The following is a 1,067,946-nucleotide window of genomic DNA, read 5'->3' as shown; positions in this document are numbered from 1 at the left end:
AATGTCCACCTGCATAGCAAAGAGAAACATTACGGGTGAGCAGAAGCCGACTGAGTCTGATCAAACGGAGCGCGCCAGCTGCTTGTCAAAGGGAAAGGGTGGGAAAGAGGTCCCCACAATAGCCAGGCCCCCAACGCCAGCCTCTGCATGGGTTGCCCTGATGGTGTTGTCCACTGAGATCCAGTGGTCCTGGTCTGTGATCTCGATCTCCACTGCCGGAACTGCCTCAGCAAAGCCACTGGGCTGGTCCTCGTTCACCTCATACAGAGCTGCCCTCAGGCGCACATCAGCATAGTTGCCCAGCTTTGGGGTCACCAGCTGTACCTCTGCTTGCAGCCTGCAGCATGGCAAGTGAATATCACACGTGTATCCCTTTGATTGTCTGGACACAGCTCTGCAAAACGCATTCATGATATGCAAAGACATAAACACTACCTGGCACTCTGAAGATCGCCATGCTCATCGAATGTCAAAGGAGTCCGGACAACAAAGTCTGTGATATGGGTGACTGGCTTGCTGAGCAGGAAGACATCCCTGCAAGCGAGCACCCCGTTAGGCTTCTTGGAATTGTGGTGGCAGGTACAGAAACGGTGACCTTTAGTGCCTACCAACAGCACTCACCTGTAGATGCCAGAGAGCCACCAGTGATCCATGTCCTCCAAGTAACTCCCATCGCTGAAACGCAACACCTGCAGACAGCATTTACCAGTACAAAACCTGCGGCATTCCATGATCCCAGTAGATCCAGACTGTTTGAGACTAATTGGGAGATATTGCAAAGAAGCACCTGCACACTGAGGAGATTTCGGCCGGGCTGCAGGACAGTGGTGACTTCAAATTCCGCTGGCAAGCAGCTGTCCTGGCTGTAGCCCAGCTGCTGCCCATTCACCCAGACATAGCAGGCGTTGTTGACGGCTTCAAAGTGCAGGAAGACCCTGAGGACACCAAGCATGCTCAAGATGTGCATGCTGCTCTGCCCGAACAATGCATGTAAATGAACCGGAAGGCATGTGAAGGTGCAATACAGCTTGATGTGGGGCTTCACCTCCTGTCCTTCCACCCCGATGGCACATCGAACCAGAGCCTGTAACAGCCAGTAGGGTTCTCTGCAGGCACGAAAGGAGCCGTGATGGGCCATGGGTACTGGAAATTCGTGTAGATGGGTGTTCCATGCCCCTGGCATTCCCAGTTGGCAGGTACTTCAATCTGCAAAAAGACATGGAGTCTGTGTAAGACGCGATTCAGCGTTGATTAGGTGTGGCTCGCTAGACTCGCGAAACGGATATGAATGAAATTTTAGTCAAGCATCGAAGCCAGAACGAAGGTGGCCGTGCGCCACTCTGCTAGCGCTCGTAGTATCCTTGTGAATGTCTTGATTTGCATTGACACATCATCATTTTATGTTCGTACTCCTAAAATTGCATATGCTCCCAAAAAACGAACAAGCAGAGGTCATCACCTTGCCCCACAGCCCATCATCAAATTCAGGAGTGCTGAAAGCGTCTGGAACATCTTCAGGGCGATCGTACAGATGAAAGCTCCATTCTGAACTGTTAAGACTGAGCAAATTGGCAGTGTCTGCTGCTTTCGGATCCTTCAGAAAGTATAGCAACGCCGATTCTGGAGTAGGGTGGGCTCGCAAAGGTACGTGGGAGCGACACTTGTTGCGACTGAATACGCTCGGATTTTCCCAGTCTCGAGGAAGACTTTTGATCGCCATTTCGATGTGGCTCTGTGCATCTGAGGAGACAACCGAGATTTTGCATGTATCAGTGCCCGTGATACTCAGTTCCCTCAAGGGCATGAGCTCTTCGAGTTTCGACCCTCTTCTAGGGTCACGGGATCGGGATCCAATGTTGGTTTTTGTTCGGTCTTGCGTGCTGTGAACGGCTGGAAGATCACCGGAACACCGACAATGATGAATGGTGTGGCGCGAGGTATAGTTCAAAATAGAATCAGGGCGCCGCAGAGCATGAGGATGCGATGAGCGTGAAGGATGGGGGGGCACGCAAAGCTATAGCACACTAGATCTAGTCTGCGTATCATCTCTATAAGAGGGTGGCAAGTCCCGCTGAGAGCAGATTGCCGCGGATGGGAGGGTTGACAGCCGCCTGCAAGTTGATACAGCGGCGGTAAGGCAACCGCTCCACGACACAGTAGACCAGGAGACGGGCCTCGGCCAGGACACAGCACAAAGTCCGCGATGCACATTAATGGCCTTCAGCACAGCAATGCTATTTAAACATGGTATATTGAAATGTGCTGTGCCAGATTCTCAGATACAATCACAGATTTGCGGACCCCATTTTTTCCTGTGCTATTGATCTAGAAACATTGGAGGCCTTTGAGACTCCGTGGGTCAGAGGAATCCCTGCTTGAACTTGGAGAGACTGTTCAGCAGCATTTTCATAACAGTCCTGCGCACGGTTTACCACTCAATCATGCTCTGGTGAAAATCTTAAAGTTGAAGGTTGGCAACTTTTGGCACGCAGGTGCCAATTAAGGGGAGGCTCCGCTATTGTGAATGTGGTCAGCGTCCTCCTTCTGGTCCTCTTCATCTCCACCAGTTTCCAGTCCCCCTTCACCAGACAATCGCAGCCAACAAAACACAGCACCAGGCGGACGCTCCGAGGAGCAGCACATGGGGCGTTTGGAGCGGCGGAGGAGGAATTCAAAGTCGTAGATGCATCCGAGAAGTCCTTCTTCGAGCCATGGATCAAGCAGGATTTTGCTCAGTGGGAGAAGACGGGCATAAAAATGGTAGGCCAACCAAACTTTCAAAGTGACTTGAGCACCTGACGTATGCAACAACAAGTGCAGCCTTGACTGATCCTTCCTCTGTTTTGCAGAGCGCTGTCACTGAGATGGCCCTGCGATACCGCGAGTGCTTTGGGGAGGTTTTCCGTTTCCAGATCATCAATGGCACACTTTGGGTGGATCACATCTCAGAACGACACAGTGGTTGGTACCCATCTCGAATGGGAGCAGGTGAGACACTTGACATGTCTGTGGCAGGAGTGATGATATTTGATTTGTCACAGAGTCTCCAGTATGTCTTCAGGATCATCAAAAGGATTGTCATCGTCTGGCAAAACTTACTCTCTGCTGTGTTTGACCAGGGAGCCTTTCAGCAAAGGGCAAAATTCCTTATGCAATCTTAGCTTTGATGGACACGCTGCGTCATCACCCAGGGCAGGTCAGACAACAACATGCTCACAACTTCCGTTTGCTTCTCTGGCTTGCATGCCGCATGCATTCCTTATTTTGGAGCCGCATTGTCAGACATGATGCTCAGGATTGAAGTGTGATTGCCTGCAGATACCGGACATAGATGCGGTTATTCAGACGTCGGACTTTCCTTGCATGTTGCGGCAGCAGCCGGGGAACACCCCACCCCCACCTGTGTTTGGCTACAACAGCCATGCCCGCTTTGTGGACATCCCCTTCCCAGATTACACCTACTGGGGCCATGAGTACCACAGGCTTGTAGGTGAGCAGGGGTTGCACCATACAGGCATTGAAATCTGCAGAGGCAGCATCCTCCTGCATGTCTGCCTGCTTGTACAGTTGCATATAATCTCTTGCGACAGGCAGGAGTTGCGTTCACTGTACTGACCACTGTGAGCACTGACCTAGATGAGGATGGGCTTCTGCTGTTTGGATGGGAGAAGCAATTCAAGCTGCTGTCGGAGAAATGGAGAGAAAAAGAGATTGCAAGCCGAAAGCCCCAGGTCATTTGGCGCGGCAGGACAGAGGACAAAGAGTATCCAAAAAGGGATGAGCTCAGGTAAAGCAGTTGAACATCCAAAGGGCAGCATCGTTTAGCCAGCAGAATGATGGGATTGTGTGCATAATCCCAGGCCTCTGGCATCTTGCAGAGATGATCATATTGGTTTGCTGAGCAGGAGGCAGTTTGCCCGTTGTGGAGACGAGCTGCGTAGGGAGGGATTTGAGGAGGAAGCAGAGCTGTTCAGCCTTAGAAAGCCAGAAGTGCAGCTGCATGACCTTGGCAACTACAGGTGACCTCCATTCGTTCTCAGCAGAATTGAAGTATATGTAGAAATGTCCAAACACGGAATATTTCAAGGGACATCAACATCTGCAAGAAGTAATTGACGTAAAAAGGATTCTTTCGAAGGAACCTCAGTGTTGATAATCGAAAGCCCTCTTGTCTCTGTGGCAGGTACCTCATGTACATTGAGTCGGACGCCTGGGTCACCAATCTGAAGCAGAAGCTGGCATGTGGGTCAGTGCTGATGAGCAATCAGATGGAATTCTTTGAGTTCTTCACGCGGGCCTTGCAACCAGGCGTGCACTTTGTCGAAGTGGACTCTAAGGATCTTTGCCATGACGCCACCCTGAAGGTAAGAACTGGGGTCTCTGGCTCCTTGTGAATGATTAATTTCTCATGTTGCTGGGCATGAGATATTGAGGCAATGTTACCCTCTCTCAGGTCCAAGGCATGAATGCCGCCATAGAAAAGGGCAGCCAGGAGGAGTCAATGCAGGAGAAGGATGCAGAGAGCAGGAGATTTCTGAAGGAGACCGCCCAAAACTACACAGGTGCACCCTGGGAGATTGGGCAGGCCGGACAAGAGGTAATGGTCTTGCATCCGGGTGAAAATTTGGCAGTGCAAGTTTGCTTGCAACAAATCTAGGCCTTTTGGCAGAACATTGTCCATCCAATCTGTCATTTATGCTGCTCACGCGTTTTGATTTTCTAGAACTCAGCATGCAAGTACTGATGATGTGCGTATGTTCTTGCAGTTTCTCGCGCAGCATGTACAGATGAAGGACGTGCGGCTGTACATTCGGGATGCACTGCGCAAGTATGCGTCCTTGCAGAAGTTTCTTCCCCACACCTCATGGAATGCAGAGTGCTACACTGGAGAGATGCTGCTCGAGCAGTTTGGGTTCCCCTACGCCTATGATAAGCAGGTTGTGAAGCAGGCATATCCATGGCTAGAGAACTATGGCAAGAGCGAGTGCGAGGGGAAGTTGTCGCGGAAACAAGTCGAGAAGGATGACCTCTATCAAGCATAAGGTTTGCCGCCTGGAGGTTTTAGGAGTTCCACTTTGCATGCGTTCTCTTGCCATATTGGGCTGGGCGCATCCACGCGAGCTGTCATGAACAGTTTGCGATATATCAAAAGTAATACAGAATTGGAGTCCTAGTTTCACACAGATTGTCAGCAACTCAGTCTGTCTCTGGAGGTGGAAAGGTTCCAATTTGCATTCAAAGACCCCTACATGCCTGTATTGGGCCATGGAGTGCTCTGATGCAAGCACGGGCGGTCCTGCCATGGGCAAGGTGTGTGGACAGGATTTAGGTCAAGAGGGCTTGTTGATGCGCATCATCATCCTGTGGCTTTCCCTTCTTTGGTATGCGTGGACAATGCGCTAGGAAGGCTTTGCTTGTCTGCGTCAATTGCTCAGTAACATCATTCTTTTGCCCAGATCAGCAGGCCATATCGATGTGGCCGTGCACATGCAACAGATCTGGGAATAGTCAAGTGAGTTCTTTCTCAAAAAGACACGAGTTTTCTGTATCAGAATGAATCAATGAATGATCTATGTGCTTCGCACACGCTGCCTGGGTTGCATTCAAAGCTGCTTGCCCTTCTTTGATACTGACAACCCAGGAGTTATTCCTGTAACAGGCTGATTTCTTGACCTTGCCAGCGCTGATCACACATTTCAACACAATTACTAGAATTATCCGATCATGATTCATGACAATCTCACAGGCAGTCGAAACCTGACCAGCTGATCTTCACAGACGAGAAATGATTATTGATGCTGCTGCTTATTTTAGCCTGCAGAGCAGTTCAAAGTTGACCTTTCAAAAGGGCCCATATGATGATGATATTGACATCAGCTTGAGAAATGAAGTATAATCTAGCCTCTGCCCCTGCTCAGGCCTGGGGTGCAATTACAGATACTAACATTCAAACACCATCACCGCAGCCCATATGGCCAGCACTGTCACCTGCGCAGTGCATGCAGCCATGCGCACTCGACACAGCCTGCCACTGAGGGCCGGCGCCGGTGCCAGGCTGTAAGTTGAACGGCAGCCCCCGCTGTTGGCTGGCCCTCACCGCCCATTTCTGTCCACACATGCATGCATGCATGCAAAGACCGTCCTCCTGTATTGTGACTTCAGAAAAATAAATTTTATCTATCAAATCAAGGCCAGGCTTCAGCATTGCTCGTTCAGAAAGGCCTGCAGAAAGGAAAGCCAATTTTGGACTTCCAGATGGCGTCAGCTCAGCTGCTTGTGCAAGCACGAAGTCCAGAGGGAATTTACAGGATCAAAAGCTTCCGTGTCAATCATATTGTGATTTCCTGGTATTGTGGGTGCAGTCATGATCATCCAACGCATTTGATGTGAGAGTTGTGGAAAGGTTCAAGGACGCATGGTGACTGCAGAGTAGGTGATGCAGTCTCTTGACAGGCTTCTGGTACCATGCTTGTTGGTGCTGCTCGCAGCGATCAAGCCGCTTGGTGTACTTGGCCACAGATCCCTGAGAATCAGGTGAGTCTGGTCGCGTTTGTTCAGTCACCTTGGGAACAGTGATCTCGGTGATTGCCTGACTTTATCGTTTGCACCTCCACGTAGGGACATTCCCACGACCTTGCAAACTTGCAACAATACTATACAAGGGAGGTGGGTCACCTTGCAGCTGTTCTTGCCTGAGAAAATTATATTCTTCAATACTTCAGAGCACAAAAGGGAGGGCTAACCGTGAGTAAGCAGGTGGCAAGTTGCGGACAGTCAGGGCATGCTATGCTCGAGACAGAGTTTAAGACCAGACAATGGATGCTGCTCAGCTGGCGACAAGTATTCTTGCGCAACGTAGGAAAAACTACCAAGCCTCCCTCTCCAGATTGTTTTTCAGAGAAAGCCTGGTCCTTGAAGATTGACTTGTACCAATCTCCAAATTGTCTATGCAGGTGCAACATGCATGATAGCTGCTGTGCAGACTACGAACACTGTGTGTCTTGCTGTCAAGACCCACAGCACGGGCTCCCAGATTTGAGCACAGTTCACCGGGCTCCTGACAGGTGATCACTGCTAGCCGATTCAATATTGCGTACCATCTCCTGTAGATTCGCCTCAAGGCATGAAATAGCAACTGCTCTGTGACTGTGCAGGCCTGAGACGGGACTTTGGCCCTCTGTATTTGAGTACTGTCGGAATAAGTGTCGAACTTCCAGCAAGTCCACTGTACATGAGAATGCATACCTGTCACCATTTCATCACTGTTTTTCATCCTCAGGTGAGCTCGAGCATACTTAACTTATTCAGGTAGTGGCCAACTGCATGTGATGGACTGGTGGTGTTCACAGTGTCAGTACGCCACTGCTCACATATGCAGGGAAGCCGACGACCGCAGCACCACCAACTCCTCCAATACCCAAGTCTGTGACAGTGGTGCTGGGGTCGGCGGGGCAGTCTTGCAATGCACTCTGCGAAAGCACTGGTCGGCGCTGTGCGCAGCAGCATCTCGCCTCCCTGAACAATTGCAATGTGCTTCGAGAGCACTACGCATGCGAAGCAGGGTGAGCCTCATTCATGGCCAGAGGCTGCCAAATCCAAAACTTGACAATATCGTAAGGGATATGCTCAAAAAAGTAAAATTTCACAGGTTTGCAGCGCCGGTGGGCATTGCGAACCTCCTTAAGCCTGAATATGCTGACCTCTACTGTGTAACTATTTGCCGCTGCAACAGGTGTGAGCCAGACTCAGGGACAGCTGATGCACCAATATATGTGAACGCGTCTGCCCCTAAGCAACAGCGGCCGACCATTTGTCTGACTATGGACTCAAAGGTCAACCAGTTCTCCTGTGAGGCAACATCTGCCAGCAATCATCGCCTCTGTCCTTGTATTGAGGCCTCCTGATATGCTGAGAATCTTGTCATCCTGATGTTGAGTTTGTATGGAACAATCCGTTGAACAACTAACTTGAACATTTTCCTTTGCTTTCTTTTGGAACAGTCAACAGTCTTCTGATATGCTAGCAATATGCTTGAAGCTGATGGTGTCAGCTGCTGGCTGCTGCAGCAAAGTGCTGCATTGCAAGTCTTTTATGAGAGTGACCATGATCATGTAATGCATTCGGCCTTTCAGCATTGATCAAGATGAAGAGCTTGAAGGACAGTCACCCTTGTGGCATATCCAATTTGCATGCACGGGCCCCGGCAGGCCCGGCCAGGCCTTGAACTGCCTGCCTAGGAACTTCCTTGAAGCAGTGCTACTTTGCACACTGGAACTGTGCAGTGCCTGATGCGGTGTTGCCATGGTCGGATGCTACCGTCGTAGTTTGTTAACAAATTACCTTGATGCCTGGATTCAATCCAATTCAATGAGAGAAGTTATCTCATTATCATAATCGCATGCAATGACTCATGCGCATCCGGATTGCATGCGCAAAATGTTGGGCTTTAAAGTGTGGGCTAGCTGATGAGCGCTGATCATGATCGATCTGAACCCTTCATTGTCATCTGCCCATGCAGGACTAGACTTCTAGCAATAATTTGTTATCACCGAGTCCTTCTTTTTTTCTCTCAGTTTCTCCAGACTGGCCAGTCATGATGCATGCCTTACAAGGGGGAGGGAACGCCTCTCATCGGTTGCATGAGGCATTCATGCTTTCTTGCTTTCTGCCTCCTCTCATCGACACTCAAGAAGATCCTCGAACAGGACTTGAAGGAAGCTCTTGTGAGATACAACTGGAGCTTAACGGGGACTTCGTTTCCCAAAGGATCAGTGTCTAGAGCGGGTTTGCAATCTTGTTCATCAGTCTTGTGGAATCGGACTGGCACGACCGGGTCCCTCTGTAGAAGTCTTATGGACAAATTGGACTTTTCTGCGTTGTGTTCGCGGCCTCTCAGCGAGAAGTCCGGCGCGTGCGTTGAGGACGTCGCTTCCATCACTTCTGCTGTGCAGGACTTTCCCCTACCGCAAGTCCAGGATGTAGGTTTCGCTGCGTGCTGACATATGAACAGGAAAACATGATCATGTTCTCCGGGTATCTTTCAACGCTATGCCAATGCTCGAGTTGTAGCTCTTAAAGGAGATAGTGTCAGACAGCTCATCACTGGGTGATTAACTTGCAGGTGGACAGATTCGAGAACGAAGTAATGTCTTACGTCAAGCCGAATCACGGCACAACAACACTGGGATTCATCTTCAAGTATGGTGTGATTATTGCAGTCGACTCGAGGGCTAGCATGGGCTCCTATATATGTGCGACTTCCTCCTCTGCTTCAAGCACCTCAAATTGGACACATGTCCATCTTTACGTTTGGTTTTGCCCTCACTATCTGTGCCGGTCCCTGAAGCGCTTTGTTATGCCCCACAGCTTCGCAGACAGTGAAGAAAGTCATTGAGATCAACCCGTACCTGTTGGGCACAATGGCTGGTGGAGCGGCTGACTGCCAGTTCTGGCAGAGAAATCTTGGCCAGCAGGTGATGGTGGCAAAGCTCTTTTTGAATGAGGCATGTGCTTGTGAGTTCTGCCAACGACAATGTGTAGTATTTAGAGAGGCTGAAAATTTCTTGGTTACAGTGCCGATTGTACGAGCTGAACAACGGCAAGCGGATATCCGTCAGGGCAGCATCAAAGCTCCTAGCGAATGTCATGTTCAGCTACAAGGGATACGGACTGTCGATGGTGAGCGACTGTCAACATATCCTTCCAATATAGTCCATGGTGGTCAGGCTTTTGACACTGTGTTCCTTTCGCGTGCCATGGCCAACATTCTCATGTGACCGCAGGGAACTATGGTGGCTGGCTATGATCCCACTGGCCCTGGACTGTATTATGTGGACAGCGACGGGCAGCGCACAAAGGGGCAAATCTTCTCTGTGGGCTCTGGCAGCCTGTATGCGTATGGAGTGCTTGACAATGGGTACAAGTGGTAAGTCCACAAAACTCAATTGCACCAAGACAGCAGAACAACAGCCGCTAAATTACTTTTCGCTGTCACTCTGTGCACAATTTTCATGAATGGTCGTGCTCTGCAGGGATATGGATGTGGAGGATGCAATTGAGCTGGGCAGGCGTTCCATCTATCATGCAACATTCAGAGATGCCGTCAGCGGTGGAACAGTCAGCGGTATCTTGTCCCTCCTGCTTCTTGAAATTGGATATGGTTTCTCTCTTGCTTGCATGTGTGCGCAGACACTAAGTGTTAGTGGCCTGCAGTGTACCATGTCACAGCGGATGGCTGGAAGAAGGTCAGAGGAGACGATGTTGGAGAGCTGCACTATGAGTACTACCCGACTCCTGAGGCCCATCCTTGCCATCGTGCTGATCCCCTAGAGACAGCCTGATCAGGGAGCACTTGATGGCATGATGCTGCCTGCAGATGGTGCAGCCTCCTTGTACTCGTGTGCAAGCGTTTGCACAACAATTGAGTGCACTTTATTCAATTAGCCAAATACATTCTTTGGCATCGTGGGACATTAGAGGGGTGAATTTACACGATTGGGAATTCATCCCGTGCATGCCTTGCTGTAGTGGCCGTTGAATCAAACAATACGCTTTGACGAAGTCTGGCTGAACCATGTATATGCCATATCACTTTGTTGGCATCATGTGCTAGCACGCTAAAGAGCGCTCAGCTACCGAACCGCAGGCTCATGCCATGTGTAACATCCTTGATCAAGTCATGACTCAATTGATTTGCACATGTTGCATCTATAAAACTAGCTTTTCAGGAATGCTGTCATGGTGCAAGCTTTAGAAGGCGTTAATGCCAACAAGCATATTCTCAAATGCACATCAGTGACTATGAGATGGAGCGCTTGCAATTGCTCATCAAGGCTTGAGCCCGCCGGTATGGCCAGTCTCTTGCAGGATTCTGCAAGTATTTTGTGCTGGACCTGGTACTTGACAAAAATGAAGACCTGCTTCAGCCTCCTCGCACATCTGGCTCAGTGCCCTGCATGCACGCTCCACTCAATAGAACAGCCTACGGAGCACGTCTGCATCTGCAGAGGTCCAATATATTACAGCTGGTTAAAGTGCATGCTCTCATCAAATCAGGGTGGCATTCCAAGTCCCATTGTTCGCTTTGAATCGGCCAACAGCTACAGCAAAAGCACCTTTGACTTCTCAGGTTAAGGCTGGCAAGAGCTAGATAGCCCTTACAATGCCTGCATACTCAGCTTTAGAACACCCTGGTGCAAAAGAACCCTATGTGTGGACAATATTCTTGGAGCATCCAAGGGCCTGCAAGTGTATAGTGAAAAAATCCGAGCTCTTCTGCCAAACTCCCCTTCTGTCAATGGAGATCACAAATCGCATCAAATTGCGGTGTGTATCCTGGGGGTCATGATTTCTCAGGTCATGGCCGCAACTGTACCAGATAGAGCTACTACAGACGGTCAGCATCCTCATAATGAGGCTGCCATATGTTACAGACTGCTCATTGGCCTCCAATTTGTTCGAGAACGCAGTCAATGACATCATTGTCCTCCATGCTGTGTTCACCTGTCCAGACAGCACAGGTGTTCAGCAGCAGAGGAGTCAGCTGCCGGCATCAAGCTGCTTTGCTGAGTGCACAACTGCCGCATGCATGGACATTGTTGGGAACATACCAGGGGTGAGGTTTGGGGCCAGCCTCTGTCCATCGTACAAGAACCTTATGGCAGCCACATCTACAGATCTCTTGGCAGCATAGGCCTCCATGATTTTCTGAAATTTCGTGTGAGTCTTGACCTTGAAATGAACCTGCAGATCAGCATTAGCAGCAGGATGTTGCACAACAACGTATCTCCGATGATCAACAGAGTCAGCAGAAGCAAGAAAGTAATCGCCAACACCGCTGATCCTCAATCGTACCTCAGTGTCATTCTGGTCCTTGACCACCAAATTTATCACATTCCCATTCTCGACCTTGGGTTTCGTCTCAGCGTTTTGATCCGCCATTATCTGCCACACAACAGCGACCTCAATACAATGTTACTATGGGCCAAGCCACACCATAAGTACACCATACATTTGGAAGTAGATTTTGTGAAAATACAACCTCAGCAAAAGTGAGTAGAATGTGAAATTACCTGTAGGGCGCACTTTCTGAAGGACAGAAGAAGTGAGGGCTGTGCAAACGGCAAGCCAGGAACCTAGATCAAAGCTGCACTCCTCAAGTAAAAGTACTCTTTCTGCTTTCTAACGAAGCTGCAGATCAATACTTGTGATGAATGAGGCGCGTCGTGCCTGCTTTGCGCGCAATGGTTGAGAAAAACCCCCCTCAGGTCCATCGAATCCAGGGGATTTTTAGGCAAACCTAAGCCTCTCACCGAGTCCTTGAACATTAAAAAATTTATCATCCCCCGGACGACATAACCGCCGGGCACAAAGCGACGCTTCAACAGAGGCGGCCCTGACAGCAACAATGTGAGTATACAACAGTGGAGCAGACAGAGGCCAGGCGATAGCGGCTGGGAAGCATAACAATAAATTGATCTTAATGACGCAGTAGTAAAGATATCTAGGACGGCCAAGCTTTGGTTGGGGCGGAAGAGGCAACAGCCGCCAGCCGCCATTACCAGTAAAAGAAGGATGCGACGGCTGTTTGCATCATTGTCTGACGCGAAGAATCGACCGCAGTAATAGAAATGGCCATGAGACCTTTTACAGAACAAGCAGATTTTGCAGTGTTGCGTTCTTGTGTGTGCCCTGCCAAACCCAGGCAGGATGTTCTGGGTCCTGGTCCAAACCTAGGACAAAGCGCGTACAAGCTGTATTGGGGCTTTGAGGAGATCTCAGTCTAACCTCCTGCAGTTTTCACCCGATTGCAGCTCCTTGAACACCTGCCAGTCCAGGTGTGCCTTTGCAAACCACTCAGCTGTGCTCCTTGTGGGGGTACTTGATCCACAGTGCAAGTGCAGGTCTTAGGATCTGTTTGGTGACCTTGCATTGCTGGTTCGGTACGGGTCTACATGCTGCTGTGTAGTAGCTTAGCAATACAGGTGGCGGCAAGCATTGTGGGGCATTGGGTACCCCCCTTGCTTGTTTCACCGAGAAGCGCTGTTATTGCAAGGATCTGGGCAGTCTTTACAATTACAGCAAATGGCTGGACCCACCCGCAGCACGCACAATCTGTTTGGCCTGTGATTCGCGTCCATGTCCTGCCCTTGACTTGTCGCTGATTTGGACCGACATACATCCACAAGCAGCCTTGCAGTCCTTTTTGGCAGTTGATACTTGTCTGCGTGCTGGGATGCATATTTTCAAGTATTCATGATGTGTGTGCTACTGATGGTTTGAGATATGTGGGACGCTTAATCAGCCCTGTGTGGCTGGAAAAAGTGTAATCTCTCTCTCTCTCTCTCCCCCACTACCTAGGATCAAGACTCAGCATGGCCAGATCTCCAGAGCCTAGGCATATGAGGCCCCCGGCCGATTGGTCATCATGATGGTGAGAACCTGTTGGCATCAGTACTGGTGGTCATCATTTTCTATGACTCATTGCTGGGAGCAGATGCCATCAGTGATCGTCATTTGGCTGTGCAACAGACTGGACTGCCACAACACAGCAGTTGACCTTGCAATCTATGCAGCGTCATTTATGCAGCACCAATGGTAGCCTATTAATGTGGCTGCCCAGGTAATTGGCTAAGAGATCAAATACGGGGTTTCTGGACAGCAAACATGATGAATCGGTTTGTTCTATGTCGCTGGAAATCCTGCAATCCCATGGCCGCAGTTAACTCACGCAGTTCCGCCTCCTCCCACCACTGGTAATTTGAGCCGCCAGACATGGGATCAAGCTGCACAACAGCACAGAGTCAGGCCTTGACCTCGATAGGCATTGACCAGAGCCCATCATTGTCTGGCAGAAGGCAATTTGACAGGCACCGCTTGGCAATTCAAAGCCTTCAAGGTATCATAATTTGAAATTGACTTACCGAATTCAAAGGCCTGACGAGATCATCATTATTGAGCAGCTGCCCGAGAGGTGCAGAAGCCTTCAGGAATGTGGAGCCAACAAAGACACCACCCGGTCTTAACACTCTGCTGATTTCAGCCACCTGCATTCAACAGTTCTTTGCCCTACCAAACCTCTTTGACTTAGTAATGGGTAAGGCCAGACATGCAAGAGGCTGCTTTGCTTGTGTGTGATTCCTGTGTCTCACTCTCATGCCACAGCTGAAAAGCCTACCGCCATTGTTGGATTTGGCCAGCAATGAATGGCAGCGCCAGCATGGATGGCAGCAACAGACCCAGTGGGGAATGGCAGACGCCCCACATCTGCTCTTAGTAATACGTACTGCCTGCACCATCGACAATGAGTATTTGGAAAAAGATCAGAGGCCCGACACAAAGTTCTTGTGACAGAACCAGTAACAAAAGTAAGCATAAACCCCTCTGGATAAACAAAGAGGTGCTGCAGACAAACCTCGTATCCAAGCTTCTATCCTCATCGAAGAATTGCTTGGCTTGAGTCAACATGGACTCCGAGAAGTCTGCAGCAATCACTCCAGCAAACTTGCCGCTCCTCACAAAGCGTCTCGAAAACAACCCGCTCCCGCAGCTCATATCCACCAACACCTGCACCAGAAATAGCATTCCTTTCTGAGATCCTTCAGGTCCTCACAGGTACTCGAGGGATACATGCTGTTCACAATTTTAGCCTCAGATTGTTCAGCTGGACTGTTTCGTACCTCGCCATATGCAGCTTGCAGGTAATCCATAGCCATCTCAAACTCCTTCTGCTCACCGGGAAACCCTGCCCATGTGAAGCTGCTCCTCCAACCCCGCTCATAAGCAAATGAAACCAGAGGACTCCTGTGATTGCAGCACGATAATTTGGCACAGGAACACGTTCAGCGCATGGAGTGTGACAGGATCTGCCATGCATGAGCAGCCAGATCAGACGAAGTATGTACCTGAAAATCTGTGTGCCTCCCCAGAAAGACTGCTTGTACACACGAGCAGGCGCTCCAGATGTTGACGTCAGGTCAACTGATTTTTCGTTGGCAGAAAAAGTCCGAGCACAGCGGTCGCAGTGCAACGCCTGTGCAAGCCTGCAGCACCCAACCCAGGGCACATGAATCCTTGAGGTTCATGAGTGGCATTGCAGGGGACAGTTTCTGCTGTGAGGCCCCGCACAAGCATCAGAAGACTATAGTTTTCCTTGCGCAGCATACCCTTGGTTTGATTTCTGGATGGAAAACTCTGTAGTGAGACAGATCGGACAGGCAAAGTTGTACTCCACGCTGTCCTTCACTCTCTCACTGTCTGTACCAAGAGGCCTTGCTGAGATAGGCTGAGCAGTGGCGCGGCATGGGACTACTCTTAGCCTGCTGCAAAGCTAAGCAAAAGATCAGTTTTCTACTGGCCAGCAATATGAAAGAAATTGGACAGAACAGTGCCAGAGCAAACAGTCGAGATCTCTTTTTCACCTTCTGAGAATTAAGGGAGTCTGCCGAAGCCTGAGATCTTTCGTCACATTCAGAGATGATCCGAAACGGTGCATGCGAGAAAGGACGTGCATGTTCTGTGCGTATGCAGTCCCATCGGCTACCATGCGAACGACTGGACAACAAGACTGGATACAATATCGCTTCAACTGGATCCAGCAACAAAAGAGAGCAAACGTTCCTTTACGTACACTTTTCTTATAATTCACTTGTGGTCTATATCTCCAAAAAGGACTTTCATTGTGTAGATGTTGAGTCCACGTGGCACTTTTGGAAGAGCTTTCCCTTGATACATTCTGCGCCAGAAGGACATTTGCTTCTAGAGTATACAAATTAGACATTGGTGTTGTTCTTTGATAATTTTATTTTCGCTTTTGGACAAGCCTTGCGTTGAAGAGTTGTTCTCCACAACATGACAACCTTTCCTGCGTCACAAAGGTGAGGGGGATATGAGTTGGCAGTATCAGAGGGGAAGACAAGAAAGCAGGGGTAAGGGTACTTCGCGGGGCTTAGGAGCGAGGAACAGGACATGGCACCGCCAGGAGACCGTGGTCAGGGATGTTCAAGCGCAAGCGGATGGTGAGGCTTCAGAAATGCCTTGTTATTTTGTTTGCAGTGCTTGAATGTATGAAATAGCCTCATATTCTTGTTGGCTGCTACAATGTCGGCAGGGCAGAGTTGGGATCCCTTCCGCCCTGTGGAACCTTTAGCGCCAACTCCAGCAAACTTGGCTGCTCCTCAGAAACCCATAGAAGCACAAATGGGAGTAATGCCAGGCACTTATGCTCGCCAGCGTCCAAATCAGCTTGTCCGTGCTGCATTGGGCAACAGCAGCTTGGCTGACGGTGCACATGTGAAGACCTGTGCAAACACAGTTGCACCCCTTCATGTTTCCAGCTCGCTGGCCGTGCCAGCCTTGTCAGGTGAGACACTAGGTACAGCATTTTCCAAATATCCAGTACTGCCAGTGTGTTCAAGGGAAGATAACATCTCTGAGCATTTTTGCTCTTTGGAATCCAGGGCCGACGCCACCCATAGCATCTGCCACAGCCCCCAATGCAGCGTTCAGAGCAGGGCACGAAGCTTCATCATACAAGCTACCCTCAAGCATACAGAAAGCGAGTTCCAACGTGGCGAATGAGAAGCTACAGCACACAGCAGCTTCCCCAAGTGCAGCAGCTCATTCAAACGCCTCAATCCGATCTGGGAGTACTAGGTACCTGCGAAAGAGGCCAAATCAGCTGTGCAGGCTGCCGAGTCAGTCACCAAGCATGGCGCCTTTAGCAGCGAGTGATACTGCGTCATCAAGAGGGAGGAGAAGTGTGTTGGTGGTGAGGCAGAAGCTGCTCACTTCTGCCAGACCGTCTCAGCGCCGCACAGCTCCATCCCAGGGTCTGACCAGGAAGGCGCTCTCGGTGCTGAAGCCGCAACACAGGAGCAGGGTGTACATCAGGGCTGGGAGTGCTGTCTTGCCATCTCGTGCCTGGGCTTCTCTGCCCAAAAGAGGTGTGTGATCCTCAACTCTGGTTGCAGGTGGACGCCCTCCGTTCTGAACAAGCAGTTGCACCAGACTTTATCTCAAGACCAGCTTCAACCTTTTTGTGGATGCTGCAGGTGCTGCTTCTCAAGCTTCGCCTGCTGAGCAGCAGCAAGGCAGCCTTGTGCAGAAGCATGTGCAGAACCAAACCCCGGTGAAGAGGCCCGTGTACAAGCATGTGGGCAGAGGAAAGCTTCAGCTTCTTGTGAGCAAGGATAAGGCGGCGGCAATCAATAGGAGTCAGCAACAGAATGCCTGGGTAGGTATGCGGGTTGAACAAGATTGATCATTTGGTGGCAGCAATTTTATGCATGGTAAAACGGTAAAGCAGTAAGAAAGAAGCAGATTCGTGATTGCATGCAGGTCCGACCAGGTGCTCCTCTGAGGCGCAAAGCCGTCTTGATAAGGAAGCGATTACCCTCTGGTGAGAGTCTTTTGTTACGGCAGGGTTTTTGGAATATCTTTTGTGCCATTTTGTTTACTGCAGTCCAAGGTCCATGACTGCTTACTATATTAAACATGCGTGTAGATGCAGTGAGAGATGGCGGCAAGGTGCTGACACGACGTCCCGTGCAACTGAGGCGGATCGGTGGCCAAATGTACCGGTTGGTGACTAATGGAGCAGGTCACACGCTGCAGCGCCAGCAATCGCTGAAACAGACTCAGCAGCGGGCGCGTCAGACACCACGGCCTCTAGTCAAGAAGGTCTGTGCTTTTACTTTTGCATGATCACTGCTCTAATTATCTGTTCTGGTGCCTTGCTGCTCGTGCATCTCTGTCATGTGTCCTCGGGCCAGGTGTCTGATTGGTGACGTGGGTGCGCCAGGCAGCAAGGTATGTGCGGCAGGGCAGCAGATTGGTCAGAGTCGGCACGCCGGCTGCGGCGCGCCAGTCCGTCACGCTGAGGGGCGGCCAGAAGTCTAGCGTCGCCGCAAGGCTCGTGGCCAGGGCTGTGATTGGCAAGAGATCCGGCGCGCAGGCCCCTCGCGCTCAGCTTGTGCGCCGCAGTGCTTCCTCTCACAGAACCATGTACTGCCCAAAATACTGCAGGTGGGATCCTGAGATCTGATCGCAGCCTCTAATGGGCACTCTGCATCAAATCTTGCTTTCTATCAAGATGTGGAACTTCCACTTATTTGCCAATCTCAAGAGTCTACTGTTTGGTTGCAGGACTGGGGTGTGTGCAGGACAGGCAAATGGGCAGTGCACGCTGGTGCATGACAAGTCCAAGGTGGCTGTGTGCTCAGCCTGGCTGTCTGGATCCTGCTCCAGCTCAGCAGAGTGCACGCTTCAGCACAAAGCATGCCCAGACCTGATGCCCCTCTGCCAATTCTACCTCAAGGTGGTTTTGACCTCCCACAGCAAGGGAAACGGTGACAGGCGCTGTGGTCGGCCCTTCTGGTCTATACATGTCGAGGTTGTCAAGTCATAGTGCATGCATGGTGTGCAAGGCACAGACTCCGCAGGTGAGGAGGCATTTTTTTGCGCAGGGATCCTGCACCAAGGAGAACTGCCCCTATCTGCACAGGAAGATAGATCTAGGCGCTCCAGTGTGCAGGGCATTTGTGGAGGGGGTGTGCTTGAGGGGAGCTCTGTGCCCTCACAAGCACCTGACTGCACGCATGGTCAAGGAGCTGCGTGCTTCACGCTCCCTCGTCACCGCATCTGAGCCCTCGGTGCCCATTCCCTTCTGTCACGCGCTCCTGTCACCCCACATTGCTCTGCTCCTGACCTGCCAATTGGAATTTTCAGGGTGCAACTCTGGATCATTCCCTCTACATGCTTTAATTGAGCTCCCCATCCTTTTCTGTGCAGCGAGGACATTCCTGTAAATGGCTGTTCATATTACATTATGCAGGATGCGCTGTTTGTGTGAGACTTCACGTGAACAGGGACAGGTGAAGCATCCAGGCGCTGCCGCCGACCCAGCTGTTGCTGCGGCAGAGGAAGCTGCAGTGGGCGAGAAGGTCGTGCAGGCCGGTGTGCACCAGAAGAAAAGAAAATGGCGCTATTTCTGGGGTGAAGAAGGGGAGGATAGCTGAGGTTTTGTCAACTGTGGTTTCAAGGTCTCCCTGCTATGCTGATTTGCCTTGTATTTGCTGTACATTCTTGTCATGGAGCAATAGACTGGAAGCTCCCATGTATATAGTTGTAGGCGTTGTAAATTGAGCAGTGCATCCCCAAATCGTGTTGTAATCCTATTGTCTCTATCTGAGAGACAATAGGACATGAGATTGCTGGAGGTCGCAATGTAATAAGATACGTGCACCAGTTGTTTCCTATTTGTTCATGTCCATAAGTGGAATGCCTCAATGCACTCTGGAGTCTACTTCTGAAATATACCACTCAAATGAGGAATGACATCCAGAGATATGAAGTGACAAGTTGATGCTGACATCATCCTGACATTCACTCACATGCCCCCAAGGTAGGTCCCCACAGCACTTCCCTTCCTCATTTACCGCAATAATTGATGTGCGCTTTCCTCGGAAGTTCAAATACACTACACTTTCATTCAAGTGAAGCTTTGCAACTTGCTGCCAACGTTGTTGCACCTAAAAAGTTCTCTTTGAGACTCAGCACTTGAACCTGTCCCCTGAAGCAGGCGGCTGAGGGGACGCAGCAATTAATTAATCGTAAAATCTTCACGAACAGTACTGTCAGATGAGCTCGCGAGCAGAGCATGTGAAGCAACTCATGGAGATGGTGATGTCCTGATCTCTAGATCTGGCTTCTTGCCTCAGACTAATTTTTTTTCCCCAGCACAAAGGCTGACGCACCATTACATGGTGTGCAGGGATTTCCAGAGAATCGTGCCAGGAAGGCACTGATATCAACTCACAACTGTGGAATAGAAATGGCTCTTCAGTGGCTCGTTGAGAACGCCGATTCACCTGACATAGATCTTCCTGTCGTAGAATCGCCAGTGCTAGGGAGCCGATCTTCTGGTCTGCATTCACACAAAATTCTGTGATTGCAGTCGAACTGAAAGCAGGACACTTTTTATACCAAGAAGCCATGTCTTGAGAACAGTAAGTTTGGTGGATGCATAAGACAGCTGTATTCATGGCAGGAAGAGAGGAGGGTAGCTCTTCGGCCTTGGTGGGTGACACCGTGCCTGGACAGCCTCCTGTGCTAGGAGTGCCAGCTCGGCCAACAGTGTCTGTCATAAATCCAGATGGGGAATGCACTCCTTGCCGCTTGGTGGGCGCCATTGACTGCAAGGTAGAATCATTCATCTGCTGCTGCCCATCCAGAACTTAGTGGATGAGGTGGATGTGCTCTGCCACCTGAACATGGCATGTGTGTTGGATGCGCAAATCCTTTCCTGCAGTGCTTAGACATGCAGCGGCAACAATCGCAAAGGTTGCATTGATGTTGTCTCCCTGCTGCAACTGACAGGCAGTCCTCGTGGTCGATGCAAGCCTGACGATGTCGATCGGGAAGACAGCCGCTCAGTGTGCACATGCTGCTGTTGGGCTTGTGAAGAACATGCATGCGAATTGCGTGCCATGGCTCCAGGCCTGGGAGGTGCGAGATGCTAGGCTCACTCCAAATCAATATCACTTTTGGTGAGGGCATCAAGTTTTGTTGGAGCTGTGCAGCATGAAAGGCATTCAAACCCATTGTTGTCGCTGCAGGACGAAGGGGAGAAGACAGTGGTGCTCAAAGCTAGTTCCAGCACAGAACTGGATGAGTTGGAAGCAAAGGCACAGTCACTGCTTTTACCGACATTCCTGGTGAGAGAGATCCCCTTGGGGTGTGAGGGCTGCAGAATGGTGAAACATTGAATTCACCTGTCGAATGCAAGTCCTGGTGAGATGGCTTCAGGCCGGCCTCGTGAACTCGACGCATTGAGCTATGTGTAACCTGTGCAGGTGGAAGATGCTGGCCGAACTGAGATAGCGGCCGGATCCAAGACTGTCCTTGGCATCGCTGGCATATCTGAAGTGGTGGATCAAGTCACAGGTCACCTTCGCACTCTGCGATGACAGTGTGACTGGAAGCAGCTACCTGTGGCAGTACTGCACGGATGCATTGTTCTTGTGTGACAATGAAGCTCCAACTCTCCCATTTAGATCCAACTTTATTTGTATGTGAAAGATTCACATGCATGTGGCGCATTATTGCCTGGCTGGTGTGCTTAGCCGCAGTTGACACTCAATGTGACTGTGATTGCACTTTTACTAAACCATCGGTGATATAAATTTGTACATGGCAAGTCTCTAAGCAAAAATGTTCAATTGCAATCTTTGCTGCAAAAACTATTTCGGCATAGTCTGACGACCATCAACAGAGTGGGCAAGTCTGCAAGCTTGTCTTGAGCAGTGATTTAGTGCTCCACATCTGCCCTTCTGCAACTCCTCTCCTGCTGTATCCTTGCGCCCAAATGTATTATTATAGCGCCTGCACAGCCATGGTTTCATTGCTCAATGATTTGTCGCATCAACACATCCCGATAGCAAATCCCAGAGGACTGGATGATCAGCTTGTCAGATAAGTAATAGCATATTCAACCTTGACCCAAGGGCCGTCTGAAGACCGTCGTGAAAACTGCTGACTTTTCATCATTCAAGGCTGATCACCGCTGCAATTTAAACCCAAGAAGAAACACTGGGCGGAGAACCTCTGTATAAGAAACACTGACAGGGCTGCTGCTACAATTGACATGTCTAACACTGCCCAAGCAGGTGTCTCAGACTGCAGCTGTGCTGCGCCATCTGCGCCAAATTGGCAGCTGCAGCAGGGATCGGAAGATCGGCTGCTGCAGTGCCATGTGAGGGCGCCAGATAGGTTCAGTCCTGCGGAGCAGGGATCCAGCGACACCCCACGGCACTCACTGGCTATCTTCATCATTGACAGCACTGCAAAATCAGCCGGTATGTTGACAACAGGGGGCATACCAAGAGGTTCATCCACGAAGATGCAGGTGCTACGCAGTCAGGTCCTCAGATTGGGCCTCCATCAAAGCAGGTAGCCTGTTCTCCCCCGCAGCTGCAGATCATACAGAATTCTTCAAAATTGTGCTGGCATTCCAGGCGGCAGTAACAGAGCAGTCCTAGCAGGGCAGTGGCACTCAGTGGAAAGAGAAGTCGTTTTTTGGGTTGTGTAATCATGGCTCAGAGCCATCAGAAACAGCCTCAAGTTGTCATCATTGTGCCATTGCCCCTCACACTTCTGTCAAAATGACAGATCCATTAGAAGCTAGTCAAGGAGCCCCACCGGCAAAGCATGTGAAGCTCCACCTATCAAAGAAGTACATGTTTACCCATTGTCAATATACAGGACACTTCCTCAGAAGCTTCTCTTAGTCAAAGCTGTGATGACTCACCTGTCAAAAATAAGCTGACCAGGGTGAACGGTCGACAGCCATGTTGATGCCTTCCGTAGCTTGTTCTCCTGCAGAGCAGTCGATCAAGCGGGTGGAGCCTGATGTGCTTGTGGAGGCAACCAGCTTGTGCAAGCAAAGAGATGTAGGGAAGTATATACATGCTCGTGTCATGAGTGATTCAGGAGCACTGAAACTCTTCCCAGTCAATATTGCTATGTGAAATGTTGAGTACAAGGCACAAGGTCAGACCAGTACTCGACCGTCATCATAGCGTTCCTAGTGGCACAACATCAAGTATAACAACACAAACTTGCAGGTGCTAAGAAATTCGCACCAGGTCAAAGATGGTTTTGCGCATCAAGTCTGCTGGCTAGGTCAATGCACGCATCAGCCTTTTCCCTGCACAAGCAAAATATCTCTTTCAGGTGTCTCCTTCCCAGAGGCCGACCCTCCTCGGCCAGACATTCAGGACCCCCCCACGGTGTAGAGTTTGATGCCGCTCTAAAAAAAATGTTGGCCTGAGTTGGAACCTTGAGAGGTTGAGCAACTCTTGAAGTTCTTGGTTCAAGCCAAATGAATGTATGGCTGGCTGAACACCGTAGCGAGCAATTGTCCTGCAGCCCAGTTGCCTGAAGTGCCAGCCAAAACAAGGTAACAACTCCATAATTATTGGTTGGTTGATGCATACCTTTGTGGAAGTCCACATGGAGGGCATCAATGCTGCCATGCAGCCGTGGCGGCTGGGGGCGTGGTCCACGCTGTAGAGGCTTCACCTGCAGACAACAAGGACAGATCAGCACTGCGAAGTGCCATCAGCCCTTAGCTGGCCTAGCGTAGACATGTGCCCACAAAATGTGGGGGCCAGTCGTCCTGCAAACCCAAAAGGGAGGCAAGATAGCGAGGCCCCCATCAACGACCGGCAGAAGGTATTGATCAAGCCCCTGACCGGCCTCAATTCTATTGCTTCTGGGAACGGGCCCTCCAGACATTGCAGGACCGGGGACCAACTGATATAGAAGCCAGCATGGGATATTAATACAATACAGAGCAGATGCACAGTTTGCTGCCAACAACCTCAGAAACTTCAAGAATAGCATCAACACTGCAGTCAGGAGAGCATGAAAGGCTCTGAAAAGCCGAGGCAGGAACGCTCAGTCAGCCAAGAGAAACACAATCGTCAGCAGCCGTCGGCCTCAGATACTCTAGTCCGAAATGTATGCTTTCATCATAGCGTCCTGGTAACTCATGCCCTCCCCTTCAATAGAAATCTTCAGGACAGCCTCTAATCCTAAAATGTGAACAGCCCTAAAAGGTGATTGAGAGAAGCAAAGGCAAGGGTCAGGACTGCCGGTCAGACAGTAAACGTTTCACGTCATCAGCCTAAGGCTGGATACATAACACGGACCAAAGTTTGTGGATCATCATTCCCTTTGCCTTTGCACCCCTTAACATATTCCTACAGCCCATGCGAAAGTGAACTGTGCGAGATCGGAGTCACGAGAGACTTACCCAACCGTCTGCACCACCGCGTCCGTGGAGCGCTTTGTCCCTGCGAAGAGAACGAGAACGGCAATGAGATGAACGTGCTCAAGGAAAGAGAAGGCGAAGGCCTGCTACTAACGGCAGGACAAGGTCGCTCAGTCAAATACGTGAGTGAGATAGGAAACAAAGTCTCTTCAACGACAAAAAATGTCTCGAAGCGAGCTGGGATATATCCAATCATCATTGCGACCTGCAGATATTCTGTTGGCAACACAGCTCCTAACAGCATAAGTCCTCAACTACAATACACGAAGGTGTTCAAATACCGCAAGACACCAAGGGATCAGGGGCCTTAGCTCAGTCCATCCTCATTGTTGTTCCCTGGCTTGGGACAAATAGGACTGGGGCGACAATTAATGATCATCCTCTCCCTCAGTGCACTTACCTCAGATCACTTACAGGTCAGTGGCGGTGGGAGCCCTCACCTTCATGTCGCATTGCCCGGGGTCGGATGTTGCATCCTCTGGCCTCGTTGCAGAGACGCCTCCGTCTTGCAGACATATCAAAGATGTGTTTGTGGCGGCTTGAGAAGAACCTCGAAAGTGAAGGCGGGGTGCCCAGGTACAACCTGCAGGCGGCGTTCCAGTGAAGATCTATAGAGAGCTAATTTGGCAACCAGTGTGGAGTCTCGGACTACCCCTTCAGCAGCTTCACCGAGCTTGATGGATTCGAAAAAGTCTTAGGCGTTCGGCCGAAACTGTTTGTGACAGAATCTTTATTTGCACGTAACTTACTGCGCAGCAGCTGCGGTGCTTCGTCTCTGAGGGGTTGTTTTCGAGATCTGGCCGGTGTCAGATCTGGACCGTCGGCACGTCGGCATTGCAAGTGTATCAGGGAGTCTGTCAAGTGAGAAAACACATTTCAAGGTGTTGAACAAGTCATTGGATTAGGGAGCCGTCTCACGGCCAAGGTGTGTGTTGCAGTCGAGGCTAGGCCACATGGCCCTCTCCTGCAGGTTTTCCGTGTTTATCTTGGTACTTCTTGGGACCACAATTGGAAATTCTCGCGCATGTCGTTTTGCGGAATTGTTCCAGGGGCACACAATTGAAGGTAAGCCTCCGCACCCAGCCAGTAGGCAAAGTGAGCAAGGATCCTTCATACCAATATCTTATTGCTTCACCTGGCAAAGTGAACAAGTTTGGAATGCCAAGATTTCTGAAACACACATTTCTTGCTTTTCCCAGGTCCACACCACGGCAGAGATCTGCTGGCATTCGTAGAAGTGAACAACACAGGAAAGGAGGAGGCCCTGGCGAATTCTGACGAGCGCCTGAAAGCCACACTGGCGAGCATTGACGCATATGTCAAGAGAGCTTCGCCAATCAACATTGCAGACCTGGTCACTCCCGTGGGAAAGTACACCAATGCAGCGGTCTTCTGGAACGAAGCAACCATGGTGTCCAAGTACCTCCCGGGCGCCATTGCCTACACAATAAAGTCAATCCCAGACCTGCTGGAGGACGCCAGGCAGGCAGCCATTACCAAATGGGAAAATGACGCTTTGATGGCACACCTGGTGCGCCCCATGCGTGCCTGGCATTCTCCTGCTTTCTGGTGGGTGACTCTGCATGCTTTCATTTACTCACGAGTTAAAATCCTGCGGCGGCTGAGATTGTGCCCTGTGCAGGACCCCACCTATGTGACCATCTTTCAGACGCTCAAGTCCGTCATCAATCCGACCATCACTGGCCTGGCGCTGCGTCTTGGGTTCCACGACTGCGGTACCTACGACCCCAATGCCAAGACAAAGGGAGGGTGAGTGGCTCTGCTGTGGACCTCCTGCTCCAATCGTGTGCATGTTTAAGTGCTGCAATCTCAGGTGAACCTCTTGGCAGCACAGGACCCAATTGAAAATGTGAATAGATTCTGATCATGCACATGTGCAGGGCAAACGGATCAATCCGCTACGAGTTCGACTGGCCATCAAATGCAGGCCTGCAACGCTTCATTTGGCCCTCAATTTGGGTGAGTCAGCGCGTGCTTGTCCTGCTGACTTATACATTCACTTTGCCATGGTTGTTGAAGACTACCATCTTGTCAGATCTGTTGCTGTCTTGCCATCATGGCATGATATTCCTGCACCAGGATGGCATCGCCTGATGAATGCTGATCACCTGCGCAGTCCGCCAAGCAACAGCTGGACAAGGTGCTCCCGAGCCCTGTCTCCTATGCAGACCTGTGCTCCATCGCCGGTGCAGTGGGGGTCTACCTGACCCACGGCCCCCTCATCAATGTGGGCTATGGGCGCCCGGATGTGGATGGCCCTGACCCCTTCCAGGGAGTGGGCTCCAACACCAACCAGCAGCGCGACTACCCCATCCAGCAAATCATCAACGAGTGGGGTGCGCACTGCACCGCAGCTGTGCCTGCTCACTAGGGCCTGATAAAATATGCCGAGCGCAAGATCCAATGCAACGTGTCCAATGTCCGCGCACAGCAAGTCTCTGTGCAAGACCGTTTTTATTGGAACATGCAGCGCAAAGTGCCATGCAGCATACTCAAATATTTGTGCCAGGGCAGTTCTTTTGCCGCAACTGCTTGATTAGACTTTTATGTGGTGCTGACTAGCCAGTGACTGTCACTGCAGAATTCTACGGATATGACATCGAGACACTGGTGGTGCTGAGCGGCGGCCACGCCATCGGCTTCTCTGCATCCACAAACCCCCAGGTATGATGTTTGTGATACCGTCTTTATAGTCAATGCCAAACCTGCCTGTCTTGGCTGTCAACTCTGCAGGACTGCCCCTCGTTGCTGCTGGCTGCTGCTTTCCAGCTGTAGCTCACTGCAGGAGCCTGCAAAGGCCAAGAGACACTCGCAGACTAGCTGCTTGTAGGTGCTCTCAACTCTCTGCGTTTGAAAACCAGTGGTGTTCGTTGACAGGGGACCATCTCTGCCAACAGCCGGTACTTCAGCAGCCGCTACTACAAGCAGGTCATCCTGGGAGACGCCTTCTTCGGCTCAGACCGCGCTCTGGCTGACAACCCTGCCACTCTGAAGATTGTTCAGGAGCTGGCAGCAGACAACGTGCTCTTCTACAAGAAGTTCACAGATGCCTACAAGAACCTGACCTGGTCGGGAATTGACCCTTCAGTCAAGCGCCTGGGACTCTGAGCTGTGGAAGTCTCCTAGCAATAATTTACAGGCCAGGTTTGCTATCTGTTATGGGAAGAGTTTGAGGGCCTGTGCTGGGCTCGCAAGCATGTATCAGTCCAGTGTACCACATCTTCGGGCCAGGCACTCAGCACACCTGTTGACGCATCGCAGAGCATGCAAATTTGTGGATGAATCTGACCTGGAGAATCTTCTGGCAGGCACGTAGGACATACTGGTGAGCATTGACAAGTGTATGAATGAGGTCAGATGTCTGCAGCAAGCTTGATTCAGACCAGATTCTGATGCTCGGCTTGTGCCGGTCCAAATATTCATATGATGCATGAACAGCAGCGCAGTACAGTATGGTATGGTACAGATTTATGGTCCAAGAGAGAAGAGTGACTGGTCCTATTTTAACTTTTTATTTTTTGACATTTGCCTAGATCAGTTGTAACCCCAGGATGCTTACAAGGACATGTGATTGATAAGTATTGTGCAACACCAGGGATATCTCACATTGGGACTGCTGATGTTGGGAGTTTCAATTGAGACTGTGTGTCTTGCAGCTGTTTGGATTTTACAGCATTGGATTAATGAGCACATCAGGCTCAAGAAGCTCTTATCATTGTAATTGCAAAGTATCTCATCACTGTAATTTGGCTGCTTTTGGGGTCATGCTGAAGCTTCCCAATCCACAGAGGCCATTCAAAGGCAGTTTCAAACACAGGCACGGTCTCATGACAAACAGGCACAAAGACATCAGTCTCATTTGTTCATGTGGGCAACTTAGCGAGGGCGGATGTTGCGAGGTGTTGCAGGTGCATTTCCATGGAGCCCCTTTCTGTCCACTTGATGGGGCTGGCCAGGAGCTCGGCGCTTGCTTTCCCCATCTGCTTCCCCAAATCCTTTGCCGCTGCATCGGCATGAGGTCCCAGGATGTGGGTGACGAGCAGGTTCAGGGCCTTGCAGCAGAGGATCTGGCAGCTGGGGCTGTGCTGGTGCAGCAACACCGAGCACACCTGGCCACATGCACGCATCAGCGCCAGCAAAGCATTGTATCGAAAGCGATATACAGGCATTAAAGCCAGTGCGAGCGCCAGGGAGAGAAAATTGCTGTTTCGCAAGTGCACAATTTGCAGCAACAACACAATGATCCCCCGGCCCAGGAGGACTAAATGACCACGTATACATGCATACAAGTATTTTCTGGAGTGCCGAAATGCCAGTCCAATGTAATCATTGTGAAGCTGCTACTCGTGCTGTAAGAATCGGCATGCAATTGACGCGCGCATACCTTGTTGATGCCGCCCAGATCTAAGAACTTTATTTGATTCACATTGCTGTCAGCCAAGAGGGCCAGCAGGGCGTCCAGACAGGCTCCTGCAAGGGTCCCATCGACAACGTCCGCCTCCAGCTTCCCCAGTAAAATCTCCAGGGTGCCACTCTCCACTGCAAGCTCCCTGGTGCTGGTAGACAGCAGGCACATGACCTGTAGCACACACACATCATCACATGAAGATGATCATTCAGATGTCAGATTACGTGAAAAGAAAATACCTGTCAGAGCTCTCAGAGGTGTGAGGCTGACACACTGATGAATACCTAATGAGTTTTGCACGCTCATCATGTCTATTCCTCACCTCCAGGATTTTCAGTGCGGCACACTGCTCGTCCTCAGTGACGCCCCGACCATCGCCCTCGCAGCTGATTGTTGCTTCCCGCTGCACTGCCGTCTGCTGGAGAATGTTCTGCAGGATCTGCAAGGCTGCGCAACACCGAGTGCCCACAGCGTTCACAAAGCTTGGTACATGTTGAGACAGCGAAAACTGCATATAATGGCATGTGCATGTGCACACCTTCTTTGGACAGCTGCTCAAGGGTCATGAGCATCAGTGAAACTGATTGTGGCTGCAACAAAGCTCTCAATATGCTCTGCGCACACTGCTGCAGACTCTCTGTCCTCAGAAAGGAAAAGGCACCGGTCTCAGCTGCAGGCAGCAATGGATTGTTGGCATGAAATTGATTTATTCGTATACTTGGACAGGTAGAGATTCTTCTTGAGCACTGACGAAGCAAAGCCTCACCCAGACGGAGCATGTCGTACAAGTCTTGCTTTAGTGTAGTTTCCTGATGTTCCCTACATCAAAGGATGCATTGATATAGTCTCTAATGTTAGGTATGAGCTGCCGCATTGCACAAGAGAAAGAAACACCGATGTAAGGAAAGGGTCCAGGGGGCACCAAGACAGTCGGTCCATCACGTCTTGCAAATCGTGGGGAGGCGATCCCATGATGCGAATGCCTCTCGAACTATCAGATATGGAGCTCAGGAAAGCTCAATAAGTTTGAAGGTGGTGTGAGCTGCTCATCAGTTTGTGTCTATTTTATCTTACAGCTAGATTGATCCTTGGACATCAAACAAGAGGTTTTCACAATAGAATCCTTCCGGCTACGTTTATCTTGCGTTTCTTTATCCCAACGAACTTACAACGCCGCAGAAATCTTACGTGAAGCAAATGGCTTGCAAGCTCTGGAAAGTGCCTCTAGGAACATTGGGCAGCCCGTCATTGGGCAGCGGGCAGGGTCATCTAGAAATCCAACCCTGACAGTGTTGAAGCTGCTGCTGATGAGTCCTGTTGCTTGATATACTTGCAACCCAGTCTGATGCTAGTAAATGTCTGCGGAGGATAATGAGCGGGGTCATCTTGCATGCCATTCGGATCCTCAGGCTAGCCTTCGAGTCACTCTATATTTTGGGTCCCAGCTGTCAGCGGATGCAGCTCCTCCATAATCCTCCCTGGTTGATGCTGGATGCTATCGGCCTTCTTGCAAGTTTGACGAATCCTGGTGTTCAGATTCCCTCAGAGAACCAGTACTGCAGCTGAGAAGCATGGGAGCAATCCTGTGTTTCTAATTGGTACTGGTGCCAGGCGCTCTGCAGAATGGAATATTTATTCATGAATAAATCATGATATGATCATTGATGGTTTCACATACTGCTGTGCTAGCAATGCAGGCATGCATGCTTCACTGGCATGGCAAAAGAGCTCTCAATGAGGTCATTTGCTGTGAATTGTCCAACCATTAATGGGCACCATACATAGCAGGGTTCATATAAGAAAATGCACCGCTGTCTTTCAGCTGCAGCTTCATCACAGGTGCTCTTGGATCGAAGCAAGACTGCTAACATTGCAAAAGTAAAAGCAGATCTTGCAAGCAGAATTCTGAGGTCACAGAGCACTATTGGTGGGCTGCTGTATTCAGGGCTGCTGTATTCACAGAAATGTTTCCAGAAAAGACTATTTCTCTGATCAGCTCGTGGAACTCAACATAGCAGTAATCAAGATCCTCATGGTGTTGCTGAACAGATTGACAATTTTGATGTTCACTGATGGTCACAGCCACCGACATACCATCAACTTGTGCAGGTTTGGCCAGGTCCGTGGATATTCTGGTATCCTCAATTGATATGATCTGCAAACTGATCATTACTCAAAACCTGTACAGCCGCAAAGTGGTATAGATCACCGTTCTCACTTTCACTCACTGGGGCTGCCTCCTCCAAAAGGATTTCTGCCTCCACTAGTGCTGTTCTTATCACCATGATCGTACAGTTTTCATCTCCACTTCAGGACTTGACTGGGTGTTTTGATTGAGATTCAACCCATTATCTGGGAGATCATATCACTCGGGTTTGTGCCCAAAAACTGGGTGTTGACATCCACCAAGTTGTTTTCATTGGACATTGTGGAAGGGCCCTTGGGGCAAGAGTCTGCATCCAGGCAGCGACCCCCGTAGGTTGCGCACGGCGACAGACCGGCCTTGCACACGCACACGGCGTTGCTGCAGACTTGTGAGAAGGAGTCACAGGAGTTGCTGCAGGATCCGCAGTACAGCAGGTTGTCAAGCAGGTTCACACACTCCGCCCTGCCAGCACACAAGGAAATCAGCACATAAATATTCCAGCAGTAAAAATACCATCTCAGCTTGGACTGACGAGCTGGAGGGTAAACTGCATTGCTGTGATGGGATTTTCCTTGCATTGCATTGTTACCAAGCTTTTCCTGCCAAGAGGCAAGGTGCGTCTGCAGACAGGCTGCAGGTCAAGGCTGCCCAAAATCCTACACCTTGATGGACTCGTCAAATTTAAGCAAGACGCTATCAACCGCGGGCACAAATATGCCGCGCCCCACCAAACGGCGCTCTCTGTGTGCTTGAATGATCATAAAAGCGTGTTGCTTGTGACGCGCGTACCTGCCGTGGCACACCACCTCTCCTGCTGCGCAGGTCACCCCTTCCACAACAGAGTACCCGTTTGCATCTGCGTTGCTCCATCCGACGTTGTTGTCAACTGCAGCTCCTCCAATGGATTGCCCGTAGCGCGGGTATTGTAGAATCTTTCGGCCCTCCTGCACACCCAGCACAACATACTCAACAGGCGCCAGATGTTGGTGCCCTGTGCAGTGCTTTGCCGCCGTGCAGCTTGGGCTAGGCACATCCTTACGTGAGAAGGTACACGTAAGCTTCCACGATCATATTTGCTGCAGACAATGGTGGAGTCGTCACCTTGGTCTCTGCAGCATAGACAGTGCTAGCGAGTGCCAGGATGGCAGCACCCCACAAGGCAACAGCCAACACCTTCATGATGATGTACCTGCCATTGAAAAGTAATCAAGGTATATAATGTCTCCTTTATAAAGCTTAGCCCGCCACCTTTCTGCGTCAGCGGAGCCTTGACGGTCATGGAAGAGTCGGGACTTGCAGGGCACCCGCAAAACACTCACGCGCGAAAGTTGCAGACATCGACGACATATATAGAAAGAACATAACAGATCTTTTGAGTAAACATATAAAACAAATCGCTGAGAAGGAATCGCTGTCTGACAGGGCTGTTCCGGCCTCTCGGCGTAGCACCGTCGGCGAATATGAACGGCAGCAGCCATCGCAGCACAGTGTGAAACACACAAAGAATTCTAACCCGTAGTTAATCTATTCATGCAGACCGGCACGCGATCGCTACGGAGTCCAACCTCTCTGAAGCCCGTGTGACGTCCCGGGATGGAAGGCTTCCTAGAATATCTCTGCACGCAATCCGGCTTAGGACCTGGCCAAGTATCTTATCAGAGAATTTGTGGTAGCATTTGTTAGCTTGGTGATTGCCGCATTCCAAAGCACGATGAAATACCCCAATCTATATTTTGCGAAACCTTATGATATTATTTCACTCAGCTTCTTCCCCACTGGAGCCGTGAGAACGAAAAGAAAGAAAGGAGGATTGGCACTTTTTGCCATACCAGGACATTGGCGTCGAAATTTTAAAGAAAGGCCGAGTGATCTGCAAGCTTTTTCGCCCGAAGCCAGAGACGTCGTGAGAGACGAGGTGCGATCCTGATCTGGCGAGATCTACACAGCACAGCTTCAGGATGAGCCATGGTACAAGCATTGAGGTGTTGAGGAAATATTTGCAAGTTTATGTAATCTTACAGGAACCAGCAAGCAAGCAGACAGGCTGTGCATGCCCCTTGGAACCCTCCACACGATAACGTTTTTGTACTGCAGCTCGAGCTCGCTCTGTCCCTCTGGCGAAAATTCCCCAATATCGTCTACGAGTGGTTCATAAAAACATTAAAGGCGCATGTACAATGGCCAAATTGTGGCCCTTGACACGGAAAGTAGTCCAGAGGGGTTTGCTATGAAACAAGATGTTGAGGAACGAGTGACAATATTTGAATTCTGGTGCACGTGCAGGGCAGCATCCAGCATGTCGCTGGATCGCAGTAGTAGAATGCGGATCTTGTCCATCGCTGCTGGGTTGCTCTTGGTGCTACAGCCAGCAATGTGCTCCTTGAAGGACCCTGTTGCATATGCACAAGACCTGAGGGACAACAGAGAGGCCGCAATCGCAGCAGACAGCCTGCTGGGCAGAATCACCCCACTGTACACCGGCTATGCTTCCTTAAACTCTGCAGTCCCAGTCAAAGTCCTGGTGAACTGCCACTATGGGCCAGTCCCAGTGAATGGAACAGCCTCGAGCAGCGCCTCTGCCAAGCAGTACATCGATGACATCTCCTACATTGTGGGAGATGGATACCAGCCAGTGGTGGAGAAGCAGGAGAAAGGCACCTACAACCAGAGCTGGTCTCTAGGCATCACATGGGGCGGCATGTGAGTCACCATTCACTTTTTCTTGTGCAGGCTGCAACAAACGGGCTGTGCTCATCAGCGCATTGCGCAGCTTCTGGCCCTTGAAACATTTTAAAGAGAGCTTGTTGAATTTCCAGTAAATGATATACCTTTAAGAGTGTGCCTGGTGCGCGCAGGTGCCTGATTGTCGACGGCATGCCATCCTGCAACTACACATTCAATGCAATCTCTCGCGCGTCGGGCTTAACACAGATCACACGAGTGCCCAAAGGTGGCAGCGTGGAGTTTGTCAGCTGTGGAGTCTACATGGACAATGCAATTGTGACCAGCAAAACATGCTTCCAGGTGAGGATCCTGCCTGGAAGACTCTAGGGTACACCACTGTCGTGCTGCCAAACATCTGTCATGGGACATTCAGCAGGCTAGCAGTTACACAGTTCATGTTCTGATAAAAGTGTGTGTTGGCAGGATGACTCGACAACGGTTGTGCCAATCACGGTGCCCTTTGCTGAACAGTCAGTATCCAAGATATCCTTCATCTCAACATACAGGGACTCTTCACCAGATGGTCCTCCAGGTGAGTTTAGCCTTGGAACCTCAACTTGATGGCAGTTCTGGCTGTAAGTATTCCAATGGAGCGGATCTATACCGCCAAAGTGACCACCTGTAACATTTAGAGTGTGAGAATCTGGAGTGTCTTGTGTGCTTCGGCAACCTCACTGATTATCCAAGTGTCTTTTAAATGGCTGGATGTATGAGCGTTGGCTGGGCGCTTGTGTAAGGAGCACTGCAGTCTGAAGCATGTTGTTGTGGGTGCAGGGGAATACTCCCTGACGTACGCCTGCCAGTTTGACTGGAACAGTGCGCTCATCTTCAACCCTCTTGGAAACTTTGCTGGCCTGGACCCTCGCATCACTGCAGTCGTTCCCAACCACCAGAACGGGGGATTTGGGCCAAAGGGCAACGGCGGCAACGAGGGGCGCCGCCTGCTTAGGCAGACAGGGGGGTCTCCCACCGAGTGACACACACTAGCTTCTGCCAGGAAGGCACTGCAGATAATGAGGAGACTGACAGGAATAAACTGAGAGCAGGGCGCACTGGCCGTCTTGCTAGGATAGAGGCTTGGCACGCACCCATTCCAAGATCTGATGCTGGATATGTATCAATACAAAATGAGAATGGTTGCAATGGTAGATGTGCTCCCTCTTCTGGCATTGAAGGCAGCCAGATGTTTCAAGAGGATATTAAGTGCGATCAGTCCAAGGCAGTTGAGTCAAATTACAATCGCGGGGTTTCTGCAAACCCGCGCTACTGAAGACAACTGAAGAGTACTGCAAATATCAAAGCTGAAATTTACATAATGGTCGACTTAGCCAGAAGAGTGGCATTTTTTCAGTGATCCCATTGTGGCCGTAAAGAAAGTGAGGGATTGCACGGTGCCCTTTTTGTCTCGTCTCTGCGTTCAGGACTCTTCGGAGTGTGAAGTTTCTTTGATCCGCTCAGCATGGGCCTGAGGATGTTGGCGAATTGGATGCATGCTGTGTTTGATTTTAGATTTGGAGGCCACTCCTCATGACAGTGAGAAGTGATTTCATGCACTATCTCTGCCAGGTTGAATGACTCCGCAGGAAATAATCAGACTCTCAGACCTGAGCACGAGCCAGTCAAAGTATGATTTAGACTGTCTTGCAAGGCATCGCAGTATGTATATGTCATTCAGATGAAGCTGAAGCTGAACCTGATCCTTGAGAGGGCCCCTTCTGACTCTTGTTTGCAGATATTTTGATATGTTGCCTGAGAGGTGTGATTACAGGTGCCCTAGGAGTATTATTTTTGATGGACTTTTGTGCATGGCTAAATATGCAACTGGCTTGGAACATATTCCTTTTTATATAACCTTGTTGTCTTAGGCACGTGTGTAAGCATGCATTACAATGTGATCTCTTAACAAGACTGCAATGACGTCGAAGCAGCAAAACGAGGTACATAACCAGCAGAGAGATCAGATGCCCAGGCCCTTCTGCACATGCATGCATGCTGATCAGATCATGCTCCAGCTCTGCGCAGGCGCATGCATGATGTGTGTCACGACTGCACTTGACGGCTACTGGCAGGAGCTCCTATGCACCAGCAAATTCTACCCTTGTACAGATCATGCGTATGCCCAATTTTATTTTTTTCCATGCATGCCAACATTCATCTTGGTCAGCAAAGCCTTGTAGGTTGCTGCACAAGAATTCTTGGATCTGACCGGAGTATTGCGGGATATCTGTTGCATGGATGGCCTCTGCCTGCACACAGATGCCGTCACCTTAAGACTGACTCTCAAGAAAATTTTTGGGTCAGAGCTGGAATGTCTTGCAATAACCTAGTACTCGAAAAATCTCGGAACCAAGTAAATTGAAGATTTGCCCAATATTGCAAATTGAAACGCTGCCTGGCAACAAGAAACCACAAAAATTGCATATTCCTGTCCGTTGCACAACCCTTTGAGCCAAAAGGGGTGGTGGCGACGTCAGCAGATGCGGCAACCTCTGTAGATCTGCAAGGTAAACAACGTGCAAAGTCGTATAGCGAGTGCGAAAACTGATCCATGTAATTTTCTCAAATTGCAATCTACCGCTGTATCCAATGTGTGAGTAGCAAGCGAGTAGGATGCTGAATGCCTCGTCTAGATCTTGAAATATTGAAAGACAAAAAACAAGTCAAGTCAGCGTGTTTACATCCGCAAGTATTGCTTTGTACTCCAACATATCATCAAAATCACACATTTTATCGATTGGTGCCCAATCATCCCCTATACATTACTCGCCAAGGTTCAGGGGACTGGTTTTGCTCTCCAATTGAAAGCATAAGCGGCTTTGCTCAGGATTGCTCTGTGTGTCATATGCAGGACTGAAGCAATCTTCCCTTGTACATCATGCAAAGTGCTGCAGTTCTTTGCATGTTCACCTGCTGGTGCATTCTCCATGCAGCAGCAGCTGCCAGGGACCCAACACAGTACGCCGAGCAATTAAAGAAAGATGCAACGGATGCCACAGCTGCCAATATGCTCATTGGCCAGATAGCCCCGCTCTGGACTGGCTACGCATCCCTGAACAAGCAGGTGTGGTTTCTCTTGGCACTACCAGTTTATTGCCTGCACCTTCTATCAATGACCACATGAGATCAATACTGAAAAGCAACGGAATACACGGTGCCTGATATTCACAGGAATGCAGAAGACTAAATCCAGCAAGCAATCTGTTCCTAGGTACCTGTTCCTGTGGCCCTCAACTGCCGCAACCCACAGCCACTGGATGGCGTTGCAAGCAACAGCTCCTCTGCAAAGAAGTATTTCGAGGATGTCGCGTACATCACCGGCGATGGCTTCCATGCAGTCACGCCCAGGCAGGACAAGCATGACTACAATGAGTCATGGGCTCTTGGCATCCAGATTGGCGGCGGGTGAGTCCTCGGTGCATACGAATATTTCCTTTCTGTGCTGCCTTCATCATTGCAGAACAAATCGCCTATAGTATACACTTTGGTCTCAGCACCAGAGAGACCATTGAAGAAAAGAGTTTGTTTTTTGGAGTCTGATGGGTGTGCGCTTCATGTTGCAGGTGCATTATTGGTTCGGACGGCAAGCCGTCGTGCGATCTTGCCTTCAGCGCCATCACGCGCGCATCTGGCACGTCTCAGATCAGGCGTGCGCCAAAAGATGGAACCGTGAAGTTTGTCAGCTGCTCCGTCACCATGGACACAACCACTGAGACAAGCTCCACCTGCTTTGAGGTACGCAGCCGAAGGCTTCTCAATTCACCTAAAATTTCCTTGAAAGCACAAGAAAATTCCCATTAATCCAGATACATGTGAGGCCAGATGCTGCTGCATTGTAGCAGCTTATGTCACCTTGTTCCTGCAGCATGCTGGGGTGACAACACCAAATATGGTCTGATGTGTTCCATGCATGTGTTGCAGGATGACTCCACAACAATGATCAACATCAAGACAGGCTTCCCAGAGAACAGCATCTCGGCCATCCAGTTCCTGTCAACCTACAGGGAGACTGCTCCGGACGGGCCGCCAGGGCTGTACACTCTGGTGTACCCCTGTCAGTTTTCCTTCAACCCCACCACGCAGATCAACTCTGCAATTGACCCCTCCAGGAACGGGTTTGGCAACGACCAGCGCATTTCCAGCCTTTTGCCTCGCGTGGGCAACAACTTTGGCCCTGTGGGCAACGGGGGCAACTTGGGTAGGCGCCTGTTTGGCAGAGGGTAGAAGTCACATTGGTGAAAAGCCACGCTTCATCATCAAGTAACAGTTGGAGAGTTGATTTTGGCAAGTACCAGACTCGCTAGCTATAGTGGTTTCTGAGGGTGCAGCAATATACGCAAATTGGCGTTGGAGGCTGAATTTAGAGGTGTGGGATCCCCTGTAGGAAGCATTGGGCGACCAGCATCAAAAGAGCAGGGGCAAGAGCAGCCCTGCTGATTTGAGCTGCCAGATTGATAGATATTTTCCTTGTTTGGCGGGAAGATGTGGATAGAATGAAAGAAGTGTGTGCGTCTTTTGAAATCTGATTTGATACTGTTGGTGGGGCAGGCAGGAAGGTGACATTGGCCCTGCACTTTGGTGGGCACTGAGTGTCCGAGCAGAAACTTATCAATAATATAGGAGCGTGTTGAGGGCTTCAGTGTGTAGGTGTGGTACAGGTTGAGATGCCACTATGTCTGTGTGTTCTTTCTTTTTTTCTTGGTACTTCAAGATTTATATTCTGCAAAGGTGGCTGCACCTGCACTGGCAAAGGCAGGATGTGTACCTAGCAGGTTGATCAGCATTCATCAGAACTGAATCTGCTGCTTCGGCAGCTGCTGCCAGCCACATTTGTGTGGTCAAGCTCTGGATTTGCCTGCTCGTGTAACAACGATGCGAATGTGCGGCTGACATTGCTATGCATGCGAGCTGACAGCAATTGCAATATGAAGTTCTAGAATCTGGGCAGCCACACGGGCCCGGGCCCAGGCCCAGGGGCAAGCAAGCCTGGCAGGCTGCCAGTGGCAGCCGCCAACTAGGCCCGGGCGGTGCCATTGCTAAATCTAGGCTACACTTAGTACAATGGTAAGAGTTTTTGTGTTGTGCATATTGAAGAAAAACTGCTGCAATGCATGGCGCTCGCTCTGTCTTGATGTCTGCATTCGCTCTTGGGTTAATCCATGCTTGTGGCATGCATGATGGTGTTGCCCAGTCGATGCGGCGATCCTCCCTTTTTTTGGTTTCCCTGCATGCCTCCCAATTTCAGGTCAAATTGCTGATCTCAACAATGGACTTGTCATCCTGTAATGTTTGACCAGATCTGGTCAAATATTAACGTATTGATTCCTTCGATCGCTTTCAAAATTATTCACGGCTGTACTTGACAAGACCATGAGCGAGGTGAGGGCTACGCCTTGTTGAGTGATCCTCAAGCCTACAATTACAGCGATTTGAAGATAAGCTCAGCGGTGTTTTGGCGCAGGAGGACCTTTACGGGGGCGACATTTATGGAGAAAGAGACCCCAGCCCAGACACTTATCCTGTGCCATCTAGTAGAGCAGGAAGACCAGCACAGGCTTGTTCCCTCCGCTCTAATGAACCCGTATTGTCGTTGCATACTTGATGGTCTGGTGAGTTTTCGATTTGCATTGTGCATGAAGTCCAACCGAACACTGGAGCAATGCAGGACATTGGTGCTGGTTTGAGGGTGAACACCAATCGGCAAGCTATAAATCTGGATCAAGATCGTCGAGCGGCTGATCTTGAGGTGTGATTTTGCGAAGGCAGCTTACTCATGACTTTCTGTACCCCAGACTGCAAGACATTGACAGCTGTGATGGAGCAGCAACTCAGGGTACCTGCCATGTGACAGGCAAAACTGAGGCAGGCCCAGCTGGCTGCGGAGCAGTGGCAGGCCATGGCGCAGGAGGCGCTGCCAGGGGCACCGGCGGACCCCAGCAGCGTGCGCCAGGAGCTGGAGCGGCTCAGGAAAGTAGAGGCTGAGCTTGCATCTATGCGGCCGCGCGAGGCCAAGCTGCAGACAGCGCTGGCCGAGAAGAACCTGGAGAATTTGGAGCTGCGGTGGCGAGTGGCTGCTGCCAGAGAGGCTACAAATCCGAGTCTGGCACAGGTGCACAAAGTCCAGCTCCCTAACACTTTGAACACATATTTAAATAGAGTCAAAGGCTGGTGTCCTCCGGAAACCACTGCTCTTGAGCTGGCTGCGACACTCCTCCAGCCTGTCATGTACAGCACACTGTAAGGTTGCGCATGGTCCTCAAATCGGGCTGTTGAAGAATATCTCCAGCAACTTCGTCACTGTGAAAGCTTTAGAAACATCTGTGAATCACTGGATTCACTGTGAGGCATTAGGTTGTCTTCTAGCTAGGGCAGTCTATTGCATGACAAGTAGAGCAGGAATGCATGAAAATGGTTCTGGAGATATATCATCGAGGGGTTGAGCGTGTCTTGTGCTGGGTGCAGGCTCGGCAGCTGCTGACGGATCCGGCGGTGGCGCGTGAATTTGCGCGGCTGAGGGAGGAGGCGGAGGCCAAGGCGCAGGAGGTGCGGCGGCTGCAGGAGGAGCTGCAGGCCGTCAACTTCAGCCAGGAGTCCAAGGCCGGCCGCCTGCTCATGGCCAAGTGCCGCGCCCTCCAGGTCCGCCCTCACCCTGCTATGCTGTGCGCATGTCTTTCTTTGATTTTATCTATCTCGGATTGTCGACATTGCTGCCATAGAATGCATGAAAGTCTTGAGCAGCCTTTTTGGATCGGCGTGGGCTCTCATAAACACAATGGAATCTTGGAGTTTGCCATGTAGGGCACCGCCACCATTGTATCCTATCTGTGTCTAGCTGTGGCTTCCGGCTGGAAAACAATGTGATTGAGGAGCTTGGGAAAGTACAAAGAAGTGATAGCCTGCCAATTGCGCAGGCTCTACAGCTAGGTGGAACGTATTGTGGCGTGCTACAAGGAGAATGTCGAGCGCGTGGTGGGTGTGCGCGCAGGATGAGAACGAGGACATGGGGCGGGATCTGGCGGAGGGGCACGTGCATGCGCTGGAGCGGCAGCTGGCGCTGGCCAAGACTGCGCTGGAGGACATGCGGCGCGCATACCTGCAGCTGGAGGACGTCACCCAGCAGCTCGACAACGAGGCCGAGGACCTGCAGGCCCAGGCGCGAGCCACCCCCATCTAGGAATGATAATGATGCTATTAGTTTTACCTGTACTACGTGTTTTGACTCCATGACTCCAGGCAGGATTGATGCAATCCAGCTGCTGGACTGATCGCCCATCTTTCTTCTCGTTTGGCCAGTCATCTGTGCTCTGAGCAGCCTCTGGGGCCAATGAGCACCGGTAAATTCATCGCTACCTCGCTTTCCAAAGAGCATGAAATTGGATTTGTCCTTCAATTGTGTGGTAAACTCCACCATTCAAGGCAACCAGGAGAGCGGCTGTTTTGGAATGCCTGCACGATGGCTTTGTGGCTGCGCGCAGGTGTTTACGCTGACGCAGGAGCTGCGCTGGCACGAGTCGCAGGAGAGCCAGATGCGTCACAGCAAGGGGTACGGGGGAGGCCCCCCGCAGAAGGGGGCCTACTATGACGGCCAGCAGGGCGGCTATGGGGGCCCCAGGAGATACGGCGGCTCGCCCCCCATGAAGATGGGAATGGCCAATGAGGGCCGCAGAGGCGGTCCGCCCTATGACGGCGATGGCAAGCGCCCCATGCGCGGAAGCAGAACTTGAGAGCGCAGCTGCTGTCTGTGCAGCATCTGGCCTGCCTGCTTTGCAAGTTGTTTGTATAGTTGGTCCAGTGTTGAACATATAAATATGTATTGGCCTGAATAGATTAAGGCAACCTCTTTGCACAAAAATGGCACTCTAATGCCGAGGATTTCCGGCAGGTGGTTTATTCCTTCGCTTTAAGATGCCTTACCGACAGTCACTTATCCAAAACATCAGTTGCATTGTCACGCACTGTTATGCACTCTCAGCTGCATGCTGTCATCAAGAACAGCTCTCTGCATTGTTGAGCTTTAGTCATATACTTCACAAATTCCTGGACACTTTCTATTGCAACACAACAGAAACGAACCTGTTGACATCCTCACGAAACCCTCTTTGACATGTTCTTCACTCCAGCTCCGATGCAAGACAGAAAAATTGTACTGCTGGCCGCTTGGGGCTTGACACTGAACGTCACCCCAAAGAACGCCTTCAAGTGGCGCAACGTCCTGACTGCATGCGGCGTCAGTGGCCCCAGCCTGACTTCATTCAGTTCCTCTGGACCGAGCGCACAAAACAGCAGCACCAAACCCTGCATACAAGCACTTCTTATTAGCAGACGCGCAGCAGAAGACGCCTTGAAACAAGGGAAAATGTGGTCCTGAAGATTCCTTCTGCAATCACTATTTCACATGTTATTGTAAAACCCCGCTCAAATTGTACCTGGTGGGCGCTGTCGCAGATGCCACCCCGGGAAATTTCCTCAAAGAGTGCATGTGCCGCTGTCCTGCCGATGTCTTCAGGCACCCCCACATCCCTCTGAGCCTGCTGGCCCTGCACCCCGCACATGACATCTTGCAGGGAAGTTCTCAATCATAGAAGACTGTGTCAAGGGCACTGCAAGGAGGGAGCCTTGCACAATACTTAGCGCCACCAGCAGTGACACCTGCCTCGTCAGAGATCAAACATCCTGGCATCCGCCATGAAGGCCCAATAAGCTTACAGGAGACCAGGGCTCCTGAGAGCGTCCAGCAGGAAGATCAGGGAGAGCAGGTGTCGCATGGCATCTCTTGCGTCAGAGGACGGATGTCCAGAACCGTCCTCCGTGAGGGTAAGTATCTTATATAAACAGCGCAAGGGGCAAAAACTTGTCGACAAGCGTGCCGGTCTGAACAAGCGTCCTCTGTCAGCTTTTCAGAGACTTCATGCGGGTGCACCTTGGCGGCCGGGGGCGCGACGGCCTGCGCGCTGATGAGGCGGCCGGTGGTGGTCTGCGCGACGAGCGTGAGGCCGTAGCCAGGCGACGCGCCGGCCTCCGCGCCCGAGCGGTGGTCCGTAAAGACACGCACGTCCGCCAGCAGCTCGTTCAGCACGCCCCGCGACCCGTCCACCATCCGGTTGGCCGCCGCCGGCGCCACTCGCACCGCGTATGCCACGCCCCGCACGGACTTCACCATCCCTGCACGCCATGCAGTGTAAAACATGGCTGTTGAGAAACAATGGATAAGGAGAAAATTCATGAGATATGCATTGCAGACGGCAATTTTCGCCATAAGGGAATGCACGGCATCTGATAATAAAGTAAGACATCACGGAATCTGCACAGCAGGCGCCAGGCATGCGCGCACGGAGAGAAGAAGGGGCTCTACGAATTGACTAAAAACCATGGACAGCGAGGACTCTGCACTGTAGAAGCCAGGCAGTGTGCATCAGTGTTGACGGCACAATGCTTGATGACCATATGATCATCACCTTCTTCAGTGAGACTGATGGGCGGAAGGGCGCGGGCGACTGGCACAGAAAGATGCACCTCTCCCCCGCCGCCTGGAGGCGCCCCTCGCTTATACACCTGAAGCCAGACACATTGCCATGTAAGAGTCACTGGGTCTTATTATCTAGATCACAACAAGGCGACACAAGAAAATAAAAAGTACAAAAAAGATGCCTATGTCCCAGCATAGTGGCAACGAGCATGACCAACCTTCATCTGCAGGCCGTCCTTTTCAATGTCCGCGAGTTGCCTGATAAGTGGCAGCGTCACTTGCTGCCAAACATCCACACCGGAATCCACTCCATCATTGGTGATGCCGTGCAATGAGATGGACAAGGGCTGGACCACACAGATAGTCGTCAGCACCCAAAGCTTGCAGCTATTCTCAGATTTTGTTTGGGCAAATGCTGCACATTTTGCCGCAGCCAGGCATCACATACAGGAGTGAAGGGCATGCACCAGGGCCAGAAGGGCACACACCTTCTTGCCAAACAGGGCAAGGCACACTAGCGGCTCCAGAAAGTACCCAATGCTGCGAGACTTCCCACAGTCGTGGTTCAAGCCTGAACCCCCCGTCACTAGGCCCGGCTTGTAGCGCAGGCTTGTTCCTGAGAGCAATCAAAAGCTCAGCAAGTGCCCCATAGCTATAGAGGGTCCTGGCATGGAAAGTCCAAAGCAAACAGGCAGAGGTAGGTGGCAATGGCGTCGACTTACAGAATTTAAGGTTTCATTGTTTGATCTAAACGTTGCTTTGAGGTCAGGGTCACCTGTTTCATTAATTTCAATGACGCAGCCGTCTGTGACTTTCTCAATGAGTCGCAACAAGCAAGCCTCGTAATCCCTGAGGCCTGGGTTCTGATCGCGCTCTCGTATGCCATCAACACGAATAGCCTTGCCAGAAAGTGTCGCGCAGATCAGGCGCTGGCGAAGGTGCTGGCTTCCTCTAAACTTCAACATTCCTAGTAAAGCAGCTCAGGCGCACGTCACATAAGTCCTTCACGGAATTCAGGCAATCATACAATATGATATAATTGTATATGACAGAGATCTTGACCAGCAGATCAAATGAATTACGTGAGACAGCTGCAGTTAGATCGTGAAAGTTTGAGGCTGCAGATCCCAGACCTTGACGGGTGAGAGATTCGCAGCAAACAGCGCACAGTAGAAACAAATTAAAATTTTAAGGTGTAAGCTTTCATACAAGGGATGCAAATGCCTCAAATTCTTGTGCATGCCGCTTTCGGAAAATGCTGCCCAGCCTGTGTGCCCAAGCAACTGTTTGGGCAGGGATCTGAGCACTGACCCTGCCAAACAACACTGGGATCTTCATTCGGAATGAATAGGTGCTTAAGGCCATGTAATAAGTGATCTTAGCATGGCAGTTGGTACTTCACTCTCTGTTACAACATACATGCACAACTTGCCAGCTGGAGCCCCACGCGCGCACGCAGCCATCATGACGGTGCAGTGACTGCAGTTTCAGCAAGTGGGATAGCTCCTCAACACTTATCCAGTGTGACAACCGAGCACTGCTACTTAAATTTGACATTATCCGTTAAATCTTAATATTCAACACATTTCCACCAAGCTTCCCTTAGTGCCATGGCCAGCCTGCACAGTACGCACAGCTGCCAGTGGCAGAACTCTGACACAACACCAAAATATTATACACTCACATTGGGGCCTTGGCCTGATCATGGCTCACATGGCTCAATTAATCAATCAACACTTAATACATAATTGGATGTATCCTACAGCTCAGCTGCAATATATCCATATTGAAGTCTTTCTCCTGACACTTCACGCTATGACACTGTACTTTTGTATTGGTCCCAGAGGATCCTCATGACTGATTGACGGTTCCGCACATTCTGCACAAAACAGCTCTACTGAATTCTGCTGCTGCTCACTGTCAATCATCCAAGACGCTGGCCCATGCTGTCCACTTGTCTCCTCTCGGCACCCACCGCGCTGCGCTTGCGAGTCTTCCTGGCCAGCTTGAGGCTGCTGAGGGCCTCGCTGCACTCCTCCTCATCGGACGCGCTGCCTGCCTGCGTCACGCTTGAGTGCTGACTGGACACTGAGTAGCCCAAGGCCGGCAGCTGCGACGGCAGCGCCGATGCGCGCGGCTCCGGGCTCGGAGTGCGCGGCTCGGGCGTCCGATCCGGCGCCGGGCGGCTGAAGTCCGCAAGCACCTGCGCTGCGTAGACTGACGCTGCGTCGCCGATGGTGCCTGTCGTGCTAGACAGGCCTGAAGCCTCCATCTCCTGCGCAAGTGCAGCACAAAGATCAGCGCAAGCCATTGCAGACATCTGATTTCCTCCTCAAGTCCACAATGTGTCAATGTGTGGCAATGTCTCACACAATTCACTCCCTGCTGCCATCACCAGGTAATGATTGCAACATTGCTTCCATCGTGAATAGAATTCACTTCTGGTAACGTCGCCAGTGGATGTGACAAATTCGAAAGGACAGGAGAGCAGCAGCGCACCTGCAGCCATTTGCTGACCTGCTCCACGGGCAGCCAGAAGAGATTGCCGTCCTCAGAAAACCTCAGGACCACTGCTCGCGGGTGCGAGGGATCCTTCTTGACGACGCGAGCTGCAGCAACCAAAAACATCAGTCAAACAAGCAGCAGGGGCTATCGCTGTAGAAATCCCACAAGCTGACCTTGGTCTTCTTGTTGCAAGGGCACACACAAGCTGGAACATCAACACTTGTACTCCCTGGGTTGGGAGGAGCTTCACCTTTGTACCACAGCTCAGGGATGTCGACTGCAAACTCGGAGGCAGGAATGAGCACTGTCTTCCCGATCAGGCTCTTGTACAAGCCCTGCGGCTTCCCTGGCCCTCTCACTTTCAGAGCTGCACCACATAGGCAGAGAAGTGATTCGTGAAATACTATAAGGCAAGAACCGAGCCATAGAAAATGCAGGGCAGTAAGTTCGCTGTGCAAGTGTTCAGACAGCGTGAAATATCAGGGACCGTTTACTTGGCACACCTGCACTATGGGTTGTGCCAGCATCGTGGTGGACGCCACCATTTATTTTGGTCATTGCTGCCTAGGCCTGCTGGCCTCCTGGAGAGCCAACCTTGTAAGGCCCTTGAGCAGTATCTGACGGAGCGCCTTGAGCTACTGAAGAACCGCCGCCAAAGGCCCAACAGGTGCTTGCGGATATTATGTCGTCACTTCAATTGCAGCGACAGGTCGGCAATCAGAGCTCCGTCTCCGAATGCGGAGGCGAGGTACAGACAACTTCTGAGCAGTCACTCCGAGCCGCTGCACGAGACACAAAGATGCTTACCGACAATCGCCAGACACAGAATCGTGAACAAATCGATTTCGCACAAGCCCTGAGAAACATCATGCACCCTCAACGCTCATGCAGGCTCCTCATATCGCGAAACACACCGAAACCTTGAAGCCACTTCGTGCTCGCTTCCGTCCTCTCATAACGCACTACAATGGATGTTATATAATGTAACACGAACACATCGATCCGAACACCTATTAGCAATGCAGCAAGGAGATCAAATATCCGCTGCGTACACAGCTTCCACTGAGAGCTCGGGGCGATACCGTGAGACGCTTCGTTGCTCCTGTGTGCACGCTCGTTGACGGTCCGCGTTTTGATTAGTATTGATAGAGGCAATAATGATGTTGTTGTGCACATAAAATGTGTCAACAAACTTTTTTTCTGACGATTAGTTGGAACCGACTCGGAACTAAGCAGGAGAAGACGTGTCGATCACGTCATCAGCAGCACGATGTGACCACGTGCCCAATGTCATCTTCTCTCCAAATATTGTGCGACAAACAAGGATATCCGCGCTTGAGACTGTATGTGAAAGGCTTCGCTTCAGTGATACTAATTGTGCCAAGTGTTGAGCATCTGCTGAGGGTGATGATGGCGTCCTTGCAAACTGCGCAGAGCAGGGCTTTCTACCCCGCTTCAACGGGCTCCGTGCACAGCGTGGTATTCCCATTGCAGCGGCCAAGATGTCTTTCTCGTTCGTGCAGAGTGCAGCAGATCTACCGTCCTAGACGTACAGATCTGGCAGTGAGAGCACTTGGGCCAGGTAGGTGCAAGTGCTAGCAAGGAGTAACTTTTGTTTGCGACAGTGTTGTTTGCTTCCTCTGGAACCCTTTCTTAACATAGTATGATCGTCTAGATAGACTGCGATCAATCGTATATCTTCTGAAACTGAGCGTTCGTCCAGATTCATCCTCAGTACAAGCACAACCTGGACTATCCCCAGAGTTGAAAGATGCTCTGGAGAAATTCATAAATTCGCACAAGGTGGTGTTGTTCATGAAGGGCACGAAACAGTTCCCACAGGTGAGCTGATGATGTGCTGAGACGTCCTATTTCAATTCTTGACTGGCCGCAAAATTGCAGCGCCCATGTGACAGTCTCAAGTTGTTAACCATCTTGATGCGCAAATCTCATTGATGTGAGGATTGTCTATGCAGTGTGGATTTTCCAACACATGCGTACAGGTAAGACACTTCAAGCTGGTATTAGCGATGTCCAAGGGCAATGGTTTTGCTAAGAGACTTACAGCATGATGGCCAGCTTATTCCTCAAGTTCAGCGTGTGGACTGCAGATCCTCAACACTCTCAATGCACCATACGAGACTGTCAACATTCTAGAGGATGAGAGGTTGAGGAGCGGCATGAAGGAGTTCTCGCAGTGGCCCACCTTTCCACAGGTGTACATCGACGGGGAGTTCTATGGCGGCTGTGACATCATGATTGGTAAAATGCAGTCCATCCCTGCTGGATATTGTGCTGCTTGCTTGCTGGGTGAAAGACAAACATGGTATTGGTGATCATGGGCGCTGTCATGCCTTGGACAAGGTGCCGTTTTAGGAGCCTGGGACTAAAAATTAACGGCTGAATTTGGTTTTCTGTGTCTGGCGCAGAGGCATACACGAATGGCGAACTTGTGGAGACGTTGGAAGCTGCAGTCAATTCATGAGCAGCCCAGTGTCCTGCAAGACTGGTTGCCCTCGGGACAGGCTGCAATCATAGGTTAGATGTCAAGCAGACGATGACAGGAGTGAGGTGGAGAGAGCAGAGATGAGTACGAAATGATCTTGATTTCGTGGATATTCAAACTCATAATGAACAATTTTACTTTGCAGCAGCAGGGTGCGAATCTGGCAGCACCTTATATATTGTGCCGCTTAGCATGCTGGGATCTGATAGCTCCTGTGGATCCATTGGTTATACACTTCAGAGGCCACAATCTTGAGCGCCTTGCACTTTGCAATTGCTGTTTAGTTGTATTCAACATTGCTGCTAATTATGACACTGTAAACAGGCTACACCAATTTGCCAAATCTCATTGTCCCGTGCACATATCATATGGTGCATCCCTATTGCTCTCAGTTCCATTTGAGACAGGACATGTGTCTCACCGCTCGCAGAATGCAGTACAAGTGCCATGCTTTGATTGAACGTTTTTCTTGATGGTCAGCTGGGCCAGCACTAATGCTGGCCACCTGGCCGAGTGTTGCCTGTCCTTTTTGGCTGATGTGTCAAGCTTTTCCCGCCCTTCAGTAGATCTTGTTGTCATCAGAATGCCAAGCAAGCTGCATTGTGTAGAGCAATGCAAGCCCAAGACTACCCACTATTCCTGGTGGCCTCAAAATTCCTCGCTGACCAGTAAAAGCTGTCACTCTGCCAGGAGGTGCAAGTGACCCTCAGCTGCGCTCACGAGTTTTCTTCTGCACGCACGCCATGGAGGTCTTCCTGACAGCCAGTGCCTTGGGCGGGCCAGAAGATGCGCGCGTGGTGCGACCGACACAGGCAGAGGCTGCTGCTAGGTCTGCTTTGCCCCTCTTCATCTTGCCCAGGCCTCTGCCCTCCCCAGCCCCTGCAAGCACAGTGCAAAGCCCCCCTTCACACTCTGCACATTGACTGCACTCTTTTTCACTTATTCATGCCGCAAGCTAAGTTGTACATGCAGCATTGCCAGCAGCCATGGCTTCGAATCTTTATGACACTGAAGACAAGCAGGGCAGGAGATAAGCAAAGCACTCATTTGAACACTACAATCGATTGACTAAGTTCTTCGTGCTCTGCCCCTGTAATACATCCCAAAATCTTCTGCACACTGGACAGGTGCTCTAAATGCAGGCCAAGAGGGCAGGGGAAGAAAGCAGAGCACAGCGCACCTGGCAGGTCCACCACTTTGCTGAGCGCCTTGACAGCGAGGGACTTGGCGGTGCCGGCCACGCGCTTGGCCTTGGACAGGATGTTGTCGATGTGCGCCTGCCGCGCCGGAGCCGCAGGGCTCGCAGCGCTCTTGGCGCGGCCCCTCTTTGCCGCGCCCTTCTTGCCTGCTTTGGCCGGCGCGTCTGCCGCCGCGTTCCCTTCCTGTTGCGGCGGCTCGGCCGGCGCCGCCGCCTCAACGACCGGTGGTGCGGCTGCGGCCAGCAGCTCTGCAGGCAGCAATTTTCAGCCCTATATTTCTTGGAGCTTAAGTGGCTCATACAGAAGGAAGGAAGGAAATTACATACATCTCTAGCCGCCCAGGGCTGATTGGATGTACTGACAGCAGCCAATTGATCAGAACAGAAGGCTTCTCGTCCTCCCGTCTTGGCAATCGCAGTGCTTGTATGTCTTGCATTCTGACGTGGTTTTGTAGTCTATGTCTGTCTTCACTTTGCAATGTCATCAAGGAACATGAAGATTTCAAGTCTAATAAGGGCTTAGAGAGATTGTGGAATTGAGGCTACCTGCAGGCTTGGCGAGTGAGTTCTTGCGCTGCCTGGTCACCGGCGCGCTCTCAGGCTGCTCGGCAGGCACAGCCTCTGCCTCAGCCACTGCTGCGGTGGTGTCGGTTTCCATGTCGGCCTCAGCAGCTGTCTGCAGCTTGGTCAGCACCAGGTAGTGCGCCACCGACTTGTAGCCTGGTCAACAGCACATTGTTATCTGAGCATACAGTCCGCCAACAGTAAATCCCGTTGAGACCATTTACTTGACTGGCATAGAGTTCTGAGCTTCTGGTTGGATTGACAATTACAAGAGAGCTAAGCATTTGGAAATTTCATCAGGCACATTCTGAGTTGAGATAATAATTGTCTGGCCCATTCAAGTTTAGTGACATGTTACACACAGGAGTATTGACTGTGCGCGCACCCTCGGCGATGGCGCGGCGGTAGAGGGTGCCAGTGGGCGCCCAGCCCTTTCTGATGCGGTGGAAGCTGCAGTTGCACAGGCCGCGGCAGGGTGGACATGTCCAGGCGCCCCCAGCCTGCACCTCCAGAATGTTCTCCCCGTACCGCATGAACAGGCAATCCCCGCAGAACACACCCTGCACCATCAGATTATCCAGGGCAATTACACCACGGTGGGATGTAAGACACACAAGGCAGTGTGAGCGCCAAAAAGGGAGGAGGGGCTGCCCTGCGGTGAGACTTAATGCATCGACCCAAAAAAACATATCCTGGCCCAGGAACACGAGTGATCACATTGCATACATGCAGTCAAGTGTGTGGCTGGGTGAGGGGTGGAGCAAACCTAAAAACCAACAAAGCTAAAGGTGCGCCCAAGCGGGTGGTGAGCAATTGTAGGAGAGTCTGAAGATGGTGTATGGGGCAGCAAGGTCTCTGGAATGTAAGGTCTGCTTAAGAAGTGTTCAGATGTACATGTCTGGGAGGGGCGGGATGAAAGGTGTGCTGGGGGCTCACGTGGAGTGTCTGGCATTCTGAGCAGGCAGTGTGCAGGCCCAGGGTCTTCTGGCGGCACTGGTGGCAGGTCATGCCGCTGACCTTGTCATAGATGCGGTTGCCCTGAGCATCGTACCCATCCTTGAACAGCTCCCTGCATGCATGCACAGCGTCAGACAACCCATCAAGATGCTGGGTGATGTATTCAGGTAATGCCACCAGGGGCTATGCTGCAAATTCTGGTCAACATTGAGGTACATGCAGGAGCGCTTACCAGGGCTCCTCGTAGTCACCAAGAAGCTTGACGTGCTCCTCTGTGTATATCTCCTCCTGTGTGATGACTGCGCAGCAGTGTGTGGGGTTCAGAACTCTCTCGTGTTGAGACAGGAAGCTTTATGCACAAGGGAAGAAGGCAGCAACCAAACATCCATCACCAGAGTTGTTGGCCGTGAAAGGGGCTTGGGCTCACCGTGGCGATCAAGGAGAATGGACCGCTGCTTTCTCTCCGGCCTGTCAGCCAGGTCTAGCGCGTTTTCGTTGTAATTCAACGCCGGCCTTCCTTCCAGACGGCTTGACTTTCGCTTGGGGGCGTCTACCAGCTCCCGGCTTGCTCTGTTCGCCGCTGGGGCGCGTCCTTGCGGCTGAGTGGCTCGAGAGCGCCTCTGTGCCGTTTGATGTAGCTGGTTGCTCAGCTGTGGAAGGCAGAACAACACCTCAGGCCCTGATACGAAAGCAGAAGGCCCTCAACGGTCACAAATTCCGACACGGATATATACACAGAGAGAAGCATCGATGCGTCTGAGAATGAGTATTCTCTGTGACAAAAATGCGGAAAACATATGCCGCCTTCTAATGTGGGGGCTGGGCCTCTTCACTCCCAACAGGACCATCCTGAGGTGCCATCAGCAATGACACATCGGCTTCTTCAGGAACATTGAGTCTGCTGGAACACACCGTAAAGATGCCCATCTCCTCCATTCTACGCCGATTTTCGGCGATGCGCTCTTCACGTTGCCTTTCATATTCGCAGGTAGCCATCTTGTTGTATTATTCCGATGTTTTACCTGTTCTCAAATGACCAACAGCGGCGGCATAAACATAAATCGAGGTAGGCAACCCAATTTCCAAGCGTAAATGAGGAGTTCTCAGCTTGCGATGGACCAGAGCGGCGAGTATGCCTTGCATTGTGCAAGATGCGCGGGAAAGGCCTTCCGCACATCCAGATGGAGCCAATCTTGGCACAGCTGATCTGGCTTGTTCGTGAGCTCCAAGTTGCTCAGGAGAAGGAATTCCTTGCTCATTCCCCACTTCTTTCTATCATTTAGAAGTTGGAACTGATGTTTGGGCCGAAGGCGATCCCTTATACCAGATGTTTTGGAGGTTAGGCCAAGTTGTATCCATCGACAGTTGTGATAAATTATGTCGTGTGTTGTGAGAACATCTTTGCAACATGAATTCAGTTTGATCTATAATTATTTTTCTGTCGAGCGTGACTCGATCGCATTCCTCTGAGTGCAGCATTATTTCCTAGGAAAGCATAGTGTACTTCAGCCTTGAGAGCGGTACACCAGGAGGACTAGGAATTTCGTTATGAAGGGGGTATTTCGGAAAAATAGCGGCATTCCAGACTGTCATGCGCGTCGAACGTACAGACCAAGTCAGGCTGGGCCTGGGAGGCTTGGCCGAAGAGCTGTCAGACAGAAGGTGCAGGACATGCAGACAACATTGGTTCTTCTTGCATGCTTTTGGACTACGTCTCTTCACACGGTTCTCACCATTAAAATCGATGATGTGCAAGTTTCAACAGGTGCACAGCCAGTCCAATTCAGATTTCCCACAGAGCCAAAAAGCGAGTCAGACAGGAGAGTCACACAGCCACCAAGATGGAGACTTTGTTCCCCTGGAAGACAGCACTGTTGATGAGTCACATTACTGGGCCCTCGACGGTACACAGGTAAGGCGGAGAGCCTCCTATTGGCTGCCTGCCCTTCCCTAGCTGCGATGCACAAACTGGACAGGGCCCTTCCTTGGACATATTAGTGTGTCCTTGACAACACAGACATGCACGTAAAAATGTAAAAACTGGCGCAGGCATCTGAAGTGATGCAAGGCATGTTGTTGGAAGCGACTCCTCCGGCAGCGCCGCCGGACCGGCCGTTGTCGGGTTGGGTGCTGGCTGCGAGCGTGCTAGTGGCCGCCCGCCTCGGCCGCGCAGCCTCAGACGCCGCTGCCTTCGACATGGCACACCTGCAGGTGCACTGTCACCAGCCAGCATACCTTCTGACCTTCCTTCTACCCCACATGTGCCAGCCGATGTTTCAGGCCTTCACAGAAGCCACCGCAATGCAAGCTGCTAGAGAAGGCAGCAGTAGGATACTCATTGCAACTGATGGGATCAGTATCCTCCTGAGACAAAGCAGGTGGTACTTTATCTATATTTATCAAGCTAGATATACTGTGGTAGCCCCCCCGGAGAAAGCAGGGGGATCTTAATCTAACAGATAATTCCCCCTGAAGATATAGATCGCCCCAAAGAAAGTGTGATGGCGGTGGATGAGGTAGGATCAGACGGGGTCGTTAATGTGCAGAGGGAAGTGGAGCGATCGTGGGAGTCGCGGTCGGAGGCGCTGCGACGCAGTCGGGCGGCCGACCCGGAGGTGGCAGCGGCCGCGGAGGCGCGCATGGCCCAGGCCCGCGAGCGGGCCGCAGCGGCGCAGCGCGAACGCGAGCAGAGGGACGCCGCCCTGCTGGTGCACTTCCTCTATGTCCTGCTCAGTCAAAAGCAATCTTGGGAGTTTCGTGCCCTCCACCTATAGCATCCTCTGACGCTGAACCTTGCCCAAGTGCCTGCTATGTCTCGGCCAGAGGAATGCTGCTGACTGATCATGCAATTCTTACGCTGACACAACAAATAGGGACAGGTTCCTGATGGGCAATGTCGAAGGGAGGAAGTCCTGCTCAATTCAATACATTGGTGGTCAAAATGATTTGACGGCGCGGGTGAGGGTGCGCAGAAAGCGGCAGAGAGGGAGCGGCAGAAGGCGCAGGCGGCCGCGGCGGCGGAGCGGGCGGCGTTTGAGGCGCAGGAGGCGCAGATGGCGGCTGAGCTCGCGCAGCGCACGCAGCAGGAGCGCCGCCTGCTGCAGGAGGCCGCCGAACGCGCGCGAATCGCCGCCGAGGAGCGCCGAAAGTGCGCGGCCCGGCCCCTGAAACATCATGATGCTCTACGCAGTCCCCCGTTGTCTTCAGGGGTTTCACAGCCCCATGATGTTCAGAAGCCGACAGTCTTCAGTCTATTTTAGAGGGCCTGAGGCCTTGAAAACGACCTGTCTCAGACTCCTAATAGTCATGCCTTCAATCTTCATGAGGTGCAGACACAGTTGTGCACCATTCAACTTAGACATCACATTCTGGTAGTGTTCACGTGCCCACTTTGCAGCTCTGTGTCCTTATTCTCCACGCAAGCATGGTGCACCTGTGAACATGGGTGCATGCGCGGCAGGGAGGCGGAGGCGGCGGCGGCTGCGGCGGAGGCGGAGCGACAGAGAGCAGAGGAGGAGGAGAGGCGGCGTAAGGAGCAGGAGAGGGCCGAGCGCGAGGCCGAGAAGAAAGCGCTGCGGCGGCTGCAGAAGAAGTACGCCGTGCGCCTGCTGGGCTCCCTGGAGGTCGCCCGCCCTCCCAAGGTCTCCTCCAACGCTCACAAAACTCAAAGAAGCCTGTAACCCAGCTCTGGCCAGCAATATTTCTGCTTTATTGCAAGGAAGGCTGCGAAGGCATCAGTGAGTTACGTGGCGGTTTCTGTAGAGTATCTGTGTCCACATGCTGCCTGAGCTCCATCGCAGCTGCTGTAAGCCGTCCTCGCTCACAGCACTTGCCCATAGTGTTGTCTGCGCTTGGCCGGCAGCCTTCTGCTCTCCACGAGAAATGCTAGGGGAATGTTTCCGTGAAGCCATATTGCGCCCTGCATGGAGGTTGCTAACACTTGTCTGTGCAAGCTGAACAACCAGTGTCATTGGAGCTGCTGGTAGCCATATGTCCAGGAGATGCCAAAGATGCAAGGAGTGTATCAGGTACAGTTGTCACCGGTCTCAGATTGATGAACGGCCTTCATCAATTGACACGGCACCCTGTTTAGGCACTATAATATCTCTGTCACTGTTCCCGGCAGGGCGCAATGACAGAGGAGCGGCTGCCAAAAGAGGCGGCGGTGGAGGTGACCCTGACGGTGGGCAGCGCGCTCGGCGGCGAGGCAGAGCCGCTCAAGCTCTTGTTCGCAAGTTTAGACGCGGCCCGGGACGCCGCGGAGGATGCAGCCGGCCGCGCGTGCTCTGCCGCGTCGCAGCTGTACGGCAGCTCCGTGCGCCTGCAGTCCATGGCTGGCCAGGCACGCATGCCCTCACTCTGCTTGAACATTGCTGGATTCTTTAGGCTTCCAAAATGCAGCTTAAGAATGCAGTTTTGGATGAGGAGAAAGAGGGAATCTCGTTTCTTACTGGTACACCCTCATAATCCAAAGAGGCCTAATGAGATCCCCACAGCAGATCTTATCATGCCGTTGGGTTCCACGAGGTGAAGAATAGTTTTGCAGGGTTGCACACAGTGAAAGATGATCCGAGAAGAGAGGTGCGCTGTGCAGGGAGCTCTGCAGGACATGGGCGAGGTGGAGCTGCAGCACTGGCTGCGAACAGCGGCCGCACGCTCAGCGTTCGTCGGCGCATCTCACCTGCGCTCCCTGCTAGACGCCCATGCGAGGCAACCAAAGCAGCGACACCAGAAAAGCTTTGAGGTGTGGCCGTCACCCTTTTAATGCAAACAAGGTGTGCATGGAGCTTTTGACAAACTATGCGCACAGTTATTTTCCTTCATAGAGGCATAAATTCGAAGTGTGCCACATATGGACTTCAGCAAAGTCCTGACGTTGTTGAGAACACGTATCACAGATAATGCTGGCGTGGAATCGTCAGTGTTATGGGTGGGGGCCAGGTGCGGACAGAGCGGGGGGTCCTGCCAGAGGAGCATCCCCAGAGGGTGGATGCTCGCCTGGCAACGGCCATCGCAGCGCTGCAGCGAGAAGACGAGGCCACGGCCACCGCTGTGCTCACGGCATACATGGCCGACGAAGAGGAGCTCATTCGCAAGGTCTGCATATTGCTCCTGCTCCCACAACATGCTATGCCATTGACGGTCTGCCCTGATTGCCTGCTGGCTGGGACAGCCTAGTTGCTTGCAATGTGCAGGATGGAAGGCTGACTACCAGGACATATTTGCTGTGGTAGCTTTGGTAGCTCCAGGATAGATATGATGTGCTGTTCCAGCAACATCCAGTGCATTTGCAGCTTCACAAATACCAAGGGCACTTCTTATTGTTTCAGGATGGTGGTGGCTGCGTGGCGGAGCATGCAGGGGAGGTGCTGGCGCTGGCGCACTTTCTGGATGAGACATGGGCGCAGCGGCCGGCGCGGCGCATCGAAGCCTCCCCCTGGTACGAGGCCGCCAACGCCCTCGCCTCGCGCCTGCTCGGCCAGCACACCCGCTCAGCCCCCAAGGTGCCTCCCTCTGCTTTCCCCAGTCTCTCCCATTGCTCTTTTTCCATCTTGGTTGTAGTCCAGCAGAATTATGATCACAGGCAAGGTAGTCGTTCCTGTAATCTCTGGTGCTCTCTCTATCTTGATGTCTGCATTTCTCCCATTCTCGAGAAAGCAGGGCTCCCTATCTAATTAACCTATAGAAAGGCGTCCTGCCATGCACAGAGTGCAATGGAACCATGGCTTCATTCTAGTGCACAGAAGTGCCGCATTGGCATGGAGCTAATGGCGGTATGGGTTTTGCAGGATTCCTTGGGGCCGGTGTCGCGCGTGGTGAGCACGGTGCTGGGCTCAGAGCATGCGGTGGGACAGATGCTGCGCGCGGCCGCGGAGGCCAACCTGTCAGCCGCCAGTCGCACCGCCCTGCGCGAGAGGGAACACATCCAGCAGGTGCTGGACCCAGGGGACTCTAATTTAGGATTGGCTGATTTAGAGGCTCTGCTGGACCTCCTAAAAGGGGTCATTAGGATTGTCACAACTCATCATAGGAAAGTTATGTCTCTGGTCCTGTCTCCTGCCACACCCTGGCTGTGCGGCCGCAGCTCACAGCTGCGAATCTGTAGCTGCATCAGGAGGTGACTGCTAGCTTTTTTGGCGCTGCTTCCAGTATGAATTACCCCAAAATCTTCCTTGTTGGTTTCTTGGGGTCCCTGGGTCTGACCTCCCATTGTCTACGAGTAATGTCTGTGGTATGCCTGCCTACAAACAGTCTGCAACGTGCAGATGCACTCCTCAGACAGGCCGATCACCTTGAATTCAGGCGAGTACTTTTACTCCTTCAGATCACCATGAAGGCAACCTGAGGTGAGGAAATCGCGCAGGCGGAGTTGGCGGCGGCGCTGATAGAGGAGGAGTGGCCGGACGAGGCGGAGTCGGCGGCTGCGCGGGCCGAGGCGCGCGAGGCGGCCACGCCCGTGCCGGAGCGCGTGTGGGCGCTGCGCAACGTGGGCTCCACGCTTGCGCTGGGCGGCCCCGGGGAGAGAGCACGCGCACGCCAGATGCTGGAGAAGGCCGCGCTGCTGAAGGCCGACTGGGTCGGCGGCTCGCGCCACCCCGGTGCGCCTTCCTATCTCTATTTTATCAATCATATTGCATGCATCACTGGAACACCCAGACAGTGCTTGAGTGTAATCGTCCACTGTAGTGGCGCTTCGCCGTTCTCTTGGGAATGACAGGGCCCCCCTATTCATACAGGAGAGTCAGTGTTTGTCCTTCTCCACAAATTTGCAAAAGCAATGACTCAGTTTGGGGTACTTGTACCTTTCTGACATGGGGTACCCTTTCTCAATTGTCCTGGGCCTGCAGCATTGGCAGGTGTTGCTTGAAGGGACTGTATTTTGGGTAGTAAGTGCGACAGCGTGTGATGGCGGCTGCAGGTGTGTTGCCAGAGTTGGATGCGCTGGGAGGCCTGTTTGAGGCAAACGAGGAGTGGCGGGAAGATGCCAGCGCCGTGCGGGCGCGCATGCTCGGCATCCTGTCAGAGGTCGCCGATCGATATTTCAACCTTGGTGCGACGGCATTCCAACTCTCTCTCCCTTCGCTGTCCTTACGTCTCCTAGCCACGCAATTTCTAATCAATATGCTGGCATGCAACACTATGCCTCTGGTGGAGTCTCAGACACATGATGTTTGGATGTTCAGGCGAGTCCACAAGTGCGTGCGCGTTGCTTGAAGCGGCCATGCGTGAGTACGAGGAGGTCGTGGGACTGAAGCACCCGGCAGTCAAGGCTGCCTTCCGCCGCTCAGAGAAGCTGCTCAGCTCCCTTCCAGAGGACGAACGAGCCAAGGTGCAATCCTTGCCCCCATGTCGCCTCATGTAATTGCCCTGTCATGCCAGTGTCACCCTATCTCTGCGCAACTGACAATGGTGATGACTGATCTTTTGTGTTGGCAGGTGGCGGCCGCCAGGCGGGCAGTGCCCAACTTCATGCAAGAAGTGATTAATGCGTTCAATGAGGAGCCGGCGGTACAGAGAGTGGGAGAGGTCAGGAGCAAATCCGGGGTCTGGGATGAGGGCGGCCTGGCACCCCTGCCTCAGCTGTTATCATTGCAATGATAACAGACAGATCACAGCCAATGTACAACAGTTATTGCAATTTTTTCTCTAGCAATTTTGAGAAGTGAAATGAGGGCTACTGCAACATGCTTGCATATTCTTCAGTATACACTACCTAGCAGTATACACTAAATAGCAGTTTGAAATCTTGCAGCATGACAGTCTCATGGGTCTGCATGAGCCGGATAACTGTCTGTCCTCGTCATCAACTTCAAATTCAACCCTTTCGAGAAGGTATAGAGTACACCGCAGGAAATAGTTGTCAGTTGTGCCTTCCACACACACCTTAACATTTTACGGGGCCGAGCATTCCAAGAAATCTGTACGGCCATGTAAGAACCCGAATGCATTAAAGTGCACTAGTCAACAGCTCCCACATCTCCTTTCTGGCGGTTGAAGTAATTCTTGATGCGGATGCGCATGCCGCTCTTTGATGCATCAGCCGCATCCAGTGTATCGCTGCTGTCCAGGTAGGTGGGCGGATGCAGTGAAACGTTCCGAAGCAAGGCCATGAAAGACCCGCCGCTTCCTTCAGGAAGCAGCCCTGACGGAGCCTTGCCGAGGCTCTCATGGTTGCCGCGCATAGCACCCTTCTCGTTGAAGCCATCCCCTGCACTCTGCAAAGCCTGGTCCAGAGAAGAAAACAGTTCAGGAAATGACCACAAAGAATATGCATTCCGCATGTCTGGTAGCACAAGCCTGCCAGAAAACCGTTTGCATGCAAGGCGTCTATCTCCAATTGGCATGGAAGATGTACGACCATAATCAACTGAGCGTGGCAATGTTTTGGAATGCAGCAGCACGGTCATATGCTGGACTACAGAAGATTTAGAAAAAAACAAAAGGCAGTTCTTGCGACCCATGCGCACCTGAACAGTCTTGTTGAGGCTGAAACTCTTTCCTGACCCTTGCGGGAAGACCGCTTTGATCTTGCCAGAGCTGTCCGATGGGTTATGCCCGTTCTCAAAAGGAGACGCCTGCAAATCACAAAAATTGGCCGTAGAATCAATGGTATTAAATGGACAGAGGCGCCACATTTCATGCAAGAGGCCGTGCTAAAGCAGCAAAGCACCTGGAGTTTGGGGCGTGATGCCTCCATTGGGGTCCCTTCCATGGCATGCCCATTGCCATTGCCCGGTGCACTTGGGTGATGAATAACCAAGCCACTCTCGAGCGAGATTGACCCTGCATGCCATATTTACATATTTTAAAATGCCCCATGTCCACATAAAATTTCACCAGAAGCAAAGTTTCACCAGAAGCAGTGCTCCAGAGTACTCCACTGGACATCTTTGTCCTCCAGCTATGTAAGCTCTTTGGCAGGGACTGTCAGCACACCTTTGCTCATGCCGCTGAGCTTCTTAGGGACGGTCGATGAAAGATTGCCAGAAGAGCCGGTGGATAGGGCTGGGGTGAAGTTGCTGGGAAGGGGGGCTGAGTTTGCTGTCTGTGGCGCGGCAGTGATCTGCTGTTCTGCCTCCAGGGACTGGCTGCTCTCTTGGCCGCGCCTATGGGTGTGGGACCTGCGTGCAGCCCAGGAAGAGACATCAGAGAAAGAAGACTGCTGACATCAAGGCAGAGGTCAAAGTGAGAACATATGTTACATATATTGTGAAACTGCAGCTTGTCTGCGGACACAACTTGCCTCTTGGCAGGGAAAGCGTGTGACTATTACAAATAATCATAATATAGTATTCAACAATATTTGATGCGACCGGCTGGGATTCTCAAACCAGAAAGGAGGTTGCTCTGAGAGTCATTTAAAAAGATTACTGACAAATAACAGTTCCCATTTGATCCCTTGAGAGGGGAAAGTGATAAAGCAAAGGCATGTGGGCACCTGATCCAGGGGTGTTCCAGCATGGCAGCTGCAGTGGGCCTCATGTGGGGCTTCTTCTCCAGGGCCTGCCGCACAAAGTCCTGCCACTGGGTGGAGTGCTTGGAGGGGAAGTTGATCTTGTTGCTGTACATTATCATCGTCGCCGTCTGCACCTGCACCACCCAAGCACTCCACACTCATTTACCTGGCTCCTAGGCAATCATCGGTGAGCACACATATTCCTGGTGTAGGTGCAGTTTGCGGTAATAATAAATCTGGGGCACCGATCCTTGCAAGATGACTGTACAGACCCCAGGGAGCGAGGAGAACCCAGTTCCATCGAAATACTGGTGCATGCAAACAAATAGATGTTGTACTGTGCATCACCGTGGCAACAGCAGCTTCTCGGGATTCTTGACAGGGGCACACCCTTGACAAGGGGCAGACCCACCTCGTCATTGACTTCAAATGGAGGTTTCCCCACGACGCACTCGTATGCCAGAATGCCCGTGGCCCACACGTCCACCTTCTCATCGTACGGCCTGATGCCCTTCAGCTTCAGCTCAGCCTTTGTCACGGTCGGATCCTCCTGTGTCTCTGACGTCTGATTGGCCAGCACCTGTCCCGTCCAAAACCGCCATAGTTACCATCTAGGATTCCTTTTGTATTCCTGGTACAACTCGTTTTGTTTGGTAGACATGAGTGTCAAGTGGGAGCACACTGACTCCAAGCAATGAAACTGTCTGCATTGTGCATGCTCCTTAAGCTTCATAATTTATGGGTTTACGAGGTGTGCACACCTCTGGAGCCATGTAGTCCAGTGTGCCAGAGCGAGTGAAGGGCAGCTCCTCATCTGTCTTTATGGCCAGCCCCAAGTCTCCCAGCTTGAAGCGCAGAGCGGCAGTCAAGAAGATGTTCTCAGGTTTGATGTCCCTGCCGCAGGCATGCACACAGCCCCACTTTGCATGTGCAGACAACCAACATTTACATCCTCCCAGTTGTCAGCATCCCATGTGTCTGGAGTATGTGTGCCCTCTATCTCACAAATGCTCAACTTACAGCGGAAAAGACTGCATCAACAAGAAGCAGGCTTACCGGTGGATCACGGTATCCTTGTGCATGCGTGTCAGCACCCGTAGCAATGGAGTAATGATCTGCATCGCACACCGATGTTTTAGTGGACTTTCCTGCCTTTACAGCGCTCAATTGCTCTGAATTTTGATATTATCATCGCACAGTTGAGGTCTATGCAAAATTCACCTCAGTGCAGACCCAGTGCTCATCCAATGAGCCTCCCTTCATCATGAGTGTCTTGAACAGATCACCCCCCTTGCAGTGCTCCATCACCTGGTCACATCGCCAGACCATCACCAAGTGATAAGCCATCTGCTGCAGAGCTTACAACCGTAGCCAGCCGCTGTGCTCATCAGCTCATGTGATAATGGTCTCACTCAGCATGACTGGCAGTCTGCATGTGCTGACACAGTGATTTTAAAATTTAGCAATTATCACCCGCTATTATGCCAAGTGTCAATGTGCACTCTGTAGATGAAGGCTGCCACGATATTCACTTAGCCAGAAGCTAGCAAGATCCAAATACACGTTGGCCCGGTGCTGGCTTTCTTTACCGCCGCAGCCAGCCGGGGGCCGATTGGGCAATGGAGCTCACCAAGTACTTGAAGCCAGAGTCCTGGAAGACAGCGTACAATTCCACGAGGCCGTCTTCGCCGCCCAGGATCCTCATCAGCCGAATCTCCCTCTCCATCCGCGAGAAGTTCTTGGGCTTCATCTTGGCCTTCTCATAGGCCTTGATGATCACAGATGTTTGCGTGGCGCTGCAGACCGCCCTGTACACTGTGGAAATGCTGCACAGCACAGGGACCCGGGTCAGAACTTTCGAGACACTGAGGCTGATCCTTATTACTGTTGAACATGCCAGGTCACATGGAAACTATTCTGACCCACTTGGCCACTGAGTCTGCAATCAATGCTCTGATGTCTGATGGCATCCAATCGAATTTTACTGGTGTCTGAGTTTGCTGTGCACCTGCCGCGATACAGCTCAACCCGCTGCTGGAATTGGTTGATGCTGGTGTACTCTATTCCAGCTGGGCTGGGACCAGGAGTAGCCTCATGAGTCCGCAGCAGCACATCCCTGCGCACTGGCGCCGTGGCTGACGAGAAGCTCTTTCCCAGCGTGGCAGTGCGGATGAAGCCTGCTGTGCTGCCTTTGTCGTAGCTGTCAGCTCCATCCCATGACCTGCAAGAAAGTGCAAGATTTGCCAGCAGTTGGATTAAAGGGTAGCAACATCCACAGTTCCATCAATTAAGTCCAATGGTATCGTTTTCAGCACAAACTGCAGACGCTGGACACGTGCTGTGAGGCACAAAATTTTCACATGCCGCACTGCAAGAGGCAACTCATATGGCTCACAAAGCCCACGATCGCCAGGACATCTCCCCCAAAAAAACAGGAAAAATCATCTTGTAGTGTTAGTACAGCCGTTTCTCTACTCTATCTACAGCACTCACATTTCGAAGGAGTCGGCCAGGATGTCGAAGCGAGCCTGCTTCTTGGGGAAATACTCGCTCTTAATCCGGGGGACCACTCCATCAGGAGTGGAAGATATCAGAGTTCCAGGATAGGATTCTGCAGGACTGTCCTGTTTCTCCATTTTCAACGTGGAAAATAGCCCCATCAGGGGCCCTCGGGAACGGGGCTTCCCCTCCGTAAAGCGCTCACATTCTTGTTGGTCCTGAATCACTGCTCTCTCATCAGAGAATATGTCTATCTATTCGTGACGCACGCAGTACCAAAGGCTCCGAGGATACTGAGATGAATCTCACACCCTCCTTCCTTGGAAATGCCTTGTGACGCCCGGTGACGTGGTGTCTTTCCAGAGTTGATATGACATCAGGTTGGCTTACTGTAGTTCCTGCCCGAGCGAACCCATTCCACTACAACATTCAATGTCCAAAGATTCTGTGTAAAGGATAAATTTGCAAGCCGGTGCTGCGCCATGATTTGAATTGAAGTTGTGAATGGTGCATGTTGGCGGCGCAATACTGGTGTTGCGAGTGCATGCGCATGCGATAATGTGTTAGTAACACTGTGTTAAATCACATTGAACAACCTTCAAAGTATACTAAGCCCTTGCAAGCGTCTATTGTACAATGCCAGAGTCCCACTGCATGCAAGAGGACCACGCAGCCAGCACCAGCTTCCCCATTGTACACGTAGGTGCGCAACCTTTTGTCCAAGGTAGATACAAAGTGTTGGTACAGGGGCAAGTCAGCGCTGACGGCGGCTGAGCTCGCGGGCTATGATGACATCCATGATCTGGTTGGTGCCCTCCAGAATCTTGTGCACGCGCAGGTCCCGCATTACCCTCTCCACGCCATACTCCTTCAGGTACCCATAGCCTCCCAGCACCTGCTCAGCCCAGCAGTGGCTAGATGAGCGTAACGGCACACTCACAGGCAGAGAGGTAGATTGTACATGCTGACATGCATTGCGAAGTGTCTTCAAAAGCCAGGACCTGTGCTGCAGTTCCCTCATGGAAGTGCACAGACCTGCACAGCATCGTCTGCAACGCTGTAGCATGCGTCCGTGGCAAAGCGCTTCGCCATGGCAGATTCTAAGGTGGCCGACTCAGCGCCAGCATCAAAGCTCTCAGCTGCCCGCCTGGCCAACCACCACATGCCACCTCAATCCCCTGAAATGTTTCTTGCAGGGAACAACTTTCACAGAAGTGTCGCTACTGTCCAACGCTCAAAAAAACCATCAGGACATGGCAAGCGTGGTGGGGCATGCCCCACTCTCAATGAGTGGGGCATGCAATTCAGCTGAAAAATGAGTGGTGCATAGATCAATTTACAGCACACCTGACCATGAGGCGAGAGGCATGCACGGCGGTGGCCATGTCTGCAAGCATGAACTGGACAGCCTGGAATTGGCTGATGGGCTGCCCAAACTGCTTGCGCTCTGAGGCGTACTGCATCGCTTTGTCCAGGCAGAAGGCTGCCCCGCCAACGCTGCAGGTCCCAATGTTGATGCGGCCGCCGTCCACTGCAACAATCAGCGCCATTCATCCCCGTCTGCCAAGCTTACAATGCAGCGGTGCAGAATTGAAGACAGGGGTTGGGACAACATTTTGACTGAGTTTTCAAGAATAGCTTTATGCCAGATGGGTACAAGAAGTGCCTCCTACAGGGGATGAAGATAGCCTTTCAAATGCGTTCTTCCAAAACAATTTTATGCCCAGGATCCTAAAATTGGGTCCAAGAAGTGTGGTTATAGGGCGCACATGCAGTCATGGCAATGCTGAAGCCCTGGCCCTCCTCTCCCAGGCGGTGCTCTTGTGGCACTCGCACCCCATCCAGGCTGATTGAGCAGGTCGGCTGAGCATTCCAGCCCATCTTGGCTTCCTGCTTCCCAAAGCTCAACCCAGGAGACCCCTGCCACACCAACGGAGATATTTTTATGGAGATCACAGCTGCAGCATTCGTCAATATTAATTTTTAACCAGATTTGGCAAACTGTGCAACAGACCTTCTCAACAAGAAACGCCGTGATGCCTTTAGGCCCCGGTGCACCGGTCCTCGCCATGACCAGGTACAGATCTGAAACCCCTCCGCCACTGATGAACGCCTTGGATCCCTGGTTGCAAATGCACAGAACCACTTCAGCATGCATGCGAGATGTAGCAAGCACCAAGGGTGTATGTGACAGCCTCAGCACAGAGAATGGGGAAGGGACTTGCCGTCAGGACATAGTCAGTGCCATCCTTCTTTGCTGTGGTGCTGAGAGATGCGGCGTCACTGCCGCTGCCAGGCTCTGTCAGGCAGTAAGATGAGAATGCCTCCAGACTAATCAGCTGAGGCAGGAAGCGCTGCCTCTGTGCATCAGTGCCGTACCTGCAAGCCCGGCAGACACTCTCTAAGTTTCTAGCTCAGTTGTCCATCATGCAGTGATGATCAGGTGTCTTGGATACAGGAGATTGTTACACCTGTCTATGCAGGATGAGACCATGTTGTGTATGGTGAGGTAGGCTGTGGTGCTGATGTCGCCATAGGCCAGCGCCTCAAAGATGATTGCTGCATCGCTGCGCGTCAGCCCAGTGCCGCCCATGTCTTCTGAGATGTAGACGCTTGCAAATCCAAGCTGAGCGGCCTTGCGGAGCGTGTCCACTGGAAAGTGCTTTTCTTCATCCCACTTCGCTGCATTGGGGATCAGCTCTTTGGCAGCAAACTCCCGAGCCGTCCTTTGGAAGTCCAGCTACACTAGCACATCTTGGATGTCAATCTTGAAGTGTAGCTTTTTGTGGTAGTGTTCCCACACGTCTTGAACAGCACACTGCTGCCCGAAAGAAGCTTCCTTGTTTCAAAGGTATAAAGCGAACATCGCCAAAGTCCTTCGGATGTGTAGAAAATCACGAACTATGAACATGCTGACGGTGCACATGTAAAAACAACCAGCCCACAAGTGATAGTCCGTCGAATTTCGAGGCAGATATGTAGATCGGATTCCAACCTGGTCTTCAGTCAGATTCTGGTCCCATTGTAAAGTCTGCGCTGCTCCAGAACTTGTTGAAAAGTTACAGGAGCGCATGCACCGAAAGGCACCAAGAATTGCTGATCGATGCAACATCGTCAGTAAATGATGCAAGATTGTGGAAATAGGTTCTCAGAACACAGTGTAAACCTTACTAGCAGCTCGATGTTGGACGATCTGGCCAGTCATCAACCTTGGAAGACCAACCAAATCTCTTGTCAATTCTTCAGATGGTTGTGACTAGAGTCCTTTTCAGAAAAATAGGAAGCCTGCACAATGTTGCTGCTAGGTTTCATTTGTAGGGGAGGTCATCTTTCAAGGGATGGACACTCCAAAAGACTCTCGGACTCGCTGACGTCAGCACATTCCTCTCAAAATCCTCATTCTCCTTTTGATGAAGAGAGGAGCAGATGTTTTGCGATGCAAATTTGAGTAGAGTATAGACAAATATTCTATGTGAACAATGCACAATCATCCCTGCTCATTGCTAATTACATACTAGTCAGGATTGGCATTTGGGACTCCCTCGTTGTGTCAGCGTGAAGAGACAGGTCCTGCGATCATGGCTACTTTACCAGGAGCACTATGTGGCAGTTGTACAGGCCCCAATATAGCCCACGGGAGCATCGGCGACCAGTTCAAGAGAAGCCTCATGCCTAGTGTGCAGACACAAAGAAGGTAGGTACAGACAACGTAACATGATCTGTGACATTTTTGCATACCGTACAATTTCATGTAACAGCAGGTGATGCCTTGCATTGTTTCCAGGCCAGCATGTCAGCTCAAGGCCGTGTTGTGAAATTTTGCCTTGCTACGCAGAAAGGCATTTTGCTGCAGCTCCTTGCCTCCAACACCAAGTCTCGGCAAAATTGCATCATCAGAGCGGCGTCAAGTGCTTGCCACGCTTGCAGCCGCTGCTGCGGCACTCCTTCCAGTAAGGAGTGGCAGGGCAGATGAGGCAACCAGTAGCACGTAAGTTTAGTCCAGCAATCTTCAAGGATATGGCAACAGAACATCTGCCTATCTGATGATTCAGTGAGCAGGTGTCATAAGTAGGGCAAGCGCCTCGACCATTCCTCACATCAAGCTCTTTATGCAGGGATGCTGTCGATACAACAATTACAGATGTGGTGTACATAAATGTTGGGGTGTGTCCTGGTGGCATCCGCGCGGATCGCACATTGGGGGACAAAATCATCTGCAGCACCACGCAGCCCTTGGGTCGCATTGTCATTGGTACGTCACTGCCCGTATTGCAGTGCATTATTGAGCACTGTCAAAAACTATTGGATTGTGACAGGTGCTGAGGATTTGCATGCTGTCACAGGGCTCTATGGGAGGCTGCTGCCACAGACCGTAGCCAACTTTCTGACGCTAGCCAAAGATGGAGCTTACAAAGGATCGATCTTCTCCAAAGTGCGCTCTCAGCCAAACAATACCGCTTCTTTCTTAAGGTAGTCTCAAGAAGACTAATGTGAGGTACTGTAGATCTAGAGGGTGCGCCCACATGTTCAAGCCTGCTGCTGCAGGTGGTCCCAGGCGGGTATGTGCAGGCAGGGAGGCAGGGTTCTCCTCGGATGGGCTTGGTGCAGCCACCCACAGGCCTGCCCACTAACAATGAGCTCCTGGCATCAAAATCATTCAGGTGAGAGCACTGTCTGGGAGAGAAAGCTTGTGCTGCAAGTCAAAGTAGTGTGTCGGATATTTTAACTCTCTCGTGCTCTTACATCTTCTTCGGTGTGATCAGGCTTGAGCATTCCAGACCGGGAACGGTCTCTCTCAGCATAGCAGAGAACGATGACGACCCGCTCATAAAGCAGCGGCCGTCCTACTCGCCAACAGAGTTCTTGATCACAACAGGCAAGCAAGCCAGCTCCCGTTCCCCACTCCAAAATTGCAATCTTGCTGGCGTGCTGAAGTAGCCTGCAGCTCTTCCCATAAGTGTCTTCATTCATTCCAGGTCAGATTGCCTGATATTGCAAAAGGTGACCAAACTCTTTTGCCCATAAACAGGTCCTGGGCCGGTGCCCTCGTTGGATGGGCAGAATGTTGTGTTTGGGACAGTCTTGGAGGGATATGAAACAATCACGGCCATTGCATCCCAGCCGACCTTCAAACCAAATGAGAGAATACAAGCGGTGAATCAGCTGGCATCTTTTATCGGTGATGACAGGGCTGCCCGTGTGCGTGCAAAGTATGGCAAGCCCTTGAAGCCAGTGGTCATTACAGAAGTTGGGGTGCTGCCGATCAGAGAGCCATTCCTCCGGCCTGCATGAGCCAGCATTGCAAATGGGCATTGCTACAGATTTTTGTGACAATTTGTATGCTCTACATATCTACTATTTGAGGACCCCTATATATGCGGGTGGGTCCTCAGGGTCCGTAGGGTTTTCCTAGGGAAGGGTCCTCAAGCCGCTATATGTGCCCGTGAATGTGGCTGTAATCAAATCCACTTTCTGGCATGATCCCGCACCGTTTCCCAGTCTTGTCCGGGCTACCGTGATAGTAGGTGATGCTTGGCTTGTCTCCTGGCGCTTCAGCCGTGGACGCACATGTATGGCCCCGAAACGAACCCGACAACCTGCGCAGGTGTGATGCGAGATCAGAAGCCCCGCCTGCCCCGCCTTGGGCCCTAGCACGGATGCCAGCGCGTAATCTAGTGCTAGCGCATGAATGTGTGATCGAGTATGCTCGTTGGTTGGAGTTTCGTGAGGGCTGAACCTGATTATGGGGTGTCTGATCATGTGCTGTGCGGTATGCAGGCTGATAATTTATTAGAATCTCTTGTGAGTTTGAGAAGGGCAGCAAGCGGATTAGAACCGGTAGGCAGGTTACTCCGGAGCCAGGCGTTGGCAACCCGAAACCATTTGAGAAGTCCTGATGTTGTGCCTCATGCAGTCGGCACAGTGTCTGCCGAAACTGGTGAGCTCCGCATTTTGCTTGCTGATATGTCAATTAAACCAGGTTCCAAACATTGCTTTCAGTTATCAACTATTTCGGTTCGTTGGGATTGGTCTGCAGGTCTTGCTTCAGGTGAGCAATCAGCGAGTCAAACAGCGCAGTCAGAAGTACCGAACAGTTCCGATGAGCAGCCCATCCCTCGTAGAAGGCGAAGAGTGGCTGCTGCAGCTGCTCCGTCCTCCGAATCCGACCTTGAGCAGGAGTCAGATCCAGAGTCGGGTTTGGCAGATGATAGTGATTCAGGGGCAGAGTCACAGCCAGACGCTGCTATACGACCAGCAAAGAGGCCCAAAAAGAAGCCCAAGAAGTCCACTGCACGGTGAGGTGGTCTTCTAAGCGCAGAGAAAGAGAAAGGGTGTTCAGATCACGGGTTCAACCATCTGGTACTTGGAAGTCTTGCAGCAGTGATGTTTTTTGCTGCTTGTGAGTGCAGGCTGTCCGCCAGTGAACTGCAAAAGATTGGCCAGGAGAGGCGAGCTTCTGGCAGGGAGAATACAATCAAAAAGTATGACAGCATTATCAAGAGATTTGAGGTGAAGCACTATCTCATTTCGGTTCAATTTGTTGGAGCCCTGGCCTGCACTGGTTATGGATCTCAGAATAAATGCATTGCTTTTGCAGTGGTTTTTGCTCCACGATGAGGAGGGCAGGAAGCGTGCTCAGCCCTATGATGGCAACATGGTGTGGGCGGGTGTGGATGTGGCAGTGCGCTTCCTTCACTGGGTCGGCAAGAACTGGCCAGGGTTGGACTGGCCACAGAAGGCCTCCGAGCTGGTAATCTCAATTGCCTCTATCGCACTCTCTGTGAAGTTGCCTTTCTTTTGTCCACACAGGAAACCTCTGAGAACGGCAGATGTGTTGTGGCTCACAGAGGCTTAAAGTCCTGGAAGGGGCTCACAGCGCCTTGCAGAGCAGATATGCTGCGGAGCTGGCGGCCCTGCCTGCTGAGAAACGCAGAAAGGTGGGTTGACTGCACATTCTTTTTGGGTGCTGCAATGTGGCCTGTGGAAATCTGACAGCCAGACCTGAGCTTCAGAATGAATTTTCTTGCATGCAGGTGTCGCCTTCCTCCTTGAAGGATGACACAACATATGGGGCAGTCTATGATACTCTCAAAAACAACATGGCAGCGAAGGGCATGCGTCCATCTGGGGGCGTGGACCCCCAGGACAATACAGTGGAGGACACTCTGACCATTGGCCAATACACGAAGTTGATGAAGCTTCTGCTAGCCTCGCCGAGTGCAACTGCTCTCAGGGACAGGTCTTCCTTTGCCTACCTGTACGCCAGCGTTGGGCGAGCAGATGATGGCAGGATGATTTTTCTGGCGGATATGATGAGCCCGCGGGAGATCAAATGCATTGGTGAGTTCCTGTGTTCTCATAAATTGTGTGCACACTTGCTTGAAGCTGAAAGAGCACTTGCCGTTCTGGATCAATCTCATCAGGCAGAATTGACAGCTGTGCAGCACCAGCTCCTGTCCAATGTTGGGCACTGAAACCCAGTGAAGTCGCAAAGTTGAATCTCTCCTGGTGCTTGCAGGGCCCTGCCCAGCATTTATGCTAGCTTTCGTGCAGAAGGGTGGCAAGACCCTGGAAAATGGGAAGGTGTCCTTCTCTGGCAGCCTGCGCCACAGAGAACCTGCCCTCTGCCCCCATGGCAGCTTGGGGCAGCATCTTGTGAATCGCTTCACAATCGTGGCGGAGCCCTTTCCAGACCCGCATGACTTTGACAAGTGGGTGAAGACCCCCATGTGGCCTGCCAACAACCCGAGAGAGAATCTGTCTTACACAACACAGGCAATGGCCATCAAGCGCTATGTGCGGGACGAGATGGGCGTCCATGTTAGGAAAGTCACACATATTTTCCGGGTACTGGCAACGAGGAATCTGGACGAGGAGGGCATCGATGAAAGGGTAGGCTGAGTCTCATGCCAGCAAACTACATTGCGCAGCATCTACTATTGTGATTGGTCAGTGCATTGAGTTTGTGCCCCTGTCTATGGGCTCTTGCTTGGCTCCATCGTCTCACGGACCTTTCTTTTGCAGATCATTGCACGAATGGGCAAGTGGAATTATGAGGCCATGACAAAGAGTTACCTCATGTACTTTAAGCCCGCTGGTCTTCTCGGTTCTGCTGGCTGGCCTGGCGCTGCGACCAACGACTATGAGCAGTACTGGCACCCGCGCTTCTGCGTGCAAGTGCCACAGGGGCTGGTGGATCTGCTGTTCCCTTTCCTTCCAAAGCTGCGGCAGGTGCGCGCACAGTCCTGTGTGAATGTGGGGAGGCTCTAATAAGCTACCGAGGCTCTGGAAAAGTTCTGGTACCATCTTGCCAAGCCTTTGCTAACCTTGTTTTACAATTTCTGTCCCTGAAACATGCAGACTGTCAAGGAGCTTGAGAGCACGATCGCTGTGAAGAACTCCATGAAGAGCGTTCCCGCCGCCCTAGACTATCTGGCATTGGTTGTGGTGCAAGATGCTCTTGAGGATGCTGAGCGATACCCAGAGAATCCAGTGCATGCGCTGCTGCTGGGCTCGCCGCTATTCAGGTGATTTTTTTGCAGTGCAGGGCACAGAGAGTAGAATTGCCTTGTGCCAAGAGAGCAAGAAGCTTGAAGCTATGTGGCCTTGAGGCATGGACTTAGATATCCGATTTTGATAACAATTATGGTGACTGCAGGAAATTGTTGGAGCAGTATGAGGAGGACAAGGCAGCCCACAGCTTTGACAGCATGCGGCCAATGACAGCTGCCAGGCACATGCTGGAAGTGCGTGCATTCATGATGCAATTCAGGGAGTTCATCTCACAGCCCACCACTGCCAGCGGAGCATTGGCAGTGGCTGCCTACTCCCCGGTCAGGGCGGTGCAGGGACGCGGCGCTGCTCGCACCAGCTATGCCTCAGAGCTAGCCAGCCAGCAGCGCTCCTTCCAGCATCTGGAAGCCACTGTTGCGCGCATGGAGCCGAGCGCGCAGCCTGAAGGTGTGCAGTTTCTACAAGAAGTGCAAGAAGTCTCATTTCTGATCACTCCCACCACTTCCAAGCCATGCACTGTAAGTCATGCTATTGAATGATTTTCTATATGTGCTTCATGCCCTCAGGCGGATGTCTGCCTGGTCTGTACTTGCCTGATAGAGGATGCCTTGTTCCATAATTTATTGCAATGCTGCGTGAAATTCTTGACTGTGCTTCCTGTATCAGAACTAGGTTAAGTGGCTTCTCTCTTCTAGTTTGCTGCTCTCGATGGAATTTTCTAAATACATGAAGATCCGTGAAGGCATTCATTTTGATTGTTGCAGACATGGTGGAGGCGATGGAGGAGGCTTTGCTTCCAGAGCTGGGGGAGCCAGGGGATGAAGCACCCCTGCTGCAGCTATCAGCTTCATCAGACAGCAGTCCACAAAGGACTGAGGCAGTGGCACCCATTGAAGCTGCACCCTCAGCCCATGTGGCAGCAGTGGCAGCGGCAGCGCCACCGGCAGCGGCTGAAGCTGATGTGGACAGACCGTGGGCAGCGCCTATGGTGCCCCCTGCAAGGCCGCCAGCGGCGCGTGCAGGGCCGGTGCTGGGCTCGTCCAATGTCCTCTCCAGGCCATTCGCCAGGCTGCTGGGCACTCCAGAGCAGAGGGAACAGCGCGAGCACAGCGAGATTGTGGCGAACAGCAAGTTCGTGCTTGTGCCTGGATACGGCGTTCTGCCAGTGGTGTCTATCAATGACATGATGTTGCAGCCCCAGCATGCTGCAGCGGGCGCATCAGCCCAACCAGCAGCCTTGCACAACTCAATGCTGCCTGGAGCGGCACGCGCGGCAGTAGCACCGACCGCAGGCCTGCAGAGTGGGAGCACAGGTCCTGCACAGCGTTTGCAGCGCGCAATTCCGCAGCTGAGGCACTTGGACTCCATGCAGCAGTTCTGGCAGCTCTGGGAACATGGTGACAGCCTCAGCGGCAGTGCTGCCATTAGCTGCCTGCCGCTGGAGGTGCGCAGCCAAAAGAATGTGAAGCAGCGTTTCTTTGAGTGGAAGGAGGCTGCCCTGGAAGTGCAGAGGTTGGCAGCTCAGATGCCTGCCACCCGCGCGGGGCCCACAGCAGTGCAGCGCGTGCTCACTCAGTTGGAAAATGATCGCAACGCAGCTGGGCTGTCCATGCCTGCCTTCATCAAGTCGCTTGGGAAGAAGAAGGGCAAGGCGCAGGAGGAGGGGGGATGAGTATTTTGTGCTCCATGTGCATACCGAATCTTATGAACGAAAAATGGTGGAACAGAGGAATGCCTTTTTTATGTAGGGGTTGCTTAATGGTCTACAAACAGCCAATACATGAATAAGCCAGCATGAGCAGCTTAGAGATCAAGATTAGCTTAAGAGATCAAGTCCGTGTGTGACAAACTCTGGTTCAGTGTTGTGCAGGTTACTGATATCAATGATATCATCATGTTCTATCAGTCAATATGTTAAAAAGCATGCAGAAATAGCTATTGTACTGATTTTCAGTCATCAACTTTATACAGTGCAACATGCACACTGTGACTCAATGCAAGCTGGCTGCCCTCTAATGAGCAAATTTCAGCAAGTGCACAAAAGCTTCTTGTGTGAAAGTTTCCCCACTGATTTCAAACCAAAGCATCCAGCAGAAATTCTTCATGTCTGTCAGTCTTGCATGCTTGTCAAAATCCTCCACAGGCATGCCAAGCTTCACAGTCAGGCTGCTAAAATCCGCATGAGGCGTGAGCGCTTGCGAGCATTCCACAAAGTTCCATGAAACCTGTAGCAGAACGATATTCTACTTGCAGAAGTAGCAGTTAGTAACAAACACAAGGAGGGACCACATGCAATCGAGTACTTCATCAAAAAGCATTCAAGAAAAGACAGGACGGGGACAGAAACTTACCAGAAACTGTAACGTTATCCAAAGATCTTTCGTCTCGTAGAAAGATGGTTGTAGCAGAATCGGAGCCAAGGGAACAGGTCCACCGTCTTGTAGCTCGTGCAGGATCGCGAGCGCATACTTCTTGACGGAACGCCAGGCTTCATTTTCCTGCGCCCTTTGTCTCGCTGCCTGCAGATCAAAGAGTTTCAACCTTACATTTGTTTCTGAAGCAAGGCAGATTCGCTGTCAGTGCACAATCTGTTCCGGAATCTGTTCCGGACTACTTGAAGACGTTAATTCTCGAGTTGCAGGAGACGTTGAGAATCAACACAGCAGTTTTTGGTGTCTAAGACTAGTAGTAGATTCGAACTCACCTTCGCAGGCGAGTGACGACGATCGTGCAGCGTCTTGCATATTCCGGATGGACTCATCGACACGGGTGCGGGTCGCAATTGCTTGCAATCAGGATCGGGCGGCCTGATCAACAGTTGTAGGAGCTTATTAAAATTTTTAAAATCAGGTTTGACGGGACGTATAACTGAAAAGGACCCTCGTCTGGTCAGAAACACAAGTTTCCGTCGAATTTCGGGATTATTGGACCACGTGCGCCTATTCTGGGCACTTTGGGGTGCCCGCTGCTTTGGGTACTCGTTGCAAGTTGATTTTTGTCCCTAATGATATGGTCCTCAGGCAGTCCTCAAAGCGGTCCTCAAACTCAGGATATGCAAGAATGACTTAGATGTGTATGTGTTAAGATTTTGTTGACCCGTACTCCGTTTAACAAATTGACTTCTGTTTTGATGCTTCTGACATCAGGATCTGCAATCCTGCACCACAATCATGTCCTGCCCACCCATCATATCTTGCAGATCCAGAATTCTGATAAGTACCACGGAGAACGAGCATGCGCTACATAAACACGAATGGGCAGCTTCTGTGCAATGCTAAATTGCAAGTGAGCGATAATATGTGCCTGCCCAGTGAGCGATAATCCAAAAAAGCACCAGTCGGGGGTTCAAACCCCCGGCCTGGTGTTTTTTTTGCATTCTACTTTTTTGCCCAAAAGCTCATCGAACATCACCGGGCCCCGGGGTGACCGGGGTATTCTGAAAGCACAATATTTGAGCCACCAGCTCCAGTGGCAGTCTCCCGCCGGTGCCGTTCAACAAGTTGTTTGGGAGGTGATCATGCATGTGCACAGCCAGGATCTGGCTGACGATGAAAAATGGTGTCGGAAGCTCGTTTGACGCGCAGATAAAAGCGCTGGGTCGATCTCTGGGTCTGAACCCTCAACTAGGAACACTTGACTGTATGCGATGTGGTCAATAGTTCTCCTGGGCCGGGCAATGTTTGTATTGCACTCTGTTACACCTGGGAGGCAGCCCTTCTTTGGCGCCCGGTCTCTCTTGATGTCTGCATTCTCTCTGAGTTTCATGGGAAGATTCTGTACAATGGCACTTCAACGTGGGGAGGTCTGTAAGATAGGTGTTATCATATATAGAGAGATTTATATTACACGGTCCTTTGAGAAATTTGAGGTTTGTCTTCGGAAGTATGTCTGACCCAAAAATCACAGTATGTGGCCGGCTTTGACAGGTTCAAAGCTTACAGACAGTCATGCCATTGACAGGCCTGTATACCCCTAGGGTCCTAATGCATCAGGATCCCCTTGTGTAACCATCTGCATCACTGCCAGCAGTCTCATATACTGTGCCTGCTATCACAAGACTTCACCCAACAATCATGCTTGCAGTTGCACATCCTCACTACACATCAAGACTGTACAATATTCAAGTAATAATAATAATAATACATGCATGACTAAATCTTGCAACGTCGGTGAATGTAGGGACTGGTTCTATAAATGTTGCAGAAAATAGCAATTCAATGGTGAGATTCGAATTCAAAGGGACTTTTCGCGACAGCAAGCATGATTGTGCAAGGTGCTGTGCTGCCGATCCCCAAAGAGATGAGCAGGAGAGCAGGAGATGACGGCTATCGTTCGTTTTCAACGAGGTCTCTTCATCAACACTTCCTACCCTTCACGACGCACCAACAACAAAAAGACCTTGTGGCCGTTTAGCGTTGAAATGTTTATGTAAACAGGTCCGACAAGCACCACGGAGAACGAGCATGCGCTACATAAACGTAAATGGTCAGCTTCTGTGCAATGTTAAATTGCAAGTGAGCGATAATATGTGCCTGCCCAGTGAGCGATAATCCAAAAAAGCACCAGTCGGGGGTTCAAACCCCCGGCCTGGTGTTTTTTTTTTGCATTTTAGTTTTTTGCCCAACAAGCTGATCTATCATCATGAGGAAGTACTGACATCAGAAAGCACAATGTTTGAGCCAACACTGGCGCTGGCAGCTCCGGTGACAGTCTCCCGCCGGTGCTGCTGTGTACCTCGGTCATCATGCATGAGAACGGCCAGGATCTGGCTACCGCAGCGGCATAATTTTTTTTCGCCATGGGGAGCAGTTGCAAACTAAGCCGTCATGAACATGATGTGGTGCAGTCATCTTGCACCAGTCTTTCGTCCATTTTTGGCCTTGTGAATTTTCAAGCAGGATACAACAAAATCCAGCAGCATTCAAAGCAATGATTTTCAACCCATCATTAGCTGCCTAGACTTTACAAAGAGCCAGACGAGCCAAGGTTAGGCAGATCCGACAGGTCCTCTTTTGGCATACCAGCTGGTGCATCTGCGGCCGCAGATGCGGCAGAGACTGCGCTACCAGGTGTACCAGGTAGGTAGGCATACAACATCTCCCAAACGCGATTAATGCCCCTTCCATATTTCTGGAGCGATTGGAACTAGTCGCGCCGGAGCAGGAGACAACTTCACTTACGATGAAAAAATGTGTCGGAAGCTCGTTTGACGCGCAGATAAAAGCGCTGGGTCGATCTATTGGGTCTGAACCCTCAACTAGGAACACTTGACTGATTCTGTACAATGGCACTTCAACGTGGGGAGGTCTGTAAGATAGGTGTTATCATATATAGAGAGATTTATATTACACGGTCCTTTGAGAAATTTGAGGTTTGTCTTCGGAAGTATGTCTGACCCAAAAATCACAGTATGTGGCCGGCTTTGACAGGTTCAAAGCTTACAGACAGTCATGCCATTGACAGGCCTGTATACCCCTAGGGTCCTAATGCATCAGGATCCCCTTGTGTAACCATCTGCATCACTGCCAGCAGTCTCATATAATGCCTGCTATCACAGGACTTCACCCAACAATCATGCTTGCAATTGCACATCCTCACTATAGATCAAGACTGTAGAATATTCACGTGGATGACCTAATGCTCACAATGCAGTGAACATGAATGACGCGCTTCCTGGTACAAACTTTACACACAATGTACACCTGCACGCATGCCACTCGCACAGACATCTTGATCAAAACAAGCATCCAGCATCAGCTTTGCAAATGCAATCAAAACCAAAAGGCCCTCATCTTGACAGCACAGTAGCTGCTACTGAATAGCATGAGCCTGGAGCCTCTTGGCAAGAGCATCTCTGAGGACCTGTGGGGGAGTCTGATTCTTGTTGCACCTCAGTTTCCAAAGATTCGGAGGAGCATGTCCGCAGGCAATTGACACGCCATGCACTTGGGGTAACGCCGCTTTTGCTGAGTCTTGTCCTCATTGGGGGGCATGCACGTGCAGCACGGCCCCAGATGCCTGCAAGGCAGCACCATGTACTCTCCCTCCCTTTCCTGGCACAGCGGGCAGACCTTGAGGCGCCTAGTAGAGCCCATGCTGGCGGCCTCACTGTTCAGGGACGTCCCGCTGCTGGTGCGGGACATTGTGTCAGCCTGCTGCTCCGCCCCGGAGCCGGACCTGTGCGCAGAGTTCGGCTGCGGCGGCCGTGCCGCAGGCAAGCCGGAAGGCCGGGAGGGCGCTGGTTGGATGTTGGACATCAGCAGGTCCGTGATGGACGGCAGCGCTGCCGCTGCCGCCTGTGGCCGCTGCGGCTCAGGTTGCTGCTGCTGAGGAGCCGGCTGCAGCGGCACGGGCGCGTTCGGCGGGCGGTAGGGCCGCACCCCGACAGCTGGTGGGCGGTAGGCGGGACGGCCGGCCGGCATCATCAGCCTCACTGGCGGTTTTGCGGCCGGTGCTGACGGCGCGGTTGGCTGCACCGGCGCTGGCGCTGCGGCGGAGGGCTGTGCAGCTGCCTGGCTGACTGCCGGCGCTTCTGGCGCGCTGACGGCAGTCGCCGCCAGGCTTTGGGCGGCTGCGGCGAGGGTGGTCTCGGGGGCGGGCTGGCGGAGGGACATTTCTAGGGAGGAGTGGCTGTTGAGGGCGGACGACTGCAGCAGGTTGGTGATCTGTGCGCGGCTCTGCGGCGAGGCCTGCGCCATGCCATAGAAGGTGGCCATGCGCGCCGCGCGGTCCGGCTCCCGGGTGCTCGCGCTGCTGGGCCGGGGCGTGCCCGACGCGCTGCTGCTCTGCGAGCCTGAGGCTGCCGTCTGCACCGCCAGCGGCGCGGCGGGGGCGGCTTGCTGCGGCTGTGGGGCTGGCGCAGCGGCAGGGGCTTCCTTGGGGAACAGGCCCTCGAACAGCGATGAGAATAGGTTGCCGGCAGTTGGGGCCGCAGGTGCTGGGGGCGCTGGTGCTGCTGGCACAGGGAGTCTGGCCGCCGGGACAAAAAGAGGCGGCGCGACTGCGGGGGCTGCTGCTGCTGCTGCTGCTGCTGCAGTGGCGACGGGGCGCGCGGATGGGGCGGGAGCTGGAGGCTCGGAATGGGCCACGTCCGGCTTCAGGGGAGATGCTGCCGCCTTGATGGCTGCCTTTATGCTGCGGCCAGAGCCGCCTGCACGACCTGCATTTTACAGCACATGCACTCAATGCGTGGGAAAGAGCCATCACAGCATTTTCTTTTCTGCTTCATTTCGGATATGCATCTTTTTGACTGTACATTCTGCATAGCCGCTTTGTCGAGCCAGTGTTACAGAGAGGGTTTGGAAGAGGTGGTGGGTCACACCTGGGGAGGGGGCAGAGGCAGTGCCCTTCTGGAACTGCTGGATGCAGAATTTGACAAAATTGCCCGTGATGAGTTGTGGATGGTTCAAGCTGCCGTCTTCCTCCAGGCCCAGGAAATTGGAGTACCTGTCGCGGCTGATGGGTGGAAACTTCTGCAGCACCTCGAACGCTATGACCTGCGCAGCAAAGTTGCCCAGGAGTTGCTCGCAACGCAATCCTCCCTTACACAGTCATGCTGATCACACTGACCACACTGGTCTCAACAAAACACAGAAGTGGTCGCCAACGCGTCTCAGGCGCAACACAGCAGGATGTACAGCCCACTCATCAAGATGCTCAGCAGTGAAATCACCTGGCCTGCAACGTTGTTGTGAGTGACGCGCTTGGCGCGCCAGAGGCCATGCAGCTCGTGGGTGTCGATGTCATAGAGCACGAGGCCCATGGAGTGCACGTCGTGGGAGGAGTGGTCTGCCAGGTCCTCCAGGGAGATGCCAAATCGCTCCTGCTGGTTGTACTGGCCCAGGACGGCCTCATTGCAGCCCAGCAGGTGCATGCATGTGATGACCGCCAGGTCAGCCTCCACCTGTGCAGCCGTGGGCTCCGTGGCGCCTGCACACAACACATCTCAAGCATGACCGCCTGTCCCTTCTATTCCTCTGGGAGTATCCATAATGCAGGCTGATGCCTGATGCTGATGGACCTTTGAAATTTAAAATGCTAGAAAAAGAAGGCAATGAGAGAAGGACTAGACAACCTCCTGATGCGATACAGGACACCCAAATGCCACTTTGACAAGGCAGCTACAGAAGGACTGGACCCTTAGGAAGGAAGGAAGGCCAACTTTAGCATTGATATAGCAAGGATTGGATGAGAAATGCACTTTTTTTTTGGTGAGAGTGGCTGACCGGCTTCAGAGGGAGTGGCTGAGACCGCCAGGGGTGCTGCCTCTGCTGGGTTACTGGCAGGGCTGCCGCTCGGCACAAACTCCCTGGCAGCCACGCGCAGCTGGTTGGCCTTGCCTCCCTCCAGCCCCATCACATTGGCCCCCCTCATCAGCCCCTGCATCGTCAGCCTGTCCTTGTCACCCTGTGAGGACCTGGGGATCTCCACGTTGGCGCTCCTCTGAGGCTGATTACCGCTGCCGCCGCTGCTGCCGACACCTGCGGCGGCGCCCGTCTCCTCAAACTGCTCGGCCGTCGCTCGCTTCTGCAGCGCCGGCGTGCCTGACTCGGAAGCCACGTTGGCAATCATGTCGTGGCTGGGGTACTGCTCCAGGAAGCTCAGCTCCAGGCGCTTCTTCTCCAGCAGCTTCCCGTCCAGCTTGAAGTACGCCTGCACGCCCCTCTTGTACTTTACGCAGGTGAGAAGTAAGGGTTGGAGGACGGGCAAGTCCCAACGGCTGGGATGCAGGGCATCTCATATGCAGTGGATATTGGAGACAGCGATCATGATACTTCAGTATATGCACGCATGTGGCGGCTGTCTATCATGATGCTTGGCATCAATGCAATGGTGCATGTCACTAGATACTTTGAAATCCCTCATGCTTTCTCAAGGCAGCACATAGCAAGGGCAGATTTCTTGACAGAGCTGAGAAAGGCTGTGCCACTTTGTGTGGCAACAATTCATGATATCTGAGCAGCAGCTGAAAATACCTGCTCTCCAGCGGACGATGAGGTGTAGGACACAGCAGCAGCCGCGAGACCAGGGAAAACGACCAAGGCAGCAAACAGCCCATACTGCAACACCATCTTCTCAATATGGGCGGCCGGCGGCTTGGATGCAGCTTGCAGGCTTTGCACGTCCACGTTCTGGATGAGGAGGTGTGGCCCTGGGCGAGCTGCGTGCACAGGGCCATGCCTTGACCAGTTGCCCTCCTCAAGAATGAACACCAGGAAAGGAGAGAAGGAAAGCATAACATGACAGGAGCAAGGCCTCAGGATAAGACAGATGAAGCAATCAGCAAGTCACGCACCAGATTGGAGGCACAGGATGGTCTCCCAGGCAGAGAGGCCATCTGCAGAGGGTCTTGCAGGTGTCAGCGCAGGTGCAGGTGCCAGGATTGGCCGTGATGAGCCGGCTGCTGCAGCGGGGGTGAGGCCGGGAAAGTCCTTGCTGTTGAGCGTCGGACGAGGTGCTGGGTCATCCGCAGCCATAAAGTGCTGCAGCACACATGCCAGTCATTCACAAGGCAACTATGCAGGCTGCACAGCTTTTTATCACAAGGTAGTTTCAAGGGAATGTGCATATGTTGTGCCACTAGCTTGAGCTGAAGAAACAGGGATGGTCTGGAGAGCGTTTGAGAGCACACCTCAGCATAGGACTGTGGCTGGTTGCTGCTTTCAGGCTCCTCCTCGTGTGCTGTTTCTGCGTCTGGCAGCACGTGCACCACGTTCTTGCCCTTCTTCTCTCGCCTCTTCTTCTCCTTCTTGCCCTGCACACACACACCATGACAGATTTTGAGACTGCAGCCCCTCGAGTAGAAACATACTTGCCAAGACCCATCCTGAGCATGCATAACGGAGCGCCAGCTTGAATGCATGGACAGCTGCAGTGCTGATGCCTGATGTGGCGGCCTTTCACACATGCTCAACAGCCATTCAACAGCCACAAGAATGAAGGTAAGTATTGCTCACCTTGAGACCCTTCTCCAGACGCTCCAGATCCTCCTCATCGTCCCTCTTCCTTTGGACAAAACTGATATCTGGGAAGTCCAGCGCTGGTGGAGGCGCCGGCTCAACCTGGACACATGACAACCCCCTTCACCACAAAGTCTATGACACCAAATGTGAAGATCAGCACAGGGGTTTTTGCAGGACATCGATTGAAGGTGAAAGAAAGAGAGCAGAACAAGGTAAGTACACAACAAGCCAAGGTGACACATACATCAAAGCGTGGAACCCGGCGAAGTCTCACCTTGACCTCAGGCTTTGGTGCAGGGGCTGGCGCCACAGGAGCCCGCTCCACCAGTGCCTGTCGAGTGGGGCGGGCCTCCGCCTTGGCCTTGCCTTCCTCTGCAGATCAACATAACAAGCAGCATGATTGCCAAAGAAAACAAAAGTTGGGAAAGCATGTCAACTAGCATCTTGGCCAAAGCAATCAAGAAGGGAAGTCAACAGCGGTGAGGCATCGTGGCAAAAGCACGCACCTCCTACTTGCTGCATCTGCACAGTGCATGGATAACAAGGTTGCTGATGCATGCAAAGCATTAACATACCTGCATCAGCTGCAGGGGCTTTTTGAGCGCCCTTCTGCTTGCGGGCCTTCTTTGGCTCGGCCTGGGGTGGCGGGTGAGCGGCTCGTTTGGGCTCATCTGGCAGCCGTAGCAGCTCGCGTCGAGATATTTCAGTGCCCATGTCAGATTGCAACTCCAACGCCAGCTTGATATTCCCCGTGCATCCATCAGTGAAGCACCGCACCCCGTCCTTGTTCTGCACAATCCAATGATACCGTCATTTAGATGCTTCCCCGAAGTATGACTGTGCATCAAGCGATGATGCAGGCAAGATAACCCTGGAAGTCCATTGCAGGAAATAGGGATCACGGCTGCCAAGAAAGTATTTGCAGAGCAAAAGGAGACATACCTTCCAGGAGAACTCAGGATGCTGCACCTTAAACGCACGCTCAAAGGCTCGCCAGCATGCGTAGTGATAGTGAATCGTGCACCCCTGCCACATCACCGTGCATCTTACCATGCACTCACAGAACATAATCAGGCAACTCACAAACATTATAGATCTGCGAGCAGCCATTTTTATACGAGGAGTACAAGTCTGTGATCACCTCCGTGCAGACAATCTTCATGTGCTTCTGAGAGCCTTTGATGCTGCGTCCATCATCAGCCTTCTCGCAGACAGCATCCTCGACCACCCCTGGCCTCAGCGCGCATTGAGCCAGGATGAGGTCATTGCTGGTCCCATCCAGCCCCTGCTCTGCCCTCAGCCTGCGCCGCTCCCTGCCACAACCAAGCGAGGTAATGTGTTTGTCATTGCATGCATCCTTGTTCCCATGTTTGCCTTACATAATTAAGTGGCACTCACAGTAAATTCTTCCCCTTTGCACTGCACAAGACAGGCTATAAACTTTATACAACCCCCACACGCCCATACAATATGAAATGTGTTTCTTTGGATGTACTCCTGCCAAACAGCAATTACAGGAGCGAATATTTAGACGGGCAAAGGATCTCACTCTGCACGAAGCTCCAGGTTGCGCTGAGCTTCAGCTTCGGCGGCGGCTTTCCCTGCAGCCACCTCCTCGGCGGAGACTCTGCCATCCTGATCCAGCTTCTTCTGCTCCTCCAGCTGCATGTGGAGAATACGAAGCGCCTGAGAGGCTAGCCCAATGGACTGCTTCCCACAGATTGAAGGTAAATACAGTGCTTACAGGGTGTTGAAGAATAGGCTCAAGTGGTCAGTAGAGACTCAGTGCGCACTTCCATCATGCGCAGCCAAGCCTTGTCAGATGGTGCCCCCTTTTTGGCCTTTTCACTGGACGCCGCTTCACCAGCAGCCTGTGCACCCCCAATTTGTCCTCAATAACATTAGGAATTCAAGGCACATAAAAGCAAATTGAAATCAACACCCATGTTCAGCCCAAAATGCTCAGAGAAAGCATTTTCCAAAAGCATGGTTTGTAAGAATATTTACCTGCCCTTGTGCTCCGCTCTCGGAGCCGGTGTCTGTCTTCACGGATGTCTGATCAAAATCGAGAACAGAGTCTGGGGAAAATGGAGTGGATCGAGAGGACACTGCTCCTTTTACTGTGTGGAGGAAAGGGAAGGCACTTAAGCAATATTTTACAGAGAGCAGGATGCAAATTGCTCTGAGGTATAGCAGAGGGGTTCTGAACGTGCAGAAAGCTTTGCAGTCCAGAGAGAACAACAGGATGAAACGCAAAGCATGCGGGCGCCATACTTACCTCTGAATGAAGCTATTGCCTGCCTCCATTCCTGGTCAGTCTGGAATGTTGGGATAGGAACATTGTCGTCTTCCTCATCAGAAATAAGCTCGGGCATGTCCTGAGCCAATTTTACAACACAAGAATTAGCACCACAGAGCTGCATCACAGCGACTCATGCACAGTGGAACATGCATGCCAATGCACAAGCTGATCACATCTCTGAATGAGCTCACCTGTAGATATTCAGGAGCACCATCTGCAGGGTCCCCATCGGCGCTGTGATTAGAGTGCGGACCTTCTGCCGGATCCACTCCATTGCAATGTTCAGAGTCATGATCTGCATGCCCATTCATGAGGGGAGCAGGTTCTGCGTCTTGGGCCGCAGGCGCAGATTCCTGCTGCAACATGATCAGCATACTTAGAAAAAGGTGCATGTCATGCAGTCAGCTGTGGGCTCTGCTGAGCAAAGGTGCCACAAGGCAGTCTGGTCACAGTCTACACCTAGTGTTTAGGAAAGGAAGCAAGATTGATCTCTTACCACCATCTTAGGAAGTGGCGGCAGGAAATGGTGCGCTTGCGTTGCAGATCAGTGGCTCTGTTCTCTCTGTGTGTTTCCTGGGGCGTGCAGGGAGAAGAGTATGTTTAATCGGTGGCTCTTGAAGAATGCAGTAACCTCTACGCAGGTGCTCAGCAGCAACGATGTAGGATCGTATCCAAGATCCTTAGATTCAAACACGATAGACCATCAACTTGATCGATCATGGGCCTGAAGGCAGCATTCAGATACGCCCCGCGTCTTGGATCAGTGCAATTTTACCTTGAGCGGGAGAGCGAAAGGCACGCAGAAATCCGTGCAGATTCACAAGAAAGCACGTTGTACGTTATTTTTTTGCCTGAATAGCCACCCAACGCACTTGGAGGTCACAGACATTGGCCATCCTTCTCAGGGGTCAGAGGACGTTGACAGACGTTGACAAAATAGCGATTCCGATTTGGCTTTACATCCACAAGCTTGAGGTTATCGAGCTACCGAGAGGCGAAACAGTTCATCAGGTCTGCATTTCCTTGTTGGGGTCTTGACCATGCTGTGATGATGTGTCATAGATCTTCGTGACTCACCGTCCAAGCAATTGTTGATGTGAACAGAACAATTGGTCTCCATATACAACGCAAACTGCGTAGTGGTACGGCGCAAACTTGATCTGTGTGTGTGGCCTCATTGATCCTCGATTGCTGTTGCAGTTGCAGTGTTGCGTTGAGCTTCAAGCTACCATGCCACACACCCTGAGTTCATCCCAGAAGGCGCCAGGATATTCTATCAAATTAACACAACCTCATTTAAGTCTTTCGAAGCATCTTTGTACACTAGATCCTAGACATCAGGTGCATATCCGAGTCACATACAGCAGATTAAGGATTCTCCAGGTAGACAAGTTGGCAGGCTGCTGTAGAGCGGGAAATGAAGAAAGACTAAGACAAGCTTCTGCGGACTTTGTTGAAGGTGGACACATCCCCAGATGCGCTGCCTTCTTGCAGAGAACTTTCATGTTCCTCCTTCACCTGGACAGGTCAACCCCCCTTGTTGCAAAGTCACAGGCAGTTTTATCTGTGCAGGGCTACGAGAGGGAGTAGATGAGGATGACTTGGTTGCTCAGGAGCTTGGCTTACTAGATGCCAGTCAAATGACCACTGTACAGGAGAAGTACAAGGAAAGGATAAAACAGAAGCTGGTGGAGGTACTGACCAAGTCTTGAGGATAGGCGCGCATGGCAGAATCCATGTATCATGGGGCTCAACGGGAGTATTTTCAAACCTTGTTGTGCTTCATTACAATCACTGAGATCTCTTGTGGCAACAGCAAGCGGCTGCAGCAGCAGCAGAGAAGGCAGCCAGGCAGCGTGAATTCACCATGGGGAAGCTGGCATATGGCAAGGGCCAATACAATGCCTCTGTCCAGCTATTCACTCAGGCGCTGGACAAAGAGGGTCCCTTCAGCCCGCTGGGAGGCGAAGTGCAGTTGTGGCTTGCTCTCGCATACCAGGTGATTTATATTGGTGTCAAATGCAGGCTCCTTGGTCTTGGAAAACTTTACACTCCTAAAAGTCGTACTTTCCATTCTTGGACCCTGTTCCCATGCAAGGAGGTGTGCTGCAGGCAGTTGGGAGGGAGCAAGATTGTATAGACATGTACAAGACACTGGAGAACACGCATCCAAACCCCCAAATAAAGAAGCAGGCCGCAAACCTGCGCTTCATCATGGAAGCGCCAAAGTTGAGGCTTGGACCTGACGAGCGAGTCTCCATACCTGTGATTGAAACCAGCAACCGCTTTGCGTAAGACTCTCAGCACCCTTGCACATACAATCACAGCTCAATCAATATGCGCAGTGCTGAGCAAGGTCCCTTGCAGTCTCGCAAAGACGATCCTGAGCAAAGTCCGTTGCAAATTTCTCATGACATGCATGTGGCTCACAGGCCAGAGAGGAGCTTCAGAACGCGGACTCCACCCAGCAGCAGGAAGAGCGGGCAGCAGAGGGAAATGACTTGGGAAGAACGCCTCTTTGAAGAGTACCGGCCCCCACAGCTAGTGCCCAACAAGTATGTGCTCGTGGCAAGCATTATTCTGGCGGTAGGATTAGCTTGGTACTCTGCAGCTGCCAGGCAGGGTGGCTTGTGATGCGAGCATAAAGCCAGAGCGAGTTCGCTGCAAGCTTGTGTGTTGCTTTTCTGCATGTGCCCACATGAGAGTATCTTGGTGGGGAGCGAGTGCGTTTTGCCCCAGTGTATCTTCGCTCAAACTGTTCTTTATACCTGTACTTGAGAGGAGTGGCAAGTGATGTTCTAGGAGTTCCTGCTGGTAAACACAGGCTTGCTGTACCAGGAGTAGGGAGTTTGAAGTGCTTTGGAAACAAGCATCTTACACAGTAGTAGATAGGGATCAGATTATGAATACAAACAGCCGACCTACTTGCATGCTGGTTGGCATGCTGATCAGGATGGAAGTTTCTTGAAAAGTCTGAGGCTATGCTCAGTCTTCAGATGGCTTTCAATGACACAAGATCTTTGTATATTTACTTAAGCAGACCAGTCTGATGCCTTGATGGTGGGGACGATGGCAAGCAAATGTTCTTTACTATGCAGACTAATGACTGGCAAACAAAGGGTTCAGCAAGGTGTGCTACTTGAGCGCATGGCTATATGCGCACATGGTATATTGCTAGAGAGATATGCAGGTGGATGATTGCAGTGTGCTACATGCGTGTTATGATTACGCTGGTGAACTGTGGGGGCTGCAGACTTGCAGGTGTGGCTGCAGACGCCCTGCGTGTATGCCCTATGGTCCCTTGGGTTTGGCGACCTGTGATATGAGAAAGAGAATAAGGGACTGTTGACTGACACGCTTGCTCAGTGGGACGAGGTTCTCGTGGCCCATGGCGGGTCCTTTGACTAAATACTCTTGATGTAGCTTGAGCCAAGCGCATCTGCCACTTTAGTTATCACGGACTGACCACTGCTGACGCTGTTGTCACACCCACCGGGACATGCGATTGCGGCCAGCCTGGTGATGTTGCCATGGCACAGTGACTGCCTGGCAGGCTCTGCCAGACTTTAGTGAAGGATTATATGATCACATGAACATGCCACATGCAAATGCGGCAGCGTTCAAGGAACCTGAATGGTGGGCGGAGAAAGGCAAACTGACAGACATGCACCTGCTGGGGAATATGATATGGGAGGTGGCTGCATAGAGGGCGATGCAGCCTGCGGAGATGTCCTGAGGAGGCATGGCATGGCATGGATATATCCACACATGCGGCACCACTGGTAGGGCACTTTCAGAAATGGCATGCATGCACCGCGGCCTGCAGCGCATATGTGGCAGGAATTGTGCATATGCATATCACAGATATACATGTGCACGCATACTTCAGACTTTAGATGTTACTAGGCAATCAGGAGTTCATATGTACTATACATTTGAAGCCAGCCTTCGATTTGGTCAAATCAGGGAGATTAAATCCAGGAGAACTAGGTTGTGCCCCTGGTCAAGTCTGTGGGTGGGTCAACAGTGGCCCACTCCATGACGCCAAACTTGGCCGTGGGTCTACTCAGCTCCGAGGACCCAAGATCTTTGCGTGCATTTCGTGGAAACGATCATTACGTGCTGTGGAGAGAGGAATCATAATCCATACTGGGGATATCGCATCACTAGATTCGTTGTCATGCAGCTCGGGAAGGGAGACGGCAAGGCTTGCCCGAAAAAGGGTACGGGAGATCGCTGAGTTGAACTGACATTTATTGAAATTTAGCAAAGAATGATCGATTCGCCTCCTATGTCAGAAAAACTGGCTAGCCCTTTTCCATTCCGCATCGTTTTCCAACGCTTCTCCTTCGACTGCAGACAAGCTCTTGGAGAAAAAGCTGGCTGAACGACAGGAGAAGGAGGCACACAAAGCCGAGACAAGACAGGAAAAGATGAAGAACAAGGAGGTGGGGGATCCGTGACACGATTGCTGCACCCCTGCACCCTGCACCCCGCAGAAGGATCGTGTAGGGTTTCGACATTCGGCATCCCTTCTGAAAGGTCCTTCTTCCTCACAGGAGAAGATGGGCTTGAAGGCTGTCTTCAAAGAGTTGCGGACATATGGTACCAGCAAACGCGCTGAACGGGAGCAACGTGAGGTGAGAATCCTGGGTTTGGGACCCCAACGTGCTAAACGCACTTGTTCAAGATGCGTTTGCCACTTGTCAAGACCGTAGAATGGCCTCAATATGCGCCTGAAAATATCGAGCATGCTCGAAAAATCCATGCGTTGCAATGAAGACTTCAGATTGTTCAACAGGCCAAGAGAAGGGCTGCACATGTGGAGACTGGGCAGGAATGCCAGCATGGTGTTTGGCGCTGCCGCATTTGCTACCCGCACCCTACTGCTGATCGCCGGGTCCATGCTCACTAGTTTGGCATTCTATTGGGAGAGCATCCCAGCCTTGATGCTGATCTATTCCAATAACCAAGAAATGGTGGCTCTTGCCAGTGGAACATGCATAGATATGCTGCAGCTGCGATGTGCAGCAGTGACACTGCAGCCACTTCTTGACAATACAACAGGGCATGATGAGGAGAGAAGCAACTTGTACTTTACAAATGTCAGAACGCTCTTGGCTGGTGACGCTAGTCACCGCCTGGGTCCTGATGCCTGGCACTTGTGAGCCAGTGAACTCTGATGTGCAGTGTTCAGATCCATGGAAACACTTAAGTTTTCTGAACCATCTCCAGTGCCAGCGATAAATACAAGACTTTCAAATGACCACTGTCAATATCTTGGCCGCTTGAAGTTATTCATCGGTCCTCGGGCATATGGCGTTCCTGCGGAAGGGCAAAGTACTCACGACAATGGTCATTGTTTGACATTATCTGCTTGTGCATAGATCCTTCCAAGTTACAGGTACTTATGGTGCCCCTGAAACTCAATTTGCAGCCCTGTTTTGGTACATGAGAGGCTGCCATGCAAGGCATGTTACACAAGAGTCGCACACAAACAGTGCATTTTTGCAGGACAGACATTTCTAAATATAAAGCAAACCCTCCTCACACAATCTAAAATGTGAGAATCCAGCTTGTGCAGCGACGAGCAGGTGTGAAAGACTACGTAGCAGCGAAGAGTACTATGATCCAGTATTGGCGGTCATCACAACATTGGTAGGCCCTTCAAGGAGCAGCCAGTCACTGAAGAAGTAGTAGACAAAGATTACACTGATGTGCAGGAGACTACTCCCTTTGCCTATACAGCTACCTACTGACAAGCGATTCCCTGGTCAAGAAGGGGGAGAATCGCACCTCTTCCCATGTGCATATTGTGCTGCATGCCAGGCGGGAATCCTGGCGGCATGAAGGGCATTCCAGGCCCCATTGGCCCCATACCGGGTCCCATAATCCCTGGAGGCATGAAGGGCCCAGGTCCCATTCCAGGCCCCCCATTCCACCCCATACCGGGCCCCCCGCCGCCGCCCATGCTCCCAGAGAACGGGGGGTCCCCCACCGGAGGTCGCATGCGCGGCCCTCTGCCGCCCTGTTCCTGGGATCTCCCACGGTACGCCGCCCCCTGCACGTGCAGTTGACACATCTTCTGCGCAAAGATCCCTAGAAATTTCCATTCGGGGAGCAATTGAGGGTCAGGACACCACATGAGGATGTTGCATGTTCTGAAGAGAGCCGTGCGCATCAGGACTGCTGTGTGCTTCACATCTTGGCGCTGATGTTGCCTGTGGCTGCGTGGCCGTCAAATGTCTTGTTGAGAACAGTGCCTTACGAAGTAGACGGCCTTGGGGCTCGATCTGCACTCACCCTGCCTGTGGGGCCTTGGCTGGTGGACGCCATCGCAGTGCCATCTCTCTGAGCACCCTGCCCCTTCCCTGGCTCCTGCTGCACCAACACAACCTTGATCACTGCCAAGATATGCTTGATCATGAGCAAATTGGGCAATGGCAGCTCATGAATTTTCAGCCATTCAGATGTGTGGCCCCCACCTTCTGTTTTGCAAAGGTCACAACGCACTTCTTTCCGTCCACCATGGTCCTGTCAAGAACAAAGTTGACAGGGTGTCAAAAATTTTAATAATCACAACTGGTGAGGTTGAAGAGAGATTCTGCATTTGCATGCGCATGCTGAGAGTAAGGGGTGCACACCCGTCCAATCCTTCCTTGCAGGTGTATGCTGCTTTTGGGCTGTCAAAGGTCACAAGGACATAACCCTTGGACTTTCCATTGGCCTTGTCCTCAAAGAACCGGAATTTCTGCACAGAGCCAAATTGGGAGCAGAGTTCCTCGATCTGTGCATCTGTTGTCCACCACTGCAGATTGCCGACATACACAGCATCTATGGTCCCATAAGAAGGCTCCCCTCTCGAGCTTGATGCAGCAGATCCGCGCTTCACAACAGGCCCTTCGCCAGCAGTGCTTTGCTGTACTCTGGCACCTGCTTGCAGGAAGAGTTCAAAACGGCATTCCTCAGATGAAATTCCTTCTGGAGTAAATTAACAGGCGGCAGGGTCTGCATTTCACCTGCATCCGATTGGTATTGCTCTGTCCCATTCTCTGAGGGACCAGGTCTGTCAGCTGGCATGATCTGCTCTTCCAACTCCTCCTGAGTCTGCTGGTTTGGTGCGGGTCCGCTTCCATACAGGGATGCAAAATCGTCATTGTTCCCATCTGCTGGAACACACTAGAGAATGAGCCTCCCACAGGACAGGTCTCAGCAAGTCACACGAGATTGTCCTCATGTGTTAGTGCCAGGAACTGATGGGTGGTGTACATTCGAAGGCTTTGACATATTAGTGAGCCAGTATTGTCTCGTGGAGCCTCTGCACATCATGAAGTTGCAGTTCCATATGTTCAGTCATTACAAGGCTACAATTTTCACCAGGTGTGGACATAGATACAACCACATTCGAATTTACCTTGACGAAATAGCAAAACATGAGCTCACAGGCAAAGCAGGACGCGAGCACTGGATAGGATCTGTATGTTATGCACAACACAATACTACTTTCACAACCTGGATAGGACAGGATAACTTGAAAGAAATAACCTGCAACGTCGCCATACAAATCAATCGAAGCAGCATCGTCGTCTAGCGGTGGTCTCGTGTCCTCCAGTTTTGCAGCTGCATCATCAGTGGACGTCAATCAAAAGAGCATGCGAACCTTGGATTCTAACACCTATTCCAAATTGCAGAAGCTTCATACTGCTGCAAAAGACTGGACGTGTGCACACTTGGAGCACTCAAGCGAAAGTCTTCATCATCGTCGAAATCCGGAGCAGCAGCTTCTGACGTCTGCATGTTCTGCTCTCGCACGAGAGCTGCTGCACAAGCTAAATACGTCCGGGTTCTTGATTCTGCATTCCCTTGCACTGCTTTGTGCTTCTGAACAACCCGGAGAAAATTTCCATGTGGCATTACTAATGCATTAGTACTGCATGTGGGCAAATTCTTGGCCGAGTTGCTGTCCTTGGAACAGAAACAGCATACAGGCTAGGTGTCCATTGACGTTGACAGACAAGCTGCCAAGTTCTAATGACCCGTCACCTTCAAGTATGCCTTCATTCAGGGGGGGGATCACCAAGCTTTTTTTGTCCAATCCAAGGTTCAATCACGCACAATTGCGCATCGCACGATCGTCTCACGGTATCCAATTATGAAAAAAAATTCCTTTGATCACGATTTCCCATTGACATGAGTCGAAAGCGCAAACATGTTGTATTGATCCTCAGCTCTGATGAAGAGGCAGAGGTAGCTGGAAGGGCAACACCCAAGGCACCAACGCCAGCAAAGAAGGTACAAAAGTATTGGAAATACGATATCACCTGGGCAACCTGTTTTAGACGAATCCTGAGTGCGCTGCTTGGGGTGACAGGACAGTCGGAGAAGGGGCCAGCAGAAGGGGAAAACAGGAGAGCTGGCCTTGCCATCTTCTCAGGAAGAGCGCAGAGGGACCCTCCAGCTGCAGCTGTCACAGTCCAAGGAGACAGGAACTCAGCGTCAGCTCACCTTCCAACCTGTGCAGCGCACACTGGACAGCTATGCAGTCCAATCTGAAGCACGCAAAGTCCTTCCTGCGAATGAGACAAAGAGCGCAGCACGAGGTTATGGATCGCAGCCAGAGACATCACCTCTCAAAGCTGTCAGCGTGGCAGGTCTGCTGTTGTGCCCCTCGCATGTACATGAGTTCGCAAAGTCTTCTGTTTGTGTTGTGGGGTCAAAAGTTATAACAATCTGACTGTGGCAATACACGTGGCAGGTGGACAAGTAGGCTGGTCCCACAGGCATAGACCGCAGACCACAGCAGATCTGGTGATGCACAAGAAGAAGATCCAGGAGATCAGCGGTTGGCTGGAGCTGCAGAAAGAGCCAGGCCTGAGATGCAAGGCACCCAGAATGCTGGTTCTCAGCGGTGGGCATCACCCCTTCTGCTGTGCAATCTGGATTTGATTGCACCCGCAATTGAAAAAATAGTTTTTGTTCTGGCTGCAAGTATGTTGTGATCAATGCAGGGCCACCAGGGTGCGGCAAGTCCACAGCTATGCATGTGCTCGCCAAGGAGATGGGTTTTGATGTGTGTGAGTGGCAGCCTCCCGTGCCCACACTGTGGGACGAGCACAGATACCACGCGGTGTGCTTCTTAAACAATCCCATAAAATCATACAGAAGACTGCGCCATCCTTCCGCATACAAGAGCCATCTTTCGTGGCGCTGTCTATATCGTCTTGTGAACAATACCGTCTGACGCGGCAATTCCTCGTGCATCAGGCAGACGGCGGGCTGCAGTACACATCGAAGCTGGACGACTTCGAGACGTTCGTGGCGCATGCAAAGCTGTCCAGCCTGTCTCTGCAGCCTTCCACTGCCGCGTCAGATGCCTCTGGGGCAGCATCACAGCAGAGCCAGAACCCACCCCCAAAGGTGCGCTGCAGCATTGCCCGTCAATCCACCATCCAGCATCCAGCGAGAGGGAAAGACCCTTCTGTACCTTTCAGGAGCTCGCACTTTCTTCCTGCCAGTTTTCTCCGGACTTTCGGAGACTGCATCAAAGATGACCCATGCAGTATTGGACTCGATTATTTGCGCATCTGGCCCGATGGAATTATTCAGGATGGGTTGAATGGAGACAACCATTAGCATGTGTTGACGAAGCCAGGCTGGTACTAACAAGTCATTGCAAAACGTCAAAGACCTTCTAGGTAATTGCTTTTTCAGTTTACTGACAAGAACTCTACTAAAAATGAACCTTGATCGTGCAGCCGGGGGTGAAGCTGCTGGTGATAGACGACCTCCCCCATGCGGCGGGCTTGGAGCAGCGGGCGCGCCTGGCCGCCGCGCTGGCTCTGCTGGCCGCCGCAGCGCGCTGCCCCGTGGTAGTCATCGCTACCGCCAGCTCCACTCAGGGCGCCCCCGGCGACCGCGGCGCCGCCTGGCACGGCCTGCACAAGGTGCGAAGGTTAATCTTTCGGCGAGCAATTGATCTGTGTACTTGTGCAAGTGGAGACTCTATTCTGTGCTGACAGTCAAAGGCCTGCACAAGGTGCGCTGTGCTTTGCCCACCTCCGGCTTTTGGCTGTTCAAGGAGGCAACATGAGTCCTGTGCAGTTCAGTCCGAAACCTCATATAGCAGCTTGGACCTGCCAAGAGCATTCCTGGTATGCACATGCTTGACATCTGGTCATTCTGATAAGCCTTTTGTTCGACTGCTGACAGCCAAAGGCTTGTCAAAATGGTAGAGATCAAGCTTGTGAATTGGCAGGGCCTGGGGCAAAGACAGTAATGAAACATAATTCAACAAAGATAGGCAGTCATGCACCAACGGTGCGCTGAAAGCCAGGAATTGTCACTCTGAAGGAAGGGAACCTCAGTCCTCTGCTGTCTCTGACTAATTAGTCTTGTTCTCCCACTACACATGAGGTTCTTCTATCAAGGAAGGGAGCCTCAGTCCTCTGCTGTCTCTGACTGGAATAGTGTGGTGTCCCACGGCACAGGACGAAGCCTCAATGCTCTGCTGTCTCTGACTGAAAAGGTCTTGTGCTTCTCAACACAGGATGTACAGAATGCGCTGGACACGGTGGGGGTTGCGCAGATAGCATGCAACCCCATCACGGACAACAACGCAGCGAAGGCGCTGCAGCGGGCGGCGGCCGAGGAGGCCATGCCGCTGTCCAGGGAGCAGGCGCTCTCCATCGCGCGCTCGGCTGCCGGCGACCTCCGCAGCGCCCTCGAGCTGCTGCAGCTGCTCTGCACTGGCGTCGCTCCCCTGCCGCCGCAGCCCAAGACCCGAAAGGTGGTGACCGCGCCTCTCTCAAGCCATTCTCCATCCGCTGTCAAAAAAATGAGAGAAAAAGATCCTTTAGAGTCCCTCTGCAGTCATGTTTGGGGCGGTGGGCAACGCTTAGGAAGACTATAAGGCATGCACTTGAGGAAAGGAGCAATGTCACATTTGAGGAATTAACGAGTAGAAGCTATGTCTAATATCACTTACAATTTCAATTTCTATTACTGTACATACATGCGGGACATTGGAGGCTCCTCAAAGCATGCTTAAGCTGCTATTGCTTCTGCATGCATGCCTTGTATGCAATGCCCATTCTGCAAGGGAGCGGTGTCCTGCTCTATGATGCTGTAGCTGACTCAATCTTGCAGCAAAGATTTATTCAATAAAACACAGCAACATGAGCAGTGCTTGCTGTGCAGAGGAAGGCCAAGGGCAGCAAGCAGGCAGAGCCAGAGCTGCACATGCCGGAGCTTGCCACAGCCAGAGATGTTGCCCTGGACCCGTTCCATGCCATCGCCAAGCTCCTGTATAACAAACGTGGGGAGGAGGGTTCAGAGGTGCGCGCACACTGCTTACCAGGCGCTTGGCATTACAAACAGTGCCACACTTTTCAAATCAGTCCCTATGTCTGTGTACCTACCTGAACACAGCTCTGCGGTATCTCTTTAGTTCAATTCGTATTTTCTTTAATGTCTCTGGGTCACTTTCCGGGCAGACATTGACATGCACATGGTGCCACTGAGCAGGCTGCAGCTGGCCAGATGGATGAGGAGTTGAAGCAGCCTCTGTCTGGGGGGACATCCTTCCTGATCCAGGCTTGTGAAAGCGCAGAGCCTGCTGCTCCTTTGCAGGTGGCAGAACGGTAGGATTGCCATATTTCAGCTTCCCACATTAGCCTCAATGCACATTTTCAGGAAGCAGCATTAAAGAGATTATGGTCTGTTACAAATAGTACTGGTGCCAAATGGTGGCAGGCATAGGCGGCTGCCGCTCAGCTTCAGCCCAGAGGGGGTCTGGGAGCGGTCAGGCCTGGACGTGGGCACCACAGCGGGCTTCCTGCATGAGAACGCGCTGCACTTCCTGGATGACGAAGCCATGGAGGACGCTGCCCTTGTGGCCAGCTACTTCAGCGATGTAGGTGAGTTCCGTTTCCGCTCGCAGCTTCTGAAAGTAATAGTGATGCCCCATCACCTCAAGGTTGTCTTCATTGTTGTGCAAGCACATGTTTGGGGATCCAAGGGAAAGCTCGCAGCTCCTGGAAGTTACAGCAATGTCACGTTACGTCAGGTTCCCCTTGTGTGCATGCACAAAGCCGATGCCTCTTTCTCAGAAGCTGAGGCTTGGAAGGGGACGTTGCAGACCGGGTGTCGAGCCACGGCTTTGCGGCGGCTTCCGGCTCGTCGGGCTACGCGGGGGACCTGGGGCCGGCGGCCACGTTCTCAGAGGGCGTTGCCGGATCCCTGCTGGTGCGAGGGGTGCTGTACGCCAATGCGCACCCGGCCCCGCGCCGATGGTTACCGCTGCGCCGGAGCGGGTGGGCCACAGCGCAGCGCGGCGCGGCCGCCAACGCGCAGCAGCTGCAGAGCCTCGTCTGGGCCGGCGGCGGGGCCGCCCTGCACTGGTGCGCACCGTTGCTTCGTGGTCGACTGTCGATCTGTCGTCTGTGGTTGATTTCCTCAATGGTCTAGCGCCAGGGCATGGACTGGGCCAAACCCTGCAGTGTGCTCAGTAACCACCACATGTAACACTCCAATTCCTATCGCAATTGGCAAGAAGAAATGTTTGCGCATGCTGCATTGTAGCTCCAGTGCATTCTTTGGCGATCTCTTAGAGCTCTTGTGATCGCTGGGGTGCATATGACTGAGCACTGCTGCGCATTGAGATGTTCCAATTGTTAAGTGGAAGCAACCGCCTGCACTTCAGGAAGCGTAATGAGTTGGCAGTCTCTTGAACGCGCGTCTGGGGTGTGCGTTGATGGGGGGTTCTGTGCATGCAGTGTGGGAGGGAGCGTGCGAGCTTTTGCAGCAGGGGTGTTGCCCAGTGTGCGATGCATGTCTGCGAATGGCTCAGCAGTGGCGTCTGCTCTGCTGCCAGAGTGTTGGACACAGCTGTGGCATGGCGAGCTGTCTGAGCAGAGGTGTCGGCCGGAACAAGTGTTGTCAGTGTTGCCAGAGGAAGAATTGCAGCATGACCAAGTTGATGATGACATTGAGGAAATCTTGTAACAACATCATTGCAATATACATCTGGCCTCACAGCCCACAGTATTGCATTCAAAGGCACCGTCTGCGGTTCCACTCAAGCAGTCCTGTTCATTGTCAGCAGGCAGTACAAAAGTATTATGCACTTAATGCATTTGTCGTATGGATGTCGTGTTGGCTCACACTCTGATCATCTTGGCTCACACTCATGAGTGAAGGGTCGATTCAATGGACTTTTGAGTTCCATCATCCTCCGAAGCCGTCGACAGTGGCATGCCTGTACTGCTCTCAGGCTCTGAAGGTCTCTACCATCTTTTTCAATTTGCCGGCTGACTTGCTCCACTGCTTATCAGTTGCTGCCGTAATGAACAGATATGCCAGATCCCCCTGCGAGGACATGACCAGCAGCATTTCGAGTCTCCATAATAAACACTTTCCGCGATCATGATGACGCATCTACTCCCAGATTCGAGATCATGCGCGGAGAAGACTGCATTTTCATCACGAACCAACTGGATGAGATGAATTTTCGCCCACCTTTGCAGTCACACATGTGACGCTGTGAGGGGGGTTGGTGCCGCTTGGAGCATAGGTCTCATAGAAGTAGTACTGCAGCCAAAAACACCCATTGAAGCACCATCACATCATTGTTCTTCATGTGCCTCTAGTAGTTGTTGGTGTCAGAATTGCCAACTGGTCATTTCTTTATAAAGGAGAGCTTCTGAATCCTGTCCTCTGACAATTTCAGCGAACCCACCGTTTTGCCATCGATGACCTTTTGCTCCATTGATACAACATCTTCCTCGTCAATACCAGTGCCTGGAGCCAACACGGCAAAAGGGTGATCTCTGGCTGTCAGAAAGCTTTAAATTTTGCAGGGCAGATGCTGAGAATGAGCACGATGAGTGGACATCTGGTGCACCTGATCACACCTGAGATGAAGGGTCCTATGGAGCTGAGGACGCTGTCAATTGATCCAACCTTCTCGATTGAGACCGGCTTATTTACCCCCAGTCGCCTCAGGGGGGCCACCAGAAGCTGCAACACCTCAAAATCTCAGCATCTGCCCTCCACCCAGCATGCATTCCTCCATGCAATGCCTGCGCTCAATCCCAGTTTGAAGCTTGATCTATGACGGCTGAATGCATACCGACACTCTTCCTTCAGACGCTCCTTCAAAAACAACTTCTGTCCAAGGCTCATCGCAGCGCGGCTGCATCAGAGACCAGTGAGCAATGTTAGTAACCCCACGCTGCACAATAGAAAGGACAAGAACAAAACAACCTCTCAAAGTGCGGCCAACAAAGCATGCTCGTGTGGCCGGGTTTCATTTGCGCGCACCTGACAGAAGTTGCCGGATTGAATGTTGGCAACCTTCCCCTCGTGCCATGTTGGCGGCAATGCAAATCGATAAGGTTCCTTAGTGGCATCTATTGTTCCAGCCCTGATGGCCTGTGCACGGAAAGGAGCAGGTCAATGGGCTAGCAAAAGTGTTATTAAGTTCACATGGATCACAGGTGCTCGTGCTATAGGGTCATGCCCCAGAGAAGACTAGTAAAGATGCTCACAGGAGTTTTGTCCTTCGAGACAACAAACTGCACAAAGTCCTCCACGCCTGCTGGTGGGAGATACGTGCCAACGTCAGCTGCCTGCGCTTTGCTGGCTGGCAGCGCCCAAGCACGCTCTGGAAGCAAGGGAGATGTGATAAGCCCTGCTGCTGCAGCCAGCAGTCCCTGTACGTGCAGTCCACAAGAATTCAATATTCCCTACTTTATTGGAGCACAAGTCGACGCGACCAATAGATCAGAGATAAATAAGTAAGAAGCCAATGCGTCATTAACTTAACACCAAAAATCTGATTTGATCAAGGAGATCTGATAGCACATGCCGCACAATAATCTAACCACATACCTGCATAGTGCCCCTCCTGCTAGCCAGCTGTTGCTCATCGAGATGACTGCATCTCACTATGGTATGGCATTTTACTCTTTTGGGCAACAAGGGCGGGGTTGCTGCAGCTTGGAATGGCCGAGTGTTGCAAGAGCAAAGTAATGCGCTCGCAGACATCGTTCGGTTATCAAAGAGTTAATCTGATGTGTTTTGCTGTGCTGCCTCTCGTCGAAGGACAGTTTTCTCCCGTGGAGGTAGATTTGGCAGGACACTTGCCTCTCAGGTTCCTGGCACGTCATCTAACATCTAAGCGGCAGGGCACAATCTCAAGCATACATTGGCCATTTCCTGAGTCTGCCAGAGAGTTATGAACAGGACTTTCTGGCCACAGCGTTTGGAAATAATCATATGTCACGTGAGCCTTGGCCGGCGTGGTGCCCCAGGGCGCACCTGCCGCCCCGGGCCCGGCAGCTGCAGGTTCGCTAGGTTCTGCCATCAGTGATCATGCATGCTTGGTTAGCTCCTGTCTTCCTTGGTGAGTTGTGACAACTCATGCATATTACGGCACGGCATGCATGCATGCAAGCAGCAGGCAGCAGCCGGGAACATCATGGCAGGGGCAGCACCACTTCAAGTGAAGTTCAAAGAATATTTCCTTAAACACGTGTGAGTTTGCAAGCGCATGCACACTGAACAGCCGTTTGACCCATTACCCATCATGATCAGTACTTTGGGCTACCAGCAAAGGAAAGGGAAAAGATACGAGAAAAAAGCGACCAGCTGATCGGGGATTTGAACCCGGCCAGCTGGTGCTTTTGGATTAGGCAACTGAGCACAGTCCCCAGAGGGGCGGGTTAGGTCACTTGCAATTAAACAATGACTGGAGTTGTTTTTCCTTGCTTTTAACATTTCATTCTTTGCGAACATGCGCTCTGCAAGCCCAAACAAACGCGAATATTCATGAAGGCCGATGTATTGTGTCAACTTCACATCAATGCGGCTTAGGGCTGCCAGATACGGCTGCCAGATCTGCACTCTACATGCACACTGCGCTCTAGGGACTGGGGCAGCAGGGCCTGACCATACCTGCTACTAGTAATAGAATCCAAATTATATGCACCCTGCGTTGACAAAGCGCTTTCTAGAAACGCAGCTGCTTCCACAGAAGCTTACTGCTGCTGAGTGCGTCAAGTGATATTGTACAAAAAAATACATCGGTTCCACTGTCACATACATGTAATCCTCACTCTGGCGGAATGACAGAGAATCCCTGCACTGGTGCTGGGCCTTGTCAGGCCGTCCTAAGAGCTGCCATTTGCGCGACAGCATTGTGCTCTAACTGCCTGCGTGGTGGGAGCGGAAGCAGCAGCTTCAACCGAAAGGCATCCGCGCCATTCATGTAGTACCTGCAGCCAAGCATGCAGGCTTTATGAAAATTTGCCAGATCCGCTAACCCAATGAAGTGCTTCAATGCTTGCCTGCAGCCAATGTCATCACACTCTCCTTGCTGCAGGACACGGTTCAGCGACTAAATGCAAGCAGCTCCAAGACTTTAGCTGTAAAGAGAGCGGTGTGTGGGACATGTGCAGGACCTGATCAGGCGCTTGTCTCGGAGGAAGCCCAGGTTCCTGTAGAGCGCCAGGGCTCCACTGTTGGTGACCTCGGCCTCTAATACCACCTCATCCGCATCCGCCGCAATCATCTCCTCAATGGCCCGCTTCACCAATGTTGTGCCTGCATGCATCGCTCTCACCTGTCATCCTTGCATGATGCGCCATGCATGCAGCCACATGCATGGCTAGCTGGCTACGCCCTTGCTGTATTGCATGCATGGAGGTCACAGTACAGGGAGACTGGAGGTCTCACCCACGCCCAGTCCCCTGTACTCGTGCTCAACAACCAGCATGGCGATGTAGCCTCGCTGGGCTCCTCGATGGTCGTCCGCTTTGCAGACCACCACTCCGAAGCAGTGCGCGCCGTCAAAGGCCAGCCAGCACAGCTTGGGCCAGTTGTGCAGGAAGTACCTGCCTGCCCACACGCCTGTCACTAGCTGCTCTTGTCTGCACTACCGGCAAGGCTAGTGCGAAGCTGGGGCACATGATCTGGGGATGGTGGCATGTGCATTTCTCCTGCACCTGTATGTGAATATGGAGTAGGGCTCGCTCAGCTCATTGTCCACCAGTTGCATCACATGGTACATGTCTTGCTCTCCCCCATACTGCAGCGCACACAACCCTTGCTCAAAGTCAATGAACACGTGTAAGTGAGTGCATCAGCTCCAAAACAGGAACAGTCCAAAGCCACATGAGCATAAGTGGTGCTCACCTGTCTGTATTTGATAGTGACATCTGTCCTGATGCCACTCCTTTTGGCATCGCCTACTTCCATGCAGTCTGTCTCCGGAGGCTTGTCCATGATTTGAGCTGCTTTTGAGTGACTTGATTCAAGGGATCAATCAAAATCTCCTTGCAAGAAACATCGTTGCGTTTGCAGCAGGTTGCTGTTTCTTTTCATCTTGCGGTGCCCTACTTTTTGGAGCAAAATTAGAATCTATTCACAGCCAACTCCTGGCTGTGCAAAAGGACAAAGAGCATCATGAATACCCATCACACCATCGATGCCATGGATCTGCAGGCTAGATCTTCCAAACGAGAGATGATGTGAGCAGACCATGAAGCTGGCCAGGTGGTCATGCATGTGCCTTATCCCAACGGATCAATTTCAATATCATCGGAATTTGACAATTGTCACTTGCATGTATCCTTTCCCTCTTCTCAATAATTTCAGGTCACATTGTCAGTCTGGTGTGTCGAGTCAAAACGGTTGAGCCCTCGAAGGGACACTTGACTCCCAAGCATCCAACATGTGGAGGACTTGAGAAATATATCTCAGCCCACTGCAAGAATCCAGTTCCCTTATCGAGCTGCCACGATGCCCATTGTTGTTGCCTCAGCCTGCAAAGGGCATCCGTTGGCAGAGCAACGCCAATCTCGTGCCCCGAAGTCGTATAACGGGGCAATCTTGCGCTCCCTACCGTTCGCCCAATGTTTGCCGTGCGGACCGATTGGGGTGCTTACGCGTGGGACACTCCGAGTTAAGAACAGCGCATCAGGAGATGCCGAAGCCCGTGTGCAGCACAAGGTGAGCTCTTGGTGATCATTGCCAGTTGTGGTGTGTCAGTCCTGGATGTTTCTTTCATGACACTTTATTCTGCATGACAGGTGCTGGATGGTGATGTGCAAGCTGAGCAAGATGTTCGTGAGTGGGCCGATGTGCACCATTACGAGGGCGAGTCCCACCAGTCCTGGTGGACATCCACTCTGAAGGTGGGGGACATAGATCCTGCCAGTGTCTGGTCAACAACCTTGGCTTGGGGTGGTGGCCTAAGACAGCTGCATTCGCTGCAAATAATCTGTAGATGCCCTTCTACACCCCTTTGCACGATTTTCTGATGCTGGAAATGCTTGTGTCGCACAGTCTGTAGTCCTGGCTGGAGTCATATTGGCGGCCTCGCTGATGGCGACACCCATGGCTCATGCAAGAAGGGGGAAGCGTGCAGCCGTGCCACAGGTCAGATTGCTTGCGGGCCTGTCCATGCATCATCGGATCTGTTCCAATGAGTCCCATGTGCTTGTTTGCACTTGCTTTACAAGCAATACTTAAAGCAGGCATGGTATAGCAAGATGACAGCATCACCACCGCCAAGCAGGTGGCTCAGGAGAGCAGCAGTCAGAGGATGCGGAGCACGGCCGAGAGCATGGGCTGGCAAGCCAGGCACAAGGTGCTGGTGCCCGCTGCATCCTCGCTGAGGGCCACAGGCCGCAGCATCCAGGATGCGGCGGTGAAGGCAGCCACAGCGACTGACAACCGCGTCGTCAAGCCTGTCGTCCACCAAGCGCAGTCAGCCGCCGCAGACACCCGGCACTTCTTCACCCATCTGGTTAGCTCCCAGCACCCATGCACCATCTTGCACTGCATGGTGCAGTCCCCATATGGTTGTGCGGCTTGTCAAGAACCTATAGGAGGGCGCTGCCACATTTATCTGTGCTGAGGGGTGGGCCCAATGCAGGGAGATCACCATCACAGCGGACAGCAGAGCAAGAATGGGCGATCGGGCCGCAATGCGCCAGGCCCTGCCACGCAGGCTGGCTTCACTATTGAGGACCACCTGCGCGACAGCATGCATTCGCCCGCTGTGCGCATGGTTGGTGCGTATAACATCTCTATTCTTGTTCTTGGGGGTGTAGCCCTTTTGAACTTTGTCCCGTTGCGTGCACCAAATGCTGGCAGAATTAATATAAGTTCTTGGGGAGCACTGAGCATGTGCTGTGCTACTGCAGTGACCATTGGGGCGGTTTCCGTGCTGCTGCTGATCCTGCGCACCTCCATGGAGGACACCAAGAAATTCAGCCCCATGTAAGTACCAGCCCCTTGCACAGTCACATGCCCATGCTTAATGCGCCCCATTAAGCGCTCATACACATCAGCAGTTCCTTGTGCCTGTTGGCAGCTCCTCAGCAAACAGGCAGCATCAAACTTTGTGAAGCGTCTTGCTCTAAGTGGACTCCCAGAGAACAACCCAACACATGCATGGCAGATATCCACGCAACAAGGCTTGACGTGTAAGCTGTGAATGCAGGGACTCGGACGACTGGATGGACAGGGAGGATGACGATGCCGAGCCGGGGGAGGGCGGCAGGGGGGACCTCAAGTACCCCCGGGCCGGAGCGGCTTTCTCCGGGGCGGCGGCCGAGGACGCGGCGGTGCTGGCCGCGCGTGCAAGTGCCATCGTGGACAAGGGCGTCACAGCGCAGAAGGGCCGGCCCACCGCCGGCCGCAGCGCTGCTGCCGACAATGGCTCCAAGCCTCTCGAGATCATTGCTCCCGGTTCGCAGGGTGGGACACAAGGCTCCTTGCTGTGTCTGTGCTCTGGTGGTTTTTATGTGCTCCACGCCAGCAGGGCTCATTGGCCTGTTGTGGATAGGTTCTGGCAGCTGCTATTCCCAGAAGGCTTTGTTAAGGAAATCATGAAAGACTGCCAATGCCATGAGACCCGTCCTGCATCAGTAACCTATCAAAGAGACGTATGGGTTGACGGGGCATGTTTGACATTTGTGTGCGACATGCTGGTGCAGTGCCAGCGAGTGGTTTCGGCACTAAGGCGTCAGGGAGCAATGCAAAGCTCAAGGCGCAGCTGGAAGAGGTGAGGCGCACCGTGGCCGACGCAAAGGCGCAAGTCAAGGCAGCCACCAACGCTCAGGCAGCCACCAATGCTCAGGCAAGCACGCGGACCAATTGCATCACGCATTTAGGGCAGTGCAACCCGCAGAGATGTATGCTAGCCTCGGCGCCTTGAATGATTCTGACAAGTAGCCTTGAAGCATGATTGGACATTTGATGATGTGGAGAACCTGCAGCAGGCGGCTGTGGAGAAGGGCAAGATCGCGGAGCAGAAGCAGCTGCCAGTCTTCAAGGCGGCAGAGCTGTCGGGCACCCCGGCAGAGTACCAGAAGAAGTCCAGCACTTACCAGAGCGAGGTCCAGAAGGCCCTCCAGAGGGCCGTTGGAAGGACGGCCCCCAAGGAAGCCCCTAAACAGGCCCAGCCAATCTTCCGCTACGAGACCTCTGACGGCTCGCCAGTGGGCACAAGTCCAGCCAAGCGTCAGACCACCACCGTCACAGGTCAGACACACACTTTGTTCCTGAAGACTTCTGCATGTCATGTTTTGGCAGAGACTTTAGAGCATCTTGTGTGCACGTGAAAAGCACATTCGGAGTCTCCTGACAGCCCTGTGTGTGTTGCGTGCAGAGCCGTTTGGCGCCAAGGCGAAGAGGCAGGCCGCGGAGTCTGAGGAGTATCTGCGCTCCCGCGGCGGCGGCGCGCCCCTCGTGCTGGCCCTGGGCTTCCTCTCCGTCGCTGCATCCGCCTTGTCGCCCCTCGTCATGGTGCCTCCTCCTGTTCTTCAACTGCACTTACACTCGCTGCATTCAAACTGCATCTAGTCACAAACTACTGGGGTGCATCCTACTTCCACATTCAAGAGCCGGCCCACACTTCAGTGACACCTTGCATCTCAGCCTCAGTTCCATATCATGCACACATGTGTTCCCATCTTCAAGATTCACCATGTTCCCCATGTTTGAATGTGAAAAACTCATTTGTGTTGCAGCTGCAGCATGCGTCAGCCTGTGTATACTTTTTGTGAGATGCTGTGTATCACTGCAGAGCAAGAATGAGCGGCAGCAGCGGGCGCGAGCGGCGCAGCAGCGGCGGCAGAGGTGGCGCGATCAGGCGGATGCGGAGGCTGAGCTGGACTGGGAGAGGTACGGCAAGTACGACATGCTGCACGAGCTGCTGCAGACCGCATCCTCCGACCCAGCCCTGCAGGTGTGCCGTCCTCCCTGCAGTGTCTGCAACCTGTGCACTGTACAATGGGCGGATAGGTATATGGTAATAACAAGGGAGTTTTCCCGGGAAAAGTAATAGTGATGGAGGCTTATAGTCGGATATCCAAGGCAGCATGCACCATGCTGGACCAAGACATGGCTGCAAAATTGGCTGCAGCCTCAATGCAGTCAGTATTGAATGCTGACACCTCTGTAATGAGGAGTGTGACTGTAAACTTTAGAGGTTTGACTGCACTCCTCCTCTGAGCTCCTTCAGGACCAATGTACTGCACGTCTTCCCCTGAGGATGTCCTACTAGCTCTCTGAAATCTCCTCAACCAGAAACGGGAGAGATGGATGCAGGGAGTGTGCATGCAATTTGATATCTGCATTTGTGTACTCGCTGGCTGGGGGCGGTGCAAATGCTGAGCATTGTGCCCACGGTTGCTTGAGTATTGCTTGGATCTGGCAAATTTAACTATGGGTGGGATTCTGGCAGCCTTTACTTGCAGCTTACCTGCAGATGCACCCTGCCTTCGGAAGAAGAAGTGTGTAACAATCTCAACAATCATAAATTCCCTTTGGAGGCAACGTGGAGCCCTTCTAAATTGTGTTATAATCTTAATACTGTAATCACAATTTTTGTGTATTCTGGCAGGCGCCGAGCTACACCCCAGTACGGGCGCTGGTGGACGCGGTGCCGAAGAAGGGAGCGCCGCGGTACGACTTCCTGCGCCAGCTGCTCAAGGGCATGACGTCACCCAGCCCCGCCGCCGCCAAATTTGACCCCGTCTGGGATCTGCTGCACGCCGCCAAGGAGCAGGGCCTGCCAGGTGTGCACCTCTCTTCCCTTTTTGGTGTGTTCCACACGCGGGGCAAAATATGGGTCCTCAGGATTGGGCAATGGGTGTGTGATGGGGTGGCTCTGGGCCATCACCCTTGGGAGATATTTGCTGGAGTGCATGCATGGCCAAGCAGTTGCGTCATGTGAGGTACTTGTCTTCAGCTTTCTGCCAATTCTTGGAAATGTGGGGAAGGTTGAAGGTGTGCTTTCACATGGTGCTCCTGACAAAGGAAGGACAACACCCACTAGGGTGGGTTTTAGGGTTTAGGATTGCAGTATTCTCAGCAAATGAAGCATCCCTGAATCCTGACATGTTGCGATTGCTGCTGCCACAGAGACGTCAGCGGTGCGCTACGATCCGATCTACAGTTTCCTGAACCGTGCGGCCGCGGCGGCGGATTGGGGCCTGCCCGAGGAGGGCCCAGTTGCCTCGCTGCTGAACGTTGATTGCGCTGACTGGGAGCCGCCGCGCTACTGCCCCGTGACAGAAGTACTCAAGTCGGCCAGGGCCGGCGGCGCCGCTCCGTGGCACAACAATGCGCGGCCCAAATGGGACCCCATCACCGGCCTTGTCTCCCTGGAGGTGCCCTGTCCTCCTCACGATTTTGTCTCCTGTGCTTCAAGGCACATCAGCTCCCTACGGATAAACAAAATGATGCATCCGGCTGAACCATATCTACTTCGTCCTCGAGCGCTGGGAGCTCAGGCACTAAATGAAAATGCCTATCATTCAGATGGACTGAGAATTGGCAAAGTGATGCAGTGTTCTCAAGCGGTGTTGCATCACTTTTGTGTGTGCGTGTGTAGGTGCCGCAGGGCGCCAGCAAGTACGACCCTCTGAAGCGGGCCGTTGCTGCCGAGGCGCCGGCCGGGCGGCCCCATGTCGACCCCCTGGGCAGCCTCCTGGACTTCTTCAAGCAAAAGGCTGGCACTGCCGACACCCAGGTATTTCCTCACTCAGTTTGGACCCCGTGGCCAAGCGAAACCCACTTTATATAGCCCGTTCATATAGCCCTCTCCAACTTACACTCTTGCAAGAACCTCTACTGAGCTTTGCCCACTCTGGTATCATTCCTGCAAAATAGCGTTTGTGAGCTATGCTTGGGCATTTCTGACAGAAGAGAACCTGTGTGCAGGGCGCTGGAGCAGCCACACCAGCAATCCCCACGGGCCAGAGGAACCCTCTGCTGGATGCGGTGGCAGAGCAGCACGCAATCCCAGCAGCCGCCAAGACAGATCAGCCCGCAGCTATCCCCACAGGGCAGAGCAACCCCTTACTTGCGGCTGTGGCTGAGCAGCATGCACTCCCAGCCGACACCAAACAAGATCTGGCTACTCCCCCAGCAGCGCAAGAAAGCGGCTCCGTGGTCAGCCGGCTGACAGAGGCGGACTTGCAGGAGCGCACGCACGAAGCAGCACAGCCCGCAGGCGTCCAGAGCGGCTGGCTCACTGCCTGGTTCAGGAAGGGCGCTGCTGCACAGGCGCCTGCAGACGGCGGCGAGGCCGCGCAGCCGAGCGCCGGCGCCAGCTTTGTCAGCAGGCTCGGCCACAGCCTAACCACCAGCTTCGGCCGGGGTCAGGGCTCCAATGCCCCGGCCACAAAGCCCTTGGCTGCGGTGCGCTGCATCCCTTTCTCTTCTTAACTGTGTCAGCACGCCAGGCCCCACATGTTGAGCAGATGAGCTTCCAGCGAGCAAGTCCTTTGCAGCTACACATGTCATTACACATGCTTTACTTCAGTACGCTGGGGTTTGTAAGCATGTCTACTGGCTGCTAAGGCTCTAAAACAAAGGGCATGTGCCAGGCATTGTTACAACATCCTGAGACATAGATCACCTTTACGTCGTACCAATTTGAACTGTATGAGCGATCTGTAGAGCATTCAATCGGAGTATGAATAAAGCTTACGCATGCATGCGGCAGGAGCGGACGCAGCCGCTGGCGGACGCGCTGAGGAATGCGCCGGCGGCGACGGCGCGCGCAAGGGAGGGAACATACGACCCGCTGCCGGACCTTCTGCGGCTGGAGCGCGGCACCGGGACGCCTGTCATGGCGACCCGCGACGTCCCCGGACGCATCGGCATAATGCTGCGCCGCGACGCCGACTTCGACCGCATCGTTGCCGCCTTTAGGTACTGCGCTGCTGTACTGCCCAGCTGCTACAGAGAGTATCTGCACTGTCAGAATTCCTGAAAGGGAGCTGAGCTGTGACATGAGGGACAATTTGCTGTGCTGTGGTATCTCAAATTAGCCCATGTTTGTCAAAGTCTGCCCTTGTGCACGGCATGCCTCTCTTGTCTTCCAGCATCTGCCAAGTCCTGGGTGTGCACAATGTTTGCTCGCAGCAGCTTGCACATTCTGATATTGTTGACCTCCAATGGGGGGCTTTGCTGGTTCAGGGAAATGTTCAGAGTCCTCTGGCATGCTGTGCACAGGGAGCTGGCGGAGGATGGGCAGCTCAGCCAGAAATTCCGGCCGCTGTACGTACTCATGCGCAGCGCAGCCGCCAAGCCTGCCCCTGCGGCCGCAGCTGACCGCGGCCAGAGCATTTTGGAGGTCAGCTCATCTCTCCTGCTGTAATTCCACACACTTTGGCTGGGCAAGATTTGTGTGTTCGTCCCTGCTGCTCTGCCGCATGCTGGCTGCGTCAACCTGCCTTCCAAAGCTTCCACTGCCTGTCGCCCTGAAGTTGCAAACACATTTCAAAGCATTTCATCGTGAAATGCAGGCTCCATGCTGTTGTGAGGGCCAGAACCGCTGAGGCTCTGTTCACATTTGTGCTTCACGCCTGCTGCCTCGCAGATTCAAAGCACAAATAAAAGCATGCATGCCCCAAGTGTGCGCCGGCAGAATTCGCAATCTATGGCAGGCTCATGCCAGTAAGGCGGGGTCAGGAACACTGAGTGTGATCGCTCTGTGGTGTCGGCCTTGACCCAAGTGTGCGCTGACGAAATCTGCAGCAGGCGGGGTCAGGGGCACTGAGCGTGATCGCGCCTGTCGTGCAGGGCTTGGACAAGGGGGCAGTGGCGGAGGCGAAGGCCTCGGCAAAGGCTCTGCTGGAGTACCTGGACCTGCCCAAGTACGCGCCCCTGCAGCGCCTGCTCAGCGGCCGGCGCAGCGCGGACGTTGTGGAGACGGCCTGCGCGCTGGCAGCCATTGTGCAGCCCTTTGAAAACGCTGCTGCCCTCGCGGCCTGATATGAGTGCACCCTGTGAGGCCTGTGAGCGTGGATAATGGCGGGCCATGGCGCTCCAAATACCACAGCATAAGAAATGTGGCTGAAGCAGTAGGCAAGGATGGCTATTTTACCAGCTGCCAGCTGTCTGAGCGGTGCTCACATTCAGCACATCAGCCGATGAAGTGGGAAGTTGTCTTTGCTGGATGTTTCGGACGTGAGACTGGCCGAGAGTCACACAGTGTGATTGCGAGCCTGCTTGCAGCTTGTGTAAATGCAGAAAAGAGTTTCATGGACGATCTTTTTGCGGATGTGAGTTTTGGTGGTATTCGGTGCAGCAGAGGACTTGAGGATTAATTCAGAGCGTGTTTTTTGACATGGAGAAGAAGATTTGCTGGTGAGCAGAGTTTGCAGCACTTGAGTGTACGATTTTCGACCACAGAGGTTGTGAAGGGTTCTTTAGAGTTGTATTGCAAAGGCATGTTGGAGAGTCATAATACATCGAAGAACAAGTGACGCTGTTGATGGTCACCCCGACAGCACGTTGCAGTGTTGTTTTGTGTTCCACTAGTTGCAATTGGGCGAAGAAGGGTTGAGTGAAAATTGCATAAATCATCAGGTAAATTCTCAAAACTCTTCTTGAAGAATCGAGAGTCGATTGAGAGGGAGAAGGAGTCCTTCTGAAGGAGTTCATGCTCCTCAAGAGCGAGAAGTGATGTGGGAATTTTGTGGGTTCTTCATCACTGTGTTATTGACACAGATTATCCGGTGAGCGAGCAGTGTTCCACTTTACACAAGGCTGACGCGCAAAAGTATATTGAGCGCTTACCATCTTGATGCCAATCTTGCCTTTGCTGCATTTTGCATGTTACTGCCCTGATCTGTTGAGGGCTCTTTTAGGAGATGTGCACATCCAGTGTCGCGCAATTTGAGCTGTGATTGCATTGTGAGGTACTAACCAGTAAAGACAACCTAGTAGTCTTTAGTCCCCTGGCATTCTGGACTCCAGGGGTGCGAGAGATACCGGGACGGTAATCGCTTGGTACCAAGCGGTTGTGTAATATTACATTAACGATAAGTGCTTAAAGAGATCTGCATGGCTGGTGTTAAATACTTCTAAAGGGCCCGGATATCTCATGCACACATGTTGGTACAAGGCACATTGCATTCTGTAAATGCATTTACAACTTGTACATCTGGTTCATGGTGGTGCCCATGCAAAGTGGGTGACTAAGTGAGCTGGGAAGGCTACTGAGTCCGGAACCTCATGAAGCAAGCAGTCTTGATGATTCGATGATGTACCTGGAATACACCATCCTGGCCTAAGGCACTCGTGCATGCGTGAATATAATTTGCAATGTCGTTAAGATTGCAGAGGATACAGATGCGTCATCAGAGTCTCAAATATCGAATAATCGTGAAAAGGCAGACTTGACCGACGGTTTGTAGGCACTGATGTCATCATGCGCGTCACATCCCAGCAACCAATAGATTGTATTCGTTCTTGATATCTTGAAGAGCCGTGTAGTACATAGTTGAGGCAGAGCAAGTCTGCGTGTTTGTGTGTCCAGGACCCTACATCACGCAAGACGATCTGCTCACAGGGAACATGGGCAATCGATATGCATCGGCTGTCTTCGATACAACAGAGGAAGCAGAAATTGCAGCAATTCCAGTCATGATCGTCAAGGATTGCAGGCTGAAGCTTTAACTGTCCAAGCAGACTGTGGGATCTCACATGTACCAGGTTCTTCCTGTTCAAATAAAATGGTGGTACTTGTGGATGGTTTAAAACTTGCTTTCTGGAAAGGAGTCCACTGCTGGTCCTCCTTAAGCTTAGTGACTGCTCTCGCTTGTGCAAAAGTTGCAGGATCCTGCATTGTCAGCACTCTGCCCTCTGCCAAAAAGACAGAGGATCCCTCAAATTTGTCCATACCAGGTGCGAAATTACCCCCTCTCTCTCTCTCTCTTAAGCATCTGCTGTAAGTAGTATTCACTTGTGCAGGCACCCAATCACTGTCAAGAGCAGCGCATGCAATGATGGCACTGTGTCCTCATCCAAAATGTAGGCCAGAAAACAAAATTCTTATTTCACAATGCAGAGGCCATTGACATGCTTGTTACATGTAACGCCAGATTGGGTGTGCCCGACATGAGCAGAAGCACATTTAGCTCAAGTGCAGAGATGTCATGGCATATGGTCATGCATGCAGGCTCCTCAGAGGACAAACTACCTGCGGTGTACACCCCCGTACTCCACATGCACCTGGACGGCGTACAGGTGATGAACCTGGGATGCAAAACTATGCAGGATGCAGCTCCCGCAAATGGATATTGTGAACCACCTTTTGCAGCATGGATCATGCAACATGTCTCGTGCAGCAGGGACTGGCCTCATGAGGACTCACGTGAATGGACTGCTTGAGCTGCATCCTGCATGCAGGCGGGTGAGAAGGTGACGATGATGACCGTACTGAGCCTCATACATGAGGAGGCAGACATCGTCGGTCTTACCATCAAGGGGCAGCATCTGGGGCTGGACAGCCTGATCCATTTCAAAGATCCTCGCACCGCAGAGCAGGTGAGTGCCTCCATCAAATGTTTATTTGACAGAAAAATGCCTCCATAAGAATCGGATCCGGTGGTGTGTGGGATCATGATGGCTGTGCCAGACAAGCTGCACACAATAGGATGAAGTGCCTGCTATTGTGCACCCTTCCAAGTTCAAGCCAGCTTGCATATGGACATCAATTTTGTGGCCGGGAGCTGCGGCTTGTGACTGCCAGAATTATTGCAGACTCTGAGGTGCAGGGACATCTGGAGAGGATGCTTGTATTTATGAGCATTGCAATGTCATGCATGTAGGTGCGAGACACGCTGCATGGCCACTCCCTGCCGATGCCGGGCAGGAGTGGCAGCCAGCCTCCGACTCTGCACCTGCTGCCGACCCACCTGGAGGACCTCTTCCTGTACCCATGGTATGTCATGCATGGAGGATGAGGATGCGCACAACATGCATGCATGCATTCAAAAAATTTGTTACTGACATCTGAAGCACATCAGAGATTTCAATTCTTCTTAGCTACTGACCAGACATGCGCTGCATCTGAGTTGCTCTCATTTGCACTTCTGTGATGTCTGTGCAGCTTATTCTCTGCCATGCAGCTGCCCACCGGTGCCAACGCTCCCAAGAACAACGAGGAACTGCATAAGGTTCTTCACGTGAAGGTGTGCTCCTATGGCTACATGTGGCTCAGACCTTTACAAGGCTTGCATAGTACAGGGCAAAAAGTTGTGCAGGCCAGGGGGACCATATCTGCATAACACTGTCAGTGCCGTGTTGTCCTGCAGATCTGCATGTTACAAAGGGCCGTGATAACTATGTCTTTGCCTTGTATGCACAAAGACTGATTAGAGGTTTTGCTCATACTTGCTGGTTTGCGCACACCATGGCTTCCAGCATGGCTTTCAGAATCTGCTGGACCCGATGTGCAGGTGCATGAGGTGAGTGATTTCATAACAAATGGAGCACTCAAGGCCCGTTTTTGAAGATTTCGGTGAAATCAAAGACCTGATATTTTTTGATACCGAGGACACCAGGCGAGTCATGAAACGTGTGCTCAGGGGGGTTCCCAGCCCCCCCATGAGACGCATGGGCCCGCTGGCAGACAGGGGGGACGCCGCGGCCTGGAACTCCACGGTGTCCACTGCTCGCATGGACATGGCAACACCAGAGACGGGTGGCGTGCTGGGCGACAACGCCAAGGCCTCCTCAGGGTCCACGCCAGAGGTGAGCTTTCCTAAAATTCTACATTGGCATAAGCTTGAAGCCCATCTGAGATATTTGCGCCCCTCAAGCACTTCAGCCAAGCTGTCAAGTTCCGAAAGCAGCCCACTTCCCACAACCAGCTGCAGCAATCCCTGATGGTTTCATCATGGCCCCTGCATTATTGACAATAGGTTGCTGGATGCACCGGAGTCAGCAGCGATGGAACATGCAGTGCCTGCAAGAGTTTGAGCATGTATATTCATCTCATGAATAAATTACCCTGTTAGATCTGCCTTCAGCTCTGTGGCTTATCTCCCAGTATTTTGCGCATAGGACCAGGCCTTGGCCCCGGGACAGCTGGTCAACGCAGAAGCTCTACAGACCCCGGGGCTGTCAGGAGTGAAGCGGACGCAAGGGCGCAAGCTCACACCAGGATCCAGCGAGGGGCGGGGCCGGCCGCCCAAGCGCATTTACTTGAACCCCAGCCCCAACAGGGCGTCGGCAGACCTGCGCATCCAGACGAAGGTCAAGCTCGTGCAGCTGCAGCTGATGGCACTTGCATATGTCTTTGGCAACTGGAAGCCCAAGACATCGGAGCAGTCCTGAGAATGCAAGCATGGTGTACTGTAATGGCAGACCCTGAATTCGAGTCAGCACAGGGTATTCAGACGAACAGATGTAGGTGGCATCGAACAGATGTAGGTGGCATAAGCTACAGTGGGCTAAGACTTGAAGGCTTCTGCAGAGACAGACGAGAGTACTCAGCTTTAGAGCCTCCGTCCGCTTTGAATCAATCATGATCAGGCTGTTAGGTGAATTAAGTCGAGGTGCATGCAGACCAGACTTTAAATCAATCATGATCATGGCTGTCTTTGAAGAGTCCCTGGACAGGGTGCATGCTCTTGCAAGCTTGAAATAATAAATAAGCTTGAAAAGGATTCCAGATCAGCCACAAGATGTATATCATGTACCATGTGCCAGTGGCCACATACGTGCACCATGGGTGACCTGCACTGCACACAATGCACATGTGGCATGCTTGAGGCATGAATGGCAATCTGAGATGTCAAAGATCGACATTTATCATGTCTATGTCCATCAGCACTTCTTGCACGACCCTAGGATCCTGGACATCCATCGGGGTGTGGGGGGATCAACAAAGCCACGGTGGACACCGGGAGGACCCAGTGCATTGTGTGAGAAATGTTCATCTCGGATGTCAACAATTCGTATATATATTCACTAGGCGCACAATCAATCCGAGATTTCGTTGATAATCTAGCGGTGCAGACCACTTTGGGAATTTCATTGTGCAGTACTTGCTGAGGAAGCCATCTTGAGATCCTGCAGAACATCCCAGAGCCACTCGTTCATGGGTGCAGTGTTGTCAGCTGACTAGAAGTACAGTAGCTGTAGATGTCATCTTGCCCAGCTTCTCGAGTTGAGCGAAGTTCTCAACGCTGGGACTGGCTGATGAGAGAATAGTATTGCACCTGTGCTAAGGGACGCCCGCATTGACCTTAGAAAGATGTCATCTGGAAAGAAGAAAGGGGTAAGTAGACGCCTTCACAAATGGCTGGCCTCATTGATAGCCGAGCTTTGCAACCTCGCTTAGAGCCTCGTCGCTTTGTGCTCACGATGAAAGACTTTCTGAATCTTCGATCGCTGTTGTAATCAGCCTAGCGTCAATTCCTATTTGTTCCAAGTTAGTTGCCGCGAGCCGTTGATCACAAAGCGCTTCTCACCTACTATCTCCTGAGTGCAACAATCTCTTAAGCTTGTGTGTGTGACTGTGCAGTTCAAAATAGAACCCTTCAAGCACCCGGTGAAAATGGATCCAAGCTACGGAGGTGAGAGCTCTTGTGGCACTGTCAGCAAGACACAATGTGCGCACCTTTTGCTCCTGTTCCTGTGTTCCTGTCAACATGTGTGCCCCCTGCCTGCAGAGAAAACCTGGAAGGTGCTTGAGGATGCCATTCACGAGATCAACAATCACAATGCCAGCGGCCTTAGCTTTGAGGAGCTCTACAGGTGATTCTGGAGCACAATCTACCTCGAGAATCCCCGTTGGGAGCTTTGCTCACACTTGGTTGATGAAGCCGTTCATCTCGGATGTGATGAGAGAACCACTTCTGATTGCATGCATCACAGACAGGCGAAACTCCAAGTGCTGAGGCTGTGTTGCGCCATGGCAGGAATGCATACAACATGGTCATCAACAAGTTTGGGGACCGGCTGTACAATGGCCTTGTAGAGACGGAGACGGCGCACCTGAGGCAGATTGCTGCCAAGGTGGAGGCAGCACAAGGGGAGGGCTTCCTCAAGGAGCTCAAGCTCCGATGGGAGCACCACAACAAGAGCATGCAGATGGTCAGGGACATCCTTATGGTGAGAGCTGGCTGATCTGCACGACCACAGAGCCTGCACTGCAAAGGGAAGCACCCGCAGTGAGCTGACTGCGCGTGTGCACTTTCCATGATTCCCAGCGCAGGATCACAACCCAGCCATGCATGCGGATGATCACTGCTTTAAACATACTATCATGCGCAGTCATTGACAGGCAGTCAGGAGGTTGCAACATGCATGTCACTGAAATGCAGCTGGCACCTTCTTTCATGTGATGTTTGGTGATGACTGTTTTTTGTGTGTGTGCGGCGCAGTACATGGACCGCATCTACGTGAAGCACCAGAACAAGGCGCCGGTGACGCAGCTGGGGTTGGAGTTGTGGCGCGACTGCGTGGTGCGGCGGCGCGGCATCCGCGACAGGATGCTGGGCATGCTGCTCGACCTCATCCATCGCGAGCGCACCGGGGACATCGTCGATCGAGCTCTCCTCCGAGCTGTCACCACCGTGCGCTCCCCTCCTTCAAGCATTTTTCAGTGCTGCGGGATAACCAAACAATCACCAAATGCGTGAGTCATCAAGGAGCAAGCAAAAGGCCAGACGAGGAGAGCTGTGCAGTTGCAATGAAGGATCATTGAGGCAAGGGGCAGAAGGTTCTGGCCCTTACATCTCCACAGCTGCAAGCCATTCGTTGGAACATATGAACCCTCCTCCGCTCCATCACCGCCGTGGGCTGCCCGCTGACCTGTCATGCAAGATTCCCTTGATAGAAGCTCTGGCGGTTCCTTGGTGCTGCTGCGGCTGCTCTCTGTCTTGCCTCATGAGGGCTGTTTTGGCCCTTCAATAAGCAGTCGGCTGTCGAAGCATTCATGGGCCACAGCACCAATGTTGGCACTGCCGTTCACAAGATATCAGTTGCGACTGGGTGCAATGGACTTGAAGGAAAAAATGGGAACCCAGCTCTTTAGGCATGTTGTATGCATGGAGCCTAGAAATGGAGGATTTGGACAACCCTGAATCCGGCATCCAGCGGCAGGCAATCGAATACGCGTATCTGGAGGCCCTGGGTAATTTATGTGGGCTCATTTTGCTTTGTGCTGCAGATGCTTATGGATCTAGGCGCCAATGTATACTCGGAGGACTTTGAGCAGCACTTCCTCTTGAAGGCAGCCGAGTTCTACCAGGTGTGATTGATACGAGGCCGTTGGTGCTCTTACTTGTATTCAGCATTTCACTCCACAAAGATGTGATGCTTTCAAATGTCAAGCTGCCATGCTTCCTTTCCCTGCATGCCTGTCTTGTTTACTGCACATTGCTTCAGAATTGAAAGCGAGGACTTGCCTGTGCAGCTATAGATTCACGTAACTTTCCAATTGGATGTTGCAGCCTCAATGGAATTGTTGTGGCTGCACAGATGGAGGCGCAGGAGTACCTGGCCAGCAGCACGTGCAGCGACTACCTGCGCAAGGCGGAGCGGCGGCTAGCAGAGGAGACGGAGCGCACCTCAAACTACCTGGACCCCTCCTCAGAACCCAAAGTCACCCGCGTCGTCGAGAACGAGCTTGTCAAGAAGCAGGTGCTTGCCTGCCCTGCCTTTCATCTCCTGTTTGCCCAATTCTTGCACCGCCCATGCATTGTGCCAGTCAATGTCAGGCTGAGGACAGACCCCGCCGCCCGGCGCTGCCATGATGGGTTACCCTGTCTGTAAGTGCCAAAGCACAACGAGCAAAGGCGTCCAAATGAATCCGCTTGCTCCTCAATGTATGCTTGCCATAGGAGCACCGTTCGCGAGGAACTCATTTGTTCGCCTTATAGTGTCTCTGGAAGCCGATACCCGCTGTCTGCGTGTATCCGTCTCCGCTGCGCAACTGGATCACCTGCAGCTAATACAGCTCAGCCGGAAAAAATTCCTTTTCACGCATCATCAAACAAAAGCTGCTCATAACTCATGCAACATTGGAGATAATATATTTAGCTGGGGCGCAGATGCGGGCGCTGGTGGAGATGGAGGAGTCGGGGCTGGTGCCCATGCTGGTGGGGGACCGCTACGAGGACCTGGGGCGCATGTACAGCCTGTTTAGGCGCGTGGACCTCATGCTCAGTCATTGCTTAGTCGTGTAGTGATAGATGCTCGCACAGATCTGCATGGCTCGTATTCAAAATCCCCTTATTGGCCCTGACATCTCATTCAGACACGTTCATACAAGTCACATTGCACTCTGTAAATGCAATTTACAACTTGTTTAGGCGCGTGGAGGGCGGCCTCGATCTCATGCGCGGCGTTCTGGGTGACCACGTCAAGGAGACCGGCCGCAAGCTCATCTCCGACCCCGAGCGCACCAAGGACCCCGTCGATTTCGTCCACAAGCTGCTCGAAGAGAAGGACAAGTACGACAGGTGCGCGGCTGTCTCCTTTGCTTGGGCAGACGAGATTTATTGCTGCATGCATGCAAAGTCTATCTCTTGATGGCTGGCATCAACCCTGTGTTCAGGCCTGCAACATGCATGCCCATATATCAGTAATTTAGTCATACTTCCAGTTGCTTGGGGCAACACAGTCCTCATTACCACTTTATATTTCTTGCTATGGGGAATGATCCAATTTGCTGTTTCATTTCAAATGCCTCCGTCAATGTTAATGGATTCCTGCAGATGGTCTCTTGGCAGCGGCAATACAGCAGGTGGATTTGTGATGTGTTTGACATGCAAGCCTAAAAAGCCCGCATGCTGCACTGTCGGACAGAGGGAATTCCTGCAAGGCCCTTGGCAGCATTGAGTACATTGTGAGTGTTTAACATGCAAGCCTAAGAAGGTGCATGCATGCCGCAATGCAGCATGCAAGGTGGGAGGGCATTAAAGTGATAAAGGGAATCTGTGGCATGTGCAGGATTATCGGCGCTGCTTTCAACAACGACAAGTCGTTCCACAACGTGCTCAACACTGCATTCGAGCACTTCCTCAACCTGTCGCCGCGCGCCCCCGAGTACATCTCCCTCTTCATGGATGACCAATTACGAAAGGTCCGCGCCCATCTGCTTCCCATGCAGGCCAGAATTGCACTGCATCTCGTGCTTCTCTGAGCGAGGCCTCTCACATGCTGCTTGAAATCTTCAGACTGCACATGTAATGGTCAAACTCTTGTCACTGCATAGAGTGCTGAGGATGCTTACTCGGAACGGGTTCCCGTGAGAGTCTTACCGTAACTTCATTGGCAGCGCAAGGAGCCATAATTGTCGAATTGTGTGCTATTTTTTCAATAATCTTCCTCTGAGGTGATATGGTGCGTACAGGCGCTGAAGGGCAGCAATGAGGATGATGTGGACGCGACATTGGACCGGGTGATGATGCTGTTCAGATACCTCCAGGAGAAGGATGTTTTTGAGAAATACTACAAGCAGCACCTGGCCAAGCGCCTGCTGTCTGGCCGAGCGGTGAGCGGCCCTGCTCTGCTTAAGATCAGCTCTCACAAGGCGTCATGGCTGGGCTGCAGCAGTGGGACAGTAGCCCCGGTGGCCAATCTAACGCAGGTCCTGCTTGACATGTGATACCAGCAAAAAGCTTAAATCCCAGTATTCTGTCATCATGTGAAGCAGCCTAGTGCCATTTGTGGCGCCTTCATGACAGGCACATGAGTGGCCAGCAGAGGGGTTCTTGTTCGACCTTGAGGGATGAGCCCCAAGGTCAGATGAGGCTAGAAGGCATTGCACAGCAGCATGAAGGTAGAAAGTAGCATGCATGCAGCGGGCAATTTGCAGCATGGCCTGATGTGGGGCATGTCGGCGCAGGTGTCGGACGAGGCGGAGCGCAGCCTGCTGGTGAAGCTGAAGACGGAGTGCGGGTACCAGTTCACGAGCAAGCTGGAGTCCATGTTCACCGACATCAAGACCAGCCGCGACACGATGCAGGACTACAAAGCCAGCCGACGAGCCGCATCCTCCTCAGCCGACGACGCCGACATTGACCTCTTCGTGCAGGCGCGCTCTTGCTTCCTTCACATGGCGCAGTAGTACCGCCTTACAACAAAAGATCCTTCTACGTGCACAGCGCCTGCAAATTCTAACCTCCATTTTGGCGCAGTACCTTCATGGAGTGGTGCATGCATGCCATGTGCATGCATGCTCATTGCGAGCACTTTTCTTGCTACTTCATGGCATGGTATTTTTCTTGCAGTGTTCCCTGCAGTATGCATGCATGTACTCTGCATGCGGTTTCCATGGTCATGCATGGCTCACCATCCCCTGGCAGTATTCCTTGCAAGCCCAGTGCATGCATGACCTTGTCATATCATGCTCTGAATGACATGCATGCTCATTTGATGCTGAGCGATCACCTGAGGAGTGGCATCAGGATTCATTCTCTTTGTCTCAGGATTGAGGGCACAAATGTATTGTCATGGGTTGGCATGACGGCAGGTCCTTGCAGACACCATGATGGCAGGGTTCAGCTGGCATAGCTGTCATGCATGCCTGCAAGATACAGCCTAAGACAAACAAATTGTCATCGCTCAGCACGTGAATGCGGATGTGTGGTGCGCGCAGGTGCTGACGACGGGGTCATGGCCGACGCAGACGGCGGCCAAGTGCAACCTGCCCCGCGAGCTGGAGCGCTGCTGCGAGGAATTCAAGGCCTTCTACCTCGCCTCCCACTCCGGCCGCAAGCTCTCCTGGCAAACCAACATGGGCCATGCCGGTGACCAATCCTGTCTCTTGTATCATCTTTTTGGGCTTCCTTTTAGCTCCAACTCCACCCCATACTCTGCATGTCTTGGGCACCATTCCCTGATTCCTAATTGTCCCCTGATCAGCACATCGTCATGCGACACCAGCTCTTCTGGGCTGACATGCATCGTGTTTCTATGTGCGCAGACATCATTTTGTTCTGGGCTGACATGCATCACGTTTCTTTGATGCAGACATCACTTTGTTCTGGGCTCAATATGCATTGTCTCTCTGTATGCGCAGACATGAAGGCGAGCTTTGGCGAGAAGCGGCACGAGTTGAACGTGAGCACATACCAGATGGTGATTCTGCTGCTCTTCAACGAGGCCGACAGCCTCAGCTACCGGGACATCCTGGGCGCCTCCGGCATCCCACCTGCCGACCTCAAACGCTCCCTGCAGTCCCTCGCCTGCGTCAAGGTGCGCCCCTGGTTGCCTTATTCACTTTTTCCCCCATCGCATCCACCCTGTACACTCATGGATGCATGTGCCCTTGTTGTCGTCATTGTCATGCTCTGCATGGTACAGCAGTCCCTGCTGCAACTACGACATGTGAACGTAGTTTGACAAATTGTACGACCTGCCAATGACGTTCGCAGGTCGTAGACAGAGCGGTGACTGCTGTCCAACTGTATATTGCATACTGTTTGAACATATATACATATATATATATATAAATATATATATATTAGCATTATGCTGCTGAACCAGTGCTGCTGTTGTGATGCAGGGCAAGAATGTGCTGCGAAAGGAGCCCATGAGCAAGGACATCGGGGAGGCGGATGTGTTCCATTACAACGCGGGCTTCCATTCCAAGTTCTACAAGGTCAAGATCGGCACCGTCAGCGCGCAGAAGGAGACCGAGCCCGAGAAGCAGGAGACTCGCCAAAAGGTGATTCATTCTGTCAAACCTTCCAAGACAACCCGTCAGCGGTTTCACTTAGAACATTCTCAGATGCCAGAACTGCAAGAAAAATGGTAAAGTGAGATCACTGTTGTCTGCTTTGTGCTCATTCACCGCTTGGTCCTCATTCATCTCACAGCAGACATTGAAAAAGGGATGAGGATCTGCTTCAGGAAACTGCATTTGCCCGGGCACAGGTTTGCCTTATTTGGGCAATGCTATCCTTGCACAAAGCTCATGAGAACTTGTGAAAGATTCCTCTTGGGCACCGCTAGTCTGCAGCGCCACCTAAGTGGCAATTGTTTTCCTGGTTCCTATGGGAATTAGCGTGCTCTCTGCAGCTGACTCATCTGTTTAGCCACGCGCCGGCCCACTGTAGCAAGGTGTGATGGGTACATGACACTTGTGGTCAGGAGAGTGAGTTTTGGTGGCTGCTTGTGGCTGCAGGTGGAGGAGGACAGGAAGCCGCAGATAGAAGCGGCGGTGGTGCGCATAATGAAGGCGCGGCGAGTGCTGGACCACAACAGCATCGTGGCCGAGGTCACGCGCCAGCTCAGCGCGCGTTTCCTGCCCAACCCCACCGTCATCAAGAAGCGCATTGAGTCCCTCATCGAGCGCGAGTTCCTCGAGCGCGACCCCAATGACCGCAAGCTCTACCGCTACCTCGCCTGATCTGCCGCCGCCCCTATTCTGGCGCGGCCTCCCGCGCCTGATCTGGCGCGAAGTCCTGATTTGGTTCGGCCCACCGGCCGCCAGAACAGGCATCGGCGTCCGCTCAGCCGCCACATCAGCGCCCGGCTGGTGCTCGTGTGTGGGCCATGCAGCGAGGCCTGCTTCGGCCGCCACCGAGCTGGCGGCGGCGGCTCTTTGCGGCTGGCAGAGGTGGTCAGAGGCTGTTGAGCATGTGACAGCTCAGGCCGTGGGCTGTGCGATTGGCCTCTTGTTGCGTTGGGGTCTGTAGAGCGGGGTCTGCTTTTCTCTTAAGTTGAAGCTAGCACCGCTGGTCAGAGAGTGGTTCTGGTGTGAGGTCAGGCGCTGTGCCCTGATGGTGCGCCTCATGTTCCCTGGCCATGTACTAATGAGGGGTAATTCCGTCCAGCAAGAACAACCTCTTCAGTGACTAGTGAGGTTGCTGAACAGCGCTTGCGGGCTGCTGCAGAGTCTGCAGTCATGTAGCAATAGGCGCAGGTTGCTGCAATCAGGCAACAATCGATGATGCACCGATGCAGGAACTGGCTCAAACGTTTGATGACATGCGCCAGCGGGCGCACACTTAATGACATTGGATGACTGTCTTCCCTGAATGCTGCACAGCAGTTGCAATGCTACGGTGCATATGTGGTCATTGCAGTGATCAAGGCCTGCTGCTCATTCTGTACACGAGGCCATAAAAAAAATTTACACCGGACTTTCAGCTGCAGCTGCTGCAACCATGCACAAGCCATCCATGTAATTGAGCTGCACCTGAACACCACCTACAAGGACAAAGCTTACTACGTAAATGTATGTACTGAATCACTGTTTGCCTAATTGCGACACTGAATCCAAGTTCTGCTGTGCAATAGTCAGTCGTACTACTCTTGCACTTGCCAAACCTTAAGAAAGCAGCTGTCTAAGGCTCCACGGTAAAACAAATGTAGACACGTCATCAATGCGATTGTCTGCTCCTATTGGAAACATTGATTGGGATCATGATAAACTCTGGCATGCATGCTCGCATGCAGATTCACAAACACAGTGCACGCACCGCACCCCTGAACCTGGGCCCAAATTGAACTTCACCCTCTGTCAAGCCCCACCACATGCACCTTGACAAGTCTCACTCTTTTTGCACTTACTGTACGTACATCATCTCAACTCCACCTTCAGCCCTTTTGAACTTAGACAGGCACAGAACCCATTGATTTCCTTGTCCTTTGCTGACCCCAAAATCCTGCTCGCAAGTCATGCGTGCATCAACAAACCGCCTTGGCCGGGCCAATACTTTTGCTTCTGCGCTGGTGCAAAGTAGGAAAATGTCACTAGCAGCATCGTGCAGTTGAAGTCCTAGAGAAAATACTCATTCCATTCGTGATGCACAGATCTGAGTGATATGTTGCAAGAAAAAGCCTAAGGCCCAAAGGGCCCTCTCGCAGTAAGTGGCCACCCCAGATGCATGTGCATCCTGCCAACCCAACATTTTTTCCCAGAGACTAGGATACGAGCCTTGTCATGTGCACGTTGCCCTCATGCACCTGCTGCTCTAAGCATGCCCAAGCAGGCAGTAGTACCAGGCCAAAGCCTATCCGATGAAGTCTGCCAACCTAATGACCTAGTCACTGAGAAATCAAGGAAAGTGCTGTACCAGACTTCAAAATCCTCGTATGACTGCCAGGATTCAAGCAACTTGAGTCCACACCTGAACGCGACAGAGTCTATGGATGTACAAGAAGCTAATTAGGACACAAAGGTAGGAAGGAGAAAATCTCACAGCAACACCCACCGGAGACCACCTCTTTCACAGCTTTTATAGACAGACATGGAAAGGAAAAGGAATGCCATGAGCACCCATGCATGGAAAGGACGAAAGGTAATGCCACCAGCAACTGCTTGCAAGCCTCCAGTCTTGATAAACCCGACAGTACCTACACCCATACTGTGAACTAAAGCAGCAATAGCCAGAGCTGAATTGATGAAACCTGGGACTTGGGAACTAATGACATGCTGCGGCTGTCTTGGAAGAAAACACCAACGGCTTGAGAGGCGGTGACTGTCACCCTCTCTCCTTTACTGCACAATTGATGGAGAGCTCCAGGGAGAATCATCTCAAGGCGAGTCATGAATCCTGGAGCAACGCACTGCACAAACACCTCGCCGCAATTATTGTGCAGCCAACTGCTTACCGGTGCCAGACAGTGGTGTAAAACGGGCGCATGCGCTATAACGGGGCCACTTTGCAGTGCCCCTGGCTTGCCCTAATCCAAGCGCGATGCAGCTGTGAACACAGCGCATGATGCAGCCAACTGGCCTTCCTCTCTTCTACCGCACCCATATGCACAAATCTGCTTCCTTGACACCAAAGCTATATCCCATCACGTCCACCGGCTCTGGAAACCCAGCAGCCTCCCCTACGCGCCCCCCGCCGCCAGCCTTGTATGCTTTGTGTTCCTATGAATACCCTTGGTGCAGCTTCAGACGAGCGCACGCAGCTGCCCCTCGGATTGAATGGTCCTGTGACGCCCATGTTATGCATGTTTAGTCACTCTTCCATCTCATCAGTGCTGGCGCCGCTGACGGCGCGCGCGAATGCGCTCGGCTGGCTGCAGCAGTCGAGAGATGTGCTGGGACTCGCCTGTGCTGCCTGCCAGAACCACACACCGCTCTGTGAATAGCATCATTCCTTCTGTGAAATCTCTTGACAGCGTCAATGAGTACTATTTGCCAAGAGGAGGGAAAATGAGGGATTTGATAAGCAACCACCCACCTTGCTTTCTTGGGTCTATTAGAAATTCAGCTGGCACACGGGCAGTCTCCGGCAAACCATGAAAATGCAGCCATGACAAGCCAGGGACCCACCTCAGATGCGACGAAATTTGCGAAGCCGAAGCAGTCGCAGTGGGCGGGCCAGCACTGCAGCATAAGCAGCGCCGCCTGCACCGGCGACAGGAGCTGTGTAAGCAGGACGGTGTTAGCCTTCATGAAGACCTGCTGCTCCTCCTTCAAGTTCCCCTGCGCACGCACAGAGCACAGGCGTCAGCAATGTTGCACCGCCATCCCCTCCACACCCTCCTGCAGTCACAAAGAAGCTCTAAACCCCCTCTCATCCTGTTTATGACAGAAGCACGGGGTGCAGCCGAGAACAGAGCACTTAACCTCTTCACTCGGCTCAAACTATTTCTCGGTGCATGCGGCGCACAATGGAGAGTTTTTCTTTAATGCTGTAGTCAAGGGTCTGGAGCCCACCTTGAGGGATTTGATGTGTTCCATGGTGTCCAGGTTGACCTTGGCGAGCGGCAGGGCGCCCTCTGCCATCAGTCGCCCGCAGAACACCTGAGGCGCACTGCTCTGCAGCAGCAACCCCTCCGGCGCCAGCAGCTGCAGCATCTGCACCCACAGCCCGGCATCTGTCAGCACAAATATCCTGAATATGAATCCAATGGTAAGGAAGCTTCCATTTCGATTGTTTCTGAACTACTGCAGGCGTGATAGCAGACGAGGAGCTCAGCAAGGGTCATTGCAAAAATACAGCCAGTGTTCAAGAATCTTCTGAATAAATCAATCCCTGACTGTGGCAGGCGTGAGAGCAGATCAGCAGCTCAGCAATTGTTCTAAACAGAAGTGTTCATAAATGTTTTGTGGGTCAATCCCTGACAGTTGCCGGCATGAGAGCAACCAGGGGTTCAGGAAAGGTGAAAAGGAGAGCATCAGAGGAGTGACAAAGCAGGAGCGGGGGGCACCTGGGCCACGCAGCGCTGGCGTTCCTTCTGCACCGCCTGAACGCGTGCGCATGTGCTGCGCCGCCACTCCAGTATCTGCGCCCGCTGGCGCTCGCTCAGCCTCACAACCTGTACCCCACACCACCCCGCTCAGTCCTGCACCTCAAGAACCTGTCCTGATGCCCGACACCTTTCTCGCGCTTCCTGCATGTACTGCCTGTGCCAGAATCACGATTTCCTTCGTGTGGATTCCAGAAGGAGTGGTGCCCTCCTGCAAGGACACTATAGTCGCCTTGATCACCTCAGCCGTTTACCCGCCTGTCACTCCCACACTTTTTTCTTGCGACAAAGGGTGGATGGGTTAGCCCTTGAATATATTGCCATGATCTGTACAATTTCATCAGGGCAAAAGAAGGGAAATGAACACCCAGCTCCTTTTATTAATGTAATGCAAAGGAACGTAATGACTGGACTCCTGCACAGAAACCTGCCAGGGACAGAAATGGCAGCGTGGGGACGGACCTTGAGGGCTGCGCGCCAGGTGGCGGCCTGGGAGGGCAGCACAGCGGAGAGCTCCAGCATGATGAAGGGTAGCACGGCGCGGCTCTGCGGCAGCTGCAGCACAGCTTCCGCCACCGCGCAGCCGCGCGCCACCTCCTCCCTCACCTCATCCAACACCTCCGCCGGCAGCCCCTCACCTGCAGCATTAATCGATCAATTCAGTCCAGAAATTGAATGTAATCACTTGATTTGACCCCACGCTTGAACATTCGTACCGACCTTCAAAGCCCCACAACTCCGGAAGAACAATGCTTTCAGCTGCACATGCGCAAGCAAGCAGACATAGCAGGCTCCAAACAGGTTGGCTTGCCCGCCTCGCGAGGCTTGCCATCCCCATGCATGCCTCGACTTGGCTTGACGAGCTCAGACAAAGGCCGTTCGAGTGAATAAACTGGGCAGAAAATAGAGTGGGCACATTCAAGTGAATAAACTGCTACAGAATGGAGGACCTTTGAGTAGGGGGGCTCAATGTAGTAGCCCGTATACCCCACCAGCACCCCCTTGCTGCAAGATGGAAAGGCTAGTGGATGTGCATGTTGGGATTTGAGGCCCCCACCGGTGGGGTCGGCGTTGCGCAGGTCCTGCGCGGCTGCCAGCTGGGCGAGGCGGGCGACCTGGCTCTGCAGGCACAGACGCGCAAAATCACGGCTGTGCGGCTGCGGCTGCACGTCGCCGCTGCCCTCCTCGCTGCTGTGCCCGCCGGACTTCTCCGGCCCGGCATCGGCCGCGCCGCCGTCGCTGCCGCCCGGCCGGGCCGCGTCGAGCGCGCGCAGCTCGGCCGTGAGTGCTGCGATCTCGCGGTCCTTGCGCGCCACGTTCCTCTCCAGCTGCACCGCGCGCGTCTGGCCACCAACATCAACACACAATCTCAGCAACAGAGTCGTGTTTGCTCAGTGGAAGACGCGGAAGTTTCCAAAATCAAAGCACTCTCTGCCAACCACTCTCCTTCCATCTGTGGACAGTTTACCCGATGCACACGGTCTGCTCGAAGGCCCTCTGCAGAACTGGGGAGTGAGTACTTGTTGTAAAGGGGGCAACAAGAGGATTGCATGATTTACTGACGGTGCGGAGCTAGGAGCTTCCTCACACCTGCAGCGCAATGTTGTATCGCAGCACGGCCTGGAGGTCGTCCAGCTCCTCCACCTGCATGGAAAGCCAGCCAGCTGTCAGCTCTGCTTTCCCCCATTATAGTCCACATTATCGTCCAAGCCAGGGAAGCACAGAAGTCCAAGAGTTCGCCAGCCAGCCGCCTGCTCGAAGATCTCCCTATGAGCAATCACGATCCCATAGTTGCTGCAGAGTCAAGGAGGCACAGAACCACATCCCTCAAGGACTTCCAGCCAGAGCTGGGCACGTCAAGAGACCAAAAATCCCGTGTGAAAAGAGATTGGCGCATACCTGGGCGCGTCTGCGCTCGCGGCTGCGCAGCCTGGGCGTTGGCGGCGGCTGCTGCTTGCCTGCGCCGCTCGTGTTGTACCGCTGCCACGACTCCTCCAGTCCCCGCCCATCGCTGCACCCCAATTCCACTCAGCTCTTCTTCTTCACCATCTCTTATTGTTATGATGGTCATTATTGTTATTAAACGCTTTTCCTGCCAAGAAGTGCGTCCTGCAGCCAAGCTGCAGTTCAAGGCTGCCACAATCCTACCACTTGTTGGACTCGCCAGATCCAAGCAAGCCCCAATCGACCGCGGCCACCATCTCTTATAGCCACACCCAGAGTCCTCCTTCAATGATAAAGTGTCGGGTGAGGAAGACAAGAACAGAATTTTCATGGGGCAGGCCATTGTGACCGTGAACTGACCGGTCAGGCAGAGAAGAGGCGCCCTGCCTTGGCAAGAACCGCTTTTTTATTGGGGCGGACGACGAAGGGCCCTGCTCTGCCACGGTGTCCAACGGTGCTGAGTCCAGAGGAATGCTCATGCTCCGTGATTCTGCCATCAACCCCTGGACCAGGCATCACACATGGGCGAGAGCCGTCTTCACAAAAACCAGATGCACGTCAGGCTGCTTCTCAGAATTAGCTCAGAAGCAAGATGCTCGTCAAGCAAGTGCCCTGGCGACCAGCAAGTCACGCCCAAAACAAAAGTCACAATTTAAATTTAAGCTCGAAAGGGCACCTTGAGGTTGGGGGAGCTGAGGGATGAGGAGAGGGTGCGCGAGGGGTGCATGTGGTTGGGTGGGCTGAGGCGGCGGCTGCCCTGGCTGCTGATGCTGCTGAAGGTCTGCATGGCCGTCATGCTTGACGAGCGGCTGAAGGGGCTCTCTGGCGCTGTCGCATCCGACTTGTACAACGCTGTGTATGCCTGCACCAGCAAACGCAATATTGTTGTTGTTATTACAGGTCGGCAAATCAAAGCCAAAGCCATAGGGCATACACGCAGGGGCGTCTGCAGCCACATTTGTGGGGCCTGCAAAAGTCTGCAGCCCAGTTCCCTACGCATCTCATCGCATCTCAAAGACCAACCAGCATGCGTATTTTCATGCAAGGTCCTCCCCCAGTGCATGCCTTGGAAGCCTGACAAAGCAGACGTCCAAATGGCCCCACAGGCTGCTGGCGGGCTCAACCTTGGGTGCTTCAAGGCTCACGATACAAGGCAGACTGTGTGAAAAGCACAGTGGAAGCGAAAGGGGGTGCTTGCCTCCATGGAGGGGGATCGCATGTTCATTGAGCTGCCCAGCGACTGTGTGAGCGCACTCGGCAGAGAGGCTGCTTTAGACCTCTTCCCTGGTGAGAGGGCCTGCACACAGAGCCGAATTTTCAGGGGTCGTCTGTACGCCTTGGTCGGCCCCTTTGCCACTCCCAAATCGGACACTGTTTTGTACCTGCTGGTCATCTTGCTTGCTCGAGGCCTGATCGGATCGTTGTATCCCGCCTTCCATACTGCCACGTCTGAGTATATAAAGCTAGGATGCTCCCTACATATCGCAGAGCCGTCTCTCGTCAATTCCTGAGAAAAGACATGTTAAAAGTTTTTAAAACGGTACTGAGGCCAAACGCGTGCACAAAAACTCGGTCTTTTGCCCAAAGTCGTCTAGAACACCCACTGATGCCACTATGGATCCAGTTCCGACACTTCCCTTGCTCACCTGGATTATATCTCGTGGCTTGATGCTTAAACCGCTGAAGTGACACTGTAAAGTCTTATCACCTGTCAATTGACACACGACACAGTCAAGTATTACGTACCCACGAGGGAACGGGCACGAGGGATAACACGCCCGGAACGATGAGAAAGAACCGGAACGAAAATCTTGTTTAAATGAAGCGATTATCACGATTAAACTGTAAGCAGAAGTTATAAAACAACCACGCACCTCTCCAGAAGGACGAGGGCTACACCAGTGTCGCGAGCAGATCAGCTCTGTGCGAAAGGGCCCCGACTTGGGGATGCTGCTCAGCGTAGCAGGCTAGGGGCGTCCGAGTGTCGTCTTGTACGGTTGTATCTAAGTCGACGTGCTGTGATATGCAGATGCAACGTATGGGCTGGCTATTAGTACAAAGGAGTGATCATCTCGGTGAGTGACCGACTGAAGTACACTTGAAGCGAAAAGTTCCTGGTGAAAATCGAACGGGTTGATCCTCGCCAGAGTCGGCCAAACAAAAAGGATTGCCTGCTTAAAGCGCTAAATAGCAGATTTGGGGTAAATCCAGTTGAAAAGGAACGGCAAACCGTGTACTTCATTCAACGACAACCGGAATTCACACGCCGTGTTGCCCAATTAGGAATCCTGCATTACTACCGTGGCGTAACCTTACGGCGTGGGGACCCAATATGCCAGATACGAATCAGGCAAAATTACTCTTCTGACCAGGACCTTTTCAATGGCTTTGTGGTGGTGCGCCTTTACATTGGGTTCAGCAGTTTGAGTACCTGGGTGCCCTTTTTGACGGTGCCCAAGGCATTAATCTCACCTTTGGCAAGCTTCACAGGAACATGTGGGGTGTGTGGGCACAGCTCAAGCAGCAATATGGGAAGTTGCATTGCAGCATGTCAGCTGGCCTGTTGTTGCGCCTATATGATGCATGTGTGCCGCCGACTGCCTCCTACGGTTGTGAGGTGTGGGGCCTGCGCAGCCTTCCTGGTGGCGACAGCCGGCGGGGCCGGGCTGCCTTGGCCTCCTCTCACCTGAAAATTCTGAGAGACATTGCTGGCGTCCCCACCTCTGTGCATGGTGCCATCTTGCTTAAGGAGTTGAATCAGCAGACCCTTGATTGTGTGTGGTGGCGGCGCATTATCAAGTTCTGGAACAATTTGGCTGCCTTGCCTGCAAATCATTTTCACAGGCAAGTGGCCCTTGATGATTGTTGGGATGCCATAACCCGTAATGTTAAGAATTGGGCTTGGGCCTTCATGCGGGGCTTGCGCCGAATTGGGTATGAGTTTGTTATTCGGTTTGACACCCTTGTTCCTGTGGAAGTTGATGCTGTGATGCAGCTGCTAGATGCGCAAGCACTGCAGGTTTGGGATGACATTGACATTTGCCCTAGGACCTGCCCGTCCAGCAATGCCACCTTGTGTACATATCACAGATGGTTTGCTAGGCCAGCTTGTGTGCGCCACCCTTGCCAGCTCTTACAGCAGCCTTTGAGTGCCCGTTGCTTGCGTATACTGTTGAAGTTCAGGATGGGTTGTCATAGTCTGCCCAATGTCTCGGGCCGCTGGGCAAGGATTCCCCGGCCCCAGCGTTTGTGCATGCGTTGTGCCCAGCAGGTTATTGGGGATGAGCGCCACCTTGTGTTTGAGTGCCCTGCCTTGCAATCTGTTCGGGACAGATATCCTGGGCTGTTTGGTGCAGCCATTGTGACGATGCAGCAATTCATGTGGCAGTTGGACATTGTTGGTGTTGCACATTTTGTGATGGATTGTTTTGATTATTTGGATGCTGCCAGTTCATCCAATCAGCCCTAGGCGGCTGGAGTGATGTAATCTTCCTTCCTTCCTTTCTGAGTACAGGTAATCATGATGGCTTTCCCTAAGCATTATCCACCCGTTTAAGCGATGTTCTTTGGGCAGACATTATTGGAAACCTTGCATGCAGGATCCAGCAACACCATGCTGGCCAGCGCTGAGCTTCTTCACGCTACAAGTGGTTGAACCCTTCCGACGACAACACTTACAAAAGCCCGGCTTCAAAGCAACTTGCCTCAAGGTTCTGAGCCTACCATCTTGATCTGCAATGCCAGGCGCACAACATATATATACAGACATGATAATTGTCATAATCATGTCATCACAGGCCTGTCATCGATGACCTAGGTACATCAGCTAATTAGGTCCACAAGCGTCGACAGAGCAGCGATCATACGGCACCGTGGCAGCCTGAAGGTCATCACAATCACTGCGCAGCGCCTGCCACGTACTGGATGCTAATTATCTCAAATCAGCCCCTGTTCCTGCTTGTGGTTGTGGCAGGCCTGCAGCTGGATGGCGGGGTCCGGCAGCTGCTGCGACAGCATGTGCAGCTTCATGTGCAGGCACTCCAGCGCCTCCGCCAGCTCCTCCATCAGGAACTGGAAGGTGTACCATCGCACCTCCGCCACCTGTCACCAGGCCACAACATCACAGAGGGTTTTGCTGTACACATTCCGTACCGGAAGCGCCTCGGGAGTGACCACACCTGGATTTGCCATGAACTGGCCAGTTGGAGCCTTGCTATGACTACATTGCGCGCGCAGCACACAAGTCTGCTAGCTGCATGGGACTGCACAAAGCATTATGAACACTCTCGACCATTGTGCCCATAAACTGCTGCGCATGGCAGAGCATTAGAGTCTCATGGCTTGGGGCAGAGATTTTCCATGTTCCCAGGACTCACGATAGCCGAGCAAGGCCCTGATTTGAGGACAAAGAGCTACCAGCGGTGCTGCTGGCATAGAGAGACCCTTCTTTCTACAAGCCGCAGAATTGATGCATGTACTTTTACACGCTTTTCCTGCCAAGAGGCAAGGTGCGTCCACAGACAGGCGGCAATTAGAGGCCTAACCCTTGTTGGATTTGCCAGCTCCAAGCGAGACCCAATCAACCGTGGAGACGGTGCTCTTTATTTGCACCACCCCCCGCTACCAAGTAGTTGATGGGTATGGAATAGAACAGACCTGCTCCGCGGCACAGCTGGGAAACGCGGCCTGGTCTCTAGGGTCTGCGCCGGACAAGCCCTCGGCCGCCATCATGTCCCGCTCTGCGCCAACCTCCGACTCTGGCATGGGCAGGTGGATCTCTGCACGCGCGGCGTCCCACAGCCGCTCATCTGCTGACGCGCTGCCGGCCTCCCCATCCCTGCCGGTGCCTGCAAAGACACGCACCGGCCACCTTCAGACATTTACCATTCCGTGCCCCCATGTGCAGTACATCAAGAACCCGTATGCTTGCCTCTTTTTGTTGCCCCGCTAGGGTGCAGTGGACGTCGCACGATGATCTTGTTGGTGGAAATAGTATGTGTTTTGGATGCCCTGCCGGGCGCTGAGATAGAGAAACAGAGTCAGGTAGAAGGAGTGTTGGCTGGAATGGATGTGATCTCATTCATGATAGTCCTCCTACACTAGCTTCGTGTGCTCGTTGTTGCACGCACAGCAGCAGGATTGACAGCGGTGAATCACCGTCCGGCGGACTGGTGTCCTGCTGCTTGCCCTGATAGCTGGCCTCCGCCGCTTGCTTGATCGCATCCATTGGCGTCGGGGCCTGGATGAGAAGCACACAGGTATCGGGTCTCAACCCTTGTCTATATCGACGCCTCCATGAGGCCATACAATAAGGGGGCCCATGCAAACACCTGCATGCAGATATTGCATGCACTATGGCCACCATGGTCTTGGGCCCCATTTTCCAGCACAAGAGAGCCTGACCACTGGGCCACAATCATAGGAAGTATCGGAAGAGGGCCAGTGGAGAATTCCGCCCCACCTGTCCTGTGCTGGTTGGGGGCTGACGCGCCCATTCCTGCTCCTCGCGCATGTGCCGCAGCAGCTGCCGGTGCTGCTGCCCCGTCAACGCCATCAGCTCGGCCACCGTCTGCTTGAACCTGTGCGCGCACAGCCATCGAGTTTGAAATTATGTCCTGCCGCACACCACAGCCTCCTTAGGCTTCACTTGAACAATCTCGTGTCTAGACCAGATCTGTGCCACGCTGAAAATGAGTAGCACCTAACAATTGGAGGACAACCTTCCACCATGCAATTCAGAGCAATTGTCAGCCTCTGCCGGACACTGAGAAATGACTGGTAAAGAGCGCCTTCAATGATCTGTTGAAGCAACTGTGTGCGGCTGAACAACGCTTGGCGATGAGCTCTTCGTTCTCTTGCTTGAGCAGCTGGCCACTTCAACACCTGGCTCTTTCTGAACAACGAGTTGCCCTGGACCTGGAATATCGACGGGAGACTGACAGCAGTGTCTTGCTGAAAAGAAGCGGACATTACTTGGATGAGGTAAGAGAAAGTGGGAGAAACAGGCAGTGGTAGGGGGAGGAGCGTCACTGCTCGCGGACAAGTAGTGGACAATCATATGGATGGGGTGAGAGAAAGTGAGAGAGACAAGCAGTGGGAGGGGAGAGAGCATCAGTGCTCGCTGACAAGTAGCTTGACAATGATTTGGATGGAGCAAGTTGCAGGGGAATGGGGAGGAGTATCACTGCTCGCTGGCAAGTATTGGATGGAACAAGTATCAGCGGGAGGGGAAAGAGCGTTACTGTTCGAGGCCGGGCGTGGTGGGTCCAACGGCGGGGAAGGCGGCGACGAGGCAGTTGAAGGCGGCCTGCGCGGATGCGGCCAGGCGCAGCACCATGTCCGGGGGCAGCATCTTGGTGAGCACGAGTGCGAAGTGCGCCCCCATACCCTGTAATGTAGCAAAGTAAACAGTATCGGGTTTTGTATCTTTACATTGCTGCCTGTGTCACCTTGGCAGATGAGGCAACCAGCATGACACATTCATTGCTACAGCATTTGGCCAAAGACATTGCGACTGACACCTTTTTCATTATTAAATGTTATTATAAATTATCAATAAATAATCAAGGCAGACCAAGACAGGTCTTGATCGAAACGATATCCAGCAAGCAATGTACCTGGCGGAAGGCCATCTGGCGGAATGCCAGGTGGATGCGCCACAGCAGCCACGCCGTGCACCGGATGTCCGTCACCACCTCCTGCGCGGCCTTGCCCACCAGCATGACACTTGCCGACACTTGGGCGCTATCCCTGTCTCTCATGCATGCACTATACACAAGCAGGTAGCCCATGCGACTGATCTACATGCGCCGCAGGCCTGACACCCAGGCTGCTATCCGCTGTCGCTCGTGCATGCTCTATGCTATAGTGTGTTCACAGGCAGGTACCCCATGCAAGTGATCAAAACGTGCAGCAGGCATGACTCTCAACCTGCTACCGCTGTCACTTGTGCATGCAATAATACTGAGACATCCGCAACAGATTGCGCCACCTGCTGCCTCATGGATCTGGAATGGAGGACCAGACCGGAAGAAATGGTCAAGGGGCTGGCGCAATTCGCACAGCATCATCGGTGGCTGCTCCTGGCTCGGCAGCTACACACAATATGCACTGCGCAGGTGCACGAGCGTTGAGGGATCACAGGGTTTACCTTGATCTGCTCCTTGGGGATGTGCTTCAAGCCGCACCAGACGAGGCCGGGCAGGAACCACATGCGGCCGAAGAAGGTGCCGACATAGGCCTCGTTCTGAGACAGCGGCAGCATCTCATGCACGGCCAACAGCGCTGACACAATCTTCATCAGCGCCTCCTCGCAGCTCTCGCTGTGGCTGCTCGCCTCCTCGTAGCTCAGCAGCGGGCTCTGCAGGCCCATCTCCTCATCCCTGGCCAGGCAGTGACTTGGTCAGAAATTTATATTTGCAGAGAACAATACATGCGCCTCCTGCAGCCACATACGGTCAGGACATTACATGCATTGGCCTCAGGTCGTGAGGGCTCTGCTTTGCAGCCTTCACAACCCTCACAAGTATCATCCCGGGCTTCATCATCTTCTGCACATCCCCTTCGTCCTCACCCTACTTGGCTTAATGGCTGCGCTGGACTGTTGCAATGTCACTCACAGGGGCCAGGTCAACTGGAAATGCACAGCACGAGACCAGGACACTCATGCAAAGTGCAGGGATGAATGGTGACTCACTCTTGGTCAGCGTCGCGGGCATGGCCGAGCGCATGCTTGCCCTCGTGGATGGCGGCAGCGTTCAGCTCTGCCAGCCCCTGCAGCGCCCGCTTGATGCTCTCCAGCACCGACTCTGCCCACACGCCACACAAAACTTTTATGAGACCTCTTTGATTAGGCAGTCACATGTGCTCTCTACCCAATATGTCCAAACCTCATCACATGTTCACGTTGCATCTCAAGTACGTGGCACTAGCCGGTGTCAGGCTTTGCATGGTGAACTAGACAAGCGCACCTGTTGCGCTGATGGGGTAGACAAAGACAGCCACCACCAGGGATATGAAGCTGCCGCACACTATGCCTCCAATGCGAGAAATCATGACCTCAAAATCCCCTGCGCAGTGCACAATATTAAACCATCCCACTCCCTTCAGACCACCTCACATTCAAAAATGGTCCTTGCTAATAGAAGTGCCTGCAGTAGGATGTCAGACAGATTTGAGGACCCAGCAAGAGGAGATCACTCACTTTCTGGGTCATCTGAGCCGAGTGCCACCAGGATGAAGGTCAGCGTGAAAAGCCTGGGGGTGGTCTCCAACTTGGCCAGCTTCCAGGCGATGACAACACTGCCGAATGCTGCCAGGAAGGCCAGGATTGACAGAGTTCCATAAGTGCCCAGGTAGTCTCCGTTCCAGATCTGGTGGGCAGCAACGAAGGCACCCCAACCACACAGCCCACCCAGGATCGTCCCGATCGTCCGATCTATGCCCACAATGAGGACCTTGCCAACAACAGGGGAAGCCACGACCTGCGTGGTGCATAAATGATGACTTTTCCGGACGTATTTGTGGTATTAAGCCAGCATGCAGTTGGGTCCTGCTAGTTCAGGTAAAAACGATACGCAGGAAGTCTTCAGGGTCACATACCACGCAGGTGATTGCAGCGGCGCTTGCCGCACTTCCAACAAGATTCGCTGTGTGAGCGCTCTCGGGACGGCCATCTGCGGTGACGCATCAGTTGGTGGGACCCCGGAGCGATTGACGTATTGCCCATCACTGACGATTCTGGATGGAAGTATTCGAACATCCTTCGAAAAATGGCTTATGCAGTCTCAGAGACGCACCTTCCAACAACTTGTAGTTGATCAAACAGTACGCTATGAATATGGTAAGGAAGACGCCGATGCCCATCCTCAACCCACGAAGCACGTAGTCAGGCGGCATCCTAAAAGCAGTCTGAAAAGCTCTCTATACAGTACACTGGATATCTTTAGCTACGATGTGAGAGGATCTCTGTATGCATTGCATGCCTTCTTTGCCGATTGTCTCAGAGAACCCCCTTGTGGAGCACGATTGGCACATGCGACTTTCCTTGCTTTCCGTAGTCTGCAACTGTGTGATTGGCTGCCGTGCACCGCACTGAGGTTGGAATGAAGGGGAAAATTTGCGCACGTGACGGCATGTGCGGCATCGCACTTCTTCTTGGAAGCTTGCCGATCATGCAAGTGCATTCCGGTAGTATATGCAAACGTCTCGAAGCCTAAATTGAGGCTGATGCATTGGGCCTCGCAACGAGAATAAGTTACGCCAGGGGGTTTTCTGGTCATCGCATTCCTTGCGAAGCTGTGGGCGTTCTTATTGCATGCAAGTACGCAATCCTCAACTCTAAAGTACAAAGAGTGTATTGCGCTTTCCACGAACTCGCTGAGACGTAGCGGTTCAAGACACTTTGCAGGTGAGCACTTTCTGTCAAACAACCACCCTCTTCGCTAGAAAAGATCGACACACTCTCATCGGCTGCGCAATTATAATTGTACGTTGTCTCAGATCAACACCGAAACACCGGGCGCAAGTCTGAGACGTCCATTGCAATTGACCTGGATGACTGCCTTGATGTTGTGCCCTCCTTGCTCTTGACAGGAGCATTGTTACCACTATAGAGCGAGTCACTACAGCAACAAGAGCTCTAGGTGTCGAAGGACGGCATAAGAGCAGTGGGCCTTAGGGAGCACAGAAGTTCAACATGGCGGAACCATGGTTGGCGACCCTGGAAGAGGTCAGGCGACAGGCAGCCAGGGTGGCAGCAATAGCGGGAGTGCAGCCACCCGAAACCGATGGCACCTGGTATGATGTGGCGGCGGGGAGAGTGGAGACCTCAGACCTTGAAACACTGGATGAGTCTGGTGCCTGGCGCGGCTTGCAGTGGCTGAATGCCTTTGAAGTCTTGGTGGGTATTTGCTTGTGCTCTTCCACAAGCGTAAAGCGCTTGGTGTGTGAGGGAAGACGTTCTCCATGCTTGATATGCAAATTTTGACAACCAGTAAGCACAATGAATGTGGTGTCACCGCAGTTCTTTGAGAAACCCAAGGAGCTGATGGGCAACGAGCAGCCGGATGACCTGCTCTTCTTTGTCATCAATGAAGCCTACCAGGTGATCACTTGCATCCCTGGGCATCATTCTCATGCACTTCCCTGTTCAATCTTTCCATCCAGCTAACTTCTGGCAGCATTTGAGCGCGGAACAGTTATTCGCCTGAACAACTTTTGCATCATCGCTCTACTGTGCATCAACAATCATGCAACAGTCGATAAGCCTAGACATGTGCTACCCAGAGCTGTGGCTTTCAAGACCTAGATGCCATTGTGAGGGGTGCGCATGCTGACGCAGGGGGATGCACCGGCGCTGCTGGTGCGGCGGAAGGGGGCGTGCCTGCCAGAGGATCTGGGGCGTGGCAGCGCGGAGGCAGAGCAAATCGACTGGTGCCGCTCTGTGCTGCTCAACCTTGTCATCCAGGCGTCCTTCGTCCTCACCGTCGCCACCTGCAGGCATGTGCCTCCCTGCGCTCTGCAAATCACCTGCAGTTGAACCTGATTCCTATGCGGCAATTCTGCTGCACACCTCTGGAGGCGAAGCAGCATGTTTCCTTTAGTTCGAGCGTAGCTGTTGACAGCGGCCACTCTAATGGAGCCTGTTGCAATGCCTCCTGTGGTGCATCACGCATCCACAGGGTCATGGCATCATAGGATTGTCAAATGTGATTTGTGGGAATGTTGTGGGAGGAGCTGAGACGATTGCATGCATGCAGGAGACTTGACATCCAAGAAGTGACGCACCGGGAAATGCGGCCGCCGCCCGATGCCAGTCGGGTCTCCAAACCTGTCTACGCATCGCCCATGAATGTGAATGTGAGCTGCTGATCCCCATTCAAAGCTTCTCACCTGACCAGATGTAGGATTCGTCACCTTCTGGCAACAAGAGCCCATGATCAAGAAACACTGTGGAAGCCATGGTGGAGTTGCGCACCATGCTGGACTGACGGTATTGCACATGGCAGCAAGGAGATAAATTGCTTTTAATGGATGTTATTAGGTGAATCTTGAGGGACAGCGTTCCAGTGAGGAGCGTCCAACGATTGGATATCCAGACATCAGCTTTGCAGTGGAGGACTTTGATGACGCCTTCAAGTCTCTGGTGCGCAACACCTCTCACCAGACTGTGTCTGCCTTGCAGTTATCACCATCTCCATGCAGGTACGGCGACTTGGTGTAGCACTCAGCTCATCTCGCATATTCACATCCTGTCTTTATTTCAGGTTGCGTTATAGCTGTGACACAGTATGATGGTCTCCAGAGTGAAGGGCTGCACAGTTTTGGTCTTGCTGCGAGGTGCAGTTCTTCACTTTAGGGACCATCCTTGCTTAGTCAGCTCAGCGTTGAGAAGCAAAAGTGCTACAAACAGATGATGCAGAAGAATTCAGCCCAACATGCATACTCGCATGGGCGCGTGCTACCAAGGACGCATTTGGTCTGTATTGCTGTGGGCTCACGTGCCGTTGTGTGTCCTCAGATCCTGACAGAGCCCGGCTGGTGCTACGTGGTCTCCCTGTCTGCCACGGGCGGCATGGCGCTGGCAGCAATGCCAGGCATGCAGGCTGCAGCAGCCGCCTCCACTGACAGCACGGCAGAAGCCAAGAGGAGCCTGTCAGGGGCCACCAGCCTTGAAGAGCGGCTGGCAGCGCTCGATCTGCAGACGCCAGCAGCAGATGAATCCGCCACAGACCTGCCTACAGCTCCTGGCTCTGTAGAGAAGCCAGAAGCACACAGCAAAGCTTCTGGGCAGCATCCGCAGCAGCATTCGCAGCCTGCATCTGCTTCAGAAGCTTTCCACGACGACCCTCTGAGGAGGGCCAATCCTCCCAGTACAGTCTCTACCGGCTTGAGCAAGCCTCGGGCAGCAGCCAGAGAGGGTGAGGCAAGGCCTGTGCTCCCTGGGAGTGCAGGACAGGGGGGACAGGCAGGCACGGGGGACCCTGGGGGGCCAGTGGTGAATGTGCAGCTGTTCACGGGGTTTGTGAGCTATGAGCAGCTGGAGGAGGTGATCGGCAGCGGCTGGGAGCGACGCGCGGCCGCCCGGAAAGAGATGACTCACTGGATCAAAATGAAGGGCCCAGGTGAGCCATTTCGCTAACCCAGAGTCCGTCCTGCAAGGATGTCTCATACACACGTAATCGCTCGACTTCCCGATTTGGAATGGATGATCACACTTGCCTTGTATGTCTGGATTTTTGTTGCGCAAGAAGGCATTGCACACTGCAGCTGCCGTCAAGAGATCGTGTGCGTGGTTCTGCAGGGAACCAGGGGCATGCAGATGTGGCAACCACGAGCCTGCCGCCGCTGGACGAGGGCCATTTGAAGCCTGCTGTGGCAGAGGCCGCACCCAAGCCCAGGCAGGGCGGAGGGGCCTTCTCGCGCGCATTTGACGCCGTCGCCCGGTCGGCCGCCGACGCCGCCAAAGGTGCGGCGTCCGGCACGATCATATTTAGATGCAGCGCCAGAGAAGAAAGTCACATAGTGGGCCGCCAAGATGATGTATTGTCCCATGAGTACCACCACCAACCCTTCAGCAAGAGTGACCGTCAATAATAGCACAGCAGATCCGAAGCAATGTGCTGTTATCTTTGTAGCCCTGCCCTATTATTGGAGGTCTGACGCCCTTCTGCAGATGCATTCAAGAGATTTATTACATTATTATTATTATTACACGCTTTTCTTGCCAAGAGGCAAGGTGCGTCCTGCAGACAAGCTGCAGTTGAAGGCTGCCATAATCCTACCCCTTGGTGGACTCGCCAGATCCAAGCAAGACCCAGTCAACCGTGGGCACGGTGCTCAGTATTTATATCGCCCCCCGCCAGCCGGGGCCAATCAAGAGATTTGTGCCTGTTCAATTACCGCGTGGGTTGTTGGCTCGGTCGTGGATGAGCTGAATTGTCTTGACTGTAGATTAGAACTGTTTGGAGTGTAGATGTATGTGGGCGCAGGGCTGGTGAGGGATGTGCTGGGGGCCCGGGATAATGGAGAGGAGGAGCACTTGCGGCTGCGCTGCGCGCTCATGCGGCTCAGCCTGCCCATCGATCTCCTGGCCACTCAGCTGCTACAGTTGCCCCTTCTGGACCAGCTGCCCGCCTGACCACTGCAGTGCGCGCTGCATTCGGCTGTCGGCGAGAATTTGTGGGAATGCATTGTTGTGTACGGTAATATACCATATATGTTTCCTACGCAAAGCATATGTTTGCTTTTGCATGCGGGACGCTGACACGTTGATCAGAAGCAGTGTACATTATATTCAATGCAGCACACGGCCGCAAAGCACTGGACAGACTTGCACCCTGCTCCATGCTGGCAGGACTCAGAATAAGTTGTACTTTAGAGGTTATTTGTTCAGGTACCATACCTGTAGCTGTGCAGAACCACAACGATTACATGTAGTTAATGTGAAGACGTTGATTGGAAAGGATGAAAGAACAGGTAATTAGTCCGGTACTGATTACACGGAATGTTGACATCAACTTAAAGCCTACGGCTGCTTGCATCTTTCTCTCAGAACATCAAGCTAAGGCCTTCTTGCATGAAAAGGTTTCAACAGCCAGAATTAAATGTGAATCAAATCATTAGCAACGTGCAGCGATCCACTGCCACTGACACCGATGTTATTTTGCTGTTTACAACCGTGCCCACAATTTGTGCCAACAAGTTCCTGTTACGGGCATGAGCAGCAGTGCCAGCCTGGGATCCCAGAGATTCTCAAAGGACACTGCTAGGAGCAGCCCGGAAGGTTACTTGATTGAACAGGACCTTGCCAGAACGAACAACTTTGCGCATCCGTCAATCAGCTTCACGCGTCACAGAAGTGAACGCCGCATTGGCAGAAAGTAACACATCATCTACCCTACATCAAGGGCCCCTCCTGGGAATGGCTGCTACACCCACGCCGTTGGTGGTGCCCCTAGAAGCATAGGTCCCTTTACATTGTGTTCTGGCCCCTTGGGTGCTCCTGAGAAAAAAGGAGGTCCCAAGCTGGTCATCTCGCAACTGCTGCAAATCAGTGAGCATGACATTGCCTGTGCTGTCTGCTTGCAGTCCAGCAAGGAAGCTGACTCTCGCAGATGAGGCATTGGAGAAGCGGGCAAGGCTCCCCCAATGCCCCTCGCGAGTGTAAGTTGGTTCAGCCCCCTCTCAGCCAACCCGGTGCGTGCTGACAGCTCAAGCACAAGGGGTTTTTCTGCTTGCTCCCCTCACTTCAGAAGCTTGCGCCCCTGGTCCTGGCTCTGCATGCTGTAGCTGTTCCCGGAGCTTTGGCTGCCATAGCTGTTGCCATTCTTGTATGCTGCAGGAACCAGAAGCTCAAGTCAGTGACTAGCTTTGATTGAAGCCATCATGTGCCCATCTCTCACTGAAATGGCAACATTTTCCAAGCACAGATGCAGGGCCGACCAACATGTCAAATACGCACCAGCTGCAAGCCTCCTTGCAGCTCACAGCTGAACTATTGTTTCCTGATCTGCTACCTGCTTCTTGCTTTGAGCAGCCCCCAATGCACACAGCAGCTAGTATCTTGGACGGCTGAACAAGAGGTAACGCAGGGCCACAGGTGCCTTCTTCTCTCTCCGGGACTCTCTTCACCGGCATGTGTCAAGGTTCCTCGTGCTGCCTGCAGGGCAAGCTCTGTGGGACAGAAAGGTCAAAAGGATCTTTACTGCGCACCGGAGGAGGCGCGGCTGCTCTGACTGGCAGCCTGGGAGCCCTGAGTCTGGGTGGTTGCGCCGTAGCTCTGGCCAGAGCCGACCATCGTGCCGCTGGCGCCGCCGACGCTGCTGCCGCCGGCGGCCACGGTGGCATCGGTGGCGCCGTACGCGACGCGCTGTGAGGCCGCGCATGACTGGATGATAGCGAAGGCGAGGCACTTGTCGGGGGATCCCACAACGTCCTTGTAGCAGGCGTTGAAGCCGATCTGGGGGATGACGTCCGCGGGCTCCTTGCTGCTGATCTTCACGATCACCGGCTTGGGCGCTCCGCCGCGCGACTCGAAGCACGTCGGGCTGCTCACCTGCACCGCCGCGCAATACCAATTAGTAATCATTAGTCATTGGCAACATGCGCATCCATGCTTGTCTTCCAGGGCACTTCCATGCATGCTGCATCTTGAAAAATTTTGCTTACTGCGCATGTTCCCAGCCAGTTTCTGGTCCACCCATCTGTGCTTTGTTATGAACTTGAGAAATTCTGGACTGTACCCAAGGTGTAGCTCACATGCATGCACATGGCCTGAAGGGGCTGTGGGTGCACAGCACTGTACCTGTGAGTTGCCGAGGCCGAGTGTGCAGAATTGGAAGGTGACGGTGCCACCCAGTGGGATGCCTCCGGCAGGGGAGGCCTTGCTCAGGAGGTCCAGCAGCCTGCGAGTGCTGTAGTCAAAGACAAAGCTGCACGTCGCCTGCAGCGTCAGCAGGTTTTGCTTGCACCTGCAGCACAATTTTGCGCCTTCAGGCCATTGTGATTGGCAAGAGATTTGCTTTCTGCTACTGGAAGTTTGACAAGTCCTGATCCCTTGGGAGCCTGAGGCGGGCAAAAGGAATGTCTTCCTTGTTGGAGACTTTTCTGTGACCCTGACAGGCTCCCAATTGCAACCAGAGGTGGCCAGAGCTTGCAAACTAAGCATAAATGGATGGAAGCCTTCATAGAAAATTTACTAAGGCCAAGGTCAGTGACGCACTCCCCGAAAAACTTCAAGCCAGCTGAGGCTGCTGCAACACCCGACGGCAATGTTGTCACACTTCCGGGCGAGAAGAATGGAGCTGTGGTGTTGAGGAACTGCGTCCATGACGGGCTTGTCTGGAAGCCGGCCACGGGGTTCCCGAAAGCGTAGTTCAAGGCCGGAGAGAATGCTATCTGCAGCACCGCACAGAACCATATAATGCCTCTCGCTCATTCACAAAACGCACAGCTCATCCGAGAAAGACGAATCAGTAATGCACAAAGGGAGGAGGGCAGAGACGCACTGGGAGAGGTCCTGTTGTGGACTCGGGCAGTGTTGCCACTATTGTGATGATGACGTCGGTAAGCTTGCTGAGAGGACAAGCCCCTGGAAAGCTGCTGCCATATTGCCCCGAAGTCGTGACCGGCTGCGCCTGTGTCGTGCCTATAAGAAGAAGGAATAAAGCGGCCAGGTATCGCAGGGACGCAAGCCCTCTGGCCATTTGGTTTCCGCCTCTCTCCCGCGCTTGGAAACTGCAGCACAGCAGCCGCTGACAGCATTCCAAACGTATGTGGCCTTTGCAAACGGGCCTTTGGTGTATGTTGATTCTGAAAGTGAGTTTTTTATTTTTATTGTGGACCACCACGCTCGCAATCCCACTGGCAAGTGACCCTTATGGCCAGGTTCCTCATTCATGCGAAAGAGGTGCCTGCTCACCCAGTTGCTTTGGCCTGCTGCTGGCGGCCCCCTTGTAGCTATGGACTGGCCTTGGTCCAGAAAGTAATCCTCCCAGGTGAGTCAAGTCCCCTTTCGAAAAGTCACCTCTTCTGAGCCACCGTGGCAAGGGCGAGCCTCTATTAGCCTGAATCTAAATAGTATAGAGCATGTACGTATGTAGTTGGTGCAATATTTTCTTGCCCAGGCCTGACCACTGGCAATTTCCATTTCAAGTGAACTTTCTGCAGTGGTGCCAAATTAGGCGCCATGCGCGTCATTGGCTGAGGCGCTAGGGAAGACAGCCAAAGAATGGCAACTTGTACACTCAGAACTCAAGCTGTAAGCTTGCATGGATACTTGAAGGTACTCCTTGGGCTCTGCATGACGAAATTAGTTTCTGGAGACTTTTTATGCTGAAGAATTCCTGTGGTCAATGACTTCCAAGTTGTCGTAAAAGAATGGAATTCAGAGGTATTCCAAGGCCTTGGAGGCATACGCTGTCTCCAATCCGATACCAGCCGCAGACCTAAAGTTGGTATGCAGCCTTGAAGTAGCACGGACATCAGAAATTGGGGATCACCATAGTTTGGAATGTCTGAATCCAACAGGCCCCGAGTGCAGCAGATTGTTGCGGAATGTTTTGTGAAGGCTGCACACGTTATCCTCAGCTCGCGCATATACCATTCCTCGAGGAATTTGTCCAAGCAGGGGCCAAAGTGTTGGGTAAGCTGCAGACTGCCTGAAGTGCTTATTACACATCGCCAGGCTTCCCATGCAGACTGTTCCGACCAGAAAATTCTTGCTTGCTTGCTTGGCAAGCGCCATGTGTGCAGACAAGATCCTTTGCATCAAAGGATGCTTTCGGTACACCAAACAGTGGAAGACGCAGTTCAACTTGGTGCTTGGTTCTTATGCAGTTCAACTTGGAGTGTGAGGAAGTGGAGTGCGCCCAGAGAGAGGTGGAGCTGTGGCGGCGCGATCCGTCCTGCCCCATGATCATTGAGGCATGCAACACTTTCCTCAAGACCGCTCATCATCATGGTCATGGAATGGGATCTGTCGCCATGACTTGATTTCTCACCACTGTTCCATGCAGATCAATACAATGCATTTCATTATTGTTGACCTATTCCTGCTGTTGCACAGATCTACGGCAATGTATGGGCCGCCAATGAGGCAGCTGCGGCGATGGGACCATCTCCTCAGGCAGACTCAGGAGCAGCGGGTAAGCCATGTTGGCAGCGCGCTTCAGCCCTGGCAAGCTTGACCAACAGGCAGTAATTTATGATGAAAACGTCATGGGCATACAATTTGAGGGACTATGGCTGCCCCCACAGCAAGGGGATGATCTTCTGGCTGTGAGTGTGCATGCTGTGCAGCGTACCGTCTCTGTTGTGCAGTGTATTTATTTGTAACCTGCGCATGAGCAGTCCCGATGTGCAGGGCGGGTTCTGCTGGAGCGGTGGGTGCTGTCGTACGCGCCGGCGCTGCCGTCGGACGCCAAGGCGGGCGCAGGCCGGCCAATGACGTCGCGGCTGGAGCCGGCCGCCATCTACAAGCGCATGGTTATTGCGCTGCGTTCCCTCTTCTCCTACGTCCGCGTCCTCCCCACCTATAGCCTCTTCAAGGATTGCGCGGTGAGAAGTGTTTCCCTCTCTCGCCAGACATCCCGGCATGCTTCCTACCGCAGGCTCTTGACTGTTGCTCTCCTGCTCCCGCGCTTTCCACCTCTTGACTTGATCAATTTCTCTGTCCACATGTGCATACTCGTCAGTGCTGGAGCTTGTCAAGCCTGAAGGGCGCTTTCAATTAGCGCTTTGGTCTCCAGATTGAGGCATTGCATCCCCTCCGTTTGGTTCTGAGTGGCTTTGGTGGCTGGCGCAGCAGCAGCAGGGGAGGGGGTGCGCGAGTCTGCAGTACCGGATCAGCAGGGGCATGCCCGGCACGGTCGCACCCAGAGCGGCCCCGCTGCCGCCGCGGCCGGAGCACTTTGGGTTCACTCCCGTTGAGACGTCGTACGGCCTCTTCCGCATGAGCGTCGAGTTTGCGCACAGAGACATCGTGACCATGCTCAAGAAGACCACATCCCCTGGGCCAGTCGCGCAGGTGTTATCCTCAACCTAATCTTTTGCCTTCTCAGTGGTAATTGCTGGAAATTTGACTCATTCATGCAGAGGCGCTGCCATGTCGGATCATAGGAGATTCTTCTGGAGGCTGAGGTGTTCAAGATGATTTTCTTTCAAGTAGCTGGTTCATTGTCTCATAAGAGCAGTATTGACATGCAGATCATTCAGGACTACGCCAGCAGCGGCGGCCCGGCCCGGCGAGCACTGCAGATGGCTGCTTCCATGGTTGTCACGCGCAGCACCGAGCAGCAGCAGCCCTACCCGGGCTCATCCCCTCCCATCTCATCAGGCAAGACCGCCCATCGGCCATCTTGGGACACAATTTTCACAGAAGGCAACATGCAATTTTTAGTTTGAGGCAACGCGTTACCTGATAGGTGTTGTGGGACAAACTCATTCAGACGAGGCAAATTCTTGAGACCTCTGCTCTCCCTGAGGTGACTCGCAGCTCAAAATGACCAATAGCAAAGACTCTTTTTTCTGCGAGTCGAGAGCCAAGAGCCAGAAGATCATCAGTAAGGATAGATGCATGGCGCAGGCGCGGGCATCCTGCGGGGGGCGCAGCCCTTCACAACACAGCAGCCGGCGCTGCGGCGGCACAGCTGGACGCCACACGGCCTGCGCACAGCGCTCAGCACGATGCAGAGAACGCCAAGTCAGGCATCCCCCTCCCTCCCCGCCACCACCAACAGCGCCAGCGAGGCCGGCAGGCATGCATTCTCAGGGCCCGTTGCCGCCCAGTCGCCCGGCCATGACAGAGGCGGCTACATGGCCAAGCTTGCCACCCACATCGAGTCTGACGAGGTCTGCCCTCGCCCTTGGCTGTGCAAGCTTAGTTTCTGGTGTGCGCATCACTTTATTATTTGGTGTCCTGAATGCCCCAAGAACAATAGAGATTGTTGTGATTACATGCTCTTCCTGCCAGAGGATGTGTTAAATGATGGTGGTAGCGAATGCATGGCCTGTGTGTGTGACAGGCGACAGGCGCGACGGGGCCGGCCCAGGCCCATGCCTGGATGACGCCACCTAAGCACCCCGGGACTCCCACCTCCCCCCACTATGCAGCCACCACCGGCGCTGTCCGCACATGGAGCCGAGCCGCCGCCAATCAGGTCCCCAATCCACCCCCTTGTGCCCAGCAGAAATCGCGTGAACCTGCATTTCTCATGGACTTAGCCCCCAGTGCAGTGTGTAGAGGTCCTCACCCCTTCGAGTGTGCCACAAAGGTCTTGTTGTTCTGCAGGAGGCGCTGCTGGCAAAGACTCGGCAGACGGAAGTTCAGGAGCGCATGATGCAGCAGGCCAGTGGTGGACGGCCATCGCCAGAGCACGCCCCCGACCAGGTGCGCACCTGTACGGCCACGTTCCCTATTTTTAGGTTTTCTTTATGCGCCAGTTCATCTTCACCCCTGGAGCATCGATGAGCCCTGTGTCCTGTTGCATGCTATCAAGACAAAAATGCAAGAGGCAAGCCTGGCTCAGTAGCGTGTAATGGTCAAGGGGTGCTCGGATGCAAAAAAGCCATTTTGCCCCGTACTTAGATCTCCTTTGTCGCCGTCGGACCAACCCCTGGGCATATCAATTTGGCAACTCTTTCCCCTTTGAATAATGCTTTGTGGCGCTGGGCAGGAGGCTGCGGCGGGAGGTGGACCGCGGCAGAGCAGCGCGCCGGTGTGCATCCCCGGGGCTTCGGAGGGAACGCACCGCAGCCGCATCCACTCCTCCGGCGACCTCGCCGCCATGCAGCGCCGCAACGCCTCCCCACGGGTGCCCACTCCCAAGTCTCCCACAGCTCCTCCCATGCAAACTTGGTGGTCCTGTTTGTGTTATCTGTGGCCCTTTCAGTGGATGTCTGTGCCAAAGCAGATGTCCAATACAGGACAGCTACTTGTATGCGTTCTGCAACACGCTCACAGACCTGCGTCGACATGGAGGTCTGCAGGATCACTGCAGAAATAACCTGCTGGACCCTATGATGCCAGCTTTGACCTGCTTAAATCTGAAAGCCCCTGATGAATAGCAACCTGCTGAAATTTGAAAACATATGCAAGGATTTGCAAGATGCACATTTGTGTGTGGGATGTATTTGAGAGACTGGTGTTGTGCGCTGCAGCCCTTAAAGACTGTGAGGTGGACGAGCGGTGTCATAAAGACTCCAGCGTCGGCGCCGGCAGCGTCTGCTGCAGTGAGCCTGGATCAGCCGCCGCACCTGCAGGAGGTGGACTTGGAGCCCATCAGCGCTCGCACCACCGGCTTCAACGTTCCCCTGCAGCCTGACAGGGTCCCTCCTGGCAGCAGCAGGTCCGCCACCCGGATCTATCAGAGAATAAATATTTTCAATCCGCCGCACTGCGCAACCCACTTTGATCTTTGTGAAAATGAGTTGCCCGGCCCTCATCTGTAAGACATTTCTATTAGGCTCGTTTTATGATGGGAACTTAATGGAGTACCCCTTCGTCATAAGTGGCGCTTGACAGAGCAAGCACTTGCTGACAAGGGCTTGAGGGTACATTTAAGTATGGTTTTGCTGTCTTTATGAAGGTGTATTTGAAATAAGGTATATCATAGACGCCCTGATGAAGCCTGGGGCTTAAGGAGACAGAGGTCAAGCATGCCAAAGGTATGATTGACCGCGCCACTGTGAGGGCATGGGTTTAGCCCTATGAGGTGTATATGTCAAGGCAAGACGGGTGCACTGATGCGGCGGTGGCTTGCAGCGGCAGATCGCTGCTGCGCAAGGACAGCGGCCAGGCCGCGTCAAGCGGCGGCTCGGGCCGGCGGCCGTCGTTCGGCAGCGGAGGATCCGCACAGCCTCCGCCGACGCCGCCGATACTGGGCGGCGGCCTGGGGGCCGGCCCCGGCAGCGAGAGCAGCGGCAGCGTGGCATCCTCCTTCCCGGCCTCCTGCTCGCCCCAGCTTCCCTTCGCGTTCACACCCTCTGCGCTGTCACTGTCGTCTCTCCACTCGGTGCGCTGCCGCCTGCTCTCTGCCAATATCATTTCAGTGGCGTATTAGAATCTCAGTTTGCATGCGGTGCTCTTCCTGCAGAAGCTCACGGCTGTGCAGGGCTCTCCTTATCATGATGTGAATTGGGTCCTTTCTTACGTGAGAGAGGGTTCATATGTGTCAGGAAGGTGATTGCAGAATGCGCTGGAGACGAATTATTGAAGTACCCATCGCATTCTGTAGTCATACCCCGCACACGTCAAACTCGTTTTCAATCTGGAACCTACGCCATCAGAAAAGGGCGCTGTCTGCCTAACCACTGACAAAGCCTTGCGTTAGCTTGATATCTGACTGGGTGCGGCGGCATGCAGGGCCAGAGTGGGGGCCTGCACGCAGGAGCCGGCATGGCAGCATCACCGGCGGCCGTCGGCCCGGGAGCGCTGACGGTGTTCCGGCGGCGGTCTGTGGGGGCGTCCCCGCGCTCGAGCGCTTTTGATCTGCCACCTCCGGGCGCGCTGGGGTACTCGCTGTCGCCGGTGCAGGGCAGCCTGGAGTCTTCCCTCATGGGCGCCTCCACTCCGCGCTACCCCTGCACTCTGCCCCTCATCCTGCCCTCCTCCTACCCCTCGCCCCTGCTCCCCGCCGGCCGTGCGCCCCCCTCCGCCTGTCCCCACACCCTACTGATCGATGTTTTCATTTCCGAGATGTCCCTTGATCATGCCAGTGGAGCTCTGCTGACTGTCTATATTCTTGAGGGATGTCCAAGCTGAAAGTATCACCAATATGCTGTTCACCTGTAGTTGCATAAGGTGTGAGTTTCTGCTGTTGCCTGTCCATCATCGTCCTTTGTCCTTACTTTCTTTTCTATTCTGCATGATGGCATAGAAAGCACAATCTGCCTCGAGCATGAGGCTGCTGCTCGGATCAGCTGCCGTCTACACAGAGCCTTATGGTTTGGTGTTGCATGCGTTGCCACAGGGGGCGTGGCGGCGTCCGGGGGCAGCTTCAGCAGCATGGTGGGGCCGCCCCGGCTGACCTACCCGAGCTCAGGGTCAACGGGGGACCCCGCTGAGCTGGCGGCGCTGCCCAGCGAGGAGGCCGAGGCGGACGTGCTGCCATTCGCCCTCGACGCGGACGCCGTGCCGGCCTCGCCGCAGCCGCCTGTTCCCCTGCGCATGTCACTGGGCGGCACGCCATCCCCTCCAGGTATCCCACCTTCTCTCAGAACTTCCTCTGGAATGGTCATGTGGAGAATATCCTGGCCTTCACCAATGCGCTCTCAGATCTCAAAGTTGGTGGCAACGCTCCTCGGCCCTCTTTGATCTTTCGCAGCCTTGGATCAAGGTTCCTGGATGCGCCTGCGGCATGGCTTCATCTGCATTTGCGCCTGTGCAAACTCTGTGCAGGTCTTTGTGCAAAGGATATACGAGTGTGAGATGCATTCCTCCAGCTAGAGATGGGGCTGATGAGCTGATGTGGAATGTGGCAGAGCTGGATGAGGAGGTGGGCGCATTCGTGCGCGCCATTCAGGAGGCGCCGCTGTCGCTAACGCGCGGGGGTGTTCCCTCCGCGCTTGCTCAAGCCGGCCCGGCGCCGCCGCCGAGCCGGCTGACGCTTCAGGCCGGCCTGGACCAGCTTGCGCGCTTCAAGGCCCGCGTGGAGGCCTCCTGAGTTTCTGCAGATTGGGTTTATAGACCGTGCTCTTTGCACTGCTGTCCTGTCTTTTTTACTCCACATTGACATTTTGTGCTGGACGCGCATCTGTACATCGATGCTGTAGACTGCGATCCGCATTGATCAGGGAAGAAGACAATTCCCAGAGTAGCCCTGTCCCTATCAAGTCCCTGTGCAAGAAGATCTGCATGCTCGTTGGATATGCTAGGTTTCTGTTGTTGATGCGTCAACGATCATGTAGATCTTGATGGGTCCGTATTCTTGTGCTTCACCAGACATTCAGCCAAAAGCACTGCCTGCTTCCTTCAGGAAATCTGCATGTGCAGCATCATCACTGTACATGTTGCTGATTAATGAGTTGCAACTTGTGAATTGCAGGCTAGGGCTAGACGTCTGTAAGCATGAGTAGACTACGTTGAGATCAGATGTCAATTAATATCAGGGATTCTCGCGGTGTGGCATGCATAGCATTCGGCTTGTAGGTAATTGTTTGAAATGTTTATGTCTATGCCGTCGCCATTGCAAATATTGCGGACTGGTACGACTCATGTGATTGTTCTGGTATCAAACGTTTCATTGTAATCGGTATTGAGATCATCCATCACCAAGTATAGACATGGCATCCCAGACGCAAGCGATCAATGAAACACAGTTCAACTTTAGATTCTAGAAGATCTGAAGCACAAGAACAGCAAGATACCAGAAGGGCTAGCAAGGATCGTATAAAGATTTCTTGGTGAATTCAACGACGCAGCACATTGTGCAGCGCCTCCTCTCGAGGGGATCTCCCTAGCGCTGCAACATTAAGCTGTGCAGCCCCACATTGCAGCAAGAGAGATGCACAGATTGCATGCTGCAGCAGAGGCCGGCAGCGGAGTGACCACCACAGAGCAGGCGCCAGGAGCTGCCCATCTGGGCAGGGAGCAGGGCTCAGTAGCGGTAGTGGGCGGGCTTGAAGGGACCGGTCTTGGGGACATTGATGTAGGTGGCCTGGTCGTCGGAGAGGATGGTGAGCTTGGCGCCCAGCTTGGGCAGGTGAAGCGCGGCCACCTTCTCGTCCAGGTGCTTGGGCAGCACGTACACCTTGTTCTCATAGCGGCCAGACTTGCGCTCGTTCCACAGCTCCAGCTGCGCAATCACCTGATGCACCACATTGCGACCATCAGCATGTCTTGCCATAATTCATTTCTTGTTATTCATGCTCTAGTGAAAGTGCAAAAGTTGATGAGGCAAATTGCATACTTGAATGTGCATCAGGCAACTGGACTGCAACAACGTGCTTAAGAAGGTTGCTGCCCAGTTGCCAGCACTCGCAAAGGCTAGGCTACAGGAAGAATGCGTGCTGGCAGCACTCAAGGGAGACAGCGTGGTGCAGCGATGACAATGGAGGATAAGGAGTAAATGTGCACCTGGTTGGTGAAGGAGCATGACATGACGAAGGAGGGGTGGCCGGTGGCGCATCCCAGATTGAGCAGGCGGCCCTCGGCCAGCACGATGACGCCGTGGCCGTCGGGGAAGATGAAGCGGTCCACCTGGGGCTTGATGTTCTGCCTCTTCATGCCTGCGAAGCCACAAGCCGCCTCACATCAGACAAACCCTCACCCCTGACACTACCTCACCTTGCCATGCACGCCAAGTTACAAGGTCACAGCAATGGCAAGCTCCGTGCTTTGCCCCTGACTTATCAGTTGAATTGCTTGGACATGCACAATGCGGCCACTAATGGCTCAAATATCCACAACTCTGCACAGAAAATTATCACAAGGCGCAGAAATCCATCACAAGATAAAGGGTCACAGAAGCAGTGTGAGAAACCATGTGAAAGGGAAAAAAAGCAGACATGCGCACCTGGCCATGAGGTAATGCCGGCCATGTCGATCTCGTTGTCGAAGTGACCGATGTTTCCGACGATGGCGTTGTTCTTCATCTTGGACAGGTGGTGCGCCATGACAATGTCCTTGTTGCCCGTAGTCGTGATGAAGATGTCCACGTTCTCCAGCACGTCCTCCAGGGGAGCCACGGAGTAGCCCTCCATCGTGGCCTGCAGCGCGCAGATGGGGTCGATTTCCGAGATCGTCACGCGCGCGCCTGCGGGAAAATATACACACACCGGGATCAGAAAATGACTCAGACACCCTTTCGGCCAGCAGTAAACAAGAGACATGCATGCACTTGCAATTTGCTGCATGGCACTGCATGCCCATGTACAGCTGGACAACAAAGGCTTACTTGCATTCACACACTGTGACACTTGCAAGCCTTTTGCATTTATGCTCTCCGTGGTTGACTCAGCATCGGAGAATTAGCATCGGAGAACAGCCAGACTGTCCCTCTGGCTCCTAAAAGATGTTGATCTCACAGAGCTGCAACTTGCAGGCTATGTTGCTGATGCAGAAGGGTGGCAAAGGGCGGGAACACGTTTGCAGAAGGGAGGATGGGGTAGGGTTTGACGCACCGGCGGCCTTCATGGCGGCGGCGGATCCCTTGCCGACGTCACCATAGCCGGCGACCCAGCAGTGCTTGCCGGCGAGCATGACGTCGGTGGCGCGCATGATGCCGTCGGGGAGGGAGTGGCGGCAGCCGTACACGTTGTCAAACTTGGACTTGGTCACGGAGTCGTTGACGTTGATGGCGGGCACCATGAGCGTGCCGCTGGCCTGCATCTCGTACAGCCTCTTCACGCCGGTGGTGGTCTCCTCGGACACACCTGCTCCATGCATGCCAGACTGCTGATCAACAACGGTGCCAGCACACTTGTATTCGTAAATCAGCAAGTGTCGCATTTGCCAGCACAGCAACTATGACTTCAGTACTATGCTGCATAAACCTCCCCCAGCTAAATTGCTGAGACATGCATGGGCCTAGGGGCGGGAATGGCATGTGAAAGACACACCAGCCCCCTCTAGGCGACACTCACGCAATTGAGCTGCAAGTACACAGCAGAATTGATTGTGCTAAAGGAGGCATGGGGCAGGCAGAGAGAGGCTCACCCTGGAGGGCCTCAGCGTATCTGGTCCACTTGGTGGGGTCCTTTTTGAGGCCGTCGCGGATGAGGCCCAGCACGATCTGGAACTCTGGGTTGTCCGTGGAGGTGGGGTCGGGCACGGTGCCGTCCTTGGCGTACGCCTTCTCGGCCTTGGCACCCTCTGCATGTCACTTTAGCAATCACCAAGGGTTGTGTGACACCGTGGGAATCAGATGGGAGTTTCGTGCTCGTCAACCCTATTCACCAGACAGATATTCACGCAAGGCGACGACGACGATACAAGGTGGTAGTGATCGCTTCTACGGGTGAGTTCTAACCGTGGATGAGCAGCGTGGCGTCGCCACCGTCGTCCACCAGCAGGTCCGGGCCACTGCCATCGGGCCATGTGAGCATCTGCTCAGTGCACCACCAGTACTCCTCCAGGGTCTCACCCTTCCACGCGAACACCGCGGCGGTGTCACGAGCAACAGCGGCAGCAGCATGGTCCTGGTGCAATCACGCTGTTTCAGACCGCTTTTCTTTCAAGCATTCTTATCAATTATAAGCTGTGCATGTTAAGAGAATACGGGATATCGATCAGCGTGCCAGGACAACCCTCACGATCAGTACTGGCAACAGCAGGCAATTACAGCATCTTTGAATCATCAGTGAACTGCAAACAAGAAAGCGATCCTTTGGATATACCTGTGTGCTGAAGATGTTGCAAGAACACCATCTGACATCTGCGCCAAGAGCTGTCAGGGTCTCGATCAGCACAGCGGTCTGAATAGTCATGTGCAGACTTCCGGCAATTTTGGCGCCCTTGAATGGCTGCTGAGCGCCGAACTCGGTCCTGCAGGCGATCAGACCGGGCATCTCGGCTTCTGCGAGCTCGATCTCCAGACGGCCGAAGTCCGCCTGGGAGATGTCCTTCACCTTGTACTGTGACAGGCACAAACACACTTCAGTCAATCAGAAAGATTGGCTGAATGAAGTCTTGCATCTTCACTGCAGATGACGATCCCGAGATAGGCAGCTTTAAAATTTCTTCTTTCATTGATATATACAGCACGTGCAAAGGCAGCAACACAGAACACGACAGGGCAAATCCTGGAGATTGCAAATTTGAGCAAGGGAGACAGGGATGTACCTGGAAGCCCTTGGCTCCCTTGTCGACAGTTCTCAGCACCTCGGCACCCATGTTTGCTTCTGAAGTGGGGGAAAATGCTGAATTGAAGAGATGCTTAGGGAAGAGTATTGAGTGCTTCGACCAGCAGCCAGTCGTGAACCTGGGGGGCGTCTTGCGTTCGATACATAACACCCCTATTACTAGGGTGAAGGAGGGTTCGATATGAAACCCTTTCCGCCAATGTGTGCACCTAAACAGGCTTCCCTCCTTCAAAACAGAGGAGGCAGGGAGGCAAAACTCACCGACCCACTTTGCAAGATCAATCTGGACCCGGTGTGCCTCGGGAGGACGATCCACAGCACCTGTTGTTCGGGAATGTCTAGGACGTCTTCAGCATAGGAGTACCCAAATTGCTCGGAGCGCCCAAACCTGGCTGGAGACCCGAGGGGGGAGGGACGAGACGGCCTCAGGCCCGAGAGGAGCCTTGCGATGGCCAGATGTTGCGCTCAGGATCAATAAGTGGCAGATCGGAGGGTCTGGAACAGCTGCAGATCGGCGTGTCTGAGCTACTTTGAGAGCCAGGTTGTCCGCGGACCTCCGAAGGTGAGCTCCGAACATGTGTCGAGGTTTCCTTATTGGATGAAGGTGCTGTCGCTTGCGTTGAATGGGCGGAGTGGTTCAGGACATCATGAAAGATCCACAGCATTGATGCCATGCCTGGATGGTTTAGGGTACGTTTCCTTCTCTTGGGGTGTTGCCAGTTTGGCTTCGGAAAGGTTGATCTAACAGAATCGGCACCTCGTTTACAAGTGGAGTGCACAAGGTCGACGATGGTCGCCTTGGATGCGCTCCACCTGCAATACATGTGTGTCCCTAATGACGGGATTCAATTGCAAGCCCGGGAAAAGGGTCCTCAGATGCCGCCCCCTTTTTTGCAGTCCCGCCTCGCGTGGGTGGCACGAAGGGTAAGCAGGGAGGATCGTGTTCCAAAATGATACAAGGGTATGGATCTGGGCAACTTCACGAGATCGGACTCCGCATACCCGTTTTGGTGTTCTGCCCTGTGAGCGGGATGTGTATAAGTCTATAAGCTTTTGAATGGGCGGCCCGAGGCGCACTGTTGGCGACCGAGACACAGGATCGCTGCAATGGTAGACGATTTTGAAGCAATCAGATTGGCCGATCATGCTGGATCCTGTCAGGGTAGTGGTCTCTGTCCCGCCCAAGGCGAATTTCCAGAGCTTGCCCAAGGAAACCTGTACAGGCATTTCCAACTACTCTCCTCTCGGATCGATGCCAATGCCAGTCATTAGATTTAAATTGTGGCCTGATCACAGCAGCCGCCAGGGAGATCAGGGGACAGGGTGTCCACATTTCCACATCCTTGGGCACCTGATTCAGGATGCAGGTAGTTGGTTCAATGACAGATCAGCACAACATTGGAGCATGAAGCATGCAATCAGTACTCTCAACTCAGAAGTCGTGTCTAATCCATGCTGTTTTCTTGCAAACAGGCAGTTCCTGCCAGCTTGCAGCCCCACAAGGGGACATGAGGTGGCTACAATGCGTATGAGGAGGGCTGAGGACGGCAGCGTGTCAAGTGGGAAGAGGGATGGCAGGGATACAGTACCAGAGAGTGGGAGCAGGGTCAGAGGGAGCAGCGCCAGCATCACAGCTGGGCCACCTGACCAAGTCTGTTGATGCCTTCCAGCTGGCGCCAGCTCATGAGGTGCGCTTAGGGCAGTGATCTGTGTTGCGGATGCTCAGCTTTTACCTCACATGCCGTTGTAATGATGGGGGCCTCATCATGCACAGAGGCAGTTGCTGGTGCTAGTTTACTGATCAGCGGCAGTTGCCTGAATGCAGGTGCCATGCCCGGCTGGGAGGCTCAGCGGACTCAGGAAGAGGAAGAACGCTGCAGCGGGCGTGCAGGTACTTTCACTCAGCATTGCATCATCCCACATCACCCACAAGGGTGCTTTGTTAGATTATCCATTCCTTCGCCCATCACATCATGCCACAATGGCGGCGATTTGGCATATGCATGACATCTCAGAATATCTCAGAGGCGGTATAGTGAATGGGCTGCGTTCCACTTGCAGGAGCAGCTTGAGAGGAAGTTTGGGGCGCCGCTGGCGCGCACGTTGTCAGTGGAGGAGTCAGCGCGCAGCAGCGCCAGCCTGGGCACGGGCCTGGCCGGCGAGTGGCGCATGCGGCTGCTGGGCGACAGCGAGGACGACGGCGACAGCCCCGCCAGCCTGCTCCGCTTCTCCATGCCGCTGAGTGGGTGCCCTGTCAGCCACGACATATATTAATCGTATTGCTTTGTTAATGGTATTCACTGCATGCTTCGTACTCTGCCACAGGCTTGTGATGGCCTGTCATGGATTGCCGGAAGGGTTGTTTAGCATCCAGGGCTCTTGTAGTTGCTCTATGCATGCTGTATTGGCTGGCAGGCTTGCAACAGACCCTTAAATTCTTATCATGGTATGCCGGAGGAGGTTCAAAAGATAGGGCTGAGGCAAGTGTTATGTTTACAGGCGAGGAGGTGGAAGCCGGCGGGAAACGGCGACGGGTGACGCCGCAGGTGCCACGCAGCTTGGGCCACCTTTGCAGCGTGGCTGCCGCGCTGTCATCGGAATCCGCGTCCCCCGCGCAGTGCCTCGCCAGCAGCACGCCCGATGCCTGCGAGGCCGCGCAGCCGCCGCACAGCTGCCCCAGCCCCTCCTGCCCAGAGGAGCCTGAGCTGCATGTCAGCACCGGCGAGGAGCTCTCCTCCGCCTCGTCCTCCGACCTGGACAGCTCCTCCCCGGACTCCTGCTACGAGCAGGCCTACATCTGCGACGCCGGGGCGCGCGCGGCAGCGCCGGCCCCGGCGCGGCTGCAGGGCTCCTCCAGCCTGCGCCAGCAGCAGCTGCCGCAGCCGTGCGCGCAGCACATGGCGCCGCCGCGGTCCGCGCCGCGGCAGCAGCGGCGACCGCTCGGGCAGGCAGAGGTGTACCGCTTCGGGCAGGGCATGCAGCTGCGCAGCAGCCGCCTCTCCGTGGCCGGCGCACCCCGCGAATGCCACCGCACGCGCTCTGGAGTCGCCAAGCGCGCCCCGGCCTCCGAGTTCATCGATCTGACGCAGTCTCCTTCCGCGGCTCCCGGCGCGCCGGCCGTGCCCACCCAGGCGCAGCCGGTGGCCACCGTGCTTCGCATCGCCGCCCTTCAGGTGGCGGCCAGCGCGCCAGCGCAGCCAGAGCCGGTCCCCCCACAGGTGGCGGGGGGCGACCAGCCGGCGGCGGGGGGCGACACCACGGTGGCGGTGGCCAACCTGATGGCGGGCCACTCCCTGGCGAGGCTGCCCCCTGCGCAGCTGGCGCTGCTGATCGCCAACCACAACGGGTCGGACCCAGTGCTGACGCAGGCGCTGCAGTGCGCCATGGCCGCCCTCTCCGACGCGCAGCTCGGCGCCGTCGGGTGCGCCTTCCAATCCCCTTACAAAATCTGCTGCTTCTTTGGCCCGATCTCAATCTGCGCGATTAAAAAACAACAAACAGCAGATCAGTTTGAAATACAGAGCTTCAGCTTCCTCATACAGATTGTTGTCTGTGCCTTGAGCCTGTCTGTTGCCTTGTTGTGAAACCTACGTTTCCGCCTTGGCCCTGCTTATTGCTACCTGCTTAGGAGCAGAGAAGATAGTGTCAGGTGCCTGACATGTGCCGGCTGGTTGTACGCAGGTGCGCGCTGCAGGAACTGAACCGCGCGCTGCGGGGCCCGGCCGTACACAGCACGGGCGTAGCCAAGGCGCAGCGGCTGCAGCCGGAGGCTGTCGATGTTGCGGCCAACCCAGCCGGCAGTGCAATGGTCACTGGTGTCAAGGTGATCATCTCTTCCGCAGAACACCAGCTGTAATATAGCCAAGATACCATCCTGGATTTAGCAGCAAAAGGCGTCCTCAACCCATCAAGGAACCACCGGTCAATGTTTGAAGCTACTAAGATGCTTGAAGAGGGAGCTCCATTCCATGTTGTCATCCCAGGCAAGGCATCCCAAGCACTGCCGAAGAGATTGTCAGTTTTGCACCTTGTGCTGAGGGGATGCGGTGCGCGCTGTAGGCACCGGCGTACAACGTGCTGCGCATGCCGCGGCCGCTGCTGCCGCCTCAGGCGCAGGTGCAGCTGGAGCTGTGCCGGGCGCTGCAGGCTGGCGCGTCCGCTGCGGTCTGCGCGCCCTCCTGGCTGCAGGTGCTCACCATGTGGAGCCGCGGCACCGACATGGCCCAGGCCGACACCCCCGCCTTCGCCCTCCACCTCTGGACGCGCGTCCAGCCCCTGGTGCGCACCTTCTCCGCTGCTGCCTGCTCTCAACCGGCCATCCCTTCACCTCGAAGCAATGCACTCGCAAGCTTGCACAAGCGTCAGCATCAAAGTTATCTTTCAGCCTGTCTGATGCCTGACCTGCTCGTTGTGCCTCTCTTTCTGGCATGCCTTACGCCGCCCTGCTGACTGCGCAATAGGGGTCCTGTTTGGCACGGCAGGAGAGCGCATGTTGTGGCCCTCGATTGAAGGCACAGTGGGCTGACAAGTGGTCTTTTGCTCTTCCATAGGTGTCGGCGGAGCACGTGGCGAGTTTGGGAGCGGTGAAGCCGTGGGAGACGGTGGTGCTGGCGTGCCTGTGGGTGGCGGCCAAGCACGAGGAGGCGCGCCGCGCGCTGCCCCCGGCCAGCCGCATGGCGCCGCTCGCCTCCTGCAACGCGCGCACCCTCTGCGCCGTGGAGATCCACGTGCTGGAGCTCGTCCGCTGGGCCCCGCTGTCCATGTGGGACGACCGCCACCACACCAAGGGCGTGCGCGTCAGCTTGCAGGAGCTGCCGGCCTGATCTGGCGCCATGCGCTGACCTGGCATGCGCGCCTGATCTAGCGCCGGCCGCCGTCGCCTGACTTGGCGCCAGGTTGCGCCTGCTTCAGCGGCTACCCGGAACACGACAGATGCATGGGGCATCCATGTCTGGCCCATCGTTGGGGCCGGGGTTTTAATTGCTTGCCTCAGCGGGAGGAAGGGAGGGGGTTTGAGTATGGGAGTAGGGATAATTTGGGGAATGGGTTGTGTGACAGGGATTGTCCTGGAAGTGAAGGAAGTCACCCAGCATAAGGAGTAATGTGGCCGTCCCTGCACTGACGATGGCACTCAAGTAGCGACCCTGCACCTTTTTTGTGTTCTTTAGCGGAGAGAGCGCCCTGCGCCCCATCGGCTGCAAGGGGAGGTGTGAGTTAGAGGATACAGGTCAGTGAGAGGCACTGAGAGTGAGCAGCCCTGGAGCAGAGCCAGCGGTGAATTGGCACCTTTGTGCCTGAGTGGAGGACGGTAGTGGGTGGCCTGCCTGGGTGCAAGCAGGGCTCTGATTGCCCCGCAACTCTTTTCAAGCATCATCTGCCCGGAAACGGATTGGTTTCCTTCAGAGTTTTACGAGGCACGGCTTCAAGATCACCATGCCGAGCCCTGTTTTATCTGATGTTTTGAGACGGCCGACCCCTGGGCAAATATGTATGCATGCAAGTGCGACGGAACGAACGAGGCCTGGTCATGTGCAACCAAACAAATGCAAGACAAGAGAAGCAATGAACGTACAAGTGCAGCCACTCTGGTTTGTGATCCAGAGCTGGCTGTTGTGGTTACTGCGAAGGAATGCATCAAGAGATCTGTCCCCCAAATTGATATCTGTCCAGAGACTCTCTCTTGTGCGTATGCACACGCTGTGTCGGATCCTCTTTAGTTTATGACACTGGAGCCCGATGTGCGTTGCCCGTGGCTGTGAGCGCTGTTCAAGCACTTAGAATTGCAATTGCCGCAGTCTTAGTCAAATCTCTGCCCTGTGCGGATGCTGACTTCGTTCTGATGATGCACCTCCCGTGGGCATTTTGCTGGGCGCCTGAGGGCGACTGCATGAAGGTGCAGCAATTCTGTGGAAATCGGTCAAGTGAAATTGTTAGCCGTGTGATCGGCGCAAATGTTCCCAGATGCGCTGTCACTGCCATATTCTTTCAACAGCTCAGCTGTTTGAAGTAGCTGTAAGGCTGTCCTCAAGACTGGTGACATCTCTGTAACATGATTTCCGCTGGGTGGGGCAAATGGCAGCTGTTGCACACGCATACATGTCATGATATGTTTTGCACGATCTCTGAATGCTTGAGCGCGGTTGTTCAAAGAGTGACTGCGAATGCAAAAACGCTTGTATTACATGCATGGCAACTCACTGTCTTCATCCCACATCCTAATTATCCTCTCACTGTCAAGATGTTTACAAGAATGCATTTGTTCAGTTCATCGAAGCACACATGCAGCCATAAAAGTCATTAGCAAATACTCCACGCCACAGAGAACCCTTCAGCGCCTGCGGGAGAGCATGCTCAGCGCCAGGGCTTCTTGGTCTGCAACGCTCAGCTGCGCAATCGCTGAGCCCCTGGAGGCAGCGCCTGCTTCTGACTGCCTGGCCATGCCCATGTGCGAGAGCTCCGGCGCAAGCCGCTTCCTAGGTGCTTCCTCCCCGTCTGCACCTCTGCCGCGCTTTCTGCCTTCTGCCGGCCTCTCATCATCCATGCTTGCGTCAGAGTCAGCTCCGCTAGTGCCCTCGCTGCTTCCAGCATCAACATGCCCCTCCTCGTCGCTGGATGGACCCTCCTCACCGCCTGTCCACCAATTACAAATCGCAATGACAAGTCCATGCTTTGGTACCTCTTTACACCTCAAACAATGTGCCGTACAGGCAAGGCTTCCGCTTGGTCTGAATTAGGCAGGCCACAACAACGTGGGCACCGCTTCCACTAGCGCTCCCTAATTTGAGCGGAATAACCATGAACAGGCACAGCGCAGCAAGAGGGGCTTGGCGGTCGGGGGCGTGCCTGCCAGCCTCACGCCGGTGCCGTCGGCCTCGTCGGCGGCTCGGGCGCGCGCGCGTTCCTTCTTTTGCTGCGTGCGCTGCCGCCGCCGCTCCCGGTAAGCCTCGCGGTCGGCCGCGTCTCGCGCCCGTAGCTCCTCACGAGCGCGCGCAAACCGCTCCTCCGCTGTCAGCTCCTCTGCGCCCGCGTCCCTGCAGCGCAGACTCAATTCTCATCTCCGCATCATAGCCTCATTTGCAAGGAATGATTCACAATGAAGTGGCTTGTTTTTCTGTCATGGCTAGCTACTGCTGACAACATGACAAGCAAAGTTGACCATAGTGCACCATCACTGCATGCCAATGAATTTAGAGGGATCATGTGCCTGATCAGAAGCCACTCTACTTTGCAAGCTCAAGGCCAGTCAGCACACAATCGGAAGCATGCTGAAGCTTGCTTTGGTTGAATGTATTGTTTAACAGAGCAGGGGCGTGGGTGGCTGCGCACTCGGCAGAGACTGACAGTGCCAGCTGCGCCAGCGGCTGCAGAGCCTGCCCCTCCTCATCGAACACCACGCGGCTACCCGTCGTCTTGCCCACCTTGATCTTCAGTGGCTTCTTCTTCTTGTTCTTGGTCGCGCCTGCACACCAATCCTCTACTCAATTCCCTTGTGATCCCTTGCTACAGGAGCATGCACAGTCATGCAGCTGGAATGCAGCAACCGGGAGAGTGCCAATCCGAAATTCCTTTCATGTAGGAGGGATGACCAAATTGGTCAATGGCTCACGTGGTTCCGGTATATCTTCCGGCACTTCAGGTGCAAGGTCCAGGTCATGAATGTTGCGCCTCTTCACCACAAACCCGCCGTCATCACTGTCCTCCACGCTGCCGCTGCCGCCGCCTCCAACCCCCGCCTCTTCTGGCCTGCCCAAGTCCAAGTCCACATCTCCCGCCCCTGCCCCTCCGCTGCTGCCCGCGCCGGCTCCGCTGACTCTGCGCGCCTCATTCTCCATGTCATCGCTGACATCATCATCGTCAATGTCATCGTCGTCGCTGACGTCATCGGCCTCGCTGTTATCGGCACGCGTGCCGGCCGGCGCGGCCTTAGCGGCGGCCTGGGCGTTGACGCGCTTGAGGAAGCGCAGGCGCGGGGCCGAGGCGAGGCCGAGCGAGGCCGCGTACTCGGCTGCGGGCAGCGCTGCCACGTTGAAGACCGCCTTGTTGGGCTGCAGGAAGACAGAGCGCATGTAGGACACCAGCGCCCGCTGCGCCAGCTCCTGCACCATGACCGCAATTTTTGCATCAGCAGCTGCACCAGTCAGACCTCTCTCCGACATACTACCTAATAGAAGTCAATATCTGCAACAAGTTTTTCTGACAAGCCGGTGAGAACCACCCATATTTACACCTGCCTCCTGTCTGCAAGTGACTTGCAATTAATTTACTAGATTAGGAAAATTTGTACAAGGTGAAGAGCTGGCAGGTTGGGCACCTTTAGGTCGGTGCTCTTGGAGAGCATGGCCTGCAGGGCGGGGCCGATGGGCTGGGTCTTGTTGGGGTTGATCTTGAGCGGCTTGATGGGAATCTTGGCCTGCTCCAGCTGCCGCAGCATCGCCTCCTTCTCGCTCGGCAGCACCATCAGCAGCGACCGCCCGCCTGCTCGCACATCGACACATTGTATTTCCCCACACAGTGAATCTCCGGGACAATGAATGCCTTTGCCAGTTGCACTCTTTCCCAAATTGATTTGATACCTGTACAGTGCATGCCACCACATGGGTGCAAGGGCATTGAATCAAGCCCTTGCAAGATGCACACTTCCATTCTACGCCTGGATGTCCATATGGTGCATGCCGCGACATGAGAATTGCTTGCTCATCTGAAGACAGATGGAGATCTGCTCGCTGGCGGGGCCTTGTGCATGGATGTGAGCGGAGAGTACCTGACACATAGCGGGCAGTTCTGCCCACACGGTGGATGTAGCAAGCCACGTCCTCGGGGCAGTCCATCTGAAGGACCCAGTCCACACTGGGGAAGTCCAGGCCTCGCGCTGCAATGTCCGTAGCAAACAGCACTGCGCCTCCCTTGGCCTGTCGTGCACAATCAGCTCAAACAGTGTGCATGCTTTCAAAGCTAAACCAGCAGACAGTCTCGTCGCCTTTCTGCAGAAAGCATGACCTGAGAAAGCATGACCTGCTCTGTGTCCTTGAATCGTTGATACAATCCTGATTGCTAGCGTCATGCATCTTGTTCTGAGGTTCGAGCCCCTGTGATATTGTCATTAGAAAATGGGTACATTTGATATGATCCTCACCTCGCTGAATTCGAGGAAGGCTGCCATGCGCTTCATCTGCTTCATTTTGCCATGGATGCAGCGCAGCGGCACCCCCGGCCGCAGCCTTCGCAGCACCTCATACGTGTACTTCACCTGCTTGCACGTGGACAGGAACACCAGCACCTTTGCCTGCGCCAAAAGAACAACACATATTACAATATCAGCAGCTAATTGCATGTTGTCGGATGCAAAGGGGGCAGACGCCTAATGTGAATCAGGGCTCAGGCAGTAGCTCAGACTCGTGGGCCCAAATCTACAAGGAGATGAAGAGGCTCACCCTGAGATGCGATTTGATGAAGGCCCACAGGATGCTCATCTTGTTGGGCAGCTCAGAGATCACATACGCCTGCGTCAGCATATTTCAATCAGTCAGCCTGTGCTCCCCTGCCAACACCCCTCCTCTTCTAGGGCTCCGATCAACTCGTGTCAGTGTGGATGACAAGCTACAGCATGTCATTGTGCATCCTGCTTTGCACGCTATTCAAGATTTTGCCATATGTAGAGGTCATTTGGTATCTTGGGGTCATCTGGTATTGTGAATCAAGGAGAAAATACATCTGGTCATGAAAGGCATCTGGTACCTTGGGTCAAAAGGGGCCCAGACCTGCTGCAGCTTGAGGGGGGTGGGCGCGACGGCCTCTGCATGAATGGCAATGTAGGTGGGGTCACGCAGGCTCAGCCGCGCCAGGTCCTTCACAGACCGCGTCTGCGTGGCCGAGAACAGCATCGTCTGCCGCTGCGGCGGCAAATTTTCTATGATTGCATTCACCGTCCCCGAAAAGCCCTGCTCAAATGCCACACCAACCATCTCATTCAAGAAGTCACTCAAGAACTAGAGGGGTCCGCACGTAGGGCGCTTGCTTAAAAATCCCAATCTGTATCTTCTTTGTGAGATTTTGCTGTTGTCTTGAGCTCTCCAGCGCTCAGATTTGGATTTAAGCAGGCAATATCTCTTTGGCCCCATTTTCTCCAGTGCTCCTCTGGATTGGGCGGAGTAACAAAGCACACTAGCCCAGCAGCTTGTGAAGACTGCACAACACTTGACAGTCCAGCAAGGCGAGACAGAGGCGGTGCATGTTCTACCTTTCTTGTCCATGTACAATGTGCCATCTGCATCGCCTCCCTGGGCTGACAGGTGGGGAAAGAGGACAAGAAAAAGATGGTGCACTTATGAGAATTCCAGCACACTTGGAAATTACAGGAGGCAGGGGGTGCACCATGTCCAGGATGCGGTCAGCCTCGTCCAGCACAAGCACCTGCAGGCTGCTGGCATCAAAGCCCGGCGTCTCATCCATGTGCTGCAGCAGCCGCCCCGGTGTCGCCACCAGGATATTCATGCCTGCGCACGCATGCAAACAAGCGCCATCATCTCCCACACTACACCTACACAGCCATGCCTCTGGCCCCTATTCCCTCTACCAGGCACTCTCCATCCGCTTCATCCGAGCATGACATGTCCAGTGAAGACATGTCTTCGCGATGAGGTGAGCTAAGACTGTGTCCAGGAGGGCAGGCAGGGAGGTGGGGTGCACACTGTTGACTCGGTCCCGTTCTTCCTTGACATTCTTGCCGCCGATGAGGAGGCCGGCGCTGAGGTCATGCTTTGCGCCGACCTTGCGCAGCTCCTCGAAGATCTGCATGGCCAGCTCGCGCGTGGGCGATATAATCAGCGCCCCCAGCCCGTCCGGCTGGCCCCACTTCAGCCGGTACAGCTTCTCCACCAGCTGCCACATAGATAGGCACAACACAACCGTGAATTATCACAATCACCTCTTTAGCATCCACATAGATAGGCCTCCCCACCATAGTCACAGAGATCCTCGGTGTTTCATGGGCGCATCCAAAAAGCTTCCTGCTTCTGTACACGCCACGAAAAGAGCTGCAGTACTGGCGTTCTTGACGAAGGCGATAGGCCTAGTACAGCAGAGTAGGGAGCATGCGCACCGGTATGACGAAGGCGAGGGTCTTGCCAGAGCCAGTCTTGGCCGCGCCAAGCACGTCCTTGCCGGTGAGGGTGTGCGGCAGGGCGGCCCTCTGGATGGCCGTCATGCGAGTGTACTTGGCGCTCTTGAGCCCCTCCTTGGTGCAGCGCGACAAAGGCAGGTCTTCGAAGTTCCACAGCCTCTCTGCTGCTGTTCCCCAACGCAGCAAACCATATGATGCACCGAAACGTTTTGACACCCACCATATCAAAAATTGGAAAGTGTGAACTTTAAATATTCTGGCGGAGAAGGAAAGTGCATTCTTGCCGGATGGGAATGACTCACGTTTTCCATCTTGGCCTCTGGAGTCATCAGCCAATGCAGCAGCTGGATCTAGCTCTGTGAGTCTGAGCTCCAAGTCTTCAATCTCTTGCGCTTCAACCTGTGCTCGTGTCGGCTTTTTCTTACGCGCCCCTGGCCCTTTTCTCATGCTGAAAATTATTGTATGTTTTACAGAAAGAGTTTCACGGCAGTAAGGCGCTGGCAGCCAGCATTTGCCTGTGCTGTGCACTGCTCAGATCACAAATTCCTTCTTGCCCCACGTTAGATGATTGTCACTGATGGAGATGAGAACAGCTCTATTGATTTATGGAGGTCATAAATGCAGAGCTGCAGGAGCACACGGGGAAAATTCTGGTGCCGGAACGAACATCGACACCGTGGGAGGAACGCCGCCGGAAGATTACGAGAGGTGCACCAGCTCACTCAACTCATCAAGCTTTTCTACTTTCTTGAAACCAAAACTCTTATTCAGGAACAGGAAGTATCTGTCGGATTTTGATTGTCACGACGTAAGCAGGGCACCAGTGCAGCGGCGGTAAATATGGCAAAGCACCATCCCGATTTGATCATGTGCAGAAAACAACCAGGCATAGGTATATTTTTCACTATTGCCGATCATTATGTTGACGAGTACGGAAGAGTTGCAATTTCTGTCCTCTTGTTTGTTGTCTCTGTACTCTCATCCGTTTTCTGACTTGATTCCTGTGCGCTGCAGCGATTGGACGCCTGTGTGAAAAATGTGCGCTTCCTGCTTCTCTCTGACTAAATCGGATGGCATTCTTATTTTTAGCTATTGATGTGCTGCCTGCTCTTTAGCATTCGGTATATTTGTATGACATGGTTCCTGCTCAGGACCTGCTGCTAGAAATGGGTATGTGTTGTCATAAAGGAAGAGTCATAAGCATGCATTTCAACAGATTATTCGTGCAGTGAAAAGTAAGCAAGGATGCCAGCAAGAGGGCTTGGGAAGCTGAGGCCCATGCACTGTGCAATTGTGATCTTCAGGTGATGGAAAGTGTGTGGTGTGCGACTCCTACGTGAGGCCAGCTACACTTGTGCGGATCTGTGATGAGTGCAATTATGGCTCGTATGCTGGCCGATGCGTCATCTGCGGTGGTGTGGGAATTTCAGACGCCTTCTACTGCAAGGAGTGCACAGTACAAGAAAAAGATGTGAGTACTTTCAACAACCTCTTTGCATGCATGGTGATTCTCTAGCCTGATGTGAACATGGTTATTGTGGCATGGCTCCATATCTAATGAGATTATGCTGCTGGATGCAGAGAGATGGCTGTCCAAAGATCATCAACTTGGTGAGCTCTGCACTGCGATTGTCACTGCCTTGGTTCAGGTTTTTTGCAAGTGGCTTCTATCACTCAAAGTACATCCTGACAATGTTCTTTCTTAGTCATTGCAAATAATGTGATACTTGAGCTGCTATGCTATGGTGCAGGGCTCTGCACGAACTGACCTCTTCTATGAAAGGTATCGATCCCCTTGTTACTCCAGACCATGCCAGACCTGACATTGTAAACAAGCTGCTGCCCTCCAACTCCAATGCGCTAGGTGTACAGAGCTGATGGGCTGTCCACGTAGTTTTCATATGATGGGTCTAGCCTCGATGCAGGAAACGCTACGGCTTCAAAAAGCGATAGCACTGGCGGAGCTCCCAAACAAGGAGCTCTCAGCTGTGGATTTGTCTCCGGCGTTTCTTTCTTATTTTCCAGCATGTTTTTGTACATCCGAGATTGTTTGTCGTTATTGATGTGCGAGGGTTATGACGCCAAATTAGCCAAAAGCTCCATGTGGCAAGCAATGGAGGTCTTCAAGCCTCAGGGAAAGCCGCATGCATGCCTGTCTGAAGCGGTGTGACAGTGACAGCCAAGCTTCTGAATTGCCTTTGCCCACCCCCCATGTGCACCTGTACTGCTGGTGCTGTTGACAGCAGATATGAGTCCTGATTTTGCTGGATAAGTACCAGACAATCCTTGAATGTTCGAACTTCGAAGTTCAGTCTGAGGTTTGTAAACTTGCATGTCTCAGGGTGCTGACAAAGCAGCTGATGCCAGAACAGGATACCTTGATGAGAACGTTAGCATGCAATATTTAGCAACATTTAGCAATGAATCTCTGCATAGCACGGCAACTTGGGTCCACCTGACATCGATAATACTTAGCGGTCATATATTTTTAAGATGTCTTCCGATGAACAAGAGGACGGGCAGACGAGTAAGTCGGCAGGTCCAAGACCAGCAGATGGGCCCAGTGAGACTCCAGCACCTTCTTCACAGAAGCAAAAGAACACCGTGAAATCTACTGACAAAACACAGCAAAATATCCTGCAGGCCTTGAATACATTTTTGGCTGACAAAGACCTTGAAAAACCGGTGAGTTCCAGCTCCCCACTTGTTCCGATGGTATTGCGTTGACCTTGATAGGATCTGTGGTGCAAGCTGTATACAAGTCCGTAAATGTTGGTTCAGTGATAAATTGTTGTGGACGGTTGAGGTAGAGAGTTTAGAGTAGCCACCGCAACTAAATCAAGAGGGAGGGATCAGCCAGCCAGATTACAACGTGCAATATACCAGACGTGTCTATAAGTGCTGTAGCCATCAGAATTTGGAGTGGCATCTGCGAGTTCCTATGGTTTGTGTTCTCCGTGCAACAGCTTTTCGTTATATGTTCCAGGAGCTTCGTCTGAATGACAGCGCGATAAAAGGAGAGGACTTGTGGGTGCCAGTCATGAAGGCAGGAGGCTATGAGGCTGTCACTTCTGGGAAGCTTTGGGCTGCAATGGGTCGCCATCTCGGCGCTCCCAAGTAAGCGCGTGCTGCTGATCGTCGAACTCTGCTGCATGCCACACCTTCCACCACTCGTGCATCTACACTTCTTGTGCAAACGGACATTTGATGAAGGAAGGAAATCAGCTCAGACTGATGCACTAACTTCTGTCATGCAGGGGGATGACAGATCTGTCGCACAGAGTGAAGAAGGCTTATGAGACCCAGCTGCTGCCCTTTGAAAGGGTACTGCTCTCCCACTGGCTGGCAGCTCCGGCACATTTGCAGGCCGTGCAGTATAGCAACCTGGATCCTCAACCAATTGAATGGACCAACAACATGCCAAACACCGTACTCTTGCACTTGTTCAGGCCTTGAGGAAAGGAGAGGTCCCAGGCGTGAGCGTGCCTCCAGAAATGGAGCCCAGCGCAAAGAGCAGGGCAGCGCCTGACATCAGCGGCCAGCACAAAGCAGCAAAGCGGGACGGCGGCCCGGGTCGCACAGCTGGCAGGGGCGAGGCAAAGCGCGCAAGGGTGCGTTCATGCTGGTACCTGTACCACTTCCCTGATGCAGGCATGCAGGGAAGTGTCATGCATGTGCAAGAATGTTAGGAGACATTCAGCTTTTCCCTGAGAAGATTTTTGCACGTTTTCAGTGCTTCTATCTCATTGGCTCCATCAGACATCAGACATGCATGGCTGATAACAGCTGAATTTGACCAATTCATGCATCACACTTGGTTGCAGCAGGGATGCAAGAACCGTCATGGATGCAAGAACCGTCATAGATACTATCTATAGTATAGGCCATGCCTGCATGCATATGCGCAGCGGTGATCCGAAGCAAAGGTGACTCCTTTTCTGATCATCATCATCATGGTCATGCTCAAACGAGCCTCTAGTACAGAGTTCTGTGAGAACAAAAGTTACAGCTTAAGTCCCTGCAGGGAGGAGGGAGGAATGGCGGCAGGGGTGGCAGGGGCGCTGCTGTTGCACGCTCATTTCTCAGCGGCATGGGGCTGATTGGAGCGCGTGTGCTCATCAAATATGATGCGGACACCGAGGACGAGCCTCCTGTCTTCTACATCGGCACTGTGAAGTCCTTCAGCAAGGTAAGTGGACCTGATAAGTGGACCTGCTTGGAATGGGGATCTTCAGCAATTAGAAGTTGACTATGATCTAAGTGAGCCTACACACGACTCCCCAGCACTGCTCCACAGATCATGTGTTCACTTGGGTATGCAAAGATGAATCTAGGGAGCTGTCTATTCACAGGAAGCATGGATTACCTCTCAAGACGTTTGCCTGCCAGTACAATAAAGCGGCTGCCTTGTGAGGAGGCCATGAAACAATTAATACGGTAAGCAAGTGCCAATGGGGTTCTGGAGCTTTGTGATGTGCTGGACAGGAGAGGCATCATGTGGACTTTGATGACGGCGACACAGAGGACATTGACCTCTCTGAAGAGGTGTGGCGCATTGCCAAAGCAGAGGATGAGGCTGAAGCCCAGAGCGGTGGCAAGGTTGCCATGAAGGAAGCCGACCTGGCCAACATTGGTATGCTCTCTCTGCCCGCATTACATCCTATGACTGCTTGTTGGCCTGCACTTGTCTTCTGGTGATCTAGCTACTGTTCCTTTGTCAACATGTCCTGTCACGCGCACATGGCTTCCAGGCCTGGCTTGTTTTCCTGCTCGAGTTACAGTCACGTCAGACACATGGGGGTTTGTGTCTGCAGATAAGGAACCTGGTGCGCAAAAGAAGGACTCTTCTCAGGACGCAGAGGCAGAGGCTGCAAAGCTGCAAGAAGCTGGGGTTGGCGGCAGCAAGCCCTCAAAAGATAGTATGTATCAGATTGAAAGCCTCTTGGATTCTTCCAACAACATTTACAACTTAAGGGTGCCTGTATCAGCGATGCAAACGAGTCAGTCTCCAAAGCTCACAGAGTGTCACATGGTGGCATGAGAGAAATAGTGAAGTGGCTGCATGCAGATGCGCTGGACCAGAGCGACGAAGAGCACTTCACTCAGGCAAAGGAACTGCAGGAGCCCGATGTTGTTGTGCGGGGTGAGCGCTTCAAGGTGCGTCGTATCTCCCCTGACGTATTCCTGCACAACCATGCAAGTGACCCTTGTTGGCACTGTTACCTATGCCAACACTCGCTGCAGTGTGCACAGACTTGACATGGCTCTCCATCATTATTGTATTCTCATTATCATTCTTATATGCTTTTCCTGCCAAGAGGCAAGGTGCGTCCTGCAGACAAGCTGCAGTTGAAGCCTGGCTGCCACATTATTAACCCTTGTTGGACTCGCCAGATCCAAACAAGACCCAATCAACCGCGGGCACAGTGCTCAATATTTACACCGCCCCACGCCAGCCGTACTTCCATCACAGGATTATATTCTGCATTTTTCTGCTCTGTATTGGACATAATGTGCTCTGCCTGGCAGGTGCGCGAGGGATTCATTGAGGGGGAGCGCTGCTATGAGATCTACGTCATTGTGGGACCCATGGACAAGGACGACATCAAGTGCGCACCCTCTCTCGATCTGACTACAAAAACATTCCTCTTGGACATGGAAAGACCCCCATGACAAGCATGATCTATGCTCAGGATATGCACCAGCGTCCCTAGCTCTACCTTTGCTTAGCTCAGCCATGTTGGGAACTGTTGTATGCACCAGATTTGGGTGCACCAGATTTGGGTGCAGACGACATGTGGGCAATGAAAGATCATGTGTGCAGGGTCAAGTGCTGGCCGGAGGGGCATGTGCGTGTGACGGGGACACCTCATCCTGGAATTGAGAAATGGACAAAGGTAATCCCTACTCAAGGACACAGCATTGCCTTCCTGCATTCCTGCACAGCAGAGCTTGCTGCAGCTGCTGCTTTTACGCCTCAGGTCAACTCTGCAGTGATTCACATCATTATGATTGGAAGTCGACGTGGAATTTGTGTCCAGGATCCAATTGAGCACAACATATACCTGCCCTCGCCAATTGACCCCTACTCAGCCAAGGCCCTCGTCACCCTCCATGGCCTGCTGTACATCAGTATTGTCATGGCAGCCTCCACCTCTTGAGGAGCTTCTCAGTACGCAGCTCACCTCACGCTGTGTGCAACGGCGCTTGAGACTTGCAATGGAGCACGCCTTGTAATTGTTCATGTGGTTGGTCGTGATATTTTGAAGCATCGTGGGTAATGGACCCAGTGGATTGTCATGGTCATGAACGATGTGTACCTGTGCTGTGCCAATGAGTTGTTCTTCTTTCTGTGCGTCTAGTTGTACCTGATAGACACCACCTGCGCTCCATGCTCTTATTCCTGAGCAGCAAGTCCTGGACCCAAGGACACCACTTTCTGTATCCCTTGAGAAAGTAGAAATCAAAATTCAGGCCTATGATAAGGACAGGGCACCACCTGTGCTGTCAATTGTGCTCATGTAGGTTGCAGTGTACACACATGTCGCGGCCCACAGCTTTCTTCTTCAAGTTCCAGCGTCAGGTCATGGCGTGGCACAGAGAGACCGTAAAAGATTATCTACATGTACATGCCTCCAGAACTGCTAGATCCAGCTGGGCTCTGCTTGTTCCAAGAAGCCCCGGCATGATAGGCAGCGTGCAAATTGTAATCAAGCTACCGTAGCCCATCGAGGCCGGGCCGGCGCCGGGTATAAATGTTACCCCAGGCTGGCCGGCCGCGGCTGCACACTGCTGCAAGTATTATTATACGGTACTACTGTAGCATATATACCATAGCATGATGCTGTGACTGGCAGCAAAATCTTGAAGGCGCCCTAGCATGCATGGTTGCAATCTGTTGGGCTATCATAAAGTACACAGCACGAGACCATCCCCTTTATGATATTGACAAAAGCACAATGTTTCCATGAAGCTCTGTGTCCTTGTCACGCATGCAGCCATGCAACGGAAAGGATTCCCTGTCTGCAGTGGCGTTCCTGCTAACCAGCTTTTCTGTCTACACCATGATATGATTTTCCGCCGTGGAATAGTGATCTGAGACCTTTCAGCTGTCAGACAAAGGCATAGTATTATTCTGTACAATGGCGTTGCGTTCAGGCGTCGTAAAATGGCGTCAAGGTTTGCAACTGGCGGCTGGTATAGCTGCAGGCAGTATGACTTATGCTATATGTGAATCGGACGCCAGAGCCCCATCGTTTGATCCTGAAGCGTTGGAAAGAGGAGCGAAAGCTTTGAGGGAAATCAATGCCTCCCCAAATGCGAAGAAGGTAACGACATGGAACTTGCGATCTGTTCAACTTTTTTCAGGAAGCAATTCAAAAGTTCCGATCAAATGGTGGATTCATATGTTGTACTTTGAGCGTGGTTCTATCTATGTGACGAGCCTTCTAGTTTTGGATGTTTTCCTTGTAAGACGCGGCTTCTCGGAGCTTCTATTTACTATAAGGACAGGCTTGCACAATTGATCGAGAGCAGCAGCTGAGGATATTCATATCGCATTCATTTTGGTATTTATTCTGACGATAAAAGTCAACAGCGCTTCGTCTGATGTTGCAGGTCATCGAGCTGTCTAGGCAGCAGGAAGTCACAAAACAACAGGAGTTCAAATCAAAGGAGGCTCAGTATCAGGCTGCCGCTCAGCAGGCTGCGATCGTGAGCTCCTAACACTTCTCACTGCGAAACAGCTGATCATACCAAGCTGCTTGCTCAATTACAGGAAACAAACCCAGCGTAGCTAGTATTGGTCCGTCAAACTCACCTTCAATTTGCAGGAGCGTGAGAAGGTGCACTGGGAGGAGCAGCGGAAGTCTATGCAGGCAGACCAGTACAACAAGGCGGAGCTTGCCAGGTACACAGCTCCTGCATCCTCCATGTTTGTCAAGAGATTCGCAGAGACCCATGCTCGATACAGCATAGGGATCATGCAACTCTCTGCCAGCTCCAATGCCTCAAGCCCTTCTTAACAGAACGATCGAAATATGGGGTGACCAGAAGCCGTTGAGATGGTTGAATACTTTGGCTGCCACGATGATGAGAGGATGCAACAGCTTTTGCCGATCAGCTTGAGTAGTATTGAATGCAGTCCATAAAGCAGCATCTTGAGTTGTATTGATCTCGGAATTTGGGAACAGCGTGGTCAGGTTGGCTGGCTGGCTGGCAGGTATGAGGATGAGCTAGCGAGGAAGCGCGCAGAGGCGGAGCATGAGAAGCAGCGAGTGAGGCAGGTGGAGTTGGTGCAGCTGCAAGAGGAGAGCGTGGCCAAGCAGGAGGCCAAGAAGTACGAGATCCAGAAGCAGATCGAGGCCGAACGCCGCGCCACCGAGCAGTACCGGGTGTGCACTCTGCGCTATTTGCATTTGGCAAGCGGAGAATTGCCTGTGTATTTACCTTAAATGATGGTTATGCAAAGTGTTCATGATGGCGCGTCAGTGAAGGTCAGCGGTCTTCATTGCGCTTGCCCATGCAATTTGCCGATTGGCAGCGACTGCACCATGAGCCCCAGTCTGCTTCCCACTGGTCATATGGAGGAAAAGCAACATCTTAATTCAAGGATTACAGGCATTCCAAACGCTCTGCCACAAGTGTGTGACAGGTCAGATGCCTCAAGAGCTGTTAAAGAGCGTGCCTGCCGGTGTTCAGGCGGAGCTAGAGAAGAAGGTGCAGCGGGAGAAAGCACTGGCGGAGGCGGAGGGCCGGGCAAGAGAGGCGCGCGAGAACGAGGATGTGAACCGGCGCGCGCTCACACTGCGGCTGGAGGAGGAGCGCAAGAAGCTGGTGGAAGCCATCAACACGACCTTTGGGTGCGCACACTGAAGCCCTTGCATTGTCCATGAAGCTGTAGAATACACGATAATCATCTTGGCCACAATGAAGTCGTGTCCTGTGTGCCAGCGCTAGGATGATTCTGCAGCCCAAAGAATGGCAAGTAAAAGTTTGGTTTAGTCAGCATGCAGACTTGACTTTTTGCTCTCCATATATGTTAATCATCCTTCACAGGGTTAGCCACATAAACAGGGCACTGGTGAGCGCGTGGAAATGGCTAGTAAGGCGATAATATCCTTGAGGCCATGTTTGATTGCTGACACCTTCTGGCTGGTGCAGGCACTTGGGCGCCGGGGTGACCTCTTTGTTAACGGATGTGGACCGGATGACCACGCTCATCGCCGGGCTGTCGATTCTGGCGCTCGGCGTGTACAGCGCACGCGAGTCAACCCGGGTGGGCGGCAAAGCCATCGACAGGTGGGCACGATACTCTCATCAAGGCCTTTGCTGCCTCTGTTCTGCCTCTGTATCGCATCAGTGCCAGGACATTGCGCAGCCCCAGTGCACATCCTCTCTGCTTTGTCAGTGTCTGCACTGGTCTTTGGAATGGCTCTTAAATACCCTGCTTGCCCTGGCGCCTATTGCTTTCTTTGCTTCATGTGTGTTGGCTGGAAGGACAAAGCAGAGCTGAGCGCTCTGTGCTGATGAAGAGATATGGGGTTTGTGGGCCTATGCTGCACCTCCCAACGGGGTTACACAGCTCAACATTGCATGCATAGAGCGATTGCAAGGGGAAGGTGCCGGTGCCCAAGGGACTTTTGTTGAAGATTGTGGTGAGCTGCTGCCGTGTGTCAGGTGGCTGGGGACGCCGAAGCTGGTGCGTGAGACGTCGCGGCGGCACTGGTGGAACCGCGCGGCGGGCGGCGGAGGCGGGAGCATGGAGAAGGCGACAGAGGCGGTGAAGCGCGACTTCAGCGATATCGTGCTGCCGGGCGGCCTGCAGGACCATGTGCGCGCGCTCGCGGCCGTCACCGCCAATACGCGCGCACACGGCGCCCCCTTCCGCCACATGCTCTTCTACGGGCCCCCCGGTGCGCGCAGTGGCCGGCCGCCTTTCGTAAGTTATTAGAGCTCTGAATGGTAGAGATGCCTTATCGTGCATCTCTGGTCTAGGGTGGGTGGTTGACTTGATAGGAGCGGGGATCTGCCCTGTCTAGCAGCAATGTCAAGCGTCATTGTGGTGGCTGAGTTTGTGGGGGTGCGGCGCACGACTCCGTTCCTACCTGTCAACAATAAGCATGCGGGGGAAGAGATTGTGAACACGGTGCTGCTCAGTCAGCTATGGGGCTAGGGCTCAGAGCCGAGGCAAGGCTTCCCAAGATGAGTTAAGCATTATGTTGCTATCCCTCATCTTGCCTTTCTTTGCTATGATTTCTAACCCCACTGCTGTCTCAGCAGCACTTCCCCATGTAACACCGAAAACAGGAAGGATGGCAAGTGCGACTTGAAGCAATGGGGTGTACAGCTGCTGGCGCTACAGATGTGTGTTCTGATGGGCGTTGTACGTGCTGGGCAGGCACGGGCAAGAGCATGGCGGCAAAGCGGCTGGCGCGGACGGCCGGGCTGGACTATGCGATCATGAGCGGCGGTGACGTGGCGCCCCTGGGCGGCAAGGCGGTGCAGCAGCTGCACGAGATGTTTGACTGGGCCGAGAGCTCGCGCCGCGGTCTCCTGCTCTTCATCGACGAGGCCGACGCCTTCCTCGGCCGTCGCGGCAACCAGATGAGCGAGGTGCGCGCAAGCAACAATCTCCATCCTGTCTCCGCGTGAGTGGTTTGCTTGGCAATGCCGAACCGGCTGTGATGCGCCGCATGTGTTTTTCTAAACAGCTCAAATTAGCTACGTACGTGTTGACTGCTAGCAGGGGCTTGTTCTGAGGACAGGAGAAGCCCTCGTGCAGTGCGCCATGTTTTTTGGGTCCCATATCCAGAGCATTCCACATGCACTGTGCTGTGACATGCCAAGCAATGTCTCCATTGTTCAGCTGGTGTGTGGTGCAACTTTTGGGTGAACGCTCCTCAACACTGGCCTGACGTATAGCTTCCCCAGCAAGTAAAGATGCGATGCAATGTACTACAGGGCCTTCGGGCGGCGCTGAACGCTGCGCTGTTCCGGACGGGGGACCAGTCGCGCGATTTCGCGGTGGTGCTGGCGACCAACCGGCCGGCCGACCTGGACCCGGCCGTGCTGGACCGCATGGACGAGGCGCTGGAGTTCCCTCTGCCCGGCCCGGCCGAGCGCGCACGCATCCTCGACATCTACCTCAACTCCTACATCGCCAAGGCCGGCTCCGACGAAGGCGCGCGCCCTGCGGCTCTTGTGTACTTTTCCTCTTCAGGTCACCCTTCGATATGTCTGGCAAAGCCCAGTCGTAACAAAATTGTTTGAGAGGAAAGGTGCATGTTGCACATGGATGCACCAGATACTGGGCATTGACAGCCCATTGATGATGCGGCGATTGGGATCTGCTACATGTTGTTGGAGCCAACTTGGCTCTTCTTCAGGTCATTGTGCCATGACCTGCGTGAAGAGCAGGGAGGATCAAACGATGTGTGGCGGCCTCTTCACAGCCAGCCACCGCGCTTCGCACACATCAGGTTGACCTAATTCCAGGCAAGCACAGGCGCGAGCCTTGCAAAAGATCAGGAGCCGAGAAATGCGTTTTGGGTGCGGCAGGTGGCGCGGGGGCGGAAGCGCAGAAGGGGCTGGGCGGCCGGCTGAGGGCGTTCCTGCGCGGACGCTCAGTGCGGCCGGATGCAATCCAATTGAAGGGGATCACGCCCGAGCTGGTGCAGGAGGCGGCAGCCACCACCGAGGGCTTCTCCGGCCGCGAGCTTGCCAAGCTTGTAGCCAGCATGCAGGTGTGGCGCTCATTTACCTCAGATAATAAAGCACTGCTTTCAATAATAGCATAGTGGTCGTTGCCTCAGGATTGGACCGTGTCAAGTCTTGCCTGCTTTGCGTCAGAAGATTTGCTTGCCACTTCAATTCAGGTGCTGCCGTGGTTCGCTGAGAGGGGTGTGGTATGGTTTGGCTTTTCTGAGCACGGTTGCTCCTTTTGTTCCCATCGAGCGGAGCAGTGTTGCCTGCGTGCCTCACGCTTGTCCCTGTAGCAAATGTTGCCGTGCCATGCATCAGGCTTGGTTTGGGAGGTGGGTTTCTTTGTTCATTTGCAGCCACACCACTTAGAAGTTTGGCAGCATTGTGAGGGCGGAGTTGTGTGGGTCCAGGCGTCTGTGTACGGGAGCAGAGAGGCGGCACTGACGCCCGAGATATTCAGGAAGGTGCTGCAGATGAAGCTGCGCGAGCACGAGCAGCGGCTGCAGTTTGAGCAGCAGGCTGGCGAGGAACAGACACAACAGCCAAGCCAGTGAAATCAGGACCTGTCATCTGCCTGCCCCTCCAAATAATAGGGGCATTTATATACAAATAATGAATAGTTTATTGTGTTGAGATTCTGAGGTCACCTTGGAAAGCCTGACAAGAGACACAGCCTCTGATGACAGCACTGCAATTGTTGCAAGTGCATCAACATGACGAGGACTGGCAGTATTGTGATGCGGGCTTCAGGCATTTGTAATGGAATGCTCACGTTTTGAGACTTCTCAGAGTCTGCTCAATGCCCTTGTGCATCCTCGCAACATATCATTATGAGCCATAGCAGGCAGGATGCATCATCACATGTGATGATTTACATGAATTGCTGCATGCATGCATCCTAGCATCTTTAAAAAGGAAAACAAGCGATATACATGTATAGTGATCGCTGACACAGACAATCACATGAATATGTTTTCAAATTTACTCCTACCGATGCCATACTTCAGTTCTGAGCATTTCCCCTACGTTCCTCCCCAGCCTTCTACCTGATCCCGCCATGATCAGTACAGATGTACAGCAAATGCCATAAGCAGAAGAACATTTGCGCAATTCAAAGTGCCGGAGAGATGATCCTCACTTTCAAGCTCAGTGTCTGTGCAGGTCTTGTGGAGTCAGTGTGTGCAAATCCACCGATCAAGGAGTAGCTGTGAAGCTATCTCCCCACCTCAAATGGGCAAGGCATGCATTCATAAAGCATGCAGCAAATTTCTCGATCGCTGGCAGCAGGGCAGCTGCATTGGCTGAGCCGCCACTACCTGCCTTGACACAGGCGGCATGCCTTTCTGAAAGCGGTCAATGGCCCAGCACAAAGGTGGTGTGGAAGGCGTGCTGGAGAGCATCGTGGATTGCATAGCTGGCATTCAGTACTCGGGCCAACTCTGGGATGTCCTGCACTGGAATGACCGGCACCGGATATGTGCCACTCCTCAGAGAAACCCCACACTCCTGCAGTCAGCAGGAGCAGCTCATCAATGAGTGTGCTGCGCCATACCAGATCATATGGGTCATGACACATCTGCCTTTTGAAAAGGGACGGGAAGTCATTGTTCGTGGCATGTTCTCAAAAATGCATGCAGCAGCGATATTGCTTGTGCTGGTTTGTCTTCTATGCAGGTTTGAGATTGGATGAAAAGTGGCGGCGGTGGCACACCAAATGGAATGTCCGCGGGTCAGGGACGGGGCACTCGCTGTAGGTGGTGTGGTCGATCTGCTCAGTCTTGAGGCCCATCTTCTTGAAGTCGCTTCCCAGCACGCCCGACGCCCGCCTCGAGCTCAGCGGCACCGTCAGAAAGTCAGCCTGCCGCACATGGCCCCATGTCAGCCTTTGGAAACCAGTAATGCTTGCGCAAAGCCGCTGTGAGCAGAACTGCGCGCTCTCTCAAGGATTGCAGCACTGGTTTAGAGTGCTGCTTCTGGCATCAGGATCACTTAACGGTGTTGCACAGACGCACTGTCTTTCCACACCTGCTTTGAATATCATGTAATAGATTGCCCCGCCAAGAGGTCAAGCTGGCGTTGCTATGATCCACTGAATCAAGGATGTTTCGGGGAAAGATGACCCGGAGAACTGCAAAAGGGAAGGGCCGCGCCTTTCTGTAGCCGTGGTTGAAGGGGTAGACCTTGCCCTCGGCTGTGCGGTGCAGGAATGCTGGGAGGCCGCTGGGGTCATGCTGCACCATGCCCGCATGCAGATACCGGATCGGCTCCGCCTGCGCATCACCCACGCTCACCTTGTCATGGCTCCTGCCCTTCACATTGGTCACATGATCAGCACAAATACAGCCAGAGGCCATAGGGAACACAACGCAACGCAGAACAACAATACTGTGCTCAGAAGCCGGCACGATTCTGCCACGTATCAATGTTACAGAAATTTGTGCGCAATAATGCAGGACATAGAATGAAAGGATATTTGAAGGAGGGTGGTGAGAGAGCCTGGGAATCTCACATTCTGTGCTGACGCGTCCAAGGGGCAGCTGGGCGGAATGGGCACCTGCGCAGCAAAGATACACTATGACTCAAGCATTCTACAGTTATATTATCCTCATTCTAAATGACTGACCACTTTGCTACAATTCAATGTGAGTGCTGATGAGGTGGCGGGCTGACCTGGTGATACTGCGCTGCCTTGCCGGCCAGGTGGAAGGCGAGGGAGAAGGTGTCCTTGTCACCATACATGAGCTTGTAGATGGTGTCCGCGTGCGAGTTCAGGAACCACAGCCACTCCAGCACGTCCGCATGCATGTTCCTGCGTGCACGTACAGGTGATCGCCATGTGCCAGAGACACTATCTTGGGCCCAAGTGACGTGAACACACTGAATTTGTCATGCCCCCAAACTTTTGCATGACTGCCGAAGGCTGCACAGACAGGCGTTGACCTCTATGCAGGCGCACAGCACCCTTGCTGTTAAGCATGCATCATTCCGGTTGCAACGTGCAAGTAATGTAAGCTGGGCACAGCAAGATTGGGCAGTTAATCATGGCCTGAAGGGTCTCGAGAAAGCTTTGTCAGCCGTCTGTGTCCTAATAAAAGCCCGTCAAGAAGACAGCGAAGAGCACCTGTTGAGCAGCAGCTGGCCGGACTCTGCGGCGAGCGTGGCGCCGGTGTAGCCAGGGAACTGGAGGCCAAAGGCGGTGTAGGCCTCGGGCTTGACCCACTCCAGGATGTCCCACCAGTCACTGAAGAAGAGCGAGCCGCTGTCCAGGTACTCGCGCGACTCAAAGAGGTACTCTGGGTTGCGCAGCGGCAGGTTGTCAGAGTCCAGCATCAGCACCTGCAGATATGCAAAGAATTCTGACAACGCTGTATCTTTGCTTCACATCGCGCATGCCAGGCATGGGTGACACGGCATGCACCTCTGTGTTGCCTGCATTTGTGCTCATCAGGGACAGTACAAAATGTGGCGAGGATTGCTTGGCTAGATGGTGGCAGAGGCAAAGATTTGCAGCAATGCAGCCCAATCCAGCGCATTGAAATTTTGCTTGGCAGACACTAACACTTTCCTAGGGGAGGTCTCCTTATGCTCCAGGCCTGTGCATGACTGGAGCGGCAAATCATGGGGATGCCATCAATGCATCTTGCATCTTAACTTCCTGAAACAGGCTCCATTGGGGCCGCAGCGCACCTCGTCGAAGGAGGTGACGTAGCAGAGGGAGAAGACTTTGAACTGGAAGCCCTTGTGGTCCTTGTGGCCCTCGTGGTCGGCCATGGCTCCCTTGGCGCCCTCCGAGTCGTCATGCCCCAGCTTCACTGGCCGGTGGTGCCCCGGGTACCAGTTGAACGCGCCCGCGTCCACACACCGCACCCCCGTGAAATCCCCCTGTGCGCGCCATCATCAGAGGAGTAAATATTAACTTGTTTTCTTGGAAAAACTCCTGAATGTACCTGATCAAGTTGTCAGTAGTTACTGGCCAGGTGGTCTATGTGGAGATACAGCTCGACACAGCATGCACAGCTGCCAGCCAGTCCAGAAGTAGACAGCGCTCTGCAATTTGGCAACTTTTCCCAGGGGTAGGTGTGAATTACAAATAGAGAGACAATTGTCCAGCTGGGTGGCTAAAAAAGGGGAGATGTACGCTTTCACACCGCTATAAGAGCCAATCAAATGAGCCTGGGCATGGCCACGGGCCAGTGCATCAGGTAGGGCAGCGATTTTGGGCACCATTCAGGCAGCCAGCCTTGCCTGGAATTTGGCGCAGGTGCGGTTGTCCATCTCGCGCTCGCCGTTGTACACAATCTCCACCGGCAGCGTGCACCCCAGCGTTTCCCTCAACACCTGCACCGGATTTATATTCAAAAGTCAGAGCAGAAAGACAGCCATGATCCGCGGCGGTGTGTAAAATGGCAGCATGCTGAGCTGTCAGGGATGGGAAGCACCGCTGTCATATTAAGGGGAGGAGAGCATGGAGGAGGTGTAACCTTAATGGTGGCATAGGCATGGTTGATGAGCGTGGTGCCTCCGCTGGGAATCAAAATGCCCCGTCTCGATACGCCATCCCCCGCCCTCCTATGCCAGCCCAGAAGTAACCTTCCTTGAGCCCCTCCGGAGGAAATTTTTGAACAACCATGTTCCAGAAGCTGCTTAAATTTCTCTTGATGCAAGATTATGTTATTTTGGCAGTGATGTTGCGGTCGGCAGGAAGCATATTGAGTGCTATGGACATGAGGCTCGCATTGGTGAAGGTGCTCACCCATGCTTCCTGAACCCGGCAAAGATGTCTTGGAAGGCGCTGCCGGCCAGCACCTGCTGCAGCTTCTCGGCGTCTGCCAGCAGCTGCGCTCCCAGCTCGTACTGCTCCTCCCCTGCGGCTGCCGTCATGTGATCCACCTTGGCTCGCGCCTCCCTCTCTGCTACCGCCCTCAACTCCTCCTCAACCCTGGCAGCCGCCTCTGCAGCCAGCACTTTACTGCTTGGGCGCAGGTCATGGTGTTGCTGCCCATGTAATTATAATAATTAACAGACTGAATGCCCATGTGACCACGTCAGGCCTGCTCATGCATCCCTGCCTTTTTTACCAGTGCCTTCGAGTCTAGCAGGTCTGGCTGGCACCTCAGAGTCGAGTGGATTACAAGTACCAGCATGGCAACGAGCAACTTGCTGCTTCAAGTGCTCATGCAGCATAGGAAATGCTGAAAGGGTTCCATGTAGTGACCTGCAATGCACACCTTCTCGTTGCTGCCTCACTGCATCCCGGTCCTCCCGCCGCCGCCTCTTCACTTCCATTTCCTCCTGTCTCCTCTTCTGCATCGCATGCAAGGGCTGCCTTGATAATCCAGAAAACACATTAATGCTTTGGTATTTCCTGCTGAGCTGGTGCTAGACAAGGGCTTTATCTGCTCAGGAGCAGCACTGTAGCAGACAGACTATCAAGGCTACAGCGGAACTCCTGTGTAGCCCAGGCATGTGCTTTGAGCCTAGAGAGCAGGAACCACACCTTAGCTTCCTGCATCTGCTCCCACTTCCTAGTAGCTTCTTCCTGCTCTGCAATCCTCTGCTTCAAGCGCTTGCGGTGCAGCCGCCCCTCCTTTGCACTCCACCGCTTTGCCATGCCCTGTACGATGAATTCTCAGCCCTCTTAAGCCCAAGCTCAGCACAGAAAAGATGACGATCATAGCGGGGCTGCTCTGAAGATGCACTGGATGTGATGTTGCTGACTGATGCAGCCACACACACAACCCGCTGACAGAGCGCAGTGCTCGTGTGCTCACCTTGAAAGCTGTCAGGATGCCATTGGAGAGCTGGGATGGTTTCTTTCTATCCCAGGATTTCCCCGGCAGTGCACCGATCTGGTCCTACAGCAGCAGAAAGCAGCTTCTAGAAATAACACAGCAAGACAGGACAACGCAGGCACGCAATGGTGGACATATGAGATTTCCCATACGGGAGCCTCACCAGGAGGGCATTCACTGCATCTGAATTCCCACTGTTCAGATCGAAACGCTCCTGCATCCACATTACATTCATCAAAGCCCGAATGTCACTTGCGGAAGCAAGGCAATAGGCTTTCAGGAGGGACCAAGACCTGCAGCCTGTGTAGCATGGCGGTGATATCTTCCCTGTCTTCCTTGGGATTGATATCCTCTCCAATGACTTCAAAGGCTGCATCCTGTACGTAAGCAGCACTCAGTTGCTCAAATATTTGTTGGCTTGCAGGTGCTTAAACCTGGAAAAAGTTGCAGAAGGAATGGCACCTCTTGGGAATTTTTTAGCTTGTCTGCCAAAGAAAATTGCAAGTCTGCTGTCTTCTGATTGTGGGTCTGCTGAGCCCCCGCTGTAAGGATGAGGCAGGTGAGCAACAGATGTAGGCCAGTCCCGGTAAATAGGTGCTGCCGCCCAGCCATGCGGATATCAGCTGAAATGGACTGGCCGAATCATCGGACGCCTGCACACATTAGCAGGATCCCTCACTTGGATTCTGCAGACTATATAATACCATGCATTCTTACCCATAAGGCTGACTGAAGGAAATAAAATCCAAAAAAGTGATCCCAACTTGCACAGCAATATCAAGCGCATCTTTGAGTGGCTGAGTCTTGTGCATTCGTCAATTGCGATCGGAACAGGATGCCCGATTCAGGGCAGCCAGATGCACATCAGGAGCAGGGCTTACTCTAAGAAAGGTGTGATTGTCGAACGGGCCAGGCACATCCATCATCAATACATATCATGCTGGGGTGCATCGATATGCCATTGCATCAAGTTGCGAATTATTCCTCTGCAGTGCCCTTCGTTCCTCAATCTAGACGTCCTTCACCAACTGTCACGTCTGATCTGAACCAACTCGGCGAGAATATAAATCCCTGTGACGTCCACAAGACCGGATATGCATCAGCCGACATGGTTTGACAAATATGCATGGGAAATTCACTGTCATGGAACCAATTTGCTTTTTTGGGGTCCGTCTACTGCGGCGTTCCTGAAGGGGTCCAAGGAAAAGCAACTTCAACACGGATTTCACGAAGAACAGCAACCTGTCTCAAATCAAGCCGCTGAGATAATTGCAAATAATTCTCGGCGATGTCAAGTTGACTGTCGGTCTCTTTGCTGTATTGATTGAGTCAACACAGCGAAACCAGCCCAGCCTGTGGTGCTGACCTACCTTGATTTTTGTCCTTCAAGCTCTGATTAGTCGCAGAACACGTCCTCTTGCCACATGCATCGTCTTTCGTGGGAATGGGGTGATACGAGCATGCTGCAATGAAGCAAGACAGGTTCATGACAAGTAGTCTCGGGGAATTGAGTCCTGCACGCATCGATGCAGTGATGGTATGTGTCTTTCATCATCCTAGTTCTCAATTAGGTCGTCAAGGATTGTTGAGAGTGCAGTAGCTACTCCCTTACGAGGGGTGACTGTGAGATTCTTCGAGGAAATGTCTCGAGACAAAACGGTGGACCCTCAAGCATCCTATCTCTACTGTTCATGTAAGAGGTCAATCAAATTGTAAGCACCATCTTGCGGATTGTGCAGGCGTCAAGTCAAGATTAGCGGCTCACAGGCCCTTCGGCCTCTTGACATGGCTCCCAGAGTTATCAGAGATACTTATGGGTTTGCCCTCAATTGCACGGAAGAGCAGTACATCACAAGGCAACGATGTGATGAGAAGCAAGCACATCAGGCAGCCAAGTGGGCCAAATACTCAGATAAAAAGCAGCTCCCCAAGGGCGAGAAGCTGAAAAAGCTCTGCCGGAAGGCAAGTCAATCTTGCTGACCGGTTTCCCTGATGGATCTCCTTTCAGTAATCGCAGCAGGGCAGAGGAGAGAAGAGAGACTCCACTGCCCTGGTTGTCACAGCATACCACCAACAAGTACATATCAAGTTGCCATGAATTATCAATCCACAAGCAGCAGAATGGATGCGCAGGGAATACCTCCACAGTGCAGGCCCTGGGTATGGTTGAGCTTGAGCGGAGCAGCGGAGAAGCAGCGCGAGCACATTGCCAACTACTATGATGCCATGGTGCACATGGGCGAGTCCGCCTCAGAATTTGCACACCAGATCGACTTGGTGAGACTGATCACACACCCTCTCACTCCATTGATCCAGGGGGATACCAATATATCCAGGTGTTTTCCATATTGCCCTGGTTAAGGAAATGGGGCAGAGATACCAGCATGGAGGGCTGATTATTGGTTCTGGTGTAATTGCAAAGGACTTAGCGCGCACATTTCCAGCCAATGACTACATGAGCACGGACGAGGGCCAGGCGGCTCTTAGAAGAGTACTGCTGGCCTTCAGCGCACACCAGCCAGCGGTAGGAGCGCAGTGCCAATGATGGGCCATCCCCCTAGCTGACCTTCCTTCATGCTTCCATAATGCTCAGGATTTGCAGGAAATTGATGTTCAGGATTTGCAGAAAATCGGTGCATCTTTGTGTGTGCAGGTTGGGTACTGTCAGGGCATGAATTATCTGGCAGCTATGCTACTGCTGGCCCTGGAGCGGTCTGAGGAGAACTCCTTCTGGCTTCTTGTAGCCCTCATAGATGATGGCGGTAAGTCCTCGCTTGCGGCCGTGCTACATCAATCTTGTGATACATCTGCAGCTTGGGTGAAGTTGCTGGTGCTCCGTAGGAGGGACTGATATGTTCCTGACGCCTGCAGGCATCCTTTATCAGGGATTGTACTCGCAAAATCTTGTGGGCGCGCATGTGGAGATGCGGTCATTGCAGGTGACTTTGCTGCTTGAAGTCATGCTCGTGCATTGTTGTTCTGCTAAGCTTTCATGTAGCTCCAAATGCACCAGATCTACATGCCAAAGGGCTGACCCTGAGCCTGTGCATTGATCAGGAGCTGGTGGACGCCAAGCTGCCGCGCTTGCGACAGCACCTGGAGAATCTGGGCTGCGACATGACCATCATCGCCACCGACTGGTTCCTCTGCCTCTTCTCCACATCCCTGCCCTCCGAGGTACGCCCTGATCCAGTGCCTGCCCTCCACCATCCTCTCTGGCTCTCTGCCCTCTTTTTACACCAAGATGGGCCTCCTCTCTACTCTTACTTACCCTTCTGAGGCTGACTACAAACAGGTGCTTGTAGAGTAAGTGCTTTCCAGAGACAGCGAAAGGAGGTTCTCTATTAGCCAGCTGCTGCCATGCTGATGTTCATACTTCCTGTGTTGTCGGCTGCTGCAAATCTGACAAATGTGCTTGCTGCGTAGACGGCGATAAGGTGCTGGGATGCACTGCTGAGCGAGGGGGCCAAGGTGCTGTACCGCGTGGCGCTGGCACTGCTCAAGACGCACGAGGACGCACTCCTGGCGCAGGACAACGCCGGCTACGTGCTGCGCGAAATGAAGCTCGCCTCCGCCTCCATGCACGACCGCGACGCCCTGCTCAAGGCAAGCCGCTTTCCTCTGCTGCTTTCCTCCCCTGCGCGATGCGATACCCCTGCCAGACCTGGCTGCTTATGGCTGCTTCCCGCTCATTTCGGTGTTCCGTCTTCGGTGAATGGGTATGTTGTGCTATCGGGAGAGCTTGCAAAGAGCTGGCTTGGCCTATTTAAACTTCCGACTCTGGCAGTGTGGACATGCCGAGCGTCAGTGCAGTGCAGCGTGCAGGGCATTGCTCATGTTCGAGGACGACAGAGACACTGTGCACTAGTGGGTATCTTGTGCTGAGTGTGCGGCGGTGGGGGGACAGGTGGCCTTTGACGGCGTGGGCAGCATGCCGATGGCGCGCATCCGGGAGGTTCGCAGCGTGAAGCAGGCGGTTGTGGACGTGGAACTCGCGCGCCGCGGCCGCAGCCGCTCCCTGCGCGAAGCTGTGCGCGACTCCGAGCGCCATGCGCCCTTCGCAGCCGAAGGTGCGACACTGAACAAGACCCTCAAGTGTGCTGCTTCCAGGGCGCTAAAACAGTCAAGGCTTATAGTAAGGGGGCCCCTTTGGGCCGGTCTGGCCTGCTGTGGCATCGTTCTTGCACCAGCACGTGGCCTCAAGCACAGTCACTGTCAACGGTTGATATCCTGAGTCGCTGCTGGTCCGGTGCCTTGTGTCGGATGCTGCGGCGCTCTACATCGACCGCAAGAGGAAGGGGTTGGACTGCGCTTTTCATGCTGGGCGGCCAGCATGGTGAGTTTTGGGGTGTTTTGAAAAAGGGGGGATCAGAGACAGCAGCTTGAGCGATGTTGGGCCTTGATGGGTCTGTGTGGGTGCAGGGATGGCCAGCCTGGCAGACCGAATAAAGAATGCATACGCAGCGCGCATGGCGAGATCTATTGAGCATCGATGACGGGAGGCAGTCAAATTGCGATGGAAGTGATTAAATACACCGCAGAACTCATTTTGTGTCTGAGCGCTGTCCCACCATTGTTGTGCTGCGCCAAATTCAATGGGCATTCCTGCCTGTTGCTGTTGAGATCGATGATTGATTAGTGCATCTTGAGCATGGAATGTTCTGAGGTTCCTGTTGCCTGCAACCTGGGGCATGAGCAAAATAAGTTTTTAGAAAAGTACTTTGCACTGGATTTAGGGAGGGCTTTGCACTTGTTGACGGATCACACTGTCTATTTCTGTTCCAACACTGACATGTTTGTTTCTTTTAAAATTTTTGTTACGTAGAGCACTACAGACTAGTCCATGCTCTGGCGTGCATGCTGCAAATGCTAGCACGCACTTTGACAAAGTCAGAACTGCAAAGTTTTCAGGAGTATTAGCGCATTGAAGGGAAACTTCCTGTGTGAATAACGTTGCCCTTCTAGCTGGCATGCCGGCATGCGGGCGCCCGTATGCGCATATGGATATCTCTAGTATCACACGGTGTATAGCAGGCATTTTGTGAAATCTTGGACACACTTGTTGCCGGAGCCTTGGCATGGAAATATAAGGGTGGTTGTGAATCAGCAGCTGCAGCCCATATGAGCCCGATTGCACTGCATGGCATGTGCTGCGCAGCTTAGCACCGGAGGCAAAGCTTGCATATGCATGCTTGTGCACATGAGCCTTTATTTTTTAAAATATATTTTGTCAACCTTTGGCTAGTGAACATCAAAATGAAGATGCACATGATTGCGACGTAAAATAACTTGACTGCATCAGGTGCTGCAAAAGCAGAACAGGACTGAAAACCTCTGGCCAGGGATTTAAAACCCCTGTAAGGGGCGGGAATTTAACTTTATCGACCACCAAATTCAATTCGCAAGCTAGCGCCTGCAAAACGCAATATCCTTCAGTCATTCTCATACAGCTTTCCTGCACAGCAAGGGCGTCTTGAATTGTCCAGGTGAGCCGTCCAGACTTGCCGCGCACTCTGTTAGAAACGTGCTGTAGAGCAATGCAACAAAAGGATGGAGCCCCACCTGGGATGGGCTCTACATGCCACTCTCCGCAGATGTTTTGATCAGCCATTGTAGGTTATGTACTGGTTTCTTGAGAGAGTTCTGCACGGCGTCACCACCAGACGGGCCCGGTGTGCCGAGGGTGCCCGTGTCCACCTGTGTCCACCGTGTCCGCCCCATTGCGGAGCTTGCTGCCCAGAAACAAGTGGGCGCAGAATCAAAAATAGTTGTGGTGCAGTTCTAAAGTGTCAGTGAGTGCCAGATAACTGCCCATCTCGCTACATGGTGATGCGGAATTGGGTCTCGAAAGGTCGCAAACTGTTTGGCGGGGGTACTTGGGTTGGTTGAGGGAATAATTTTGAAGCAACCACCTTCGCGCGACTAACGCCCTGAAGCAGGCAAAAACATGTACTAGATGTAACAAGTAGGTCAGGAAGGAACGTATCGGTGCGGTAGTGCTCTGGGGCAGTCTGACATCGGTCGGGATGTTTGCCTGCAGGTCCCCTTGCTTAATTTGAATTACACAGAAGGACTGCAGATTTACGGTGTGTTCTCTTTTCTGGTGTCTAAAAGAATCATCTGGCATACAAATGTGCTCTCATGCTGCACAAAGAAGCCAGTGGCAAGTTCCACATTCTGTGCCCCTTGGGTCCCTGTTTTACATTAGTTGCAGCTCTTGTATCACGAGGTTGTCATTCGGATCTGCAGAGGGTAATGTCTCAACACTTTCCTTACCAAGACCGGGAATTGACCTGCTTGCAGTGCAGCTGTGATGGCGTGCTACAGGATGCTCGCCGTGTTGGCAGTCCTCTCTCTGGCTATCTCAGCCCACTGCCAGGATGCACAAACCCCTGTCACAGTTGTTTCCACCCAAACACAAGTGGTCAACAGGCTTGTACCTGTCACCGCCCGCGTTGTGGTGCGTTCCTGTGACCTTTTCTAAAATTTTGGGTGTCTACACTCGAGTGCCTGAGACATGCTGGGCTTCAATGGTTGCAAAGAGGCAATGACCTGATGTGCCAATGTGCAGAACACCGGCGTTGGAGCCATCGGCAAGACCCCTGCTGCACCCGCGGTGCGCTTCAAACTCCCATCGCAATGAAAAGTTGGTACCCCGCCTGCCACCTTGATAATGCATCATCGCGATAGCAGTTCTCACTATTGTTAGCTTTTTGTCGCAGGGCCGCAAGCTGCTGCAAACCATTCCCACCTTCGGCCCGACCCCTGCAGTGCTGTCCCCCGGCTTCAGCAAGACCATCCTGCCCATCATCAGGAAGACCAACACCTTGGCCTTCCTCGGCCAGTGCGCTCCTTCACCACCTTTGATACCACTTGTAATCCCTGTGGATCATCCACTCTCTACCCAGTCCAGATTACCATCACGTGTACCCACTAGCGCAACAGGACATGGGTTGACATGGTTACATATCCGCTCTTTCCAATTCTCAATGCTCTTTCCAATTCTCAATGCGATAGAAAGGGCTGGTGGGGCAGAAAGCTGCTTCCAATGCAGGTCAGAAATGCATGTTGCTGCGCACTAGAGGGCCTTGCCACAATTGTTACCACGCGCACAAAACATGCTCAAATTGCACTGGCCTGGTGCAGGGCAAAGCAGGAGTTTGGCACTGACAAGGTCGGCTACACCTTCATCTTCGGCGAGGAGGCACAGCCCTTCCTCAAGAGCCTGGCCGTCTCCGGCTCAGACTTCACATTTGTGGGCACCTCCGCCATCCTGCCCGCTGACCAGAATGCTGTGACCGTCCCCAACTCCCAGTTCAGCGCCACTGGCTTTGTCAGCGCTGATGGCTCCGCCACCACCGCCCTCGTGACCACCCAGGTGATCCACCTTGCACCCACCCCTGCCTTTTTGTATTCATCTGATCATCAGTGACCACATTACCTCTAGATGGGGCACCCAATTACAAGCACCCCATATGTATGTCAACAGCTAAGACTAGTACTTTAGTAACCCCTTATGTCAGGGCTGACTGCGCTGTCTCAGATGGGGTATGCCACAGTTGGACACTTGCATCCTCAGTGGCAGTGCAGCCCAGTATGGGTGCTACTGACTTTGCAGCCATCTGTTTGGAAACATGCTCTGTGCATCTGTTTGGAGTGAGGGGCGTGCCCGGAGCAGACTTCAGGGACACATTGCACTGGACACAAGTTCTGCTGGGCTGACATGTCTGCAGCAGATGTTCTGCACCCAATATCACACTGACACACGTGCTGTGCGCAGACACCCTCGGGTGTCATCCCCAACGTTGCCCTGCGCTTCGACTACACCCAGACCGTTGGCACCCCCGCCATCTCCATCTACTACACCGACCGCAGGCGCGCTCCTCAACCCAATTACTCGCTCCCATAAGGTCCTTTTAGGCGTCTTTCATAGAAAATACACCACATGATTGAAGTGCAGTAGCGTTGTCAGCATGTAATGTCCTGAGTAGTGAATAAGGGGATGCACCTGTCAGGTAGCGCTGCAGTTTGCACTGTCAGCTCGATCTCAAACTTGTTTGACATCATGGGTAGTGCTCAGACAGGACAGCAACGTACATTCAGACTTCTTGAGGGATTCACTGTTGTGCACAGCATCTTGGCACATGGGGTGGCTGCCAACAAATCCACACTGCTTGGACAGCACATGCATGTGCAAGAAGAGAAGCACTGGCAAGGGCTGACTTTGGTGTGGCTGCTGCAGGGCGCCATTCGTGAACGGCGGCTTCAACGCAACCGGCAACCTGGCCCAGTCATTTGGAGTCTACATCGCCCCCGACGGCACCGTGTACCCCGGACAGGGTTGATAACCCGCTGTGCCAACGCGCCTGATCTGGCAGCACCTGCACCATGGCTTCCATGGCAGTGCTCCGATTGTGGGGCGTGCCAGAAACATCGGGGTGGCAGAGGGGCGCATGCACCCATGGCTGCCAGCAAGATATTAGGAGTATTTGATTCGTCCCGTACCTCCAGTGACTGGGGCTCAGCTGTGGTCTCATTCTTTTTGTGATGCACCTGCCTGGCTATTGACTGGAAGAGGCCCTCTCTGGAAGGTGACAGTGGCTCTGAGCAGCAGGCAGTGCAAGCAGCAGTTGGTTTTGTGAACCCTTAGACATCGCGGTTTTGTAGATAGTGTGTCCTGTTTAATGAGGGATTGTCCTCGTAGAAGTGTGTGGTAGATCATGATCGGGCCATTTTGCAACATCATGGCAATGTGCAGTCTGACACGACGTTGTAATTGCCATTGATGCACCATGCGCTTATAGGAATTTTTCATGCTGGTACCACTGGCAGCGTGCACGCGCGTCCTGCAAACCCGCTTCATGCTGCAGTGCATGATGCTGGCCAAAAGACCATTGTCATGCTGTTTCTGCACCTTGCGCAGTTCTTCCTTCTTCTGGATATCTCTGCAGAATTGCAAAGCACAACACATTGCAGGGACTAGCATGCACACACTGTGACAGTTGCTTTGGTAGCCTAATCAGGATACAGCTGACAGGTCCATCCATCCAAAGGCCAACCTTTGTCCCACTTGAAAGCAGAAATAAGGTGCACGCCAGCAAAATTTATGCTTCTCGAAATGTCTGCACCTTGACGTCCAATACTGTTGAAGGGTGTTTTTTACCTGCACATCCGCACACAAACGCCAGATCTTGTCCCAACATTTACCCTATAAGCTGTGAATAACGACTGTCATCCGAGCGAAGGAAATAGAAAGAAACAGCTAGCAACACAGCATGGTTGTTCCTGCGAAATTTCTGCTGCAGAGGCGCGGAAGCTTCTCATGCAGTCCCCAGATGCCCATGGAAATGTTGCAGAAATGGCACTTGCTGGCACTCTTCAAATGCTGATGGCAAACTATATTGATCTCACTAAGTTTCTCACTATACTGTACTTCTTGATCATCACAGGAAAGCATGTCTGCCATATCACTGGCCAGCACGCAACGTCCGAGATCGGTGCTGTTACTGCACTGCTCAGGTTTCAGCAAGCAGGCCTCGGTCACACATAAGAAGGCTCGTCATCAGGTGAGGCTCGTATCTGTCCAGATCAGTCATGCAGTGCATGGCATGCAATGCACACCAGCTCTAGTAGGGCATGCAGTCACCAACATTCTTGGTGGATTGCTACCAGGCCAGCAGAATCAGATGCAGAACTTAGAGCCTGTGCCACGCTCAGAGCACAGTCCTTTTATACCTATCCTCCAGAGAGGAGCTTTGCCGGCCAGGTACTGGAAGCGCCCTCACAACTCTTCACCCGGGGTTTTCAGCTTGCTTTTGCACAACAGATTTATTTCGGAGCTGACGCATCCCTGTGCGCCACCAGATACACCAGATTATGAAAGGAGACGAGGAGTTTGAGGCCCTGAAGGAGCAGAGGGACCTCAGGAATGCGCGGCAGCCCAATGAGAACAGCGCTTGCCTGGTGGCTGTGTGGCCTTCTGAGAGCCTAGAGGTGCGTGAGAGTAAGCTTGCACAGCAGAGCCTGTTGCTTGCATGGGAGATCAATGGATTGGAGAGGAGCCTTGTGGTTGCAGGAGTCCCCCTCCTCGCTGGGGCTGCAGGCAATTGGGGAGGAGGCTGTAGTGGGCACACTTGACCTGTATGCCATCAGGGCCATGCCTGGAGAAGTTCTCATAGGTGCGGAAACATCCTTGTCCAATGAGCACCATCTATCGTATGATCTCAACAGATGCACCTGGGAGGTGTGGTGTGTGTAGGTGTGGGGCCTGCCTGTGCCTACCAGTATCATTTGTGGAAATACCACGACATATGTCACCTGCATTGTTTTCTGGGCGCGCAGGGGATTGCAGCAACCCTGCATACCTGGCAAACGTGTGCGTGGCGAAGGCAGCGCAGAGACAGGGCGTTGGACGTGAGCTGATCCACAACGCAGTAGACCTTGCCAACCAATGGAGTACGCGACTCCCCTCTCCGTTATTTGTCCTTTCAACCCTAAACAGATGGAAATGTCAATTGCAGGAGTCCTAGGCAATCGGAGGGTGGAGTTCATCCTCTCACGGTGTGGGTGCAGAGACGGAGGCGCTATTCGTGCACATTTTGTGGGTGAATGACAAGGCGCGCATGTTCTATGAGAGCCTGAGCTTCCGCGTGGACAAGGAGGAGAGCTCTAACACAGCGCACTACAGAGGACACTGCCTCGAAGGGATAGAGGGGCGCGGCCGCACGCTCATGCTCAGACGAGACCTCCCTTAAGTCATTTACGGGAGACGTGAATTGTTGCAAGAAGTTTGTGTGAGCTAATGCATGCAACTGCATTACCTGATTAGCAGCATTTCAATTGATAGTTTCTGATATCAAAATATGCATGGGCCCGTCATGCAGAAGAGTACCGTACTAAACGAAGTACGGTACTCTTTTAAACTGTACAGTGCTTTTTAAACAGACAATGGATAAACTCCAGCTTGAGTTTCTGGGGCCCTCCTAAGTAAAAAAGGATTTCGAAACCAAAGCAAAAGGGCACGGGTGGAGGTTTCGAACCCCTCACCCGTTGGAGCCCTCTTATTATACGCTTTTGGCAGCACTTAGCATTTAACATGACTGTCTTTGCTTTTTCCTCTTTACCAACAGAGCAAGGTGGAAGTAGAAGCTTGAGCATGCTTCTTGCATGGTGGCCTTGGGCAAGCTGATTGATTCTGTTCGCGGTAGCTGCCTTCAGTGGAGGCGTTTCCTGAACATGTGGTATTTATAGAGTGAAATGGACAGCCGTACTATGTCCCGTCTGCGGACTGCATGGATCTGCTCTCATGGACCACTGCAAGAACCGTTGATGTAATCAGGGCCTGATTATTAGGCTCTCAGGCAGTTACTAGTACCGCGCAGCCCTGCAAGCCCTGCGAGCGCCAGGTAGCTAGTACAAGCTTGTGGTTTGCTGTCGCCCATGGGCTTTACGTACAGATGCGATGCAAACTACTGCATATGCATGCATGCACAACATATCCGCACCAATCACATGGTTCTGGAACTCCTACGCTTGCCATTCAGACCTGCAATGCTACTTCCACTCCTTCCAATGCATTGCATCATATGAAGATTGGTTGCGGTGACATCGCGCAATTGTTTCTCTGAGCTAAGATTCCTGAACAAGAGGTGTACACTGTGGCCCTTGTCAATGCAGCTGGCAATGCAATGAGGCCGGGTGGCACATAGCACCCAATGCACTGCATCAACAGCATGCGCAATGGTAGGTCAACCTCAACTTGACATGCACATTCCTGTATGCGCACTCTATCAACAGAGCCCTGACTGCATCAGAATAGCCACATTGATGTGGGAGGACTGCCGTATTCCTTTGCGCAGCTCATGATTGGTTGATTTTACTAGCAACCTTTTGGGCAGCATGCTGCGCTGCATGATCACTGAGAACTCCTTGTACACGTGATACTTTGACAACCGAAAGGGCACTAACAATTGCAGTACTGTCATTAATTTGTTTGGCACAACAGTCACGGAACAGTGCTGCCGCCAGCAATACTGCCGAGCAATTGTCCAATAAATAAACAGAGCAGACAGAGTTCACATCAGTTCCTTTCTGGTTCCCAATTCCTTTCTGATTAAGCAGACTACCGGCCATGGCTTACAGGAATGCCATTATTAATGTCAAGCTGCTCTTGGCGCAAAGCTAGAGTGCACTGTCCTGCTGGCGAGCCATCAGAAAGCTGCGCAGCTTCTCCAGGCTGTCTCCCTCCAGTGCAGGAATGACGTGGCCTCGCGGGTGCGTTATGAGCGTGGGATTCTCAAATGTGTCCATCAATTTGTGCGACCACTGCGCAGTGCACACAATTGGACTGGTGGTCAGATCATAAGCGCCAACGGCCAGGACCTTCTTGCTCAAAATGGCAGCCATGCATGCACAACTTCATGATGCCATGCACTGTATATTTCTCCCTGCAGCTGCACCCATGCTGAAAAGGCACAGGGGCATGCAAGTCATTTGATACCTTGTTCACATAGTCTCTGCTGCCAATAATGTGCAGGGAGGGAGGCTGCAATTTCTTTGTGAGGAGTGTATCCGCTACAGAGGCGCCTGGTCTTATCCCGGCAATGCACACAATGCACTTGAAGGGAGGATGGCTCTGCACAGGCACAGGCGCACTCAACCAGGGGTCTGCTTTTACCTTTCTGACAAAGTCTTTCTCGCCTATGCAGTGCAAAGAGTGGGCCTGAATTTTGCTGGCGGGGTACACATGCTGCATGATAGGGGCTGCAATGACTCCACCAAAGCACACTGCAAACCTCGGTGCGCATGCCTGCTGCACCGCACAGACAGGTTTCTAGGATCCACTTTATGACAGCAGTCTTGGATGCTGGGCATCCTTATGGCAGGCCAGATAGCCAACATTTGCGCACCTGTAGAATGAGATTCTGCTGCTTCATCGCGAGAAGAAGGGATGCCAGAATGGTGCCCTGCGCACGCGGCACTACTTATGAAAAGCATCGATCGATGCCCTGAAGGTGCAATAAATCACACTTAGATCGACATGGCAGCCTAAGCAATTCTCTTGAAGGGCACATGCCTGTGAAAAAGCCCAGAACCCATCGAAAGGGCCATGAAGAGCGATGTAATCCTTGATGAAGGCCAGCGACTCATCCCACCCCTTGTACCTCAGTATCTCCTTGGTGTCTGGATCCTGTGCCACCACGCCATGTCAAGGCTATCTTGTATCACGCTGAGCTCCCATTAGCACCAGAGTGTTCAATGTGATCTGACGAAGCTTGATTGGCATGCTGTTTGCAAATGGCCCACCTGCTGCGCATTCCACCATTCATAGTAGGGTCCCTTGAAGATGTCTGATGGGACATCTGCAGGTATAGGACCACTGGCGGCATTTGGTGCATCTATATACACCTGAAAGATGGCCCAACACGACAACATTTATAAAGAACATGAAGCTGGGAAAACTAGGATGTGCGTTTTCTAGGCGATTAAAGCGAGGCTTGGGAGCCTCACGATGTCAACAAGGTCTTCGAGCAATTTGTTGAGACGTGAAAACTCCATCTGCTGCGCAAGTATCGCTCCGCTCGTTCTGCAGGACGCCAGATCAGCCAACTGGGACAGACTGATCAAACACTCGCTTGCACCATGGCAGGTGGGCCAATGACAACCAGATGTCGCACCTGAATCCATGAAAGCCAAGTAGCCTCAGTTTGTTTGACCCGCTCCCCATAGTCAAAGGCTGTGGAGGTTCCACATGTCTGTGGACAGCACTTTGGACAATAAGCCTCCCTATTGCAGGAATTAAATTCACGATGATGGCATCTTCAAGGTTTCCACTTAAATGAAGGATGACCCCGAGAATGGATCCGTGAATTCTAGATGATGAGGAAGGAATGCGTTTCCAAGGAAATTGCCAGGGGCAGACCATAACATGTTCATTATGTTTTGCTCTGCCATGCACGTCGATCCAGGATCTTTTTTATCCAACATCTAGTAGGCAATCGGCCATTGACAGACTTTAAGGGCAATTTATAATCTGTATAAGCAAGAGCGGTTAATATGCAGCTCAGCGGCGCATGGCAACCATGGCAAACATCGCTGTTGCATGAGCACCAAACGCTACAGCTGCATAGTCCTACTGCATAGTATTCTAAGCGTCTTGGGTCAAAACTCAATCTAAAGCAGATGTCAATCCACAAGAATGTTTGCTCTACCGCAGCTGCCGCATCAAAAGACAACTTATCAGTCACAATTGTCGACAACCAGTCAGGTATAAGTCATCTGGTTTCTCATGCCTGTAAGCAGGAAACCATCCGGTTCCTGGAAAATCTGCGGCACCAAGCTCAATTATTACCTGGACCACCAGGACCACATCTCAGTTCTCCTCCCAGTTCATCGTCTCCAGAACGCAGTTTTGGAGACACCCATTGCCTGCACCCTCAGCAAGTGCAGAATCTCTCATCCCCTACTCCACCCCTCTCTGCCTGCACAGCCTCTCAATGCGCAGCCGGCCTGCTGTGCAGCACCCCACCGCCCTCTACCACCCCCGGCACTTTCTCACAAAAAGCCGCGCTGCCACAAGCGGGGAGCAGCCACAGCAGCCGTCACCGGCTCCTGTCAACAGCCGGCAGCACGCACACGGCTCAGCGCTCAGCCGGCCTTGACCCACTGCTGGGTGATGCAGTGGATGTTGCCGGCGTTGAGCAGAACTTCGCGGGACTTGACGCCGACCACCTTGTAGTCCGGCCCGTAGGCCTCCTGCAGCGTCTCGATCGCGCGCGCATCCATCTCGGCCGCGGCGCCGCCGAACTGTGGGACGACCACGCCGCCATTGGCGCAGTAGTGGTTGATGTACGTCGCCGGCATGCGCACGCCTGGCAGCCGCGGGCAGTACCCCTTGCTGATGTGTTCCGGCTGCACAGAAGCACCCACAAATGAGTTTTCAAGAAGCTCGGGGATTTTTGAGATCTACCTACCTGCCTACCTACCTACCTACCTTTCTTGTTTGTGGGCTGAATCTTCTGGCAGTCATGGAACAGATGGATGATGGGCACCCACTGGAATCGTGCAGGTGCTGGGCTGACTGAGAAAAAAGACCATGCAAGCAGGGTTGTAGAAGGCGAGGCATGGGAAGGGGTGCATCTGTGCTTGCGGAGACGGCAAACGTGTGCTGTGTGTAGGAGGCGGTGAATGGAAAGAAAAGGGGCTCACGTCGACGCCGGCGGATTCGCGGTAGGTGCGGAAGAGCGGCGGGGGGCAGTGCACCTTGAACACCTCCAGCTTGCGCCCCTTGGCGTCCGTCGAGTTGTTGAGAATCTCCAGATTCCTCACACCCACCTCGTGCTGCGCGCCACAACACCCCCTCACATCTCTGTCTAGCCCATGTCTTGCAACTTTCATGATGTTGGCATCGCTGAAACAGTGCCAGCACTGACTTGGCATCCCTGCCTTTTCTGCCAGGTGCCTTCGTGTTTAGCAGGCCAAGCCAGCACTTCTTGGACCAATGCCTTACATTCCATACATTCCGTGCTGCCCCTCACGCCAAGGGTGCAATGACCAACACAATTGCAAAACTTCACTCCACCAAGGTCTGAAATAGAAGAACTTGGAATCAAGTGATAGTGCGTGCGGTTCTACGTGCTCATTCTTGCCTACTAGAAAGTGTACTCAAGCAGAAGGGGCTCGGCACCTGGGGGTCGTCCTCGTTGTCGCTCCAGGCAAGGGCCACAACGCCCGGGCGGATGAAGCAGCACATGTTGTCCACGTGGCCGTTGACCACCTCGGTGTCACCCTCCATTCCCCGCCACAGCCAGATTACCTTCTCCAGGCCCAGGTACTCGCACAGCACCTGTTACCCATCACAATCCTGTCAGCCCCCATGAACCCCTGCAAACACTGCCTTTCCACTCACTGACAGCAGCATGCTGTCCGCATCACTTATGCTGCCGCAAGACTTGCCGCTCAACACCCATCTTCACCATCGTGACAAACTGAACCGCAAATGATGTGCAAGATGGTCCGGCACCCAGTCACGCAAAGGACTCGACAACAAGAGAAGAGAGGGGAAAAAACAGAAGTAGAAGACACCCTTAGCTAGAGAACACCCAAAAGTGGCGTACGTTTGTGATGCCTTCCTTGTCGAGGTGGGGGTTGCGGCTGGGGTCGAGCAAGCACTCCTCAGTGACCACCAGCGTTCCCTGCCCATCGCTGTGAATCGAGCCGCCCTCCAAGTGCAGCGGGGCCTCAAACACTGGCAGCCCATTCATGGTGAGCAGCGTGCGCCCGGCCTCAAAGTCCTTGTCCCAGTTGGGCATCATGGCCGGCCGGCCCTGCGCGATCTTGCCAGGCGCGCCGTAGCAGTCGTAGTCCCAGTGCACGCCCGCCACCTGCCGCTTGCCGTCCACGTCGCGCGCCACGCACTGTGCACGTAACAGTGCCCTTTTAACCCCTTAAATTCAAATTTAAATTCAGTGTTTCAGCGGCCTTCCCTCCACAAGCTATTGCCAACTTGCTTGCAGACCAGAGAGACATTGGTTCCCCATGTGCCATTCCTCATGTTGAACATGCTTGGGAGCTTCAAGTGGAAGGGCAAGTCAGTGCAGCACTTGCAGTGACTATTGCACTTCTGCAGAGCATGGGATCTGCAGCAGGTCAATCTTAGTTGTGCAGGCTTACTGAAGCGATGCGGCATGGAGCCAGCCTGGAAGGCACAGAATTGCCATCAAATTCCCAGCGCTTCTAGGGGGAAGATAGAGCGACTCACAGAGGGGCCCCAGTCGCGAGTCCAGCCGTCATTGACGGGCACCTCGATGACCGTCACGTTTGGCGCATCGGCAAAGACCTTACGCGCGTTTGCGGCCGCCTCGCCCGGGTTGGCGGCCATGTAGAGCGGCTCGAACTGCGAGATTGCCTTGGCCACGTTGGCGTATGCCTGGCGAGCAGGCTCGCCGCCGTCGCGCCAGAGGTACTTTGAGTCATCACTCTCCGGCCACCCCATCCAGCAGCCCTCATGCGGCTCAAACTCGCCTGTGTTTCAAATTTGAAAAGAGCTGAGCTGATCAGGGGCATCGATCATCGTTTGAGCCTGCTGCACTAGCCTGCAGATCTTTGGAACCGAGCAGCATGGTCTGCTGACACTTTAACGAGCTCAAACTCTGCAGCAAGAATCACTGCTATTCAGCACCTCTCAGCGCGCGCTGCAATCTACTGTTGACATCAGTTCCTTTGCGATGAGCGACGTGATGTGCTGCCTTCATCACCAAAATTCAGCACCTCTCGGCGCATGCTGCAGCTACTGCTGACTCAAGATCTTTGGACAGGAGCAGGGTGAATTGGTGCGCCTGAAAGCAGAGCCCTCGCATCTGCAGTTACCCTGGACATAAGATCTTCGGAGATGAGAAGCGCGATCGCCGCCCCATGGACACACACAGAGTCCTCGCAAACATGTATGGAGCGTCTTAGGGTGGCCATGCATGGTGCCTCTGTGCACGTATGGGAGAGGGCCTGGGTTTGATGAAGAGAAAAGAAGGGCTGGTGCACACCTGGCATGGTGAAGCCCTGCGACTTGGGGCTCTTTGAAGTGTCCACATCGGCTGTCGCCGCAAAGACCCTGAAGCTCGTGAATGCCCTTGCGCCGCGCAGTTCTGCCAACAGCACCACAGCAGTCAGGCTTGGTCTTACTTGTTACATAGCAACCCCAGAACACCAAGCAGATACTATTTGGATCCCACAGCTCACCTGATCTGTGATACCTGGCAGCCTGTTGCCTCCTTTGCAGCAGTTGCAATGGAGCCCCCACCGAGAACTGACACCCTGTGACAAATCACCGAGATCTCAGCAAACAGATGGCACTTGCTGTAACGAGAGCAGTCGAAGCAGGACCTAATCGCCACAACTTTACGGCACTACTCAACACTGCTCAGAGCTGCTTATGTGCCTTATACTGACCACCTTCGATTACAAGCGCACAACTGCAATTCTTAAAAGAGGACTTCCGTGCTGATCTGACTTACTCGGTGCTGCACAGCTCCTTTCGGCGGATGCGTTGTGTCTCAGGAGGCTGTGACGAGCCGAAAGGCACTGCATGATGCCTGCACCGTGGACTCGGTCTCTAGTCCTGTGACAGTCGATATTAGGTTAGAAAAGTGGACCGCAACAGAAATCAAGGAGGCGCTCCGGCGTGACAATTTCACATGCGTACTGTTCGACAATCTTCACTGGAAAAGGTTCACGGGATGTTCTCGTGACAGCAAGCCCAACTCACGTATACTGGCTGCCCTAAAATGATCGTAAAAGCGATTTCGACCGCCAAATTCACATCCGCACTTTCAACTCACCTGCTGTCAGGCCGGACGGTACTTCGTTGTGCCTGCGGTGAAAGACCAGGTGTGCGATCGGGAACAGATGGGAGGAAAGTCTCAAAACTGTCTGAAAGTAAAAAGTATCCTTCCTAAAGGGTGCTTGTCCGGATTAGGGGGCGCTGCTTGTTTCGGCCGAATGCAGCAAAACACTTTGGCTTCGGCCGATGACAGCAACCACGTGGAAGACCAATTTCGGGCTGCCCGAAGATTCCTTACATAATATTTGCTCCCACGTGCGCCTCCAATATTGTACATCAGTCATGACATGCCTCAAGTATGCCCAACATGCAGTCACAGTATCGACAATTCTAGAGCTCAATCCTCCTTCTCTATGGCATGTGTAAATAAGGCGGCATCTAGAGATCCGATATCTGATCCTCTAATATCCGATATCTGCTGCCAATATATATGCACCAGGCCCTGCTACTTGCTATGGCTCTTAGTAACAGGGTTCCTCAGGGGCAGCCCGACGGAAGCAAAGCTGCTGCATTACCCTAGTCGGATGTGTATCTGACGCTCGCAGCGGTGAGGCACTTGACGTGAAAGGAGCAGTCTGTTCTGCTGTGCCGGTCGTAGCGGCCCAGCCCTGCGCCTAGGCCATTGTCTGTATACACCAGCAGCTCCACCTCGAACGCCGTTGTCCTGTACAAGTTCTCGCTGATCGCTGCTGACACCTCAATGCTCACCTTCCCCTGCCGCACCAGACATGAATTATTTTTCGAGAGCTGCACCTCCCGCTTTGCACCGTTGAAGCTGGCTGCATGAAACATGAACAGTCTGCAATGAGACATGCACAGAGGGGTGCAGCTCCTGATGATACTGGGGAGATGCTGTCTGCTTCCTGCATTCTCAAAATGAGAAGCAACTATGCGTGATCGTGATCCTTCAAGGTCTTCATCACTCGGGGGAGGGGATAATATGATGGCGCACATAGGGAGGCAGGTAGCCGCTGGCAGGGTGGACGTCGAGCCATTTGGGGATTGCTCCTTCGGCCGTCATGTCGGGCGACGCCTGCCCAATGTGGAACGCAGTCCAGCCAGCACTGTCGCTCGCCAGCTCTATCCGCCCCGTTGGCTGCTCAATCTGCAGCGGCAGCATGTCGGAGGCGCTTCAGCAACAAACCCCTCCTTCACCATAATAATTCTTCAGATGCTCGCCAACACTCACTTTCTATAGGAGCTGCCAGGAAAGCATTTCGTGTTTGGCTAGCGACAAGATGAAGCCAGCTCCTTAACAACAGCAGAGTGGGCCCCTCTAATCATCACAACTGCGGAGGCCTCAGGGCTGCTCTCAGAGAGCTCACAAACACCATCCAACACCCCTTTCCGGCTCATCATGATGAATCGTACTGGCAGACCAGTGATTGCAAGACAAGCCTTCCGGTGCATCCTTGCCCTGTGCAGACAAAGGTGGTCTGGAGTCCAGGGCGGAGAGACGGCAACTTAGAACCCATCCTTGTAGCCATCGTGATATTTCTCCCAAGGCCTCGCAAGTCCTAGGCTCACGAGGTGGCAACCAATAAAGGCTGCAGTCCCCTACCTGGTGCAGCTTAAGCGCAGCAGGGGAGACGGCGAGTGCGGGTCCCGGGGGCGCGCTGGCGGCAAAGACGGCTCTGATGAGGCGTGCGGCCAGGTGGCGGGCCTTGGCGGGCGCGAGCACCGGCAGCACGGCGCTCAGCAGCGCACAGACGGGCTTGTGGTCGGAGTCCACCACGTCCATGCACGCGCTGTACATCTTGGGCGCGACTGTGACCTCTGCACCGCTCACCGCGCGCTCCCGCAGTCGCCCCGGCGCGCCCGCCTCCTTCACCGCCGAGGTCGCCTCTGCGCGCGTGACAGTCTGACCGTCAGAAGCCAGCCTGTCTTTCCATCATAATCACCTCTGACAGAGCAATTCATACTTCAAAGTCCTTTATACTTCCTTGCCTTCCTGGCTTGCTCTTGAACACAGATCATTTGGATTTTCAGAGCCGCCATATTCGACAAAGGAACCGAAATGTATCGGCCGTAATTTGTCTTTCAGTGTTGTGCAGGGTCTCAGCTGGATGTGGTCCAGGTGCGCTGTTGATTTGAACGGATGTGAATGTAGTGCAGCGGGTGCAGAAAGGAGTAGAATTTTCACCGGCGAATGGGCGCTCGTCGTCGCTGTCAAGGGTGAGCAGCGGGGCGGGCGAGTCAGACATGGAAGCCACAGATATTGCAGGTGTGGAGCCGACACCCCTGAAGGACGCGCCGCCGTGCAGGCTTCCATCCTGTAGGGCCAGGCAATAAATCACTCAATTTCAAGGTACCATGCACATTCGCTTCATCTCCACATGCAACACTGAATCCTCCTGGTAGCACGAAAAGTGCCTTGCACAGACCAGGCCATGATGACATTCCATCACATCCCGCTGTCTTGAACATACTTGAGCTTAGCTCGTTGGCTGCTCGGCTCCTATATGCCTGTTGTTCGTGCATCGCGGCAAGTCCTGTCTGACATGAGAAAGAGGCTCTGCTGGGGAATTTGAGCGCTGCTGCTTGCGATAACCTTTCGTGCATCGCGGCAAGTCCTGTCTGACATGAGAGAGGTATTGCTGGAGAATTTGAGGGGAGTGGCGGTAGGGGCGGGGGCGCACGGAGTGGGGCATGCGGAGCTGGGTCCCCCGGAAAAGGATGCGGTCTGTGTAGGCTGGCACGCGGCGCTTCTCGCTGCTGTCGTAGTCGAACGGCTCCACCTTGTTGAACTTGTACGTCGGCCGGAACGTGATCGGCGCCTCCTGCAGCGAAGTGAACGTGCGCCCGGCCGCCATCTCTGCCCGCAGCTGGTCCTGCAGACAATTGACACCAGATTATTGTGCAAAAGACCCACCGGCGGAACAACCATATCAGGTAGCTGTCCCTTGCTGCAGCCAAAGTGAGAGGGCGTCCAGAGCCTGATGTGCACTTATGCGCGTGTGTGCAAGGGTTCTTGAAGCACTGCCATTTCATTTCGGGTAAACTTTGCTGCAAGTCTCCGCTGCAGCCAGCACCGTCAGGCTGGCAGGCATGCAGCTGCCATACAACTCAGCGGGGGTTCAATAGGCTAGACAGCACTATCGGATTCCTTAAGCCGCAGTAAGCTGGAGACCAGGTGCTCTGCTGTGTATTGTAGTGCATGAACGATGGGATACCTTGGCGAGCAGTTCTGTGAGCTGGTTGCGGTGCGCTAGCTCCTTGGCGTGCTCGTAGGTGGCGTCGATGCGGTAGTTGAAGTCCCCCATCCACACCAGCATGTCCACCTCCTTCAGCCCTTGCCCCTGCACGCATGACATCCCAAGAGCCTCAGATCGTCCTGACATTCAAATGTTCCCAAGATATGAGGCAAGGTCCAGAGAAAGACACCGGCCTGATGCTCCTGAGGCTCTCTGGCACCCAGAGCAAGCCCACCCGCAAAACTTCGAACCCCATCATGCAGAAACAATTGAGCATGTGTACTTTCTTCACCGACGCCTGTCCAATCTAGTCTGCCCTGCAGGGTCCAGAGCACCGCAGCTTTGATATTACAGCAGAAGAGCATGCAAGGAATTTTGATAAAGCATGTGGGAAATGTGCAAATTGAGGAACCCACCCGCAGCAGCCGGGGCTCAGGCGCCTCGGTGTCGGAGTCGGAGCCGTTGTCGTAGGTGTCGGCGGCGGTGTGCTGCTTGTCGGATTTGCCAGAACCCTGGCCCTCTGCGTCCAGGTCCACGTTGGGCGCCCCCCGCTTGGCAAACGACAGGTGGCGCACTATCGTGGCATAGTTGGCGTTCCTGGCGTCCACCATGTTCTGCAGCCACCAGAGACAGTCAAGATCTCTGGAATTCTATGCAGCAGCTTCTGCGCCTGCCCCTTCTGTCACATCTGGTATAGAGCAGCCCGTCTCTAGCATATCTTTCAGCCAAGATGGTTGATCATTAATGCCATATGGCAAGAAGAGGGCCAACGTCATATGGTCAAGTGAAGCTCTGCTTCTGACACTTGCAGGCGGAGAGCTGCTGCCCATGACGGCTAAAAAGGGACCTGAAGCCCAATGACAGCAGTAAGCAGAAGCGAAAAGTAGGAGGCTGCATGTTGCAGCAAAGGGGGCAATGTGGATTCTGTAAGAAGGTTGGAGAGGAGGTTGTCACCTGGTGTGCAGCAAAGTGAGAGCAGACTAAAGCGATGCGGCGGCGGTAGAGGGAGAAAGAGACAGCGACTGCGCCCTTGTTGCCGCCCATGCCCAGCACGCCACACGCCACGCTAGCAGTGCTCACCTCGCCAATGTGCTCCTGCCGCAACACATCCTCCTTAGCTTCATGAAAACACAGTCCCGCCAAGTAACCAGCCGATGCGCACTCCCGACTGGCTTGACTAAGCAGACCAACAAGGGACACTTTGCTTGCAGGTCATGTGCCCTGGGGAAGCCATGCAAGCAAAATGGGCTGTGAGAATGTGGCCGAGACGGTATAGAGCGTCGCACCAGGTACTGTGAGCGCACGTAGACCAGGATGAGCATGCCGGACAGCTGCCTGAGTCCCAGCCGCGTCCACTCGCCTCCAACTGCCATCTCCATAAACGTGCTCCACGCCTGGGCATTGGCGTTGCCTCTCTCCTGCATCAGCCATAGAATATCATTTACGTGAACAACACACTTCACGCTCACAGCTAAATAACGTCAAAACTTTTCAACAGGTGACATCAGGCTTTGGTCGGCAGTAAAGTGCTGGCCATGGCAAGAGCTCACAAAGTTCACTTTTTGGCTTGGTCCAAGGGCACAGTGACAGTGGTATCAGAATCAACAGTATAGAGAAAGAATTGATAGGCGGCCCTTATCTTTCTTTCTTGTGAGCCCTATGCTATCTGAGCTGTGCTAAGCATCACCATTCTGCGCTGCTCACCGGCACATCAGATGCTCTGAACAAGCCAGCTCAGGCACTCAGGCTAAAGACAAGGCACTATGCCGGCGTCACCTGCTGGCGCGTGAGCAGAGCGTCCTTAGCAGCAGCGAGCGCGAGGCTGCTGCCGCCGCTCTCGATCTCCTGCAGGGCCACCACCAGCAGACCCGCGTCGCGCGACAGGTCGACCACCCAGCGGTGCAGCGCATTGCCCGCCTCCGGCCGCGCCTCGTTCACATTCCAGGTCAGGCAGAACACCTCCAGAGCATGCCGCTCCACCAGTCTCCCCGCCTCGTCCGCGTACGTGCGCCTGCAAACATGTCACATCACTCTTGCTTGCAAGCTATTGTGTAGAAGATTCCACACTGAACATCCGTCTTCCTTCCAGCATTGCTAACAGTTCCAACAAGAATTCACCTTAATAAGCCAGAAATCAGCAGCTAAAGGGCAATGCGCTTGCAACATATCAGCACCAGATACAACTACTCTTTCAAGGAAATCAAATATGCTGGAACAGTGAAGACTACCAGATCCAGGGAGACGCAATCGTGCTTGCACACTGGGGCAGAAACAATGCTCACCTGGCCTGCTGCTCGTCGGGGCAGGGCAGCGTGGAGCACCAGGTGCGGATGTGGCCGTCAGCCGCCATGCTCACGATGCGGCTGCGCGCCGGCACCAGCGCAGAGACTCCGGCCTCGTGCGCCAGCCACTCCTCCTCCACCACCGCTGCACCCCCCGGTCCCCCGGGTCCCCCCTTTGGCTCCCCCAGCACCCGAATTCGCCCGTCCGCCAGGCCCACCCACAACCGCGGCCCCACAGCCGCCAGGCAGCTCACGCACACCCCCATGTCCTGCGCGCCACAAGATTTTCATGGTTCGCTTGGAAATCATTTACGGTGGAACACTTCCCGCTATATTTGCTCAGTATAGCCGGATGCATGCTATAGAGAAAGGGAAAATTGACTTTGTTCTCAGAGACTAGGATACGAGGGTGCAGGCCTTGTCATGTGCACGTTGCCCTCATGCACCTGGTGCTATAAGCATGCCCAAGCAGGCAGTAGTACGAGGCCAAAGCCTATCCGATTAAGTCTGCCAACCTAATGACTTAGTCCCCTGAGAATGGCGTTTGAGAGAGTTGACCTGCAGCCTCAAAAGCGCCGGCCACAAGCATGCCGTCTGTGATGTACAAATCACATGCATGCGAGAACGGATTTGGCCTGCGTATTAGACAGGGCATAGAAATGGCTCAGGGGCCCAAAGGAGGTGTACCTTTTTCCAGAGCAGGCGGCCGAGGGCGCTGATGCACTTGAGGTGGCCGCTGGCAAACCCGGCGTACACACGGCCATCCGGGCCGCTCACGAGTGTCCGCAGGCCCACTGAACTTTCCACGTTTGTCTTCTCCGCCCTTTCTGGCCGCTCCGGCGGCAGCGGCTGCGCCAGCGCTGCTTCGTCATCGTCGACCGCCTCTGCTGTGCGGTAGCCCCGAGTACCGCTGGCACTGCAATTGAAGAAAGGGGAATTGGTTCTTTGGTATGTACTCAAGTCTGCATCCTCAGTACTCGCAAAGAGAATATGGCGGAGAAAGGCCAGGTTGCAACTGATTTTGCAGGTTTTTGTCGCAGAAAGCGAGGGTTGAGGATGTGTCAACAGCAGCGCACCTGGAGGTTGAGCTTTCGGGCGTGAGGCTCGACTCCTGCACTGCATTGCGCGCGATCCTTTTCCCCAGCTTGCCCAGAAACTTTGCAGCTTTGCCTGCAACATCCATCCAGCATCCATCAGCTTATCCTTTCAGATGTCTCTCGGAGTTCCTGGCATTATTGACATGCTTTCTCTTGCAGGATAGGTGAGGAACCAGAGGAAGGAGGGTTTATTTGGGCAAGCCCACCTGCATTGTCCAGGGCCTTGCCGCTGCGGAAGGCGAAGGACTCGAGGTACTGCGCGGATCGCTTCTCCGCGTTTGCAGCCCAGCATTTCTGCTCCTCCACCCAGTGCTCCCGCTGCAGCCGGTGCGGCCGAGCGACCGCACGCCCGCTGCTGTCAACCTTCAACCCCTGCATCATGCCAGATGTTCCATTTAAACACCAAAGTTTCATATATACACCGTATCATGGTGCATTACAAACCCATAAATATTGTCTTGATAGTCTGCACCTGCATGCCAGTCCCTCGCATAAAGTGCGCAGGTGTGGTTGTCACCAGTATAAAGTCAAGGATATGCCCACATTGGCTCAGGGTACAGCGAGAAATCAGTATGCCAGATGCAGATGTTACACGTGCCAACCAGGACGGCATGCTGGGACAACGGCAAACTCTGTATTCATTGCTCTTAATGACCCCTGGGCAGCACCTTGCTGGGGTCAATGAAGTTCTTCCGCTCCTCTCGGTCGCTGGCCGAGGATGCCGCCTCCCCCTCCAGCGCGGGGTCGACCTCCTTGCTGATCAGCGCTCCAAGATACGCGCCCGTGTACGCACACCACAGCAGGATAGACCTCTCACCGCCCGTCCACACCACCTGCACAAAAAATACTCTTGCTAGTTAGCCAAAGTCGGTTGAAGAAAAAACACAATGGGGACAGATGAGAAGCCTGTACAACCTCTGGTAACCTTGCACATCTGTTTGCAAACCACACCTGACATGGTGAATTCCAAGCTACAAATATCAGGCAGCCTTGATGATATCCTGAGGTTGCCAAAAATTAGCAAGAAGAGAGCAGCAGGGATTTTCACTGCTTGGAACATGGAGTAGTGGGAGTGTTTCATAGGGGAAGGCACCTGGCCGCCCGGCGGGCAGATGATGTGGGAGACTTTGCCGGCGTGGGGCCGCTGGCCGCCATTGCGGCGCAACTCGCGCGGAAGCAGCTCGCCCGGCTCGCTCAACGCGTCCAGCCGGGCTATGTCCCACACGCGCACCGACCCCCGGCTGCTCCCAGTCCACAGCTCTCCCCAAGGCGTCCGGCACAGCGCCGTCACTGACCCAACCTTGTGGGCCTGCCCACCACCAACACACCCTTCATCCAACACACCCTTTAACCAACACACAGGCCAGGTTTGCTCTTGCTCATGGCGGTGGGCGGTGAGCAAACTCACTACCAGCGCCAGGCAAGGGTACAAATTTCTAAGCCAAATGCATGAACAATTGTACTCCCATACATCCACCGGCAATAAAATTGCGCACTTTTTCCACAGATAGCCCTCTCAATTGGGGTTGATTAAGGAGCAGGTCTCTTTGTAAGGTGACAAAACCAGCGCCCACCTGCCAGCAGCAGATCTGCTGGGAATTGATGGCAGTGCCGGGTGCGTCGCCCAGGCTGTGCCCAGAGACTCTGCCGTCCGAGTGGCCCACCCACAGCACGTTGGACAGCTCGTCCGCCAGCAGGCATGTGGCCTTGCCAGCCTCAGCCAACACCGCCTGGATCACAGTGCACAACACCAGTCATATTCTCTCCGTCACAGCCAGGTAGATCAAAGGGTAGTGAATGTCATATGAGTCCTCTGGACCTTACGGCCTCAGATGATCCGTGAGTGGGGCAACTTAGAAATTCATGACATGCAGGGCAGGGATGCTTGTGATGTGTGGAGGAGTGAGGAGGGCTGACCTCTGTGGAGGGAGCAGCATCAGCGTCCTCGTCAGGGGGAAGCCAGGCCTCCTGCAGGGTGACAACACCGGGCGGCAGATCAGGGCGGCCTATATCCCCCTCCACATCTCCCCACTGCAGCACGCCGCCTCGCCTGGTGGGACCTGTCAACATGCGAAAAAGTGCCATCAGAATTGAGATCTTCTGTGTGAAACTCTGCTCTCATGCATGTTGAGCTCGCATGCAGCTCAGGAGCCTCAATCTTGAGGACCAGAAGACAAAAATCATGGTGCTTTTCTGGCATGTAGCCAGAGGAGGAAGCGGGCCAAGGGGATACCTGCAAAGAGCGAGCCGTGGCCGATGGCGAGAAGGTACAGCTGGGCAGCCTGTTTGGGGTGCAGGGGCGGCAGCCGCACATCGAGGGCGAGTGGGGGCAGATTAGGGGGTGGTCGAGGAGGGGACGATCCATTGCTGGAAGCAGGCTGCAGACCAGAATCCTGGGCGGGTGTCATTGGAGAAATGCCCACTTCAGACGCTGCCGCAGGAGCCATTGGGGCAGCGCTGTCACTGATATCCAAGCCTATGGCAGGTCACCGGTATGTTGTCACCCGCTGAAACCAATGTCTAGTCTGAGGCTGCTGTAAGTGTGCAAGCACTTGCTGAGACAGTTTAAGAGCACAAAGAGCACAAAGCGCAAAGAATAAAAGCAGGCTTGATCTCTGCTCAATGTAAGATGCTCAGCAGCTGACCTCTGAAAGGGCTTGAAAGGGGCGTTAGCTGTGGGACACTGAACAGGCGCGGATCCTGTCCCATGGGCGTCTCTGCAGGCAACGGGGGGTTTTGCGCCAGCCTGCAGCACAAATAATGATGACTCACGCTGTGCATATAATGATTCATCAGTATGACACTTCTTAATTGATTACACTGGTCTCACCTGGGGTCTGGGGCCAGCTTTGGCGGAGGCAAGGGCTTTCCCTTGTACTCCTGCCATTTGCTGGGGCTGGCTGCTTTGGCAATGGCGTCCGGGTGGGGATACGGCTCGCTCTGCGCAAAGGCGACCAGCCGAAGAGCGACACTGAATTGCTCCCTCGACAGCCCCTCGTGAGTGGCATTTGTCACAGCCTTGACCGTGTTCCAGATCTGCACATGTCATGCAGCCAGGTCAGCATGATCAGCTCATCATGCCTCTGCACATGCCCCTTCAGACTGTTGATCACTGTCTCTTTAAGACTTGCGGAGGTACACTGCATGTCGCTGCCCAATGGCTATGGTCTTGCAGGCACGATGTACCTTTGAGAGCGCCTGCTTTGGCAGGTTGGTTCTTAGGAAGAAGTCTCGGGCCTCTGCGCCAGATATGCGACCATCCCCATCACGGTCTGCTTCAGCAAACCAGGCGTCCACAGTGGCTTCTGGAATATCGTCCACTGCAACACCCCTACTGGCACCTTGTGTGGATGCACCTGAATGATTCCCTGTGAACCACGAGATCAAATTTGTTGAAATTTTAAATCCTCAAAGCATTCATGCTGCCACATGCAAGATGAAGGAGGTCATGCATTTGTGGCAGGACGGTGGCAACCCACCTGAAGTGCTTGGTGCCTCTGACGAGCTGTTAAATGCATCCAATGGTTGCCGCTGTGCCGCAAAGGCTTCTGTGTCGCCCAAGGGACGAGCTTGGGATTCCTGTGCACACAAAATCTAATTCAAGGGAAGCTTCTTTCTACCCACTTCAACTGCTCTGGCTCTGTGCCTAGCAATAGTTTGCCGGATGAACCATTAAATATTGGACTGTACCTGGGAAGAATTTGCAGAGTCCCGCCCTGAGGTTATGTCTGGGAGTCCTCCCGCTGAGGGCACTCCAGTACTGTCAGCATCATAACAGTAGTACGCGTCTCCCGTCAGCAGGTCCTGTAGGTCCACACGACGCTTAAGATATCCTCTCTTTGTCATCCCATCCCACAAAACTGCGACCTCCTTTTGAAAACTATTGATTTAAAAACACTGATCTCCTGGGAAGCAGGCAGTCCCAGAGTTATTTTTCTTACATTTGTCCACCTGAGCATGAACAACCTCAAAAGTGCTTTTGAGATACATGTCATACTCGTTTAGCATGAGGATGGTTGTTGCTGTGATTTCACCAATCAGAAACAACGCACAATCATACCTAGTTGGAGTGCAACAACACATTCTGATCAGTCTTTCACAGACCAAAATCTGACGCCTTGATGCGCAAAACATGTGCCTTCTAGTATGAAATCAAGCGTATAAAGAGCAAGACTACTTGCATGCGATGCAGGGAAGAATATGAGCGGTGCTGAGGAAGTTCACCTGGACAGCGTTTCTCCCTTTCACCAACGGTTGTTGCACGCTCAAGGGCGGTGCAAAGGGGTTCTTGGCCCCTCTAGACCCCATGTGTTCACATCACTTCAGATCATCCACTATGAAATGTGTTCACGGGACATTGTCTCCGGCCAAAGGCCTTCCAAGGTTTGACTGGTGACGATGGAAAATCAGTAAAAGGTATTCCACTGAACGCCAAGGAACCAAACCAGCACCAGGATCAATGTCTTTTACTATTATTATTATTGCGCACGATTCGAGAAGGCTTGCTCTTTGCCTTCGGGAAGCTTGCTCGCATTGAACTCCTTGGAAATTCTGTATATACGCACCCCAGGTTGTTTGAGGGTTTTACAATTCAGGGGGATTCTCCATGCCCTTCCCACAAACGCTTCCATTAGACATCGCTATGCTGTGAGGGGGGGCCAACTTTATCTCGTTTGAATTATTGGATGTCTATATTTACTGACATCTACGACCTGGATGGATGCAGATAGCCGGAAAGCAGCCTCTTGCAAGGGGCTGATATATCGATGGCTAGACGATTCCCGCTCTTGCAAGTCGCCTTTCTTGGTCTAATACTATCGTTAATTAGTCTATGTTCTGCAACAAAATACACGAGGTCCACGAAGAAGATCCAGCTGAAGTTTGATCAGGATGGATACTTCAAGATCGTGCAACTAGCTGACCTCCACTACGGCCACTTCCCTGAGACTGATGAGCACACAGACAAGGTATCAACATAAGTGGAACGGCTGAGAAGATGGAACAGAGATCAAGCATTTTCTTTGACTCAAGAGGCCTCATTCCTGGTCCTAGGGTCTCAGGAGCTCGAGGACTCATGAGCATGGTTCTGGGTGTGAGAATGAAAAATCTGCACGCAGGTCATCGCCAATATCTTGTCATATGAGCAGCCGGACTTGGCAGTGCTCTCAGGCGACATGGTCAGTGGCTTTGCCTGGGACGGCACTGTGGGCTGGTTTGAGAAGAGGTCAGCGCCCTCACGCACCCTTTCCGCATTTCTCGGTGCTCACAGCAGCACCAACAAGCTGATCCCTTTCATCCCCATCAGCTTTGCTCCCCTACCTCATGAAGTGCAAAGTACCAGAGCTCAGGTAGGAAGCTGTCGCTCACTTTCAGGTTCCGCCAGCTTGTGAAGCCGATAGCGGCAGCGGGCGTACCGTACGCGCTGATCCTGGGCAACCACGATGACGAGGCGGATTTGTCACGCGAGCAGATAGTGCTGCTCGACACTCGGCTGCAGCAGGGGTCGCTGACGCAGCTGGGGCCTCGGGAGGCAATTGGGCTCTCCAATTACTACCTGGACATTGCGGCTAGCAAGGGAGGCGCGCCGGCTGCGCGGCTGTGGATGCTGGACTCGGGCGGCAGGGGCTGCGACTGGATGTATGGGGGCTCGTGAGTGCCCTGCCTTCACCATCCGCTCCTGTGGCTGCACCTCTAGTGCTACACACCTCTGCTTTGTCTGCTTGTCACCACCGCACTGGCCACCACATCCACAGGCCTGCATGTGCTGACGCCATTTTCCATCAGGGACTACATGGCATGATGCCACAAACATCACCTTTCCATCTTGCCCTGTGTGGCTCTGTTGGGACAAAACCCATCTCTCCATCAGAGCATGGCTCTCTTACCACTATCATCCCTTCCTGGAGAAAGAGCACCGTAAATTTCCTCACTTTTGTACTTTGAATTTAAATCTGAAATCAAAGATTGGGACCCTTGTCAACGTAGGGAGTGTCCGCATTCCGCAAGCACCCCTTTCTGGAGAGGATTACTGCAGCCCCCATAAAGGTTCTGAAAAAGGAGCCCTGTCAATGCAGGGGGTGCGTGGAGAGGCCAACGATCTGGTGGATGAACCGAACGCTGTCAGGGTTGCCAAAGGTGCCCTCGCTGGCCTTTGTGCACGTGCCGGTGCCGGAGTTCATGGAGGTCTGGAACCGGGGATCTGCGCGCGGCAGCAAGCATGAGCCGGTCAACTGCCCCATGTCGGACACCGGCCTGTTTGACGCGCTCAAAGACGCGGGCGTCACTGCGCTGCACAGCGGCCACGACCACGACAACAACTACGAGGGCCTCCTGCACGGCGTGCGCCTCGCCTACGGCCACAAGACGGGTGCGCAGCATTCCAAGCGCTTAATCTTTCTGCTCACCCTTGCCACAGAGCCACAATGCTGCATACCCATGTGTTTCTCGCATGGCATACCGTTTCCCCTGAACAGTGGAGAGGAAACAAAATGAAAGGGAACGAAATGTCTTGGACATGCAGAGGGCATCGTTGAGGGCATGCTTTACCTTAGATTACCCGCCTTGTAAGGCAAGCTAGGAAATGCGAGGAAAGTTTCTGTGAGGGTTGCAAGGAGTACTGGGGCAAGTAAAGATGGTGGCGGGTGACGGCGCAGGGTACGGGAGCTACGGGCCGCCACCCGGGTGGGGCCATGGCGCGCGAGTTATTCTACTGAAGGCTGGGCAGGAGGCGCACGAGGCCGAGACCTGGATACGACTTGAGAATGGCGCGCGCGTGGACCAGTCCAAGAACCCCAAGTTTGCCAAGGCCCTGCAGACCGTCTGCGAGCCAGGCATGTCCTCCCTTGCCTGCCTCTATGACATGTCTCTGTAAGTATGCAGCAAGACTTGCGCCTTGGAGGCACTGCTTGTTGGCAGCCGAATGGTCCCTGTCCATTGCGCACTTACATCGCATGCATGCAGAAGAAGATGGCGACGCGCCTAGGTGGTCTTGTGAACCGTGTCAGCAGGCACATCTGTTGCTAAAACTGCTCGGCTGTGCGGCAGCTTCAAGCCACCTTTGTGGCTGTTGGAGGAGTGTTGTTGCAGGGAGCTGAGCTAGTTGCTGGTGTACTGCAGGGGATGGCTATTGCGAGGAGTTCCCCTTTGCGCCGACCTGCAGAGCCGAGCTGCGCTACAGGCTACTGTCGCGCATCAGTCTGGCAAACTTCCTCTACTTTGTGGGATTTCTAATCCTGTTGGGTGCTGCGGCCATGTACTGGCAGAGGCTGCTGAAGAGGAAGGCAAAGCAGCAGGAGCACAGCAGCCTGTGAGCTCAGCGAATGTGCGTGAGAGTTTCTCTTACACAATATGGACTGTGGACATGCAGCTAGCTGCAGGCAGATAAGATTGACTCAGTGTCTTGACTAAACGCGTTGTACCATCAAAGACAGCCTGTAACAAAGGGATACCAGACAGTTTCTTGAAGCATTCTAAATACTGTGTATCGCGCACAGCAGACCATTTGTGAAACGCTGGGAAGTAGTAAAGTGGCAAGGCCTTTTACACATTGGAGACGGCCCGTCCCATGATTGTATTGGTTCCTACAGCTGATTGCGCCACTGAAGGTGCCAATGAATCGTGTAACACGCTCGCTTGCCAAAATTATTACCAGCAAGATAATGGTGCTGAGAGTGCAATTGCAGTCTCACAATCATGCACAAGAAGTACATGCATTATATCAAAATTACTCCACTGGTCTGATAGTTATGGCACATGTACATAGAGGCATAATAATACAGGGGAGCTGCCGGGCATGGCAGCATAAATTTCAAGACATCAGCTGCTCAAATCACCCCACATGCACGAAAGGTTTCTCTCTTATGCTGCAGACCTAACCTTCCCATCCTGTTCAGCGGGGTCTTCAGGGCATTCCAAGAAAAGATTTCCCGATTCGATGCTGTTGAGCTTTGATTTGAATTGTTTTCGGGCGAGATTTCAAAGGGAGAGTTCGCAGGATCTTAAGCGGACCCAGCTTGCACAGGATCAAGCTTGCACAGAAGCAAGTGCCAGGCCATCTTCTCTCCTACATAGACTTGGCCATGAGGGGTATTGTGCTTGAAGCTAGCGGTTGCCAGCGCCCGAAACATCTCCGTTCAGGGGCGAATAAGGACCCTGGGGGTGACGGACGCCAACAAACTCAGGGGAGATATCCAAGCGCTCTTCAGGGTCCAGCGTGTCCAGCCCCTGCATGACATCATATTTGTCGATCCGTTGCACAGAAAAGCTGTATTGAAGCCACTCTAAGAAACGGAATCACTTAGAAATACTTCAGTTGAAGTGCGTCAGCCTTGGGCTGATCCCTGAGCTGCCAGAGATTGCCTCTCAAGGGCTCTGGCATAATGCTCACTGATCTGCACAAGGCGCCCGCCCACCAGGTGGAATACTTCTACGGTATCAGCCAGTTTCTTTTTCTCTGACCATACCTCCTTCTCATGGTCTCAAGAAAACTCTGATACCTAGACCAGTCCTGTTCAATGGGATGTGTCACAACACCATCTTGCCGCTGGTCATAAACACACTGCTCACTTCCTGTGCATTTTCCTAATGTCCGATTCACTACACAAGCCGGCGAGGTCCCAAGGTCTTGCCGTGAGTCATCATGACCAATCACTAGGGCAGGGGCGTGCCTGGTAGAGGGTGCCACGCTGGCGGCCGCGCAGGCGGCTGCCCAGGTCGCGAACGCTCTCCTCCACTCCCGGGAAGGCCTCCATCAGCGAGTGCCTGTACAGCAGGCCCACGCCTGCCACACACACAGTCCCTGATCATCCCTTCGTATCACTGGCGCCGGTCACTTTGCCAGCAGGATGGACAAATCTTATAGACGTCTCGCTAGAGTGCCTAGATCCTAGATTTCTAGGACCTGCAAGCGTGCGAGAATACTAATAGCTTTGCCAGTAGTATTTGATAGGACGAATGCAAATTTCTCCCCTCTCTAGGTAGACAATCACTTAAAGTAAGATTGGCAAAATCAGGGCGTCTGCAGTGACAAAAGGGAGTATGAGGGGATGCAGATGAGGATGTGTGCTTACCGAGGCATCCCAGCACGAGCACGGTGAAGATGATGCTGAGGACGATGGCAACAGTGTGGCCGCCAGAGCCGCTCTTGGAGTTGCCTCCCTGCGCGCTCTGCCCGGAGGAGTCACCCGAGTGCGCCCTGTGGCATTAACACCGGCTCAATACATCCCTGCTCAGCTCAAGCATCCACTTCTGCAGACGGGCATTTGCAATGCTTCGGCGCCTTTCAATGCTGACAAGGGCACAGCGACATGCATGCGGTATGGAGGCCAAAATGCATGGGGTATGGGCTGGGTGATATTTGGGTGATGGTTACCCAGGGCTAGGGTGGACAGGGTGTACGGACCCCGGGCCTGCATGCTTGCCAGCTTGGTCGTTGGGCCAGCACTCGGACGGGCTCTCCCCTGTGCACTGCCAGCCCTCCTCCACCTGCAGCCAGTAGCACAAGTGCAATATTGAGAAGATATTGAAGGTTGTTACGGGCTCACACACGCCAAGTCACAAATGCCGCTCCCACTTTAGCCCGGTGAAGTGTACAAGAGTTGAGGCAGGGACAGCGCAGAGCTGTCCAAAAACAGTTCCTTCCCTTCTGTTACGATGTGCAGCGACATAGGAAACTCATTGCCTCCTGCCACGTGTTCTGCCAAGACGCGCCCACCGGGAGCATTAATATGTGAGGCAATGTCCCCAGCCTACTTCACTGCTTCGCGTACGCACTTTTGGGGCCCCCCAGGTTGCGTTTTTTTCTTTTTCGAGGGAAGAGATCTGCACCTTGCACTGTGCGGAGCAGCCGTCGCCGTCGTCTGTGTCACCGTCGTCGCACTCCTCTGCGCCCTCCACGATGCCATTGCCGCACACGCTCAGCCACTTCACCACCTGCACCCCAGATTTGCCAGCTCAGTCATCCATGATTTGAAAGACGCTGACATCTTGCCAACATGCTCCCGTCCAGGGACCTGTTAGCGCATCTCTGTGCTCCGATCAGCTGCAACAGCGCGAGAGCACATACCAGCGCCTGCGAACTCGTCACGTCTGCATTCGCTGCCTTATGCTGACCTAGTTTTGCAGCTGCAAAAAGCTCGATAGTGCTGCAGGTGCAGCGCTCCTGTAAGGCGTATTGACTGTCGGCATGCAGGCATACTGCTAGAGCTGCAGAACACTATGGGTGCATGCAACATTGACATACACAAGTACCCTTGTCCCTTGCATCAACTGGTGTCTCACCTGCCAGCGGGGCTCCCCAGTGAGGTACAAATCGTGGCCGCGGCCGGTGGAGTCTTTGACTAAGAAGCCAGCGCCCTCGTCAAACTTCCAGTACGCCATCAGGTCCGGATCATGGTCCGACACCGCCCCGTCACCCTCTGCTCCCGCGCGCTCGGCCGCCGTTGCCATGCCCTGCAAGCATGCCACATCATACCAATTCTCAGTATTAGTAGTAATACACCAGGCAGAGATGTGCACACTGCAACTGTGTGCATCCCTCTTTCCTGCTTGGTGCTATGAAGTGGTGCAGTAGCTTGCAGCAAGGAGCTTCCATTCAGATTCAGACCGTCACAAGAGGGTCGCTTTTAAGGTGCCTTTGCACACCCACAGTACCATTAGCTAAGAGACAGTTGCATTAAAGTTGCTTGTTGCAGACCTGCATGTCAGCTTCAGCAGGCATGCGAAACAGAGCAGGCTTGCACGTCCTTACAAGTTTTAGTGCGACAAATTTTACTGTCAGAATCACTAATGTAAACATTCTGGTTGTGCATGCGAGCTGACTGCTAGCTTGAAGTATCTTGTGCACATCATGTGCACAGGGGATACTAAACACTACCATGAAGTACCTCCTAATGGGCAGGCTACTGGAGCGATTGTGAGGGCTGATTGCCGCACCTGCTTGATCTGATCCTGGGTGCGCACTGTGCGCCAGATGCGCAGCTCATCAATGGCTCCGTAGAAGTCCTGGGCGCCATACTCCTGGTCCCTCATCCTGTCCAGCTTCCCGCTCGCCCCTGCACAGCTCACAATGTCCTCAAAAACATGCCTTCCCGCTGCAGGTAATGTCCGACGACGTGCTGAGGACTTTCTGTGCTGTGATCACAATCCAACAGTAAGACAGTGACACACTTCAGCAAATGCTCAGATTCAGAAGTAAGGACCGGAGCTGTGAACCCGGAGGAACAGTGAAAAGGACCTTGCGCATTTTTCTTTTCTGACTGGGCAAACTCCTCCTCATCTATTACAAAACAGACAGCTTCGGCCCCACAATACGTACAGCACCTGCCAGACATGAGAGAAGCACACCTGGGGCTGAGTCGAAGCAGCCGCCGACGCAGTCCTGCTCGCGGCCCACGATGAGCGTGCCTCCAGACGGCATGTGCTTGCCCTTGCCGCGAGTCACCGTCCACACCTGACCAGGCACAGACTCAAAGCCTTGGTCTCATCGCAAGTACAGCATCGCCTACAATCAGATGCACTGGTGTGGCAGCTGACACCATCACCATAGGTGAGAGTGGTGTATGAGATGGGCAAGGGTTCACAGGTGGGTCCTAGTGAGACACACCTTGCGGCCGTTGTCATAGAGAGAGGCAGAGCCGTCGGAGGACTGCCAGGTGACCGCGATGTGGTGCCAGGAGCCGTCCGTGGAAGACATGCCCGCAGTGTGGTCGCTCAGCTGCCCCTCGTCCTCCATCACAGAGATGCCCCTGCAGCCCCAACCCACTCAGCGCTGACCATCAAATACATCCTCTGAACACCTCAATGTTGGACTCTCCAGCGAGCATGCATGTAGTACTGTGGGTGCAGCGCAACCAGAATCGCAGGTATGCGGCTGCCAGGTCCTGACTGCATAAGGTTCTGGTTCCGCTGAGAACTCACAACACTGCATGCAATTCTTCGCACTTGTGTTGTCCTCTTCAGAGCCCCAACCTGGCCAATTGTCCTCCCACAACTCAGCAACAACATCTCCTTGGCGATAAGCAGTTGAGATTGCACAGCTGAAGGAGGACAACTAGCCATCATGCGCGCAAAATCCGCTTAGGACGCGGCTGCTGCGCTGACAGGCAGAGCTCGTACCCTCTGGGAGACATCAGCACCTTACAAGGAAAAATGCCGTCATGAGATCCTCTCTAAATCGCAAATGAAGGCTGCCCACCAGTCGTTGTCCCAGGCACCCACTGAGAGATACTAATACCTTCCAAAGACCTTGCTGCAATGAAATTGTTGATACATCACAAAGCAGGCTGCGAACCAGTCGTTGTAGTTGAGGATGAGGAAGGTGTTGTCTGCGCGCTCGTAGCCGCCGGTGGCGTAGGAGAAGGGGACGCCCTTGCGGCACTTGTCCACGCTCAGCATCCAGAACTCCACCGTTATTGCGTCACGCGGCCACTCCTTGAACCCCGTCATCATCAACGCCTGCGGCACAGAATATTTAGTGCTGCTGCCATCCATAGCTGTACTTCTCTTGGAAGAAGTATGCAACACCATCAAAAATAAAACAGAAATAAAAACCAACGCGCAGGAAATGATAAAAATGAACAAGGAGTACTCTTGGCATGGTGAATGCGCAAGCAGGTGGTCTTATTTTGGGTTGTGGCATATTTCTTGCTTAGCCGAGAGGAGCAAGCAAGATTCTGCAACGAGTGAGGCAATGTACATATGGAAAGGCGCAAGCAGGAGTTCCTTCTGGGGACTTCTGGCATGTTTCTTTAGCCAAACAAGTGCAAACAGTATCCTGCAATGAGTGAGGTGGATAGAAATTAGGATTTCCAGCCAACAGTTCGCACCTGTTGGTCGTTGAGGTGCAGGGCGTGGCCGCGGCTGCCGGGGTTGGCGGGGGCGAGGGCCGCGCCGGAGTCCCACTCCATGAGGGGCGCTGTGGAGTACTCCCAGCGGGGGGTGTCCCCCCACAGCTCCAGCTTGTTGTCGTGGCTGCCCCTCGAATCCGACACCATTTCCTATTGCCAAACAGTAAGTCAGCGATCATAATCCTATTGGAAGGATAGAGCTAGCATGTGATATCCTACATTGCTGTTTGCATGCTGGCTGACACTCTTGATTCCTGGCCGAACAGACTGCCATGCAGTCAGTCTGTGCCACATCAGGACAAACTTCTGATTCAAAAAAGGCTTGGTGGGGATCCCTTGTTCTCAGTCATGCCAGGGAGTTAAAAGACTCTAAGGGGTGTGTCATGTTCCGTGTCAAGAACCGAGGGAGAGGTATAGATCAGGTTGCAGGCATGCATGAGTCCAAAGCTGTTAAGTGGGGATGTACCTTGCCCAGATGGCCCTTGGAGATGTCCTGGCTGCGGAAGTTGTACATGGTCAGCAGGTCCAGCTCGGTCCCCGGCTTCTCAGAGAACATGTCAGCGCGGATGTCCTCCTGCAGCAGTGCCAGCATGTCAGACATCGAAACTACTAGCATAGGAGTTTTGCAGGCAACTTTTATAATTGCTAAGACCAACACGACTGGGCAGGGTAGGAAGAGTGTCAAGACCTGGTTCTTGGCGCGTCCCCAGATTCGCAGCGCTGCCATATCGCCGCTGAGGGACTCGGAGGGCGAGAAGCATGCGCCGTAGCACTCCTGGTTCTGGCCCAGCACCAGTGAACCTGGCCACATACACAGTCTCATCACGTGACATGCTGTAAAGCCCTATATTATATAGGGTGCAACTCTGGTGGCCTCCGCTCTGCAGGCCTTTTTGTCGGCTGGTCTCTAGCTAAGCGCATTCACCCAGAGTCTTAATAATTGTTCACGCACTGCATGCCAAACCACCCATGTGTCTGCTGCATGTCATGCCTTCTGCGTGTGAGATACAAAATCCCAGGACTGCACAGCGACCTGGGCTTGCAATCCAGGCATATGCAGCGCCATTCAGACAGTGCACGTCTTCCAGTTTTCCCACGCACCATGGTTTTGGCGGTCGGTGCCCCAGGCGAGGTGGGAGTCAACGCCGCCTAATGCCGGGTCCTGCTGCTCCACCTGGCCGCCCGTGGCGCGCCAGAAGGGCTTCTGCGGCTCGCCGTCAAAGTACATTGCCGTCAGCCCCGAGTTGCCCTCCCACGTCACTGCGATGTGGTGCCAGTCGCCGTCCAGCCTGCCAGATCGCATCCATCAGTACATCAACATCTGGCTTTTGGGTTTGCATGGGAGGTATTAGTGTCCATCGAGGCATGCCAGAATGCTATTTAAAGATGCTCTGCTTTTCCAGGACATGCAGAATATGTGACGAGCATGCAGGCTCACTTCACGTGGACACAGACACCTCCCATGTTGTTGGATGTCCTTTTCCTAACGTGTGAACCTTTGCAAAGAGCAATCTCAAGTGCTGCCACCACAAGCCATCTCCAGCAGCATACCCATACAGAGGATGTTTTGTCAGCACACCATCTTGACATGCAGTTCAGAGCGATAAAATGATGGGGGCCCACCACTGGACGTTGTAGTCGAGCCAGTTTTCAAAGCGCCGGCCGTTGCCGTCGCGGTTGGAATTGATGTGGACGGTGATGGATCCGCGCGTTTGGATGTCCAGGTAATCCAGGTCGCGCGTGTTACGGAACTCCTCGTAGTACTTCTCCACCCGTATCGCGTCGTCCGTAAACACGCTGTCAGTGACTCCCCCGGAGACTGCACCAGCCACGTGACAAATCAAAGGCGCATATGCAGAGCTTGTATATTGTAAGGGGCCTACATGAGCCTATGAGAAACCTGACAGCCTGACAACCTGACATCGGGGACAGAGCACTATCTCAATCATCAGCACTATAGGCCCAGACAGGAGTAACCTCAATAGAGAGATTGCATGAGCATAATCATGCTGAAGAATGCAGCATGTTGTAGCCCATGCTGTCAATGCCATACATCTCTGCTCTTGTGGTTCAAAGTTCCATCTGAGATTGGCTGTGGGCGCACAGATGTTCTTTCTCTGGGTGTGGGTGGCGTAGGAGAAGAGGGTGGTGAAGGAGTTGGTGGTGGTGTCCTCATCGTAGGCTGGCGTGCGCGCCCAGAACTCCACAGTGAAGTCCTTCTCTGGCATGTTGACCATCGCCGGGTTGAAGGCGTAGTTGTTGGCAAAGTTCAAGCTGCCCGTTGACAGCTGCTTGCCATCCTGCGCAATACACACGTGGCTCTTTACACATCCATCCACAATTAATCCTTCATGCATCTTTCTTAATCGTCTCCTCCTCACAAGGGACTTCTTATCAGAGAGGCTTGCATGAAGTGGCTAATATTGAAAACTAGAAGGGGCGTAAGCGAGTATCCTGCCTTGCTGATGTCAGCATCGAGGTGCATGGGTGGTGACACCAGGGGGAGGTCATTCCCATTGCCACTGCTGTCCTTTGCCACCAGATGCGCGCTCGTCAGCCCATCAGCCCTGCACACAACACTCCAGTTCCTTTCAATAATCCCCATTGGCAGCTTGCAGGACATGAGCTGATCCAGAAAAAAGCATTGCAGATGCAGCAAAGGGAGTCCTAGGGACGGGAGGTTGCAGGTGGCCCACCCATCTGGCTCGTCAAACTTCCAGTAGGCAATGAGGTCGGCGTGGTTGTCCAGGCTGCCCCCAGTCCGGCGCATGTACCTCAGAATGTCATCGTGGCTGCGCTCCACCTTCCACAGCCGCACCTGCACACCCATGCAAAAATCCAGTGACATCCATTACTCACTTTTTTGTCACTGCCAGCTGTCATCACCCTTAGCGCATGCGCCCAGGAAGCGATCGGGGTGATACAATTGCCCAATGTCGCCCATGCCAGGCACTCATTAATTTGCCATTGCCAGGTGTCATTGCCGGTAGCGGAACAGGGTGACAGAATTATTGCCTGCCCAATCCATGCCCATCCCCCACACGTTTGCCGCTGTCAGGGATTGGTGCCTGTCACAAGCGCTCAAAAAGGGGCTAGGATCGCAGAGAACTGCTCCTACCTCGTCCATGAGGCCGTAGAAGGCCTGGCCAGCGTCGGTGCAGCCGCCGTAGCAGTCCTGCTCGCCACCCAGCATGAAGGCGCCCCCGGACTGCAGCGGCTTCGTCTTGCCAGATGCCGTCTGCCAGAACAAAGCACCACACCATCGATTCACCTCGACATGACAATGCCAGAACAGGAGACACACATAAAACACAACATGAACAGAATGGGTATATGTTTCTTCCTGCGGCGGCCATTGTGACCTCCTGAGAAAAATGACACGCACCCAGGGCAAGAAATAAACACAGCATTGGGTCAGCAAGGTTGGGAGGGTTACCTCAGCCATGAGGAGGCCGTCCTTGTAGATGCGCGTGCGGCCATTGCCGGCCTTGGTCCAGGTGACTGCCAGGTGGTGCCAGCCGCCAGTGCGGTCGATGTAGTTGGCCGTGTGGGTGCGGTTGAAGGCGCTCATGCAGCTGACATTGTCGGTGTCCGGCCACAGGTCCAAATACTGTATGCAGGCACCACACACCCTTAGAGCCAACACCATTCTATGAACTATCTTCCAGACTTGAAGCGCAGTCACTGCAACGGCAGGGCAGGTTGTTTGATGTAATCTGCCTGTCAAATTTTGTGGGTAGTCGCTTGCAAGCGCACTTAGTCAGGTGCATTTGGATCTGAGCACTCACCTGGAAGTCATGGCATGCAATGAGGTCGTAGGCATCAAAGACCACAAAATGGTTGAATGCCTCGTCGCGCGCCTTCGCATCGCTGCTCTTCGACTCCAAAGCATAGGACATGATTCCACCTGCGGAAGGCAAATTTAGAATACGAATTCAGCCTTCAGAGTAGTGAAAAAGCAATGAAGGTGCACCTTACCTCGATGGCAGTAGTCTGACGTGCTCACCCATGCCTCAAACGTAAAGGCGTCCGAGGCAAAATTCTGCGATTGTACCAAGCTCTTTTTTAGACCTGAGCTTGCAGTTACTCTTGCTTCAAAAGCACCAGTGTGCTGCAGACATTGGGGCTGAGGCCACCAGGACCTTCCCAAATAGCATCACAAAATAGCGCACCTTGAAATTCCGCAGCACTGGTGCATGATCAGCAAACAGAAGCGCGTGTCCAGCCCCACCTTCCTTGCAGCATACAGTTCCTGCGCAGCCACCAGCAGGGGATCCTCAGGTAACAAATGTCAACTACCAAACCTTCCAATTATTTGGAAAGTCTTATCCTGGCCTTTAAAGCCCCAATTGAGTTCTGTGGCGGCCTGAGGAACACTAGAAGAGGACAACACTGATGATGTGAGTTACTTCACTAGGAGGACACTGAATGATGCGATCGTGCCCGTGTGGATTCATGGATTATCATGATGTATTTTGTAGTAAGCAGTGGGCGGGCGATCGTGCACGCCATACGACTCAAAAGGCTGCCAAGGTTGCTATTACACATAGCGATGTCTTCGAGGCACACTCAAGGCAAGTCGCATGCAGTAAGCGGTGAGCATACCTAGCAGACATAGGATGCACAGGAAAGTCAGAGGCCCTGGCACAGGGGCATCAGCCCTTTTTGATCGTCTTAAAGTGCTCCTCATGCTATTTCACCATCAAGACATTATAGACAGACCTAGTCCCGCAAGATCTATTCGATAGCCGTCTGCAAGCTGACAATCAAGGCTGACAAGGTATCTCAGAGCCTTCTACGGCGCTGCAAGCTGCTTTACAAATGTGTGTGCTTTCTCATCTCAGTCCAAGGAACTGGCGCTGGTGCTGTCAGAATGTCTATATCATGTCCCCTGAGTAACCTGAAGCTCAACTTATACACCCTAGCCTGAAGTCTCCTTGCTGGTCACTTCAACCATTCCAGAGTTCAAATTTCAAAACCGAACAGAGATGACTGGGTGAGGAGCGCAAAGAACGCTAGATTAGTGTTTCAGCCCTTGCCAGGTGCTCTGTGCCATATTTGCAAATCTTGCACAATCGTCTTCGAGCTATCAGCGTGGGATTGCTCAGCAATGTTGAGTCGTTGAATTCACTTTAAGTGTGATCATGCGATGAAATCAGCAGGCAAGGTCAACGTTCTTGAGACTTAAGGGCAGGCGATGCTAAACGATACGAAAACCCTACTGTGTGGAGCAGAGTCGAATGATGCGCACTGAGATCTGATAGACCACAATGCACCGGTTAGATCGTCAAAGTAAAGACAAGATCGAGGCGTTCGTTGGTATCACCAATGCACACGAAAAGATGGCCTTGAGATGCCTTCAGGTCCGTATGGCTGGATCACCTTGTGATGTGGTTCCAAAGGTTTGCTTGTGAAGCTTAAGCTATATAATGTCTCAGAAGTGTCCCTTGTAGTAGTCTTGGTGTAGATGACGCCTGAGTCTGTTGTCCTTCACCAAGCCTTCGCCTTCAGACTTCTTATTGTGTGAGAGGTCTTGCTGCGTGCATTCAGGCTGCAGATTGGAGCATAGAGGCAGCTATAGAGATCTACTATCAGTCCGTGCCTCCGGCACCCGCGCAAGTGTCTGTGCCCCAGCGCACATCTCAGACTGCTCTGCAGCAGCTGTATCAGCGGTACCAGGACCCCCACTCTGACATGATACTGGCAGAAGGTGTCGGCCTCTTCTGCGAGGACCTCCAGGTGTGCATGGCAGGATAGATTGCGAGGCCACTTACTGTCTCCCAAAGCGTTCCATATTACCCCTCATATCCAGGACTGGGTCATTTGCCTGCCGTGGTCAAGATCCTGAGTGGTTTTGCTGGGGAGGTGGTGCATTGTGCTGAGTGAGAAGTGTGCAATGTGAACAGGTGATTCCAGAAGACCCTGTCATGCTAGTGCTCAGCAGGCATTTCAGTGCAGCGACGATGTGCGAGTTCAGCAAGGATGAGTTCATCAAGGGCATGGCCAGCCTGCGGTGTGACAGCATAAAGAAGCTGCAGCAGAAGCTGCCAGGACTCAGGGCGGAACTTCAAGATGACAAGAAGTTCAAGGTATGCACAGGCGCTAGACTTGTCCTGCATCTCACAAAATGTGGCTTGCTCATGCACATCCACGTGCCAATTTATTGGCAATGGTAGCTGAACAGTCCTCCTGTCTTTACTTCAAATTCAAGCAATGGAGCACTGCTTGGGAATGGCCTTCCTGCGTCATGCATCCTCCATCCTGCAGATGATTTATTTTCATCCTGAACTCTGCCAAATATCGTAAAAGCTGACAGACCTTCAAATGTGATGCCCAGGAGATCTACAACTACACATACAGCTTTGCTCTGGACAAGGGGAAGAAGTGCATGCCACAGGACACAGCCATAAGTTTGTGGCGGCTCCTGTTCTCTGTCAAACCCTGGCCACTGCTCGATGCCTGGTGTGCATTCCTGGAGCAGCACCACAACAGAGCAGTCTCAAGGGACACATGGATACAGCTGCTAGACTTCTGCAGAGTACGCGTCCCGCTTGTGTTGTTTTCCGTCTTAAGGTATCATGGTGTCTTGTACATCACTAGCATTGCATATACTCCGCGAGGCAGTCCTTTCTCCCAATTTGCGCTTGCACTGCCTTGTATGTCTTGCTAGCATGCATCTCTCCTTTCATGAGTACTAGAGGGGCCTTCATCGCGCTGTGGCTCTGATGATGACGGCGCTCGTGTCACGTGCAGGCAGTCAAAGAGGACCTGTCAAATTTCGAGGAGAGTGGGAGCGCGTGGCCATACCTTCTTGATGACTTCGTGGAGTACATGCGCAACGGAAAGAAGCTTGAGGACCGCTAGAGCATCTGTGCCGCTTCCTCTATGTGGCAGCTGCAGATCCCTAGAAAAGTGCTACTGTGTGGGCCACCAATATCAATGATTGCTGGTGCAAGTGCTTGAAGAGTACATCTAGCACTCTGTAGCTGGCCCTGTAGACTTGTATGCTCTGCCAGAACTACCTAGTATGCGATTGGAAAGCGATTGAAGATTAGATCTAGAATGTTATTTCAGCCAGTGCTCTTGAAGGACCCATGAGCAGCCAGATCTGTATTGTCTAGACATGTATTGTATGTATCCCTGAAATAGGACAGAACTCTCTTACACTTTACGCCTACTTTGCTTGCCGTGAAGATGCTTGACGTCTCTTCCTCTGATTGATATTTGTTTAAGGATCAGAGAAGGAAGGCATGGTCAGTCCATGCCATGGAAGGCCATAATCTCCCCATTCGGCGTCCAAGAAACGGAATATGAAAGGTCTCGAGGAACAGTATCGCGCAAGTTACGCGGACGGTAGGTTGAACGTGCTCCAATTCTCTTGCAGATAAATTCAATCTCTAAAAAATGTCCAGATCGGATGGTCTTACCAAGAGTTGACTCTGTGAAACTTGTCGTCAGGACGACTTCTTCTCAATATATACGAATTAAATTGAAAGTCAATAAGGTGTATTGAACAAGCCTGCAAAAAACACTAATTACAACTGTGGACATCAGGCACATCACTAGCGGAATGGAGCAAGAAGAAGCAAATGCCGAAGCGCACCATCAACGATCGCTGCGCAAACTGGAGCAAGGCAAATTCAGAGAAGCTGTAGATGAAGCGCAAATGGTCACAATATTGAAACCAGAATGGTATGGCAGGAATACTGGATCTCACTCGCCATCTTACTGGCCAAAGCCAGGAGTCTGACTTGTGAAGGGTGAAGCACATGTGTTTTCAATTTCTGAGGAGGTCGTAGTGTCTGAAAGCAACTAAATTCCAAATAGTAATGCATGAGCAGGGTGCCAGGATGGGTTGCTTTGGGCGAAGCACAAATGGGTCTTGGTCACTACAGGGCTTCCCTCCTTGCATACAGGTGGCGTGCCGTGACCAGTTCAACCTAAACTGTAGGAGACTACATAACAATGCATTGCATCATAACGACCCCATGCGTGGCTGAGCACAACTTTTCAGGGCTTGCTCTCGGCATGGCGCAGGAAAGCTTTGGAATTGACCCCCGAAGATGCGGAAGTGCAAGCAGCAGTAAGTGTGGCGGCAGCAGTGCTACAACAGACTCAGCAGCAGAAATACTCCTCAGACAGTAGCCAATGCACATGACCGCATGACGGCATGCAGGCTGCTCTAGCATTTTTGGCGAGTTATGTAACTCGTATACGTGTGTGCACTGTACAGCTAGATCGTTACTGCCGAGAGCAGAGCGATTCTCGCAGTCGAGTCAGTGGGACCACCTGATGACAAAGTCTTTCCCTCTTCCTATTGATGAAGGTTTGATTTACTAGCAGGGATGGCACCGTTAAATGCTACTGGTTAGATACCAAGAGCCGGAGACCGCCAAGGGCTGTCAGGAATATGATGGTCTTGACGTCAAACAGTCAGCAGCTCGCGTGACAAATTGCATTGATGGTATCTGAAAACCCGTGAGAAAGTGAGGTTGCAAGTTGCAAGATCGTTCCATGCATGCATGATGCTTACTGGTGTCCAAGCCTGCTTGCGCCCGCACAGCTTGACGCCTTCCGCAGCGGCAACATGCTATTATAGCAGCAGGCTATGAGTATGATAGCGCTAGCCGCCTTGCGCGGCGCACCGGCGCCACCTTGAGGTTCTCACTAATGTTTGGTCTAGACATGATGCACTGCATAGTTAGTGTTTACAGTAGCTCAAGAATAGATTGCAGATGAACTTCCAAGAAAGCCATTTTCCTGCAGTGCCCCTGTGCTCCACCTTGGCAGGTGTGACACAGGGATGACTAATACTCACGAGAACATCTGGTGCAATTCTAAGACTGGAACAGAGCATCAAGAAGTTTTCGTCTAACCACAAAGAACAAAGACTCCTGGTTCTAGGATTCCAGTCAGATCTCGCCTGTTCCCTTGTTGGCTAAAGTCCCTTGAAAACCGCTTCATTCGATTTCGTGATGGTCATACACTTCTGAAAAGGTTTTTTGATACGAAGGAACCTTGTCAGGGAGTATCAAAAGAATAATTTGCTGGTTTTGAGTAGGCTTCAGGAGGTGTTGCGAACCTTGGTCATAGTTGAGGATGTGATCTGACCACCCCATTGCAGGGTTCGAATCGCTTATTGCGAGCCCAACGCGTCGTGTGGGTAACTTCGGCATGCTAAGCGGTCTGTTTTAAAGGCGGCAGTGTCCCTGAAATAGCAGACTGATAGCACACAAAGAGCACCTGATGAGCAGCAAGACTGGGCGCAACGAGAAAGAGAAGCCTCAGAGGGACCCTGGGAGAGCCTACTTGTACAGCAAACCCAGCCTGAGCCCGGCATCTTCTCTGCAGCGTCCCTCCAGCGCTTCAACACGCAGGACCCATTCCAGGACTGGATCACAGAGCAGTACTGGGCCGGGACCTGCAGCCTACCTGCCAGATGACAACGGTGCAGATGGTGAGGGCAACCCATCCCAACAGTCATTGCCCTGTCAGCTGGCCCCCTGCTCTGCTGCATGAGGTCAAGAGGCTGCGCCATGCATGCATCCCTCGTACCGGCACAAACCAGGAAGTCATTGCTTCTGACAGAAGGACGTTAAGTTGACTGTATGCTGGCCTATGCTGCAGGTCCCCCGGCTGCAGCGGCGGCGCAGGCAGCGCTGGCATCCCTGTCAAAGATCAGGCTCAGCGCAAGCGAGGCTCCCAGCACCGCCACAACTTCAGAGATCTCCGATGACATCTCAGAGCTCGGCCACCCGATCGGGCCAGACAGGCGCGCAAATCCCCACTCCTCGCTCGACGCACATCCCATCCATTGCATTCTCGCTCTGCTTGCAGGGGCATGATGCCAATATTAAATGCTGATAGGCATTCACAGGCTTCCGGCCCGGAGGCATGTGTTGGTCGTTGCTGCTCTGCGCAGACCCATGCGCTGCTGGAAGGCAATTTCTTCAGTCCACTTCACGGCCCTTTGACAGGCACCAAGCTTCTGGAAAATCTGCAGTCTCTGAGTGGAACTCCATTACTGCACAGGTGGCAGGCTGCGGTGGGCAACATAGAGGATGCAAAGGTGGCGCTGGATGTGATTGCGCGCGCGATAGACGATGCTGTGTACCTGGACGAGGATGCCTACAACCAGATGATCCCCCTGCAGCAGTACACGCGCACCATAGAGGTGTGCGCTCCTGCTCCTCTGCACCTGCATCCTTCAGCTGACACATGCTGCATGTGTGTCTGTTTTGCTCAGTGGCTGGGTGTAGCATCTTCTGCCGCGCTGCCATGCCAGCAGGTCACAGGACTAAGGGATGCAGCAGGAGTGAGAGGAAATCGGTGGCAGGGTCAGCTGGTGCAGTGCAGCAGAAGCTTCTTCAAGAAAAGACAATGCCTTGACATCTAAGCAGTGGCAAGCAGGAAAGGGTGCCTCGTGGTTTCAATTGCATGCAAATAGCGATTCGGTATCAGGAGCAAGATCGCTCTTGTATGTAACCAGCGGTGATGTGGTGCTGACGTGGCACCATCCGTGTTACATATAGAATAGGTGCAGGGATATAGGATGAGTATAAAAAGAAACATATAAATACAGGCGCAGCAGCGGCGGATAGCGGAGCTGGAGCAGCAGCTGCAGGCGTCGCGGCGAAGGCTGGCAGAGCAGGATGCCACCACGCAGGCTGCCAGAAAACGCGCTTGCGAGCTGCAAGAAGAGCTGGAAAACAATGCAGGCAAGCGCCTCATTTTCCAAGCTTTGCCCTTGTGAGAAAGAAAAGCTCTGCTTAGATTTTACTCATTTAAATGATTGAGTGATTTTATTAAGTTTTGGTCTCAGGACCCTTTGGGACCTGAGCCAGATTTGGGGCAATCAGTAGTCACGCTTGATATGATCATGCATTTATGCAGCATTGACTGTCAGGTCAGAAGTTTGTGTAGATCGACCCTCAGAATGGTTATTATGGCCGCCTGAGAGTGCTAATACCTGACTGCGCAAGTGTGTGAGGGTTTCGCCGCTGTGTTTGCAGCGGTGTTCAAGCTTCATTATGATGAGCTCCTGGCGAAGGACGCAGAGATTGCAAAGCTGCGATCTGTCGTGCAAGGCTTGTCTTCAGGCAGATAGCAATGGGTGCATGGCTTGTAAGTGTTGAAATGTAGCGCCTCGTTTCTGTATTTTGTCTGTCCGGTCTGTCTTGTGTTGCATTCATGAATGCTATTGAGCAATGGTAGGACATGATGTACTTGTCTGGGATCTCAACTGGATATCTAAATCTAGAGCTCTAGTCAGTGCAGCAATTTAGATAAAATCTTATGGCTTTTGGAGAATGGTTCTGCTCATGAACTTTGGATGTAGGCGGCCTTCATGTCCGGATTGTCTTCCCAAGGTACTTACACAGACACATATTCTTGCACAAATCTTACCAATATCCAATTCATCCACATCAATTTCTTCTCAAAGCCCGCTAACCTCAATCACGGCAAGTCCATGGATCCATCAACGGGAGTTGCGCAATACAACTCGCTTTCCTTAGGCAGTCTTCTATATCCTCTGCAAAAACACAAAAAAGTACTCCACCTCCGAGGAGAAAGATCCCACAAGGAATCGATTTGCTGGCATGCCACAATTACGCTTGCTGTTTATAGTCTCAATGACATTGATGTGACCGCCACGTGAAGCGGACTGACTTTCAGGAGTCATGCCAGTATCTCTCAGCATCCATTCCACTTATCATCATCAGGTGCTGCGTATCCCTCTACAATCACCACTGCATGCAGAGAAGTAGGAGCGCAGACCCAGCACCCACACTATCCGTGCATCTGAAATCACAGACTGCCTCACGGAACAGACCAGTCTCGCAGCTCAAAACCCCCTGCTCAGTGCTGCACAAGCCCTAGGATGTCTACTTTCTGCCAGCAGATGGTTTCATTGCATACCATACTTGTCCCGGCGCGTTAAGCAGCGACGGGCTCGGCTGCAGGCGCAGTGACAAGCCGGGCCTCCTCCAGGGTCTGCTGCTTGATCTTGACCTCGAAGAGCTCCAGGGTGTCGCCCTCCTTGAAGTTGGTGAAGTTCTCCACGCCAACACCGCACTCCAGCCCGGCCGACACCTCTTTCACATCATCCTTCACGCGCCGCAGCGAGGCCACCTTGCCCTCGTGCACCGTCTTCTTGCCGCGCTTCACCTGTTGACAGATGCATCGTCTCAGTGCACCATATGCGTGAATGAGCTGATTATGATGCCTGCATATTGTATGATGAGAATCCTGCCATTGTAGACCTCCAGGTCAGTAGGCACAATTCTACGCAGCCCCCTTTAGGGCAGCAGCAGAGCGCTTCAGACGTCACGCATTTGCCTGGCTGTACAGCGGCATTGCATATCTCTAGGGAAATAGGGAGAGAGCAGAGACAGCTCTGTAAAGACAAAGGCGGCATGTACTTCTGTCAGCTGCTCTTGCAAGTGCTTCTGATCGAAACGCGGCTTGAAAAGTGAAGCCGGCGGCAAAAAGGAGAAAGGGACGCACCACGGCGAGGGAGCCCTTGCGGATGGAGCCGTCGGTGACCATGCAGCCGGCGACGACGCGCGAGCCCGACCCAAACACGGCACGCACCTCTGCCGACCCCTGCGGCAGCCGCTCCTCTGTGGGCGCCAGCTTGCCCTCCATCAGCGCCCGGAGATCGTCCACCATGTCGTATATCACCCTGTACGACCGCACATCCACCCCTGCACACGCACAAATCGCCCTTTCAGACAGTGACACTATCATTTCGACTTGGCCCTTAACTCTGAACCACCATTGACTATAATCTGACCATCATAAATCTTCATCACAGGGTTCTGGAGTAAGAGACCAAGGCAACCCCTGCACCAAAAAGCAAAGCACTGTTTTGTTTGGTATTTTAGCACAACGGTGGAAGTTGTTTCCACCCCTTCCGTGCATAGCAGAACAATGTATGGAACCACCTCATAGCAGTGCCATCAGATGTTTTGCATTAAGATATTGCTCCTACAGATTGCTGGGCCGAGCCAGTGTGCATGATGGTTTAGGCAGGATCGTCTAAGCACATCTACTAGAGAGCAGCAATGCCGCATGCACACCCCCGGCCTGCAGACAATGCCTCAAGTGACTCGGCCCAATCACGAAGCAGCAGTGCGTGTGTCTCTCTGGACAAGTTGTTGTGATGGCAGTGCCATGGGATATCATGCCTCAGAGCTCCCATTGGCTGCCATGCACTGATGCATGATGCACTGGAACGGGTGCAACATGTCGAATTGCTCTGCAGGGGTGCTCACCATATTGCTTGGCCGCGGCCTGGACAGACTCGGAGGGCTCGATGTTGAAGCCCAGGATGAGGGCGCCCGAGGCAAAGGCCAGGTCCACGTCCGAGGCTGAGATGTCAGACGCGGCGGCCAGCAGGAAACGCGGCGACACACGGTCCTGGGGGAGCACGCCCACCGCCGCCTTCACTGCCTCCAGTGCTCCAGTTGCATCCGCCTGCACCAGCCCACACCCAAAACTATATCACGCCAGACATCAAGATCAAGATGAAGATGATCAGAAGATGCGCACAAAAAGCCCATGTCACAGCCATGCAATATCACTGCACAATGAGAAACAAAAGCAATGCAATTAAAGGGGCAGCCACATTGTGACTTTTATATCACACCTTGCAAGCGATTGCAGCACGTGAACCAACGAATCGGACACTGGCCAGCCTAGAAGCACTTTCCCAAGACCTATGTCCACTTGTGAAAGCAATCTCCCAGGAAGTTGCTACCATGTTGTTGAAATCACGTGCACTCTCCCTCGACTAAGAAGCTGGAGAAGTCACGTACCTTAAGGATGAGGTTAAGGCGTTTGAGAGCTGTTTCGTCGTCCTCGTCCATGGAGGCGAGCGTGTTGGTGGTCACCATGCTGTCGCCCATCTGCTGCGCCAGACGGTCCATTCGCATCCCTATCTCTATCGCCTCCGCCTGCTTCCGCGCCTGCACCAGCAACCACACCTTCCACCCTCAGCATTATTTTTATTATCACACGCCTTTCCCGCTACAAGGCAAGGTGCGTCCTCTAGACAAGATGCAGTCAAACCCTCGGCATGAGCCACGTCTATTCTAATTTTCCTACAGTACAGCTGCTGGCGCTGCAAAATTCTACCGGTGCAAGGTCCACATGCATGTCTTTTGCCCTCAAGAGCATGCAGTACGCACTCATGATCATCCTTCACAGCAGTTACACATGCAAGAACAGGCCCCAGAAAGTAGGGCTCAGAGGAGGCCAAGCCTGGCTCCTTGCTAATGTGGAGAGGGATCCACCATGCTCTTCGGATGGGGAGGAGCGAAAGGGTGGCAATAACGGGGAGAATGATGATTGAGGGGCGCACCTCCTGCTCACTGGCGCAGACGGCAAACTCGTCTCCGGCGGTGGGCACGCCGTTGAGGCCGACCATCTGCACCGCGATGGAGGGACCCGCCTCCGTCACGTCGCCGCTGCTCTCCCTCAGGGACCGCACCTGCGCCACACGTGCGCGCCTCAGCCCTTCGCAATAACAACAGTGAAAAGTTCCTCCTCTCACTTCCCTCTTGCCTGAAAAGCGATGCATAGTGATGCAGCGCTCTGCTATCTTGAATGTCTGGAAGACAAAATACCTCCTCGAGTGTCTTCCCTATATATTCTTGCGCAGCATCAAAAATATACTTGACAATTAAATTATACATATTATGTCCTCCTGGGCAGTGAAGCGCTGCTTTCTGCTGCGGGGCATCCCCTGTGCACAGCTCCAAAGGAGCTAACCCCCTTCTTGTGCTTGCTGCGCGTCTTGCAGACCTCTCCACTGAAGCAGGGCTGAAGAGCTGCAGCGCGCACCTTGCCGTAGGTGGAGCCGGCCTGCACGACGTCGCCGTTGCGCAGCGTGCCGGCCGCAACGAGGACGGTGGCGACGGGGCCGGTGCGCTTGTCGAGGTGGGACTCGATGACGGTGCCGCGCGCGAGGCGGTCCGGGTTGGCCACCAGCTCCTCAACCTCCGCCATCAGCAGCACCGTCTCCAGCAGCCCGTCCACACCGTCCCCCTTCTTTGCACTTATCTGCACAGCCGCCACACAGGCACATCAGCACGTAGTGCAGACCTTCATACGGAGCTGATAAGACTTAGCAGATGTTGGGTCCTCAGCTCATAAGACACTGTCACATACAGACAGCGAAATTCATGCATCTGCATCCATGTGAGCAGCATGTATAGCAGGGTCCCCACAAACTTGACATTTTATAATCGGCGGGCAAGGCCTTTGTTCATCAGGTAAAAGCCTTGAGTGCCACTGCAAATAAGACAAGTGGGTGCACTCACCGCCACCATGGGGGTCTGGCCGCCCCACTCCTCAGGCAGCAAGCCCGCCTCGCTCAGCCCCTGCTTCACCCGCTCCACATTCGCGCCCTCCTTGTCAATCTGTACCGAAAACCCCAGAGGTCAGCCAATGAAACAACATTGGGCCTTCTCTACGACATTATTCACATCTTCTGCAGCTCCATACGGAACCCACCAAAATATACCCAACACTACCCCATGTGTGCAGCATGCCCCAAGCCTTTCTCGCACTGCCGGAGCAGCCGCATGAGCTGCAGACAGAGCACATTGGTGCGCAGCAAGCAGCAGAATTCACCTTGTTGATGGCGACGAGGATGGGCACGCCGGCAGCCTTTGCGTGGGAGATGGCCTCGATCGTCTGCGGCCGAACGCCGTCATCCGCCGCCACAACAACGATCGCGATGTCCGTCACCCGCGTGCCGCGCGCCCTCATCGCGCTGAATGCCTGCACAATCGCAGGGCGTTCCTCTTAGCTACGCTACAGTAAATTGTTCAAAGGGAGCATCAAGACCCCACAACTGCACAGACAGACTAAATAAGTAATAAAAGAGCAGTGCCAGCTAGTGACAGAGGACAAGCAGCCCAGGAAATTTTAGACATAGGCAGATAGTGGCAGGACTGCATCACCATGTACATGCATACTGTAAGTGAAGATTTTCAGGATATTCAATCTTCAAGTACTGAATCCAGATTTCCAGAGGAGTGTTGGAGGAGGCGGACCTCGTGGCCGGGGGTGTCGAGGAATGTGATCTGTTTGGGCCCGTCGGCCGTGGGCACGTCAACGGTGTAGGCGCCGATGGCCTGCGTGATGCCGCCAGCCTCGCCCACCGCCACGCGCGTCTTGCGGATGTGGTCCAGCAGCGACGTCTGCGCGCGCCCACCATACAGTTTAATGATTTATACGTAGCATTCTCTCAACCCAAGCCAAGCAGACATGTGGGCCGGCGGAGATGCGGCGTAGAATCATCTCAGTATGGATTTGATGGCGAAGTGGGGCCCAGAGGAGTGCATGCAGTGGGGCAGAAATCAATGGGCTACTCTGGTACGCTTCACACGCAGCAAAGGTCATAGCATTTGCTGGGCGTCGAGCCCATCACAGTAGCCCATCCTCGCCCACATACACAAAAAAATAAGTAGCAGGCAGGCCTGGCGGATGTAACAGCTCAACTGCGGCCCTTCACACCTACAGAATTTCTGAGTGGTTGGCGGGGGGTGTGTTCCTCCCACCCTCAGTACAAAGCGGGCTCCAGGATGCCCCACAAACCTTGATTTCAGGCCCCTGTTGATACATTATTTGCTGGCCTATGGGCACACCTTGCCGTGGTCGACGTGGCCCATGACGGTGACGATGGGCGCGCGCGGCAGCAGGGACTCCTCGTCCTCGTCCTCGGTGTAGTCCACGGTCTTGCGCGCCATGAAGTCCACGCCCTCCTCCTCCTTGTCCAGCACCTCCACCTCAAACGCCTCCGCCACCATCTTCACCGTCGCCTTGTCCAGCACCTGCGCGCATGGGAATGCCATACCCTCAATACATGCAGCACGCTGGATAGAATCCATGCTTCTCCATGCACCAAAAGAGGGCGCCTTGCAAAAGATTTTGGGCTTGCTGCCTTCCCAAGCACCAGGTAACAATTGAAAGCACACATGGGCATTGTAAAGGGAAGACAACACATGGTCGTGCACAATATGTGGTGCGGCCAAAGAAAACATGAATAAGAGGCTCAATATATCCCAGATACAACTACATCCTGAATGTAATAAGCCGCCCATTGTCATCTTCCCTGACCCGTGTGCGGGGGAGAGGCAAGGGCGCAGAGGTGCGCACCTGGTTGACCTGCACCATGATGCCCTGCATGAAGAGCGTCTTGACGACCTCCGCGGTAGACACCGCCAGTCGCAGGGCGACCTCCGCCACGCTCATGCCCTCGTCTCCCAGCTCAAAGATCTCCTCGCGCACCGGCGCCGCGGCCGCCCGCGCATCTGCGCGCTCCATGCGCCGCTGCGCGCGGCTGCTGCGGCGCGCCGTCGGGTCCTGCTTCGACCGCTCCTGCATCTGGCGCCTCCCCCTGAACCCGTCCTGCCTCTCCCCGGGGCCCCCTTGCCTACGCGCACACAAAGAACCAGAACGCTTATATCTCCTAGCATTATATGGTGCGGACTGGAGAAAATATTACAAAAAGGGAAGCCCTCAAAGTTCCAGTGGTGCTGTCAATGATACTTCACAAGAAGGCTAATTGCAGGACGGCCCTTTTCTTTCATGAGTACTGCATTTGCTACACCCCCCCCCATGAGGCAAAAATGAGCGAACGAGGGAAAGGCACACCTGCCAGAAGGTCTGCCAAAGCCGGTGTCGCGCACAAAGCCGCCCGGGCCGCTGGGCGGCGGCGGGCGGTATGGCTGGGCCATGTTGTTGCCAGCGTCTGTCTGCCCCCGGCGGCCCCCAAAGGTCTGCATGTCGGGAGGACGGAACCTGTGCACCATGCACAACTCTCTTGCAACACTATGCTTGCTATGTGATTGTGACAATCGCCACTTCCTTGGTAGCAATTACCGCCCCAAGATGATGTCAGGCATCACAACAGGTGCTTTCTTGTCTCGAGAGGTTGGATGGTGAGGTGCTGACTTGGGAGCAGGTGTGACTTGGCGAGGTGAAGGTCTCCTGGGAGCCGCTGCCAGGACAGGCACTGGAGCTGGAGCGGCTGGTGGAGCAAAATCCGCGCTGCCACTGGTGCTGGCATCCTCCTCGGAGCCTGCCCGAGCGGGGGGCTGCAGTACATTGCTGCTGCTGCCCTGCGGCGCTGATTCCTCACCATCAGCCGAAAATGTGCTGGGACGCGGTGGTGGCCTCTCCGTTGCATCGGGCGCATCGGCGTCACTCCTGTCCTCTCTCGGCGGCCTTGGGTAGGTGGGAGGCCTGTTGCTGGAGGGGGGCGCTGCGCCATTGGTGTAGGCTTGGGACGTTCTGCGCTGGGGCCCGCTGCCATTGCTGTTGTCATAACCGTTCCTGCCTGTGGCAGCACAAAGCAAGCCATCAATATTGCCAGATGCATGGGGGTGGGGACGCAGTTGAGAACAAACCTCCCGTGTTAGCTAGCAGGAGCAATGCAGTCTGCTGTGAGTATGGTGCAGGGCTTCATACACGCCATTTGATTGCTTCCTATGATTGATACAGGCCTGGAATTGTACCCTCTGCAAAGCGCTCCCTGCTCATCTGTCCTCTTCTGTCTTGGCCTTCTTGCGTCCCAGGATCCCTCCGCCTGGTCCTTGTGTCCAATCGACCAAATTGAGGAGTTTCTTGAGGCTTCGGACGTGGTGGTGGGCGGGCAAGGGCTGGCTTCGATGCCAGCGCTGGAGCTGCATCTCCATCACCTGAGGTCCCCTCAGCCCTTGGAACCGGGGTACGCTTGCAGCTCCCGCTAAATTGCAGGCGTTTTGTGCAAGTCTTGCTGCATATCAATTTCGTTCCTGATTGATGCCTACATGAAAGGCCGTGCTGCAGGAATTCAGAAGTAAGCATCTTTACTATGCCCACGACTTCGTCTCCTCGCAAGACCTAGTCCTTGGTATCAGCTGTAAGGAGGTATCACGGTTGAATAAAGGTAACTTTTGCGATGAAGAGCAGGTCAAATTGGAGTGAAGATTCAGAATGCAGCGCACTGCAAGGCCGCAGAACACCACGTCTGATCCAAGAAGTCCAATATTGGCAACCCACGAAACTGGATCAGCTGGGCAAGGGACGTGCACAACTCCTGTGAGAAAGTGCACGATACATTGCTGTGGACTGGCAGTTTTCTTCAAGAAGTACACGTTGTTTGTGTTCGCTCACATAAAAGTGCGTGGACTTCAGACGGGTGTCTCGGGCGACTACAAAGTAATAAAATAGTGCTGAGGGGAGCCTGATGGCTAATGTTGCGTCATCATCCTCCCATCGTGCCTGCACCAGTGCGCGATTTGGTGCACATGCAGCTTCCAATGTAGTCCTCAGACCACCAGCACATTATGTGGGCATGCAGACCACTGGTGAGAATGCCACGCGTTCATTCGACCTTTGGGGCGTTCTTCCTTATGTTAAGTATCATTTGTTGCTTGTAAGGCAATGTTCCGACCGCTCAGACTCCAGGATTCTGACTCACTTAGTTGTGTGCAGATCGACTGGCCAGAGCAAGTTCTGCCTCAGCACAAAGCAGCGATTTTTGGTCCAGGACACAGGGAGTCATTGCACAATGCAGGTAAAATCTGAGATGTTCTGCACGTGACTGTCACAGTCTTTTGATCCTGCAATCTGGTTGACGTGGGTGCACTGGTGTTGCAGGCAAACTGGAGGGCCTAGGCGGCAAGTCACACGCATGATGCCCATTGGGGTACCTAGAGTACCCTACAGGGCCCCACAGGCAGGTGGATGGCAGTGGGTGGATATCTGGAATTGCCTGGTGCGCAAGCGAATCCTGTAATGGAATGCTGAATGTGAAAGGACTGTCTCATTGCCTTCGCACATCTCTCTGTTCACTTGCGAGATCAGCTCTGTGTCGACGAATGCAAGAGCTGAGTATCGCCTCTGTGTGCAGTACCGGGAACGGATCATCTTTTTAAGCAAGGCTGTGGATGAGGAGTTGGGGAACCAGCTTGTGGCCACAATGCTTTATTTGGATTCAGAGAACAAGAAGGACATCACGCTGTACATCAACTGCTCGGGAGGAGATGTACGCAGCCTCTCAATTCCCTCTTGCTGAACATTGGTTGGCCAAATTGAGCGACATTGGCACTGTTCATCAGCCCTCTCAGCTCCAGATCATAAGAGCATAAAAAGGTTATGAAAGTAATAACTGGCATGGTGCAGGTGGTGCCCTGCTTGGCCATCTTTGACACAATGAAGTACATCGGCAGCGATGTGGGCACTGTTGGCTTTGGCGGCTGCATGGGCATGAGCGGCTTCCTTCTGGCTGTTGGCAAGAAGGTGAGTTCCTTGCTCACCACCTTGCTGCGCCGAATTTCTGGCATCTACAGCTGCTGTCACTTGGCGCCCTGCCCTCAATTCCCCTGTTACATGCTGCAGTGATGATCGTTTGGCCTCGGTAGACCAATTGTCGCGGAGTTGTGGGGGTTCAGGCTGTTGCGATACTGAGGAGGAGAAGCATGGAGGGCTTGGAAATTGCTGTAGAGATTCAAGTGAGCGTGGCCTGAACATATCGCTGGTTGGCTGGTGCAGGGGAAGAGGTATGCGCTGCCCAACACGCGCATCATGCTGCATCATCCCTCGGGCTCTGCGCGCGGCCAGGCATCGGACATCAACAATGAGGCGCGCGAGCTCATGCGGCTCCGCAACTATGTCAACCAGGTCCTCTCACAGGCCACCGGCCAGCCCATTGAGAAGGTATGTACTCCTTTTGCATACTATTGCTGCACTCCCAGTGACCACCCAGTCCTTCAAGGAGCCTGCTGTGCAATGTTTTGTCCAATACGCACACCATGCTGGTGGTGCAAACAGTCAAGTGCATTAATCAAAGTGTATGCGCAAGTGATTGTTGGAGCTTTCTTGTTTCTTCCTTGCTGGAATGTGATCCGATCGACCTTCTTGTGCAATGCAGGTCCAGTTTGACTTCAACCGGAACAAGTACTTTGACACCAAGGAGGCACAGGAGTACGGAGTCATTGACCAGGTTGTTCGGCCCCTGCGCACCCAAACTCTGGGCGTCTGATGACCTTGTGCAGCTATCTCATCAGGGCCAGGAAAAGTCACACGGATGTGTTTGATTGGGCACTGCTTGATAACTTAACACCGTGTCAACACGGATGACTCTTCTTGTTTAGAGCGCACTGCAACATTAATAGGCATGATGTCAACAGCATTGCCATCTGGAAAGCACGAAGTTCAGTCTCGATTTCTATGTAATATACTATTGGGGAAAGTGTCGCTTCCAAGGAATGGGCTTGAAGGCTATATGCAGATTGGCACATCCACTGAGCGTAGTGTATGCTCAGCTTCAATTTCATTCGATCTATCCGGATCCGCCTGCAGGCAGCTGGCAGACTCTGCCAGGGGCTGCCGGACAGCTCTGATCATCACTCTTTTGTGTCATGAAGTTGTCTCAAGACAGAGTTTATTGCTCCCTGCCATGGATTGCTTCAGAGATGCCCTGCTTCTCAAATGCTCTTGCATATTGGTCCATGTGGACAGGAGTCACATTTCATGCGAGGGCGGCAACGCCTGAATAGGCCACCATTCGAACACAAAGTGCGCCAGCAATGCTCTGATCGAGAAATCCAATCTACCGATGCCACTGCAGTTTTGAATACACCACCAGGATTTGTGTTGACATCAGTTGAATTCGGCGTTGAAGATGATCCGGCAATCTGGGTTTCCACTGGACCCCATTCATATGTTAAGATGTGTGCAGGCATAGTTGCAATCTTCCCTCGATGTGGGGGACTATTTGATTCTGAAAACTCCTCAGCAAATATATACTCGCTTTGTTCAATACTTCTGGCAATACGAAAGCAGCTTGAAGAGGAGCAAGTATCGCATGCTGAGGGTCAATTTTTAGCAACAAAAAAATCTCCAGAATAATTGGGAGTTGCACGTGCAGTCATACATGCGAGCAGACAATCGACAGTAGATCTGAGTGATCTTCTGATCAGCTATCAGAATCAGATCGAAGATAAATGGCACAGCAGATGTCTCTCACAACAATCTCGTGCAGCTATATTTTCATTGTAACATTGCTTATTTTCCTTGATGGATCAGAGGAAGTACCTACAATACAGCCGGCTCAGGTGCACACAGTGATCACAGGCGGGTGCTCAAAGTATTTTGACTGGCAAATCCTGGGCTTTGCATACAGGTAAGACCACCTCTTTCCCACATGCCTTCTTCAATGACAAACAAGTGCACGTTGCTTTTTGATCGACAATGACAGTATCAAAACTCCTTCACCATTTCCCAAGAAAATAGAACTTGAAGGAAGACGGCGCCCTTGCTGACTGCGTAGCTGTCTGCTTTGTGCAGCTTCAGGCGAGCGGGTCAGGAGGGCCCCTTGACAAGGCTGCTGCCCTGCACCAAGGAGGAGCTGAAGAGCCACACCCCAATCGAGATACAGGGCGTAAATACGTACGTGGCGCCCAGCTTTGCCCAGGACTCTGAGCATGACGACAACTACCCGCCATACAACAAGCCCGGCGCTATCACACACTGGCTCAGGGTGGGCTGCCAACCCTCTGTGCTATGATCGCATTATTCTTCTTGCTGGCTTCACACTCATCATCCCATGCAAGCGATTTTAGTGGCAGCACATACTCAGGTGTAAGCATAGTTGATGGGCCAGTGTGGTGGTTGCACAGTTTGCTGAGCCAGAGGAGCTTTACATCCTCATCATGGACTCCGACATCATCATGCGCCGCCCTTACTTGCCCGAAGAGCTCAAAGTCAGGCCAGGTGCGCAGCTGTCTTTGCAGCATTTTAGAAGGTCACTAATTTTTCCCTTACCCGCCTTCGATGCTGTGCCCTGGCAGCTCGTAATGAAATTACAGGGGAGGGCCCCTGCAGCTGGAAGACCTGTGCATGGAGATGGCAGTCTGTGGGCACATCTTCCTGTTGTAAGAAACGGATTTGCGGTGGGCAGGTTGGGCAGCCGCTCCCTACTTTGACTTTCTGAAGGGGGTCACCAACGAGCTGGCGAGGACACACCTCCAGGGAGTTGAGCCGCGCACAGACACGAATCTGGGGCCCAAGGGGCGCCTTGCTGACATGGTGCGCCACATCACCCTTGCCTCTTTCCATGCAGATACGCACTCAAATTGCCTGAACCCCGCAGCTGCAAACGCCAACCAGAAGGAATTGAGAGCTTCTCAATGCCGACAAGGGTTTGGCATCTTGTGTGGTTGATGGTTCTCCATGAAGCGTGTTAATTGCAGTATTCAAATTTTAATTCAAAACGACTGCCGGTGCAGGCCGGTGCGCCGTACTTAATTACAAAGGAGGATCTGAAGATGGTGGCGCCCATGTGGAGCACCTTCACCCGTAAAGTCCGCAACGACCCCAAGGCACGAATTTAATATTAAATTTCACACTGTTCACTCACAGCCTGGGGAACTCCTCTTTTGCGATTTTGTCAATAGCATGCACAGTGCCTCGCTTGTGATGCACAGCCTTGCTCAGAACGGTGGCATCCAAGATATTCTGCTTCAAGCAATTTTGACACTCTTGGTATATACCGTATTTGACGTGTTGAGTGCATGCATGGCAGGCATGGAATTTGACGGGGGACATGCACGCAATGGAGGCGGGACAGAAGCCGTGGATCGCGGAGATGTACGGGTATGTCTTTGGCGCGGCAAAGGCGAACGTGTGGCACAACCCGGTGGACTATTTCCAGTGGATCTACCCTGGCTACTTCACCAGCGGTGAGGGTGGAATACCTAACACAAGATCCCGTCCCCCTGCATGCATTCTGAACAGAAGTGTTGCCAGCTAATTGATGGGGCCGACTTCTGCGCATGAATCTGGACCTTGCTGCAAGCCTTCCTTTATTATGTCAGCAGAGATGAGTGTAGCCATGCTGAATGCCGATGGCTTGACACAAGGACACAATGAAGCCAACGATTGGGCGGCAGATAATCTTGAGATTCTGTTCGCATGCAGAACCGCCGAGTGTGCTACACTATGGGCTGCTGTTCGAGGTGAAGGGCCACGGCTTCGCGTTTGACAAGGCCTGGTTCCACGATTTTGACCCGCAGCAGTGCACCCCCTGGGACCTCTCCCTGGATCGCCCTACTGCTGGCCTGCTCCCCCTGCCCCCAAGCCCCTCCACCTTCACAGAAGTCACGGTGCGCTACTCAATCCTGCTGCACCATGCAAAAAGCCCTGCTACAAATTTTTTAGATTTCGTGCCTGGTACCTGGGCAGACTCGGCTGCGTGCACATTCTTGCAGAAGCAAGGGCCGGATGCAGAGATGCCTGTTGAAAGTTGCATATGGAAGTGCACGCTTGCAATGCAGATCCTTGTGGGGTTGTGAGGCTTATCAACGCCGTACAATACCGCGGGTGAAATACTTATTAAATGCTGATTGTGCGGCGACCTGCAGGGCCCGTTCCTGCTGAAGCTGCTGCTGGCGATCGAGCCCCTTGTGGTTCTCAATTCTGCGCTGTGTGAGCACCACCTCACCCACTGCCCCATCTCCGACCAACTCCTCACTGAGTGCGCAAAGGTATGCAGAACATTTCATGAGGCAACATGACCCCCTTCTGCATAATGCAAACATCTGGACACTCTGCACTTCCACCACACAACCCTGATGGCATGCAGAAACATCCCTGTTGCCTAGAGTCAAGTGTCTTGCTTCCTGCATGCTGGCGCCTTGTAAGAGATTTCTCTGTGCGCAGGTGGCAAAGCTGGAGCAGGAATTGGACGATGCTTATGATGACCTGGAGCCTATCCTCCGAGGCACAGAATGCAAGGACCAATATGTATGTTCTTGACACCTCCTACAGCCTTTTAAGCTTACAGACCCAACAACAGACACCAAAGCATGACAAGTGCATGACTGCCCGCTTGGCCACATGCACTCGCTTGAGACAGTCTCCTTAGTCCAGGTGGCCCTGTTGCAGAAATGATATATAGCTTCTTGCTTCCTGACAGAAATGCAATCGCGTCTGTTGAGAAATCACGGCCACTCTCTTATGAGCTTACATAGCATGCATGCGGTGTGTGCGCAGCCGGACTGCCCCGGCTGGGAGAAGACGAACCAGTGCGTCGAGAACCCCACAATGATGCTTGGCGCCACAGACCTGGGCCCCGGCTGCCGCAAGTCCTGCAAACGCTGCCACGCCAACGATGGCATCAAGGTGACGCCTTCCCCTCCCAATCTCTGTCCATCTGCACAAGGAAAATCCACGCCCTTCTCCTCACCCTGGTGCAGTTCTGTTGCCTGACAGAAGAGGAGGATGACATTGGTGGCATTGCATATAGGCCGCTCAAATTTGAGAATGCCAGCAATGGCATTGGTCTTGTTTCTGCAGGAGGCAGCAAGTGCCGCAGTGTTCAGAGGGCATGCCGGCTAGATCTGATATGGAGTTCTCTCAAGTTGCCTGAGGTTGTCCGGGTGTGCAGACGAGGGAACGGGGCCACGATGAGGTGTTGGAGGACGGCAGCAGCCAGAGCCGCTCGCCTGTTCAGGCGCTGTTGGAGCGGCACATGTCCAGCCGGCAGAGCCTGGCCGCGCGCATCTGGGCCAACGGCGTCGGCAAGGGTAGCCAGGGTGAGTGGCCTCTTTTCTTCGACACCTTGCTTCCAATGTTTCCACTCAAAATGTACCGGCGGCACTGCTCCTGCATGGCCCCAATTGCAACCTGAAGCACATTTCTTGCAGTCCCCGCCTCTTCGTCATCTGCCTGCTGCGACTTTGAACAGCATACAGTATCTGAGAGCGCAGCGTGCTTCACAGCAGAGCATGCTCGTTGTTCTGGCAGTCAAAGTGCGATCTGTTATCGTGAAAACGTTGCATATTGGCTGCAGGGAAACGGCGGGAGCCGCGGCCGCTGCCGAGGCTTAAGAAGGACTTGGAGGACGCGATGGAGGTGAAGAAAGAGGCCAGCATCGGCAACGTGCGCCTCAAGCTGCGGCGCAAGAGGACCTCTACAAGCGGCCAGCCGCGGGTCGCGCATCTCAAGGTGCACGTCCAGGTGCGCAGACTGCTGCATGGGCCATTCAAAAAAGCTTGCGCCATGCCACTCTTGCAGTGGAGCATTTAATGTAAAGGAACCTGATGCAGTATTTTGTACAAAAGCTTCTGAGAAGTGCTCGTGCATGCATATGGCTGCTTAGGAGGATGGATGGCCCGTTCATCTTCAGTGCATGCATGCCAGGCATTCTCATTGTTTTAGAGATGTTGGCCGTGGTCCTGTGCCTGAATGGAATGCTGGTCGCTCGTGCAGGGGAGGAGCAGTGGCATGATGGATGTGCTGAAGGGGCCCAGCCAGGAGCAGCTCTCTGCTGAGGCAGTGCTTCAGGCCAGCCTACAGCGGGTGAAATGGCTAGGTGCGTTCTGCCACGCTGCATACCTGAGCAAATTGATGCACAGAAGGCCATAAGTAGAGACAAGTGCATGCTGCACATAAACAGTTCCTTTGCCAAATTTGAGAACACAAGGGGAGATGTGCTTTTGCAGGTATCAGCCTATGTGCGCTGTGGATCACCATCATCTTTTTGTTTCTGGTTTTCTTGCAACGGCAGCATCCTGCGGCCCTCGCATCTTCTAGAACCGCACAGAAGGCTGGCAAGGGATTGCAGTGAGTGCCTTGTGGCCGTGCTAAGCAAGACGATGCCGCTGCAGTGCCAGTAAAGAGAACTGCCGGCGGCGCTTAGTAAATTGGTTATTGCTGGCAGTCCGATCGAAAGCACTTCAGAGCTTTGTCAACACTGGCAGTCCCAGGAATAAGATAACTTTGCTTGACAAGACTCAAAAGTTGATCTGGTGCTTGCAATGAATGCATTCCAAGCTGACTAGACTGGGCGCAAGCAATTTGTGTTGGGAATGCATTGAAGAGCGCTAGTTGCAAATGGCACAGCAGATATTTTGTGATTGCCATCGTCTGGCATAAAACTCATGCATCGAGTCCACTAGGTCCCTGTGACACATTGCGGATCGACACAATACAAATCATTGTGTTTGCAAGGGCCAAAATCGGTGATTACATTGTGGATGAACTGACAGCGTTGACATCAAATCTTTCAGACAGTCCATGCAAGCTCCACCGCAACGCCATGGTATATCCCATGAGGGCTGCCAGTGCCTGGCACTCCTACTCCTCGCATTGGCAGCCCTGCCTCAGACATGGGAATTGAGATTCACCAGGACCTATCTCCCGCCCCTGTCTTGCCGGAGCCAGATGACCCTGATCTGGCCCCCCTTGGCATTACCGCTGGTAACAGGGATGGTCACCCTTTTCACCTGCCGGCCGCCGTCCCCATTGTGATCAGCTCTGATTCTGAGGGCAACCCATAGTACACGCCACTACAATAATTATTATATAGGAGCTCCTGGCAAGAACTTAAGCAACTGTTGCCCTTTACTTGGCTGCAATCCCAGCTCTAGCTATAACCATGCATATCCTCAGACAATGCTGCTCAGTGTGCACCAGTTCTAGATCCCTTGTCTATTCCTCTCTCCAGCACCAACCCTTAATAGAGTTAAATCCCTGCTCTACGGCTTCCCAGTCCCTAGGCATCCAAGAATGACCCCTCTATCAACACCCGCACAAGGGTCGCATATGTCAAAGTAAGATGCGCAGCGCCACCATGCAGGCAGATGTCATTGCACACTAATCTCTTGGCGCACAAGGTCCGCCAAAGTCCACAAATCAACCACGCTCATCAACCGCGTGGTGCAATCAATTTGCAGAGTGCAAGTCCCCAGGAGGAGTCTCCAGCGCAGATGCTGTCTCACTCCTGGACTGGGATTGACTAGAAAAAGTTTTGCATTGTCAATGCCCTCATGTGTACACAGCAAGACAGCCCTTCCCGCATGGTTTCCCGCTTGCACTGCCTTTCATGTTATGCACGCTCTCCTGATTTAGGTGCCCGGCTCAGGCGCTCTGCGCGGCGGTCTCGGCCTCGCCAAGTAGACGGCTGATAAGGGGCTCAAGCTTGCCGGCAATCAGGCGCATGCCGGGGGCCGATGGGTGCAGCGCGTCGGGCATATACATCTCGTTGATCTCTTCGCGCACCGGCGACGTGGAGTTGGCCGCCCACACCACCGCCGGCCGCTTGGTCAGGAACGCCGTGCCGTAATCCTCGTAAAACACATGCTGCGGGTGCTCGCTTGCTGCGGCCTGCGCAGGACAGTAGCAGCAGTGTTCAGTTTGAATTTGTATTCGTATGACAAGATCAAATGACTGTCTCCCATGTGCACCAACAGCTCAATGTTACCGTCCTGCTGCCTCCTGCACTTTGAGTGCCACGCTTCTACAGGAGCTCCATGTGTAAATTATGCCACACAGAGTGAGGCCTGCCAGAAATGCACTTGAAATGCGGCATTTCAAGCCATGGCTATCAAGATTAGCCGTCTTCAGCCAATTTGGAAAAGCTTTTCGCATCCTCAAATGCGGCACTTCAAGCCATAACTATCAAGAGTAGCCGTTTTCAGCCAATTTAGAATAGCGTTTTGCGTTCTCAGGGCACTGTCATGGTGCCACAAAATGGTGAGGCAACAGACCGGATGTCATAGGGGAGATTTTAATGTCTGCAAGAGCCAGTGAACCTCACCTGAAGGTTGGCGTTGAAGATGTCGAAGGCGGGCGTGCAGCGGTTGGGCCAGTAGTCACCCTTGGGCAGCGGAGCCAGCGCTACAATGCGCGTGGCCGGCAGCGCCCCCCGCACAAACTCCAGCACCGCCCGCATCTTCGCAGCCGCCTCCTCCGCCGCCGGCAACGCGCACTCCCCGCTCTGCATCCGCACCCGCCAGCTCAGCATGACTCATCGGAACGTCAGCCCCCAATTGTTGTGCTGATGTGTGACTGGACAGCGGTGAAGCTGTGGCTAGTCCCACTCCCCGCTCTGTGACCGCAGCCGCCAGCTTAGCATTACAAACCCCATGGATGACTGAGCACTTGTAACATCCAATGACTGCACACGTCTCGTGACTAGATGGTGGTGGTCATGTGGTGAGCGGGAGGGTGTCTTACATTAATCACAATGACAAGTTGCTGGTGTGTATCACAATTTGACCAGCGTATTACAGAGTGCCAGGGTGGACACGTCATAAAGAGAGTGTAGGGCGCGCACCATGCCCTTGGAATTCGTGCCGCAGGCTAAGACGATGACCTTTGGGGGCACAATCGGCGGCAGCTCTCCATTCTTCAGCCGCCACAGCAGCTGCTCAACCCCATCACCTGCCCAGTGCCCAGTGCAGAATCAGCCCCGTCCATTTACGGCACACAAAGGGACATGAGCCCAAATGTGCTGCGGTCTGAACTATGAAGGTGCCGGCTATGGATGGATCACCACTAGAAGGAAGAAAGGGAGTCTCTGACATGCAGGCAGCCTGCGCTGATGGCTGAGATAGAGGGCCAACAGCGCTTTCGCATGCCTTGATGTGAGCCAGTCTTCTGCAACCGAAAGGGCATTGGCTAGAAGACCAACTGACAGGCACCAGATTTTAGACCTCAAGCCGCTACCTTTGTTGGAGCTGGTTTGGCTGGCCTGTCAGGCTGGCCTGGTAGGCGACAGAGCATGATAACTTAAGCCACTGCTCCTTACACTCCGACAATAATAAATCAGCCTGGCGGAGGTCACATGTTACATGCTGAGCAAGAAACAGAAGCTTGCCTTTTGGCTGGTGCCAGTTGGCCCGGGGCCGTTGCCCATGTTGGCGTCGGTGGGTATGAACATTTTGAACGCAGCGCAGCGATAGGAGGGGTAAGACAACCCCAGACTCTCATACCCACCGACGCCAACATGGGCAACGGCCCCGGGCCAACTGGCACCAGCCAAAAGGCGCTCACCCAATATCCTTGGCTGTTGGCAGACAGGCATGGTGCGGTGAAGCTGCCAGCGAAGTGCGCTTCACGCAGCAAAGAAGGAAAGGGACAGATGTTCAGTCCCTGCGAGAGGGAGAGTGGGATCACCTGCGATGCCGGCAGCCAGCGCCTTGTACCCCTTGCTGCCGAAGAAATGGTCCCAGACGGCGGGGATGTCGTTGAAGGGGCCATACTTCTGCCCCACAAACGTCCCCCTGCACCAGCCGTCACCCATGTCATCACCTCTTCTCGCAAGCACATACCATCAATAATGCATTTGCTAACATCCTTGCATCCATTGCGCTGTTCACCAGCAGCACACGTCGCTTCCCACTGGCATACTGCTTAGGTTTGAAGTGCCCAGCGCACGAAACCTCAATACACAGGGGCTTGGGTGCAGAGCAATCAACATTTGCAGCAGACAGCATCCTAGGTCAGCCAAGCATGTCTGACATGGTGACTAATGGTGTGTTGGGAGGGAACACCCCACCTCCAGGCCTCGATGATGTCATCGCCGTAGAAGATGACGTCGTACTCGTCGCGCACCTCCGCCAGGTGGTGCTGATGTGCGCGCAGCCACTTCTCCTCAGCGCCCAACGCCTTCTGCCGCGACTTGTGCCGCTGCCCAACCTTGGCCGCCCGCTGCACCCCACAGAGCATCACCAATGACATCAGGCCCTTGCTGTCATCACCGCCAACATATGCAGCGCTGTAATGCACTGTCAACGAGTAAGCACTGATAACATCTATGCGCTTGTGCTCCAGAAGCTCAGTGGGCAGTTGTCCTGGCAGTTATAGGACATAAATGCCAAAATTGCATCAGCAAATGCACGCAAGCATCCATGTGTATATAGGTCAGGAGAGGGGGTAGAACAGGGGCTTGCACGCACGTCTTTGGCGTCAGGGGTCTCCTTGAACCAGGGTGGCAGCTGCTTGACCTCCGGCAGCGCTGCGGCATCCTCGTCCGCCTTGGCCGCCTCCTTCCGCGCGGGGTGCGCCCCGCCCGCATCCTCTTTCCCATCCTTCCCAAGCTTGCCCTGCAAGCCGCGCATGTCAGGAACTTTGGCCTCGCAACGAAGTCTTTTCAAAACATGTGCAGTACCAATGAATGCACAGGCTGGCAGGGCAGAACTTGCGACGCACAAGAGGCACACGATGCTTAAGAAGAAGAAGGAGTGGAGTTCCGCAGGCTGCGCATCTCACCTGGGTCTCTGCTGCATCACCGGCCTCTGAGGATGCTTCATAGTGGCCGTGAGCGCTGCCACCCTCTGCAGTGGCGTTGGGCTGGTGCGGGCTCGTGTGCTTGCGCAGCTTGGAAACAAACGGCGCCGCATCGCGCTTCACGGCCGCGCCCGACGCGTTGATCAGGCTGGCCAGCACCTCCGACGAAATCTCGCGCTTCTCCGGCAGCGGGAACCACGGCCGGGCCGCCTTCACCGGCGGCTGCGCCGGCGCGGCGGCCGCTGCGACTGTCTCCGGCGCGGGTGCGGCCGCCTCCGGAGCCGCTGCGGCCGGCTGCGGCCACGCGTGCTCTGTAGCGCCCACCTCAATGCCCTGAACTGGCTGTTCTGGGGGCGTGAAATTCACTGTGAAACCCGGCAGCGCTTGGCTCTCTCCACTCGGCTTTGCAGGCGCTGCCGTCGGGTGGTCCGGGGTGCCGGCTGCCTCAGCAGTGGCCCCTATCTGCTTTGCACCGGCTTCGGACGATGCAGCGGCAACTTTGGCGGTCTCCTCGGCCTCATCTGTCCCCGTCATGCTCAGCTCAAACTCCTCTGCTTCTTCCTCGAAATTATCCTCAGCCTCGCCGTCATCATCCACATCATCTTCCACGTCATAGCTAGTGGCATCGCCCTGCTGACTCAGCATGGTGCCATTGGAGTCTAGGGTACGCAGCTGCCTGTCTGACACCTCGCCCGCTACCGCCTTCTTCTTCATGGATCCCTTCTTCTTTTTCCTCTTCTTGGGCGCCGGCTTGGCCGGCTCCTCTGCCGCTGCGGCTGGCTTTGCGTCAGCACTGAGGTCAGACTCAGGCTCCGCAATGCTCTTGTCAGTAGCGCCTTCGTCTGTGACAACAACATGCTTCTGTCAGCAGTGCATTGCAGACGAGGACCCTTTCCAGGCCGACGGCATCAGTACCATGCCTCAAGATTTGTGAAGAACTGGCCAGGACGAGATGTCCTCATGCGCGTCGCACATGTGCTTTGCACAACAAAATGTGTACACAGGTGCATAGTGAACCACACCTGCCGCATCGTCAGCTTTTGCAGCAAGAGCTGCGGCGTCTGACGTGGCAGCATTTTTCTTCTTCTTCTTTTTCTTGGCTGGTGCGGTAGACGCCTCTGCCGTGCCGGCCGCCTCCTCTGTGGCCGCTTCGTCCGTGGCAGCGTCCTTCTTTTTGAAGGCGGCCGGCCGGCCCTCTGCTTTTTCCACATCTTCCGCGCCCAATACCCCCTTGGTCAGCTCCGTAGCGCCCTTTTCCTGCAGGACAGTAATATGCTGATCAGGTCCCTGCCAAAGATTTGATGTACCTTGCCACAATATTGGCGTCTTTTTTTAGAAAAACCAAGTTGTGGTGGGGTGCATAATGCCCCCTAGCTTGATTGGGGAGAGAGCAAGCACGTTTAACAAGTACAAACATTGGGAGGCTATTAAAAAGAGCTGTGTAGGGGTGCCATGTTCACAGTGCATGCCAGCACCACTGTGGCAGTACCATTACATGCTGAACGTCTCGCCAATTACTAGAGACAGAGTGCCCTAAGTGTGCAGCCCAACCGGTGTTATTTTGACACCATCATACTAAGCTTCGTTTCAATCCACTAGAAGGGGACTCACATTAAGTGAAGCCTGTGCGGCCTTGGCAGCATCCTCATGAGAAACACCCTTCTCCAGAGCGGCAGCAGCTGCTGCCTGTGCCTCCTGCGCGGCTGCAATGGCCTCCTCCTTGCTCATCTTCTTCTTGCCCGCAGTCTTCTTTTTCTTCTTCTTCGTCCCCTTGGCCTTCACTGCCGGATTGGCCCCTTCCTCTCCGGCTTGAAGCGCCAGCTGCGCATGCAAACTTGCACTAAACTGCAATCCTGGGACTTGTGATGTTCATGTCAAATTCCTGAATTCTTATAATCCACAAACATGCAAGACCCATGAGAGCGATGCCATGCAAGTTGAGAGCAACGGGAATAAAGAGGCACACCTTCTCTCCAGCTCGCCTCCTCCTGTTGCGCCCCTCTTGAGGTATCTGAAAAAGATTAATCTGCAAGGTCAGCCGCTGCCTTGCTCTCTTGCAACGAATTTATCAGATTGACCTCAGATCAAACAAATCAGGTGGCATGGTGACGAGCTCGTACCTGCGGTAATTGCCCTCCCCCATCATTGTGTTTTAATTGCTCTCCCCCGACGTTGTGCGCCCTTCTCCTCCTGGCTCTCAAGTGACTGGTTCTTCGCAACCCTTGGGCACCTGACGCAGCCAATTCCAGACTTCTCTCTCACGCCAGCTCTCTTCTACAGGAACCAAAGAACAGCGATGCATGCATTCATTAAGCGGGTGGGCAGAGACTAAGAAGGCCAGTGTGGGCTGCAATTTTCAGCTAGGAAGCCCGCACCAGTGTCCCTGCCTGCAACCACGGGTTGCCTGACGCTCCTGGTGCCCTGCTCTGACTTTGCTGCAACACTGTTTGCCCTCCTGTGTTTCAGAGGCTGAGTCCGAGCGTCGCTGTGTGACAGATGCAACAGGAGCAGCAGGAGCAGCCCCAACCAGCGTTGCCAGAGCCTCTTCATGACTCTGAGGAGAACCTCAGCCGATTTGTCGCATGAGCCGCTGTGCTCAGTTGCTTCCAGGCCTCAGCGCAGTACTGCTCTTTTCCTGAGAACCACCAGAGTGAAGATCGGAAAAGGTCGCATCTTAGTGCAGTCATTTCATTGAATTGATTATTCATCAAACTAATAGAACAAATGAGCAGGTACGACTTTGCGAGCATAAAAGTGACCAACGCCGTTACTATGCTAGGTGTTCTGCTCACCTAGCTACCCAGCGAGTTGGGAGCCAGCCCTTCCTGATGCGCCAATATTTCAGCTTCGATGAACTATTCAAATTTCAAGGTGGGTTAGAATCCCCTCCAAAGGTCCATGTAGACGTCTATCTGACACCCTGTTATTGGAAAGCTAGTGGGTGATCGACCCTTCACTCCGCCGGTTCACGGAGACAAGACCCGCCTAGTACACGTGGGAAGCCTCAAGGGCAACCTTCAGGGTCCCGATCACGCCAAAGGCTGCTGTGAATGACACAATTTGCACTTAAATCACCTGAGCTGCGTTGGATCGGTAAAAAATTACAGAGCGGCGTTCCTGTGTCGGAGTATGGTAGTCACTACATTAGTAATGATCATTTCAGCATTCTACATGCAGTAGATGGGTTTTCCTTATTTCTTACAAGCAATGGCGGTATGGTCTTCAGAAATTGTCAATATACCAGCAGCTAGCCTGCAGGTTTATACATATATGGTAATCTCTCACCCAAGTGTCCAAGGCGCCGGCGCTGGCGCGGGCCAAAAAAGGCCTACTAGGCTGATATCAACTTGATCCTACCAAAATTTCAAAGTGGTCTGGCAATCCACCATGAGCCCAAATGCTATTGATACAAACGTATGTAGCATATGCTACACATGCGGCCAGGGACCATACGTGGCCGCCAACAGACACCTAACCTACGACGTCACTCGGACTGCCAGTCAGTTTTATAGTATTCAACGTGCACAAAGAGTGAGGCTTGAGTGACAGCTGCAGCTTGACAAGTCAACTGCCAGACAATTGACAATGGGGCAGGAGTGTTGTGCAACAGCCTGTCTATCTGCTAACGGACAAAGCTACCTCAGCCTACTGTACACAAGGGCAGAGACGCCTTCCCACAATACAAAGGCCATCATGTGCGCCATGAAAATTGATCTCAAGTCAGAATCTCTCGGCTATTTTCCAGCCTGGACCCCGAGCCTCCATGCTTCAGGGGCTACGATGGCAGGGGGCGTTGAAGAACAGGGTTCCCTATTCTTCTACTCCCCCTGAAGGCGGCATGTTCCTTGCAAGGAAACTCGGGCTGGGAAGGTTCTGCGCTCGGCGGCGCTGGCGACGATTCCGGGGTCTGTCCTCCACCCTCCCCATTGTGAAGGTGGGCAGCCCCAGACTGCCGCTGGGGGGACCTGCGCCCCCCTCCCCTCCACCTCCCACACCTGCCACAAATATGGGTAATCAGTCATCATTACCATTGCACGCCTCGTCAATCCTCAAGGATCAGGTGCATCACAGCAGCGTTTCTATGACAGACTTCATCCTGGTCTGCCTTGAGCCTCCCTACACCAACTCAAGGACCTCCACCGAGTCAAAACCAAAACCAAAACCAAAAAGCAAGAGACTCCAAGTTTCTTCTGACAAAATCATTCATGGGTGGTTATGACAACATAGGATACAGCTGATAGCGGCTACCCCCGCTGTACACAGCCTTCAGGTGCGCATGCGATTGATGTTGTAGCCAAACAAGGAATGGCCTGAACAAAGCAAAGAATATCTAGTAAGGTCTCCTCTGTTTGCAGCAAGGTGTGCTCTCCCGACAAAATACTTCTGAATTTCACTTTCTCAAGAAATAATCAATGTCAGTGTTCAGTGCAAATCAAAGTCATCTGGCAACGCAAGACCAGGAATTGGTCCCACCAATGTCAGCCCTGACTGACAGCATTGAGACTTATACAGTCCTATAGGAGGGGCTCTGAAGATATGCAGTGTCTCAGCTGAAAAACACAGATGTACTATCCCCAAGATTTAGGTGCCCAAGAGGCGGAGCGTAGGTGTGCCCACCTGCTGGCATAGGGAATTGCATCCCCTCAGCCACGCGTTGGGCGTTCAGCAGCTCCGCGTACATCTGGCTTGCAGCCGCGTCTTCGTCCTCGCCACCAGCGTGCATTGCCTGGTGGAACATGACGACTCTGCTGGCCAGCGCAGCCAATCCCTGCCACCATACGCATAAGATCAGCTGTGGCACATGCTTACAATTGCACGCATGCAGGTGCCGAGCCAATGCTGGCACGCAGCACAAAGACTTCTCAAGCATCAATCTGCACGCACTGTCACTGACGCAAACGCCTCCCGGGATCCCGCCAGTAGAAACAAGCACTGGTGGAAAGCGTGCCGATCTTGAGCGGGGACCGCACCCGGAAGCTCTGGGCAATGCTGTTTTGCTGGTCCTCAGGGACAGGCCCGCTGGCTGGTGCCTCCAGCGTGGGCTGCGGCATGGGCGCAGTGTTTGCGGCCCAGCTGAATGGCAGCTGGGCTCCTCCTTGCGCTGCTGGGCTGGGCTCAGTGGAAGCCCCAGGCTGGCCCCAAGACACAGGTGACGCCTGCCAAACACAGGCACCGACTTTTGTCAGCAAAGCCCTCTGCCAGCAACTTCTGCAAGATTGGCCTCATGATTGCCGGTCAGCGCAAGACAGTGACCACTTGCTGGCTTGTTTTTCAAATTGCATTTTGGGATGGACCGGTGGGTTGCAGAACAGTGAAGGTGCATTTTAACAAATTGAGCTGATCAGAAAGCTGGTCCTTGGTGAGAGCACGGGGAGCTAACCTGATTCATCCACCCCCCTGTTTGCGGGTGTAAGTGCCCCCAGGGGAGCCATGGTCCATCATCCCCAGGTGCAGGGGGCGCGGCAACATTCTCACGGGGTGCTTCGGCCGCTTGCGCCCCGCTCTGCTGTTGCCGGGGCGCCGCCTGAGTCTGGTTGCCTGCCCGGAGAGCCATTGAAACTGGCCGCCTGAATGCGCTCATTTGCATGCCCCCCATGCCCCAAGCAACGCTGCCCGGGGCCGAATGTGCAGCACTCGCTTGCGCGCCCGCCTCTCCATCTGCAGCAACATCCCACACCAGTGAAAGCAGCAGCAGTGAGTGTGAAGAATGCATGCCACTGCATCGCAGCTGTGCTCCAGCAATTCAGGCAATGGCATGCAGAGAGAGCGAGCAGAATATGCTGGCACTGACCTGGTTCATACATGGTGCCGACAGCTGCCAGACGATCTCGGGCCTCTCTGGTGATGTGATGGAGGGTCTCAAATACCTCCGCCATTGCTATTCCCCCCCCTGTGCACAACACAACCTGTCAGTAAGGCAGCTTTTACATGCATTATAATCTGGCAACAACGTTTGAAGGTTGTGCGAAATCCGGGGACGGCATTCCTCTGGCACTACGTTGCTTGCAATTTTAGAAGTCTGAGCAACACAGGGCATACCTCGCTGTGCTCGCTGTGCCTCTTTGGCCCGCTCCCTGTCCTTATTTCTCTCTTCCAGCTCATCAGCTAATAGCGCCCTGCCAACAGATTGCCCATATTTCAATCACATCACCTGTGATGCACTTCCAAACACGGCCATTAAGCGTGCAGCTGAAGCTGAAGGATAGACTGTGCCTACCTGCGGGCTGTCAGCTGCTGAGGGAACAGAAGCTCGACTGTGCTCTCCAGCCGCTTGCAGACCCCTTCACCATACCCACAGGCATGGCATCAGAAAGGGGCTTTGTGCGCCCATCAACTGCCAAATTTTCACAATGTATTGGGCCGCACATGCAACGGCACAGCAGCATGGAATGCCAAAGACATGGTAAAGCTTGAGAGGCGCACCAGGAACCTTTGAGGGCATTGCCTCACGACAGATGGGGCATTTCAGATTGCCGGGGAAACGCGACCCGGGAGTCGCCATCATGCCCTCATAACAGTGCTGGCAGAAGTCATGGCCACAGGGAGCTGCACAGCATGCAAGGTAAATTATGACGAATTGCTCAAAGATTACTGATGGTTGACCCTGCTTCTAGTTTCATAACCTGTCTTAGCACACCCGGGTTTGCCTGCGCACAATGGGCAATACTGGACATAGGCCAGTGTGGGAGTAGAAGGGATGCTGGACACTCACAGACAACAGGGGCGATGATGATGGATATACAGATGGGACACTCATAATGGGAGATGTCTGGCTGCGCCGCTGCGCTGATTGCAACATGGTCGGTCTGCACCTCCTTCTCAGCTGTGCCCTGAGCTGCATCCATCCGATGCCTTTTCGCATCTTCTCGAGTTCCCTTTCCTGTGTTGCGCTCCCTTGCTGGCCTCTTCCCCTGACCGCCCTCAGTCTTCCCACTGCTCTGTGTGGCGTCATTGATTCCCTCCTCAGCTGCTGCTGCAGCGAGAGTTTTCTTCCTGGATGCGCGCGCAGACTGTGGTTTTGCATTGCCGGAAGCAGTGGGTGCCTCAACCATTGCACTCTGACTGTTGTCTGGCCTTGCAAATGCATGCTCACTCCTCGTTCTCATCCTCGGCAGTGAAGCTGCGGTTGAGCCTGCAGAAGCGCCGCCTCTGAATCTGCCACCCATACAAGGAACCGCCTGCTACCGCAGAGCTCCCTTCAGCATTGTCCAGATTCAACAACCTTCTCGTGTCCCGATACCCGATATACCAGCAGGGATCACGCGCTACAGTCATTTGATCAGTAAATAAGCATATAGAATACCAGGGCGAGGATCTAACATGTACGAGGTAACACTCATGCTCTGCAGGTATAAGAGCATTGCAACCAACCTGTCTGCGGGTACGAGGAATTCACTGAGGCACAATTTTCTGTTCGAGATAAGTCGAACGAGCTATGTGTTATGAATGCCATATCGCAGAATGTTGTGCATTGCACCTGTTTGTGTTGGCAGGTGCTCTGGGGTGACCATATATGCACTCAAAGCGATGCCAATTTATGCCACAGATTAGCAATCCTCCCCCATCACTCATACAATTCACTCAAAGCAGGCTTTGCTATTCCAGGATCGATCATCACGGACGCTTTGTCTTCCTCGGCCTACCGGCACTGAAGCTACCTACAGTTACGCCAATTTAGGCTCGCATGCACATCTGTTTGTTTCGTTTACACTAAGCTCAGCAACATCTCGAGCGCGGCAGTTGAAGCAGCGCTATTGCAGAATTGCCTGAAATAGCGCACCTTGATCTCATGATCTTGGACCATCGCAATGAGACAACCGGGATCCTGGATCTCAAGAAACAGCCAGCTAGCGACTTTGTGGTTTGTTGCTGCGCCTTATAGTTCACCGAGAGATACCTGCTGCTCATGGGGCTGCAAACAGTCACCGAGATCGTTTAATACAGGCAAGAAATTCCCATCACGAAAGGAAATCACGCCGTCGAACAGTCGGACAACGACTTTATCCACGTGGTGTGCCGAGTCAGACGCCAACAAAGAGGGGCGTGTTTGGGTCGCGCAGTCTCATTGAACGTGCTTAAATTTTAGCAATCATGACGAATCCTACAGCTACTCTTGAGGTTGGTTCGGACGGCGTCGCCATCATCACGCTCACAAATCCTCCTGTGAACGCTCTCCATCCGGCAGGCGCGCCTTTCTTCTCCACGTCTGTTTGCACAGCTCACACATAATCTCAGCCAATCTTCGTATTTTCTTGGAATGATTTTCGGGGCACAAAATATCCCAATGATATTGGGCCGCTTGTAATTTCAGCAGTCGCATGTCCTGTTGGAGGTCTTGATAGAGCTCTTTATGGCATTTCTGCAGCCTTACTGAGTTAGAAATTACCGTGAATGTGCAAAAGGAGTTATCTCGGATGTATGAATCGCACGTCAGCACCGATACTTCAATAAGGAGATATCTAGTAAAAGCACCTTGGTTGGACTCTACAGCCTGCAGTCATGTGTCCCTCCTCATGTTCACATGTTGTTTCTTGCAGTGCTCAACGCTCTGTTCAATTGCCTGCGCGAAGCCCACTCGCGGCAGGATGTCAAGGCCATCGTGGTGACCGGGGCCAAGGGCAGGTTCAGCGCCGGGTTTGACATCAACCAGTTTGCCAAGTCTGGCGGCGGCGGCATTGACAGCAGGTGCACATCCTGTCCTTATCTCTCCCCATTCTACTGCAGCTGTGTGCACACTTACATGCAAGCACGCGTGTGCCGAGCATGTCTGACGTGCCTTTTGACTGGATCTGCAGGATCAATGACAACTTCTGCGCGCTGCTGGAGAGCGGGCCCAAACCGACGGTGGCGGCTGTGGAGACCATGGCCCTTGGCGGCGGCCTGGAGGTCGCGATGGCCTGCAATGCGCGCCTCTGCACCCCTGGTCCGCTCTCACTAGCCTTCCTGGCTTTCTTGGCTCACAATTTGTTGCCGGTCCTGCTTTGCGCAAGAGACCAAGTGCATGGCGGGGTGTGCAATGTCGTGTGTCTTGACAGATGCAAAGCTGGGCAGTGCTTGATCAATACTTAGGTGGCTGTGTCTCCCTTGATGAGGCACCAGTACCTGATGGGGTCTCTTATTGCACAGGCACAAAGGTGGGGCTGCCAGAGCTGCAGCTGGGAATTCTGCCGGGGTTCGGCGGCACGCAGCGGCTGCCGCGGCTGGTGGGCCTGCAGACGGCGGCGCAGATGATGCTGACGAGCGCGCCCATCAATGACAAGAAGGCCGCCAAGCTGGGCCTCGTCGACGGCGTGGTCCCCAAGGAGAAGCTGCTGGCGGCCGCGCGCGCATGGGCCTCCGAGATTGCCGCCGGCACCAAGCCCCGCAACTTCTCCCTCTATAGGTGCTGCCCCACCGCCTTTTGTCTCCCAGGTTGGCCTGGTTGTTTTACCCATGAAGGTGGATGTCCCTGTACATAGTTACTCTCGATTTTGGGTGTGGAGGCAATGGATTTTTAGGTTGGAATTTGTAAGGAGAGGACTTACAGTTGTCTTGTGGATAAGGGCCTGTTGTCCCATTGCAAGCCACAAGCAGATGCGACTTCCATCTTTTTAGCCACATCAGGAAACTACTGCTTAGGTGGTGGTCGATGGGTGTATTGGATGCAGCGATGGGGCTGAGGAAAATGTGGAATGCATTGCAGGACGGACAAGCTGGAATCCCTGGGAGAGGCGCTGCCGATCCTGGAGTTTGCGCGTGCGGAGACGCAGAAGCGCGCCCCCCACCTCACCCACCCGCTGCTGTGCCTGGACGCCATCCGCGTCGGCATCGAGGAGGGCGGCCTCGCAGGCCTCAAGCAGGCACGCATATGCACACCCAACTTTTGGTTACCATGACAGATCACCTTGACAAAGTCTCTCGAGTTTATGGTACCTGCACGTGTTGCACCCTGGAAAGGCACCACAAAATCAGTACGTGATGGGCTTTATACATAGTGCAGTGAGTGGGGCCACAGCCAGTGTTGCAATGCGTGGCAAGTTCTGAAAAACGTGCATGCGACTGCAGGAGTCTGTGGCCTTTAACAAGGCAGCCTCCCTGGACACGCACAAGGCCCTCGTCCACATCTTCTTCGCACAGCGTGCCACCAAAAAGGTGCGCTGTTTGACATACTTTCTTCCTGTCTTCAGTCCGTCTCCTGCCTATCTCTACATCAGATTGCAGCTTTCAGTGCATGTACCAGCTGTCCTGGTTGGGATGTATAGCACATCAGGCATGCAAAGCGTTAAACTTCACTGTTGAGTGTTTACTTGGCTGCTGGGCAGGTGAAGGGGATTACGGATGGCGGTCTGAAGCCACGGCGCATCAAGAAGATCGCGGTGCTGGGTGGTGGCCTCATGGGGTCCGGCATTGCCACCGCCAGCGCGCTCGCAGGCATTGAAGTCATTGTCAAGGAGGTCAACCAGAAGTTCCTCGAGGTGCCCTGCCGTCTGCTTCTCCCCCCTGTCTTAGAAAGGACTTGATGAACGTATAAGAAGCAAAGGATTTCACGTGCCTCGGCGAGGCCAGAATTGTTGAGGTCCACTCATCACAAGGTGCTCCTGTTTGATTGTGTCGTTCGCTCTGCTGATGGGCGCAAAGTGGGCGGCGCTTGCATACAGGGAAATCTTGTGGGAATGACTGCAGCACTTCTGTCCTTCTTGCTGCTGGCAGAACCAGTGCTTTCACCTTGCTGCATTTCTATAGCAACGCGTCAACCCTTGAAAGGGATTTCTGCATGTCGAAATCATTTGGGTGTTGACTGTGTGACGTGGCCTGTGCCTTATGAAAATCAACATGTCATGCTGACGGGCTGATGCATTGCGTGAGCGACAGGGAGGCATGGCCAGGATAAAGTCCAACCTGGCGAGCCGCGTGAAGAAGGGCAAGATGACCCAGGAGGCGGCCGACGCTGTCTTTGCGCGCGTGAAGGGCGCCCTCGACTACAATGACTTTGCCTCCGTCGACATGGTGCGCCACCTCAGCTGCCCTTGCCCTCAAGCTTCCTTCATCTTTGTCATCTTGCGAGATTGAGCGCACTACACTCACGTATGTTTTCCTGTCTGACGCAGTACCCAATTGTATTTCCATTGCCAGCACTCTATGCCTGGGCTTGTGAGCCTGGCAGCTCGGTGCCTGGAGTGCAACAAGCCTTTGTTAGCATGATGATTTTTTGACGTATTTAGGCATCAAGCAGGATTCCACTCTGCTTGTTGCTTCTCCAGCATGCAAGCTAGACCATCCCAGTCTTAAAAGTTGTGGGACATGCGCATGCACTCACCTTTCAAAAAATTTTGAGATCTGAGCAGCACTGACTGTGCTAAATGCAGGTGATCGAAGCGGTGATCGAGGACGTGGGCCTGAAGCAGCGCATATTCGCGGACCTGGAGCGCGTGTGCCGCCCGGACGCCATCCTGTCGTCCAACACGTCCACCATCGACATTTCTCTGATAGGTGCCAAGACTCGCGCGGCCGAGCGCATCGTGGGCGCGCACTTTTTCTCGCCCGCCCACATCATGCCCCTGCTCGAGATCGTGCGCACCGACAAGACCTCCCCCCAGGCGCGGCCCCCACCCTCCTTCTTCCCCCGCTAATTGTCTTGAATTCATTCCTCACTTCCAGACGCTGCTGATATGACCATTGGATTCCAAACAATGGGCTTGGATGGTGGGCCCTGCCGGCTCAGGGGTCTTCAAAATTCTGGATATCTGTACGGCAGCAACTTCCTGTCGTGTTCTGCATGTAAACATGCCTTGACTGCAAGTGAGGCCTGCTCAGATGCAATGCACACCAGCAAGATTCTGCTGCCATGAGCAATAAGACTGGGAGTTGTGAAGCTCTAGTGGTAAGGTTGCCTGAGGCCTGTTGTGGCTTGTGAATCTCATTGATACTACCCTGGGTTTCAGTCTTTGAGATAGCTGACATCGCTTCCAGCCAAGTTAGACCTGATCTGATACCTGGCTGAGGTCCTCAGCAGAGCGCCTTTTATGGCATCCAAACACTCACGAGCTAATAAAATCAGCAACACTGACAAACTACGGGTGCATGCGTGCAGGTGATTCTGGACACGCTGGAGTATGGCAGCGCGATCAAGAAGACGCCGGTGGTGGTAGGCAATTGCACGGGCTTTGCGGTGAACCGCGTGTTCTTCCCCTACACGCAGGCGGCCTGCCTCCTGGTCGACATGGGCCTGGACCCCTACAAGATCGACATGGCCATCTTCGCTGGCTTCGGCATGCCCATGGGGCCCTTCAGGTGGGGGGCCCCTCATTTCATGTTCACCTCATATATAGTCAGCGCGACCTCTGCATCTGGACAGCCATCATTGCATCAGTTTGCCGGCATTCACAGTTTAATCTGCTCTGCCTCACATGTCAGGGGGGTACTTGGGACCACGGGCTCTTGATGTGAAGGCGTAGGATGAGAAATTTAGAGGGACTGCAGATCATGTGTTGCTGGCTGCCCCACTGGCTGCTGGAGGTCACGTTTCCCAGTCTCCAAGAGCAATTCATGCACAGCGGCCCAAATCCTCTCCTTTCGTGTTACTGTTAATTCCTTGGCCTTCTGGCCATTCACCAAACGTAATCGTGCCATTTAGTGATCACCAAGACCAGAGTCTAAGACTAAATCTTCTGAGTGGGCAGGCTGAGCGATCTGGTGGGCGCTGACATCGGGCTGCATGTGGGCAAGAATTTCCTGGACTCCTTCCCGGAGCGCACCTACCCGGCGCACCTGATCGTGAAGCTGAACGAGGCCAAGCGCCTGGGCGAGAAGACCGGCTCCGGCTTCTACGCGTACGACGCGCGCCGCAAGGCCAAGCCCGACCCCTCCCTCGCCCCCATCGTCGAGGCCTCCCGCAAGGTGCGCAGCCGCTCCTCTTTGCATCACTCCCCCGCTACACATCACACTACACTTCCACCGCATGCTTAGCTCCCTATCCTGTTCTTCTCGTCACCTGTTCATGGGTGACCAGCAGGGGGATACTAATAAATTCAAGAGTCCCCTGTGACCAGGTCAAGGAATGCATGTCGTGCTAATGCATTTGAGCTCTTTGGCTCTTGGCATCAACGTTTCATTGGCATGACTATGCTAAGGATAGTATCCTTTGCCACTGTCTTATATCAAAGATGATCCTATGCATTGTGGAGGGGCCTTTCGTATGGGACAATTTAATCTAATTGCGCATGTTGCATGCTTTGCGGTGTCGGAGGATGATTGTGGTGTTCATGGATGTCATCAGCGTACTCAGATACCACAGTGCATGCGCCATGCATGCATAAAACCACCCTTGGCAGTTTTCACACCGCTGAATGAGGTCGTTGTCTGATTTTGCATTATTGTACCGTTTACAGGCGGCGGGCCTGTACAAGGGCGGCAAGCCGCCGCCAATGAGCCCACAGGACATTATCGAGTTCATATTCTTCCCGGTCGTGAACGAGGGCTGCCGCGTCATCGCAGAGGGCATCGTGGACAAGCCTGCTGACCTGGACGTCGCCACCGTCCTCTCCATGGGCTTCCCCGCCTACAGGTGACCCTTTTGCCCTTGTTCCCTTTGCCCTTTTGCCTTTTCGTGACTTTGTGCATCGTGGTAGGTGACATGCATGACAACATACCTGACAAGAAATGTAATCTTGTTAGGAGCAGGGCTTAAGGATTGTCAGGCCTGTCATGTGCCATGAAGCCACAAGTCACGGTGTTGCTTAGAACCTTGTTGTTGTGCTTTCAGACAGCAGTGGGCATCTTTCAAGTCCAGGCTGCCATCCCTTCAGGCTCATTACCATGCAGGATCACTCTGTACTGTTGGCATGTTTAAGAGTGTCCTGGGAACAGGCTGCAGCATTGTGTAACATTACAGGCACAGCTGCTCAATTGCTGGGCTTTCTGAGTGTTAATTGCTGAGTGCTGAGTGTCGTATTCTGTGACTATGAAGAACACCGCTTGGTCTCAAGCACGACACGAAGCTGAGGCGTGTATGCGCGTGCAGGGGCGGGCTGATAAAGTGGGCGGACCTTATAGGACCGGCGCGAGTGGCGGAGCGGCTGAACGGTTGGGCTGCGCAGTTTGAGGCGAGCGGCTTGGCCGGCTTCTTCAAGCCCTGCGACTACCTCGCCAACGCCGCGCGCACCGGCACCCAGCTCGGCGCCGGCGTCGCCCCCGGCTCGCGCATGTGAGGCGGCCACTATCGTGACCTGCCGAGTCTAACAAGCGCAGCACCACCCTGTGTAATAATGGGACCTCGGGACTGCGAAGACCTTTGTGCGAGACATGTTGTCTGCTGGAAGGGCAGATGCCTGGGGTGAATCGGCAAGCAGGGGCCTCCACTCGGCTGAGCCAGCAGCAGCCTATATACTGTGCTTGTGCTGTTGCGCAGTCAATGGATTTGCTATTCTGGGGTGATTCTGTTAGCAGCACGTGCCGCACAGTGTGATCAGCACTTTCAGGTTAGGGATTGGTATTCAAACGGATGCAAGTGGGACTCTAGGACCCACAATTTTGGACGGCGTTTAGGTTTTAGACTTCAGGTTGTTTATGTTCCACGTGTGCCATTGCCGTCTGCGCAAATGATGGGAGTTCTTTGCCGTGTTGCCTGTGTGTTTTAGGCCTGGGATCAGGTTCATCGGCAATTTGAAGGCGCTTGTATTGGTGTAAGAGCCGAAGTGCTTCCAGGGTGTCATTTAGAGTTTAGGTTGGTACATGTAGGGGTTGGTATATGTAGAAATTTTTGGCAATGCCCAATGATGTACAGTAGGATTCTTCAGGGACTGATGACACTGGAACAATTTGTAGGTCCTCCTAGGCATCAGTAATCAATATTGGGATGGACATGCATGCGCTGGACATGATGTCAAGATGCAAATTGAATTATTTACAAGTAGAGAACGACATTGGTCATTTCTCTCACATGCAAGAAACAAACTCATCGGTGCTGGCGGTGTCAGTGCGTCTGAACGCTCAAAATTACCGCGTGCACATCAGCTAGACCGACCTTCAATCTAATAAGCTATTCAACACCTCAATTCCAAGTTCTTCCGCTCTTATATGGCGCAGCCCTAGCGCAATGAAATTCACAGCTGTAGGCAGGCAGCTGCTGCGCCGGCCATCATGGTTCAAGAGTGCCACACCCAGATGACGCCTTGTTCTGCGCACTGCACTCTCGAATTGGAAGTCTTGACTCATCCGTGAATGAATTCCCGCAGCATTCAACCTTGCATATTGCGCGGATGGGTGCTTGTCAGAATGCATACACGCTACTCCGCCCCTGGATCAATTGCTGGGCGCATGTGCAAGAGGGCAAGAAAGGTTGAGTCCAAAAGCAGCTAATGACACAAGTTCTATGCACATACACTCATGATTGCCTTGTCTCATCCTAAGCTTAAGAGAAGCCAGGACCAAGCAAGGCGCTGTTGTAAGGGGTTGGCTCCTATCCTACACGTGATGGGGCACATTATCATGTGCAACACTGGGTCTGGAAATCTACACAACACAATCTGAATGCTCACCTCAGAATCCGTGCATGCACTGAACAGAGCTATGAGAGCACCCGGCTCAAACAGCAACCGGCAACTGAAGCGTTGGTTTGCACAAAAGAAGAAAAAATATAAGCTGTCGATATTTTGCCCACCCACCCCCCTCAATCGCCGGGCCCTGTGCAAATTGCACCCCTCATGGGGGCCTCTGATCTTGCCTCTGGCAAGGTCAGGGCTCCCCGACCACTCCGTCGCTGCTGTGTTCTTGTTGCAATAGGAAAAAAATGGATACCCGTGAGCGACAGCAGATGCGTTCATGTGCCCCACGCAGTGCATTGCGCGCCGGGATGCAGCCGCTGCTGCTGCTTACATCACGTGGCAGCCTGGAAAATTGCTTCTTTCCACCGGTGGCAAGTGGGGCCGGCTCTAGACGAGCGCGCAAACACGGGCATCTTCCTGCGCACGATGCGAGCAGTCATGCGGCCGGCGCGGCGGCGTGATCGGGCTGCAAAGCGGCCCCGGCGAGCAGCCGCCGGCCGAAAATCTTGTCGAGGAACGTCTGCGGCGGCGCGGCAGCCTCGGCCGAAGCGGCAGAGCCGCTAGCGGCCGCCGCGACTCGCTTCTCGATGGAGGCCAGCGAGTCGCCCGGCATGAGCGGCCGGTTGGAGGGTAGGTCCCAGGGGTGGGCCGTTGTGCTGCTGCCGTTGACATTGATCGGAGAGGAGGTCTCCGATGCCGGCGGCGTGGGTGGCTGCATGCGCGCAAAGCACCGGCCATCAGTCCCCCATTTGCACAGTGAGCTTCATTGCAGTAGACTTCAATAACTGAATTAATGGCTCAATTCTGGGGAGTGGAGGACAAGCAGATACTCGATCCTGAAATGAAATATTTGCCTAGATTTCTAGCATATGCTACTGAAGCTCGTTGCCAATGATCTGCCAAACATGAGCAATACAGCTGCGTGCTGCTGGCAGGATCTTTGCCCTCCAGATGAAGATGGGGTGTGCGCAGCAGGTTTGAGGGGAAGCATGCGGGAGGGGAGTTCTCACCGAGGGGTAGAAGAGGTCGGAAGGGAAGTTAGGCAGCCACGAGTTTGCGCTGCTGGGCGAAGCCGCATCGCTACCACTAGAGCCGCCGGAGCTGGCTGCAGCGCCCGGCTGGTTGGGGTCAAATGTGGCAGACCAGTCCACGGCAGGGGCCAGAGCCACAACAGTAGTATTCGCGGCGCCGCCGTCTGATGTGACGTTCCCTTCTGGTCTGGCTGCACACACCAAAAGGCAGCATTCGTCGTCAGCGGCAGGAAGGTAGGAACGCAGATCTGATTCTTGGTTGGTGTAGTCCTTCTCTTGTGCAATGGGTGTGAGGCTTTCTTTTTGCTTGCGAGAGACGGCACACAAAGTAATCTTGCGATTAGGCACTGGCACTGCAATTCTGCCGGCCAATGCATGGATGATCATAGGCAAGGTACATCCAGGAATGATCTGAAAAATGAAGAAGCCAAGGTGGGCGCACCAAAATCAGAGCTGAATGCGCCGATGCTCTCTGTCGTGGGCTTGAGTGGCACCAGCGCTAAGGCTGCCGCCGTGTCAAGCAGGCCACTCTTTATGGACGCCCCTGCGCGCCAGTTTTCATTTGTCTCAGGAAACATACACAGAGGATCTCCGCTTGCATGCCTCTTTTGATGACATGCTGCAGATGTAGGGCTCATCTGGATGCCAGGGTCCAGATACATCTCTGTTCCAATGTACATTTGTTGGCTCTTTCAGAGGAGCATCTGGCAGGGATCGTCAGTGTGGGGGCAAGAAAATGGAGGGACCCACCGTTGACCTTTTTGGCGGACTGCATGATGATCTTCTTGAGCTGTGAGGCCAGTCCCTTGTTGGGCGCCTTGGTGGTCACTTCCCAGCCGTTCTTGAGGTACCTGTACACCAGCCCGCCTCAGTCATTACCTCCTTAAAAAGCACTCATGCACAGGCATACTGCCCCCACACTCACCACTGGGCTCAACAGGACGCATCAGCAACAATGCCCCCCCTGCGACACAGTTAAGCCTTTGGATGTGAATCACTGGCTGCCAGACTTATTGCTGCCGCAGTCAGCAAGAAGCATATGCTTGTGGCCTTTTACACAAGGACCAAATTGGGACTCCAACTCAACGCGAGATGCTCGCTTGAAGGTCAAGCTGATATAGACTTCCTGCTGGGGCCAGGGGAATCTTGACCAGATTGTCTAGATCCCCCTACTGCGACTAAGTGAAGGGGTTCGGAAAAATCCTGAGGGGTGAGAAAAGGGGACGCACTGCGCGAGGAGCAGGGCGGCGGTGCCGGCGACGTGGGGGGTGGCCATGGATGTGCCGGTGAGCTGCACATAGAGGCCCCCCAGCCCAGTGGACAGCACATTCACGCCCGGCGCCATTATGTGCACCGTCTGCGTACCGTAGTTGCTGCGCGCCCTGCACCACAGAGACTGCGTTCTCATCAGGGGCATGGCAATGAAGCCGTGCGCGCTGCACACAAAAGTAAGGGGCAATTGAAGCAGAAATGCATGCCTTGTACCGCAACATGCCCTGCCAGCACCGCTGGGACGCACTCCAAGGCAGCTGTGCCCATCCACATGCCAGAACGTCATTTTTATGGTTGCAGAAGTATAACAAGGTGCCAAAACCATTGCTGAGCAGCCCTTGCATTGGCGCCGTCCTTTCACAGTCTTGCTATTCTGCTTGCCCAGCATGTAGCGAGCCTGACCAGCCCAGCAGTCAGTGGCAGGGCAGCGCATGAGCAGCTAAACTCATTGAGCTAGTCATGTTGAGTACAGTATGAACATGCATGGGTGGCATGCATGGGGAGGCATGCAGAAGGGTACGGAGTTGGCGCACCAGAGGGCGTTTTGGCGGGTGGCTGCGCCGACTGCCATGATGATGTCATCGGGCAGCGAGGAGGGGTAGTGCGGCGTTGTGTCCGTGTTAACTCCCTCGTTCCCCGCCGACGCCACCACCAGCGCCCCCCTCGCCGACAGGTGGTCCAGCGCAGCCTGCCACGTCAGCCGACCACGTCAGCATGCGTCACCACTACTTTGCCTCTCCTCTGCAAAGGCGCTTGGAGACTCTAATCCAGAGTTTGAAAGGTATCAGCCCCTAGAGATGGTGCAGGAGCATAATTATTGCCTTATACAGCGTTCAAGCTCCTGCGCATGCTAAGCAGCAGATCTCCAAGTCCCCCCATTCAAGAGGCGGTGCCTGCTCAGCACTACTCTGCAGATCTGTGCGATATCTGCTGTCAGGTCGCAAGCACAACACTCACATACATCACAACTGAACTCCTGTGTTGAGTGCAATGGTTTGAGGACTGTACCTGCAGGGATTTGGAGTAGTCGACGCCGCCCCAGGAGTTGGACAGCACCTGCGTGTCTTTGGACAGGCAGTACTCAAAGCACCGGATTGCGTCCGACACCCACCCGTTCCCAGTCGCATCCATGAACCGGCACCCCACCAGGCTCGCATACTGCACACATCAGACACTCTGTCTCAACCACAGCGTCTGCCCTGGTGTATGCAACCCCACTGGCAATCTTGTTTCACCAAGCCACACAAGCTCAAACGCTTAATGATGGATTTCCCATGCCGTATGCTAGCTAGAATGCGCATTTGGGTCCAGATAAAGAGTGTATCATTCTCAAGAGGCATGTAGATGACACCCCACGCTGCAGATGCTAGAGACTTTGACCACCATTTGATCCATACTTTTTGTCCAGGGGTGATCCGAAAGGGATGCAAGATGGAGGTTAGGTGATGCAGTGGGTGATGCAGAAGGGGGCATGCACTGACCTGGTTGATCCCCGCCACCCCCAGCCCATTGTTGGTCATGGCTCCCACAACGCCCGCCACAAAGGTGCCGTGCCCATTCTGGTCTTGAATGTTCCCGTCCTTCCCCCCATTCACAAAGTCCGCGCCATGGATGTCATCTATGATGCCTGCAGCAGGTAAACAGTTTCTCGCTCAATTTCTCAGCTGATAAGATCCTTGGAGCCCATAGAAAGTCTGCGTTGCTGGCACCCCTTTCAAGCTCTTCTGCAGGGCTACGTGCATGATCTGTTGAGCTTTGCATCAGCGTCTGGGTTGCAAGCTTCTTTAAGTAGGGACTGAAATGTGACTCACCGTTCCCATCGTCGTCAATGCCGTTCTGGTAACCGTTGGCAGCTGTGGCGCCCGGGCCTGCCATCTCCACAGGGTTGATCCACAGGTTGTTGACCAGGTCTGGGTGTGTTATGTCTATGCCAGTATCCACCATGCACACCCTCACCTGCAAAAGTCACCCCCAAGATTGAAGTGCCAAGCAGCGAATTGTTGAGTTTTTTTACTGTGAGGCTGCCCCCTCAAAGAGTTTGCAATAGTCCACACATGCTGCTGTATGGCAGGGTGACCTGAGAGGTGCTGACCCTTCGTTGGGGGTCCCCCAATTGACCCTTGGCCCAGGCCTTGTCCACGCCGATGGCTTTCATGTTCCATTGCTGCGCGTAGAGCGGGTCGTTGGGTGTCGCGCTGGGGGCTTCTACCTTCACCTTCTGGTCCGGCTCACAGATGGTGATTTCTGCGTGCAAATTGGCAGCTTGCTCAGTTTCATTCCTCACGTTTTGCTCTAAAAGCGACATCCAGCAATTTTGCAGCCTCCCACTGGACTGCCATGCTGGCTCCTGTTGAGCCCAATGGCTGCATGCTAGAAAGAAGAGGTTCCGGAAAACTGGTGCAAGTTGTTACAGGATTGCTGCAGGTGCCTGCAGCTCACTAAAGTGCCAATGTAAAGTTCGTGGCATGTCTCCTTGGACGCCGTTTCTGGTCAGTAACATCGCCAAAAGCAGGCGGGGTCTTGTTGTGGCTTCCCGATGCTCACCTGGATTAAATTTTATAAGAAATTCGCACAGTGCCTGCGGGCTGAGCAGGGACGTGTTCACTTGGAAGACCTCTAAGGGGACTATTGAGCCAGCGAAAGTCCTCTGCAACGCTGTGAGCGGATCCGCCTCTGTCTTGCCCCCGTTGAAGTCGCCAGAGAACACGCCAGCAGAATTTGGGCGCTGGATGAGCAGCCTAAAGTTATCGAACACACCCTGCGTGACGTCAATACAGCAGCGCTCAAGAGGTGCTGGTGGCCTTCATCCATTTCTTGCAAATGATCGATTCCACGTCTGGCAGAAAAATCATTCATCTACCAAAAGATGTGCAAGAGCCCTTGTGGAAAAGATCCAGGTACTCGTTGACTAAAGCCACTCTTTTGAGTGTCACATCTTGTCACATAGAACCAGGCACATGATTTGGAAGGTCAGCAGAACTACGCCAAGGAAGGAATGCTGGATCGTGAGATCTTGAATTATTTTAATCCTGACCACAATGCCATTCACACACTCAAAGTACGTCTGCAGCACAGCAATCTGACAGCGCCGGGCAGACCTCTCCGAGGCAGCAGAAGGGCAACAAGGCCAAGGTGAGGGCCAAAAAGTTGCATCTGCTGCCTTTCATGCCGCAGCTTTTCTACATCCTCATCTGGGACAGTCCTTGAGATCGCCTTGCGTCGTTTCAGTCCGCACTAGAGGCCACCGAGCTTTCCCCCAGCACTCATCGACCCTTCTATTGCGGTGTGACCCTCTACGAACGACCCCTGATCACGAATTTGTCACTGTGCAGAGCTGACAGAAATCTGTAGGAGCACCCTGATGTGGCAAAAGCCTTCAAAGCCCTTCAATGTGTGATTGAGCATGGGTGCCAGACTCCAGGTCAAGAAAAATATGCAGACTGGTAGGACGGAGACTCCACATGTGCCCTGGAACAAGGTTTAGATGGGCGCTTGAGCTTAAGAACACAGAGTCAGATGGAGACATGGGGAAAGCTTGTGAGATCCAGGGCTGTTTGTGGCAGAAGCCAGTGGGCACCGGTGCGAGAGTCACTACGCCATGTGAGGCAGATCTAGATGTGTGAAGAAATATGCGTGCCGACCAATTGAAGCAGCAGCGCAGAACGGATGGCATGCCAGGCTGAGTTCTCTTCATAATAAACATAATATTCCTCATTAACAAGCTGAAGAGTACATGGACTCGACACTGCTCGGAGCTGCACTGCTTCTGCCGTACAGTCAAAGTATACTACGACAAGCATTCACACTCAAATTTCAATCTTATAAAAGTGGGATATAAGTTTTTACATGCTGACATTGTTTCAGCATTGAGGAATGTCTTCTGCACACCAGCGAAAATTCCCAGCACATGCCGTACAAAGAGGTTGAGTCAGAGACTTTCCGTTGAGTTCAGTACTTTTCCAGATTTCATCCCATGCATATGGCGTGGACCATCTCTTGAGATGTATCTGGATGGTAACCGACCCAGATGGGACCGGCAAGCACCACTTCTCCCCCTCCTCACACGATTGATCTGCATCAAAGGGTTTCGAAGATCTCTTGGACATCTGCAGCCCGTGCTAGCAGGAGCTCGTTGTTTCCCAAGCCCACCAAACGGGTTTCCGTAGTGGTTAAGATCGCCACAACATCTCGTGCAAAGCCACCCAACTGAGTGAGAAAGCCGTCACCCAATTTGGCAACGTCCCAAAAATACACTATCCGTACGTCGCAACACACCTCGTTTGGCTGCATTTAGTTTTAAGTGCTCAAGGAAGCGATGAGAAATACAATTATTGATAGATCACCCACTATCAACCAAGCCATCTCAGCATGGATGATGACTTTGACCTGAAGGCTGGACCTGAGGGGCCTGCAAAGGCCGTGGTGAAGGACAAGCTTGCAGAGGCACAAGGCAAGCTTGGAGGAGTGCGTTTCTTTAATTTGTCGTTGCTCACTATTTGGTAATGTCTGCACCACCAGATATAAAGCGTTAATCTGAAGGGGCTGATGTCCGATGCCGCATGCATCGGAGTCAAACTGTCCAGAATACCAAAGTAATATCAACCTTGATGTTACTTCGATTTTAAAAAGTCGTTGCAGCGACCGTTACTATTCCAAATCGCTGCAAGCAGTGCCGAGAGGGCATATGTCGAAGATCTGAGACAGCTGGAGTGAGTGCAGAAGACTGACTTTGACCCCGGCGACAGATTCCGAAAGGGCGAGGATGAAAATCCTTTCAAGCGGCCGCAGGCTCAGGAGCGCCTGACAGCTGTGCTGGACCCAGAACACCACTCCAGCAAAGAGCCTGGAGAGATGCCCCAGGAAGCCATAGTGGCACTGCACAGCAACCAGGTGTGAGGATGACAGCACCTGCAGAGTACTGCTGAAGTCACTGTTCGACAGATGTATAAGGTGCAAGGAGCTTGTGAACAGTGCAGACCTGCGAAAGCATGTGGCTGTGCAATGCAGGTGTACGACACTCACATCCCAAAGCGCCACTGATTAGACCGCCAAGTACCATGTGAGGAAGAGAGGAAGAAAAAGTGGGGACGCCAAGATTTGACCCCGACCAAATCCAAATCAAAATTCAGAGGCTGGGGAGCCCGACACAGCAGAAAATTCAAAGACCGATGAAGTATGTGAGGTAAATCATGTGTGATCAAGTTCCTAGATGCGACCATCTCTGGTCTGCAGGTGCGGAGCTCTTGCTCGAATGGCACCCTCATGAGATTGTGGCGACATAGCTTGTCTCTGAACGGCAGGTGCTAGCATCTTTTGTGTACAATAGTAGGAAATTTCTGCAGTGCAGTATGACATGTTTGCAAAGTATGAACCATTTCTCTAAGTGAGCCATGAGTTCTCGGTTGTCTGGAAGTCTGCTACAAGCCGGTCCCTTGATACTGCACTCATGCATGCTTTGATTAAGCTGAATGTCTCCAAGCTATCAGCACCTATCTACAAAGAATTCTCAGCCGCACCGTTGTGCCGCATCTAAGAATGGCTGCACAATACATGCTGAACTAATGTCGATGCTGCTATCAGTAGGAAAGTTGCAAAGGAAATACGCAATGCACGAAATCCCGTTGTCTGTTCCAGTGAGTTCAAAAAAAGGTTTCAGGCATTTCCCACATCTGTTTCGCTGCTGCTCATGCGAGCCTAGGCTTGCAAGGCCTTGCATGCACAGAATGTACAAGTCTCTGCAGACAGCTTGCAGCCCCTTGTTGGCTTGCAGCTCGCTCCGCAATGGCAGAACGCTGCAAGAATGCGCTTCACTAGCCTATTTGGAAAAAGAGCACCGCGCAACTTTTCTTAAACAATGAATTCGGCGGCTGAGCGGGGTTGAGGCAGGTGCACCCTAACCCGCCAGCTCAGCCGCGGACTGAAGAGAGAGTCACATGCAAATCAAGACGGCCGCTACAGCAAGATATCTTGTCCCTTGGTCCCGGGCTGGGATTTCTGCATGAGAGTCCGCAGCTCTTACCCCGCCCTTTGCTCCACAGTCTTGCCTCTCGCACCCAGCCGCACATGCTCTGCGTAAAACTCTCTTGATTCCCTTGAAGATGCTCTTTCAAAACTTCTGAGAGCGCTCATAGGAGCTGGCTTTGTTGGGTCGCTTGTGGCCTGCCGTCCCGCAGCGCATCGACTCCCCGCAATCCCCCGGCCGAGCGCAGGTTGCGGCCGCCGCCGACGCGCCAAGCAAACTCCTGCGCCGCGGACGCCACGGCTGCGGCGATGGAAGGCGGAGGGGACGCCGTCGCTTGGACGCCCCCCGATTTGCTCGCACCTCCATTCTGTGCACCGCCTGGGCCTGTAAAGCATCGATTCAAGAATTCGAAGCAACTCGTCAGATTTTGGCATGTGTCTTGTAGTCCAGCAACATCAAGAAGCACACACAACATCCACCAAGGAGTACACACGATAGACTGTGGCTTCACAGAAGCTCTGTGGCATCTCAGCAATGAGTCTGCAGAGCTAGTAGTATCGACACTGGTCGACTGTGCGGCTTTTGAGATTGCGGCTTTTGAGAAGGTTGGCTTGTGTGGGATGTTGTGGACTGTTGTGTGAGATGATGACTCACCAGTAGCGCCGTCCAACACTGCAGGGCCGTCCGGAGTGTTGCCTCCAAATGTGTTGCCATACGTTGCCAGCGCTCCCAGCACGCTGCTGAGGTCCGGGAAGGACCCGTTGTAGCTTCCGCTGGAGCCCTCTGTGACCGCTCCATCCGAAACAGTGCCTGCAACAGATATGTGCACTGGAGTCGGTGCTCTGTGACAGACAGGAGCGACCCAGTTTTTGGCTCTGAACTAGCAGAGGCAGTGCTAGTCCCATGAGGCCAGCCTACACCCAAGGCTCACGATAGGGATGGCTTCTTAATGCATGCCAACTTCCTGCTGCATGCAAGGGATGTCTGACATTATAGTCGCCTTTTTTCTTGGCACAATGGAGTGCGAGAGCAAGGGGTGCATGCTGCATGGCACGAGGTGAATTGCTTGCAAGGCTGATAGTAAGCGGGGGTTGCACCTATTTGAGCGCTGGTGGGTGTCATTCCGGCGGCTCTCTTGAGTGCGGCGGCTGTGTTGAGGGAACCCCATGCAACCCGATTCCCTGTAACAAAGACACCCCATCCTCAGGGCAAATAATGGCCTCCTCCCGTATTCAGGAGACATGCAAACCTGCTTGGAGGTGCGCAGCCGGCATCAGGTTGCTTCTAGCATTCCTGCTTGCCTGGGCAGATCAGCACAGTCAGGATGCAATATGAAACACCGTTTAGGAAGACTGGAGGAGTGACATGAGTGGAGTGCTGACCTGGCAGGGGGTCCACGCTCTGCATGATGATCTTCTTGACCAGAGCCCCAACGCCCTTGTTGGGCGCCAGCGAGGATATGTTGTACCCATTCTGCATCAGCCTGCATGCACACAAACTTGGTCCCATGACCCGCCAATCCTCCATCGCATCTCATCTCAGCATCAACTCGTTTCAGCCACCCAGGCGCATGCCTGATTCAGGATGCCAAGCAGAGGGCTTCTGCTTGTGATCCTCCTACTATCGCCTTGCACCGAGCCTTTTGCACCTTCTTTTGTACATGTTCAGAGGTACGGAGCATTCACAAAAGAGAGTACACATGCGCTTGATCAGGGATCCCACTTTCAGATCAAACTATCCATGTCCGGCCGGGTCTGGTTCTGGGCAAGCAAAGCTAATGCTGCTGGGCTGCGAGCAGCAGGAGAATGGGGGTGCGCACTGTGCCAATAAGAGGGCGGCGGTGCCAGCGACGTGGGGCACAGCCACGGATGTGCCGGTCATGGTGGTGTAGGGGGTGTCACCGCCGATGTAGGTGGATATCACATTCTCGCCCGGGGCCGCAATGTCCACTGTCTTGTTCCCATAGTTGCTGCCCGACCTGCAGCCAGCATCTGTCCTCGGCATGGGGCCGCAAGGTACTCTTGAGCTGCACTCTGAGTAGAAGCGTGGCATTAAATGCAGAGGGTACAGCAGTTTAATGTCTGCGCTGGTGGTAATCTAACAGTTTTGCAGCTCGTGCAAAGCATGGACACACACGTAAAGTACGAGGCTGATGGATTTTTCCAAGCTGGCAATGTCGCACAGCAAAGACAGTCACTTGCGCTGCTGCTCGATGAGGTTCTCAGCAGATTGAGATCCTGGCGGTAAGGAAAATGTGTGAAGGCGTGAAATTTCTCACCAGACGGCGCCGGTGCGGTCGAGAGCGGCCACGGCGATGGTGGTGTCAGTCTCAAGGTTGGATGGCCAGTGGGGGTTGAGGTCATTGTCCGCGTGATCATTGCCTGCCGATGACACAAACAGAACGCCCCTGGCCGCCACCGTGGCCACAGCCGTCTGCATGCACAGACACCCGCATCAGTATGAGGCAGGAGAGACTCTGCACAATTTCTACATGCCAATAGCTCATCTTAAGCAAGCATGTGAAGCCAGCAACATGGAAAGCAGGCCTCATCAATGCGCCAGAAAGGAAGGTGAGTAAATTGAAAAAAGTGGAAAATTAGCGTGCAAAAAAGCAAAGAAAAACCAAAAAATAATGAAAAGCGCAGAGATTGCGAGGAAGAAAGAGGCATAAATGAAGAAGAGGACCTTGAGGGCCTGCTCGCCCCACTGCTCATAGATGCCAAAGGAGCTGGAGAGCACGTGGGCGCCGTGGTCGAGGCACCAGTCATAGCACAGCACTGCCAGGGAAATGTCGCCCAAGCCCCTCGTGTCCATGAAGCGGCAGGGCAGTATTGTCACCGTCTGGGAACACACCAAACCAACGCAATGTGAAAAAAAAATAGCACGAAAAAGAAGTAGTAAAAGAGAGGAAAGGAAAGAAAAAGAAAGTCCCTGTGGCGGAGGAACCATGGCGGCTTGTGCCTGCTTGCCCTGGCACCTGCAGAGCAAGTGAGGAAGGGAGAATAGAAAGTCAGTTAACAGTCCCTCAAGGGTAAGGAGAGAGGAGAAAGGGGAAGGGGAAAGAATGGGGGAAGGAAAAACGGCGAGGGGTTGGCGGTGGACCGGGGGGGGGGGGGGGGGTGAGGCGAGGGCTTGGGGAAATATATTGCGCGCGATACCTGGAGGGACAGTGAGTTGGGGACCTCGCCCCAGGAGTTGGACAGGACATGGGCCTCGCGTTTGAGGCACCAGTCCATGCACTTGATGGCCTGCTCCCTGCTGCCGTTGCCATTGGCGTCCATGAACCGGCAGGGCAGCACCGTCACTACCTGGACACCAGTTTTAACCCCCAACATTTCAGATTATAAGACGTTCACTGTTCTCTGGCACTGGAGCACTGTCCTGCGAACTGCTCTCCTGCCAGGCCTGGTCTCCCCTCAGGGATACTTTCCTGTGGCTACCACAGGCATGCAGCAGAGCTGGTCACAATGAGGGGACATGTGTGCTTTGCTACCGGCGATACTGGTGTTGACATTCACTGGCGGGGAACTCTGCGCTGACAAGTGTTCTCGCGCCACATGCTAGCCTCCTGTGACTGCCACCATCGTGCAGCACAACTGTGTACAATGATATGGACGCGCATGTTCTGCTGCAAAATATGTGGAGCAGCGCTGCAGCGTACCTGAGCAACGCCAGTAACTCCGATTCCGTTGTTGCCGACGGCGCCGATGATGCCGGCCACGTGGGTGCCATGGCCGTGGCCGTCCAGAATGTCCGCGCTCGGCGGGTCCGTGTTGAAGTTCGCGCCGTAAATGTTGTCCACAACGCCTGCACACCATCATGATAAAACCATGACCTCAGTGGTGCGTTCCTGCCTGCACAGGCCCATACTGGAAGACCTTAGGATCTCTGCTTTGTGACATGACAATCTCTCAGGAGATATATGTCATGTGCAGAGCTCAACACGTTCAGGACCTGGAATGCAGCTCAATCTTGCCCTGGGTGTTAATTGATGTACTTAGCTGCAGTAGAGTACAGCAAAATCTAGCGTTCTCCTTGAGAAGAGTCATGAGCACAGCTCGAGCGTACAGGAGCTGGAGTGCCAAGTTCAACCAACGATGGTGATGACTCACCGTCGCCATCGTCGTCAATGCCATTTTTGTACCCGTTGGCAGCGGTCGCTCCGGGGCCGTTCATCTCTGCCGCATTCATCCAGAGGTTGCCCGCCAGGTCTGGGTGCAGATTGTCCACGCCAGTGTCAATGATGCAAACACGCACCTGCAAAACGGGTTCAACCTAAAACCTCAACTTCAACATCCAGCTGAAGTGCACTCTCATGCTGCGCTCAGAAAAGCACAGGCTTTTGGTCAGGGCGTCAATTTGCAAATGGCAGGTGCACCCAATATATTTTGCGGCAGGACTGAAGGTTGGGTGGATGCAGCACCTTCTGGCTGCCAAATTGTCCGGTCTTCCAAGCTTGTGGGACCTTGATGGCTTCTAAATTGGTCTCTCTAGGGTAGATAGGATCATTGGGCGTTGCGCTTGGTGCGTCAAGCGTGACTGGCCCATCACGCTCACAAAAAGCTAATCCTGCAGGGGTAGCACCAATTCTGAGAAGTCAAGTACTCTGGAAGCTTGCAGCTATTATAGCTTCATATTTTCAGCAGGTGGAGGCCCCTGTCCCACGCCCAGGTGGAGACGATCAACGAGTCGATGAAGTGAGCGTTGAATTTATTGAAACTCGACGAAACTTCGCAAGCGTGTGTTCCAGAGAGTCGAAGATGCGCACCTGGATTCAGCTGAACTAAGTAACCACACAATTGTTCTGGACTGAGCGCCGTCATGTTCACGCTGAAGACCTCCAGGGGCACGTACTTCCCCAGAAAAACCCGGTGAAGAGCCGCTAAGGGACTGTCGATCCGAGGAAGATTGGATCCTAAGTGCAGTAGGTCCCCTAACAATGTGATTCCTGGATCTTTCCGCTGCAGAATGACTTTGTATTGGTTCCCAGCGCCCTGCGATGCGCAAGATTGCTCGGTCACTGAGATGTATCACCTGACGTTCGTGGATTCATCGTAGCACTATGTACGCTATGGCCTGATAAGAGATCGTAATCTACTTCGCAATGTCAGGCAATCACTCACGCAGACTCAGTGCATGCAGCAATGGACGTCACCGCTTTGCAGCTGGAGGGGCTCGACATATTGGCAACCAGGCAATTCTCAGCAAATAAAGTAAGTCCATGTATCAATCAGGCACCCTGAGACAGTTCATACCTGACATACGCAGACCGAGAGAGCCGTGATCACTAGTTTCACCAATACAGCACGTCTTCCTCCCGTCATTTCGGATAGCGTTTTGGGCCTCTCAAAGCTTTCTCAGGTGTTCTCGTATAACTAAGTCAATGCCCTGACGTCCTCGGATCCCTTTTCGCAGAACACAGCGCTTCCGGAAAGAATCCCCTATCGGAGCGTCGTTGACTTTTGATCATTATCGCTTCATCATCACCCCTTTCAATTGTCGAGCTGGCCATGGCATCGACGTCAGCAAACTTGGCCAGCATTGTGACATCTCAGCACAGGCTCAACCCTCTTCTTGACTCAGCACAACGGTCCTCATCGCACTCCATGAAGCACTCCAAGTATGGCCCATGCACAGACAAAGGCATCATGACAAATGCGAGAGATGCAGAACTGACCGCAAATTTGCTTAAGGCCTTAGGGGTCGCAGCGGACAAGGTCTTGAAGGCATGACTGTCATGACAAATGACTTCCAATCAGCAATTCTGCATCACAGAACACCACCACACATGCTTATGCAGCAAACGAAGCACAGCAGACCATACATAGGAGTTCAAAAATGGGTTCAGAGTCATTTCTTTGCGAATGATAGGTCACATCAATTGTACGCATGAAACCGGTGCAAATCGCCAGACTGGCATTTCTCACGGAGCTCTGCTTGCAGTAACCCCACTCTTCTGGGCTGCATGTACTACTGCGCTCTACAGACGACATGTGCTTCCAGTAATCCTGGCTAGAACTGCATGCGCGGCGCTATGGCCATTGCCATGAGCTCCTGGAAGAGCAGCTTGCATGCGTACGGCATGTGCACCTGCCGCACCACAAACCTTGTCAGGGCTGCTGCCTCAGCTCATGCAAATCCAAGCCTTGCTCGTGCATTGACTGTTGTCAGCACAATTGCTGCTCATGCATTCACTGTTGTCAGCACATCATGTCCTGCTACAGGCAAGCAGGGTGTCCTTGAAGCCAATCAAGCCGATCAAGGCAGCCAAACCAATAAGATGCAACCATGGTAGCAAGCATCACATACTGCATTTTAACAGCGAGAGATGTTTGTTTTGACAGATGCGCACCTGCACAATGCCGGTGGTGTTTTTGCAGGCGGGGCAGTGGAACTGGTTCTTCTTCAGGTTGGCCACCGCAAAGAGGCCGCAGCGGTCGCACACATGCACCCTGTACGCATCGCTCTGGTCGAACAGCCGCTCCTGCAACACCACACCGGCATTCAGGACCAAGTTGGCAAACCCTTCGCAACATCTATCTGCCGCTGCAGCCACCTCAGGTTGAGCCTGTTACTGGGCTGAATTGGGCATTAGTTTTGCTCAGCCCCAAAAAATTATGTACACAGATAAGTCCATACGACCCAGTCAACCCTTGCAGCAATTTGCTGCATAGGCAGGTGAAACTAGCAAGCCAGGAAGGGAAAAAGTGGCGACAGAAGAAGAGATAGTTGATTGTTGACACAAAGAAGCCACGTTGAACCAACAATGATGTACGAGAGCAGGGCATGCCTTGAGGAAGGCGGCGGAGCCATGGGAGATGATGCAATCGCGCTCCATCTCCCCAAAGCGCAACCCTCCATCGCGCGCTCGGCCCTCCACCGGCTGCCGCGTCAGAATCTGCACCGGGCCCCGCCCGCGCGAATGGATCTTGTCGTCCACCTGTGCACGCACAGATGTGAAGACTTCGGATGCATCCCAGCCCTTGACAAACCTGTGCTCTCCCTTTGGCTCTATTGTGTGAAAATACAGGAATATCCCTTCGGAAGAGTCTCGGCCACAGCCAGCTCGCCATGAATCTACCTCATCCGCGGTGCAGGCAACTCTTGCACCACACCAAGCATGTGAGGGAAGTGCCAGGTCTGCACTCCTGCCAAACGTAACAAGTGGCACACGAACCGGTGGCTGCCAGATTCCATCAGATATCCTCTGTGCGGGTCTGCAGAGCCGGGGAGCAGTTGCTGTGAGGGGCCTCCAGTGGCGCACCATGTGCTTGAGGCGCTGGTAGTAGGTGGGGTTGAGGAAGATTTGGGCCTGCAGGCGGCGGCCGGTGTGGCCGTTGTACATGGTCTCCCAGCCGCGCGACTGGTAGCCGCAGGTGTGCAGCGCCGCGCTGATGTTGTCCACCGTCACCTCCGCAAACGGCGTCGCGTCTCCCTCCTTGCCCACCAGCGCCGCCACCTGTTACGGCCGCACAGAATGCTGAGTCATCCGAACATCAACGCTGACTCATCCCTTCATCTCAGCTCATGCCGCCAGACGCCCAGTGATGCACATATCTTGGGCACTGGAGCCCACTCATGCCCCTGCTGATACCCAGAGCACATAATGCGGCGGAAAGAAATTTGTCCTGCACTGCATGCAGGGTGCCTGCAGATTGTAGAATCTACAATTGATATCTTTGGCCACAGAGTGAAATTGGAAGGGCTCGGCGAATAGCAGGAATGCAGTGTCTCTCTTCAAAGCAATATGTACAAGAAGGGGGCGTGCCTTGCTCATGAGGGCCTCGACGAGATGGCCGATGGTCATGCGGGAGGGGATGGCGTGGGGATTGATGATGAGGTCGGGCACGATGCCCTCGGACGTCCAGGGCATGTCCTCCTGCGTGTACGTCATGCCAATTGTGCCCTTCTGTCCGTGCCGGCTCGCAAACTTGTCGCCCACCTGCGGAATCCGGATCGACCGAACCTGCGCACCATGACAAATTTCATTTTTCTCAGGATATATGATTGGCATCACTTGCAACATAGATATATGGTGGCCAAACATGCAAGAGATGCTCTTTGGTCCTCCATACACGAGATGCAACACGCTGCTTGCCCTGCTTGAACGCATTCCTGGTCTTCACAAGCAGTCTATTCAGCGGAGTCATTTCGTGCAAGAAGGCAGTCTCTGCTTGCATCTGTCGCACGCCAATTGCAGCCACCCCGGCCGCTGTGACCACCAAATGAGGGTTGCTGCATCTAAGAATAGAATAGCCCGCCCTGAAGAAAAGAGATGGTCCGCAGCCACACAGGGAACAAACTGCCATTCTGATGCCTGCAGAACATGCAAAAAGTAGCAAGTTAGAGGGCGCACTCGGATTTTGACAAAGCGCTGGCCCTCGGCGTTGGTGGTGACCATGACCTGGTCGATCATGCCGGACTCGCTGTTGCGCAGGCTCGTCGACACGTCCTTCTTGCTGAAGCGCTGCGCAACGCCCGGCTGCTCATCCGCCAGCGGCGACGTCTGCATGCAACCCACACATCTCCGGCCATCAGTATCCAAGCCACATGGCAACAATGCACATCTCGCACCCCAATTTCATCGATTTCGGAACAAGCGCAGCCCCCAAGTTGATGAGTTGAGGGTGCGAGACGTGAATCCCACTTGGAACCATATCACTCAGCAACACAGGCTTGATCTCAATTCCTACAGGGAAGGGCATGAGAGGCAGAGCTCCTGCGCACAGTAGCGAGGTAGACCCTTACTGCATTTGAACAAACGAAATTGACGGGCTCATTCTTTAATTTCTTATTAATGCAAGGCAGGGTTGCATGAGATCAAGCACAGATTGTAGGAGCCTTTACATTGAATTGGACGGACGAACGTGGTCCCATCAGGGCAAGGCAGGCATGTGTGGGATCATGGCAAACATTGCAGAGTGCATCATTTGTCTAAATGAGTGCAAACGAGTGCAAAAGGGCTGCACCTTGCCGATGATGACGTCTTCCCCGGAGACGCGGGTGCCGGGCGGCGCGATCCCGTCGTCGTCGAGCTTGTCGTAGGTGCCGTGGCGCATGGCCACCGTGACGCTGCGGTCCGGCACCTCTATCACCTCCTGCACCAGCGACCCCTGCTTCTTCTCCTCCGCCTGCACATTTTTCCAAACATCTGCTGCGTCAGCTTCTCCACATGTCTCCTCAATGCCAGCATTTGACCTTCTGAATTCTGTTCTGAATCTTTCTGTGCATTTCACAAGCAAAGGGATCAGCAAGCCTTTGCATGACCTCAATTCAAGATGTAGCAAAATGTCTTCATTCAAGATCATCAAGATGACTGTACAATTGACATGCAAGGGACTGTCATGTCTGCTGGAATGATTATGTTAAAGAGGAACGGTGGTAGCTTGGACACGCGGCATAATATGAGTTGCTTCAGCAGCTGCAGTCCTGCGATGTGCTACTGTATATTGTGAAAAAATGGGTAGATGGAGCAGGCGGCGCACCCGGTAGGTTCGGAAGAACATGGATCTGAAGAAGCCGCGGTCGATGGAGGACTGGTTCATCATGAGGGAGTCCTCCTGGTTATAGCCGCTGTAGCACGCAATCGCCACAATCGTGTTCTGCCCTGCCGGCAGCTCCCTGCAGCAACCCCCAACCAGCAGTCAATTCCACCGCCTTCCTAGAAAATAGCTGTCCTCTTGAAGACATGCTAGCACCAGCAAGACAGAGGCAGTGGCTGTAGAGTACGCCATCAGCACTTTCAACGCGAGCAGCTACCACTTCAGAAGTCGTACTTGAGTGAATACGGTGATGGTGGGGAAAGGAAGGGGGCCAGACTGTGCGCTGGGGCACAGAAGAAGGAATGGGAGGCACCTGAAGTGGAGGTGCTCCATGGCGCGCGTGGTGACGAGTGGCTTCTGGGGGTAGTACAGCACATACGCCTGCGTGTCCATGCGCGTCTGGTAGTTGGTCACATACATGCCTGCGCAGCACCACGTACCAAACTTACTCAACGTCCTCCTCACCCTTTGAGATCAGCTGCAGCGCGTAGATCACCTTCATCTCTGTGACCTCTACAATGCTCTATTCCTTCACGCAGAGGCACAGCAGATTTCCGGGAATCATTGAAGGAGACCATTGAAGGAGGCATGATGCTAGGGTCATTGCTGGAGACATTCAGGCTCCAGCCTGCAGTAAGGAACTCTTTCAACGAAAACTTCCAGGCCAGTGCAGTGAGGGAGGGAGAGAGGGCAAAGGGCGCACCCATGGCCTGTTTCCCCATGGCGGACTGGTAGGTGTTGCGGGGGGACTGGTTGTGGTCGGGGAAGGGGATGATGGACGCACAAACGCCCAGGATCATGGAGGGGTGGATCTCGCAGTGGGTGTATGTCTCACTGTAGGCCACCCGCCCGGGCGTGCGCGCATTCTCCAGGTCCTTGATCTCCATGGCAATCATCGTTGTTTCCTCCTCCTCTGTGTCTATGTACTCTATGCACCCCTTGTGCACCAGCTCCTGCGGTTGCAGTCGTCCCAAATGGTTCAGCTTCCACTCAGGTCTTGTCCAACAGCCAGGCACAATAAATCATGCTGTGCACCAGCCACTACAGGCTGCAGGCATGATGGACATCTGTAATGCTGGAAGCTGTCCACTTTGTGGCAACAAGCAGGACAACGGTGAGGAGAGAAGGCAACATGAAACACTAACTGCCGACAGTGTGCCCGATGCGTTTTTAGGTGAATCAAGGGAACAATGCATGTCATGCTAAACGATAAGGTGCTTAGAGGGCGGACTTCAGGGGACACAGCAAGTCACGCTGGCATGCCGCAAACTGAAGGAGAGCATGCAGGGGCCTCACGTTCCAGCCGAAGTGGGTGACTTCGCGTTCTTGGAGCTGGCGGATGTCGTCCTTGGTAATGGTGAGCCGCTTGCGGTCAGGGTCCACGATGAACAGCGGCCGGCAGCAGCGCCCGTAGTCCGTATACAGCCGCAGCTCCTGGAGTCGGATGTCGTGCACGATGCCCACCTGCACTCACAATTACACTTGAGTCCAAGAGCCGCATCATGGAGCCATGTGCTCCCCCGTTGGAACCAGCGGGTCGTTCAGCACATGATGGACGGAGCGAGCACAGCGTGAGTTTTAGAAACTTGCACCCTGACTGCACTGCAGAGCCGACCAGTGTGCTTAAGAGTATCAATAAGAGCTGAGTTTCTTAAAGGCTCACAAATGATTCAACGCAGGACACTCATGAGCAATGCACAGCAGGATGAGGCATGCAATATCCCAGACCCTCTTGCCCGCCCCATTAAGGATCCCTTTGCAGCCAGCATCCCCGAACAACTCACTCTGCTGCCCAGTGAGTGCAGTGGTGTACTTGTGCTCCAGCCAGCATCAGCATGTGTTGGGGTGTAGGACAGGGTGGGTGGCCAGGGATAGATTGATGAGTTGGGCGCTCACCTCTGTGCTGATGTCAACCTGGCGGCGCATCTTGCGCAGCGTGTTAACCAGCACGGCAGGCTGCCGGTGGATTCCCACCCACACCCCGTTCACAAACACCTTGGTCGCCTGCCGCACCACAAGACACACAGAGTCACAACTCCGTCACATTTTGCTCAACTTGAACACCCACAACATTGGGCTGCTCTGTGGGGCACCCACCTGAACAAAGGATGCTTCAACATTGCCATACGTGCTGCACCACCAAGATTACCGGCAATCTTCAGGCGACAATACCATTGTGCGTGAGTCAAGGGCGCAGTGGCACAACTGCCTGAAATAAGGCCAGTAAATGCAGTAGTGGGACAGGTGAACAGCCAGTTTGATGCAGAGTGGGACAGCAGTAAGGTGAAATACCTCGAGTATGACGCTGGGGTTGATCTCCTCCAGGTTTTCGGTGGACCACTCCTCCAGGAACTCGCCGATGGGAGCGGAGGGGCAGCCCACGCTCACGTAAGACATCAGCGCCAGATTCTTCACCAGCCCGCACGCCTGCCCCTCCGGCGTCTCAGCCGGGCAGATCACGCCCCACTGCAGCCAGTAAACCAAAACGCACTCAACACACACTCACATGGACTCATATATTGCTGGTCTCGCAAAGTGAGCCTCGTCCCTCCTGTACGTGACTGAGAGCATGTGGTAGTATGTACCCCGTGCATGCATTTACACGGGTCACACAAAGGCTCGTATACTGGCAAGATGCTCTCTTAAAAAATTTACAGAGGAGTCAATGGAGTGGCCAAAGAGATATTGCAGGCATACTTGCAAGCCTTTCGTCAAAGAGAGACCTCCAACATAGCCTCTCAGAAATCTTCTGCCACGGCGTTGACTTCCCTGTGCTCCTTGTGGAGAACTAGGCACACCTGGGAGTTGTGCAGCTGGCGCGGCTTTGCCAGCTTGCCCTCTCGGCCAATGGGGGAGCTGATTCGCCGCAGATGGGACAATGTTGATGCATAGGTGAGCCTGTTCAGCACCTGCATGCCAGAACACAGCCTCACACCCCAATCTCCATGACTTATCTCGCAATTCTGAATGGCCTGCCGTAGTGTCCAAACCTCGGTCGAGGAACGGGCAAACGCCGATCTCTGATGCCGACAGATGAACTATAAAAAGGGAAAATATGACAGATGGCTGGATGGCTGGAGGCTCTGGGAGTACCTGTGAGACACCGGCGCGCATGCCGGCGGTCCCCTGCATGCCCCAGTTGCCTGTGGCGATGGAGTAGCGCAGGCCCCTTGTGATCGTGTCCTTGTTCACAGCAGCCATCAGGTTGATCTCCTTCCCTGCAAGCAAGGCAACCCAGCACTCAACATGCAAGGTACAAAACTGAGATTGGCAGGGACAGGGGCAAAAATAATCCCATACACCAGCGGCAAGCATGATATCATTCAGAGACACATGGAATTAAGTAAGCATGAGAGAGGCTCACCCCTGTCGACAGCCTTCTGCACATGCGAGCGCACGTCCTTGGTGAGCTTGCGGAAGAGCTGCCGGAACAGGTTGGCCAGCAGGGGGCCCCCCAGGTCCAGGCGCTTGTTGCAGTAGTGGTCCCTGTCATCCTGGTCCCTCCTGCCAAGCGCCACCTGCGCACCAACACCCACCCATCAGCATCAATATACACTGCTCAAAAGCATCTCAGCTACAAACAGCATAAGATTTGGGCATGCACAAACGCGAGCATTCCCTGGTCGCCAACGTAGTCAAGGCATGGAGTCCTCTGGTTCTTGTGAAGTTCGTCTCAAGGGCCTTCACAATCACCGTGACAACCAGTTACCTGACTGCATTGGAGACAGCCACATGCAGCAAGACACCAATATGACCAGCAGACATTTGACTGTGTCTCAGCCACTGTGGGGTCGCACCAGGAGCAGGCGGTGGACCATGTAGCCGAAGAAGTAGGCCTTCTTGGTTTCGGAGAACTCGCCGATGGCCACGTGCGGCAGCATCTCGCGCTGCAGGATGTCCCGCGCGTAGTGGATGCGCTTCTCGCGCGTCACCCCCGGGTTGCTGCCGCGCTTGCCGATGAAATCCAGCGCCACCTGCCGTCACATGCACAAAATATGATTTTGAACTGAAATTTGAACCTGTCTGAACCATGCTGGTCACTTGCCGCAGATCTCACACAATGACTGAAACCTCACCAGCCCCTCACATTGAGTACGTTGCAAACAGTTTTGTAAGACTTGAAGACGACTCGTGCCACGCTTGACCTGGGCACAATGAAATCTGCTGCGAAAGAGGTTTATCATGGACACCCGGCCAGGCAAATAAGAGTGCCGCGTTTCCACTGCAACAACTGCTCGTTGCACTTGACGTGGGAGCTCGAACAGATGTGACCTGGATTTATATGTTTACAGAGCGCTGCAAAGTGACAAAACGAATTCAGAATCGGCCAGCACAGACTCATGTGCATGCAGAGTTTGACTAGTCAAAGGCGGCTGGGCAGCAGCAGGGACCCACCTCCTGGGTTTGGATGGGGAAGGCCTCCTCGATGGAGGGCCGCAGCGCTTCCATCATGGCAGTGTCGTTGAAGTCGTACACCACGTGCTGCAGGATGTCCTTGTCAGCCGTCAGGCCGAGCGCCCTGAAGATGATGAGGATGGGGATGTCTGCGCGGATGTAGGGGAGTGTCGCCCGGATCGCCTGCACCACAACAGTCACCCTCTGAGCAGTGATAATAACATGCCGGACCACTGCCAGTCAGGTCCACGCAAGAGTATGTTCAGAAATTGGTGAAGGCAAGTGCCTGGATGCCAGTCTTGAATAAGCCCAAGAAAACTTGGAGGTGACTAGTTCATGCCTGCAATGCACCCTTGCGGTAGTGAGCTAGGGCATAAATCTACCACCCTTTAAGTTTTCTGGAGCAATCTCAAGTGCAGGAGTAAAGCAGGCTTTTTGGCATTCACATGCTGCAGCTCAGGGAAATTGAGAAGGGACACGGGCGCAGAAATAAGATTTTTTGACTTTCTGGGGAAGAAATTCAGGGGGAAATATCTGACCTGGCCGCCCTTGCCGCCGGAGCGCGCGAGCATTCTGATGGACATACTGCTGGTGTTGCGCGTGCTGTTCTCCACCACGGAGCGGCACTCAGCCTGGTACGCATACTTGCTCGGCTGGCTCTTGCGGAACACGTACACCTGGTTGTTCGCCATGCGCTCCTGGGCGATCAGCACCTTCTCGCTGCCATTCACCACAAAGTAGCCCCCCTGCGCGCAACGCACTGCAACTCTCAGGGGCATGCGCCATGTCGTGCCGCATGCACTGGGCCTTCCAGTACTCATTGGCTCCAGCGATTGCTGGCTATATTGGCTATGAACAACCAGACATGCTTCTAAGAAGATCCACACAAAGCTAGTTTGCAAACCAGTTGGCACGGTGTGGATTACGGGGCGCGCCTGGTCATAGGGGCACTCTCCCAGCTGCGTCAGCTGCTGATTGGTTCTTTCGTGGAGACTGCAGTAGCTGGATCGCAGCATGATGGGCACCTGCACCCATCGCTAACACTTTGAGATCCCCTGCCACTGCAAACTACAAGAAGGTCTGCTGACAATAAGCAATGCTTTTGTCCAACACCCCTTCCCCTTGACTTGGTGTTGTTTGGCATGCACTCACCTCCCCGATGAAGATCTTGGGGTAGGACTCCTCCTCTGTCTCTGCCTCCCCATTGGGCACCCGCGTGATCACTGTCTTCTTGATGTCAATGTACAGCGGTGCTGCATACCTGCACAGCACAGCAGCACACCCTTTGAGCGCCTCTCCACAGGACCTGCCAACGCTGCAGGAACACCTGACTGACCACTGGAAACATGTGACCATGGGCATAAATACTCACGTGAGGTTGCGCAGCCGGGCTTCCTTGGGAAAGAGCACGACAGTCTCCCCATCGGCCTCTGTCATCGTGGGCTTGCTGAGGTAGATCTGCCCAAACTCCACCTTGTACTCCTTCTCCTCCAGCTCTGCCATGCCTGGGTTGTGCTGCGATTCCGGCTTCACCAGCAGCGTCCCATACTCGTCCACAATTTCCTGCATGCATGCACTTTTCTCTGACTCCCGCAAACGCCCAAGATTCTCCACAAACATGATGATGTCATGTCAAACGGCGAGTTTATCCAGCTGCGAGAAGTAGCAGCTGATCGCTGCGGGAGGTCTTCAGCGATGCAGCAGATTAAGTGCATTAAATAATGCGCACCTGCATATTGGAGTTGATGAACTCATTGAAGGAGTCCAGCTGCTGTCGGACAAGCCCCTTGGCCTCAAAGAAGGCACTGATCACTGCCCAGGCATCCTCCTGCATGCAAAATTCCATATTAGAAATTCAGAGCTTCTGATTTTGCATTTGGAATGTGCAATGCTTCTTTCGACTGGCACAGTTGGAGTACTGTGTGCAGAGCATAAATCAGGACGCACTTGTGTAATCTCAGCATCGTCCGGGAGATCCTCCTCCTCCGCTGCACTGCTATACATGCTGCCGAGGCTGTTCTACCAGTCTACAATCCTGGTTTTGTCAGGCCGCAAGCAGACTATGCAAGATCATAGCTCTGAAGAAGGTGCCCTTCCTTCAAAGAGGCAACTAGACCTGCCAGTCACACAATGCCTCATCCCTTCCTGATGGCGCTATGAATATTGAAGAGCTATTTGTATATGCTCAATGATACATCAATTGTAAAGACGTGCTGACAGTCACAAGGAGGAGTGTGCGGATGTTACAATTCACTTATGCTTGAGTCCACCTGTCGCTTGAGGTCGCTGAATATTATTAACATCAGTGAATATGTGTTCACCTGTGCAATCGATATTACCCACTCCAACTGCGATCGTAGAGCAGAAAATGCACGATCGCTAAATCGAGAAGCTGCCGTAACACTGCCTTATCGGTGCTGATGCTCTTGTTGATTTCTTGCAGATCTACAGCAAATATCTCTGTTGTACGTTCTCTAGGTGAGTACTGTCTTTGGTAAAAGTAGCTGCCAAACACCAAGACGCAGGGTACACTTCCTTTTGAGCAGACTCAGCAAAAGTTCTGTTGGGGAATGTGCGCTTCTTTATCAGAAAGCTGCTGCAATGCTTTGAGTTCGTTTGTTGTGGAAGCGATGGGACGATCGCAATGTTGCATGGAGCTAGGGTCAGCGGACCCTGGAAGCCAAAGACCCCCCTTTTACAAGACGACCCGGGTCCTGATCAGAGCCAAATCAGGTGTCGTGGCTGTGCAGATCGAGGTTGCCAGAAAGAGGAGATGCATGGGATGATTGTCCCTTGTACGAACTTGAGATAACCCTGTTTGCTGTAAACTTCACAGTCACGAGATCCTCGTTGTCATTTCTGGCACAGCAAGAGCGAGCGGTTGGCTGATCGCCAAAGTGAACTTTCAAGTCTGCGCGCTCATATTCTAGAATAGGCGACCGATCATATTGTTAATCGGACAACTACCTTCAGGATATCAATAGATATTATGGCCAATCCTGTTGCAGCACCTGCAGCCCCGGATGCTGCTGGCGGGCAGCAGCAGGGCCAGCAGAGGTCAAACCCTCTGTTTGGCATCTTGCGCATGGTAGCCATGTGGTGGATGTTCAAAACATTCTTCGGCGGAGGAGGCGAGAAGAAGCAACTTACGAGACAAGACATGCTCGTACCACAGTTCCAAAGAGGCACACATCTGGACTTGTATGTGTTCTTGTCAGAGCAGCCCTCTTTCAGTCAGTACAGCGACTCCAAAGCCCTCGTATGGGCAGAGAAGGATTTCGCACTAGGAACAGAGGCCGATAGGAAACTCAACATCACGTATCACCCATCTGAGGTATGCTCATTCCCTATGGTTGTACTAGGCCATACTCTTTGATGGCCCAGGTTTTAGTGATTACTTGGTCGTCCATTGTGGCTGACTGCATATAAACTCTCATTCTCAACCCTCCATTTTTCAGATCACAGTGACGTATCAAAGCTGCGCACTGGCACTGCAGGCAGTGCAGAACAATGGGACAGTGTATCTGCACGCCTTCTTTGCACCGACAGGCGTTGCCATTGACCCGACAGATCCGTTCTACAAAAATAACACAGTCTTCTCCAAGTCAGCCAGTGAGTCCCACCTCGTCCCCCAAGTCCTTGTGCTGAAATTTGCCATTATTCCTACTTTTGTCCTTCCCTCAAGTGTTCAGGCCTGGCAAACGCCAGCATTTTTCCAGTGCTGGTCACTATATCCTAATCAAAGTTCAGATGTGTAAACTGGGTGTGCTGGGCGTTGCAGTGCTCAACAGATACCTGCCGCGGCCCAAGAACAAGACCGGGGTGAACTTGCTTGCCACCACGCAAGCGGAGCAGGTAGATGCGAGGAAGGCTGACAAGGAGGAGGCGGCCAAGCCGGCAGAGTACATCAGCTTCATCAAGCCCTATGTCAGCATCGCCCTCATAGACGACGCCACTGCCTACCCCGCAAACGCTGTGCCTGACCACGTACACAGCCCCCCTCAGAGCATCCCAACACCTGCTTTGCCTCGGCATTGGCTACATCCCCTTTCAAGCACTGCAGCGCTTGATCCCCCATTACCATATGAGTACCTCACACAGTTTGTTTCGGAGAGATGCGCGGAGGCCTGACTGGTTGTAATCGTTCCCTGGAGTCTGGGCATGTCAGTTACAGTTTGACTGCCAATACATTGCGCAGATCAAGGAGTACCTGGATGTGGACTTCGACATGATGACGTACAAGCCGTCAGTATTCTTTAACGATTTCTGGATGCTGCGCGACACGCTGGTGCCGGTGAACGAGACGCTCTCGGAGGTGCAAGTGGCGCTGGACCTGCACCAGATGGCGCTTTGGAAGTTCACCATCTACGCCCAGATGGAGAAGAGCTTCCAGATGCAGGTACACTGCCCACCTTCACATGCCTTGGAGCAGCCGGTAGGATGACAGGGGCAGCTGACTTCACAAGGCTGACAGCTTCGCAAGAACCACGCCATTGACGCTAGGGCACACCTAATCACCATCCTTAAGAAGCGGCCTCTTTGCATGTCAATCATTTTGCAGAACTGTAGCTCTGTGGCTCATGGGGGGGTTTAGTACATGCTGATGAGGACTCATTGAGGACTCATAACATAGTGTCATTTCATGGCCCAGATCATGGCCACTCCTGACACCTCACCAGTGTCTGAGGGAGACCTTCTGTGCTGGCACAGAGGGACATGGGGATGCAGGCGGACGGCGAGTCGGACGAGCTGAAGCGGGTGCTGCTGGAAGGGAACCCCATATTCCTGGCCATCACCTTCGCGGTGTCCATGCTGCACTCGGTGTTTGACGTGCTGGCCTTCAAGAACGACATCGGCTTTTGGCGCAACAAAAAGAGCGTCGAGGGCCTCTCCGTGCGCACCGTCGGAATCAACTGCTTCTGCCAGGTCAGCTTCGCTCTCATTTTGCACCCTCAAGCGCACCTTCCTGCAGCTGTGCATGCTCTTGCGGATGGCGCGTGTCTGTTGATGGTGGTCCACCCAATGTACGTTGAGAGCACCATCAGACAGGCCCTTGGATCCAGTCTCTCTGCATGCTCAATCTTGAGGCAGCAGGCCGCCTGAGGCTGCAAGCAAGTCATGCAGCCAGCTGCCCCTGCAGGGCAACGGTCCAGCTGGGAGAAGCAATCACTGGCCAGCATGGTTCCTGCAAGGTTTGCGTGCATTCGTTGAAGGCAGGTGTGTGGTTGTGTGCGCAGGTGGTGATCATGCTGTACCTGCTGGAGGAGAACACGAGCTACGTGGTGCTGTTCAGCAGCGGCCTGGGGCTCATCATAGAGTTCTGGAAGCTGACGCAGGCCATGTCCATCTCCCTGGACACCTCCTGCGGCTACCCCCGCCTGCGCTTTGCCGACAAATCCTCCTACTCGTGCGTAGCCCCTCGCGCTCGGCCCCAGCGCTGGATGGATGTTGCCCAGAAACGCTGCAACCTCGATCACAAGCCAAGTGTCTCTGGCTCTTGAGCCAGCCAGAGACACTTGGTCGATTTGTCAAGTATCGGCCAATGGGCATTGATCTTCTGGAGGCGCTGTAAAGTGACGATCGTCGTCGGTCATATTCAGGAGCTGGGGACACCCTGCGCCGCGTGATGCCGGCCTTGGGAGCAAATGGGAGGCACAGCTTGAAGTCCAGTGCTCTGCCCGGCAAGTTCACCTGCTTGCATGCGGCAGCTGATGTGTCGCTGACGTGGTTCACATGCATGCATGCGCGGCGTGCAGGGAGTCCAAGACGAAGCAGTACGACGCGGAGGCGATGCGCTACCTGAGCTACGCGCTCTTCCCTCTCGTGGCGGCCTACAGCGTGTACACGCTGCTGTACCAGACGCACCGCTCCTGGTACTCCTGGGTCCTCAACACCCTCGTCGGCGCAGTCTACACCTTCGGCTTCGTGCTCATGGTGCAAACCCAACCCGGCCACCAATGCTCACCTCATCATCAGGGAATGAGGGGTGACGACGAAGGAGGGGTGTTCTGTGGAACAGCCCTTTGGCTGTTCAATTCATGACCTACCAATGACCGTTCCATGCATGACATAGCACAATCCCCTGCCATTCACCTTGTCTTTGTCTCCCTGTGTCAAGTTGGTGGTATGTGCCGCAATGAATGGTAGGGTGTGCAGCTGGCTGTGCGTTGGAAAATGTACAGCCGCCTCATGAAAGTCTTTCTCCGTTTCTGAGAATGCGGCAATAATGGAGCGCTCAAGCGCTGAATGCATTGGTCTGTTGCTGTGCAACGGTGTCCTTGTGCAAAAGTCTGTGGTCTATCTAGGGAGTTGCTGTCTTAGGGAGTGCCTTCCTGCTTTATCATGCCTCGTCTGCGCAGCAGCCTGGCTGCGAGACAGCGGGTGTCTGCTTATAGCTGCGCTTTCCACCTGCTTTTTTGGACAAGTGTGTGCCACTGCAAAGAAAGGCAATCACTGAGCATGCCACTGTGTGCACTGGCGCAGTGCCCGCAGCTGTACCTGAACTACCGCATGAAGAGCGTGGCGCACCTGCCCTGGCGCCAGCTCACCTACAAGTTCCTCAACACCATCATCGACGACCTCTTCGCCTTTGTCATCAAGATGCCCACGCTGCACCGTCTCTCAGTCTTCCGCGACGACATCGTGTTCCTCATCTTCCTCTACCAGAAGTGGATCTACGGCGTCGACAAGAAGCGCGCCAACGAGTTTGGGTGCGCCCCTCGCATTCTCCTTGGATGCGCACACATCTGCTGCATGCGAATTGATGACAGACTCTGCGTCGCACTAATCTGATGCACGCATTGTGAGGTGCAAAAAAGCTACCGTGCAGATTTTCGAGTTTGGGTGTGGCCCAATGGATGTTTCTGTCTTGCCAGCACATCCGCTGCATGCACCCTCAACTCTGGTGATGATGCGTTTGAGGCACAGAAGGAAGGACCGGTAGAGCATTTCCCTTGTACATCCAAATGACATGCTTGCCAGCTTAAGGGCCAAATTCAAGCCACCCAGGCGGCTGCGTGTGTGAGAGCCTTGATGTGGCTCTTTGCTGAAGATATGGGCTGTGTGGCGGAGATCATGGGTTGCAGCCTCTGACGCAGTATTGGCGATACTGAGTTGTGGGACATGTTGGTTGCAACAGGTTCTCAGCAGAGGAGCCAGCCGCTGAGCAGGTGGGCTTTCCCTTGTCATTTGCTATTTACTGTCTCTTTCTGCACCCCTGCGTTGATTTGCTGTGCCTCTGGACTTGTTGCGACTAGCACGTCTGCCATAGCTCTGCGTTGATTGCCTCACATTTGAGTGCTTGTTGTTTCAACATCTGTGTTTGTCAACTTGCAGGGGCCAATCACAGATGGAACGGAGGCAGCAGCTCCCTCAACATCTGCTGTTCCTGCAGAAGCCAAGAAGGACAAGTAGCTTTTCTTTGTTGCTAATGCGCTGCACATTCAGCAGCTTTCTGTTTGCTCGTTGATGTTGTAATCGAGACATGCAAGAAGCATTTGCACCTATTGTACAGGGTCTTTGACCGGATGGTTGGCTTGAACATGCACGGCACGCTAGCTAGGCACTGGACATATCTTCCTGTACAGCAATGCAGTCTGTCGTCTGAGACAGAGTGCATGCTTGCTGAGCCTTGCTCTGTTTTGGTATTGCTGCAGCTGTGCCTTTAGTGTAGCCAGCTGCACAATGTACTCAATTTTTAAGGGTGAGTACCGACGCCAATCATTTTTAATATGGTGTCAGGACGGTATGTAACAGCAGAAGATTGTTAACAGATCTGACAAAGTTTGCTGCAGGGACATCAAGCAAGTAATCTGTTCAAAGGACAAGGATGTGCACACTGAAAAAGGGCCTATCCTATTAACATGATACAGTATCACGTATCACTGATACTGGCACGACTTTGTCAAAAGACTCCAAGTTAAAACTACGATCCTCCACAAACCGGTGACACGAAAGCTACACATGAAGACTACAAGTCGTCTCAACAAAGGTAACACTCTAGTTGTTGTGATAAACTAAGGACTACAGCAAGAAAACACAAAGCAAAGCAACACTTAGCACCTTTCTCATAACCTCTGGCCGCGATGCAAATCTGGCTGATTCTGTGTTCAAAAGTATTCCCTGCAAATCATATAGGCCACCTTGTTGCACTGGCTTCTACTCTCCAGGTGGCGATAGACATATTCTCAAGGATTATTCGGCCAAACCCAACAGTATGGAACTGCAAAAGAAATCTTCCCTTGAAACCAGCACAAGCCACATGTTTCCGGTATGCTCAAGACTCACACAGCCTTCACCCGACCATCATGCACCCCCAGGAACATCTTCAAAGCCTATTCTCTATCATTTTACTAACATTATTTATCAGCAATACCGTACCATGGTTCATGAGAATCACCCTGAGCTGAGACCTCATCTTCCGCATAAATCTCTTGCCAACATCACTCCTTAATCCCAGCACACTTTCCAAATACCTCACACACCCGCCATCACGCTCCAGCCCACCCTCTTCCGCATGTGCGGGCGCATGCGCGCAAATGCACGCACGCCGGCCGGCCGGCGCCGTTTCCCGGCCGGCCGCGTGCCGATTCCAGGGCCGGCCGGCCGCGGTCGCGCTCAGAGGATGCCATTGAGCACGCGCTGATAGTAGTCGTACTGCCGAGTGCGCCAGGCGTCCAACGAGTCAGCGATCATGGCCAAGACGACCTCCACGCACTGGGTTTCCGTCAGGTTGAGGTGGAAGCGCTTGCGCAGGTTGTGCACTGCGCGCGCGCCGGCCTTGAAGCAGGGGCATCCGCTGGCGGCCATCATCTCGACCAGCAGGATGATGCGGTCCGCGTGCTTGCGGCTCGCCAGGAACCCCTGGATGCACAGCACCTGCGCGCATGTGCCACAAGCCTCGCGTCAGCACACGCCGTCAGGTCTTGCACTAAAGGAACACTCCGGTGGAGTGCGAGAAGCTCTGGCATCCCTTCAAGCATTCTGCCTTCTGCGCAAGCCTTGTCAGTTCTGACAAAGGTATATGGCAAGTCGTGGAGCAAGACTACAATCAGCAGCTGAGAGCTGACAACAAAATCCGTTTGATGATGCGGTGCCCACACAAGGAAAGCTGTGCTTTGCATGCTCGACACAAGAGTGGTTGATCTGCACAGCATGCCCTGGCTTAAAACACTGTTTGGGAGGGGGGTGTGGGATGAATCACCTTGTAGTAGTCGAACATTTCGGAGGGGTGGCCCTCGGAGGAGGAGTCCATGACCTCCAGCAGCTCGCGCGTCAGCTTGAAGGGCGCCGCCTCAAAGTTGACGCTGCCGGGCGAGTTACTCAGCATGAACCCAAAATCGATGTGGATCAGGTGCCCCGCGTCGTCCAGCAGAATGTTGCCGTTGTGCCGGTCCTGCAATTCGTACACCATTCTCACATCGATCTTTTTCCCTCAAACGCCAAGCCATGAAGACCGCTCGTTGAAGGCTATGCTGTGACTGACCGGGTGAGATGAGGAGTACCACGTATCAGCGCACGCATCAAAATTATGTAAGCTTCCCAGTAGGTGGGAATTTCCAACAGCAAGCCTTCTCCAAGGTCCGCCTCCTTGGTGATTGACAGGCACGCAGAGGCTGCACATGCATGCATGCCAAGCAGGCGAGCATTTCATACACAGCAAGTGCAAGGTAGAAGGGCAGGCATGCAGAGAGGTGCGGGCGCACCTTGATCTGGAGCAGGTAGCAGGCGATGCTGTAGCCGGCCATGGACTCGGCGAACGCGCGCTGCGCGGCGAGGCAGGCGGCGGTGCCGCGGCCGAACTTGGCGAAGAAGTGGTCCGACAGCGAGGCTCCCGGCGCGCTCTTGGCTTTGATGGTGTGCACCGAGAGCGAGTCCGGCACCAGCTCGATCAGCGCGGTACGGTTGCTGGTGACTAAGACCTCGTACGGGCGCAGGTAGAGCGGGAGAGAGCTCTCCTGGAAGATGTCCGCCAGCGCGCGGATCAGCTGCGCCGCCAGCAGCTCCTGAAGCGGCAGTAATTGGCGGTTCACACAAGAGAAAGTTGCAGCATCTGCAGGAATGAGCAGCTCAGAGACGCGCAGTTGGGCGGTCAATTTCATTCTGATTTGCAAAGAGGGACTGCCTGCACTGCGGATTCTGCAATGCAGAACATGACTTCGCAATGCCCACTACATACGGGCAAAAGTCCAGTAAGCCCCTCTGCACGAACGACGTGGCAAGGTAGGGTGGTGCGACATGTCATCCCTGCAGAGGGGGCTCAGGCTGCATTCCAGGGGCATCACCAGCACGTTGCCCGTCATATATGGCAGGCCTTTGGAGTGGCATGAGTGAGGTGTGCAGGTGCGCGCACCTGCCGGCAGTCGTCGCCGGATTTGACGATGACGGGGCGGACGGCCCAGCCGGGGCGCCGGCCGTGCGGCGACTGCGCCTGCACGCGCCGCGCCTTGTCCACAAAACGCTCCCCATACACCGCCCGCGCCTGCGCCGCCGCCTCCTCCGCATCCGTGGCCGCCGCTGACGTCATCGCCTGTTCGTGACACCGAGCCGTCAAGATAAATCACCAACCATTTGAGAACCATTCTCGCGCTCAGATTTGTTTACAGTTCTCCAGCCTTTGCACTGTACATACCTGGTAAATCCCAATGGCCTGTTAGTGCAACAGAATTACAAGAAAAACAACCTTCTGAGAACGTTTTTCAAAAAAGAAAGTGTCCTTCCATTAAGGCAAGGGATGAAAATGACATGGCTCAGTATCATGCTGTCAAGTGCATGAAGGGAAAGCAAGAGAGATGAAGGTCAAAGCACCTGGCCTGCTTCCGTATCGGCATCAAGGAGCGGGGCATGCGCGGAGCAGGCGGCGTCCTCAGGAGTGGTGGCTTCTGACAGCGCTGATTCCACGCCATTAATCCTCTCCCGCAGCGGCTTCCTATTGCCCTGCTTGCTCATGCCTGTACCACAACCCAGCCTCCATTAGTCTCAATTGGCAACTGTGCTCTTTGGCGCCTCTGAAAACGGCATGCGTCTAACCGCAAGCATGCTCTTCGGCTGTTTGATGGGCTTGAAAATATACCACAGCTTGAAAACACAAACACGCAAGAGAAAGAAGGGAAAGACGTCTTGAATATATGCCAGCCAAGCAGGCAGATTAGAAATATGAGCAAGGCAGGCAGGCCATATGCAGGCAACGGCAACTGTGTTGCAGAGGCAGGACTTACTGTCGAGGGCGGCAGTGACGGCGGACTGGGGCAGCGTCTGGCTGGGCGCGGGGGAGGACGGGGGGCTGCTGACGGTGGGCAGAACGGGGACAGGGGCGCGGTGGTATGCGGCCATGCGCATCAGCGCCTCGTCGGAGGGTATCCGGCGGTGGTTCGGGCTGGGCCGAGCCGCCAGTCGCAAGTCCACGCCGCCATGCACCTGGTCATGATGTCAGTCATCACCATAACTTGTGTAGACACAATTTCCACGCACATAATTTTCAAGCAACTTGCAGGCACGAAGACAATCGACACAATACTGGAACGGCTGGATACCTGACTCCTGCAAGGATGCCACGGAATCCTGCATTCCCTTCAAGACCGAAAGAACAGAATTTCCCTTGCAATGACAAGGGCTCACCTTCAGGCGCACTCTGACGTAGGGGGCCGGCACAGCGTCATCCTCCTTTGTTTTGCAGGTGCCCCAGTGGCACAGCATTGTCAGAGCCCGCGCGCCAGTTGCCACCGACTCCTTGCTCTCTGACCTCCTCACACCCGACCCTGCCAAGCCAAACCTCATCAGCACCTCTTTCACACAATAATTCAGGCAAGCATCATCTTGCTGGCCGTCCACATCCAGTAGGACCAAAAATAGCATTTGCCATCGTGCACCTGGGGTATAGTCACAGCACTGGTCAGGACAGCAAACCGAAGCAGCAGCTGATGGGCGAACGAGAGGGCAGGAGAAAACACCTGTCGGCGGCCGCGGGGGCAATCCGGCGTCGCAGCGCGTGCCGCACTGCTGGCATGCCTCACCAGACGTGCTCGCAGGGCCCGCATTCCTGCTGACATCCCCCAACACCTCCAGAGTCACCGACACCAAAGGGCCTGTGCCCCGCAGACCTGCCAACGCTGACTGGAGTCCCCTGCGCCAGAAAATCAACCAGCTCAGCCTGACCAGTTCTCTGAGAGCTATCTCACCACGAAGACCATACCAAGATATAGTACTACAGTATGCCATGATCACAGCTCTCAGTCTTCCACAAGCTCAGAGCAAGTGAGAGCAATGACTCAAGAGAACATCTTGTCAACGTGAGGATAGGCTGGCAGGACCTGGAGAAGGAATTGGAGGGGCTCTCAATGGCTTTTGGGTCAGCCGTTCCGGCGGCAGAGCCGCCCGCTCCGCCCGCGGTGTCGCCCATTATGGCCTGCCGCAGCCGCAGGCTCCGGGCCGCCTCGTTTGCGTCGCCGGCAGGGCCGATGCCGGCCGCAGCCGCTGCTGCCGCCGCATTCGCCACCACGCTCGCTGCCTCCCCGCTCGAGCTTGCAGCCTGCTTGGCATCAACAAGCATTACACATATTTAGTTTGTTGTTTCCTTGAATGACTGTGTCCTCAGCAAGCCATGCACTGGGCCTGGGTGCCCAGAAGTGCTTGTCAACAGGGCTAAACGCCTTCAATCTTGAAGCGCGACAAACAAGAGAGACCAGAAATAGCGGAAGGAGAGCGCACCAGCGGCGCAACGGCCTCTTCGCTGTCGCCGCCCACGACGGAGCGCAGGGCGCGGCCCACGGCCCGCACGAGCGCGCTGGGGCCGAGCCGCAGCCCCCCGCTGGCGGCTGTGTGCAGGTCCGCGGGCGCCTCCACGTCGGTGCTGCGGCTGCGGCGGATCTGCGCCACGATCGGCGCCGTTGTGGTGGGGCTGCCAACCACTGCTGAGTGGTCCGCCCCCCTCGCTCCGCCCCCGGGGATGTCCAATGGCAGCGGCCGCCTGTGCTGCTGCGGCTGCTGCGGTCTGCTGATGGCGCTTGCTGATGTGGACGCTGCGCCGCTGATGTCATCCGCATCGCCCGGGCTGACCTGGCGTCGCCGGTGGCACGACGAGGCTGGCTGCGCTGAACTCGATGCCGGCGTCTCGTCTACAGAGAACGAGGCCGCAGCCTGACGGCTGATGTCAGCCACTGACTCATCGCCGCTGTCAGCAAAGACGGACTTGGGCACCATGGCTGAGGGGGAGATTGATTCTTGGACAGCCAGCTCTGGCAGCTCGATGTCGACTGCAGCCGGCGGCTCTGTGTTGGGCTGGTCGGACTCCCTGATGCGCTGCAGCGGCAGCGGCTGGTCCTCAAAGTCCAGCGTACGCACTGGGGATGCCCCGCCCAGAAGGCCACCCTCAGGCGCCTCTGATCCTGCAATTACATGTTGCATGCTGAGCACATGCCAAACTTGAAAGTATGTTCCTGCACTCCGACCTAGGGCCATTCCCCAGCTCTCACCTTCTCGTCCCCAGCAACAGTTGCCATGTGCCATTGTTGCAACAGTGAGCCAGAATCTTACACAGAAGGCAGCCTTTGCCAAGGGAAACTCCCCTGCAGACAAGTACCTTGCCTGGCATAGAAGTGCACTTACCAGGTCCATCGCCGTCAGGCTTAAGGGCTCCAGGCGGCGTGTAGGGCCGAGGCACAGTCTTGCCGCGCGAGCCGGCGGGGCGGCTGAGGGCGGCGGCTGCGTCACTTCCGGCCGAGTACTTGGCATCCTCAATCACGCTGCCCTCGTCGTTGCTCAGCACCTCGATCAGCAGCATGAACGGCGCCTTCTCCCTGCACCACCGAAGCAGCCACCTCTGTCCGGCACTGCTTTTTATCACTTTGCTATTCTCTGTAAAGGATTGTGGAACGCAGTCAGTTGGGCATCAATCTCCGCTTCATACAATTCCTGCTGGTGTGAAGTTAGAGACAATCCAATAGGGATCGCTCTGCAAAAGTTCAGAGTTGTGCATTCTATGCGCGAGGGACAAGGAGCAGTTGCCAAGGTTGAGAGGGCTGGGGCGCACCTGGAGTTGAGGAGCTGGGCTTCTTTGGTGGCCAGGCGGACGATGCGCTCGTTGCGGGTGCCCATGGGGAACCAGCAGGCCACGCCGTTGCGGCTGGCCGCCTCTATCTCCTTGTTGATCTCCTCCAGCCCATTCCTCAGCGCCCACTCCCTGTCCTCCTGCGCAACCACATTGCCAAACCTCTCGTCAGCCTCTCTGGTCATACTTCTATGCCTTGGCATGCAGAGCTCTGCATGCATTCCTGCTGCACGGGAGAGCATCACAGACCACAGAATGAAGCCTGTGGACAGGGCAACATCTTCAAACAAGACAAAGGGCAGTGAGGACAATCTTTTTTCCTAATTCAAGGCCAGGGAAGTGAGGCGCACGGGTGCAAAGGAGGTGAGGCCAGAGGACGCGTCGCAAAGCGCCTCAATGAAGTCCAGCGTAGCACCAAAGGTCGTCTGGCGCAGCCGCGGCGACGACGGTGGTGATATGTCTGCAGTGGCGTCCCCTGCCACAACCACGCCCGGCTGCCCACCTGCGCACACTTCACCCCGAACGTGATTAGTTGCTTTGCTCAGTGCTTCCTCAGAGTCACGCTAAGACCTGTCCCTGACGCATTGTGGTCTGTGCACCTTCCTGCATCTAGCCTCCATTATTTTGTCAAGCAGGGTGCTGTGCTGTTGGTTCGCACAGAGGCCAGAGCCTTGCAAGGATATTACTTAAGCCGCTTGCATTGCGTCTGTGGGGTGCAGACAGGGAGCAAAGCATAGGGTATGACCAACAAGCGCTGGTAAGTGTAGAAAATAGGAGCAAGTTGGGACATGGGGAGAGACAGCGCGCCTTCGGCACCGAGGAGGCTGTTTTCGAGAAGCGTGGAAACGCCCTCTGAGTCGCCCAGGTCCAGGCGCAGCTTGCGCCGCCGGTCCGCGCTCAGGCTGCGCGCCTCGGCCCGCTCCGCGTCCGTAGCACGCGCAATCTGCAGCGACGTCACCCCCCTGCACAAAAGCCCATTGAACAGTCATACCAGTACTAATACCCACTGGTGGTCCACATAGCTCATGTCCCGCCAAAATTATAATCGCCCGCTTTGCCAACACTTATGTCATGGAGGATCCTGGTGCAAACGCAGGCGCAGAGCATGCTGTAGGGGTCAGCAGTATCATGCTACTGCGGTCCCACCAAGGTCCTCAAGCTCATAACAGAACCTGACCACCAGCGTGCAAAGCCAGGAGCAAGCGAAGAGAAGGGTGGGCAGTTCCCCCTCGCATTTGCCACACCCTCCCATTGGGAACCCTAGTGCAGCCGCAGGCGAAGAAGATAACAATTCAGTCGGCATCCTCATCGTCAGCATCTGCACCAGGGTCGTTAAACTCTTCCACAAGGCACACTAGGACGCCAGAAGAAAGCTGTGGAATCGAAGAAACATCAAAAGATTAGTGGAAATTCTTTTTCAAGAGCAGTGGGTCACAAGAGAAGGGGCAGCGTGCCTGGGTGGGCGGTCGCGGACGGCGGAGGGGGATGCGCAGATGAGGCCCTCCAGGCCAGTGCCCATGGTGTAGGAGGAGTAGAGGCCGCCGCCAAGGCCGTCCGGGGACGTCGGTCGGCTGATGGCGTCCGGCGACATTGGCCGGCCGTGCGCGCCGGCGCCCCCCATTGCCCCCCACGCTGGGGGTCGATCCCCCGGCAGGAAGGGGTCCGGCGAGCCCCACCTGCCGTTCGCGCTCCCGTTGCCGTTCACCCGCTCAATTGCCAGGCCCCTGTGCCAGCAAATTACACCCAGTCAGCACATCAGAACACCGAGCCATGCACATTCATCCATCTGTCAAATGACTGTGTTTGTTTATGTGGGTGTGTGGGAGGGTGTGTTGTACGCACTGCAGAAACCCTGATTTACGCCAATTTACAGATTGCGTGGATGTGATCCCTGTAGGCAGTCCCTCTATTACTGCATCAGCAGGCTGTGAAGCAACCCCCTAACAAAACGAAACAGGATTGTCCACCGCTAGCGCAGCACTGGCAGTGGCGGCAGGCAGAAGGGAGTGAAGGAGACATCGCTGACAAGGCGAGGAGGTGGTGCACCTTTGTTTGCCAGGCTGGGGCTGCAGAGAGACAGTGGGGCTGATGGGGGAGGAGCGCAGCCAGCCTCTGGTCCGCGGTGGGCTCAGCGGCAGCAGCTTTGTTTCCCTAAAAGGCGGCTCCTGTTGCAGCGACAGAGATACATAAATCAAGGCCCAGGGGCTCAGGATATGCTGGCAAAATTTGCCCACAAATAGGCAAAGTGCAGAGTCTTAACGGTGCTCTCTCACAGGCAGGGCTCACCCAAGACCCCTCCAATGCAGCGCGCTCGCAGCGGTCCCGCAGGTCGGACACATATTTGTTCTTCGGCTGGTCCTGGGATATCGCCAGCAGGAGCCAGTATGTCTGCGGACGCAGGCAACTCTTAGAGCACAGGTCAAGTGGCCCGTTTTCAGTGCTTGCTAGGTCTCCTGCCAATAATTACAGGGAGCTGGAAGTCATTCACGCTGGAAGTCATCCAACTCCAAGAGTGACTTGCATCTACAAGGAAGGCCGGGCACTTGCCTTCACAGCAAACCGGAGGCTTCGAGCACACAAGTCCACCACCACCTTCTCGAGGGGTCCATACGGTCTGCTAATGATAAGCTGACATAGCTGAGACAGGTATTTCTCCAGTCCCGCCTCAGGGAGGTTGTAGAGGCGATTGCACAGGTAATCCTGCACGCCTGGAGAATTGCTCTTGTACAGATACCTGCATCACCAAGCAAAAGAATCATTTCGTGCAGGCCAGCCACACAAGTACATAAAATCCCAATGAGAAACTCTGAACGATACGAGGCACTGCATCAGCAGCACATATGTCTGGTGGCAATGCAAACTTTGTGGCCACTTCAAGAGGATGTGGCAGCTGCGCACGTCAAGGCTATCCACTCGTCGAAGAAATGGGAGTCAAAGAAGCGAAGCAGAAGGTCTGTTTTCCCTGCTGGCACTGAGCCTGCAGGGCTTGTGCCTTGCTGCTTTGCCTCCCCCACACGCCTATTTATGCCTAGGATCGGCATTTCAGGAAGCAGACTTTAAATGCCCTCCAATTACGAGGCGCTTTTAATGCAACAATCTCAGGCTATTCTTTCCCATGGGGGACACAGCCTTTGCAGGAAGAGGAACCGGAGCTACACCCCATGCGCTGGTAACGGAAAAGTTGGCAGCTTAAGAATGTCGAACTACTCTCGGATTAGCATTGTTGACGGTCCAGGACTCTTCAAGTGTGAGAAACAAGGAGGTCTGGCAGCTATTTGATGTGCTTCAGTGCTTTGATGTGAATCGGGAGCAGACGCTAGCTTGCTGGCATGACCAAAAGGTGACGTGTCGTTAGTAATACTTCTGTGCACTTCCTTCCCTGCATGGGCCGTCCCATAAGGCTTGTTTTGCAGACTCAGAATCCACTGGCATTAAACGGTGAAGTTGCAAGGCACAAGGAACAGCCAGCTTCCATCAGGTTGTCGAGCAAATCAGTTGCGAGCTCGAGATGCATACAAAGCTAGAGCCTACGCTGCGCATGCTAGCATGCTAGCCACGCTGCAGAGCTGAGCCAAGCCGAGTAGCAACCACCAGAAGGAAAGAAAAGCAGAAGTCTTCGAGACAGGAAGCATGCGGCTGCGAATGTCTTTACTGCATCTACACTCAAGAGAAAGCGATTGTCTACGCGGTGCGCGTCTCACGACTCGCTGTGTTGAGCTCCAATCTAAGACAGCTGCCTGCACATACACACATCGGCCCGGGCCCTTTGAGAAAACTCTGAATCCTGCAGCTGACATTCACACTGAAGTTAAGCAAGCCACAATGATGCGCAGTCAACAAGTGTACTACTCCCAATTTGTAAGATTAGCACCACTGCCGTCAAATGGTGTCTGTCACTGGCTGTCTCAAGACGCACCCGCAGTCGGTGATGGTGATGGGCTTGCTGGTTTTGCCGCTTCCGCTGCCGAAGCTCTCAATCTTCTTCACAACGTCCATGCCCTTGGTCACAGACCCAAACACCACATGCTTGCCGTCCAGCCAGGCAGTCTGCAGGTTTGCACACATGTATCAGCCCACCTTGCAAACACATGCAAAACGCAGCACACAACACTTGGAAACAAAAGATAGATGAGGGTGCAACAGTGTTACTTTCAAGTATTTGTTGACAGGAAGGCCACTCACCTTGGCAGTGCACAGGAAGAACTGGGATCCGTTGGTGTTGGCACCAGCGTTGGCCATGGACAGGATTCCTGCAAAGGCATAATGTACATTACAAAACTGTCACATTGCAGACTCCAGGCAAGGAAAGAAGCGCTTTCCATGGTCGGTCAAGAGCTGCAAGAAAAGGGCTTACCGGGGCCAGTGTGCTTGAGGGTGAAGTTCTCGTCAGCGAACTTGGCTCCGTAGATGGACTCGCCGCCAGTGCCGTTGCCGGCGGTGAAGTCACCTCCCTACATGTGCAGCCGCAATATCATAATGATTCACAGTCGACTCTGCAGGGGAAAAGGAGCCTTCGTTGATAATGGAAAGGCTGGAGTGAAAGGGGGAGATTTCTTACAAACCTGGCACATGAAGTCGGGGATGACACGGTGGAAGGAGCTGCCCTTGAAGTGAAGGGGCTTGCCCATGCGGCCCACGCCCTTCTCTCCTGTGCTCAGAGCACCACGGATGAATCGGCTACGTGCCCCCAACAACAGGAAAAGAATAGGGCTTGAATTAGCTTGAATTGACTTGACAACGCAGCGCAGATACTGGGGCAGCGAGATTTCTTCTCATTTGCGGCAGAGCAGCAGACAGAAAGATGACGCACCGGTACAGAGAGCCCTGAAGTTCTCAGCGGTCCTGGGTGTGACGTCATTACGCAGCTGCATGCACGACAATTTTGCTATTGAATACTCACGAGCATTACCATGCACCCTTGCAGTAAATAGATTGCTTCACAGATTGAGGGACGATCACAGCAGCTGCCCTGCCAGGAAAACAGTAAGTACGGTGTGAATCCTATCATACCTATAATATATGTTCTTCTGTGACAATTTGCTTGATAACAATGACAACTCTCATAGTAACCGCCACCCTAGATATTTACCTTTGGTGATCAACACCTGATCAGACTTCAAGCACACAAGCAACAACAAACCCTGGCATCCAAAAGATACGCAGAAAAGTTTCCAAGAGTGCTTGTTGGCAGATTAACATCGAATAAGCCAGAAAGAAGCACGGGGTTGGTCTCAAGTTCTTACCGTCATCTCGATCCTGCCCACGGGGGCTCCTCCAGCGGAGACATCGAAGAACACAACGGGGTTTGACATCTTTGCAAGCTGGGAGTCGTATGAAAGTGATAAATGATGGGGGATCTAGATTGAAGTGGTCACGCCCTTCAAAACTTCAAGCCTTTTGGCTCTGGGGTTTCGAGTTTATAACCCTTCCACTAAGGGATTTGAATCATTGAGGGAAACCCAACCGTAACGGCGTGCGATGGGCGTACGTTCTAAAAGCACCTCTAAATTGCTCGATGCAAGATATATCGGCGGCAATATAGAGTTATTGAAGATTTACCAGCAAAAATAGCAGCATTTCACCAGAAACGGCAGGCCACAGAAATTGGAGATGACGACTGATCTGGCTGTGCGCACCGACACAGTCATCATCCCGCCCGCTAATGGGCGGGGGCACGGTAAGCTGAAGCTAAAGAATGGTTCAAAGACCAATGCCACGCAAGGCCAACAGACGGTGCTGGCCATAGACAGGTGTCGATCCTTCCGCAGGGCTGCAACCCTTCATGCCTGATGCTCACGCTGCCCATAGCAAAGGGGGCCCATACCAAGAGAAACAATGTGAATGACTTTTCATTAGATCACATTATTTGTAGCATCAATTGAGCTTATTAAGCTGTTAAGTCTGCTTCTGGAGCAGGCAGGGAGTTCATGGGTTGCCAGCACCGCGGTATCCCAAGTGGATAGCAACAGCTGACATCGAGAAATTTGACGTGAGCGAGGCGAGGGGATACAATGCAGCCTGGGAGGTTCTGCGCACCTGCCAGCCTGCTGTGATGTCCAAGAGTCCCTTGGTGCAAAAGCTGTTGGAGCGCTGGACTCTGCCCTACCTGGTAGGCTTCCTGTGTGCACATACGTACTGCAGCAGTCCCTACATTATTCAAAGCAGCTTGAAGCTCCTTAAAATGGCACACACCAGTCACAAGCACCTGAAAATAGCCGGAATTGTGACATCTGACAGCTGACGTGATGTGACAATTGCAGGCGAGTGCATTTGGGTTGCGGCGGGGGAATGTAGAGGTCCCGTCAAGTGAAGAGAAGAGCAGTGCTTATTTGGAGCATGACGACAGCAAGAATGTGTTTGGATCCTTCTATCATGTCCGCGAGCCTGCCACACAGCGCTTGCAGATGAAGTTTTCCGAGTTTGTGGACTGCCTGAGCTCGTGGAAGACCAGAAAGGCCTTTGTCAGGGTAAGCGCCTCAGCTACCCACGCATGCCCAATGCAGCTGTCAAGCAGTAGGACACATACTTGAGGCAATGGAGTTCACCTAGAGATGTAGGCGCAGCATACACTCATAATCTTGCTCTCGCTTAGTTGGTGTGCCAATCCGGGCCCCGGGGCACGCCATGCAGATGTGAATTTTGATGGCATGATACAGAATACTGATGAGGTGCTTCTGTGAATGCAGGCACCAGTGATGATGGGCCGGAGCATAGACAACTCAGCGCAGCCCTGTGAGGACCTGGGTCCTGGCCTGCAGGATGACCTTAGAAATTGCATAGACTGGCAATGGCTTGAGGTGGGTCCCTGCTTACTAGCTCCTTGCCTCGCTTAGCACTGATTTTGTTGTCATTTGGTGGTGGGCATGTTCAGTTCACGATTTGAGACCATTCGTGCTACTGATGCACCAGGACACAGTCTGCCTGCAAGACAGTGTCCTATCTGTGGTAGGTGTGATGGGGCGGTAAGCTCAGGTCTCTCGCAATTGATAGGTTTGCCTCGAGACTCTCTGCATGTACTGCAGGAGTCGCAGCACATCCATAAGTGGGGTGGCATCAGAGGGGTCAGTCTGGAGGTGGGCTCCTCCAATGGCCTGCAGCCTGCGCGCTACCACACACATGACCGCCTGCTTGCTCAGGTGCGCGCTACACCATGCAGTTAAAATACCAGCTGCACCTGCTTTATTGTAACAAATACACGCCCATCCAGTCAAGAGGCAAGGTGCGTCTGCAGACAAGCCGCAGTCAAAGGCTGCAAAGTTCCACCCAGTGTTGAGCTCGTCAGATCTATGCAACCATAATTCACCGTGGGCACGGTGCTCAGTAATTATACCGCCCCCCCGCCAGCTGATTACTGCCCAAAAAATGCCCTATGGCCCTGCAGGGATTACGGTATTGCAGGGACCTTGGCTTGCACACGCACAATTTACTGTCTCATGCTTGTGCACTCTGCTTGGTCCCACGTTAAAGCAAATTCACTTCATAGCCGAGATGACACGCCTTCAGTAAGCAGCTGCACCTTGCCATGCTGCTTTAGTCTCTTTGGTGTCTGAACATGAATCAGAACGGCTCTCGAGAGGGATATTTGCATGCGCAAAGGTGGCGGGGCGGCGGCGGGTGTTGCTTATATCGCCGGAGTACGCGCACAGGGGGATGTACGCATTCCCCATACACCACCCCTACGACGGCTACGCGATGCCGGACCTGGATCGCCCCGACACGGGCGCCTGGCCGCTGCTTCGCCGCGTGCAGGGGCTCACCGCCGTGCTGCACCCGGGCGACGCACTCTTCGTGCCTGCCTACTGGCGCGTCTCTTCTTCCTCCACATGTCTTGATGTATATTGCAAGTTTCTTATAACATGCGTGTTGTGAAGGTTGTGTCCGGGGGGCGACATGAGTCCACTTCCGCTCATCAAATGCTGGTGTGAAGGGTGTGTCAGGGGACGCCGCATCCCTCTAACATTGGTTGTTGAGCTTAGCCCGTCCTCGAAAGCATCATCCTTGGTATTCTCTACTTCTTGCCAATCCACAGCCAACCTCTGCGGGTTTGGCAGTGTCGCTCCAGCCAGTTCCATTTTCAGGCAATTCCCAGGAAAAGGGAACAGTATGACAGCCCCTTCCCTTCTGTCAGTCTCATCAATTCTGTGTGCACGCAGGTTTGCGCACATACAGGACCTTGACACAGGGTCAACATGCCTAGCCTTTGAGATGGGGCAGGGATTACGGCTGCAGAACCGGGATGCCTTGTGGCTCGCCATCTCACGGCTCATCGAGGAGCGCGTCGGCCTTCTGCAGAGCGCCGCCAACGTCCGGCACTGGCTGCTCACCATTGGTGAGATCTCTGCCATGCCTGCTTTGCTTCTTTTTGACCTGCACAATGCCCCCATACCCCTCAGAAGGAATCTATTTGCTGAGCAGGCAGCGATGCCAAACTCTGCAGCCAAAGGAGGCGGCGCTTGCGTACTGCGTCCTTTTCAAAATAACGGGCACATTTTATACATGTGCTCTTGTACATTTGAATGGTTGTCAAGTTCATGTTCAGATGCGTGCATCAGATTGCGGTGCAACGAGGATAGCGATGTGCTAGCGCATGAGCATGTGACAAGTGTGGGTGCTGCAGCAAGGGAGGAGGAGGAGAGCTGCATCGATGCGGCGACGGTGCGCGGCTACCGGCTCCTGGTGATGTGCCAGGAGGTGCGCGACGAAATCGAGGCCGTTCTAGGCGCAGACACCGACGCTGCCGAGCTCCTGAGAGCAATGTGCGACCACCGCCTAGTGGCCACACCCTGGCTCAACCAGGCACGCTCATCCTGCACTCTGCACAATCCAAGACCAATGCACGTTTGACTCTTACGAATGTCAATTTTCAAGCCCGGTGGCGCGGTGCATGGAAGAACTGAGCCTCACCCTCTGGTGACCACTGCGTAAGTGGAAGCCAGCATGATTTGCCTGAAGAGCATTCATGGTCCATGCATTATGCTTCTGGTGATTACTGCACCTTTGCAGATTTGAGGCGTGACAATTTTTTGCCTGTTGTCAAGTGTTTGGTGTGCGGGGGTGCAGAATTTCAGGGAGCTGCTGTATCTGACGGACAAGCCGCTGCAGCTGCCTGACACACGGACGGAGGAAGAAATCAAGTACCCAGAGCTCTTCCGCCACAAGCTCATTAGTTGCTAATATGATACTGCGAGCTTCCTCCCTGTGTTGAGTAGGACTGCAGAGACCCGGGACTGAAGCTTGTACTTGCGCACGCAATATTACCGAGGAATGACCCCTAGTAATGTCACGGTAAGCTAGGCTAGATCTGGATCAGATTTCGCTTTGATTCTGCTTGTTACGAATGGTTGGTTAATTTGCTTATAGGATACTCTGGATGGATTGCATTACAATGACGCTTGGTGTATTGCTCAAACGAGCTGCAGAGGCAACCAGGGTTCACTTGCACATATGGCCGCCTAGCACCACTTCATATTAATACCTGGCTGCCTGTAAATCACAAACACCGGTGAAATCCAATGCGGATCGCTAGAGAGCAACCCAGCAAATCTAACTGCAGGGGTTCATCAACACGCCTGGCAGCTGCAAAGAATCTTTTAGTCCCAAAACATCTGATCAAGGGCCAAATAGCTGGAACGGAGAATCAATCCTTTCTTGAATGATAGGACTTACTCGAGCCTATTTCTCATCTTCAGGGAGCCTCAGCATCATTTGCATCATCCTACATCTTTCTGCCAAAGAGTCACCCGGGTCACTTGTCCTGTCCTACGCTGTGACCATCTGAAAGCTGCTCTGCACCTACAAAGTGCTGACATGCTTCCTGACAGCAATTTGTCATGTCCTGAAATTCTTGCTTTTCTCCTTCATCACCTTTGCTGACATCCTGTATAAGATGTCATTCCGTATGGCATATCATGTCCTTGCCCGGAGGCACATGCCCTGTTTCAACCAGTGCCCCATGAGAATCACTTGCCAGGCCAGCACTGTTGGCCAGGAGGAAGGGGATGCCCCCAGACAAGATGCTTCGTTGCTTAACTGCCACTCGCCATGCCTCCTTTTTACTGCTCGACTCTCCCAGACTGTTGCCAGAAAGAGAGCCAGGCCAATGGGCACAGGGAGACTTGGCTGGAGTAAAGCTGCGCTCACTCGATCTGCTCGGCCTTGGCGTTGATGCCGATCTTGCCATTGCCGGACTTGGTGGCGGCTTCCTCGGCTGACTCGGCCTCCACGATGTCCATGGAGGCAGTCACGTCCACGCCCTCCTCAAGGGGCACGTACTTGCCCTCGATGAAGCCCTGCACATGGACAGATAAAGTAATGTCACCAGCCCACGGCGTTATGACTCTATTACACGCGTTTCCTGCCAAGAGGCAAGGTGCGTCTGCAGACAAGCTGCAGTTCAATGGCTGCCATGATCATAACCACGGCGCTATGCAAATGTCAAAATCTACAGGGACACTGCTATGAACCTGCAAACCGCATGGATGAATTGACAGAAATGCACGCTGATTGTGATAGCCATATCTATGCCTCCCCGGTGCATGTCTGTTTGCCTCGACACAAGAAGCAGGGACACCATACAACAAACACAGATAGCGAGCACTTGCACATAAGCAGAAGGCTTGTCAATCTGAATCGTCGTGGTGAAAACAAAGATACAGATTTACCAGTGCAACCAGTGCGCACCTGCTCGTTGACGCCGGAGATGAACCTGAACTTCTTGGTGGCGGGGGCTGTGGCCAGCGCCTGGCGCGCCATGGCCAGCTTGGCCAGCTGCTCCTTCTGCTGCAGCTCCGTGAACTGCACACCACACCACCACCCCTCAGTGTCATTCGCCCTTCGGGAACTCAAATCCCCAAATCACTACTTCCATCTCCCTGGGTGATCTTGCTCTTCTGTGTCAGCGTCTCCAGTGTTCGATGAGCTTTCCTTTGCTTATCGGTGCTTCATGATCACGCAGCTCATGCAGAGCAGCTACGCTTGCTAGTGGTATGTGCTGCTTATACTACATTCGGGTCCCCAAGATTACGATGTTTATGTCCACCAGTATTACTAACGACAATCATGACCAAACGATTACTATGTATCCACAAGAGCGGAAGGCACGGAGGGAAAGTTTGGGCGTGCCTGCTTGCTGAGGGAGCCGGCAGCGCCGATCCACATGACGACGACACCGAGCAGGATGACGCCGAGGTAGGGGGTGGAGGCGGCAAGGGAGCCAAAGCCGATGATCATCATCTGTTGAATGGCCGAGCCTCCAGACTTGCCCAGCGGGTTGCACACCACGTCAATGGCCGCCTTGCCCTGCAGCGCACACAAGCCCAAGATACATTAGTACTCTGCTCGAGACAGAAACACGTCGACCATGTTCTTGAAGCCTTTCATATGGTTACATACCTTGAAGCATAGCGAGACGCATGTGTCCCTCTTTCTTTTCTTTGACTTGCGGCAAACAGGATTGACTGGGACCAGTAGGGATCATGAGGTAATCAAGTGCTCTCTGACCCACCGCATGCAGCAGCTCTGGGACGATAGGTCACAACCCCACGTGAACTTGTTGCTACACAGGGACAAGTTGAGCATGTGACAACCATTGTCTCTCTCACTGTCGCTACAGACTGGAATTGACAGCCGGCAAAGCAGGGGCCGGAGGAGAGTGTGTGCTGAGGACACCATCTGCCTGGAGAAACTAATAAGGTAGAAGAGGAGACCAGAGCAGCACCTTGAGCTGGGTCTCCTGGTCTAGGGGGATGTAGGCCATCTCCTTGCAGGGGTCGAACAGTGAGTACTTGGCGGACTTGGAGAACACGTTCTGCGCTGCGCCGATGAGCACGGCGGCCATGAGGGGCGTGAGGTTGATGGTGGCCAGCCAGGGGGTGAGTGGCGCCGAGAACAGCACGAGCGCGAAGAAGGCCACTCCGGTGATCAGCAGCACGGTGGGCGTGATCTGGGCGGCCACTCCCCAGCCGTACTTCCGGAAGATCACACGCGACAGCAGCATCATGATGAACGTCACCGCGCCTGCGCCATGCAGTAAGTATGTAATTCAAGCAATTGCTTAGAATGTCCTGTAACAGCCTGCCCCGCCCACAGGTTGAACTCATGCATTAGGGACCACATTGCATATGCAACTTGCAATGTGCCTGGGTCTCCGAAAGCATGTCACAAAGAATGTCGAGTTTGGCAATTATACGCTGCCTGCAAGATTTCTTGGACAATGTATCTGGCTGGTTCTGAAGAGCAAGGGAAGACTGCGTCTGGGGTATGAAAGCACAAAAGGATGAGAGGTTGCTAAAAGGTCAAGTGTGCACCTGTGGCGGAGGAGAAGTCGCCCATGAAGGCGGAGTAGTCGTTGGGGTTGGGGAACTGCTGCTTGATCTTGCTCTTCCAGGTCACCTCCACCAGGTTGATGGAGATTCCGTACGACACCACCTGCGCAGCAGCAACAGGCGGCACACTTTCAGAGCCTGCCCATGCTATCCTGCTCTCTCAAGCTTCAGACAAGATGCATGATTAGGCTGGCACCCCTAACACGAGTGTCTGCCCATGTAATGGAAACCAATGGAGCACAGGGCAGGGCATCGTACCATGCAGTACCATGCCAGGTAGGTCAGATTTGGCTTGATACAGCAGCTCAGCACTGGACTGTTAGATGACATGTTTCAACACATTATGATACAGGCAAACAGGGCGAGGGCGCACCAGGAGGGCGAGGTCGCGGATGTACGGGGACTTGGCGAGGAAGGTGAAGGACTCGCCAACGGACATGTTGGGCTTGGCCTTCTTCTTCTTGGGCTGGCCGGCCTTGACAGTCTTCACCACAGTGCGCTGCAGCAGCCAGTAGGTGGCGGTGATGAGCAGGCCGCCGATGACCACCATGCCCATCATGCCCTTCAGCGAGTAGCCCCAGCCGTCGACACCTGGCGGCAGGCGTGAGCGCACCTGCGCGCAGCCAACACACATGCTCCCGTCACATGTCATCTCACACAGCTCTCAGGGGACGGTTTATCTCGACGAGTTCCCGTGAGGGTAGATACATATCCAACCAGCAGCGCAAGGGACCATAATTATCGGATTGCGCGCCGTTCTGAATAAGCATTCCCTGTCAGCAGGATCAAGTCCACTACCACAGAGTCCAAAGATGGATCTGCTGCATGCATGCAACAGAGCTGATCGCATGTGAGGTGCATTGAGCATATTACGAAGGCGACGAGAGAACCAAGGAGGCACTGTGACTCACGTTGGAGAAGTATTTGACGGCGCGTCCGGAGAAGATGAGCGCCACGTTGGCTCCCAGGCCGAAGAGAGGGTAGAAGGTCTTTGCCTCATCCACCGTGGTGATCTGTGCAGCACACCCCAGTCCCTCAGCTGCTGATCCACACTAATCAACACTGTGCATCCTTTCTGCAGGCACACAGCTTGCAGCAGCCGCAGGCTCACGACAATGCACATAAGAGGAAAATTACAGAATTTCTTTGCATACTGTCTTGCCGGAATTTGTTCACGCCCCTCGCCAGATGGGGAACATCAGCCACAGTGATGTGTAAAATTTGGCCAGAGAGGTGACAGACCTGGTTGGCAAAGCCCCAGAAGAGGAGGGAGACAACGACGGAGCCCCACAGCTCGGCCATCACGTAGAACAGGCAGAAGGTCCAGTTGCGCAGGATGGAAATGGGCCCCGCAAAACGCACGCCGTAAGTGTCCAGCAACCTCTCCGCAAGGGCTGCCACAGCAATACACACATCAGGGTTGCCCTGCTACAACACCTGCACTTTTGCCTGCTCTCTCCATGCGATGCATGCCAACCCAGCAGAATTGCTGTGCTGTATTGTGCTGTGGCAGCCCAGTGCTGTACTTCTTGGGACATTCATTGCTGCAAGTCGCGTAGATGAGAGGGAGCCAGGCATAACCCAACAAGAGCCACACCTGTGGGGTGCAGCACGTCGCGCAGAGGGTACATGATGAAGGCGAAGGAGCCAAAGAATGCAATGAAGGGCAGAATGCAAGCGTAGAACAGCGCCTCCGTGGACAGCACGTTGGCCAGCTGCGTGCAGGCGGCACAGAAACCTCAACAACAGCTGCAGCGTTGTAGAGATCCTCGGCGGCTTGGAGGCAAGCAATGATGGCAACGGGGCAAGGATGCAAGCGAGGATGTGTCACCTTTGCGTACAGCACCGTGAACCCGATAGCCATTGGCAGGTTCACCCAGGTTTTGAGGAATGGAATGACCTCTGCTCCACTTCCTGGTGCTGTGACCACGAGCACATCCTGCACAGTGGACACTGTGTTCGGTTTTCCTCTGAGGCAGGGTCTTGCAGGTCAGACAAGATCTGTCGGATGTGTTTCTGTTTTTTTATACAGGACATAGATGAAGGGTTATAGAGGAATGAATGCCCAGGTGTCTCTCATGCTTCCACTGACAGTGAGGACTGACGCACCTTTGTGTCACGCAGAATGGTGTAATTGAAGAGAATACAGAAGAACATGAAGCCCAGAGGGATAATTTTCTTCCAGGTAATCGCCTCGATCCCCATGAAGCCCTTTTTGGGCGGTGCAACATCAACCCCATCGCTGGCAGCAGCAGCAGAGGCTGCGACCGCAGATGCTACAGGTCGCTGCGCTGCTCGCCTCGACAAGCTTGGACGAGTGGGCCTCTCTGCTTGCTGCTGGAGAGGGGAGATTGACTGCAGTAGGGACACAGCGATTATTACTGCAGTCATACTAACAACTGCGACACATCAGCAACCGATTCCCATATTTCACATCTGAAGGAAATGTGCAATCTACTGCCCATCTGTGAACTCCGTTGCGTGAAGAACCGAAAGGTATCGTCCATCCAGATCGATAATATCTAAATGGAGCGCCCCTCAAAAAACGCCCGCTGCTTGCTTTTCTCCTCGCACCTGTGAAAGTGAGCTCCCAAGCCGGCTCCCTGCGAGAGATTGCCGTAGACCTGCTCTAGGGGCCGAGCTGCTAAAGGCTGGCCGTCTTTCTGAACAGCTCGCAGCACTCAGTCTGGGGCAGCAGAGCCCGCCGCGCAGGCCCGCTCCCAATGCGGCCATCACTCCCCTGCTGACCTTGCGTCCAGCAGAATTTGTACGCTTCCTGTACCCCTTTCTTTCGTCACGGGTGCAAGCAGTCCGTCACGCCCACTTTGCGTTGCGGAGTGCTCAGTTGCCCTAGTCGAGGCTCAATCCCCTTTGGGTGCCTATATAGGGCGTGTCCTTGAGCTTCCAGGCAGCTCTCCTTGACCATTTGGTCCCCACCTCGACAGCTTGAGTTTACAAGAACGCAGATTCAGCTTGGAGCAGATGCCAGATTCTATCACTTGCTGAAAGGAAACCACAGTACCATGGCGCCCACTGCCAGTGGACCACGTCTATTTTATAATTGATCAGTGGACAATATTACCAAAATATTCAAAGTTGGACTGAACTTCGCGATCACTGGCAGTGCCCTGCCCAGCCTGTCAACTGACTATAATTCATGCAGTCTCGATTCAGACACCTGTGGGCAGCAACTTATCCACAACTGTCACTAAGCAACGTGCGTAGCAAACCATATGCCGCATCAATGATTGCTGTCTATCAGTCTGGCTACAGTGTGAGTCAGTCGCACACATGTCAATAGACTGGTCCTGCAACGTTCAGAGCCCAAAGCTAACCAGGACGGCTCTTAAACAGATACTCAATGCCAGCTCCAAAACTTGATGTCAACACTAAATCTCATGCCATCATGATAACGACAACGTTTGACGGCTGTAGATCCGATGCACAATGTCGCATCGGGAGCGCTGCCTTGCCAATCTGAGGCTGCCAGACCGGTGTAGATGTCCTGCAGGTATCATGCCGCCGCCGCTTTAATGAGCAGAGGGTGCGCCTCGGTGTTAAGAACGTATTTGTCGAGCGGCAGAGCATCAGGCTTCCCGAATAAGAGCCATGTATATTTCAGGGTCTCCGCAAGCCAGAAGCTCTCCATCTTGTCCTCTGCCTGTGGAGGCACCTTCATGACATCCTGCATTGCATGCCAAGCCCAGCAGAAAGTTCAAGGCCCGATCCACAGCTTGCATGGCCAGCACAGAACCAGGAAGATTTAAACTTCACATTACTCAAACGCTGAAGAGACAAACAGCTGTGTGCCGGGCAGTCGCCTGCTGCACAAGCATGCAAAAGTGAGATGCTCAGCAGAAAAGAGTCATGCAGAAGGGCTCACCGAAATGGAGTGGTAGCCGGTCTTGCCCCTGGAATGCTTCTGGAAGGCTTGAAAGATTTCCCAGCCCCAGTCACGGTATTTACGGTCCCCGGTCAGCCGCCACATGTAGTACAGGGACTCTATGGTCTCTGGCCGGAGGATGTTCCTCCCTGAGCCCTTCTCCACGGTCATGCCCACCACTGGGTCAAAGCTGACAGCCTCTGGTGCCAATCCTGCATCAACATCACCACAAAAAGATAATGCAGGCACAAGCCCCGTACCTTAAACATTTACCAGGCTCAAAAGAAGCCCATGCAAAGCAATGAAGCAAAACTAAGTTGATGGGCGCATGGCAAGGCCACGAATTACCTGGCAGGACAGGTATCAGGGGTCACAAAGGCAGATCTAAAGATTTCAGTAGCAAATTGAGATGTGCAGGGATGGCACCTGTGGGCATGCGCTCGTACATCTGCCAGCATGTGTAGGTGAGGTTGGCCGCCACAGATGCATACAGGTGCGCCTTGGCACCCCGGACAGCACCCTCCCCTACCCCCAGGGCGAGATTACCAGGCAGGTAGCAGGCCAGATGCTCCATCTGCAAGTGATAATGGCGGCAGAAGTCAGCAATAGGCAGCATTGTGATGATGCGTGAGAGCAGGCAAAGGGCTTCCTCTCAAGATGCCGAGCAAAGTTGTGATCGGAAAGATGAACAAGAGTCTCTCCAGCTGCAAAAAACGAAGAGAGCATGCATGCTGTTGGACACCAAGATGCTCAAGCATGCAATGGCAGGGCAGATGCATCAGCAGTGGCTTTGCTACCTTGGGTTTGAAGGTGCCTTGGGAGCCCGCTCTCTTGGCAACACTGATATGACCCACATAACTCAGGCCGTCTGAAGACACATGCAGCAGCCGATCCAAAACCTCATCCATAGCCCTCTCCCACATACTCCTGTACACCTCTCCCTGCACAGAGGATGATTGTAAGCTTCTTGGGGTTCGGAACGCTTGAGCTCTGCACAGCCCAAAATGACACCACAGGGTTGTGTGACAATGTTCATGTGCATGCATTGCAAAGTGATCCCGGCCTCGCGCTTTGATTGACGGGTGTTACCATGTGGCAATGATTTGAGGCAAATGCAGCAATCTTGCTGCCTTTGCATAATTGGTCAGCAAAGTCATGAGTCAATTACTTTCGGTATCCGCAAGAACGACAGTGTGCTGAAGTGGATAGTCAGGTGATGCGCACCCTTCTGCCTCGCAAGAGCCACAGCTTCAGCAGGTACTCAAAGTATGAGTCAGCCAGTCCTCCAACAGTGTACATGTTACCCGGATTGTATTTGCCCGTGTGCCTGTTGAACCAGGTTGGCAGGAACGCCTGCATAGGTACAGCTAAATCAGTCATTGCTCAGATGCTTTGGGCTCAGGTCCTGCTGGACTACTAGAAAACCATCATACTACCATGCACACCACATACAACACCACCACAAACACACCATGCCACAAGATGCATGACTGTGCACAAAATCAGCCTTACGTTCTTTGTCAGAAGGCCAGGCCTTTACCTGCTTTGGGTAGCGTTGATTGAGACCATCTATGATCTTATCAGCTTGAATCCCATACTCTGGCTTGCCAGTGCGGGCCGACAAAGCATGCCACTCCAGGGAGAACGACCCAAACTCTGCCAGACTCACGGTTTCTGGCGTGGTAGCCTTGGCTCTCATAGTTTCCAGGCTGTGAGGGTTGAGGAAGACCTCGTTCACGGGCAACACTGTCTGCTTGCCTGCCAGGCACACAGCAGTCAATTTGCACACAATAGCGGTGGGCATTGAAATTGACGAGCATACATGCGAGAGCTCGACATAATGGCTTTCCATGGCATTACATGTACAGCATCTAAAGATGTTCAATGGAATATCTGTGTAGATTAAATGCAAATGCTTCAGCACACCTTGTTCTGTGCTCCTGAAGTTGTCAAGCATCTTGGATGCCAGTTCATCGGCTTTGGTGAGAAAGACTGCGTCGCCACAGGCGTCATAAGCGGCAATCAGGCCGCCAACAATTCGAATTGTGACTTCAAATAAAGACAACTTTGCGTCATGCTGCAGGTCTAGCTGTGTTGCCACCCAATCTCTCGCCCTGCATGCACACCCAAGATGGCGTTGATGACAAAACACAATTAGCAACCTCCTATTTCTTGCATATGAAGCAGTAGGAATGCTACTGAGCAAACGGCACCATAAAACAAAGGAACGTCTGGAAGAAGTGTCTACCTTCTGAAGTCACTGTACAAGCCCATCATGTGCAGAGTGTCCAGGCTATCAATGAGGGTGGCTCCCAGGCCGCCAAAGGCATCATTGCCACCCTTTGTCAAGGGCGTCAACTCATCCATTCCCCAGGCATAGGTCTCATATGCCCTCCATGAGTGCTTGGTTGCCTGTGAGCCAGCCAGGAGATCATCATATCAACAGATGTCTGTACCAATCAATGGTGGGCTAGCATTTATCCAGGAGGAACATGACAGCATTGCTGGGAAGAGATGTACCTCCACCACTTCTTTCTGCCTCTTCGCCCACAGCGCAGTGTCCTCAGTACCATCCTTCTTGGCACTGCTGTACCAGCCCCAACCGGGCCCAACCTCAGGGACCTTTGCTCCACCCTGTCGGCAGAAAACAGCAAACAGTGCAGATATAGCCACTGATATTATGTGTGACATGTCACTTCGTTGGTCCCGTCAACGCCATTCAAGTCAGCAAGGCGCGTTTGCGGTGCTGCCGTCTGAGGCGTACCGTTGTTTGACTTGGCAGGCTTTTTCGGCCCTTTGAGGACCGAGACAGCTGCTGCCCCACCGCATGCTGCTTCTGGCTCTGCAGCGCTCCCACTATACGGGCTTGTAAGCTACTGCTGTTGCTCACAGACACCTGTGTTGACAGGCCTCCTTTAAGCTGCTCTCAGAGCGCTTGCTTGATAGCTTGCAAAGATTCTGGAGCTATCCGTACCTTGATATGCATCTGTGGCTTGCTGTTGTGTGCATGAGCTCCCTTAGCTCTCCTCTGCAATCAAGGACTCGATCAGCAACACAGTGCAGCGTAATTGTTATCTGATGGAAGTGCAAGTGTCTTTTGTACTCACCTTATTCGAGGTGCTGTGGCCTGCATAGTGGAAGAGGTAAGCCCTGTACAAGAAAGTGAATTTGGGTCATTGATTGACACTTAAACCCTATATGCGACATTCCAGTTCTCAGTTTCGTCAGTAGAGCTTACCATACAAGGATCAGAGATATGAAGAGGACCTGCGAGCACAAATTGAGTCAGTATAGAGCACGATGGCTGTTGAAAGTGCAGTCATGAAGCTGCTGTCAGCGGTAGGACGCCTCAAGTGCTCTTGTAAGTAATACAAACCATTAACTAGGCACGTTGGCCACAGTTGCATTATACTAAAAAAGCAAGTTGAACCTCCTCCCACCAGCCAGCGTGCACGAGGAGCTCTGTCGTCCTTGTTCTTACTGCCCGTTCCAGGACGCTCGATGATGTCATCTGCGAACCTCATGGCGATCTTACGATCGCATCAGAGGTCTTTGCAGCGAGACGCAAGAATTGCATGCCTACTCGATGGATAATCTGCTCCTCGCGTCCTATCTTGCTTGATGGCAGATCTTCCAATAAACATCCACAGTAACCTTCACTAAAATCTTCAACAGCTAACGAGAGCATAGGGGATATTGAGAAGACCAGAGAGCGCGAAGTGCAAAACCCTACACATGCTCTCAAATCCCTCCATAAGTCCCTGAGCTGGAAAGCCCTGACGCAACAGACGGCTTCTGCATTCCAGAGGAGGAAAAGCAAATTTGCCTCTCAGGCGCGATACCAAAATGGCAGGAGTGCTTGGTAGAAGAGCGCTCTCCTGCCTCACTCAGCGTTTGGCACAACAAGCGAATCAGCAACTGCCAGGCACTTCTCAGAGGTCAGCTGAGCACTCAGATCATATATTTCTGTTTCGCGCTGGGGACGCCTGCATTCCATCGTGGATACTTTGAACATATTTGATTGCAAGACATCTGATGTTTCAGATCGCCACCAGCTGATTTTGATGAGGTCTTGTTCATAGGGTTCTTTGAAACAGAGAAGTTACCTTCTAACATACAACAACTGTGTCCCAGGTTGCTAGAGCCATGCTGTCTGCCTTCGTTGAGCGCACGCTTTGTTCAGGCCGCCGCAGATTATGACATTAATACTCGCACCAAACCCCATCTGAACGTGGGAACGATTGGCCACGTTGATCATGGGAAGACCACCCTGACAGCTGCCATCACTAAGGCAAGTCCATTATGGGTTTTCATCAAGTCTTTTGCATCATGTGCACAATGTCACCGGGGCAATTAAGTGTGTACAAGCTTCCACGAACAAGTTCCCATGGTGCAGGTACTATCAGAAATGGGTCAGTCTAAGGCTGTGGCATTCGATCAGATTGACAAGGTGAGAGATCTCCTCCTGTGACATCTTCAAAAGTTCTGCTATGTGCCAGTCTTTATAGATCCGCTGACCGCCCCGCTCATGCAGGCACCAGAGGAGAAGGCCCGTGGTATCACAATCGCTACAGCTCACGGTGCGGGCTTGGCCAACAGCTCAATTCTTTGCTATGGCTTTAGAGGGAAGTTAAAAGCTCCATGATGCCTCTATGGTTGCTGAGAAGATGTCATTGACATGTTAATTTCTGCTGTGCAGTGGAATACCAGACAGACAAGCGGCATTACGCTCACGTGGACTGCCCTGGGCACGCTGACTACGTCAAGAACATGATCACTGGCGCAGCGCAGGCAAGGCTAGGTCATTTCTGCATGTAAAGTAGTTTATGGAGCGTGCAATTTTCCACTGTGCTTACAGTCGATGGTTGTGAATCTGATTGCCATTGGCTGGTGCAGATGGACGGGGCAATCCTTGTGGTGTCGGCCACGGATGGGCCCATGCCTCAGACGCGGGAGCACATCCTCTTAGCGCGGCAGGTGTGCAATGCGTAACTCCTGGCCTCGTTCCTCCTCAACAAAGGACGGCACTTTCCTGCTCACCTTGCAGTGTGAAGGAGGCTGCTGTGCTGTGTGTGCAAGCTGCGTCTTGAGACTCAAATACATGAGCGTGGTCGCAGGTTGGCGTGCCCAGCATAGTCTGCTTCTTGAACAAGATTGATGCGGTGGAGGATGAGGAGCTAGTGGAGCTTGTAGAGATGGAGCTCCGGGAACTTCTCAGCTTCTACAAGTGAGGCTCTATTCGCTGCTTTGAAATTTTTGAGAGGCTCACACGGCCACAGTTTGACCCCTTCTTCCAGCATCCAGCATGCCTGCATGGAGTCATTGTGCCTATGACAGCCACAATCTGGTAGAATGACAGTTGCAAAGCCTGAATTTTTTGCACAAACGAGGTCAGTAGCCAACCCTCTGCCACCCCTGCTCAGAAGCACAGAAGAGCATAAGGCTTTCGCCTGCTGCCTCTGTGCGCGTGTCAGCACCTCTCCTGAAATAATCAATGCCCAAGTTAGCCATTTGCCTGAACAGGCCCTTTGCGCGCATGCAGGTTCCCGGGCGACGAGATCCCGATTGTGCGCGGCTCGGCGCTGGCGGCGCTGAAGGGCGAGAATGAGGCGCTGGGCAAGGAGAAGATCCTGGAGCTGATGCAAGCGGTGGACGATTACGTGCCCACGCCCGCACGCGCCCTCGACAAGCCATTCTCCATGCCCGTCGAAGACGTCTTCTCCATCCAGGCACGGTTCCCTCGGCGCCACTTCCAGGGGTATCGACTGTATGCTTGAGGGGTACTATAGTATGGGTTAGTATAGCAATAAGACCCTACCTTTCTCAGCTCCTGCATGGCCACAGCGCATCTTCATTCCTCTGCCGTGCATGGGCGGGGATGTCTGCATGGATGGCCAGAGCATGTCTGTGCTCCCATGTAGTGCCATGCGGCATCATGAGATGGGGAAATGCACATGGGAATCGCAAGCGACTGTGATATATGTTGCTCACAGCACACAGGCCATCAATCACCTCCACTCAACCTCTCTAGCCGCTGCATCGGGGTGTGGATGCACAGCTATGTCCCGTATGGGGGTGCTCCAAATGGTGTGAGTATCGCGCTGAGGAGGGCAGGGTGTTGGTGCGCGCAGGGGCGTGGTACGGTGGTGACGGGGCGAGTGGAGCAGGGAATAGTGCGGACGGGGGATGAGGTGGAGATTCTGGGCATCCAGACGCCGCTCAAGACCACTGTCACGGGCGTGGAGATGTTCAAGAAGCAGCTCAACGAGGGCCAGGCCGGCGACAACGTGGGCCTGCTCCTGCGCGGCATCAAGCGCGACGACGTCGTCCGCGGTCAGGTGCGCTTTCTGTCTCCTATCCCAAGAATTCAAGAATTTAATTGCCCCAGCCCCTGATCACTGTTCGTCACAGGACTTCTTTTGACAGTCTGGGGACCTGAGGCATGTTTGGGAGCCTTTATAAAGGTCAGTCTGAGGCTGATCATTCATGAGAAAGGCTACAGAAATGCGAAGAGTGGCGTCTGGTGGTCTTTCCACTGGGTTTTGGCACCATCTATTCAGCTGCAGCGCTACTGAATTGCCCGACCTGCCGGGAATTAGGAAGGAATTGGTATGGGACAGGCAGCAGCTGTGGCAGAATTTGTGGTGTTGCTAGACCAAGGGGGTTGAGGTGATGGGGTCGTGTCTGGCTGGCAGGTTGCGTGCAAACCGGGCAGCATCACGCCCCACAAGAAATTTGAGGGCGAGATCTACTGCCTCAACAAGGAGGAGGGCGGCCGCCACACCCCCTTCTTCACCAACTACAAGCCCCAGTTCTTCTTCCGCACAGCCGACATCACAGGTGCGCTTATCACATCTCTGTGTCATTGTTGTCTTCGCTGGGCTGTCTGTATCTCTGTGTCCTCCAGACTGCAAAGGTCGTGCCAGAATTGAAGCGGGCTCCTCAATCACAGCGACTGGAAAACACCTGTCTGTGGAGGGCTTCTCCTTGATTTGCTTATGTCCCTTTGGGTGCGGAAAATGCAGGACGCTGATCTGGGTTTCTATGGTGTGCACTGCAGGCATTGTGACGCTTCCAGAGGGCACTGAGATGGTGATGCCGGGCGACAATGTGACCGCGCACTTTGAGCTCATCTCCTCTGTTGCCATGGAGCCCGGCCTGCGCTTTGCCATGCGCGAGGGCGGCCGCACCGTCGGCGCCGGAGTTGTTTCCAAGGTCCTTGACTGATTGCGCTTTTTGAATGACGGGTTACCTTTAAAAATTCTGACAATCCTTAGGCTGTGCATAGACTCTAATCATATATGCGCCTCACTTGTACGTGCTGACATCTGCTGAATTTACAGCTTTTGGCATGCAAACCTAACTTGATGACCATGGTAGCCACTGGTTGACAATTCTGTAAAAGGATGCTTGAAGTATGATTGAGTACCTTCTTCTACCATGCACATGCATGCAACAAAACTAACCTGGTACCAGCTCTTATAAGTAATTACCTTTTGGGCACCCTCTTTGGTGTATTATTGGTGGATAAGCTGCCATGCAGGGCATACCTATCCTTGGTCAACAGCATTTCTATTTCTGCAAGAGTGAACCTGAAACAATTGTGTCTACTGAACGTCTCTCACAATTCCACACTCTTTGTACAACACATAGCAACAACATAAAGCACAGTCAAGTACCAGAAAATAATTGCAGAGTCTCAAGTGTCATGTATGCGCAGCGAGATATCCAGTGCAGTAACAGAATGTGTGAGGGCGCCGCACGAAATGAATCCAACCCCCGTCGATGCTATTCGCCGCACAGTCTCTATCGACACATTCCCGCTCGCCTCTGTTTCTATCGTGTGCCCCTTAACAAGGTCCATGGCACTCTGCAGCATCTGTACATCCACTCCATCTGCACAGACACCACAAGAAAGTTAAGTGACCACCCCGACATTACTCATCGCACCAGCAGAGCAGTGCCAAGATTGCGCCCACATGCAAGCTGTCGCATGATCTTGAAGCTTTGCATGTCATACTAATGCTCACTCTTGCTTGGGGAACAAGGGAAACCTCAAAACTCTACATCTTTTTAAGAGGCACCATCTTGTGTTGAAGATAAATAGGGGTGGTCTGTCAATATATATGCGGGGACTGAGGGTGGGGGTCACCTGGCAGCGTGGGGTCCAGGCGGGTCATGTTGTCGAGCATGATGCGGTCTATGCAGCCAGGGTCCGCTTCCAGCACTGCCAGGACCTCATGCACCTCCTGCAGCGTCCTGGCCTCCACCTCTATTGGCACCCGCAGCCCCCGCTCCCTCGTGTACTCCTGCAATGGCACAAATATTTGCTATGCGTGCCGCTTGCCGCTGCTGCAACCATCGAGAGGAAGCAGCCACCAGCGGAGTGGCGAGCTCCGCACAGATGAACAGACTGTAGTGGCCCCCTCCCCTAGACTGGTAAGGTGGCATCGTGCCTTCTCATCGGAGTCATGACCCCCACAAATGTTGGCAGGCAAAGTGGTGTTATCAGGCACCAGGCACACCAAGTTTCTGCAGCTATTTAATGGCTCCGAACCGCTTCCTTCAACCCAATGCACCAAGGCTACAAAGGCAGGTGCCTCCACTGCCTGTCTTGCGGCTGCGCAAGGGGTCCAAGGAAACAAACGAAGGCAGGACAGCATCTGCAGAGACTTGATGTGTCTGGCATCGGGAGCGCCATGTGCATAGAAATGGGTGAAAAGTGCGCACCAGGGTGCGGTGCACGGCGGCGTTGACGGAGCCGGCGGCGGAGATGTGGTTGTTCTTGATCATGACCATGTCGTAGAGGCCTATGCGGTGGTTCACGCCGCCGCCGATCAGCACCGCCCACTTGTCCAGCAGCCGCAGCCCCGGCACCGTCTTGCGCGTCTCCAGAATGCGCGCTGCGTGGCCCTGTCATTTGTGTGTGCAACATGCAAGCAAGTCAATCAGCCGCATCATTCCCTCGAGCATTTTTAGTCCCCAGCCGGCTGTCCAGTGATGGACGTTTATGTATTCTTTGTCAATGAAAATCGGAGGAAATCTTGGTGGTGATGCTGTCTGCACCAGCAAAGTAATAGGCCCCAGCACCAGGAGCAAATACTGCACATGTGAGCAGTGCTTCTCTCTGAACCAACTGCTCGACCTGCTCGCATTGGGCAGACCCACTCACTGTGATGAGACCTATTATTGCTATCACCGTGCCGGGCAATGCCCAGATTTCAGGTCTCCTTGGTGAAATGATACTTGATGCACACCTCGACGGCGGCCACCATGGCGCGGGCGGCAGTGGCAATCCCCGACATGCGCTGCAGGAAGTTGAGCGCCACTCGCTCTGCCACCAGGATGCTGCGCGCCGCGCCGCGGACGCCTCCAAAGATCGTCCCCTTCACCACAAAGTCCCCGTCCTTGTGCGTCCAGGTCACCTCCAGTCCTGGGTCCACTGCTGCGCACACCTGCATCCAATAATCTTCAGTCGTGAGATGCATGAAAAGCCGTAATGAATTGGCAGAATCCCTGTGTCCCTTGTCTAGTGTCATAACAACGGAATCTGGTTAGATTGCATTTTGCCAATACGAAGGATGGTCAGTAAGATGTGCCCAGGCAGATATGAGATGCATTGTTAGCAAAGAAAGGGGCACTAAAGTGGAGACTCATATGACAGGGGTATTTTTGGGTGGGAACTAAGGGGAGTGGTGCCGTACCTTGTCTGCCACAGCAAGGCCAGCCAGGATGCCATCAGCCTTTGCTAGGAAGCTTGCGACAGCCTGGGTGTCTGCTGGGATCCTGCAGCCATGCTCAATGATTCATGACCAGAGTAGAAGTGATAGCTCCAGGGAAGAACGGCAAAGGGCAGTTGAGAGCGCACGTTGAGAGCGTGGTGACATCCCCAATGCCTGCGGAGTCCTCTTCCAACGCCAGCCTCACGATCTGCAATGAAAAGTTAGCTCAGTTACTGTGGTTCTGAAAGTGCATTGCTTGAAATCTTAGGCTCGAGCTCCAGGTGCACACACCTGATCCAGATCGTATGTGGGGTGTGGGGGTGGAGGTATGGGAGCATGCTTGGGACCATGTCCCGTCTCCCTGAGCACGCCCATAGAAACGTATCAATACACTTGTCGTCATAGTACGCAGTGGTTAGGTGGAGCAGCTAGGAGGGCTGTGACAAGCAGTTGTGAAGTGCCACGCGCTCACCAGGGCGATCTCCATTTCAATGACATCGGATTCAATTCAGGGCCTTTTCGGCAGGAAATCTGATCGCCGGTATTGCCAGTGTCAACAAATATTTTGTGAAGGATGCGCAACAGCAAAATTTCAGGAACAATCACAGTCCTGAATGGAGGCAGTTTCCGTACGTAAGATGTCTCTCATTAGAGTTCTTGTGGATGGAATGCAATCCAACCTGATTCCAGTCTGAATGGCCAGGGTGGAGATCGGTCGGTCGAGTCCACCGTGGCCTAAATATGCTGAGTCACCGTTTGCTTTTGGAGCAAGAATGATTTCTGCATATTTGTGCCAGTTTTTAAAGTGAAATTCGCATCTGCGAAATTTCTCTCTTGTTTAAATTAGTGTTCTGCTGCAGGGCTGTCCAGTCCTAGGCCTTTGGGGCGTCTTGCAGACCAGGGCACAATTCACATTCCCTTCGGGTTGGCTTACTGTTTACGATGGTGGCACCCGAGGTTGTGGAAGGTGTCTCTGGGGCAGCTGCAGGGATGGCAGCGACGGTGGTCACGTACCCCCTCATGACAGTGTCAACGCTGCAGGCTACTAGGTCCCACAAGAAAGAGACAGTTCTGCCTAGTTCCAAGAAGGCTGCTACCGGGACAATTGCTGACATACTGGAGGTAGGTGGATGGCTTGCATCAGACACAGCAATTTCGAGCGAGGATATCCTCTGCCAAGTCCCCATCTTATAGACAAGATGCCCCTTCACTCGTCTAATGTTGCAGGTCATTCGCGAGTCAGGCTGGACTGGCTTGTTCCAAGGGCTTCAGGCATCTCTCCTTGGCACAGCCGTGTCCCAGGGCGTCTACTTCTACTTCTATTCCTTACTCCGCCAATTCTTTGTAGCCAGGCATCAGCGCCTCACGCTGACAAAGTCTCAGGTAGGGTGCATGCATCAATGCCTGCAGTGTAATACAATGGATTGCATCATGGCATCAGGTTCAGCCATAAGGTTGTTTGCAATGCAAACTACCGGAAAAGCGGGTCTGGAAACTGCAGGATATTGGAGTGGGACCATCCCTGCTGGTGGCCTTCCTTGCTGGCTGTGGCAATGTGCTCCTCACCAACCCCATCTGGTGTGTAGCCACGCGCATGCAGGTGAGCGCATCCTCTCCCTGAGTATCCATCTTTGTGCAGAACAGACACATTGGCCGGCCGAAGCACGTCACAGACGAATAGACACAAGGTACTTTCCTCAAATCTTGCAAAATGCTGGCAGGCATACCAGAAGAGCATCGAGGAGGGCAACGAGCATGTGAAGCCGCCTGGACCCCTGGAGACATGCAGGGAGATCTACAAGGAGCATGGCATTCTGGTAAGGATATCCTCCACCCCGGAGAGCTTGTGGCCTTCATTCCTTCTTGCTGTGCTAACATGTCTCAATGCAGCTTGCTGGCGCTCACTTAAACGGGATATTTATGATTAATATGGTGCGCCATGTCTCGAGGCGGTGGTGCTATGATTCAGGGGTTCTGGACGGGGGTGCTGCCATCTTTGGTGATGGTTTCCAACCCCAGCGTGAACTACATGCTGTTCGAGTACCTCAGATCCAGGCTCGAGGACTGGCGGCGCGTCGCCTCAGGTGCATTTACTACTTGCCAGCTGGACTCTTGTAAGCCATTCCCAGAGAGGGCAGGCACTCTTAGACTCCTTGCAATCCTGCCAGTTTTCCTCTTCAGGAAGCCCCATTAAGTGCTTGTGCATGCATGCATGGCCAAACATTCTGATGCCCAGCAACTCTCGCAACAATTCAAACAACAATTCCCTACCATTCATTTTGATGTGTGCCCTGGCTGGCGGGAAGCGGTATGAAGTCTGAGCACCGTGCTCGCGTTTGTTTGGGTCTTGCTTGAATCTACTGAGAACAAGAAGGGGCTGGAAATTGGCAACACTGCTTCTGGCAGCAAGAGCAGGTGGTAGTAATAGTAGTGGGAGGAAACAGGAGCAGTTTCGCTTGCTTATGCCACTAGTAATATTTAGAAATTCGATGCATGCATGCAGGCGGAGGGAACGCGCGGCGCACGAGCCCCGGGGACGTGTTCTGGCTGAGCGCGGTGGCCAAACTGGGCGCGACGGTGGTGACCTACCCGCTGCTGCTGGTTAAGGCGCGCCTCATGTCATCCGGCAAGCACACCAGCGCAGAGCGGCGCTACACCGGTACCCTCGACGCCCTCGAACGCATCTGGCGCACCGAGGGTGCGCGCCCGGGCCTGCTCACCCTTTCTTCTTGTAGCAATCAAACAACATGCATGTTACTAGCACGGGGAAGGTGCCTTGCCTCCGGCCAGGGGAACTCCCAGCTTGTGTGCAAAACAAGCAACTGCTGCAGCTCATAGATTCCAAGGCGTACAAGTTAAATAGGCTACTTGGTTGGAGTCCACTGTTCTTGTTGTACACCTTGCGCTCTACAAGCTGAAACAAAATTATCCCCAAGAAGTCAATTGTTATTTAAGGAGCAAGGGAGGCACGTTGAGCACAGCTAAATTTTGACTTGCTTCTGCTGCCTGGGTTGGGGAGCTCAATGGGGCATGTGTAGCCCTCGTCTCTGTGAGGCCAGCCGGAACCTTTGTAGATTGCAATCTACAAAGGTTGAGAAATGGTCTTTCTTTCGCCAGGTCTGCTGGGCTTTTACAAGGGGATGCGCGCGAAGATCGTGCAGAGCATCCTGGCCGCAGCCCTGCTGATGGCCATCAAGGAGCAGCTGACCACTGCCACCGACGCCATCCTCAACCGCTCCATTGTCATCACTGCAGCGCCCTCCAAGGACACTGTTGCCCGACTGGCTGCCCTATCCGCTCCCAGCAAGTAACTGCAGAATGCTGATGATAAACACACCACCTCTTTGCGGTGACGAGGTGTCTACATCAGGGATGTCCTCCAAGGGGGTGTCTTGATACTGAGATTTACTCCAGCAGGGGCTGAGACTAGCAAGTTCTCTTTTTGGGCGGTATGCTGTTTCCCTTGTGCATGCGCATGCTCCAGCGACCAGTGTTGCAAGAGCGTCTTAGGAGCACATGCAGAACAATTTTTGAGGGGAGTGTGTTTCTGTATGTATAATTAGGTGTACAAGATCTGGGACAGGAACAACAGAGCTCTTCGTTGGGTTCAAATTTTGTGTTTAGGAGCAGTGTGTGTGTGATCAGCTTGGTTATCGTAGTGCACCGGTGCCTAAGAAGCAATTTGTGGCTTTGACACAGCCTGTCCGTTTACTTTTAATGATTCATGCACTGTGATGACAACTTGGAAGTGTTCAGGAGTCGTATGATGCATTGTAATGACAGCCCGCCTACTGTGAAGCCAAGCTACTAGCAGGTCCCTATTAGGTGGGTTACATGCAACCGCAAGAACTCTAGTACCAAACCGCAACAGTTCCTCTATTGTATCTACATTACTGTCAGCCATGCGTATTCACACAATAGCTGTTCAATGTACATGCGCTGGTCCACCGCCACATTCTTCCCAATTGCCAGCAACATAAACCCTTCACCTCCCCTCAAAGTGTCCAGCAACATGATATGCACATCAGGATCCTTGCACACCTTATCAGTACCTTCGACAGTTTTCTTTGTTCTCCAGGCACAGGTAAGACATGCGCGGGCTCAGCCGGGGAGCATCAGCTGCGCAGGGTTGTAGTACTTGCAGGTGAAAGTCGCTGTGATGGATCCCACGTATGTGCCGCCCAATGCCGGGTTGCCGTCCTGCACCGTCACCGCAAATGACACCGGCCCCAGCGCGGTCTGACTCAGCGCCGAGCGCACCGCAACCTCCCCGTTTGTCGAGGCTGCGTCTGTCCAGCAGGTGTTGCTTGCCGCCACATTACCGCCGTCCAGCTGGATGCTGTGCCACATCACCACATGCACATGTCATGACTAATTCCCACATGCTGTCTGTGCCCAAAGGCAAGGTGTGTCCGCAGGTCTTAGTCCCTCACTCCAGACCTTTGGGAGACTATGATTCCGCTTGCGAGCTGAGGCAATCATCTCATGCTCAAGGACATCCCAAGGCATCCCTTCTGGATGCCAAAAATGCTCCAAGGATTGACCAGTAGTATACCTGCTCTGGGACAGGTTTCTGTCCATTCAGTCATTTTGCCATTCTGCAAGGCAAATGTGTTGGGCTGGTGACAAATCCCTGGGGGGCCCAGAAGCACGAAAAGCCACCCTGGAGTTGTTTCCAAGGCATTGTCAGAACTGCTGACATTGCACAGCTCAGATTGCAAGCCTTGAAGTTCCCGGTTGTGCTGCGGGTCCGGTCAGCTTCTCGTGGCCACAGAGAGGCAGGATGACCTTATAGCCGGATGCTATGTCCATCGTTCAAAGGCATGAGCTCCTGCTAGACGCATGCAAGTTCAGAAGGCAAGTGGGCAGGGCAGTTGGCAGCAGGGCAGCGCACCCGCAGGAGGTGAAGGTGAGCCTGGGCCGGCCGTCCATGTTGGTGATGGCCTGCCGGTAGTAGTCGCTGGGGTCAAATGTGTATCCGCACGCCGCCACTCCATTGTTCATCTGGTCCCGCTTGCACCTGAACACAACCCGCCGCACACGTGTCAGTCATGATATCGACCAGCTGTCACTCGGTGAATTAGACAAGGAGAAATGCAGACATGCAGGCAAAGCTAGCACCAGAGATTTGGGATATTTCTTAAATGGGCCGCTTTGCAAGTGGCACAAATGTCTGGCAGCTGACCAGGTTGTTTGCTTGCTCTTGCACAGCAACATAGGTTGGGATTTGAGTTCCAGTTTTAGGCAGAAAAAAAATCAAGGGGAAAGGAAGAGATAGAAAGGGGCGCACTCTCCAGCAAGGAGCAGGGGGTTGGCAGCGGTGAAGGTTGCTGCCAAGTCAGCCAGGTAGGTGTCAAAGATGGGGCTGGTCGGGGACGTCTGGGTTGTGGGGGTGGTGCACTTTGCATACACCTTTTTCCAGTGGCTCATGTCTATGGTCGGCTGCCCAGGCCTGCAGCAACACAAGTATCTCCTTTGAGTCCCCATCCCTTGGTAGACCAGGGACATCTTGTTGACACACGTCCTCGCTTGCTGCAAAATGAAGGATGAAATGACGTGTGTTCAAGGAGGCCTGCACAGCACCTGTCATGCTGGAAGACTGTTGGGCTGTCTCTAGCCTGGCTTTGGTACTGGGCATGTGCGCAGGCTGTCAAGAGCAGAAAGCCCAGAGCTGCACTAGCCGTACGGTGCGTTCTCATGCGCATTATGCCACTTCCAGGAGCCCCTGCAAGCATGGCCCTTCTCTTCAAAGTGCTGTTATGCAAGTCCAGAGCTATGGGCTCAGAAAGGCCTTTCTTGAAGATGAACAAAGAATGGTGAGAACTATCAACAGCAATAAGGTAAGTTTTCGAACGGCTTTCAGTACAAACATTTCTGCGCCAGATGCTGCTGGGCTCTCCCTATCCTGGGTGTTCCTAGCCACTGTTAGTAAAGTGACTGTGGAAGAGCTCTGCTCGCCATGCTGCAGGCTTTTGCGTAAATGATTTTCGGAAAAGCATTATAGAGATACATTTATACTTCAACGAGCTCACACCTTCAGCACCTGTTCCTTGTGTGACTTCGGAACCCTGCTCGATGTGGACGTCCGCACAACGCTACTCTGGGCCTTTTATGGGCCTGGGTGTTGTGGCACTTAGGCAGCAGGCTTTAAAACCCCTCTCAGTGTTTGAGAAAACACTTGGTTGTTATTGACAACTTGTCACTGAGGCTTTGCATTGGGCACGCAATTGCTGTCGAGGAGAAATTTGCAGGTTTAAGAACCCTACAGAAACCCTTGAGATCAGTCAGCTTCATCCACAAGCATTTGCAACATGCTTGTTGCAACATGCTTGTTGCATTGCGGAGGAGAAATTTACATCCGAGAGATGGAAAGTACTCTCTGAAAAATTCTTTTATCCGTCAAACTCTTTGCGTGGCTACTCCAGTTTCTTGTAGCGACAACATCTACCTCCTCCATGACCCGAATCGCACGCTGAATAGTGCGTGCGATGCCATCAGAAGAGCCAGATATTGTAGAAGTAGAGAGCAAAGGATGGTTTACACCGGCCAGATTACTATGGCTGTTTTGTGCCATGAACATGCTCGTCTACATGGACAGAGGTGCGATCAGTCAGAGCGTTGCACAAGAATCCATATATGGTTGAAGCAGCTCAGTGCTTAAAATATGAGCGACGTACTTGCCTAGCAAGGCTTGGCACCAGAGTTTACACATATCAACGTAGTCCAAGGACTCTTCTGTCTTGCTCAACTTTCAGGCGTTATATCGAGCAATGGTGTAAATGGAGCTCGAGGTGATGACAAGTCGCCTGGTTATGGCATCCAGGTGGGATCATGTCCGGAGCTTTGTTTTCCTGTTTTCACGCGGTGTCAGCACTCCCGGGGCTCACCTGATCTGTTGCACGTGCAGGGTGACTTTGGGCTGAGCCTGACCCAGGATGGCTACCTTCCTGCAGCTTTCCTGGTGAGCCACAAACCGTGCCATTGTAATTACCTACTTCATCAGCTGCACATCTGAGGCCTTTGTGAGCAAGATGCCTGCCTGAAAGTAAGGACACACTGCGCAGGTCGGCCTTCTTGTGTCGTCGCCAATCTTCGCAGAGGCCAGCAAGCACGTCAATGCCTTCAGGCTAATCGCTCTGGGCCTGGGTGTCTGGACCCTGTCCACAGCTGGCTGCGGCTTGAGCATTGGTGACTTCCCAATCGATTTGTGCACAACTTGCTGAGAGCTATGCATTTGCATGTAAGAGGCATGTAAGAAGTGTGACCATGACAATGTTGCCTTCCCTGCAGGCTTCTGGAGCCTGCTCACATGCCGCATGTTTGTGGGGGTTGGAGAGGCTTCTTTTGTGGCGCTGGCCTCGCCATTCATAGGTAAGTGCAGCTCTGATTCATTGCTGACCAGCACAACGACACTCTCACTGTCTACTCTCTTCAGCAGCTGATCGCGCTTACTCAGCTGACATTGCAATCATGTGCACAGATGACAACGCGCCTCCGCATGCAAAGACCAGATGGCTGGCCACCTTTTACCTCTGCATCCCGGTTGGCTATGCCCTGGTGGGTCACATTCCCTCTATCACCCACCCAGCTTGCTGACATTGGCATCATCCTGCAGGGCTCAAGTCATTGGAGGGCAAGGTACATAGAATTTCTATGTTGAGGGTGCTGGGTAAGTGTGACATTGCGATTGGGCTGGCAGGGGTACATATTTGGGGGGTTGGTGGCGGGTCCTCTGGGCTGGCGCGCGGCGTTTTTGCTGGAGGCCGCAGCGATGGCGCCCTTTGTGGCCTTCTGCGCCCTCGCACCCCCCATCCACCTGCGCGGCATGACCAAAGGTGCACCCTGCAATGGGGGATCATAAGAAGATGCTAAGATTGGGACAATCTCCCTGCTCCCTGGACAGCTATCCTTAGCCTAAACAGACATGGTGCTGTGCTCCTGCTTTGTCCTTTGGGACAGGCTGGCCCCTGCATTTGACGCTGTAAATGCAGAATGAATCATTGATCTGACATGCTTACATGTGTCGTTGTGAGTGCTTGGGAAAGACATGCATGCACAATGATGGGAATTGGGAAGTACGGTTTCTGACATTTCTGTGGTGTGCGCAGAGGCGGACAGGACTCCGGCAGAGGTGGTGAGGGGTGTGAAGGGGCCAAAGGGGTTTGGGAGAGGGTTGGCTGGGGCGGTGAGAGAGGTTGGGGAGGACCTGGTGACCGTGTGCAGGCACCCTGTCTACGTCTGCACCGTGGGCGGCCAGACCCTGTACACTGGTGCGTCTTTCAACTCACTCCTGCAGATTAAGCATAAAAGGTATGTGTTGACTCAATTGTTGGAGGTTGCTGCTCTTGTGCTTGCTTTACATACCTGCGCAGGGGAGACATGTGCCCTCTCTGATTGTAGGAGGTACATCTAGGCACACCTGCATCCTGACGTCCGAGGCCTCATATATACGGCGCTGCTGCTGAGACCAAGGGCATGTGCTGACCTCATTCTGTGTGCTGCCGCAGCCTTCATAGGGGCGATAGCGTATCTAGGGCCGAAGGCGGGAAGGGATGTGTTTGCAATCAGCGGGGAGACGGCGGATCTGGTGTTTGGGGCGGTCACGGTGCTGACTGGAGTGTTCGGCACGCTGACGGGCGGGTATGTGCTGGATCGCATGGGCTCCACCATGGGCAATGCCCTCGCCATTTGCGCTGGCGGCATGGCCATCGGGTGAGAGCCTCCTCCCCATTGCTTAGAATGGCTGGAGTCTCTTGGTCCGGTGCTGCATCCTGAGACCATCAGAGCCTTTGACTGGCTGTGCTGATGCACTGCTGAATTGCTAGTTGCATGTGGTGGCAAGGTGATGGTGCAAGGACTCACTTGCGTGGTCTGCTCTGGCTCAGGGGTGTGCTCATCCTGCTGGCCTTTGGAGTGACCACATCGCTGTTGGCATTTGTACCTCCCTTTGCAGCCGGGCAATTCGCCATCTTTGGCATTCAGGTAAGCTCCCATCCAAATTTGCAGCCGTTGCGGCATATCCGCAGCATCTTCTTCTTCTCTGATCCCCAGTCCCTTGCTGGGAGCTCCTGAACTCCCGTCAGCACACCTGCCTCTTCATGTGTTTTTAAATTTGGGAGATTTTTCTGCTGCAATTCCTCTTGTGAACATCCCGCAATGAGCCCTTTGAGTCTCGTCCTCCCTGTGATTATGCTTTCATCACCACAACAGCTGGCTCCAGATGTACCCTGCCTACCCAAATGATTGTTATTATCATGTTGCCATTGCTGTATTTGCTAAAATTGCAAAACATTTGCAGGCGCCCAACACGGCGGTGGTGCTGTGGTCGGTCCCGGCGCGGCTGCGGCCGTTTGCGATGTCGCTGCAGGTGATAGTCATCCATGTGTTTGGGGACGTTCCCTCCCCCGTCCTTCTGGGCTGGTTGCAGGAGCGCATCCAGAATTGGCGGTAAGCAAAATCTATCTTCCTCTATTTGTCATCTCTGCTCTTCTCAACTGCTCAAGCATTGTCGGATCTAGCATCAGCTGGGAGTTTTTGATGTGGGGGCCAATCCTTGGGCAGCAGATGTTCCGGGACTGTAGCTGCAAGTTCATAAGCCGAGGACTGCTGTCACCGCATGCATCCAGGATAAGCATAGGCATCAGCGCGGTGCTGCTGTTCCTGGGAGCGGCTGTGTTCAACCTGGGGCGGTATTTCAGCGGCAGGGAGCCTGATTACCGCATTGTGACTGCCAGCGAGGATGCATCTGCAGCACATGATGAGGATCCTGGCACGCCCCTGCTCAGGGACACAGACGGCGCATCACATGTCTGATGGGCTGAGCTGCTGGAATCTTTTGACGCGTTTGTACTGCTGCTTCTGCTGGGGCTTCTGTGACAATATTGACTGGAGACTCCTTGCACTTGCACGACGCATTTCATGATGTATCTTTACAAGCCCGACCCGCTGTGTGGATCCAGAGGCTGGACTGAGTCATGCCAGGGACTTATGTATATTTATTGATCACGATATAATGCTGTGGCTTGGAACAAATAGTTCTGAGACGATGGCGTTTTGAGAAGGTGTCCATGGCAGATAGTTCGTAATTTGTAGGATTATCTCATACCAAGAAAAGCGTGCCTTACAAATCCATACATAAGAGGACGAAATGTCCATTGCGCGACAGCGAAAGGCACCATCCGTACTGAAGAGAATTTAGCACTTGATCATTGCATGCAAGATAGATGTCGCCTCAATCTGTTTTCCGGGGAACTTTGGTTGCAGGCATTGGTTCTAAGCGACCCCAAATGCATTCCATGATGCCACTCCAAAAGCCTGCCAAATATATCAAACTGACCCCCTGCAGGTTAGAAGTCTGGGCATTACAGAGGCTCTTTATCAAGCAGCATCTCACCCAAGCCATTGACGGCTACAGGATTCGTTCCTGTGCCGTGATCCCTCAGGCGGTTCAGATCAATTGCCACTTTGTCGCCCTTCACGGGGCATCAATGCGCATGATGGGTGGATCTCCAGAGAGCGCCTTTTCCTAGTCTAAGTGGCACCTATAAAAAGTTATGAAAGAGAGTTCCAAGATTTAAGCAAATAGAAAAGGAACGAGGACATTTTGCATTCCAGCCGAACGACCTATCCTAATATATGTCAACACGTGAAGCACGTGAGCTTGTGGGTATGGAATCCTCACTGTGGGCATTCCCTCAGTTTGTGATTATGCAGGACTATAAAAGAGAATGATGGAGTATGTATGGGGGAGCTTGACGCTACAACCTGCAGCTACAAGTAATGTACCTCAGAAGGAGGATAAACTCAAGCTTGAAGCAACTGTTTAAGCCTGCCAAGCTTGCAAATGAATCGTTTTGGCGTTATTGGCATTTCTTATCTGACAAATGGGTGCATGCATGGCAGAATGCAGAAATACGCAGGACAGCTTTAGCGCATCTGACTTTACATGGAACGCTTGTACACTACAATCATGACCATACTTCCCTGGAACACCTCAACTGCAAAAGTGCTCTACTGCTGACATTCCCAGCGCAATGCACCCACATATTGTCCACTGTCACAAGTTCCTGGGGATGGCTGGCGGCCGTACAAGCACTGGCAGGGCCCAGGCAATGCGCTCGGGGGTGGGGCCCCCAGAAAGCCAGCTGGCCGGCTTGGCGACAGATGTGGTGAACTCAAAGCGCAGAACCCAGCGCAGCGACACTAGGTGCGTCGCGAATGAGGCCGGCGCGTCCGCAGGCAGCGAGAACATGAAGTGCGTCAACACCAAGTCTGCTGTTATCTCCACGTGCTCGCCCCACACCTGAATCAGATGCCGTGCACAAGTAAATGGCCATGCCACTTGCACAGGAGCAGACCTCTACGCTCTGGCGTATCTCTCTACGCCATCTCCTGGTAATGTTACAGCCAAACGCAATGAGACAAGTAACCTAGACCTGGCACACTAATGAGAACTTCAATCACACAGAGCGAGCCCTCTGGATGCTGCTTCCGGCCTCAAGCCTGCTTCTCCGCAAATATCTCTGTTCATGGCATAGGCAGAAGCTTGCAGCGTACAGCACAATTTTCGCAGTGCAAAAGCAGTAAAGAAGAGGAGTGCGGCGGGGGCGGTCGGCGGGCGCGCACCTTGCGGATGGATGAGTTCTGCTGCCGTGCAGCGCTGCTGGATCGCCACCGCTCGTTCACAACCTCCTCCGTCTCCAACAGCACGGCCACCTTGGAACGCAACACAAAATAAAATTCACGTCACCGCCTCAGCAGTGATACATGCGGGAAGGGTGCCTGCCCAGAAGCAACGCCAGGCACCAACATTTGTATACCACTGGACCCTAAGGCACCATCTTGACCCCTAGAAAGGCGCACTCCATTACATTATTGAGAGTAGGGAATGTTGCAGACAAATTTTTAGTGGGGTCTTGCGCACCTGGACGCATCTGGGGGCTTCTGGGTTGAGGGCGGCGGCCTCCTGTGACGCTCTGAAGTCCAGCGTGCCGGACAGCACCGACCCCAGCGCAACATGGCCGTCCGAGGGCGCATGCAGCGCCACCCGCACCAATGCCGCATCTCCCACCTGCGCACATGCAGCCACTCCATTTGGTACAGCACACCTGTCTTCACCACATTAGAATATGATGCCGACATTTGCTGGTGAGCTTACCATGTTAGGATGCTTGCATATCAGGCCTGCATGACGCTGTTTGCTCGGCAATGAACAATCAGACACTGTATAGCAGTGTGCATGGCGTAGGAGCCATGCAGGACTCACAGGGGAAAGGGGGGCTGTGAAGATATTTGTGTCAATACTTTATTAACGCTGTCCTATTATAGGTTGCTGTCAGGCACCGGACAAGCAGAAGGTAAGCCTTGAGGCAGTGGAACAGGACAGAAGGGGCTGACAACAAGGGGAAGGGAAAACGGCAGCATGCAATAAGGCTCAAGCAAATATTTCAGGGTCAGGACATCCCTTTAAAGGAGGGGGAAAAGGGAGGTGGTAGGGCGCACCCGCAGGTTGTAGGAGCGGAGGGCGGCTTCGCCGGGGGTGGTTGGGGAGGTGAGCATGTGGCGGCCGGTGCTGGTGGCCGACCGCGCACTCCGCAGCGCCGAGGACTGCGGCCCCTCCGCATCCTCACTCTCCCCCGCAGGGTGCAGCGTCATCTGCGCCACCATGACAATTCTTACGTGCGCGCAATATGATATTGCATTGACATGGCGACTGGGAATCGAACTCAGGAGCAGAATCTTCCAGTGCTTGGTAACAGCAGCTTTAGTGCAGTCAAATATATTGAACGCATGTCCCCTCCTACTCCTTGTAGCAAGAAGGGATACTGGTACTTTGCTCTCCTTGGCAGATCACATGCAGAGAGCATACTCCGTCGATGCCCTGACTTGGCCCTCAACCAACTTTCTTCGTAATCGCTTTGCAGGGCAACACAACGCCCCACTCGCAGCTCCTTACAGACAACCTTCTTCGTTTCACAGAGCCACAGAGCCACCACGATGCCCACAGCATGGTGTCGAGGCGTTCGTAGCAAGGCGGTGGGATACCAATCTAGTACCTCATTCAGCAATATTGGAGTGGTAACGTTTTCCGAGCAAAGGCGACACATGGCGGCCCAACAAAGTGTTGGCGCGGTAAAGAAGTGGACACCTCGGATAGGGGCGTGATGGCGTCTGCGCCGTCCTCGTCTGCAGCCTCCCCCGGGTCATCGGCGTCTTGGCTGAGCGCCGGCGGAGGGAACGTTGGCGTCTCGGCCGTGACAGAGGGGCGATGATCGATGGAGGTCAGGAAGGCCGGCTGCCACGCCTGGCCATCCCCCTCCAGCTGCTGGAAGGCAAACCCCTTGCCGCTGCCGCCCGCCTCGCCCTCCCGCCCAAGCTCCTGCACATGCATTTCCAAAAGACTTCAGACTCTGTTGTCCAGATCCCGAGAACAGCATACAGCTGTCTTCCTGATCACATTACATTGTTTGGATGGGGGCCTTGAAAGGTTGCCATGGAATGATGGTCTTGTGGTATATCGAATCATGGCCCTCATGAGTCCACACACATGTCTGTAGGCTCTGTGAGAATATGTTCTCACAGAGATCCTTGCGAGGTACAGAATTGTGAAGGTATCATAAAAATAGATGGGCATTTGGGACGCGCCTGGAAGTCTATGGTGAGCTCCCTGGGCAAATAATTCAGTTGGTAGGTCACCGCCGCCTGCTCTGCATCATCCCCAGCCGCCACCGACCCCACGCCTCCCCTCCTCTCGCTCGGGTCCTTCAACAACACAACCCCCCATGTCATTATCCGCAATATCTGTTTGCCCAGCACTTGTGCCATTCCACGATGCCAGATTTAGTCTCACCCACAGGGATGGAGAAAGGCCCACAAAGGCAAATGCTTGATGGTATTCCTTAAACATGCAGATACAAGAATGACAGTGTTGGTCCGACCCACATGGAGTGGAAGAGATCACATATTCTCACATGCATGCAAGAGGTCCCAGGGGTGACAAAGATAGCAATGGCAGCCCAAGCTTAGATCACTCACCCAGGCTGGCCAGAGGTGCACCGGAGTGCTGGCCTCGGCCGTCTGGTATCTGCTAGGGGCCGCCAGGTTGTCGCTGGGTGGCAGCGGCAGCGATGCTGACTGGGCCAGGCTGCCACTGGACCCCCTCCTGCTCCAGCTGCCGCCACCTGCACCCATGTGCGCTATGCCACATTAGCAACGAACCTCGACAGCAGGACTGCAGCATCTCACACATACGGAACTCTGCAAATATATGGAGGGCCTGAATCTCAGAAGCTGGCCTCTCATGAAATATGCAGGGGACAACCAGTTCGGTAGCGTCAACAGCACATAGAGAAAGACAGGCCTGATGACAGGGTTCTCTGCTTCTTTCTGTGCCTGCTGAAATAAACCATTTGTGCATGTGCAGCCGAGAGGGCACACCATCGTTGGAGGCTGCGGCGGAGGCTGTGACAAAGGGGTTCCGGCCAGGCTCGTGGGAGTCAGCCAGGACAGCGGCAGAGGAGGAGAGGGGGATGCTGGGTATGCTAGGAAGCTTTTTGGGCAGCGCAAACTGCACCGTGGCCTGGAGCTGGTAGCTGAAGCGCGCCGCCACGCCCTTGAAACTGGGCGGCAGCGTTCTGGGCAGCCGGAACCTGCGCAAGCGCGACAGCTTTCTTCCAGCCACGTCTCACAAAAGCATCAAACTTCACTGCCACATTCATAAAATTGTCTGCAGATCAGGGCCACATGCAACAGCTGATCTGCACACCAGAGCTACATGCAACAGCTGGTCTGCATGCACTTGAGGCAATAACAGCTCTGAAAGTGAGACATGCAGCCCTGCAGACAGGGACGAACATGCCTGGACGATATAGCCAGAACTTTCTGGTGCTTTGCTCACCTCAGCAGCCACCTGCGCGAATCGCCAGGCACAAGAATGGTGTCCTGCATGACCAGCCTCGCCGGCGGCGTGCGCAGGATCTGCCTGACCTCCCTTTTGCCCTCTCTGAGAAATTGGGCTGAGACAGGCTGGTACGACGAGGACACCCATGACCTGTCTATGCGCTCAGAGCCTGAGAAGTCTACATTCACCGTGGCCACCTCAATGGGGCCACTGAAACTCTCAGGCACGCTGCTGTCATTTAATACCTGCAACCACCATCTTGCAGGTTTGGACTCGAGGCACAACAGGTGGTTGATCGACGTGAATGTAGAAGACACAAAGCTTCCTTCTTTGCTGTTATACGAGTAAATGGATCGTGTGACAATTTCAAGCATCGATAGAAGGCACTTGCAAACCTCCAAGGTGGCTGTAAGGAAATCTCCTGAGCAATAAGATGCTCGAGTTGGTGTGAGGAATAGCCGCAGCGGCATTGCTTACAGTGACGAGAAGGTTCGTTTCAAAGTTCAATTGCGCATTGCTGCCGGCAATGTGAGTCTGTTCGTTGTCTATACATCCATCGAGGTGATCTACTTGGCTTACTTTTCCAGCAGCAAGCTCTCACTGAAGATCTTGTTCAAATCTCCATCAACTTTTTGTAATGTTGTTGCAACAAGTCAGCAGGTTGTGCTGCTCTACCTTCAGTTACTTTGCGTGGGGCGTCATGTGTTTGACCATCTATCACAGCACCATGTACTTTCAGGCTGCAGGTTGACTTGTCTCGACAATAGCGTCGTTCTCAGGCACTGCTACCGCTTGCTGCTATTACAAGCACAGTCCGCTCGTCACCACCAGAGAGAGTCGCTAGAAGTCTTGCATGTCCCCTCGTGCAAGATACGCGCACTGCTCCAAAAGTTCTTTCCGACAGATTATCTGTCGTCGACAATTTTTTGCGCATTCCCGTTGACTTTCTTCTCAAAACTTATCCATAGAGAGAAAACCAAAGGAGAAGCTGTGGAAACCTTAGAGACGAGCAGGTGCGAGGTTCTGGCGTGCCGTTGGACATGTCTCAGAAAGCTGCCAAGTTTCGCACTGTCTCAAGCGAGAACAAAAGGCTTCTGGGTCATGCTAGAAGTGCTACCAGTATTTTCTCCCCGGCTAACTGAATCAAATCAACTGATTGCTGGTGCAAGCTGCAAACACACCAACTTTCCCAGGAGCAACCCTGCAATTCTCTTTGGTTTCTGCAGCGTTGTCGCAACGGGAAAGGAGATTTCAACTGAACTTAGCACATTCTGGGAAAATTCACCCGCCCTCGTCCAATTTGGACCGGCAGGCAGAGACACGAGGTTGGATGTTTTCTGGCAAAAGGGCCAGACCAGGATATTAGTGTCATTTTATTGTGATAACCTGCAAAGGAACGAAATAGCAGAGTGAGGACAAGTCATAACTCCAACAAGGTGCAGCTGTTCTTCGCAGAGTGCGGAAGGCGACCTGTAGCTGTCACCTGCTGAACACTGGAGTTTGGGACCCCTTTCCTCAAGCCAGGAATTTCGCACAGTCATGGCTGCCAGAAGACACCAGGCGCTTGCAACTGGACTCCTTTGCCTACTCGCTCTTGTGCAAGTGAGCACTGTCATCTTTCCCAAACACCTTATTCCTGTACTAGTGATGAGCCCGGAGACTAGTTGTTTGCACTTGGCTGTGTACTAAGATACACACCATCACCATGAGTTACTGACAGTGGCATTTATTTCACTCCTGCAGGTGCAGAGGATACAGTCCCTAGGAATTGACCCCATTGTGGACTATGTGTTCCCCATCTGGCCCACCATCAATTGCTTCAACCCGGCGCGGTCCGACAACAGCCAAGTGACCCCCAGCGCTTCGTTCACCAGCTACCTGACAGCTGTGCAGAACAAGGCCAAGCAGTTCACGCAGAGCGGCCTCTTCTTCACTGCACAGTGCGCTCCTGGCCTACACAAACTGTCTTCTATTCAGTTTGATGACGTACTTGTCACTCTTGCTGACAGAGACTAGCATCAAATTTTCGTCTGCCAGATTGTTTGTGAAATGCATGGAGAGCAGAAGACACTCTAGCTGATGATCGAAGATGCAATTCAAGCAGCCTACGGACAACTGGGCATGTTCCTCTTGCCCTGTCATGGGTGTATCAAGTCTATGCCTGGCTCCTGAGCGTACCTGCCAGCAGAGCTTGCTGCTGGGCTATCAGGGTGTCCTGACCTCTAGCTCAGATCTGATAAGGGCCCTGAGTGCCGCGCAGGTGCAAGGCCAGCCTCATCCTGAAGGGCACGATCGAGTGCTACTATGTGTTTGACAAGACCAGCTACCGCACGGGGCTCAACACCCTGAAGAACACAGCGCCCTACTCGGGCATCTCCCTCAACTTCTGCGCCATCCAGTTGGACGGCGGCCCAGTCAAGACCTCCACCATCTGCTTTGACAACTCTGGCATTGACCCCAACCACCCCTACGTCATTGCCAAGGTCCCCCCTTTCGCCCTCTGTTGCCCACGCTTGCTGTAAGCCACATCGTCGAATAATGATTTTCTTGTTTTTTCTTTTTGCATGTGCTAGCATGTTTTGCATGCGCTTCCTCTGAGCCCCGTTTTAGATGGTCACAAGAGGACACTGTTATGCCTGGAGCAAACGAGATTTTTTGGGAATCGGGTGTCTAGACAGATTCCATACATGCCATGCAGCAAATACTTTGAGAAGAGAAGGGGAGTGCGCAACTGCAGCTGGGAGTCTGGGCAGCTGCATGTGCTTCCCCCCTCATGGCGACAGGAATCTGCATGTGTGGCAAGTGTTTATTAGAAACTGTCATGACGTGACCGTCGCATGCACGCAGGTGGAGACGGCCGGGCCGCAGTACAACATCTTCCAGACGCTGTTTGGCGCGAGTGTGCACGACGCCAACGTGAGCCCGCCGCAGGACTACACCATTTCCTACACCTGCTACTTTGTGTGAGCGCCACCTGGACAGGAGGGGGCAGCACTAAATGCTAATAATGTAGCAGCCTCCAGCGGAGCAAAGAGCACAGCTGCGGGAATGGGTGGTGAGAACACCGTTGCACAGCACAGAACAGAACGCTGTCAGCATTGCTGACTGTGGGGTGGACTGGCTGGATGCTGCTGGTGTTTGGATCTAGGGAGCGCAGGTACATTTTTGTAGCTGGAAACGCATTACAAAGCTGAAAGGCAGGCGGTGCAGAGCTTTTTATTGCACCAAACGCTGCGGGTCAAACAACAGACAAGCAAAACAGTCCTGGAGCAATATTGTCAAGACATCCTTGTCTGAAGATTCGAAGACCAGGCTATAGTCCTGCTAGGAGAAACTACTGTACAAGCAATGAAAGTTTCATAAGTTTGTTGTTGACTGGCCAGACTGCAAAGCCAGATCCTGGCAACCTAGCTCTGCAAGGATCTTATGAGGCTTGTCAACGTCAAATAATCGTGCGCCGTGGCACAATCTGAAACAGTCACTGCCAGAATAATATTGCTGAGCATGCGTTGCGGAATGTAAACTTTTCAAGTTCACCGCTGTAACACCATGTTGCTGCTTCCATCAATGCGCGGCATCCTCTTTTGAGGACAGTCAAAATATGCAGGGCAGTGCACACATGCGTGTACAATAGCCTCAGGCTGAGCGCCCCAGCCGTGCAAAGGATGGCCTCTTCTATCAGACGAGAAAAGTCAGCAGACTAATTGCTTGAGAATCCTGAAGCCAGAATCAGAGCTTGCCATCCAGCCACATGCCGATGAAGCGGGTTGCGTGCACGAAAATCATGATCACCAAACCAAAGCTAATCCCCACAAGGACAAATTTCACGATTTCCCAGTACGTCGGCAGGTCCCTGCACACACAGCTAGACTATTACTTTAAAAAGCAGGGAACTTTTCAGCAGGGCAGCTGAAACTGCAGACTATGAGACAACAGTATAATGGAGTCACGCACTCATTCTTTTCTGCGCTTTTTTTCTCGTCGACATCGTCCACGGTCTCCTACAGATACAGGGCAGCTCAGATCTGACTCCATGAGAACGTGATGAAGAGACTGGAGCCTTCCTCTGCTGCAGAGAACTGAGATATAAGCGTGTCTTTTCGCATACATCCTCTTACACACCTCCTCAACGGTCGCTGCTGTCCTCTTGCGAAGTTGCGACATATCAAATATCGGTCACAAGCACTTTTCCTCAAAGCCGTTTTCGAATTACTTGCTTGCTCTTTATGCTGCTCTGCAATCAAGCCGAAGAACTCTTACTTCTAAAATTATCAATTCAGGAATCCTTGTGCGTGGAGGTCGCTATTGGCACTCTGAATGCAGGACTGCTTTCAGCTGCAAGATCTAGATCAAAGTGACACCAAAAACGAGCCTCGAAATGATTAATTAAATCGTGAGCGGCATGTACGCGATTGAAATGACTTTGCTATCCCAGTTGTCGTTCTCCTGCAGCGGAGAAATTGGAGAACTTTGAGTGCTACAGCACGTGAACCTGAGTGTCTAGCACGTGGCTCATGACATATGACAACTATATGCCGCAGTCACCACTTCACACACCTGTTTTGCACTGGATTTTGACGCAAATATTGCAGATTGATTCCCGTCTCCCAACGCTTCGGGTAACTTTCTCACCTTCACTTGTTCAGCTTGTCACACCAAATGATGTATTGCATGCTGCTTTGTTTGTGTTTGGCATTTTGGGGGAAGTAGGGAACACCGTTTTCCTGCTTACCTGACTGACACATATGACAACTTCACAAGCATGATTTTTATGGCCGTGAAAGCTCCATCGAAGGCCCTTATGGTTCCTTCAAACTATCCTTACGGCGAGTCATTTCTATCTAGAAATTTTACAAAAGCACCGAGAGTTCATAAGCTCCCCCGGCACGGGTTGCATCATGAAGCTTGCAAGCTTGCAAGCAATTGCACTTTTGTAAGTCTCAATCAGACTGACAAAATATGAGCAATGTGCAAAACATTGCACAATCTAGCACAGCAGCATGTGCAAATGTAACACCTCATTAGATCCAGAAGTGCTTGATTCCGTATGTGCTGCAAGTCCAGTCCAATTCAGGAAGCAACTCCTTCAGCGCCTCACTAAACAACAGAGATCAGCTGCATGGACAGTAGCGTGCTGTACATCATGTTTTGCAGGAGGCTGCCTTCAGTGAGAAAAGAAATGAGGAAGCTCTAATTGAGGCAATACCACCCATGAGCAATAGGCTGCAAAATGAAAACGTGCTACCGCAATATACCCACCTGCATGCGAAAAAACATCACCAGAATCCTAGACCCTGTGACCGATGATGATTCCTGATGGGAACAGCAGCATCATGCAGTATGGAAAAAGTAAAGTTGCAGTTAACAGAGGCCGCAGCATCGGTGCTATTCTGTGTGCCAATGCAGAGGCAAAGATCCAGTCAGGCTGCGCAACAACTCTACAAAGGTCTGCAGCCTGCAAACTCAATCGTGTGTACACTTGGAGAGTGCTCGCATGGCCTCTCCTAAATCCAAAAGAACATTCCCACACCCCTTGCCCCCATGGCTCCAAACGACTCTGACTGCCACTCCGCACCTAACTTTATTCTATTTGGCCTGTGTTCCAGCGCTGCCCACAGTGCAAAGCATCCTACCCGCTGAGAGGTCCCCGGGGCCACAATTGCCAAAACACAACATCTGGTGCGCGGGGCTGCATCATCGGGAATCACCACTACATACTGCACAATTCCATTCCTGGATGAAATGCCGGTCTGTCAGCTAAAAACCTGGCACTGAATGAGGTACTGTGAGGGGCTGACCAGGAAACAAAGTCCAGGTCGTGCTTGCTTGAGGCTCCATTCCATATCAGGACCTCAGCAACAATAGTGTGCCAAACTCAAGAGGTCATCAACAAGGGTCCACAGAAACACACGACCATTGCGGGGACTTATGCAACAAAGGCCGCTTGCAGATTACGCTGCATGCCTCCAAGGACATCAGGGGCAGGCCATATGGGGAAAGCGCGCAGCGTAGATGACTATGGGCAGCACGATGAGCAGCACAAAGCTGGTGGCCAGCGCCCCAAAGGGCAAGAACCACTCGTACTTCTCGCTCTTTACGTGCGGCATGAACACCATTCCTGCACACCACATGCCACCCATTCAATTAGGATCATATTAAAAGGGTCGTTCCAGCCCACAGGGCTAGATGCATTGCGGCATCTACTTCAGAGTCATTCCCTTCCATCCTCCACTACTGGCAAGCCAACCCTTGCATTCCAGCACATAATAGATGTAGTACATTGTGGCAAGGACAGCTACCTTCACCATTGCATGCACCAACATGCTATCCACATTTGCCCAGTGGCCAAAACTAATTGCAACAAGCACTGCAACAAGCACTGCAACCTGTGGGTTCTGCCGCCACAGCTTGGGGTAAGGCCCAATGAAAAGCATCGGGGAAAGGTGGCTACAGAATTTTTGATAGACACCTGGGAAGATGCCTGCCAGGAAGCCACCCAGGGGCGTGAGCCGGTAGGGGTAGCCTGTCTGGCAGGCGGCCGTGGCGAAGCACGCCCCCGCCCCTGCCACTCCCACAACTCGCAGCACCGGATACCTGCGCCAACACCAGCACACAAAAACTCATTCCCCAGCCCAGGCACCATCTTTCTGGCCTCCGATCCAGCCTCCAATGAAGACGGCAAGCGTGGGAGCAATGGGCAAGTGTGGGAATCTCCCAAAAGCACGGGCAATGGGTCACGGGAGAGGCTAGGAGGGCTGGGGCGGACCTTATGGCATCAAAGTTGAGGAGGATGTCCATGAAGAAGGGGCCCAGCAGGCCCACCGTGCAGCCGGCACCTGCCAACACCACCGCGCACGGATCCTGCGATTCACCATGCAGCCCCCTCAGCCGCAGAAATATGCTTGAGTTATGGCTGCACCAGAGGTTGCAGTGCCAGTGGGGCAGAGCTGTGGGACTCTTGCTCCAAAGAGTCATTAACAATCACAGACGTGACAACAGCACTGGATGAGGATCCTGCACTTGGCTGGCTTGCAATTCAACCGCAATGACCACCAGCTCCAGTTCTTGAACAGTCTTGCCCACCATCCCACCAGCTGCAGGCAACAGCTGGCGTGGACTGAGAACATGTTATGTCAGGTACACAAAATTGGTGGTCATGATGACGGTAGCATCATTCAGCACTACAGATCTCCCGAAAGCCTCAAAGGCTTCTCTCAACCTCAGTGTGACATCGCCACCAGGAATGCATATCCAGCAAATCTTGAATACTTGCTGCTGCGCAATAATGCAACACACCATGATAGTGGTGTCGAAGAAGTTTCCGGCAATGCCGCAGATGAGCGCCAGTACGGCGATGCGCCGCGTGCCGTAACGCCGCTCCAAGTGCAAGCCCAGGCTGCCGAAGAGCAGCGCGCCGGCCGCCAGGTGGACGAACGAGTCATTGATGACTAAAGATGACAGCCAGCGCCACCACACCGCCGCCGCCCGCATCACAGGCGCGTACCTGCCACATGCAATACATCTTCTGACACATGCAGAGCGATTGAGATGGTGGAGACTTAATACTTCGCGTGAGCAGGAGTCCAGCATTGCAATGGCCTCAGCCTGCTGTGCTCTGACACGAGGTGACTTGTGCTTCGTTATGTGTCGGGGCTGTGAAGTTAATCCTCCTTGACCTCTAAGGCAGCTGCATCGGCAACTTTCTTTTGCGTGGGCTGCATGGAGGTTTGAATCAGCATGACGTGGTACAGATACAGAATATCCTTTTTAATCAATATAGTGAAGGGAGGCAGGTTCAGGTGCGCACTTGGCGCCCCATAGGACGAGGAAGTCTCCCTGGAAGGTGTGGCAGGGCTCCCAAGCGATCACCCACTGCCACAGCGCGTGTGGGCCCGACTTGAACACCGAAGCCGCGCACTCCCCGGCCGCTGGCTGCCCCATGAGGTAGGACACATACTCGCCCGCCATGAAGGCAAAAGTGATGAATTGCAGCTGCGCAGAATTCAGATAGCTAAATATAAACTGATCATCATGGCCCTCTGGAGGACTTCAATGAGTGCAAACAGGCTCACTGGATTTGAGCAGGAGAGATGATTGGACAGGCTGCTGCTCATTGAAAGGGTAGATAGGATGGATTACTCACCGCTAGGAAGACAAGGGTGAACCAGGGGATGTGATGCCTCAGGCACCGCGGCGTACTGCGGTCGAACACCAGCTCACCGAAGATGAACAGCTGCACACACAGATACATAAAAGTCAGAAGTGGCAGGTGTCTCAGCAACCCTCTTCTTCTGCACATCGGCACGCGCATGCTCCTGTTTGTAAGGCACTATGAAGGGATGACTTCAAAACTCACGTCGTTGGAGATGCGGTCCCAGGCGCCCTTGAAGCCATTGGAGGACTTTCTGCGCCGGAGGGCGTACGCCAGCCGTCGCCGCTTACGGTTGTTGGCATAGAACTCCTCCAATTCTTGCCTGCTCCAAGCACACAACAATGTGTTAAAAAAACTTCGATGAGCCTACTGGAGTCTGGATTTGCCTTCCTGCAGTGATCAACATGACCCTGCACACCTGCCAACACCTAGATGCCGCCATGACAAATTTCTGTGCATGCAGTCTTGTACTTGTCGCAGCAATTCACATGGCGGTCTTGCACTGACTTTGAGAGATTGCAAGAATCATAGTTTGATACATGCTTATTTGGCCTAGCCAGGTAGAGTAGAACATGGGCCATGTAGGTTTGTTTAGGTGGAAAGCGTGGAGCATACGTCTTCGCGCCAGGCTCTGACGTGTCGAGGCAGCCGAAGGGCAGCCGCCGCTTGACTCCGCCGCGGCCGTCGGGCGCCGACTCGCCGTTGTGCGCGTCCCGGTCAGCGTCCCCGTCACCCGGGCAGGGCAGAACCGCACCCATCCACTGGCGGTGCCGCCGCAGCGGATACTCTGCGAAGGCCAGCGTGCTGTAGTGCCAGCAGGCCGCAAAACAACGCCCCAGGGCCGATCGCCCGGCGCCCGCGCAGCAGCACCAGAAAGTACTGCAGCAAGCAAAACAGATCCCGTCACATGCTTGCAACTGGAGACTGCGTGGGGGCATGCCTGTCACATGTGACGATGTTAGGACGAAAGGAGGGACATTTCGGTAACGATGACCCTCTTGGGTCTGAGAACCAGTCGTCTGAGGCGATCCGTGACAACGTAGCTAGAACCGGATGCAGTGAAAGGATGACTTGGAAGTTGGGTGTGGTACCCGGATATTGTCGGTAAGGACTCCAAATCGCTCGATTCCCTAGCTGCGCTGTCCATGTAGAAGGGCGCCGCTCCCTTTGGCAGCACCTGCACAATGCATGCACCCTTTCAAATTGGGCTCCTGCGAGAGGCCATTGAGCCTGAACAGCACCTCTTCACAGAGGAGCTCAGCTCACAAACGATATCTCTGTATTCTGATTGGCACCCGTTGTGAGCTACTGTCCTGTTGTTAAGCTTACAGCAATGCACAGGAAGGCGCACCGGAGTCCGGTAGCTGGCGCTCTGGCCGCCCTCGCTGTGCACGCTCTCGTCCTCTGGGATAGACACGGAGCACGAGGCGCCTCGTATGTCCAGCGTGTGCCATGTCCCGTGTTTGGACAGCATCGGCGTCTGCGGAGTCTTTGGGGACAGCGGCACCTCAGGCCACGGTGCTGACTGTGACTGCAGCAACATGACATCCCCAGATGTCAAGGTCCAAACTCCTTCCTCTGCCTTGCTCAGAGATAATTGGAAGTCGTGGGCTTCAGTCCTGTTATTTGGCTGAGGTGCAACTAAGACAGGGTGCACATAATAGCAGAGCCACTTTCTGCACGCCTTCATGGATGGCGGCTAGTATTTCTGTGGAAAAACTATGTTCACAGAGCCAAATCCAGAGCTGAAACAGTGGCACTAGCTGGCTGCTGACCAGTCCCAGTGGGGTGACATCAAAGGGTGCTCCATGGCCAACGGACGCCAGGCTCCTGGCAGGGCCGTCGTGGCTGCCGCGGCCGCGCAGGCGGCTGCCCGCTGCAGCCATGCCCATTTCCTGCACCTGCCCGCGTGCCCGGAAGCTGGGCACCGCTCCAATCGCCATGCCACCCCCTTGTGACCCCTGCGTCGCATGCAAATTCTCATATCAACACTTTTCAGCTGCCTGCCTTCCAGAGAAGCAAGGTGACATTTTGTTTAGAGGGACATGGCCTGCCCCGTCAAGGGCCAGGTCATATTCTCTGGATCATTCGTTCATTCCCGTAAGAACAGTTGTTGACATTGACACAGAGCAGACAATAGGGTGTCCTCCACTTAAAAGGTACCGCACCAATGGCGTTGCAGATCTGGAGGATGCATGGCGAGGCTGTCCGCTGGGCATCCTATGGGAGGAGGACGACGATGACGAAGCCCCTCTGTCCACAAAGCTCCCAAACCGAGAGGTGGAGGACGTGTCGGACTGGGGAGTGGGTGCCCGGCTGTATGGGCCAAGGTCGTGGCTATCACTCAAGTTGGCAGCATAGTGGTCTGGTCGCATGGGCAGGTTGGGAGAGGGCTGCCTCCTCCCATCATACTCCCTGCGAAGGCTGCCCTCCATACCCCTGCACACCAATGCCGGATGCATGTCTTGGTGAGAGAATGTAAATGCAGCAATTCTGATTTTGATCCAGCGAGAGACCGGATGTGCTTGTATGCCTCTGCAGGTGTGGCTCAGAGCTGCAGCTTCCACGCAGGTGCACCTTTGACCCTCTGCACCAATACCCGGAAAATTGCCTCTAAACAGTTGAGGCTACAGTCAAATGTTGTAGACGTCCCTTCTGACAGAATATTTAGAGGCGGTGGCAGATTGATCTGGTCTTTGGTGCACCAGACCTCAGTGTCCCATGCCTGCGTTTCCTACGCAAGTGCAACCTGACTAACACACACTTTACACCAAGATCTGGGACATCTATGGAATCAACCAAGAGGAGTTCAAACTCCATCAAAGGTGAACAGCGGATGATCCCGGCCAGGTTTGCTCTCTATGGTCCCTCGTGACAGTGACCTCTCGTAGGCCACATTCCTTGGAGGATGCCGAAAGCAATCCATCGCGACGATCACAATTTATATATTTCTGTATGATTCTCATTTCATTTCATAAAGACAACCCATCTTGCATGCTCTACCCCTAGAATTGCCACAGCATTCATGAGGTCCCACTAACTTCAAATCACCGCCCCATTCGAAACCACTTGCACAGATTGTGAGATCCATATAGAAGAAATACCGAACTCACCTGGTTTGATTGCCGTCAAACGTCTGCATTTGTCTGCCTTCTCATGTCCACTTCGGCGCTGGCATCAAGACTCCCGACGGACCGCCACAAGAGCAGAAGAAATGTCTTCAAATATTCTTGTCGGTACAAAACGAGCCAGAGTGTGCGTTTATGTTACAGCAGGCTGTTCGACATCTGCGAGCGTTCAGCATGACTTTCCCTCAGAAAATCATGCACGTGCTGAGGTCGTGAGTCACTTCCTGGAACTTCTTGTCGAATCCCCCTCAAGTGCTACTGCATAGCATGGTGCCATTGAACATTGCACACACCTGCCTACACAGCCGCAGAGGAGCCATAAAATGTTAAGGGCCGAGGCAAAGGCCTTCTTATGCATGCAGCATGGGGCACAAATTAGGATGTGCACTTTTTTCTTAAGCGTCCCTTACAATTCTTGCAACTCGGAGCCTGCACATGTGTTATACAAGATCTCCCCATCCCCTGGGCGAACACTCCTCTACTTTGTGACGAATTGCAGGGAAATGTGCATGTGCACATATTTCAGGCCTGAACCAAGGTTCTCTTAAAAATTATGAAAGTTTTCTGAAGTTTATAAACAGTCAATTACAGTAAGAGTATAACTAAACAGCGCTGCAATCCAAGCGAGCTCGAAGGTCCGATGGAAACACACGTGTCCACTCTACTGCCTCTTGCGGCGCACTGCATCAAAACAGCTTCAAGCTCCATATATGACTCATTCATTTGAGGGGATCCAGGTGGAAACTGTCACTGCAGGCTCTCCCAAGTCAGCAATTACTAAGATCCACAGGGTCAGCAGGGCACCAGGGAAAACATCCTGTAAAACCTGTGGCATGGACTTCCTCAGAGCTTCCTGTCATTCCTCGTCCTCCTGCTTTCCCTTCTGCTGCCCTGATGTCAGCGCCTGCTTGAAGTACATTTCTGCAACCTGAACCACCAGGAAAGATCCTCTCAGCTCTTACTTAGGTAAACGGGTCCACAATCAGAGGCAAACAGTGCTCTCTCTGACTGGAGGGCCTTCCTCGTGGATACACGCGGTAAGACAGCGTCCGAGCCAAACCCCATATTGCAGATGGCAAGCCAAAATCTTCGTCTTCAGGAAAATAGGATAATATCCATCCAATACCACGGTACTGTGGCAGAGCAGTAAGGGCATGCATGTGAGGGCGGAGTGAGGGCGTCAATTGGGGGGCGTGCCTGTTCGGCTGAGGTGGCGTCCTCGGGTGTTTTGTCATCGCGGACTTTGACGAGGCGGGGGAAACGGATTGAGATACCCTTGTCAGGGTCGGCTAATCCCAGTGCCGCCTTGTGTCGCGGCGAGATGCTGAAGTCAGCGCACTTGACCTCCCACACCGTCTTTGCGTCAAACCAGATGTCCGGCAGCAGTGTCTCTGAGTACCTGCGCCGCAATAAGTACAGTCTTTGTCATCCCCCGGCTGCAAAGGCACAGCACGAGGGCGTTGTGCGCAGCAAGTAAGGATCCCCAGGAAAGTCAGCTCAGTACAGCACGCAAAATCAGTCCGCACATTGTGAGCACAGATGTTTCTTAAGTGTCTCCATGGCTGAGCTAAATTCCTCCCCAAGTGTTGTGCTATAATGTTCACTCATACTGGAATCCACAACACACATGAAGGCACCAAAGAAACATCCGAGCTCATCTTGCAGTGCAAGCTGTGCATTGCAAACAAAGGGCGCACCGGGCTTTCACAGCACGGATACAGTATCAGAAGTTGACATGGGAGAGCAGAAATGTGTGGCATGCGCGCACCGGTAGTAGGGCTTGGCGGTGGGGATGGTGTGCAGGCGCAGCTCCTCGCTGAACTGCTTCAGCTGCTCCTCGGAGAAGCCCGTGCCGATCTTGGAGATGGTCTGGAACTCCTCGCCCTCCGGATTGTACACCGCCAGCAGGAACGCCCCAAACACCCCTGACCGCTTCCCCCTGCATGCACCCAACACCCAACCACTCAGCATGCATGCGCCTGCCCCTGTACCCTTCTGCGCTGACCTCTCCTCTATTATTCCACGACGAAACATCACCCAGCATCCCTCCAGCGCACAGGGTCACCCTCCCATAAACCCATGATTGGACGTGACCAGCAATCAAAACCAATCTCCTGTTCTATAACAAGCACTCTGCCAGCAGCATGCGGCCGCCCAAGCGGCCTCTATCCTTGTGAAGACTCTCCGAGGAGCTTGCTTCCAACTATGTCACACTGTCAGCAAAGCTCTCCACCGTTTCCAACGCCTTCATAGGTAATACGGACTTTTGCAGAGCCCAGACAGGCTTGAGAAAGGGGTGCGAGGGACGCACTTGCCGAACCAGGCGCCGATGACAGCCACGTCGAGGGTGTCACCCACGCCCTCCAGGTAATCCTTCTTGAGCTTGAGCCAGTGCAGGGAGCGCCTGGACGGCTCATAGGTGCTGTCCATCGTCTTCACAATCAGCCCCTCCGTGCCCGCCGCCACCGACTCGTTCAGAAAGGTTCCCAGCTCTTCAACATCAGTGGATGTCTGCAACACATCTAATAAGATCAGAAGACTGCGGAGAGGTTCCAGTATATGGAAGACTCACGAGGACAGCACCAGCGCGAGCATTAATCTTTCCTTCTTGACGATTTGCAAGACAAGAAAGAAGCCTTGACAACATACACGTTGTGCTGCATGGATCTGTACGACAACCCTTGGTTGCAGTCCATATCATCTAGTTCAACAGATGCCCAGCTGCCCGGCTGCCTATTCCTGCACGTTACTGCTTCAAGGCAAGGGGATGAGGACATAAGAATGTGCCTTGAAGAGGGCAAACTGCAGCTCTCCGGGCTTCTCGCGGACGGCTTGGGAGAGGGCGGTGCGGCGCTCAGTGAGGGGCTTCTGCAGGAGCATGGCGCCGTTGAGGTAGAGGCAGTCAAAGGCGAACAGGCACACCTGCACCTTGATGTCCGCCACCTCCACATCCTTGCGCTTGCGTGTGCTCAGCACCTGCCCGCAGCCAGGGGTGCTCACTTAAAGTCCAGTCATCATTGCGCCCTCAGCACAACCAGGAGTACTTCATTGTGTCGAATACTTTCCCTCAGCAAAAGAAAAAGCCGCCACATGCCGCACGTCAGGCAGCAGCGTGACAGCCCTGCTCATCACAGCATTGCTGACGGCCTCTTGACTCTGTCCCAAGGTCGAAAAATCCCCTTTCAGGCTCTTGGTGCCCTTCAAATGTGCACTGAACCCATTAAAAGATCATGTTTCCAGCTCGAGGGCGACATTGCACACACATGGCTGCAGCAGCACAGGAGATGCTGTGTAGCCTGTCAGAAGTGGACAATTGGAAGCGCTAGAGCATTGGGACATGCAATGTAAGTGGCGGGTGCTGACCTGGAAGGGCAGGATCTTGCCGGTGGCGCGCTCGAAGGCGACGGCCTCGCAGTCGAGGACCATGGACTTGACGCCCTCGCGCACCATGCTGGGTACGATGGCCGCTATGTCCGGGTACTTGCCCGTGTTGTTCTCGCTGTTTCGGCTGCAGCCACACATGAACATGTCACCCACCTGCTTATCTTCATGCACTGCTCGCTCACAGCATCCCCCATCAACTGATAAAAAATTGACGGCTGTCACTCACTCTGTGCACTTCAATTTCTGATATCAAACAAAATAGTTATGCATTCAGCAGCAGCATGACAGGCCTCTCTGCAAAGAGAAAAGGCCATCTGCAAGCAGCCCCTGTGGCCGACAGCCCACCATGGGTGCTAAGAGGATGATAGACTTCCCTATCAATGGCCTTCCTCCGGGGACCTGACGTCTGAATGGCAAGGGGACAAGGGGGTGATGATGTCAGCAGCAGCAGGGGGGCACCTGTAGATGAAGACCTTGCCGTCCTCAGTGTAGTGCACCTGGGCGCGCTCCCCGTCATACTTGTACTCGCAAGTGAACTCCTGGTCCGTAAATTTCTCCAGAACCTCTGCGATGCCTGTGGTCGCTTTGGCCAGCATCGGCTTCACCGGCACCCCCGGTGTGAATCTCACATGGTCCGGCAAGTCCTGCAGTCATCCACAGGACCTTGGCTGGACAGAAATTTCATTGAGAGGAGACGCCAGGCAATAATAGGCAAGCGATTCCTGTCAGAGAAAGAGAGCATAAGACCAGTCTGACAATCGGCTGAGGGTAAGCCAAGGTGCATGCATGCAGTTTTTACAGGAACTGATGCAACTTGTCCCTGAGCATCAGTTTTGCTGCTTATTGTGACCCTCCCGTTCATGGCCACCCGTGATAATGTTAGCTGCAGTGCTCTTTTAGCAACAGCATTTCAAAGGCTCACATGGTAGAGATGCAGCTCAGCACGTCCAGGAAACGACAAATTCATGAGCAATTCTTCAAAACAAACGCAAAGGGGTGGGGCACCTCGATGGGGTACTGGAGGAGGGCGGGGATGAGGGCGTCGTAGGAGGGGCACTGGCTGTAGGCCTGCTTGACGGCCTGCACGGCCGTCTCCAGGCGGTTGGCTAGCTTGCCGTCAGCATTGTCAGCGCCGTGACGGTGCAGCGACTGCGCGTGCGCCAGCGCCACCCGCACTGTCTCGTCCCCCAGGCCTATCCTCAACTTCCCCTGCACGCAGCCGCATGCATGGTAAATTTCATGCTCTCCTCCTTTTGTCGAGCAGAATCACCGACAAGGCCTTCAAGGTTCACAGCCTCAGCCATGTAAAGCACCTTGTGCTTCATGCAGAAGACAAATAGAGGTCCGAGACTGCAACGATATGTGGATGGAAATGTAAGTATTTGTTTTTAAAAATATTTGCGTCAATTACAAAAGCGGCTTCTTGAGCAGACATGCGCAAAAGCAAGCTGTTGCTGTCTCTTTAAAAAGCAGACCTGCAGGGCGCGCATGATGAAGCCCGGCTCGACATCGGTGGAAGACACGAGCAGCTTGTTGATGAGGTCGACCTTGCGCTCCTGGCTCTTTGTGCCCTGCGTCCTCGCTATGGCCTGGAACGCCCTGGGTGCAAACCCCAGATTGCCATCACACCTGACCAGCCATCTATGAACTACTGACAAGCTTCACCCGCTGTGCATGAAGGCACCAAATTTATACTAGGCGAGGGTGCAAAGACAGGCCTCGCTCGACATTGGGCACTTCAGAGGATTGACTTTGCACAATTACAATGTCATGGACAACACTAATAAGCAGTAAGAAGTCAAAAAGAACACAAGTTGATGAGCCAAGGAGGCGCACTTGAAGACGCCCTGCACGGTGAGGGGCTTGGGCTTGAACATGGTCTTCTGCTTGGCTCGAGCAGCCGCCGCCACGTTGCCCAGGTCCCCCGCCTCCGCGTAGTCATCCTTGATCTTCTGCATTGACTTGCCGGTGGCCTGACAGAGCGCCTGCACAGCCCCAAGCGATTGTTATTCTCCAAGATTCATGCACGACAAACCAGTGCACCGAAGGGACCTGCTGGGCAGATCTGCAAAAAGTCACTTCCCAGTCAACCAGACAAGCACACAAGAGAGCTTTCATGCAGCAAGTGATGAAGGATCTGCATTAGCATACTCTTGTTTAAGAGAGTAGGGAAGCACCTTCATCAGGATGGAGTCCCCAATGCCCAGCTCCAGACCCTCATGGGATGGAGCCACCTGCGCCACAAGGAATACTTTTGTTAAGTGCCTCTCAGTGCATCTCCACACCGCACTGCTCTCTACATGCTATTGCTGCTGCTGCATGCCTGACGGATCAGTGGTCATGAAGCACTCCTGGTCAACCAAGAAGTACAGAGTCCAATACTGCACTGGTGCCGGTGGCTCATTTCGGGGATCAAATATGAACTTTGGCCCACCTGGTTGCTGCAGAGGTAGACAGCGGGCAGGAGGTCTTCTGGGGTGGTAGCCAGGATGGTTCTGAAGGCTGTGACCAGCAGCTGGGTCATCTGCAGCCGCTTGGGCTGGTTTGCGATGGCCTCAAAGGTGGATGCCAGGAACAAGAAGGGCACCGGCTCCCCTGCCTTCCATGTGGCCAGCTCAGCAGAGTCAAAGTTGGCGTATGCCTTGGCTGCCGCCACTGCCCCGAGCCCCACACCCTCCATTTTGACGGCTCCCTGCTTGCAGGAGAAAGCAGTCCAGTCAGTCACTTGCAGATATGTCTAATGACAGCTGTGGAGAACATGGATGATAGGCAATCGCTGCGACGGCCCCCACTCACACTGCTTCATCTGCAGTCAGGTATTTGCCCTTGTGACAACAGACTAGCTAATCCAGGAAGAGCATGCAGCTTGCATGAGGGTCGAGGCAGTAATGGGGATCTATAATTACCTTGCCGGGTTTGCTGCCGGCGCCAGGAGGCTTGAGCACGGCCATCTTAAGTGGCTTGGAGGCAGCACTATCCCCCTCTTTGTCATCGCCATCCTCTTGCGAGTGTGAGGATGCCTCTGAGTCTGCCTCGTCATCTGCATTGTCGTTGCCCACCGCAGCCAGAGCTTCAGAACTGACTGCAGCTTTTGTTGGCTTCTTCTTTGTTGCCGTTGCTGCCTTCCCCTTCGCCTTCCCTTTGCCCTTCCCCACTGATGCTGCACATGCAACGACTTCCATCAGGCTGGCAACTATGCATCACACTTGGACATGGGAGCACATGTGTGATCATGTGCAGGAAGGGAAGTTTCCACAAAAATCAGCGTCCAGATCAGCATGAGCGAGGGTCACACGTGCTATCGGGTGCGGGGGCGCTTGTGCTCCCTCCTTGTCGCTGTCCTCTATCCGGTCAGACTCCTGCGTGGGATTCACTGCAGCTGGGGACTTCCCTGCTGAATGCCCAGCCACTGGAGACGCCACCTCCTCTATCGGTTCAGCTGCTGCCGCTGGAGTGGGAGAGACCTGTTAAGGGTTCACAGCGTGAGAGCCAGATTCTCTCAATTGTGGCAGCATGTTTCGTGCATGTCAGATGTTTTGGAGACCCTAGGCAATGCAGTTCCCCACCTGATTGTCGCTTGGCTCATCAATATCATCTTCCAGCTCATTAACTGCTCCCGCTGCCTGCATGCAGACATGCCCCCTTATTTTTTGTCGTTCTGAGCCGACTAACAAAAGATTTCCAAGAATTTCCTGTTTGTGGTGGCTTCCAATAGGGAATGATGCGTGGTAATTGTATAGAACCACACTTGGGCATCAGTTGAGCTCTTCTTGCTCCCCTCTGCTTTGCGAAGCCTCTTCAACCTCCCACCTCCTCTGCCTGACCCCTCTTCCTCATGCAATGGCTTGCTTTCTGAGCCTGAGCCTCGCGCAGCCACCACCTGCATGCGCCGGGTTTCAACGACAATTGTGCAATGACACTACTGCCATCAGCTCATGCAGCATGGGGCCCTAAGCGAGACGATGCTGAAACAAGACAAACGAAACATGAAAGACGACGTGATATTTCTGTCTTACCATTTATTTTGCACAAAATGCACACGTTTATCAAGTGAAAGCGTAGCAGGTAGTTTTCTTGGACTGAAGCGGCACCTCACGAACGCGCTTCTTTTCTACGCTGTTGACATTCTTCAAAGCTTCTCTGCTCCCAGTTTGTATCTGTGGAGACGCTTTAGCAGTGTCTGAAGCCTTGACGCCACTGGGAGTGGTGAAAAACCTGCCAATTGTGGCCTGCTTCATTACTGAGCGGTTGGAGGGTGCTGCCAGATAGAAGAGGCCCCTAGGTGGCCCTCTGCTGTATCTTTGATGACAGCGTGCGCACAGCGGCAGCACAAGCCCTCTGAAAAGGCCGAAGGTCGCTATTGTCTCCAAGCGTGGGGGACCGCTTGTACACTGCTGGAGTTATTTTGAATCACGCAATCGCCATGCACCTTTCCCTAAAGAAAATTCTTATCTTCAAAATGCAATGCGCGGTCCTTGCTTTGCATTGCGCATCAAAAGGAGGATTCTCTCAGCATTTTGATGACATCTGAAAGTGCAAATACTCGTTTCCGTTGGTTTATTCCCATCAAAGGTCCCGATTGCCCATCATCAATCAAGTGCAATCGAATGCTCTCATGGGGCATCGTCGATGACAATCCCATGCAAAGCACAGCAAGGCTCGGAATGGAGCCAGATTTGGCAGCTGTTCCAAGCCCACCTTAATTTGCTTGGAATTGCAAAGCACTGCACACGATATGATCTTAAGGTGTTCTTGACAATATTCGTAGGTATAGCTCCTTTTTATAGAACAAAATCCCGAAGATAAAAAGCATTTCGGAAAATCAGTCTGAGCATTGGAGGTGAACCGGGGTCAATACTGTCTAATTTCTTGACGTCATGGGAGTAAAGGATCTCATTAAGAAGATGGAAGAGTTGGGGCGGAATGGAGGCGAGCCATCTGAGACCACCAGGACACGGGCATCTGATCTCGACACGCCAGCCGCTCCTAGCTCTCTTCCGCAAACCGCACCAGCCCCAGCTATGCAGGAAACAAAAGATACTACACCCCAAAATACAGCCAATACCCAGGCAGAAGAAGCGTGTGAGGGTAAGAGTGAGGAAGCACCAGCTGCTGAACAGGCGCAGCCAGCTTCGCTTGCCTCCACAAAGCCATCTGAGAATGGAGCAGCAGCGCCGGAGAATCCCGAAAAGAAGGCCAAGAAGGTTTGGTGCTGTCCTGAACGCAAATTTCTCCAGATACGAGGGATTGTCAGTACAGTGATCTTGTGATGCCCCTGTCGATTGCACCGTGCTTGCTTCACCATGTTGGGCCCATTGTGCAATCAGGATTGCTTCTGCCTGGTGTTGTCATTTACATCGCTTTTCAGCGCATAGATGGCCAGGAGAGGTTATGCATGCCAGGCCTGTGTGATGTGCAGGACGCAAAGGCCAAGGAGAAAGCGGCAAAGAAGGCCAAGGCCGCTGCCAAAGCTGCCAAGGCAGCAGCTCCAAAAGATGTCGACTCAAAGAAGGCCAAGGCCAAGAAGGAGGCAGAGGAGAAGACGGTGAGGCAGACAAGGCAGTGCTGCAGCGCTCGAATACATCTATGCACAGACGAGCAAGCCACCGTCTTATGCGTAGTCTCAGGTACTGATTACCCTGCAGACTCTTATCTGCTGTCTTCCTTGTGTCCAGGCTGCGGAGGCACAGGCTGTGCAGCAAATGATCGATGCGGCACGGGCAACGCCCAAGGGCCAGAAGAAGGACTACGCTGCAGAGATGCCCAAGGGCTACGACCCCAAATTCGTGGAAGCTGCTACGTACGCTTAACTCACACACTGTCTGCATCCTGTACTCAGGCAAAGCTGTCCTAGGTAGTGAACAGCGCATTGTGCTGCATCTGGACTGACCTTTCTTGCAGCTTTTTTGCAGGGCATGCATGGTTGGAATGTAAAATCTATCGTAGTGAAATTGATTGGCGTGTGCAGATATGCTTGGTGGGAGGACTGCGGCTACTTCAAGCCGAATGACAAGAGCGATGCAGAGCCATTTGTGATCGTTATCCCACCCCCCAATGTGACGGGCTCGTTGCACCTTGGCCATGCTCTCATGGTCGCCGTAGAGGTCAGCATTGTGATCTCCCTCATCCGTGCCTTTGCAATTTTATTGTCTGTTGCCATGTCTGGTGCATCCTGATCCCATGCTAAGTTACATGTGCAGATCACTGTGTACAGGTCCGTACTCCATGCCAGAGCTCTTGAACAGGGGTGAGAAGTGCTGGGGTGTGCAGGATACACTGACGCGGTGGCATCGCATGAGCGGGCGCAACGCTCTGTGGGTACCTGGAACAGACCATGCAGGCATTGCCACGCAGACCGTGGTCGAGAAGCAGCTGCAGCGGGAGCAGGGCATCACACGCCACGACCTGGGTGCGTCATGGCCTCTTGTGCACTGCCCTGCTCACTCTCAGCTTTAGATATGTTCACCAGAGCTGCCACTGCCTAAGGCAAGTGGGCGACAGAGGAGGGATTGCATAGCAGATCAGAAAGGGGTCCTGGGCTCCTGAAATCTCAGAATTGTAGAATATTATGCAGTATCACAGTGAGAAGTCAGGATGTCCTTCAGTCAGTGGGCCCTTGGGAAAATCGTGGGCTTTGTTTGGAACCCTGTGGCTTGCCTGCAACTTCCATTTCCGAAGTTGCGCGGGACGCTGTGCAGGGCGGGAAGCGTTTGTGGGGGAGGTGTACAAGTGGGTGGACACTTACGGAGGCAAGATCCTGGCGCAGCTGCGGCGTATGGGGGCCTCGCCGGACTGGTCCCGCCTGGCATTCACCATGGACGACAAGCTGAGCGCGGCCGTGCTGGAAGCATTCCTGCGGCTGCACAAGGAGGGCCTCATCTACCGCGACAACCGCCTGGTCAACTGGTGCACCCGCCTCAAGACCGCCGTCTCCGACATCGAGGCATGTCACTCAGCTTGCCTAAATTGCCTTCTGCCTTACTTTCAATTCTCCGTGAATTGCCTTATGCCTTACTTTTATAGTTTGTTTTGACCCTTCCTTGGCTAGCTGCCACCTTCGTTGAAGGCCAAATGCAGACAATGCAGCGATGTATGATCCAGCGCAGAACACCTTCATTGCCCTTCATGGTGACTTGAGAAACGAGAGTGGAATCATGGGAAACTGGCGTTCGCCCACAGCGTAGAGCACCTTGATGCCCGTCAATGGTGACCTGAGAGATGAGAGGACGATTATGGGATTTCGGTGCTTGCCAACACTTCGCAGTCCTGTAGATAACAGTTCAGCCTCTCTGCACAGCACATCCGCCTCATGCCATCCTTGATGTGCAAAAAATGCTCAACTTTTAAAATGTGACACTCACATGGCTGGTGCTGCACTGACAGGTGGACTACATCGACATTGCCGAGAACACCGAGCTGGCGGTGCCGGGGTATGACGAGAAGGTGATGTTTGGCGTGCTCACCTCGTTTGCATATCCGCTGGAGGACGGCGCTGGCGAGATCGTGGTGGCCACAACGCGGCCGGAGACCATGCTCGGCGACACGGCCGTGGCTGTGCACCCAGATGACCCACGGTGTGCGCCCCTGCCTTGTGCTTGACACCCTTGTGCAATTCTTAGCTGCGGACTGCTGATGTATATGGTAAAGAGGCTTCACTGTACTGGCCTCCAGGCAAATGTTGTCATTGCTCGGATATCTAAATAGGATGCCCTGCGAGCTACTGCCCTAAGAGATCCTGGTCAAGCGGTGCCCTTGACATTACATGCAAAATGCGTAACCGAGGAGGTTATTTGCATTACTGTATCTGAGTAAAAGCAACATGGTTCCCAAGGAGGTGCTTCACAAATTGCATGGTGCAGCTCACCTCATTGCTGGCGTGGGCATGCCTTACTTTTATTCTTACTGAGTTTTACAGACCTGTTGGCAGGCACCTGAGGCTCATTGGTCTTGCAGGCAGTCTTTCACTGCCCATGGTCATATCATATGATGGAGTTGGTAATAGACGCGACACAACCCCCGCGCATGTAGGTACGCGCACCTCCACGGCAAGCACGTGGTGCACCCATTGGACGGGCGCAAGATCCCCATCATCACCGACGCGGAGTTGGTGGACATATCCTTTGGGACGGGCGCGGTCAAGATCACACCCGCGCACGACCCCAACGATTTCGCCACTGGCAAGCGCCACGCCCTCGACTTCATCAACATCCTTACCAACGACGGCGCCATCAACGAGCGCGGCGGCCAGTTTGCCGGCCAACCCCGCTTCCAGGTATTTCTAGAATGTTCGCCAGTCATTCTTCAACCTTTCATTGCCTGAGGTTGGGTGTATCATCGGTACATCTCGCACCTTTTTCTTCACCCTCAAGTGCTCGATGGTGAGGTTATCATTGGTACATCTCTTACTGTCTCCTTCTGCTGATTGGTGAAGCAACACAAAATTGGGTGGCCTGTTGATCAACTGTCACAAACACTTTGCAGGACGGTGCGGTGCCCTGCTCCAATCTTCTCACATAGAGTACAAGCACTGAGCACTTCCTGTGACGGCGCACTTGTTCTGAATTTCGTATCAGCTGTCGCTGACTGTGCTGTATGGTGGGTGTGGCAGGCGAGGAAGACGGTGGTGGACTGGCTGAAGGAGAAGGGGCTGTACCGTGGGGAGGCGGGCAACGCGATGCGACTGGGCCTGTGCAGCCGCAGCAAGGACGTGATAGAGCCGGTGCTCAAGCCGCAGTGGTGGGTGTCCTGCAAGGGCATGGCCGACGATGCCTGTGCCGCCGTGCGCGACGGCCGCATCTCAATCCTACCCGACGAGTTCAAGGCCACCTGGTTCAGGTCTGCAGTGTTCTACGCCTCCCTGCCTTACTGTGCGAGCTGTACCATGATTCACATCTGCCTGGTTGTCATGTTGTTGATTGCATTCTGACTTGACATCGCGCAGCATTAAAATAAATCACTCTCTCTGTCCCCACTTACTTGACGTCAGTGGCAGAGCGTACAACCATAAAGAAACATGTACAAACACGTCGGGCATGGATTGCGGCTCGATGTTCTCTATTAGATGCCCTCGCACTCCTTACTGGCTTGGCTCAGGCCAGCGGTGAGCAGATCACTTGCGCTGGGCTCAAACTAGGAGAAGTGTAGCACATGGGGCTGGCGAGTCATTGCCGGGCTGGGCTGGGCTGGGCTGTGCTGAGCTGGCTTTACCTTCACAGGTGGCTGGAGAACATCCGTGACTGGTGCATCAGCCGGCAGCTGTGGTTTGGCCACCGAATCCCCGCCTACTACGTGACCCTTGAGGGCGAGGGAGATGCAGCGCCCCCAGGCACCATGGACGAGCGCATGGACAGGTATGCTGCAATGTTACGGCTACAACCCTTCCTGCAGAACTTTAGTATTTACTCTTAAAAGAGACTAATCCTTCCTGCAGCTTCCTGAAGGATGCTATGGTGAACCTTGCATAGATGGCTGTGTGATTTGAGCGCATGCGCTCTCCATGAATACCGCTGTCCTCTCACATGCAAATCCATGCCAGACTTTCCAAGTGAAGACGGCAGCTGATGCAGAAAAGCTGAAGCGAGATGAAATACACATGGAATCCTTGCAATGACTGGAGTGCATGTGCAGGTGGGTGGTGGCGCGCGATGCCGAGTCAGCCAGGAAGGTCGCTGAAGAGCGCTTCCCTGGAAAGGTCCAGAACCTGGTGCAGGTGGGCATGTATCCTCTCCCTCGCTGATCCTTCCTTACCTACATTATTATTTTGTTGCTTAAGTAAGCCTTTCACATGCATCACAGCAGCTCTGTCACATATTCCTGAACATTCTTCCAAGCCTTTTGCAGCATGGAGCAATTCACAGATTCACGGGCCTAGACCACCCGCCATTATTCAAGATCTGCAACCTCGCTTATTGTTACAATATCACTCAACAAAACCCCGTTTGTCTGGAGAGATTGTCGTTGTGCAATGGCAGGACGATGATGTGTTGGACACCTGGTTTTCCTCGGGCCTGTTCCCCTTCTCGGTGTTTGGCTGGCCGGAGCAGACGCCTGATCTGGCCAAGTACTACCCGACAACGCTGCTGGAGACGGGGCACGACATCCTCTTCTTCTGGGTCGCCCGCATGGTCATGATGGGCATGAAACTCACCGGTGAGCCAGCAGTCTTTCACTTCATTGCTGACCTCAGCAGAGCACGTTCCAGCTTGCCTTTTGATCAATTACTGGCATGCATGGCGCTTTTTCTGCCATTCTGGTGGACAATACAAAGCAGGGCGGGGCAAGCTGAATGAGAGGGTTGCGGATGATGAAGGGGAAAATACTATGGGCGTTGTGCAGGGGAGGTGCCATTCAAGCAGATCTACCTGCACAGCATGGTGAGGGACGCGCACGGCCGCAAGATGTCCAAGTCCCTGGGAAATGTCATCGACCCCCTCCATGTCATCGAGGGCATCTCACTAGAGGTACATACTGAGCCTGACGCCCTAAACAGGCTAGGAAAACTTCACAAGCGTGGGCTCGGAAAATTTCACCCTGCCAAGGTGTTTCACCCAGAGAACGCACAGCAGATTTGCTGTCTGGCAGTGCTGGAGGGTTAGGGGATGCAGCCTGTGCAAGCAAGAGCGTGCAGCGGGCTGACCGCGTTCTGTCACAGACCCACTTCAAGAGCTGCTGGGATTGCCTCTTGAGTAGGTTGGCTGGACGGGGTCATCACTGCTTCACACCTTTTGCCCTTGGCTGCACCTCCTGCCCCAGATGCAACTTAAAACAAAAAGTAAATCAGGCTGAGAGAGCCTCAGCAAGCGTTCACGGCAATGGGATTATATCCAGTAGACGTTGCTTTGCAAGGCTTGCAGACCCTTCAGATGAGCATCTTGCGGCAGGATTCTTAGACAGTTGAGCCTGGATGGCTGCAGGGGCTGTACTCCACGCTGGGGGGGGGCAACCTGGAGAAGAATGAGATGGAGAGGGCGAAGCAGGGCCAGAAGGCGGACTTCCCTGAGGGCATCGAGGAGTGCGGCACCGACGCCCTGCGCTTCACCCTCCTCTCCTACACCTCGCAGGTGACCGCATTCTGCCTGCATGCACAACTGCGCAACCGTATCATGCCAAAATCTTTGTTTAAATAATGCTGGATACTTCCCTATTAATCACACCTCTGCATTAGGCACCAGACTGTGCCAGGGAGGCTCTACATGTAATTAGGAGAGAGCGTCGCAACATGGGCAACATATTTTGTGGAACCTGCACAGCAAACTCTAACAGCAAATCACTTTCTTCTTGACAACAGCACGAATGAAGTGCAACAAATACCTGCAAGTTAAGCTGCAGAGCAAAGTCAACTCTCCTTCAGACAAGATGTTGGGATGCTCCAGCATGCCTTAGCAGCACACTATATTTCGGCATGAGCTTGTTGAGTGTGCAGTGTGTGCTTGGGGATAAAGCCCTGCATTCAACTTGATCACTCCTCTTGAAAATAGAGTCTGAGATTGTCTGGGTTGCTACCCACGCAGGCGCTGAGCGTGAACCTGGACATAAAGCGCGTGGTGGCCAACCGCTACTGGTGCAACAAGCTCTGGAACGCCGTCAAATTCGCGCTCGAGCGCCTCGGCGACGATTTCCGGCCCTCGCCGCAGCTGCCAGCCGCCGCGCAGCTGCCGCTGCCCTGCCGATGGATCCTCTCCCGCCTCAACGCCGCCACGCAGAAAGTGGTCACCGGCTTTGAGACCTACAGCTTCGCAGACGGCACCCAGGTCAGATCTCACTTGGCATGTTTGCTGTACTCTTCTGTGGAGCTCAGCATGACTTGTGACCTTCACTGGCATTGTTGGAAGATTTACACTATCTCATGAGCAACTAGAATTCTAGAAAGTGGTGCTAAAAGTAGTCCCTGGTATTAAGGTACTATCACATGTCAGAGACATTTCTCATCTTTTGAGATTTTTTAGATGAAGAGATTTCTTGAGGTATCAGAGACCACTCGCTCCCTACGTGTGTATCACATACTGGAAGGTGCTCAGATGCCTTAGTACAGCACGTGGATGCCTACCTTTACAGTGTACGCTACAAGGTCCGCCTCTGTTCAGGCCCATTTGCAAAGTGCAACGCGGCTGAAGTCGTGTTGCCTCACAGGCGCTGTACGGCTGGTGGCAGTACGACCTGTGCGACGTGTTCGTAGAGCTGGTGAAGCCGGTGATCCCACGGCCGGGCGCGGAAGCCGAGGCCGCGGGCGCGGAGACGGCCGCCCCGGCCGCATTTACCAGCAGCCCAGAAGGGCAGCAAGCCTACAAGGACACCCTCTGGCTCTGTCTAGACACCGGCCTCAGGTGACAGCTTCCTCCCGTTCTTCCTCCCACTTAGGCTGTGTGAGGCATGCATTCACATGCACCTGGTGGCCTGTTGCAAAGACGCCACAGGCTCCTGAGAAGTCTCTGGTGCCTGTTGCGCTGCTGGGGACTGTTGCCATTGCCATCATGCAAGCCAGTGGCACTGGTTTGTTGTGCATCATGGACTAACGGGTAGCTCGGCAGTAGTAGGTATTGCATAGTCATGACCAGTAATGGTGAGTCGTGGAAGTTTGTGTTGGTGCTGCGCAGGTTGCTGCATCCATTCATGCCGTTTGTGACGGAGGAGCTGTGGCAGCGGCTGCCGGGGCGACGGGATCAGTCAGGCGGCTTTGCCTCCATCATGATAGCGCCGTTCCCGGCCGCGCAGCCGTCCTGGGCCGACCCCACCGGAGAGGACGAGGTCGCCCTCATCCTGGACGTCGTCAGGGCCGCGCGCAGCCTGCGGTCAGGTGCGTGCACATGCCGGCACATGTCTGCACATGAATGTGAAGGAGTCTCTGTTTTTTAGGCGTTCGATGGGTTTATAATCACTGCAACACCAGCGACATGTGATCTGGCAAGCAGCTGTTCTGCTAGGGAGATTGTCCTGCTGCTGGCTGGGGGCTGGTGGCTAAGAAGTTTGCTGTGCAAAGTGGTGGCTTGTTTGTGCTGATTGGAATGTGTGGTGGGTTGCAGACTACGACCTGAAAACGAAGCAGAGGCAGGCGCTGCACATTGCATGCAAGGTGGCCTCCAGCGCGGACGTGCTGCGGAGATGCTCTGAGCTCATAGGCACCCTGGCGCTCTCAGACACAGTCAAGGTGAGGCATCCTATGGTTATTGGCTGCTGAATGACAGACCGCGTGCCCGGTTGCTGAGCAACGATTGAAGACATCAGAAGTTGAGTTATATCATTTAATAATCTGATTTGTCACTGGGATACTGCTCAGCAGCGCTCAGTGCTCCACATGAGAGTCATTCTTGAACTCACTCTGGCCCAGACCTTACCGTGGGTTGTACAATTGCTCCCGTGTGTGTTGTGAGGCATGCTGACGAGCTTGCGTGCTGGTGGCTGTGCAGGTGTTGCAGGAGGGGGAGGAGGCTCCCAAGGGGTGTGGAGTGTATGTGGTGAATGATGCCATGACGGTGTGCTTGGACTTGGAAGGCATTGTGGACCCACAGAAGGAGGCAGAGAAGCTGCAGGCCAAGCAGGTAGCGGCCCACATCCTCTATGGGGTCTTAAGCCAACCACTGACCATGGTTGAGTCTGCTGACCTGTGTGTGCATATGGTAAATGCATATGCTGGTAAGCATCCTTCACGGCCCACGTGCGTCAGCTGCCGCTGGCTCCCCTGCGCGCACCACGCAGCCCCTTGCTTAGTTTATATTATTACCGTACTATCACTGTTATTATAAATGTTGAATATTTGTTTACACACAGAGGCAAGGTTCATCTGCAGACAAGCTTGCTAAATTGTGACTACTGATCTTCTACAGCTGAGGAGAAGCGAAAGTCCACTGGTCAGTGTGTAGATTTGTTATCAAGTCACCTGTAGCCAGCTCAACGCAGCCTTGAAGACACACCATGCAACTCTTGACGTACTTTCTGAGGTGCACCTGGTGTGTTTATTTGTACAGCCACGACTTGCGCATGCGTGGTGGGCAGTCCTGTTTGACACCCAAAGTCTTGACCGATGGTCCCTTGACCGCCAGTAAATCAAAAAAATCAAACTCCCAGTACATATAATACCTTTGGAGGCTTGGCAGCAAGGGGTGGATGTGTGCGCACAGGCCAAGCTGGCAGAGCAGATCGAGGTGCTGAACACGAAGCGAAGCATGAGCGATTATGAGGAGAAGACGCCAGAGGACATCAGGAGAGCGGACGCCGAGAAGCTGAAGAGCCTGGCGGACGAGGAAGCCATGCTGCAGCAGCACCTCAAAAGCATGCTGGAACGGGCGCAGCAGCGCTGAGAAACTTGTGCTTGAGAGAACCTTTGCTTTTCAATTCTTGGGTTGCTTGTCTGTATCTATAGAGCCAACAGACTGGGAGTTTCCTGGACAAAAACCTTCGACGTATGACCATGCAGTTGATTCCACATCATACTTGTAGGGCATTCTTATCGTCAATCAGGAGCAGTATAACGTCATTGTTGGCCCGCTCAGGGCTGACATTGAATTTGAAAGAGATTATTTACATGAGCATGTACAATGCAACTGCTTGACTCCCAACTGAGGTCTGCCTCTGCTAACTTCGAGCAACGTGCCCACAACTCCTGAGATCCGATCAAGCTTGGCCCATCATAAATGAACTGGTGCATAAAATGCGCGAGTATCTGGAGCTGCATTAATTGGGATAAGACATATTTACTAGGCATACACTGTGAATTTGAAGAGCACACAACAAAATGAGAAGTTTGCTTTGAGAAGCCGGAACCCATAAAGCTGGGTCAAGGTATCGTGCTACTGACCACTGTAGTAGATCACCATAAAGAGCTCAAGAGTAGTCGTCAGTGCCGCAAACTTCATGCAAACAGGTCCAACCATTGAGACACATGCTGCAAAGTCTCAACATCAGAGAGCCTCAACAGAAGTCAAGGAGGAGTCTAAGTTCTGCCGGTTTCTCAGTCCACGCTCCTCAATACCAATAGCTTTGTGTACATACCACCAAATGCCGCTGCCATCACCTGCATTGCAATGATGTCAACAAAACTAATTTTACCTATCATGACCTGCATCTGCTGAGCTTAACATGCAGATTGCCTCTGTCTGTTCATGCAGAATACTCTTGCAAGCTTGCCTCCTACAATTCTCATCCGGTTCATTTTCAACTGAAGGCGTTCAGGTGATCCACACTCTCTCCTTTGCCTGGTTCGAGGTGCCCAGGCTGCTGTTCTCTTGTGGGCTTTTCCACCACTGCAAGATCTGCTGCAAAGGTAGCCCTCACTACGACTCTACCCACGACGCATATAATTAACACCTCATAAGAATATCCCAAAACGTCGCCATGCTTGTGGCAGCGACATTTCACTTGGCATGCTCAGCTTGAATAATGCTGCATGCATTCATCCCCCAAACTAAGACCGGCTGCTTCTCTTCAAGTGACCACAACGACACCTGCAGCCGAGCCTGTCCACCCATCCGCCATTGTCTGCTGCTCTGCAGCTATTTTCCTTGGCTGCTTCTCAGGAATGCAGCCCCCCGCCCTTGGCGCCTAGGAGCGCCCCAAACTCTGATACTTGAAAGAGAGTGTCTCAGACCCATGACACCGCACAAGGAATTTGCGAGCAGCTCGGCGCAGGGCCTTCTCCTTGCGCATGACTCCAAGATCGCCCAGTTCATGATCCTTGGGATATTGAAGCCCGCTGCTTCAATGCGCGGTGCGGCGCAGAGCATCGTCCTTGGTGTTGGTGGTGGTGATGTAGTGGCGCGCAGAGGCGGCAGTCGGCGCGGCAGCGGCGGCTCGGTCCTCCTCGGTGCAGCGCAGCAGGTCGCACTCCTCGATGGGCTCGGTGACGGCCGGCTCGCCAAATATGATGGCCCACATGTACTCAAACACGCGCCCGCTCCTGTAGCGGTCCAGCTCCGTGTCGCGGATCCAGTCGCGCAGACGCACGTAGAACTCCCTGTGCCATGCGCCAAAACCTCAGCAGCCAGTTGACAGGAATTGCATCTGTGCATCAAGTTTCCTTGATAGCATTCATCTGGACAAGACATTGTCAAGAGCCTCTATGCTAAATTCTATGCACACAAAGTTGGTCATCTTGAAAGATTTCTGGGAAGTCATTGCACCCCTGATCCTAGACAAATGGCAGATGGATGGGGTTGATATTGCCAATAGAAGGGTGGATTGCGGTGCCACTCACCTGGGGTGTGCCTCGATGCGCTCACGGGAGACGATGAATTCGGCGCAGCAAGGCCCGTGGATGACATGCGGCATGGGGCCCAGCTCCTCAGCAAACGTCTGGTCCCACACCTGTGCACACACAGCACTCTTGCTATGTGCAACTGGTCTGCCTTGATCCCGAGCTACAACAGGCGCAAATGCCTGTGTTGTCTTGCAAAGGCAGGAGAAAAGGCGGTGCTCCTCAACCCCAACATGACATCACAGTACACAGCTTGCAACATCTGCAGTGCTATTCAGCATCTGTGCATGTTGCACCGGTCACACCTAGCATCTATTACCTCATTTGCCTGATGGACCAGCCCTGGCCGCCTGCCAAGCATGCACATCACATCTGGCAATCACAACTTGTATTGCGTTTGATTCTCACTTGCAGCAGAACATGGGGGAGGGTCAGTAATTCTGAAAGCATCAGGAGCCTAACTTGGCACAGCATTCAAAGGAGAGAACGCTGCGCACCTCGGTCAGCTCCACGGAGTCGATCCACTCGTCCTTGTTCATGGGCGTGATCAGCTTCTCACGGCGCGGCTTGAGCGAGCCCGGGTAGATCCAGTTGCCGACCCAGTTGCAGTCAAACTTGCGGAATGCCGGGTCGGCCGTCTCGTTGCCGCACTTCCACCGCAGCCGGTTGTGGGGTCCGTTACGGTACCGCAGGTTCCCGTAAGGGACCTGCCCCCAACGCACCCGCCGCAGGATCGGCACATGGTCGTCCACGTGCCAAGTGCCCCTGCGGCGTAACATGGATAATAAATATACAATAAAAGTATGGGTTATGTTTCACCCGTGATTAACAGCACCCTCTTGCCAAATGCAAGAGAAGCTTCCTGGCTGCAAGGCTAGCCTCATACAAGCTCCAAAAGTATGTCAAACATCCCTGCTGTGCTAAAAATGGTGCAATGGTATCCTGATCTTATCCAGGAGCTATATCATGAAGCTCTGTTCCAAGCAAAACTGCCGCTTTAGGTCTGAAAATACTGCTGCTTCAACCTCGACTGGGCGTCCCACAATGCGTCATTTGCGAACCTTGCAGGGAGAAGCGTAGCATGTAACAGTAAGCAGGTGCGCGCATGCTGCGGTCACCTGTGGCCGTGCAGGAATACGATGGAGGCGGGCAGGCGGCCCCAGTAGTCGATGATGAATTGGAGGTAGGCCATCGCCTCGTTGCCTTTGTTCACCAGCGTGCGATGCTCAGCACCCGTTGTCTTGTCCCAGTCGTCAACCTGGTATACCACGTGGGGGATCTCCGACAAGTAGATGTCCAGCCACGATGTGTCCTGCGCGCAACCACAGCGCCCTTTCATAAACAAAAAAAGTTAGTAAAGAAAACAAAGCGTGGCCTAATTGCAGCTCCTCAGGATGTTCAGCATGACAAAGTCACGCTGCAATAGTGTCCATCAAACAGTGCACTGCCCTCTCACTAATAAGACTCTCGTGGGTGTCAAACTCTGTCATCTGGGTCTGGGTATAGTGGAATATCTGAACAGGGCTAGTCTTCAGTTTTATTGGAGCCCCCCATAAGACTTGGGTTTCCGTTCTATGGGGGACCCTCGCAGAGTGAGCCAGGCAAATCATGCCGATCACGTCAGGTGCTGGCCTGGTCTGCAGGATTCAGATTTACTGTACATGGGAACTTTCATTGGGGCACATGACGGACATGCGCTGCGGGACGTTTGGATCCCTTCAGCGCTGCAAAAATCGGTGCGGCTGGGATTGAGCCGCACCTCCGTCATGCCCTCCCTGATATCCAGGGTGTGCAGGTCTCGCCTGTAAAAGCGGTGCACCTTGCCACTCCAGTAGGCTTCTAAGTGGTGCGGGTCCTGTGAGGGGTAAAGAGACTGTGCTGAGACTGACTGAGACTGAGCAGATTGTCGGCGCGCTTGCTTCCCCTCTCACAGCCAGCAGCTTTTAAGCCGCTCCATAAAGAGCCACTTGCAGAATACCCTCTTTGGGCATTTTCAAGAGCCCATCAGGACTGACTGCTGATCAGTGGCAACAGAATGGAAGCTAGAGGCCTTTAGGCCAGAATATAAAAAATATGCAGGACAGGGGGCTCACTTCAGAGTGCCTGACGGCGACAATGAGGCGGTCAGTTGTGGCGGCGGCATTCCCTGTCAAGTTGCCGAGCGCCAGTGGCGAAAGGCCATAGCCGGGTGGCAGCCGCGGCTCATCCACCGGCTTGCATGGGACCGGCGGTGTCTGCCTGTTGCACACCACATCATACCCATTACTATTGCCAAATTTTTAACGGAATGCAGACACCTGAGATGTCTGTGATATGAAGATGGGCAGTGACAGACTGCCCACAAGACCAATGAGCCTCAGGTGGCTCCCAAAAGGTCCGTAAAATGTAACAATAATAATATTAATTATTATAAGTATTGCCAAACGCTTGTGCCAGCCCTCAGGGCTAGGTGCCTTGCAGCAATGTATCAATACGCCCCCTCCAGCCTCCCTATCTTGCCGCTTTCTCCACCAATGGCATATCTGTAAAATGCTTTTTAGCGCAAGAGGCAAGGTACGTCTGCAAAGAAGCTGCATGTAGGACTGCCAGACATTCTACCCCTTGATGGACTCGCCAGATCTGAAGAAAGAACCAATCGACCGTGGGCACGGTGCACAGTGTATATGCGCATCAGAATACAGCTGCACTCTCAACAAGTGCCCTTTCACATTTTGCACACCTTCCGGGCATCCTTGAGATCTCATGCCCATATGACGGATGATGCACTCTTGTATGGAGGAAGGTCATTAGTCTGCAGCCACAAGTACTCAGCTATTCACAGGGAAAAGGATCACCTGGTAAGGAAGGATGCTTGGGTGTTGATGAAGCCCAGGTGAGAGCCTGCCTTGCCCATGAGGCTGGTGCAGAGGTAGGTCAGCAGGCCGCCTAAGACGAAGGCAAACGCCAGATGCTGGAATTGCTTGGGCTTGGGCTGTCCTACCATCTTCCTTCTTGGGCTGTGTCTATTTGGGGAATCTGGCCCGCTGTGGGCGTGCTGCTGGCGATGTGCTAGCTCTGGGGCTGAGAAAGATCCGCTGAGTTTGCTCAGAAGCAGTGGAGACTCCAGATCGGGAGCTTCAGGATCGCTGCCGGGGAGTCGTCGACACGAGACCACCCGTCGCAGAAACCCCGTCATGCTCCCAGCTCAGTGCACATAGCACCTGTGCATCAAGCAGACAAGACGATCAGAAAACATAGATGCACATTGGTAGTACAAGGGCGAAGAATGCATGGTGAAGGTCGGAGGAAGTCGACCTTGTCGCTCAGAAAGGGTTCAAGACACTCACAAATGATCTCTCCACCAACCAGATTGCCAGTCATACGAAAGCATTGTCCATCAAATGGGCACCCGCATCTGACGCCAAAATATTCAGACAGTGCCAGCACCACCAGAGCTAAGGTTCCGTCAGTACAGTATTTTCGTGGACGTCCAAGTGATTGCCGTGCATGCTCCTCGACCGGCTCAAAAGACTAATTATCACCTCAGAACACCCGGAAGCACATCACCTGCAGGCTCATGGCGCATGTGGGGACCTGGGGTGGGGCCGAAGCACAGCCACTACCTGGCTTGCAAGCGCCAGCCGAGCCTAGGACCTGTTTCTGTGACTGATATCGTGCAGCGGCCTTGAATTGATTCAGGAAAGTCGAATCTTTCTACAAGATGGGTGCTTGGCGATGACAAGAAGATGTGCGGGTTGCGTCTGGCTCTGGGACGCGCGCCATCATTTGGGGGGCACCATCTGTCATGGTCAGGTGGCAGGCCAGCTTCACGTATTCCAAGAAAAAGCTGCCGCGAAGCTGGAAATTGCTTCCTCACTCCATGCACATTCGTAAGGTGGAGGGACATGACAACATCACTTTCTGTTATATTAAGATCAAGGCTTCAGCCTAAGGCCTTTGGAGGCTTTCAGTCCAAGCACTTTCATGTGTTCCCTCATCGCATGCATGCATGCGTACAAGCACAAGACCCCATGGCCACATGTCATCCAATCAGCGTTCCCCAATCATCATGATCATCAGCATGATGCCAACAACGTACAGCAAATTGTTGCGAACAGAGTAACAAGCAAGTAAGGTAAAGAATGTCAATGTTGCCTGTTGCCAGTCATATTGCTCCCCTCGTTCATGCCCGCACGCGCACAGCTAGTGAAAAAATAGCATAGGTCAGTAGGCAGACTCCATCCTCACATGGCAGGGCCTTGCTCTAGAATACACTACCTGCCATGTTGCACCTCTCCCTAACATGTGTTTGCCTCGCTTGCACACTCTCCCGTTGGTACACCAGGTGCTGTCTCTAGATATTATTGCACCCAACATCGTCCGCCACACCGCCAGAGCCATTCACAACCCAGTGCTGCCGAGCGTGAGGTTCAGGGTGTCTCGCAGCACGAGCAGCAGCCCAACAGCAGTGATAAGCAGGAATCCTGAAGCCATGATGCCCTGCTCAACACCGGCAGGCAGCTTCTTACCGCGCACCGCCTCTGCCAAAAGCAGCGCCAGATACCCTCCGTCCAGCGCCTGAATCAGCGGCACCAACCTTTCAGCTCCAAGTTCGGCATTGCATGCAGAGTCAGACTCAAATGACATGGTATTAGGCTGAGAAAACTTCTGGTCGGGACAGCAGAGAGGCTGCTGCCCCCTCTGCTCAAACGGAGAACAACGTGCGACAGGTAGGTGCAGCTCATGCAGTGGTTTCAGGATAAACGCACTGATGTCATCAGGTGAAAAAGTGACATGAGCTCACCGGCAAGGGGAGGATGTTGATGACGGCCAGGTTGATGTTGAGGATGGCTGCAAACTGGAACAGGCCCGCTGCGTCAGACCGCGCCACCTCAGCGCCCACCGCCACTATGGCCACCGGGCCAGACAGCGAGTCCTTTGTCTTCTCAAAATTGAAGATCACCTGCTGCAGCCCTGCCCACGCATGCACACAGACCTTTCTTAACACACATTCTCCTTCACCTTGATGTACTCACAAATTTGCATGGGTGACGATCACAAGAGCACCTTGCAAGGTTGCCTCAACTCCTCAAATGTTTTGCTTAAAGGCAGAGGTGTCTAGAAAGACTCAGCCTCACATCCAGCCCTATCAGTAAGCTTTCTTGCAATGACATCGTCCACAATCACATTGAGACTTGCACGGTCCGGCAGTGCTGCTTTCAGGCGCGCAAACCTTTATTCCAATTATTGGATCGGCCCGGCATTGCTGGGGGATGCCTTGCAATTTGTCAAGGAACTCCTTCAGCTCCTTGTCTAGATCATTGTGAGGGTAGGCAGCGCACCGCCGGTGACGATGTTGAGGAGGCGCGAGAACTCAGAGCCAGTCAGGGAGAGGGCCTCAGAAATGCCCTTGGCCGCGCGTCGCACGATTTTTGCGTTGGGCGCCAGGGACACGCCGATGCGGCCGCCGCCGTCAGCCGCCAGCGCCGGCGTGACCGGAATGTGCACAATGCTGCCTCCGCGCGACACTGTGAAGTCCAGCTTCTTCTCTGGGTGGTCTCTATATATGCAGACGAGCCATACAATCAGTACTGAGCAGCAGCCTGTCCGTGCCATCAGGTCAGCCCAACCTTGCACTGGATTTACCTTTGCAAGCAATACAGTAACTTCTATCACACAGCACGCCCAGCAGCCAAAGGAGCTGCTTCCTGCTCACAGGTGAGCCAAATGCTCTGCACAAGATGCGGTGCAAATGAAACAAAGTACTCACTCCCTGACCAAAGTTTTTCGTTGCAGATCCTAAACAATGCAGTACTCAAGACTTAGCAGGTTCATGTGTACGCCGATCTTTCATCTGGTGTGCCGGAAAAGGCGGTGTGGAGCAGCAGTGGGGGTGCGCACATGATGTACTGGACGACGCGGGGGATGGTAGAGCGGCTGGCGGTGGCCTCCAGGTCCTGCACCTTGAGGATGACATCGCCGCGGCGCAGCCCGGCCTCGGCCGCCGGCGACGCGCGGCTGACATCCGGCACCAGCACCCCGGGCCGGAACACGCTCTCCGAAACCCCCACCGTCGACACCTGCACACGCCCCTCATTATTTTTTCGGTTTGGAACTGCAAATCTCAAGTTTGAGATTCAAAATTTCAAATCCAAATGCCCAAAAGACCAAAGGAGTCTGCTAGATAGTGTGGTTTTGCTTGACTCTCACACCCATGTTACAAGCTAGAGCTTCAGCCCTTGTATGGGCCATTCGAGCCACATTCAGGCATAGGAGAGCTTTGGAATATGAGCCTCGGACCAAAATGGCGCTCTAACCTGTGTGAAGAGGATGCTGAAGGCGAAGATGATGTTGGCGATAACACCGGCGGAGATGACAAGAGCGCGTTCTGCGATGGAGCGGTTCTTCAGAAGGTCCGGGTCCTCTGCTTCATACTTGCTCTCCGGGTCATCGTCAGGGAATGCCACATAGCCGCCCAGGGGGATTGCGCGCAGTGAGTACTCCACATCCTTGCCCTGTAAGTTGGCAATTATTATATTATCGTATTCCTGGGCCGGAGTTGTCTTGCAAGTTGTTGCACCCACTGCATGAAACTGCGAGGCAGCCCTTTCTCCCTACTTATGGCGCTCGCTCTGACTTGTATGTCTTGCGGTGACTTTTAATTGATACATTTTAGAGACCTGTCGGGAGCCAAAGGAGGCTTGTTGATTCGATAAGCACTCTTTGACTGTCCATCTCAAAACCACAAACTTCTGGGGTGTCTGCCTTCTAGCAAGCAAAAAGCATGGTGTGCTGGGCGCACTAAAAGAGGATGCCGCGAATGTAAGTGGATGTATCTTCTCTCAAGCAGAAATATGACTGTGGATGTGTGCAGCGGACACCTGGAGGCGAGACAGGTGGTCACCTGGTAGCTGAGGAGGGGAGGGCCGAAGCCAATGGCGAATTTGGTCACATGAATGCCCTGCAGGCGAGCGGCTGCAAAGTGGCCGCACTCATGGATGGCGATGATGCCTGCCAGTACTCCCAGTGCCGTGGCTATTGACTGTGGCCCAGAGAAGTCAATTGTACCACCTGCCATAAAACACCAATCCTCAAGCACAGCACAATCCCACATGTTGACTGATGGGATGCATCAGAGATCGCATGCATATCATTCAGACGCAGATTTCTACAGTTGCATGTTTGTAGGACTGTCTGGATAGGGGCTCCACCCAGTAGGCTGAATCCTGCAGCTCCCAGAAGCACTGAGCTCATTCCTGGATGTTTGTGCCCAAGCATCCAGGAGGCCAGCTCCCATCTTTCCCTAGGTTGACTCCTCTGCTCCAACGCTGAGGGTTCGCTGTCCACGTTCCCCGAGGTTCCTGCCCATGATCAGTATTGTTGATGTGAGACGCAGCTGAGCAGATTTAGATTTCTTGCACGCAAAAAAATCCTAGAGTGGTACAACTTTTTTCTTAAGGCAGCACTCAGACAGGATTCTTCTCAAACAGTCTGTTACCCTGGCTGTCCACAAAGTGAATATGTCATTGGTGTGAGAAGTAGCATTCAGCGAATGAAGAGATAAATCATACCTGCTTCTTCATGATCGGACAGCAAAGCAGACCGGCTGTTGACCTCCTCTGTGTCCTGGTGAGAAGCATCTCTTGAGGAACAACATCTGCTGGGCCCCTGTCGGCGATGCAGATGATGACGACTCGGTGATTTTACTCCATATCTGCACTGTAGACTCTGTGGAGCGATCTGCCGCGACCTCGCTGTCTGCTTCAGGGCGTGACGTGGACAGGATGTTGGACATCCCCTGCTTAAAGACTGCTGTATCTGCATCATTGGATTGTTATTGATGGATGTCTTGTTCTGTAGTTTAAATAACAATCTGCGAGGATTGCACGCTTTTCCAAGGAGACGACACAAACTTGCTTAGACTAGGAGCCTTGCACAGGCAAATACGACGCAGCGAATGTTAACGACTTGCTCTGCTATATTCTTAAAAGTGTCTGCAACAGATCAGACGAACACAGCAGGTTTGCAGTCTTGGAGTGAGACACGACCAACGCAAATGAGGCCCACAATGGCATGATGCTGTAGTGAGTCACCTCCAGCCTCTCCACGTGGATTCTCTTGGATAGACTTTCGAAGGACACAGCAATATTCAGAACCAATCATTCATACAAGTGTGTGCGGGTTACTGGATCTCTAATCGGCGCTTCGGTGATCGGTGTGTTAGTGCTTCGTTCTTGGGACGGTTGTGTTGGATTTCCTAGTACCGTACTGCTTCTAAGTGTCTGCAAGCTTTGAAAATTGTCAGCAGCAAGAAACCAGTAGATTTTTACATTTATATACTTTTATCAGAGCGCAAGCCGCCTCGGTGACGATATCCTTGCCCCAAGAGTCCCAAGAACTTCACCTCCAGTGGCCATGGTGTTGAACAAGCTGCTCGATGTAGGCAGAGTGGGCAGCACTCAGCATCCCTTTCTGTATTGCACCTGCAAGCTGCAGCAGAGGCGGCTCCAACGGCATCCAAGGCTCCGATGCAGGCCTCAGGCCAGTGCAGGCACCGCAACACCTGAGGAGAATGACTATAACAGAATGGGGAGTCAGAGCGAGGCATCGTCGTCCAGCCAGTCATCCAGGTGGAGTGTAGCCACCTGCACAGTTTGTTACATGGCATTTTCCATGCCGGTAGAATGTTCAAGGCCAGGCCTGTTACAAGTCCCTGTGAAATGCAGGTCGTATGACACGGAGGCATTGCCGGAGAACTTCTGCATCATTGAAAGTCGCGAGTCTGTGAGGGTGAGTAAGGGACCCTGTTCCAGCTGTGAGGGCTTGCTGATGAAGTGTGCACACGTGTATCTGTATTATTTGAGGCCTGTGGGGTGCACAGGACTTTGCAAAGCTGCAGCTCGAGGAGATCAGCCAGAACATTTCCGCGCGCCGCAACAAGATATTTTTGCTTATGGAGGAAGTGCGGCGGCTGCGCATTCAACAGCGCATCAAGGTGATCCAACTGCCTAGTAGCTTGGGCACCATGTCCTGGCTTTTTGATATCAAGTATGTGCCCTGAGCTTCTCTCCCCAGTGTCAATCCGCCCATCTACCGCTGTCCGTCAGTGTGCTGCGGGTACTTGCAATGATAAATGTATGTGAGAGGGTCGGCTGGCTTCTCATCAGGGCGGGGAAAAGACAAAGGAGGAGGAGTTGGGAGAAGAGAGGTATCCCAGTGCGCTACCTTTCCTGCCTCCCCTGACAGATGCTACCATCAGCGGGTACTTTCAGTTCTACGCTGCAGCCTGTGCTGTCATCATCATCTTTGGCGGCCTGCTCTCGCCCATTCTGGAAGTGCGTCTGGGCATTGGAGGTGGGAACCCTATCATATACCTGATCGTGCATTTTTGTCAATGGCAAGTGTGGCATGAAGTCCGGCCACCAAGCACTCACTCGAGAGTGCCAAGGTCTTTAAAAAATTTCTGGCCACGTCCAGCAAGAGCTTGTCGGCAGATTGATGCTGTGGTGTAGGAGTATTTGTCAGCTCATACAGCCAAGGCCTGAAGTCGCAAGACCTCTTGAACTTTCCTGAGATTGAGGACAAATGTCTTGAAATAATTACTCTGAACATCGTGTACTTATTATTACGATGCAATTTCAGGCACATCGTACGAGCAGTTTATCCGGTCGATGCACCTGCCGGCGCAGCTGGCGGAGGTAGACCCCATCGTGGCATCCTTCTGCGGCGGTGCTGTGGGGGTCCTGTCCACGCTGCTCGTTGTGGAGGTTAACAACGCCAAGCTGCAGGCCAAGACCCGCTGCGTCTACTGCGAGGCGCGCACTGAGCCCTCCAAATTACAAACATTCCCGTGCTCCGCCCTCATGGTGCATCTATCTCTGCTTTCCAGTGCGGAGCGCACACGAGCTTGCGCAAATCAATGCAAGCCTTGCTGTCCCCTGCTCTCACAACCGCTCCATCCTGACTTTTCAGTGCTTCCTCTTCTGCAGGGAAAGTATACAGATGGCAGTTCTGAAAGGCATCGAGAGGACTGATGTCATATACATGCCATATAAGCCAAGATGATTGGGATGCAATGACAGTGGCAGCAGGTTGAGGGTTGTGCTTGTGCACAGGGGTGTGGATATGTGGCCTGTGGTGCATGCAGCGGAGAGGGAGCCCTTACCGCAGCCGGATTCAATGCAAGTTCTGCCACTGGCACGTCGGCGACTGAGGGAGCCAAGACACCCCTCATTGGCAAGACATCGAATGGCCCAATGACGGTTGCAGGGGAGCGGTGTGGGTCCTGTTCAGGCACGGGCAAGGTCATGTGCATAGCCTGCCTGTGCACTGGCAAGAAGGTTGCCCGTGAGCATGACATCAGGCTTGATCCATTCTTCTAGTGTGTTTCAGATCCAGGATGAACATTTGCTGGGCGAACTCTACCTGTCATGTTTGGAACTCCTGAATTGAGGGCTGCAGAGTGAAGATTTGCTGTCAGATATTGCAATCGTTAAAAGGCAAGCAAGAATGTGGGGACAGCAACACGAGAGTGCCTCAGTGACTTTCAGACGCATTCTTCAAAGGAATGTTCTTGCAGATGAAGTGGTCCTTGTTGCCATCTTTGCCCGGATCCGACTGAACTAGCTTTACAGCCTTGTTCATAGCTTTTCAATGTAAGTTGAAAGTCGATCGCTCTCTGCTGAGGGCAGTGTCAAGTGCTAGAGGAGCAAGTGGTCAAGGATTTCTGCACATGCATGATGCCTCATCCACGTCAGCTTCCTCGGCTGACGACAGTCCGAATATAGATGCTCCAAATCTAGGTCAGCATCTTAACTTTACAAAAAGCAAGGAGTAGGCAGTGCGATCACTTATCAATATCGTTCAGGTACTGCGAAGTCTTTCATCGAACTTGTGCGGAGAATCGCACTTCTGCTAGAGCCAAGTTGCGGATCGCACCTTCTCTCCAGAGTCTAAGGTGCCTTCTTGCGGCTCTTGTGATGCTTTTACGTTACTTTTCATGTTCTTCCTCATGCAGTTTGAATGCTCAGAGATTTGTAGAAGGTTGTATCGTCATCAAAGATACCGAGGATCGAGCACGCGTAACTACGCCATCTGTATGCTTTGTTCATCGGCTAGATTGTCCTTATGCATGCAAGATTATGATTGGCTTCGAATTGTATTCCGATTACAACATGGCGTTCGCTGTGTCTTTATGTAGACGGTTGGGATGAACATTGGACTTGAGCATTTCACGCAATAAAATGCATCCTGTGCCTGCAGAATCATCAAGAGCATATTGTGACACATTCAGATTGTTTTACAGCGGCATGGTGAAGACAGGGGCAAGTCTGCCTACATATGCTGCCGATCTGGCAGCAGCAGTTGCAGAGCACAGGAATGAGATTGTCTTACTGCTCAACAGGTGAGAACACGTTGCAGAAATCATGCCAGCTTGCCTATGTCTCTGTGCAGTGCTGAAAGGCCCCCTGTTGCAGGACCATAAAGGCCGGGCAGGACAATCCAATTCTAAAACCACATGTCTTGCAAGATGAGCTGAAGAAGGTAGCTGATGAGTGCAAATCACCAGCGCTGCTGGAATCTGCTTTTGCCACGCAGCTTGAATGGTGCCAAGAGGTAGGACCTCTTGCAATCTAAATGAAGGGCATAATTTGACCTGTTGATCATCAAAACAGCTTTGCATTGCAATCGTTGCATGATGTTTCCACTCAGTCAGCTGATGTGGAAACAGTCTTGCCTGACGGAGTTTGTCACACATGCTTAGATAGTTTGCATTGCAATGCAGGCGGTTGTGTATGACGGCTGTGTTGCTTTCGCCTTGAGGCCAACTGTGGGCCGATACTTCCACTGCCGCATCTGTGTCAGCTCCATGCAAGTGGACGACCTCACAATTTCAGAGTATCTCATGTTCAAGGAGAAGCTCGTCAGTAGGTCCCTTACTCCGATCTGATTTCCAAATGGTCATGATACGCCCAAAAATTATTTCTGAAGCATTCCTGGACCTTGGCACCCTAGAACCATTGTGTCTCACACATGCAAACTGCTACAAGTCGACCATCAGGCGCATTGTAAGTGATTTGTCTGATTCAAGTGCTCATACTTCGCTGGGCGCAGATGGCAAGAGGGACCCGACAGAAGCTTTCTGGCAGCTGGAGATAGATCTGGAGCCCTTCAATTCCCACTTCCCAAAGCTGACCAGGCCAAATTCCATTGGAGAAGGAGTCAAGTTCCTCAATAGGTCAGCCTAGCAGCATGACTGCGCCACTCACCTTTCGCATGCACCAGATCAGAATGCAGCTTGCTTTGCCAGTGCCAAGGCAGGCGTTGCAGATACTTAATGATTGACTCACAAAGTGCTTGGGCTGCAGGCATCTCTCCTCCAGGCTGTTTGCCTCCAACAACGCAGACTTCCACCCGATCTTTGACTTCCTGCTCACGCTGTCCTACAACGGCCAGTCTCTGATGCTCAACGATCGCATCAAGAACGCCCAGGAGATGGGCAGAGCTCTGGACAAGGCAGACAACTTCCTGAATGACCACGATCCGGAGGTAACATTTCATATGCACCACCAACCGTTACACATGCTTAGATTTGTATCTCTAGCCTTACTCTTCTGAGATTTGTTCCATTGAGAGATGTATTCCAGTGATTAATCCAGAGAGTGCAGGTTGTTTCAGCTCACATTTCCATACTGTGAACCATGGGCATTATGTTGGACCAAAGTTTTGTGCCGGAGCTGCAGACGCCAATCGAGGAGGTGGCGATAGGGCTCCAGGACATGGGATTTGAGAGGGGCTGGGGCAACACAGTGGGGCGCGCGCAGAACACCATGCACCTGCTCGCTGACATCATGCAGGCCTGCGACCCTGAAACCCTGCAGGCAAGCCCTCAGTTCCCCTTGTATATATTTTTCTTCCCTTCTGTTGCCAACCACTTGATGCCCTGTGAACGCATTGATTGCGCAAACACCTATCTTCACCTGACTCTGTCTTTGTCCTGCTTCTTTTGCATTGCATAATCGGCAGGATTGGTATTGATCCAATCTCCATTGTCTGCGCTGTTGTACTTACTGATACTCACAAATACTTAAACATTTATACTGATGGCTGTGCCATGGTGCAGGCGTTCTTGGGCAGGCTCCCCATGGGATTCAAGGTGGTCATTCTGTCGCCGCATGGCTTCTTTGGGCAGCAGAATGTCCTTGGCAAACCCGACACTGGAGGCCAGGTCTGCACCACCCTTTCATGCCTAACCGCGCCTGCACTCAATCCTGCCCTGTCCTTTACATGCATGAGGTCCACCGCATGCTGATCTAGATCTCCTCACCTCTTCATCTGACCCATGCATGCAGCCTTACAGCTTTGAAACTGTGCTGATTCTGTTCTGGACAAACACTGGTAACGCACTGAAAAGCACCCCAAAGAGGTGCTGTGCAATTAGGACCACTTGTCCTGAGCCGCAACTCGGTGATCCCTTTGGAGGCAGCTTTGTGTAGAGTCCAAGATGGGCAATGCAGTTTGCAGGTCCACACGCCAGCATGCTCAAGTCCAGAGCCTGCACTTCTAGAGCCACCAATGCCCTGTGCTCAGACATTCTGAAATTCTCTTTGTTCTCTGGCGGCAGGTGGTGTACATTTTGGACCAGGTGCGCGCGCTGGAGCGTGAGATGCTGGCGCGCATCTGGCAGCAGGGGCTGACGGGCGTGGAGCCCCAGATCCTGGTCGTCACCCGCCTCATCCCCGAGGCCCAGGCAGGCTTCCTCCTGGATCTGGCCACATCAGAATCCATATGGACCCTCTACAAGCTACACTGCATGCGAACAGAAAAGGACTCTGCTGTATGGGAGCTCACTTCACATCTCCACATGTATCTGGCTTCCGGGATGGGGTCCAGAGAACCTGGTGTTTGTTCTGCATGCTTCCCGGATCAAGGAACAGATGTCTGGATGGTCCCAGAGTTATCACTCGGAGCCCACTGTTTATATCTTGAGGACCCCCATGAAACCCTCTAAAACAACCCCCTGGACGCAGGGCACCAGCTGCGACCAGCGTCTGGAGCACATCAGCGGGACGCACCACGCGCAAATTCTGCGCGTTCCCTTCCGCGACGACAACGGCATCCTCCAGCACTGGGTCTCCAGGCACGCTCTTAAATTTTATAATATTTCAGATACTTGAAGATTACCAGACATTAAGAGCATCTCAGTAAAATTGGGATGAGTGCATGCGTGATAAAAGGTCTACAAGGCATGGAGGACCGCGTCATGATAAGATGCATGGCAGGTGCAGCCCCTTTCCATGGCCGCACACAAGAGAGTGGGCTAGGCCGTGCAGCACCTGCAGAGTGTTCCACCATCACAATATCATGCTGCAGGATGTGCATGCGAACGACACAGAACAAATGAAAGTAAAAGCTAATAGGAACTCTGACACAGATTTGACGTGTGGCCGTACCTGGAGCGGTTCGCGGTGGACGCCGGGGGTGAGATCCGTGCTGAGCTGGGCGGCCGGCCGGATCTCATAATTGGCAATTACAGCGACGGCAACCTGGTGGCCTCGCTGCTCTCCTTCCACCTCAACGTGACCCAGTGCACCATCGCACACGCCCTCGAAAAGACTAAGTACCCCGACGCCGACGTCAACTGGTGCGCACCAGAAAAAGCAGTATGCACCACTGGCCGGACTCCATTGGCTTCATATGTGTTCGTTGAGCCTCCCATGCGCGGATCATGTGCGGGCACTGGTGTCTTGCACATCTTTCATGCATCACTGTTAAGCAGGTGACTCCGCATATTTCACAGCGCAGGATCTGTTTAACTGTGTGCCACTGAACTGCTCTGCAGTCCAGGATGTTGCATGTGGCACCACATCGTATGTTGTCTGGCACATTACATATGTGGGCTCCATTTTCTTTTGGGCTAATCAGGCGGAATGCAGGTGAAGCACTGAAGAGAGCCACGCATGCTGTGCAGGAAGAAGCTGGATGAGGACTATCACTTTGCGGCGCAATTCACAGCAGACGTGATCGCCATGAACCACAGCGACTTCATCATCACGTCCACGTTCCAGGAAATTGCCGGCACGCAGCACACTCTGGGGCAGTACGAGGACCACCAGTCTTTCACCATGCCGGGCCTCTACCGCATCGTCCATGTGCGACCCCAGCCTTTCATTTTGCACTTGATGCACCTCTGCGCTGGAGGCCTGGGTGTGGTGCAGAGTGTCTGGCCTTCATGAACTTTCGGCTCTTGTCACAGGAGTTTTGTGTCTTCAGAGCAGGCCCTGCAGCTGTCCTCAGCAAGGGAGTGGCAGTTTGCATTGTGGAATGACTTGTGATGCATCCGGCAGTCCGCACCGGCAACTTGCTGGCATGGAGACTGTGCTTCAATCGGTGCTCTGTGAGCATGGCATGAGATCACCAAGCAATATGGCACTGGCAAATCCTAGTGGCATTTCCAGAGAAGACATTGCTTGTTCTCGCTGGCGCAGGGCATCGACGTGTTTGATCCCAAGTTCAACATCGTGAGCCCTGGCGCAGACAGCGACATCTACTTCTCCTATGACCAAGCCGACAAGCGGCTGACCAGCCTGCACCCGGAGATCGAGGAGCTGCTGTTTGGCAAGGAAGAGGCGCCCCTGGCAAAGGGTGTGCTCAAGGTGGGCTGCAGCTCTGCACATGTGATTCCAGTGTCCAGAGCACTTGCCTCTGTGCAGCATGCTGCTTTCCATAACACGCCCTTTTGGCGGAAGCAGGCCTTCTACGGCCGCATGCATGCATGCCAGAGGCGGCCATGTGCTTGATATTCATGCACAGGTGTTGCACCCACACCGGTGCATGGATCAAGGATACATGACCCCTCTGTAGGCTTTCTGTGGCAGCACCAACGCACAAGCTGTCTATGCATGAAGCAGCTTGCCAAACAGGCTTTGCAGCACAACATACCGATCCGACTACCATCAGATCGCGTGGCTTTGATTTGAAGGCCATGCAAAAGTTCTGCCCACTGGCCGGAGAAAACATTTTGTGGCTTCTGCAGATTGTGCAATTGCGTGTTCCAAGCTTGGTGATGTCTAAAAAGCACATACGAAATTCCCAGTCTCCTCTATTGCAGTACACATTTCAGGACGGTGCACAAGTCCTGCCCACAAGGTGAGAAAGGCCCTTGTCATGCGGCTGTGCGCAGGACCCCAGCAAGCCCATAATCTTCTCCATGGCACGCCTGGACCACGTGAAGAACCTGACAGGCCTGGCAGAATGGTTTGGCGGCAACAAGCGGCTGCGCGAGCTGTGCAACCTGGTCATCGTGGGAGGCGTCGTGGATCCTGAACAGACAACTGACAGGGAGGAGAAGGACCAGTGCAAAAAGATGCACATCATCATCGAGGAATATGGCCTCCAGGGCGAGCTCAGGTGGGTGCCTCGCTCCTGAGTGCTAATATAGTGTCTTACGGCAGCCTGATAGTGGAGACACAACTGGATGTAACTTAGCCTGCTGGGGACTGTATCTCTTTGCAATCGTCTGGTGCCGTGCTGATCAAGGCAGGTGAGGAGTCACTGTGGCACTATTATGGCATTTATTGAAAACTTGAAAACTGAAGCTCGAATTTGAATTTGCAGGTGGCTGGTAGCGCAGAAGAATCCGGTGCGCAACGGCGAGATCTACAGATATGTTGCCGGTGAGTGTTCGCACTTGCATGTAGGACCTTTGATGGCTGCCCCTGCGCAGCATACTCCCCCACTCCTGCAATGCCCTGCATGCATGCACTGTGCACAACGCCTTCTCAAAATGCGCACAAATCTGGGTAAAATATGATATGAACGTATTTCCTTTGCGCAGACAAGCGAGGGGCGTTTGTGCAGCCGGCGCTGTATGAGGCATTCGGGCTGACAGTGGTTGAGGCCATGAGCTGTGGCCTGCCTGTCTTTGCAACCATCTGCGGAGGCCCCGCAGAGGCAAGTCACCCGCGCTTTCCTGCCCATCTGCCATTGCATCGTGCTTTCAATGCGTCATTCCCACCAAAGGGAGTGCTCAAGAGGCAAAACATTCTGCACTAGTGCTTTGCTGACAGAGACTCTGCACTGAGATTGTATGCAACTTGTCGACCAATGCCCCCTTTGCTGCCAACTCCATATAGCAATTCTGCTTACAACTGCCTTTTAACAGGATCCCGATGTATAATCTCCTGGCCTCACCAGTGCTTTGTAAAAAGCTCTGGGCATCAAGTGGAAGACAGACCAGGCTGCTTGTTTGTGGACAAGCTTGCTGATTGGCACTTTTGACATCTGCTGCAGATTGTGGTGGACAAGAAGTCGGGCTTCAACATTGACCCCTACCACGGCAGTCAGGCTGCAGAGACAATGGCAGACTTCTTTGAGGAGAGCACGAAGAACCCGGAGCGCTGGCTGCAGGTCTCTCAGGGCTCCCTGGCACGCGTCCAAGAAAAGCGCGCACCCCTTTCCAGCTCTTTGATAATTTTCAGCTGTGCTGCTTCCATTGGGGAAGCGCCTTTTGAAAGACTGCAGATTCGATGTGAATTGAATTTTTTAGGGATTCAAGTGAATTGTTGAAATGTATCAGAAGGGCTGTTGTCTCTGCAGGTACACGTGGACGCTCTATGCTGACAGGCTGATGACACTCAGCAGAATCTACAGGTGCGAATCGATGTTGCATGCGAAGGATCTCTGTCTGCTGGTGCACGCAGACCTTTCAAAGTCTTCTGGGAAGCATACAGGGCCCACCCAGCTGTTTGCTTCTGTTGTGCCGCCATGAACTGGCAGCTTTTCGCACCAATAGTATCAAATGGGAGGCCAAATGATGTTTGTGTGTGCGGTTGCACAGCTTTTGGAAGTACGTCAGCGATCTTGAGAGGCGGGAGACGCGCAGATACTTGCAAATGTTCTACATCCTCATGATGCGGCCCCTCATTGCAAAGGTGAGACGCATGCTCTATTCTGAATCCATGGGAGATGTTTGTTTCGTCGATGCACATTGTTCACAGTGCGAGGCAACCCTTCTTCCCTTCTTGGCGCTCACACTGCCTTGCATGTCCGACATGTCCGACAGTGTCTGGCATCCTGCCTTCATTTTGATGTGACACGCATGATCTATCCTGGAATTTTGTAAAGCATGATGCCTGGTCCATGCATGAACAGCCCTTTTGAAATTTGGAGTTGCATAAGAGTGGGAATGTGCCTATTGAAGACATGGAAGAGGATATATCGGAAGAGGATATATAAGCTCTGTGTTGTAGGTGGAAAAGCAGCAAGCAGAGGAGCGTGCCAGGAAGCAACAGGCAGCCGCAGAGAATGGCGATGGCAAGCAACACAGCAAGGTGGCAGAATTCTTTTGAGTCATTCCCTGCTCCGTGAAGAATTTTTGGAATCTGCTGGCAAGCAATCTAATTCTGAAGTAAGCAAGAGAAGAGAAATGTGCTGCATGTTACACGACATTGTGGGTTGCTAGGACCTAGTATAAATGTCAGAGGCGCCATGCATATCATCCGGTTTGTTTGTTTCAAGATTTCGCTTCACCCGCTGAAAAGATGTCAAAACCAAAGCAAGTGCAGCAGCGCTTTCACTTTCAGTGCCACACTGGCATCTCCTAGTGATCAATACTCCCCAAAAACTGCATTACTTATCTTTGACCCCATGATTGCTGTGACAACTATCCTGTGATGCCATCCTACACTAGTCAGCGCTAGCAAATAGCAACGCAATTCAAAAACACTTCAACACCCAAATTATGATTAAGGAGCTGTACGAGTCACAAGGCCTCCCACTATCTCATCTGCCAGATAACAGTGCAATGACTTTGCATTGCAAAGTTTGCAAAGAACTTACTGTAGAGTGTTCGCAGTAGTGTCTTTGTGGGACAGGCCTTGCACGCTGCAAGCAGAAACTCATTGAGCCTTAAGATGCAAAGAAAAACAACTCCCCCTAAATCGCAGACAGTCAACGGCATCTATACTCGGCAGCATCATGAGTGCATATTGTCTTGCTTGAGATCTTTTTGATCTATCAACCCTATGCCTCCCAGTGGGCAACAACCAGCTGTTGCTCAAGTACCCAAGGCCGAGGCCCTCATCCATTTCTGTTCAACTGGAGCCTCACAAGGGCCTCCTAGCAGTTCTGTCTTGAGCAGAGCGCTGAACTGCTGGGTAAGTATTGTGAATAAAGGTCCATAACACCTCTGCCCAGGGATGTGCCGGATCCTGCGGAGTCTGTAAAGGCAACCCAGCATCTACAAAGCTTCAAAATCAAACCTGCTACCAGTGGAAGAGGCCTAGCCGAGCTGTGGGCACCTCGTTTTCCACTCCCTTCCATCAGACAGGGTCAGCCGCGGGCCAGCCCTCTTCTCACGTTCAGTCACTTCTCAAGCGCCCACGCAGGGCCTGACAACACGCCAAATGCGATCTTGAGACAGGGTGGCAAGCCCCCTGCATGCATCTTGGTCAGCTGCAAGCCAGCGGTCGCTACCTCTGCTATCTTGCCACTGCTTTCTAGTATAAACTGTGCAAAGGAATCGTCCCTGTACCTGACGGCAATGGTCTTGAAAGTGATATCTTGCAACTGCGTGCCTGCTGACAGTGTGCAGCATTGGCGCTGTGTGGATCAGCGCTGCATTGTGGGCGCCGGGGGAGCCCCGACGGTGCCCTGCAGGAATCCGTTACGGATCTGGCTGGAGATGTCCGCGATGTTGCCCGGCGAGTGCGGCAGGAACACCGTCGAATTCCTGCGAGCGCACATCATCCAACAAGATCAGTAACAATACCCTGTCAGGATTGGGCACTGCTCAAAAGACGGCTGAAGTGCAGCGCGCAGTCCTCACGGCGGAGAATAATCAAGCAGGATGCTAATTCACTTCACTACATAGCGCTTGTCCACTTTTGCCTCCGCAAGGTGCACCGCTCTGCAGCAATGTGCATGGTGTGCTCTTGCATGTGGGAAAGATCATCATAAGAGCGTTGCTGCCCAGGACATAACATGGCTCTCACCTGTTTGAGCTGCCCACGTCCTTGAGCATGTCAAAGTACTGGGTGATCATCATCTGCATACCCAAAAACCATGAACCGTCAGAATGGAGCTTTTCTGGCGTACTCAAAATGCCAAATCTAGTCTGAGATACTGCTGTGACAATGCCTCTGCGTCACCAGCATGTGCAAGACACAGCAAGCATGCAGCCAAAGATACAGGTGGGGCTAGGGATGCGCGCACCATTTCGATGACATCACGGGAGCTGACATCGCTGATGTCACTGGAGAAGTTCTTGATGCTGTCCCTCAGCCCGTTCACGATCGCCTGCCGCTGCCGCGCCACTCCCACTCCCGCCAGATACTGCGCCTCAGCATTACCTGCGCAGCCGCAATGAAGGGGAATCAACTCACCAGGCCCCAACATCTCACTTATTTGATAAAATATGATTGGCTAGGTGCTTGCAGGGAAGGTGTGCATATATATTAATGATGTCCCTGCATTGGTTAGCAGCGGCATCGGCTGACTGCTGTAGGCTACTGGGTCATGATGGTAACGGCTTGTTTGATGCCACCTGGCATTATTGGCAAGGCATCCAGGGTAATTACTCATACAGAGCACTGACTCGGCGGCGTTACCTTCTGCAGCCTTGACCACCTGCACCTTCTCAGCTTCCGCCTTCTCCATGGCCGCCACCCTGCACGTACAGTACACCATGCTCAATAACCCTGCTCTCACTTCCTCCAGGATGACTTTTCCAGAGCGCTTCTATGTGTGCCCGCAAACAACCACCTACTAGAGAAGCACGTCCCTGCTTACCTCCTCGGGCTTGCTTCTTTCGATATTTGCAAGCAAAGCAGCAGGGACAGCAGCATTGAAAGCTGGGCGCACCTCATACGCTGCGCAGCATTGATTTCGTTCATGGCGGCGCGCACTTTCATGTCGGGCTCGATGTCCGTCACCAGCGTCTGGATGATCATGAAGCCGAAGGAGGACATGCTCTTAGTCAGCTCCTCCTTGACGCTGTGCGCGATCTCCTCCTTGGTCTGCATGCACATATGTCAAGCGTCAGTCAAGCGCCAGTCAAGCTCACCTCAAATTGCTCTTCACATCAATCTGCTCCCCAAATCACAGCTGTGCTGCTTTTGGAGACGAGCTAGATTCAATCTGCTAGTGGCAACCTAGGCATAACCGCGCTGTAGCATTGCATTAATTCATCAAGATGATCACCATTGTTGCACAGGGCTGCAAGGTGCCCTTTGCGGCAAATGATCCTCGTCAATGACCTAATGCAAAGCTACAAACCTCTCAAAGTGCTTCCAGGCCAGGATACTCAGCACTGCATGCGGTGCAGGCAATCACCGTGAAGACATCGTCCAGCAGGATCTTGGGCACGGTGGCGCGCACTGCATTGCATTAACACAAGTTCAACACTCTGCTCTTGTATTGTAACTGCTCACAGGAACATAGGATCGCAACAAGTCAAAATGTAGACTTTGCGAGCAGATTCACACCTATGCGTTTGTTATTCACATCAGGTCATGCATGCAAGTACCCACCGACATCAAACACGTAGGAGGTGATCTGGGATCTGGAGTCTGTGAGCTTGTAGAAGGCGCTGTACAAGTTCTCCTTCTCGACCTACACAGCAGACTGTGAGTGTGATATAAAGAGGCATGCATTGTCCAGAGTGCGATATGGGGTCATTTACAGTGACCATGTCAGGGGGGCTGCCACTGAGGACTCACCTGGTACTGAACAGAGACCACCACGTTTACAAACACCTGCAGCAGGATGAAATTTAACCTCAGCTGCAAGTCGATCGGCGCAAGCTGAAGGCACATCTGCTAGCATGTAGTGACACTCAAAAGGCTGGTGCAAGGTCAGGTGGCACTCACGTTGTCCTTGGTTTTGGTCTCACAGCGGACGTCAAGCTGCTGTACACGCAACGAGAGGCTCCCAGCCACTGATTCTCCTGTGCACCGAGTAACTCTTTGATCCTTTGTTGAGTTCTTTGTCTAGCTGGGACCTCACAATTTTACGTGCAAGCCTGCATTGGAGCAACAGTGCAAGGAAAATTGTAAGGGTTGAGGATTCACCTATAAGGCAGCAGATACAATTGAAGCCTGGCTCCGCAATCCGATGAAATTTTCCGAACTGCAGGGCCACACTTATAGTTGGCACATACAGTGATGACAACTCAACAGGTCGACATCGCACTGAACACCCATGTAAGGAAACGATGCTCCACCACAGAAGGATCAGGTCCTCCCCAACGTTCTTTGTTTTGCGATTTCTTTTCTTCAACCTAAGCCCTAACCGACCAGGTTCCCCTTGTGCTAATACAACTACGGTTCTCTTGCTTCACAGATAGGCCATCTGAGCTCGTCTCATAAACTACACTACTTTGCAAAGACCACTTTTCGGAATCGTGCAGCTGCGCGTACCCTTTCGACGACTTCGACTGAAGCGTTGTCGACGCAGGAGTAGCACAGCCCCATCTGACTTCTCCCCTAAGCTTGATCTCTGAAAGAGAGAGGATCAGGAAGGCTCTGCTTGCGTCAGGCGGTCAGACTCTCTCGATCAAGTTCGGTTCCGAACTGGCAAAGGTGTAGGGCTCCGAGAAGGGCTTCTGCCTGGCATCAGGTCTCGAACGGCGAACCTTTCGGATAGACTCAGGATATCTAAAACCCTTTCATGAAGCCACACCAGGAGGCCACGTCAATGAAGGGTGGGTAAAGGGTGGATTTAATATCTTGTCAGGAGCAGAAAATGGACAACAAGGCGATTCAAGTGGCTTCCTTTACGAGATCTGCAGATATAGGCGATCAATTCCGCATATGAAAAGCACCAAACTAATATCGTGAATTCATTAGTACATATTATTGCTATCAATAGGGGCAGTAGAGTCTGAGGGGCTCTGAGTGGCAAGAATGGTATTGGCAGCTACCCTCGGGGGCTTGCAGTTCTTCCCGGGAGCAGAGTCGGTGGCTGGGAATACCCTCACCCAGTCCGGCAGGGGATCAGTCACCTTTGGACAGAAGCCTTTCCTCAACAGCCACGCCAACGCAGCGCCTTCTGGCTCCTTCGATGCCCGGGGCCTGTCCAGGAACCGGTACCAGGCCCATGCAGTCAGCGCTCAGACGCTCGATTTGGAGGCACGGCCGCAGACGAAGGGCCAACGCTTCCATGTGCCAGACTTCCTGCCGGTGAGGGGGCCTCCCTTATCTCTCCTTGGTGGATGTCTCGTCACTGCCTGTTCTGGAGTGACGTGGACGGAGCTCAACAGTATTGATGTTCTCTCGTACCTTCGTTCTGTGGAGATCATAATCTGGCAAGGGCGATCGAGCACGGGAGCGTGCAGCTCTGTGCCAAGTCACCCCGGTCGTGACCACCGTTTGGATGTTATGTTCTTGTTGCTGCCATTTTTCACATGCTGTGTGTGGTTACGAAGACGAGACAATATGCATGTGCTAAAGCCCGAAAACATCCCAGGTGGTGGACCCCTCCGGACCGCATGCAGGCAGCCTGCCTCCAGCCTTGTACCGCCTGCTGGACCCCAGTGCCAACGTAGACCTGCCCACAGCCCAGAGGGTGAGTCCTCCTTTATCCTCTTACACAGGATAGCCTTGCAGGGTGCACCCTTACTGACCGCAACAGGCCTAAAGAATCCCACGTTGGCCCTGTAGTCACCTCAACCTTCTCACCAGCTCCTCAGCTTTGCGCTGCCTCACCGTCCCTTTGCTTTCCTCCTCACGGAAGAATGTACATGCGTTATGAGCTGTTGAGCACGCGATGCATCTCAGCCAGGCTGATGCCATCAGGACAGAGGGCGCTGATTAGACAGTGATGTCACTGCGACAGGTGTCAGCGCGTGGGTTGGACAATCGTGAGCTGGACAAGCTGGTGGCGGCTCTGGGCCGCAGCAAGGCCACCTGGCGGCGCGCGCTGCTGCTGCACGAGTGGCTGCTGGGCATGGGCCACGCGCCGGATGATCGCCTGTGCACCACGCTGATCCGCGTCTGCGCGCAGCACGGGCAGGCGCTGCACGCGCTGAGCATCTATGACTGGATGCGCGCACGCGTTGCCGAGGGCGGCGCCGGCCTGCGCCCCACCGTCTTCACCTACACCGCCGCCATGCGCGCTGCGCTCGCCGGCAACCTCATTGACCGCGCCCTCAAGGTGTGCCTGGATCAGATGGCATTGCTCTTGTGAAAGGTGTACATGAACTCCTTGCCAGTACCCGGACGACAGGGACCGCATGCACTTACTGCAGCAGGACGCTGGCGTTGAGCTGGCACTTGAGCTGCGCACTCCCTGATTAGGTGTTCACGTTGTCCCTTCAGGTTCATGTGGGCAGTGTTAGCATGCATGCTTTTACACCCTTAAGTACCAGCTGGAAAGCTTATGGTTGTTGCCTGCCTTGCATGCCAGGATTGTGTTCATGTGATTCCCATCAAGCTCAGCTACTGTGATTCTGACTCGTGGTGCTGTCATGCTGTCAGGTGTGGGACGATGCAGTGGCGGCCGGGTGCGAGCCGGACTGCCGCATGTGCACATCGCTGCTGGAGGTGTGCACGCGCTCGGGGGACACGGCCCGCGCTCTGGCCATGTACGACCGCATGCGCGACGCGGCCCCGGGCAGCCGCCTGGCGCCGTCGGTTCATGCGTTCACCGCTGCCATGCGCGCCGCTGCCGACGGCGGCCGCTGGGAGAAGGCTCTCTGCATCTGGTCCGACATGGTCGCTGCCGGCTGCCAGCCCACAGGTCAGACATTATTCTTCCTTCTTCTCTCCGTTGATATCCTTCCAGGAAAGTGCAACAAATTGTTGGGCTTATTAACAAGGATCAGCCGTGCTTGTGCATGTTTGGGGCATATGGAGGCATTGATTCTTGGCAAGCCATTCGCATTGACATGTGGTGTCCCACTCGCAAGGAAGATGCGACAGCAGGCTTCTGGATAAAGTAGGAAAAGGTGCTCTTGCTAAGGTGTCTACACTACCACTGCAGGGCACGCGTACGCAGCGGCGATCAGCGCGTGTGCGGCGGGCAGCCAGTGGCCGCGCGCGGTGGAGCTGTTTGACGAGATGCTGGAGCTGGGCATTAAGCCCGACGTCGTCTCCTGCACCGCCCTCATCTCCGCCCTCGGCGCAGACGCCCAGTGGGAGCGCGCCGAACGCGTCGTCTCCTGGATGCTCCAGGTCAGGCCCTCTTCGTGTCGTATTGTATTTCCTGGTCAATTGACTACAAGCGCAAGCCAGCTTGAGATTCACAGTGGTACTTAAATTGGGCAGCAGGCGATTGTTGCTGTTTTGATTGCTTGCTATCCCTTCTGCTGCAGTTGTGCATGCTGAGGCTCAGCGCAAACTGTGATTAGTGGTCTGACTTGCTATTGCAGTTGTGCTGTTTCCTATGGAGGCCACAGGATGATGTGCAGCTGTCTGAAGAGTTTTGGCTGTGTCACCAGGCAGGCGTGAAGCCCAACGTGCGTACCTACACGGCGCTGATAACGGCGCTGGGCAACGCGAAGCAGTGGAAGCGTGCGCTGCACACGCTACAGCGCCTGAAGACTGACATGTCTGCCGCGCGCGTGGAGCCCAATGCGTACACCTACTCCGCCCTGCTCAAAACCATGGGCGAGCACGGCCAGTGGGCGCTAGCTGAGCAGGTGCCTTCTCATTCTAATTTTTATCCTGCTCACTGTGTGCCTCTGGGTCTATTACTCATGCGTGGACCGAGCTTGATCACGTCAGCACAAAGCAGAGGACATTCGAGAGAGGAGCAGGCCGTCGCTGTTGTGGCTTGCGACGGAAGAGAGCAAAGACATGCAAGGTACAACAGCAGCGCGCAGCTATCATCTCGACTGACTTCTGGGTCTGGCGAGGCGCACCGGTGCTGACAGGCTCTCTGGCATTGTCCCAGGTGTTCAGCGAGCTGGAGGCAGAGGCGTACGCATCTCACGGAGCTGCACTTCCTCACCGGGATGTCTTCATGATGGACGGCATCCCAAGCGGCGCCGCCAGCATGTCCCATCCAGACGACGATGACTCTTTCTCCGCCCTGCCGCAGCACCCCTGGGGCCTGTCGGGGCAGCAGAGCGAGGCCCCCTCCCAGATGGACTTCTCCCGAGCCTGGGCGCCGATCGTGACACCAGCGCGGCGGTCCTTGGACACCCAAGCGGCGACTAATAGCCGGGTGGCGCGCGAGGTGGATAATGCGAGCGGCAGCGAGGGAGGCGATGATTTTGGAGGGGTGGCTGAAGCGCTCAGCCGCGAGCTGGAGCAGCGGCTGCACGCCGGGGAGCTGCACGGCGCCGGCAGCTACGGCGACATGCCGATCGCCCTCGCAGAGCAGGTGTGCACCCGACAGCCATAACAAACACAAATTGAAATACTCAGCTTAGCTTCTCCTGGTTCTCCTGGTTTGATTTTTGGAGGGCGGTGCTTCGTTTGCATGTTGCCACAGATATCTGCGTTAGACAGAAATCTGTGTCACATTGAAATGGCTGAAGGGTGTGCCTGATGCTTGCTGTGAGGCATGCAGATGTCCACAGTCGTCTCTCTGTGGCAGTGATCGCTGCAGACTTACAGGGTGCTTTGCTGAGGGATGTGATTTGCGGCAGGTGCTGTCTTCAAGCCCGCGCGGCGAGGCCAGCTCGGTGTCAGACATGCTGCCGGACAATTTGCCGGGCCAGTCGAATGTCTCAGAGACCAGCGGCTCCAGTGCAGGATCACATGAGCCCTTCAGCCTGTTCTCCTCCGCCACCCAGGCACCAACCAGCAGGAGCACTTCCCAGCCCATGCAGATCCCAGGCGTCCGCAGCAATGTGGTCCCGGGTCTCGTCCGACCTCAGGTAATCTACTTCTCAGCGCTCCCTTTGCACTGTCTTATTTTGTTACCGCTCCTTGATGAGCCATGAAGGAATGGACTTTTAAGCATGCTGCTTTGAGTCACCTCACCTTAAGTGTGATAGTCCAAGTGTGATAGTTCATGCTTGCGTTGCAGGCTGTCTCAAACGGTGTGTCGGGTGCAAAGTGGGGTCTTGAGATGCGCGGCAATGAGCACCGCAGCAAGCTGCCGGGCCGCCCTGTGCGGCCCCCAACCGCCGCCAAGACCGCGCTCAATGAGGTCGTTTGCGGCGCCATGATGCTCGCCTACGAGCGCGCCGGCAAGTGGAACGAGGTGAGAATGCCAATCCCTCCTGGTCACTTTTGCATGCAAGTGCAACGGCTGTCATCCTTGTTTCTTGACAGCGGTGCTGACAATCATGACTATTGTAAGGCATGTCGTGGCTGTACGGTAGAGAAGGCAGGGATGAAGGGGTCCTTCTCTCATACAATCTTGACACTCTTTTCCGATGGGACCGCCGTCAGAGGTTCAGATTTACATTTCTGGGTAGCTGTTTTGAGTCGTCATGAGCATCTGAGTGTTGAGGCTATAAATTATCCGACAGCCAAGTTTGGCTGCTGTGCTGCCTGATTGCTGACTCATTGCTGATGTGGCGCAGGCACTGGGAGTGCTGGAGCGTGCGCGCGCGCTGGGCATCGCCCCCAACACAATCATGTACAACACCGCCATGTCAGCGCTGGCCAAGTCCGGGCGGGCCGAGGCGGCCGAGGAGCTCTTCACAGAGATCCCCGAGCCGGACGCTGTCTCCTACGAGACGCTCATCGCCGCGTACGGCATGGCCGGCCTCCCCGACAAGGCCGAGGCGGTCTACCAGGCCATGATCAAAGTGGGCCACACGCCGCGTGACTACGCCTACTGCGGCCTCATCGCCGCCTTCAGGTGTGTGCAATCTTCCTGCTGAGCTTTATATTTACTGGCTTGGTTCGAGTCAGGTGTCTTTTTGTGCATGTGCCTTCGCTGATTTATTCTTGTGCTGAGTTTGGGTTAAGAGTTACTTGTCTTGTCCAGCTGAGCATGCGTGTATTGTGTGGCGTCCTTGCTGTTTATCTGCTGAGCTCCCTTGTGCTGCATCAGTCGCTGACTAGGTCCTTTGCAGGTCTCATGCATGATCCACAGATGAGAGTACAAGTGCGCTAGAGTGTGCTTATGCCGGGTGCTGGATTGAGTGGAGTCATGTGAGTTGAGGAGCGGCAGGAGGTTGACGGGGTGTATATTTGGCCGTGCAGCATGAAGGGGGACTGGAAGGGAGCTCTGCGCGTGCGGCAGATGATGCGTCAGCGCAGGGTGCCGCTGACCGTGCACGTCTACAACGCCCTCATGGCCGCCTGCGAGCGCGCACAGCAGTGGTGAGCCCTCCACCTCCATGCACCTCCGGCCGTAGCACAGAACTGTGATGGTAGACCCAGGCAAGGGTTGGACTGCAGATGAACTTGATTACAGAGAGTTTGCCTGCAGCCCTGCACACCTGGAGATGATTTGTCTCCCAATAGCTCGTGCTTGATGATGCCCACCCCCAAATTGAAGTAGATGCAAAGAAATGTCGGGGCTTTCTCTACATGCGATATGGCTGCATTGGGCTTTGTTGAACTCCATATGAGTTCATTCGCTGAGCGTGTGTCATGGTGACAGGGAGAAGGGCATGGAGCTGCAGAGGTCCATGGTACGCGAGGGGGTGGAGCCTAACCAGGTGACCAAGCAGCTGCTGGCCGCTGTCGGCAAGGGCGGCACGGCCGCTATTGGAGACCAGCAGGTGGCCGCTGCCGCGCTCAGCGCAGCCGTGGCCGCTGCCGGCTCGCTCATCATCCGTGCCGGCGCATTTTGAGCCAATGAATCACTGGCAAAGAGGGAGACATAGCATACGTGCTGATGCATTTTGAGGCAGCTTTCGGGTTGCTGATTGTCTTTGCAGGTGCTTGTAGAGGCACCGGCTGTGATTTTCATTTACTTTTCCATGTGAAGATTGTCAGGATTACGCCCTGCGTGGCATCCTTTGATGGTGATTTTGCTGTGGAGTGTCCTTAGTTGTGGTGATGTGATGTCATGAGCATTTATTTGGGATCTGGGAAGTAGATCGGAGTGTTTTGGAATTGTGGTGTCGATACTGTGCGTGTGCATCTCTCATACATGCGGGGCAGCAGACAGACAGAACATCGGTATGTTTTGGTGTGTGGAGTGTTCAAGGTGATTTGCTGTGACGTGGCAATAATGGTGAAGCAACTTTGCATTTGAAGCTAGCTAGGGTGTGAATATCAGAATAATACAGGTTGGTTTTTCTAGAATAGGGACCATGAGTCAGGCATTTGTATGAGATTTTCTATTGATGTCTTGATTTCTTTGAGAGCATTGCAGTGTCTATGAATACTCCAACTTGACTTGCCTGAAAGAGCCATCTCTGTAACTACCTCTGTAAGTATTATTCACAGTATGAAGCTAGATGACGTTGTCCATTTTGCGAGTTGCCCATATCTGCATCTTTGCCGAAGAGCCATTTGGATTACCTTGGAGGATGCACTTGTTGCAGTCTTAGAAAGCCTAAGGGCCTCAAGGGATACTAATTTCTTGATTGTTCAGGAGCTGTCATCAGCTGAACCATCATGTCATGCTCCGCAATAAAATAAGAACTCTATTACAGTCATGATAGTGCTGTTAGATTTGTGTCGGCATGCATGCGTACTGCTTCATGCCTGGTATGCAATACAGGCAACTTATTTCGTAACATTTGCCATTTTTTTGCGGCGATATGCCCTAGCCAATATAATGTCCCTCTTCTCTCTCTGTTGTGTGTGTCATATGTATACTGGCACTGTACGCTGTGCGCAGCAAGAAATGCAAGTAAAAGTCTTCTGGCACTACCAAGCAGCATTCTGTACATTGCAAGGGGCTCCCTTTCCACACTCTCCATGCCTACCGTTCACTCTCTCTCACACACATCCCACAGAAGTCGCTGCAAAGTAGCAGCACATCACTCCTTGTATGGGGCAAAGACAACGACGGAATTGTGACCGCCGAAGCCGAAAGAGTTTGAGATTGCAGCGGTGACCTCGTGCTGGCTCTTCACGTTGGGCACGGTGTCAATGTCTGCTACCTCATCCACCAGGTTGTCCTGCAGGCAAGCACCACAGCTGTCAGACAGTGCCCATGGGAACAAAGAGAATGCTCTCACTTTTTGCCTTCCATTCAGGCATCCCACCAACCCAGACACCGCAGCAGCAGGCAGGCAAAGGGCCTTCTGCCACTAGCTGAGGACGCACGCGCATGCAAAGTCAATTACTTCCAAGAAGAAGAGGAGAGCTGCAACAGTCAGGAAATGCATCTGATCTGAAGGTCTGCGCATGCCGATTGAGGGTGAGATGCATGGCAGATTGCCTCATCAAACAGCAGGTCATCCTCCAAGGCAGCTGAGGGGGACTGGAGCGCTCAGGGAACTTGTCGTTGCATAAGATCCGCGCCAGACTGAAGTTGCAAACCCAGTGCAAATTTGCAGAGTGCTGTTCTGCGTGTGCCTGATGTCTCTCGGACGTCCTAGGCAGTGAAAGGGGAGCTGGAGCACTCGAAAAGTGTGTGCCCAAGGAAAGTCCTGAGCATGCCTGGTTGAGGGTGGGGTGCAGCCAGCCGGTGCGGATGGCCTGGATGGTGGCGACTGCCTCGAGGCCGCCGGCCGCGCCGAGACAGTGGCCGATGAGGGACTTGGTGCCGTTGACCTTGATGCCCGCCATGCTGGGGAACACCTTCTTTATCGCCTTCACCTCTGCCACGTCACCCACCAGCGTGCTCGTCGCGTGTGCGTTGATGTAGTTCACCTGCTCACCCGCGCACAGCATTCGTCAGCCGTCTTGTCTCTGTTTTGGGATCTGAACGGATTTGTGGTTTAATAGCTCAGATCTGGTGCACGTGATATGTCCCCATTGCACAGCGACACCCTGAGCTCACCTAGCCATGCCCAGATCTGCCATTCTATTTATCAGTGTCTTGGGCTTCATTTTCTGGGCTAGCAAGATATGGGAAGAACTGGACTCAGAACACAAGCCATGACAGGGTGCATGCCAAAGGACACCTCTGGACAAGGTGCTGCAGGCACGGCGCCCAAAACGGCCTTCTGCTGCATGAGCAGCAAATTTGCACTTTCTGCTACCAGTGAGCGATTAGTAAAGGGCATCAGTCCGGCGGCGTGCCTGTTCGCGCTCGATGCCGGCGTCCTTGAGGGCGATCTCGATGCAGGTGGAGACCCCGAGGCCGTCCGCGCGCGGATCCGTCATGTGGTACGCATCGCATGTGATTCCGCCGCCCATGTACTCCGCCAAAATGTTTGCGCCGCGCGCCTGCAGCCGTCACGGAACATTCAGGGACGGGCAGACAGTTACAGGCGTGCTAGTGAGCTGCACCAATGAGGGTCCGGCATGCTGTATGTCGCTAGAGCTTATCCAAAAATCTGGCAGCACTCTCGTCGGAGGCGACATAATATCCCTGCTCTGCCACCCCTTTCTGCATGGGGTGGCAATGTCAGAATTGCCACAACACTCTACCACTTGCCCAGCAGGAAACAAAGTCTGGAGTCAACAGAGGGATATGCCTCCTGTTTTCTCCACTGGCATGGCAAATTATAAGCAAGAGAAACCAAGAGATGGAAGGTGCGCACCTGGGCGTGCTCCAGGGACTCCATGACGAGGACGCCGGCGCCCTCGCCCATGACAAAGCCGTCACGGTCCTTGTCCCACGGCCGCGACGCCTTCTGCGGCTCACCCGTCAGCCCACCCGACGACAGCGCCCTGCAGGGAATCAGACTTCTCGCTCCTGATGTATCTTGCTCCAGCCATCTTCAATCTATATGCAAGAAGATTCAGCCCCTTTCATGGATGCAGTAATTGATGTTAATGCAGAAGTTGATGGAGCCTCTTGCATCTGATGCGGCTATGAGTCATTGCGATGGACAGAGGCCTGGGGTGTAGACGCAGAAGACTGCATTGAGCCTCCAGCTTCTGCTGGGATTGTGCTGGTCAGAGGCCTTGCGGAGCAGACCAAGAGCATTGCATGGGAGACAGGCAGAGAAATGTAGGGATTTCGTCCACCTGCAGGCGACGAAGCCACCAAGGCCGACAGGGATGATGGGAGCCTCGGAGCCGCCGGCCAGCATGATGTCGACCTCGCCCTTGCGGATGTGGTTGGCGGCCGCCACAAATGCGTAGTTGGCCGTCGCGCACGCCGTTGAGATGGAGTAGTTGGGGCCCATGAAGCCCGTCTCAATGCCCACCAGTGCGCCTCCCCTGCATCACACAAAATGGCACGGAATGAGCAGTCGGCCGTTTGGGCCACTTATGGCTGACATCAAATCACAATGTGCTGTACAGAAGTGGTGGGCGCCCCCGCACATGACCGCGCCCCCCCTGCCTTGTGGCGCAACTTGTCATTGACGGCCTCTCTGGACCCCCCGAAATGCTGGGTCACTGTTTCCAACACGCTGGCTCCCATAATGAAATCCTGATGAGTCTGGATCTCAGAGAAAAATCTGCAGTGAGACTGCCTGTATACAGTCCAGGAGTACGAGATGGAGACCATTGCAAGGACAATCAGTTTTAGAACTGCGCACATGTTGGTGATGGCGTAGGGGATGAAGAAGGGGGTGATTTTCTTGTAGCCCTTCTCGACCAGGTTTTTGACGCCGTCCTGGAAAACGGTGAGGCCGCCCATGCCGCTGCCAATCAAGATGCCCGCACGCGTCTTGTCCAGCTTCTCAAACGCCTCGCTCCCCTTCTCCAGCCCAGCGTCCGCCAGCGCCTGTTTCAAATTCAAACAGCGCATCTAAATTTCCATGCGCGCAAAATCCGCTGGACATTGAACCTCATATCGGCTGATCCCCACAGCCAATAGCACAGTCTGGCCCATAAGCTTAATCAACAGCAACTATCTGCACAGATGTGGGCTGATCTGAAGACAGGCCCACAATTAATCGCCAGATTGAATTTGAATATGAGGATGGAGGATGAGTATGTGAGAGCGTTCTTTGGTCCTTCGATGCACATCCTTTATCACACTATCTACAAGTCTGACGACTAGGTTGTGCCTTGACAGAGAAAGCCTCTGTGGCCGCACCTTCTTGGCGGAGACCAGAGAGTATGATATGCAGTCATCGTACCGCCTGGCATTCTTCTTGTCGATGAGCCTATGCCATGCAGCAACATCGGGTCACATCGGGTATATGCCTGCCAATAAAATCATCGAGCAGTACACCATGACATGCATATAAAGTTGCATGTCCTGATTTGAAGCTTGTGGGAGAGTGCCCTCACCCCTCGTTGTCAAAGTTCTCAATCTGTGCCGCGAACGTGGTCGGGAATTCAGAGGCATCGAATCTGGTGATTGGCTTCACCCCAGACTTGCCTTCCAACAATCTGCGCCAAAAAGAAGCCACGGCGTCATCAGATACTCAGTAAAGGGAGTATCAATGACAAGCTCTAGACACACGAAAAGACTGGGGGAAAAAAGGGGTGCGCACGTGTTATAGAAGGTGTTGACATCATTACCAAAGACCGAGGCAATGCCCTGGCCCGTGATGACGACTCTAGTCTTAGGATCCGCTGTCACTGCAGCACGCACTACAACGAGGCCTGTCCAAGGCAGACACAACCTTTAGGCATTGGCAAGGCTACTGCACACTTTCTTGGGCACAGGCTTATTTGTGATACACTCACACGCAGACCGCGTGTTTTTATGGCATTGCAATTGTCTCCCTGAGACAATGCTGGCCTGTGCTCCTGACCTTAAAATTTCTGTATCAGGTGCAAATGTGCATTTCCTGGATCTAATGCAATTTCAAGTAATTATGTAGCCAAATGTCATAAAGAAGGAGTACCTCTGCCTACAGCTGGGCGTCTGCTGAAGGAAGACCGTGGTGCTGTGAGTGCATGTCGCCCTGTGTTAGGCCTCAAGTCTAGTGCGCTGAACGATGCGCATTGATTCAATCCTCCGGCTTGCATTTGCGCAAACTGCAGTGAAGCGTCGCAAAAAAACTATCGAAGACTTATATTTTGGACTCCTGACTGCTCCTTAGTTCGATCAGATTTCCTGCGATCTGTAGCTCAAGGTATGCGAAATGCAATCAATTGCAGAAATATTGGATATAAAGTCGACAAAATATTGACTGCAGAGTTGTCTCGACACTTTATATTTTTGTTCGCTGATCTGTCGATGCTGATGAGCCGATGGAACTGGGCGTTGAGCTGAGGCCATTCAGCTGATGCTGCCCGATTTGGCTCCTGCCGGCTGCAGGGTTTCTAACACAAGGGTTGCGAACACCATGCAGGCAAGATGTAAATGAAACAGAGGTAGAGCCTGTTATTATTATTATTATTATTACAGGTCGGCAAACCCAAAGCCAGAAGCCATAGGGCATACACGCAGGGCGTCTGCAGCCACATCTGCGGGGCCTTCATTGGTCTGCAGCCTATCACTCACTCATCATATACATGCATGCACTCCCTGCCCAGGATGAGTACCCCTCTATATCCGGGGCCTCTGGCCTGCCAGCAACGCAACACCATTGTAGGTGACGTTGAGGTTATCTTGCAGGAATACCCAGAGTTGGGCAGACAATCACAGACAAACATGTAGTCATCACACACGGAACAGTGTACACCACTAGAACAAAGCTGAAGTCACTATGCGGGCAACAAGGAGGTCCTAAGGGACACAATGTCCACAAGGAAACTGTCCCCAAGGCGGTGGACCGCATGCAACTGATTAAGGACTCCTGACATGAAGTCGTCTCTCAAAAAAGAGGCGGCGCGCTCAAAAGGTGACAAGGCAAGGAACCCATCAAACTGTTGCCCTCCTACCAGCTCCCTCAAAGAGACAAAGAAGACACTCCGGAGCACTGCATAAGCCTATACAGATGCAATCCTGTTACAGATCAGACACATGCAGACAAACAGGACACAAAAGGCAAACAACATCACAGTGACAAATGGATAATTATGCCTGGCTCGGTCTGAAGAGGAGCACACAGTGAGTCAGGGCAAGGCAAAGAACCGCTCTCCTGTCACAGGAGAGCAGGCAGACACCAAACACTACCTGCAAGAAGGAGTGGATCGATAGATCATGCTCACATCAGCCTCATCAGCCTGTTTTAGAGAATTTTTAGTTTGTATGGAAGTTCCTTGAAAAAACTCAGCATTCAGTGCTAATACCAAACACACTTGTCACAGCTGCAAAGGAGCCCTGCGCTGCTATGCTGACTGCAGAGGTGGCGACTCTGGGGCCAGGCTCCTGAAAATCACTCCAATGCGCTGGGGCAAAGATTCCACTGGCATGCTTGGGCCATACTCCCAGGTCCTGTTGAAATGTTCTGCTCAGTAACCTGCTCATCGGGAACCCCAGCAGCGCGCAATGGGTGAACGAGTAAGACTTCCGCATCCACAGCTCTGCTGCTGTCGACAATGTGCTGTGCGCTGGCCGTGATCAATTGCTGCAAACTCAGGCCATACTGATTCCAGTTCACAAGGCCCTTGAAGGAGGGCAAACGGAAAACCTCTCATTTGAGGATCGGTCACCAGAAGACCATCACAGACCCCAGATTTGGAGGTGCTGCCATTCGGTCGCCTGTGCAAAGAAGCAAGGTCGATTCCTAGCAGGGAACAACAGTACTGAATTCAAGTCTGTTGCATGGAGCTTTCTGCATGTCGGGCACGGCAGCCTACCGTGAACGGGTTCAAACAATGGCAAGTCCCTTGACAACACGCTGCTGGTCGAGGAAGCCTGGCATCAGCAAAAATATGGGTTAGCCAACTCACAAAGAGTCAGTGATGCCATCGCCAATCACAAATGGAATATAGAAAAGGAGCTATCTTACCTTTGATCGGCCCCGGGAATGGTGTCTCTGTCTGTGGGAAATTCATGAACCCCAAGGTGGGGCCATGCTCGTCTCCGGTCCGGAAGAACTGCAAAAATTTTACCTTCTTATCTCCTTGGCCGATGTGGTGGAGCTCACTGTTTACTTCGCCTGCGAATATGTTAGCAAAAATATGAAAGATAATTATATCAACAATCTGCAAAAGACCAAGCACTGCGCAAGTGAAGTACCTGCCAAATCTTCGTAGGAGGTGACAGAGTCCAAGTGAAGCTCGATTCTTTCAGCCAGCAAAGGACCCTTGTATCCTCCTTGCCTACATTCGAAGGGCAGCATAATCACTTCAGCCATTGCTTCAATGGGTACGCCATGGATTTTAGCTCTCAGATTTGGCTCCATTTCAGGGGACTCTGAACTAATTTTCAATAGAACAAGGGAATTGCACACTAGTGTCGCCAGAGGGGGAAGGTGAGAGATTGAACGTATGCTGAAAATAAGACTTGAATTCTGTGCAGCCGGCTGTTTCTTTCCGTTCACAAAAGCGCATTCACGTCACAGTATCTCTCTTAGGTAGCCTCCATTCTTCAGTAACCTTCCGTAAATTCTTATAAATAAGCAGCTTTCGATCTGAGCTCAGTCAGTTGCATCGTGAGAGATGTACTCTATTTGTTTCATGCCCTGGATCCAAGGATTGGACTAGCGCCGGTCTCTTTGGACTCAGAGAGATGCATGCCGCATCTACACTCACTCATTTACAGCAACGTCTGATCGCTCGTGGCCTGACGTCTGGCTCGTCAAGGTGGTGTTGTACATATTCTAGTAAGCAGCGTGTGTCTGGAGGGATACGGCGTATCCAAGACGGTCAGAGGCAGTTGCTGGGAGTGGCAGATGGGCGAGGCAAGCACTTGCCGAACTGCACAGCTGCAGCATGAAAGTGTGCTGCTATAACAATTTAGTAATAGTCTCGGCATCCAAAGGCTTGCATGCGTTTTGCATGTACAGGAATTCTCTCAGTTGGTGCCTCCCTCCTTGGTGAGGCCTCTCCAAGGGGAGTTGACAGTGCACCATCCACAAGCTATGGGGCCGACACAATAGCTGCCATTGTCACAGGTATTACAGACTGGTCAACCCGATGCTCTCTTATACTTGGCATGGGCTTGTCACTCCTTCTCTGGAGTAAGAACTATTGACCTCAGGCGAGACTTGCGCAGGGCCACAGGGCGCAGTGTCAATAGTGCGGCTGTCCGGGGCAGAGGCAGTGCAGATTGCGCAGCAGATCTTCCAGCCGAGCGGGAAAATGCGGGTGCAGCAGTGGCAGCCACAGTCGCACAGAGTGCACCATGGGCTGCTGCAAGACACCAACGGGAGCGCAATAGACGAGGTGTCTGAACAATGCTCTCCTCCATGCTATGCTATCCTGTTCATACTATCCTGGTAGAGGCACATTTCTATTGCATTGCTGCTCCTTGAACCAGACTCTATCAATCCATCTTCTTGGCTGCTGCTACAGAGCATGAGAAGCACGCAGTGTCAGCCATGGATATCACTCACCATGTCAAAATAAGCATGGCATGGTCAAGTCGCGACTCACCTGTCTCTGTCTGCATCCCTTGGCTTCTTCGCAGGTGTTGCTGCTTGCGATGCTGGCGCCGCGATCGTACACGAGGGAGGACGTGGTGGAACTGCACACGCACGGAGGCGGCGTCTGCGCTGCGCGGGCGCTGCAGGCATGCCTGGCCGCCGGCGCCCGCCGCGCGCGCCCGGGCGAGTTCACTCTGCGCGCATTCCTCAACGGCCGCCTCGACCTCTCCCAGGTGCAGCTGCCACCAGTGAAACCGGTCGCAGCACAACGTCATTTTGCTCAACCGTAAGTCTGTCAGTGCGGAGCCGCCCGTTTGTGACTGCCTTCTAATTAAGGAAGATGATCCTCCGTACATACCACAGCGCCACGGGGACAAGAGGCTGCACTCAACAAAAGCACAGTGTCGATATCTTGAGGGGCCAGGGGGTTATCAATCAGCTATGGCTTCTGCTGGTGCCCCACTGCACTTGCATTTAACATCTTGACAGTTTAACATTCGCAAGGGAATCCGGCATTTATCGGGTCCTTCCGACTTTGTGACCAAGAGCTATCTCCTCGCGTATGCGGAAGAGCTTGCCTAGAAATCTAGGTGGAAGGTGCCAAAGGGAACAGGTACATCCAAAGCACAGATCATAGGCCACGGAATTGCAATGGGCAACATAGACAGAGCAAGTGTGGTGTGCATAGGCTGAAGCGGTGGCAGCGCTTGTGAATGCGCGCACGGCTGCGGCCGCGGACAGCGCTCTGGCGGGCATGTCCGGGGGCATCGGCGCGGCGGTGGCGGCCATGCGCAGCGACGCGGTGAACCTGCTGGCTGAGCTGGAGGTGAGCAGGCTTATCGAAGCATCTGTGTTGATCGATCAGGACTTTCCTGCCAAATTTCGGACGCTTGTGGTTGCTCGATGTGTATCCGATCTGATCAGCAGTGTCGGCTGTGTCACCGTAGACGGTCCTGTGCAGCTGTTCAATGTTGTCTTTTGGAAAAGGTGTCCTGTAGGACATGAAGGCAACCGGCCTTGTGGTGTCAGTCCGCTGGAAAACGTCACCATGGCCTTTATTTGACCATTGCTTTTCAGAAGTGTGGAAGTCAGCGGGCTCTGTGTGCAGGCCCGGATAGATTTTGACGAGGATCTGCCGCCCATGGACGCGCAGCTTCTGGGGCGGCGCCTGGCAGAGCTCAGCGAAAAGGTGTCCAGCGCGCTGGACACCGCCCAGAGAGGCAGACTCCTCAGCACAGGCCTGCAGGTGAAGTTTTCACCTGCTACTCCCGTGTCAACCTCGTCACAAACATATTCATGGGGCAGCACTGCCCCCTCTTGTCTGCTCAACTCAAGCCTGTCAACTGGGTGGCAGATATCATGGGATGGGTGCAATTGAATGAACTACAACAGCCATTGTCAAATCCACCAGATACGGTAGTGCCCATTTAACACTTGTCTGGAGTGCCAGGTGGCTCTGGTGGGCAGGCCCAACGTGGGCAAGAGCAGCCTCCTCAACGCCCTCAGCGGCAGCCAGAGGGCCATCGTGACCGACATCCCTGGCACCACCAGAGACATCGTCGAAGCAGGTCACCAACTCACCAACAAGCAGCACCTTTGCCTCTTCTTCCGGCCTTAGCACACCTCAATCTAGCTATTGCTTGCTTGGGCCCGGGCCCTTGCCCCTGCTGCTCTTACACATGGCAGGACAGTGTTGTTTGCTGCGTACTATGAGAACAAGTTCTGCGCTGTAGAGAGAGCTCTCGTCTGCATGCGGCTGACTGATGCATTAGGCATGATGACTGATAAATACGCAGGCGCGGTCATGGAGGGCGTTCCTGTGAGCCTGCTGGACACGGCGGGTGTGAGGGAGGCGGGGGATCTGGTGGAGCGGCTGGGAGTGCAGCGCTCTCGCGCGGCTGCGCAAGGGGCCGACATCGTCCTCATGATCTATGATGCCATGGTGCCTCCCATTTCATTCTTTGCCCGCATCTAGGGTAGTGAAAGAACAAATGATTCTCTATTGATTGCCCCTATCACATCCTGATACACCATGTTGGGGGGCCTGCTGGTGAGGCGTCTTTTGTAAGGATAAGTGCTGGGGATATCTGATGCTGAGTACTTTGCAGGTTGATGATTGATATTTCTGAGGGTCATATTCATGAGAGCATTACATGTGCTGCATCGCAGGAGGGATGGACGGAGGAGGATGGAGTTGTGTTTGGGGGTCTCTGGTCGAGCAGCACTGCCAGCGAGGACCACTCAACTTCAGGCGGTTCTGGCACTGCAGCGGCTGCTAGTTCAGCACGACTGGAATCAGATGCCACTGTCAGTACTTCTGAAAATGTTGGCACAAGCGGCTGGCAGTCTGATGGAGCTGATCAGAGGAGAAATCCTCTAGATGAGGAGAAGCAGAGGGGCTTGGCCCACAGGGCGCGACTTTCCACGAGTAGCATGCAGCTGCCAGTGCCCCCGCTCATACTTGTTGCCAACAAAATGGACCTTGCAGACGGCGCAGCATCCGCACAGCAAAGCCTGCCTGTCGAGGTGACACTTGGTTGGTGTCACCTATCTTCACAGCCAGAAAGCTGCCATCATGAGGAATTCAATGCGGCACTGCCTCGCAAAGGATGATGTGGTTCTTCTGCATGTAATGGGTGGCTGTGTCTTGGCAGGTGCGGGCAGCATGCAGGCAAATGGTCTCCACATCAGCTGCGTCAGGGGCTGGACTGGATGACCTCAGAGCTGCAGTGGTGCACGCTGCTGGCCTGCCCTCACTCAATACAGGCGAGACCCAGATTAATCCTGTCCCCAGTACGTTATCCCTTGATCTGCTTGCTTGTTACTTGTTGTGGCATTCTTTCCTCGTGCACGAGGCCCATTAAGGCATGGCAGTGTCTGTGCAAAGCTCAAGGAAAGTCTTAATGCAACTTGGCTGTTTTGGAGGACTTAAAATGACCTGTAATGTGCTGAAGGGAGTACTGGATACGACGGACGAAGGGGCCAATACACATCTCTCAAACAGCTTGGGTTCATTGCGTGCAGGCGGCAGCGGGTGGGCAGTGAATGAGAGGCAGGCAGAGGCGCTGCTGAGGGCGAGAGAGGCACTGGAGAGGGCAGCACAAAGCGTGCAAGATGGGCTGCCTGTTGATTTCTGGACCATAGATGTGAAGGACGCGCTGTTAGCCCTAGGAGAAGTGACTGGATCAGAGGCGGGCCAAGATGTGCTGGACAGAGTATTCTCCACCTTCTGCATCGGCAAGTGATGCCATGCATCCTGATGCTTCTCTTTAGTGTTGTGACGTGTGACTGGAACTACGGGTTACATGAAGACCACGGCAAATCCTTGAACGCATGTTCCTAATCTATTGTGATTCAGCCAGACCAAGTAGGCAGCAGCTCATGCTGTAACAGGCGAATGATGTGTCTTGAAACATAAACATGAGAACACGGCAGCTGCTGTCTATGCAAGCGCCAAGAATATAACCAACACTGAGTATGTATTACCATGCGCTATTGTGATGAAGGACTTGAACTCCTCCCAAGCAAATGCATGATATCTGATGAGCCAGTTGCACAGCAATAAATTGCGAGCCTCTGGCCCATACCTGAAACTCAGGGAATCCCTAAGGTGACGAGGTGCTGTTAGTACTGTGTGACATGTCGTGGGCGAAAGCCCTGACCTTCAGCCCGTACAGCTTTGAGAAATTGCCAGATGGCCCAGAGCGCTCGATGTGGAGCTTGGAAAAGGCTTCAGATGGGCCGGCACGCTGCAATTTGGGTTGCTTCTCCATCTCCGGCAGCTCTGCAAGTGGAGGTTCCTCATTGCCTTCCTCCAGCAGCTGCTCTGCTGCAGCTGGCATCTGCTGCTGAGCTTGGGGTGCCTTGTACAGGGAAGGGATCCTGCACCAACCGGCGTTCATCCCTGTCTTTATGCTGGAGAATACTGATACCGTTTTTCCAACGCAAAATGAATGCATATGACCTGCCAGTGCTTCCCATGCAAAGCGGGATGCTGCTTTCTCTGATGATAAACAATGAAAAGGTAAACATTCAGCACAACGTATCACAGCAAATATGCAATGTAACGCACTGTACTGATGCCGGGTCCGGGACAATGACTGTTGGTGAAGCAGCTGCTCCCTCCTTGAACTCCTTCTTGTACTTCCTGTAAGCCTGGCAGAAACAAAGGGCTGACAATCTCAGCATCTGCAATCAAAAGAGGCAAAGAAACAAAGGACAGTGGAGAGGGAAAAGAAGGGTATTGTAAGGAGGCTAGTTCGGACCATTTCAAGGGTCTTCACAGCCCCTTTATAGACTGCATCGTTGGGCCTGGGCGACAGCTCAAAGCCGATCTGGATGGCTTTCAGACACGCCTCCAAATCATTGCCGAAGCGCATGGCCTGCACCGCATGCATGCATATTGTGCTCAGTACGGCGTTCTGACTTCGTCACTTATGGAAGCAAAGTTGCATGCTTGACATGGCATTCTTAATAGCGCAGGATTCTATGGGAGGCAGGTGAGTTGAGATAGTGATGGGTTGGAATGCTGCACCGCTAGGAGGTGGCCAAACAGTTGCTCGTGCATATTGGCCTCTCCCAGGAAGGCCACCATGAGGACCTGCTTCTGCGCCAGGCTCAGCCCCGGGCTGCTGTAGATGTCCCCGTACAAGTGGCGCCTGCACTTCATTCCGAATTCATCATCGCCAATTGTCCTGCAGGACCTTGTTGATGCGCTGCACACTGGAGCTGGTTACACCATGCAATCCACTGGCAATCGAGGACCCTTCTGCTACATGTTCAATGAAGTCAAAGCGCATGTGCTTGGGTGCGTTTAATGGGTGGAATGAGCATGTGAGGCCATTAGAAAGGGGGTGGCACACCTGATGTACTCAGCTAGTATTGGGTCCACATTGTGCATCTTCTCGCGCACTGCATCAGTCACCACTGTGTACACCAGCTCAAAGGCGTTTCCTGGAGGGCCGCCCACTTTTCCAGAGGTGTTGCCATCCATGAGCTGCGCAGATTAGGACAAATCTGATGCTGGGTTTCAGGGGAGGGTGCAAAAGCGGTGTGAGAGTAAATGGGTGCCTGTAATGTAGTGATAACGAATAAGACACGGCTTGCCTTGGCGGCATGTAAATGGTTTGTGGCTGCCAGGCAGGGCCCATACCCTGCTACCCTGCACATCACGCATTGTTTTTAGAAAATTCCTGAGGCAACTTGCGGTTGGTCACAGAAATGACTAGATAAACGAGGCAGATCAAAATTACGTCTACTAGATAACTTGGTTGCATTCGAGAGAGCTGGCGTACACGATGAGGTGCCGAACACAACCCCTGACTTCCTCGAGCGTGCAGCCTGCTGCATAGCACTTCTGTCCCAATTCTGCAAGTAAGACCTCAAACGTAAGCAGAAGCACAAAACAATTATCTCTGGCTTCATGCGATGATCATCGCCATTAAGAGCTCGAGCAGACGTGAAGGAAACGCACTTAGATGTGCTTGACGGTTACACTGCAATGTCTTTGCATAAGCAAGATTTGAAAGGAGCACTTGCCAATGATTCACCTGGTATCAACTCCCAATGATGAAAGCAGCCTGACATGAAGAGTCGCGCGAGGCATTTGTCCTTGTCGCTTAGAGGCATCGCCCACCCAGTCTATAGGGGCCCTCGCAGCAATTCTGAGAGGCAAACTGTCATGCAGGTCGATAGAGTGTTGTAACAGGCTTCTTGCCGAGTTATATCTACTGCAGGTTCCAAGGTACAATATGAGGTCGCATTACAGCATGAAGAGACGTTCCTGCTCCGTTCTCAAGAGGGTTCAAAGCAAGCTTGAGGGTCGTTATAAGGGCGCAGAAGAAGGGTTTCTCGGTCGCTTTAAGACGCATGACCAATTGTTTGCTAGAATCCTCAGGGTTGGCCTGCGATGGAGTCTTGTCTGATGAACACAATTTTTTAATGTGATTGTCAGCGTCGTGTCGGTCATTGTGCGTGAAAGACTCTGTAAGCTAAGCCGTCATCGGAAGCGTTCGCCAACGCGGTAAGGTGCTGCGCGCAGTCTTCGTTTCGACTTGAGCACTTTGCGATCCTTGTATACTAAGGATATAATCACATCGCATCGGCGATCGAGCGAAGAGCATTCGTTGAGAGGTGACGTCACCGGGATGTGTCCACATTTTCCATGCGTCTCCGGCTTCCAGAACTTGCTGGACGCTGGGCCAGTCGATACACCATAATCAGATCCCAAAGGGGTTCTGTGTTGCTGGATGTTATTGGGTTATGATGCAGCGCCGTGCTCAACGACATTCTGCAAACGCAGGAAGCTTCTTGGCAGCTGGGCATGTCTGCCAGAGACGTCTGTATTCTAACCCTCGTGTCGGTCTCCCTCTTTATCGGCCCTGTTGTGTCAACGGATGCACCCGCACCTGCAACTGAAGGAGAAAGCCGCACCCTGCGCGTCCTTGTTGTGGGGAACTCACTGTCTTTTGAAAACAATGGCACTTACCAGGCAAGCCACTAGCTCCTGCCAATCGTGCACTTGTATCGAAACTCTTGCAGTTCCAATATATGTATCTATCAGATCAATTTGAGCGTGTATGGCTTGTTCATGGGCAGGTGGTGGCACATTTGCTGAGTCAGCAATTTCCCAACACTGCAATAGAGGCAGTGCAAATTGCCGAGTCTGGCGAGTTTCTTAGCGAGCATCTGAAGAAGGCTGAGACACCCGGCACCTACGACTATGCAGCTCTAGACCCTGAGAGCATAGAGAAATGGGACTATGTCATCCTGCAGGTCAGAAGTCCCTTCAGCCCGACCTCCTTTCCACTCGTCCAATGTGCGAGGCATTTGCCTGATTATCTGCGGCAACCGCACATAGAGAGCAACCATAAAGAGTGCTTTGCACCAAATACAGAGCAGCAACCTTGGTAATGTCCTGCTGTATGCCTCCTGAGGTAATTCCACGATTCTCTCCCATTCTTTGGGGCGTTCTCATAGCATGTGTTCTAATGGCTGCTGACTGGGGTCAATGTGCGCATGCAGGAGGAGAGTGAGCAGGTTGCACTGGGGGGCGAGAGTGAGGTGGGCACCAGGGACGCCATTGCCGGGCTGGCTAGATTGGCGGCAGCGCGCGGCGCTCGAGTCGGAGTGGTTCTCACATGGGCGTGGCTGGACGGCAGCAATGACAAGTTCCCCTCCTTTGAGGACATGCAGGTGCGCATGCCCCTCGTCACTCTGCCAAATAATTTGTAAGGAGCTTGTAATTCTTCGACTCAGTGCACGTGGTGATAGGCAATTTTGCCTCCCCACTGAGTCTGTCTTTTCCTGCATTGATGCTTTGGAAGGCATACTTACACACCTTGGAGAGCCCACAATGTCCAAGAATTTTGCAGCTCGTTGTGTTCGTGCTTTCTGAGAGCAGCAATCATGTGTCTGCAGAACAAGGTGAATGGGCGCTACGTGGAGCTGCTGCGAGCAGTGCGCGAAGACACAGGCATTCCTGTCTTCCTGGCGCCCGTGGGCTTGGCTTGGCAGGCAGTCAGAGGCGTTCTCTCCCAGCAGGCCGCCCTGAGGCCGTCGCAGAACGGCACTGCAGTGCTTGCAAATGCAACCAGCCCTGGAGCAAACTCAAGTGCAAAATCCGGCGCACCCAGCGCAGCCCTTCAGCCTGCCATTGCCCCCAGCCCCGCTGACGGCAGCAGTGCTGCACCGGCTCTGGGGCCCGAAGTTGTTGTTTCTGCCGCCAATCCTTCGGCGGTCGCCTCGTTCCTGACCGTGCCGAAGGCCAAGGCGGCCGCGGCGGCGCGACAGCCGCATGGGGAAGCTGCGGCGCCTGTTTTGGCAGCGCCTAATCTGCCGCTGCTGGCCGCCATCTGCCCCCGCCGCGCCGAGGTGCCAGCGCCCTCGCCCGCCCCAGATCTGGCGCCGGCGGGATTGCCCCTGACTAATGCTGCGGTGCCTGCGCCAAAGTTGGCACCGGCGGGAACGCCTCCAGCCGCCGACGCGCCGGCGGCAGCTGCCGTGCCAGGTGGCGGCTTGGGCCTGGCGTGGACCAGCATCTCAGCCGGCAGAAAGCTCCTCTGTCAGCCGAGAAGCGCCCAGTCGCGCTCTGTGCGGCAAGACAACGCTGTGGAGCTGGAGCAGAGCATGCGTGGTGCTGGTGGAGGGTCCATGACAGCTGGCAGGCGGCACAGGCTGCGAGAGGTTGGTGAGGACGAGGCAGCAGGTGCACCTGAGCCAGTGGCTGAAGCTCCTGCGCCTGGGGTGCCAGCAGAAGCCCCAGAGGACGAAGCTCCTGCGCCTGAGCTGTCAGCAGAAGTGCCAGCAGCTGAAGGTCCTGCGCCTGAGCCGCAAGCAGAAGCCCCAGAGGACGAGGCCTCTGGGCCAGCTGTCGCCGAAGCGCCTGTTCTGGGCCCTCAAGTGACAGTGCCGGAAAGTATCAAAGGCGAGCCGGTGAGATCAGAGATCAGCCTGCCCGCCCGATCGGACTCAGTGCCTTTTACCACCACACCAGGTACAGAGCTGCTTACAGGCCACGCGTGCTCTCAGAAAGCCAGCCTGGACATCCTTCGCCGCAGATTCCATTTGCAAGATAAGGCCTCGAAGTTGACAGCGAGCACCTGCTGACGTTCTGGAATTGCTGGGGTGCAGGTCAAAATGTGAGTATTTGCAGAGTGAAGGACTTTCCGGCACGCTGGAATACTTTCACAGAGATTTATGAGGAGGATGGGAACCACCCCAGCGAGAAGGGGACCTACTTGGAAGGCCTCATCATTGCCAGCGCAATAACTGGTGCTGCCCCATTTTATTCTATTTTTTCATTAGAATTTGGTTGAAGTTCAGAGAAATGTGCTGTGCCTTGATAAATGAGGTATGTGCTCTGCCTTGATAAGTGCAGATCTCTTTCCTTCATATAAGAGTGTATCTGGTGCAATGTTCACTCTCCTGGCTGGATCCCATGCAGAATTGGTAGTTGTGCATGCAATGGTGTGGTGTTGAGTGTGTCTGTGGGATGGCGCAGGCTGCCGCATGTTGGGGAACCCATATGACAGGGGCCTGGAAACAAAATGGGTGGGCTTTCTGCAAGCACTGTCAGACGCCGTGATGTTTGAAACGACGCCTCCAGCCTTCCCACAAGAGCTCTGGGCCCCGAATGGCGTTCAATGCACATTGAAGTAATGTCTTCTTTTTCCTTAGATCTGCTGCAGACTCCCGTACGCGGATGTGTACTGATCTGAGCTTCCCCTTTCCACGTTCTTTATTTAGTGAATCTAGCTGGCATGTAGAAGGGGTCTGTAGCACCGTCCATGGCTTGGAGAGGTTGTTGTGGGGCAATTGGACCTCTCACAAGCTCTGTGACCAGGGAGAGAAGTATTTGACAAAAGAGATGCACTTGGGAGCACCAGCATATTCCTGGTGCCTGTGCTTCCGCACTAGCTTGTCATAGCTACATGTATGGGTCGCCATTGGGACCAGTCACTCGTTAATTTGACAGTCGGCACGCATGTGCGATCTGTGCTCACCCCCTCAAGAGCATTGTGGTAGAGCAATGTGACTGATGGCACTGCTTGTGTGCTCAGGACTCTTGAAGGAATGCCTGACAAATGCAACAAACGACAATGCCTGTATAAATATGAACTAGTGGAGGTAAAGTCTGTGACAGCTGCTAGCACAGGATCATACATACATGTCATCGGGCGCATTTGAAACGCATGTTTCTGCTAAGACATAGTCAAAGACAGTTAGGTGCAATCCTGGTTGCATGTCCTAAATGGTAGCTATAGCTAGTATAGAGACAAGGTTTGGATTGTGTAGGCAGATAAGCAGGCCTTTTGAATCTTTTGCATACAAGATTAGATTTCAAAGAGTCTATAGGTGTGTGGGATCAAGGGGAGATATTAGGTCATGCGTTCCTCAAGCATGCTCAATGGAGGCAGTGTTGACATCAGTTTCAGAGACGCAGGCAGCTGCAGTATTCAACAAAGCAATTTGTTGGCAACATCATCTGATTTTATTGCTCTGATTGGCGTGTTATGGAATGTTACAGATCCTTGCGACACACTTTATATGCAACAATATGGTGGCCTCAAGTAATCCAATCGTCACATGCATGGCCAGGCGTGAAACCCAACAATCACCAGTTAAAAAGCAGCTGCAGCATATCAGGAGCAGCATCTTAATAGCAGTTCTTGTACAAAAACCTGGCTTTCACAAATTCAAAAGCATTCCCTTGAGCAATTTCTGTAATTTGTCCTGACAAGCCCAAACAATTTTGTGTGCGGGCCGTGAGGAGACAAGCGCGAACATCAAACCATCACTCAAGCTTCTGACATCGATGTGTCTTCAAGCATGAGCCTGACAAATGGCGAGGCAAGAACCCAGCACAGAGGATTCATTGCATCATATCAGATCATATCATGAAGCTACAGATACCTAAAGATCTGTGCCTGTAGCTGCATTGCTAGAGTTATTCAATACTTTGAACCCACTTAGGTTAAATTAATTTTAGAGCTTAATCGGCGATGTCAACCTATCGTGGATCCTGGGCTTTCCTGTTCAGCGGCCAGCACATTTTCAAGCGAGAATTCTGCCTGTCAGGATGACTTGAACGTTTCAAACCCAACCATGCCGTAGTTGCAACACGAACTTCACAACAGCAGCACAGCATGCTCTCTGGCAACACAGTCACTCCTCATGGACTGCCTCAATTGGCTCCTCTTGGGGCGGCAGCTTCCTCCTGTGAGGCATCAGGCGTGCCGACAGGGAAGTCAAAGATGTCTGACATGTCTGCGAGGGAGTTCCTGCGCGCGTCCAAATTTGGCTCGGGGAGCCGGAAGCTGCTGCTGTAGCTGGATGGGTAGCCTGCCAAAGGCATCTCTGAGTCATCTGCGCACACAAGCACCCAGCAACACCTCATTTTGTTGGCATGGTGTCACTGATATCTGACAGCAATTCACTCAATCAAATCCCTCCTTCAAGAATGTGCACTGACAGTCAGGCACGGCCTGCACTAAAAAAACTTGGCGAAAGCCAAACAGGCCATAGTGCCACCAGCAAAAGAGACACTGCAGACAGTGCTATAGGCAATTTCCATACGGTGTGGGCAAGCAATAAGGGGCATTAGGTGAGGTCCACAAAAGATAGCAGTCTGCTCAATTCCTCAGCAGATGAGAGGGTGCGCATGCGCACCGGAGGGCATGGCGTGGGAGGGGTGGGATGAGAGCTGCCGGTGCATGTTGGCGCTGCCGAGGCGGCTGCCGCTGCCGAGCGAGCCGCGCCCGGGTGGCAGCGACGGCCGGCGCACCTCCGGCACGACCGGGATGCGCATTGGCGCGCTGCCCGACGGGCCGCCCGCCTCGGGCAGGTCCATCAGTCCCGTGCTCGCCGTGCGCATGTCCTCCGCCAGGCCGCCTGCAGAGACATGGATAATTTAGAGTCCGGTTGGATCATTGATTTAGGTGCATTGGCAACCAGTGCCCATTCCTGTGTAGAAAAGAGGCACCTGCCTTCCGCTTGACATGCACCCTTGCACAAGGTAGCAACAAAATTGTAGTGCTCGTCGAGGAAGAGGGGGTGTAGCAGTGCTTTTCTACAAATGAATCAGCAACCCCAAGCCCAGTTCAGGGAACGTGCAAGCTTCTTCTCAAGTTTGAGCAAGACTACCCGTCCAGTAGTGCCATGCTGGGTGCGCAAGGAGGGCCTCTCACCGGCGCTCATGCTGCTGTTGAAGCTGTTGCTGCGCGTGCGGCTGAAGCTGCTCCTGCTCAGTAGCCGCCGGGGGGTCAAGCTCCCCCCATTGCCAACCTGCAGGCCCGATTTCGCCTCCTCCTCGGGTGTATCCTCGGACTCTGTGCTGCCTGCCGCTGCTTCCTCGTCCATCAGTGCATCCACTGCAGCGTCCACCTCACTGCTGCCCTCTTCGTCCTCGTCATCTTCTGAGCTCAGGAAGGAGGGGCTCAGCACGATGGGTAGGGATCTGGGGTAGTCGCGGACGTTGCTGGCTCTGTCAAAGGCGCTGCTGGCTTCTGAGACGCTGGCGGCAGCGGCTGCCAGAGTGAAGGCGCCAACATCGCTGCCGTTCTGTTGGGTGGGCATGGGAATGGGCAGCGGGGCTCTCCCTGTTTCTGCTACTGCAGCCATGTCGGTGGAGGGAGGCGTTAGGTGGAAAGAGGTGGGTGACTCCCAAAAGGGCACCGGCTGCATACACAAAAAGACACACGATTTTCAGCTAAAGCAGATGGCAACGTGCCCCTCCTTGACCAATCGCACCTCTGACAAGTGCACCATGACAAATGTTCCAAGAGTTGCCCACAGACAGGCAGTACTAGTAGTCTAAAGGCGCACCACAACAGGCTGTGGCGGCTCCTTTGACAAGTCACCACCAGCATCGGTGTTCCCCAACTGCGCACTGCTTTCCTCCTCCGCCACCTCTGCTACATCCACTTCCGACGGCGATGCCACCGGCCCTTTGAGCCTTCCAGCGCCTGCTTGTTACACACGCCCCACAATTAAAATCTTCCATGCATCGACCACGCTCATGTCATCACCTCCTCAGCAGCAGGAAAGGCACATGTGCTCCAGGCACGTACCCAAATATTTCACAATGAATTGGAGCTCTTCTCATAACAAAGAGATCCAGGTTATTGGCAGGCGCACCCGGCACAGATCTGATGCTGTCAAAGGAGAAGCGGCCAGCGGGGTCCACGGACATGTCGGAGAGGGCGGCTTCAGTGGAGGAGGACGCAGCGCTAGACATGGACTCTGGGATGTTGTACAGCAGCGACGGCGCCTGGCTCAGCACGGCTGTCTCTGACCCACTCAGTGCCGGCGCAGCACCGTCCTCCCTGTGAACGTCACAATGATGCAGTCAGACAAATGTAAGTTTCTTGACCAAAGAAAAATACCCAAATGCAGACATTGCTGTGGCTGGGCCAACACCAGCTATGCAGCGAAAAGTGACCAGCAGTGTCATGTCAGACTGCGCACAACGCGCCTGCAACAGCACGCACTACTGCCAGAAGCAGCCTCATCCTAGTGGGCCAAGCACGGGACAAGCTTCCAGCAGAAGCCACATGCTGCTGCGGGCGACCGAATGTACACAGTGCAAAGTTATTTGAAACATCCTTGGACGGATCACCTCTCGGCGGGCGCGCGTTCTCCGTTGTCGGCGTCGTCAGCGTCAAAGTCCTGCTTCTGCTTGGCCTGCAGCTGGGTCATGCAGGCAACGGAGCGCGCCCGGCGCATGCTGTCCTTGGCCGCATTCATAAACTGCGCCGTCAGCCGGCCACGCTGCGTCACCCCCTGGCTGCACTGCCACTCCGATATCGCCGCCCACGCATACCTGCCCAGGCAGTAATCACTCCTCATGTTATGCCAAGGAGCATTGTGTAGGCACAGCTGATGAATCACTGCCAGTGGCCGCCACTAACTAAAATGTAGATGTCACCTGCTACTCACCCAGTCCTAGGAGGACACCAGGAGCCTGTCGCAGCAGAGCCTGACTTGCCAACATAACGGTGCAGTGTCCAATTCATCTGAATACCATTACAGCCACCATGCAAGGGCTGAAGCAACACCCGAGGTAGTAGACATCAGCCTCAAAGATGCATGCATCCCTGCATGGTGGATGCTGCATGCTGCACACAGTCGACTGAAAACAAGCAGCGGTCGCGCACCGGTTGGAGTCGCGCACAATGCGGTCCATGAGGTGGTAGTCGAGCAGGCGGTAGCGTGTGACTGGCGGCTGCAGGTACAGGTCTATGGGGTGTTCCCTCGCGACTCGCCGCAGGTTCTGGCTGTGGCTCATCCACGTCAGCGCGTTTACGATCTGGTTGTACCGCGGCATCTTTATGTTGTACCTGGCATGCACCCACAAACCTTCAACAACTAGCTCTAGTAACAGAGATGCCCTGACCTTTGCATCATACATGAATGAGGGCGGGTGACCCTGCAAGCTGGCTAGCTGAGCACTGCGCAGGTCGATGCTTGCTCAGAATGCCCTCGATTGGAGGTGTCCTTTGACCTCATGAGTATAATTTACACCTGCTGCAGACAATTGGAGCTATGAAGGCGTGATAACATGTTGGTGCGTAAGGGGAATAGCTATACAGAAGTGTCTGAGAGAGAGGCGCACCTGAGGGCGGGGATGGGGCACCAACGGTCCCAGAGCAGGCGCCAGCCGCTGAGGCCACCGTCGATGGGCGTCAGGTTGTGCCAAACAGAGTCGTCCCGGTCCTCAACATCCACCACTATCACCTGTGAACCAGATAGCCATAAAGTCATGCGCGCACGGCACATTCAACGCCTGCATAGAGAGCATGAATAAAACTCCCACAGTTATTAAAAGGTTGCCCCTTTACACAGCGCAACCATCGCACATCAAAGACCAAGCCATTCTGCCAGCCACCCAAGGCGGACCTCCTCCTGGTGCTTCTGCATTGAGGGTACGGCAGAATGGCGGGGTCTTTGAAGTAGGGACTGCTGTGGAAGCGGAGGGCTGGTAGTGAAACGATCCCACATTATGCGTAGTTCCCAGACAAGCGACTCTCAGAACAGACTCAGGAAGCAAGCAGGTCTGACGACGATGCTGATGAGGCGGCATCGCATCAGGTGGTTTGAGTTAATCGAGTCAGAAGTACAGACATAGCTAAAGGGTATGTGATGGATATGATGTGATGTGATGGTTGTCCCCTGAGCTGACATGCACAAGAAGAAGCACATCAAATGGATGATGTGCATGATGCGATTTGCATAAGGCGGATGTAACATACTGTGTCGACGCCGAGGCCGCGCATGACGTCGACGGGCATGTTGTTGAGGTACCCCCCGTCGATAAGCAGCTCGCCGCCCTCGGTCACGGGGGGCACCAGGCCCACGATGGTCATGCTGGCGCGCACCAGCTTCCACAGCAGGCCCTCCACATGCACGCTCGGCTCGCCACGCGTCAAATTGGTAGTCATGCAGAAGAAGCTGCGACGCACAGCGCACACAGCAAATATCACTATTGAGGCACGATATGTGTAATTTCATTTGGGTCTTCTGAAGAGCATGGCATTTGTAGCCAATGACGCCACATTCAAGCGTAAAATGGATCAAAACCAGCCAATGTCAGCATGTCTCCTAGAAGACATGTTCCGGCACTTCCAGATGCAGGTCAAGACAGTACTTGCAAGGCATCGACGTGCAGTCAACGTGACTCAGGCGTCATTACGTTCCGAACCCTCAGAGGAAGCTCACTGCTCCACTTCCTCATCATTCCTGCGAGCGTTAGCAACAAAGTCTCTCAAGAATGGCTGTTGTTAGGCGCACTTGAGCCAGAGGTCCTCGATGCGCTCCGCGCCGTGGCCGAAGGATTCGCGCACGACGCGGTCAAAGCCGGCCCCGGAGAAGACGGAGATGAGCGGCAGCGTAAGGTCTGAGAGCAGGTGGCGCACGCTACCCATGGCGCCCGCGTAATCGCGTACCACTCGGTGCATGCGCTCCCACGACAGCCCCTGAGCGTACAGCGCAGCCATGAACGCCCCCTGCACACATGACACACACCAGCATAAGTATTAAGCACACATCATGAGCAACGTCAGAGTGTGACACATGCATGTAGAGAGCTGCATCAGCCGCCCATGTCCCAAAGAAGGTGAATCTGCAACGATGAATCTCATTTGGCAAGCATGTGAGCAGCACTGAAATTCGGCAATCAGGCATGCGGCAGCTAAGCTCTCCGTACACCGTATGGAAATCTAGCCGTCGTGTACCTCATTGCAGAATCGCAGCGCTAATACTTACTTATGCTATTCTGATACTGTATGGTTGTTGATTGTGCAGCACGTGCGGTGCATTAGAAAGTTATCCCACCAACCAAAATCTCGTCAAGGCTGACAGAGGTGAGTCTGAACAAGAGGTAAGCATCATACAGCAAGAGCAAAGCCATGGAATTGATTTCTGCAGAGCCAACGGGGTTCACTGGCATGCGAAGGGGGCCCTCAGACAGCTTTGCAGGGAACGCTACCTGGGAGGTGCCGCCGATGACATCGACGGGCACGCCGGCGTCGTCGAGCGCATGCAGGACGCCCAGATGCGCCAGCCCGCGCGAGCCGCCGCCGCTCAGCACCAAACCCACCGCCTTGCCCGCCATCCACCGCGCCACGCGCGCCATGTCCTGGCAGCAGGCAATGACTATTATGTGCCGTGTGATGTGCCAGCTGACCAACCCGGCGAGAGGATTGCTGAAATCGCAGATTGAGCTCCACTTCCTCAGATGAGCGCAGCGAAGATATGAACCTGCCATCTTTGCCCAACCTGCTCTGTGAACGTCCTTCGAGCTCAACCAAACTGCCTATGCTGTTGGTGGTTCCCTTCAATTGCTTCAGTGCAGACTGCTGACCGTGGTCTAACTATAAAACTCTCCAGAGTTTATCTAAGCAAAGATGTTGTACCTTGGAGTTTGAGAGGCGGACGTGGTGGTGGCGGGCTAGCAGGGGCCTCGGCGTGATCCAGGCTGCCGTGCTTGTCGGCTCCACTCCCGGCCGATGCAGCAAAACCAGCTCCACTCTCCTGTTTGTGCAGATCCCCATAGGTGTCACATGCAAGCACATGCCAGCACATGGCACGATGGTGATGAGGCTTGCAAATTTGGCTACTCTTGATCTCTCAGTCCACTGCATCATGCCAATGATATGAACATGACATCGGCAAGAAACATCAAGATGATGTGGCAGCGCACCGCATCTGGGCGGCCCAGTTGGCGGCTTTGCCAGTGAGCTGCGGGCCGCGCTGGGGGTTGCCCTCAACGTTGCTCCAGGATGCTATGGTGGTCGGGTCAAAGGGGCCCAGCAGGGACGTCTGAGAGGTACTGCAAATACAAAACAACAATTCCTCAGGTGGAGAGAAGGAATGGTTGGTGTGTGACACCCTGAATGTATGGTTAGGACATCCTGAATGTGTGATTGAGTGCATCTAGCAAGAAAGAGAACAAGGGGGGGCTCAGCACACCTGGGGGCACTCGCAGCGGGTACTGCCTCAGAGGGAGGGCCCATGGGCGCCCAGACGAGCTGCTCTTCAAGCAGATTCACCTGCAAGGAAGGCTACCCTTATACCATGCATCACGGCACCATCACATACATTGCATGGGAGAGCCCTTTATCAATTGCTTGAGCAGGGACAGCCCAAGGATCTGTCAAAAGATCCAGAGGAAGATCAGAAGCGCAGCAGCACCTGTGGGCTGGCCTCCTCAGCGCCCACCAGCAGGACACAGTCAGCGTGGGAGATGCAGATGCGAGACCAGGGCGTCAGCGCTGCATCGGCCTCCAGCAGAATGAACCTGGCCACACCACAACCATCTCACGCACTCCATCCCAAAACGAGGTACACAACACCACTTGCTCAACAACAAAGCGTGGGGTGCCACAGGCTGATAAAGCTTGTACCCTACGCCTAAGCCAGGCCCCTCTTTGCATCCCTGAATTTCCCATAAAATGCCCTCATGTGTAGCAGGTCTAATGGCCGCATAGGGTCCAGTGGATCACAATTGAACAAAGGGGGGTGCAGGTATCTATACCTGTAGTCCTCCTCCTGAGCAGCCATCCAGGACGTGAGCTTGGAGCGATAGAAGGAGATGTGGAGGCGCTGGAAGGCGGTGGGGAAGCTGAGCTCCAGAGTGCTGGCGTTCAGGTGCAGCGTCGGGCCAAACAGCTCTTCCAAGGAGTTCTGCGAAGCCACATGTCATTCTTGAACATGCTGCTTGCGTCACTCTGCAGACTTTTGGTTTACCTGACTGACGTATGAGAAACTGGAAGCTGTAGCATGAATATCTGGATGTCTTCACTCACTGGAATATCTGGATGTCTTTACTGTCTAGAATCCGCATGCAATATATACAGGGCACAATTGCTTTGTGGGTCAATATTTATGCTGCAAAGAGGAGACACAAGGGGTGTTCTTGAGGAGTTGAAGCTGCTGCGAAGGTGTCAAAGTGTCAGGTGACTGCACCTTGAGGGCAGCTGCTACTTTGCGCACAGCCATTGTGGCAGCGCCGCCGTTTGCAGCAAAGCCAGAGACGCTCTTCCTCAGATTGGGCGGCTTTCTGGATGCGTCCCCGCTGGTCCCTGCCGCCCCATCCGTGGCTGGCGCAAGGTTATCACCCGCCACCCAAGATGCATAGGACCCTGCATCACACGCACCCTTGTCAGCGCATGGATGCACCACATATCATGCTCTGCTGGATGTAAAATGTTTGCTGCAAATGCAAAATCTCTGCATGTTCTTTTGAGCATGCACTCGTTCGCGTTCAAGAATTTCACTTCAAGAGGAACCAGCCAGATCGGCAGAGTGAAAGGCCCACTATCCCTCTTCTCAAGCTGAGAGGGCAACCATGCAATCAAGGCTTGATCATTCACCTGCTGGCACGAGGGCGATGGTAACAATCTCTCCTCGCCTGGCATCCTCCTCGCTGCCGGTGTGGCCCTGGGTCGCCTGCCTCACTGCGGCTGTGTTGGCCGTCTGCCGGGTAGAGGCAGTAAATGCAGACCTGCAATGAGACAGCCACCCTCAGACACCATTCCGTCATGCAGGCAATAACAGCAATCAAACTTGCCTAAAGCATCAACAGCAATATGCGCTAATCACAAGGTTATGTCTGCCGAAATGGATGCAGGAGCTAGGATCTTGGCAAGAGCGAGGAAAACGTCTTAGAGGACCAATCGGAGATATGGCAGAAGTAGTTTGTTACCTGCGGCCGCGCGCCGATGATGCGGCTGCAATTCTGCGAGCCATGCCCTCCAGCATGCGGGATGTGGCCCGGGGATTCTGCTGCGCGAGGAGCTCGAACGCGCCCTGTGAGAGTATTTTACACGTCAGGGGTGATACTATCTGCCGATATTTGCAAGCTTACTGCAAGAATAAAATTGAAACTTTGTGCATGGCCTTAGCACAGCACAGTGATGGTGTCATGAAAAGATGGTTGACGAAAGGCATCATCACCTTCGACATGCGCACAAATTCAGAGTCGCGGACACACAGCGCTGTGGTGTCATGGTAGCCGCCTGTCAGGGCCCACACGGCTCCCACCGCCTCTCCTCTGCCCACCTGCACAGCCAGCCATGGTTATCTCACCCAACTTGCTGCCAAGCCCTTCATTCCCTTCATTGCCATCTGCCTTGCATGCTTCATAGACAGCAAGTGAGCTCCTATCAAGCCGATTATCATGCAGATAATATAATATCAAGATTGCTCCATACCTCTTCCTCCACAGTCAGGGGCAGCCGTGCAGCGGGGTCCTCTCGCAGGAGTCTCAGGCGGCCGCTGATGATAATGTACAGTGACTCCGCAGCCTCCCCTTGCCTGCAGCGTTACTTCCAGTGCTCAATGCAATATTCCCATATTAAACATGGTGACTCCTGAATGACAACCACCTAGCAACGTCTTGGGCCAGTACATGTCATGCCAGTAGAGGATGAAACATGGAACCACACACACCTGTAGGCAGGGTCTCCAGCTTTGAGCCACACTCTGTTGAGGCCCAGCGAGATGAAGCGCCGGATGACAGGGCCGAGCGACCGCGCCGCCAGCAGGAGAAGCTCCAGAAAGGCATCTGAGTCCTCCTCCTGCAAAATACCATGGCAGCGCACTCGGAATTAGCGCCAACGCAATGTTCTGGGCCAGCTGTGCTGATTCTTCTGATCAGCTCTTGTTTTCCATTCCTCTGATTACGTTTCTGTAACCAGATGAAGCCCAATTTGTCGCTTCTGCATCCAGAGACTGGCACCATGAAGTAAAAAAATCCCATATTATTGCTGTGCCACTTGTAACGTCTACATAACATGACACCAGGTAATTGTTCTTCTTTGCATGCAGAGACCATCTCACCAGGAGAGCTTCCAGCTCTTGCGGCCCGAAGGCGGCCAGGCAGCAGGTGCCGGCAGCGCGCACGGCGGTGCGGCTGCGCGTGCTTGACAGGAACGCTGCCGCGCCCACGACGCTGCCCGGGCCCACCAGCCCGCTCTCCTGCTTCTTCCCTTTGCCTGCCCGCTCCGCCAGCATGTTGCCCTGCGCCAACACCATAAGTAAGGGTGGAAGAAAGAAAAGGAAACGGGTAAAACCAGCAACACCTGTGGCTGTGAATGTTAACAATAGGATTGGGTAATCATAAATTCGCCTCCTGCACTGATCATGCAGTCCATATGACTATGCTGCATGATGGGTGCTGAGGGCCGCGATGGCCACGTCTTACCCTCCAGCATAGCACAAGAACGCCGCGCAGCTTTTGCTTCACGACTTGAATGATGATGGCAAAGCTGCTTTATTAACACAAAGACGCATTCTGCATGTCTGGGGCAGAGTCTCACCTCCAGAAGGACATAGAATTGGCGCACTGGCTGGTCCACCCCGTGCAGGAGCTCGCCTCTGCGCAGCAGCACAGGCTGTCCAAGCGGGCTTGCACCGGAGACCTGACTCTTGAGGCCTGGCGCCGCTGCAGCTTGGTTGGACAGGAGAAGGTCCCAGAACTCGTCTGTCAGGCCGCCTTCATCTGGACTGATCACATCCCAGCCGGCAGCAAGGCTCGCCTGCACATGCAATCAATCAATCACTTAGTGCAACAAGAGAGCAAAGCAGAGCAGAAGCAGGACAAGTCGGCTAAAAGCTGCACTGGCAAAAATAATGCATTTCCTGTGATGGAATAGGCATGCTAAGCCTCAGCATTGTGTTGTCAAGTTTGCGATCTGCTGTGAAGGACAACGGTGGCGTGTTGAGAGATTGGCCTTAGAGGTGCATGAGCGCACCTGTGCACCGGAGCTGAACGGCCGCCTGAGAGATGCAGCCCGGCCAAACCCAAAGGCACCCACATCCTCCTGCTGTGGTCATCAAACATTGAACAGTCAGTGCAACAGCATGGAAAGATGTATAAAATTTACACTCAAAACCATGCACAATTTCAAGCCTTCTGGTGCGAATTAAGAGCAGGGCCCAAACGCAATGCTGTTTAGCATAAAGACACAGGCAGGATAGGTCTCACCTTGAAAGCGTCCGCGAGAGCATCTGCAGAGGCGGATCCCTTGAGCAGGGACAGCGGGAGGGACATGGTCTTCAGCATGTTCATGGTGTTCTTGATGGAGCTCGCAATCTCTGCATCGCTCACCATCGGACCTGGGTCCACGGACTTGAGATTGGGGTTGCTTCCATACAAAGAGTCCTGCAGGCAACCCAATCCTTATATGCAGCCCTCGATGCAGCAAACAAGCGAGCAAGACAGCATATGACTCCATTGTTGAAGATTGCAAAGATCACAACGCTCGTAGCAGTATGCCAGCAGCTCTGCACGTCTCCCTCTGTGTCCTGCCCCAGGGAAGCACCTTGCCATGCTTTCTAGACAAGAAAAGAGGCACACCTGATCCTGCAGAAGGTCTGCCTTGCTGCGGATGCCAGTGGGAGAGAAGGTATCGCTGGTGTCCTCTGCACTCTGTATGGACTGCATGGATGCCGCCTCAGGAAGCCTCATAGACACTGGTACCGCAGCAGTCCCCTGAAACAACCAACGCGTCCAAATCACCCCGCATTCTGCATGAATTTTGAACATTGCCAAATTGCGGCCCATGCACAAATTGTCAAGGCGTGGTATCAAATCTAATGCAGGGCACGAGCATATTTGGCACAGTTTGTGGCACAGTTTGACAAACAGCCCCTGCCATGCCACACATAGAATATGCTTTTGAGGGCCCACAAGCACCAGTTGCCCTGCATGGCACCCGGCCTACTGCAGGGCATAGCATTTGGCACACTGCTCAGCCGGTCACACTGCCCTTGCCATATAAAAATGTACAATCAAACAAAGGTGTGAAGTTTGGTACCTGGTCCAGGTGGTGGCTGAGGTTGCGTTTGAGGGAGAGGCTGCGCCGGAAGGCCGACTTGTCAGGCCCGGCCAGGCTGCCAGCGCGCGAGGCGGAGCTGCGCAGCTGCTGCAGTACGTCCGACTTCTCATGCCCCGCCACCCGCCGCTTGCCTATCAATGTGCTGCTCGGACTCCGCGCCATCTGCACACATCGATCACTGCGTTGAAGGTGAGATCAAAGGCTCATGATGTCTGCTCTTGGCAGCTGGTCCTTTTTGCAGCTCTGCTCATTAATGTGGCTGATTATCAACCTCTGACACACATGTGCTTCCGATGGCCAGGAGCGTATACAAACAAGCCATGGTAAATCGCCACCAGCTTTAGCAAGCCACTCCTCCCATCTATACGTGGGTTCACTTGTTTACTGGATGCCCTGGACAGTCATCTGCAGAGGACTGTGACAAGCTGTGAATATCATACATGCATGGGAGCAAAACAAAATGACATGCCTGAATACAATTCATCAAGACTTGGTGCGAGATATATGATAGGTGGCAGGATGGGAAGGAAGCACCTGTTGGGACTGGTGCAGCAGTGCGCCGGAAGCAAAGGTCTGTCGGTGGCTGGCAGCAGCGTACAGCTCCTCGTCTGCCTGCGTGGGTGATTTCACATCCAAGAAGGACGCCCCCATCTGCGCCAGCGCCCCATCCAGATCCACCTCCTCCTGAATATCCCTGAGGGCAGGCCACAACCGCTTTCCTCAGCTACTGGTCACAGTCCATTCACTAGAGTAAGAGGTATGTCAGAAGAGAGGACATGGTCACGGGAAATGTTAGAGAAAGAGGTAAGCAGACATCAAGGCAAAGTATATTATAATGCACGCAGATTCCGCGTGATGGGATCCACAGGCATCCATCTACTGAACGCAAATGCAACTCCTTGACATCTCGATGGGGCAACTTATCACACTACAAGCACATACAGGGCAGTGGTACCAAGGTCAAATTCCTTGTTGTCTACTTAGCAGGATGCATGGGAGTAACAGCCGACAGAGACTCGTCCACAAGGCAGCATACCTGAAGGGGGTCTGCATCTGCACGCCAAATGACCCCGGGCTGGCCTCTTCGGAGGCTGATGCTGAGAGCTCCTCAGACGCCGGCCGTAGCCTGCGTGATAGCCGACACATTCAGTCATGTATATAATCTCTCTCTTTCTCGCTTTCTCTCTCTCAAAAATCAAGAGTATTGTAGATTCTGCAAGTGACCCGATCATGAACTGAAGATCATGCTCAAGTCATGCCCAGAGATACCAAGAGAAGCTTGAAGAAGTGCGCACAGAATAGCAGGCCTCAGCTCGGGACAAGAGTCTTTGGCGTTCTGTTGTAAGGACGAGGCAGACGGGATGGCCTCCTGGCTGAGGACGGCAGATGTCTCGCGGGCAGGCGCCTCGCTCACAATCTCCAGCTGCGGTGCAAACTTCACCCCGCCGCGTTCCTTGGCAGTCTGCGGCCTCGGCAGACTCGGCACCTTCTGTGCGCCGTTGCCTGGTCTGGAGCCCTTTCTTGGCAGCGTCAGGGGCGGCTTGCCATTGCCGCTGCCCTCAGCCTGTAGCAAGAACCCATGCTCAAGTTCTTGGGAATTGCAAATCCATGCAACAGTGCATGTGACAGACGACGTCCACACAGTGGCATGCTTGCACTTCCACAGGAGCATTCAAAAAGATGCAGAGCGGATGTCGGCATGTACACATGCCTACTGTAACAGGCTTGAGAGACCTCTTTCCTGAAGTCTGCAAAAGCACTAAATTTATTGCAAGAGGCAGCAGGGCTTACAGGCTGTTGGGAGCCATGTCTGCCCAGGTCTAAGGCTGCCGTGGAAGCGCTGGGTGCTGCTGGAGGGATCCCCTCTGGGTATGCAGTCTTACCGGCAGGCATTTGGTCCAGAGACAGTGCCAGGAAGTCGCTCAGCACAAAATGTGCCACGCGCCAGAGCCTCGCCATAGCCTGTAATAAAACAAATACAAATGTCTCTTAGCACCTGATCCCAGGAGCTGACACCGCCCTTGAGCGGCCACTGAAAGCCCTTCCTTACCCCAAGCAAAAAGGCTCTGGGTTCAACCTCAGATGAGGAGCGTGTAGCCCACCTTATGGAGGTAGATCTGCAGGGTGCGAGGCTTGGCTGCAATAAAACTCATGAAGAGGTCTCGTGATACATTGACCAGTGTAGCTCCCTCCTCCATAGCTATGCAGGTCACACTGCGCCTGGCTCCTGTCACAGTCACAGGTACCAAAAAACTTTTGCATCACAAGTCCCACAATCACGTCAATCAAATGTGCATGCCACCTGGGTGAAGCATGCATGCATCACACTTGAGAACATCCAAACACTGGGTGATATCTGTAATGACTGACTTTGTGGAAGAAGGTGCTTAAGAGTCTGAGAGTTTTCAAAACACACCGTCAAGGACATCCAGGTCTCCCACGCTCTCCCCAGTGATGAGGGTGTTGGTGAGGGTGAGGGAGTCGCTGTCATTCTCTTCAAGGTAGACCCCCAAGCGGCCCTCCACCACTATGAAGATGCCTGACTGACTGTCATCCCCCACGCGGAACAGCACCTCCTTTGGCTGCATCTTAACCTGCAAACATGGTCCCGTGCATCCTTCTAACGACATCGACACCAAGAATGGCCAAATATCCTTCAGAAGTCAACGATACCAAAGATGGCCAATCACAGGCATGCATGGGCACCCTCTTGCAGCTGCAGCTTGAAGCAGCTTGAAGCAGGACTCATGCAGAAGCTGCTTCATGGTGTGTTGAGAGAGGTGGTCACCATTTGAGTGGCCTCGAACAGCTCCTGGGACTCCAAGAGGTCCAGGCACGCGAAGAACTTTGTGGATGCGAAGAAATTGGGCAGATCCGACGAGCTGCAACCACATCAAAGATCCAGCGAGACAAGGAGATTACACAAGTATACAGAAAGCGCTCATGAGGATGTGCCGGCAACCTCATCACAGACATCTCTCATTTGTCAGTGAGCCTCCCTACTTGTCAGAATCCAGAATTATGCATTGGAGAAGGATTGCAGACCTGCTGCTATCTGCTGCGCTCTCCTCCTCAGCAGGGACGGCAGCTGCAGTGCTCTCCGTGCTGCTTGTTTGGCCCGCAACCAGGCTCTTCTGCTGTGAGCTTGAGATTGGAAGTTTCCAGGTGGCCTCAGTCACCTCAGGCTCATTGCCTTGTTATCACACCATCAACCGTGTCAGTGGCAACAACTAAGCGACTTCAGGCAATTATGCGCTATGAAAATGTCAAGGGTGGAAACAAACCTTCGATTGTGAACAGAGGGAAGCCGCCCTGGTCTTCGATCCACTGAGCAAAAGCAGCGGCACAACCCCTGCAGGAAGATGCATACTTCCATGAGCATGTATCGAGATTTTATTGACATGCGCCAACCGACTGGTTGCCCGTCCCATGTACAAGGCTGATCTGGTGTGTTTGGCTTGGATGAGCAGACGTCTGGGGCAGCGTACCTCTTGACATATCGTAATACTTTTGATACAGATCCATTGTACAGCTCGGAGAGAGCAAGGACTGTGGCAAGCACCCCAGAAGCCAGGAGCTTTCTTTGGGCGCTAGGCAGCCATGCCGAAGCCAAGGAGGACACTTCGTCCGTTTCTTGCATCTTACAGGATTCAATGAAAAGATGGCAAACAGTATTGGACAAATCTGCAGAGTTATAGCATCATATAGACTGAGAATTGCTGAGGTGGCGATTCATACAGAGGCACATAATACTACGTGTTCTTGAACCGCTGCTTTTCCAATCCCAAACAATTTGGGACATTCCCGCTTACATCCTAGCAAAAGAATGTGTGAGACTACCGAGGCACAGTACCCGGTGCGTGCAGATTTGTGCGGGATCTCGGATGGTGGAACTTGGGGAGTGAACCTTGCACGTGGGTTTTGCGCGCTTTCCACCTCAGCAAGTGCTGGATGCTTTGCTGGAGCTTGGTCACATATCCAAATTCTTTTCTTGCATGCATGATGCCACATTTGTCATGCTAATAGTCACGATTTTCTGATTGCATTGATCAATGATGCCATCTGGAAGTGTAGCAGTGAGCTCAAGCTTCTGCCAGTAATTATGCTGAACGCTTGCCACTGTGAGAGGTACCATTTCTGATGCAGGGTGCGATGTACTTTCTTGGAAACATTTTGAATTCCCATTGTTCCTCTCTACATGCATTTGCTTCCTTCACTTCTACTGAGCCGCTCATGAGCATATATGATGAGCCGATATCGATCATGCCCATTATGATGATCATGCGGCATATGCATAGCATCAACAGGAAACTGTCCAACTCTCACACAGCACTTGAAAAGATATCTGGAGACATGCAGAATTGCATGCATGTCGGACGGGAAGGTCAAGCAACATTCATTTGTGTAAAATTCAGTGGCCACGGGCATTAACAATCTCGCCGTCGCCCCTCCTTGTGCTGCAGAGGAACACAATCAACAAATGTCAGAGTTTTTTCTCTACAATGTTGAAGAAGACAAGAATTATTCAAATCGATTAGATGTGTACAGAGAGCAATCCATGGTGTTGCGCACACAGCAGCTTACCTCCTTTTTCGCTTTCTTCTCCTTCTTTTCTTTCTTTTCCTTCTTTTCTTTCTTCTCCTTCTTCTGCTTATTGGGCTTCCCTTCCTCTATTGGATTCAGCCCACGATCTGGCTGTGGCCGCTTCTGGGGAGGCCTAGGCAGTTCCTCATGCAGCAAAGCAAACACTGATGTCTTGCCCGCCCAGGGTGCATCACCAGGCGCCGCCTGCCCATTGCCTGATCCACCTGACAAAAGATCCACAACACTTGCTGATGACCCTATATATGAGTACGCTGTGGCCACAAGCCTTGGCCCAAAGGAGTGGGGCACAAGTCTTGCATCGGGCCACTTCCATGGGATCCCAAAATACCCCATTTGTTCTGTGGAGGCCAGCACATAAATTGCATCAGGGGCAGCCTTCCGATGTCTTAAAGGATCAGTGGGACCCTGGCTGGAGAGAGCGGTACAAATACTGAGCACAGTGCCACTTGGGCGATGATTGGGTCTTGCTTGGATATGGCAAGTCAAAGAAAGCATAAATTTTGGCAGCCTTTACATGCGGCTTGTCTGCATAACCACCTTACTGCTGGCAGGCAACACGTGGAATGACGAGAGATCATTTGAGCAGCTCACCTGCTCTGCTGCCGCTGTCAATGCGCTCCACCTGTGCCCCGTCCAGCTCAGCTGCCCTCGCAGCAGCCTCCGCAGCCGCCTCATCAGGCTCCAGGTCCTCCTCAGAGTCTGACACTGGCCGCCCCTCCACCTGCAAATCGTGCGCAGCCCCTTCCAACCATCTCTTCTTCTTCAGGTATCAAGTGTGAAACGTACATCGAGTACTGAGAAGGTTATTAAAGCTGAAGGAATGCTGGAAACGCGCAGGAGCGTGCACCTCTGCCCTCTTGACTTTGTAGTTGTCCACATGGTTCACTGTCACTACTCGGCCAGCCACCTTTGCGCCACTCAGGTTGTCTACTGCCAGCACGGTGCTGCGCTGGTCCTCGTATGCTAGGAATGCAAAGCCTCGCGATTTTCCAGTCTCCTTGTCCCTGTGGACGCGTGGGACAGGCCAGCTGCTTCAGCCACTTTTTCAGAAGGATGCTGTGAGAAATTACAAGGGGATAGCAAGACAGGAGATCGGTTGGCTGGAGCCTTGCCTGACCAAGTTGACGTCCACGATCTCTCCATACTGGCTGAACACAGCGAGGAGGTCCCCTTCTGTCAGTGTGTAGGCAAGGCCACCGGCAAAGATGTACGCTGAGTGCTTGAATTTTGCGTGCCAAGAAGCTGAATCAGATATACCAGAAACGATCTCAAGCTTGGTGGCCTTCTGTGTGTTTTTTATCTGCGTCAATGGATTCATGGACGCCTTATATTGATATAAAAGACTTCTCAGAAGCAATTGTGAACGACAAAAGAATCTCACAACAATACGCCCACGCAGCAGTGAAGCAATCTTCTTTCTGACAGCAAGTCACAGGGTGTCACGGTGAAAAAGAGTCCAACCAATTTCCGAGTTCCTGAAGCTAGCAAATTGCGGGAGTCTCAGCAAGGGAGCAAGGCCATCTGTTGCTCTGCACATGAGACGTCATGGTTGCATGTGACGAGCTGCATGACGCATGTGCCCAAAAGTAACAATCGCTCTCTAGCCTTAACGACATCATTGCTTCGAATTCGACAAGAATGCAAGCGATCAGACGGTGTTGTTTGTTGCCAGCAAGTCCTGGGGTTAAGGTAATAGTTTAACCTCCACGTTCAGCATATGAGGTGCCCATGTGCCCCATGTGAGTCTATTTTGCCGTTTTTCTCTGCTCAATACTGATACATGTGATTGTGGTAGTGCCAGGCTCACCTTGAGATTTCAGCACGCTCACGACTTGTCGACACAAGACAATTCCCTTTTCACTTTGACTGTACCAGATCTAGATCAGCCAAAGGCAGTGCCAAGGCGCACGTCTCCTCACGTCTTTGGATTTCATCCTCAAGCCAACGGACTTCCCCAATGGCAACCAGCTCTTCACTTGTCACACCACACTGGTTGAAAGACAGGCAAGGCGCTGAGAAAGGTGTGGTCAATTCTGGAGTGTGTCTCCCTTTTCTTCCATGGCCTAATCCATCAGTGATTGCCTCGCAGGCTGCAAGATTCAAATCTAAGGATACTTGATGGGTCTTGGTACATGCCAGCTGCAGGTATAGCCATTTCTGTCCTTCCTGCACATTAAAGATGACTCAAAACACAATTGTGCACAATGCTAATATCTTGCTTGGCTGCATTATGTAGGCAGAAATCCTCGCGAGGAATTCAAGTTGGACCGCATCCCTGGCAGCCGCTTTTTTGATGTGGACAAGATTTCAGACCAAAACACAGACCTGCCACACATGCTCCCCGCAGAGGAAGCATTTGCAGCAGCAGCTGACGCACTGGGTATAGATAGGGACACACAGGTGCATCGCAGGACGTCTCAACCTTACCCCAGCACATGATGTGGAGATAGTATTAGCTGCGCTCATACATCTCTCCTCTGATTTCTCCCATGAACTGGATTCGGGGTCTAGGTACTTGTCTATTATCGATAATCCTTTATAAGCACTTTTGTGAAGCTGCTGAGTGCCTCTGCAGGTGGTGATATATGACCGCAGTGGAATCTTCAGTGCTCCTCGCGTCTGGTGGACCTTCCGTGCCTTTGGCCATGACAGGTAGCACTGTGCTCCTTGCTTGCAAGTGAGGCTGTGCTTCTACGCTGCCCCTTTGGCTGACCTTCCACCGAATGGGTTTGCGCATGCCCGTGCCTTCATATTATTCGTGCCTGAAGGTGAGTGTCATTTGCAGAGTGGCTGTGCTGGACGGGGGCTACCCTGCCTGGAAGGCAGGAGGCCATCCACTTGACAGCGATCCTGTGGATGATGGCGCAGTTGACGGTGCAGCGCAAGCAGCTGCAAATCCTCCTGCATCGACCAAGTACCCAGCCAAGCTGCAGGTAAGTTTTCCTCAATGAACCCATAAATAAAGCAGTAGAAGAACTTTACCCCATAGGAAGTGCTTCTGGTGGCTGCCTTTAGGCAAGCACTCAATTGCAAATAAGACAAGTTTTTGGCGGTGTAATGGAGGAACATGCACATAGTCTGTTGTTCTGCAGGAGGGGTTGGTGCGGAGCTTGCAGCAAGTGAGGAGCAATATTGACAGCAGAGAGGAGACTGTCATCGACGCTCGGGGCGCCGGGCGCTTTGCAGGCAAAGAGGCAGAGCCGCGTGCTGGCGTCAGAAGCGGCCACATCCCCAACTCCTTGAATGTCCCCTTCACGCAGGCAGCTTTCTTATTCCTGCCATTTGTCTTCTTGTTCATGGACGACTGCGCTACTCACGAGTGACTGATCAGTAACAAACACATTTGCAGTGGGAGGCAGAGCCTCTCAGGATTGCAGAAATGTCAATTGATGTTTCTGTTGTGTGGGCATCAGGTATTGGAAGGCGGTAAGTTCAAAGATAACGGTGAGCTAGCGAAGGTGTTTGCCAGTGCCGGGGTGAATATTAAGGCACCAATAGTAGCGTCTTGCGGCACTGGTGTTACTGCAAGCGTGCTGGCTTTGGCGCTGCACCAGGTGTCACCCGCATCCCAGGTATGGCTTGACTTTCCAGTTTGAACGAGCCAAGCTGCGCACAAAATCCTAAATGTGCTCTCATACAGCGGTTTTGGAAGATCTTGCGTGCACAGAATGGTCTCTGTCATAAGGGGCGGAAGAAATTTTTTTACACCACTGAGGGTGTGCTTGTGCTGATCAGGTGTCTGTTTATGACGGATCATGGACTGAGTGGGGCGGCTCAGAAGATACTCCTTTAGCGACCTCATCTGACTGACAGGCAGCCTATCGTGCCAAGTAGTCCCACGAGGTGCAATGTAAGTGGATTTCTGGTTCTAAATTCTGGCCAAGGTATGCAATTAAGGATGATTCCCATGAACTAGCAAGATAGATTGATCAAGCCCCAAGCGCACTGCTGCAGCTATGTGCGCAGCCTTACTTGACTCTCTTTTGGAAGCAGCATTGTGTACGCCACACGAGGCCAAGCATGATCAGGTGCTTTATGGCAGCCCCTGCAGCCAAGGCCTGGCCAGATCTGGCGCCAGCGTCTGGCCTTGCCACGGTATTCAAGATGCCGCTTATCAAGCCGGCGGCCGGCCCCGGGGCAAGTAATGCACATGAAAATGTCTGGTGCCTTTTGCCCTTCTTCAGGATGGAAAACATAAAGTCAGAGGCCAGAGGGCATATCCAGGGCGTCTACAGCCACATCTGTGGGATTGTTTCTAAAAAATAGATGGCGCCATCCTTCGGACCGGATCTGCGGAACTGGGCCACTGGGACCCTTCTTGTGGAAGGAGCATCATGGCAGTACTCATGCCACCCACGACTGCACCGCCCAGGCCCGTCTACTCTCGAAGTCCTCTTCGACTGTCTCTTCGAAAAGATGCATTTCATGGGACAATCTGTGACAATTCATCTTATGGATCAGTATATTGTAACGCATGCATGCGCATGGACGACCTTTAGGCCTAGGCTGCCTCAGAGGGCCGCCGCCACTGCCGCGCATACGTATGCGGTGGTGCTTTGGTGCAATATCTTCACAAAAGCAACTGCAAGCGAACAAAGAAGAATTGGCAACTGGACTGGACAAGAGATTAACCTGTTTACACCCTCAGACAGTGCCCTCGAAATATAGGAATTCCAACTGCATGACATCATCACTGCTTTGTTGACGATTGTCAGATAAAGGCCGTTGAAGAACGCTCACAGCTTGCAGCTTCCATAGACACTGAGATGCTTTCTGTGTTATCCAGAAAATCACAATGCAATGGCCGTATGTGCTGCAGAAATTAAGCTAGCGGGTCCATGCCATCACCAAAATGAAGGCAGAAGACCAGGATATTGAAGCGCCTGCTGCCAAAGCAACGCACAAGAAAAACTTCCCATGGAAGCGCACCCCCAGAGACATATTGGTTGGATTCCTGCTTACCGACGCTTTCCGAACAGGTAGACATCAAGATGTCTAGACCTCGCCCACTTCCTCTGCAATGTTATGTATTAAACTTGATTTGCAAGTTCTTAATTTAAGATGAAGATTGACACAACGATACAGCCAGAACCTCGCCAGCAGCATGCAGATCGTGAAAGGTAATCTGGTCACCCCAACCTACAATCAATCCCTCCTGACTCTGTTGTGCGTGCTCCATGCAGGCTTTCAGCTGGCAGTCGGTCAGTTCGGTGTCAGCTTGTTCCCCCTGGTGCCGCGTATGCGCTTCAGCCAGGATTGCCTTGCAGCTACCCTGTACCTCGTGTGCAGCCTGCTCATATCCCAGAGCAATAACATGGGTGACAGATTCATTGGTTGCGTGTTGTTGATTGGCCCTGCAACCTTGGCAGCCGTCATTGGTGGTTGTGTGGTAAGCTTACTCAGTCTACGCATGCTGTCTTGAGCGTGCACACGGTGGTGCTGCACACCAAGCTGTGCTTCATGGGATACCTGTCCAATGATGCGCCTCCACAGCTGCTTCTTACTGACTGCCAGTAGTACCTAATATGCAAGTTGGAATTGGCTGTGCAGGTGAGTCTTGCTGTTGCCACACACCACCGCACAGTGTTCCTGTGCATCTTTGGTGTCATTGGCATGATCCCATTTGCCACAGTGCGTGCCGGCAGCAACCCGGCAATTTCGAACCCAAATGGTGCGCACTCCTCCTCTCAATGCACAGCAAATCATTTGTGCTCTTGTTGTGTCGTGACAAAATGTCACAGATAATACTAATCAACTCTTGTGCTTGACAGGCATTGCTGGCATGCTCGTGTACGGAGTGGTGGTTCTTAATTCCCAATTTGTTGATCCGCTGCGCAGCGTTTGGCGCGAGGTGTGTTTGCCATCATCTGTTGTCAATAATCTCTGTATTCTTTGCTCACATCATGCTGAGGGCATAAAATGATCAATCTGATGCAGGTCGTGGCAAATGTGATACTGGTCGCTGTCATAGCGGGCTTAGCTACGGCTTTGTCAGGGGCACTCGTCCTTCCAACTCTAGCAGGCGATGAGCTTCGCGGCAGCATTGCTGCCACCCTACGAGGCCTTGGGCAAAGCATCTCTGGGTGAGGAATTTCATATCCTCGCTCATTTCCAGTAGCGCTCATGGAGTTCCTCGCATACATGCCAAACATGGCAGGTGGTTCCATGCACAGTGAGGTGGGGAAACGAGTGCAGCACCAAGATTGCCTGTGGTGCAGGTATGCTGGCTTCATTTTTGCGCCTGATCAGCACGAGATAGCCATGCAGCGGCAGGCCACAAAGCGCACGCTGGGGAAGTTTGTGGACATGCATGGGGGAGAAGAGCCCACTGAGGAGGTGTGGCCTTGATTCCTTTTGCAATGCACCATGCAGGGTCCAGACCCAAAGACTACGAAGAGGTATATAAATGGAAGGATTTATGGTGTTGAAAGCAGGGAAGGTTGGCTGACTGGTTGCTTTTTTTTCCAGGCTTTCTTTGAGGAGTTGCAGCATGCCACAAAGCCACGGCTGCAGAGGCAGCTACCAAAGCCGGGGGGCCCTGGAGGAGTACTGGCTGGATCCCTGCAGCCTCTCCTAGGCAATGCTCGCATGAGATTGCGTGCGGTCAGTGCTTCCCTTTGCTCTTGCCTTTCCCATTGCTGCTTAACACATGACTGTCAGCCACACTATTACAGCTGACTCTGCCGCACTTCATTTGTCTTGATTTAAGAGGCATTCGGACCAACTCCTTTGCCATGCCAGAGACGCCCCTCAGATGTTCAGGATCACCACGTATTCTTTTTATATCTATCAACCGATGCTCCTTTCTGCAGGCATCCTGTGAGCCAGCTTTCCTGCAGAGGTCGCCCATGGTCACCAGTGACTGGGCGGCGCTGATAGCAGCAGTGGAGAATCTCACGATCCGTGTGGCAGCGCTAGAATCACTACTGGAGGGCAGGTCCCAATACCTGCGCAGCGCCTTCTTCCAGAAGTACTTTGGCGTGGATCTGCTGCCCAGCTTCAGGCTGATCCACAGCCTTATAGCCGTCGCCTGCGCCAAGCTTGGCAAGGCCGTCATGTGCCACCGCAGGAAGCAGGAGGTATGTTTGCTTCATAGTTGCATGCTGTGCGCAATTGGAAGCTCATACATTCAGTGTCCTGTACAGTGGGAGAGCATTAGACAACCCCAACGTGCTGCTGGGGTGCTGCTTATTGTCAGGTCCTCTCTTGCATGGGTTCACTACACTCCACAGCACTGTGCATTACCAAAGCTCATTGCTTGGTAGCACATCCAATTCCTCATTCCGACGGCAATACCGTGGTCTGCCTTCTTGAGAAGTTTGTCAAGTTGGCCTCTGCTAGGGTGAATAAAATTGCAATCGGCAGCAAAAAATCGACACGACATAAATTGACATTTTGTGCTCGGGCAGGTGCGGCTGAAGGTGATGTTTGGGGACCAGTGGGGGGTGGTGCGAAAGGTGCTGACAGCGGACATTGCCACGGCGCTGGACAGCTACTGGGCCAGGGTGAGGGAGGAGGAGAAGGAAGGCATCTTCATCACCCCAGCAGCCGAGGTTCATCCCACATGCCACCCATCCTCCTGGTCACCTGTGTAAGGATAGGGTGTGTGAGTCTCCATGCAGAGCATGCCTGTGCAGCATGCGTTTCACAGCAGCAGTCCAAAAGGACTTACTGATCAGCGAGGAAAGGGCCATCCGTTCAACGTTGTGTTTGGCAGTGGTTGCATGAGCATATAAATGGGTCCAATCTGCCTGGCAGATTCGCGCGCTGCTTTTTGTGACGCTACTCACAGCTGGCATAGTGGACTCCATGGAGGAAGTGGAGAAGGCAGTGGCCAAAGCTCTTGACATGCATCAGCCGGGTTTGCCTCTATCTCTCATGCCTCCACACATATTTCCAATATTTCTCTGGCGAGACACACAGTATTTTCGTGAGGGTCTCCGTGTTCTTCCCTTGCAGCGCCCCATTATCTTGACTTGCATCTGCACATCTACCATTCGTATGCCATGCATATCAATTAGCTTGTGCAGGTGCTCACGAGCTAGTCATGGAAGCAAGCTCAAAGGGCGAGAGCGGCAGTAAAACTGCAAAAGCACCTACTTCCCTCAGAGAGTCTTATACCACTATTGCACAGGAGGCCGGATCAGTTTTGCCTCCAGCAAAAGAAACCCCGGTAAGGTCTAATATTTTCTCAAATGCTGCTGCAGCCGTCTTAGGTTAAAGATGATGAGCAACGCAGTATGGTGCGGGCGGTGCATCACTTCCTGACATCTTCTCACATGTCTGATTTCTTTGTTACAAGCAGGGACCTGCAAAATTGAGCTCGCTATCCATCGAGGCTCCACAGCCTGGGAAGAGCCCGACAAAGGCACAGAATCCCAGCACAGGCCCAAAGGGATGGCTGAGCAGCAACACACTGTGGATTAAAAACCTGCTGCCAAACCTGTTGTGCGTGCCAGTCTACCAATCCTGGTGGAAGTGTTATACACAGCAGATACCACAGGTGAGGCAACTGATGTTTTACATGATCAGAGCTGCTATGTCATGCTTTTGTCTTGAGGTGCTGTTTCAATGTCTAAATAACATGACATGTCAAATGATCCCCTGATAAATAGATTGTCACTTCTTCAAATCATTTCAATAGATGATCACCTCTTTCAATTGTTTGCATCAGGCGCTGAGCTCCAGGGGAGCGTTTGTGAAGGCCATGAAGGACCGTTTTTTCCAATTCTGGCTTAAATTCTGGTACATAAGCCTTCCTCTACCCTTGTCCTGGCTTTTTTTGGGCATCGATTTGCTGCCACCTGTGCAGCCCAATTGCTGAGTGGCCATTGTACACCTCAGGAGCTAATCCAGTGATGTGGCTGCTTGATTGATGACCATTTTTGTGCTGCAACAGGCTGACATGTGCGGTGGTCCTGGTGCTGATCCTGGTGCACTCAGACCTCTACACAGAAGTGCGGAAGTACTATCCCTTCTACGGTGACCCTCCCCTTGGCCCCTCTTCTGTGCACTGCTAAGTCCCCGAACCCTGCCGCTCTCCTGTGAGAGCTGTCTTAGCAACCCATAAAGCCGCCAACATGCTTCCTGGTGAGCAGGCCTGCCACCTCTTGCAAATGCAAGGCGTGGGCGGCCCGCCGATTCCACAGAGGTGCAAGGGGAAACCACGTAGGCAGAACGGAAACAATGATCTTAAAATTCTGAAGTGATATTTCCATGCAGTGTTCGGATTGAAAATATGCTGAAGTTTGACCCCGTGGCTATTTCATGAGCCCTGCAGGGGCGAAATAGCCACGTTTCATGACTATTTTGCTTACTAATCGCCATTTTGGCGTTAACTTATTACCTCCCCCAAGGAATTTGGTGGGTGCCGATTAATATGTGCCAGCCACAGTGTGGCTGCCTGCGGCAGCCAAATAATTCTCCAAAAAGCCACCAAATAGCCACAACCAATAAAAAACAGCCACCTTGGCTGCTATCAGACACTAATCGGAACACTAATCGGGACACTGATTCCATGCCCAGGATTTTTGAGCGTGCCCATTGTGATGAGCGAGCGGGTGGAGATGACAATTTCCAAGGGAGTGCTGCGGATTGGGGGGACTGTTGTTGGGGGGACCCTAGGCTTCCTGGTCATGCTGCGCTCTGGGCTGGCCACCAACCCTTACCTGCTCATGGTCCGAGCCAGCCACTCTTGCAAACTGATCCAGAAACCCGTCATGGAGATGTGATGCACCCATGCCTTGTCAGTCACTTTGTGAGGAGTCTCGTGGAGGAAGACCTAGGCTGTGCGCTATGTGTTCTCTTTCAGGCAACCATGCAGCTTCAGGAGCATGAGCATTGAATCTTGCGTCTGGAGCTCGCTTGCATGAGACAGTCTCTGCTCAAGATCCTGCGGTCTGCGTTTCCAGGAGGAAGTCAAATGCGGGGTGTTATTGTAATGAAAGAATTCAAATCCAAATTAAATCTGCATTTCAAATTTTGAAATGAAAATTTCGAATGAAAATTTGGATTGGGCTGCCCTGTGCCGCGCAGCTGATCGTGGTGACGGTGACATTCCTGTTGGGTTTTGGCGGCCGCACGCAGTACCTGTACGCGATAATGCTGACGCTCATCTCAGCCAACGCGCTCGTGCTGAGCCAAGCCACCAAGTTCTCCTGCACCTTCTGCGACGAGGCCGGCAGCGCTCACTACTACGCGGCGCGCGTGCTCTCCATCTCCATCGGCTGCCTTGCGGCCATGCTCGCCTCCAACATCATCCTGCCCTGGTGCGCTCCTTAATTGGATCTCTGTGAGAGCTGTTCTGATTCCTGATCTCCTTTTCATGACTAAATCTGTGATCTGTTTATTTGATTCGTTGTGCCCATGCTGGCCTCCAACATCGTCCTGCCCTGGCGCCCCCCTGTGCCTGGGTCATTGTGACAGCTGTCCTGCTTTCTCACTCTAAATTATGACTGAGTCTGTGATCTGTCCGGTTTTATCGGTTGTGCCCATGCTGGTTGCCAAGATCATCCTGCCCGGTGCGCGCGCCTCTGCATAGTGCTCTTGTGGCACATTGCTTCTCTCTGGCGTCCTAGTCTGTGCATGCATGTGGCCACAAGATGTGCCAGCATGTGCATCCATGTGCAGCACAAGAGAGAGGGACACAAGATGTGTCGCCCTGGCCTGTGATCTCGGTTACCTCATTCTGTCTTCCAGATGTGCTCTGCAAGAGTCATTCTGCCAATAGCTTTGGTGCCACATCTCTACAAGGCACTTGCATAGAGCATACTGCTGCATACATTCAAATACTGCATCTGCTGAGCACCTCACCGAGTCCAGTGGGGGTGGATCCACTTGCACTCTTCCAAAATAATTTCATGAAAAGCCCACTGGCATGGCGCAGGTACGGGTCTCAGACGGCGCTGGACTTGTTGGCGGCTGCATACAAGAACAGTTTTGAGCTGATGGACGAGTACTGCCAGCACTTCTACCTGCTCAACCGCTCCGAGGCCGGCCTGGAACCCGACAAAGAGGTTGCGCCATTCCCCACCACAGCGTTGCAGCAGCGTATCGCGCTGCCTCTGAGTGCGCTGCTCCTACTAACCTGCTGGCCGCAGCAAGTTGTCTAAAGGTGCAGAATGTGTGGACTTTACACACGCGCCACCATGTTGAAGGGTCAATCTGCAATGCTAGCCGGGAAATTCAATTGTTTAGCCGCTCAGTGCGCTCCTGCTCTGTTCCTGATGCCCCGAGTTGACTGCGCGTTTTGGAAGCAGAGCGTTGGCTCTACTGTCTTGGTACAGGTAGAGCCATTCCTGCAGCTTTGGTACAGTACATTAGCAGATGCAGATCCTCGCCCGATCCATATTTGATGAGCGCTGGAAATGTTTCAGCTGCATGTCTGTTTGTCAAATTTGGAGGGTGCTGCTCCAGAAGATTGAGGTCTTTTCCTCGTGCATGGGCAGGTAAGGTGCAGATGGCTTTGGCGAAGGAGAGCGTCCTTTGGAAGACGGGCTGGTACACCTTCCCAACAGTACGCTCCATACAACTCTTTTCCCCTCAATTTCTATCCCCATCCTGCTTGTGCACGCTCTTCTTGCAGCCCGTTTTGCGTCTCGTTCTGCACATCGTTAGAAAAGCTTGTATGGGTCATAGCCTGAGAATTGTGTGCTGTGCAGGCTGTGAAGCGCACTCTGGTGGAGCTGATGGATCTGCAGAACAGGCTCGCTGCACTTGATATCGTCGTCAGACAGGCAAGGCTCGTGAACTGCTGCTCTGCACTAATTCATTGCTCCTCCATACCACTGCAATTCCCAACTGTGAAGTTCGCACTACTTCATCATGTGCTGGCAGCCCTCCCTCAATATGTGACATATTATGATCATCACATGGTAAGGGACAAGGTGCGTCTGCAGACAAGCTTGCACATAAATGGTTATATAATTGCTGTGTCGTGTGTTTTGGCGGGCTCTCACTGTGCTGCATTGTGCTTGCAGCCGCCCAGTATATCCGGGAGGTACACAGGGTCGGCGTTCAGGAACTTCATGGGGCCTGCCAAGGTGGACTATGACCGCATGATGGCCTCACTGGGGGCCATGGTCAAGAGCGCCTGCTCCCTGCTCAGGGGAGATGGTCAGGGAAGCTACGCGCAGCTCAAGGAGGACATCAAAGCCTTGGAGGCCAACAGGTGGGCAAACCTCTGAACCTCAGCTGCCCCTGACCCCTTCTGTGCTTTGTTAGCCCCTCACTGCTGAGCACACCCCCCACCAGTATGGCCGGAAGCCACTCATTGCTCGTTGCGGCTCGCATGGATCAGGTGACAGGTAGAATAATAGAGCCCCGGGCCAGGCAGTGATGGCAGGTGATGAGTAATTTAGAGGTGCGCCAAGAGGCTCTGTTCCACCCTCTGCGGCCATGCAAAGCAGGATTACTAACGCCGGCCATGCAGGACGCAACATTACTAATGCTGAGCTGTGTGCTGCTGCCAGGGGGAAGCTGCGCGCGGTGTACCTGGCGCAGCGGGAGCAGTTGCACAACAACATCAAGGCGGCAGTCCACAGGGAAGACATCGTGGTGAGTTGTATGCGCAGAATACTCCCAGAAAGGCACCCCTTTCTAATGGGTGGCAAACGTTTTCCTGCCCACTTGACAGATACACTGCATGACAGGCCATCCCTGATCTCCCTAGAGTGCTCACACCCGCACTCCAAATGGTTGAGGGTTCCTGCTCATCCTCTGCCCTCCAGGAGCTCCTTCCTGTTGTGGGAGCTATTTTGCTCCCTGTCGGCTGGGGAAGTCCTCTGCCCTTGTACCGGGCAGCTTTGCGTTGTTCCTTGCGCTGGCTGACTTTGAACATGCTCCCCCGCGTCTGGGAGTGGCCCCATCCCCCAGATCAAGTTCTTTCGTCAAACCCCATCTGCATCTGTGAACTAGCTTTCCCGCCCATGCATCAGCGCTGATCGGGCGGACGCATTGCTGTTTGCAGACGCACGATGACGCAGCGCGGTTCTTGTCGTGGATGTGGACGTTCATGAAGTCAGTGGACAAGGCGGAGGCGGTCGCGAAAGTGGTTCTATTGGACGAATGCCGCAAGCGCGATGATGTCTGGGCCTGGATAAAGTAAAAGGCACAGAGCCGCTTAGTCACAGAAGGGGAAATGCAATACATGCAGGCATTGCGAGCGCCAGAGTAGGAGAAAGGGCTGCTCCACGGTGTGAATAGAGGACATCAGACAGAACAAACATCTCCCGGCCCAGGAGTACTAATGTGCGTTTTGGGGCACTTGGCACTGCATGACGCTGCGAGACACGTGCATTCCTGCTCGCAGTCGACGGGCACCAGCTGAGGTCACTTTACGTTATTACGAGGGCTGCCTGTTATGAGGCATTGCTGTCAGAGATAGATGCAGATATGGCCGTTGCGCGCAGCTGTGTGCCCTCGTGGGATGAGGCTTCAAAAGGGTACAGGCAGCGCTTGCAGCAACGCATGTGGTTTGGTCTACTTGTTCAGCATCAGACCAGGGATCCTTATTACTATAAAGAAATCATCATATTGCTTGCAAGCGTGAGCAGAGGACGAGAGAAATCTGATCACATGAAAGTATTGGGCCATGATCCAGTCATGACTGATCAGCATTCCTCCATGCAGATACTATCTTGCCGTGTTCAATGTCTCTTATTAAAAATGCATCACCTCTCATTTAGCAGACTCTCCCTCAAAGATCCATGAAGGACAATATCACAAGGTGATCAATTCCAGGCAACGAGAAAAGTGTATTGTCCGATACCTTTCATTTGCAAAGCCAGGGGACTGCAGACTAGTCAGTTGACTGGCAAAGCATGATTCCATTCGTCAAGTTGCAATCCGCATCAGGTCACGACTTTGATGCCACATGTAAAAGCTGGTGTGGGACTGTCTGGCCATGGCCACGGCCCTGGCCAACAAAGCCTGCAACTCGCAATCTGCACACCACTATAATCAGGGTTTGACAGTGCCTCAACAAAGATCCAGGGATGCCCAGTCAGCACTTGAAGATGTCTCTGGGCAAGCCCAGGTATTCATAACCTGCCTGAATCACTTGACAGTAAATGTGGCAGAAAGTGCTGGGCGGACCAGAACCCCATCTAAGAATCCAGAAGCACACGCCCATATCCCCCTGGGATATCTTCTGGGATCATCCATCGGATGTTCAACCTTGGGAGGGCTGCAAAACTGCAGACAGGCAGCTTGTTGTCCACATATTCCAGTGCTGGCCCAGAAATGGGGCCCCAGAATGCTGAGCTGACCACACACAATGCCCATGAGCACATGCATACACGCTCCATGTTCGAACCCTCCAATCGCTGCCTTTATCCCCTCAATAGGTGGTGCCGATCTTCCGATGGTGCACAGCGCTGAGTGCGCCCTCCTCTGTGACTTGGCCGGAGTCCACAGTGGCATATACCACCCAGTGGTCGCCTGCCTCCAGCTTGTCGGCCACGCTGCACTCCAAGTAGGCCGCTGTGCCCGGCAGGATAGCACAGCCTGTCGCCTCGGACACCTGCAGATTTCATGGGCTCTGCTCAGAATGCAGCTGGCTCTCCCTAGAAACAAGATCCTCCAAACCTACGTGAGGTTCCTTCCCATGCAGCTGGCGGCTGCCCTTAGGCCTTCCTGTGTAACACCAGCCTCGCAACCTGATACGGCACAAACTTGCAGCCCTCTCAGGAAATGCTTGCCATGCACTCTGCCACTGGTGACCTGGCCAGAAGCAAAACTTCAGTAGAATATATACAAGGCAGATCTGGAAGGGTGACACTTGGCGCACCTGCGTGTCCATTCCTTCAAATCGGTCCTCGCCAGGCTTGAAGGGCTTGAGCAGCTGCTTGATCACCGGCTTCTCCTTGCCCTCTGCCAGAATGTTGACCACAAACTTTGAGCCCACCGCCAGCAACGCCTCTGCTGCCCTGTCCTTCTTCACCGCCACAGACAGCCCCGGCGGATCAAAGCTCGCCTGCGTCAGAATATTCCAAATTTTAAATCTTCAAACCCAGACAGTTCAAATTGAAATTTCAGATTCAGCAATAAGTTCATTTGAAGTGGTAGGTCATATTCCTCATCATCGCTACTTTGCTACCCCATTGTGACATCTTGTCATGCTGCTAGCAATGGTCTGAAATGACACGCCATTCAAGGAACCTCCACAAAGTCTTCCGCTCTCTGTTTTCAAGGGGCATCCCGCCTGTGCAGGGAAAAGGGATGTTCATTCATTCAAAGGGACAATTGGACCTGGGATATCCATGAGGCGAGCATGGCTGACTGCGCGTCATCGTCTCGGGCAGTTATTGCGCACATGGCGCCCAGCACTCGGCCAACAGCCTGCTCTGTTCCGGTCGCCTTCCCTGCACGTCAGTTCAAAGCCTCGTCAGAAACACTGTGCACCTTCCTTGGCATCTGGTGTCCAAACATCCATCATGAGCTCTGCATGCATGCATGCATGTGAGAACCGGCTCTGGCCGGGAGCTTGTGCGCTGCTGCTGCCACTTGTGGTGCAGCAGACTGCGCCACACCTTCAACACGGGCTGCTCGGACAGTCTCAACACAACACTCGGAGACCTACACAAGACAGGAACGCTGCATCTGTGGCAAGTGGGGCGCTTATAGGTATGTAGCTGAGTTTGCCAAAGCCCCTGCCTCTACTTCTTGCCAATGCCTCCGCTGAGCAAGGCATGCTGAGCAGCAAAAAGCGCTGAGAATTATGAAAAGCTGCTGTTTAGGCCAGCCAAAGACTAGGATGCTGCCAATTGGAGAAGCTTACATCTGACTTTTGCCCATTGGCAGTCAGGGGAAGTTTGCACATCTGAGCATGGGGAGAACTGCATGTTCTTCAGCTCCAATTGCAGAAAGAAGGAGGGCCACTATCTGGATCTGGATTAGAAAGGAATGCACATCTGAGAATGAGGGATGGTGCGTGCCTGTGCTGACTTGGCTGGCGCCGGCCTGGGCCTTGCGCTGCTGGGCCTTGAGCTTTTTCAGGACCCGCTGCGCCAGATCCGTGCCGGACTCCTCGGCCATCTGCATGTCCTTGGCCGTCGGCTTGAACTTGACCCGGATCGCGCCAAACGCCTGCTGGAACCCCGCATCCTGCACACAGCCGCCGCCCATCAGATCAACTTAATTGCACCCGCAGCAGGCGCAAGGTCCTTTGACCCAGATGCTTACCCAACTTACAGTGCATTTGCGCCCTCCCTTGCACTTTGCATTGCAACGCCGGGCTATCAAGCTTAATACGTAAAGTTCATCAACCCTCAAAATCTTCAAGATCTCTTATCGCATGATATAAAACCAATAAATCAGAGTGGGACCAAGCAGACTTTCAGTCAAATGACTAAGAACAAAACGGCGTGAGGCACCACAGCATGCCACCAGCTAGGCATGCTGTGCACAGCTTACTGTGTGAGCCGCGAGCGTGGCTAGTGACATGTCAAAGTGCCTCTCAAGGCTGCACTGAACAGAAAGTACAAATCCGTGTCAGGCAAGGTCAGCAATATCTTGCTTCCCCTTGTGAATACGCGCTTCACAGCCTTTGATACATGCATACATTGAGCTTTGCCCATTGATGCATGCTTTATTCTAAGAAGGCGGTGAAGTGATGAAGAAGTGAAGAATGGTGAGCTCACCCTGAGGCGGCTCTCCAGCTCGTCCACGGCCTCGCCACTCCAGCCAAAGCTGCCAAACACGCCACAGGGCAGCTCCTTTGCGCTGGCGTCCCTCAGCACTGCTCCCAACGCCGTCTGCACCTGTGCCATTTTCACCACAGGCATGAATCCTGATCACACTCACTTCCTGCAGGGATACGGCCGCTGGCGTGGCGAATACTGGAAATTACATAATGTACCCAATTTCCACATCAGCAAATGGCCCAGTCCATGTGTACCCCATGATAAAAACAATTTTTCCCGAGATATGGGAGGACAGATGGTGGTGCACATATACCTCATGCACGCAACGGGGGGACCTACCCAAATATGAGACTACAATGAGGGACAAGGGTGGAAGCAGACATATGTGATGCAGGTAACAGAGCATTCATTTGAGGTCATAGGAACGCAGCTTTGTAGCTTTGTCAAGAGCATGGGGTAGGACTAGTGGGCAGAGAGCTGTACCTGTGTGGGCATGTGGCCTCCCAGCGTGGGGCTGCCGATGACAAATCCGCCGCTCTTGCTAATGGAAAGGCTGACCTCATCCAGGGGCACCACCTCCAGATTCAGAGTATTCACCCCCACACCTGCAAATAATCCCTGGCGCTCATCATTCAAATGACTAACTAAACGCCTGCTTGAGATTCAGTTGCCGTTCTTTAAAATAAAACGAGATATGAAGTCTGCAAGGCATGCCAGAATGCTCCATTATCAAAAGGGGCATTCAAGTTGAGAAACGTGCTTCATCAAAGGCCGCTGTTGATGTTGCTCAGAGAAGGAGAAGGAGGCAGAGTAAAGGGTACGGCCCAAAGTGGTGACTTTAGGGCTATGCAGGTCCAGCAAAGGTGGCTGCACAAAAGCAGCAGGATGCTGCCAACAGAGTGCAAAGGGGGCTGGGTTGGGTGACAAATTGGTGGTAAGGTGGGAGCAAGAGGGGGGCTGCTTGCCTGCTTTGGTGATGCCTCGGCTGATGGCCTGCGCCAGAGCCGCGGTGTTGCCGTAGGCTGACGCGTACAGCACTGCCACGCTGGCCTGCTCTGCAGCAGCGATCTGCGCGCGCGTCCACTCCCTGGGCCAAGCATAATATTAGCATGCATCGCTTGTAAGAGAGTAGAGATGCAACATAGCTACATGACTTGTAGCACAGAGGGTAGATCCAACATGCATGTCAGTTCTGTTATCGTCCTCAAGGCCTTTCTACCATTCTACCTGCTGGTTCCTGCTGCCTTGGCAGCATGCACATTGCTGGTGCTCTCATGAAATACTACAGCATCCTAAGCCATGCCGCCACATACACAGGTGCAATCCTATTGCATATTCACAGAGTTGGGGCTCGGATCAGACACAAATTGCTCAGATTTGCTGCAAAGACCGTTTGTGCAGGTGGGCATGCAAAGGGTGGGCTGCCTTGCCTGTACTGGCCGACCAGCTCTGTGACGCTGGATCGGACAACAGGGCCATGCATGGGGCACAGCGCTGCTGCCACCATTCCAACGCCTGTAGCCCTCACTCCCATGCTCTGCTTGCCACAAAACACCGCGTTGGCTTGTGAAATACCCTTTGAACACGGAGAAGTAACTCGGTAATCAACGCAAATGGTGCTACAATTCATGCCACCGCAATGTACACCAATGAGCTCCTCACTGTGGCTGGTATGGGTGGCTTGACGCTCTCAGAATAATGCGCAATAAGATACATTCCTCCAAGCGAAAGTTCATGATGCTCGAGGTATCTAGATAGCATGCATTCGGATACCTTGGCGCCAAAGCGGGCTGTCTGCGAGGCCTCGAGAATGGCTTGCGTGGCTCTGAGCGCCTCCAAAACCGCCTGCAGCGGTGAGCCGCTCTGTGTGGATGGCGCAGCCACCACATCTAGCCTTTCCAACGCCCCTGGCAGAGCCCAATCACACAATTGATCACGCCTGTTATCTCGAGCTGTTCAAGCCAACGCGTTCGAAGAGCCCAATACACAAGTTATCATGCCTATCATTTTGGGCTTCAAAATTTGTCGAGGGGGCAGGCATGCAGGCAGTGCATCAGGTGACGTTCACGCATATTAACACCTGCTGGTCAAGGAGTCCAACAGTTGATTCAAATCGAGGCAGAGAAGCATTTGCAGGAAGAAGCTTCCTGCGTTGGACTTTGAAAAAGAGTGAAGGCTCCTCACCTTCCACCTGCTGGGCGACCGGGGCCAGCATGCACTCGAAGAAGTTGCGCCAGTCATTGCGGTATGCATCCCACCCCTTCTTGTCTGTCACCTCGCCCCTGTCCTCACCCGCCTTCTCAGGACTGCACAACGCACATCGCTGTACTCAAATCTCCAATCCCACAATTCACAACAGTATGCCATGCATCACAGCAAATCACGTAAGGGTTTCGTCAAGACCGCCGTTGACCTGCGCAAAACACATAATTCAAGGCTCCCAGTCTTGGGCATGCCAAGAGCACCTCGCTGTCTTTCTGGACACTGACAAGCCAGCAGATTGTCCCAGCTTTGACCAGAAGTAACGAGAGTAGTACAGGACACATGAGACTAGGGAAGGGGAGACAGCATACCTGACGTGGGCCGAGAAGAGCTTGGAGGTGAAGAGCAGGCGGTCGCCGGGGCTGTAGGCCACAAGCAGGTCGGGCCAGCGGGGGGTCGGGCAGGGGATAAGCTTCAGCGCAATTTCTGTGCCAACCTCCAGTGACGCCCCTGAACGCGCGGCCACCAGCTCCACCGATGACAGCAGCGCCGCGCCCTCCTTGTCGCCACCTGCCGGCACATGCACGCACATAACTGATTTGTCGCTGCCCGCTGGCACATGCATGCACGTGCTAAATAGCAGCCTGCCGGCACAAGCGCACACAGGCTCACCCGCCGCTGCCGCAAACAACAGCACGACTGTTGGCGGTATTTTGACACACAAGTGTTTTATCATCAATCACCCCTAGTGCCGCCGGCGCCCAATGCATGGTGATGTGCTGGTGCAGAGCGCAGCGGGCCTCAAGCAGCAAGATTCAAAATAGTGTTTGAGAGAGCACAATTCGTCCCAGATTGTGGTGGTGTGCGCGATCTGCCAGTCGCCCTGACCGGACTCACAGCTGACTTGAAAGCCTGCCAAAGGGTGTTTGCAAGCTTTCCAATTGCCAGCAGCTCGCAGGCAGGCAGGCAGCTGGGAAGCTTACCTATGTATTTCTGGCTAGGCAATAGTTGGCTGGCATTAGCAGGGAGTAGAGGTAACAGAGCAGGGAGCTCACCCAGGCTTGAGCGCAGTAGCTGCAGGGCAGGGTTGGACAGGTGGATGTCCAGTGGACCTCCAGCCGCCTGCTTCCGCTCCAGCAGCGCTCTCAGCGAGGGCAGCCGCTTCGGCGTGAGGTGCGTCACCACAATCCGCCGGAGGCTTTGCAGAGGGATTGTCTGCTCCAGCGTTGCCACTGCCACAGCCAATGAATTGCCTCACACAATCAGGGACCCGCCAATGAGCATGTGCTGGACATCCAGGATGATGCAGTGCAAGACTGGCAAAAAGTTTTGGGACCAGATACTGAGGTCAAGCCAGATTGTGTGACTGCAGTGCAGGCTCACCATGATCTTCTTTAAAGTTCTCATCCGGCACATCGATCAGGATGAAATCTTTTCCATCCTGCAGCAGAGTGCACAATGACCGTTTGCAAGTCCATTGCTGCAAGTTCTGTAAAGAAGCATCATGAAGCAAAGAAGAGCACACTGTCAAGATGGACAGATAAGGACGTCTGCGTGGCATCAAGGCGCACCCGAACAAGGTAGCTGTTGTCTGTGGTGCCGCGTTTGAGCCCATATTCAATATCGATCTTCAGCCGCTCATTGCATATGCCCCGCAATAGAGTCACGCTCTTGCTGATGGGAACAGCTTCAACGCCTTCAATCTTCACCTTTGGGGCACTGGGAGGCGCCTGCACATTTGCAAATTGGTACAATTGTGGATACACAGAGCAGTACACCAAGAGACAGGAATGTTAGATAGGCGCATTTCGACTAGTGAATCCTCCATAAATGGCAAATACTTCTAGAAAGGATTGCGATCCGCACCTCCCTGATTGCTGGAGGAGCAGCAGCTCTGCATTTGAATCCTTTTCTACTCTTGGCAAGATTTCTAGATGCAGCTCGCTGTGTCTTTGCAGTGGGCAACCTCTCCGGTAGCTTTCCGGACGAAAAAGGACGGAGTTTTGGTATTGCAACCCCATAAGACCTTATTGCAAGATCAGATCGCTGGCAGATTCGGCCTGGCACGGTCTGCATCGTTCTCAGCTTTCTCTTGGCATTGACCAGAACCTAGAGTATCACCTAGACTCCTAACTGGGCTTTAAATTCACAAGCTTTACGATCCAGGCAAGATCTTGGATGCTTTGCCTCTTAGGGATTCATTGTGTCCTTCAGAAATGAAAGAGATAAGTTCGGCACCCTGCAGCTTCCTGTAACAGCGGAAGCTGCAGCATGCTTGGAGAGAACCTGCTGCTGGTCTGGATAAGTGTAAAGTGTAATATATTGTGCGAATGTCTTTCATGCTGATCGACTCCCAAGAGATCCACGATAGTCACCTCGGGGTGTGCACATGCATATACAGGTCAGTGCGCCTTGGCCAGTTACACAGTGGATGGATTGATGGTTGTTACAAAAATCCTTACACCTAGGTGTAACCTCTCATGTGATGGGTTAAAATGCGACATTTCCCGATGATGCCCAAATTAGCTCAAGAAGACAGCACCGATAACAAGACAGTCAAAAGAAACAGAAAGGCGCCGTTGATTTTATAAAGGCGCCTCCTCATCTTCTCCAATTGTCCTTTCAGAATCCTAAACCTACTACAAGAATCTGTGAAGAGCGCGGTACATGTACAGTTGTAAGGCCGCAGCCTGCCAACCATTTTGCAGGCAGCCAGAATGACAGTGCTTTCCAGGTTATGTTGTCTGGAAGCAGACACCATTTGTAGCATTGTGCCGAGCATAATGAACAGCAGTGAGCAACGTCACTGACCTTCCCCAAACTTCTCCAACAACTCTGAAATCTCACATCTCCACACCATGCTCAAGAACGCGCAAAACTGCCCAATTTGCCCCCCGTTGAGCTGAGCCAGCGCACAGAAGCAGAGTGCTCAAATGCTGGTCTTTCACGTGGGGGCAAGCCTGCTCCACATTCTGGACAACAGGTCACAAGGTGTGACCAAGGGGATGCGTTTCCACAACACTTCTGCAAGCCGCTGAACGGCAGTTCTGGGGCTGCTGTGTGCTTATGTAATGGCAGGGCCGCCAATTTGCCAATTTAGTCGACCTCCTCAATCTTAGGGCCGGGGCCGCTGGATCCGCCGCCGGCTGACGCGCCGCTCATGTCAGGCATGCCGCCTGGCATACCACCAGGCATTCCCTCTGCGCCTGCAGCACAAATTGAAGCAACTTTAACATTTATTTCCGCCCCTAAACCACTTACAAGGTGCTTCTGATAGCTGAGCAATTCTTGCATTCAACCTCCACCTTTAAACCACTGACAAGGTGCTTCTGATAGCTGATCAATGGACAGCTGACAAGCCTGGACCCCAGGCAAAGAATCAAGTGTAACAGTGGCAACAAAGGAAGAAGTAGAAGGGGTGCTTACCGCCAGCTGCTCCATACATCTTGGAGATGATGGGAGAGCAGACGCCCTCGAGCTCCTTGAGCTTGTGCTCCAGCTCCTCAGTCTCTGCCAGCTGGTTGGCGTCCAGCCAGCTGATGGCCTCGTCCACCTCCTTCTCAATCTTCTCCAGGTCATCCTTGTCCAGCTTGCTTGCCACCTGCACCCACATCAACACATGTCAGCCTATGGATAGCTTGACACAGGAACTACTTAGAGCACACGGTGTCCTGTCCTGTGCTCGAAGCTGAAAAGACAATGGGAACACAGCAAGACAACAGCAGGTGCAGGATGGCCATTGTGTGTTCAGGAAAGGGTGCAAACAGAGCAGCTGTGCGCAGGCTGTTCCAAATCCTTATCACACAGTGACAGTGCAAAAACGTACCTTCTCGTCCTTGATGGTGTTACGCATGTTGAAGGCGTAGTTCTCGAGGGCGTTCTTGGCGTCGATGCGCTTGCGGGCCTCCTCGTCCTCTGCCTTGTATTTCTCTGCCTCCTGCACCATGCGCTCAATCTCCTCCTTGCTGAGACGGCCCTTGTCGTTGGTGATCGTGATCTTGTTCTTCTGGCCTGCAGCCACAAAGTCACAAAACCCCTCAGCATCAAATCATCTTTAGCAACTATGCAGGGGCTAATGAAACTGATGCCAACCAGATGTGCCAGCCATGGCAGATGTCTTCCTCACCAGAAGCCCTCATCCGCAATCCCATGAGCCCAAAGGTGTTGAAAGATTCTATGAGCAAGGAGTGTTTCATGTCAAAAGACTCTATGAGCAGGTAAGTAAGCAGAGAGTGCGGGCGCACCAGTGGTCTTGTCCTCAGCGGACACGTTGAGGATGCCGTTGGCGTCAATGTCGAAGACGACGTTGATCTGTGGCACGCCCCGAGGGGCGGGGGGGATGCCGGACAGCTCAAATTTGCCGAGCAGGTTGTTGTCACGGGTGCGAGACCTCTCGCCCTCAAACACCTGGATGAGCACGCCTGGCTGGTTGTCGGAGTAGGTGGAGAACACCTGCTCCTTCTTTGTGGGGATGGTGGTGTTGCGCGGGATGAGCACGGTCTGCAACACAGCAGAGCAGCCAGTCAGCACCGTGCAGTCTTCAAAGAAAACCCACACAAAAAACTGCCGCTAGGCGAGACATGACAAGAGAATTCTTTTCCAACTAGGTGCTTGAACGATCAAGATCATGCTTCTCCACAAGTTCAATGCATAGAGATGCTGCTTCTCACCATGACGCCTCCGGCAGTCTCCAGACCCAGACTGAGAGGGGTGACATCCAGCAGCAGCAGGTCCTGCACCTTCTCGCTGCCCTCTCCACTCAGGATGGCAGCCTGCATCAGCAACAAATCTCCTGTCAGCATGCAGCCAGCCAGCTCACAAAACTCACCTCAGGGCGCTGAAGCATCAAAAACAGGCTCAGGAATCAATCACAGGACCATAAAAGATAGGCAGGCTGTACACACCTGCACTGCAGCGCCGTAGGCGACAGCCTCATCGGGGTTGATGGCCTTGCACAGCTCCTTGCCGTTGAAGAAGTCCTGAAGCATCTGCTGCACCTTGGGGATACGGGTGGAGCCGCCCACCAGCACAATCTCATTCACCTGCAGGCCAGCACTTCACCATGTAAGACATCTGCTGAAAAAATTTCAACCAAGGCCAAATCACTTAAAAAATATATTGAAAATCATGGAGGCATGCATACTGATGACCATGCAGACAATTTACGAAGATCAATACAAAATCACGCCGCTTCTGTGATGCCCAAGTGAAGGATATACAAATGCAAGAAGGGTCCCCACAAGAGACAGGACAGCAGTGAAGAAAAACATACCGAGGACTTGTCCATCTTGGCGTCGCGCAGGGTCTTCTCAACGGGCTCCATGCACTTGCGGAAGAGGTCCATGTTGAGCTCCTCAAAGCGAGCGCGGGTGATGGAGGAGTAGAAGTCAACGCCCTCGAACAGGGAGTCGATCTCGATGGAGGTCTGCGCTGAGCTGGACAGCGTGCGCTTGGCGCGCTCGCAGGATGTGCGCAGCCGCCTCAGGGCACGCGGGTTGCCGCTGATGTCCTTCTTGTGCTTCCTCTTGAACTCCTGCGCACACCAGAAGCCCATGCCATTAAATACATGACTTCTTGTGACTTCTCCTTCGTATGTAAATTTCGCCCTGAACTATCCGGCCCAGTGCATGCCCAGCAGACCTTGATGCCAACGACCTCCTTGAATCTACTTCAATATCTTTCCTGCACACTGCTGGGGTAGATGAGTAGACAGTGACTGCAGAAGAGAGCGAAGTAGACACACCTGCACGAAGAAATTGACCAGCCGGTTGTCAAAGTCCTCTCCGCCCAAGTGGGTGTCTCCAGCGGTGGCCTTGACCTCGAAGATGCCCTCCTCGATGGTCAGCAGGGACACATCGAAGGTGCCGCCGCCCAGGTCAAAGATGAGCACGTTGCTCTCACCCACTGAGGTGCTCTTCTTGTCCAGGCCGTATGCGATGGCGGCTGCGGTGGGCTCGTTGATGATGCGCATCACGTCGAGTCCAGCAATCACACCTGCCAACAATAGCAGTTGTGGTCAGTACACTCAAAACCATGCAGCAGATGGCAGCTCCCAGCAATGATGCCACAAAGCACGACAAAACTGACAAAGACGGCTGATGACATGCATGGCAGCAGAAGGTGTGCGCACCAGCATCCTTGGTGGCTTGTCTTTGGCTGTCATTGAAGTAGGCTGGCACTGTGACGACCGCCCTCTTCACCTCCTTGTCAGCTCCAAGGAATGCCTGTGCCGTCTCCTTCATTTTCACCAGGACCATAGAGCTGACCTCCTCAGCTGAGAACTCCCTCTTCTCGCCCTTGTAGTCCACTGCACAGAGCAGAAGCATGCTGTTAGTCCTACACTTCAGGCCGCAGCTATGCAAGGCACGCCAGCCAAGGCTGCAAACCCCTTCCAGACCAGGATCCTCCTGCCAACCTTCAAAATACTAGTGAAAATCAAGCATGATTTTGCTGGGTCCCCTGAAGACGTACCCTCAATCATGGGCTTGTCACCCGGGCCAGGCTTCACTGTGAAGGGCCAGTGCTTGATATCTGCCTGGATGCTGGCGTCGTGGAACTTGCGGCCGATCAGACGCTTGGCGTCGAACACAGTGTTGATGGGGTTCATGGCCACCTATAAGGCAACAACAGCAATTGTTCGTGAGTATCATCAGCCTCGCCAAAGCTGAACTTCATCGTACCCAAAATACTCCGGCAACTGCCCACCTGGTTCTTTGCTGCATCACCGATCAGACGCTCGGTGTCTGTGAAAGCAACGTAGGACGGCGTAGTGCGGTTTCCCATGTCGTTGGCTGCAATCACACAATGCAATCTCAGTATTCCGTTGCAGACACCACCATATCAGCCGCAGAACCAGCCAGAACATTCGACGACAGGCAAGAGCAAGTCCCCGAAGCGTACCGATGATCTCCACACGATCGTTCATCCATACTCCCACACAACTGCGAGCAGAAATAGCCACACATGGTCAGCCTCGAGAGTGTAAAGAAAAGTGTGCAGCCTGACTGATCCACAGATATTCCGAAGAATCAGAGCCTGCTTTAGAACACTATGCATCTAGGATACAATCAGACGATTGCTTTTGGATAGTGGCAAGCAAGATGCAACTTAATTCCTGCATGGCCACCCAAAAGTATGGCTGTGCAGACACACCAAGAGGCTGACACCTCTCACCTGTAGGTCGTTCCCAGGTCGATACCGATGGCTGGTGCCTGTTTCGCCATGGCTGCAAGATTCTTTAAGCTTCACAAAGTCTCTTCTTCAATCAAAATTTGCTCAGGTGCAAGTGTAATCTTTGCAAAACGTAACGGAAGTAGGGGCCGCCTGGCTGTGTTTCAAGAATGTTCTAAAGAGGTTCGCCGGCATAGACCTGCTGCGAGGATTAAACACCCCTGCAGCTGTATATATACTGATTCCCTTGTTACGTGACTAAAATGGCCATCGCCGTCGTCGACAGTGTCCCCAACCAATTCGCATTCGTGGCATCTGGATATCTTCTCTCATTGATCCAATTAATAGTACTGGAGGTGGTGTTCCGTCTGTGTCGTTGTGAATTGCACAGAAATTAGTGCACAGGAGTGCGTGCTGTCAGATCGCACGTATTACGTTCCGGGAAGACCCGATCTTTGCCAGTAAGGAAGCTGTCGGAAGGTGTGTGAGTCCAAAATCGGTATGAGGACCGCACATCAGACCACAAGCTCGTACGAGCAAGCCAGCACGAGCTCTCGATCGAGTCTCCCCTCGAGGGTGCCATTTGTTGCACACCACCAGAGGAGGTGCAGGCCAAAGAATCAGCGAGGCAGTCAACGCCAGCGTCAGAATATTGCATGCCAACTTGTATCCGCTGCAACAGCAACAGTAGGCCATTGCCCGATGCGATGCAGTTGACTCATGTCTGAAATATCTTCCCAGCTTCACATGCCGTCCTCCACAAGCCCTCAAGTATCATTGAATGGACTGCTTCCTTTGCAGGTTGAAGCTCCCGCTGTCAAGATGTCCGACATTCAAATGTTCAACAGCGACAAGCGCCTGCAGACCCAGGTCGATTTCTGCAGCTGCAGTCATAGCTCTGGACATACAGCAGTGGGTGATCGCTCCAGGCACTTTCACAGAGATGCATGATGCATTGATTGCTGTGCAGGTCACAGAGGTTGCAGACGCAACTATTACAATAAGGTCACTCGACTGGGACAGAGATCGCTTTGATATTGAATTTGGGTGAGAATGCGCAACTTTCCAAGTTTGACCACAAAGTAGAAATGTACATGCCTAAATGTGTATTAGAACACCCAGTGATGACCCTTCCATTGTGGAAGCATGGCGAAGAGTTTGCACTGCCACTGTGGTTCAGGTTGGAGAAGGGCACCACATACAATTCTTTCCTGATCTTTGGCGAGAAGACAGCTTTGGTGGATGCATCTCATGAGAAGTTCCGTGGCCTCTACATGGACACCCTCAAGGAGCAGCTCAAAGCCGCGGGCCGCAGCCTGGACTATATCATGGTCTCACACACAGAGCCAGACCACAGCGGTATGTTCCATAGCATAGCTTCCTTGTGCACCTAGCAGCGCTGATTCTGCGATCTTGTGGGACCTGTCATGGCCAAGGCCGTGGCCATTGTTGGGTGCTTTGCAATGTTCTGCATGCTTACCTCCATGCATGCATATTCCATTGGTGCTTTAGGACAGCATTTGCCCAGTTTGATACGTGGATAGCAGGACGTCGGGTGATAAATGACAAATTTTGACGTGCATGCATTGTTGAGTTGTCCACCTGCCTGCCACAGGGCTAATTCCAGACGTGCTGGATACATTTCCGGACGCAGTCGTGGCGGGGTCCAAGGTGGCACTGGCATACCTGAAAAACCTCACCCACCGCCCCTTCAAGGAGCAGGCGGTCAAGGGAGGCGACAAAATCGACCTGGGAAACGGCCACGTCATCGAGTTTGTCATGGCGCCCAACCTGCACTGGCCGGACACCATGTTCTCCTTCGATCACGCCACAGGTGCAGCTGCTGCGCCCACAATCCATCTGATTACTTTGTCACCATGCCACCCTAGGGAGTTCTGTGTCACTTTGAAGCCCATGCAGCCTCAATGATAAATCTTCTGGGGGTGGCAGTACTTTGCATAATTGTCTTGGTGCCGGCCTCTGCTGGAAGTGCAAGAATTACTGCATGCGCTGGCACCCTCATTCAAGGCAATCCCTCCATTCAAGCTTTCCCACCAGGCATTCAAGCTTTCCCACCAGGCTGGTGGGGCACTTTTATGCCAAGCGTGGCTTGAGAGCAAACGTGGAGAGAAAGACTCAAGAAGGTCTGTTCTGCCTCAGGCGTGATGTACACGTGCGACGCGTTTGGCGCGCACTACTGCCAGGACGACCCCTTTGACAGCGCGCTGCAGCCGCTGTCGCCGCACTTCCGCTTCTACTACGACTGCCTCATGCGGCCCAACGCGCGCTCCGTGCTAACCGCGCTGCGCAAGACCCAGGACCTGCCCTACACCACCATCGCCACCGGCCACGGCCCCATCCTGCGCTACAACATGCAGGAGCTCGTCGGCAGGTGCGCGCATGTGCCGCCTCCGTGCATGCAGCTGGCATCCGTTCGTTGTCGTGTGCCTGTCGATGCGCCGCATGCGGGAAGGGGCAGTGCGATGACATGATGAGGATGAGTGCCAGCATGGCTTGGAGAAAATGCGTAGCTCAGCAAATGCAGGCCATTGTCAATGGTGCCAGAGCTTCTCCTGGCCAAGTGTGGGCTCTTCCTGGCCAGGATAAATAGGGACAATTGGCCAGACGGCGCTTTTACCGCCATGGCCAGCCCATGGAGGTTGCGCAAAGCCTTCTTGTGCCGTATGGGGCTGCTCTAAGTTGCAGGGTGGGTGAATATAAAGGTGTATATGCAGGTACAAGCACTGGAGCGAGGGGGTGGAGAAGGCGACTGCGCGGGTGGCGGTGCTGTACGCGAGCGACTATGGCTTCAGCGACAGGCTGTCTCAGACTCTCGCCCGCGGCATCACCAAGGTCGATGTCGCTGTCGAGATGCTGGACATCCTCTCGGCTGACCCTCAGGTACGCCTCTTGCCATGCGCCACTTGTTGCGCCACTTGTCCCTCGTGCTTCTCTGTACAGCAAGTATTTGCTGCTTCCTTGGCGACACTCTGCTTGCGTGGGAGTCTTGGTCGTAAACTGCATGTGCCAGTCAGTGCTCACCATTATGTAGTTGCCTGGCTGCAATGTGAACAACTGCGCGTTTGAAGCACTCCTTGCCAAAAATATCCCGAAACTAGATCATGCCTCGCTGATTGTCACATGTTCAGAAGCAGAGCCGCAGATATCCATTGGTGGGTTCATGTCATTGTTTACAGGAACTGGTGGAGGTTGTGGGGCGGTGCTCTGGAGTGGTGCTGATGGCTCCCCCAGACGACTCAGCCGAGGCCCGCGCCACCATTGCCACGCTCCTCTCCACCCTCAAATCCAAGCAGAAGGTGACCGCTGCTCTTCGCCACTTGATACTGTGCTGGATTCGCTCTCCCTCCAAACCTTCTGGGGAGGCTTCTTTGCCATTGAGCGTCATTCGGCATCAGTTGAATCGCCCACCACATGGCCGGGCTGTCAAAGCTTCGCAGCATGTGCACAAAGGGCACTCCGCTGCAGCTTGATGCATGCGCTAGTCAGCGAGGTGGAGTTTGAGACGTGGCATCACACGTTTCAGTGTGTTGTGACCCAAGAAGAACCTTCATCGGCACTCGCAGAGTGTTACGCATGGCATAACCAGTGTAGAGAAGCTGTCATGCATGGGGTTGATGCCTGCTGGGTCATGCGCAGGTGGTGATTGCGGAGAGTTATGGCGGCCGGGATGAGCCGGTGGACACTCTGGTGGGCAGCCTGGTCGATATCAACGCCACGCCAATCTTTGACCCCCTCCGTGTCAAGGCCGTCCCCACCGAAGGCACCTATCAGGTAAATGATTGCGTGTCAGCAATTCTCCAGCCCCCTTGCTTCGTCTTAGGTCTGTGCCGCCCTGCGCTTGGTCCTTCCCGTTGCTGGTACACAGAGTCAGGGATCTCTGACAGCAAAGGCAGACTCAAGGCAGACTTAGGGACGGTGCTTAAGAAGGAATTTGCAGGGCATTTGTCTCTTAAAAATTTGTGTGTTTTTCCTTCTGAGAGCACTCGTGTGTTCAGCCCTTGAATGTCACTCACAAGTGAAGGGGTAAAGCAAGAACCCTGGCATGCTAAGCACGGCTGGAGCATGGCTGCTTTGCTGGAATGGTGTGGTAGCATGGCGTGAAGATGTGGGCGTTGAGCTGGCATGCGTGTGTGCTGGAGCGCTGACGTGGCAGGTGTGCTGGTGCGCGCAGGAGTTTGAGCAGACGGGGACGCGGCTGGCGCAGGCGCTGACGCAGAAGGACAGCATCGCGCGCAAGAAGGCCGCCATGAGCAATGACGTCGCCAAAGCGCTCGCGCGGCTCAGCTCCGGCCTCTACATTGTCACCGCTGCCCACCGCGGCGGCGCGCGCGGCGCCATGGTCGCCTCCTGGGTCGCCCAGGTGCGTTCCAGTCGCTGTTACCTAATCTTTCCCTATCTTTCCCTTTCTTTTGTCATTAGAGCGTAGCAGTACTCTCCCAAAGGGGCGCTCATAAGGAGGGGAAGCTCCTGCTTGACCTGCAGGTTTCAAGATGTGAAGTGTTGGAGCCTTGCTGAGGAAGGATGTGTCAGCTGGATGTCTGTCCATGCTGCCATGGGTGCCTTGACTGCAGCTGGATGAAGCATGTGCGAGGGTGCATGCCTTTGTGCATGGATGATTGACAGGGCAGCTGTGCTGACGCCGGGACTGCGGGTGTGTTGTGCAGGCGAGCTTTGAGCCGCTGGGGCTGACGGTGGCGGTGGCGAAGGACCGCGCCATTGAGAGCCTGATGCAGGTCGGCGACACCTTTGTGCTCAACTGCCTGGGCGAGGGCCAGTACGGGCCCCTCATGAAGGTGCGGCGGCCAGACATCACCTGCTCCAAATTATTGTAGTCATAAAAGGCCGAAGTGGTGAAGACTTTCAAGTTAGTGCGAGCGTCAGAGTCAGTAGAAAGGGCGGCCTCCTTCGCACCAGAGGCATGCACTCTCACTCGAGCATGTCTGCGGTACATGCAGCACCTCTGTATAGTAGTGTAGAGCGGCGGGCATGGCTGACTGCGATGTCCATTCGCATGTGTAAGCCTGTGCAATAACCTGCTGCTAGGCGTGACCTGGAAGAGACTGAGACATCATGTCATTGCGCACTGTCAAGGCTGATCAGATGTCCCACAGTGGTCCCAATTATCAATAGCATGCAGACTGATGCAATCTTGTGTGGTGTGTGCAGCATTTCCTGCAGCGCTTCCCTCCAGGAGCAGACAGGTTTGCAGGGGTGGATTCCTTCGAGGCAGCCAACGGATCACCGGCGCTGTCGGACGCCGTCGCGTACATCGAGTGCCAGGTCAAGTCGCGCATGGAGACAGCCGATCACTGGATCACCTACGCGGAGGTGACTAACGGCGACGTCACCAACCCCGACAGCAAAACTGCTGTGCACAGGCGCAAGGTCGCCAATTACTACTGAGGGTGCTGCTCACGGGCAGCTGCAGAGGTCTGCGATTCGAAGGCTCAGCATGTATCATATGATTGGTGTGCAATGATTCTTGCTTTGTGGGGCTCTCACCTGGACCCTGGAACTTATACCGATATTCCTTGAATCATGGTTTGAGATGGATTCTGAGACATGTGCACACTGACATTTAAAAAACAATCAGGCATGATTTCAGGATCCTGAGCAAATGTTAATGATGGGAGACTCCGTGCTGTTATTGCCTCAAAATTCCTTATCTTCCTCAGGTAGAAGTAGAAGCTGAGAGGTTCAAGTCAGCACCCACGCTTTTGAAATTTTGGAAGCTGCCGTGAACTTTACCATTTACCCTGCATCTGGTACGACATCGAACCCTCACACCTCCTGATTCGAATGACCACACAGAAGTTGAGGGAACAACGGGGACTTGCAATCGATGATATAGGCGGAGCTGCCAGACCGTGGAGGCAAACGGACTGCGACTTTGATCACCTCGCCAACGTCTGTTTGCCGCCCGTTCTGGTCCCATCACAAAGCGCGCCTAATGCAGCTTCCAGGGTGCGTGACAATTGGTAGGAGTATGGACACACATCACCTCACATAGCCGATTTGAGTGCGCATGTAGTCACTTCAGTACAGATCGTCGGGCTGAAGCTGAAGTATGAGACGCGATCGGCAGGGACAGGTGTAGCTTGCGTGGGCACGCGCTCTTGCCCGACCTTGAGCTTGATTCAGGGATATTAGGACGTAAGTAGGGCACAAAAAGCTTTATCTTATGACTTACAGACCTCTGAAATCCCAATGCCAACGGGGTTGTTGGGTAGCATGCGGTCACTTCTTTTGGCGCGCTCGCTCTTATCCCAAATTTGCCTTGGGCCAATCCTTGGCTCTGCATTGCAAACTGGCGCTTGATACGACTACTTCACCGGTTCGTTGTAAGCCCTACTCAGACTTGGCGAGGTTCTTGTCAGGGGCATCTTCAGGACGTGTTCCAAAGCCCTAGGCAGAGCTACCCCAGACTAGAGAGTCCTTGAGATTTTGCAAGGGGAGATCAATAATCGTATACATCTAGAAAGTTCGGCGTCCACTGCTGCAGGACCCCAAAGGAGAATGCGCCCAGGGTGCACAATGGGCATGGGACACCTGACTTGGAAGGGGACATCTGGTCTCTATGGGACAGCCTCGACGGCATGGGCTGGGCCGCAAATGCAGAACAAGACCCCATTCTGCAGCTCCTGCCCTGGAGCCCTCCCCTGGGCATCTCAGCAGTGCCCTCAGAGCTAGATCTAGCCAACGCAGTCCTCACCCCGGGCCACACCCCAAGCCCAGCCTCAAAGCTCCAGGCCAGCCTTCAGAACAACGCCTCTGCAGACCAGACTCCTGCCACACCGCCGGTGCAACCCCGGGCTCCTAGCGATCATGGTCAGGCGCAGCCTACAGCTGCTGTCAGCTCAAGAGTGAACGCCTCAGGACCGCCATCCTGGGCTGAAGAGGGCTCCATGGGCGGCGCTCAGCGCGCAGCCGCCAACTGGGCCGCGCCGGTTGCAGGGCCGGCCCGGCCAGTGCCGGCCGCGCCCGCGCCGGCTCTGCCGCGGCTGCAGCCGCCCCCGGCCGCGGCCAGCAAGCCGCCGCGCAAGGACTCCACACAGCGCAAGAAGGTACAGTGCAAACGAAAATTGTTGCGACAGGCCAAATTGACCAACCTCCGTGTTGTTCTAGGTAACAGGTTGTTGCTCATGCCTCTGACACATGGGAAGCTTCCACAGTGACTGTGGCTGCCCGCACATGCAAGTGCTACTCATCATGTTGCAAAGCGCACTCAACACGCAAGCTGCGTAGGCAGGATAAAAGCACGAGGCAGGGTGGTGCTGAGTGGGTGCGTGTGCTGGCAGGCGAAGGTGGCGGCAGCAGGGTTGAGTGCGGGGTGTCTGCGCGAGCGCAAGGCGGCCCTGGAGCGAGAGCTTGTGGACTTGCTCAACCGCCACTCCGAGCTCAGCACCAACCTTCCCTGGCACATGCAGCATGTGCGCTCTGAACACCCTGAGCTCCACAATTTCCTATAACTGCTACTGTTGTACCCCCTTGCTGATAAGCTTGCATTGTCAGTGACAGATGAGGGCAGGGCCAAGCTTGAACGCGTCCATGTTGCTGAGCTGTCACAGCCTCCTGCTGTCTTATCGGTTGGCAATTTGCTCCTGGCCTCTGATTTTGTCAGGACCTTGTAGATACTTGTTGGTGCTCAAGGCTTGGGAGAATGCACTAGCGGTGGGTCAGTGCGGCGCATTGGGCGGCGGCTGAGTGCAATATTTGTGCTTATGATCATGCGGAAGAAGGAGAATGTTACAGTGGAGAGGGGAGATTGATTTGATGGAGGATGAGGTGCTGAGTCAGATTTTGCAATTCTACAGGAGGAGGTGGGCTTCATGGCGTCCATAGCCAGCTGCATGGGCCCTGCAGCAGGCAGGCAGGCTCCTCCGGTCCAGTCAGCTGATCCCCCGCCCTCACCAAACCTGCTCCAAGACCTCATGCTGGTGTGTGTCCCCATCTACACCCCACCCCTCAGCCCTGCCAAGGGCATCAAGGATGGACCTGTGTGTGATTGCTAGATATCCATAAAACAGGCTGCAGCCCTGTAACCCTGCATGCGTTCAGTAAATGAAGCAGCAGCAGGGACACAGCAAACGGGTTCCTCGCATTACTTGAGTGTGAAAGCGTGCATGCCCACAGGAGCCGTGCGCAACAATTGACGAGCTCTACAAAGCGGCCGGCCTCGGTGTGCCTGGCCCCGTAACGGTGCGGCCCTGCCTGGTTCCGCATGCTGAGTCATATCGAGCGACACAAATGATGAGCATTCTCTGATGGTGCTCCCGCTCCGGATGGGATATTTGAGAAAAACAAGGGCCATAGACGAGCAGCGAGGGTGTCTGCTTGGGTACTTGTTGATGGCCAGAAAGAAGGGTGGCTGCAGGGGTGCTCACTGTCCTAATTTTGGGTGTCCAGGGGATCAATCCGCCTTCAGGGCCTCAGGAGCAGGACGCCAGTCAGGAGCCGGCCGGCAAAGAGGCTGTACTGTGGAGCTCAATTCTGGTAAGCTCCACATTCACCCCTGCCCTATACTACCAATATTCCCTCAAAGCATTCTCTTCCCCCACCCACATGTGCCCCTGCTGAGACAGACTTTGCTTTCAAACACTGCCATAGGCATTTTTGAGATGCTGTGCAATAATATTGCCATAGCTGACTGTGACGATCCTGGCTATTTTGGTGTTCATGCAGACCTTTCTGAGGCTGTCCAAGGCTCAGAAGGACGCCCTGGCAGCTGCCTACAGCGCCCACCTGCTGCAAGTGGCAGCCCTGCGCAACGAGTGCTACAGCATCGCTAACAAGCTGCAGGTGGGCACAGGCATCCGTAGAATCATCAGCAGATCACTGTGCTACGCCCCCAGTGTTCCGCTGATTGTTCTGGACGTTGCTCAAATTGCAAGCGTGTAAGGGGGCGCTCTTGATCAGAAGCAGCCATTTTTTAAAGGATGATCAGCAAGCCTGTGGTCTTTGCAACATCTGCACTACCAAACCGACAGAATCTTTCGAGGAAGTACCATGCAAATTGGCATGCGCATGCTTCATTTGAGGAGAGGAAAGGTTGTGCAATGTAACCGAAGCAGCGCGCTCGCATGGCACATTGCTGATGTCAGCGCCTTGTGTGCAGATGATGCCCCGGGGGGAGGAGGGCCTGCTGGAGCCAAAGCTGGCAACCCACCTGGTGTGCGGCCAGCTCAGCGGCGTTGCGGTGCATGCAGACCACCTCATGCGCAGCCTCTCTGACGCTTGCAGCGAGGTGAGGCCTGCTTGTGTGCCAAAAAAATACTCAAAATGGATCCTTGAAAAGTGATGATTTGAAACTGCGTGTTGGGTTGTGCTCATTGCTCAGCCTTGAGTATGCTGGTGCTCGGGCCGTTCCGCTGAGTTCATGATTATCATGCCGTCCTCCTTCGACCTGCTGTCAAGGGATTAGGTGATGGGTTTGTACGAGAGCGAAGAAGCATCTGTGTTCAATATCACCGTATTGGCATTCAGGACTTTGAATCCTGCTTGAATTCTATACAATAGATTGCCCCACCCAATATCTCAGTCTGATGCAAATCTTTGAGGGGCTGCAGGTGCTGAATGAGGTGCAGCTGAACAATCTGCGCGCGCTCGCACCGGCCGGGCCGGCCTCCTTCCTGTCGCTGTGCCAGGAGATCACGGCCTGCCACAAGGCAGGCACCACCCCCTCTGCCAAGACTGCCACCGCCGCTGCCGCCAAACCGGCCAAGCCTCCCGTCAAGCAAACCAAGGTGCGTACACAGAACAGCCGCTAGTCTTTCAGATGGTGCCTCAGGCTCACAATTAGTGCATTTCATGACTTGTTCACTTTTCGGGGGGCCCTAGTCTTTATACATCAGAGTCAAGTCACGCCCCGGAGAATGAGTCTTATTATGTGGCTGTGCACAGGCCGGCAAACGGGCCACATACAGCCTCAATGACACGGTCTGTGCGCCTGCGCCGATCGCCATCGGAGACGCGCCGGGCTCTGCTGACATCATCGCTGACATTCTTGCGGCGGCGGCTGTCACATCAGCACCAGGGAACGCCCCTGCGCAGCCCCAGCAGCCATGCTTCGCCGGGGCGGACGCGGCAGTGACAATCACTCTGTCTGCACCCGCACTCAAGAGAACGAAACGCAAGGGCGCTGACTTGTGCAACAAACAGGTGCTCCACGCCCCCTGGACAAGCAACTCCCCATTCATGCATTGACCGCTGCAGTTCTGTTGGGCATTTCGGTCCAGTCTGAAGGTAGCGATATTTCTCACGGGTGCAGATGTCCGATTGATATTGTCAGGAGGATCCTACAGCTGCAGGACATACCCCAGGGTCTGCAGGACGTGAATGTGATAGTTAGGATGTGGCTGCAGGGGCAGCCTTCCTCGAAGTGAAAGCAGAAAGCGGCAGCTGCCTCTCATTCAGGCGCCACTCACTGCAGCCAAAGAGAAGAGGTGCAAAACTAGGCAAGGTTGAAACAGCCCCATCAGCTGAGAAAAATAATCCAGCCGCCCAGCGAATCACTCATAAGTGGGTCCAAAACACCCGAGGAACTGAGATAAGATTGGACAAGGAAGAACATCTTTACTCAACATTTCTTTTATCCGGCTCAAAGGCCGATTAGAATGCAGTGATCAAGTGAGGCTGCATTAGATGTCCCAACAAGGCCTGCTTTCCTCCCAACCCCTGTGGCATTCCAAAATTTTGAATTGCCCCACGCTCCAAAGAAGACAGGTCTGGCCGACCCTTTGTGGATTTCCAGCAAAGTACCTGGACTCAGAGTCTTTTCACTGTTTGCAACGATTCAGGTGCAGTAAGTGGCTATGCCCGGGCACAAGAATTGTGCGTCCCCTCTCTTTTTTTGTCAGATTGTTCCAGAGATAGGACCAGGTTACCCTACGATGAGCCCTGCTTGTTGATCACACAGATGAATAGGGGGGCACAATATGCTGACACATTTGAATTTGCCTCAAAGCCCCCCCAAGTACTTTATTAGATAAAAGGTTCTCACTGTTTCATGTGAGCTGGCCCGGTGTGCTACCTTCTCCTGGAGCAACTTGAGGTTTTGGCAAAAGAAGACCCAACAAATTGTGTTCGGATTCAGAAGTATTAGCTCGCGTACCTAATAATTGTTGCCCATTAGCAATGCTGCCAGACACTGCAGATGGGCAGACATACAAGTGTCAATCCACATCCCAGTGACTTTGGCTCATGCTGCTCAGTGGTGCCCTATATTTCCCTAGAGGCTCTGGAGAATATGCTTTGTAGCCTGGAACAGCGTTTAGGGAATTGCCTGCCATTGACACATGCAGACCAGCTTCCAAGGCTCTTGCTCGGGCTGCTCTTTATTACGAGTTGGGAGCCATGTGCGCAAAGGGGGTTGCATTTCCAATCCAGTGGTCTCATTGTCGGTTTGAGGCCCCCTACCAGAAAGGGGTGTGAGCAGAACATTATAGTGAAAGCCGCAGAAAGTGAGATGCTCTATAAACCTGGCCCGGATACTTTTGTTGGCAGCCAAAATGGAGTGTTAGAGCTCTGACAAGAGAAGGGTTCAAAAAGGGAATAGCCAGTCAGTTTTCCCTTCTGGTTGGCTTGGAGCGATGTCAAGAAAGAAGTCCAGAAGCCTTTGATGGCTCTGGGAAAAGGATCCTGGCCAGGAATCATCAGCGTGAAATGTCAGTCCCTTTGACAGGAAGAGCGTGCAAATCTGCCCTGCATTCTGCATAACGATCTCTGATCTGCAAATAGTTTGCATGGTGATGTCTGTGACCTTTCATCAGCTTGCTGCACTGGTGTAGTGTGTGATGATTGTTGCGTCTCTCGGGCTAAAGATTTAATTTCTTCGTTGCTGAGATGGAACTATAAATTAGATGCCATAGGACCGAGCAGGCGCCTCTGGCCGCACAGGTCTTTGTGCTGTGCCGTATTTTCTGCAAAAGGGGTTGATGCCGCCCATTGGGGCTGCTGTGTGCAGAGGTCGTGAACTGACAATCATGCCCTGACATGATTCATTGGACGTGCAGCTGTTGTGTTGCTGTATTAAGGAATTGCCAAAAAATGTGTCTACACTGTTGACTACATTGTCTGAAGGCTGGCCATTTGTGGGGCCAAGCACGTGTTAGGAGGATAGTCCCGAGTAGGAAATGTGCCATTACAATTTGGCATCTTGGTATGCAAATTGCGCTTTTCAGGTTAGTTTGGAAAGCATGAGCGCTGTCTATTTTATTTTTAGAGTGGAAGCTGCATGCATCTTGCGCAAGAATCTATGCGGGTGCAATATATTTGGTCCAGACTTGCTGCCATCCTGCTAGCTTGGCTTGGATGTGTGTGTGAATTCTGTTCACTTTGGCACTTTTATCATTTAATAAAAATATCTCCCTTTGGAAAATCTGGTAACATAGTGCTTTGAGCAGCATATGCATCTTACTGCAATATTTCTCTGAACCAGGCCAGCGCACTGCTGGCATCATGAATTTGGGTCTTGAAGCATAAGGGGCGGTGCTCCCAACAACTTTACTCCCAAAAATTCTGACATCATGACTGCTCTGCAAGTCCAAGAAGGTCCAAGGTTGCCACCACGTGAATTAGCAAGGCACGAGGCGACACGTGCGGCACGAAAGTACGATTCTGCAGGACAATCTTCGCGTGCCTCTGTCTCTCAACTACATAACAGAAATTCAGACTGCACAATGAAGACGTTTGAGCTTGACTCAGGGCCTCAAGCCGCGGGGGATGACCTCCCTGTCCTACAAGCCGGATCTCCGAGAACGGTTACAGCAGGCACGGACAATCTCAGTGGTCCACAAAAGGATTCAAATCAAGTATGATATTTGTTTTCTGCATGTCACCGGTGGTCATTCCGTGTAACGTGGCTCACCAGCACTCTCGGTGCCCACGCGATGGCAGCGTGGTTCGGTCGTCTGGCTCAGGCTGGGTTGTATTCAAGAGGCAGTGACCAACCACTTCTGTGGGATATTCACTACCCAAAGCCCACCGATCCAAAGGCCCACGTTCTAGCATCAGGTGCTCTCGTCACGTCGAGCTCAGTCGCAGCTCTTTCCAAAAAGCCTCAGCAATGCTTACATCCCCAACGACTCCCTAAATGCTGCTGATGTCTGCAACGTGCAGATGGTACGTACGCCAATTCACAGATCCCAGAAGTGCAAAATCTGGCTGAAGACATGTGGGATGACCCATTTGATCCCTCACGCGCTCCAGGCAAGCCACTGCTCATGTCTCCTTTCATTTTTCGCCAACACATTAATGCAGTGTGCACACCCTTGTTGCTGATGTGGGCTACTGCATGTGTAAAAAAGAACAAACTCATGTGGTGCAGCCCCCCGATCTGGTAAAGCTGAGAAGGTCGTCCATGCTGTGACAGCAGCCCTCACAGAGGGACACCAGGTCATGCTCCCTCACACCCATATGTTTCTATGCATAGAACATGTGTTGATCGCCGTTTCTTCCTCACTGCTGGCAGAGTTCAGCGCACTCTTGTCTCTACTGGTATGCTTCAGCCTGCAGAGGTAGACTTGTATCTGCCATGGCTGCAGTGGTGGGATGCAACACTGTGCGTGGCCTGCACAAGCATCGGGCAGATCATTCTGAGCTACCCCTACCAGATGGCTTCCACTGGCATCATCGCTGGTAGGTGAACTGTCTAAATCTTTGTGTCTGTCCCAAAAATGGCCAATATCTGTCATGGCAGCAGTGGTGCTCATCTGAAAGAGATAGGTGATTGTTAGACATGTTTTGACATCTTTTATGGTTTGGACACCACCGGACACCTTCAAAAGCATATAATCTCAGGTTGTGATAGATTATGTAAGAGGAGATGTGCGCTACAGGTGTGACTTTGAAGGTGGGCACAGACATCATAGCCATCTACACACTGTGGCTGCTAGTCATCCTATTCCAGCATCGCAAGCAGAGAATGGTGAGCGTTCTTTTCTTGCCATGCACATTCTAGTCCCACAACATTTCCGTTGATCAAACCTGCTCTTTCTGTCTTGTCTATGCAAATATACTTGCCGAGGCAAAAGGCTCATTGTCCCATATTTCTGGCACAGGTGAAGGAAGATCGCTGGTACGACTCACACGATTCAAATGGATACAGACGACGTCACATGACCACACAGGTGAAGGTCCCTGCTCCTCAACAAATAGCTGAGAACAAATGCACATTGCAGAATTCTCCAGACTGTATAGACGCTGCTTTGTGTGTGTGCGTGGTGGGGAATGGAGCCATGTGCAACAGCTGAGGTGTGGTTTTTGCATGGGCAGATGCATGACATCATAGGTGAGCTCAGCTTCCTGAAAATGCGGTGACGTACATCCATAATTGACCCTTGCCTGTGCTGCCAGACTGAAGACAAGAGAGAATCTAGTCGCCTTTTTGCCAGTGTGATCACTCATGAGATGTTTGTGCTCAAGCACGCGTCCTTCATGAGCTAGTGTAGTATTGAATGAAAAGATGAATTGACCAATCTTGCGTGTGTACCAGAATTTGCAGGAGGGCCTGTGCTGGGCTTCATAACAAAGGTAAAGTTCATGCAGTTTAAGCTTCCCTTGCGGAGGCTCTTAATCGCGTACAAGAATGTGCCCTTGAGCCATCAAGCAGAAGGCAGTAATCCTGTCCATGCATTTGCAGATCTTCATCGTCATATCTGTGCTAGGCACCGGCATTGTCCAGATTGTGGCATCATCCAGCAGCCAGTACGCGGTCAACAAAGAGTTCAACAAGAGGTGGGTCAGTACACTTCCTTTGGCTTTCTAGACTCGTACTGTACAGGATGGCTCCACGTGGCAGGCTTACTGCTGGGAAGCTTGGCTTTCCATGGAACAAGGTGACTGGCTTGCAGCCCTGCATTGCAACTATCTATCACAGGATGGTGGATTGACTTGCATATCCAATGACAACCAAGCTGAAATTTCAGCAAGGTTGAGCTCATCTTGCATGCAGGACGTGGAGCTTCATCTTTGGGCCGATTATCAGCATGTTTGCCTTCTTACCCACGGCGCGCAGCAACCGCCTGCTCAACATTGTTGGCCTGGCGGGCACCAATTACAGCTGCCTCTACTTCTTTATCAATGCATGCAGCAAGGGCATCGACCACAGCAAGATCCTCTTGTGTGCTTTTTACCTTCCAATGTTCTGATTGTCCTTTAGTCCACGCTTTCCTGCCAAAGGGCAAGGTTCCTACGTCCTGCAGACAAGCTGCAGTTATGAGGCTGCCACAGTTCTACCCCCTGCTGGACTAGTCAGATCTAGGCAAGACCCTATCAACCGTGGACGCGGTGCTCAATATTTATACCCCATCCAGCCAGCCGTGGCCATCTTTGGATGCACTGAAATCAGCCAGAAGTGGAAGTATCCAGCAAAAGTTTTGAGTAAATTTAGAGGGGGGCTTTGCTGGCTGAAATGTAGGGTGTGTGCATGCATGCAGGAGCCCACCTAGTGTCCAGCGCTTCTTCACAGGTGAGCTAATCATCAAACGCTTAGTCACCAATCCTTTTTAAAATGTGCCTGACCCTGAGCTGTTCTTGAAGTGGGCAATCCAGGCAAGCAAAACTCCAACTGTTTTCATGACAGAGAGATTTAACTGGTTGCAATCACAGGGGCGGCTGTGATGGCGAGCGGGTCTGGCAGCTTTGCAGCGGTAATGGAGATCACAGACAGCATGAGGCAGAGCCGCAAGATGGATCACGCCTTCGTGCTGGCCATCATCTGGATCATGTTACTGGTCATTCCTCACACCACAGCCGTCGTGCTGGCTTACCCCCACCAAGCCCTCACACAAGGTGGGCAGAACTGCCGAACACTGCACCTGTCATTGCGCAATTTGCTTTACTGTCCGCTCACCACCCTCTCTTGCTGCCATGTCGACCTGCAGATTCTCAGCAGACAATCTGCAGGTTGGTCCTACTTAGGGTCCAGAGCAAGACTCCTATTGTTCTCTAACACGTATTTTTTCCCCTGGAGCATTCAGAGTTTGAGGCATGGGTGCGCATGGCGTGTCTGTTGAGTCTGTGCCAAGCTTGAGGGTGTATGGTTCAGGGAACATTTACTCCATCCTGCCGCCCAGCGGCTGGCGGACCGCATCTGTCTACATCATGCTCATCCACAACATCGCAGCATTCACTCTGCATGTCCAGGTCTGGAACTGCTTCAAGCACACCAGAAGACACCGGAACCATTCTGGACCTGATTCTGCCACAAGTCAGACTTCCTTTGCCTGTTGCACACACTTGTTGCTGCACTTTTGAAGAGCAGTGGGTGGATAAGAAATCCCTGAAGTGTGCCTCCGCGCTGCATGCAGCCGCTGATGTTTCTGTGGGAGCGCTTTGTACGAACACAAGGCCTGCCCTACTATTTTCGCCTGCCCTCTCGGCTCCCAGTCGGTATGATGTGTCTTCTCTGTGCATGCATGCCACGTGGCACTTTTGCTTTGGCCCTGTCTGCATGCAGTGTTGCTCTGATAATTTCCTAAGCGTCAGGCAGGTTGGCCCAAATGAATATTGACATCGAAGGCTGACATCTTGATGTGCATTGTGCAGTGGGACTGATCTTCTTTCTTGCTCTTGCAATTCCCTTCTGTGAGGCCCCTTCCATGCTTTGAACACCCTTCGCGCAGAAAAATGGGTTTCTTGAAGGCCAGCAGACAACGCCTTTATTTAGCAATAAGAAATTGTTTCTAATTCAAGTTGGCTTGCAGATGGGGTGCTCAATTCGCTCGCCAGCGCTCTGACTGACCCCTCGCTCGCCTTTTTCCTGCCATGCCTCGCCTTCACCATGTTCTATTGGAAGAAGGAGCGCCGCGAGCAGTGCCCCAAGTTCATTCCTGGGTGTGCGCATAGCTCAAGCTCCTTGCCATTCTGAAGCATTCCCCATGATGGACCTGAATGGGTAGAGTGCAATGACAGCAGTGCATGTGCATGCTGGGGTCAGGAACTTGCTGCTGAAATGCAGCCAGTAAAGTTCTTATGCCCAATTATTGTCTGCAGCTTCCTGGCGCAGAGGGACTGGATGCCAATGTTCGTGATCAACTTTGCGATCATGGTGGTCTTTGCAGGTATGCTGCCGTAATGAGCTCATGATCTGCCCTTGCCACATTGACAGGATTAGGCCTCAAGCACAGGCGATCGTGCAGACATGAAGGATGCTCACTTTTCTGCCTGCGAGAATACGCAAACAATAGGGTTCCGGCCGCAGCAAGGACGCTTGTAGTAGACAGGTAGGTTCTAATTGATGTCTGTGTGGCAGTGCTCGGCGGCCTGGAGTTTGCGTATGCTGTCAAGACACTCGCTGAGGAAATAAACACCTTCCACTGGTGCGTACTGCATGCCTTGCTGTGCATCACAGCAAGATAGCGGAAGTTCCCTGAGTCATGTTGGCTGCATGTGTAGCATCGGCAGTATCTGGCTGCTAGCACGTTCTCACGCCCGGAATGATCGCGTGGTGCAGGTTTGCCAAGTGCTACCAGTGCGCGGGCTCAACTTGAGCGGCAGAGACAAATGTGACAGTGCCCTTTTCTTGCTTTGAACATCAAGGAATTCAATGAAGGAATAGTGAAACTGGTGCGCGAGAGTGCAGGCAATGGGCTGATCTCTAGGACTGTCAAGTCTACATATTTTCGAGAGAAGCCTCCTTGAGAAGCCAGCACGATTCTCACCGCACGATGTGCAGATGCGTTAAGCATGCACATTCACACGCTGTTGACATCTGCCATGTTATTTTAGGACATTGCGCAGGATGCAGCTTATAGGCTACCCGTCTCCAACTTGGAGCGGCTATAGAGACTGAAGGAACTTGGGGTCCAGTTTGGACCGTCCAATGCGTACTATGTGTTTGTTGTAGGCAGACGGCATATCGTGCTTTGTCAGGTGGATGCACCAATCGAGTGGATGTGATCCTGTGGGCTGGCTCAAGAGCAATGCTCATCTGGCATAGTGAGGTGTAAAGAATACTATTAGATAGTAACCCTCCAAAGCATGCACCACTGCACTACATGTAGCTGCATGACGGCATAACAGCTCGACCAGAGAATCTCACTGTCCTACTGGCAAGTGCACTAGTCACGCAGGATCAATCAAGGTGAACCAATGCTTCGGCTTTGCAGCTTTCACATGGCCTGTGCCACGACCACAACGAGCCAGATCAGGATCAGGGTTCAACACGTGCCGGCACCTGTTCATCTTCCCCAAGATGCTTCTTGCAATTGCAGCCGCTCAAACTACTGGAATCGCGCTCGTTGCTTTCTCTCTCCGATCCAGCACCTCCGACTTCCTGTATTTCCAACCAGCTAAGGCCACTCGTCGCAGACTCACTGGAAGGATGCTGGCTCGCTGTGCCGTCGCCTGTCGCTGCTGAGAATGCCTGCTTGTCGCTCCTTCAAGGTCATCCTAGACAGTAGCTTAGATGACGACAAACGGCATGCGTCCCGGAGGCACTGGCTGACCCGTGATCCACCGTGACATTGGCGGCAGCTGTGGACGTTCAGCCGGCACGGGTCTTGAAAGAATGAATTTCTGCGGACCGGTGAAACCAAAGCTGGACACCACGAAGAAGGCGATATATAGCTCAGGAGATGCACTGAAGCTTTACGAAGAGAACTGGTGGGTCCTCCTCACGCAAAACCAAGAGGGGTCGCTTCACAGGTGGCACGTGCGAGTCAAAGGGTGCATCTTGCCGGTTTTTACGTCGCTTTCAGGGTTACAGGGCCTCTCAACCGTCCAATGTCTCAGTTGCTTTGCTTCATAATGTACCAAGGTCTTTTCAGCACGCCAGGATCAGGATTCATGGTCGTGTGGCTGATAACGTGACCGTGTGCGGACGCCTTTCTTGCAGGACGCTTAGTCTTCCCGGGACTCCCAGCCCCGTAGCTCACTCTCATCGGGCCTTCAGCGACCTCAGCTCGACGCTTTCACCCGAGACACCCCTCAGTGATGGGTCGAGCATCGACTTCCACATCAGCCCTATCGGCACGTTCTTTGATCCCTACCGTCCTGACTGAGGCCCCCATTGCAACCTAATTTACTGCATTTTCGATCTCGTTTAAGCCTTTTGCCGCCTGCAGGAGAACATTGAAGTGGGTGACAATACTGGTTTGTGTTTCGCAGGACTCTATGTCACAGATGCTCCACTGCGCAAGGTCAACAAGATCACACAGGTGGCGACATCAAGGAATCCCGTCCCTGCATTCGGCGCTTCAGACACCTTTAGTGATATCCTACCTGGGTCAAGCGTTACCAAGCCAGTCCTCATCCCCAACAAGAGGGGATTGGGCAACCATGCTCTGCCAGACCACCTGTGAGTGCTTCTCACCAGGCACACCGCACATACTTAATTTTCTGTAACCGAGTCAAAAGCTCCTTTGAGTTGTTCCCAATGCTTGAAAATAACCTGAGATCATGGTGACTCGTGCGCAGGATCGCTGATCTGCATAACAGCGGTATTGGTGGGGCCTACATCAAGGCAGAGGAAGCAGTGAAAGCGCCATTCACCGATGAGCAGCTGGGATCATGGACTGAACGCCAGGTGACTGCTGCTCGCTGACATCACTCAAGGATTGCTCATCAACTGTACCCTGATTACACAGTCAATGTGTTGATCATGCATGCAAGCATTCCAAGGACCTGTAAAGTCCTGATCAAAGTGTCGTTGGCCAGCTCTGAGTACTGCCAATCACATGTGCAGATCAAGTACAGCGTCAAGACAAGCGCGCCAGCTGCGGAGGCCCCTGAGAGCGCTGCCCCTGTCTATGGCTTCATGCCGGCAGATGTGGCAGCCCAGGCAGCCGTGCCCTCCCCTACACCAGCCTTCTGGCCAGAGGTAGTCGCTGCACCTGTCAGCCCTTGTTTAGTTTTCAACTGCACAGGATTCCAAGTGTCATATAGGGACGTTCTACTCTTGCACGGCAATGGTCACAGTTCATCCGAACCCCAGCAATTCAGGCCAAACATGCAGCCTGTGATGCACAATCAACCTGCAAGCCGGTGTCCCAATGCAGATCTGAACTGGCATGAAATTGTGTTTGTGTCTGCAGCAGGGATCGGGGCACAGTAAGGGCCCGCACAGGGCAGCCATGGCGGAAGCTGCGCGCGCAGCTGCTGTGAAGCCGACGCAGCGCGTGCTGTTCCGGGCCGCGTCCCGTGTGGAAGCGCCCGCGCGGCCGGGGGCGGCCAAGCCGCTGCCGCCGCTGGTTGGCCGACGCCGAATGCCCGCGCAGCCGCCCAAGCCGGACACCCCAGAGCTCAATGTGGAGGTGGGGGCGCCGTTTAGCTTTGTATAATATCTTTTTTTCTCTGCCCTGAAGAGCCAGAAATGAGAGGGAAAAAAAAGAGAAGGCGATTCAGAGAAAAGCAGATGATTCTGTGGGGTTGTGACCGAGCTTGTCATCTGTGTACACGGCAGCGAGACCCTTATGTTGCCCCTTGCGCTGCAACAATTGAAGCTGCGCTTGCAGACACTCGCCTTCTTCTTTTACTATGCTAATTAGGGATCAAGCTCTGGTAGCCTTCCTGCTAGTGTCAGCGCCAACTGAGGAAATTTCAATTAAACGCGCAGGAGAAGATTTGGCGGCTGCAGTCAAAGCGAGCATGGATACGGGAGCAGCTGCGTGCGCTGCGCGGATTCCCCAAGGACTCCGCCTACGACGAGCCCTGGAGCGACGCCTTTGGTGCGCGCACCCACCGCTCTCCTCTGCTCCATCAAAGCACCTGCCTCTGGTTATTCTAAGCGCAGATAAAGGATGGCAACTGGCCACAACCGATGTTCACAGCCATGCATGTACTTCAGGTCATGTCTCAGAAAGATGAGCGAGCTGAGACTGATTGTCTGCCAACTTAGAAGACTTGTTTGCTGGGCGGTGAAGGACACCGTTTGCTGTCTTATGAAGCCAGTGGCACCATGATCTCTGCAAGTGATAAGCCTGAAAGGAGCAGGGCCAGATTGTCTTGTATTGACAAAGGTGCATTTGGCTGCGCAGACATGGTGCAGGCCATGGGGGATGGCCTGAATCTCCAGACGGCGCTGCCGGGCGACGCGTCAGACACCGACGAGGACGGCTTCAGCAGCGACTCAGACCTCCATGAGCAGCTGCTCTTCGACGAGGAGCCTGCCAAGCCTCAAGCGCCCCACAAGACCGTGTCCAAGGCCGGATCCACCCTTGGATCAGCAACACCTGGCACGCTGTGAGCTCCCTTCCCGGCTATTTTTCAAGAGGCTCATGCAGAGCGAGTTCTCCAGCAGGTCACTGCAGAGAGTTGGGGCTGCTTGACATTGTGAAGTTTTCAGCTGGCCTGACAGTCATTCACAGACCACAGGTGATACAGTGATGATCTTTGCTGTGCATGGTGCAAAAGGAAATTCTATGCATCAAGTATGAGGACATCTTGGCATGCGTTTGTAGATCGACAGGAACACCGTCGACTGCAAGCCCGCCTCCTGCCAACGCTGCTGCAGACGCAGCCAAAGCCGGCTCCACAACTCCGGCACTTTCAAGCGCCTTCAAGGGACCAAGCCTGTCCGCCAACAGCAACCAGCCCACCACCATAGTCGGCTGTGCACAGGTGCCGTCTCATATCCACAGCATTCCCTTTCAGTACCCACAGACCTCCAGATTATGCTGTCCTGAGCAGCTGCACCTTGACTTCCTTACAGCAGATCGTGGCTTCCATATCTTCTTGAATTGACACCCACATGGGCATACTTTCCCCTGTGCATACTGAGAGGCCAAGGGGTGCTCACTAGTATCTTTGGCATTGTCATTGCAGGTGTCATTCTGAAGGCAAACCTGCTCTTCCCCTTGCAGAGGATCTGAGTCCTCCATCCAGCCCTATGTCTTGTGCATCAAATGAGGCAAGACCTTGACTGTGTATTTGTGATTGTTCTTTGCAGGAGCTGATGCGTCACCAGCGCAGCATCGAGATTGACGCTGACCGTGCATGGCAGGCCAAGTTTGCCATGCACAAGCCGGCCTCGCCAGCGGCGGCCGACAAGGCACCGGCAACTGCCGAGCGACGGCTGATGCGCGAAGACAGCGCCTATGAGGGGCTGCACAAGGGCGGCTCCCGTACCTCCACCAAGACCGCAGCGCCTCAGGTACACCAGTTCTCTGACCCTTCCTGCTTCGGCATTCAACAAATTGGCGGCAACTTCAATATATACTATAATAGAGTGGTGTCTGACACCTTTGTATGTGCTTGAACTGAAAAGGTGCACCATTGCGAATTGGTGTTTGAGGGGAGTGAGGATGCTGTGATCTGGTATTGGAAGCTGATGGCTTTCTGGGATTTTGGTGGCAGGGTGCTGACAAGAAGAGCGGCGCACAGCAGTGGGTGGGAGAGATGCTGCCGGCCGCTGAGTTTGACACAGATGGAGTGCTCACACAGGCGATGATCCGTGTCGCAGATGAGCGGTGCGTCAATGCATGCACCTGGTCCTATAATGACTTGAATGTTCACTATGTGCACAATCCTGAACTACTCCACTTCCCCATTGTCTGTGCTGTTGTGTGCTTCTGTGACTCTGTGGGCCCTGCTCTATCCTGTGTGGCAAGCCCCAGGCACCATCTTGAGGCTGTGACAGGATTGTGGCACAAGCTTTTCACAACCTGTCAAATGCTTGTGACAGCAAGAAATGTGCAGAAACTGAACTGATTCGTTACAAACCCGCAGGTCAGGTGCTTCGTGCATCATCCTGCGCGGCAAGAAGGGGCAGAATGCCGAGCAGATCGTCAAAGCAGTCAAGGAGCAAGCAGCTCTGGTGAGCATCTGCAGCTCCCATCCATTGCACCTTACAGATCAGGAGAAAAATGCATTTCTGCATTTCTGCGCTAGCAACTCTGAATTCAATGCGCCATGGTACTCAACAGCTGCCGAACATGTATTTTAGCTGGGCATAATGATGCTTGGATCTGGTGAATCCATCAAGGGGTAGGACATGTGGCAGCCTTCATCTGACGTTTCTCTGCAGACGCACCTTGCCTCAGGCAGGAAGAGCCTGTGATAATATTTATGTTTGGAAATGCAACCAGCGACCCGCATCACTTATCAGTGACTGTATCATTGTGTGGTGCAGATTGCGATGATGCATGGCCTGGACAAGCCCACAGTGCAGCTGGTGCGAGCTGGCACCATGCAGTGGGGAGATGTGCAGGAGACCTCCTCTCAGAAAATACAGGGCCACGAAGGTGTGGCTTACAAGACAATCGTGGACTATACTGCCCTCGTCAGACGACTGGGCTATCCTTGCCCAATCTGAGCACTCTTTAAGTCAAGCTTGTGTTCCTACATCTGCATGAAGCTGCAGAGTGTAACAGGCTTGTCTTGATGGTGCAGTGATTTGGTGATGCATTCCAGCCTGGAGCTGGGTCTTCAATTCTTGGATATGAGGTTCATGGAGCAATCAATTGTTCTTACAGCAGGGAAGAGTGAAGACTGACAGATACACGGTGTTTGTAGCATGGGATGAAATGGCAAACGCTGGATAGTGGCAACTGCAAGCTCTTCAAACGCACCATACTATGTAGTACATGCGCATAAGACTTCGATTTCCATGCTTTTGGTACAGGTTGAACAGATGCATCATGTAGGTAGTGTTGCATCAAGCTGATGTTCTGGGGATATTCACAGCTGGGTTTTTGGCACTTGCTTTGATTTTTTTGAATGCATGCAACAGGTTGAGGTGACTGTGTCGGTAGCGCTAGATAGTGTCATCGCAAGATTTCAAATATACACTGCAGTTCCTGATCAGTACCCTTCCATGAGTATTGATTAAACTAAACAGCGCTGCATGCATGACTTCAAGCAAGGGCTTTACAATGCGCCATGTCCTTGCAATGCTCCCGCCACATGTAGCGAAGCTGCACCGGCTGCACAACTGTATTGACCGCAAAAAATAGGCCCACATGGTTGCCATCTACAACTGGGATCAAGTTGGCATGCGATCCCTATTGGTACAAGCAGTATGCTCTGCTTCATATACATGCACAACTTTGAAAGTACATCAACTCATCATATTCAACGTGACTTAATATCCCTGAGCTGCCGCTGCCTGCATCCTGGCTGCTATGACGGGCGGATAATTCCCCGTCACGAGCATCAGTGCGATCCAGCTCGCTGTCACGCAGAGGTCTCTTGATCAAGACGGGTAGGTCAAATCGCTCAGAGGGGAGTGAAAACATGAGTAGCTGTCAGGAAGACAGCAAGCCATTGGAACAGCCTGGCAATCACTTGTCCTTTTGGTGGCAATATAACACCCCCCTTGCTGCAAGACGGGCATTCACTCACTTGCCAGGTCTCTAGAGCGGCTGGCCCTGGTAGTCCCACGTTCTTGTGGTCCATGTCGATGGCTTATCCGGTTACTCTCTATATGCGCGCGCTTCATGCTGTGCTGCATTCCTTCTGACCAACGCCTCCGCAGCTCTCCTCACATCCCTTGCAAGTCGCTCTTCAGACTCTCGGAGGCGCCCATCCATCTGCAAGGAGCCTTGACCCTTCACGCAGCTCTCTCACACTTTCATGCACGTGAAAAGATGGTTTACTAACGTTGGGACTTGTGTGAAAAATTTGGACTCGAAAAGATGCAATGTTATGCATCAAGCTGGGAGAAAGCAGGGGGTGGACGAGTAGTCACCTCTCTGAGCAGCCTTTTGAGGGTGGCCCTGCTCGACTGCTGAGCAGGGGTGTAGGAATAGGGACTCCCCTCCTTGCTCAGGGCTGCTCCAGTGGATGCACCGGCTGCACATGGCATTGCAGTTTTGGGGGGCGTCGCTGGCGCGACAGCAGGCACAGATCTGTTGATCAGTGAGCTCGTGGCTGTAGCAGAGCCTTGGGGAGGGCTGGCCACTGATAGTGGTGTGTAGGTCCTTGGGGCGCTTGCCGAGCTGGGGCAGGGGGTGTAAGCCCAGGCTGCAGGTAAATGAGTGTATTGGGCTGGGGCTGACACTCGGGCAGCTGAACGCGTGTTTTTGTACAGCTGAAGGCCGGCATGCGCATTGCAGTGATCCATGGTCCATAAGCCTGTGCAATCAGGGAAAACATGATGCAACCCTTGGCAGCAGTGCAGCATATGCTTCTTATTGCCTTGCTTGCAACGCATCTGAACAGCTTTTAAACGATAAAGTGCCAGGTCGGTGCTGCTAGCACCGGTACGTGCAAAGACACATTTTGGAGGCCGACCTGAACCCCAGAGCTTGCACTTGTCCGCCTCCACATCGCACACATAGCAGAAGCACTGAAAGGCACACACGCAGCGTGAGTGATTGTGAGAAAGTGGGTTTGCCACATTTTTACCAGGTTCTTCTCTGTTTCAAGCGCTTTTGATCGATTGGGCTGAAAACGCAGAAAACGGGCAGTCACCAAGCTGCAGTGTGATCTATTGCTGATGCTTTTGGTTGGGACAAACAAATGGTTGCCACATTGTGTCCTGACATGCGGGAAATCCCGATTCCACACCTGGCATACAATGAGCACGGTCAGTCACGGAGGAAGTCCAGCATCTTGGTGCCAGTGCTAGCCCAGTTCTTACAGATCTTGACAGGGCATTATGTCAAATGCAGGCACATGGATGTCCCCATAACGGACTCTGTCTGCTTAAAATCGTGTGAAATGCAAGTAATCACAACGTCGCTTTGTCGCTGGTGCTTCGATTGCTAGCATCTGCGTGTACCTCGGAAGTCGGGGGAGTTGCAGGCAGAAATAGAGGTTGGCCTCGCTTACCGGTCCGATGGATTTTGTTAGCACAAGATCTTCATCACCGAGATGCGAGTCAGGGCCAGCTGGCGCAGGTGCTCTTGGCTTCTGAGTGACCTGGGCCTCATTGGGTGGGATCCTCTTGAGACGCTTCACCGATCCCAGATCTTTACCGTCTTCAAGATGAGTCAGATCTATAACATCCATACTGATGGCGAAGGGGGATGTGATGGATCTCGTTTTTGATGTCAACACGTTCTATCGCTTCCTACGAACGCAACCTTGACGTGAACAGTTGGTACCACTGGCGAGATTACGTGCACAACCAGCTGCCTGATGTGATCTACTAGCTCAGCAAAGCAAGAGATCCCCTTTTTGTCTCCCATGGTTACAGGGCCAACAAGCGAGATTGCTCATGCAGCAAGCTGATGGCCCACGTGGCCGTGACATGCTTCGCGTGAAATGCCTTTCTGAGCATGGCACTTTGGCACCAGCATTCGATCCATGCAATGAAGAATATTGAAGGGCAGGTTTCTTTTTCCTTCCTTAATGAGGTCAAGAAAGGCAGTAGCAGCATCGGCCTTCTTTTCTTTTGTACTGCACAGGCATGGCTTTGCCCGTTAACACAATATATTGTGCGCGCCAACCACTCACTGGCAGTGCCCAGCACTGCATGCACATGTGTACACATTCTAAAGCTGTCGCAGCAGCTTGGTGGAGTAACGGGTTCTGCGTATGCATTTTGAGTTTAACAAGCTTTCGTACAACATCACAGAACAATTGGCACGCCGGCGCCGCAGCTGACCATCCGCCAAGGCTATGCTCTTCTGAAGTTGAATCACAAGGCCTGTGGACAGACCAAGAAGAATTTGGAATCCAGATGTGGCTACTGCTAGCCAGCAGGCCGCTGTCAGCTGCTTCCGCCACATGCTGCAAAGCACACATAGTCTGCCATCATCATCCGTATCTTTGAGACACCTGCACTCCTCAAGGACATGCGCTGTGGCAAGCGTATGAGCAAAGGAGTGAACTAATCTTGGAGGTCCTGAAATGTACAGCTCCTACCTGCTGGCGCAGGAGCTGCATCATATGCCGCTGCTGCCTGGACCAAACCTGCTGTGCTTGGCTTGAAGGGGTCCTGCAGAAAACACTCTGAGGTTCAGAGGCAGCCTGGATACAATGGCTGCAATGCTTGGCTTCAGCTCATCCTGATCAAAGCGGACAGACCGCTTGATGCGCCAAACTGCAGAACCCCTAATTCACACAATTTCAAAGCCCACCTGGTGCCAAGCACATGACATGCCGGGGCGCACCTGGAAGAGCAGCTGCAGCTCTGCCATGCGCAGATTCTGGCGGTCGGTGTTGATTGAGCCGGCCACATCCTGCTGCCGCACCCTGGCCTGTGGCCCTACGCCCCCCGTCACTTTGCCCTCGCGCCGGTCGTTGACCAGCTCCATGATGCGCTCCTCCACTGATCCCTGCAAGCAGTGCGCATCTAAGCAGCAGCTTTGTCCAGGGGAGTCCCAGGAACACAGCTTTGTACATGGAGGTGTAGAAGGGAGGGCACTTGATTCAGGATTTGATGTCATTATTAAGAAGTTGAGAGCATGCATGCATGGAGATCAACGTCCCTTTGGCATGCAGCAATAGCCAACATGATCATCCCACCTTGATGTACAGCTTCTTCACGATGACCGGCCGGGTCTGGCCCATGCGGAAGGCGCGGCCGACGGCCTGGTCCTCCAGCACGGGGTTCATGGCGGGCTCCAGGATGAACACGTGATTGGCCGCCGTCAGGTTGATCCCCACCGCGCCACTGCGCATGCTCAGCAGGAACACCGTTGTGGGCGGATCGCGCTGGAACGCCTCTATCGCCTGGGGGGAGAAAGGAGCATGCTGTGATGCCATGTCCACTACCCACGAAAGCCCACATTAACCCTGATGCAGAAACAGCACATCACAATTGAGCAGCGCAAAGCACACCTGACTGCGCTTCTTGAGGGGCATGCTGCCGGAGATGGTGCGGTAGCCATAGCCCTCCTGCGTCAGCCGCGCCATCAGCCACTCCAGCGTGGCATTGAACTGCGTGAATATCAGCGCCTTGGCCGACGGATCGCCCTCCCGCATCTTGGCCAGCTGCACCGCGCCCCATGAATTCATAAGCTCAAATGCTGTGAGCAACCTGGGTCGCTGCTCTTCCCAAGTCAGTACAATGTATGGCAATCGCTGTGCACACATAATAAACAATGCCCGGCCCTTTATTTATTGTCCAAAAAGAGACCAATGGCAGCCGGATTGTGCTAATAGCTGGCTATATTGACATATCTTTCCTCTTGAGGCCACATGCAGAGGGCGTGACTCTATAAATTTGAAAAGGGGGGTGATACCGTGGAGCAGACACCGGGAGCAGTGCTTTGGGACTCACCTCATCTAGGAGCATGCGCAGCTTGGACTCAGACGCGACTGCAGTGGTTGTGCTTGAGCTGCTGACGCCTGCGTCCAGCTGATCGTCCTCCCCTCTGGAAACGCTCACTCCTTCTGTGAGCTCCGCCGCACTGATCTGCTGGCGGCAGAGCGGGCACTTGTCCCTCACCGTGAGCTCGGCAGTGATGCACTCCCTGCAATTTATTTTCATATTTTGATTGGATCATCTTTGTCGACAACGCTGTGCTTGACATCATCCTTCAGATCAAGAAGGAATAGCAAAGAGATCCAGGCAAACCAATGGCAACCAGATGGGCCACTAGCCAATCGTGGCTTCCCAAATGACACAATAGCAGAACCATGCTTGCAGCTTGCAGCCGAACGCTCACCTGCAAAACCAGTGCATGCATGGGGTGCGGCAGGGGCGCTCCATATCGAGGTTGAGGCAGATGGAGCACTCCTCTGAGGGTGCTACAAGATTTGGGTCCACCCCCACAGGCACTTCCTGTTCCTCATCCAAGCTGGGCACCTTGACATCCTGCGGTCACCACCTCATACAGTCATGCCTGATATAGCTTCACTCAACGAAACATGGCCCATATAAGACAATGTACAAGACTGTCCGCCATGGGAGCAAAGGGCCTTGCCTTGTCACGCAGCACGCCGCCAGAGCAGATGGCGCGAAGGGGGCTCAGCAGGCTCATGATGGACAGAAGATGCTTTGCAACGTAGTGCGCGCCGCGCGAAACATATCTGTGGAATTCTGCCTTGGCCTCGTTGTGCACGCGCAAGTAGAGGCCCTGCTCCGCCTCGGAGAAATTCACTGCAAGGCACGCATTTGAGAGGATCCTCAGCACCATGCATGCACATGGAGGAGGCAGGTATTTTTACACCTTACTGATGTACTCTTGGAATTCTGCACAGACATCAAGGAAGACCTCAGCAATACCTGCAATGCTCTCCTCGGTCTTCTTGGGCAGCTCACAGACAGTCTTGCCGCCCAGGCGCTGCTGTTGGGTGTGGCGAATGAGTGTGCGGCGCAGCGCATACAGCAAGCACACAGCACCATCTGTGAGATTATAAGCGCCTGTTGTCCAAGTTGGCTTGACCTGCACAAACGGGTGGTCACAACATCGCCGCTCTACGTGCACATGATCTGCTGAGCTGTTGACTTCCAGGCAGGCAGGGAGGCAGATTGATGGGGGCGCATGAAGGCAGCTCATGGAGGTATTACATGGCAGTGCAATCGGCTGTGTTGCCCACATAGGGGCTCGTACATGGTACTGGAAGAAGTTCTTTGTGCTGAAGGGAGGGCATCCCAGGAAGTTGAATTGCCCCATGAACTCGCTGCATGCCAACACCACTGACGTGAGGCAACGTTACTGTCTATATACTAGGTTAAAAAGCACTCGTGAAGGCATTGTTGCTTCTTTCAGCCTGGTGAGCCCTCACCTGATTTCTGTGGATATTGGCGTGCCAGAGCAGCACCACCTTCGGTCTCCCTTCAGCGCACAACATGCCATCGACTGCTGTGCGCCACCCGCTTTCACAGTGTGGCTTTCCTGCAAGAATTCAAGATGCATTGTATCACATCGCAGGCAGAAGTCTGGTCAAACAAAAAAATTGATCTACAAGTCCAGCAATAACGCACTAACAGCATTGCATGGGTGCAGGCACTCACGTCCAGGATGACCCTGTGCCACTTGATCTGGCCCAGAGGCTGGAAGCGCCCGTCTGTGTTGCCGCCCTTCTTGGTGTACATCCTCCAGTCAGAGCCCAGCGTCTGCAAGCAATTGCACACACAGTTGTCAAAATTACAAATTACCCCTGGTTCCTCAGGCATTTGCATGCTAGCAGATATCACATGACAAGCATGCTAGCTCACCTGGTAGGTGGTGACCACGAGGTCATAGTCCACGGCCAGTCGCTTTGGATCCCTTATCCTGCCCTGCCCGTGGTACTGGTACATGTGCAGTGAGCCATTCAGCTTGGACTTGGCCTCCTCCATCCACTGCCCCACCAAGGAAACAGCACACACCACCAGCGTCGCCCTGTAGCATATTTTCCCCAGCTTAGATGACATCTTGAGCAATTGCTGCAGAGCATTCAGAACGATCAAGCTCCAGCGTGTTTCACCACACGTGCTCCATGTCTACCTGCTCTGAATGTAGCCATCAGAAGTGGAGGTGCCAGACACAGTCTCTGGTGGTGCTGGGTTGGCCAAGATCAGTGCCAAGACTTCCACGGTCTTGCCACAGCCCTGCATGCATCATTATGGTGGCTCATTACAACATCAGTATGATTTAGGAAGCAAAATCTCTAGGTACCATCGTTACTGGCATTTCAAGGTCTTGAGCAGATGTTGGCAGCGCACCATCTCCTCAGCCAGGAAGCCGCCCCAGGGGCTCGGAGCAACCACCCTGCATGCTCGCTTGAAGATGGGAGACCACCAGACGGTGAAACCGCTGGGGGTCTTGTAGGGGACCCAGAAGTGGCGCCGGTGGCCCCCCTCTCCGCTCTCGTTGTCGAGCATGAAGCGCAGCGACTGGCGCTGGTACGGGTGCAGCTGCACCGTCAGCCCGGGCGGCTGCGGCGCGTCCGGCCGCTCCCCAGCTTGCAGCCATTTCATCAGCATCTGAAGCCCCAACAATGGATGACAGGTCCTCAGATTCATCGAAAATAAATGAACAGCTGAGTGTTCTCAATTCTTCCATGGCTGAGAACGCAGATCTTGTGCACACCGTATCACTGTAGGGTCGTGACGCCTTCATCTTGCCGAAGCACTCCTTCATCTCCTCGCGCATGGCCTGCATCAACCAATGCATGTTGGCACTTTCTCTGCTATCAAAATATGCAGTGCAAAATCTGGGCAAACTATGACAACTTACACAGCATTGGGGGGTATGAGGATTTGCGCACCACGGCCAGGGGATCGTCCCTCGTCAGATATTCCATGACCATAGTTAAGGACTCTAATGAGTCAGCAAACCACTTGTCATTGATGAGCCAATCATCTGCTGACTCAAAGAGCTCGCGGTTGAATGGCCCCTTGCTCTTCCAGATGAAGATCTGGCCAAAGGCACCAGCTCATTAGGGAAGTTGGAGCAGACTAAGTACAAAGGAGCTCTGATAAGCAAGTGCAGGCAAAGTCAAGCCGTACAGCAGTGAATACAATCACAAATACCACAAGGAAGCTCCACAAAAATACTTTTGTAGGAGAAAAGATCATGACACAAACCTGGATTGACAGCGTGGCAATCTCCTGGTTGGCCCCTTCGGCAGGCAGGATGGCAAGCTTACAGGCAGCCAGAGGAATAGGTTCGCCAGACTTCTGTGGAAGCTTTCTTTGGTCCGCACGGAAGGTCCTGCATGCGTCGGCAAGGTCTATGACCAGAAGATTTGGCAGATGTGACCGCTCGTCCCTCGCCGCCTCCAATTTGTTGTCCTCCTCAATCAGCAACTCTGTCTCTGCACAGAATTGTACAACCTGTTGTTAGCGATACATTCTTGAGCCTGTTATTCTCCTTCAGAGTACTTCTTCAGCAGATGACCAGGCCTCTCATCAGGGGTGCCACACTGACTTGGCATCTGGTACACATGCAAGGCCCTTGAAATTTTAGGGATCACTGTTGGAGAAATCTGATACGCGTGTTGCGGGACTTACCTAGATCCTAGATGCCTAGGAACTGCAAAATGTGTCATCATCATCATCATCATAATCATAAGAATACGAACAAAAAACAAGAACAATGATATTGAGGATTGCAGGGAAGGTGTATAGGGAAGCACCGGCCATGGCCTGCTCGGATGCACTGGGGTCCACTTCTGGCTGCGACCAGGATCCTGTATCATACAGTTCCAGGCCGCAGGGCTTCCAATGCGCTGCCAAGAACAACACACCATTCTCGATGCTCTCAGAGATCTGGTGCGATCTTGTCGCTGCTTGGCAAAACCTCTTCTTCCCCCAATCCATCGCATCCCCCACTGCGCGCAGCACACATGCATCAGCACCACTGCTGCTCCAATCAGAGGTGCCTCCACAGTACTGTGCTACAGTGCAGTTCTCTGCATACCGCCCAGAGAGGGGATGCCGGATGCTCTGCTGATGGGTCTGCGAGCAGACATCCGATCATATTCAATGCGGCATCATTTTGGGTAGCAACATTCGGAGGGGGCTGGCACAGCTTGCGCACAAGTGTCGCAGCGGTGGAGAGAGAAGCAGCGGTTCAAGGCCGGCTTGGGCAAGCCGGGCTTCCGATATGGGGCTAGCGCCCCGGCAACCATGCGCGCCACTGTCTTGCTCTCATCATGGCCGCCCTTCCACAGGTCTCCGGGCAGGTCGAGCAGCAGCGTGTGAGCAGTGTCCAAGTAACTTGCATACTTGTTGTCGTATTCCTCGTGGTCACGTTTCTTGTTGAAGACCATTACTCTTCTGGGCCGCTTGGACTGCCCAGGGTTGACACGCGGCACGCGATATGCCACATACCTGCAAATCGAGAAGAGGGACGCATGATTATTACGGATGCAGCAGGGGTGCATGTCTGCCATGCCGGTACAGATAACCCCCAGAACTGCATCCCTCTGATGGCCCTGGCTGTTGTGCCATATGCATCACGGACCATGCAGGCTGCCTGCCGCAATATAAATGGAAGCTTCAAACCAGTGCGCACCCTCGCTTGGCATGTTTCTCATTGGTCTCCTGTGAGGCATCCAGCAAGGTGGTGGTATGGAGGGGGTTGGGTGCCTCCCCGGTGCAGTACCCCACAACCAGCTCCTCCTCTGGGCTGCAGGCTGCTGCAGGGTGCTGCTTCATAGCCTCCAGCAGCTCAGAGAGTCTTGCATCCTTGTGCACGCTCACACCCACTGTGAGAGGCTTCGCACGGCCGTCATGGTGTACCTGAAAGCAGATCACACTTTCCCCAGCATCAGGAGCAGCCATATTTAGCGGTGCTACAATGGCACTGGCAGCACAAGCTGAGCCACTGCGTTGGCGCAGGCAGGTGATGAACAAAGGCATTCCACGCATGAAGGGATCAAGTATGAAACTTCGCACAGGGCCTTCCAGATGAAAAGTATAACGGAACGCACAATTGTGACGCGGCGCACGCGCATGGGCGTCCGCTCACATCCATACTGTAGCAGCGGCAGCGGCAGCAGCTCGAGCATATCAGACCAGTGGAGGCTTGAAATGGTCACACGATCTTTACGAGCAGACTCATTCTCTTTGCTTGCAATGCCTGTAGGAACCAGACGCTCGCGCAAGTCTGCCAGATTGTACGGCGCCTTGGCCTGCGCAAATCACAGTGGCTGCTCAGCCACAGTAAGAAAAGTGCCTTGGAAATGGTGGTGAAAGAAGAGCAAGATGAGCGATTTAACCGGATGTAAGTAAGCAGAGCAAGCCACAGCGCAGCCTGATGAGGGATGTACCTTGATGGCCAAGTTGATGGTTCCAAGCTCGAGCATCCGGTCATTCTGCGCGGGGTCTGGCAGAACGGTGCCTGGATCGAGGGGCTGGATGGCCATCTTTCGTGGCCGCATCTCAGCAGGGGTCTGTGCGGCTGCATGCTGCCCAAGATATCCTGAACGGAAAGGATCCCTGCTGTCATCTCCGATGTCCTCCCAATAGCCATCGTCGTAGCCATCGGAGTCATCACTGCCACTGTCGCTGTCGCTGTCGCTCTCATCCTCACCCTCTGCCAAGTTGACTTGTCGGGATGGCCCTGCTCCAGCAGAGGGCGCTGGAGGCCCTAGAGCTGGCAAAGATAAGCTCAGCCTGAGCGGAGCTGCAGCACGGTGTGCCGGGGTCCTAGCTGCTGTGGGTGTGGCAGTCAGCCGGCCACCTACAGAATATCCTGAAGGTCCGGCGGCACCACCTGCAGATGGGAGGGCGGAGGGAGATGCGGCCCGCCTCGGGGCACTTGCGTGCATGTCTCTGAACAGGCTGCGTCCGCCATGCGCATTGCAGTGATCCTGGCTGCTCTGGCCTGCACGAACCGGGCAAAACGCTGCGGTGAAGGATTGACAGCGCGGGAGGAGAGTCATTGCTTCTCAGCGCATGTCACTGCGACAAGCCATCGCATGTGGTTCACACCAGCCCATGCGAATGAGAATGTCACCTGTTCCCCAGTGTTGGCACTTGTCCGCCTCCACATCGCAGACGAAGCAGAAGCACTGCATACACACAACCAAACTTGAGTGGCCGCAAGCCAGGAAGATGCAAGTAGATCATACTACAGATCTGGCAAGGAACAGTGTGGGCAAACACCAAAATATGGATGAGTACTAGAACAGACTCACCTTGCTGCAGTGCTCCTTATTGCTGACATTCTTAGATGCGACAAATGGATGCTTGCCGCACTGCGTTCTGCTATGCGGGAGATCCTGATTCCATATCTGGCAATGCAACAGCATAGTCGCTTGAAGCAGCACATCCAAGGAATCACTTCCCTTCTCATGATAAAAAGAAGCGAAAACACACCGGTCCGGTGGCCCTTGTGATCAGAAGATCCTCATCTCCGAGAGCTGGTTCTGGGCCAGCGACGGCCGGCGCTGGTGTGACAGGCTTCTCTACAATCTGGACCTCATCATCGTCGGGTGCGCTCCTCCTCTGGCGCTTGGCGAATCGAAACTCCTCGTCACTGTCAGAATTTGTTAGATCTATAGTGTCCATGCTATCTGATAAAGGGGGCGTAGTCTTTCATACTCAGGAAGTCAACTATCATCTCATGCTAGCACAGCATGCTACTTATCGGCGACAAAGCTCTATCTCCGCAGAATGGGTGCAGCAAGTTGTAGGTTTCGCCTGATCATCTGATTGTGCAATAAGATAATTGCAAGCCCAACCCGATTGAAGACTCTGCACTCGCACAGCATGGCATCCACGGGCATCCAGCATGGCAGACCCACGTGAAGCTGGAAGTCAACTGGAAGTTGCAACAGATTTTATACAGAAGCGCCAAGACTCCACTCACAAATGACCTTGCAATATCTATCACAAAAATGTCATGGAGATGCTGTACATGCATGCCATTATTGTTGAAGGCGCCTAGGCAGCTTGTGGCATGCCATGTATGCCCCATATATATATATATATATATATACTTTATGCAGGCGTCATCAAAGTCTTATTACAGCTCAAGCACACTACAGCACGCCAGCAGATAACATGTCAAGTCAGGGCGCTGGTGCCAGCCTTCCTCAATCTACGGCTAGCCTCGTTCACAAGGGACAATCAGGCTAGACAGATTTAGATCTAGCATATAAGTGCTGTCCGAAGCGGTTATTGTAAGGCCATGCCTACCTCTGATATACTCAGCTACGGTGATCTTCTTGGAAGCAATCATGATCATAAGATCAGCACACTGTACAAGTATATACACGTTAAGTCACCAAAACAAGCAGTAAGCTGAGCTGTACAAAATCTTGAAAGGGCATCCCTTGACAAGAACATACTCAACATCCAAGAGAGATTTGAAAAGGCATGTGCACCCTGTCCTCAGCTGCTCAGGCGCACCCACCACACGCTGCAAAACACAAAGATGGCGTATTTATTTTAGGGTTCATCTGCGCCTGCTGCGTTGCAAAAGTCCAGGCTGAATTGAGCAATGAGCGCAGGTGTCTCCTTGACTGCAAGCAAAGTCTACATGATTTCCATTGTCTCCCCACAACATGCACAGCCACAGGTGCATCAGTCTTACCTGCCGCTGCAGGAGCTGCATCATATGCCGCTGCTGCCTGCTGCAAGTCCGCTGTGATGGGCAGAAAGGGGTCCTGCACAGGACAACAAGATACTCAGCCAGGTCTCTTCTGACTCATGACATGACTATAGAGGCAACATGCCCGGACATGACAATGTTCAAAGCCAGGCCGGCAGCAGACCCAGAGATCAGTGCAACACAAAACCACACCTATCATTCAGGCCAGCAAGGAAATAGCTGTCATAAATCCAACAGAGCATGCTCTACAAGCTGCCACAAACCTTGAACAGCAGCTGCAGCTCTGCCAGGCGCAGGTTCTGGCGGTCAGTGCTGATGGCGCCGGCCACATCCTGCTGCCGCATCTTGCTCTTGCGCACATGCCTGCTGTAGTCACCCTCCTCCGAGTGGCCAGCAGCGTCCCCTACGCCCCCCGTCACTTTGCCCTCTCGCCGATCCTTCACCAGCTCCATGATGCGCTCCTCCACAGACCCCTGCAGGCGGTGCAAGCGTCAGTGTTGCCATGGCTCTGCAATGAGTCAGCAAGGTTGAATGAGGTAAAATGCAATTGCAGAGCGGCCTACAAACAGGTGTAGAAGATGACTGAGCTATAATCAGCATACAGTAGGTTCAAAGCACGCAATATGCAGGTCAAGTAAACAATACATGGCTTGTGGGCCGTGGAGCATGGAATGATGCATGCAAACAGCATCCCACCTTGATGTAGAGCTTCTTGACGATGACCGGCCGGGTCTGGCCCATGCGGAAGGCGCGGCCGACGGCCTGGTCCTCCAGCGCGGGGTTCATGGCGGGCTCCAGGATGAACACGTGGTTGGCCGCCGTCAGGTTGATCCCCACCGCGCCACTGCGCATGCTCAGCAGGAACACCGTCGTGGGAGGGTCCCGCTGGAACGCTTCTATCGCCTGCGCAAAGAAAGCATGCAGTTTATCTTACTGGCACAATGTCAACATTGATGCCCACAGAAGAGACCCCTCACGGCAGCCGCTTACATGCTCCCTAATGAAGGATACCCAGGAGATAAGGGACCACCAAAAGGAAAGCAAAATCACCTGGCTGCGCTTCTTCAGAGGCATGCTGCCCGAGATGGTGCGGTAGCCATAGCCCTCCTGCGTCAGCCGCGCCATCAACCACTCCAGCGTGCTGTTGATTGCGTGAATATCAGCGCCTTTGCCGCCGGATCTTTTGCACGCATGTCCGCCAGCTGCAACCAGCATTGCGCCATTTGAGGTGCCTCTATCGTCATGCCATGAGTAAAAAGAGACCTGCCAACAGACACAATAGATGGCACCAGCACAGCACCATTCTTATAGCGTCGTGCAAGCTTACGTCAGCGCTGCTGCTGCCCCTGCACAATGCCATCTGCAATAGGAGCTAAGCAATGGTGTCAGTCTGGTTCACCTCATTCAGGAGCACACGCAGCTTGGACTCGGAAACAACCAAGTTGGCGGCTGCGCCATCAGTGGGGGCTTCCTCCATTTCCTCGTCCTCATCCCGAGGGGCAGACACGCCCTCCGTCAGCTGTGCCATCTGGATCTGCTGGCGGCAGAGCGGGCACTTGTCCCTCACTGTCAGCTCGGCACTGATGCACTCCCTGCAGCGGATTGTAACTCAGGCCTATCAACTACCGTTATTTGCAATGTCTCCTACAACCTGAGCAACATCAGGATGAAAGGCAGTAGAGTAGGGACCTACCCTGGCAAGGCATTGCTGCAAGGCAACGACCTGTCGACATGACACGATTGTTGTACAGGGTCTTCAGCAGAACCAGAAGCGGTGCACATGCAGGCAATCTCAAGCAGCTAAATCCGCACCTGCAGAACCAGTGCAGGCAGGGAGTGCGGCAGGGGCGCTCCATGTCAGCATTCAGGCAGATGGAGCACTCCTCCGAGGGTGCCACCAGGTTTCGGTCGGCCCCAGCTTGTGCCTCCTGCTCTTGTGCTTCTTCCATGCTGGGCACCTTGACATCCTGCGCACAAAGTTTCCAACCACTTCACTACAGCTCCCATCAAATTGAGACTTCAGGAAAGCGATTGGTGCAGAGTAATTGGTGCAACTGTTGACTTGGGGCAATACCCGCTCGCGCAGGACGCCGCCAGAGCAGATGGCGCGGAGGGGGCTGAGCAGGGCCATGATGGACAGCAGGTTGCGCACGACCCAGTTCATGCCCTGAGCTGTGTACTTCTCAAACTCCGCCTTGGCCTCCTTGTGCACGCGCAGGTACAAGCGCTGCTCCGCCTCTGAGAACTCCACTGCATTGCCACAGCAACATACAAATTCAATGGCATCACTAGTTTTGCCACTTGAGCTACTTCTTGTTCACTGCTGGCCAATCACATCCTGTCAAGGCTACTAGAAAACTCTTGATTGAGGGGATTCCTAAAAAGGCATGCTATCTTGTACCTGCAACAGTCTCCTCGGTTTTCTCAGGCAGCTCGCAGACAGTCATGCCGCCGAGCCGCTGCTGCTGGGTGTGGCGGATTGCTGTGCGGCCCAGCGCATACAGCAAGCACACAGCACCATCTGATTTGTGATTGTAGCTGGATAACCACGTGGGCTTCACCTGCACGACACTCTATCATGCCTCAACGAGTGCTCTACAATAATTTTCTGCTTTAAGGCACAATTCACCATATGAATTAGGTAGACTTCTGGAGAGGTGGACCAGCTTGCCTGGAAAAGGAAGTAGTTCTTCAGGCTGAAGGGGTGGCAGCCCAGGAAGTTGAACTGCCCCATAAAATCACTGCACTCCAACAAAATCCCAGATCGTCAGGTGAAGTTGGGTGAGGCAGGGCTCTTTCTTAACGGCATCAAGCACTCTGCAGTTTCCTCTATCCCAGGAGATCAAGCCAGCGCGTGCTAGCATCCTCACCTGACTTCCGTGGAGATCGGCGTGCCTGAGCAGCACCACCTGCGGTCTGCCTTCAGCGCACAACATGCCATTGCCTGCTGTGCGCCACCTGCCTTCACAGTGTGGCTCTCCTGCGGCAATGACAGCTTATTTTGAAATTCAGTGATACTCTATCCAAACGAAATATACCCAAATATCAGTGGAACAAAAATTTGGGATGGTGGGTCCGCTTGTGAGGTGCAGGCACTCACATCCAGGACGACCCTGTGCCAGTGGATCTGCCCCAATGGCTGGAAGCGCCCGTCTGTGTTGCCGCCCTTCTTGGTGTACATCCTCCAGTCCGAGCCCAGCGTCTGCATGGAGACATATGCACATGTTCAGCTACCGGAAGAAGCAGTATTTGCATGCAGTTGCAAACATCCTCAGCCATGCATTATGTGCCTTGTCATCAGAAGCTGGACACACGGCCCCAGTTGTGCCTAACTCAAAACCCTCCGCAGAAACTACCTGGTAGGTGGTGACCACGAGGTCGTAGTCGGTGGCCAGGCTCTGAACGTCCCTGTTCCTGCCCTGCCCGTGGTACTGGTACATGCGCAGAGATCCGTTCAGCTTGGACCTGGCCTCCTCCATCCACTGCCCCACCAGGGACACAGCACACACCACCAGCGTCGCCCTGCACAGGGCACAAACACAAAGCAGAGTCAGACGCTAGAGCAGAATGGCTGCAGCAGTTTCATCTCACAGTATCAAGCTGTCTTGTGGCATACCTGCTCTGAATGGAAACCCCGTCAGGAGCCAGAGTGCCAGACACGACATCTGGTGATGCTGGGTTGGACAGGATCAATGCCAAAACCTCCACAGTCTTGCCGCAGCCCTGCATGCACAAAGATGATTATCAGGACTAGTCTTTTGTTCATGTGGTATGCCGCCAGAAATGCTGACAAAATCGCACAGACTCCAAATCTTCTGCACTCGCAGCATATGGAGACCTTACCATCTCCTCAGCCAAGAAGCCGCCCCAGGGGCTTGGAGCAACCTGCTTGCATGCCCGATTGAAAATAGGCGACCACCAGAAGGTGAAGCCGCTGGGGGTCTTGCAGGGAACCCAGAAGTGGCGCCGGTGGCCGCCCTCTCCGCTCTCATTGTCCAGCATGAAGCGCAGCGACTGGCGCTGGTACGGGTGCAGCTGCACCGTCAATCCCGGCGGCTGGGGCTCCTCCGGCCGCTCCCCGGCTTCCATTAATTTCATCAGCATCTGCCCATGACACACCATTTGAGCGCTCCACAAAACACTAGAATACATCGACTCTTGGTGATTGGATGTGGGCAAGAAAATATTTTCCCTCAGTGTTTAAATTTCAAGTGGCCCACCGTGACGCCGCGGTTGGACCCAACTGAGCGCATTTTGGAGAGACAGGCCTTGAGCTCCTCTTCCATAGCCTGCGACAGGTTGTAGACATGTTCTTAGTAATTGGTTCCCACTGCCTGTGACTCTCAGGCTAGCATAAAAAGAAAAGATTGTATAATGCCACAAAGTATGCTTATTCACCTCCGCCAGTGGGTTGTCCTTGAGCAGGAAACGCATGGTGTCTTCAAGGCACTCTGAGTTCTCCAGGTATCTGAAGCGCCTTTTCTCCTTGCCAGCAGGCGCCCAATCATCTGGCGAGCGGAAAAAGTCGCGGTTGAATGTCCCACGTCTGTGCCAAACAAATACCTGGCAAACAACAGCTATTTCAGTCAGGAATGCTCCATAGAATGTGAACCAATCTTAATATTGTCCAAACAAGCATGCCAAGAAAGACTGCACAGCAGTGGTGCATGCATCGCAACATGCTCAAAGGAAGGTCTGGACGAGTGAGGCCAATCAAGCACACCTGGATTGCAAGGGTGGCACACTCCGCGCCGCCCTCTCTGTCTGGGAAGATGGCGAGCTTGCAGGCTGCGACAGGGGGCGTCAATGCCTTGTGACACGACTGCGCCAATTTTATCTGGTCAGCTCGGTAATTCGTGCATGCAGATGACAGCTCGCTCAACAGGTCTCTTGGCAGCTTTGCCCGATCCTCCTGTGCCTTGGTGGCTTCCTCCTCCTCCTTGATCAGGAACTCCGTGTCTGGCAGCAGCACAGCGCATCATGGTATCAGGAGAGGCCTGAAGATGGAAAGAGGCCTCGCACATCACAGAGACAGCGTGCAAACAGGGTCTAGACAAATCTTCCCAGAGGTGTGGCGCTCTTCATGCCTGGAAATGCATTGTTTGGAATGAGCACACAACATATCCTAGCAAACACCAGCGCGCTTCACTAGGTGAAAGATTAACAAGATGGTGCTCCATGTTCTAAGCTAGATGCAATTTTAGCAAGGGGGACAACTCACCGGCCATGACCTCCTCAGAGGCGCTAGCATCCACCTCGGGCTGCGACCAGGACTCTGTGTCATACAGTTCCAGACCAGGAGACTTCCAGTGGGCTCCAATATACATCACACCCTCATCGATGCAATTGGACAGCTCAAGGAGGCTTTTCGCTGCGTGGTCAAAGCTGCGCCTGATGCCTGGAGTGGCATACCCAGCTGCGCAGGCCACAAAAAGTGCTCAATCTCCGCTAGCAAGCAAGAGGGATCGCGTGTGAGCATTTGACAAAGTCAGGGTGTCCATTGCAATGGAGCCAGATCTCACACAGATTCACCACCCTGCACTGCCGCAGTAAGCGCAGTATCAGTTGGAGCTGTGCCACCATCACATGAAGTAAGCACATTGGATAAAGGTCACGCACAGTTGCTGTAGCGGATGAGCTCCATTCCCTGGTCAGGGGGCTTGTTGGGCAAGTCCGGCTTGCGATGCGGAGCCAATGCAGCGGCAATCATGGCTGCCACTTGTTTCCCCGCTGCTTTGCCTCCTTTCCACAAGTCTGCAGTCAGGCTGATCATGATGGGGTGAGCGGTGTCCACATAGTCTGGGTAGCTGCCAGGGTTATATTTCTTCCCATGCACCACCGCATGAATGGACCGCTTCGCCTCTTCCTTGACAGCTTTGACGCGAGGTACACGGAACACGACATACCTGCATGCACACATGCGTGACCTCAGATATATGCAACCATACATATAACATGCTCCAGTCAATTTGCCCCAATGGTCGGTAAAAATCCTAGTTGGCTTGATGAAGAGCCACAGGCTTTATAGGAAGTGCTTGGGAGGTCATGCTTTGTAATAGTACATGGAATGGCAAGATGTTGGTTATGTTCAATTGGCTGCAACTGTGAAATGGAGCCGCACCCATGCTTGGCCTGGTACTCTTGAGTCTTTGTGGACATGCTAGGGACGAGGGTAGCCTTCATGCAGGCATTCTTGTTCCTCGTGGAGTATGCCAAGATCAGCTCCTCCTCTGGGCTGCATGCTGCTGCAGGGTGCTGCCTGACAGCCTCCAGCAGCTCTGACATCTTTGCTTCCTTGTGCACGCTGACGCCTATGGTGAGAGGCTTGGCGCGGCCATCGTGGCTCACCTGCGAAAGCAGCAATCCTCTTACAATCCAGCAGAAATCATACTTGCTGGATATTGGATTGCTTGAAGGCGTGCATACTTCAAGCATTGTATTGTATGCTTTCAGGTAAGGTGTGCCTCATGACAAGCCCAAATGCAGAAGTGCAAGAGCTCAAGGGAGCCAGGTGCGCTCACGATGGTGACACGGCGAACGCGCATCGGCGTTCGCTCGCACCCATGCTGCAGCAGTGGCAGGGGCAGCAGTTCCACCAAGGCGGTGTTGTACTGGACGGTGGAAATGGCAATGGCTGTGCGGTGACTGTAGTACTCGTTCTCCCTGTACCTGCTCCATATGCCTGTGGGCACTAACCGCTCCTGCAGGTCTGCCAGGGTGTAGGGCTCCACTGCCTGTGCACAAAGCATACTTTCACCTAGAAGACCATCTGGGCAAGAAAATTAAATTAGACGGCTGTTCATGTAGCAGGCATGAGACGAAAGAATGCAGCGCACAGAGAGTTCAAAAATGAGGGTCTGTCATGAATACTTATATGAGCAGGTGTGACATACCTTGATGGGCAAGTGGATGGTCCCAATCTCTACCATCTGCTTGTTCAGGCTGGGATCCGGCAGCACATTGCTCGGGTCAAGAGGCTTCCAGGCCTCCTTGGCCTTCTTGGCTGCACACTGGGCTGCTGTGGGGGGAGCTGACTGAGGAGCGCTGCTGTGACCATGTGATCCACTGTTAACCTGCATCGGGTCCGGCAGTGGCGGGACCTGCACGGGCACGGCTGAGGGCTGTGAGGGCGCCAGCCCAGAGTGGGGTTTGCGCTTCTGGGCCTCTCGCAGTAGCCTGTAGGCCTGCATGGCTGAATGCGCATTGCAGTGGTCGTTGAATACCGCACCTGCAAGCCATACATGTCCACCAATCAGTATGAGAGCAGGCTTATGTTTGCGCGCCAGTCAGTCATGCATGCCAGTGGCATAGCATGGTAAAAACCCGTGTCGCATCATCAAATGAGCATGTGCATGCCCTTGCACGCCAGGAGGGCTCACCGGTCCCCCAGCGTTCGCACTTTTGATGCCAGATCGTCGCAGATGAAGCACTTGCACTGCATGCAGAACGAAAATGTCAATTAATCTGTCCATGAGGACCACCTCCAAAGCGTAAGTACCAGATCAATTTTCTGTGCAATGCTTCACATTGATAGGGACACACAATGATTACAATAGAAGTGACAGTTGAGACAGAAAACGCATGGTTGTGAGGTGGTGACAGCAAGTAGAATTGCTCTAGATCACAGCACCTACCAGGTCACAGTGCGGGTGATTCTCTGTGTTCATCTGGTGATGAAAGCGGTGGGCAACACATTCGGCCCTCGAGTGACTGCCTGCGTTCTGTCCACTGACTGCATCCAGCCGGGCAGCACTGGAGGGTGGCGCGGCACCTGGCACATTCCCCATGCTCAGCTTGCTTCCAGCTGCCGCAGAGCCTTCCGAAGCAACACCATGCGGAGATGTGGGGAAGCTCTGCCGTCTTTGGGCGCTTGCAGAGCCGGCTGATGGCCCGGCTGCCCCAGATGCAGATGGGAGGGCAGGGGGAGATGCGGCCGACCTCTGGGCAGCTGCGCGCATGTCCCTGTATAAGCTGCGTCCGCCATGTGCATTGCAGTGATCCTGGCTGCTGTGGCCTGTGCAGGGCAGTATATATTGCCACAAGCTGGCATACAGCAACACATTGTGGTGCAAATACTATCAAAGCAAGCAGAAGCCACAAAACGGGTCTCACCTGACCCCCAAAGCTGGCATTTGTCCGCTTCCACATCGCAGACATAAGAGAAGCACTGCATGGCATGCAATCCACATCAGCAACTCTTGGAGGGCATTTGTGAGTGAATGCCACCCCGATCATTAGGACACCTGCAGTATTCGCTCACTTTTCAGTAAAAAGTTACCTTGATGCAGTGTTCCCTATTGCTGGGACTCTTTGATGAGACAAAGGGATGCTTGCCGCACTGCGTCCTGCCGTGTGGCAAATCCTGGTTCCACACCTGTCAACGATGGGGCACTCTGGTTTTACGATTAAGAGCATAAGATAACAGGGCCATAGAGCCAATCGAAATGGAGAGTGGGGCTGCCGTCAAGGTGCCACCACCTATGCCAGAGTTTCAAAACACGATGTTATTCTGAAGCGAGTCTGACATGTGCGCCAAATGGATCCGTCAAGTCGAACAAAGGAAGTAATCTGAAGTTCACAATCACGCAACTTGGAGATCGCCCCCTAGGCAGCGATCCAAGTGTGCATATCCCATAGTACTCTAGGAAGGTGCTTGTGATGGTGTTCACGCTTTCCAGCAATACGAATCCAACGATCTGAAGCCAATGGGAACACACCGGTCCAGTAGCTCTGATGATTAGGAGATCCTCATCGCCGAGAGCCACTTCTGGGCCAGCGGCAGCCGGTGCTGGTGTGTGAGGCTTTTCAATCAGTTCTACCTCGTCGTCGGGTGAGCTTGTCCTCTGGCGCTTCACCAGACGCACGTCCTCGTCACTATCAGATTTAGTTAGATCGATAGCGTCCATATCAAAGAAGAAGGGGGGACTAAATGGATAATGTCTTCAGAAAGTCAAGCCATGTCACTCCAGCAGAGCTATGATGAACGTCCTCGAGGAGAGTCTAGAGAGCTATGTCCTAGGAAATCTAGTACGCCTGAGTCTAGAACTATCGGGCAAGTAAGTTTGCACATCGCGATCCCTGGACAGAGCGCAGCACGACACGCTCAAGGAAAGGGGCGTGCTTCGCCTGAAGGGCTCACGTGCTATCTTGCATGCACCAAAAATCAGCACGCAAATCTCCGAACAGTCATATGAAACATATGTGATTGTCACGGAATGACTAGTACGGCTGATCTGCAGAACATCGAAGCTTGCCCACCAGAACACGCGAAGTCGTAGATTTGTAGATCGATGCCATTGTATCGCCGTGACTTCACAGGAGATGTGACTACGCTGTGGTGTTTAGAGTCAGGCATCAAAGACATCTACGTGCTAGCAGGTGCGGAACAAATGTGCACAGGGTGCTTCTCTTCATAGTTTTTCTGAACGATCCAGTCGTGATCTGCGCTTCCTGTGCAGGGATTGGATCTCAAATTTACGCGTACAATCTGGCAAAAGAAGATGGAGATCATTTAAAGCATACTGCCTTCGAGGATGGAACGCGTGTTCATGGAATTCATAGTGCTTCTGGCCACTGGGGCCCCCTGCTAGCCGTCCATGGAGGCAGGCAGGCAAAGGTCCGCAACTGGAGTCAGTGTTCTCATTCCAGAAGGTAGAAAATTAGACGATTAGCTGCCGTAATTTCTCAGACTCCTTCTGAATTGCAGGTCTTCCTTTTCAGACCCGAGGAGGTCCCTGTGTTTGTTAGCCACAGCCAGCTTGGGCCATTTTCGCATTGGACTCTTGACATAAATGTAAGGCAGATCAGTAGCGCGAGTGGACTCTGTGTGGTGGGACTCAGCAACAACTCAATCAGCGTGTTCCGCATCACGGCAAGTGCGGATGACTGTCATGCAAAGGTGTGCCGCTTTCCTAAGGGAATCACTCTCGTGTGCAGATATGCCAAGATGACGCAGCAAGACCATCTACAGTACTAATCTCTGCCAAGAGGCTAACGCAGAATGCCATGCTTCTGGTTGCAGGTGCAACTCATTCAGTCAGCCCAATGCACCGAGAAGCTGCTTCTCTACTCATTGTCCCTTCATGCAGGGATGCAGGTATGTGGATCTCCATTTCCTCTCTACACAACAGCTCTGTGAATGCAAGGTAATGCAGCCGCATCCAAAGTCAAATTGACTAAATCAGAACCTTATCTGTTATATTTGCTTGGGGCAGAACTCGTCACATGTGGACATCTGGGTGGCAGCTGGGACAGTCTTTCTTGATGTACTAGTCTGGCATGTGGCCATTTCTGCAGCAGAAAACACATGCGATGTTGTCCCCGCACATACTCACCATGCAGCCCTGTACCGTTTGAAAGGACATGATGGATCAATCCACAGGCAAGCGAGATTCTTCATTGGCCGTGTCGGAAAGTCACGCTTGTCCTTCTGTGACAGACTTTCATTGTAACAAAGATCCTCTGCATGGTGAGCACTGTAAATCTGAAGGTGCTCTTAACAGAGTCTGCTGGGCCCCGGACGGCAGCACCTTGGCATCTGCATCCGACGACAGGACTGTGCGAGTGTGGGCCTTGCCCAAGGAAGCTCCCAAGGCCAGTACAGACCCCATCACCCTCGTGGCTGTGAGGATCCTGTATGGGCACGAGGCACGCGTGTGGGATGTGAGGTTCTGGGGTGGCCTCATGATCAGCGCCAGTGAGGACTGCACCTGCAGGCAAGCCATCTCTGTGCTGCAGCACTCTCCCTCTTAAAGATGTCCTTGCTTGTTGCTGGCATAGCCACATCCAGGCAGGCTTTGCCATCGACCTACTGAACAACAAGAGAAATCAGCGAGCACGGCACATGGGCTTCACAGTGTACCAATCAGGCTACTGGGATTGGTTGAAGAACTCTACTCAGGTTTTCTTGACACCCTCTCGCTGACTGCTTTGCAGGATATGGAAGGACGACCAGTGCGTGGCAGTCCTGCAAGGGCACAGGGGCAGGGGAGTGTGGCGTACTGCCATGCTGCCACACCAGCAGCTTGCCACTGCTGGCGCTGATGGCTCCGTCAAGATATGGTCGCTGGCGGAACATGTGCCGGCTTCATGCCTTGAGGAGCCAGCAAAATGTTGTGAAAACAGTGGAGACAGCGCAGCAGAGGGTATAAAGACTGCAAGAGCAGAGCGTGGACCTCAGATGGAAGCCTTCACGCTTCTGCAGAGCACTGCTCCTTTTGCATCATCTGGTGAGTGCTTGAGACACCGAAGTACAGATGCTGAATTGCACAGCAATTGGTATATTATGCATGCCATCGTGCTTGTATCTGCATTCTGTTTCAAATGCGATGGCTTGGAAGGTGGCGTATAAGCTATGCGAGTGGAATGCAGGCCAGTTGCAGCAGAAGCTGAAGGGCAGCAAAGGGGATTGGGTGCGGTCCATGGCACTGGCCAGCCATGAAGTGCTGTACGTGGGGACAAATGCTGGCAGGCTCCAACGAGTGCACCTGCCTCACGGGGAAGGAGGCGAGGAACACTGGGAGCATCTGTGGGAGAATGGACGAGCAGAGCCCCTGGTCTGCATTGCTGTGAGTAGCATTTCCCAGGATCTCTGTAGTGTATCCTTCTTTCTGAGGTCTTGTTTGGGGTTTGTTGATTTGACGCGGCGATAACAAAACGTGTTCTTTCTTCCACTGCAGGTGACTCAGCTGGCAGATCCCGATGCTTCTGTTGAGGGGAGAGAGAACCTTTTGGCCAATCGGACGCTTGTAGTGACTGGGGAACAGAGCGGCTGGGCAAGCCTTCTTGGTGTATCCAGCTCAATGAGCAATGCAGGTCGACATCTTTGCATGCATTTTCGATTCCCTGTCGTCATTGTGCTGGTGGGCCTTCATGCTTCTGCAACAGAAAAGTAAGGCATGTGTGAAGGGCATGTTGCAGGGCACTCAGCGCTTCAGAGTGTTTCTTGGCATGCGCACGGGGGAACTCCAGTACTCAATGCTTTCTGGGTGCCATGTTTTGGATCTGAAGTGGTCATCACAGCTGCACTGGACGGCACTCTGCGCTTGTGGACTGTCAGTGGCCTTCTGTCCAGAGCCGACCCCTCTGCACACTGTACCAGAATGGACGTGAGTGCTCCTGCTTCAGACTGCATGCCACTGTCCTCAAGCTTGGAATTTGTCATGTATGCTCAATGTTCACTCGTGCGTGCTGCAGGATCCAGTGAGGGTGGGTATGCAGGGTGCGCTGCTGGCTGAAGCCAGGTCTCCCTTTGGTGTGCGAATCCTCAGACTGGATGTGGATGTGGAGCAGCAATTGCTGGTCTGCGGAGACCGCACTGGGAATGTTCTTGCCTTCCACTTTGACGCCGCATGCCTCCACCGCCCAGGTGAGATTAAATTTGATTCCCATGGCGTAAACTCGTCATCTGGCAAAGGAGCACACTCTGCTTGTTATTCCATGCCTTAGCGGACCGCAACAGGTGCAGTGCAGAACTCGGAGTTGTCAGCACTTGCAGTTTGATATTAAATGTGCAGATGTGCCACGTAATCCACACCCTGTCCTCTGATTTGCAGGCGGCCACGCCAAGATGCCGCTGATTGCTGTGCTGAAGCATGCGCATCAGAGTCTGCCAGTCAGCCTGGTCAGCATCAGCCCAGAAGGCAGCGTGGCCACAGGCAGTCATGAGGGCAGCATCCAGCACTACATGCTCACTCCCCCTGCCTGCACTTCCAAAACAGACAGCAGACTCCGCAGCATGTTTGAGAAGGGAGTGGGGGACCGCAGTGAACAGTGTGCGTCAGAGGGGGTGGTTCTTTCAGAGTTGCAGGAGGCAGCAGGCAGTGGAGAAAGGGCTGCACACGATGTGCTGGACACCATGCAAGTTTTGAGTCTGGACGAGAGGCGCAGCTGTGCTCACTCAGACCAGCAACCTTCAGCGCTGTCTGAGGTAATGTGCTCGGAAGTGTCTCCTTCAGTCACAGCCCTCCTTCTCTCTTCTGAACAATGTGTGTTGCATTTTCTCAGCAAGATTTATATTGCACATGATAAGCCAAACCTCTGGAGGGAAGAGACCACAATTTCATTCCTCAATAGGAGAGCACAACGACAAGTGCCTTGCACGCAGGTGGATGCCCTGATTCTGGCCAATGTTGAGAGCGTCAGTGCACTGACTGTCATAGACAGCGAGCAGCACCTGCCTGGCCCCAGTGGCAGAGCAGATCGCATCCTGTCTGGCTTCCAGGTAAGCTTTAAGGAATGCTGACTGCTTGCAGATTCCTCCTCCAAGTCACATGAATGCGCAGGCTCTCCAATAGCATGCCTGTCTGCGGATTCCATTGGGATAGATGCTGAGGCAGGTGTGTGCAGGCGGATGACTGGATTGTATTCAGCATGAGTCATCGGTGTGAGCTGGCGCGCGTGCGCTGTGGCGGCTGGAGGCGGCAGTATGCTGCACTCATCACATCCCCAACGACCTTCACTTTTGCCTTCTACCGCGATCGCAAGATCCACGTTCAGAGGCGACGCGATCATGTGATCGAGTCCTCTGCTGCAGGTGACTCTCCCAGTGCAATGGTTATGCAAATATCCATCATCTTCGGTGTATCTTGAACATGAGCCAGACAAGTATGTGGGAGTCTTACTGGGTGATTTTTATGCTACAGGGCAAGGCAGGGGTGGCTCTGGCAGCAGCGGGGTAAGGTCACTGCACTTGCTGCACCACGGGCGGGAGATACAGTGCGTGGCGCTCATGCGTGCGCCACAGGGTCAGATACCACTGGCAGTGATCACTGGAGGGGAGGATGGCATCATCAACCGCCTGCTTTATACACCAGCACAGGTGCCTTTGACCTCCAATCCTATTGATATCCAAGATATGCAAGCATGCTGCTCTTGGCCGTTGCTGATCCTACGGGAACTTAGAGTTTTGGTTGTATTCACATGCACACTTGGTGTTTGACAGACGATCTGAGCGGCAGGCAACATGGCATGAATTTTCCATGTTTTTGTGGTCAGGGCTTGCATGCTTCGGTGGAGATTGGCGAGCATGCAGCCGGCACAGCAGTGAAGTCAATGTCTCTTGTGCCTACTGTGCCAGGTCCGTGATATCTCGCCCCACTTCTTGCATTTTACCATTTATTACAGTCGTTGGACTCGCTACTATTCGCCCAGGTTTACAAAGGTGAACTGATTGTCATGCATCAAGCTGCTTTCATGCATTGGTCCGGCAAGCAGGGCTGGATCTCTGTAGCTGATACTCTACTGCCCTGCTCTACAGGAACCGGCGTGATGATCAGCGGAGGGGCCAAGGAGGTACTGATGGCATGGCAGCTGACGTTGCGCGGCGAGGCTGCCACGTCTGCACAGGATGCGCAGACGCAGCCGGAGAGCAAAGCTATCACACTGGAGCACCGGTGGCTGTCGACGCGGCCGCCGCCAAAGGGCGGCTTGCGGCCTCGCTCCAACGCGCCCGGCTGCAACTCCAGGGGCTCAGAGCATAGGTGAAAGCTTCAAACTGTGAAGTCCAAAGGATGTCTGACTCTCCTGGTGGACTTGTGAGATCTCTCTTGCACTGGTTGCCAGAGGTCCAGGATCCGTGTCATGGGTGGTGAAGACAGCATTGCAGGAAGCCCAGGTTCAGTGGAGGTTGCTGGAAAGGAGCTTGTATGTGTCAAGCGTTTCGGGATGCTTACTTGTAGCATGCTTCTTGCCGCGCAGGTACATGGCTGTGGTGGCCTTTGCGAACGGGTGCTCCGCTGATGTCATTGGTATTGTGGCGGCCTCATCTGATGCAACCCTGCGGCATCTCAGCTTTGACCTGAAGTCCAGAAGGCAAGCCTCTTATGTTGATGCATCCTTATACTTTGTCATGAAGCCACCTCAAGAATGCAAGATGAGCATCTCAGGAGCAGTAATGTGTGCAGGTGGGCGCATGTGGCAAATCTGTGCTACCACACCGCGCCAGTCCTGAGTCTCGCGCATGCAAGCATTGCAGGGAGACAGAGTCAGCTGGTCCTCAGTGGAGCAACAGATGGAGCAGTGGCTGTGTGGAACTGCGCGAGTGATGTGGCTGATGGGGATGAGCAGCAGCCTGTTTTGGCGCTCCCTGGACTACACCAGTCCGGAGTCAATGCCATGAGTGCAGCGTGTTTGGAAAGCTCTGAAGGTGAGGACAACGGACAACTGTTTTAGACCTTTTATCCTTTTGTCATCCTTCAAGGAGCCTTCTGTGCGGACCAGTGAAGCTCCTCCCGGTTCCTAGGGAGTCACCTGACCTAGAAAGCTGTTTGCAGGAGCGTGTAGAGTGCTTCTGGCAACTGGTGGCGACGATCAGGCACTTCGCCTCACCCTCTTCAACATCAGATGGCAAGGCACAGACCTCAGGCCTGTGATTGAGGTCGCAGCCTCTGCGCATCTACCCAACGCGCACAGCTCAGCACTGAGGGTGAGTGCACAACTAGAAAGTCTCCCAAATGACTCATTGCAATTTTCTGCAACGAGTCCACAGCATGCACAATGTGAGGCCTGCTCCAAGGCCCTTCGTGACAAGCAGACTTGTGCACTCTTCCAAATGGGCATGCCGTTGTGTCAAACGCAGCATGCAGGCTTCCATATGGCAGTGGGCACTTGTGCAGCAGGGTCCATGAAAATGCGTTGATGCACAGGGAGTGTGGACAGATGGCCGCCTGGTGGCTTCACTGGGCTTGGATCAGCGTTTGCGCACATGGACAACACTCTTCACGGCTGCAGACAGTGACTTCGCCTCTGCAGCAGGAGCAGACTACCCCTCAGCGTCCAAAGCACTCAGCTCAAGCGACAGCTTTGCAGTCAGTGACTATGAGCTCAAAGCCAACGCTGCCAGCACGGGGCAAAGAGAGAGATTGCAGCAGGATACAGAGCAAAGTGCTGCAAACTGCAAAGGTGCTGGTGTGAAGCCAGCGGAGGGCCCAGGAGGCTGTCAGGTTCAGGTGGAGGAGGGTGAGAGCATAGTGCTGCAGGTGCTGGAGCCCTCAGCGCTGCATGTGTTGCCACTGCCGGCCCCTAAAAAAGGCTGGGACATTGCAGTTGTGGGGCGCGGCACGCAGGTTATCCTCTGTGAGGATTTGTGAGTTGGTTAACAACAGGGCTTCCTGTAAGCTCACATATTGCACCTGGGATGCAATCCCAACTTGAAGTATTGGAACCTTTGAATGTTGTTGTAATGGTTTCTGTCTGTGATCAGGTAATTGCACCCCAGTGACTGTGCCCAAGCAATGCTTGCCAATTGGCAACCATCATGATTCATGATCACTATACAGTAATGTAGATGCAATATTGTGGGGTTTGTGGGATAGACAGGTCCTAAAATACCTTTCATCACATCCCAAACAGCATCTCACAACCTAAATGGCGACAGCACATTCCTGGCATCTTTTGAAATCAAAATGATATTTGGCTCGTAACAGAAGTTGCCAAATTTGACGGCTGCACCAGATTTGCCCAAGAGAGGAAGATCGGCACAGATCAGACTGCTTTCTGAATTCTGAAATCAAGATGGCCGCATTCGTGAAAACGCAGATGCTCCATAGCTTGCAGAGCCCTTGCACTGCGCCACGCATCGCGAACAACGCTTTCTGCAGAGGATCCCCTGTTCTGAAGCCAAAGAGCACTTCTTATTATTCTACCCCTAGTGTACACCAACCGCATCGCCAGCACCGAAACACCTTGAAGATAAGCGCAGTGGCCTCAGCGCAGCCCAGCACTGTAAAGATTATCACCCAGGGCAGGCATGTGGAAGTGACACCAGCGTTGAAAAAATATGTGGTGAGCTTCTTCGATAACTCAAACGATCATCTCAGCTTGTTGCCTTTCAGAATGTATTTGCAACAACTTACGAGGCTTGAGTACGACAGAACGACAGATCCTTCTGCTTGAGGTCTGCAGATGCTGAGTCAGCCCATCGACAGAAGCCTGTGATAGTAGAACTCCTTTGAGGATACAAATTGAAATTCGGACACAAGTAGATAGATTGTTAATAGTGTTGATTGCTTTGAAAGGGGGGACCTGTTGCCTTTCGATGTGACCTCAAGTGCCGTTGAGACCAGGGGCACAGTCATCGGGACCCCTTCTTCAACACTTCTGTTTGTGATACAGGAGGACAAGCTGAGCAAGGTGGTTGTAAAATACGAGGCGGCCATCAAAGAGGTAGATGTGAGGTTATCAGCCTCTGGGGGCGACGCCAGCAAGGGTCCAAAGAAGCAGAAGACTGAGATCACCATCTACACGCTGCGAAATGGGATTGTAAGCCCCGATGCCCATCTTTGTATAAATACATTTTCGCAACCTAGAAAGCATCTATCACTCCTATGGCAGAACGTATCACACGTGCTTGTGAACGGGGCCCACACAAGGTCTCTTGCAGCTGTCTAACTTGTTCACAAAAGTATGCCTGGGGATGTCAACATTGATGGCACATCACAAGAATCTCATTGCGTCATGAACATGCTCCGAATGGTGGTGTGAGCGGGTTCTGCAGGTGCGAGCTGAGGATGTTGAGGAGAGCATGTACGCCAGCATTGACCTTGTGTCCGACAAGGTTGCTCGGAAACTGCGTAAAATGAAGGAGAAGGTGAAAAGCCTTCCAAGCAACCTTCTGGAATGCTTGAACAAATGTCAGCGCTCTATTGTGGTCTCTGTTGCCAATTACTTCGGAACAGACAGCTGTGTTGCCCCATTCTTTTGCTGACAAGCAGATAACAAGAAGTGAGCTTTGTTGCAGGCGATATCGCGCGGCAGGTGGGCGGGGCCTGGTGGTCCCCGAGGTGGAGAGACTATCGGCCAGGTACCCAAGCTCTGGAGCCCACCACTCGACCCTTCATCGATTTTTTAAGGAATTTGTAATGTGTGACGGGCAGTGAAAGACTGCCTACAAGACCAATGAGCCTCAGGTGTCTGAGACATCCTGGCAACGCACTAGCCTTGGTGCCTCATGACCCATCACAAGGCAGACACATTCTTTCTGCTGCATTCGTGCTTTCTGTTCTAAGTTCTTCATTTGGCCTTTTGGAAGGCACCCGGCGCTTCTCAATTTGTACTTGACAGCAAGCACAAGCTGCCCTGCTGCACAAAGATGGGAGGTTTGCTCGCTGTAGATCAGAGTATCGTGTGCTGTAATAGTCAATGCCATTGGATCTTCTACGACAAAGCCCAGGACAGGCACCTTTTGTGAACTGTTTGCCAAGCAAGCCTGGAATGGCAAAGATTGGGCGGTACATCAACAGCGGAGGACTAAGCTTTCATTGTAATTTAATGCTGGAGACAAGCCTGTTGGGGGCACTTGGTTGAGGGTAGCTGCAGGGGACCATGGCATTTTTCACAACTTACACCGGTGTGCTGTTGCAGTCATTGCCAAGCGAGGCGGAGGACTTGGTGGACAAGCTGCCCACGGATCAGGAGGCCGCTGCCTTCCCTGAGGTTGTGCGCACCAAGACCTTCGTCCTGGAGCCCATGAGCCTGGAGGACGCCCTTGAGCAGGTGCCGCCTCTATCAGCACTCATTTTTGTGGCTGCTGAGTGCATGTGTGTAGCATGAGCCACTGCGGGGGCGCTCTTTATGGGTGTCCGCTTTTTTCTGGCTGCGTCATCATGCCTGCTTGGGTAGAATGAAGACGAAAAATGTGTTCTGCTGACCATGCGTGCACTGCGCTGGCCTTGCTCAGTGGCACAAAGTTGCGATGAGGTGGCAGCACACTATATTTGCAGTCGCTGACCTCGGGGCGACTCTGAGCGTGAGCTCTTTGTGGAGGTCTTGTCACAGGTATATGAATGGGGAACGATTCTGCTAATAAAGCATAAGCGTTGACCCTGAGATGTTTGGTTGGGGGCACAGGTGGAGCAGGTCGGCCATCCCTTCTTTGTGTTCCGGGACAAGAGCAGCAAGCAGGTGCGCGTGCTGTACAAGCGCAAGACCCGCGGCTACGGCGTCATCGTGCCACAGCTTGATGACTAGGCCCCGCAGCTGATTAGGCTGCGCACTCAATGCTAACTCGATGCAAAGAGCACCTGCTACTACAGATCTGCTGCCGCCCGGATAAATGGCAGCGCTCACTGGCCCAGTGACTGGGTTTGCTGAGCATAACAGCTGAAAAAATGCAGGTGGTATCACAGCCGCATAGTCTCTGTACTGCAAATACTGTTTTGTGCTTGGGTGTGAGAAGACACTCGGAGGCTATTGAGCAAGTGGGATCGCGAATACTATTTTAGTAAATGCATCTGATGCAGGTCAGGGAAGAACTGCTTGACCTAATGGGAAGGAGGAATATCCAGCATTGTGTTGTATCATGATCACTGTAAACATGGCTCTATTCGAATGCAGCTCCTGGCTATGAGACAACTGGCAAATGACAGGGAATGACTCCAAACTTTAGCTTTGCACTGTCACAGTTTTAGGAATGTCACGGTGAATTTAGTTCGATCATGCATTTCGAAATTCCTTGGACTTGCTCAATACCCACATGACGCGCATGCATATATGCAGCTAGCCACCTGTGGAAGGCAACTTGAGCAGAAAATGTGAAACCGTTGCGCAGAGTTGAGTATCTTTGCACGACTTTCAGGCTCCAGCCCTGCCTCTTGGTGTCATTGCTGTAACACCCCAATTGCAACATCTCGTGATCAGGGGATTTTAGGGCAGCCATTGGAACCCATGCTGAGTCGTCTTCAGCTGCATTTATCTTGGGCTGCTCCCAGGAATTGTGCACCGTATTGGGTCAGATTGTTCTCATGATGTTATCCCAGGTGTCTTGTGTGCGCATCGGCGTTTTCTGCTTTTGCTTTGCGTGGTACTGAGGTGGCGATCGGCCGGACCACTTTTAGGTCTTTCGTTATGAAGCAAAAACTGAATTGGAACCTCATGAATTGCCTTTTCTCGGTTGCATTTTGATCTGACTTGCAAACGAGTTTTGAAAACGTGAGTAGTGGGAGAAGGCCTGCAAAGGGCTGGCCTCAGCAACGAGTAGCATGAGTAAGGAGAATGGGGGCAGTGGGCAAGAAAAACTTCCATCGAAGAATCTCTCATGGCAGAGCATCGTCAAATCTCTGGTGGCGGGCGGTGTTGCAGGCGGAGTGTGAGTGCTGGCCTGCTTCCCAGCTTACCCTGAGATCATCTGCTGTGTCTTTTAATCGAGGAAGGTTAGGTGGCCAGGAAGTTTACACGTGTATGGGGAGCAACCTCCAGATTTTGAATATTGTTTGTTGCCGCATCTCTACAGGTCAAGGACGGCGGTGGCACCTTTGGAACGCCTCAAAATTCTAATGCAGGTGCAGGGCAGCAACAAGGTGTACACCGGAGTCTGGCAGGTAGGGGCATGTCTTTTACAGTTTGTTTTTATGCAATACTCGTGATGGAGGCACAACGAAAGCCAATGTTCTTATAAATTTCCAGGGTCTGAAACTGATGAGCAAGAATGAGGGGATTCGTGGGATGTTCCGCGGGAACTGGACGAATTGCGTGCGCATCATCCCCAACTCGGCTGTGAAGTTCTTGACCTATGAGCAACTCTGCAGGTGTGTGCACATCCAGGCCATTTTGCCCCTGTGTTTGAAAGTGGCCCTTTCATTCATGCCGGTCGCCCATTTCTCATTTTGGACAGTTCCCAAACCCCAGCAAAAAAACAAGTACACACGTTCATGCTGGCACTCCCTGGATAACAATAATGGAGAGGCATGGGCTTGTGAGACCAGGACAGACTGCCGCGTGACGAGCAGGCGGCTGATGCATGCATGCGGATGTGTCCACAGGCGGATCTCGCACCACCTAATAGAGAACGGGGGAGACGGCCAGATGACGCCGCTACTGCGGCTGGCGGCAGGCGCGGGGGCAGGCATCGTGGGGATGAGTGCGACATATCCGCTGGACATGGTGCGCGGCCGGCTGACTGTGCAGAGCATGGAGGGCGTGCACCGCTACCGAGGCATCGTGCATGCCGCCACCGTCATCGTCAAGGAGGCAAGCGCGCCGCCGTGCCCATCAACCTTGATAGATTGTATTGGCTTCTATATTGTATTTAATGAATTCTTTTTGATGTAGCACACTGCAGCTGGCCTCTGCATAGGGTGTTCCTGGCATGGCAAATACTGCAAGCCGAAGCATGAATCACCGGTGCACAGCCTCATGGGTATTAGCAGGACATAGAGGAGACCATGTGATCTGCTTGGTGAACATGGAATGATATGGTTGTTGGACTGCAGGAGGGCATCATTGCGTTGTGGAAGGGGTGGCTGCCCAGTGTCATCGGCGTGATCCCCTATGTGGGGCTGAATTTCGCGGTGTACGAAACCCTGAAAGACAATGTCCTCAAATTCTATGGTGCGCACAGCTTAAAACCCTTGAAAGACAGATTTGCTTTTGGTGCTGCGCGCTGAAGCAAACACCTGCTGATATGTGATACTGTGTAGTGAGAGCACTGGTCTTTGTTGTGTTGCAGAACTGAATGATGAACGGGAGTTGAGCACGATGTCACGGCTAGCATGCGGCGGCGTTGCGGGGACAACAGGGCAGACGGTGGCATACCCCCTAGATGTTGTCCGCAGGCGAATGCAGGTGCTACCTCATGCTGTACAGAAGCACATAAACTCTGTTATTATTGCAGGCATTTATTACCAGGAGATCCGGGCTCTACCTGACTAGCATGCGAGCAAGCGAAGCCGTGTGAATGGCTACTTTATCATGTACATCAGACATGACCAGCCATGTGCGCGCAGATGTCTGGGTGGCAAGGGGCGCAAGAGCTGCATGCAGAGGGGGGTCATGCTGTGGCGTACAAGGGCATGATCGACTGCTTTGTGCGCACAGTCAGGGAAGAGGGCACGAAGGCTCTTTTCAAGGTGGACATTCCTGAGATGCTGCACATGGGTGCCCTCATCTGTCATGGCTACTTTGCAAGGCTTCTGGTGATTGTACATGTGCTGCTTGTGCAGCTGAGATTTTAAGCAATGCTCATGTACCTGACATGTGTGTTGTGCTTGTATCTGCAGGGGCTGCTGCCAAACTACATTAAAGTGGTGCCCTCCATCGCAATCGCCTTTGTGACGTATGAGAAACTAAAGGAGGGGCTTGGAGTGGAGCTGCGCATCTCATCATAGGATACTGATGACTCTTTCGCTTCTGTTTCTGGGATGATCTTCTCCACAGCGAGCCCAGCAACAGTTTTCAGTTTACTGAGAGGCTTCAGATCGTCATACTCTTCTTGTGAGACCAGCTCCTGCGGGTGCCTGCTCAGAAGCAGACCCACTATGTAAATCCCTGGGTTCCTTCCGTCAGAACGATGTGTTAGATTAGCTGATGGGGTGGCACGCATTGCGCATGCTACATTGCCAGCTGCCGCGGCGGCTGTGGTCTCATGAAAAGCCTTTGGGGTCCCCACACGGTGTTCCATGTAGGGCTGCAGCATGACGCGGACACCAATTTTGACTCAGGATGATGCCTAGAAGCGCAGCAACGGTGCTGCTGCTGTGTGTGGATGTTTGGACTTCCTCTACCCATGTAAATATTGCAGTGCTTTCTGTCTCGAGCTTGCAGGTTGATTGGGCCTTGGGTCTTATAGTGGTGGGGGTTTAATTGGGGTTTTGCATGCCACGCCCACTCCTCTTCAGTTTCTTGTTAATCTCTTATAAGCAAAGCCTTGACGTTCAAGCTCGAAAACTTAGGTCGCACTAGTCTGCTATTCACTGCCGAAACAAGATTGTGAAAGTAGACAAGACTTAAGTCAGTCCTAAGATCCCGCAACGTCGGGAACTCCACATATACTCTGACCTCCATTGATTTGTAACCTCCGCACTTTTCAATAGCCTTTCTCGTTGATCTTACATTGAGGGGGAAGATGGCCCCATCTGTCAGCGGTATGGCAGTGATAGCAGGCATCGCCCTCTTTGTATTTGCTGGATACGAGACATTAAGATGTAAGTGCACCCCCCAAGTCTTTAATCTATGCAATTATATATGTTGGAATCGGTCGTGAGGGCAAATACTAGAGACATAACGTTGGCTTTCAACTATGCAATCCGACTTGATCTGGAGTCAACAAAGGTGCCCTTCAGCATGTGATCGTCATTGTTTCTGTGCTGCAGATCGGGATATGCTCAAGTTGACGCAAGAGGAGTTTGAAAGTGTTCCTGCGCAAGTTGTGGTGGAGGTACTGTTGGCAGCAATACTTTGTATGTGGGGTGAGAACCAACCGCACGGTCAGGCTATGCTTTGCATACTTGGAGGAAAACCATGTATCCATGCCACAACCTGTTGGGCTTATCTGGTGGTGACGCAGGAAGCCTTCAGCTAGCAGGCAACTTCAAGCCAATAAGTGCTTTGGCGAATCAGGAGTGAGTTACACCTGTGGTTTGCGCCACCATGCCACTTCTTGTAGGCTGTACAGCAGCTGCTGTTTGCTCATGGCTGTGATGCTACCTCAGGTCAATTGATCAGACTCTCCTGATGCAGGGGCTTGGATGCAAATGTGTTCCGACCAGACTTCATGTCCTTCAATCACCGGGGCCATGCAATCCCTTTGGCTGTGGAGCCCCTCAATCCAGCTGCAAAGAAGAGGCGATGATCCCCGTGACACATGTTCTTTGGATCACTAGGAGGAGCATCAAGCTGGCCCAATCTCAGGCAGTGCCTGCCTGTGCTCCTTGGCGCTAAATAACGACCACGATATCCGTGTTTTCCAGACTGTCTAGTGACTGAATGCAGCACAAATCTGCATGAATTGAAATACATTTGGCACAAACTTGCCAGGGACAAAAGTGACAGCTAATTGCCGGAGTGGTCATCTCACTATTGTTGCCCGAGCTTCATTGTAATTCAAAATTGTGTCATTAAGTGCACGTGTCACTGTGCCAATCAGTACATTGATACAATTTCAGTGCAATAATCCCGCAGTCCATCATAGGTGTTTCTATGTCAAGCCTGGAAAGTTTGGTCTCAATAGCGCACTCTGACGCGGTGCTTGATCAACGACTGATGATATCTGAATGGACTGAGGAAAGGCAACATGTATGCAGACACACTCTTGAGATGCTGCAGCTGGAATGTGCTGCACTGATGGTGAGCTGGTCACAACCATCCTCAACAACAGCTAGCGCCTTCGTTTGCGCCGATCGCGATGATATTTTGTTGGACAAGGGGTATCCTCAAGGTGTCAGCCTCCCGTTGGCCGCTGCAGCTTGAATAACCATTACACTCTGTTGTACTCTTCCACTATCGAGCTCCAACTTCCAATACCCATGCTCGTATATTGCTGGCTACAGCACAGACTGCACTGTGCCCATGTTGTGCGCCCTGAGAGTGAGCTCCTTTTCCACCATTGTGTAGATGCCGCCATCGCCGGCCTCATCCCACACGAAAAACCTCTGATGCCGCTCCAATGCTTCCTGTGAGCAGGACTTGCCCTTTTGAGACAGGTGCCAACGAGTGCAGACAAGCAGCTCCAGGCTCTGCATCTGTCAACCTTGAGTGCTGCATGCAATTGACTGCACTAGTGGGACCTCCCTCGATAGCTTCATTGTGATAGGTACCATGTGTACAGATGTCACACGGACAGTGCACACCAGCCAGATGGCTTAGCCTAACCTACAAAAAGCGCAGCACGTGCTCCCACTGATTTGGCATGCACAATAACTATGAGGGACTCATGAAGAATTTCAAGGGATTTATACATTTATACATAATTAGTCACTGTAGGATTTTAGATTGACAAATGCGCTCGCACCTGCATGCGGCGCAGCTGGGAGGGGTTGTCGAGGAGGGCCTGGATGCGCGCGTTGAGCTGGCGGTAGTCATCCGGCTGGATGTTGAGCACGAAATCGGCGTAGGGCATGCCCATGTGGCGCTGGAAGGGCAGGTCGAAGGCGCGGAAAAATGTGACCGGGATGCAGCCAAAGGTGATGGCTCGCCACACTCGCGCGCTGTCCTGGGTGTTCCCTGGCGGGCACACGCAGAACACGCTGCGCCTCATGTCCTCCTCTGTCTCCTACGCATGCACAGATGACTACGCATGACTACTTGATGGCTAGGCAGGTCATCGAGCATAGGTACCACAAGCATGATGCGGAATGTAGCCCTGCTCGCAGACTCGTTAGGTGAATGATTGGTCCAGTCTGAGAGGCATGCGTTCCTCACTGCTTTGATGCGGCTTTGGACTTGGTTATGCAGACTTCCTGTGCTGAGAAGCTTCTAGCAAGTATTCTCATGGGGCCACCCTTGCTTGACTTCGCATTATGGCCGCAGCTTGGTCTGCAATATGCCCCGCCTGGGCCTGGATGTTTAGTCAACTTGAAGGATGCCAAGCAACCTGGGAAGCTATGCAGGCATTGTGCATTGTCTTCTAGGGACAAATTGCATATTTGAGCAATTGCATCAGAGCGGCAAGCCAATCACTGGCAGCAGGAATGGGGCGTGCCTTGGTGCTGCGCAAGCCCAGGTCGGAGCCGTTCAGCGGCTGCTCCTGCCAGTAGTCGATCAGCTCCTTTCGCAGCCGGTGCCCGTGGTGCGCCACCAGGGACTTGCCGTCATTCAAAGGGTAGTCAAAGCGCATGAGCAGGGAGATGTTGCGCTCGACCGCAAAGGGCGACAGGATGGTGTTGTGGCCATATGGGGAGAAGACTGGTACTAGGACATCCGCGTCCGGCCGGTAGCAGGCCCACGTTGAGGGGCCTGACCAGCTGTATGAGTCCCCCCTGTCCACCGCTTGCACCTTGGCATTCGACCTGCTCCCACACCATGCACTCATCATCGCTGTAGTTGACTCATTTGAGGAGCTTCCTCTGAGGAGGACGAATTAAGAAAGCACCCCAATCCGAGCTGAAGGCTTACTTGCATGGGCAGCGCAACGGATTGGGCAGTTATGCTTTCTCCATTTTGCACATTGAGGAGACAGAAGGTCCCTCTACTTTGCCGGTGGCATTAGCGCACATATATCATTCAGCAGAATTGCTCACAAGGTAAACATGCAGGTGCAGGTTGGTTGAGATCAAGGGGCACCTGTAGACCAGGCTGCCGTAGGCCTGGATGGAGAACATTTCCCCAAACTCCTCAAATCGCAGCGCCTTGGCCATCTCGCACTTGCCGTGGTCGTAGCTGAACACCATGAAGTGGTCCGCCCCGTTTGAGGCGTTCCAGTACGGGTAGTTCTCCTTCACATGCGCAATTGCACTCCTCACCAGATCCGAAGTGGCCTGCATACACACATATTGACACCGCATTACGCCCAGGAATGACATCAGAATGACTAAAATGGAGGGCCTGCATGTCAGGGTGGCACAAGCAGCCTTCCATTAGGATCTTGGTCAGGCACATACCTGTATCAATAGGAGATGCAGCTACAAATCATCATGGAAGGGAAAAACTCCTGGGAAGAGGGGGCTCACATTCTCGGCCACTTTCCACTTCTCAGCCCAGCAGTCGACAGAGTCGAGGCCGTGGCACTCCTTATTGATGAGCCAGGCATCGCTGGGATCACTGAAGCGCTGCCACTGCGCATTGAAGTAGCGGCCCAGGTACACTGGGATATAGAATACCTTGGCCACGCTTGGATCTTTTGTGTTGACCTCGCTGTGTGTCAGGTGCTTGTGCAGCACCTGCGCGCACATGCCTTAGCCTCGGACTTGCGCTAAGACAACCGTTCTGTTATTTACCATTGGGCTACCTTGCTGGAATTGTCTCCTCGTATGGTGCTTGCGCATTGATGAGCACCATTTGGATTGTGGGACTCTAAAGCAAGGAAGCAAGTTGGAACCAGCGATTACCTGATCAATGTCATACTGCTCCGGATGCCAGATGGTGGGTAATTCCTTGATGTCCTTGTTGAACTTTTCTGGCAGGTCATAGACGTACACAAACTCCTGTGGCACAATGATGTGCTCGTGCGCCTCCCTGAAACACAGACCAGTCTCTTGGATATGGATGTACATATCACATGTGCGCAATTGAGCAGCCACTGCAATGAGCAATTGCAGCTGAAGTTTCGCAAGCCCCTCTGTGGGCTGATAATCAGGCTGGCATTGCAGCATTTGCCTCATGTGTTTGACCATCTTCTGAGCACCACCTTGAGCCATCACACACCTGTTGTGGTGCGGGTCACTGTGGGTCAAGCCAGCTCCATAAGCATGGCTATGGCTGCTTTTGAGATGGCGGTGGGCTGCAGACGGCACTTTGGCCTGGCCTCTTCCCTGTGTGTGTCTCCAGCCACCAGCTGCGGCCTCCGAGACCAGTGCCACCAGGCAAAGGAAAGCTGCAATGCCCATGGCTGTCTACTTACACCCGCTGTTGCCACTGGACGATCTAGTGCCTACGCAAAAAGTTTGTCAAGGTGACACGAGCAACTTGTCGTTGTGAAACCAGCAGAGTTGGCGCTCAGGTATTTGATCTGAGGGCAGCTCCTACCTTGCGATGGCCCTTGTCAATGTATCTGTCCTTCTGCGAACTCCGCAAAATCGAAGTTTTGAATTAGATTTCGAATCCGAGGAGATCGTTCTCCACCTAAAAGAGCAAGTCTTGTTTCAGCTTTCAGCATGACGACTGTTGCAGGCCTAACTTGTAACACTTCAGACACAGATGCATCCGATTCAATGTTATGTGAAGTTGATAATAACAGTAAAAGAAGATAACTGGATGATTAGACATGCACGCTGCTGCAACAAGCTGGTTCTTGTGCTTGCCTCGTAGGATGTGCACTCTCAGCGTCCGCTTATAACTTCGAGTTCCAAATAAATCTAGCGAATCGCAAAGATTGCACAAGCTTGATCCCCCTCTTCCAAGCTTTGAGCTCCTGCTTTCCGTGCACGCTGGTGTCGACTAGTAAGAGGCCCCTCAGTATTAGCTTTCGCATCCTGCGCCGATCAGGCTCGATCCGTCATGATATAAGAGACAGCGACTATAATACGTTCTCAATATCTGAATTCTCTCGAAAGTACATGCCCGATGAGTGCGTCTTAGGCGAGGTCAACGGGGCGACAGGTGGGTCAACTCGTCTTTCCGACAGTAAGTGGCGCCCGTCAGGTCCCCCGTGCTTGCTCTCACGTGCAATAGCGGGGGGTCGCTGCGGCGATGATTCATAGATCGCCATGACGGCAAATGGAAACAATAATTGAGAAGGAAATTCAATCCCTTTTATCAAGATCAATGTTGAAAATCCGCTGAGTCAAACTCTGTGCGCCGAAGTACTGTTGTACGTGGGATGGTCAGATCGTGACTTTCCTTCAGTGCAGCCGCGCGCTGTTCTCGTGTATTACACCCCGATCGTTCTATACAACAAATAATTAGAAGTCGCTTTTGCGTAGAGCCTTTGCACAGTCGCCAAAACAATACGCCAAGCGCAGTTACCACGTTACTCTAGTAAGAAAAAATAGTGTCAAAACAACTTCAAAGGATACTTTACAAAACCTCCAGCCTTGCAATCATGAGGAAAAAGGTGGATTCTCGCATTAGAACCCTGGTTGAGAACTGTCACAAACTCAACCAGAGGTCCATGTTCGTCATAGTGGGCGACAAAGGGCGAGACCAGGTTGTGAACCTTCATTACATGCTGTCCAAGACAGCTGTGAAGGCACGGCCGTCTGTGCTGTGGTGCTACAAGAAGGATCTGTACCTCAGCAGGTATGCCATGATTATCAGCACCACTCTCTTAGAAGCACCTTGCCGGCGTGCCCAATGCAGACCCTGCACAGCGCTGGGCACTCACACTGTGCTGCCCTAGTCCATGACTTCTATGTGCAGGTCATATGTGCTGATCGGAGTTGTGCTGTACCTGCAGTCACCGCAAGAAACGGATGCGGCAGATTAAGAAGATGATGGTGAGGGGCCTGCTGGACCCTGAGAAGGAGGACCCATTCTCGCTCTTCGTTGCCTCCACCAACATCCGCTACTGCTACTACCACGACACCCACAAGATCTTGGGCAACACCTTTGGCATGTGCGTCCTACAGGTGGGTATCCCGGACTGGCATGCCTTGTACTAGGCAACAAACGCACCTCTGCCTTCTTGTATGAAGGATTACAACCTAGCATAGCTCCGCCATTGGCATCAAGTACGGTATATGGGGATTCCACAATCTTGAAGGTGAGTTGGATCATGCAGCCGAATGCTTCCCGCACTCAGACGTCCCCCCTTTTGATTGGGACACCTCGTGTTTGTCTAAAGATTGCATGTGTGGTGCTGGGAGCACTTAGACAACAGCAATTGAGAGAACATTTGCTGGCAGGACTTTGAGGCGCTGACGCCCAACCTGCTGGCGCGCACGATTGAGACGGTGGAGGGCGGCGGCATCATAGTGCTGCTGCTGAGCTCCCTCACGTCGCTCACGCAGCTCTACAGCCTCACGATGGATGTGCACCTGCGCTTCCGCACCGAGTCCCACCAGCAGGTCACAGGTGCTACCCTTTTCCCATCTTCCTCAAGCTGCCGTCTCCCTTCTGCTCAGTACCAACCAGTCCTGTCAGCGTTTAGCATTCTGTCATCCAATTTACTCTTATAGAGAAGTACAATGTTGGAGGGTTCTTGCAGATGCCATGGTGTGAAGCTTTGCTTTGTCTCTTGTTAGTGCCTGATCGCACCATGTACTGTATCAGTTCAGCTCCTCAAGCTTCCATCAAATGGTGCAGAGTCTTACCAATGACATTCCTGGGGATACAGGGCGGTTCAATGAGCGGCTGGTGCTGTCGCTGGCATCCAACACCAATTGCATGCTGATGGACGACGAGCTGAACATTCTGCCCATCTCCTCCCATGTCAGGGACGGCCTCAAGCCGGTGCCCCTGAGGGAGGACGGCACGCCGGATGTTCCCGGCAACGGCGAGTCGCCCGCCGAACTCAAGGAGCTCGTGGAGTCCCTCAGAGACGTCCAGGTGAGCGTTTTATGGGATCGTAGCAGGTCTGAGCGATTGCCACTCAGGGTCCTGATGCCTGAATGAGCTAGACATTACCAGCAGCAGTGTCACAAGTCAGCCAATCCAGCCAGAACCACACCAAAGCTACTAGTTTGCCAGGTCGTAGCAGCGGCAGCATGGGCAGCTTTGTTACTACCGAGTCAGATGTGCTGAAAGGAGCTCGTTGGTGCTTCATGCGCTACTGTCACACAAAAGCCACGGGTGTTGTTTGGCTTTCAGCACCCCTGCTGGGGCGGCTCTGTGAGCTCCACTAGCATTGCTGTACTCTGCATTTTCTCATGATCTCCATGTGGTCCCTCGCAGCCGGCGGGGTCGCTGGTGGCGTGTGCGCGTAGTCTGGACCAGGGCCGTGCAGTGGTCACCTTCCTGGACGCAGCCAGCGATAAGACTCTGCGCGCCACCGTCGCGCTGACGGCCGCGCGCGGCCGCGGTAAATCCGCTGCGCTCGGCCTTGGGATTGCCGGCGCGCTGGCTCTGGGCTACTCCAACATTTTTGTTACCGCGCCCAGCCCCGAGAACCTGCGCACGCTGTTCGAATTCATCTTCAAGGCACGCCTAACCTGCATATCTTTTTAAAAAGTCTATTATGGTGTTCGGCTCAGACTTGCCTGTTAGGAAAGAGTGCATGGGTGGGTTTCTGGATCTATGGAGGTCTGCCTAGCAAAGACTCTTCGAAAACCATTCATCCTCTCACCTGCACTGCTTTGTCTATGCACTACACCTCTCTTGCGCTGTATATGAACCTTCCCGTTGAAAATGCTTCACATTACAATGATTTTCCAACCTGATGTAAGTGATACGGCAACGTGCAGGGTCTGGATGCGCTGGGCTACCAGGAGCACATTGACTACGACCTGGTGGAGTCCACAAACCCGGCTTTCCAGAAGGCCATCGTCCGCGTGAATGTCTTCCGCGACCACCGCCAGGTACGCTCAAATGGATATGAATTGCAGGTCAATTTGTATGGGCCTATCCTGTCTCAGCAAATCAGCTGGACAGCAGCTGCAAGGTGTGCAGCAGCCTATACAGAAACCTCTGGCAGAAGGCGTCCACCATTCTCAGGGGCGGGTTTCCATGAGTTCAGCAGCAGAGGGTCATAGGGGCAATGGTTGCGTATACGTAACTGCAAGTGGCAAATGATCATGCAGGTGCCATACAGTCTTGCTGAAGCTGCACATGTGCTGCCATTGTTCTTATCTTACATGTAGAGGCATGCATGAAAGTAAGCATTGCTACGTGTCAACCATCAGTGTCCCTTGCCAGTGGAGTGGGATTCTGCTGAGCAGTGTGGTGTGGTGTGCATCTGTGCAGACGGTGCAATACATTCAGCCGCAGCACCATGAGCGGCTAGGGCAGGCAGAGCTGCTGGTCATCGATGAGGCCGCCGCCATACCTCTGCCCCTCGTCAAAGCAATGCTGGGGCCCTACCTCGTATTCCTCTGCTCCACAGTCAACGGGTGCGCAAGCATGCTGTCTCATTCCAGCACTTGTCTCTGCTTTTGCTCTGCAGTACTTGTGCTGCCTTTCACATGCGGAGTCTGTGCGTTTGGTTTAACACCGACATACAACACAGTGAAGAAGCTGCAGCCTAAAGAGATAGGCAGGCTCCATAAGGACGAAAATGATGGGCGCATAAAGGAGGCGTACATAGAAATGCTATGGGGGTGACATTTCTTTTCATTACATTTGAGCGTGCTCCTGGGCCGGAAGAGTTTTGTTCGTTGCATGCATTATGTTTCACACTGAGAGGCAGCCCGTGGAATAATTTTTGCGGTTGCTCTTCCTTGACATCTAAATCTGCCATACTCTAAATTGTAAAAATGTGCAGGTACGAGGGAACGGGGCGTTCTCTGTCACTGAAGCTGCTGCAGCAGCTGCGCACGGACGGCGCCAAGCTGAGCAGCGGGGACGCCGCGCGCGAGCAGCAGGGCGGTGCCGCCGGCATGGGGCGTACCTTCCGGGAGGTCCAGCTGCAGGAGCCCATTAGGTGGCCCTCCTTCAGCGTAGAACAAATTGTTTATTTTCAGCTTTGAGTTTGTTCATTCGTACTCGTGTAAGCACCCAATAGAACTTAGATACAGTTGACCACTAAAGCCCCTCTGCATGTCAATATTGCTATAAGCACAGATGTTCACTGTGCACAGTGTTGCCTTCTCAGGTTGCTTTGAGCATGTGTTGAGAGTAGATCTCAGATCGCTGGAAAACTTGGTGAATGAATGTTCGATGTTGCAGGTATGGGGCGGGTGACAAGGTGGAGGCTTGGCTGAATGAGCTGCTGTGCCTGAACGCCAGCGAGCACGTGCCCAAGGTCCCCCCGAAGCTGCCGCTGCCCGGAGACTGCGACCTCTTCTATGTGGAGCGCGACACCCTCTTCTCCTTCCACAAGGTGTTGCACCCTGCTTCACCACCACCATGCATGTGTCATGTCGGCTTCATCTTGTATCCCATGTCAATGCAGGGAGCTTCAGTGTCTGCCACATGTGCGTGTAATGATGTATGCACATGGGGTTCTATGATTGGGAGGGAAGGCAGTGCACACCACACGCATGCATGGAACGTGCCACACCATCTGATCTAGTGGATGTGCAGATGCTACCGCACTAATTTCTGCCAGACTGCCTTGCCCTTGCCAGTGCAGCAGCAGATTTCGACAGCTGGCAAGAGTCTAGATAGTAGCATAAAGGCTGTGGTGCTGAGCGCAAGTGGGTGTTTTTGGGTGCAGGCGTCAGAGGCGTTTCTGCAGCGGATGGTGGCACTGTACGTGGCGAGCCACTACCGCAACACGCCCAACGATCTGCTCCTGATGGCCGACGCGCCAGCGCACCATCTCTTTGTGCTGCTGGGGCCCCATGACCCCACAGTCAACGCCATCCCCGACATCCTGGCTGTCGTCCAGGCAAGCGCCAGCCTGGCATGAAACCTCACTTTACTTAAGATCATAGAACTGATTGGGGATGTCAGGGTCAAGCAACTAAAAGGTTATTATTCTTAATATTATCATTACACGCTTTTCCTGCCAAGAGGCAAGGTCTGTCCTGCAGACAAGCTTTAGTCAAAGGTTGCCACAATTTCTCCCTTGTTGATCCAAGCAGGACCCAATAAATCGTGGCCATGGCGCTCAAGAGATATAGCGCCCCTCGCCAACCCGGGCCATGAAAAAAACGTTCAAACTAAATTTTCAAGCGCAGGCTATGTACCTGTGTATTCGTCGGTTGTGTTGCGAGCTTCAAAGTTGTGTCCAGGTGACTGGGTGCTTTGCTGAGCTATGGGTGCTTTTGGATCCAGGTGGCTCTGGAGGGATCTGTCTCCAAGCAGGTCGCCTCAAAGACGCTGGCCCTGGGACAGCAGCCTCAGGTATTTTCTTCGGGATTTTTTCTTTCTGTGACAGTTCACCGAGTCTGCCTCCTCAATGTATCATGCTGTCTGCTGCCCTCAGCAGGATGCCGTGCAACGCCATGGTGCGTTGCACAAGTGTTCATCATCATCCACCAGTGGTTCTCAAGAATCAATGTTTGATATTGAAATCTGTGCGTGCAGGGAGATCTAATTCCGTGGACCATTGGTCAGCAGTACCAGGACCAGGATTTCCCGGTGCTGTCAGGTGCGCGCGTCGTGCGCATAGCCGTCCACCCCGAAATGCCAAGGCAGGGCTACGGCAGCCGCGCGCTTGAGCTGCTGCGCCGTTACTACCAGGGCGAGCTTGCAGACCTGGTGAGCGCTCCATTCCACTCAACAAGGGAGGCCGCCTTTGCAACCGTTTGCCAAGTTCATGACTGTAACCAAATGTTTCTATAACCCACCTGTTCCTCATAAGGACACCCTTGCACCTCATTTTGCTGATTTCGCCCACATGTGGTGTGTCAGCCGTTTGGAGGGCTGACTTTCGTCCCATTAAGCCGTGCAAATGGCACATGGACCACTTGTGTGCAATTGACTGAGCCATGCCTGCTGTCCTCTGTGCACCTGACAGCGCAGAGATGCCTGGCACTTGGCTGGTGTGCTTTCCTGCTCTTTGCAGAAGTGGTAGCAGTCCATTGCATGCTTAAAGCCGTATCCCTGGTGGGCTGCATTCCACAGAGGCGCCGTTCCAGGGGCATGAAAGGGGCCCCAACGGTCATTGCATTAAGCGCCTGCCACCACTGCAGGAAGAAGAGGAGGAGGACGGGGAGCGCAGAGGCCCTGGGGAAGCTTCCACCAGCGGCCGCGCCAATGGCGCAGCCGTCAGCAACGGTGCGTCGCACCTGCTTCATTGTGTATCTTCGACGAGGAAATCATTCTGAGCTGTTCTAGTGCTGATTTTCTGCATGCTCTTCTGCTCCTTAAGACGCTTGCTCTTGCCAGTCTTATACACCATGCCTAGGGACTGGCAAGAGCAAGTTATTCATTGATGAAGGGTCCCTTAATGCTTGTTCAGAGGCTGCTCTTGGCAAGGCCCCATGCATTATATCATGACACATCAAGATGTCACTGTGCTGGAAGGTCCCTTGATGTCCCTTCACCTGAGGCGATGCATGCCTTGACCAGGTGGAAACTTGTTGGATGAGAGGATAGCGCCACGCTCAGGGCTGCCGCCGCTGCTGACAAATTTGGGAGACCGGCCGCCAGAGGCCCTGCACTACCTGGGCACATCCTTCGGCCTCACACTGGACTTATTCAGGTTCTGGCGAAGGGCCGGCTATGGCCCGGTCTACCTGCGCCAGAATGCCAGCGACATCACCGGTGCGCAGCTCTTTCATATTTCAAACATTAGAGAGAATGCATGCGCCATGTGAGCTGTGCATGTGCGTCTGCTGGCATGCAGCTCTACTTTACCTTGAGAGGCCTGCGCGTGTTGCTTGAGCTGTTCAGCAGCGGCGATGTCTCGCTCTTGCAGAGACGCTTTCTGACTCGGCAAGGATGCTGAAAGCAGATCTTTAATGAGTCATGGCAGCCCCTGCTTGATGGCTCATCACAGGAGAGCTCTGGGGAACTAATCGGATGCGCAGAGCGGGCCGGCGCTGATGTCTGCCCTCTTTCCACAATACATGCCGTCTGTCTGCAGGTTGTGCTATTTATGGCCGATTAAGTCGGGGTGAGTTACACCCCTTTTTTCTGTTTGGTGCAGGAGAGCACACAGTGATCATGCTGCGGCCGCTGCGGACTCCCGAGATATCCCAGCATGATTGGATGGACAGCTTCTCGGCCGATTTCCGCTGCCGCTTCATGGCGCTTCTGCCGGGCCCCTTCCGCAACTTCACCGTTCCCCTGGTCCTCTCCCTGCTCGCGGCCAAGGTCAGCTGGAGCGAGGCCGAGACGCAGGTACATTCCTGCCCATACTTACTCCTCATGGATCACTAGCAGTGATGGTGCGTTTTGATGATGCGCATGGCCTGGGATTTTGCTGCTGCAGACACTATTCATGCATCGTTAAGAGTGAGATCATTGGTTGTTGGTGGGCACGGTAAATGTCACATTGCTGCATGGTGCTGGCGCTGTCATGGGAACATGCAGCGCTGCTAGCGCGGCTCTCAGACAACCAGAAAGGGCTTCTTTTGTGGCCAGAGAATGCAGTGTGGGTTCTGATGTTGGACTGTGGCAGCGTGTCATTTGATATGGATCTGGATGCAAGGGGAGGAATTGTGGCTGTTAGTGCCAATGCTGATTGATCCCGTGGTGTGCTGGCAGGCGGCCATTCAGAAGGGAGTGGAAGTCATCAGGGCAGACGGCAGCCCACTCTCCCCTCATGACCTCAGACGCCTCGAGGTAAGCCTGCCCCAGTACACCCCGCGCATACCCGCTTGCTGCGCCTGCCTTTTCCCTTCCAGCTTGTGTGCAAAGCCCTCTGTGTGCAGCATGAAAATCTCTCCCTGCATGACCGCGCCTGAACACCTGCGTTTTGGTGCTGCGCAGAAGTATGCAAATAATACGGTGGATCACCATCTCACGATGGACCTGCTGCCGTCCCTGGCTCGGGCGTACTTTGCACAGCGCTTGCCTGCCACTATGTCGCATGGGCAGGCCGCGATCCTGGCCGTCCTGGGCCTGCAGCAGAGGGACGTTACAACGATTGAGAGGGAGCTCAACCTTCCCTCCAGCCAAGTGCTGGCCTTGTTCAACAAGGTGAGCACCCGCATCTATCAAGAGTACACCAGAGGTGTCTGATGAGGAGTTGTCACTGCTTCCACCAGAGCAGCTTTCTCTCAGGTCCCTTCCTGCGCCGCTGTTTACTTACCTTAATGTATCACTGGTGACTCACCGACACCTGGAACGCCCCGTATTGCAGCACCAGTAATTCATATGGTTGAAGCATTCATGCAGCGTGTGCAGCAGTGGCTTGGAGCGCCCAGTGCCTGATAACTTACCTTGCATGTGTCACTGGTGACTCGCCGACACCTGGAACGCCCCAGACCGCCGCACTACTCCTTTCATGTCATCCTAGATTTGGTGCAGCAGCAGGACAGAGCGCCTGGTGTTGTGTGCAGGCCATCAGAAAGCTCTACGGACTTCTCAGAGGGGCCAGGGAGGCGGCCGTGGGGCGCACGCTGCCGCAGGCGCAAGAGATCCAGATGCAGCCACACGAAGTCGATGTGGACCAGGACCTGGACGAGGCAGCCCAGGTACGCCCCCTGTAGGCCCCTGCAGCGGTCTCAAGAATGAGCAGGCGCTGTAGAGAATCTGCAGGGCTCTGCGAGTGAGCATGGAGGCCGAGAGGTGTGAATTGCTGCGAGTTCTGGACTGCGCTGCAGTGCTCAGAGAGGGAGCAGGGAAGCACAGAGATGCATGTGTTGTGATGTAGCTGCACGGTGTGGCACACAGCAGAGCCGTCGTTTCTGCTCGCACATGAGGCCTGGGAGTTTGCTGGATTGTGCTCAGGGCATCACCTGCCAAGTTGACTGTTTGTGTCTCTGCTGGCGCGTGCAGGAGGTGAATGAGCGGATGCGGGAGGCATTCAAGCCAGATCAGCTCGCCGAGTTTGCGATTGAAGGCGATGACGACAGGTTCGCAGAGGCAGTGGGCCGGGGGGGGCCGTCTTCTGGGGCATTAGTCAGTGTCAAGGTGAGATGCTCTGGCGGGTCCTCCTTTTAATAGTTACTGACTTTGGCTCGTCACATCAGTTCCTTGATGGTCGCCCTGCCGTCAAGCACTTGCAGCAGCCGGGTTGCTCCATGTGCGGCATTGTCATGCATGCAGTGCAACTCACTGCTGTTGTGCTGTGCACAGGCTGCCTCGGGGGATAAGCGCAAGCCAGCAGAAACATCCCCTAGTCTGTACAAGAAGCAAAAAGGGGGTAAGGCTGGCAAGGGGGGCGAGAAGCGCCCCAGGACGTCAAAGAAGCAGTAGGCAACTTAAGTTCACTAACCGGCCTAGCGCGCATGCGCTGTGTGCGAGATCCTTGTTGCTTTGAAACCGTATAAGTTGGACTGCATTTAGTAAATACTATTTACATATTCACTTGCCGTCAAGACTGGCACGTTCTGGTATGCTACTTAATCTCTTCGAGGAACACATGTGTAACATCATCATGGGATGTCATCATCAATCCAATCAGAATATGCATGCACTTCTACACTTACACCTTCACACTCTGCATCAAATCTTTTACCGTAAGCTGTTCTATTCTCCTGTAATTGCCTTTTTGCACTAGTCACTGTTGTAGAATATAGTTCACCTCTCTTTTCATAGCAGTGCCTGTGCTTTGATTCAATATATGTTCATTCTCGACATAGTGTCATTCAGGACGCATCAAATATTCCAAATATATTGTGTGAAGGCTGTTATTCTTCAGTAGGTGCTCAGACTCCTGACAAGGCAGAGTCCCAGAATAGAAGCATCATGTCTCGCCAATATAGGAAGGCAATGACAAGCAGCAGGATACTCAGATCAGGTGGTACTTTGCCTTTTGGCTGGTGCCCTTCTTCTGCCGGTGCTTGGACTTCTGATGCTTGTGCCCCTGCTGCTGCTGATCCTGCTGCTGCCCATGCTGCTGCTGCTGCTGCTGCTGGGGCATCTGCGGCTGCGGCTGTTGCTGCTGCTGCTGGAGGGGCATCTCTGGCTGCTGTTGCTCAGGGTTCTGCTGCGGCTGCTCGTGCTTGAATGGGAACTTGATCAACGGCTGCATGAATCCGTTCACCCAGTACTCAAAGAGGCCGGCAAACTCGATGAGGAAGGTCAGGTGGTCTGACTCCTCCTTAGATCTTCTTGCATACTCGAGCAGCTGCTTCGTCGGCCTCCAGATGGCGTACAGCTCGTTGACGTCCGCAGGGTGTGTCTTTGCTGCACGCACAAAACCCCCCCGTCGTAAATATGTGTCCAAACATGCATGTTGCATGAGATCTGTTGCTCTGAGGTTCAGTTCATTGCTGCTCTCAGCCACCATGGTGTGCATGCACTTGCTAACACTTGGGCTTACCTATGCGGACCTTCCAGGCTTTTTCGGCTCCCTTCAAGAAGGTCTGCAGTGTGCTCGCGCTGCTGGGGCCAGCCAGAACCTCCGTCAGAGTGTCTCTGACATCCTGGTTTTGGTTCACCCATTTTGAGACCTTGTCAGCAGCAAACCTCTTCCCATAGCCCTCCATGGACGTGTTGACAGTCACTGCCACGAGCATGTTGCCGGAGTCAAAGGCTGCGGCAATCAAGAGCTGCATGCGCATGCACAACCCTTGATATTCAGCATTTTCAGTGTCCTTGCCAACTAAATGCATGCTTATTGTTCGTCCCTAAACTTGCTATTGCTCTGCACTTATAGGTGCTCAAGGTGAGGACGCAGCAACTGACCTTGTTGTATTCAGAGAGCAGCAACTCAAGATCCAAGCGCCTCTCCATCTCAGCTTCACATTTATTGAGCACCGTTGCGAAGTCAACCTGCAAAGAAAGGACTGCATGTCAGAGATGGAGTGTTCGGCTGCTGGCTTCTTTGGTGCAGGGTTGCACCTTCCAGATGCCACTTGCAGCAATGGGTCAGTTCCCTGAAGACACTTTTCTTGTGTGAAACACACAGCTTGTCAGGCTTCGACCTGTACCTGCAGCGTGATCAGCATGTCTTCATCGATGATCGCGTCCATGCCTGTATCGTCTAGTGGCATCCGATCGCCAAGCACATATGGACGCGGGCCTCGGTCAAGTATGCGCTCGCACAGCAGCAATGCAACCCCGTTTGCGCCTGCTGCCCTCCACTCAATGCGCTTCTCTATGTAGAAGTGCAAGATCTTCATGCCGAGGTGGCCAGGCCACTGAGCCATGTCGTATTGGACGAGGCTTTTAAAGTCGCCTGCAGTACAGGAAAGAATTGCCTCGCATCCACTGTGGCATTGACAGGTATGCTATTCTGCTGGAAAGGGATGGGACCAGACTTTGCATGCCATAAGGAGTGCAACCAGGCCGTCTTATTGTTTTTTCTCAGTGTCGGCCATACCATGCACGGGTGCCATCTCGCTCTAATCTTCCTGATCTTGGACCGGTAGCCTCTGCGCAAGGTATGTCTCCTTCCAATTGACAATTGGCGCTTCCTGTTGATCAATGAATCCCAGGCCTGCGAGTGTGATTTCTCATTTACCGCCTTCTCAGCAACTTCTGGACATCCATTACACAGAAAATAATCATCCAAGGGAATTCGATTGTAGTAAGACCGGTTGGGTGTTCGCCATTGGGAAAACCTGTTACTATGAGGCTCTTGTTACACATCAAACGGTGAATCAATCAAAATCGACGACGGTAGAGGAGTCCAATAGTCCCAGCTTGCCATTCGTCGAATATTGCTGCATTGCAGCAGCACTGGAGAGCTCAGATTAAATATGGGGATGATGTAGGTACCCAGGGCAGCATCATATCATGCATCAGCAGTGAATTTAGCAGGAGAGCAGCACAGGAGAATCAAAAGCAACCTGCTTGTATAACCCCCAGGTCTGCAGCAGGCCTCTTTTGAATGAGCAACAGGGTGGCAAGCCTGGTGTTCTTGCATTCAATCTCCAGAGAACCTGAGCTTGCTATGGTACGAAGCTGAAGTGCTGCAGAACACATGCATTGGAGATGCATGGTTTTAGCTGGGGGCAGCACATACTAAGTCAAAGTGCTAGTCTCCATGACAGCTTGTGTGACAGCTTGAGTGCAGGCAGGTGCTGTGCCATTGAGTACATTGCATGCAAGAGCATTCATCATGCACTTACCCAAGCTTTTCCTTTTTGTGGCATGAAGGGGGATTTGGCTGATGAGCAGGTCATCTTATCTGCTGGAGTGCCAAACGGTTGACATCTGGTCGCAATGACGACTTGAAGCCGGTTTCTGTACACCGCGGCATGCGGCAAGGCTATAAACAAACCTGTCTTGATGCGGCCGCATGCTGATGTGAGCCATGAGAGTCCTGCAGCTGCAAATTGCAACCTCCAGACATGATCATTATGGCATGCTGCTTGTTCTGGGTCAAGCCCATCCGGTGATGGTGAACAGAGAGATCAAGGAGGCTTGGAAGCCTGCAGCAGTGGGAATGATGTGGTGAGGGAGACGTTATGAGGCATGAGTCCTGCTGGTTTGGCAGCACCGCTTGAAAGAGCTGCAGCAAGCTGGAGTAATCTCAAGGACGCTTCAATTGCCAAAGGACAATTCTGCAGAGGTTCAGCCGTGCATGTGCTGGCTGCGCATGTGCTGGCTGCGCAGGTGTCCTGGGCAAGTCCGTGGGCGGCAATTGCGATCAGAAGCTTGACGGTCTTCTATTTAGGGACAGCAGCTCTTATACCATCCTATTGCTGCCTTTTGAAGAAGCGCAGCGCCGGGCAAGGAGCTACAAAGGGACCATCGGGGCACAAAGCGTGTGCGTCAGCTGGGGTTGTCGATGTGAATGCTGTTAATGCAGCTGCCCTTCTCCTAGCGAACAGAAGACTCTTTCCTGCTCTGGGACATTTCGATTTCCTATGATGCTTCGTGCTTGGGAATGAATCTTCAGGATGTGGAGAGCTGCTCCTCATCATAAGATTTGCAAAGGCCTGCGCACCGGGATGTACAGGATCCCAGCGAGCCTCTTTCTTGCAGAATGGTGCTCCAGCCGTGTCAAGGTATATATCAGTGACATGTTGGGATCATGCAGATGGAGAAGTGAATGTGCATGTGCGAGTGCCGGTACTACTATCAGATATGGATGAATGCGATTTCTTAGTGGCCTGCTGACACCAGCCGTACAGGGACTCGAGCCCATGCTCAATTGTCCCTCATGAGCTCACAGCATCAATAAATGTGCTGTAAGTACAATCCCGAAAAACTTGACCATAAGTGGTATAGAGCTGTGCCTCGAGGAACTTGGGAAGCATGTGTCAGTCATGCGACATGAGGATCAAAGCTTCGTGCCAACGAGAATACTCCTGCAAGAAGGCTTCTCACAGCATTGCGAGACCTGGTCACTTGCATGGGGTCCTACATGTTTGGATCTGAAGCTTGCGTGTGTGGAAAAGAATGCAGTAGTTCTAGGTGCCACAGACTTCACAATCCACAGCCTCCCTGCAAACATCGGCTTACAGAGCTGACCAGTGGTCAGCGGATGCCAATCTTGGGCTTTACCCAAAAGTACAAGAGCATGTAAGAGACATGTAGGCAACTGACTGCAGCTTCATTTCATGCCTACATGCATGATACCTCTCAACGCCAATGCATGAGTAAGTCCTGTCACCGTATTGCGTCCCACAGATGACTACATCAGGAACAGCATGATTATCATCATTGCGCTGCTGAGGCAAAGAGTTCCCATGGGTATTCTTGATGGCTGAAATAGCAAATTAACTTGCTTCGGCAGCAAAGCACATCACCATATGACCGGTTTTGACATGCTGTACAGCAGGGCTTGACATGAAACTTTGTCCTTCATGGATTCCTCACTTCCAGGAGTGAAACAGGTGATAGAATGCAGTATGGAGCCTGGAAGAATCAGTCCTCATAGGTTCCTCCTGCGTTGTACGCCAGTATTCCCCTCAGCACCTGCAAACAGTCCATTCAGATTTGAGGCACATGAAAATTCAGCCAGCTGAGGCTGACATCATCGGGTCTGGATTGCGCCGGGGGGGGGATCGTCCGATGACAGAGTGAACACAATAATTTGCATGTCCCAGTCCAAGTCCCAGAGTACAGGAGAGAACCCTGGAATACATTGTCAGATGCCCATGCAGATGGTGCTTGTACATGCTAACCTTGGTCTGCTGCAGCAGCCTCTTCGTGACCTGTTCTTCCAGCGCCCGCAGCTTGTCCTGCTTCTCCATGACTGTGCGCAGGCTGAGAGGCCCTCCTGTGAAGCCGCCACGGAACGCCTGCAGAAAAGATGGCGCTCATAGCTCACAACTCCAGGAAGGTGACTACAGTGACCATAAACACAGCATCTCGGTGGGACTTCATGCAGGCTAGGATTGGAAGAAGGCGGCAAGATTAATACAGACCTGAAGCTCCCTCTTCAGGGCACGTACAGCCTCCATGCTGGCCTGGATGTCTTTGGGTGGCTCCAGTGAATCCACCAGAACACCCAGGTCCTGCTGAAGGCAATGGAAGAGGTTGAGGATCCAATGCAGACATTTTTCCAGGAAGCAGACATGTTGAAGAATATTGAGAGGCAACACTGATGTCAATGCGACTGTCAGGAGGACATCGGCAGCAGGAGTACTCAACACTATCAGAGCTCTTCACCCCAAAGAACTAGGCAACATTAGTGATGGGGTCAGATAGCACCTTGATTTCAGCTGAATCTTCTGTTCCACATCCATGCTTGTCCCCTCCAGCCATGACCCTGTTCTTGAGCAGCTCCTCTGGGGTTTCCACTGTAACCTGCACAAGAAGACACAGCTACAATGCAGCTTTGCACACTCGTGCAAGAGATTTTGATGCCGGCCTTCAGGCATAGTCAAAGGCATGCGTTTGAGACGACAGTGCTGTGAATGATGTGGTGCTTAGAGGACAGTGGTGTTCAGAGTGCATTGATGATGCCTTGCATAGGTATCAACCGGGTTTTAGCTGACCTGATCTGCAGGCACGCCCCCATTCTGCTGCTTCTGTTGTGTCTTGGAGGACTGAGGAGAAGTATCAGGTGATTGGACCGGTGAAGAATTTGAAGAGGATTCACCCTGTGGATGGATCATGATAAGCAGTTGTCCCAAATGAAAGCAGTCACTGATATGGGACAGAACTGCACAAATGCAGGTCCCAAGTCGTTTTTGAAAAGAAGCAAACCTGTGGATCGAGGTCACTTTGAGGGTCGTATTTCGCCAAGTAAAGTTTCAACAGTTCTTGCTCCCGCTTTCTCCCTGGACCAGTCATCAGCACCCTGAGAGCTTCTTTCGTTGGCTTGGTGAAATAAAAATCAAAAGCAGCAGAAAAGTAACACTGTGAGCAGAACGCAACTTACGAGTTTCTTCGCCCTTGGCAATGGCTTTGCTGACCTGCGGACAAGCAGAAGTATGAGAAGGTGCTTCCATGTTCTTAAGAGCAAGGAACACCATCAAAGGAGCGCACCTCTTCCGGTATGACATAGGAAGCAATATACGCCTTTCGTTGCTCGTCGTCCATGCTTTAGTTTCTCTGATGAAGACTCTTAATACGTAGCTGAGAACCCGAGAGACAAACAGTGAGAGAACCCGAATTTGACAAATTTGGTCATTTTTAAGCGCTTTGTCAAGAAGCTTATTTCGCTCGGTGCCTGCCTTCTCTGGGCAGCCCACGCGCTGCCCAGTGGGCAGTAGCTCATGATAGAAAGGAAATAGCAGTGAAAACGATGCAGCAGGCCTCAGTCGCATGAGGTTATCACCATTACACGTGATGTGTATCATGCTGTCTGCTGCCCTCAGCAGGACGCCGTGCATGGCGCCTTGCCGGTTGCAACACCATGGTGCGTTGCGCAAGTGTTCATCATCCACCAGTGGTTCTCAAGAATCAATGTTTGAGATTCAATCTGTGCGTGCAGGGAGATCTGATTCCGTGGACGATTGGTCGGCAGTACCAGAACCATGATTTCCTGGTGCTGTCAGGTGCGCGCGTCGTGCGCATAGCCGTCCACCCCGAAATGCCCAGGCAGGGCTACGGCGGCCGCGCGCTTGAGCTGCTGCGCCGTTACTACCAGGGCGAGCTTGCAGACCTGGTGAGCGCTCCATTCCACTCAATAAGGGAGGCCGCCTTTGCAACCGTTTGCCAAGTTCATGACTGTAATCAAGGCTTTATGACCCACCTATTCTTCGTAAGGACAATACCCTTGCACCTCTTTTTGCTGATTCCGCGCACATGTGGTGTGTCAGCCGTTCAGAGGGCTGACTTTTGCCCCATTAAGCCGTGCAAACGGCACATGGACCACTTGTGTGCAATTGACTGAGCCATGCCTGCTGTCCGCTGTGCACCTGACAGCGCAGAAATGCAGGGAGATGCCTGGCACTTGGCTGGTGTGCTGTCCTGCTCTTTGCAGGAGTGGTAGCAGTCCATTGCATGCTTAGGACCGTATCCCTGGTGGGCTGCATTCCACAGAGGCGCCGTTCCAGGGGCATGAAAGAGGCCCCAACGGTCATTGCATTAAGCGCCTGCCACCACTGCAGGAAGAACAGGAGGAGGATGGGGAGCGCAGAGGCCCAGGGGAAGCTTCCACCAGCGGCCGCGCCAATGGCGCAGCCGTCAGCAACGGTGCGTCGCACCTGCTTCATTGTGTATCTTCGACGAGGAAATCATTCTGAGCTGTTCTTGTGCTGCTTTTCTACACGCTCTTCTGCTCCTTAAGACGCTTGCTCTTGCCAGTCTTATACACCATGCGTAGGGACTGGCAAGAGCAAGTTATTCATTGATGAAGGGTCCCTTAATGCTTGTTCAGAGGCTGCTCTTGGCAAGGCCCCATGCATTATATCATGACACATCAAGATGTCATTGTGCTGGAAGGTCCCTTGATGTCCCTTCACCTGAGGCGATGCATGCCTTGACCAGGTGGAAACTTAATGGATGAGAGGATAGCGCCACGCTCAGGGCTGCCGCCGCTGCTGACAAATTTAGGAGACCGGCCGCCAGAGGCCCTGCACTACCTGGGCACATCCTTCGGCCTCACCCTGGACTTATTCAGGTTCTGGCGAAGGGCCGGCTATGGCCCGGTCTACCTGCGCCAGAATGCCAGCGACATCACCGGTGCACAGCTCTGCCATATTTCAAACATTAGCGAGAATGCATGCGCCACGTGAGCTGTGCATGGGCGTCTGCTGGCGTGCAGCTCTACTTTACCTTGAGAGGCCTGCGCATGTTGCTTGAGCTGTCCAGCAGCGGCGATATCTTGCTCTTGCAGAGGCGCTTTCTGACTCGGCAAGGATGCTGAAAGCAGACCTTTAATGAGTCATGGCAGCCCCTGTCAGCTGCCAATTTCTGTCACAACCTTGCAGAAGTCCTGCTTGATGGCTCATCACAGGAGAGCTCTGGGGAACTGATCGGATGCGCAGAGCGGGCCGGCGCTGATGTCTGCCCTCTTTCCAAGCCGTCTGTCTGCAGGTTCTGCTAAATATGGCCGACAAAGTCGGGGTGACTTACACAGCTTTGTTTTGCTTGGTGCAGGAGAGCACACAGTGATCATGCTGCGGCCCCTGCGGACTCCCGAGGTATCCCAGCATGATTGGATGGACAGCTTCTCGGCCGATTTCCGCTGCCGCTTCATGGCGCTGCTGCCGGGCCCCTTCCGGAACTTCACCGTTCCCCTGGTCCTCTCCCTGCTCGCCGAGATCCAGCCGGCCCTGCTGCATGTTCCTGTGCCACAGCACAATGCTGTTTATAGCAAGTTTAAAAATTCACCCACCGAGTAGGCTGCCCGAATTTTGGATCTCTTGTCCTGTGCTCGTGACACAGGGACTGGACCTGGTCATGCTACAAGTACATCAAAGGACTCCGCCAAGGTTGAGAAAGGTATGCGGAGTAGGTGGAGTCTAGATGTTAACTGCATTGTTTGGCCCAGTCAGTGAAGCGGGCAATGTCACAGTCCGCTCGTCGGCGAGTCTCAGGAGGGTGGACTTTGTAGCAGTTGAATAGGAGGAGACTGGTGCAGCGAGGTGCACAGTCAGCCACTTCTTTGAACCTTTCGTACTGCAACTTTAGCAGGGCAGGCAGCAGCTTGTGCTGGCGCTGTGTCGCACGAGTGATCAGAGATTCACTTGTATTGCTGACACCGTAAACACTGGAATCAGAGAACTTAGAAGTCATCCCAGACAAACGCGTTTGCTTCATGCAGGATGTTTGCAGGCAGGTGTGTGAAGGCCCTGACATCATGCATGGATCATTGAATAGAGCATCCAGGAGTCTCGTACCAGAAGGAGAGTGAGCTCACCTCAATAAATGCTGCGTGTTTTGCCACGTGATATCTGACATTTTGTGTGACATATTTTTATTGAAAGGAGCATTTGTGTGAAGTGATGGCACCTGCTGGTAAAGATCCAGAGTTTGATTTGAGCGGCGGATACATGTTGCATTCTTGGGAGACTCTCTGAGTGCCATATGCACCTTTCATACTTTCATTACACCCCAAGAAGGGGAGCCACACAAGCTTAACCACTTGAAGCCAGTCTGTTCATTATCATCGCAGCTCTATCCACCGACCTAAATATTTCTGCACACAGCCTTAAGATGCATACGCCTCACTTGATCCCTACAGACACACTCGGGGAGTGCCGGCCTCTGAAGTGCAGTGGGCATGCAACATCCCAGGCCTCAAAAACGCTTTGCCATTGTTGTTGCAGCACAAACAAGATGTGCATGGAGACATTCTGACTCCCATTTATTGATCCTCCTTTGTGATGTACTTTGTCAGTGCCCTGTTGACCTGCATAGCGCACAGACCAACGATCGATGAAGATTGTAATGAGCACAACCTGTGGGCAGCTGGGTCAAGCAAATTTGGCGGGTGCACATGCGCAGCTGGTGAATGCTGACCTCCCTGTGATGCCGCATTTTCTTCAGGATCTCCTGTCGCATGATGCGCTGCTCGCGCATGGACGTCAGGAGATTGTGGTGGGCACCCTTCCCGTTGTTGGGTTTCAGTGCCTCGCTCATGCTGGCCTGCACACAGATTTGCACACCTGGAGCAAAGTGCACTAGAATGGCACTTGGGAACGCCCTTGAGAACATCATCTACGCAAGCATAAGAAGAGACAAGCACTTCTTGACAGGGCAGCATGGTTTTGCTTGCGCACCACCAACTCGTCATCCTTCTTCTTCAGCGCTTCCAGGTGTGCGCGCGTATGTTCCTTTCTTTCTGACAACATCTTCTCGGCCATGAGCTCCTGCAGAAGAGATGATACTGAGGTTCAAGTTCCTCGAGAGGGAGGCTACGATATGAAAGCAGAGATCTACGCTGATGGCATGCAAGGGAATATGGCAGGGGATGAGCATCGCAGCCACTTCAGTACATTGCACGCAGTTGCAAGAGCGCGAGTGTCAACCTGCAGGGATTTCCCAGACAAGTCGGGTACCTCCTCCTCATCAGTGGCATCCCCCTGCAAGGAATGCTCACTTTCATTCCCAGCTGCGTTCATCGCCCCAGCACTGCTCGCCGTTTTGATGCAGCAAAGGATGACCAGTGCTCCTCATTGAGCACACAGGCGCAACTCCCATCCTCTCAGAACTTCAAAAGGACCCAGTTTGAACTATTTCTTTCGAATTCTCATGTATCAGAAGAAGCAATGCAGTGCAGGGCCACACCTGGGCTTTGGTCAGCTCTTCAGTCTTCTGGTGCACAGCAGGCAGGTGCGCATACTTGGGCCTGGAGTAGGCGGGGCCAGAATCTGCTATCCAAGCCGAGTCATCTTGAGGTTCCTCCTCAGCAGCCTGCATGACAGAACATACAAAGTTTACAAGATCACAGTAAGGTCATGATCATCCGAGCTGGCAGTCTGCAGGAAAATGGCTCAGAGTATGCATGTCCCAGAACAGAACACTGCAGTATTGGACTAGAGGCCAGCATTCCAGTTCTGATTGGAGACGGGACTGAAAACCACGACTTGCCTGCTCAGAACAGACACCTTCCAGATTTCTGCTAACCTGACCAGACTTCTCAGGGGAGTTGTCTGTGGATGTTGAGGGGGAGGTGTTTGTGGACTTCTCAATTGAGCTGTCTTTGAACTTGTTCGGAGAGCTCTGTGTGGAGCTGTCAGAATGGGTGAAGATATCCTGGGCACAACAGCACACAGGCCTAGGAGTACGAGACCATATCATAAACTAGGCATTTTACAGCAGGCCAAGCAATCTTGGCCAAGCAGTTTGACAAGTCTCGAGAGGAAAAAAACACACCTCTGCGTCCAGGACACTTGTATCGTCTTCCTCAAAAGCCACTTTTCGCAGCTTGTCCTCGATCCCTGGAGCAAGCAGATTAGACGTAAAGTACCGTTGTCACAGCTGAAAAGGCTACCGAGGTACCAAAAAAAGCGGTGAGAATAAACTCACGCTTTGCAGTCGCCTGGTCGCAGGTACTGAGGATCTGCACAGGAAGACGACCGTCACCAAGTCGTATTATAATCGCCGTTGTGCATTCAGAGCGAGCCACACACACCGACTCAAAGCATACCTTCTGGAGTTTGACCAGAGGGTCAAATGTGCTGGCCGACTGTGCCATACTTCTTTGCGAAGAGGGGTAAAAATGTTAAGATTACACAAGGACAACTGACTTCTTGGAGAATTGGAGACGCCACACTTTAAATTTCTAGAAACTTTTTCAGCTTATTTCGCTCGGTGCCTGCCGGACCTGGGCAAGGTTGAAGACCGCTCCGGGCAGCCCGGGATGTGCCATTTAGGCAGGAGGAATTTTGAGAGCTGATGCTGGTGCAAGCACCAACCTCAGAATGAATCAAATGGTTGAGGAAACACATGGACATTAGATCTTGAAGGGACAGCAGCTCAAGTGAACGGGGAATGCATGTGGGACGCCCGTTTATACCAAACACTTTGGCTCTAAAGCTCTGCCCTTCGGGGGCCTGACAAGCCAACCGCCAAGGGTTTGATCGAAGCAACTTGCAGATGAGGAAGAGTTAGAAAGCTCATGCTCCTCTTTATGAACATAAGGTGTTCATCTGGCTGTCGAGTGGAAGCAGGAGTAAGGGAGCAACAGAGCAATTGTGAACTGAAGTGCAGCATCAAATGCTAGCTTCCAGGATGGCATGTCATGCTTTTGGGAGCTTAACAAGCTTTTATACTTTTCTGTCAATGGTCGCTTGTGAATGGCAAAATGCCCAGACACTAGGCACGGCATGCTACCTTGCCATGCACCCTGCAACTGGAACCAATGAGGCGGTGCAGGCGTCCTGTACAAGACATTCACAAGAACATTTGGTTGGGATTCTTGGCATGAACTATAGCATGTCTCTGCAGAATACGATCAGAACCTTGACGGCCTTATACTTGGGGACAGCAGCTCTTATACTATCCCACTGCTGCCTTTCGAAGCAGCGCTGCGCCGGGCAAGGAGCTACAAAGGGACCATCGGGGCACAAAGCATGTGCGTCAGCTGGGGTTGTCGATGTGAATGCTATCAATGCAGCTGCCCTTCTCCTAGCGCACAGAATACTCTTTAATGCTCTGGGACTGTTCGATTTCCTATGAAGCTTCGTGCTTGGGAATGAATCTTCAAGATTCGGAGAGCTGCTTGGAAATTGCAAAAGCCTGCGCACCGGGATGTACAGGATCCCAGCGAGCCTCTTTCTTGCAGGACGGTGCTCCAGCCGTCTCAAGGTATATTATTGACATGCTGGGAGCATGCAGATGTAGGAGTGAACGGGCATGTAAGACTACTACTAATCAGATATGAATGAATGCGATTTCTTAGTGGCCTGCTGACGCCAGCCATAAAGGGACTCGAGGCATGTTCACTTGTCCCTCATGAGCTCACAGCATCCACAGCTTTGCTGTAATCACAACCCCTAAAACTTGACCATAGATGGTATAGAGCTCTTCCTCGAGGAAAGTTGGGAAGCATGTGTCAGTCATGTGCCATGAGTATCAAAGCTTCTGGCCAAAGAGAACACTCCTGGCAAGAAGGTTTCTCACAGCACTGCGAGAAGTGGTAACTTGCATGGGGTCCTACATGTTTGGGTCTGAAGTAAGCGTGTGTGTAAAGAATTGCGGTAGTTCTAGGTGCCACAGACTTTACAATCCACAGCCTCCCTGCAAACACCGGCTTACAGAGCTGACCAGTGATCAGCGGTTGCCAATCTTGGGCTTTACCCAAATACACATGAGCACGTAAGAGACACGTAGGCAACTGACTGCAGCTTCATTTCATGCCTACATGCATGATACCTCTCAACGCCAATGCATGAGTAAGTCCTGTCACCTTTTTGCATCCCACAGATGACTACATCAGAAACAGCCTGTTTATTATCGTTGCGCTGCTGAGGCAAAGAGTTCCCATGGGTATTCTTGGTGGCTGAAATAGCAAATTACTTTGCTTTGGCAGCAAAGCACATCACCACATGACCGGTTTTGACATGCTGTACAGCAAGGCTTGACATGAAACTTTGTCCTTCATGGATTCCTGACTTCCAGGAGTGACAAAGGTGCCAGAATGCAGTATGCAGCCTGGATGGATCAGTCCTCATAGGTTCCTCCTGCGGTGCACGCCATTATTGCCCTCAGCACCTGCAAACAATCCATTCAGATTTGAGGCACATGATGATCAGCCAGCTGAGGCTGACATCATCGGGTCTGAAATGCGGCGGGGGGGATCATTCGATGACAGCGTGAAGTCCCAGAGTAAAGAGAGAACCCTGGAATACGTTGTCAGATGCCCATGCAGATGGTGCTTGTACATGCTCACCTTGGTCTGCTGCAGCAGCCTCTTCGTGACCTGTTCTTCCAGCGCCCGCAGCTTGTCCTGCTTCTCCATGAATGTGCGGAGGCTGAGAGGCCCTCCTGTGAAGCCGCCACGGAACGCCTGCAGAAAAGATGGCGCTCATAGCTCACAACTCCAGGAAGGTGACTACAGTGACCATAAACACAGCATCTCGGTGGGACTTCATGCAGGCTAGGATTGGAAGAAGGCGGCAAGATTAATACAGACCTGAAGCTCCCTCTTCAGGGCACGTACAGCCTCCATGCTGGCCTGGATGTCTTTGGGTGGCTCCAGTGAATCCACCAGAACACCCAGGTCCTGCTGAAGGCAATGGAAGAGGCTGAGGATCCAATGCAGACATTTTTCCAGGAAGCAGACATGTTGAAGAATATTGAGAGGCAACACTGATGTCAATGCGACTGTCAGGAGGACATCGGCAGCAGGAGTACTCAACACTATCAGAGCTCTTCACCCCAAAGAATGTGGCAACAGCAGTAATGGGGTCAGATGGCACCTTGATCTCAGCAGAATCTTTCGTTCCACCTCCATGCTTGGCACCTCCAGCCATCACCTTGGTCTTGAGCAGCTCCTCTGGGGGTTCCATGGTATCCTGCACAAGAAGACACAGCTACAATGCAGCTTTGCACACTTGTACAAGAGATCTGATGCCGGCCTTCAGGAAAAGTCAAAGGCGTGCGTTTGAGACGACACTGCTGTGAATGATGTGGTGCGTAGAGGACAGTGGTGTTCAGAGTGCATTGATGATGCCTTGCATAGGTATCAGCCGGTTTTCAGCTGACCTGATCTGCAGGCACGCCCCCATTCTGCTGCTTCTGTTGTGTCTTGGAGGACTGAGGTGAAGTATCAGGTGATTGGACCGGTAAAATTTTTGAAGAGGATTCATCCTGTGGATGGTTCATGATAACCAGTTGTCCCAAATGAAAGCAGTCACTGATATGGGACAGAACTGCACAAATGCAGGTCCCAAGTCGTTTTTGAAAAGAAGCAAACCTGTGGATCGAGGTCACTTTGAGGGTCGTATTTCGCCAAGTAAAGTTTCAACAGTTCTTGCTCCCGCTTTCTCCCTGGACCAGTCATCAGCACCCTGAGAGCTTCTTTCGTTGGCTTGGTGATATAAAATCCAGAGGAGCAGAAGAGTAACACTGTGAGCAGAACGCAACTTACCAGATTCTTTGCGCTTGGCAATGGCTTTGCTGACCTGCGGACGAGCAGAAGTATGAGTAGGTGCTCCCATGTTCTTAAGAGCAAGGAACACCATCAAAGGAGCGCACCTCTTCCGGTATGACATAGGAAGCAACATACGCCTTTCGTTGCTCGTCGTCCATGTTTTATTTTCTCTGAGAATGTAATACGTAGCTGAGAACCCGAGAGACAAACAGTGAGAGAACCCGATTTAGGCAAATTTGGTCATTTAAGCGCTTTGTCAAGAAGCTTATTTCGCTCGGTGCCTGCCTTATTTCGCTCGGTGCCTGCCTTCTCTGGGCAGCCCATGTTCTGCCCAGTGGGCAGTAGCTCATGATAGAGAGGAAATAGCAGTGAGAACGATGCAGCAGGCCTTAGTCGCATGAGGTGATCACCATTACACGTGATGTGTTTCACATGAGAGATCAAATTTTGGGTGACAGCCTATGGAGCCTGGACAGGTATAGTTGGGCACGTGCCAGGATGTTATGCACTAATATATCCTACCACCGATGGCGTGTCACCATACATGCATACATACAATGGAGCATATCCAAGATAGGCACCTCACACGTCGGCAAAAAGAAATTGTGAAACCAAAAGTTTTAGGATGACACCTTAAGTACTGCTGTCGCTCCAGAAAGTCCTTAGTTCCACCTGGGATGTGCATCCTGACTAGCATGCATATGGATGCAGAGTGTACATTGGCGTTTCACCACGTTGTTTCAAAAGGCATTCGTGATGTCGTCCCTGAGCTGCCGAGGTGCACCTCCATCCCTGTCGTCACCTATGGTGGCCTTTTTCTTTATGGTGGCGCTTCTGCTTCACCGCTCGTACTTTTCGATTGCTTTGTTTACCTGCAGACATTACACTGAAAGGCTTCAAGGTTTGTGCATGACTGTATTGCAGAATCTTTATCTGCTGTGAGCTCTCGTCACTGACGCTATACCTGCAGCGGTCTACACTCTATCAGGGACAGAATTCACTTTGACACATTGCAAGGGTTGTGCTTCAGCGCAAGCATACAGGGGGGCTTGAACCATAGTTATCCAACAGCTCTTGAGATCCAGGAACTGGTCTCAGATTAAGGCTAAAGCATGCGCGTGCGCTGACCTTCTGCCACTTCTCAATGTCCTCCTTGGCCTCCCTGATTACTGTGCGCTCCTCTTGCAACATTTCAAAGAAAGCATCGCCATCCACGAGCACATGTGCGCATCCTTCAGATTCGGCCACTGTCACACTGCACGACAATCAGCAGATGAAGCCAGATGAGGCAACGCCTGGGGACTGTTTTTCGTGGACGATGTGCAGCATTTTGAAGCAGCAAGCACAATAATAACATGCTGCATTAAGATATGGCACCACTCTTCTCGCATATGCCACTGTTGCTTTCAAGAGCAGCTGGGCTTTACAGCACATATCATTCTATTCATTACTCGTCTGCTTGTAAGCCTTCCAAGGTCTGACAATCTTGTCCTTTGAGTATGTTTCAGTGTTGCAGATTGTCTTGAGAATACAGATGCTGCTCAGCCCCATCGCAGCATGAAACTCGAAGGCCCGGACTCATTTATGTTCGAAAGATACCCCAGGGCTCTCAAGGAGGGACTGTGCTGCTGGCCTTCATCCTCCTTGGTGATGTGCGTAGCCAGAGCCCGATTGACCTGCAAAATGCAGAGACCCGAGTTTCAAGAGAACCTGGTCAGACCATCCTTTGCCAGCTGACTGCAAAGAACACCGTGTACAGTCTGCGGCACTTGGATCATGCAGTAAGGGCAGCCTGCTCCCACTGTGGCACAGCACACATATATGACATAAAAAACATTTTGTCAGCGTACAGTGAGTTTTGTCAGATGCACACGCGCAGCGTGTAGGGGCTGACCTTGCCGCGCCGCTGAAGCTTCTTAATAATCTCCTCTCCCAGGATGCGCTGATCGCGGATTGTCCTCAACAAGCCGTAATGAAGCTGCTTCCCCTCCCTGTCCAGCTTCATGCCCTCATGCATGCTGGCCTGCACAGACATTCACAGTGATTTTACATCTGAAACTGAGCACTCAATGCCCACGATCCCAGCATCAAAGGTAGCGCCACAAGCGAGCAAGATTATTAAACACACCACAAGAGCCTCAATCCTGGCCCTTTCAGGATCCCAACAGTCCTCCGGTGATTGTCGGGTACGCACCCTAGCTACGAGGTCCTGCAAAAGGGGGATGGACTGGTGCTGAGGTGCAAGCTGGCCTCTCTAAACTTCTGCCAGATCCTCTGCAGGGATAGTGTACTTGCTGTATTCAACATCACTCCTTGATGGCACTAAAATTGACTGAAAAGAAGAAATTGCTATCGTTACAAAACCATCCGGTAATTTACTCACAGACGGTATCGCCACCGATGGTATTGGCCGAGTCGTTAGATCTGTCTTCCTGAACACAGAGGATGTCCTGAAGGGAAAGTGAATAACGTTCACGAGAGATTTTCCGACACCGTGTCATGCATGAACAACCAGCATAAAAAATGGGGTGCACGAATCTGTGAATGTTATTCAGGTTCGACTGCATGCCTTTCTTGCTGAGTGACCATGGTCTGCAGGATTGCACTTGACATTTGCCGACGTCAAGGCCATAAAGAGCAAACAAGAAGCTGCAGCTATAGAAAGATGGATTTCATTACAGGCAGCATGGAAGAAAATGCGAGGCTCTTTAGAAAAGTCATGATCTCAAGACTTCACCTTTGAGTACACGACTTCGTTCGGCGATGAAGCTGCCCAAAATTCCCTCGAGGGAAATGGTAAAATTTCTGAGCGCGCCTTGGCTGACCGTGCAATCGCATTTGTGCACAGTATACTGCAAAAAAGCTCATTTGGCTTGCTTTCTTGGTATAATGACAGTGAACGATCACACTTACACGGAAACTAGGTTGACCTTTGATTTAGCTGAGGCACTTCCTTCCACTAGTCTCGATTCGCATCAGCCACTACCACCCTGGAAAGAAAGGCTGCATCCATCTAGGTGGTTGAGGAGACGCAGCACAGCTGTCACCGCGTTCAGTGTCATCCGCTGCAGGAAAGACTGGAAGGAACTTTTGGTGAACACATCCTGTGCTACACGTCAACAACTGGCGAACCTAGCTCATCCAAAGGCGGGTGGCCTCTTAGTTGTGTCATGCATATTAAACCTCCTGAATGTCGGTGGTTGAATCTAAAATAGCAAGCAAAGTATGTTCTTTCTTGTTGACGTGCTTAGATGTGCTCCAGCACCTGCTGCCCTCTGTTTCAGAACAACAAACTGGAGGGCTTTTAAATTAGATGTTTCAAAGATGGTTTGAGATTTACGTGCCGATTCTGCAGGGCCCTGGAACGTGTGATCACAATGCTGCAGAGAGGGTAATAAACATTGTGACATCCCTGCCCTTCTTTGCGCTTGGCTGGCAGGCATACAGGTGCCGATCCTCTTCCATTGATGCTTTCTGGAAAATCTGTCAGTAAATTGTCTCCTTGAATGTACAAGCCAGCCATCCAGGCAACCAGTGCTCAAGTGCTGCTTGTGTGATGCATGCAGGCAGGCGAAGTCAGATGAGAGCAGGTTATGGGGGGCATCCATAATGGGTGTGGGAGCTGGTGCTGTGGCATTTCATGCTAGCTCAGGAGATGCCCGACACTGGGGCCGGAAGCTTGATTACTGGGTAAGACCTCTGATAATTGGGCTGCTCCTGTTTCTATGAACACAGAACAGCTGGACTTTCCACTCAAAGTGGGTCATCGCTTCATGAAGTGCAACAATTCACTGCAGGTGATCTCCCTTTCGACTGCGGCATTGACAAGGGCGGTGTACCCAAAGGTGTCTGCACACAAGACAGCGGCCTCTCTTTTGCTGACTCCAATGCAGCCTCTGGCAGTGACATCGCTCAACGCTGCAGCGATGGAGGTTTGTGCTGCCACCTTATACTCGTGTGCATGAAGACTTGCTCTACAGACAGGCTTTCTATTGCTTGATGACATGCATGCGGCACAAATGTGCTGATTGAGCGCTCTGGTGCTTCGCAGCTGGAATTCTTGAAGCAGGCACGGAAGAACACGAAGCTCAGGAATGCGCACAGGGTGCACATGGCTACTACTGTTCTGGGGGCAGGATGTTTTGTACTGGAGGACTTCATGCCGACTCTGCCACTGATCCACTCTGTGTGGCACGGCCTATCTGCTGTGGCGCTTCAGACAACAAATGCTCTAGTCGCCGATGCTGACAGGAGGAGATTGCAAGCCACTGCCGAGGGCGTTTGAGGTAGTCTTGCTGACATCTCCTCAAGACAGAAAAAGTCTGACCAGAAGGAGAGGTGTTGTGTTGTCTAAACGAAAGACCATACGGCCTGACAGCAGCACAGAATCCTGTATTGTGGAGAGAGTAGACCTAGACTCTGCGGTGACGTGATCATCTGTACACTAAGCATTCATTGGGAAAAACAGGAAGCTTACAGGATGCGCTGTGTTTCAGTTGCTTTGCATGAACAAAGTTCTGATATGGTCAGCTCTTCGGCATGCTTTTCCTACGAGAGTGCTCGGATACGTATCATATTGAACCAGTATTATTGACGGGTGAGATTGAAGTGCAAAGGATATCGTCCAGAACGCATGTTAGATTGTCAAGCTTGTGAGAGGCGCAGGACGTTACTTTACAGTCTATACCCTTTGGACATATTATTAGAGTCTGGCGTTTCTGCAATTATGCAGCAAGTACTGGCCAAATAGAACATGGCCATAAATTGAGTCAATTGAATTGCCATATGGTCTCGAATGTGTGCGGGAGCTTGCAAGACAAAAGTTGACTATATATACAGTCAACTTTTGTCTTGCAAGCTGGATGTAACAGCAGTGCTGGATGTAACAGCATTTCAGTATCTTTTCTTGGCAACATGAAGAACAGGATCACCACACATCGGCATCTGCATGCATCCTGATTTCATCCGTGATCAATCATCGCCATCCCTTGATCAGGTCTCTCTGAGTCACAGCGTTCACGGGTTCACAAGCACAACGTTCTTAAAGAGTGCTAACAGAGAGTCATTGTTGAAGTGCGCAGGCGTGCATCCCTCATGCCTTAAATCATAACACAGTGGTGCTGTGGCTTAGGCATTACTGCAGGGCTGGCATCTCTTATGGTGATGTCAACACTTCCCCGCGTGTCAGATTTCCAGGTGCAGTTTTATGAGCTGCAGCGAGGAGATGGGCAGGTCAAAACTAATGCCTGCCTCCCGCTTCGACAGCTTCATGACTCCTTTCCGCCGGTTGGCCTTCACATCTGCCAGGCCCCACCGAGAGGTTCCCTGCTGCTCGTCTAGCTCTTTGAGGCTCAGTACTTTGGTGTCTGTCTCCGTGCTGCCCGGCTCCTTGAGGTATGTAACTTGCATGGGCAACGACCCAAATCTCTCCAGCTCCCTTGGCACGCGCACAATGCGCTCTGCACCCTGCAGCACACAACAGGAAAATCGTACCATATGCTGGCTCTCAACTGACTTCCAAGATGACAAAACCAACAAGAACTTCTGGTATGTTTAACATAACCGGAAAGGGAAGTTTAAACAGCATAACGCTGGCTCAAAGATGACGAGAAGAGTGATGATAACGGCAGGGGCTACACACCGGGCTCGAGACCTCTACAGACAGCTTGCCAGCCGCCTCTTCGCCGAGGCGAGCATCCAGAGCCTGGGAGAACTTTGACGAGAACAGCGCCACGTCATCCAATGTTGGAGATCCATATAGATCATCCATCTGAAGCAGCCAGGCAAAACGTCAGAATAGTTGATTGGACCCTTCATGGAGTACCAAGGCCTTCTTCATCCCCTGTTGTTGGTCACTTGAGGGAGATGTGAAATAAAAATTAACCAGGCATGTTTGTGGGATGTGCATGAGCATCACCTTGTCTATGCGGATGTAGAGCCGATCTCTGAGCGCAGCTGCTCTGAACGAGTACAGCTCTATATTTTCCATCTCAGGTGCCCTGAGAACCTGCTTGGCCACCTCCAAAGCAGGCTTCCCCCTGCATGGTCAATCAAAAGCCATTCACCTTCATTTGTAGCAGTGAAGCTCCCTTGGTCAACAGCAGGGGCACGCGGTTTGAGGACTCATTGCGCATGCTCAATGTCTTGGTATCGGCACAAGCTTGTTCGCTTGTGAGAGTGGTCCTCAGGAGCTTTAATTTGTCATACAAAGGCGCACCATTCTGGGAGGCCTGCAAACTCCACAATGGGTCCATCTCCAGAGGTGGATGTCACGTCTGGCTCCCCATCGCTGTCATCCTCGTCATCCTCTGCTGGGAGGCCCTTTGCGGGCGCTACATCCTCGACAAAGTCCTCAACAAGCTGCAAGTCATCCTCGCTGTATCCTTCAGCTGGGAACTCATCCACACTGTCGCTGTCCGCATCGTAGTCCACTGTGCGAGCTGGGAATTCTGCATCGCGATCAGTAAGATGCCTGGTGAATGGGCATTTCTGGTGGCAATTAGATGGGTCACAGGGGTTGAGGTCCACCGTCAGGCACTGCATGTGGGAGCAGGCATACCTTGGCTTTCCATGTCTTTGATGACATCGTCCACACTATTCATGGGGGAAATTGCGAAGCACGTGGAGGTACTGCAAGACCTGCACAATATCATGGATCGTATGCTGGTATAGGCGAAGTGCTAGCTAGGCAGGGTGTTGCTACTGCTGCTGCTGCTCACTGGTGTCGCTGTGCAGATCGTTGGGTAGTCGTACCTCCCTTCCTGGAATCCAAACTTCAGGATGTCGTTGTGCATGAGAAATCTGCTGCCTCTGCTGTCCCAAGTGCTCCGCAACCTTAATGCACCTAAGACATGGAAGCCAGGAATCAGCTTCCTGGGATTAATCGTCACATCAAGAGATTCCCAACAGCTCAAATTGCCGTATATCATCGCACCTGGCATGTTTAGTCTTGCAAATTGCGAGATAAGACAAGGTTGTCTCTGCAACATCCACTTGGCAGCCATCATTAACTCTCTGAACATGCGCCAAGGAAGTTATGGAGAGGAGATACCGGAGAACGAGTCTATATTCCTCTGATTCTAGTTCTCTCTAGTTCTCTCCTGCAGCAGAAGTCTTTGCTCATTCACACGGGGCCCCGCTCATTTCAGGGGGCCCGGGCCCCGTTGAAGTTGGAGGGGGCCCCGCTTCAACTTGGGGGGCCCCGCTCCACATGGGACGACGTTCACTTTCGAGACAATCACACTAATTGAGATCGCTGGCCATATTTGAAATTCAATAATGTTCGTGCTGCCCCAAGTGCACGAAGTTTGACAGGTTGGGTCCCTTCAGCGGATGCCATCATTCTTGGACACTTATATGTCACATCAAAGCTCACACGTCTTCGAGATGAACAAGATATATCTTTACTATAAAATATTGACATTCTATGATGCGTTGTCTACATAAGATGACTGCAAGTTCCAACAAATATGCCTTTGGTGGTGCAGGAAGTGCACAACCCTATAGCGAATGATCGGCCTTTCAAGGTCGATTTCGCCATCGAAAAGCATATTGTCGGACGGTATTGTGACAAAAGGCCAAGCAGTTCATAGGTTCTTCAGCGCACAGGCTGCAGTCCAGAAGAGGGGCACATTCACTTCAGCAGCACTGCTTGCTCCCAGCAGCATGACTGTGACCAGTCCTGTGTCCGGCTTGGAGCCGGCAAACGTTTGGGGTTTTTTTGAGCAGCTGACCAAGATCCCGCGGCCTTCCAAGCACGAGGAAAAGTGCGGCTCACCTCTGGCGCAAAGGAAGAAAAGTACTTGCTATGGCAGACTTGGACATTGCTTATCTGACCTCAATGCTGCTGTTCCAGGGTTCTGCAGTACTTGAAGGACTTTGCCAATGAGAGGAAGCTGGCATGGCAGCAAGATGGGGTGGGGAACATGGTCATCAAGAGGACAGGCTCTGGTGGAGGAGAAATGGCTCCAGCCGTGGTGATACAGGTGGTTGTGTTCAGACTGCCTGAGCATGCCAGTGCCTTGATTTTAATTTCTGTTTTGGGGGACACGCACAGTATGAGGTACTTTGATCAGCATCATTGAGTGTGAGCTTGGCGATGGCAGGGCCACGTTGACATGGTGACAGAGAAAAACTCTGACATTGTCCATGACTTCTTCAATGACCCTCTGCGGCTGCAATCAGATGGCGCATGGCTCAAGGTGCAGTTCCAGTCAATTGGATCTCTTGCCTTGTGCCGGCTTTGGTCATTATATCTGACCTGCAGGCATGAGGTTCCTTGTTGATGATGTTGCTCGCTGAGCAGGCGCAAGGAACTACACTAGGAGCAGACAATGGCATTGGGGTTGCGACAGCACTGGCCCTCTTAGACTTGCCATCCAATGCAAAGCTGCCTCCCCTGGAGTGCCTCTTCACTGTGGACGAGGAGACAGGCCTCACAGGAGCCTTTGACCTTGATCCCACCTTGCTCACAGGTGCAGATGCTATACTACTCCCGTGCAATGATTAAGGCAACGCAGTTGCTAGCAGACATAACCCCGTGGTTTTTTTGAAACTGGTATGCAATCACTTGACCGCCTGTGAATTACTAAGCGAGTAATGCGGCAACAGTGACTTTAGCACGTTGATCTCTGCAGGGCAAGTGTTGCTCAACCTTGACACAGAGGATTGGGGCGAAATTTTCATTGGCTGCGCGGGTGGGGGCGACTCCATGATCAGCATCCCCGTGACATATGAGGCTGCGCCAAGCAGCGGAATGCTGCACTATGAATTGAAGATTTCGGGTGCGCAATCCGCTTGAGATTGCCACGTGACCTGGTCCCTGTGTTTGATGTAGTGCTGCCACATACAAGTCGAGTGATGGGTGATGAACATGTCCTCATATCAGCTCAGATATAGCTGCAAAAGCGAGGGGCATGTGATAGCACTAATCTTTGCCCGCTTTGCAAATGATAGCTGTAACATGCACACAGGGCTCATGGGAGGGCACTCTGGCCTGAACATCAATGAGGACAGGGGCAACGCGGTGAGATTTGCCGCTCGCATCGCCGACACAGTGCTCAGGGCGGCGCCTGGTGCGAAGCTGGCAGGAATCGCCGGCGGAGACAAGCGCAATGCCATCCCTCGCGAAGCCACTGCCACTGTGCTGGTATGCATGTCTCGCTATTTCCAAATTGAGCATAGACGTTAGATCTGCTCTCATGCAGCTGCGATGCAATGATTATGCGACATTTCGGACATTAGACAACCATATGACGTGTCTTGAGCTTCTGGTGTGTGCTGTGTATGCGCTTTACAACTTGGTGGAGATTCAGAGAAACCTGCATCAACAGCTGGAAAGACAGATCTGCTGCAAGTTGGCTAGCAGGGTGGCATGCAAGGCATAACGACAGGGGAGAAAGAGAGAGGCCTGCTTCACCTGAAGCCAATTCTGCATGTGGGGATTTTTGCAGGTGCCAGAGGGCTCCGGGGATGCTGCCTCAGCTGTGACAGATCAGTATGCAGATGCTCTGAAGAAGGAGTACGGTGCACTAGAGACTCAGCTCAGTGTGTCCTTGTCAGAGAGCAGCAGCCCTGCGCCTGGCCAGGTGCTCAGCAGCGACAGCGCCTCCAAGCTGCTGACTCTGCTACTCACCCTCCCCCATGGGGTCATCAAGTACTCCCACACCGTCCCAGGTATGTAACAGCATGGCAGACCTGTCTCTTTGCGTTTCCGTTGCCGTAACAAATGCTTTGCTGCACCATCAGCTGCATGCAATGATATCTATGGCGATACAGTGCGCATCCCTGCTATGTTAATTGCGAAGCTCCATTTTACCCCAGGGGTGCGCCCCTCTGCCTTCTGGTGTCACATTTGAATCTAAGACATAGTGCAAGACATGCAAGGTACTACAAGCTGAGAAGGGAGTTAGGGGCTGTATTGTCGTGAATTCACAGTACAACGATGGCCCAAACAATTTTTGCCAACACAGGGCTGGTGGAAACCTCGACAAACCTGGCATCAGTCAAGCCGTGCCCTGCCGAGAATGGCGCCCTGCCGGAGAAGTACATGGTGCAGTGCACGACGCGCAGCAGCCTGGGCCCTCCCCTGGAGGCCGTGCGCGACAGCATCTCCAAACTCAGCGGCCTGGTGCGGGGCCCTCATAATCCTGCACCCTCTTGCTTTTTGACGCATGCTCTTACATGCATGGTACTATTTGGTGCATGCTTAAACATGAAACGGCATGTTGAGCTGTTTGAATGCAGGTCTGTTTGCAACAATGCATGCAGGTCATGACCGGCAGGAGGTGCTTTGGTCAGCGGATGTCATGCTCTGGCCATGCATGCAGGAACTAAATGAAGTATCATTGCCGGGTCTGTGTCCAAGGCCATGATCTGTGGGCAGCAGTCACATGACAATGACAGCATGTGCGGGCATGTGTACGCAGGTGGGCGCCAGCGTGGAGCAGGACACAGCATACCCGGGCTGGGCTCCCAACCCCGGCAGCGCAGTGGTCGGACTGGCCAAGGAAGTGCTGGAGGAGGTCACCGGGCACACTGTCAAGGTACCGTACCCCTCCCTCACCCGTGTAATCCCGTCATGGTGTTCATGCCATCTGCTCCCCTCAGCACATGGTGTTGGGGTGTGTCCACTTGTTTGGACGTCATGGTGAATGCGGACCCCCAGGAGGAATAGATAGAGGCATCATATGAGGCCCAGGTGAGCTGCAGGAGATTCACGGAGGTCATGTGCTGTCATGCCCCTGGTGGTGTCCTCTGATCAGTCCAGCTTCCAGGCAACGCAGCGGTAGCTTGTTGCTCTTCACCCAAGCGTGTGAGGGATGACTCACTGTCAGGGCTGTTGCTTGAGATATCAAGTACAGTGTTGCTTAAATGGCTGGGTGCGCACACAGGTGGGGGCAATCCACGCTGGCCTGGAGTGCGGCATCATTGGGGAGAAGGTGCCTGGCATAGACATGGTGTCTTACGGGCCCACCATCCGGGGCGCTCACAGCCCAGACGAGAACCTGGAGATAGCGACTGTTAAGCCTTTCTGGGAGGCCACCCTCAAGATCCTGGGCCGTCTGGCTGATGTGAAATGAGCAAGCGAAGCTTAAGTATCCTGGTCAGCTTGAAGAAGAATGCGACTGTATGTTGCCACAAGGTCGTGTTAAAGGGCACACTATCGCTGATGATTGGCAAAGCATTGGACAACGACTCGCACTCTTATGCATGTGGCCAGTGATGAGGCATGCATCTGCTCCTGTGTTGCTGCTTGTATATGATAGTTTCCCATGTACATCTACAATCAGTACTTCCATTACAATATAGTCATATTGCAGCTGTTTCAAGTCTTGAATTGTAATACAATCATGAACTGAAATGAAGGACATTCAATTTGCCTGTGAGGCATCATGCATATGGCCTGGGCCATACATGTGCATCATCAGTAGCTTGAAAACCTCGGAAGAAGATAAATATGATCCGACTGATAAGTCAAACTTCACCAGTCACATTAGCAACGCAGGTGTCCCCTTCTCAAATAGGTTCCTTCTCTTGGACACTTCAACACTTGCACTGCAGCGTTTGCAATTTCAATTACCCAGGATGTGTTTGAAGCAGAAAACATGCCTTTGCTCAGAACTATTTGGCAGTACGGGGCTCATTCATAATGATGTCTGCGACATGCATGCCCAGTAGAGCGGCTGGCATTTCAGGGCAGCAGAGAGGAAGGTCGCATAAATGAAAAAAAGAACATCAATTGATTCAATAGCAATCTGAGCTGAAAGTTATGCTTTTGTCGAAAGTATCAGTGAAACTCATGCCACAGGACGCCCACATGAGCCACCTGCAAGAGAACAACTGTGCTCAACGAAGAGATCATTCCGCAAGCACTGTTCTGCTGCAAATATGGATGACAGGATTACGGTAGAAAGCACACATTGCTGTCCAAGCGAGCTGATCCAATCAAACACCAACCCAGGTCCATGAACGCAATCCATTAAATTACCAGCTTTGACTTCTTGAAACTCTTGAATTTTGCTATAGCCTGGCAGACTGCAGGCTACAAACAGCCATGGGCACACGCACCTTCTGCGGCAATGCAGTAGGTGACGGAGATGCGCGCAAGGTAGGGGCTATCTCTGCCGGCCAGAATCTTGTTTAATCGCGCGCCGTCAGTGAAGATCAGCAGCACGTACACCTCGCTCCTCCTCGACTTCGAATCCGAATTTGACTTCGAATCTGCGGCCGGGCTCAGTGCCGCGTCCGGGCTCGCGCCGAAGCGCGCATTGCCGCGGCAGGGCCCGGTAGCGCGCCGTGTTGTGCAGCCGCCGCCCGCCACTGCCAGTGATGTCAGCAGGTCTGTGCTGCCCGTGGAGTTCTGTGCATTGACACACTCACTGCTTCAGCGATCCTTTTTGACGGAGCTCTGCATTGCCTGTTCTGTTTGCACTAGGAGTTATGTTTTGAGTGTACTGAGCCTCAGATTCTGTCTGTCTTACTCTCCACAAGAGCAAGCTGGTGAAGGTTCAACATCTATAAGCTGCTGCAGGCAAGTGTCTTTATGACAGGCTGGCAGGTGGTGGGCTGGATGTATCCTGCCGGAGATAGATTGTTGCTGTGAATGAACCAACAGCACATTTCGGCATGTGATGCTTTGTGGTGCATCACCTGCCAAGTGTCAAAGTCATCCAGGGCGATGAGTAAGCCGCGCAGGGGAACATTGACGAGATAGTCATCCACCACGGTCACAGCCGCCACGCTGTATGTGACATCTCGAGCGCCCAGCACCGCCAGTGCCACATATGGTCTTCGGCTGATCCCCATGTCGTCGAGGTAGGACATGTACTGTGACCACATCACGGTCAAGTTCAGCCTCTTCACAAGCAGCGAGCTGCAAATTGCAAAGGACACAGAAAAGCGGGGGTCTCTCCTACGCAAGGTTCCAATGTCCGCTCTGTTATCTTGCCACGCTGGAAACATAATGCATGACTCCTCTTGCTGGTGAATTGAACATTCACTTTGCTGGCATGCTCGTGCTCAAGGCATTACCAGGCAATAGGCCACTGTGCCGACTGCGATCAAAAGCCGGTGCGGGTGCTGCCAGATTCCTCCAGCATGGGCATGCAGTTGTGCACAGCATGCCTCCTGCGACAACAACGAAAGATGTGGCCTCGCACCGGGTAGTAGACTGTCTTCGATGCCGCAGCCGCGGCAGGGGGCTTAGCGGGCTGTGGCTTGGGAGAGGGCGTCTGGGAGGCACCACGCGCAGGAGAAGGGCTGCGCAGAGAGCTCGGCTGGAAGGCGGGAGACGGCTTCGCGGCCGCCCCGGTTGCGATGGCCGCATCTGCACGCGTGCATGCTGCGCAGCAGAACACACCCTGAATCAGCAGATTGATAATTGTTGTTACAGTTACACTTTGTCTATCAGGACTGGTACTGTTGCATAGTACTGCTTTCAAGCTTCTGCTGATTAATAACCGGGAATGCCCCCTCTTGTGTACATAGTAATCCATCCCATTACCGCTGTTCTGCTCCATTACCACGACTCTCATGCTGCGCACAAGCCAGCTTGACACATTCTGGAAGCTTCCCAATACATTTCACTCCCATGTCTTCAGAGAAGGATCTTTGTCACGCATCGCAAGAAGGTAAGCCTTCCCACACTGCATATACATGAGCAGGGACAGATCAAGAGCTCCAATTTGGAGCATGGCAGCTGTGGTCCGCGCACCGGTGAAGGTCATGTTGAAGCCGTAGTGGATGGGATCCAATTGGTCAGCCATGGCGCCATAGAGGGAGTAGGCCGCGTCAGGGTCCAGATCATACGTGTCGACGGCACATGCGCGTGTGCGGATCACATCACAGCGCTGCTCCACCGTCCCAGTGATGATGTTGACCAGCAGCACTTGCATCGTGCTGTTGGCCACGATCACAAACCCTGCGACGGCAGAGAAACAGGCTTCTTTGGTTAGCCCCCCTCAATGCTGGCTCGCCTGCAATTGCATGGGACCACTCTGCTGTACTGCAAGGGTGTTTCTTCTGCTGCAGAAGGCATTCACGGAAGAGGCTCTAGGAAAGATAGCAAGCTCCAGCTCACCTAAGGAGCATGTGCTGTTGAACGTGAAGAGTTCTGATACCGTGCTGTCAAGAAGCCCGTCGTCGGTGATGTTGGGGAACAAGAACCCGTCTTGGTTTATCTGCGAAGCCATCATGTGGTGAGCTCGAGGGGCCTGGAGGTGGAGCAAAACAGGTGAGATGCAGGTGAAACGCATTCAACTCACCAGTGCTAGATCCGCCTCAGAAGCAGTCTTGTTGCCGATGACCAAATTTCCTGCAACCATATACTGCGTCGAGGTCGCATCGTTGGTAGCCGGTGGTGGTCCAGGGCTGGGAGAAGCTGTAGCTGTCATTTGTTCGGCTGGTGCAGGTTCTGGGGCCAGAGCTGGTGCTGAGTCGGTAAGGTCTAGGAGTGGGTTGCTTGTTGTGCTGTCTGGCAAAGAATACTGGCTGGTGCTCAAAGAGGACGCCAATGAACCGGTCGCATCCGTCAAACCCGACCCAGCCTCGGCTGCACCTGCTGGGCCCGATCTCGGAGCTGGGCCCCGAGGTGCGAGTGTAGAGCTTCTAGGAGCTGATGCTATGCTACTAACATCTTTTTGAACGACAGTGGTATCGTTTGAAGGCTTACAGGTGCAACCAACACCTTGACAGGAGCATGGCAGGTCTGTTGCTGCCCCTGCTGAGCTAGCTAAGAGGGCCAAGACGAGAAGGTGCAACATGGTGAGACTGCAACACGACACCAACGTCAGGACTAGCAAGTCGAATTTTAACGAGATTGGAGGCCTGATAAAGGTACCTGCTGACGTCTTCCAGCCACGTGTGATACCTCATCGGCACGTGCTCTTGTAAGGTAGACACCCATGCAAGTCGAAATGCGAAAGTTGCGAAATGCGAAATTTGCGATGTGACTGTCATGCACAATGGAGGATGCCAAGGTTGAGCCCATGGTCAGGCTCAGACGCCTGCCAGCTCGGCAGTAGACGTCATCATATGCGCATGCACGTGCCACTGGCAGCCTGTCCCCAACTCCACAATTCCCCACAAACCCCTCAAAGCACTGAAAAACACAAGTACCTCCCCGATTTCCGCCCACCTGCCTAGTGCCCACTAGTGCCAGTACGCGAACGGAGCATCTGAGATCAGCAGGTGACTGCGACATGCGTGCAGTACTGCCAGTACTGCGCAGTCAAGAGGGCCCCCTAGGCCTGTCCAGGGGACTCTTGTCGGACTTCATGCGCCGTATTAATGCCACTCGATGTTTCACAGCTTGCATTTACAGACCATCACGCCGCGTGGCGGCCACTCAAGAATCTCTTCCAAGGATATAAGCCTGGTCCAATAATGCAAAACATCTCAAAACTTTCACTCACAGCCCACAACCTCACCTGTCAGCTTCAGTCCCAGCACACTCTCAAAACCCACCTCAACTGTCAGCTTCAGTCCCAGCACAGTCTCAAATCTTCACAAGCACAGGGATTGCTGCCACATCATCTGGCGCCCCCCAGGCTTCTCTGATAGGGTACTGTACATCTCGCTGTCATACATCAGCCCTCAAAACTCATGCCTCGCCCTGTAGTTGCAGCCCATCAAGGGGCCAGCACTGCCTCATAGTCCACGGACTGCAGCAGAGACAGCGTGTACACCACACTGCACAGCACAGCATAAAAGACTCAGACACAGATTCCACCATTATCAGTCAATTTTCCGAAAGTACCTTCACACTGCTGCTGCGCAAAGGACTAGGGTCCCAAAGGACACACTTTCGTCGGCCAGTAGAAAGAGCTCTAAAGAGCATGCAGTGTAAGCACAGACCTGCCATCCTCCAGAGTCTCGCTGGGGGCGAATCTGGAAGGCTGCTCCTCACTAGTGCTCACTGCTGCGCTCCCGTTGCTCTCTGCGGCCACCGCAGCTGGGGCCTCTTTCTGGCTGACCTGCGGGTCACCCAGTATTCCCCTGAGGACAATGACAAGAGGGCAGAGGCAAGACAATTGTAGCACACATCCTCTTGGGCCTGGTAAGAGGCCTGCACTGCGCCACTGATGACACAGCTTCCCTTGCATTGCAATGTGCTCTCTCTATCGGAGACCTGAGTGCGCGGCCCATCTCTGATGCCAAGCATCGCCTTCCTTACGTAGTGGAAAGCAGGAGACACTAAATGCACTGAAGTCGGGCTCGAGTCCCCTGTACAGGGAAGCCTGGGGTCTACAAAAGATCATCAGGATTGGATTCCGACCTCCCAAGGAACCCTTGGACACTGAGAGGGTGTTGGGGCCTCACCGCAGCAGAGTTGCCGCCCAGTAGGCGTGCGAGCGCGGCTTTCTCCTGCTCATCACTCAGCAGCTCCCCACGGCTCCTCAGCTCAGACATCACCGCATGCGACTGCTTCCTCTGCGCAACTTCCTGCACATGCACACACTTGACAGATTTCAGTGCTGACGGTAGGTTCAGTGCTGATCCACCCTTAGTGCTTGTAGGCAGGCTATCACTCCTTTGTACGTGCGCAGGATGACTTCAGGGACCCAGACACCCACGAACACAATAAACCGGCAAGAGTGTGTTAAAGATATGCAAAGCACACAGTAACATTTTGCGGCAGACACACGGATTTTTTGCTCACCAACCAGGGTGTGACCCATTCCCTTGCGGCCTCCTTCCGGGCAGCCAAATCCGCTTCAATTGTCCTGCGGTGACAGCATCCAGTTTTTACACATTATGTATGAAATGTAGCACTCCAGGTATGCTAGGACAAGTAGCATGCATCACTTCTTGCATGGGGAAGACTGCCAGTCACTGACTTCTCAGCCTGTGAGGACGCTGCAGGGGCGGCGCTGTTGCTGGCCCTGGCCTGAGACCTCTTCAGCTGCAGCTCCAGGGCTTTGGAGCGCTGCTCAGTGTTCAGCAATTCCTTGGCATCGGATGCTCGGCATGTGAAGGTTCGCTTTCGCAGTCGCAAGGTGGAGATAGCCGGAGTGAAGGGCTGCAGTCCTGGGAGTGCTTGTCGCTGCATGGATGTGGTCGTGTGCCCCTTTCGTGCCTCCAAAGGTCTCTCTCCCTGCTGCGCCACACACACATCATGTCAGCAAATATCCTGATGAAACAGGTGCTTTGGTAGCCCATGGATTATTGGTTACACTCCGTTGTGGCCCATGAAAACCGAGTGTTCCCCATGAGAAAATACTATAATTGGAAGCAACACTGGACTCTGCATAGACGGATGCCAGGATCGCGCACAAGGGAAGGGGAAGACAAAGAGCGTGGGTGTCAGGAAAACCTTTCCACAGTTGGGAGTGAATCAAACGATCTTCCGCCGTCCGTACGTGATGACAACTGGAGATTCTTACAAGTGGGGAACAGACAAGGCAATACAGCGGCCTGGAATACAATCGAGGTCGGAATGCACGAGATAAGCTGAGATCTCACACAGAGGGCTTTCATAGGTTAAATCTGTCATAATAGAGCTGAGCCAAAACAAGCGTCGGCACATGCCGCGCACACCAGACGGCGTTCCTACAACATTTACATTTCTCGCAAACATCTCTGGGCACGCAAACACAATTGCATTTGTTGGGCAAATATGAACGGGGTGCTCGAGGCCCCGGATGCCCAGTCCCGTCGGCAGCACATCCGTGAGAGAAAACAGCAGCTCGAGGAAGAGTTGCAGCGCATAGAGCAGCAGAAAGCAGCCTTAGCACAGCAGCTGCAGGCCCTCAACGGTGGTGTTGGGGCAGGCCCTGCAAAGACAGCCAGGGGCCCCAATAAAACTGGTGCTCTCAGTCACTTCGGTGCGGGAGGAACAGCCTCAGACCGAGCACATATCGAGGCAGAGAGAGAAAAGAGAGTGACAGCCTTGTTTCAGCAATGTCAGACCATCCTGCGCAACGTCAAGGGCAATCAGAAGGCCAGTATGTTCGTAGAACCGGTGGATCCCGTGAAGCTCAAGATCGTGGACTACTTCCAGTATGTGAAGAATCCTATGGCCCTCAATGATGTCGCGGGCAAGCTATCTCACAACCCAGCCAAGGGGAGCTTCCGGAAATATAAGGACGTGTACGAGTTCCGGGACGACATGCGGCAGATCTGGGAAAATTGCCGCCTCTACAACCCCATCGGCCAGCCAGTGCGGACCAACGGGGACTGGATGAGCGAGTACTGGGAGAAGAAGTGGGCCATCTCTGGCATAGAGCAGAAGTGGGAGGAAGAGCAGCTCAGGCAGCGTCATGAAGAAACGGTGAGCTTTGAAGCCAAGAATGTAAGTCAGGACATTATCTTGCAGTCATAGGGTTGCTATGACCTGCCAGACATCCACACAGGTTGCTGTATAACGAACCGGTTACGCTGTATGTTCTGTCAGGCTTGCGACTGCACGCATGCGTGATATTAACACATGCAATTTCTATTTCATTACTGCAGTCAATTTTCGTGCAGACAGAAATTCGCGGTTTCTATCATCTCCTGATCTGTCGTGGATGTTTTCCTTGATCCTACTGCCGTGCTGCACAGATGCTGGCTGGCGGGCCTGAACTGCCTCACCACATGGAAGAAATGGACAGGGAGCTGCGCATGCTGCAGCAACAGGTGTGCTTGCCACCCGAGAGCCAGCCTTCTTCTGGAACCTCAGTAGAGGTTCCTCCAGACTGTCGTATCATTCAACAAATAAACACCCAGCCAAGAAATTACCTCTGCGTTCTATACCAACTCATGCATCACATTTTTACAAAGGCACCTGCTACAGCTTCCAAGCCTAGAGGGACTGACTGCCACAGGTGGAGGCGCAGGATGGTGAGGTGGCGGCGCCTGGCAACAGGCCGATGACCTTTGAGGAGAAGCGCAGGCTGAGCCAGGGGCTGGGATCGCTGTCTGGCGACAAACTGGGCCTCGTCATGGAGATCATTGCAGAGTGCCAGCGCATTGACCAGGTGCAGCATGCCCCGTGCTTGCCTCCTCTCTTGCCCTGCATTCGCACCTTCCCTGGAAATGCCCTCGTGGATAGACTTGTCTCATGTACAGATCTGCTGCCTTCTTGTCCAGTGGGTTTGACATGCATTATTCGCAGCTGTCATGAAGCGACATGTGCTCCCAGATGATTGCCTCGCCATGTGCGCATGTTGGTTATCGTTACATGGATTTAAAGTGATGAAAGGCTTGGCATGCATGGCAGGAGGCGGAGGTGGAAGTGGACATAGATGACCTGAACCAGGATACGCTGTGGCGGCTCAATGCGCTCGTGACCGACATGTCCATAGGCCGCGTCCTCGACACGGGTGGTGCAACCATGCGTGAAGGCGGAGATGGCGCCGGGGGCGCCAACCATGAGGTGTGAATTATCCCCCTGCACCTTACCATGTAACCAATGTCTTCCCTGTGTCATATCAGGTGCATTGATCTCATTTACCTATGCCTCGGTATGTGTCTGCTGGGGCCAGAGGCAAAAGTTCATGTGGCTCCAAGCTGCGGGCCTGAGTACAATCCTGAGGTGTATGCATATGATTATCGAGTGCATGCATGCATGCATGCAGGGTGGGGCAGGGCCGAGGGCGAGGCAGGAGGACAAACAGCAGGAGTCTGCAGAGGCACCGCTGGAGCGCAGTGGGCATGGCATGAGCGGTGTGTGGCTCTGTCAAAGCAGTGCCGGATATCATGCAGCACCATGCCTTAAAATTATAGCACCTTGTTTTAATCAGTTGAGCGTATATATATATATATATATATATATATGCGCCTGTTGAGAGGACGGTCTAGAAAAAGGTGGGTGGTAATCAGGGCACTGCATTCTGCAATCTTTTTGCAGAATACAGTGCCACAAACCCAATGCCACACCATATGCATGCATGTAGACATGCTGAAGAGTGTGCTAGTCTGCTCCATGCAAAGCTGGGCTGCAACAATGTCAAAGTCCAGATATACTTCATGAGTCTGCTGCCATGTGACCACTATCATCATGATATACCTAAGGTTGACAGGCAGTCTGGGGTGTGGTCCTGATGTAATTTCCATTGCAGGCCAAGGGGACTCTGAGGCTGAGGCATCTGACTCGCAAGGAGAAGTGGGCTCAAAGCAGCTGGCGGGCTCCACTGCAAATCATGGCACCAAAGGTATGAATATCTTTGTGAGTGGCTCTTTTGTACGAGTGCATCTCTCAATTTGTCTCTGTTGTTTATGTGACGATCGCTCGAAGCTTAGCTGAAGGGGCTAATGCACACCTTTCCTGCGTGCAGTGCAACAAAGCCATGCCGGGGACGGCATGGATTTCGTGTCAGCCACTGTCCCGCGACAACAGCCGCAAATCATTAAGAACATGGCCAACAAAAAGGTAGGAGCCTCATTGCACCTTCATCTCACCTGATCCCCCTGTTGCCAGACAATACGCATTGTGGCTTCTTGCCGGCGAAATGCCAGCAGAAGGGGCATTCCAAGCCACAAGGAACATGTGCTACTTTGATGGTTGGCTGCTGCTGCTGATGCCTGTTGTCTCGAGGTTTGAGGCAGATGTCACGATTGCAAGTCTGAAACTCCAGAGCAGGTATGGCTGACATTTTCACATGTGACCATGTGTGCAGGAGGTGACTTTGCAGAATGCCAATGCATGGGCGACGCTGACAGACAAGCCGGATGACGAGGGCGGGGGTGGCGATGGCGATGCAGAGGGTGAGGAAGGCGAGGAGGGCGGCGATGAGGGCAACAACCTCTGGGACCAGTTCAAGACCCTTGAGGAGCAACAGCAGCAGCAGGTAGGGTACTTGATCTGTGCTGCATGACAGCCCCTTGCCAGCTTGGGTGGGATGATGCGCCTGCATTCTCAAATGAGCTTGCCTGATGAAGTCGGTATTTGCCTTGCGCATGATTCTAGAACTTGTCTGTGCATATTGCTCAGTTACGTTGTCAGATGACCACCATCCACAGAGGGGAATGGTTGGGTGGCATCTGCATGCCACTAAAATCTGTCATTTGCAATTATCTTGTCCATGATCAAAGGCAATGACACCTTAATAAGAATGAGTTGCTCATCAGCCACCTGATCGTGCTGCATCATCCCTTACGTAAATCCATGGCGATGATGTCAGCCACTGCGCTACTGTGTGCAGGAGGAGGACAAGAAGGTGGAGGAGGAGCGGAAAAGGAAGGAGAGGGAAGCTGCCGAGGAGGCCGCCGCGCGCGAAGCCGAGGAGCGCCGCGCTGCGGCTGAAGCCGAGGCCGAAGCACAGCGCGCAGCTGAGAGGGAATTGGTAGAGCAGGAGCGGCGCGAAATCGAGGAGCAGCGCGCAAAGGAGGTTGCCCAGCTGCAGGTGCGCAGAAGAATTGACTGGAATTGTGTTTGCTGCAGCGGTTTGTCACTCGGGCAGAGTTCAGATTGGAGACAATGAGCATTGGACTGTCTGGCGCTGCTGGGAGCACCTGGTCTATTTTAGCTGCCCTAGCATCTGAGTGGGGGGCGGTGCTGCCGCACAACAAATGGAACGTGTGCACTGAGCAGGAGGTGTTTGTGAGGTGGTGTTGCATGCAGTAGCGATGCATCTGATTGCTCTCACCGGTGAATTTCACTGTCCACCGGCAATGTTCACCAGGTGGAGCCATTGCATGCATCACCACTGAGCAAAAATTGCAATGCTGCTCTGCTAGACAAGCCTCATGCGCCAGGGGCATGGTTTGTGCTGGCACCTTGTAGGGAGCATGTGCAGGGAGCAAATGGGCAATATTCGTACTTTGAACCGTGTGAACTGTGTCTTGCCAGAACCTGGAGAAGCCGTCGACCTTCCGAGAGGAGCAGGAGCTGTTCACGGGCACCGACCACAACGCCCTCGGAGACGTGTTCGGCCTGCAGCTCAAGGGAGGCGACGACGACGACGAGGACTTTGGGGATGACGATGATGACGATGATGCAGAGGACGGAGAAGTCTGAAACGCTCCACTCTGTCCATCTGTGTCCTTCTCTTCAACCTCCCAGTCTCTACTCCGGTGGTAGTAGAGGCCACCCCTCGGCGGGCGTATATGTACCTCCTCTGATTCTTGTGGAGGGCTGCAGTACGTATCATCCTGCTGTGGGGATAGCCGTATGCTTAGTCTGGGCGAGATGCGGCACAAAAGGAGGGGCTCTGACCGCAACACATGATACAAGCAGGGCATGGCAACTGGCCTCCACTGTGCTGCATGCAATGATGAAAGGGACAGGCGCATGCTACCACGGAAGGCTACATTCCCATGTCAGCACTCGCACAGAATGGCCTTTTCACGATCTCCCTTGGGATGTGAAGCTGTGAAAAAGAGGCTGCTGTATGTACAGACGAGCTCATTTGTTTGCAGGACTGTGGGTGTACGCAGGGATTTTCGATGGTGACAGTGAGGTGGTATATCTGAGACCGGCAATGTGCATGTGTTTGATTCTGGACACATGCGACTTCAGTGTGCCATGTGAATGTCTCCTGGCTGGGACTCGTGTGATCTTGGCTGTTCTACCTTGAATGATGACTTTTGAGTGCTCATTGGGGGTAATATATATACAGCTTTGTCTGGGCGGTGTAGCTGCTTTGAAGGTTTTGCCTGTCAATGGCCTAGGTGTGATTTGTTGTCTGCTAAGTATGATCCTGGTCAGGACGTACATACGTGTCTGCTTGCCTCTTTTGCTTCCCAGGGTGCTACAAGTCCTTTAAAGATGCATTTGGATTCGCATCTCTGTAATGTTGACTACAGTATGTCGTGAGCCGGTAGCAAACCTCTCACAAGGCAATCATGACAAGCACATTGCTTATCAGTAACTCTCTTGACACCTCATTATCGCTGCAGAGAATGAGCTTCCATGAGGACAAGAAATTTCCCGTAAAGTCACACTTGTCCTGCTGCAGCTTCCTTTATGGACTGCCGCATGTAGGCATCTATCTGCGCACACCCGCCCATGCACAGCTGCAGCACCTCGCTGGCCTGTGCATTGCTCCACTGCCCAGTCAGCACAACCTGTGACACCTGGCAACCACCCCACATCATTCCTCAGTGACACCAAACCCATCAACAGAGCCACTCACCGCACGCCTTGGGCATTTCAGCTGCATTTCTGGCCATCCCGTTCAACGGGGGCATCTTTCCTTAGTTTCAATGAGACTCACTGCGTGTCCATCATGAGTACTTTGAGTGTCTCAAGTCCATGAGGCTCACAGAGAGGGCCTCCACCAAAGGATGTCGCTGAATTCACAGGTTCAATAATTGATGATTTGAAGAGCTTACCGCATTGGCTGATGGCATCATGGCAAGCAGAGCGCTGCCGTCTTCCCTGTATGCCTCGTCAATGGTGGGGTCCAACAGCAGGTGCCCATCCACCCGACTCTACACAGCACAGCTCCACAATCAATGCAGACCGCATGGTGATTGCAAAATTTTCATCATCGTGTCTCATTGGCTCATAATCCTTTGCCTTCAACCTGCATCTCTTGACCATGGCAGATACTCAGTTGCAGGATTTCCTTTGCAAGCCCTGAAAGGAAAGCTGAGTATGACCTCTCGCTGTGCTGTGTTGTTGCCTTGCTGGTCTCAGAGGACATACTCAGGATCCTTGAAGGATGTGCAAAGAAAGATTGCGCAACTAACAGTCGTGCGCCTCGCAAATCTCTTCCGCGCGGTGGTTATGGCTCACCACGCTGCATGCTGACACCATGTCTTCCATCTCAATGCCTGCATCTGCAAGTGCAAGCGAGGCTGCGCATATGCATACTGCCAGATCCGCTCCTGCAGACTCCAACACTAGGCAGTAGATGTCCACATTGGCCTTGGGGAATGTCTGCAACCGCACTGCTGCTTCCAGCGCTGTCTGGAGCTGGACGGACAGCTCCCGCTCCTCATCATTCTGTGCATGCATGCACAACAAGATGTTCAGCTTTTACAATATTACCCAGGCTACTGCTTGAGGCAGTAAGGCTGCAGAACAAGCGGTGCAAGCAGGCTTGCCTGTCCAAAAGCCTTCCGTTCTCTGCGGGAATAGCTGGCAAGCTTCACATCGCACTGCAGCCTCCCCTCTGTGCTGAAGACCTCCTTCCTCTCGGCCTCCCTCGGGCCATACCTGTCACCGCAGTATTTCATACTTCAATAGGCAGGAGGCAGGTGGTATGCAGGATTGGATTGCACATTCGATGATAAGCAGAACCTGGATTTGGAACTCACACTCCAGCGATGACCTTGGTGTTTCCAAACTCTGCATAAGCCGAGCCAGCCGCTTGGCTCAGGGTCCCTGGTTTCATGACTGCATTGCACCAGAACAAATCAGATAACTACACAAAAAGCGCTGTCAACATTAAAAATAACAATGTGAACGTGGAAGGATGAGGGATAGAGACTTACAGACGTTCCTGAACACTTCAAAGCCTCTTCCATCCAAGCGAGTGCCGCCTTTCAGCACCTCTTTCGGTCTGTTTCCTTCAATGTATGGGGTGGATGGAACCTCTCTGCTCATTTCTATGTATCTGTGATGTCGCAAGCGCAATTGCTACATTTTTCTTGCCAAGGATCAACTCTGGATCAACTCACCAACGACGGAAGTCCAAGCCTTCTAATGATAAAAAGCAGAATTTTTCTCTGCCCTTAACTAACTTCTCAGAAGTATGGACGAAAGAATAGATTTTCAATTCGTGCCGGGGCTGAGCTCTTGATGTCATGAAGTCCGTCCCATACTTAATTTCAGGCTTCCGATCGAGGGTATATAGATGAGGAGAAATTAGAAATTCTCAGCTGGCGAGAGCAGCATCTCGTTGTGACCCTAGCGGGAGCTGGTGCGCGATGGACGGCAGTCTAGTGCATCCCGCCCACGCATGTCTGTTGACGGCTGCGTCCCATTCAAGGCCGGGGTCTGTGCCGGTTGTCGATCGGAGGATCGGCAGTCGAGGCAGTTAAAGGCAGGCGAACCGGCTCAGGGCGGAAACGCAGCAAGCTCAGCCTGCGCCCTGGTCGGTGAAGGGAGAACGTGCCAGAGGGCAGAGCGTGGAATCTCGGGAGGTGCTAGTCCTGTGGGACCGTGAACCTTTTGCTCCTCTGCCTGCGTGACAGAATCTTGACACTGCTTGGGCAGTAGTATACACATGTGATCTTGACATGATGAAAAGATGATGATTTTGACGCATGCATGTGTGCCAGTATTTTTTAAGACTGCTGAATGCCGAGTAAGGGCTCGAATTGAGCTGGCCAGGTTCCCATATCCATTGAATCTGACTCATGATCACATTGCTTGCAGCCTGCACAGGTGGTGCCATATCACTAGTGTATGAACAGTACTGAACACCAACCGACCTGTTACTTTGCTATTGATGGCCTTCATCAAGGTCACAGAAAGAAGAGGTCACCTCGGACTTCAGAATTATTCCAGAGAAGACAGAATGCAGACTTCAAGTAGAGCACTCCAAAATTGGCGAAATTCACCAAGGCACAGTACTAGCAAACACTGATGCAATTGCAAGACAAAGAAGAAATATAATGGTAGACTCTAAAAGGTCTTGCTCCACAATATCAGTGCGCTCATGCTCAGGCATCTCTTCTCTTCTCCACACTCACCATGGCTGCAGCTTTGTATGGCAAAGATTTGTCATTCCTCCAGTACCATGACAGCTCAACGATAAGTTACGTAACATAACTTATTCTCTGTCAAACTTATCTTCTCCTGACGGCGGCGCCCTCACAAGAGCACCACACAGCAGTACAGCGTGTTCTGGTGCCATGCAGCACCGCACAGAACTTCTGGCTCAACAGCCCTGTCTGTATGGGCAAATGCCGGACTCACTGCAGGCCTAGAGCGGTCCGCGCGCAGGCTCTTGCTTGAAATATTCCTATTCTCAATCTTTACCAATCCAGAATGTTCTGTTGTCTCGAGCTCCCCAGCCCCACCTTTTGCAGCTTGATTTGTATTTGCGCAGGCCAGAACACTGCTGTGCCACCTTTCACAGGTGCTCCACTGGATCGGGCGGAATGATAAGCAATTCGAGCAACGTTGCGTCAGGACGCGGCGTTGATGCCTCCAATTACTGGCTGCCACCTGGCGTCGTAGCCATCCAGTGCGTCTGGCATGGACTTCTTCGTGAAGAGGTCGTGAAACTCCTCCTTGGAAACCAGGCCATCCCCATCCTCATCCGCCTCTCTGAGCATCCTCCGCGCCTGTTGAACACAGACACGAAGCAATGTCATGAGAATAGTCTCTGTAGGCGGACAGCGTAGCCCACGTCAGCCAGAGCACAACGTGGCAGGCAGCCTAGTGCTGTTTTCCTTGAGGTCCAAATACGGTGCCCTTCATGCCAATCAATCGAGGACTGCTTAGGTCCAGGCACTTTGGTGCAGGGCGTGGCTTGTAGGATGTGTTATTCTCATCACTCCTGCAGCGCTCTGGCCATCTGGTACTTTGAGATGACAGACAAGAGCAGCATCGTTCGCGGAGAAGGTCTTGCAGCGGATCGCTGAGAGATTCTGCCAGCAATCTAACAGCGCACGCAGACATGGCCACAATGCAAAAGGTCTGCAGTATGGTGCGAGAGCAGGACCGGTGCAGGGCAGCTGCAGAGGAAGCTACAGAGAAGCTGCAGGGCAGCTGCGCACCTCAAGCAGGCGTTCGGATTCGATGTCGTCATCTGGATCTGTGGTCATGAGGGGCAGCTTGTGCATGATCTCCTCCAGGCTAATGTAGCCATCGCCGTTCAAATCCAATTTCGAAAAGGCCTGGTCCACCCAGCGCACCCACAGATCGTCCTGCTGCAGCTGCGCGCACATGTCACACATGTCCAGTCAGCCTCCGCTCAAACCTTGGCGAGCTTTCTCCTATGGACTCAAGGCCCCAGATGACTTGCTGACAGAGAGGCAGTCCATATGAGGCATGCATGCAGTGTCAGGCCCGGCTCAAATACTCACACCACCATTGATTCTCTTAATCAAGTTTGTCAAGAAGCCTTTTGCTGTGCCTGTGTCTTGGCTCCCTGCTACCTCTCATGCAGGCATGGGAAGACCTGGTAACCACAATCACAAGCTGACAGCACCACTCTAATCCCATGACTCTGGGCAGGTGATGCTGTCCAGGCTTGATGCATGCCACTGTAGCAGGCATCACAATTTGGTCTGGAGATTGTGGGAAGAAGGGGCACCTTTTTCCAGTCAACAAGGGCGGAGGAGAACTCGTCGAAGGCAATGTTGCCGTCCTGGTTGAGGTCCATGCGGTCAATTAGCTGATCCACCTCCGCACGCGTCAGGCTGTACCCGCGCTTCAACAACCCCGCCGCCAGCTCCTCCGAATCAATACCCCCTGAGCTGTCTGTGTCTGTCTCCTCGAACAAGCTCCTGCAGTGGGTGCAACGAGATGTCTAGCATGTGCAGTGCCCTACATGTTCTCGGTAAGCGACAGGTTCTCCTGTGAATAACTAATGGGTGTGATCGGTGCAAAGATCATTCCAGGAGATCTTTGATGTGCAAAGGGGCAGCTGTGTGTCTCTTTGCACCCGATTCGATGCACAGGTGAGGAAGTACCAGAGCGAACGAAGGAGCAGATGCTTGAGAGTTTGCGAGCAATTAATAGTAGCGCAGGGCTGAACAGGGTGACAGAGACTCACTTGAGGGCGGCAATGACCTGGACAGCCTTGTGGTCGCTGTCAGAGATCACATCCTCCGCTATCATGTGCAGCACCATCTGCACAGCACAGCACTCAATCACCCCCTGCTGATCTCCTACACTTCTGATTGATCAAACTGTCGAGCCGCCAGGTGCATGCTTTGCACAACTTTGAAGGCGGCTCCTCGACACATGCAGCATGTTGTTCTAAGTCTGCAAACAAACAAAGACACATTGCATAGAAGCCAAGAAGTCTTATGCAGCCAGGCTAACTGCAACCTTCAATCTACAGACTTCCACGGCTGCAGAGATTCCTCATTTACACGGGTTCCAGTAGAGCATTTCAAAGGTGAAGCAGCGCGCCTGCTTGAGGTGGCCGTAGGTGGCGTGGCGCTGCAGGCGCTGCACGACGGTGCCCTCCAGGGGGGTGGTGGGCGCGCAGCCACCCTCGCGCACCCACGCCATCTCCAGCGCAGCCGCCGCCGTCAGCCGCTTTGCCGGGTCGCGCTCCAGCAACCCCTGCGCTCGGCACAACTCCCCCTTCAGGACAAGGGCTCTTGAAATATATAAGGGGCCTTGCACCGAGCCAGGCCTGTATCGCATACCTGATGCATGCCATGTAGTAGTACGCCCCACGTAGAGGTCACCCTGGCCATAAGGTCAGTGGATAAAAAGGTAAGAAGCCAAGGTGTGTCAATCAGAGCAGCATGGATCAGGCGATCTGCCGCCTTTGGCACAAGTGAAGGGTCCAGGAGAAGGAACCAGGCCAGCTCATACAATGACGGGCAGCCAAATGTGCAGATGGGACGTTTCAAAACAAATATGCATGGTTTGGAAGTAGGGCGTTGGGGGTGACCTTGAGGAGGTCTCTGGCAGGGCTGGACACAGAGCGCTTTATCTTCCAGGAATTGAGGTCCACCTTCTTCGTCAGAATCGCCTGCCACACCTGCATTACAGCCAGCACACACCCCTCAAGAGCCTGACAATGCCTACATGCTGCAAATCCGGGCTTGATCAAGTATTGACGAACCCATCAAGCAGACAATGGTACCTCAGACAATCGTCTGCAAGGTGGTCACGCAGAAGCTTGGAAAACTTTGATAGCTCCTGACAAGAGGCACCGAGTGGCAGTGGTGTACATGTTGGGCACAGAAGTTCTGAAAGCTGTGATATCTCCTGATCACTACGATGACAGACCCGGCCTTGCCTGCTGCAGGGAGATGTTTTGGACGGAGTCCCAGAAAGGGAAGGTGCCGGTGAGGAGCTGGTAGAGCAGCATGCCCACACTCCACAGGTCTGCCTCCGGCCCATACTCCTGCATGATGACCTCTGGCGCCATGTATACCGGCGTGCCACTGCGCGACTTCAGCTTGCCGTCCGCGGGCCAGTGCCTGCGGAACGCAGCGCAGTGTGATGTCAAGAAACGAGTGTCTCATGTTGTGCACGTCACCTGCTTGGAGAGACACCTACTGACAAACTTAAGCTGCCTGAAGGCCACAGAAGCAGATGACACAGCAGTGCAGTAAGCTAAGTGGCTTGTAATGCACCTATGAGCTTGGATTCTTTCGAGATTCCCAGATGAATCATGGCCAGCTGCAAGATCAAGCGTGCTGCAGTTGTGCAGGGCCCAGCAACACATGCATGTGAGCCTGCTTATGCAACACATGAATTCCTTCTCCAATTTCCAGTCAGGCTAGTCGAGAAAACGAGAAAATGGCCCACCTGATGGAGAGGCCGAAGTCGGTGGCGCGGATGGGGGAGTCTTCGTCCTTGGACAGGAACAGGAAGTTGTCGGGCTTGACGTCGCGGTAGATGATGCCCTTGGCGTGGCACTGCGCGATGAAGCGCAGCACGGAGCGGATGATGTCAGCAATGCGCGCCTCCGTCAGCGTTCCCTCCTTCATGCGGTCCAATATTCCCCCGCCGCTGCACAGCTCCATCACCAGGTGGATGTTTCCGTCGTCCTCAAACGCACCCTGCACAGGGTAACATGATAACAATGAAAGCGTGGACCCTGGAATGAGTCCCACATCACGGAGCATGCCAATAAGGCACAGATGCGAAGACCAGCCTGGATTTTCGGTTTTTCAGCACCATACATGGTTCCCCGCTCAACGATTTATGCAAACATCCTCACGCAACTCTGACAACTGTGGTTCTTCTGGAATGGGGGACTTGTGGCCTGATGCCCTCCTCAGATACAGTGCATATCATGTGGCATCGCCTCTTTTATCCGAGGAGGTACTGCATGGAGAGCGCTGTTGTCAAGGATGACAAAACGACCTCACGGAATTAGCACATAGAGCAGTCTTGAGGGAGGGGTGAGTCACCTTTAGGTAGACGGCGTCCAGGGAGGGGCCCAGCTGCACCATGGCATCCACCTCAGTTTGCAGCTTCAGCAGGTATCGCGGCGTTCCCTTGCCCCTCTTGGGCACCTTTGGGATGGTCTTGCATGCGTAGCGCATCCCCGTCCGCTTCCCCACCGCCTCTCGCACTATGCCAAAGCTCCCCGCACCCAGCACTTTGCCCAGCTCATACCTGTGCCAGCCAGACTCTCTGTTAGTCCGCCCATTCTAGAGGGCACCTAAATGGGGACAAGATGGGGACAAGATCCTTATGTTCTGCCAAAATCCAAATCAAGCTGCGAAATGAGGGGCTGGGGAGCTCGAAACAACAGCGGATTTACAGATAAGTAAAAGTAAAGACGAGAACTTCTATAAGCAAGCGCCTACATGCGGACCACTCTAGCTCGTTTAATAAGTAATCAGAAAGTCAGCATATGTGAAAGTCAGTGCCAGCGACATAGTAGGGAGGAAGGGCTGCCTCGCTGTGTGAACAGGAGTGCATCAATTGCTACACTTGCATGCATAGCTTCCCATCAATTTGTTTCAGGGCCATGTGAAGCCAGCATGAGAAGATGAAGTACCCAGCTACGCTCTCTGAGAAGGGAAGGCTTGTGAGGACTGGTGAAGTAGGATGCGTTGGAATAAAAGAGGTTAAGTGGAGGGCAGCTGCGCACTTGTCATGGAGGTTGCGCGGGTAGTCAAAGACATTCTCCACTTCCTCCGGTGCCAGCTCCTCTTTCAGGGGCCGCTGCAGCACGCTGGAGTCACTCGCAGTGGCTGCATAGTCTGCTCTCTGGAGCACACATTGCACCACAAGTCCAGGGGCGCTGCCGCTGCCCTGCGACCGCCTATGCTGCCTCCTCAGCCGCCTTGTGGACAAGACTCTTTGCCTGCACTGGAAAATCCCATGGGCCCCTGCCGTGGAGGCATTTACTGCCCTGCACATCAGAAGGGGCATACTCAGGACATGCGTGCCGGTATCAAAGTTGCCACGAACGCATAGATGCACATGCTGTTAGTGGGTGAATACCTGTTGTGACACTTTCAAGAGATGTGTACCAGCATTGGGACATGTAGACAGGTAGGGCAGTCGCAGGAGGAGCATACCCGGGTGCACTCGTTGCCATGAGCAATGATCGTGTAGAAGGGGTTCAAGCTAAGATCGTTCTGCTACAATCGCCACGATTGCTGTCAAGTTGTGGGCTCTATCAGGAAGGAGGCCAACGACGACCAAGGTTCCAAGGACTTGCACGCTATGTGACACGTTGCAACCATCAGAACTAAGGATATTTCAATACTGAACAAAATTGTTGGAGGTATCCACAAAAAACCAGGAAATGAATGCTCCCACTCAGGTCAACTCTCCCTGGAAACAAAAGTTTGCCCCAGGGCCAAGCTAAAAGACCTCGTGACCGAAACTAGACAGAGAACTACAGAGATTGTTCATCAAAGGCCACAGATCAATTGTCTTCATTGCAATGACCTCGTGTCGTGACTCACGTGCCAAGACTTTGCCGCGTTGTCACGACGAGAATGGGCAATTGGAGAAAATTGATCAATCCTCTGCGTCCTTTTCCTGATCTCATTACATCTATCAAAGGGATTGCATGCTACGGCCCGAGGTGCTTTATGTATCTTTGAGGAATACCTTGCTTCCATGATGGATGCATCGGACCTGTGCTGAGCACAGAGCCTAGGCTAAAAATGGGGGCACAGGATGTCAGTGACCCCTCGATTGACCAAAAGCTGCAGAAGAGGCATTCCGATTCTCACTGGGACAGCGGTGTCTCAAACAAGCCTTTTGCAGTTCCTCGTAAAGTCTTGGACCACCTGAAAGCTGCAGCTTACTCGGTATGTCGCCCCCTATATAGCCTCTCACGCAATAGCAATTAGAATTTTTGATTTGAACTGGAAGCCTGCACCCCTGGCTTTGTTGCTGGAGGTCCCACGACTTCGCAACGCGGGCATTCCCTCACGCCCATCACGCGAAATGCAAATGCCTCATTTGACGGCAGCTTCTTGTTTTGCAGTCCCACTACATCAAGATGAGGGACGGTGTCAATATCGCAGCAGATTGCATGCTCCCAAGCAGAAAGGCAGCAGGCAGTCCAGTGCCGACTGTCTTTTTCCAGACGAGGTACAACACGTCTCTGATGTCTTGGATGAGCACTAGATCTCGGCCATGTCTATGAAAATTTCATAGGACGTTCATTTCGCCTGCGATTGATTGTGCCCTGACGTCAACTTCCTCAGCCCACATTTGCAGTCTATAGTTGCAGTCTATAGTCGCACTGGGAGGTTCCACTGAAGTCTTTCATGCATGTGAGCCATTGACAAATGTGGCAGGTACATGCGGGGCATGCGGCTGCGCTGGCCCCTCAAGAAGTTCACCAATGGCCGCCCAGTGGACCCCATAAACTTTGAGCTTAAGGCCGCCCTGCTCGCCGCTGGCTATGCCGTTGTGACCATTGACGTGCGCGGCACGGGTAAGACTCCGCATGCAAGCTTTCTCTTTCACTGTCATCCACATCTTTTGACAGCGACGGCAGGCAAATGTCTATGTCGAAGAGTAGTCGGGTGGGTTTAAATTGAATAACAACCTAAGGATGCAAGGTGTTGTGCGGCTGATGTCGCTCTTTCGATACTAGGTGCTTCCTTTGGGCAGTGGCGCATGCCCTGGGCGCCTGCAGAGCGGGAAGATTCCATTCAGGTCATTGACTGGATCACACAGCAGAGCTGGAGCAATGGGCAGGTGTGCGAGCGCTGCCATGTTTGCACACGTGATACACATGATTCTTCCATCATCTATACAATGTGTCCTCAGTCTGGTAAATATGCATCTTGCTCTGTGAGCTTACACTTAAGCCGTGTGACACCATCTTACAGGTGGTTTTGTCCGGAGTCTCATATGAAGCCACAGCGGCCCTATTCACTCTCAGCCAGCATCATCCCGCTCTGAAGGGTTGCCTGGCCCAGTATCCCTTCTGGTATGCACAGCCCCTCTTGTCCATCTCCCACATGCAGTTGAACAGTACAGATCTCATGCAGACTCCGCGCCACGTCTTAGTAATGTTGGATGATAGGGACTTACTTTGGGTTCGCAGGGACCTTTTCAATGACATAGCCATGCCCGGAGGCATTGCGAACCGGAGCTTTGTCCAGGAGTGGGACTGCTTCTGCAAGGCCATGGACAGCAACAACTTCATGAAGCTGCCTGGCCACTCTGCCCTGCCCCTCAAGCTGATGTCCAAGTAATTCTCGTGCCTGTCTTTGCCCTTGCAACATCTCCCCAACATTGCAATCATCTTCCGTTCATCTGTGTGAAGACATGCTGCACTCTGTCTACATGGGATCTACATGAGGTCTGCACCACTGCAGATTGTTTATGAGGGCTGCGTTTTCTGTCTTTCAGGGGTTGTGCGCTGGTGATCGAGAATGGAGCAGCAAATCAGGGCAATGCTGATGGCGCAGCAGATGCTGCTGAGACCCACAAACAAGCTGCAGAGCAGACTGCGGTGCGACTTCCCAGACCACCTTATTCTACAGTAATGTGAAGGACAGATACGAGTGCGTACATGAGTCGCACGGTGGCGAAGCTCAGCAGAGGGAAGGGGATAATCTTTGAGATGACCCTCTTTGTTTGGTGCGTGCAGAAGCCTTCACACAGGCAGCACAAGTCCCAAAAGGCAGCGGCCAAGGCAAAGCTGAGAGCCGCCCTAAAGGAGCATGTCAGCTGGGAGCCGGCTGAGGCCGGGCGCATGATCCGCTTCACAGATCAGCTGGATGCGTTCTCTGGCGTCTCTGCAACTCAGGTGCAGCCTTAATAAGGATGTCCTCAAATACATGCTCTGTAAATAATGTTTGTTGGGGATAAAGGATCTCATCCACAGCGACTCTTTGATTGAATTTGGCACTCTGACAGATGTGCTGCATGTGTGCTGCCAGATCAGCGCATGTTCTGTGGCGGACAAGATCGCCTCTTCAGGCATACCTCTGGCCCTCATGTCCGGGTGGATGGACCAGACCGCCTTCTCCAGCATCCACGCCTTCTACCACACTGCAAAGGCTCCCGGTACGCTCGTCATTACTCCTTGTCACAGTACAATGGGCCATCTGTATAAAATAGCCACTGCAATGTCCTCAGGAAAATTACCGGTCTCATACGTGATTACCGCATTTAGCATGGTCTCATGCATGGGACCATGGCATGTTGCATGGAGTGCCTGCACGTACATAAGCCAGAGCCTTGGCGCCCCTTGATGACTGCAGAGCTGCAGTGTTCTTTCTTTCAGGTGGGGGAACAAGAGTCTGATTATTCATGGCGCTGAGAGGTGTTTCAATATGAGAGCAGGCAGCGAGTTGGTGATCGGCCCCTGGTCCCACAGCGGCTTCCTGGACAACCGAGTGGGCCACGGCGTCACCGGCTGCCGCTCCAAGTTCAACCACCTGACCCACATCCTCGCCTTCTTCGACCGCTGCTGTGGCCGCTCCTCGCCCCCGGAGACCGTGGCCGCCCTCGCCAACGCTGAAGCCTCCAACGAAAGCACCGACGGCACAGGTGCGGTGATTGTCCATTGGATGTTTGCGCTTTCAATCAGCATATAGGTCCTCTGCTGGCGGTTGCTGGTGCTGCTGTGATCTGGATGATCGTGCCAAGGGGGCAGTGGCCAGGCACATGCTCAGCTTAGCAATGCTTATAGCATTGATACTCGCCGATGCGGACGCCTCCAGTGAAAGCACCAAAGGCACAGATGCGGTCCCTTTCCATAGGTTGTCAGCAACTAGACCCTGAGCCGGCAGTCCCTGGTGCGGCTGTGATCTGGACGGATGTTTAGTGGCCCCGAATGGCCAGGGACCTGCTCAGCAAATCACCTAGTTATGGCAATTCTGCGTGAAGTCCTGACCTGCGTACGTTCAAGGTGCCCTTTGTTGAACCGAAGAGCCATGCGGCGTAGTAAGAGCGATGATGAATGCAGGGGAGACCGGCGCTGTGGCTGCGGTGTCAGCGGCAGTGAATGGGCAGCCGAATGCACTCGCGCCTGCCAATGGCGCCAGTGCTGCAGCGTCTAAGGCAGTGCTGAAGACTGCAGGCGCCCTGGAAGGCGCAGCAGGTGCGTCAGAACTTTGAGTACAGTAGTACAGTCATAAGCATTCTACCTCTGCCTTGTATTCAAACCTGGCTAACGCAAAGGCGTTCTGGCATGACTTGTGTCTCTGTTGCAGCCGGAGGTAGTAAGGCGAGGGATGACGAAAGCAGCAGTGCAAGCAGCGGCAATTCTGGATCCAGGAGTGCTTCAGAGCAGGCAGAGGCTAGCAATGGAGCCATCAGCACGTCATCGGATGCAGCGGACGACTCATCTCCGGTGCATTATTACGTGATGGGGCCGAGCCCTCGGTGGCAGAGCGCCCCCAGCTGGCCGCCGCCAAATTTGGCGCCAGAGCCACTGAAGCTTCTACTGGGTGTGCATGAAAGGTGCGCATGACCTCACCAGACACTTGTTTGTTTCAAGCAATGACGTTCCTGGCAATCTTCTGATGATCCCTTCCTCGGCTAATGTCATTGGTGTGTGACAGGGGCAGTGATACTAGCCAAGGCAACACTGGAGCACCAGTGGAGGTGGCTGAGGGGGTGAAGGGTGTGTTGAGCGAGGGAGCGGCAATGACTGAAACCCGGCGCTGGCAGCACAAGGTCGAGATGTGGAAGCATCCCAAGGCATGCCCCTCTACTGACCCCTTCACAAGCCTCCTTCACAGAAGTGCATTTCTTCAGCTTTGTGTGCTACACCAGACAGATGCATTTATTGAATATCGAGAACTGCTGAGAATTCCCAAACTGCTGATAACTTTTGAATCTCATTGTGATTCATATTCTTGCTTCCGGCTGCTAGTGCTGAGGCTGTGTGGCTCTGCTGGCAGGGCTTCACAAGGTATGACGCAATGATAAGGCTGACGCGGCCGATCCGCTACACGCATCTGCGCTCGTGCGGCCACCTGACATTCGTGGGGGCACCCCTGTCAGCAGACCTGGTCGTTATTGGGCCCCCCGAGGTGGCCCTCTGGGTGACGTCCAGCGACAGCGACGCCGACCTCTTTGTGTACCTGGAAGACGAAGATCCTGTGACCGGCAAGGCCAGGTTGATTTCTTGTAACCTCATCTGCTAATCGATGGTTATGAGTAATACAGCTTACTGCATCATAGGAAAGGGGCTGCATGTCACACAGATTACCTAAGTACCCTCTTGTTTGTGGTGAGTGCTTGGCTGCGGCAAGGCCAGGTCAGCTGCAACTCACATTGCCACTTATTGTACACAATCATGCATCTCTTGTGTGCTGCGCTTGAGCACCTCTGATCACACCAGAGTACTGCACCCTGCAGCGTTTGTCAGAAAAAAGTCACAGAGAAGAACACAGATGAGTGTGAGTTCACCACATGCACTCAAAGCATGCAGATGAGGAAGGAACTGTGCAACTGCTGCGACTGACGCACAGCATGTCTGGTGTGAGAATTGAGGCAAATGCTCTTGTGCAGGTATGTGACGGAGGGAACGTTCAGGGCGAGCCACAGGGCGGAGTGCAGCGCGGAGGGGACGCCGCGAGAAGCTGCGCACATCGAGGGAGCACCCTTCCACAGCTTCCTGGCAGCCGCCGCGCAGCCGCTACCGGCCGGGGAAGCTGCGCGCGTCCGCTTCCAGCTCATGCCCACCGCCTACCGCTTTGCCAAGGTGCGATGACACAGCACGACGATAGTACATGCCCCTATGTGTTGCAATGCTGTATGTGCTTGCACTCGCTGTTATGAAGAGTCTTGGATGCATCACATCTGTTCTTGGATGTGCCATGCTCAAGAATCCCTATTCATCAATTGAAGCTCCATCAAGAAAGTGCCACATGCCCGATCGTGATTCGGGAGCGCAGCGTGCCTGTTGATCATACCCAAAGAAACGTGCTGAGCAGCGGTGACTCATATGAGCCTGGAATGCATGGCAGGGTCACCGCGTGCGCCTGGCCATCTCTGGAGCAGACTCAAAGCACTTCCATGTCGACCACAAGGGGTCGCGCACAATCTGGATCCACACCGGAGGCAGCACAGAATCCTGCCTGCACCTGCCCCATGCAGCCACGTAGAGTATCTGATCCCTTAACTGCAGAGGATGACAGCGCTTATGGAGGGTGACTGCATCACATGTGCCAGCTGATCAGCAATGATCGATCTCGGAAGTTGTTCAGCCGCATGCTGCACTGCTGCTTTCAGAACATGGAAACAGTTTGGACGTTAAGAACAGAAAGCCAATTTGCAAAATGGCAACTTCGAACAAAGGAATACTCTTCAGTTTGTTCTTTTGCAATGCAGGATAAGGACTGCAGGGGCTTCTTGTTCAGGCAGATCCATTGTATTGCTTTGTACATTGTACTGGATGATCATGAGACTTTCTGGGTTTTGTTGATTTGTATGCAGCGCTTCATGAGATGACTGGGCGTATCGTGTGGCATCTGTAGTTGCATTTTGCAGCACCCACAGCTTGGAATCTGCTTGCGCTATTCTGTTGAGTACGGCTGATTTTGCTTTCCATGCGGTGCCTGTGCGCTCTCTTGATGGAAAATTTTCTGTCCTCTGAAAGTTGGTTGATGCTGTGTCCCTTTTTCAAAAACCATAGGAGACCAGGCAGTGGTCCCATTAGGAGGCTGGGACAGATTTGGACCTTTTTCTTTTTGTGCTCTGAATAGCAGTGTTTACCAGCTTTGTGTGAAAAGCTGATTGCAGGATCCTCTTCGAGTTCTGGATTCTCCCTGAATGTACTCAGCTGTTGCGTATCCTCATGTGCCATTGAATCGATTGATGTAAACCTGTGTGACGCTACAGAGGCACAGCAGCAGGCACTTACATTCCCTTGAAACCAGCGAGGGATGAACCCCTCGTGATCACCTTGCACCTTGGAAAAATGTTAAATGTTTAATGTCATGGAAAGAGAATGAGTCCATTCCACAAGAACCAGCGCGTGATGGTGCTAATCTCCTCCATTGCTGGCACATTTGACTCACTCAGACTGTTGAGCTCACTCTTGTAACCACAGTCATACGTTTGTAGCCACAGCTATATATAGCCAGCGTACCTTAAAAGCCAGCCTTAGGTAGCCAGCCTGATTAGGTGGCACTGCTGCGCTTCAGAAGGGCTGGGCATGATGCATTCTAGATCTACTGCCGGGTATGCCATTGTATACCATCTGCATATATGTAATCTTATATAAGTAATCTTCCATCCATAAGCTAATAACAGAAGTCCCTCAGTACATCAACTGATTCCTCACATTAGTCAAGATCAGACCTTCTAGAAGCTGGGGGTGGCAAGATATCCAGAGGAGAGTTGCAGTAATATTCCTTAGCTTGATATGAAGTGCAGCGCTGCCAGACCAGATCGCCAAATCCTTCCTCCACTCATCTTCCTGCGGGTTTGATTCAAGGACCGTCGCACGTCAGTGAGCTCAACACCAACAGTGACCCACCGATTCTCCCTTCGCCGCTGAAGCACACACGATCATGGCCGGAGGTGAGACGCAATCTCTTGGTCGCCCCGAACTCTAGACCTCAACTGGCTGGCTACAGGAGTGTTGTGAGATTATTGTTGTGTATATCAATTGCGTACAAAGATCTGCGCGCTTTTCAGGGTGGCTGCGCATCAGTCAAGTTTCCAGGAATCCTCCAGGGGTCAAGATAGTACCAGATTCAGTGAAGATCCGATCATTCGATGCACCTCTTGATGATTTAGATACCACTTTACATGCTTACAAAGCAATTTCGGGTCTTCTGGATGGCCTTTTCAAGTTGCCATATTTATGGCGACGGCTGATCCTAAAGCCAAGAATGACAGTTGATGGCTTCACAGGTATGCTGACAAGGACTTGACCTGGAAGGAAAGATTTCTACGAGTTACTTATGTGTGGTGATGTATCTGCAGGACGAATTTTTAGGACGACTTTGGCCCTCACGATCGCGGCAGTATGCTTGTCGGGGGCGACCATCGCACAGGTAAGCCGCGTCTGTTGTGTTTGCTGTGTACCAGCAAGTTGCTGTATCCTTCTCAGTCTGGGTTCAAAGGATCTTTGCTGGCGCAGGCAGAGACAGACCCCTTGGCGCCGGCTGTGCTGCGCAATAGGAACGGCGTGCAGGCTGAGATCCTGCCCGTCGGCGCCATCATCCACCGCCTGCTGGTGCCTGACGCCAACGGCAAGGCCGACGACATCGTGCTGGGCTTCGACGACGCCAAGACCTACGAGGTGGGCCTGGAACGGGCACCTCTCCCTGCTGGACCCCTCAAGAGCTTTCCAGGGGCTGGCACTTCCCCAATTCAATGGGAGGGAAGCCGTTTGCTGCTCCTGCAACCTAGGCCTTCGTGAGGTGGCTGGCTTGCTGTTGCCTGCCTTGAGCAGTCCTTCATGCCTGTGCATCCTCCAGGCATTCAGGGAGCATCTCAGAAAAGACTGATCCCCCTGTGCTGGCATGTTCCCTCCCATTTTCCCGTATAAAGAATTCATCTTGTGCTGTGCAGAGGTACAACTCACCCTACTTTGGAGGCATCGTGGGCCGCGTGGCCAACCGCGTCCAGAACGGCACCTTTGAGCTGGACGGCCAGAGATACATTCTGGACAAGAACGACCACGGCAACACTCTGCACGGAGGCTTCAACCCTTTCTTTGAGAACAACACGTGGACCGTCGAAGAGGCCTCTGACAAGGAGGTCAAGCTCAGCCTCTTCTCCCCCACCGGCACCCAGGTACTGATCCTTCTCGCGCTCTGCCCCAAGTCTCTGATGTCTGCTTTCTTTGGTGCAGCAGACCTTTCTGCTGCCATGATCAGCGATGAGCGGCTTGTGCAGTGTCCTCCCACGCACAGCTCAAGGCCTGGGAGCTTGCACTTGCCTTGCGTCTCAAAGCTATGTAACGCCGCCGGCACTGCCAGTCTTGTAGTGTGCTGCCCCGGGAACAGGGCCTTTGACTGGATACTTATTGGTGACATTGGGGTGTACAGCACTACATTTTTGCCAATGTCCTTTCCCTTTTGACAGATGAGACAGTGACTGCAGGGCTTCCCGGGCAACCTGAACGTGACTGCCACCTACAGCCTGAACGACGATAACGTGCTGCAGCTGGTGATAGAGGCCACAACCGACAAGACCACCCCCGTGAACCTGGCGCAGCACTCCTACTTCAACCTCAATGGCCAGGCCAGGGACAACGTGCTCAACCACGTTGTCTACATCAACGGGTGTGTGCCCCTCTGTTCCATGCTGCAAATGCCCTGGGATGAAAGCTCCAGCACTGTCAGTGTCACTGGCTACTTTGATGAGTCAGGTTGTGGTGGCATGCAGGCTGTACGTGACTCCCACGGACCTGACCCAGATCCCCAACGGCGAGCTGGCGGCAGTGAAGGGAACTCCCTTCGACTTCACCACCCCTCACTCCATCGGCGAGCGCATCCGCGCGGTACGCCCACACAACCCTGATCTCCACAGACATTTCTAGCCAGCGCCTTCCCTTTTTTGTGAGTGCCTTGTCTGCAGGGGAGCAGCAAGCCACCAAGCACCTGTCTTGAGCCTATCTCTTGGACATTATCCAATCTGAGCTAACCCAGGAGTCATTGAACAGCCAGTCTGTGGACACTGATGCAGCAGTGAAAAGGGAAAATACGCATGCAGTCATAGGTTCTTGTTATGGAAAAGGCCTTAGTCATCCTCGGTACTATTAGTATTGTTGACATCACTTTGCCACGCGCAGGTGACGTTCCCTCCGCCCATCGGCGGCTATGACCACAACTGGGCGCTGTTTGGCCTGGGCACCGACGCAGCATCCAAGACTTTTAACAGCGTCGTCTCCGAGGAGTGAGTTTTATTTTTCCTTACCTTCCTCCTGCTTGCTCCTGAGACGATCTGTCCTTCATTGCGCCCTCAAGAGGCGTCCTAGTAATTTTCCTGTATGGCATTAAAGTCGGGCACACCACCTTGCGATCTGAGCCGGCCCGCATAGCATGCAACTTGGAATCCACAAGGCCTATCGGTGTGCTGTTGTTCTGTCAGGATGGCCTATTATAGCAACCAGCCCTTGAGGCATCAAGCCTTACTCAACATGTCACTGATATTTGTATGCATGTGCAGGCCGCAGCTGGCGGCTTCGGTGTACTCTCCCCAGAGCGGCCGCGCAATGGACCTGTCCACCAACGCCCCAGGACTGCAGTTCTACTCCGGCAACTTCCTCAACGGCTCCGTGGCCGGCAAGGGCGCCTACTCCTACCCTCAGTACGGCGGCTTCGCCATGGAGTCCCAGGTGCCACACCTTCTCCGCCATCTTTGATCTCTGTACACTGCATAGATTGGAGAGAATTGCCTGTTGCAGACTTGCCCTTGCGGCCTGATGCCTGGTGGACATCCTGCAACCTTACCCCACAGAGGCGAATGGGCATTACCCGCGGGTGTGCCAGATGCATGATGCTTACCGTTGCTTTGCAGAATCATGCATGACGCCATCCCAGGAAGAGGGGCGGCACAGTGACAGGCCAGAACTGCATCTTTTGAAGGCTGCAAAAAGCTTGAGCGGCTGGCCTGATTGCCATGTGTGCTGAAACAGGTGTGGCCGGACTTTGTGAACAAGCCCAGCTTCCCCCAGAGCATCCTGAGCCCTGGCCAGCTGTACCGCCACGTCTGGAGCCTCAAGTTCTACAACCACACCGCAGCCCCTGCTCCTGGCAGCGTGCAGACCACCTCGCTGCCCTGAGCAAGCAAGGAGGCTGACAGTTTGGGGACTCTTTTCAAGCTTAAAGATTTGGCCTAGGAGAGATGAAGTGCTTTCAGGGCCTAGCTCGAGTCCCCGCAGTGTGAGGAGTGCTGTTTGCTTTGATTTGCGCTGCTGTGATGTGTCCTGGTGGAGACTGTGAGTAAGAGGCCTGGTCTAGTTGATGTGATCTGCTGCTTCTAGTGAAGAGAGACTGTCCATGCATAGTTATGCCAATCGTGGTGATGTGGCCTATGGCGGGCTCAAGAAGATGCATCTCCCAATTCATTTCATCCTGGTGATGGATATTTAACAGGCCCAGCACACACCCCAACTAAACCCATCCCCCTACGGATATCTCCTGTGACACAAGAAAAGCTCATTCTGCCCAAGTGGGCAGTCATTGAGGCAATGCATGCTCAGCTGCCAAAAGGTAACATGAAATTGGTGCAGCAAGCAAATGCGCATGCAAGCATCCAGATATGCATAGCAAGAACAAATGCAGCTGTAAACAGCAGCTCAGTAATGCAGCTCGACAGCAACGATCTGCAACACATGCCTCCCAGAAAAGAAAAGAATCTTTCAAATCATATATTTTTAATATCAAATATTAAGAGCAATCAGCCGGCGCAGATCACTGAGATTCTCTCAGCAGTGCTTCTTCTACACTAGCGTCTTGCTCTGTTTCATTCAGCTGAATGGTTCATCCACGACCTAGACCGGCGTCTGAACTCTTCAGTACGATGAGGTGGCGGCTGAAGCGATTTCTGCGGCGTCCGATGGTGAGATGGGAGCAGAGCTCCACAGGCCGGTGTCTCTGCTGAGCACCACAAGGACTCCCGAGTCGCTGACCACCAGCTTGACATTGCTGCTGCCACCCGTGTTGGTGGCCCAGCCGGAAAAGGCGCCGCCCGCAGCGTACAGGCACACGTTGCCGTCATCCTGTGATTGCCAGCGGCGCACAGAATCGGTCAGCACTCATTGCATGCCGTGGTTCAGGAATCAGTCCAGCAACAGTCACCAGTCCTGGTATGGCTGCCAAGAGCTTTTCATTGCACCGCCAGAGGCAAGTTGGCAAGATTTAGTCAGAACGTTGCATTGGCGTGTGCCCTCTGCATTGTGTAGAGGACTTCATTATATTAAAAGCACCCACTTCGAGTTTCAATCTACAGTATACTGACAGGCATCCCAATTCTGGTGTGAGTGTATGGTATGCAGTCACAGCAGGACGGGGAAAGGGCTCAAGATCAAATTGAAGAGTTGAATGCCGGCTGGTCGGTCCCTATTAAATCTCTATCCCTCCCTATAAATTCAAGACAAATGCATCAGTTCTTTTTGGGGATGCTGCTTGCCTGTACTGCCAGCATGGCAGGCTTCTCAGAGGAGCGGTCAGTCCCAGAAGTCCACACAGCGGCGCCGTCCTTGTAGAGCTGCAAATCACATCACACAGCACGCATCATCTATCCATCCTTTAGCATCCAACAGGCCACCTGCACGTGCCTCTGCAGCAGCAGTAGCTGGACAGCAGGACCTGCATGCGCCAAAAACTGCAGCAGAGAAGCTAGCCCTTCGTGCAATGCGCAGCTGCAATGCAGCTTGTGTCCACAATGCGGCACTAAAAAGCACCCTTAAGGAGGGAAGGTAGGGGTACATTTATTGATATGTACCCCTACATTTAAACAAATCCCTTACTGTACTTTAGTTCCCCCAAGGAAATGAGGGAGGGAACGCGCACCACCAGGTTGCCGTCGCCCTGTAGCACCAGCTTGGACTGGCCGTTGGGCGACTTGAGGGTCTGGCCCGCGTTAAGGGTGGCCCCAGCAGCCAGCTCCGTCAGCTCCTGCGCGCAGCGAGTATTCAGAAAAATCACCATTGATTCCAAGCGCACTCATGTCACTGTTGTAAAGGAACACGCACGGCCTGCAAGTATCTTCCACCAAGCTGTTCAGGGCAATTGCAGCCTGCCAGAGTTTGACAGAGCTCCTCAGTCTGGTGAGAGCCAGCACTGAAGGCTGCATCGATGGGCTCATTTAGGTGCACACTTCATCCGACATGAGCAAGACATTCAGCGAGAGGATGTTCTTGCACAGCCAGGCACTCCAGCCGCTCTGAGGGTGCTGCAGATCTGCATTTCTAGGATGGCTGTGTGCACTCAGGCAGTGTGAAATACAATTAATACACACCTCAGTGAAGTTGGTGGGGGCTGCCTCGCCGCGTGTCGGGTAGGCGCCGCCAGAGAGGCCGCCAGAAACGCCGTCGTACTGGTCCTGCAAACAAATACAAGTTCAAATACGTATTCCCAGTTTTTCTCCTGGCAAGATAATATCACAGCAGCTAAGGTGCGCTGCTGGGCGCATTGGCTACCATCAACCTTAAACAAAGCTTTAGCAATTTGACCGGCATTGATGTTAGAGATTCAAGGAGCTCAACGGCTTGAAGCTTTCACCTGAGGGATCGCGTCATCCCCATAAGAAGTCTTTTGGGCGCCATAGCCCTCGGTGTCATCATCCCCATAGCCGGTCTTCTTTGCCCCGTAGCTGTCGCCATCATCCCCGTAGCTCTTCTTCTTGCTGCCGTACCCCTCAGTGTCGTCCTCTCCGTAGCTGGTCTTCTTCGCTCCGTACCCCTCGCTTTCATCATCGCCCCCATACGTCTTCTTGGATCCGTAACCCTCGCTGTCATCTCCCCCGTAGGTCTTCTTGGAGCCGTAGCCCTCGCTGTCATCTGCCCCGTAGGTCTTCTTGGAGCCGTAGCCCTCGCTGTCATCTCCCCCGTAGGTCTTCTTGGAGCCGTAGCCCTCACTGTCATCTCCCCCGTAGGTCTTCTTAGAGCCATAACCCTCGCTGGCATCACCACCCCCGTAGCCACCCTCCCACACATGCACATCCTACTCAGATTTGGCTCTGCATCCCATTTCAGAGTACTACATTTTGAAATATTGGAATTCTCTCAAGTCGAAGAAACCTACACCACTTGGTGTGCATGATTGTTTGGCTGACAGGGGTGTTTCACAAGTGCCATTTAGTCTATACAGAACGCCAGCACATTCCCCACAGCAGCCATGCTCTGCTCTCCAGATCAAGCTGTCAGGTGAAGGAGGAACCAAGTTTATTCCCCTCTACTCGCACAGAAGCGTGCACCTGGCCCTGGCCCTCATCTCCTCCTGCGTAACCGCCACCGCCGCCGTAGCCGCCGCCACCGCTGCCGTAGGTGGGCTGGTCACCATCTCCACCGCCGCCGTAGCCCTGACCACCCTCCTCGTCATCACCGTGCTTCTTGTGGTGGTGCTTGGGCTTCTCGCCTGCGTGCAGCAATCAAATCACAATCGTCAATGCAACAAAGACCGCGCACTGCATCATATGGAGGAAATGGCATGCAGGCAGGTCTCATTGCTGAACGCTGTGTACGTCTGCTATTTTGACCTGCGGCTCCAGGGCAATCTGACATTTTGGCCAAGCAGCATCGCCCACACAGAAGACAACGTGGCAACAGCAATTCCATGCCAGGAGCCGGTGGAATCCCGGATTTATAACCTGCCATTGTCTCACAGAGCCAGCACAAACACAATATAAAGCTGCACCTTCATAGTCACCGCCGTCGCCGCCTCCATAGCCGCCCTCGCGGCGGCCATCCAAATTAAGGCCGTCCTGAAACTGGTCACTCACCTCCTCAGTGTTGTACTCGCCATAAGACATATTTGCAGGATAGTTGATGACCTGCGAGCACCAAAGCGTCATGTCAGCGAGCTTTCCCAATCCCTGAGAGTGGACCAGCAGTGCTTTGAAGACATGTGATCAGATTGCAGCAATTCTGAACCATTCTGGTGGTCTGTCTGCAAGTGAAGCTCAACATATCCTGACACGCCAAAATTGTACTACATGTGAATACGTGCACTTAAATCCCTCTTCGGATTCATTAATCCAATTCTGAGATATCTCCCACATATTCGGACCGGCCTCAGAACAGTGCAACCCGGTGATGGTAAGTGCGCACGAGGTAGCACATGCAGCAGACCTGGACTAGGGACCAGCAAAAGCTGGGAGTACTGAAAATCTCCATTGCCAGAGAAAATTCAAAGACTCTGATGTGGTTCGAAAAAGTATTATTGCCATCACAGAACCCATCCACTTTCTCTCGATGGCCACAACCCCGGCACAGAGACGATCACGCCCTTGCATTGCACGCAGCAACTTCCAGTCTGGAACTTCCAGACATAATCCATTAATCCAAAGCACAACATGCTTGCAATTTTCCTAAGATTGCCAATCGACAGGCCAGCCACGAGCTTTGGGTGACTGGCATGTAGATCGGGAAACCCTGGATTAGCTGCAACTACCTGGACGTTGCCAGAAACAAGACCCAAACCCCAGTAAGATTGAGGGAGACCCATTACAGCCGCAGAGGCTCAATAAATTTGTTTTGTAGCAGCTGGCGCAGGGAGTGCGCTTCCAAAATATTCTGTGAGCGCGTGGCAGATCGACCGCGCTTGAAGGCATTCAGTTGTAAGAAAGAAGCAAAAGCATGTGCACACCTTGCAAACGTCTTCCTCCGGTGATTGCGTTTGTCCTATGCTCAATGTAGATGCAACTTATTTGGGCACCAGCGAGATATGCTTGTATGACGCAGACAGGTGACTGTGCGTGGCCATTCCGCTGTAGCTTCCAGCTTCTTGGAACTTGGATTGTGGCCTCCACCTTCCAAACTCCCAACTGGAGTCGAAATTCGAGCTCAAAGAAGCCAATCTGGCCAATAGAATGGGATGTTCTCTTGCTGTCAACATCATGTCACAGACTTGCAGGCAGACGTTGACAAAGGCAAATCCATCTGAGCCCGGCTTTGTTGCCACACACTGACATTTTCAAAGTGCGTCTCTTGGAGTTCCCAGCACACCACTCAGTGGCTAGGGTAGAGCCTTACAGGTTTTTTGCAGCAACTTGAACATGCAGCTACTGCATCTCAGCAACGGCGAATGCAAGCGGTGATTTGTCAAGGAGCAGGCGGCTTGCAGTGCGGCTTGTGCTGGCGCCAGTGCGCTGTCTGGCAAGCACGGCTGCAGTAGGGGCCAAAGCACTTTGCGCAGAAGAGCTCGCCTGCATCCCATGAGCATCGCTGGCGGGGGCAGGCAGGGTACATGCATGAGTGCACTTGCCCTGCACATGAGACCATCGAAAATGGTCTCACTCCACAGTCATACAGTCTTACGGGTGCTGTAGCTATCTTGATGGTTGATGGAGGATGTAAACACCATGTTCACAGCCGCATCAAACGCTGCAGAGTATCTGACAAATGGATATGGCAGCATGCAGCTTGCTTTGGGACTTGATACTCACCCTCGGCGCTAGGCTTCACCCTGTCCCTCCAAAGCTGAGAAACGGGGTCAAATGGGTTTGCCTTTAGCAGCCTTGTCAGCTTGGCAGCAAGCATCAGCTGCTGCTCACGACCGGGCTGCCACTTGTGAGGGTTCATGCCCGGTGGTTCAAATCCCGGCAACAGCGTCATGTCCAACAATGGGCAGCAGAGCTCCATTGAACTTCTGCACCCCTGCACACATTAACAGCGCCTGCTTGGTAAGCACAGTCATTTTCTCAATGACTCCTGCCCAGAAGCAATAAAGGAGGTCACAGCGTTGATACAATCTCAAGCAGGCCATGTTCAAGAGCTCCTGACGCTATAACAAGGTTGCAACGGAGGAGCCAAGACAGTCACCAGCTCGCTTTTGCAGCCTGAGCACGGATGACTCAGCTTCAGCCATGGACTGTGCCCCATACAGCTCGACATGATTGATGACCTGCTGCTCAAGGGTATCTCCAACGGGCCCTGAGCAGCTCGTGTACAGCTCGTCTCCAATGCTCAGAGGCCGAGGAACACCATCCAACAAAGACATGAGCATGTTGAGGGATCCATGGGGACACACAGGTCCACACACAGAAAGCCTCCCCCTGTGAATACCACAAGCAGTCTCACATGTTTGAGCATTACTGGTGTGCACTGACATGATGCATGCATGCCCTGAAATTTTGGGACATGGGTTTTCATGACTCGAGGAAGCAGGCGCACTCACAGGGCATACGGTGATCCAGAAGCCTCATGGGCAGCGACTGAATCCAGGGCTGGTCTGATGTGGCCAAGTGTTTCAGAGGCATCCGTGAACCTCCTGACAAATACCTGCCAGAGCAGCTGCACTCAGCTGATTGTCTAGGTGACAGCCGATTTGACTGAAGAGCAAGGATGCAGAAATGCATGCAATACAGCTTCAGCTAGAAAAAAGTAGCTCCTCACATGGGAGAGGCACCACATGACATCCTTGACTGTGATCCCAAGAGCCTTGCCCAATGGGACAGTGTTCAGCGCAAACTTGATGAGCTTAGAGTATATGATATACTGTATATCGCGCGCTCTTTGTCTATCACGCTGAGGAATTTGTGGGCCTCATGGGATTGCACTCCTGCGCATGCACCGCCTTTCAAGGCCTTAGGGATGCTACTTGGAATCTGCCAGTTACTACACCCGACTCAAATGCAGGCAGTGTCCGACAAGTATGGGTTTGTTGCACTCACCCAGCTGTTTCAGATACTTCTGCGCCTCGTTCTCATCCTTGCTGAAGAACCCCGGTGTCTTGCTGGGCAGAGAAGTGATGTAGGGGTAGAAAGGTGACATCCGCCCCTTGGACCGCTCATATGCCAGGCAGATTGCCAGGCATGCATCACTGGAAGCCAAATAGAATCCAAAGGGCTTGAAATCCTGCATGCATGCATGACAAGTATTGAGGCATCGCCTATGCAACACAACATGCAGGTTTCTGTTAGTGACAGCTGCTGTCCACGTACCGTGAGCTTCTTCTTGCATCCGTTGTCCCTCAAAACCTGCTGGAGCGTCTCAAAAGCATCAGCTGCGCTGAGGCGGAAGCTTGTCGGGATGCCAATCAGTGGCTGCGTGGAGACTGTCTCAAAGCCAATCTCCTCTCTGGCCACCCACACCCTGAACACAGATAATCCAGTCCACTAAGAGTCCCCCTTCCACACTGCAGGCAAGATCTTGAAGGCAGGAACTGCTGCTTTGATAGTCTGGTCTGACACAGCAACAGCAGAAAGGCAGATACTTCTTATTCAGCTTGGTGCTGGACGCTGCCAGGTGCAACCCTGGATGCACATATCCGCCGTGTTGCTCAATCCAGGTGTGCAAATGGTCATCATCTGAGGTATCCTCAGGCCACAGGACTTCTGAAGAACCTGCAGGCACCTCGTTAATCGTTGAGCACTTTCACTTGATGGATCACGACACGTATTTAATAATGCCTTTTCCAGCTTCTCATGTGAAGATGTTTCGCCTGAAATGGAATGTCTGCAGTAGCGAACCTCTGTTCCTCCAGCTTTCCAAAAAGCACGCTTTCTTCGCTGCTGGCTTCGCAAGCTGGTAGCCGTTAAATTCCCACTTTGCCAGACAAACAAGCAGTTTAATTTGCTGGTATCACTTGTTATGCTGCTCCAGGTCAGAGGTCCTTTTGTGTTGGAACCTTCGTTGAAGACGGGTGTGTCCCTATGGTCAATGAGTATGGGATGCTCAGGAAAACAAGCACAGTGGGGCCATACCTGAAAAGTGGCAATCGAAACAGCACTTGATTCATGCACTGTTCTCCCGTTTCCTATTGGTTTCATTCTAGCGAGCCTCGCCAATTGCAGATCGCAGTGGTAACGAGACCACCAGGCAATGCCCAAGCCAGATTCAAGGACTTAATGTGGGATGAGGTCTACGGTTCTTTTTCGAAGCTGCTTCTTTTGAGCTAGCTGAACTGAAGAAACTTTGGGGGTCATCGTGGTGCAGCCATGCCTAATCAGGCAGGAGCAGTGCATGAATCTTATGCCAGTCTATTAAAGCTCATCTTGAGCATGCGGCTGAAAGTTTCATACAGGTACCATTTCCGGCTTGTCAAAAGTACGTGAGCATGCAATGCCCTTCAGAGAACCTCAGCTGACTCAAAACAATTGTAGGAGGGTAGGCCCCATGCCTGCATGCACCCCAGTCCTTGGCACAAAATCCAGAGAACGCTCACACGCACCACAAAAGCAATCAAGCCAGGGCAAAGAGCCCTATCACCATTATTCATTATATTATTTCTCATCATCATCATCATCATTATTATTATTATTATTATTATTATTATTATTATTATTACTATTATTATTACCATTCTTACACGCTTTTCCTGCCAAGAGGCAAGGTGCGTCCTGCAGACAAGCTGCAGTTGGAGGTTGCCATCATCCTACCCCTACAAGTTGTTGGACTCGCCAAATTAAAGCAAGACCCAATCAACCGTGGGCACAGTGCTCAGAATATATATCGCCCCCCGCCAGCCGGGGCCAAGAGCTCTATATAGCATGCAAAGTTGGCAAGGCGCTGCCACTTTGTATCAGGTGACTCACAGTCGGACTCAAAAGTGCATTACAGCATTCACGGCCTTGAAGATGGGCTTGTGCTGACGCCAGGTTGCTTTTGGGTATGCTGTGCTGCAGTAGGCGCATGGCGCACAACCTTGTGGAAATGCCTGGTGAACACTGGTGTCTGTTTCTTCAGGCATGATGGGTTGATGGGATGCAACGGCTGCCCTACACTTCAACATGGCAATATTCAATGGTAGAAGTGCATGCTCAGAGTGCCTATTGAATCACTCTGCAAGGAAGGCAAATATCTGCAGGTATGCACGGCAAATGAGAGCAAGCATACGCAGGGCCAGGACCAGGGACTTACTGGAAACAGAGATGTCCAAAGCCCGCATGAGTCATGACATTCCGCTGGTAGGCTTGCATGCTAGGAAGGTGAACGCGCTGTTGCAATCCGAGGGGGTGCCTAAGCAGGATGATGTGCCACGCCACTCGGTGCACATGGGCCAAACGTCATCGGGAGTGGATCATGCGTTGCTTGATGTTGGTATTGCCTTTAAATGAGAAGAGAATGGTACATAGTAGTAGCAGCAAAAGCTGTCTATAAAGGCTTCAGCGTGTATGGAAGCAGAGACCCGGATCAGATCAGCCAGCATGCGCATGCATATACGGCATGATCATCAGACAGACTGTTATATCCAACATCTAAAACATATGCGCATGCATGCAGGCTGCCCTGCTCTGTGAAGGTGACTAAGGCTAGTTCTGCGTACTGAATGCGATTACAGTAGCAGCACAGCGCACACGTGTGGACCCTAGGGCCTAGGCCTATATGATATCGTGATACGTTCCTGGACAAACAAATACAGCGCACAGCACCTTATTGCAGAAGGATTGCTGGCTGTGCTGAGCCACTTTCAAGGCGGAGTTGTGACTGCTGGAAGGTACGACCGGGCAATCATGGATGTTAAGCTCCTTCAACGTTTCTCATATGCATGGGCATGGCCAATTGGGCTGGCACAGACTTCCTACCACAAACTTGACCCGCCCAAGACTGAATTTGGTAAAGGATTCACAATGATTGTGTGTTCAGCATAGCATCTGCATGCAAGCAAAAAAAGCCTGGGCATCCACAGGTGCCTCTCCTCTACTTCCTGCCGCATCTTGCCGGCAATGCATGCTGTAGAAGGTACTAGGAGGAGCAGAAACGAAGCTGCACACAATTGAGCCAAATATGGTAAGCACAGCAGCAAACACTCGAGCGGTCCAGAGCTGTAAAGCTAAGGCCCAGGCTAGCTCTTTGCACTGTCAATCCCAGATGACTGCCCTTATTTACAAGTCAAACAATGGCATGCATCACCCTGGCAACTACCCCTATCTAATGCCTGGTACGCTGCTGCCAAGACCCGCTGCAGCAAGTTGACAAGAGACCTTTCAGAGCCAGCGCGCTAAGGAGGGTGCAGAAAATTGCCTGGCCCATCTGAAACAGGCCTTCACGGGAGTACAAGCTATGGCCCAGGGTCAATCTGCAAGGCGCAGGCCTGTAGGAGATGAATGAACCTCTGCAGTTGACAGAGCAACCGACATTCTAGGGGATAGCCCAGGGCAGCAAACAGATTGTAAGCCACGGTATAAACAGAGGCAGACCACACAGGTGGCCTGCATTTTACCTCAGGAAAAAACACAGGCATACATCTACATCTGGACAGCTCTGCATGTCCAGCTCTACAAAACAATCCAAGCACGAGACACAGCTGGCGGCTGCTGGCTGTGCATGGCCCTGCAATGAACGTGACGGCCGCAGTCCCGTCCTGTAATCTTGGCAAAGCTGACTACGAGGCCCTCTGAGCTCTGGGCAACTTGCAAGCCTTGATGAGCCGGTTGAATACTCCTGGCCGGCGCTGTTTCCTGGCAGCTTCCTCGCTTAGGCGGGCAACCTCGCTGCCCAGGTTGGCACCGATGAAAGCTCCGGGCTTGCGGCTGGTTACTTCCATCAGGCAATGGAAGAACGCAAGTTCCTCAGTAGCATAGCGCAGAGAATTCGAGAAGTAATCGTCGGCTGGGCAGGGGCCGCCTGTGCCTGTGGGCCGGTACAGCCTTGTGATCTCCACCCGCCACTTGAGCAGCTCCAGCTCCGACAGCTCCTCCTCTTCCTGCACAGCAGCAAGCCAGGGCATCCTAAAAAAGGGCGCGCTCTTCCTCCTGGCACTTTCAACAGCAGCAGCAGCAGCAACAGCAGCGGCGGCGGTGGAGAAGCCAGAAGCACAAGCGGACCAGTGCCACTTTCGATGAGTCAGCAAGGAACACACTGTATGTGCATGGCACTTGCATTCACCACGCACGAGCTGAATCAAGATACAGGCAATGAAGCAACAAGGTCAATCCGCACAAGAAATTGGCATTGGAGCAATCAACAAGCCTGCAAATAGTGGACTTGCAAGAGCACCGGTTTCCTCACCGGGTAGGTAGACCTCCAGAACCGAGGAGTCCACGGAATTTCGCTCAGTTGCATGGCCACGCTCTCTGCGTGTGCCTCATAGCATTCACGAGAGAACTTGGGCTTGAGCTTCGGGTGGTCTCCTGCATGAGCACAACCAGCTCTCCAACCGGCACCTTATGCATTGTGTATAAGCCAATGCTTCGCTGAGTTCCGCCCACCACACACACATAAGACGCTGCGATGGGGAGCGATCAACAGAGTCCTGCTGGATGGACACTGGAGTCATTTTTGGCAAGTAGCTCGGTTCGCATTCCAGACACACAACACGCCCATCAGGGCTCTGCGGCAACGCAAACTTGCAGATGTCACAAGAGCTAATGAGAAGGTTTACCTGAAAATGGATCAGCGTCATAAAGGTCACTGGCGTCGTCGTCCTCCCATAAATTGCAGCCTTCCTCATCGTCTGAACACACAGAGCGGAGAGGTATCAGGATGTGCATAGGCACGCAGTCTGTGGCTCTCTTGAACAGGACTGCACACACCCTGTGTCCAGCTAGCTGCTGGTGCCAAAACGGAGGGCTGTCCTTCGATTGTATAGTCAAGGGCTGGAACGACACATCGCTTTCTCGTAATCTGCTGCTGCTGGTAGCAGGGCTCACCGGTGCGCTGGAAACGGCGTGTGTCTGTTCCCTGCTGCATTTCATTCCTGCAGCACCAGCAGTAGCGGCGGTGAGACTGACACAATGTGCAGATCTATCCAGAGTGCTGGCAACCTAGCAGTGTGATGGACACAATGTCATTGTTGACACAAGCGCTGCACGAGCTTCTCTTCCAGCCTCGACACACACGTGTCACGAAAAATAAGATGAGGCTTGCCTGCAGCTCGCCATGTAAAAGGGCTGGATAGAGGAAGGAAGCCGTCAGGCTACCAACACCTCCTTGGTGGGCCTTCGTGCGTCCCTGAGATGACAATTGGGTTCAACGTAGACGTGATTTGAATCCCGCTTTTGAAACAAGGTTGGGAGGCAGCAGTTGCTGAGCCACAATGCAAGAAGTCGTTGAATGGCGTTCCTCCAACCTGAACCCTTCAGGGAGATCATGCAGGTTAGGGAAACAAATGATAGTGGGGAGTGCAGCAAAACATTGCACATGCATGTGGCCTCATGGCACGCTAAGGCATCATCCAGGTATATGCTTACACCTTCAGTTTCTCAATGCCACTTCAGGGCCTCGATCGCAAAGCATGCCAGTCACCATCGGGTCACATGCTGTCCAAGCCAGGAGTCACACATTTGCGCCTGCATCATGTAGCAGGCAGTGCTCATTTGCACAGGCATCCTCATTCCCACTAAAGGGCGCCAGATTCCATCCTAGCTCCGGTGAAGCCTCATTGTAGGCAGGGGGACCAATGCACTCATTGCAGGCAAAGCTATAAGCGCAGTCGTCACAACAGACTCCATATGCCATGCACTTGGTGCAGCACCCGCACTGGCATGTGCGCTGGGGCCAGCATCTTCGGCTGCAGACTCGCATGGGCGAGGTCCTCAAGCGCACAATATTCTCCTCAGGATATTCAGGCTGCTGGTATATCTCTCGAATCAATCGGACGCCATCATCAGCAACCTGACCTAGATGTTGCCTGAACAGCTGCATCTCATCTGATCGGCAAAGCGAGCCTTCTGCATATGAGACTTCAAAGGAATGGATGCATTCAGCACTGAGAAGAGCATCCGAAAATCTCAAGCAGAGCTTGTGTTCGGTCTTCAAGCGCAAGAGCCGCAGGCTTCGCAGCGCTGGTACAGTGATGCAGAGGTCGCCGGATGCCTGTCAGGCTACACACATGACATCCAGTCAGCCCGATCATGATAAAAACAAAGCCACTTGCAGAAAATCTTTAGTACAGCAGACACCGTACTGCACACGTCTTTTGGCACTGGCATGCATGCGCCTTCCTCTTTTGCAAGTTGTCACAGAGAAAAGATTGTGCTCACCACAACGACAAGAGTAGTCAGCTGATGGAAGTGGACTGGCTGCCAGAAGTGCAGCGAGATTCCGATGTGAGCTGGTGGGCTAATCTGAAGCTGGAGCAGTGCTGGCAGCCCGTTCCAAATTGGGGCATTCACCGCCTGCTCAAGCTCATACGCTTCTGCTCGGATGCCAACGCTCTTGATGCGGCTGCGAACATTCATGGGCCAGCGGGCGGCAGTTTCCCGAATTTCGATCGCAGTGGCATCTATGTGGAAGACAGGCTGTCTGGCAGCCGTTGCGCTCAGCTGCACTGCCAGTGGCAGGATCCCAGTCAGGGAGAGTTGCTGGACGGCTGCAGGGAGGACAACCACATCCTCTTGGATGCCAAAGTGGATCGGGGTGTTTAGTTGGAGCGTGCGCAGGGCTGTCAGCTGCTCCAGCGACCGCCACTGCTGCTCGTTTCTGTACCTGGCTGACAAAAGCAAATGCTGCAGCTGCGGCATTGCTGGGAGCAGCGGGCACTCTGTGATGGTTAGTGACAAGTAGTCCAGCTGCGGAGCGTGTGACAGCACGGCTTGTATCCATGTGCTCCATGTTTTGCTGTGGTTGTGAAGGCGCAGGTTAAGCTCCCTGACCGGCAGCATGGTGCTGTGATGCTGATCGGCTGCTAGTTCTGGCATCGGATCACTGTGCCTGACATCCATGCTGATCGTCTGGGCTGCTTGCCAGTGGCGCACCACCCACCGCAGGACTGACCCAGGCCGGAGCATGGCCACGAGTGGCCGTTCTTGCACTCTGATGCGCTTCAATTGAACCGACCATGTGGCCCTGCATGGATAGCGAGAGGTTTCCTCAGCAGTGCAGTGGGCCCATTCTTATCAAGTGTGGCTTGCTCACAGAACGCAATGCCTTACACCTGCAGCCACTAGCCAGAGGCAACTGAACGTCAGGAACCACCTGCATGTGCCACTACAGCGTGCCCATTCCTCGGTCTGCATCATGCCAGCAATCTTCTCCCAGAGCTCAATGGGGAGAGCGTGCACAGCGTTGGGCTCTTCCTCCTCCTCCTACACAATCACACAAGCAGCTCGGAATCCTGGAGTATCGTAATATCATTCAAATCATTGATCGTGTGCCGAAAGGGCGGCAGCAGCGCAATCGCAGCTCACCTGCCGTGGGGGACTCAAACAATTCCCCATTGCACTTCCTTCTCTGAGAGTGACGCTGGGATGGGCTTGTAAGCTTGAACGATGTGAAAATCCCCTGCGCAGCAGGAGAACGACGATCGCTCCAGACTGAACATTATGGTTCAGAGAGAATCCTTTGTGTTCCTGTCTCAAGCCGTAGACTCAGCACCAGCGGATCTGACTTCCCAAGCATGAGAATAATCTTTTGAAGGTACTTGCATTTACTTCCATTACCGCTTCAAAGCCCAAACCTGATAGAGGGCGTGCAGGCCTGGGGAGTCCAATTAGCAGAGGCTGACGTTTCGTAAGCTTGTGGATTATGATGCCGATGACATTCAGGACGAGAATTTATTTAAGAGTAGAAGTTTCTCATGACAATATTACGATCTGTTTTTCACCGAGCAGCACCACGGCGATGGATCCTGCATGAAAGCGTGGGCCGCCTGTTTAGGCATTTTCAAAATGGTGGCACATGGCTTCTCATTGAGTCCCATTCGTGACTGCTGAGGTGCAGTTTCCCCTGTGCGAGCAATGACAACATCTCTGTTATTGCATGAAAATAATGAGGGAATGAAGTGCGGAGGGAGCACTGTGCATTACATGCCGCATGTGCGGCACTGCATGTGCATGCATACTGTGATTTAATTTCAGGGACCAATTAACTTGACAGGGGCGCGGCCAAGGCATATCTCCCGCTACCAGCAGAGAATCAATCATGTTTACACAACCTGACAACAGCTTGCATGTGTCCCAATGCAGAGCACCTAACAGGATATCCCGCCAGTCATGCCGCAGCACCCAGTACTCTTGCATGCAAATGCACGGCATCACAGAGACAGGTTCTGGAGCCGCTGTTTTGCAGCAGCTGAGATCTTGCAGTGCGGCTTGTGCTGGGGCCACTCTGTCTTCTGGCATGCGCGGCTGCAGTAGGGGGCATTGCAACCCACTGCCGTGCATCTGCTTGGTGTCATAGGCCGGATCCTTGGGGCATCTCGGGTTGATGCACTCCAGGGGTTGCATCTGCCGGATCCCTGTAGCTGAAAGGCGGCCCTCTGCCTCTATCTTCTCTCCGATCACACTGTACGCCTGAGGGGCACTATTTCAGGCTTCAAGTGCATGTACGGTCTGAGCTATACAAGCCTTCTTTATCGCTAGAGCAGACCAGAAAGACACGCCGGCATTATCAGGGGAGAATGAATGCCTGAAGGGGTACACAGCTGCTGCACAAGAGTCCAGCAGCTGACCTGATGCTATCCACTTTCACTTACTCATGTCAAGCTCCTCCCAAATCCAAGCAACAGTGTACTGGCAAACTGATGTACCTTTCTCGGTCTTCATGGGAAGCCAGTATCTTTTAATGAATGCCGCCTCAGGATTTGTCTCGTATAGCTTCCATTAAATGTTATTTGAGGCACCATTCTCCTCCGATGTCAGGCTGTAGTGTTTTCCTGAGATGGTCGCAAGCCCCAGGGCGCTCCCTGTTCAGAAGCGATGTCTCAGGCATGAGTGTGCGCTCCTGTTCCCTTGTCTATTCAACGCAGTAACAGACCAGGATTCTGGCAGCCACCTTGAGTCTGGCTGCAAACCAAATGCAAAGCTGCAATCCCAGCAGATTAGTAAGCACAGGCAGGATGCACACGTACCATCGTCGCGAAAGGCGGCTCCTTTTCAGCAAGGCTCCAAGGCGCATCCAAAGTAAACGATGCAGTCCTCAATCTCACGCTCGGATGTGGAGCCCGCCGGATTCCTGGGGGGTAGACAACCAGCAGCTCGTCCCCTGCGCATGCAAACGGGGTGCACCTAAAATCGACACAATCTTAGGTGTGTAATTTCATGCATGACTGGGTTGTTTCTAAGGCTGCTTTAATTCACCTGGCGCCAGTGCGCTGGGTTTGCGCTTCATGCATGAGAACACCATTGGTTTTCCTCTCGGTCTTCTTTGATTTTGCAAAAGCCAAAGCTGAAGCTGCAGAACACTGTTATTCAGAGTTTGTAATAATTGAAGGCACGTGCTGCGCTGTCATGACTGCCTTGGGTCACACCAAGGTGCAACGTGCCATAAATCTTACTTCAAAACTGCTGCAATAGATATAGCATACCAAGTAGGGCCATTAAAGTATTCCGGAAAGAGCAGAGGGAATTAGAGATTGCCGTCCATGGCAGCATGATGCAGCAGGCTGATCAAGACTTTGCTCAAAGCCTGGAGGAATGGTTTGAAGCACACCTCTCTCATCCCATGCTTCCGGCAGAAACGGAAACTTCCAGGGTCGTTCGAAGTAGAACTTTTCGGTAGGCATTGGAAGTCCCCACAAGCATGTCAGCCAGGAATGGAGTTGGGACCGCACATCCCGCCTCCTGCATAATGGGATTTTTAATCCAAACTTAATATATGACAAGATAAAACCTCCCACGATGTTGCTATGCGATGATGGTTGCCGAGATCTCCCACCCAATGGCTGGTTCTGCAGATGCGTACTGAATGCGATTACAGTAGCAGCACAGCTCACACCCTAGGCCCATACAATGCACTTGAAATATATGCAGATGCAGATATTGCCAGGAAATCTGCATGAATAGAAGCTCAGAATCACCCAGGCTGGACAAATGCCTCCTGACTTCTTTCAGCCACAAGGATGGGGCCTCTTCAGGTAGCAGCCTCAACAAGGGTGAGGCCCCTTGTTGCTGTCGTAGGCTAGAGCCAGAGCGAGAGGGCACTCAGTGTCTTTCCGATGCTTCCATCCATACAGATCCTGCAGCATCCACATTGCAGATCTTGCCTTACATAGTACTGTAAGTATAGCAAGAAATCAACACTGGCCTTATTGGCCAGCCCTGGAAATCTTTTTACACACGCGAGCCCAACACAGCACACCTTTTGCCAATGTCGATCATGGCCTGATTCAACATGGCCACTGCATATCCAAAGTGCAGCTTCAGCCCAAATGGGATGACCATCAGCGGCTGGGTGGACACAGTGGCCAAGTCAATGTACTTCCTGGCCACCCAACCGCTGCAATGCATCTCAAATTATCAAGTGAAGTGTCTCCCTGCAGGGCGAGTTGTGATCTGCATTTCGGTCCAGAGGGGCAGAGCACCTGCCCTGGTGGGAGACTGTGTCGGGTGCAGGTCAGCGTGCACATAGCCTCCGTTGTCAGTGATCCAGGATCGCAGCAGGTTCTCATCTGACACATCCTTGGGCCAGCTGCCCTGGACGGAACCTGATCGTAGAGCACGACAAGCTGTTGACATCATCGTCAGCCAGTGCATTTGGAGATGCGACCAAGTAGCAAATTCAAGCTGAGAAGCTGTCAATTAAACTTTCACCTCTCTATTTCCAGCTTCCAAAATCGATGGCCATCTCTGAACTCGCCTGATTTTCTGGTATAGGTTGCATGACCACTGCGCAACAGTCCATAAATCAGTGAGACAACCAAACACGAAAGCAATTTCAATATTCTTCGCTCACTCGTGACCACAGGTGGCGAAAGGATCTGGTGAGTGAGACCAAACATTCGATAAAGGTAATGGTTTGCAAGACTGAGCCTGGGCGAACCAATAAATCCGACTTCAAGCCGTTAAGCGAATCATCCAGAGACTTGCCCTGTGGCTGCGCCATCTCTAAGTCAAATATGTTTGCATTTGCACACGTAGGCATATCGTCGGGACCAAGATGCAATCCTGTAGGCAGAAGGAGAAAGCTTCGATGCAAGAGAACTTCGAGAGCAGCCTCGCTGCCAAATTAGGAAGCCATTCCATCGTGACAATGCGATTCGTCATGCCAATCAAATGAGCATCAATGCATCGCATGCAAAGCTAAGAACCACCATTTGCATTAAACTTGCCCTCCTGAGCATAGCCCCTCCTGTAACAAACATTGCATGGAACTTGCTTGCCACACAAGGTGATATTGGTAGTCCCATGCTCAATTGGAACGGTGAATCTGCATCAATGTGCTGTTGATGTCAAGCATGCATCATACTGGACTGCCGCCAATCTACAGATTGCCCTGCAGTAAGGCAGATCCAATATATATAAAAGTCCCCTTAAGGTGCAACGCCAATCCTGGACCTCACTTCAATCGGGAATTTCAGGGGTATGAGGGGTTTTAGTCACTTCATGTTCAGCGCTGCTAGCTTGCAGTGCGGCTTGTGCTCCCGCCAGTGTGCTTTCTGGCATGCCTGGCTGCAGTAGCGCGCATGGCAGACTGAGCACTGGGGCTGCTTGGTACCCAAAGGAACCCTGCCCTTTGGACAGCCTCCATAGACACATCGCAGTGGAACTGAAATGACACCGTGTCAGAAGATTGCCTCCTGTAACAAGAGCTTGCATGGCACAATCTGAGAATGGCAATATTAAATGCCAGAGATGTTTGCGCCAGCATGCAGACTAATGGGAAGACACAAGGGAAAGAGATTACCGCGCATTTCAAAGCCGCAAGGCTCCAAGAAGAGCCGAATGATGGGATGATCCGGCGTCTTTTCAAACAGGTCCTTCAAGTCAACCAGCAGCTGCACCCACTGATCCTGGCTGGGTACCCAATTGCTGCCGGTTAATGACGTGTCATCGTGAATGATATAATTTCCTGCATCAGGTGATGACACAGCAAACAGAATATTTAAGTGCGCTCGGCACGATGTCAACAGTGTGTCGAGCAAAGGGAGGTGCGTCACAGAGAATCCGATAGTCTGAGATATATGATGACAAACCTTGCACTTTGTGTGGCTCCTGGGCAGTTGTCTCATCCAGGACTGCCCCAAAAATTGCAACTGACGAAAGCATGATTCTTTCAGCATGCTTTGGTGAGGTTGCGGTAGGGCCAGGATAGCCCAGAAACAGCTCGTCTCCTGGCTGCAGCGGCCTAGGGGATCCATCCATGATGGACATGACCAGCTGCAGGGACTCTTTTGGGAGCTGCACAGGCACTGTCTTTGCAAAAGCCCTGCAGAAGCACAATAAACAACTTTTGGGCATGCGCGCATGCATGCGTGCATGAATTGCGTAGTCACACTCAGGCGACTCTGCTGAGAGCAGCAGTTTGCTGGTAAAACATATTCGGTTTGGGTGAGCACTAGTGCGTACATGGTCAATATCATTCCAGCAGAGCCGTGATGGTTAAGGAAGTCAATGGCCGGTTTCACATTGCCGGCCGAACCCCCACTGTGCTGGCGTGTGAGAACCTGCCCACCACGGGAAAGGGACTTTGCTCAACACGCGACTCACTGTAGCAAGGGTTGATCACAGCAAGAAAGCCAGAAGAGAGTGCCAACTTGCTGGAGCAGCCGGCACAGGGCTGAGTGAGAGTATGTGAGGAACCTCACCTGGGACAGTCCCCACTGGACATCAGCCTCAGTCACTCCCAGAGCCGCACCAAAAGGAGTGGAGGCCAAGAATTGCCGGATTGCTGGCACGTACTCCTTCTTGTCAACCTCAAATATCTGCCCATGAACGATCGCCATCTGACTGGGTGTAAGGCCTGCTCACCCCATGAAATGATGCACATCAAGGGCAACAGCAACAAATAGAGTGAACCTAAGTACCCTAATTGTATATTAACAATCCTGTGCTGCCATATAGGAGTGCCGTACCCAGAGTTGCCAGGTGCTGCCTGGCGGTTGCCTTGCTCTTGAGCCATAAGGATGGGGCCGTCTTGGGCAGGAGGTTCATGAAGGGGTAGAAGGGTGACTGCCTTCCTTTCTTGCGCTCATGAGCAAGGCAGACCGCAAGAGGGATCTCTCCTTCAAGGTAGTACTTGGCATTGGGCACGTCCTGCAATGACAAATTGTGCCGCAGTGTTGCACAGAGGCCATGACATGTTCCGACTTTTACAGTGCACGTGAGGGATGTGATTTTTCGTGTATATATATATATATATATATATATATATATATATATCACTTGCCGTGCACTACTGGCATATCACACACCTCCAGTCTCCCTTTCCAGCCGACATCAACCATCACCTGCTGCAGCATTACAACAGCGTCTGCTGCCTGCAGCCGCAGCCCCAAAGGGATGACTATGAGCGGCTCAGTGGAGACAGTCTCCAAGTCAATCAGCTTCCCAGCCACCCAACCCCTGCATTGCATATCAGAGTTCCCTGGAAGGATGTTTGTGGCATCTGTACATGGCAAATGACGTTCGCCAGTCTACAATTTAAGGACTGTCTGATGTGAGTGAGTTTGCACCTTCCCTGGCAGTTGGGAGACTGTGTCAGGTGCAGGTCAGGGTGCACATAGCCTCCATTGTCAGTGATCCAGCTCCGCAGCAGGTCCTCATCGGACAGATCATCGGGCCACTCACCTCGAAAGCACTCTGAGGAAAGCACAGTAAGCTCACCAGGTCAGTGTGGTACTACAGGCAGGTTGCAAGTGCTTGAAGCCTAAAGTAATGCAAGCTGAAAAACAAACCTCTCTGCTGCCAGCTGTCCAGCAGAGTTGGAAACGTTTCAGGCTGTGCTACTTGTCGATATGCTTTATTCGTCCACTGCGCCCGAATTTCGCGTTAGCCACTCAATTGGAGTTGCCACAACCAAGAGTAAAGCGAATTCGAACCCATTGTTTGGAGAAGCGACGACGTCTGAGAATCAGTGATGATATCGATGTTGCACACCAGAAGTTTGGCCTTCAAGCCGCCAGGCACTTTACGGTCGGGCATTACTTTCCGTCGTCCGCTTCTCTCTTCTCTCGGATAAGAAGCTTGCGATTTACATGAAAGTCCTCGATACAGGTAGCGGCCGAGCCTGAAAAACTGAGCCTCAAAGCTTAAGCGAGAAAGTGAGAGTTGGTCGCTATGATGCAATTGCCTATCTAGGTTGTCCTCCAGGATTTGTCACTGCCTCTGCCAAAATTTTACACCTGCATATTCTGGCATGTAGATATTTGGAGGACCTCCTAGAGGGCATGCTGCAAGCTCAGTGTATAGCTTGCATTGCATGTTCATCTGTGCATCCGGTTTTTTGCCAAAGTCAAGACAGTGACATGCAGAATGCATATCATGTGTTTTTTCATTAAGTGCGCATGCATGCATGAGGCCATCAAGACCACACACAAGTTGTGGCACAGTCAAGCTAAAAATGCCACAGCAAATTTGCATCTAAATTGAGTAGCAACATCATGGCAGATTTTGTGAATGTCCATACGGAGCACCCCGTGACCACTGCCCATGCTGCAAGTACTGGAGCAATTCTCTTGCTGCTGTACGAGACATCTCCATCACACAGACAGACAGACAGACAGACAGGCTTCAGGATTGTGATAAAGATTAAAAGTTGAGTAATCTGTCAACTGGCAGGATTAAAGGCTGCAACCCTGTGTGTGCATGCAGGAAGTTAAACCAGCATGGCTCTTTCTGCTGGTCATGACTTCCTGGATGTGATTCCCAAATTCCCACATGCGCAAAGTGTGCATCAAATGTACCGACCTGTGCAGACCTGATATACATCCTCTTTCCAAACCGCACGCCAAGCTATATGCTCAGTTCATCACAGCACTCTATACACAATCTTGCAGAGAACCACAAAAGTCACATCTGAGGCCTGATCCCACTGCTGCCAGGGCTGATTATCGGACGTGGCATCGCATGCAAAGGTTGTGCTTGTACATCATGCATGCAGGGCCCCTTGGCCACCGAAGCCTTGCAGGCAGGCTTTTGCTCTGGACAGTGCGCCTCCTGGCAATTGTAGCTGCATTTCTGCCTGCAAGTGCTGCTGCGATAAAAGCGCCTCCTGCCATGAATTGCGGTCCTGAGGTAGCCTGCGCTGATCGCCTCTTAGGGAACATCTGCAAGAGCAATGTCTCTGCAAGCACAATGAGGCATTCTTTCACATACGACTTCAAGCAAACCTGTCGGGACAGAACTGGCAGAGCAGTGACTTGATAGCATGCACGGACTTCTAGCAACTATGAGCCGAGATCTTGCTCAGGAAAGCAATAACCTTTCAAATTGCAAGTTAAGGTATTTTGAGCGCACACTTCCTAGGAGGGCATTTTGCATCTGAGTTGGCATTGTCGGCATGCATTGCTCTGATACAGTTCAAGCAGGGCAGATGAGCTTACCCCGCTTCATCTTCTCGGGCAGCCAGTACTTTACAATGAGGGGATGTCCAGGGTCGGTCTCGGCCAGAGCGTTTAACTTGTCTTCAAGGATCCTTTCCTCATCCCATGTCAGCTTGTAGGGCCTCTTTGAAACGACGAATGGCATATCAATACACCAATCAAAGACAGACCCTGCGCAACACAGGCACATAGCTTGTCTCAATTGGGCGAGTGCAGGAAGGCCAATCTGATCCGGCATTTTTCCCTTCCGAATATGGGCAGGCTGCAAAGCTTCAAATAAACAGATCGAGAACATGATTGGAGACGGCTGTGCATGAAAAGGGCTCACAATGAGGAGGTTGCATAATAACGTCATAATTGACAAAATAATTCTCAATCAGATCCTTCTTCCTGTTCCAGAAACTAGCGTCTCCGTCAGGATAGATAACAAAGAGCTCATCCCCTGCACAGCAATTTCGCGACCGCCAGGTCAGCGTCTCCAATGAGATATCTGCACTGCCAAGGGCAAGTCTTCTGTCTTCTCTAGAGTCCAAAAGGGGTTTGCAGTGCGCTTTGTCAATATTGCATTACCTTTTGCAAGGGCGGATGGCTTCACAGACTTACTGGAAATCACCATCTGAAGGATGTCAGCATCGAATATTGTGGATCCTGGATCAGATGGCTCGAAACTGCATGTAGACAGAATCCCATGTAAAATTTCTCCGGAATGCTGATTAGGTGCTCCAGACATGAACGTGCTTTCAAAGGATGCTTCTACAAGGGGTGGGGAAACTGAATGTCAAGCATGCTTTCCATGAATCTCACCTCAGGATTGGGGCAGCCAGATAGTGGTGGTTCAGAAAATCAAGAGCCACCTTGATGTGGCCCTCTTGGCCTGAGCTGTGCTGCCTCATATTAACCTGAACATTGAGAGATTTTCTACAGAACCGAGAAACCCATGCTGAGCAAGCAACAATGCATGTGCATACCTGTGTAACAATGTAGCACACCCAAAAAACCTTGAACACAGAGCACACGCTACATAAATGGGCTTTACAGGACAATCGGGACTCAGGCTGTAATGCCTCACTGTAATAAGACCCCACAGAATTTCTTCGCGGGTAATGCCCAGGAGTACGTGAAGGTTTGTCTCCTGCAGAAAGGAATCCACAAGGCTCTCCGCAGATTGCTTTATTTCCTTGAGTAGCTTCATCACTGCATTCTTGCCATATTTTGGCCGTCCTGTTCCCATTCATACCAGTCTGTCAGTACTCAATGGTGAGAGGACCCTCCCTAGCATTGAGCAGCACTGCAAGACCATGTGCAGAATACATGCAACCTGCAAGGAAAGGTTGCCATGGCTGTTAGCAAGTACAACAGTATGGAGGGCAACGTGCGATTCAAGTCACCCAGGTCGTCATAGATGGCAGATTGTTCTGCTGGGGTCTTGAGCCAGAGCGCTTGTGGCTCTGCAGGCAGCAGGCGCAGGTGGGGCCAGAACTCAGACTGGTCGCCCTTCTTGCGCTCAGCCGCCATTGCAATTGCCAGCGGGACTGAGCTGTCCCACACCTCTTCTGGCATCATTTCCTAGTCACCACATTCATTCTTGTTACTGCCAACAGCCTATGCCAAGAGCCCCACTGAGTGTACTATTTTTTAAATCATTTTCCAACGCTTTTCCTGCCAAGAAGCAAGGTGCAGTGAAGGGCTGCCACAATCCTCTACCCCATGTTGGACTCGCCAGATCCAAGCTGAGTGCAATAAAACATTCAATTTAACCCCTCGGGGATCAAATGCATGATGGCCCAAATTGCCATGAGTGTTGTGCAAAGATAGCACCTGGATGGACTGTTTGAAGTTGCTGTCCTGCAATATCTGGTTCAACGCGGCCAGGGCATCTCTTGCATAGTAACCCAGGCCGTACAGAATGACCATGAGAGGCTCTCTGCGCACAGTCTTCTTGTCAATGTCTTCTGATGCTACCCAGCCCCTGCATGACACACGCACAATGATCTTGCCACTTTGCACTCAATGCCTGGAGCTAGTACACAGTTCACCAGGCTTCAGTGCGCACCTGCCGACGCAGGTGGGGGACTTTGTCAGGTGCAGGGCTGGGTGATGTGCTTTCCATTTTCAGTGATCCACCAGCGCAGCAGCTCCTCATCAGACATCCCTTCCGGCCACTGAAGCTCTGAGTGACCTAACGAACATATCAGGTTAGAAACGAAGATCAGGTTCAGCAGAAGGATCCTTTTCAATGGGTGAACATACAGCCAAGGCTTCCGAAACGAGCAGCTTCCATGCCTTCATGAAAGGAGAACTTGGGCAGAGCCCTCTTGGCGGGATTGACGAGGCTGTATGCCTTGTAGAGCCACTGCGCCGAACAAGAAGGATTATTTCTTCGAGTGTGTCTCATGAGTTGTCTAGGTCAATATCTCCCTTCTACTCCTTCAGGTAGTTCCAATTGTGGTGTTTATGATCCCTTTCATTAATACTAAAATAATATTATTAGACATCGGTGTCGGGAAGGCCGAGGGCGAGCACCTGGTGCTTTGCGTCTGGGAATGCGTCGAGCATTGCTCACGATGACTCCTGTATACGGTCTAGGATCTGTTCTGCAACATCTGCGGCAATCGACATCTATCAAATCTAACGATACCTTTGCGTTATATTGGGCCCGGCTGCACGAATGTGAGCTCTGTAAGTTCCCGTGCCTGTCTGCACGGACAGCCAAAGGATCAGCCCGTTCCGGGGCAAAGTACTATCGCCTATCACGCGAGCAACTTCTTCTTCTTGCTTGCATCCACTCTAATCAAGATCTACGAGCGGACAGAAGTCCAAGGCGACGGCCAAACGGGAAATATCGGTTATGAGAAAGCAAAAGGACCCCCCGCTGTAGGAGGCGGCAGGGGACCAGCTAGGTCTTCTTTGCAGTCCCCCAACCAAATTGTTTTCATTGAACACACCCTATGACCAGCGAATAGCATAGTGCGTGACATCAGGCATGCATGCAGGGCACGGCAGTTTGTATCTCCACTCATGCTCTCAGTGCTGGACAGTTGATATTGTAGAAAAGAGGATTGCTGCCAGCTCAGTGAGGGAGCTCACCTTCCATGGTGAGCTGGGCAGTGGCAATGGAGGTTTCCAGCACACATCCGAATTGGATCAAGCCATCTTCAAGGAGTGTCTCCCTTGCGCGCTGTGGGTCAGCATTTACATCATGAACAGCATCTCTCCTTCGCACGGCAGCAGAAGAGGTAATGAGTTACACCTGCTTACCAATTTAAGTCATGCATGAGAGTTCGAGAGTATGGAAAACAAAGGCTTGTCTGTAGACTCACCTGGTGACAGCGATTTGGGCTTTGGAGACATGCATGACAGGACGAGCTGAAGGAGGTGACAATCGTTGAAATCTGCTGCTTTGTCAGGGGCCACCCTGCAAAGTCACGAACTGAGACCCTCGGAGGAATCAGTATTCCAGGTCTGTCAGTGAAGACAGATCCACAGTGATGCCGGTATCACTTGGGGTCTATTGTGCCATATTCCCCACCTGCAAGTCATCTTGGGTAGACAGTGGCATGTGCATGCTGCAAAGAAAGCAATAGCCTGAAGTCATGAATGTGTCCTTACCTCATAACTCCACCAGCCTCAGGATGGTGCTTGAGGAAGTCAAATGCCTGCTGGAATGACACCATGCATTCCAGAGCTCTGCATTCAAATCTGAGCCTGCGACACCAGCAACTCACATGCAGTTTGCACTCGCTGCCATGCAGAAAAACTTGCAGCAGAGGCACATGTAAAGTGCAGGTATATAAGTGTATCAATGACTGCCACCCCTGCCATCACACCAAAGCATGAGTACGAAGGATCTCTGCGCGGTCAGAGGGTTTAAATTATTACAACAGGCGTGCCCCACATGAAACCTCTACAAGTCAGCCCCAGAAGTGTTCCCAGATTGGTCCCCGTCAAGTACAAATCCCCCAAAATCCACATCTCGCGTTTGTCCTGCCGGAGGCAATTGATAATTGCTTTGTTGCGGCGCGATGGCCATCCTACGAGTCAACAACCCTGCACACTATAATTCAGATATGTTAAAACAATGACTGCAACTCAAACCAAGTAGCTTTGTATATTTTTGTCATGGGAGTCACCTGTGCTGTCATAGATGGCAGACTGCTCCGCTGTTGTCTTGAACCAGAGTCATTCAGGTTCTGCAGGCAGTAATTGCAGGTGGGGGCCAGAACTCACACTGGTCGCCCTTTTTGCGCTCAGCCGCCAGTGCAATGCCCATTAGCACGTGAGTTTTCAGATAGGACTCTCGCTACAAGATCCTGGACCTCACAGAACCCTTGCATGCATCAGCACAGAGTTCATGTCATGAATTGAGGTGCTTGTGACATGCATGCATATGTCCCAAGAGATCCCAAGAGAGCCGCATGCATGGCAATCATATTGGCTGCATGACAGGAGGATACAACTCCACACCTGAAGACTGTACTTGGAACCACGGCTCTTCAGAACTCTGGTGAGCTCTGCCGCAGTGTCCCTGGCAAAGTACCCCAGATCAGCTGCACGCGTTGTGCTGATACACATGCACCACAGCAGCGTGCTAGCAAGCGAGAAGGAGTAGCAAGGGCTTGCTTGTGGGACTCACCCAGCTTGTCACAGATGGCTGACTGCTCTTCTGGGGTCTTATACCAGGGCGCCTGTGGCTCTGCAGGCAGCAGACGCAGGTGGGACCAGAACTCAGACTGGTCGCCCTTCTTGCGCTCAGCAGCCAGTGCTATACCCAGCGGCAGCCCAATATCCAAGAGAAGATCTTCGGGTACCAGCTCCTGAACACAAAGCAAAGCCAATGAAACGCCAGGCCACGAGCAGCAAAACACTGGGCCAAGAATAAGGAAGCCATGGATCAAAACCACATATCATGTGCGTGTCTCAGCGTTTAAGGATAGGCATGCTTGGCAGGGCAAGGGATGATTTATTACCTGAACATCCTGCAGTGCCCCGGTCTGGCGCAGAAGTTTGTTCAACTCCGTCAGAGCATCTTTGTTGAAGTATCCCAGGCCATGGGGGATGACAAAGAGGGGCTCCTCGCAGACAGTCCTGTAGCCAATCCCCTCCCCTGATGCCACCCAGCCCCTGTGTAACACATATTGCTCACTGTAAATTGCACACTCTAGCTTTGAACAATGCTCTATGATGATGGTGGAATTGGTATGTCACCTGCCATCGCAGGTGGGAGACTTCATCAGGCGCAGAGCAGGGTGAATGTATCCGCCCTTTGATGTGATCCACCAGCGCATCAGCTCTTCCTCAGACAGCCCTTCAGGCCATTGCAGCTTTGGAGGACCTGTCAGGCATCAGAAAGAGCTTCCAAGCAGGAAACTGGAGCGACCAGGAGCAGACTATTGAATTCATTATCAAGTGGAGAGTACGGATGAAGGAAGTGCCCGTCTCACCTTTATCTTTGGTTCTGTTCACAAGAGAGAACTTAGGCCACTCTTGTTTGGCCTTGCCGGCATCTATAAGCTGGTAGGAATTGAAAATCCACTGCGCACAAGATATCTTGCGTAACTAACGGATCTATTCCTTGGTAAATTTTATTGAAACAGGCATTAGTCTTGTAAGCAAGTGTGCAGGATATTCAGGACCGGGGTCCGATAGCTTTAATCGCAAAGCTAGAGAGCATACGAATGGGCCTCTTTACACCTGTTGCATTGCGTGTGATCCACGAGTGATCACTGTCGACGAGCAATTTGGGTGCTAAGGAATATGCGTAAACTTGTCACAAATCGAGAGGATATTGAAATCGTTCTCTCTTCAGAGAGATGTCTGTACTTTCTTATATCTCTGGATTCAAGCAATCTGGAAGATTAGGACTCGTATTGTTGAGTTTGGGCCAGGCTGCGCACAGAAGGACTCTGAATCGGCGTCGGCCTACTTAGGCACTTGTTGCAATGACCCATGTGAATCTGGGTGGTCTGAGCTTGCAGATGCCGTGCGTGCACCCGCTACATACTCTAATATTCCTTCTCACACAGGCTCCTGTCACAAACTGATTCCGAAATGGGGTGCTTCCACACAGAGGTCGTATGATGCAGCACCTCTAAACACCCGGTAGGATTACATGCTTGGAACGGCGCATGCTGCCAGTAGTACAGTAGCCTCGGCTCGACTTATATGACGTCAGAAGCTCACAGATCTTGTGAAAACATTCTTTAATTATGGCAGCTCATATCTGTGGCGGCAGCTGGGCATCATGCCTGCAAGTCCTATGAACGCTGCCGTGCTTCAGCCATAACCTTGCAGACAGACTTGTGCTCCCGCCAGTGCCCCTTCTGGCATGCACTGCTGCAGTAGGGCTCGTAGCAGCCTCTGCAGTACAGCTGCTTCCTGCCGTAGCCTGCATGCTTGGGGCAGTCTGGGTGGACACATTTCAGCGGCTCAACGCGCACTCGCACTTCCTCTGACAAAGTTCCCTCCGCTTCCGCTTTCCCTGCATGTATGCCAGAAGCACCTCAAGCTTTCAGACGAGTGCATCGATTTCTGATGTACGCATGTGCAGAAGTATGGCTCTAAGTACTGGCCCCCAGGCCACTCCTTGAATGTTCAACCAAACGTGTGGATTGAGAATGGGCAGACGCTGTGTTTTTTTAATTGGTAGCTTGGATAAAATGGTAGGCATGCGGCAATAGGAACACGCCACTGCAGGTCAAAAAGTAGAAGTGCTCAGACAGAGGTTCCTAGGGGCCTCGACATGCCAGAGGCTGTTGGATACTTACTGTAGGAGTCGATGTTTGGGCGCCAGAATTTCACAAGGTACGGATGTTCAGGATCCTTTTTGAACAAATCCCAGCATTTCTTGCTGAAAGCGGTCTTCTCTTCCAGAGTGAAATTGAAGTGCTGCTCTGAGATGCTCTGTGCTGCCATCCCGTCAATGTAAAGGTTCCGAACGGGAGTCCCTGCAGCACATGCCAGACTCTGTCTGCCTGGCAATCTTTGACACTTTATTTGGAATTGCCACGACGCAAGCGGCATCAGCCATCAATTAAATCACAAAGACCGCAATGCAAACGAGGACAAATGCATGAGATGCTCACCACCACTCTTATTGTATATCAAGTCAGCTGGGCAGGCTTCCATCACGCTTCCATATAGCATCAGATTCCTTTCCAAAATCTCATCTCTTGTGACTTTTCCTGGCCCAGAAGGGTACAGGATGAAGAGTTCTTCTCCTGCGCATGAAGACAGGGCACAGTTCTTGCTAGCATGCGAATAATCTCAGGTACTCCTTTCGGCAGCTCAAGCACACTCTAATCCCCGGTCTTACCTGCTGCGATCGGCTTGGGCTTTGTGTTCACGCTTGACAACACCATCTGGAGCAGGCTGCGATCTTCAAAGTCATATTTGGTAGTTGGGGCAAGCCTGAAAGGGTACAACACAACACATGAGGGGTCGCCCAAATTTGCAGAATGCTGGAGAACACCCCCAACGTGGTCACGGGATGTCCCCACGCCAATAAAAGATCCGTTTTCAGATGACGCAGGTGCTTCCTGAAAAAGACATGTCCTCACCTCAGGACTCCGCCCGCCTCGTGGTGGTGGTTCAGGAAGTCAATGGCAGGCTTGAGATTGCACTGCATGCCCGAGCTGTACTTCCTCACCTCAACCTGTGACCCCATCAAAGTGCATCAGACTCGTCATTAGGGCACACGCCTCTGTTTGGCCAGACAGTAGAAGGCTGCAGCGGCACTGAATTGAGTAGCCCAGTGTAATGAAGGGAACTCCCCGCCGGCAATCACCAACATGCCTCGTCAGCAGCCAAGGCAGAGAGGGACCAAGTCCTTACAGTGGAAACGCCCCAGAGGGCTTCTTCTTGAGTCAGGCCCAGGTGTGTGCCAATATTGGTGAGCTTGAAGAACAGGTCTACAAGGTTTGACATTGTGCGCCTGGTCTTCCTCATTTTCTTCAGCAGCTCCTTCTTGCGCATGCGCGGCCACCCTGCCAGCAGTAAAAGCAACCCTTAATGACATCAACTTCAAATTTATAACGGAATGCAGACACATGAGAAGTTTCTGATATGAAGGTTGGCAGTGACACACTGCCCACAAGACCAATGAGCCTTAGGTGGTTCCCAAAAGGTCTCTGAAATGTAATGATCGCCAGCGTGCTGAAAATATTACTGGTGCATCACACATCTGACCTCACCCTGCCTTTTTGACATCTGCAGAAACACCCTGCGATTGATAGTTGTGTCCGCAGAGTTCAGCCATACTTTGATATTCGCAACTTGTGGGGCTCACCGAGCTTTCCACAGATGGCAGACTGCTCATCATAGTCCTTGTACCAGGGCGATTCAGGCTCTGCAGGCAGCAGGCGCAGGTGGGGCCAGAACTCAGACTGGTCGCCCTTCTTGCGCTCAGCCGCCAGCGCTATGCCCAGTGGAGCCACAGTTTCTATCAAGTCCTTTGGTACCAGCTCCTGGATGTAAAGCAGACCCCTCAATGTTTTAGGCCATCAGCTGATGCTGCCTGCTGAAGTCACATGCATTCCGTGGATACATGATCAAGCAGAAGCTTAACAGGCAGAGTCTCAAAAGCACCTGAAGGGTACATAATGACCCAGCCTTCAGTATGCCTTTGTTGAGCTCTGCCACGGCATCTTTGGTAAAGTAGCCCAGGCCATAGGGAATCACAATGAGCTGTTCTTCGCAGACGGTCTTGTAATCGATCTCCTCTGAGGCCACCCAGCCCCTGCAGAGACTGCCTACTTAATCAAGCGCAGCCAGTGCGGATTGGAAGCAGTATGACGTGCACTGCAACTGCTATAGGACAAGATTGAGTTCAATATCCACCTTCCATCACAAGTCGGGGAGTCAATGAGGTGCAGGGCTGGGTGGATGTATCCGCCATTTTCAGTGATCCACCAGCGCAGCAGCTCTTCCTCAGATAGGCCCTCAGGCCATATGGCCTTTTTCTGACCTGTCATATGAGAGTATGGGCCTGTCAGGAGCCCAACACACAGTGCCTGAGGTTGCAACTGAACGACGTCTCTGCCTCACCTTCGCTTTTGGTGCTGCCCACCAGCGATATTTTCGGCCAATCCTCGATGCGTTTTGTGCGCTCATAGGCAGTGAAAAGCCACTGCACGAAGCACACTCACGTCTGCAGCAAAAGGTCCCCCACATACCCAACCGGCAACCGTCAAAGGCGAAAGCAACGCTACATGTGATAAGGCTGGAATTGCATGATCACACAGCCTTGGAGCCATGATATTATCACAAACAGATGAAGGCCAGCACCTGTTGTGTTGCGTGGTAAGTCGGACCGCTCATCTTCCCCGAGGATACAGACTGTTGCTTCACGAAAGCTGAGGATTTCTTGTCATCAGGCAGAATCGCCGTTTTTGAATGTCTCAGAGTCATTGATTCAGTATCGAGAAACGGGGTGCCTCCACATGCAGGGGCAGATTGTTGGCGGCGGCCTATTTAGGCATCTCACTCACACTGCATTTCAGAGATGACCCACACTCTCGCCTCACTGAATGCGAAGACCAATGTGCATTGCACGGCATTGCATCCCACATGAAATGACGACCATTCTCGATGTCATGATGTCAGAATTTTTTGGTTACACAAGATAGAAACACTCGAGCCGAGAGAGCAACATTTGGCCAGTCTAGACAGTGTCCGACATTGTCTGAGTCGGGCAATCCACAAGACATTCAAGATCTCGCAACCTCAAGCCGCCCCTTCTTCAAAGGCTTGGCCCCTGCACCTGCTGAGTTCTTGCTGGAGGTAGCATCGTCCCTGCCTCTCTTCTGTGCTTCTTTTCTGCCAGCGCCTGCACAAGAAAAGAATTTAAATGCCTTTGTACATGTGCCTTGAGGAAAAAAAGCAATGTCTTTGTGGCAGGCACTGCAAAGTCCTGCCACATGCAACATTTCATGGTTTGCATGCTTAACTGCATAAGAAGATGTCACACGGCAGTAAGACATCTCCATGCATGCTCAAGCCTTCTCAGCTCACACCTGGTGGGGACACAGCGCTACAAGGAGGCTCTGAACCTCCACCCAAAGCGCTGCCCTCACAGACACCGGCTGCTGGGAAAATGTGCACCCCTGCGCCCACTTCAGCTGTAGGAGCGCTGGCATCATTGGTCACGGCAGGCACAACGCTGCGCATGGCTGTGTCTACTTGTGCTTCTGATGAGAATTTGAGACGTCGCCGCACTGATGCTGCCCGGTGGCTGTCATGGCCCCCCTCTGATGCATCTCCTCCCCTTGTAGGTTCCTCTGCACCATCCCGTCTCCGTAGCGATCTTCCCACACTATCATCGGCTGCCGCTGCTGCTGCTGCTGCTGCTGCTGCTGCTGCTGCTGCTGCTGCGTTGTCGCCCAAGGCAGGTGAATCAGCACCTTGTGCTGGGCCCAGCACTGCAACAGCAGGAGTCCCTCGTGGGGAGGGGCTTTGCATCAATCCTGCCACATCCGTTTCTGGTGCTCCTGCCATGGAGGCTCCCTCATTACCCATGCGCTGAGCAGCTGGGTTTCTGCTCTTGCCCATTGGCATTCCTGCACCATGAGGGATAGTTTTTGTGCGCGAACCCTTTCGACTACTGCCTTGTCGTTTGAGCGATTGTCACAGCACATACCTCCGCTTGTCGATGGCCTGAACATGCAGAAGACATTTTGCCTGCTTCTCGTCTCACCCTTCAATACCAGACTCGGCACATACCTTGCTTGCTCTTGGGCTCTGCCTCTGTCAGCATCAATGTATTCTGATCCTGATCCTTCACTGCACCCTTCTGCAAAGGGCGTTTCTGCAGCTGCCCTCCCCTTAGCTCAGCCAGAACCTTGTTCAGCTTGGCCCTCATCAGCCGCTCATGCCTCTCTGCCCGCTGCATCCTCTGCAGTATCTCACACACTTCCCTGCCAACCAGACATGCACGTCCTGAGTACAGATTTGTGATCGCATGCATCATTACACCACATACACAATCATCTCACACATCCACAGGGATCAACTTGTAGCAAAGTTCCAAGTGGCAAGTTCCAACTCACAAGTGGCAAAGTTCCAAGGAACAGGGACAAAGAGCAAAGAAAAAGAAGGACATGGGAGGGCATTGAGGTGTCATGCATGAAGGATTGGGCACAGATCACATTTTTCTCATATCGAGGGAATTGGTGAGGGCACCTGTCATGCTGAGCCTCTTTCAGCATCTGAAGCCTGACAGCCCGGCTGTGCAGCAGCGCCACCCGCACCACGGCAACCAGGGCCAGGCCCATGCACGCCTTACGCACCAAACTCTTCACGCTGAATCTGAGCATGCCAGTCTGAGGCTGACTATCAACGCTGTGTGCTCCAATGCCTGCCTGCAATGATACAGCATTCCTCATCATCTGAAGATGCGCTGAAACCACCACTTAAGAACTATGCTGTTCAGGAGATCGAGTCACACAAATTAATCGCGATTAAAAGCTGATGCATGATGTTTAAGGGTGGTTGTAATGTGTGATTGCTAGGCGGGTGATGCGCCTGGTAATCGACACACAGGGTAGCATGAGTGAGCATTTAGGTGATGCAAGGAAGTGTTGAGCTGAGACAAGCCACCACACACTCACCTGAAGCTCACTACCTGGAGATGCACGTCCTCCATAGTAATGCAGCAAGGTGATGGCGCTGCTGAGGAATCTAGGCTTGGGCAAGACAGCATAGACCACGCCCGCTGCATCAGCCTCCAGATGGGGCCGCAGCAATTGCATCAGCCAGTGCTCAGCACCCCAGTTCGCAAGCAGGACCCCCACTAGAGGCAGCCGTGCAGCCCTTGTCATTGGCTGCATGCCCATCAGCAGTGCCATGCTTAAGCCGCCTCCATAGTACACCACATCACCTGCCACAGCCATTTGACCTTCAATCTCAAGGTGCCAAAAACTCACTGACGCTGCACTAATGGCTACGCATTATATAGTTTGTAATACAGGAGGTACGCTTGATCCGGGGCAGCGGCAGGAATACAGAATATATGCCCAGTTCATCAGTCTCTCAGCAGCAGATTGTTGCATACTGTGAGCAAAGTGTTAATGTCTATACAGGAGGGGAGGCTAGGAAGGGCACACCTAGGGTGTATTGGGCGCCCAGGAGATGCACCATGACTCGACTGGCCTTGTGCTGCAGGTCCACCACAGTGTTCACACGCTGCAGCAGCCCTTCAGATCTCAAAGCCAGATCACTGCACACCACATTCGGCCACTTCATATCTTCACATAAGCTATTGTGTCCGTATATTTAGCGCAGCATATGCAACAAGAAAAAAACGGGTGGCCAATGCGAATCCTTGTTTAGTACCTGAGGTGATCTGACAACTGCTGACTGGACTGCTGCTCCCTCACTTTCATGGCTTCGAGGGTGCGCTGGAAAGCCAGCGCATCCGTCTTGGCCTCCTGTGGACGCACAGCTACTGGTCAGAAGGTTACCGAGAACTCACGATGGCAAGGGGAGTGGAAGGCTCTCCGGGTGTTTAAATGCAGTCTCAATATGCAGCCATAACGCATAGGGCACCAACCTGCCAGAGGAGGCTATTTTGTCTGTGGCGCTGCAACTCTTTGGCGTCAAGCTCGGCGATGGACTTCAAGGTGTTGCTGGACCTCTCGAGAAGTAGATCCTGCAAGAACAAGAACTTGAAGGGTGTGATCGATTTCTTAATGAATCAGTCTCCATTGGCAACACTGCCAGCAGGGCTTCACTTTCTGTGGCAGTTGGACATTGAAAATGTTGCACAATTTGTCATGGATTATTTCATCATTTGGATGCTGTTGATACACCTAGTCAGCCCTAGGCGGCAATGCAATGGACATTTCTGGATTCAGTCAAATTACTGGATGATGTGTAATCTTTCTTCCTTCACAGTGACAATAGCAGCTTACCCCAGCTTCCTGCACAGCTTGAAGGCCCCCATGAATGCTGGCCACCTGCCCATTGATCATCTGTGACTGTGCCAGCGTAGCCTTCCCAATTATTCCAAGCTGCTCCTGTTGCTGGTGCACGTTCGACAGCACATCCCCCATGCTTCCGAGCCGCTCATTGACACCAGACAGCGCTGATCCGATTGCTGCTGATCTTTCGAGGGCCTCTGAGGAAGCGCCAAACAATTGGTGCATCAGCTCTTCCGTCCGCATGCCGAAAGTGTCGTGCATGTGGTACAAACATATGCTGCACGCCCAAAGAAAGGGTTATTAGCACACAGAAAATTTCAGAGTCCAACAGGTGCCCGATACTCCGGGTAGCTTCTCCTCTCCACTTCAAACAGATGGACTGCAAAATGACACTCTACTCCTTCGATTCTTGAGGCTTAGAATGCCAGGCATGCACATTGATCTTCATTGCATTCCCAACCAAGATCTGTATCCCAGCACACCTGTCAATGTGGCTGAGCTGAGCCATGTAGGCCTCGAAGGAGCGGTCATCAGGGAAGGCATTGGTGCACTCCTGCAGGGAGCTCTTCTGGGAGCAGCTGTGCTGCCGCTGGCCCAGCATGGCCAGGTGGCAGTTTGCCAGGGCCAGTGCCAGCCTGGACGCAGTCTCTGGCGTCATGGCTCGGCAGTGTGACACCCCCAGAGTGTCCATGGCTCGGGTGAAACAGTTCCTGCCCCATAGACGGTCGATCGTCCCCTCCTGAGCTGCCAGCGTGCGCAGCTTTGCCAGTGAGTCTGCACAGATCGACGTAAATTCATAGGTCAGGACCGATCAACTAGGAAAAAGGTTGCCGAGGGCCCATCTGAGTTGACTAGCTGGCTAGATAGTCTGCCCACACATGACGGTGGACGATAAGACAGGTGAGCAAAGTTTCACCTGTTCCACTTCGTTTCTGGTTGTCCACCACTGCAGGATGGGGCACCTCATAGACAGGTGGGCTGCCTTGCCCTTTGGCATCGCACCTAGTGCTAGCTACGATGAGGAGAAACAGCACTATGCACCGCCTCTTGCTGAATACTAACGACCAGAAAAACATCATAATTTCACCCAAGCAATGACAGGTGATGACAGAACAAGACTGTTGAATGTTGCGCAATAAGGACTCATGCCCACCTAGGCTGCACATAGTCCGGTGCCATCGGAGCCCGATGTGTGTAAAATTGGTCGCATATAATTACTAGCAGCCTCAAATTGTTGTCTTTCTGTATTTGAAGTCAATTTGGTGGTAGAAACCAGCAGCTTCCTTCATCGGCGATTTCAAGACGAGGTAGTTGCGCTACCGACCAATCATGCAAGGGAGATATCTCAGGTTAGGCTCCAGGTGCTGGCTGCATGCTCCGAAGTTTCACTTTTCCATGGGGCTTATCACGACTGATGATCACTACTGATGACCAGCTGGACCAAACATCTCACTGCAAACGCAAGTGCAAGATCTGTTCTCAGCTATAGCCATTCTTCTTCTTGAACACCATGCCGTGGGCAAGGAACCCAGCAGGCTAGATTTACACTGCAGCTTACTGAGCTTAGGCTAACTAGACTTGGGAGCCTGTATGAGAGAACAGCCATGCTGATTCTAGAAGACCGTTCATTCAGCTTGTTCTTGGACCGTGTGTGATATGAATGAAATTTGGGGTGTGGATCTACAGCAAGAAAGGAAATTGTAAGATTAATTACAATGACAATGTCACCAGTTTAATAGCCATAGTTCTGGCCATCAGCCGGTGGCCTGGTCCAGGTACCAAAAAGGTCAGCTGGCTGACTTTGTTGTGTCACCATGAGTTACAACTTATTGTATTCAATACATTGCAAAGTTTGCAATGCGCGACTCACGTATGGCATCTAGAACTCTTTGGTAACAGAGTTTGGGGTGGGGCTTTGGCTCGGGAGCCTTCGGTGTGCGTGCTGCACAGGAGCAATAGAGCTAGGCACTTGGTTCGAAAACCACTCTGGGATTGTCCCCTACTCACCCGAGCCCCAACGGCACCTGCCTGTCATGAAGCAGCAGTCCAAGAAAACGAAGATGAAAGACGTGTACTACTTCCCGGGGGCGAGGTAGGGTGAAAGCGGCGGGTTGGAAGAAGGGGAGGATCGAGGAATGTGGGATGTCTTGCAGATTTGGGAAAGGCGCGAAACGGTGGAGGAGACCCCGGCAAGCAATGTGAGAACATGTATAGAAACAAGAATGAAGAAGACACGGAGGGAAGAATGCATACCTGTTGACATAAAAAATGAAATAGAGTGATAAGAGGTAGGGAACGCCATGAGACGCGGACTGCTTCAGTAACGCTTGCCGGCAAGTGGCCGGCAAGCTGTACTGAATCAGTACATGGTGCTACTTGGAACGGCCCTTCAGTCTCATAAATTTCCGACCAGAGATAGCTTTGACAAGTTGGGCTTAGGATGCGTATGTTGTTAAAACCAGATGTACTTGCGTTACAAAAATCTGACAGACAACAATGGGTAACATTGTTCCGGAGACATGCCTATTTTTGTAGCAGAACCTTTGTAACAAAGATATGGCCATTGTTATGGAGAGGCACCACTGTAACAGAACTGCCTTCCAGCCTTTTGCAACAAAAGGTACTATACTTTGTAACATGATCACTGGAACAAGAGGTCATCGTATGTTCACCCTCTGTTACAGTGGGTATCTTTGTTCCATCACCAGTGGAACAGCCAATCCAAATTTTCCGACGTTCCATCCAGTCTCTAGAGAACATCTTGAGATAATGAAGCACTGCAATTATCAAATCCAGACATCGTGATTTGGCGCGCCACTAATCTCCGCCATGCGGCATGTTGTAGCGTGTGTCACTAGTACTACAGGCCCCACCCAGCATTGCAAGATCTGTATACGATACTCTAGGGATACTCTAGATCTGTAGATCTACATATTTAATGGTCACTCGAGCAGTCTCAATTGTCTGCCCTCTCAGCTCAGTCCACGCCACACGCTCACGCCATCTCGTCCCAGGCAAGCCCATCCTCTACAAACCCATCGGAAGCGCTGACCTGCACAGAGTCGCCATACAAGTCTGCAGCTGACTTGTCGTCACCGCCTCTCTTCTTGCGCTGCTTCTTCTCCCTCTTGGCCGGCTCCGCTGCCTTCGACCGCCCCTCTTGTTCATTTGCCACTGCTGGAGTCCCCACGTCGCCAGCACCCTGCATGCAGCATCAACACTTAATCACACGTGTCCCCCCCTGCTGCGGGCCAACAACTGCTCAAGCAAATCGCCGAGGCATGCTGATCCAGCATAGGTACAGAGCATAAGTACGATCTGCAGCAGATGCACCAAAGATAAGGCTTCAGAGCATAAGGCATGCTTTTCAGAACAGCTGTCTCCAATGTGCTGCTAAGACATCCAACACAGGCGTCAGGTGACCGATCCAAGAGAAGCATCAATTTGTTTCTTCACCCAACAGCACTAGTTCCAGCCCAAAAGTAATTATCAGCAGGAAAGAGCCCATAGTTGCCTGAGCTACTACTGCACGGGAAAGCAGTATTCGTCGGCAAATGAACAACTTGCCAATTCTCTAGTATGAGTCAATTACATTATGCTGACTGTGCAGAACCAGATATCAGGTGACCCGTGCCACAAAACGTGCAAACAATAATGCCAAACAACACCAGATGCCATCCAGCCCAGTTTCCCTCTCTACAGTTGCCCGAGCTACTGGACAAAAACTGGTGATGGTCTGGCACGCCAGATTTGCCCATTCTGTACACCAGTCATCAGATCATGCTGACTGTGGAGAGCAAAAGCAGCCCCACCTCCTCTTCGCCGATGTCAAGGAACAGGTCATCGTCGTCCACTCTGAAGGGGACTCCCTCGCCGCCAATGGGGAAATCGGCGTCGGTAGCCATGTAATTATTCCACTCGCCCCAATTACCCGAAGTGGGCACCGGCTCTGCGCCCGCGTCTGCGCCAGCGTCCCACTCGTAGCGGGGAGAGGGAACAGAGTCCACCCATGCAGTGTCATCGTCGCCTGCTGCATCAACACCGCAGCACCAATGAGTCTTGAATGGTTGTGCGCGTCGCCAACTCTGTATGCGGTGTAACAGGATATGCTTTTGCCTAGAAGTATGTTCGTGCTGACTGATGCGCTGGACATATCCTTTTCCACCAGGGAGCTATATGCTTATTTCACTTGACCAAACATGCGCATTGCTGGCAGCTAAATCCGGCTGCCCTCACAGGGGACTCAGGGGCAAATGCAGTGCACAGCTATGCACATTTTGGGCGGCAGGTTTCCACCAATTCTTTGACAACGTTAGCGAGGGAGTGAGGCGCTGTCCCGCGCTATTTTAACAGCACTCTACATGGAGTGGCAACCAGACATGCCAGCAGTGGCACGGTGGGGTGCAGCTGTCATACCTGTGACATCAGCGAGCGGCGGAATGGCATCATTGCTGTCATCTGCGCGGCTCCGGTCGGAGGCCAGAGGTTCGCGCTCGGAGAAGGAAGAGTCACGGTTGCGGCGGCGACCCCGCGCGGAGGGATCGCCGCGAACCGGCTCTGCGCTGCCGGCGGTGCCGTACTTGCTCCAGTGCGACAGGCGCGGCGCCTGAACAGGCTGCGAGTCACCCCTGGCCTCACCGGTCCAGTCAGCGCCCGCTGCGCTGCTCAGGTCTGACCAGGACTCCGCTCCCCTGCAAGGACACCGAATACTCATGCATACCTTTCGGGGAAATGTCACCTACAGGGTACAACCTTACTGACTTGGCAGTGCACTGGCAGATTCAGGCATTGCACAGGCGGCAGTGAAGCCCAAGCATAGATCAGGAGCGCGTCAACAGCTCAAGCCATGGGCTTGCAGTCAGAACGGCGTCCCGTGAGGTCCGTAAGGGACCGCATCTAATCAGCAGCGCAAGGGACAGTAATATCGGAATCCTTGCTGTTCTGAGAAAGATGCCTTTTTGTAAACAAGGTGCATGCAAGGGCAGGCTGCGCGCCCACCTGTTGTCCAATGCAGGGCTGCTCTCAGACCAGCCGGAGCTGCCGGCCTGCTTGTGGGAGCGCGGCGCGCGGTCGAAGAAGTTGCCGGCAGCCGCCGCTGAGTCATCCACCCAGCCGCCGGACGAAGAGGTGTTCCACCCCTTGGGCGCCACTGCCGCCTCCTCCTCTGGGCTAAAGGTCCAGTCTGCGCAGGCCCCATCAGAGCATTTCAGATCACTACTAACATTGTTTGAACCAGATTGACACTTCATGCAACATCACTTGCGAGTACTGTGCACAGGCCTTGGAATACAAATTGACATTTGTGAGCGCCCGGTGGCATTGTGCCATGCATTGGAAGCCATAATGGTCATCCTAGTGGGAAATGGTGGAGAAAATGCAAGGATAGGGAACTTTGTATAAGGTTTGTGGAGGTGCTGCTGAAAAGCAGCTAGCCGTGGAAGGCTGGAGAGCGTGTAATGATAATGACACTAGAAACAATCGGATAGTAATATTCGGATAGTAATATTCAGAACTGGGGCGAACCTTGGTTTACTTCTGGGGCGGCCCAGTCCTCAGGGTGGCTTGGAGACAGTTCTTTGCTGCCAAGTTCCTCCACAAAGACGTCGGCGGCCGCCTCTTCTGGCTCAGCCGCCACTTCTGGCCCAGCCCAGCCTCCTTGACTGACCGCCGCAGCCCTGCATGTGTGTCAGGAACTGAGTACCTTCGCGGCTTGTGGAAGCTTGGTGGCAAGCATCAATTATGACAATCTGAAGACTGCCAACATCCCCTTTCCTTCAACCTCAACCTCTGTGGTGCACTTCTCACAGTCACCTTTAAATGCGCATCAGGCGATAAGCCTGCATCTAAACGTGCCGCCACAGAAAGTGAGCTTTGCATCGCATTGAGTATCAGATCTCAAAATGCAATTCACTTTCCCCAAGCTCATGCTATAGTGGGGCAAGAGATCTGCGGTGTTCCTGGCGCACCCGTCTGGAGCGTCGCTCAAGTGGTAGCCGCTGGCACCCCAGGCTGAGTCATCGGCTGCGTCATCGGACGCCACCGGCTCTTTGTCAGAGAAGTCCTTCAAAGAGGAAAAGTCGCTCAGTCCTGCCGCCCACTCGCCGCCCCGGCCGCCGCTGCTGCCACTGCCAAGCCAATAGAACAAACAGTCAATAAAAAATCCGCACTCCTACAAAAAGACAAAGAGAAGCCACTGGCGCGCCAGCAAAAATGATTCATTTTAGAATTGCGGACTCGATCAGCAACATGGAGAACCCACAGCAGCGCATTCTGCCCCTGCGTAGCCCCATCTTGCATCTGGCATTTGTAAGCTCCCACAGGACAGTTGGAATCTTCGGGGCATGCTTACACGGACAACAGCTGCCGAAGAGCCATCCAAGTGCTCATTCGCACCAAAAAATCCCCAAACATTCAAACGGTTGAACCTTTTCCCTAATGCAGTAGTCCTGCACTAAAGGTTTGCCTGTGGTATTGACTGACACAGAATTCTCTTGATCTGCAATTCCGAAGTCCCATGGAAACAACTGCATCCTGCCTTTCCTGCCAGGTGTCTTCATATTCAGCAGGTAAAGCTGGCGCCTCAGGGTCCAGTGGGCTACAATTGGAAATGGTTGTGTAAGAGGGCTGACCTGTAGCGCGCGTCGCCGTCAGCGGAGCTCCACTGGGGGCTGGATGTGCTCCAGGAGGAGGACTGGCGGCTGTCAAACTGCTCCGGCCTGAATGTCTGTGGCCTGCCCGGCGCCCTCCGCGTGCCCACTCCCCGGCCGCGGCCGCGAACGAATCCGCCCCTGCACATCGACAGTCGTCGCAACTTGGTCACATGCTAGAACTTAAAAATGCTGATGATGACGCTGAGTTCTTCCTTTCTGAAGCTTGTTCCATGTGCGATCACCACATCGTGCACACGCACCTTGCATTGAGCAGCAGCTGCCAGCTTTCAGAGCATCAAACTGCGATCCCGTGCTGGCTGCTGTCCTGGCTGTGCTGCCGCCGCTCAGACTGTGCAGCTTCAGCATCACTTGCGCAGGGCACCAGTGCATGCGATAATCCACTGTTTCTAGAAACTATGGAGGATAAAGTGTGTTGCGCACCTGCGGCGTGGCTCCACAACATTGCCCACGTTCCAGCCGCCGCTGTCCAGAGCAGCCACCTCCCGCTTCTCCTTCTCAAAGATTGCCTCCGCAAAGTCCCTGAACACCACAGAGTCCACAATCAGCCACACAGTCTCATGCACCTTCTCGCAATCAGACACCTTATGCACTCAAAGAGCTTTCTTCTCAGGAGGCGCCATCATACTCCAACACTGCCTTGCTAGAGGTCTGTGTTCGTCTTGGCATGCTCTCCTAAGAGGGTTTAAAAGAAGAATTATTGCAAGGCATGCAGGGGCTTCATTACAGCATTCTGGCAAGAACGGCTTCTGCGATGAGGAAGTAAGGTGCTCGCCTGACAACCGGGTCAAGCTGTTGGCTTCTGCGGCCGGGAGTCTTCTGGGCATCCTCGGCTGTGGCTTCATCGGTTTCCTCCCCTTGCTCCTCAGTCCACTGCAGTGCATTCCCCACAGCAGGCATCAATTACCACTCCACGACAGACGTGCGGAGGCTCAGAGAGCTGTAGTACTCATTCTAAAACCCGCAATAAAAAAAAAATTCTGGCCAAAAAGGGTGGATAGTTAAGACACTATCTCCCAAAATTTACCCTATGATGAATTTGAGACCGGATTTGGAAGGCTCTCGAATAGCCCAATCCGGTGGAGCATGACCCTGGTGGTGTTTTGTCAGGAAGACCCCTAAAAGTTGCATTGAAAAACTTCCCGCACCTCGGGGGGTGCGGGTTTTAGAATGACTACTACAGTATTCAAGATTGCTCAAGTACCGTCTGTTTGATCTGGAAAGACTTCATGAGGTTGGAAGTGCTCACCCCCACAGCCTCATCTGGCACATAGCCCATTTCTGCCATGCACACCTTCTCCTTGTCCCACACCTCCTTGGTCTCCAGCCACTGCAGGGGCCCATGCAACTTATTTCAGCCAAAAACATTGCCAAAATCAACATACTCTGCCCTGCACCAGGGTTATAAAGCAGCGCAGGAGGACACTGGCTAGCTTACCTCCTGGATTTCTTCGATGTAGGACTCAGCGCATGGCTTGGGAATGTGTTCCTGTTGAGACAAAACAGCGGCATATTAGGGATCTGACGAATGCCAGAAACTCTCACATTTGAGACGGGCTCAAAGTCTTCGTATATTGTTAAAATTTGGCATCCCCACCTTTTCCACAATCTTCTTGGTCTTGGTCTCCAGGAAGAGCTTCTTGCCGACCTCCTCTTCCATAAACCCGGTGATCCTGCCCTCGTTGCGCGCAACCCTGTCATTATAGACCCCTGATGTGTCAGGCAGGCCCGCCTTCAGATACTCCCCTAGTTCGTTGTCCATGATCGCCCTGAACAGTACCACCTGCCCATCCTGATACGCCACTGTACGGGTGCCCATCTTGCCAGTCCTGTAATGTAACAGAAATTATTCATCTAATTATCATTACATTTTTAGAGACCTTTTGGGAGCCACCTGAGGCTCATGGGTCTTGTAGGCAATCTGTCACTGCACATCTTCATACCACAAACTTCTCATGTGTCTGCAGTCCGTAAAGAAAACTGGCAATCTAAATACTGTTCTGGCCCAAAAATGCATGCAAACAAGGTGGTGCAGAACCAAATAGCTCTGAGTACTTTGTCCATGATGTCAACCGCAGACGTTCGGATAATATTACTATTATATTTATTGTTGATTGGCAAACCCGAAGCCAAAGAAAATAAGGCATACACATGCAGAGCGTCTTTAGCCACATCAGCAGGGCCTACAAGGTTCTGCAGCCTAGTATCAATTCGCAGCTCAAGGACCAAACCCATTTCACTTTCACTTCACATATTTCACTTTCTCGGTGCCTTGAACCACTATAACTTGGCGGGATGCTCATGCTGAACACAAAATCTAGCTGCCGAGCAGGTATCTCACCTGAGGCTGTAGGCCTTGACCTTCTTCTTTGGCAGCCAGGTTTCCACAACACGTTCAACGGTGGTGCCATCCTTCCTCTTGACAGGGCCTAGTGACTGGGCTCCATAGCCCAGCCACTTGGTCACGAATCCTGCCTTCTTGATGTCAGCATCTGCCACCTGGACAAAGGGCACTTGATTGTAAAGCCTCAAGTGGTTGAACCTCTGTTGCAGGCAACTTCAGGGGAAATGTGGCTTGCACAAGGAGGCTGCAAATAAGAAGAGGCACGGGCAAAAGGACCCACTTTGACTGCAAACCATTGCATCTCCCCGTTGCAGAAGGCAGCGTAGTCAACCCTGCACAGAAACATCATACATTTGGGGTGGCCTCAAGGGCACAACAAATGGGCCAGTTTGATCTGCCATCTTGTCAATCCGGCATGCACTCAGACAAAGGTCTCACCCGTCCTCTGTCTTCAGTGTTTCAAAGGCAGCAGGATTGACTGCTTGTTCATAGGTGGGCTGAAAGCTCTTCCTGAACGTCCGCTTGCTTCGTCGCCTATCCTGCGGATTCCGATTCATCTTCTCCATCTGCATCAGGCAGTGTCCATGAGCAACCTTCTTAGAAGAGAGTGAGAGTGCAGATTAGTAGCATACAAACCATGTTGTGCACTGCATTTTAAGGCCACATCAAAGATATAAAGTGGACGTGCCTGCATTTCGATCAGGGCAGCCTCCTGCTGCTTGAGTGCCTCTTGGTCCCAGGCAACCCAGGAAGGCAATGGCACTGCCTCTTCACCACCGCTATTCCTGCTTCGGGAGCTGACATTGGCAGGGGTCGAAAAGGCCTTGCAGCCATGACGGTGGCCCACTCCTCTGCCGCCGATTCGACGTTGATATCGCGGGGCAAGGAGCAGTGGGCTGCAGTTTCTGTACCATGGCAGAATTTGGTGTGAAAAGCCGTGACAGGACAAAAGGTCCATGCGCACGGCTTATGTAGACTACCTATGCAATTAAAGATGAAATGCCGTTGCACTCTCTGGCCAATCTGCGCTGATAATAAAGTACTGAAACGGTGGCTAGGTAAGAGTGGACGCTTATCCGCAACAAATAGAAACCACGGCAGCCTTGCGTAGGAAACGTGACTGATATTTCAACTTGAAAAGCAGAATTGTCGAGTTGTCATGGCTTGTGTCTGCGACAATAACTACACTAGGCTAGCCAGATATCAAACCATTCCCTAGAGACTGGCTCCGTGAAGATCCAATCTTGGGTGGATGCTAGTCTGCAACCAAGAATAATTTCCCCCAATATAGATGCCTGTTTGGGACTGTAGACCAACGACTTTCAAAGCTTGAAAGCAAGAAAGAAAGGTGGGCCAAGGTCCAGCTCAGCTGTTTCCTAGGGTTTGACTCCCCTGATATCCAAGGGCTTCATTGCGACTGAAGCTGGGGGAAGGTGGAAAAAAATTGACGATTCTACCATATTGGAGTACTACAGGTTCCAAAGTTATCGACGAGGATGGAGGGAGAGCCATCTTGTACTGGTTCGAGCGAGAAGCACACCTGCCTACGCCGCATGTGCTCCACCTAGTACTTAGCTTCGCTGCAGAAATCAAGCTCTTGTAGGCTATTTGAAATCTCCAATTATCTTACGATGCAACTCTTTCAGAAGAAGCCGACAGTGAAGGGTGCGTGCATTTTCTCCCAAGTTGGCACGGCGCATCAATTTATTCCAGTCTCTGACCTGATTGATATCAGGGACAGTTCGTGTCTTGAAATATTCAGTGGCTTCAGATTTAATGTGCATCTATCTGATTATAATTTTGGAACTCGCAGAGCAAGTACGAGCGTCACAAAGGGAGATCACTGGGGGCGTGCGAGGTATTGCTTCTTACTGTAGCTATTTTTGATTATGCAATATTTGGATCATGCATGCTGTGACAAGGGACGAACGCTCCGCTTCCATTCGTCTACTTAAAACTTGCACTCGCTGTCAACACCTGCACTCTGCCACAGATTTGGACCGCGAGCTGCTGGGCATTGACCGGGAGGAGAAGAAGCTCATAAAGGAGATAAAAGAGGCGGCCAGGAACGGCAATGAAAAGGGCGCGCGGGTGCTGGCCAAATCCCTGGTCAGGCTGCGGGGGCAACGCACCAAAGTGCTCGCCAGCTCAGCGCAGCTCAGAGGTGTCAGGGCTTCCATAGGGGTACGCCACCATACTTGTCCAGATTACCTGCAGTATTGACCCGCAGTACAAAACAGCTCTATTAGTGGCATTTTTGGTTCTGCACATGGCCACGCCTGTCATGCATCATCCTCATGGCGAGCCATGGTTCATGATAAAAATTCAATATACATCCTGCTCTGCTGCATGCCTCAAGCGGAATAGTGCTCCTGGGGAGTGCAATGCCGGTCCCCTCTCTGTCAAATGCACCATTTTGTGCCCAGCAGCTTTCTCGGAGAGTCTGCATAGCATTACAGCAGCATCCCTGGAATACAGGAGATTGCTGGTCTTAGCCAAATGCAGCAAGCTTCTGTCAATGCCACCTTCAAATGATAAATGCAGTACATCAGAAATATCTTTGATGCTCATTGTGGGCTGCATGGCTGCGCAGACGGCCGCGGTGACAGCCAAAATGGGCGAGTCGATGGCGAAAGCAAATGAGGCGATGGCGGTCATGGGCAAGACGAACGACCCGGCCAAGATCGCGGCGACGATGCAGCAGTTCCAGAAGGAGAATGCGAAGATGGAGATGGGGCAGGAGATGATGGACGATAGCCTGGACGGCATCTGGGATGACGAAGACACCGAGGCAGAGACCAGCGACCTCATGAACCAGGTCAGGCCCCATTTGCCTGGAAATTGTGCAGATCACTAGTGCCCTGAGCCGGCTTCTGCTCTCTATGTGGGAAATTTCACTGCTGGAATGTGCCCTTTTGACTTGTACACAGCACTCAATGCTGCGGGAACGCGAAGACTGTTGCACCAAATATTAGTCGGCCATCTGCAGAATACCTGCGCGCTCGCGCAGTACAGCTCAGGAAAGGCTGTGCATTGCTAAGCCTCCTTAGCATGGCAATAAAACAATGCTGACAACAGCTGTTTGGGACTGTCAGCTGGGCATCATCCTGTTGTTTCTGGCGCCGCAGTTGCAGTGCAGCTCTCGAGCAGCGTGCACGTTCATTTTCCTGAAGACTGCAAGGATGTCGCACATTCTATTATGCAGGGATTAGGTGTGACACCCGAATGCACATGCAGGTGCTGGATGAGATTGGCGTGGACATCACTGCCCAGATGGGCTCTGCGCCTGCAAAGAAGGTGGCAGCGCAGCAGAAGGTGTCAGCGCCAGTGCAGGATGAGGAAGACAGCCTCACCGCACGGCTCGCTGCCCTGAAGTAACAAGAGCATGCGGAATGCTATGGGCTTGCTCAATTACAGCTGATTATTTGCGGCATTACAGGGTGCTTTCTTGGCTCTATTGAGCTGGGGTTACTGTTCCTAGAGCCTTCTTGGGTAGTTGATTGTGAGGCCAGGTCCGGATGATGTACGTGTAGATGTGTGATTTGCCCTTGTAGCCTCGCAAGACGGGCTTCTGAGGGACTCATGTACCAAAACAAGTCTGCTTGAATATGTAGAAGGGGAACTGTGGCCAAGTCACAGAAGATGCTGTGGACCATGCTACAGCTGTGGACAGTTCGCTAGAGAAAGAGGGATGCATTGCTTCCATCCTGTGCATGTGGCGTATGTGTAAGGTATCTTCGAAGAATTCACAAGGCCGCATCAGGATGGGTTTACAGCATACTTAAGCAACTCAGTTGCTTGGGTGTCTTCCTAAGTCTTGCCAGCAAACAGGTATAGAAGCTTTCCTGGAAGCCTTGGCCCCAGATGGGCAACCAAAATTCTATTTTACCCACGTGTGCACACTCCAAAAAGTCAGCTGCCTGCAGGCTCCAAACTTTTGCCTACACTCCAAGCTGCTTGAAGCAAGAAGCTGTTGCACTCACTGGTATATAATACAATTGTATACACACTATCCAGCAGCTCTCAAGTCTGCTCGTTCACAAGTATGGACCTTTGGCTCCACTCCAGGACTCCACTCCAGGAAATGCCTTTGGCTGAGAGATTCCTAGCACACCCACGAGACAGCGCTGACAGAGCCATTCCCCTGCCAAATCTCACCCCGCCTTCAAAAAAAAATGGGAGGATCACAGGAGCATGAGCCTGTGGTATGGGCGCACTGATACATTGCAGCCACAGACCCCTCAGAATTTTTCCAGCAATGTGGAATGACCAGGAGTGATTCAGCGCCATGCCAGGTGTCATCTGGGGCAATAATTGAAGCGCGCTCGCATGTATCCCTGTCACTTGCAGGGCGGGAACCAGTGGCCGTTTATGTGGTGTCCGCGCATGATCGAGGCCTGCACGTTTGCCTCAAACTGGCGAGGATTGCTCTTTTGCAACTCGGCTGCCTCCTTGTTCAGGGGGTCTTCTGGGTTCGGATCCTGCAGAGCACAGCCCAGACACTCAGTCAAAAGCACTCTAGACCTCTCATGGGCCAATTCAATTAATGAAGTGTCCCTCTACATGCCACTAAGACTGCTACATGAAGGCGCAGCCAGAGATGCAGACTCGAGGAGACATGTACAGGAACATCCCAGCATAGTAACACCAGAGACAGTGAATCATGTATCAGCAAGATGTTAGACAGATGGATTTGCCAGGACAGCTCACCAGGAAGAGGAATTGCAGGCCATAGATGACAGAGTTGATGGACAGAACTGGCTTCCAGTCTTCCCGCAAGATGTTTAGACACACATTGCCTTCAAGATCAATGTTGGGGTGGAACACCTGCACAGTGAAACTCCAATTAGCGCATGCCTTGTTGTACTGGCCAACGCCATTCCAGTCTAAAAGCAATATTTCTGACAACGCATGTGTTGGATCGAGGTGTTTCCAACTGTACCTTTGTTTTGCACTTTACTTTTGGGGCGTCGTGGGGGTAGGAGGTTGCAATGACAAAGTCAAATGTGAAGGTTCCTCCCCTGCGCACCATGCCAAGGTCATCATCTTCTCTTGAAGATGATGATGCATGTTCCATACATCTACATGCATCAATCATCAACACATCACCCCAGCTGGAGAGTTGACATATGAAAGCCATGCTGGGCAATGCAACGCTTACATATAGATGCCCTCATCTGGCTTCATGGTGATCTCAAAGTGCAGCAGCTTGTCCTTTCCCTCTGGGAACTTGATGCTCATCCCTTTTTGCAAGTTGAGCTCTGAGATATCTGCACAGCAGTCAGAATCTTCAGCTCGATGGGTCATAGAGTGTGGTGTAGCAATGACAACTGCCCTGTGCAGACCAGTGTTCCAGCTAGAAAAGGGCTGGACCTTTCTGTAATCTGAGTTCTCCTGCACTCTGCTTTACGCCCTTTCCATTGGCTGCAGCAGCTTCCTTCTTCTGCTTCTCCTGCGATCCACGACATTACCGGTTAGACATGGCCAGTGGTAGGACTCTAAGCTTGCAAGAGTCTGTCTGCAGAGACTATGCCAGCTCTTCAGCCACCACTTGCGTCTCTTCAAGAGAGTAGACCTCGGGTCTTCCTGGAAAGATGAGCTTTTCTTGCAGCATCACAAACATCTGAGCGAAGAATAAGCTACAAAAAAGTTTGCTGTTAAAAAATGAATGCGACAATGGCTCGGCTTCCAGAAGAAAGAGTGAGATCCTGTACACACCTCAGGTGCACAGGTGTTCGGTTCTTCCCCAATAGCACCGACAGATGTGAGATGGCTGAAAGCTTCAGTATTACTCACCTTCACGGAGAAGAGTTTGATCATTGTTCCTCGCCTGCTGCTGGGCGTTTCTTCTGCAGATCTTCAAAGAATGCACTCGCCAGAATACAAGGATACAGCTGGAATGCTACAACGTCAACATCAGAAGTTTAGAGAACGCATCAAACAATCAGATGATCAGAATACCGATCGCAACACGCACCATTTTGCAGTTTGAGTGCGATGTAATGTTAAGAGAGCAAGACGTGCAAGACGCCTCGGCTCCGCCAGCTAGAGCGTATATATATGCTGTCTCCCTCATTCACTTCTGAAAGAGAAAGTTCGAAAAGGCAACTCCACTTCTGAGAGATGGAAATCATGCTTCATGCACTCTTCAAACTGACCAGTGTGCAAGACAGCCTTAGACAAGCTGTGAGTCTGGAGGGTCGATCATTCAGATCAGATCTGATTGTCGGGCAGACAACACTCCGTTGGCCCTTGAAAAAGATACCCAGAATGATGATTTTTGAAGGTGAGCGTTAAAGAAATCGAATTCCCTTGGTGTTGACCCACCACTTGCTTGCTTTGGGATGTGGCTATGATGGTTTACTTGATCTTATCTGACAGCAATTTTGCCAGCGCACTGCGCCTGGGACGGAATTGCATGTTGACCCACCGATCTGAGCCGCCATTCCCTTACGTTCCTGTCGCACAGTAATGTACTCCTAATATGTGACCAAACCTTCTGTGACAACCGTGTGTTTGGCTGTTTGTTGTCTGCATACGCCATATTGTTCAATACTCCGGCTGACGTAGGTTTTCACAGTTCTGAAAGGCCCTGATCAGCCCTCATGTGCACCCTCACACTCGGGGCGTTGGATGACAGTGGGTAGTAATGTAGCTTGGCATCTGAGGTGCGGCCCCTGCATAAACATTCAGAAGTGTCAATGACTGGATTTTGCAATGTACTGCACGTCCTTGTGACCTGGGTCTTCCGATGATATACTGTGCTGCAGCAATTTCCTTCATCATGCAGGCTGCACACCGCCTCCATGCTATTATGAAGTGCCCAGCCTAAAGCCACATACTGGGGCGCTCCTTGCACTCACTTGCACAAGCACAGACTCACATTCACACTTCAGGTGGCACACCTTCATGCGGTTGTTGCTTGTGACATGTTTCCTTGGCATTCCGGTCTGTTTGTACCTGTGGGATCCGGATTTTCGAGTTGACAGGTGTGTCTTGTCGTGCAGGGTGTGACCCGTCGCTGTTCGCACGGCAAATGTGTGTGGAGCAGGAATTCCCTCAGCTGAGCATGGCCATTGCAACTGTTGTGACAGCTTTGCCAGCGCTGCCCTACAGGCTAGCCGGCAGCTGGCGACCAGTGCGCGGCGCGCTGGCGTGGCGCGCTCAACAGGCTGGCATGGTGGCCAGCCGTCTTGCCCTGCAGGACAGCCCTGCAGCTGACTACTAATTTTGGAGCATGTGCTCGTGACCTTAGGCTCTTGGCAATCGTGCATCCCTGTAGCATTGTGCTTGATGCATGGGCTTGGGTATGGTCCAAACCGAGCATGGGAAGAAGGCATGAGAGGGCTGGGTGCATCACCCCTGGGGAAAAACCCTTTCAGAGATATTGACTATGAAGAATGCCAGCGCAACGTTGTAAATGAAATCGAGGAGTTGTCCCAATTCCTTGGTTCGATCCGTTTCATCTCCGACACTTTCTTGTGTCGTGGATACTGCATGACTTGTTATAAATAGCACCTTCATGAACAAGATTACGGTAGAGGCTGGGCCCTGGAGAGAGCTAGCATGATTGAGAGTTGTAATAGTAATACTGAAGCTGGTGGAAGCCGCGCTGTACGCTTGTCAGAATGTCACGAGACAAAGACAGATACACAATACTCGTCCTCATTGCCATCCTGGCAGCTCTGTTTGCTGGCTTCGCCCAGGCGCAGTCAACCAATGGAAACAACTCTGTCTGCGTCAAAGCGGACTGGAAGGTGAAATTGCACGTACTTTAACGCAGTTGCCTTTTCGTCCTCTATTTCAGAGTGTTGTAAGCTAATCAGCTTCAACGAGGCCTTCTTTGTCAGCCCAGCCTCAGTTCAACAGTACAAGATGAGGAGAGGAATTGGCACTGAAGGATGATATGTGTTTCTTTGAAGACCTTCATTGACTGAAATGGCCGTGTCCTACTGTTTGGGAAGGGCCAATGACTACAGTCTGCTCGTTCACGCGGCTTTCCTAATATAGATCATCTACTCTCAAAGACCTTCACTGACTTCTCGTAGACTTTGAAGACCATGAATCGTCCCTGTATTTCTAGGAAATAACTTCGTTATTATTATGCCAGGCCTGAAAATGTTTCACCTCGTAATCCATTTAAGGACTTCTGGCTGTAGCTCACAGCATGCCTGACTTGTCATTTGCAGGGGGTTGCCTTCTTCGGCACGCCTGCCAGCAGTGCTCAGTTCAAGCCTGAAGAACTCAACGTGCACAGCAGCTATTACAGGGGACCGGTGCAGCAGAGAGCTCTCCCCACAGGAGTGCTAGCATGCCTCGCTGTCGTCCTCCTCATTATCTTCCTTCTCTGGTATTCCTCCTTTGCTTGTGACACAGCATGTGCCATGTCGCTTTGGCAGCCCCTCCTGCCTGAGCAGCGCTCCCTGCACCTTCCCCGCAAGCCATGCAATGACCATAAAGTGCAGAATTTCCCTGGCTCAGGGCTGCCAGCAAGGGTGTCTCTCTGCATCTCTTGATTGATTCGTGCACACATGCACATTAGACGTTCATGACACAGGGGACTCCAAATCAATCCCTGCACGACAGGGAGAGAGGGGTAATGGAGGATTGGGACTCACAGAGTGTGGTTTCGGTTTGTGCAGGCGCATTGTGAGGCTGTGTTGTGTGTGTTGCTGCCGATGGTGCTGCGTGACGCCAAACCCATTCCCAGACGAGGTCCTGGGCAGCAGCCGGATGACTGTGCTCAAGACAATCATCACCCTGCTCAGCCTGGGGGTGGCTGCATCGTGCGCATATGGCATGAGCAAAGTGGACCCCAATCTTGTGGACAGCGGCCTCAGTGTAATCGACTCCACACAGGTCGGCTGCCCAACCTCTTTCACCTGAACATATTGAGTCCGGCTGGCGGGGGGCGGTTCAAACACTGAGCAGCGTGCCCACCCTTGATTGGGTCTTGCTTGGATCTGGCCCGTCCAATGGATAAAAAAGATCTGGCAGCCTTCAGTGCAGCTTGTCTGCAGCCGCACCTTGCCTGTGGCTGGAACAGCGTGTAATAAGAAGTATATCAAGCGCAATCAAAGGCATCAATGAACCCTGCAGTGCAATCCGAGACTGCGCGGTTTTGAAGCCATGCTTGGGAGCATGTGCCTTGTTGAGAAGCAAAGTGCCCCGCCCACTGCAGCTGTTCTAGAAAGCATGGCCCCTGTTAGAGGGACTGAGACCGATAGGCGTCCCGCTTACCGCAGGTTCAATCTGCTGAGATTGCTGTTATTCGCTTGAAATGTTTACTTGCTGCTGCGCAGGGGTACATGAACAGCGTGTTTGATCAGGTGTATGGCGTCTTGGGGGATGTGAGCTCTGTGAATGGCCTGCTGGACGAAGTGCAGACCATTCTGAGGGTGGATGTCAATGTCACAGACATCAGTGCAGGCATCACGGTGCCTCCCACATTCTTCACACTTGCAATGCATGCAATGGGTGATCAATCTCAGGCGCTCTGCTTGCATCAGGTATGGGCGTCAGGCAGCTATGGAGCACTCAGTATTGTGCAATGCATGCAGTGCGTGGCGCGCTCAATTGGGAGCCTGAATCCAGCCACGGCTCTCTCCTACCTGGACTCTATAAGGGATGAGATTGACAACAAGCTGCAGCCCAGCATCTCAGCGCTGTCTTCTGATGTCAGCACTCTGCTGGTAAGCACGAACGTGCCCCTGTGTTTCAAGAAAAATCCTGGGTGGATACAATCCTCAATACTGTCTGCTTGGTGCATAAGCTGAGCTTTTTTCAAACGTCAAGGCAAACTGCGTGCCTCTGTTGTTGCAGGGGCAAGAAGTACCGGAGTTTCAGGGTTACAGTGGCACCATAACCGCATCCCCGTCATTCCTTGCAAATTACTCCACGCAGGTCGATGATTTCATCACGGCTGTCAATGACCTGCCTGCATCATTCCCTGCTGGGGGAAGCACCAACGCCAATGTTTTAGCTCTAGGTAAGCATACACCAACATTTCAGCGTTTCATCAATTGTCAGTATGCATTCTCAAGTGCCTCTGAAATTAAGAAGAGACGTTGTAGGGTAGTTGGTGTTCCCTTTCAGTGGCAGTTCGACATAAGTGCTGCATGCAGGCTTGGCTCTGACGGCTTTGAGTCTCCCCTTGAACGGGGGTGCCACATCCAAATCAGGCCGCATCGGAGGTCTCAGAACCGCTCTGACAGATCTCTACTCAGTCAAATCTGCAGATCTGTCCACAATGAGCGACATCCAGTCCGGCATAACAGCGTGCGCACCCACTCTACTGCATCTTTCCTTGTGTTGCAGATGCTACTTGTGCTGTCCCTTTGCAAGAGAGGATATCTCACCCTGTCACTGAATGGCATGGTCAATACATCCCATCAAACACAGGAGCCTCTTGACGGCCATACTTTCAATAAAGATTGGCCTTGCAGGCTCTCTGGGGTGGGCAGCAATCTCAGCATCACATTGCCGGCTCTCAGCGCCACCCTCATAGCTGCATATGACAACTACACAGCTGCCAGGCCCTGCATGACTAGCCTGCTGACTCGCCTGCAGGACATCAACAGCACTGTGGTTGTGCTGCCCGCAGACATCAATGTAGGACCTTTGCTCATCCAATATACCGTACTCGTCCCTCTGCAAGCTCAGCTTTTGTGTGTGGGGATCCTTTGAGTTCCATTTGCTGCTGCATGCCATAACTAAGGGTGATGTGTTCTTTGCAGTGTGCCTATAGGCGCATGTCATGACTAAGGGTGATGTGTTCATTGCAGGATGCCTACAGTCAGCTGCAGGATGCGCAGCAGACACTGGACGGCGTGCTCGTCAATGGCACAGATGACCCGGTGCTACTAGCAGCATCTTTGACACAGGCAGCATCTCAGATTGACAGCCAGCCCTTCTCAAGCTCCATCACTACTGCGCTGACAGACTCTCAGGCATGACACTTTTTCCTCTATGCTTCTAACAAATGTTGTGTTTCTTCAAATCCTCTGAGGAGTGAGCGGTGTGGATGCATGGCAGATTTCTAAGCGTTGTTACTAATTGCAGGCTCAGCTGAGCAATTTTAGTGATCCCGATGGACCGGGGGGAGCGAATGCCCCGCTGAATTTGCTGAAGTCTCTCACCGACACCTACAGCGGTAATATTACAGTTGCCTCGGTCTTGTTTTTGCCTGCACTTATTTGTGTTGTGCACTCCTTTGTGGTGCACCTCTTCTGAACGTCAAATATGTATTGCTGACGTTTCAGCGCAGCACAAGCAGGGGTACAATAGAGAGTATTTAGGAGTCTTTAGTGCCCGCTGACACAAGTGAGAACAGGTTTGTGAAGCTTGTCATGTGCACTCAGGTGACGTGGACAGCTGTAACGCAGCTTACCAGACTTTCAGCACCACAGGGGATCCGACTGATTACACTAGCATGCAGAACGCATGCAACGTGGCCAGGTCTGACCTGGCAAGCATTCAGTCAGGCTTCTCAGTATTTGACACCACTCCCAGCTCCTCTTATGGGACCACAATTAATTCCCTGCAGGCCACATCCAGCGCTCTCAGCTCCCTCCCAAGCAATGCGGTGAGCTACAATTCCGACCCTTCACATCTGCTGCAATGCAGTTCCTTTGCAGAAGAGAGACTCAAAGCAAGGACTCACATGGAAGACTATAGCAGCCTGCTGTAGAAGGCCTGTAAGCTGCAGCCATTTAATTGCGTGCTGCTGAGAATGCTGGGGCATGGACCGAGTGGCCAGTCTGTTTGAATTTAACATACACAACAAAGGGGATAGCTGCAACAGTGCTGCTATGCAGATCTGACACAAGTGCTCTTCTGTGTGCAGACTTTGCAAGCCACGCTGACCAGCGTGACCGATAGCGTCAGCTCGGTACCTAATATAAGCAATTACATCACTGCTCTGACGCCAGCTGTCAATGCCTACAATGCTCTGCCGACAAGTATCTTCACTGATCTGGAGAACAGCCTGACGTCCATAGACACCGACATCTTGCAGGTGATGCTTCCCCTTGCAGCTGCATTGCATGCATCTTTTTTATGCCCATTTGACGGTATGTGAGAGCTGGGCCCTGCTTGTGAATCTTGTACGGACCTCCAAAGGGTACTTTGCCCCAAGCATCAGAACAAGTGCTCATTGCTGATGTGCTGACATTTTTCTTGTGGTTGCAGGCCATTAGCGGTGCAAGGGACACAGTGAACTCAAATATAGACAGCTTCACAAGCAAGGCCGATGACCTGCACAACAAGACAGTGGACAAGATCACCACCTACCGGTCAGACTACGAGCCACTAGTGCGGAAATATGACCGCTAGTGCGCCAATAAACCTCCTGTCTATTGCGCGCACACAGCCCAATGCAGACCTGTTGAGTCATGCCTTTGCCCCACGAGCAAAAAGAATGGGCATCGCCATTACAACCCCTCTATAGCTTAACCTCAAGCTGTTGGGCAAGATGCTGTGACGTGCCCCTACGGCCTATAGCATCCTGCATTCCATGCATGCATGCATGTTTCTTGGACCACTATTGACCATGGATTCTGGCATGCATGCAGTCGGCAGGCAGCGGAGTATACCTACTTCGCACTGGCCATCGCTGTCTGCCTGGGCATCATTTTTGCAGTGCTGACAAACTGCCAGTTCGCGGCCAGCTTCTTCACGCTCGTGCTGCTAATCCTGACAGTGGTCTACAGCATCATCGCCGTCATCTTCTTCTTGATTGCCTCTATTGGGAATGACGGGTGCGCACTCACCCCTGCCCCTTCCCTATGCCCTGCCATGCGTCAAAACCAATACCTTGCATTGATTATATTGTACCGCTGTGTGGTGCCCAATAGAGGAAATTGATGGTAGACAAGAAATGCAGCGCGCCAGTGCAAGTACAAAGGGCTGAGGATGACAAGGCCCACCATGCTTACATCGAAGTGGGCGTGAGTAGAGGACACTTGTTATCTGACATTCTTCAGTGATGAGTACTTGCCCAAAATTGCAGGTGCACAAATGCAGAGCCCTACATCATTGGGCGCCTGCCGGACCTCATGGGCAATGATCCAGCCACGCTGAACAAGTCCATCGCGCTCGCGAATTACTACTTCTACAACCAGGGCGGAGGGGTGAAGGAGATATTGAACAGCGTGGCTGGCGTGAACCTGGACGATGTGTTTGCCACAGTCAACTCCACCCGAGACCAGGCCGTACAGGTGGCGCCCCCTCACCTACTGTCATGTTCTCAGTCATGAGGTCATAGCAACTGTGTCTTCTGCCTCGTGAGAATTGTACTGTAGCCTGAATAATGACTTCAGAGGACAGAGCATGCTGCATGTTACTGACTCGGCAGAAGCCTGCGATGCCATACATGATTTGTGTAGAACTGGGTTTGTGATGGAAACTGGGTCATAATATCTGCAGGAGATTACGGGAACATATACACTGCGGACCAAGATGCTGTCGGTGGTGGATGGCGTGTATGGCATCTCCAACAACATCACCAAGCGGCTGACTGACTCTGAAAGCCTGGCCGCCTATGAGACCATCCACCCGCTCTACATCAAGGTGGTTGCCCTGTCTGTTCTTCCCTTCAGGAAAAGGTGAACCACTAGTAGGTCGACAGATGCCATGTCGGTATGGACACCTGCTGTTGTGCGAGGAAAAGGGCTAAATGTCTCCTCATGCGAACAGATATGCATCTCTTGCAAAATAGACTGCCCACTGGCTGAGCATGCAATAGGGGTTCCCTTCCAATGGGTGCTAGATGAAGTGTCAACAGAATGCACTCGGTTGCACACCGGCACTTGATCTTCAAATGCTCATCTGATCGGCTTCTGATATGCAATGTTGTGAATGCAGGCCAAAACCTTCATGTGCTGCAGCGGCGTGAACATGTTTGGGAACCTGTGGGTCAGCATGTTTGCCTCGGGATCAATCTCCATCATTCTACTTATCTTTCTCTTCATCTACATCAGCGCCCTCGACCAGCTGCCTCCCAGAGCGTGAGTTGCCTTCATTTCCTGCACCTCTTTCCTGCCACTGTATCTCTCTCAGCCTGATGCTTTGAGGGTTTGTGATGTTGGCAGCGTGGATATCAAGAAGCCCTTTCCCCATGAGCCAAGTTTGCAGGCTTGATGCAATGTGGAGGAGGGCGTTGCGATGCATCAATTCTTTGAAGGCAGCATTCTTTCGTTTAGAAAGTGTGGGACAGCAGTCAATTTGAAGAGGAAGCCTATCAACAAGAAGATCATCCCCAATTCACAGCCAGGCCATGAGGATGTCGACACCAGAGAGCCTTCCCCGTTGGCACAGTGAATAGGAGCAATTATGGCGGCTTGCTGAGGAATGTTATATGTGCAGGTGTTGCGGCTGCACCATGCGCAGCCATAAGGAGTTCCCTCCGCTGGACTACAAATCCTCACAGAGGTGTGTGCGCAGAGACTACATCCTCACATGCATGCTGTCTGCCAGCAGTGCTCTGCCTTGGCTTTGTCAGGGTGCCTGCGCGCATGGCAGATGCATGCCACAACACCGGGGTTTGAACAGTGGTGGCATTGCAATGCAAACAGAGATATAGAGCCAGCAGCAGTCGATGCCAGGCGAGGGCCAAAGCTGGCTGGGGACTCCCAGACAGCCTCCAGTCACATGTGTGGATTCGGCGTCGCGTGTGCATGTGTTACAAATTGATGGCTGGTGATGTCGCTAGCGTGGTATTATGCAGGGGTGACGTATCAGAGACAGAAGGTCTGGGGCGTGCGGCGCATGTGGACGCCAGCGCGCCGCCGATGCAGCAGGAAATCGAGGGCAGCGGGCTGTCCAGGGGCAGCCTCCTTGCGCCCAACTCCCCCAAGAAGGTCAGCCGCCATGCCGCAGCTGTTTGCCAGGATATTCAGAGATTTGCTTTCCTTTAGAATGTCTCATGCCTCCGATGAGGGCATTTGTTGCTTATTTCCTGAACAAGTAGCACACCAGCTGACCTCAGATATTTATATTCCTGTTTGACTGCATGCGTCATGCTGGCCCATGTTTCCTACTTCCAGCTCATCAAGATCCAGAAAACACCTTGGTGTCTTCTTCTTGAGGAGAATATGAGTCCGGTCTTGAGAGGAAGACTTCTCTTGTATCTTTGAAGAGAGCAGCTCTGGTCCTGAGACAAAGAGTGTCTGCCGAATCCTCCTTAGCTTGGAGAGCAACATTGATGATACACACTTTGTACCCAGCAGCAGGTGAGCTACCCGGGGCCGACGCCTTCGTACACGCTGCGGGCAGCGGCGGCGCAGCAGAGCGCGGTTTCGCACTCGCAGGCGCTCAAGCAGGAGTACATGCGCCACGCCCTCATGATGGACTCCGCCGGCCTCGAACGCTAGCCGCGCTTTGAAGTCCCTTTGCATTCGCAGCCCGTCAGGATTCTCTAAATTCTCAGAGATTAGTGCAACAAAGATATCTTAGTGGGGTGTTGCACCGCAAGCCGCGCTGCGCAGCCCCGTTGCATGCGCTCCCATCAGCTTCCTCTCAGATGTGAGAGATCAAGACAGCAGAAATAGCTGTGTTGGGGAGTTGCACCGACAGCCGAGCTAGTGCGGTGTAGGGGTGCTGACCGGGGCACTGTAGACCCCGACAGCGTCAGGCGAGGGTGAGGCTAGGGCATATTATCATTATATAATAGATATTATCTATAGCAGGGCGCAGGCCTCCTGGAATGTGCCCCCAACAGAGCCCTGTTGGACCTGAACGATAAACTTGGTGAGGCATTACAGGGCGGGCTCCATATTGACGTGCAGCTGCCGGCGCCCCCTTTGCATGCTGCCTGCAATCGGCAGAGTCGTCCAGATCCTAGTGACCCTGATGGCAGTACTGGCTTGCAGGCCAGCTGCTTTTCTTCTTTATGCTTCCTTTTTGTGTACTGCAAAATTGGCAATGTTCTGCTAGCTGTTGCATCTTTGTCGCTTGCGCCTAAGCCTTGGCGCACACAAGAGGCCGTGCTAGCGGTGTTGCTCCAACATCCAGCGTCCTGCTCAAGACATACCATATAAGGTGCTCTCATTGTCAGGAGGTTCCTCTGAGGCACCATCTTGTTTTTTCTCATTCTGTGGGCTTGGTGCCCTTATATCGATGCACTCTGGTAATTCCAGGAATTACAGTTGTACACGACACAACTTTGTTTTGGCAGGCTCAAGTAGATGTGACCACCAGTGCAACGTCAGGTCCTATGCTATGGCCTTTGCTACTCAAGACATCTACATGCAGTGCTCTGCGCATGATGAACTTAGAGGGACAAGTGCGTTCAAATTGATGTGCACAAGCAAACTTAAATGCAAGCAAATTAGAGAGCACCGGACACTCCTGGTCATACCAAATCATCTAGGCATGCTTAAATGACATATTCTGTGGACCCCTAAGAAACATTGGCATTTCACAGATTTGTCCTTATAGAAACTTGCATGCTAATTCAAGATTGTCTCTCAAGACCTCAGCGCTGTACGAGTGATCATCCGTGTAATAGCAACACTCAGAACCGGATGCAAGCATCGCTCTCAGAGACTCTCTTATGTGCGCTGAGCAGGCCATAAACCACGAGTGTATCCATCCAACCGCATTGTTGACATTTGGAGCTGCCTGAGAAGCAAAATGTGGTACAATCACAATGACGATTCCTAGCAGGAACATGACAACGTATCTTATTGGGGTGCGGTTGTAAATTTGCACAGAGCTGAAGAGATCATTTCTAATTATTCCAGTACGGTACAACAAGTATTCAACAAAAAGTACACTGCCATCATCGCAAGCTCTCACTCAAGATCACAGAGCTAGGAGCTGCTGCGCCAGGTCTCAAACTCTGCAGCGCGCACCGCCTCAAAGAGCGGCGGCTCATCAATGTTGAAACTCATCAGCTCGCCAGTGGCGGGATGGGTCAGTGAGATGCCCACAGCCCACAGGCACAACTCAGACGTGTCCACCTCGCCTTCACTGTCAAGCCCGACGCTGCCCGCCACTCTGTGTGAGCCTGCGGTTGCAACACAGATTCGACCTCTCAGCCGAACTGCACACTCAAGACATGCCGAGCAGATGAGCAAGGACACCTGTCAGGCAATAAGACCCCCAGATGACAAGCCGAAATCAAGCATGCCAGTCTGCAAAATTCCTTGTAGGGCACTGATGTTGCAGTCTCCATGCTGCACCTTGCACTGCAAAGCAATAATTTTACACCATTGATACTGAATGGGCACCACAACCGCACTCGCAATCCGGTCGAACCAATCTCGATCTAGTAGTTCAATCAGCTCCTGGGACCATTTTGTCCTAGCCATGACAACACAGGAGGTTACCTGCTAGCGCATGCGGCGGCGTCGGCCGGGGCAGCAGGGCGGCGTTCCCTCTGCTGGAGGGACCGGCGCTCTTGTCCAGCATCAGCCGCTGCACCGCCGTCGCAGCGCTCAGTGCGTCAGCGTCCTTGCCGCCCGGCTGCTCTGCGGCTGGAGCCCTGCCGAACCGCTCCAGAGCAATGGCTGCGCTGTTTCCCTCCACCTCATCATCCCCCTGCACACAGACAAAGAAAGGGCCTGACTTGCTGAGGTGGTAAATGTTTTTCACCAAGTTTTCAAAGTCCCTTGATGCCCTTGAGGGACCATGCATATTGTCAAGCAAAAGTCAGAATATCGACATCGTCCGGCAACTGAAGCACATTCACCATATCCATTCCAATGTGAGTGCAGGAGGCAATACTCGTTGCAAGCTGCCCATGAAACCAGAGACATTGCGATGCTGCACTAGACAGGCAACCAACAAGAGCATTGAAATGTAATGTAAAAGAAAATAAGGCATCACGGGCCCGCACCTCTGCCCTGCCGGCAACAGAGTCTTCTGCCGCGCACTGCTCGGCATCGGGCGTGACATCACAGAGTGAGTCGTCATCTTCGCAGCTGTCCGAAGCCGTTCTTTTGGCCTGCCGGCGCCCCTGGCAGAGCCCCACCTGGGCAGCGTGACCATAGGTGTAGCGTCGGTCGTTGACGATGGGGTGCCCAATCAGCGCCATGTGTCGCCGCAGCTGGTGCCGCCGGCCTAAATATGCACGCAGGGAACACTTTGCTATGACCTCTCCCGAATCTGTGAACTTCTATTGGGTGTCAAAACAGTCCTGGGAATTAAGTTGTTAAACCAGGCCATGACGCCCCTTGTCGTTCAATCGTAAGAATCTCAGCTGGGCTTTTGACCCCTTATACAGGCGCATCTGATGTCCAAGATCAGTCACACATCTGCCTTTATTTGACTGGCACCCGCTGAACGGCTCGCCCTTACGAAATTTTGGCAAGAATGCGCACAGTCCAGTGGAGACCAGCTGCCAGAAACAGATGTGAACTCTTGATGTGGGTCACCCTGTCATTACGAAGCCTGCAGAGCTTCAACTTTTTGCGCAACCATTTCTGCCAGCCTGAGGCTACGGCAGGAGCCCCCAGTGTAATTGAGATGCGAGTGGCTTTGCACCGGTGTGTGGGTGCAAGTGGACGGTGGTGACCCAGCCGTGGCGCGCCGAGCGCGTGTGGCCCAACGCCACCCACTCAGTCAGGCACGCCCGCCCGTCCAGCGCATACTGCGCACACGCACACAAATTCCAGTCTTGCAAAGTATCTCCAAAGAACTCGCTGCGCATACAGATTCATTGGACTTGCGACCATAGCACATGATGCTATTGCATGTTGATGCTATTGCATGCCCTGCTGCTGAGGGGATTTGTGTGCTGAAGGGCAGGCTGGCTCATCTGCCTAGCACTTATTGCAAGGTCTGTGGAGAGCATGCGCAAGTATTTTAGGCTGAGAATACATCAGCAATGTTCTCCAAACAAAAGCTAGATCCAATTAGAGAGAATAGACGCGAAAAGAATGGTTGGTCACCTCGATGCTGCCGCGGCCATCGAGGCGAGCGCCGACGATGGCCATGTATGTCTTCTTGACCTCGCGCTGCGCAAAGGCGGCACTGAGGCTCTTGATGGCCGGCCGCGTCTTGGCCACCATCAGCAGGCCCCCCGTCGGCGCATCCAGCCTGTGAACCTGCAGAAAATGTAAAACTGGCTTCTCGGTCTCCTGATTAGAGATAATAAATACCACTACTCTGATTCACAATGACCACCATTTATAGCTGCCAGTCATCGGTCCAAACCCCTACTTAGTGATAAAAGTGGGCCATTAGCGTAAAACAAGCGAATTGGATGGCTGCCAGTCAATGGCATCCCATTGATCCCCTGATCAAAGAAAGATGTGATCTGTCAATTTGAGGCACACGGGAAGAGGGCACTTACATGCTGGGGCCGCCACAGGGATCCGACTTTGGAGGACGGCGTGAGGAGGTAGCCCAAAGAGCCCACCACGTCTTTCACGCCTCCCATGCCCTGCGCTTGACTTCACTTGCTTAAGACATGTCCAATGTTAGATTGTAGGCTGCAGCAGCTTTTGGTCGTGTAGCAGTCTCTGTGAGCAAACGAACTCGCTCATGTCATGTTGTTCAAGGGGCAAAGCTTGTCAGGCACCTGAGTGGGCATGCCGGGCGGTTTCACCACGCACGCAATGTGCTCGTCTTCATACACGACCTGCAGATACCAGAGTCTTTTTTTGTTACTTTTTAATTACACCGAGGTGCATCATATTCTTGATTGACCAAAGAGCTGCTTGTATGCTGTAGGCATGTCATGGCAGCGCAGTCTGCAAGACATCAGCACAGCTGTAAGCTTCAAAGAACTCATGCGCGCTCGGGTGTCTTTTCACCTGCAGCATGGCGGGTGCGCTCTCTGCCTGCAGCTGTGCTCCTCCCTGCACGCGCTGCTGCCACTCCAGCCGCTGCCCGGCAAGCACCAGCCTGTTTCCACACCAGCACCACATCAGACACCGCCTTTTCCAATATTGCTCAGTATCTGGCCGAGCAATCCCAATCAATGATGGAAATTAGATCATATCAGGCATCAGTGCTGCCCAAATCATGCTCACATCGACCAGGCAAGGCAGCACTGTTTAGAAAGAACTCCTCGCGTCAGACATTGACCAGGTCACACTTGGCCAAGTCACACTTGATAGGATAATTGCAAACTCAGCTGTCTTGCATGGTATATTTTTCATCGTCAAATCCATGTAATCACCAAGACTCCCCTGCATGGCATGGCAGCGCACATGGCAGGCAGAAAGCCACATTGTTGAGATCCACCTCTGGTACTTGAGCTTGCTGACACTGCCGTCGACCAGGATCTCTCCCCTGCGGCAGGCCCTTTTGGCACTGGTAGCCGTGGGAAAATGCTCTGGGAAGAGCTCCGCCACCGCTTGAGGCAGCGAGACAGCAGCACTGCCGGGCGGCAGGACGGCTGATGCCACCACTGCATAGTCCTCCCTCACTTTCCTGCCCTTCTGCTCACCGCTGGGGGTGGATGCTGCTGGCTGCCTGAGGCTGCTGGATGCCTCTGACAGCTGCGCACGTTCAGCCACGGCCTGCAGTGAAGAGCAATTGTCCATTCAATTAAGCACGCGTGCACAAAAAAGGAATGGCCTGGCATAGATGGTAAGCAGTGCTCGTGATGTGTGTGGCAGGCATGGGGTTGGCTGATTGGATGAAAGGCTTGAAGCGGGGTGGGGAGCGGGAAATGGAAGTTACATGCAATCGGGACTCCGATGTAGCAGCGATGCCACTGCTCGTCCTTTCAACGGTTTGTCTGTATTTCGCCACTTGAGGGGCCTCTAAGCGTGTGGCTTGGCAGTGCACAGGCATACTGGCTGCCTGCAGCACACAGGACACTTGGGATGCAGCATTCAAAGAGCATACAAGTACGATTGTTCCTGTGTTGAAAGATGTTAAAACGTCGATAGTTGATCTACAGTTGTTCGAGAGTGTCTTGCCTGGTGCTCTGGCTCGGGCAATGAGCTTCTGTTCAAACGGTCTGTGGCAATCCTGAGCAGTGATGGGGCAGTGCCAAGGAAGGCGCTGTGCAGAGGAGGACTTCCAGAAACCCTCTGCACAGTCTGACATGTCCAGGAAGGGAGCATGCACGCAGATGTCATCCAATCTTGGGGCCCTGCCCGCGATCAGACATTCGGACTTGAACTCAACAATCTTCCCACTGAGAGTGATAGGCAATCGCATGCACTCAATGTTCTATGAAGGATCAAATATAGAACATCTTGAGTGCATGTCTACATTAATTTAAGCACGATCGTTTTCGAAACAAAGCGCATGCTCTCGGTGATTGAGACGAAAGGACACACCTATAAAATGCTATACAACGCAGCCTTCCGCATCGAGATTGTTCAGATGTGACTATACAAACGACGTTATACAGATGGCTACAATTGGAGGACTATCAGCTCAAAATCCGACTACGTTTTTGATCATCACAACGAACAAGATGTACACAAACCTATTCAATCCCTTCTTGATCTGAATTTGCAAAATGTCTTCGACAAATTCATTTTTGTTAATGCAGGCAGTGAGCGCCTATTTGTCGTTTGTCAGATGTGTTGATCGTCACTCAGTCCAAGTAGGTTGATACAACATTTCCCTCCATTTACAAGAAGCCCTGCATGGTCAGCAGCTGCCATGGAGCATCCAAACCTTCTCGCAGGCGTTTTCAGTTGCAGAAACGTGCTACAACATCTCTCTCCTCAAAAGAATGAAAGCAAAAAACGTCAAAATTGCAGACCTGTCAGTACAGGATGCCACGGAAGTTGATAGCTATAGTCCCTCGCTCAGCGACGCTCACAACACTTGCGCGCGGGACTGCACAACTGTGATCTTGCCATCCACCCACACGCCCTCAATATCCTGGGGTGCTCCTCCAAATGCTGTTTCTATTGATCTTCCAACCTCGGTGAGTTCCTGCAGCATGCCTTGCAGATGCTCCCCCTCCCAGAACAGGCCGCTGCTCCCATAGTCCACTGTGCTCTCGTTCAGGGGCGGCAACGGAATGCTGTCGTATAGGCCTGCGCCACCATCAAGGAGAATACTTGGCATTCAGAGTGAGTTCCAAACTGATCCTGTCACCCAGAATGCTGTACGCAAGCAGGCTGCTACAACACATTGATGGTCCCCTTGCCTGGTACTTAGAAAAGATGGGCTGCAAGTATGGGCATGGGAGACCGAGAGCTCAGGATTTCGACTTGTTGAGGATGCAAGGGGCACATTCGATGGAAGGCAGAACTCACCTGCGCCTGCGAATGCCTCAAGATCTTCGCCGTTGGAGTCTGACCGCGCTATGAGCGCTCCTCCGGCCGGCGCAAAAAATCCGAGCCGCTTTGATGGCAGTGACAGCACCTGCACAAAGAAGCGCCACAATCTGAGCTGAAGGCACTTCATCACGAACCAGCGTGATTTGCTACACCTTTCCTCCTGACCTCGCAGCACCTTTGAAGGCTGCCGACACTTATAAGTGCGCATGCATGCAGCTGCATGCACCACACCGCACCTTACCTGCAAAATTGTCATGCTGGTGGCGCTTGAGTGCTTGAACAGTCACGCAATTTCTGTGCACCAATTGTACTGTCCAAGGTAACAGAAAGCGCCTTGTAGTCTGAAAGCGATCCCGGCCACCAAGGGGGCAAAAAATAGGATCCACATCATATAAAAATGTAGGGTGCATGTAACCCTTTCAAAATCCTCAGAAGAGGCCAGGTATGTCCGCTCACCTGTGGCTGCTGCCCGGCCTCTGCCCGGAAGCTGAGGGCTCTGCCCGGGTGGTTGCCCACGAGGGCTTCTCCCATGCCCACCACCACCTCCCCAAACACCTCCCCCAGCGCCCCAGTCACTGGATTGGCCGTGTGCAGCACAAACGCATACTCCGCCGGCACAACCTGCGCACACACACAAGAGGTTTATGATGTTAGAACTATTTGGTTCGATTTATTGTGGACATTGCATTGAGACTCTAGAGTACAGTATTCTTGTATCAAACCTGATGTCACAGCAGTGCAGCATCACAAGCTCCCCTCCGCGCAGATATCGTGCCAGTTTATGCTGCATAGTGTGTCCATCATGTGGCTTCCCATCTCTAGAAAGCCCAAACGTCACAGGGCAGCAGTTCTCAAACTACATGCACCATCCTAGATTTCGATTGTGTCATCAGCACCCAGCCCCTTTGCGATCTGCGGTGCTGTACGGAGGAGATAGTGGTGATGGCAACAACGTTGATTTAGGAGGATGGCAGACTGAGGCAGACGAGTGCTTCAAGAAGTTTGTGTACATAAACCAGATGAAGGGTCCTGACCTGCTGTAGGAGCACGGCCATGTAGAGGTCGCTGTCCTTGACTCCCCGGGCACGCCTGCTCAGCCAGGCCCTCTCACTCCACTTGCTGGCCCACACCTGCGCAACCAAGTTGATCCCTTCAGAGAAAACAGGACACACTTGCAGCTCAACGCAGGTTCAAAGGACTCATCAAGATGGGATATGCACGATGCAAGCCTGCGGGTTGGAGGACTCACGTGCAGCTCAAGGCATCTTCAAAGGACTCCTCAACATCAAAATGCAGGATACAAGCCTGCGGGTTGGAGGACTCGCTTGCTGCTCAACGCATCTTCAGAGGACTGCTCAAGATGCGATATGCACGATACAAGCCTGCGCATTGGGAGGGCCACAGCAGGCAGCGAGCGCATGAGTGCATGCAGGAAAAGAAGAAGTGCTTGCCTGGCAGATGGCGGACCAAGCCTGGCCCCAGGCAGCAGAGTCGGCCGTCCACTGGCCAGCTTCTACCAGCCCGGCAGCTTCCGCGGCCGCGGCAGCTTCGTCCACCAGGGCAGCTGGCGCTGTCAGGCCGGTCGCCACCAGCTGCCTCAGCTGTGCCAGTGCTGCAGGAACGCCCTCTCCTGCCTTGGCCTGTACAAAACCGCGGTGAGCTGGCCTATGCTTCCCAAACATGTGAACGCTAGAAAACCCATTCTTGTCAGTGCAGAAGCCATCCGTTGATCTGTCTGTCTTCTGTGCTTGGCTATGATCACATGTGTCACAAACCAGAGCCTCAGTGCCCACTTCTGTTGCCTTGTGTGTCGGTGAGAGACACCCAAAAAAGTGTCCATTCTTGCAGAGGTGGTGGCGGCTGAGGGAAGCTTCCCAAAGCATTGCAATCAGGGAGGGAGTTGCAGAGCAAAAAACGGGGCAACAAGGAGTTATATGCTATCTCTGACATGATCCAGGGGGCTGATCGTACGGCTGGATCCGTTAAAAGGGTGGATCAGTAATTTGTTGACACCATACAGGGAGGGCAATTATCACCAGGTCCTTTTGAAGTCCTTCGATCGCGTCCGCATAGGCAGCATTTGAGGGGTCCTTGAGGGTCCTTTCAAATGCGCCAAATGGCAACGCCACTGAGGCTGGCACGCTCACACCATCAGCCACCTGAACACATGCTCAAAGAAATTAATTTTAAGACACCACATGTGCACATGTTTCCCTGATACATTCTGGCATGCTCTCCTACAGACACGGCATGTGATGTTGCACGGACGGCATCAGGCAGTGCCTCTTATCATGCACTGTACATGCCAGCATTGCCTTATGCATGTCCCAACACTGATCGCATGCTGTCTCTGCATGATTATTGCTCTAACGAGCTCTGAAAGCTGCAAATAACCACAAGTGTACCAAGGTACTGAGCAGGGCAAACACAAAAGTGGCAGAGACAAGGGAGAGGTTTGGCACCACGCACCTTTCCACGCAGCTTGGCCAGGTTGGCACTCTTGCCTCCCACAAGCCCCGGCCCAAAGTCCGCCTCTTGCAGAGCCCACTTGGTCGTTGCCTTGGGCTTGGGAATTGTCAGGGGCGGCAGAGCTGCTGCACTGCTGGCACCATTCCCAGCAACAGCCCCTAGCACCACACAGAAAGAACTGCCTTCAGCTTCGATTGTATTACTTTTTCTCTCAGGATTGCGTCTCCTAATGCTGTTGACATTGTCTGCTGCTGCTGTGACTCCCTTAGTCAGGCAGCCAGTGTGCCTACCACGATAAGTCCCTCACACTGGATTGTCTCAGGCATTGACCAGACACTTGGAGGTTTGATTAGTGCCCAAGGGCTTTGACGCTATTTACCTGCAGCGGAGTCGAGGGGTGAAGCAGCGATGGATCCTGACGGGTCTGTGGTCAGGATGACTGTCTGATCAGACATGCCCCTGAGCTCTTCAAGCGCCGATTCATCAAAGCAGGTAGCCAGCAGAACCTGCGCAAGTACACAGACTCAGTGCATGATGGCAGCTGATTGTAACACAGGTGATACCCACAATTGAAGATTAGTGGATACTTCCTTACTGCATGCCTCTGGAGATTCCTCCTCTCCCACTGCACATATATTCAGCCTGTTGTGTGTAATTGTTCAGCAGCTTTGATGGATACACATTGACGATACTGGAGCCCCTGGTCTAACACAATTACTCTCCATTCTTGGCAGGGTGATACCTTCTGGGAGCGGGCGCGGATGGCCACGTGAGACAGGACATCCGTGGTGGAAGCCGTCAGCACAGCTGTCACATTCTCCTGCAGCAGTCAACAGCCAAAACATCAGCAAATCATTTTCAGAAAGTCTCCGTGAATCTCTGAAAACCCCTCTTCTAGCTGTCAAAGGTATACGCGTCTGCATGCACACAATCAACGTGTTTCAAGCTTCTCACACCTTGCAAGAAATTCTTCGGTAATTCATCGGAGCCTCTACTGTGGTGAGGAAGGGTGAGAAGGCAAGGGTAACGAGGGAGATGAGAGGGCGGCTGACCGGGATGTCTTCCATGCCGCCCACATGGCTCGCGATGATGATGGTGGGCTCCTCAAACAGCTTCCCCTGCACCTCCACCAGGTCCGGCAGCACCAGCACGCGCCCACTCGCCTCAGCCTGGCTCACCACCTGCACCAACACAATCTTCAGTTTTCAGATCCTCTCTAACATTGATAGCAGTGAGGTTTTGCGTCTGTCAGCATCCATTCACAGCTAGAACAGTGACGATTAGATGACTCCCCGCCCTCTAGCCATTGCACAGCCAGCATTCGCGGTGCTTGCTTTACAGTGCTCAGCGGATCAAGAAGTAAGGCGAAAACATCATTGACACATTGCACCTTTGCAAACAGGAATGCCGAACAGGAGGCAGTCAAATTACAGTAATGTAATACACTTGCACGTGTTCTTGAGAATGGTGTGTCAATTTGGGAATAAGTGACTGAAGCAAATGTGGAGCACCTGCCAAGAAGCCATCTCGGCGGTGGTGCGCAGCATCGGCTCCAGGAACTTGAGCAGCTGGCTGAGCACGAAGATAGGCTGCCCGCGTACCACCTCCTCACCAAAATTGGCGATGTACGCCGCCTCTATTCCACAGGCCGCCCCAAACTTCTCCGCCAGCGGCTGCAGCCATATGAACCAGAAGATTCAAATTCCTTCAGGTCAATGCTTGCAATGCCTAGTTGACTGAAGTATCATTGCTGATCGAGAAAGAACACCCCTACGCCGATTGCTGTCACGCGCAGAGCAAAATAGAGCTTCTAAAGTGGATCGTGTGACACCGTATATGGGAATCCCATCTGGTCAGAAGGGGCACCTGGGTGAGGCTGTAGAGGCTGTCGGCGTAGGCTCCGAGCGACAGCTCCAGTCTCTGTGCGGCAGCGTGCGCACGCATCGCCCACCCCTTGGACCAACGCTCTCCCTCCCTCACCTTGTCCCACAGGTCCCGGCACTGCACACACAAAAGTATAATGATGTGACCGCCTGGCTAACGCACTCTCTCTCCTGCCAGAAGAATCAGACTGCTTCACTTCAGCAGAGAAAAGAGGGCCTTGATCAGAGAAGAAGGAAAAGGATGCCAGTGCAGGCGTTGATGAGGTGGAAAAGGATGCGGGAGGAAACTCCAGTGGCACGTGCGGATTTCAGAACAAATTACTAGTGCATAGCCATGGTCGAACACAGCATACACCGGTAATCCTTCAAAGTGGCGGCCCACGACCAACGCATTGCAAGACCGAGGGTTGCAACATCAGCCGTTTATGCAGAATGCATGCATGCAAGGGTTAGTTGACCTGGCGCAGGTCCTCGCTGTCGATGGCGATGACGGCGTTGCGCAGGGACAGCGCGATGAGCTCGCACAAGTCGTCGCCGCCCAGAGACCCCTTGTCCGTGCGCTCCAGCAGCGTGCGCAGGTAGTTGTCCAGGGCTATGTCCAGCAATAGTACATCCCTGGACGACGGGGCCTGAGCAGCACCAGAATGACACAAGAGATTCAGGACATAAAGTTGATGCTCACAGGGGCTGTGCAGCATCAGGATTACACGAGATTTGGTATAACAAGTTGATGCCTGGCAACTGGGGGAGGCACACTGTAGCCATGCATGCAGCAACAGTCCCAGGGACTGAGCGGTTGATGAGACTAGCGGATTTTGTTGTAGAGGGAGCAAGCATGCAGGTGACACGGTGCTTGGCAGGAAGAGCGTGTCAAAAGGATGGGGAGGCACCTTCCAAACCCACTGCAGTTGTTCGCGGGCTTCCACTATCTTTCCTGGTACCCACCATTCATTCCTGCACCAAAACGTGGGTCATGTGGCATCTGATGGTCACATACTTGCAATATAGTCTTAGCTGATGCACACTATTTTTGCCTACTTAAGTTGCATCGGTATTGGATATGGCACTGCATGTTCCCGGTGAGAAACTTGGCGCAACATAGTCCGACTTGTGCGCAACATAGTTTTAACTTGCGCATACCAACCAGACATGACGGACAGTGAGTATGCAGGGTCAGGGAACGCATCTGAGGTTCAGGGTGAAGAGCCAATATAAGGGCTGGCACCTGTTGTTGAGGATGTCGTAGAGGGTCCACTGGAGGCCGCCATCGAGGGCGCCCTTGGCCATCTCCAGGCTGGTGTCCAGGTCAGCGCCTGAGTGGGTGGTCTTCAGAATCCACAGGTAGTGCTGCATCGGGCCGATCAGGTGCGGCAGGTGCATCGGCGTCGCTGCAGCACGCACAGCCACAGCCTCAAATGCGAACATTAGAAGAAGAAGTAGAGCTCATCATTCTAGAGACTCCCAAGAAGTGTTTACACAAAGCTTCCCTGATGCTCTGCACAAGGAATAGAGGGGCCCCATCTGATCACCACTGACTTGGGGCAGCCGACTCTGTCTCATTACAGCACTCGGAGCCAAGAAGTGGACAACACCTTGTCAAATCACTTCATCCATGTTCCAATCACACAATCATGGCTTTCAACGCATTGCAGCATGCACAATGCATATTCAAGACAGCCTGCGGATGCGGCTCAGCTCATTGCGAAAGAAGGGAATTTTGTCACCCTAACGGAAAACCCGCAACTCAAGGCAGCGGGTATGCCAGCCCTCGACAGGAGCTTAGATCTCTTGTCAATGACTGATTGTTTACAGTTTAGTGGGGGCACCGGTGATGGGGTGGTCCATGGTGGCGAGTGCCTCGCGGGAGAGGCCGCCGCGCTCCCAGAGGGAGTGCCAGAAGTGGCCGCCGTCGCCGGAGTGCAGAAAATCGATGTAGGACTCGCAGATGGCGATGTCGGCCGGCGTAGTGTTGGTGTGCAGCTTCTGGTGCCACTGCTCCAAAAAGTGGTCCTCGATGCCCTGCGCACATGAATGCCAGAAAAATGCAGCGTCAGCGGAAGATGACATCTCTGAGCGGACATTTGGACATCCCTTTATATGCGACCCCCATCAGATCTTAAAGATTGCTCTTGTATAGAAGAAATCCCTAAGACCCTGATGTATCGTAGGGGGTGCTGGACTGCATGGCGGTCATAGAGCTTGGTTGACCATCAGCACAGTGAGAGGCTGCGATGTGCTTGGTAAGTCGTGGTGACTGCGCCACCTGCTAAGGGTGCAGTCCTGGGCAAGGGAAATTGCTGTTGAGCCATGAGGGCGCTCACAGGATCAGAGCAGCCAGTACATGAGAGCAATCGTCAGGACCCGGCAGTGTTGGACATACTCTTGGATACATGCCCATTTACTTGTGGAATTCCCACAGAAGCTCGCCGGTACTGGTTGCCTACCACTCGCAAGCCTCTCCGTGGTCTCACAGCAGTCCCAGAACTGGCACCCTGCAGAAATTTCACAGCCACAAATAGGGCAGAGATGGAGTAAGAGAAAGTGATGAAGTCTGCGCACCGGTCGGTGCCCTTCGCGGATGCCATTGTCACGCATGACGTTCAGGATGCCCATTCTAATCGCGTCACCATCGCCACCGCCGCGGGGAAGGCCGGCCAGCGCCATGCGCGCGAATTGGCGCGCCAGAGGGCCGGAGCCTGCACCACCAAATTGATTGTGGCCTACAGTCAGCAGCCTAGTATGAGACAAATCCCAGTGGTAAAATTATTCTGGAAGCTATGCTCCCTCACAGACCGATCTGCACTGTAATATGTATGCAAAGCTGCACACCGGTGCGGGCCTTGTCGGCCATGCGCTGGGCGATGGTCTTCTGCACGTGGGCGATGTCCTTGCTCTGGTAGCTGCTGCCGCGGTGCCAGTCCAGCTGCTTCATCGTGCTCAGCCGCAGCCACACGTAGATCAGCGCCATGCCGGGTGCACCTGCAGGACTTCAAAGGTCAGTATAATAACCTGGGTTGGCCTTGTTCTTACTGCTTGGATAAGAGTGCAACTCCTGGCAGACCAGCTGCATACGCACACTTTGTGGTAAATGTCCAGTCAGGACCGTTGAATGAGCAGTATTGCCAGAGAGCACTCTTTCTTGTCAGCACAAAGGGAGACGGTAGGCTCATCACACCATACTGCAATCTGAGCAGTTTATGGCTTTACTGACTGACCGACTGGTAATTGCAGACTGGATCATTACAGACTGCATTTGGCATGTTTGCCAGGATACCAAGATGCGCAAAAGGTTACTGGAGGCATCTCTCCTGCAAATAGTAGCCAAGGGAGAAATGATAATATCACACCGGCAGCATCGGCAGCGTCCAGGAGATCGTTGGCCATGCAGAAGCGGTTGAAGAGGGACCAGTGTGAATAGTTGGCCTCCGCATCCAACACCTTGTCCACGACGTCACTCAGGTCCGGCGGCTTGAGCTGCGCCACAAAATCTCCCGCGCCGCTATTAAGCCAGTTCTCTGGCTGCGTTTCCTTCAGCACAAATACCACCCTGTGGCATGCATGCAACTTTGTCGTTAAACAAATGAACATCCCATACGCTGAAATTTCACGAGCGTGCTATGCTGTCAGACACCGTACTATACCATAGTGACATTGCTCTATTTGATTTGGAATCTGTACTCAGGCTTCATGCAATAGCGGCTGAACAACATCCGGCAACACAAGTCACAGCAAGTCTGTAGCTCAGAAACAATCTTGTCCAGCAGAAGGAGGGGTAAAATAAGTTTATTGCATTCATGCCAAGTTTTTCACAAGAATGCAGGGAACAAGTGCCTTGCACAGGCTGCCTTTCTTGCAGAGCAGGCTGCATTTGATGCGGCAGTGTTGAAAGATGCAAGCACCTGCTCGGGCATTTGTCTGCGGGGAAGCTGATGTGCACCGAGCCGCCATCAGAGAAAGGGGTCTGAACCGCCTTCTCATCGATCTGCGCAAGCACCAAGCCATTCACAACATGACAGCATGGCAGGTATGCTTCTTATCATCTGCAAATGCTGAGAAACATATCCTCCTGCAGGCGCACAAATCTTATTATTATTACTATAATTACACGCCCTTCCTGCCAAAAGGCAAGGTGCGTCCTGCAGACAAGCTGCACCTGCAAAAACGGCCACAACCCTACCCCTTGTTGGGCTCGCCGGATCCAATTAAGGCCCAATCAACCATGGGCACGGTGCTCACAGTTTTATGCACCGAGCAAAAGATGCCACACCTGGTTGGTGCCTGCAGGCCAGGCATCCCTGGGCGGCAGCTGCCACTCGTTGACGGCCCAGTGCAGCATCATGGGCCGCACTGGGTCTGCCTTGACGACTACATCATAGCTGCTGCCTGTTTTGGAGACCTCAATATCCACCCCGGCATCAAACCTGCATGCCACAATCTGTCAGGCCTCCAGAAACATCTTTTCCTCTGAAAAACATGTTGCAATCGCCTGAAGGTGACGAGGGCAAGGCCAGGAGGCCTTGCTGACCTTTCAGATGACAGGATCTGCTTGGGTTGCGCAGCGGCAGGTGCTTTGTCCAGAAGCTGCACTGCAGCTGTGCACCGCAGTGTGGTCCTCCCTGGAAAAATGATAAAATGTGTTTAGGTTAATTTGATTGAAGAGACAGACCATTTACAACTACTCCATGCTACCTCTCATCACCAGCACCTGAGTCCCCACTCAGAGGAAGTTGTTTGGAAGGTTCCCTGCAGAACTGAGCACAGCAGCAGATACTTGTCCAGACATGACGTGCACACGTTGTAAGTAGAAACAAAGCTCACCTCCATAGGATCTGCCCAAATCTGATTTAAGTGCTGATCCACAGAGCCTGCACCGTCAAGATGAGCTGCTTTGTGCACCGGGTACATTTGTTCAAGGTGAGCATGCCTTTTGCAAATCTACATCCATATTTGGGTGTATCGGATGTTTATTAGCACTGTTCTTCGCATGGGATTGGTGACTTCAGAGTACTCCACTCTCCCATCTTCTGATCATATCTTGCGTTCGAGCATACAGGCGGTATCTGAAACAAATAAAGCACATACTGATAAACTCAGTTGATCAAAGCAGCCTCAGACATCGACATGTGTCCCAACCTGGGCGTCGAGCGCCCGCAGAGAGAGGCCCGTCGCTTGGGTGAGTTGGCATGAGAAATATAGAGTCCTCGATTAATGTGGCAAGCTGAACTTTGGGGAAGTGCCCGCTGACAACAATGTCTGAAGTTTGCATTCATCAACATGACGACAGATCGTTTAAACTCAAAACAGGAGAATCAATGAAGCAAATGCTCGTCTAGCCCTAGCCCTACATTTCCCTCATAACCTTAAGCCCTAAATTTAGCTTTAAAGCTATCGAAGGGTTGACGCAGACAAAACACAAATTTGAAGACGTAATCGCTCCTCGACTTCATGTGAGAGTGTCAGTGCTAGAAGTTGGATGCGAGAGTCACTTCTGACGTTTCACAGTTGTAAGGAACACTCGTGGGCAATTGATCGATACTTTTAGGGTGACAGAGGAGCGATCCCTAGGGCAGTGAGGACAGGTGAAACCCCGATCCCACAGCAAAAACTTAATGAATAGCTTCATAAATTACATTGTGTATTGCACATATCTTTCAGGCATTCAATTGCCACGCACACAAAGCCAACCCCGTAGATCAATCCTTCAGATCACCATGGCATGCCTTACGTTATGCGGTGCTTTAATCTTATGTGGGATATGGATCTTTTTATATAGCCATATCAATCATATTCTTGTTGCTTAAAGCGTTCCTGTAGCGTGCGTTTGCTGGAAGGCACCCTGACCTTAGTGACGTAATATGGCAGGAGACAGATCCAGGATGGCACGCACTCGTGGTTCAGCCGACTCGCACTACAAGAGTCTGGAGGGAAAGAAGGTCCTCATCACCGGTCCGTGGCAAACCAAAGTTCCTGTTTGCTCAACGACATCAATACCCTGGAAAGCCTGCACGCTCAGGCGTGCATGACCAATTTTCAGCACACCCATCAAAATTGGGCACTCCCCACGAAAATACACTGTGTGCGCAGGAGGCTCAGCAGGTATTGGGAAGGCGACAGCCATAGCGATGAGCAATAACGGCGCCATAGTGACCATCACAGGGAGGAGGCAAGACCGCCTGGATGCAGTGGTTTCCCAGCTCAAGCAGGTCAGGACACTCCGCTGCCCCCGCTGGCTGATTTCATGAGACTTGGTACTGACGGGCTGACTTAAGAAATCACGGCACATATGTACTTGTCCTGTCCAGCATCCCATGAGGCCAACAGCTCTTGCTGGAGCACATGTATGTAGTCTCTTCTGTCTGCGGCTCTGACAGCTATCAGTCCGGAATCAGGACCCTGGCAGCTTGCCAACCCCTGCTCTTCATTTGATGCCCCCAATCTGTAGCATCTTTCTGCCTTCAAAGGCTCCCTGGCACCCTCTTTCACGCCCAGCGCCGCCAAAAATGCAGGAGTGTTGGTGAAGTTTCTAGTGTCCTGACCAGTACTGTGATGACTTGCACAGGGGTACTCGGTGGTGGCAGACCTGCTCAAAGTATCAGACTGCAAGCGCACGATAGAGGAAGCGGTGGCGAAGATGGGGGGACTGGACATTCTGGTGAACAGCGGCGGTGTGTGGACGGATGCGATGGTGAGCGAGCCGATTGGCGAGAGGGCTTTCTTGGACGGTCTGACGATGCACGTGATCACCGTCGCTCAGTTGATCGAAGAGGCCATCCCCCACCTGTCCAAGAACAAGGTGCGCACCGCCGCCAGATCCTCTTTCTGATTTTGAAGTTACCATCAAGGTGTCTTGGACGCATCGCGCATAGGCTGGGAGGCTGTGTTTTTGCCTACTTGACAAAATTACTGGCTTTTTATGTCTTCCTCTCTCCCTTTTGGTCTGATCCGAGTGCTGACGTGAGCAGATTAGCTGCTGCGCTCATTACCAGATACGTATGTTTCCTGACTTATTCAGTTGCTCATGTCCACCAACACTGTTTCTCCTTGTTGATCTTCCCTGCTCTGCACGCCTGCATCTCAAACTCGCTTCTCCTGAAAGTTAGTATGCTTCTCTTCCTTGCTGGGACTTCCAATGCACGGCACATCCCCAAGAGTGCGTATATGTGGTAGGAGTGCTGGAATGGTCATGAAGCACGACTGACTGGTGGCACTGCTCGGCTTTGCAGAACGGTGCGGTGGTGAACCTGAGCAGCCTCAGCGGGATCCAGGTCAACCCCGACTCAACCGCCTACAATGTGAGCAAGGCAGCGCAGGACCACCTGACCAAGACGCTGGCGAGAAAGTACACCAAGCTGGGCGTGCGCATCAACTCCGTCAACCCCGGCTTTGTGCGCCCCACTCACCCCTTCTGCTCATGCCTCATGGATTAAACAATACTGGGGAGAGCCTATTCTGACCACGATCAGGCAAACCTGTTACAGGTCAGGTCACTTGCACATACAAAGTAAATTACTGACAAGAGCGGACAGGTAAGCCTGGCATGGTCTGTAAGAAACACAGAGGTAAATTAGGGCAAGCCTCATGGATTGATTGGATACACGCTTTATATTGTTACTTCCAGGTTTTGGAAAGGGCCATAGCAAATTTCAGGCCAGCCTCTAAGTAGGGCAGGGGCTATTCAAACACCCCTGCCATCCCTGCCTACCTATCAATTCTGTATTGCACAGCTCTTCGCATGCAGCAAGCTGCTGACTCTTGTGATTGCGTGCCGAAAATTGTGTGGCAGAGCTGCCATGGTCATGATGTTTTCAAAATTGATCTGCAATTCCATGCGCTTCACAGTGACATTGTCGAGCATCAAGGTCGTCCTCTTGTGCACGCAAGAGTGACACTCAAGCTGCCGCTCTGTCTGCAGTGGCTTCGGCCAGGCATGCAGTTGGGCCAATCGCTACCAGGTCATGACGAATTGTATGATTGGTACTAACCGCTGACTGATCTATGCCAGGTGGACACGGAGATATTTGACGTGCTGGTGAAGGAGACGGGGCGCAGCAAGGCGGAGCTGCACGACTGGGCCAAGAGCGAGAACGAACTGAACGAGATCTGCACCGCCGAGGAAATTGCGGGGCCCATCCTGTTCCTGGCCTCGGATGCCTCCAGCTTCATCAGCGGTGTCCACCTCCCCATCGCAGGCGCCGCGCAGGTGCGGGCACATGCCCACTCGCTTCAAGCAAGTTGCTTTCCAAGTAATGGATGTTTCATGGCAAGAATATCCAACAAGAGAAAGGATAGAGACTTATTCCCACCGCTGACGGCAATGAAGTCGATTTCGATGCTTGAGTGCCCAATGAATTTGTGTGAAAGAGATCGATGTCAATATCAGAAAGCGGCTTGGCATCCATGCATGCATGCACGCATTCGTCATTGGCATGTCATACTTGGCACCTGCATAGCGGACCTGCGGCAATTTGCTGGCGCATCTTACTGGCCAGCTGGAAATCTGATGCAGTCTTTGGCTTTTCCAGCTTTTCAGACGAGCTGATGCATTCTGTCGCATGTTCAGTGGGGGTCTGGCATACTAAGAATTTTGGATGGCACCGGGTTTTTATTTTGCGCAGCAGCAATGAAGAGAGCAGCAGCGCTCTGCAAAGCTGCTTTGAGTTGCAATTGTCCTACTGGCACCATTTCCTTCTCGTCAAATGCGACCACTCTGTTGCTGCAGGTGCAACTGGAGATTCCGGATCCCTCTGTCTTCTTTGCGGACAAGAAGTGAAAATGCTGCGTGTGATCTGTTGTCAATATTTCGGGGAACATCTGTACTGACAGCGGCAGATCACCAGCTTTGCTGAATCCGGATTGGTGATGCTTCATAAGTGAAGAAACTTTCCTGAAGAAATTTCCCAATTCTTGAAGTATGTGAAGAATGTGAAGAGGATTCAGGCTTGTATGTGTGCCTGGTTTCTCAACAAGGTCCGAGTGAAACCACACGCAGATGCAAGGAAGGATGTCCTGGTTGCTTTTTAACTGCTTCTGTTGCTTGCAATCCATTGCAATGCATGCATGCAGCTCTGATCGAGTTGGCCAGTGGTGCCCATATATGCTTGCATGCAACGATACTATAGCACTCGTTCAGGCAAGACGTTAAGACATTAATGTAAATCGTTGAAATTGGTGCAGATTTTGCCTAGATTTCTACAATTGCACTCGATAAATATGTGGAGATGGGGCGAATACCCCTCAAAGTTGTGAAGACTCTCCTGCACAAATCGTGTGTCCTTAGACTGTCCCTCCGGTCCTCCACCAAATCGCATTTTTCTAACAAAGAGACCAAAACTTTGACCCACAGAATAAGCTTGATACTCTGCCCTGACTGCCATATTTGAGCGGCAGATGGCAGCTACTGGCATCCCCACCCTTGGTGAACCACGTCCCCCCACACCTTTGAGAATCTTGTTCGTAACTGAGTGCGTCCTCTGACGTATTCAAAACAACAACCACTCGTTCGTTATTCCTTTGCAGCACGGCTTGCCGGCCCTTTATCCTTGACTGATCTTGCTCACGGCTCTGCCAGCTAGCTCATATTGTAGCGCTTGCAACATGCTGATGAAACCTGTATGATACAGGTTTCATCAGGGTGGACTCCATCTTTGCCAATCAGGTCCGTATGCAGCGGACCGATGCTGCATACCATATCAACAACGTCCTGCTGCAAACTCTTGAAAGGCTGTTATATAATTATATTACACACTTCTAACACTTTGTAACGGTAGATCCTCAACTGCTGCACGACCGAGCCCAAGCCCACCGTGTTGCATGCATGCGCGCTGTAGCACGCGCATGCAAGGGTGCTTGATATGCCAGATTAGATTGTCGATGACCCCTAGCGCATGGCTTCAAGCAGATGCCCAATCAGGCACTCCAGCAGATCACCACACAACCCGGCGCTGACGTGGCCGGCCGCCATCCCCGTCATCGTAGTCATCGGCGCCATAACGGCGCGGCGACTCCTGCACCTCGTCGTCCGCCCACCTGCACCGTGGCAATAAACTTGATTTCCCTCCAATGCGGCATACAGAAACTGCTAGTACTGATAATCGCAGCACAAATATCCTGAGCATTTGCATTGCAGAGCCATTTATGTTGATACTGTGCAGGGTCAACGATCTTTTTAGCAGAGGATAGGCATCAGACTTAAGAACCCATTGCCTCTTTCTGGCTCTAAATATGTGAGAAAGACCAGGCTCTTGGACATGTCTCCAATTTCCAAGTCTTTGGCAGCACGTGATGGGAGGAGTACCTGCTGGTAACGCGTGGGTTCCTTGCGATGCGCTCCACTTCCTTCCTGACCCGATCTGCGTGCCTGTCGCCCATCCTGTGACCCCACACAATCCGCCTCTCAGACCTAAATATCTGATTCACCACAAGCATATCAAGACCAGATGCAGATCAAGCACTCACTTAGACTGCTCAAGCAGTCAAGCAGGCACGTCAAGTAGTCAGAATATCTCTTCTAAGGCATGAAAAGGTGTGCATGCACACCGGTTGTTGACCTGGCAGTGCAGTGTCAGAATCATGGATGCAAGGAATAAGCAGCATGCAATGCTGCTGAACTATAGGCTTGTGCAAATGAACAAAAAGCAAAGGTGAGAGGAGTGACGGGGGGCGCACTTGCGCAGGGTGATGGACATGCGGCGCTGGGAGACTGGGGGCACGCAATGCATCGCCACGTCAGCGCCATTGCCCTTCAGCACCAGGCACGACCCTGCAGGACGCCGAGACATCCGCTTCTGTCAGACATGTGTCAGACATGGGAGTGCACGCATTGAAACGAAATTTGTCCTAGTACTTCCACCCCAGGCAGTTGGCCACCTTCCAGCAACAGCTGCTAGAATCTTGAGACAGACCGACCATGCTGGGTCCCTGACCGTGTGCTACTTGTCTGTCTGTGACAAAGATGTGGAGCACAGCTGCATGCAGCGCCATCACCAGGGCACCAATTCACACAAATCGGAAACATGGTCCAGGCACCTTGCAGGGGGGTCTGTTGGCTAGCCTTGTCAGTGCACAGTCATAAGAAGGAGGAACTTGCAGTGTGGGGAAATATAAAAGGTGGCAGGAGCGCACCGACGGGCAAGGGGATTGTGCAGTGGTTGCCACCAAACTTGCCGGGCCCGAGGGGGATGAGCTTGGCGCCAAACATGATGGCCTGCTCGGACAGCAGCGAGATGGTGCAGAAGGGTCGGCTGAAGTCGTGGTGGTCTATGTGCGGCGGGATGCAGTCCTCCTGCGCGCATCACAGCGGGGTTGCTGAGCCTCACATGCACAGTCACACGCCTGCATCCCTTGGAGAATACTTGAAACGGTTAATCGGCCACCTAAGGCGGCAGGTGGCATCATTGGGGGTAATCCAACAACTCCTCCTGCCTGTCATCCACCCTTGAACAGTGGCCCCAAACATCACTGGGAACAAGGAATTCTGCAATGAGAACCAGGAGATTAACAGGCAGGCCATCCAAAATACAAGCTCCTTGGTGCAACCTGGCCACAGAAACTTGCTGCTCCTCATTGCACGGAGTACAAACCCCAAACACAATCACAGCAGGCACGGAGCCTTCTTACAGACCTTGCAAATATCTCGCTGAGACGCTGCTTTGTGCACACGTGCAAGAACATGAACCTTGCTTGGACAGTGACAATGACACAAGGTCCTACAGCCAAAGCGTGCACAGACCTGGTCGTAGATGTTGATGATGGCAGAGTCGGGGGCCTTGGAGCGCGGCATAACCCCCCAGCGAACCAGGCGGTGCACGAGCGCCTGCAGCATCGGCGGCATCGGCTCCACAACCTCCTCGGCGATGATCCCTGGGCCACATCAGCGTGCCACGTGTCAGGAGTAGTAATCGATGTGCCACTGCCTGATCTGGCCAGTGCGCAGAAAGCCGTAAACATGGCCTTTGCACGATTGGGTGGGGTCTCTCATATTCCGGCCACCGCGCAAAGATTTAAAGATCAGAGCCATTCCGGCGGTCAATGGGGTCTTTACCAAGCAAGTACTCACATGCGTGGGCAACGTTGTACACATGGGATATGGCATAATTTGATGTTATTGGCAGACCAGCCATCTACAGTGGCAAAAGGAATTTGATTTGCACACGGAGTATACAATCATTGCAGCCATTGCTGGAATTGTTTCAGATGGACTTCTGGTCTTCCTTCCCTCCTATGGAAGGCCAAGGCGGGTATTTGTCAGTCCAATGATAATTCCTCCAGCGGTGTGCTGCAGAGATAAGAAGCGCACCCGGCTCGCGGCCCTCCCTGTCAATGGCGTAGTTGTAGCAGCAGCCGAACTGCACCGTCACGCGTCCCTTGCCCTTCATGTGCTTGCGGGGTGCCGAGAACGTGCGCCCACGCAGCAGCCCCTGCACACCACACCCACCGCGTTCAGGTCCCGATTTCCTGCCAATTGTATGCAGAAGGTGCAGCCCCACAAAATCGCCATAAAATGCTTGTCTGCTCATACCGACCTGCAATTTTGCGCATGTAGCCGTACATGGGAGAAGTGCAGAATGCCTGCACATGAATCAGTCAGCCGGCAACCGGCACGCCAGATCAGGCATGAATCACAATTTGAAATTCAAAAGTGCAGATGACAGCAGATGACTTACTGCGCGGCCGGCCTCGACCCAGCTCTCGATGGCGCCAACGACGCGTGCCTGCTCCTGCGCATTGAGCAGCCCCTTGTGCAGCTCCAGGCCCTGCACCACGTTCACAGTCCCCGGCGGGCCCCGCCGCTTCACCACCTCGTCAAACACAAAGTTCCTCTTGCTCCGCATCTGCACCGCAGCCGTTCCACATAAGCTCTCGGGCAAAATTCGTGCCCACAAAATATAAATTTACATTATATACAGTATTACATTATTTTCCTGAAAAAAAGGCAAGATACGTCCTGCAGACAAGCTGCCTCCATAAAACTCGAGGTGACCTGCAGTGAAGGAAGAGCATAACCCGCCTTGCTCTTTGACGATGTGAATAAGGGCGCACACTAATGTCCTCTTCCACAGCAAACAAATAGCAGGACAAAATATGCTCACTTCAAGCATGGGTCACAACCCCGCACAACATATTCCTAGAAAATGTTCTTCAAGCGAGCCGGCACTACTGAGCAACTCTTCAGCATGCCGTCCGTTGCTTATTGATGGGTGTTGAATTGAATGCGTCACCTGCTGGCGCTTCTCCACGTCTGTAGTGGTGTCTCCCTGTAGCCTCAGGCCGGCCGTCAGCTCCAGCGCCACCACATCCACCTTGGGAGCCGCCGGCTTCTCGGCAGCTGCAAGACAGGCCATAATCTCAGCACAAAACACACCCACCATGCACACAATTTACACCGGGGACCTGCACGCACTCGTTCACTTGTGCAGGTATTGGCAAAAGACAAAGAGCCAAAGTTCCAAAGTAACAATCAGACCCGGAATCGCTCTATCAATGTCAGCGGAGATCAGCAGCACCTAAAGGGCCAGGCTCTCTGACGGCGATACGCACCTCCCCGGCAACATCAATCTGATACCAAGTGAGATTCGTGTGATTATTACATGGAGCATCATGGGTATTGAAAGTCAAGCACCCTGCACTGACAGCTTCTGCAGCTTGGCTGCGGTGTCGCCTGCGCCCCAGGCGCCCTTGGGGGCGGCTGCCGGTCCTGCGCCCAGCGCCGGGAAGTTCTCCTCCATCTTCGCCGCGTCCCCGTCCCACTCCGGCCTCTGCAGCAATAGGACATCGGAGCATTCACTTGTGGTGTCTTCGTTATTTCCACTTACTATATCTAGCCCTTTCTACTCGCAAGCCTAATCGTGAGGGTGGCAATGACCACAAGGTACATGACAGAGATACAATTCGGACTTCTTGAAGCACATGCAGAAGCGAAATCAGGAACGGCGCACACGCAAGCAGGCCCGAAGCTCTCACAGCACGAGCTGGTGATGAGGGCAGTTATGGCATGCTATGAACACTGGCAGGTTGCACAACCCAATAGCACTAAGCTTGCAATGAAATAGAAACCTACGCTGGTGGCAATGGCGAGGCCCGGGAAGTCATCGAAGTCGATCACGCCGCCCTCCGCCGGGTCCGGAGCCGCGTACTCCGCGTCGCTGCGCCCAATCACCGTCCCGTACTGTTCCCTGCCAACCAAATCACCATGCATGTTGAGGTCCTACTCTGGCAACATCCTCATGATGAAATATGGGGACATTGCTGGGAAGAAAACACTGTTTATCCTGGCAAAGGCACGGGAGGAAGTGCAGCACCTGCGATCCCATCCCTGGTCTGGACTGGCTCCTCGCTGCTCGGCATCAGCATCCCTGCACACAAACGCAGGCCATCAGTCACACACCAAACCCTGCCACAAAACTGCAATATATCCATTGCTCAGCTGGCATTCAAGCTGCTAAGCAAGCCGACAGGCACTCTAGGCCATGAATTACTGGTTCCAGGGTGGATGTTAGTGGCAGTAATTGCGCACCACTCGCGGCGAGGCGGCTGGTAGACGCCGCCCTCCTGGCGGCCGCTGCGCTGTGCGCGCTGCGGCGGCGGCAGCGGCGGGGGCGGCGGCTGCGCCTCTTCCCCAAACTCCGACTTGCCCGCGTCCCATTCCCGGGCGCCCCTCGGCCTCGCTGTAACACATACAGATTCCATTCACAAAATGCAGCACTGCAACATCAGCACGCCGGCACTACACGTTTTTAAAGGGTGTGCCAAGAGTGTGGTGTTTTTGCAAGACATCTGAGGAGGTGCTTATGCCCTTCAGATGCTTCTTGAAGGATCCACATTCAGGGCACATAATACTGCAGGCCTCATAGCAGCTTTGGCACTACAACCACAAGGAATTTCCAGTGCTGGCAGGAAAAACGGCTAACAAGCAGACATAAAGAAAGACATCTTCACTCAGGGGTGGCTGCTCACGTGGGGGTGCAGGGGCCTCGTCCTCCTCAGACGGCTTGGGGGCTGGGAAGAAGGTGTCAAAGTGTGGCCGGCCGTTCTCCGGTGCGCGGCCGTTTGGCGGCCCGTTTTTTGGCGGCCCGGAGGGTCCCATGCGCATGCGGGTCAGGTGCTCCCGCAAGTCCCCCTGCTTCGCCGCCGGCGTCTGCAGCCGCCGCGGCGGCCCGGGGCCAATGCTGTTCCCTGCCGACTCCACACTGCAGAGCATGGGAATTGCATGAGTGACCATGGGCTTAGACATCATGTTCCACCCACCACATCGTATCATACAATTAGCTAGGAGTGGTCACAAAATCAAAAATACAATGCACAGCAAACTAGCATTCACGGCCCCTGCGCGTTGACAAGCACCACTCAGGACTCCCAAATGTCAATTTTGAAGGGACTGTCCTTATCAGGAGGAAAGCAGCAGTGCATGCTTATGTCTGTCTGATCAATAAAAACGTGCCTGCCCCCCTCGCTTGGCGGAGCAGCGGCAGCACGCTTGCTAGCGAGCAGGTTGCGCAGATCATTGTGTCGCAGCTGAGCAGCTCCACGGTCCTCCTGCAAGCATGACAATAGTCAGCGGAAAGGGATCCAGGACAGTGTGCAGCACATATTGTTATTTAAATTGTCTGTGGTACTAGCGTCAGTGGTACTAGCGAAGCGCCTTGCGAACTGTTATGACACATCCTGTTCCACTCCTGCATCGCATGCGTGCAAGTGCAGCCTCCAGCTGCTGCGCTAATGCTGTAGCATAGACGCAGGACGCTGTGTATGCAAGTACACAAAGCAGTAAAGCTCACGCGTCCTCCAGTACGGAATGGCTACCTGTGTGCCGTTTGCGGGCCGGCTGCGGGAGAAGCCTGGGGGGCTGCGCTTGTCAAAGCCGGGGGGCGCGGCGCCAGAGGGTGCGCAAGGCGTTTGCTGCTCGAATCCAGGGGGCGCCGGAGCGCCAAACCCTGGAGGCGGTGCCATTGTGGCGGCAGCCCTCTGCTGCCGCACTGCCACCTGCAATTTGAATTTTGAGAAATTTGAACCACATGTAAGGTTTCGTCTGCTCTGCCGGACAAAGCTCTCCATCATGATTTGGGTGGAAAGACTTGCTGCTGTCTGGCTTCAGTGATGGTCGATCTCAGGGGAACCAAGGGCATCCAGTAGCACTGCATAGGACTACTGCGAGGAGCAGTGGCACAATGGGAGCACAGGAGAAGCGGCATGCAGTATCATGACAGGTGCACAGTCAGAAGACTTGCCTCGCGCGGGACGAGACTTGTGGTGGCGATCTTGTTGACCACAGAACTATGAGGAAGCTCCTCATCGTCTTCATCCTGAATAAAAGGAAAATGCTTGTTACAGGGCCAGCTGAGATAGCCAAGCAAGGAATACAGAGCCTGTGACTAGTGGAAAGTGAGAAATTGTGCGATGCTGCTACCCATAATTTCATGGTCCATAGGACAGCCGTGATCAACCCGCTTGAGCTAATTCAAGCGATTTCTGACCTGATGCAAGGAGCTAAGGAAATAGCGGTGAACAGAAAATGCAACCGGGTCCTCACCTCACTCATGTAGTCATCATCCTGGCGCGGCCTGCTGGGCAGCGGCCTCTCCTGGGAGTCCCCATCGCTGTCCTCATCTGACTCACCCGAGTCTTCATACCTGCCAGAGCGGCCGCGCTGCACCGGCGTCACAAAGACCGCGTCGTCCTCTGCATCAGTGAAAACACCATCTCGCGTCTCAAGATCTTCTCACCACACTCAAATAAGTGCCATGCCATGCAAGCTGCCATGCTGCTCTGGAGCACCCCTCGCGCATTGCAACAATGCCCCAAATGGGGTCTCTATACAGTTGTAGGCATGTTGCATGAGGTCAGGCAACGATGGCAATACAAGACAGCAGGTCTGCCGCACATATGCGCACAGTATGCCGGTGCGATAAGTGACAGGTGACACTGTATGCTTACCATCTGACTCGGCGTCTGGAGTTCTGAAGCCGTTTGCTTTGTGGCCATTCGTAGGCCGTCCACCCTGCATGTAGTATCAACTTCAGAGACTCCCCTTGCCATGCCTTGGAATTTGTTCAAAAGAGCTTCAATGCAGGAGTCTCAACGAAACACAGAGTGTCAGCTCTGTTCGCGCCAAATAGATTGAATAACATGCACCTGCGCCAAGCGCAACAGCCGCGCTTCATCGCTGTCCAGGGAGTCCCATCTGGAATTGAAGCCTATCATCTTGTCCCGGTACTTCATCTTCTCCTCCTCGTGTTTCTGCGGCACGCAGCATGGACATCACCTCAGTAAGCACACGGAAACTGCACCCAATTTGTGCTGCACCCACTCTTTGCTCCACATGACTCATACTACCACCAGAATCAGCAGAAATGCCCTGCAGGTCTCCATGGTGAGACAGGCTGTGTGTTGCTTGCTTGTCAAACAGGCTGATGCCTGTGGAGCCATCATGACAGGGAAGCAGGAAGATCGGCGCAGGAACTCACCCTTGTGGCCTCGTTCATCAAGGCCTTCACCTTGTTTTTCCGCTGGCGGACTAATGCCAGTTCCTCTTCCACCTGCGGTGCAGATGTGAAGGTGTCAGTCAACCAGGGCATGTCTGCTTCTATGGCACAGGGTTCTTTAGGGGCACACACGCGCTAATGGAGCAGGAGTTATGCTCAACTACCGTCTATATGTGCATCAACGTGTGCGTGATGTGGTCAAAAGCAAGTGAGCTACTGATCGCCACTAGGGAACACACTATAGAAATGAACAGGGGCTCAGATAAGTGCATATCCTGCAATTGACTACTATAGTTGAGTGCTGCACAGCAATCGCACATGAAAGGTTCACGACCCGCTACAGAATGGGGCAGGCTTTAATATGGCGATCGCTTTTGCGAGTCAGAGTGTGGGTGCTGAGATTTTGTTTGGCTCGACTGTGTTCGCAGTTCTGCGCTTAGGAATCGGTGACTCCGACAGCAGGCAACACAAAGAAAATTTAATGTGGTGGATACCTTCATTGTCGAGTGTGGTTTGTCCCGTCCTTGGGGTTGGGGTGGATGTTGGACCTCCTTGAAAGGCCGAATTCTGGGCTTTCGTAAGTCCCTACGCTAGTATGAGGCGTGATACTCACTTGACTTAAGCTTAGTTGTAACAGTCAATCTGAATTATTTTCATCAAGCAGCAAGTTCCCAGGCCCCTGCAGACACCACTGCTCTCTTTGGGAGCCTTTATTCTAAGCTGCTGATCAATATGCCCTCCGCACAGACAATAGTTTGCCTACTGATCCTCACCGACTGCCTGGGGGGTCCGGCAATTTCTCTGGTGCCATTTATCTTCCACATGCACCTGACGTGTGACCTCAACAACCTGTTTAGGCCGCCCGCGTCGGAACTTCTTGCAGCTTCTCCACAGCAATTTGATGTCCTCCTGTAATTTCCACACATCCAAGGAGCTGCATATGTATGAATTGTCTGCTAAATGCATGCAGCCCCCTGCTCGACATAGAGGCTGTTTTCGTCCTACCTATTGTGCAAGCAGGATGCGTTCGGCATGCGTTAAGGGGCACTGTGGATCTTGACCAGGACTCTCGACTGGCGGATCAGTCTCTATTATGGAATCTAAAAAACGTGTCCCATTCACACATCAGCTTAATTAAAAACACTGTCACCTTTGACCCCTGTCAAGCAGACATCCTTGTGCACTTGCAAGTGTAGGGGATTGTTCCCTTGCAAGATGTCCATATTGCATACGATCAAAGCTGTAAGGTCCCATCTGTATACGAGCGCAAAAGTGAGCAATTGAGATTTTTTCAAATCTGACATGCTGTGAAGTTAGCAGGCCTTTAGACTGTCAATACTAGCTTTGCTGGTATAGAGAGATATATCTCTCTCCAGACAGCTGGTCTGCTGTGCTGCTTCCATTGCTGCATGATGAGCCCATGGCAATCTTAAAAATCCATCCTCTCTGCAAGAAAGTCATTAGTCAGTACTGCGTCCCTGGAGAAGGAGCTAATATTGGGCAATCATGGCTGCATGATGCATCCGTACGGTGTAGCTTTTGTCAAAATTGACCAGTAAGAACACATGTATACACAGCAAAGGGTTACATCCTATGGATGACCTGCCCAGATTGAAACCCAAATGTAACACATATCAGATCACAGCTGAAAGCATTATCGATTACCCACTGTCAAGAGCCACACAGATCTGTACCTTGAGGCTTGTTTCTAGAATCTGCAGTTGTGGCACGGTCTATTGGAAGCGATGACCACATGCCGTGTGTAAATGGCCGCGCATCTGCATATTTTTATGGCAGAGCGCAACCTCTGCAGTGACGCCAGAGCTCATTTACTGTGCAGCATTCTCCTGCTCTACCTCTTGAGGCGTCCATGCATTTCACGGCGATTTTCATGCCGCAAATAGCACAAGGTTCATTGTTGTAACACTACCACTTTTGACAATTCTGTGCGCTGGACTCCTCGGAGAGCACACTACTGAGGACATCCAGTGGGATCATGAGCTCCTGCGAGCCGATTGCAATTGGACACCTGTAACAAATCAGAGCGGTCATGGTGGATCACAGATGGCAGACAGGACACTGCCAGGGTTATAGGACACTGCAAATTTTGCCTTATTTCAAAGTAAGGGCGTGCTTACCAAATTTGCACGGAAGAGCACCCAGCATCAAGGGCTCGTCTTGTGCTGGAACAGGGCTGTCTTTTTAACTTGCAGCTGCATTGTTGGCTGGCTGAGCATCTTCTGATGGGCTTTCAGCCTCAGCTTTCTCCAGCAGCTGCTGCAGGACTGTCTCCTCACACTGGACAGGAGGCAACAGGAAGCTGGTTGATTTTCCAGGAATGGAATGCACCAGGACAGCAGTACTGAACAAGATAAGGAAGTGCAGTTTTCACTTGTTTAAGCACCAGTACTGACCTTGAGACGTGTGATCTGGTTGGCAACTGCGATATGAATCTTCTGCAGTCCCTGCAGCTCTGCCAACAGAGCCTTCTCTAGCTTCTGTCCACGCACAAGAAACAATATGAGATGCATATCTTGAGTATATGAGGACCTTGCCTGTTCAAAACATGCAAAGCCTGAGGTTTCACCTTGCTTGATGGTCGAGACATCGAGAGACAGCGTGCATATAAATCCCAAGACTTTTTGATTGAGATCGCAATGATGATTGCTTGTCCAATTGATAATCACAGCACAATCCTTGGAGGCGAGGGTTGATTGTGCCAAGGATCGCTCGTGCGACGGCACCATGTGGATCGCCAGCTCAGCAGCTGCATGATCACCGAAATTTTCCAAGACTTGGGCAGCAATTTGCTGGGGACACGCAAATTGCTGAGAAATCTGATGCTCACGATTGCCTGATCTGTGCGCTCGCATCAGGCCCTGCAGAAAATTCAGCGCGATGGGCGCACTAGATAACAGATGCGTGAATAGGGTGGTGAACGGTGCGAGTGTTGGAGCAGCGCTGGGCGCCTCAATTGGTACGCTATGTCACAATCAGCGTGTAATCTTTTGTCATGCGCTTCGGATGTCTTTGCAGCACATTGCCTGTTAGGGACCTGGACAGGCACATCTTGGTCTGCCTAGCCTGGAAGCTGCTTGCTCTAGCGATTCTCACACCCATTTGTAGACTGAATTATCCCGTATACTTTTTGTCGTTCTAATTGCTACAGCTATCAAACTGATTCGTTTGCATAGTGTGAAAATTGTGGCTTATCAATTGGCCTGGTGTTGCAGGAGCTCTGTATGGCACATATGAGGCGTTTCGATTCAAGGTGCGCATTTCCATGCTATTGTTTCTTTGATTGCTTACCTGAATTTGCAAATTCGACGAGATCGCAACCTCACGAGGAATTGCCTGCAAGCAGGTGCCTGGACTCTACAAGATCAGATATGTTGGGCAGACAACCCTCAGCAGCGCTGCGGTGAGACGGCTGCTTTGTAGATACAACCAAGTACTTACGTGACAGATGTCAAACTGGAACAGCGGGCGTGTGAAGTCTGGGAGGTGGTATCTGAAAGCTGCTTTGCTGCTGCAGGTTTTTGGGCTATTCCTTGGAGCAGGATCGTTGTTACACTGCGGGCGACAATGATGGGGAGTCTGTTGAGTGAATCTTCACTGGATCTGAGCAGCGGGAATGCATGCATATGAGTAAATAGGGTGGCCTGGCCTGTATCAATACAAACAGTTTGCTGCCTGCTTCGTTACCAGCTTTTCAATTTGCCATTGAGCTTCCTTGTCCTAGGACTGCAGAGCTGAGACTCTTTGCTTCTGGAAGTCCCAGAGAACGGCTGTCCCTGCAGTCTTGCAAAAGTATATGGCGTCTTTGTGTGCTCCAAAAATTTTGTAATGGATGCTGTCAAGTTTGGGTGATTGCAAATGCAGTGGAGACCCTGCAGCGATTGTTCTGACCAGCGCTGACTGGCCAGCCGGCTCCCTGGGAATTCAAATCTGGAAAGAATCATTCTCAACGAGTCACGTGCGGGTCATTGGGGGGTCTCGGCGGAGGCAAGCTCCGGATCCGTGAAATTCATGACAGCTGCAGTAGAGCTCATATCATCTCGGAAGACATCTTTTCAAGCCTCAAAACAACAAGAACACAATTGCTGCTGTCAAGCTGCAGCTGTTCAGATTTCTGCACAGACACTGCTTTGTAGCACATATCAAAACATGGCTCAATTGATCAAGCACTTCAGGAACAATAATTTCAGCTGATAACATCTTCGCGGTTGTTCAGCAAAAAAATCTCAGAGCCTTGCAATTTGCAAGCCTCTGGTGTCACCAAATCATTCAGTACGCATTGGCACACACCCCTCTCACAACTGGCCGCGCCTCCCAACAGAACAGCAAATGGACCCAAGGTCAAAGGAATGTTACAGTAAATATTTAATTTTATGAAGATGCTCCTCAGCAGTCACCATAGCAGACACCCTGCACAGACCAAGCAGAGGCGTAAGATACTTACCAGCATACTCTTAATCCTTCAAATGCCCATCCATTCATCCAACACTCACTACACAGCATCCTGCAATACCCATGCTTCTGTATGAAGCGCAAAACAAACAGTTCAGGGGCGCTCGCCCAGTCGCAATTGCCCTCAACAGCATTGACCAAGAAGAGTGGAGAGCGACGATACAGGAGTCCTTAATATGCCCAGTCCTTAGGACTGGAACGCATGTAGCACGATGATGATGCAGGGAGGTAACCCACCTGGTAGCAGTTGCATGTAGGCGGAGGATTGCAGCCGCCGTTGCGCGAGGGCGGGTATGGGCAGCCGTACAGGGCTGCGGGCAGAGCGTTGGGCTCCTTTGTCCCAGACTCCAACACCACCTGAGATGTAGGATTTGGTGCCACGTATTGCACTGCCTGCACATGCATGCAACACTTCATTAGTTCCTGACATGCCAAAACAGGAGAGAGTATTCATTGAAATGACTTAATTGCTGTTGGAGACAAAGTCAGGGACACAACTCCAGGGTGCAGGTAAATTGCTGGGAGCCAACTAATCAGGCAGCAGAGTGCAGTGAGCACCAATGACCCCTTGGCATTCCCTTCTCACAACTCTGTTCGGGTAAATCATCACAGCATGTGCGGCTTGATGCACTTTAAGACCTGCCTCTGAATGGTGCCTAATCTGGCTCGGCATGCCGAGCAGCCATGACGGAATTGCATTCACACCAGATCAGGCAACGTACCGAGTTGCGCCGAGCGGCGGCCAGGTCAGCGACGGCGGACTTGAGGTAGCATGACTGCACGTCCGACCGTCCGGCGGCGATGCGCGTCCACGCGGCGCATGCCGAGTCACCGGCGCATGCAGCCGCGCATACGTCGCGGTTCTGAGTGTGCTGCACCACTCGGTAGTGGGGGCCGGTCACGTTGACGTAGCCGTTGCTGTACTGCAGCGTGTTTGCTTGGCCCTCTGCAGCCAGTCGCAGAAGTTGTTATCAGCAAGCTTCCTTGCGTCAAGGATTAAACAGGCACTGTACAGGCAGGGTTGTAGCTCTGAACGCTTTAAGGGCCCCAGGGAATCCCTTATCTTGCACATAAGAGAAATCCTGTTTCCTCCAGGATCTTTCAATTTCCCAGCAGATCCAAGCAAGGTCACTGCGCTGACTTGAGTGCGGTGCATGTTGCTGGAACAAACAGAGAGACGAGTTCTCACCAGCAGTGGGTGTCTGCTGGGCAACCTCGGCAGCAGACGCGTCCTGCTGCAGCAGGCTCGCGCCGACGAAAGCAGCGCCGCCCACCGACGCGCCGCTGCCGCCGCCGCCGGCCGCGGCGTTGCCGGCCGCGGCCGCGCGCTCGGCCTCGCTCTGCGTGCCGACCGCGCCGCCGTTGCCGGCCCCGGCCTTGCTGGCCACGGACCCGGCCGATGCGCCCTGTCCCGGGCGGAAGGCCGCCGCCGTTGCGATGCTCGGCGCTTCAGCTGTGGCAGAAGCTCCGTCACCTGCCAAATTTCAATTTGGTCGTCAGCGGCCAGGAGGATGGTAAGGGCTGCATGCGGCACAGCATGACTCCGGTTGCGAACAAGGTGTCCTGCTTGTTGAGAACCTATGAGTGTGGTGAGAGAGGTGTGGCTTGTAGATCTTGTGCTTGTTGCCGGCGGTCAGTTGACATCCGCTCAGAAGAGGTGCAATCAGCCGGCAGTAGATATAAACGGGGAGTGCTGATTCACCTGCGGCGGAGGCATCGCCCTCGGCGAGGGAGCGGCTCATGCGCGAGGACATGTGCTGCCCCCAGCGGCCAGCGGCATGCTGGTGCTGCACGCGCGCGGCAGCTGCCGTGAAGGCGTCCGTGCCGTGCTGCCTGTGCGCCGCTGTTCCCATGTTGTTGTGCGGCTTCACCTGGCTCTCCTGCGCACACGACCCATTCCCACCATCAACCTCTGCTGCACCTTCTGTGAAATTTCATCAAAAAATCATTACTGAGATCCTGCTGCCAAGTGAGGACATCTAGCAAGAGAGCACCCTATTTGCACCCGACAGGACGGCACCTCGCAGAGATTCATGTCTTTCCCTGTCTACTTACGAGGAGGTCACCAGGGTCTCTAACAATGAGCGTCGCAGTACAATACCGCCCTCTACATTCCATGATGAGGATCTTGCCAAGAAGGTGATTTGGCAAGTTTTGATGAGATTGGTACCTTGAGCAGGCGGCGGGGGTTGCCGGGGTGCAGCAGGCTGAGCAGGCGCCAGCTGGCAGCCTGCGATTGGCCCTCACCAGATCCCAAATCTACGTGCATCAGATCCGGCTCGTGTTGTGGGAGCCAAGCGCCAGTAAGAAAGCATATGCCCAGAATTGCCCACGCAATAAAGAAGGCTGCAGTTGCAATCTTCGACCACTTCCATCTCTTCTGCTGCTGCTTCTGCTGCTGCTGCCTGCGGTCCTTTCCTGCTGGCTTCCTCTGCGCTCTGGGACTCACTGGGTACCCTGCACCGGTGTTGCACACACTTCAAACAAAGTGCCACCAGTGCAAAAAGGCTGAGCACAATGATTGGCCAAGCCTTTCGGCATGTAACCTTGCCGCCAGCGTGCAGTTTGCAACAGCCATCGCAGCAACATGTACACTTGTGCATCGCTAAGTGACGACTCCCAGATGTGTTTGTCAAGAGACAGACTCCCAGACGGCAGAGCAGACTCTTCCATGCTGCTGCTTTAGGACCGCGGCTGTGAGTGCGCCACTGACAGCAGTCTTGTGTGCATGCTGAGCAGAGCATTCAATTGAGACTGCTGTGCTCACCTAGCGAGGCTGCAGAGCAGATCATACCCCAAGCCGCTGCCATAAATGCTCCTCTAAGCACTTGAGTTGAAGTGCCGGCCAGTGCTTAGAACTTGCTGCTAAGCGCACCTAGCGAGGCTGCAGAGTAGATGGTGCGAAGCTCAGGGGCGCGGCTGGCGCCGTCCGGTGCCCCCCGCTGCAGCTGACTGGGCCGGCGGCCCACAGAGGAATTTCTGCGCTTTAGCATGTTGTCGCTGCCCTGTCGCGCGTAGCTGCCACCGCGCGCCAAGTCCTCGAATGCGCTCGGGAGTGTCTGCGGCTCATTGCTCTGCAGCGGCTCTGCCCAGTTCTCGTTGTCGCTGTCGGGGCCTCTGAAGCCTGCACATTTGAATTCGAATTGGCTAGGTCAGTTGCACTCAGTCAATGCGTATATAATGACGGATGCGCTGGTAGTAGCATCATGGGTGTCAGCTGCAGGATTGCGCTAAGGATCAGGCCCAGACAGGCACAGATCACAACAAGCAAGGCTTTGTGTGGCAGGGTGTGCTGGGAACTTGCACTGCTAGCAGATGAATTTTACACTGCGTATGAATGCGCGATGACCGTGCTCAGACCAGCAATCAGAGGTTACTTGGTGGTATTGAAAGGATTTCGGATAACAATGAAGCTTGGTGAGTGCTGATAGTCCGACATTTTGAGAATGGGTTTCGGATGTCTTACCATCTAGAACTGAAGAAATGGACACGTTGGTGCCTGAGATGATGCGCCTCAGATTATCCCTTAAAAATCTATCGTTGACGGTCCTGGCGAGGGAGCCAAGCGACTCCAGGGACATGATTGGACCTTTATCACCAGCGAAGCACCTACTGTCACAAAATGCTTATGTTGAGACTTCAGAATGTATCTTTGATGGCTGCCTGATATCAATCGAAAAGGACGCGCAGAGAGCTAGTGTGACATCAGACGACGGAGCCTCCGATGAAGGGTGACGGAGTGGGCAACCTCGCGACGGCAAGGCTCACCTTATCGAGAGTTGGTCGTGCTTCACTGTCAGTGCTGAGCAACAATCTCACTGAGGTCTCCGCACGGCAAGTGATGACGGAGATGCAGCTTATTCCTTGAAGGGCACGTCACTCCAACGACTGACCGGATACTTTAACGAACGAGATTCTATCCAGGCAGTAAAACCTGGCGACGAATCAATAAGCTTTTCTCTTGGCTGTGCTGCCTACCGAAAGCACTCTGAACAAGTAGGACGTGGTGATCGGAAGATCAAGCCCTCGCAAAGAGATCACTGACGCCCTTTCTGACGGAGGTGACGAAGCTGCCAGCGCAACGCGTCTTTGACGTTTTAGGCACTTTTTCGAATTCGTAATTCGTGAATATCGAGCTGTTTGGAAGATCGTGCTGTTGCGAACCTCTGGTGCCCTTTTCGTCCTGCGAATCTGCCTCGCGAATTGTGCGGTTGACTCCAGGAAGATATGGTGCAGCTTTGGCGTGCACTTGCAGCAGGAGTCACAGTCACTGACTGTGCAGCTATGCCATTCAGTGAATTCCACTGCGGCCTTCAGTGAATGCATGGCATTGATGGCATCATGATAGAAGTTTCAAAAGTGCAGACTCTGACTTCAAACGCAATCTTGTAGATGTTTCAGTGCTATGCAAGATTGAAGCGCACAGAGCATTAGCATGCCATGCAAAGAGCTCAAAGTCTGCTGTCCCAAATTCCTCTTACAGCAATAAGTGTAAGGTGAAATCAGACACCCTTTTCCGAGTCATTCAGCGCCTAAACAGCTCCTCTTGAGCAAGCCATGAATCTCTGCCATATTCCAGGCACCTCAGTTGCCAGTCGCTATACACATGATTAGTTCAAACACCGGATGTGCACGATATAAAAGAAGGTGACAGCAAAAGCCCTCAGCTGAACAGCTGCTGCAGACACAACCTGACACCATGGCATAAAACTTCAGTCTCTATAGATCATCCCTGCTTCTGAGGGAGCCTGCAGCTCCCATCAAGAACAGGAGACAAAAGACCCGGGAACTCAGTAAAAAAAGGAGCGCCCTTGCGCAGACAAATCCTCCGGTAATTAAATCAAATCTTCCTGTACAGATGTTTCCAGTGCCGTTCTTGCATTTCAGTGTTTTCGCGACAAGTATGGCAAAACCGCCTCACCTTGTTCCCTCACACTCTTGAGGCTAATCCCATTTCATGGGACCACTCAAGATTTTGCCAGAAGAACAGGGTCCTTTCTTTTGGGCCTCACTTGCAACTGCAAAGCAGGTAGTTGCTAAGTTCTCTATGGCTAAGTCTTGACAGTTCTGGAGCTGCACGAGACAAGCCTCTGCTCGGTTCAACCAACGGCAAGGTGCCGTTGCTAGTACCTCGTTCTTTGGCACTACCTGTTGCTCTCACTCACACTCACACACTCTGCTGTACAGTTCACAGTTCTAAGAAAACACTACAGTGCCCGGGGCAGCCACAAGGCACACTAAAAAGAGGCACACAGACTGACGTCTAACTACAGTTCTACGCTACTGTCTTGCAAGGTCTGCCGAGGGCTGTTGCAATTGCAGTATCTAAGACTAGCGCTGCAGAGGCCTCTGCAGCTGCTTTCTGAGCACTGGCTCTCCGGCTGTCATTTCACTGGCATTTCTCTCGACCCTCACAGCACTGCATGCATGCGCAATTGCGCGATACACCCAGAGAACGGCGGCTGCCTAGGGTGAAATCACTCGCAGGGGAGTGACCACGAGCATCATGCGGCGGCCACCGGAGACGCTGGTTACTGAACCCCTGAGCTGCCCGGACCGTGACGCGGCGTTCCCGGCAGCTGCCGGCGCCTTCTGCACAAACTGCGCGGCGGCTCCCGCGCCGCCGCCGCCGCTCATCATCCCCTGCCCTTGCCCTCCAGCCGCCTGCTGCTGCACAGTCTGCGACCGCATCGCGCTGGTGACAAGAGTCTGCGCGGCGCCGGCTGGTTGCGCGGTGACGAGTGTTGGAGGGGCGGTGGCGGTTGTGGCGGCTGCAAGGGGGGTGGCAGTGGCTGTGGCGGCCTTCTTAGGGGTCTTCTGGTTAAGGTTTGCGGAAGTGACCTTTTGGCCGTTGAGCATGGCCGGGCCGCTGGGGGCTGTGCCGGCATTTTTGCCCAGCTGCCCTGAAGGATTCATCTCGTTCTCCCCCGATTCCTCACCCCCTGTGGGGTCCACGGCGATCTTCCCTGGCCTGCACACAGACCAGGCTCCTGTCAGCCTCTGCCGTGCACCCTGAGGGGCCCTCTTAAGCTCTATTTCGGATTTGCAGTGGTGCACTGAGGCTGACAGCAAAAAGGAGGCCATATTGCTGCAGCTATTACGGTCAATGCGTGCTTTTTGCGCAAGTTGAACCTCTAGTGATGACACGTGCAACAAAGCAAGCAGACGTATGTAGTACAGGGGCCAGGGACAGAAGTAACAGGCTCGCGGTCAGGTCAGGCAGGGAATTCAAAGGCGTGCAATGGGGAAAAGAAGGTGAGAGGAGCAACTCACTGTCGCACAACTGTGGCTGAGCTGGCATCGGCTGCTCCGAGCCTCACTTGCTGCTGGATTGCCAGGACAGCAAGCAGCACTGCTAGCCTGCTGCTGATGCGGTGCCTCCTGCTTTGCTTGTGTGAAATGCTGCTGTACATTTTAAATGGTTTGGAGTTGGGTGCGGAGGAAGGGTCACAGTGCCTGCAGGCATTAAAATAAAAGGTGTCAGAGAGTGGGATAATTGCAGTCTGCGCAAATGGGCGTTGAAGAGTTCCCCAGTTGGATGGTAGGAAGCATATGTTCTGCTGGTAACAGTTCGACATGCCTGCAAAAATCAGCAGTATGGCAAAGGCAAGCTCTGCTGCAGAAGGATGAATGTACAGGGCTGCGAGGCCTCCAAGCATCCAGGTAATCTGAGCAGAATGCTCACCAGTCTGTGAAAGTGCTGTGAGCTGCTGGGCACTCCTTGCTGTTAGCCACTGACGCTAGTGGTCCTTGCAGATCCGTTCTGGTGGTCGGAACGCCTGCACCAAGGAAACGAATACACGTCAGGCAACGAAGAAGGTAGTGCTCTTTGGAACTTGCTGTTGGAAATCAATCCCTGTATATCTCGCTCGTGCTCCCCATTGTATCGGGGTGACGACGGCCGCACAATGATTGCCACCTAGACATAATTTTCGTTCCCCCAAGCGCGAAAACTGCACGGTGATATTGCTGAAGAGTCTCAACTAGTGACTGAACTATGCTGGAACCGCGACGTGGAACTTCCGACAGGTCGCTAAACGCTCTGATCCCATCAATTGCGGAACCACTATGAACTTCTGTCGACACGACTGAATAAGAATGGCCAAACAGGATCCTCCCTAGTAACCCCACCTTTGGGCGCCCCATTGCCATCGACCGATGCGGTGACCAACAGACCTAAAGCAAGGCGTTCTTCCACTATCGACATTGCTACTCAAAAAAACACGTTGGCTCCGATGGCCGATACAACGTCAGCAGCCACTGTACGGACACTAGCTCGACGCAACGACAGATCGGTGGAACGCACTAGCACCGATCCGTTGTCCTTGCAGGTGCTTCGATGGAACGTTGGGTCCCCAAAGGTGAACTATCTGTGGGAATTGGTAAACTCGCACCAAGGTAATTTCGACCTAGGGCCAGTACTCTGCAGCGCGACGCTCACCTTCACAACGTCTGTATGCAAAGCAGAACTGCCAAGGTACGGGGGTCTCCGCTCCAAATGCACAAAACTCACGCGACACTTTGAAAAGATATGAGACGACTCGAAGTAAGAATGGGAGGTCTCCGGCGGAGATACGTTATTCGCAAGATCATCAGGACGCGAATTCAAGTATCAGTAAGCTTCCGTGCTCCCGGGATCAGCAGCCGCGATCACTCACCCCTTCGCCAGGCTGTCGGCTTCTTCAAGTGTTCCCTCTTCAGCCACGCTTTTGAAAACGAACTTCCTTTTCCCCTGACAGAATTATCCTGACACTGAGCGGCTGGGTGGGAGGCAAACTCACCATAACTGCAAGGCATTGCCTTTCATCCATCTCTCTTCTCTTAATTAGTTTCTGCGAGGAGTGAGTCATGCATGCATGCGCTGCAACTGCGCTGTGTGACCAAGGGAGCAAGGCATCAAAACAATATTGCCGGCATCCGTCTATCATAGATGATATTCCTCAGAGTGTCAGATCCAAGTCAGATCGGATCCTGAGTCATGCCTGTGTAGGCATGCGCATCACAGGGCATGACCTCCACGATGTATATTGTATGCACCGGCTGGCAGAGGGCGGTCTAAATACTGAGCACCGTGGCCACAGTTGATTGGGTCTTGCTTGGATCTGGCGAGTCCAACAAGGGGTAGGGGGTACCCCCTACTCCGGGTGGAATTGTGGCAACCTCTAACTGCAGCTTGCCTGCAGGACAGATTTTCCCTTTTGGCATGCCACTATGGGAATGGCCAGTGCTCCGAAATAGGCTGAAGGGGGTTGAAGCTGCTGAAGTGTGGCAGATGTAATCTGAAAGCTCATGAAGAACTTCAGGTTTGTTACATGGACTGCAGGAAAAGCGTGTAATTAATTAATAATAAAAATGCATTATGTATATATATATATTATATACAATTTATATATACATGTATGCACTGCAACTTCTGGCAACTAGTGAGGCCGCGGTGGCGGCAGCTGCTAATATATGCTTGAATGCATTGTGTCGAAATTCCTTGAAGGGGTACTACAGAGCGGAATTTTAGTAAATACCAGCAGTGATTTCAGAACAGTGATTTACACGTTATTGACTCGACTTATTGTCGGACAAAGCATCATGATGAACAGCATGTCTGCATGTCTTCTCAAGGGCCAGTCTGGAGGACAAGCGCGGAACTCAGGTGCTCAAGTCGCACTGCACCCAAATATTAAGTGCATACAAGAATGGTCACAGCCTCAACTGGCTCACGACTACACATGTCAAATGCACTCAGCAGCCTCTTAAACGGCAGTGCATTATCGGACAAAACACCTCCTGAGCTCAGCATTAAAGGTGACGAGAAAACAAATTGTGAAACTGCGAGGGTGTTTATTGCGACCACAAGGCTCAAACTAACAGCAGCGATGGTCAAGGGAATGTATAAGAAGATTGTCTGCCACAGCAAAAGACTGGAAAAGCAAAGAGAACACTTCTGTACACAGACAGCATAGCTTGCCAGCGCGCCGGCTGACATCACTTGTTATTATTATTGTTTTTACCTATCCAAGCCACAGTTGGCTTGGATAGGTCGCAGCAGCGTTTCTATGACAGCCTTCCAGCTCGGCCTACTTTGGCACTTGACATCACTTGTAAAAAAGGCTATATCAGTTCTAAGATCTCTTATCAGCGCTAGATCTTTCATCGAAGGAGTATTCACGCATTAGAATGCCACCCAAATCCTGCCCCGTCTAGTGGGAAAACACCCTTAAGCCCATACCTTTGGGTTTATTCATCAGAAAAACCATCAATTATGTGCAATGTCAAGCAGTTCCTTTGCTGCAGTGCAGCCTTTCCTGCCAACCTCCAACCTCAATTTGCAAACAGCTGCTTGCTTGATACAGGCATCTACAAAGAAAATTGCGCATGCATCAACCAACTGCAGCCACTAGAAAGCTGCTGCCATCTCAAAGAACACAGTGCTCCCATTTGTCTCCTTCTCAAAATCAGGTGCCTCACTGGAGGCCACTGCTGCTGCTGCAGGGCAGCCCGACACTTATAAGTGTTCTCAGCAGAATCCCCTGGTCGATTTCCTATGTACACCTGTAAATCTTCTCTGTACAAGCCTGCCTAGTCTGGCGCCCTCAATCTCTGCTGACGGCCTCACACAATGGGGACTTCTCTTCTGCAGGCCACATTTACAAGATGTTCTTCTTATATGCATGCCTGAGGCGGCCCACAGCACAGTACAGCATTCTTATTTGCAGCCAAAACTAAAAGCAACTCTCTGCTGGTCTGACAGAAGCAGGGATGCCCAAAGCATCAGCCTTGCGCTGTGCGCTGTTGCTCTGCGCATCCCTGCAGCCAGGCTCGTTATTTGTTTTTCTCTGTGTTATTCACTTTTCCGCTGACTCATCGATGAGTCATTGGTAAGTCAGCTCATCCGGCAAGGGGCTTGAAGGTGCTGCCGGCGCTGGAGCCCCCGCTCGCTGAGGTGGACGATGACAAATCGGCCTGGCTCACGGTCACTGTCTGGCCGGCCGCTATGTTCTCCAGCGGCTGGTTGGATCCCACAGTGCCCGTGCCTGCTGCAGGAAACAAAAGAAAATGCATCAGTCTTGCAAGAAACACCTTTTGCCGCTCCTGACTCCAAGCATCGCGGTCCCAACAAACCTCGCAAAATGCATCAACACAAGCAATCGCACAACAACGTCATAAGCACTGTTTCGACTGTGGACAGTTTCGAAAAAGACAGAGAAAATCCTCACCTCCGCGAGCAGAAGATCCACTGCCCGTGGCGCGGCCACCGCTGCTACTGCGAAGGCTGCTGGCAGTTGCGCCAGACGAGCCAGAGCCCGAGGAACTCGCAGAGGAGCCAGTCGGCTTGGTCCCCACGACCTGGGTGGCCCCCATGGTGCCTGCAGCTGTGGAGGTGGTCCCCCCGTTCATCTGGGAGCCGGTGTTGGTCCCCCCCGCGACGGTGGGCTGCACTGCAACCCTCGGCTGGGTGGTGGCTGTGAAGGTGCTCGCCATCTGGTTGTTGGCGCTGTTCACTCCCCCGGCCACCCCCGGCTGCACTGCTATGCGCGGCTTATTAGCATTCCTGCGCAGCATCACATGCACTGCTTAACTACGTTGTCCTGAGAATATGGCGCATTCAGAGCTTGGGGAAAAAAAAGATATTCAGATCACTTGCTTCACACCAGCATGGCACGATGATTGAGACATACAAAGTTTGAGCTGATGGAGCAAGGCAGGCAATCCAGTTGGCACAAAAGCCAGGTTGATAGAAAGGCATGCAAGCAGAGCATGCAAACTGCAGAAAAAAATGACAGATCCAGCCAGATCCTGATATTTATACAGTGGGATTTGAACATACAGGGGCAAGCAACAGTAACTCACGTGACAGGAGTGGTGGAGTCGCTGTCCAGCAGGTTCCCGGGGTCGGCAACCCCGATGCTATTGGCCAAAGGGTTGCCGGTGCGAACGGTCTCTTGGGGAATTACTCCGGACGCCGCGTTCGCCGGCTTTGCCGCCGTAGTCCCCGTAGTCGCCGTTGCCGCAGTCCCCCCGGTCTCCAGTTCCTTGCGCCCCTCAATGGCCGCGCCAGATTTGGCGGCCGCGTCAGCGGAGTTTGAATTCGAATTCGCGGCGGCACCTGTTTTGGCGCTGGCGGCCACGGCGGCGGAGATAGCGTGCGCCATGTGGTCCACCCCCTTTGCGTCGATGGTGACTAATCCCTCACCAAACCCGCCAGCGAGCGGCAGGTGGTCGTTAGCCGCCTCAGCCGCCTCGAACCGCGCTTCGGCGATGGAGTCCGTGACGGGCTCGTCGTCCTCCCAGCCGAGGTGCGTGGCCACGAAGTTTGTGAAGTCGTCCGAGGGGATCACTTCTAGGCCCAGGGGCTGCGAGGAATCTTCCAGGCCAAAACCGGTGCCCCAGCCGGCGCCCTGCGCTGCAGTGAAGTGCTCCATCTGCTGTGGCTGGTTGCCGTTGAAGATCCTGCCGCAACAGAGCACAGCATTCAGTCACTGCACAGGCCATGATGAAAAGATTGCCTTCACCTCCATATATGATTCTACTAGTACTGATGAAGCCTTGCAAAAGTTCTCGGGGCATCAGCCTCCTATGCACGACCTGGGCTTGAAAGAAATGGGGGAGTGAGAGCACACAGGCTGCAGATCTTGTGCTGCTGATCACCGGAGGAAAAGGCTCAGAGGCAGGTGTTTCGCGGGGAGTAATTCAGGCATGTGCGCGCACCTGTCGAAGAACTTGCGGGGGTGCCCGATGGAGGGGGCCTGCTGCAGGGGCTGGCTGATGACTGCCGAGCCGCCAGCTGGTGGCCACAGGATGACTACGGACATCACCAGCAGCGCCAGCATCCCGGTAGCTGCCAGTATGCCGGTGAAGTTGCGGGGGAACCAGCGGAAGCCGGCCGGCTGCGGCAGCAGCAGCGAGGATACTGGCGGCAGCGATACCTGCGCCTGCAGCGGCTCGCTCGAACTGCAGGAAGGAATCTCCAGCGCATCGCTCGTTACCATTTTGGTCTCCGCCGCGAATTTCTGCACAGCCAGCTGTCCTTCAATATCTCTGCTACCTGGACAAGGCATGATCCTCCGTGACAGTGTGCTGAAATGAAAACAGCCCATAGCGCTGCTGCATACACATCTTAAGCAGACAACGTCTCCTTCCATGGGCGACGCCATGTGCATACCCTTACGCTCATGCAATTTGCAGCATGTGCAACAGTGCCCTCTTGGCTCCAATTCAAAGCAATCCAGCAAGTGCTCTGACAGAGTCTTTATTGCCAAGCAATGAGCTGAGAACAGCCTTAAGAATGGGTCCCTGAAGGGCTGAGGGGGTCACCTGAACGAAGGGCAGGGAGTGGGACGAGGGGAACTCGCTCCTGACAGAGGTGCTTATCCTGCGGCGCGAAATGTTGCTGAGGCTGGCGCTGTGCTCTAGGGATGGAGAGGATCCAAAGTCCAGACCAGGCCCCTTCTGGGGACTTCTAGCCTCCTGCAGCGATTTCTCTCCATCGATGGGCAGACTGGGACCTGCACAGAGCGCCAAAGTGAAGCTCAGAATACTGGCGCTGGTGCTCACATATCATTATGACTGCATGCTGTTCCTGCCAGAGGCGAGCTGCGTCTGCAGACAAAGCTGGCTGCATGGTGCTCGTATGGAGGCCTGAAAAGTACATTTGGCACACACCTGTGCCTGGCTGCTCAGGTCTCAGCCTTCTTTCCGGCCTGTCCTGCACTTGGCTGCTCGCTTGGAACGTCAAAGTTCAGGTGTGGGGCGGTGCAAAAAAAGGGAAAACGTTGGGATTGTGAAGGGCAGGGACGCACTCAGAGGGGGCTTCTTAGCGTTGGGGCCGATGTTGCTGCTGAGGTTGGCTGCTGCCTGCTGGAATCTAGGAAGGGGGGCGTCAAATGGAGAGCCCATTGTCCACATGCTATTTGTGGCCCCCACTCTCTCTGCTAGCTTCCCAATCTTGGGTCCTGCACAACAAAACCAGGGGATCAGGTCAGTCCCTGGCACGTAAGACCCCTGCACTCCTGGTCCGCATTCACGTAGACAAGTTCCGTCCTCTGCGCCTGCAGATCCACACGTTTTCGCCAGAAGCTGCAGGGACTATGCTACTCTGCCGTGGGGGATGTCTCACCCTCAGCGGTAAAAGCTGGGCTTGCTGCCTCTGGTGTGGTGGTGTCGCCTCGCGTCTGTCCTTGCGAAGGGCTTGTTGAGATGCTATCTCGTGCCTGCGAAGACGCAGCAGCCCCGGCGACGTCAGCAGTATCCAGCAATCGTCACAGGATCCATAAAGAGGCCATTGAGATGTTTTCCGCAACTGATCCTCACGGCTTACATAGTCCCTATACGCTGAGCAGGGCGCCTACGCGTCCTGGCCTTCTGAAATCTGTTCGGCCAGGTTGGGGCCTGGGACTACCAGCTGAGCAAATTCGGGTCACTCCCTCTTGAAAACGCTGTTGCTGGCACATCCGAACGACTCGCGTTCTAGTCCCACGCACTTCACAGGCAAGCCATCACACTAGCACCCACAACAACACGCACGTCTCTTCCGCCTCCAGCTACTCGCCTTTTTCGCTGGGAGAGCCTCACCACTGCTGAATGTTGGGCCGCTGGTCGTCTCGCCAAGTGTCCTGATACAACGATACCTCTGGCAAGCTGCACGCTCGGACACAAGAATGCCTGACAGGCGCAAGTGTCCCAAGAAATAAAAAGTCGCCTGATCTGACGATGGGTTACCACGCAATCCGAGTTCTGATGCGAACTTCAAGCGCAAGATCAATCGCTTAACTACTGGGTGACTGATCCAGGTTGGAAACCAGGCGACCCTTGCATTATTGGAGCGAGGGAGATACGTATCGAATATATGCATGTGTCCAAAACAGGCCGATCGAAGCTATGGGCCGTTTCGAGCTTGTTTTGAGAAGCTACGTTGGCATTGGAGCGAACAGCGAAAGACCTCCCTGCACGAAGAGAGGGGCTGTGTAATGCTGTCTGGCTGCGAAATGTGGAAGTTGTGGACTGTCAAATAGATTCAGAAAACGTGTGGAAGTCCTGGATCGAAGCGCGCCTTTTATAGCGACTCGGGATCGCAGAGTCCTCCCGTCTCCAGGCAATAACATAAGCCTGACGCCTGACGCCTGACTAGAAGCATGACGAGCAAGCAGCTTCCACATTCAGCTGGAGGGTGGGGCCACCTCGTTTACTGCCACGTTAACACCTTGTGGAGCTCAGTTGTCAAACAAACCACATGCGTGCAGTAATTTGTCGATGATTAAGCAGAGAAGTATTGCAGTTGTAAAAAACCCTGCAAGGAGAAAGTTGATGGAGCGTTCATGAATGCCTCGGCTTGTATTCTCACTGCAGGCATCGGTGATGCTTCTGAAGAGGACCAGCTTTGAGGCCGTCATCGAGGGGTTTGAAGCAGATGCACCAGCAAAATGGCCCCTCAAGGGCAAGAGCCTCCCCTATGTCAAGCTGCAATGGGCCATGGAGGACTGCTACGCCCAAGCCACCGCACAGGGCAAGGATGGCACTGCGCCTGCAAAACCTGACCCCCCGCCCTTCTTCCGCTCCCTCACAGAAGAAATCAGGCTTGTTGACAGGTAAACCTTTACCAGCAAAACACCACGCCTGATGCCACATGCGCAATATCATTGCCACCTGCCCATGCATGTATGCTGCCCATCTGTCTGGGTCTGGCGATGTCCTTTCTGATCTTCCAAAGCCATTGTGCGTGGCACTCCTGACACTGTCTGGAGGCCGCTCAGCCCATGAAACTGGCATCATTGGCTGCCGCGCAGGCATTTTGTGCGCACGGCTCTGCGCATCCTGAACCTGAATGGCTGGACCTCGAGGCTGCGGCTGGGTGCGCTGCGCGCGATGATGTGCCATTCTGCCGTGGAATGCGAGGTGGGTCCTGAGCGATATTCCCATTATGGGCGCAAATTCGACCTCAGATAGCGCAACTCCTGCAGCAAAGGCCGCAGCTGGATCGGGCTTCATGTCACTGCCACAATCAGTTTGGCTGGTTTGCATATCTGGCAGCCACTGGGTTCCTCCCCACCATAGTCCTTCGCAGGGGGAAGGCAAAACTGAGAAGAGGCAAGAAGCCAAAAAGAGGGATACGTCAAGTGATGTTTATCAGTTCGCCCAATCTAGAGGAGCGCAAGCGCAAAACTCTCCCCCGCTTGTTATGGCCTGCCCAAATACAAATCGAGCTGCAGAAATAGGCGGCTGGAGAGCTCAAAACAACAGCAAGTTCACAGATAGATGCACAGTACTGACATGAAACTGAGGCCTTTGTGCGGACCACTCTGGTTTGTGTGCTTAATTTTGGCGCTGTAGTCTGAGGAAGGCGTGCTGGTGCAAAGGGCCAAGCTGCCCTTCATCCTCTGCTTCACACGCTAGTTTGCGTTCCTATTTTGTGCTGTTGGAAAGGCCTATGCTGTGGAAAATATACAGAAGGGGGCTGGTCTTTCATTCTGTATATATTCGTATTCGTGTCTTTCTGCTGTGGGAAAAGTCTGTGTGAAATCGTAAAAGTTGGTGTTTCCGGGCTTGCTGGTGCAGAGGGCGAGGCTGGCGGCGGAGGTGCACTGGTGCCAGCAGTACGCGGCCATCAACCGCATCGCTCTGCAGCGCCTCACCGAGCAGTACGACCGCTCCCGCTGCGGCAGCGCCGGCGCGCGCTTCCTGCAGGCACGTTCCCTCCCGGCATAGTTGCACCTCATTCATCACTGACCCCCTCTTATTATTCCCCCTCGTACTCAATAGCATTAGGGGGCTCTATATCTAACTTAGAGTCAGGTCATATATTGAGCCCCCTGAATAGCATTAAGGAGGAACCTGGGATTGAATAGCAAGGAAGCTGCGGATCATTTGGAGGCCCGGTGCGGGCAAGAGAGTCTCGAAGTCTTATGGCTGCATAGGAACAAAATGGAATTTGGCGTTAGGAGCTGTGAACCATGTGTTTAATGGTCCTTACCTCTCTCAGACTGCCCTTAAATACTTCTCCACAAGTTGTTCTGTCAATTTATTACATTATAGCTTGACCCTGAGTCTGGTATGCCATGTTCAATTGAGCACCCAGCCGTCTCACCTGGACTGCTGAGACACCAGTGAGGCACAACTATTGTGACTGACACGGAGTATTGCAAGTGCAACAGGAGTGTTGGTCGCCAGACAGCGAGATTGGGCTGTTCCTGAGGACTCCACTGCTGGACGAGCTGCTCTCCCTCAAGCAGCTGCTTGTGGGGCCTGCTGACGCCAGCAGACTTGACCATGGCATGGCCTCTCCCAGGCAAGCACTTTTGGAAACCATCCATTTGTGATATACAGTTTCTGTGAAAGACTGAGCGCCGAGCGCCGAGCGCCTTTTCAATGTCATCATGTTGCCGCGCTGCATGCTCAGCTTTCTCTTGACAGTTTTGGGCAATTCCCCACTTCTCAATAAACCCACTTCTGCTGGGGGTACGGTACGTGACACAAGCACAGTACGTGACACATATTACAGTACGTGACAAAGACCCCAGATCAAGCAGAGATCCTGATGGGAGTTTGACTGTGAGCACTGCAAGGCACATAGTTCTTTTTCTCCTTGTTAATCTAAAGCCACCATCGCGGTGTTCCTGACTTCCTTTGCCGATTGTGCAGGCCGGGGCGCCAGGTGTCGGCTCTGGGCAGGAGCAGCGTGCCAGCGACGCTCGCCAGCAAGGCGTGGGACACATGCTCGCTGCCAGCTGGCAGCCACGCCAAATCAGGCCCCCTGCCAGACATCCCCAAGAGCTGCTTTGCAGCGTAGCCCCTGAACCGTTGACATGACATCAGCGTGACTCCATGACCACCACCCTGGACTCCCACAAGGAGGCGTAAAAAGAGATGCATGCGGCTCTATGCAATCAAGGCGAGCGATGCCAAATCACTGAGGGCCGGATACAGCAACGATGTAAATGATGCCAATCACAGAGGTTTAGTAGGGTGGTTGCCATGCTGCCAGATTGCAGCACCATGCAAGATGATATCCAGGGGCCATTGTCCTTGGCTGTGACATCGTGCTGTTAGGTGGCTACAGCAGCACAACCCCCATTTGAGCAGCTTTTTCCTTATGATGTGGATGCATTGATAGGGCATGCCCGATTAAGTGGCTGCCCTTTTGCTGAGGCGGGTGCCTCATTTGGCACAGCATTGGCAGTCAGCTGTCTCCAGAAAGGAGTTGGTGATCCAAGGAATGCCTGTGCCTGACTCGGTGTTATTTCACCAAGAGGCGGAATGCTCAATATTCCCCAGGAGTTGGCGTGACTCTGGACATTACCAGACGCGCCCAGATGCAAAATCACTCCATCTCAGCTTGTGGTGTAGATCTCGCCAGCTGTATCAAAGGGAAACACATGTTGTGGGGTTATCTGTTCACCATCGCCTTGTGCACAGCTGACTCAGTGCCGCATGTGTGTGGGTGTGTGCTATTGAGGCTCCAACGGGGCCACTTGCTGTTTTTACAGTTTGTGCAAATTGGTGGCACTCGGGATGCTGGCAGGCATTGCACTCAGGAGACAAGGTTGTGTCTCCGGGGATGCAGCCTCTGCACGCTTACAAACCGCTCACTGAGCTGAACAACAGGGTTGCCGTTTAAGTTAGCACGCTAACCTCAAGATGGCCCTCCCGTGTCTTTGTGTGTGAGTGTGTCCGAATGTCTGGCAGACGGTGTACTTTTATCTTCAGGAGGGGCGTGTGGAAAGGCAGGTTTACTGGGAAGGGTTCGAGAGCCTGCATTGTGGCTATGATCGGACAACATTCTGTTTTTAGGACTTGGTAGCCATGGGCCTTTTTTACTGAGGACTGGAAGCCTTCAACTGGCACAAAGCAGCTGCGCAATTGCTTGCACCAGCGTTGTGATTGACTGCATCTGTGATTGATTTGAAAGGATTGCGCATGCTGAAGAGCAATGGGTTTGATGTATAGCAAACAATTGCAGTGCACTGTGGGACGCATGTAACAAGTGCATTGACTTCTTGAGGACAGTGTCATAAATTGTCTAACAATGTGGGGACTTCTGTCCAGATATGGGCGGCCCGCACATATGCATGGTGCAATATCTCAAGCTCAAGCAGACACTTGTGAAGCAATGCAACAGGAATACCTCTTGCACATTGTTGGTTAGGTATCCGGCATATTCCTGCTAGGCAGTGCAGGGATCCTGGTGCAAGCATTTGTGTCCACACGTGTGCACACCAGCCACATGCAGCACATGTGGGAAGTAGGGAACACCGTTTTCCTGCTGACCTGACTGTGTACACATGCAGCACATGGGCATAGGCCCATGTACACGCTTGTTTGCTTTGATCCACTGAGCATGATTGATTCCGCACAATCGCGAATGTACTGCCACATACCGTATGCTAAAAATATGTATGATCATGATCTACGATCAAGGATGAGGCTGATTGGAGAATTTCCAGGGTTCATCCCTGGGAGTCCCAGGCTGGGACATTGACGGGACACTCCTCTGCCATCTTGAAGCGTCAATTCGGTGCGATCTTGACCTTAAAATGATATATAAAATTGGTTTATATTTCCAGGACTGCGTCTTGCTTGGATCTGGCGAGTCCAACAAGTGGTAGGATTATGGCAGCCTTCAACTGCAGCTTGTCTGCAGGACGCACCTTGCCTCTTGGGAGGAAAAGCGTGTAATTATATTAATAATTATTATAATATTTTCACAGTAAGACACTGGTGCGCAACTGCAATTATTGTGCGATCCATGCCGACAAGCACTCTCCGCATGCATCTAGATTTGGGCGGAGATTTTGCACATGCACAGGAGATCAAACTTTAGATACATGCTCAAATTGACTTGGTCAAATACCATCCAATGCACAAAAAGCAAAAGGTGGATATTCCAAGAAATTCCGGACAGCAGGAAGTGACAACAAGCATGCACAATTCAGCATGCAACTGCACCACAGCACCCTAATCACGCACACGCCGCAACTTGCAAGCAAACGGTCATGCCAACGCATCACAGCCCCATTCAGTCGAAGAACAGTTCCGTCCAAGGATAAACATAGCTGCGCCAGAAGATAAACATAGCTGCGCCAGAAGAGTTGGCCGCCCTCCACCAATCAGTCTCCGAAGCAGGCCTCACACAGCAGGCAGCAGCAGGCGCATGCAAGACTGCATGCACTCAGACGAAATCACAGCAGGCCTCGCAGATGAGGCAGCAGCAGGCGCACGCCAGGCTGCAGGGGGCAAACAGCAGGGGTTGGCGATGCATGCATGCCCGAACAGAAATGGATCCCCGGAACAGAAATGCCTCAACTCACAATCTTGCCGTGACTCATTGGGCACACCAAAAGCTCTCAGAACATCTTGGTGCAACAGCATCTCAGACCAATTTCAGGAGACCGAACAGGAGGCACAGAACGGATGATTCAAAGCAGAACAGTGGCGGTGGGATGCAGAGGTTGATTGGCAAAAGTGTGTGCGGAACAAATAAGGACAGTAAATCGACAAATGTTCGACTCACCAGGCCTCCAAGCAGCCGCGGCTGCCCTTCTGGGGAGGCTGCTGAGGCTGCTGCTGGTAGCCACCCTGTCAGACATACAAGGCAACATCTCAGAAGCACTTTAGAACGCAGGGCAACAGACGTGCCATTACTGGGACCTTCCAGACATTGCAAGTCCTACTGATGACCTGCAACACTTCTCAAGGCGACGAAGGCAATTCGAGAACAGCTGGAAGCTACCTCCCTTCGGGTTGATTGTGTAGAAGAACAAACCTGAGGAGGATAGCCCTGCTGTGGGTAGCCTTGCTGTGGCGGGTAGCCCTGCTGGGGATAGCCCTGCTGCGGCGGGTAACCCTGCTGGGGATAGCCACCTGCAAGCAAGCCCAGTCAGAGAGTGAAGCGAGCAGAACATGGTCGGAAGCTACAGGGGAAGCGCAACCAAACAACCCTTAGGAAGGATTCTACTTCGACGGTCTACTGGAATCAACTGAAAATTAAAGCAATACGAAATGCATCTATGTCGCTGCATCACGCGAAACCCCGTTGCCACTTTCAAGGGAACATGATGATCAGAAAACAGCCCAGGCAGGCGCAGTGCCTCTGCAGTTTCGCCTGATCCGCAAGGTTCTAATGCCTATTTGTTGAACGTGCAGAAAGGATAATCGGCATGCTACAATGCGAAAGCAGGACACGAACTGAGTCAGGAGGATGTGTGCGAACCTTGGGGAGGTGGGTAGCTCATCCTTCACGACTTGACCGACGGGACGACTGTGCCAAATGGTGAGCCGGGTATCGGTGAGCACTCTTTTGAATCAAGCAATGGTGCAAGAGGACCAACGACGCAAGATTCCCCGGGTGACAGGAAAGCAGCGACGACCAGATTAGGCTTTTTATTGACGCGTGGCCTATTGATAATTTCAAATTCGAGGTGCCTGAATAGGGCGAGGCGCCACGCTGCGATCCCATTCGGACGCGCCAGTTCAATTTTCCTTGGTACGACAGCAAGTAAGATGTTTCAGTTTCGCTGTGAGATGGCATGCCACATGCTGATCAATGTAGATCGCTCATGAGGGCGCCATAGGTTCTGGAGGAGCAGAGTATATTGCAAGATGCTGGCCCGATGGGGTGTGGCTTGACTCAAAACTGCTTTTGATACTGGGAGACGATCGCAAGGACAGCTCTAACACAAATTGATTGCCAATTGGTTGCCACAGTATCGTGGTTGGAGCCCGCACGCGCAACAGCCCACAGTCAGTAGACAGTGAGGTTGCCTGATACAAGCAGTATTTGTCCAGCAGTGTGGATTACTGCTCGTGCTTGTGAGAACATCGAGTGGTTGTAATATAGCAGAGCTCCACCTCCTCCAGTAGCCCCGGGCAAATGCAAACGAAGCCGCAATAAGATAGCATGGACAGCGGTCAGCAACTGATTGTTGCGCTGTGCATGCTCTCCTTCGCTTGCAATTCCTGGGCAGGGAAGATCGACTTCCCATTTTCAGACATGACGTCTATCTACAGCTTCAAAGCACGGACAGGCAAGGGATCTTCCCATCTCGCTTTAGCATGCGGCCCAAACGCTGCAAATCTGAGGTCTGGCAGGCAGCCAATTAATCGCACCTAAACGGACGTCAATTCTCGCAGGCGAAGAGGTGCATTCGGTCAGTGAGCCACTGCCTGCGTACCTGCTCCCTCAGGAGCCCTACTTCTCTGTAGTCAAGTCAATCCTGAGGCCCCCACTAGGTAAATGCCCTCCAGCCATTTCCTTCTGCAGGTGGTGCTGCACCCAGATATATCGTGGTGATTTGCACACCAGATGCTCCATCGCCAGGACAAGCATGCTCTGGGCATGACTGCTTTCTGTATTCTACTTTATGCCACAGGAGTCATCGACACATCTGAGCTTGTTTGTTATGTTGTGGCTGAGCGGGCCATTTAACAAGCGTTGAAACACTGTTCATATCCATCCCTGCTTGCCAGGTTAAGATGTGACTGAACCATGATCTCCAGCATCTTTAAGTCCTCACACACGAACTCATTTCTATCAAATTTCTTGAGACTGGTGCATTCCTGCGGCACAGATGCTTGCTCAGGGCCAAAGCTGCAGGATGCGCAGCTGCTGCACTTGTGGGATTATCTGCCGGACAAGGACAGCGGTTTCCCTGACGGCTTCCCAGAAGCCTTCAAGCTGGCGCACCAGGCAGCCATCTGGGGAGTTCCCTCCGTCCAGGTGGGCGTCTCCTGCATTCCCTGAACAGAACCCTCACCGAATGCATGGTGTAGTGAATAGCAGGATTCACACTCTTCAAACTCTTGAGTGTGGGCCTGTGCATGCATTCTGGGGCCAATCTTTAATAAAAGTCTTTGACCTGGCAGATCAAAGTTTTCTGCTTATGATCTATGTTGTGCACCACTTGATAACACGTTCAGCTAAATGACCGTGCTGGGTGTCAAATTATAGTATGACCGTGGGTTCTGCTCCCTGACGATTTTTTATCTGTGGTTGGCCAACCACTAATCTCGGGGAGAGAAATGGCGCCCCACACCAGCAAGCTGCAATGCTGCAAGAGCGTTTCATGTTCTTGGTGCAATAAGAGAACCTGCCAGGCTGCCTAAAACATGCTGTTCCAGCAGAGGAGTATTGCATCAGCGGTAGTATCACTGCTTCTCATGCAAGTGTATAATGATGGTACAGGCACGTTAGTAAGGAAATAAGAGCAGCGGTGCATACGGTGAGCTTACGCAGCTAAGAACTCATTGGTATGGCTGTTGCTCTTAGGTAGCCACGGCGTTCACTAAGAGCGCGCTCAATAAGACATCGCCCTTCCCGACCCTCTCCATCAACGCGGTTGTCAACTACGCAGACCCTCTGGACGGCACTCGGCAGCCACAGGCACGTTCGTCAACTTGAGAATTTCCTAACACAATTGAATTGGAATCCGGGGGAATCTACATTCTGGTTGAACGGGCAAAGACCCAACTTTGAGCATGACATTTGGCATTCAAACCCACTAAAATTGGCTCGTGAATCGAGCAATCTGTGGGTCTCTTGAGGTCTCTTGCTAGTTTCCCATTAGCTGTGTACCAGGTCGCGTGAAAAGGCTAGAAACAGCTCTACTGCATCAGCAAATTCATGCATACACCCAAGCTGCTGTTATAATCCTTTTTGTGTGTCCTATTCCTTTGCATGCATGCGAAAGCCATGCGCGCATGTGCGGGCACATGCCCGCAGCATATGCACTGCAAGCCAAAGCAACCATCTAATGTAGCAGCATGTGGCTGCAGGCTGGCACGCAGGATGTCAACTTTCTATATTCGCTGGCCTGGATCGACTTGACCGGGGGGCCTCTGGTTGTCAATGCACCCGACACCGGCGGCCGCTTCTATGAGCTCCAGTTTGTGGATGTCTACAACGAGATCCCTCTTCTGATTGGTGGGCAAACATCTCCCTTGCTCCAAACGTCTCCACCACTTGGAACTATGCTAACGGGAAGGAATGGTGCAGCAAAGCAGCTGATAATGACATCAAAGTTCAGAAGCTGTTTGCCCTTCCTACATTGACTATATCCAGGCAAATGTGCCACATATTTGCAGGCCAAACAACTGGTGTAGTCTATCTCTTCCCCTTCAACGAGGCAAACAGTTCAATGATGTTGTGAGGTTGACTGTTGTAAATTGATGTCTGCAGGGCCCCTTTCGAGTCCCATTGGAGAAGGGCTGACAACCGCGCTGCGCTATGTGCTGGCTCCCTATGACTACAACGGCACAGTCCCCCCCGGCTACAATTTCACAGCCACTCTCAACAGCAATACAGTGCGTCCATTCACCTTATTGCTGCGCATGAGCCTGTTTGCAGAATAGCCTTGGGAGGCTAGCTGAAGTCAGAGGGCTAAAGCTTGGGAAGCAATGCACTCAAATCGATGCATGGTCCCTCTTCCCTCTCCGCCTGCTGGCTTGTCAAATCAATTGTCAGTGTGTTTCTGGGGGGATATGTGATTCTGACAGACTTGTAAAGCTGACTGCACTGCTCTTTCCCAGTTAACCAGTGCACACGTCACTGGTGCAGTGAGCGGTCGGCGCACAAGACCCAGCGTGCAATCATATGGCAGAACTTGTAGTGCAGAATGCAAGGGTTGCGGGTTAGGGTCAAGGATTGCTTAAATAAATGTCTCTTAAGATTTTGAATATTATTTTGTGTGGCTCAGCTGTGGATGATTGGGCGGCTGGCGGTGAGGGCAGAGAACGACTCTGACCTGGCGGCGGCGCAGGCCGCGCAGAAAGGATTCAAAATCGAACCGCTGTTCCCCAAGACCTACAAGAAGCCCTTCGCCATGGCTGCGCGCGACCTGTACAGGCAACGCCTTCTGCCTGCTGCCACCTTCCTCTAGCATCGCATGCATGCAAACGCTTGTCCCTCTTCTGTTTCTAGGAAGGTTGCAGGATGTTGATATTGACTTTTGGGATCTCCATGCTGCGGGCTGACTATCAGGGCAGAGTCAGAGACCAGCTCAGTCTCGGAAGTGGCTGGAAGAGATTCCGTTTGACTTGAGGTCCAGTTGACAGTGGGTTCAACAGTTTCTTGACTGCAAAACTGTACTGTCTGTGAAATCGTGAAGATACATGTCCCGTTTCACTTGCCGATATGGATTGAGTAGGAGCAGCAATGGTGGTTCACTTGCTGTGCAGGAGGGGTGTGGTGGCATCAGTGACCCCCTACCGGCTATTTGGAGCCGACAAGGGCCCATATGTGACCACAGAAGACTTCTTCCCCATCGCTTCACCGCCCCCAATCTACAAGGCAACTGATCTTCATGACCACCTCTGTCCAGCTGAAACTCCCATTCCCTATCTTATATATCAAGCAAAGCTGAGGATGCTAGACCTTGCCAATCAGGCGTTCTCGAATCACAGGATATGTTTTTTCTCTTTGCTTGCATTCCATGAGCTAGAAATGTTGCTTATCTCCTAAGGCAAGGGTCAATAAGCAAAATCAGAGTGTGACATTTCAGGGGTAAACTGTCTATGTATGGGCTGAAATAAGTGAAAGCTTTGAGGGAGACTAATCGGGATGAGTCATGCACGCGCAGAATGCGTCGGCCTTCTGGGAGCTTCTGGGGGCGATAACAGCGATAAACCCTCCGCGCAACCCCGAGCAGCAAACCCTATATGCCAGTCTGGCGCCCATCGGCCTCACCCTGCGCGGCTTCGGATTCGACCCCAACAACCTGACTGCAGGCAAGACCCTAAGATTCCCCTTCATTTTGAACATTCGGAAGGGTCTCCCAAATGGCTCAGGGTCTCTAGCATGCTCTTGTCTTAGTCTCTCTGGACTCTAAGGCCTCAGGGGACTCTGACATCTATCAAGTCTAACATTCATCAACTTTTTTGATTGATTTGGACTCCCTTGAAGGCCTGAGATGACCTTTGAATTGGGCACTGCATCACATAACATGCAAAGCTTGTAGGGCAGTCCTGGCCAATTGGCCCCATAATGGGGCCATCTAGCAATGACAGACATAATATTTCCTCACCACAGTAGACTAGACTTGCCACTGCTTGTTGCATGCCTTGAACAGACAGCAGCTTGCTTTCTAATGCCCCTGTCAAGATCTGAGAAGTCTGCAAATCACAACAGCATGCGCTGATCTTGACCCTACCTGCAGGGGTGTTAGGGGGAATGAACGCGGGGCTAGCTGCCGCGCTCGGCTGCATCGTGTCGACGGCGCAGGCGAAACAGAAGTCGGTCCTGACCTCCACCCGCTGGGAGCCTCTGTTGGGAACCGCCGACTACGGCAGCGATTGTGCGTCTCACCATACCCTTGAGTCACTGTGATTTGTCAGGTGCCTTTGCTACTGTCAGCAGCTGACAATACATCATAGAAGATTTCAGCTACAACAGCCCAAAAATACCTTTCTTGTGCAAATCTCAAGTGCCCAAAATCACTTTAGCACCCACAATTGCTCAAATCAATCACGATCTAACAACCCGCGCGTGCAGGAAGCCTCTTGTGTGCCTTAAATTTTTTGTGGTATCAAATCACAGCACCACGTAAATAAACACAATTAAAAGAGCCGATGAGCCGCGCATGCAGAAAGTACTTTTGTGTGTCCTATAATCTCTGTCCCAAATAAGCAGTCGAGTCTGCCAACAGCAAAGGAGAGCTGACGAGCTGTGCATGCATGCAGATCTGGGGAGGGCGGTGGCGGCGATGACAGCGCTGGGGACAAATCCCAAGGAAGTCGCGATATCTTACCTGAGCCGCCTGGCTACGGACCGCGACTCGTGGGGCCCCGGCCGCCCCCTGGACGGCTCTTTATACAACTACACCCTCTCCTTCGCGCAAGCTCCCTCCGTCACAGCCTCCTGGAGGTGGGTTTGAATTGGGTTGTCTCTTTCTTTCTGTAGAGCTCAATCTAGAACCCCCACTTTTGAGAAGTCATATATTACATAGGTTCCCGCAGGGCTTCTATGATTCTGTTTTCCCGCAACCCTTTCAAGTTTACTAGGAACATGGGCTTTTTGGGCTGCAAATTTGTATTTCATATATCCCCGCAGGGCAACTTCCCGCACCCTATCATTGAGCCATCCCGCAGGATTTGATTTGAGCTCTACAGTATTGAGTAATGGACCTGGCGTCGAATTTTCCGGTAAACATGGATGATCTTTACCATGACTCCCCTTAATTCCGTTACTCCTGATATGATTACTAAGTGTTAAACATCACAGAGAAAGCAAGCAGAATGCTAGTGAACGACAAGATCCGCCTGAGTCTGTTGACTTTGCAGCCTCTACACATGCCATTTTCTTTTGTCTTGAGGAGGGCTTCTATATGGGCTGTGCGGTGATGCATGCAAAATTGCACGGCTAGACCAGTGGCACAGTCATGAGCACTATGACACAAGTGGGGCTTCCACAGTAAACAGGAAATTTTAGTCGATGGGCAATGCAGGAGCATGCATGCGGATGTGTGTGTATTCAGTACGCACATCTCCTGAAAACAGTATGTTGTGCCTCTGTGCAGCCTGACGGCGTACACCAGGAATGGCAGCCTGATCACAGATGCGCCTTACGATGAAGCCAAGGGACTGTACAGGTGAGTCACCCATTTGTACACCTATCACCCATCCATGTCAGCAGGTGTTTTTCAAGCATCCCTGCTCTGCATGTAAAGAAAAGGTTGCCCAACTTACTTCAGGTCATCTGAAGGCCTTGCTATCAGGAAGATTACAAGTGTCCTGCAGCTTCACACAACACCTAGCCCTTGATGCCTCTCAGCCTATACAACACTTTGCAGCACCCCATTTTAGCTGAGGTGCTTCTTCCTTTATACAATCAAGTCCTAGCCTTGATGCCAGGTCAGCATGTGCAACACTCTGCAGGCGCCCCGCTTCGCCCGAGCCTGGCTTGTCTTTGCGCATCCTTTCCATGCATGCTTTATCAGGGTGCCCTTCTTGTGAGGTCACCTGCCTGTTTGAGGCCAGATTACACCAGTAGGTTTATCTTTCAGGTTGGACCAGCGTCAATTCTGTTGGGTTTTCCCCTGTTTCACCCCGATTTAATCCCGAATGCAGGTACTCGATCTCGGACAGCACCCCAGGCTTTGACGGCAGCTCTGGGTCCTTCATGGTGTTCATCTCTTCAACAGCCCCTGCAGCCGGCACACTGCAGTTCTCCAACTGGCTGCCTGTGTGCAACGGCCCATTCTACCTTGTGCTTCGCCTGTATGGCCCCTCCAAATTTGCCCAGGTGACCCCTCTTCACCTGACAAAGTTTGGCTGATAGGGGGCTGCACGTAGAGGTGGTCGATTACTGTTCTTGGCTGCGTTGCCTAGCAAAGATACAAGCTTGTTGCCCGCTTTCCCTACCGGGTGGTCAAATGCGAACCGGCTCCTGCACGTGGCTGATGACCAAAGAATGCAGAGGCTCTTGAATGCACATAGAGTGCACTCCTGTCTGAAGTGCACCCCTTTCAGAAGCGCAAGCCTGTCAGAAGTGGTTGTCACCAGAAGTGAATTAGACTAGCACAGACCAGTAATGGATGGTCCTTCTCGACCGAACAACAAAATGATCCGTGTCGGTCTGTGACACATGCCATTACGTTAATGTTTACATAGACAGATCGTGACACCTGTGTCGTGAGTCTCATGCAGATGCAAAGTGTGCAAGATTTCTTTTGAAGCATCTCTGTGTGATGGCTCACGAGCCTGGAAGAATTGAAAAGGACTGTTTGTTACTGCAGGACGGGAATTACTCGCCGCCACCTGTGTATGCATTCCAGGGCCCCCCGGCAGCCACCTCCTTGGTAGCAGACGTGAACAATCTAAACAATGTTCTATGGGTGCCACAGGCACCTGCCCCCTCACCATGAGACTTCCCCTGGCAGCATATTCTTTTTCTATTTTTTTTCTCTGAGCCTACTGTTTGAAGGCCTACAATCAGATGCTCCCTGCCGGCGGTGGTGCGCACACATCCGTGTGACAAACCGACTGGGCCAGGATTGTTCGCAAATTGGTACCTGACATTTTTTGTGCGTGCTTCAATGCGCCGGTGCAGCAGGCACTCCGAGAAATTCACTGCCAACTCTGTGTCAAGAACTGATTCCATTGTACTGCCTCGGCAACAGCTCTGCTCTGCGTATGTGTACTGGCATTGCTGGAGCCTGCAGGCTGCAACTGTGGCTGCATCTGGCTGCGCAGATGCCAGTGCAATTGTGAATTCTCAGCAGATACTGCAAAGCTTAGCTGAGCTGCAGGCGGTGTTTTCGAACGAAAATCAGATTGTTGGAATGAGATGCGTCCCAAGTTGTCAGATACTTCACCAGAATGTATTTTGAATTTCTTTTTGAATGCATGATTGCATGGCCTGTTCTGCACAGGCGTTCCTGAGTCAACTTGGTCTGTTTGGTTCTGAATCAAGAATTGATGATCCTGCCAGAATTTTTAATCAATGACGAACACCTAGTTTTGCTGTAAGAGGGATATCCTTCAAAGAAGGCATGACTGTGTCACAGACGTGCAAGTGCACAAGCATGCAAGCAAGTTCATACAACCGAGTATTGAGCCATTCACTAGCAAGCTGTCGCTTTCCTTCTCAGGAAGGCGTAAGGCGGAATTTTAGAAGAAGACAAACTGACGTTGACCACTCGTCACCCACGGGACAAAGGGTACGGAGCCTTGTCCAATCACTGCTGCCTCCTGGGCACCCATCCTAGCTTGGAGGTCGAAGGATATATTTGCCAGTGTTGGCAGGCAGAATCAAACTTGCTTCTTTTAAAGACCGATGTGTGATCAAGTGATGTCTAGTTCTTCGGTGTGATGCAACATTTACATTTTGCAGTCTCCACGATTGAAGAGGCACAGGCGTCGCTGTGAGCGAAAGGTACCCAGCGCAGCTTGCCAGACGGCATCTTTGGACGCCGAGGACGAGTATGATGTGGTCATAGTGGGTGCCGGGCATGCTGGGTGCGAGGCAGCGCTGGCTAGTGCCAGGCTGGGCAGCAAGACACTCTTGCTCACCCTCAACCTGGACAGGATCGCCTGGCAGGTGCATATTTCTTCCTCCATGCTCTTTATAGGGAGATATCTCTTGACAGTCCGACCCCTAGTGCCTATTGTGTAACACAGTCCTGATCTGCTGTCATATGACTCTGCTCCCTATTGCAGCAGCGTGGGTTCACAAATTTGAGATATTGGGTCTAGATTTCCATTAATAATGATTGCATGTTGCAGCCGTGCAATCCGGCAGTAGGCGGCCCGGCCAAGTCTCAACTGGTGCATGAGGTGGACGCGCTGGGTGGGGAGATGGGGAAGATGGCCGACCGGACATACCTGCAGAAGCGCATCCTCAACCGCTCAAAGGCAATCCACACTCTCAGCTATGCACACCAGGCCCGTTGATCCAGGATGCCAATGTCTTTTCTGACAGCCGTCTGAATTGGAGTTGCAAGGGGCTTCCCAAATGCATGCTCCACACGGGTAGTATTGTGTGATTTTCATTTGGAAGTCTACTTGCAGAGTCACTTACAGGGTGCAGCATTTTGTACGCTTCAGGGCAGCAAAAGTACGGATACAAGTCATGCACCTCGACAAGTAACCTTACCATTACATCAGAATCTCTCGCTTAGAGAGAAATCTATATACCTCACTTATGGGTGAGAGCTTTGCGCCAATCCACAGGGGCCGGCGGTGTGGGCGCTGCGCGCGCAGACAGACAAGTTGGAGTATGCGCGTGAGATGCGGCGGCTGCTGGAGCGCACTCCCAACCTGGACATCCGTGAGGGCATGGCCGTCGACATCCAGCTCGGGCCAAACGACGAGGTGCGCTGCGTGCACATTGCGGCACATGAGCAGCCTTGCTGCCGCATCCTGTGTCAGGACTATTAAGACTACGATCAGGGTGAGGAGCATGTCAAAGAACTGCCTCAGAGGATGCAGCATGCAAGTGGACATCGACCTGGAGCCGGGGCCTAACGACAGGGTGCGCTGCGCGCGCATACGCATACATGCGTGCGCCTGCTTTCCTTTGCAAGCATGCAAGCTGCTTATGGTTGCGTTGAGGCAAGGAGACTGAATAAGATCGGTAACCATGCAGGTGACGGGTGTGCGGACGTATTTTGGCATCACGTTCCGGTGCCGCGCGGCCGTCATCACGACCGGCACATTCATGAACGGCCGCATCTGGGTCGGCCGCACCTCCATGCCCGCCGGCAGGTGCAGCCCTTCTCCATTTGTTCGCTCTTTTCATCAGTCATGCATGGCTGCAAGTGGACCTGCCTGCATGGTCTTGCTTGGAGGCCTGCATCCATTGCTTCTCTTGTTTAAGTGCAACCAGGAGCGCTGCAGAGCAGGGCTAGGCTGATAAGCTCTTTGGCAGTTCCTTTGATCAGCTCAGTACCCCAGTGTAGATATAAACACCTGAAAACCGAGATGCAATCCTGGGTGTCTTCTGTGGCATGTACAATTGACCCCGTTGTGAACTCTTGAGACTTTGGGCACGTGTCAGGGCCGGGGAGGCGCCGTCGACGGGTCTCACAGAGGCGTTGGTGGGCCTGGGATTTGAGACAGACCGGCTCAAGACGGGGACGCCGGCGCGCGTGGACAGCCGCACAGTTGACTACTCCGGCCTCGAGGCGCAGCCGGGCGACCCCGACGTGCGCTGGTTCAGCTTCGACTCCTCGGTGCGGCGCCCACTTTTTGCCCGCCGCCCAAGGCTCCCGGCCGGGAGCGTCATCCTCGTGTAACTGCTTGAAAGTGCCCTACCTACCTTGCTGAGGTTGTGGAGTTGGGATTGCATTGAGAAGGTAAACTGCATCATTTCATTCTGGGTCACCCACCTACCCAAGACAAATGTGACCCGGCCTGCTCTTAATGACAAATGCTTCAGTGGCCCTTCTGTAACTGTTGAGGAATTTTGGAAGCTTTGGAGAAGCATGGCGCGTGCACACTCTCTGACTTTCTCGGCACTGCTGCCGGGTATTTTTCTGCGTGAGCGCCATTCGCTTCCTTACTCCGCATGTAACAAGTCTGAGAACGAGAAGTTGTGTCCTGCAGGTGCATGTGGAGCGGGAGCAGATGAGCTGTTACTTAACTCGAACGACGGCGGAGACGCATGCTATCATACGGGACAACCTGGCGGAGACGCCCGTATACGGGGGGTGGGTGGACAGCGCGGGGCCGCGATACTGCCCCTCCATCGAGGACAAGATCGTGCGCTTCGCCGACAAGGACTCCCACCAGGCACGCACCGTTCCCTTCCCGCTGATGTTTTCTGGCTGTGCAGCCTTCCCAGAAGCAGGCATGGCTCTGCATATTCCAGGTTGCAGGCCTCACTAATCGTCCGGGTATGCAATCAACCATGAGCATGAGCATGTTCCTCTACAACCTGGCTTTGTTCATTGCAGGCGTTGCTGCCGCATGTTTGTATCTTCCTGTTTGCCTTCTTCGTGCAGATGGGTCATTGCAATGTTGCCATTGGTAGTGCCAGGCCCATTTGTTGCCAGAAGGCCCTTTCTGAATGGTGGCTGAAACAGAGTTATGCTTGCATAGTGCTTGAATGGTGCCGCATGATCGAGTGACAGAGTACTCTGCTGCGCAGGTGTTTTTGGAGCCGGAGGGGCGCGACACGCCGGAGCTGTATGTGCAGGGCTTCTCAACGGGGCTGCCCGAGCGCCTGCAGCTCGCCCTCCTGCGCACCCTGCCAGGTGTTTGTCACTGCACCTTCTTCTCTATTAGTGCTCAAATTTGGGAAAGTTTATGTGGATTAGTTCAAGGGTGCAATTAAGGGTACTGTAGTTCCCAATGCATGACTTCCCCATTTGATTTTGTAAGGGTCGCAATTGGTGAGGAGAACAGCGTTTGTGGTAGCGAGTTTCACTGCCATCGGGAGCCTCACCACCTCGAGCTTGAAATGGCCAGTGCAGTTCCCGAGATGCTTTCAATCCCGTTCTATGACCGCCTTTCATCTTGTATCCTATATACGGTGTTTTGAGTACCCGAGCCCTGACTATCGCGCACTTCTGTGCTGTGCTGCTGACTGCTCTGCGCCAACAATACAGCCCCACAGCCGGATTAAATCAGATGCAGAGCGCATGCTGCTGGTCGCTTCCTAACACTTTCACACCGATGTGTGCAATTGCTGGTGATGTCTAGGCTTGGAGCGGTGTCGCATGCTGCGGCCGGCATACGCGGTGGAGTACGATTACCTGCCAGCACACCAGTGCAACGCATCACTGGAAACCAAGCGCTTCTCCGGGCTCTTCTTCTCTGGGCAGCTCAACGGTACCACCGGCTACGAGGAAGCTGCCGCACAAGTGGGGCCCTCTTGCATACACTTGAACTGTTGCTTGCCATCGTTCTCCTGGGCCACTTGCACTGGTTTTTAAGTGTCATAACTGCTCATGCCCAGTATCATGAGCAGCTCTTAAAGCGAAAATGCATGAAGCTCATGATACTGGGTACAAGCAGCTGTGTTGTGTCTGCTGTGGATTATTGTGGGATCTATGTGGATATCATGTGCTATCTTGTGCGGCTTGACATGCTCCTGTGTGCAGACAGCGCATTCCCTGAGAGTCTGCCCTTCATGTATTGCTTTGCAGTGAAAGCCGGGCGGACGGGGTTGTGGTGTGCTGATGTTATAGAGAAGTTGCATGCAGCAGAGTGTAATGTGGTGGCTCTGGTTGTGGCAGGGGTTGGTGGCTGGCATGAATGCTGCCAGGCGCGCTCAGGGGTTGGAGGTGGTGACTCTGCCGCGCAACAGCAGCTACATCGGCACACTCGTGGACGACCTTGTCACCAAGGTGAAGCCTGCTTCTGGCCAGACCAACACTTGATTGCTTACTGCCTCTCCAGCGAAGCTGCCGCCTGTGCCTTTGTTTGACAAGCCCACGAAGGTACTGTACTGCTGTGCATGTGCCAATCCGCATGTGCAGTTGGAAGTGCACTGGTTGCGGCTTGGGAAGCATGCCGAGGGCAGTCGTGTTCTTATGGGATGAGAGCCACAGTAATTGGGTGTCTCCGGGCACATTTGGTACAATGATAAGTGAGCGGAATTTGCCATGGGCACAGGATTTGAGGGAGCCGTACCGCATGCTCACAAGCCGCTCGGAGTACCGGCTGCTGCTGCGATCGGACAACGCTGACAGGCGGCTGACGCCGATGGGTCGCCAGCTGGGCCTCGTGGACGACGCCAGGTGGCGCATGTTCCAGGATAAGCAGGTGCGCTCAGCTCCCTAGCTTGCAATTGCACCATCGGGGTATTGTCTTTAAACACAAGATGTGGCATGCACAAAGGCACAAGCAGATGCGAGCAGCTGTCCAGCCCTGAAGGTCTCCTGCGCAACAGCAATGCTTCTGGAGGGATACATTGCAAGCATGTAGACACCCTGAAATCAATGGCCAATTGGGCCATAGTAGGATACTGCCATGATGCAAGCTGCTTGTGACTTCCTTTATATGCGGATGTTTCTGTATGTTTCTAAAAGTCTCTGGCGTCATGGGCCCAGCACATCTGGACTTCTTCTGCATTCCAATCAAGCTCCGCAGGATGCCTGTGCATGAGTTCCGCCTTTTTATCTGCCTTCAGTGCCTGTGCTCAAAGCCTGAAAGGCGTGTGTCTGAGCAGGCGGCAATTGATGTCGAGAAAGAGCGGCTGGCGGCTGTGCGGGTGCGCGAGGACAGCTCTCTGGCGCAGGCGGCAGCAGAAATATCTGGGCAGCAGGTGCCCAGCATCGCCTCACTGGAGGAGCTGCTGCGACGGCCCCACGTGCACTACCCGTAAGCAGCCATCCCCACTTCCTGGTTAAGGATATTATGAACCTCTGCTTCTGTTTGTTTGGTCTGGTGTGGCAGCAGCATTGGTTTGTCTTGGAGCAGTAGAGACTAGATGCATTTACGCAGTGATCATTTGTCCTTGAAATTGTGGCAAATACACTCTTCATGATAGCAGGGATCTTCTGCCAGCACTTCAGGACAGAGCTGGTGCATGATACCTTTCCGCTTCTTCAGGTTCAGTGACAGCACCAGCTGTCATCCACTGCGACGAATATGATAAGCCGCCCAGGCTTTGACAAGAACAAGACATGTTCATCAGCGCGCTGTGCAACCACTGGCAACCTCAGCATCTGCTGCACAGGATTTCAATGGGGATGCTGCAATGTGCGCAGGCTGCTGGAGAGGCATGGGCAGGGAGGTGCAGAGGGCTTGAGCCTGGCAGAGAAGGAGGCGGCGGAGATCGACATAAAGTACGCCGGCTTTGTTCGTCGGCAGGAGCGGCAGCTGGCGCAGATGGAGCAGCGGCAGTCGCTGCAGCTGCCTGCTGACCTGGACTACCACGCCATAACCACCCTGCGCATGGAAGCCCGTGAGAAGCTGGCCAAGGTGAGTGCTTGAGCTGGGTTGTCTGCTTCTTAAGGGATTTGGGGTGGCCTGGAATAGAGCAAGTCCGGCAGCTACTGAGGTTATGGAGCTTACAGCGCTACTGTCTGACATGCCGTCCCCATTTCCAAGTCCCCATTTCCCAGAGCGCCATTGAGGCTGGGTTTGAGGGAATCGGACACAGAAGCTTAGGCATTGACAGAAAAATTACTTCCATGAGGGATCTCCAGTGGCTGTCAGGATTAACTTGCTGGTCGGTTGTTGGAAGTATACATGTTGGGAAGTTGTGAGCTTGGTGTTGACTTGTGTGGTGCATGCTCGTGCAGATCCGGCCTAGAGACATTGGGCAGGCGACGCGGATAGGTGGAGTGAATCCCGCAGACATTGACAGCCTGCTCATATACCTGGAGGTTCAGCGGCGACAGCGCTCGGCCCCGCCTTTGTCAGCCAGGCAACGCCGCGAGGCGCATGCCGTGCCAACGTGACTGGCCAGTATGGATGTCATGAAAAATTTCTGTAAGTCTGTATTCTGTGTTTTTGTCATGGATCATCAATTTGGCACACTGCAGTCAGGTTTGCGTGGTGGTCACAAGATGTCCCTGAGGAAGTATCTTACTAACAATAAATATATGTCTATTACAATCGAGATCATGAAGATCCTCATGCGGCCGCGGGCATGAATCGCATTTATAAGTCAAGGCCATCCTGAGCACAAATGGTCATGACCACATGCCTAAAGGCACCATTGAAGCTTTCTACGTTGAGCACTTCGTTGTAACAGTCAATTGGTGCCAACTGCCAGCATCATACAACACAATACGAGCTTCTCGTTCGTCAGGTAGTCAGTCACCTGGTCACACTTTGAGACGCCCGGTTCCCTCTCCAGGCCTCGATATACTCCATGGTCCTCCTTTCAGTACTTCACCATGCAAGCAGTGTTATCGTAACCAGGGTATGTCAATACAGCATTGCTTCCAGTGTCTTGACTGATATGGCATACACAGCCCATAAGGCAATCTTACAGAGGTCGCAAGCCACTCTCATCCGAATAGTACTCAGGCACGCGTTGCGCATGGAACTGAGCATCTGGGCCACATCTGCCCTTGTCACTGCAGATGGTGCAAGCCCCACACACGCACATCATGCCTTGCATGTCAATTTCCTGGCTGTAGCTGGATGTGGAGCTGCAACCTCTGGTCAAGTGGCTGCTCTTGATGCTGATGCACTCTCTATAGTCAAATCCCCGATCCGCAAGCAGCTGGCGCAAATCCATAAGCCCCAGGCCGCGCATGTTGCTCCAACCAAAGTAGAAAGTTCTGCAGCTGTCAGCAAAGGCTGCAACGCTGGCGAAGGACACATAGAGCGTCTCAGAAGAGATGCACACCAGCTCTTGCGGCAGCTTGCCGGCTGGGAAGCTCACAAAAATGTCTTGAGCATGCAAGGCCAGCCTCTCAACTTGCTGAAACACACCAGTCAGGGCAATGGGCGAGTCACTGCTTCCAAAGCTCTTGACCTTGAGACGCAGCACACGCAGATTGCTGGCTGCACTCAGACACTGTAAGGCTGTGCCATCCAGATCAGCCTGTGCATCCAGATGGAAAGACTGCAAGGAGTCAATGACGCTCTGCCAGACAGGGAATTTTGCTGCCTCAGGGTCACGTGTCTTGATATGCAGCGCTGCCCCTTGGGCCAGAACCAGTGACTTGGGCACAATGCCATCAAGCATGAGGCTCCGCAGTTGCCTTAGGCCAGAAAAACGAAGTGCGAAAATCGAAGTGAACATAGCACGAGGAACAGCGTGCAAGGCGTGCAATCGTGCAAGCCTGCCCGATGTGTGCTCGAGATCCTTGAGACAAAGAGTTTGCAGATTCAGCAACAAGGCAAGGGAAGATCTCAGACTGTCAATATTCTGTCCTTGCAGCTGCAGATGCCGCAGCTTGGGCAAGCGTGGGATGAAGGGCAGCCTCGGAGCCACCAGCCTCAGAAATGTGGCGCCTGATGCGCATCCCAGCAACCACCCCGTGGCATTGCAAAAATCCGCATGCGAACATCCGCAGTGAACATCCTCTAATTCTGGCTTGAAGTATACAAGGTCAAGCGATCTGACTTTTGACCAGATGTTGCCCTTCTGCAGAAGCTTAGCTGTAGCATCCGCTAAGCGCGTTTTGGGGGCAAATCGCAGCTTCTGCGCACGGCCGACCCTCTTCAACAGCCAGGCTGCCCTTGCACTGCTCCATGAGGGTCCATTCTCAGCATAATAATCTGCCAGGACACAAATGCCGGTGAGTCATGACCTTCATGACGTTATAAGGTTGTATTTTGTGACTTCCCCAACCCACAGTGCCAATTGCAAAGAATTAGCATTACGCCTGCCTAGGATTGGAGTTAAATGTGGTTCACGTCCAAAATACAGTTTAGGAAGAAAACCAATGCAGGCCAAGAGTCCAGGCGCACTTGCTGGTTTCTTCTGGTGCTCTACTGCAGCAAGTGCTTCGGCGACTGTCTCCCCCAAACAGATCTCTTCCACCTGGACTTCCCATGAAGCTCTGCATGTCCCTGACGCACGAGCCCAGTCCTTTGAGTCCATGCGTGCTGCAATGAGCTGCCAGACCTCAGTGGGCAGGGATACCCACATCGTTTTCCGAGGCTGCTCTTCAAGCCTGCAGGAGCGCAAACACAGTGCCGATCAACAAGTTGCAGCAGTACTACTGGGAGAGGAGCTTGGAGCTTGAAAACAGCGTTTGAATTCGGAGATAGGTTCTTCTCTTAGGCTACAATGAAAAATGAAAGAATCATCGCAGGTACAACAGCAGGATCAGCGTAAGAGCACTTTGCTGAGAAGGCCATCTTCATCTCGAATCTTAGAAATTTCTTGGCCGGTTCTGTAGTGCAAAAGTGTTGCTTCGCTGACCAGTAATTGCCTTGGGTATGAAACAACCTGCGAGTCTTCTTTAAGCTTATCAACACAGGCGTTCGCCACCAAATGCAAGGGAATTCACCTGATGCTGGGCGACAGTCCGCAGTCCGTCCCTGTGCGGGTCTTCATAAAGCCGCGATCCCTCCTTTCTTCTCCAAAACTGAAATGAGCTTTGGATGTTTCTTGCAAAAACAAGCATTACTCTCCTGCGTTGCTGGAATAGTTGCAGCACGTGCTGGCAGCCTGCTCAGCAGGGGTCCCGTGCATTGACTATCTTGAATATATAACGGCTTGATTGGCTGTTATGCACCATACTCATGCAATCATAGCAACTGACCATGTAGCTTGCTTGCATCATGCTACATAAGGTGTGCAGCATAACAGTCTGTCATTAACAGACATGTCAGGTCAGAGGGCACTATATAGCACGTTGCAAGAACAGCAATACGACGCATTTCAAGACCTACTAGGCTGAAAACATCTGGCAGAGGACACTGTCCTCTGCCAGACTCGTGCAACTATGGAGGCATAGTTGCACGACACCTGACACGCGTGTCAGGTGTCGGAGTGTCGCGGACGTTCGCAAACGCGTGTCCAATTTTGGCCATTTCCGACACCGCTCCGACACCGGGTTACGTAAGGGTTACGTTTGACCGTTTCTGATCGTTTTTGGCCGCTTGGACGCCGGGAAATGACCCAACAACACCCCAAACACACATAACATGCTTGTAAAGGTGTTTAGAGACAATTCCGATGTGTTTTGATGCGTTGTCGGGTCCGGAAACAGCTTTTTGAGGTTCCGTCAACCTTAGTAATCTGTAGTCATCACCCGATTGCATGGTTACTAACGTCCTCAGGTCTGGACACGCGTGTCGCGGTGTCGCGGTGTCGCGAACGTTCGCAAACGCGTGTCCAAATTTTGACCAGCCGTGTCGTGCAACTATGGAGGACAGTGCTCTGGCTGTGACCAGTTCCACCTCGCGCACCAGGACAGGGTAGCAGCATTGCACTATCAACCAATTCAGTTTGACATTTGAGGCTCTAGCTCAGAAGTCCATCAGACGTGTTGCATGGCTGCCCTTGTCGGTGTAATCGGCGCAAGCCCCGCAAATGCACAAAGCTTTGGAGACAACAATGGTTAAGTGATACAACCCAGACATTTCCGGCGCGCAACTGCACCATCGCTGCACTGCAAGAAAATATACAACAGCATGAGGTGTAGATTCAAACACAGGGTTCCTTATCCGACCTAAGTATCGCACACTACAGAGCTGAAACTATAGTACATCTCATGCAAATTCAAGACTGACTCATACAATTGGGGAAGCAACCTTCTCCTGACGCCCAAGAAGCTCTGTAAGTCCAGCAGTGCGATCATCCACCAACCACGTGCACCATCCTAGAAAGCTTCCAAACAATCACCTAATCACCATTTGAATTCAAATCGCCAGCTTAGCGCGCCATGACTCGGCGCAGCTCCTTGCGGCGCAGCCGCCGCGCAGCTTCCCGGGGTATGCGCGCCACGTACATGGGGGCGTTGTCATCCGCGCCTGTCCCATAACCGAAGAATTCCACCGCAATCTCCTCCTCAAATAGCTTCACAGACACAAAGCCGCTGCTCGGCCACTGGAACAGAGACCCCTCCCTCCCTTCGAAGGGGCGCTCAGTTTTTGAACCCCCGCCGCTGATGATGTAGTGGGGAGTCCGCCTCGGCATGTGTATATGCTCCAGATTGTGATCGTGGCCTGCAAAGTACGCCTGCACCCCTGCCGCCTGTTGCACAGTGGACAAAGAATCATTAATTTTAGATTTGAAGCGCTTTAAAATACAGATTTCGGCAGCATGTCTGTCGAAATGGCACTCAAGCATGCTAGGTGAAGATTGTGGGCAACACCGCAACAACGTGCTTCTGTATTTTCTGTCTGCAGAGCAGAACAGCAGCCATCACATATTCTGAGGCATGCAGGCATGCCAGACGCAGCCAGCAAGGCAAGGGTCTGCTTTCACTCAGTCACCATCTGCTAATGGAACTGAAAGAGACAGCTGCTGTGCAGACATGTCATGACATATCTGAGCAGAGGAAATCAAAATTCAGGAGATGCATTTGCACCTAAGCAGTATGGGCGCCTGAGCAGAGGAAAGAAGTGCCACTGACCTGCAGCAGGGGCTCCACATGCTCTATGAGCTCGACAGTATTGTTGTGGTGGCCGTTGGAGCGCGGCGGGTGGTGCCCAAACACGATCTTCCACTTTGCACGTGATGTCATCAGGTTCACCTCAAGCTGCGCCAGCTGGCGCTGCCAGCTCTGCTCCTTCAGGCCACCTGAGCATCACCACACCACACCAGTCAACTCAATAGCAAACAAGAGATGTCAACCACAGATTCATGTGTCAAGGCATTGGCGACCGAGAGCAGCATTGGCTGGAAGCAAGAAGTCTGATTGACTGACACTCCAAGAACATCTCAACACCCATGCGCAGCGTTGAATCTGGGCATTGTGCGCAGGGCAGGCGCATGCAGATTCTTGAATGTAGAGACCAGTGCCCGGCATAGCCGTGAAAGAACCTGAGCACGTCATGAGCACGCAAGCTTGTGCAGAGTATGTAAAAATAAGAGATGCTGTGGCATGAGAAGGGTGCACGCCTGTGAAGTTGGCCCAGGGGGTGTAATAGTACTTTTGCACAAAGGGGCTGGTGTCTATGAAGAAGAACTCCACATCGCCGCCTGCCAGGTGCATCTGGAAAGTCCTCTCACAATTCCAGCGCCAATCCCTCTTTGCCAGATTGGTGTGCATCTGCGCCAGCAACACGTGTTGTCATTACTACGCCCACTACTGCAGCGGTGCTCGCCAATATGCGTGCACGATTTGTATCCTGCCCAGTTTGAAATGCAGAAAATCTGGCTCGGGAGTCCCAGAGCGAGAGCAACCTCAACGGATGCATGAACACGGTTATATTGAACTTAATTGAAGAAAACTCATGTGGGTGTCACTCTGTTTCTATATTTTAAAATAAGATTTGCAGAGGAGCAACGAAAACGGGAGAGTCTCTGGCAGAGCAGGAGTGTTGTGACTAATGAGATGCATGCATGCATCACATCTTGCGCCCGCAGGAGGGAAGTGCCAGTAGAGGAGTTGCTCTGTGCCTCATGCCACTGCCTCATGTCATACTGACACTGCTCCACTCAATGCAGAGTGCAATAGGAAATCGCGGCAATGGGCTTGAAATAGGAAGAAAGTGCGCAACCTCACCTGGTGGTTTGGGCTGTAGTACAGGTCTCCTGTGGGGTAGCAGCCCGGCTGCTCATCGTAGCATTTGTCCCCATAGTCGTGGTTGCCCAGAATTGTGTACCAGGGCACCTGCACAGACACCCAATGCTTTCCATCAGCCAGTCCTGATGTGCAGTGCAATATGACGCATGTGGGTCTGCAGAGGATTGTCACGGGGTGAGGGATTTGCGCAGGGGCCAGACCTGCAGTGACTTGGCGCTGTATGCATCTGAGAAGGACTTGCTGAAAGCTTCATCTGATGGGCTCGACAGGCCACCTGCACATTTAGTTCAGCAATTTTCCAAAACTGTGCATGTGCATCCCCGCATCTCATGCAGGTTTGAACACCCTTTAAAGAAATATTTTATTAAAAATTTGAAGAAACCCCTTTAAACACCCATATTTGCATGCATTGAATTGCGTCATCAGCAACATGCAAGCTTGTCCAGTTCTGTGTCTCGGAAAGGTGTGAGTATCCAGTCCAAGCCAGGCAGAACGAATCGCCGTGCTGCCACTTACTTGGATAGAAGTTGTCCCCAACGCTGACAACAAAATCAGGTCCAACAAGGGAGGCCTGCAGGCTCATCATTGCTGCCACGTGGGACTGATTGTACTGACCCCTCCGGCCCCAATCTCCCACCTGCATCAACAATGTGTACCCATCATGCATGGCTTTTCCCAGATCATGCCTTGTCCATCAGTTACTTGCGCTCAAAGTGAAGTGTGTAGAGGGATTTGATGAAGGGTAACAGGGTTCTCTCAAGGGAAGGGGGACTTGCCACAAGGAATGTGACAGGATACTGGCTGCGATGGTGGTCCATTCCAAGCAGCAGAATGCCGATCACCACAAGAAGACTGAGCCCCAAGCTTCCAAGGATCTTCCCTCTGTGGCCTGCAGCAGCATGCAGGAGGATTTGGGCAAGTATTTGAGCGATACGCTTGCCTAGATTACATTGAAGACCACAAAACTACGTAAAGGGATGGGATCGAGAAAGGGTAAACTCTCAAGGCTTATCTGCCTCATGGTGCTACCGTAGTATGCATTGGAATATGCTACTTCTAGTATTATCTGCAAAAACCACCCAACAAGTACAGGCATGCAGGATTCCTTGAATTTAGATGGTTGACGATATTGCGAGCTTGCCTGGTCCCAACAGGGAATGTCTACAGCAGGCACTGCGATTGTCTATATCGAAGACTCTGTATATCTTTGAGCGCAACGGTTGCTGTGGATCGTCGTCCCCATCGACAGGCATAGTATATACGGCATCGTTGTCACTCATCATTGCGTCGATCTTGCTCCGGGTTGCGGATTGAGCTCTGGTACTATTTCAATTGGGTGATATACCCTCCCTGAGGGCTTGCATAAGGCGCATGCCTAGGCATGAAACCTCATAAAGTTTTTTTTAAATGATTCCTGACTTGTCACTACGCCAAACAAAGTAAAAAGTAGACAAGGTGGAAGCGGTGTTGAGCTGATTGCGTGATTCAAATCCTGCAAACTTAAGCAGGGAAAAGTGATCTTCCTCAGCTTTAGAAATCGAAATATGACTGTACACCTATGTCAATGATTGACTGCAACTCAAGAGGATGGAAAGCGAAACAAGCGAAACTTTGTGACGGTTTCACTTCGAGATGGTCACGTGGGAATTAGTCACTTCGGCAGACGAACACGCCGGTCAAAGCCATCGAGGAAGCACCGAGGGGATGCTTTAGTACATGAGATATTTTACAGAGTTGTATAAAGAGTTTGAAATGTATGAGCAAGCCTCCGATGGCCGCAAAAGTCGGGGAAGCGAGTCGGGAAATCTAGGAGTTACAAGTGCCGGACCGACCCTAGACTTGTGGCAGGGCGCAGCTATAGCATGATCCAGGCAAGTAATGATCAAGCAACAATTATAATCTACAGAAGTCGAAGCCAGATGATCCGCGGGTGTTCCTGTCACTTGATAGGCTGTGAACGGCATGCACCCTCAGCGATCGAGCTTCTTGATTATGCAGACGCTGAAACTTAGAGCAACGCCGCACTCACAGCCACACTTTATGATTTTGATATCACAATTTTACATATTCTAACTCAATTGTCGTCGCCAGCACTGAGGTTGTACAAGTCCAAGGATCCTTCTAACTTGGAAAGCTTGGGAGCACTATCATATGTTAAAGTCCTTGCAAAAGATCACGAGCAGTACCAAAAATGTAATCAGTTCATCTTAATCGCAGGGAGTAGGGAACAGAAGCTTAGCCAGCCAATTCCATTACAGGAGTTTGAATAAGATGCTCCAACGCCTCACACAGCCCTTCTTGCTGGTAGTTTTGGTGTTGGCCGCATGTGCAGCCCAAGCAGCAGCACAGACGCCAGCAGTGACCTGTCAGGCAGTGGTGACAGTCAGCAACGCTTGGGTGTCAGATGGAACAAACAACAGCTATTCCAGTGTCAACCTCAACATTGTCAATAGCTCCCCTCAGATTTTGACTGTTCCCTGGTCGCTCACCCTCAAGAGCCCAACTTACGGCAACATCAGACAGGTGTGTCTTTCTCAAAGACGGCTGTTTGTTATTCTTAGGTCTGCAACCAGCAATAGTAGACCTGTAGACCTGGGTTTACAGCTGCAGACCCAGTTGGCAATTGTTGCTGCACGTTTCCCAGCAGCTAGACTTCTAGAATTCATGTACGTTCAGCAATGTACAAGAAAATAAGGGCTCATATGGTGCCCTTGTGATGGGTTGGCACAGCTGGCCTGAAGTGAAGAAACAGATTCAAGCAATCTTTTGGATACAGAGAGGGAATGAAAAGAGGGGTCTTTATTTTGGTGCAGACATTCAATCTGGAGGTGGTGAGCAATGCCAATGGCACCATTGTGTCAGATGCGCTGAATTATTGGCAGACTCTGGCGCCCAACGGCGGAGGCATCGCCGTGGGCCTCATTGTGGAGGTACACCCATGCGTGACTCACCTCGCTGCTCTCTGAATTAAAAAGGCCCGTCGTTACAGCTCTGTAAAAGGCTCCCCCATCACTAAATGACTGACAGATCATGACTGCGCCAAATGAAAGCTGGTTGCCGTAACAGAAAGATCATGCAGGATGGATTCTCGTGGGAGATGTTGAGCGCCCAACAAGGGCAGGGCCTGGGGCAGGCTTTCTGTGCAGCTTCATTGCAACTACACTTTGCCTCCACCAGGAAGGAACAGTGTACAACTGTACAATAACCAAATGCGTGTTGCCTCTCTTAACAGGGCCAGCATGCAACGAAAGAAAATGCTAAGCGACACTTTCTGGTGTGCATCAGGTGTCTGATGGGCTGGGCATGCCGGATGTGGTGGCAGTCAACAACCAGCCATGCACGGTCCAGTCAGCGCAGCTGCCGCCGCCGCCGCCGCCGACAAAGTCAAAGGCTGAGTCAGCGTTCTCGATGACTACGGTCAACGGGCAGATCATCGGCGTGGACGGGCAGCCTCTGCAGCTGTGGGGCATCAACTGGTTTGGCTTTGAGACTGGCACCACATTCCTGGACGGCCTCTGGGCTGGTGAGTACTTGATTCTACGTCTCGTGTCCCCCTAGCATTGCAACTATAATTCACAACAATTGCTGCAGCTTCAATCAGACCTCAAAGTGCCCATGTCTGATGCTATATTATAGGACCAGCGACATGGAGCGTATTTCATTGTTTTGGTCATCACCCCTGTGACCTGCGCCACAGTGTGATGTGCTCCTCAACAACGTGCTATGCTTTCTGTATTAGTGTTTGATACTAATTTTGACATGCTCTTCATCTGATCAAGTTGGAGACCATGTAGTGCATATGCTGCAGGCTCTGACAGCCTGACGCTGGATTTTGCCACGATTGTGTACCGGCTGCAGCTGCTGGGCTTCAACTCCGTGCGCCTGCCCTTCAGCTTCTCAGACATCTACGACAAGCCCCCTCAGAGCCAGGCCAGGAACTGCGCACAGGTACGAGCCCCTTAACGTGGTGTTGCTTCTATTCAGATGTACTTTTGAGGTCTTCTCGGGTAGTGCTCATTGTACAGCCCTGTCCTGAAGCACTGATTGAAGTATTCGGAGATACCTGTTGTGAGCTGCTCTAAAGTCTCGGGATAAGCAGTTAAGAGCAGCTCTTGCAATGGAACCCACCAGCTCTTTTCTTAATTCGTGTTCCGTACCGGAAGATGCTGCGCATGAGTAATTACAGTCATAGCTAAAAACTCCGCGTTTCAGCAAGCTTATGGGTTTGCACATGCGAGCAGGTGTCTAGCGATGTTGTGGTGGCAGACACAACGCCACCTGGCACCACACCCAGCCGATCACCGCCCCAGTGGTCCACCCCTCCCGCCAGGTAGATATTCCACCCAGCCACAGCTCACCGCGCGTGCATTGTTCTGCTGCCAGCGCCGGTCATGGGATGTGCTCAAGCGATAAGGGCCATACCTGCTGTGATTCTTGCACTGCACCATAGGGCAGGTTTTTGTGTTGGGCGCAAGATGCAAGGCAATGCAACAGCGCCAGTTACTAAAGAAGGGCCTGCCACGCGACTTGTAGGCTTGCAGCATACATGCCATACCTCCGGCCCAGGAGCATGATTGGCCACATTGCATGCATGCAATTGAAGCGTTCTGAATTGTTGTGCATCTTGTGCAGTGTGCCGGGGGTGTGCAACGCGTATCTGCCAGAGGACAGCACGCTGAACCGGTTCATGTGGACGGTCGACTACTTTGCCAGCCAGGGCTTCTACATCATCCTGGACAACCAGTTCAACCTCGACCAGACCGCCACCCAGGACACCCAGAAGTGGCTGAACCGGGTGCGCAGTGCCTTGTTGAACCTGCTGTCATCGGAGGCAGAGAGCGTGCTGCACAGAGCGTTAGTGCAGTAATTGTCAGTGTGCATGCAACTGTCAGGGTACTCTAGCACTGCAGTCCTGCAGTACACCCAGAAGTGGTTCAGACGGGTATGCACGCCCTGACATCGCTCTTGCACTCCATTGTCCGATAGTGCATGGATGCAGTACATGGCATGCTTTGAATTGCGAAGTATAGCTCGCCCACAAAGTCATTCTTGCCAGGATGCATTCACATGCCGGCCGTGCAGGAAGGGCCTGTGTGCTATCCTCTCTGTAATAGTAAATACTACAAAGCCTGTGAAGAATGGCTTGTCTGACAGGGTGTGAAACAGCCTCCCTCTATTGCATGCAGTGGTTGGACCTGATGACTCAGCTGAGCACGAAATATCCCGAGGCGACCTCTCGCGTCATCTGCGATTTCCTCAACGAGCCGGACTTTGGCAACCTGCGATGGGAGGCTCAGCCGGACGCTGGCCTGCCCGGGATGGAGGACTTGTACCTGAGCGTCATGGACCTCGTCTACCCCGTCGCCTCAAGTGCGTGCCTCCTGGGCTTTCCAAAACCGTGCAACCTTTTCACATCGATCCAGCCAGAGCCCATTTATTCGAACGTTCTGATTTTCCCACGTGAATCAACGCGCTTCGATGTAGAAATATAAAGGCCTGGACAAAACAAGCATTCATTGCAAGACACACAAACTGTGCTTGCTTGGGAGAGTCAAGCTTGTGCACGCAGCACCCTGAAGCAGTGTTGACGAATTTACACATATGCCTGTTTGCCACAGATGTGCTGTTCTTGGTGGAGGGAGCTGGCCAGGGGAATCTGGGCAAGAACTGGGGAGACGGTACAGCTGTAGACCCGAATGTGATATCCTCCAGGGGCCTGTCAGACCCCAACCCCTTCTTCAGCTCTTTGCTGCAGAAGCCCTACCTCTCCCAGATCATCATTGGGCCCCATGTTTACCCGCCATCCATCTCCATGGCTCACGAAGAGACTGAGGTGAGGATGCATGCATGCATGCCTTCCAGCAAGCCTGTCCACCTTGTTTTCCTCATGCATCACGAGGAGACCTGCATGCATGATTTTTATCTGGATCGCTTATCAAGCTCCTGTTTTTGTGTACTGAATACGATGCAAACCCTTTTGAACCCTGGTCATGGCCAGCAACTTTTCAGAGACAGCTGGACTGGCTCAACAGCCAAACTTCATGGCCTTGCAATGCTGGGAGAGCAGAGAAGAAATATAGAACATGATGCCAGATGATCCCAGTGGAATCAAGTCATACCCACAACCGTGCACATGGGACATCCCGATGTCCAAAGGGATATTAATGCAATTGTACAAATGAGTGACAAGCTGGCTAGAGTATGTGCACAGTAGCACGATTAGCAGATTACCTACCGTCACCTAGCAAAACCTGTCAAGCAGACATGCAGGCAACAGTGCAATTGAAAAACAAAGATGATTCATGCCATCTTTTTATTGTGCGTGTGGCTGTGCAGGGGACATCGCTGTGGGCGCGTTACTCTGCATCGTTCGGATACCTGAACAAGCAGGGCTACTGCACGGGCTCCAATGTGCTGGGCAGCCCCTCTGGGGACTGTCACCTCTTTCCTGTCATCCTTGGAGAGACCGGCACTGGATTTACGGCAAGTGCCCTCTTGCATTGGCCCGACTGCCAAACTTCACTAGCCATTTGATATGCATGCATGGGATTATGTATGCAGCATCCAGCGGCAAGACAGGCAGTGGGGTTCATCTGGTGATGGCAAGTCCTCCTGCATGCAAGTGACATGGCAGCGTTATATTGATTCACATGCCCAGAGGGTGCTTTGCAACACATCAAGGTGCGAGATATGCGCATCAAAAAGTCAGCGGTAGAAACATTCAGCACTTTGCCTTCGTCAATTGGAACTTGCATGAATTTGGTGAGGCCCAAAAAAGTTTGGAGCTGTGGCGGCCTCTTCCTGAAGCTCATCTGCAGACACATCTTACGTCTGGCAAGAAAAGCGTGTTGCAATATAATGATTTCAAAATGACATGTATCTTGTGCGCTTGTGCAGGATTACCAGGATGCGCAGCCAATGCAGGACCTGATCCCCTACTTCTTGAATAACGGCGCGGCCGCGGACGGGCTGCACAACAGACTGTCTGGGGTCTTCTGGTGGGCCTGGAACTCTAACTCAGGCACGCCCCCAGCTGTCACCCCGCTTCTGTCCCTCTCTTCCACAAGGGAAATCATTCTGCATCTCTGCATCTCTGGATCAATGCAGGCACGAGGCCGAAGAGGACAAAGAACATTGCAGCATATAGGGGACTTGATGTCAACGTTCTCCCTCGCATTCTGCAAAAAAATCATGCTCATTTGCCTGACCTGTTGACTTTATTTGCGCAATCACACCTGTCCCCCACCGGTAAGGTTTCTGGTGCCAAGGTTTTTTTCTATCAGACCATTGCAGGCAATTGTGCACGGCTACATTGCAGAATGCGGGGAAGAAGGCTGTTGCACTGTCCATTCTGCCATGTAACAGCGCACTTTCTCCTGGCTTGATGTATGCTACGTCTGCGCTCCGCAGCCCTCTTCTCGCAGAAATACAAACAGCCAGCTTTGGTGGAATTTGCGATTGGATTCTGGCGGCCGCTTCATGCAGCTTGTCTGCAGACGCACCTTGCCTCGGGCAGGAAAAGCGCGTACTTATGTTGGCAACTGATGGAACCCGGTGGATTTTGCTGTTCAGGGCAGAGCCTGGGTCTGGTAGAGAACTGGTCGCAGGTGGACTGGAACAAGATGCAGTATCTGATCGCCCTGGGATACACCCCCTGGTGGCTGCAGCCCACCCCGACTGCCTCCGTCATCGGAGGTGAACCCTTTCTACTCCTCTCACTCTCCTGTAAAGCTTTCCTGCGATCTCTAGGGGCTGCGCTGCAAAGCAATGCGCCCGCAGTGATATTATAGGGTTAATTGCGTCAAGTGCGCTCTTTTTGCATTACCAATTGGACTCAAAGAAGTGAAGATTTTGCCAAGAGCAGTAAGCGTCCTGAAAGTTTGAAATCAAGCACACTGGTTGGCTCAGGTGAAAAGTGTTACAAGTGCAAGCATGCTGATGATGTGTGCACAGGCTTTGCTCTTTGCTTTATGCAAAGAACCATTTTCAGTGTTTCTGGTCCTGATGCAACCAGACTAGTTTTACTGCAAAATCAAACAGCAAAGAGTGGAGGCAGACAGTAGCGCAACAACACACAATGCAAAATAGTAAAGTTTGACACACTTGATGTGCATTTGCAGCACCAAGCTCTCCGCCGCCTTCAGACCAGTATTCGCCGTCGCCTCAGTCGAGCGATGCATCTCCCTCTCCAACGCAGCAATCCCCCGCCGCGTCCCCCTCTCCATCGGAACAATCCCCCGCAGCGGCCTCCTCCCCTGCTCAGCCACCCCCGGACAGCCCATCCCCATCCCCGTCGCCACAGGTGAGATACCAAACTTACCTAACGCTCTTTTCAGTGTCATGCTGCGCTGCCTGTCATGCATCAAATCTCCACGACTGCATCCCACGAAGCATCCAGAAAATAGTACCTTGGATCTGTCACCACCTGAAGTCCCCAGACTCTTTTTTCCAGGCTATCTTTGAGCGCCACTCCTTTTTGAGGGGTGCCCAACTTAGAGGTCATCTGAGGCCTTTAGGGACTATGCAATTGCAGCTGTTGAGGAACGATTGTACTTCTTATACTCACCAAGACTGATCAAGTGCTGCTTTTCCATTGAACATAAACCACTCAATAGAAAACAATAAATAAAAGAGGGGTTCTATTAAATTGCAGGCTGCACTTCCCCTGCCACCGCCGGACTCGCCCCCGCCACCGCCGGATTCCCCTCCGCCACCGCCGCCCACCGATTATCCACCCCCGCCGATGGAGTCCCCTCCTCCGCCAACGGCGTTCCCTCCTCCACCACCACCACCGCCCACCCCAGTCCTGCCTCCGGTGAGTCCCCCCATTTCAGCATGTTGCCCGAAGCACATGTCGACCTCTGCCTGGAAGTGGCATGGATTTGCAAATGCTCCTCTGTAGAGAGTAGCTCATTTTGAGGCTCATCTTGAAAAATGGAAGTGCCCTCGAATTTCGTTGCCAATGTCTGCGTCGCTCTTGTCGTGCTCGATCAGGATTGGAAAAGACCTGGCACACACTTCACTTTCATAAATTTCAGGAACCAGACACAATGGGACCTGCTGGACCTGCAATGCCCCATGCATTATAGCATTTATGCAAGCCATTACAAAGTCCCACAGACACAAACTTTTACATCTCTGACCTGCGTACAGGAAGCACAAACCGGGGCGGCTCCTGCAGCATCAGTGCTGGCGCCTCCGCCGCCGCCACCAGTCACGTTTGCATCCAACAACAACAACGGCGGCTCTAGCAACGGCGCATTCTCGAGCTCGATCGGAGATGTGTTCACCTACAAGCCGTCGACCGGCGGCAGCATTGAATCAGCCGGGGGCGTTGGGCCGACAACAACTGCACTTACCACAAACAATGGTACGCTCTCTCTGGTAACCATTTTCCAAGTCTGTGCTGGTAAGGCACTTTGCAGGAAAGGGCATGTGCTGTGAGCGGGGTGGCTAGGTGGCTAGGGCCCTGCTTGGAGGCTTCCTTGTGACCAGAGAAGCGTGGAAGAGGCTGTCGATGGGCTCTAGTCTCTGTCCAACGCAGATTGGGATCTGCTCTCTAATCTGCAGGCTGACCTGCGAAAGTCCTGCTGTAAGTTGACAGACATTGAGGGCAGGTGCCCGCGTTATGCTCATTTAATTTCTGCATTGTCTGCAAGCGGTATAAAGGTCTGCAAGGCGGTATAGATACTGAGCACCGTGCCCACGGTTGATTGGGTCTTTGCTTGGATCTGGCGAGTCCATCAAGGGGTAGGATAGGGATCTGCTCTATGATCTGCAAGCTGACCTGTGAAAGTCCTGCTGTAAGTTGACAGACAGTGAGGGCAGGTGCCCGCGTTATGCTCATTTGATTTCTGCCATAAATTATCTGCAAGCATGATCGAGGGACCTTTACCGTACTGACAAGATCGTTCATGTGTTCTGCAGGTGTCATTGTGGGCGCTGATGGCCTGCCGGTGCTGCTTAGGGGCGTAACATGGCCCGGCTTTGACACAGGCACCATGCTGAACAACCTCAAGGTTCACCCCTTTGCTAAAATAATAAATTTCTATAATTATTGCACAATTTTCCAGTTCTTGAGGACTAGGTACGTCAAGCAACACCTACATTGTTGTTTACCAGTCTTGCTGATATTGCTCCTTCTTAAGACTTCTGCAAAGATCATGGTCATGCCTTTCCTCCATGATCCAGAAGCAGAGGATGCACCACGGCAGACAGTAAATTATAAGAGAACTTCAGTCATATTCTTCAGGATTGCAGGGCCATTCCTGTGCCCGCACCTCGAGCAATGCTTTCTCAGTGGCCCTTCCAACGAAAGGAAACGCCTGGGTGACAGTGAGAGGAAGCATGAAGATAAAGCTTGTTTCCAAAAGCAGCCTGCCTCTTGGCAGGAAAAGCGTATAAGAGCAATGATGACAAATGTAGATTGTGTGTTCCTTTTCAGGGTGCCAGCAGCGTGAGCGCGGACTTCAGCACACAGGTTCAGCGCATGAAATCACTGGGATTCAACGCTGTCAAGCTGCCCTTCAGCTTCAAGACCCTTTTGGGCACTGCCCCGACCCCCAAGTACCCCCTCAAGTGCATCAGCACCACTGCTGCTCAGCTTCAGGTACTGCATCCATCACTGGCGCTCTCAAATAATGCAATGAGGAGCTCAGCTGATTTGCATGTCACACAAGAAGGACATGCATGTCCCACTCAAGGCTCTGCCATCAACCACAGAAGGGCACCGTTCAGCGATGTACCCTATCACGCAGCATTATTGCAGAGCAAACAACCCAATCAGCCCAATCAGTCAATCTACACTGCTTCCGGCCAACTTCCCGGTGATCACTGATCAATTGACTGAGTCATGTTTTCAGAGTTAGCGCCAAGCATGACGTTCAAGAACTTACAAACAAAAAAGAAACAGTTCTGCAACACCAATAGGGTCAATCCGCCAAGCTTCAGAAGGACAAAATCCATCACATGATCAATCAGTGATCTGTTGATCATCAGTCCATAATCAGCAGAATCACTGCTGCTGATGCACTGCAGGCGTCTGTGCTGCCCAATGGCACGCTGCTGCCCGTGACTGCCAAGGTGCCGGACCTTCTGGCGCAGTCTTCAAACGGAGAGGGCGAGTGCAACACTGACATTCCTACCGGCACTCCCCTGCAGGAGTATCAGGCCATTGTTGGCTTCCTTGCTGGCAATGGTTTCTATGTGGTGCGAGATCCTTGGAATAAATCTGCCTCTAATTCTTTCCTTTGTACCTAGTCCTTGAGGACTGAAAAACGTGTAATAATTATAATAATAATTCCGTTGCTTCCAGTGGCATAATTTCCATTGAAAATTTCAATGCAGAGTCCGAGCGTTGTACATAGCGAAGACTGAAAGGCAAATGCCGTTTTCCTTTCTTGTTCACCCTGCATGAGGTCCCACACCAGGATTGTTTTTTCTTCACCCTCTGTCAGTCATGTTTGAGTGGTGGAGGGTCACAGCAAGCATTGGTGTGAGTGACCTTATCCACGGTAGACTAAACTGACTCATCGGATGATCAGCAATGGCAACTTGTCAGAAAACCATTGTGAACTACCTTGTCTGCACTGGACTATGTGTAAGTACAAGACAGCAGTGCTTAATGTTCTTATCTCATCCTGATAAACGCCCTTAATTGACTCCACATTTAAGAGGGCAGTGGGGGTTGTTGATGCGCGTATATTGTATGTGTGCCCATGCGCATGCCAACACCGTAGTGTCCTATTTTGGCGCAGGTGCTGGAGAACAGTTTTGAGGTCGACAGAACGGCGATAGACAACCCGGAGACGTGGGTGCAGAGCTGGACGCGCTTAGTCAGCACGGTGACTAAGAATGCCGTCGCAGCCCCCCGCATCGTCATATCTCCCCTCGGCAATCCGGACACCCACGGCCTCAAGTAAAACTCGGTTCTTCCAATTATCCAAATGTTGTACTGTGCTTTGAACTGTCTTTCGGCAGGCGCTGACATTGGTATAGTTCTGTATATGTTCTGCTGGATATCATGAGCAGTTGCCTGTCGAAAAACACTCTGACGTAACACTAAATTCAAATAGCTCGCGGATGTCATTGCAAACCAGCAGTATATGCAGGCCAGCCAGGTCTGTGGCAAAGCAAGATGTCCATTCCACATGTGGGCGATTCTGCCTTTGGCGGACACCAGTGACGTGCCTAGTAGCATTAGTAGAAGTATGCTGTGCATAATTAGTGCAACTTGTCATCTTGCCAGGTGGCAGGCGGCGGGGGGTGCCCCAGGGCTGGCAAACATCTACATGGCAGCCTTGGACGCTCTCAACCCCATCAACCCCAAAGCCCTCTTCTTCCTGCAAGGCAAGCTTCCTGCACTCAATACCCTGCGTCTAGCCCTAGCCCCTTCTTATTGCAGCACCCGACTCTAAAACTTGAAGCGGCTTCAACGGGCAGCCATCCCATCCGAGCTAGTCCTTCAGGATCCATGGAGGTCCATCAGAGGCCCAGTTGTTGGATCTTTTTGCATCCAGTCTGACCTCAAATGCATGATTTGGCAGCAAACGGCGCTACATTGATACTCTGGGTTCTCCTTGGAGGAGGAATGCATCACTGCCACGAGTGCCTTCAGATGCCGGTGGCCCCATCTCAGCAGTAATCCTGCTGGCGTCAGCACAGATTTCAGCTTGCTGCTGTGCTGCGCGCGCACAATAACTTGCGGTGCCATGCGTAGGTATCAGCAGAGCTACTACAGCATCTGGGCTGAAAATTATCATTGGAATCAACGCAACCCACTGACATTTAGAGCTTCTTCACCTCAGCACGTGCATGCAAAGCAGCTTGTCCCGTGACAACGCACAGCCGCACTCCGATGTGTTGAGAAGACTCTGAACATGCACTTATGACTGAACACCAGATTCTCAAGTAGTAATCACGACTCATCGTTTACTGAGCAGGAGCGGGGCAGACTGCGCTGACAAGGAGCCCGGGCGACGGCTTTGCCACGGACGCCAACCTGATCAGGAAGTACAACCTGTCCGACCCCAACGCATTCTTCAAGACACTTCTAATCCGCCCCTACGTCAACCAGGTATACACTCTACAGCTTGAACTTCAAATTCGTACTGTACTTTGATTTCAATCTGAGCGTGTTCGACCAACTGCAGCCTTGTGTCGCCTTCATAGAATTGCACTACCAAAGTACATCCAAGGTGATCAGGTTGTGATGCATTTGCAGCTTTGAATCAGAGTCTTTGATAGCTTCCATGTGAGGCACCATCGGCAGGGAATGAGGAGGTTTGAATATTGTGGTTTATGTGTCAAATCAGGTGGTGATCACACCGGCCTACACAGCGCCGTCAGTCTACAACGGATCTCTGGCCGCCAGCACCGGTGCTGCTCTGTGGCAGCGTCTGACCTCATCCTTCGGCTACCTCAACAAGGAGGTGGGCCTTCACAGAGCCTTTGCTTTGCATACAAGCATCAATTATCCTGTTACACTCTGCATAGCAGCTCTTCTGCGCTGCGCTGTTTTAGAATACCCCTGAGCTCTGCCTTACATACATTTCAAGTGTTGCAATGCGCTCTGGCTGCGTTGCAACCTTTGTACGTGCTCCACACTCGTTGCACTCAATGTCATGATTTCTGACCCAGTATCAATAGCAGGAGGTCACATACCACAGAACTGCCACTTGAAAACAACCCAATATGCTGAACCCTGGGACCTGAAATGTAGCACCGTCAAGCCTTCAAAACCCCCCATATTTGAAAATATGTGTCTTTGCACTTTGCAGGGCTACTGTGTGAACTCCAAGAGCTGCCGGAGCTTTGCAGTGGTGCTGGCCAGTTTTGGGTCGGGGCTGGCATCAGCGACGGATGAGTCAGCGCTTGATGACTTGGCGGCCTACATGCAGCCGCTTTGTGGCCTGCCCGCCTGCCTGGCGGCTGACGGCGCGCATGGACCCATCTCCTCCTGGTTCTGGAATGGCTGGACGCCTGATCTGGCAGGTGCGGCAGATGCCTAATCAAGCAATCAACACATCATTACTCTTGTCTTCAAATCACCCTCTTTCAGTCATTCATATTCAGCTAGGTGCGCTCCAGCAGCTTTTCAATATATCTCTTCCAGATTTTTTATCCTTGTATTTCGTCCCCCTAATCGTATATGGCCCCGGCTGGCGGGGGCCGGTACAGATACTGTGCACCAAAGCCTGCTCGTTGATTGGGTCTTGCTTGAATCTGGCGAGTCCAACACTGGTTAGGATAAGTGGCAGCCATAACGTGTAGCTTATCTGCAGACGCATCTGCCTCGTTTGGCGGCCAAATTAGGCATGTCTGTGCATTGCACCCGTGCCTTTGGTGTCAGATGCCTTCATGCGCAGCAGGTCAAGCTGTTCATAATGGATAATACATTATTAAGGGTGTTTCATCACCAAACTTCTCAAAAAAGGTCCTTCTCAATAAGCCTCCTGATACGATTCGTCACTGTAAGGCTTGCCTGCAGGCTCTGCAGATGATGTATAAAGCGCACATAATGCACAATCACTCTTTCAATCCCTTGTGCTAGTAGAATGTACAGTGCTCGGCAATTTGCCAAGAACTGCTCGCAAAGGGGTTGCCTGATTCTTGAACCACTGCCCCAAGAGATGACACAAAAAGATCATTCTGAGCAATAAATGTGATGGTGCGCACATGCAGGGAGCCTAACCAGCACGGATGGTCTCAAAGTGCTGAAGGGGCCACTGGATTACTTGATAGGCCTGGGGCTGAATCCCTGGTACCTGCCACCCAGCGCCCAGAAGTGAGTCCCCTTTCCTTGATGCTTCTGATTGCGCCTGTCCTAGCAGGATTTTCCTGCCCAAGAGGTCCCTTTGTATTGTCTCACGCCTAGAATCACCCCGCAATCTGTGAAGGGCTCTCAGATGAATATACGTCTGATACCTCTCGACCCCTGGAATGCACAGGAATGTATAAAATTGTTAGATGGCGTGGAAGGCAGGGATGCAAAAAGAAGCCTGGCTTGGTTCTTGGGGCAACTTTTGCAAGCAGAATTTTCAGGGGTGATAACACATGCTGTGGGGGTGTTGTGGCGCAGGGTAAAGCCAAAACAGGCGACCGGGCTGCCGCCGACAGTCGCGGTCAACAAGAACTTCTGCTCCTCTCAGGTCACTGTGACATCATCCGGCGTAGACAACACAACAGGTACAGACCTACAGCAACCACTCACTGTCCACCCGTGTACAGAAGATTAGGGGCAATGGAGCCACAATCTCTTGCATTAGTAATAGCATGCAGATCCTCAAACACAAGCTCAGGTCATTTGTCAGCTAGAACTTTCGGAAATACTTTCCAAAAATAACCACAAAGCATACAAAGCACAGTCTCTTCCCCGCCATTGCCAGCGTTGCTAGCACAAGAGAAACGTGTTTAACATTTGCATAATCGCACTTGGTGTCTAGCGCTCAAAACCCATGCCTTCCTTCAATCGTTAAATCCATCACCATGAGCCAGTAGACGGTTTCAGACAGTGTGCTTGTACTTAAAGGAGATTTGTGGCGCGGGCAGGGCTGTACCTGGGAAGTGTCATGGTGACAGCCACAAACGTGGGCCCGGTGGCGGTGCCGACGCCGTGGGTACTAACCATCGCAAACGTTTACTACGCGGGGGTTAGTCAGGCGTTCGGCCTGACTCAGCCGCAGTATGTGCTGGGCGGCACGCTGACTGGGACTGCCAGTGACTACTGGGATGTCCTGTGGCCTGGAGCCACCAATGCAGTCTCTGTCGGCTTTATTGTTCTGAGCAGATCCCCGGACGCTCTGCAGCCAGACAAGGTGACCTGACCAGATCTCCTCTGTTTCTGAGCTCCAGAAGACACATCTACCTACTCTTCAAAGATTGCATTTGGCCTGTTGGACTCTTTGGTGAACGGAAATTGGGTCGTTAGCAGAAAGAGTGCTTTCGGGGAGCCTCAGAGAGATTTACATTGACATGTGCATGCAAGGCCGGCATGTGCTGCTTTAAATTACTGTTTGCCACTGCATCGTGCCCACCATTTCCATGTCCTTTAATGATAGCTGGAACACTGGGGCACTACAGTGTGCCACCTGATGTGGAGAGAGTGAGCTAGGTTGATGGGTCTTGCATGCATAGTTGCACCATACGGATTCGGCCATTCGACATACGGTGTATATTCGGTCGTATATTCGGTGTTTTGGGTCAAAATAGGCCGTTTTTGACCGAATTCCGTATGTTTTCAGACCGTATGCCCGAATATAGGGCCGTATATTCGGTCCCCAAAATATGTTCCGACCGAATGGTGCAACTATGCTTGCATGCCTCTAGTGAGTGTTGCTGAAGCATGTGGGGTGGGCAGGTGCTGCTGAATGGCAACCCATGCTTGGTGAACGCCCCAGCAGCTGCACCCAGTGGCGGGCTCCAGGTCAGCTTCTTCCCAAACCCCTTTCCACTTCAAACAGTTCCCTGCCAACCCTAAACCCTAAACCCTTAAAAAAATACAGGTGCTGAACCCAGTGGCGGCCTCCAGGTCAGCTTCTTCCCACACCCCTTTTCACTTCAAACAGTTCCCTGCCAAGTTTCATGGTATCAGATACGGCGCATGTGACGTGTCATGTTCTGTGCCATCTTGTAGTGACTTGATTATTGCGCTAGTAGTGGCATTGGTACTGGGTGCGATCGTGCCGTCAGAAGGGTGGTTGATGGGGTTTTCTGATCTGTAATTTATTCCCCCTGCGCAGACCCTGGGAACCCTGCGGAGCTCAGGGGTGCGAGCTGTTGCGCCTGCCATGGCTGCCGCGCCTGCCGTCAACTGAAGACATGATTGACAACATTATCCGAAACGTGCACAGCAAGAATTGGAGAGCATTCAGAGAAACTGCACTGGTGACAAATTCCTTTGCAGAGCCTGAACCAAGGATGAATATATTGCTACATGACCTGATCAGGGGTCATGACCCAAATGCATGATTGGAATGTGGATCTAGAGAGAAAAGGTTGACTGATTGGGTTTTGAGGTGCGCTGCCCTACTTGACAGGCACATGTTGCCTGCATTCTGAGTCGCTGCACGGCAATTTGCAAGTTGCTTGATCAAAATTTACAGATGCAGGCATGTCAGGCAGACAGGAAAAAAAGCTCGTCAAAATTCAAGCATTAGGTGCTGCAAGATTTGGGAGAGCACAAATCTGGTCTCAAAAGAGCAACACGCCCTTCCCCTGACCTGACCAGCAGTGGAATATGGTGTCCCGCAAACCGTCAGACGGCCAACTTGTTGCATAATGCTTTAGCTGTGCATTGTCCTGCCGCACTCTACATCATCTTCACAGGGTCTCTGACCATCCAACATGACCTCTGCCTGCAGCCTACTCCACAGCTTGTAGCTTGCACGGCTTGTCTGTGCAGCAGGCACAGACAGGCTGCAGCTGACATGATTCACAGATTGGGGAGTTCACTTGCGCCCTGTTATTTTCTGCGCCTTGTCGTCTACAGCCTGACGCACGCGTTCCCCCTCCTCTTTGGCCTTGTCCTTCACGTGCCCCGCCTCACGCTTGGCCCTATCAACCGGGTCTGCGCACAGGTGTAACAGATCAGTGCACTGGTGGCCACGGTGTTGTTTTGGGAAATGCTGGCCGAGGCACAGATACATGAAGTACTCCAGTCAAACTTCAGCAAACTGATAAAAGAAATCCTTTATGGTCCAACTATGCCCACAGATAACGTGAGCTGCGAGTATCAGGAGAAGCCATCCATGTCAGGTGATTCCTATGGACGAGAGGCGGACTGCTTACTTTCACCCTCCTTCCTGCTGCTGTACCAATAGTACCCCGCTCCAACGAGCGCGAGGGCAGCACCTGTGCACAGCAGTACACGCAGGTCCTCAGACAATCAGCAAAGGTATCTCCCACGGCTGATGACCATCAGCACTTTTCGGACTGCAGGGAATCTTGAGGGTGAATCCCACAGATGATACCAGGCTTTTGCATGCACTTTATCTGCGTACTTAGGGATTCAGAAGCCGTCGTCCGTTCACGGACAGCACCCGGGCACACACCTTCTCGCGGATCCTGTACTGCTGACAAAGCAATATACCCCGGGTCCCAAATTACAGCGCAGCAATGCCTTGCAATAAAGCTTAACACTTAAAAATTGTGCCTCCTGGCTCCCACCTGCTGCAATTCTGTTCTGCCGCGTGACCGGGTCGCGCCCGATGATGTTGTCAAGGGCTCCCATCGTTGCAAGCTTTGTTCTTCACCACACAGTCGAGCGTGACAAGGTTAAGTATCCACCATCAGGTGTTTTTGAGCTGTTATTGATGCCTCCGAGACTCTGATCAGGATGTACTTTTATGTGCTGACATGTCTAGAAATCCCAAGGTGCTTATCAATTGTTGCCTGACCTGCGCTATCATGGTCCATTGGACGGTTCGCAGATCTCCAGGACATATCTGGCTGATGACACGCTCTTGTATGCATTGATACTTGAAGGAAACAGAGTAAATTTAGTTATACTGTGCGCACCAAGGTTTGAGTTACAGGAACTCGTTGCTTGGTCGTCCAATGTCAGGTGGTGCCCCACCTCTGGCCTTGTACCTTCCCCTGTATGCTGTCCAGGCATCACCATATCCTCAATATTTTTACAAGGTATATTTGTTACCAATTAAACTGCTGCATCATGCACCACGATGGCGTTCCTCGCAAATCTCTTGGGACTACGTCTGAGCCAAGACCATCGCTTTTCGTAATAAGAGACGCAGATGAAGGGCCCTATGCTTGGATCTGTGCGTACATATTCTACATATTGAGATCTCAGATACTGAGTCACCCGAGTCTGCAGGCTACCCACCTCCAGGATACCCACCACAGCAGGGCTATCCCCCGTATCCCCAGTACCCCCAAGGGGGATATCCCCAAGGGCCGCCCCCTCCCACCTACTACGCGCAGCCCCCACCGCAGCCAGTGTATGCGCAGCCGCAGGGCAGCTCCAGCAAGGGGTGCCTTGAGGCCTGGTGAGACCTTTCCTTGAACCATTTAATGGCGCCATTTGATCTGGTGAATCCTTGCAAAATGGACTCTTCCATGGCATCAAGAGACAGTAACAGCCAGATGGAAGACAACAGTGCACATGCTTTCGGGCCATCTTGCATCAGGAGCCTTGCCGTTTACTGTGCAAGACTGCACAATGGAGTGTGGATAGCCAAAGCTGCTGTGAATCGACGCCAGCATCCCTACTGGATGCAACATAGTATGAGAATGTCATTGAGATGTTTTAGTGTTGACTGCAGCCTTGCGGCCGCGTGCTGCTGCCTGCTATGCGAAGCGCTGGCGGATTGACAGAGAGAACAAGGCTTAGGGGGCAAAGCTCTGGGGAAAATATCCAGTGATGAGGCATTGAAATGGACAGGGTTTCTGAGCTTTCTGAGTCACACCACAATGCGCAGGCAAAACAAGATTCAGCAGTTCCTTGACAGGTTGCCGTGGGGGAGACCACCTTTGTATTGCCGGGCCAAGTTCTAGTCGTCATTAAGCATCCGGGAACAAGCTTCCTAGGGAAACCTTTAGAGAACATAGAGAGAAAGTGTACGGCAGTGGACGCATACGATATCTTAAACATCGATGTTTGGGCACTGGCATACACTATGCTACAAGGTTCTGTCCTTGGGCCTCCAACGGTGAGGTCTTCTTAATGTTTATTTGATCTGCTGTGCAGATCCGCCGCTTATTACCAGTATAGCTCACTTCGAGTCACTTCTTGAAGTGAAGTTCAAGTATGAAAGCCTTTCCTGGTTTGTGATTATAAATCAAAGGAAAAGAATTTAAAGATATTGACCAGGCCTTCTTTCTTGAAGAGTAGGTCTGTGAAAACGCTCGACCTTGCCAGACAGTGGAAGTTAAATCCTTTTTAGCCCTGTGAGACCATTCTTGTGCTGACGAGGTGATCACGGTGCATGCATGTGTATCCTCATCGGTCTCTTATCTTATGAGGCCGAGGCACGCTCTCGGAATGAATCTTTCACCGAGTACAATGCACAAGTGAGTAAAAATTATTCTGTTTTGTGATTCAACTTAGCTCGGTTTCTTCGTTGCATTGAATATCGTCACGCTGACTCGATCAGCCTACAGAAACTTGTGAAGACTGATCACAAAATTGTTCAACACTTTGTAAGAAATTAAGGATCATCAAGTCCCATCTCAATTTCATTATTTCATGTAAATAATTACATATCGGCTTTGAAGTTTCTGATCGTTCAGGGGACGCGGTACTGAGGTCCAATGCCGCGTCACCACAGAAGCCATGTGGGTTTGGGACCACAGGAAATGGCACTGAATGCCACAAGAGGAACAACTAATGCATCTGATATAGAGCAGCCGCTGATGGACAACGGTCACGACGATATCATCGAGTGCGGCAATGGCTACTCATCATCACTGCTCTATGAAAGGCCTGCCGAGACCCTCAAATGGATCGAGCAGGAAGGCGTCCGCAAGCTAGGCACATTCAAAGTGCGGGTAAGTGTTCAGAACTTCTCCCGGATCTCTTCCACATCAGTAATATTTGCCTGCGAGGAGACACACCTTACAGAGTCTCTGGGCCTTCTTCAGGCCATGATTTCCATTCGATGAATCTTTCAATATCTCCTGCTATCTTGGACAGTCTATATCCGGGGGACAGCAGAAATGCGGCAGGTGATCATGCATGTGGTGTGGCTCTTGGCCTGTTCTGTTCGTTCATTTTCACTCTGTGCAGGACTCCACAGTTCTGCAGCTGCTGGAGAACAATGGCATCCTGACGCTGGGCATGGACAGCAGAGACATAGACTGGCAGAGGACCTGGCGGTCCCAACTGGACAAAGATGACCGCCCCGGCCTGGATGGCACGTTCCCTAGGGCCCTCAGCATGATATGTGCTGACGAACCACCTTCTTGTGTTGCTCGGGACTGATGTGAGAATGATGATATTATTTCAGCCTACATCGACAGATCTTCGGCAATGAGGTCCACTGATGCATGCTGCCAAGCTCAGTCCTGCCGTTGCGCGGCTGCATGTGTCTGTGGCGCAAGCAAGCCTCTCGGTTGAATACCGTCAATGAAGTATGGTAGGAGCAATGCCCTGCCTTAGCAACTCACATTAGTGACCCTCATCAGCAATGAGGGTCACTAATGTGAGTTGCTAAGAACCTCTCCTCTTCCAGGAAAGGTTCCTCTCTTCTCGTACCCGCCAACAGAGTATCTACTAAAACCCAGGCAAAATTGTTGTGCAGGGAGAAGTGCTGTAATGGAGGTGGAGGCCTACGTGGTGGACATAGAAAATGTGGCATGCGCGGACGATGGCGGGCTGCTCAACCCGCTGCTGCACTGCTTCCAGCGCAACATCTTCAATGTCAACGTTTGGGCGCTGCCAGCCGTGGAGGTGTGTGACATTCCCTTTTTTGTCTGTATTGCCAGAAATACCGCTTATATTTGACTGAATGAGACTCTCCTGCACGATATTTATGCAAACAGCAGAGCTTGTTGACGCATGCAGTTTGCTAATTTCCCGCTGCACCACATGCTGTGCACGCTTGCATGAGACTGCAGGTGCCCTTTTGCTGCAGGTTCTCGATCTCGATTGGGGCGCTTGACCCTGTGGTCGTGCACTCTCTGTGGAGCAACAGAACTTCATCAAAATGCACGTGAAGTGGTTGTCAAAGAGATCCACAGAATATTGAGATTGAATGCAAGACATTGAAATGTAAGATGCTGGTCTCTGGTATCTGCAGGCTGTGATCACCTTCAAGTGGCAGCAGTGGGCGAGGAGATGGATGCACGCGGAGTTGGCCATGTACCTAGTGTGGCTGCTGGCCTTCCAGATCTTTGTCTTCATTTTCCAGGTGCGTTCTGGCTTCATCAGAGCAAAGCATCTGCTTTATTGATGGATCCTGCATGTGCAGCATTCTGTGACCCTCGGGCAGATGTGCTCCACTGTTCTGCTGGCTTCAGCATGCTGATGGCCGTAGAGAGCTGGTGCTTGAGGCATAAATTGTCCAATTTATGGTCTGCCAAGAGAGGAACACCTGAGATCGGTTGATGACATTACTGATCATGGACTCTCGCGCATGGCATTTGGTATAGGTGGAAGACTGGATTGATCTCATGTTGCTGTGACTGGGTGCACACAGGACGAGGACACCTCTCTGAGCCTAGGCCAGCTGCTGAACACACGATCGGGCGCCACGGCCGTCACATTTGAAATCTTGGCTGTGCTGGGCATGCTGCCATTCATGTACATCGAGCTGTGCGCTGTGCTGGAGTACGGCATCACCCAGTGGATCTACAACTTCTGGTCAGCTTCTTGCACCCTACTCTTGGCTTGCTTCTGTGTGTATCCCCCCTTTCATCTGTAGATCAACCCCTTAAATCAAATACATCAAGAAGCTTCATGCGGAGAATGCACTTAATTCCAAGAGATAGAGTCACGTAAGTCCTTGCACACGTGCAGCATGCAAGTAATGAGCTCATCATTCTCTTTGCAGACACTCTGCAGGCATGCCCATGCATTCTGCTGTGTTGGGACATGGACCTTTTTCCATGCCAGGGCCCCATTGCCTTCTAAGCCCGATGTCGGCCCGCTGCCTCAATGTTTCATGCTGCCATGTAGGAACATTCTGGACATAGTGGCGTACGCTGCGCAGATAGCAATTACGGTGATGCATTTGGGTCGGCTGGAGCTGGCCAGCAATGGGCTGTCAGTCATCATGGCACTGCAGGTGCTCATCCTCTGGGTCAAGGTGCAGTACTTTGCCAGGTGCGCCGCCTGCCCTATCTATCTCTCATCTATCACACGCCTTTCCAATCCAAAAGGATTCAGTGCGTCGGAGCAGAGTGCTTCCATTCTGGTCTAGTGGGCCCTCCCCCACCTTTGTCAGGGGGTGACACTCATAGATGTTGGCTTGACCAAGGCACAGCATAAGTGAATGCATTGCTGTTGACAAGACTTTTAAGACTGAATGATGGCAGCCCACCATCTTGTAGCTAAAAAAGTAGTGTATTCTAATGGATGTCACAGCTCTGTCATGTCAACACCGCCTCTTCTTCCTGGGAGACCTTCTCAACAAGTGCTTGCACACATTCCAAAAGGCATGCCAACCTGCACTTACATTGCTGCCCTAGACATTTACCCTCATCAAATCCCTTTCCTGCAGGGTGCCGCAGCCCTCCAGGAACCCTTGTGTGGCGACATACCACGACTCTCAATATTTCTCCCTATTGCTGCAGGGTGCTGCAGCCCTCCAAGAACCCCTTTGTGGACACGCTGCGCGCGGTGATCAACGACGTCAAGTGGTTCCTCTTCCTGCTGCTGCTCACCATGTGGGGCTTCTGTGTGAGCTTCTACATCCTCTTCCGCCGCGACCAGAAGAAAGAGGCGAGCCCCGCAGATCTTCTCTTTCCCACACACTCTTCCAGTACAGTCGTTGCGCACTCGCCAAAGCGTTGCCATTCCTTTGATATGCTAAACTTGCCAAAGCGCATGCGAATTAATTTCGCAACGCGTGCATCATGCCTAGTAGGCATGCAACTCTACCTAAGGCAGGCTCTCAACTACTAGGCCGCAACTGGCAGCCTTGATGACATGCATCCTCCTTCCCCTTTGCCAAAGTGCACAGTGGTTTATTCTCCCACTGCACACTTTTTTATTGTTGGACCGCATATATAATTTGAATTTCAAATGTGCGGCGCTGCAGGCGTTCAGGGACATAGGGTCGAGCCTGGTGACGGTGTTTGACTGGCTCATGGGCGGCGTGGATCTCACCATCTTCGCTGGCACGCACAACCCGGAGATTGGTCTGGCGCTGTTGCTGGTCTACTGGTTCAGCATGTCCATGGTTCTCCTCAACTGCCTTATCGCCATCCTGGCAGACGCCTGCTCCAGGGTAAGCCAGACGCCAGTCCAGCCTGTCAAGTCATCAGAGATGGGGACAATTGTAGATGTCTAATACAACTCCAGACACATTCAATCGCTGCAGATCTTTAATTTAAGCAAAAGGTAGAGAACGGATTGAGATATTATGCGCTGTCTTGCGCTCTCCCCACCGCTGGTTTGCTGATGTCCATGGAGTGTGCATCACCTCAGAAACTATCAGAGAGTGGAGGAGCGCAAGAGATGTTTTCTGTTTGAGGCCCTCAGAGAGTAATTGTCTATCGCCAGCTCTCTGGGATGCACCAGTAAGCAAACAGCCCTCACATGACTTCAATGTTTGCAGGTGAACGAGAACCAGGACGCCCGGTTCCTGAGCGGCCGCGCGGAGATCATAGACGAGCTGGAGAGCAGCATTCCCAGCTGGCTGCGCGCCAGGAACTCGCACAGCTGGTACCCCCGCTACATCCACTTCCTCAGGGTGAGCTCAGGTCCCCTATCGGTACCCCAGAAATCTTAGTGAATTTATTTCCCACGGCTGGCTGGGGGACGGTACAAATATTGAGCACCGTGCCCACGGTTGATTAGGTCTTGCTTGGATCTGGCGAGTCCAACAAGGGGTAGGATTGTGGCAGCCTTTAACTGCAACTTGTCTGCAGGACGTACCTTGCCTTTTGGCAGGAAGAGCGTGTAATGATAATAATAATAATATTGGGCTTCCTGGCTGGTGGGCCGCGGGAAGAAATACTGAGCACCGTGCCCATGGTATGTTTGGGTTACGCTTGGATCTGACGAGCCAAAAAAGGGGTAGGTATTTGGCAGCCTTCACGTAGAGTTTGTCTGCAACGCACCTTGCCTCTGGCAGGAAAAGAGTATCATGAAACTATTGCAGTAGTGGCAGGCCTGAGGCTTCACAGGAATGGCTGCTCTGATGTGCATCGCTCAATTGCATCTTTCAATTGCGGAGTTTGGCCTGCCGCGATTTGACATGTGGCTGATTGGGGACCTTGGCTATTCAGAGCACTGTGAGCACTTGAGGCCAGGCATGCCTCTTGTGTGCATGTTGGGTCCCTGTCTGCAATGCTGGAGCGTATACCGTGTAAAAAGCTTTGGGCACGGTCGCTTTCAACTCACCAGCAACTTTACCAGGGCAATTTTCCACCTACGCTTGTACAAGCCTGAGCACATGCCCTTGTGCATTTTGCCAGAAGATCTGACTTTGTCTGTGTTGCATGGGCGTGCAGGTCAATCGGCACAGCGCGGATCCCTCCATAACGGAAGCTGCCGAGAAGGAGGATGCCATGGCGCAACAGCTGGACAACCTGGAAGCACAGGTGAGTGCCTTACTCACACAGGCTTTGCCCAGTTCCTATTCCGCTTTATTTTGGCTGGTCAAGAAAGTGTGGTGCCAGCAGGCATTGCTTGTGTGAATGAGGATAAGTTTGAGGTGCAAAATGTAGTCATCTGTGGTGGTCAATGATATCACTGTGACTGTGTTGTAGCTTCCCGGTGTGTTTTAACCAAGAATACTGCAAGTTTGGTGTCGATGAAATGGTGTCTGAGAAATGCAATTCCTGAAGGCTTGCCACGTGCTTCAGGTGATGCGCATGGCAGCGATCCAGGAGAAGCTGGCAGAGAAGCTGCTGGACAAAGCTGAAATTGAGGCCCTGCCACAAGCCGCAGCAGAGGATTCGTGAGCGCGAGGCTGTCTTTATGACACTGTCCGCGCAGCATGCTCCCATGCATGTGCGATGAATGTCCGTGACAAACACCAAGTCTAGCTAATTTGCCGCATGGCAATTTTGGTATTTAATGGGTGTATGTCTTGAGAGATCTCCACTGCTGAGTACAGATGACGAGTCGACATGGCCAAAAACAGAGATGGTCCTGTCTGAGAGTGAGGGAGTGTCTTGTCCAGCTGGAATAGTAGCACTTTGAGGGGTCACAGTTTCCAAGGCTTGAGCGCCATGTCTGGGCCGTTGTTGCCAAACGCTGTAATGTTTGCAAGTCAAATTAAATGTTGACAGAATGACTTCCAGTGCAATGACAGTGACATAATCACTAGCCTTTCACACATTATTCCGTTCCTACCTTCCTTGTGCTCCGTATTCTCTTTGCAAAGCGAGAATTTTCTTTCCTAACAGCTCAAGCATTTTCATTGACTTCATGTGACAGAAAAGAGTCTAGCATGCATTACCCACTCGGTGCAAAATTGTCCACGGAGACCACCCGGTGGGGAGTGAAGTGGCCCTTGCGCTCATTGCTGAATAAATCGTAGCTGGTCACTCAAAAAGCAACTAGATACTCACATCAGGCTGTTGTCACGGGTCCAACATGATCAGCATGCCCGTCTTAAAAAGTTGCGATCGCTCGAGCCTAGTGTTGATTTCGTTGATTAATTTTGATAGGCTACATACAATTCAATTTTCCTCGCAATGTTCAGATTGCAAACATCAAGAATTGAAGGCAAGAACGACTGGGATGCCGTGATGAGAAAGGCAAGTACGACCTGATCTCTACCAGAAGGTACCCAGCTTTCTGCGTTGACTGTCATGCTGTGAACGTGTCCGCTATAGAATGATTTGAAGAAGCAGCGGAAGTCCGGGAGGATGCACACATCTGGAAATTGCCTTTCTTGGACATGACGTTCGTGCTGACATCATCATCAGCCTCTTAATCAAAGTCTTTGACCGAAACGAGGACAGAAATAGGTCACTGATTATTATGGTCATTATTGATTGGTTGCATCAGTAAATGTTGCAGATGCACGACATTTGATAACAAGCATTGTTTGGGAAGTATAAATCTGACTTTACCTCCACCATCGAAGCTTGCAGTCAGCTAAAAGCTCACCGTCATTTTGATTATCAACACATGTACAAGACACCACCACTAGTTGATGTTCAGGATGTGACGTTGATGCAAGTTTGCTAAGTACTATTTCAAGGTCAGCGATGGAGGACAGTGTTAGGTAAGTCGTCTGAGAGCCGCAGTGTCCAACGATTATCAGTTTCTCAGTTTTTTTAATGTAAGATAAGCTTCAGAATTCATGGAATTCCATCAAGGAACTTGCCTAGGTGCGCTTGATGGCCAGGCTCTCCAGGTGTTGCAATCTTCTCCTCGAGCAAACTAATATCCTGATGCTTGGCATGCATGATGCAGACGAACAGCTGGCCAACTCATGATAGTTCTGGAGCCAGCAGTCCCATTTCTAGGCCATGCCTTGACCTCTGCTGGCGCCTTCACAGTTGGGCTTGGCATCACACAGGCAAGCTTCGGATGCCCTGCACAATAACTGTTCACACTACTCATGCACCTACACGCTAATGCACGCATTGGCTTAGCCGTGTCCTGTTATTTAATATTGCTGGTCTGCAACAGGTGACAGGATTTGCGCTGAGGGTATCCTGCGCGACGCCAGTCTTGGGTCCGGCGCTGGGCATGTCTGGCATCGGTCTATCCTCAATCCTGGCAGGCGAGGCGTCCAGGCGGTTCGGGTCCCATCTGCGCGGCGAGACGAGGCGGCACCGCTCTGCGCAGGCCGTGGCCCAGGACGCAGCGCTGGACGCCATCATGGGCATCACCCTCTTCAAGGTCTCTGTTCTTTTTGCATCTTTGCTTGTTGACTTCATGGAAGAACTGTTGGGAGCTCACTGCTGCCAAAGTCGACAAAAATAAGACTTCTCCAAATTGTTTGGTGCGCCTTCTGGAATACTCTTCTGTGATTTGGCGCTACTTTGCTGACTCGGTCTCAGTCTGAGTCGTGCTGTCGGAGACCAGTTGCCAATCTCAGCAGCAACTGTGCAATTGCTGCTGCAACCAAGTGAGACATGGGGATATTGCTATGCTGAAGGCAACAGAGGACAGTGAGCTGAGCCTAGTATGGCGCGCATGCAATTGATGCAGCTGACACAGCCCTAGCATGCTGTTTGATGCTGGATAGCTCTAGCAGCTGCAGCAGCGGGATGGGCAATGTCCCTGCAGCTGTCACATATCCTTTCTTTCTAGATCTGCCTCATCTGAGAGATGGCATGTGCGCAGTTGATGGGAGGGCGGTTCCGCAACCTGATGCCCAGCAGCCTGCTGCGGCCGGGGGCGTGCGCGGTCGAGTCGCTGCCGGCGCCGGGGAGCGAGTACGCGTCGCAGATGGCCAAGGGCGAACTCAAACGCCTCTTCCACCGGTGCGCCGGCGGGCGCAGGAGTGCACCACATAGACTGCATTGCCTTTCTTTCTAACTACAATGGTCCGCAAATGGGCACCTGCTTGAAAAATTCCCTAGTCTCAAATCTTCATCCATCTGTGAATGTGCTGTTGTTTCGAGCTCCCCAGCCTCTGTTTTTGCAGCTCGCGTAACATTTGGGCAGGCCATAACACGATTGGGCCCATTTCCTCAGGTGCTCCTCTAGATTGGGGCGGACTGACAACTCTCAAATTGCAGATTACTCAACCGTTGAGCTGCCCCTTTTGTACCATTTGGCGCTTGCACTGCCTAGTACTAGATGTCTTGCTCAGCTTCATGGTGAAAGTTCTCAAAGAGAGGTGCTGCAATGCAAGTCATTTGAGGTCTCGGACACTGGCTGGTGGTGTTTTTGGTGGATGCCGGTTGCAGGTTGAGCATGCAAAAGAAAGAATTCGGCAATGGCAGGGATGATGTCATTCCTGTTGCTACAGCTGCGGTGTTCTTGGTGACTAGGAACTGCAGACAGCACGACTGAAAGAAAGAATGCTGTGGTTGCAGGGATGGGTGCCATCACTGTGGGCGGCGCAACGGCAGGGTGATAGGGGATCACATACCTCCGAACAAGCTCATGCACGGGCCGGCAGGCACCCAGAAGGCCATCCAGCAGATCACCTCCAGCCTGGGCTTCAGCGAATCCTCATCAAAGGCCCCCTTCAGCCGACTCAGGTGTGGTGCACTGGCTATAACTATCCTCAGCGTTTTCTGTCTGTCTGCCAGTCTGCTTCTGCGCTCGGCACCATTGTTCAATCTGCAACAGAGGTCCACGGCTCTTTGGACAGAGTGTGATGCACCAAGGTTTCAGCCGATATTCATTTTGCCTTGCTTGGTATGAGCGGGGAAATAACATTGAGAGAAGGGGATTTGAGCACACTGGCCCCACACAGTCTCGAGCTCACGACTGCTCATGTCTCCTCGTCTGCCACACCTCTTCTACACAGGGATAAACAAACACGATGTATTCGATTTCTGCGGCAGTGATGATTTGAGACCGTGGGCTGTGCTCCATGCAGTGGGAAGCTGGGGCAGATTCTGATGGGGAAGGGGCGGGTGAGGGTGGCGGGGCCGGCACGGCAGAGATACTACCCGCAGTGTGCGCTGTGCTCGGGCAAGCAGTCCAACGTGGTCAGGATGGGCAAAGACATGCTGGTCTTCCACTTCTATGGCATGCGCCCCTGGTACTATGCAGGCACGGCCCCTCCTTAATATAAAAGTGCTAGAAATGCTGTATTGATGGAAAAGTACTAAAATGGTGACAAAGTCCATGATATACACTGTCATTGCTGAAAACTTGGTGCGTAATACTGAATTATAGCTGCCAGGCTAAATTTTTAGACATGGATGGCAGGGGGCTTGTTAATTGAGATAGCTAGTGGGATGCGGCTTTGTATCGGCCCATGAGGAGGCATGAGCAGGGATTTGCGATGGTGCAGGTGCTTTTGTGGGACTGAGACAGTACAGCAAGCCCCCTCTGGCCAGACTGCAGCAGAGGGGCTTGCGGGGGGGCTACCTGGAGGATGAGCAGGAGTGAGTTTATTAGACCAGACTACAGCTGTAGGGTCCATCAGCAGGGCAAACGAATGTACTGGAGTGCTTGTTCAATAAATTGGAAGTTTGGTCCAGGACAGAGCTATCTTCTTGTCCGCCGGAAATTTAGCTTGAATTGGAATACTGGTTGTTTTTCTTGCGAGTGGGTCACATTACGACCATAGTGGCTGTGAGAGGTTTCATGCTCATCATGCGGCAAGGTGCATGAATGGGAGGCAGTTATCACGAACCAGGGGGCATAGACCGGCCGGCTGCCCCTTCTGTTCTGGAAATTGCGTCTGCACCTGCAGCTCTCTGGCAGCCAGGCGCCCTGACTTGATGGCCCAATGGGACCACATAGGCAACGATGCCATGGATCCTGAACAAATCAGCGTAGGTTCGGGTGGAATGGTGTCCTGGGTGTGTTCAAAGCATGGAGGTTGGATGGCTAGAGTCTCAGATAGATCTCCTGGTTCTGGCTGTCCAGACTGTGCGGAAATTTTGCGCGCCATCAATTGGTCAAAACGTGGTCTCTTGAAGGATGAGCACCCGCAGTTGGTTGCGCAGCTGCACCCCACCAAGAACACATCAATCTGGAGACAGTCACCAGCCAAACTGATCTCATGGCTGTGTGGTCGTGCAATGATCGCCGGAATGCCCCTCCGGAGGATCCTGGATGCGCTCACCCCCATGAGTGGGAAGCCAAGATTTATCACCGCACTGGCACAATGCAGCGTAAGGGGAGCGATTGCCCGTTCTGCTCTGGAACCAAGGTCTGTCCATGCAACTCTCTGGCTGTGAAAGCACCGGATCTCGCTGCGCAGTGGCACCCCACACGCAACAGCGACAAGCGACCAGATCAATCTGCAGCTTTCAGTCATAAAGAAGCATGGTGGCGCCATGTCAGTGAGCTTACTGGGCATGTTCTTGAATGGCAAGGTGTTGTGGGAAATCGCACAGAGCTTGGACAAGGAAGAACACTGAGAAGGTTCTGAATGCAATGAAAAGGTAAGAGTGATCACGTGATCTTAGTGCACTCATGAGAATCTCACTCAGGCATGGTCCTACGAGCACAGTGAAGTCTTCTTAATTAATGAATTCCATCGTCACTGCCTCCATTAACGTCCGGACCTATGTGCCAATCCCACAAACATTTCATTTTACTGGTGGTGCTAGATTGCTGCGCAAGACAACTCGAATATTACAACGACTTTGCGCATGCATGCACACATATGGGCAGCTCCTCAGACATACTGCAAGCGCATGCTGGCATAGTCAAAGATCACAAGGATGAAGACACCAGGTTGACATCAAGCAACAAACACAATGTTTTCAACGTTTACCAAATTTGTTCCATGATCTCGCATTGTTTCAAGCATCTGCTGGTGGTGATGGCTGTCCTTTGCATTCAATTTCCAGTACCTTTATGACTATTGCGCGCATGCGCGCTATCATCTGCCCAACGCATCACTCATTGATGGTACACAGTTTCAGCATGACTGCAAAAGCGCGTTTACTGCACATTTTGACGTCAGACAACAAGGCCAGGGGTCGCTTGACCAATGCAATTGTGCAATAGTCGTTAGTTAATTGCAGCCCATCTGCCACTCTGATCCCAGTCCCTATCTGAGGACGACCTTGCAGGGAGTGATAGGGAGTGCCAGGTCCAGGATCTCCTTGAAGATGTGCAAGGGCAGCCACCTCAGTGGGCAGGCACCATCCACCCTGCACCCACCACTGACACCATCAAACATCCTTTTTGGCTGGCAGAGGACTCTCTGACTGTGTTGCAGCCTCCTCTTTCCCCTTTGCTTAGTCAGTTGCTCCTCACCTCCTCCGCTCATTTCTTGCCCTTATAGCCATCGCCCTACATTGCCATCTAAATCTATGACAGTAAAATTGCCCTAACAGCCACTAGGGAATTACTCCCCATGCTGCAGTCTCTAAAGGCCTTACTGACCTCAACTCTCACTCAGGTACATGTGCAGATTTGCGAGGAAGACTATAGGCACGGGATGATTGCACTCGGGTACATAGGTGCAGACTTGTGAAGACACAGGGCACACAACTTGTACATCACAACAAGTGCATGCTCACCGGGGGTGCAGCGCGGCGGCGACCGCCCCGCGCAGACGTGGCGCAGCATGGGCAGCCGTAGCCTGCACCTCGGCCCATTCGCGCGCGACCAGCCGCGGCTCCAACACTCTCAGTGACAGCAGCCTGCGCAGAACACCATTCAAATCAATGAGCTGCCTTTCCCTCTGCGCAGCAAAGATGAGAAAATTTCTATATGTCAATCCTGCAGCTTCCCACGAGCCCTTGGAGAGGCTGCAGAGCTACATTCAGCGATTATGCAAGCGGGCAATTGGGCTTCAGGGCTGCCTGAATGCCAGCCCTACAGCTCAAATCCCACACTCCGATTCCCCTTCAGGCTAATTAGCTCACTATTGTGCACGCACTCGAGCTACATTTCATATATATGAAGCAGACAAAGCCCAGAACCGCCAAAGCAAATCTCACAAGGCTGCTGCGAGCGGCTGCAGGCGCGCACCTGAGGGAGCAGTTGATGGCGACGGTGCGATTGAGCTCGGAGATGACTCGGCCGATAAGCCGTGCGTCGCGCTCCGCTGCATGCTCCGCCGGCGCCGCCGATGCAGCCGCCGATGCGCGCACACCAAGCAGGCTCACCTGCAATTAAGATACAGTAGTCAGCACCACAATTCCCGCACCCCTCATAATGCGTGAAAAGTTTGGACCTCTTTTCGAGAGTCTGTCCTTCATTGAGATGATGTTTCGTCCGGGCTCGGCGAGAGCTTACCAAAACTGGTCTAAAGATTGCCATAGGGTTTATTTTTGAGTTTTAGGGTCTTATTTTCGACCCTTTCTGCGGGCAGTATGGTGCAGACTAGAGGATTGCATTTTGTCTGATCACTGAAGCTGCTTGTTTTTTCTTTATAGATTGCCATGGGCTCTGTGAAGGGCCTGCTCTCCATTCACCCAGCTTCGGAAGGGCCGGAAGAGCATCTTTTCACTATTTTGCTGCGCTTTAAAAGGCTGTATTGAACATGCAAGCAATCTTTGTAAGGTTCCGTCCTTCAGTTGGTGGCACTTTAAGCATACGACTTGATTGAAGAGTCGTGTGGAATAGTTGTTTCCGACCCATGAGCAACACGAGATTCCATCACCTGCAGCCGGCGCAAACTGTTGCCGGCCGCCAGAGCGCGGGCCAGCAGGCACAGCGCGGCCGTCGTGGGCGCCAGGTCAGACGCATGCATGGATGCCACTGCAGACCATGAACACAGCCGGTGAGTCACACACTGTAAATTGCTTGTTTTCACTTCTCAGCACTTTCTAGGAGAGAGTTCCCACCACTGCAAACCCCTGTGGCAAAGTGAACGATAAAAGGAACCACAATAGGGAGAACGATACTAAATGTACAGAGTCCAATCCATGTCCTGCACCTTTTCCCGGCAACCTGCATCTCTGGCACTTTGTCCAACAAAGGGCTTCATCAGAGTAAGCAGTGTGGCATGATTGTTGGTGCTGAAAGTAGCTGCACAGATCTTGGCACTCAGAACGGCGGCTCACATGATATGACGACCGTGGTGGCCTGCATCTCAGGCAGCTGGCCGGCGAGGCAGGCCAGGGTGGCAGGGGTGGCGCCTAGAACCATGAGGGTGTTATTTGCCGGGTTGGCCTCCTTGGCGGCCATGACCGGCCACGCGCATGCCAGCCGCTCCCGGCTCAGCCGCGTCGCCATGCGCTGAAAGTCCCCACTGCCGCCAGTGTGGTGCACCAGCTCCTGCAATGCGGGCAATTCAGTTCACAACAGTTCAGTCAACCAACCTACAGGATTATCACTGTGCTTATCACTGTGTAGCAACCTGTGCTCCATCGAAGCGGCCAATCAGTTGCATCTGCATTGGTGAAGAAACGATGCTCATTTAGTTGAGCTGCAATGGTGAGGAGGCAGCCTGTTGTTGGTTGTTGAAAGGCAGCAAACTTCACTGCTCATGTCCAGGTGGATAAAAGCACCAAGGCCACAAACATCTGCGTGTTCCTCTGGCCTCTGCGGGGAGAGGTGCCACCATCTCAATAGATGATAACTCAGCATTTCAAGTATCTGTGCAAGACAGAAAGAGCCTGGAGTGGAGAAGCACACCCGCATGGCGTCCGCATGCAGCTTGGAGATCTGCTGGGAGGTGCGGTCATTGGCGCGCAGCACCTCGTTCGCTGACCTGGCCGCCTGGCGCAGAGACGGCCCTGCGCCCTCGGCCCCGCTCACTCCAAGGCATCGCAGCTCTTCTGCCGCATGCTTCATGGCCGGCAACACGTTGCCTACACATGCACCTCCAGCTGTCAAGTCGGAATTCAAACTGCTACGGAACCTGCCTGACAGCTGCAAGAGCGTAGCTGAGCCATGCACAAGGTAGGGCTAGTTCCCTGTTGAAGCATGGGCATGCATGCCAGGACGACACCGGCATCACCTTTCAGGACAGAGTTGCTGCAAATGGACTGGAATGGAAATAATGACAAAAGAAGGCATGCATGCATCCTGGCAGACAAGAGCAGTCAACCAGGTCGTGCAGGCGCACTTCTGTAGTGCTGGGTCGACTGCCGGGTCGCCTCCTCCCTCAGCCGCAAGGCTACCTCCCGTGCATGCCGCTTGCTTCGCAGGTGTTCCTTCCACCTCTTATCCTGCAAATTTGGCTCTGACGGCACCCAGCATGCGCACGCCTCGCAAAACGCCGCCTGCACAAAAGCCCACAGATTTTCAGCACTGCTTTTGCCACTCAGAATGTTCTGCTAGCAAAAGTGCACCGGAGAAATCTGCAGGGAGACACTCTGAAAATGAATGGCAGACCATCTACACGACAGCAGAACACCCTATACGTCTTTCTCAATGTGCAAGGAACGTGAGCAGCATCAATGCATGCCATGACTTCTTCTGTTTTCAATAACATGATGCTGGCATCTCACAGAAGGCTAAATGCAGTGCCTTATGGGACTTGCCTCTGGCGTCTTCTGCAGCCCAGGTCGGTCAAAAAAGGGGTGCTCGCTGGAAGCTTGAGATTGGTCATGCTTCAATCTGCCCCTGGGATGCTGGTGTGAGCTGTGGCGCGCTGTATGCGCTGCGCTGGGTGCTTCAGAGCTGCTCGGCCCCGTGCCAGAGTAGGCACGAGACCTTCCTGCCCTCTGTGCAGCTTGATCTTGCTCCTCCTCCCAATCGCTGTCACTGCTCTCTGCGTCCTGCATGCTCGGTCCTGCTTCTGATGAGTAAGCTTTTGCCTGATGCGGGCTCCTGCGAGCCCCTGCCTTAAATCCGAGACTGCTGTGATGCTTCGTTGGGCCTGCAGTTGTGGCACCAGTGCTGGGTTGCAGCCATTGCTTCCCCTTGTCCTGAAAGGCATGAGCAGGTACTTCTGCCATCTTTGAGGCCCTTGGGCTGTCAGTGGGGTAAAGTGTTATTTCTGTGCTGACCCGGCGGCCTGGAAGAGCTGACTCTTGGCCCGATCTGACCCTTCTGCTGCCAGATGGCTCGGGCCTCCACTTGAACTTTTTGGCCATTTTCCTGCCCTGCAGCTGGCCTGAGCTTGGGTTGGGGTCTGCCAGCACTGCTGCAATGTGTTGCAAGTCGGCACCTGCAAGATCAGCGTAATTTAACCCGAGCAGGAACCACCAGAAGGTGCTGCTTGCAAGATTGTGCTGATATAAGACTGGGTTTGCGTCAGGCTTCAAAAAAATTTCAAGGCGAACCGAGCACCCACCATGGTGAGCTGCAGGTTCAGCCGATTCCTCAGCATTCTCATCGTACACAGGAATAATTTCTTCACCAGAGTCCATGGCAAATCCCAGCCTTTTCGAACGACGAAGGACGTTTTTGCTGGAATCCTTTTGATTACGCTTCCGGCAGGTTTTCTTGATTTTATTGCGCACCGGCGTCCTCTGGACAGCTGCCTAGAAAGAATAAGCACATTGAGTCCTAGTACTCGCAAGTGTACTACTCCCTTCCACGGCAAGGGAGAAGAATCAGCTATAATCTTAAATTGAACTTCAGTAATGCACTATCATACATTAGAAATCAAAGCCAAGCACTTTTGTACAAAGTTGAAGGAGGTGAGTGCGACATGACTTGAACACTCCGTTGGGCAAAGTGGGCAGATGCGCTCGGGCAGTAGCTTCCCAGGAAGCTGCCAGAAGCGCTCGACAGCAAGGTTGCAAATCTGTTGAGCTTTCCAAGGTATAGATAGTTTGAATCCACCGTTCTGCTAGAGTGTACTACACTCACTGTAGCATTCCTGCATTTACAGAACGCGGCTATAAGTAGCTGGTTCTAGCCGATGTGCACTTCAGATCTGCCAGATCTACCATAGTGTGTACACATGTGGATTAGTGCACGCACCGGCTCCAGAGTCCCAATTGATTCTAGTACTGTAATTATATTGTAACTGGCATGCACCTGCAAGTCGCCCTCCAATAGCGCATATACTCACTGGGCAGCTCCTAAGCATAAGCTTCCTGGGAGGCCTCTAGAGGCCTCCCAGATCTGTTTGTTGTGCAATATACCTTTCAAAAAATATCTTGCACGCATGCTTGTGCTGCATGCTCTGCTGAGAAGCAACCATGATGTCAACGAGAGCCCTAAGTGACATCATGTGAACATGAGATATGCATACCGCATTCAGACCTAGTCAGACATGCACTAACGGTCACCAGATGTCCTGACAATCCCGCCCATTCTCAGCAGGTACGTACACAGTGTAGTAGTCCTACTCCTATATACAGACCCTTGAATGTAGTGATCCCAAATGCGTCTGCAGGTGACCCTAGCAACGCAGGTGAATGTTCACCGCATCTCCTCATGTCCAATAACCCTAGAACAATGGCGCGCTGATTCTGCGCGATGAAATGTCATCTGCACCAATGCATTGTTGTTCTAACCATCTATAACCAGCTCTGACCAAGCCATGATCCTCTCCTCTAATGTCTTTCACCAAAGCGATAGTACAATACTCTTGCGGTAACCTCGTCATATTGATACAATACTATGCGACACTATCCTAGTCGGGCACCTGCCTATTTCTATTTCTTGCCTCACGCATCTGCACACCTCCTCATATTCCACCAGCCCCGGCTTGTGAGGCAAGTGATGTGCATTGTAGTCTTACAGCTAGACATGCAAAATCTACAGATGGTGCAGAAGCTGCAACACATATCCCCCAAAAAATGCGTATAAAATGCCACGAGAAGGACATAGCTAAGCCCCTATACACATGTCCTAGCGCCGCTGTCAAGGCATTGAGCCTTTTCACAGCCTCTTAAGGCCTCACCATTTGCGTCATAGTATTGAGAATGCTCCTGCGCCAGCCGGAGCACTGAGGTAGCAGAAAGGTTCCATGTGAAGCCTCCCTGTCTTCTACAACCTGCAGAGAAGTGCAGCTTAATTGTCCTGGACCTTTGGTGACAGCCGACTGCCGTCAAGATGCGGCTGTTATAATTGAAAGCACAGACTGCCATGATGATGAGATGAAAAAGATGTGCAAAGACTTTTCATCTCAGTCAAAACACTGAGCAGGAATGCTCTGTTAGCTCATGAGGAATGCCCTTAAAACCAAAAATACACATGTTGAGCCACTATCTATCACGGAAGCATCCTTGCCTTTGCTGAACTGCCTGCTGTCCTCAGGTGACGCAGGATCAGCTTGGTGGGTACAAGGTTATCTGCCCCTGAAATGCAGATGAGTGTGTCAGGGGGCATGTCCTCTGGCCAGAGCATCAGTGCACTCCATGAAAAGTCTCGACAAAAGACCTGCACGCACATGGAAAGAATCGTGTCACTGCCATCTTGTACAATAGTTTCACTGACTTGTCCTTCCACGCAGCCACCAAGAGTGATACACAAAGCTCAGATGAACTCTGCAAGCTCAGGATCGAAATTGCCATCAACATACCTCAGCAACCATCAGATCACGGGCACAGAAGAAGCGGATCATGTCCAAACAGCCCTTCCCACTCAGCTGGCAGGACGGCGGTGCATAGATGAAATTCTGGAGCAGGCCCGGCCAGCAGGTAAGCAAACAGACTGCATCAATGAGGACCAGCGATTCAACGACCTGCGAGAAAACACACACGATCTGTCCCAATGTGCACTTTGCCCACAAGCTCTCAGATAACACGGAAGCTTAATATCGACCATGTAGTCGCCTGTGCGCCATACCAACACAAAGGCGCACAGATCTCATAAGCATTGCAAGCATCACCGCATATCCCAGATCACTTTGCAATGCTTTGCATCAGAGCCATACTGAAGCTTCCAAGCACCCAGACTCCTGTCAGGAGGTTATGTTATTTAAATAATTAATCACCCTGATCAACAACCTGAAAGAGCGGACTCCCACCTCAGGATGTAGCTTGCAGAGACGTGCAGCCACAAATGTCCCGAAAGAATGTCCGACAACGCATGCCTTTGAAAACCCTCCTCTGTGAATAATCTTGCAGACATCTCGGGCAGCATCATCAAAGAGGACCTTCGAGGAGTGCAATCTCAGAGACACGTGGCCATATTCCACAAAAATCAGTGTATGTCTGGGATATGCGCGTAGCAGGTCCAGCACCCAGTAAAAGTATGGACCCTGTGGACACATAAGCAATCACAAATCTTGGGCTTGCACTAGTGCCCTCCCATTGAGGGCATCACCACAAGAGCAGTCTAGGGAGCATTGACTGTGAGTATTGGCCTGTCCGAACAATAGTATGAAATATGCAAGGTACTGGGAAAAACAGGAGGCATGGTTTACCGCTCCAGGCTTGCGTTGCAAAGGCCAACTGGTATTGTAGATGAGTGGAGTAAGATCGTCTTTTGCAAGCACATGAACACCTGGTTTTTTATATCTATCAACCGCGGTGCAAAGAGGGAAGCAGTGCAAGTCACACCAGTCCCAAGCCGATGCCATGTAGAAAAATGATTGGGTGCCTTGGCATCGAACCCCTCTCGGCCTGTCGTGATAAAGTCCAATAGATTGTTCCCTGCCGTGACAGGCACAAAGCATGTCAGGTGGATGCACATGCATTATTTACTCAAATGCCCTTTGCCGAGATCAAAATGTCTTGCGCATTCAAGGTCTGACGTTGGAACAAGGAATATGTGCAGAAGCACCAGCACTGACATGCTGTTGACTGTCAGAACAAACCTCAAACTGGTGCAAACTGAAGCCCAACATCAGCAGCCATATCCTGCTTGTTGCGCCAGCAAGCTCGCTGAAGAGATGCACCGCCAAAGGTTTATAGTACACCCTCAGGGGCTCCCACAAATGCGCCATGAAGAACACATCAGGATTCTTTCCCTCCAGCAGCTTGACGCTCCAGGTCTCTTCGCATTTGGTCACAAAGCGAGCTACCTGAGCTCTGCCCTGCATATTTACATATAATAAATATTGAATATCACGTCTATACCGACTCTGAAGCTCTAATCTGTACAAAACGTGCACATTGTGGGAGAAAAGACAGGAAGACAAGCCTGAAGACGCAAACCTCTGGGCTGAGCTCTGTCCAATGCTTGCAGCAGAACGCGTACGCCATAAACTCCTCCACGTTTCTGCGCAGAATCTTGTCACAAGGAGCGCCACGGAACCAACCCCGAAGGAAGTCATCCAACGAGAAGGTTTGTCGCAGTGTGAGAAATCTCTCCATGACTGCCTGTACATTGTCGCCGAAAGGTAGATATGCAGAAGGCTTGTTAAGGACTCTCAGCCTGCACCCGTAATTCTTGTACTTAGAAATGGCTCAATTAAGTAACGAAAAATTATACACCACTCTCTCTATGTAGCTCTCCTAAAAGTACTTCACCAATCAGACACCATCATGTGTGGGAAGAGCTTTTTGTGTGGCACCGCACCTGCGCCAGTGCCTGTAGATGTACACGCTTTCCAAGCAAGCCCATAGGGCAGACCAAATCCTTGTTGTCGTGAGAATCGTCATCATCCTTTGCAAATGTATCAGAGCCTACGAGTCAGATACAAGAGAGGTTGGGGCGTCCTATTCAGGACGATCAGAGGAGCCTGCAGCAGCACCCGGCAGAAAACGGAATTTGCTTCTTGCATGGATACCGTAATACTTTCCACCCTCCCCAACCTCCCGCCCAGCTTGAGGATGCCCTCCTGGGGTTCCAATACTTCTATGAACACTTCCATTGGGCAAAGTGGGCAGATGCGCTTGGGCAGTAGCTTCCCAGGAAGCTGCCAGAAGCGCTTGACAGCAAGGTTGCACCTCTGTTGAGGTTTAAAGGAAATTTCCAAGGTATAGATAATATTGATTGCACCGTTCTGCTAGTGTGTACTACACTGTAGCATAATGCTACTAGCATTAGTGATTTTACAGAAAGCGGCTATAAGTAGCTGGTTCCAGCCGATGTGCACCTCAGATCTGTGTACGCATGTCAATCAGCGCATCGCGATCGGCTCCAGAGTCCCAATTGATTCTAGTACTGTAATTACAATCTGATTGGCATGCACCTGCAGATCGCCCTCCAATAGCGCATGTTTTCACTGGGCAGCTCCTAAGCATAAGCATCCTAGGAATTCCTAGGAGGCCTTTGCATGTTGTGCAATATTATCATAAAAAATGCTTAAATGTTGGCGTTGTCAAGAAGAATTTCGATTACTCATGGATGTCACACTCACAGCACTCAAAGGACCACTTGCAAAATGTAAATCGTTGCCCTGCGCAATGCACCATGCGAGTCTACATGGATTGCCCAGGCACCAGTAAGATCTTGCACGCATGCTTCTGCTGCATGCTTTGCTGAGAAGCAACCATGATGTCAAGAAGAGCCCCTAAGTCGTGACTAGCAGCCACAGCAGGCCCTTGAGGAACATCCAGATCTCTGCGCCGCCCAGCTTGGAGTCCCCATACAGCCGGTCCACAAACACTATGGGCACCTGCAGCAATGCAATCACAAAGTGCTCAAGCATGCAACAATGAAAAGGATCTCCTTCTCGTTGAGTCTCACTCTAGGCAGGCAGTCCCAACAAGCCTCCCAGATATCATCTGTGCACTGCAGTCTTAGCTCCAACGCAATAAGGACCCTGGCTCAACGGTGTAGCCAGCTTCAATACAAAAAATTCCTAGCCAGGCAGCCTGTCGTTTTGGTGGCTAACCCTCTCCTACGATTCCTTCTGCAATTCTTTCTCTGACCCTTTCTCTGATTTGAGAGAGAAGTCTGTGCACACCTCGTCAATGGTGGCACCAAGGTTGCGTGCGCGGACCATCATTTCCATCTGGAAGGCATAACCGCGCGAGCCGCAGTCCTTGACCAGCTCTGTCAGCACGCTCTTGCGGTACAGCCGGAACGACCCCGTCAGGTCAGACACCTGCGCCGCATCACATGCAATTTGCCAACTGCAGACCCGCACAGCAACAGGGTAGTGAGGCCAAGTCCCCCTGACTTAAACCCTTTAGATATTCTGTGCAAGGAGTCTGTGAGGATCAGCAAAGCACCAGTGGGTGGGGCCAAGTCCCCTGGAATGGAACCTCCTGTGAAGAGGATCTATGCACTGGTACCTATCAAGAAGATCTACTGCCCTATGCAGCAAGCAGGGGTTGACGAACGCATGACAAGCACCCTGCATCAAATCATTCAAGAGGACACAATATCCAAGATCTCTCAAGCACCAGCACAGACACATCCTTCCTCCAAGCTTCCTTCGGCAGAAGGCAGACACACACCTTGGGCTGCAGCAGCGTGGCTGCCAGGATGTTGGCGCCGCAGCTTGTGAGCTTGCGACGGAAGTCCCAGCCGGAGATGCCCCCCTCGCGCGCATAGCGAGTCCCGCTCACAATATCCGCGTCCCTCTCCGCCTGCTTCGCTATGAACTCTGGGATGTACTTGGGCTGCAAAACCCCACACAGCAGCGCAGGTCAGACCGCAACTCTGCACAGGCGTCCAACATTTTCATGCATTTGTTCGAGCAGTGACCTCTTGTTTATGATGTCATTCTGCTACACATGAGCTGCTGTGAGCTTTTGGCAGCCATGAACGATTCCAGTCCTTTTATGCATCTTGGCTGCGAATGCTACAGTAGAGCAGGGAACTCCACAGACAAAACGTAGTTCAGGCGGAGTGCACAAAGGGGATGTTTCATCAAAATAGGTGCACAATAAGTGCAGTGAGGGGATAACAGGGGCTCACATGATGCGAGAGGTCTGCATCCATCACCACAACGAAGTCCCCTGTCGCATGCTTGAGGCCGTATACATATGCAGTGCCTGCCGCCGACACACACTGACATTCAACTCAAGCAGCGATACAAGACTATTCTGGCAAAATGAGTGTAGTTTCTGGTCAACAGGTAGCGATGTCGGGTTGACAGTGACAAATGCCGGTCCAAGCTCTGTTATGAAGGCTCACCTAAGCCCAGCTTTCCAGGCCGTGTCCTAAGGACCTGCATGTGGGCGCAAATCACATCATACATTTCAGTAGATTTGTAATTTTTACCAGAGGTCGTGCCACAAAAGATGAAGGCAAGGGTGGTTGCGCAGGAGCTTCGGCAGGCAGCAAGGAGCTCACAATCTTGTCAGAGCTGTATGCAGTCTGCAGTCGCTTGACCACCTCCTGTGTCCCATCTGGACTGTTGTCGTCAATGATTACTATCTCATAGTCCAGTTTCCTGCGGCATCCCACCAACAGCTGTCTGCTAGAGTATAACAGTCTCAGGATGTCTGTACAGGCTCAGTTGTGAGCCCTAGCAAGCAGTGGTTCCACAGAAGAAGAGCAGGCCAACATGCGGCCTCTAGAGGTGGGTTGGGATCAAACAATCCGATTCAAAAGGGTAAACATGAGCTCACATGACAGGAAACCCACCTGGATTCGAATGTCTTCACAAGGAGGGCGACGATGATGCCTATATTTTCGCGTTCATTGTAGGTCGGGAGCAGCACAGAATACTTGTGCGTACGCTTACCTTTTGCCATTGAGTTGTGAATCAATCTATCTGCTTGATCCTAGCTAACATACACTTGCCCGATGGCACTCCATGCGTTCACCGAGAGGTGCCTCAAAGAACCCCTCGGTGATTATTTCAATTGTGGGGAAATTGATAGCTTCTCAGAATAGCTAAGATGCAACTGATAGCGATCTCCAACATTGTTATAGGCTACTGGAGTGAGGCAGTATCTTGCTGAATTGAATATTCCCTTCTACCCTACTGAGACCGTCGCAGCAAATTCTCGGCAGAATAATGCCGAGAAGCTCTAGCAAACTTTCCTCAATGATGTTATACGCATTCCACAGTCTGAGATATTGATTTGAAGTCATGTCCTATCGATGGAGCGAGGAGAAGGAGCGACTTTGACAGGTTTTCTAAAGCAGGGTAATTATCGAATGTTAGGGCTTTGGAGCCAGCTGCATCAAATTTCCATCCTTTCAGACGTTCGTCAAATGCACATGCACCGTCCTGTTTCTGTTGCGTCTGATTGCTTTGTTCAGATGTTGACGGTGGGACTCGCATGATTGCCCAGGGGCATTGCGCAACGGAGTTTCAATTATCAAAGGCATAACTGATGAGCTCGAAGTAATTTCTTACGCATGAGTGTTTAGCTTCAGAAGCCGGCCTGGTTTCAGTGTCAAAAATGGCACCCGTCAAGGAGATTCCATTGTCGGCAGTGGTGGCCTTCGGCCCACGATCACTATTAGCTACTGGCACGGTTGCAGGATCCATCGACAGTGACTTTTCCAGCTCTTCGTCATTGGAGGTGGGTGCATAAAAACTTACGTGGGACTTTGAGCAGCTTTGTCTGGGATGCTGAGGGCATTATAAACTTACCACCTTGATCGCCTTTGCGACGCCCTGGAACTGATACTCAGCCTTTTCAAGAGGTTTTCTCACGTTTCCCAAAACGATCAATGAAAACATGAAGACACTTGGGAGCCGGGAAACGTCTGGTAAACGAGCCTCATATTTCCATTCAATCGGTGCTTGTCAGGTGTTTTCCTTGAAGTTTGGAGGGAGCGAGGGCATTACACGGGCTGGAAAATCTGTCGCCGCCACCGACGGCTTTCATCAGCTTGCTTGGAGTACATACAAGCCAGAAGGGTTTCCAGTGAGCCTCAAAGCTCACTTCCCTATTCATGATTCAGGGCATGACGCACAGCTTTACTTCAAGCTTGCATACTTGGGTTCGTGAAAGGGGTGTCAATGTCTGGTCGACCTCAAACTACTCGACAGGGTCGCGCTGCTGCAGGATGGAATCTTGGCGGGTGCCTTGGCAGATGGCAGCGTTGCCCTTTGGGACCCAGCAAAGATTGTGCAGGGGCATGGGGATGCCAGCCTCATAAAGCAGCTGACAAAGCACAAAGGAGCGGTAAGTTGCTGTAGGGGTTCTGTTCGGTTTGCTCACCAATGGCCACACATCAGTATCGTTGGATACAATCCTGCCACCTCCTTGCATTTTGGGTGGTCACACTGTCTGTGCGATCATCTTAAACTGATAGATCGGCACGCCCAGAGAGGCAAAAAGCCGTGCGATGTTGTATTGAGCAGGTGAGAGCGGTGCAATTCAACCCGACCGCGGTGCACCTTTTGGCCTCTGGAGGAGCCGATGGGCAGGTTATTATTTGGGACTTGACCAATCCAGCCAATCCCGTTGAGTACACTGCACTCGATGTAAGTCGTCGCCTACCCTGCCTGTCTCCCCTTTTGCACACCATTGAAGAGGCTCTCTCTTCAAGCAGCACGTGGCGCGTATGCGCAGGTTTATGCGCTTCTGCATGTGGCTTCAGTTGTTCTTGGGGATACTTGCTTGACGCTATGTTGTGTTTGCTGGTCAGGCGAGCGCGACCCCGGGGGGTTTGCCGGGGGTGACCAATCTTTCATGGAACCATAAGACCCCCACGATCCTAGCCACCTGCTGTGAGACGGGCGTAGTCCATGTGTATGACCTCAAGAAGCGCAAAATCGTCTTGCATCTGACGGACAACCAAGGGTGCGCGCATCTTCGGCCCCTTGCATCTTTGCATCCCAGAGCAAATTTGCCCCAAACAGAATCTGTTGTTCGCAGATCAATTGTTCACAGCCCCTGGCTGCTCTCACAGGTGATCCTGAAGGTCAACCTGGCATGCTGCGGTGCCTGGCATGTCCATTCTTGTATTGTCAATCGGTAGCTGAGCATGTGGGAGTCATCACCTGTCCTGCAAGCAGCACATCCATCCCACCTCGAATCTCTGATGAAGGTGTTGTGGTGCGCAGGCGCATGAAACGGTGCTCAGCAGTGGCATGGAACCCGGCCAGTATGACGCAGCTGGTCGTGGCGTGCGAGGACGACCTGTCGCCTCTGCTGCAGGTCTGGGACCGGCGCGACAAGACCATGGCGCCCGTGTGCGAGCTGCTCGGCCACGCAAAGGTGCGCACACTTAATTCTGGGCATTCCCCTCCAGCAAAAGGCTGTCTCGATTCAATTCCCCAATGACCTCACACTTCTTCTGAGCACTGCTCTTGACACAGCGTACGGCAGTGATTGGTGAGAGGTCCTCCGCGCACGCTCATGGTATATAACATGGGTGGGGGTGCTTGCCTTCCTGACTTTACCATGCCAAAAAAAGCATGCCCTGAGGGGTCTCTTGAGGCTCCACTGGGGTCCATCAAAACTTCTCAACACCTCCTCCTCAATGGTACCAGCATTGCATTGAGACGATCGGAGAGCTGTGGTGCGCTGCAGGGTGTCTTGGCTGCGAGCTGGTGCGTGCAAGACCCGGCGCTGCTGCTGTCCGCCGGCAAGGACGGCCGAGTCATCCTGTGGGATATGTCCCCAGAAGAGAACGGGCGGCTGCTGGGAGAGTTTAGTTCCGGCGGCGCGTTCGGCAAATACATGCACAACGTGGCCTGGTCCCCGAGCAACCCGGGGGTCTTTGTTACTGCGTCGCTTGGCGCTGGCGAGAACCATGACGGCTCGGTGAGTCGTGCTGGCGTATGTGAAGTTTGGGCTGGCAGCTTGCACACAGGTTCTCTTTGCTTCTCTCGGCCTCAGGATGGTGGGTTGGTGGTAAAGGTGACGTTGCTGCTGGGATCAATGATAACGTTGCCCAGCTGGTGTTCTGTGTGAGAGATATATAGTCGGTTGCAGGAATTGAAGGGGTTGTGCTGTCTCAGGTGCGCATTCACACGCTGGCAGCCTTCACGGAGCCACAGCTCCAGCAGCAGTACTCAGATGACGGCTTCTCTGGCTCTGCCGCCTCCTCAGGTACTGCCTTCGTCACAAGTGCCGTTCTTTTGCTTGCATCCCTGAAGCTGTACGCTTGCAGTTCATGCCATTTACGGCCTGGCATGCTCTGCACAGAAAAGGTGTTGTCCTGTTCTTCCTTTACCAAACAAGTACTGGAGGTGATTTTTATTGAATACTTACACAGGAGCGGCGCCGCCGCTGGCTAGGGTGCCGGCATGGCTGAAGCGGCCGGCGGCGGCCACCTTCGGCTTTGGTGGCAGGCTAGTGTCGATAACCAACACCAAGCGTCAGGACGGGTCCTTTGCAGGCTGCTCCCTGACCCTCACCCAGGTGCACTACTGCACTTACCTGGCACTCACACCAGTGTGCTGAGGACGCCCAACAGGACCCTCATGCCAATATGGCGGCAGGGATCTTATATGCACAATGAACATTACCCACTTGTTATCTGAAGGGGATCAGAAGTGTGAAGAGTACTCGACAACCAAGAACCTGTGTTCCTATTCTGTGTCCAATGAGGGACTCTCATTACTTGTTAAAAGGAGCAGAAGTGTGATGCGCACTTGACAGTTGTGAAGTACTTTTTCTGTTCTCTGTATGCAGGTGATCACTGATGGCAATCTGGCCGAGCGCGCGGACGCCTTCGAGCCGGCCATTGAGCAGGGCAAGCACAGAGAGTGGAGCGCCCTCGCAAACTTCTGCTCTGCCAAGGCTGCCTCAGGACCTGCGGAGGATGCTGAGGTCTGGGCCTTCATGGAGGTCCAGTTCCACGAAGACCCCAAGAGGTGCGCTCTCTTCAACACCATGTTGTGTCACCTGGCAGCTGCTGCCAACCTCTCTTGCTAAGATCCCCCTACTCTGCAAAGCGCTACTACTCACTGCTTCGTCAGCTCCCCTACCTAAGAATGGGGCTGTTGGGGCCGCTGCAGTCTGTGCATGCCCTGAGGCCATGGTGACATGTGCATGATGCCTGCGAGCTTCAGAGATGTTGCAGAATGTACCAGTCATGAATTAGGGATAGCCATATGATTCTCACGGAAGAGCATTTTCCTAAAGCCAGATGCGATGTTGTCATGTGAGCGCAGGCAGCTATTGGCGCACCTGGGCTTCGAGGACGTGCTGCCTCAGGCGGAGGGTGCAGCCGAGGCCGAAGCGGCGCTGGCGGCGGCCGCCGAGAGCCTGCAGCTGACATCGCCGCGCGACGGCGCCGCAGGGACCTCCCCACCGCGCAATGGGGTGGCGGACGCTAACGGGGACGCTGCCTTTCTGGGCAATGAAGGTGGGCCTGTGGCTTTTTGTCACCCCCCTTTGGGTGATGCCTTCTTGTCCAGATCGCCTTCATCGTCTGCTGCGAATTAAAATGAGCAAACAGGACCTGTTTTCTCAGAGCATGCATTGCGCTGCATTTGAACTAGTGCCAGATCTACGAGCCACCACTTGGAGTCCGGGCATGCCTTGGAATGCATCTGGCAGATCAACCTGTACTTTGGCGCAATCCGCTTTGTTTGAGCTTGCCATGAGGTATCCAGGCAAAGGAATGCTGCACGTTGTGTTTTGGGCGCTGACCAGGGCTAACGGTGGCTGATCGCAGACGCCGGTGAGTCGTTCTTTGAGAACCTGCCGGAAGTGGAGACAGCATCGCCGCAGCAGCCGTCGCGCACAAACAGCGCGCTGAGCCCGCGGCCGGCCACAGCGGGCGAGGACCACGGCGAGGCCGGTGAAAGCGAGGCAGAAATCCAACGCGCTCTGTTCGTGTCCAATTACGCCGCCGCGCTCGACATCTGCCTGCAGGTGCCCGCCTGCTGCCATACTGTGACCTGATGAGTTCCTTGCTGAGGTCACGATGTTGGGCTGATGTTCAAGACATGTTGGACTGATGTTCAAGACATGTTGGACTGATGTTCAAGACACTGCTGGGGTGCTTGTTCCCTGCAAAGGCCTGACGCAATTGACCCTGTCTGGAGGATCTCGTTTGCTGCACAATGGGAGATGTCAGAAGTCCTGGAGGAGTTGGCACTCTGCCTACTCCCAGCGAATTGAGAGTCAGGGAGCCCGGTGGCAGGCAATCAGCTGAGCAATGCAGAAGATCAGGACAGCTCTTATCTGTGGAGGCATGCGCATGGGCAGGCTGATCGCATGGCGGACGCGCTGCTGATAGCCTCGATCGGCGGGGGAGACTTATGGGCTCGTGCCCAGAAGGAATACATCCGCCGCGCGCCGCGCCCATACATGAAAATCGTGTCAGCCATCATGGACCACGACCTGGCAGGTGGGCAACTCTATGGATACTGCGTGGTTTCTCCTGCCTCTGCTGCTCGCAGATATGTGCATGTTTGTAGTGCAGAGCGTCGATATTGCCTGCAGTGTAGGGCAATCTTCTCCTGTCTCTCGCCCTAACAAGTAAGACTGGTATATGCCTATCAAGGCATGGGCAGCACAGACGTTAGATTGCAATGCGCTGCAGAGATGGCGCACTTTCACATCATGTCATTGTCCGTGAATCAATATTGTGGCTTTGTGTTTCGCGCCACCATCAAGATGTGGTGTGGCGAAATAGCCGGGAATCTTTGCGGGCTCGTCTTGCACCGGGGTCCTGCTGAGGGACAGCAAGCTCCTTTGATATCAAGTATAATAAGTGCCACAAGTCAAAGGGCGTTGCCTGCGCAGGGCTGGTGAAGTCCCGGCCGCTGGACAAGTGGCGCGAGACACTGGCGATGCTGGCGGCCTACAGCGAGACCGGCGAGTTCCCCGAGCTGTGCGACATGCTCGCGCGCCGCCTCGCTGGGGCCGGCCTGGCGCAGGCATGCCCCCTGCTGCACCTCTGCATTCACACCCTTTTCCTTGGATTCTCCGGGTGGTATAAAGTATAGGAGATATTCAATACCCTTTGCATCCTCTGACACCAGGGGGTAATTCGTCTCAAATTAGATATGGTCAGATGCAGTACTCTCTGTCTGACACAGAGCTGCAGGGATTAGTCACCATCTTGTAGTACACTTCTGAAGACTCCCCATGATGCCAATACTACACTAGAATTCCTTAGCACGCATGACAGATCTGAAGACTTTCCTGCTGCCCATACTGATCCACTGCTTGCATGTTTTGTTGTAAAGAATTTTGTGACTCTCACGTGCTCGGCAGGCTGCCACGCTGACCTGGATCTGCGCCTCCAATGTGGACAAGGCGGTGCGCCAGTGGACGGCTGACCTGCGCAAGGGGCCCAAGGATACCGGCGTGGAGGAGCTGCAGGTGTGTCATCCTCCTAATTCTCTACTGATTATCATAGCCTTCAGCATCAGCAATAAAAACGTTGGCAGGCTCAGAAGTTGATGTCCGGGCTGACAGATTGCAGCATATTTAACAAAGTGAGTGGCTTGCGATGGATTTCCTGGGGTTGCCGCGGTGCGTAGCAGCTGTCCTGGGCTGGAGCATGGCTGTGTCCCAGGAATAGCAGAAAAAGAAAACTCGAAGGGCGGGAAATGCATGCATCACGATTGAGCAGGTCAAAAGCTGGCAGCTTAGCGTCCACTGCATCACATATGTACACAAGTTGTCCGTGGTGATGTTGGATTGTGCCCACGTGCAGAGCTTGATGGAGCGTGCGATGGTGCTGTTCTATAGCACCGGTCAGGGAGAGGGGCAAGGCGCGCCCCCTGCGCTGGCCAGCCTGATCAAGGAGTATGCCTCCCTGGTGGCCTCCCAGGTACGCGCCGCTGCGGTTGCACATCAGGAGCTCCATCCCAGGGTTCTAAGGAATTTGGCCGTGGGAGCACTGCACCCTGCTGCATATGCATCTGCATCAGGAGGGACTTGTTTTTGTGCCCTGAGGGCTCAGACAAATAGCAGCATGCACTGCTTTTGCCTGCCTTGACATGCTTCCTGAGCGCACACCAGAGTGTTCAGGAAGCATGTGAAGACTGGTGGAAGTAATGGTGTGCGTGCATCAATGTTTTCAGAGCATCTCAATGGCCTCAAACTTCTCGCAGCCTTCTGGTTTCCAAGGGGCATCTCTCTGCCCCCTCTCAAGTCCCCCCAGAGGGTCGCCGATAGGCCTTGTCTTTCGCAGCATCCCGTTTGATGAGTGAACTCTGTGCGCATTCTGCAGGAATTGAACTCTCGATGTGCAGCTATCTAGAAGTCCCAAGCTCTCCTGGGCTTGCAGGGTCGCATGAAAGCTGCGTTGGAGTACCTGGCCCTGATCAAGGCCGAGCCGACACCGGACGTGGCGGAGCTGCGAGACCGCATCTACAGGTCCCTGGATCCTGACACCGCCAAAGAGTTCCCCCAGCCGCACTTCCCTTTCATCGGTGAGGACGTCCCAGTGTCTGTTGCAGCCCCCGCCGCCGCCGCGCCCGCCGCGCATGCCCCATATCAAGGTGATGGCGCTTCCCCTGGACTCCTTAATGATTGTCGCGATGTCTGCAGTCTTCTGCGCTTGCCCAAGCGAGATGCAGCCAGCAAGGCCGGGCGCAGATGCGTGCGGGGTTGCCAGCTTGGGAACTTGTTGTACTGGGCACTAGCAATGCGCAGCTCAGCGGCAAGAAGGTCTGCTTGGCCTGACAGCCCTTGAGAGCAGCGCACAGCCTGAGAAATGCTGTGTGAACTGTTTGTTCTGGCTCCAAACACCTGGCAATCTGAAATTTTGTAGGATGGGACCTCTGTGCGGACATGTCACTTTGACTACCTTGGATTATGGGTGAGGTCATTATTTGATGAGTGTCTTTATGTCAGCAGCTGCTGCGCCGCCGTCCACGGACTTCTATGCGCGCAACACGTACACGGTGGCCGGCAGCTACAAGGCGCCACAGGCGGCTGCTGCGTATGACAATAGCGGCGGCTACGGGCAGACTGCACCCAGCTACAACAGCCAGCAGGTGGGACACTTGAGGCAGAGATTCTTTATGAGATTCTTCATACAGTGAAACCTCTTTATGATCACGCCTGAACATCAATTTTGGCAATGTCCGGGATGACCTTACTCTTTGTCAAGATCTATGCCATAAAGGGCATTTTGATGATTGCACAAGCCTCACCTCACCTCTTTGCGTCCTTCAGACCGGCTACAGCACAGGCTACGACAGCAGCTTTGCGAGCTACAGCGCTCCTGCTCCTCAGCAGCAGCAGGCATCATACCAGACGCCCGTGCAGCCGCCGCCGCCGCAATTTGCACCGCAGTCGCGCGCATCCATGCAGCCCGGCACGGGCAGCTACGCTGCCCAGGCGTCCAACTTTGGCGCACCGGCGCCTGCACCCTCCTACAACCAGGTCAGGCCTCCTGCTCTGGGCATATATGTAAGGGCGCACATTAGTAACCCCAGTCGAGTCAAAAAAACAACCATGGGGTGCAGTTACGCCTTGAACACTCATGAAACAATCTGATTCTTGCCTCTTGCTTTCATGAAGATATGCTCTGTAGATAATTTGTTTTTGATGGTTCATGGTATTTTTTCTGTAAGGCATTGCTCCTCCAAGGTGCGGTATCAGCGATCAAGCCCTGTCCAAACAGCGGGACATGCAGGGTATGAACATTGTGCCTGAACTGCTTTTACTGACTGTGCCTCATGCGCGCACAGGCCCCCACGCAGCCGCAGCAAGCCTGGAAGCCACAGGCGATGCCGGTGGCGGCCCCTCAACCAATCAATCCTCCGCAGGCCACACCTGCCTGGAAGCCACAGGCGCAGCCGCATCCGCCGGCGCAGCCGGCTCCTGCGTGGACGCAGCAGGTGCAGCAGCAGCCACCGCATCAGCCGCAGCCGGTGCAGCCGACAGCTGCCTGGAAGCCGCAGGCGCAGCCGCAGCCGCCGCAGCAGCCGCAGCCGGCCTGGCAGCCGAGCGCGCAGCAGGGCGACTACGGGCAGCCCAACCCCAACGTGTTCCGCCCCTCCGGCGCCAGCAACCTCGCCCCCGTCAACACCCACCAGGTGCACAGCATTCCACGCAAGAAACTATTCAGGTTTTGCCTTTCTTCTTTCTATGTGAAGACTGCCAGGTGGGCCCCGAAAGCATGATTCTGTAGTACTCATTCCCAAATCCGCAATAAAATAATTATTTTTGGCCTAAAAGGGTGGATAAATAACACCCTATCTCCTAAAATATCTGATCCAGATCCGGAACGCTCTCGATAAGCCTAGTTCAATGGAGCATGACCCTGGTATTTTTTAGGTTAGGAAGACCCCTAAAATTTGCTTGGAATAATTTTTCGCACCGCCGGGGTGCGGGGTAAAGAATGAGTACTACAGTAATTGCTCTTGACATGTTGACCATCAGGGTGCACAAGACACCCTTTGTATCACTCTGATTGAACTTCATCTGGCATTACCTATGGTTGAACCTTGTCTTGCATCCCTGTGTTTTCACCACATGTGACTGGCATGAACTTCGTGCTTAGCGCAGCAGCGGTGCGTGCTCTAAAATTCGATGTTGTCCGGCAGGCTGCGCCGCCGGCATTCGTGCCGCATCGGTCCCCGGTTCCGACCCCCACGGCCGGCTACGGCGCGCCCGCACCGTTCGGCGGCTCCGGGCCGGCCACGCCGCCGCAGCCGGCACAGCCGCCGCCGCCACCTGCACCCACGGGGCCGCCGCCCAACGTGCACATGGACACTGTTGACACATCAAAGGTGTGCCTGTTTTTCCCCTCCTGTTGCGCCATGCATCTCTCTGTGTGCCTCTCTGTTCAATTTGCTCTCATTTGATTAGCGTCACAGAACCACGAATGCTTTAGTATCACTACTACAGTGAGGCATGGATGGGCACAAGTCTGAAAGGTTTGCGGCTGTTACCAATCTAATCAGGCTGCATGTGTCAGCCTCCCAGACAGCCCTGGGTGGCTTGAAGAATGCACGAAACATTGTAATTATACCTCACCCCCTTGTTATGGAAATTAGCCATATCTTTGAAGGGACTACTGCCGCAGGTGTCCGGGGAGATGCAGCCGGTGGTGGCAGCGCTGCGGCAGCTGGTGAGGGAGTGCAATCCGGTGATGGCCGCCAAAGCGCGCGAGGACTCCGACAACAAGAAGCGCATCGGAATGCTCTTCTGGCGCCTCAACGCCGGCGATGTCTCCCCGGGGGTGCAGGCCAAACTGCAGCAGCTCGCTGCTGCTCTGGCCGCCAGGGACTTTGGCCAAGCAAACAGCATCCAGGTGCGTCCAGGGATGTTCCCTGCAGTATTTACCCTGTGACTCATCTTTCCTAAGGGTGCACCTGTAGCAATATTTCCTTGTTGCAGTAAGCCGCATGCATGCAGGCTTACAAGTCATCTCAGCGCCAGCAGTAATGTGCTACGTTCTTCTGGGCCTTGGTCCATGAAATTCTTGGGAACCCTGATTGAGGTCAGATCAAGGAAGTGTGGTAGACGAGCCGGCTGTAAAGGTGCTCCGCTTTCCCATGCAGACGGCGTTGACAACCACGGACTGGGATGAGTGCGACAAGTGGCTGACGGCCCTCAGGAGGCTCTTAAAGGTTCACGCCACGCTGCACTGATGCACACATCAGTAAAGATGCTAAGGCAGGGATCCTGTTGCTGCACCGTATGCGTGGCCCCAAGAAGTGGGTGTACTACTTGTCAAGGAAGTTGAGGCGACTATTGGCATGAGATGACATGAAACTGAATTGCTAAATGACAAGAGCACCATTTTTTGGTCAGTCAGCCCTCTTTGAGAGCCTGGGGATTTGAACAGCTCAGAATATGGATGATCAATACAATCATAATCTTAGAGTTGTACATGCTCCGCACAAGAATCTCAGTCGAACAGCTGTTTCCCGAAGCTTATGAACTTCAAGGACTTTGAGCAACACCCAGATCTAGCCATTTTATATTTCCATTCAATACACGCTACATAGACCCTGAACATGAGCATATGCATACAGTGTATGGCATACACACCACATCGGCACGTTCAATGACACGTGTGCTATCACTGTAATGAAGAAATCCAAATAAAAATACACATGTTTGTCGACGGCAGGTAAGCATGCAAGCACGCCCTTGAACTCTGCAGTTCTACACAAGGTTGCATTGACAAGTGGAGCACTGGGTTCCCATCGGCACAGCATTGCTATGAGAGATGCCACCAGGGTTTTGACATGGGTCCCAGAAAATCTCAGACAAGCCCCTAAATAGGGCAAGAGCAGGCAAAGCACCCCGCCTGCTGCCGTGATAGTAGCCGAAACTTCGGGACATCCCTGAGGGATATGCAGGTTTTCCATGGGATCCGGCCTTTAAGTGGCACAAATTGCCGGAAAAGTCGGGGGTGCCCCTGAGTCACACCCAGGTGGCTTCGGGGCGTGGCCCTGATGCCAGTTTGCCAAATGTGGATTCATCCCCGGGCCCTGAAAACTTGCCCCTAGCCCTGAAGCAGGTTGGCCAATCCCTTGGGGGGCCCTTGGGGGCTGTCGAACCCAGGATGCCACTCAGAAATTTCATCACCACAAAATTGAGACAGGCTTCATCTCTCAAATTTCTCCATGCCTGAGAGGCCGCACACGACCATGTGTCTTCACGATACAAAGCTGTCATCGTTGCTGCCATCCTGCACAGCACACAGGCACTCAGAAAGTTAGCCCTGGACCCATCAATCCAATTGGGAATGCATGCCAAAAGCCCGGGCCTCTCCACACAACCTGCAAGTCACACCCTAGTCCATTCCGCAAGTGTCCTCTACAGTTCGTTTTCGCAACATGCCCAAGATTTTGGAGTTGCTGCACATGCCTTGGTCACCCCTTGCTGGTGCAGAGCGGTAGCAATTTCCTGTCGGAAGCGGTCAGAGAAGAGCGCCAGCACAGGCCACACCGCCACCACCAGCCAGGCCTTGGATGCAGAGTACCTGACACAGACACACCTCTTCATTGCCTGTTGTGGGCAACATCCCGCAATTACTTGAATACCTTCTCAATAGGGCGTGCAGGGCACAATTCCAGTTCAGGAAGTGTGTGCATGCAGCATAAACATGGAGCAGTGCGATGCCAAAAACCAGCCACGCATGCTCTGGAAGAACAGCCTTCACAGCAGGGTGACACAGCAACGAAGAGCAGGGTGGTTCCTAGCCTGTCTGCCAATACCAGACGGCCATTCTGTGCAAAGCAGAGGGGTGTGCGCACCTGGTGTGCTTGTAGCTGCGCAGCAGTGCAGCAGCAACTGCAGCATACGCGCCGACCACTGTGGCGACTGCTAAAAGTGCCACATTGCCACCCAGGCCAGTCAGACCCGTGCTCTGCAGCTGCGGGGCAGCTGCCGGGGGCGAGCCAAAATAGGTGATTGACTCTGAGCGGTAGCCCTTCCTCCAGCCGCCCGGCAGCTGCTCTTCCCACTGCTGCTCGTTCCTGCACAAATCATATTTCTTCACCTCAACATGCATGCTTTTTTATACCCATAGACCAATGCCTGTGAACTTGTCTCTGAGAGGGCCAGAGCGGGTCTGCTTTTGTCCACAGGATTGTGGTTTGGCTGGAAGATAGTTGCTTGATGCAAAAAGGAAGAAGGTTCAGTCACCTGTATGTCTGTGCTCCATTCTGCCTCTCAGTATACATGCGTGCCTGTCCCCCTGCATGCAAGGGAGATTTGAAGGGAGTCCGGGAGGGAATCAGCATCGACCAGAACCTCAGCACTTCAATACAGCTAGTTGACGAGTTGCAGGAGGGACTCACTCTCTTGCAGCTGCCGGGCTCGCTCATTTACCCTGCTCATATCTGCATCCATCTGCAACACGAAAGAAAAAAATTTCACTGCCAACACCTAAGAATTCCTTGTGAACATGTGATGCTGAACAACGGGCAATTGAGTGCCTAGTAAAGAAAGCCAGCTGCTCACCTCCCGTTCCAATTCAGCAAAGGTTCGCTGCAGTTGCGACATCTGCCCGTCGAGGTAATCTGTGAGAGCTGGTGCATCAAGTCCTGTCTCAAATTGTTCTGAGGCCCTCGCAACCAGATGGTTAAGCCTGCCCCGTGACAGCTTCTGCAAAGAAAGCAGACAGTGTTAAACCAGAAAAATAAAAAATCAGGTAATTGTTAGGCTGTGCTTGCTCCGACATAATCTGGACAAGCAGAGACGATGGCTTGGGTCCCAGTCCCACCTGCGGACAGAGTGTCCTGCCACTTGTGCTGCAGATCCTCTGCGAGTAAGCACATGAAAATGAAGAAGCTGGGGGCTGACAGAATAGAGTGTGCATCTCCTCGATTCTTCGAATGCAAACACCTCGTGCTTCACAGTGGCATCCAATAGCACCGATCTTACACAAAGGCTTGGCTACCACAGCGTCGCATACAACGCAGTCACGCTCCAACTTGATATTTATTTTAATGTACTGTATAATTCGATAAGAAGCTCCTGTTCAGTTGAGGTTTCTAGAACTCCATCCATGCTGACTGTGATGATGTGTCTCTTCTTTTGAAATACGAACGGCAAAGTGACAGGTGACTCTCAATTTTTTGAGCCAACCCATAAGTACTTACTGGTTCGTTGGTTGAATTACAGTTCCATTGTGGAAAGCTCCTGTACCTCCCCAAATTTGTCTTGTGGGAAGTCCCTGACGGGCAGCTCAGAACTTGTCCAAAAAGTGCACTATCTGCTGCTTAACGGCCCCAGTGCATGTTGGCACAAAGTGCGCGCCTGGGTGCTCCAGCACCGTGTAGGAGCCCTCTGCAAAAGTTTCTTGCAACTCCAGCCCCCTCTCAGGCAGTACCAGCTCATCGGCGCTGCCATGCACAAAGAGTGTTGGGAGTGACACTTGTCCCTCCTTCAATATCTCTGCATAACTGGGGTCCCGCGGCAAGAAGCCACTCACCTGAGTCATTCCCACAACATTCCTTTGACTCACAATTTCACCAGAGATAAAGCTTAAGGCAGCGTTTTACCACCTATGCATTCAGTGCAGCGTATTAAATGATAGGCTGAAGTACTGCCATTGGCGCACCAGAATGGCAAATTTCAAGGCAGGAGTGGAGTCTTTGTGGCCTGCCAGGAAGAGCGCTGCTGCAGTGGCGCCTTGTGAGAAACCTGTGCATGGCATCCGCAAGCGCGTCAGTGCTATAATCAACCCCTCACAGCCTGATGCTTATCCCTCCAGGGTGCAAGCCATGACCAATTGCATATTCGTAGCAGCTCCTGTGGTGTTTGTATTTTCCCTTGCAAGCATCATCAGGTACTCCATGCTTAGTGAGAAGATCAGGCACATGCGAGTCGAATGCTTTGTAGATTACTTTTCATAAGGCTGCCTACCCAGGATGCCGTCATATTGCTGCTCCTTCAGCACAGATTCCAGGACATCGGCAGATGCCTTCCAACCGCTGTACTTTGCAGCCTTTGAGGGCCGCTTTGTTTCATTGAGATCCTGTGAGCAGTGCATACGTGTTGACGCTTCTGCAGAGTGCTTTACAACCAGGACAGGATTGGATCTTGCAGTAAGGAGCTTTCTAGGTCCAATAATGGGTCTCCCTGAGCGTGGTTACCTCCCATGTCCACCAGGCTCGAGGGTGGTCGCCAGTTCCCCCTGCTGCTCTGATTTCTGCCTCTTCGCCCTGTGCCAGATGTGGCGCATCCACAAAGAAAAACTCTGCCCTTGACTTGAGCCCCTTCCGGAGCGAACCTATCCTGCCTCTGAACACCTGCAGCACTCAAACTTCAATCGTGTTGTTCTTGCATAGTAGAAGGTGGCATCGAGTCTGCACATATAAGGAGCTAGATCACTGTGCTCAACAAGATGTGTCTTGCCAAGTACCTCAGCATTCTGCAGGTAGCCATGGAGGCACAGGATGCGCAGCTTCCTTCCTGAAGAATTAGGCTCTGCGGCCATGCTGACTACACGTCTGACTAGAATTTTGCTTACACGTCTAGAGATTACTGACTGAAATGTCCAAGAAAGGGGTGGTGTGGCGAAGAAAGCAAATGGCATCTAGCCGCTTGAGCGTCAAAGCTGTAGCTGGGCACGCCAGGATGCCATATATTGTATTGGGTGCTCCAAATACAAAGTTGAAATCACTTTAGAGATTCTCTTTTCGAATCATCCGCATATATCATAGTGGTTGGGCTGGAGATCCCAGACATGAACTGGCCACTCCCTAAGAACCTTTGTACGCTCGGTGCACTAGCAGCACTCTCCTGATTGTTCGACGAGTCCCAAACAGCCGATCAAGCCGGTCTCGCAGTGATCTTTCGGGACAGAACGAGCTCATGTTCGCACGTGGACTTCATCTTGGCACGTGGCCAAATTTTCTCCCTTCTCCCTGCCCGATCTCGCTTCGCAAACACTCTCAAGCCACTCCTCTTTATACAAACTGTACAAAAGTATTGCCCTTTTCATGCAGCTGGATGAGGATGCAAGAACCGCCGTCCACTAATCTTCCTGAATTCCTCAATTCTCTGGAGGACTTCGTGCCCACCGTGCGATAACGAACCAAGATGCTTAATTTTGATTTTGAATTGGCCCGAATGTCTTCACGTTGACAACTTACAAATCCAAACCTGATATGCCACTTGGATTTTCATCATTTTTGCAGATCCCAGACGAGTTCACAGAACAATCTTTGGAGCGATGTGGAGTTGATTGCAATGACAAAAGGATGTAGGCATCTTCATCCAACCTCCTCAGTGGATCGCATGCATCTCGTATTGCAAAGACTCGGGAGGAAAAATTGGTCCATCCTCCCTACAGACTGAAGGCCTATTGTCCTGTTGCAGAGTGCGGCTGGTGTCGTTAGCGGCACAAAGATTCGTGGCGTCTGCGCTGCACGATGCTAAGCAGGTTTACAGCCGGCGGCAGAAGCAGACTCCAGCGCGGCTGAAGGAGGCAGGCTATGATGTCAAGGACAGGCGACCTGTGCTGCTGACAGAGGATCTGGCTGAAGCCATGCTTGAGGTGTGCACTCTATGATAGAGTTTCTGTGCCATCAAGAAATTACTAATTCAAGGCAGTGGCTTACAAAAGCAGGAGATCTGAAGTGCAGTTTCTGCACTCATCAACAAGAGACTCTGTGTGCATGCAGTATGGACTCACCTTGAAGCGACCACCATACTATGCTGATGCCTCCAGCAGTCAATTGCCGGGGAAGTGACTCAAAGGGAGCAGTGCAATGTGTGCTGGGAATGGAGGCAGCCCTCTGGGGTGCCAGTCCTAACAGGATTGGCGCATGTCTGGCCTTTGCAAATGACTGCTACACAATTCCAGGAGAGTGCATTTGGAGTGTTCCTGATCAACATTAATTAATCTCTCCAGGAGTGATCCGGGCTTTACTCTTGTGTGGTATTGCTGACTAATAGCAGGATGGTGGCTGCATAGCATATGCATGCATGCATGCATGCATGCTGGCAGCGCCGCTTGCTAAGTATGGTCTGTATCTTCATAGAGGCGCCAATTGGCTGAAGACATATATATGGTATTGAGCGCATGTATCCTGGGTCATCTGGGCCCAGGATCATGATGATCACCACAACACATGCGGTTGCTACGAGGCATGCACACTGCCAACACACCAACTACCTTGCATTTGTTCCTGATGTAAAAATAGATCTAGATCGGCAAAACAATGTCAATTCTTTACGCTAATCCTAACAGCACTGTGAATATCTGAACCTGCTACAGCTGTCTCGTGTTAATCCCGATATCAGGACAGTAAAATAGTTACTGACTGTACACTGCCATCTTTGAAAGGGCTTTAGATATACAGGATGGTCTGTCTAGAATGCAGACTGGTCGGCAAGCTTGAGTGCATGGCCCGCCCACCCCTCATAGAATTCAGCAAGGTTGGGGGTCCGTAAAGAATAGCAGTGTGAAGGTCCACAAATTCGAATTCACACTCTCCTCAGCTGCGGCTTCTTCACATGCAGCTTCCTTTCAGGCAGCCATTATTCCGAACCCAAGCGCCACATCATGATCAGAGGTCCCCAAAGACTCCCCCAGATGCCCCCCTAAATGCTGCCTGCCCTGAGTCATCCTCCTCTGACTCATCCCCACCGTCATCTGCCTCGGGTATCGCCGGCTGCTGCGCCATCGGCAGCCGCTGCGAAGCCCGCCTCTCCAGAAGCACCTCTGCCGTTGGTGACTGCCCAAGCATTGCCCAATCCAAGCCAGCAGAACTGCACATTTTCACCGTAGTGAGACCCCATCAACTCTCACACACTTAGAGACACCCAGCACAGTCACTGGAGCAATTGAATGACACAGTGCGACCCCATCTATCCTCACACATTTGCAGGGACATTCAGGGGCAATTGAGTGACACAGTAAGACCCGATCAAGTCTCACACACTTGCATATACAACCAGCACAGTCACTTGAGCAACTGAGTGAGACACTTCAGGATCAGAACCTCTTGAAGCTCATGCCCGTGATGTGCGCTTTAAAAGAGGCCTTTCTATTGATGTGCATGAAGATGGCTGGGTTGGGAAAGTTGGGAGCTGTCAGGATAAAGGGCTCACGTTTGTGGTTTCGGTTCCTCCTCATCGCTCCACCTGATGCTTCTTGACCCCTGTCGCGAGCTGATCTGCCTCTCTGCAGACGGCCGCCGCTCGCCACCGTCCTGCACAGGCACAGCTCCACAAATGAATTCATCCACCCATTGCCAGTTTGCCTAAAGGCCTCTAACTAGGCAATTGATAGATCATTCTGAAGTATATCAATTGATTTGGGTTTCCCTGCTCTTGCCCAGAGCTGCACTCTCGTGAGTGTGCAGCCTGACAAGTGGAAAGGGAAACCTAAGGAAGGAAAAAGATTGCCGGCATGGCCTGGCACGGGACCATGAGTAGGAGCATATGCATAGACACATGGCAAGCTTTAATTATGACGTGATAAAATTACTTAGCAGAGCTAAACACACACGAGCATGCATCCCATCGTGCAGGCATCGTTAGGCATGCACAGTATCTGCAGATGGCCTAAGTATGCATTTTACAGACACTTACGTTTTCGGCTTCGAGCGCATGCGAACTCCTGCGGGCATCCATGGAAAGTCGGCCGTCGTCCTCTAGGATGGGCCTAAGGTTGCGCAGATCTTCCCGCGCCATGGCGGCCGCAAAGGGGTTTGCGCCATTGTACGTCCCCGAGGGCCCCGCCTCCAAATCCCCCGAGCTTGTTCTAGAGTTGGGTCTTTGATATTGCGCATCCTCCTGCGTAGACAGGCTCTGCCACTCAGCGTCGCGTGCAATTAGCAGTGGGAGGATGGCACACGATTATTGCATTGATCACATGAACTACTGATTTTGCACACGCCATCCATGGATGCATTCTGGACAAACAGTTTTCGTACTACTACTGCAAACCTGATGACGTGCTGTGAGGGCAGCTCGTTTCAGTGACAGATCTGCCATGTGTCAACACATGCAGGCAACATGTTGATCAGAGTAGTGGAGGTCTCACCAGGGCGCGGTCCAGGAACCATGAGGACCGGTGAGTCAGCGTCCTTACAAAACCTGGCGAGGCGCCAGCTGGCAGGTCCCCCTCGGCCTGCAGACACACTCTCAATCGTCAGATCTTGCTGAGGAACCCAGTAGAGGGACCGTCCCAAATTCGGGGCTGTGCGGATGTGCCGCTGCGCATGCAGTAAAATGATGGTGGGCCCGAAAGCAGCATTTCATAGCACCAGCCTAACAGAACGAGCCAGGAGCCAATTGAAGCATCCCGGCTGCGCGTTTTGTAAGAGGCATCTTCTCAGCTCGCTCAGCACGTCATCTTAAGCCTTATGGCCGACAGTGACACAGAGATAAGCCCACGCGTTCTCTAGAGCCCCAGCTATCAAAATTTGGCAGAGTGACCAGCGTGGGCGCACCGAGCTGATGCTTTCGTTGTCTTGGCCGGTGTTCAGCCGAGACATGAAGTTGAGAAGGGATTGGCGCGATGGCAGGCGGCCCTTCAGGTTGGCTGGCAGGCTTGAGCGTGCCCCAAGCTCATCCACCACAGCTGCAACACAGTGTGTTTATTTTAATAATGTTTTCTACGGTACACATCCTGTGGTCCTAACGACTAGTAATGTCAAATCTAGTCTTGCTTTTCCTTTTTGTGGTTATTTCTTCACCAGCCACATGCATGGTCTATGGCACCAAGGTCATCTCTCACAGTGCACTCCTAAAGAAGTGTATTATTTGTAAAATTGACATTAACCACTGTATGCTAGCCCAGGTGGCCCACAGACTTGCATCCTCACAGAATCAATTAAAGCAAGGGCATGCGCACATTCCATGCCGAGAACCCTTAACACCCTAGACCCTAATTATTCAAGCCAGGAGTGCCACATGTGAACATTTGCTGCGGCGGAACAGAAGCGTTTAAGCTGAAGAACAAAATGCAGGTCAGGGTGCAGGTACGTACGTGGCTCGTAAACTCGCTCCGGGGTTGTGGGCAGGGAGGTGGTGCGTTCCAAACTCGCGCCAGGAATAGGCATCGCCATCGCATGCACGCCGCCGGAGCGCGACTGGGGAATGTAAAAACTGCATACAGAGAGGAAAACATTTGGCATTACAGCGAGAGTGCATATATGTGAACTAATGGTGACTGTGATCGTATCCTTGATATAAGATCGCCAGTGACAGTGTCACTTGTCTGCTTCCGCATACTTTGCAGTTGGAGAGTATGTGACCTGATGTGAGGATGTTAAACTTCTGCTCTGATGTGCAAGCAGTGAGAACAGGTAGATGTATACGCTAGCTTGGTGTGAAATTGCACGCTCTCACGGAAACAAGCACCACAGGAGACAGCCCGGGAAAAAATTGCCAAACCTGTACAGGGGTCGAATGTTGGCGATACTCTGCCGCTTGAGACCGATGCCTGGCGGCGGCGGCTCGCCGGGGGCGGTTGTTACGCTCTCCCTCTCGAATTCCCCCTCTCGCTCTGCTGCCTCCTTTGTGAGCGCGGATGGACTCGACCCCTGCATGCACAGAAAATTTATCAGGTGATCATTTGTACCGGTTCTGCAGACTGTGAAGGCATTCTCCAGCAGAATGAGTGACTGAACATCAGGAAATTTGCTATTTCAGGCACAATCATTATGCCTTGACCTTGGCAGACGACACAGAAGCTAGGCTGCACAAAAAGTGTCTTTCAATGAATTGAACCCTGGGCAGAACCTGACCTGGAAGAATTTTAATTCAAATTCAAATTCAATTTCAAATTTCACTACCGGCAAGCAGAATAGCTGAGGAAAAGGGTGGCCCCACCTGCGCGTAGATGATGGTGCCAGCAAGCAGCAGGGAGAATCCCAGGAGCTGGATCCATGAGGCGGGGCTAACCCATGCCTCGCCCACATTCAGATCCGCCGGCAGCGCTGCGTACAGCAATAAGTCCACCGCCCACACCTATCGTGCCTCATCAGCCTCAGCATTTCGTTTTTCTTTCTGATCCTTTTTCTTGCAAATTGTCCGAGGCATGGCTTGGGTGACAGTGGATAGGAGAATCACACCCTTAGTGCTTTCCCTTACATGAATGAACTATGGGTAGCAAGGGTAAATTGAACGAGAAGAAGCGCAACTCAGCAGGGATGTACGTCACCCATACCCTTTTGCTCTTCAAGATGTTCTGGAGCTCAATACATGGAAATAAATGTAGCAGGGGGTTTTGCAGCAACTACCTCCCAATCGATGTGATACCCAGACTAGACCAGGGGTACTACGCCTAGAACGAAAGAAAAAAAGAAAAAAAAGAATGCACTAGAGGGAACCCCGTAGGAGACCCTAACATGCATACGCGCAGAGCCAGAATGGCTGAGCAGGGAACATCACTGGTAACAGCTAGGCCCCGTCATCAAAAGGTAAACGCCTAACTTTAAGATCAGAGGTGACCCTGACTAGACACTGAGAAGGGTGACTCACCGAGGCGGTGCGCGCTGTGAGCATGACTGCCCGGAAGACGGAGCCCAGCACTTGCGTGACCATGAGGCCAAACACATTGAGGCCCACGACTGACCAGAAGAAGAGCGTGTTGACCGCATTCAGTCCATCGCTGTTCCACAGCATCAGCACGCTGTCCACCGTGTTCTCCTCGCGTCCCCCTGCAGGGTTTACACAACAGGGGAATTGCATGCAGTTGAATATCTGTACGGCACAGTATAGGGCAGTCAGGATGGCCTCATCTTGTGTAAAGCCCAGGATACTGCTGATGCTCAGTGGCAATATGGAGCCAGTGTTCTTTCACTGGTAGGGCTCAATCATAGCCGAAGGTAAGGATTGGCTTCGGAGTTGAGCGGACCTATGTCAGCTCCAGGCAGGAACCATGCCAGGGGCATCCCAATGACCGCCATGCCCAATGTCCCCCACAGACCCTCCCACCCAAGCACCTGCAGCCCCACAACCGTATGAGCCTCCTTTGGCTTTCCACACAAAATGATCAGGACATTTTCTACACATCCCGGCTCATTTGCGAGCACAGGGCCCGATGCATGCACTTGTGAAGCTTGATGTTTGCGGATGTTCTGGATAGCAGGAGCACACCTCCATGTGATGCAGCACCATCTTCTCCAGCAGCAGCTCCTCCATCACCAGCCGCACTGCCTGGGCCAGATTACATGCCATCTTTAATTTACTTCACCCCAGCCCATGCAGTGTCTGCAATGACCTCTTGGGACTTCTCAGGGCTAGTCATGGGTGACACTCTCCTGAACGCAGCCACCTTGCTCCACTAGGACAGAAAGTGACAGCTGGAACCTAGTTCAATGCATGTAGATGTGAAGGGCCGCCGTCGGCATTTTAATGGGAGAGCTAGTCCAGTGAGGCTGAGGAAAGACCACTAACATGCAGATTTAGTGCTCCAAAGTCAGTAAAACCAGAACAGTGCCAGAAGTATTAACATCCATCAGCTTGAGGCCTCATCACCGTATTTGCAAGAAAGCGATGCACGATTTATTTCAGCATAGCATGAGTGTGTGCCCGCACTTGGAAGCCTTGCGCAGCTAAGGTGAGCATGATGCCCAGCAGGATGTGGTGGCCGTTGCTGTGGGGGTCCGGCCCATGCGCGCTCATGCAGGCCGGGTCAGAGCGGGGGCACGAAGAGGGTGGGTAGATTAAGTTGACCAGTGACACAATCACCACCGCCATCAGTGTAAGCACAATCCCTGCAAGCAAGCTTACATCATCAGTATGTGACATTAACATGCATGTTACATGTATGAGTATGGACTGCTTTGCAGGACTGAGCTGCGCATATGCGGCACAGATCATGGTGAAGAGAGAAAGTAGGAGTCTGCATGGTGCCAGACAAAATGTGGTCTGCATGCAAGCGTTGCAGAGCAGCTCACCTGTGATGTGAAGCCAGTTCAGACGCCGTTTAAGCACAAGGACTGAGAGGGCGGCCGTGAAGATGATACAAGACCCTGCATGACACATTGCCTTCTTGTCCATCCTACATGTTGCAATTTCTGAAGGTTGTGTGACCAAGCACCTGTGCAAGCTACGATATGAAAAAGCGCATAATCAAAAATCACACCTGAGATCATCTGTGAGACAGAAGCGCTGATGTACTGCAGCCCCATTCCCTGCACAATGATGGACATCACGTTGAGGGAGCCTGGCCACGCCAGCATCAGCAGCTCCTTCCAAGAGCTCTTTCTCTTGCATGGTACCGCTTCCTTCTCAATTTTATCCTGCGCATTGGGAAATAAATACACAAATTAGCGCCATGTCCTACTTCCTCTCAGTGTATTGCATCTCAATATGTTCCATTTGCACGCGCTGTCTGGACGAAACAAGCAGAATGGAATCATCACAGGCCTTCTGTCAAAGCGTGGATTGCTGCATGCATGCATGTCAAGAGCAATTAGTCGCTGTGGTGCCATTACCTCGCTGTCGCTGAGCAGCGGTTCTTGAGTAGCTGTCAGCTGCTTGGGCTTCCTCCATCGCCAGCACTGGGCAAGGTATTGGTACACACTGTAGAGGAGCAGGCTCACAAGGCATGCTAAGGCTGACTCAAATGTCGTGAACCTGCACAGATGCATGATAGGTCGATGCTGCGCGATACGATACAACTAGCCAGTCTTATTGCTCATGAAAAATGATGTCCCTAAGACCATCTAGGATGTCAAAGGGTAGGAGGACAAGGGGATTTTGGTCACAGAGCAGGAGCAAATAGAAGCGATGGATTCTGCCAGGCAGTTGGATCACAGCAGCCCAGGCACAGCGAAGCTGCAGTTACTAGAGAAGGCATAACAGCTAGCAAAAAACACATTTTGTGGCTGAGGGCAGTTTTCCTGGAGAAGATGCCTGAACGAGGACTTACCAGGGTTTTTCAAAGGTGTGGACATCGCCGTTCTCTCCTTCTGCTTTTAGCTGAAATAGAACTGCATTGAGAACTGATGCATTAGTAATGAAGTACAGGACACATCAAGTGAAAGTTCCAGGATTGGGCAGGTATATGCTAAGATCAGGGTTCACGATCACATGCCAAGGCCCCACCTTTTCTTAGCAATGCCGATCCTGTCGATGAGATACCCAGGCCTGCGCCATTTAATTAAATCTGAGTAAGAAAGTTCTACAGCATGCTCGTCACTGGACACGGATAGTTTCAGCAGAGAAGTGGTCTGGCATTGGCTAACAAGCGGGCTAGCACCTGTAACGGCCAGGATGGTCGACATCCAGGACGGCGACGCTGATCAAGCAAAGTTGTAGAAGAATACTTCACAGTGCCGCAGTAGCATCTCGTCTTAGCAAGATGGTCCCAGAGACTTGGACCTTCCTTCGCCAGATTAGGCTCCATGCACCAGGCTTGTGGGACCGCTGGCTAAAAACTGCTGTGAGATGTGCATTATACTGACATTTTGAAGCAAAATATTGATGCCAGATCTGTTTGTTGCAGTCCCTCTCCCAGAACATACGGTCCCTTCATGTATAGGACCATCCCTGCAGGGCAGCTGGGCACTGGCCGCCAATCACTGATGGCACTGTTGCGGGCTTGCGCAAACCCAAGCATGCTGCGCACACATCTGTCCAGTATGATGCCAACAGCACACATGGTAATATTGCCTTTCAAACAAACGTGCCTGCTAAGTATTAAAAGATTGCGTCAAGTTGTTAACACAAACCGCCCGATTTAAGCTTTGAATTGGCCATGGATGGGCAGGTTGCCAACAGTGTGTCTAAATGCTGCAGCTGAGCTGCTGCCATCTCTCAGTTGCAAGAAAATAATGGCATGGATGCAAATGTGCATCCAAGGGTCGCTAATGTTTGTTCCATCAAAGCAACTAATTCATGGATCTGCGCAATGCGGCATCTTCTTCCCAATACTGGAAGCTCGGATTCACATGCAATACTAAAGAACTTGCGAGAAATATTGATGCAGCAGGACTTACCGTATGCAGCTTCAAAACCACATATCGGCATCAAAAGGCCGAAATTGACAGCTGGTTGAACAGCTCCAAAGCACGATTTTGTCAATTTGTCCACGATGCTCAACTGCACTGCTGTCAGATCTTCAGACTCTTCCGCCAGTAAATGACACCAGGGTGAGGGTTGTGATAATATGGCCCACACTGCTCAAAGCCCAAATTCTCATATGTCCTTCCAGCGCTCTTAAGCCTGTCCAGAGTGTCCAACACCATCTCATCATAGCCCATCTCCCTGCTCAACCTGATAAGCTCCTCGCACAGGACCCTTCCCAGTTGCAACCCCCGGAACTCAGGCCTCACATACAAGCGCTTCATCTCACAGATACGGCCATGCCACCCTTGAGAGACCTCACCGTCTGAGCCATTCTCCCCTGCGTTGCTGGTACCTGTGCAACACGAGGTTCTCATGCCCTGTCCTACTTCAAATACCGAAATGTCAGTAGCACTGCATATGCGCCACGAGGCAGCCCCTTCTCTCTACTCGGCGCTCGCAACGCCTTGTATGTCTTGTATCTCTCTTCTCTTCTGTTGATTCCCCAGACGATCTGCGAATATTTGTATGCATTATATTCGCAGAAGGGCATTGAATACCTGAGTCTTCTGCAGCAGCTGCTGCTGCTGCTATGCTCTGCCAGGATTTGGCCTTCTCGGGCAGTGGCCTCACAGCAACTGCACCTGCATCTCGGGACCCTGACTCTGTCATCACCGAGGCGATGAGTATGGCTCCATCAGGTTGAGCATAGCAACCGGGGAGCCCTGCCATCTCCCCCTCGAAGTTCTGCACCAACAAGATGTGTTAGGAGGGGCACTTGCCAATTAGCAAAATTTCTGCACCCATCAATCATAAGCAATACTGGTACTTAACAGTGTTTTGTATGCACCTGAAAGCTGAGATCAACATTCAGAAAATGGTGGAAGTCCAGCACGATCTCCCGGAACGACTGGAAATCCTGGGCTGTGCGCGCCACTCGGAGCGTGTAACCGTTGGTGTTAATGTCGCCGTTGGCCATATTTGTAAGTTGACGATATATTTGTACTTGATGAGAGCAAGCTGTTGCTGGTTAAGCTACAGCCTTTGAAATGCCGTAAGATTGCCCGGCTTCCCGTTCGGAGGAAGCTACAAATCTCTTTCCTGACTGGCAAATCAGTCATCGCTGGGGCCTTTCGCAAGCAAGCAAGGCGAGACAGCAGCGATCAAATTGAAAACTTGTAACAAAGGCTTCTAGAGACGAAGTTGATGTCATCTGCCGTAGAGCAGCACTGCCTGCCGCAAAGATTGTAGTCCCATGCCCTGTGCTTCAATCCTCTTCAGCAGGCAGATTTCACGTGTGTGCACGCTTCAACATTGCCGATCGTTAGCCAAAAAAGCGTCAGCCATGCCGCAGGGTAGAAGTGTGGCTGTTATAGGTACTACAAACAGGACATCTGTAGTTTGTGTGGCCCATAAGTTTCTTGTAGTGAGTCCAGATGTGTTCTTCTTTTCGGTACAGTAAACTAGCTTGAAACTGTTTGAAACTCGCGACAGGAGGTGGGTTGGCTGGATTGTCTGCTGCTGATGCTCTGCTTCAACGGGGCATTGGTGTTGACGTCTATGACATGGGCAGACGTGGGCCAGGTCAGGGACAATTTATTCGTGACAAACAGACTGATTTTGACTCCTATTTTTCCTCGTGCCGAGTGTCTATGCGTTCTCAGTAGTACTGACACTCATAGTTACCCTGCAGGAGGCAGGTCATCGACACGCCGAGTGGATAAAGATGGGATCTCAATGCAATTTGACCATGGCTGCCAATTCATCAGAGCATCTGAGCCTGCCTGCTTGGAGCATATGGAGGACTGGCAACGTAAAGGTGCTGTACATGTCTGATCTCTGCAGGCTTCTCTTGTCTAGCATCCCTGTGCTCTGGCACTTCTCTTCTGGACACGACCTGATCCAAGGTGACCTGCTGCAGGTTTTGTCAGGCGGTGGGAAGGACAGCTTGGCTTGCTGGATGCTGCAACAGGTATCACTATCCCAACAACTTCCACGACTTAGGCAATTTATCTTCACACCATCAGTGTACAATTGTGTACATCCATGCACCATCCCCTGTGCCATTTCTATAAGCTTGGCAATCCAATGACATTCCTGTGTCAGACGCTGCATGCATTACTTATTAGCCTGGATGATTCAGGTGACTTTACCCAGAGGAGCGCCTCAGGAGAGGCAGCTAGCACAAGTGGCTTCTGCGGTATTATGGGTCCTGGGGACATCTACGTGGGAGTTCCCTCGATGGACGCTGTCTGCCAAGGGTTGGCCGCCAACCCCAACCTGCGTTCACACTGGGGCAGCAAGGTAGGTAAAAATGAGGTGCATTTTAGTGCTTATGTCACTCTCTGTCCTTTTGCATGCAGATGACCTCTAGGTAGGGCAAGCTGCTGCAGCATGTGTAGCAGGGATGTACACAAGACGAGCCTGGCTTGGGCAATGGGGCGTTTGATTTCCCACTGGCCCTTTTGCAGGAGGGTGCTGGTGTTAGCGCGTTAAGATGCTGCTGATAATATGATCTATCTATCTAGGTGCGAAATTATGGTTCATCTGTAGTCCTGGCGTGAAGTGCAGAAAGCCAAGTGAGCTGGCAGAGCAATGGCAGGTCCAGCAACGGCTAGCTTGCACCGCCCATGTGCAAAGGCCTATATGACTGATGGTGAGAAGAACGAAGCTGGGTATCCCTGGATTGCAGGTCAAGGGCATCAGGAGGCTTGAGGATGGCACGTGGAAGCTGCAGTATGTCACAGGCAGCGAGGACGCTGCTGCAACAGCAACACACGGCGCTGTTCTGCTGGCGGACATCATGACAATGCGCTCGAGTGTGTGTGCTGCACATTGCTGACTTTTTTGAAATGCTAATTAATTCCTCAAAATATTCATTCGAGGAAAGCAGGGAAGTGATGCTTACCTAAAATCTCTGAAAGCTTTCCAATGGCACGGTTGTATGACCTACCAGGCCTCCATCCGCTCCATAGAACCACGCTTCCTGAGGAATGGGTGGAATCCTGATTGGTTCTGCGACCACATCATTGTGGTCACAAGATTGGTGATGTCGCCTCTGCAAGGAGGCCTGCGTTCTGTGCATTTTTGGATTATTTATCGAAAATCATGTGCATGCGCGCAGGTTCTCCCGGCTCGCTCCAACTGGGTGGGGCAGAGGCTTCGCCCATGGTTCAGCAGATGGGCACGGTCACTGCCAGCCCAGTCTTCTCGCTCATGGTGTGCCTTGACAGCCGCGCTGTGAATGCTCCCTTTGACGGCGCGACGGTGACTGGAAGTGATGGCATCCAGTGGGTTGCCAGAGACTCCTCCAAACCAGGTCAGGCCTTCACGTCATCTTTGTCCGGCCACTTGTAAAAGCTGTGGTGGGTAGGTTGCATGCTTTGCGGGATTTTTCAAGTGCATGCATGCATGAAGACTGCTTGGCTCACTGCCCTCGTCTGAGAAGCCTGAGATCTTAGACATGGAGAAGAGGATATTTCACAGGACATCATCTGCTTTACCAGTTCATTCCAGAATGACACCTGCTTACTGAGGCTTCTGACCTTTGCTGGAGTGAAGGGGCCTTATTCAGTTCGCTCAAAATCTACACCTGAAAAGGGGAAAAAATGGTGTGCAGGCAGGGAGCGTGAGGACAATCTGGAATGCTGGGTGGCAATGACGACTGAGGCCTTTGCGCGCCAGCTGCTGGATGAGGCACCGCTGACTAAGGACGGCGCATACGTGGCGCAGAGTCAGCAGTACCTGTCTGAGCTGGCGCCCCGCATCTGGGACGCCCTCTGGGGGGTGCTCCAGCCCTTCTCCTCAGGTGACACCCAGGTTGATTTGTAATTTAGATTCTGGTGCTTGTACAAGCTGTCGAGCAAAGGTCTCTGGGGAAGTTATCAGATCAATTAAAGACCACCCCGTGTCTTGCTCAGCAGCCTGCTGTGCTTGCGCTTATAGATTCACATAGGCTGCTTTCTCCCAAATCACCCATCCCGGGAACTTTTCTGGAAGTGTTTTCAAGTTGCGCCATCTTACAGACAGGCTGCAACAATTGCCCCATCGAAAGATTTTGTGGCGGGAGGTGGTGTCACTGAACGACAGAAGATGTGTGGTGTGCTGAAATCATGCTGTTGGGACAAGACTGGCAGTTTGGTGCAACAGGAGCGGAGAAGCCGGTGCCGGTGTATATGCATGCGCAGCGCTGGGGCGGCGGATTCAAGGCCAGCGTTCTGCAGGAAGCCTGCCTGATTGACAGGTACGGCAACCCTTCAGACAGCTTTTGCACTGTGGGATAAATCCCCCATGTATTCAGATGCTGTGATCTCTGGGTTGAAGTGGGTTTTGCGGTGTACAGCCTCCTGTCTTTGAAGCTCTCCCTCAGAAAGATCTGCATAGCCCTGCACAGCTGAGTCTCCCTGTGATGGCTCGGAAAATTAAGTGACACATATAAATATGATGTATTGCACGCTGCTGTGTTTGGCATTTGGTGGAAGTAGGGAACACCGTTTTCCTGCTAACCTGACTGACACACATATAAATTTGCAGCTGACCAGATCATGGTGTGGGCGGCCTGATCTTGAACAGGGAGCTGGATTTGGCGGCCTGCGGTGACTTCTGCCGGGAGTCTAGTGCGCAGGGAGCAATCCTCAGTGGACTGGCAGCCGCTGCTGCGCTGACTGAAAAGCTGTCCTGAACAGCGGCGAAAGCGCTTGATGATCACTTGATCCATGCATGTACTGTACTTGAGGGGCCTAAGTTGGTGCATGCGATGTTCTGTTGATACTAAGACTGCACGGATGTGAGATGTGATAGATCACGGCATGTGCTGATCGATGATCAGTACTGATACAACTCCACTTTGTGTTGATTACTTAATTAAATGGTTTAATATTTATTGCAAAGCAAGGCGGCCGTTCCTGACTAATTATATTGCTGGCAATGCCTTTCACGTGTGCCCTCTGTCCTGTTTTGTTCACCTTTGTCAGCGTCAGCATTCTGCTTCATGTCATGACCTGCATGCAGCTAGCATTGGCTCACCGCATCTGTCCTGTCAATAAGCTCTGCAGTTGCCTGTACGCACCTCTCAATCCAACCAGAGGAACCTCCCCTAAGAAATCTCTTTGATCAAAGAATGCAATTGTCTCTTGACCACATACTTAGGAAAATCACTAATTTTATGAATGCAATGCACAGCAACAAATCTCAGCATGATGAGAGCAATGTTGAACCCAAACCAAAGCGATGCTGCAGATTCTGATCCAATTCTGATTGTCTGCTCAAGATCAGATGGCAAAGCAATAATAGTGCGGCAGACAAATTCTTCAATGAACGATGACAATCCGAAAATGCACAAACGCAAGATGAAATTTGTAGCAAAGAAATTTTCAACCACATAAATATGATCGCCGTCTTAATACCAGACTGTAAATAGAGTTTATTCCCCTGTTTCAGCCAGGTTCTTCACTGGTAGCTTTCCGCCCTCATCGCGCTTCTCCACACATTTCTGCAAAGAAGTGGACCCGCTCTTTGAAATTAGCACCATTACAAAACACGCCTGGCAGATAAGCTTGAAAAGCATGCTCAAAGCAGCAACCTGTTCTGCCTGCACCAATAAAGCCAGCAAAAAAAAAGTACCAACCCTGAAATTCTGACTCCAAAGTGGTGCTCCCTGGCTTACACACCACAAGCACGCTGCATGCCTGCTTCTGCCAAGATACTGGATGCTTGGTAAGTCATCGAGTGGCATTGCAAAGAAATACGCCAAAACTCTAAGTCCTCCAATTCCATATTTTGCAATGTCTCTTTGTTCTCTTTGTATCTCTCGTTGCTCATTTGTATCTCTTAAAACCAAATTAAGGGCAGGCCTCACCTTGAGCATGTCGTGGTACTTATCCTCCATGTGCTCCATGATGGCAGCGCCGCTCATGATGCTCTTCCACACCTCCATGTCGGCCTTTGCTAGCGCCTCAAACTCCTCCTTGGCCTTCGGATCGTCCCCTAGCATCCCCTCTGCGCTCACCAATGTGGACCAAGTCTGTCAACTTTGTTTCCAAAACAAGGCAAGGCATGCAGCTGGAGACTTGTGGTCATTTGCTCAGGCCCATCTGTAAGACAAGGGGCGGGAAGCAGGCTCTTTCCAAGTCATGTGTGGGTGTGACCGAGTCAACAGAGGGTGCTTTCCAGAGCAGCGCAAATAGCAAATATCCGCAGGTAATTGATACTACAACCCTGAGGATGATGCCCATCATTGTGAAAGGGACACCAGCAAGCGAGCCATTTACATGGTTCGCTTTTAAAGAAGAACAAAATGCAGATTATAAAGATAGGCCATGCACAGAACAAATCCCCCGGAACTTGACAGTACACGTTTGGCGCACCATTGATCTTAGGGATGATGTCTGCTGCAAAGGCGCCCTCGCGGAGGTCGTCGGAGGTTTCGCGCGAGATTGTGAGCTGCCCGTCAGGGAACATCTGCACCTCGACGCCGATGTGGTGGTAGCCCAGCAGGGAGGGAACGCGCGTGACTATGTCGTTCGCATTCTTCACCCTCCAGCTGTCCGGTACCACCTCGTCTGCGCACGCATGCATGCAACACACCATCTCATACCAAACATACATTTTTGTATTGCACTGCTAGAAGGCAATAACAGCATTTGCAGCACTTGTCTCAGCTGAAAGGGAATTGCATGCCGCCTGTGAGGCTCTCTTCTGGAAGATGACCAGAATGCCCAAGGCAAGCCAGATGAACGGTGATATGGTCAGAGGGGCACATAGACTGATTTTAAAGATGTGGCATAGCAACGAAGAACACTGAATAGACGGTACCGTAGTCAGAGGAGAACGGCAGGTTGCCCACTCTGGGCTGCCCAAAGCTGTACATTGTTACCGCTGGCTCTGGCACATTCCCATAATCCCTCGCCTGCAAAGGACATGGCAGAAACTTCTGTCAATAAGCTCTAGTACACCTGTATGTCTTCATGTCTGTCATTGAAGCCCATTCCCCTCAAAACTTTATCCTTGATTCTTAATATGGAGCAGTCAACAACGCTCATCTGGGAGTGAATGCAGGTTGTCTTGACGGCCAGGGTGTGCATTGGAATGAAAAAGCCATCCAAGACTAGGCATGACCAAAATTGCTGGATGGAGTAAGTGGTGACTCACCGCCAGCTCGTACGCACACAGCGTGGCCAGCGCGCCGCCCATGGAGTGGCCGGTGAGATACACTCGCCACCTGTCATCGTTCGATTTGCCGGCGGCGGGGCTGCGGCTGTTGACGCACTCGCCAATGATCTCATCGAAGATGTCCAGCACACGCGGCTTCACCGATTGGTACGCCTGCACGCACATGACAGATTGCATGCATGTCATGCAGCTGCACAGCTAAAACTTCTTACCACTTGCAAGAGATAATCATTGTGGAGCCTCCATAAGCATACATGTTGCATGATGCTTAGCCGGATGCACATGCACAAGGCCAGCACTTCATTGCATCATTAATGCACAATTTTTATCTGCGCATACTTCGCCAGGTCAAGACTCTCTGGCATGACTTCTACACCATCTTTGCGCAAGAAATGACGCCTGCCACAGTGTAATTATCCGGGACATTCTGGGGGAACAATGTGAAAAAAAATCTGAGGGGTTGCTCAATTTATAGATCAGCACTCGTGGTTACCATAGTACGAGAGAGTGAGCAGAATGCTGACTCACCTCGTTGAAGCCCTCGTGCACCCAGATCTCATCGTGCTCCACTCCGTACAGCATCACAGACTGCGCCTTGGCCCAGGCCTTCAACCCCTGCACGGCTTTCAGCGGCCGCGTTTTCCTTGACCCCTTCTTCTTTTTCTTCCCAAATGGAAGCTTTGGCAGCCGCACCCTCTCCATGCTCTGCACATCACCGCACAGCAGGTTGGCTTCGGCAATGTGATCTGATGCTCACATTGCACTGAGCAGCACAGCACAGCACAGCGCCGCAGCATGTCAAGAGATGCGATCTGGTGTAAAATCTGTGATTCAGATATTAAGCATTCACAGGGTCTGCAAAGAACAATCAGAAGGGGTATTGTGCCTGATGATGTCCGATAGATCAAGGCATGGAAGCCTGGGTAGAAAGGCCTTGAAACGGACAGGTGCTCACCTTCTTGCAGCACAACCGACAAAAGGTGGAATGATGGTCACGCATGCCTGATCTACAAGATTCATGATACATACAGCGGCTCTTGTGGGTCTACTTGTACTACGATTGCTCTGCCCATGCAGGACTCAACAAATACCTTGACACTGTCGCAGAGCACGAGTAATGACAAGACCTATTGCCAGCACACCTTGATGCTGGCAAAGATGCCGCCCAGCGGCCCCTGTAGGACTTCCTCATCCGACAGCTCAGCTGCCACGTCATTAGGCGACTTGCTGCCGCCGCTGCGGTGCCCGGGGCTGAATGCTGACATGGCGAGCGCCGCATCAGTCATCATGTCCTGCGGATTACTCGTGCCCCGGAAGGCAATCACCGCCTCCCTCGTCTGCTGATTGCGGTATATCCACACCTCTGTGCTGGTCGCCTGCGCAGCAAAGATACACTCTTCAAGAGGTGTCAGCGCCTTTCAGAGATGCAGCAGATGAGTGCCCTTTATGCCCTGTAACTTCATGAACAGCAGCATGCATGCAGGTGCTCATTTCCTCGGCGGCAGGTATTGATGTCCTGATTAGTTTAAGATACTGCTGCAACAGCTGGACTTTGTCATGTTATAGGTATACGGGTGCATACATTTTGCCAATAGAGTCCTTTGCAGTACAGCAAGGACCAAAGTGTGTAGAGTGGCAAAGGCAAGGTTGCCCTTGCCGTTGCCAGATCAGAGTCACTGCTGAAGCCACATCCTCCACAGAGCCCAAAGTGGACTCCCAAATGACATGCAATGCCAATATGCTTGGTCGAAACAGCCCCTGCGGCACATGCAGTGAGCCCAAAGAGCGCACCCTGTTGAGGATGAAGGCGACAGCTTTGAGGCTGTCAGGGTTCCACTCCTCAGCGATGGAGTCCCTGAAGGAGGTCCATGCCTTCCACTCCTCCCTGGTGGGGTCCACTCCCTCAGTCAACAGGTTCCCTGCCACATGCACCAAATCTGCTTGCCAGACAGTCAACACCATGCATGACTGGATTGGGGAAGCCTAGAACCTTGCCACCACCAGATCAGGTGGAATCAGGACCCCCATTCCACGAGCGTCCAGTAGTAATTCTTGCTGACACATTTGCACAGGGTTATTGATTGGGTTGCTGCTCCGTCTGAGAGGGCACATTCTGGAAGGGTCAGAGAGCAGCCATGCCGCAAGTTCCTTGGTATCCAACTACAAAGCATTTGGCGAGATTGCCATGAAATCAAAGAAAGCTTGACAAGGTGATAGCTGCAAGGCCCAGATGGCATGCTCAGCACCTGTGGCATCTGAGAGGACCTGCTGCACATGGTCGCCCAGAGCAGCCTCCTCCAGCCCTGGAAAACGCTCCCCCTCGCCGGGCTCATAGTGCCATGTGTCTGACTCTGCATCGAACCAGTCCTCCCTCCCAGGAGCCCAGTCATCAATCAGCATTTGCCCCACCGCCTGTCAGCGCACACCATGCACTTGAAGCGCGTCAACGGTGTTTTCTTTTAAGAGTGCAGTATCCTGATGCTCTCCCAAGTGATCAAATTCCTCTTCGTGTTGAACATGCAGAGGCCATAGCGGACGGATGAGGGGGAGATATCCAAATAAGAGACAGTGGAAAGGAAATTCTGATGCGAGAAAGAAGCTCAAACATGGTTTCAAAAGAGAAATATGGAAATGATGCAATGTCAAAGTCCAGCACACTGAGTCAGAGCGCAGGCCCACCTTGGCCTTGATGCTGTCGATGGCTTCGGCCTTGTACTCGCAAGGTTCATATCGCACCGAAAAATCCACCGAGCCGCTGCATCCCTCCCTGCATGAAAGACCACCTATCAGATTCTAAAGAGAGCATCGAACACCTAAAACCGACACATTATCCCACCAAGGTTAGCAGCAAAACGTTGGGCCAATCTGCTAGCAACAGCAAAACTGGGATATCCCTGGACATAGATAACCACGCAGGAAGGGCGGATGCTTTACTGGCAAAATGGAGACATGCATGCACCCACCCTTGCAGGTCCAGTTGCAAGTTGTGAACATCCCCATCGCAAAGCTTTTTCAAATCCTTCATTTCAGCGTAGCCCAGCAGAACATTTATGTTCTCAGGCTCCCGCGCAGCGTGCTCCACATGCACTGTGAGGCTCTGTGTTTCTGAATCCCGCACGTACAAAAATAGCGTCTCTCGCCATATTGGATCACTCGACCCTTTCACTGCATGCGTCCTCCCTGTACACATGCATGCCAAAAGCCCTGGTCAGAACCTCAGCACATTTCTGTAACTCGTTAAACCTTGCTACCTACAATGTGGCGCCTGCTACCTTGAAGCATGCATGAGGCTTCCAAACTGACCACTTCTTGAGGACATTGCCTTGAGCTTGGAAGCATGTCGCATTCCTTTTCCCTCACAAGGAGTCCTGAGAGGACCCTTTATCTGTCAAAAATCTGGGGTGGGAGAAAATGTTCTGAAATGGCAGAGTGGTCAGTGCACCTGCACCAGGGCCGAGGGCCACGGTGACAAATGGGTTGCACTCCTGCTTCTCCCCTTGAGGCTGCAGGCCGAAGGCATGCCTCACATGCACGCGCAAGAGGCCCTCCACAATCTCCTCCAGATAGGCTGGGTCCATGTACAGCGTCTCTGCTCCACAAGGGTGCAGCTCCTGGCATCCCCAATCACAATGACTCACTAACTTATTCATTGGTTTCTTTCTCAGGGATGAGAGAAGAAGTACCACTTGTGAGCCAATCTGGCATGAGAGACAAGCAGGCGGATGAGCAGCATTGCCAGTTGCCACCGCTGGCGTGCATGAGGGCCTCTCTTGTATCGGATGGCATTTTCCAAGAAGGCCGCATGTCCTTGTGAGACGATCTGACATGAGAAACAAGCACGGACATGTGAAGTGTTTCCACATGCAGCTGCAGGCGTGCATGAACGCAGGATTTGCTATGGAAGAGATCATATTTTGAATTTTGTGAAGCAGAAAGATGGATGGACAGGGTACCTTGATGCCATACATGTGGTATGGCAGGTTGTAGGCCTCGAAGGAGCAGGCTCCCAGAGCAACTGCCAAGGGTAGATTGAAATCCTGTGGGGACAATGCGACGATGATTTTCAGGCACAACTGCTTAATGCTGGGACACAAGGGCTGCATAGCACTCTGTGACCAGCAACACGCGCCAGAACAGACCTTCTGGTCAATGTGATATTTTCAGGAACCAGCACAAAAATGTACAAGTGCATGCATCACCTCCACATTGACGCCCTGTCCAGAACGGACTCTTTCTTCTGCTTTGTCACCGCCATCCTCGCCTGAACCGTTCTCGGTCGATGCTCTCAATAGATGGCATCTTCTTGAGATTTTCCTCCATTCATATGTGCACAATGTGAATTGCGAGCCTGATCTCCAAGAACATGCCTGTCCAATGACAAATGATAAGACAGCTATAAGACCAAGAACAAGCAGATTTCAGCACTCATACACGCCCAAGTATTAGAATAACAATCAAAAGGGGTGAGTTTGATATCTATCCAGCGGTGTTCAGTGGCACTTTGAAGGGCGTGCCTTGTAGAGATAACCCTGATCTCTGTGATATCTAGAGAGTACCAGCGATCGCTGCCTCGGCACAACCTGCGCACGTATAGTGGTTACTTCCATGTCAGTAAAGTGACATGATTGGAGAAATGGAAGTGGAGAATTGGTCGGTTCTCAAGTGCCCCCAAACCCTAGCTAGCTAGGGTCCACGTGCACGCGAGCATCTGCAGGGCAACTTCTCCTTCGATTCGCTCTGATTTGCAGATCGACATACTCCACTTGCTTTGGAGCTTTATTGTTGCACGTTCAATTTAAACATTGAAGAAATCGATCTGCTGCGTTTGGGGATTGCCAGCAGGCTGCGGCGTCACCTTACCCGTACACATCGCTCGTGCTGCGCTGGCAGATCGAGAAGTCCACTGCTTAAAAGGGTCTAGATATCATCATGGACAGGAGGTGGATGTTTGCGTTACTTGCAATCTTCATACTGCAACAAGGCGTCACCGGTAATCTCTCTGGAGGGCAACCCAAGGAAATTGTTGACTCGGATGTGTCTAGTCCTCTTGGAATGGCATGTGGATGTTGGAAGGCACACTTATAAGGCTAGATGTGACAAATGGAATCGATGCAACCTCATAGCAAGCCGTTGGTTTCATTGCAGCCTTACATTGCCAGCTCACTTGCGCCGATGTTCTTTTGTCATTTCCTCAGATCACTGAATTGATGCTCAGATGCAGCCTCCTTCCTGCTTGTGCTCATCCTTCATGTCTCTCTAACATGCATCGCCAACGTGCTCTGCTGCTGTGTGCCACTTGAAACTGTGCAACCCGTTCCAATCACAGATCAAGCTTTCTCAGCAAAGATCAGATCCCAATCAATACAGGAAGCTGCACACGTTGCCGACTATCGCAGATATAAAGTCGCTGAGCTCAAGCTGGACAAGCAAAGCATGTGTTTTTCTGCGTGCAGGTGCGCGCCTGCAAAGCCGGGCAGTGCACAGCAGGAGTTTGCGTGAGGCATGGAGCACCACAGAGGGAGAGCTGGCATCACAGACAGCCACGCCAAATGTCATTGCATGGTTGGACCATGCAGTGCATGGCCATGTGATGGATGCCCTGTCAGAGGCTGGCGCCCGCCTGACACAGCACGGCTCTGGACACCTGCAGCACTGGGAGTTCTGAGAGGAGGGAGGATCCCGTTACTAAGAATTGTCAGTAACAATTGGCCAGCATTTGGCTGGGTGGTGAAGAGAAGTTTTGGTCTGGCCTATTGGAGTTCATGAGAGTCCGATCAGCATACAGATCATGGCTGAAGCAAACAGATGAGAGCTGTCAAGAGCATTCGCTTGAAGGCCATGGTGCAAGTGCTGTGCATTTAATGTATAAATACCTAACTATGGAAGTATCAGCACAGTCTTGAAAGATCCCGGAGCCCATGTGGCCGTTCTTGATTGTATTGTGACATGGGACAAGCACAGCAGTGCTGTCACATCACACCACATCATGTACATGTGACATGATGTTCTACAGCTAGTCGCGGAATTCCTGGTGTGCCTGAGACCTCCTCTTGGAATGAGTGATCTTGACTTGCTATTGCTTTGGCATGAAAGGAAAGTCTATGTCATGCTGGCCAGCCCACGTGGGCACAGGATGGTATTCTGGTCAGGAGCGCTCAATGTAATAATGGCTGCATCATGCCATCAGTATATATGTGATTCACCACTACTCTGTCTTGCACAGCAGGATCATAATATAGAATATACCTTGAAGACAGATCTAGATGCAGAAATCTGCAACCTCAGCTTCTGAACTGATCTGCTGTTGTTCCTGCGTATATCCATGCTTGACTTGCAATTTCATTTCACAGAGCAGCATGCCGGTCATGCATGATATCATGATCATGGTCTTGTACATTGATACAAGTCCACACTTGCACATGTTGACACCATCCAGGATGAACCAGCAGAAGTTTATACTTAGAAATGACTCATTAGTGCCATGGCTCAGTAATCAGTTGCAAGCCAAGAGGTTAGCTGACAAGCCCTCGTTGCCTGTCTCTGTTGCAATGAGGGCAACTAAAGCGCTTCAGCATCTCCCAGATTCGGACACGATCCCTTATGGCAGCTTCCCACTCATGAAATGCCCCGGTCGCCGCACTGGTATGCTGCCACCACACTTTGGCACGACTGGATGACCCAAATTGATGTGGTCGCTTGTGGCCATTGCGCGCCTGGTGCCACTGCGCAGCAACCTCGGGTGCCTTGGCAGCCAGAGAGGTGCAGCATGGGCAGACCTGGAGCCCAGAGCAGAAAGGGCATCCGCTCCCAATAATTCCATTTCTGCCGTCGCGAGCTTGGATTGAAGCTCTCCATTCATGCGGATGGGTGCATCCAGGAGGGGCTCCCTTGCGGTCAGGACACACCCACACCGCCTTCTTCCCGCTGCCACTGGTCAATCTGTTCAGATCAAGATGCTCATTCTTTGTGGGGTGAAGCTGTGCCACCAGCTCTGGATGTTCATCCTTGAACAACTTACGCCTAGACAAATTCTTTCTGCGATTGATCACCCCACATCCTGGACAACCAGTGCCATGAGATCTACTCCATACCCTGGCTTTCCAAGGCCCATGCCTTGGACACAACCAGGAGACCTTTATATCAGAGCTTAAACCAATCTGCTCGGGATCCAGGTCTTCATTGCCTGCGTAATTCCATTGCGCCATCAAGTCAGGCCGCTTGGCTGCCAGTGAGCTGCACTTGCAAACGCGGAGCCCGGAGCAGAAGGGGCAACCGGTTGGCACGCCGCCGCGCGTGCGCGATGCAATCTCAGCTTGCCACACATGTTCCTCGCCGCATGATGAGCAGGAGAGCAGGCAGCGCCACCATATGATGGCAATAGACCCGGTAGTGTATTGCTCAGGTGTCCTGTCGCCATTGAGTGTGGGGTGCCACTCTTGTACGAGATGGGGGTGTGTCTCAAGGAGCAAAGGCCTTCTGGGTTGTGGCGCCTTCTGAGCAGTTGCTACTGTCCCTGTGCGGCGACAGATGGTAGCATGAGCAAGTGGTTGATAAGAAGCCTGTGTCAGAGAAGCCCAGAATTGGAAACCCTAGTTGCACTAGATAGAGGGCAAACTCAAAGGCATCATCACTTTGTTTAGGAAAAAAAGGATTGAATATACCTTTGTCTGTGATGCCTCCTCCAGTGCAACAGCGGGAGTATGAAGCCCTCTGCTCTGTGCATCTGATCCGCCCCGTGTCTGCACAATAATTTTCGATTTTAGGCACTGTATCCTACAGTAGTGTTCAGGACAGGGCCAAAGGAAATCTCCTTGACGATGAAAATGCGCACCAAATTGCAGGACAACTGGTTGGTAGGAGCCGAACAGCGATGAGACGAGATCAAGGCACAAAGCTGCCTGACCCGTCCTTAAGCGCTGCAGCATGCAAAAGACTTCTGCACAGTAAAGAATAATATCCAGATAAAGCACACCACCAAGTTTCGGGCTGAGAAATACCGTGGAACAACATAATGAATAGCACGTGAAGCACACGTGGGACCACGTGGTATCTTTTCACAACAATGGAAGAGAATCTCTGGGGACACCACGTCGGGCATGAAAGTGGCAGAGATCGAGGCAATTTTGATGTATGTATGATATTCAAGAATCCGATCACAAAGCTGCGCCTTCCTCCTGGTGCATCCCCAGAGGACACATGGCTGGTTAGATAATGAAAGGCAATCACGTATCAATCAAAGCAAAATAAAATAAACAATGTCCAGTCAGTCTGCGCCGAGCGGCCGGACTAATGCCGAAGCTGCCGATGGCCACGCGAAGATGCTGGACTACCTTCAGCAAATGTTGAAAGAGGCAAGGCCTTCCATCAGATCATTTGGAGGCCTTTTAAGATCAAGAGTGCATGATACAGATCTTATTGCTTCTAAGGGAGACCGAGGGGTAAGTGAAATGCATAGAAATTTATCGCCGCTCTTCTAGGCCCTGATTTTTCTGTGCGTGAATGGCAGCTTGAAGATGCTCAAGGAGGTCAGGATGAGGAGGCACGTCAGGCCATAGCTCGACTAAAGCAGAAGACTGAGGAGCTGGCGTCAGCACAAGAGGCAAACGCGAAGTCGAAGGGACCCCCTACAACTCAGCCTCCCTCAGACATCGAGATCGCCAGCACCTTGGATAGGTGTGTCAATCATCCGAGTTTCTCCACCTCTGCCTGTGCTCATCCCCGTGCTCTTGTGGAGGTGGATTGAAAGCTTCCTGGCATGGCCGTGGCATCTGCACTGTTACTAGGCATTGGGAGCAAATCCCCTTGGAGACAGGGCCCTTGCCCGTCCAAACTATTGAGTACCTGAGCATTGGGACATGGTGCACAGGTTGGAGGAGCAGCTGGGAAATTTGGAGGGCGTATTGGCAGATGCAGATGAACACACACAGAACATCGTGGGCAACAGTACCTCGTTGTGGCTTTCTGGGAGCTCTCAGAAAGCGCCTGATCAAGAGGGTCCACTGGCAGACAAGGGAGTGATCTGAACATTATAGCACATTCTTACACAAATCATCATGCAGCACACTGGTTTTGGAGTGCCTACATCATAGAGAGGATAGCGGGCCAAGCAGAATAGTAGGGTGTTTTCAATAAGGTTGAACAGAGACATTGTCATCTGACGGATGACCTATGGAATTAGCAAGACAGTGAGACTTATAAATTACACAGTGCCAAGACTCGCATTGGCAACATGTGCAAAACATTTACACTTCTGCCACAGGATATCAAAGATTGATGGTGATCTCAGAGCACACACACCTGTGATACTACTCCTGTCATGCATGGAACATTGTCAGCCCGGCGTGCTGGCCGCAGGCAGCACCTGTTCAACACAGAACTGGTGCAGCTGCGCATGCAGCCCCTGCCACTTCTGCGCTGTTTCCAGAGCTTGCTTCAGCTGCTCTTTCACCTCCTCAGTTTCTGCTCGAAAATCAACTTCACCCCCCTCATCTCCCACTGCTGCTTGCTCCACAGACCCCAAAAATACTGTTGCGCCAGGAGATGCCATGCTACGATGTGGAATGTCTCCAAAGGATTCCCTTGCTGGGTCCTCTGCCGTGCCTCGCTCCAGAGGACACACTCTCAGGATGTCACCCCTGCACGCACCAGCAGCCACCATAAAGAACTGAGCTGTCTACTAATGAGCAGCAGGAAATGGTAGTCCTTATCACCAGAACGCCGAAAAGCGCAGAGATAAACAAATAAAGTACCCAAACTAGTGTTTGAAGTCTTCAAGCACCAAGGGGGTCCGCCAGAGACAGCATAAGTTAAGGCCCCAAACACTCATGTGCATGCATATACTTTCTGTGACACCAGTCAACATGGGCCTCCCAGCATGCTCCAAGTGCTTGCTGGGGCCCTGCTCAGAACATCTCTTGCCGAGTCACCCTGCAACACGTTCCCTTCCAATGCAGCGGTCGACCTGACGGCAGCAGAGTACAGTCACCTGTAGCCATGGCTGCCGTCTAGGAGCAGTGGAGGCCCCTCCCAGGGCTGCAGCGCTCCCGCCATCCCCATGAACTTGCAAAACGGCGCCAACGGCTGCGGCCGCTTGGGCCCCTTTGCCTGAAAGCCTGCAACTCACACGTACATCTGAACTAAAAAACAAGAAATATATGCGAAGTAGTACTGGAATGAAATGAAGCCTATTGGAGTTAGCCTTCCATGTAAAAAGACATCTTTGGGTCCAGCCATTGGTGCTCATGGCAGTCAATGTCTACACAGACAGATTTCCTGGAATTACAGTGAAAACAGCATCTGCACATCCAAAGGCTCCAGGGCAAAGAATTCCCACGAACGCTGTCCGAGTCCAAGTTTGAAGATGCAGTCATGATCAGTAAGCGGCTGATTTTTGACGATGTCAGGTATGGATTATAGCAGGGATTAGCAAGCTGTGTGGTGCTCACCAGAGTCTGAGGAGGATGCAGCGCCGTGTCGGCCCTGTCCAGAGGCCAGGCTGGGGGGTCTGTCCAGCACCAGCAGCCCGGTGACTGGCGCCTTGTCAGGGCTGGCTATCACTCTCACCGCCTGCCGGCTGCGCAGCTCCCACACCCTCACTGTTCCATCTTCCGACCCTGCCACAATACAAGGAGATGATCTTAATCTTCTACATATTCTGGCGCTCAGCAGCCCATATTGAGGCCGTTTCAGTTCAAACTTCCAACATGCCTTGTTACACCAGCACAAGGCAGACATATATGATTTTCATCTTTGTATCCTTATGACACCCTCCGTGGCTAAGTCAACAACTTGTTGCCAACAATGCAAGCTGTCGAATGAAAGAGCAGCAGCAGCAGTGATCCCCACTTGAGGGAACTTAGAAATTGTGTGCATGTGCAGGCAGCATGCGCGCACCTGACAGCATGTGCCCGCCGTCCGTCGTGCACGCGAAGCAGGTGACGCATCGCGCATGCCCCTCCATGACACTCCCCTCCCCAGCCTCACTGCCTGAAATGGCGCCAGAGCCTGCGACTAAATTGGTGCCGGTGCCAGGTATGCCAAGGAACGCCGTCGGATCCGGCGCCGGCCGCGGGCCGGCCAGGGAAACCTCAAAGATGCGGCCGTCCGCGCCACCGAGATAGAGCGCGTGCTCCGCCGGGTCGGCCGCCACGCTGTGTAGGGAGACCGGAAATGAAACGGAGCGCAGCAGCGCTCCTGCATGGACATAAGTACAAGCCTCAAAGTCCACTCTACGCAAAAAGCATCACTGATTTAAAAGCAAGTATGTAAGGCTGATGTCGCTCCAGGAATATCAAAGGACATCTTGCTTTCATTGCAGCGTCTATCCTCAGGAAAGTACTTCAGCCAGAAATATCCCATGATGATCTCATGAGCTCTCATGTGAAGTGCAAGGGCAGGGGAAGGGAATGAAGAACGCAGGTCAGCAGCACCTTGTGAGAGGCTCCAGATCTTGCAGCTGCGGTCCAGGGAGGCAGTCACCACGATCGGGTTGGCGCCCATGCCGCAGTAGAGGCTAGTGATGGGCAGCGTGTGCTCCGACCTGAGCCCACATCACAACCCTTTAGGGCATGTCCTCCCGCACCGTTTTCACTCATTTTGCACTCAAAGATAGTACTATCATTTTTTTCAGCGCCTTGTTATTGTCAAGCCATGGTGCAGTTCCCAATGTCACCCACAATGATCCTGCAGAGACCCCTTCACTTGTAAGTGCCCTTCTGCAGTTTTACAAACATATAATATAATACCCCTCAATGTTCAATCCTTCATGTATTCATGTGACTGCACCTGTCATCTGATGAGGGTCACCCCAGGCATGCAAGAGCCCAGGTTGTGTGCGCGTGTCTTTGCAACGCAAGGATGCAAGTATGCCAAGAGATAAAATTAAGATATATATAAAAAATAGGTTGCTAACCAGGACTGGAAGGTGGGCGGCCCGTGCATGCCGGAGCCCTGCTCTGGTGAGTCATCCAGCACGTCCATGAGCAGCCACGCGCACGCCACTGTGTCCTCCCCAGCGCTCAGCAGCACTGTACCGTCATCGGTGAACGCCAGCGCCGTCACCGCCTGCAGGCAGCAACCTTCCTTTGCTATCCACGCCAAGTAATAGCAAAAAGTCCCTTTTCACTTCTTGAGCCAGGCAGAGTGCAGAACATGCAAGGCAGTGCAAGCGCCTATTGGGGAGGAACGGCTGTCTCGCTGTGTACTTACTGAAATATATTTATTTTTTCCATTTGGAGGACTGGGATCATTCAGGTGATAAATTACGAGCTGACCATTGCTGCCCTGCATTGCATCTTCCATCTTGCTGTGCGGTCCTGTTTGCCTGCCCTTAAGGTTGCTGCAGGGCCCGCACTCTGCTGCTGTTTGGGACGTCAGGACGGGTGTCACATGATCAGTCATGCATGCAGCCATGGTAGACCAAGTGTGATGGTTTGCAGCAGACGACACGGTTGTAACGGGGAAGGTGAAGCTGAAAAATACCTTGTAGTGGGCAGGCCATGAGCGCAGCAGGCGGCCAGAGGGGACTTCCCACAGGTACACTGTGCCAGACTGGCCGCCACCGGCGCAGTGTGTCCCGTCCAGCGAGGCAGCCAGCGCCACTATGGGCTCCACTGCATAGCTGCGCAGCAGGACCTGGTCCTGCACCAGTACAGGAAAAGCTTCCATCCTAGCTGCTCAGGGCCAACTTACCCAGTCTAAATAATATGCTAGTGGCCAGGTTCTAGAGACCACAGGAATTTCAGCATTGCCAGCTGCCAAAAAGCAGACTGTAGGAATCCCAGCATTGCCTGCTGCCAGAAAGCCAGACTGCAATAACCTAGGCCATTTGGTTCGATAAAAGCTGCGCTTCATCGTACAGTTTGCACGGGTATCTGCGCTCGTTGCTTCACTAAAATGACGATAGTACCTTGTGCCAGGTCCAGAAGTGCAGAGATCCCTTGGGGTGCTGAGCGGCAACAAAGTAGTCTCGCCCTACCAGCGTCAACGAGTTCGGGACGCTGCAGTTGTCCTTGAAGGAAGCGAGATGTGTACCAGTATCAACATCCCTACACAGAAAGTCTGCACTCACGACGATGTCTTTGAGACTTATTTTAAAGTGGGAGAATGTGAGCATCCAATCGTGTGCTTGAAATAAAATAAATTCCAGTAGATCGTTACATCGTATATCTGGCGTCGAAAGGCGTACCATGTGGTGATTGCTGACTGAGTCCTAGTTGCCACCAACACGATCTGCTGATGGATGCGAGCCATACCAGCTTGACAGCCGACTACAAAGCTCTAAGATGATGATTTACTGCATATTTCTTTCATCGAATCGAATGCCATCACCAGGGCAAAGTAGCAGCGTTCCGGAACTCAGGCCGACATCAGAAGGGACTTCTGGGGGCGTTCCTTAGCATGCACAAGAATGATGACATCAGCTGACCCAGTTTTCTTGGAAGAGCCAGATGATTCGGACCTCGTCCAGACGGTTTCGATTTGCGTGCAACAACAGTCAGTCAGCCTTTTACATCTTTCCAGCCGCTTAGGGCTGATCAGACGTCTGGCCACATCGCGTGGCCAACAACCAACACAACAACCGAATGTACAACTATGATGAACGATAAGCATCCATCACAAATCAATGAAGCACAATCACCCGATGGTATCCCGACAATTCCCAAAGTATCAAGCAGTACATGGCAGCGCAAATTTGCTTTTAAGAAGAACACAACCCAGAGTACAAGCAACCGTAGACGTCCATAAAAGCAGGCAAGCACAATCAGGCAAGTCACATCTAAGGCAACATGGTCCAATGCGCCAGTGCTTGCCTGAACAGCTGCGGCCGGATAGGTCGTGACCATGGCGCTCCATATTGAACTCTGTGCATGTGGTAAGCTATAGCCTGGTTTTTTTAAGTACTTTCTGGGCGTAGTGAGGAAGGGCTTTCGGTGACGGAGGGCCCAAAGGGCACTTACAAATATCTTTACTCGCTGATCGAAACCCAGAGGCCGTGCAGCTTTGCGAGAATGACGACTGCAGAAACAGATCAGGAGATTGCACGGTTGCAGCAAGAAGATGCAGCACTACGGCAAAAGCTAAAAGATGCAAGGCAGCGGAAGCAAGAGAACGATTGCAGGAAAGCGCGACTCAAGCAGGCCAACATTCTGGAGCAGACTCAAGCCCCCAATATTGCAAAGGGGACTCATGCAGGCACACCTCATCCCAGATCCAAAGTTCATCAGTAGTGATGACCAGTCGATACTCATGCTGCTCACACGAATACACAAATTTCCAAATTATAGGCTCATCTTTGGGGTCTATGATGTTTGCAACGTTGTGCCAGCAGCAAGTAGATGAGATCTACAAGCTAAAGGCACAGCTGCGCCTGTCAAACCTTGAGGTGTGCTTGTAACCCGTTTTGCCAAATTCAGCAGTGGCTTGAACTTTGCTAAGCACACTGCCAGATGAGACACTATAGGGCACTTTTGGTGCCACAAATCGTGGCACTCGTTGGACTGTCTCCCCCGCTTCAAGTATTAAGGGGCAAGGTCCAACATTGCTTGCTGTGCAGCTCTTCACAAGCGCTGTGAATTGGGACGTTGCCAGCTTGCCATCTTTGTGGGCACCAGAGGTGGATGTCCAAGGTTGTTCCTTTGCAACCGGCAGCGCGAAACTCTCATTCGACGGGGAGTCCCGCAGCGCCGGCGCATCGCACCATTTTTCGAGTATCACGTGAATATAGATAACACAAGTAAATCCTCAAAGATGCTGGCTAGAACGTATAGTGGATGTTTTAAAGTTGATGCTTGTGTGCTCCATTGCCACATGCAAATCAGGATAGATTTGGTGTCTGCCTCCATCTTCCCGTAGAACCTTTGCCATGACATATGATATCTCACAGCCCGCTCAAGAACGCACAAGTTTCGACCTTAATTCAGATGCGACAAAGATCCCCGGCGCCCAAGTTCAGCTTAGCAGGAATGAGATAGCCTCTACGAGCCAGCATAGGCGGAGAAGACAGCGCCCAGTTTCCTGCTCGCTCATGCCCGGCCGCAGTGGCAGCAGACCCTTGGGGAACACAACTACCTCGAACCCTGCTCCTGCGCCATGCTTTGCACATCCCTGGTTTGGTTGCGTGATCAATCAATACAGATGAGACAGCCATGTAAATTTTCGACTATTTTCTTGGTGCTGTCTTATCATGCCACGAGGATACTCCACCAAATTTGCACTAAATGGCACAGGTGATGACTTTTAGCAACGCTCTGCGTACATAGAATCAGCATACGCCTGTAATCTCTGAGAAATCAACGAGCACGTAAAATAACTTTACGAGCGTCGAGCGTTAGCCAACGTAGTGATGTACGGGCGTGGCTCAACGTTTTTCAACGTAGTAACGTGCCAGCAGAGAACAACTTCCTCCTAAATAAGCTTACACCTAGACAGATCTGTGTATCCAAGAAATCCTAGGCAAGCCGTCCGGGGCTGATCCTCTTCTCTTGTACTGGTGCAGCTGCAGTGCCACAGATCGCTCCAAGGAAGCCATCACTTGCAGCGGCCCACCCGGAGCTTGCCCGCTAGTGGCATCCCGGCAATAATGGTGACAGGAGGCCCGAAGACTTTACTACATGGAAGCAGTGTCAGAGTATGGTGGCGGTGCTTAGAGAAGTGCTCATCGTGCGGCAGTGTGCATGAATGGCAAGCCAGGGTGAATGACCGCACAAGGGCAGGGAACCCAACAGGCTGTCCCTTCTGCTCCGGGCGTCACGTATGCGCCTGCAGCTCTTTGGCAGCTAAGCGGCCTAACCTGATGGCGCAATGGGACCATGCAGGCAATGAGGGCTTATATCCTAGTCAGATTAGCCTGTGTTTCAGTAGGAAGGCGTCTTGGGTGTGCACCCAGCATGGCATGTGGCTGGCAAGAGTATCTTCTAGGGTTGCTGGTACTGCCTGCCCAAAGTGTAGCTATCTAAATAATGCGCAAAGAAGACAAGGTCTATTACGGAATGAGCACCCAGAGCTGGTAGCCCCACAAAGAATGAGCAACTTGACTTGACAAGGTCACCAATTGCAGTAAGGAAGGCGGTGTGGGTGTGCCATGACCGCAAGAATGCCCCTCCTGGGTGCACCCATGCTCATGAGTGGCTTGCTAAGATTGCTAGCCGCACTAGCCTGGGATGTGGTTGCCCTTTCTGCTCTGGGCGCGTGGTATGCCCATGCAACTCTTTAGCTGTGAAGGCACCGGAGGTTGCCGCGCAGTGGCACCCAACGCGCAATGCTGACAAGCTCACCTGATCAGCTTGGCGCTTACAGTAATGTGATCGTATGGTGGCAGCATGTTAGTGAGCTGACGGGCGGAATGCATGAGTGGAAAGCTGCTGCACTGGATCGCGTGCAAGGATCTGGGAGAAACAGGGACGCCTGAGCTGCCGCCAGTGCAGAATGGACGAGCAGCTGAAGCTCATCAAAAGATAGTGTAGAAACCTACTGATGAGAATATTCTGGTCTCAACTTTTGCGCCTGGACGACATCGCCCGGCGCATGCTGGAGTTCGTGTTCGATGGGTGCAACGTGTTCGATTGAGTGTAACGTGTTCATTCGCCGTTTACGTCGTCCACGAAGGCACACTCGGTGAGGGCCGGGGACTTCCCGGGCTCCTCGATGACCATCATCTGATACAGCTGCCAAGTGATACCGAACCTCCCGTTCACCGACCACACACAAGGGCCGGTCGCGAACGCACGTGAACACCAGGAGAAATCGAGTCATCGCACAAAAGGGCGCCGTTGAACAGTGTTGCATCAGGATAAGATTCAGAGATCTCAACATCTCTACAAACGCCAAGACTCGGGAGGAAAACCAGTCGACTCTGGCCGTAAACACCCGGCGGGACGTCTCTTGATCATGGTGCGCACCCTGACTCAAGCATTACGAGAGGGTAGACATCGAGTGGAGGGCGCGCTCGGTTCTGGAAAACCCTGAGCTGTGGCCACCCAACCTTCCTCACTTACCGCTAGCCCCCGCTTTGATTTCTTGCAGATCTGATCAACCATTCTCTGCCTGCAGATGACGACGATCTCTTTGACAAGGACTCCTGTTGTTACCAAGGTAACAGCCACACGCTCCAGCCGGATCCCTAACTCCAGATTCGTCGTGTCTGCTCGCGCCCGCTTCGTCGATGCCAGTGCCAGCTTCACCCAGCCTATCGTGAAAAGGTGCGCTTCTTGTCCTGATGTATAGCAATGGCTATGTACCCTCTGAGTTGTCGACTGAAGTTATTCTTTTATTCGCATCGTCAGGCCAGCGATCAACCGCGGAAGCACACATGTGTACAAAGCCTGCCACGAAACACAGATGAGCGGCACAGCGCAATCCTCAACTGGCGGGCCGCGCCTGCCTGCTGTGCTCAACGCTGCATCCGCCCTGCTGGTAACCCTGGTGAGTCCCTGAAGACCTCAAACGTCCCGGCATACGTTCAGATGGGTGGCTTTACAGGTTGCTTGGCTAACAACCTTTTCCTGTATGCTTTGTGCACACCACGACGAATGAATCACATTTCCTCAGAGGAGTCCTGGTAGGTGAGTGGGACTCGGGCTGGAATATCGAGGGTTTCCTAGGAACAGTGCATATGGGCTCTGTGACGGCGGTATATATGACGATTGAACGCACTTGCAGGCACTGTCCGGGTCCGCAATCGCAAATCCACTGCTGGCAGCAGACGACGTCCGAATCGGAGACTGCGCCAGCGTTGGTACCAGTTCAACCTTAATGCGGTCTACGTTTCTCGCAGACTTTGGAGGAATTAGGATCCCACGCCCACGCAACCCTTTCCCCGACATCGGAAGGGAAATTAGTGAGATCGGGAAAAAATTTGGGAAGGAAATTTCTGTCGCTGCCAAAGAACTTGGGCGTGACCTCAGCGACAACGAAAAGCGGATTGTGGGCAACATTGCCAACGCAAAGCCAAAATGCGACGAATGTCCGAATTTTGCCGTTGCAGCTTGTGCTGCAAATCCTTCCACTTGCTTGGTCAATGCTGCTGTTACACAGAGTGTATGCAGGGCAAACTGCAACCCCTAGCGCCTTCGCATTGCCATCAACAACGACAAGAGTGTCTCAGAAAGAACATGTTGGCAGCATGTAAGGTATCGCGTTCATGTCTTGTGTAAAAATGTATACCTCGTGAAACATCTCGCGGATGTTTCACGGATGTTTCACGGATTGATGATCCGGATGCGTGAAAACTCTCAGAATTCTCCACCGGGGCTTGCAGAGGGTCTCAGATTTTCTCAGTCATCCACAGAATGGAACCACTCATCGGTGGCCTCTTGGCCTGTGTGGCTGCGTGTGGCGTCGGCAGTGGCATCGGGGCATCGCCGTGTCCGTCTGCTGTCCGGTTGCCCTGCCTCGTTCTGACGACTGGATGGTGGAGTCCGTCCGTCCGAGCGGACCGCCTTTCAAGGATAAGTCATCGCCCTGCGGACGGAACATCACCGATATCATTGGTCAAGAGCAGCTCAAGGCAGACCAAGCTCCCTGTGTCCTTGCGCTATCCTTATGTCTGGACTTGGGGGACTTGGGTTTATTCAGGGTTGCTTGCTTTGGTAGACGTCACAGCGTTCCATGATATTTGGAAAAACGCGGCATGTAGGTCTAGGTCGCCAGTGTGTGCCGTTGCTGATGATTTCTCTAGAAAATAGCTGTTTAGACTCTTTGTTTCAGAGAAGAGATTGCAATTGATACTATTAGAATCTTTGTGTCATGCATTCATAAAAGAGGTGTGCGTGCAGCCGCAAGGATTGCAGCATGTACAGTCTGCACTTTGCAAGCCTCAATGCAAGTCGAATATGTCATAGACACATAAGCGTACTACGCATACAAGGGCTGGTTTAAAACAACAGAGATATCATCGCAGCCATATCGACGCCATCACTGGGTCTTCACGTCCATCCGGATCTTAGCTACCTATAGTAGATGATTACAACATTTTTAATATCACAATAGAATGAATTACGTATGTAGACCCTCAAAGAAGGTGGCTAGGAAGTACAGTGGATTTTTAAACTTGATGCTTGCTTGCTGCATTGCCACATGCAAATCAGGACAGAGCTAATCTTTGCCTCCAACTTCCCGTAGAACCCAAAGCCTTTGCCAGGACATAGAATATCTTCGGATTCAAGAGGTCATGCCTTTGCCAGCCTAAGGCCAGAATCTACTGTGCTCAGTCGAAGAGCACACTAGCCCCTTTGCGTGAAGACTGCCACACAGTTCCGACCCTAATGCAGATGCGACAGAAATCCCCGGCCCCCAAGTTCAGCAGGAGTCAAACGGCAACTTCCTCTACGAGCCAGCATAGGCGGAGAAGACAGCGCCCAGTTCCTGCTCGGTCATGCCCGGCCGCAGCGGCAGCAGACCCTTGGGGAACACAACCACCTCAAACCCCTGCTCCTGCGCCATGCTCTGCAGCTTCACCGGCGGCAGCGGCAGCACTCTGCAGCACCAAAGCACTCCTTGACCACTGGATTTTGGAGCTCCCATTATCTACCACTGACAGGTGTGTAGCAGCACCAGCACTCCTCAACCATGCATGACTTCTTTTGCCCATCAGTGCGCTCCAAAAGAAGGGTGCCACCCAAGGGGTGTCGTATTGCAGGAGAGCAAGCCGACTGACTGCACACACCAGCAGGATCCATCTTTGAGTGCGGAGTCGGGCGCATTACCAGACACTATGACACAGTGCACATGCAGGCGAGAGCTTCACAACCACAGGCAAATCACCCCAGGCCTCCAACATGTGTTCAATCATGGAAGACGCATCCTTCAGGGATCAGCGCAGCCGTTGGCACATTTCATCAAATGCATGCAAGCCAGTTCAGGTACTGCTCACCTGTTTGCACCTTCGTCCCCCTGCGGCCAGCTGTCCCACAGCCACTGCACCTGCTGCGCATCATTACGGTCTGCAAATCCCACGATGGCGGCCCGGGCTGCGGGGGCGACCCCTCCGCCCTCGGTGGCCACCGCCGGCGCCGTATCGGCCGTCAGGAACCCGTAGCCGCCGCCGCGGAACTCGCGCACTGGTACGCAAACCATCGGCAGCCGCAGCCACTCCGCGCCGGGCCCTGTTGCCAAATCAGCCACCCACGATTCAAAGGGAGCTTTGAATACCACTGAGTATTGAATTTAATGAAGTGCAGGCATGTTGGGAGGACTGAAATGGCAAAGGCTCCTTCTGGTACCTCGCTGCAACCCTGAAGGCAAGAATGCTTTCAGTGAACGCTCCTGCCACATGGTATGATAAGTGGCTGTCTGGAGGCCCACGGTGAGCAATAGCAGATACGAAATGGCCGCATCAGTCCGCTTGCAGAGGAAAAGGGCTAAACATCCAACGACCAGATGCACACCATTATACTACTGTCCCAGGACGGGCGCGATTGTGGGCCCAATTGTGACAGCACCAGACCGAGACCTGTGCACCTGCTAGTTTCACAAGTTCCCACCCGTGTAGGAGCATAGAGCATCAAATATATTTGGCTGTGGAAGCTGCATCCATGCCGTGTCTTTTGAGCCAATTATGCGCGGCTGGGCTCCAGTGAATCTGGCGTCATGTAAGGGACAAGGGTCCTCGATGCAGGTACCACCACAATAGAGTCCACCACATTTCTGGGGAATGATTGGGTTCATGCCTCCATGGGTAGGGCAGAACATCGACACCCAATTGAGACCACCAGACCAGTGGCCCGCACAGCCCTCCCATTTACCCCCAAAGTCATGACATCTGGCGATGTGAAGGTCAAAGGACCATACAAATACTGGCAGGGGGCCACACCTGTGCTGCTCCTGCCGCCTGCTCTGTGCTTCTCCGGGCGGCTGCGCTGCTGTGATGCTGCAGCAGCGGCTGTGAGGTCTGTCAGGCGCTGCCCACGGCGAGCAGCCTGCGTCCAGTCAGCGGCCGGGCCCGGCGAGGCCCCTGGTGAGTCACTGGGTGACTCAGCGGCTCTGTCACCTTCCTGATCGTCATTGATTTCCACTGGCAAAGGATCCCGCCGGACCTGCACATTGCATTCTTTACAGCGCTCGCAGACAGGCAAATACCAGCGGCATTCTACTGCTGCAAAATAGTTCAGCTGACGTTGTAGAAGCATTACAGCGCTGCCCTCCTGACAACAACGTGATGGTTGAGCACCATACCTGTCTACTGTGCATGATTCAGTTGCGGCACATCACAGCAATTCCAATGGTGCAGCATGTGTAAAATGATGTTCAAAGCCTCCTATAATACTTCACTTTTTTCTGCCCCTCAGACAGTGTTGTGGGGCCGATTCTGCATTGCCATGTCAGTGTCCTTGAGTTGCCACACAGAGTACTGCTGCAAGGGCAACAGATGTACCTTGTCCAGGTGGGTGTGCGAGCCGGCCACATCACGCTGCTTCCCCAGGATCTCCGCATACCGCTGCGCCCGCTCATCCACGTCAGCAGAGCCGCTAGCTGAGCCGCTGACATCAGCAGATTTGCCTGCTGAGCCGCTGACATTAGCGCTGCCAGGAGCCTGCCCACTGGCACCTGTTACATACAAAACCTCAGCGACTTCTTGGCACCCCACTCCAAGACATGCAGCATTCAGCAAGCCCATATAAGCCCGCGCAACTTTGCTGGCCCCACCGAAGTACCCTCAGCATTATTGCTTGAGCATGTAGCCATGCAGTATATCATCCACAGAGGATTACAGGACTCAGGGCGGGATCAGGACATTGTGTGAGAATGTCACCGTTCTGTGCGCCATTCTGGTGGCCTCCAGAGGACGGCGCCTGCTGCTGCTGCTGCTGCTGCTGCTGCTGCTGCTGTCCAGGGCGTTCCCTCTGTTCTGGCTTGTTCCTGCTGCCTGCACCAGGCACAACCACCTCATAACTGGTTGCGTACAGGTATCTCCCATTATCTTTGCAGCTTCAGCTCGCAGAACAGAACCTCCTCATGTAATGTAATGTTATAGAGTAAACACATTGATAAGTGCTCACCCAAGAGTCATTTCTGATCAACATGGCAGTTTAGCTGCTTGTTGATGCAGGGCTTTGCCATTGGGAATTTTGAGGGAAGGGCATCAAGAACACTCACTTGAGCCCAGGCCGAGCATCTCAGCAAAGGGGTCGGTCCCCCCGGACCCCCCGTTCTTGCTGGTGCTGCGCTCCAGGATGCGCCGGGCACTCAGCCGCCCGCCGCGATCCGCCCCGTTCTGGCCTGCCCTGCCGTTGCCCGATTTGGCTCCGCCCCCTCGCTTAACCCCCCTCAGCCGCTGCCACACCGTCCGGTCATCTTCTTCGTCCGCCATTCCTGCATCTTGCTCCGCTGCGTTCTCTGCTGATGAAGCTTCGTTGTCTGTGTGCTGCGCGCGCTGCGGTGGCTGTTGTGTGCCGCTGTCGGCGTCGTTGAGGGGTTCTGTGAAGGCCTCTATCACCCGGCCCCCGGCCAGAGAATCGTAATAGTCTGCCTCCTCATCCTCGTCTATGCTGCGCACCTGCCAGCCGCATCCCTTGATCAGCGAGGTTTCTTGTTCAGTAATTGCAAGATGCCGCTTGTCCTGCCCTGAGGATTTTTTGGTGTGAGACAACATAGGGCTCCTTGGATGTCGACTCGCGCAAGAAAAATCCCACGACACATCAAGCAGCCCAAAAAGCAGTGTGTATCTTCCACAGCTATGATACAGTACTATTTCTATGAAAGGACTCCCTTCAGTGTGATGCTGCATACACATATGGCTGCAACATAGGCCCCTAGTTTCTTGTCATGAAACTTGAAAGTGAAAAAGAGGAACGCATGCATCAGAGCAGAGCGCCAAAAACGAGCATCAACAGGAGATGGGAGTGCCTCGCTGTAAAAATGCAACGCGTGCAGCATACAAGACACCTCCGCCGAATAGCATGACAAGGAATGTATTCGACTGGCACTCACCTCCCAAGCGCCGCTGCCAAGGACATCATTGCTGTCGACGGCGACGCCGGTGCGCTGCCGCCAGCGAGAGAGGATGGAGTGGGCGGAGGAGGGATCGCCGCCGGGCTGACGTGGCACCACCTGAGCCGCCGCCACCAGCGCATCCATCAGCTGCTCGTCGTGCCACGCCTCCTCAATCTGCGCGCCACCAAGACAAACCCCATAAGAACAGTCGAGTCTTACTTATAAAGGACTCCCAGAAACCCCTGAGATCCCCCAAAACACCCCAATGACCCCAAACTCATCATCAGGGTCATGCCACAACATCAGATCTTCTATTTGGGCACGTTAGTTCCGTCGTCACAGCACATCACAGTCACAGGACTTTTGCCCACCAGGGGTGTGATTTCACTGAGGTATATGAGAAATCCCCGGCTGGCGGGGAGCAATATAAATTCTGAGCACCGTGCCCACGGTTGATTGGGTCTTGCTTGGATCTGGCGAGTCCAACAAGGGTTAGGATTATGGCGGCCTTCAACTGCAGCTTGTCTGCAGGACGCACCTTGCCTCTTGGCAGGATCAGCGTGTGATAATAATAATGATATGAGATGACTAAACCGGCCGGCTATCTGACCGGTACACATTCTCTCATGGAATAGAACCGGCAAAGTACAACCTTGTCCTGTCCTCCCCTACACTTACAGAGCCATCACTCGCACCAAAGACTTTGCACCTGATTGAGCAGGCATGCGTAACGCAGTCAGAGCATATTGCTCCAAAAGGGGAAGAAAAGAAAAGCTCGATAGCATCATACCCAAAGAGAATTGCGAGGTGCTGTGGCAGAATCATTCTCAAGGACAAGACGCACATTCAACACACTAGGTTGTGTGCATCACGAATGGCAGTCTGACAGCGTTCTGTTAAGAAGGACCTTGCTGCAACCCAGCCATAAAAATTGCGCTCTTTCTGAGCAGGCTGCACGGGCTCTACTCAGGTAGCGGTCTGTGAAGTAGCTCTGCCTTGTGCTTGAGAACGCTTATTGCTCGAACATGGGTGCGAGTTTGCACGAGCAAAAGAAGTTTTCAAGCACAAGGCAAAGGTAGCAAGACAAAGATTAGATTTCTGCAGGAGTGTAGGGTCTTACCAGCGTTCCCTTGGGCACAAAGCCGACAGGGCGGCCGTTGTACTCGGCGGTCTGCAGGTACTCGTAGGGCGGGCAGGCCACAACCCTGACGGCGGACGGCTCCGGCACGAGGCCGTTCTCCTCCATGCACCGCAGCAGCCGCCGCAGATCGTCCGGATCCTGCATAAAACGGGCCGCCCATGTCAAGACGCGCTAAGCATACCTTTTCCGTGTTCCCCTCTGTAATCTATGTTGAGCTTACACTGTCAGTGTACTGAGCCAGGCTACAGTGTACTCAGCCAGGAACATGACACAGTGACCAAGCTCAGCCACCAGCCAGCCAGCAAGATCTTCTGAATCATGTTCCTGCATGCTAGCCACCACATCTGCAGGGATTTTGCTCCGAGGCTGCGGCACGCACAAGCGACTTTTGGAGCCGCTTGACAAAACAGGGCAGCCCAATTTCACATTACATGGATTGAGGCTGGTCCGGCAGGCGAGAATTGAGGAGTCACCTCCCAGGCGAGCCAGGCGCGCGTGTCCCCGTGGCCGAGCGCGACGCGGAAGCAGGGCTGCTGGTTGCCCGGCAGCATTGCGTAGTGCACTGCCAGCAGCGCCAGCCACGCCGGATCCTCGCTGCTCCAGCCGCTCTCCCCTCCTGCACAGAACGGAGACACCATTAACAACACTCCCTCATATGTGTGAAGTTTCCCACACAACCTCGACGATGTCATTGTAATGTGTGAAGAATGCCACAACTTTTCTCTGAGACCTCAACGATGCTCTTCATAGTCTCGTTAATGTGAGCAGTACGCACAAGGCCGACGATACAGCTGCAGCTGTTGCACAAAGGATGCTGAGAAGTTGCACAGGATGATTGAATGAAGTTTGATGTCGGCTGAGTGATGCAAGCTGGAAGGGCCCAGAAGACGGCAGAGGATGCAGGAAGCACAGCTTGCATTCCATAAGAATGCCGAGCATACCCTTCTGAGTTGCAGCCTTACGACCAGGAGAGGCGCAATTTTGGGACGAAGTGCTTTGCTGAGCAGCAGCTGGGGCTGCTGGAGAGTCTACAATGCCGCCGGCTAATGGAGATGTGCTAGTCGATGCTTCGCCTCCCCTGTTGCCCTGGAAACCCACAATCAAGTACTTCAGACCAATAAATCAATGCCTCCCTGCTATTGGCATTGCTGGTTGATTAAATATCCTGCTCCCAAGGCACTTAGCTGCACAATAAAGTCTGCAGCATGCCATTTGAGTTCGTTGTTCTAATACATACGCCCATGTCATGCACTGCATTTGCATGCATGGCTGCTCACCTGGACAGGGGTGTCTGGGGTGTTCCCTTCAGGGCGCTTCAGCCTGAACCGGGTGGTCAGGTCGGCGTCATCCATGGCCGGCCACGCTGCGCCAGATCTGGCAGCAGCTGCCTTGTCCTTTTCTGTCAGCTTCTTCCCCATGCGCACCAGAGCATACAACGCCAGCCCCACCAGCAATACTCTTCCTGCCGCGCCACCCAAGTACCTATGACACCACACTTTCTCTGGTGATGCACTCCGAGACAACCCCAAGTCTCCTATTTTTATAGTTGCACTGCGAGTCTCACATCATGCATTCCGAGACCACCGTGCACCTCATGTACTGATATTTTGCACCAAAAAGCCAATGGCTTGATTGACCAATGTACACATGACCAGAGCTGTGACCTCCGTGGGCACATGATCCAGGACAAGCGGGCACGCATCAGCCCAATTGAACACATGCAAAGCATGTCCACTTGCAGCATTGATCCATAGTGCACATTGCAAGCTGCCCATTCGAAAAACTTGTCCTCTTATTTCGGGGTTCTCAAGGTGCTGGAGCCCGGAACCGGACTCACTTTGCTGTGGCGAGATAGGTGTGCTTGCCGCCCTGTGGACCCACTCCCTGGAAGACTCTATTATCCTCATTCTGCTCTCCCTTTGTAATTCCTCCGATTGTGCGCTGCCCTGTCTCTGCTGCACGCTCCAGGACTGCCTCCCTGATGAGCTCCTTGCTGGGTGTCAGCAGCTGGCGCAGCGCCTCCTCGTCCTCTGGCAGAGGGATCTTGAAGTGCAGCCTGTCTCCTGCCTTCACCTTGTCTTTGCCTGCAGGGTCCGCAGCAGAAGCGCTGTTTCAACAATGACTCTCTAGGCATCTTGGAGGCTTGTAGTAGCAGACCAGGTGGCCGGGACCTTAAGCTATATAACAGCGCATCTCAGCCAGAACAGCATTGCCCTAGTGAGGCATGCACTCAGCTGTCTTGGCCTGCCAAGGTGGCTAGAGCATGGATGGCAGCGGCCCAAATTTTCATGTTTTCCAATGCTGAGGAGGTGTTCCCATAATCTCAGTGGGCAGCTCAGCATGGAATGTCCACAAGGTAGCAAGCCCGCTTCACCGCACCCTAGGCACACAGTTGCCCCTCCCACTGCAAATACATCTGTGACACTGTCTGAAATGTGGGCAGAGGTGGGTGCACCTTTGTTGGCTGCCAGCAGCTTCTCAAATGGCAGGTGGTACATCTTTGCCAGGCCTTCCAGAGTATCACCCTCGTCCACTTTCAGCTCCACAATGACATCCCTGCTCAGGTGCACTCCCTTTTTCAACTACCATCATCAGGTGGGGAGCGGTCCTGCAATCAGGATCTTGGAGAGAAAAGGCATGCATGCACAGCACAGATGCCTTTTGGACATCACCTGGGATTAATTTAAAGAGTCAGGCCATCGGAGAAAGGCATGCATGCACAGCACAGATTCTCTCAGCCCCACCACTGCACACTAGTGTAAGCAGCTGGCGATGGCACTCACGGGGGTGGTGGCAGCCCAGATTCCTCAAAGTCAGCACTCTTTGCGTAGCTCCCAGTATATCTCCGGCTAGGAAGCAGACGTGAGATTGCTCCAATCCTAGGTACATTGCTGGGGCTCAGCCTTGAGCTTGTGCGCATGCAAGGCCTCTGGCCCAGGACAGGCAGGTGTCCCTTACTGTTGAAGATCTGCATGCCTTCACCTGAGAAATCGACATTGACTTCAGAGAATTTGATGACCTTTTCATCTGCTTCTACGGGTCTCACCTGACACGAGCAACACCTCTGCGATCACTTGAGGTGTGGGAATCCCTAGGTGCTGTTATATCAGGTGCACACTGCGAGTTGCTTGAACAGGAAAACCTTTGCCAAGCCACTTCATAAAAGAGATGTACATCTTGATCAGCGGTGATGCAATGTAATGGGAAAAGCCCCTTTACCAATCCACCTTAAGTGACTTTCACTATGAGCGATCTATCTGCTACTCACTATCCCAAGAGGCGTTTGGGCGATAATGTATCTGTTCAATGATATTTGTCTATATCGCACCTATTAGTACTGGCCTGGTCACTTTGCAATGGAGAAGTGACGGCTGACTACATGACCAGAACAAAGTGTCTCAACGCCGTGCGCGGACCTACATCACGATTGAGACGCCAGCATACGTTTTGCAAATCGGTGAGATGGCTAAGCCCCCAACGTCCAGGTATCATTGTCACATCTGACTTGCAAGATTTCGTGCTGGCACTGGCGCAGGAACGCCGTGCAGACAAGTTCACGCAGCTGCGCTTTGCCATTTCGCGGGACTGCTCAAAATTTGTTCCTGGACCTGCACATCATCGCTTTGATATCATTCAAACGGATCGCATCGCAAATTTGTGGCACCTGTGTACAAATACACCGAGTACGTTGCCCAGGAGTGCCTCGCTGGCCCCGACGCTTTCTTCGTGTGCTGTGCCCTGTAGTGAGCGTGCATCGTTCACGGGAAGGTCGCGTCAGCACTGCCCGTCTTGATAAGGTTGCTTTTGATGTGTTAAGCAAATTGCGGCTGGCTGCGAGCGCGTGACGAAAAGGAAGGGCTGCCTGGGGACCAGTGCCGAGGCATTTCAGGTTTTGATAGAGCCTTAGCCCGGAGAAACAAGCATGACAGCCATCAATATCACGGCAATCAATGTGCTCGACAACCCGACGCTCTTCATTAACCCTTTCCAATTTGAGATACAGTATGAGTGCCTCCAAGACTTGCAACATGGTGAGTCCGCAGTGGCATTGTTGTTGGCTTCTTATCTGTGGAGGCACTGCATTGGTGTCACAACCTTTCTGACGGCTTCACATCCATCTGGGGCAGACCTGGACTTCTTGCATGTCAGTTTGGCATCATTTGCACTTGTGGGGATGCCTCCCATCAGTATGAAATATTTGGAGTTCTGTAACACCGTGCTTCTGGAAGCCTGTACTGGGAACTTTGACAAGCGACCGGCTGCGAGACTGAAACTTCCTGAGAAGCTCTCTTTATGATGCAGACTTGGAATGGAAATTGACGTATGTTGGATCTGCTGAGTCTGAGAAGTACGATCAAGAGCTGGATAGCGTGCTGGTGGGACCTGTGGTGCGAGGACAGTACCGTTTCATCTTCCAGGTAACGAATGGTCTGCAACTTCAGACCCCTCTGGCCTGTGTGAAGTTGGCTCATTGCATTCGCCTAGTGTGTCGTGAGAAGAGGGTGTCATATATTAGATTGTTCCACCTTGAACACGCTTGCCAGCTGTGAAGTCAAGGAGATTGCTGGCTTGTCAGGATCCTGTTCAGCAGTGGGGCATGTGAGAGCGTGCTTGGGAGATACCTAACAGCACTGACCTGTACCTGCATGTTCCACGAGGGTAACCTGCAGAAAAGGGACTTGCAGTCTATGAGGCTGCTGATTCAGGAAAAAAAACTCTGAAGGTTTGGGTATCCTGCAGGCTGACCCGCCTGACCACAGCAAGTTGCCACAGGATGACATTGTCGGGGTGACAGTCCTCCTGCTGACCTGCAGCTACCAGTCAAAGGTGCGCAACCATCCTGTCACCATCCTGATTCGTGGGCCTTCGGCTTCTGAGCAGTGCACACCTCCCTGTGGACACATCAGCGTATTCATGCTGACCTGTGATTGGCCAATTGGGATTGCTTGTTGATCTGCTGTGCGCTTGCATTATGCACCCTTTGCCATCCTGATGAGTCCAGTCAGGTCACTGAAGTCTATGCAGATCGACAGTGCCTCTCGTCTGCATGACTCATTGTGCAAGCTAGAGTTAGTAATCACGTGGCAGACCCAATTTCCGCCGTGGCTGAAGCTCATGCTCTGCTGCCCACAGGAGTTCATCAGGGTGGGATATTATGTCAACAACGAGTACATGGAGGAGGAGCTGAGGGAAACACCTCCTGAGAAGGCGCAAATTGACAGGTCAGTTGCCCACTGGGTGGCATCAATGTTCCCGCTCCACTCATCCTCTGGCGCTTCTGCCGATGCTTCTGAATCTGATTAGGCATGCGCTTGCTCCTGATTGTGCATGCGGGTGCAACGTTTTCGCTTGCTGCTTGGCGCATTTTGGTAGTTTGTGCCTTCGAATCCTCCTTCGCTCTGCTTTACAGCATGGGAGGTTGTGGATCCTGCGGCAACTGTTAAGACTACATTCTATTGGTCCATAGATTGCACCATTCGGTGAGACCTTTTTTCAGGGGACCGTATATACGTCCGAATATACGGTCATACTGTATTAAAATATACGAAATACGGTCAGAAACGGCCTATTTTGGCCCAAAACACCGAATATACGACAACATATTCACCTTATGCCGAATGGCCAAAATCAGTATGGTGCGACTATGTATTGGTCCTAGGAAGCACCTGTCAGGGCAAGTCACTTCACTCCAGACTCCAGACATTGGTGTTGGCGCAACACAGCTTAACGTTCGACCTCTGTGGGTCTCGCAGGCTGTCACGGAGCATACTCGCAGACAAGCCGAGGGTCACGCGCTTCCCAGTGGAATTTGACCCAGTCGAGGCAGTGCCGGTCATGGCGGGAGAGGGGCAGCCAGAGGGCAATGGAGGGGATGCGATGTTCACTGGCATGCAGCAGGACTTCCAACAGGGGCTAGACCTGCAGCAGCAGCAGCAGCAGCAGCAGCAGGGATTCATGCAGGAGCAGCAGCCTTCTATGTTTGGTGCACAAGTTGCAGGCGCGGTTGACATGGAGGCCTGATTAGCTGTGCCGGAGCAGCATGTACGACTGAGTGACAGCAGGAGTATAATTTGAGGAAATCACACGGCAGAAGCAGCAGTGAAGCTCATGATGCACATGCGCTGGGCAACACATGAGATTTGAAGGGGATTGTCTTGCATTGTGGTATAGAAGCAAGCTGAGCGGCAGATTGTGTTTGGATCCGGCGCGCAGTGGAGGTCTTTTCTCTTGCCTTGCGATGTCAGGAAGATACAAGAAGCGTGCAGCCAGGATTAAACTGCTTTCCGGCTACGACATTGTGTCCGCGGCCAGACGATCATAGCAGAGTTGACTTGAAACGATAAAAGAGATGAAGGAGCTTGTAAAGTACTGAGCTCTCCTTGCGTGAAGAGTGGCCAGTGATTAAGCCAATCTCTTGTACTCATGTCATGACTGATCAGCCAATCTTTGTCACATGCACGCCACATGCATTGCACGGCATCTCGATTCTATACTATAGAATTTATAGCTTTCAAAAGGGCAAAACACTGCACAAGTACGAATATTTGGGGTGAACACTTTCTTTCTCACGAAGATAGTGCTTGTTCCCGAAAGGAGTTTGTGTGGAAAGGCATTGACTTCTGAGAAGGGCACAGAAAGTGGGTTGGAGCTACGACAATATTCTTGCCTGATAAACAATTCGTCAGAGACAGATACGGCTGAAAATATAGAACGCTATGGTGGTGTCTCCCAATGATCCTCGCATTGATCAGGTTGGCTTTGCCAAACTGCTGGGAGATGGTTTCGAACTGTGTGCCAAGAAGTACGAGATTGTGATTGGCAGGCATTCGAAAAGCTCAACGGTTGACGTTGTTCTTGGTAAGTCTACAATTGTGCTCTGTATATTGATTCTGTTCTATTCTTTCACTAACGCTTTTCGTGCTTTCTTCCTCCAGCTTTCAGAAATTAGATTCACCTGAGATGGCTTTGTCGATTGCAGGGGACAACATGAACATATCCAGGCAGCACGCAAAAATTCTGTACAACTTCTCCAGAGGTGAGTTTCCCTGTGTCTGCCAGGGTGCTACTGAGAAAGCAACACCTCAGCCATCAGTGCTGCGCAGCTTCTATCGAAAATTGTGAGATTTAGCAATGATAATCTGTATATACACCTGATTGGTTTGCCGTGGAAACCAGCACATGACACTCCTGTAGGCTTTCACACCCGCCACAGTTCTGTGGAAGGCCTCAGGGTCCAGGGACAGGGCATGCCAGGGGACTCCAGCCATCTGCATTGTTATCTTGACATTCATTGGGTATGGGTATTCCTGCAGGCGTGTGGGAGCTGCATGTGCTGGGCAAGAATGGGGTCACTGTTGAAGGGACGTTGCATACGCCCAGCTCTCCCCCAGTCGTGCTGCGCTCACAGGACCTCATCCAAATCGCTGACCGTTCCCTCTACTTCCTGCTGCCGCGCCAGCAGCAGCAGTGGTGCGGACGCGCTGTCAAATCCTCATCTGACATCTAAATAATATCATGAGACAGAGTACATTCTCTGGCGAGGCAGCCCTTTCTTCCATCTTCTGGCGCTTGCTCTACCTTGGTATCTGCCTTTTCCTTTCTTATTCCTCGGTGAGTCAGGCTCAGCTGATGAGATGCCAGAATGGATGCTGCTGATACTGATACGAATAATAGATTATGCGTGTACGGGAGTAAAATTGGCCATTTCTGCAGCAGCATGCTGGAAGAGTCCCAAGCATTTTATTGGTCCAGGCAGCGCGTGCTGCAAATGTTACATACTGGGATGCAATACACTGAGAGCAAGTGAGACTTGCTACGATCATTCCGTTCTCTACCTCGTATAATGCAGAATGCAGACCTGTCGGGAGTTTTGAGACTACAGAGCCCATGATACCAATGAGCCATAGGTGGCTCCCAGTAGGTCTTTATTTGCAATCTTCAAGAACAAATAGAAGAGGCCGTATACTGATAAATTATCTTCCTGTATTGCGTGCAGGGCATCTCCCCAGAAAGCGGACCCCCCAGCTGCCAGGTCAGCGACGCCGGCCGCCAGCTCACTGGTGCCAGCTCAGCAGCACGCCGCGCTGCCACCTGGCGCTGGGTCAGCACACAGCGTGGTGCAACAACTCGCGGCGTCCCTGCCACTGTCCCAGCAGCAGGCCATGGTGCGCTCCTCCATTCACTGCTGCTGCTTCAATTTGCACATTGTAGCGCTTGACCCAAAATACCCATTTTATCATAACTCACGGTAAACATGTTCCTGCAGGGCTTCCTCGCTCTCTCACAACCTTTATGTGCATTCCCGCAACCCCAAATCTTTACCAGGAAAATGGCCTATGTTTATTGCAAGTTACTTACTTTATGATCACGCAAGCTGCTTCCCGCACCACTTAGTATCAGACTTTCCCGCAGGCTCAAAACAAATTTATTGGGGGTTTTAATTTCAGCGCTACAGTGTTGGTTGTACCATGTGCTCCCGCTGTGTGTCGCACCTCCGCTCATGAACTTTAATGCGTGGCATTGTCTTATGCGGAAGTGCACCTCCGACACACATTGTGTATATCTTTGCGGCAGGCCCTGAGGGAGATTGTCGACCTGTTTTGTGCATGGCAGCAAGCCTGGTGCTATTTAATGGGAGGCTTGGGGCTGAAATATTTCTTGCTATGTGAGATGCCTCATTCTGGGGATGAGAGATGCTCAAGGTATTGGCTGCTCACGTGCAGGTGCAGCGGGCTCATCAGCTCTTGCAACAGCAGCAGCAGAGATCGATGACTAATCAATCGCAGCTGACACACCAGTCACATGCGTTCCCTGGCCAAACCCAGCAGGGCAGTTGGGTGAGGGACTCAAAGTCTCTGACTATTTTCTGGTGTCAGGGCACTCAATTGGCATGCCTCTCTGCTTGGTGTGCTCTATATCAACATCACTATTCTTGCACTATTCTTACCGGCGTCTGGGGCCCTGGCTGACGGGGACTGTACAAATAATGGGCACCGTGCCCCCGGTTGCTTGGGTCCTGCTTGGGTCTGACAAGTCCAATTGGGATTAGGATATTTGGCAGCCTTTACCTGCAGTCTGTCTGGCCTCTGCAGGAAGAGCGTGTTGAGTAATGATGTCTGCATCTCTTGGTTGCTGTGAGAATTGTTCTGGGCAAGAGAGCTTCTCTGTAACGTTTGGCAGATCAAGAAGTGCGAGGAGGTTCGTCTAAAAATCTTCTCAGAACAACTTTTACAGAATAACTCATTTGGAACTGCAGGGCTATGCGGCAGAGATGTCGGCGCTGCACTGGTCTGGTCAGGGACTGTTCGTATGCCTAGGAAACATATGTCACGCCAAGAGGTGCTCTGCAGGTGGCCCAAGGACAGCCGCACACAGGCCCACCGGCACATGGAACGGCAAACCAAACGCATGCGCCGGAGCAGCCTTATTCTGCCAGCCAAGCTGCGCAGAATTTGGTACCTCAGGACCAGGCACAGGCAATGGAGACGGACGGCTCATGAGGACATAAATTATTGACTACAGCATGTTTGCCATTTTGGAGGGTTGTCTCGTCAGGGCGTGATTGTCCAGCGTCGTCTTTAAAGCTGTGGATTGTATTTGGTGGATCTGCTTGTCAGAAAGCTACGTGGCGGTGCTTCAATGATGGCCTTGGCTCTGCCATTGATTTGACGACATCGGGGTGAACTGCGCATGTGAACTATCTAATGGATGACCATTTATCCATGAAAGAGTCCAACCGGAGTCTTGTTTCCGAAACAAGAGAGAGTCTCTGTCAAACCCACGGCCTGGCCAGGCAGCAAAATGCTGTGACAATCAAAGAGGATATTGAGCTTTTGAATGAAATATCATCTTTTATCCCAATCATCTGAAAATCAGGATCCATAGCAGCATGGCATGTGGGGTCATGCAAAGCTTGACTGTTCTACCTAGTTAGTAGTAGTTACCTAGTAGTAACTAGTTAGTATAGTAATTACCCCCACCCACGGGGACCTGGCACGTGCCTTCACGTGCGATGAAATGTTCACCTTCCCTCTTTCGGTCAATCATTCTCCTCCTCAAAGTGTCATGCACGAGTGACTCGTTAACGTTTATTCATGAACGCGCCATTGACTAATGCACTCGACACGAAAGCTTGTGCCTCCAGCTCCGTGCTCATGGCTGGGGCGCTGTCAATATCCACCTCTAGAGGGATGGCTGGCATGATCTTGACTCCCGGGATGGCTGGCATGCTGCATGGTGCGCACCCTCACTTCCAACATTCCCACGGTCCTTGCCCATTGTGGCATGCACACCTTCGCCATTGCCGGCCCTCTCTGCACTGCTCCACTCTCTTCACTACTCCACCATTCAGGCGACCTGCCGTGTATACAGCAAATTCTACCTCCAATGCAAACGCCACCTCGTCACCCCACCCTCCGAGCCCTCTATTTCCAAGCTTTCCGCCCTCCTAGCCTCGAGCTCCCCTCTTTCCAGGGGTCTTCTTACAAAGCGCCGGACGCAACGTGCCCTTCGCCCCTCGGTGCGCCCTGCTTCTTTCTCGAGCCCGCCTCAGCGCCGCCCTGATCACTATAGTTGCTATCACCGCCTCTAGCGCTTCCGGGCAGCCCACCCCACTACGCCCTCCGGGACCCCGGCCGCCCGCCCTCCGCCACTTCTGGTGTCGCCCCCACCCCTGCGACGCTCCACCCGACAATGCCGCCTGCCCTCAACTTTCCCTTTTGATGAGGTGATGTCCTCTGCGCGGGCCCCCGGCTGCGCCCGTACGCACTTGGCAGGGGTCCCCCCCGGGGTCTCCTGTTTTGCGTTCCTTCTTTCTTTCTCTCTTTCTTTCTTTCTTCCTCTTCTTCTTCTTTCTTTCTTGACATGGCGACGTCTCCTCAAATCGCTAGCATTCTCACATTTTTATGACAATGTACGTGAACAATGGGGATTTTGGACTATCTGGAACAATATTTCCACGTCTGAACAGATGCAGTTGGCCTCCCTTCCCAGCTCACTGGGTTGCCTTACCATTCTCTTCTTTGTATTTTACTGCACGTTTTGCAATCTGATTTGTGGGACGCCTATAAACCGTCCTGCATTGCGCAGGCTTTGGATTGATCAGAAGAGCACATCACCGATCTCAGGGCCTGACTACCAATCATAGACTTCTCCAAGAAGGTCGGCTTCACCGGATGCACGTTATTGAATGTTTTCTTATATTCACTTTCCCGATGACAACTACTCGTTAGCCAACAGGCCCCTGTTGTGCAAGCACCGGCCTTGGCCACACCAGTAGACTTGAGCCCAATCGTGCTTCCACACAGGTTGATCAGATCAACATAAACCTACAAACAGTGCCCAGCTCAAGCATGCACTGACATTATATTGGCAGCAATTGCCTATCTGCCTTCTCTAAATTTTCCCAAAGTGCACTTCAGAGATCCTTGTTTGGACGGGCAACCATTCAAGGACCAGACGAATAAAACCAACCCTGCACCTGCTAATGGCTGTCGGCTACAAACCAAAAGCAAAACCTAACAGGGTTCATGCATGCGCATATCACCGCACCAGACACACCCCATCCTCACTTTTGCAAGAACGCTTTCATCCTTCAAGCAAATCCATAAATCATACATTAGCAACAATGCTGCTGGCACCCAAGGAGACACACCGATTAGGCATGTCTCCAATTAATGTACCCCACAAATTGTGGTTCAAACCCATGCAGACCAGCCCATAGCTCTCTCAGCAGCCAGGCAAGGCAGCCAGGCTAGGGGCAGGATAGGAAAGCAATGCAGAGGACAAATGTATTTCTTAAGAGTAACGCTCCACAGTCTCCAGCGTGCCGTCTCGGCAAACGGAAGCCCAATCATGAATCCGCTGCAGCTCGCTGTCCGCTCGCAATAGCTCCCCCTCTGCCGCCTTGCCTGCAGCCCAAAATTGCAGCAGTTCAGTACCGAGCTCAGTCCCCAGCAAAATTGCAAAGTATCCTGGCTGGATTGAAGGTCACTCCCAGCATCCCCTAAACAGGTGGAAAGCAAATTCCTTGCAGCAGAACAAAGACTCCTCGAAGCACCCCGTGGGACTTTCACAAGCTGCTGCACACGCTCTTGCGCACTTGATGCAAGCCTGGCTTGAGGCCTTGTCTTCAAGCAAAGGGCAGGCTACAAGTGCAGGCTGGATTGAGCTTGCATAAATTCCGCAAAGAATTTCTTGAAAGCGCCGAGTGATGGACACGACTCACCATGCGACGGATCCGTTGCCTCTGCGCTGCGCCGCCTTTTGGAGGCACTCTCTTCCGGGCAGCTTCCGGGAAGGCCAGCGGCAGCTTCCTCCAGCTGCTCGAGCGGAGGCAACGCCTCATCCGGGTCGTCCGCGTCACACAGTGCGGTGCCAAAGTCCTCGCATAGAACCATGCTCAGAGAGCCGTGGCTCAGAGACCGGACCGAGGCATCGCCCCGGGACGACGCGCCTTCTGCGCCGCCAAATCTGGCTGCGTCGCCTGATGTAGCACCGTGGCCGGATTTGGCAAGACCTGCGTCATTGTCTGTATTCATGAGTGACATCTATGGTATCCTCTTGTGGCCATTTAAAGGGGCCGTAAAGAAAATCAGGCACAGTAAAGACTGGATTCGCATGCAAATTCCACTCTGTGTAGCAGGCCATAGAGCCATGTGAGCCCAATTGTGTCTGTCAGAAGCAGTCAGCATACCTCTACAGTAGCCCTCAAATAGGCAAAAATTGGTAAGGCTTTAGAAGGCCTTTGAGCAAGACACCAACCTGCGAAGCACGATTGGGCGGCGGTTGTGGTGGCGGCTGAGCGCATGCTTTCGGCATCGGAGGCTGAGACCAGAACTGGCTCAGACTGCGCTAGTGACGCCGCGCTCGCATGCTGCGCGCTTTGCAGCGCTGGCAGCGTTTGACTTTTCTGCACTACCGAGCTGGCTTCTGCTGCCTCGCCTGCGCACAGATCAGCCGCCGACATAAAGACAGCCTGGCTTCCCAAATAATGCGCACTGAGCTCTGCCTGCCAGCGAGGTGAAGAGATCAAGGTCTTAGGATACTTCGTGGCAATCCTGGCAGTCTCCTCCTCCACTATGTTATGTCATAAAAGATAGCACCAAATATTCAAGGGTGCTTCCCCGACACATGCCTGTACATATCGGTGCCTCTGCTGGCTCCAGCTGGCCACAGCAGCGGTCGACGGCTCCCCGTAAACGGGTCTCGGTGGCGGCGGCAACTGCCACGGCAGCTTCCGAGCAGCTGCGAGCCTCCCTTTCACCGCCTGTCCTCTGCGGCGCTCCAGCATCTGCAGCACTGCTCATGGCTGAGTCATGCACAGCTGCCATGTCCGAAACTGCTCCCCCCTCAACTGTTGCCTGTGGTTGCTCGGTCCCCGCTGCTGCTGCTGCTGAGGGCGTTACTTGCTGCGCTGAATCGTCGGCTGGTTGACAGGACGAGTGGTCCAGGAGAGAGGGTGTTGGCGCGCAGGAGAGTGACAGGTCGTTCAGAGGCGTTCCTGCATCATCGTCCGATTCCACCGCCAGCCGGTCTGACGTGGGAGGGAACGCTGCTGGATTGAGCGCCCGCGCATCCAGGCAGCTCTTGTAGAACTGCCAGCACACCAAAAATCCATCAGCACTCGGAGCCCTTTTCTTACCAATTTGTCAAAATGCACTCCCACTTCGTCGTAATCTTTTCGAACAGGTTCGACAGAATGGCAAATATGATCCCACCATTCCTGCGAGGTGAATTCATGTCAATTTGGCACATCCAGGTCCACTAAAGTCCACTGTTGCAAAAGCAAACACAGAGGGCCAGAGCTAAAGTCTGACAGCACAAGAGCTAGCATCAGCTTACTCAGCGCACACGACACTCCAGTGTACAACTCGTGATTGTCTGCCAAGATCCTCTCCAGCAGACTTAAACCAGCGCTGTAGCCAGGAAACCTGGTGTAGGACTTTTGCCTGCCGGTACATGCATGGACACATGACATAAATTCTGTGGCCGGCGCCGCGCACCTGGCGGACGGCGTTCCATTGCCCGTCGGCGAGGCAGACCTGGGGCCGTTTCTGGCGCACGAAGGCGTAGGCCTCCTGGGGGCTCATGCCCAGCTCGCGCACCAGGTAGCATATCACCAGCGTCGTGCTGCGGCCACGCCCAGCCTTGCAGTGCACGTAAGTCACCTCCCCAGCCGCCGCTTGCTCTGCGCGCATGCATCACAGCATTCAAAGAAAGCCCATGCTTGCGCACAGCGGAATTGCAGAACTATGTGGGTCTGAGGCAGCAAGGGACTGCAAGTGCCGTAGGCTTTGCAGGTGGAACTCGCTCTGATCCCTGGTAGGTGGGACGCAATCCTGGGCTTCCACTACGATTGCCTGCCCCGCCTTGTACAATACATCATTCTCTCGTGCTCCCAGTGTCCTTAAAATGTTTGATGGCCCGTAAGAGACCAAGATAGGCACAAATTTCTCGACCAGCATCCCCGCCTGATACGCCCACCACTTTCATGCTGCTGCCTCACCTGCAATGAACTGCACTCCGCGGTGCAGGTCCTTCACTGGCGGCGCGTAGAGGTAGTCCACCGTGGGAATGTGCAGGTGGCTGATGCCAATTTCCTGCGCACAGAACTTGCAAGCCTGAACACAACAGCTCAGGCATGCTCCCACAGGTTACACTCTATAAACTCTGGACACTGATGCGCGAAGGAAGCAAACGCAGGATGTAATCACCTTGTACTGCTCGGAGGATATAAACACTTCGAAGTCCTCATTGAGCGTGACAACAGCGCGAACGCCCTGAGGCAGGCAGCAATAGGTTCGATTGGTCTGTGCACAAGGTTGGAACTTGATGGACCAAATCGTCCCATGAGTCTGCAGTTCTTACAGCATGGCGGTGGTGAGTTTGGAAACTGTCCGAGACGATAGTAGTTCATCACACCTTGTCCTGGAACGTTTCCAGCATGGATGCAAAGGGGAGGGCGCCCAAGATGACGTGCTGCACAGCAAGCAAAGCACAGTGAGTAGTGGTCAGAATTAAGTGCCAGATTTCAGGCAGGATTTTCTACACTGCTATTTATTAATAAGATGCAGAATCCCTTGAGCACCGCTTCCTTGTGGAAATAATCTTTGACCTTGGTTGAGGAACCTAGGCATGGTGTGACTAGTCACGGAATCGGACATGTTCACACTTGTCAACTTACGATTGAGGTGGACGTTGTTATGCGATTCTTTAACAGGCGGTGATTCTGACCAATCGACAGTAGTGATGAGGAAGCCCTGAAAGACCTACCTCTGTAATTTTATCCCACCAGTGCCAGTTGTCCTGCAACCTATTCCTTGCAAGATTATAGAGAATAGATGGGTATAACGCAAATCGTGCTGTCAGTGACGCTGCTCCCTTGACCGTCTCTGTCAAGGTCAGGCCTCCTCCCAGGACAGACGCTTCTGCAGGCATGGCAGAAGCGTCCACCTCGCTAACAACTATGTCCCCTGCCGTGGTAGTAATCGCCGAAATGTGCACTTTTAAAGGGCTAAACACTAGGCTGAGCGAAAATACCAGGACCAGTCAGAAGGATCGAGCAACACTCCAAACCAGCATTATGGCGTCGGTGTGTAATGCGATCTGCCCATTGAGAAAACTCAAATTTTGCTAGACCCTGATTGCAGAATTCAGCGGTGAATAGCGAGGAGGTGTGAAGGACTACTGTACTGCTGCGCACGGAGCAGGCAACGCCATATGGAGACCGACCCTGCATTTGAATCAGCATGCAAGCGTACATTCAACGTGCAGCCCTCAACATTGCACGATCTCACAGATCATTATGCCCCACTGAAAAATTTCGATGAAACTGGATGTACTTGGGGGCATGCAGACTTGTTAAGAGCTGAATATTGATCTTTTGCTTCCTCAGATCGTCAAATGAAAGGGGGCTCAGGCCTGCCTGTGTTGCTTGGAGTGCTGCTAATTGCGACGCGTACTGTCAAAAGTATCAACCTTGATGTATCTGGGGAAGAGATTGCCTCACAGGTACGCACCTTCAGACACACCTAACCTAAACGTTTTCAATCCCTAGCGATATGAATAAATTCCCTGTGGTGCGCGATTGCAGCTTTTACATCTGGCGACTTTCACCGACGATCCAAACCCTGCGGTGACACGGATCGTCTTCACGGAGAATGATCTGCTTGCTCGAGGGTAAGCCCTAGTACTGATCCGTTGACCGACATATCTTCAGAACATATAACCCTCTGTCCTTCTCTATGAATTTTATGTCGCACTTTGTCGCACACATTTTAATGAGGTAAGGACTGATACTCGGGGAAGCTAACTATGCTATGGTCATTTGCAGGTATGTGAAGGAGCTTATGACAGCCGCTGGCCTGACAATTCGTGAGGACCCCATGGGAAACATCTTTGGCCGCTGGGAGGGCAGCGATCCTGACGCAGGTGCCCGACTTGCCCACAGTGCCTATTTCACATCTCTAGTTTCGCCGCATCCTGCTCCCATTGTAGCAACATCTGGCCTGGCATGTCAGCGTCACGTCCCAGTCAAATGATTCACAGACGGACCTGTCTGTGCTCCATCAAAACTTGAGAGTCTTCCTAGCGCCATGTGAGAGTCCCAAAAGTGTAGAGTTCCGGAGTTCAACTCGCATGCTGAGCACAACCACGCCTTGTGTGGATACGATGCGCTCGAGAGGCTCAGGGCGGTGACTGAAGGTGGCGACTAACCAGGCAAGCCGGTGCCTGAACAGGCGCGGTGATGTCAGGGTCGCACGCCGATGCGATCCCCCTGGCGGGGGCGTACGACGGAACCCTGGGGGTCATCGGCCCGATAGCGGCGGTGGCGGCTCTGCGCAAAGCCGGCTTCCAGCCACGCGCGCCGATCGACGTGCTCATGTTCACCAGCGAGGAGCCCACGCGCTTCGGCCTTGGCTGCATCGGCAGGTGCGCGCCGGCCGCAGTCTCTGTTTTTCCATCACCCTCCTCACGTGCCTCCAGGCAGGGGTTCTGGAGATGCCCCTACATGGACGCAGTTGCGATCTTGTCTTGGCAGAGAAATGCAGGTGGAGGACACCACAGAGATGGGAGATTTTAGTTGTGGTGGGAGAAGTTGCTGATGGACCTGCATTTGCGCCTGCTGCGTTTGAGATGACGAGGGGCGGCAGCACTCTCTTGAGGTTCCTTTACAGAAGTCCTGAGGGATCAGCGGCAGTAGCTGTCACTTATGGCAATCATCCTGTCCTCAGAGCTGGTCTGCAGAAAGTTTCACTCTACAAGTTCTGGCTTCAGGGTATTTTGAAGACCCCCAAATGTGCTATGCAGCCGGGGCATGGCAGGGGAGCTGACGGCGGCGCTCCTGGATGAGAAGCTGGATGTGAATGGGACGTCCTTCCTGGAGGCCAGCACTGCGGCAGGCTACGGCGGCAGCACCCACCAGGTCTGCTTGCACCATACTCTCCGAATGCCTGCCTGCCAGTTTTGAATTCAAATACGCAACATGAGAATGGATCAGTTTGTATACGTCCCATCATGGGCGCAGATACAGCTTGTAAACAGAGGCTGCACCGCTGGGTTTGTGACGGTTCCGAGCAGCGCAGTCTTAGCAGCACGCAGTACAGCGAATTCACTCGCGGTTGAAACTTACTAGGCCTGGCTGCTTCAAGATGAGCAAAGTTGTATTTGATTGCAATTGCGCCTTGCGATAACAGGAGATCCTGGACGGCACCCTGGTCAAGGAGGGGGCAGTCAAAGCATTCGTGGAGCTGCACATTGAGCAGGTTGACCCTAGCTTCTGTATCCTTGCCCATAAGGCAAGGGCGTTGAGGCCTAAACTCAGGGCAGGGCGGAGTTGTTTGCATTGATACTGCACGCATTGCATGCTTGTGCTGAGCAAAGCGTCCTTGATGTCAACAGCTTGGGCAGAAGCTAGGTCGCCGGTTATCTTTCGGGAGTTGCCTGCCTAGGCTCCAGAGGTTGCGTATCAACAGGCAAAATGTGTTTCAAATGATGTGTTGCTGCAGATTGAACCACTTTGCAATTTTACAAAATCAGGCGTTGAGTTGTCCACAATGTGTTTGCATTCTCTTCTGAAACTTCTCCTGGAATTTGAGATTTTATAACTGTGGACAGGGGCCGCTGCTGGAGGCGGAGGGAACGCAGCTCGGGATCGTGACGGCCATCGCGGCTCCTGCTGCGCTGCGCGTGTTCTTCTCGGGAGACGGCGGCCACGCGGGCGCGCTGCTCATGCCCTACAGGTGCGCAGGTCAGGGTGTCCATAAGTTGACAATTAGAATCCCTTTGAAGAGATGTCAGCAAGAAAGCAGCAAGATGCAGGCATTGGGGGGGTCAAAGATTAGGGACAACACGCGGGCACGCTGCTCGTGCCCTACAGGTGCGCATGATGAATGTCTTGGTTGAACAAGAAAAGTGCTAGCACAGCAGGGGTTGATGGCGCTACAGGTGTGCCAGTCGGGTGATGCTGGGTTTACAAGGTCACTCCATATTGGGACATTTTGTGATCTTGTGTGCCTGAGATATATCATTGAATCTCAGCTCAGTAAGCTAAGAGGCAAGCCTGCATGTACCATAAGTTGCTTGACATGCCTCCCTGTGATTTGCCAAGAGGCCCTCAACTGTTGATAGGCTGAAGATTGTCTTACATTGCACTGCTCCTTTTCGGCCAATTGACTTCAAGTCCATTTGCCTTTGCAATCCCTTGGCCTGATGAAATACATGCTGCCCAGAGAGATGGTGTGATGAATGAACCCAAGGGTGATCAGAAACAAATCCATCAGGGTCGATTGGTCTTTAATCCTTGTGCAGGAATGATGCGGGCCTGGCGGCTGCTGAGGTGGCGCTGGCCGTGGAGGCATCGGTGCTGGAAACCGGCGCCATCGACGCCGTCGGCACCACCGGTATCTATTGCTCATCCACACTCGGTCCTCCTACTCCCCACCCTGCGAATTCCTGCACCATAGCATGCCGATCTCGGCAAAGATCCTTAGAGCATAGCAGCATGCAGGGATGTTGCTAGGAAGCTTTGCCCTGGCGACAAGTCACTTCTCTGCATGATATGCGCCCGAATTCACATGTTTCAGGAGACCATGCACCCATGCAGAAGTGTAGGTGAAAGGGCCGGACAATGGGAAATTGAGACGTTCGCTGCATAGATGCGACTACAATGTCAGATATTCACGTTTGCTGTGCTGGCGGCAGGGCTGTTTGAGATCGGCCCCAACACCGTGAACAGCGTGCCGCGCGAGGCCAAGCTGGAAATCGACATCCGCGATATCGACGCCGCGCGCCGTGACGCCATCGTGGCATCTGTCCTCAAGGTACGGCCCCAGGGGTTTCTTAAGGGCGCATGGGGTATTTATTTCCACCAGGGGTTGAATGCCTGTGGCCACCTCTCTGGGCTCTGCCATGAGTGTGGGTGCACGGCAGCAGTCTGCCCAAAGGGATTGCACCTGCTCCCTTGTAGACATTGTGGCCTCCAGGCTTGCAGGAGGGCTCTGATGTGGGGAAGCGGGTGCACAGCCTGCATGGCAGGCTGTGCACAGCGTGCTCCTTGCGAATTGTTTGAAGCGAGTCGAGAGATTCTGGATCGCCAGAGCAGTGATCCAGTTGTAAATATTTCAGCCACCGTGACTCATGTTGACTCATGTTGAGCACTCTGTCCTGCAAATGGCTTTGCACAGTATCGCACGTGCCAACCCCATTACCTCAGTCACCGTCCCAGAGAGTCCAAGGTGCAGCCTGCTGACGAGGTACATGCAACGTCTGTCACAGATCTTCCCGCTTGTTAAACTCGCTTGACTCGAGCGAGGCCGGTTTACATGCGGGCGCGCGCATGTATGGACGATCTGAAATGTCAAGCCATGTTCTGTGTGCAGACAGTGGAGGAGGTGGCTGCCAGGCGCAAGGTGAGGCACCGAGTGGAGATGATCAACCAGGACGCTCCTGCCACCTGCAGCGACCAGGTTACGCCATCTCACTGACACACCACAGTCCTTCTGAAAGCCCCTCCACTTTCTCCCGTGCCTCGTTCAACTTTCAAACCATCCTTGCCGGAAACCGAAGCGTTGAGCGCCCTCGAGCCTGGGGATCTAGAGCGGGCGCTCTTCAGAGCCTGACAGTTTCCCATGCATTGCAGTGCAACACGCACAAGCATGTGAAGCTTTCTGTGCAGTCTTAGACTGCCGTGGCTGCGACATGCGCGCTCAGTCCAGGGCTTGGACGAATCTTCTGTCAGCGAGAACAAAGTAGCGCTGTTAAAAGTCAGACATGCATTGACACATGCTTCTTGGTGGGTGCTGCAGGTTATTAGTGCAGCCGCAGAGGCGGCAGAGGAGCTGGGAGTGAGCCACAAGCGAATGGTCAGCCGAGCATACCACGACTCCCTTTTCATGGCGCGCTTCGCCCCCACCGGCATGATCTTCATCCCCTGCCGCAACGGCTGGAGCCACCGTCCCGACGAGTTCGCGACCCCTGGGGACATTGAAAGGGGCATCAAAGCGCTGGCGCTGACCCTTGCCAAGCTCGCCGGCAGCGCCAACGCTGTGCACTCTGAGCTGTAAATTTAATGCCCTTAATGTCCTAGGTTATTGACCCCTTAAAAAGACTGGTCAGCAGAATTCTATGAGAATTAATACTTTTCCTACTGTACCATCGACGCAGCCGCCGCGCATTCCCAGCTCTGATGACTAATTAACCTCGGAGACCAGTGACAGGGGAAGGAAAAAGATTATTTATTCAGTCCTACGTGGGAGGGGGTATTAAAGAGTACTTGATGATCTTTTGACATCCCCTTCGAGGGTGTTATGGTGATGTTGGGCTCGTAAAGGTGACAGACCCCTGACTGTCTGGTGATTTCAATTCAGCTGCTCACACATTAGATCTACATCTAGAACACTGCCATTTGGGAAGTGCTACAGACATCAGCCCTAGTAAGCCTACTGCAGTTGCCAGCTGGGGAACACCGTCAAGTTGACCAATAAGGGTCACACCCTTTTTTATGCTGTCTCATGATGCAGCGCGCCATTGCATGCAAGTCATTGTTTCTGGTCAAAATGGTTCCTGACATGCAGGAAGTTGATAATATTATTGATTAATCCAACATTGTTAAATAAGTGCTGTTACATGTACACCGCCTTTGCAGCTGCCACTGTCAATCAGGGGGGGTTGCTTTGCATATGGTGAATAGCTGTGCAGCCGCTATGCAAGTCTCAAAATTTGCGCATGGTCTGCAAGACAAGTAAAATTTTCCATTCAAAAGTGCAAGTAGGAATACAACACACATGTGCACAAGCCTTCTCTTCTCTGTAGGGTGCATTAGGATATGGAGCTTGTCAGGGTGGATAACAATAGGCAGCTTGTCAGGCCAGGCTAGTAGTACTACTAGTGCTCCATACTATCTATGGCCCGTTTTCCACCTACTGCCAAATACGGTCTCAGGCTGACTAGTCAGTACTGTGCATTGCTGGATCTAGAAGCGCATACTTTGTGTCTCAATGGCACACTGTCAGCGCAGGGACCACAACTTATTATTATTATTACATTTACGAGACCCATTTACGAGACCTTGTGGGAGCCACCTGAGGCTCATTGGTGTTGCAGGCAGTCTGTCACTGCGCATCTACATATCACATACTTCTTAAGTGTCTGCGCATTCCGTCAGAACATGGCAACCTTAATACTGCTCAGGTCCAGAAATGCATGCAAACAAGGTTGGTGCCGATCCAAATAGCTAAAGATCGTCTGAGTGACACCGAGCACATCAGTCAAGGATGGGCTGCCTTCTTGTCTTAGCAGAATCTGTACACATCAGACTTTGCAAACGTTCTACACCAGGTAAAGCTATATCGCGAGGTCTCAACACTACCTCTTGATCAGCTTCTGATGCTCCTCCCTTCTGCACTGACGGCAGCTCAGGCGTCCCTCTGCCTCCCAGCACGCCACGCGATGGTTTACTGTTGCTTTCCACTCGTGCAATTCACCCCCGAGCTCACTGACATGCTGCCACCACATCACGAGATTACTAAAGGCGGCAACCTGATCAGGTCGCTTGTCACCGTTGCGCGTGGGGTGCCACTGCGCGGCAACCTCCGGCGCCTTCACAGCCAAAGAATTGCATGGGCACACTGAAAGCCCAGAGCAGAAGGGGCAACCACGTCCCAGGCTTGTGCGATGTGCAATTCTTGCACTCCACTCATGGGCATGGGTGCACCCAGGAGGGGCGTTCTTGCGTTCATGGCACACCCACACCGCCTTTCTCTTACTGCCGCTGGTGACCTTGACAAGATCAAGGTGCTCATTCTTTGTGGGGTGCAGCTGCGCGACCAACTCTGGGTGCTCATCCTTGAGCAGGCCCCGCTTTGCAGCATTTCTTGGATTGTTTAGTTGTGCGCAGTCTGGACAGCCACTGCCAGCACTCCTGTCTGACACAGTGGCTAGCCATGCACCATGAAGGGAGCACACCCAGGACACCTTCCTATGGGAGCTGACGCCAATCTGCTCAGGATCCAAGCCTTCATTGCCTGCGTAGTCCCATTGCGCCATCAAGTCAGGCTGTGTGGCTGCCAACGAGCTGCATCTGCAGATGCTTCGCCCAGAGCAGAAGGGGCAGCCTGTTGGGTTGCCTGCCCTTGTGCGACTATTTGGCGTTGCTTCCCATTCATGCACAGTGCCGCATGATGAGCAGGCCTCTGGGCACAGCCACACAGCTTTGGCGGCGGACCCAGAAGTGAAGTCTTCTGGCCTCCTTTCGCCATTCTTGGCGGGGTGCCACTGGCGGGCGAGCTCTGGGTGAGTCTCTGCAAGTGAATGCTTTTGAGGCCGTGAAATGCTCTGTGACACTGCTAATGCGGCTGCACCACAACAAGAAAGAGAATGAGCCCCAGGCCATCCGTCTTGCCGCTTTCACAGGTACACAACAGTACGGATAAATCCCATGCAGTCATATTAATGTCTTCCGTGCCGACACAATCATACCATTCTTGCTAATGAGGGTTGTGCTGCATCTGCCTGATCTGAGACAGCAGGATCTACCAGCTGCTTGGCCTGCAGAACCCACGCAAACATCAGTCCAGAACAATTGTTCCCAGTATTCCAATCATAATTTGCAGGATATACCACTTAAGAATATCGCACCGAGGTGTCGTGGGAAGGAAGCAGCGGGAAGTTCTGTCAATGTCCTTGAGCTCAATCCTAAAAATTTCTTAATGAGCAGCATTTTGTTGTCTCCAAACTTTGGAATTCTTCGAAGAAAATGTGTGCGGAAGCATGATCGGGAGTATGCGAGCACAATTGGATTGTGTCACGAAGAATGAGCACGTGGAGCCCATGTGGTGCATATGCATGCATGTGACCTTTGTGCAGAGAGCTCTGCTATCCCCCGATACACTGCTTGTCATACGGTCTGGCAGGTCTTAAATTGTAGTAATTCATGTAGCAGATGCCGTGATAGTGTTACTGCTTCTGCTGCAGCTGAGGCATTGCATAGATTTCAAGTCGACTCAATCATCGCGCGGGATTCTGAGTCCTCCGGAGTCCTTGCAAATGCTCTCAAAAGTTGTCAATCGGCGCATGGCATGCATGCAATTGCGAGTCTGCGCAAGCTTTTTCCAAAGGTTTCCTTCAGACACCTGCACTGTAATTAGACTGTAAATGAACTCTTGATTACACAGGAAGGCCACTAGCTATAGCTAATGGCTCTTCCTTCCTAGCTAGGAGGGAAGCAAGAACGAGATCAAAATAACTATCCCCCAACTATCAGAATCTATAGACTATCACTAGCTAGCTAGCTATGAAAAATATGCAAAATAGGCAATGTCAAATTTCTGGCACTCCATGAAGTGCTGCATGGTCTCAAATAAATTCTCAGGGTCTGCAGGGTGTTTCTATCAGACTGCACAGCGCTCCAAGACTAGGTGGCTCTCGTCCCCAATCACACGCTATTCACAAGGTAAGCAGTAACGCTCATCGCTGGCATAGGATAGCACGTGCTGCGTGCCAGTGTCTCACTAGCACGCCACAAGTCATCGTAGAGATCAAGACATTATGCATGAGCTGATGAGAGTCCTCTTGCACTAATGGCGCACATCCAAATGTGCAGCATGAACCATGGAACTGGCCAGGGCTGACACCAGTAGCGTCTAATTGCGCTCCGTAGTTCAGTCCACAAATTTACTGCTGAACATGCCGCATAAGAAACCGCTTGGGCTCTTTGAAATTCACTGGCGCAAAGTCCGCCCTCGGTAAATCGCGGTAAGGGAGAAAGATAGACCTAGAGGTGACTGCAAGCGACACGCTGGGAGACAGGGCTGCGTTGCGAGTTGTGCAATGATTGGTGAGACTGAGGACTATCTCTTGATAAGCTCCGGCAGCTCCTCCCTTCTGCACTGACGGCAGCTCAAGCGTCCCTCAGCCTCCCAGGTAAGCACACGACCATCAAGTCTTGCTTTCCACTCATGCACTTCACCCGTCAGCTCACTGACATGCTGCCACAACACAATCAAATTGCTGTAAGCGCCAACATCATGAGGCCGCTTGTCACCATTGCGAGTGGGGTGCCACTGCGCGGCAACCTCCGGCGCCTTCACAGCCAAAGAGTTGCACGGGCAGACCTTTAAACCAGAGCAGAAAGGGCAACCACGTCCCAGGCTAGTGCGGCTAGCAATCTCAGCAAGCCACTCATGGGCATGGGTGCATCTAGGAGGGGCATTCTTGCGTTCATGGCACACCCACACCGCCTTCCTCTTACTGCCGCTGGTGACCTTGTCAAGGTCAAGGTGCTCATTCTTTGTGGGGTGCAGCTGCGCGACCAGCTCTGGGTGCTCAACCTTGAGCAGGCCCCGCTTTACAGCATTTCTTGGATTGTTTAGTTGTGCGCAGTCTGGACAGCCACTGCCAGCACTCCTGTCTCGCACAATGGCTAGCCATGTGCCATGCTCGGGGCACATCCAGGACACCCTTTCATGGGAAAATATGCCGATCTGCTTGGGATCCCGGCCCTCATTGCTTGCATAGTCCCATTGTGCCATCAGGTCAGGCCGCTTAGCTGCCAAAGAGCTGCAGACGCAGACGCGGCGACCTGAGCAGAAGGGGCAGCCTGTTGGGTTGCCTGCCTTTGTGCAATCTTTGATCACGGCCTGCCATTCATGCACACTGCCGCACGATGAGCAGTTCTCCAAGCACAGCCACCAGTTTTTGACATTGCTTCCAGCAGTGAAGTCTTCGGGCCTTCTGTTGCCGCTCTTGGTGGGGTGCCACTTGTGGGCAAGCTCCGGGTGAGATTCTGCAAGTGATAGCTTCTTTGGCCGTTGAACGCTCTCTGAAACTGCTGATGCGCCTGCATCACAGAAAGAAAGAGGTTAAAACTTTCAGGCGACTTGTCCTGGTTCTGACAGAAATTCCTTTGTGAAGAGGATTACACGGAATATAGTTTTACTTCTGCTGGCATATCATACCTTGATTACGGACAGGGCCCCTGCTGCTGCATGTGCTTGATCTGAGACAGAAGATAGGTTGGGTCCCTGCCCCGCAAACCCATACGAACAATTTCTTCATACGGAAGATGGTGCATGTCATCTCTGCAATTTAATATCCTGCAGTAATCAAGATCGCACCGAGCCTTTGCGGGAAGGGGGCAGCGGAGTGTCCTTTTGACGTCAACGTCCATAGGCTCAATGCTGAAAGTTCTTTATACAGCAACATTGTTGACGTCAGTTCGTAGGGTACCGTCTTAGTTTATGGAAGCACGATCGGGACAATGCGGCATCAGTCTTCCTTGTCTGAGCCCAGCAGAAGATTGATCTCTAGGCTACCATTCAGCCTACATTGAGCACGTGGAGCCCATGTGCCGCATTGGACCTCGAGGACTTTGCCAAGTCACAAGATTGCTTTCGGCAATTTTGCCATGCTTGTTCTTGGGCAGCAGGCTTGGCAGCAGCAGTTAATAGCCGCGCAAAATACCATAGTGGACCATCTTGGCACTCTGAGTCCAAAGACTTCTTGACTCAACTTGACTCACCTTCAAGGCCCGGAGGCCTAGGCCTAGCCGCAGTGACATCAGTTGTGCAAACAACGGATCCACATTTCCATGCATATGATGTAATTATCGCCTCATCCACAAGTGATATGCTCTAGTCTAGCGTTTCGAAACGCTTCTAAAGCATGGGAAGTCGGACAAACTTCAAGCTGTCGAGTGACAAATTCGAACACAATGGCATTGTTCCGCCACGATACCATTGGTAATGCAGTCATTTGGGACAAATTCTTGATCGCATTGTTCACAATAGATTCAATAAGAATTGCTTCAATCTGCACAAGAGCCAGAGCTCTTAATGAAGCTGTGGAACTGGCAACGCTAGACGCAAAGTATTCAGCGAAGCCTTCAGGGCATGCCGCACAGGAGCTACCGCAACACGCACACCCACGCCCTTGTCGAGAATTTGTTGTGATACAAGATTTAGTCATGGTAGCCAGTGCGATCTTCACCAAATATCCTGACCAAGACATTGTCTTTGCCATCAATGGCCAGAAGCATGCCTTGGACCGAGACCAGCTGCCTTCTGCAACGTTGTTCGACTATCTCCGCAGCTGCACGCCTTACACGGTACAGTATATGTCTGATTCGTACATCTGACAGTTCTTTGCGTCTGATTCGCAATATAAGTGATATCGTACACTGAGTAGTCGGCATCGGTAGGACGACCGTTTGTGTCTTTGACATCATCCCGTCTTGCTCGGAGCTTAAGAACGACACAGCAAGGAATCAGAACGTTTCGGAATCTTGCGGGCCATCTAACCTGCATCTGTCGCTCTTACATTGCTGCCAAGGAAAGCCTGGCTGCTTGTTTCAGGGCACCAAGAGCGCCTGTGGCGAGGGAGGCTGCGGATCGTGTTCTGTGGAGGTGTATCGCCTTTATTCCGCCTCAGGTGCCCTTGCGATCTCCTTCTTCCGCATGTACCTTGCATATTGTACTGTCATCCACAGTTATCACCCTTCAGCTTGTGGCTGGCTTCTGAGGTGTACATCTTGCGTGCATGCATCGTGCTGTACCCAATGCGATTTGAATGCTTCTGTCTTGGTGGCTGCTATGTCAAGCTCTCCTGTTGACATCAGCAGCAAGACAAGTATAACTGTGCCCTCAAGTGTAGCGGTGCAGTTCAGAGCTCGGAGAAGACTTCAAAAGCGCGCGGCAGATGTTGCTGCTGATGTGCTGCATGTATTGCCTTCGGCTTTGAATTTTGCCGGCCTTGACAAGCAGCGGATTTGTTCATGCAGGAAAGGTGAGCGTCAAGTGCATCAATGCCTGCCTAGCGCCAGTGGCTTCCCTGGACTGCAGCTCTGTGGTCACAGTTGAAGGACTGGGCGACTGCGTCAAGGGCTTCAACCCGGTGCAAGGCATGTTTATTTGCTACACCCTTGGACAAGCGCAGAACCTACCTCTATATCCAATCAAAGTCTCCTCAAAGACTCGGTAGTGTGATGCCTTCGCTGATGCAGTATGTTTGTTGTACTTGCGATCTTGTGGCAAAATCGATAAGCGCCTTCGCAGATGCGGTCTAGAGACCTTGCATCTTGGGATTGCTCAGATCAGGATGTGAAGTCCTGTCGTGAATAAGAGGGGCACCCTTTGACTTCTGTTTGTTGGACTGCACTCCGACACATACTGCAACAAGCACCACGAGAGCAACATCCTTGAGTTGAAAAAAGGGAATCAGCCTTGGTGAATGCACTTTATGTTGAGTCGACATCGAAAGGGGGCAACCAATCTTGGCGTGCACTGCGCGCAGAGCGTATCGCGGCGTTCCATGGCTCGCAGTGCGGCTTTTGCACACCTGGCATGGCGGTGGCCTGCCACGCGGCGCTGACTAAGGCTCACCTGAGCGACGACTGCCAGCCGGACGCTGCTACAATGGAGAAGAGTGTGGACGGCAATCTCTGCCGCTGCACCGGGTATCGGCCAATCTTGGACGCATGCAAGGTGAATCACTACTCAGATACCACTATGAATGATAGGGCTTGTGTGGGCGTGCAGATTGGGGCCAGATTGGGCTAGTCCAAGCCAAAAAATCTACATTCACAGGCGGAATGATGATGATCAAATCAAGCCGGAAACACCCCTGGTATTGGTAGTGTACCGCATCATTTTAGTTCTCTGCCGCTTTGAAAGCATGTGGCATTTGGAGTATTATAAAAAGGAGTATTTATCGCGCTGGCTGCTACCTGAGAAAAAAGCCGTTGACTCCCCAAAACGGATACCATACCATCTTCTTGAAGACAGGGCATTAGGAGGAATATAGACAAGTGACCACTTCATTGCAATGACTCCTATCTTCTGAGGTGAGACTATGGAGCACGGGTTTGCGCAGGGTTCTACGCCTTTGCAGCATCCAGTGTGTGTTGTGTATAGCGACGTGGAGAGGACTGTAAAGCAGTACCATTGAGAGTGAGGTCGAGGAGCTATCTCACACGGTGGACAATGAATTGCCTTGGTACTCGGTTGGGAAGTTGATGGATTTGGCAGGACTTCATGGGGCACCATGCCAGCTGTCCAAGCCAAATGAAGCAAGACTGGCTGCGAGCGGATCTTGTATCATTGCCACCAACTTGCGACCCTGGGCTCATCGTAGGAATTGGCTGTATCTTCAGTGTTCATATTACGTACATGGAGACATGGCCAAGCCCTATGAGAGCTGCAGGGCGGCACTTGGTTGCTGTGACGCAAGCAGCTTCTCTTGTCAATGCTTTATTCTGGCAACGCATGTGTACACAGCGGCTGAACCCGATTGTCATGATGCGTCATGTTCCCTGCGTGCAGAGCTTTGCTAAGGGAGTTGATATGGAGGATCTGGGGGTGAGGGATGCCGCCGCCATGTCACATGGCCCAGATGCGCCCACAGATCTGCCCGATGACATCACCATGCCAGCCTGGCTCAAGGACCATGTCAAGCTCAAGGTGTGCCTCGCCTCCTGATGCCTCCATTTCATCCTTAACATAATGTTTAGACACAGACAGACAGAGAAGGCTGGAGAGGAATTCAGTGAGAGGTTGCTGCAGCGCACCTAGCCCTAAGGGCTGGAATAAGCGTGTAACAATAGTGATAATAAAAAGAATTATTCTAATTACAATTCTAATAATACTAATACACCGTTTGTCTTGGGTTCTGCAGAGCGCTCTCAGTTCTCGTAATATTGCTTGCATGCATGCGATTGATGCATTGGCAGGCCACAGGGAGCGTTCATATGATGCATGCGCAAAATGCATTCCTGTCACAGGGCGCCTCAAACACCCCACCTGCTGGTTGTTGGACATTCTGAATGACTAGCAGGTCGATATTTTGATATTTGCACAGGCTCCTCTCTGTGTGATAAGAAGTCAAAGCATTTCCGACATGTGCCTGTTCTTGAAGTGCTGAGTAGTGCATCGGTCATTATTTTTTTAGGGTAGCAAGCAACAGTCCTCACACCAAAATAATTGTTCCAATGTGCAGGCGGCCTGCGGCGATGCGGTGCATGTGACGGGCAGTGGGCAGGCCTGGGCAGCCCCAAGGAGTCTCGGGCAGCTGCTGGAGGCTCTCGGCCAAAACAGGCACGGCGGCAGGGAACGCTCAGGACGGCCGCTGTCGATTAGAATTGTGGCCGGAAACACCGGCGCAGGGGTGTACAAGGACTGGCCGAGCGGGCATGAGGGGACCATAATCGATGTGACTAAGGTTGCAGAGCTGCGCGTTCTTGAGACGACCCAGGTGAGCAAAGCATCTTTCTTTGGGGGTTGCGGTGTGTCACACAGAATTTCATAATTTGGGAGGCATTTGCTGACCTCGTCGACAGCTGGTGTGCGGCTGGGGCCACCAAGGTGCATTGGCATTCTGTCGCGGACACTCAGCAAGGCAACCCGCCGCGACTCTGGTTCCAAACTGACTGGATTGTTTAATATGAAGTAATACAAGAATCCCACGTTTGAGAATTCTGTAGTTGTTGGACTAGACTTGCACCGCGCACATGCGTGTCCCGCAGATCTTGTTAGGTGCTCATTTGGAGCCATTTGTCACCTGTTGGGTTCCTATGTTTGAGCCCCTTGCTGTTTTGGCATGCAGGATGGCGGACTGCTGGTCGGAGCAGCCATCACACAAGAGGAGCTGATCGACTGCCTTCTGGATAGCAGCAGCAGCAGCAGCAGCAGCAGCAGCAGCAGCAGCAGCGCCAAATCAGGCCGGAGGAGCGGCGCAGATAGCAGCCGGGGCGCAGCTGCCCGGCGGGCGCCCGGCAGCTGCCCAAACGGGCAGCCACAGCTGCCCAGCTGCCGGAACGGGCAGCCGGAGCGGCCGCTGCCCTGCAGCAGCAGCGGCAGCGGCTCTGTGGCCAGCGCAGTGAGATGGCTGCTGGGCATGCAAGACAGCAGCTCTGCAGCAAAGCCGAGCTGTGACCCTGCGCCTGTGTGGGTGCCCCTGGCGAAACACCTGCAGCGGATCGCCGGCAACCAGGCATGACCTCTGCAAAACTCTCCTACTCTTGTTTGTAAATTTGCCGCACAACGCAAAGTGGCAGGCCGTCATTGGGAAAGCTCTGCTGCTGCAACTCGCTTCAGTATTTTGTGGGTTGCTCCCATCTGTGGTCGATTGGTTTGAGCTGGTTGATCCATGAATTGATAGCAACCTTATAACAGAATACAGCGACATGTCTCCACAAAAGCTGAGAGTGTGTCAGCAGTGACTATCGACTACTTCGTGTCACTGATTCAGTGAGATATTTTCTCGTGCTGCCTGCTTCAGGTGCGTGCGGCGGCAACGGTAGGCGGCAACCTGGTGCTGACGCGCGACCGCGGCCTCGAGTCTGATCTGGCAACACTCCTAATGGCAGCCGGCGCAGAGGTGCGCCCGACACCCCCTTAGTGACACTATCTCCAGAAGAATGCAGATCTCTGGCTGTGGAAGAGGTGCTCCTGAGAAAGGCAGCATGCTTTGCTCGGCTTGGACAGAAACTTTGAAGTGATTACCTTTGCCTGCTTTCCTATAACAGAGGCACTGGGTAGGAAGCTAGTTCACAGATCGCACCAGCAAGGACATGTGCATATCATTGAAATTCGTTGTCCTGCCCAGGCTGTGCTCACCAGGTGTTTGTGCTCTGCAGGTGCAGACAATGAAGCCGGGTGGCTCTGCCAGGTGGCGACCCGTGAAGGACTTTCTGGCGGCGGGGGATTTTGGGGGGCCTGAGGTGGTGGTCGCTGTCAGGTTCCCCCCTGTCAGGCCGGGGGACGTCTTCTGGTCCTACAAGGTGTGCCCTCAGGGGAACAATGAGAATGATACCCTGTAGATTATAAGTATCTCCTGAATCTGCATCCGCCATTCTGGCAGATTCTGATCTTTTTAGACACTCTGGGCAGATTTGTCAGGTACCAGGTCTTTGCTCTGCAGCGGGGGAATCGTCATGCTCTTCCTCGAATTCATGTGCCAGTAGCAACCCTGCATTGGCCCTGTTGCTGGAGTGTCAGACATAAGTGACTGCAAGGTCCTTTTTGTGGGATGGCACTCACCTATTCCAGCATTTGAGAGGGGCTTGACAAGATGTTAGTTGTGGTATACATGGATTGTGGGACATTGAGCTTGCAGGGCACGATCCTGCAGGATTTGCTGTTGTATGTATATACATAGTTCTTGCAACGCCTTGCTGACTACAACCTTCAGGCTGTCTCCCATTCCCCATGCATTTCATGGAGTTGCAACAAGATTTGTCGGCCCTTTGTATGCATGCATTAGTGTCTGAGAAAACGCAGCGCATGACAGGGCTTCTATAAGGATAGGTACATAATATCCCATAAAGGCTTAGCGCTTCTTTTGTATATGAATTTGCGGGTGATCGCAGGTGGGTAAAGTTACTTGCGGGTATTTACAGCCCTGTTTCCCTTTTTGGCGCCTGCTGCCTTGTCGGTGTTGCATTCTTCTTGGCTTGGTGTTGCGGGTGTGCAAATCATGTTATGAGCTGGCTTCCTGAATCGTAGCAGTCTTGGCTGCATTTAAGGGTGCTATGCTGTATGGCCCCCAGCTGGCGGGGGGCGGTACAATTATCGAGCACCGTGCCCACGGTTGATTGGGTCTTGCGTAAATCTGGCGAGTCCAACAAGGGTTAGGATTAATCCAATATTGTGGCAGCGTTGTACTGCAGCTTGTCTGCAGGACACACCTTGCCTCTTGGCAGGAAAAGCGCGTAATAATAATTTAAATATGCTAGTGACACTATTTATGCATGATTAGAGCATGGTGGAATTGACAGGTGGCGCAGCGTCACTGGAACGCGCATGCATTCGTCAACGTCGCCGTACAGCTGGCGATCGACGCAGGCAACACCTCTGCAGATCCGACCACCGCCACGTCAGCCACCGTCCGCTCAGCGCGCGTCGTGTTTGGCTACCCGGCACTTGAGAAGGGTGAGTATCATTATTGTTATTATTATTATTATTATTATTATTATTATTATTATTACAGGTCGGCGAACCCAAAGCCAAAGGCCTAGGGCATACACGCAGGGCGTCTGCAGCCACGTGTGTGGGGCACGTGAGTGATTGATGACATAATATTTCCTCCTTTGTCTCCTTGTTGGGGATGCGTATTGAGGCAGCAAAAAGACTCGTCTTTTAAGGATCACACCCCTGGAAGAGCTTCTGTCTGATGCCTGAGTAGGCTTCTCCAAGGGCCAAAGAATGCATTGTGCATCATGGATGGCCAAGAGGTGCACTCCCGTCTCAAGGCACAGAGCACAAGCGGCTAGTAGTTCAGGGTCGTTGAAACACAGGCCTGCCGACAGGCTGGTGCTGTCATAGCTGCACAAGTCAAGCTGCCAGGACTTCAAATTTGCGGACTTCGAGTCAGTCTATAGTAATCCCGTGGACATATCTTGTCGCCCTGCAGGATTGTATGGCTCTATGGTGCCACAGTATTTGCAAGCCGCGCACAAATAGCTGCGGTTGAGCCTTGCCAATTTTTCTGAGTCCAATATTCTTACTGGCTTGACTCGTGCAGGTTCATTCCTGAGTGGAGTGGTGCATGCATGCAGGAGGGAACGCCCCCAGATGGCGCGTGGGCCGCTCTCCGGCAATCGAGCGCATTCTCACCGGCGCAGCCGTCAGCATTGCAACGATTGCGGCAGCGCTCAGAGCGGTGCACGATGACGTGGCGCCGGGGGACGTCCGTGACGCAGCGTTCCTGCTCAGCACCGCTGAAGGGCTGCTGTTCGAGGCGCTCGTGTCCACTCTCAAGCCGGTGCGCATGCATGCACTCTACATTATGAGTAGATATTTGTCACATGCGTGCTGCTTGAGGCGCTTGTGGCTACTCTCAAGCCGGTACGCATGGGACCCCTCCACGAGTCAGCGGTTCTTTAGGCAAACCACGTTCATGTGATGGTCTTGTAGCACATCAATTGGGAGTGCGGGTGCTGGTAGCGCTCTCAAGAACGAGCAGTTTGAGGCGTCCGAATCCACTCTCAAGCCGGTGCGCTCGGAAGCGTATTTTTATTGTTATTATTACACGCTTTCCCCTCCAAGAGGCAAGGTGCGTCCTGCAAAAAAGCTGCAGTTCAAGGCTGCCGCAATCCTACCCCTTCTTGGACCTGTCAGATTCAAGCAAGACCCAATCAATAGTGGGCAGGGTGGTCAACATTTGTTCCGCCCCCCGCCATGCAGTCATGTGATAAGTAAATTATCTGCTGAAGCACGTTGGTGCTGTAGATTGGTGGTCTTTTGAGAGTGCCTCTCATGGGTGCGGACCTCAAGATCGAGGCTCTCATTGCTGAAGACAAGCAGGAGCAGCTTCCGTGAGCAACTCGCCACGTGCCCGTACCTTTCTGGTCTTGGTGCCATTCTAGCGTGCTTCACGGGTATTAATCGGTGTTAGACAGCAACTATGTCTCATCTGGCCCTCACTTGCGGCAAAACCCAGTTCAGGTCAATGCACTTGAACCAGTAGTCTAGACTAATGTTGTTTGTCTTGTCCTCCTCGCTAAGAATGAAATACACAAAGTCCTCGATGGGGTGATGCGCATGTGTTTCGTGACCAGTATCAAGCAATGTTGCTCAGGTCTCTTGTGGCCTTACCCGTGGCAACAGGCAGCGCCCCCACAGTTGGTGCCAGGAGCAAAAACTGCAGCACCATGCTTTCAATTTATACAGCGAACCGCGTTGATGCGTGCGTATGTTTGTGATCGATGCAGGTGGGTCTGGCGGCGGGCAAGCCTCTGCCAGAGTACATTCTGGAGACGCCATCCCTTCACGACATACCGGTATCGGCCGGGCGCCAGTTTCTGCCGGACTTTTCGCGCCCGGGATCGGCCGCCGGGCTGCCGCTCATGAAGGAGCGCGCGCTGCTGCAGGTGTGTTGTTTCCCTTTTTCTATAATTCCGTTTGAATGTTCGTGTGCTTTTTAGTGGATTTTTTAATGGGCGATGGTGAGAAGTGTGATGCTGGCTTGTGTGGTATGCATGCTGTGGTTACAAAATTGCACATGCGGAAGAGTATCGGGGGCAATAAGCATGGGTGCCTTTCTTGTTCCCTGTGCTGTGATCCACTGCATATGGACACTCTTTGCATGGCAATCTTCCAGATATGAATACTGAGGGCAGCCTTCATATCTCATATTTCCTTTACAGAAGGTCTGCCTTGCAAGAAGGGACCATATGCTGTAGAGATCTGGCCGTGTCTTGTTTTGCACGATAATCTTTGGTGCTCTTCCGGTTGGGTCATTGGCTTTTGAAGGGAGGCTTGGAAATAATCCAAAGCTGCTTCCTTTTCAAAAGCGCACTTACTTTCCTGCCCAAAAGATCGAAGCGATGGGCGTCGCGCATGCCAGTGCTTGGAACAGAACAAAACAAAACAAAACAAAACAAAACAAAACAAAACAAAACAAAACAAAACAAAACAAAACAAAACAAAACAAAACAAAACAAAACAAAACAAAACAAAACAAAACAAAACAAAACAAAACAAAACAAAACAAAACAGAACAGAACAGAACGAAACAAAACGAAATGAAATGAAATAGAATGAAATGAAATAAAATGTCCATGCATGTGCCAATGTGTGCGTGGTGGGCACCTGCTAGTGTACTTCCTTTCATCCGGCTCATCTATTGCGTATGCTTTGGTCCTCAAACCTCACACAGCAGAGGATGCTGGATATGGTGAATCACATTAGCAGCCAGCTGATGAACAAACTTAGATATTGAACACAAATTTGAATCCTTCTCAGCCGTCTCTGTTGCCCCCTGCAGGCGAGCGGGGAGGCTAAGTACACAGGGGACATGCCAGAGCAGAGGGAGAGTCTGTTTGCAGCATTCGTGGGTTCCACAGAAGCGCTGGCGGTGGTTAAGGGAGTTGACGCGTCGGCGGCTTTGGCGCTGCCTGGTGTGGTTGCCTACATTGGCGCGGAGGATGTGCCAGGGGTCAATAAGGCGGCCACAGGGGACGCGGAGTTATTGTTCGCCACAGACAAGGTGAGAAGAGCTTGGTCAAACCTTGGTTTGGAGTTTTGATCCTGTGGGGCAGGCTCTGAAGCATCAGCTTTGTTTTGTTAGAAGTGTGGGTAAGCAGATGTAGCTTTGGTCCACCAGACGAGGTGTTGTGCTGCTGCCTTGAGATACTGAAGTTTTCAAAATCGCTTAACATGCAAAGTGTGCTGTGCTGAGAATGTCCGGGAAAGGGCTTTCAACTTGGATGTGAATCATAATCAGATTGCAGAAACTGCAAGGCTGAAGTCCTCCTAGGCGTTTCTGCACAGCCCACTTGTGCGTCAGTCTGAGGTGATATGCTCCAGGGGTGTCTATGCAAGCTGCATCATTAGCGGTAGGACTCTCGGGTAAGGTAAACATCTCGAGAAACAGCATACGTTGAGAGTGATTTGGGTGTACTCTTGGGCAGGTGGAGTGGGTGGGCCAGCCGATTGGGCTGGTAGTGGCAGAGAGCAGGGCAGTGGCCGAGCGCGCAGCAGCACTTGTGAAGGTGAGTCAGACTACTCCATGTATGACCCTTGAGCCTCGGCAACACGTAGAGGTGCCTTTGTAATGCTGCCCACTGGGAAGGGTCCGGAGGGACTGCAAAAGATTCAAGGGGAACTGGGGGTGAGTGGGCAACGTGGAACTGCATGTGTCATTTGAAGCTTCTTTGAACACGAATGTCAAGTGCAGCTGAGACTGCGGATGCGGGGCAAGATGGTTGGATTGGCAAACCAGTGGTGCCAGTCCAAGGCCTCGCATGGCTGCTCTCTTGCTAGGGTAGCAACACAGGCTCCACATGGAATGCATGAAGTCTTCTAGTCATTAAGATGCCCATTCTAGGCGGATCCATGTGGAGGTTGAGAAAGGCTGAGAATGCCGATGTGGACATGTTTCGCAGCTTGACTGGCAACCCCATGCTGTCAGTCCGGCGCGATGCATTTCCCATACCTGCACTCTTGCCCAGAGAGCACCAGAAGCCCATTGGATTGCAATGAGTCTTGTGTCAATTAACAGAGATTGGTCTGTACTTCGCTCTAACAGCAGGAAGGAAAAGTTTTTGAAGGCTTCTGAATTGCAACCAGGGCTTCTGCCCACATTGTCTTCCTTGCATTCCTAGCAACGCGCGCAAAACTTTGAAATCCTGGCTGAGGCCTGTGAGAACGCTTTTGATGTTGATTATTTTGGTGACAGGTGGACTACAGCTGCGAGCTGGGCCCCCCAGTGGTGACTATTGAGGATGCGCGCCGTGAAGGGGCGTTCCATGACTCGCTACCTGTCGCCGGGCCCAACAGCAACCTGCCCGACGGGCAGCACAGCGCCCTGCCCGCCGTCGAGTCATCTCCCCTGCAAATTCGCGGTGCCAAGTGAGTTCTGTTCCATACTTTCTAGGCTGTATATTGCACCCCGCAATGGCTTTCCTCCAATGATATGCCTTTAAGGGGGTGTGCATGGGATGTGCAATCCACACATGTCAAGGAATGAATTAGTGCCTGAAGCGCTGCCCCCAGTCAAGACTTCACCCCTGGAAATCCGCAGCGCCAAGTGCGTCTCATTCACATAAGCGGATAAAATACTTCACAACCTGGTTTTACCCTACGTGCAAATTCGTACTGCCCGCTGTTGGGATGTTCCCCCCCTGCGATCCGCGCCACCAAGTGTGTGCTCGCAGCACTGACCGTTCCTAATTCACTGATCATTTGGTCTTGAATGGCTTGTGCAAACCGCTGCAGCACCGACTCGCAACATCACTCGGGTCACGGCAGTTGCAGTACCCAAGCGCTCCATGAAATAAATAGGCCTCAGGGGATTAGAAGAGGGGTTTAGGAGGGCATGTGTGCTGCATGCCTCACCCCACCTGCCTTCTTCTCCCGGTGGATGCCCTGGGTACTTTGAAGCTCTCCACACAATTACACTTACACAGTAGCAACCGTGGGAGCTCAGGCAGCGACACTGCTCTGTGTGGCAAATGGTAGCGAAGGGTGAGAGCCATGCCCTGCCATTGTGCACAATTTGCAGTGTTTGCAAGGCAAGCAGCGCTGGAATTGCTAATTGCTATTGCCAAGCTGCAACCTGTGCACAATTGCAGTGCAGCAGGCAGCTACCTCAGCACTTTGCCCTGCACTCCCCTTATCCCGTTGTGTCCGTTGTTTATATGAGTGCCATACCATATCAATTCAAGATCAAGACTGCAGCTTTTCTCCAGGATGCACGTTGCCTCTTGGTAGCGAAAGCGCGTAATAATAACAAAATTAATTGTAGTAATAATTGTAAACGTTCAAGATCTGAGGGGTGCTGATGTGGCGTCCAGGTGGCGCATCCCCAACCAGACGCACTTTTACATGGAGCCTCAGACCGCCATCGTCAGCTGGGACGAGGGTGGAGTCATCCAGGTCTGTCAGATTTCTAAATCTCAAACATTTCCTTTTATGTGCTGTGGACATGCATAGTGCTGTGCACATGCATGTTGAAAAAGCACGCTGGACCGTGCACTTCTTGCGTCAAACCTTGTGTCTGCAGGATGTCATCTTGCCCCGGCATTTTGTGCAGAGATGCTTGGTTAACATCTGTGTCACCAGGCATTAATTATATTATATGTATATGTATATCCGACACCTGCGGCGGTCTTTGTTGATTGCAGTGCCATCTCAAAAACCATGCATGCTGGAGATATACGCATGCATTGCCGGCCTGGTGCTCTGACAAGACACCGCTGTGGGTTGAGGACCATTCCTTTGAGCGTATCCTCCGAAGCAGTAGTGCGTGCGGTGTGACAGTCCAGCACCACATGTCGTCATGGCCCTCAACAAGTGCGCGCGCATGCAAGTTGACACACGTGTGCGCATGCTCCCGGCAGGTGCAGGCGGCGACGCAGAGCACGGACCACGTGCAGTGGGCGGTCGCGCAGGCGCTCGGCCTTCCCCACAACCGCGTAAACGTCGCCTGCCGCCGCGCCGGAGGCGGGTTCGGCGGCAAATTCAGCCGCGCCTGCCCGGTCGCTGCGGCCGCCGCTGTTGCCACTCACAAGCTGAGACGCCAGGTGGGCCATTTCAAGGACAATTTTTATACCAAGGAAAACTTTGTCACACGAGGGTTGAGGGATAGTCACATTGCCGGGGCCGCCATCGTGGCCGCGCACAAGCTGAGACGCCAGGTGAGGGTCTAAGAATTCTTGGATAAAATCCCCCTCGTATGTAATCTCTGATCAGATTGCCATTTCAAGGGCAATTTTAACCAAAAAACACTTTGTCACACGAGGGTTGAGTGTTAGTCCCGTTGCCGCGGCCGCCGCCGTGGCCGCACACAAGCTGAGACGGCAGGTGAGAGTATGACCGGGAAATGATGTCCTTGCATGCAGTCAAGCTCTCTTTTTATCTAGATGGTTAGGCGCCAGGCAAGAGTATGTTTCCGCAAGACAAGTTGTATCAGACTGGGGTCGACAGTAAGCCCCATCATTGCGGCTGCTGCTGTTGCCGCTCATAAAGTCAGGTGCCAGGTCAGGCAACGCCCTCGCGTGCAAGGATGCCATTGTAATCCAGACAATCACGCGGCAAATCTGGTAACGCTTGTGCATATAGTCACTTGTTGTGCGCTTGGGCAGCAAAGCAAAATTTGTGTTCTTGAATTAGTTCTTCAGTGTGCTCAGAGTAGTGCTCTCAGAGGTGCAGAGAGCAAATTCCCGGTCTGATCTTGAACCCAGTCTAGCAGTTCCAGTAAATGCTTTGTTTTGCGCTTCAATGTGAGCATGTAGCAACGAAATTGGAGCATTTGGTCAGGATCCAACTGGAGAGGTGTCACTCCCTGTGCTTCAACACGCAGTTGATCTGCAATAGGCAAATGCTAGAGCACACCTTGCCAGAAAAATACTCAAGCAGGCAATATCAAGGTTGCGTTTGCTTGCTCCTCTTTTGGCTTTCCGACACTTGTCCCACCAGCCTGAAAGAAAAAAACACCTCCAAATTAGAATATAAGCCACGTGGGTCTAATGTCTGTGTTGCAGGTGCGTCTGGGCGTGAACCGTAACCAGGACTTCCGAATGAACAACGGCCGCGCGGCAGTCGAAGTGGAATATGACATCGGCTTTGATGACAGCGGCAAGATCCTTGCGCTTGAGATGCAGGTCAGTGGCCATACCTGAAGATTGCTCCTTCGCCCGGTCATATACATAATTCTTTTGCATGTACGGCTTTAAAGCTTGCTGAGGCTTATGCATATTCCGAGTGGGAGTGTGAGTGTGTCACCATGTCTGCACATTGCATGCTGACCTGGCTTCCTCAGCTTGGTTCCGCGTGTCAAACAAATCTTGCTTGTGGCTCCAAGTCAGCACTGCGATGTGCGATTGTCAAGGATATTATGATGCATCCTGGTGAGGGTTGCTTGTGGGAAAGTCCGCATCGTGGCTATCCTGACTCCTCTTATGAACAGTTGCATTCCTGATGCCAGCTTTCAGACTATCTCTTCAGAACTGCCTTGCGAATCCCGGAATCAGCTGTCTGGCTGATTATGTGAACGTTGGCAACATCAGTATGCACCCAGCATTTGGCAAACTATCGTGTCGCCTGCTTGGAGCAACGTCACAATGCTGCATATGATATTTAGCCTAGAAACTAGTTAGTAAAGGCCATGTCAACTTGATAAGCATGTCTGTGCAGGCGCACCTGTCAGGGTGATTACTTGTGTTGCTAAATGACAAAATTAGTCATCACTTTTGCAAGCTTAGTCACTCCTGCTGTTCTGCGCAGGCGTACCTGCTGGGCGGCGCGCAGCTGAGCGGCAGCTTCGTCGACCTGTACCAGCTGAAAGGAAACATCGACCAGGCCTACGCGTTTCCCGCCTTCCACTTTGACCTGCACCTCTGCCGCGCAAATCTGCCGCCCCACACCGCCGTGCGCGGGCCCGGCGAGATCCAGGTCTTATCTTTCCCCCTTAATTTCCCCTTTCTGCAGCATGTCTGCAGGACGTACTTTCCCTTTTGGCAGGAAAATTTCTTCTTCTTAATAATAAATTTAATAATAATAATAATAATTAGAATAATAATAATAATAATAATAATAATAATAATAATAATAATAATAATAATAATAATAATAATAATAATAACAATAATAATAAACTCCACTTTCCATCAGAAAATTTGTTACGGTGTACCTTGTCTGCAGATGCACCTTGCCTCTGGCAGGATTGCTATGCCTCAAAATCGTGTTTCTTTAGAGTCCCTTGCCGTTGTAGCTTCAAGGGCACCTTCTGGCAGGATCCATGATGTGAAGTGTATGAGAGTTCAGGTGTCAGGGTGAAAGAGCCAACTGCATGCCTTGGTCAGGACTTATATGCTGATAATTTTGTAAAGACTCTTATTATTGGTGTGCAAATTTGGTGGATTTTTGTACTGTGAATAATGCAAGACCCTGATTCTTGGTGTACTGAATATTCACTTATCGCTTGCATCTAAGCACTGAAGAGCGCTCGGTGTTTTTGCCTGTAAGCATAGTTGCACCATACGGATTTGGCCATTCGGCATACGGTGAATATTTGGTGTTTCGGGCCAAAATTGGCCGTTTTTGACCATATTCCATATAATTTAATACCGTATGACCGCGTATATTCGGCTGTATATACTGTCCCCAAAAAAATTTCTGACCGAATGGTGCAATTGTGCCTGTAGGCTACAATGCTGGCGGAGCATGTGATAGAGCATGTGGCGGCTCGGCTGGGCCTTGATCCCGTCGCTGTGCGCGAGCGCAACTTCCTGCAGCTTCCAGGTGATTTTCCTGTCGGCCTTCCTGCCTGTCTGCTTGTCTGCATTCCTGTAGGAAAAGGAACATATCAAAAGATGATATTTTTCATTGTCGCGGAGTAGCAGAAGGTGAGCGATAGACTGTGGTTGCCTGGGGTGAGAAGAATCTCCAGCAGAAGTATATCTTCCAGAATAAGCTCTTCTCCCATGAAACATGCCAGCTCTTTGCTGCTGTGTCTCTTTCCCTGCTCCTGGCCTTTGCATTCACAATGCGAGAATTAGCAAGGCCATGTGCAAAGATCACAAAGACACAGCGGCAATGTTGAGGCGCGTGCCATGGGGAGAAGCTTTGCATTGGAGCAAATTATATCTGTAGGCTGCTGTAAACACCAAAGCTCTGCAGGAGTGCTACTTGTCACTATGGGGACTTTTTCTCAGAAGATTTTGATGAGATATAAGAGCTAAAAACTTTCTGAGTATTTTCCGGAAATTTCCTCAGTCTTAACTCGTTCTGAGAAATTTCTGAGTCATGACATGTCATGGCTCACACCAGCAGTTATGCTAGCTTCAGCGTTCTGCGAGACGATCTTGCTTGCTGAAATTGGTGCGGGTATCTGTGTGTGCAGAAGTGGCGAACGCAGCAGTACCCAAAGGCGTCAAGACCGCACTTGGCCAAGAGGTGCCTGCTCACATGTACACACTGCCGCGCATCTGGGCCAAGGCACGCTCACTGTCTCAGCGTTTCTGGCAATATAAAATTTCTTATTGCCATACTTGCCGAAAAGGTTGTGCCGCTTTCTGCGGCACATGTCTTTTTGCGGCAGCGGTCTCACATGTGTGCCAATCTTTGTTCTTTGGCACAAGATTTTTTTGCGGTGAAAACGGGCGCCGCTGAGGCTTCTGAATATTATGGCACTATGCAGAGGTGATGTCATTGGTATGCTATGCATGCATGGGTTGATGCCACAAGCAAAGCACTTTGTCTGATTTGATTTGATTTGTGCTGTGCAGTACCTGGCTCTGCCAAGATACAGCTGTACCTGATTACTGTGTAGTCTGGATGAACCAGAAGAGCTATTCTTGACGGCAGCTGATGCTATTGTGCAGGTGAAGAAGGATGCGGAGTATGACAGGCGCTGCAAAGAGGTAGCCGAGTTCAACCGGCAGCACAAATGGGTCAAACGTGGCATCAGCATGACTCACTGCAGGTGCACTTCCCTGCTCTGCTGATTACGCTGTCTGCACCACAGCCAGACCTCTTTTCAAGACCAGGAGGGTCAAAAGTCTCCTTGTCTCACTTCCAAGGCTGGAAGAGTCAAGAATCTTTTGGTCTTGACAAAGAGACAGCGTCAAGAGTCAGAGCATCCTGAAGTTGTTCGTGCATGTGGAGTGACTCCTTGCATTGCACAGCCTGGGCGAATCTCAGAGTGCATGTAAATGTCATTTTCAAGGCGAGAGCGCATCTGCATCAACCCTTCTAGTGTCATGCTGATGTGCCTCATACAATGTGACTTGAAGTTTTGACTGAAGGAAGAATCTGGGTCCGCTGTTCAGGTTCCGGAGCATGGTCCCCCCGCGGCCGGCGGTGGTCAGCATCTTTGCGGACGGATCAGTCATGGTTACTACCGCTGGGGCCGAGCTGGGGCAGGGCATGTTCACAAAAGTCACGCAGGTCGGCCCCTGTCTCCTTGCTGCCACAGCTGCACCTCAACAAACCATAGAGTCTTGCAATTCCTGAATGGTGCTGCATGGTCACTGTGATGTTGGGGTTGGCAAGCAATCGCTCCACTGGCTGATGGGGATCAGGACAGACTACACCGTGGCTGTTGTGCATTCCAGTTGCTGGTAGATTGGTTGCATGGCTGACTGCTTCATTACTGTGGCCAAAGACATCTTTTACAAGGGGCGCATCCAGTGTACCCCAGGGGAATTTACTTGACATGACTAATTAATATCGATGACTAATGTTACTAACGCGCAGTGGCGGCGATCCATGGGCTGAGCAAGGCGCTGCCCCCAGGAGCAGCGGGTCATTGTATGGTGGCTGTGACCGATAGATGACTGACAGCAGTCATGCGCGCATGACAAATGTGACTAACGTGCACAGGTTGCGATCCACGAGCTGAGCAAGGCGCTCCCCGAGGAGCAGCGGCCGCTGCCGGTGGAGTGCGTGGCGGTGAATGACAACGCCTCATTCTGGCTGCCCAACACCGGGGGGACCGCGGGCTCCACTGCCGCGGAGGGGTCCTGTGAAGCCGTCCGACTGGCCTGCAAGCAACTGGTGACGCCCCTCGCTTCTTTTCACGTGTTGCTGTTGTCATCTTTTCTTGTTCCTGAAAAGTGCAGTCTAAAAAGTAGCATGCAGCTGCTGAAGCGCTTCCAAACAGTGCCAGTTTAGGGTGCTGGGCTGCAACGCTTGCTGAAGGAGCCCTTGTTTGAGATCGGCACCCAGAAATGTAATTGCTGCCGCTTGCACTGCCAATAAGATGCATCAAGTACCTGTCAAGTGTCTTTCTCAAGGCTATAATGCAGACCTGCTAATGCAAAATGTTGCAACCGAGACATGCGGGTCTCAGCAACGATGACAAATCATAACAGAATGATGACAAATGATGACAAATCAACGACAAATGATGACGACAGGTGGAGGAGACGCTGAAGCCTCAGGCGCTGAAGATGGGCAACGGTCTGACGTGGCGAGCCATGATCGCCAGTCTGCAACCCAAAACGCCGTTCCCTCCCACCGCCAAACTCACCGCGTACGCGCTGTGGGACGGCACGCAGATCAACGATGACGGCACAGGCGCGCTGCTCCAAAAGTCTGCACTTTCTGTGTTTTTCAGGGTCCAGGGTCCAGGGTTGAAGAAGACCTCTTTTGATTGCAAAGGAGTTCGTAGGGAGGACGCATGTAGCTTATTTATCTGTATGTTTTGATATTTGTGCATGTGCAAAGAAGGATCTGTGCAGTGCTTGCTGGCTGGCACTGCACTACACAGATCCGATTAACAGTGATAGAGCTGTACCCTTTTGCCTGTACCATATGACGTGATCCAGAAGATGCCTTGATTAGGGCGCTCATAAGGGTTCAGTCAAAGCCCTCTGGTCCCGGAGCGGTGCTCTGATTTTGCATCAGGATGTCTGCTGCTGCTGCTGAAGCTGTTGTGATGCATGTCTGAGCATCTGCTCCAGGTCCAGAGGCGCATGCTTTGCATTTCACACGCATGACTCACGTAACCCAACCTTCATAACCAATCTGCAACCCAAATGTGGCACAGAGACATGAAATGCAGAGCGAATTGCAGCCATTGCACCTGCCAGAGTCTAAAATTTATTCGCGCGCAGGCAAGAAGCTGCAGTACAGCACGTTTGGAGCGGCGTGCACCGAGGTGGAAGTCAATGTGCTGACCGGGGAACGCCATGTCATCAGAGCAGATGTGCTTCACGACGCCGGCCACTCCATATCCCCTGCCGTTGACATGGGCCAGGTGACTCACCTTCTACCCCCCTCAAGAGAACCCTTGCACGCGTAAAGGGATGGGAAATTTTTGTGCATGCGAGTATTTTGTATGCATGTGCGGGAGATGTGCTGCCGGAGAGCAGAGCGCGTTGAGTGGAGAGTTCTGATCGTGTGTTGTCAGGTACTTGTAACTGCAGAGGGTGTGGGGTCCTGCTTTCCAGCTTACCAGCCTGGCTTGTGTTCTGGCTCCAGAAACGGTGTATGCGTTGAATTACCAGACTGCAGACTATTCTCGGCTTCGCAAATGCTGCTGCAAACACCCTACATGTCGGCCCTCAGGCCTGTGGATCTTTGCCTGCAGACCTTGCAGTAACATTATAAGAAGGTGAAAGGTATAATTGGAATGTTACGGTGGCACAATGCACGACGACAACAATGAGTATTGATGGCAAGGTTGTGGCTGAGTCCAGGTGGAGGGTGCGTTTGTGTTTGGGCTGGGCATGATGCTGCAGGAGAGCGTGACCTATTCTGAGACTGGGCAGCCGACGTATGACAGCACCTGGGACTACAAAATTCCCAGCGCCGCATGCATCCCACGCCAGCTCAACATCTCCCTCCTGGAGGCAAGTCACTCCCCTCAAACTATGCCAAATGTAATTGCAGTCTTTTGAAGTGCCTGTGCAGCCTTGGGCTGAAATCAGGCTTAGAGTGAGAGCAGCAAAGGGGCAGAGATTCGCATGACACTCGCATTTGGCTTCATCATGGAAATAGGATGCATGGGGTTTGATGCAGTCCTGTGTCCGAGTAGTGAGAGAAGCAGCTTGGTTGCATGTCAAATCTCTTGCATGTGACAGCCTGGCAGCTCTTGCCGAATCCATTGCATGGCGTCCCCTTGCAGAATACGCTGCGTTTAGCATGCCTTTACTAAGTAAAAAAACATCATTTTATGTTGGGTCTTGCTTGGATCTGGCGAGTCCATCAAGGGGAAGGATTTTGGCAGCCTGTACTGCAGGTTGTCTGCAGACGCACCTTGCTTCTGGCAGGAAAACCGTGTATTTATATTAACAATAATAATCTTATGCTGCAGGATTCGCCCAACAAGCACGGCATGATGGGCAGCAAGTCTGTGGGCGAGCCGCCGCTGCTGCTGTCCACCTCAGCGCTCACCGCCTTCTCGGCCGCTATCGCAGCCGCAGCCACGGACCTCTCCAATGACTCTGACATCACCAAACCAAGCACAATATTGGACACCGGCGCCAAATCTGGCACCGGAACTGACACCGGCGCCAAAATTGGCACTGGCGCGGATTCCAGCGCCAAGTCTGGCAACGGGAAAGATGATGTCGGCAGCGCCAGGTCAGGCAGCAGCGCTGATGTCAGCGTCAGAGAGGCGGCAGTGCAGCGCGTGTGCGCGCCAGTGACGGTGCGGGCAGTGCGGGCAGCTGTGGGCAGCCTGCACCTGCCCGGCTTCCTGGACCAGTACGCGTGATTTATTGTCTGGGGAATTTTTCAGATGCCTTGCATTAGCAATTGCTGGCAGAACAGTCTCAAGGTATTTATGGAGGCTTTTGGACACCAAACCTGGAGCTGGTAAGCTCACGAGGCCAGCACAGCATAGCTGCAGAGGAGCTAGCTGCATGGCATGTTCCAAGACAAAGTTGTGGCGTCTCCCAAGAAGCTCGTTAAATGGGAGTCATATCTGTGAAGAGCCTTCAAGCCGATGGATCTGCTTCAGACTCCGAGCAGTGCGCTGGCCACTATGTACGTGAATACGTGGCTCAATGGTAAGTCAGGAAGGTTGCTGTGTCATGTACCAACAGAGGCAACGCATGAAGGAAGTGGGTGCACCATCTGTTCTGGGCTTTCAGTGTGCTCGTGCAACTCCCTGGCTGTTAAGGCGCCAAAGACTACCGCGCAGTGGCACCCCACGCGCAATGGTGGCAAGCAGCCTGATCAAGTTGCTGCGTTTAGCATGATGACTGTGTGGTGGCAGCATGTCAGTGAGCTGACAGGCGAAGTGCATGAATGGAAGGGAAGAGTAGCAGGCCGAGTGGTCTGCTGGGAGGCAGAGGGACGCCTACCCTGCTCTGAGTGCTACAGTGAGAGGCGAATGAAGTTGATTGCCCGGAGCTCCTCAGGATCATGAGAGCCTTCCACCATCCTGTAGTGTTTTGAGGTACTGCAACTGACAGCCGCTCTGGCAACCTTCTTGCAAATGGAGGCCTCTTGCAGATCACAGCAAGGCTCTCAGGGGATATGTCTGAGGACTTTGGACGATGGGCAGAGCTACCACAGAGAGGAACATACCCAAGCTTTCCAAAGAGTCTATTTGCACAGGCTATATGTACATTATATATACTACGACAGGTTGATAGGTTTGATACACTGATCTGGAATTTCAGGAGAGTACCCAACAAGGAAATACTCATCGCTATCATGGTGACAGTCAGAGGGTGGCAATTTGGAGGCCTAGAGTCTGGGCGCATGGTCAGCTTTCTAGAGCTCTGAACATGATTATTTCAATCATTTGTCATAAATGATGGAACTTCATCTCTGCCATCATGTTGCACACCGGGTTCATGACCTGGTCTGACAATGAAGGCTGTTATTGACGGACCACGCCTGCTAAGTTTAAAATTGTTGTAAAACGAGCCTCTGCGAGCGAGTTGCTTTGGCCAGCTGGTCCGACCTGTTGAGTCATCATCAAATGCATATGCATGCACTCTGGGATTCAGCACCGCTCGCGAGCACACTGTGCATGAGCCAGTACCAGCCAAGAGAAGCAAGGATGCGCGTGATCAGAGCAGGGCACGTAGTGACCACTTCTTCTCGGGGCGAGAATCAAGTTTCTCTCTGCCCTGCATGTGGGCGTGCTTCTGGCACGTGACCGCACATGCGCCTTCTTCCCTTGCCTTTGTAATCAAGGCCATGTGTACTAATTCAAGAGGTATTTCAGTATGTTGCCACTGCAGACTGGATCAATGGCCTGGTCTGAAGCTGAAAGCCCTGATTGACGCAGCGCACCTGCAAAAGCTGCATCATGAGCCTCATTCTCGGTGTGCCTGGTCAAGATCATGATGATGTGCATGCAATGTGAGAACCACGAGCACACTAGTGGTACGTACTGTGCTTGAGCCAGCACCAGTGAGGCCAAGCCAAAACGTGTTATCGGAGCAAGATAAGATATACAATCAGACAAAAAGTTTTGCTTTTTTGGGGGCAGCAGAGGCTTGCTTCTGGCACGTGAGTGCACATGCGAGTCCTTTCTCTGCATTTTTGTCCACCTGCCATTTTGCAGGGACATCGTATAAACAGCAATTGATGTTGGTGTCTTCAGGATGTCCATTGTCGATGGCCGTCCAGCAGGGATGTAGCTGCAGCGCACCCATTCCCGAACAAGTTTTACAGCCATCTGGACTCCAGCTTCGCACCCACGCCCTTAGCACGAGGCATCATAGAGGTGAGAAATATATTTTTTGATCTTATAGCATTCATACCGCATTTATATAGAGAAAAACCGAACCAGTAAAGATTTTCTTTTGCAGGGATCATATTGTTGAGATCGATATCAACCAGGCGCACCTGCCAGCAGACCGACAGACTCCACGGTAAGTATGTCTTCTGCAGATTACGACTGCATATCTTCGTGTACATCTTTTCAGGCTCGAAGACCTGATCAGTGGTGTATGTATCCGGTTGACTGGCGCTTATTGACAGCAGCAGTGCCCTGACAAAACTTTGTGTCTGCAGTGACATCAGCAGCATCTGGCAGCAAAACATACGGTGGACGGCCATCTCTGGCCGTGACGCGCCCAGAAATCACACAGCAATGGCACCCCACCAAGAACGGCGACAGGCGGCCCGAAGACTTCACTGCTGGCAGCATTGTCAAAGTCTGGTGGCTGTGCCCAGAGGCCTGCTCATCATGCAGCAATGCGCACGAATGGGAAGCAACGCCAAATAGTCGCACACGATCGGGCAGCCCAAGCGGCTGCCCCTTCTGCTCTGGGCACAGTATCTGCACCTGCAGCTCGCTGGCAGCAAAGCGCCCCGACTTGATGGCGAGGTGGGACTACGCAGCCAATGGAGGCCTGGATCCTGAACAGATTGGTGTCAGCTCCAATAGGAAGGTGTCCTGGGTGTGCTCCCTTCATGGCCCATGGCTAGCCACAGTCAAGAGTAGGGCTGCTGGCACTGGCTGTCCAGGCTGCGCAAATCTGAACAGTTCAAGGAATGCATCAAATCGGGGCCTGCTGAAGGATGAGCACCCCGAGCTTATTGCGCAGCTGCAGCCCACCAAGAATGAGCACCTTGACCTTGACAAGGTCACCAGTGGCAGTGGATTAAAAGCGGTGTGGGTGTGCCGCGAGCGCAAGAATGCCCCTCTCGGATGCACCCATGCCCATGAGTGGAGTGCAACAATTTTAAATCGCACAAGCCTGGGATGTGGCTGCCCCTTCTGCTCTGGGCGTGTTGTATGCCCATGCAAGTCGTTGGCTGTGAAGGCGCCAGAGGTTGCCGCGCAGTGGCACCCCACGCGCAATGGTGACAAGCTACCTGATCAGGTTGCCGCTTACAGTCATGTGATCGTATGGTGGCAGCATGTCAGTGAGCTGACGGGCGAAGTGCATGAGTGGAAGGCAGCTGTAACTGCACGCGTGGCCTGCTGGGGGGCAGAGGGACGCCTGAGCTGCCCCAAGTGCTACAGTGAGAGGCGAGTGAAGTTGATTGCTCGCAGCTCCTACCTCTTGAATTAGTACACGCGGCTTTGGCTAGCGAGGCCCCTAGGGGCGCCTAAATTGCCCCGGGCCACAATAATCGGGTCTCGCTTGGACTTAGGGCATCCAGCAACTGGTAGGTTTTTGGCAGCCGTGAATTTTGATTTAGTTTAGGAAAAACAATTGCAGCTTGTATGCTGATGCACCTTGCCTCTCGCCAGGATAAGCTTGACGACAATAATGACAACAATAGCAACAACTTTACAAGCATAAAGTTCTGCTGCTTACTTCCGTTGTGAACATAGTGTTACACTGTTCAGACTCCACAACAGTGTATCCAATCGCGTGACCACTTGGGAGGCTCAAGGACGCCCGAGCTGCTTTAAGTGCGACAAGGAGAGGCGAAGGAGGCCCATTACCTGAGAATCTTGAATTTGGAGCATTCCTTTGCACATGAATAGCCGGCGAAAAGCCACGGAGTATTTAATGAACTTCATATCAACTATATGAATATCAATCCTATGATACAGATGCTGCAATTATAGGAATGGACATCGCTGCGCTGTGCTCAGTGTCAATATTCGTCATGCAAACGTTGCGGAACACAGCGAACTTCTACTTGAAATCCGCATGCATGAGCTCATTTACACTACTAGAGTAATGCTAATGCTGAGTGTCTGTGTGCTTTGAGAGTGTATAGCCAGAGTGTGTATAGCCAGATTCGCATATCCTATATAGTGTATATGGTCTTTACACTCTGTACATGTCAGCCAGTCAACTTTCATTATTCACGGCCAACCCAGAACTGATCTTCTCAGACGCAGCGTCACATGCATCAAGTTTGAAACAACAACTATAGTCTATTAAAATTCTCAGTCTAAACCAAAGCAAGCCTCAGCATTAGACACCTTTATACATACCTGCAGCATGCATCCGAAATGAGGGGACCTATACAGCCCTCACTTCACAGAGCCCTGCTGACTTCCCTAAGCATGATCAGTGAGAGTTTTGATCCCAATTGCCTCCGTAACTGTAAAAGTCAAAACTCAGCAATTGGGCTTTTCCTGCATCTCTCACACTGCCACCGTTCCTTCAACACTGCTCTAACAGTGCACCATTGCAGTCCTGTAAAGACCTTCATTATAAACAAGCAGCTAAAAGCAACAGTGTGAATCAAATCTGCATTGAAATCCAAATGCTCAGTCATTATAGGCCTTCTGAACCTAGCACCTCTAGTATAAAATCCTATGGTGGTCATGCTGCACGCATTGCTGCCGAAGAAAGCCATACACCCTTTCGAATTTGCATTCGAATTCGAATCCTCAGCCCTTGTAGGCCTTCTGCTCCCAGATCTGGACCTCAAGAATCAGCGCCCCGTCGCAGTCATGCTGTTCTCGAGGGTACACCAGCAGATCCACCTTGTCACCCGTGGAAAGCTTGTCCAGGTAGAAATGCAACCGCTGCCTCGTGGGCTTGTCCGCAACCTCGTACTCTGCTTCGTGCAGAGTCTGAACCGGGCTTCCGTCCACTGGAGTCAGTGTGACCACAAAATTGACTCCGTCGCCGCACTTTGGGAAGACCTGCGAGGGTGAAGGAATGGTTATAAACTCAAGTGATAGACAGTCTTCTTATGTCCGCTGAAGATGTGGCAGCTAGAATTTCTGCAGCGGCACTATTCCCTTGGAGACCTCGTTCATGCAGGCGAGCATGCTTGTATTTGCCAGGTGACATAAGATTCCTGATGTACAAGCAACCCTGCGGCTGATTAGTGCTGTGTGAGCATTGGCATCAGAGACTTTTTAAGATGCACCATGGAGCATTCCAAGAGCCTAAGTAGATATATAAAAAGCCAGTAGTACGGGTACAGGCTCCCACCTCGTAGATGAGCATGATGACCACGTTTTCTTGGGTGAGGAATGAGTCAAAGCGCAGCGTGCCGGTGGCTGTGTGCAGCCCGCCGCACATGTTGGGCATGCCCGGCCAGCTCACACAGGGGTGCAGGATGTATCGGTACAGCTGCGGGTATATCTGCTCCTGCAAGGACACATCAAACAGGAAGGTGTAAATCTTCTGAGGTATGGAGTGGGACTACAGGTTGAGCACATGGCAAAATTTTGGGCAGCAAGGTGTGACCATCAGGTGTTTTCAACTGTGCATGGCAGGCCCGAAACACCTGCACTGCTGGCCAAGGTACCATGGGAAGAAGTGCGCACAACTTCGTGACCTCTTAACAAGTACATACAGAGAGTTGGATTCCGATTTGCTGCACGCGTTGCATCACATGAAAGCACCAATCATCATTGTGATGGGGCCATCTATCATCATTACATAATAGTGCTAATTATACTGAATGGAAGGGTGGAGCACCTGGGTGGCCTGCCAGCGGCCGTCTGCGATGTGGCCGTTCTTGTGCGCATGCCACACCATTTCATGAAACGTCGTGTTGCGATCCATTGGCCTGGTCATGAAGAGTAAAAGCCAACTCAGTCTCTAGCTTCTCAAACGCCGACAGTTGCATATCTTTTTGGAATGGTGGGTATGCGACCGGGCACGCTGTGCCGACAAACGATGAAGCACTTGCCCCAACAGATTGCCTTGAAAATTGCAGCAACGGCCACGAGAGCCCTGCCTTTCCGACCTTTCACGGGCACCAAGATCGATCTGACAGGGAGGCAGGATAGGCCGAGTGTTGCCCCATAGCACGATCACAATGCCTTCTTCCAAACCACCAAAGATTAGACCTCCTCTTTCCAAACCTCATAAATGGAATCTCCTTCTCTTTCTCTATCATTTACTGGGCAGAAAAAGAGAACATGTGCTTACTGCTGCAGACAGAGAAAATTCACCTGGAGGCGTCGGTGTAGCCGTAGCGCCACCCTTTGAGGGATTGGGTGGTGGAGTATTGGGAGTGGAAATCGACCAAGGGGCGGTACTCGGGGGTGAGCTGTGCCGTGCGCATCAGCATTTCGTCCGTCATCAGATTGGCCGCCACCTGGCAGCCCGCATGCATGCAATCTCAAATATTAAGTCAGAACTTTCAGGTGCGGCCTGCTGCATCTGCTAATGGAACGATGAGCATGAACCCGAGGCTCCAAAAGATTCATTGCAGGACGCCATGCACAGAATAGCCAGCATGATTTGCAATTTTATGCGTCATATACAATTCTGGAAAAGGAGTAATAATTAATTACTAAGAGTGGTAAATGGCAGCGCAGCGCAGAGCACAACATACATCCACAGCAGCACGAGTCACTTGCTGACTTTTGCCAATTCAGACGCTAATTCAAACACTACTTGACACCGCTGCAGCATTCTGCAGAGTGTGAGTCTCGGTTCAGGATGCAGATTCATAATGTCAGAGAACTAATAGGGACGGACTATTCACCCTTTAGAAAGTCATGTTTAGCCAGAATCAGCTCGTAAAGTCTAAGCATGCTCGTGGAATTTTTGCCCAGGCAAATAGTCTGCGCCATACAGGCCTCCCTCCCTCTTGTCCGAGCCTACTTTAAAAGTGAATACGCTCCTACAGACTGAGCCAGATGTTCCTATTTGTCATCTGCATTGTCGCTTGCGTGTCTGCTTGACAGGTTTCTCAAGCACTGAAATATCTCTGTTAGTAATATCTCTGCTGATCCTGCTTTTGTGCATGTGCTCTAGCCAGGTCATCACTGCTTTCAACACTGCACTGGCCGTGCAAGTTGTTGGGGTTGTGGAAACGGCAGGATTAGTAAGGGCGCTCACGTGGATGTCCAGCTGGCGATTGGGTGTCTTGTCGAGGACGCAGGGGTATCCTTGCATGGTCCACTTGTCCAAGGAGAACGCCACCTCCGGGAATGTGTGCAGGTGCAGGCCAGCCTGCCCCAGCATCAGCGACAGCACCTGCATAAACACCGTGCGTGGCAATTCAAAATCAAAGTCCAAGTATGAGCATGCGCGACTGTACAATGGCATGCGTGGAAAGTTTGAGTTCAGATAAGAATTTGGGGATTGGCTGCAGCACCTGCGCATGCGCATGCATGGCAGAAGTTTTCATAAGGCAAGGACACTAGGTTGAAAAGGGCTTGAGAAACGAGCTTAACATGAGGCAGCACCCCTCTTGGCTATAGCGGACTGCATGGGATTTGTTGCTGGTGAGCCACGGTGACACCTAATGCTTAAAGCTGCTGTTAACAGCGCCTTCAGCTGACAGTGCAGATCAGTAAATTTGCAAAATATAAGGTGGTATATGCAGCAATTTGTAGAACGACCCTAGAGTTTTTGAGAGCGACATGAACAATGAGTATTGCATCAGGAGAGGAGTCTGAAACAGAATTCTCCGTGGAAGAAATGGGTGACTGACCCATGAGTTGTAGGCGCGAAAGTCTTTGGCGTCGGCTGCGAATGCTCGGCAGAAGGTGGAACGCCGCAGCAGAACGGGGACGGTGTCAGTGCAATAGTCACTCATCAGCCATGGCTCCACCTCGCCTTCATATATCTGCAGATACACTCCTGTTCGTCAGTCATGGTGCAGACAACTTTGTGAGTACCAGTCGACATGCAGGTTTGCATTCACAATCACAAAATATGCGGCCATAGAGACTCTTGAACGGCTGTGATCAAGCACGAAGTTGCATGCGATGCGCTCAGAGAGAAGGCAGCAGCTCTTATCACTTCTGTCATGACACGCAATGCCAGCAGGCATCAGGAGCATGAATCACCGTTTGCTTTGAAAACTACTGCATCCTCACCCCCTGCATGTTCACGGTTCCTATGCAAAATAAAACGCATATCTGACAGAAGAGCCGTACAAGGTGCCGCTGCATTGCACAAGTGACACAGAAGTCAAGCAAAGCATGCACAGTATGAAGGTGACTGAACGTGATTTAAGATGACTGACCTGCCAGGTGGGCGCGGTAGGGAACGCGTAGCGCAGCTTGGGCGACGTTGGCAGCGCGCCGTCCTTGTACGGGGGAATCTCCGCGCCGAAAGTCAGCGCCCCGATCGAGTCTTTTCGCAGCTCGCCGATGTTGAGCAGCCTGACTAATTCCGGCAGGCGTGACTCGTTGAGGACGCTGAATTGCGGGGGTAGTAACAGGATTGTGGGCGGGGCGGATGTGGCGTTCACTCCGAAGCCGCAGCCGCGCTCTGTGCAGCCCTCGGCATCGCACACTTCCTCATACAGCTGCGGCCGCACTCAAACTTTAGTATAGATTCAAGGATCGTTTTTATTCCAAAAAGGACATTTGCGTCATTTGGCTTTTGCGTCACAGGCTGCATTCTGGGAAAATGCAAGTGCCCCTGCCGTCAGCCTGTTCTGCGGGATATATTATATATGCACGAAAATCACGGCTTGCTTGCGCTTACAGCAGGTGATGTCTGTTCTGGTTGCAGCATGAGTGCTTGCTGACACAGCAGATCGTCCGTTATGTACTGCAAGTGTCAAGAATAAAAAAGACGAAAGTGCATATTTTCCTTCAAAGTTATGCACAGGTGAAGGCAGATGGGGTGGATTGCTGGGCGTACCTCGAGGGCGGTCTGCTTGGCTTCGCGCAGAGTGATGATCTCCAAGTCTGTGTTCATGGTGTCCGCCTTTGCGTGCAGCTCTATGTCGTCCTGTGGGGGCATAAGCAATAAGATCTCAGGACACTGTAAATTTGACAAAAAATTTTGAAGCCTTTGTTAGCACTCCACTCTTGCTCATACCGGGAACTGAAAAAGACGCGTGGAGCCAAAGTAACTGTATATTCACAATACTGCCATCGTATATCAGCTGCTGCCTCTCTGGTACTTCATAAGATTGCACAATGTAATATGTATTTTCTCTATTATGTTATGTTGATGCTGTTTGTGAGGCAGCCCTTCCTCTCTTCTTGGCGCTCGCACTGCCGTGTCTTTTTGGTAACGTCCCATGCAGCCTAGACATGGCTTCACATCCCAGCCGGAGGCATCCTGCTTTCACAGGGGCAATGTCCCACCAGACAATTTGCAGGCACCGACCTGGATGTAGTCCTGCTTCTGGTTGTGGAAGAAGTCGTGGTGCCACTCCTGCCATTGCTCTTTGCCGGTGGTCACACGTGGAGACAGGGCGGAGATTCCCAGCTTGCCTGCCTGCAGCGCCTCGCGCATGCGCACCGCCAGCATATCACCCTGCGCAGGGTTATAACATAAGGGTGATCAGGGTCTGCATTTAAGCAATAGACGCATGCGCACCGCCAGCTCATCACCCTGGGTGGGGTCATGACATAAGGGTGATCAGGGTTTGCGTCTAAGCAATAGACGCATGCGCACCGCCAGCTCATCACCCTGGGTAGGGTTATGACATAAGGGTGATTAGGGGTTTGTTCAGAATACCCCGAACCTTTGCCATCATCCAGGGACAACCCATGGCATTGCAGGTTTCAGGGTGTGCTGACTAAAGACTACTAAGTAGTCTTAAGATGTCTTTAGTTCCCTCTAAAGCTTCATGCTGCACAGCTTTGTGCACTGCTGCTTAGGATTCATGAGGCCCATAAGTAGGAAGCAGCAGTCTTACTTATTTGGACAATTGGGCAACTTTGAAAAAAAAATTGACTAGATTGCCAGGAGTGCATATGTGGCATGCCAAATTCGGCAAGCAACAACCAGGCCAGAAAGCTGTCACCATCCGGCCTGACTGAATTTGGATTGGAATGTTAATTTTCTAATTTGAATTGCAAGGGATTCGCGGGTGAGTCACCTTGGGCGTGCCGCAGATGATGTCGGCGTGCAGCTTGGGGTCGATCATCTCAGTCACCCCGCCGACGTCATAGATTAGTAAGGGGATGCGCATGACTGATGCCTCCGCCAGCACGTATGGCATGTTGTCGATCATGGACGCCAGCACCAGTAGAATGCCGTCCGCACTGATCGTCGCAAGAGCTTTGTCCCTGCAGAATTCAAGCAGTGGTGGTTTCAGTGAAGGGTGAACTAGCATCTAGCATGCGACTCTCCCTTTACAGGAAGGACATTCTGCCATTTTGCAGAGAAAACAGAGTTTATTTATAAGGGCAGAATGACAAGTGATGGCCATTTTGTTTGTGTACAATACAATCTCAATCACAACTCACGCCATCCTTGCAAAACTCTTCCTTGCCCAACTTGCCCAAAACTCCCGATCACTTGCATGCAAAGCCCAAGAGGATCCAGGGCTCTGACCGCATGCAATGAGCCAAATCATGAAAAAATAGAGATCGCTTTTTGAAGGAGATTTACCTCGGGGTGTTGGCCATGATGAAAATTTTCCAGGTCCAGTGTTTGGTGTGCGCCTTGAGCCACGTGCTGCTCAGCACCTGGTCGATCTTGGACTCAGCCCCCACGAAGTAGGACTCAAACTCCGGCTTCTCCAGAATCTCCTTCGGCAGCCGCTGCACAAAACCGACACAAAATCTCTCAGCTCGAGATTCAAGACAAGCAGAAATCTAATGCTCTTTTGCAATATCAGAATCTCCTTCAGCAGCCGCTGCTTCCGTTGCAGACGGATGTCTCAGATTGCTGTTCAAGGGATGGCATGCTCCTTTGCTATTGTGCAGGGCATGAATGCTTTTTCCTAAGGCAAGCATGAGGCCTGAAGCTGCCTAGCGTTAGGATCATCTGCGCATGCACACTGGATTGTCTCCAGCATGCACCCTACTGTGCACGAGTGCCGATAGAAACTTGAACAGAGAACAAGTCAAGCCAACGGGCGCAGATCCTCTGATTTTGCAGGCGCTCCATGTGCATGTACTGCCGGCCGCATGGGCATTCCAGCATTCAAAGTTACACCAGCACCAGTACCTACCCACTACCTAACGCAGAATAGCCTAGGGGTGTTTGAGTCACCCTACACCCCCATGCAGCACATGCGGCATGCTGGTTAGTCACCTGCACGGCATCAACGAATAGCTTGATGCCCTTGCGCTCTTCGAGGCGACCGAAGAAGGCGACTCGCCAGACCGGCTTGTCCACTCTCTCTTTTGGCGCCTGGTCCAGATCCGCTATCATGTTGGGCACCGGCAGCCTGCGCAGCGCAGCCGCAACACAATATGTAATGGACACATAATTGACATGTAATGGACATATAATTGACATTATGTGATGAGATGTCACCCATCTCATGTCATGTAAGATGTAATGTATCTTAGCTGCACAATCTTGCACTCTGCTTTACAGATAATATCTGTCTAAGCAGCAGCGCAGCTTGCTGGCTATGGTTACCAGCAGCCCGCACAAGAGAAATGTCAGAGAGGGAATGGGTGGGTTCAGCAGCCTGTACCACGACAAGTCCCAGCATCCCAACTCGTGTATTGGTCTGTCTTGAGGAGTATTGGGTAATATGTATCTTTGTAACATGCCAGCAACATGACATTACATGGGCTTCACAATGCGGCAATGAGCAGGTTCTGGATGAAGTACGACCTACTTGCTGGCGCTCTTCTGCACCTGGCCTGATGACAATGCAAGCAAATCGCCTTGCAGATAGATGCATGTTACTGAGTCGGCAGCATGACTCACCGGTAGTCAGGCAGGCGCCAGCCACGCTGGCGCAGCCAGGATGCGATGTAGCGGGTGGGCGACAGCGCTATGTCAGCATACTCCAGAGTGGCGCGCTCGCCGTTGTCTATGCGCAGGCTCATTATGTCCGTTGGCCGCGGCAGCTGACCCTGTTGGCATTGCATAACGACGTCAAGGTGAGTACACGAGCTGAGGTGCATCCCAGGTGATCACAAAGGCAGTTCCAGGTGGAAACATGGCAAGGACTGCGAAGGGTTATAATGAAGCTCGAGGTGCCACAGCTGTTCCAACGGATTCAACTTGTCCAGGGATGATACCTCAATCTTCATTTAGGCGGTTTTGTATGGCAAATTCATGAATGTGTGCTAGTGCTGGAGAGACAGGGGCAAGCACAGCAGGCGCTTGTGTGGTTGCGCCTGCCTTGCATGGGCTGCAGGACCCTTGGCATAACTACTGGACACCGCTGACACCAGAATACTGCACCCTTACCCTTGACCCTCATCCCTGACGTCTGCGATTGATTACTAGTAATGTAGCCTGGCGGGGGGCGGTATAAATACCGAGCACCGTGCCCACGGTTGATTGGGTCTTGCTTGGTTCTGGCGAGTCCGACAAGGGGTAGGATTGTGGCAGCCTTTAACTGCAGCTTGTCTGCAGGACGTAATTTGCCTTTTGGCAGGAAAGCGTGTAATAATAGTAATAATAATGTAGCCTGTGGGGTTTGAAACATACCTGAGTGGACCAGTAGTGGCCTCCGTGGGAGTTGATGGCGATGCGAAGCCCCGGCCTGAACTGGCGGAAGTGGGAGTAGGTCACAATGTCCGTGAACACCCCGCCCCACTCGTGCACCTGCGCAACCATAGAGATCCTCACTTCCATTGTCTCATCACATGGGCACCCCTTCATGTATGCCCATTCTCAGTCGTGCAGTTACCCCTCAGCACGGCGCGGCAGTAGGTAATTGTCTGACAGAGCAAGAAGATTATGAAATGTGTCAGAACATGTGACAGCCCAGGAGAAAGACATGAGGACGAATGGGGCACTACACTTCCTCCAGTGTCGGCAGGCTCATGGTAGCCAGCCACATCAGATATGACCCTAGTTCCTGCAACCCTTATGCATGGGAAGTGTGAGTTCTTGGGTTTTTTGGAACTCTACAACCCGTGGGAAGTACCCATGGTCCAATTCTCAAGCACGCCTACCTGCAGCACATCGCAGAGGTGCTGGTTCTCTTTGAGCCACTCCAGCGTGGCATGACTAAGCCCCTCGTAGGGCTGCGTGGTGACCACGAATGGCTGGAAGTGGCGGTCGTCGAAGCATGCGTAGTTGGCGCGCGGGTTGAGCCGGGACTGCTGCTTGCGGCCCTTAATGCACTTGTCCATCATACGGCTCACGCCCAGCAGCGTCACCTGTGGGCACAGGGGAAAGGTCGAGTTAGATTTTGGACCCCTGGTGAAGCCTGGGGTGTGATAATATATAGACAAAGGTCTAGCATGCCAACGGCATGGTCGAATTTGCCAAACATCAGCAACCTGATGCCCCCTTTTCTGTGCCCTAGCATTCACCAATCATTCATGCGCCTTGCACTCTTGTCCCTACTCTATGGACAGCCCCTCTTGAAATTGTACATTTGGAGTTGCAGATCACGCAAGCGCAAAAGAGGCTGGACAAAGGCCGCCTTGCCTTTTCTTTCTTGCTGTGCGTGGGGACATGTATGCGGGCAGATTTACCCTTAGTAGCGAAAAGGCACAGACATTCAAAGCTGAGACGATGCTGAAGGACCATAAATCCCTCCAAGATAGGGGGCATGAGACTGCAGAGGCCGTCCCAAATACGTGGGCAGGGAGTCCTCACAGATGACTCCACCATCCAACCAATTGAAAATCAGTGTTTACCCTTAGTAGCAAATTCAAATACAAGAGCGCGCACATCGAGGGAGGGGTCCTCGCTGAGCGCGGAGGTGAGGAGTCCGTAGGCGGTGGCGGTCCCCCCGGCGGTGGGCAGGCCCCAAAAATCAGCGGTCATCGTGCACACTCGCAGGCTGCGCGGCAAGGGCAGCAGCTTCCCGCCCGGGCCCTTTATCGGCACGCGCGGGCTCCTGTGCGGGCCTCCCACCGTCGACAGCCTGCGTTGCACAAACAGTATGTCTGCCTACACTCAATTTCTCGGCCCAGGTTAAAATCGGCATGTGCATGGTACACCTTGACAGGCTCTGGTGGCCATGTGCCGAGCCAGAGTGTGCAAGCTGCCTGCGGCCCTCTAGATGGCGCACTTTCTGCTTGCATGTGCTTCTTTGAAGGCACGGATAGCAGCTGCGCCATATTGCTGATGGCCAGGGAAATTTGCAGCTACTGCTGCATCCAATGCATGAGCTTCCGAAGTATGACCTTCACTTGCTCATGAGGTTGCCCACAAACAGCAACATGCCATCAGATATGAGTGTGATTTATAAAGTGGTATGTTGTTTTTTGAATGTTTTTTCTTTCTTTTCTTGTTTAAGAACTCACCCTGGGATGCCGGACTGCTCAACAGTGACAGAGCTGCTCTCCATGCTCTTGTTCTGCCACACCCCGAAATCGTCCCCCACCAAGAAGTCGAATTTTGAGGGGTCCGGTCCCCCCTCTCCGCCAAACGCCATTCCTGCCACCGGACCCCCCGGCAGCTTCTGGGCAGCCAGCAGGCCCGGACCCAGCTCATAGGCAGGCGCCGCCCTCTGCAGAAGCCATGCATTGAATTCATATTTATAGATTTGGATACGACCCCCAAAGTCCACGGGGCGCGCTCTAAACACTGTATGCCCCTGGTCAGTTTCCTGACAGGGGACTCTAAACTAACTTGTTTTGGAGTTCCCTAGGTTAAAGCCAGTGACAGTTCTCACAATTTCAGTAGACAAGTGAAAGTTTCTATGATTGCTGGCAACTGCTGGCTTGGAAAGTGTATGGAGGCTCCAGGCTATGGCATAATGGTGACAGCACAAGAAGGCACAACGATGGCTAAAAGCATTTAGGAAGGCCCAAAATGTAAGCCCGGAATCTTCAGAGACATCAGCAAGGTAGATCAGGCGCGCACACATAAGGCATTCCTTGCAGATTACTACCAAGACAATGGGCAGTGCAGCAAGTTGCTTTATGAACACTGACATTGCAGCAGGTGTTTGTAACTGCAATTAGTCACCTGTGAGGAGAGCGGGGAAGCCAGCAGGAAGCCGGCGACGAGCCCGAGCGCCAAAATAGACGTGCAGAGCGCCACGTAGGTCAGGCTGTTGACCGCAGCCGCCAGCAGCCGCTTCATCGGACGCACATGTCGCCTCCAAAATGGCTGCGCATCCTCTTTGCCGGCCCTGCCCAAGAAAGTCACATGCACTGGTCATGCATGTGTCTATTACCATCTGCAGAAGTGCCCACCCCATGCCCACAATGAACTTTTGTGCAGCTGCATTACGGCCAGTGAAGGTGGTGCCTGGTCTGTCATGATGACCGCTGTCTTCTCATAGCTGTAGTACTTTGCACTGGTCTAGTATCGCAGCCGGCATTGTTCAAATTTCCTGACAAGGTCTTGCCAGTCTGTAGATTGCTGCTTGCTGCAAATGTCACTGGTCCATTCATGTTGGCCTGGACAGCTAAAGGTGCTGGATACATGGCATGACTCACCCAGAGCCGCCGCCCTTTTGCTGCCGTCTGAGCGGTCTCCCTTCGGCCTCAGAGCCGGTGCTGCTGCCCTCCTCGCCGCTGCTGCTGTCCCCATCTCCCCCGCTACCCTCATCTGCAACCCCACCGCACAAACGTCAATCTGCAGATCTTTCCCTGGCATTTTTCACAGGAATTGTCGCCATCCGAGCGTGGTGGGGGAAGACCAAAGACCCGGCAGTGCACTTGAAGTAATCATCGCCATGTCACAGGAGTGTTCCATGCGCAAAAAACTGATGGCTGAGACACTGCATGCAGCTGGACAAGGCAAAGGGGCATAAGTGACGAGGAAGGAGTACTTGTGAGTTTTCATTCGCCTTAAGCACATGCATTGAATATGGATCTGTGAACCTACACTACTGCCACGGGATTTACTCAGGCAAACATGCCAACCATGGCGCAATGAGGAGGAGTGGCTCGCACCCGACTCTGAGTCCCACAGGGGTTCGAGCAGCTCCTGATCGCGCGCGATCCCCGGCAGGGGTCTGTGCAGCGCAGCGCGGATGACGTCATCGCTGATGTGCATGTGCAGCGACCCGCTGGCGCCCGGCTCTAGCAGGAACCCCGTCGCAGACACGCCCGCCCCTGACAGCAGCCTCTCCAGTATGTCCTCTTGCCGCTTGTGCTTTGCTGCGGCCTCCATCGCTGATCTCCGATTCTAGACACTGCCAAGTCCTCTGTTAAGACAGCATGCGCTGGCCACTGATGCGTTCAAGGCCATTCCTTGGCTGTATATCTTTAGCTTTGTACTACTCCGGCTGTTGGACGGATTGGAGGCTTCTTCTGCTATCCACAGGTTGGGTGATGTGGTGGCTGTTGTAGGTCTGGCTAGACGCCTCTGCTAGGAGGGGATCTTTGAGGCCCACTCCCCACCTTTGAGAGGTCTAGGGAAACCAAAGTGTATGCTGACGGCAAACCCAAGCCTTCAAGGCTGTAATTTGGTAACTAGCTCTGATCTGCAGGCTGTTGATATCGCGTTCACTGCCTAGCACTTCATGCTCGGGATCCGTATGCCTTCCTTCGCATAGTGATTTCCGGACTTCATCTTTCTCGCCGATACATCTGCAAGGCCGTCTTGATCCTGCCAAAGCAGAGAGTCCATCAAAGTGGTGTGCTTTCAGTTCAATGGCTACGGTTGGAAGAAAATCAACACTTGAATGTGCGTTGTACAATTGCAAGCGTTTTAGAAGGAAAATATCGGACAGAATCGCGATTTTTGCTTGGCATCGTGCTAGATCTACCTGCAGTCTCCGCACAGCGTCACGGATGTCACCGTCCTATGAGACCCAACGTGCCTACCGATCCCTGTTCGACTCTCTTGACACAACAGTTTTTTTTTCGTCGAGAGACGTCCACACAATACGGATCTGCGCCGAGCTTCTCAGACTGAAGTCGTCGGTGAACGAGAACATCGGGAAGTATTCCGGAAGTGACATTTCGTAACTTCGCTGATCTCCTATTATGGCCTGCCCTCACGTGCCATGCAGATTTTGCTGGTTTCTTCTGGTGAAAATATTGCTATGATTTTGATGAGAATGGAAACAGCGCAGCTGCCCAGTGCGCATGCATGCAGCAAGCTGAGCAGCAAGCTCTGATTCCACCCTGATCTTGAGCCCTAGCTAGGCCTATCCGATAGGCCTGTAGTATAGGCCTCAGGCTCTTTCGGTTGCGTCCAATCTGATGATTGCCAGTGATTGCAACCGTGGCAGAATCCTGTTTACATGCTTGTTGCAAAGCCCTCTTGTAGATGTGTCTGTGTTTGAACCTCTAGATCTACAAGCCTATGGCGATCCGCCACTCCTAACTGCTTTTGTCTTGACACTGTCATAAGCATGATGCCAGGAACATCATACTATGTATAGTATTCCCAACAACCCACCGTGAGTCACTCAGGCTGACTCCCAAAATCACTGTTCCATCGCCGCGCCGCAGTTTCCCTCAGGACCAGAGGCGGCACGGGTAAAGCCAACAGCGCGGGTGAGTCATACTGACATGGACGTGACTCATATCCGGCTTGGGTACATGAACACGCGGACCTTGGCGCCCTGCGCACAACAGAGTCAGAATATCAGCACTCCAGAGTTCAGAAAACTCCAATAATCTACAACGACGTAATACACACTCAAAGCCCAAGGAGTCCTTGCCGCACAGCAGTCCCACGTCCCTGCCAGCACACCTTCAGACTCCAGCAGACAGAAAGGACTCTGTTCAGCGAATGGAGCTGCAGAGCGCTGCAGGGCCGGGATAAGGCCCAAAGCTGCAGGGACCAGAAGGTCACAGTCTAAAAGGCACATCTGTAACACCATGTGCAATGCACAAGAGGCAACAAGCTGTCTATCAGGCAGCGCATGCTGGACCACAGGGGCATCTGATCGCTGCAGCAGTGCAGGTGGCAAGCAAAAACTCCAAGCCTGACCCCACACTGCAGTCAATTCCCAAAATTCCCGCTGCTTCTGCAAGTGCTACTGCAAGGGAGCTCTAGACACCCTGGACCTCGTGCTGATCGCCCTAGACCTTTGCACAGGGGTGGCTGGAGTGAACAAGAACTCGCTTGCATTCACAAAAATGTGCACCAGATGAGCTTCATGTGATTCCAAGCATTGGTGAGAATTGTGGCAGCATCCTGAGAATTTCATCTGCAGCCACGCTGCACAAAGCTTTCGCAGGTGCATCGTTGGACGTCACAATGTGAGGTGATTTGAGCGCAGAGTAGGCAAGCTCACCAGGGAGCTGGGAGGGAGGTTCTTGCGGAACTTGGCGCGCACAACTCCCACGCTGCCGTGTGACCTCGTGACCTGCAGGCGCAGAAAAGATGACAGATGAGGACAGCGCGACAAGTCAGACGCTCGGTACGACAGGTCAGACGCTCTGTATAACAGCTTTATACCATTAGAGGACTAGAGGGAATGCATCAGCTTTGCAGAGAAGATTGTCTCAAGACTGACAAGGCCCTGGAGAATGGCCAGAGGCAAGGGATGAGGGCTGAGACCAATGCTATCGGTATGCATATGACTTGACAGACATTACAACCATCTACATAGGCAGCAGCCTGGGCTACAGCAAACGGAAGCAAGAGCGCTGTCAAGCTGCTGCTTGCTGCAGATCACTTCGGTGCTGTTGCTTCTTTGTCAAAACCTTGCGAGCTCTTATAAAGAGGCTGCAGGGAAGCCACTTCCAAGCCCCCGGCTGGCTTTGGGTGCTCTGAGCAGGTGACTGCAGGAAGATATGCGCACCTTGCCCCATGACACGCGGTACTTTGATCCCTTCTTTAGGGTCTTTGCCTTGTACACGTAGGCAATCTTCTTGCCCAGGTAGAACTCTGTCTCATCCTTGCTGGACACGCCGTTGATCTGTATCAAGGATGTGTGGTTGTACTGCGTCCGCTTTCCCCTGTGCATAAGCCGTTACGATAAGCTTGCATCTCTACGATCCTGAAAGATGCCACTCCTGAACCTGCAGGTTTAGGCGCAGATCCCCAAACATCCTGGGAGCTCCCCAGTCTGACAAGCCTATATTTTGCCTTTTCGCGAGCTAGCTACAGTAAGCTGCCGTATGATTTATTCCAACTCGCTGGCTTTTCAAGCTGAGCATGGCAACTTCTCCAGACAGACGCTTTAGAGCTTCATACTCTGAAGGAGGAAGGAGCGCACCTCTTGTATCCAAGGATGCTGCCGGGAACGTACAGCCTGCGACATCGCCCGTCACGAGATCAGTACCGCTTATCAATGCAGCCCAGCACGATATCAACGTAGCAAATAGAGGTAATCAGCAAAAAAAGAGACACATCCCCAAAACAATATATGCAGCAGGTGAGAGGCAGAGAACAACTCACCGCACCGACTCCCCTCCCATGATGCTACGATCTTTGTTTGTAGATCTCTTGCTTTCTTGAGAGGTGATGTCTTCTGGCTGCCGCCGGCTATTGCAGCCTGTCTCGATCCTCACGACCCCGGGTGTGACCTGGAACCCTGTTGCGCACCCTTTGGTAGGGCTTCACTCGAATTCAAGATCAGCAGCCGCATCTTGAATCAGAGTTGTGTAGAAATTGTTTTCGGTATTACGACAGTTGCTGTGAGAGGCAAAAGATAGTTGCGAAAGCTATGTCAGTTGCAAATCCTTCATCGTTGTTATCCTTTGCAATCAACTTGCTGGCGTCGCCATCGCGGTGTCACACGTCTGACGGTCAACAACATCAGTGCTTATCCCGAGCTTATGAGAGCGCACCGCACTGATAGAAATCGCCCTATATCTGAGCGTTTTTCGTGGTCGTCAATTTTGCAAGGCTTTTCAGGAATTTCTGCACTTCCCCATACTAGCCAGCTGGACGCAGCAGTACGTGCACAGAAATGTCAAAAAGACGTGCCATAGCATCCGTGGCGGTCTTACAAGACCTTGAGCGCAATCAGAAGTCCAATAGTACTGATTCCGTCCTGCACCAGATCTGAGAGACAGCAGAAATGTGAATCTGGCACCGGTGCCGTAATCATCTACAAAGACACGCCCAAGGCATGGCAAGCGAGCCGCTGCTATGTGTACAATACAAGCTTGATCAGGACTGCCACCACTGCTGCGTCAGTGAATGGAGGGCAGCACAGGTACCCATCACAGCTGTTCACTCCAGTTTGACGACGTTGGGCAATAGACTGAATTTCACACTGAAAGACACTCAGTGTGCAGACTGCGCAGGCAGGCCTGAACACGGGGAAAAAATCAAGCGTAACTTGCTTAAAGCCCCCCTTGTACCATTATTGTGATGTCAACACACAGGCTCCAGCTGTACAAAGTGATAACATCGTAGCCTAACCCAAATCTGATTGGTCCCATGACCGAGCCAGGCCTCTTCTTGCATCCCTGCCATTTCCATGAACATGATCCCCCGTTTAGCAATTTCAGCCGGCACTTAAGGGTCCAGTGGATCAGAAGGGCCTATCATATGATTCCCCCTAACCCTTTCCAGCAAAGGGGCTTAACCCTTTCTCCATTGCATCCTCGGCCGCCGCGCTGCCGATGCGGCAGGCGCTGTCGGCGACCACGGCGGTCTCAGCGTTCCCTTCTGCCTTGCTGATGTCATCTGCTGCCGCGCTGCTGACAGTGCTGCTTCCCCAGACCAGGTAGCCGCTCCTGGGAATGACTGTGATCAAGCTCGCTTGGCACCTGCAAACAGCCCTTCAATGACGTGAGTCCAGACCCCATGTATTAATTCCTCCTTCCAGACTTTAAAGAATAAGATAGAGATTACAGATAGAGATACTAAGAGATGCAACTGTGCTGCACCGGCAATACATTTGTTGGTATCGATTTTGTTCTGTGGTTCCACGAGGCAGAAGGCCGAATCACGCGCTGCCACAACTGCCGTGCTTTCCTTGGCAAGGCATGACAAGTGCACCTCTCCTAAAGTTGTTCAGTATGCCGGGATCAAACGCAAGCAAAGGAAAGGAAAGGCTCACCGCTGCGCCGCGCTGAAGCCGGCGTCCACAAGAGAAAAGGCCGACTCGCGAGCGGCCACGGCCGTCAGCAGAATGGCTGCAGCCCACGTGGCGCCGCGCACCGCGCGAATGCCGAGCGCGGCCGGAGCCGTCGCCGCTCGCAGCTGCCGCGGCAGCAGGCCTGACCACCTACGATAAATATCAGGAATTGAGGGCTGTTGACATTGTTTTAAGAAGCAAGGGTGGAAGGTAAAAGAAGTGAAATATCAAGGTCTGACGAAACGCCCAGTCCTTGTTGATGCCCGGTGTGTCAGGCAGTGAAACCAATTGTCTGGTGAAACAAATTGTCAATCACTAAGAAAACTAGCTGTTGAGTATTTCGAAATACACCCTATCAGTAATGCAGTATGTCATCTCTGCATATATTTTCCTGGCTTTGTGGTGAATCTGCTAGGGCTATATGAGCACTCAACAGCGGAGAGCAAGTACAGCTCCACCCCCAAAATGATGCGCGTCAGCTGCTGCCGGGTTGTAATAGAGGGAGAGAGACACTGTACTAGAAGCTGTAGGGAAGCTGTGCGCACCGCTCGTGCAGCTGCCAGGCGGCTTCCACCGCGGCCAGGAACGCCGCGGAGCCCAGCGCCGGCCGCGCCGCTGCTCTGAGCCTCAGTCCCAGGGCGTTGCCTTCCGCTGCAGCCTCACGCGGCATGCCAGACCCTGCACGCACCATCGCATTCTGTTGAAGTCTGTTTTGCTGGCACATCCAGACCATGTTCCTTGCTGGAACACCAAATGTTGCATGCAGGAAAGCAACCAAAGCCTTAAATCTGGCGCTGGCCCACAATGATTGTGCAGCGCTGAAAGAAGCGCTGAAGAAATGACTCAGCTTCATGCTCAATCCACACTGATGCACAATCAAGAAAGAAGCGCGCAGAGTACTTGACAGAGCAACTTGCATTCCCCATGAGGTAGGAAAGAAATAAAGAAGAACTGACAGCAGGTCTTGTTGGTCGCCTTGATAGATTCTGCAAGTAAATTCATCAACTGAGAGATCCATTTTGAGAATTAAACTGCAGCAAAAGCAATTTTAATTTTTTTTTAGGGGGTTTCTTTTAGGGGTTTTTTTTAGGGGTGTAAGGGTTTTAAAATTTATGTTTACACACCCTGCAGCGCGGCGCGGTCGAGCAGGATGCGCCGGGACAGGAAGACGGCCGCCACGTCAGCCTGCGACAGGGAACGCCGCGCGTAGCCGGCCGCAGTTTGCAGCAGCCAGATCAGGCTGCTTGACAGGCCGCCCCCTCCCGCGGCGTTGCCTCCGCCGCCGCCCCCGAAAATATAACCGCCGGGTGATTCTTTGCGCTCTGAGATGCGCGCAAGTGCGTCGTTCATCATGTCCAGTGTCGCATGGAACTCCTGCATGACAGTGTGATTAGTCAGTAGACCATCTTTCAAAACTCAGTAAGTTCAGCAGTCAGGCAGGATGGCTGCGGGTTGCATGGCATCACGGTAAAGTTCACCTTCTACTGTATAACTACTTTGTTGCAGGAGAAGTGCTTCGTGTACGTCATGGACATGGGCTGACTTGCACGAATAGATAGAATCCACTCTCAAGACAGCAATACGGAGATGCGCGCCTGTGAGATGAGGGCTGTGCTGGCACGCTCGATTCTGTTGTCCATGTCTGGCAGCCGATGAGTTTCCAGGGTTGTGAATCGGTCCGCCAGGCCCTGGCAAAGGGCAGTTCCATTGTCAGCGAGCACATGAGACACAGTAGAAAAAAGGAGGGTCCCACAAGTGCACGTTAGAAGCATGGGGCAGAAGGGTAAATGCGCTCCTGGCGGCTACACAGTAGTGACTTGCTTCATTCAAAACAAGATCTGATGCCAAAAAAGGTGAATGGCAGGGAAACGGCATGCCATGAGATCCAATGCAAACAAGGCTGTGGGCCAGCCAGCATAGCAGAGAAAAGCATCTGGGCAGAACATCGGCATTCCAGTAAAAGCAAAGGCCAGAAAGCACCTGTACTTTGGTGGCCACTTCTGCGAGGCTGCTCTCTGCATGGCGCGCATGCAGCCGCTCCTCATCCACCTGCACCAGAATGACAAATTTCATTGACTCACACTTGAGACCCCATGCACCTTGATATCTTCATGAATGGTTGATGAAAAGGAGAGGGCGGTATAGTAGAGAGCATTGAGCCCATGGTTCGTCGGGTCTTGCTTGGATCTGGCGAGTTCATGAAGGGGAATGATTGTGGCAGCCTTGAATTGCAGCTTGTCTGCAGGACGCACCTTGCCTCTTGGCAGGAAAATCGTTCGAAAACAAAAGTAAAAGTAAGAATAGAATTAATACCCCCCCCCCCCCCCCCCCCGCCCCCAAAAGAAAGCAAGGGGCGCGCTAAATTCACATTATATACCCCTGTGAGCGTCCAGATAATAATAGTAGTAGTAGGAGCGTGGGCGTGCAATTCGGGAGATCGTGCGCACCTGCGATTGCAGCCGATGCAGGTCTCTCACCATACCGCCCAGCTGCGACTGCCCAGGTAGCGCCAATTTGAATGCGTCCATCAGCGCCGCGCGTTGGCCCATCATGTATGACTCAGCATCCTGCGCACCCCAGCAGTGCAGATGTTCAGGCTTCTATGCGGGCTGAGCCATGTACGAATTGCCTGCTTCACAGGATGATTGGGGAGGTGAACCACATGAAGGGGCTTCAAGACACTTTGCACACTGCGTCTGGGGTTGAAAGTGAAATGCCAAATTGCGAGGGGCCGGGCAAGTTGCCTGCAAGAGTGCCAGCATCGCGAAATGCCAGCAAGGCTCCACAGGATCAATTGCCCATCAGGCATTGCGAGTCCCCTACCTTTGTGCATGTTGGATCCTTCGCACTTGCAATTGCAGAGATCTGAGATTCCTGAAAATGAGTTCACACCCTAATTTCAAGATGGCATGCATGAATGCATGCTTGCATGCATGTCAGTCAGCAGATTTTAAGAAGGACAGCTCACCGCAGCTTGATGCGCTGAGGCACCAGCATTATCAAAGGCTGGCTGCCAGATGTCCTGCACCTCCTGTTCAGGAGTGGCCTGCTGGAAGCTGGCCGATGCAGGAGTGGCTGTCACTCCAGGGGTCATGAAGCCAAAGGAGTCTGCATCTGCGAGCCCAAAGATGACCTTGCAGCTCAATAAACTCTGCGAAGTTTGAATCGTAGCCGATGAGGACCAGACTTATCTAGCATATGCAGGACACATCGGTAACGGTCATACACAAAGCACAGTGCAAACTCCTTTGCTTTGACAATCGAAGTTCAGCAAGGGAGGAATCAGTGACTTTTGAAACGGTATACAATTTCCTCAAGGACATGGATGTGAACGATACCTTCAGAATTGGGTGTCCTGGTGAAGGACTTGATGACAGCACGCTCTCTGGGAGCTTTGCTGTTTACAGATTGCGCAGCTGCGCGGAAGGTTGGGGAAGCCAGGTTGACAACATCAGAGGATTGCTCACTGAAACCCCCTACCTGTGCAGTGGGAGTCATGCTATAGTGAATGTCAAGACAGCATCCTTTGTGCACGCTGACCAAGACCCTCCAAGACGCAGACCACTGTTTTTTCTCACTATATAAGACGTAATGAGCAGTGCTGTGAGCACAAGTGGGAAACAATTTAGCTGTAGCACTGCATGAATTTCAGAAAGCAAGCCAAGACGCTGATGTCAGATTCCAGCTGGCTGACAAGTCACCAAGGGGCGTCACACTACCTCTTATGAGAAGCAGGACCTGCCTCCTAATTACATGATGCACACCACTAATACTATCCGATTCCTTTCATGTTAGCATAACATCTTCTTCTGCAAGGTCTATCTTTCCAGTATGTCGTTGGTACACAATTCTCTAGTCTGTGTCACTTTGACCTTCGTTGGTTGAGACGTGTGTATCGAGGAAATCACAAGACGATTGTTTTTGGGAACTTCAATGTTGATCAGACTCAGATCAAGGTGCGCTGCTCCTCTCGAAGACTTGGTGATGGTCCGTCGTGATCTTGATTCAGACCAATAAGGTGCACCTGTGTGAACGTTTTCATGTCAGCGCTCATGTTGAAATTCGAAGTTACTGTCGCTACCAGGGACGGCCTCGAGCGGATACAGCTGCCTGAGCACGCCACCGTTGCGGAACTCAAGAAGCAGATCAATTCCAACCTTAGTATCCCTGTCGAAGACATAACGCTGTCTCGAAACAAGGACTTGGTGAGGCTTTGCTATGCCCAATCTTTCTTAGCCAGGCAGACAAGAAACTTATGGAAAATTCTAGGAGCGGCTCTGCAGGAGATGCATTGTCACTCTCCCCTAGGCAGCACTTTGCAACTTGAAAAGGCATGCAGGCGCAAGATTGACCTACTTTTTTGGTTGAATCCCACATAAGACCCTTATGTTGCCTGCGCAGCTGACTGCTCTGGACAAGTCTGGCTTTGAGGACCTGAGTCGGCCAGGGACGCCATTGGTGAAGCTGGGCATCCAGCATGGAGACGTGGTGCGCACTCACTGTCCCCCATCTGACCTAAGAGTGCGCCATATACGTTCAAACTTGGCCATGCCAGAGGCCATAGACTATGTCTCTTCAGCCCAGAAATGCGAGGTCTTCTCTTGGTCCTGGATTTGGACTCAAAGTGTACAAGTTTGACATGCAGGTGTTCATGCACTATCCATTTGAGCGGGAGGTGGCATCAACCGTGCCTAGAACAGCCTATGAGAACCGCGCTTTTGGTGGGCCCATTTTCTCTCACTGTTCTCAAACTCCCATGCTTCCATGGAATGCTTAATGATGCTCTGCTGGAAACCCAAAGACCGCACCAATGGACATCTTAGGAAAGATGCATGCGCCACGCAATCCCGTCCATAGCAAAGACTCACCTGAGACAAAAAGAGCTTGGTCACCCAGCAGTGACCAAGAGGAGACCAGCAACTGGGGCCTTGCTGACACCCCATCTTTGGACTTGAAGCATGACCCGCGTGCATGTGCTGTCTAATAGTATTATTATTATTATAACGCGCTTTTCCTGCCAACAGGCAAGGTGCGTTCTGCAGACAAGCTGCAGTTAAAGGCTGGCACAATCCTACCCCTTCTTGGACTCGCCAGATCCAAGCAAGACCCAATCAACCGTGCTGTCTATAGTAAATGTCAAATTCGAATTCGAATGCAGGCACGCACATGACTGTGGACGAGCTTGTGGCGAAGCAGACGCGCATCGAGCGGCAGGAAGCGCCGCACGCCGCGTCGGCCTCCTTCGAACGCCACGCAGCCGACGCATTCCAGAGCTATGTGCAGGGCGCAATCGCATTCAGCATCAAGCGCGGGGGCCTGCTGTATGGCAGCGTGGACGAGGAGGGGAAGGTCACAGTGGAGGCCATCTACGAACCGCCCCAGGTAGCCTTCTGGTGCTTCTGCCAGAATTTGATTTTAGACACGATAAACCGTAATGGTGCCGCTGACCTCCCATAGTCGTGGGCCCATTTGGTGAGATAGAGGAATCCCCTTCGGGGATCACCTCACGCATGTGGCGACCTCTTTCTTTGGGTACAGGGCCTGTAGTTTAAAGGTAGAACACGTTGCCCATTTTCTTGTAGCGGCCAGGTGAAGCCACATTGGGGTTGGGGTTGGCGACAGCCAGATTAGACTGGAGGTCAACCCTGAGCCGCCAAGGTGCTGACACCGTTGTTCTTTGCCGAACACACAATGGTCGCACGGTGATGTGCTTGAACCGCCTTTTGTTTTTTTTGGCCATGCCCAGCTATGAGCAGCATACATGACACGTCCTGTTCTTGTCTGCGTTCTGCTTGAGTAAGCAGGGGAGATCATTTGGAGCATGGCTATCACTGTGAGCGCCCCGGGCATTGCCCGAGCAGCTGATAGTATCTCTTGCCACTTCTGTGGGACATCTTGCAGGGGGAACAGTGTGCAAGGTCTATTAGGAATCGTGTGCTTTCAGTGCTCGCCTTGAAATAAGTTGTGCACCTGACTGTTGTTTTTTGCTTCGTGTTTTGCAGTCGGGTAGCGCTGAGAGTCTTCAGCTGGAGAGGAGTACTGAGGAGGAGGAGCGAGCAGACTTTGTTGCCAAGCAGCTTGGGTAAGCGTTGCTCTTTCCCTATGTTCATGGCCCACTCAGGAAACCTACAAGTGTGCATTGCTGATGATCATGACCTGCCAGAAGTGGGAGTGCGCACAGCCTGCAAGGGAGGCAGACAACCTCAAATCATGAGGGCGCAAAAGCTCTGGTGTTAAAAGGGGAGCATTTTCTCGGCTTGCGCCTGTATGTTTGGTGGGAGTGCTCCTCTTTGCAGGCTTTGTGGCATATCTTACATGCCCGATCACCAACAATCAACAAGTGTGGCTTCAACCTCTTTGTCTAGCCAGGTCAATGCTGCAAATGTGCGCGTTATACACAAGGCTTATACAGAAATGGTACTAACTCCTTCCCAAGGAACAATACCAGCTTATAACGGGAAAGAGAGGCACACAGCTTTAGGAGGATTCCTGGTGCAAAGCTGCTGAAGAACACCAGATGCCAGCATGGGATATTCAGCAATAGCATTTGGCCCCGGCTGGCGGGAGGCGGTACAAATACTTGGCACCGTGCCCATGGTTGAATGTGTCTTGCTTGGATCTGGCGAGTCCAACAAGGGGTAGGAATTTGGCAACCTGTACATGCAGCTTGTCTGCAGACGCACCTTGCCTTTGGCAGGAAAAGCGTGTAAAGATTAGGAAAGAAAGAATATGATGAGGGGCCACAGTTAGGCCTGCCTGCTCATTGATGGGCCACCTTGAGATTGTCACATTGATGCCCTAGGGCCCTCCGGGCTCTGGATTCGCCATTTAAAACATTGTTATTACTCTTATTATGCAATGTGGATTTTAACGGCTGAGTCGTGTGCACATGCGCGCAGGCTGCAGAAGGTGGGCTGGATATTTGCGCAGAGCACGAAGGAGCGCGAGTTCATCATGTCGGCGGAGGAGGTGTGCCAGATGGCGGCTGTGCAGGCAGAGCTGGGGGAGCGCGCCGTGACTGCTGTCGTGTCGATGACTGTCGCCGAGGAGGGAACGCCCGAGATCCACTTTGAGGCCTTCCAGGTCAGCTGCCTGCCGCCACCTGTCGCCAAGGACCGCTTCATGGAATTCTTTTGGCCAATTGAGTGTCCTGTTATATGCTGCACACAGTCGTTTCTGGGAAGGCATCTCTCAATTGCGGTGTCTCACATGCCAAGGTTAGTCCACCCCGTCAGCAGTTGAGGGAGGCCCTCTGGCGTGTTATATTGCTGATTTGTACTGCCAAGAATCTCTTCTATGTGACCGCGCTTGCGTGACGTGTCGAGGCCACTTTTGGCACAGAATACAGTCAGCATGACCAGACTGCCTGCACTCAGATTGTCCCCCTATAACTCTGCTTTGGCGAACTAAAGCAGTGGCACAGTGTTGCCTAAATCTTGTAGGCGAGCTACTTTGTTCGCTTCTGGGACTTCTGAAGAATTCCGTCCTGGAAGAACCACGAGTGACTTCTGTCGTCTCATGCGCGCAGGTGTCAGATCAGACAGTGCGGCTGTGGCAGGAGGGCTGGTTCACCAACGGCACCGAATTCAGCGGCGTCTCCATCCTGCGCAACCCCAAGGTGCACAATTCTTCTCACTTTACACTCCTTTTCCACTCCTGTATTTCCCCGTGCTTGAAACCCTCTGCTTTTCTTCTGCGCCCTGGTCCCTGCAAACACCCTTGCGGTGCTGACGCCAGGCAGATCGGTAGCTGACTGGAGTAGCAGTGGTTGGTTATAGATGCCACTGATGAGGAAAATGCATGAGCAGCAAGAGCTGATAGTTCTTGGACAGAGAAGCAGCAGCATCAAGTATTAAATGCTGGTTGCAAGCCGATTGTTTATTACATCATCAGCATGAGCTGTGGTTCTTGAGAGAAAAGCAGCAGCAGCGGCTGTCGGATGCTGCTTGCTAAACCTGCCAACGAACAGATGTACCTCAGCTTTTCTGCCTTGAAGACAGAACCAGCATGGCAGAAAGGCAGATGGTGCTTGCAAGCCTGGTGTCCCTTCATTTCCATTCCTGGTTTGAGGTCCAACATACTGTAGTAGTCATTCTGAAACCCGCGATAAATAATTATTTTTGGCTAAAAAGGGTGCACAATTAAGACCCTATCTCCCAAAATCTAAAACCTATCATAATTTTGAGACCAGATTCGGAAAGCTCTCAAGAGCTCTCGAGCTCGACGAGCCCAATCCAGTGGAGCATGACCCTGGTATACTGTAAACCAGGAAGACCTTTGAAAATTGCTTTTAAAAATATCCGCACCGCCGAGGGTACGGGGTTTAGAATGGCTACTGCAGTATTTAGTTGTGTTACGTAACGATGACTAATGTGCATGCATGCCACAGGAGCCGGACCACAAGGCGCCGGTGATAGTGGCGGGGAAGGATCAGGGCGAGGCGGACAATGACTACCTCCTCATCCCAGTCAACATCCTGGACCACGAAGGGCCCCTCACGGCCAGCTTCCCTGTGGAGAACCGCCTGCTGCCGCAAGGTGTGCCTGCCATTGCACTCTGCCCTATTTCAAGTAGCTGCCACGTCACGCGAGTTGCAGGCCCGTGAACACTCCCGTATGAGGAGGCCAGCTTGAGCTGTGACCGAGGGCGTAACAGTCCTGTAAATTGAGGGGATTGGGGTGGTCGTGTCATTTCATGGCGTTTGAAAATGAGCCGGATACTCAAGGCCCAATTTTATGGGCAGTGGCTGCTCACAATTGGTCATGCATGGGATGTGTTACTGATCCAAGATCAGGTTATACTCAATCCAATGCAGAGGCTGACACTGCACAAGACCTGCTGCTGCGTTTTTCGCATGTGCACCGGTGATAGCACATGTGACTGGCAGAGCGCAGATAATCGTGAGCTTGAGCAGAAATATCGCCCATATTCCTGTTGCAACCCAAAACGCGCTATCTGGCCCTGCCCTCCACTGGTGATACAAGCTAGAACTCAACACCTTCGAGATTTAGTCCATTCAGTAATGCTGATGTCAGCATCAATATCATCTCAAATTCTGCGCAGGCAAGGCGGAGCTTCGGCACCATCTGCAGAAGAACAGGGGCAAGCCTTACGCAGAGCGGCTGGCAGACTTTCACCTTCTGCTCTACTTGGCAAAACAGCCCAACCTGGACCTTGCTGACCTGGCAATTATCATCGAAGCAGTCAAGACCAAAGGCACCGTCCCCGAGGGCTACACCCTCATTATCGACTCCCTCGCCGAGCTCTAAACCCTGAAGGGTGGTTGAATCGCTTGGTGTGTGCTTCTTGATGTGTGATGCTCTGCTGGTGATGCTCTGCTGAACCCTGGAACCGAATGATCTCTGGTTGGGGTGATTACATTCAATGCAAGTTGCAAGCAAAGCAGGGATGCAAGGCAAACGTTGCATATGATATCAAGGCTTCGGACTGTTTGAGCGCTCGCTGGTGTTCTGCTGGCGCAGTCTCAAACATCAGTGCACTGTGCTTGTTGAAGAACACCTGCTGGGGAGTAGAGCTAAGCTGCTGCCAGTGCCACTTCATTATGAGGTTGTTTGCCCGAAGGTGCACTGCACTTGGTGTGCCAATTGGAATGCCATGATTTGCAAATGTGCAGCTTGATCTTGATTGCCAATGTATAGTGACGCAGGTAAAATGGAATTGTATTTGCAGTGCACCATGCACCGTGCATCAGTGACCGCGTGGTTGAATTACGTGCGCATGCGCATGCGCATTATCTTGAAATTGGCTCACAAGCACAAGCCAAGGAACAAAGAATGGCCCCCACATTCGGTCAATCTTGAGTTGCATGCAAGCCCATCGGAAGAAGAAGTTCACACCCATTCCTGCAAATGTGGTGCAGCATGTTGTTGCCTGGTTTGGTGAGTGATGATCTGTAACGCACACGCCTTCAGATATGAACATTGGAATGCAAGAAAGGAAGAGACATCTGTGTTATATGATGAGAACATTAAGTTGTCAAGGTGCAAGCAGCCTTGCACTGTCTGGCTCAGAGGTGTCCAAAATTTTTCAGCGTCCATGGAGGAGCATGACAACAGGTAGAAATTCCCTCTTGTTGCAACAGATTTACGCATGTCTTCGTAAAAAGGCATACTTGAAATCATATTCTGGGTCTGTCAGCCTTCATGCAGCCCTTCCTAAGTACCCCAAAGGTCTCGACTGGCACTTTGCCCTAGGAGCATTGGACTTGGATTCCCGACGTGGTTACACTCGAGATTCGACGGGATCTGCATTTCTTACAGACAAAAAAGCTTTACTTTTGTCCAGTATTTCTGGGAGCCAGATCGAAAACTTTCTTCCTTTTGCTAATCCCAAAGAGGGGAAGAATCCGCAAAGGGGCTCCATGAAGGGGTTCGAGAGAGGTCTCATGTCAGTTGTTGGAATACTGACATTCATTCTTCTTCTGCAGAGCGGGAGGGCAGGGCCGCACAGCTGTGGCCTTTCCTCCTGATGTGTGGCGCATAATTGCTGGCCATCTGACCTTGAACGAGTGGGCGCGCATCTCGGGCACCTGCAAGACCACCTGGCAACTCCAGCTCGACGAGTTACACCTCACCTGGCGCCAAGGGCTCCATGCAGCAGGTGTGCAAGCAGAGTCCAACAGGCAATCATGACCTTTTAACATCAAAACCTTCAGGTCATCAAAACCTCGCAAGCAAGGGCTGGCATCTTGATGTTACAGCTCACAGTTTCGACACCGGCATGTCCCTCTTGTGACAAATAAGGAGTCGGTAAGTTGGTCTGAAACAGTGGAAATTGCGGAGCTGAGGGTCTCCGTTGGTTTTGGACATCTTGCAGGAGCGAGATGGGTGGTAAGAAGGGCGCAACAAGCACACACTATGGAGTTTGGGCTTCTGGCATATGGACATCAGATTGACGCCGCTGCAAACGCTCTGCTGCAGACAGACAATACCTGGGCAGTCTCAAGGCCGCCACAATTGTATTACTAAGCGCGCGCACTCGGCCCCACAGCACAGCAGAAGTGATCAGTCTCAACAGCGCGATTGTCTGGCTCCTGCGAAGCGCGGCAAACCTCGACTACCTCTTCTTGAGGACGCAAGAACTGCGCTGCATGCCACACCTGGCGCAGCTAAGGCACCTGCAGCTGTCGCTGCGTGAAGACTTCCGCGCTGTTGCTCAGTCGTTGAGCAACCTGAAAAATCTGGAGACGCTGCCCCTTGATCAAGCCCACAGGGTGAGCCCTGACGAGGAGGCAGACTTTGATCTGACTGGCATTGACAAGCTGCAGACTGTCATGTTGACCAATGTGGTGCCTGCCTCTCTGCTGCTGCCGAGAGGTGCAGCATTGCATGTGTGGATGAGGTGCTGGGGTGATGCTCATGCGCCAATCTGGCAGAGCGTTGCTTCTGCCCTGGAATTCTTCTGGGTGGGCAATGACACCATGGAGAGTGTCATTTTGCAGCTCCCAGATATCCTTTTGGTGCCAAGTGGGCTGAAGACCATCGTAGTGGATGTGGACACCTTAGGGACGTGTGCAGCGCCCATAGTGCTTTGTGGGCCACTGTTGCAGGTCGAGTGCCTGATCCTGCAGTGCACAGGTGATATGAACATTAGAGTTCCATCAGGGACGTTGGCATGGCAGCGGGTGAAGTTCCTTGCATGGAGTTCGCTCAGCATTGACTTTGACAGCGTGGGAGACTTTCTTGACAGCTGTCCGGCATTTTCCATTGCCTATGGGAGCCTACACAGGCTTGACATGATGCATCTCTGTCACTTTATTGCTGAGCGAGGAATCCGATGGGCCTCACTCAGGATGTCAGCCACGGGCATCCATGATGAGTATAACAAGTTCCACAGCCTCTGCACTCCAAGCCTGATGATTGGCCCGTACATGGGTGAATATGAGATCCGCCAATTCACTGGAAGCCTGAGCTGCAGTCTCAGGGGGAGCTGCCTCCTAGGTGCCCTAGATTTCCAGTATTGATGCAAGCTTGAAAGTTGTATGTAACAGACAGGTCTGTCTCGAGGTTTGTGACAAAACATTAAAGTAGTCCCCATGTTTGTGAATCGATCGGGGTGCAATGACATAAGCTGGCCACACCCTCTTGATCCCAGCAAACACAAAACTGATTTCAACCAAAATCATTTGGTTGTGCATGCATGTCTTTCCCAGCACATTGGTAGTTTGAATTTACTCCACCAATCTTCAAATTCCCCGACTCGGCGAATAAGATAAACCTTGACGACCTTTGTTCCTCGGCACCATGCTATATGTCACACGTTATCTAGAGTGATCTGAGGTATTCTGTAGCTCAACCTTGGCTGGGTACAGGATGGGCATGCCCCGCAGATGCACAGATCCTGGAAATCCAGACCGTTGTAGAAATATTGATACCCACTCAACTCACGCGGGTCCAAGAAAAAGTAAGCCGAAGCGCAAGGGGTGCATATTTCATGCATGGCATTAGGCAGGTGAGCAGAAGTATGAGCTCGAGTCTCCCATTCAATGCCTCGCTGTTCTATAGCGTGACAAAGATGCATCAGACCCAGTCCCCTCTGGCTGGGGTATGCTATGGAAAACGCTGGGCAGCGGACAAGAAAATTCCCAACATTTGCAAAGTTGATATCAAGCATTTTCCATCCCCACAACCATACCACTTGCCAGTGCAAACTTCCTGCAGGCACTCGGACGCACAGCTCATTGTGGGCTTGTAGCAAGAGCCGCTCCGCCTGCAAGAATGCCCCGTAAAACTCTATCGGATGCTCTTTGTCGCCGAAGCCATCCAGACACAGGATGACGCTTTTCAGGCCGCTGGGTTCCGCGAAAATACGCGGCAGCTGAGAAACCTCGGTTATGAAAACCAAGCAAGTTATGGAGATGGACTGCAGTGCCAGCGCAACACTGCTCCAGATCTCTTGTCGGGCGTACTCTAAACTGTTCATGCGCAGGTGCAGAGCTGCGCCCTCCGGCAGTGTCAGAGAGGCCGGCACAATGCCACTCAAGTGTGCAGCTGACTCAACCCAGCCAGATCAAGGTGTGGACGCCTCTCAGGATCATGGCCATCACCGGCCCTGGACTCGAGTGAAAGAGTTTGCAGGCTTGGAAGGTGCCTGAGTGACCCTGCAAGGTGCTTGAAGCTGCCTTTCTGCACCAGGTTCAGGTGTTTGAGCTGTGTCAGGCATGGGACACTGCGGATCTCCTCCATTTGCAGCTGGAGAAAGGCAAGCTGCCTTGCACTGCCCAGAAGCCACATCAGCATGCTGTGCAGCAGGAGGGAGCGCTCGTTCCAGTCGGAGGGCCCTATCAAGATAGAGCACTCTATCTCAAGCCACCGCAGCTGCTCCCAGCTGTTGTCGGACTGCAGGACTGCCTCTGCAATGGAGTTAACCACATGGCTTTCTATGTAAATGTGCCCCAATCGCAGCTGTCGCACCCGCTTCGCCCTCTTAAGCAACCACGGCACATCTGCACCACCAATTTCAGTCAAACACATGGGCGCATTGCAATGAACGCCGGTATATGGTGATTCCGCCATGCAGAGAACATTTCATTCAAAAGCAGTACACAATTGCAGCAAGAATACCAGTGCGAAATTGTCACACTGCAGCGTAGTCACCTTCCACATATCTATCTGGATATTCTATGTCGATTGTGTCCAGCTGCAGCTTCCAGGTGGTCTTGCAGGTGCCTGCCACTTGGGCCCACTCGCGCATGTTCAAATGGCCAGCAATGGTGCGCCACACCTCAGGAGGAAGCATCTCCATAGAATCAATCCTCTTTTCGGTTCCTGTGTGTAACAAGATTATGAGAAAAAGGTGTGATGCGCTGAAGCGGTTATTTTGTCAGCGAGCATTAGCTCTGCGACGGAGCAGTCATTGAGAAATGAGAGGCAATTCCTATCGATTCAGGATCCTGGTCAATCTTTGCCTTCACAGAGAGCAAATACTCCTGCCCAGTAAAGCATTCGTAACTGACCGTATTAAAGGCGCCTTTCCGCTGTCAAAATGTGGCTTAATCTTTGAGAGTGCTTGAACATTAAGGTTTCCGGACATTGTGTGTCATACGTGAAGGAACAAGATCATGCAAGTATGGAATGACCTGATCACCTGTGACCGCTCGCTTGAAACGCCAACAGTTTTTTGCCCAGTCGGGAACCGTGTCAGGTCCACTCTTTTGTACACTGAACAGCGCCAAATATTACCACGCAGCTTTGTACAAGTTTACGATATTGCCGACCGTATTACTTTGCTCCAAAAACGGAGCCTGGTCTCCAGGTGATCTCACAAGCAGTATCGATGCCAGAATTGGCAGTAAGTCCTGATTTGAAATCAAAATCAGCAGACGCATGAATGCTTTCTAAATCTACGCTTACGTTTGGCCCTCTGGGCTCTGGTTTCGCCACTCATAAAAATTATCAGATCATCATTATTATACATTTATACTCGTGGGCAATTCGGCCTACTGCACCGCACACCTCAGTGCTTGAGTCTGTGTACGTCAGCGAGGGCTTTGATGATGCCATTGCGGATGCCTCCCAGCTCCCAGCTGTTCTTGCTGGCTGAAAAGACTCATGATGCGTCTGGACACTGTTGGTACTCATGAGCACCCCATGGCCCTTTCTGCAACATTCCTCCAGGCGGATGCATCTTCATCAGATTTTTTAAAGACCTCAGATTGCGTGTGCCCTCGGGACGCCTGCCATGGCGGCTCGTTCGTTTTGCATCCTATCAAACCCTTGACATCGCTTTTGATGATGTGGGAAACTTCCTTGACTCGTGCCCAACGTTCTATTTTGCGTACCACAGCCTCCAGAGCTTGGACATGTTGCAGGTAGGTCAAGGAATAGCCAAATGCCGTATCAACTAGTTCTGTGACTTTGATTCGGAGTACAACTATGATACAGACTGCGTGCTCAGCAGTGCTGTGTTAGAGAGATTCCCCTGACATACCATACTTTGTCATGGATCAGTTTTGCGGTCCCATGTATTCACCTAGTGAGATGTGCCAGTGCGGCGGATGCCCTGACTGCAGCAAGAAAAGCAGCTGCATCAGAGATGCCCAGGTTCCATGAACCTTGTTGGATGTCCTGAATCATCTTTGGAAATCTGCTGATTTTGCAAGTGTGCACCATACATGCACTTAAGTGCTGAGCTGTGTAGCATCTTGCAATGTGTGTGAGAAAAAGCACTATGATGTGAAGTTCAGATCACTTGGATGAAGGGCCATAGAAGGGGAATGGAAGGCTTCGAAGCCTTCCAGTCCCTTTCTTGCAAGTTGCATGGAAATGCACAGCCATGCGGCAAATTTGAAGGACTTCAGAGATTCTGGTGTTCTCAACGGTGATCACGTAGAATGGCCACCGTGGCTCTCATGGCAATGCAACTCGTAGCTCAGCATAGCAGACCTGGCTGTTGGAGCTATCAGCTAAGTATGGCATCTGCATGGGGTAATTGTCGTCTTGGATGCCATCCATTGCAGTGCTGACTGATCAATAAGCAGGATCGATCTCTGTCAGAGATTCTCTGACATCGGATACATGTTCAACAAAGTTTGCATGCACAGTCTTTGTGCAATTGCAAGATGGCGCGGCTGCCATACATATGCACAACACAAAAGTAGAAATACCATGCCAATGTTAAGTAAACCAGTATCCAACTGTAATTCAGATATTTGCAGGTTTGGTGTAGGTTTGTAAAATGTGTTACCTGATCAGACTCGGCACAGGTTGAGTTTTCCTGCTCACCTGACTGACACACAGAATGAGTCAGCTCAAGAGGCCTCCCTCTTAGACTCCCACCTGCCTTAAGAAAACGTGCATCTTGCCCAAAAAGGCAACAGATCGTTGCAGAATAAGCTTGCTGTGGAGCAGTGGGCACAACGTGCTCCTACGTAGGAGCACGGAGGAGCACGGCCACATGTGATGCTTGTTACAGTATTCTGCAAAACTCAGGATATCCCATACTCAATGTATAAATGACATATACTTTGTACCTCAAGTGGGTCTTGAAGGATTTGGTGAAGGATTAGGGCAGTGATCCCCAAAATCTTGTGTTGTCACCAGCCATCTTGGGATAATTAGCCATCTTGAACACTGATGGACAGCATCGTCACGGATTCCAGGCATACATCAGATTATAGAAACTTAATTTTGTACAGGCAAGGCGCGCAATCACATCACCACTGGTATCACCAATGGCATTTGCTGTCCCAAGGGAATTAAAATTAATGATGATCTGTCTGGGCCTGCAAAAATCAACCATGCAGACTAAATCCACGATGATATCGGACAATAAAGAGTGAAAATTCCACTGGTCACTGTGGCCACTGATAGTCACTGTTGTCATGAAAACAGGCCATAGGATCCACAGCTGCCCTCGCTACTGCATGTGGGGCAGGCACCGCAAAGGCACATAGGATTTCTTGACCATGACATGTAGTATATTCTGACAAAATCTGGTGTGCACACGCTATAGAACTCACCCATGACTCTCTCCACCTCATGATTATATTCACATGAGGATTCAGATCTAATGCTGCGCCCTTCCGCAAGCTGACAAAGTTGCAAGATGTTCACGCCTCTCAAGCTCCCGTAAGCGAAATGGAAAGCTGGGCAACAGTCAAGGAAGTTTCCAACACTCTCAAAAGCAATATTTAATGAGCCGGTGCACGTGAAACTTGCAAGCCGCCAAGGCAGCATGCCTGCAGGAACGCGTATGCACACCTCCAAAAAGCATTGCAGGATGATGCACTCAACTTGCAAGAAAGATCCACTGAGCTGTATTGGGTGCTCAGAGGTCCCAAAACTAGTCAGCTGCAGTATGACACTTTTGAGCCCACTAGGTCCGACCAGAAATTTTGGCAGCTGAGAGGCATCTGCTATGACATCTCCATTGCCCACGCTGAGGTAAACAGATTCCAAAACAGGGGCATGCTGCTTCCAAACGTCCTCCATGAGATGCGATAACCGGCACATTTGCAAGTGTAATGCAGCGCCCTTGGGCAGATTTAAAGAGCCAGGCACAACATCTGCCAGAGACACGCTGCGCAGCTTTCCCAGGCCGCTCAGATCAAGATCGGGGCGGTCATCAAACTGTGAGGTATGACGATTGAACTCGAGATAGAGCGTTCGCAGAGATGTCAAGGCCTTCAAGGACTGCGCAAGGTCACACAGGCTGCCATCCTCAAGTGACAGCTGCAGATGCTCAAGCTTGGCTAGGTGCGGAAGCTGCTTGTGCAGCGACAGGTTGGCGAACAGCTGCTCCGTCAATTTTAAGCGCAGGAACTGCAGCTTGTCGGTATGCTCCAAAAGCCACAGGATCGCGGTGCAGAATTCCTCAGTCTGAGCATATGAACTAGTCACGGTTATCTTGAGACCCCTCAGAACAGCCCAGTTGTTGCTTGGCAGCATCATAGCGGATGCAACCATGTTGAGCTGCTGGGCGTCAGCCAGTACTGATTCAATCTCCAGCTTACGTGCCTGCTGGCCCCTTGTCACCAACCATGCCGCTCCTGCCACACAAACCACACACGCTCTCATACTTCAAGATTGCGCTCTCAAGCTTCTCTGCCCTCGAGTTGGGTGCCAGTCTTGATCAGAAGGTGTCTAGATTCTCGGTTCACCAGCAGAGACTCGGTTCACCAGCAAAGAGACCTTTACGGATATCCTATGTCATGCTCTAAAGCAATTGCTGGGTGGAAGCTTCTCAGATAAACCGCACCTTCTGGATTGCACGGCCAGCCAAGGTGGATCTCATCCAGCTGGAGTTGCCAGGTTGTCTTGCATGTACCTGCCAATTGCGCCCACTCTGTCATGCTCAGGTGCCCAGCAATCTTTCGCCACACGTCAGGAGGAAAGGCGACCTCTCTGCGATCCTGCAATCCGATCCTGCGCTTGCAAAGGGCAGCTTGCTTGGAGGGCATTGCTTGAGGGGAGCTGTGAAGAGAGCGCAGAACAGCTATTGTGTTCTCACTCTCGAGTGCTTTTAAAGACAAGGTAGATCACAAACATTGCACAGGTCTGTCGAAATTGTTTGGCAAGATGCGATCAAGGTCAAGAGCCCAATGGGACCCTCACATCTGCAGACGATGTGATGTAGCAGTCTAAGACAAAGCAAAAATTTCCTTGTTGCATCATGATCATGCGTTTCTGCTCGAAGTCAATAAGTAGCGTAGGGATCACCTGATGCTTTCCTGCATCGGAGCTCACGTATGGCTAGGCGCGCCTTTTCAGCCCCTACCTGCTGTCACAGCCATCTGCTCGCTTGCTTGTGATCCTTTCCATGGCACTTTGACTTCGATGGAGGTCTTTTTGAGGCCGATGAAGGTTGACTCAAGGTTGACTCAAGCTTGACTCAAGCTTGACTCAACCGTTGCAAGTTCTGAATAGGCAAAATTATTTCAAACCTACAAACATATGGATGACAGCTGATGATTCCTTTCTGGACTTGGTAAGCTCTTTCTAAATGCCCACTATCTTGAGTGCTTGTCAGGTGCACACTTACGTCATCGGCAAAAGAATCAATCAGGACCGCCTAACAAGGTTCATGAAGATTGGGCATATCTGGCCGCAGCTACCTTTCTTGCCGCAGTCAGGGCACCCGCCGCACTGGCACATCTCCCCAGGGATGCAGGTACCCTATAGGGGGTATCGCAATAGTGATCCATGACAAAGTACGGTGTATTAGGATTAACAATGTCACACATGACACACTCTGTGTCAGGACAGTAGTCCGAGGTGAAGTCACATTTCATCCGGCGTTCGGCTATTCTTTGCCCCAGCTGCAATATGTCCAAGCCCCACAGGCTGTGGCATGCAAAGTAGAACGTCGGGCCCGAATCCAGGAAGCTTCCTACGTTTTCAAATGCAATATCAAGGGCTGCAGCCAGATGCAAAACTTGCCAGCCGCCATGGCAGGTTTCCCAAGGGTACGCGCAAGTAGAGGTCCTGATAGCATCTAATAAAAATACATCCACTTGCAGGAAAGCTGCACTTAGCATTATGGGGCGCTCATGAGTATTAAAGCTGTTCAGAGTCTCATGAGTCTCTTCAGCTTGAAGCAAGTTGCTCGGCCCAATCAGAACAGTTGGGAGCTGGGAGGCATCTGCTATGGCATTGTAGAAGCCCTCGCTGACATACACAGAGTTGAGCACAGAGGCATGCTCCTGCCAGACTTGCTCTCGAAGAGGACCCAGGCCATTGATTGCCACATGCAATGCCGCGCCTTCAGCTTCAGGCAGGCGGGCACTACATTGCACAAAGACACACTTCGCAGCTGCTTCAGTTCGGCCAGTGCGAGGGTAGGTCGCTGCTATTTCTCCAACAATGGTCTACACACTCCGGGTATTGGGTCTTCAAGCTCATCATAAGAGGAAGGCACTGCGCAACCTCACAGAAGCCTTCAAAGAGTATGACTTGCAGATGCCTCAGATCTGCCAGCTGGGGTATGCAGAGGCTCCCGTGGGCAAAGAAGCTGAGAAACTGCAGGCGCACGGCCAACCAGCCACACCGCGGCAGATTCAAGTCTTCCGTCATCTGCCTGACCCGTGCACACTCCTGTCATGTTGACCCCCCTAAGGCTAGTCCAGCTGTTGGTTGGCTGCAGTAGAGCGGTGGAATCCAGGCTGTTGGTTTACATGGGCCCAATCAACAGTCTCTGTGCATGCTGTCCCCTCCTCCCAATCCATGCAGTTCCTGCCAAACATGCTGCACAAAGTAATATTTACATATGCACCTCAAAGGTCTATCAGGCTTGTGCAGAGAGGCGAGACAATGTGAGGATCGGCTTCTTTCAACCAGTCAATCAGATGCAATTGTGCAGCATGATGCGCCAGGCTCTTGGAGACATGGACAAGCACATATTGGGAGTGGGGAAGAAGTGAATTGCTGTGATGAAGCACACCTGCAGGCTTCACCTTCCCGATTCAGATGAATCTCGCCCAGCTGGAGCTGCCAGGTGATCCTGCAGGCACCTGATACCTTGGCCCAGTCGCGCATGCTCAGGTGGGAGGCGATGATTTGCCATAATTCAGCAGGCAAAGGTTTGCGAGATTGCTCTTCCCCCCGCATTACTTCAGGTGAAATATGTCTTTACAGTCCTGGCAGACGCTGAAACAGCTTGGTGGGCATCCCCACTACCTGATCTTTGGCGGAACACTGCCTAAATAGGTACTTGTTCTTTGATTTCTTATGCGGAACTGCAGAATAATCAAATTATGCTTCTAATGCAAGAATTCAATATTGCCAAAGCTCAGATGCAAATTTCCGTCGGCAGGAATTTCTTAATGTCTTTCTTCTTCTTCTTCTACTTGTCCTTCTTCGTCATAAACTCTTCATAAACTCGACAGTGACTCACTGCTCAGTCATGGTATGATGTCTCCTTCAGTCACTGAACCCTTACTGAGATTTAGTCATTGGATATGCATATGAATTGATCAAGGTCTGGATGGTTCGGTAGCACCAGCAATCTGAGCTATTGCATGCGCATGCACTTGGTAGTACCATGCATGCAAGCTTGCGCAGCAATTGCCACGGGCAGCCTGTCGAGATCACTGATCAATTGGCATTGACTACTTGCCAAGGATGTTGAAAGATTGATTATGAGCCTCAACATTGGCCTCATTAATGGATCAACGCACTGCACAAATGTGTTCGCAAGTCTGTGCCACAGTGGGTCAATTGAAGATGGCTTGATATCACGTCATGATGGCCAGGTGAAATTATTCAAAAAAAAAAAATTGCAGCGTACTACAAGTACACGTAGACCTGATCCTCACACCAAGTATATCCAGCTCAAAAGTATTGGCAATTGGAGGTGTTTCCCAAAAATCAGCATTCACAGCGTCGAGGCTCCAGTCAGCTTTGCCAACCTGACACCCTATGTGCTTGTGCCTCGCGCACCGCATCACTAACAGCACTGTCCAGGCAGCTTAGCCTCCTACATCACCAGCAGATCATCCTCCAAACAGTACCTCATGCTGCACAGGCCCGATGGCCTCTTGTACAGTGCGCTTCATCAAACATACCATCCTCTGGGTGGGATGGTGTAGTCACGGCCCTTTGTGGCGCCGCGAGTATGCGGCATAAGGGCCGCAGCTGCCTTTGTCGCTGCACTCTGGGCACGCGCCGCAATTGCACAGAGACACCAGCATGGTGTCATCATACGCACTCTCCGAATAGAGGGCGGGAGTGCTGTACAGGGCGCAGCCAGTGGGGTTGTAAGTGTCACAGCATATCTGAATGCCCTGCTCTGCCATGGCTTGGGAAAGGTACATCAGGGCCAGGCCCTGCAGATTTGTGTACGCAAAGGAGAATGCTTTGGTGATGAGCAGAAAAAATGATATGTCGTCGAATGTAACTTCGAGCACATCCATGGACGCAAAGGTCACCACTCCCCATTGTAATCCCTCGCTCGGAATGTGGATGCGCAATTCGTCAGTGCACTGCAACACGAGGCGGCGAGCCTGCGGCAGCGACTGAGAGAAGTATGCAGGCTCCTCAGGAGCTCCAAACCTCTTCAGCCTCAGTACAATGGTTTCCAGCACACTCGGCCCACTCATGAAATCCGGGAGCTCTGAGGCATTTCGCAGACAGCCTGCATCGGTGCGATCGCGCACATGCACAGACTGCAAGAAGTCTACACAGCTGTTCCATACAGCCGCATGCGCATCTTCCATGCTGCGCAGCCGCAGATGCAGCGCTGCACCGAGCGGCAGAGCCAGGGAGGCCGGCACCACATTGCTGAGCTTGACGCTCCGCAGCTGACTCAGGCCAGTTAGGGCGAGGACGGGGCTCTGTACTGGAAACAAGTCGGCGTCCTGCTTGAGGTAGAGCGTCTGCAGGTCTCTGAGGTTGCTGAGTGACTGCCCGAGATTCCCCGTGCCATCATAAATATAAAGCTGCAAGTGCCTGAGCTGTGCCAGGCGTGGCATACAGCGCAGGGTTTTGAGCTCCAGCCTTACGAATCTCAGCCCCTTGGCATTGCAAAGGAGCCAGTAGAGTGCGCTTTGAAACGCTACTGTGGACCCCACGCAGTAATTATCTGGGTTGGTAACTTTGGTAGCTGTGAGACTGGCCCAGCTGTGCCCTGCTTGCAGCAAAGCTGCTGCCACTTCATAGACCCGATCAGCATCCCCCAACTTCCACGTCTCCAGGATGCGTGCCATCCGCCCCCTCTGCACAAACCATGCCGCTCCTGCAGGACACAAAAATTGGGGATTTTTTCAAAAATAAAACGGCAGTATTGACAGGCAATGTCTTGTACCTGCATGCATGGAGGGGCACGCTGCGGGCTTTTGAATAGCATGCGCAAGAGAAGTATGTGCCAGAAGAAGGAAGTTGTGTAGATGCAGCGCACCTCCTTCATAGTTTGCCAGGTTGATCTGGTCCAGCTGGAGGTGCCAGGTTGTCTTGCAGGTGCCTGCCACTTGCGCCCACTCAGTCATGCTCAGGTGGCCAGCTATCAGATGCCATACCTCAGGTGGAAATGTACCGGAGGCCTGCTTTTTGGCCCTGCAAGCCAATAACGTGCTCTTCAGCGCAGGTGACCAATGGAGTTCCAAGGCACACAATATCAAAGGGCGTAATTTGTGCATGTGCGGCAAGGGGAGTCTATCGGTACGTTTGATAATTCCTCTGATAGTCATGCTGCTAATTGTGGTCGATCTTCAATTCTAGACATAAGTGAGACGCACATGCTATCGATGGTCCAGGAAAAGCGTCTTTGACTGCCGGTTTAGAGTCGGAAGTCTCTGAAGAACCTGAAACAAAACAGTGGAAACACTCTTAGACAGTTTTTGAAGCGTATGTAAAACCTGGACCTCGCAACAAGAAATGTATTGATCAGCATGAGGCGGTTACGAACGCACCTATTTATCTGCCCTAGTGCATCGTTCAATCAACAAACAATAGCAGCCTAGGTCCGCGACTTATACCTCGATTTGCATGGACAACTCCTACAAGAAATGTGCGGCATTTTTTCCCAACGCTTTAACCTGGACTAGCGTTCTCACTCAGTCTTTATCAGGAAACCTGCAACGATCCCTGGAGCGGTGGCGTCAGAGTAAGCTTCCTCTGCATATTCAAAATTTGGATCTTTGATGCTGCATATGCAATTGCCATTGGTGTCGAAGCCTGATGTCAAGGTAACGCCCAAACTAGGCTTCAAAGCTCCTCTGACAGGCAGGACATGACTCCAAGTGAGTGAGCTAGTCAGACTGATTTTGGTTCTAATACATGCTCTTCGTTCTCTGATATTGAAGCTGATCTCGGATTTTTAAGCATGACAAATAGAACTATAGGAAAATGACGTCAGGTGTATTTTAAAAACCCATCGTCACCGCACCAGTGAAATCCGCCAGGGAGTCCCTCTAGTGGACTACAAAAAGTCAAAAACTACAGAGCATGCCATACAGTCTCGGATGAACAGTACGGCAAAAACTTGCGCGCAGGTACCAGTAATACAACATAATGGCAGAATCCAGTACACAGGCCACAGCTCTGTGGTGTACCGTACTAAATTTAGTACGCCCATGCATGCGGCAGCTTAGCCGTCGCATGCCGAGAACAGTGCAAAGCCATTCTGCAACACATCATGCGTATTCAAGCAAGGAAGAGTGCTACACGGTTTATTACTTGTCATGCCACCAGAGAACATCAGAGGCCTCCGCGCCATCGCACATTCCACACAGCTGCCAGCCTGCACTTTACCCCCGGCCAGCGCAGCTCAGAAATTCCAGGGAAATTCTGTAATTAGCACTAGAATGTCAGCCTCAAAGGCGGTCATCGGGCAAGCAATTGTTAAGCAGTCTTGGTTCTTGTCCCAAACGAAGTCCACCCAATATAATATTTCACCATGCTCAAGATTAGCAATTCGAGCTCAATATCATCCCCACGCAGGAATTCAAAAAATGCTTCCAATTAATTGTTCAGCCATACTTGTGCTCGGCAGTCAAGACCATCTACTTAGGCTCGGGACCATACTATGGAGACTCTCACAGGCGTCCCCAAAATGTACCATCGGTCAATAAGTTAGTGACAATCTGATTCTCAGCGTCATGCACCTCACAGGATGCTTGCAATCACCAGTCGCGCTTTGGAAAGCGCGACTCAGGACCCAAGAGGCCCTTGTCGCTGCACCAAGGGCATGCCAGGCACACGCAGACAGGATCACTGTGGTGCACGAAGCAGTTGTTAAACGGGTAGGGCGTGCTGACACTGTGGAACTCACACCCCTCATCATCATAATACTCGGACTCGATTTCAATGCCCCGCTCCCCAATCCTCTGGATGAGTTTCACCATATCCAGGCCCTGCAGGTGCCTGTAAGCAAAAGAAAACGCTGCGCAGGAGTCTAGAAAGTCTCCCACGCTGTCAAAGGTCATGTTGAGAGTGCCCCCGCACACAAATTTTGCAACGTGCCAGGGCCATTTGCCGGCTGGCACGTGGGCGCACAAGTCCCCTGTGCACTGCAGCACCAGCCGAAACGACTGCAGCAGCGCCCCACAGATCTCTATGTGGTTGTCAGGCGCCCCCCAGCTTTTCAGATTCAAAATCACGCAGATGCACTCCTCGTGGGCGCCCCTGAGGCCGGTCAGGAATCTTGGAATGTCCGACGGCTGGGCAATGCAGCCGCCATCCTCTTCGTCGACTATGTACACGGACTGCATGGCGGGCGCCAGCGGCAGCCAGACGTCCTGCCGAGCGTCCTCCATGCTCTGGAAGAACAGATGCAGCGCTGCGCCATGTGGCAGGCTCATAGAGGCCGGCACTACGTCGCGCATCATGATGCTCTGCAGGTGGGGGCAGCCGGCGAGGGGTAGGTGCGGCCGCGCGTCCGATCCCAGCCCCACAGCTTGCTCCAGGAAGATCGTCTGGAGATTCACCAGGTTCCCCAAAGACTCTGACAGCTGGTGGATCCCCCCTGCCACTGTCAGCTGCAGGTGCCTGAGCTGCACCAGGTGCGGCATGAAGCGCAGCCGATCCAATTCAATGCGGAGAAATGTCAGCTTCTTTGCGTTGCCCAGGAGCCAGGTCACCGCGCTGTGGAAGCTGACCTTGGAGCCGTTGGGGAAGCTTCCGGTGCTGACCACTTTGAGCGCCTTGAGATTGGTCCAGCGGTTGTCTCCCTGTAAAACTGCGGCTGCGGCGGCATTGACCTGGTCACCGTCCCCCAACTGCCCCAGCTCCAGCCTGACTGCCTTGTGCCCCCTCTTCACAATCCATGCCGCCCCTGCCGAGGCAGTCGCACTCAGAGTGAGGATTCTGCTTCACTTTCACCCTTTCCATCAGGCATGCACGCTCAAAGCAATGTCCTGAATATGATTACAGATTAGTGTACACTTCTGCACACCAAGTAGATGCTGTGCCTTATTCCGCTCCTGGAGGCGTGACTTCATTTTGCGGGGAAGAAGAGCGCCATGCAAAGATCAAATCACTCTGAATTGCACCTGCGGCCTGCTCCAGCATGGTCAGGTGGACCTCGTCCAGCTGGAGGTGCCAGGTAGTCTTGCATGTGCCAGACACCTGAGCCCACTCGGCCATGCTCATGTGCCGAGCAATTAGTTGCCAGACTTCTGATGGGAATGTTGCGGCCTTGCTGGGTTGATGTATGGTCCTGCACGGAAGTCAACATACTTTTCGGCTTATGATCAGCACCTCTTGCGTACGTTTGATCGTGGGTACACAAATGCATCAACTCAAAATATGTGCAACCATATAGCCAATGGTGAACAAAGAAAAGGCAGGACTGTGGGGAGCCTCTTCGACATGTCGGGGTGCACTCACATTGTAGAATGAAGCGTTCAACGAAAGAGTCTTTAGTACTTATCATAAGTGATTGTCCACCGCCTGCAGGTCGTAGATTCGTCAACAAGTAAAAACAAGGTTTTGTCACATCCAATGCCTGAGGGTTACAAGCAGGATCTCTTCCCACCTGTAATTACTTCCGGTCGTACAGACGGTCGTACAATACAAATTGATATAAGCAAGCTGCTTTCGGGCTTTCTTTTTAGCGTTGAAGACTGGCACCTGTTCAACCAAACAGATCCCTTCTCATTTCATCCTGAGTAGGCATGTGTTGACCTGCACAAACCGGTGTGTAACTGAACAAATTAACGAGGCGTAAGTACCTGAACTAGATCTGATTGGAAAGGAAGTCTCAGCAGCACAGTCTTGGCCACCATTAAGGTTGTCGTCAAATGCCCCCTGTCGGAGCAGATCAAGCCCTAATAGGCAATGGCAGGCATGCCCAAACTAGGCAACTGCTTTGTTCTTGCCGAGGACAGCTTCTCACCCTGTCGAAGCTGCAAAACAGTCGATCGTAATGAGTCCGTGACGCTCTCCAGGCCCCGAAGAACGCTCCCTTCGTGCGGTGCCCTGCTCTGCGACGGCTGCTGGATGTGTTTTTGCAAGATGTATTCCTTGAAATGTCGCTGCCGATGCCGCGTTCGGCCGTGCCCCAGGGTTGGTCATGATAGGGCTGCCAGCAGTGTTTGGAAATGCGTCCACAATCATCGATGTCATTCTGGCAGGTTAAAGAACTTTGAAGATTTTGTGAATACTTCATTCCGTCCACCAAGCGTAGAATATAGAGCACGAGCATTCCGCTGCTTCACCCCTTGATGGCAAACTCACGCTCTGTAGCGATATTCTTCCCCAAGACTTCTCTGGAAACAATTGTGTTTCTTTGCTATTATTGCTTGTGCTTCTTGTGGCCTAATTTTAACGTTCTACTATGTGAGAATAAACCAACACCTGACACATCCACCAGATTTGTCACACAGTACTAAGCATTACTTGAATTCTATTATTAAAGTATCATGGCAACTGCAGGTGCCCCACGAAAGAGCCTTCACAGGGTTTACAGCAGTGCCTAGAATCTTTCTCGCAGAGACATGCATATGATGATATCGATATCTGCATAACAATATTGTGTTCATGCATTTGCATGGCCCGACCACCGCGCGGCGCGCCGATCCCGGATCCACCGGTGCCGGACCGGCGGATACACAGTGTGCAATCTGCAAAAATGCAATTCTCTAAGTGACAGGGGCGGTAGCAAAATTTCAATGGATGCATTATAATAATTATATAGAATGGAAATTGCAAAGCTTCACCTAAGTGCTCAATACCGAAACCAGTATCTATGCGGCATGAAAGTCATGACCATTGTGAAGCACGGTGCTGCATCACACGAAGAAGTATCTGCCATCAGAGATATTCTTTGAAGAAGCACCCTAGTGACTGCAGGCACAACACTGCATCCACATGACCCCCGATTTTCACATCTTTAGATATGTGCTTATCATAAGGCTTTTTGTGCCAGAAGCAAGGTGCGTCCTGCAGGCAAATAGCATTTAAGGCCTGGTTATCAACGTGCCTGTATCCGAAAGAAAATGCTGGGCAAGACTTGGGAAAGTCGCCCGCGCACTAAAAAGAGGTCTCAAAAATTCCGCCGTTGACAAACTTGACAAGAATCCATGGCAAATTTCCAGCAGGCACTTCAGTGCGCAGTTCATACCTAAATGCAAGTCACATATCAGGAGTGGCGGACCCCTGGAAGAGCTCATAATTGAGTACCTATCCTATCCTTTTCAATCATTGTCATTAATAGCAGACGATCTTGTGGGGCAGCTCATCAAGTCCCAAGTAGGGACCTGGATAGATATTTTCTGCTCTCCTGTGTCAAATAGATAAACTGAAGGAGATGTTTGAGTCCGCATGACACGCTTCCCATGCAGGATCACCTCTTTTCAGGCGCCATGCTCTTTGATAAGTTATGAACCTCTCCCTCAATATGATCGTCTCACCGTCGAGTACTCCGTCGATTCTCTGCGGCTCCAATTTGTTTCACAAATTGCATGCAAGCAAGGCAATCCCCAGATGATCACAGGACAACTTCCATATGCATGCACGTGCCTGCTGCCTGGCTTGCCTTGTACATTCTTCTTCCCAGAATTCGTTGAAACAACAAGTTTTTCTCCATCTCTTTCACTATTTCACGACTCGTTACTCGGCGGCCGATTCGTCCATTTAAGTTGTCTATACACATCAAATTGCGACTTCGCCTTTAGGGGTCAGGAAAGACGCCCCGTCCTGAGCGTGTTCACTCTCGAGATTTCGAGACTTGTTTTCGTTGGCAATCGTTGCCAGTCAATGGCAAAGTGGGCTGAAGCCGATCTTTAGAATTGCGATCTGAAGCACAACACTGGGAGGGGTACAGCTAAGCATACTCCACTCATAAGTGTGCACCTTCCCATCCTAATATTATACTTAAGGGTCCCTTGAGATGTGCAAACCAATTTCCAGTGCAGATCATCCAGACATGCTCCCAACGTCTATAGCATGCCATTACAGCATCCCCTGAGTGTAGCCTTGGGCCATGTCAGAAAGTAGCATATATGCACCGGTCAGACATCACCACACCGAGTATAAAATTTCGCGCAGATTTCGCGACCCTGAGTGTATGCCAGCACCTGAACAAAGACTTGCGTCAACAATCAGTGACGGCTGTGCAGGCTTAAGGACATGCGTACGGGCAACGCTACACTGCCACAGGAGGTCTGGCAAAAGATTGCCAGCCATTTGGGGGTGCGAAATTGGGCCCAGGTGTCAGGCACCTGCAAGGCTACCTGGAACGTGGAGCTGCAAGACGTTCGAGTCTATGAGTGTGATCGTTTGGGCAATGCAGGTAAAGCACAACAATTATGAAACGTTCTCTGGTATGCAAATTCTCTGCTGCTGTCCATTGAGAGATACTGATGGCAGCGGGTTTCTTACAGTCTTGCTCGCATGTGTGCCTGTGCACAGGGGTTGCATGGCTGCTGAAGAGGGCGCAACATGCGCGCACACTGTTGATAGGGGAGCTGTTTGGCGAGGCGCTGCAGGACTTTGCTCTTGGGCTCCTGCAGTCGCCGCACTCTTTCACCAACCTTGCTGCGCTCTCTCTCAACCGCGAGGACAACTACCGGCACAAGCGCACCCACGAAGAGGCAGAGGCACTGCTCATGATGTGGACATGGCTTGCGGGCCAGGCTCGACAGCTCCAATACCTCAACCTGACGCTGATACAGCTCAAGGGCCTGCCTCGCTTGCCGCAGCTGAAGCACCTGCAGCTGCACCTGAAAAACGGCGACTGCCGCCGAGTGGCGAGGTGCATGACTGATGCCCTGCCCAGCCTGCAAACGCTGCACATCATCTGCCTCAATGACAGCCAGGACGACGGGCCTGAATTGCTGCTCGCTGCCATGACTCAGCTGCGGAGCTTGGCACTGCGCGGTGTCCTGCCAGCCTCGCTAGCCCTTCCCGAGAGCACGCAATTGCACGTGCGCGTGCATGACATTCACGCTGCAAGGCACCCAATCTGGATCAGCCTATTGCCCCACCTGCGCACCTTTCACATAGACATGCAGAAGGAGGACAGTTCCTTCGATGCCAAAGAGAACATTCCGCTGTTCCTGTTCGGGCCAAGCAGTCTTGAGACGCTCATAGTGTCAGTCAGGGGGTTTGAGACCGTCAAAGCTCCCATCCAGCTGCGTGGAAGCTTCCTGGAAGTCGAGCGGCTGGCCATTGACACACTAGATGACATCCATGTGGAGGTGCCAGCTGGGCATGGCTGGCGGCTGGTCAACTTCCACACCTGTAAAAGCCTCGGCATCCGGCTGCACGATATGGAGAATTTTGTGGATAATCGGCCTGAGTTCTCTTTCCAGTTCACAACGCTGCAAGGCATGGGCGTGATGCTTCTGACCAGATACATGGCTGAGAGGGGGGTAGACTGGGATTGGTATGACTCTAACATCAGTTATAATGCGGAATGCTATGTGCACAGTCCCTCAGATAATGCGCACGACCTGCTCTATTTACCTGCGAACTTTGAGCGGCACAACCTATTCTACCTGTGCCGATGCCAGGCGTGCTGGTTCTGCTGCAGCCCCTGGATGGCATTGAAAGCCACTGGAGTTGACAGCATCAAGGAGAGGTTGATCAGGTGGTCATGATATGAGCTGAAGGCAGTATGCATAGTGGTGATTTCTTTCATTTATTGGGTGCTGAGGTGCGCTAGGATCAATGCTAAGAATTCATGATTATGAACCAAAAACCTCGAGTTGTGGTGTCGACACCACATGAATCAATGGATCAATTTTGATACAAAGTGTTGTATTGAATGTCCTACGTACATGTTGTTTGCTTGACAAGCTCTGTATGATCAAAGCTCAGACTCACAGCTGGACGGGGGAGCCAATAGCTATCATAGAAGTTGACCGACATCGTGATGCGCTGCCGGTAATAATTGGTGCCGACTGTTACTTTGCTATGCGAGGAAATCCAGGCCAGCAAAATTTGTCTTCCTATCAGCAGGCTGTCCAAGGTTGTATAGTTGCCTTGTACTTTGGACAGCTATCATTGCGTTTGAGGGAAGTTTCTAGTAACAATGAAGACGCAGGGCGCGTGATCTTCAGTCGATTCACCGGCTTTGCATGGCATTAGAGGACTGGGCATCTCACGCATTACTTGCATTATTCAATATTGCTACAAGTCCAATGACCTTCAATCTCATCCACAAAAAATATGGTGACATGAAACTAGCCCGAGTATTCCTGCATGGCTATTTCTAAGTTGTTGCATACCAGATCCTCCAAGAAATTCGGACCCCCGGAGTCTCAGATCCAGGGCCCTTATCAAAGTACCTGACGTGCCACACTACTAGGCTACTTCGCCCGGCCAACTCTTTTGTCTGTGCTGTGTAATTGCCCACGTCATTGCAAGTCAGGCAGCTAAGCTGCTGCTGCTTCCTCCAGGATGGGCACGCTGGACAGCGTTTTGTCCACAGCGTTCTGAATGCGCGCGCGCAGCTCCGCCGAGGCGAACCTGCCGGTGACCTCCGCCCCGAAGGAGTACACGAGCACCTTGCGCGCAGTTGCTGCGTCCACTCCCCTCGCCCTGCATGTATACGGCAGCTGTCAGGAGCCGGGTCCTCACATCGCGTTCCGGTGCTTGATTTGCCATCCCATTCCGGGATTTGCCAATTCAAGAAACAATAAAGAATCCGCTGGTTGCCTTTGAGACACAGTTGCTTCAAGAGACAACACTCTTAGGAAGGACAGTTGAGACATGCTGCGAGGTGCTGCTGCTACTGGTTCATACAAGCTAGAAATCACAAGAGGAAATGACTATGGGCTTTTAGACCCATCTAATTCTGCCTGTGAAGTTGATTTCGGTGAGCCCCAGCTCACCTGCTTTCACCACATCACTGAGGCAACACATCAACTCATCAAAATGTTTATTAACAAAATCCTTCCCTTCATTCTCACTGCTGGCCCTCCTTCTGCCTTGACGTTCGCATTCCTTCTCCTCTAGAGAGTACAGGTCAATCCAAGGAATACATAAAAGAGCGCGCGCGTCGCACCGGAAGTAGAAGAGCTGGGACTCCTCCAGGTCGCTGACAGCGCAGCCGTGCGTGCACTTGACATCGTCCGCCACAATCTGCAGATTGGGCTTCACATTCACTGTCGCACGCGGCACCAGCAACAAGTTGCGGCTGAGCTGCCCGGCGTCGGTCTTCTGCGCTTTTTGCTCCACCTTCACCGCTCCGTCAAATACGCCGCGGCCGCGCCCGGCCGCCACAATGCACCTGCGCGCGAACTTACTCATATTAGCAATTGCATACGGTACCTCGTCCACAGGATGTGGATGAAGGGAAGGATGTCGACAAGCCGACAGGATGTCGACAGCCCCGACATGTCCTTGACCTCATCAGCTCGGCCCCAGGCAGGGTGTTCCTTGGCAGGGCCAACACCGCCAGGTTTCTGCCTCCGCAAGGCATCCAGAAGGCACAAGGGAACAAGCTGAGTGAAGGTGTCGACGGCTGCAGTTGTAAGCACCTGCAGCCTTGGCCTTCCCATGTTGAGCCTCACTAGAAAAGGGGGCGCGTACTTGTGGAGCTGGTTGGCGGTGCCGCGCGGGTGCTCCAGACGCAGTTTGGAGTGCAGGTCGTGCAGCTGCTCATCACCGCACAGCAAAAAGCTGCCCATCTCTGTCTGTGTCTCCTCGCCAGTCTGCGCATACAAAATGGGACTCTGTGTCAATTTAGTTGGCACAAGCCGCTGAATAAAAGTGGCAGCGTGGGCTTTTAAAAGGAGTTTGCGGTATGAACATGGCACTCTATTGCCAGATGAAACACTGGGCAGATCGACAGCGAAGACCTCAATTAGACCCATGTGCAGCTCAGGACTCTTGCATTGCGCATGGTCGAAGAGTCATGCATGCGCACAGATGAAGAGCAAGAACATGCACCTGTTCAATGAAGAGGTCTTGCCGAGTCAGCCGGCCGCCCAGGCGCGCCTCCGTGAGCTTGTAGCTGCTCTGCGCCGCCTGTCTCACCAGAGTTCCCTTCATGTGCAGCGCCCGCCGTCCCTCCAGCGCCACATACCTGAATCCAGGGCATTAATGTAAGTTGCTTTTGCATTCAAAATGGGAGCTCTGAGCGCGTCTGTACACCAACCAGCCTCGAGATTGCATCGCAACAGGTGCTCACGAGTCGGAAATAGTTGTGCCGTAGAATTTGTGGGTGCAAGCTGACTTCACCTACTTCGCTGTTTGGCCAATGCTATCTGATCCCCTACAGTTCACCAGTGTTTGCCTTCTGATAACCAAACATCAAGAAAATGGACTGAAAGGAGACAAGAAGCAAGCACAGCCCAAGCAGCTGACCCATGTTTGATCTGCGCGCGATCTGCAAGGTTGATTTCTGCAACGGCATTGGTGAAGTGCGGCTCGGCGCCCTTTGCAGGCCCCACAAACTCCTCGACGACTTCGGCGGATGAATCAGCGCCTAGCGTGCACAGCAGCCGCGGCGCCACCACATTGCTCGCGCCTGAACAGGCAACCCCACATCAAAGTCAGTACCAGGCTTCTCAGAAAATTCTGTTCAGCTTGGCTTGCAATCCCACTGTTGCAACGTCACTCCCGCTGTGATCGCTCTCAGGAGTACTGTTCCAATACCCAGGACAACACTCCTGAAGCATGAGTATGATCAAAATGTGACTGCCCCTATTCCTGAAGCATGGCGTTCTACTTCGCATTCCTGCTCCTCACTCCCCAACAGCCAACTATTCTAAACCTTGCCCATCGTGAATTCGGCAGATCTTCCCGAGTCGGACCTGAGGTGATGTAGAGGACGTGGATGGGCCCCTCCACAGAGACGCCCTCTGGCACATCAATGCATAGCACATCCTCAGCCGTGGCGCCGTTTATCAGCGCAAAGGGGCTCCCCCTGAGCCGCGCCTGCTTCCCCTGCACGCGCACAGTTACAAGTTTTGGGCATGCAAGCACTGTGAGTCTCCCATGGACAGCACTGCAGCACCTGATCCAAAATCCTGCGCCAGAGTATTGAATGTTGTTGATGCTATGTAATGTCTCCGATGAATATTGTGCTCACCAGGTGCTGTGCTGCCGGGAGTGTTGGGGCATCCCCGCAGGCTGCCAACAAACACCTGCACAGCAGATATACAAAATCAGCATCTGCTGCGGACAAAGAGGCAATATTTCGGGCAAAAAAGCTTGACAAATACAAGAAAATACTAGCAAAGATCTGCATCATTTTACATTGCACCCTCATTATTGTTGATTCAAGGTGGATAGTGGGCAATGTACAGGCGTCATCACCCCTCCTTCCCATTCTCATCACAGATAATACACAGTTGGTTCCATGGCGCACCTGCTGAGGTAAGCGGTCTGTGTCGCTGAGCTGGCGCGCCACCACCCCGTCAATGACCACCACCCTTGCCACAGCCTCCTTAAGGGGAGACGCCTCCACCAGCGCTGCAATCGCCTCGCCTGGCAGCACAGTCGCAGAGGCCGCCACCTGCACACGATCACTTACTTCCTCACTTCTACTGTGATAGTTCCTGCAACGTGAGTGCCATCAAAGGCGCCATGCAATAGATCATGTTCAGGAGCAGTCAAGCGTCCGCTATCTCAAATAAGTAGATCCGGAGATGTGCGTCCGATGGCAATGCTGTGCAGGTTGGAGGGAAGACATTAGACAAGCAGACGCCGACTTACTTCACAGAACACAGAATAGCTCGATCTCAAAGGTCAGCAAGTGATCCATGTCGGAATGAACATGTTGAGGCACCTGTGGTTCCAGCTGCAGGATGGGGGCTATGTCTGTGAAGCGGTACTCCTCATTGCGCGTGGTGGGCATGCGTTGCGAGCGCAGCGCCACAGTGCAGTCCATCCTCATCTCTTCCATCCTGCACGGTACATTGGAGCTGGTTACATATATGTGAGTGGCACTTTCGCACCGAGCAAATGCATGCATGTCTTCATCACTTGCATGCTTACTTTAAAGGGGTATGCTGAGTCTTACTCTCATGTGTACCAGAATATCATATACAAAGCCAGGTATGAGCACTGCACACCGCACAGCAAGTCATGCATGCGTGCATGCTATGTAGGCATTTGGGTCTGCAATGAATGGTTGGAGAATACACTCACGGGCCAGGCAGGGTCTGTGCATTGGCGCTATCCTTCCTGAACGCTGCCAACGTGCGAGCAATCCAGCCATCCTCTGCCACCACCCCCAGGCTTTCCTGGGGTGCCCCATCCTGGCTTTCTGCGCTGAGGATTGTCTGCAAGATCGGTATTTTGCCATTGCTGTTCCGTGCTCTGCACGATCTGCGGCCCTTTGTGACGTAACTCTGCCCCCTGGACAACCCCTGGGGTGGCCTGGGCAGACTCTGCCTGCCAGAGCATGACGCTGGCCCTGGCACGAAGCGCTGGCCTGCATCGAGCGTAAATAAAAACTTAGGAAATGATTATTAGACCTTGGCATCCTGGCACTTCAAGATTGTTGTTGTGCGCTAACGATCTGAAAGCACAATCCTTGCTATTTGGGCACAGAGTGCTGGGACACGGCTATTCAATTTGATCATAGGACTGTCTTCACATGCGAGTATTAGTATCACCTTGTGTCGCTATTAATGAGCTGCAGTGTGCAGGCAAGGCCTGCGCGCACATGGCCTCCATGTGCTGCAAAAACAGGAATTGAGAGGAGAACACAATGCGCGCAGCAACTCTCGATTACTCGAAGAAATAATTACACTATCAATTAGATATCAGGAAATTGGAATGGTCTTCGACCTCTGCAGTGATCATTAACGCTGATGGGAAGATAGAGCGATAGACTGCTGCACACGTCCTGGGGCGTTCCTGCTCCATTTGGAGGACATGGGTGATCACTTTCCTTCATGGCATTCCTTGTCAACCTCCACTTGACAATCAGAATCTTTTAAAAGGACAGATGTACGGATCTTAGGCAGCATCGGGGCTTGAACTTGTTGCTTGTTGCACAAGTCTAAAGTCAATGCACCACCGTTCTTCCTGTTATTTGCTCTCACGATCGTGACATTTTGAGTGGAGACTTCGATTCTTTGAAAGAATATACTCTGCTCTGTTTGGAGAGGCCTTGTCTCAAAGCTGGGATAAGGACGCCTCAGGGATGTTTCACGAGACCATTCGTTCCCTCGTTCAAGCGGGAGTCCTTCTCGCGGCTGGTGCATTTGCAAACAATCTTGGATCCCTTGAGAAAATCGATGCACAGGTGCGCTTTTTGCATGGAAAATTTCAAGGGCTGATAATTGTACAAATCATGAGCTGCAGCTTGGTGGTCGTACAAGCTGCACCTGACTTGTTTTGTGTCTTGCAGCTGGGGCTCAAATTTGCGGCGTACGTCACATTGCCAGCTTTGGCGCTCCAACTCCTGTCAGTCCCGGGTGTGGCCGGTATTCAGGCGCTGACGATTGTGTCAGTATCAGCGGCCTTCAGCGCATTCCTGGCCCTTCTTGGATGGTGCGCCCAGTCACAGCAGTTGAAAAGCACTCCTGTGATGTTCTTTGATCTCCATGCAGCAGGCAGTACCATTCATGAGATATGAGGAAGACTGCGTCCAGCAAGGTTCAGTGACGAATGTGAACATGCATGCTCCTGCAGGCTCGTTCATGGCAAAAGAAGAGGCCCAGAGAGAGCGCTACTCACAGGTACTTTGCCCTACTGTATGCACTGCTGCCGATCACACCTTACAATGCTTGTTGTCACTATGTCTATGGCAGGCCGGCCCCAATGGTGTGTCACTTTTCCTTTGTGCAGGCTCAGCAGTCGGAGTGGCGCTGGGCACATTTGGGCTGCCATTTGTAGAGGCTGCGTTTGGCACAGCCGGCGTCCGCATTGCCCTGCTCTGGGACCTTGCTAATGTCGTGGCAGGTGCGCAATTATCCCTGCAATCTGTACATGGTGTGAGGCCTGCCCAGTTTGCATATCAAAGAGCTGATGCTGACTCTCACAATCCCTGTTGGTCTCTGGTGACGGGTGAAAGCCGTGAAAATTGGCACTGCTCACAGCACTGAAGGTGGGTGCTTTGTCCCCTTTGCGAGCTTGATTTTGGACGTGTGCGATGTGTGGATCTGTAGTTGAACTCGTCCTTTGACAGCTTGAACTAGCATTCAACCTGCTGCCATGCACATTGAACTGAACATTCTAATACAGTGCAAAACAAACCTGCTGAGCATGTCCATGCACATGTGCAATCTGCTGAGCATGTGCCAACATGTGCGCGCATGCAGTTTGCGGGCTGGCATACCTGGTGTTTGCGTCGGGAGGATCGCCACCGCCGGCGCTGTACGAGCATGCGGACGGGGGAACCTACAGGGGGCAGTGGCGGGGAAATAAGAAGCAGGGTTTGGGGGTCTATGTGTACCCCGGGGGTGGGCGCTACGAGGGCATGTGGCGCGACAACGTGAAGCATGGCTATGGGGTGTACGCCTTCCCAAAGGTGACAACTTGAACACAGAGGGCTTCGTTATGTTAAATTCAGGGTCTTAAAGTAGGCACAGGGAGTCAACATGGGGGCCAAACGGGAGAAATATAAGTATTGTTAGATGTTCATGCCTTGATGCCTCCAGCTTATGAGCAGTCTGGTAGATGCATGGTCCATCCGCAGTGGGTGCTTCATGACTGTATGGACCATGCTCCCACTCAAATTGCTCATAAGCTGGAGGGCAAAGGTTGCATGGGTGTTGGTAAATACGCCGTATCGAGGTCCACGCTCTGAGTCTATGAGCAGCCAGACCGGTGCCTGGACCATCCACAGTAGGTGGCTGGTAACTGTGTGGACCATGCATTCGTCTGTCTTCTCATGAGTTCGAGCACAATGGCCGATCGGGCATTCATGCATGCTCAGCTTTCTTTGCACAATACCCAATTATCGTTTTGTCATTCTGCACAGAGATTGCAATCTGTAGATGCAGTGGTATGGGTGGGAAGATACAGTACTCCAAGTCTGAGGATGTATTATGCATAAGGTCGTTGCCAAGAACGAGTTTGCTATCCACAGGGTGGGTTGTATGAGGGCGAGTGGGTGGCTGGGGAGCGGGAGGGCATGGGTGCACGCCTCATGCGCAATGGAAGCATTAAGGTGCAAATTGCTCTGTCCGCCATGCCCCCGAACGCCAATCATCTGTTTCAGCACCCTTCCTACTGTGCAGTGTGCTGGCAAGTTACGAGTGATACTTGTTGCCTTCTGAGCGCAGGCGGGTCGGTGGGGCACGGCAAAGCTGGAGAAGCAAATGGATCCATTGGACTGCGCCTATGCAGTCAATGCAGCGCAGAGGGCGGCACAGGCGGCACGAAGGTACGAGAAACACTCTCACAGGCAGAGTTGTGCCTGATTCTGGAGCACCCCCTGTTCCCAAATGCTGTTTTGAATGTGCTGACAGGTGTTGCACGGTGTTTTGAGCCAACTCAAAGACAATTGAGAGAAATGTCCCTATTGTGCAGGGTGAAGGTGGGCGGCGGCAAAGTGGAGGATGTGTTGATGAATTTGGCGATGCAGCCGTTTGTATGGGCTAGCGCCGCCGCTCTGTGGCTCAGCTACTCTGGCTCTCCCCTGCCCGCCCTGGTGCGCTTCACCTATTTTCACTATTTACAAACCTGGGATCTTGCTGTGCATCTTGACTCCGCCCTTCATGCATGCATGCATGACCTCGTTTGCTCCAACTCTCTACCAGGCGAGTTGTCAGCAATTCTGCCAGATGATATGACCTGAAATGTCAAGAGGGATGGTGGTGGTACAGGTGGATGCTGTGAGTGGGACATTGGCCAGCGCACACCTGCCGCTAGTGCTGCTCTGCTCTGGGGCCCTACTCGCTGCACCGCACCCCAAAGTCCTGCAGGTTGGTGCATGACTGCTTTCTGGGCTTCAAATTCTCTATGCCCCATCTTGTCCTACATGCGTACGATTCAGCCCATGCACAGCCACAGTGCTTTTCGTCCAGAAACTCAGGGCTTTTGTCTTTGTTCTCCGCCATGTCACCTGCAGATATCAGCTGCAGATACTAGGAATGTGACAATGGCTGCAGGGTGCTGCGTTTCTCACAAAACTCATGCATGTCCTGCAGGTGAAAGACACTGCTGCTGTCCTCCTTACGCGGTATGTGTCGCCGCTGCTGCTTGCCGCTGCGGCCGCTCTTGTTTCCCCCTCCCACTCTTTGTTGGCCGCGGTCGCTGCCATCTGCGCCCTTTCACCCGCTCCATATGCGGTAAGCCTTTCATCTTGAGCTAGAGGAAGCAAGTTGCCTGTCCTGCTCCAAGTGCAGGCTGCCTTCAACTCCCTTGTTTGATGCACTAAACAAGTCGTCTGGTCCAGAATACTTCCTGGAACCAGGCTAGCCGCTGCAAGACATGCAAGGAGCCGCAAAGCTACCTGTTGCGTTCCTGATGACTGCGGTGAAACTTGAAATCTGATGTGTCTTCTGCCGTGCAACCTGCAGTTGGTGGACTACGCGCGTGAGGCGCGCCTGAATGACAGCTTTGCAGCTGCGTTGGCACCGCTGTCATCGATGACATCAGCGATACTCATGGCTCTTTTGGCCCTACTCGTCTCCTCACAGGTGCCCCTTTCCATTCCTTAGATTCTATTTGATGCCTTGACACTGTTCTTGGCTCCACAGGGGTTCTGAATACAGATATCTTCAAGGTCCTCATGTCCACATTTGCAGTGTGCTTTCTGTCAAGAACATTGTGGTTAGGCACTCAGTCCAGTATTGGATGTTGCATGTTTCCTTTACCTCCTTGCAGGTCCCCCCACCGCTGACCACCGCTGAGGCCGCCCTGCCACCGCTGGTTCCCCCGGTGCCCTTTGCCGCTGCCGCTGCGGCCCTGGCTGCTGCGGTGTCTGTCGCGGCGTTCCTGTATGTGCGGCTTGCTGGACGGACCAGGTGCCTGGCTTGTCCCCTGCTGCACCCATTGCAGGCTCTTCTTGTATAATTTGTTCTGATCCCCGCATTGTCCTTGTTTACATGGAGTTTATGACAGGGCCGTATTGCAGTTTTCCAGCAGCATGTGCGTTAGTGATTGTTGTTACGCAAATCTGGCCGGCAAACATATGGAGCGGAGCCACATGTACCCTCTTTATCCAGCAGCTGGCACCTGCAGATTGAAGCCACACGACCTTGTCTGCCAGCTTACGTTCGTTCTGAAGTTGAATTACAAGAAACGTGCACTGTTTGCAGGCGTGGCAGTGGAAACAATCCACCAAGGGGCGCCGTGCGGATGACCCTGCAGGCAACGCCCTCGCAGCCCATGCCACCTGTCACCATCCTGGAACCCCCTTCGCAGGTGACTCGCTGCTTTAACCTGCCTCTAGACTTGTGCGATGTGGAGCCTATTCTGCTCAAAGCCCAATTGGTTAAACTCCCAATGTTTTGACGGAGTTCGGACACAGCAGAAGCTTTTGAAAAACTGCCCTTACACCCATGATCATCAGGTCGCTCCCAGCAGGTCATCAGAATGGTATTGAGTTAATCGTTTGATGTGTCAAAGAGAGCTGCAACCTGTAGCCTGCACGATACTGCGCAACCAGCCTAAGAAATGCAGAATTGCTGTCTAGGAATTCTGTCTGCATCCAATAAATGAGCTGAATGGCCAACTCACTGGCGTTGCAGGAGGTCACACCAGCGCAGGAAGCAGCATCAGATGCTGATGTAAGCGAGGGGGAACCTGCTGAGAGCTTTGTTGGGCAGCTGGGGGTGGATGATTCAGCGGCTGATGTCAGCGCAGAGCCTGATGAGGCAGCACAGCAGGAGAGGCCGGGCGCCCAGAGAGCGGAGGCAGCTTCCAGCGCAGAGGAAGCTACTAGTTCAAATGAGAACTCAGGCGGTGCAGATCAGAGCAGAGGCCGCGGCCGCCGGCCGGGCCGGGGAATGTTCAGGGATGTAGACGAAGATAATCCAGGAGGTCTTGCTGCATCTGCGGTCGTCAGGAGAGGGTGCTTGCATCAGAAACTGCCTGTGAGGCGGCTGTTTGTGCCTAGAGTTTTGCAGCTGAGATGCACTACAGCCGGCGTGCGAGCGAGGGCTTTTCAGCAGCACACTGGTGTTCGATGGGGTCGGTTTGCAGTGCAGATTTGAAGAAGAACGGGCATTGTTTACTTCATCTACATATACGAACACTGAGTAAAGAAAAGGCCGATGAGGTACTGGAATTTTAGAAAATGTATTTTCTAAAATCATATGATATATTTTAATATTATTGATCTCCACGTTTATACAACACTGCCTTTCTTGTGGCGGCCCTGCACCTGGCTAGCTTGGTGGCTCCCGCGTTACTGGCAGTATACTGCCTTCTTGGCCACTTTCCATATTAGAATCCTGCGAAAGGCCTTTCTCATGTGTGAAGTGATCATCACCTCGTCCGAATATTGCAGGCTTCGTTCGTTGCACGTGAGCGGAGCACACTATCACGTGCCTTTTCTTCATAAAGCAGACTTTCGGGCCTACAGATCAAATCTAGAGGCTCGCAGATCTGCTAGAAGTTTTCTTTATGTCTTAAGTAGCCTTGGAATCCGTGGTAATGCACATAGGCTTCCACGATAGTCAGGCTCCAATCCACATCTGCTTTCTGCATGCTTTACAGTTCTTGCGAACACTAACATTAAGAAAGACATTCAGTGGAAATAAAACAGACTTTCTGGGTATCTCGCATGCGACAGGATAGACTGGCATTACGCGAAATTCAAAGAAGGCTGCCAGCGATCTTCTCACCCTCAAGAGGGTAATTCAGGGGACTCCTCGAAGAATCGTGTCGACAATTCAAGGTAATAATCTGTCAAATATCTGCTGAAATCTTAATTCTGGAAGTTTATTTACTGACAGTCTCCTCTCTCGGACCTGCCTAGCTAGAGATCGGCACTGACCTTAAAGTTACCCGCGATTGTGTCGCAGGAGCTGGGTCTAAGGTATAGACAAGCGATCGGCATCCCAGCGGCCCTCCAGATCGAGGCAGGGGCAGTGACTGCTCCCAAAACAGCACACTGCATTCTGCACTTGACAGGGGCATGGGGATTGTGCGTGTGTGTGCCACACCCATTCTTGGCTACCATGCTCTGCAGAGCTTAAGGGCCTGCAGACACTTCAGGCACGCATCTCGCTTGATTGATAAAGTTACTCTAAAAGTGACCAGCAGCTGCTGCAGTGATGCTCACAAGAGAGCTGCACTGTGCTGCAATTGCATGCCTCACTGGGCCTTGAAGATGAGGCTTTCATATTGCCCTCAAGTGGGAAATTGTCACCTCAGAAACATTTGGTTGCTGATATAAATGATCAATTGAACAATGCAGGACATGTGCATACCACAATAGACAAAAAGTCAACCCAAACAACCAGAGAGGAGATGAGTATGGGCCGCTGTGGCCTGTACCAGTCTCAAGCGATGACTCCCTAGATTCAGCCGACACAGGTACGTTCACCCTGCACACTTGCTGAGTGATTGCCCCTGTCGCTATTTTCTGTGCAGACAAGGTGATAAGAAGTGTGTCATGTGGGCCTTTCAGACCCGGCAGACTTTTACGATGACTCCCTTACAAGCCCAATCAAGGGGACACTGTGCGCGGGGAACTATAACCTGATAAGGAAGAGCGCGGATGAGATCAGCAGAACAAGCTCCCGCTTTCCATATCCAGACAGGCATGCTCCCTTACCCAAGGAGCTGCACTCGTGTTGAGGCATCCAGAGGTGCACCTTATCATTTCTGGCAGGCCTGTGTCCATAAGTTGCATGCAATCACAGATTTGTTGTGGGCGTCTGGTTGAGGCATTCCAGGGGTGCAACTTTTTACTTTTGGCAGGCCTACGTACTTGAAGTTGCATGCAATTGCAGGTTTGATGTGGGGGGCTGTGAAGCGAGCAGCTCGCTCATCCTGGAGGCGCTGATTCCCCAGGTGCTGCCTGAGAGGTTGGAGCGGATACAACAGGTGTGCTGCACCCCTTCTTCACCCATACACGGTGTAACCATTACATGTCGATCCTGTTCTTACATCAACAGATGCCATTGTCCGGTACTTTTCACCCTCTTAGAAGGCCTCAAGATTCCAGAATTTGGCCGCAGGTTGCCTCTGACAGATGCCACTCCATCCTCCCAGTTGTAGAAGGTGCAGTTTTTGTTTTCTACTTCTTGTGCACACACAGAGTTGAAGGTTACATGGTGCCAGATCACCCCCAGCTTTCTGAGCTTTCCATTGCTCTGTGCAGGTCTGATTGACAGGGGCAATGTGGGAGCGCTCTGTCGGACCGCAGACGGTGGGGCACTCCATCACAATGTTATGGAAAAATCCCCGTTCTGCATGTACCAATCCAACTGATAATTGGCCATGCTTGCAAGGATGCCATTGCTTTGTGCTCCTCTATTCGTGCGCCTAACTGCAATGGCGCTGCTGCTGTGCAGCCTTGGGATTTGGAGCTGTACAGTGCATAGACAGCAGGTGCGCCAGAGCAGCCTGCATACTCTCACAACCTGCACATCATGCAAGATCAGCAAGCCCGGGCTCTCCCCCATCTAAACTTTCTGGTCCTTGCCAGTGTTCAGAAATGGATCCTGGCAAGCAAACAAACTGGATGAAGCCTGAACAGCATCTGGCAACCACCGGAAATTTCATTAGGCCAGATGATTCAGATGACGAGAGTGACATTGCGCGGGCGGTTCTTGTGCTTGCAGCGTGGAGAGGGTGAAGTCTGCGCGGGGGAATCGCACCAGCAAGGGCGCGGAGAAATGGCTGGACGTGCAGCGCACCTGGGGCACTCGCAGGTGTGTTGGAAAGCAACGAACCCCTGAATTTCTAGAGTATATCTGTGCAGTCCTGACAATCTGTAGTATGATCATCACTTGGTGATGCCATGTGGTGCTCTGAGGCTCCCTCCGAGGAACAGTGCAGTTGCTCAGCTCCTCACAGCTAGCTCTGATAAGGAGGAGCAGGGAGACACTCTTTTTGTTGGTCACGTAGCAGTACATGTACTTGCTGGTGTGTCAACTGGAAGTCAGCGCTGCAGACATGCGGAATGTCATCATCCCAAGGATCACTTGGAGTTACGGTTGTCGTCTTTAGGACCCCAAAAAAATATCGATACAAGGAGAATATGAAAACACCCAACAGGTATATTAATCTTGAACCTAAGAAATCGACAATGCAGGTGTGTGGAGTACCTGCGTGACTGTGGCTACAGGATATTAGTCACACAGCCGACGGCTGACTCAGTACCGATCGGGGCGATTGACTGGACGCTGCCCACAGCCTTCATCCTGGGCAACGAGGTCAACGGTGCGTATCTATGCTCCGCCCATCACTTGTCAGGTTGGTATATGCATAGGCAGATCACCGGGTGCTGGCATGGCGGTGGTATTGCGTCAAATCATGCTGGCAGGGGCCAGTACCTGCAGCTGTCTGGCTGTGGCCAGTCTTCTGCACTGACCAGGCCTTTTGTCATAGCGTTCAAGTGCAAGCAAATCAGGATGACAATGGCGCAGGACCCAGTAAGACATCAAAAGCTCAAAGTAACTTGTTCAGAAGAAGAATGCTCATGGGCGTTGGTTGGCCTGTACGCATGTTTTTGCAGGTTGAAATGTTGAAATAACCGCCGTCTTTAAAAAAAACGGGCGCTCACAAATACCGTTACCGCCATGCCTGCAAAGAAGGACTCTCCTTGACTTGCATTTCAATCGCAAACGCTGCAGGGGCATCAGCGGAGGCGATAGAGCTGGCGGACCAGGCAGTTACAGTCCCCATGGCGCACAGCTTCACAGAGTCTTTCAATGTTTCTGTGGCGGCCGCACTCATTCTCAGCGAGGCGCGGCGACAGCGGCTGGAAAAGCTCGGCAGATGCGGCGACCTGAGCCCCGAAGAAACCCAGACTCTGACGGCGATCATGCTGCTGAAGCACAGAGGAGGGAACGCCCTGTCATGGCACCCCCACTGGAAGCAGCACGCTCAGAGGATTGACCAGCAGGCCCTGTCGTATGCCATGTGAGGGCAGTGGAGTGAAAATTTCAGGATAGGTTTGAGATCTGACCCAATATACGCGCTAATGTCAGCAGCCGTACGGAGCAGCAGGCTCTGTTGTGAGCCATCTAAGGCTTGGCTGCAATGCAAGGTGAGAGTGTGAGGATGCGGAAGTGAAAAAAAGTGGTGCAGTGTGATATTGGGATAAGATTAGATGCTGAGCACTCTGTGCACAACTGCAGTGCATATAGGACGTTTGTGAAAGATCTAGACAAACTATGGCTTGAAACCTTCCAGTGTGCGCAAGCCGTGCTGCCAGCATGACCTGGAGCTTGTTGAAGCATCCCTGCAGATGAATTGATCAAAGGAAGTGTCTCAGAGCTGCGTACTTGCTCGGGTAGGGCCCTATAGGGCCACAATCACATGCTTGCCTGCTTTTAACATGGCATTGGCACAAAAAATGTTTATCTCACATAGGCAATACTCGTATAGTATGTCAGTATCTGATCCGCGGATTTCAAGACTATCTCGTGATCAGCTTCTGGTGCTCCTCCCTTCTGCACTGACGGCAGCTCAGGCGATTGTTCACGTTCCAACTCCCAACACGATCGTTTGTTGCAGCTTTCCAATCATGCACTTGACCTGTCAGCTCACTGACATGCTGCCACCACACGATGTCATGACTGTAAGCACCATGTTGATCTGGTCGCTTGTCACCGTTGCGCGTGGGATGCCACTGCGCCGCAACCTCCGGCGCCTTCACAGCCAGGGAGTTGCACGGGCACACCACACGCCCATAGCAGAAGGGGCAGCCAGCTCCCTCCCGCTTTGCATTGCCAGTGCGGTCACCAATTCGAGCACTCCATTCATGGGCATGGGTGCATCCAGGAGGAGCGTTCTTGCGGTCATGGCACACCCACACCGCCTTCTTTGTACTGCCGCTGGTGAGCTTGTTTAGATCCAGGTGCTCATTCTTGGTGGGGTGAAGCTGCGCAACCAGCTCCGGGTGCTCATCCTTCAGCAAGGCCCGCCTTGAACGGGTTTTGGCACGATTTACCTGCGCGCACTCTGGACAGCCAGTGCCAGCAGCCCTATTGCTGACAGTGGCTAACCATGAGCCATGCTTGGGGCACACCCAGGACACCTTCCTACTGGACCGCACGCTGATCTGCTCAGGGTCCACACTTTGATTAATTGCATAATCCCAATGCGCCATCAAGTCAGGCTTTGTGGTTGCCAAAGAGCTGCAGGTGCAGACGTGTTGCCCACAGCAGAAGGGACAGCCGGTCGGGTTGCCTGCCTTTGCGCGGTGTGATATTCTTGCCTCCCACTCATGTGCCCTGCCGCATGACGAGCAGGGCGTTGGGCACAGCCACACAGCCCTGAAGTTAGATCCAGCTCTGAATTCTTCAGGCCTCTCCTCGCCGTTCTTCGTGGGGTGCCACTGGCGGGCAAGCTCCGGGTGAGTGACTGCAAGAGAAGGCTTCTTGGACAGTGGAATCCTTTGTGATGCTGCTGATGCTGCATCAAGACGTGAAAGCACATTCAGCCCGATGTGGCTTGCCTTGCTCCAGTTAGGGGTACAAAGATCCAAAGAAGGGAGCATGCATCAAATTTATCTTTTTCTCTTGTTGCTGGCACACCACACCTGTACATCTGGTCGTCATCCTGCTTCTGCATCTGCCTGATCTGAGCGATGAGCACTTATGCGTTCCCTGGCCTGCAAACGCATGCAAACGTCACAAGGATCTTACATCATTACTTTTATCAATTTCCAGTACATATGTTCAATAAAACTCGCACCGAGCCGTCGCGGGAATATGGCAGCGGGATGTTCTGTCAATGCCCTGAAATTCAAAGCTGAAATCTCCTTATTGAGCAGCATTCTTGACCTCAGCACATACAAGTGTTCAACAAGTACGGAAGAACTGTCGGGGTTCCCTTAACAACGTTCTCCCTTGCCCGAGCAGAAGTGGTTCTTGAGATGATGGAGCACGTGGGGCTCATGTGCTGCATGTGACCAGGGCTGAAATATTGTACTCCTGTTCTGGGTATGATTGGGACTCCTGTTCTGCGTTCCTTTCTTCTTCTTCTACTAAATTCAGATCTACGGGTGCGGGTTAACCTTTTTGCGATTGCCCTCTGATTCCGGGTGATGTAAGCACCTGGTGCTGTAATAGTGCCACTGCCTCTACAACGTGACACTCAGGCATGTGCGTGCATGGGTCACTATGAGACTGTCGCACAGGGGGGATCAGATGCATTCAATGCAATCAAAGACATATGTAGCAGGTTTAATTCTAGACTAAAATTGCTTGCCAGACTGGCAGTGACAATGCTAAACAATATCTATGGCAAACCTATCACCCTGTGAGTCTCCATCTGGTTGCTTATGCCTGAGGCCAGGTGTGTCATTGTGGTAGTCAGTGCCATGGCAGAAGTGGTCACCAAAGCGGATGACTGTGCGCGTGGATGACTGCCGCTTCAAGCCCGGAACACATTGTGTGTAATGTTGTTCAACAAGCGATAATTCAAGTGAGGCAATCACCACATGCCCCCATTTTTCTTGCATGCTCTGGCAACCCCATTTCTTGTCTTGCTATTCTATTCCGATTGTGTGCCAGATCCAAAAATGCTTGCACCGGCGTGTCGGCTTCATATTTTCAGTGCTCTCTTCTTCTGAACTTCTCCCTGATCGGGTCATTGTTCTGAAGTTTCAGTGAAAGATTTTGAACTATCAGGATTTTCAGCGGGTGTTTTCAGTGGGCAGACAGACAATCCATTCAAGAATTCTTGCTGGTCTTGCTACACACCAAAGGTCGGACTCGCCACATGGTTGCCAGGTGTTCAGTTGCTAAAGATGTGTACAACCTGCAAATCTCAGAGCTGAAACTGATTGTGTTGTGCAGAGTGTGAGGCATGGGTCGTCCAGGTGGACTTGATCATTGACAAGAGAGTGGACCGCCGTCACCAAGAAGCAATCCTCGTATTCGATGTCGGTTTGCTGAGCGCTCTCTGCGAAGCAAAGCAGGTAAGATTGCAGGGCATTGCTTGCACATCAGACGCCCAGAGACCCAGGAGAAATGCCTATCAGGAGGCCTGCTCAAAGTCTTAGCACCGCCCGTGCAGCTAATGGATGGGGCTTTGCCTGGCCACGTGTGGGTCCGATGCAAAATCTTTAAAGAACAAGTGAAGATTCCTCTCTACATTGAATATGCAACACTTGGTTGCTGCTGCTGTAAGGGCAATTGTCACGCTAGGTGGCTTCTGACAAAGAGTTTCAGGCGCCATTGCCCGTACTTGAAATTTACACTCTGCATGCCGAAGAGGAATACCCTTCCTTGACATCCAGACGATGAAGGGTCTCTGAACATTCTCTTGTAGGTGCATTGCGGCCAGGCATTTTTAGATCATGAGTCAGTGTTGAAAGATCAATGACTCACACTGAGACAGACATGCGTATGCATGTGCAGGGGATGGAGCGCACAGAGCCCTTGGACTGTGGAAGTTCCCGTGGATTCCAGGGCCGCTCGACATGTTCCTTTCAGTCAGCATTTACTTCCTGTTCTACCCTGCTCTGCTGCGCTGCGCAGCCAGCAGGCTTTCAAGGTGTGTGGAGCCTTTAAGCTTGAGAGGCCTGAGAGGCGGGAGCGAGGGGGTCTGTTACCGCGTCTGTTTCCAAGGGCATTCCACCGGGAGATGATTAGACCAATCCCCCTGCCTAGTAATAGGAATTGAGGCTGATGGTGGTGGCTGAGTGCAACTTGGGGCTGTGAGCGAGAGAGTATTACCATTTTGGAGCCTGGAAACAACTCAGGCCTTCCAATCGCGTTGTGATCTGTGATGTGCCTTTATCAAAGTGTGATGGGTTTCAAAATTTGGTGTGTATATTGGAGTTCTTGAGGTGTGTTTTTGGATGCCATGATCTTGTGCATTGCATAGGCTTTGGCAACAGCTTTGGTTGATGATAGTCAGGCATCTACGGCGGTTGCATTACAATCTTGAGCATGTACTCTGATGTTAGATGTCATCTATCGGCACATGTCAGCACTTTCTAGATGGCCTATCAAAATCAATATATCAATATTAAGTAGACCATTCGCCACAAATCCATCTAGCAATGGCAACATCTTCTCTCATAATGACATTCAGGCATTTGTAGTCACGACAAATTGCAAGCAGAGGCGCACACAGAGGGGAACGGGCTGCTGCTTAGTTCAAACTCTCCTGACTATTTGATGTCTGCAAACGCAAGTAATGTATCGCTGAGGAAGTCAAGGCGTACCTAAAAATGCAAGAAACAAGCAGGGAGACATTCCATCCTCTAGAGTCTCCAAATAACAGTGATGGTGGCCAAATGTTGGAGTCTGGGCAATACTCGTTTAGTATGTTAGTATCCTCATCCGCGGATTTCAAGAACATCTCGTGATCAGCTTCTGGTGCTCCTCCCTTCTGCACTGACGGCAGCTCAGGCGATTGTTCTTGTTCCAACACTCAACACGTTCGTGTGTTGTAGCTTTCCACTCATGCACTTGACCCGTCAGCTCACTGACATGCTGCCACCACACGATTTCATTACTGTGAGCGCCAACCTGGTCAGGTCTCTTGTCGCCATTGCGCGTGGGATGCCACTGCGCGGCAACCTCCGGCGCCTTCACAGCAAGGGAGTTGCACGGGCACACCGCACGCCCATAGCAAAAGGGGCAGCCAGCTCCCTCACGCTTTGTCGTGCCAGTGCGGTCAATGATTCGAGCACTCCACTCGTGGGCATGCGTGCATCCAGGAGGGGCATACTTGCGTTCATGTCACACCCACACCGCCTTCTTTCTACTGCCGCTGGTGAGCTTGTCTAGATCCAGGTGCTCATTCTTGGTGGGGTGCAGCTGCGCAACCAGCTCCAGGTGCTCATCCTTCAGCAGGCCCCGCCTTGAACGGTTTTTGGCACGATTTACCTGCCCGCACTCTGGACAGCCAGTACCAGCAGCCCTTCTGCTGACTTTGGCTAACCAGGGGCCATGCTGGGGGCACATCCAGGACACCTTCTTATGGGAGCTGACGCCAATCTGCTCAGGGTCCAGGCTTTCATTGGCTGCATAATCCCAATGCGCCATCAAGTCAGGCTTTGTGGTGGCCAATGAGCTGCAGGTGCAAATGCGTTGCCCACAGCAGAAGGGACAGCCGGTCGGGTTGCCTGCCTTTGCGCGGTGTGATATTCTTGCCTCCCACTCATGTGCTTTGCCGCATGACGAGCAGGGCGTTGGGCACAGCCACCAGACCTTGGCACTGCTTCCTGCAGTGAAGTCTTCAGGCCACTTCTCGCCGTTCTTGGTGGGGTGCCACTGGCAGGCAAGCTCCGGGTGAGTGACTGTCAGGGAAGGCTTCTTGGGCAGTGGAATCCTCTGTGATGCTGCTGATGCTGCATCAAGACGTGAAAGCACATTCAGCACTATGTGGCTTGCCTTGCTCCAGTTAGGGGTAAAGAGATCCAAAAAAGGGAGCATGCATCAAATCTATCTTTTTGTCTTTTGCTGGCACACCTGTACAGCTGGTTGTCATCCTGCTTCTGCATCTGCCTGATCTGAGCGAGAAGCACTTATTCGTTCCCTGGCCTGCAAACGCATGCAACCGTCACAGGAACCATTCACGATATTTTTTACGATTTTCCAGTACATATCTTTTGTAGAAATCGCACCGAGCCGTCGCGGGAATATGGCAGCGGGATGGGCTGTCATTGCCCTGAAGTTCAAAGCTGAAAACTCCTTATCGAGCAGCATTCTTGACCTCAGCACATACAAGTATTCATCAAGTACGGAAGCACTATCGGGGTTCCCTAATCGCCGTTCTCCATTGCCCGAGCAAAAGTGGTTCTTGAGATGATGGAGCACGTGGAGCTCATGTGCTGCATGTGACCAGGACTGAGATATTGTACTGAATCAGATCTACAGGTGCGGTGCAACCTTTTTGCGATTGCCCTCGGAATTCGGGTGATGTAAGCACCTGGTGCTTTAATAGTGCCACTGCCACTACCTATCATTAGCCCAATATGAAACTCAGGCATGTGCGTGCATGGGTCACCGTGAGACTGTCGCACATGTGGGGATCAAATGCATTCTAAGCAGTTAAAGACATATGTAGCCGGTTTGATTCTAGACTAAGAAACTGCTTGCCAGACTGGCAGTGACAATGCTACTCAATATCCATGGCAATTTTCGGGCTTTACCACAATTGCAATTGCTTTCAAATAACAAGGCATGCGCAAGCACATGCATGCGCATGCATATGCTGTGTGTTGATGCAATCGCACGATCTGGCCCAGTCTTATGCAACACACTTGCGCCTGCGCAAAGGCTACACATGAAGTCTTGATCGAGGGCCAATAAAGTACACTCTGTTGCTCCCGATAAGATACAATTCCACCGGGTACCCTCGTGAAAGTCTGGTCCCATTCTGGATTAACATCTTCTCTTCACAGTACACTGCTGGAACAAGACATGCACGCCCCCTCGGTGATGACTTTTCAGATCTCGATATTGCAATTGAAGGTTTCTTGGCAGCCAACCTGCAGCAATGGATAACACTACACGGGCTGCTGCATTGATACTTGCGTTCAAGACCTCCTGGACCCTTTGGCGATAACTCAGAGTCAGATCCCAATCAATCAAGTCAAAGCGAGAGGTTAAAATTCAGTTCAAATCTCAGCGTCCCAAACAGGGAGAGCTGGCCTGCCGGTTTGTTGGTGAGACCGGGCAAGAGTCAAGAGACTATTTGACATCTCAATGACGGGTTTAATACCTATCTCTTGATCAGCTTCTGGTGCTCCTCCCTTCTGCACTGACGGCAGCTCAGGCGATTGTTTATGTTCCAAGTCGCCACGCGACCCATTATTGAAGCTCTCCATTCGTGCAATTCACCTGTCAGCTCACTGACATGCTGCCACCACACAATTTCATGACTGTAAGCACCATATTGATCTGGTCGCTTGTCACCGTTGCGCGTGGGATGCCACTGCGCGGCAACCTCCGGCGCCTTCACAGCAAGGGAGTTGCATAGGCACACAAGCAGCCCAAAGCACCATGGGCAGCCACTGCCCTCACGCTTTGTCCTGCCAGTGCGATCTCTGATCAGAGCTGTCCACTCATGGGCATGGCTGCACCCAGGAGGGGCGTTTTGGCGTTCATGGCACACCCACACTGCCTTCTTTCTACTGCCGCTGGTGAGCTTGTCTAGATCCAAGTGCTCATTCTCGGTGGGGTGCAGCTGCGCAACCAGCTCTGGGTGCTCATCCTTGAGCAGGCCCCGATTTGATGCATGACCTCGTTTGTTCAGATTTGCGCAGTCTGGACAGCCAGTGCCAGCAGCCCTACGCTTGACTGTGGCTAGCCATGAGCCATGAAGGGAACACACCCAGGACACCTTCTTGCTGGAGCTTACGCCAATCTGCTCAGGGTCCAGGCTTTCATTGGCTGCATAATCCCAACGCGCCATCAAGTCAGGCTTTGTGGTTGCCAATGAGCTGCAGGTGCAGACGCGTAGGCCCCAGCAGAAGGGACAGCCGCTGGGGTTGCCTGCCTTTGCGCGGTTTGATATTCTTGCCTCCCACTCATGTGCTTTGCCGCATAATGAGCAGGGCGTTGGGCACAGCCACACAGCCCTGAAGCCAGATCCAGCTCTGAAGTCTTCAGCCCTCTTCTCGCCGTTCTTGATGGGGTGCCACTGGCGGGCAAGCTCCGGGTGAGTGACTGCAAGAGAAGGCTTCTTGGGCAGTGGGATCCTCTGTGACACTGTTCTTGCAGCTGCACCACAAAGAAAAAGAGGATCAGGCATTGGCGAGCTGCATTGCGTCAGTCACAAAATCATTGTCCCGATGAAGGGTGCATAAGTGACTTTCATTCCCTGGAAGATCATACCTTCACATCTGGTTATGATCCTGCTGCTGCATCTGCCTGATCTGAGCGAGAAGGATATGCCAGCTCCCTGGCCTGCAAATCCATACAAAATTTACATTAAAGGGAGCAAATAGCGTTCGTGTTCTACATTACAACTTCCGTTAAGTAGGAGATTGCACCTAGCCTTCGGGGAACGGTGCCAGCGGGACGTCCTGTCAAAGTCCGTGAGCTCAATGCTGGATATTTCTTGTTCAGCAACATCTCTGATCACAACTCACAGATACCTTCAACATATACGGAAGAAGAATCTCCAGTGCGTGGTGCCAGCACCAATCTTCCTCTTGTGAGCGCAGTAAATCTTGTTCCATGAAGAGCACGTGGAGCCCATGTGCTGCATGGTTCAAGTAGTGATGAAATTTCCTCAAAGAATGCGTGTCACAATATTTGGCGAGTCTCAGGTTGCAGCTGCATAGACATCGGATGCCTTTGAGCCTGCTACCGCTTGCATGGACTTGCGCCAATCAGATCGGTTTCACAGATGGCTTTTGCGCACATGCACTTGAGTGCCCCTGCAGATGCGCAAGTCTTCGAGTGAAGTTTGTGATAGTATTTACAGGCTGACTGTGTCTCGCTTGTACAAGATGCCCATGTGCGGCATGCAGGGAAGTGTTCTTTCTGTCCCTTCCTTCCTTCTGTAAATCTGTAAGGAATTCCATGGATTTATAAATTCCTAAATTTATTTTAATAAAGTGAATGCATAGATTTGCTGTCTCGTTCGCACACTCAAAACCATTGTAAACACCTTATCTTCCTCACCTCACCTAACACCCATATTATTCCTCCCTCACAAATTCCCAAGGCACTTCATGCCGCCAGCGGCCTCCTGCAGCACATGCAGAGCCTTCAGCCAACAATCCTGTGACAAAAACATGACAAACGAGAATACCATCACCTAAATTTGTTTTGAGGCGGTTGTTGCGCTTCATCAAAGGCACATGCAAGTCTGAAGCCAAGGGCAGACCTTTTCCCAGAACACGATCACGGAAGCTGAATGCACTACCTCACGCTAAAAAGGTACCCGCATCCAGGATAACGCACTCAAAACAGGCACCGCAAACTGCTGTTTTCTCTGTAAAGACATCGCCTGAAAAGGAGCATATTCCCCCCGCCAGGCGTGTGGACCAGCAGACCTACTGGCAGCCCCTGAGCAGCTGGAATTGTGCCAAACATGCCAGCTGCTGCTGGCAAAGAGCGAGTCCAATGGCTTCATCAACCACACTTACATTCATGCTCTCATAGTTGCTGAAAAGAGGGGATGCACCTGCGGCGTGGGCTGGGGTGTGCCCGCTCCATGAGCAGCTCTGCAGCCTTGGGCCCCAGGCTCTCAACAACAACACGCTCTATGACAGGGTGTGGCCCCTCCCCTGGAAGTGGCCGGCGGCTCTGCTGCATGGCCGGTGCTTCCTGCATGCAACACGCAATCATACACAAGACACCATCTTTTGATCCTACAAGTACTGCTCCTGGAAAGCTCCCTGAAAGAAAGATCATTTTGCACTCTAAATTGTTGGACACTCGATCTCACAACAGTGCAGAAACTTATGATAGCCGGTTGGCCTTTCTGTTAGATCAACCTCTCAAGCCGGCAGCAAGACAGAAGGGCTACTGCGCATGACTCCAAGAGTGACAGTGCAGCAGCTTTGGCATGTTCGTTGGATTCAGGGTTTAATTCCCGGAATCATTTTAGGCAAAGGGAGCAACCCAGTGGGTCAACCCACCTCGGGCCGGGCCTGCCTCGGCCGCGCGCAACGCCGCGTCGGCGCGTGACCCCCGGAAACGATCGACGCCCCCGACAGCGCCACTGTCAATTCCTCATTCACCCTCTGCGCAGATCCTATCGCTCCCTGGTTTCCGCCCCTTCCCACCCCTCTGCTGCCGGCTTCTGAGTGCACATCCCCTCTGTCTCTAGCGCCCAGCTCAGACCATGGGTGATCCACGTCTACCCTTGTGCTCACTGAAGGGACGGTGGCCCCGAACTTTGCCGGTGAGAAGATCAGGCCGCTTCGGCCTTTGACAGGGCTGCAGATCTCCACCACGACTGCGGCGTCCGCTTCGTCACTGCTTAGTCGCAGCCGCCGCTCGACTTCCGCCTCGATGCCGGCGGGAAGAGCACCGGTCGGCGCATGCGCACGTGGATGCACGCGCATGGTTGCCTTGGGTGTGTTACCCAGACATGCGTCGGCCGTCGCCGGCCGCGGTGGGTAGCGGCTGCCGAGGCCCTGCGCGGTCTTCACCAGTAAGCGGTGTAACACAGGATGCACACTTTACACAGACGACAAGTTCTAGAACGCACCGTCCTGCAGGAGTGTCGACGAAGTAGTTGGTGACAAGAACAATGTGCAGTACTTTCGGATGTGACAAAGCAGGAAACTTCAGACAGCAAGCGCAAGACAGCAATCTACCATACGGCATGAATGCTACTGTAGGGGCTAAGTAGCTCAACTTCCCTTTCTGGGCACAATCCCGGCGTATCCACAGGATTGGTCAGTGATGAATTAGTCATCACTGATCGAGGAAATGATTTTATACATGAGCGCTGACACAGCATACCTGCCGGTGGTTCAAGCGGCCGAGGCCAGTGGCGCGCGAGGAGGGAACAGCCGCGGCGCAGTCAAGGGAGATGAGTCGAGGCAGGGGTTGACAAGGGATGCGGGGCTGCAGGCTGGATGACAGCAGTGCCTTGACATTGTGCACCTCTGCCTCGCGGCGTTCCAGCTGGACCTGGCAGGCTCTAAGCTCATCCTCCCTTGCCGCCACCTGGCGCGCCACATCAGCATGGGGATCAGTCATGATTGCTATGCCATGCAAGGAGCAAGGACAGCGACACTAAAAGAGCTTGTGCTCTCGAGAGTTGGCTCCAGAAATTGTTGAGGTATCTGCAATAAGATAGACTGTGCTGCCTTAGGAGCGCAGCACTCCTGCTATAGAGGAGTGCCAATATCCAAATAAAGCCAAAGTGCATTTTTGCCCCTCCTGCTTTCTCTGGACTCGTTTGTGTGTGTGTTTTGCATATAGAGAAACAGCAACAGCAGCAGGCATATTGTCGTTTTCTCATCATTCTTATATATCAGTAAGAAGGAGTGCAGCTCACTTCGGCCTCAGAATGTTTTGACTTGGCCTCAAGCTGCGCCTTTGCACGCAGCACACCCGCCAGCTCCTCTCTCAGACCATCCGCCTCAGTCTGCGCAATCTGCATCACAACAGCACAGCCCAAACCTTCAGCTCAAATTCTATAGCACCACTCTTCATGTTGCTCATTGTCACATGATGCTTCATCAACCGGCATGCTTCCAGCTCCTACATTTTATTTGAAAAAGGGTGCAAGATGCTTGCCATGGGCTGTTCAAGAGAACGTTATTTAGTCACCAGACTCTCAGCCGTGAGTCATGTCCATTCAAGGAACTCCAGATTTAAATGCCTGGTATAGGGCCATGATTAGCATAATTGCAAGGTTGCAATAATTACACACACAAATTTATTCAACAGACCTGCAGGGAGGTGTGCACGCTGCGCGCGCTAGCTTCCAGCTCGTCCATTTCGCAGCGCGCATCTCGCAGCTGCCGTTCCAATTCAGGTGCTCGAGCCAGCGCCAAATCTAGATTGCCCTGCAGCGCCGCCACCGCAGCGCTGTGCTGGCCCCGCACTCGTGCCTCTGCCGCCTGCGCAGATACACTTGTCTCGGAAGGGCACACTAATGAGAATTTTGAGGACCTGATCAAGCCTCCTGCTTTTCTTTGCAAGATCAAATTGACCTCCTTGCAAACTTGTGCCAGAGAGGCATGCATTCCCCGCCGGTTGCAAAGCACTCTTTTGGAAACCACTCAGGGCTGCACTGTGCTGCTGGGCGGGCTAAATGCTCCCTGAACAAACTGCACCCATAGTACTCTAGCTCAATCCAGCTGCCCATCAGACCTAGTACGGTGACTTTCTTAAGGCCAAGGTGATCTAGTAAGTCACCTCTGCGTCTGACAGGCTTTCATGCAGCCGCGCAGTCATGGCCTCAAGATCAGATGTCAGTGCTGCGGCGCGCGCATGCGACTCCTCTGCCGATTTTGTCAGGTCGGCCACCTGGCGCGAGCTGGCGTCCAGGTCAGCGCGTAGTCGCGCCACGTCAGCCTCCAGCGCTGCGCGTGCCTCCTCGCTGGCCTGCAAGTGCCATACCTTGTTCTAATTTTACTGTTGTTATTGTAGTTCTGTTCAGCCGCAACTTTCCACTGTTGCTCGGCACACTTGACTTTCTTCTCCATAACTGAAAGCTTGCAGACCTCTCAGGGCCTCCGGTAGAATGCCAGCAGTTGCCTGCCCAAAGGCGGCAATCTTGATCATTCCCAGTCTCACCATATGCTGACTGGAGTCATAGATAATTTGGTAGAAAAGGTATTGTATTGGACGGATTAGGTGATGACCAAAAGGCAACGAAGTCAAAGAAAGCAAGCGGGTGCATGCTTGCCTTTGCGATCGCGTCCACGCTGGCCTCGGCGGATTCGCAGCGGCGCTCGGCGGCCGCCACGTCATCGCGCAGCGCCGCCACATCAGCCGCCAGCTCATCGCACCTTCCCAATAGCGCCGCCTTCTCCGCGCGATTCACCTCTAGATGCTTCGCCAGCGCGTCGCACCGTGCACCCCCAAGCTCCTGCACACAAATCGTCCTAACTGTTCAGCTTGGGCAGCCTGCCATCAATCCACAGGTACAGGCTCTGCTGGTCCTGGGACCTATGCTTTGCAGCATTATGTGCTCAAAGAAAGAAAACACCCTTCTAGGTGCCCTGCTTTTAACAAGACACCGACCTATGTTGATATGTGCACGATGAACCGCGAGAACACTACTCCTGATCAGAGACACTGTTGAAATGCCACAAGTGATGAGACTGCAGATTGTACCTGCAAGCTGGCGTTATCACTTGCGATCTCCTTCAGCTTGGCAGACAGTGCAGCGTTCTCACTGCAGGCGGTTTCCAGGTGAGCGGCCAGCTCCTCGGCGCGCGCCGTAACAGCCGAGATCTCCCGGCCGGCAGCCGCGCGCGCTACGTCGGCGTCGGCCGCGGCGGCTGCGTGCTGACTCAGCGCTGACGCGACCGCCTCGCGCGCGTTTTCCAGCTCCAGGCACATGCCTGCATGTGCGGTTATGTCAAGGGGGGACGTCTTGGTACTACCTCGCATGACAAGTATCATCCGCTGCTGATGAATGTGCGAGAAAGAAGCAAGATGAGACGATATGTAGGTTGCATCGCACATGTAGACACCCAGCACCCGCCATTGCTGAGTTGACCTCATTAACTTGAGTGCTTTATTGGAACTCAAGGACCTACAGAAAAAGATGCCATCCCTCGGATTTGAGCGTTACATTTCCAAAAGACTGGAACAGGTCTCAGCAGCGCGCCTGCACAGTCGCCTGAGAGCTGCATGTTCTCGTCCTGCGCGGACGCCAGCTCAGCCTCGGCAGCCGCCAGCCTGTCACGCGCGCCGTGCAGCTGCTGCAGCAGTGATGTAACCTTCTCCTCGTGTTCGTAACCCTTGCGCAATAACTCCTCTGCCGCGGCGTCCAGCTCGGCGTCAAGATCCTCGCGCCGTGCGGCGGCTTCCCGCAGCTGCGCGCCGGCTTCCTCCTGGCGCCGCTCGGCTTCCGCCAGCTTCCCGGCGGCTTCCTGCAGCTGCGCGTTGAGCGAGATGATCTGCTGCGCCTGTGCCACGCTCTGCTCCAAGTGTATCTGCTCGCGGCTGCTGTGCTCATTCGCCGCTGCCTGAGTCTCTGCAATTTGCACCTCTGATTCTATCTCCCTCCTTGCTGCCTCGGCCACTTTCTCCTCTAATATTCTGCACCTCTCAAGCGCGCTGCCGAGCTGTACCGCGGTCTCCCGTGCTGTTGCCTCCGCCGCACAGACTTGCTCCTGCGTCTCGCTCAGGCGTTGTGTGGCGGCATGCAGCGCCTGATCAGCCTCTGTCAGCTGCCGCTGCAGCTCCTCTGCTTTAGCGCGCAGAGCTGAGACTGCAAGGTCCGAACAGTCCGCCGCCTCGTCCAGCCGCATCTGCAGCGCGCTCTTCTCCTCGCAGCGCCCTGCCAGCTCCGCAGCCTGGATCGCCTGTGTACATGCACATGGTACAGGACTGAGCAATACATGCTACCTTTTGTGCTGCTGTGACAGATACAGTTGCCCCGCACTGCTTATTCCTGCACTATTTTGGGCTATGACACCGGTACCGTGACACTGGCTCTTCAGCATGGGACACTGCTCAATTTGCAAAAGACATTCAATACAATGCTTCAAGGCTGGCGAAGTTGCGCTCACATGCGTGTCGCGCACAGCGTGCAGTTCGGCCTCCAGCGCGGTGATGCGAGCGCGGCCGGCCGCCACCTCCAGCAGTGCTGCGTCGCGCGCGGCCGCCGCCTCGGCCGCCTCCGCCGCGCCGGCCTCCAGCCGCCACCGGAGTTCCGCCGAATCCGCCGCCGCAGCTTCCACGGCGGCTGCCGCCGCTGCGCGGCCGGCGTCCAGCTGCTGGCGCAGCTGCGCCGCCTCGGCCGCAGCCGCAGCCGCGCGCTCAGCTGAAGACGCGACGGCAGCCGCCGCGGAGCCATCGGCTGCAGCGGCGCGCAGCGCGTGCAGTTCGGTGTCGGCTGACGCGAGGCGGGCGGCGTTCGCATCCACCTCTGCCCGCGCCTGTGCGCCCTCTTGCATCTGCGCAGGGCAAAGAGTGCTCCTCAGAAAACAATTTCTCGAAGAACTCCATCATGCCTTGTGCAAGCTGGAAAATCATCCAACCTGGCGTTCATGCAAAAGCTCGTGCAGCATTATTTACGTATCGCTGTCAAGAGCCAGGGTACACACCAGGCGCTCCAGGGTTTCAAGGTGTTCAGCAGCGGCCTGCGCCGCGTCGGCTTGCAGGTCCTGGCACTGCCGCTGCAGCGAGTCGCGCTCGGCTGCAAGCGTGTCCACGCTTTCCTGCAGGCTCTCTGTCGCCTGAACCTGCACATCCCAGACCACCATCTTCAATTTGGGTCCACCCGGAATTTGTCCAACTTCATCACTGCCATGATGAGGACTGCCTGTCACACGCGTAGTTGGTATGTGGAAAGTTTTAGGGTTCAGTCCTGCTCCATGGGCTCGAAATTGTATGAGATAGGCTGCAAGAGTGCTTCCAAAGGGATACCTGGAAGCGAAGCTCCTTTTCAGCGGTGGCGGCGCAGCTCTCTGCCTGCACCAGCCGCTCGGCCAGATCGTGCCAGGCTTCCCGGCTGCCCTCCTCATGGTCCTGTGAAGTGCCATGCACCCAACTTTTGAACACTTTGGTCTAATTGATCCAAGGATATCTACCTATCCTTGCACTCATTGCTGGGAAATTTTGGGGCACGGTTCCCCAATTCTTTCCATTTAGCAGGACGTTGCACCATCAATAGCGCTCGGCAGCATGCATGTGGCTGCTTTCCAGACGATTCAATTTGAGAGCATCAGGACACTCAGAGAGTTCTTTGAAGCATGCCACAGGCACGCATTACCCTGTCAGCATCGATCATGGTCCGTCGGAGCCGCTCAGCATCTGCCAGCCGTTGCTGCAGTGTCTCCTTTTCCTCTGCAAGTGCCGCCGCCTCATTCTTTGCTCCTAATAACTCCTGCGCATGCTCCTCTGCGCGCTCTGCTGCCTGCTCTCGTGCCTCTCTTGCCTGAACCTCCTGCCAATCGCAAACGAATGGGTCATGGTTCACAAGTGAAATCTGCTTTGATTGTCATCCTCGTGCATGCTACTTCCTCCTGACATGTGGCGTATGTCACTGTGCAATGGTGCAAGCAGACTCCGCATTGCTTGCTTAAACATGGCCTAATTGAAGGCAGAAGAGCCTGCTTGCTCACCAGCTGCAGTTCCAGCGCATGCAGCTTCTCCTCGGCTTCCCCGCGCCGCTTCTCGGCGTCCGTAAGCTGCGCCAGCCGCTGCTCGGCTTCCCGGCAGCGCTGCTCAGCTTCCGCCAGCTGCCCTCTGAGGGCGCTGACCTCCTGAGCTGGCACGCTGTCCTGCTGGGAGTGCTTTTGCTGCTGCTGATGCAAAACCTCCCTCAGCGCCTTTGCCTCTCCCTTTACTGCCTCCACCTTCAGCTCCTGTGTGTGCACTCTTCTTTATGCAGAGTTTAGCTGGGCTGACTTTTTCTTCGGAAATTTATTGCAAGGGCATAGCTGCTTGTGACAAGGTGCCTCTGCAGATGATGGCTGACGGTGGTCTGCTACAACAGGTAGTCATGCCTAAGCAATCTAAATTTTCCCTGGGCTTGGTCATTTATATGCACTATCCTGGACTTGCATGCACTGCTTGAGCAAAATGGTGCCACGATATATTGTACAGCAGTGTCCATCGTCACAGATCCCCGTAAGCCCCAGGCACATTGAGGAGGCTGCCTAGCGTATCACATGATTGAGCCCTGCAATCATAATTTTTCTGTCCAGCATATCCTATGAAGTGATGGGTCAAGAAGTCCAGACCTGCTCCTTCATGCCGGCTTCTGCAGAGGCCAGCTTCTCCCTGCAGGCTTCCAGCTCCATCTTCAATCTAGCTGCCTTGAGCAGAGCAGTCCCCTTGTCGCTGCGCGCGAACTTGGAGCGCAGGCGCTGCGCCTCGTCATCGGCTGATGCACGCGCCAGCTCAGCCGCCACCGCCAGCTCAGCCTGCCGCTCCGCCTTGGCGCGCTGGTGCTCAGCCTCCTGTTTTGGCGCAGGACACCTCGATTTCATTACATGCAATGAATTAGCTATGACAGGTCTTTGCTCAAGGGTTCTGTGGAGGTGCGGGCACGGCATGCAGCAATCCTAGATTGTTACTGGCTTGGAGACTGCATAGGCGGTGGCAACTCGCGTGTCTGAAAGAAGCTCTGCTGTCTAGAGAGATATGACCCGGCTGCAGCTTGGCACGGTCTCCGGTTGCCTGACATGGTCTTGGCTCTTTGATGAAGGTGCAACAATTTGACAGTATTAGTTCTAAGGATGTGAAGGCAGAGCGGGCTCTGTCACGTACCTTCTTGTACTTTTCCACAGAGGACCTCAGCTGCCTGTTGGTCCGAGTCAGCTCCAAAGAGCGCCTCTCCACGCTCTTTGCCCAGAGCTCCATCTGCGTTTGTTGAGGAATATGAGCAGTATGCGCATTTTAGAATTATGACATTTTACCTGCATTATCAGCTGGCAACCTTGCATCGCTGCTGTGAAGTCCACTAATACGATAGCCAGTGAAAGTCCTGTTGTGACTTACCCTGTTCATCTGGTCCAAGACATCCACCTGCTCCTGGCGCACCCTTGCCACACTGTCCATGTCCGTATTGCGAGGATGCAGCACTCCAATCGTCGGACTCGTCGAGAGGCTCTTGTTCTTTTGCAAACACACATAAGGGCCTCTGAGCAGGGTAACATCTTGTTATATAGTACTGCAAACGTGCCAGGTGCCATGTCCAGCAGCTTGCAGGAAGGGATGTGTGAAGTAGAGTGGCAATCCAAGACTCATTGTATCTGCGTTTGGGTGCCCATCATAACAATATTGAGGAGCAACTCACCCAGTGGAATGGGGAAGAGGATGTTCCGTCATTGTCCCCAAAGTCCATGGTATTCCCCTTTCGCTAGTCCACTAGGTACCAAAGAACAAGGCGTAGTGGGAGGCACTCCTGGACCACCTCGGCGCTCCCCTTCTTTCGCTCAGCTAACATCCGCTACGAGTCAACCTGTCACCTCACAAGCTTGCTGTCTGTATAATGCTCTGCGGACGCTGGAAATAGACGACATTATCACCTATTCATCATTATGCCATCTGCTAGCCTAAAGCATCACCCAAGGTATATAGCTCACCTGAGGCTACAGACCAACTGTCCGAGAGGGTCTAATTTTGTTCAGCCTGCTGTACCTGAGCCACACCTGGGCGGAATGGCATTTCCTCACTGCATTAGAGTATCAACACGAGGAATGGCCACATATTTGCGAGAGGCTTCATGCTTCACAACAAACAAGAACACCACGTGACTGCTGTGCTGACGTGCCCAAAAGCCACAGGCGATAGAGATCATTGGCCCTCGGCACCCCTTTGCACCGCATTCTCTCCTGCAGGAAGTTATATATGGACGTTCATAAGATGACACACTGTTCAGGCAGATTCATTCTGCAAGCTTCTTCGCTTTTGTAGGTCATGCCTGCCTTACAGATAGGCTGTACATCGCCTACTCACAGATTCAACCCACTCAACTTTACCCCAACGTCTCCAATAAAGGTACCACGTAGATCGCGGCTGATCCAATGCCGATCTGGGACCTGGAGGTCTAGAATCTCTCATGCGAACGCACTTTCAGCGTTGGGCAAGCGTAATGGAACAGGCAGGGAGCCTAGGACGTCTTTGAACGTGTGCGCGGCGGCATCAAGCTTCGAAGAGCCGTGGCAGGGGTCTAATGATGTCTTCGAGTCCATGGAGGAGGTGTGCAATTAGCACACCATGCGCCTGCCCATGCCATCCAACACACAGCTTCTACGAACACTCTGACTATCGGTGCTGCCAAAGAGTTCTCATAGTATTAGATTTATATACGATGCAAGCCGTGTACGATCCCTTTGTCCGTTGTCAGACCTGACGTGTGTCATGCCATCCAGGGCTCCCTGCTTCAGCGCTTCTCTGGAGCGATGCGCACCATCCTGCGGCTGCCAGAAGTGCGTGCCGTGCTGCAGTTCGGCCAGTTCACAGCCTCCTTCCTTTTTGGCAAGCCCCTTGCGCTCTCTTTCACCTGGACGCTGCACCTAACCATGCGCACTCGCTACTTCTGATGCATGTGCTCATGATGCATATTTGATGCTTGCAATATCACCAGACAAGGTACTTCTTTAGTTGGTGTTACGGTATGCCTGTGTGCGTTAACAACTGTATGTATGGATGCACGTTTAGTGCTCCTGATGCTCCACATGCATGCGCTCTCATCACGCAATGTTCAGTCCGCCCGTTCTAGGGGAGCGCAAGAAACAATGGAAACAGCATCCTTTATCTCCTGCCCATATCTGAATTGACGTGAGCTTGAAACAGCAGCAGGTTCCCACATAGATGAAGATTAGAGACCAAAATTCCTCGAGTGCGTAAGAGTGAACCACTGTAGTTGATCACTAGAAAGCACTTCATGAATTGATGTCATTGTGTGTCTCATGCAACAGTGGTGCTGTATGTATGGTCCACCTACTCCACGCCGGCGCCCTTCTCCATCCGCTACAACCTGGACCTCATGCTCTGCGCGCTCTTCGCGACCGAGTTCATCTTCCGCCTTGCGGTAGGAATCCTCTCAACTTGCAAGCATTGAAATTGAGAGGGGTGGTTCTCTTAGGCTGTTTGCATGCAAGTGCACACCAGGGTGTCAGATAGGCCATGCATGCAGATTTTGCCCTGTATAGTACAGCAGTGGAGGGACAAACACGCGCACACATGAAATGCTTAGATCTCCGAAAATAACCTGAGACTAATACTTGATCTCAGAGACAAAAATGCTCAGGCTCGAATAGCAACGTATCTGAGCATCATTGTGATTGCAGTCAGGTATTCATCACAAGTTCTGCTGTGAGTGTGGACACCCTTCTTGGACATTATGGTACCAGACACTGAAAAACTCTGCCAGGCGCCAGAAAGTCACCTTGTTCGCGTCTGGCAGCACAGATCATCAGAGCTGTCGGGACTCTGAAAACACCGCATGTACACTGCCCAATTTACAGGAGGCGGAGAGCAAAACGCGCATGCTGTGCTCGGTCTGGAACGTCCTGGACTTTGCAGCCTTCTTCCCGCCGCTCTTAGAGCTGGCGCTGATGTACGGTGCCAACCTGCCCTTCCGCCTCGGCCGCTTCGACTTGCGCTGGTTCAAAATCTTGCGGTGCGCATTCCCCTTTCCTTCACCCTCTTTTTCACCACTCCGATGACACCTGAGAAGCTGTCCCTGTGGTCATGGCAAGCCAGAAGGTTGAGGCAACCCAGCAGGTCAATCAACCAACGCAGCCTTAATTGAGAGATCATCCATGCGTGGGTCAAGATGAACACCGGCTGTGGGGCACTGTCAGCTTTGCATTCTTTCTTCAGCCGTGGCCTTTGCGCCACTCACCAAACTCAGCTTTGGCCTGCATTTACTCAAAATTCTGCGGTGCGTCCCTCTCGTGGCTGTAAGGATCAGGGAGTTGTAACATATGTTTCATAGTCCCAGACCACTCCTTCCCCGCTCTCCAATGCGAGAGGATCATCAGAAAAGGGAGTATGCCTGCTTATATCAAAATGCACAGCAGCCTTTTCCATTGTGCTGATCCTCTAGTGACCGAGTCCTGTGGATTCTGTATGGCGAGCTCAGGACTGCAATTTGACGAAGCGCGTTAAGAGGGGTTTCATGTTCTAAATCTCAAAGACAACACCCCTTTGGTCCCGCATTTTCTTCATAGAAGTCAAGTCTTAAGGAGTACTTACAAGAAGGTGTCATGATGGCTGGGAAGGAAGCACTGTCAGCTTCATGCCTTCATGGAGGAAATCCTTAGGCTGATTTCCTGTGATGCCACGTGCGTCTCACTATCAAAGCTCTGGTGCTGGAAAGTTGCCGAGCAACCCATCACACTAATTGTGAATATGAGCACCACTAGCATGAAGGATTTGCCTGCGTGGCTCTCCGACTCTGCAGGACAAGCTTCTTGCCTGCTTAGCTGTTGTTGCACTGCTGCTTGATGATGCAATCAGGTTTAGGAGGAATTTGTTATGTGGTGGCTCCCTCTGCGGCTCTTTAGTCTGGTCTCTGGCCTGCTTCAACTCTGGCGACATAATTTCATGATGATGCATGCTCATTCTGGGGAAGGGCCCATGCATTTCTTGACCATACCTAGTCCTCAAGAAATGAAACATTATCGTTACTATTACACGGTTTTCCTGGCGAGAGGCAATGTGATCCTGCAGAGAAGGTATAATGTACTATTGACAACAATGTTTGTGATAGTTCTGGAGAGAAGACAAGATACGCAGACTGAAAGTCTTCGCATGCATGCAGGGCGCTGCGAGTCATGCGCATAAGTCTGTTGGCGGGCGAAATGCGGTCGATGCACCTGAGCAGCAGTGGCGCGCTTTTGTCGGGAGCGGCCAGCATCCGCCTGTACCAGCTCGTGGCATCCGTGCTCACCCTGCTCTTCACCACCTCTGCCATAGTAAGCCCTTTTCCCCTGTGCCTAATCCTCTTTGACATTCCTGTAATGCATGACTGGCGTGGGCATGCCATACACGTCCTTCACCTCCTCTACCATACTGAGAGTTATGCCCATCAGCTGCACAGATGCCTCCCTAATATGTAGGCATTATAAGCAAGCATGCAGCAAAGGATCAATGGGAAGACTTGCACTGCCGCCACATGTGGGTGTGATTGCATCTTCTACAGTACACTTTCATTGATGGGACCATGTTGCCCACAAGTCCTTTCTAATAACTGCTCCATGCCTCTGTGAGGTATCTGCGGTCTCGTAATGATCTGCAAGTTTTTATCATAAGATGAGAAAGTCTACCTTCTTTGACTGTGTTCTGAATTTAGTACTAGTCCCCAGTTACTCAGTGGGTGGAAATCGGGGAGGTACTAGTGTTTTTCAGTGCTTTGTGGGGTTTGTGGGGAATTGTGGAGTTGGGGACAGGCTGGTACGTGCCTTTTAGGTGCTGTAAGGATTGCAGGAGATAGAAGCAGATCTGGCACGCTGAGAAAGGTTATTATTAGTGTTACTACATGAGGTGCACCTGGTTGGTCATATTCCCGTCATCACCCAGTCACTGTGTTTGGAGACCAACGCATGCATGCGTCTGATCAGCTTGCATGCCTGTTTAGGTGCACCTGGTGGAGCGCATCCCTTTCTTCGACGCGCTCTATTTTGTCACGACCACGCTCACGACGGTCGGCTACGGCGATGTGGTGGTGTCCTCCCTGCTGGGCAAGGTGGCCGTGCTGGGCATGATCTGCGTTGGAGTCGTGCTCATCCCCGTGCAGACCAGCCAGCTGTACGCGCAGCTCACCGCGCGCAGGGTGACTCTGGGTGCGTGCTTGCTGCTGTCGATACTGTGATAGGGCTCTTTGTACACGGATGGGGCAGGTGTGACAGATATTGAGGCAGTGCTCATCCCCGTGCAGACCAGCCGGCTGCACGCGCAGCTCACCGCACGGCGTGTGACATTAGGTGCATGCAGGCATCGGGACATCTTGTGCAGCTCATTACCGGGTGCACCAGAATGCGTCGCACCTCACTGCATGCACCCACACGGCCCCAGACAAAGCCAACCCACGTCTCACGTCCTGATTGGAAACTCATAGTTTCTGCGCAGGCACGCTGCCGGGCGCGAAGGCTCCCAGCGTGCTGGTGGGCACGAGGCTGAGCGAGGTGCGCGGGTTCAGCGACTTCTTCTCCGAATTCTTCACCGCGCTGCGCACCGTCCACTTCCCGCCCAATCTGCGCATGGTCGTCCTGTGCACCCGCCCAAACTACGAGCTGCGGGCCTTCCAAGCGCGCGCTCTCTGCTTCCTTTGTAATCTTTGCGTATCAACTTCTAGTACAGGTATCACTCCATGAGCGGTCCTGCTGCGTTAGGCAGCTGGAGGTGTAAGGGCTGGCATGCCCTGAAAGATACGGAGCACTTTGTTGGCCCGCATCTTTCGGGGATTGTGGTCCTGTGCATGTGCTCCGACTAAGAGCTGCGGGCCTTCCAGGTACACGCTTTGTCTTCTCTGATATGCTTGAAAGTTTCGGGAGCTACCATACCGGAAAGGACTTCGTAAGTTTACTGCATTGATTTGGAAATGGGCATGTCGAGTACCTATGGATGGCCCGCACAGGGACACTGGATTGCAATCGAAGACACATCTTGGTCTTCTGTGTTCATCTGGCTGTCCAATTGCTATAGACTTGGGCTCCCTAGCATCTGGGTTCTGCTCCTCTATTGTTTTCGGCAGGCCATTTCACCTGGACGCACATCGTTTGGCAACACATGGTACTGGGCAATCTAACTGTTTTTGAGCTCGCGTGCGTGCAGGAGCTGAACGACCGGCGGCTGACGCTGGCGGAGGGCAGCTGCCTGAGCGAGCGGGACCTGGTGCGTACACAGGCCCACAGCGCAGCCGCCATCCTGCTGCTGGCCGACCGCTTCTCACCCTCCGCCCACCAGGAGGACCTGGGCCTGCAGTTCCAGGTGAGATGCTGTCCTCTGCTTTTGGAGCGACCTTGATTTATTAAGGATGGCGGCAAGGGTCTTAGCACTAGAACATCTCCATGGGCATTGCGAGAGCAAGCTTGCACGTCAACTTCTGCGTTGGGCATCGCTGGTGTGAGTTTTGGAGGCACAGCACCCGCGGAGGGTTGGTGCAGTGCATTGCTCATATGAGCGCTAAGTGATATTGTCACCTTGTGTCAGACCATGGTGCTGCCATGTGCATATCTGCCTCAGCGCTTTGTGTTCTTAATTGCTTAAGCGGCGCTGAAGTGGTGAGCATTAAGGACTGCCACTTGGAGAAACCTAGCGGTGCAGATCAAAGTCCTACATTTTTGCACTCAGTAAGTGATGTCAAATCCGACGGCTTGATTCTGCCAATCAGGTGTGGGCGGTGAAGAGCTACACGAAGAGCGTGCCGGTGTACGTGCAAGTGCTGCAGCGCGACAGCCTGCGCATGCTCGCTCCCTTTTTAGACCCCGAGCGAGACGTCCTCGTCAGCGTCGAGCAGATGCGCCACCGCCTGCTGGCGCTCTCCTGCCTCTGCCCGGGAGCATCAACTCTGATCGGTGCGCATCTGCCTTGCATGGTTCTTACAGTATCTACAAAACACGGTGCATGGTGCCAGGGTGGCAATGCTGTCAGTGCTCCAGCTTGATACTGAGTATTTGGCATCAAGAGGTCAGCAACGCTCCGGAGCCTCGAAACTTCATCGGAGCGCATCAAGGAGGCGTCTGTAACCTGGCCTTGCTGAGTGCCTCTGAAGCACTGTGAGACAGCATTGGCATGCTTGGGCCTCGGGCCGGACGCGCCGTGGCTGGCGGGACTGTCCAGTAGTCAGCTTGGAGCCGCACACAGCGTTGTTGGGCACCTGCAATACGTGGTGGGCCTCTCTTGAGTACAGTAAGAGGTGCAGGAAAAGTACAGTGATACAGTGATAATCCAAGGAATACTACAGCTGAGGGGGGTGAGTGTGCCTGCGCAGCCAACCTGCTGCGGCGCGCGTCGGTGCTTCCGCCCGAGGCGCAGCCGCAAACGGCCGCAGGCCGCCGGTGGCTGCGCGCGTACCTCAACGGTTGCGCCTTCAAGGTCCGCCACTGAATCTGCCACTGAATTTCAAATGAGCAGCATGCAAACCTGGCAATAGGCAGTAGGGATACTCTCAGAGACAGTGCCCTTAAGTGCTGTCTCTGAGAGTATGCCTACTGCCTATGCGCCCCTGAAAGCAGTGATTTGGGTACTGTAGCACTCATTCTCCAGCCCGCACTTTTTTTGAATCTTTAAAAACTTCATGAAAATCCTCTCGGTATACAGCTTCCCGCAGGGCTTTTCTCCACGCTGGGGCATTATTGTTTTGCCTTCCCGCAAACCCAAAAATATTTTGACCCATTTTACCAGTGAAATGGGGTCTATTGGGTAGAACCTCGTTTATCTCCTGATCCCGCAGGCAGTTTCCCGCATGCCGGAAATCTAGTATAATTGAACGATCCCGCAGGCTCAACATTTTCTATTAGTGAGGATGTCAGAGCGATTACAACAGTGCTGGAATAATGCTATGCCAGTGACCCTTCCTCTGTGTCTTACATAGAATTTCTTAAATCCTGGCTTCTTGCATATCCATCTGATCTTCACCTCCCCCTGTATCTCTATGGAATGTCAAGTGCTGCCCACAAAAAGCTTGGCCACAGGGAGCAGATTTTTTGTTTACTGCAAAAATAGTCTACTTCAGCTTCTGATTCTGGATACTGGCTCAGAGGATGAGTGGGCCGTCCCCATTATTCACTCTGACTTGTTCCCACACTTGATGACCCCACACTCCATATACTGTGTACAACCGTCTGGCCATTTTGGCCTGTGCAAGCAGCAGTGCGACATTGATGCACAAATTTGAAGTTGAATGTGCCAATTTAGGTGTTTGACACGGTGCTGCCGGAGCACCTGGCGGGCCTGCCCTTCTGCGAGCTGGTCGAGTGGCTCTACCGCACCGCCAACTTTGTGCTCATCGGTGCGTTCTTCGTTGTCTTGTTCTTCTCATAGCTGTGTGTTGCATTGGTGTGTGCTTCTTTTACACCAAGCCTTGCACCTGAAAGTGCTCCACGCATACCGGTGGACTGCGCGAAGACACAGTCAGCCAGTATGTCGGAAGCACCCTCGGGCGCAGGGCTTGGTCCCGGCTTGCATGCATTCCTCGATGTACATGATCATGGCCAGAAACCAACAAGCGAGGCTCAGTTGCGGGGCAGCTCCAGAGTATGATGGAGGATGCTTACCTGTGTTTGCAACCGTGGCTCTGCACTTAAACTAGCTCAACACGAACTGCTGGACTGCCTGGAGTCACGGTCAGGCAGTCTGTGTGAGCACCTTCAGGTGCAGGGCCTGCTACCAAGCTTCTTTGCAATGGTGACAAGCCGGGAGGAGCCAGCGGTTTGTATCCAAGAGGTGCAACGATGGACACTGGCCTGTGCTTGCCACCAAATGGACAACTAGAAATTACTGCAAGACCGCATCCTTGTGATGGCTGCATGGCAATATAAACAGGACAAACGAGAAGTGCACCCTGAGCGTCCTCCGCGCATGGTGCTGGGCTGCCGGAACCTTCAGTTGGTCAGTATGACTGAAGGATGTCATGGCTGTAGGGCATGGAGGCTGCTCCTTTGCATGCCTTGATGTGTCTGTTGCTTGCTGATGTCACAAAGCATACTCAGCGGCCATTCTGTATCGGAAGTTCTTGAAGCAGGCTGGCTCGTGCCTTAGTTGCAGGTTCTCAGAATAAGTCTTAGTAGCCGACTGAGACCTTCCCTCCTGAAACCATTGCATTCACAGACTGCATGTTGAGAGAGCTCTGGCAGGGATTACTCTCTACGATGTAGACTGCTGCGCAGCAGCTGTCAAGGATAACTCTTGTAGACTGACTGGTTACTTTTGTACGCACGTTGGTGGCGTGCTTCATTCCCAGCGGATGCTTCCATCAGAGGACTCTTGGCACGCAGCTGCCACAGCGAGGTAGGAAACTCAAAAAAAATTACACAGAAGGTATTAATCTGCCGTTTACACCGCAGGCGTGATGGCTGGCAAGAAGGTGGTGCTCAACCCGGGCCGGCGGCGGCTGAAGGGCGGCGAGGCCGGGGTCTTCATGGCCACGTCACAGGCCGCTCTGGACGATGCGTTGACGCGGCCTTTCTCGCGGCCGCTCCACCCCTCCGACCCTCGCCACTACCTCGACGCGCCCATGCCCGCGGTGAGCATATTATGTTCATCTCCAATGATACGATCCTGAACCAAGAGAACCTCTCCTCGCGCCCAGGGCATTCCTCAACCGATTTCGCATTGCCTGCTCCGTGGGCTACTCATGACTAGTGAAGAAGCTGTGCTGCTTTTTGTGAAGCATCTAGTGCATCCAAATGATTCAGGTCGGGCTTCAGGGTGGAACTTCCAAGGTACTGTAGACATTATGGCAGCGCCGCAAATTTGCGGAGCACGAGCAAGGATTGTACAGTATTCTACGAAGCAAGCAGTTAGTAGCACTGGAAAGTACAAGGTACCTGGCAATCTCTCTTTTTCTGAAACAGAGAGCTGCTTGCCGCGCGCAGGGGACGCCCGACAGCGACGATTATTTTCACGAGGACCCCAAGCAGCTCTGCATCCCGGACATTCCAGACGACCTCAACACCGAGTCTGACTCCATCGACCTCGACGATGTTCCCTGCCGCGTCGAGGACTCTGTACCCATGCCGTCCACACCAGCATCCAGCTCAGCAGCTAATGCAGTTTCCAGCTCAGCGTCCACATCAGCATCCAGCTCAGCGCCGGCCGCCGGCGGCAGAGAGCCGGGGGCGCGTCGGCCGCCGTCGGCGGGATCACCCATCAGCAGAAGTGTGTGCGCCTTGATCAATGCCCCTTGATCAACCCCTTATGGACTCATGTATGTTGCGTGGCTTACGGTTTGGGGTGTCTGTCATTTTACCTTGCACGGATTTTGGCAGGGCTCTGTGCTGCGTATTTTCTTCTCACTTCACCTTGATGACACCATGCTTGTCATGGGGAAAGGACATGTCCTCCTAAACATCGTGTGACGCAAATCAGGCGCGAGCTGCTGCAACTTCATCCAGCTGACACATGCACCACAGCACAGGCAAATGTTCACCTGTCTGAATCCAATTCGAATTTCAGCGCCAAAATTCACTCTCCCTTGAATATTGTGCGCGCAGTCGAGGAGGCGGTGGACCGGCACCGGGACGCGGTGCTGGGCCGCGCGCCGATTACTAAGGCGGCCGACGCAATCCGCGCGACGGCGCGCGCGGCCGCCCGGGGCCCCGAGCGCGTGCTTGCGTCCGAGTCTTATGATGAAGATGACTTTGATCTGGAGGACGACGATCCCGAGGAGCCGGATAGGTGGGCCGGGTGATTGCTGCTGTTTTAAGATCTCTGTCCTTTACGCCTACAAGTCACAAGAGTTGGCTCTTCTTGAAAGTCGGCTCTGAAATTGAGCTAGCGGAAGCATAGATGGCAGTGATTGTCCCAAGATACTGGGCTTGGGCTAGAGCTGACAGACGGTCCTGCAGCTGTGCGTGTCTGCTCTTGAGTACATTCTTGGGCTCTAAATAAGCCAGATATGAGCTTGACACGGGAAGGTAAATTCATCGCTGTTTTGTTAAGAACCTGCTCTGCCCTCCTCACTTGCCGCAGAAATCAACATCTGATGACCCAAACTTGGCGCTACGCAGGGGCGTGGACCCCAATGAGTCACTCGATGACTCATCCATGCGTCCCGCCACATCAGCAGCAACAGATCAGAAAGAGCAGCAACCGGAAATGGCTGACGCGGATGCAGAAGGCTCCGGCGAGGATGTTGGAGTGGGGTTTGTGGATGACTACATGGAGGAGCGGCGGCAGGCCAGCAGCACAGAAGCCACGTCAACCTCTGGACGAGAAGAGGAGGTGCGCTTGCATACGGTGATCCTTAGACCATTTCGAAAGAGATGATCACTGGAGGGTATACGCTTATATAGCAGGAGCATTCTCTGAGCTACTGCTCCATTATGGCATCCAAATTTTGTGGCCGCAGTGAACACCACTGGATTTGGGACAATGTAGGGAGAAGCTTATCATGTGCTTTTATGACTTCTATATTCTGACCTCCAACACACGCCAGATGGTGGTACAGAAAATTTCCCACTGGTATATGAAACAATGAGTGTCCAGCCAGATGGATTTGCATGCAATTCTGATGAGAGTCTGCGCTAAATCCCACGCATTGTAGAGAGCGGTGCTCAGGTAGAGGGGTCACAGAACCCACTTCAGCTTGCCTTTTGAGAGAGAGTGCCTCTGCTGTGGTATCCCCAAAGAAAGCAGAAGAAACACCACAGCTTTGACAATCCCTCTCTTAAAAAGCTTTCTGTGGGGGGTCTCAAGCGGCAACAGTCTTGCCTTTCACACTGCGCCAGGAGGAAGCATAATATCGGAGTTGCCTAAGCAGCTTCAATGTGTCAGGTTGAGGTGGCCAGCCTAACAATTATGTACTCCCCAGAAGAAGGTCTAGATTTGCAGAGGTCTACATTCAGGTATGTACGTTGGACTGTGTTTCTCCAGCCTGCACGGCCTCGGCACAATCTATAGCAAACATACTAGCATTGAAAGCAGGCTGTTGGCCCTGTGGGAGACTTGGCAGGGCACTTCATAGTGTGCGGAGCTATTGACAAGCTGGTCAAAGAGGCCCTACCACGGAAATATTTCTACAACGATTTTTACTTTAGGGTTAAGGAATGTGATTTAGGGTTTGACGATTTTTCATGGGGTATGCAATGGTCTATTCAGGGTTAAGGGTCGAAGAAGGGTCGAAATTTTATGATTGTCATCAAAATCACTGTGAGAATATTTGCGTCGAGGCCCTAGTGATTACCTAAGCGTTCCAGCTGACGGATCTTGAGGAAAAAAAGGCTTGCACTGCCGCGCAGGCAACGGGTCCGCTGGGAGACTTGGCGGGCCACGTGATAGTGTGCGGGGCGGCCGGCAGCTTTGTCAACTTCGTGGAGCAGCTTCGGCGGTGCGATCCGATGCCAACCCCCGTCGTAGTGCTCCACCCGACGCGGCCGTCCGCCGCCTGGCCCGCGCTGCGCGCACTCGGGCCCGTGCACTGGGTCGCCGGTGAGTGCCACCGAGAAAACGCAGCCACTGATGCATCATGTGCATGTTGCGCTGGGAGACCTGTACGAGGTCGTGGCAGCTTACTCTCTGCAGGGGATGCATCCAAGAATTGCAAATCTTGAGGGGTACAATTCTTGCTTTCAGTGTGCCACCCCAGCTAAGATAGCATCTGGTATGGTTGTGGAACGCTGCGTTGACAGTCATGTTGCTGGGGCCCGTGCACTGGGTCGCCGGTGAGTGCCGATGCTTGCATCCATCCAAGAATTGCAAATCTCGAGGGGGTACAATTCTTGCGTTCAGTGTGCCACCCCAACTAAGATAGCACCTGGTATGGTTGTGGAGCGCTGCAGTGACAGTCTTGTCGCTGGGGCCCGTGCCCTGGGTTGCCGGTGCGTTTTTCATTTCTTTCTTAAAAGGAGAAACCCGTTTACAGTATGCACGCCGGTTGCAATTGCCTCACCTGCGCATGTGAAGAAAGCAACAGTGCACGATAGAACAGCCTGGTGGCTTGCAAGCCTTTTTGTCTGAGAAACATATTTTCAAGTTCTGCTCCCGCTGCGCGCTCTGGGGTCAATCACTGGGTCCCAGGTGCGGGTTTTCCTTCCTTTTTCAAACGGAGAACCCCGTATACAACATGCATGCTATTGCACACGATACGATTAGGGCTGTCTGGTAGCTTCTTTAGGCTTGTAGACTCGGAGCTGTGGGTTCAAACCATGGCCCGCAAGGCGCGCTCTCGGGCCCGTACACGGGGTCGCAGGTGGGGCTCAGTGTATGCATCCCCTAAACTCCAGATTAAGATAGATATCAGACAATCTGATGCAGATCAGGGCGTGATTACGGACACTTAGGTCAGGCATGCCAAAGGCATGGTTCCTGTGAGGCCATGTGTTGACCCATGTCCCTTTCAGGACGGCCTCTTCTCTTGCCATGTGCTATGCTTTGGCAGGGCATCTGGTCCCGAGGATCCTGGAAAAGAGTGAAGGCCAGCATGTGTGTGTCGGCAGAGTATGTTGTCACAATGCTACCAAAGTGTGGCGGAATACGGCTGAGTGCAACACAGACGATGCCTGCCCTGAGTACTTTCTTGCAGAAAGAGGTGAAAGCCGCAGATCTTTCATTACACTTGATACCCCCGTTGCTTCCCCTGCGCAGGCGTTCCCTCTGACGGCGCCTCCCTGCGAGCGGCCCGCGCCAAGCATGCGCGTGCGCTCGCCTACCTCGCCCACAGCTCCCGCCCCAGCAAGGTGCGCAACCTGCTCTGCCGCAAGCTGAGCATCCGGTCTGCATGCGTACCATGCTTTTTGTTTCGTGCAAAGCCACCGGTTCAGAAGGAAGATAAGCGAGTCCATGGCAAGGGCTGTGCTGGCAAGTGGACGTCAGTTGCCGCGCCGTCAGTTCTGCACCTATCCTTTCATTGCGGGATGGGAAGGCGCAGGCGCAATGAGACATCTAATCAATTACTTGCCAGCCTCAAAACCTCAGCTCGATTTTAGACAGACCTGCACGCAGGAGAAGAAAGGGGATTGCGGGAACCCCAAGTGTTGCTTGGGCACATGCTCGTTCAAATCACAGTCAAATGAAAATCCGCGCGCAGGAGGACGCCGGGGCAGGCGAGGATCCGGAGTGGGCGAGCGTGCGCGACCGGGCGGTGCTGGCGGACGCAGAAGGGTTACTAACCTGTTACGGTGTGGGAGAGGAGTCCAGCGCGGCGCTGACTCATGCGGTCATAGAGCTGTGCTACACCTCCTCCGTGCGCTTCCTGCAGCCCGGCCTGCTCCTGCAGGTGTGCGCGCATGTGCCGCCATGTGCCTGCAGTAGGGATAATTATTTCACCCGCATTCGCATGCCATCAGGGGTACAAATGACTGGCTTTTTTTTGGCTACCCCTGATGCAATTGTCCGCTGCAGCTGGGTCCGCTGATGCATTGGCCTGTGCTTCTGTCCCTAATCCTTGGTACCAAATTACTTGAACCCCTGGTTGATATCTATCCAGGTATTTTTGATGAAAGTCGCACTTGTGCATGTATACTTGGCAAGCGAGCCAGCTGTTTTTGCTGTTGGGTGGACGCGTGCGCGAGATGTTGGGTAGTGGCTTGGGGCGGCTTGCTGTGCCTTGCTGACTACAAGAACACAGCGCGCGTGTGCAGAGACTGCTGTGTGTGCATCTGCAGGGGGTGGGGGCAAATGACGCTGGGGATTTTGGCGCCCAGAAGGAGCCGCGCAAATCGTGGCAGATGCGCAAGCGGCAGGAGCGAGCCGCTCTCAAGGAGGGCCTCGCAGAGTGGCAGGTGCAGATCCAGACTACCCGCCTGTCATTAGATACCAATCAGACAACCTCTGCGGAGCGCAAACGAGTCATACATTGCATCTTAAGGGGGAGATGTCGGTCTCTCAAAACCTAGTGGTCGATCTCACATCCCTCCCCATTTCCGGCCATCAGGCAACCTGACGACTCGCTTGCCGTTCAGATTCTCTTCTTGCACGCGTTATGAGTGCTTTTGGAGGATCTGTGTTCAACTACTGCTGGAATGCACCTAGCTCGGAAAGCTAGAACAGCGTGACATTAAATACATGCTATCAGACGCTTGAAATTCATGCAATCACCTAATGGAATTAGCTGATTGCCTCTCAAGATGCACGGTATTGACATTTACAGGACAAATCCCGCTTCGAACAAGTTGGCAATAGCATCATAGGGTGCCAAGTGGGGCTTGCATTATCTGGCGCATGCATGAGGTGAGGAGAAGCTGACACGAGATTTGTGATGCTGCCTGTTCAGGCCAACCCTTACTACTGCGCCGGCCGCGTGACTGTGCCCGCCATAATCGACACCCTCTCCGCCAGCTTCTTTAACAGGTGCGCTCCACTACTTTTTCCCTTGTCTCGAAATACGTTGATGGACATAAGCTTTGGTTTGGATGGTTTGGATGGCATGCAGTGGCACAGCGTCGATTTATACATACCTGGCAAAACAGCAATGACCAATTTAAGACATAGTCGCTTACTATACTGTGTCAGGAAAGACTTGGATAGTCTTGGGCTGGCCCTGACATGGTGGCAAAGGTGCCAAGATAGGCCGAGCTGGAAGGCTGTCATAGAAACGCTGCTGCGACGCACCTAAGCCAACTGTGGCTTGGATAGGTGTGTAATAATAATAATAATAATAATAATAATATTAATACTGTGTCAGGCGCAGCAGTGATACTGTATCGCCACAAAATCGTGTGCTATGAAGTTACCATACCACCTGTACAGGGTCTTGGAAAAGCCCTGTCATTGAGAAATCAAGGGCAGATGGATTGGCACATTATTTTTGGCCGTGTGATTTGACTTTGCCCGGCTGGCGGGGGGCGGTACAAATGCTAGCACCGTGCCCACGGTTGCTTGGGTCTGGCGAGTCCAACAAAGGGTAGAATTGTGGCAGCCTTTAGCTGCAGCTTGTCTGTCAGGACGTACCTTGCCTTTTGGCAGGAAAAGCAGGTATTTGTGATATTGACGATTTGGCGCTGATTCCGAAGAGATTGAGCATCGTGCTTTGTGTGCGCACAGGGCAATGCTGACGAGCCTGATGACTGAGCTGGCAGGGGACGACGGCAGGGCCGGAGGAGCGCTGCTCAGACAGGTGCGTGGCAGCTTTTTGCGAGATCCAGTTTTACCCCTGTATTCAGGGTTTTTAGGTTTTAGGGTGTAGGGATGCCTAACCCTATACCTTAAAACCCTAAATACAGAGGGGTATTGTTGTCATGCAGCCTGCCTTCAGCAGTTTGGTGCCAAATGAGGGACGCTATGTCACTTGTGAGTTTGCAGCCGTATATATAATCGTTGCAATCAAGCCATTCGGGTTCCCCCTGGAAACGTAAGGGCATCCCAGTGTGTGTGCTGAGCTGACGCGTATGTCCGAGGACAAGCTGATCGCATGCCTTCAGATGTTCTCTGAGGAAGTGCAACTGTGGACTTCCATTGGAATTGAGTATGAGCAGAACAACCCAGTACAGCAGGCAAGGGTGTGACACAGGCGCCAATATGGTAATTGTGGGTTGTGAGTGGATATCAGCGGTAGTCTGCGGCTTTGTATGCGCTCTCAAGCATGCAAATAAAGCCAAGAACCGCCCCTCAGATGTACTGCACTTCTTTCTGCTGATGCTGCCGCGGTTTCTCTGATTGAGGAGGGACTCAGGGTCAGCAAGGGATACGCTGACTCCTTTAGTCACTGCTTCCACCCTGTCAGGTGGACGCCGGGGAGGAATTTATAAAATCAGTAATGTATCACTAATGCTGACATGTGCGATTACTGTTTCCACCCTGGCAGGTGGATGTTGGGGAGGACATGGTGGGCAGGACATATGGCGAAATGTTTGAGCGGCTGGCGCTGCAGCAGCGGCTTATTCCCCTTGGGCTATACCGGCGAAAGAGTGAAAACCCTGTGTGGCGGCTTAGCTACACGGTGACTAATCCACCCTGGCACGAGCGGCTGGAGGCGAATGACAAGGTGTACGTTCTGCGCGAACGGGGAGGACCGTGGATGGCCTGATCTGGAAGGCATGTTTTGTACAAACACAAAATTCGAACTTGGAACCGCAGGAGTAGATTGTAGCTGTGCTGTACGCAGATGGCAAAACACAGCAGGGGACCCGTCCTCAGGGCTGTCCTTGAAGCGAAGAACAGAACTTGCAGGATGTAGAGTAGTTGTAGCAGCCACATCATAGATAATTGCAGCTGCACAGCAAATCTAGAGCTGCAGTGCTTGTTATGTTTCAGCCTGCTCCGTCTTCCTATGTAATTACACTCAAGACACTGCAGATGTTTCGAGAAAGGTGCAGGAGAAAAGATGCGCAGACACAGCTGTTTGCAAGTGCGCACGTTATGCAAATGGAATTGCTCTGTTCGCTTGTCGGTGGATATTACATACTGAGGTAGCTCTGCCCATCGTCCGATGTTCTCAAACTTTAGCCCTGAAAGCATTCACAATAATTGCTGATGAGGCCTCCTCCTGAAAGAGTTGCTTACATGGCTGTTCAGGCGCAACTCTCTAGAATACAGCGGACGGTGATCTGCGCTGAGGAACTTGAGGAGCTGCGAGCAATCAGTACCCCTCGCATCCCATTGTAGCACTTAGGGCAGCTCAGGCGTCCCTCTGCCTCCCAGCAGACCACGCGACTGTATACAGCTGCCTTCCACTCATGCAATTCACCCCCGAGCTCACTGATATGTTGCCACCACATCACGAGATGACTGAAGGCGGCCACCTGATCAGGTCGCTTGTCACCATTGCGCGTGGGGTGCCACTGCGCGGCAACCTCTGGCGCCTTAACAGCCAAAGAGTTGCACGGGCACACCGCGCGCCCAGAGCAGAAGGGGCAACCAGATCCCAGGCTTGTGCGATTTCTAACCGGAGCTGTCCACTCATGGGCATGGGTGCATCCGGGAGGGGCATTCTTGCGCTCGCGGCACACCCACACCGCCTTCCTCTTGCTGCCGCTGGTGACCTTGTCAAGGTCAAGGTGCTCATTCTTTTTGGGGTGCAACTGTCCAACCAGCTCTGGGTGCTCATCCTTGAGCAGGCCCCGACTTGATGCATTTCTTGGATTGTTCAGATTCGCGCAGTCTGGACAGCCAGAGCCAGCAGCCCTACTCTGGACTGTGGCTAGCCATGGGCCGTGCTGGGAGCACACCCAGGATAACTTCTTGCTGGAACCTACGCTGATCTGCTCAGGATGCACGCCTTCATTGGCTGTGTAGTCCCATTGCGCCATCAAGTCATCCCGCATAGCTGCTAATGAGCTGCAGGTACAGACACTGTGCCCTGAGCAGAAGGGGCAGCCGCTTGGGCTGCCAGATCTTGTGCGATTATTTGGCGGTGCTTCCCATTCGTGCACATTGCCGCATGATGAGCAGGCCTCTGGGCACAGCCACCAGACTTTCACAATGCTGCCAGCAGTGAAGTCTTCGGGCCGCCTGTCGCCGTTCTTGGTGGGGTGCCATTGCTGTGCGATTTCTGGGCGCGTCACGGCCAGAGATGGCCGTCCACCGTATGTTTTGCTGCCAGATGCTGCTGATGTCACTGCATGCAGGCCACAATGTCTTGCTGCGGTCTCTTTATACCATGCTATCAAGTACAGAGACCAATGATCAGGTCCTTGACCGATCAGCACATTTCTAAGTACTTGTTCAATACCACGCGCGCCATAGCAACGCTTGAGCTTACCATGGAGTCTGTTGGTTTGCTGATAGATGCGCGTAGTCGTTGAGCATGTCAAATTTGTGATCCCTGCAAGACAACATCTATGTCACTTCATATAAAAACATTTTCAGCGGGTTTGTTCTTATAGGATTGAAAATTGTGTCGATCACCCCTGTGTTGCCTCGCATTTAGTGCGTGATTGAGGAGCTGGAGTCGCGATCGCTGCGAAATGTCTTGGGAAACCTGTGCGCTGCAGCTACATCGTTCCTGGGCGGTCATTGACGATGTCACCTTGACGACACCATGGAGCCTTGAAAACTACTTTGTCTCTGCAAAATGCCAAGGAGATCGCAAAGGCAAGGGAAGAAGGCGCATGTGCGGTCACGTGCCAGAAGCACGCCCAGATGCATGGCAGAGAGAAATCTAATTCTCGCCCCGAGAAGAAGTGGTCACTACGTGCCCTCCTCTGATCACGCGCATCCTTGCTTCACTTGGCTGGTGCTGGCTCATGCACAGTGTGCTCGCAAGCGGTCACGGGATCCCAGCGTGCATGCATTTGATGATGTATATACTGCCAGGCATTAATTTGATCAGCTGGATGAATAAATTGATGTATGTTGCTCCGTCTTCCTGTGTACTTACACTGCAGATATCTTGAGAAAGATGCAGGATAAGAGATGTGCAAACACAGCTGTTTGCAAGTGCGCACGTGCATGGATACGTTGAGCCAATGGAATAACTCTGTTCGCTTGTGGTTGCATGCAGTAACATGCTGCAGCAGAAGCAGTAGGATAGCAAAGGCACCTGAGGTTTCAATGGCTACAGTGTGAATCATGCCAAATCTGATGACAGGCAGTGTGTCAGGGGACCCCAAATCTCAAGTTCCATGCATCACGTGAGTTTCACGTGCTCTTTTGTCTTCTTCATGTGCGCTCATACACGGCGTACTGTCGAGCATACTCCGGTATGTGTCGGAGGTATACATGAGCTGAAATCAAGGATGCTGCTGAATAGGGAGTTTCTAGCGTTGAGCTCAAGGACATCTTTAAGAGGACATCCCGCTGCCATCTTCCTGCGACAGCTCGGTGCGATATCTTCAAGGAATATATACAGACCATTAGAAGCAGTTATCTGAAGTGATCCTCATGGAGAGATGTGTGCATGGGTTGCAGGCTTGAAAGCCACTGCATCCTTCACTCTCAGATCGTGCAGATGCACGATCCCCACCAGAAATAAAGGTGCGATGTGGCAGCAGAGATTATATGATTGGCTGCATATACTCGTCCTTCGGACTTTAAATGTGTGAAGACGGCAATGCGAATGGTCTGGGGCTGATCCTGTCTCTTGTCCTGGTGCAGCCGCATCGGCAGAGTCACCGAGCGTTGTACGAACAAGGAAGCCTTCTATTGCAGAGACACACCCAGAGCTTGCCCGCCAGTGGCACCCCACCAATAACGGCGAGACGGGGCCCAAAGACTTCACTACTGGAAGCCATGCCAAAGTCTGGTGGCTGTGCTTAGAGAAGTGCTCGTCGTGCGGCAGTGTGCATGAATGGCAGGCCATGATCAAACACCGCGCAAAGGCAGGCATCCCAACAGGCTGCCCCTTCTGCTCAGGGCTATGCGTTTGCACCTGCAGCTCATTAGCAGCTGTGCGGGGTGACTTGATGGCGCAATGGGACTACACAGCCAATGAAGGCGTGCATCCTGAGCAGATCAGCGTAGGTTCCAGCAAGAAGTTATCCTGGGTGTGCTCCCAGCACGGCCCATGGCTAGCCACAGTCCAGAGTAGGGCTGCTGGCTCTGGCTGTCCAGACTGCGTGAACCTGAACAATCCAAGAAATGCATCAAGTCGGGGCCTGCTCAAGGATGAGCACCCAGAGCTGGTTGGACAGTTGCACCCCACAAAGAATGAGCACCTTGACCTTGACAAGGTCACCAGCGGCAGCAAGAGGAAGGCGGTGTGGGTGTGCCGCGAGCGCAAGAATGCCCCTCCCGGGTGCACCCATGCCCATGAGTGGACAGCTCCGATTAGAAATCGCACAAGCCTGGGATGTGGTTGCCCCTTCTGCTCTGGGCGTGTGGTATGCCCATGCACATCTATGGCTGTGAAGACGCCGGAGGTTGCCGCGCAGTGGCACCCCACGCGCAATGGCGACAAGCGACCCGACCATGTGGGCGCTCGCAGTAATTTACATGTGTGGTGGCAGCATGTCTGTGAGCTGACAGGCGAAGTGCACGAGTGGAAAGCTGCAATTATGGATCGCGTGAGGACCTGGGAGTTTCAAGGACGCTTGAGCTGCCGCTCTTGCAGAAGGGAGGAGCAGCAGAAGCTGATCAAGAGGTGAAGGGGATTTCACCAAAAGACATTCACCCAGTCTCAAGAGAGGCCCTCAATTGTGCGGTGGAAGGCTGGATGGGGAATAATATCGATGTTGCTGCAGCGCACCTAGCCTTTGGGGGTGGGAACTAGCGTGGACTACTGTATGAGTAATGAATGTACAAGTGCTCCAGTCTCCAAGAATGGCACAGATTGCGAGGCGGCGCCCTGCGCAGGCCCGTTGCTCAGCGCTTGTTGTTTCTGAACTTTTTATTTCAAATGAGAGCTTTTCCACAGTGGCAGGTTCAAACGGTGCAGAATGGGCTGTTTTTGTGTCATGGACTCTGTCTTTCACTGCAACTGCTGAAATGTGAACCATTGCGCAACGAACCGGCATGCCGGGAGTACCTACTGTGGCAGGGCCTAGGATCCCTTACAACGTCAAATCACCCATGATTAAGTTTATAAATTAATTAATTAGTCTTGTTATGGCATGTATATATATAGTACATTAAACCTGGGTTTACTGTGCATGTTCTAGAATGCCTCTGGAATGTTCTAGCACTTGTAAACGTAGAAAGCTTTGGAAAGATGTGGGTCGTTCCACAAGGAACGATCTGCAAGGATGCCAAATGCGGACTGGCCCTCTTCGCCCCTCAGGGCCTGCGAATATTCTCTTGCCCTTCAAACTCGCTGGCAAATCAAACTGACAGCCAAACGTGTCTCACAGCCCACAGAAGCTACGACTTACGACCGTCAATTGCGCTGTCGAGACCGTCATTTGTGAAGCTTGCCAGTGACGCGGAGAGGCAGGCAGCCGACTTGCAGGACATCCATCGGCTTAGCTAACCCAGGTGGGCTAGCCCACCCCAGAACTGCACGGATAGATTCTCGGCTCTATTCAGTCGATATCTCACCTCTACTTAATATGATGCACCTCCGCAAGGCTAAACCAGTCCTTCTTGCTCACCATCGCCTTTGGCGATCCTCCAGGCCGCATTCCGTGCAATTGTCCCCGGTCCACTCTCTTTGATTGAGGCTTTGAACGCGGTGATTTGGCTGTATACACTCAGAATGAATCCAATGTCCGTACACAGCATCACGGTACGGTGTCGGATTGACGGCTCACAGTGTAGGACAGGATGAGATGTGTTTTTTACATGGAGTAGACATAGAGTACGATGTTTGTGTAAGCGACTTCCACTTAGTTCTTGATAAATCTTTAGCTTGATATCTTGCTGAGGTGCAGCACGTTTTACACGATGTGCTTCGCAGTGCGTGGGAGCTGCAAGCGCCAGCCATGAGGGCCATCCTCATCGCAGCCGCGCTGGTCCTGCTGTGCCAGTCATGCATCAGGGCAGAGGACTCCGGTGACAAGCAGTTCACCTCTGTGAGTCATCCCTGACCCTACAAGACAACTGTCACACACACCATGTCTGCTGTTGCCTATTACTGTTTATATTGATTCCCACCAATCATTTGGAGCAGACATGCTTTTTCCTTCTGTAAATACATTTTGGGGCCTTCAAAAAACTACACGAAGCTGCATTCTGGCATTGTAACTTCCTTGCAATTTACCGGTCACAGCCCTCAGTCTGCAGATTGTCAGCGCTCAGTAAGCTGCTTGAATGCATCCTGCTATGCATGCTGTGACAATGTGCTCCACTTGGCTCAGCATTACTCACATGATTACTCACAGGAATCACCTCAGCACAGTGACTGAGCTGCTTGTAACACTGTGGTGCAGAGGGCTGCCGAGGAGATCATCCAGGGCAACATCGAGACCGCCACAAAGAGGGTGCTTGATTTAATAAACAAGCCCACCCCCAAGCCTCAGGAGACCACAACCCCTGAGGGCACGACCACTGCGGGGTCTTTAACGACCCTGCCACCCCCCAGCACGAAGACCCCTAACTACCTCAACCCCATTGTCAGCGCCACAACGGCCAACAAGTGAGCCCCCTCTCTGTTGTACATTCAGGTATGAATGCCAGTGCCGCATCGAAGCACAGAACTTTGTCATGTCTTTCGCTCGTTCTTTTCATAATCAGCAGGCAGTGACACTGCCAAGCTACCCACCTTGAAAGAGCGCTACTGACTCGATCAAATCAGCTGCGAGTATTAGATAGTATGGTGCCCAGCAGAATGACTGCCTCGCTCCCTCGCTAGCAGCAGAGACTGCAAGAGAGCCTGATGCACAGGGTTTGCCCTCTGTTGGGCCGGCCAAGAAGCCACTGCCAGAAATGCAGGACTTGCAAGTGCTGCAGCAGCGTCAAGTTCTGCTGCTTGATCTGATTATTTTCTCGAGCCAGGCCTGCAATTCAGGCATCCCTGGTGTGCATGCTGTTATAGCGTGCCCCATCTGGAAAAATCATGCGTTCCATCCGTTTATGTAATGACCAAAGGAATACACATTCAAAACAAAATCTGATCTGCGCAGATACCAGCCTTTTGTGGAGCAGGCCGGGTCTCCGGGAATTTTCCCGTCACCTAATAGCCCAGCCTTCAACCTCGGCCCGGGCACTAGTCGCTATCTCGTTATCGGAGGTGACTCACCCGCATAGATTAGTCATCCGGTTTACTCACCCACCCAGATGATTCACCACCCGCATGCATATGACTATATAAGGCCCGCTGGCAGTCCCTCGCAGGCTTGGCCTGGGCTGAAGATGTGATCAGTGACTTGAGCGCTCAGAACACCCACACCCATGCTTTAGCATCATGATCAGATTAGTAATACCTTTTAAGTGCTGACGTGGCGGGTGCAGATTGGGGCCGCATTGGGAGCGCCCAGAGTTTGGGTTTGGACCAGTGCAGCGCCAAGGACTATGGTGGCAACAACGATGTCCAGGGTGAGTCATGCTTTGCTACCCCTTCTTTTGTATATGCAGTAAATATGGTGCAGCATTATTACTTATCTCTTGATCCCATCAAGACCATAATTGAGAACACCTTTCTGGCTCCATGACAATGCTGTGTGACATTGTCTTGCTGTCACATATAGTGCAACTGGAATGGTGATTGCTGTGCTCGCAAGACTCCTTTGTGCCAGTGTGTCATGACTGACTGAGCATGAATAATGATGACATCATGCGCGTACAGGTGCGCTGCAGCAGACGGAGACTGCCCTGCTGGCGGATCAGGTGTGTGGGCTTCTGGGCGGCTGCCAGGCAGTCATCGGCACCGGAGACAACTTCTACCAGTGTGTACGTACCCCTCCTATTGTTGGCAACCGCCTGCAGAATCTGATTCCTGCAACCCACATTCATGCCTCCCCTCAGCTACAGTCTCACAACCTTGCGTCAGCTGCACTAGCGGATGTGGCTGCGCTTCCCCTGCACTATAAACCCTTTCAGAGGATATCCGTACTGTGCTTCCTACAGTGCTGCCCATTCTGGTCATTCCAGTAATCGCAAGTCAGTCTTACTTTCTATTCTGATTTTTATTTTGGCATGCATGCATGCTGTGGCCCTCGTCATGTGACAAGCCTCCAGGGCAAAGCCCCCGTAACATTTGAGGACATGCATGCTAGTGATGCCCGTAATTTTTGGTAATTTTGGCTTCCTTGCTGCGCAGGGTGTATACCCCGGAGACACCACCAACCGCTTCCAGTCAGACTGGTAAGCATTTCCACTGTCTCTCATGGGGTAGATTTAGCATGTTTACTAAAAAGCAGCACCTGTCTTCTCACCTCGAAATGCATCTGTACTGGCATTTGCTTGTTCCTTATGTGCAATTTTTTACACTTACATTGCTTTTTCCGATATTATTCTAGCGAGATTATTGTCTGCTTGCAGGTCTCAGATCTATCAGACTCCCAAGACACCGAACCTGCAGGGCCTGGTGAGTCATCCCAACCCATTTGAAGACAGAGTTACCTCTGCAGTAAGATTTGTGATGTGTCTCTGAGTGCACTTAGAAATCAACCCTTCAGTGCTTCAGATATTCGTCTCTTTAGAACCTGTGCTGACTGGGTGTTGACTGGACCGCAGACATGGTACCAGACCTTTGGCAATCACGACATGGTCATCACTGGTGAGTCATCCGCTCAGCTGTTTCTTTATAATGTCTCACAATGCCACCACCTCGGGCAATCTTTTGCTTTGCATGCATGCACCACGATCACTGCAGGCCTGCGTTTAACATCAGTCTATGATCTTAGGCTGCTTGTAACGTTCCATGCACGCGGCAGAATTTCAGTCAAGCTGTAGAAAGAAGGTTCACCATGTAAAGAAGGGTGCCTGTGCTGCAGGCAGTGTGGAGGCTCAGATCGACTACAGCAAGACGGATCCCAAGTGCGCCCTTTGCTCGACATTTTTTAGACCATGTGCCTGACACTATTTGGAAACAACCGAATCACATGCTCCCTAGACCATGCATCACAAATGTACCAAATAGTATGCTTCTGCAAAAAGTGCATGCCTCATGTAGAAAGTAATCTCAAAGACGGCTTCATACTTGCACAGGTTCTCAATCAATGGCTCAGATATTTGGACCAATGGTCCAGGCATGCGGACCAAGACATGTGGTGTTTCTGAGAATGAGCAAGAAAAATGAGATTGATGGCTGCGCGCAGGTGGCAGATTCCCAGCAACTACTTCCTTGTGGACCTCCCCACCACAGCGGGAGGCCCCAAGATCCGCGCATTCTTCATCGACGCAAACCCCTTCATTGCCAGGTGCGCAGGGAAATCTGAAATAAACCAATTTTATCCTTAACCCCACACGATGATTTACAGTCCTCAGAGCAATCATTTATGTGTTGACCCAGCATGCTTTCTCTCCAGGTTTATTCAATCTAAGCGCGCTGCTCTTTGTATGTTCCGTTGAGGTCAACTCAACCACCAGTCATCTGGAGTTTTCCAGCGTTCTGAAAGGCTTTGTGCTTGTTCGCAGCTACAACGTCACGGGCCAGAAGTACAACAAGGCGTACTACAAGGCACACGTAAGTCCTTTCTAGCAGCTGAAGATTGAGCTTAGAATGAATTTATCTGAACCCATGTGTCGCCACCACTGAAGTCACTGCTACACTGAAAAATTAGCAGGAATCTGCAGGAACAAAATCACAGCATATTGAAGCATAGAATGTGCATTGCTGATGGCAGAGAGATATGGCTACATGGGGTAGGGGGGGGTTTTGGTGGAAATGGTGGCTTGAGATCTTTCTGACTTGTGTATGAGTGTGTGTGTGTTTTTGGTTTTGCAGCTGAATGCGACATACATTGATGGCCAGATCGCATGGCTGCAGTCCAACCTGGCATCATCCACTGCTGACTACAACATTGTTGTGGTGCGTGCATGCATGCATGCATGCAAGATATTTGGGCTACCAGATTACCCATGCATGCAGTTCATGCCACGTTGCCTTGAAATTTGCACCAGGGATGTGCTCACTAGCCAGCATGTCACATGAGGTTCAGCAGAGCTCTGGATGATTCTTCATCTGTCTTGAGCAAGGATTCCTGCGAGCCATGCGCACTACTTTTAAATAATCGCCACCGCAGTGCCATAATATCTCATAAGCAGCATGCACTGCTGCCCTGCGTGATGACTCATATGTAGCATGTGACACGTTGCATTTCAGCTCTTCGTTTCCATTAAATCATGCTATTGTGCTGTGCAGGGACACTACCCGCTGTTTGGCTCGGCCACGCAGTACGGATTTGACCAGACTGGCAAGGCAACCTCCCCTTACCCAGGCAACTTCAACGCATGGCAGAAGGTGAGAAACGCCTCTTGCTCCAACTCAAAGATACAATGCAGACTATCAACGTAGGCTGGAGGGGACTTCTGGATAATGCCATTTTTCAATTCTTTGTGTAAAGTCAGGTGCAAGCTGGGTGAAAGGCTCTATGTTCGATTACTCATCAAAACCTAATCAAGAGGCGTCCAATGCTCGATATCACTAACATTGTGCAGTGACTGCTGCTGACCTGGACATGGGCTGTGTGAGCATGTGTGCATGCTGTGACTCACCCCTGTCCTGAAAGCAGGGGACACAGTACATAACAGTTCAATCTTGGTTCAAGTTTGAAGCCCTGGAACCCTGCATGCTGACGTGGCATGCGACATGTGCGCGCAGCTGCTGACGACCATCTACGACAACAAGGCGACCGCTTACATGAACGGCCACGATCACGTCATGACAGCTGGCAACCCCAACCAGCCGGGCGCCCCAATTCCTTACAATGGCCACACCGTCTTCCTGACCTCCGGTGAATGCCTTTTCACATGCACCGCACTTCATTGAAGTGACTGTCATGAGGAGCTGACCTTTAATGCCTCAATATGCCTGTCTTGGAGCTCTTAATTTAAGGCTTGTTTGATTCGCCATAAGGGAACTCCCCGCTGCAGTTAGAAGGCTGTCTCTCCAGATAGTATTTGGGTGAACACATATCTTGGCAAATAGGTACCAAATACGATGACATGCGATGCAGAGTAGCAGCAATAGAGCTTGTTGCGTCATTTATAAGCTGACTAGGCAGCCTGTCGAGATAGCTAGCGCGGTGTATCAGGACCTTTTGCCTGAGCAGCAGACCCTGCTGTTGACTCATGAAAAGCTCATGTGTAAGCATGACTGATATGACTGATGGAGTAGGGGCCGGATCATGGGGCGAGCCTGCCGACAGCTGTGGACCGGCAAACAGCAATTACTACACAAACGGAGGTGAGCCTCCTTACTCTATGTCTATATATATATATATATGTAATCCTCATGAGTGGCGAACCCAGAGCCCAGAGGGCCATAGGGCATACACAGGTCCGTCTGCAGCCGGAACCCGCGGACAACATGCACAGGCTTGCAGCCTTGTCAACTCACAAATGCACCCTTGCAGCCTACAGGTCTACACCCCTATTGTGTACAGTAGTTCAATGACAGGGTGTGCCCACAGGCCTGGCACCATTACTAGTCCATTGTGAGTCACACCCCTTGCATGCCGGTCAAGCCAAGCAAGCCAGATTATCCTGATCTAGCAGCAATCATATTTGCATCGGTCGGCTCCTTGCTTCTTGCATGCAGGGCATCATAAGTTTTCTATTGAGCTCTGTCAACTCCTAAATAGTCTGCATTGAGCCGGAATTTATTTTTTTTGCACATTTCTCATGCAGGCAACGGAGGCTTCATCATTGTGAGCGCAAACGCGACCACCTTCCAGTCAGACTTCTTCGTGCTCGGCTCGCTCTTCTCCCAGTGCACGATCACCGCATTCGCAGACAAGACCAGAGCGCCGATCATTTCAGAAAATTGCGCACTTGGACTGCCCAACTCATGCTGCAGCGCACCCAGCAGCGCTTGCTACCGCTGAGGTGAGCGCTTAGTAAGGCTTAGTCACGCCCTTTGGCCCCATTACTCATGGTTTGTAACACTTTTGCTCTTTTTGAGGTGAATCCCAGTTGACTTCCGCAAACAGAACTTGCACTGCACCTGTTCATTATTCCTCTTCACAAAGGTCTGGCAGTTACATCCAATATCCTTCTATGCCCATAGATAGAGCTGTGAAGAGTTGGCAGTATGATTTACCATTGTTGTGTTTTTGCTGCAGGGCCTGCAATGAGGAAGAGATGAGACAGCTAATGGCTCATCTTCAGAAAGGCAGCGAGCAACAGCGCAGTGCTTCAAAACTCGGGTCCGGAGCCCAGCTTGCAAGGCTTGTTGCGGTGGGTCAGCAGTGGTGCTCGCATGTCTTGTACATACGCAAGGAGATTTTGTGGGACGTCAAATTATGGAGGGCTATAAAGCCGGTTCATACATTGCCCCTTGCAGAAATTGTGCAGTCGGGAACCAATTGTGTCCTGGAGTAACTTAGAGAGTCCCTCCCAATACAGCAAGACACAATTTGCCCAGCCATTCAGCGTCATGCCTGCCACTGCGGATTCCAATATTGCCCTCAGTAGAGCAGCGCTGGACGATCTAATTGCTGATGTCAACGTGATCGACTTTTATTTGAGCAGCGCCGCAGGCAGATGTCGAGTGCGCACTGGACAGGGGATGACTGACCAGTGGCCGGCTCAGTCCAGCGGCTCTTCTTTCATTGGGTCTGCTTAATTGCGTATTTATTTCTGGTCTACACTCAAGTCGCAGATACGAGGAGTGCGAGCCAGAGACTAGAGTAGGTAGAAAGCCCTTTTAAACATGCTTTAGGAGTCAGCCTGTCAATCAAATAGTCAGAAGGATGGTGTCAGAACAGACTGTCGAATGCCTTCATCAGAGAAGAAGAAATTTGGAAGAAGAGGCCACGTGAAGTGCTGGACGTCAAACTTCGATTTCAAGATCAAATTTGAAATGTTCCGAGACTGTGAGATTGGGCATCATCTACCGAAACATTCTTGCAAAATTCATTTAATTACGCTTAGCAACCGTCTAAATTCTGCATGCGTCCGCTTAGAAAGGTCTTCTTGCAACATTGCAATGCGGAGTACGGTCTTTCATCCGGTGTTCTCGCCTTGTTCAAGGTACCACACACACCAAGTGATCCAAGTTGATCAACCCAGCTTACATTCTGTTGTGTGACTGCAATCATCGAATATACTTTGCCAGCACCGACTATTTCAAGTTTGTGTGTTTGCAGTCCAAATCACCGTATATGCAGCGTTGTTGCGACGAGAAGAACACGGCATCGAAACCCTCCTTGCCAAACAACTGCCCTTCTCAACCAGATCCTTCGGCCTTTTGCTCCTTCCAAAAGGTGCTTCGGTGACCTAGCAAATGACCGATGTGATAAGTCAATCAGGAAGACGAATAAAACAATAGTGCCTATTACCCAGTCGTCGATGATTTGTTGGGGCATGGGAAACTTGCTACTTCGTTATAACATAAAATAAATTGCTGTTGCATGCGCAGGAGTCCAGTGGATGATGCACGAGCAGAGCTGTTAGAAGCAATAAGAGGAGGCAGCACCGATCTGCAGCAAGTGAGCAGCATCGTGGACATCTTGCTGGAATCGAACCTGCCCTTTAGGGAGCAACTGCTGGGCGGGGGACCCTGGCAGGTTGGGCTTTGCCTTTTCACTCTATCACAGATCCTTATAGCATAGTCTTGGACCCTTGGTGTGTCAGGCTACTGGTCGAAAAGACGACCATGCAAAGCAGAACGTGGGACCTTCACGTGAGCAGAGAATCTACAATATATACTTGGTGAAAGTGTTTGCTGTGCAGGTTGTGTACTCTAGGGGACCGCTGCTTTGGCAGGGATTCACTTTGGCAGGCAATGCGCTGTCCAAGCGCAGGATTGGCCGGTCCAGAAACAAGGTGACCTCCCTGTTGCTTTTCCAAGCTACAAATATGCTTCCAGGCTGCACCGTCGGAAGGCTGCTGCACTGACGGGTCTTATAGACTAGAGAATTCTGGGACCTTTCCTTTGAGTCTCCCATTGCTCCCTTGTCAGAGGAGTTGTGCGCAGCGCAAAGTTTGCATCTGCATCTGCTGCCTACACTATGTGAGCTCCCAGCAGGTGCAAAGCTGTCAGCTAGAAGGATGTTACATGCATGCAAGCTTGTTAGGTCACGAGCTCGCTTCTTGGTGTACAGGCCTCACAGGACTATAACCCGGCAGACCGCAGCGTGATCAACAGGGGGGAGATATTTGGGGAGGGCGTCTGCGTCACTGCCAGCGGCTCCTATGAACCCGTGGTGAGGACCTTTCCGAGACATTCTCTTGCTGTGAATTTCCTCTGCACATGCCTTTCTGCCAAGGGCAGTGCCACTTGCAGAGCACAGCGCGCTCGTGATTCTCTTATGGCAGGAACAGTTTGGGTTTTCCCCTTGTACAGGCAGATTCGGATCTTGGCTTGGGATGTGCTTCTGTGGCCTGCTTTTGCATACGCTTATTTTGACGGCCCCTATTTCGCCGCGCTGCTGTTTGCATTTACTGTCCAGGCAACTCCTGTTTCGGCTTCAGTTCTGGGTCCGGGTGTATATTCATCATTTCGAAAGTGGAATTTGAATTCAAGTATTATTCTGTTGCTCGGATAATGCCGCAGGGGGAGACAGACAGGATGCCGGTGCTAGTGAAAGCGGAGATAGAGGGGGGGCAGCTGCGCGCGTTTGGGAAAGTGCTGCCGCTGCCGATCCGGGGGTCCGGGTTTGTGCGCATTGCGTATCTGGACGACTGCATCCGCGTGCTTCAGGACCGGCGCGGCGGCGTGGCCGTGCAGATGAGAGAAGACCGGCTTCGGCAGATCATTGGGGACAGCGATTGATATTTTGAAATTGACTTTAAGCAGGAGGTTATGTGCGCACCGGCGTGGCTTCGGCAGATTATTGGAGACAACGGCTGATATATTCAAACTTAAGATTCAATTCAAAACTGGAGATTCTGTGCGCGGCGGCGTGGCCGTGCAAATGAGAAAATACCGGCTTCGGCAGATCATTGGGGACAGCGGCTGATATCTTCAAATTCAACATTAATTTTTGAGCAAGAGGCTCTGTGCGCGGCGGCGTGGCTTTGAGAAATTATTGGAGACAGCTGCTGATGTTTTTTGAATTCGAATTTCAAATTTGAACCTCGAAATTATGTGCACGGCGGCGAGGCAGTGCAGATGCGAGTAGACCGGCTCCGGCACATTATTGGAGTTAGCGGCTGACGCTTTTAAATTCAAAATTTGAACTTCAAGCAGGAAATTCTATGTGCGGCAGTGTTGCCGTGCAAATGCGCAAGGACCGGCTGCGACAGATTGTCAAAGGCGGCGGCTGAGCTTCTGATGTTGCATTTTAAAACTGGAACGAGGTTTTGTGCTTGTTTTTCTTCTAGGGTGGTTTGTGAGAGTTGAGAAGTGTGAGTGCGAGAGGAACGTCTGCAGCGCAATTTTCGGCCAAAGCGGCTGATTCCTAAATGTTATGCTTGAATTCATGGAAAGATGCGACCCCAGCTGGACCCACCTCAGTGGCTAGGCGTATTTGAGGGGTTTGCTACGTTGATGAATTTAGTGGTGCTGTCAGCTCTATATACAAGGATTACATCCGTGTGGAAGAGATGAAGATAAAGATCAGAGCTGTTATATATTTCGCTGGTCAGTTATGTACTGTACCGCCGCCTTTCATGAAAGCTAACTACAGTACTTTTCTCCTGTCTATGACCAGTCCATTCCGATAGGTTTACGGCATTATTGCTTAGAACAGGGACCGTATTCAGGACACTAGCAGGTCAGCGATCCCTCATAAGCACAGCAAAACTGCTGTGACAGTTTGCACGCATCACAACCCCCTATCAGCAATACTCTTCAGGGGATATCTGCGTGCACAGCGTCTGCCATAAATTCTCTAAGACTGCGACCGTTCTTTCAGGACAGGAAATGTCCTTATCCTTCATCAGGCAGAATGCAGCACTCTCCCCTGGTCATATTGACGATTCAGCGCCCTGCTTAAGGCTCATCAGACCAATCTGCACTGAATAAACTACAAAATGTGCAGCATGCATCTACAAACTACCAGACAAGTCAAACTACCAGCAAACTAATTAAGTTCCAAAAAATGATCTGCATCACAGGACTGCAATGCCAGTCCCGTGGGAAGCGTGTCTGCTTGAAACGGGTCAATAAAAGGGTAAAATCCTTCTGCGGAAGGGATGAAAGAATTCCTCAGCTAACTCGCAACATAGTGCTACTCGATGATCACGACATCATGTCACGGTGTCATGTCATGACTTACTTGCGTGCCTGAGAGCCTGCAGCTGCAGGCAGGGACATCTCAAGGTCCAAGAATTTCTCGACGCCATCCTTAGAGTTGCGCGCTGTGTGCCTGGGGAATTGTGTGCTTCCATCGTTGGTCAGCTGAGCTGGCGCAGGTTGCCTCTACAGGCTGCGCAGCCGGCACAGCTCGGCCGACACCGGCCTCCCCGGCAGCGGCTGCGCGCGCGTGTCGGCCCTGACCGGCAGCTTCCCAGAAGCTTCCGCAGCACTTTCTGACGCGCCGTCACCCCCGCCGTTACCAGCCTCGCTGTCTTTCTTACAGAGCTCCGTCAGCAGGAGTTCCCGGTCCTCGCCAGCCGCCAGCCGGTCCCTCTTGAGGGTGTAGTACAGCGCGAAGTAAACCAGGAACTTCACCGCCATTGGAGCAAGCATGATGCACAGCAGGCCGTTCTCCAGAGCGCGCGCGTTGCCTAGATTGGCCGCTGCCTCGGCGGTTGCGCGGGCTGCGGAGGAGTTCCCTCCAGCGGCGGCCGGCGGCGCCGCGGTGCCTGACAGCATCAAAGAGTGAGTAATTATAAAGGTGCCCATAAGGGTCAAGGGAAATGGTGCTAGGGTTAGGACAGCTATGGCCCAGGACACCAGACTGGGCGATGCACCTCCTCTCATTAGGGGCGAGAGCAAGTTCAGGCTTTTTGCAAGAAGACAAACAAATGGTGTTGAGATGGTGTTCATTCTGCCAGCATCATACCTGTGTGCTTGTGGGAAAGACTGGTGAAGCCGAAGAGCTTCTGGGCGAGCACGCCGGCCAGGGGTGTGCTGAGAGCGCCAATTGCGCCGGTGATGCATTTGTCAAACGCGTACACCGATGTACGCACCGCCTCTGGGACAATCTGCGCATGAGGCTGCAGAGTTACTAAATTGCTTACTAAGAGGCATGTGTCACCAGCTAGAAATATCTCGAATGGATACACAAGAACGTAAGCGTCTGGCGATGAATTTTGGCACTATATATTGCGCGTACAGGGCATGTCCCGGATCATTGGTGATCGTTCATACCAGCCCATGCGTGACACTATATGTCTTGTCATATCACCCGGATTCCAATATATGCGCGCAAAACTCTCTAGGCAAGGTCCTGCTTGCTGCGTTTGGCTCAGCTCTAGAGCAAGCTTGCTTGGCACAAATTGCTGAGCTGTTTGCAGCCCGAACAGAGGCATGGAAGATTATGCAAAGCCACAAAACAGGGAGATTTTGAGTGGGCACGGATGCGATTCTGAGGTGGTGGTCTACATTTTGATGCAGACAGCGCACGCCGCTGGGCCCAGGGCGTTCGCCGTGGTTTTTCTTGTTTTTTAGTTGTGCTGAGTTTGTATCAGCATCTGCTGGCTGTGAGGCGTCTCACAGCAGCTCACAATTACAGCAGCATGGATGTGAAGGAGTGCATTTAGGAATGACAGGCGTGACGTGGCATGAAGTAGTCACCTCGGCAAAGATGGCCGCGTTGTTCGAGGCGGGCCAGGAGCTAAGGGCGCCGATGGCAAAGCAGAGAATTCCGTACTCCGGCAGCAAATGGTCCAAACTTCCAGGCACGCCACTCGCATATTTTGAGCACCCTGCATGCAACATGGCTTGAATTCTGTCCCCATCTCTCTGACAGACATTTGCCGCAAGTTTTGCACAGACATACCAGACTGGCTCTCATCTGGCGTGCGCAAATCTGAATCCAACGTGCTAATCGCATATCAGTAGCTGAGAATTCACCAAAAAAAACAGCACTCCATGCAAATCCTGGGTGAAAGATGTCATTTCTGGGGCCCATGACGTACAATCTATCCTGAGCAGGCACACCCTTACTAAATTCGCATTGAAGGGCAAGGACAGCAGCTGTGTTCACAGGGCACGGCCTTAGAACGAATCCCGGTCTGGCACATGCACGGGCGGCGTGGCAGCATCGTAGCATGCATCCCTCAAAGCAAGGTTCTTAGAGCAGGTTCCACATCCAGCAAGCATTTAAGTGCAGTATTTAGACATTTGGCCCCGGCTGGCGGGGGGCGATGTAAATACTGAGCACCGTGCCCATGGTTGATTGGGTCTTGCTTGAATCTGGTGGGTCCAACAAGGGGTGGGATTATGGCAGCCTTCAATTGCAGCTTGTCTGCAGAACGCACCTTGCCTCTTGGCAGGAAAAGCATGTAATAATATAAGTGATTTAGGCATAAAACCCCCCTGATCCCTTGATTTGAGCCCGTGAATCTCAAAAGTGCACCGTACCAGGCATCGCCTTGTACAGGACGGCGGTGAGCGGCCCGGCGGTGGCCATGGACAGTTGGTTGATAAAGGGGCGCGCCGCGTACGGCATGCGCACCTGTGGCACAACACATGCCTAATCTCTGCCATGCACGTACTAATTAATTGCCTCCAACGCGGTGGAGCAAAATCGACGGCCTCAGTAGCAACTTATCAGCCATGCATGCATCATGATGCATGCATGCAATTCAGGGCCGGGGTCCCTGTTGTGTGCCCAAAAGTCAATCGTTCTTTTGTCTTTTCTTTTCCTGACAATCAACTCACAAATTGTCTGGGCATACACAAGCAATTACAAAACAAAGACCTGATGAAACATTACCGCGAGTGCATCTGCGGCCCAGCCGCCCATAAGGAATCCAAGTGCCACGCCCAATGTCGTGCACAGGCTCAGCGTGGCAGTGGCAACGCTAGAGAAGCCCAGCAGCTGCATGGGCACACAATCTTCAAGTCAACACCCCTTTGATGAACACCTCGTATCTGCGCGTTCCCTGCTTTGTGGTTGGATTGTGGGGTTACACAAGGTGAGCATGATGTTTGTTGCTAGGCTGAAGCAGCCCAAGCATAGGTCACTGAATTGTTTCATAGCCTAAAGATGCTTGGAGGTTTGCTCTTTACAACACAACAAGCTCTGGTGGTTGTCCAGATTTCACAGCCCTGCTTTGCTTTGCGGTGGTGGTCTTTTCCCCCAGGACTTGTCAAAAGGTCGTTTAGTGCATTGAAGCGTTGGGGTGAGGAGATTGGCTGACCTGGAAATAGAGGACCTTGTAGCCGAAGCCCATGAAGCCGATGGTTCCCACGATGCTGGCAAACATGATGATCTGGAACGACCTGCCGCATTACACTCTCATTGATATGAGTAGTCCTGCATGACTACCTTGCCACCAGATTACTGCCCGTCCTCACAAAACGGCAGATCAAGGATCAATGCACATGCGACTTTAAAAACCCACAGCAAGACTATGCCGCTTCCCTTGTCAAGGGGTCTTCGCAAAACGAACTTATGGGCCTACATGAGGAATCGTCTCTGGCTGCTCCAAACACATTGCCTCAGTGGGTGACCAAAACGATTTGGGCTGAAGGTCATGCTCAAGGAAGCATTCTCACCTGATCCGGAATACCACCTTTGTGGCTGTGAAGATGGTGATCAGCCCTTGCCACAGGGCATAGCCAAAAGAGGCCGCTTCTTTATTGTGCCCCTGCCCTGCCTGCATGTTGCGCGGCTCAATCCCCCCAAGAAAGACGGCCGCAGCTGCCGTCGCCGCAAATGCCGCCACTACAAATACCATCACTCGCCAACCCTGTGACATCATCGAACTCAAAAAAATCAATCACAACATGAACTTTCATTGAGAGGCAAGGTGCGTTTCAGAAAAGCCCCAGGTGAAGCCTGCCACAGTTCTTACCCTGATTTGGAGTTGCCAGATGCGAAAGACCCCCAGGATGAACGGGCAACCTCAACATTTGAGGAGTAAAGGGCTGTCAAATTAAGCTGGCGTTGCTGCACCAATGCCGTTGCAATTACATCTGTCTTGGCGCACAATCTTACACGCTGTGGGTCCAGCATTTCACGCAAGTCTGCGCACCTCATAGTTGTGGATTTCTCGGTTGCCGTAGGTGATCGCCAGGAAGTTGAACAGCATGCCACCTGTGCATCACGATTAGCCTCAAAAGAGCCCTTGCTCTTTCTCTCCCTGGCCAGAACATGCAACAGAATAAATAGTTCACCACGTTCTACTGTTCAGTATACCAAAGGCAAAATGCAAGAAGTACAAGGCAGTGCAAGCGCCAAGAAGGGAGGAAGGGCTGCCTTGCAAAATATCAGAGCGCATCAACAAACATAACTTCTCCCAGCCCAGGAGCACTGGAAAACCTCAAAACTATATTTTGCGTAATAAAATCTACAGTATGATCAAATTTGCAATGTGTGCGCACCCAGGGCGGAGACTGTGAAGATAGTGCCGAAGGCTCGTCCCCGCTGCCGCGCATGGTACACCTCAGCGATGATGGACTGCACGCATGGCATGACTAACGCCAGGCCCACCCCATTCAGGGCGCACCACGCAGCCGCCTGACATATGCATCGGCAACTCTTTAGACAACAAATATTCACTTGTCAGTGGCGTAGAAGCTGCAAATGCCCCCGCAAAATAGTCTTTATAGTATTGGGACAGTCAGGGACTCTGCACTCCGTCAAAGGGAACACTGCAGTACTCATTTCAAAACCCCGCACCCCCGGCAGTGCTGGATAATTACGTAAGCAACTTTTAGAGGTCTTCCTGACACTATGATACCAGGGTCATGCTCCAATGGATTGGGCTTGTCGAGAGCTTTCCGAATCTGGTCTCAAAATCATCATGGGGATTATATTTTGGGAGATACCTATAGGGTCTTAATTATCCACCCTTTTTGGCCAAAATTAAATGTGTGTTGCGGCTTTCAGAATGAGGACTACAGTATGCTCCTGTATCTGAGAGATGGTCAGAGCAACGGCAACAATTTGTGGGTAAGCAAAGTCCCACTCTAAAGTCGCAGTGGACGCTCCCATAAGACAGAGAAGCAAGGTGCCGCTTCTTTGTGGTCGGCAGCCTTCTGAGATTTACCTGGGAATAGGACGTGGAGAATCCAAAGGCTGTGCTCATGCCAGCCCAGATGAGAGCTCCGCCAGTGATCAGATAAATCCTGTTGATCATGTTTCCCGCCACCCCCACAAATGGCACAATGATGGCCTGCACATTCATGCTACCTAGATTGGCTGCATTGACAAAACTTGGCTTTGCATGTAAGTGAGAAGCTTTTGGACAGTCTCGGATGCTCTAAATAATAAATTGTGCCCACGCAGACTCCGTCAAAACAAAGTGAGCAAATTTATCAGAGCAGTCTGCTACACACAGAGTTCTGCAAGTCTCAAGTAGGTTGCCTTGAGCGCGCATGCATTTGTTCTCTTCAATGGCAGGCAACCTCACACTCAGTGTCATCTCATCTAACAGAATTACTGCATGTCATGTAGTAAGCAGGTGGGCATTTGTCATGGGCACACCGTGACTAGACCCCTCCACATGGAAAGCTCTCCCAGCTTTGAGACAGATACATCGAGCGAGCGTCCTATGGGAAGGTACAGGGCCGAGACAACCATCACGTCAGCATGCTCAGCTGCGCGCACACAAAGAGTGTCAAGGGACAGAAGCTGTCATATAAATATGATTACAGTGTCGGCAAACCCAAATCCCGAAGGCCATACGGCATACACACAGAGTGTCTGCAGCCACATCTGTGGGGCCTGAAGGTCTGGTCTGCAGCCAATATATATGGTATCATACTAAAAGCCTAAGTCCAAGTGAGGCGGTCATACAGCACACGTACAGAATTATCTGCAGCCACCGATGCAGTGTCTCACCGCGAAAGACGGGTGCTTGAGTCGTTCATAGACGCACACAGACAAGAACGAGAATTTTAGGAGCTTGATGAAGTGTGAACGGCAAATAGAGAGGATCCTGTTCACCTGTGAAGGCAATCGCCATGACGATCGTCGTCCGGATTTTGTGGAGCATAGGCACCTCCATGGTTTTTTCCCCACAAAATATCTTCCTGCATCGCAGCCTTGTGCTTAGCGCTTGCTCTGAGCGGAAGACAGTCCTAGTGAAGCAGGCAAGCTCCATGACAAAGCTCTGCACTGCAAGGACCTCACGACACATCGCCGCTGGCACAACCTCTCGATAGATCAGAGACTTTGGACCGTCTTAATACCCGTGAATTGGGGTACTCAATTTCGTGGAGGGACGACAACCGTCTGTTGACTAAGGAGGCATGCAGCAGAACAAGTACCCTTTCGCGGCCCACTAATTACCCCAACTCGTACAACCTCACGGCAAATGATTTAACACCAAAACTTAAACGGTCACTTGGTGGACAAAGAGCCTGCAACGCGCAGGATCACCTTGAAAGTCTCTCGGTAGATTGGCAAAGGGTGACAAAGCACTCGCTTCCTCCTGATAATCACGACAGATGACCTGTGTTTTCCAATTTGCAATGCAGCAAATAAAAAAATCTGCCAAGAAAGGGACCCGTCGAAGGGGTGTGGATGATCTCCTCAAGAGTGCTTGTCCCGTCGGGATCCGAACATCAGAACGGGACGTCCTACCGACCAACGAGTGTGACTAAGTAATTGTACTGGACAAAAACTATTATGGGATGCGGTATTGAATAGATACTCTTTATTCGGCCGGGCCTTTGTTCGCAACTCGTGGCAGAAGCAGTCCGACACCTGCAATGGTGCATAATGCCAGCACGTGATGTGAAGGGTGACTAATCTGACAGCACCAGCATGGCAGTGTTGCCAGGATTCTATTTTGCTGTGAGGTCATGCAAGTACTAAGCTTGGGGCTGCAGCTTATTGGAGTGAATTTGCATTTTCCTTCGTTGCATTGGAAACCTCAGATATTTTGATACGTATCCCATAATAGATTTATAGGGATATAAGTGTCCTTGCACTGACAATAAAATTATCACACAAGGAACAGGGTACAGTCTGGCTAGCACTGCTGGCATCTTCCAGATACTGCTGATATTAAATGCATCTCAATGACAGCACTTGACATGCGGTGACCATGCAAATCTACAGACAACTTCAACATAGCTTATATATTGCACTCCAGGTCTCGTCTACTAATGGAATGAATCAGCCTCCTATAGCAGCGCAAAACTAGCAGGCCTCACAGCGGCTTAATCCGAATCTCTGCCATCGCACATGTCAAAACTGCATATCCGAGGCAGTCCCACAAGTATACTTCTGACAGTGACTTTCAACTATGCGTCTTGCTAGAGCGACTTCAAATATCAAATGCGCCTGCAGGAAACCTTTTTGAGCCGCCTTGCCAGCAAAAGAAGAGGTTCGTACTATCTAAGTCAGATTACCAAGCACTTATACCTGTGGTCCCAAGTTGCACAGGAAAAAAAATTGAGCTGCGGCTATTCCACAACTGTGACGCAAGAAAAAATTGGCTGTTTGCAGCCGCCACCAAGAGAAGATGACTTGGTCCACTAAATGCCCTAAAGTGCTGAGGTAGAATTGTGAAAATACTTCAAACATAATTCTTATGGCTGCCCATGCGCGATAGAAGAGGAGGCTGCTTCCTGGCTGGGAGCCACAGCAAAAAAGTTTGTCATCAAATAATCTTCCTCCTCATCAGCACTCGCCAAATTGGTAGTAGTTTTGTGGTGTCTCAACAGACTTCCCAGACTTCGACTTCGCCAGGGCTCTCAGCTGCCCTTAAATCAGTGCTCATGCCACATGCAGCTCTTATAGCGCCTCTATCGAAGGCAGCTTGTTGCAATTGATCCCATGCTCATCTGATAGACTATCATAGATATTGAGCACCCTCAATCAACCACTCCACCATAGCTATAGCAATCTTGAAGCCCCTCTGTGACTGGATTTTTGAAGAATCCAACCACAAGGGGAGAAGTGGCTCCCAACAAGACATGCACAGACAGACTGAGATATTTCCAGAGGCACAAGCTGTGCGATGGAAAACCCTCACACAGTCCCCTTTCGGTCAGGGGAGGGCTGCGGGGTTTTCCCCGGCAGTACAGGGGGCGTCATTTCGAGCGCAAGAAATTTGCTGACGCTCTCGACAGATGTGCCGCGGAAGCTGAGGCTCTGAGCGAGTCCCCTCAGGGACCCCCCCACGCCGCCAATGGGTACCCCCAGGGACCCCCCGCTGGGCCCCCCAAGCGACTGCCTCTCCAGAATACGGCGATCCGATTCCTCATCCCCCTCCGGGACCGGGGGGTCCGGGCCCGCACTCTGTACCACCTGACCCATAGAAAAGCCGTTGTCAGAGTTGGTTTCAAGCTCAAGGAGCGAATTTGGCACTTAACATGACAAGCTCAGCCAGTGCTAGGATCAATGTAAAGGGTACAGTGGCCGTTGCAGATCCCTGGTCAATACTTCCATATTGACCAGGCAGAAGACAAACTTGGAATTGGACGCTGCGAAAAACATAGATTTACAGGGCAAAGGCCTCTCGGTCTCCTTCTTCATGCTGACAACTGCCTCGTATCTTCTTTCCAAGGGTGCCAAGGTGTCTGAAAGGATCGGTGTTTCTTTGCAAGTGTTCGTTGTGTTTCGGCCCCCCACCTGTCTGGCAAGGCCGGCGCGCAGAGCATCGCGGGTGACTACTCCGGAGCCGGGCAGGGAGGAATAACGGGTGCTGCCGAATGACGAAGTCTGGCGCAGCGACTGCGCGCGGCTGCTGGCACCTGCCTTGGGCAGACTCGGACTCACACCTGTGCAGCTTGTGGAGATTAAATAAATCCGAAGCACATCTCGGCTGCAATTGAATATTTAGCGTGCATGTGACACCAGGAAGGCGATAACGGCCTCTGTAAGGCGGGCAGGCAATACAATGATTAAACTTATTGATTCCAGAAAGCAGCCATCCCTATCAGTGCTTCTCAAAATATGCATCACGCTCCAACAGGCATATTTAGCATGTATACATTGTATGAGTATTGGTGCATGTATTTGGTGCCGCTGACTATTGAGCTGAGGGCGAGGAGCAAGGAATGCCACAAGAGGCCTGGTAATTTGCTAGAAGCTCAGATTTACCAGATTTGGCCGGCGCCGTCGGCCCGTCCGGTTCTCGCGGGCTGCCCGGCAGATCGGCGGCTTCGTCACCCTTCCCCTTCTCCCCCGTGGCCACCGATGCCTCTTTGGAACCTGCACACACAAGGTTTGCTTTTTAAGACTCCCTTCTAGTCATTCCATGTTACAGCTACTTTAGCAGAGACTGCCAAGGGGAAACCACACAAATTTGTGGACACCAGTTCATTTTACGTGCAATGACATCGATTTGATCTGTGTGGTATGCCTGAGATGCTGGGTACAGGTCAGATCTTTGATGGTGTGACACCCAATGGAGTGTGTAAGGGCTGCTTTTTGCACATAAAAATCGTGCCATGAGGAGCAGATGTTGAGAGGCTCACCAGTTTCATCCACTTCCTCTATGCGGTCGCGCGGCAGCGTGTAGTACAGCCCAAAGTAGATGAAGAATTTGAGCGCCATCGGAATCTGCACACAACCACAGTTCTTCAAGAGAGAATCTTTACGGCACACTGAAGAAGAGCAGATCATTGCCATATGCATGGCATAAATTCCATGAAGGTCTGAATACTCCTGCATTTCCTCAGTAGTGGACTATCAGAAGCACAGTCCCGTGAAAAGCAATTACTGCAGAACATCCGGGGAGGATATGCCATGGCGCAAGTAATGTGTCAACCAGCAGACACAGGTGCTTGCCTGCATGTATTCTGGCAATAGCAGCTGTGCACCATAGCTTGCAAAAAGTGTGTGTGTGACCAGCCTTCCCTTGCTGCTTGCCTACAAAGTCGACTGTTCCAGCGATTTTCAGGAGAACAGCTGAAAAAAGAGCTCACCAGCATGATGCACAAAAGTCCGTTCTCCAAAGCGCGCGCATTGTTGAGGTTGTTTGCATGCTGCGCCGCTAATGCCCCGGCGGGTGGGGGCGCGTGTACAGCGGCGTGCCCTCCTGTTAACATTACTAACCCTGATTAGGCATTGAATTATCTCAACGATGGTCATTTCTTTGCCCGCGCCAGGCCTGCCCTTTGCGCATCCCTGCTATGCGTGCTGTAATAGGGCCTCATCTAGAGGTCATCTGCTCATTAATGATGAGAGGAATACATATTTACTGATGATTGTTCTCTCCTGATCAGGTGCAGATGCATCAAGCGGCATGGATCAATGAGTTTAGCTTGCATGCAGGCAGATTTTGTTCCTGCACAAGCATCCCTGCAAACCAGACATCCTTCATTTTCCGCTCAGCTATAAAAACAAATTAGGGATACAGTACCTCCGCTGGCGTGCTTGGCTTTGTGCGTGGACACATGCACGAAGCCGAAGACCTTTTCTGCCAGCAGTCCGGCCAGGGGCGTTGTCACGGCTCCCAACGCCCCGATGATACACTTGTCAAAGGCGTACACTGACGTGCGCACTGCCTCTGGGACAACCTGTTGCACAAACAAAACGTCAGCATGTATGACTTGGCATGACTAAGAATTTGCTGGTTGACTGAGTGAGGCTTGTATGTGGCTAAAGGTTGATCTCTGATGACAGTTGCGGTCTCATACCATGAACCAGCTCTTCTTTCTGGTTGCGGTTTTCTGTCCGCAAACACTCTGGAGAACTGCTCAGCGGTCGCAGGGCTTCAATGTACATTTGAAAAATTTCCTATGAACTCGCGCCAGGCACAGCTATTGACTCACAGGTATATTATCGCCAAATGCCCAATCTGTTTTATTCACCGTAAAATTTTGAGAAGAGTTTGAGTACCTTTTGAGTACCAACCGATTATGAGTACATTTTTCATGCATGCAAATTGTCATTCAGGGAGATGGATGCAGGCAAGCCATTCACGTCTGCAAATATGGCCGCATTGTTGGATGCCGGCCAGGAGGCAAATTGTGCGATGGCAAATAGCAGCGCGCCGTAGGCTGGCAGGTATTTGTCCAGGCTGCCGGGCACCCCTGTTGCATGCGCTGAATTTCCTGCACCCACCAAACCACATCTGAATCACATCTGAATGCATGTGCTTCAGTGACAGTAGTTTATCAATAGCTTCAGGTTCAATTTTGGGAGAGCTGAGGACAGTCCCATGCTCAGCCAACCTTGTAGCACTTGCTTGCGACATACAACAGCCGCCCCTCCTTCTGGTCCAGGACTATTGCAGTCTGACATGCTCTCAGATGCTTGATGAAGCCATCAAGACCGAGGCATGCAACACAAAGCTATGCAGCCTGTGTTTACACTAGATCACACAGCAGGGAGTAATAATGGCAATTCCAAGGGCCTAGTGTCCAGTCTTTAGTACCCCCCGCACAGAGGGTGCCGGGAAAATAATATACAAATTCAATATAAGAGTCTATATTTAGGGTTAAGGGTCTATATAGGGTTTACAGAGGCCAATTAGCGCTCATCATATTTAGAGTCCCTGGAGGGTGCAAAAGGGTCGGCAGGCGCACCGGGCATGGCCTTATACAGCACGGCAGCCAGAGGGCCAGCGAGGGCCATTGAGAGCTGGTTGATAAAGGGGCGCGATGCGTTGGGCCAGCACACGGACAGCGCGTCTCCGAATGCCCCGCCCACAAAGAAACCAACTGCTAGTCCCAGCGTAGTGCACATGCTCAGCGTCGCCGTGGCAAGATCTGAGAAGCCCAGCAGCTGCGGAGCAATTTCAACCGTCAGTCAGTCAAGTCGCAGTGAGCACTGTCCAAGGGGCTTGTTGATAAGTGCGACGCTGATCAGTCAATCTATCAATGTGAGCAGGACTGGCTGCCACCAGTAAGGGCCTCGAAGTGGTGAGCTGAGAACTCTTGAGCTGAATAAAATTAGAGTTTCAGGGCAAGAATCGACATCCCTTGAGCTAAAATCTGGGCGGACATGCAGGCATTGCAAGAGCGCCCACAAAATCATACAGCCACTGTCCTGGAACGATCATGCATGTGCAGATTCCATCACCCAGATAATGTGCACTGCAAGCCCTCAATATAGCATGAGGGTGATAAAGCATAATCCCCTGTCATATTTAATACCCCTGGCACAACACCATGCACCCATGGAGAGGCTTCCAGATTTGGCTCACCTGGAAGTACATGATCTTGTAGCCGTTGTTGACATGCGCGATGACACCCACGATGCCCGCAACTAAAATGATCTGGAAGGACCGTATACGGAACACGGACCACGTGGATTTGAGAATTAAGCAAATCCCCGCCCAGGCCGCCTGCAGAAATGACTGCTTTGGCGCATCCTCTTCCACCTGCAAGCATTCTAAATTTAAATGTCTGTCTGAGCCGAAGCTTTGGGGGCAAAGTGCAACTTGTCAAACATGTGGGAATAAGGGGTCTGTGATGTACAGGCAGGTAACAGGCAGAGTGCAGAGGAAGGTATGACCATGATGTTACATTGCAGGCACGAACATTGTCTGCAGAAAGGACTCACGCTTAAAATGGTCTGAAATGAAGCATCAGGGCTCTAGAAGAATTAAGTGTACAAGTCTCATCGATTGCTGTACATCAAGGGCACAACATTCCATGTTTTTGACCAGAGAAAAAGACATTGAAGAGAAGGAATAGTCACCTTCTCTTTTGGGCGCAGACTGCGGGGCTCAAATCCCCCAAAGAGCACAGAAAGAGTCGCTCCAGCCGCCACTCCGGCAGTTGTGAAGAATATCATTCGCCACCCCTGCAGGTTCACAAGATATCCTTATGCTTTGCAAAGGGTAACACTTTGACTTCACAAGCCGCCCACAAAATTATTGCTCCAGTTCTGCATGCATATGGGCTGTCCAGATCTGATATTCTCATGTCTCCATAATGTCGCACTTCCTACAAATTCTGTGCAGCCATCAATATAACCAAGGACAATTTGCATGACACGGATAAAAATGTGGCGGTACCTCGTGGTGAGCAATTTCTTTGTTGGCATAGGTGATGGCAAGAAAATTGCCCGCCATGCCACCTGAGAATCACAGCATACCTTGCATCTCACGGCGTGCACAAATGTAAATTATTTGGTTGAACTCAGGCCGGTCAATGTACCACACAGCATGCTGACGCAGAAGTTTCCATTAGTGTGCAAGTGAAGACAGCAGGATCTAGTATTTTGCACTGGAAACACATTGCTATCAAGAAAGAAATTCCCAAAGCAGCCCAAATAGTCCTCATGCGTCCTAAAATTTGTCACTCACCTAAAGCGGATGTTGTGAAGATGATGCCGAAGGCTCTGCCGCGCGATTTGGCACGGTACACCTCAGCGATGATGGACTGCACGCATGGCATGACTAATGCCAGGCCCACCCCATTCAGCGCGCACCACGCAGCCGCCTGACACATGCGCCACATGTCATTAGTCACAGGAGCACAAAGACACTTGTCCAGAACTGAACTACTCAATCAACCTGGCGGTAAGTCCTGCATCCTGTATAGGAGGCCTTGAGATACAAGAGGCAAAAGCTGGTGTAAGGGCACAATGATGCTCTTTTACGCCATTTATCTGGGCCGGAAGGCAAGTAATCAAGACCTTCCAAGTCATAAATGCTGTGCAGCTGTTGGCAAAATGCATGGAAATGTGCCCACAGATTGGGTTGGCGTCTAGCCTGCCCTCTATGGAATTGAGTGACCACGTACTGTGCAGAATACCTGCAGTGTCCATATTAGTAAAAGGGGATCACACCTCGGAGTAGTTATTGGAGAATCCCATGCCGACGCCCATGCAGCCCCAGATCAGTGTCCCTACAGCGATGAGATGGATGCGGTTGTACATATTGCCCGCCACGCCCACAAATGGGATGCTGACCGCCTGCAGCAGTCATCAATAGAAATGAACCGAAATGAAATGAAAATTTAACCATGCTCAAGGGTTATCACAGTAAGGACAGGCGCTTTTGGTATGGCAAAATTTGCCAAACCACAGAAAATTATTAGCTCCTGTATCAGCTGCTGCACACTTGGTGGTCTCATGCAGATGGTTCTTTGACAGATACTAGGACTGCTAGCGTGCTTTTAGCCGAAACCAAGCAGTTGATCCGCATGAGCTGATGCAGTCACGCTGGCATTCTGTTCTTATATCTGTGGGCAGGCAATAAGCGCACCAAATGTCAAGCACACAGCAAGAGCAAGGCTGAACAGGCACCTCGGTGAGCATGCTGGCTACATTTTTAGTTTTGTTTTTACCTGCACGAGTGCGCGCCACATGCTGAGAGTCCCAAGCTTGGAGGCTCCAATGTCAAGAGAGCGCCCGATTGCCAGGTACATGGCCCCAAGCAGCATCGCCTCTGCATGCTCCGCTGTGTACGCGACCGCCATCACAACAGTGATGCGCACGCGCTGCCAGGCCTTCATCTCCATTCTGTCAGTGCTGTGCTGATCTGCAGTGATTGTGTCCTTCTGATGCTAATTGAACACCCCTGCAGCTATCAGTGGTTTCGCTGCAAGAGGAGCTGCTCCGTGCTACTGCTGTCTTGCTGATGCTGTTTCAAATTGCCCGGCAGCTGTCAGCGGTGCTCTCGCTGCAAGAGGAGCTGCTCCGTGCTATTGCTGTCTTGCTGATGCTGTATCAGATTGCCCGGCAGCTGTCAGCGGTGCTCTCGCTGCAGAAGGCAGAGTTCACTGCCTCAGTTCTATGCCGCTGCTTTTCCTTCCTTACCCCCCTAGCGAGGTGTGGCACTGACTGTACGCAGCCGTTAGGCCTTGCCAGATTATTAGGAGAGACTAGCAGTCGAGCTGACAAGGTGTGACTCTCCCTGTCTACAGCTAGTTCCTAGGCCTCAACCGCTGCTGCTCCTGTAGGTGTCCTGTAGCAAGTGCTTGCAGAGAGCTGCGCGGTAGCTGGCCCCACAGCAGCTGCCGGGAAGTGTGGGAGCTGTGCCTGCACCTGTGTGTGCATGCACACCACCCTTGAGGTCCCTCCATGATCAATAAAGGCTCCTCATGTGCCAGGACTGCACAACAGAAATGCTGACACACTATGGTGCCTCTTCTAGGATACAACAAGTAAGGTTTGAATGATTGCATCGTGGGAAAGCAATCAGGCTGCTTGGGACAGAAAAAAAGGCCCCATTCTTGGCAGGGGACTAGAAAATTTTGGGACGTCTCTGTGACACCATGATATGATAAACTTCACAGTTATAAAATCTGGAGACTGTCCTTTGGGACGACAGCAGCAGTACCTTACGTACAGTGCTGACGCCAAACGGCATCGAACTCTTACGAAGTTGGCTGCTCGGCTTCAGAGTACGCCAAGTACAAATTTTTAGTACTTGAAGGTGACCAGATCATTGAATCACCTTCTCGAGGTCTCTTCACGGTGTCGAATGCTTTTCGATCGCCCTGCGATCTGGAGCTCTCGCGAACCCTTCTTTGTGCAGCTCTGGCTGTAAGCGCTGGTTGTATGACAGATATGACACCACTGTCTTAATGTAAGACTATTTGATACTATCCCGGTTGTCGATGGCGTGCCGGCTCAGCCGTCAGCCGACGGTGACTACCATGGGGAGAATATGCCGCACCGCGGAGCCGTCCAGGAGCTGTTTGCAGAAGCTTCTGATGTCACCTATGACCTCGACAAGAACTACTAGAGCGTTTATCAGCAAGGTCTTCATCGAAAATTGTGCGAGGAAGACCAGGGACTCATCGGGAATCTCTGGGGAGGTCCGGCACGCATGGGCACATGCTGGATCAGTGCGAGCACGTGATCAAGTGGACCCAACAGCACTGCATGCAAACCGCTTGGCAGAGTTTTCTCGCTATGTCTTCGAGAAGGTAGAAACCATGCCTCAGGGCTCCAGTCCAAGAGCTGCATTCTATATCGTTGAGCCCCGCGGCCCGGGCCCCTAGCTAGCCGGCCATTTGCAAAAGTATTGCAGCTGCAGCTTCAGATCTGCGACAATAGTAGCTGTACAGTAGCTGTACATGTACCATCCACCCCTTCAGAGGGGGACGATGGTTCAATGATGCCGCGCACACTCAGGCACACCACAGTGGCATCGGTAGCAGTGCTATGCATCAAGCGCAAGTCTTTGCACATGGACCAGGCTTGATAAAATTGCTTGCATGCACATGCAGCATGCTCATGCGCAAACTGCAATTTGCCAGCTTGAGCTTCTTTGTGCTCTCCAACGCTGCATGCAGCTTCTGCAGCAGTATGCTGTTTCAAATTTGCTACGAAGACGCAAAGCATGCATGCCGCAGCTGGTCAAGATCCGGCGCAGAGACTCTCATGACCATCTGGCCAGACCTGCATGCATCGGAATGCGATGCCCATCCAGGGACAGAAGGTAGATATTGACATGGCCAGTGTTTTTGTTCATATCAGACAGGGGGTGCCCGATCTCGTCCGCTCACGGAAGCAAAGCGGTCTTGAGCGCGATCAGTAGTGGGTTCAGAGATGACCTGCGAAGCCCGCGTGACGATCTTTTTTGCTGTTCTTCTAATAATCCACCAGGCAGGTGCAGACTGAACGTTGGAGATGGTTTCCCCGAGTCCTTCGCGACCAGCTGCACAGGTCACCGGTTCAATGTTTCCATGATTGCGCTTTTTTTTGCTGTCCACACCTTGGCGAGACCAGATTTCTAGTGACGGTGCAATATTCCATTGCCAGTGCAACAACTCAAACTTAAACAGACTGCACGCATACTCATGGGTTGTGCTGCGCAGCCTCTCATAAACGTTCTTGGGGTGGTGACAAAACCACTAGCGCCGCCTGGCGGCTGGCGGCAACGTCAACTGAAACGATAGTAGGGGCAATTGTCACGTCTGATTACAAATCGTTGGGTCAAGACTGGATCTAACTGAAAGGATCCAGCTGCAGCCGTACATGGATAAACAAGAACATCCGCAAAGCACTCGAGCTAATCATGCTTGACTACCTGATAGTCCTGGTCAATTAGAAGTTGGCAAACACACTGTGTGCTTATGAAGTGCCCTTGTCCAGGCCGAATTGGGACGAATTCAAGTCAAGTTGCAAAGCACCTTGGACCCCAGGGCTATACCGTTCAAAGTCAGTGCCAATTCTGCATTCGTGCAGCCACCAAGCCATGCGGTCTGGCCGCAAGGGTAAAACAAATAGTGTTTTCACCACACAACAACACCCCAGGGACGCCAGGGAAATAATGCGTCATGTAGGGGCAGCGCGTGAGCCGGGCCGAAGCGCGCGGGCGGTGCCGACGAGTCGCGCGGCCAGGCCGGCCAGATTGGCGGCCGCCAGCGTGGCGCGCGCCCGGGTGGCAGCCACCTGTGCAACGCCACAATTGTTATTTGTCAGCACCTCTGGAGCCTGGCACACAGAATCGTTGCATGGCATGAATACAGGGGTAAAGACAGGATTGGCCCTGAGACGAGAAGGGAGGGACATTGCAGAAACTCAAGATAAAGGATGCATGAGAGAAGGGTACGCACACTAGGGGCATGCGCTGGTGTTGTGAGTTTGCATTTGTGACAATGAACATGCTGCTTGATGGAGTCAGGGACAAGAAGGAACCTTGCAGGGATGTCAATGCCTCACCTTGGTGCTGGCTGCCAGCTCAGCAACGGACGGAGCCTGCCGCTGCATTTTTGCGCTCTCCTGCAGCCTCGCCTCCAGCGCACCTGCGCCAAAACAGGCATGCGAGATCAAAAGAAGCTAGAATGTGTTGCCATTGAGCGAGGTATAATGTAGCTGGAGTTGCTACCACATCAGCAGGACACGATCTTGTGGAAAGGTAACAGAGCAGCACAGAAATGTTCCTGCAGCACTGAATGGCCAGTCCGGTCGTGTGACACCTCGCAGAGCACAGAGAGAGCTTTTGTGCAATTGAATACATAATTTTAGCTGTGCAATAGTGAAAGGGGGTATTATTCTATATGCAGAAAAGCCGATATTGAGGGTCGAGACTCACTCCTGGCTGCTGGGACTCGTTGCTTCATTGCAGGAAGGACGTAGCCATTGATGGCTGCCCCGGCAAGCTCCACCCCCTGTATGATGCTGCTCTGCGTGCCTGTCATCATCTGTGCTGTTGCTCTCACCCCCTGGCTCAAGTCATTGCTGCACCAGAACACAGAACATCCCATCAGCTGCAGCAGGATGCATGTTCTCATCTAGCATCAAGCGTGACTCATCAAGCACCCCATGAAGCTCCACGTGACACATTGCATCTGATGAAAGCAACAGCAATGAACGGAAGTATTTCTGTACTGCTCCTTCGTCGAAACAAGGAGCCTGCAAAGAGTCTTACACTCTGGATTGCTGAACTGTGGCTGAATGCTCAGGGGGAATATTGTACCTTAGGAGGGACACCTCCTCGATGGCGTCTGACAGCTCCAGGCCAGACAGGCGAATGGCTGCAGCGGTGTCTGGGAGCTCCTGATCCAGTGTCCTGAGTGTCCGCTGTAGCTCCAGCATTGCCTGCCTCGCAGCCTGCAACACACAAGACACATTAAAGCTTGTGCAACCGACCTTGGAAGTGCAGCTCGATGATATCATGTTCTGATCGGAGATTGCATTGTTGACAGCGGAACACAGACATGATGACAGGGCTATGTAAGAGCAAGCAAGCTATAAGCAGGAAGGGGCAGGGGGTGCACCACGATGGCAGGTATAGCTGTGACGACAAAGATCAGTGCTGAGACACCCGCAAGAAACAGGCCTGCCCCCACTAGGAGCCCGGCTAGGTTCCAGGTTGCTGCTGATGCCAGTGCTGCTGGGATTGCCGATGCGCATGATGGGGGCATTCTGCGACCCTGGGGAGCTTTACATCTGCGCAAAGGGGGCATTTGCAGTTGCCTCCAGCCTGGCAAAGCTCTGATCCTGGGCTGAGGGCAACACCTGCAGAGAGCAATGGAACATGTAAGACATCCACGATTTCTGAAGGTTGATCTTCCAAGTAGATATCTGCGAATTGTATGTGTTTGCTTCGAAAGGACCCCACTTTCCTCGACGAAAATAGTTGATGCCTCACCTGACAAATGTTGCAGAGGACGGAGAATCTGCTAGACACTGGCACGGCATGCTTGCAGAAGCAATGCTTTGATACGTCCTGAGCATGTTGACAGATCGCAGCAAACTTCGAATTCAATACGCTTCTGTCCTTTGTCAGGGCATGCAAATGGTGGTTTGGTAAGGTATTGCAGCAAATATCACGACATTTTACTGTCGCCTCCCTACCCCTTTGACAAGTAACTCCCAATATTTGCCTCATCGATTTCACATCGGCACTCGTGTTGCGTTGCCCTTGTCTGGGCTGTCGAAATCAGAAAAGTATCACGTGCGCATGACACATCAAGTTATAGCTCCTCTCTTGCACTCTGCACATTTTGTGAAATTGCTTCAATTCGACCTTAGGATCTAAGTCGCGGTTATCGCAGCTGATCATTCGTCACGGGGCTGGCTGTTGCCGGATCGTTAAGAACTGTCTAGTCCAGATCGGAGGGCAGAAGACTCTGCTGCTGATCACAGAGATTTAGCGCACAAATAGTGGATACCTAAGGCATCAGAGAGGCTGCTGTATTGAATCTTCACGCAACACTGTTGAAGGCCTCTTTGAAGGCCTACCTACCAGATCGATCACCTGCCAGATGGTAGTGATGGAACAGGAGCACCTATTCGCATCGCTTTGTCCTTTCAGAGGCCTTGTACTCCTTAAAGACAGTTTGGATGCAGAAGGGACTTTTCTCATCCCATACATGGTGAAACAAGCCTTGAGCGACAATTGCAAGGTAAGTACCTGACTGCTCACTGCATGCTTGTGTGCAGTAATTGATTATGCTGTTCTCTGTGTGTACATTTTTGGAGATGTTTCGTACCTGAAGGAGAAGCCACGCCAGATTGAAAGCATGCACTAACGAAGCAAGCCTCTGATGCAGGTCTTGTTGGTGTGCCTGGCCAACACAGTCACAAACTACCAGTATATGCTCCGGAAACTGGTGAGGGCTTGCTGTACTGGCCGGCAAGAGTCCATGCATTGAGCTGATAGAACCTTGAGTTGGTGATGTAACATACTCGAAGTACATGACGGAAAGGATGTTGGACAGGGCACAAACCTGGCAGCTTGCATTGACAATAGGCAAGTGGCTACTGTGGCGGCCCTGTCACACCAATGGCTAGCTGAGACCTTGTCTGCAGAAGGTCTGCTAGCTTTTCCAATGACCACCCTCATGTCAATGTGCCTCAATGTTTTCACACCGTCATTCTCAATTTAGCCTGTCACAATGCCCAAAAGGCCCCTGGCATGCATGTACAGAAGGCTGGCTGTGTCCCTGCCGCAGATGGAATGATGCATACGGAAAATACGTTGGCAGAAGCCATTGAGGGGCTGCGTTGTGACGCCAATACAAAGCTCTGCATCATGTTTGACGATCTCTCGGTGAGAGACAACTGGCACCAGCCTCCTGGTGCCAGTTGAAGCTTTGCTGTACTCGCCAGAATTCTCTTGGCATCAATGCTGCAGCATGAGGCAGGGTGTTTCAGATATGTTGTTGGTGTCTTTGCAAAAAGGAAGAACTGGGTATTCAATGAAGGAAGAATGAAGCGAGGATGTTTGGGTGTTTTATGCAGCTGCTGCGGGAGCTGTGCAGAAGCGAGGCGCAGTGGCGAGCCTTTGTGCATCGCTGCAGCAGCCCTGGCAGCTTCCACCAGGTGCTCACCCCACTGCGGCACACATGCCAGATCACCTGCCTTTTGGCTTCATGCCCTGTGCCCAGGAGCTTCCACTGCTTTGCATGCTGGTGCTTTTTACACTTAAAGTATTGCATTGAAATTCCTGTTGTTCTGTCTGCAGGGGGCAACGTGTGTGGTGATGCGTGTGCATGCTGACGTGGATGAGGCCTCCCCCTGGCAGCTCTACATGGAGCACTCTGCCCAGGCAAGCCCTCCTATTGAACAGTCCACATGCTCTTACGTCTGTGTAATTAAATTATTATATTATTATCACATTTTAGAGATTTTGTGGTAGCCACCTGAGGCTCATTGGTCTTGTAGGCAGTCTGTCACTGCCATCTACATTTAAGAGTCATGCAGCCACAAAGGTGCACATTATTTCTTGGCGGGCCGTTGAGCGTGTCTTGAGCGATATGCAACAGCAAGGTGCAATTCTGTAATGGTCGTCACAGCGTTATGGAGGCTGCCTTTGGCTCATTTGAACAATGGCCATTGCTGTTTGTGCAGGTTGTTATTCAGGTGGTTGCTCTTGAGGCAGGGCAGGCCATGGATATCACGGGCCAGGTGAGACAGCCTTAATTGTGCACATGTATGGAGCAGCATCTCAACTGCAGTCACTCAATGGCATGTGTCATATGGAAACTAAGTCTTTTCTGAGAGCTTTAGTCTGTGTCAATTGGTGTATTTTTGCCAATGAGAGGTTACAGTAGAGCATCAGAAGATGTTTTCTGCTGTTTCCATGCAGCTCGTGGTGAAGCAGAGATCGCTGCCGCCTGGTTTGGATCAGTCTCCTAGCAGCCACCTACCTGGAAGCAGTGGGCGCATGCAGCACACGCGCCTGCTCAACTACAAGCTGGCTGAGAACGGGGTCCACCTCACAAGCAGGCCTGCGTCATCCTTGAGACGATGACAGTAATGTGCAGTATGGCTGAGATTCTCATTTTTGACAAGCTTGCGCGAGAGCATCATGAGCCGGCCAATGATCCTTGCTGCATGTTGCTCGTATGATGAGCGTGAAAAATCAGGAACCAAGTTGACTTTTGTATCCGAAACAAATTTGAGCAGACCTGAACTCTGAAGGAAGGAAGGAAGATTACTCTGAAGCCTTGCCTTCAGGTTGCTTAATGCTTAATCAGCACATGAAGATTGGATGCTTTAATGACTTCATGGTTGCTGCTTGTTGCTGTTGTCACTATGCAAAATATGCACCACGTGTTCAGAAAGAACAACCAAGCCTGTGAGAGGATACCGTACTGGGCAACCGCAGCTGATCTTAAAGTGATATCATCAGCAGCCCATCATACCATAAGCCAATTGCAAGCGCTCCTAGCAGCACGCGCATCTTAACATGGCCAAGAACAAACACATACAATGAACAAACTGGTCAATCACCAACATATGCCTGCGTCCGAGTGTCTGGATCCACATAAGCCTCCACCCTTCCCATCAACAGCAGCTGTCAGCTTTATCACACCTCTCACACACATGAACTCACAGTCACACTGCCACCCTCACAGTTCCACGGTAAGTGGCTTTGCCGGCTCGGGCACAAGCACGCGCACATTTTCAAGGCCCTCCGGCTGCAGCTGCGGCTCCAGTTCCTGCACGCTGCCCTTCTCAGAGATCAGTTTTGAGAGTGGCCCCTCCGAGTCGAACTCTGCATTCACCAGCGGTAGCAGCACTGACGGCCGCAGCCTCTTCAGCAGGCCGACCACATTGTCCTTGCCCATCACCTGCAACGCGAACAGCCCAGAACTCAATTTTGAATTCTTGATTGGGATTGGCGCTATTTATCTTTCAGTGTTGGATTGATCAAAGATCGGTACTGATTATGGATAATTAAAGGGCCCAGAAAGGCCTCTGAGCCACTCTATCAGAAATTCAAGGTGAAAATCATCCTCCAACTTTTCAAGTCACCCTCCAGAACCTGCTGTTCAAGCTCACTTCCCAATTGCTCGCGGTGATGGTGCCATGATACTCACGCTGTGCATCTCAAGTGTAGTGCATCCTGTCAAGAGCCCGGGAATTGCTGCCGGGAGCGAGAGAACTTTGTGTATCACAGGGAGATGCAGCAAAGAGTGCTGTGCTCCAGATCCGTGGAATCCTGTGGCCTTCGCTGACGAGATCAACTGTAGGGAGGGCGCTTTACTACAGCATGCTGAGCACTGATGTGCAGAAGACATAGCCGGATAGGGCAATAATTTAGGCGCACCAGGGGGTAATTGAGGAGCTCCTGGTTGACACAGGGGGTGATGACGATGTCAGCGGAGTCGACCCCGGCCAGCGATGACTCATCGTAGTCGCAGTGCGGCTCGTAGTAAAGGGTTATGCCGTCCGGCACCTGCTCCCTGAACACAAAGCCATTCTCCCTCTTGGCCCATGGGGGGCCCACAAGTGCACCTGCACCCAACAACACAGCCAAGATTTCAATGATTTGCAGGTTGTGTTATGCACCTTGACAAGGTTTTAATAAGTTTTGAAAGCCCACACACAGCCATTAGAACAGCACATTCACCAGTAAGCGATTTCAAGGTCCTGACAGTCCTCAAAATATTCAAATCAGTACAATTGCTGGCAACCTTCAAGAGTCCCGAAAGCCCACAAATTTAATCATTTCAGTACCATTGTACACAAGAAGGCTGCTCCATGTGCAAGCAGCCTGCAAGGCCCTCAGTAGTGTTCTTTACAAGTATCTGGATACTGGGAAGCGTCTTTGTTGCAGCAGAGGGCCAGTTGCCTCTGCAGAGATGCACAACAATCACCCCTACCCCATTTACTGATGCAATTGAAGGAACTTGCTGGTCTATTAAATTACTCCTATTGAAGGCCTGAGGCACCTGCTGTGGCGCGGATGGTCATCTTCCCGTCTGCGATGGCGATCTCTTCTCCGTGGTCCAGCGCAGTCACATTCTTGAAGCCCAGTCCGGCCGCCACCTTGGCGCCAGCTGGCGATGCCACGACATGCAAATCCTTAGGTAATCGCTCCAGCGTGGGCACATGCGCATGGTCCGGCAACCCCTGCGTGAAGGGCAGAAAGCCGTCTGGCGATCATCCCGTATTTGGGGACTAGCTTTATATACGGTAACTATAATTTTACGGATTTGAGGAAGGAATAATTCCCATCTCCGTGCAGAAACATGCAGATTCCTAGATCTTCCTAAGCTCTGCTTGTTGACCAGCACAGGTGTAGTCGAAGACTGAGAGTCGGAGCCACCAAGGGGCTTGCTAAGCATGGCTTGCGCATGGTGCAAGGCTTGACAGACGTTAGTTTAGCCAGACATATATTTGCTCCCAGCATCCATCCATGGGGGCAGAGATGATGTCTGGCTGACAGACTCTGTCAAGGCCTATGAAATCTGTCCACATAAATCATCAACAGGTAATGAATCACGCTCTGGAAAGGGAAGGAGGTAATCCTGCTTGCCTGTGAGAGAATAAGGGCGTCCACTCCCTCTGTTATCTTGTTCAGGTCCAGTGGAGGGATGTGGGTTTTCTTGCCCCTATACAGCCAGGCCTGCCCTGCAAATGTAAGCTCCTCGACTAGCCATGGGTCCACCAGGATGCTGACACCTGTGCGGCCAGAAGAACACAAAGTAAGCAATACCTTTTGCAGGCCTGTTGTACTGCTCCCAGCAGAAAAGAAACGACTGAGCAATCTTGTGTGCAGCTGCTCTCATGCACCTGCTATTTGGTGAGCACATCCTAATATAGCAAACAATGCAGCAGCTGGTACAGGATGAAAAGCTGCTCCATCAAAGGCTCGTGCACCTTTACTTCGTTTCTTGCCAGTAAGATCTGGAAAGCGCGAGTCTTTTGCAAGCTACTGGCATTGGTTCTCACAATGAATCAGATCATGGGACATGCCTGACTTTGAGAAGACAGCACCCCAGGCGTTAGCCTCATAAGTGGTGTATTGCAAGCCTCGCCCAGATGTCCCCGTGCTGCTCTCTGCCTCCTTTGCTTGTCGAGTTTCCATGGCTGCACTGCAACGAAGGCTGCAAGAAAAGGCCTAACATCATTTCCATGCGGCAAGGAATGGCCTTCCAAGCTGCCGGTGCATTGTTTTACAGAAAGCCAAAGCCCGATCACACATAGCCAATATGCAGATCTGGGGATCTCTCACTACAAGGATCACCTGCGATGTTCGGTGCAATCTTTTGCGCTGAGCTTTGTAACACTCCCAGGGCGATGCAGCACTCCTTTGGAAGGCAGATTATACCTACCGCTTACTTGATGCCTGACTATGGGGCACGCCAAACAAAAGCTTTCCAAGCGGTGCAACTGCACGGACATGTTACTTACGAATTCTTACGAACGTGTATTTCAAGATTGAAGGAAAGATGTATCCATTAGATGGAAGGCAACCACTGGGAAATGCACAACCGTGGCAGTGTTCGGCTATAATTTGATGACTCAGATCAGGTGGCTGGGAAGCCATTGCCCCGTCGAGGAAGCTGCGGAAATGACTTTTCAAATGATGCTGACTGCAACACGGTTATGCCGCTAGAGTTGATGTTGACATGATGATGATGTAGGCTTGGCGTAAGAATTTTTTGAGATAGAGATGGGAGCCATGGACTGAGGTCAGAGATATGAGTCCGGCTTGGCCGGGGCCCCACGAACAGCGCAGCATATGTTGTAACCGTTGAGACTCAGTGAGGCTGATGAATTGATCAAGGCCCTTGCTTCACTGCCGGCAAGGCACCAAAGGGACTTTGCAACTAGAACCATGCAGAGTTCCGAACTCTGAGTCATGGCGTGTCTAGACACCATGCACCAGATATGGTGCATTGATAACAAGGAGTGAGCAACCAACCGGTAGGCTTACTAAGTAGTTTGGTGGATAGCGAAAGTGCCGAGAACGCAAAGTAGTTGAAAGCTGTGAGCTCGCCTTGATAGCCAACAGATCACAGCTTGATCAGGGTCCAAGTTGATCTGGTCAGCCAAGCATTGAAATAAGCAAACACTTGCAACTTCTGGATCTACCACAATCACATGATGTCTCTATGGAATCCTTGACACAAGCATTGAAATAGATACAAGATGCGAGTCAACGGGCAGACCCTTGACCCAGGAACATATGGCCGTATCGATACAACTGCCGGCGGCACCATGCCACCCACAGTAGTTTTGCACTACCAGCCTCGTACGATGATCGTACTACCTACGCGTGCGGTGACCTCTGCAAATATTAGCCATACTGCTATCAATCATCAAGGCGCCATCAGTCATCATGGCCGCGGCGCCGCGGCCGCGGCCGGCCGGCCACACTATGATAACCATGATAGTGGGTGCGCACCTGCAGTGCTTGCCAATTGAATTGGGCATGCCGGAACTCTCCAAAGTTAGTTAGTGTATATATGGGTTAATTATTATACTTGTAATTACCCTATGTGCAAATTGCAATTGGTCGAGTCCATGGGGTAGCTTCCCTGGGCATGGCGCTATGTGTAAGATCGGGAAAACCACCAGTGACAATATTAGTATATTATAATATATATAATTATATAATATAAACACCTATACAGGTGTTTCCAATCTCATAAATATCAGTGATCAGAAGACCCACTAGTCTCCATCAGCATCCGATAAGCATTGCAGTGCTGGCAACAGTTCAAGCTTGAAGATTCTTCAAGCTTGAACCTCATTGCCAAGCGTCCACAAGATTCCTTGGACCTTGGGCAACGCATATAGCGTGATACAGAGCACAAAAGGCCAATTCAGAGCAGCTGACCACCACAATCAGACCCATATGCCATAGCAGTGCTCTGAGATATGTAACAGCCCCATACGGCACTAGAGTAGGATGCGTCGGTCGGTTCGTACGGATGCCATATGGTGCTGGTGATTGGACAATTCGCATGGTCCTTGAAGATTCTATGAAATCGGCACACGCCAATTTCTCATATACACGGGGCGCCCGTTGACGCATTTTCCGTGGTGGCGGTGCCACCTTCCGAGTCATCATGATCATCAAGTGACTCATAGGAAGCTTTCATATGATTCCGCCCCTTACGTACGAATTTCGGTACTTGTATATGCTAGCTTCCGACGATGTCGGCAGTGCTAAGCTTTTGATGTGGGCTTCCTTAATTCGACTTTGTGATGCATCCGGCATATGTCTGCCAAAGATCAAATTACCAATGTTCAAACATTAGCTCAAAAATTGTCTCCAGGAGCCTTCAAGGAAGTTCCAAAAACATCATGTTTAGCATTAATGCTATATTGCAATATTGCCATACAAGTCGATCAAGTCCATGGAGCACATGGCCATGAAAGGGCTAGACACGGAGATTTCTTTCTTACACGCTTTTCCTGCCAAGAGGCAAGGTGCGTCCTGCAGACAAGCTGCAGTTAAAGGCTGCCACAATCCTACTCCTTGTTGGACTCGCCAGATCCAAGCAAGACCCAATCAACCGTGGGCACGGTGCTCAGTATTTGTATCGTCCCCCGCCAACCGGGGCCAAGACACGGAGATTTACATGATTGTATTCTTGATAAAGGTCATTTGAAACATGTACATCCGTATCAAACACTACATGTACATGCAAGCCATTGCGGTGTACAAACGTGCACGTCACATTAATTGCACAGTGCACCTTATAGTAATTACTCAGAAAGGGATGAACTGAAGTCCATTGATGTCCACGTCTCCTTCGCAAAGAGGATTGTAGGAAGCATCGTTGAAATCGAAAGGGCCTCCAACGTCGCTACATGGAGATTGGTAAGCCCCAACCTGGGTGAATCCGTGGTCGTTGCGCAACATGCCTTGGGGGTGCAAACACTCTTGACGTCCAGCGACGGTGGCTGCAAGATCCTGGGCGGTCTTGAGCTCCTGAGTCTTGATAAAACTCCCAATCATGGAAGGGATGTTCTTCACCCGGGTCCAATCCTTCTCCTTCATTAAGTCCACAGCATGATGGGCGGAATCGGGATCGAGTTTGCTGAGCTTGGCGACAATCGCTTCACTGAAGTGTGCTAGCCTGCAAATGGAAAATTGAAAGGTATATACATGATAACCTAATGTCACGAATCACATTAGGCTCTAGAGTCTCTGGATTTATACATTGCTGCTGAGTGCCGATGACAAAATCATGATCATCCCCCGGGAAGATTAAGCCACACGAGCAAAGTTCTGTTGGCTTGGTACCGGTAGATGTCAGAAGTTCACTGAAAGCATGTATGGAATGTACCTGAGAGTGTGATGATGCTTTTGCAGAAGAGATTGAAGCCGTCGTGCAACATCCCCAGGCAAAACCCTCAAATTCTTGGGCACTCCAGAGACCTGTACGCATGGCAAAACCCCTTCACAAGAAATGCAATGCTTCAGAAGAACACCTATCATGTCGCATTGCTTTGCACTCTTGCTTTCACATTGATTCTCAAGAAAGGTTCAAGGTATGCAAATTTGCATGCCGTCACAAAAGCCGTTGCAAGAGACTCATTGGGATCATCAAAAATGCCTATTTGACCAATCTCTTGGAGATTGCTACATTTGTCAGGGGAAAGGGTCTTTGATTGAAATCACTAGTCTACATCTACCTTGCTACTTTGGGGTCACGTCCTAATTTGGCTCCTTGCTCAATTGCTGTTGATATCTTTGCATTGAGCTATCAAACATCAGGGTGTTGGAACTCCGTGGATCATGCACCTGCTTTTGGCGGGAGGCACGGCTCGACCGCACTATGCTGTCCTTCATGCCCTTCATGTCCTTCATGCCCGCGCTCTTCCTTGACATGGTGCCATTGGAGGGTCCACTGTGGGAGGACGGCCCTCCATTCATGCCGCGGTGAGAAGCACCATTCTGCATATGGTGCGCGCCCTTTCCACTGGGTCCGTCACGCATGGCAGGCACACTCTCGACAGCTCTGGAGTTTCTATGACCGGATTTCCCCTGCAACCCCTCGCTAGATTTGCTACCAAGGCGAACCTGCTCTGGTGTGGAGGGAACTTTGACTTGCCGATATGGGCCTCTGGCGGTGTCAAGAGACCCCGGCTGCTGCTCACTCGACCAGACCTCACGATGCCATTCAGAATGGCTCGGACCTGGACTCGAGACTCTGACATGCTCTGTGCCACTGATCTGCTGGACTGCTGACTGGGTATGAAGACTCTCAGCGGGAAACCTGTTCTGTTTTTCCCACGCATGCGCAGAGTTGGGCAGCTGTCCAGAGCTGGGCTCTGCTGCATCAGAGAACGGCTGCTGTGCACTGCCATGCTCGGAACTTCCAGGCCAATCATCCACCCAGACGCGACGGCCCCCATTGGCTGCAGCCTGGGCGGTCCTGTCAGCTCCTTCCGCACTGCCTGCCTGCTTCTGAGAGCCATCCACCTGCTCGTTGCTGGGTGCATTTCTGGGATTGCCTGGTGCCCCAGAGTCCCACCTGCTGTTCTGCTGCCTGTTGCGCGCGTTGCTGACTGAAGCGACCTGCGCGTCGCCCTCTGCACTCTCTACCTCCACCTGACTGCCATGCTGTTTGTGCTCGGTTCTCGCGCTGTCCTGCCCGCGCGGCCGCTTGGCAGCTCGCTCGCTAGGCGGACCGTCGGCCAGCGCGCGCTTGCTGCGGGTGTCCATGGGGGCACTGGACAGCCTGCTCTGGTCCTGGGGCGTGCCAGACTTGCGCTGCTCTGACCTGTCATTGCGCATGGCCTCATCTGCGCGGCTCTGATCAAGGGGCAATGGCTCCTTCCTCTGCGGCAGCCGGACGGCGCGGTCGCTCTCGCGCGGCCGGGGTCTCTTAGATGAGGGCCTCTCTGGGGGGTGCGCATCTGCGCTGCGGCCGTTCCTCTCAGCGGGATTACCGCTCCCGGGCCGGCCGGGCGAGGGGCTGCGGTGGGCCGATGAGCGCCGCTGCGGCGCGCGCCTGACAGGAGATTGGCTGCTGTGCACAGAAGAGGGCCGCCTGGCCGATGCCCGCCGCACAGGCGAGCGGCTGGGCGGCTGCCTGTGCGGCTGCAAGATGTCCGCGCGCCGTTCTGACGGCCGCCGGCCGCGCTCCCCGGATCTGCTCCTGCCGCGGCTGTGCGGATCCCGGGAGCTGCCGCTGCCATGCCCCCCAGGACTTCTGCGCGTGCGGTACTGGATGTCCTTGTAGCTGGTGTCCCGACCGGACCTGTCGACAGACCTGCGACTGCTCAGCCGCCGCTCGAGCGACGCGCTCCTGCTGACACGCCCGTGGCGGCCGTTGATCCTCTCCTGGGAGGCACTGCGCCGCGGCGTGCTGCGCCTGTCTGCAGTCTCAGCCCGGGCGCTCGGATGCGCAGGCTTGCCAGCAACGGCGGGCTTGCTGCTGCCGGCTGTGGTAGCGTTCAGGTCAGGTTTCCGAGCGACTGCTGGCTGCTGCAAGGACTGGGCGGGTTTCCGGGTGGGAGCGGGGTCTGCTGGCTTGCTGCTGGCTGCAGCCGGCTGCACAGCGGTCCTCGGTACTGGCCGCCTCCCGGTTGGTGTCCTGCCGTACCTCCTGGACGGTGTCGCTGCCTGCGATGGTCTGGTGCCCTGGTGCGGCGTGCCGCTGGTGCTGGGCTGAGAGCCATTCCTCGCTGCTGCAGCTCCTGTTGGTCACAGTGCCAATGATGGCAACCATTTCTTGCCAAATTCTACACGCACGCGCCACTTGGACCCACTCACATCTGAAAAAGGACATGTTAGCGTTCTCCCGTAAGGGATGACATGCTTTGCAGAAGACTGCAACACACAAGCTACCGAAGTCTAGTTTAGTCTAGATCAGCAAATGCAGTGGCAGCAAGAGGAGATTGATGTTTGCGAGTCACTTACCTGTTGCAAGAGCTGAGGGGCCTGCAGAGGGCAGGGGGTTTGCAGGCGGCGGCGGCAACGCCTGCTTGGCCAGGTGCGGAGGGAGATGAGCCGTGCCATTGGCCCAGGGCATCGATCCGCTGGGCTCCACTGCGCCTTTGGTCCAGGGTGCAGAGCTGCCTGCATCTGGTCCAGACTGCCACGACACCGGCTGCCCGGCTGCACTGGTGCCGGCTGCCCAGGGCAGCGGCGGGGTCTGTGAGTCCACCGGGGATGGCAGAGGGGGCGCAGGGGGTAGCGGTGGGTCACTGGGAAGGGGCGGCGCATCGGGCAGGGGCGGCGCATCGGGCAGAGGCGGGGGCGCCTGCTGGGGATTGCGACCCCAATCCGGGAGCACATGCCCTGGGGGGAGGAGTATGGCTTCCTCTGGGAGCTCTAGAGGCGGCGGCGGGGGCGATCTCTCCTCTTCAGCAGCTGCATGGCTCTTTGTGAGTGTCTGGGCCTCAGCAGCTGGGTGCAGCTCCAGAGCAATGCCATCTGTGGCAGCTATGCAAGCGCAATCATTCAGCTTTCAGCGCACCAATTCAGAGCATTTTCAGAATCACGTTTTAAACACGATGCTCTTCAATAAACACGGACATTCACATCAACAAGGCATCAAGAAGCTGCTGACAGCATGCATGGATGGCAGCATTTGCAAGGGTGCAGAGAGGGTAGTGGGCACCCACTTGCAGCCGCATGTCTGGATGCATCTACCAACTCCCTTAGCCTGGGTAGCCGGACCAGAGGCCGCATGAGGCCTGTCCTGGCAATGAGCTGCACATACAAAAAATATGGCTTTTGAAAATGCAGGCGTCACGCGAAAGCGACTCGACACTATCTGCAGCAGATATGGCCGGTGGCAAGTGTGCATCATTGTGAGGCAGAATACAGCAGGGGGCAAGGGCCAAGTCTGACGTACCGAGATCTTGTGTGGGAACCAGTTCAAAGCCGGGGAGCACTCGTTGACGTGTCGAAGGATGATTCCATACCCCTTCTGAGCAGCTGCAGAGCAAAACCAGCAAACAATAATAGAGGTAAGTCCATGCGAGACTTTCATGTCACCACCACCAAGACCACTTGCCATCAACAATGCTCTATTCCTTGTGCTACATGCAGATCCGGGAGGACACAATCCAAAAACCAAGCAAGGGAAGATTTGTCACGAAATTACCAGGAACAAGTGGAAAGAATGTTGCTGACAAAAAGCGTAGATTTGCGGAGCAAGCGCGGAGATTACCATTGGTGTTGGGGAACACAAAGATGGCGAGGTAGGTCTCGCATGGCTTGTACAGGCGGACATACTCGCAGTCATGCATAGTCCTTGCAAGGTCCTCCACAACGTGCCTGCAGTGCTCCGGCACGCCATGCAGCAGGACATATGTCGGACCAGAGCGTATCGCAATGCTGATGTAGTTCTGCTGCGTTGGGTTGCGCAGGTGCGGAATGCCCTGCATGGCATGATGACCCAGTTGTGAGTCCAAAAGGCAAGGCTGCTGCACGGCTGCCAGAATGCAATGCATGTCAAGATGCGCCCGCACTATGCATGCAGCAACAAGCCAAGACGGACAGCAACTCGATGAAATGCCTTGCAGGTGGAGGTAGCAGTTGAACTGCCGCGCTACGACCGGAGAATCAGGCGTATAGATGGCTTGAAACTGGAAAAGCACTGCATAGAATGAGATTGGCACCTGCCAGTCATCCAGCTCCGTCTTCTTGCGGTGTTTGCTGCCTTCACCGCTGGGCGCATGCGGCAGAGCCGGTGCAGCTCTACTCTTGCGCAGGTAGCCTGGGGGAGCGGCAAGATTGGGCGGCATGAAGTATTGGTCCAAGGCCGATGGGGCTGTCATAGCTGATGCGACGGCCTTGTCCTCTACTGGAACACCAGCTCCTCCTTGCCCGCCCCTGCAATACCATTAAATTTACAATCTAAACGTATGCTTGGTGGCCAGGGTTTGTGACGAGGCATCTCTAGGCATCACTATTTTTGCACGTCGCTAGAAAGTGTCCAGTGTCATCTGCTTACTCAGATAATGTGTCAAGGAAGTATAGGTGCCTTCTCACCCGTGATCCAGTGGAGACGCCATTGCGCTCGTTCACGTGCTTCTCCACTTCCTCTGATGTGTTCTACTCAAGCGGCACTGACAGACGAACACGTGCTCCTCAACCACAATCCACGAGCTTGGCATGATGTGTCGAGCAGGGATCTGAGCAGCACATACAAGTACTCTTAAATGAATCTTGAGACTGTTGTCTGCACACAGCACGTATGGAGTCGATGGTGCAAATTACAGCTAATTTTAAGGAACATGCCATTATGTTGTGGCTAGTACACACGACACGCGTAAAAGCTGCAATATAGCAGAGCAGAGCAGATGGGCAGGGCGGGCAACTAGTGGGGCTGTCGCACCTTTCGGACCAGGAGGAAGCCTCCTCTGGAGATCAAACACAGACCATGGCGTTGTTGTCACATTCTTGCTGTGCGATTGAGACCAATCAGCAGTCCTTTGGGGAGAATACTACAAACTCTTGCAGGCTGTGGGGTGATGAGTCACCCTGCATGTTTGTGCATGAGGTTGAGACACAGGCCAGTAATCAAATCAGATCAAGACATTCCAGCTTTACAAGGTCATCAGTGTCGGTTTCACGTCACATGCGACCGTAGGGATTTAGCTGCCGGTCTGTTGAGAAACAAAGAAGCCAACACAATCTGCTTATTCTTATTGCAGTGCAATTTGTCCCATCACGACATCCTGAGAGATCTGTCCACTTTTTCGGAGTGTGGAAAATCCTGACTGTTCCTCGCACTGACATCGACGGTTTCGACGACGTGGGTTTTGTTGGCCCTTGAGCAGTCTCCTTCCTTCCAGCGAAACTGCGGGCGTAGGAAGGGCAGATCCCGCACGCGCTTGTGAGAAAAAGGTGCAGAAATGGCTCGTAATGAAGAAAAGGCGCAGTCTATGCTCAACAGGTGAGCTGCCAAGGGGGATCTCAGTGTTCTCCTGTCAACAAAGGTTCAATATGATATCATGTGGCAAAAAGCCTCTGTGCCTCTGTCGCACATATGCAAGTTATCAAAGCTGATGCCTTGTCCCATCAACACAGATGGATAAGGAAGAATGCAACTCTGCCTGTAATACCATCTTGTTGCTGGCTTTGCAGCGCATCTGTGCGCGTCTGTGCGTGCTCTCTTGTGGGGAATCACAGAATTTATGATTCACCTGGCACGTCATGCAGGCTTTTGGCGTCAAAGGCTGCAGAGGGAAAGGAGCCTAAGCAGAAGCGTCCGTACCTGGCCACAGAGTGCCATGATGTGGTGGAGGCAGACAAATGGCGGCAGCAGATCCTGCGGGAGATTGGGCGCAAGGTCATGGAAATCCAAAATGCCGGCCTTGGCGATCACAGGTGGGGTGTATGTTTCTTGTTCCCCCCAATCATTTGCATGCTGCCAATGAACTTGCAGTTTGCATGAAATGAAAGTTGCATCTTGTTGCCTCCAGCTTCTCAATCCTTGAGAGCCCAGCAATGTTGTGCTGCAGCGTGATTGTGATGGCACCAAATGCTGAGTTATGATCGTGCGCGCAGAATACGAGACCTCAACGACGAGATCAACAAACTGATTCGAGAGAAGGGGCACTGGGAAAAGCGCATTGTGGAGCTGGGGGGTCCGGACTATGCCAAGAACGCTCCCAAGGTGCAGGACAGCCAGGGATTTGAGATCCAAGGGGCGACTGGGAAGGGGAGCGGCTACAGGTGAGCTGTAATGGACACTCTGTCTCACTCTCAAGACATGCATATTATCCACCTGCCAAACTGTTTCTTGAATGCAGTGAAATAAGTTGCGCTGCAGGCACGTAGTACAGACCTGCCTTGCGGCTCTATAGCTTGTGTTAGATGTCCTGCAGGTTGTGAGATGCTCATACAAGTGCTTCTCTCCTCAGCACCTTTAACACTGGCACATATCGTGCTCTTAAAGCTGATCACCTGCCTCGATCCATCTGATGCAGTGCTCAGACACGCACAAAGCCTCGGGTACCAATGGCCCACCAGATGCCATAGCACTGATGCTGTTTGCTGCGGCGCATGCAGGTACTTTGGAGCCGCCAAGCAGCTGCCGGGGGTGAAGGAGCTGTTTGAGAAGGAGGCCCCACGGCAGCTGCGGCGCACGCGGCACCAGATGTATGCGCACATCAACGCGGACTACTACGGCTTCCGCGACGAGGAGGATGGCGTCCTGGAGAGAGTGGAGGCCGAGGCTGAGCGCGCCGTGCGCCAAAAGGTGCGCACAGTCAAAGCACAGGTGTTTCTCTCTGTTCTCTAGCAATCAGGTGACCTGTAGTTGGGTTTGCTTTGGGCTGGTTGGATTGCCATGCCTGTGTTTGTGAAGTCTCGTGTGGGGAGCTCTGAAGCACAGAGGATCCCAGGTGACTCACCGTATTGAACCCAGCTGTGATGTGCTGGTTGGCAGGAGTGAAGGCCCACTTGGGCTGACCAGCCCTTTACGTATATTGGCAATCGTCTTTTCAGAGTGTCACAGGACTCAGTTTTGCCCAGTTTGTGTGCAACTCAAAAGTGCTGATCAGCTGTGTGCTCCATAATGCGCAGCTGATGGAGGAGTGGGCAGAGAAGGAGGCGGAGCGGCAGAGCGCGCTGGCAGGAGTGGCGGGGGGCATGGATGACGGTAACGCTGCGTCAGACGAGCCCCAGTACGTGGCATACGTGCCGCTGCCGGACCAGAAGGAGATCGAGGCGCGCGTTGTGGAGAAGAAGAAGGCCGAGCTGCTGGCCAAGTACTCCACCCCTGCTCTGCAGGCGCAGCAGCAAGAGGCCAAGGCGCTGCTCAGCGGGCAGTGAGCTCACGCATGGGGGTTCTGTTTCAATATCGGTTGACCCTTGTGAATCGTGCTGTTCAGTTGGAATGTTATCGTGCCTTCAGGTCTCTGTTTGCTAAAGCACGTGGTTTTTGTTCGATAATTGATTACAACCCTCGAGAGTGTCGTGGAAGTTGACCAAATGACAAAGACTCTACAGAGAGGACCATGCGTGTACCATTAAAAGCAAAAGATAGAAAGGCAGTCGTGATTGTCGCACAATTTTTGCATTATTTATGACATCCACAACAGCATCGTGCGATCAACTCGCTTCCCATTGTCATGCTGCATCCATTCCGTTTCATAACGGTTCTCATTCATTGTCACTATGAACCATTGCGGCTAAGTCAGCTGGGAACATGGGTACTCAACAGGCGCAGCGAACAAGTCTCCTGATGCTGTCAAGACTTATTCACTTGGGCGTCAAGCTGCCAAGCTTGCCAACAGTCCCCACAGTGCAGCTTTGCCAACAATCCTGCTCACATACAAGCAGCGGCCTGTATTCATCTGCAAACCCAGATTACTGCCACCAGATCAGCACAGCCGAACATGTGACAATTCGAGATTGGTCATGTTATATTCACAGTCTCATGCGGCAATCATGGGCCGCGCCGGAGACGGTGGCCGGGTCGGCGAGGTGGCGGCTGAGCGCGCGTCCAACAAAGTCGCGTCAGACTCCTCTGCAGTCAGATTCATTGACAGCTCCGCCACTGCACGCTGACCCGCCTGCGCCGCGCCGCCGTCCGCTGCGCTGCGGCTCTGTGCTTCCTGCGCATTTGCACGGACCTGTGATCTCTACTGGGCTTCATCATTGACATGCATGTGTCACTCGCCTTCAGATCTTACCAAACACATAAGTGCAAGTGCAACTTCTGTCAGGTGCCGTCCCAAGCCGATGGGTGCGCTCTGTAATGCTGTTGAACAATTTCCAATTGTGAGCGGCAAATATGTCTCACCCGGTCGGTGCGGCGGGCGATGGCGTTGGCCAGGAAGTGTCCGGCGCCGCCGCCGGGGGCAAACTTGCGCATGGTGTCGCCAAACGCCTTGCGCGCATTCTCAAACTCCCACTTTGCCGCGCCCAGCTCAAACGCCTGTGCACACACCATAACGCTGCCCGATCACAAAGGAAAATCAATTGAAACGCCAGACAACGACCAGAATAAGTCTGAACCAACATTGGAGCTCACTCATGCCATGTCCCATCCTTCAAGGGTGCACTCACACCTTCTTGCCATGCATGAGAGTGAAAGGACGTCTCAACAGTAGGTAATCACCATGCACCAACCAGGCACATACGAGCAGATCTCAGGGTCAAGCTTTCTTCGCACCTGCTTCTGCAGGCGCGCCTTCTCGGCCTCGGCCACGGCGGTGAGTCGCGCGCGCTCGGTCTCGAGGGCCTGCAGCGCCGCCCGTACGTTGCGCTGCTCCTCCGCCACCGCCGCCGCCAGCCGCGCCGCCTCCTCCTGCGCCGCCTTGCCCTGCGCGCCAGTGAAATATATTACAGGGATTGACCTCACACACACCCTCGTTACAAGGCGAATCACTCTTGTCTTTTTGGCTGGCACCTTCTGTTTAGTCTGCCTGGCTGACGCCCAGAGTGCTCTGCTGTGCCTGCCGCATTTCCTGTTTCCAATGCGCGCTGACAAGTCTGAGAAGCTGATGGCCGTCTCCTTTAAAGTTCTGGGACACCGCAATTCTTCTACTTGCCCGCAAGGCCATGTTGAGGGCCTCAAACACCCAAAGCATGCAGCGACCCAAATGCCGGAACGGGTGTCTTTTGCATGCATCATTCCCACGACCACTCAGTAGTCACCACTGCATCCGGTGGGTCTGATGCCTGGATACGAAAGAGCACACCTTGAGCTGGGACTGCTGGTCGGCCTGCTGCACGCGCTGCTCGAGGCGGGCGACGGTGGCGCTGTAGTCGCGCTCCAATTCGCGCAGCCGCAGCTCCTCCTCCTCCTTCGCGCGCTCTTTCTCTGCAGCCTCAGCCTCCACCTGCGCGCACATCGGCCCCTCAGACTACCTACTTGCCGATACCTGTGTCAGGGGATAACTTACCTGCGTCAGGGCTTTGCTCCATTGTCCAAAGGGCAGTGCTCAGGATAAGCCAGGTCGTAACTGCTTCTATAGTGGCAATGCAGCATAAGGTCTAATGCTGTGAGCACACAGCGAGGTTCACTCGATTTGCATATAGGGCAATGTCCCTTGCACTGCGACATCCAACTCCATCAGATCTGGACCTGCTGGTCTGCAGCAAAAAGGCCATGAAGCCTTGCTGGTGTAGCAAGCGGAGAGCCCAAAGAGGGAGCTTGAGAGGCACTGATCTTGAGCATCATGGTTGCCTGGCAATTATGGGCATGAGGGACAGCAAGTTTCGCACCCGCTCCTTGGCGGACTGGTACTCGGCCTTCTCGGCGCGCTCGGCGTCGGCCAGGGCGCGCGCCGCGTGCACCTCCCCGGCCGCCTTGCGCGCCACCGCCAGCATCTTGTCCGCACGACGTGCCGACACCTCTGCGCGAGCCTTTGCCTCCGTCGCCTCCTGCTTGCCAATGATCGGGTTCAATTGTCTAATTTCCACGCCATACATCTGCCTTGATCCCCCCAAAATTTGGGCTGTTTTTTGAAGTGGGATGCTTTGACGCGCAAACAAAACGTGTAACACTGTGGCACTGTCAGGCATGCAATGCTGAGTTGGCATTTGTTGGCATTTCTTTGAAGGGCCACAGCTGTATCTTTTGAGCGATTGAATGCCACCCCCCCGTGCATCAATGTATGTGATCCTGTGCAAGTGCGTAAGAGCAGGACAGGAACAATAGGAGGCTGCACCGTGGTGGCTGTGCGGGCCTCCTCGGCGGCGCGTGTGAGGGCAGCGAGCGCTGCGCTGGCCAGGGCCTGTTGGTCCCTCACCAGCGTGCGCCCACTTCTGAAAGCGCGCCCCAGCCGGTGCTCCGCCACCGTCGTCAGCTCCTGCGTGCAGGACTTCTTATTTAGGCCTGTTCTGAAGACCTGTTGCGGTGTTCAAGAAGCCCCTCTCCCACACAGCATCTCTAATGGTGGGATGCCTTTCCAACAAGGATGCACCCCAATGCCATCTTGCATGCATGGTGGACAATGGAAAGTAACAGGAGACACGAATACACCCAGATAAGACAGGACACCGCATCAAACGTACAAACTGGAATTAATTTGGAATAAAGGCGTTGCTTCGGAGTCCCAAGGACACATGATCTATGTAATGGAGGAGAACACAAGAAGAGGCTGGGTAACCGCGCACCTCCTCTTCGGGGACGTCAAGGGTGGCAAGAGCGGCGGCCTGCTCCTGGAGCGCGCCAAACTTGGCGACCAGGCGCTCGCGCAGCTGGGGGGCTGGCAGGCCGGCCAAGCTGCCCAGGAACTCCTCCTCCACCAGGCTGCGCGCAGCCGCCATCTGGTGCACCTGCCGAACCTGCGCGGGTTTCACAAAACACCCCTTCAACCAGGAAGCAAAGTGTTGAATATGGCTACTTGTGACATATCATCTCCTGCAAGCTGCCGCACCTGCTCCTCCGCACACACCGGCTGCAGCTGCAGCTGCAACTAATAAGCTCAGGATTGGGATGTCTGAGTAGCATCCCGGCCACAATTCACTGGAAGACAGGCGGCTCCTCCAGGAATTTTCATCTAGTAGCTTTCCAAAACGCTAATTTTGGACCCAGCAACGATGATGGTAAGATCTTTGAGGCCGGCATGCAACTTGAGCCATGTCTCATGGTGTGACATTGTTTGTGCGGCACAGAATATGACTCCAAGGACTCTCAACAGAGTGCTGGTCTCGGTCCTGGTTGCTCGATCCTGACGTGCCACAAAAATACAGTGACACCGCACGGCGTCACATGCGCGCACCTGCTGGTTGACAAGCGCACGGTGCTCCTTCTGCAGGTGCTCCAGCGCTGCGCGCAGGCCGGCCGCCTCGCGCTGCACCTCCGCCTGCTTCCCCTCATACGCCGCCACCACCCTCTGCGCAGCAGGTAACCCCAGACTATTATCAGGCGCCCCCACATTCACTCACATCCTCGCCATGATGCAGCAACCGATCCCAAGAATGTTCCACGATGAGGATGATTGCATACACCCAAACAATGTGCACATCGTGATCCGCAGGACTAGGGTGCAAGCAGTACAACCCGACATCAATCCGCTCGCCTAGAATTTGGCAACACATTGCCTTGAGCCCATCCACAGCAAAAAATGATGTGGGTGCAGAATGTCTGCCCTGACCCAGGCCACAACATATCGACATCTTGCTGCGCAAGCCGAAGCGGGGTGAATGAATGCGTTCAGGTGATGCGGCAACCTAAGTTAAAACCTATCAGGAAAATCCAGCTTGCCCATGCAACGCATCCCACCATGAGTAAGCTAGCGGCAACTTCCACAGTGGGGCTGAAGGCTGTGCAACGCACCTGGTAGACCTCGTCATCTTTCCTGCGCAGACGCGCCTGCGGCCCATGCATGTCCTCCCACAGCTTGCCAGCCGCCTCAAGCGCCGCCTTGGCCTCCCGTTTCTGCATGGCCAGCCCGCACAACACCATCAGCTTGCCACAACAGTCCTGAACTTCTCTACAGTCCTTGCTTGGTACATGCCCTCGTAAAAAAAGGCCCAATTCGAGAGATCTGTTGATCGCAGACAGGCCGACTTGCTAACTGCTGTGAGATACAAGTATCACATAGATCTCCGACCATTATCTTCTGATCAAGAGCCCAGGACATGAGTACTTCAATTCTAAGGGCCTTAGCAATCTGTAAGGCAGGGCTGTATCACCGGGAAGCCAAGAAGTGCCCAGCCAACTTGATCTGTGGGAGCGGATGCTGTGCTGGCTTACAAGGTCGCAGAAGGTCTCCAAGGACATCTCCAGAAGCATCTGTTCTGTGAAAGCCTCCTGGCTTCAGGTATTGCCGCAATGTACGCTTTGCCGCTCCAAAGAGGGGCAATGAATGTGCATGGAGCGTGCCTTTTCGGTGAGCATGTCCCGCAGGCGCTGCTGCAGGCGGTCGTAGTCGTGCTCCTTGCGCCGGATCTCGTGCTGCGCCTGCACTGCGCGCCGCTGCATCGCCACTATCGCCTTGGCCTGCTCCGCGTGCTCCGCCCGCAGCTTGGCCAGCTCCGTCTTCTGCCCCGTCTCCTTCAGCCGCATCTGTGCCACATCCGCGTGCCGCTTCAGGAAGCAAGACCACTGCAGGAGATCCCAACAGGCGGACTTTCCCATTGCATGCATGCGTAGCGGGTTGCATGTGTGCTTGGTAAATGCTGTGTAAGATGACAAAGCGTTGGTTCGACAAAACGTTTTTATATTGTGCTTTCATGATTACACCCTTGATGTGATGAGTTCACGGAGACATGCTGGCTCTCTGAGGACGTAGGCTTTTCCTAAAAGCTGCACATACACTCCTGGACGAATTCTTCTCTGTAAAGCTATAGAATGCCAATGGCCTCACCCGATTCTCAAGCGCCCCAAGCTCGCGCTCCTTGGCGGTGAATTTCTGCGCCAGCTTGTCGCGCTGGTGGTTGCTGACCTTAAGGTCGTGCGCCAGCCGTGCCATGCGTTCGGCGGCGTCCCTGCCACGTTCCACATCTCTCTGCCGCTGCTTTATGAGCGCATGCAGCACCTGCGGTCGGGGGTCACGGTGAATGCCACAATTACTTCTACCATTGGGTGAGCCTGCCAGGGGCACGGTGCGTCTGCAGACAAGCTGCATGTAAAGACTGCCACAAATGCTACCCCTTGATGGACTCGCAAGATCCACGCAAACCCCAATATAGCCGTGGGCACGGTAGTCCGTATTTATACTGCCCCACACTAGCCGGGGCCAAGGGGAGATGCAGGATGCAAATAACTAGCGTTTAAAGATTGTCAAGATTGTCAACAAAAAACAGATCAGTAGGTACCTTGCAGGCCTGCGCGGCGTCCAACCCAGTGCGATCTGATTGCAGCGACAAATCAGACGGGAGTCCAAAGGCTGCAATAAGCAGACATGGGTGTTATTTAGGATCTCAGCAAAGTCTGCAGAGTGGTAGAGAACAGGCCAGCACCAAGCAGATGAGTGCAGTTGCAGTTTGACTTCTCGCACAGCCACCTAAGTCCAAGAAGCAGCAGAAGTGGCCAGTCATGCAGAACCTGCTGCAAGGGCATAGGTCTCTTGCATGAAGGCAGCAGCAGGAAGGGCACCTGCAAGGGTGGAAGAGAGGTGGTTGATGGTCGTCTGCACATGGTCAGGTGAGTCCCACATGCTGGCGCTGCTGGCAGCCATCTCTGAGTAGCCATCTTCCTCAACAGAGTTGCCACCCTTTGAACTGGGCCTCGCTCCAGCATACTGGTCCATCACCCGCTGTGTAATAGCAAGTGCGTTATTGGGCAGAAAATTATTGGCACAAATGTGCCTCTTGGCACTGAGAATCTGGAATATGCGCTCTGCGCTTGAATATAAGAATTGCTGGAAACAATCTGTTTTTCGCATCTTGTAATGTGATTTTCTAAGTGGGCACACTCTCATAGACCTAAAACGAGATGGGGGTGAATGACTGTATGCTGGACAGATTGCAGGCAGCACAACAGCTTGCATGCCATACTTGAGCCCCCTCAGGTGAAGGATGTTGGTGTTTGGATGTAAACAATCCAGGGAGGGACGCCAAGATACGAGTGATGCAGGCACGGCCACTGGCGCTAATTAAGCAATGCATGCACTCTACCAAGAATAATGAAGACCTTCCTAATGCACTGCAAGCTAGTATTAAGGGCCAGCACCTGGAGCTCCTCCTCAATGTCTTCCATATCTTCAGCATTGTTGCCATATCCCGTGCTGGTTCCCTGTTCCTCGTCCTCAAAAATAGCACTCCCAAAGCTGTCCCTTGCCACCATCTTCCACTCCTTTCAACCTCACCCTCACGCTGTGTTTCGGAAGGATTTTCAAGTTGAATGTGTCACTTCCTGCTGACACCGAAATCCATGGAGTCTGAAGCTCCCCAATCTAACCCAAATTATATCCTTGGTGGATGACTGCCCTCTACAAGCATCATGCAACAGTGTAGGTTCGCAACAACTGCCTCAAAATTTGGAATTTTGCAACAACGGACTTCAGCACAGCATACGACGGCGTTCCTAATCATGCTCCACATCAGCAGATGGTCTGTCTCGTAGCAAACTGCACTGCAGTGCACACGGTACTTGCCCACGACAAATTTGAACAAGATTTCCTTATATTCAGCGCAGCTGATTTTGTTGGAGCAAAACTAGAGCTGTTTCCCACCTGCATGCTTCATTTGCAGCAAAAGTACCTATTTAGGCATAAGATGGCGTGCTGTTCGGCGGCGCTTCTGGTGGCCGCCGTCCTTCTCCAGCAAAGCCTGGGCTGAAACTCTCACAACAATTTAGCGGTTAAAGTTGGACACACGTCAAGATGCGTGTGATCTCCGCTTACTTGTTGGTGAGGCCCTTCTCACGATCGCTCGTGATTTGCATACTCTGTGTCTGTTTGCATCTACTGGAGGATGTCCTCCCTGCTGCTTTTCTGATGAGGAGTCGTTTTCATCAACTTGTTAGCAAATCTGTTTTTCTTGTTCCCTGACAGGGTGCCACTATTTGTGTCTGTCAAAGCTGCGCAGTTTTGGTTAAGATGCTCAGGATTGTTGTGCTCCTTTCTTGCAGGCTGTGCTCGGGGGCAACAACTCCCCCTCTGCGGATGACATTAACAAGATCCTGGGATCAGGTGCGTGACCTCTACTCTCGGGGGAGATCGATCACTGGTCTTCTAATATGGCGAAGATCGTTACACCTCGCTTGATGTTGGCCATATTGTTGGCTCACTTTCCAGCAACCTCTCTGCTGCTGTTTTCTCGTGAGTATCTCGCAAAATTTCAACAGAAACGGCTGTGGCTGTGGCTTGAGCAGCAAGAGCAAGTGGTGATGATATTTTGGTTGGTGGCCTGCAGTGGGCATTGAGGCCGACTCGGAGCGCGTCGACGCCCTGCTCAAGGAGCTGGATGGCAAGGACATCGCTGAGGTGATTGCCTCCGGCGTCAGCAAGCTGGCGTCCGTGCCCAGCGGCGGCGGCGCTGTGGCTGCCTCAGGCGGTGAGACTCCCTCTCCTTTTCGCGACCCCTGATGCGGCTCCAGCTGTAGCTGGTCTGTGCAGAGCTCATTGTTGCTTCGGCAATGTACAGCTGCCATCCTGGCTGTCATGTCATGGCAAATGGCATGTGCCACACCCGCTATGTTGCTGTGTAAGGAATGTATTAGCGAGGTATTGACACATTTGATACCTGGGCTGGACAGGCGGCGGCGGCGGTGGCGGCGGCGGCGGTGCTGAGGCTGCAAAGGAGGAGGAGAAGAAGGAGGAGGAAGAGGAGGAGGAGGACGAGGTGAGACTGCCTTCTCCGACTATTTGCTTTTCTCATTGACACAGAATTTCGTAGAGCTGCTTTCTGCCGTTGCAACTTTGATGCGGGCATTTTCCATTTGTAGAGCATTGGTGAGGCGCAGTTTCTGATTGATTGTGATGCCTTGCAAAGATCCTTGATCCATCTGCCTGCTGTTAGCTGGCTGTCTAATCTGAATGTGCTGGGTCTGATCCCCTGTGTTTGTGTTGTGCAGGACATGGGCTTCTCCCTGTTTGACTAAGCTTCCAGTCATTGCATCGTCCTGCATAATCAGATTAGTTGTGGAGTGTTGAGTGTACCAAAGTGTTCCTGGCGCCCATGACGTGTAATAACTTCCGAGAGGCATCTTGGTGAATGCATAAGTTGGATTGTCAATATCATATGATCAATATGATTATGTTGCCGGCTGACCCAGGCTGCAGCTGGTGGCAAAATCGCATGCCATATTGAGACTCATTGATATCAACAAACAGCACTTACATGTGACTTTGCATGTCTTCCAAATGAATCTGACTAAGCAAGAGAAGCTGCAAAACAAATTGAGATCATGATCACTGGCCATGGTACTGCTGCTGAGCAGGATGAAGCTACCACCTCATGAGTTGATCAACTGAGCCTCATTTGGACTTCCTGAGAATTGCTTTAGACACCTGCATTGGCTGGTTCCTCGCGTCAACGAAACTGCATAATTATTACTCTTTGCTACATTGAAGTAGACTGTTGCAGAAAGGACTCCCGTTCGTTGCTGAGGTCCTCAAACATCTGGCCGGGCTTGTGTTTTCATCTATTGACGCTGCATTGCAAGCTCCACTAGAGGCTCGCTGATACCTTCAGCATGGACTTACTTGCCGGATATGGCTCTGGGTCTGATGCAGCGTCTGATGCTGAAGACGCTCAGGATCCTTTAAGCAACGGTAGGTTGGCTGTCTTGATCTGTGGCGCTACCGTCCGAGTTTTTGGCCCTAAGCCTCTCAATATCATGCAGTATCGTATCATTGACGTGTTGACTCAGGTGTTGCAACGGATCGCGGCGGGTTGCTTGCCAATCTACCTCCTCCATCCACAAGTCAAGCAAGTGCAGGAGACACCACCCTGTCCGGCATGCCTGCGCCCAGGAGGTCCAGAAAACCCGTGAAGTTCATGTTACCTCGCGCTGCCATCCCTGACAGCAGTGACGAGGAGGTGGGACCCTTTGTCGTGCTTGGGGAAACGGTGGATGTTGCAAGTGCCTTCTATTGTTCTTCTCCATTAAACAGGGCATCTGCATTCTTGGTCTTTCTAAATGTCACATATCTTTTCGTGTTGGGCATCAATGTATCACCCTAAGCCTGGCCTGCTGCTGCACAGGACCAGCCGAAAAAGAAGAAGGTGAGGCCGGACACTCGCGGCAAGCGCCTGGGGGATGTCCTGCCTGCCCCCAAGAGCGACTCTGTGCTGGGAGGAGGCCTTGGAGCCGGCGGCGGAACGGTGCGCTCCATTGCTTGAAAGTCTCTTGCAGCGGTCTAAAGTGCACGTCCTGATTACAGAATCTTGATGCTGCAGAGTTCTCTGGATGGTTTAGGCGACATATCTTGTGCAGACAACGTGCGAACGGGAGCACATGCCTTCTACCGGTACTGCGCTCCCTACATGTGGGGACTGGGCTCAGTCTGGTTGCCACAAGTGGGGCGCAGTTTGTTGAGTCTGTATTTGAATGTGTGCAGCACCTCTGATTGTGTTTGTCTATTGTTGTGCAGCGGCTGCTGGACATTGGTGATGAGGATGACTTCAAGGACATGCCGCCCACGGGCGATGGGGTTCTGGGGGGCGCCGACGCGTACACTGGGGGAAATGAGGAATTCCGCGTGGAGGACGATGTGTTGCCGGCCACGGAGTACGGGGCAGCGCCTGCCGCAGACTACGGCGCTTACGGTTCCGGCCCCACAGCAGCTTACGGTACCAATGGTGCTGCGCCTGCCGCGGCCTCCTACGCAGCTCCTTTCAGCGCACAGTTTGGTGTGTGCTCATTCCCCCTGCATCTCTCTTGATTTCTTGTGTTGCATGTGGTCCTTGATTGCAGACTAATGAAGACTGATTGCAGACATCGCTGACAAGTTGCAGACATCCCAGGCAATAGCATGCTATAAGTGCCGCCAAGTGCAGATGTTGCAGACATTGCAGCATTCAGTACCTTGCTGCATGTTGACATTGAATAGCCTGGATAAGTCCGTCATGAAAGCAGCTGCAGCGAGATCATCACGTAAACATGCAGCCTGGTGCCATTCCAGCAGTGGTCCTGGTTGCAGCATTGCGGGAACAAGCTGCATGTAATGACCAAGCAATTGTGCTTGACAGGCAAGAATGGTGGTGCGTACGGGCAGAATGGGGCTCACGCTGGCCCTGAAGCTGCACCAGCGAATGGCGAGCAGCTGCTGCAGGAGGCGATGCAGGCTGATGCCCGAGGGGCCGCCCGCAGAAACGCAAAAGACCCCTTCGCAAATCTTGGCGTCCAGTTTAAGGAGGTGCGTGGCACTTCATCTGGCCACTGTTTTGACAGGCAGTGGAAATGCAGCATACAAACAGACAGGGCGCTTGTTGATGAAGGCGGAGTGTGCCTACTGAAGCTAGCTGGGCTGGCTTGGTGGTGTACAAATAAAGTGACTGTCACCCTCTGCATAAGTATGCCGGAACAGGCAGTTTTGGTTTAAACATGCATGCGCTGCAACTAGTCTACAGACGCACCTTGCCTCTGGCAGGAATATTGCGTAAAATGCTAATAACAATGCATGCGCGTGAGTGCAGGTGAAGCAGGACAAGCTGAAGTACATTGACCCGGGGAAGAAGGAGGCCGCGAACGCGGCGCGCACCGCGTTTGGGGCGGACTACGAGGCCAAGCTGCGGCAGGAGGCCGGCGCGTTGCCGGACAAGCTTGCGCGGCGCAAGCACCAGATCTCCTCGCTCTTTTACCAGGCCAAGATGAAGGTGCGCGGAATTGGCACATGCTCGTGTGCCGAGCCGGCAGAGTGTTGGACAATCAGTGCTGCAATGCAGCTCATTGGCAAGCTCACAAGGGCCCCCAGGGATCAAATAGCAGCTGCCAAGTGGCTGTGTCATTGTTCCTGAGGATGCCTGAGAAGTGGCAGCCAGAGGCAAAACATTGGGAGAGCTCGTTGTCATCATCCCGCACGCCACCAGGGATTCTACCTTTCCAGGTGTTTGATAATGAGCAGGAGTGATCTGCCCAGGTATTGTTGCCGAACATGTTTCACATATGTTGTAAAGGAGTTGCCTTGCTCTGGTGCAGGAGCTGGAGGTGCTGGAGACGAAGACACAGGGCATGAAGACCAAGGCAGAGACGCAGGCCAAGTATGGATGGTGATGTGTCTGAGGTTGTGAATTGGATTATATCAGGCAGTATAGGCACAGCTGCTGTGCATATTGATGGGCAGTCCTTCTATACCGTCGAAAATCAGGGTATCCTTACAAATGCGGCAAGTGTTTCAACTGCATGAGCAACCAGTAAATCCTAGCAAAGCAATTGCTAGCATGCTAGCTAGCATGCTATGGCTGCTGAAATCTGCACCATGATCCATGACGACATCCTACTGACTCGTCCTGATTTCACAGTGCTGGAAGAAAAGTTGCAACCCTGCGAGGTTTACATTTCCATACACGAAAGCAAGTCACCCAATGATACATTTCTGCAATGTCCACAAAGAATCTCCCGCTTTGATGGCGTTCTTGACAAGTACTGTAGTAGTACATGGCCATGCATGCAGTACATCTGCCACAGCATGCACAATATTCTACAAATAAAGAGGTTGTTCTTCTTCCTGCATACGCATGCGTGCACCATACTTCCCCACTAGGATCCTAAAGAACCATACAATGGAAAGCTCTGTTCCGCAACTTTGAATGTACAGAGCCCCCTTTGGCATTGTCTGCCTACTAGTACAATAACACATCTACAACATTGCTGCAAATACAGCATCCTGCAGACCATGCCCTGCACGGTCTGCCAGTGCTTGCCATCTTAGTTCTCAATAGCTTATCAAAGCTACATGCCTTGGCACAGCTGACTGACAGAGAAGAATCATATCCCACACGATGACGATCCTCGTCAGATGCTCCAAGTCCAAATTTTAATTTACACTCCAAAGGTAATCTAGATGCGCTTAGTGCTGGATCGCTGTCTTGGTCAGACACCCGCTCTTGTCTTGTGACTCCATTTGGAGTTTGAGGAGTTCATCGTCACCATCTCCACTTCTACACTGCTTGCCTGCGAACCTGTGGGGGAAGCAGGCTGGCTTGCTGGTAGTCCAGGGACCATCGCCTCGCCCATCTGCATCACTTGCCAGTTCTCATGCCTATGCAAGTATAAAAGATGGTGCTCTTCAGCTGACAGCAGCTCATCGATGACCAGCAGGAGGTTTGTGCAGCAGAAACAAGAAGCAGATTGCAACTCAAGAACAGATCTCGCACCTCGCTTTCTGAATAAGTGCTGTCACAGCTGCTGCTTCTCCTGCTCAGATGCTTGATGAGAATTTCCCGCACTTCCTGCAGCTCCTTGTTGATGACGCCGAGCTTTGCTTGAACGCGCTGCAGGTCCTCTTCATCACAGTCGCACAGGACCTCGGCGTTCAGGCACAGCTCCGGATCCAGTAGTGTGTACTCCTGACATAGAAAAATAAAACCGAAAACTTCAGCCCGCTATCGTCAATCCATGCTTGCTTCAAGCACTTGGTCGTGATCGCCGGCCTTTGTGTTCAGTTTAACCGGCAGAGTCCACCAACAACAGTTCACACAATTATCAACAGAAAGGCCAGTAGCTTGCAGTAATGTACAGATCATTCGTTGTGAACGCCAGCATTGAGAACCGATGGGCGGCGAATGGCAGTACAATGAAAACGCACGGCGACCCACCATTGGTCTTCAAGCTGTGAGATCAAGATGCAAAAATGTAGTAGTGCAGTCCAATGGATATGCAAAGCCTTTATTTGCGTGGAGAGCTCAAGAGTTGTCACTGTGCCTGACAGGACACCCGAGCATCTGTTCTGCAAAAGTTGCAATAAGGCAGCGACATGCGTCAGGAGCAGACGAACATAAGTATTTGTGCTTCTGCCAAAGTCTTAGGCTTGTAGACATGAATGAGTTGCAGGCATTGGAATCCATCGATTTGTTTCTTTCTTGGACGGTGCCAGCTGTCGAGGTTGACGTTGAATGCCTACTGGACTGCTCTCTTTGCTGATCAGTAATCCTCACTTCTCAGGCTCAAAGTCTAATTGAACACATGCAAAGCTCCAGGCTTTGGCCATGAACTTGCTTGTGTTAAGAGGATTTATACATTCATAAATAGCATTCCGTGTCCACTGTGTAGCGTCTGCGAAAGGCCAAGACTGCATGAGGTCATTGAGTACTCATCAAGTGGTTACATAATGGTGGTATACCAACAGTAGTACAACGTTAATGCCCATTCATTTGTATAAACAAGAACAGCTCGACCTTAGGATCGTTAGCAGACAATAGTAGGCTTCTCATCCATGACACATGATTGTTGACGTTCAGGAAGCAATGGCAGTACTATAAATTAAGCAGTTTCCCCACCACCGTGGCGTGACGCTACATCACTTAGCCAAATAAGCAGCAATCTTGATGAATCTCTCAAAACCCGTACAGGAGTCCGCACTACAAACAACACAGCACCCCTCTTTCTCTTGCCACTCCAAATTGTTGGAGCGGCCTATTGGCAGCAATCTTGCTAAAACAAAGATATTGCACTTTAATAGCAGGACAGGCGCAGACCTTCCTTCCATCTCGCACACATTAATTATCAGCATCTGCAGGCATCGCAGCAGATGGTAATTTGTACCACATGGTTTTCCTTCTTAGAATCAAATCCGGCAAGCTTTAAGTATGTGCAGTACCCTTTTGAGTCCACCCCGGACTGAAACTCCCCATGACCAAGTCAACAGATTGTCGACAAGTCACAGCAGCAACAGCCATGAGCTGACATAGAACACAGACAACACTGCCTTTGACAGCAAGCACGCATAGCACTGTACACCTAAGCATTGGCATTGGGATACCATCATCTTCTGACCATGCGCATCCAGGGCAAGTGACGAGGGAGGTTTGACAAACACCCACGCACCCAACCCCAGCAACGCAGGTCGCCACATTTTCAGTTTCGAGTTATTGAGCACCGCTACAGTCACAGATCAGAGCCTTCCCAGTCTGACACATGGGAAAGATCTGTCAGCGCCCTGCAATGCTCCCCGCACTGACCTTCCCCCAGGAAGATGCAACAAAGGTAAAGAAAAGCGTTCACATCAAATTGAGGACTTTGCCTCAGAAGTCTCTACTTGGCTGGAGGCCGCAGCGGCTCCGTGCATGCAAATGCAGGACACTGCTCACCATGCATGCATCTTTCTCTGAGCTGTCACAGCCCCGATAACTAGGGACAAACACCCTCGAATGGTACTCCTTGGCAGTGTGCTCGAGCAAGGCTGCCGCCAAAAAGCAGCAAGCCTCTCCCTGGCAGCACACCGGCCGGACTGTTGCAAGGGTGCGCCCATGCAGTAGGCATCTTTCTGACGTGAATACCGTTTGAAATTAAATCCGAGTCATGTATGCATCTCAGACTCGCGCAATGCGCAGCTGAGGACCGACGGGTGTACAGAGTCTTCACAAGCTGGCTTGGAGGCGCCTGCGGCCGCCGACGGCAGCGAAGGGGACGATCTGCTGTTGGGTGGTGGCCTGCAGCTTGGGCGGCTGCGAGGGAGACAACGCCTGCGACTGGACGCGCTGCAGTATGATGGCAGGGATGGTCTCGGCCACCTCAGTGTCGTCGATGGGCCCGTTGGACTTTGGCAGCCAGGCGGGCGGGTCCTGCAGATCCGCTGGGCCGTTCACGCAGTCCTGCACAAAACGAGAATGTACACAAATCAGAAATTATCCCACAGTATCTCCAAAATAAGGTCCTGACACCCTCGGCAAGAACCCAGATCAGCCAGGCAGGGTTACAAGGTGTGATACCAGTGCAATCAGGGAAATGACATGCCAGCATCTCACAGCCATAGCTTGAGTGACTGTACTGCTCCTTGACTTTCTCATGTTGTCCCAGGACAGTGGAGGCACAGATAGAAAGGAGGATATTCTGAGTACACACCTGAATGCCGCCGAGGACGGCACCCAGAGCCCAGGGGTTCTGGACTGTGCTCTGCTCCACAGCTTGAGCAAGGGAGTCTGCAAAGACGAGGCTCTTGTTCATGGGAGTCGCCAGAATTGGCCCCACGAAGTAGCAGGAGCTGTTCCTGTACTTCTCTCGCGCCTGCTCCGCACTGCAACACAGCCAACACAGCTTTCTTAGTATCGGAAGCAAAGACACATCTACATCCGGTGTTTCCTCACAGGCAGGACACAAGAGCAATCTTGTTGGGAGTACTGCCAGTCTGCGAAAGTGACAGGGACTTTATACAGAAACCTGCTCAGGGAAGTGTTGAGGAGAAGACACTAGGATCACATCGAATTTTTCAGACAACACTCCATGCGGAGGCCCACACCCTGACGCAACAAAACCACAAGGAAGCAAGACAGGACCCCACCTGGAGGAGGACAGGTGGTTGGGCGGGCCGCAGGATTTGGCGGCCAGAGCGATGCCGGCGATGAGCGCATTGGCCACCTGCCCGTCCGTGAGGTTGCCGGTCAGGGACAGGCGCTGCGGCTGGTCAGCGGGGTTCCTGCCAAAGGCCACTGCGCGCACAATGGCGTCTCCCAGCTGCACACAGTGAAAGTATATCGTTATCACCAGCTCAGTCATCAAAGTCTCCTGTAAATGCATAAGCATGCTTGTCTAGCACCAGCCTGGATGCAGTAGGAAAAACAACCTGTCGTCTAGAACTTGGCGCAACACAACCATCAGGATGCATCAGATGCTAGGGGTGTCAAAATAAATTTGTGTTGAGGCGAGGCCGTAAGTGGGGCTCACGTTGTCAGTGAAGAAGGCGGTGGGGGGAGGGTTGGGGCAGCCGCCGCTGAGGGTGAAGTTGGCGTTGATCAGGTACGCCAGTGAACGCACGGCATCCACCTGATATCCCTGCACACAGGAATGGCACACCCAAGTAAGATGGCATTCCCTGTACGTCTGAAGGAAGTACCTGCACTGTCAGCCATCGACAGCATTAATGCAGCGCATTCCCTGCTTCGACACCATCACTCCTCAGGGAAACCACACGCAGGATCTGTGTGCCAGTCATGTGAGCAGGATAACACACTTCACTGCGCCCACGCATATACAATGGACAAAACGGATGGCCAAAACATGATATGGTGGGTGATCAGTGGGGCAGCTCACCAGGGCAACAAGCTCGGCAAACATGCCGGCAAAGGCGCCAGGCGAAGACTTGATGGCGGTGGCGAAGAGGGCTGCCTGACTCTGCATCTTTGGGATCTCAGGGGCCCTCACATCCCACCAATCATGCCCGTTGTAGGCAATGCCGCCGGTTGCCTGGGCTGCAAAGAAAGAGCCCTGCTGCTGGCACTGCACTGTTGCTGCACAGGCGGCCAAGGCCAGTAGAAGGACACCCGCTTGATTCTTTGATATCATGCTGCACACTGTCCTGCGCATCAAAGGGAGTCAAGTTCAGTACTTTGGTCTCCCGCTAGATTTCACCAGGTGTCAGGCGGGTTACTTTCTTAGTGACACGAATTTAGACACTGCTGCAAGTCAATTTCTCGAAGCAAATCCTCAGTCAGACAGGCTGACGCCCCGAAAGCAAGCAGCGGCAGAATATGCCCATCACCGACGAGAGTGGGTTCCGGACTTGCCTGTATGATCCTCGTGCAGTAGGTGAGATAAGCGTACAGGTACTGAATTGGGCGAGCTAGGTGAGCAAAGTGTCCCTCCGCCTGGCTTTCAGTTCTGCAGGCGGCACAGAAGGGCAACGTTAGCCCTGAACGGAGTGGACGCAAGCGGAGCTCCTTCACAAGGACAAGCGTCACTGCCTACCAAGCCTCTCGAACGTATGCACTCCAAGCCGACCCCACAGGAAGCGCCAACCAAAAAAAAGGCCAGTTTTCAAGGCCACCTATTAAGAAGCTGCTTCTAGAAACCGATGACGAACAGTCTCCTTTCTGGCCCCCACTCGTACCACATCTATTCTCCCCATGTGGCCAAAATATGTCAAGCGATTCACGCCTTGACCGCCGCACCTACTTATCCTTGGGGCAAGAGAATTGTGCCGCGTCTTTCGCGTAACCCTGCCTCAAAGCGGGCTGCTTTGAAATCTCGCAACGGCTGCTCGGCCGTCACGACCCTCCTAGGTACGAATTCTTATATGATAGGCTGTCGAAATGTCAATAGAGGGGGATGCCCACGGAAACCTTTAGCCCATCGCCGACGCAATAAAAGTGGCCCAATTAAACCCCCGTTTCGACGCTACCCCCACAAAATCCGACCGCGCCGGGAGAAGGGTGCGCCTATCATTGCATAGGGAAGGCGCCATCCACTAACTTGGCACCGCCCGCCATTTCTACAAACACCAGATGGCCCCAGCAAGACAATCCCTGGCGCGTCATACCTGGTGATGCGTGGGCTCCTGACACAGGTCTCCTCACAGTCAATCCTTTCTTCGTATGCGTTCGGGGCTTGGCTGTTTGAGACCGGCGGTTGCAGAATGGATGGGTTAGCCGAGGATCTGATGTCGATCTCGTTAAAGATGTCCCACAAGGCAAACGTGTCAACAATTGGGGCAGCGCAGCCGGGGTAGAAGCTAGGCTATTGGGCGATTTCCCCCGTAACCGAAGCCCGAAAGGGGCAAAAGTGAAAAATTATCCGATGATGAGATTATGAGCGCCCGCACACCATGGAAAGCTTGCAGACGCACGTTTGGCCAAGCAAGTGACTTGCTGGAGGGATCATTTTGTGTGACACCCAGGAACCAGGACCTTCATCGGGCTGAAAAAATCCAGGATCTGCAGCCTGGCCAGTCAGGCAGGGGCAAATGGAGTCCTGCTCGCACAGCCAGTTTGCTGGCAGCAGATTGTTGCGGCAGTTTTCACAGAGGACCGCAGCCAGCAGGGTATTGGTGCAAACGCGATGCCAGGCACCACCGAGGGGGACTGAGTTTGGGAAGGAGTCACGGATAGGAAAAGCCCCCATTCCCATTCCAAAGGGTGTGCAGCTAACGCTGACAAGGGACTTGTTGAAGGTCAAGGTGAGCCAGCGGATGCAGAAAGTAGAATAATCTGTACTGACCCGTGTTGGGTGTGAGTGATGCTGGCATGGGTGGCTCTTTCTCTCTTGAGGTCTCCCTTCACAGCAGATAAGCGGGTCTGACCGTTGGCCTGATATTGAAGTCCAATTGCGCTGAAGAAATGCTTGCTATTTTACAGGGACCTAAGGGAGAGCTGGAGCTGGCAATTCCTGAAATTGTGGAGATCGAGCAGGTAAGGGATCAAAGTGGGTGCCTGTCGTGTGGGAATTTTGAGGTTTGCGAGCTGCATCCAGTTCCTGCATTGAGGTTCAGCAATGTTTAGTGCTTCCAGTTCAACTCCTTGGCATTGTGACTGGCTGCTGAAATCTGTCATTGTGGCTGCAGCAAGAGAATGCGTTGAGAGTGTACAAAATGGAGGAGAGCAGGAAAGCCAACGAGGTGCACGGCTTGATCAGGTGCGACGTTCTGCTGGGACATGTGCACAGCACATCTGCACACACACTGATCACAGGCATGGAATGTGAAAAGCACACCTGTGCCTGGTCGCACTGAAACGGAAGAACACTTGCCAAGGGATTTGGTACCGATCGTGCTCACTTGGTGCACTTCCCAAGAGATTAGCCCATGCATCTGCATTATGATCACAAGGTCTGTGGGGGCCCTGTACTTGACAGGGGCACATTGAGAGATGCTGACTCTGTGTGCACTGTGTGCAGGGCGCTGGCGAACAACATGGTGGTGGGGACGTCGACGGGGTGGATCAAGACGCTGAGCCTGGTGGGAGTGGGCTACAGGGCGTCCGTGTCGGGCACCAAGCTGGTGCTCAACCTGGGCTACAGCCACCCCATCGAGATGGACTTCCCCAAGGGCGTCACCGTTGCGGTGAGCCACTCAGCTTCAAATCAAACTGCTTGGTCTTGGTTTGCCGCTCTGTAATGTGGCTCCAGTACACCCATAGGTGTGGGCATGTTAGAAGGAGCGCAGTGCCGAAATATTCTTGTATGTCTGGCCAAGCTTGTTGTAGAGCCCTGGCTAGCTGGCTGTGCACGGAAAGCCTCCTACAGAATTGACGATGCCAGTCTGCTCGCTTGCTGTATCCAATAAGGAAACAGTGGAATTTGCACATGCTCTCATTTGGCAAAGGAGCCAGTTGTATCACTTCTCTTTCTGCTGGATGCGGCTTTTGTTCCTGCCAAGCTTATGGGAAGTGGAAAGGGCGCTGATTGCTGGTGCTTGCTGCAGGTGGAGAAGCAGACGACAGTCGTGATCTCTGGATATGACAAGGAGCAGGTGGGCCAGTTTGCGGCCAAGGTGCGTGCCAAGCGGCCGCCCGAGCCCTACAAGCAGAAGGGTGTGCGCTACTTTGACGAGGTCGTGCGCAAGAAGGAGGGCAAGCGCGGCAAGTAGGCCTGCTGCTGTTAGGCTGCAACAGCTGCTCATAGCTTGTTGTCTGGAGCAGATCTGGCATTCTTGCATTGTGGTGCTCATGCATGTGTGGGAAGATCTGGATGTCAGCCTCAAAGAGATTTTGGCACGGTTCAGCGTGCCTTTTAAGATGATCTTACGTGACTGGCTAGCAACAAACATGCGGAAATATTGCGCGTGGTGTCTTTTCGACCTCAACCAGTTTCTGGTACGTACCAGTATACTTCGAGTACTGACCTTCTGCGAAGAACGGACGCCGCAATGCGTAGAGCATCTAATACTTTTGTAAGTATTGCAATATTTGCACTCAACATTGCATGCAACTCCCATTTATTTGCATGCTGCATACACTGGCAGTTGTATACACTGGCGGTTGTGCTTCAATCCCCAGCAGGCAAATCACGGTAAGCCTACAATATTATCCTAATGGAGCCGGGTCCCAACTGTGGATCTAACTACTATAGTAATCTCAAAACATCTGTACTTGTCATGCACCCGCGTCAATCAGTGTCATCAAGGTCATCCATGTCAATATCACCATCCTCCTCCCCAGCATCCTCTTCCTCTGACTCATCTTCATCGTCAGATCCTTCTGCATCGGAGTCTGGAACTGCTGCAAGGGGGTTCTCCGCCTCAAGCTCATCCTCCTCCACATACACCACCTGCAATGCAATAGCCCACATCAATTCTCCTTAATTGTTTCATTCATCTCGAATGAGGGTCTCTTCGAAGGACAGACTGTCTGCCAATGTTCTACATTGCGCTGACTCAGGAGCCGTCGTGATAGGGGTAAGAATACAGTGGGAGAGGCATCTTTATTTCATCTGCACAAGAACAATGCATGTGGGTTGTACGTTGAGTTATGCAAGACTCAGGCATCCCACAAACACAGTGCATGGGGGATTGGAGCATACCTCAGGACCGGGGAGCTCGAGGTCGTCGGCACTGGCGGCAGCGTCGGGCTTGGGCAGGTGCGCGACAAGCAGGTCCAGGCGGCCAGCCAGCGCTGCCAGCGGCTTCAGCTGCGCCGTCCGCGCCTCGATGGTCTGCGCAGCCACACGAGCACATGTCAGCACATCTGGGTACCGGCTGCTGATGGGAAGAGACAGGGCAGTCACGTGCATTGGAGAGGCTACATGCTGGCCAGATGGTGAAAACATGACTTTGCAGAGAAGCACCCTGGACCTTCAAGGACACTCCACACTGCAGTTGCTGAAACAAGAAGTAATTTCACACATTTGGGAAAAGCCAAATCATGCAAACCTGACGAAGCACATGGCAGGCCTCGCTGAACCTGTGCGCTTCCCTGGAATGCTGATAACTTCATACCAAGCCCCTGAGCAAACGACTTGCGTCCTGGCCATTTCCAATCAGGTGCCTTCAGGTGTGAAGCTGGCACCTTGAGGTCCAATGGATTGCATGTGACTGCGCGTCTGTGTGGCGCACCTGGGAGAGGGAGGTGAGGATGGGGAGCACGCCGGGCGCGGCCATGAGGTAGGCGGTGTGGTGCAGCAGCACGGCGCGGATCCAGGCCGTAAGCGCGGTGCCGCGGTTGGCGCGCGAACGCAGCCGCTCCACCGCCGCCTCCAGCAGCGCCGCCGCGTGATGCGGCCGCAGCCGCCGAACGCTCGCGCCTATCACCGCCTCGTTCCCCGTGTTCAGGCACCTGTGCATTGCATGTTTGTCCTCTCAACTGTGCACTGCACATGTAATGTACACTGGGTGCACAGTCTCCCAAGAGCTCACAAGTATAATGTTTGGTATCAACGGCATGACACGGACTTGAAAGTCAACAGCAGTTGCACACAAACATAAGGCGCTGTCTTCAGCATGAGAAGACACAAGAAGGAGGCGATTAGAAAAGGGCGAGGTGATGCGCACTTTTCGAGCAGCGCCTTGTCCTGTGCCTGAAGCGCCTGCCCCAGCAGCACAGCCACCGAATCGGCCTTCAACGGCCCTGCCTGCAGCGCCCCCGCCCCACCGTCCACATCCATCCGCTCCTGCAAGCAGAGCCAGGCAGTCAATAAGGGGACGCTCCTTCCCTTTCAATATGTGTACTTGGCGTGGAAAATTCTGAAGCCATCATGCAGACGCCATTTATCGACCTTTCTCAGCAGAGAACCAATCACCAGCATGAATTCCCAAGCATCATTGCACTCGCTTCAACCTGTACTTCACCACAGCAAATGGCACTGCTGCTTCACAAGCCCAGGTGGACCAGGAAGGCCTGGTCAAGGCGCCACAACAACGCATATCCTTCACGCCACACATGAGGGATTACGGGTCAGGGTGGCACTGACCTGCTGTGATCGCACTTGCAGTGCTTCCAGTCTCTGTCCAAGGGTGGGCCCATCTGACACCGGCCCATTCTCTGCAGGCAGCTCGCTGACCACCGCTCCTGCTTCATCCCCTTCCGCTCTCCTTTTCCTGCCCCAGGCATACAACAGTGCTCAAAAGCTGCCAAGACAGGTGATTGGACAAGGACAATAATGGGCTTGACATACAACATTGTTTTACATTCATAGGGAAACACCGACGGCTGGCTGGCAGACTTGTTTCAGAACAGCAGCAATCAACTATCAATGGAAATAGCCAACCTGCTCTGTCGTGCAGCGCCGTCCTCGGCCACTCTCGACATCAGCAACTCTGCATCGGTAGGCTCAGCCCCCACATACGCAACGCGGCCCTTTGCCGCCGCCGCCGCGCCCTTCCCAGATGTGGACGCCTCGCCGCCCCTCCCACTCGCTTGTATCAACACCCCGTCCTGCAAAATGATCCACAGTGATCAGGCAATTGAGAGACAATGTGAGAGGCGAAGCCTATTAATGCTTGGAAGGGAGCACTGGAGATATGTCATCACATAAACGCCCTTTCAACTCATCAGAAATCCCATCTAACATCTAAAATCAGGAAAATACTGTAAGTATCATGAGACAAGGGTTGCCAATGACGCCAGGCAAAAACTCACCAGGATCCTTTCCAGTTGTATTTGTTTGGTGGTGGTGCTGTCCTTCAGCAGCTGCACCCGCTCAAAGACAGGCTTTGCCACAGAACCCCTCGCCAGAAGAAGCGTGTCCGGCGACTCAAACTGTGCTGCCAAGATACCACCCTCGCCCTGGTTGTGCACCCTGTTCAGGGAAACAAATTTATTGCCTTCCTGATGGCGTCCAGTGCATCTTCATCAAAACATATCCTGAGGTAAAATGCAGCCCCAAACATCCTGGCGAGTTGTTGGCATGACATGCGTAAAATGCATCACACTTGGTGGACATGGTGCGCACGTCTCAGAGGTTGAAGCTTCCACGCTGACGCGCACGCTGAGGCTGCTGCTGACGCGGTCGCCCTCCTCTGCCGTGCTGCAGGACCACACATACGCTCTGCCTGCCGTGCTCACTGCCGCCACCTGCACCACACGCGGCGCTTTTCAGAGACCTCATCCGATTGCAGAACGTTTCTTTGCAGGTGTCTGGTGTCTGGATCAGAAAGACCTGGCTGACACGCAGCGCATCAAACCATTAAGGCCCATGACAGGACAAAGCCAATTGCCACAGGATCTTGCTTCCTGTTGCGTTGAGAATGTGCATCTATACTGCAGATTCTCCATTGGCGTGAGCACATCTGTACTCAAGCTAGGATTCAATCACCTGGAAAGATGACGCCCCATCTGCTGCGCTGTCGCTGGAGGCTGCTGATGTGGCGAGCTGCACCGCAGGCTCCTCCAGTGACAGTAGCCCAACACTGGGCCGGCTCTTCTTCGACGTTGTGGCAGCGATGGTAGGAAGGGCCCAGAGTGCGACCTGCCGCTCGCCCTCAGACGCCGAAAGAGCGTGGCTCCCGCTCGGGCTGAAAGCGATTGCGCGCACCGGCAGCTGCAGCACAATGAGATGCTCAGGTGATGCCATCTTTCACAGTGTCAACCAAAGTCACTGGGAATAGACATCGGTCTGTAAAACTCACAGACTGAACCATTGCGTAAAGGCTTATGCACATAGACGCTTCTACCAGAGCTTCAACAGAGTGTATTCATCTGAAGGAGCGCCATCTCTGGGACTCACCGAGTGTCCCATGAACTTGGCCACGCGCTTCTGCTCCGCCACATTCCACAGCGCCAGAGAGCTGCTGCCCACCAGCACTGACTGGCAATCTGCAGCAGCCAAACGCCCTTGGCATCAGTGGCTGCGATTCAAAGACACAATCCCCTCCAACAGAAGCACAGCCATGAGCCCACATTGCAGCCGCACAGGCCATGCACCGCAGGCAGGCATAACCGGACCTGTTGAGGGTGTCCTCAGCCACAATACAAATGTAAGGGGCACATGCTGAAGCTGGAAACAGCTGGTCTGTGCACATCAGGGCTTTGCAGGTCAAGTCGTGCGGCTGACCTGGGGCTGCCCCGACACAGGAGAGCGGGTGGCTGCCAGCCTTGAACTTGACGACCTGCGCTCCAGAGGCTACGTCCAGCGCGCACACGTGGTTGTTGCTGCCCACGCTGTAGAGCAGCCCCGCGGCGCCGGCATCAGCCTCAAACGCCAGTGATGTCACCCCCCTGCATGTGCACAGCGCTGGTCAGATATCAGTCTCAGATCTCAGCACGCAGACTCTGCAGCAACAGATGGATGGAAGAGATTTCATGACGTGAAGGTTAAAAGCTCTCATGTAAGTAGAACACGTGCACATGATGGTGCACGTCGTGATGGGGCATTGTTCTGCGCACCCCTCGTTGCAGCCATTAGCCGCCCAGAGCTCCTTGGCAGTTGCTGCTGAGAAGGCTCGCACATTGCCAGCCGCGGTCCCCACCACCAACATCAGGCGCCCTGCCGCATTTGCCACCGCCCTCCCATTTTTCTTCGCCTGCATTTAGCGTGCTGACTCACCAAAGGAACAAGCCCAGGTCGCTGAAAGTAACAACAAGGAACCGCTCTGTAGCAGAGTCTTCCAGGAACACACCCATTCAGACAACAACCGTGCGGTCTAAAACTTAGAGAAGCATGCATTACGAAGAGAGAAGGCAAGCATTGTCCAATTTGTCTCTTTGGGAGCGCACCTTGTCTGGACCATAGGCCCAGGCGATGCATTTGCTCTGCTCGCTGCCTGATGAGGGCGCCGGTCCTGCTAGTCTCCCATCCGGAGGTGCTGCAGTGCTGTTGATGTTGAAGAGGAGGCTCCCAGAGGCTGTCACACCAGGAAGACATGGCATTCTCAGCGCAAGTTCCCAACTGCAAACCCTCAATGCCATGCTGCTGTATAACGATGAGGAGAACCATGTTGCATCATTACTGATGGCGCCTCAAGCCGCAAATCATTGGAGTCTTGGTGACAGATCGTGCAATTGCTGCCACAACAAATACTTTTCAAGCAACAAAATGGGCAGGAAAAATTTGCATGGCGGTACTAGCAGGTCATTGAATTGCTTGTATTAATATTAAAAGGCGTAGTGAAGCCATCGCAATGCCCCGCCCCCAAGTCGTGCAGGTGCAGTATTACCTGTGTCGAAGGCTTTAAGCCGCCCATCACGACTTGCCGTGGCCAGGTATTCCAACTTTGGGCTGAAAGCAACAAGCAGGCTTTCCTGCACGCTCACAGGCTGCATCTTGGAGCCCTCACAGCGGCGATCGCATTGATTTGCTGCTATCGCGAGCTTTCGGAGCTTGAGGGCGGCCTTTCCGACGACAACGCCTCTGCCGATCGACGCCTCCAGCTCGGATCCAAACGCGACTGGCCAGAACGGCTTGGCGCTCTTGAGATATAGTGATTGCGCACGAACACAAGCATTTCCTACGAATTTTTTGGTTTGTTTGGAACTGCTTGAAATATCCTTGACTTGAGGACGAATTTGCAGGGCAGGGGTGCACTCCCTGTGCACCACTTGTGTCCGTTGCTGGCTGAGCAATGGTGCTCAGCGTGTTTATCTTGAACTGCAGCCCCCTTCCAACCATCGGCGCACATCAAAACAGATCGCTGCCTCTGGCACGGTGGGCAGTCGCCTGCAGATGGACACCCGTCCAGGCCAGATGTTCGCTTCCCTCGCGACCTCGCGCAAAATGCAGGGCCACCACCACATGCATAGCCGAGGTGGCGCCTCCCAGGCTTGGAGGGTTCGCTGACGTTCAGTCCGAAGCAGAATTCGTGGCTGTTCTGAAGGCTGGAGTGGCTGCAAAGAAGATTCCTGAGCCGCTCCTGCCTGGGTTTCTGGACTTCTACAACAATTACAAAAGTAAGTTGTTGCCTTTTGATGCACACCACATCTTGATGGAGGGCCATGATGTTTACTGGATTGCTTCATGGGGCAATTCCCACCTCCTGTTCAGCTTGTAAGCCTCCACCTGGGAACGAGCCTTGAAGAAATTTCATTGGCGCCTGAGATAGTTGAGATAATCATCTGCATAAACGGGAAAGATTTCAACCTGATGGCGATACCATAATTCTGGCCGAGGCATCACCGTGAAAGTTCAGGGAAATTTCACAAAGCATGTGTGCCGTGTGCGCAGCTGCGGTGGTGAACAGCGGAGTGCCTGGTGCGGACGAGAGGCGGGTGGCACAGGTGATGGGCGCGATTGCGGATCGTGTCTGCGACCAGTTCGTCAATCCCTACATATTCCCCTCCTTCCACGAGCGCATCCTGGAGCCCTACAACTACTATCAGTTTGGCCAGGTGCTGCTTCTCTCCTCCTTAGTTGCGCACACACTGCTCTGCACCAATCAGCAACTGTCATACGTGTGTATGCCTACTTTGCTGCATAGATTTAGGTACTCTGTCGCCTCACTGATGACTCTCCTGCGTGCATGAGTCATCAATAATTGTCGCCTTTTCCTGTGCAATGCTACATTGACATACTGCACCTCAGATTGGCGTGAGCCCAACTCTGTGCATGGTGTGCTGTGCAGAACTACGTGCGCAACCTCGTCAACTTTGACATCTCTGTTGTGGGCCACCTGGACAACTTTGACAAGGCTGCAGAGTACTTGGCCAGGGGAGACAACGTCATCATGCTGGCCAATCACCAGACAGAGGCTGACCCCGGTAAGGATCATGTGCACACATCCGCCATTACTGGCTCCTGCCATGCCATGCAAGTTCGGCGCTTTGTCGAGGTTTCTGAAAGCAGCACTCTGGAGACTGGAGGACATGTCTGGCTTCATGTGTGCTGTGTGGGGAGACCCAAACTCGCTGTGCTTCGTTGAGTTCTGCTATAAAGTGACAGATATGTGGCATGTGTGGAATATTCCACAGTAGCTCTGTTTTGTTGGGTTTCTGCATTGAGATTTTGACACGCTGCACCCGGTGGCTGCAGCCGTGTGGGCGTTGCTGCTGGAGAAGACGCACCCCAGCCTGGCGACAGGTGTGATCTACGTGGCGGGCGACCGAGTGGTGACGGACCCGCTGTGCAAGCCCTTCTCCATGGGGCGCAATCTGTTCTGCGTGCACTCCAAGAAGCGCATGGACGATTTCCCCGAGCTCAAGGCCGAGAAGCAGCGCACCAACCGCCGCACCCTCGCCGCCATGGTCAAGGGCCTCCGAGAGGTCCGTGCCTGTCCTGGATTTCGATGGCGGCGCATGCCCATGCCTTTGTGTGCTTCTACCTTCTGAGAGAAAAAGCTGTGTCCCACTGCATCGTATTGGGTCATCGTGTGAGATCCTGTCAAGTCCTGTTGAAGTGCTGGAAGCTGTCAATGATCTTTAATATACATCAAAAGACGGCAGTGTCAATTCCCAGACGTCCCAGCAAGTATTATGGCATGTCACGAAAAGTTGGCACGTTCAAGTGTAATTTGTGAGAGTTCTGTGCTATCCGCAGGGCGGCAAGCTGCTGTGGATCGCGCCGAGCGGCGGTCGCGACCGGCCGAACGCGGAGGGGACCTGGATGCCGGCTGCTTTTGACCCGTCCTCGGTAGACCTCATGCGCACGCTGCTGGCGCAAGCCAAGCGGCCGGGGCACATGTTTCCGCTCGCCATGCACAGCGGCGAGATGATGCCGCCCCCGCCCGAGCTGCGGAAAGGCCTCGGCGAGCGCCGCCTCACCTCCTTTGTCGGCGTTGGTGTGTGCCCCATATTGCATCTGGAGCGCGTTTGTGTCTATAAGCAGCATATGCACCGTTGGGGGCATGTTGTTGCTCAGGCTGTGCGAGGACTCTCTGCTGGAGTATTGGTGTTCTTCTGAGTGTTTCTGCCTGGCTGCTGTACAGGGGATTCTTACCATGCTTGCCATAAAGGAGCCCAGCAGGCTCAGTGCTGCAGCTATTCTTCCCTTTGTTCTTGTAGTCCTACTGCTTCTGGATCCATTTTCTGCCTGGTAAGCTTACATGGGATGTGCGCTGTGTGCAGGTGTATCAGCAGGAGACGAGCTGATGGAGGAGGACATCCTCCAAGGCATCCCAGAGGATGACAAGGCTGCTCAGCAGGCGGCGTTCTCTCAGGTACACCCTTCAAACACCCCGGCGTATTTTTTTCAAACTACTCGATGTACCCTCTTCTTCATGATCCGCTCCATAAGATTCTTATTGTGACTGAGCATGATCTTGTCATGGATGCAGGCCGCGTTTGATGCAGTCACAAATGAGTATACGGCGCTGGAGGCTGCCATCACAGACCCTGCCAAACGAGCAGCCATGGCTGATGTCTACACACAGCCCTGGCGGCAATGACGCTGTACAAACGACAAAGTTGTTTTTGCAGAACAAAAATGCATTGCTCTCCAATCTTCTGTTGTGTGATTGCGGCTCTTGGCACTAAGACATGGCAAGCAAACTTGGCTATGAATGTCTGTGAGTCCTATATGTTCACGGCCAATAGATTGCTGTCTCAAAAATCATTGTTACTATAGAGCAAAGTGGTGCTAGAAGGATTGTAGAGGTTGCTAGTACGTACTGGCTGTTGAGGTTTAGCCTGATATAAGAGAGAGACGGCCTCCATTCGAAAGTGGGTTTGCTGCATCCATTGGGACCGCCACAATGGGTGCAGAGAGTTTTGATGCGCAATGCAGTACTGAGGTCAAGTCGACAAGTATATTTATAATGAAGAAGCTTTTGTTGGTGCCTGCTTATGGAATGTCTCGTGAAATCTGTAATTGAAGCGGAGTTCCAGGAAGAAGAGTTTCACATATTTACAAGAAGCTCCTTGCATCTTTACATGCTTGTCATGCCTTACAAAAAAAGGGGGATGTTCAGCTTGAAACACTAAGAGCACCAAAACTTGCAACAAACGCATCATCATGCTGCAGGCGGCCAGCACCACTGTTTTGCAGCTGCCCATTGCTGGGTCGTTGCTGCCTTCCCGAAGGCTGTGCTACACCTGAACACGGCAACCCACATGAAAATCAATAAGGTAATTGACTTCACGATCGGGTGAAAGCAGAGAGTTATCATTAACCGATGCATGCAGCTTTCTAACCCACAAGGTAACGGTGTGTTCACAATGCCGGCGAAACTCATTGATGAAGACCGAGCTTGCATCCGGAAGACATGCCTACCTTTCCCAGGGCCATTGGTGCGACGCATGAAGACCGGTGCGGGGCCATGCAGTGTGGGGTTGGGACGGATGCGCAGTACTCTTGGGGTGTCCTGCACATGCCTGTCCTCATCAACTCCTGTATGGGCGCTTGGGCCCACACTCTGCGGCGGCTGCGCAGAGGTGTTAGCTGCAGCGAAAGGGCCAGCTGCACTGCTTGCTTCGGTGTCACTGGTGGAGACCGGTTGCTCATCCCCTGTCAATATCACCTGCACCCACCATGTTCACCCCTCATTACCCTCTAAATAGCATCACACTAAGGTTTGGGTTTCTGGGCCTCATGCCAAAGTTACACTCAACCCATGTTTTGAAAATCTCAGGCAGGCCCACCTGGCGACCTAGCAGGTCAAAGGTGACTGTGACAGCTCTGCGCCGCGACTGCTCAGCTTCCTCTATTGCCCTTTGCCGCTCCTTCAGCTGCTGCCTCTCCTGCATGACACAAACACCTTCTTAAAAGTTCAATTAGTACCTTTTTGTGGGACTATCTATGATGTTTGGTTAGAGTACTGTACCATTCCCTGACATGCAGGCTTGATTGGTGCAGGCCTTTGCGTCTCCTTGAGTTAAATCAGACAAGGGGACGCACCTCATCAGACAGCCATGCATTGGAGTCGATCTCAAAGAAATCACTCTGATCGTCCACGACTGTCGTGCGCTTGGCCGCATTCCGGTCATAGTCCACCTGATGCAGGAAGGCCACCACACATTATGACAAATAATGACAGGGAAGATTTCAAAAGAGAATGTCCACTGGCAATTGGTACAACTTTTTTTCTCCCAGCTTGAAGACTTCAAAACTTGGGCGGTGGGCCCTGCAGATCGATAGAAACTTTGTGTAATCCATGAGTTCCGACGTTATGGAGTGAATTAGATCCAACACAGATGAGGTGTGCCCTCACCAGCCTATTCTTGAGCGCAACCGCCTCAGCAGCGCTATCATCTACAGCAGAGCCAGCTAGCGCGCTGCTGGCGGGCTGCTCTTGGGAAGCAGGTGCAGCCACGCGTTCTGCATAAGGTGGCCGCGCATGGCTGCTCTCCTGTGAGCTCAGGGCAACCTTGGCGCCACAGAATGTGCACACGCCCCCAGACTCTGCGCAACACAGCGGCGTCTCTTCACCAAAAAGAAACATCGAGGGCAACACACCTTGTTGGTATTTTGGGAGGGACGGTACTTTAGTACAGTTGGTCTCCAGGCAAGGAGATGTTGCGTGTATGCTGCCCTCTTGTATGCCTATGTATATGGATGCAGCATGTGTGGAAAAGCAAAGGTACATCATGAGACAGCACGCGCACCGACAAAGAGGCTGGCGTCGTTTGTGGTCTCGCGGCACATGTACACCTTGCCGCAGCACAGGCAGTTGGCAACTGCACGGTCCAGTGCTGACGCGTCTGTCTCAGCCGCTGCAGCTTGCGCTCCCTTGCGCTTCTGCGTGTGTTTGATGGTCATGCTGCCGGCTGGACGCTCCCTGGCAGCCGCCTGCATCATTTTTTGTGGTTGAAAGGTCTGTGCAGATGGCACGTGGGATGCAATGCATGCTTGTAGTGCAGGGGAGATCGACAAAGCCGACAATGAAAGGAAAGTGATGCTCACCGGGCGGCTGCTGCCCCTTACTTTGCCAGCCTGAGTGAGCTGGTCGCTTCCCGGTTCTTGCTGTTGCGGGGTAGATGGAGCAGCCTGCTTTGAGCGGAAGCTTCAGATGTTATACTTCCTTCTTTCAGTGGATGTTGCAGGGAAATTTGCTGATTTACCATCGCACTAAGTCAAGTCAACGAGGTACCTGCTTGGTGTTCTCTCCCAGGAACCGCTGCACAATGCTGTGGACTTCTTTGCCGCCACCCAAATACTCCTGCAGAAGATTTAGCATTTTTTCTTCATTCAATCAATAATCAGATCTGATAAAATCGCAGTTTCGATCGCCATATACCTGCAAAATTGTATCAACTTCCTCTCTGCTCTCAGCTGTAGCAATAGCATCCGAAACTCCCAGCACCATGTCTGAATCCCATCCAAGTACATTTCCTAGGGATCGCTGCAGCCATTCCCTGTTGCCCTTTAAAGCCATGCCGAGAGTCTAGAGCGATCTGTTACAATCTCTAGCCACACCGTCCCGAATGTCTTGCGTAAAATATGCTCTGTTCAGAAAGAACTTCTCAATCCTCTCTGGCAAAGCAGAAGCAGCACTTGAGAAAAATATAATATCACCAAGGAGATTGCAATGTGATGTTGAAGTCAGCATGCATGGGGTCAAGAACCTGGTGGGAAAGGGTCAAGAAGAAGTCATGCTTGGAACCTCAAGCGCATCCCAGTCGATCTGATCCCAGTTGAACACGCTGATCGCCAGATTTGCAAAAACGTTGCCTTACGTTCAGGCATCACAGTGCACTGCGTAAGTCTATGAAAGTCTCGATGGAGTGTACCTGAAGGCCCACTCCAATTTCTTTGCTGCTCTGACTGCAACAAATCAAGTTTGGATAGATGTTCCAGAACGAAATAACAACTTTAAATCGGGTAGCTGGAAGATCGCATAGTAGGATCAGGCCAATCTCTTGCCAGGAAAGACCCGCTAAGAAGGTCACTACATTGCACAGGAAGACATAATTTGACATAAATGACAAAACTGGATGGAGTCAATAGCCAGTTGAGTTCTGCGAGGAAGTTGGCGTTGACCGGAGACTATGAAGCTGCTCTGGGAAACTTTGATGGCGTCCTGGAGGAAATTCAAAGGTGCGGCGATGCCTAAAGCGTCGGGGCACCGCATAAGTTTAGCAGCGAAAACCAAGCCTTCGACTTTGTTAACTCCGGTTTCGTATGATTGCACAATCGCATGTCCTTTGTTTCATGTTTTGCGTTCGCAGCATCTTGCAATATACATACACCACAACCTCGATACCAGCCCCACCTTTCATGTTGAATTCACATTCTCTAGAGAAACCTTTGTGATCACCATTGCAATCATCCTTCTGTGCAGAATCGTGATGGAGCAAGAAGATGGCAGTCTCAAGGCCAAGTGGCAGGTGTGCCACAGAGCGCTACTGCAGGAGCAGGAGCTTGTCAGGCAGCTGGACCGTGAAAGCAATGGCCAAGACCGGCCTGCCTCTGCACCACCAGTAGACTGTGCTTCCACTTCAAACAGAACCCCGGTATCAGACTGCACCTTTGCACAGATGAGAAATATATCACACTAACTTTATGAAACCACAATGTGAGCAATAATTTCAATCCATTCTATCAGAGACACAGTCCATGTCCCTGAGAGGCTTTGTTTTTCTCCGACTGCAGGGCGTAGAAGCTCATACACCCGCTCAGAGGCAACCAGCCTTGTTGCCGGTGGTCCGCTCAACGCGAGGGCCCAGCACCCCGGAATTCACCATCCATGTGGTAGGAGTGAATCTAAAATTTTCAGTGAGCTCGTGCCCTTTGGACCCAGCAGGCACACTGCTTCATTGCAAGTAGCAAATCTAAAACATGTTTACACCTTCTTTTGCAGCCACCTGAGCGCCCAGCCACTGCAGACTATCGGACTCCTCATCCCAGCACTACTGCCAGACTGCAGCAGAGCACTGGCTTCAATGGCGAGTCCAGGTGCACACACCCGTTTTGCTCTGGAGATCATCAATAGAAATAAAGGAATTAATGTCATGGTTAAAAAGTCATGTGGCATAACCATCACCTCTCACGAGATGCAGGCTCACCACAGACTGTATGTTTCAGGCACTCATCCCCTGGCGTGAGGGGCCTGTCACGCGCAGCGTCCCCTCCCGACCCGGACGTCTGGGCGCCGCCACTGTCGCGCATTTCTGGCCGCCAGAGCTATCTCTCTGACGACGGTGCCGCCCCCTTCCGAAGCAAGCCCCGCAGACGAAGTCAGGCAGGCGAACCAGGTGTGCTGCAGCTCATCTCATGCTGTGCAACAAAAACCAAGAACTGCTTGACAAGGACCATCAGAGTTTGCTCACTTCTCAACAGCCTCTCTGTCTTTAATCCTTCATGGTAAAACGACATGGGATTTGGGCATCCAGTGTGCATGTGTGAGCAGCAGTTTAATTCATAGCAGGCAGCGGACCGCGGAGCAGGCGGACGCCAGGCAAGGCCGGGGTGAACGCGGTGGCAAAGGTGGATTCATGGCGCGACCCGAGAGAGCGGCCAGGCAGGGGGCCAGACAGGGGGCAGCAGTACAGGGGCGACGATGACATGCCAAGCGTCCTCCACCGCTTCAGCGGGCCCGATCAAGATCTCGCTGCTGCCCTGGAAAGGTAGATGCGCCTTTGTTCCCTGCGCATGCGACTGATATACTGAGGTGGAAGTTTCTCGTTGCTGCGGTGTTGAACCGTGCCTGAGTTTGTCAGGGATGTGATGGATACGAGCCCGGGCGTGCACTGGGAGGACATTGCTGGGCTGGAGCAGGCGAAGCGGCTACTGCAGGAGAATGTGGTGCTACCGCTGTACATGCCTGACTTCTTCCAGGGCATTCGCCGTCCTGTCAAGGTGAGACCATTCCTGTGTGCCTGCATCCACTGCCTTCCTCCACTGGATGGTGCCCAGGTGCCAGGCACCCTTTCCAAAAGACATAAACTCTCTGATGCATGAAAACCTGCAGAAGAAACACAACAAAGTATGATTCATTACGTCAGGTGATTTTGAACTGGACAGTTCATGTGCAGGGCGTGCTGATGTTTGGGCCACCAGGCACAGGGAAGACAATGCTGGCCAAGGCAGTTGCCACAGAGTGCCAGACCACCTTCTTCAACGTGTCTTCCTCTACTCTGGCCTCCAAGTACAGGCAAGTCACCATCCCCAAAGCGCCAAGCCTCCTTGCCAGGGTCTTTGAAGGGAACCCCTGTCGCTTCTCAATCCAAAATTCAACCTACTTTGAGTGCTGTCGTAAACTTCACCCCTGCTCCAGGTGACATTTTGCTCTTCTATGGGTGCTGCTCATGCTGAAGATTCTTGTGTGCAGGGGCGAGTCTGAGCGCATGGTGCGGTGCCTGTTTGAGATGGCTCGCGCGCTGGCGCCCAGCACCATCTTCATCGACGAGATTGATGCGCTTTGCTCCTCACGCGGTGCGACCGGTGAGCACGAGGCCAGCCGCCGCGTGAAAACGGAGATCCTGGTGCAGATCGATGGCATGCACTCCCATGCTGACCCTGGCCAGAAGGGGCAGGTGAGAGGCGCACAGCCGCATCACACCAGGCTCCCTGTGCACATGTGTGACTCCCAAAGCTTGATGGACCAGTCGTCTCCATGTCAGGCCCTTGTGCTGGAATATCTTCCCAGGGATCTGTCTTTGCCCTTGTCAGTGCAACTGTGCCTGGTAGCAAATTCCTCCATGGCCGAGTAGCTGCATTCCAATTCCTTCGGAAATATGCTGTAATGTTATCTGGATACAGGTGATGGTGTTGGCAGCCACAAACTTCCCCTGGGACATTGACGAGGCACTGCGGCGGCGCTTGGAGAAGCGAATCTACATCCCCCTGCCTGCAGCACCAGAGCGGTCTGAGTTACTGCGCCTTGCCCTCAAGGTCCATCACCTCCCGATGCGCTCAAGTTTATGCATTTTGACTCCTGCACGTTGCGATATGCAAGTCCGTGTCACCATATACGTTGTAATTTGTCGCATGTAAGGTCTGTTCTCAGAGTTGCAATGGCCCACAGGAGGTTGATGTGGCGGATGATGTGGACTTCGACCAGCTGGCAGCGCTGACAGAGGGCTACAGCGGCGATGACATCACCAACGTGTGCCGCGATGCTGCCATGAACGGCATGCGCACCAAAATTGCCGGCAAGACTCCTGAGCAGATCAGGTGTGCTTTGCGCCTAAATGGGTCCCAGCATCCTGCGTTTGCATGCATCTGAATTGGCCCCTAAAACCTGCAGACTCGTCCAAAAGTGTCTGTGATGGATACAATCAAGCTTGACTTTCTGGATCATCAGCGCCTATAATTGGTATTTCACCTTGAGAACTACTGTACGGGTCCAAAATGCCTGAGTAACCCTTTCGATAATTGACAGAGCTTTCAGACCGGGAGGCTGAGTGCTGCGCTGTGTGCTGCTGCTATCAGGGCCATGCGGCGGGAGGACGTCAATCAGCCGGTCAACATGCAGGACTTCCACCACGCTCTGCAGCGCATCAACTCCAGCGTATCATTGACAGACGTCAAGCGCCACCTAGCATACATGCAGGAGTTTGGCAGTGTGTGAGTGTCAGAATGTTCTCAACTGATTCTGATGCTGATGCTGAGGAGGCTCTGCGTCATCCTAGCAATTCAGTCACCAAAGAACTCAAGTGGGTTTGTAAAAGCTGCTTGGTTTTTGTGCTCCTCAGCAGAAGTCATGACCATTTGACTGCTGACTTAAAGATGTGCAAGCTTCTGTAATATCTCTTCTTTACAAAAACAATTTCCAGTGCAAATTTTTGACAATTTACAGTAAAGATATTTGGAACTGCAACATCACGCAGTGAAACGACACACAGATTGCAAATGAAAGATCCTACATGCAAGGATCATATGGCACTTCTGAAGCTATTAGCATATGAGATTAGAGCAACTGAAGCACCTGTAAATCCTTTTCAGATAGACATCACGCCTATTCCAGCTCAAGGGCCTTTCTTTTGGTAGTGCCAGGCATAGGAGAACTCCAATGTAATCCCCAGCTTGAGCAAGGTCGCCAAAACCGTTTGCGGCTCACTGTTGACTCGGGTGTCTTCCTCAAGGATGTCGAGAGATGTCTTGCCGAGCAGCAATCTGCAAGAACAACATTGTAACAGATCATACATCGTGCAGTGGCAACTAGAACACTGGCAGAAGCCAAAACGCCACTCTCAATTATAATTCTTGTGAACCAAAAAACATCGCTCTTTGAGCTCCAAGATCCAGGCACACACAGATGTCACTGGCTAAGCAGGGGAATGAAAGAATATACTTAGTGCAGATGCCAGTCATTGGCATGGAAACAGGGATGCCTGCAGGCTGCTGGGGGGCAAAGTCATGACAAGTCAGCCGCCTCGCGTTTCTGCCCTCCCAAATCTCAGGTGCCAATCCTCTGCTGGAACACCTCATTGTTATGCAACCTCGACGCAGCATGTACATGGCTTCCAACATCACAACAGCTTCCCTACATTGCCCACGCACCGGTCAGAGACTGATTGCTTCCTTATCCCAATCCCCCGCAAAATGCTCCTCATCAGAAGCATCCAGCTCCACGCGGTGCACGCCAGGTGCAATCAACACCCCTTGCTTCTCTGTTCGCTTTTGCAGATTTGCGCTGGGACCAACAGTCCTGACATCTTCTTCCACCTGCGCAGCATGCACATGTTATCACGGCCATATTTGTTGTGACCAGAAGTTCAGGAGATTTATATGTGCCTCCTTTTGCCAGAGGGATAAGTGCTCACACAGTGGTTTATGTGGCGTGTGTGTCCACAGGAGAAACTGTGAAACATACCTGGGGGTGTTCCACATTCAGGAGGTCTTTTTGTTCACACGCTTCTCTCATCTGCTTAATGACTGCTGAAAATTTTGCTGTGCCACCTGGTCCCCAGTGCATGCGTTCTCTATGGCATCAGGAAGGGAAAGCAGATAAAACTCCACCGTGCAAAAGTGCTGAAAAGGCAGCCATGCATGATGATCAGGAAGGTCACCGTCGCACGGTGCAGGGACTGGCCCAGGACCTTGGAAGATCTGGGCAAGCAGCTGACTGTTCAGCGTGTATCTGTTCATGCACTCCTGCAGCGTTTGGGCTGCTTGCTCGTCCAATAGCTTATAAGTCCTTTCAACTCTTTTCTGTGAACTCTGCACTTCCTGCAGGAAGGAGCAATGGAATGTGCAGTCATTTCTGAAGCTGAGGTCTGGTATGCAAAAGTGCAAGCATCCCTGTCGAATAAATGGCAACCTATGCACCTGATGATATGAAGCCAATGTCTCCTTCAAATCTCGAGTGTCGGCCTTCGAACCACCTGGCAAGCCAGGTGTGTGAGAAGGCTTACATGAGGACAAGCAGCTTCGGATAAACTACACGAGTCCAAGAAAGACTAAACGTTGCACATCTGTACGAATGAATAGCATGAGTATCTTCAAAGGAATTACTACCTGCAGCAGGTAGGTGCGCCATCGCAGTTAACCTTCACAGAAAGTGGCCTGCCAAACTAGACGCGAAACAGTTCCAGCTCGACTCTTTTCTGCTTTCCTAAGCGTCTCACGACGTTTCGATCTGTTAGTTTATATGCGGAGACAAGAGCATCAGACTCTGCACTGCATGGCTTGCGTGCTGCCCCATCCTGATGCCAGCATGCAACCAAATCTGATGACGCCAGCAGCTAATTATTAGGCTCGCGCACTACACAAGTCGTTTATGTGTGAGCATGCTTGATGATTGAAGATAGGAGTAGTCTCATATCTAATGCAGGACAGTGGTGAGAACGAGGGCGAGGGTAAGTGCCCTGTTTGCTTTGATGTTTTCAAACTCTCAGATCTAAATGCACAATGCAACACCCACTTCGGAGCCCCGCAGGACGTTCAAGATCTCACAAGGAATCCGAGAAACAATAAAGGGCAGGACGGCATCCACTGTCCATTCGGTTGCGACCAGATCGTTCCACAGGGAGAAATGGAGAGCCATGAAGCTGCACACAGGTGTACGGCAGCTTCCTTGATGCCTTAGGATCTCTGGCGGGAGTCTTTTTCACACCAGAATTTTCTTTCATGGTACTGCTGTGTTTATCAGCTGATAATCGACTGAGTGTCAGACTTCCTGCCTGCGATGCCAAGACTTAGGTTGACGTGCTGACATTGTCCTCCGTGCTTCCAGCTTGATCTAAGAGTAAGATATCTCTTCATGATGCCTTGTTTGCTGTCTGTGTAGTGAAGTTCTTACCATGAGAAGGCTCACGACAGGTTCATGCCGGAGTGCATAATGCAATTCTCTAAACTGTGGAACCAACTTTGAATCCTGTCATCATGCAGAATGCAAGAAGAGGAGGACCTGGTTTCCGATACCAGCAGCGCAGCAAAGGGCGGGAGCCGGGTCTCAAGGGCACCGCAGGCCAAGACGAGCTTCAAGGCAGGGACCCCCAAATCTGGCGTGCACAGAAGGCAGATGACAAGTTTCGGCTATTGTTCCAATGTTAGAAAGAGCTTAAGTTTACTTTTTCCGTTGAGGATTGCTCTATTGCATGTGTACAGCAGTCTGGACGCAGCAGAAAATCTGGCGGCGATGCCCACTCTGTTCAAGAGCGCCTGCAGAAGGGGCAGCATTCTCAGTGAGTCGCGCCTCCTCTCTCTACTGCATGTCCATATCAAGCAACGGAAATCTGGCTGACCAATCTTGCAAAGCATGTCAGGACTTCTGACCACAATGCATTGCTCTGACAGGGCTTTGACTGGCATAGTGAATCCGCCAACTTTTGCTAACATCTGTGCAAGCCAGCGGCCGGCTCCATTTGTGGAGGTCAAGCCTGGCCTCATCCAGCTGCTTGCGGATGCCCTTGCCAGCCAGGGCGGAGGATTCCAGGCGGTGCTTTCAGGTGAGGCCGGCCCACACTCATGCAGGTCATTTTTGAATGGCTATTAATTAGTGGTTTTCACTTATTTTTTGGGCAATTTTAAATTTGACAATATATATATTCTGAGAAGGCTGTGCTGTCGACAGGTCCGGTGCACCACTTCCATGCGGGGCAAAATGATGCGGGATGGGGTTGCGGGTGGAACAACATCCAAATGCTGTCCTCGCATCTGTTGCAGTGCAATGAGGTACATGGAATGCCTTGTCACGGAGCATTCTTTTATTGTGTATGCCAGAAAAGAGCATGTCTGGGGTGGCCCCGCGACTCTTTGTCTGCACCTGCACGTGCACCTGTTGCACCCTGTCTATCTTGGTGGATCCTTGGTCACAGCTGCATGTGAAGGAGCACTTGTGGAGGTTCTGCTCTGCTTGAGTTGCAGGGACGAGAAAAAAGTGCTGTGATGGCTTGCAGGACCTGGGGACAGAGCTGTTTGGTGGGTGCGGTTTCACGCCAGACATCCCAGCGCTGCAGGCGTGGCTGGCCTGCGCATGGGCATCAGGCTTTGACGATGAGGGCGCGGCTCAGCTGGGTTGCCAGATCCAGGGCACCCGCAAGTGGGTGGGCACAACTGAAGCTGCAGCCACCCTCAGACAGTTTGGCATCCGCGCGCATGTGGTCGATTTCAAGGGTGCGCTTCACATTCTGCTGGCTCCAAGATAGCTCTTAAAGCTTGAATGTCCACATCCAGACGGCACTATCGTAGTACAAATCTTGCTATGGTGCACACGCCTGTTGCTTTTTCATGTATTGGTACCTACATTTCCGATTAATGGTATTTGAGGCTGTCTTGCAAGTGGCTCAAAGGTGTAATTCCAGGAAAGAGAGCAGATGAAATACTTTCGGATGCGGCATTTGGCTGCAGGTCACAAAAGCTCAAAGCAGCAGAAGACTGGGCATCCATTAGTGGCCAGGAGCAGCTGTGCTGAGGAGCAATACATGATGCCGGTCCACAAGGGAGTCCAGTGTGACAAGTGTGGAGTGAGCCCAATCCAAGGGCCACGCTACAACAGCCAGGTGATCATCAACCACATGTCAGCGCCTGCCGCAGTGGGTGTGCATAGATTTTGGTCAGCCATTTTGCAAAGGCCATAAGAACGGGTCCACTGGGGTCTAGTGTGGCGCTGTTTTGGCAATCGGCCATGTTCACCAATAGGCAGTGAGCAAGCAGACAGTGAGCCAAAGGCTGTAAGCAGATTTTTTTAAGATCTGAAGGCGCCAATGCAGACCTTTGCGGTAAGGGCTGAGACACAATCGTTTAGCTCCTCGGATGGTAATCGGAGTAGTTTTTGGTGCCAGTCTTTCACAGCCCCTCGTAAGTGGCAATTGAAGGCGCAGAGTCAGGCATGTCACAGACATCGATGTTTTGTCGTTTGCCTCTCAGGTGCTTCAGGACTACGACCTGTGCGGGAAGTGCTATGCTATGGACTGCGCGAAGCCTACTGGACCCTTCGCTGAGATACTCACTCCTTACGACGGTTCCGCAGCAGGTTCCCAGGTGTGCATTTGCCTGCCATAATGATCCTAGCATGCCACGAGGACTATTTGATTGTGAGCCCAAGCGCAAAAAATAGGGGTGGAGCTTCTCTTCTGCTGCCAGCTTGCAATGAGACATTCAATTGGCTGCATTCCATACGTCCTCTCCATTATTGGCGCTATGCCTGGCATGTGCAGAAGCAGGTTGACCACTCACCTTTGCTGGACTGGGTGTGGCACTACTTCATCGAAGAGGATGCAAAGGGGCAGAAGAGCCAGGGGGAGGGCAACAACAAGGGCAATCCTGTCATCCTCAGTGGTGCGCAGCATAATTCTGTGGATGGCACCATGATCTATCTAATGCATGGGGTGTTTAGTTGACATACGGTGCTCTTTGCCACACCAGGCATTGCAGTAGCCCGAAACAATGTCTTGCAATGTGCAGGCAAGCCCCCCCTCTACTTCCAGCACGAGGGCCACTCGCGCACGATAGTGGGCATTGAGAAGGCGCAGGACAGTGGCGGGCAACCCCCCCAGGTGTACTTGCTGATCCTGGACCCATCCCTGACCACTGGGGCGCTTGAAAGGGCGCTGCGTCAGCGCAAGGGCTGGCAGGTGAGCTGCAATTGACACAGCTCAAGGTCTGCATGGTGCTGCTTGACATTTATATCATGCCTCTGCTCATCAACAACATGTACTGTGTATATTTGCTGCATCTAGACAAACATTGCAAAGAGTCTCACAACCCCACAGCTTTCTATTCCGCTGTGATCTTCGTTCGATGTGGCAACCTCAGATGTGCATGTGGTTGTGCAGAGGCTCATCAAGCGCAGCATGTGCATGCTCCAGAAGCGGGAGTACCAGCTGCTGCACTGCCTCAATGGCCTTGCCACAGGAGCAGAGCTGGAGGAGCTCAAGATCATGCGGGCCTCTCAGCAATTTGGCTTCTGACGCCAATCATGTACTACAGTAGATGACAGAAAGCCACTTGTCTATTGAGGCCACTGATTATTTGGATACTAGGATGGGCCAAGTTCCTGGGGCCAACCTCTTTATGATTTTCATGTTAAGGCCAGTTCGATCCTCTTCAGGACCGATCTGGTCGAACATTCCTATAGTTTACACCTAGTGTTTTCAGAAAACTAAGTGCAAAACATTGGGGTTGGGTTTGGACACCACAACCCCAACTTGGGGTTAACCGAGAACAGGCACGTTTGTCCGGCATGTCGAGGATGCATCGAAGAACCCATAAGATCGTGGGCATGTCGGATATGTCTGACAGGGTACTTAGTGTCCGACATGCCTGATCAAGAACCCCGTCAAACATGTCCGAACCAAGTTTGCTCTATTCTTGAGTGTCCAATATGTCTGACAAAGTCCTATAAGTCTCATGAAATCGGACATATGTCCCATTTATGTCCATGAGGGCCAATGCTTGTCTAATTCACACTGTTACAAATTATGTCCAGCTCGAGCTTACAATGTCTGATGGTGTCTGGACCAAGTATGAGTCTGGAATATCTTTTCTGATCTTTTGGGTCTAAAAGCAAGACATATGCACATGCAGGTCCACAAGTCATACCACAGAAGTGCAGGTACCTGCAGCTGCACAGGCGATAATTTATGAACATTATTCAAATACTATTTGCACAACAAGTCTCTTGAGCTCAAGCTCCGGAGCTCGAAGGCCTCATCCGGCAACCCTGCATGCACGCCCCTAGGGGCGCATGCATCTGCGCAGCTGCAGCCTGCGGCTAGCAGCGCTGCAAATGAGAGTACTCTACTAGACTTGTCCCACCCGGGACCCATGCAGTTCCGGTACAGCACCTATAGCTACACATACAGTTAATTGTACTGGAGTGCACACTGAGCACCAACAGCCAATACAACCCCTGTCATCCAAACTGTCAAGTGCAATTCATGTATGAAGCCTGGTTCCCGACGCAAATAATTGTAATGCAGCCCTGGCGCTCTCAATCAAGGCAACAAGAATATCAAAGTGCAGTATACTACGTAATTCAGAGCATCAATGATATCTATAGCTACATCTATAGAGCATCGGCCCATTGGAGCGCCTGTGAGTACTGCTGCAAGACAGCTGTACCGCTGTCACATGCCACAACTGTGGTAGCTCCAATAGTCTCACTCGTGCATATGGCTCCAGTTTGCAAGAGCCCATAGATTGCGCGGCACGCCCGCCACATTCGACCACCAACGTTCCTGCAAAGCAAGTTCTTGCCAGTCTAAAATATGTGCATCTGTGACCATCCTGATGCTGTCAATGTGCAGAGTCCCAGCAGAGAAGCTTCCAACTACATTGGCGACTATTGCAGTTTTTGCATACATGCATGCATGGTTGCGCAATGCCTGCAGCTCAAGACTTAAAAAGCCAAACTCTGCAGAGTTTTTGTTCAATTGGAGCTGAACTCCAAAGGGCTTTCATCACCAAGGCAAAAGGTGGGGACCCAGCTGCTATTGCAAGCCATGTCCCAAGCTTTGTGATAAACACCGGTCAATAGGAAATTACCTGACAGGAAGGACGGTGGCAATGCAGGGCTGCGCAGATGCGCCCTTAAAAGGCCTGGACTGGCTGTAGTGCGGAACGCCAAAGAGTCTGCCGTTGCCCACCTTGGCAGTGACCCGCGCCGCGCTCAGGCTATGCAAGTCCAGCGCAACACGCTCCCGCTGTACGGCCTGTGTGCGCGCCACGAATATGCCCTCCTTCTTCGGCTGCTCCTTGAACGTGCGGCAAGCTGCCAGGCGCGAGGGGGGGTAGGCCCCTCGATGCCCTCAAGATGCGCAGGATAGAAGACCTCCACCACAAGGGTCCGGACCCTGTCGCTCCCCTACACCATCTGCCGGACGGTGACAAAGGTGCTTGTCCTGGTCGCGCTGGTGTGCAGCCTGCTGTGAATGACTCCACTGGCTGTTCTGGCCGCCGTGAAGTTTTGCCAGGCTTTTGCGTCCTCCAGCTCTAGAGTCCTCAGATATTCCAGTGTCAGGCACGCAGGCTGCCCGGGAGTCGCGGCGTGCTGCGCCATGAATGCCCGAAGCATCTGCTGCACAAGCGGCCTCGCCTGCATCTTCACAGCGCACGCACAATGGAGCATTTGCAGAATCGAGTCATCACTGCTGCAGTCATAGCGTGGCTCGAGCGGATCCTGCTCCTGAAGCTCTTGACGTGTTGGTCGAATTTTTACACATAGTGTTTTGGGGTTGGGGTGTCCAAAATTGGACCCCGGTTTTAAGGGTGATCTTGGGCAATTTCGATGTGCTGATCACGCCTATGAAGTCCTAACTTGAATATTCGACCTCCTTGGCTCTCTATAAGGCCTCAAACATGGTTTAAGGCTAGGGTTTGCATAGGGTTGGCTGTAGCTCCTTGGGATGGGGCCTATGGTATGGTGGAGAGGCATGCAATGGGGCCCACACATGTAGGGCTTTCAATTGATGCATGTCCCACCAAAAGTTTACAAGCCAAATCTGAGTTAGCACTCCTTTTATGGAATCCATATTTCCCCTGTCTCACCTTTTGAGGCTCTAGCTCTTTGGGATAGGGCCTATGGTATGGTGGAGAGGCATGCAATGGGGCCCACACATGTAGGGCTTTCATTTGATGCATGTCCCACCAAAAGTTTACAAGCCAAATCTGAGTTAGCACTCCTTTTATGGAATCCATATTTCCCCTGTCTCACCTTTTGAGGCTCTAGCTCTTTGGGATAGGGCCTATGGTGTGGTGGAGAGGCATGCAATGGGGCCCAAACATGTAGGGCTTTCATTTGATGCATGTCCCACCAAAAGTTTACAAGCCAAATCTGAGTTAGCACTCCTTTTATGGAATCCACGTTTCCTTTGTCTCACCTTTTGAGGCTCTAGCTCTTTGGGATGGGGCCTATGGTATGGTGGAGAGGCATGCAATGGGGCCCACACATGTAGGGCTTTCATTTGATGCATGTCCCACCAAAAGTTTACAAGCCAATTCTGAGTAAGCACTCCTTTTTGGGAATCCACGTTTCCCCTGTCTCACCTTTTGGGTTTAGGAGTGTAAGGTTTAACCAGTCTTCAAAGACCATTGTGGAGCAAGAAGGGCCTTGTCTGAGTGCTATCAAGCCTCAAAGCCTCCATGTGTGACCTACACTATAGGTTGAGGTGGCATCCTACTCTGTCGGGCAAAATCCACTACTTTGGTGGACATGCACTCCACTACATTAGTGGATTTGGCTCTCTTTCTGAGCACGCCCCTTCGGGGCGTGCAATAACAAAAGCAATGCTGCACATCCTTCAGATTTACCTACAACAATCTCAGCATTGCATAGTACCTCCGTCAAGCTAATTATTTCGGTCAAGCCTGTATCTATAGGATCGTGCGCTACTCGTTTCTGCGAAGACAGCAATGCCATTTGCCAGGTTACCGTTGCAAAGTAGGATTTGAAAGGGGGGTGGGACGGCCGCAAATGTTTATGGGAGTAATTTAAACGAATTCTTGAAGTCTTCTGTCGCTGGCCATGTGAGGTTCGCACTTTTGCCGGTTTTTTGGCATCCCCATCCTTGACTTGTTTGGACTCAGCTAATCGAATGTCACGACCATCGACGTGCATGTCTACTTCTTTCGTAGTGACTGCATGCCCTGCCAAGCCAATTCCTTGAAATGAAATGCGTGCAGGCAACACAGAGCGTTCACCTGAATTGAGCACTGATGCACCGGACAGACACTGAAGTCGTCTACAATCTAAACCAACATCAAGTTCAATTGTTCTGGTGAGCGTTACGATCCCTCTGCTGCTGTGAGTAGCCGTGGGTGTCTGCCCTGACCTGGCTTTGCTTGGAATGCCAATCTGATGAGGAGCATCTGGAGAGGACTGTGCACCCCAAAGAGTAGCAAGTAGCCCAGGTGCTTGTAAGGATAGTTGTATCACTTGTACTAGAAGGCATGCTGCTGATGTACTTCTCATTCCTTTAATGTCCTGGTGGATCACTTGCAGAAACCGTTGTGTGATGACTTCATGCAGGACGAATGGTCAGGAACAAGAGGTGGAGGGTCAGTGTCAAGGTGATACCATCAGCCGACACTCCTGCTCTGCTGCAGCCAGGCCGCAGATTTGGGAGGAACCTAGGCAGCACTGTGGCAACATCTGCACCGAGGGGACCCCGGAGGCCGGCCAGCGCCCTTCCATCCTGGCGGATCCCTGCAAGAAACACAGCTCAGCAGGAAGAACAGCAGGATGGCTTTGCAGATGGAGATGGAGAAGCCGCTGCTGCCTATTATCAGCCTCCGCCCTCACGCCGGCGTCTGCGGAAACAGGCAGCTCAAGAGGATAATAGACGGCTGCACCAAGCATGGGATGCGTGCTTTGATGACAATGTATTCAGGAACACATGTTTCCAAGCTGGTCAGCCTGCACGCCAAGCAGCACTGAAGCAGCAGCTGCAGGCAGAGTTTTTGACAGCTGCCAGAGCAGCCCTGCCCGCTTGCAGTCCATGCAGTCAGGCTGGGAGGGTGGGATCAGTGTGGGAGCAGGTGGAGACGATCAGCAGGCTTGTGTATGTCTCGATCAGCGGCAGGACAGAGGTCAGCCCCCCAGCATTCAGGTGTGGCGGGTGCAGTGCCGCCTTCACAGTCGATCCTGTGAGCATGGGATGCTTTCCTGCAACGCCACAGAGGGTTTAGGGTTTAGGGTTCAGGGTTCAGGGTTTAGGGTTCAGGGTTCAGGGTTTAGGGTTTAGGGTTTAGGGTTCAGGGTTCAGGGTTCAGGGTTCAGGGTTTAGGGTTTAGGGTTTAGGGTTTAGGGTTTAGGGTTTAGGGTTCAGGGTTTAGGGTTTAGGGTTTAGGGTTAGGTTTAGGTTTAGGGTTTAGGTTTAGGGTTTAGGGTTTAGGGTTTTAGGGTTTTAGGGTTTTAGGGTTTTAGGGTTTTAGGGTTTAGGGTTTAGGGTTTAGGGTTTAGGGTTTAGGGTTTAGGGTTTAGGGTTTAGGGTTTAGGGTTTAGGGTTTAGGGTTTAGGGTTTAGGGTTTAGGGTTTAGGGTTTAGGGTTTAGGGTTTAGGGTTTAGGGTTTAGGGTTTAGGGTTTAGGGTTTAGGGTTTAGGGTTTAGGGTTTAGGGTTTAGGGTTTAGGGTTTAGGGTTTAGGGTTTAGGGTTTAGGGTTTAGGGTTTAGGGTTTAGGGTTTAGGGTTTAGGGTTTAGGGTTTAGGGTTTAGGGTTTAGGGTTTAGGGTTTAGGGTTTAGG

The 1,067,946-nt window shown here is 52.7% G+C and overlaps 200 protein-coding genes across 200 annotated transcripts in view; 95 read left to right on the top strand and 105 right to left on the bottom strand.

Moving 5' to 3' along the window:
* Nucleotides 1–1,720, bottom strand: part of COCSUDRAFT_20201 (hypothetical protein) — a gene marked incomplete at both ends in the record, with an annotated part of 6,240 nt that extends 4,520 nt beyond the window's left edge. Inside the window, 7 exons of the mRNA XM_005643485.1 lie at nucleotides 1–9; nucleotides 67–258; nucleotides 486–534; nucleotides 622–689; nucleotides 788–935; nucleotides 1,046–1,206; nucleotides 1,460–1,720. The exon at nucleotides 1–9 is cut by the window's left edge and continues 120 nt beyond it. Coding sequence (XP_005643542.1) covers nucleotides 1–9; nucleotides 67–258; nucleotides 486–534; nucleotides 622–689; nucleotides 788–935; nucleotides 1,046–1,206; nucleotides 1,460–1,720 — 888 coding nt within the window. The remainder of the gene's footprint in view (nucleotides 10–66; nucleotides 259–485; nucleotides 535–621; nucleotides 690–787; nucleotides 936–1,045; nucleotides 1,207–1,459) is intronic.
* Nucleotides 1,721–1,879: 159 nt separating this feature from the next.
* COCSUDRAFT_54837 (hypothetical protein) lies at nucleotides 1,880–5,673 on the top strand. The gene is made up of 10 exons (XM_005643484.1): nucleotides 1,880–2,132; nucleotides 2,493–2,760; nucleotides 2,850–2,988; nucleotides 3,120–3,196; nucleotides 3,319–3,490; nucleotides 3,637–3,787; nucleotides 3,906–4,019; nucleotides 4,184–4,364; nucleotides 4,454–4,597; nucleotides 4,767–5,673. Exons 1-10 carry the CDS (start codon nucleotides 2,092–2,094, stop codon nucleotides 5,040–5,042), a joined length of 1,563 nt encoding a protein of 520 aa, XP_005643541.1. The 5' UTR covers nucleotides 1,880–2,091; the 3' UTR covers nucleotides 5,043–5,673.
* Nucleotides 5,674–6,336: 663 nt separating this feature from the next.
* Nucleotides 6,337–8,130, top strand: COCSUDRAFT_31544 (hypothetical protein). Its single transcript, XM_005643483.1, has 7 exons — nucleotides 6,337–6,534; nucleotides 6,619–6,666; nucleotides 6,757–6,855; nucleotides 6,954–7,064; nucleotides 7,155–7,279; nucleotides 7,379–7,562; nucleotides 7,733–8,130. The coding sequence occupies exons 1-7, from the start codon at nucleotides 6,437–6,439 to the stop codon at nucleotides 7,902–7,904; spliced, it is 837 nt and encodes a 278-aa protein (XP_005643540.1). The 5' UTR covers nucleotides 6,337–6,436; the 3' UTR covers nucleotides 7,905–8,130.
* Nucleotides 8,131–8,710: 580 nt separating this feature from the next.
* COCSUDRAFT_31541 (20S proteasome beta subunit E, type beta 5) lies at nucleotides 8,711–12,193 on the top strand. Its single transcript, XM_005643482.1, has 10 exons — nucleotides 8,711–8,978; nucleotides 9,122–9,251; nucleotides 9,367–9,473; nucleotides 9,574–9,678; nucleotides 9,783–9,925; nucleotides 10,032–10,123; nucleotides 10,213–11,502; nucleotides 11,610–11,742; nucleotides 11,854–11,943; nucleotides 12,072–12,193. The coding sequence occupies exons 1-7, from the start codon at nucleotides 8,853–8,855 to the stop codon at nucleotides 10,338–10,340; spliced, it is 831 nt and encodes a 276-aa protein (XP_005643539.1). The 5' UTR covers nucleotides 8,711–8,852; the 3' UTR covers nucleotides 10,341–11,502; nucleotides 11,610–11,742; nucleotides 11,854–11,943; nucleotides 12,072–12,193.
* Nucleotides 12,194–12,317: 124 nt separating this feature from the next.
* COCSUDRAFT_34444 (hypothetical protein) lies at nucleotides 12,318–13,346 on the bottom strand (the record flags this gene model as incomplete). Its single annotated transcript, XM_005643481.1, has 2 exons — nucleotides 12,961–13,346; nucleotides 12,318–12,865 (listed from the first exon to the last, which is right to left on the bottom strand). Coding segments are annotated over exons 1-2 (364 nt in total), but the record flags the coding sequence as incomplete, so codon positions are not given.
* Nucleotides 13,347–13,431: 85 nt separating this feature from the next.
* Nucleotides 13,432–15,636, bottom strand: COCSUDRAFT_54834 (S-adenosyl-L-methionine-dependent methyltransferase). Its single transcript, XM_005643480.1, has 8 exons — nucleotides 15,420–15,636; nucleotides 15,165–15,317; nucleotides 14,904–15,041; nucleotides 14,679–14,802; nucleotides 14,414–14,565; nucleotides 14,177–14,288; nucleotides 13,923–14,045; nucleotides 13,432–13,784 (listed from the first exon to the last, which is right to left on the bottom strand). The coding sequence occupies exons 1-8, from the start codon at nucleotides 15,542–15,544 to the stop codon at nucleotides 13,638–13,640; spliced, it is 1,074 nt and encodes a 357-aa protein (XP_005643537.1). The 5' UTR covers nucleotides 15,545–15,636; the 3' UTR covers nucleotides 13,432–13,637.
* A 4,743-nt stretch (nucleotides 15,637–20,379) lies between these two features.
* COCSUDRAFT_83598 (hypothetical protein) lies at nucleotides 20,380–20,966 on the top strand (the record flags this gene model as incomplete). The annotated part of the gene is made up of 3 exons (XM_005643495.1): nucleotides 20,380–20,505; nucleotides 20,616–20,714; nucleotides 20,853–20,966. Coding segments are annotated over 3 exons (339 nt in total), but the record flags the coding sequence as incomplete, so codon positions are not given.
* Nucleotides 20,967–24,539: 3,573 nt separating this feature from the next.
* Nucleotides 24,540–27,618, top strand: COCSUDRAFT_49139 (heme peroxidase). The gene is made up of 7 exons (XM_005643479.1): nucleotides 24,540–24,898; nucleotides 25,033–25,364; nucleotides 25,476–25,603; nucleotides 25,735–25,813; nucleotides 25,971–26,190; nucleotides 26,436–26,518; nucleotides 26,732–27,618. The coding sequence occupies exons 1-7, from the start codon at nucleotides 24,787–24,789 to the stop codon at nucleotides 26,960–26,962; spliced, it is 1,185 nt and encodes a 394-aa protein (XP_005643536.1). The 5' UTR covers nucleotides 24,540–24,786; the 3' UTR covers nucleotides 26,963–27,618.
* Nucleotides 27,619–30,008: 2,390 nt separating this feature from the next.
* COCSUDRAFT_54833 (hypothetical protein) lies at nucleotides 30,009–32,098 on the bottom strand. Its single transcript, XM_005643478.1, has 4 exons — nucleotides 31,974–32,098; nucleotides 31,510–31,597; nucleotides 31,198–31,352; nucleotides 30,009–30,870 (listed from the first exon to the last, which is right to left on the bottom strand). Exons 2-4 carry the CDS (start codon nucleotides 31,585–31,587, stop codon nucleotides 30,603–30,605), a joined length of 501 nt encoding a protein of 166 aa, XP_005643535.1. The 5' UTR covers nucleotides 31,588–31,597; nucleotides 31,974–32,098; the 3' UTR covers nucleotides 30,009–30,602.
* Nucleotides 32,099–32,251: 153 nt separating this feature from the next.
* COCSUDRAFT_54832 (hypothetical protein) lies at nucleotides 32,252–35,025 on the top strand. Its single transcript, XM_005643477.1, has 5 exons — nucleotides 32,252–32,323; nucleotides 32,692–33,108; nucleotides 33,264–33,432; nucleotides 33,556–33,664; nucleotides 33,907–35,025. The coding sequence occupies exons 2-5, from the start codon at nucleotides 32,705–32,707 to the stop codon at nucleotides 34,107–34,109; spliced, it is 885 nt and encodes a 294-aa protein (XP_005643534.1). The 5' UTR covers nucleotides 32,252–32,323; nucleotides 32,692–32,704; the 3' UTR covers nucleotides 34,110–35,025.
* Nucleotides 35,026–35,500: 475 nt separating this feature from the next.
* On the top strand, nucleotides 35,501–40,303 carry COCSUDRAFT_68118 (hypothetical protein; the record flags this gene model as incomplete). Its single annotated transcript, XM_005643476.1, has 10 exons — nucleotides 35,501–35,636; nucleotides 35,981–36,193; nucleotides 36,341–36,534; nucleotides 36,693–36,864; nucleotides 37,051–37,327; nucleotides 37,678–37,685; nucleotides 38,591–38,650; nucleotides 38,981–39,238; nucleotides 39,592–39,765; nucleotides 40,115–40,303. The coding sequence occupies exons 2-10, from the start codon at nucleotides 36,008–36,010 to the stop codon at nucleotides 40,301–40,303; spliced, it is 1,518 nt and encodes a 505-aa protein (XP_005643533.1). The 5' UTR covers nucleotides 35,501–35,636; nucleotides 35,981–36,007.
* Nucleotides 40,304–40,371: 68 nt separating this feature from the next.
* On the top strand, nucleotides 40,372–40,853 carry COCSUDRAFT_59913 (hypothetical protein; the record flags this gene model as incomplete). The annotated part of the gene is made up of 2 exons (XM_005643475.1): nucleotides 40,372–40,428; nucleotides 40,605–40,853. The coding sequence occupies 2 exons, from the start codon at nucleotides 40,372–40,374 to the stop codon at nucleotides 40,851–40,853; spliced, it is 306 nt and encodes a 101-aa protein (XP_005643532.1).
* A 361-nt stretch (nucleotides 40,854–41,214) lies between these two features.
* Nucleotides 41,215–43,560, bottom strand: COCSUDRAFT_20145 (putative RNA 3'-terminal phosphate cyclase; the record flags this gene model as incomplete). Its single annotated transcript, XM_005643474.1, has 7 exons — nucleotides 41,215–41,424; nucleotides 41,556–41,666; nucleotides 42,035–42,291; nucleotides 42,585–42,681; nucleotides 42,814–42,942; nucleotides 43,084–43,211; nucleotides 43,371–43,560. The coding sequence occupies 7 exons, from the start codon at nucleotides 43,558–43,560 to the stop codon at nucleotides 41,215–41,217; spliced, it is 1,122 nt and encodes a 373-aa protein (XP_005643531.1).
* A 2,869-nt stretch (nucleotides 43,561–46,429) lies between these two features.
* COCSUDRAFT_31534 (glutaredoxin) lies at nucleotides 46,430–47,938 on the top strand. Its single transcript, XM_005643473.1, has 5 exons — nucleotides 46,430–46,682; nucleotides 46,824–46,942; nucleotides 47,077–47,103; nucleotides 47,212–47,362; nucleotides 47,530–47,938. The coding sequence occupies exons 1-5, from the start codon at nucleotides 46,508–46,510 to the stop codon at nucleotides 47,583–47,585; spliced, it is 528 nt and encodes a 175-aa protein (XP_005643530.1). The 5' UTR covers nucleotides 46,430–46,507; the 3' UTR covers nucleotides 47,586–47,938.
* A 374-nt stretch (nucleotides 47,939–48,312) lies between these two features.
* COCSUDRAFT_59910 (hypothetical protein) lies at nucleotides 48,313–51,261 on the bottom strand (the record flags this gene model as incomplete). Its single annotated transcript, XM_005643472.1, has 8 exons — nucleotides 48,313–48,485; nucleotides 48,787–49,053; nucleotides 49,351–49,524; nucleotides 49,754–49,928; nucleotides 50,305–50,437; nucleotides 50,558–50,624; nucleotides 50,753–50,945; nucleotides 51,238–51,261. 8 exons carry the CDS (start codon nucleotides 51,259–51,261, stop codon nucleotides 48,313–48,315), a joined length of 1,206 nt encoding a protein of 401 aa, XP_005643529.1.
* A 1,125-nt stretch (nucleotides 51,262–52,386) lies between these two features.
* On the top strand, nucleotides 52,387–57,924 carry COCSUDRAFT_59909 (hypothetical protein; the record flags this gene model as incomplete). Its single annotated transcript, XM_005643471.1, has 13 exons — nucleotides 52,387–52,536; nucleotides 52,872–53,033; nucleotides 53,298–53,473; nucleotides 53,786–53,966; nucleotides 54,452–54,640; nucleotides 54,920–55,069; nucleotides 55,267–55,422; nucleotides 55,656–55,829; nucleotides 56,115–56,258; nucleotides 56,690–56,924; nucleotides 57,245–57,376; nucleotides 57,510–57,655; nucleotides 57,763–57,924. 13 exons carry the CDS (start codon nucleotides 52,387–52,389, stop codon nucleotides 57,922–57,924), a joined length of 2,157 nt encoding a protein of 718 aa, XP_005643528.1.
* A 1,695-nt stretch (nucleotides 57,925–59,619) lies between these two features.
* COCSUDRAFT_20154 (kinase-like protein) lies at nucleotides 59,620–61,487 on the bottom strand (the record flags this gene model as incomplete). The annotated part of the gene is made up of 6 exons (XM_005643470.1): nucleotides 59,620–59,916; nucleotides 60,195–60,305; nucleotides 60,544–60,676; nucleotides 60,839–60,897; nucleotides 61,004–61,090; nucleotides 61,413–61,487. 6 exons carry the CDS (start codon nucleotides 61,485–61,487, stop codon nucleotides 59,620–59,622), a joined length of 762 nt encoding a protein of 253 aa, XP_005643527.1.
* Nucleotides 61,488–63,035: 1,548 nt separating this feature from the next.
* Nucleotides 63,036–66,531, bottom strand: COCSUDRAFT_38487 (acyl-CoA dehydrogenase domain-containing protein; the record flags this gene model as incomplete). The annotated part of the gene is made up of 8 exons (XM_005643469.1): nucleotides 63,036–63,176; nucleotides 63,317–63,428; nucleotides 63,629–63,812; nucleotides 64,051–64,201; nucleotides 64,296–64,403; nucleotides 64,507–64,660; nucleotides 64,753–65,021; nucleotides 66,478–66,531. The coding sequence occupies 8 exons, from the start codon at nucleotides 66,529–66,531 to the stop codon at nucleotides 63,036–63,038; spliced, it is 1,173 nt and encodes a 390-aa protein (XP_005643526.1).
* Nucleotides 66,532–71,916: 5,385 nt separating this feature from the next.
* On the top strand, nucleotides 71,917–72,718 carry COCSUDRAFT_34439 (hypothetical protein). The gene has a single exon (XM_005643468.1). It carries the CDS (start codon nucleotides 72,045–72,047, stop codon nucleotides 72,465–72,467), a length of 423 nt encoding a protein of 140 aa, XP_005643525.1. The 5' UTR covers nucleotides 71,917–72,044; the 3' UTR covers nucleotides 72,468–72,718.
* A 3,698-nt stretch (nucleotides 72,719–76,416) lies between these two features.
* On the bottom strand, nucleotides 76,417–83,360 carry COCSUDRAFT_45104 (hypothetical protein; the record flags this gene model as incomplete). The annotated part of the gene is made up of 16 exons (XM_005643467.1): nucleotides 76,417–76,497; nucleotides 76,867–77,954; nucleotides 78,117–78,291; nucleotides 78,468–78,724; nucleotides 79,021–79,447; nucleotides 79,771–79,955; nucleotides 80,091–80,277; nucleotides 80,427–80,549; nucleotides 80,752–80,856; nucleotides 81,032–81,129; nucleotides 81,333–81,546; nucleotides 81,700–81,783; nucleotides 81,899–82,070; nucleotides 82,307–82,419; nucleotides 82,551–82,628; nucleotides 83,313–83,360. 16 exons carry the CDS (start codon nucleotides 83,358–83,360, stop codon nucleotides 76,417–76,419), a joined length of 3,435 nt encoding a protein of 1,144 aa, XP_005643524.1.
* A 1,339-nt stretch (nucleotides 83,361–84,699) lies between these two features.
* On the top strand, nucleotides 84,700–86,296 carry COCSUDRAFT_68115 (hypothetical protein; the record flags this gene model as incomplete). The annotated part of the gene is made up of 5 exons (XM_005643466.1): nucleotides 84,700–84,753; nucleotides 84,876–85,058; nucleotides 85,172–85,350; nucleotides 85,492–85,645; nucleotides 85,862–86,296. 5 exons carry the CDS (start codon nucleotides 84,700–84,702, stop codon nucleotides 85,901–85,903), a joined length of 612 nt encoding a protein of 203 aa, XP_005643523.1. The 3' UTR covers nucleotides 85,904–86,296.
* Nucleotides 86,297–88,138: 1,842 nt separating this feature from the next.
* Nucleotides 88,139–90,926, bottom strand: COCSUDRAFT_68114 (RNA-binding domain-containing protein). Its single transcript, XM_005643465.1, has 8 exons — nucleotides 90,790–90,926; nucleotides 90,605–90,679; nucleotides 90,079–90,225; nucleotides 89,704–89,992; nucleotides 89,545–89,593; nucleotides 89,363–89,437; nucleotides 88,856–89,120; nucleotides 88,139–88,384 (listed from the first exon to the last, which is right to left on the bottom strand). The coding sequence occupies exons 1-8, from the start codon at nucleotides 90,854–90,856 to the stop codon at nucleotides 88,332–88,334; spliced, it is 1,020 nt and encodes a 339-aa protein (XP_005643522.1). The 5' UTR covers nucleotides 90,857–90,926; the 3' UTR covers nucleotides 88,139–88,331.
* A 944-nt stretch (nucleotides 90,927–91,870) lies between these two features.
* COCSUDRAFT_59902 (hypothetical protein) lies at nucleotides 91,871–96,061 on the top strand (the record flags this gene model as incomplete). Its single annotated transcript, XM_005643464.1, has 10 exons — nucleotides 91,871–91,967; nucleotides 92,068–92,186; nucleotides 92,324–92,476; nucleotides 92,815–93,003; nucleotides 93,606–93,848; nucleotides 94,256–94,393; nucleotides 94,583–94,698; nucleotides 94,811–94,974; nucleotides 95,196–95,457; nucleotides 95,833–96,061. 10 exons carry the CDS (start codon nucleotides 91,871–91,873, stop codon nucleotides 96,059–96,061), a joined length of 1,710 nt encoding a protein of 569 aa, XP_005643521.1.
* A 264-nt stretch (nucleotides 96,062–96,325) lies between these two features.
* On the bottom strand, nucleotides 96,326–98,131 carry COCSUDRAFT_68113 (Mog1p/PsbP-like protein; the record flags this gene model as incomplete). The annotated part of the gene is made up of 7 exons (XM_005643463.1): nucleotides 97,949–98,131; nucleotides 97,606–97,770; nucleotides 97,379–97,489; nucleotides 96,970–97,075; nucleotides 96,795–96,856; nucleotides 96,575–96,646; nucleotides 96,326–96,424 (listed from the first exon to the last, which is right to left on the bottom strand). The coding sequence occupies exons 1-7, from the start codon at nucleotides 98,102–98,104 to the stop codon at nucleotides 96,326–96,328; spliced, it is 771 nt and encodes a 256-aa protein (XP_005643520.1). The 5' UTR covers nucleotides 98,105–98,131.
* Nucleotides 98,132–99,218: 1,087 nt separating this feature from the next.
* COCSUDRAFT_20236 (putative acyltransfersase) lies at nucleotides 99,219–100,151 on the bottom strand (the record flags this gene model as incomplete). Its single annotated transcript, XM_005643462.1, has 4 exons — nucleotides 99,219–99,333; nucleotides 99,520–99,661; nucleotides 99,794–99,951; nucleotides 100,063–100,151. Coding segments are annotated over 4 exons (504 nt in total), but the record flags the coding sequence as incomplete, so codon positions are not given.
* A 567-nt stretch (nucleotides 100,152–100,718) lies between these two features.
* Nucleotides 100,719–108,355, top strand: COCSUDRAFT_68112 (hypothetical protein; the record flags this gene model as incomplete). Its single annotated transcript, XM_005643461.1, has 18 exons — nucleotides 100,719–101,068; nucleotides 101,149–101,253; nucleotides 101,405–101,497; nucleotides 101,637–101,867; nucleotides 101,997–102,135; nucleotides 102,268–102,343; nucleotides 102,567–102,814; nucleotides 103,063–103,163; nucleotides 103,348–103,609; nucleotides 103,737–103,873; nucleotides 104,154–104,315; nucleotides 104,973–105,147; nucleotides 105,494–105,741; nucleotides 105,966–106,103; nucleotides 106,295–106,774; nucleotides 107,082–107,290; nucleotides 107,594–107,714; nucleotides 108,164–108,355. The coding sequence occupies exons 1-18, from the start codon at nucleotides 100,859–100,861 to the stop codon at nucleotides 108,353–108,355; spliced, it is 3,327 nt and encodes a 1,108-aa protein (XP_005643518.1). The 5' UTR covers nucleotides 100,719–100,858.
* A 3,669-nt stretch (nucleotides 108,356–112,024) lies between these two features.
* COCSUDRAFT_34437 (hypothetical protein) lies at nucleotides 112,025–113,031 on the top strand. The gene is made up of 2 exons (XM_005643460.1): nucleotides 112,025–112,123; nucleotides 112,436–113,031. The coding sequence occupies exons 1-2, from the start codon at nucleotides 112,049–112,051 to the stop codon at nucleotides 112,706–112,708; spliced, it is 348 nt and encodes a 115-aa protein (XP_005643517.1). The 5' UTR covers nucleotides 112,025–112,048; the 3' UTR covers nucleotides 112,709–113,031.
* Nucleotides 113,032–113,630: 599 nt separating this feature from the next.
* COCSUDRAFT_54829 (Cullin-domain-containing protein) lies at nucleotides 113,631–122,183 on the top strand (the record flags this gene model as incomplete). The annotated part of the gene is made up of 16 exons (XM_005643459.1): nucleotides 113,631–113,654; nucleotides 113,901–113,952; nucleotides 114,049–114,133; nucleotides 114,298–114,490; nucleotides 114,763–114,954; nucleotides 115,551–115,631; nucleotides 115,862–116,023; nucleotides 116,434–116,528; nucleotides 116,695–116,844; nucleotides 117,335–117,467; nucleotides 117,738–117,878; nucleotides 118,233–118,415; nucleotides 118,986–119,136; nucleotides 119,409–119,584; nucleotides 119,895–120,056; nucleotides 120,516–122,183. The coding sequence occupies 16 exons, from the start codon at nucleotides 113,631–113,633 to the stop codon at nucleotides 120,738–120,740; spliced, it is 2,205 nt and encodes a 734-aa protein (XP_005643516.1). The 3' UTR covers nucleotides 120,741–122,183.
* A 5,004-nt stretch (nucleotides 122,184–127,187) lies between these two features.
* COCSUDRAFT_34436 (hypothetical protein) lies at nucleotides 127,188–128,698 on the top strand. The gene is made up of 5 exons (XM_005643458.1): nucleotides 127,188–127,349; nucleotides 127,686–127,784; nucleotides 127,870–127,994; nucleotides 128,134–128,195; nucleotides 128,362–128,698. Exons 1-3 carry the CDS (start codon nucleotides 127,213–127,215, stop codon nucleotides 127,898–127,900), a joined length of 267 nt encoding a protein of 88 aa, XP_005643515.1. The 5' UTR covers nucleotides 127,188–127,212; the 3' UTR covers nucleotides 127,901–127,994; nucleotides 128,134–128,195; nucleotides 128,362–128,698.
* Nucleotides 128,699–130,423: 1,725 nt separating this feature from the next.
* Nucleotides 130,424–135,162, bottom strand: COCSUDRAFT_45098 (hypothetical protein; the record flags this gene model as incomplete). The annotated part of the gene is made up of 11 exons (XM_005643457.1): nucleotides 130,424–130,588; nucleotides 131,144–131,334; nucleotides 131,645–131,726; nucleotides 131,949–132,066; nucleotides 132,730–132,875; nucleotides 133,105–133,185; nucleotides 133,638–133,869; nucleotides 134,184–134,295; nucleotides 134,458–134,556; nucleotides 134,691–134,970; nucleotides 135,121–135,162. The coding sequence occupies 11 exons, from the start codon at nucleotides 135,160–135,162 to the stop codon at nucleotides 130,424–130,426; spliced, it is 1,548 nt and encodes a 515-aa protein (XP_005643514.1).
* Nucleotides 135,163–136,490: 1,328 nt separating this feature from the next.
* On the top strand, nucleotides 136,491–139,867 carry COCSUDRAFT_49131 (hypothetical protein; the record flags this gene model as incomplete). Its single annotated transcript, XM_005643456.1, has 7 exons — nucleotides 136,491–136,592; nucleotides 136,830–136,991; nucleotides 137,532–137,633; nucleotides 138,009–138,408; nucleotides 138,442–138,612; nucleotides 138,792–138,956; nucleotides 139,480–139,867. The coding sequence occupies 7 exons, from the start codon at nucleotides 136,491–136,493 to the stop codon at nucleotides 139,626–139,628; spliced, it is 1,251 nt and encodes a 416-aa protein (XP_005643513.1). The 3' UTR covers nucleotides 139,629–139,867.
* Nucleotides 139,868–139,972: 105 nt separating this feature from the next.
* COCSUDRAFT_49130 (hypothetical protein) lies at nucleotides 139,973–143,075 on the bottom strand. Its single transcript, XM_005643455.1, has 6 exons — nucleotides 142,911–143,075; nucleotides 142,498–142,726; nucleotides 142,212–142,387; nucleotides 141,795–141,960; nucleotides 141,203–141,545; nucleotides 139,973–140,825 (listed from the first exon to the last, which is right to left on the bottom strand). Exons 2-6 carry the CDS (start codon nucleotides 142,693–142,695, stop codon nucleotides 140,734–140,736), a joined length of 975 nt encoding a protein of 324 aa, XP_005643512.1. The 5' UTR covers nucleotides 142,696–142,726; nucleotides 142,911–143,075; the 3' UTR covers nucleotides 139,973–140,733.
* A 746-nt stretch (nucleotides 143,076–143,821) lies between these two features.
* Nucleotides 143,822–149,652, top strand: COCSUDRAFT_45095 (hypothetical protein; the record flags this gene model as incomplete). The annotated part of the gene is made up of 13 exons (XM_005643454.1): nucleotides 143,822–143,869; nucleotides 144,057–144,135; nucleotides 144,354–144,547; nucleotides 144,795–145,016; nucleotides 145,601–145,840; nucleotides 146,014–146,148; nucleotides 146,280–146,378; nucleotides 146,665–146,802; nucleotides 147,149–147,336; nucleotides 147,759–148,002; nucleotides 148,353–148,629; nucleotides 148,960–149,187; nucleotides 149,471–149,652. The coding sequence occupies 13 exons, from the start codon at nucleotides 143,822–143,824 to the stop codon at nucleotides 149,650–149,652; spliced, it is 2,274 nt and encodes a 757-aa protein (XP_005643511.1).
* Nucleotides 149,653–150,585: 933 nt separating this feature from the next.
* Nucleotides 150,586–153,821, bottom strand: COCSUDRAFT_38482 (S-Adenosyl homocysteine hydrolase; the record flags this gene model as incomplete). Its single annotated transcript, XM_005643453.1, has 8 exons — nucleotides 150,586–150,795; nucleotides 151,065–151,216; nucleotides 151,504–151,743; nucleotides 152,111–152,362; nucleotides 152,646–152,801; nucleotides 152,959–153,127; nucleotides 153,326–153,562; nucleotides 153,771–153,821. The coding sequence occupies 8 exons, from the start codon at nucleotides 153,819–153,821 to the stop codon at nucleotides 150,586–150,588; spliced, it is 1,467 nt and encodes a 488-aa protein (XP_005643510.1).
* Nucleotides 153,822–154,057: 236 nt separating this feature from the next.
* Nucleotides 154,058–158,613, top strand: COCSUDRAFT_68106 (hypothetical protein; the record flags this gene model as incomplete). The annotated part of the gene is made up of 8 exons (XM_005643452.1): nucleotides 154,058–154,352; nucleotides 155,264–155,478; nucleotides 155,616–155,681; nucleotides 155,852–156,032; nucleotides 156,290–157,211; nucleotides 157,472–157,613; nucleotides 157,850–158,068; nucleotides 158,341–158,613. Exons 2-8 carry the CDS (start codon nucleotides 155,362–155,364, stop codon nucleotides 158,611–158,613), a joined length of 1,920 nt encoding a protein of 639 aa, XP_005643509.1. The 5' UTR covers nucleotides 154,058–154,352; nucleotides 155,264–155,361.
* Nucleotides 158,614–159,086: 473 nt separating this feature from the next.
* Nucleotides 159,087–159,852, top strand: COCSUDRAFT_34434 (hypothetical protein). Its single transcript, XM_005643451.1, has one exon. It carries the CDS (start codon nucleotides 159,353–159,355, stop codon nucleotides 159,512–159,514), a length of 162 nt encoding a protein of 53 aa, XP_005643508.1. The 5' UTR covers nucleotides 159,087–159,352; the 3' UTR covers nucleotides 159,515–159,852.
* Nucleotides 159,853–161,736: 1,884 nt separating this feature from the next.
* On the bottom strand, nucleotides 161,737–165,059 carry COCSUDRAFT_1410 (DEAD-domain-containing protein; the record flags this gene model as incomplete). The annotated part of the gene is made up of 9 exons (XM_005643450.1): nucleotides 161,737–161,886; nucleotides 162,102–162,265; nucleotides 162,552–162,699; nucleotides 162,924–163,073; nucleotides 163,222–163,290; nucleotides 163,549–163,728; nucleotides 164,162–164,283; nucleotides 164,479–164,668; nucleotides 164,889–165,059. Coding segments are annotated over 9 exons (1,344 nt in total), but the record flags the coding sequence as incomplete, so codon positions are not given.
* A 690-nt stretch (nucleotides 165,060–165,749) lies between these two features.
* On the top strand, nucleotides 165,750–166,862 carry COCSUDRAFT_20140 (PHF5-like protein; the record flags this gene model as incomplete). The annotated part of the gene is made up of 6 exons (XM_005643449.1): nucleotides 165,750–165,801; nucleotides 165,924–165,947; nucleotides 166,214–166,380; nucleotides 166,491–166,520; nucleotides 166,661–166,692; nucleotides 166,835–166,862. The coding sequence occupies 6 exons, from the start codon at nucleotides 165,750–165,752 to the stop codon at nucleotides 166,860–166,862; spliced, it is 333 nt and encodes a 110-aa protein (XP_005643506.1).
* A 1,024-nt stretch (nucleotides 166,863–167,886) lies between these two features.
* COCSUDRAFT_59887 (hypothetical protein) lies at nucleotides 167,887–171,070 on the top strand (the record flags this gene model as incomplete). Its single annotated transcript, XM_005643448.1, has 10 exons — nucleotides 167,887–168,026; nucleotides 168,167–168,233; nucleotides 168,359–168,520; nucleotides 168,934–169,098; nucleotides 169,395–169,542; nucleotides 169,724–169,828; nucleotides 169,978–170,066; nucleotides 170,439–170,518; nucleotides 170,734–170,806; nucleotides 170,951–171,070. 10 exons carry the CDS (start codon nucleotides 167,887–167,889, stop codon nucleotides 171,068–171,070), a joined length of 1,149 nt encoding a protein of 382 aa, XP_005643505.1.
* A 1,053-nt stretch (nucleotides 171,071–172,123) lies between these two features.
* COCSUDRAFT_20260 (AAA-domain-containing protein) lies at nucleotides 172,124–177,166 on the top strand (the record flags this gene model as incomplete). Its single annotated transcript, XM_005643447.1, has 11 exons — nucleotides 172,124–172,237; nucleotides 172,527–172,622; nucleotides 172,742–172,818; nucleotides 173,131–173,302; nucleotides 173,610–173,770; nucleotides 174,072–174,209; nucleotides 174,588–174,823; nucleotides 175,309–175,523; nucleotides 175,872–176,113; nucleotides 176,515–176,653; nucleotides 177,023–177,166. 11 exons carry the CDS (start codon nucleotides 172,124–172,126, stop codon nucleotides 177,164–177,166), a joined length of 1,734 nt encoding a protein of 577 aa, XP_005643504.1.
* A 799-nt stretch (nucleotides 177,167–177,965) lies between these two features.
* COCSUDRAFT_59885 (hypothetical protein) lies at nucleotides 177,966–180,811 on the bottom strand (the record flags this gene model as incomplete). The annotated part of the gene is made up of 8 exons (XM_005643446.1): nucleotides 177,966–178,118; nucleotides 178,324–178,470; nucleotides 178,733–178,882; nucleotides 179,122–179,166; nucleotides 179,283–179,421; nucleotides 179,734–179,948; nucleotides 180,300–180,494; nucleotides 180,800–180,811. 8 exons carry the CDS (start codon nucleotides 180,809–180,811, stop codon nucleotides 177,966–177,968), a joined length of 1,056 nt encoding a protein of 351 aa, XP_005643503.1.
* A 28-nt stretch (nucleotides 180,812–180,839) lies between these two features.
* On the bottom strand, nucleotides 180,840–182,624 carry COCSUDRAFT_59884 (hypothetical protein; the record flags this gene model as incomplete). The annotated part of the gene is made up of 7 exons (XM_005643445.1): nucleotides 180,840–180,950; nucleotides 181,094–181,181; nucleotides 181,366–181,564; nucleotides 181,841–181,916; nucleotides 182,110–182,226; nucleotides 182,384–182,467; nucleotides 182,568–182,624. 7 exons carry the CDS (start codon nucleotides 182,622–182,624, stop codon nucleotides 180,840–180,842), a joined length of 732 nt encoding a protein of 243 aa, XP_005643502.1.
* A 1,017-nt stretch (nucleotides 182,625–183,641) lies between these two features.
* On the top strand, nucleotides 183,642–186,900 carry COCSUDRAFT_49128 (TBC-domain-containing protein; the record flags this gene model as incomplete). The annotated part of the gene is made up of 10 exons (XM_005643444.1): nucleotides 183,642–183,941; nucleotides 184,144–184,366; nucleotides 184,538–184,681; nucleotides 184,827–184,928; nucleotides 185,058–185,166; nucleotides 185,276–185,343; nucleotides 185,462–185,581; nucleotides 185,831–186,010; nucleotides 186,312–186,474; nucleotides 186,827–186,900. The coding sequence occupies exons 2-10, from the start codon at nucleotides 184,190–184,192 to the stop codon at nucleotides 186,898–186,900; spliced, it is 1,137 nt and encodes a 378-aa protein (XP_005643501.1). The 5' UTR covers nucleotides 183,642–183,941; nucleotides 184,144–184,189.
* Nucleotides 186,901–187,834: 934 nt separating this feature from the next.
* Nucleotides 187,835–191,196, top strand: COCSUDRAFT_49127 (hypothetical protein). Its single transcript, XM_005643443.1, has 8 exons — nucleotides 187,835–187,890; nucleotides 188,445–188,490; nucleotides 188,708–188,864; nucleotides 188,976–189,020; nucleotides 189,127–189,248; nucleotides 189,551–189,782; nucleotides 190,185–190,279; nucleotides 190,647–191,196. Exons 3-8 carry the CDS (start codon nucleotides 188,718–188,720, stop codon nucleotides 190,747–190,749), a joined length of 744 nt encoding a protein of 247 aa, XP_005643500.1. The 5' UTR covers nucleotides 187,835–187,890; nucleotides 188,445–188,490; nucleotides 188,708–188,717; the 3' UTR covers nucleotides 190,750–191,196.
* Nucleotides 191,197–191,696: 500 nt separating this feature from the next.
* On the top strand, nucleotides 191,697–193,158 carry COCSUDRAFT_49126 (hypothetical protein; the record flags this gene model as incomplete). Its single annotated transcript, XM_005643442.1, has 7 exons — nucleotides 191,697–191,711; nucleotides 191,854–191,970; nucleotides 192,077–192,170; nucleotides 192,269–192,397; nucleotides 192,480–192,582; nucleotides 192,746–192,859; nucleotides 192,977–193,158. The coding sequence occupies exons 4-7, from the start codon at nucleotides 192,281–192,283 to the stop codon at nucleotides 193,156–193,158; spliced, it is 516 nt and encodes a 171-aa protein (XP_005643499.1). The 5' UTR covers nucleotides 191,697–191,711; nucleotides 191,854–191,970; nucleotides 192,077–192,170; nucleotides 192,269–192,280.
* A 1,426-nt stretch (nucleotides 193,159–194,584) lies between these two features.
* On the bottom strand, nucleotides 194,585–196,090 carry COCSUDRAFT_59879 (hypothetical protein; the record flags this gene model as incomplete). The annotated part of the gene is made up of 5 exons (XM_005643441.1): nucleotides 194,585–194,728; nucleotides 194,904–195,038; nucleotides 195,313–195,369; nucleotides 195,710–195,765; nucleotides 196,081–196,090. 5 exons carry the CDS (start codon nucleotides 196,088–196,090, stop codon nucleotides 194,585–194,587), a joined length of 402 nt encoding a protein of 133 aa, XP_005643498.1.
* A 960-nt stretch (nucleotides 196,091–197,050) lies between these two features.
* On the bottom strand, nucleotides 197,051–200,885 carry COCSUDRAFT_31523 (hypothetical protein; the record flags this gene model as incomplete). Its single annotated transcript, XM_005643440.1, has 9 exons — nucleotides 200,737–200,885; nucleotides 200,413–200,516; nucleotides 200,138–200,212; nucleotides 199,942–200,043; nucleotides 199,164–199,426; nucleotides 198,520–198,819; nucleotides 198,090–198,248; nucleotides 197,612–197,743; nucleotides 197,051–197,314 (listed from the first exon to the last, which is right to left on the bottom strand). Exons 2-9 carry the CDS (start codon nucleotides 200,483–200,485, stop codon nucleotides 197,051–197,053), a joined length of 1,368 nt encoding a protein of 455 aa, XP_005643497.1. The 5' UTR covers nucleotides 200,486–200,516; nucleotides 200,737–200,885.
* An 11,192-nt stretch (nucleotides 200,886–212,077) lies between these two features.
* On the top strand, nucleotides 212,078–214,948 carry COCSUDRAFT_49124 (Metallo-dependent phosphatase; the record flags this gene model as incomplete). Its single annotated transcript, XM_005643439.1, has 7 exons — nucleotides 212,078–212,278; nucleotides 212,429–212,535; nucleotides 212,685–212,960; nucleotides 213,386–213,678; nucleotides 213,965–214,128; nucleotides 214,272–214,293; nucleotides 214,428–214,948. The coding sequence occupies 7 exons, from the start codon at nucleotides 212,078–212,080 to the stop codon at nucleotides 214,619–214,621; spliced, it is 1,257 nt and encodes a 418-aa protein (XP_005643496.1). The 3' UTR covers nucleotides 214,622–214,948.
* Nucleotides 214,949–215,947: 999 nt separating this feature from the next.
* On the bottom strand, nucleotides 215,948–224,055 carry COCSUDRAFT_45084 (concanavalin A-like lectin/glucanase; the record flags this gene model as incomplete). Its single annotated transcript, XM_005643438.1, has 20 exons — nucleotides 215,948–216,090; nucleotides 216,380–216,504; nucleotides 216,712–216,794; nucleotides 217,137–217,241; nucleotides 217,590–217,760; nucleotides 218,244–218,362; nucleotides 218,655–218,760; nucleotides 218,914–219,055; nucleotides 219,544–219,764; nucleotides 220,136–220,306; nucleotides 220,623–220,730; nucleotides 220,845–220,957; nucleotides 221,258–221,445; nucleotides 221,780–221,975; nucleotides 222,261–222,456; nucleotides 222,654–222,723; nucleotides 222,853–222,974; nucleotides 223,275–223,394; nucleotides 223,593–223,766; nucleotides 223,945–224,055. The coding sequence occupies 20 exons, from the start codon at nucleotides 224,053–224,055 to the stop codon at nucleotides 215,948–215,950; spliced, it is 2,784 nt and encodes a 927-aa protein (XP_005643495.1).
* A 1,080-nt stretch (nucleotides 224,056–225,135) lies between these two features.
* COCSUDRAFT_68098 (DUF298-domain-containing protein) lies at nucleotides 225,136–227,314 on the top strand. The gene is made up of 5 exons (XM_005643437.1): nucleotides 225,136–225,519; nucleotides 225,707–225,895; nucleotides 226,063–226,245; nucleotides 226,494–226,694; nucleotides 226,910–227,314. Exons 1-5 carry the CDS (start codon nucleotides 225,427–225,429, stop codon nucleotides 227,018–227,020), a joined length of 777 nt encoding a protein of 258 aa, XP_005643494.1. The 5' UTR covers nucleotides 225,136–225,426; the 3' UTR covers nucleotides 227,021–227,314.
* A 2,088-nt stretch (nucleotides 227,315–229,402) lies between these two features.
* COCSUDRAFT_59874 (hypothetical protein) lies at nucleotides 229,403–230,909 on the top strand (the record flags this gene model as incomplete). Its single annotated transcript, XM_005643436.1, has 4 exons — nucleotides 229,403–229,613; nucleotides 229,784–229,826; nucleotides 230,189–230,330; nucleotides 230,739–230,909. 4 exons carry the CDS (start codon nucleotides 229,403–229,405, stop codon nucleotides 230,907–230,909), a joined length of 567 nt encoding a protein of 188 aa, XP_005643493.1.
* Nucleotides 230,910–232,093: 1,184 nt separating this feature from the next.
* On the bottom strand, nucleotides 232,094–239,120 carry COCSUDRAFT_49121 (initiation factor 2; the record flags this gene model as incomplete). Its single annotated transcript, XM_005643435.1, has 14 exons — nucleotides 238,687–239,120; nucleotides 238,124–238,508; nucleotides 237,824–237,970; nucleotides 237,326–237,602; nucleotides 236,815–237,000; nucleotides 236,221–236,367; nucleotides 235,796–235,945; nucleotides 235,483–235,581; nucleotides 235,004–235,222; nucleotides 234,522–234,650; nucleotides 233,977–234,126; nucleotides 233,434–233,635; nucleotides 232,664–232,863; nucleotides 232,094–232,324 (listed from the first exon to the last, which is right to left on the bottom strand). Exons 1-14 carry the CDS (start codon nucleotides 239,015–239,017, stop codon nucleotides 232,094–232,096), a joined length of 2,853 nt encoding a protein of 950 aa, XP_005643492.1. The 5' UTR covers nucleotides 239,018–239,120.
* A 726-nt stretch (nucleotides 239,121–239,846) lies between these two features.
* COCSUDRAFT_20220 (hypothetical protein) lies at nucleotides 239,847–241,196 on the top strand (the record flags this gene model as incomplete). Its single annotated transcript, XM_005643434.1, has 5 exons — nucleotides 239,847–239,930; nucleotides 240,066–240,200; nucleotides 240,338–240,454; nucleotides 240,707–240,871; nucleotides 241,086–241,196. 5 exons carry the CDS (start codon nucleotides 239,847–239,849, stop codon nucleotides 241,194–241,196), a joined length of 612 nt encoding a protein of 203 aa, XP_005643491.1.
* A 1,037-nt stretch (nucleotides 241,197–242,233) lies between these two features.
* Nucleotides 242,234–246,751, top strand: COCSUDRAFT_68096 (hypothetical protein; the record flags this gene model as incomplete). Its single annotated transcript, XM_005643433.1, has 14 exons — nucleotides 242,234–242,271; nucleotides 242,504–242,696; nucleotides 242,836–242,929; nucleotides 243,117–243,244; nucleotides 243,445–243,519; nucleotides 243,741–243,897; nucleotides 244,136–244,320; nucleotides 244,579–244,701; nucleotides 244,877–244,960; nucleotides 245,210–245,338; nucleotides 245,604–245,751; nucleotides 246,009–246,175; nucleotides 246,428–246,530; nucleotides 246,726–246,751. The coding sequence occupies 14 exons, from the start codon at nucleotides 242,234–242,236 to the stop codon at nucleotides 246,749–246,751; spliced, it is 1,650 nt and encodes a 549-aa protein (XP_005643490.1).
* A 417-nt stretch (nucleotides 246,752–247,168) lies between these two features.
* COCSUDRAFT_68095 (hypothetical protein) lies at nucleotides 247,169–254,087 on the bottom strand. Its single transcript, XM_005643432.1, has 13 exons — nucleotides 254,023–254,087; nucleotides 253,606–253,865; nucleotides 253,351–253,460; nucleotides 253,197–253,241; nucleotides 252,842–253,051; nucleotides 252,253–252,487; nucleotides 251,213–252,072; nucleotides 250,900–251,046; nucleotides 250,500–250,651; nucleotides 250,118–250,224; nucleotides 249,276–249,382; nucleotides 248,757–248,936; nucleotides 247,169–248,323 (listed from the first exon to the last, which is right to left on the bottom strand). Exons 2-13 carry the CDS (start codon nucleotides 253,778–253,780, stop codon nucleotides 248,078–248,080), a joined length of 2,574 nt encoding a protein of 857 aa, XP_005643489.1. The 5' UTR covers nucleotides 253,781–253,865; nucleotides 254,023–254,087; the 3' UTR covers nucleotides 247,169–248,077.
* A 953-nt stretch (nucleotides 254,088–255,040) lies between these two features.
* On the bottom strand, nucleotides 255,041–258,282 carry COCSUDRAFT_59869 (hypothetical protein; the record flags this gene model as incomplete). Its single annotated transcript, XM_005643431.1, has 9 exons — nucleotides 255,041–255,225; nucleotides 255,848–255,998; nucleotides 256,201–256,386; nucleotides 256,611–256,888; nucleotides 257,022–257,120; nucleotides 257,270–257,346; nucleotides 257,448–257,511; nucleotides 257,654–257,776; nucleotides 257,943–258,282. The coding sequence occupies 9 exons, from the start codon at nucleotides 258,280–258,282 to the stop codon at nucleotides 255,041–255,043; spliced, it is 1,503 nt and encodes a 500-aa protein (XP_005643488.1).
* Nucleotides 258,283–259,321: 1,039 nt separating this feature from the next.
* Nucleotides 259,322–265,618, top strand: COCSUDRAFT_54823 (putative glyoxysomal fatty acid beta-oxidation multifunctional protein; the record flags this gene model as incomplete). Its single annotated transcript, XM_005643430.1, has 14 exons — nucleotides 259,322–259,415; nucleotides 259,768–259,915; nucleotides 260,026–260,153; nucleotides 260,357–260,612; nucleotides 260,913–261,095; nucleotides 261,205–261,208; nucleotides 261,275–261,361; nucleotides 261,532–261,684; nucleotides 262,082–262,216; nucleotides 262,576–262,806; nucleotides 263,301–263,500; nucleotides 263,890–264,106; nucleotides 264,598–264,773; nucleotides 265,230–265,618. 14 exons carry the CDS (start codon nucleotides 259,322–259,324, stop codon nucleotides 265,414–265,416), a joined length of 2,199 nt encoding a protein of 732 aa, XP_005643487.1. The 3' UTR covers nucleotides 265,417–265,618.
* Nucleotides 265,619–266,539: 921 nt separating this feature from the next.
* Nucleotides 266,540–272,221, bottom strand: COCSUDRAFT_68093 (subtilisin-like protein; the record flags this gene model as incomplete). Its single annotated transcript, XM_005643429.1, has 12 exons — nucleotides 266,540–267,463; nucleotides 267,762–267,973; nucleotides 268,225–268,326; nucleotides 268,533–268,633; nucleotides 269,012–269,164; nucleotides 269,588–269,742; nucleotides 270,063–270,212; nucleotides 270,536–270,681; nucleotides 270,866–271,010; nucleotides 271,132–271,298; nucleotides 271,599–271,812; nucleotides 272,153–272,221. The coding sequence occupies 12 exons, from the start codon at nucleotides 272,219–272,221 to the stop codon at nucleotides 267,188–267,190; spliced, it is 1,890 nt and encodes a 629-aa protein (XP_005643486.1). The 3' UTR covers nucleotides 266,540–267,187.
* A 1,201-nt stretch (nucleotides 272,222–273,422) lies between these two features.
* COCSUDRAFT_59864 (hypothetical protein) lies at nucleotides 273,423–274,094 on the top strand (the record flags this gene model as incomplete). Its single annotated transcript, XM_005643428.1, has 3 exons — nucleotides 273,423–273,518; nucleotides 273,774–273,944; nucleotides 274,062–274,094. 3 exons carry the CDS (start codon nucleotides 273,423–273,425, stop codon nucleotides 274,092–274,094), a joined length of 300 nt encoding a protein of 99 aa, XP_005643485.1.
* Nucleotides 274,095–275,179: 1,085 nt separating this feature from the next.
* Nucleotides 275,180–280,455, bottom strand: COCSUDRAFT_68092 (hypothetical protein; the record flags this gene model as incomplete). The annotated part of the gene is made up of 13 exons (XM_005643427.1): nucleotides 280,272–280,455; nucleotides 279,785–280,010; nucleotides 279,440–279,585; nucleotides 279,129–279,273; nucleotides 278,678–278,823; nucleotides 278,175–278,324; nucleotides 277,702–277,857; nucleotides 277,295–277,449; nucleotides 276,836–276,994; nucleotides 276,399–276,499; nucleotides 276,114–276,197; nucleotides 275,671–275,826; nucleotides 275,180–275,400 (listed from the first exon to the last, which is right to left on the bottom strand). The coding sequence occupies exons 1-13, from the start codon at nucleotides 280,338–280,340 to the stop codon at nucleotides 275,180–275,182; spliced, it is 1,914 nt and encodes a 637-aa protein (XP_005643484.1). The 5' UTR covers nucleotides 280,341–280,455.
* Nucleotides 280,456–280,718: 263 nt separating this feature from the next.
* On the bottom strand, nucleotides 280,719–290,957 carry COCSUDRAFT_54821 (RNA polymerase II second largest subunit; the record flags this gene model as incomplete). The annotated part of the gene is made up of 24 exons (XM_005643426.1): nucleotides 280,719–281,106; nucleotides 281,369–281,500; nucleotides 281,807–281,956; nucleotides 282,281–282,475; nucleotides 282,785–282,982; nucleotides 283,373–283,522; nucleotides 283,986–284,147; nucleotides 284,502–284,637; nucleotides 284,872–284,980; nucleotides 285,262–285,511; nucleotides 285,855–286,022; nucleotides 286,455–286,562; nucleotides 286,851–287,024; nucleotides 287,357–287,467; nucleotides 287,652–287,776; nucleotides 287,923–288,076; nucleotides 288,356–288,532; nucleotides 288,954–289,136; nucleotides 289,493–289,699; nucleotides 289,889–289,978; nucleotides 290,106–290,214; nucleotides 290,326–290,516; nucleotides 290,683–290,781; nucleotides 290,901–290,957. The coding sequence occupies 24 exons, from the start codon at nucleotides 290,955–290,957 to the stop codon at nucleotides 281,029–281,031; spliced, it is 3,513 nt and encodes a 1,170-aa protein (XP_005643483.1). The 3' UTR covers nucleotides 280,719–281,028.
* A 1,156-nt stretch (nucleotides 290,958–292,113) lies between these two features.
* Nucleotides 292,114–296,717, top strand: COCSUDRAFT_54820 (cleft lip and palate transmembrane 1; the record flags this gene model as incomplete). The annotated part of the gene is made up of 10 exons (XM_005643425.1): nucleotides 292,114–292,287; nucleotides 292,451–292,565; nucleotides 292,735–292,940; nucleotides 293,152–293,352; nucleotides 293,664–293,879; nucleotides 294,191–294,360; nucleotides 294,710–294,887; nucleotides 295,437–295,663; nucleotides 296,092–296,122; nucleotides 296,289–296,717. 10 exons carry the CDS (start codon nucleotides 292,114–292,116, stop codon nucleotides 296,364–296,366), a joined length of 1,596 nt encoding a protein of 531 aa, XP_005643482.1. The 3' UTR covers nucleotides 296,367–296,717.
* An 852-nt stretch (nucleotides 296,718–297,569) lies between these two features.
* Nucleotides 297,570–299,478, bottom strand: COCSUDRAFT_31509 (phophatdylinositol 4-kinase; the record flags this gene model as incomplete). Its single annotated transcript, XM_005643424.1, has 4 exons — nucleotides 297,570–297,830; nucleotides 298,156–298,347; nucleotides 298,658–298,957; nucleotides 299,305–299,478. 4 exons carry the CDS (start codon nucleotides 299,476–299,478, stop codon nucleotides 297,570–297,572), a joined length of 927 nt encoding a protein of 308 aa, XP_005643481.1.
* A 6,933-nt stretch (nucleotides 299,479–306,411) lies between these two features.
* On the bottom strand, nucleotides 306,412–308,347 carry COCSUDRAFT_26133 (cyclophilin-like protein). Its single transcript, XM_005643423.1, has 7 exons — nucleotides 308,241–308,347; nucleotides 307,808–307,862; nucleotides 307,560–307,645; nucleotides 307,352–307,448; nucleotides 307,180–307,247; nucleotides 306,914–307,044; nucleotides 306,412–306,734 (listed from the first exon to the last, which is right to left on the bottom strand). The coding sequence occupies exons 1-7, from the start codon at nucleotides 308,307–308,309 to the stop codon at nucleotides 306,722–306,724; spliced, it is 519 nt and encodes a 172-aa protein (XP_005643480.1). The 5' UTR covers nucleotides 308,310–308,347; the 3' UTR covers nucleotides 306,412–306,721.
* A 260-nt stretch (nucleotides 308,348–308,607) lies between these two features.
* On the top strand, nucleotides 308,608–312,171 carry COCSUDRAFT_59858 (Clavaminate synthase-like protein; the record flags this gene model as incomplete). The annotated part of the gene is made up of 9 exons (XM_005643422.1): nucleotides 308,608–308,674; nucleotides 308,937–309,106; nucleotides 309,258–309,464; nucleotides 309,684–309,794; nucleotides 310,020–310,133; nucleotides 310,594–310,803; nucleotides 311,167–311,326; nucleotides 311,615–311,769; nucleotides 312,058–312,171. 9 exons carry the CDS (start codon nucleotides 308,608–308,610, stop codon nucleotides 312,169–312,171), a joined length of 1,308 nt encoding a protein of 435 aa, XP_005643479.1.
* Nucleotides 312,172–312,359: 188 nt separating this feature from the next.
* On the bottom strand, nucleotides 312,360–317,588 carry COCSUDRAFT_26128 (ADP/ATP carrier protein). The gene is made up of 11 exons (XM_005643421.1): nucleotides 317,430–317,588; nucleotides 317,152–317,259; nucleotides 316,918–317,035; nucleotides 316,563–316,714; nucleotides 316,232–316,333; nucleotides 315,694–315,933; nucleotides 315,303–315,423; nucleotides 314,714–315,012; nucleotides 314,119–314,295; nucleotides 313,678–313,791; nucleotides 312,360–313,286 (listed from the first exon to the last, which is right to left on the bottom strand). The coding sequence occupies exons 1-11, from the start codon at nucleotides 317,523–317,525 to the stop codon at nucleotides 313,134–313,136; spliced, it is 1,680 nt and encodes a 559-aa protein (XP_005643478.1). The 5' UTR covers nucleotides 317,526–317,588; the 3' UTR covers nucleotides 312,360–313,133.
* Nucleotides 317,589–318,834: 1,246 nt separating this feature from the next.
* COCSUDRAFT_20175 (hypothetical protein) lies at nucleotides 318,835–321,606 on the bottom strand (the record flags this gene model as incomplete). Its single annotated transcript, XM_005643420.1, has 8 exons — nucleotides 318,835–319,005; nucleotides 319,204–319,415; nucleotides 319,630–319,777; nucleotides 320,001–320,144; nucleotides 320,428–320,556; nucleotides 320,744–320,890; nucleotides 321,041–321,317; nucleotides 321,452–321,606. Coding segments are annotated over 8 exons (1,383 nt in total), but the record flags the coding sequence as incomplete, so codon positions are not given.
* A 1,428-nt stretch (nucleotides 321,607–323,034) lies between these two features.
* Nucleotides 323,035–326,430, top strand: COCSUDRAFT_31499 (translation elongation factor, mitochondrial; the record flags this gene model as incomplete). The annotated part of the gene is made up of 11 exons (XM_005643419.1): nucleotides 323,035–323,141; nucleotides 323,338–323,494; nucleotides 323,600–323,653; nucleotides 323,738–323,783; nucleotides 323,903–323,994; nucleotides 324,100–324,180; nucleotides 324,321–324,430; nucleotides 324,746–324,932; nucleotides 325,335–325,541; nucleotides 325,899–326,043; nucleotides 326,264–326,430. Exons 1-11 carry the CDS (start codon nucleotides 323,050–323,052, stop codon nucleotides 326,428–326,430), a joined length of 1,338 nt encoding a protein of 445 aa, XP_005643476.1. The 5' UTR covers nucleotides 323,035–323,049.
* A 472-nt stretch (nucleotides 326,431–326,902) lies between these two features.
* Nucleotides 326,903–329,300, bottom strand: COCSUDRAFT_20295 (nicotinate-nucleotide diphosphorylase; the record flags this gene model as incomplete). The annotated part of the gene is made up of 7 exons (XM_005643418.1): nucleotides 326,903–327,099; nucleotides 327,356–327,512; nucleotides 327,934–328,116; nucleotides 328,467–328,658; nucleotides 328,908–328,989; nucleotides 329,072–329,133; nucleotides 329,217–329,300. 7 exons carry the CDS (start codon nucleotides 329,298–329,300, stop codon nucleotides 326,903–326,905), a joined length of 957 nt encoding a protein of 318 aa, XP_005643475.1.
* A 407-nt stretch (nucleotides 329,301–329,707) lies between these two features.
* Nucleotides 329,708–332,717, top strand: COCSUDRAFT_68085 (mitochondrial carrier). The gene is made up of 7 exons (XM_005643417.1): nucleotides 329,708–330,047; nucleotides 330,153–330,308; nucleotides 330,427–330,525; nucleotides 330,647–330,742; nucleotides 330,895–331,009; nucleotides 331,429–331,623; nucleotides 332,043–332,717. Exons 1-7 carry the CDS (start codon nucleotides 329,868–329,870, stop codon nucleotides 332,234–332,236), a joined length of 1,035 nt encoding a protein of 344 aa, XP_005643474.1. The 5' UTR covers nucleotides 329,708–329,867; the 3' UTR covers nucleotides 332,237–332,717.
* Nucleotides 332,718–333,026: 309 nt separating this feature from the next.
* On the bottom strand, nucleotides 333,027–334,630 carry COCSUDRAFT_45066 (hypothetical protein; the record flags this gene model as incomplete). Its single annotated transcript, XM_005643416.1, has 4 exons — nucleotides 333,027–333,264; nucleotides 333,820–333,945; nucleotides 334,216–334,377; nucleotides 334,509–334,630. 4 exons carry the CDS (start codon nucleotides 334,628–334,630, stop codon nucleotides 333,027–333,029), a joined length of 648 nt encoding a protein of 215 aa, XP_005643473.1.
* Nucleotides 334,631–335,497: 867 nt separating this feature from the next.
* Nucleotides 335,498–338,738, top strand: COCSUDRAFT_45065 (MFS general substrate transporter; the record flags this gene model as incomplete). The annotated part of the gene is made up of 12 exons (XM_005643415.1): nucleotides 335,498–335,525; nucleotides 335,681–335,748; nucleotides 335,833–335,886; nucleotides 335,990–336,113; nucleotides 336,216–336,296; nucleotides 336,406–336,482; nucleotides 336,625–336,760; nucleotides 337,034–337,195; nucleotides 337,433–337,637; nucleotides 337,811–337,907; nucleotides 338,224–338,372; nucleotides 338,552–338,738. The coding sequence occupies 12 exons, from the start codon at nucleotides 335,498–335,500 to the stop codon at nucleotides 338,736–338,738; spliced, it is 1,368 nt and encodes a 455-aa protein (XP_005643472.1).
* Nucleotides 338,739–339,853: 1,115 nt separating this feature from the next.
* On the bottom strand, nucleotides 339,854–344,359 carry COCSUDRAFT_49110 (hypothetical protein). Its single transcript, XM_005643414.1, has 10 exons — nucleotides 344,220–344,359; nucleotides 343,822–344,069; nucleotides 343,362–343,573; nucleotides 342,960–343,105; nucleotides 342,621–342,686; nucleotides 342,073–342,303; nucleotides 341,427–341,579; nucleotides 340,849–340,995; nucleotides 340,551–340,640; nucleotides 339,854–340,227 (listed from the first exon to the last, which is right to left on the bottom strand). The coding sequence occupies exons 1-10, from the start codon at nucleotides 344,292–344,294 to the stop codon at nucleotides 339,982–339,984; spliced, it is 1,614 nt and encodes a 537-aa protein (XP_005643471.1). The 5' UTR covers nucleotides 344,295–344,359; the 3' UTR covers nucleotides 339,854–339,981.
* A 415-nt stretch (nucleotides 344,360–344,774) lies between these two features.
* Nucleotides 344,775–347,610, top strand: COCSUDRAFT_68083 (hypothetical protein). Its single transcript, XM_005643413.1, has 6 exons — nucleotides 344,775–344,837; nucleotides 345,051–345,149; nucleotides 345,280–345,426; nucleotides 345,568–345,764; nucleotides 346,085–346,307; nucleotides 346,672–347,610. The coding sequence occupies exons 3-6, from the start codon at nucleotides 345,364–345,366 to the stop codon at nucleotides 346,789–346,791; spliced, it is 603 nt and encodes a 200-aa protein (XP_005643470.1). The 5' UTR covers nucleotides 344,775–344,837; nucleotides 345,051–345,149; nucleotides 345,280–345,363; the 3' UTR covers nucleotides 346,792–347,610.
* Nucleotides 347,611–349,799: 2,189 nt separating this feature from the next.
* On the bottom strand, nucleotides 349,800–354,411 carry COCSUDRAFT_59848 (hypothetical protein; the record flags this gene model as incomplete). Its single annotated transcript, XM_005643412.1, has 12 exons — nucleotides 349,800–349,942; nucleotides 350,294–350,418; nucleotides 350,591–350,685; nucleotides 351,121–351,328; nucleotides 351,632–351,816; nucleotides 351,968–352,057; nucleotides 352,181–352,298; nucleotides 352,592–352,855; nucleotides 353,068–353,153; nucleotides 353,328–353,507; nucleotides 353,752–353,937; nucleotides 354,145–354,411. 12 exons carry the CDS (start codon nucleotides 354,409–354,411, stop codon nucleotides 349,800–349,802), a joined length of 1,947 nt encoding a protein of 648 aa, XP_005643469.1.
* Nucleotides 354,412–355,498: 1,087 nt separating this feature from the next.
* COCSUDRAFT_26120 (ATP-dependent DNA ligase) lies at nucleotides 355,499–361,177 on the bottom strand. The gene is made up of 12 exons (XM_005643411.1): nucleotides 360,923–361,177; nucleotides 360,666–360,722; nucleotides 360,325–360,473; nucleotides 359,964–360,087; nucleotides 359,494–359,697; nucleotides 358,948–359,132; nucleotides 358,468–358,612; nucleotides 357,880–358,080; nucleotides 357,416–357,615; nucleotides 356,873–357,043; nucleotides 356,302–356,503; nucleotides 355,499–356,032 (listed from the first exon to the last, which is right to left on the bottom strand). Exons 1-12 carry the CDS (start codon nucleotides 361,166–361,168, stop codon nucleotides 355,961–355,963), a joined length of 1,956 nt encoding a protein of 651 aa, XP_005643468.1. The 5' UTR covers nucleotides 361,169–361,177; the 3' UTR covers nucleotides 355,499–355,960.
* Nucleotides 361,178–364,190: 3,013 nt separating this feature from the next.
* On the top strand, nucleotides 364,191–372,782 carry COCSUDRAFT_38458 (putative valyl tRNA synthetase; the record flags this gene model as incomplete). Its single annotated transcript, XM_005643410.1, has 18 exons — nucleotides 364,191–364,288; nucleotides 364,457–364,592; nucleotides 364,759–364,897; nucleotides 365,187–365,431; nucleotides 365,872–366,062; nucleotides 366,517–366,760; nucleotides 367,097–367,323; nucleotides 367,704–367,838; nucleotides 368,116–368,197; nucleotides 368,460–368,637; nucleotides 368,824–368,948; nucleotides 369,402–369,548; nucleotides 369,999–370,238; nucleotides 370,618–370,811; nucleotides 371,082–371,281; nucleotides 371,508–371,632; nucleotides 371,892–372,023; nucleotides 372,603–372,782. 18 exons carry the CDS (start codon nucleotides 364,191–364,193, stop codon nucleotides 372,780–372,782), a joined length of 3,018 nt encoding a protein of 1,005 aa, XP_005643467.1.
* A 1,396-nt stretch (nucleotides 372,783–374,178) lies between these two features.
* COCSUDRAFT_59845 (hypothetical protein) lies at nucleotides 374,179–377,657 on the bottom strand (the record flags this gene model as incomplete). Its single annotated transcript, XM_005643409.1, has 7 exons — nucleotides 374,179–374,434; nucleotides 374,675–374,784; nucleotides 375,172–375,439; nucleotides 375,793–375,986; nucleotides 376,434–376,529; nucleotides 376,768–376,912; nucleotides 377,509–377,657. The coding sequence occupies 7 exons, from the start codon at nucleotides 377,655–377,657 to the stop codon at nucleotides 374,179–374,181; spliced, it is 1,218 nt and encodes a 405-aa protein (XP_005643466.1).
* Nucleotides 377,658–379,054: 1,397 nt separating this feature from the next.
* On the bottom strand, nucleotides 379,055–382,633 carry COCSUDRAFT_54812 (intramembrane metalloprotease; the record flags this gene model as incomplete). The annotated part of the gene is made up of 8 exons (XM_005643491.1): nucleotides 382,225–382,633; nucleotides 381,865–382,014; nucleotides 381,558–381,724; nucleotides 380,971–381,168; nucleotides 380,555–380,733; nucleotides 379,996–380,213; nucleotides 379,458–379,627; nucleotides 379,055–379,231 (listed from the first exon to the last, which is right to left on the bottom strand). Exons 1-8 carry the CDS (start codon nucleotides 382,478–382,480, stop codon nucleotides 379,055–379,057), a joined length of 1,515 nt encoding a protein of 504 aa, XP_005643548.1. The 5' UTR covers nucleotides 382,481–382,633.
* A 738-nt stretch (nucleotides 382,634–383,371) lies between these two features.
* COCSUDRAFT_6492 (hypothetical protein) lies at nucleotides 383,372–385,029 on the top strand (the record flags this gene model as incomplete). Its single annotated transcript, XM_005643408.1, has 5 exons — nucleotides 383,372–383,443; nucleotides 383,535–383,648; nucleotides 383,833–384,007; nucleotides 384,296–384,519; nucleotides 384,877–385,029. Coding segments are annotated over 5 exons (738 nt in total), but the record flags the coding sequence as incomplete, so codon positions are not given.
* Nucleotides 385,030–386,432: 1,403 nt separating this feature from the next.
* COCSUDRAFT_38455 (sucrose synthase) lies at nucleotides 386,433–393,003 on the top strand (the record flags this gene model as incomplete). The annotated part of the gene is made up of 17 exons (XM_005643407.1): nucleotides 386,433–386,576; nucleotides 386,803–386,891; nucleotides 387,022–387,202; nucleotides 387,397–387,534; nucleotides 387,777–387,881; nucleotides 388,278–388,403; nucleotides 388,684–388,793; nucleotides 389,088–389,297; nucleotides 389,625–389,805; nucleotides 390,142–390,309; nucleotides 390,837–391,063; nucleotides 391,271–391,329; nucleotides 391,491–391,606; nucleotides 391,946–392,097; nucleotides 392,252–392,305; nucleotides 392,493–392,586; nucleotides 392,905–393,003. 17 exons carry the CDS (start codon nucleotides 386,433–386,435, stop codon nucleotides 393,001–393,003), a joined length of 2,253 nt encoding a protein of 750 aa, XP_005643464.1.
* A 1,261-nt stretch (nucleotides 393,004–394,264) lies between these two features.
* Nucleotides 394,265–397,209, bottom strand: COCSUDRAFT_31489 (flagellar associated protein; the record flags this gene model as incomplete). The annotated part of the gene is made up of 11 exons (XM_005643406.1): nucleotides 397,072–397,209; nucleotides 396,724–396,781; nucleotides 396,523–396,599; nucleotides 396,373–396,408; nucleotides 396,184–396,265; nucleotides 395,987–396,030; nucleotides 395,516–395,670; nucleotides 395,263–395,321; nucleotides 394,868–395,004; nucleotides 394,648–394,700; nucleotides 394,265–394,385 (listed from the first exon to the last, which is right to left on the bottom strand). Exons 1-11 carry the CDS (start codon nucleotides 397,123–397,125, stop codon nucleotides 394,265–394,267), a joined length of 876 nt encoding a protein of 291 aa, XP_005643463.1. The 5' UTR covers nucleotides 397,126–397,209.
* A 348-nt stretch (nucleotides 397,210–397,557) lies between these two features.
* Nucleotides 397,558–403,956, top strand: COCSUDRAFT_68079 (TPR-like protein; the record flags this gene model as incomplete). Its single annotated transcript, XM_005643405.1, has 12 exons — nucleotides 397,558–397,833; nucleotides 398,120–398,218; nucleotides 398,489–398,806; nucleotides 399,130–399,391; nucleotides 399,635–399,825; nucleotides 400,092–400,292; nucleotides 400,547–400,978; nucleotides 401,247–401,477; nucleotides 401,630–401,806; nucleotides 402,132–402,412; nucleotides 402,760–402,879; nucleotides 403,163–403,956. The coding sequence occupies 12 exons, from the start codon at nucleotides 397,558–397,560 to the stop codon at nucleotides 403,353–403,355; spliced, it is 2,781 nt and encodes a 926-aa protein (XP_005643462.1). The 3' UTR covers nucleotides 403,356–403,956.
* A 489-nt stretch (nucleotides 403,957–404,445) lies between these two features.
* Nucleotides 404,446–408,718, bottom strand: COCSUDRAFT_54810 (3-oxoacyl-synth). The gene is made up of 10 exons (XM_005643404.1): nucleotides 408,381–408,718; nucleotides 408,024–408,135; nucleotides 407,818–407,919; nucleotides 407,621–407,690; nucleotides 407,118–407,305; nucleotides 406,600–406,794; nucleotides 406,170–406,299; nucleotides 405,706–405,852; nucleotides 405,121–405,333; nucleotides 404,446–404,636 (listed from the first exon to the last, which is right to left on the bottom strand). The coding sequence occupies exons 1-10, from the start codon at nucleotides 408,502–408,504 to the stop codon at nucleotides 404,496–404,498; spliced, it is 1,422 nt and encodes a 473-aa protein (XP_005643461.1). The 5' UTR covers nucleotides 408,505–408,718; the 3' UTR covers nucleotides 404,446–404,495.
* Nucleotides 408,719–408,882: 164 nt separating this feature from the next.
* On the bottom strand, nucleotides 408,883–410,720 carry COCSUDRAFT_34425 (hypothetical protein). The gene is made up of 4 exons (XM_005643403.1): nucleotides 410,606–410,720; nucleotides 410,376–410,525; nucleotides 410,224–410,281; nucleotides 408,883–409,858 (listed from the first exon to the last, which is right to left on the bottom strand). The coding sequence occupies exons 1-3, from the start codon at nucleotides 410,706–410,708 to the stop codon at nucleotides 410,235–410,237; spliced, it is 300 nt and encodes a 99-aa protein (XP_005643460.1). The 5' UTR covers nucleotides 410,709–410,720; the 3' UTR covers nucleotides 408,883–409,858; nucleotides 410,224–410,234.
* Nucleotides 410,721–411,300: 580 nt separating this feature from the next.
* Nucleotides 411,301–415,198, top strand: COCSUDRAFT_59838 (tRNA modification GTPase TrmE; the record flags this gene model as incomplete). The annotated part of the gene is made up of 10 exons (XM_005643402.1): nucleotides 411,301–411,306; nucleotides 411,592–411,753; nucleotides 411,998–412,186; nucleotides 412,642–412,779; nucleotides 413,062–413,199; nucleotides 413,404–413,521; nucleotides 413,750–413,895; nucleotides 414,123–414,260; nucleotides 414,608–414,746; nucleotides 414,978–415,198. The coding sequence occupies 10 exons, from the start codon at nucleotides 411,301–411,303 to the stop codon at nucleotides 415,196–415,198; spliced, it is 1,395 nt and encodes a 464-aa protein (XP_005643459.1).
* Nucleotides 415,199–415,558: 360 nt separating this feature from the next.
* On the bottom strand, nucleotides 415,559–416,946 carry COCSUDRAFT_45053 (hypothetical protein; the record flags this gene model as incomplete). The annotated part of the gene is made up of 5 exons (XM_005643401.1): nucleotides 415,559–415,835; nucleotides 416,026–416,108; nucleotides 416,219–416,335; nucleotides 416,488–416,611; nucleotides 416,816–416,946. 5 exons carry the CDS (start codon nucleotides 416,944–416,946, stop codon nucleotides 415,559–415,561), a joined length of 732 nt encoding a protein of 243 aa, XP_005643458.1.
* Nucleotides 416,947–418,275: 1,329 nt separating this feature from the next.
* Nucleotides 418,276–421,112, top strand: COCSUDRAFT_68076 (hypothetical protein; the record flags this gene model as incomplete). Its single annotated transcript, XM_005643400.1, has 6 exons — nucleotides 418,276–418,401; nucleotides 418,551–418,727; nucleotides 418,977–419,147; nucleotides 419,373–420,447; nucleotides 420,585–420,725; nucleotides 420,955–421,112. The coding sequence occupies 6 exons, from the start codon at nucleotides 418,276–418,278 to the stop codon at nucleotides 421,110–421,112; spliced, it is 1,848 nt and encodes a 615-aa protein (XP_005643457.1).
* A 4,351-nt stretch (nucleotides 421,113–425,463) lies between these two features.
* On the bottom strand, nucleotides 425,464–436,661 carry COCSUDRAFT_20231 (patatin-domain-containing protein; the record flags this gene model as incomplete). Its single annotated transcript, XM_005643399.1, has 21 exons — nucleotides 425,464–425,778; nucleotides 426,042–426,188; nucleotides 426,704–426,902; nucleotides 427,242–427,456; nucleotides 427,939–428,088; nucleotides 428,366–428,473; nucleotides 428,945–429,001; nucleotides 429,144–429,249; nucleotides 429,487–429,635; nucleotides 429,699–429,739; nucleotides 430,325–430,362; nucleotides 430,657–430,760; nucleotides 430,908–431,012; nucleotides 431,165–431,267; nucleotides 431,403–431,530; nucleotides 431,793–431,972; nucleotides 432,272–432,447; nucleotides 435,676–435,754; nucleotides 435,895–436,019; nucleotides 436,209–436,386; nucleotides 436,581–436,661. Coding segments are annotated over 21 exons (2,784 nt in total), but the record flags the coding sequence as incomplete, so codon positions are not given.
* A 2,505-nt stretch (nucleotides 436,662–439,166) lies between these two features.
* Nucleotides 439,167–439,715, bottom strand: COCSUDRAFT_20258 (RNA-binding domain-containing protein; the record flags this gene model as incomplete). Its single annotated transcript, XM_005643398.1, has 2 exons — nucleotides 439,167–439,401; nucleotides 439,468–439,715. 2 exons carry the CDS (start codon nucleotides 439,713–439,715, stop codon nucleotides 439,167–439,169), a joined length of 483 nt encoding a protein of 160 aa, XP_005643455.1.
* A 639-nt stretch (nucleotides 439,716–440,354) lies between these two features.
* Nucleotides 440,355–442,207, top strand: COCSUDRAFT_38450 (rhodanese domain-containing protein; the record flags this gene model as incomplete). The annotated part of the gene is made up of 7 exons (XM_005643397.1): nucleotides 440,355–440,418; nucleotides 440,634–440,797; nucleotides 440,973–441,049; nucleotides 441,183–441,330; nucleotides 441,490–441,657; nucleotides 441,811–441,969; nucleotides 442,133–442,207. The coding sequence occupies 7 exons, from the start codon at nucleotides 440,355–440,357 to the stop codon at nucleotides 442,205–442,207; spliced, it is 855 nt and encodes a 284-aa protein (XP_005643454.1).
* A 225-nt stretch (nucleotides 442,208–442,432) lies between these two features.
* COCSUDRAFT_59833 (hypothetical protein) lies at nucleotides 442,433–451,502 on the top strand (the record flags this gene model as incomplete). The annotated part of the gene is made up of 20 exons (XM_005643396.1): nucleotides 442,433–442,538; nucleotides 443,581–443,678; nucleotides 443,948–444,068; nucleotides 444,169–444,248; nucleotides 444,335–444,480; nucleotides 444,616–444,733; nucleotides 444,866–445,000; nucleotides 445,210–445,476; nucleotides 445,807–445,950; nucleotides 446,156–446,227; nucleotides 447,072–447,142; nucleotides 447,297–447,379; nucleotides 447,923–448,074; nucleotides 448,433–448,665; nucleotides 449,283–449,464; nucleotides 449,845–449,912; nucleotides 450,058–450,141; nucleotides 450,376–450,566; nucleotides 450,868–450,952; nucleotides 451,365–451,502. 20 exons carry the CDS (start codon nucleotides 442,433–442,435, stop codon nucleotides 451,500–451,502), a joined length of 2,574 nt encoding a protein of 857 aa, XP_005643453.1.
* A 715-nt stretch (nucleotides 451,503–452,217) lies between these two features.
* On the top strand, nucleotides 452,218–452,663 carry COCSUDRAFT_34423 (hypothetical protein; the record flags this gene model as incomplete). The annotated part of the gene is made up of 2 exons (XM_005643395.1): nucleotides 452,218–452,292; nucleotides 452,433–452,663. The coding sequence occupies 2 exons, from the start codon at nucleotides 452,218–452,220 to the stop codon at nucleotides 452,661–452,663; spliced, it is 306 nt and encodes a 101-aa protein (XP_005643452.1).
* Nucleotides 452,664–452,735: 72 nt separating this feature from the next.
* On the bottom strand, nucleotides 452,736–459,318 carry COCSUDRAFT_54807 (hypothetical protein; the record flags this gene model as incomplete). Its single annotated transcript, XM_005643394.1, has 16 exons — nucleotides 452,736–452,918; nucleotides 453,186–453,371; nucleotides 453,647–453,759; nucleotides 453,800–453,803; nucleotides 454,397–454,501; nucleotides 455,038–455,157; nucleotides 455,524–455,645; nucleotides 456,006–456,127; nucleotides 456,471–456,577; nucleotides 456,814–456,947; nucleotides 457,225–457,346; nucleotides 457,614–457,812; nucleotides 458,298–458,474; nucleotides 458,626–458,683; nucleotides 458,814–458,879; nucleotides 459,109–459,318. 16 exons carry the CDS (start codon nucleotides 459,316–459,318, stop codon nucleotides 452,736–452,738), a joined length of 2,028 nt encoding a protein of 675 aa, XP_005643451.1.
* Nucleotides 459,319–459,672: 354 nt separating this feature from the next.
* Nucleotides 459,673–464,544, bottom strand: COCSUDRAFT_26106 (heat shock protein 70). The gene is made up of 13 exons (XM_005643393.1): nucleotides 464,416–464,544; nucleotides 464,143–464,183; nucleotides 463,948–464,033; nucleotides 463,714–463,855; nucleotides 463,373–463,549; nucleotides 462,986–463,236; nucleotides 462,515–462,775; nucleotides 462,147–462,284; nucleotides 461,913–462,014; nucleotides 461,487–461,742; nucleotides 461,069–461,253; nucleotides 460,669–460,843; nucleotides 459,673–460,448 (listed from the first exon to the last, which is right to left on the bottom strand). The coding sequence occupies exons 1-13, from the start codon at nucleotides 464,463–464,465 to the stop codon at nucleotides 460,339–460,341; spliced, it is 1,974 nt and encodes a 657-aa protein (XP_005643450.1). The 5' UTR covers nucleotides 464,466–464,544; the 3' UTR covers nucleotides 459,673–460,338.
* A 690-nt stretch (nucleotides 464,545–465,234) lies between these two features.
* Nucleotides 465,235–469,836, top strand: COCSUDRAFT_45048 (flavo protein; the record flags this gene model as incomplete). Its single annotated transcript, XM_005643392.1, has 11 exons — nucleotides 465,235–465,282; nucleotides 465,383–465,459; nucleotides 465,593–465,771; nucleotides 466,028–466,246; nucleotides 466,573–466,804; nucleotides 467,148–467,313; nucleotides 467,610–467,729; nucleotides 468,070–468,204; nucleotides 468,605–468,793; nucleotides 469,098–469,226; nucleotides 469,600–469,836. 11 exons carry the CDS (start codon nucleotides 465,235–465,237, stop codon nucleotides 469,834–469,836), a joined length of 1,731 nt encoding a protein of 576 aa, XP_005643449.1.
* A 547-nt stretch (nucleotides 469,837–470,383) lies between these two features.
* COCSUDRAFT_59830 (hypothetical protein) lies at nucleotides 470,384–481,922 on the top strand (the record flags this gene model as incomplete). Its single annotated transcript, XM_005643391.1, has 22 exons — nucleotides 470,384–470,397; nucleotides 470,936–471,497; nucleotides 471,732–471,863; nucleotides 472,248–472,430; nucleotides 472,567–472,632; nucleotides 472,840–472,926; nucleotides 473,116–473,232; nucleotides 473,549–473,677; nucleotides 474,000–474,176; nucleotides 474,334–474,591; nucleotides 477,975–478,068; nucleotides 478,269–478,357; nucleotides 479,072–479,166; nucleotides 479,384–479,551; nucleotides 479,868–479,899; nucleotides 480,040–480,222; nucleotides 480,479–480,576; nucleotides 480,741–480,822; nucleotides 481,137–481,266; nucleotides 481,426–481,493; nucleotides 481,685–481,751; nucleotides 481,886–481,922. The coding sequence occupies 22 exons, from the start codon at nucleotides 470,384–470,386 to the stop codon at nucleotides 481,920–481,922; spliced, it is 2,868 nt and encodes a 955-aa protein (XP_005643448.1).
* Nucleotides 481,923–482,941: 1,019 nt separating this feature from the next.
* Nucleotides 482,942–487,684, top strand: COCSUDRAFT_59829 (hypothetical protein; the record flags this gene model as incomplete). Its single annotated transcript, XM_005643390.1, has 13 exons — nucleotides 482,942–483,036; nucleotides 483,269–483,423; nucleotides 483,541–483,730; nucleotides 483,850–483,958; nucleotides 484,118–484,252; nucleotides 484,467–484,685; nucleotides 484,988–485,099; nucleotides 485,409–485,613; nucleotides 485,832–485,991; nucleotides 486,320–486,523; nucleotides 486,727–486,839; nucleotides 487,099–487,186; nucleotides 487,502–487,684. The coding sequence occupies 13 exons, from the start codon at nucleotides 482,942–482,944 to the stop codon at nucleotides 487,682–487,684; spliced, it is 1,968 nt and encodes a 655-aa protein (XP_005643447.1).
* A 443-nt stretch (nucleotides 487,685–488,127) lies between these two features.
* Nucleotides 488,128–488,844, bottom strand: COCSUDRAFT_34421 (hypothetical protein). The gene has a single exon (XM_005643389.1). It carries the CDS (start codon nucleotides 488,764–488,766, stop codon nucleotides 488,587–488,589), a length of 180 nt encoding a protein of 59 aa, XP_005643446.1. The 5' UTR covers nucleotides 488,767–488,844; the 3' UTR covers nucleotides 488,128–488,586.
* A 1,812-nt stretch (nucleotides 488,845–490,656) lies between these two features.
* On the bottom strand, nucleotides 490,657–509,161 carry COCSUDRAFT_49100 (hypothetical protein; the record flags this gene model as incomplete). The annotated part of the gene is made up of 51 exons (XM_005643388.1): nucleotides 490,657–491,046; nucleotides 491,182–491,254; nucleotides 491,430–491,594; nucleotides 491,785–491,991; nucleotides 492,100–492,252; nucleotides 492,542–492,734; nucleotides 492,930–493,078; nucleotides 493,155–493,363; nucleotides 493,490–493,649; nucleotides 493,818–493,887; nucleotides 493,993–494,102; nucleotides 494,222–494,323; nucleotides 494,426–494,591; nucleotides 494,697–494,800; nucleotides 494,915–495,175; nucleotides 495,282–495,347; nucleotides 495,460–495,609; nucleotides 495,779–496,008; nucleotides 496,330–496,422; nucleotides 496,734–497,026; nucleotides 497,211–497,437; nucleotides 497,629–497,829; nucleotides 497,968–498,098; nucleotides 498,657–498,711; nucleotides 498,838–498,933; nucleotides 499,019–499,215; nucleotides 500,238–500,310; nucleotides 500,519–500,728; nucleotides 500,952–501,158; nucleotides 501,306–501,518; nucleotides 501,655–501,847; nucleotides 502,068–502,222; nucleotides 502,330–502,505; nucleotides 502,657–502,816; nucleotides 502,885–502,996; nucleotides 503,126–503,235; nucleotides 503,356–503,457; nucleotides 503,612–503,777; nucleotides 503,872–503,978; nucleotides 504,099–504,359; nucleotides 504,476–504,544; nucleotides 504,654–504,818; nucleotides 504,979–505,214; nucleotides 505,477–505,671; nucleotides 505,875–506,161; nucleotides 506,377–506,603; nucleotides 506,777–506,989; nucleotides 507,149–507,483; nucleotides 508,368–508,422; nucleotides 508,534–508,629; nucleotides 508,973–509,161. 51 exons carry the CDS (start codon nucleotides 509,159–509,161, stop codon nucleotides 491,027–491,029), a joined length of 8,193 nt encoding a protein of 2,730 aa, XP_005643445.1. The 3' UTR covers nucleotides 490,657–491,026.
* Nucleotides 509,162–516,756: 7,595 nt separating this feature from the next.
* On the top strand, nucleotides 516,757–519,580 carry COCSUDRAFT_31477 (hypothetical protein). The gene is made up of 6 exons (XM_005643387.1): nucleotides 516,757–517,037; nucleotides 517,368–517,514; nucleotides 517,750–517,842; nucleotides 517,993–518,055; nucleotides 518,616–518,747; nucleotides 519,102–519,580. The coding sequence occupies exons 1-6, from the start codon at nucleotides 516,768–516,770 to the stop codon at nucleotides 519,219–519,221; spliced, it is 825 nt and encodes a 274-aa protein (XP_005643444.1). The 5' UTR covers nucleotides 516,757–516,767; the 3' UTR covers nucleotides 519,222–519,580.
* A 408-nt stretch (nucleotides 519,581–519,988) lies between these two features.
* COCSUDRAFT_31472 (mitochondrial carrier protein) lies at nucleotides 519,989–522,845 on the top strand. Its single transcript, XM_005643386.1, has 8 exons — nucleotides 519,989–520,338; nucleotides 520,483–520,570; nucleotides 520,656–520,777; nucleotides 521,012–521,210; nucleotides 521,462–521,579; nucleotides 521,698–521,813; nucleotides 521,975–522,097; nucleotides 522,248–522,845. The coding sequence occupies exons 1-8, from the start codon at nucleotides 520,232–520,234 to the stop codon at nucleotides 522,353–522,355; spliced, it is 981 nt and encodes a 326-aa protein (XP_005643443.1). The 5' UTR covers nucleotides 519,989–520,231; the 3' UTR covers nucleotides 522,356–522,845.
* A 41-nt stretch (nucleotides 522,846–522,886) lies between these two features.
* Nucleotides 522,887–524,079, top strand: COCSUDRAFT_54802 (hypothetical protein). The gene is made up of 4 exons (XM_005643385.1): nucleotides 522,887–523,171; nucleotides 523,340–523,435; nucleotides 523,534–523,588; nucleotides 523,707–524,079. Exons 1-4 carry the CDS (start codon nucleotides 523,093–523,095, stop codon nucleotides 523,816–523,818), a joined length of 342 nt encoding a protein of 113 aa, XP_005643442.1. The 5' UTR covers nucleotides 522,887–523,092; the 3' UTR covers nucleotides 523,819–524,079.
* Nucleotides 524,080–524,509: 430 nt separating this feature from the next.
* COCSUDRAFT_45043 (hypothetical protein) lies at nucleotides 524,510–527,509 on the bottom strand (the record flags this gene model as incomplete). Its single annotated transcript, XM_005643384.1, has 7 exons — nucleotides 524,510–524,638; nucleotides 524,977–525,188; nucleotides 525,645–525,973; nucleotides 526,248–526,441; nucleotides 526,634–526,843; nucleotides 527,012–527,107; nucleotides 527,417–527,509. 7 exons carry the CDS (start codon nucleotides 527,507–527,509, stop codon nucleotides 524,510–524,512), a joined length of 1,263 nt encoding a protein of 420 aa, XP_005643441.1.
* Nucleotides 527,510–528,663: 1,154 nt separating this feature from the next.
* On the top strand, nucleotides 528,664–537,661 carry COCSUDRAFT_54801 (DUF699-domain-containing protein; the record flags this gene model as incomplete). Its single annotated transcript, XM_005643383.1, has 20 exons — nucleotides 528,664–528,860; nucleotides 529,018–529,189; nucleotides 529,466–529,634; nucleotides 529,897–530,108; nucleotides 530,454–530,699; nucleotides 530,963–531,076; nucleotides 531,462–531,607; nucleotides 531,979–532,137; nucleotides 532,383–532,536; nucleotides 532,873–533,046; nucleotides 533,436–533,504; nucleotides 533,688–533,861; nucleotides 534,296–534,380; nucleotides 534,675–534,869; nucleotides 535,255–535,448; nucleotides 535,815–535,892; nucleotides 536,040–536,249; nucleotides 536,612–536,746; nucleotides 537,051–537,185; nucleotides 537,351–537,661. 20 exons carry the CDS (start codon nucleotides 528,664–528,666, stop codon nucleotides 537,468–537,470), a joined length of 3,138 nt encoding a protein of 1,045 aa, XP_005643440.1. The 3' UTR covers nucleotides 537,471–537,661.
* Nucleotides 537,662–538,005: 344 nt separating this feature from the next.
* COCSUDRAFT_45041 (hypothetical protein) lies at nucleotides 538,006–539,341 on the bottom strand (the record flags this gene model as incomplete). The annotated part of the gene is made up of 4 exons (XM_005643382.1): nucleotides 538,006–538,403; nucleotides 538,540–538,768; nucleotides 538,905–538,991; nucleotides 539,150–539,341. The coding sequence occupies 4 exons, from the start codon at nucleotides 539,339–539,341 to the stop codon at nucleotides 538,006–538,008; spliced, it is 906 nt and encodes a 301-aa protein (XP_005643439.1).
* A 2,695-nt stretch (nucleotides 539,342–542,036) lies between these two features.
* On the bottom strand, nucleotides 542,037–543,659 carry COCSUDRAFT_59821 (hypothetical protein; the record flags this gene model as incomplete). The annotated part of the gene is made up of 5 exons (XM_005643381.1): nucleotides 542,037–542,087; nucleotides 542,297–542,413; nucleotides 542,540–542,629; nucleotides 542,826–542,921; nucleotides 543,606–543,659. The coding sequence occupies 5 exons, from the start codon at nucleotides 543,657–543,659 to the stop codon at nucleotides 542,037–542,039; spliced, it is 408 nt and encodes a 135-aa protein (XP_005643438.1).
* Nucleotides 543,660–543,975: 316 nt separating this feature from the next.
* Nucleotides 543,976–545,908, top strand: COCSUDRAFT_45039 (hypothetical protein; the record flags this gene model as incomplete). The annotated part of the gene is made up of 5 exons (XM_005643380.1): nucleotides 543,976–543,978; nucleotides 544,054–544,227; nucleotides 544,673–544,757; nucleotides 545,052–545,246; nucleotides 545,664–545,908. The coding sequence occupies 5 exons, from the start codon at nucleotides 543,976–543,978 to the stop codon at nucleotides 545,906–545,908; spliced, it is 702 nt and encodes a 233-aa protein (XP_005643437.1).
* A 965-nt stretch (nucleotides 545,909–546,873) lies between these two features.
* COCSUDRAFT_59819 (hypothetical protein) lies at nucleotides 546,874–548,706 on the bottom strand (the record flags this gene model as incomplete). The annotated part of the gene is made up of 7 exons (XM_005643379.1): nucleotides 546,874–546,918; nucleotides 547,029–547,154; nucleotides 547,289–547,378; nucleotides 547,568–547,591; nucleotides 547,797–547,922; nucleotides 548,136–548,264; nucleotides 548,659–548,706. 7 exons carry the CDS (start codon nucleotides 548,704–548,706, stop codon nucleotides 546,874–546,876), a joined length of 588 nt encoding a protein of 195 aa, XP_005643436.1.
* Nucleotides 548,707–550,673: 1,967 nt separating this feature from the next.
* COCSUDRAFT_59818 (hypothetical protein) lies at nucleotides 550,674–554,122 on the bottom strand (the record flags this gene model as incomplete). Its single annotated transcript, XM_005643378.1, has 7 exons — nucleotides 550,674–550,724; nucleotides 550,903–551,019; nucleotides 551,146–551,235; nucleotides 551,432–551,527; nucleotides 553,234–553,360; nucleotides 553,705–553,781; nucleotides 553,979–554,122. The coding sequence occupies 7 exons, from the start codon at nucleotides 554,120–554,122 to the stop codon at nucleotides 550,674–550,676; spliced, it is 702 nt and encodes a 233-aa protein (XP_005643435.1).
* Nucleotides 554,123–555,418: 1,296 nt separating this feature from the next.
* On the top strand, nucleotides 555,419–556,390 carry COCSUDRAFT_20202 (hypothetical protein; the record flags this gene model as incomplete). The annotated part of the gene is made up of 4 exons (XM_005643377.1): nucleotides 555,419–555,552; nucleotides 555,672–555,795; nucleotides 555,903–556,037; nucleotides 556,157–556,390. 4 exons carry the CDS (start codon nucleotides 555,419–555,421, stop codon nucleotides 556,388–556,390), a joined length of 627 nt encoding a protein of 208 aa, XP_005643434.1.
* Nucleotides 556,391–557,289: 899 nt separating this feature from the next.
* On the bottom strand, nucleotides 557,290–558,899 carry COCSUDRAFT_45036 (hypothetical protein; the record flags this gene model as incomplete). The annotated part of the gene is made up of 6 exons (XM_005643376.1): nucleotides 557,290–557,571; nucleotides 557,747–557,875; nucleotides 558,023–558,143; nucleotides 558,323–558,554; nucleotides 558,665–558,744; nucleotides 558,859–558,899. 6 exons carry the CDS (start codon nucleotides 558,897–558,899, stop codon nucleotides 557,290–557,292), a joined length of 885 nt encoding a protein of 294 aa, XP_005643433.1.
* Nucleotides 558,900–559,770: 871 nt separating this feature from the next.
* COCSUDRAFT_49095 (aminoacyl-histidine dipeptidase) lies at nucleotides 559,771–563,462 on the top strand (the record flags this gene model as incomplete). Its single annotated transcript, XM_005643375.1, has 10 exons — nucleotides 559,771–559,871; nucleotides 559,961–560,090; nucleotides 560,211–560,306; nucleotides 560,411–560,579; nucleotides 560,742–560,888; nucleotides 561,078–561,253; nucleotides 561,558–561,780; nucleotides 562,077–562,234; nucleotides 562,533–562,649; nucleotides 562,998–563,462. 10 exons carry the CDS (start codon nucleotides 559,771–559,773, stop codon nucleotides 563,184–563,186), a joined length of 1,506 nt encoding a protein of 501 aa, XP_005643432.1. The 3' UTR covers nucleotides 563,187–563,462.
* A 441-nt stretch (nucleotides 563,463–563,903) lies between these two features.
* Nucleotides 563,904–569,155, bottom strand: COCSUDRAFT_45034 (hypothetical protein; the record flags this gene model as incomplete). Its single annotated transcript, XM_005643374.1, has 10 exons — nucleotides 563,904–563,932; nucleotides 564,175–564,466; nucleotides 564,757–564,933; nucleotides 565,266–565,447; nucleotides 565,820–566,026; nucleotides 567,534–567,607; nucleotides 567,961–568,079; nucleotides 568,426–568,548; nucleotides 568,766–568,829; nucleotides 568,944–569,155. 10 exons carry the CDS (start codon nucleotides 569,153–569,155, stop codon nucleotides 563,904–563,906), a joined length of 1,479 nt encoding a protein of 492 aa, XP_005643431.1.
* An 897-nt stretch (nucleotides 569,156–570,052) lies between these two features.
* On the top strand, nucleotides 570,053–574,045 carry COCSUDRAFT_45033 (hypothetical protein; the record flags this gene model as incomplete). The annotated part of the gene is made up of 11 exons (XM_005643373.1): nucleotides 570,053–570,376; nucleotides 570,649–570,723; nucleotides 570,924–571,064; nucleotides 571,307–571,462; nucleotides 571,665–571,752; nucleotides 572,148–572,240; nucleotides 572,364–572,458; nucleotides 572,706–572,876; nucleotides 573,231–573,431; nucleotides 573,470–573,622; nucleotides 573,878–574,045. 11 exons carry the CDS (start codon nucleotides 570,053–570,055, stop codon nucleotides 574,043–574,045), a joined length of 1,665 nt encoding a protein of 554 aa, XP_005643430.1.
* Nucleotides 574,046–574,965: 920 nt separating this feature from the next.
* COCSUDRAFT_59812 (ribosomal protein S5 domain 2-like protein) lies at nucleotides 574,966–576,368 on the bottom strand (the record flags this gene model as incomplete). The annotated part of the gene is made up of 5 exons (XM_005643372.1): nucleotides 574,966–575,103; nucleotides 575,362–575,460; nucleotides 575,768–575,977; nucleotides 576,127–576,190; nucleotides 576,292–576,368. 5 exons carry the CDS (start codon nucleotides 576,366–576,368, stop codon nucleotides 574,966–574,968), a joined length of 588 nt encoding a protein of 195 aa, XP_005643429.1.
* Nucleotides 576,369–578,673: 2,305 nt separating this feature from the next.
* On the bottom strand, nucleotides 578,674–582,243 carry COCSUDRAFT_20203 (Pkinase-domain-containing protein; the record flags this gene model as incomplete). The annotated part of the gene is made up of 7 exons (XM_005643371.1): nucleotides 578,674–578,862; nucleotides 579,243–579,435; nucleotides 580,029–580,222; nucleotides 580,560–580,673; nucleotides 580,935–581,094; nucleotides 581,426–581,679; nucleotides 582,034–582,243. Coding segments are annotated over 7 exons (1,314 nt in total), but the record flags the coding sequence as incomplete, so codon positions are not given.
* Nucleotides 582,244–583,613: 1,370 nt separating this feature from the next.
* Nucleotides 583,614–589,173, top strand: COCSUDRAFT_68066 (CocE/NonD hydrolase; the record flags this gene model as incomplete). The annotated part of the gene is made up of 16 exons (XM_005643370.1): nucleotides 583,614–583,899; nucleotides 584,079–584,185; nucleotides 584,395–584,534; nucleotides 584,697–584,800; nucleotides 584,935–585,035; nucleotides 585,153–585,299; nucleotides 585,461–585,563; nucleotides 585,702–585,860; nucleotides 585,994–586,120; nucleotides 586,400–586,606; nucleotides 587,025–587,159; nucleotides 587,272–587,521; nucleotides 587,623–587,737; nucleotides 587,965–588,182; nucleotides 588,578–588,770; nucleotides 589,036–589,173. The coding sequence occupies exons 1-16, from the start codon at nucleotides 583,753–583,755 to the stop codon at nucleotides 589,171–589,173; spliced, it is 2,391 nt and encodes a 796-aa protein (XP_005643427.1). The 5' UTR covers nucleotides 583,614–583,752.
* Nucleotides 589,152–589,907, bottom strand: COCSUDRAFT_34414 (hypothetical protein). Its single transcript, XM_005643369.1, has one exon. The coding sequence runs from the start codon at nucleotides 589,722–589,724 to the stop codon at nucleotides 589,509–589,511; it is 216 nt and encodes a 71-aa protein (XP_005643426.1). The 5' UTR covers nucleotides 589,725–589,907; the 3' UTR covers nucleotides 589,152–589,508.
* A 575-nt stretch (nucleotides 589,908–590,482) lies between these two features.
* COCSUDRAFT_31470 (aldose 1-epimerase) lies at nucleotides 590,483–593,810 on the top strand (the record flags this gene model as incomplete). Its single annotated transcript, XM_005643368.1, has 9 exons — nucleotides 590,483–590,593; nucleotides 591,002–591,072; nucleotides 591,159–591,320; nucleotides 591,593–591,817; nucleotides 592,127–592,308; nucleotides 592,412–592,526; nucleotides 592,818–592,921; nucleotides 593,195–593,363; nucleotides 593,664–593,810. The coding sequence occupies exons 1-9, from the start codon at nucleotides 590,584–590,586 to the stop codon at nucleotides 593,808–593,810; spliced, it is 1,185 nt and encodes a 394-aa protein (XP_005643425.1). The 5' UTR covers nucleotides 590,483–590,583.
* A 732-nt stretch (nucleotides 593,811–594,542) lies between these two features.
* COCSUDRAFT_59807 (alpha-D-mannose-specific plant lectin) lies at nucleotides 594,543–597,502 on the bottom strand (the record flags this gene model as incomplete). Its single annotated transcript, XM_005643367.1, has 7 exons — nucleotides 594,543–594,749; nucleotides 595,166–595,237; nucleotides 595,543–595,647; nucleotides 595,991–596,074; nucleotides 596,254–596,676; nucleotides 596,948–597,108; nucleotides 597,388–597,502. The coding sequence occupies 7 exons, from the start codon at nucleotides 597,500–597,502 to the stop codon at nucleotides 594,543–594,545; spliced, it is 1,167 nt and encodes a 388-aa protein (XP_005643424.1).
* Nucleotides 597,503–599,283: 1,781 nt separating this feature from the next.
* Nucleotides 599,284–601,995, bottom strand: COCSUDRAFT_59806 (hypothetical protein; the record flags this gene model as incomplete). Its single annotated transcript, XM_005643366.1, has 5 exons — nucleotides 599,284–599,348; nucleotides 600,365–600,548; nucleotides 600,635–600,785; nucleotides 600,907–600,946; nucleotides 601,902–601,995. 5 exons carry the CDS (start codon nucleotides 601,993–601,995, stop codon nucleotides 599,284–599,286), a joined length of 534 nt encoding a protein of 177 aa, XP_005643423.1.
* Nucleotides 601,996–602,952: 957 nt separating this feature from the next.
* COCSUDRAFT_68064 (hypothetical protein) lies at nucleotides 602,953–605,626 on the bottom strand. Its single transcript, XM_005643365.1, has 5 exons — nucleotides 605,502–605,626; nucleotides 605,285–605,331; nucleotides 605,017–605,088; nucleotides 604,644–604,765; nucleotides 602,953–604,338 (listed from the first exon to the last, which is right to left on the bottom strand). Exons 1-5 carry the CDS (start codon nucleotides 605,513–605,515, stop codon nucleotides 604,018–604,020), a joined length of 576 nt encoding a protein of 191 aa, XP_005643422.1. The 5' UTR covers nucleotides 605,516–605,626; the 3' UTR covers nucleotides 602,953–604,017.
* A 966-nt stretch (nucleotides 605,627–606,592) lies between these two features.
* Nucleotides 606,593–617,984, bottom strand: COCSUDRAFT_59804 (hypothetical protein; the record flags this gene model as incomplete). The annotated part of the gene is made up of 13 exons (XM_005643364.1): nucleotides 606,593–607,421; nucleotides 607,551–607,660; nucleotides 608,681–608,866; nucleotides 609,424–609,557; nucleotides 610,876–610,987; nucleotides 613,099–613,253; nucleotides 613,366–613,546; nucleotides 613,705–613,855; nucleotides 613,966–614,092; nucleotides 615,835–616,005; nucleotides 617,223–617,400; nucleotides 617,653–617,803; nucleotides 617,959–617,984. The coding sequence occupies 13 exons, from the start codon at nucleotides 617,982–617,984 to the stop codon at nucleotides 606,593–606,595; spliced, it is 2,511 nt and encodes an 836-aa protein (XP_005643421.1).
* Nucleotides 617,985–620,327: 2,343 nt separating this feature from the next.
* COCSUDRAFT_59803 (hypothetical protein) lies at nucleotides 620,328–629,914 on the bottom strand (the record flags this gene model as incomplete). The annotated part of the gene is made up of 23 exons (XM_005643363.1): nucleotides 620,328–620,359; nucleotides 620,468–620,648; nucleotides 620,802–620,955; nucleotides 622,132–622,312; nucleotides 622,599–622,778; nucleotides 623,147–623,241; nucleotides 623,391–623,485; nucleotides 623,665–623,816; nucleotides 624,119–624,296; nucleotides 624,418–624,551; nucleotides 624,877–624,958; nucleotides 625,592–625,657; nucleotides 625,845–625,934; nucleotides 626,037–626,249; nucleotides 626,612–626,744; nucleotides 627,010–627,188; nucleotides 627,438–627,706; nucleotides 627,933–628,045; nucleotides 628,162–628,256; nucleotides 628,379–628,477; nucleotides 628,785–629,025; nucleotides 629,231–629,522; nucleotides 629,902–629,914. The coding sequence occupies 23 exons, from the start codon at nucleotides 629,912–629,914 to the stop codon at nucleotides 620,328–620,330; spliced, it is 3,267 nt and encodes a 1,088-aa protein (XP_005643420.1).
* Nucleotides 629,915–631,743: 1,829 nt separating this feature from the next.
* Nucleotides 631,744–639,038, bottom strand: COCSUDRAFT_49090 (hypothetical protein; the record flags this gene model as incomplete). The annotated part of the gene is made up of 15 exons (XM_005643362.1): nucleotides 638,449–639,038; nucleotides 638,199–638,326; nucleotides 638,041–638,092; nucleotides 637,758–637,915; nucleotides 637,014–637,245; nucleotides 636,855–636,905; nucleotides 636,621–636,746; nucleotides 635,840–635,982; nucleotides 635,378–635,536; nucleotides 634,715–634,873; nucleotides 634,272–634,423; nucleotides 633,747–633,930; nucleotides 633,165–633,439; nucleotides 632,561–632,778; nucleotides 631,744–631,950 (listed from the first exon to the last, which is right to left on the bottom strand). Exons 1-15 carry the CDS (start codon nucleotides 638,716–638,718, stop codon nucleotides 631,744–631,746), a joined length of 2,514 nt encoding a protein of 837 aa, XP_005643419.1. The 5' UTR covers nucleotides 638,719–639,038.
* Nucleotides 639,039–639,229: 191 nt separating this feature from the next.
* COCSUDRAFT_26089 (RUB1 conjugating enzyme) lies at nucleotides 639,230–643,751 on the bottom strand. Its single transcript, XM_005643361.1, has 10 exons — nucleotides 643,557–643,751; nucleotides 643,134–643,212; nucleotides 642,922–643,030; nucleotides 642,703–642,781; nucleotides 642,471–642,587; nucleotides 640,998–642,241; nucleotides 640,354–640,578; nucleotides 639,754–639,944; nucleotides 639,574–639,618; nucleotides 639,230–639,425 (listed from the first exon to the last, which is right to left on the bottom strand). Exons 1-6 carry the CDS (start codon nucleotides 643,578–643,580, stop codon nucleotides 642,101–642,103), a joined length of 549 nt encoding a protein of 182 aa, XP_005643418.1. The 5' UTR covers nucleotides 643,581–643,751; the 3' UTR covers nucleotides 639,230–639,425; nucleotides 639,574–639,618; nucleotides 639,754–639,944; nucleotides 640,354–640,578; nucleotides 640,998–642,100.
* A 614-nt stretch (nucleotides 643,752–644,365) lies between these two features.
* On the top strand, nucleotides 644,366–644,988 carry COCSUDRAFT_59799 (hypothetical protein; the record flags this gene model as incomplete). Its single annotated transcript, XM_005643360.1, has 2 exons — nucleotides 644,366–644,399; nucleotides 644,768–644,988. 2 exons carry the CDS (start codon nucleotides 644,366–644,368, stop codon nucleotides 644,986–644,988), a joined length of 255 nt encoding a protein of 84 aa, XP_005643417.1.
* Nucleotides 644,989–646,493: 1,505 nt separating this feature from the next.
* COCSUDRAFT_45025 (hypothetical protein) lies at nucleotides 646,494–653,131 on the top strand (the record flags this gene model as incomplete). Its single annotated transcript, XM_005643359.1, has 16 exons — nucleotides 646,494–646,619; nucleotides 647,063–647,269; nucleotides 647,321–647,452; nucleotides 647,583–647,748; nucleotides 647,885–648,038; nucleotides 648,206–648,371; nucleotides 648,545–648,616; nucleotides 649,606–649,776; nucleotides 649,950–650,092; nucleotides 650,333–650,518; nucleotides 650,770–650,977; nucleotides 651,186–651,329; nucleotides 651,624–651,766; nucleotides 652,125–652,190; nucleotides 652,486–652,618; nucleotides 652,991–653,131. 16 exons carry the CDS (start codon nucleotides 646,494–646,496, stop codon nucleotides 653,129–653,131), a joined length of 2,358 nt encoding a protein of 785 aa, XP_005643416.1.
* Nucleotides 653,132–653,885: 754 nt separating this feature from the next.
* On the bottom strand, nucleotides 653,886–654,617 carry COCSUDRAFT_34411 (hypothetical protein). The gene has a single exon (XM_005643358.1). It carries the CDS (start codon nucleotides 654,429–654,431, stop codon nucleotides 654,192–654,194), a length of 240 nt encoding a protein of 79 aa, XP_005643415.1. The 5' UTR covers nucleotides 654,432–654,617; the 3' UTR covers nucleotides 653,886–654,191.
* Nucleotides 654,572–658,508, bottom strand: COCSUDRAFT_83597 (hypothetical protein; the record flags this gene model as incomplete). The annotated part of the gene is made up of 10 exons (XM_005643494.1): nucleotides 654,572–654,768; nucleotides 655,091–655,301; nucleotides 655,600–655,823; nucleotides 656,247–656,352; nucleotides 656,654–656,809; nucleotides 657,058–657,147; nucleotides 657,286–657,345; nucleotides 657,521–657,611; nucleotides 657,954–658,231; nucleotides 658,503–658,508. The coding sequence occupies 10 exons, from the start codon at nucleotides 658,506–658,508 to the stop codon at nucleotides 654,572–654,574; spliced, it is 1,419 nt and encodes a 472-aa protein (XP_005643551.1).
* A 984-nt stretch (nucleotides 658,509–659,492) lies between these two features.
* COCSUDRAFT_38436 (glutathione synthetase ATP-binding domain-like protein) lies at nucleotides 659,493–667,698 on the bottom strand (the record flags this gene model as incomplete). The annotated part of the gene is made up of 19 exons (XM_005643357.1): nucleotides 659,493–659,716; nucleotides 659,939–660,047; nucleotides 660,419–660,583; nucleotides 660,997–661,092; nucleotides 661,480–661,602; nucleotides 661,999–662,121; nucleotides 662,432–662,556; nucleotides 662,852–662,855; nucleotides 663,174–663,251; nucleotides 663,484–663,612; nucleotides 663,943–664,104; nucleotides 664,298–664,432; nucleotides 664,773–664,943; nucleotides 665,205–665,268; nucleotides 665,540–665,702; nucleotides 666,141–666,333; nucleotides 666,874–667,010; nucleotides 667,144–667,293; nucleotides 667,662–667,698. 19 exons carry the CDS (start codon nucleotides 667,696–667,698, stop codon nucleotides 659,493–659,495), a joined length of 2,388 nt encoding a protein of 795 aa, XP_005643414.1.
* A 2,035-nt stretch (nucleotides 667,699–669,733) lies between these two features.
* On the top strand, nucleotides 669,734–673,492 carry COCSUDRAFT_26088 (short-chain dehydrogenase/reductase SDR). Its single transcript, XM_005643356.1, has 7 exons — nucleotides 669,734–669,893; nucleotides 670,177–670,260; nucleotides 670,399–670,517; nucleotides 670,874–671,107; nucleotides 671,538–671,699; nucleotides 672,317–672,514; nucleotides 673,034–673,492. The coding sequence occupies exons 2-7, from the start codon at nucleotides 670,191–670,193 to the stop codon at nucleotides 673,082–673,084; spliced, it is 834 nt and encodes a 277-aa protein (XP_005643413.1). The 5' UTR covers nucleotides 669,734–669,893; nucleotides 670,177–670,190; the 3' UTR covers nucleotides 673,085–673,492.
* Nucleotides 673,493–674,921: 1,429 nt separating this feature from the next.
* Nucleotides 674,922–677,153, bottom strand: COCSUDRAFT_20284 (hypothetical protein; the record flags this gene model as incomplete). Its single annotated transcript, XM_005643355.1, has 5 exons — nucleotides 674,922–675,073; nucleotides 675,436–675,595; nucleotides 676,043–676,173; nucleotides 676,610–676,730; nucleotides 676,977–677,153. Coding segments are annotated over 5 exons (741 nt in total), but the record flags the coding sequence as incomplete, so codon positions are not given.
* Nucleotides 677,154–679,626: 2,473 nt separating this feature from the next.
* Nucleotides 679,627–681,884, bottom strand: COCSUDRAFT_59794 (hypothetical protein; the record flags this gene model as incomplete). The annotated part of the gene is made up of 7 exons (XM_005643354.1): nucleotides 679,627–679,635; nucleotides 679,747–679,845; nucleotides 680,113–680,292; nucleotides 680,840–680,988; nucleotides 681,244–681,307; nucleotides 681,442–681,546; nucleotides 681,774–681,884. The coding sequence occupies 7 exons, from the start codon at nucleotides 681,882–681,884 to the stop codon at nucleotides 679,627–679,629; spliced, it is 717 nt and encodes a 238-aa protein (XP_005643411.1).
* A 2,721-nt stretch (nucleotides 681,885–684,605) lies between these two features.
* COCSUDRAFT_26086 (hypothetical protein) lies at nucleotides 684,606–685,649 on the top strand. The gene is made up of 4 exons (XM_005643353.1): nucleotides 684,606–684,768; nucleotides 685,025–685,062; nucleotides 685,156–685,212; nucleotides 685,327–685,649. Exons 1-4 carry the CDS (start codon nucleotides 684,690–684,692, stop codon nucleotides 685,378–685,380), a joined length of 228 nt encoding a protein of 75 aa, XP_005643410.1. The 5' UTR covers nucleotides 684,606–684,689; the 3' UTR covers nucleotides 685,381–685,649.
* A 546-nt stretch (nucleotides 685,650–686,195) lies between these two features.
* COCSUDRAFT_59793 (hypothetical protein) lies at nucleotides 686,196–689,842 on the bottom strand (the record flags this gene model as incomplete). Its single annotated transcript, XM_005643352.1, has 8 exons — nucleotides 686,196–686,219; nucleotides 686,499–686,654; nucleotides 686,984–687,207; nucleotides 687,451–687,735; nucleotides 687,964–688,141; nucleotides 688,432–688,718; nucleotides 689,137–689,385; nucleotides 689,728–689,842. The coding sequence occupies 8 exons, from the start codon at nucleotides 689,840–689,842 to the stop codon at nucleotides 686,196–686,198; spliced, it is 1,518 nt and encodes a 505-aa protein (XP_005643409.1).
* Nucleotides 689,843–691,727: 1,885 nt separating this feature from the next.
* Nucleotides 691,728–693,468, bottom strand: COCSUDRAFT_45020 (hypothetical protein; the record flags this gene model as incomplete). The annotated part of the gene is made up of 3 exons (XM_005643351.1): nucleotides 691,728–692,232; nucleotides 692,947–693,040; nucleotides 693,393–693,468. 3 exons carry the CDS (start codon nucleotides 693,466–693,468, stop codon nucleotides 691,728–691,730), a joined length of 675 nt encoding a protein of 224 aa, XP_005643408.1.
* A 2,675-nt stretch (nucleotides 693,469–696,143) lies between these two features.
* Nucleotides 696,144–699,953, bottom strand: COCSUDRAFT_49085 (hypothetical protein; the record flags this gene model as incomplete). The annotated part of the gene is made up of 8 exons (XM_005643350.1): nucleotides 699,805–699,953; nucleotides 699,373–699,466; nucleotides 699,056–699,208; nucleotides 698,571–698,761; nucleotides 697,965–698,266; nucleotides 697,107–697,706; nucleotides 696,473–696,807; nucleotides 696,144–696,292 (listed from the first exon to the last, which is right to left on the bottom strand). Exons 3-8 carry the CDS (start codon nucleotides 699,159–699,161, stop codon nucleotides 696,144–696,146), a joined length of 1,683 nt encoding a protein of 560 aa, XP_005643407.1. The 5' UTR covers nucleotides 699,162–699,208; nucleotides 699,373–699,466; nucleotides 699,805–699,953.
* A 657-nt stretch (nucleotides 699,954–700,610) lies between these two features.
* On the top strand, nucleotides 700,611–703,038 carry COCSUDRAFT_59790 (hypothetical protein; the record flags this gene model as incomplete). Its single annotated transcript, XM_005643349.1, has 5 exons — nucleotides 700,611–700,840; nucleotides 701,039–701,147; nucleotides 701,808–701,940; nucleotides 702,420–702,564; nucleotides 702,891–703,038. The coding sequence occupies 5 exons, from the start codon at nucleotides 700,611–700,613 to the stop codon at nucleotides 703,036–703,038; spliced, it is 765 nt and encodes a 254-aa protein (XP_005643406.1).
* Nucleotides 703,039–704,911: 1,873 nt separating this feature from the next.
* Nucleotides 704,912–706,546, bottom strand: COCSUDRAFT_68057 (hypothetical protein; the record flags this gene model as incomplete). Its single annotated transcript, XM_005643348.1, has 4 exons — nucleotides 704,912–705,472; nucleotides 705,760–705,824; nucleotides 706,012–706,109; nucleotides 706,459–706,546. Coding segments are annotated over 4 exons (296 nt in total), but the record flags the coding sequence as incomplete, so codon positions are not given.
* A 599-nt stretch (nucleotides 706,547–707,145) lies between these two features.
* On the top strand, nucleotides 707,146–708,645 carry COCSUDRAFT_59788 (hypothetical protein; the record flags this gene model as incomplete). Its single annotated transcript, XM_005643347.1, has 4 exons — nucleotides 707,146–707,155; nucleotides 707,379–707,477; nucleotides 707,828–707,964; nucleotides 708,514–708,645. The coding sequence occupies 4 exons, from the start codon at nucleotides 707,146–707,148 to the stop codon at nucleotides 708,643–708,645; spliced, it is 378 nt and encodes a 125-aa protein (XP_005643404.1).
* Nucleotides 708,646–713,358: 4,713 nt separating this feature from the next.
* COCSUDRAFT_38432 (tRNA uridine 5-carboxymethylaminomethyl modification enzyme) lies at nucleotides 713,359–721,090 on the top strand (the record flags this gene model as incomplete). The annotated part of the gene is made up of 14 exons (XM_005643346.1): nucleotides 713,359–713,481; nucleotides 715,156–715,278; nucleotides 715,464–715,592; nucleotides 715,911–716,051; nucleotides 716,326–716,444; nucleotides 716,737–716,911; nucleotides 717,285–717,470; nucleotides 717,829–717,934; nucleotides 718,383–718,543; nucleotides 718,919–719,029; nucleotides 719,298–719,447; nucleotides 719,854–720,005; nucleotides 720,395–720,608; nucleotides 720,932–721,090. 14 exons carry the CDS (start codon nucleotides 713,359–713,361, stop codon nucleotides 721,088–721,090), a joined length of 2,049 nt encoding a protein of 682 aa, XP_005643403.1.
* A 3,995-nt stretch (nucleotides 721,091–725,085) lies between these two features.
* On the bottom strand, nucleotides 725,086–727,439 carry COCSUDRAFT_5483 (Metallo-dependent phosphatase; the record flags this gene model as incomplete). The annotated part of the gene is made up of 6 exons (XM_005643345.1): nucleotides 725,086–725,295; nucleotides 725,678–725,833; nucleotides 726,164–726,293; nucleotides 726,795–726,880; nucleotides 726,994–727,067; nucleotides 727,310–727,439. Coding segments are annotated over 6 exons (786 nt in total), but the record flags the coding sequence as incomplete, so codon positions are not given.
* A 1,625-nt stretch (nucleotides 727,440–729,064) lies between these two features.
* On the top strand, nucleotides 729,065–743,607 carry COCSUDRAFT_59785 (hypothetical protein; the record flags this gene model as incomplete). Its single annotated transcript, XM_005643344.1, has 27 exons — nucleotides 729,065–729,316; nucleotides 729,607–729,723; nucleotides 730,079–730,316; nucleotides 730,602–730,741; nucleotides 731,035–731,123; nucleotides 731,426–731,588; nucleotides 731,980–732,163; nucleotides 732,412–732,626; nucleotides 733,130–733,243; nucleotides 733,691–733,828; nucleotides 734,371–734,488; nucleotides 734,914–735,095; nucleotides 735,447–735,608; nucleotides 735,947–736,163; nucleotides 736,721–736,812; nucleotides 737,238–737,402; nucleotides 737,831–738,001; nucleotides 738,550–738,710; nucleotides 739,041–739,168; nucleotides 739,735–739,868; nucleotides 740,107–740,223; nucleotides 740,572–740,785; nucleotides 741,476–741,578; nucleotides 741,873–741,979; nucleotides 742,343–742,608; nucleotides 743,151–743,216; nucleotides 743,533–743,607. The coding sequence occupies 27 exons, from the start codon at nucleotides 729,065–729,067 to the stop codon at nucleotides 743,605–743,607; spliced, it is 4,128 nt and encodes a 1,375-aa protein (XP_005643401.1).
* Nucleotides 743,608–743,876: 269 nt separating this feature from the next.
* On the bottom strand, nucleotides 743,877–745,076 carry COCSUDRAFT_54794 (hypothetical protein). Its single transcript, XM_005643343.1, has 3 exons — nucleotides 744,959–745,076; nucleotides 744,581–744,643; nucleotides 743,877–744,359 (listed from the first exon to the last, which is right to left on the bottom strand). Exons 1-3 carry the CDS (start codon nucleotides 745,020–745,022, stop codon nucleotides 744,241–744,243), a joined length of 246 nt encoding a protein of 81 aa, XP_005643400.1. The 5' UTR covers nucleotides 745,023–745,076; the 3' UTR covers nucleotides 743,877–744,240.
* A 2,030-nt stretch (nucleotides 745,077–747,106) lies between these two features.
* COCSUDRAFT_68054 (hypothetical protein) lies at nucleotides 747,107–752,693 on the top strand (the record flags this gene model as incomplete). The annotated part of the gene is made up of 12 exons (XM_005643342.1): nucleotides 747,107–747,298; nucleotides 747,537–747,693; nucleotides 748,051–748,199; nucleotides 748,549–748,659; nucleotides 748,948–749,111; nucleotides 749,427–749,573; nucleotides 750,044–750,236; nucleotides 750,511–750,699; nucleotides 751,030–751,164; nucleotides 751,365–751,448; nucleotides 751,928–752,017; nucleotides 752,282–752,693. 12 exons carry the CDS (start codon nucleotides 747,107–747,109, stop codon nucleotides 752,378–752,380), a joined length of 1,710 nt encoding a protein of 569 aa, XP_005643399.1. The 3' UTR covers nucleotides 752,381–752,693.
* A 944-nt stretch (nucleotides 752,694–753,637) lies between these two features.
* COCSUDRAFT_59782 (hypothetical protein) lies at nucleotides 753,638–756,127 on the top strand (the record flags this gene model as incomplete). The annotated part of the gene is made up of 5 exons (XM_005643341.1): nucleotides 753,638–753,649; nucleotides 754,065–754,277; nucleotides 754,725–754,864; nucleotides 755,423–755,590; nucleotides 755,935–756,127. The coding sequence occupies 5 exons, from the start codon at nucleotides 753,638–753,640 to the stop codon at nucleotides 756,125–756,127; spliced, it is 726 nt and encodes a 241-aa protein (XP_005643398.1).
* A 1,943-nt stretch (nucleotides 756,128–758,070) lies between these two features.
* COCSUDRAFT_59781 (hypothetical protein) lies at nucleotides 758,071–762,258 on the bottom strand (the record flags this gene model as incomplete). Its single annotated transcript, XM_005643340.1, has 9 exons — nucleotides 758,071–758,173; nucleotides 758,546–758,668; nucleotides 759,000–759,136; nucleotides 759,634–759,731; nucleotides 760,037–760,250; nucleotides 760,611–760,786; nucleotides 761,044–761,200; nucleotides 761,969–762,090; nucleotides 762,213–762,258. The coding sequence occupies 9 exons, from the start codon at nucleotides 762,256–762,258 to the stop codon at nucleotides 758,071–758,073; spliced, it is 1,176 nt and encodes a 391-aa protein (XP_005643397.1).
* A 4,548-nt stretch (nucleotides 762,259–766,806) lies between these two features.
* COCSUDRAFT_31457 (nucleotide-diphospho-sugar transferase) lies at nucleotides 766,807–769,732 on the bottom strand. The gene is made up of 7 exons (XM_005643339.1): nucleotides 769,308–769,732; nucleotides 769,014–769,113; nucleotides 768,855–768,888; nucleotides 768,636–768,712; nucleotides 768,173–768,337; nucleotides 767,677–767,817; nucleotides 766,807–767,385 (listed from the first exon to the last, which is right to left on the bottom strand). Exons 1-7 carry the CDS (start codon nucleotides 769,415–769,417, stop codon nucleotides 767,281–767,283), a joined length of 732 nt encoding a protein of 243 aa, XP_005643396.1. The 5' UTR covers nucleotides 769,418–769,732; the 3' UTR covers nucleotides 766,807–767,280.
* Nucleotides 769,733–769,894: 162 nt separating this feature from the next.
* On the top strand, nucleotides 769,895–780,144 carry COCSUDRAFT_49081 (hypothetical protein; the record flags this gene model as incomplete). The annotated part of the gene is made up of 23 exons (XM_005643338.1): nucleotides 769,895–770,197; nucleotides 770,429–770,545; nucleotides 770,687–770,806; nucleotides 770,986–771,108; nucleotides 771,273–771,427; nucleotides 771,691–771,844; nucleotides 772,160–772,393; nucleotides 772,591–772,681; nucleotides 772,848–772,993; nucleotides 773,267–773,448; nucleotides 773,749–773,942; nucleotides 774,255–774,454; nucleotides 774,791–774,932; nucleotides 775,331–775,527; nucleotides 775,805–775,912; nucleotides 776,250–776,366; nucleotides 776,826–777,039; nucleotides 777,398–777,537; nucleotides 777,719–777,928; nucleotides 778,237–778,584; nucleotides 779,095–779,280; nucleotides 779,577–779,804; nucleotides 780,055–780,144. Exons 1-23 carry the CDS (start codon nucleotides 770,075–770,077, stop codon nucleotides 780,142–780,144), a joined length of 3,819 nt encoding a protein of 1,272 aa, XP_005643395.1. The 5' UTR covers nucleotides 769,895–770,074.
* Nucleotides 780,145–781,160: 1,016 nt separating this feature from the next.
* On the bottom strand, nucleotides 781,161–782,987 carry COCSUDRAFT_68051 (hypothetical protein; the record flags this gene model as incomplete). Its single annotated transcript, XM_005643337.1, has 7 exons — nucleotides 782,733–782,987; nucleotides 782,471–782,614; nucleotides 782,308–782,359; nucleotides 782,153–782,204; nucleotides 781,762–781,983; nucleotides 781,382–781,487; nucleotides 781,161–781,193 (listed from the first exon to the last, which is right to left on the bottom strand). Exons 1-7 carry the CDS (start codon nucleotides 782,826–782,828, stop codon nucleotides 781,161–781,163), a joined length of 705 nt encoding a protein of 234 aa, XP_005643394.1. The 5' UTR covers nucleotides 782,829–782,987.
* A 210-nt stretch (nucleotides 782,988–783,197) lies between these two features.
* Nucleotides 783,198–784,451, bottom strand: COCSUDRAFT_59777 (alpha/beta-hydrolase; the record flags this gene model as incomplete). The annotated part of the gene is made up of 5 exons (XM_005643336.1): nucleotides 783,198–783,443; nucleotides 783,573–783,655; nucleotides 783,878–783,989; nucleotides 784,108–784,263; nucleotides 784,377–784,451. The coding sequence occupies 5 exons, from the start codon at nucleotides 784,449–784,451 to the stop codon at nucleotides 783,198–783,200; spliced, it is 672 nt and encodes a 223-aa protein (XP_005643393.1).
* A 500-nt stretch (nucleotides 784,452–784,951) lies between these two features.
* COCSUDRAFT_68050 (hypothetical protein) lies at nucleotides 784,952–786,658 on the top strand. The gene is made up of 4 exons (XM_005643335.1): nucleotides 784,952–785,038; nucleotides 785,155–785,219; nucleotides 785,336–785,513; nucleotides 785,641–786,658. Exons 1-4 carry the CDS (start codon nucleotides 784,967–784,969, stop codon nucleotides 785,707–785,709), a joined length of 384 nt encoding a protein of 127 aa, XP_005643392.1. The 5' UTR covers nucleotides 784,952–784,966; the 3' UTR covers nucleotides 785,710–786,658.
* A 2,973-nt stretch (nucleotides 786,659–789,631) lies between these two features.
* On the bottom strand, nucleotides 789,632–791,116 carry COCSUDRAFT_83596 (hypothetical protein; the record flags this gene model as incomplete). Its single annotated transcript, XM_005643493.1, has 5 exons — nucleotides 789,632–789,643; nucleotides 789,803–789,850; nucleotides 790,454–790,632; nucleotides 790,830–790,917; nucleotides 791,072–791,116. 5 exons carry the CDS (start codon nucleotides 791,114–791,116, stop codon nucleotides 789,632–789,634), a joined length of 372 nt encoding a protein of 123 aa, XP_005643550.1.
* A 2,515-nt stretch (nucleotides 791,117–793,631) lies between these two features.
* COCSUDRAFT_54791 (acyl-CoA N-acyltransferase) lies at nucleotides 793,632–794,981 on the bottom strand. Its single transcript, XM_005643334.1, has 3 exons — nucleotides 794,838–794,981; nucleotides 794,548–794,734; nucleotides 793,632–794,342 (listed from the first exon to the last, which is right to left on the bottom strand). The coding sequence occupies exons 1-3, from the start codon at nucleotides 794,964–794,966 to the stop codon at nucleotides 794,035–794,037; spliced, it is 624 nt and encodes a 207-aa protein (XP_005643391.1). The 5' UTR covers nucleotides 794,967–794,981; the 3' UTR covers nucleotides 793,632–794,034.
* A 1,211-nt stretch (nucleotides 794,982–796,192) lies between these two features.
* On the top strand, nucleotides 796,193–798,668 carry COCSUDRAFT_45008 (hypothetical protein; the record flags this gene model as incomplete). Its single annotated transcript, XM_005643333.1, has 6 exons — nucleotides 796,193–796,291; nucleotides 796,680–796,806; nucleotides 797,112–797,306; nucleotides 797,607–797,795; nucleotides 798,137–798,230; nucleotides 798,560–798,668. 6 exons carry the CDS (start codon nucleotides 796,193–796,195, stop codon nucleotides 798,666–798,668), a joined length of 813 nt encoding a protein of 270 aa, XP_005643390.1.
* A 741-nt stretch (nucleotides 798,669–799,409) lies between these two features.
* On the bottom strand, nucleotides 799,410–805,412 carry COCSUDRAFT_68048 (alpha/beta-hydrolase; the record flags this gene model as incomplete). The annotated part of the gene is made up of 14 exons (XM_005643332.1): nucleotides 799,410–799,478; nucleotides 799,845–799,984; nucleotides 800,353–800,547; nucleotides 800,801–800,894; nucleotides 801,137–801,310; nucleotides 801,686–801,862; nucleotides 802,300–802,533; nucleotides 802,949–803,076; nucleotides 803,404–803,569; nucleotides 803,837–803,924; nucleotides 804,121–804,337; nucleotides 804,600–804,768; nucleotides 805,111–805,194; nucleotides 805,407–805,412. The coding sequence occupies 14 exons, from the start codon at nucleotides 805,410–805,412 to the stop codon at nucleotides 799,410–799,412; spliced, it is 1,941 nt and encodes a 646-aa protein (XP_005643389.1).
* A 3,861-nt stretch (nucleotides 805,413–809,273) lies between these two features.
* Nucleotides 809,274–810,399, top strand: COCSUDRAFT_54790 (hypothetical protein). Its single transcript, XM_005643331.1, has 3 exons — nucleotides 809,274–809,508; nucleotides 809,664–809,830; nucleotides 810,024–810,399. The coding sequence occupies exons 1-3, from the start codon at nucleotides 809,413–809,415 to the stop codon at nucleotides 810,178–810,180; spliced, it is 420 nt and encodes a 139-aa protein (XP_005643388.1). The 5' UTR covers nucleotides 809,274–809,412; the 3' UTR covers nucleotides 810,181–810,399.
* Nucleotides 810,354–817,809, bottom strand: COCSUDRAFT_68047 (WD40 repeat-like protein; the record flags this gene model as incomplete). The annotated part of the gene is made up of 8 exons (XM_005643330.1): nucleotides 810,354–810,792; nucleotides 811,143–811,269; nucleotides 811,603–811,770; nucleotides 812,051–812,350; nucleotides 812,587–812,696; nucleotides 813,069–813,220; nucleotides 813,638–813,796; nucleotides 817,750–817,809. The coding sequence occupies 8 exons, from the start codon at nucleotides 817,807–817,809 to the stop codon at nucleotides 810,489–810,491; spliced, it is 1,380 nt and encodes a 459-aa protein (XP_005643387.1). The 3' UTR covers nucleotides 810,354–810,488.
* A 2,671-nt stretch (nucleotides 817,810–820,480) lies between these two features.
* Nucleotides 820,481–828,803, bottom strand: COCSUDRAFT_59771 (hypothetical protein; the record flags this gene model as incomplete). The annotated part of the gene is made up of 14 exons (XM_005643329.1): nucleotides 820,481–820,631; nucleotides 821,028–821,259; nucleotides 821,967–822,189; nucleotides 822,528–822,700; nucleotides 822,906–823,019; nucleotides 823,250–823,649; nucleotides 824,084–824,260; nucleotides 825,207–825,365; nucleotides 825,701–825,843; nucleotides 826,169–826,313; nucleotides 826,505–826,709; nucleotides 827,065–827,311; nucleotides 827,683–827,783; nucleotides 828,778–828,803. 14 exons carry the CDS (start codon nucleotides 828,801–828,803, stop codon nucleotides 820,481–820,483), a joined length of 2,496 nt encoding a protein of 831 aa, XP_005643386.1.
* A 346-nt stretch (nucleotides 828,804–829,149) lies between these two features.
* On the top strand, nucleotides 829,150–831,248 carry COCSUDRAFT_20133 (anti-silence-domain-containing protein; the record flags this gene model as incomplete). The annotated part of the gene is made up of 5 exons (XM_005643328.1): nucleotides 829,150–829,258; nucleotides 829,530–829,645; nucleotides 829,968–830,054; nucleotides 830,361–830,449; nucleotides 830,981–831,248. The coding sequence occupies 5 exons, from the start codon at nucleotides 829,150–829,152 to the stop codon at nucleotides 831,246–831,248; spliced, it is 669 nt and encodes a 222-aa protein (XP_005643385.1).
* Nucleotides 831,249–831,943: 695 nt separating this feature from the next.
* COCSUDRAFT_45003 (hypothetical protein) lies at nucleotides 831,944–834,727 on the top strand (the record flags this gene model as incomplete). Its single annotated transcript, XM_005643327.1, has 5 exons — nucleotides 831,944–832,085; nucleotides 832,207–832,263; nucleotides 832,541–832,697; nucleotides 833,224–833,392; nucleotides 834,578–834,727. 5 exons carry the CDS (start codon nucleotides 831,944–831,946, stop codon nucleotides 834,725–834,727), a joined length of 675 nt encoding a protein of 224 aa, XP_005643384.1.
* A 4,503-nt stretch (nucleotides 834,728–839,230) lies between these two features.
* Nucleotides 839,231–840,590, bottom strand: COCSUDRAFT_6933 (phosphatases II; the record flags this gene model as incomplete). Its single annotated transcript, XM_005643326.1, has 5 exons — nucleotides 839,231–839,415; nucleotides 839,734–839,827; nucleotides 839,942–840,007; nucleotides 840,150–840,206; nucleotides 840,501–840,590. Coding segments are annotated over 5 exons (492 nt in total), but the record flags the coding sequence as incomplete, so codon positions are not given.
* A 419-nt stretch (nucleotides 840,591–841,009) lies between these two features.
* On the top strand, nucleotides 841,010–846,351 carry COCSUDRAFT_26081 (N-carbamyl-L-amino acid amidohydrolase). The gene is made up of 11 exons (XM_005643325.1): nucleotides 841,010–841,238; nucleotides 841,321–841,406; nucleotides 841,561–841,658; nucleotides 841,967–842,159; nucleotides 842,538–842,652; nucleotides 842,927–842,992; nucleotides 843,345–843,469; nucleotides 844,038–844,129; nucleotides 844,431–844,549; nucleotides 845,108–845,194; nucleotides 845,534–846,351. The coding sequence occupies exons 1-11, from the start codon at nucleotides 841,131–841,133 to the stop codon at nucleotides 845,789–845,791; spliced, it is 1,347 nt and encodes a 448-aa protein (XP_005643382.1). The 5' UTR covers nucleotides 841,010–841,130; the 3' UTR covers nucleotides 845,792–846,351.
* A 6,712-nt stretch (nucleotides 846,352–853,063) lies between these two features.
* Nucleotides 853,064–871,382, top strand: COCSUDRAFT_49075 (molybdenum cofactor-binding domain-containing protein; the record flags this gene model as incomplete). The annotated part of the gene is made up of 26 exons (XM_005643324.1): nucleotides 853,064–853,204; nucleotides 854,042–854,179; nucleotides 854,715–854,969; nucleotides 855,321–855,593; nucleotides 855,996–856,094; nucleotides 856,354–856,497; nucleotides 857,494–857,647; nucleotides 858,274–858,479; nucleotides 858,539–858,562; nucleotides 859,429–859,587; nucleotides 860,484–860,705; nucleotides 861,130–861,210; nucleotides 861,897–862,069; nucleotides 863,014–863,095; nucleotides 863,560–863,856; nucleotides 864,703–864,822; nucleotides 865,445–865,612; nucleotides 866,365–866,461; nucleotides 867,063–867,115; nucleotides 867,544–867,644; nucleotides 867,991–868,108; nucleotides 868,544–868,717; nucleotides 869,080–869,287; nucleotides 869,779–869,921; nucleotides 870,364–870,546; nucleotides 870,981–871,382. 26 exons carry the CDS (start codon nucleotides 853,064–853,066, stop codon nucleotides 871,380–871,382), a joined length of 4,215 nt encoding a protein of 1,404 aa, XP_005643381.1.
* Nucleotides 871,383–873,315: 1,933 nt separating this feature from the next.
* COCSUDRAFT_34401 (hypothetical protein) lies at nucleotides 873,316–874,118 on the bottom strand. The gene is made up of 3 exons (XM_005643323.1): nucleotides 873,644–874,118; nucleotides 873,439–873,501; nucleotides 873,316–873,353 (listed from the first exon to the last, which is right to left on the bottom strand). The coding sequence occupies exons 1-3, from the start codon at nucleotides 873,777–873,779 to the stop codon at nucleotides 873,346–873,348; spliced, it is 207 nt and encodes a 68-aa protein (XP_005643380.1). The 5' UTR covers nucleotides 873,780–874,118; the 3' UTR covers nucleotides 873,316–873,345.
* Nucleotides 874,119–875,933: 1,815 nt separating this feature from the next.
* Nucleotides 875,934–887,427, bottom strand: COCSUDRAFT_59766 (hypothetical protein; the record flags this gene model as incomplete). The annotated part of the gene is made up of 20 exons (XM_005643322.1): nucleotides 875,934–876,191; nucleotides 876,487–876,645; nucleotides 876,979–877,069; nucleotides 877,458–877,603; nucleotides 878,353–878,490; nucleotides 878,951–879,085; nucleotides 879,488–879,772; nucleotides 880,114–880,203; nucleotides 880,588–880,737; nucleotides 881,306–881,495; nucleotides 881,821–881,972; nucleotides 882,469–882,604; nucleotides 883,099–883,247; nucleotides 883,831–883,947; nucleotides 884,301–884,507; nucleotides 885,028–885,223; nucleotides 885,606–885,811; nucleotides 886,273–886,438; nucleotides 886,749–886,860; nucleotides 887,208–887,427. The coding sequence occupies 20 exons, from the start codon at nucleotides 887,425–887,427 to the stop codon at nucleotides 875,934–875,936; spliced, it is 3,303 nt and encodes a 1,100-aa protein (XP_005643379.1).
* A 1,053-nt stretch (nucleotides 887,428–888,480) lies between these two features.
* Nucleotides 888,481–890,681, bottom strand: COCSUDRAFT_68044 (ribosomal protein L35Ae). Its single transcript, XM_005643321.1, has 5 exons — nucleotides 890,617–890,681; nucleotides 890,435–890,470; nucleotides 890,018–890,174; nucleotides 889,508–889,579; nucleotides 888,481–888,829 (listed from the first exon to the last, which is right to left on the bottom strand). Exons 1-5 carry the CDS (start codon nucleotides 890,634–890,636, stop codon nucleotides 888,788–888,790), a joined length of 327 nt encoding a protein of 108 aa, XP_005643378.1. The 5' UTR covers nucleotides 890,637–890,681; the 3' UTR covers nucleotides 888,481–888,787.
* Nucleotides 890,682–891,727: 1,046 nt separating this feature from the next.
* On the bottom strand, nucleotides 891,728–895,747 carry COCSUDRAFT_59764 (hypothetical protein; the record flags this gene model as incomplete). The annotated part of the gene is made up of 9 exons (XM_005643320.1): nucleotides 891,728–891,938; nucleotides 892,232–892,399; nucleotides 892,795–892,927; nucleotides 893,374–893,623; nucleotides 893,833–893,937; nucleotides 894,230–894,298; nucleotides 894,697–894,816; nucleotides 895,218–895,363; nucleotides 895,588–895,747. The coding sequence occupies 9 exons, from the start codon at nucleotides 895,745–895,747 to the stop codon at nucleotides 891,728–891,730; spliced, it is 1,362 nt and encodes a 453-aa protein (XP_005643377.1).
* A 300-nt stretch (nucleotides 895,748–896,047) lies between these two features.
* COCSUDRAFT_49073 (NPL4-domain-containing protein) lies at nucleotides 896,048–901,934 on the top strand. The gene is made up of 10 exons (XM_005643319.1): nucleotides 896,048–896,205; nucleotides 896,334–896,454; nucleotides 896,651–896,737; nucleotides 896,895–896,970; nucleotides 897,408–897,631; nucleotides 898,252–898,331; nucleotides 899,149–899,332; nucleotides 899,778–899,867; nucleotides 900,639–900,786; nucleotides 901,313–901,934. Exons 1-10 carry the CDS (start codon nucleotides 896,183–896,185, stop codon nucleotides 901,516–901,518), a joined length of 1,239 nt encoding a protein of 412 aa, XP_005643376.1. The 5' UTR covers nucleotides 896,048–896,182; the 3' UTR covers nucleotides 901,519–901,934.
* A 371-nt stretch (nucleotides 901,935–902,305) lies between these two features.
* Nucleotides 902,306–905,334, top strand: COCSUDRAFT_59762 (hypothetical protein; the record flags this gene model as incomplete). Its single annotated transcript, XM_005643318.1, has 4 exons — nucleotides 902,306–902,325; nucleotides 902,697–902,869; nucleotides 903,190–903,585; nucleotides 905,198–905,334. 4 exons carry the CDS (start codon nucleotides 902,306–902,308, stop codon nucleotides 905,332–905,334), a joined length of 726 nt encoding a protein of 241 aa, XP_005643375.1.
* Nucleotides 905,335–913,295: 7,961 nt separating this feature from the next.
* COCSUDRAFT_44996 (hypothetical protein) lies at nucleotides 913,296–914,690 on the bottom strand (the record flags this gene model as incomplete). Its single annotated transcript, XM_005643317.1, has 2 exons — nucleotides 913,296–914,440; nucleotides 914,603–914,690. The coding sequence occupies 2 exons, from the start codon at nucleotides 914,688–914,690 to the stop codon at nucleotides 913,296–913,298; spliced, it is 1,233 nt and encodes a 410-aa protein (XP_005643374.1).
* A 1,635-nt stretch (nucleotides 914,691–916,325) lies between these two features.
* Nucleotides 916,326–918,255, bottom strand: COCSUDRAFT_68042 (hypothetical protein; the record flags this gene model as incomplete). Its single annotated transcript, XM_005643316.1, has 4 exons — nucleotides 918,179–918,255; nucleotides 918,031–918,093; nucleotides 917,694–917,860; nucleotides 916,326–917,476 (listed from the first exon to the last, which is right to left on the bottom strand). Coding segments are annotated over exons 2-4 (1,320 nt in total). The 5' UTR covers nucleotides 918,033–918,093; nucleotides 918,179–918,255.
* A 927-nt stretch (nucleotides 918,256–919,182) lies between these two features.
* COCSUDRAFT_59759 (hypothetical protein) lies at nucleotides 919,183–922,210 on the top strand (the record flags this gene model as incomplete). Its single annotated transcript, XM_005643315.1, has 4 exons — nucleotides 919,183–919,256; nucleotides 920,763–920,935; nucleotides 921,055–922,016; nucleotides 922,178–922,210. The coding sequence occupies 4 exons, from the start codon at nucleotides 919,183–919,185 to the stop codon at nucleotides 922,208–922,210; spliced, it is 1,242 nt and encodes a 413-aa protein (XP_005643372.1).
* An 811-nt stretch (nucleotides 922,211–923,021) lies between these two features.
* Nucleotides 923,022–927,366, bottom strand: COCSUDRAFT_68041 (stabilizer of iron transporter SufD; the record flags this gene model as incomplete). The annotated part of the gene is made up of 10 exons (XM_005643314.1): nucleotides 927,216–927,366; nucleotides 926,746–927,031; nucleotides 926,384–926,501; nucleotides 925,964–926,110; nucleotides 925,407–925,539; nucleotides 924,958–925,120; nucleotides 924,541–924,676; nucleotides 924,181–924,302; nucleotides 923,654–923,878; nucleotides 923,022–923,187 (listed from the first exon to the last, which is right to left on the bottom strand). The coding sequence occupies exons 1-10, from the start codon at nucleotides 927,274–927,276 to the stop codon at nucleotides 923,022–923,024; spliced, it is 1,557 nt and encodes a 518-aa protein (XP_005643371.1). The 5' UTR covers nucleotides 927,277–927,366.
* Nucleotides 927,367–927,748: 382 nt separating this feature from the next.
* COCSUDRAFT_59757 (hypothetical protein) lies at nucleotides 927,749–936,598 on the top strand (the record flags this gene model as incomplete). Its single annotated transcript, XM_005643313.1, has 20 exons — nucleotides 927,749–927,850; nucleotides 927,956–928,098; nucleotides 928,240–928,286; nucleotides 928,396–928,509; nucleotides 928,869–929,077; nucleotides 929,639–929,719; nucleotides 929,835–929,935; nucleotides 930,082–930,202; nucleotides 930,378–930,476; nucleotides 930,702–930,842; nucleotides 931,074–931,193; nucleotides 931,381–931,520; nucleotides 931,815–931,920; nucleotides 932,247–932,569; nucleotides 934,458–934,551; nucleotides 934,686–934,728; nucleotides 935,022–935,058; nucleotides 935,292–935,381; nucleotides 935,765–935,892; nucleotides 936,306–936,598. The coding sequence occupies 20 exons, from the start codon at nucleotides 927,749–927,751 to the stop codon at nucleotides 936,596–936,598; spliced, it is 2,532 nt and encodes an 843-aa protein (XP_005643370.1).
* Nucleotides 936,599–936,931: 333 nt separating this feature from the next.
* Nucleotides 936,932–942,302, bottom strand: COCSUDRAFT_59756 (hypothetical protein; the record flags this gene model as incomplete). Its single annotated transcript, XM_005643312.1, has 6 exons — nucleotides 936,932–936,975; nucleotides 937,288–937,585; nucleotides 941,163–941,222; nucleotides 941,382–941,480; nucleotides 941,847–941,986; nucleotides 942,263–942,302. 6 exons carry the CDS (start codon nucleotides 942,300–942,302, stop codon nucleotides 936,932–936,934), a joined length of 681 nt encoding a protein of 226 aa, XP_005643369.1.
* Nucleotides 942,303–945,320: 3,018 nt separating this feature from the next.
* On the bottom strand, nucleotides 945,321–953,801 carry COCSUDRAFT_44991 (hypothetical protein; the record flags this gene model as incomplete). The annotated part of the gene is made up of 19 exons (XM_005643311.1): nucleotides 945,321–945,339; nucleotides 945,778–945,920; nucleotides 946,235–946,339; nucleotides 946,472–946,735; nucleotides 947,067–947,273; nucleotides 947,608–947,706; nucleotides 948,005–948,175; nucleotides 948,474–948,662; nucleotides 948,985–949,149; nucleotides 949,398–949,627; nucleotides 949,861–950,596; nucleotides 950,804–951,190; nucleotides 951,341–951,478; nucleotides 951,663–951,764; nucleotides 952,009–952,182; nucleotides 952,361–952,603; nucleotides 952,982–953,200; nucleotides 953,511–953,603; nucleotides 953,742–953,801. 19 exons carry the CDS (start codon nucleotides 953,799–953,801, stop codon nucleotides 945,321–945,323), a joined length of 3,744 nt encoding a protein of 1,247 aa, XP_005643368.1.
* Nucleotides 953,802–954,935: 1,134 nt separating this feature from the next.
* Nucleotides 954,936–955,288, top strand: COCSUDRAFT_59754 (hypothetical protein; the record flags this gene model as incomplete). The annotated part of the gene is made up of 2 exons (XM_005643310.1): nucleotides 954,936–954,944; nucleotides 955,118–955,288. The coding sequence occupies 2 exons, from the start codon at nucleotides 954,936–954,938 to the stop codon at nucleotides 955,286–955,288; spliced, it is 180 nt and encodes a 59-aa protein (XP_005643367.1).
* Nucleotides 955,289–955,445: 157 nt separating this feature from the next.
* Nucleotides 955,446–970,380, top strand: COCSUDRAFT_59753 (hypothetical protein; the record flags this gene model as incomplete). Its single annotated transcript, XM_005643309.1, has 22 exons — nucleotides 955,446–955,452; nucleotides 955,667–955,779; nucleotides 956,216–956,370; nucleotides 957,517–957,670; nucleotides 958,333–958,537; nucleotides 958,824–958,957; nucleotides 959,529–959,684; nucleotides 960,088–960,271; nucleotides 960,688–960,791; nucleotides 961,614–961,707; nucleotides 962,762–962,940; nucleotides 963,293–963,575; nucleotides 963,911–964,094; nucleotides 964,427–964,640; nucleotides 965,657–965,846; nucleotides 967,002–967,093; nucleotides 967,444–967,632; nucleotides 968,021–968,137; nucleotides 968,629–968,705; nucleotides 968,991–969,047; nucleotides 969,399–969,471; nucleotides 970,159–970,380. 22 exons carry the CDS (start codon nucleotides 955,446–955,448, stop codon nucleotides 970,378–970,380), a joined length of 3,183 nt encoding a protein of 1,060 aa, XP_005643366.1.
* A 5,269-nt stretch (nucleotides 970,381–975,649) lies between these two features.
* COCSUDRAFT_59751 (Metallo-dependent phosphatase) lies at nucleotides 975,650–984,546 on the top strand (the record flags this gene model as incomplete). Its single annotated transcript, XM_005643308.1, has 20 exons — nucleotides 975,650–975,739; nucleotides 976,097–976,302; nucleotides 976,790–976,896; nucleotides 977,118–977,201; nucleotides 977,452–977,555; nucleotides 977,926–977,969; nucleotides 978,147–978,192; nucleotides 978,342–978,384; nucleotides 978,602–978,644; nucleotides 978,926–979,027; nucleotides 979,245–979,293; nucleotides 979,555–979,638; nucleotides 979,972–980,070; nucleotides 980,431–980,563; nucleotides 980,947–981,015; nucleotides 981,459–981,540; nucleotides 983,191–983,338; nucleotides 983,505–983,597; nucleotides 983,876–983,977; nucleotides 984,328–984,546. 20 exons carry the CDS (start codon nucleotides 975,650–975,652, stop codon nucleotides 984,544–984,546), a joined length of 1,947 nt encoding a protein of 648 aa, XP_005643365.1.
* Nucleotides 984,547–986,136: 1,590 nt separating this feature from the next.
* COCSUDRAFT_59750 (MFS general substrate transporter) lies at nucleotides 986,137–991,841 on the bottom strand (the record flags this gene model as incomplete). Its single annotated transcript, XM_005643307.1, has 12 exons — nucleotides 986,137–986,522; nucleotides 986,723–986,864; nucleotides 987,457–987,587; nucleotides 988,246–988,339; nucleotides 988,601–988,705; nucleotides 989,028–989,109; nucleotides 989,386–989,579; nucleotides 989,865–989,926; nucleotides 990,214–990,349; nucleotides 990,882–991,007; nucleotides 991,319–991,431; nucleotides 991,781–991,841. The coding sequence occupies 12 exons, from the start codon at nucleotides 991,839–991,841 to the stop codon at nucleotides 986,137–986,139; spliced, it is 1,632 nt and encodes a 543-aa protein (XP_005643364.1).
* Nucleotides 991,842–993,814: 1,973 nt separating this feature from the next.
* COCSUDRAFT_59749 (MFS general substrate transporter) lies at nucleotides 993,815–1,000,206 on the bottom strand (the record flags this gene model as incomplete). The annotated part of the gene is made up of 14 exons (XM_005643306.1): nucleotides 993,815–994,093; nucleotides 994,418–994,566; nucleotides 994,889–994,999; nucleotides 995,266–995,350; nucleotides 995,716–995,828; nucleotides 996,153–996,309; nucleotides 996,716–996,846; nucleotides 997,321–997,519; nucleotides 997,941–998,117; nucleotides 998,438–998,542; nucleotides 998,757–998,818; nucleotides 999,048–999,183; nucleotides 999,533–999,658; nucleotides 1,000,033–1,000,206. 14 exons carry the CDS (start codon nucleotides 1,000,204–1,000,206, stop codon nucleotides 993,815–993,817), a joined length of 2,004 nt encoding a protein of 667 aa, XP_005643363.1.
* A 2,767-nt stretch (nucleotides 1,000,207–1,002,973) lies between these two features.
* Nucleotides 1,002,974–1,004,565, bottom strand: COCSUDRAFT_59748 (hypothetical protein; the record flags this gene model as incomplete). The annotated part of the gene is made up of 5 exons (XM_005643305.1): nucleotides 1,002,974–1,003,090; nucleotides 1,003,361–1,003,443; nucleotides 1,003,734–1,003,879; nucleotides 1,004,118–1,004,251; nucleotides 1,004,419–1,004,565. The coding sequence occupies 5 exons, from the start codon at nucleotides 1,004,563–1,004,565 to the stop codon at nucleotides 1,002,974–1,002,976; spliced, it is 627 nt and encodes a 208-aa protein (XP_005643362.1).
* A 3,435-nt stretch (nucleotides 1,004,566–1,008,000) lies between these two features.
* COCSUDRAFT_83595 (hypothetical protein) lies at nucleotides 1,008,001–1,011,772 on the bottom strand (the record flags this gene model as incomplete). Its single annotated transcript, XM_005643492.1, has 5 exons — nucleotides 1,008,001–1,008,222; nucleotides 1,008,702–1,008,889; nucleotides 1,009,327–1,009,507; nucleotides 1,009,881–1,010,059; nucleotides 1,011,670–1,011,772. The coding sequence occupies 5 exons, from the start codon at nucleotides 1,011,770–1,011,772 to the stop codon at nucleotides 1,008,001–1,008,003; spliced, it is 873 nt and encodes a 290-aa protein (XP_005643549.1).
* A 7,145-nt stretch (nucleotides 1,011,773–1,018,917) lies between these two features.
* On the top strand, nucleotides 1,018,918–1,021,366 carry COCSUDRAFT_26069 (Isy1-like splicing factor). Its single transcript, XM_005643304.1, has 5 exons — nucleotides 1,018,918–1,019,253; nucleotides 1,019,520–1,019,687; nucleotides 1,019,868–1,020,035; nucleotides 1,020,372–1,020,561; nucleotides 1,020,888–1,021,366. The coding sequence occupies exons 1-5, from the start codon at nucleotides 1,019,213–1,019,215 to the stop codon at nucleotides 1,021,134–1,021,136; spliced, it is 816 nt and encodes a 271-aa protein (XP_005643361.1). The 5' UTR covers nucleotides 1,018,918–1,019,212; the 3' UTR covers nucleotides 1,021,137–1,021,366.
* Nucleotides 1,021,367–1,021,741: 375 nt separating this feature from the next.
* On the bottom strand, nucleotides 1,021,742–1,028,049 carry COCSUDRAFT_44983 (hypothetical protein; the record flags this gene model as incomplete). Its single annotated transcript, XM_005643303.1, has 14 exons — nucleotides 1,021,742–1,021,921; nucleotides 1,022,110–1,022,244; nucleotides 1,022,482–1,022,631; nucleotides 1,023,011–1,023,151; nucleotides 1,023,537–1,023,695; nucleotides 1,023,983–1,024,123; nucleotides 1,024,431–1,024,601; nucleotides 1,025,039–1,025,152; nucleotides 1,025,596–1,025,697; nucleotides 1,026,100–1,026,327; nucleotides 1,026,629–1,026,799; nucleotides 1,027,080–1,027,150; nucleotides 1,027,360–1,027,519; nucleotides 1,027,936–1,028,049. The coding sequence occupies 14 exons, from the start codon at nucleotides 1,028,047–1,028,049 to the stop codon at nucleotides 1,021,742–1,021,744; spliced, it is 2,037 nt and encodes a 678-aa protein (XP_005643360.1).
* Nucleotides 1,028,050–1,028,480: 431 nt separating this feature from the next.
* On the top strand, nucleotides 1,028,481–1,029,807 carry COCSUDRAFT_59744 (ribosomal protein 60S; the record flags this gene model as incomplete). The annotated part of the gene is made up of 5 exons (XM_005643302.1): nucleotides 1,028,481–1,028,516; nucleotides 1,028,836–1,028,896; nucleotides 1,029,120–1,029,260; nucleotides 1,029,463–1,029,548; nucleotides 1,029,781–1,029,807. 5 exons carry the CDS (start codon nucleotides 1,028,481–1,028,483, stop codon nucleotides 1,029,805–1,029,807), a joined length of 351 nt encoding a protein of 116 aa, XP_005643359.1.
* Nucleotides 1,029,808–1,030,272: 465 nt separating this feature from the next.
* On the top strand, nucleotides 1,030,273–1,033,081 carry COCSUDRAFT_68037 (hypothetical protein). The gene is made up of 7 exons (XM_005643301.1): nucleotides 1,030,273–1,030,480; nucleotides 1,030,579–1,030,748; nucleotides 1,030,914–1,031,033; nucleotides 1,031,303–1,031,561; nucleotides 1,031,901–1,032,067; nucleotides 1,032,348–1,032,527; nucleotides 1,032,850–1,033,081. The coding sequence occupies exons 1-7, from the start codon at nucleotides 1,030,402–1,030,404 to the stop codon at nucleotides 1,032,922–1,032,924; spliced, it is 1,050 nt and encodes a 349-aa protein (XP_005643358.1). The 5' UTR covers nucleotides 1,030,273–1,030,401; the 3' UTR covers nucleotides 1,032,925–1,033,081.
* Nucleotides 1,033,082–1,034,956: 1,875 nt separating this feature from the next.
* Nucleotides 1,034,957–1,036,157, bottom strand: COCSUDRAFT_34399 (hypothetical protein). Its single transcript, XM_005643300.1, has one exon. It carries the CDS (start codon nucleotides 1,035,621–1,035,623, stop codon nucleotides 1,035,453–1,035,455), a length of 171 nt encoding a protein of 56 aa, XP_005643357.1. The 5' UTR covers nucleotides 1,035,624–1,036,157; the 3' UTR covers nucleotides 1,034,957–1,035,452.
* A 72-nt stretch (nucleotides 1,036,158–1,036,229) lies between these two features.
* COCSUDRAFT_68036 (hypothetical protein) lies at nucleotides 1,036,230–1,039,221 on the bottom strand (the record flags this gene model as incomplete). The annotated part of the gene is made up of 7 exons (XM_005643299.1): nucleotides 1,039,124–1,039,221; nucleotides 1,038,372–1,038,465; nucleotides 1,037,899–1,038,163; nucleotides 1,037,533–1,037,640; nucleotides 1,037,150–1,037,322; nucleotides 1,036,714–1,036,885; nucleotides 1,036,230–1,036,463 (listed from the first exon to the last, which is right to left on the bottom strand). Exons 3-7 carry the CDS (start codon nucleotides 1,038,148–1,038,150, stop codon nucleotides 1,036,230–1,036,232), a joined length of 939 nt encoding a protein of 312 aa, XP_005643356.1. The 5' UTR covers nucleotides 1,038,151–1,038,163; nucleotides 1,038,372–1,038,465; nucleotides 1,039,124–1,039,221.
* A 237-nt stretch (nucleotides 1,039,222–1,039,458) lies between these two features.
* Nucleotides 1,039,459–1,041,166, top strand: COCSUDRAFT_49066 (ribosomal protein L6; the record flags this gene model as incomplete). The annotated part of the gene is made up of 5 exons (XM_005643298.1): nucleotides 1,039,459–1,039,759; nucleotides 1,039,938–1,039,991; nucleotides 1,040,144–1,040,214; nucleotides 1,040,476–1,040,641; nucleotides 1,041,002–1,041,166. The coding sequence occupies exons 1-5, from the start codon at nucleotides 1,039,547–1,039,549 to the stop codon at nucleotides 1,041,164–1,041,166; spliced, it is 669 nt and encodes a 222-aa protein (XP_005643355.1). The 5' UTR covers nucleotides 1,039,459–1,039,546.
* Nucleotides 1,041,167–1,041,469: 303 nt separating this feature from the next.
* On the bottom strand, nucleotides 1,041,470–1,046,420 carry COCSUDRAFT_49065 (NUC189-domain-containing protein; the record flags this gene model as incomplete). The annotated part of the gene is made up of 13 exons (XM_005643297.1): nucleotides 1,041,470–1,041,846; nucleotides 1,042,099–1,042,230; nucleotides 1,042,631–1,042,850; nucleotides 1,043,066–1,043,184; nucleotides 1,043,485–1,043,611; nucleotides 1,043,782–1,043,948; nucleotides 1,044,153–1,044,312; nucleotides 1,044,466–1,044,587; nucleotides 1,044,829–1,045,053; nucleotides 1,045,240–1,045,328; nucleotides 1,045,567–1,045,730; nucleotides 1,045,899–1,046,035; nucleotides 1,046,229–1,046,420. 13 exons carry the CDS (start codon nucleotides 1,046,418–1,046,420, stop codon nucleotides 1,041,685–1,041,687), a joined length of 2,016 nt encoding a protein of 671 aa, XP_005643354.1. The 3' UTR covers nucleotides 1,041,470–1,041,684.
* A 521-nt stretch (nucleotides 1,046,421–1,046,941) lies between these two features.
* On the top strand, nucleotides 1,046,942–1,049,827 carry COCSUDRAFT_31435 (glycerol-3-phosphate O-acyltransferase; the record flags this gene model as incomplete). Its single annotated transcript, XM_005643296.1, has 6 exons — nucleotides 1,046,942–1,047,398; nucleotides 1,047,673–1,047,836; nucleotides 1,048,070–1,048,205; nucleotides 1,048,477–1,048,706; nucleotides 1,048,981–1,049,304; nucleotides 1,049,717–1,049,827. The coding sequence occupies exons 1-6, from the start codon at nucleotides 1,047,074–1,047,076 to the stop codon at nucleotides 1,049,825–1,049,827; spliced, it is 1,290 nt and encodes a 429-aa protein (XP_005643353.1). The 5' UTR covers nucleotides 1,046,942–1,047,073.
* A 518-nt stretch (nucleotides 1,049,828–1,050,345) lies between these two features.
* On the bottom strand, nucleotides 1,050,346–1,052,175 carry COCSUDRAFT_44977 (hypothetical protein; the record flags this gene model as incomplete). Its single annotated transcript, XM_005643295.1, has 6 exons — nucleotides 1,050,346–1,050,473; nucleotides 1,050,652–1,050,898; nucleotides 1,051,020–1,051,118; nucleotides 1,051,276–1,051,371; nucleotides 1,051,589–1,051,779; nucleotides 1,051,983–1,052,175. The coding sequence occupies 6 exons, from the start codon at nucleotides 1,052,173–1,052,175 to the stop codon at nucleotides 1,050,346–1,050,348; spliced, it is 954 nt and encodes a 317-aa protein (XP_005643352.1).
* A 2,706-nt stretch (nucleotides 1,052,176–1,054,881) lies between these two features.
* On the top strand, nucleotides 1,054,882–1,056,889 carry COCSUDRAFT_20304 (katanin-like protein; the record flags this gene model as incomplete). Its single annotated transcript, XM_005643294.1, has 7 exons — nucleotides 1,054,882–1,054,943; nucleotides 1,055,037–1,055,175; nucleotides 1,055,352–1,055,474; nucleotides 1,055,655–1,055,852; nucleotides 1,056,079–1,056,210; nucleotides 1,056,344–1,056,492; nucleotides 1,056,751–1,056,889. 7 exons carry the CDS (start codon nucleotides 1,054,882–1,054,884, stop codon nucleotides 1,056,887–1,056,889), a joined length of 942 nt encoding a protein of 313 aa, XP_005643351.1.
* A 3,425-nt stretch (nucleotides 1,056,890–1,060,314) lies between these two features.
* COCSUDRAFT_20152 (DUF1671-domain-containing protein) lies at nucleotides 1,060,315–1,062,674 on the top strand (the record flags this gene model as incomplete). Its single annotated transcript, XM_005643293.1, has 6 exons — nucleotides 1,060,315–1,060,437; nucleotides 1,060,662–1,060,878; nucleotides 1,061,603–1,061,745; nucleotides 1,061,922–1,062,042; nucleotides 1,062,169–1,062,338; nucleotides 1,062,540–1,062,674. Coding segments are annotated over 6 exons (909 nt in total), but the record flags the coding sequence as incomplete, so codon positions are not given.
* A 1,572-nt stretch (nucleotides 1,062,675–1,064,246) lies between these two features.
* Nucleotides 1,064,247–1,064,806, bottom strand: COCSUDRAFT_59735 (hypothetical protein; the record flags this gene model as incomplete). Its single annotated transcript, XM_005643292.1, has 2 exons — nucleotides 1,064,247–1,064,459; nucleotides 1,064,576–1,064,806. 2 exons carry the CDS (start codon nucleotides 1,064,804–1,064,806, stop codon nucleotides 1,064,247–1,064,249), a joined length of 444 nt encoding a protein of 147 aa, XP_005643349.1.
* A 1,211-nt stretch (nucleotides 1,064,807–1,066,017) lies between these two features.
* On the top strand, nucleotides 1,066,018–1,067,391 carry COCSUDRAFT_68032 (hypothetical protein; the record flags this gene model as incomplete). The annotated part of the gene is made up of 3 exons (XM_005643291.1): nucleotides 1,066,018–1,066,235; nucleotides 1,066,387–1,066,481; nucleotides 1,066,733–1,067,391. Exon 3 carries the CDS (start codon nucleotides 1,066,738–1,066,740, stop codon nucleotides 1,067,389–1,067,391), a length of 654 nt encoding a protein of 217 aa, XP_005643348.1. The 5' UTR covers nucleotides 1,066,018–1,066,235; nucleotides 1,066,387–1,066,481; nucleotides 1,066,733–1,066,737.
* Between the last annotated feature and the right edge of the window lie 555 nt (nucleotides 1,067,392–1,067,946).

Source organism: Coccomyxa subellipsoidea, assembly GCF_000258705.1.
Source record: "Coccomyxa subellipsoidea C-169, whole genome shotgun sequence".
Classification (NCBI taxonomy): Eukaryota; Viridiplantae; Chlorophyta; class Trebouxiophyceae; family Coccomyxaceae; genus Coccomyxa; species Coccomyxa subellipsoidea.
Note: the sequence above shows the minus strand (reverse complement) of the source record. Positions and strands in the feature narration are given on the sequence as shown.

What these genes read in the sequence shown, in the direction of transcription:
- COCSUDRAFT_68098 (XM_005643437.1), top strand. Translation starts at nt 225,427, where the DNA reads ATGCACCGGTTAGATCGTCAAAGTAAAGACAAGATCGAGGCGTTCGTT. An exon ending in AAGATGACAAGAAGTTCAAG is followed by an intron (nt 226,246 to 226,493) that starts GTATGCACAGGC and finishes TGTGATGCCCAG; the next exon opens with GAGATCTACAACTACACATA. An exon ending in AGCTGCTAGACTTCTGCAGA is followed by an intron (nt 226,695 to 226,909) that starts GTACGCGTCCCG and finishes TGTCACGTGCAG; the next exon opens with GCAGTCAAAGAGGACCTGTC.
- COCSUDRAFT_68085 (XM_005643417.1), top strand. Translation starts at nt 329,868, where the DNA reads ATGGTGGCACCCGAGGTTGTGGAAGGTGTCTCTGGGGCAGCTGCAGGG. An exon ending in CAATTGCTGACATACTGGAG is followed by an intron (nt 330,048 to 330,152) that starts GTAGGTGGATGG and finishes CTAATGTTGCAG; the next exon opens with GTCATTCGCGAGTCAGGCTG. An exon ending in ACGCATCTGGCGCACCGAGG is followed by an intron (nt 331,624 to 332,042) that starts GTGCGCGCCCGG and finishes TTCTTTCGCCAG; the next exon opens with GTCTGCTGGGCTTTTACAAG.
- COCSUDRAFT_34401 (XM_005643323.1), bottom strand. Translation starts at nt 873,779, where the DNA reads ATGCTGCCAGCAGTGAAGTCTTCGGGCCGCCTGTCGCCGTTCTTGGTG. An exon ending in GCCAGATGCTGCTGATGTCA is followed by an intron (nt 873,502 to 873,643) that starts CTGCAGACACAA and finishes AGACATACTTAC; the next exon opens with CGTGGAGTCTGTCGGTCTGC.
- COCSUDRAFT_26133 (XM_005643423.1), bottom strand. Translation starts at nt 308,309, where the DNA reads ATGTCAAACCCCGTTGTGTTCTTCGATGTCTCCGCTGGAGGAGCCCCC. An exon ending in CTTCAGGGCTCTCTGTACCG is followed by an intron (nt 307,646 to 307,807) that starts GTGCGTCATCTT and finishes CTCTGAGCACAG; the next exon opens with GAGAGAAGGGCGTGGGCCGC. An exon ending in CCTCAAGCACACTGGCCCCG is followed by an intron (nt 307,248 to 307,351) that starts GTAAGCCCTTTT and finishes ATGCCTTTGCAG; the next exon opens with GAATCCTGTCCATGGCCAAC.
- COCSUDRAFT_34437 (XM_005643460.1), top strand. Translation starts at nt 112,049, where the DNA reads ATGGACATGGCAACACCAGAGACGGGTGGCGTGCTGGGCGACAACGCC. An exon ending in CCTCAGGGTCCACGCCAGAG is followed by an intron (nt 112,124 to 112,435) that starts GTGAGCTTTCCT and finishes TTTTGCGCATAG; the next exon opens with GACCAGGCCTTGGCCCCGGG.
- COCSUDRAFT_26069 (XM_005643304.1), top strand. Translation starts at nt 1,019,213, where the DNA reads ATGGCTCGTAATGAAGAAAAGGCGCAGTCTATGCTCAACAG. An exon ending in GCCGGCCTTGGCGATCACAG is followed by an intron (nt 1,019,688 to 1,019,867) that starts GTGGGGTGTATG and finishes TCGTGCGCGCAG; the next exon opens with AATACGAGACCTCAACGACG. An exon ending in AGCGCGCCGTGCGCCAAAAG is followed by an intron (nt 1,020,562 to 1,020,887) that starts GTGCGCACAGTC and finishes CATAATGCGCAG; the next exon opens with CTGATGGAGGAGTGGGCAGA.
- COCSUDRAFT_34411 (XM_005643358.1), bottom strand. Translation starts at nt 654,431, where the DNA reads ATGTTCCTGCTAGGAATCGTCATTGTGATTGTACCACATTTTGCTTCT.
- COCSUDRAFT_34439 (XM_005643468.1), top strand. Translation starts at nt 72,045, where the DNA reads ATGCTGCCTGGAGCGGCACGCGCGGCAGTAGCACCGACCGCAGGCCTG.
- COCSUDRAFT_31457 (XM_005643339.1), bottom strand. Translation starts at nt 769,417, where the DNA reads ATGGCAAAAGGTAAGCGTACGCACAAGTATTCTGTGCTGCTCCCGACC. An exon ending in GCCTGGAAAGCTGGGCTTAG is followed by an intron (nt 768,713 to 768,854) that starts GTGAGCCTTCAT and finishes TGTCGGCGGCAG; the next exon opens with GCACTGCATATGTATACGGC. An exon ending in TTGGTGCCACCATTGACGAG is followed by an intron (nt 767,386 to 767,676) that starts GTGTGCACAGAC and finishes GCATTGCTGCAG; the next exon opens with GTGCCCATAGTGTTTGTGGA.
- COCSUDRAFT_26128 (XM_005643421.1), bottom strand. Translation starts at nt 317,525, where the DNA reads ATGGGGATCGAGGCGATTACCTGGAAGAAAATTATCCCTCTGGGCTTC. An exon ending in ACCAGGAGACCCAGCTCAAG is followed by an intron (nt 314,296 to 314,713) that starts GTGCTGCTCTGG and finishes TGTGCGCTGCAG; the next exon opens with GGCAAGGCGGCCATTGACGT. An exon ending in TCTCCGGCGTCAACGAGCAG is followed by an intron (nt 313,287 to 313,677) that starts GTGCGCACTGGT and finishes GTCCATGTGCAG; the next exon opens with GGCTTCATCGAGGGCAAGTA.
- COCSUDRAFT_26089 (XM_005643361.1), bottom strand. Translation starts at nt 643,580, where the DNA reads ATGATCAAACTCTTCTCCGTGAAG. An exon ending in AGAACTCAGATTACAGAAAG is followed by an intron (nt 643,031 to 643,133) that starts GTCCAGCCCTTT and finishes ACTGCTGTGCAG; the next exon opens with ATATCTCAGAGCTCAACTTG. An exon ending in CCAGATGAGGGCATCTATAT is followed by an intron (nt 642,782 to 642,921) that starts GTAAGCGTTGCA and finishes CATGGTGCGCAG; the next exon opens with GGGAGGAACCTTCACATTTG.
- COCSUDRAFT_54791 (XM_005643334.1), bottom strand. Translation starts at nt 794,966, where the DNA reads ATGGCCAACGGCGACATTAACACCAACGGTTACACGCTCCGAGTGGCG. An exon ending in ATGTTGATCTCAGCTTTCAG is followed by an intron (nt 794,735 to 794,837) that starts GTGCATACAAAA and finishes TTGTTGGTGCAG; the next exon opens with AACTTCGAGGGGGAGATGGC. An exon ending in AGCTGCTGCAGAAGACTCAG is followed by an intron (nt 794,343 to 794,547) that starts GTATTCAATGCC and finishes CGTGTTGCACAG; the next exon opens with GTACCAGCAACGCAGGGGAG.
- COCSUDRAFT_31534 (XM_005643473.1), top strand. Translation starts at nt 46,508, where the DNA reads ATGATGGCGTCCTTGCAAACTGCGCAGAGCAGGGCTTTCTACCCCGCT. An exon ending in GCACGAAACAGTTCCCACAG is followed by an intron (nt 46,943 to 47,076) that starts GTGAGCTGATGA and finishes TTGTCTATGCAG; the next exon opens with TGTGGATTTTCCAACACATG. An exon ending in CGGCTGTGACATCATGATTG is followed by an intron (nt 47,363 to 47,529) that starts GTAAAATGCAGT and finishes TGTCTGGCGCAG; the next exon opens with AGGCATACACGAATGGCGAA.
- COCSUDRAFT_34434 (XM_005643451.1), top strand. Translation starts at nt 159,353, where the DNA reads ATGAACGTACAAGTGCAGCCACTCTGGTTTGTGATCCAGAGCTGGCTG.
- COCSUDRAFT_31544 (XM_005643483.1), top strand. Translation starts at nt 6,437, where the DNA reads ATGCAGTCTCTTGACAGGCTTCTGGTACCATGCTTGTTGGTGCTGCTC. An exon ending in GTTCACCGGGCTCCTGACAG is followed by an intron (nt 7,065 to 7,154) that starts GTGATCACTGCT and finishes GTGACTGTGCAG; the next exon opens with GCCTGAGACGGGACTTTGGC. An exon ending in TCACTGTTTTTCATCCTCAG is followed by an intron (nt 7,280 to 7,378) that starts GTGAGCTCGAGC and finishes TCACATATGCAG; the next exon opens with GGAAGCCGACGACCGCAGCA.
- COCSUDRAFT_34421 (XM_005643389.1), bottom strand. Translation starts at nt 488,766, where the DNA reads ATGGACCACAAGAACGTGGGACTACCAGGGCCAGCCGCTCTAGAGACC.
- COCSUDRAFT_68044 (XM_005643321.1), bottom strand. Translation starts at nt 890,636, where the DNA reads ATGGGAGGGGAGTCGGTGCG. An exon ending in AGCATCCTTGGATACAAGAG is followed by an intron (nt 890,175 to 890,434) that starts GTGCGCTCCTTC and finishes GCTTATGCACAG; the next exon opens with GGGAAAGCGGACGCAGTACA. An exon ending in ACCTCCCTCCCAGCTCCCTG is followed by an intron (nt 888,830 to 889,507) that starts GTGAGCTTGCCT and finishes TGTTGTGCGCAG; the next exon opens with GGCGCCAAGGTCCGCGTGTT.
- COCSUDRAFT_26088 (XM_005643356.1), top strand. Translation starts at nt 670,191, where the DNA reads ATGGCACGCACTCGTGGTTCAGCCGACTCGCACTACAAGAGTCTGGAG. An exon ending in ACTCCGTCAACCCCGGCTTT is followed by an intron (nt 671,700 to 672,316) that starts GTGCGCCCCACT and finishes GATCTATGCCAG; the next exon opens with GTGGACACGGAGATATTTGA. An exon ending in CCATCGCAGGCGCCGCGCAG is followed by an intron (nt 672,515 to 673,033) that starts GTGCGGGCACAT and finishes CTGTTGCTGCAG; the next exon opens with GTGCAACTGGAGATTCCGGA.
- COCSUDRAFT_34436 (XM_005643458.1), top strand. Translation starts at nt 127,213, where the DNA reads ATGTGGTTGGGTGGGCTGAGGCGGCGGCTGCCCTGGCTGCTGATGCTG. An exon ending in TTGTACAACGCTGTGTATGC is followed by an intron (nt 127,350 to 127,685) that starts CTGCACCAGCAA and finishes GGGGGTGCTTGC; the next exon opens with CTCCATGGAGGGGGATCGCA. An exon ending in CTCTTCCCTGGTGAGAGGGC is followed by an intron (nt 127,785 to 127,869) that starts CTGCACACAGAG and finishes ACTGTTTTGTAC; the next exon opens with CTGCTGGTCATCTTGCTTGC.
- COCSUDRAFT_68064 (XM_005643365.1), bottom strand. An exon ending in ACGCCGTTTCCAGCGCACCG is followed by an intron (nt 605,089 to 605,284) that starts GTGAGCCCTGCT and finishes CTGTGTGTTCAG; the next exon opens with ACGATGAGGAAGGCTGCAAT. An exon ending in TGACGCTGATCCATTTTCAG is followed by an intron (nt 604,766 to 605,016) that starts GTAAACCTTCTC and finishes GTGCTCATGCAG; the next exon opens with GAGACCACCCGAAGCTCAAG.
- COCSUDRAFT_54832 (XM_005643477.1), top strand. Translation starts at nt 32,705, where the DNA reads ATGTCGCTGGATCGCAGTAGTAGAATGCGGATCTTGTCCATCGCTGCT. An exon ending in GGCATCACATGGGGCGGCAT is followed by an intron (nt 33,109 to 33,263) that starts GTGAGTCACCAT and finishes TGGTGCGCGCAG; the next exon opens with GTGCCTGATTGTCGACGGCA. An exon ending in CCAGCAAAACATGCTTCCAG is followed by an intron (nt 33,433 to 33,555) that starts GTGAGGATCCTG and finishes GTGTGTTGGCAG; the next exon opens with GATGACTCGACAACGGTTGT.
- COCSUDRAFT_54833 (XM_005643478.1), bottom strand. Translation starts at nt 31,587, where the DNA reads ATGAAGGTGTTGGCTGTTGCCTTGTGGGGTGCTGCCATCCTGGCACTC. An exon ending in TCTATGCTGCAGAGACCAAG is followed by an intron (nt 31,353 to 31,509) that starts GTGACGACTCCA and finishes CTGGGTGTGCAG; the next exon opens with GAGGGCCGAAAGATTCTACA. An exon ending in GAGGTGGTGTGCCACGGCAG is followed by an intron (nt 30,871 to 31,197) that starts GTACGCGCGTCA and finishes GTGTGCTGGCAG; the next exon opens with GGCGGAGTGTGTGAACCTGC.
- COCSUDRAFT_49073 (XM_005643319.1), top strand. Translation starts at nt 896,183, where the DNA reads ATGTTGATCAGACTCAGATCAAG. An exon ending in TTGATCAGACTCAGATCAAG is followed by an intron (nt 896,206 to 896,333) that starts GTGCGCTGCTCC and finishes TGTCGCTACCAG; the next exon opens with GGACGGCCTCGAGCGGATAC. An exon ending in GAACCGCCTGCTGCCGCAAG is followed by an intron (nt 900,787 to 901,312) that starts GTGTGCCTGCCA and finishes AATTCTGCGCAG; the next exon opens with GCAAGGCGGAGCTTCGGCAC.
- COCSUDRAFT_34414 (XM_005643369.1), bottom strand. Translation starts at nt 589,724, where the DNA reads ATGGGACCACTGCCTGGTCTCCTATGGTTTTTGAAAAAGGGACACAGC.
- COCSUDRAFT_68037 (XM_005643301.1), top strand. Translation starts at nt 1,030,402, where the DNA reads ATGGACTTACTTGCCGGATATGGCTCTGGGTCTGATGCAGCGTCTGAT. An exon ending in TTGGCGTCCAGTTTAAGGAG is followed by an intron (nt 1,032,068 to 1,032,347) that starts GTGCGTGGCACT and finishes GCGTGAGTGCAG; the next exon opens with GTGAAGCAGGACAAGCTGAA. An exon ending in TTTACCAGGCCAAGATGAAG is followed by an intron (nt 1,032,528 to 1,032,849) that starts GTGCGCGGAATT and finishes GCTCTGGTGCAG; the next exon opens with GAGCTGGAGGTGCTGGAGAC.
- COCSUDRAFT_54837 (XM_005643484.1), top strand. Translation starts at nt 2,092, where the DNA reads ATGGGAGGGTTGACAGCCGCCTGCAAGTTGATACAGCGGCG. An exon ending in CCCATCTCGAATGGGAGCAG is followed by an intron (nt 2,989 to 3,119) that starts GTGAGACACTTG and finishes GTGTTTGACCAG; the next exon opens with GGAGCCTTTCAGCAAAGGGC. An exon ending in CCAAAAAGGGATGAGCTCAG is followed by an intron (nt 3,788 to 3,905) that starts GTAAAGCAGTTG and finishes TTTGCTGAGCAG; the next exon opens with GAGGCAGTTTGCCCGTTGTG.
- COCSUDRAFT_49110 (XM_005643414.1), bottom strand. Translation starts at nt 344,294, where the DNA reads ATGCCGCTGCGGCTATTCCTCACACCAACTCGAGCATCTTATTGCTCA. An exon ending in ATGATGCAGAGCAGGCGGCG is followed by an intron (nt 342,304 to 342,620) that starts GTGACCTACCAA and finishes ATGCATGTGCAG; the next exon opens with GAGCTTGGGCGGGAGGGCGA. An exon ending in AAGCCCCCAGATGCGTCCAG is followed by an intron (nt 340,641 to 340,848) that starts GTGCGCAAGACC and finishes TTGCGTTCCAAG; the next exon opens with GTGGCCGTGCTGTTGGAGAC.
- COCSUDRAFT_54834 (XM_005643480.1), bottom strand. Translation starts at nt 15,544, where the DNA reads ATGGTAGCCGATGGGACTGCATACGCACAGAACATGCACGTCCTTTCT. An exon ending in GGAGGCACACAGATTTTCAG is followed by an intron (nt 14,803 to 14,903) that starts GTACATACTTCG and finishes CTGCAATCACAG; the next exon opens with GAGTCCTCTGGTTTCATTTG. An exon ending in TGCAAGCTGCATATGGCGAG is followed by an intron (nt 14,566 to 14,678) that starts GTACGAAACAGT and finishes TTTCTGGTGCAG; the next exon opens with GTGTTGGTGGATATGAGCTG.
- COCSUDRAFT_54794 (XM_005643343.1), bottom strand. Translation starts at nt 745,022, where the DNA reads ATGGGAGCCCTTGACAACATCATCGGGCGCGACCCGGTCACGCGGCAG. An exon ending in GCAGAACAGAATTGCAGCAG is followed by an intron (nt 744,644 to 744,958) that starts GTGGGAGCCAGG and finishes TGCTGTGCACAG; the next exon opens with GTGCTGCCCTCGCGCTCGTT. An exon ending in CAGCAGGAAGGAGGGTGAAA is followed by an intron (nt 744,360 to 744,580) that starts GTAAGCAGTCCG and finishes ACCTGTGCGCAG; the next exon opens with ACCCGGTTGATAGGGCCAAG.
- COCSUDRAFT_26086 (XM_005643353.1), top strand. Translation starts at nt 684,690, where the DNA reads ATGGGCGCACTAGATAACAGATGCGTGAATAGGGTGGTGAACGGTGCG. An exon ending in AGCGCTGGGCGCCTCAATTG is followed by an intron (nt 684,769 to 685,024) that starts GTACGCTATGTC and finishes CTGGTGTTGCAG; the next exon opens with GAGCTCTGTATGGCACATAT. An exon ending in CAACCCTCAGCAGCGCTGCG is followed by an intron (nt 685,213 to 685,326) that starts GTGAGACGGCTG and finishes TTGCTGCTGCAG; the next exon opens with GTTTTTGGGCTATTCCTTGG.
- COCSUDRAFT_31541 (XM_005643482.1), top strand. Translation starts at nt 8,853, where the DNA reads ATGGACAAATTGGACTTTTCTGCGTTGTGTTCGCGGCCTCTCAGCGAG. An exon ending in TAGCATGGGCTCCTATATAT is followed by an intron (nt 9,252 to 9,366) that starts GTGCGACTTCCT and finishes TATGCCCCACAG; the next exon opens with CTTCGCAGACAGTGAAGAAA. An exon ending in AGAGAAATCTTGGCCAGCAG is followed by an intron (nt 9,474 to 9,573) that starts GTGATGGTGGCA and finishes TCTTGGTTACAG; the next exon opens with TGCCGATTGTACGAGCTGAA.
- COCSUDRAFT_49127 (XM_005643443.1), top strand. Translation starts at nt 188,718, where the DNA reads ATGGCGTGCTACAGGATGCTCGCCGTGTTGGCAGTCCTCTCTCTGGCT. An exon ending in CTGTCACCGCCCGCGTTGTG is followed by an intron (nt 188,865 to 188,975) that starts GTGCGTTCCTGT and finishes GCCAATGTGCAG; the next exon opens with AACACCGGCGTTGGAGCCAT. An exon ending in AGACCCCTGCTGCACCCGCG is followed by an intron (nt 189,021 to 189,126) that starts GTGCGCTTCAAA and finishes TTTTTGTCGCAG; the next exon opens with GGCCGCAAGCTGCTGCAAAC.
- COCSUDRAFT_34425 (XM_005643403.1), bottom strand. Translation starts at nt 410,708, where the DNA reads ATGCTGCCCTTCGAATGTAGGCAAGGAGGATACAAGGGTCCTTTGCTG. An exon ending in CTCCTACGAAGATTTGGCAG is followed by an intron (nt 410,526 to 410,605) that starts GTACTTCACTTG and finishes ACATATTCGCAG; the next exon opens with GCGAAGTAAACAGTGAGCTC. An exon ending in ATTCCCGGGGCCGATCAAAG is followed by an intron (nt 410,282 to 410,375) that starts GTAAGATAGCTC and finishes TGCTGATGCCAG; the next exon opens with GCTTCCTCGACCAGCAGCGT.
- COCSUDRAFT_31472 (XM_005643386.1), top strand. Translation starts at nt 520,232, where the DNA reads ATGAGTAAGGAGAATGGGGGCAGTGGGCAAGAAAAACTTCCATCGAAG. An exon ending in TGCATGCCGCCACCGTCATC is followed by an intron (nt 521,211 to 521,461) that starts GTCAAGGAGGCA and finishes GTTGGACTGCAG; the next exon opens with GAGGGCATCATTGCGTTGTG. An exon ending in TTGTCCGCAGGCGAATGCAG is followed by an intron (nt 521,814 to 521,974) that starts GTGCTACCTCAT and finishes ATGTGCGCGCAG; the next exon opens with ATGTCTGGGTGGCAAGGGGC.
- COCSUDRAFT_68050 (XM_005643335.1), top strand. Translation starts at nt 784,967, where the DNA reads ATGAGGATGCAAGAACCGCCGTCCACTAATCTTCCTGAATTCCTCAAT. An exon ending in GATTGCAATGACAAAAGGAT is followed by an intron (nt 785,220 to 785,335) that starts GTAGGCATCTTC and finishes GTCCTGTTGCAG; the next exon opens with AGTGCGGCTGGTGTCGTTAG. An exon ending in TGGCTGAAGCCATGCTTGAG is followed by an intron (nt 785,514 to 785,640) that starts GTGTGCACTCTA and finishes GTGTGCATGCAG; the next exon opens with TATGGACTCACCTTGAAGCG.
- COCSUDRAFT_26081 (XM_005643325.1), top strand. Translation starts at nt 841,131, where the DNA reads ATGAAAGGGGGCTCAGGCCTGCCTGTGTTGCTTGGAGTGCTGCTAATT. An exon ending in GGGAAGAGATTGCCTCACAG is followed by an intron (nt 841,239 to 841,320) that starts GTACGCACCTTC and finishes GCGCGATTGCAG; the next exon opens with CTTTTACATCTGGCGACTTT. An exon ending in AATGATCTGCTTGCTCGAGG is followed by an intron (nt 841,407 to 841,560) that starts GTAAGCCCTAGT and finishes GGTCATTTGCAG; the next exon opens with GTATGTGAAGGAGCTTATGA.
- COCSUDRAFT_54790 (XM_005643331.1), top strand. Translation starts at nt 809,413, where the DNA reads ATGTCCAGTCAGTCTGCGCCGAGCGGCCGGACTAATGCCGAAGCTGCC. An exon ending in TTCAGCAAATGTTGAAAGAG is followed by an intron (nt 809,509 to 809,663) that starts GCAAGGCCTTCC and finishes CGTGAATGGCAG; the next exon opens with CTTGAAGATGCTCAAGGAGG. An exon ending in ATCGCCAGCACCTTGGATAG is followed by an intron (nt 809,831 to 810,023) that starts GTGTGTCAATCA and finishes CATGGTGCACAG; the next exon opens with GTTGGAGGAGCAGCTGGGAA.
- COCSUDRAFT_68095 (XM_005643432.1), bottom strand. Translation starts at nt 253,780, where the DNA reads ATGAAGAGGCTCTGGCAACGCTGGTTGGGGCTGCTCCTGCTGCTCCTG. An exon ending in GACATCATCGAGGCCTGGAG is followed by an intron (nt 250,225 to 250,499) that starts GTGGGGTGTTCC and finishes CGGCTGGTGCAG; the next exon opens with GGGGACGTTTGTGGGGCAGA. An exon ending in TCTTCAACGCCAACCTTCAG is followed by an intron (nt 248,324 to 248,756) that starts GTGAGGTTCACT and finishes TGTCCTGCGCAG; the next exon opens with GCCGCAGCAAGCGAGCACCC.
- COCSUDRAFT_26120 (XM_005643411.1), bottom strand. Translation starts at nt 361,168, where the DNA reads ATGGAGGGTGTGGGGCTCGGGGCAGTGGCGGCAGCCAAGGCATACGCC. An exon ending in ACCGTGCAGGGCGTCTTCAA is followed by an intron (nt 360,088 to 360,324) that starts GTGCGCCTCCTT and finishes GTTTGCACCCAG; the next exon opens with GGCGTTCCAGGCCATAGCGA. An exon ending in TCATCATGCGCGCCCTGCAG is followed by an intron (nt 359,698 to 359,963) that starts GTCTGCTTTTTA and finishes GGCTGCGTGCAG; the next exon opens with GGGAAGTTGAGGATAGGCCT.
- COCSUDRAFT_31477 (XM_005643387.1), top strand. Translation starts at nt 516,768, where the DNA reads ATGGCCGCATTCGTGAAAACGCAGATGCTCCATAGCTTGCAGAGCCCT. An exon ending in CAGCGTTGAAAAAATATGTG is followed by an intron (nt 517,038 to 517,367) that starts GTGAGCTTCTTC and finishes TTTGTGATACAG; the next exon opens with GAGGACAAGCTGAGCAAGGT. An exon ending in GTGGAGAGACTATCGGCCAG is followed by an intron (nt 518,056 to 518,615) that starts GTACCCAAGCTC and finishes GTGCTGTTGCAG; the next exon opens with TCATTGCCAAGCGAGGCGGA.
- COCSUDRAFT_68083 (XM_005643413.1), top strand. Translation starts at nt 345,364, where the DNA reads ATGGCTGCCAGAAGACACCAGGCGCTTGCAACTGGACTCCTTTGCCTA. An exon ending in GGCCTCTTCTTCACTGCACA is followed by an intron (nt 345,765 to 346,084) that starts GTGCGCTCCTGG and finishes AGTGCCGCGCAG; the next exon opens with GTGCAAGGCCAGCCTCATCC. An exon ending in ACCCCTACGTCATTGCCAAG is followed by an intron (nt 346,308 to 346,671) that starts GTCCCCCCTTTC and finishes GCATGCACGCAG; the next exon opens with GTGGAGACGGCCGGGCCGCA.
- COCSUDRAFT_54810 (XM_005643404.1), bottom strand. Translation starts at nt 408,504, where the DNA reads ATGCAAGCCGGAGGATTGAATCAATGCGCATCGTTCAGCGCACTAGAC. An exon ending in ACGCCCAGCTGTAGGCAGAG is followed by an intron (nt 408,136 to 408,380) that starts GTACTCCTTCTT and finishes TGCCTTGGACAG; the next exon opens with GCCTCGTTGTAGTGCGTGCT. An exon ending in CCGGCATCGAGCGCGAACAG is followed by an intron (nt 405,334 to 405,705) that starts GCACGCCGCCGG and finishes GCGGGTGAGCAG; the next exon opens with GTGAACTACATCAACGCACA.
- COCSUDRAFT_54802 (XM_005643385.1), top strand. Translation starts at nt 523,093, where the DNA reads ATGGCCCCATCTGTCAGCGGTATGGCAGTGATAGCAGGCATCGCCCTC. An exon ending in AGCAATACTTTGTATGTGGG is followed by an intron (nt 523,436 to 523,533) that starts GTGAGAACCAAC and finishes GTGGTGACGCAG; the next exon opens with GAAGCCTTCAGCTAGCAGGC. An exon ending in AGTGCTTTGGCGAATCAGGA is followed by an intron (nt 523,589 to 523,706) that starts GTGAGTTACACC and finishes CTCCTGATGCAG; the next exon opens with GGGCTTGGATGCAAATGTGT.
- COCSUDRAFT_49139 (XM_005643479.1), top strand. Translation starts at nt 24,787, where the DNA reads ATGGCCCTCTCCTGCAGGTTTTCCGTGTTTATCTTGGTACTTCTTGGG. An exon ending in CCAGGGGCACACAATTGAAG is followed by an intron (nt 24,899 to 25,032) that starts GTAAGCCTCCGC and finishes TGCTTTTCCCAG; the next exon opens with GTCCACACCACGGCAGAGAT. An exon ending in TCATTTGGCCCTCAATTTGG is followed by an intron (nt 25,814 to 25,970) that starts GTGAGTCAGCGC and finishes TCACCTGCGCAG; the next exon opens with TCCGCCAAGCAACAGCTGGA.
- COCSUDRAFT_49130 (XM_005643455.1), bottom strand. Translation starts at nt 142,695, where the DNA reads ATGGCCAGAGGGCTTGCGTCCCTGCGATACCTGGCCGCTTTATTCCTT. An exon ending in CCACAACAGGACCTCTCCCA is followed by an intron (nt 142,388 to 142,497) that starts GTGCGTCTCTGC and finishes GCGGTGCTGCAG; the next exon opens with ATAGCATTCTCTCCGGCCTT. An exon ending in GGCTTGAAGTTTTTCGGGGA is followed by an intron (nt 141,961 to 142,211) that starts GTGCGTCACTGA and finishes ATTGTGCTGCAG; the next exon opens with GTGCAAGCAAAACCTGCTGA.
- COCSUDRAFT_26106 (XM_005643393.1), bottom strand. Translation starts at nt 464,465, where the DNA reads ATGGCGAAACAGGCACCAGCCATCGGTATCGACCTGGGAACGACCTAC. An exon ending in GTGATGCAGCAAAGAACCAG is followed by an intron (nt 463,856 to 463,947) that starts GTGGGCAGTTGC and finishes GTTGCCTTATAG; the next exon opens with GTGGCCATGAACCCCATCAA. An exon ending in CCTACGGCGCTGCAGTGCAG is followed by an intron (nt 462,015 to 462,146) that starts GTGTGTACAGCC and finishes TTGCTGATGCAG; the next exon opens with GCTGCCATCCTGAGTGGAGA.
- COCSUDRAFT_68114 (XM_005643465.1), bottom strand. Translation starts at nt 90,856, where the DNA reads ATGCAGACGTCAGAAGCTGCTGCTCCGGATTTCGACGATGATGAAGAC. An exon ending in GCAATACCAATCGGATGCAG is followed by an intron (nt 89,993 to 90,078) that starts GTGAAATGCAGA and finishes TCCTGCAAGCAG; the next exon opens with GTGCCAGAGTACAGCAAAGC. An exon ending in CAATATGCACATGGGAAGAG is followed by an intron (nt 88,385 to 88,855) that starts GTGCGATTCTCC and finishes GCCCTTCCGCAG; the next exon opens with GAACGCCATATGCCCGAGGA.
- COCSUDRAFT_34399 (XM_005643300.1), bottom strand. Translation starts at nt 1,035,623, where the DNA reads ATGCCAATGCTTAGGTGTACAGTGCTATGCGTGCTTGCTGTCAAAGGC.